Genomic DNA, 1,153,433 nt, shown 5'->3' with positions numbered 1-1,153,433 from the left:
ATTGGAAATTACTTAAAGGTAAGCCATCTGCTAGCTGAGGAACAAAAACAGATTACATCACACCCTGCTAGAAAGATTGTGTTAAATCCTGTATATCAAGGCTTTTAATAATTCTATATTAAGTCAGCTAATAGGATTAGGTACACATTTTCTTTAGGCTTATTTCCTCAACTATTAAAAAAAACTTTTTGTGTGTGTTTGACGATCTGCAAAATTCAAGAGTATTCCACTGTGAATAAAAAGGGTTCTTTCAAGAGGAAGCATTTCTTCGGATCACCACTGCTCTCCAAAGAGATGTACAGCAGAAGTGCCTTTCCAGAGCAGTTTTTTTTTTTGGGGGGGGGGGGGAGGGTAAGCCAGTTCATTTCTGTTATTGCTAATATGATTTATGGCCTGTGTACTACAAACCTTCATACCTCCATTATTCTTCAGCTGGTCAGGGGTAGGATCCAGGATCATGGGTGAGGTAAGGTCCCCTCAATACTAGCAATTAGTGGTAACAGTGGTTGACCATGGTGTGCCACCAGCACTGAGGGTGATAAAGGAATAAGCCTTGGTTAATAAGAGTTTAAAGCATCTATAAGACTGGACAGTCCAAGCCTTGAACTCTAAAATTATGCAACACAAGAAATTCTGTATTCTAAAATTACACGCAGCCCAAACCAAACATACTGTCTTCCCTGTCTGTGGTAAACTCCAGGTCATGGGACTATTAGAATATATTCACTTGGTGACATGTGGGGAATAAAAAGAAAGGGCCTTCTTCATCCTTTGGCCCTTCTTTCATTAATTTGGCTAGTGTTATTCTACAATCTCAGAGCATTAAATATGCACATGACATAAATTAACCTCCATTCATTGCATCTAAATCTTTCATAAGAGGTTCATTTACTCCCTCTGTGATACTGAGAGTTACATAAAGTTTTCACAGTGAAAGCAACAAATACCTTTATCTCTCAGTGGTTCTTAAAGTAGTTCTTTAAAACAAAACAAAAAAAGGTCTCTCTTCTTCTAAGAAAAGGTAGTTCTTATCTTGATGACAAAAGGTTACAAATTATTATTGAGAGCTGAATACAGGATTAAACATATTTAGAAACCAACTTAATGTGTTGCATATTTAAAACACTTGAGAAGATTTCATTGTTACATTTCCAAAAGATTACTAGAAATAATTGCCATGACTTTGTCTTAATTATTGAATCAAACAGGGTAATATGAATTTAATGAGAAAGGAAACCATAAAATCAGTAGCCCATTTAGTTACTGTATATTATACCTTGCTGAAATGGTCTAAGCTTTCTTTGTGCACTCTTTACAAATAAAATAAGCACAATTAATAATAAATCTGGTGTGCCTGTGTGGCTCAGTTGGTTCATTCCACTCTTGATCTCAGCTCAGGTCATGATGTCACCCTGAGATCAAGCCCTGCATTGGTCTCTATGCTGGGCATGAAGCCTGCTTAAGATTCTTTCCCTCTCTCTCTCTGCCCTTCCCCTGATCTCTCCCTCTTTGCTCTCTGCCCTTCCCCTGATCTCTCCCTCTTTGCTCTCTGCCCTTCCCCTGATCTCTCTCTCAAAATAAATAAATAAGTAAATCTAGCACTAGCTACCATATATTGAGGTATTTTGTTTGTTAGCACTTTGAAAATATTGCCAGTAATCCTAGTAGGGTTTTCTGAGAGGTGAATGTTATCACTTTCTGTTTACTGGTGAGAAAACAGAAATTCAAAGTGGTTTAAAAGTACCTGCAGCAATTAAGGAATAAGGAACCAAATTAGGGTTTGATACCAAAATCTATATCCTTTCTGTCAACATCTGGTTGATCCCAGACTGACAGGTGCCAAGAGGTCAGACATAATCTTGCTTTTTACACTGTGACTTGATTCAGCTTTGTGTCTAATCTCTGAATGAATGGACAGAATGATGCCATGTCCTTTGAATGCTTAGGATTCAGTCAGGGGATCTCACATCATGCTCCTTCAGGCCAGTCTCTACTATGCTTCTTCAGGATACTGATGTTCCTTCCATTAGTTTGAGGTACCCAAACGAAATACTGGAAGTCTTTTCCCAGGCCACAGAATTTCTGTCATTAGCCATCAGCTTCTGAACTAAGAATTACCTTTATAATCAAAATATAGATCTATGAATTTCATTCAGATTTAAATACTTGCCCCAGACTACTACATGTATTAGACTGCTAAAAAATAGAGGAATTACCACAAGCATAATGCCATTCTGATTTGATGACTACTACTAAAACATGAGAACTCCTTCTAAAAATGCCATTTATTCTTGTATTAACTTTTTCTTATTTTTCACAGCTCTAACCTCTAATATAACTCAAGCACCAGGAACTCACTTAGCATGTGTTCAATGGCCTTCTATGGTTGACTACGCATCTCTCACATTGCTTGATAAAGATTATGGCCCCAATATAGTGAATCAGCTCTACTTTTGTTGCTGTTATTATTGATTCAACCATGTCCTTAATCATAGTTACCCATCACTCCAAAAATGTGGAGTGACAGAAGGAATTAATCCTACTCTGCAACACGCCATCTGGAATATGAAGGATTTTATTAAAGTCTGCCCTTGCTTAGTTAGACTCCTAGAAATAAATCAGCAGCCATGTTGTATAAGGGAAAAAGCAGAAAAGAGCCTTGTTGATTTCCTATCTCAGCCTTCATTTGAAGCAAGTTACTTATTCCCTTTAAGCCTCAGTTTCCTCATGTAGAAAGTGAGAACAGCATCTACCTTCCAGAGTTCTAAGTACAGCAATTTATATTAAAAAGAACCAGAATATAGTAGGCACTGAACAAAGGTAGTTACTGTCATCATCTTTCATAATAATGACTGATGGTTCATAGTGCTAGCATTCATAATAAAAATTATAATCATCATGCAGTTTTGTTTCCTATTAGATACATTACATAAGAAAACCTAACATTCAGTGGTAACACCATAACAGAATCTAAGTAGAGTGCAAGTTTTCCCAGCCTCCTGCTGTTATCTATCTTCCTATCGAACAGATATAACCCTGGGGACAGATGACCATCAGAGGCCATGCCAGCTAAAAGCTTGGCTACCACTTTCACCTCCATTTGCATTGGATCAAGTCAATGTGCTTTCAGCTTCCACAAGTATAAAAAGCCAGCAAACCAATGAAGCTCTTATAGTCTCACACAATCTTATTAAGTATCTTATCTATTTCAATACCTGCCAGCAGGTATGGGATATTAGAATGTGCATACCAGGAATCCACTGCAGTCTTGAATCAGTGACCTTGACTCAGAAATGACATTTTGTATATCAAAATAGACTGGTGTATAACATTCTAAAAGACAGGAATGGCCTTCAGCTAATACAGATCAATTTCCACTCAGCTTCAGCCACCATCTAATTACTGCTGACTTCTTTAACCTTTCTCACTTCCTTTATGGATTATATTTCTCTCCACTCTACCGCCATTTGCTTTATTTGGTGACATATCAAACTTAAAATTATATGATAAGGTTTCACATTTTTCTTCTTATGTTTTTTATTGTGCTGAATTTATTTAGAAACAAATTATTTTCTGAAGGAGAAGAACTTTTAATGAACTGACTTTTTACTTTACCTCTATATTCACTTCTTACATCTTGATTTGTTAAAAAGAATACTCTGATGTCCTCCATCACATGTTTCACAATGATGGAACCCTACCACTGTCTTTAACATTACCATAGTATATTAGCCTGTATAGAAGTATATTGTATACTAAAGTATACAATATAATAAATTGTATATAAGTACACAAGTATAATACATTGCATATTAAAAGGAAAAACTAAACCTTAAAGTGAAAACAAACCACTAGTATTGCAAAGGGGGTTACTGGAGTGACAGAAGGAATTGTCTTCTTTCTGAATCCTCATTTTTATCATCACTGATTTAGGCACTGAACTTGAACTTTAGACTCAGACACTTCTTGGGCCAAAACCTGGCTTTGCTACTCGTAAGCTGTAGGTTCTTTGGCAAGATGCTTAAACCATCTCCCTAACTGGAAAATAGAAATAATTATTTGACCTCTAAAGATCATCATGATGATTAAATAAAATGAAATTATGTAAAGTGCCTGGCATATAAATTCTCTCTCAGCAAATAAGTACATTTGAAACCTACCAGCGGGACAGCAGCCTGGACTAGGGGTCTCCTGAAAGGGGAGCCTGAGGCAAAAGCTTCTGTATTACTACTTTTCTGGCTTGCAAGGAGCAAGAGTGGGGGGGGGGGGTGGCAAGAGGAATGAAGCAGAGAATAAGTATGCAAAATCAAGAGAACTGCAACTAAGGTAGTCTTCCTGATACTGGATATACTCCTTCGTGGTCATATTCTGGAGCAGTAGCTCTAGCTCCACATAGTCATCAGGACTGTCTACAATTGCCTATACAACAACTCCCTTATTTGCTGCTGGCTTACTGGCATGAAGATTCCACACTGTGGTAGTTCACAGTTCAAGTTCAGTGGAACTTTTTCTGTGTACCTGGTAGAAGTGGCCCTCCCACTTCTTCACCCCATAGTAGAAACCAGTACCTTAAGTTTGTAGGGACAGAAAGTACAAATTTCACAAGGGAGTTGCTGTCCTTACAGTGTGGATGTAATCTGCCTTTGATCTTTCCTCCTTATGGGCATTGAGGATAACACATTCACCAGTTTCACTGTCTCATACCTAGTACCAGAGGCCCTTTTAATCCACTTGAAAGAAAGATAACCACATCTGGCACAGATGTGACTAGGGCCACCACCTGGTTAACTTTATGACGGTTCTATATCATTCTTCATGATTCCCTCAGGATTATTCAGGGCCAGATAGGTAAATTGAACCAGGGATATGATGATGACTATCACATTTGTATCCTTCAAGTCTGATAGTGACATTAAGCTCTGCAATTCCTCCTGGAATGCAGTGCTGTTTCTGTTCTACAATCTTGGCCAAGGATAGCAGTTTCAGAGGCTTCTACTAGGCCCTTCCTACCATAATAAACCTTACAACCACTGAGTTGGGAACTAGTGTGAGGGTTCTACCAGCTGATGTATTTATCCCAATGATACACTCAGAATATAAGAAATAACCTCAAGATGGGTGTGTGAATACTTTGCACCCACCGTGAGACAACTGTGGGCCAAAACTCCACTGTGATGATGTAGCTCCAATGAGCTCCCACTCTTACTGGAGATGCCTGGTGGCACTTCAGATCCCTTGGTATCATTTCAGCCCTGATTCTTTATCTAACAGACTTTAAAGGGCCTGAGTTTCCCCTTCAACAGTGCAAGAGTTACTCTAACAAATGGCCACAGGTCATTTGGGGGAAAAATCAGAGAAATATTTCCTGTATATACTTATGGTTACATTGAAGAGTCTTTCCTCAAGGGATTCTGGGCTTCCCACTAATCACTGAACTATGGCTCCATGAACGGATTTAGATCTGGAAATTGAGTGATGGGCTTTCTACCACAATTGTTGATATTAGCATTCTTTTCACCAAGCTTCAAGACACATCTGAACAGACTATTACAGCTGCTTCCTGGGTTTCTTTTGTAGGATATCAAATCCAAAACATGGATGGGTAACCCATACCAATATATTTTCCTCTATCCTTGAGTTGAAGACCCTCAAACTCCATTCCTACACCTGTAGTATCTATTCTTAGCAGGTCACATTAGCAAATTTCTGCAATTGTTTTGGTATGTAAGCTATTCCCTCCAGGAGTAGAGCTTGGGCTGGGTTGAGACTTTACCTTGGTCAACAGTTTAGAGGTTGTAAAGAATGCTGGGGGCATATCTTAAGGAGAAAAATTATCGTTTTATGAGGCATTTGCTTTAGGGTAAGTCTTAGCCCTGGCTCCTCAGAAAGTAGAGCTTGAACAAAAGTCTTACACCATACAACTTTGTTGAGAAGTATAACCCAGAAGGAGGAATATGGAGTATCAAGCAGAGAAGGATGGAGGAAAATACAAGAATGCTGATCAAACCAGCTATTGCTATGTTCAACTTACTGCTTGGTGTTGCAAGACCATCTCTGAGAAGCCCTATAACAGCTTCTTAGGACAATCTCTCTGGGAGCCAAGGGGGAAATAAAACAATTCATGGGGTCCTATTACCTATTGGTCAAATTTTTATCCCATGGGGTGCTACCCGCTTTGCATTTCTAGGTTGTATTTGCCTGGGTGCCTAGCAGGGTCCTGTGGCATTCTAAGTGTCTGCATTAACCTTTGGCAGGAAGTGCAAAGTAAGGGTATAGAGCATATCACTGTCAGGTTGAGCCTGAAATTATGTAAAACTAGTCACTACAGTATCGGCTAGAATTACAGACAGGAAAGACAGAAAGAACTGGAAGTGGTGCATGCCAGGTGTGTGATACAAGAGTGTTTCCAGATTCTTTGGGTAAGAAGTCACTTAGCATTACAGAAGCACTCTCCCTGTTTCCATATTATCTCAAACAAACAAATAAAGAAAATAGCTGGGGTTCCTGGGCAGCTCAGTTGGTTAGGCATCTGACTCTTGTTTTTGGCTCAGGCCATGATCTCAGGTTGTGAGATCAAGCCCTGCATCAGGCTCCATGCTGGGCGAGGAGCCTGCTTAAGATTCTCTCTCTCTCTCTCTCTCTCTCTCTCTCTACATCTACCCCACTCAACCCCCATTTGCACACATGTGAGCACATACACATACTCTCTCTAAAAAAAAAAAAGAAAGAAAGAAAAGAAAAAGAAAAAGGAAAAAAGGAAAAGGAAAAGGAAATAGCTAGACAGAAAGTAATTAAAAGTTAATGGCTTATGAGCTCACTCAGTTTTCCCTCCAAAAATAATCTGGTTATGGAGTAACCTATGGCTCCTTTTACTCCCCTATCAGGGCGGGTACTGTTAGTCCTATAAGAAGAAAACTGAAGCTCAGACAGGCTGTGCTTTACAGAGTTAACAGAGCAAGTAAGTGGCAGATCTGGAGCCATAATCTAATTTATTTACCCAGAAAGTATTTGTTTTGGTGAACCATAGAGCCAATTCATCTTTTCTCTCCTCTCTAGAAATTCTTTCTCATGACTTTCAGCTTTGAAAGTATGCTCCCATAAGACTTGTTTGTATACTAAAATGAGTCTTGAAGCTAGGGTACTAAAATAAGTTGGACTTTAAAACGTTATCTGTGGTGTTCTATCTTCAATTTTATCTTCCTCAGTTTGTTTGCTAGTTTTCAGTGTGGAAGAAACTTGAGTGGAGGTAACAAATGAGGATGGTCCAAACTGGTAGCAACACATCAACCACGTCTATATGACAGCAAGTCCTGTTCTGCTATTTGTATTTAGTTCATTACTTCTGAATGAATCTAACCTGCCCTGCAGGGTTAATGCCATCTAACCCTGCATTTCTCTCAGCCTCTAGGTAGTTACCCAGACATAGCAGCTGCTCCATGAAACTTTGTTGAAAGAATACAGAATAAACCCTCCCTAAACATATGAGGAAGCATCCTCCTTTTCCCCCTCAGGGCTAAGGCAAGCTCTGCAGGCCACATATTTTATAAAATACCCTTTGGTAAATGAAGTAATTTTCAAATGAGTAGAGTAACCTTAGACATTAGGAAGACAATTAGTAAGGACTTTGTACAAAAGGATTATTATATAACCCTTCTGAGGATTTCATGACATCTCGAGCTTCTTTTTAAAATATCAAGTACACATACGATGGTACAAGGCAGCTAAGAAAATATAAAGATTCAACTGTCTTTTTTCTAAAAGCTCTACTAGTTTTGTAGCAGCACTAAAAGAGTCCTTGGAAGGGTACGTGTAATTTACCTCTGGGCTTGGGAATGTGAGACTGGTGTCATTAGCCAGTTCTTCCCTGGGTGACTTGTAACCATTTCTGTACAGTCGCCTCCTTTGTGGTTAATGAGCCCCAGGAGTGGGAGCTGTTAAATACACTTACCAAGAGTTAAACTCCACTGTGCTTCCTGCCTCTACTGCAGTAGTCAGTGCTGAGCAGGGGAAAACAGGAGTCTTGACTTTTTTCCAAGGGTTGAGTCACAATGAGACACTGCTTTCATCAGAACCTTTGATGCTATTGCTGTTTTCACTTTTTCTGTAGATATTTTCCAAGACTTCCCATCAGTAATGGAGAACCCTCAAAATCAGTGGGAACCAGCTGATTTTTCCTAATTTATTCTGAGTTTTTGGAACCTTCAGCACCATTTCCAAACCAATGCAAGGTGTATTGGTATAGTGATGGGGTTACAGTGATGGGGCCTGGAGCCTGGCTGCCTGGGTTGAAATCTGCTTCTGCCACTTACTGATTGTGTGACAGTGGATTTGTTACTTACCCTTTCCATACCTTAGTTTTCTTCTCTATAAAATGTAGACATAAGTAGGGTGCACCTAATAGGATCATTGTTAAGACATAAACAGATAAATATAGGTAAAACACATAGCTCAGCACCTGACACATGGTAAGTGCTCAATTAACAGGAGTTATTACTCTTAGACACTGTAAGCTCGAATCACTTCCCAATGCCTTCTGTGAGTGCATTTGAGAAATGGATAACAAGAAACAGCTTCTCTGAAAAGATTTGGTTGGGAAAAGAACACATTCCTAGAATTGGTTTGAATTTTTCAGGTCTCATATCTTTTCCTCTTATGAAAAAGGAGGTCAATATTCCTTTAAGACGGGCAGGTACTGTTCATCACAAATCAGAGAGAATTTAAGTGAATATTCCTTCCTGCATATTTCCTCAAAGGATCAGTTCTTCTTTGGGGTAAGTACCAGACTCCATCTAAGAAACCTTATTCATATGGGGCCGCCCTCTCTCCACCCTGAATTGGCAGTGTATACAATGCAGTCACTCTAGGCTTTCACCACAGTGTGAATTATTTTCTCAAAGAGGAAAGCAACAAGAGGACAGGGTCAACATTGTTCAGCAGAATAGTCTTTAGTAATAGTCCTTAGTAACTCTGTTATTAAAGGGAATTCACCATTTGAGCCAACCAAACCATTTCTTTCTTTGGGCAGCATCTCTCTTGCAGTCCACATTTATGACCACTGAATCAAACCCAGCATAAGGTGGTGTATCTAAAACATAAGTAAAAATAGATTTATACACAAACACTCATATATAAAATACTTCTAGGTATGTAGGTACACGTATGGTAGATATGTATATATAACATATATGCCTTTTTATATAGAGAGAGGCTTGGTCTTTTATTTTGCTTGCAGCAAGTTCTTATCTACCCTTGGTCTAATAATTAAACAATTAAGGTTCATTTACAATAATTAAACATTACAACAAAGCAGTAAGTAGGCATTAACTCACTTGAGAAATATGTTCTATTTTAGATTTAGCACAACAACATAGTAGCCAAAGTCAGAAAAGCATTCGAATTTGGCTCATGGCTCAGTGTTAGTTAGCATCCTTGGAGACAGACAAGTCTCCAGTTACTACACCAGAAATAGGAAAGGCCCCACAATCAGTCTGAACCAGTAGGAATGTTATCACCACTATGCTTAGTTTCAGTTGTAAGTAGTTCAGGAGATGCCAATTCTTGTGCCATCTTGAAGATTAGGAAGAGGGTGTGCATTTGCCCAGCTTTTTGCCAAGCATTAATTAGGATTCTTCATTTATCTTAAACTCCATTGTGTGAAATATTAAGACTGCTGGGCTTCAATTAGAGGAAGGAAAATCTTGGTCTTCTTATCTGCTCATCCAACATGAGCTCAAAGATACCTTACAAGTTTCAGCTTCGGAACCTGAGAAGTTTAGGGTTGCACTGCCCATATGGCTCCTGAGAGGAGAGAAGTGAGAAACTCAAAGTGACCACACTCTAGCCCAAATAACCTGGCCAGTTCTTTGTCTGCTGTGTGCTGCCCCAGCCCTGCCTGCAGCTGTGACTGATTAGGGCTGGGTGCTTTCAGTGCAAGATAGCAGAAGGATTAGAAGGTTGAATAATATCTCAGCAAGATTATGTCTATCCTCATTGGCTAGCTAGACAATAGAGAAAATTTCATATTCCTTACTTTAATGGGCAAAGCCATTCAAGGCCTGTAGAAAAATTATAATACCTGGGGAGGGTGAAGATCATACCAGTTATAAGTTGCTGCTGCTGCTATTGATGACAGTTACAATATAATAATAGTTATGCTTGATTAGACAACTATTATTTACAATATAATGTTTCTGGTATTACAGTTTGACTTTAAAGCATATACTCTTAAGGGCTATATTAAATTGCCCATGTAACCTTATCATGTTCCAGTGTATTAAATCCCTTACTGGTTATCTATAAGATCTTGAGGAAAAGGAACACATAATATTAAAGTTTGCTAAGATAAATGATCTGTCAAAATACAGAGTTTTTGTAACAGAGCTGGGGTGATGTTAGTGAGAGGAGCTATTTATGAAGGTCAAACACTAATCAGATGCTACTATGAGGGTGTTATTAGCCATTCAGCAACAAAAATGGTAAGGGGGTGTCCAAGAAATAAGATATAGGGATGAAAGGTCCTCACAGACTGAAATTTTCCATAGACAGAAATTGCTTGGGTTGCAGCTTCACCCCAACTATTGGGGTTCAGTTTGAAGCCCTAGTCCAAACCTGCCTGGGAAGAAGACACTATTTTTTGATTAATTCTAGTAGTTTTAGTAATATTAGATAGGTTTATTTTATACAACAACTTCATAAATAAATCAGGGCAAATATTCTAAGGGTGCAAAGTCATTGTCAGTGCTACAGTTACCAGACAACTTGTATTACATCTCTCAGCTGTAATCAGGGTATGAAAAGGACTTGTGAAAGCTTAAGAGATAAAGTGGAAAAGCAGAATTCTCAAACATGGGTTTTGTTCTCTAAAAATCATCATGTTTTCTATACCAGGGTTCCTACTCAATACCAAAGAGGTTATGGGTAATCATACTCCCATACCCACAACTTTGTCAATGACTACCATCAACACCAGCTGACATAAGTTGGTGATGAATCAAATATGGCTGGCCATGGACTGGTTGCCAATTAAACATTGTAAAACTCTTAGTCTTTGCCCAGGTTCCTTGTCACTAATAACAGAAACCAGAGCAAGAAGATGTCTGTCTTTCTCTGGTGTAAAACTGGAATTCCAGAGGAAAGACTTTTCTCATCTGCCTCCTCCAGAAAAGATATCAGAAATAGCACTGTGGTGAAAGCAGAAAACAAAGTAGAGGTGTTGGGGTCTGAAGAATGCATGAAAGTTACTACTTGACCCTTTGTCTGCAGACTAAGGCAATTTAGTTTGAAATAACCAGGATTTTTAAAATGCCTCTCTAGAGCCAAAATATGCCACCATATCAAATGTTAAATCATAAGATTGGAGGTTCCCCGGGGATCCAGCTGCCATCTTGACCTGCGGACAATGCGTTCCCGCGCGTCTGAGGGGGAATCGTGTTGGAAGCTGTGAATATAGACCTGTAAGGTCCGATGGATGAGTAAGAGATTTGTGTGAAGGTGATTTCAGAGAAGGGTTGTTGGATGAGCATCGGGTGACACTGACAAGTTCCAGGTGTACACTATAATTCTTCCACATTTCTGTGCATGCCTCAGTGCTTATGAAAGTACTGGATCGACGAAATATGCACATGTGACCTCTTCTTAACTACCTTGGTAGTTTAGAATGTTAGGAGGGAGATTCCGGAAGATGGCGGCGTAGGAGGACGCGGGGCTCACAGCGCGTCCTGCCGATCACTTAGATTCCACCTACACCTGCCTAAAGAACCCAGAAAACCGCCAGAGGATTAGCAGAAGGGAGTCTCCGGAGTCAAGCGCAGACTAGAGGCCCACGGAAGAGGGTAGGAAGGGCGGCGAGGCGGTGCGCGCTCCACGGACTGGCGGGAGGGAACCGGGGCGGAGGGGCGGCTCGCCGGCCAAGCAGAGCCCCCGAGTCTGGCTGGCAAAAGCGGAGGGGCCAGACAGACTGTGTTCCGACAGCAAGCGCGACTTAGCGTCTGGGAGGTCATAAGTTAACAGCTCTGCTCGGAAAGCGGGAAGGCTGGAGGACAAAGGGAGGGAGAGCTGCTGAGCCCCCGGATGGCAGAGCTCAGCTTGGCGGGGAACAAAGGCGCCAGCGCCATCTCCCTCGCCCATCCCCCAGCCAAAATCCCAAAGGGAACCAGTTCCTGCCAGGGAACTTGCTCGCTCCGCACAAACACCCAACTCTGTGCTTCTGCGGAGCCAAACCTCCGGCAGCGGATCTGACTCCCTCCAGGTGCCACAGGGCTCCTCCTGAAGTGGATCACCTAAGGAGAAGCGAGCTAAGCCTGCCCCTCCAGCCCCCGTGCACCTTGCCTACCCACCCCAGCTAATACGCCAGATCCCCAGCAACACAAGCCTGGCAGTGTGCAAGTAGCCCAGACGGGACACGCCACCCCACAGTGAATCCCGCCCCTAGGAGAGGGGAAGAGAAGGCACACACCAGTCTGACTGTGGCCCCAGCAGTGGGCTGGGGGCAGACATCGGGTCGGACTGCGGCCCCGCCCACTAACTCCAGTTATACACCACAGCACAGGGGAAGTGCCCTGCAGGTCCTCACCACGCCAGGGACTCTCCAAAATGACCAAACGGAAGAATTCCCCTCAGAAGAATCTCCAGGAAATAACAACAGCTAATGAACTGATCAAAAAGGATTTAAATAATATAACAGAAAGTGAATTTAGAATAATAGTCATAAAATTAATCGCTGGGCTTGAAAACAGTATACAGGACAGCAGAGAATCTCTTGTCACAAAGATCGAGGGACTAAGGAACAGTCACGAGGAGCTGAAAAGCGCTTTAAACGAAATGCAAAACAAAATGGAAACCACAATGGCTCGGCTTGAAGAGGCAGAGGAGAGAATAGGTGAACTAGAAGATAAAGTTATGGAGAAAGAGGAAGCTGAAAGAAAGAGAGATAAAAAAATCCAGGAGTATGAGGGGAAAATTAGAGAACTAAGTGATACACTAAAAAAAAGTAATATACGCATAATTGGTATCCCAGAGGAGGAAGAGAGAGGGAAAGGTGCTGAAGGGGTACTTGAACAAATTATAGCTGAGAACTTCCCTGAACTGGGGAAGGAAAAAGGCAATGAAATCCAAGAGGCACAGAGAACTCCCTTCAGACGTAACTTGAATCGATCTTCTGCACAACATATCATAGCGAAACTGGCAAAATACAAGGATAAAGAGAAAATTCTGAAAGCAGCAAGGGATAAACGTGCCCTCACATATAAAGGGAGACCTATAAGACTCGTGACTGATCTCTCCTTTGAAACTTGGCAGGCCAGAAAAGCTTGGCACGATATCTACAGTGTGCTAAACAGAAAAAATATGCAGCCGAGAATCCTTTATCCAGCAAGTCTGTCCTTTAGAATAGAAGGAGAGATAAAGGTCTTCCCAAACAAACAAAAACTGAAGGAATTCGTCACCACTAAACCAGCCCTACAAGAGATCCTAAGGGGGATCCTGTGAGACAAAGTACCAGAGACATCACTACAAGCATAAAACATACAGACATCACAATGACTCTAAACCCCTATCTTTCTATAATAACACTGAATGTAAATGGATTAAATGCGCCAACTAAAAGACATAGGGTATCAGAATGGATAAAAAAACAAGACCCATCTATTTGCTGTCTACAAGAGACTCATTTTAGATCTGAGGACACCTTTAGATTGAGAGTGAGGGGATGGAGAACTATTTATCATGCTCCTGGAAGCCAAAAGAAAGCTGGAGTAGCCATACTTATATCAGACAAACTAGACTTTAAATTAAAGGCTATAACAAGAGATGAAGAAGGGCATTATATAATAATCACAGGGTCTATCCACCAGGAAGAGCTAACTATTATAAATGTCTATGCACCAAATACCCGAGCCCCCAGATATATAAAACAATTACTCATAAACATAAGCAACCTTATTGATAAGAATGTGGTCATTGCAGGGGACTTTAACACCCCACTTACAGAAATGGATAGATCATCTAGACACACGGTCAATAAAGAAACAAGGGCCCTGAATGATACATTGGATCAGATGGACTTGACAGATATATTTAGAACTCTGCATCCCAAAGCAACAGAATATACTTTCTTCTCGAGTGCACATGGAACATTCTCCAAGATAGATCATATACTGGGTCACAAAACAGCCCTTCATAAGTTTACAAGAATTGAAATTATACCATGCATACTTTCAGACCACAATGCTATGAAGCTTGAAATCAACCACAGGAAAAAGTCTGGAAAACCTCCAAAAGCATGGAGGTTAAAGAACACCCTACTAACGAATGAGTGGGTCAACCAGGCAATTAGAGAAGAAATTAAAATATATATGGAAACAAATGAAAATGAAAATACAACAATCCAAACGCTTTGGGATGCAGCGAAGGCAGTCCTGAGAGGAAAATACATTGCAATCCAGGCCTATCTCAAGAAACAAGAAAAATCCCAAATACAAAATCTAACAGCACACCTAAAGGAAATAGAAGCAGAACAGCAAAGGCAGCCTAAACCCAGCAGAAGAAGAGAAATAATAAAGATCAGAGCAGAAATAAACAATATACAATCTAAAAAACTGTAGAGCAGATCAACGAAACCAAGAGTTGGTTTTTTGAAAAAATAAACAAAATTGACAAACCTCTAGCCAGGCTTCTCAAAAAGAAAAGGGAGATGACCCAAATAGATAAAATCATGAATGAAAATGGAATGATTACAACCAATCCCTCAGAGATACAAACAATTATCAGGGAATACTATGAAAAATTATATGCCAGCAAATTGGACAACCTGGAAGAAATGGACAAATTTCTAAACACCCACACTCTTCCAAAACTCAATCAGGAGGAAATAGAAAGCTTGAACAGACCCATAACCAGCGAAGAAATTGAATCGGTTATCAAAAATCTCCCAACAAATAAGAGTCCAGGACCAGATGGCTTCCCAGGGGAGTTCTACCAGACGTTTAAAGCAGAGATAATACCTATCCTTCTCAAGCTATTCCAAGAAATAGAAAGGGAAGGAAAACTTCCAGACTCATTCTATGAAGCCAGTATTACTTTGATTCCTAAACCAGACAGAGACCCAGTAAAAAAAGAGAACTACAGGCCAATATCCCTGATGAATATGGATGCAAAAATTCTCAATAAGATAATAGCAAATTGAATTCAACAGCATATAAAAAGAATTCTTCACCATGATCAAGTGGGATTCATTCCTGGGATGCAGGGCTGGTTCAACATTCGCAAATCAATCAACGTGATACATCACATTAACAAAAAAAAAGAGAAGAACCATATGATCCTGTCAATCGATGCAGAAAAGGCCTTTGACAAAATCCAGCACCCTTTCTTAATAAAAACCCTTGAGAAAGTCGGGATAGAAGGAACATACTTAAAGATCATAAAGGCCATTTATGAAAAGCCCACAGCTAACATCATCCTCAACGGGGAAAAACTGAGAGCTTTTTCCCTGAGATCAGGAACACGACAGGGATGCCCACTCTCACCGCTGCTGTTTAATATAGTGCTGGAAGTTCTAGCATCAGCAATCAGACAACAAAAGGAAATCAAAGGCATCAAAATTGGCAAAGATGAAGTCAAGCTTTCGCTTTTTGCAGATGACATGATATTATACATGGAAAATCCGATAGACTCCACCAAAAGTCTGCTAGAACTGATACATGAATTCAGCAAAGTTGCAGGATACAAAATCAATGTGCAGAAATCAGTTGCATTCTTATACACTAACAATGAAGCAACAGAAAGACAAATGAAGAAACTGATCCCATTCACAATTGCACCAAGAAGGATAAAATACCTAGGAATAAATCTAACCAAAGATGTAAAAGATCTGTATGCTGAAAACTATAGAAAGCTTGTGCAGGTAATTGAAGAAGATATAAAGAAATGGAAAGACATTCCCTGCTCATGGATTGGAAGAATAAATATTGTCAAAATGTCAATACTACCCAAAGCTATCTACACATTCAATGCAATCCCAATCAAAATTGCACCAGCATTCTTCTCGAAACTAGAACAAGCAATCCTAAAATTCATATGGAACCACAAAAGGCCCCGAATAGCCAAAGTAATTTTGAAGAAGAAGACCAAAGCAGGAGGCATCACAATCCCAGACTTTAGCCTCTACTACAAAACTGTCATCATCAAGACAGCATGGTATTGGCATAAAAACAGACACATAGACCAATGGAATAGAATAGAAACCCCAGAACTAGACCCACAAACGTATGGCCAACTCATCTTTGACAAAGCAGGAAAGAACATCCAATGGAAAAAAGACAGTCTCTTTAACAAATGGTGCTGGGAGAACTGGACAGCAACATGCAGAAGGTTGAAACTAGACCACTTTCTCACACCATTCACAAAAATAAACTCAAAATGGATAAAGGACCTGAATGTGAGACAGGAAACCATCAAAACCTTAGAGGAGAAAGCAGGAAAAGACCTCTCTGACCTCAGCCGTAGCAATCTCTTACTCGGCACATCCCCAAAGGCAAGGGAATTAAAAGCAAAAGTGAATTACTGGGACCTCATGAAGATAAAAAGCTTCTGCACAGCAAAGGAAACAACCAACAAAACTAAAAGGCAACCAACGGAATGGGAAAAGATATTTGCAAATGACATATCGGACAAAGGGCTAGTATCCAAAATCTATAAAGAGCTCATCAAACTCCACACCCGAAAAACAAATAACCCAGTGAAGAAATGGGCAGAAAACATGAATAGACACTTCTCTAAAGAAGACATCCGGATGGCCAACAGGCACATGAAAAGATGTTCAACGTCGCTCCTTATCAGGGAAATACAAATCAAAACCACACTCAGATACCACCTCACGCCAGTCAGAGTGGCCAAAATGAAGAAATCAGGAGACTATAGATGCTGGAGAGGATGTGGAGAAACAGGAACCCTCTTGCACTGTTGGTAGGAATGCAAATTGGTGCAGCCGCTCTGGAAAGCAGTGTGGAGGTTCCTCAGAAAATTAAAAATAGACCTACCCTATGACCCAGCAATAGCACTGCTAGGAATTTATCCAAGGGATACAGGAGTACTGATGCATAGGGGCACCTGTACCCCAATGTTTATAGCGGCACTCTCAACAATAGCCAAATTATGGAAAGAGCCTAAATGTCCATCAACTGATGAATGGATAAAGAAATTGTGGTTTATATACACAATGGAGTACTACGTGGCAATGAGAAAAAATGAAATATGGCCTTTTGTAGCAACATGGATGGAACTGGAGAGTGTGATGCTAAGTGAAAGAAGCCATACAGAGAAAGACAGATACCATATGGTTTCACTCTTATGTGGATCCTGAGAAACATAACAGAAACCCATGGGGGAGGGGAAGGAAAAAAAAAAAAAAAGAGGTTAGAGTGGGAGAGAGCCAAAGCATAAGAGACTGTTAAAAACTGAGAACAAACTGAGGGTTGATGGGGGGTGGGAGGGAGGGCAGGGTGGGTGATGGGTATTGAGGAGGGCACCTTTTGGGATGAGCACTGGGTGTTGTATGGAAACCAATTTGACAGTAAATTTCATATATTAAAAAATAAAAAAAAAAATAAAAAATAAAAAAAGAATGTTAGGAGAAATGTGTCTGAAACTAATTAACTCCCCTTTTTAAAATAAAACATGTTTTTATGTTGCCAAAAAAAAAAAAATCATAAGATTGGAACACAGAGGCATGCAAACTCTTTTTAAAGCTGGCATTATATAATGGAGATATATATATATGAACCTTTTGTTCCTTAACAAACATTAAACATTTAACCAACATTCAGAAATAATTTAAAGCTGACCAGTTGCACAAGGGAAAATGAGAAGGGGAAATGGATGGTGGTACAGAGAAGTGTGAAGGGAGACAAGCCCTACTATAAGCTCACAGTCTAGAGCCTCAGGTTTATAGGGCTTCCAGAATTAAGAGAAGGTTCCACATCTTTTGAATCAAGTCAGACCAAGGGACAACTCAGTCACTCCATTCTCAGTTTAAGGTCTTCAAAAATCCTTTTTTTAAGCTCTGATTTTTTAAATTAATTAGTTAATTTTTTAATTTACATCCAAGTTAGTTAGCATATAGTGCAACAATGATTACAGGAGTAGATTCCTTAATGCCCCTTACCCATTTAGCACACCACCCCACAACTCCTCCAGCAACCCTCTGTTTGTTCTCTATATTGGAGTTTCTATAGTTTCATCCCCCTCCCTGTTTTTATATTATTTTTGCTTCCCTTCTCTTATATTCATCTGTTTTGTATATTACAGTCCTCATATAAGTCAAGTCATATGATATTTGTCTGCTCTAATTTCACTTAGCATAATACCCTCTAGTTCCATTCATGTAGTTGCAAATGGCAAGATTTCATTCTTTTTGATTGCTGAGTAATACTCCATTGTATATATATACCACATCTTCTTTAACCATTCATCCATCAGTGGACATTTGGGCTCTTTCCATACTTTGGCTATTGTTGCTAGTGCTTCTATAAACATTGGGGTGCATATGTGCCTTCAAAACAGCGCACCTGTATCCCCTGGATAAATACCTAGTAGTGCAATTGCTGGGTCGGAGGGTAGTTCTATTTTTAATTTTTTGAGGAACCTTCATACTGTTTTCCAGAGTGGCTGCACCAGTGTGCATTCCATCAGCAGTGCAAAAGAAATCCTCTTTCTCCGCATCCTTGTCAACATCTATTGTTGCCTGAGTTGTTAATGTTAGCTATTCTGACAGGTGAGAGGTGGTATCTCATGGTGGTTTTGATTTGTAGTTCCCTGATGATGAGTGATGTTGAGCATTTTTTCATGTGTCTGTTAGCTATCTGCATGTCTTCTTTGGAGAAGTGTCTATTCATGTCTTTTGCCTATTTCTTCACTGCGTTATTTGTTTTTTGGGTGCTGAGTTTGATAAGTTCTTTATAGATTTTAGAGACTAACCCTTTATCTGATATGTCGTTTGCAAATATCTTCTCCCATTCTGTCAGTTGCCTTTTAGTTTTGCTGACTGTTTCCTTCCCAGTGCAGAAGCTTTTTATTTTGATGAGGTCCCAGTAGTTCATTTTTGCTTTTGTTTCCCTTGCCTCCAGAGACGTGTTGAGTAAGAAGTTGCTGTGGACATGATCAAAGAGGTTTTTGCCTGTTAAAGCTCTGATTTTTAACGTCCAGCTGACATTTTTATTGTGATTTAACATTCCATTCTTCAAAATGTTTCGGGAAATTAACGTTTGGCCTACTTGATAGATTGCCAATTTGTGGCAGGGCTGCAAGGATGATGGCCACTGTGTTTCCCTTTAATTCTTTCCAATACCAAAGATGTCATGTGGAGACGGTTATTTACCATGATTCTAGTCCCAACAGTGAGAGATCTCTTTAACAGAATCAAGTGAGAAGGCTATGGGGTAGTTCCCCAGGAGCCTGTGCTCATAGCTTTTTTCCAAAGAGGCCTCAGTTTCCTCATATGTAAAAGGACAGGGATAGCTTTCTTGTGATCCCTTTCCAACTCTAATGTGAAGTCTTTACAAAGAGTTACAGTCTATTCCCCTGAATGTCTATAGTACCTTACTTCTTGAGGTGTTCAAAACATAGTTTCTCATTCATTTCTGCCATGTAAAAGACAAGTAAGACTAACCACATAACTTTAGTTTAAGGAGTTAAAAGTGAGAGCTGGAAACTTTTTTTTTTTTTTTCATGTGACAATAAAAATAAGAGACAGGACCAAAATGCTAAGTAACTCAGTGTTAGTCCTGAGTGAAAGTGAATTCAGGAAAGTCCATCTTTGGCCTATACTCAAATCCCACTTATGACTGTTCCTTGTTCCCTACAGAAAGGTTATTATTCTCTGTTATAGTAGTGATTTTTTAAAACCATTCTCAGGGACACTGTATTTGAATAGAGTCTAAAAAGTGAAAAAAAATTCTCATGATCCTAAGGTAAATCTTAGGAAAGATAGGTACTTTGAGCAGAGAGTCTGACCTACTAACAAATGCATAGGCTACCATGCTCTGCCTTCATGTCTCCACTTGCCTTCGTGAATAAAATCCAGAGACAGTGATTGGAAGTAAACAAAATACAAAACTCTTCCCTTCCTTCCTATAACAGCCTCTCCAGGTTGGCAACTCCTTTTCCCAGAAATCATCACAACAAGGAAATGGGTACCATAACCCAGACCTTGCTGTCTCCTCATGTACTTCTGCATCCATCCCTCAAAATTCTTTCAAGGTTTTCTGATTGTCTCTTACTTGCTGCTTCTCTAAGGAGAAACTATGCCCAATAGTAACTAACCTAAGCTATATCTGATCAGTGCAAACTTTATTAATTTCATTAATCTACTTCTAACTGCCTTTCCTATATATGAAGGGAAAAATCAAAGCTCTGGGAAATAAACTACAAATAGCCCCACAATAGTAGCAGGATGGCATTTCAAAAGAAGGCATCAAAGAAAGCTCACCAACAGTGATACTTTTTCCTAATGGTTCTGGAAGGATAATTAAGTTGTTTATCACCTTTGATGCTTATAACCCTAACACAGGTGTTCCCTAGAAACCAATTAAAAATACTTACAGCTGATAAAGAGTGCCTCTTAGCTCAACAAATTTACTAATAATTCCAATCCCATTTGGAAAAAAAATCTTGTCAGGTCTTTTGACACCAAAAGGCAACTTTCACACTCATTTACACTTCAGTGCCCATAGTGATAAGCACACACAGGGTATTTACTCAGTCTCCCTTGATCTCAATAGTGGAGTCCTCCAGAAAGCTTCCCTTGGCTATTGAATGACAACTTTAGTTTCAAAGTATGAATTGTGCTCAGTAGCTTGCAATTTCCTTTGAAAGGAAATAGACTAGGATCTCTCAGATGATACCTTTGCCTAATTGTCAGGAAATAATGGTGCCTTGAATCTATTGCTCTCACTTTGTAACTTTCATGGACACCAACTTGATTATTTTTAATTTCAAGGACTCATGAAAGAGGAAAATGGTAATAGATTATTTCTGTGGCCAACTCATAAAAGGTGGCTCTCAGTGGACAGTATGGTCAGGACACATGTGTTTCCTTATATGACAGCAGTTGGTCTGCCAAGCCCCCAACCCTGGTGCCATCCATATCCATTGACTAGTATGCTGGAACCTGTCTATAGTAGGCCTTTCAGATACAATTGAAAAGTTCATTGAGAAAGTCCCCAATTCTTGTGTTTGGAGGCTCACTAGTTCTCTTGTGGGCAGTTTTCTGGTTGACTGGTGGACTACTTTTTAACTCCCTTCATCTGCCTCAGCCTCATTCTGATCGAGTCCTCCATGCTTTTGGAACTACAGTAATTCTCAGGTCATTTTCTTTCTCATTATTCTCTCTCCAGTTGGGCAAGAAGTGTGACTCTGGATGGAGGCACTCCCTCCTACCTCTGCCATTAAATAACTGTGTGACTTTGGTCATTTCCTTCTTCTCTCTGAACACTCACTTCCGTATTTGGAGGGAGAGAATTAGACCAGATGATATGTGAAGGACCTTTTAGCTCTCAATTTTTATATGATGTTTTTGGCAGATGGTAGATGGCTGATGGCAGATTTTCATACAAAACATTATTTCTTAATAATCACATTGCAAACTTGTTATTTTGTTATCAGTTTCTCATCGAGCCCTCCTGAATATAGAGTTGCATTTAAGAAGCCCATTCCTGGCCAGCATTGCTGCAGTTGAGAGAATGAGGAAGACAACAGCATGAGATAAAACTGGAAAGAGAGAAAAAATGGAGTCAAACCAAGAAATAGACTCTTAACTATAGAGAACAAACTGATAGTTACCAGAGGGAAGGTTGGAGGGAGAGTGGGTGAAAGAGATGGTGTGGATTAAGGAGTACGTGATGAGCACGGGTGTTGTATGGATCGAAGTGTTGAATCAGTAGATTGTATACCTGAAACTAATATAACATTGTATGTTAACTCTACTGGAATTAATTTTTTTTTAAGACTGGAAAGAGAGGTTGGAGCCTCCTATGGAACCAATGAAGAATTTTCAACAGATAGAAAAGTCACTTTAGATGTAAATGTGGAAAACAGATTAGAAGGAGGCCTGAGTTAGTAAATGTAGCTCTTTTGGTTAAGAAGCCACAGCAGTGCTCTAGCAAAAGGTAATACTCCTTTGTAGTAGGTGACTATGGAAATAGAAAGAAATGAATGGATTCAAGAGCTATTTGGGAGGTGAGATTTACAGGAGTTGAGGATGACGACTAGTTTTCAGGTTTATGCCATTAGATGCATGGAGGGGTCATTCACCCAAGATGTGGAACAACAGTAGAGGACTAAGAGTAGGGTAGCAGAGATGTCTTAAAATCAGTCTTAGACAACTGACTTTGAGATCACTTTTGGACATCCTATGGAGATGCCAACTAGGCAATTGTATATATAGGTCTAGAACTAAGAGGCATTTTAGGCTGGATGTACAAATTTGGGAGTCATCAGCAAAAAATGGTCATTGAAGCCCTGGGCATAGATGAAATTACTTGGGCGAGAGAACATTGAGAGAAGAAGCACTAGACTAACTCCAAATTTCAATGGCCAGGTAGGGAAGGATCAACTGGCAATGGAATGATTATGGAGGTAGAGGAAAACCAGGAAAACCAGGAAAGTGCAGTGCCTGTGAAATAAAGGGCTTATTTCATGAAGCAAGGAGTGGTCAATAACATTAACTCTTGTTGAGAGATTAGGTAGGGGTAAAAAATGTTAATGTGATTTAATGACATGAAGTAACTGGTGACCTTAGAGCTGTTTTGGTGGAATAAGACTAGAGCCAGACTGGAGTGGGAAGAGGAGGAACTAAGAGATAAAGTCACAGGGACAAGTTTTAAGACCTCTTACAAAAGCTGGTTCTGAGAACCAGAAAGATGAAGAGAGTTGGTAAGAGAGATAAAGGAGTAGATTTAGGGTGACTGTGGGTTGACAATTACTTTAAAAGAAGAGAGACTCAAGCATATGTTTATTCAATAAACATTCATAGGACACACCTAGTGCTAAGCCCTGTTTTAGGCAATAGGGATGCAGCAAAGAATTTGAAAATCCCTGCTGCTATGGAATCTACATTCTAGTGAGAAGACAGAGGAACAGACAATAAACAAACATATAAGTATATAATACACTCAGTGGTGATAATGTATGCAGAAAAATAAAGAAAGGTGACAAACTATCTGGAGGAGGGAGTACTATTTACACAGTGGATGGTCAAGAAAGAACTCTGATGTATGGTTGTCAGATTTACCAAATATAGATACAGGATTCCCAGTTACATTAGAATTTCAGGTAAACCACAAATACATTTTCAGTATAAGTATATTCAATGCAATATTTGGAACATACTGATACTAAAATATTACTTATTGTTTATCCCGTATTTAATCTGGCAAGCCGACTCCGGTGGGATGACATTTTCAACATTTAATGTCAGTTTGGGAACTCTCTGGTTAAAAGGATCAGTTGACTATAAAGGAGAGAAAGGAGGCTTTACTCAAGAGTGGTATAAAGTCCATCCATCATTAAGGGATGGATCCAAAGCCCAGGTGGAAGGGGTTACCCTAGATAAGAGTAGGAAGAGGGGATGCATATGTATGGGCAATGGTTTATGAGCATGGTAGGAGGAAGGGGAAGGCTTCCTGGGTGAACACATTAGAAAAGCAGGGGCTGAGAGGGAGAGATGTGTGGGAAAGGGAATAGACTATAGGGTGAAGAGAACTGAGACATGAAAAGAGGAAGAACATGAGTTGGTCTGACAGGATGCTCTAAGGCCATGAATGAAGTTGATTACTTGGTCTCCATCACCATTTACTGAGCACACTGAAGGTGGGATCTACCCTGAAGCTCATTCTACTCTCCCCATCACACTCCCCACCTCTACCCCCAGACCCCCCACTCTCAGTGATAGAACTTGCTAAATACTTACTCCCAGCATCTTTGCCTTAGGGGTTCTGCAGAGAATTGGGCCCATTAAGCATTTAAGCTATTTTCCTTTAGTTGGAAAGATTGTTGCCACTGTAGAAGCAACTTTAATAGCCCTACTTAGGAATGGAGATAAATTTGAAGATAACATCAAAAGAGCCATTTATGAAGCGTTTAATTTTGACACTAACTTCATCTACACAGCCTGAAGTAAACTGGAGATTTGGCAATTAACCCACTAATTTGAACAATATTGACAGTCTGCATAAATAACACAGGGGACTTGACTTTTTGGTTTTTAGCTTTGTCTCTGTTGTGTTTAGGTCTCCGCCTTTTACATGGTCCTTCAGTGTGGCATCTTTCCTTGTTTTATTTGCACACATTGCATTTAAGGGGCAAATCATTTTGAACAAGTTGAAACGTATTTTATTCATTATTAACACTCTACATTTCAAAATCATATTGTTGCATTCTTAACAAGCATAATAATTGCTTTGCATTATTTCATTTATATGCAGAACATTTTTACAACATGTGCTTTCATGTTTCATAAACACGAGGCTGAATACAGAACTCCTTTCCAGAGTGAGAGTAACGAATGTAACCTTTCGTGTGAAGATTGGCTTCCATGGACCATTACAGTGCTCCCATCCGTGCAAATCAAGAGCTCAGCAGGCAGCAGCATTTAGTGACATTTCCCTCCCACCTACAAACACTAGAGTGCATGTGAGATCAGTGTTCAACAGGAGACGTATAAAAGTTCACCAATCGAGAAGAGATCTATTTGGGATGGAGGTAATTCAGTGCAAAGAGCTTCACTCTTCCCTTCTTTCAGGGTAAGCACAACACTGGGAACTTTCAGAGGCATATTTTAGAACTGTGTCTGGATGAGTTTAAATAGAAGAGACTATCAGAAAACTTTATCAGTTACCTACAACCAAAAAATGGGGGGGGGTGAGCAGGATGGGTAAATTTGATATTCAAATATTTGATATTTGGCCTTCTCGGCTTCCTGGGGTCCTGTTCTCTGTGGATCTTTCCCTGGATGCACTTTTACATGATGTAGAACTGGGTTTCCACATTGTTTGTAACAATCGCATACAAATGCAGCTTTAAGCAAAAGCCAGTCTTCCAGAGTTTGCAGAGGGAGCAGGGAGGAGAGAAAAATTTTCTCCTGGCCACATTAGGAAATGTTGTCTTGTACATGTGGGAGAGAAGGCCTGGTGCTGGGCTAGCCTTCTGGATGTTTCTATACAAAATCACTGTGGTTGATCAAAATCCTATGAGGAACTGCTGCCTGGCTGTGGCTGGGATCGTTGTATCTTCCACTGAGTTGAGAATTCAGATGTGAAAGAGAACAGTTCATCTTGTCCACTTGTCCCCTAAGCTGTTGCACTGGGCCACACTGGTGAGTCGCAATCACTTGAGAACAAAGTGTCAAAGTTTTACACATCCAGAGATTAAAGATGATCCCTAATGTCAATGTCATTTTCCCTCACTTGTATTCCCTTGTGTTTTCTTGACTGGGATACAAAGTGAAGTTGCCACTTCTTATAGCTTTTGTATGTCGTGACTGCGAGCTGTGTGTGAACGATATCCACCATGAAAGATATGTAGGAATAAAAGCTGAAAATGATCATCACCATTAGTAGAAGGCTGCCTCATGTTCAGAAGCCTGCTGGTGGGGGTCTAGGTTCTGCTGCAACACTCCTTCCATTTGGGGGACATGACCTCAGAGATCTAACAGGCAACCTATGATTTTGTACTTTTACCAGAGTGGTGGGTACTAGCAGAGGCCACCTACCCTTGAACCTCTGTTTTTCAGCCCTTGGAAAAGAAAAAAAGCTGTGTTTTGTTTGTTTGTTTTGTTTTTTTGTTTTGTTTTTGGAGATTGCAAACCAAATATCCCAACTCTGTCTTTAGGAGAGGGCCCCATTAAGTGTCACTGCTTTCCCTAAGTCCTGGGAATAAGACAAATTCTGTTGTATACCACCTTTCATGTTTGCCCAGAGAAAATGATGTGGAAAATGGTCCAATTAATCTATGTTAATTAGCTCACATGAGGAACTAGGAAAATTAAGGCCACGATACACATATTCCTCTTACAAGCAGACTTGTGGCCCTAATACACAGGTAAGAACTTTATTGCTCCATTTTGTTTTAAATTTGTAGATAGTATATCAGAGATAGAAAATTCAGCTTCCATTTTCCTAGAAAAAATTCCAATTCTGTCCCCTAACCAAAAGACCTCCTGATATTCCACTTCTACTACAGAGGCAATTTAAAACAAAATAAAACAAATATAACATAGACACATATACAAAGCAAACAAAATGTTCATCTTTATTCCATGTATCAGATGATATCAATACATCTTTCTTTCACATACTTCATGGTTTTTAACCTTCAGTTCTGTTTTATTTACAAGAGTAAGGTGTAGGATTTTAAAAACTTATTTCAGAATATATGTTGTCAACTGAATAAATGGAGGCTACTCATTAGATAAAAATAGATTTCCCCCTTTGAGAGAACCCATTAGACATTGCATTGTACATTCAATTATGAACAGAGAGACTATCACTTCTTTTTATATATACTTCAAAAAGTACAGTTAAATTATGGGTGGCTGAACTATTTTGTGTTTTTCTACAGTCTTCAAATGAAAAACTTTCAAAAATATTGTCTTCATTTTAAGGATGAAAAATCAAGGCTCAGAAATTTAAAATGACTTTTGCAAAGTCATGCAACTTACTCCTAGAATCCAAGCCTCCTGGTTCTCCAGCTGCTGCTTTGGCTACCATATCCCAGAACAGAGCAGCTGAACTCTACAGTAGATTGGGGAATATCACACGCTTCAAACTACCCTTTGTTGTTAAGACTTCTTGGTCTACACTGGTGGTGTTTTAGCCTAGTTAATATATAAAAATATAAAAGTTGTTAAATGCCTGTATTTTCTCCTTCTGGGAAGAAGGTAGCCTAGTTGACTGTGTCCAGATGGAAATTCAGAAGTTTGTGTTCCTACCCAAGTTGTATGTGTTGGGTAAGCCACTGAACACTGTATCTCAGTTTCCTCACCTGTGAAAATATTGTGCTGACCTACTTTCTAGGGATAGCTGGGTGAGCTATTTCATGATTCAACACTGCTTTGAAAATACAAAGCTCCATTGAAATTGTTTGTCAAGAGTTCCTCCTGTCTTACCCCTTCCTTCTCATGCCCTTCTCTGGCATGTAAGCCCTGCAGACTTGGTATTTTTCTAGGTCTGAACTAAAAGTCTACAAAATTAACCAGTAATTTTCAAATTGGAAATACGTCGTTTGGTATTTGGTTCAAGTAAGAATGGAGTCATTATTTTTCCCAAATGTGAATGCAAATTGTGTGTGTGTGTGTGTCTGTGTGTGTGTGTGTAACACAACCAGGTAGGAGCCCACTGGGCCTAAAGGCACTTTCATATGGGCACTTTCCCTGCCTTCATTTGACACTGTGAGGCTTAACATCACCTGGGCAGTAAGAATTAGTGGTACAGCCTAAAGTGGGAAGATAGCTTTGTCTTCTGTCTCCCCTCATTCACTTCCCCTGACTCTCTGTCAGTGGGAGGGGAAGTAGAGACAAAGTATCAACAAAGAACCATGGAAATAAAGAAGAAAAAGAGATCAGGGAAGGTAAGCCAAGAGTTTGCATGAGCTGTTTTCAACAACTAAAATATTGTTGAGTGAAAGGAAAAGCCTCCACCAAGAATAGTTTCTTCTTCTTCCACCCCACCTCAAACCCTGACAGTGTTGACAGATGATGAAAAGGCGATGTGGGTGGTCACATTATAGGCTCACACCGTGGAATGCTAAAACCCAGGTATGACATGGATTGGTGGGGTCCCAGCCTTCTAAGTTACAGCTGGAATCCTCTTCAATTTCTCTCCCTTCTTTCATATTTGAATATTTTCAAAAATCTCTCAATGTTGATCTTGAGTTTTTGGTTAGTGAAAATGTTTTTTCTCCATATATTTCACTTTCCTTGGGCCATAAACATCTTGTAACTCTCCCAATACCTACAACAGTATTCTGTGTATAACAGGCAATTGTGAACGACTAATAAAAATAGTTCTAGAAGTTATCCAGTGTATGCCAATTGTTCTGTGATTCTGGGATTATATCTACAGCTTACTGTGGCAATGTGTATACTTTTGTTTATGGGGATTTCTTTGGTTAATAATCATACCTAGCATACTTGTGAAGATCCTATAAAAACAGTCTTAAGAGAATTAATCCTTCTTTTCTGACATGCTCTCATATTCTTTTAAGTTGTTCTCTCAGATTTTTGAGGAATAAAGAAACCCCTATGGTCTTCTAGTCCAGTTGCCCACTGGGTTTCCATAGTCCTTCCTCCACTTCTCCCTGAGATGGGCTCCCAGTCTCTGGTTGAAGCCCTCCAGGGACAGGGGCCACAATCCCTCCTGAGTCAGTCCTTTCCCTCTTTGAACAGCTCTATCTCATAGAAAGGTCTTACAGAAAGGTCTCTACTACATTGAGTGGAAATATGCCCACCCTCGATTTCTGCCTCATGTAACCAAGGAGAGTAAGCCTAATGACTCTCATGTGTCTCCTCCATCTCATACACCACCCCCAAGTCTTCTCTCCTCCTAGCTAAACAGTCTTGCTTCCTTCCAGCAAACAGCTGCTTGGCTCCGACAGGTGTCATGCCCTGTGGGACAGAGATGAAATCCTATGACTCCTAGAACCCTGGAACAGGCATATTTATGGAATAAATGTGAGTATTATACATCTCCTTTCCTCTGCACTCAATGAGCCCATACCCAGTACTTCTGCTGAGGGCAGGAACTCCAAGTGTGTGCCCAGGCAACTTTAAAAAAAAATTTTTTTTAATATTTATTTTTGAGAGAGAGAGAGAGAGAGAGAGAGAGAGAGAGAGAGAGAGAGAGAGAACACAAGCAGGTAAAGGGCAGAGAGAGAGGAAAACACAGAATCAGAATCCAAAGCAGACTCCAGGCTCTGAGCTGTCAGCATAGAGCCTGACACGGGGCTCAAACTCACAAACTGTGAGATCATGACCTGAGCTGAAGTTGGACACCTAACCAACTGAGCCAAGTAGGCGTCCCCCAGGCAACTTATTACACTACAGCCTCTACCCTAGGAGCTTATAATTCAAAGTATGAGGAGAAGCACATTTTCCTCTAATGTAAGATCTAGGTTTAATTTAACTAGTAATGGTAAATACAAGTCACCTAAATGTTTTGGGATATGGTACACAACATGGTGAGAGACCATCAAAGTTCTTCATCATTGGAGATGACCATAAAGACAGCCAGAGAAAACAAACCAAGTCTGAATAAAGCCAGGCTAGTGAGGGTTTTGTTTCTTGTTTTGTTTTAAAGTTAGTCATAGAATTATGGCCTATGGAGGTTAAAGCACTTAACACATCACCAACTCCATTCCTTAACTAATGAAGGCAAAATAATTAGGTAGTATGTTCTGTTCTCTTAGGGCTCATGCAGAAAATGTTTTGACTTAGGACAGCTTGGTTAAAACTACACTAGACATTTAAGTGTACTTTACATGAACTATCCTATAATCTCTGATCCTGGGGGAAATAACCGTAAGAATACATGGCCACAAATGACCTCCAACATACAAATGCACAACAAATAAAACTCAAAAATGTAGTACAGGGTCCTCTGCCTTTGGTACATTTCCTTCCCTCCTGTCTCTACCAGGCATTGGGCTAGGGATACAGAGTGAACAAGCTCTGGTATCTGCCTTGACCTCAGAGTCGAGATGGGGTAAAGAATCAGCTGTGAAAATGCAGTGTGCTGACTGCTGGAATGGAGGGTACTGAGGCATATAGAGGAGGAGAGGAGGGACAAAGGTCTAGGGTGATGAGGGTGGGATGGAAGCTTTGAGACACACCTGGTTCTTAAACCGAATTTAGCAAGATGAGTAGGAGGCAGCCTGATAGTTGAAGGAAAGAAGGGCATTAAGGGCAGAAGGAACAGCACATCCGGGAGGTAGGAGGTAGGAGAAAATCAGGAAGGAGAGAATGTCAAATGGCACAAATGTTTAAAAACATGTTCTTAAAAACAAATCCTTGCGAAAGTGCCAAGAATACTCACGGAATAGGGATGCCTGGGTGGCTCAGTCAGTTTAAAGAGTCCAACTCTTGGTTTTAGTTCAGGTCATGATCTGGTGGTTCATGAATTTGAGTTCCAAGTCAGGCTCTGACTGATAGTGCAGAGCCTGCTTGGGAGTCTCTTGCTCTCTGCCCCTCCCCCACTTGCTCTCTGCTCTCTTTACAGCAGGATTGGACTGACTACTGACAGGCCCCAAGGCTCCTGTCTCTGCAACAAGCCTATAGCAATTGGAGCATCAATTGTATGAAACTGCACATGGGAGACCTAGGAGACCCTCAAATTCAGCCTTCTTCCCAATGTGGGAAGCTTTCTATGGCATTCTAATTGGGGACATTCAGTCTAAGGTTGTCACTTCCAGAGTCAAGGAACCATACCAAATCTCACCAGTTTCAGTGCTTAACCAATTAACTGGCCACCAATTTCAGTGGCCAACCCAATTTCAGTGGTTAGCACGTTTTTCTTTACAGAGAGAGAGATTGGGACCTGATATTTGAGAAAAGATACCCCTGATTCTATGTACCTTAACTTCAGAATGTGGCTTTCCCTACTTGTTGGAATTGTTCTCCACTTCATCTTGGGGCTGCAGTACCCGGTAACTCACAACAGCTACTATTTATTGAACACCGAGTATGTGTCAGACTCTAGATTAGTGTCAGGGGCTTCATGTATACTTCCTCAGTTAATCCTCTCAGCAACCCTTATTAAGATACCCTTATACAGATACAGTTCTTTGTTATTGTAAACCACAGAAACTGATTCAGCTAACTTATGCAGGAACACAATCTATTGGAAAAACATAGGGTAGCTCATAGAATTCAAGAGGCTCAACAACCAGGCCCCAAGAAGGAACAGCAACCTGATGGCTCACGAAATGTAGGCGGCTGATGGACAGTCCCTTCATAAAGTCATCCTCAGAAGCAATCAGGTTCAAATGTTTTCCATGTTTGGATTATACTCAGGATTATAATTTCAGGGAGGCAAAATTTGACTGTCCAGGGGTAGTCAGGCTACAGTGACTGACCCCATGACTCTACCTGACTTGGGGGAAATGGAGATGCTTTTATTAGAACAGGGAAAGGGAGGGGTTGGAGGGAAGATGGCGGCGTAGGAGGACGCTGGGCTCACCGCGTGTCCTGCTGATCACTTAGATTCCACCTACACCTGCCTAAAGAACCCAGAAAACCACCAGAGGATTAGCAGAACGGAGTCTCCAGAGCCAAGCGCAGACGAGAGGCCCACGGAAGAGGGTAGGAAGGGCGGCGAGGCGGTGCGCGCTCCAGGGACCGGTGGGAGGGAGCTGGGGCAGAGGGGCGGCTCGCCGGCCAAGCAGAGCCCCCGAGTCTGGCTGGCAAAAGCGGAGGGGCCGGACGGACTGTGTTCCGACAGCAAGCGCGACTTAGCGTCGGGGAGGTCATAAGTTAACAGCTCTGCTCAGAAAGCAGGAAGGCTGGAGGACAAAGGGAGGGAGAGCTGCTGAGCCCCCGGACGGCAGAGCTCAGCTTGGCGGGGAACAAAGGTGCTCGCCAGCGCCATCTCCCTCGCCCATCCCCCAGCCAAAATCCCAAAGAGAACCAGTTCCTGCCAGGGAACTTGCTCACTCCGCGCAAACACCCAACTCTGTGCTTCTGCGGAGCCAAACCTCCGGCAGCGGGTCTGACTCCCTCCCGCTGCCACAGGGCCCCTCCTGAAGTGGATCACCTAAGGAGAAGCGAGCTAAGCCTACCCCTCCTGCCCCCCGTGCACCTTGCCTACCCACCCCAGCTAATACGCCAGATCCCCAGCACCACAAGCCTGGCAGTGTGCAAGTAGCCCAGATGGGCCACGCCACCCCACAGTGAATCCCGCCCCTAGGAGAGGGGAAGAGAAGGCACACACCAGTCTGACTGTGGCCCCAGCGGTGGGCTGGGGGCAGACATCAGGTCGGACTGCGGCCCCGCCCACCAACTCCAGTTATACACCACAGCACAGGGGAAGTGCCCTGCAGGTCCTCACCACTCCAGGGACTATCCAAAATGACCAAACGGAAGAATTCCCCTCAGAAGAATCTCTAGGAAATAATAACAGCTAATGAACTGATCAAAACGGATTTAAATAATATAACAGAAAGTGAATTTAGAATAATAGTCATAAAATTAATCGCTGGGCTTGAGAACAGTATACAGGACAGCAGAGAATCTCTTGCCACAGAGATCAAGGGACTAAGGAACAGTCACGAGGAGCTGAAAAGCGCTTTAAACGAAATGCAAAACAAAATGGAAACGACGACGGCTCGGATTGAAGAGGCAGAGGAGAGAATAGGTGAACTAGAAGATAAAGTTATGGAAAAAGAGGAAGCTGAGAGAAAGAGAGATAAAAAAATCCAGGAGTATGAGGGAAAAATTAGAGAACTAAGTGATACACTAAAAAGAAATAATATACGCATAATTGGTATCCCAGAGGAGGAAGAGAGAGGGAAAGGTGCTGAAGGGGTACTTGAAGAAATTATAGCTGAGAACTTCCCTGAACTGGGGAAGGAAAAAGGCAATGAAATCCAAGAGGCACAGAGAACTCCCTTCAGACGTAACTTGAATCGATCTTCTGCACGACATATCATAGCGAAACTGGCAAAATACAAGGATAAAGAGAAAATTCTGAAAGCAGCAAGGGATAAATGTGCCCTCACATATAAAGGGAGACCTATAAGACTCGTGACTGATCTCTCCTTTGAAACTTGGCAGGCCAGAAAGGCTTGGCACGATATCTTCAGTGTGCTAAACAGAAAAAATATGCAGCCGAGAATCCTTTATCCAGCAAGTCTGTCATTTAGAATAGAAGGAGAGATAAAGGTCTTCCCAAACAAACAAAAACTGAAGGAATTCGTCACCACGAAACCAGCCCTACAAGAGATCCTAAGGGGGATCCTGTGAGACAAAGTACCAGAGACATCACTACAAGCATAAAACATACAGACATCACAATGACTCTAAACCCATATCTTTCTATAATAACACTGAATGTAAATGGATTAAATGCGCCAACCAAAAGACATAGGGTATCAGAATGGATAAAAAAAACAAGACCCATCTATTTGCTGTCTACAAGAGACTCATTTTAGATCTGAGGACACCTTTAGATTGAGAGTGAGGGGATGGAGAACTATTTATCATGCTCCTGGAAGCCAAAAGAAAGCTGGAGTAGCCATACTTATATCAGACAAACTAGACTTTAAATTAAAGGCTGTAACAAGAGATGAAGAAGGGCATTATATAATAATCACAGGGTCTATCCATCAGGAAGAGCTAACTATTATAAATGTCTATGCGCCGAATACAGGAGCCCCCAGATATATAAAACAATTACTCATAAACATGAGCAACCTTATTGATAAGAATGTGGTCATTGCAGGGGACTTTAACACCCCACTTACAGAAATGGATAGATCATCTAGACACATAGTCAATAAAGAAACAAGGGCCCTGAATGATACATTGGATCAGATGGACTTGACAGATATATTTAGAACTCTGCATCCCAAAGCAACAGAATATACTTTCTTCTCGAGTGCACATGGAACATTCTCCAAGATAGATCATATACTGGGTCACAAAACAGCCCTTCATAAGTTTACAAGAATTGAAATTATACCATGCATACTTTCAGACCACAATGCTATGAAGCTTGAAATCAACCACAGGAAAAAGTCTGGAAAACCTCCAAAAGCATGGAGGTTAAAGAACACCCTACTAACGAATGAGTGGGTCAACCAGGCAATTAGAGAAGAAATTAAAAAATATATGGAAACAAATGAAAATGAAAATACAACAATCCAAACGCTTTGGGACGCAGCGAAGGCAGTCCTGAGAGGAAAATACATTGCAATCTAGGCCTATCTCAAGAAACAAGAAAAATCCCAAATACAAAATCTAATAGCACACCTAAAGGAAATAGAACAGCAAAGGCAGCCTAAACCCAGCAGAAGAACAGAAATAATAAAGATCAGAGCAGAAATAAACAATATAGAATCTAAAAAAACTGTAGAGCAGATCAACGAAACCAAGAGTTGGTTTTTTGAAAAAATAAACAAAATTGACAAACCTCTAGCCAGGCTTCTCAAAAAGAAAAGGGAGATGACCCAAATAGATAAAATCATGAATGAAAATGGAATGATTACAACCAATCCCTCAGAGATACAAACAATTATCAGGGAATACTGTGAAAAATTATATGCCAACAAAGTGGACAACCTGGAAGAAATGGACAAATTCCTAAACACCCACACTCTTCCAAAACTCAATCAGGAGGAAATAGAAAGCTTGAACAGACCCATAACCAGCGAAGAAATTGAATCGGATATCAAAAATCTCCCAACAAATAAGAGTCCAGGACCAGATGGCTTCCCAGGGGAGTTCTACCAGACGTTTAAAGCAGAGATAATACCTATCCTTCTCAAGCTATTCCAAGAAATAGAAAGGGAAGGAAAACTTCCAGACTCATTCTATGAAGCCAGTATTACTTTGATTCCTAAACCACACAGAGACCCAGTAAAAAAAGAGAACTACAGGCCAATATCCCTGATGAATATGGATGCAAAAATTCTCAATAAGATAATAGCAAATCGAATTCAACAGCATATAAAAAGAATTCTTCACCATGATCAAGTGGGATTCATTCCTGGGATGCAGGGCTGGTTCAACATTTGCAAATCGATCAACGTGATATATCACATTAACAAAAAAAAAAAGAGAAGAACCATATGATCCTGTCAATCGATGCAGAAAAGGCCTTTGACAAAATCCAGCACCCTTTCTTAATAAAAACCCTTGAGAAAGTCGGGATAGAAGGAACATACTTAAAGATCATAAAAGCCATTTATGAAAAGCCCACAGCTAACATCATCCTCAACGGGGAAAAACTGAGAGCTTTTTCCCTGAGATCAGGAACACGACAGGGATGCCCACTCTCACCGCTGTTGTTTAACATAGTGCTGGAAGTTCTAGCATCAGCAATCAGACAACAAAAGGAAATCAAAGGCATCAAAATTGGCAAAGATGAAGTCAAGCTTTCGCTTTTTGCAGATGACATGATATTATACATGGAAAATCCGACAGACTCCACCAAAAGTCTGCTAGAACTGATACATGAATTCAGGAAAGTTGCAGGATACAAAATCAATGTACAGAAATCAGTCGCATTCTTATACACTAACAATGAAGCAACAGAAAGACAAATGAAGAAACTGATCCCATTCACAACTGCACCAAGAAGCATAAAATACCTAGGAATAAATCTAACCAAAGATGTAAAAGATCTGTATGCTGAAAACTATAGAAAGCTTATGCAGGTAATTGAAGAAGATATAAAGAAATGGAAAGACATTCCCTGCTCATGGATTGGAAGAATAAATATTGTCAAAATGTCAATACTACCCAAAGCTATCTACACATTCAATGCAATCCCAATCAAAATTGCACCAGCATTCTTCTCAAAGCTAGAACAAGCAATCCTAAAATTCATATGGAACCACAAAAGGCCCCGAATAGCCAAAGTAATTTTGAAGAAGAAGACCAAAGCAGGAGGCATCACAATCCCAGACTTTAGCCTCTACTACAAAACTGTCATCATCAAGACAGCATGGTATTGGCATAAAAACAGACACATAGACCAATGGAATAGAATAGAAACCCCAGAACTAGACCCACAAACGTATGGCCAACTCATCTTTGACAAAGCAGGAAAGAACATCCAATGGAAAAAAGACAGTCTCTTTAACAAATGGTGCTGGGAGAACTGGACAGCAACATGCAGAAGGTTAAAACTAGACCACTTTCTCATGCCATTCACAAAAATAAACTCAAAATGGATAAAGGACCTGAATGTGAGACAGGAAACCATCAAAACCTTAGAGGAGAAAGCAGGAAAAGACCTCTCTGACCTCAGCCGTAGCAATCTCTTACTCGGCACATCCCCAAAGGCAAGGGAATTAAAAGCAAAAGTGAATTACTGGGACCTTATGAAGATAAAAAGCTTCTGCACAGCAAAGGAAACAACCAACAAAACTAAAAGGCAACCAACGGAATGGGAAAAGATATTTGCAAATGACACATCGGACAAAGGGCTAGTATCCAAAATCTATAAAGAGCTCATCAAACTCCACACCCGAAAAACAAATAACCCAGTGAAGAAATGGGCAGAAAACATGAATAGACACTTCTCTAAAGAAGACTTCCGGATGGCCAACAGGCACATGAAAAGATGTTCAACGTCACTCCTTATCAGGGAAATACAAATCAAAACCACACTCAGATATCACCTCATGCCAGTCAGAGTGGCCAAAATGAAGAAATCAGGAGACTATAGATGCTGGAGAGGATGTGGAGAAACAGGAACCCTCTTGCACTGTTGGTGGGAATGCAAATTGGTGCAGCCGCTCTGGAAAGCAGTATGGAGGTTCCTCAGAAAATTAAAAATAGACCTACCCTATGACCCAGCAATAGCACTGCTAGGAATTTATCCAAGGGATACAGGAGTACTGATGCATAGGGGCACTTGTACCCCAATGTTTATAGCAGCACTCTCAACAATAGCCAAATTATGGAAAGAGCCTAAATGTCCATCAACTGATGAATGGATAAAGAAATTGTGGTTTATATACACAATGGAATACTACGTGGCAATGAGAAAAAATGAAATATGGCCTTTTGTAGCAACGTGGATGGAACTGGAGAGTGTGATGCTAAGTGAAATAAGCCATACAGAGAAAGACAGATACCATATGGTTTCACTCTTATGTGGATCCTGAGAAACGTAACAGAAACCCATGGGGGAGGGGAAGGAAAAAAAAAAAAAAAAAGAGGTTAGAGTGGGAGAGAGCCAAAGCATAAGAGACTGTTAAAAACTGAGAACAAACTGAGGGTTGATGGGGGGTGGGAGGGAGGGCAGGGTGGGTGATGGGTATTGAGGAGGGCACCTTTTGGGATGAGCACTGGGTGTTGTATGGAAACCAATTTAAAAAAAAAAAAAAAGAACAGGGAAAGGGAAATCTGATTGGACATAAATGACAGCTCTTCATTAGTACAGGTGATGTTTTTTCCTTTACGCAGATCAGGAAGCTGCAACTCAGAGAAGCCAAGCAACTCTCCCAAGATTACATAGACAATGAGTGACATGCCCAGAATTTCAACCAAGGCCTTCCAGACTCCGAAGTCCATTTACCTCCCTTTCTTTCTGGCTGCCAGTTTGCCTAGTAGGCTGAAACTTTGCTATTGGTCCTAGAGCTGGGGCAGTCTCCTCAGTTCTCATCCCAGTTCCTAGGTGATGGTTCCAGAAACATCTTTCTGTCCTTACATAAGCTTATCTTGCTGTGAGGAAATAACCATGCTCTGCTGCCGTAATGGGAGACAAGAGAAACTACAGTATGTCTCTCCAATGTCTATCCATTGACTGTTTTGCCTTGGGAGCAACATAATACTCCCTTCTCCATATGCTGACCTTCCAAATATGTGAAAAGAGCTATCTGTCCCACCCAGATCTTCTCTTCATAAAGCTAAATATCCCTGTTCCTTTAATGATTCCTAATACTGCTATCCCATAAAACCACATGGGGATAATTTCCATATGTTGGCTAATTCTCCAAGACTTACATCAGATGAGAATCTGGCCCTGAATGAAAAGAAACCATTTCCTCTTGCTTTCTCTTTCTGATTCATTAGATTTCATATGAACCTTTCTGATGACTACCTGCTGTTTTCAGATTCAGCTGCAACCCAATATGACTCACAAGGCAAAATTCTCATTCTTCAGTCTTCGTTTATCTTTTCCCACCAACCCTGGGCCCCCCAAAATACCCTTCAGAAACCACAGTGAATGGGCAATAATTGTCCATGAAAAACACCAAATCTGATTCCTTTCCATGTTTTTAGTTTATATGTAGTCATATGACGTTTTAAAACCAAGGTTATTGTTGAATAGAAATAATTTCAAGTTTGAACAGCTGTAATCACATCCTCCAGAGAAAATACCCTGAAAGGCTGTTGAAGGTGTTGTATGCCAGGTCTTCCCCCAAATCTCTTCAATTGTTCTTTCCATTAAAAAAAAGTAGAGACTGAAAATTATTTTGAAGTGTTGAGTTTTTGTAAAGCATTTCCTCACAAAGATATTGTGTTGTTTCTGAAACAAAGTATCTGATTATAGAAACAGTCATGGAACCTCAAAGCTTGAGCTGGAAGAAAGAGAAAAAAGAACTGCAAATGTAGGGAAATAAGGTCAGGATTTTTCTGGTCAGAGTCTTAGAGCCAGACAACTCAGAACTGGAGCTGTCCTGGTCTAGAATTAAATAAGTACTGAAAGAGCTGCACTGAATGAAACCATGTCCTAGGCTCAGCATGTGATCAGCCACAGGCAAATACTTCCATCCTTTTGCTCTTCAAAAGATGATTCAAAATCCACTATTTATGATCTACACATCACAGAAAATGAACTGAACTCAAACAGTGACATTTATTGTCTGGGCTCTGCCATCAACGAACTATGTATCTTTGGACAAATTACTATATCATTTTGAAGGTCCCTTCCCCCACACCATTGGTCAGTGACCATTTCTCTAGGGAGATGATCTTTAAGAATGAGTCTGCGGTAAGAAGAAGGGACAGTTTCTATTTCTACATTGTGCTGTTCCATCTAGAATAGAGGGACAGAGAGTTTCTCCCAGTTCTCTCTTTGACTAGACTTAATATGTGCCGGCTGAAGAATAAATTGCTAAATGGAGCTGGTTGCTTCTGTTGTCACTGGCCATCAGGTTTATGGAATGATGAACCTCAGAATTGGAAGGCTCATTAGAAGTCATCTTGTGCAAACCTTTGCCTGATGCAAAAATGCCTTCACAAGACCACTGAGCAGTGGTGTTTAATATAGTGGGTACTTCAACACATTGGGGTAGGGCTCCTATGACTTCCAAAGAAGCTCAGTTGGTTCTAAGATGGTTCTAAATGTTATACCTTTTCTATATTGAACATAAATCCACCATCTGTTGGTCTAGAGTCAAGGAGAATAATGTTTGCAATGTCCCTAAACTTTCCAGTATCTTTCAACTGCTATTCATATCACATAATTCCCAGACTTTTCAATTCCTTGGTCACTTTTTTAGCACACAGCTCACTTTGTTGAAATTCCTCATGTATAATTAGAATCTAATCCTTCCACTGGGTAAGCATCCCAGTTATGTAGAAGTCTAGAGTTTAAGCTTTATGAAGGCAAGAGCTGTATTTGTTTCATCAGCAACTAATAATGCCTAAAACACTGAAGGTACTCAAAAAATATTCTCTGGGGGTGCCTGAGTGACTCAGTTAAGTGTCTGACTTCTGTTTTCAGCTCAGGTCTGATCTCATGGTCAAAAGATCGAGCCCCACATCAGGCTCTGCACTAAGCAACGTCGACTGTTTGCAATTCTCTTTCTCCCTCTCTCTGCTTCTCCCCTACTCATGTGTGCATGCGCAAAATAAACATTTTAAAAGATTCTCCAAATGAATGACTCTTTGACCTTCTATACAAGGAATGTCAAAAGTCCATTTTCCCCCTAATGAATGGGAAATCATGCCCTTTGTGTTTTAATTTGAATACAAGAATAGCTCTAGGAGGTAGAGCCACATTAGACTTGCTGGAAGGCTGATAGCTTATACTTTAAAATGCTAAACTACATGGAAACATCAATACCAGAGAATAATTCAAACATTGGGCAACTTTGCCTCAACTTGTGTTGTACTGATATTTTCCAGTACCTTTGTGATTCATACAACTTTTTAGGATCTTTTGACTAACAAGAGAAAAAATCATAAATCAGCAAGAAGAACTACTTTGGAATTGTGCCTTATTTGGAATATTAAGAAATCACCTAAATTTGCAGAAGACCACCACTGGTACCTGGCTACATAGCTGAACTGGGTAATTCACTAATTGCATCACTGTGTACCCCTCTAAGTGACTTTGGGATGGGTGTTTGTGTAAGTGATTCCACTGGAATGAACTATAGCTGTCAAATTTTTTATGTCCACTTGAAAAGCACAGAACACAAAAGCCCTGTGAGTTCATCTCAACATTTCCAGGCTCCATGAACAGACTTTGGCTTGTCCTAGACCAACAGGAGATTCAGGTCTTGTCTCCACCACACCCAAATGCAATACAGGACTTAACTCTCTGGGAAGTGCTGTCAATCAGCAGGCACCTCCCAGTGAGGGCAAGAAAATAATCTATTAATGGGATTTACTATCCCTCCTACCACTTCCAGTTTTAGTAAAATTAAGTTAATATGAACATATTTTTCGGTAGTACACTCACAGTGGGCTTGCTCTCACCAGCTTTCTGTGTATCGGTGTGTGTACATGTGCACTTAGTTTCGTTTTACAATTTCACAAATAGCAAGGAGACTGCAGAAGGCATGGCCAATCAGTACTCCAGTTCTGGCAAAGAATTACAAACCAAAGGAAATTAGCTTAAAAGCTTTTTTGGCCCCTCATATTATTATTAAGCTAAGCCTAATGAGGATATGGGGTGGGGGCGGGAAGGAGACAGTATACCATCCAAAAAAACAAACCTGAAACTATTTAGAGACGTGGTATATATAGTTTCTATTAAAAAAAGTGAGTTCTCAATACCTTCTTCTTTTCCTAAGGTTTGAAATAATCCTTAAAGCCAATATAATTACAGCATTTATTTCTAGTCAACATTTCTTTTGTTAGCTTTCTCCAACCTCAACCTTGTATATCCTCCAACACTAGAAACCACCTCATTTAAACTAAAAAAAAATACTGTAAAACAAAAAGAAAAAAACCCTTAATCATATATGGTTCTAATTTTTAGCGAAGACCAACGGTTTATTATAGAAAACAGAAACTAAGTAACTAACAACAAAATCTGTTCTCTACTTGGTGATCCTGGGCTGACCCTTTCCTAACATGACTTCTATTGTTGTAACTGAGAAGCAATACCTATTGAGGGACAGGATTCTGTCCATAAAGAAATTATCATAATTCACAGTGAAGATTAAATGTTTACTAACAAGCTTTTCACTTTTCCTAAACTTCCTAGACCAAAACTTCACTAGACTCTATCTCTGCAATGTCCACAGAAGGATTTCACCAAGAGTTTTGGCTGTCTTTCTTCCAGTTCCTATTGCTGTCGGTTGGAATTCTCCAAGGCAGTCTGACTCACTCTAGAGACTGAGAATAATGGCTTCTGCATTGTGAAGTTCAAGGCTTCTATAAAACAAGGCCAGACAGTGTAACCACAACTGGTTAAATAAAGGCCCAGAGGAAAAGGCAAAATAATTATGGGGAAAACTCCCCGGTTTTATGGAGGACTTGTTGATTTCAGTTTTCTTTTTTGCTTTTATTCAAATAAAAGGTTTAGTGTAAGGTGTTTACATGTGCCTTCTTGACCTTCCAAGTGATTACTGAAATGTATGCAGTGGGAAGACTTTAATCCCAAACTATCTATCTCTACAGCATCAGATCATTACAATTTTTGGTACACGGAGGACAAGCAAAGAGCAAAACACTCCATTGTAACGGTATTTACTTGTTTATAAGTATGTCTCTCCTACTCAGCTGGAAACTTTATCAAAGGCAAGAACTGTGCCCTTTGTTTCTTTTATCCCCAAAGCCTTGTTGAATGCCTGGTACATAGCCAATAAATATTTGTCGAATTAATCCACAAAGGTAAATTGAAAGTACACCATTAGCGTTAATTGTTATTACTGGCAAGACCTTCTGTAGGCAAGAAAATGGGCCCACTATGGCTCTGGTAACCACTGTGTCTTTTGAGGTCCAACATTAAGCCCTGTTTCATTCTTCTTGCCAAGCATGGAGCCTAAGAAGGCCTCAGTTTGATTTCCATATTTGGATCATGCTGAGTGCAGACCCCAATTCTATAATCCATTTCCTTCTGAGGCTGTTGGCATCTCTGGAGTCAGGAAGTAACATCTGCTTCAGTGAGCTGATTACCAATGAGAAAAAAGAGGTAAAGGCCACCATTAGGTGGGGTCTGGCTTAGCTTCAAAGCAGGCATATGGCTTGTATCTTAATGAGAGAGTTTACATATTCAGGAAAGATACATCTGAAGGGCAAATTAACTGGTTCAAGACCAAGTGCATAAATAAAATGTTGCTGATTAGATTTCTCTAAGTCAATGGCAAACTATCTAGTAAAATCCCTCATTTCTCTGTTTCTCTCAGTTTCCGCTGCATCACTTTAGTTGGGGCTTTGGTTGCCTCAAGGCTGGATTACTACAATGGTTCCTCACGTGATCTACTTTTGCTGGATGTCTCTTCGCACCAAATCTGATCCACAAACCATAATGTTAATCTCCCTAAAACACCATTTTCATCTGCTCAAAAACTATCAAGGTTTTCCCTCTAGTCCTGGCATTCAGGTATTCTCTTGAGGGTCTGGTCTTAATCCACATTTTCATTCTACCTCACAACAGAGTTCCAATCCAGATCTCCATCCCACCAGCCTGGTTTGTACACACATTCATACACAGTCTCCTGATGCCTTTCTGCTATCTTTGTCTTATTTGCTTACAAAGTCCTACTTACATTGCTTTACTTTTCCAAGTGCTTCCCACCCTTCTAGGCTCAGTTCCAGCCCCATCTATTCCACAAGGCCTTCTGTCATCATTCCAGCCATCAACAATACTTCCATCTCTGAACAATTAAAGAACTACAGAACACTGGGAAGGGACTAATGTGTATCTACATTTTAAAGATCCCTTTTCAAATATCCTTTATTCAAACATAATTCAGTGGGGTAAAAGCCTAGGTTCTGTAGAAATCTCAGTGTTCAATGTGGAGACCTCCTGTGATACAGAGAAGAGACTCAACCTAATCAGATAAAACTAGTATGGCTGGATGGGATGCTCTACCCACTTCATCCTCTTTTTCCCTTCCCATTGTTGTCCCTTTTAATTATAATACTGCATTAAATAAGTGAGTGGTATCAGAAAAAGGTTTCAGTCTCAGAGAATTCTACTCTGAAATATGGGAGGTTCCAGGTAAAAAGGTTCTGCTAATTTGGATCTGGATGGCAATAGCTTGAAATGGAACTAATGGTTTGATATAGGGAGTGGTGGCAGTGTGAAGCTGAGTTCCCCAAAGAGAAATGCGAAGAAAAACATGGAGAAGGGAATCCCAAGGGAAAAGGTATTCCCAGGCATCCATGCAAGGCAGAGACAACACAGCAGAAGGTGGCTTGAGGAATACAACAATGACAACAAAAATCTGCCCTATCCTTTGAACTCTATATTGATTTATGGGCAGCTATGAGTGAGACTGGATTATTCCTGGTGGTGGACGGATCATGTACTCATTTTCAGGAGATGTAGAGAATACTCAAGCCTGTAAAGGACTAGAGCTGTGGGCTTTGTCAAAGAGATTCTCCTATGAAACAGGAGGGGGAGGTGGTCTGGTGGCGGTAGAGATGAACATAATATGAGAGGAAAATCCAGCTGAATGGTTCATGCAGCCATAAGAGAATGGAAGAGCATTTATCTAACGGCAGCTACATATATTTTAGTGGAAATGCGTAGAAGAAAATATCCTCAAAAGTGCTAGACCAGGGTGCCTAGGTGTCTCAGTCAGTTGAGCATCCAACTCTCAGTTTCAGCTCAGGTCATGATCTTGGGGTTGATAGGATCAAGCCCCACGCCAGGTTCTGTGCTGACAGCATGGAGCCTGCTTGGGATTTTCTCTCTCTGCCCCTTCCCCTAGTGTGTGCTCTCACATGCGCTTTCAATCTCTCTCTCTCTCTCTCTCAAAATAAATGAACTTAAACATTTTTTTGTAAAAAGTGCCAAACTTTTTACAAAGTGCTAAACTTTAAACCTAAAGTCTAACCCTTGTCACTTATTCCATGAGCATTTTTTTAAAGTTTATTTATTTATTTTGAGAGAGAGATAAAGAGCAAGCGGGGGAGGGGCAGAGAGCAAGAGACTCCCAAGCAGGCTCTGCACTATCAGTCAGAGCCTGACTCGGAACTCGAACTCATGAACCACCAGATCATGACCTGAACTAAAACCAAGAGTTGGACTCTTTAAACTGACTGAGCCACCCAGGCATCCCTATTCCATGAGCATTCTTGGCACTTATGCAAGGATTTGTTTTTAAGAACATGTTTTTAAAACATTTTTGATGGCTACCCAAACTAAAAAATATCTTACACAAGCTAATGATTAATGAAAAAAAAATACTAAGGTAAATACTATGCATTTTGATTATTTTCTAATCTGCTAAGGTCTTTTCAACTTAAAAAATGCTGATCAAAACCTATCTCCCTCTCGCTCTCCCTCTTCCTCTCGAGAAGAGGAAGTGGCTTCATGACCCACTAAGGAGAAAACTATGTTAGAGCATTTATGCACGGCTGACTTTGAAGACCATAAGACAAGAGTTGAGAGAGACTGAGACCTAGTTCCAAGAATGTTCTAAGGAATTGCCAGGAATACCATTGGTGGATGGTTGTAAAGTCTTCTTATAACTTAAAACAATTTTTTTAAATTTTAATTTGAGAGAGAGAGAGAGAGAGAGAGAGAGAGCGCACATGCACTCAAGTGGGGGAGGAGCAGAGAGAGAGAGGGAGAGAGAGAATCCCATGCAGGCTCTGTGCTGTCAGTGAGGAGCTTGACATGGGCATCAATCCAATGACCCTAGGATCATGACCTGAGCCAAAATCAAGAGTGGGATGCTTACCCAACTGAACTACCCAGCTGCCCCTTATAACTTTTAAACTATATCCTTTATTGCTTTGACCCTGTAGGTGGAGGCAAACTCTTTGAGAAACCACAAAAGGGTGGAGGGACTGCTTAGGGACATAGGAGTAACCTAGAATCTAAGAGTCTGCATTTCATGCCACAGTGGTCCTTAGAGGGAGAATAGATGTTCATAGCAGACCAAAGCTCACTCTCAGAAGGCAGGACCATGTCTTTGTATCCTCTTTAGCACTCAATATGTTCCTATTCACTTTACATAGTAAAATGACCATGCATTTTGAGATTAATATATTCTAGAATACTGGCTTTTAAATTTAAAAAAAAGTGCTCTTTCTCATGATAAACATGTGCTCACATTTCTGATCATACGCCCTAGACTTTCTCTTATCTACCTTTCCATTGGTGATTACCTGATCTAGAATATTAATAGAAGAGGAAACGAGCATTTGTTAAAAATCATTAAGCTTTAAGCATACAGTGGGGTGCCTGGGTGGCTCAGTCAGTTAAGAATCTGACTTTGGCTTAGGTCATGCATGATCTCACGGCTCATGGGTTTGAACCCCACGTTGAGCTCTGTGCTGACAGCTCACAGCCTGGAGCCTGCTTCGGATTCTGTGTCTCCCTCCACCACTTGCACTCTGTCTCATTCTCAAAAATAAACAAACATTAAAAAAAGATACTATAAAGAGCTTCAAGCATATAGTACAATTGAACTCCTTCGAATTGTTCAGCAATTTTATGAAATAGGGACTATTTTCCCCATTTTAGATGAAAAACTGGAACTCTGTGAGGGTAGGAGATTTAATGATTAAGGACCCAGCACGAGGATAATTCAGAGCCAGGTTCTGAACCCACATCTGGATGATTCTGAAGCCTATGTTCTTTCCAGACCTTCAGAACAAGTAATATAAGGAAATCAGGACTTTATGGTCTGGTGAGATAAATACTGATCTGGATACAGGGATTAGCTCTCTCAAAGTTCTCCTTGTAACCTGGGCATATTGGTCAACCTCCTTGAGTCTTGGCTTTTCCATTTCTAAAATGGGGATCATGCTCTCCTCACAATAGGAACACTGATGATTAAATGAGACAATTTACATGAATTATAAACTGTGGACTATTTTATAAAAGTAAGATACCATTTAATGCCATGTCTTTCTATAGGGAGTGATGATAAATGTCATAACTTTTGAAAATTACCTAGCAGCCGGCCTAAAAAATGATATATGCTCAATAAATATTTCTTTCTTTTTCTTCTTTCTTAAGACATTATGTGAGAAATCCACACTGAAGCAACCCAATAAAACCATGTAGGTTATTTTGGCAAGATCCAAGGCAAACATACCAAGTGGTACCCACTTGGGGCAGGGAGAAGCAGAGCTTGAAAGCCCAACTTTAGAAGATACATGCTCACTGATTTACTTCTACTTTGGAATCCTGTCTAAAGATTACATGAGTGACACCCAATGGTGAAGGTTTAAGTTCAGGTTCCAAGCAGCAATTTCAGAAAGGACTTCTTTGCATTTGGAAAATAAATGGGATCCTGGCTCAAGCAGCAATTCCATTCCTGTTCATCTTGGGTAAACCTAGCATTATGCATTAACTTGGGAAAAGATCAAGGGACAGGAGATAGCTTTGTTCCTATTCAAATTAAGGGTTATTACAGATATTAAACTGATTTCCAGTATTAGTAGGTGTCATCTTCTTCAAATGGTCTCCCCGTTCTCCCGATGCCTCAACTCCTCCTCACTACCACAGTATACTATAGTGTATTACAGATTTCACAACTAGACTCTCTTGGTCACCTGGAAATCAGAGGGCCAAGGGAATGAAGGCCTGCTCTTTCAAATCCTCTATCTTGTCCAGCATTTCTGCCATCGCTGCTGGATTTCCAAGATAATCACTTATAAGTCACATTCCTTTTTCCTGTCACTTCTTCTTAAGTTCATTTCATAGGTGTCTTCCTCTATTTATGTACTCTGTTCCCCAGTTCATACAGAAGCTCTGCTTGAGAGTATTGCTGAAGAGAAATCTTAGCCCTGGCTCACATGAAACAGAATAGAAGAAATCTGTTCAACTCCCTGCTAAGGGCCAATTTCAAGATGGGGTAGAGAGAACATTTTACTGTTTGAGACGAAATGGATCCTCTGCCACTGAAAAGATCCCATGGGCAAGGCTGGAAGGTCTAATATTATCTCTCTCAGGGTTGTGAGAAACAGGTGAGCTACTAGAAGTAAACACACCTTGTAAATCATAAAATATTTTACAAATGCAAGAGAGGTTTTGTGACAGAGACTAGAGAGCCCAAGACTCATTCCTCTCCTTTCCTATGCTCTGACTGGAAGAGAATAGATGTAAAGATAATAAGTCAAAGAGAACCAAGTGTAGACTTTGCAAATGACAGAGAAAACACCCAACATGCCTCAAAATACAGGGATTGGTAATATCTGCATTAGAGAACACAATGTGAGCCTGAGGTCAACATGGAATTACTCTAACACTGTCTTGAATCCAGGCCATTAGATTTACCTGACTGGTGACTCAGTCTATAGAGCAGGCTCTAAATCCACTTACCCAATCAGCTGTGGACCTGGGAGCAGAAAAGAGGACTTCATCAACTACAGTGGGGAGAGAATCTACCACCAAAAAAGAAAAAAAAAAAAAAAAAACCAAACCACAGCCCATAAATGATATGGGTTCTGACCAATCATCTCACTTTCTCCTATTGGGAGGAGGGACCTGGGTGAGTGAAGAAAGGTCCCTAACAGTCCTCAAGGGAAGAGAGGGGAGAGGCAGATGGAAATATAGTGGGTGGAGTGGGAGATAAATGTTCTCTCTTTCTCAACATTCCTTGCAAGGGACAAGCATCATGATTTATATTTCTCCATGCAAAGCAAAGAGATTCATAATTCATTTGGGTAACTAACTTTTCTGTTGCATCTTAGTCTTTCAATTATCCTCCCTAGATTTGGTTCACTATGATTAGTTTGGAACTGTACTGTAACTAAAAGTACAAGTTCAGGAGCAAAAGTGATAAAGATTGAGAAGTTCCTAATGGGTGGGTAAGAGAGAGGTAAAGAGCATTTAGGTCATTTTAATGAGTTATGGTTACCCAATATATTATATCCACTTGCAGTAACAAAAGACCCTAAGAGTGATTAAAAAGCCTTATTCTTAAAATTCTTACAGAAAAATAATTTTGTTATGATCTTAAATTTGATAGCCACAACCCCCTTTTCTCATTGAAACAACTTTTTTTAGTAACACAGGTTTTCTCAGGGAGACAATAATCATATTATAGCTGACTATATTTTGTTCATTGAATATTTGCTATGTATCTGCCATGTGTTAGACACCATGAGGGATTCAGAATTGAAGAAAATACAGTTTATGCTCTAAATAGCCATCAGGAGAGGAAACGGAAAGCCAATAATAATGTGAGCTAAATATATAGAGCTATAAATCAGATTAGAATGGGTAAGTGCTCAGAGGAGGGTATATTAAGTAATTGGGTGATTAGTAATTTGGGTAGGACTTTGGGAAGAACAGAAAGATCAAGGGAGGCCTTCAGGGAGGAGGGAGCATTTGAGCTGTCTTTGAAAGGGGGGTATTATTTAGACATATAAAGAGAATAAGTAGATGTGATAGGGGAAAGGAGTAGTGAGAAAGGCCCTGAATGGCATGTAAATCATAAAGAGAGAGTAGCTCTGGCTGACTAAATAGTGGGGCTCACCAAGGGAAACATGATATAAAAAGCTAAGTGGAAACAATATAGAGGAGAACCCTCCAGCCCGGCCAGGGAGTTTGGACTACACCTTTCCCACTGGCAGTGGGGCTTTGTAACAAACCTGGGAGCAAACTTCAGGATCTCTTGCCTGTTTGGTATGGATAAACCTTGGCTTTTCCCCCAAAGGACTGGAGGTGGAGGGAGGCTCTTTGGAAGGCTATCATAATTGTCCAGGCAGGTTTTATGTTTGCCTGACCTAGGGTGGTAGCTGTGAGGACCACAAGTAGGGAATGAATGGGAAATGTAGTGTTCAGAGAGAACACGTGATGGGATTTGATACACTTGATGTCAACCCAGAAAATGCCATGACCCATTTATTTCAGAGAGTCCCCTCAGCAATGTACTTGGTAAATCAGTTTTTTTTTAACGTTTATTTATTATTGAAAGACAGAATCAGAGCGTGAGCAGGGGAGGGGCAGAGGGAGCGGGAGACACAGAATCTGAAGCAGGCTCCAGGCTCTGAGCTGTCAGCACAGAGCCCGACTCAGGGCTCGAACTCACAGATCGCGAGATCATGACCTGAGACGAAATCGGATGCTTAACCAACTAAGCCACCCAGGAGCCCCTATAAATCAGTTTTTATTGAGAATAAAAATAAAATTATTTCACTAAATACAAACTGACTTCAACCCACTGATTTTCAAGCACTGCTTACTGTGCTGCCCATTTTCAGAGATACAGAACACTGTAGACAGCAACTCGCCAGGAGTTTGAAACCTGGCTCTCCAACTCAGCTTGCCCCCAAGCTGCCCTTGTTTCATCCTTTCACATAGAGGGCTGCCAGTGCCATTTCCTTTGCACAAAGGGTCTCATGGCTATAAAATAGTTTGAGAATCACTAATCCAAACTTCACAAATGAAGAAGCTCCAAGGACACCACAATTTCTGGACTTTAGGTCAGATCACAAAAGAAATAGATAATAAATCCCCATTCAATATGCTGAATTCTCAATTTTGCTTTCAATGCTGTAATTCCTGCTGTGTCATTATTATTCTGTTTTTCATCTTGGCACAATATTAACATAAGAGCTGGTTATAGATTTATCAGTGTTCAGATGTGGAAAAATCAATCATTTACAAAAATAATGCCAGCATCTAGATAGAAAGCTGCAGAGCCACTACTGTAGAAAAGAAGGAGAAATTCTTTCCTGGGTGTTCTCTATCTTGTTTAATTATTTGTGTGCAGTATCTTTTAACCCAAATAGCTAATATTCCATTAACAATTCACATTACTGAGTCAGGTAATTATGAATTTGTTTGTGGCTGGGAAGGTTTTTTTTTTTAAATAATTATAACCCACTAATCCTCATGGGAGGTTGTTGGCATAATCAAGAGATAATTTAGAAATCCAAAAATGGGTCTGAAGGGTCAAAGAGAGAAGATAAGTAAAATGTATTATCCTTTTAACAAACTCATGGCCCTGAAGATATCTGAAAATGCTAATAATATTACACAAATTATTAAATTTATAAAGAGGATTAATGGAATGCAGCTTTGGCAAAATTTAGTTGAGCTCTTTTGGTATGTCTCACATTTTGTGATGACACTAATGTGTGTTTTAGCCTCCCTTCTCACATCGTACTAGGGTTTCTCAAACTCTAATGCACATACAGATCAGCAGGGTATCTTGTCAAAATGCAGACTGTGATTTAGTAGGTGTAGATGGGACCTGGGTTTCAGATGATGCAGCTAGTCCAGGGACTACATTTCAAGTAGTAAGTCTGTAGATACTTCTCCATTCTGACCCTATGGAGTCTGGCCATTTACACTGGACTTCTTACATCCACACTGCAGACAATTTTTTCTCAAAAAAGTGCTCCTAAAATTCTAGGAAATAGTGGTTACTGCTGAGGGGATATGGTAGGGTCAAGAAATAGACTCAAACATGGCTAGGACACTGTACCACTCACTCTGCAGTTTCATTTCTATGGGTTTGACATACAGACTATTGTTTGAAAAAAGAGCTCCAATGCTTGAAAGGGAAAAATATCTGGAAATGATGGCTCTAGACTTTTCCATATTCTCTTCTCTTCAAAGAAAGCTAATATTTTCTGAGAACTTATAGTGTACCAGGTCTATGCAAAGGAACTGCCCAAGGTCACATATATGAGAAACAGTGCAGAAGACAGGATGGGATCCTTGAGCTGTCTCATTTTACCTAAGCCTATGCTATTCCACATGCACCATGCTTCCCTTCCATTCTGCTTCTACGTTGCATCCTAGCCTCAAGGAGCCTAGAGCTCTGCTTTCTCTGGTAAGAGCTAAACATTATGAGAAACTATTCAATATTTGCTAGTGGATTCTATAAAGAAACAGTGGGGATGAAATTCAACACACAAATATCAATGGTATTTATATATATAAATAATGAAAAATTGGAAGCTAAAATTAAAAAATATATAATTTAAAATAGCTCCAAAAATGGAAACAATTATAAATCTAACAACTGTAACTATGTAACAACTATAACTAACATGCTCAGTTGTTCCATGTTCAGGTACAAAATGCTGTCAAAAGAAATCGAGGAAGACCTGCATAAATGAAAAGACATACTGTGTACATGTTTTGGAAGATTCAACAGAGCAAATATGTTGGTTTTCCCAAAGTACATTATAGCTTTAAACAATATCAATAAAAATCCCAGCAGAACTATTTTGTAGATATAGACAAGCTGATTCTAAAATTTATACGGAAGAGAAAACGAATTACAAGAACTAAAATAATTTTGAAAAAGAAGAATAAAGTTGTACCTCTTTGGTGTCAGATGTTTAGAATTTACTATAAAGTTATAGTAATTAAGGGGTGCCTGGGAGGCTCAGTCAGTTAAGCGTCCAACCTCGGTTCAGGTCATGATCTCATGGTTCATGGGTTCGAGCCCCATGTTGGGCTCTCTGCCGACAGCTCGGAGCCTGGGGCCTGCTTCGGATTCTGTGTCTCCCTCTCTGCCCCTCCCCTGCTTGTGCTCTGTCTGTCTCTCAAAAATAAATAAATGTTAAAAAAAAAAACAAAAAACTACAGTAATTAAGATGGTTTGAAATTGGCAAGGAGATGGATACACTTGCATCAAGGGAACAAAACAGAGTCCAGAAATAGACATATATAAATACAGCTATTTGATTTCTGACAAAATCAACTGACAAAAGCAATTCAATTTTCAACAAATGGTTTGGGACAATTGGCCTTTCATATGTAAAAATAGGACTTGACCCAAACCTCACACCTTATGCAAAATGGATCATAGATTTAAATGTGAAACATTAAACTACTAAAGTTTGAGAAGAAAATGTAAGAGAAAGTTTTCATGACCTGGAGGTAGATGCTAAGTTCTTACAAATGACACCAAAAATACCATCCATGTAATAAAAATGTGATAAACTAGCCTTCACCAAAATTTAGAGAACTTTTGCTGTGTCAAAGACACTGTCAAGAGAATAAGAAGACAAGCTGCAGGGGGGGTGGGGGGGTGGGGGGGGATATTCGCAAATCACATGACAAAGGACTTGTATGACAAAGGACTTGTATGCAGCATACATAAACAACCTCAGAACTCAATAAAAAGACAACAGAAACTCAAATTAAAAATGGGTAAAGGAGTTCAACAGACACTTCACCAAAGGATATAAGGATGATAGGGGATGCCTGGGTGGCTCAGTTGGTTAAGCATCCAACTTCAGCTCAGATCATGATCTCACAGTTCGTGGGTTCCAGCCCCCGCGTCGGGCTCTGTGCTGACAACTCAGAGCCTGGAGCTTGCTTCAGATTCTGTGTCTCGCTCTCCCTCTGCCCCTCCCCTGCTTGTGCTGTCTCCCCCTGTCTCTCAAAAATAAACATTAAAAAAAATATAAAGGATATAAGGATGATAAATAAGCACATGAAAGATGTTAAGCGTTATTATCCAGTAAAGAAATGCAAATTCAAATCATGATTCAAAACCGCTGCATACCTGTTAGAATGGCTTAAAATAAAACTACTTGGAATAGCAAGTACTGACAAAGATACAGAGCAAGTGAGATTCTCATACATTGCTGGTGGGAATGCAAAATGATATAACCACTCCAGACAGTGGTCTTGGTAGTTTCTTACAAAAGTACTATATGACTCAGCTCTTTTATTCCTGGGTACTGAGAGAAATGAAAACATATCCACACAAAGACCTTTATAAAAAAAAAAAAGCTCATAGCTGTTTTACTAATAACAGCCAAGGCCTGAAAATCACCCAAATGTTCTATCTTTCAGCAGATGAATGCCTAAAGAAATTGTGATAAATCTGTACAAAAGAATACTACTAAGCAATAAAAAGCAATAGACTATTGATAAATGCAACAAGTTCAATGAATCTCAAAGACAGCATACTGAGAAAAGAAACTATTTCAAAAAGGTTATATACTGTATGATTCCATTTACATGACCTTTTTTTAAAGTTTATTTCTTTATTTTGACAGGGAGAGTGAGAGAGAGCACGTGGAAGGGGCAGAGAGAGAGGGAGAGAGAGAATCCCAAGTAGGCTCTGCACTGTCAGCACAGAACCTGACACAGGTTCAGGTCATGAGATCATGACCTGAATCAAAATCAAGAGTCGGATGCTTAACTGACTGAGCCACCCAGGGGCCCCTGTTTGACATTCTTGAAAAGACAAAACTACAATGATGGAGAACAGATCAGTGGTTAAGGGTAGGAGAAAATGTGACTATAAAGGGATAGCATGGGGAGCTTTTGGGGGGTGATGGAACTGTTCTGGATGCTGTTTATGGTGGTGGCTACATAATCCATATATGTGTTAAAATTCATAGAAATGCACACCAAAAGGAAAGAAACTCAAATTTAAGGAATGATAATTTAAAAAATAATACTAATTTAAAAAGAAACAGTGGTATGAAATAAATTTCAAAAACTTTCTTGTTCTGGTAACAGTATTTGTAGAGGTCAAACTAGTTCTGCTCAAAGTAGTTTTTCAACTATGAAATCATAGGGGAAAATGGAAATTTTATGTTCTGTGGGATTTTTTTGTTCTAATTATGCAATAAATGGATATAGCAAAGAAAGTCTCCCCTGAAGAACACAATAGACAGAGAGAGTAGGAGACCAAGAGATCTCAGAATACTCTCAACTTTCTTTATTTGGTTTGTGAGTCCAGATGAGTATTCTAACATTCAGATTTACAAGTGTAAAGGGGCTGAAAGAATTGAGTACATTAGTGGCTGGCCCATTAGACCAATAGAGAACAAAATGTGTTACTCTTTGAGGACTGGAAATTTTGTGGATGAGCAAAAGGTGAAGGCGTTCTAATTTTCAATTACTTATTATAGTATTTACATCTTTTCTCATTAATCATATCTCTCAATACTATTACATCAACATAGGCAAATAGAGAATACTATCTCTTTAGGGGAATACTTTAATGAAAAGTAATATATTTAAAGACAGAGATCAGGTTGTTAATCCATTCCATTTCCCTGGTACCCCCAAAACTGGGGGTGTAGAGGCTTGGCAATTTGATACCACTGCACCCTATTGTGAGTTGTGAGAACTGTAGGCATAACAAACTTCTATATCTGGGATCAGCAAACTATGGTTTATGGCCCACAAGCTAAAAAATTTTTTTTTTGTATTTTAAAAGGCTTGTACAAAAAAATAAATAAATAAATAAAAAATAAAAACAGTGATGCCAGGTTGGCTCAGTTGGTTGAGTGTCCAACTTTGACTCGGGTCATGATCTTGCAGTTCCTGGGTTCAAGCCCCATGTCGGGCTCTGCGTTGACGGCTTGGAGCCTGTAGCCTGCTTCAGAGTCTGTGTCTCCCTCCTTTTTTTTGTCCCTCCCCTGCTCACACTCTCTCTCAAAAATAAACCTTAAGAAATTTTTTTAAATAAAAATAATGAGGAATATATGACACAAACAATGTATGTCTCAGAAAGCCTAAATTATTATTTGCCCCTTTAGAAAAAGAATGCTGATTCCTGCTCCATTCCTGATTTAAAACCAAACCAAATCAACTCAGCCAGAACTCAGTCAACTCTGCCTACTTAGTCAGAAGTAGGACTAGATGGGTGTTTTTTCAACCTGTTAAAGTGTATCTATAAAAAATCTACAAGTAACATCATACCAAATTGTGAAAATCTGAATGTTTTCCCTCTAACATCAGAAAAAGGGCATGGATGTCCATTATTCCTACTTCTATTCAGTATTGTACCAGAAGTTCCTGTCAGTTAAATAAGGCAAAGAAAAAAAAATTAAAGGCACACAGATTGGAAAGGAAGAAATCAATCTGTCTTTATTCACAGGTGACATTACAATCTAACTAGAAAATTCTATGGAATCTACCAAAAACCTTTAATAAGCAAGTTTAGAACAGTTACAAGACTACAATATATAAAAATTAATTGTATGTCCATGTATTAGCAAAAACAATTAGAACTTTAATTTTAAAATTTTCGGTAACATCAAAATATGAATACTTAGGGACCAACTACACAAAACATGAAACATGGAAGAAGGAGACTAAAGAAGACTTAAATACTTAGAGAGCCATAATGTGCCCATGAATCAATATTATTAAAATGTCAATTTTACCTAAATTGATTTCTAGATTCAATGCAAACCAAACTGAAATTCCATCAGGCTCTTTTGGACAGCCTGAGAAACTGCTTATGGTATATATGAAAATGCAAAGGTTCCTGATAGCCAAGGTACCTTTTTAAAAGGATAAAGTTGGCTGAATACCTGCTAAATATTTTTAAAAACAAACAAACAAAAAAAAACTATGAAAGCAACCCAGGAAAGGTAATGACCCTCATCACACTTTGCAATTATGAGGGTAAACTGAAATAGGTTTTTCAGTTCTGGTACTGCATTTTAAGACACACGCTACAAACATAAAGATGGGTGATGTATCTTAATATCACACCATTTTAGAAACTGTTGAAGTAACTAGTAGTATCTAACATGGAAAAGAAAATTATTTATTAAGGAGACCCCATAACTATATTAAAAAAACATACAGATCCATCAAAATAGGAGATATATTTTACTTCTGTGCAGCTCCAGAGGAAACAGCCTGAAGATACAGGAGTCAGAGGGTAGACTTAAGCTCAGAACAATGAGAACTTTCTAAAATGGAATGGGCTGCTTCGTAAGGTGGTGAGCTCACCATGGCTGGCATATAAGCAGATGGTGAAAGACATTTGTCATGTATGATCTGTGGAAAGTAAACCAATGTTTCTCAAAGTATAGTCTGAGGTCCACTTCCACAGTAAGTTTGCTAAAAGGTTAGATTCTTAGGTCCTGTTGCAGATGGTAAATGCTATTCTCTAGGGAACAGACCTAGACGCTACACTTTAACAACCTCTGCAGGTGATTTTTATGTTCATTAAATTTGGAAATAGCTGGCTGAGATGACAGACAGGGATCCTTTTGAATTCAATAAATCTCTGATTCTCTCTTTCCTAAAGGTCTATTGTTCATTTGGTTGGGTTAATAGCACAGTCTTCCTATAATTTGTAATTAATTCTGCACCCTAAACAAATCCATGTCAAATGAAACTTTGGGAAATGTTGAATAGTGGGATGACTCAATGTATTGTCATGAGTATGATGGTTATCATGCTGGAGCATCATGACTGCATACTGACTGCTATCTCTGCTTTTATGCCAGGGTTTTAGCACTCTATGGAACCATTTGTAGCCTGACATCCAGAAAAAAACACCAAGGGAATGGCTTCACCACAGGGTACATTATGGCTGTGACACAGACTACCTTGGGCTGTTGACTCAGCTTATTTTCAAAGTCACAACTCCTGGCTAGAGTAGTCTGCAAAGAAGATCCCTAAATATAGTTCATGAACTTAGGGTTACATCCATAAAAACAGTAACGTTTTTCATTTTCAAGTTAAAAAAGAACAAACAATTACCACCTGAAATCTAAATATAGTCTCATGGCAGAAAGAAACATACCATTTAGCTACATTGCATATACAATTATACTCCCTGTAAACACTATTTAAAACATCTCTATCCTCACATCATTCCTGAGTATACAGCAGCCACAAAAAGCACAGAAATTCTCTCACAAAAAAATAGGGGACAATTTTGCTAATCAATTTTATACGCAGTTTAATTAGTAGATGTTTACATATTTACCATTGTTGGGTCTCTGGGTTAATTGGTTATTTTTATCATTATGAAATGACCTTTACCTCTGGTAATATTCTAGCTTGAAGTCAACTTTATCTGATATTAATATGGCTACCAACTTTTTTTATACTTAGTATGCACAGGGTATATCTTTTTCCACCCTTTAACTTTCAACCCTGTATCTCTGTATTTAAAGTACCTCTCCTCTAAACAGCATATATTTGGGTCTTGGTTGTTACATTGCTTTGTTTTTCACAGTCTAACAATCTCTGCCTCGTAACTGTAGTGCTTAATCCATCTACAGTTCATCTAATTATTGATATAATTGGCTTTAAGCCTACCATCTTTATTTGTCCCCCTTCTGTTGTTTCTCTATTCCTGTGTTTTGTGGTAAACAACTAATGTTTAGGATTTCATTCCATATTCTCCTCTACTGACTTTTTATCTATGCCTCTTTATATATTTTTCTAGGAATTACACATGCTTAATCTATCACAATCTATGTTGAATTAATATTTTACTTATGGATATGCACTTTATGGATAATATAAACACTTCACAAAAGTATAATTCCACTTATACCCTGGCCCTTATTTTGTGCTATTCTTTTCATATATTTTATTCCTACATTTAACCTTCTGCAATAAATTATTTGCTTTAATTACTAGTTGACTTATAAAGATTTTTTAAAAAGGAAAAATAGTATCTTATAATTCCCCACATATTTACTATTACTCGTATTCTTTCTTCCTATAGATGTAAATTTCCAACTTCTATCATTTCCCCTTTGAAGAATTTTTAGCACTTTTAGATTTAAAAAAATTTTAAGTTTTAGACATTTAGAACCATTAGCAGTTTTTTTAGTCAGTTTCGCTGGTGCAAATGTTCTCAACTTTGACCTGTCTAAAAATGTCTCTATTTCACTTTAATTTTTAAGATATTCCACTAGATATAAAATTTTAGATGATAAGTTTTAAATTTCTCATTCCATTGTCTTCTGGCTTCCATTGCTTTTGAAGTCGGCAGTTATTATAACCACTGTCCTCCATATTTAATGAGTCATCTTCTCTGTGTAAAGATTTTTTTTTTTAATCATTTTTTTCAGCAGCTTGTCTATGATGTTCCTAGATGTGGTTATCTTTATATTTATCCTGCTGGGGTTCTTTATATTAATCTATTGGGGTTCATTCAACATCTCTGATCCATGGGATGCTGGGTTTATTTTTTAATCAACCTTAAAAATACTGAACCATTATTTAACTATTTTTTCTCTTTCTATTCTTTCTCTCACCTCCTTCTGAAAATCAATTTAAACCTAGATGAGGTCACCTAATACAGACCCACATATCATTGAGACTTCATTTTTCTCCCAATGTTATTTCTCTCTGCATTTCATTTTGGATAATTTCTATTGATCTGCCTTCAAGTTCCCTGATATTTGTTATGTTTTCTTTATATGGTGTTGATTCCATTTAATGATTTTTTTTAAATGTCAGATAACATATCTTTCAGTTTTAGGATTTCAATTTGGTTCCTTTCCAATCTTTAAACCTCTCCTAAAATTCCTAACTCAAAATTCCAATAGCTGGGTCACTTGTCCATCTGTTTCTAATTGATTTATCTCTTGACTATGCATCACAATAAAAAAAAAAAACGTTTGCATGTCTAGTAATTTTTAATTATTGAAATTATATATTATACAGACTTCTGTGATCTTCTGATCTTGTTTGTTCAAGCAAGCATTAAAATTACTAACTTTACCATCAACTTCTGGAGGCCTGGTTTTATCCTTTACTGGATCTATTTTTCATCTTTCCTTAGTTCTGGGGCGAACCCATTAGTTATGTGTTCTTTACTCTAAAGGTCTCTCTGGTATTTCAATGAGAATTCCAAAAAGTTTACCACGCTCTTTTAACTTTTCAAGACTCAAACTCCAAACTGTTTCCTCTGTGGTGCCAGATGCTACAATCTTCCCTCAGCTCTTTCAGCCACCTAGATGTCATTTTCTCATTGGGATAGCTGGAATTGCACTCATGCCTGTACTGCTCGGAAGTTGGTTAAGGATTTGAATGGATTTTATATGCAGAATTTAGGCCCCTCCTCACCATGGCTTCTTCCCTTTTGTGATCCCCACCCTCAATTTCCAGCCATTCTGTCTACCCCACACTCTATTCTCTGTCCCTTCAGACCAAAAACAAACTAGCAAACAACAAAAACAAGCAAACAAACAAACAAACCCGAGTTTTTTTGCTTGAGTTCTAACACACCATGTAGCATACAGCCTGGAAATCTCCTCAGGGGATAAACTCCCTTCTGTCATGGGAGTCACGGGAATCAAACTCCCTTCTGTCATGTCAGTGTTTCTGCCTACTTCTGGTCCTTGTCCAGGGCCTTAAAATGTATTTCTTTTTCTGTCCAGTATCTATAAGAGCACTAGTCTCAATACAAGTTGTTCTTCCCCTGCAGGAATTTGGACCCCAACACACAATTTTGATCTCAATTACCTCAATTCCTTCACAGTGTCTTTTTCTAGGGACCATTTCCTAGCCCTGGTTTAGCGATTTCCATCTAATGATGTATGCAACTGCTCCAAACTCCTTGTAACTCTCAAACGATTATTCTCTGCTATAAACAGCCAATCCAATTAAAGGTTTATCACTTTAATCATCTTCTGTTTTTATTTTAAAGGAATTTATTATATAACAAAACTCAGAACATATGTCTAAAACAAAGCTCCAACAAATCAGTGTAACTATCTTTAGGCACAAAATAACTCCTTCTTCGTATAATTTGCCACTGAATATTTTTCAAGAATGTTCTCTAGTTCTTATTTCCTATCTTTTAGGTCTCAGATCAGACATTCCTCCTTTAGAAACTTCCTCTGATCCTCTTCTCTTCCACAATAGCTTTGTCTAGCTTTATCATCATAGTTACCACACTGTTTTAATAAATGCAAATTTAAGGCCATGCTGGCGTCCCACAAGTTTTTCTAGGTAGTGTTTTGTGGTCATTCAGTTCTAAATATTTCATAAGTTCCATTATTATTTCTTCTCTGATTCATGAATATTTATAAGATAATTTTCATATCCAAATATATGGGTTTGGGGGGCTCTTTTGTTGTTGATGTCTAATATTATTGCGTTGTAGAAAGAGAATGTGTTCGGTGTTACTGACTGGTATTTCTTAGGGATTTTTTTGTAGTCAATGTTTTCAATGTGTACTTGAAAAAAATGTGAATTCTTTATTTGAGGAATATAGGCTTCTATACAGGTCTTCTTTAAGCTGGCCTGTTACTTATGTCGTTTAAAATATCCATATCTTTACCAAATTTTTATTTTTTCATCAGTTTATCAAAGGGGCATGCCAAAGTATTGCTCTTCAAGATAAACTGGTCAAATTTATTTTGTAAGTTAGGAGCCTGTCTTATTTATTTGGAACACACAAATTCAGCACTGCCATTGCTTCCTTGTGAACAGCTCTTCAGTTATTAAATTATGACCTTCTTTATTCCAAATGATGCTTTTTGGCCTTAGTATTGCTTCTCCAGCAATATTAGTCTTTAACTGTTTCATCTTTTCTCATCCCTTTCAATCTATAAGCATCCTCATGTTTTAGGTATATCTCTTGTAAACAGCACATACATGGACTGTTTCTTAAAAATAATCTAACTTCATCTGTCTACATTTAATGAATTTACAATACATCTAAGATTTTTCTATTTTTTCTACTTATTATGTCTTTTCTTATTTATTATGTCTTTGCTTATTTCTTCCCTGCTTATTAGATCACTCTAGTGTTTTTTAATCCTTTCTATGTACTTGTTTAAATTATACATCTTTTCTTTTCCTATTCTTTGAGTGTTACTCTTAAATTTGCTCAAAGTCTAGAATAAGTCTATCTCTATCTTCCTCCTAAATAATACCATCAATGTGAAGTTTATAATTTCAGTCTCTCCCACCCTCTTTGTACATGTTATCTAGCATTTTCGTTTATTAACTGAACAACTCCTTGATTGACCTTTTCTTTAAAAAAAAAACAAAACAGTGCTTCTTTAGATTTACAAACACATTTACAAATTTCCTTACTCATAATCCTTTCTTGATTTTTTTTACTTAGGGCACAAAATTCCTATTTCTTGAAGGATATTCATTAATAGTCATTTTGGAAAGGGTTTAAAGTTGATAAACTCCCTCAATCTGTTTCTCTGAAAATGCTTTTTGTTTTTATTTCACCCTACACTGAATAATAATCAAGTTTGGTATATTATTCTAAATTAATACTTACTTCCTCTCAGGATCTTGAATATATTATTCTGTTATTCTGTGATATCTATTGTTGGTAATGAGGAGCCTACTGTCAGTTTATTTTGCAGTTCCTATATAGATAATCACACACTATTTTACAAAGTTTCATATTCTTTTATTCCACACATCCCTCAAAACAGTGCTACTTAAATTTTTTTTAGACGAGGGAGGGTTTACACAGTTTTGTATCTGATGGCAGAAGTCACTCCTACATTCCCTTCCATACAAAATCAAAAGATTCAGAGATCCCTTGAAGTCTATCTTTGAATACTATTATGAATCTCTGCCTAAAACTGCCCTAAAACAAGAGAGTCCTCAATAAATATATGTTAAACTAATTAATTAATGGATGCAAGTCTGGATGAGTGAAGCAATGAATCCTGAGTAATCCCAGGAAATGCCATTATTTCCAACATTCTTGTCAGTTATTCCTGTTAACATTTCTGAGAAGGATTCTTTCTTTGCCCATTAATGTGAATGTTATCATTTGAATAGAAAAATGGAACAAATATCACTTCTTAGAGATACATTTCTACTTTAAAATATTTTGATTATTATTAATATAAAATAGATATGAAAAAGATATAAAAGGTTAAAAAAAAGCCAAGGTTTGCTTTTTAAAGTTTCCAAAGCATTTCTATATATATTGTTTTAATTCATTGATCATCAAATAAACCCAGTGAATTATGAATTGCTGTCTTCATTTTTTGCAGCTGAGGCAACCAAAGCTGGAAGAATATATGAGCCACTTGCTTAAAGTTATACAACCAGATAGCTGGATTCAACTCAGATTTTCATTCTGTTCTCTGATTTCTTTTTGCCTGCTCTTTACTTTTCATCCTTCATTCTCCTTGCCACAGAATGGCCAGATACCAGTGTTAAGCATATGTGTACCTCAGCAAGGGCAGCCATAATAAGAGGGAGGGCATCCCCAAGCCTCCACAGTGGAGCTTCAGCCCTGAGAAGCCCTTGAGTGTGTGCCACATGGACTAAAGAGAAAAGGGAGAAAGGCCTGAGCTATTCTCCAGAACCATGTTGTGTGCTACAAAACACTGGATGATAAACATCCACAGAGACTTTTCCCACCCACAAGATGACCTTGAATATGACCTCTTCCTCCAACCCTAACCTTTCCTCCCAAGGCCTATTACTGGAGTCCTTTCCATTAGACCTATTGTTCTCTCTTCCTTACTCTGTACCGCCCTTTATTTTTTTAATATAATTTATTGTCAACTTGGCTAACATACAGAGTGTATAGTATGTTCTTGGTTTTGGGAGTAGGTTCCTGTGGTTTAATGCTTACATACAACACCCAGTGCTCATCCCAACAAGTGCCCTCCACTGCACTGCCCTTGAAAATTTAGCAGGCATCAGTTACAATTCTTTCAAACATTCATCCATAGTGCTTTCCTCTAGTGGCTGGTAGGAGTGCAAACTGGTACAACTGTTCAAGGAAACTGGCAGTACCTACTAAAGTTAAAGATACACCCATCCTACCACCCAGAACTTCCCCTTGTACATACTATAGATCTAAGTGAAATGTGTGTATGCATTTACCAAGATAGGTGTAAAATGTTTACTATCAGCTTTATTCATAACATCCCTGAACTAGAAACTATTAAAACACCTACCAATAGAACGATAAACAGATTGTAGTGTATTCACCCAATGGGATACCATACAGCAATGAGAATGGACAAACTACAACAATACAGATGAATTTTACAAACATGAAAGCAGCTAGGCACAAAAGGACATACACTGTATGATTTCATTCAAATTTAGTATAAAACAGGTATAATTCATCTCTGTTGATAGAAGTCAGGATAGTAGCTACCCTTGGAGGGAGTAGAAATTGGAAGGGAGACAAATGAGGCTTCTGGGGTCCCAGAGATATTCTTTCTTTGCTTTGGGTACTGGTTATATGAGATCATTCACTTACAAACTGTACCATTATGATATTTGTACTTTTCTGTATGTATATTATAAATCCAATAAGTTAAAATATTAACCTTTGCCCATACTAGACAATTTAAATATACATGTCCAAGACTTAGATACACTATACAAATGTATATACTAGTTATATGCTTGTCCATTATGGATGGATTTTAAGGCCCTAATCCATTCCCCTAAAAAAAGTCAAAGTAAGTCACTAGCTGAAACCAGAGCTGTGACTTTAACTTGTTCATTTCATGACATATTATATTAGCAGCCTCCCGCCAAACCACACCAAGATCAGTAAAGGAATTATGTAAATACAATAGCCAGCCCTGATGAAACAGCAATTATATATCTTAGCAGCTGTGTACTTCTGTTCACGTTAGATAATTAGCCAGAAAATTGTTTGCATAATTATTTTATGGAGCATTTGGTGATTTAACCATTTAGCTCTAAAGACTTATCCAGAAGTCATTAAGCCATTTAAAGTGGTAGAGATCACAGTTGGTGCTATTTCAGCACACAAAACAAAACCCAAATGGCTTCAGAATTCCATGGATCTCTTCTGTGTAACCAATCATTGCAGTTGGCAGGTCCAAGATGGCTTTTGCTTTTTAAATTTTATTATTTTCTCTCTAAAGGACATATGCGTCAACTCTTTTAAAATGATACACAACCAAAATGAGTTCTTGGGCCTGCCACTGCTCTTTCTGATTAGATGAAAGTGTACATGAATCACTGCCTTGGTTATTAAATCCATGTGCTTCATTCCCTATTTGTGAATAGGAAACACTGAAAAAGAGAAATCAAGAGAGGTTGCAAAGGGAGGCAAAAGGAGAGAAGGGAAAACTGACCCTGGAGATAGGTTTTAAAAATAGTTCTTGGGGCACATGGGTGGCTCAGTCAGTTGAGCGTTGGATTCTTGATTTTGGCTCAGGTCATGATCCCAGGGTCGTGGGATCGAGCCCCGCGTCAGCGTGGAGCCTGCTTATGATTCTCTCCCTCCCTCTCTCCCTTCCTCCCTCTGTCCCTCCCTCCCTCCCTCCCTCCCTCTGTCCCTGTTCTCCACTCATGCTGTCTCTAAAAAAAGTACTTCTGGTCCACCAAAAGTGTAGCCAACCTTGTAACATTTTGGGAACTGTTCTGCACACTATTAATGTCACAGTAACAATATATTTGGTGATATGAAGCTTCAATAGGGAGTATTTCCTCTCCTTCCCCCCACCACCCTGGTTTTTTTGGTCAAGATGGGAGTGTTGGTTTACCTGAATAACTTGCTTCTGTATACCTGGCAAGATATTAAACTAAGTCATTGATGGAGGCATGCTGCCTTATTATAGCATTGAGCTTGGAGTCCAAATACTTGTATGCAAGTTCTAACTAGTTCCTCTCATAATGTGTAACTTCTCAAAGCCTCAGTCCTTGCTTCTGAAATGGGAATACTGGAGTCAATTAAAGTGGTGCTTAGAGTTCAAATTGGAATCAAACTGCATATGTTCATATCTCAGCCCTGCCCTTACTAGCTCTATAAACTTGAGCTTGTCATCATTTAAACTCTCTCCAGTTCTGGATAATTTTAACAGAGCCTTCTCTCACATGGTGGCTAAGTATTAGATGAGTTACTGCATGTATGTGAACCACTTAGAACTGCCAGGTACAGAAAAAGCACTTTGTAAGTGAATTCCGTTGTTATTTTTACTTCTAATTGTTGTTTGGCAGAATGAAATAATGTTGTATATATGAAAAGTGCTACTAAAACTATAAATCCTAGAAAAAAATGACTCCCACAGCCATGTCATTTCCTAAGAATAACCCACTCACTATTCTCCACGGAACAAGTCAGAAGAAATTCAAAATCAAAATTTACTAAGCACAAGTTCAGGTTAGTACTCCCTAGGGAAGGAAACCCAACTGCATGACTGTGAGCAATTAATTAAGTCTTCTCAGAGAACCCACCTCAAGTGTAGCTCATCTGGAAGATAGTGACTGAAAAGTTAAGCCCAGAAAAAAAGAATAAATGATGGGCAACTATTGCTCAAGAGACAGAGTCTGGCATTTTTAAAACTACCCCTTGGGAGTTACTGCTAATGGGTATGGGAGTTTCTTTTTTGGGGTGATATAAATATTCTAAAATTGATTGTAGTGATGGTTGCACAACTCTGAATATGCTACTACCAAACTGTATACACTTTAATTGGGCAGATTGTATGGCATGTGGACTACATCTCAATAAACCTGTTATATGGGGAGAATACCCAACTCCTCCTTGTATTTCAACTCATATCATGGATTTGTTAAAAGAGACAGAGAGACAGAGAGAAATATGAATGCATTTGGCTTCCCCTGGAATGGAGTGTGGCTGCCAGTGCCACGGCTGGGCTCAGCAGTTGCCGTCTGGGCCATGGAAATGACCAAGGCAGGTACTGCAGACCGTGGCAGCCTCAAATCCCCAGTAGATCCTGGGCGGACAGAAAAGAATGCCAATTTCTTTCTTTAAAAAATGTCCCCCATCTGTTTCTAAATAATAAAGCAGGATCTGAAAGGAAAAGGCCAACCCCACAGGTGAGTTCTGTCAAACAGAATGGTGGACTCTCCCAAGGGTGACTCAGAGAGAGAGGAGCAGGGTGAGCACCCATGGTGAGAAGACGTGTCATCAGGGCAGGGACTCCTCCTGGACAGGTGTCTGCAGAGCTGAAGGGACAGCTCTCAAGCTGTCTGCATTGTCATAGGGTCTTCTGAGGGACAGAGAGACTGAGCTCTCACATGGTGGCTTCTTGCCCTTCTGACAGGCTCCCAACTGGTCACCACTTCAGTTCAGAAGTGGGGCTCAAAGCTTAGGCCCCTGCCAGAAGCAAAAGTTAACAATTTCCAAAGTAAACAATATGAAGGTATCATAAAGAGATCCACAGACATGAAAAAACAAAAGCTCCGCAAAAAGCTCCCAGAACAAACCACCAGACTGCAGTCTCAGGGATGGGAGGAAGATGGTATAAGAGGTTCTCTGGGGACTGGCAGGGGGCCAGTTTGTCCCAGTGCCAGCTTGGAGGACTGTGTGGAAGAGTTCTCTCCCAGAGTAAGTGGAAGGAATTGTTAAACACGAAGTGAGTTTCAGAGACACCCAGAGAGAACAAGTCCGGTCTTGAGGAATCCGGGCCCTGTCACGGGGCTGCTTCAATGCCTTAAAGTGCACCCTTCTTACACATGGCTTTGTGGGGAGAAGAACTTTAATAGTATGCCTTTGTTATTTTTAGCCAAAGGTTACAAGAAGTAGCAAGTTCCAAACTATTTTTAAAGATGAAACTACTGGGTAGAAGTTTGAGGAGAAACACAATATTTAAATGGTCTCAAAGTATCTCCCCAAAAGGTTAGTATTATTACAAAGAGAACAATAGCATCACAGTTAGGATGGCATAATAGGACAAGTTGACATCAGATCCTTTCTGGTACCAAACACTGAGAAAAAGCTAACATATCTTCTATAATATTCCTGCCAATTATGTACAACCTGAAAATAGTTATAAGGAAACATTAGACAAATCCAAATTAAGGGCCATTCTACAAAATCAGTGGCCTATATACTCTTCAAAAATGTCAAAGTACTAACAGACCAGGAAAGAAAGAGGAAGAGTTCAAGATTAAAGAAAACTAAAGAGACCAAAGACAATGCCTGCTTCTGGATTGAATTCCTTTGTCAGAAAGGACAAATGATGGTATTTGAATAAAGTCTAAGGATTAGATAATTGTGTAGTAACAGTGTTAATTTCATGATCATAATAATTTTACTGTGTTTATGTAAGAAAATGCCCTTGTTTTTAGAAAGAACACTGAAGTATGTGGGGGCAGAGAGGCTTCGTATCTGCAACTTGTTCTCAAATGATTTTAGAAAATAGTAATGATAATAATCACATATAATTAGATAATAAAACAACTGCACAAAATGTTAACACTTGAGGAATTTGTGTGAAAGGTACATTAGATCCTTTGTACTATCATTGTACCCCTTGTGAGTTTGAAATATTTCAAAATAAGCAGTTTTTAAAGTACATTGAATTTATCAGGAGAAAAAAATGAAATAAATCCTACATGGCCCTGCTGAACTGAGTTTTGTCTGTAGACTCCAAACGGAGGATACAGATTTGGATAAAGTGCTTCTCATGGAGGCTCCACAGGCTGCACTGTATTCCTGGTGGAGCCCTGGAATTCCAGAGAAGTCTTTTCCAGGAGGCTGCTCTGTGGATTGCTAAACTCATCCCTTCCCCCAAAGGGAGCCAAATGGTTTTAATGGTTAGGAGAATGTGAAACACTCCCTTGACACTCAACATTTGGAAATAATATCTAATGTGATAGAGAGGCCGGGGACCTTGTCCAAGGAAATTATTTCCCATCCTCCCTCTGTGTGAGGCATCGAAGGGCTGTTGTTTTGGATTATTAAGAATAATGAGATGCAGATGAGAACTTGAATTACAAAGCTATAGACTCCTGAAATATTTTCTTACTGTATCTCAGCTACTTCCTCCTCCTCCTTGTCCAATTTTCTTTTTGTCTGTTTTATGTTTATGAGTTCATTAAATGCTATCCCCAAGACACTGTAGAAAGAACCTAAGGACTTTGTAATTCATCATTTGCCAAATGCTTTTAGGAACGCCAATATAACATTTTCCTTCCACCCGCTGTCCTCACCCCCTGCAAGTTGTATTTTTAACTGGTAAAAGGAATAAAACGGAAAGGAAGGGAATATATTTCACAAGTGATTTACACCAGTATCTCATTTAAGCCTCTCACAGTCTTAGAAGGTAGGTGAAAACATTCATCGACCAATGGAAATGGAAACCATTTAGCCTCAGAGAGGGTAAGAAGAGGCTAACACCACACAAATGATAAGGAACAAAGCAGGGATTCAATAGCCAGCTTTGTTTAACTGAGGCCTATGCTGTTTCCACTTCACTGTTTAATACCAAGAAAATCTGACTTGGTCATTTCTCTTTAAAAATAGCATTTTTTTTTTCTAATTCTAGGGCAATCATATACTAAAAACATGGGAAATGTAGAGAACATAGAAAACAACAGTAAAAAAAATCTAGTATTACTCACAGCTAATCTACATGGTTTGGAAGTCAAGGCTAATTAAAAATAGCACTACATTTATCAACAATTTGTATTAACAATCTAAATCTGATATTGGGTATCTTTGCTCTTCTAAGTAAATCAAATTTCAGAAAAATATGCATTTTACATAACGCAGACTGAAACTTTCCTTTTTAGTTATGAGATCTCCTCCATCTGGCAGGGATATGAAAACATCAACTTTCTGAACAAAGAAGTTGGACTACATGATCTAAAAGAACCCCTTTACCTCTAAGGGGACTTAACAAGGGCTGTGTTTATGTATATATGTTTCACCTTTGCTGTTAACCTGGCTTTCTAACTGGATAGTCACAGTGTTTCTATATCTAAGGCAGTATTGGAAACGTCTACCCAATGACAAAAAGACATTTTGAATATGACACCAATCCATCAGTCCTTTCTAAATCTGTCTGAACAGCATACACAGTGGTTAAGAAAATGTGCTTCAGAGTCAGACACTCCTGCAATCCAGTTTCAGTTCTACCACTTTATAGTTGTAAAATGCTGGGCAAATTATTAAGTCTCTCTAGGTCTCCTTCTCTCTTCCATAAAATGGAGGTAATCAGAAAGAATAATTGAAGGTAATTCAATGAGAAAATGTATATATATAGGGCTTGGTATAGTTCCCAACACACAGGAAGTACCTAGCAAATATTTCCTATTATCAATAAATGCTGAGATTAAGATGAGTAGGTAGCATCCCAAAGTGAAATAAGTGTCATTTCTGAAGTAAGACAGGAAGAAGGCAAATTCTGGCATGGTTTTCCTACTTACAAGCTATGTGATCTTGGTCAAATAAAAGACTTTACGTGCTTCAGTTTCATCATGTGTCAAATATGATAATAGTGACTCAAATCCAGGTCAGTTTGACTCACAAGCTCATGGTTTCAACTACTACACTGCAGTGGTAAAAATGACTCCTGCAGGGTTGATGTTTGTATAGCACTCCGTAGTGAAAGTGATACCTAGATTAATTCAGTATCAGCAGACATGGTATTGACAGAAGTAGTAGTCATTGTTGTAGTCACAATCTTATTCACCATCACCATCATTCAGTGGTATAGGATCGTATTGAGAAATGAGTGATTGAGGTTGAACAAACTGACAGGATCCAGCCGGTCACAACTACTCCAGCTCCGGTTTTCCACCCATTTATTGAAGAAAACATTGGGGGAGAGTAGGATCATAGGTTTGTTTCTGTGTAGCCACCCCCCAAGGAGAAGTGACTGAAAACCATTTGAAATCTACCTTTCAAATACTGAAACTGATGAAATCCTTTAGGATACCCTGGTTCTGAGCCACTTAACTTCTCTGACCCTGTTTTCCTACATCCCCAACTCCTGGCAGGGACCACTTCCCCCTGTGTATCCTGAATACCTAGGACAGTGCTTGACCCTAGAATAAGGATGTATGTCTGTGCTTGAATACTGAAGAAACAGAGGAAAATAGATCCCCACCAATGCATCTACCCTCTTACTATTAATCAAAAACACTGAGCAGAGGTCACTCGCCAGCTCTATTCTTGCAGCTCCTCACAGAGCAGAGAATGCCAAGGTTGTTCCACACCATTAGGTATAGACGAAATTGGCCAATAAATCTGAAAATGATGCAAAAACGCAGAATCTCTGAATTCCCATGGGAAAGCCAGCTCAGCCTCCCTCCTGTGCTCACAGGACTGGAACGTGATATCCGTGAGGAGGCGTTTAGCTTGACCATGTTGGTGAACCCTAGCCCCCTCAAATGTTTCTCCATGCTGCCCACCAGACAACCACTGGGGATATTTTTTAGCATCAATGGTCTCATGGTAGCCCCTAGTTTTGTGCCTGTGTATCACATTATCCCTTTCTCCTCAATTCGTATCATTATCATCATCATCATCACTATCCATTGCCTTTATTAAGGACCCATCTTTGGGCATTGGGATGTCTACACAGTTGATCAGCTCCATTCCTGCTCTAACATGATACAAAAATGCTTCCCACACATCCCAGTCCCCAGGTGTCTTCATGTCTTCACCACCTGTTTTATCTGGTTACACACACACACACACACACACACACCACTCACTCACAACTCACTATTTTCAACCAAGAGGTAGAGAGCTAGTTAATATACAAATGTCACCAGAGATTGGGAGCCCATTGAAGCCATTTCAGTCCAGATTCTCCCGTCAATTCTTTGGGGTTGGGAGATTTAGAAGCAAACACTTGGAATATGTTAGGTTGGAAGGGGGAAGGCTGAGTGAGATAAAGGTCTGGAACAAGGAGCAGGCCTAGAATACACCACTGTGGGAGGACTTGGGGAAAGGCAAGTGTTTTCAAAGTCACACTTTATGCAGACCCAGCCTGCTGGTGCCCTCAAGATATTTGGAATAGGACCCAGATAGTCATCCCCCAAACTGGGCTCAAATGGAAAAGACACTGAAAATGAAGTCAGTGTGAGTGACAGCATTTCTTCAGGCAAAATCTTCCACACCAGATGGGAGAATGTGTGTCGCCATTAGCAGAGGCCAAAATTTCTCAGGGCCACATAGAATCAAGGCTTGGGTATGGCTATGGAGGGACAGTTCTCAGAGTCTTAACCTATAGGTCTGTCCACACTTCACAGTGTATTTAGAGACAGCCCCAAAGGAGGTGCAGTCCAAAGAGCTCCTCCTGCTGGCTGAACTTCACACACCCAACACCTTGCAGTAGCACCAGGACTGGAAAGGTAGAGAAAAGCAAAATTGGTGAGGAGAAAATATCTTTATTCTTGTAGGAAGAAAGATTTTCTGTTGAACTGCTCTTAGGGTGTCAGCAATCTCGTTATTGATTTCCCCTGGCAAAGACTTAGGTCACAAGGCTATTGTTTCTAACGCAGCCAGCCTCATGGTCCTCTCAGACCACCTTCATCTGGGTGGATGGCAGTGCCATCTTAACCCTGATTTCCTGATGGCATATTTCCTGTCCTTGCTCTTGTGTGAAATAATAGTTCTCTTTCTGGCTGGGTTTCCAAGAAGCCGGAAATGCTGCTGTCTGACTTCTTGAACTAACGAGTTCACTATTGGGACAGCATAACTAAAAACTGGTGCTTGGGATATCTTGGCTCACTCTCGAAGGGTGTTGTTTATGAGACTGCCTTAAACAGTGATCAGAGAAAGACAGCAGAAGAGTTATAAAAAGAACTACGAATAGTCATTGGGGTGGAGGGATGGAAAAAACTTTAATCTTACTGAGGAGTCCCTAAACAACATTACTAAACTTCAAAAGTGCAAAGACACTTAAATAGGTTGTTGTTTTAAAGTCAAAGGAAAACCAAACAGAAACTAATATGGGAAAGTGTTTGAATGAAGAGGTGCTGTACCTGACTTGCAGGAATGACTTTCAAGGTCCCAAAGATAGGGAGAGTGGGAATTGCTCTTTTTAAGATTTTAGAAATTTTCATCTTGCTGTTCGTGTAAAGGGAGAGCAAGTCCGTCCTTGAGAGAACTTGTAAGACAGCCTTCTCTTAAAAAAAATGCTCTGAAAACAGTTAAGTGCCACAAAACTTTGAAAGAACTGAGATCAACTTGGTGTTTGACAAAGCTAATATAAGAATGGTAATCAATCCCTTGGCAATGGAAATTTTAAATTTAAAATAAGCTTCAACAAAGCCTTTGAACCTTCAAACATTTTATCCTTAAGAAATTAATGGGTCCCTGAAGAAGTCACATTTCCTTTTCTGTTTCTGTAATATATACTTCAATTACATTAATCAACAATGCAGCAAAATAACTGACACCAACCAAGTTCCAAGTCGCATTTCCAAATGCTCCTTTTCTTCAGCAGAGACTTGGCATTTGAAGATAGCTAATTGAGGTTTATATAAGCATGAATAAATATTTGGTGAAACTGGATTTTCCCATCTGTTGTCACCTTTGCTCACCCCAGAATGGTTTCCCATCCTTATTTCCCTTTTGCTGTCATTTCTGTTGAGTGTGATAAACTATCTTACTCAGAGATATTATGTTAAAATCTTCCTTCTGCAGTATCTGTAAAACACTCATCAGATGTGTGTCTCTCTCTCTTTTTTTTTTTTTTTTTAACTTATTGGCAAGTTGGCTAACATACAGTGTAGTCTTGGCTTCAGGAGTAGATTCCCGTGATTCATCACTTACATACAACACCCAGTGCTCACCCCAACAAGTGTCCTCCTCAATGCCCATCACCCACCTCTCCCACCCCCTCAACCACCACCCCAGTCAACTCTCAGTTTGTTCTCTGTATTTAAGAGTTTCTTATGGTTTGCCTCCCTCTCTGTTTATAACTTACTTTTCCTTCCCTTCACCTATGGTCTTCTGTTAAGTTTCTCAAATTCCACATATTAGTGAAATCATATGATATCTGTCTCTCTCTGACTTATTTCACTTAGCATAATACTCTCCAGTTCCATCCACATTGTTGCAAATGGCAAGATTCCATTCTTTTTCATAGCCAAGTAGTATTCCATTATATATCTATACCACCAGATGTGTCTCCTTTTAAAGCAAACAGAATTTGTGAGACATTTTGTTTTTCCCCACTGAAAAATCAGCTGACAGTTTCCGAGTTCCCTGTGCTTTCCTCTGCTCTGGACAAAACAAAACACCAAGTTTCATGACAGTCATCTTTTTGGAGGTGATGTTCCTTGAAAATTGCCTTTTTTTCCCCACCTACCCTCAAGTCTATCCCTAGTAGAGTTTTGGCTTCACAACTTTCCTCAAAGAAAGTGACTCCAAGGGCCCTGTTTTTCCATTTTGGTGTTCTCTTTCTTCTCTAAGAAATAGAAACCTTAAAAACAAAAGTCTCTAAGTATTAGTTCTACTAGTGTAGTATTATATACATATACACACACACAAAAGAACTTTAATTTTCCATGTGGGTATATGCCTCTCTATTTGGGAATAATCACTATCTTCCATCTTCCAGTGGAAGGTCATTTCTCCTTTTTGCTAACGACCTGTAAGAAAACAGGTCCTGACACTGTGCATACTGCAAAGACAGTCAGCCTTGCTTTGGAGTTTTTCAGCCACTGTTGGACATTTCCACATCTACCATCTCCTCTCTCAAGTCATGGATACTGAGTTCATTTTACTAAGACCCGGGCCTTATCCATCATCTTCAAAAACAATCTGATAAATTGGCTCTTCCTAAGGTGAATTACCTCTCTCAGGGACTTCTTAATTTTAATGGGAAACCTCCTGAGGGAAAAAAAAATTAGTTTCTAAGGTGGAATTAGCTTCATAGGGCAGTATAAGAGATTTTTTAATAGGTCATGGAGTAAGTTAGACCCTTGAGTCACATCAACTCAGCAGCTTAAACTCATATTCACAGGCTGGCTTATCCTTTATAAAAATAATTATGGATTATCAACTATTTCAGAAGTTCTATTATTCACAGTTCAATACACTATGAGAGAATTCCACATAACAGATCTGATGCATGGTTGATACTTCAATGGTTACTCATTTTGTTTTTAATCTTCTAGTCACTGAAGAACAAATTGGAACATGTGGAACCACACAAACAAATCAGCTGTACATGTGGTTGGATTTTTCACTTTCCCCATGGGTGTTTTTGTCGATCAGCTAAAGAGACATGGAAATCTGCAATTTAGTTGTCACTGTTGAGAGATCTCTCTATGGTCTTATCTTGCTATTCTTTTCTTCACTGGAATCAAGAGACTTGAATCTCTTCCCTCTTGTTCCTAGGGAGGGAGAAGGGCTTTTCATGTGATCTTTTATTTCAAGCCTAAAACACCACTTTTGTTGTTACATACCTGTGTTTAGTTACTTTATATATAGAATATATATATATATATATATATATATATATATATATATATATATATATATATATATAATGGCAATACATGTAAACAGACCAAGCTGGATAAGACTATTTGCCTACAAAATTGCATGCAAAGAGAAACTGTTCTGATGCAAATCTGCACTGGAATTGGAAACTGGAATTCAACTGAAGGCCTCTATGTGCAGAGGTAGGTTCAGACCATCCCCAGAATTTGCCTATCAGAGAAGGAAATACTGCACATTCAGCTACCTAACTTGGCCACAAGCAAAGCTCAACACTTCCAGAATCTCTGGGAAAATGAGATGGTACATATTCTTAGCAGGAGCTGACAATTAAGCAGAGTGAACAATCATACGAGGCAGGGGAGAGGGTGTTCATGCTGCTTAGCCACATGCCTCAGGTGCCGGGAGTGTGAGGCCAAGGGCCAAATGCTTTCAACCACCCAAGAAGCCAGGGATCCTGAAATCTGTAACCCTATGGCATGTTATTCTGTTTGTTATCATAGAGACTGCCCTATTCCTTCCAACTATTTCCTCTGGCATGATAAGGATTTTGTGAGGTGCCAGGGGAGATATAATTCATTAGAATCAAGTAATGATTTGTAATATTTAAACTATTCCATTAAACCAGGAAGCAGGTCAGAAACTAACCTTTAAATACAGCCAAGGGAGAAAGTCAGCCCAGCAGCTTAAAATATATATCTTTTGCAGGAAGCAAGGAGCATATAATTAGCTGTAATTTCTGCAACTGCAGTCAGGAAGCTTTATTTTTTGGCTGATAGGCAGTGTTATCTCCTGATGGCCTGGGAAACCAAATCCTAGGGTTACAATCCTGACTCTCGCATGGACCCTTGTGGGTGGCTTCTGGGGTGAAATGGCAAAGGAGCAAAAGAAAGGAATGGGCAGGGTGGGGTCAGGAGCTGGAGAAATTACAGCAAAGGATCTGGGTGATAGCCACTCTGATTCTTCCGCAAGGAGTCTGAATTTTGTGAATTATATTTAAACATATTCTGATTTCCAATGCAATCATTACCCTAAGACATTTCTAAGGCTTAATATATTGGGTAAAAGCTATACTTTTTGGCTCCTGCTGGTAGTTGTGGAAAAGTTAAATGTGCTACTGTTAGAGGATCACTTTTATTTTTGATGGTTTCCACAAGGATAGATTTTTTTTTTCCAGTGGGCAAGTCTCAGCCTAGTAGAGGCATTAAAAATTAGTAAAGGTGGAAATGCTTTGAAACATTTGATCTCTTCTCAAGGAAGCTGAGCAGAGGGGCGGGGAGTCCCTCAGGAAGCCTTGCTGTGTGGAAGCATATACACCAACAATGAGATTTTCTTCAATACCTCCTATGGCCTTGTTTCTCCCTTCTAAGTCAGGGAAAAAATTCCAGCTCTCCTCTCTGACATTTGATGTAAATCTGAAGTCTCAGGGGAGGCCATGGAGGCTCAGATAGGGGGCAACAGAGCAAAAACAGCAACATGGCAGTAAATAAATCTGACTTTTGTCCATTCTGGCTAATCCTGGTTTGGTTTGCTGGGAAGTGAGTGCCGTTGCTTTTGTTTTTCTGTAAATTGTCAAATCCTGCCAACCTTGCCCTCTGAACCAGATCAACCAATGAATCATCCAACAAATACTTGAACTAACAGTAATCTACCCTGTCCTTAACCAAAGAACCAATGACAGTAACTGTCATTAAAAAAAATTATATCATTTATATAACATATCTCCCAGTTATTTATCAGGATTCTGCAGTGTATTAAACCTCTTTTCTAATTATTTATAAAAAGAATTCTGCAGTCCACTTGGGAGAGAAGAGATATAATTTTAAATGATTTAAATCTCTAAGAATAGTGTAGGCTTAGGGTAGCACCAGAAAAGCCCTAAATACCATTTCTCTCTTCTGCTTCCTGGGATGAGCTCCCTTTGATGGGGATCACGTTCAGATGTGTATTGTACTGATATTCCCCAGATAACACATCTTGAATTACAAACTCAAGCATCTTCTGGATACCGAGAAAGAAAGGATAAAGCAATAAGGTGAACAAACACTCATTAGATGAGAAATGGAAAAGCAAGGGCACATCTTTCCAGGGACCTCCATTGCCAGCATTTATCCTACAACACCCACAGTATACAAATAATTGCCTCCGATCTCTGATGTGGTCAGATAAATCTGCTCACAACCCCTCAGAAACAGCTGAGATTGTTTCTCAGATGGCTCCCATTTCTTCCACAGCAGCTGCTCGTCTGCTCATCTAGAATGTAACAGTTCTGTGCTGTCCTCCAGAGTACAGCGGCATTGTCTCAGCTATGAATAAATCATTAACCTTATTTTATTAATAAGGCAAAGCTAACAATACTTCCAACCTGGCCCTGCTCTTCCTTTCCAGCAGTGCCTCAGAAATGAGAGGCACACTGTTCTTCCCGTGCATGTGGGGAAGGGCTGTAAGCTTCCAGGATGCAGCTTACAAGATCTGGGGGAAAAGCATGAGCCAGCTGCGGACAGATGAAGCCTAACTCTAAAGGCTCAGAGGTCTGCAACTGAAGAGAGAGAGTTGCTTTAGAGACAGTTACCCTGGGACATCCACTGCTTCCCTGGGACCATGGGAGGGGAGGGAGCTCTTCAGTGTCATGGGAGAGAGTTTGGGGAAGGAGGCAGAGCAGAGGAACAACTTACCTCAGTGTTGTTTTTATAAATAATTGAGTTTTTTACATTTTTGCTTAATAAGTAATATTTTAATATCATAACCCTGTCTTAATACAACTTCAAATTGTCTCCACACCCTGAAACAGGTGAAACTAGACTCTAGGCTTTGTTTTTAAAAAGTCTATCAATTTATAAAGGACCTTGCTATGTCATCAGTTCAGTTATACTGTTTACTATATTTCTTATTGTACACAGGCCTCTTTTGGGGACAAATGATAGAAACGTCACTTACTAAATTTAAGCCAAAAAAAAAAAAAGAGAGAGAGAGAGAGAGAGAGAGAAGCTGTTGACTTAGGTAATGAAAACTTAAAGAGGTGGCACAGATGTTAAGCATGGGCTAAATACAGGAGTTCAAAGAATGTCATCAGATTGTTCTCTGTCTTTCTTTAGACTCCATTTTCAGGCAGACTCTCCCTCATGGTGACCACCATTGGGAGACTGTTGAGGTTTTTGGACACGCAGCTGCCCTCTGGACTAGCAGAGAAAAGGACTTTAATACTTGACATTTCCATGTGAGCTCTGATAAGGAGCTCAATCTTGGAAACTTCTCAGAACCCCCAAACTGCTCTTCCTCAAGTCTCCTCACTCAGCAAATAACCCACACCCTGACCTAGGGCCCCACCACAATCCTTAGAGCCATTCTTGGTTCCTCTTTCCTTTATTGCCATTCCAAACCATCAGCAAGTCCTATCAGATCTTCAAAATGTTTATGGGCCAAACTGCCTGTCACCATTTCTGTCACTACCACCTTCTGAGTCACAAATATCTCTTATCTGGACCAGTGAGGAAGTCAAAAGGTAGTGACCTGTCTCTTTACCTACACTCTTGACCCACTAAAATCCATTGTCCATGCTTAGCTATAATGATAGTTTTCAAAACCATGTCCTCATCTTCTTAAAATGTTCTAGATTTATTTTCTCACTGTTCTGAAGGCTACAATTCTGAAATCAAGATGTTGATAAGGTTGCTTCTTTCTGGAAGCTCTATTTCGCATCTCTCTCCTGGCTTCTCAAGGATAACAGCCGTCCTTAGTGCTCCTAGGTTTGGAGTGCATCATTCCAATCTCTTCCTGACTCCATCATCACATAGATTTCTCTCTGTGTCTCCGTGTCCAATCTCCCCCCCCCCCTATTAGAACACCAGTCAGGGGCGCCTGGGTGGCTCAGTCGGTTGAGCACCGACTTCAGCTCAGGTCACGATCTCGCAGTCCGTGAGTTCGAGCCCCGCATCGGGCCCCTGTGTTGACAGCTCAGAGCCCGGAGCCTGTTTCAGATTCTGTGTCTCCCTCTCTCTGACCCTCCCCCATTCATGCTCTGTCTCTCTCTGTCTCAAAAATAAAAACGTTTAAAAAAAAATTAAAAAAAAAAAAAAAAAGAACACCAGTCATTAAATTAGGGCCCACATAAGCCAGTATGACCTCATCTCAGCTTGATTACATCTATAAAGATCCTATTGCCGACTAAGGTCACATTCACAAGCACCAGGGGCTAAGATGGAGAATATCTTTGGGGAGACACAATTCAACAGTATACCCTCTAGCCTCCTTAAAATTCACATCTGTCCCATAAGCAAAATACATTTTCTTCCTCCCCAAATCCTTAAAAGTCTTAACCTATTCTAACATCTACTCTAAATCTAAAATCCCATCTAAATGTAATCTACTTAAAAAGTCCCAATCTCATCCCCTAAATCAACTCAATCAGATAGAGATGAGATTCTGGGCATGGTCCATACTGGAGCCATATTACTCTTCATCTGTGGATCCGTGAAACTTAGAAAGCAAGTTATCTGCTTCCAAATTACAATGGTGGGACACTTTAGGTATTCCCATTCCAAAGGGTGGAAATTGGGAGGAAAAAAAGGAAACAGTTTCCAAATAAGCCGGAAAGCCTGCAGGAAAAATTCCAATAGGTTTCAAGGGCCAGGCTTCCTTGGAAATGAGACTGAAGGGAGGTTAGCATGTACTGAAAGGAGAAAATGAAAAATATCTGAAAGCAAACTACTAATTTTTACATGTTGCTGAGGATGAAACCTGAGGAGGGTCCCTTGGACTGGCTTCAGCTACACCTACAGCTGCAAATACTCTGGCAGCCCCAGAGCTGCCCTCAAGGCCAGCAGAAGGTAAGGAAGGAGAAAGTCCTGCAGCAGGTAAACTGTTTATACTTGAGATTAGGGGATAAGCAAGGCTGACTTCATAGGTGTGCAACCTGTATCATTCACAAGGCCCCACACTTAGGAGGGCCCCAAAATTGGCTGAATGTTCTTCTCTAAGCATCTTGAAATTTAAGAATTTCAAATATTAAGATACTTGAATGATGATCCCCACATTCTTTTTTTGCACTGCCCCCCCCCCCAAATTGTGTAGCTGGTCCAGTGTAATCACTACCCGCACGCTTTCTTATGACAATTTTTTTTAATACAGAAGAGGAAAAAATGAAATCTATCAGATTATTGACACAATTATTTCTGAGATTAAGGTAATTTTTCATTTTCTTCTTTTTGATTAATGAACATGCCTTACTCATATAAGAAAAAAAATATATAATTTTGTAAATATTGAGGGGCACCTGGGTGGCTCAGTTGGTTGAGCGTCTGACTCTTGATTTCGGCTCAGGTCATGATCCCAGGGTTGTGGGATCCACATCAGGCTTCATGTTGAGTGTGGGGCCTTCTCGGGATTCATTCTCCCTCCCTCCCTCTCCCTCTGCCCATCTCCCCTGCTTGCACTTGTTTTCTCTCTCTAAAGAAAAAAAATGTAATTATTGATATGGAAATACCACAGAAATAAACTTTCTTCTAAAGTATCTTTTCCATCTTGAGTTCAATTAGAATGAGTCCTATAAGCCTTGTTTTCCATGCAGAGTTCATTGGGAAGAAGTCACCTGTTGGAAGGAAGTTGTGCCAGGCAAGAAAACTCCCCTTGGAGACATCAGATGCATGGAGGGTCCAAGAAAGTTATGCCTGCAAGATCCTCAAGCTGTCTCCACATAGTGTTCTCTGAAAAAAGGAAAGATAAACATACCTCCAAACACTTGCAACCTGTGTCTTTATGAAGACCTAACCACTGAATTGTCTCTGTCCCAAATTGCAAAAGTGTTGTAAAAGAAAATCATATACCTCTGCCAATGGGCCTTGCTACATGCTTTTAAGTCCAGTATCAGCTGGGCCCAGTGCTCTGCAGCATACCAGATCCCTTTATTTGGAAACAGTTACCATTTTCCACAGCACATGCCAAACTTAACTCTGCCCTTCTCCACCTTGAGTAAATAATCATTCTTCTAACTACCCCAAGAAAATGAAGAGCATTCTGCATGAATTGCACAGCCTCTCCTTCAAGTTTTTCTTTACTTTAAAATGTTTCCCTCTCCTCTGGCTCCTACATCTTAACTTCCAAATAAATAAGGTTCTGTTTCTCTTTTCATATAATAACACAATGCCATCCTTACCTAAAGTACATTTTCAGTATAAGAAACCCAAGGTCACCTTCAATTCTTTGCCACATGTCTGCAGGATTAAAGAAAAAAATCCCTATTCATCTGTGGCTATCTTTTCATCCTTTGGGGGTTACTGCTGCTTATATTTATGCAAGTTAACATGCTTTAATTTATGAATTAGCTGTTTTTGTCTAAGCGCAGAGCTCACTTTCCCCATGTTTTTTGTCACTGGTGTTACTCTGGCTGTCTATGGCAGCCAGTCTCTAGGATGGCCCTCAATGAACCACACCTCTCAGTACTCACAGCATTGTGTGGTAAGTCTTTTAAATCTGGGCTGACGCTGTCATTTGCTTTAAACAACAGAATATGATGACAGTAACACTGTGCCAGCTAGGTCTAAGACTTCAAGAGACCTAGTAGCTTTTGCTTTTGATCTCTTGAGATTCAGATATCAGAAGCCCATTTAAAGAAGCTCAAGCTAGCAGCACAGTGAGATGAACACGGAGATAGAAAGATGTCTCAGCCTTCCAGCTAACCCTGCCAATGTCTGAGATGAATGGAGTCATCTTGGATGATCCAGTCCAAGTCACCTTCTCTCACCACATGAGAGACTGAGAGAAGAACTGCCCAGCTGAGCCCAGTCAACTAACAGAATTGTAAGAAATAATAAAATTGTTGTTTTAAGTTCCTAAATTTTGGGATGGTTTTGCTAATCAGTAGAAAATAACTGCTCTCTTTAGCAATCTCCTCCAGGTAGCTAGCTTCTCAACACTCCCATCACCTATTACCTAGTCTATGCCAGGTAGCCATAAGCAGTCCACATACTGAATAAATGAATTCCAAGTGGATGGAATTCCAAAATATATCTTTGCTTATACAGCTTGAATTACTTTTGAGAAGCTCCTTTTCAACATTTTAAGGCCCAACCCTGGGCTTCCATTCAAACATTCGCCAATGATCTTATAATTTTGGCAGTGGTATTTTGCCTGACATTTCTGTGGGCATCATTTATATTTAAACTATTTCAGTACGGATATAGTCGTTGTCTAAAACATATAACATCGCTTACAATTAATGTGTTATGATTGCTGTGAATGCCTCATCTGATACTGAGGTAATTCACAAATGATAGGATGTAACCATTCTCCTACAGTTCAGGCTGTTCTATAAGCATATTACTTCTAGCAATGTGTTGCAGGCTTTTGAAAGTAATAATCTACAGTGCATGCCAGGGGAAAATGCCAATTTGAAGGCTTGAAAGAAAAATGTAACAAACTACCATATTTGTTAGCATTTTGAGATAACAAAATCTTAGTGAAATTTCAAATACCATCCATTTCATCAGGCCTCTACATACCAATAGACTAACATTATAAATCAGAATTTGCAGGTTCTTGCCTGAATATTAGGAATATCTAGGGAGTCTGCAGTAAAGATCTCACGTCCACTCTAGCAGACATTCCTACTTCTCCACCATCTTTCCCCAGGCATCTAATGGCACTCGGCCATAATCTCCCAGAACAGATGTTTCTCCTCAGCTGAGGCACCAGAACCCTCTACATGCCAAACCATTCAGTGTTCTGTTTCATTTCACATTCTGTTAAGTAGATGCATAGCTATGCTCCTTGGGCATAAAATTTTTAAAAATTTTCCTAAAACAAATTTCTAAATTTTCCTCACTGCTTCCTTACTTACCAAAGAACTCCCATTTAAATTCATTAGGCATCAGAGAAGAATCATCTTCAAGGACACAAAGTGATCGACACCATTCTGTTCTTGGGGCTGCTCCCCACCCCCATCACCCTGAAGTTCCATTACCAGGTTACACTTTTCAAGCCTCCTCTTTCCTTCAGAATAGGTTCTCCCTCTTCTGAAACAATCTTCTGGCAGAGCTACCCTACCAGCTCAGAAATGCCCAGCGGGCCTGAATCAAAATCATATGCCAACTTAGGTTCAGAGGAAGCCTCCCACTGCAAAAACATGGTAAATAACTGCATGAGACACTGAAGACCCAAAATGTAGGCATAGTTCACCAACATTCCCCTAGGGGGAATGCAGAAGCATGGAAGAGGGAGACTAGAGGCTAGATGTATTCCCAACTTACTCACTTGTTGGATAACTCAGGCAAGTTAGTGAACTCCTCTCAGTCTCAGTTCCTCAATGATACCAGTGATATCAGCCCATAACTTGGTCTAAGGATTAAGCAGACATAGTTTTCCTTCTTTATGTGCAGATAACACCCATTCTGGAGAGAGATGTAGACTTTGATGAACCACAGCAGGTTCCCTTCTCAGCAAAGCACATGATGTAATGATGTAGCAAGAACAGGTGGGTAGACTAGGCCTTAGAAGATAGGCATGCAAACAGCAAAGCAACAAAATGCAAGTGCAGGACAGAGAACTGTGGCTTTCTTTGGTAAGACAAGGTACATGAAAAAGAAAAATTCCATCGAAGATATCAAAAATAACTTCTCCTGAACTTCCTAGGGGGCTATGATAGGAGTTTTTTTGGGGGGCAGGGGGGCTGGGATTAAGATGGAAAAAAAATTATTCCCTTGGATGGTATGAACTGAAGGTATCCTCTCAAGACCAAAGTCCGGTTTGTCATCCTAAGACCAGATGGGCTCTATCTAATAAAAACAGCAACTACTATATGGAGCATTTATTACATGCCAGATGCTGAGCTAAGCATTTTACATGTATTAATGTATTAAGTGTAGTACATTTAATCATGACATTAACCCCCTAATATTACCATTGTCATTCCCATTTTAATGATGAGAAACCTGAAGTATCAAAGGATAAGCATCTTGCCCAAGATCCATAGCTGGTGAGGTACAGAAGTAGGATTGAAATTTAAATGATCTAGGCAATCCACACACACAAACCATGAGTGCTGTTTCCTGTTAGTGATGTTCTACCCTCACCTCTGAACTCTGATTCCATCCACAGCATCCAGATCCCATATTTCTTCCCCACAGAAACTTATACCTGACATCACCTACCTGCACTCCATCTCCTTCACCAAAACAGCACATTTACAGTCATGTGTGCAGTTTGTATTATCTTCTGACTGATGTCTGGTTCTCCTGACAGACTGTGAGCTTCTTGAGAGGAGGGATTAAATGTTATTGGTTGTCTCTGTATTTCCAGTAGCCAGCACTGGGCTCAAAAATATTTGTTGAATGAATAAAAGAATTATTTAAATGAATAATCCAGACAAGAGCACTTAAATCATGTGGCTACAAAGTTTCTCAACCCCCGCACTCATGACATTTTGACCTGGATAACTCTTTGTTGTGGGGGATTGGCCTGTGCATTATAGGATGTTTAGCCACATCCCTTGCCTCTACCCACCATATGCCAGTAGCACCCCCCCCCACACCAGTTGAGACAATCAAAAACATTTCCAGACATGTCAAAATCCTCCTCTATTGAGAACCACTGTTTGGTATTAAGTCCCCACAGACTGAATGGCCCCTATCACAGCTCTGACCAGCAGTTACTGTCCCTAGATTTCTTGAGATTATAAAATATGCTATGTGGAACATTAAACCTAATATAGGTATAATGTTTAGGAAAGCTTCATGCACATAGCAAGCACTACTGTAATTTTTAGTTATTAGTGCTCTTTTTGTTGCTATCATCATAACAGGAAAGGCAACAGAGCAGGGTTGAAGGGAATGGTGTTGTGGACAACTAAAGATTTAGGGAGACAGTCTCCTGATTTTAGATAATCAAAACCGGGACTCCGCTGTATAAGGTCCAGTCGTCAGTGACCAACTCCAGTAGCCATGGCCAGCAGTAGGAGCTTTGTAAACACAGTCAAAACATGAGTCTTGTCCAGGCAGCAAATAAAATCATCCGGAAAAAATTAATTGCTCTCACTGAGTTTCTATTAAAAAGCCATTCTGAGTATGTGATAACTTTCCTATTCTTGTAATTAATCCTTTTCACTGTAGTCTCGGGTGTCTCCTGCCTTGATGCAATGGAGCCACTGGGCTTACTGAAGAACACATCTCATGTCAAACAGGCTGTGGCGTGAGAAAGAAAAGATAGGTCTGCATGAGAGCAGGAAAAAAGTTCAGAAGGAAGTGCAAAAGGCCCAAACTGTGAAGAGAATCATCTGTTTTGTTGCCCAATTTCTCATAATGAGTCAACAAGTAGGCACATCTTTTCTGATGACTGAGTAAAAAGCAGTAAGTCATAGAAACTGAAGTGCTAACACCTATGTGCAGTAAACACTGGGACTCATTCCAGAAACAACCACAAAGGACTTTCAGGTGACATGGAGACACGAAGATGCTACGGTACTCGCTGAGACAGACTGCGAACTGCTAGGTAAAATCCAAGACTGACAGACAGTCAGGGTTCAATGGCATCAGATACTTTAAACCAAGAAATGTTAAAAATTCAGGGAACGAGAGAACATAGGGCTCACAAAGAGATTTTGCTACTCTCATTAAAAGCATCGTGTCAGCTTGGTAATGCTTACAGACTTAGGAAGGCCACATTGGGGTTTCATAGGTCAGAGCTGTGAAGAAATCCACTCACAGCAGTGAAAGGACCACTTTTTTTTATATGCCCACTTAACTTGCCTGTGTCTCAGTTTCTGAAATCACAGCTGTGTTACATATGGTTTTACCTTTTTTGCATATGATACTTATTTTCGTTTAGAGAGGTGGGTATTATTGTCCTTAATTAATAGGTAAAATTGAGGGTCTCAGAGGCTAAGTTATTTGTCTCAAGTCCCATAAATAGACATAGGTACAACAGGCTATTTCAAGTCCTGTACTTTTAAAATCCTGCTGAAAACCAGAGACTGGCTTTCTGAGGCCTCTTTCAGCTCCAAAATTCCATGACTTTATGGGTTCTCTATTTTTGAAAGCATATCTGGTCCTTAATGTTTTCCTTCCTTCATCCTGGAAGGGGTTTAAATTATCAGAGGCAGAGAGGCTCTGTTTCTCCCTACCACTGCTTGTTCCTTTTTGGTTCCAACCAGTTTAGAAGACCTGGAGATGGGCCCAAATGCCTCTTCCAGACGAAAGTATAGATCGAAAAGCTTGCCTCAGAGAAAAGTGCCACAGAGGGTAAGTTAGCTGTGTGAAAGGACAATCTAGATTGACATCAAAAGAGGCCAGAGCTGACTAGAGACAGTCTAGACCTTGTGGCCTTTTATGGGTGAATGGGGAGCAGAACAATCTGAGTTTGCAAGCTCAATGAGATGATACTCCCTTCAGAACAGCTGGAAAGAGGCCATCCCATTATCTTCCACATCCAACCAGTCCTTCACACACAAGGCAGATGAGCTCCCCCAAAAAATACACCATGTTGCTTCCTGGCTGAAACAACCCCATGGGGTTTTGGCAACTTTTAGCAAAATCCAAAATCCCTAGCACAGCCTCTAAGCTCCTCCAGAAACGTATTCCTTGTTCTTTCTCCAGCACTAACTTCTCCCATGTGCCTTATATTCAGATTGCATTGGAATTCTTGCTCTTCTTCCAACAAGGTATTGGCTGCTGACTGTTGGTTCCTCTCCATCATGTGAAATGCCCCCAGCCAGCAAGATCCAGACCAAAGTCATCTCCTATGTGAGCACTTTGAGTACTTGGATTCTACTTATGGAAAGATCAACTACTTTGGATTATCATTCTATTTCTTTCTCTCCACCCTTAGTCCATATCTTGTTTGTGTTATCATGTCGCTGAGCTTGAAGGAGGTGCTCATTAAGTCTATGAGTGAATGCAAAAGTGATAGAGTTGATCAAATGAAGTAAGAAGAAATCAGAGCATACTGTCTGATTGTCCCTTGTCTTCTTTGCCTCTGTCCTCAACCCTCTATTTTGGTATTGCTTCATTTCTATTAGAATGAATTAATAATATGGGTCGACTTATATTAGAATTTATTAATTACTTTAGGTTCCCTATGAATGAGGGACTATCAAGTCTATCTACAAAGCCCCTTGCACACAGCAAGTAATCAGGAAATGGTTTTTTTTTTTAATTTTTTTAATGTTTACTTATTTTTGAGAGGGCGGGTGCAGAGAGGGAGACATAGAATTGGAAGCAGGCTTCAGGCTCTGAACTGTCAGCACAGAACCCAACATGGGGCAAGAACCCAAAAACTGTGAGATCATGGCCTGAGCTGAAGTCGGACGCTCAACCAACTGAGCCACTCAGGTGCCCCTCAAGAAACTGCTTTTTCCTTTAAAACTCTAAACGAGGATTCCAGAATCACAATAATTGTAACGTCTGGCACCCACGCCATGCCCTTCCAAGTGTCCATCAACAAAGTGCTGCATTCTGCAATCTAACAACCTCTCCTCCCTTAATTTTCTCCTCCTAACCTGAAGTGAACGTTCAGAGATGGTTTCTTAAACTGAGAAGCTCTGTGCCCAGTCTCTAGAAGTTCAACCTCTAAATGATTTCCAAAGGGATCACTTGTCACTGGGGATAAGACATAACCCCATAAGACAATGGTCTTAATCCCTACCATGCTAGGACCTTTTCCTCCCTTACAGGCTGCACTTTCCCATGGCAGCTTTCTGGAATTAATTCCTTGACTTTTACTTTTCTGCCCTTGATACAGGGTTAGACAATGCACACTCAAAGCTAGGCTAGCTGAGGAAGAACACAAATGATGAGATTTATGCATTAAATACGAAACAGGGTATATTCTGACAGGCTGGAAAAGAACCATGGAGAGTGATGGGTCCAATGTGCACACACAGTGCACATTGCTCAGCAGGAGCCTTCATATTCCATGCAGCCTATGCGCACAGTTAGGTACATTACTAGGCAGACATGAACATGAAATGTTATTTTCAGAGAGCACAATTTACTTCCTTTATTTAAAGAAAAGTATATATGGAGTAATCAAATAGAACTGTGTTTGAGTTCAGGCTCCACAATTTTCTATGAGACTGTGAGAGAATCATCCAATTTTTTCAGGTCTCAGTTTCCTCATACATGAAATGGGTACATACCTCATTGGATAACACAAGCAAAGCACTTACCATAAAGTTTAGAGTTCTCAGTAAGTTCAACCATCACTGTCATTATCATCATCATTATTATGATGCTTAAATTTCAAATCAGGGCAAATAACTTCAAAAGAAAAATTTTAAGCCAGGAACACATTCCCTGCTCTCTTTTTTCAAGGTTAGTGAAAGCATAATGCTTCTCTTGAAATATATTTGGACTATTTCATAATTAGGGGGCACTATTCACTAAATTGTGGCTACCATGAAGAACAACTGGTATCCCAATTCTGCCTGCCACTGTTCTGTGGGAAGGCAGCTAATATTTACACAGAACCTTCTCTTTTGTGTCATCTCATCTGGTCTAGCTATGAATGTGTATTGCCTAATGTTATATTTGGGGGGCAACCGAGTGATGGAATTTGGACTAGAAGCTCTGGATGCTCTCCTAAGGCTAAAGCCAAGACATTATACTTCTCTTGCACCCCTTATGATGCAGAGCACAGAAGGGACACAAATAGGTAAGAACTGTATTTTATAACAAGGTATGAATGACATTCTGTTACAAAGACCCTGGGCCATATTTCTGTAACACTGCCTTCTATGATGTCAAGAATAAACAAGAAACCCCAAGCACTCTGCTACTTTCACATGTAGCTCAGGGAAAAATCACATCACTTTGGTGTCATGCTAATCTGAATATGAATCCTTCCCCACCAAGAATTAGTACAACTCAGATAATTTAGCCACTCTGGAGCTGGATGATACAGTAGGCTATGGTACTGAATTATGTGACATATGTAATTAGTACATTGCTTGGCACATAATAGGTGCTCAGCTAATTACAGGATTTTTTTTTTTTTAAACCCCTTCCTTCTGCATAAGAAAACAAGACATCATGAGAGAAAAGGAACTGCATCATGGGATGCAGTTCAAAAAGGACCATTCAGATAGGGAGAGGAGCCAAAATTGTCTACAAGATTATTTTAGTACAGGACACGGGTTCTCAATTCAGAAAAAAAAAAATGAACTTTTAAAGCCATATAGCCAGCTTAAGGCACATTTTTTTTTTTTGTATTTGCAAACATAAAAAAATTTTTGCTTTCACACATTAAAAGCCAAGATTAAACTATTTTGAGTATAGGATTTGTTCCCTGAGTTATGGAGGGGTCTATGCTTAGTCTATGGCTCCATAAATATTAATGAAGGGCCCAGATACCAGATGATAATGGCAGTGGAGCTGGGCTAGTTCTCACGCCTTATGTTTGCACCCGGAGGGGCTGGCTATGATTCCATGTTTAAAGAACTGAGCTTGATGATACAAAATATCAGGCTGTGTGATGAATGTCTTCCCACTACTAAACAACGAACTCTATGAAAACTCATAACCATACACAGACACATGCACTTAAATCATTAAAAATCAACTGGTTGAATTTACCCAAGTGTAAACTGTGCCAGAATTTCAGTTTTGCTAGTGGAACTATACTTTTTTTTTTGCCTTAATCTGATTATTTTGCTGATGTCTAAAAAGCCTACATAAGGTGGTTTCTCTGAAAAGTGGCTACTGTCCCTAATTTTCCCCACCTTATAGCAATGTGCCCCATACTTTTCTGTCACAATAACTCCTTCTCCATCTCTCCCTGCATCCACACATGACATTTATTCATAAGACTATGGATATGTTTCCTTAGCAACAGGCTAAGAAACTTTGAACCTATAGCTGCATGTGTCTTCATGACATACACCTTCACATGTGCATGGCCTAAATACACATGCCACCTGATGCGGGTCAGTTTTCAGATGGAATGGGGATGAGCCACTCAATGCCTCTGTCTTGCATACATATTACACTGTCCATAGGATTCATCTAACTGTTTTGCAGTTTAAACTCTGAAGCAAATCTAACATATATGCCTGCCTACAAACTACCCCAAATTCACCATGCCCACACAGAATGATTAGATTGAAATCACAAAATTACAACTGAAAATCACAAAGAAACTTGAAGAGATGACCATTCACAATATTAGTTTTTAACAACAAATAACTAAAACCCAGGAACTATAAAAGGACAATGAATTTGACAAAATACTCATCTGTCTATAGAATGGCTTTTCCTTCTAGAAGAGTCTTACATCATAATCAGATATTTTTTTCTGTGCCATAGAAAGGGAGGAAATAAATCTATAAGCATTACTTGAGGATAGAAAAAACCCACAATGGATGCATCCATGATACTTACCATTAATAAGACTTTCTAGAAGACAACATGAGAACACATAACCAAACTTCAAACATTCACAATTTTCAAATCAAGCCCACTTACAGTAATTTATCCTAAAGATGTCATAAAATGTGCAAAGATGTACCCACCAGTACTTTATAATAATGAGAAAGAAACCATATAATTAACACTAAGAAGTCATTTGAGAGAATGACATAAAACATAGTCACAGGCATGGGAATTTGGCTATGATGTTTCTAAATGAAAAATTTGATTTTTGAAAAAATATGCATGCTTGTTTATGCTTTTGTGTGTCTATGCATATACATGCATAGAAAAATATCTAGAAAGATACTTATGAAAGTATTACATGGGCTATCACTGGGTAGTACGATTAGAAGTCATTTTCACTTCTTTATACCTTTTGCATTGTACAAACTGCTTGGAAAGAGAATAAAATTAAAACTATTTAAATTTGGGGGGAAACACATAACAATATGGACTACGCAATTATTACTGCCAAACTGAATATGTTAAAGTCAACCAGCAAAATATATACCACAGAATTTGGAGGGCTTAGTGTAGCAACCAGAATCTCCTCTGTGCTCGTCCATGCCCAGTGACATGGTGAGGATTTGAGGAAATCATGAGTGTAGAAAAGACCTGGAGTTTTCCTATTTGTGTCACTCGACATACAGCCTTGTCTCATTAGTGACTTCATATTTGCCACCTCCTTCCACCTTCCCCTATACTTATGGGCAGGCTGCTGGTGATTGATGGTCTCTCTATTGCCAGAAAGATGAGCTGAGCTGTCAGGGGAATGGAGGTGAAAAGGAAGAGGAGAGTGTTCCACAAGGGAGATGACATCCAGGAAAGTATGCCCACATACCATATGCCTACTTCATCCAGAAATGCATTAACTCATTAGGACACATCCAGGTAAAACATTTAATATAGGCCAATTAGTGTTCCACTGCAACAAAACAAAACAAATAAACAAACAACAGGCACAGAAACTAAATCTAACCTTTGTTTTTTTTCTCTTTTTTCTATTCCTTTCTTCTCACCCCCTCCCCCATCTCTCTGTTTGTCTCTCTCTCTCTCTGCCAAATTTCAAACATCCTGTATAATCTGCCATATGGGCCAAGCCATCCCTGGAGAGAGATGCTAAGCCTTTCGTAGTGTCAGATTGTCATATTTAAATATAAAAGTTTCTTTTCCCCCCTGCATTCTGGTGCTGGAAATGGAGTAAGTCCATTTTGCACACCCTTGGCCACAGTCATGACTAGCATGCAATCTGTGCCTCCCAACCCTTCTACAAGCATCTCTAATCTGATGTGCTGCCTTATATCCAACCTGCTTTGGTCTCAGACACTCTGCCAGGCATATGATGGGTCAGTTAAAGCTGCACCCCCAGCAAGGACAGAGCATGTAGATTTTATTTAAAAGTAACGGCTATCCATTCAAGAGGTAATGTTGTCATCCTGGCCAGGCCTGGATCCAATGTGTGTTGGAGAACATGAAAAGACCCCCAGCTACAACAACGAATCATCACACACTAATATAACCCAGTCAGGTACACTGCTATTTCTTGCCATTTCTTTTTCTCATATGAAAGTTGCCATCATTTCACACACATTTTGCAATGATAAAAGTAGTCCCATTACTGCCTGTCTTGTAGGGATGGAGGAGCATTTTATAACTTGGTTTAGACAACTTTGAAGTTACTTCCACAAATCTCTCTCCACTCCAACTCTATCCTTTTTTTTTTTTCTTTAAAAATAAGTATTATGTCTTTTTCTGTGTCGAACAAACAAAGTCTTGACAAATAGCCAAGGGGTTATGGGCTCTGCTTCATTTTTAATTTTGAAAATGGAATTAGGAAACTCAAACCATGACTCTTTCAAAGCAATTTGGAGGCAAGCCATTACCAGATTAATTGGATGTAGTCAAAGCAACAACTCATTCAAAATAGAAGGAACCAGAGTTAGGTAGAGACCCTACAGCCCCATGTCTCTGGAATTTCCACCACTCATGGATCCAGAGAAGTCTAGACCACTTGCTTTCAGACCTGGAACACAAGAGCCAGTGTAAAGAGGTATCAGGGTTCATATGTTGTTAAGTTTGTTGTTGTTGTGTACTTAACAATACAGCTAATAACTAGGTTTCTTTATGAAATGTTCATTTCCCCCTGTGTGATTCTCACAAGACTCAGAGGTGAAAGGGAAACAATCAAATATGCAGTAACTACATATACTGTTGGATTTTACAGACTTTCTCCTCTCCTTTCAGGAGTTTCTATTACTTTCACCTCTCAGGTACATTATACTGTGTTTGAGAAATAAAAAGGGGAAAGGATAAAGTGTTTGCCATCAACTAATCCAGCAATAGTAATTGGTAATAACATTCATAGATATTAACCCACAGCGCTGGGCCACACAGAAATGAGTGAGATTAGTCCCATTTCAGTTACAATAACAACAGAAACCAGGCCCGTGTGTTTATTTTTTATTTTTTAACACACATTTATTTTTGAGACAGAGAGAGACAGAGCATGAACGGGGGAGGGTCAGAGAGAGAGGGAGACACAGAACCTGAAACAGGCTCCAGGCTCTGAGCTGTCAGCAGAGAGCCCAACGCGGGGCTTGAACTCACGGACCACGAGATCATGACCTGAGCTGAAGTCGGCCGCTTAACCGACTGAGCCACCCAGGTGCCCCCAGGCCCGTGTGTTTAGATCTTAGTGGAAGCACAGTACAGATAGCAAAGCAAGTTTAGATTCAATGATCAGACAGGAATGGAGCCCTCCTCCCCCCCCCCCCCCACCAAAATGAAATGATTGCCAGTGGTGGCTTGCCCTTGGTTCTAAGAGTTAGGAGGCAAGTATTTTTGCAAAAAGAATCTTGGGAAGCAAAATGAAAATAAATTACTACAGTTCTAGGCATTCCTTCTGCCTGGGCAAGGGTGCTCTTCTACATAATCCTCAGAAGAATGGATGGCTAAAAACAAAACAGAACATATTAGAGGGGGGCCCGGGTGGCTCAGTCAGTTAAGCATCCAACTTCGGCTCAGGTCATGATCTCCCAGTTCACAGGTTCAAGCTCCATGTGGGGCTCTGTGCTGACAGCTCAGAGCCTGGAGACTGCTTCAGATTCTGTGTCTCCCTCTTGCTCTGCCCCTCCCCCATTTGTGTGTGCTCTCTCTCTCTCTCTCAAAAATAAATAAAACATTTAAAAAATTAAAAAAAAATAGAACATGTTAGAGGGTCATATTTGCATGGCCCTGAATGAAATAATTTAGGTCTCCCAAACTGGTGTCTAAGGTGTAATAAAGGCTTTAGAAACTACCTTGCAATATTTCTAGTCCTTTCTCTCTACAATTTAGTCAAAACACAAAAACTCAAGTTGTAATAGAATTCTCTAAAATAAACTACACTGGAAAGTGGAAATCAATACTGGGAACTTAAAATAAATGTCTATTTAGCTTTTATACCACCCTGAAAAAAAGCAACCCTGAAGAAATCTGTTCACTTGGATTTGAGAATCTGAAATCTACATTTTCTTACCTCTGCCAAGTTAATCCCATCCCTCCCCTCCACTCCCACTCACAGTCCTTTACGATTTCCTCCTTCCTTTACACCCAAAGGCAGAAGTGAAGTGTGAAAAACTGTTTAAGTACCCTTAACTTACCCAGAGAGGAAACTATCTGACGTTTTTTTTTATTCCATGATATTAAAGTAATTCATCTGAGTTTGTGCTAATGACAGTAAATCTCTTGTGCTGACAAGCTGTGGTCAATTATCCTTTCTACAGCCTTTTAAATCCAAAGCACTAGGAAATGCGTCAGTGTTGGAAACTTGTGGCTTGCTAATTCAAAGGAAACAGCCAACCCGCTTGGGCAGCCCTCTAGGTGTACCACCGTGTTCCTCGCCCCTAAACAGCTCCCTTAGGAGCCTGCAAATGCTGAGGCACTTCCACTGGAATTTACATGGACGGAGGAAACGGTTTAAATCAAGTGGTGTGTTATTTATCTCTATAATGAGTGGTTTAACAGTGACAATTAGGAAGGAAATTCTACAAGCCTGAACTCCAGTTACTTATTACTGCCACTGAAAGTCAATTAAAGTGTCCAAGTAATTACAGGGATTGGGATCATCTGTCATCTGGTAAATCACATTAGAGGGAAGAGGTACTTGGTTTGTTTTGAAAGCGTGTGATCTAGTCACCATCATGTTGGTTAATTTTCGGACAAGGGAATGTGTGAGGGAACTTGCCCCTCACATCTGCAGATCCGATCACCTGGAAAGCAACAGAAGTGTTCGCTGGATTTCCATCCAGGCTCAGTGGCTGTGCAAAGGAGTGCGTAGGCCTGGAGGTGGGTGTGGAGGGGCCAGCTCTTCCACACAAGTCATCCAGGACAATGTTCTTCAACTTAGAATCTTCACATGGCACCCTCTTCTTTCTCATGCTCCTGCTACATCAAGACCTTTTTCTCTTGCCCCCTTCAGGCCCACCTGCTCTCCCACCATCTCTAATACCTCCTCTGTCATCTCAATCAGTTCACTGTATCACAAACATTCCCATCACAATTTAAACCACTTCTGTGCTTTCTCCACGTGCTATGTAAGATGCATTCCCCTCCTCTCTTCTGTCTGTCCAAACCCTCTTTACCCTTCAAAGCTCAGCCAGAGTCTTCACTCCTCCTTCATGTAGAATACAATACCAGACCTCTCCTTTTATGAATTGCCTATGGAATTTTTTTTAATAAAGGGCTGTTTAAAAATGTTTGTTTATTTTTGAGAGAGACAGAGAGAGCACAAGCATGGGAGGAGGAGAGAGAGAAGACACAGGCTCCAGATTCCATACTGTCAGCACAGAGCCTGATGCGGGGCTTGAACTCACAAACTGAGAGATCATGACCTGAGCCAAAGTCAGACACTGAACCGACTGAGCCAGGCAGGTGCCCCTTGCCTATGGAATTCTAAGTTTATCGTTCAGTGGTCCTCAGACTGTGAACACCCAGCAGGGGCTACAGCTTCAGTCTCCACTTTTTGCACAGCATCTGTGATACACTTCCACTCCCAAGTGGGAACTCCCTGATCCTTGGTTCCTGACGTTGCTCAGTTTGTTGAAATGGCCAGGCCTAGCTGGCATTCCTTCAATTGTTCATCCTTCCTTTATTATTCAGAAGCATGCTTTGAAGGGCTGCTTAGAGCAGGACACCAGAACTATGGCTCCTAAGTTTGAATCCAGTGCTTCCTCTCCCACCACATTGCCTCGATGGAAAACTGCGTTTGCTCACACCACCCTGCACAAATCAAGGAGTCTCTCAATGCTCATCATTCCTTCCTTGGCCAACATTTGCAGGGAAATGGTCATAAAAGCACACATAAGTATAGAAAAAATGAATTCTCTCTCCTGTGGGTCTACACGGCTCTCCTCGGAGCATTCTTAGATCAACCAGGAGACAGAGAGAGGAAAATATTTTCAAATGATCTTCCAAATGAGCTCAAGGCTTCCACAGGGTTCAAGTTTGGTTCAGGGGATAGGCCAAACTTGGGCCAGCCAGCTATGTTTAGGGTCAGCCAGACTTTGGGGTCAGCTGGCTATGTTCGGGTTGAGTCAAGAACACTTGCTGCTCTTCACATCCCAAGACAGATATTGGAATTTTAACCTTCTTCTTGCAGCCTCTTTATGTTTTACAAGTTCATTTCATCTCAGAGTAAGGCTCCCCAGAGGATCTATTTTCTCATTCTTCCCTTCCATGGCATGTCTTTCAGTAGCTCCTGTTCAGCACCTGTGGTGTTTAGAATTCATAATTCCACTAGCATTTGCTCCCAAAATGTTGTTTAAAAACGAAAATACTGCATATATCCAGAGAAACTGACCAGGAGGAATCAAGAAGTCTGACCAATGGGAAAAATCCGTACAATGTTTTCTTTAAAGCTTGTCAATATTTTCTACAAGAAATACTTCCCATAACAAAGCACTGAAAATAGAATGTTCTTGGACATCAAACATAAAGGCAGGACCGACAAGCTCAATGGCATCAGATGGTATCAAAGGACTCTTACAACCTTTTAATGGCTCAAGTTCCCTGACACTCATCAGCACATAGTCCTGAAACTATCGAACCAGCCTCGCAACACCCACATCGCCAATTAGAGCATCTAAGTTCAGCACAGGCCAGGGTTGTGTTGTGTCTCCTCATCGGGTAGCACAGTGACTGGCACACAGTGAGCCCACCATAAATTTGCACAATAAATATTTAGTCACTATTGGGTTATATAAACAGCGTGCTAGGTGTAGGGATTTAAAAATACCAAGATACACAGTTCCCATCTTCAAGAAGTTCAAACCCTGGCATGTGATTCCCAAACCTGAGTGAGCATCAGAATTGTTCAGGAAGCTATAAAACTAAAGAAATCCAGACATTGCCTTCAGAGATTCTAATTCTGTAGGTCTGGGTAGGGGCCCAGAATTCCTTATTTTTAATAAGCTTCCAAGACACCTTTGATGATTAGCCAAATTGGTAACTCTTAGTCTACTGGGTGGATAATAAAGCCTTATGTTTTTACATCTCTTTTCCTACATATGAAGTGTTTTCATATCCATTATCTCACTTGATTCCTACTCTCTGAGTAGAGTAACATACCCTGAAGTTTACAAATGAGGATGTGAAGCTTACAAAGTTCAAAAAGTGGCAAAGTCAGAGCCTGGATTTGAACCCAGGACTTCTATCCACAAACTCATCAGTGTTTCCTTCTCACCAACTTCCCTTTGAGAAGAATGGCCCAAGTTAGCTCTGTCAGGTAAAGAACAGCAAACCTTAGGTCAATGCACAGCTAGGATGTTGAGATCTCTTCTTAGGCTTTTTGGAAGAAACAGAAAAATATTGCCTTCTCCACCTACCCACCTACCTCAGCCTCAGCTGAAACATCCCTTGGCCTGGATTCTGCTGTTAAGCTTTAAAATCTGTGAAGGCACACAGACCAATTATCTGAACAGGGCGTTGGACACAGTGAACCCTTCTAAATGGTGACTCCAATGGATTAAATATTCTTTTTTAGTGTCAGCTTTAACTTGCTCATCTCATCTTTTTAAAGAGAGGCAAGATATGCCTGCCTGTTAATGATATCACTGGTATTTTGAGTGCCTTCCTTAAAAACATCATTGGGATATCAGGATTGCATGCCTTTAAATATATTCATTTACTCTAGCAAGATGCCATGTCTTTCTGATAAGATGAAAAAATGAATGTAATCTAATATTATTTTTTCTCTAATATTCTTAATAACAATGAATAGTTTAACCTGTAAAAATGATTAGCTAAGTGGTGAAAGTATGTCCCAAAGAAATGGAAATCTGATAAGTTTTTCAGAAACAAATTTAATAAAACATTATTCATAATTTTACTACAAAATGAGTTTGAGGACTGCCTGGGTAGCTCAGTTGGTTGAGCTTCTCACTCTTGATTTCAGCTGAAGTCATGATCTCATGGTTCATGGGATCAAGCCCCACATCAGGCTCTGCTCTGACAGTAGGAAGTCTGCTAAGGATTCTCTCTCTCCTCCCTGCCTCTCTCTGCCCCTCCCCCACCTCAAATTAAACATTAAAAAAAAAAAGCAAAATGAGTTTGAATTTGGGAACAGACCTGAAAGTGACATTGCTCTCTTGAATAATATTCTCTAGGCACAGCTATCTTAAAGATTTCACTAATTTGGATCAAGAAAAATTAATTTTCTTGTTTTTAGATAATGGCAGTTAACTGAAATGACCTTAGAATGTGGCTAGCTTCTCTTTTTATTAACATGGTATTACTGTATATAGATTTTATGTCTTGATTCCTCCATGAAGAATTAATGTATTAATTTCAAATGTAAAAAATGTCTTATTTCTTTATTGTCAAAAATAAAAAGACATGTCCTTGTACTGGGGTACTGGTCAAGCAACCTACTAAGCAAATAAAAGTAGAACTTTTTTCAAAACACTGTTATAAATTTTTGTTTGTTAGTGTGATTTTGAAAATAGTCTGATATGATGTGGAACCAGATCTGGTAGATAGAGTGGTTTAATACTTTTAATAACATTTTATAGTAATATTTTGGGTGACTTACAACTATAGTGAAGAGACAAATTTTCTTTTTGGCTCAGAGATAACTCTACTAAAGAGAAATTTTTTAATGTTTGGAGAAAAGGTAGTACCAGCAGAAGACACAAAACGTGGGTACTTATGCATGACTGCCTTCAGGCAGCTGTCATCTGAACTTAAAGATTATGAGATGTTTACTTACAAATCATTGGTTCAAGAACAGGATAGGAGAGCTCATGTTTAAAATCTCTAATGTTTAATATATCTGGTCATAAGGATGAGAAGTTTTATTAAGAAAATAAAAGCACTTTTTTCCCTTTTTGCAAACAATACCAGAGTGAAATTATTCTAAGTTCATATCTTAGGCAAAGAATCTTAAGTGCTTTTTATTTTCCAGGTTTAAAAAAAAATCTATACCCCACAACCCAACATTTCTTTCTATGCCTAAGAAATTAATTTCTCACCACTCACCAAAGTCATTCCAGGGTTTGTCAAAAATTTTAATGCAAGGGATATATGATATAGGAACACTGGCATATACATGCTACAATTAGTTAAGAAGTATTTTCTTTATATATAAGTAACTGAGCTGTCCATTAAAAACTATAAAAAAGAAAGCCTGAAAATTTGATAGTCTTTGATTTAAAAGAAGTTGATGTTAGCTGTCTTCATTATTATACTTATCTGTTAAGGTTCATCAAAAGAAACTCTGAATATTTCCATTTTTATAACTTTATTGTGCATATAATGGACCTAAAATAAGCTGCATATATTTAAGTGTATAATTTAATAAATTTTGTCATAGGTAAACATCCATGAGACTATCACCACAATCAGTATAACGAACATAGCCATCACCCCCAAAAGCTTCCTCATGCCCATTTGTAATCCCTCCCTCCTCAGACAACCCACTAACTTGCTTTCAGAAATGATAGTTCTGTTTATAGCCCAAAGTTCCCTACTATTATTGTATTACTATCAATTATTTCCTTTATGTTTGTTATTAGCTGTTTTGTGTATTTGAGTGCTTTCATGTTGGGTGCACAAATATTTACAACTGTTTTATCTTCTTGTTGGATTGTTCCACTTATGATTATATAACGTCCTTTGTCTCTCATTACAGTCTTTGTTTTAAAGTCTAATTTGTCCATGGGGTGCCTGGGTGGCACAGTCGGTTGAGCCTCTGACTTCGGCTCAGGTCATGATCTCATAGCTCGTGAGTTTGAGCCCTGCATCGGGCTCTGTGCTGACAGCTCAGAGCCTGGAGCCTCCTTCAGATTCTGTCTCCCTCTCTCTGTCTGCCCCTAATCCACTCGCATTCTGTCTCTGTCTCTCTCAAAAGTAAAAAAAATATTTAAAAAAAAATGTTAAGTCTAATTTGTCCAATACTCAGCTTTCTTTTCACTTTCATTTGTCTGATAAATGCTTTTCCATTCTTTCACTTTCAATCTGCATGTGTATTTAGGTCTGAAATGAGTCTCTTATAGGCAGCATAGAGATGGGTCTTGCTTTTTCCTTCATCCTATGTCTTTTGATGGGAGCATTTAGACAATTTACATTCAAAGAAATTGTTGATAGGTATGTACTTATTGCCATTTTGTTACTTGCTTTATGGTTATTGTTGTAGTTCTCTGTTCCTTTCTTGCTCTCTTCCTCACAGTTTGCAGGCTTGAATTAGTGTTATACCTATATTCTTTTCTCTTTACTTTATGCATATTACTGGTTTTTTTTGTTTGTGCTTACCCTTAGGTTTATATATAACATCTTATGCATATAATAGTCTATATTAAGTTGATGGTCGTTTAAGTTTGAACCCATTCTTTACTTTTCTCCTCCCACATTTTTAGGTACATGGTGTTGTACTTTTACATCTTTTCATTTTGTGAATCCCTGAAATGTTTTGTTTTTTTTTTTTTTTTTTACAGATACACTTAATTGTATTGCTTTTGTGCTTCCTACTTTTCTTACTCCTACTTATGGTCTTTCCTTTCCATCAAAAAAGTGCCTTTTAACATTTCTTCTTATGGGTGGGGGGGAAGAGAGAGGGAAGCAAACCATAAGAGACTCTTAATAGGGAACTGAGGGTTGATGGATAGAGGTGGGTGGGGGATGGGCTAGATGGGTGATGGGTATTAAGGAGGGCAGTTGTTACGATGAGCACTGTTATATGTAAGTGATGAGTCACCGACTTCTATTCCTGAAACCAATATGGCACTGTATGTTAACTAGAATTGAAATAAAAATTTAATAAATAAATGAAAATTTTTTAAAAAAGAATTTTTTTCTTGCAGGGTTGGTTTAGTGATCATTAATTCCTTTTACTTTTTGTTTGTCTGGGAAACTCTATCTCTCTTTCTATTCTCAATGAATTTGGTGCTTCAGGGGTATCTCCTATGTGTGTTGCATGCATCCTACTGATGTGGCTGAGCTGTATTTGCCTTTAGTGTGGTCACCTGCAAGGGCTTGCGTTGCCTGTTGTGAGCAGAGTTTGCTCCCTGTGTTGTCAGTGGGCCAGTCTGGGGCTGCCTTAGGCTTGCATTGAGTCAGACCAGATGTTTGCCAGAGGTGCAAGAGCACCAAACTGCAGGACGCCCTCCCTGTGTTGTACCCTGAGAAGTTTTTGATGATGGGTAGGGCCTGCAGTCAGACAGAGATCTTCCCCCAGTAGGGCAAGAGTCTTTCTGCAGTGGTGCTGGCTCCTGATGGGGCTGCCTCCACATTGCCAGGTTTGTGGCACTGCTTTGGATGGACTCCTACCAAGGGTGTGTTGGAGGGAATGGGTCTGCAAGAGAATGCAGGTGTGGGGCATCATTGTCAGCAAAGTTTGCAGCAGTCTGCTACAGGAGGGGACCTGAAGCCACTGGAATACTCCTGCCCAGGCCCGGGTTGAGGGGTGGGTCCACAGAAGAGTGGGGGGAGGAAGGGCACACTGTTAGCAAGATAGATGTACAGTGCTTGCACAGCAGTGGCTCCCACTGCTGTCCATGGATCTAGGTTGGGGGGAAGGGAGAGAAATGGGACCCACCAGCTCCTTTGTTCCTATTCCTGGAGAATTCTCCAAAGATCCCTGCCCCTCCAGCACACCTCAGAGATTGGTAAACAAATCTCCTTCCCATATGCCCCAGGCATTTTTCAAACTGTTGCAGCTGTGTCTCAGCAGAGCTGTTTGTTGTGCTGTCTCTTTAAAGGCAGGGACTCGGTTTCCTCTTGCTCTCCAGCGCTCCCAGAGCCAAAGTTGTTGATTTTTAAAGTTCCAGGTGTTAAGCTCCACTGATTGTAAGAAATCAAGAAGTTAGGGTCCTCTGGTTTTCAAAGCCAAATGTTATGGGGATTTGTCTTCCCAGTGTGGGTCCCCTGTGCCTGGGGTGGGTTCTGTTCCTCTTCCTCTCTCTGCACCCACTGCATCCTTTCCTCCCTACAGACAGTCTCACAGGTCCATACCCTCTTCAGTGTAGCCTCTTCCCTAAATTTAGCTGTGGTGAGTCAGTTCTGACAGTCTTCAGGTCCTTTTCTGGGTTATTTACACTGATGTAGATATTATCCAGGTGTATCCATGGGACCAAGTGAGCTTAGAATCCTCCTACTCCACCATCTTCCCTGGAATTCCCAGATATTCCTATTTATTCATTAAAATTCATTATGTGGATATACCAGATTTTTAAAAATCCATTCACCTGTTGATGACCATCTCAAAAATCTGAGGTATTTCTAATTTTTATTTTTATTAATAAGGTTGCTCAAACACTTATATATAAATCTATGTATAAATATATGCTTTCTTTTCTCTTGGGTCATAGATAAGTGTATGTTTAATTTTTTAAGAAACTGCCAAACTGTTTTCCAAAACAGCTGTACCATTTTACATTCCCACCAGCACTGTATAAGATTTCTGGTTACTGTACATCCTCTAGAACACTTGGTAGTCAGGTTTTTCCAATTTTAGAATTTTAGCCACTCTAATGGGTGCAAAGTGATATCTCATTATGGTTTTGATTTGCATTTTCAAATGGCTAATGATGTTGAGCATCTTTTCATGGGTTGTTTTTTTTTTGGCATCTGTATTTCTTTTTTAGTAAAGTGTCTGTTTAAATCCCACCAATTTTTATTGGTTTATCTCACTAATTATTTGTAAGATAAACACACACGTATCTGTATAGGGATGTGTGTGTGTGTGTATATATATATATATACACACACACACATCTATATATACATACATACATATTCTTACATATATACATCTTTGTCAGATGTATATTTTGCAAACATTTTCTTCTAAGCAATGGCTTTTTTTTTCATAACAATGTTGTTTAAAAAGCAAAAGGTTTTAATTTATTGATTTTTATTTTGGGTTTTGGACTTTTAGTGTCATATTTAAGAAGTCTTTTACCAAATCCAAGGTCACTAAGATTTTCGCCTATATTTTCTTCTAGAAGTTTTATACCTTTAACTCTTATATTTTGGACTATGAGCCATTTTGAGTTAAATTTTGTATATGACATGAGTTAAAGGTCAAGGTGTATTTTATTTTTGCATAAAGCTACCCAACTGTTCCAGCACCATTTACTGAAAAGATGATCATTTCTCCATTAAATTGCCTTATCTACTTTATCCAAAATCAACTGACTACATAGCCACTCTCTACTGAAGAGAAAGTCCCTATTAAGTAGAGTCTACTGCACTGATCTATGTTTACACCAATACTATACTAAATACTATACTAATTTTTTACTATGTAAAAAATCCTACAAAATCTCCAATTTAGTGTAGGAATGATCCCCTGATCTATGTTTACACCAATACTATACCAAATACTATACTAATTTTTTACTATGTAAAAAATCCTACAAAATCTCCAATTTAGTGTGGGAAGGATGGATGACTTAATAAATTAGATCAGTATAATTGTTTAATAAAGAAGAAATATAGTGAACTCCTTATCTCAAACTGTATACAAAAAGCAATTCCAAATGGAATAGCACCTAAAGAAAAGCAAAATTTCTTTTTGAAAATAAAGGAGGGAAAATAAAGGAGTATTGTTATGACCATGGGATAAGGAATAATTCCATAAGTAAGACACAAAGCCACAAACCATGATAAAAAAATCCCTGACAAATGCAACTACATTAAAATGACAACTTTTTGTATGACAAAAGATGCTATAAAAATAAAATATAAACCACAGATTTATGCAGTTACATGCAACACACAGAACTGACCAAGTATTTATAACCAGAATATGTAAAGAATGCTTATAAATCAATAAGAAAAAGACAACCCAATAGAAAAATAAGCAAAGGGTATAAAGATGCATTCACAGAAGAATAAAAGTGTCAATTCACATATTAAAAGATGTCAACCTCAATTTTAATCAGACAGAAAAGCTCAGGTTAAAACAATATCATTGTATTTTTCAGTAATCAGATCAGCAAAAATTCAAAAGCTTAATCATCTAACATACTGGTTCCATCACCTCCAGGAATTTGAGTCCATATGTTAGAGAAAATCTCATCTTCACCAGGACAGTCCAAAAACAGTATTATAAAAATTTTCCTAGCTGAACACATTTGGATCTATAGTAGGTGAGAGGAACATTCCAATGTTGGTTGAGCAAGGGCTTTGGATCCTTTTTTTTTTTTTTTTAAGTTTTTTTTTTTTTTAATTTTTTTTTTAACGTTTATTTTTGAGACAGAGAGAGACAGAGCATGAACGGGGGAAGGGCAGAGAGAGAGGGAGACACAGAATCGGAAGCAGGCTCCAGGCTCTGAGCCATCAGCCCAGAGCCCGATGCGGGGCTCGAACTCACAGAACATGAGATCGTGACCTGAGCTGAAGTCGGACGCTTAACCGACTGAGCCACCCAGGCGCCCCTTTGAGTTTATTATTTTTTTTTTAATTTTTTTTTAACGTTTATTTTTGAGACAGAGAGAGACAGAGCATGAACAGGGGAGGGTCAGAGAGAGGGAGACACAGAATCTGAAACAGGCTCCAGGCTCTGAGCTGTCAGCACAGAGCCCGACGCGGGGCTTGAACTCACGGACCGCGAGATCATGACCTGAGCCGAAGTCAGCCGCTTAACCTACTGAGCCACCCAGGCGCCCCTAGTTTATTTTTTATTTGAGAGAGAAAGAGATAGTGCAAGTTGGGGAGGGGCAGAAAGAGGGGGGTAGAGAGAATCCCAAGCAGGCTCCATGCTGTCAGCACAGAGTCCAAGTGGGGGAAGAGAGGTGGCTCAAACCCACAAACCATGAGATCATGGCCTTAGCCAAAACCAAGAGTCAGACACTTAACCGACTGAGCCACCCAGGTGCCTGTCTCTGTTTTTTTGTTTTTGTTTTTGTTTTTTTTTTGATAAATAAATTTATTCACTGCCTTCTAAAAAAGACATAGATTTCCCCCATCCCAATTTTCCTCCCTTAAATTCTCTCTGGTTCTTCATTCTCCTCAGTTCTTGTGAAATTTTCCATGGATTTCTCTAAAAGGCAAAACCAAGCAAGCAAAGAATATACCTTTTTTAATATGTTTTATTTCCCTACTCTCTATTAAGTTTTGTATTTCACCATGGGCAGATGTATTAACCAGCTTGAGTGTGTGGCTTCTTTGATATGTAAACTGAGATGCCCTGATTTTTTGGCTTAGCATTTGATGTAGATAACCCTGACAGACACATGGCAAACAAAAAAATAGATTTTTTTTTTTTTTTGGAAACAGGCTATTTCCACTCCCTTTCTATCCTAATAGTCTTATATTCCTCCATTCTTCCTCCCAACTCCGATCTTCCCTGAGTTCCATCTCTAAGCTCATCACATATTACCCCAAGAATAATTCTTCTCCCTTCATTCTTTTCTGTACTCTCATCCTTCACCAGGTCTATTCTCCCCACCCCCCCCCCCCATCCACTTGCTCCCTCAGACAAAGATTTTGACACCTCTCCCTTTCCCCTCAGTCAGAGACATAGAGTACTGCACAAGAGACAATGTAATAGTATGAAGGCACAGACTTCAGACTCTGGATTCAAATCTGGGCTCTATATTCATAGACTCTTGAAAGTTTAGTGCTAGAAAGACTTGCAGAGCTTACCTCATCCAACCCTCTCCTTTCAAGATGGAGAAAATGAAATCCAGAGATCTTAGATTATTCACTCAAGATCACTCACCAGGATGAATGCAGAGATGGGATAGAACCCAATCCCTTAACCCTCATCTCAGCTCTTGCCAGTCACTACTTGAGAGTGGGCTGCAAACTTGTCCAGAGTCAAAAATCACTCCATGTATTGTAAGAGATAGTTTTAAAAGAAATATATAGTAATTTCCTCATAAAATTATTCCTAACCACAACTAGTAGCCTAAAAATGTTAGCATACAATCTTCTCACCAATAAAATTAAATTCTTATAGGTAACTATTACAATATTTGGGAGTAAATTTGGGAGTAGATTCACAACATTATTGAGTTTTCAAAACAAAAGAGGAAAATATTTATATATTTGGCTATGTGAAAACTAAAATTTTGGTCTGGCAGAAGACATTGTACATTAGAATTTTTTTTAAATGAGACAAATTAGGAAAAAATGACAGGCTATATGACAGGCAGTGAATTGATATGATTCACTTGATATATAACAAGCTACTACAAATTAGCAGGAAAAACAAGACGACCCTGGAAGAAAATAGGGAAGGGGATGTACAAGCATGTCCCAGATAAAGAAACACACATAACCATTAAGCAGAAGGAAAGAGTCTCAACCCACTAATATTTAAAGAATCACATCTTAAAACAATGAAATCTATATTTACCTCAGAGACTGACAAATGTTTGAAAAATAACATCCCACACCTTGGTTAGGGTGTGGAAAAAGGGGTCCTTTCATATTTGTTGTTGCTGTGAGCCTAGTACTGACACAACTTTCCTGGAGACCAATTTGGCAATTTCTATGAAAATTCTATGAAATTTTTGACCCAGAAATGCCTCTGCCATGAACTTATTTTACAAAAATATCTACCCAAATGCCTAAACATACTGTTACAAAGATGTACACTACAGGCTAGGTGGTGATAGCAAAAATGGGGAAATAAACTGGGAAATGTCTACCCATCAATGAATAGTTTAAAAATAAACCCAACTATACTCTGCTATTTTAAAAAGAATGAGGTTACTCTAAATATAGTATCTGGAAAAGTGCCAATGACATATTAAGTGAAAAAGCTAGGGTAAAGCAATATGCATAGAATGATCCTATTTTGTAAAAGTGGGGAAGGGGCAATAGGTGTTTAAATGTACACGGAAGAAAGTTTTACTCACAATCTTTAGTTTAAATGACAGAACTGAGGGGCGCTTGGGTGGCTCAGCTGGTTGAGTGTCAGACTTCAGCTTCAGTCATAATCTTGCAGTTCATGAGTTCGAGCCCCACGTTGGGCTCTGTGCTGACAGCTCAGAGCCTGGAGCCTGCTTTGGATTCTGTGTCTCCCTCTCTGCCCCTCCCCTGCTTGTGCTCTCTCTCCCTCTCTCAAAAATAAATAAACGTTTAAAAAAATTTAAAACAATAAAAATAAAAATAAATGACAGAACTGAGCAGAATAAGCATAAACTAAAAAGGGGGGTTTGGCTCATATCACTATGAACCTCTAAGTAGAACTGGCCCAAGAAGTAGCTGGATCTGGGAGTTTAGGCAATGTCCTCAGTTTCTCCACTGATTCTGCCTCCCTCCATGTTTTGTCCTCATTCTTTTTCATCCCACATACCCGCCTCCCTCACATAGTTAAAAAATATGGCCATTGGCAATCTAACTTCAGATCTTCCTGAGAGAATCATCTGCAAGAACAGGAGATAGAATTTCCTGCCAGCTATCACAAAAAACCTCAGGGAGGGCTCTGAAAGTTTGCTCCCAAGCCAGTGAGGGATCAAGCCCTTTCTGGAAGCAATGACTAGAGCCAGAGTCAGGACTCATTCTCAATGAGAAGTGAGGCTCCTGATTCCATCTCTGGGAGCAGTGGCGGCACAAAGTGTCAGCGGTTCCCCACAGAAGAAATTCTGGTAAACAACCTCTGTGTCTACTACACAATGGACATCATTAATAATAATAACTTTAGGAAGTTGGTTACTATTGTAATTGAAAAATGCAAAGGCTGGAACTACAGAAAATAGGATTTGAAAAATCCTCAGCAAACCAGTAGTCCTATCTCACCCCTGATCAGGTGGGCTTTTAAGATTTAAAAGAATACACACACACACACACACACACACACACACACACTTTTTCATTAGCTTTTCCATTATTTAGGCAAAATGTACCCTACATCTTTCTTGGCAACAAAGTAGTTAATTTCTTCTGGGAAGATACCAGAAAAGGAATTCTTATTGAAGAGGCTGATTCAACCTTTTCTGCGAGCACAGGCTTATATTTTGTGAGATAAGCAGCAGGAAGGCACAGGCCTGGGGTGAGTGCTGAGATGGCTCTGTGTGTGCTTGTCCTAGAGCCCCCCTCAGGGCAGGAGGACTGAGGGCAGGACCAGCCTCACTGCTCTCCTACAGCCCTTGGGCCTTCAGACAGCTTCTGAACCAGCTGTAAATGTCCCCAGAATAGATTTTTCTCTCCAGAAACCAGCTAGTGCCCTCTCTCTACACACTGGCAGCTGAATGCCTCTTTCCCCCACTTCAGCTCCCACCATAGGCACGTTAAAAAAAAAAAAAAAAAAAAAAAAAAAAACCAGGAATGCAAGACCTAATAGTTAAACTCATTAGTCTAGATTCCACAAATCCAGCATTTGAGATAAATCAGATAGGAACTATAATGAAGTTCCTGTACTTATTATCTCTGAATAAAAGATTTATTTTGCAAATTATAGTATGAATAAGACTGCAGAGGAATGGAGAAAGCCACTTTTCAAGCATCCTTCACTATTTCAGAAGTATACAACAGGTAATTAACCGATAAACCAATGACTAATTACAAATCATGGCTGTCTATTCAATCAAAAAGAATGTTTTTTAATCTTCTCCTGGATACACTGTAGCCTGGTTCCTAGTTTTACATATCATCAAAAATAATAAAACAAGATATAATTCAGAATGTTTTACGAATTCAGATTACTGGACAGTTTTTATTATAGGATGGCTAAGACTAATTTTCAGATGTGATATCTGGCATAGTTACACTGTTAAGACTTTTGAGTCAAATAGGTCTGACTTAAGTTTGGGTTCTACCCTTTAAGAACACTGTGGGCAAGTTGCTTGCCTCTCTGAACCTTGGCTTGCTCATTTGTATGATGGGATAATAACACCTACGTTATAGAATTATGTGAGTATTCAGTGGCAAACTTGGCACATAGTAATTCATTGATAAGTATTAGCCTTTAATATTTTCAGTCACGTATTTTATTAAGTTTATTTATTTATTTAGAGAGAGACAGAGACAGCATGAGTAGGGGAGGGGCAGAGAGAGAGGGAAACAGAGAATCCCACGCAGCCTGCACACTGTCAGCAGAGAGTGCAATGTTGGGCTCAAACCCACGAAACCAAAACCATAAGATGCTGCCCTGGGCCAAAACCAAGAGTCAAATACTTAAATCAACTGAGCCACCCAGGCGCCCCAGTCGCCTATTTTTTTTAAATGTACCTGACTCTCAGGGTGCCTGGCTGGCTCAGTCAGAGGAACATGTGACTCTTATTCTCAGGGTTAGGAGTTCAAGTCCCATGCTGGGTATAGAGACTAAATAAATAAAACTTAAAAATAACAAATAAATGAATTAATTAATGAATGTACCTGACTCTCCTAGATCCCTAAGACATTTCCTTTTTAAAATTTTGGTTTAGTGAGAACAGAATAGTGTGAGTACAGAATAGAGCTGGCCCTAAAGACACATAGGCCAAGTGCTCAACTGAACACTTCTTTGTTTAGTATAACAGGCCATGTAATATCTGAAGGCAAAAACCTATCCTCTGACTCAATCTCTCAATATCTCAGTTCATTGATTTTACACGATCTGTGGATTCTTTTCTTAAGAAAGCGACCTTCCCTATTATCTGTACAAACAAAGTCTTCTCCATAGAATTAGGCAGTACAGGTATCCCCAACTTTTTGAAAGTTCATTACACCAATTCACTTTTACAAAAGACCTACATTAGTACCTGATTTGCTAATCGAAAGAAATCCAAAGAGAATTTTTGCTTTTATGAAAAAAAAGGAGAAAAGCAAAAAATGAGCATTCAGTGTTTGTTTTGCAGAACTGTTGTAGATGCAGTGCACACTTTGAGCGGCAGTGAGTGGCCCCGTCAAGCTCCTTCCCTGGGACTATACTCAGTATCTCAGCATCAAGCCTCCATAGCTTTGAACTGTGTCTGTGAGCATCTGTGCTTTATCTGAATTTATTTTATGTACCAGTTAGCAAGATGTGTCCTCAAGTACTAGAAAAGTTATGTTTTAGATTTAGGAACCCTCAAAAACTTTCCCATATAAATTAATGGTAATTGCTTCTGTGCTTTATGCCTTTTCAGCTTAGAAAAGTTTTCATAATAATGCTCTACTTTCAGATAACAGGGAAAACCTGTATTTTAATCTCTTCAAGACCACCAGCATAGATTGTTCCCATTTCAACAATATCCTACCGTGCGGTATGGGTAAGCACATGACAACACTGAGTGATGGGTTAGGAAATCATGAGGAGATCAAACAACCCCAATAAAGTGGAATAAGTGGCAAGAAAGTAAAATGACAAGTGACAAATTGGGAAAAAATATTTGGCACATACATAACAAGCAAAGGCTATAAAGTACTAATATCAGAATGTAAAAGAGACCCTACAAATCAATCAGAAATATCAAACAATGCAACAACAGATGAATGAATTTAGGTTATCTCCTGCGACAGCACAAAAGAAATTCAAAGGCTCAAGAAGATATGAAAAGAAGCCAAGCCTCATCAAGAATCAGGGAAATGCAAATGAAAGCACCAGTGGCTCACCACTTTTGACTACCAGATTTACAAAAGTTAAAACTACTGATAAATAGCTAATGTTAAGAATTTCAAGAAATGGGTATTCTTGTAAATGAATCATATTTGTTTTCTATTACTGCAGTAACAAATTGCTATAAACTTACTTACTTAAAACAACATGAAGGTATTATCTTACAGTTCCCTAAGTCAGAAGGCCAATACATGTCTCACTGGGCTAACATCAAGGTGTCAACTGGGCTGCATTCCTTTATGAAAGAGGCTCTAGGAGAGGGATGCATTTCCTTGCCTCTTCAGCTTCTGAAGGACACCAGCATACCTGGCCTCCTTCATCCATTTTTAAAGCCACCAATATTATATCCCTCTGATCATTCTTCTATAGCCACATGACCCTTTCTGACCATAGCTGGCAAAGATTCACTGCTTATTTAAGGAATCTGGTAATTAGATTGGGCCCAATAAAATAATCCAGAACAATCTCCCCATTTCAAGGTCCTTAACCTTTTTTGTTTTTTTAGTTTTTTTAATGTTTATTTATTTTTGAAAGAGAGAAAGAGTTAGCGAGGGAGGGGCAAAGAGAGAGAGAGAGAGAGAGAGAGAGAGAGAGAGAGAGGGAGACACAGGATCTGAAGCAGGCTCCAGGCTCTTAGCTGTCAGTACAGAGCCCCTTAGGGGCTTGAACTCAGAGGCTGTGAGATCATGACCTCAGCAGAAGTCAGACACTTAAGCAACTGAGACACCCAGGTGCCCCTCAAGGTCCTTAATCTTAATCACATCTACAAAGTTTCTTTTGCCAAGTAAAGTAACATAGTCACAGGTTCTCAGAATTAGGAAATGAACATCTTTGAAAGGAGGCATTTTCTGCCTATCATACTAATAGTGATAGTATAGTCTATTTGGATGACAGTTTGGCAATATATGCATACCCATTGACCAGCAATTTGACATTTGAATATCTATCCTACAGAAACAATACACATTTGCATAAAATGTATGTCCAAAGATGTTCATTACAGCATCATTTGTGAAAGCTAGAGATTAAAACAAATACCATTCGAAAAAGGATATTTAAGTAAATTATGATACGTCCATATTATGCTACTAGGTAGCAGTTAAAAATACAGGTAGATATGTGCCGATACTAAAAGATCTCTAAAACATATTGTCAAGTGAAAAAAAGAAAAGAGAAAAACAAGTTGAAGATATACTAAAATAAAAATCTTAATTTAAACTTAAAGAATTTGGAAAGTGTCTAGGAGGATCCCCATCAAAACTTTGAGGAGAATGGAATTGAGGATAAGGGGTGAACTTTTTCTGAGAGAGCAACAGACAGAGATGGGTACCTATATCTCTATATATCTAATGGTCAAATTTTCCTAGGATTATATTCATATATTGTATTTTAAAAAATATTTAATTGCTTAAAAAACAAAGAGTGGGCTGGACTATGTGACTTGAGCTTATTCACTTTATCCCTCTAGGCTTGTATTAACTAGTCTGTAAATTTAAGGGGTTAAACACAGGTCTTCTAATTTCCAACTTTAGATTTTATAAGTAGACCCAGCAAAAAAATAAAATTAACTCAAATTGGTTGCATTTTGGTCATTTGTGAAAAGGAAAACAGTAATTTATTGATTTTTCAAATCATGTTCTAAATCTTCTGGAATGGTCTTGACTTTAAATATTTTAAGCTTTGATCCTATAAATATATTAATGCTTGTCAAATCATATGGTTCCATTAGGATTCAGGAAATATTATCTCCACAGGCATTCTAATGCACTGCTGGTGGTAATTTAAATTAGTACATCCTTTCTGAAAAAGCAAATCACAACAGATGAAAGCTTTAAAGCAGTTTAATCTTTGACTTAGAATAAAGTTAAAGGTGTGGGATTACTAAGAAGAAAATTAGAAGCAACTCTAAATATCCAAAATAGGGAAATGGTTCAATAAATTAAGCTGTTTGTGCAGGGGATATTATTATACAGTCACTGAATATATCTCAAATAAATGTTAACAGAGAAATTCACAATAAAATTTGAGTGAAAAAATAGATGTGTATGTATTTCCTGTCCATTATAGAAGTTTTATGCATATGGTCTTAAAATAAAGATTGGAAGGGAATGTACCAAAATGTTAATGATGGTTAACTCTAGCTTGTGATTTTTAAGATACTTTGAGGAAATTTTCCAATCAGAAAGATTGGAACTGAACTAGTGTTACTTTTATAGTAATAAAATTTTGAATGGTCTCTCTACTTATAAATTACAATAAACTCTTCAAATGAAACTTTTCACTAAGAGATTATAGAAGAATTCACTATTTCTCAACATTTGGAAAATCATTTCTTTTTCTTCCTCCCTTCTGCTTGCTTTGGGTTTATGCTTCTTTTTCTACTTTCTTAAGGTAGAAAGTTAGTTATTGACTTGAGATCTTTCTTTTTAAATATAGGTTGTTAGAGCTATAAATTTCCTTCTAAGCACCAATATAGCTGTATCCTACAGTTTTTAATATGATGGGTATGTTCTCACAGTACTTTCTAACTTCCCCTTTTGATTTCTTCTTTGACCCGTTGGTTACCTAGAAGTGTTTGCTTGTTTTAACTTGCACATAATTGTGAATTTTCCATGTTTTCTTTTGGTATTTTTTTCTAATTCAATATTGCTGTGGTCAGAAAATACGTTTTCTGTGATTTCAGTCCTCTTTAATGTATTGAGACTCGTTCTGTGGCTAAAATATGGTCTATCCTGGAGGCTATTCCATGTGAATTTGAGAAGAATGTGTATGTTGCTGCTGTTGACTGAAGTGTTCTATAGATGTCTGGTAGGTCTAGTTGGTTTATAGTGTTGCTCAAGTCTTCCATTTCCATATTGATCTTCTGCCTCATCTTTCTTTTATTGAAAATGGGATACTGAGTTCTCCAACTATGATTGCTGAATTGTCTATTGCTCCTTTCAATTCAGTTTTTGCTTTATGTACTTTGCGTTCTGTTGTAAGACACAGATGTTTACAATCACTATGTCTTGATTTCCTTTACATGGACTCTTATTATAAAATGATCTTTTTTTAATCTCTAGTGACAATTTTTGTCTTAAAGTCTATTTTTTCTTATATTAGTGTATCACTCCAGCTTTCTATTGGTTATTGCTTGTATAGTATATTTTCCTATCCTTTTTGCATTCAACTTATTTGCATCTTTGAATATAAAGTGTGTCTCTGGTAGGCAGAAGGTAGTTGGATCATTTTTTAAATCTATCCTGCCAATCTCTGGCTTCTTAAGCAGGGATCACAGCAGCTCCATTTCACATAGGAGGTTTTGAAGAAGGCATCCCCATTCACTGAGTTTCCCCAGTTTTCATTTGGCAGCTCATAAGGTGATTTTATGTGCAACTGAAGAAATGTAAAACCGTTTCCCACAGTGTTTTAAACAAGCTATAATGCATTTTCAGATAAAAAGGGCTATGGGGAGATTTCCTGACAAGCTTGAATAAAGGTAGAAATTTCAATTTTTTATGAGATTCTTTAAGCACTGACTTTAAGGAGGCAGCAGCAGGCTCACTCTTGCTAGCTATGAGTACACTGTAACTCCCAAGCTAAAGGGGGGTAAATGAGCATTCCAGGGTCTGCAAAAATGAAAAAAAAATACATGTGCAATTTGTGTGCCACAGAAGAAATTATTCAAGTTTTATCAGTAAATGGGAAAGGCAAATCATCTTGCATATACACATTTACACATACACACACACTTACGTAAGGTATAATACATCATCTTGTAGTACAATGATATTTGGTCATGGACTGAAATGGAAAGTATGGCTGACATGTGGTAGTTTCTACATGGTTTTCCAAACCATATGTATCAGTTTGATTAAAAATAGCTTGGTGTTGGTGTTAGGCAGACCTGAACTTGAGTCATGGTGTGGCCACTTACTCTCAATGTGACTTGATAACTTCGTCTTTTAATCATTTAATCTCTCTGTGCCTCAATTTCTTCAACTGAAAAATAGATTTAAATTTGGCACCCACCTCAGAGCACCTGACAAAATGAATCAATGGGATTAGCTATTGCTAGTAATACAGATATTAATAAAAAGTGGTAGCAGCAACTATTTTGAGCACCTGCTAGTAGGGCCTACAGACAAGTGGTAAATGGAATATAGTGAACCCATTTGATTCAAATGTGCTTCAATATAAGTCTGAGAAATGAGGGATAATGACATACAGAATTCTGATGCAGATCAAAGCAAATCTCATTGGAATTTTTAGACGAATTGGGGACAATAGGATTAAAGTAGAAATAGAATTGGGAGTTGGAATGTGTCTAGTTACAGTTTATACATACTATAAAGAAGAAAATGGCTTTTTAAATTTTTCTTTGCAAATATCCACTGTACTTGTACTTTCTTCAATACCCTAAAGAAATTCTATTAATATTAGTTGGTCTTTCAATTCAAAAAAAGATTACCTCCATTTTTTACAACAAAAGTTTCTTTAAAATTATATGTAAAAATATTTGTAAAATAAATTATGTTTTAAATGGTTCTGAATGAGCTTTGTGCTTTTTAGTCATCATGTTTTGTTAACTTCACTTCCTACTTAAAATATGTTCCCATCTCTTCTCTGTCAGCTCAAATCCTATCAAAAATGTTTCAGGATCACCACCAACACCACTTCTCTGAACCTTCTCTAAGATCATCCCAATCCTCAGCTTTCTCCCTCTCACGTGAATTACTATAGAATCTGCATTTAATTACACAAATTCAACAAGCAACTGTTGACCAATTACAATCAGCGAGGCAATGGAATTGGTGCTGGAGACATAAATATGAACAAGACAGTCCCTGCCCTCCTCTTAGGGAATACAGACTCCAGTCTCAGGAGATAGACATACTGAAAGAATTATTACTCCAAGGAATATTTTTATAAAATGAAGGGCACATTTGCAGAGAAATACTTCAACAGAAAAAATTAGCAATTAATTTGTCTTTTTGATAAATCTGCGTTTTCATCTGGAGCACAGAGCTTTTATTTTTTTCAGAGATAGGAAAGTGGTCATTTAAAAGTAAGTAGTTTTGGGTTTTCTGTTTCTACCGAGGGAGAAAAACACCTTTATATGAAAACTTCTCTTTTTATTTTGAGAAAGCATTTTAACATGCATTTTGATTATGCAAAGGTAAAGTTAAAATGCTATTCTGGAACAGGGACAGGAGGGACTATAAGTAGCCAACTACTTTGCATAAAGATGCAAATATTTGACTTTACCATGGAAAGAGTAACATCTTGTATAAATTAGCTTTTGCCACAATAATGGTGCATAACAAACAACCTCAAAATGCAGGGACTGAAAAAAATTATTTTCACAGATCTGTGACTCAGCTGGGCTGATTTTGCTTCACATTGCAGGTCTGCAGATCTAGGTCTTTCCCACATGTCTTTCATCCTCCTTGGTCCCAGTGGGCTATTCAGGACACATTCTTCTCATGGTGATGGCAAAGGCACATCAAGGGGCAAGCCCAACCACATAAGCACTTTTCCAGCTGAATTTTGCATTGCAGCTGCTAACATACCATTAACCAAAGTAAAACACATGGCTGAGCCTATAGTCAAGAGACAAGGAAATATACACTACCTTCAGTAGGAGAGAATACAAAACTACAAGGCAAAAGGTATGGATACAGGAAATGATGAAAAACTGGGTACAATAATTCAATCTATCAGACATCGTCATAAAGATATTGCCTGAAATGTGTTTCACACTGAGGGAAACAGTTGGGGCTTAGAGCTCCTCTTGTTAGACCAGAGTCTTTGAGAGATACAGCAAAGACATGTCTGGAACAGAAGATAAACAATCATCACAAAGCAAGAGCAGGCAGGAACTAACAAGTGTTGGCTGTGGCCATTTTGCTACACCCAAGTTCCTTGGTAGAGTTCGTTAAATGCTACTATTTGATACTAGCTGGGCTTGGGGTAGTTATGACAGGCCCATGAACAAAGCAAAGTCAGGAACATTGAATAGACAACCTATTTTTGGAATGATTATAGCATTCAACTACAATAAGATGCCTGGTCAAGAAGACAAGCAACAAGAATGGACTGTGGGAAACATGAGATTTCTTCCAGGGTTTTCAGAAATATTCCAGGCAGAGAACACTAGACTTTCTGCTAATAAGAGTCTGCCTATGCACAAAGCGTCTGCCTATGCAATATCACATTTGAGTAATAACTATGAAGCAGGACATAATTAGGGTCTGCCTACTTCAAGCAGCTTTATTAGTGACATTATTAATTAAAACTTGTCTGTTTTAGACTAGTGTAAATTTTAGTCAATTCCTGAGCCTCTTAGCCAAAACTCATTTGTTTGGATACAAAAGTAACACTTCCCTGTAGGCTTAGGTCCCACATCACATAATCACTTGTATCTCTTATCATTTATTCAGTCTGTAAATATAAAACTCAAACTATACACAAGATAAAGTTATGTTAAGACAAAGTCTCTAATTTTAAATTATCAGTCCATAAGGTGATAACACTATAAGACAGAAGATGCAAAGTATGTAAGTGTTTTGAAAACAGAGGCACACTATATAATGAAAATACTGATCTATAAAAATCTAAAACAAACCTGATCATAGTAACAAATATCTTATGTTTTTAAATGGAGTGTGGCAATCAGTAAATAGCTGGCTTAATATTCAGCTATGCTTAGCATGTATCATCTAAATGTTGGAATCCATCATGAAACTCCCAATGAAGAATATACCACAGAAACCCAAAGCAATTATTATTCATCTGCATATATTTGTTCAAAAGCCAATCAGAGAGTTCTTACTATGTGCCAGACACACACACACACACACACACACACACACACACACACACACACAAAGGAAACAGCCGTGAACAAAATGCACAAGAGCTCTGACTTCCAGTTGGTTGAGGGAGGAGACAAAAAAAATTACCAAGCAAACAAATAAAATGAAGAAATACATTTTAGAAAAACCTAATTGCTACAAAGAAATTTAAAAACGGGTGCTATGATGGAGCACAGTGGAAAGAGCTACTTTCTACCAGGTTGTCAGAGAAGGCCTCTCTGAAGAGGTACACTTTGATTGAATTGTGACCTAAATGGTGCTAACTGTGCAAAGATGATCTGGCACAAAACTATTACAAGAAGGAATAGCAACTGCAAAGGGTTTTAAATGGATATGACACTGGCAATTGGAAACATTACGTCTTAACATTTATTTCCTTTTATTTCTTGCTTAGTTTAATAAAATCAGTTTGCAATCACTTATAATAATGGAGAGAGCCAATGACTGTTTTAGCCCACGACTCGTTTATATTTATTAGTATTTTTAGATTTGTAGATTTGGTAGACACTAGAAAAAGACTGACATTTTTTAAGTTTAATACATTCTTAAAGTACAAAATATATAAAGAACTCATACAACTCAACAGCAAAACAACCCAAATGATCTGATTTTAGAATGGGCAGAAGAGAGGCACCTGAGTGCCTCAGTCAGTTAAGCATTGGACTTCGGCTCAGGTCATGATCTCACAGTTTGTGAGCTGGAGCCCTACATCAAGCTCTCTGCTGTCAATGCAGAGCCTGCTTCTGATCCTCCTTCTCTCTCTCTGCCCCTCCTCCACTCATGCTCGCCCTCTCTCAAAAATAAATAAACATTAAAAAATTAAAAAATAAAATAAAACGGGCAGACGATCTGAGTAGACATTTTTCCAAAGAAGACATACAGATGGCCAACGAGTACATGGAAAGGTACATCACTAATCATCAGGGAAATGCAAATCAAAACCACAATGAAGTATCACCTCACACCTGTCAGAATGCCTAATATCAAAAAGACAAAAGATAACAAGTGTTGGTAAGGATGTGGAGAAAAAGGAACCCATGTGTACTGTTGGTGGGAATGTAAACTGATGCAGCCACTAGGGAAAACAGTGGGGAGGTTCCTCAAAAAATTAAAAAGACAAATACCGTAAGATCCAGCAGTTCCACTTCTAGGTATTTATCCAAAGGAGAAAAAACCTCACTAATTCAAAAAGATGTATGTGCCCCCATGTACATTGCTGCATTATTTACAATAGCCGAGACAATGGAAATAACCAAAGTGTTCATGGTAAGTGAAGTCAGACAGAGAACAGCAAATACTGTATAATCTCATATGCAGAATCTTAAAAAAACAAAACAAAAAATGAAAAAAAAACCCCACAAAAAACTGAACTCATAGGCGTAGAGAATCGATTGATGGTTGCTAGAAGTAGGGGGTGGGTGTGGGGGTTCAAAATGGATAAGGGGGTCAAAAGGCACAAACTTCCAATTAGAAAATAGGTTAAGTCAGCATGTAATGTGACCACAGTTAATAACACTGTATCGTATACTTCAAAGTTGCTAAGAGAACAAATCTTAAAAGTTCCCATCACAAGCACAAGAAAAAAATTTTTGTAAGTATGCATGAGGGTGGATGCTAAGTAGACTTATTGTGGTGATCATTTTACAATATATACAAATAATGAATCGTGTTGTATACCTGAAACCAATACAATGTTCTGTCCTTTGTACCCCAATGAAAATATTTTTATTTTAAAAGAATAAAACCGTAGCATGAAACGCCAACTCTGAGAAAAATGGGGAAGCTGTCCAACTACCCCACCTGGTTTTACCCTTTTGCTTTACAGTTTTTCACTTCACACTTGAGGGAGGCAAAATCGCCTCTTCACCCATGAAAACTAGCCCAGCAGAACCTTCCGTCCTTCACTTTCTCTAAACTTGCTCCTCAGAGCACCTTCCTGAAGTGCTGAAGACTTCTCAGTGGTGGGAAGAACACAGTAGCAGAGGAAGTTAAAAAAAATTGTTTGGAAATGTTCACTTACCCCAATGGTGAGGATGGATGCCAAATCTTCCCGTCCAGTTTCCCAAAGACTGAGGGCTGCTGAAAAGAGCTTCCATCAGGTGCCGAGCCGCGTCTCCCTCACAAGGTGGAAAATGGCCCACAGCTGACTAGCTTTTTGCCCTAGCCCGATGGGTGAGAGCTAAGAGCTCTGCACTTATGAAGCCACAATGCAGACACCAGATTTCAAGTGTGAAAGGATTTCAGCCTAAAATGGGACGAGAGACTACGAATTTGAGAATTTCACCTAGGCGCCCTCGAATATAAAAGTATCCGGTGGCTGATCCTCGTTAATGCCTGATTTACGAAGAGCTGGAACCTGTTTCCTGACCAATGAGCATCCGCGAAGCACCTCTTCCCGCATCCTCAAACCAATGAGCTTATTGCTTACATCTGTCTGACTTCCACACTCTTTGCACTCTTTGCCCGTAAAGACAGCCTGCTCCAAATTTCAAGGGGCTTCTCTGTAGCTTGTTGCAGTTCACGTTTCGTGAATTGCAATTTTTCTGCTAGTCCGAATAAACTCAATTTCTGGTAACTTGCCTCAGTTTATCTCTTTATTTAGGCTGACACTCGATAACTGATTGTAAACTGTCTTTGTATCTATAAAGTAATGAATGAATAAATGACCACATAACTCTATAGGTGAGTGAAGAAAAGTTCAAATAAAACATGGGACAATAATAAATATCCCCAATGTTTTTATTGTTCAAGATTTATTTTTGCAACCTAAGAGTATGGCCAAGCTAGTTTCTGTCTTATACCAAATTTCCTGGCTCCATCCCACTCTATTTAGGACCAACTCCATCAAGCTGCAATAGGTGGTTTAAACCACAACATGTCAAAAGAAAATCCATAGCACTTTAAAGAAAAGTTCTTCCTCCATCAGGCAAACGTTTTGAGTGTTACTTGGAACAAATTTTATATTGCAATCTTTTATCATGTTGTAAAATAATACTTAACCTACTGCAGAGATTTTGTTGTTGAGAAGGCATTGTAGTTGGCAAAATGTAGGTGAAAAGAGAATAATGGTTGTGTTCCTTTTTTAAGGGAATTTAATTGATTCTTCCATATGTAAAAAGATGACAGAGTCTAAAAACTGTTATGCAGAATTTAAAATTCAGATATTTCCAAACTAAAGTTGGCAAAATGTTAGCCTAAGAGATCATGCTATTCTCCTTGACAGATTCATTTACTGTGTAAAGAAAATGCATAATTTTAATGTGTTAGATCCTAGTAAGTTTTGGAGACTTGATTTCACACCAGACCTTCTGATTGCAATTTAAATAAATAAGAAATCCGGGGCCCCTGGGTGGCTCAGTCGGGTAAGCTTCCAACTTCAGCTCAGGTCATGATCTCACGGTTTGTGAGTTCAAGCCCCGCGTCAGGCTCTGTGCTGACAGCTCAGAGCCTGGAGGCTGTTTCAGATTCTGTGTCTCCCTCTCTCTCTGACCCTCCCCCGTTCATGCTCTGTCTCTCTCTGTCTCAAAAATAAATAAACGTTAAAAAAAAATTTTTTTAAATAAATAAATGAATTAGAAATCCATACCAGTTAGTTCCCCAACTCAAGAGCCAATTGTTAAAATTTCAGGAATTTTGTGAACCAGTTGTAAAAACACCCATAATTTTAAATAAAATTATATAAACTTACAATAAATAAAAAATAAGACAAAGGTAATACTCAAAACTCATTTCCTAGTAATTTACTACATTTAACTATTATTTGTGCTCTCAAGGTTATATGCATCCATTATGTCTGTATGGAGAAAACATATATAAAAGCATGTTCAATAGAATATCACATTAAAATTAACCATTGTGAGAGGTGCTTGGGTGGCTCAATCTGTTGAGAATCTGACTCTTGATATCAGCTCAGGTCTTGATCTCAGGGTTGTGAGTTCAAGCCCCTTATTGGGCTCCATGCTGGGCACTGGATGTGGAGCCTACTTAAAATTTAAAAAAATATGCCCATGGTGGGAGTACTAACTCAAGGAAATTAGAGAGCACTTTAAATCAGGGCTTAATTTGCTGTCTTCTTGATTGTCCAGACCCCCACCCCCGAAAAAAAGTAATGAGAAAATAGTATGGAATGAATTTAAAAGTATGTCTGATGAATACATTGGAGAGTCAGTTGTTAGTTACCAGAATACACTGTAGGGATTCAAGATTTTCAGGGTTCTTCGCTGTTCCCTCTGCTTAGAATGTTCTTCCTTCCCATGACTTAAGGCCTCTTTCTCTTTAGATCTTGGCTCAAAAGTTTCCTTCCCTATAGAGCATTGTTTGAGCATGCTATTGAAAATTGCAGTGTTTCCCCCCAATATACACATATCCTAGCATTCTCTACCTCTCTTTCCTCACCTGTCACTTCGTTCTGTGCCCCCTGGATACCTATTGCCTTTCTGAGGTTGAGCAACCTTGTTGTGGTATTGGTAAAACACTTCTTTTACTTTATTTCCCCCAACAAGTATATTCCCACAGCAATAGTAAGAAATGAGAATGGTTACTGCTCAGTTCGTCCATCCCCCACTTCTAACCCATCCAACCCTCTCACCCTCGCCACCAAATGATAAAGTAATTTTTCTCAACACTGGAAAGCAACTGAGAAAAAAAAAACTAATAGGAAACTCTGATTAAAGCACATGAGGAGAAAATGATTTTAAGCGGCTGGAGCTGTGTGCTCACAAACAACTGGCTCTCTATGAGGCAGTTTTGCTTCCCTCTTCTGCAAGAACCTGCTTTCCTTAGCAAAATCTTCTCCGGGTAGGTCAAGCCTTATTTCTGAGGGCTCCTTGACTAATGCAGGTGTTTGTTTAATGGTTGTAACGCCTGTCTCCCCGCCTGGATTCGCATGCTTTCATACTTGAAAAGGGTCTCTTTAAATCTTTTCAATCTGTTTTTCCCAGCAGATTAGTAGGAGCATGAGCTCAGGCTCTGGAACATGGGGTAGGGAAGAAGTTTAAGCAAACTTCTTACAGTTCAGCTCTCCATGTAAGTTAAAAACCAACACAATATTTCAGATCTGAGGAAAAGAGAAATGACATCTTTTCTATGCTATGCAGTAAGTGCACATCACAGTTTTCTCGGTCAAAAAAACACAGGCATTTCCAACATGTAACTATAGGCATGGCCATTTTCAAGAGTTGGATACACGATGCCTTTTCTGGCACATCTATTTTCCTTCCACTTGACTTTCCACTTCCTTTTCACAGCCAACCCCCCACCATGCCCATTCCAACACACACTGTCCTCCATGCTCCAATTGACAAATTAAAGTGTTTCTGCTGGGAGCTATATATTCCACTGGATGACAGGAGTTCACCATTGGAGTTCATGCAGCTGAAATATCCAGATGGTTGTCATAATTCTTCACTTTACTTTTCAGTACCTTGCTATTCTTTCTCATTTTATCTATCATCAAAACAGTTTTAAAAGCCATCTTCTCCAAAGAATGGAAAAGTGTAGCTTCAAGTAAGGCATTATAAACCAAAACTGGAAATTGTACTTGACTTTAGAAAGCAATTTCTTTAAAACAAATATTGACTAAAGAAAGGAAGTTAACATATCTCTTAAAATGTTTGCCTTTTCTCTATGAATGGGCTTATTTATTAAAGGTTTTGAATAAATATTTATGGAACACCTACTATGTGTCAGACATTTTTCTTGGCACTTCGTATATCTAAAGAAGCAAACTGAAGACCCTGACACTGTGAGAATATACATTTCAGATAGGAATGATGATAATAAACACAAACATAATAAAATAAGTGAATTGCATAGATTATTAGAAGCTTCCTACATGATACGGGAAGCTTTCCCAAATGATGGGGGGAAAGAAGAATGAGAAGACACAGTAAAGAGGATCAGGAGAAGAGGAGATGTTGGGGGTGCATTATAAAATAGGGTGACCAGGCAGGCTCTATTGAGAAGGTAACATTCATAAAATGAGTAGAAGAGCTTTTCAGGCTAAAGTAACAGCCAGCACAAAGGCCCTAAGGTGGGAATTTGCCTGGCATATTTGAGGAACATCATGGAGACCAATGTGACTGCAGTGGAGTGAATTCAGAGAGAGGAAAAGGAGAAGTCTCAGATAGGGAACTGAGGTCAGGACACACAGGGCCTAATATACTGTTGTAAGGATTTTGGCTTTCACTCTGAGTGAACTGGAGAGCCTTTAGAAGATTCTGAGTAAAGATATAATCTGATCACATTTAGATTTAAAAGGTGCACTCTGGTTTCTGTGCTGAGAGTAGATGGTGGGAGAGACAAGGATGGAAACATCAAAATAGGTTAGGAAACTGGTAATGGTGGTTCAGACCAAGGTGGTAACAGAGGTGGTATTGAGAAATGGTCAAGTTCTAGGTATATGATGAAGACAGAACAAGAACTTTTCTGATGAACTGGATATACAGTGTGAGAAAAGATAACGGTCAAAGTTGATGCCAAAGTTGTGGCCTCAGCCCCAGGAAGATGGTGTTGCCATCAACTGAGACAGGGACAGCTGTAGGAGGTGCTAGTGCAGGGGCCATACCAGGTGTTCAGTTTTTGACATGTTCAATCTGAGACAACCAAAGGAAGATATGATAGGTCATTACATGTGACCCTGGAGATCAGGAGAGAGGTCTGGGATGAAGAGATAAACTCGGGAGTCTTAGGCATTTAAGTGGTATTTAGAGTCATGAGTTTAGATGCAATCACCACCGAAGTAAGTATCGGCAGAGAAGAGAGGAGGACCAAGGCCTGAGACACAGGAGACCTCCAACTTTAAGAGATCGGGTAGGAGAGGAAAAACCAGTGAGACTGAGAAGAAGCAACTAGTAAGGTTGGAGGAAATCCCAGAGAGTGTGATATTCCAGAAGACAAATGAAGAAAGGTTAAGTATATGAGAAGTGAGAATTCACCATTGGATTTAGCAGTGGGTAAGTCTTTAATGAGCTTGACAAGCACATGTTTCAGTGAAGTAGTGGAAAGAGGCAAAAATTTGATTGAAGAGTATTCAAGAGAGAAAAGAAGGAAAAAAATCAGAAATGGCAAGTAGAGGCATCTCTTTCAACAAATTATGCTGTAAAGAACCCAAGGGAATGGGTGATGGCTTAAGGGAAAGATGGGAGAATACCTGCATGTTTGGGTGCTACTGGAAATGATCCAGTAGAAAATGAACATTTTAATAATATAAGAAAGAGAAGGATAACTGCTAAAGCAAGTGGGTGAGAAGGGATGGGATTGGGTACACAGCTGGAAAGGCTGGCTTTTGCTAGGAGCATGGATGCTCATCTTTGACAGCAGGTAGGGTAGTGGCATATGGGGGGAAGATGTGAGTGTGGAGAGGTGATTGTAAGGGTCAGTGGAAGTTCTCTTCTAATTGCTTCAATTCTCTAGGGAAAACAGGATGTAATATCATCATCCAAGATGATAAAGATTTGGGGAAGAGAGATTGGAGATTTGAGGGGAGAGAAGAAGGTAGCAAATAGTCAATGAATAGGGAAGCAAATGGACTAGAAAGGTATAGAACAGTTAGTATGAGCACTAAGGATTGATTGGGTTTGTACTGATGAATTTAAAGCAAGGGACGCCTGGATGGCTCAGTTGATTGAGCACCCAACTCTTGATTTCAGCTCAACTCATGATCCCACATGCTGAGCATGGAGCCTGCTTTAGATGCTCTCTCTCTCTCCCCCTGCCACTCCCCCACTTACATGCACTCTCACTCTCTCTCTAAAATAAAAAAAGAAACAAAATGAGAACAATCAGCTTTGTTGTATTCTCTAGCCATGTTAGTTACCCAGGTGTAGGTACAGAGGAGGCGAAGAGTTGGATTTAAGCAGCATTGCGGTTTCACCAAACAAACACTACAAAGCAGGAATGGAGAGCAAAATTGAAGGTGTGTACACGGTTGAATGTTGTAGATGAAATTCAGCTGGTTGAAGGGGTGCCAGGACAGGAAGGGAGCAAGAGGTAGTGAAGAAGTGGTAAAATTGGAGGTCCTGGTAGAGTCAAAGAATTATAGTCAGAACACTAGAGGGGGTGATCTGGAAAGTCAGGAGATGTTGGTCAGGGTAGGATATGTGATACTGAGAGAGTGAGAGTGACATGTTTTCACAGGGGTTGCCCATGGGAATGGTTGACTACAGAAGGGTAGGGCAATGCCACTAGGGAAAAAGAGATCAGAGGTTTGAGAACCCTAGACCTTGAAAGGATCATTTACTGTGTATTGAAATCATTAAGGTAACATCCCCAGTGGAAAATTAAGGTAAACAAAGTTATGGAACAACTGTGCAATGAAATATTATGCAGTTGTAGAAACAGAATTTTGGAAAAATATTTATTTTTTAATATTTATTTATTTTCAATGAGAGAGAGAGAGTGGGGAGCCTGGGTGGCTCAGTCGGTTAAGCATCTGACTTCGGCTCAGGTCATGATCTCACAGCTCATGAGTTCGAGCCCCATGTTGGGCTCTGTGCTAATAGCTCAGAGCCTGGAGCCTGCTTCAGATTGTGTGCCTCCCTCTCTCTCTCTGCCCCTCCAATGCTTGTTCACTGTCTCTCCCTCTCTTTCTCAAGTATAAAATAAACATTAAAAAATTTCTTTAGGGGCACCTGGGTGGCTTGGTCAGTTAAGCGTCCGACTTCGGCTCAGGTCATGATCTCACGGTCCTTGAGTTCAAGCCCCGCGTCAGGCTCTGTGCTGACAGCTCAGAGCCTGGAGCCTGTTTCAGATTCTGTGTCTCTCTCTCTCTCTGCCCCTCCCCTGTTCATGCTCTGTCTCTCTCTGTCTCAAAAATAAATAAACGTTTAAAAAAATTTTTCTTTAAAAAATGAGAGAGAGAGAGAGAGAGCGTAGGAGGGGCAGAGAGAGAGCAAGAGAGAGAATCCCAAGCAGGCTCCTCACTGTCAGCACAGAGCCCAACGTGCGGCTCGATCGCACAGCTGTGAGATCATAACCTGGGCTGAAATCAAGAGTCAGATGCTTAACCAAATGAACTACCCAAGCACCCCAGAAAAATATTTAAAGATATTACAAAATGATGAAAGAATATTAAGGGGGGAAAGCCAAGATACATGATTCTATATGCAGTACAATCTCATTACTTTAATAGGTATCTTTATGCTTAAAGAAAAGACTAGAGAGAGATAAAGTCAAATGTCAAGGGGGGTTATCTCTATGTGAAATTCATTTTTTCTTTTTTTTTATGTTTATTTATTTATTTTGAGAGAGACAGAGACAGTGCAAATGGGGGAGGAGCAGAGAAAGGGAGAGAGAGAGAATCCCAAGCAGGCTCCACACCACCAGCACAGAGCCCAGTGTGGGGCTCAAACCCATGAAGCTGTGAGATCATGACCTCAGCCAAAACCAAGAGTCAGATGCTCAACTGACTGAGCCACCCAGGCCCTTCATTTTTTTCTTTATATTTCTTGTGATTTTCTAAATTTCTACCAAAAAAGCAAAAAAAAAAAAAAAAGTATAATGACAAAAAGCAACAAAATGGAGTAAACATTATAGTTCTAATGCATTAAATTTCCTAGGAGCATTTTCCAAAATTAAAAAAAAAAAATTAGCCTGACCCCCACATTTCCCACTGTCTTCTCAATGGTAGTTTACATAGGTTATGTGAAATATGACACAATTTAGTGACTAATGTTTGAATTTTCTTTCATCTTCAGGGAAAGTTTTTTTATATGATAGAAATTTTTTTCAGTCAATTGGGACTCCAGGAATTTGCTTTTCTGTCCAAAAGTTCTATAAATGGATGTTCAAATTTGAAATGATCTTTCCTTCTAGATAGGACAAATGGCTTTTACAGAAGATATGGGAACACAGTAGCTTTGTTTTGAAAGCTTTGAGCATCTAGATCTGGCATGGAGAGCCAGAATGGTTGTAATTTAGGTTACTTCTGCTGCCATTCAAGACTAAGCTGGGAAACAAGGCTTTTAATGGAGGGATGGAGGGATCTTTGTCCCTTATTAAGCCACATTCTGGCTGGACATTTTTAGAGAGAATGCAGTTAATTTTAAATTTGTAACAAAGTCTGGCTTAAAGTACAGGCAAACACACACACACACACACACACACACACTCACACTCACCTTCCCACAAGAATGAGTAATTGTCTGTTTGTAAGCTTAGTGATTGTCTTAATATCGTTTCACTTTTACTTCCAGCTTTTTCCAAAGAATTTGTTTCCTGACCTATTAAGAGAAACTACAGGGGAAAAGAAAAAGACTTCCTTTTGACTCTCAGTTGAATAGATTTCAACCAATCCTTATCTCTAACACCCTCTGTGGTGTCATGTGGACACCAGTGTAATAGGTTAGGGAAGATATTATAAGAAAAGATTTAGGGTTGAACTAAATGACATAATCTCATACTGACTCAGGCTGAGAAACAAATCCTGTTTACCATTTTAAAGATTTATTTTTTTTTTTTAATTTTTTTTAACGTTTATTTATTTTTGAGACAGAGAGAGACAGAGCATGAATGGGGGAGGGTCAGAGAGAGGGAGACACAGAATCTGAAACAGGCTCCAGGCTCTGAGCGGTCAGCACAGAGCCTGATGCAGGGCTCGGACTCACAGACCATGAGATCATGACCTGAGCCGAAGTCGGACACTTAACTGACTGAGCCACCCAGGCGCCTCTTAAAGATTTATTTTTAATATGTAAGTTTAAAGAAGAAAACTTTTATTTTTACTTTAAAGCAATTTATAATACAGTTGACAAGAAAAAACTAAAAGACAAAGATGATTGAACTTTACCATTAAAAGTTTGTGTGTCCAATCTTTTCCTGCAGAAAAGTCTCTGGGAGTAATTTTGAGAGGAAAAACAGCATTTTCTAAAATCTGAAAAAATATCAGTTTTAAACATGAAATTTCATAAATCATAAAGGTCTAGAATCACACTGCTGTTTCCCCATTTCCTTTAAATCTTTGGCATCCTTGTTCAAAAACCTAGTGCCTACAGCCTGGCCAGGGAGGGAGATGGGGATGATCACCTGTAAAAGACTGCCCACATCTCATTTTTCCATTTCCTCTATCCCTAACTAAAAACCAAGGCAAGTGAAAGTGAAAACGCCTATTTTTATATCATTTATATTAGACCTTCCATTCAAAAATCCAAGTTTCAAGTGTCTAGGCAACTTACAGCCCTTCTCATATTAATTCCACTTTTTTTTCATTACACTTTTCTGGTAGCATAAATAGTTTAAAAGGAAGGAAGATCTGAGAATGTAGAGCCCAATCTCACAGAGTAGGAATGCACGTGACTTACCCAAGGTCATGAGGCTGAATAGGAACACTTAAATAAAACCCAAAAATTCTCTTCTGTGCAAGTATCTACAATATACATTCTCCCCTTACACACACACACACACACACACACACACACACAGTCCTTTGCAAAGTCTTCAAGTGGCTCTACATTAAGAATTGAAAGAAGCAAAAACTAAAAACTTAGTTATACTTATAGTTACTGGCTCAACCATTTGCCCTTTATGAACTGCAGTTCTTTATTATTTATTTAAATGTAACATTTCAATTGCATGAGTTCAGACACTTTGTATTCTGAGCAATCCTAAATGTACAAATATTTTTAAATTATATGTTAAGTAAAAAAATCTTGTCTTTGATGTATTAACATTGAATTTTTCTATTCCTTCCCATGCCCATTCATAATATTTCTACTGATTCTAAGTGGAGTAAGAACTTGGTTGTAAAATCCAAAAATGCCAAGAACCTCTGGCTTGTATGATCTAAGATAAATGGAAGTTTGTGCAACTAACATGATTTTGGCAAAAACCTAATTTTTTAACTAAAAGAGCCATATAATTATAAAGAAGCTGTTTATATTAGAAGTAAAAACCTACAATAATAATAACAAGTATTTACTAAGTGATTATTATGTGCCAGACACTGTGCCTTAGTATTTACATATATTGTCTCATTTAATATTTCCAACAATCCCATGGGGAAGCTACTATTCCTATGCTCATTTTATAGACAAGGGAAATGGAAAAATTATGGAATTTGCCAAGATAACAAGCTAGTAAGTAGCAGAGTTGAGATTGGAACCAGGAAGTCTTAACTACTCCTTCAACCAGATAGTATAGAACAGTTATTAGCAAATTAGAAAAGTATGCTTTTGTGGGAGTTCAGTTTTCAGTTAAATGGTCTGCATACTTAATGTATGGCTGATACTGTGGTTAACGCCATATCCCCTTTGGAAATGTTACTTGTCAAGCATAGGAGAGTACAGTAGTTGTGCTCGCTCTTCTGTTCCCAAGACTCATTTTTAAAAATTCCGCTAATACGTTAAGATAGCAATAATGGAAAACATTAATTACATAATCAAACCATTAGGTTAAGAGTCTACACAAACATGACCTACCAACTTTCCAAGCTGATGGTAGAAATTAACGGGCTGATGGACTTTAACCATTGCATACAAACAACCCAACGTGCCCCTGTAAATCATTATTGAACTCATTACTCATTACAGATTGTACTTCTCATTATCATGCCACATGTAAAATCTCAACAAGATTTGCCTGACATCCAAACCAACTCTTATAACTCAAGTAGCACGTTTCTCTGGTATGTCAGCCTGCTGCAGGTGTTTCTCTATCACAATGAATAATTATATCAAACAAAGACAAGAAATATTCTAAAGCTGACAAAACCACACATCTGAAATCTGTATTTTCTACCTCTTGGGAAATTAAAATCTACAAGTATAGGGGCTTCAGTGCCCATGTCTTGCAGCCATTCCAGGTTTATAAAGAAAGATATTTTCTTTGCAAGCCCAAAGATTGCAATAATACAGGAAATTAAACTATATTTATAGACCGGACACCAGAATGCCAGCATGCTCTCTTAGCTCTCTGAATCTCCCAACAAAAACAAAAACACTAGCAATCAAACGGGTGAGCAATAAATGACAAGTGTTTTGACAGCTCTAGAATACTTTGAGGTATTTTTAGCATATTTCTGAGTCGTATTAGCTTAACCTGTAATAGAATATAAATGAGCCCATATGGCACAGATGTAATTATGTTCCATGCGAGAAATCCCTGTGGTAGGCTGGGGAGGGGAGCCGGGGGAGAAGAATACACCAGCCCCACCCCCCTCCCCATCCTCTCCCCCTCACCACATGTGCCTTCTGGAGGGCATGATTTACACATCATTTGCATTGAGAAGAATATGAAGAAACACAATGCTAACAACACAGTACTGAAAAGGGTAAAAGAAAGATTGGGGATCCCTAGGGGTGCTGCTCTCTGTGACTGACATCCAGTTAGGAGCAGAGGAAGCTTCCCCTCGGGATCACATTTGATGAAGCGATCTTTGATTATGTGGGCACAGCAATCATAAGGCGTAATTATTATTACTGCAAGAGAATGGGCAACAAATCTCTGGGGAAAGCCTCTGTCACAGACACTTTGCTGGCGCACACTGGAAGCAAATGTTCTCCCAAGGATCATTTTCATTCCAACCTGATATTTAGCTGAAGCTTCTTTGACTACCAGTCATGAAACATTAAATATAGATTAGAGCCAGAGAGATGTTGAAAGTTGAAATTCACCGGAGGTGCACGCTTGTGTCCTTGAGAAACAACCCTGAATGCTGTCCAGATGTTGCATCAGCAAGGCAGAAAGGTCCCAAGCTGCAAGGAAGCCACAACAGAAGAGAGAGGGGGATGTTTAGTATTCTACCGGCCTTCTGTTTGGTTTATTTGTACTACATTAATTTAGCAGAGAATCCTAACAGGCTTTTAGTGGTGGATGTTGCAAAGTGTTCACTATCCTGAAAGAATGGAGAAATGCTTTTGTGCCAAGGAAGGGAGTAATTCAAAGCACGTAATTGATTTTCCACCATTTCAAACTGTGATAAGACTAAGGCCTAGCAACAGAAACATATGTTAGCAGTTTTGTCCATGTTTCTCAATGAATCCACAAAAAAGAGCCCCCCTCATAACTTGTAGATGGTTAACTTGCTTTGAACATCTCACTATACATTAACAGACACTTGTGGTGGAATTTGGAATAAATTGGTCTGCTTTAGAAGAGTTTGCAGAAGGGCAGCTGTACTGTAAAGCAAAATTTATCCCCCAGGTGTGTGTTGGGAACACCTCTTCTGTTTCCTTGTTGAATTGTGGGTGCTGTGTGCTGCTTATCTGGGAGGCTCTCCTGATCCCCACCTGCCCGCCCCCCCACTTTTGCAGAACACGAATCAGAGGGAGGCTCTCCTGGTATAAGTTAGAAGCATATAACTCGCGCTGTTCAGGGAAGACGCTTGCTCCCTAGCTGTCCCAGTGAACCAGAGATATTAAATGAGTCACCCTAGAGGAGGGAAATAGAGTTAGAGGAGATAGATAAGGAGATGGGGGTGGGGGGCAGGCAGGATTGGAAGTGAGATCCAGAAATTCCTTGCTGATGAGGGCTGCCAAGTGCTGGCTTGGATGAACAAAGGATTTTTCATTCCCACAGACCTTTAGAAACAGAAGGTACTGGTTTGTTCCTCTTGTCTTTCTAGAAGCGAAGAATTGAATTGAATTGAATGACATGCTAACCCCCTACACCTCACTTCCAGCTCTAAGATTTTAACTTTCTATCAAACTAGCTCACAGGATTTCTGGATCTGTCCCCTACCAAAAAAAAAGGGGAAAACTAAAAGCTTTGTCTGAAGTTGCAAATCACTGGGGGGTCTCATCATTGCTTCAGGGCCTAAGGTGATCATTAACAGTCTGCAAGGCAAGTGCCCGAGGCACAAGGAAGCAGGGAGGCACAGAGTGACTCTTACCTTATATGCATCCTTCCTGTGAGTCACATGGAGGCCACTTTTGCAGTGTTGATTCTTGTGTTTACACTGCTGGTGGAAATAATAGATTTGTGTTGAATAAACCTGAAGTCACATTAAACAAATACAATTCACCAAAAAGGGGGGAGGGGGAAGCTAGTCTCTACCAATTTTTATCAACCTTTGTTTCACTTCTATAAGAACCCTGGTAACTGGGCACAACAGTAACCTCAAGAAATATTGCCATAGTCTATCAATGGAATACCCTTCCTATAATAGTTCTAGGGTGGGGGCGGGGTTGAAGAATGGAATGGGAAATGTCTCACCAGATAGGAGCCCTTTGAGTTGGATCTTAAAGGATGAAAAGGATTTTTCTGGGTGAATGAGGTTGGGGGAGTGTGGTGCTATGGACAACATTCCTACAGTTGGAATGGCACATGCAAACAGAGGCTCAGAATTGTAAGTTGTCAGGAAACTGCAAATACTCTGGTATGGTTCGAAGGTAGTATATAAGAGAGATGTTAAAAGGAGAAACTGAAGGGGTAGATGGTGACCATCCTCAGGAGTTTCCTGCCACTGAAGGCTTTTGAGTAGAGGTGGAACAAGGATTCTGCAGGAGCGGTCAACTCAGTTAGATGGGATTATAGCGATACCCATGGGAGAGGATGAGCTACTGAACTAGTCCATTAACAGTGTGAATGGAGAATATAGAATGGATAGGAGAGAAGTTAAGGTGGCAGAATCTACTGTATTCAGAATGTGAGGAATGAGGGAAAAGGGGAGTCTAGGATGATTTGGAGGTACAATAAGCAAATAATTGAAATGTCATCTCCACATCGATTATTGGGTTACTCAAGTTGCAACTTCTATGTTCTTGTGTTTGATTCTCATTTGATTTGGGGAGGCTTGACTTGGAATTCCCAGGTAGCCTCTGAGTAGTCAGCAGAGGTAAGGCACACAAAGGAGGGTGTGGGAAGCAGGCATTCATGCCAGGAGACTCAAGATTGTGGACAGTGGGGGAAGGTAAGTATAACCACTGATACAGGCATGTAGGAAGGAACTATAACAAAATGTATTAAAAGTCTTTAAAATTATTATACTTTTGACCAACAAATTACAATTGTGGGAATCTATCCTAAGGAAATGACCCGACTACTCAAATTCTGTGCAAATGTTCACTGCAGCATTATTACAATGGGAAAAACTTCTTAATGATCAATAATTGAAGCATAGTTACATAATTGCTCCAGTAGTAGTTGACACAGTTACATAAGAGAACAAAATGAATAAAAATTTGAAAAGAGGAGGTAAAATACTCATAATTCACATAAGAGATGGATATCTATATGGAAAACCTCAAGAGAATCAACTAAAAAACTACTATAAGTAATTAGAATGTTTGGGGCGCCTGGGTGGCTCGGTCGGTTAAGCGTCCGACTTCGGCTCAGGTCATGATCTCGTGGTCCGTGAGTTCGAGCCCCGCGTCGGGCTCTGTGCCACAGCTCAGAGCCTGGAGCCTGTTTCAGATTCTGTGTCTCCCTCTTTCTCTGCTCCTCCCCTGTTCATGCTCTGTCTCTCTCTGTCTCAAAAATAAATAAATGTTAAAAAAAATTTAAAAAAAAGAATGTTCAGTAAAATGACAGATTACAAAATTTGTAAAAAAATGTTCACATGATTACATATGATACACAGAAAATACAACACAATGAAAAAAAAACGTCATTTGCTAAAGGGACATAAAATGATTAAATAACTAAAGAGAAATATCCTAACTGAAAAAAAAATTAAATAGCCTATTCGGTGAAAAAATGATTCAACAGGATAAGGAAGTCAGTTCTTCTTAAACCAAACTGTAAATTTCATAAGCTTCTGAGTAAAGATACTAGCAGAGTGGTGATGGTAATTTTGGGGTGTTTTGTTTTTCTTTTCCAAGGGGCGAAATTATTTTAAAGTTCACAAGAGGGGGGAAGTCATTCAATAACGGCCTGGAGATTTTTATAAAATCGAAAGTAATGGAGACTAATCTTATGCTGCCATAATATTTCAATAAATAAAACCCTTAGGCACTGGTAATTAAATATATGGTCAGATCAATGGGAGAAAATTGTAAGTTTGGAGTAGAACTGAATATACACTGGAATTTAGCCTATGATAACAGTCCAGCATTATTCTGGTGTTAAATTCCAATGAGATGGTGGCCCCTTCAGAAGCAGCCTTATAGTATTTCAAAACTCAGTGGATTTTGAGTGAGTACTTGCTTACTTATTGGGGAACATTATAATTTGGTTCTGTTCTTTACGATGAGTGTATTTGTGTCAATACAAGGGTTTTTAACCAATTATTGTATATAATTAAATCACTATTTGTATTTGTATGTCACCAGATACCTGGTGAGCAGCATACGTGTGACATTTTGCTTAATGCAGACATTCTTGGGCACCCAAAGAAACAAAGCCATTACATTATCATCTTTAGCAAAAGGTTTGATAGGTGAGGCATTTAAAACTTCTGGCTAAAATAAGGTTTGGGGATTATTAACGGATTTAATTTCTGCAAGCCAGCCCCATGACACATTACCATGGCTAGCTAAGCATTAACTGGATTTTCCATCCGTGTCCCATATTGTTGGGCTCAACCTTAACTTGTCAGCTTGGGCAAATCCCTTAACCCCTGTAAGCCTCAGTTTCTTCCTCTGTCAAATGCAGGGGTTAGGCGAATTGATCCCTCTAGGCCCTTCTTACTCAAAGCTTCTGTTATTCTGGCTACAGCAGCCAGCTACCATCCTCTGTTGCACTAAGCATAAGGTGAAACAAAAGAAATATGCTTAGTAAAAAACAGTGCAGACATTTTACAGAAAGTGGTTACCACTTAAGAGCCATGATTTCCAAGTGTTTTTGAGACTGCAATTCAATGTTTAAAAAAAAAAAGAACAAGAAAAAAAAGAGCATGCATCTCAATATTTATAAATGCACTTACTTGTAAATTATACACATTTATTCCATAGATGTGTGTGTATGTTTATGTGTATATGTATTAAGGTATATTGTAGTGACATGTTCACTTAAACACATCCAAAAATATGAAACTAAAAATCCTAACATTTTTTTCCATACCTCAGTGGATCATGTATATCCTCTGGAACTGCTACTTTAGAGAACAGAACTGGTTTATTTTTCATTTAGTATATTTAATGGAGAGCTAACTTGTAGGACCCAGAGGTTTTTCTATCTAGTGGCAAAAAGACAAAATACTGAAAATAAGTTTCTTTTTCAGCTTGACAGATGCCACCAACTAATTTGTGGTTGAGAGGCAGCCAAATGATGATTTAAAAAAATTCCTGAATCTGAAGTCAGAAAACCATGGGTTGAATCCCCATCTCCAGGGGCTTCCACCACTATTCTTGCATATTAATTCTTTGTGCCTTGGTTTCTTCATGTATTGAATAGTTATTATTATATGCTCTACATAGCTCATAGCAACATATATATAGTGACTAGATATATTTATATATTATTGAGACTAGATTTTATATATATATGTATGTATATATATATATATATATATATATATATCATACAAATGTAAAGTGTAAGAATTATTATTACCAAATACACAAATAGCATAAATTCCAACCCACCTTCACCTTATACAAGTGTCTTCATTCTTACACACATGTAACCTCACCAAAGACTACCATGTACTATACCCTAAATTGATAAATCTTCTATTAGGAAAAAAAACAGAGCATTAGAGTTGCAAACCTTCTGAAAATAATGCTGATTTTCTCATCTTCATAACAAGATTTATTCCCAGGTAAAAAATCGCTATTTTGGTAACAGGGACCTCCTACATGTTCTGTTCACATCCTGCTCCCTCCACCCCTCAACCTTACCATCTAGCAGCTATCCACTTCTCCCTGGCAGGATGGGTCTACCACTTCCAGGGCACTGTCGTATGATCAGATGATCTCTGTGCCCCGTTATCACACTTATCTGCCCTGTGGCCCATTCTCTCTGAATTCTGCCATCTCCTCCCTGGAAGAACAGTATCCCTGGGAACATGATATAAATGTCATTTACTGTTGGTAGGTATGACGTCCTGCCCCAAGAACACTTGCATTTAAGCAGAGAATAGAGAGCTGAACATATCATGTATGAAGTCAAAAAATAATGAACTGATGGTTGGATTGTAAACAAGAGCCTGGCAAGTGCTGGTGGGGGAAGCATTTGACTTCAGCTCCCAACTCATCACCATTGCCTCTATTAATCTCCAGTTCCCTCAGAATTCACCCTGCCTCCCATAATCCCTAATCCTGGAAGTCAAGATCAAGCCTGGGCCCAGGAGACAAGGACTACAGCACGTTTGGCAACTGTTTTTCCTTACAATCAGGTGGTGGGACTCAGAATAAACTGCTGTTACATTTTCTCCAATTCAAGGGAGCCCACTACTGGGCTCCTTCATTGTTCCTTAATCTCCCTGGATGTCAACCTCCCTGCCTTCCAACTGATGGCAGCTAAGATTTATTGACCACTTGCTATGTGCCATGTTCTATTGTAAGTACTATGCATGTTCAAACTCATGCAATCCTCACGACCCTGTGACACTGAAATTATATATCAGAATGGAATATCCAGCTGAATATCAATCCTGGGCACAGGTACTATTAATATCCCCATTTTAGGGGCACGAGGGTGGCTCAGTTGATTTCTGTTCAGGTCATGATCTCACCATTAGTGAGCTTGAACCTGGGCCCAGTCTCTGCACTGACAGCTCAGAGCCTTTTTGGGATTCTCTCTTTCCCTCTCTCTCTGCCCCTCCCCCACTTGCTTGAGTGTGCATGTGCACACACATACTCTCTCTTTCAAAAGTAAATAAATAAGCATTAAAACATTTCAATTTTAAAAATGAAGAAATATCCTTTTATAAAACAACTATTTTTATACAGCATATAGCTTCTACTATATGCCAGGTGCTATTACAGGCCCTATGTATACTCCTGTGAACACAATACAAAAAAACAACCCTCAGAGATCTTCAATTATTAGGAAGGTTAATAAAGATAATTTTTAGGAAGACTTTTGGCAGAGATCTTAAATCAGACAAGACAGCTACCTCTGCTGCCAGGCCTTGACTTTGCAGTTGATAGCTGCTTATCAACTTTTGTAGAGTAATCAGACTTCCAGTGGACTGGAGGCCTGCTTCCTCTCATATGCAGCATCACCTCCAGCTTTATTTGCACTCTGTGGGCTCTGAGGAACCAAACTGCTGAATCTCTTCTCTCTCACAAAGGAATCAGTTCAAGGAAGTGGGCTTGGACAATGGCGAAGACTGTGTAGTTTTATCTGAATGAGTCATATGGACAGAAGAGAGGTTGATTTCCAACACAGAAACTTTTTAGAAGTTATAAAGTCACTTCAAAAGAACGAAAACAAAACAAAACAAAAGCATGCTTTGCACTGGAAACTCCTAGCTACATGTTAGAATTCACTAAAGACAAAACCTCAACTTGGTTTAAAAACAGAAGCAACTTCTCTTTGTGAATATAGAACAAAGTAAACTAGGATCTTGATCTTGAGGGTACTCTATAAAGAAATTTTCTACCATTAGCGTCTTGATAGGACTTAGGTGGCCAGTCATGATGAAAAGCATTGTGTTTCTAAACTTGACTCCCAGGCTTTTAACATAAAAATGTCCCTTTGGACCTTGAAAGCCAACTATCCCAGAGAGAAGTCACCAAAGAGAGTAAAACTAAATAACTAACGTGGGGCATACCATAACTGCTGGGACAGTGTGACAATGCGGAGCAAGGTAGGGCACTTTGGAGTAGCAGGTGACTGATGAACAATTTGCAGACAACTTCCTAGGCTATAACATAGGACTGGGGGAGGTACTAAGGTCACCATAACAATGGAAATATTATGCTTCCGTCTTTGCTTGTCACTCACCTGAGACATTACTCTCCTTTTTTCATTTAGATATGTAAGTTACATGATTTTATATATTTTTTTGATTTAAAAAATATATGCTTAGGATAAAACTGCAAACATTACAAAACTAACAGAGTTGGAAATGACAGTTCTTCCTGTGTGACTATACTTTCTTTTTTTTTTAATTTTTTTTAATGTTTATTAATTTTTGAGACACATAGAGACAGAGCATGAGTGGAGGGGCAGAGAGAGAGGGAGGCACAGAATCTGAAACAGGCTCCAGGCTCTGAGCAGTCAGCACAGAGCCCGACGCGGGGCTCGAACTCACAGACCATGAGATCACGACCTGAGCCGAAGTCGGAAGCTCAACTGACTGAACTACCCAGGCGCCCCAATATACTTTCTAATTTGTCCAGGACAGTCTTGTTTTACATCTGTTATCTTATTATTAGTAGCACACCCTTCATTCTCAAAGTCATTCCTGTTTGGATGACGAACTGTATGTCACCCTATTCATAACCTTCACCCTAGACCTTACTATGGTTATCTCTTTTAGTTCATTTCTAAAATACACCTTCACCCACTAATTTCAAGAGCTCTGAAGAGTAACTCACATGTGCTCAAGAACATGGTCCTCAGAGTTATTAAATGATGGCCACCATTTCCCTCTTTCTGAGATGCACTTCTGAAGCTTGCAGCATCCCATGGAGCTTCACCTGCAATCTTTCTAATGTCCCATCAGCACCGGGTCACTTCTTTTTAATGTCAAAACCAGTCAGTTCCCTCTGCACTGATGATGCTGTGACATGTTAGCTCTAGTGAAGCAAATGCACCCAAACTGCCAGAGCTGCCAATGAGCCAACACTTTCAGCAACAGAGTCACAATGAACTTCATTAAAGCAGGGCACATCCTTCATGGTGCGCTTTGTCAATGCAGTGAGGAAGCACGCTACATGTCTTTATAGACTCTAATGAAAACAAAACTTTTGGTTTTCATCCTCAGGCTGTTTTCTTGGTAGGCTTTAGGTACAATTCCATGGGGATCCATTCAAGGGCAGTATACTTGTACATCCCACTCCTGATACTCTGGCACTAATCTTCCACCATGCTGGTGGGATTTGACTCTCAGCCTAAGGTGAGTTGTTTCCCAGGAGGTGACTTGGTCCTCATTAAGACAGAATTCTGCCTGTGCTCTAGTTATGCAGGCATGTATGAGTCACAGTGTGATCTCATTTGCCACATGCAATAATTTCTTAATCTATTTATATCCTTGGTCCCTATTCTCTTTACCTTCTGCCTCATTTTTCCCCTCCCTCTTCCACATTTTCTTTTGACAGTTTTCTAATCCCTAGGTATTTTAGTAGTGGAGTATTTGTTCATATTCTTAATTCTTATACTTTATTTTTTATGTTAGTGGAAGAAAGCAGGAGAAAAAAATCTTTGTTCTGTGGAAGGATACCTCTTTCCAACTGTGAATTTCTAGAGAACAGGACCATGTCATAGCACAAGTCCAATGCCTTGTGCACATAAGGCCTTAATAACTGCTATTCTGGCTCAGAAAACAAAGCTCAGGATTTATAATAAATCCTTCATATTATTAACTTTTTGACAGAATGTAAATATAGATGTCAAGATATTAAAAACATTGGGTGGGTTCAGGAATTATAGATGTGGGTTTTCTTTCACGGCATCCAATAGCTAACCTTTCCCCAAAAGGAAAGAAAGCAGACAGGACAGGATTTTTGTCTCTTCAGCATCTGCTAACAGAAAACCTACATTTCATTAGGGCTGCTTATGCGAATGTATGTTAAGAAGCAAACCATATTTGAATAACTTCAGTTTGGGTAGTTTTCCACTTCTTACAGTTTTTTGCCCTAGTGTTCCAGAAGTTTCTCTTGTCAGTTAGCCAGTAGCTGGCTGTTGCATCCTGATGATATGTTCAAACATAAGGATTCAGTGTAAGGTCAACAAAAAGGCTCTCTCAGATCCGGAGGGAGCTCGCACAGCCTGCCCACATTCCTGCACACTACAGCTCCATGTTTCCTAAGACCCTGGCTTAGTTTGCCAAATGGGACAAGTTAAGATAATTTTAAGCAGCCTTAAATTGCACTGCAGCGTTTTGTATGAAGGAACTGAAATCCTGTGCTAATTAGGAATATTTATATCATGGGGATGTCTTGCAGAGTAGAATTTTTAAAAACCAAATTATACTGAGTTCTCACCATAACACTCTCCTTAGACTTCCCACTGTGGGACCTCCTTTGGGGTGTGAGTGGCTTCTAAAAAGATCCTTTTAATGCTTCAGGAATAAAAAATCTTGAATAGTGCCTGAGATGCCCAAATTGATTCAGCATTGCAGCCGAGAGTATTGTAGAGAGCTCAAGACAACAAATAAAAATAAACCTTGGAATGGTTAAATTCCAAACTAACATTGTATTTACTAATAAATTATTAGATACCTTATTTTAATGAAATGGTCCTATCAGAAAAACAATTTGATCTGCTGACTGCCTTAACCTTCCCTGAAACAATGCCTCTTGCTACTATGAGATTATCACAGCCCCTCTTTTTAACAAAACAGATCTAGTGGTAGAACCACATGAAAGAACATAGTATTTATACATATTATGTAATTGACCTAAAGAAGATTTGACCCAAATAAAACTTTAGCCAGGCAACGTGTTAAGCCGTTGAGATACTAAATAAAGCAGTGACTATCAATTGGTAAGGAAAAGAGGTAACTCTACAAACTATTAATTTTTTTAATGTTTACTTATTTTTGAGAGACAGAGACAGGGAGACAGAGTGCAAACAGGGAAGGGGCAGAGAGAGAGTGAGACAGAATCCAAAGCAGGCTCCAGGCTCTGAGCTGGCAGCACAGAGCTAGATGCAGGGCTTGAACTCACAAACTGCAAGATCATGACCTGAGCTAAAGTCGGATGCTTAAACAGACTAAGCCACCCAGGCGCCCCTACAAACTATTACATAAAATGCGTAAACTCTAAGGTACTGAATGTACAGGATGCTACATAAGTGCATAGGAGGGACACATAACTGCTAATTATGTGTCTTTGGGGGTCCAGGAGACATATCAGGCAGAGAACACATATATTAAATGATGGCAATTTTTCCAAAGCTCTTGAAAGCTTTGGTGGGGGGTAGAGAGAGAGATAAGTGTCATATTTTTAGAACTATGAATTAGAAGAACAACACAAATTTCCCGATAAATAATTAGACGTACTGGATTTTTTTTTTCTTCGGCACTCAATACATAATTACATTAAAAAGGCAAACGCACATGTTTCACATTATCCTTCCATACACAGCTGACATCAAACTGGTTGATAAGAGTGATACGACAGATGACAAAATTTAAACTGAAATTTATCATTTTAGTCTGGCAAGATGAAGTTATTTTCCCTGAAGGAAACAGAATTACATTTATCTGGAATACAAATAAAGGCTTACATTTAGATTAGAAAACGGAAGCTGAGGAAAACCTGGTTTGGAGAGCAGATGGGCATTTTGCACACCAATAGACTAAAATCCGAAAAACATATTTTCATTCTGGGAGTCACTTATGAAGAGGAACAGCAACAACTGACCTATATTCATGGGAGGGTAGTAAGTCAGGAGTGATTGATGTAATCTATTTGACACAACCACCCTTTCTTGAGTACCCGCTTTGTGCCAGGCCTGAGGATATGAAAATGAAGACACTTCCCTCCTGTGAAACCAATCACTGTCCACTGGGGAAGGCTGACACATAAATGAATCACAGTGATAAATTCTATACAATGCTTGCTTAAAAAGTGCTATGGGAACACAGAGAGAGGAAAATTAATTCTGTCTGGGGGCATTAAGGACCCACCAAGAAAAAAAGAACATGAGTTTGGCCTGGAAGACTGGAATTTGAATTTTCTTAGTGGTAACTGAGGGCAGGCGAACAGGGGAATAAATAAAGACTTGGCAGGCAGAAGGAAGTGAGAGGCTAATTTTAGCTCTTCCATCATCTGGAATAGTCAGCAATGAAAAGGACTGCATCAAGATTCAGTATCTTCTTGAGACCAGAGGGATCACACAGAGAATAGAGAGCGACTCTACAACAGTCAGTAAAAGATTCTAAATTGTTTGTAGTCTTAGGAGCATTATGAATTTTACAGTTTGTCACTTTATACTTTGGCTCCTAGGAAGCTCAAAGACAATTTTAACCCACTTCTGGTGAGTATACAAGCCTAATGACACACGTGTTGCATATAACAAGTTACCTGTTTCTACACACTGAAAACAGTAAGTTCCACTGCTAATAGTAATACTTTATATTTTTACACATTTATGTTATACTACACATTTTGATAAGCCATATCCATCCTTTTTATTAATATTATATTAACGCATCCTTAATATTAATATTAGCCTGATATATAAATAGATAGGTAAACTATGAACTAATTCTAGTGTCGCTTTGTTTTTTCAGTTTATTTAGAGGCATGAAAACCATCATGACTTTCCTTTTTCACCACTGAATTGTTTCAAAATAATGAAAAATGAAAATGCAAACCAAAACCACATTGAGATACCATTTCACACTTATTAAAATGGCTACAATAAAAAAAAACAATAACAAGTGTTGGCAAGGAGGTGAAGTAATTCGAAATTACAATGTTGGTGGGATGGTGAAGCCACTTTGTAAAACTGTTTAGTAGCTCCTCAAAAAATTACACATAGAATTACCATGTGACCCAGCACCACTCTAAGTTTTTCTACACAATAGAATTGAAAGCCTATGCCCCCACACAATTGACGAGGATGTGGAGAAAGGGGAACCCTCTTACACTGTTGGTGGAAATGCATACTGGGGCAGCCACTCTGGAGAACAGTATGGAGGTTCCTCAAAAAGTCAAAAATGAAACTACCCGATGACCCAGCAATCACACTACCAGGTATTTATGCAAAGAATACAAAAATACCAATTCAAAGGGATATATGCATCCCAATGTTTACTGCAGCATTATCTATAATGGCCAAATTATGGAAATAGCCCAAATGTCCATCGACTGATGAATGGATAAAGAAGGGGTGGTGTATACACACACATACACACACACACACACACACACACACACACAACGGATTATTACTCAGCCATAAAAAAAGAATGAAATCTTGCCATTTGCAACACTATAGATGGAGCTAGGGAGTATTATGCTAAGTGAAATAAGTCAGTCAGAGAAAGCCAAACAACATATAATTTCACTCATATGTGGGCTTTACGAAACAAAACAAATGACCAAAGGAAACAAATAGAGAGGCAAACCAAGAAATAAGACTCTTAACTATGGAGAACAAACTAATGGTTACCAGAGGGGAGGTGGGTGGGAGATGGGTGAAATAGGTGATGGGGATTAAGGAGTGTGCTTGTTATGATGAACACTGGATGATGTATGGAAATGTTGAATCATTATATTGTACACCTGAAACCAATATTACACCACATGTTAGCTAACTGGAATTTAAATAAAAATTTTATTTTTTTTATTTTTATTTAAAAAAATTTTTTTTAATGTTTATTTATTTTTGAGACACAGAGAGACAGAGCATGAACGGGGGTGGGGCAGAGAGAGAGGGAGAAACAGAATCGGAAGCAGGCTCCAGGCTCTGAGCCATCAGCCCAGAGCCTGACGCAGGGCTCAAACTCACGGACCGCGAGATCATGACCTGAGCTGAAGTCGGACGCTTAACCGACTGAGCCACCCAGGCACCCGTAAATAAAAATTTTAAAAAAGATTAGGGAAATGGCTGTTTAATGACTTTTTTTCTTATTAACCATGAACTGTCTTTTGAATTAGTATTAAGACTATTAATAGATAATTAGATTTAATAAATATTTTGAAATTTAATATCCATCTTTACTTAGATGATGAAAATATTTTAATAATAAAATTATCAAAAATTATTTTTTGTATTCCCTAGCTAGACGCTAACATGATAGTCACCATACTTGGAGGAAGTATTTCTTCCAAGCATGTTCCCAGGACAAAGAAAAAGGCTGCTTGAAATTTTCCAAGCTCCAGTAAGTTCTGTGGAATAAAATTACTTCATTCTAAAAAGATGTGACTGTCCTCTCCCCTGTACTGTAATTATTCTTTCCTATGAAGCAAGTTCTTAACATGTTTAAGACAACATGAGTTTAGATATCTCAGGCTTGGGTTTGTTTTTATAATCTTGTAAAATCAGTTGGGATATAGTTTAGCCCCATTTTACTCACGTTTCCCAGTTACCTGGATTAATTGATGTGAACAACAACAATGGTGCTTTGAAGCACTCAGGTACAACAGTGGAAATGATCACATTTCTTAGTGGATGAATGAATTTCTCTTTCATAAAGCTTTGTTTATGCAAATAAATAGAGTATTACCTTGATTAGTGAATTCCCTGGGAAGTAAAGGCCTTCTAAGAAGTCACTTGTATTAAAAACCTAAACAAACAAAATCGGAAAGGATGGGAAGGTGAGCTGCCTGAGAAGCCTCCAAGCTCAGCTTCTGCCAATGGCTGCTCCACTGAAAGCGAAGAGGTCCCGCCTGGGGGAAACTGGTACCTTTTGAAGTCCCACCTCTGCCTGACCATCAAGCCTCCACCTGCTGTACTGTCTCCCTCTCTATGTTGTTACCACAAGCTGTCTCTAAGAAAGAGACAATATACATCCTTCTTCCCTACCTAGTGTTTGGTGAACTAATTCGATTCTGAAAGTCTTCTTTTTTTGTAAAGTTTATTTATTTATTTATTTTGAGAGAGAGAGAGAGAGAGAGAGAGAGCGCAAATAAGCAGGGGAGGGGCAGAGTGGGGAAGAGAGAGAGAATTCCAAACAGGATCCATACTGCCAGTGCAGAGCCCTATGCCGGACTTGAACCCATCAACTGTGAGATCATGACCTGCACCAAAATCAAGAGACAGATGCTCAACTGGCTCACGCAGTGAAGCACCCCTAGATTCTGAAAGTCTTCTAACTAAAGGGACAATTCTAAGTTAAGCTTTAACCTCTAGTTATGAAATCAAGGCCCTATCTTTTTATTTAAAAAAAAAAGTAAAATTAAAAGAATTTGAGACCTGGGCAAACCACTCCGTGGCTTTGAAGAGGGGCCTGTCAGGCATACCAGCCTGGCCCCTGGCTATTCCTGATTTAGATCTTTGGGGAAAAGACAATTCAGGCAGGACAGGTCTGCTCCCTGCTGACAGTCCAAAAAAGTTACTTCTCATAGATTGAGGTCCTGAATCCAGTGAAGTTTCCACAACTTTATAAGAGGAGGTGTGCAAGTGAAAGGAATGGGTAGGGGCTTGCCTTGAAGTTGTGTTTGCTAAACACTTCATAAAACTTGAGAAACATGGGGAGAGGCTGATGGAGCAGAGGGTCCTACTACCACCGTCACTCCTGTATATCTTGTCACCAATTTCACTCAAGATCACCCTGCCCCTACTTGGGTCTGCTAGTGTGTTTCTTCTCTAAGTCATCTTTCTTCTTCGACTGAGTGCTATCAGTTCCTTACTCATTTCTTTAGCTTTACTTAGCCCAGTGTTTCAAAAAGCACAAGAACCTCTAGTATGCAAACCACCAGAATGGAGGTTCCTGAATCCCTCCCTGGCCAACAAAGTCAGTCTCTAAAACAGAGGTCAGAAATCTTCATATTTAATAAGCTCTTTGAATGATTCTTAAGTATACTCAATTTTAAGAATTCTTAGTATCCATTGCCACCTGTGATAAATAGTGTATATTTTGAAGATCATCCGATTTTAACACTGAATTAGGTTTCACTATAACTTGCCTTAGCTGAGATCTTTAAGCATACCCTACACCTCTTACGCTAATTCAACATGGCTCTAATGAAACAAATGTTTAAACACATAGCTATTTATACAGCCATTACTGCATTCAGGTGACCCTTTTCTGTTACTGAATTATCCCTACTTGGGGAAAAAAGGTTATACAGCACATGAATGGTGTAAAACTTTTAAAGAAAATAAATGGTAGTGGTATTAGACAATCACTTTGTAGATGTTAACTCATTACTGATTTCTAGAAATTCTGCCATATCTTTATATAATCCCTGAAAATTTTGGTGCTTGCAAATAATGCATATTTGGAGATTCCTATGAATATTTGAAATCCTTCTTCTTATATAGCTGCCGAAAAAGGCATATTTTTTCAGACAGATTTATATGTATATGGGAGGAAAATGTGTACTTTTAGCCATAACAGTCTAGATAGAAAAAAAATCTTGCAGTTGGTTTCAAGTGTAGACTCAAAATTACATTTTAGAGAACATTTTTAAAAATGCATTTGTAATGCCAGAAAAATTTCTTCTCCAAGAGTGTCAACATTTTAAACTAGGGCAGGTGTATTCATTACCTTAATTTGTATAAAATGCAACCCAGGCAACTGAGATTTTTCTTTTTCTAAAAAACATTTAAATTAAAAATCATGAGAAAAAAATTCCCTATAAACATAATGGTAACTTCATAAAGAATTAAAATCTATAATCGCAGCTAGAAATACAGATCAGATTAATCAGAGATGAGATGAACTATGTCCACTGTCCCTCACATGTAGCCCTTCATCAAAAGGCAAAAGTGCAATCATTTGAAAGGTGTGTTTCTCGGGAAAACCATAAAGTTATATCACCTGTAATAAAAGTGGTGGGCTTATATGTGTTCACTTGGGAGAAGATGGTTGACATCAGTCATTCTCCATCTCTTTCTGACCTATTTCTGGGACAGACACAAAACATGAATCTAGAGGGATATGTATTGAAACGACACATAGGGCAACATAAAGGGTAGCAAAGGGGAGGATGTGTAGCAAGGAAGAGGAAGAAAGATGACATCTGGAATATAAAGAAATCTATAGAGTTAGAGGATTAGGACTGCAGACTGCTTAACAGAAAATGAGGTAAAGGGAGAGGGGAAATCAATGAGGAATTGGCCATTGACAGAAGCATACTTTGAGAGAATGAAATGGAGAACAGAAGAAATTCAGGAAGCCGGTTTTTAAAAAACAGAATTGTAAAGAACGAGAATGTGGCGGGAATACTTCTAAAAGAAAGATCCTCTAGCTGTTTCCAACGGCTAAACATAGATGTAGCAGATAGAATAATGGTCCTCAAAGATGTCCATGCTCTAATCCTCAAAACCTTATCCTGTGTCAACCTAATCATATGAGTCCTTAAAAGCAGAGGACCATTCCCAATTAGAGAGAATCAGATAGTAAGAGAAAAGACTTGACCCAATATCGCTGGCTTTGAAGATGGAGAAAGCATGCCATGAGCCATGGGGGTGGCCTCTAGAAGCTGGAAAAGGCAAGGAAATGGATTTTCCCTTAGAAACTTCAGAAAGAAACATAGCTATGCAACACTTTGATTTTAGCCCAATGAGACCAATGTCAGACCTCTGACCTATAGAATTGTAAGATAATAAATTTGTGTTTTTTAAATTTTTTTAATGCTTATTTATTTTTGAGAGAGAGAGAGAGACAGAGCGTGAGCAGGGGAGGGGCAGAGAGAGAGGGAGACACAGAATCGGAAGCAGGCTCCAGGCTCTGAGCTGTCAGCACAGAGCCCGATGCAGGGCTTGGTCTCACAAACCATGAGATCATGACCTGAGCTGAAGCTAGCTGCTCAACCCACTGAGCCACCCAGGTACCCCAATAAATTTGTGTTTTTAAAGTTTCTGGTAATTTGTTACAGTGGCGATAGAACATCAATACACTAGACCACAGGAGTGACCAAGGTACCAAAATGGCTAGCTGCTGTTTCTAAATGAGGAACTGATGTCATAACCGATCAACCACTTTGATACAAGCCCTAAACCCTGCTCAAATTCATGCATCAAAATACATTTAGTACGCTTCAGTGGTATCAGAGACAATTTTCATAACTGCTATTGAATAAGTTCCCTTTGGCAATATAGTCAACAAGGACAAACATAGGACTCCTGCAATTCTTCAATTAGTTATCAATCCAGTAAAGGAGCATATTTCTAAAAGTAAATTATGAGTCTCTTCCTGGTCATAATTTACAGTGTCCTCAATGGGCTGTTGCCATGTTACCCAAGTGTACAACTTACCAATTAGATCAGAACTGTCAGCAACCATAAAGAAATTGAATTTGAAATAGTATATCACAAAGCAGGCATGAATGCATAGAAATGCACTTATGCTTTAAGAGCAATATCATTAGTTGATTAATATACAGAACATTGTTTGTGTCATTTATCCTTAAGGCTGCCCATTAGCTTAATCTTTTATCTGAATAAGTCTTGTAAAACATGCTTATCCTAAAAAGAGGATACAGAAAAAATAAGGCATTAGTTTGCATTATGCTGTTTCAATTTCCACCAGTGACAATGGTGGGTTGTAGAAGGATGAAAAGAAGGGAGGGGAAATCACAGGAGACGAGAGAGTAGAGGTGAAGGGGTGATGGAGAAGAATAGGGAAAAAAGAAGAGATATTTTGCTATAACAGAATACCACAGACTTGGTGACTTAAACAGTCAATAAAATATCTGCTTTTATTATTTTCTTCTAGACAGGAACATACAGTATCATAATTTCAGTGGGAAGAAATCTGTAAATAACATTAAACAAGATATTTTATTGACTGTTATGGGCTGAGTGTTTGCTTCCCTCAAAATTCATATGTTGAAACCTACCCCCTCCCCCATGTGGTAGGATTTGGAGGTGGGATGTTGAGGAGATAATGAGGTTTAAACTCTGTCACGAGTATGGGACCCTCATGATTAGTGCCCTTAGAAGAGAGATCTCTCTCCACCCCCATGGGGGCCATGGGAGCACATAGCAAGGGTGTTGGCTGTCTGTAAACCAGGAAGCAGGATCAGAAACCAAATCTGCTGGTACCTTGATATTGAACATCCCAGGCCCCAGAACTAGGAGAAATGTCTGCTGTTTAAGTCACCAAGTCTGTGGTGTTTTGTTACAGCAGCCCAAGCAGATGAATACATTGACTACTGCTATGCAATATCATCAAGCTATTTGTCAATTAAAACAAAATTTGTAGGTCAAAAGTAAAGCACATGCTGTAGACACAAGGAAATACATATTTTTTTCTCAATTCTATTTTGTAATTCTAATATATTTTATAATTTAAAAATATCTATTTCACAATTTTCAGTATATCCCACTAGACCAGGGTTTCTCAACTTTGGCACTTTGGATCAGATCATTCTTTGTTGTCAGGAGTTGTCGTGTGCTCTGCAAAATGTTTAGTAGCCTTTCTGGCCTCTACTCACTAAATACCCATAGGAAGTCCACATGTCAGTCACGACAATAAAAAACATGTTCAGGTATTGTCAAATGTCTCTTGGGGGTAAAACTGACCCCTGTTGAGAACCACAGTTCTAGAAATGAATGTGTAGGTACCTCCTGAAATAATTACATAATCTTCACATCTTTTTTATTCCTCTACATTGAATTTAATTAAAAGATAGCAAGAGGGGCACCTGGGTGGCTCAGTCGGTTAAGCATCTGACTTCAGCTCAGGTCATGATCTCACAGCTTGTGAGTTTGAGCCCCGCATCAGGCTCTGTGCTGACAGCTGAGAGCCTGGAGCCTGATTTGAATTGTTTCCCTCTCTCTCTGCCCCTCCCCCACTCATGCTCTGTCTCTCTCTGTCTCACAAAAGTGAATAAATGTTAAAAAAAAAAAAAAAAAAGATAGCAAGAATAGTACTTTGTTTCAACAACAAAGGCAGTGAAGTTTTATGTTCACTGTAGAAAGGATGATAGGAATATGAGAAGGATAAACTCAATATAAAAAGTGTCGACCAACTCTGAGGAGTTTTCATGGGAACAGAAAGACTATGGATTGCATGTTCCACACACTGCATTCTACAAATCCCAATAACCATGTGGAATCTTAAGTTTATCTTCTTTTCCCCTCCTGTAGATACTTTTTGTTTTGGGAAAAGTATGGGTGCTAAACCTACTTACCTCTGAGAGAAAGTACGACAATTAAATTAAATGTTGAGTTTTAGCCATTTGTGGTAATCCCTCTTGAGTTTGTAATCTCATTACAGTGGACCGTATTATTATACAGGAAAACAAAATAAATATATGCAAAAACCTAACAGTTCCTTACAATCTTATAAACTTTAACATCAATTTAAAAAAAAAACTTTATTCATTTCAGGGGAATACTTTTGAGATTTTTTTAAAGTAAAAACATTCACTTAACCTGATTTCATGACTAGCAAGAATGGGTCTCAGTGGTCAGTGAGATTCCTGTATCTATGCCCCATTTCTTCAGGAGGCAGAAGGCAGAATGGCCAAGATATCAATGTGGTGTGCACCATTGTATCTTCATGTTCCATTCAGCTTCAGTTACAAAGGGCTGTGTTCATTGCCTTTTCATCTGGTAACAAAAAAGCCTAAAGCTGCAGTGGAATACTTTTAATGCTGGACCAGTGACCACCACAGAAGCTTTTACTCTATCTTGGAAGCATAATTTACTCCATAAGCCAGGGTGACTCACCATCCCAGCTTCCGTAGGACTTTCCTGGTTTTACCATCGAAAGTCCAACATCCCAAGAAACCCCTCAGCCCTGGGCAAACCTAAACAATGCATTATCCTACCTGAGTTTTGAGTCTTTGACAGAGGATTTACTGAAGGTAACTTGAAAAAAAAAATCCAAGAGTTGGAAAGATAAGGTCAAGAATAGTCTCTAAATCTACTTTTAAGGAAAAAAACCCCAACTCTTCTAACAATCAAGTAGCATTGGCATTTGGAATATGCATTTAACTAGCCTGTATGACTTCCAGGTATTTGCTGCTGTGTTTGTGAAGATGAGCATTTCCAAGGGCAAGAGAACAATCTGTCTCAGAGTGTTTCATTTAAGCAAGGACACGCTGCCAACTTGAAAGGAAATAAAGGCCACACTTTGTCTATGGGGGGATCCTGCAGTTATTCCCCTGCAAATTTAATTCAAACAGGTATTGAGATCTGAAACATGGAGATATCCACAAATTAGAGGATACTTGGTTTTTAAAAAGGAAAGAAAAGAAATCCAGGCCACAGAGAACTATCTCAAAGCTGCAATAGCGGTTTCTTTTCATGTTCATCACTGTATTCCTATGAACATGTTTTGAAAGTCTACACTGTGAATAAAATTATTTGAGGTCTTCATATGAAATATGCATATTATAAATTTTAAAACTTAAAATTGTCTTCAAGTCAATTTTATTTAAAAAATAGCATGTGTGTAAAACGTGCAAAATTAGTGCTATTCCAATACTTGACTTTAAAAATTATTAGTTATACAAATATGCCACCCAACTAGTTTATTGGTGATTCCCTTACAAAATGCAGTATTATTTGAATTTTATCACTCAAAAATATACCTCTTTAGAATATCACCATCTTAAAAAGATTTATTTAGAGAAATCTCTATTGAAAAATATCTTATTTCTTCAAGCAATTTAAGATTGTTTGACTTAGAAGACTGATGACCCTCAGAATATTTATCATATGTTCACTGCAGGATTTGCTTATGGATTGTACTTGAGCCAATCCATTACATGAGAAAGATTTCTATGAGAAATCCTTTAATGTGACCTGTTACTTGGGTCCCAAATCAACTTATAAACAAAATCTCCAACAGGAGAATCTTAAACAAGAACTTGATTCTGTAATGGAGTAGAGACAGTTGTCATCACAAATCATGATACTACTTAAGGAAATTGGCCTAGAGTGTGTCTTTTAATCACTAGGTTCCAAGTAAGCTGTTTTATTACTATAATTATTATGGTTTAATAAATCCATTGTCAAAAGCTATGACCAAAGTGAATAGAAATATTGAAGCACAAAAAGTTTATGAAAATTTGAGTCATGATTGAAGCTCAACTACTGTTTTTCAAATTCTAGGGACCACTGGCATCTGCCAACAGTTCAAACTACAGATATAAATCTTAGGAGTCACCAAAAAAAACACTCTTTTTTTGCCACATCCCTTGTAAGACCTCATTTCAAATGTAAAGGCCATAAAATAAAAGCCTTGGATTTAAGATAGTGTTGCAATTTCTTTTTAGTAATGTAACCGGAGAATTCTTACGTGTAGTCCACATCTTATTTTGGCTCCTAAAGATTAATCCTGCAAGACTTTGAAGTTACTATGTTCCATGAAGTATTCAATAACAACATAGCTAGTGTCCACCTCAAGACATATGTGATGACCACATTCTGATTCTTATCTCTCAAGCCCCAGTTACACAGAATGTTATAATCAGAAATGTATCAGAGATACCCAGTGCAATATCACTGGTTTCAATTAATTGCATGTGTGTTACATAAAATGTGGCTTATAGCCAATCAACAGATTAGTAAGTAATAAAGGCAAGAGTAGCCAGAGTTGAACACAAACACACACACACTAAAAATATGGCATCTTTTAAAAAAAACAATTTTTTTTTTTTTTAAAGACCAAAACATGGTATCATTGAAAGTGATCTGAAGCCACCCAAGTCCTCTAAGTTTGTGGTTTAGGCAATTTTTTAAATTGGCCACCAGGTCTTCATTGTGGTCTCCTTTCCTAGTTACATGCTGGACTTTAGGAATGATGGAACTATAGCAGAAGCCTTCATTGCTCAGGGAGACAAAAGGACCAGGACTGTAAACCCAGGCTGACAAGTGACAACCCCAGACTAACTGAAAAATCTGATCCAGCTGTTTTGCATATGTTTGACACTGGCTGGCTCTGAGATTAAAAATATGACTTTCTGCTCCCACAAAGTTTAAGTGAAAAATGGCTCTTTAAAAAAAGAGCATCAGAAGGCTTTCATAATCTGTACACATTTACTATAAAAGCTAAATCAAGCACACCGTGGGGGTAAAATTGACTTCAACTGATAACTGGTTAAAAAAAAAAATAGGCAAACCAAACCATCTGAAAATAGGGTTTGTCATGGAAACAGCATGCTAATGGGACCATATTCCCGGTACCTATACGGTTTTCCAGGAAAGTCTTGTTTTGCCATGAGTACCTAAAGAAACAAAAGAATACACTGGCTTTCTATATGCTACACAATTTTAAATAAGTTGCTTCCTAAAAACAAAGCCTGGTGGTGACTTGACAATCTTGTCTTTTAAGGCATTTAATTCCAGCATATATAAAACCTTTCTGCATCAAATTTATAGTTGCATCATTTTAAGGACATCCACAATAAGAATGCTTTGTATTTATTTCATGGATTGAGACTAATAATCTTAAATTTTTTCCCCCAGAAATCATCTGATTGAAATACCTAGAGAGGAGATATGTTTTAATTTGCCCTAAGAATTCCTTTTTTAAAATGTCTATACAACAAAACCTGCTCAGATATCTACTAGAGATTAACGAAACAAAGAAAAAAAGAACATAAAATTGCATCTTGCTATGTGAAATTGAATGCTGTATTTTCAATTAGATTTAATATTTTCATTTGCCTTAAAATAAATAATGATAATGACTTAAAAGACAATGAATTGCATTATAACCATGAAAGTAACTCTATTGCATCAATGGTCTTCATTTTAGTTCCTTGTTGTTTTATCACAAAATATTTTCATGGGAAAATTTAATATAAATATTTTTAGTCTATAAAAGAATAAGAGACTTGTTTTCCAAAGGTATTGGAGGTTTTTCATCTGATGTTTTCCATTTCTCATAACCTTATTTCCATATTGTAATATATATAAGTAAACTTTGCACCTCTATTTTATAAAAATTAGTGTGTGTATATTATGTATATATGTATATATAGATATAATATAGATTATATATATATACATATATATATATATATATATGTATATATACACACACACCCACACATATATATATATAAATTCTGACTAAGAGTAGACCAACTAGATAATTTCTCTGGAAAAGGTTCCTTGAACAATATAAAAATGGGGTCTTCCAAAGCAAACAACAAAAACAACCTTAAACACCCAACTACTGTTTAAAATGCTTATAAACACACAGTCAGTTAACCATTTATTGATTGCCTATTTATGGTTTTGGAATATCCAAGATTATGAAAAAGACAATACCTCAAAAAAATCATGACCAAGGTGATGCCTGATGATTTAAATAAACTTCCATATGATAAAAAGTCATGTAAATTTACCCCTTGAAAGAAAAAAAAAGACTTTAATATTAAAATTAGAGTTCTCTTTTTAATAATCCTCTCAGTAAAGAAATAATTTGGAAACTTCTATTTTATATTGTTACTATCATGAAAGCAGATGATGTCTAGGAACTTGGCAATGTCAGTTGCAACATTGCAAGTAGGATACATCTTTGGAAGGGCTCGTCTGAATGTTTAAGGATAGACTTTTTCATTGAATTCCTGAATTTATATACTTTGGGACTGGCTATGAGACACTATAAAATGTAAAGATAGTTCAGACAGTTCCAGTTCTGTTATTTTCAGGCACAAAAACCATATAATTTTGTACAAAACTTTGATTTTTTTATTTGTGAAATTAAAAATATGGTATTTTATATATATATAAACTTCTATTCCTCTATAAATATAGATGATTTTGTGATAGTGAACAGAATAAATGCATACCAAATCCAAAGACCATTGTCATTTTAGGGTATGACAGACATAGATAAATTTAGGTCCTAAGTACTGGCATTTAGATAAACTCTTAAAATTTAAAACAATACAATCAGGAGGCTTGCTTTTCTCCTCTTTTCCACAGAGAACTAAAGTGAATATTATTAAATGGCTTTGAAAGATTTACATTTGACGCATTTCTGTAAATCCAAAAAGGAGCACACACTGTCCCTTTACCATGCATGCCCATGTTTTGTTTATTTCAGGATCTAACCCCACCAATTATTCCACCTCCTTTACCTCCTGGAATCCTACAAGGTTATTTTTAATGATGTGGATTGTTCCTCCCTCAGACTGTGTTGCTGAAAAATCATAATAATATGTTGAAAGTATACAACTTTTACATTTTAAACTTTTTTATATATGTCTAATTATTATTTAAAAATAATAAAAAGCACTTCATTTTGAGAAAGTCCATTACACTGAAATCTCCTTCAAGTGTTCCTATTCAGCTTACGTTCTGCTATCCAGTTAAGGAAAGCAAAGATCAACTCCTTAACAAAGCTTTCCAGGTGACCTAATGTTTCCATTTTACAGAAAGGTAAAATCTAAATGCGGGCTGTCTCAGTCCTAGAGGCAGTTTGCCAGGCATCAGTATGCAATTAGAATTAACATTTTATAAACCCCATCTTCAGTCTCTCCTGACCCACACAAAGCTCCAAGCCTCTTCCCAAATCTCAGCAACCACATCTTTCCATGATGCTGGCCAAACCCATACCAGGTTTTAGACACTAGAGAATGAAATGAGCTCATCCACCAAAAATTAGACTTGAAAAAGTTTGGCACTGGTTATCCCACTCACCCTCTAACCAACTTACGTAGGAGGGAATGCCTGGGCTTTGGAGGCCAGTGTGGAAGAAGGCTGGGACCGCCGCAGCCCACATCTGTGGACCTCCTTGAAGCTAGGAGTTAAGGTTCTCTACAGTGAAAAATTCAGTTTCAATAAAGGGGCAAGGCCTTCACAATGTGCGCCCCCCCCACCTCACAAGGGCACATTCGGGATGGGCAAGGGTCTACCCCCGGATCTGGAAGCTCTGTGGAGTTCTATATCTAAAGAGCCCCGACCCCAAGCAATGAAGGAAAGGAAGGAGCAGAAAGCGGAGGCGGTAAGTGACCTGGGCCGCGCAGCCCCACAGGCAGCCCCACACGCACCCCGACTGCCTCAAGGAGGGGCGCGCCAGAACAAGCAAGAGCACCGTGAGCTCCGGTTTTACCTCTGCAGTACTTTGAAAAGGCAAAGGAAAAGCCTCAAATGGGTAAACCGCCCTAAATAATTAAAACTTAAAACAAAACAACAAAAAAGGAAAAGGCAGAAAAAGGAAAACGCGTGACCGGTCATCATTTAAATACAAATATACTTACAAAAATCTTACACAGGCTATTTACAATCATAAAAGCGTACAGTCCTGGTACCAGAGAGTGAGAACCAGAGTGGTCTGTCCATCCCCCCTGTGGCAGTTGGGCCCTCCAGTCCGTTTGCCCCAAGGGACCAAAGATTTTGCAGGAGCTGTGTTGTTGAAAGGAGCCTGCGAAAAGTGAATGGCTAGTGAGAAAGCCTCGAGTAGCCAGGCTTGGCAAGAGTTCCATGGGGCCAGCTTTATGGGAGTGGCTGGGACGAAGCCGACGGCTGGGAATGGGCTGAACCCCCAGGTCTCAGACGGTGGTCTCCCCCTGTTTGCTGTTGGTGAGCCTGGTATAGAACTTCCTCCAGGAGTTGAGGGTCTTGCCGGACCAGATCCAGAAGCCTGACGTGATGCCCACGATCAGCGTCATAAGGTACTTGATCATGAAGACTGTGAAGTCTGGGCTCATGGGCGGGTGCGGCGGGGCGCCTCCACCCGCCTGGAGGTGGGGGCAGGGGATGGCGTAGCTCTTGCAGCTCTGGGCCACCCAGCTGCGCTCCCACTGGTCCCGGAAGGCCTGCTCATAGAAGTAGCAGGCGATGACAATAGTGGCTGGCACCGTGTAAAGCACGCTGAAAACGCCGATGCGCACCATGAGCTTCTCCAGCTTCTCGGTCTTGGTGCCGTCGTGCTTCATGATGGTGCGAATGCGGAAGAGGGACACGAAGCCGGCCAACAAAAAAGACGTGCCGATGAACAGGTACACGAAGAGTGGCGCCAGCACGAAGCCGCGCAGCGCGTCCACATTGTTGAGCCCTACGAAGCACACCCCGCTCAGCACATCGCCGTCCACCTGGCCCAGCGCCAGGATGGTGATGGTCTTGATGGCCGGAACGGCCCAGGCGGCCAGGTGAAAATATTGCGAGTTGGCCTCGATGGCTTCGTGACCCCACTTCATGCCCGCTGCCAGGAACCAGGTGAGCGACAGGATCACCCACCAGATGGAGCTGGCCATGCTGAAGAAGTAAAGCATCATGAAGAGGATGGTGCAGCCCTCCTTCTTGGTGCCCTGAGCCACTGTGCGTGCCCCGTCCTCGGAGAACTTGTCGTTACACACCACTCGGTCCTCCAGCAGGAAGCCGGCGATGTAGGCCACGGCCACTGCCGTGTAGCAGCCGGACAGGAAGATGATGGGCCGCTCCGGGTAGCTGAAGCGCCGCATGTCCACCAGGTACGTTAGCACCGTGAAAAGCGTGGAAGCGCAGCACAGCACCGACCAGATGCCGATCCAGGTGCGCGAGAAGCGCAGCTCCTCGGGGCCAAAGTACATAAGCCCGTACACCTTGGTCGGCTCACAGGGCGCACCGCAGTCCTTCTCCCCCAGGAAGTGGTAGTTGAGGTAGGAGGGCACCTTGAGGGCGCGCGGGCAAGAGAACTTACCACGCTCCGACGCGCCGGAGCCCCCCGGGAAGCCGCCGCCACGGTGCCCCCCGCCGCCGTGCTGAGGGTTGCTGGTCCAGAACTCCGGGAGCAACGAGGGCGTCGGGGTGCCCTTGTCCGACGTATTTTGGCCCACGCACAGCTCGCCGGCGCCGTGCACCGGGAACTTCTCACACTTGAGCGTGTCAGGCCACTGGAAGCCGAACTTGTTCATGAGCGCCTCGCAGCCCTGGCGCGCACGCTCGCACAGGGAGCGGCAAGGCGGCAGAGCCTGCTCCAGCACCGTGCACACTGGCGCGTACATAGAGCACAAGAAGAACTTGAGTTCCGCCGAGCACTGCACCTTCACCAAGGGGTAGAACTGGTGCACCTCGAGGCCCGCATCCTCTTGGTTCGTGTGGCCCAAAAGGTTGGGCATGATGGTCTGGTTGTACGCGATGTCTGTGCACAGCGGGATGGAGATGGGCTGGCAGTAGCCGTGGTCCGGGATAGAGATGCCCCGCTCGCCGTTGTACTGTTGCCCGCCCTGCTGCTGCTGAGGCGGCGGCGGTGGGGGCTGCTGCCCCGGCCCGGGCCCCTGGCCCGGCCCCTGGCCCACTGCCTGCGCCCGGACCCCCAGCAGCAGCGGAACCTCCAGCAGCCAAAGCAGTAGCAGGAGCCGGCGCGCCAAGCGCCCGGAGTCAGCTGGGGGGCGGCGGCGGTGGCTCTCTGCATCTCCGCTCCCTTCCGCCACCGGTCCAGCTGGGAGCGCCCCGGCATAAAGTTCCCAGCTCGCGCCGCCGGCGGCGGCGGCGGCCCGGGACTTCTTAGGCGCCTCCTCTTCAGCCATACTTTCTCGGCTCCTTTCTTGGCGCCGCCCGGCTGAGGCTGGCAGTGGCGCGGCCGGCGGCGGCTCCCCCTGCGTCCGGGGAGATCTCCTCCGCGCCGGTGGCCTCCGTCGAGCCCGAGCTGCGCTCAGCCCGCTCCCCCGGCTCCCGCTCCAAGTCCCGCAGCCGCCGCCGCCGCGGAAACTTGCGATTCATGAAGCGTGGGCGGCGGGTAGAGCCCGGGTGGCTCCGGCGCGCCGGGGTCGCGTCCCGCCTTCCTGGCCCTCGGCTCGCTGGCTCCCGGCTGGCGGCGCCGCGCTAGTGGCCACGGCCCCGTAGAGCGCGCAACTCTCGGCAGCCCAGCAGCCTCGGCTCCCCCCTGCGCCTCCGCCTCCTTCTCCGCCGCCGCCGCCTGACCATTTGTGTCAATCCCTCAACTCGCTCGTTCTCCACTCCCTCGCGCGCCCTCGGACCGGTTTCCAGGCGCCCCGCAGTCTGTCTTTCACCAGGAGGGAGGAGCCTTGAAACCGACGCGGAACTGGAGGCTCAGGGACCGTCGCCCAATCGCGGCACTGGCTTCCCCGCGCAAAGGGCACCCGCCGCCTGCTTCCCTGAGCGAAAGTCGGCGGCTGGCGGGAGGAGGAGGGGGCGGGAGGAGGAGGAAGTAGTAGTGGTGGCAGAGGCACCGCTCCGGCACAAAGAGTGGGTTTGCTATGAAGCGGGACAGGCTTGGTTGCTTTTGCTTTTGCGGAAGAAAGGGCGAGCACTAGTAGGAGAATGGTACCATATGCTGCTGGGGATAATGAATAGGAGTCGGCGGACCTCGGGACTCAGCTTTTCTTTTATCCATTTTCATGTTTAAAAATCCTGCTCTTAACTCTGGTTACAAACAGCAAACCGAGCACCGCGATCAGGACAGATGCCTTTGACTTCAGGAGCGCAGGGCTTCCTTTGAGTTTATGTCTATCGAGGTTTGGTTTCAAATATTACTCTAATAAGTCCAAGAGCTCTCAGGCTGGGCTTGGCGGGCTTTGGACGCGCCATTTCCCCCAAGGAGAAGTTCACGGGATTGCTGTCAAATGAAGAACAAGAACAAAACACAAACACAAACTTTGACGGAATTGAAAAAGTAAAGCCAGGTGCGCCATCCGCTACTGTTATCTTTCTTGTAGTCCCCTTTTCTCCTCTGTGATCGAGTCAGAAACAGAAGCAAAGGGAGAGAACCATTAAATATTTAGAGAGAAAAACTTGAGAATGCGACGACCTCTCTTCGGGAGCGTCCTCTCTGCCCAAGCCTCCAGAAGTGCCTCGGACCCGGAGGAGCACCGCCAGCGACCAACCTGAGCTGTGGGGGAGCTATTGGAGCCTTCCAGGGCTGGAACGTCCACGGCACAGGGGCAACTCCTGGGAGTGTCAAACTGGGCCGGTTAGGAGCCAGGCTGGGCTGCAGCGTGGTCTTCCACTGGTGTGCGGACCTGGGGATGCCAGTTTAGCAAACAGCGAAGTCTGAAAGCAAAAGAGCTAACTGCACGTTCCCTTCCTAATTACAAACAACACAATTCATCTCAGCCTCCTTACATTCTTGTTGTTTCTGCGTAAGGTTTTTTAAAACGATGTTTTAACAACATGACTCAGTTTTATCAGTAAATTGCCATTGTATTGTTAATTCTATCTAGGATTTGTTGACCTATGATTAGATTTTCAGGATACTTTTCTACAAATTTTTTTTCTATCTTTTGCTTATCCATCCATTTGTTTAATACATACTTAGGAAGCACCTCTTAGGTTATAAGCGATATTAGGTAGTAGACTACAAAGAGATGTACAAGACATGGCCCAGCCTTACAGGAAGTCATAGTACAGTAGGGCATAGAAAGGTAGATCAGTTATCTTGTCGCCCATCCCAAAGCTGAATGAGCACAGTGGAAGCAGCCAGCCAGTGGAAATGGGTGAGAAGTGTTCTGATAGAGAGGTGGGTGGAAGGTGCAAAAGACAGAGGCTCTATAGTGCTTAAAGTGCCAAACGGAGTGGGGGTGAGGAGTGAGGGTGCCTGAGATATCTCAAGGAAGGCAGGAGAAAGTTTTAGTCCACACTAAAAAGTTTGGGCTGAATAATCTACAGACAATAGGAAGCTATTGAGGGTCACTTTCTCCCACATATACAGCAGGGTGGCTTCAGAAGGACTGTGAAAGATGGAACCTGGACCACGTTGTCATTGGGAAGCTTGAACATTAGTCTAGACATAAAGGTCACTATTTAAGATGGGTGTTACTTGTACCATATACTAACAGGGCACTGAAGATCATCACTATGCATGTTGGTGTCTCTAAAGGATGTGCAGCTGTATCTTTACCTGATAAACCAAAATGACATCTATTTGTCTTAGGTACATATGTTATTGTTCTTTAAATATTCATGCACATAGCAAATTCATAAAATATATATTTCTTTTAAAGTATTTCTGGATTCCTAGTGCCTGTTTTTTTTTTTAAGAAAATGCAACAGGTACTAAATGTACAACAGGTTCCATTTGTGAGTGTGTGTATGTGTGTTGACAATAATTCATGTAAGATTTTGATATTGAAAAGGAGGTGCTCTCTGAGGTCCTTTGAGCCCTCACAGTCCGTAATTGTTCATTTTACCTTCCGGCATTCCAGCCCACAGTCTCCCAGGGACACTTTTTCTCTAGCCTTCTGCCCTGATGCTCATTCTTCTGCTGATAGTATCCCATGCTTAGAAACTTTACCAAGACAACTTCCTTCTACCATTCCTCTCTTATAAAGACTTATCTGTCTGGTGTTCCGTTCTCTCAAGGTCATCATTGGTGAAGCATCACATGCATTAAGCATCACAGGCATTAAGCACCCACCAACACCACTGCTCCAAACCCTCTTCTCCCCCCAACAAATAGGGCATAGGGATTAAGGCAGAGTGCTCAGTTCTGTTCCTCAGAGTAGGTGACACTCTCTTGCTTCAAAAGTTGTTGTATTGAAATTCTTGAGCTTAGTTTACCCTCCACTGGACAGTGAAGTTTACTAGGGAGGAGGCTCAGACATGGTATCAGAGTTAAAAAAAAAAAAAAAAAAAAAAAAAGTCATTCTTGCTGGATCATGGCACTGGAAGGAACCAGACATCATCTAGGAACTAGTGAATTTTCTCCTCTTACAATGAAGAATATAATACCCAGAAAAGTTAAAGAATGAACTTCAGGTAAAATGGCCTTGTTTGGTTTGAATTTCATTAGATGCTTATTTTAACCCTTTTTATGTTCTTTTGAGTAGTTATAATGCTTTTAATTAAAAAAAAAGAGTCAGTTTTCTGTAGTTTTCTCTCAGACTGTGTAAAAAAAGGCCTTGTAAAATAAAAAAAAAAAAAATCATTTCCTGAGAGTTGTCTTCCAAAGTAAAAAAACCTAGATCTTCTATTTATTTTATAGCAATCCAGTATTTCATTTATTAAACATATCTGATATAGAGGAAGCTATTAAAATCAAGAACAGTTCAGAGTTGTTGTAACCCATTACAATTAGTGTTATGGAAAGTCTTTTGGGGAGGTGACGCAGGCTGTGGATAACATAATGTTAGAAGAGAAATATGAGCAGCATATTTTTACCTTAATCTAAAATATAGTATTTTCTCAGGATGTGGAAATGTTTGAGATCCATAGATAAAAATGACTAAATAAGTATGAACTATTATGAACTTTGCAATAAAAATATTTCAATTAGGCAAAAACTATAAACATAACCCAGTTTCTCCTTGAAATTGGTTCTTCAAGCTTCAGACTCAGTCAAGTTTTCTTATATCAAAGATCTTGTTTTATCAGTCCTTTCCCAAATCTTCTGAAGTTTCTCCAGACTACTTATGTCAGGTTGAATGTGGATAATTCCCAGGGCTAGAGATCCAGTTCCAATTCCATACAGTTGAGTGCACATGGACACGCAAGCAGTTAGGTGAAGTCTCCACAGGCAACCTGGCAGACCTTGAAATTTTAGGTGAGTTGTTTTGTTGTTGGCTTGTGGGTGACAGGTTTGAATTGTCTTTGTTGAATAACAGAGATTATAATACGGGCTAAGACTATATTTTTTGAGCAGCTATTGTAGGTATTTGGCATTTTTTTCCTTAATGTACCCTATGTATGCTACATTTTGTCACGTAAATTTTACCACTCTTTGAGGCAAGGTACTAATTATTATTTTCTTTTAATAGATGAAGAATCAAATGCTCAAAGTAGTTAAGCAACTTGTCCAAGGCTCTATAGCCAGTTAGTACCAGGGTAGGCCTTGTGTCAGACCAAAGTCAATGGACTTCCATTGAATAAACATGTCTATCCTAAAAATTATAGAAGAAAATGTGGTTTCTGAGATGTGCAGATTGGTGATTCCTCAGTATTTAACATAGTTTTCTATACCAGGATAATAGGGGTAACACCTCTGGGACTCAGAATATAAATATTTTTCTTGACCCTCATGCTCTGTAGAATGCAGTTTAAGAAACGCTGGGTTAGGGGTGCCTGGGTGATTCAGTAGGTTAAGCCTCTGACTTCGCCTCAGGTTATGATCTCACGGTTTGTGGGTTCGAGCCCCACATCAGGCTCTGAGCTGTCAGCATAGAGCCTGGAGCCTGCTTCAGATTCTGTGTCTTCCTCTTTCTCTGCCCCTCCCCCGCTTGCACTCTGTCTCTCTCTCTTTCAAAAATAAATAAACATTTAAAAATTAAAAAAAAAAAAAGAAATGCTGGGTTAGACCTAATATACTTTGAAACTATAAGATTGGATTTTCACCTCTGTATCACTTTTGTATGTCAGGAGTTCAGTCTTCTCTTTGAATTCCTAGTGAAGGGATATTGATTGGTTAGGGAGCTGATAGTGATAGAGAAACCCCAGACTATGCTATTGCCTTCTACCTGGGAGGCATCACCTAGGAGTCTATCATACTGCCTTTGCAGACACTGTAGGTTAGAGACACTGTCTAAGCTTTCACCCTAAATCTCTACCTTATTCCTTCTTGAATTTCCAACCCGGGAATTTCTGCATAAGCTAATTCTTATCTTCCCAAACCTCTGTATTCTTTTGCAACCATTCTAAAACTGTCTTTTCTTTTTTCCTTTTTCCCTTCATTATTAAACAAATATGCTCTTGACATTGGTGAGATAGTTTTTGGATTCATTTATACACAGAGCCTCAATTTATAAACTCTCTTTGAAAGGTCCATCTTTAAAATAAAGATGCTTTTCCCAAAACAACTTATCAAAAGAGACAGTCAGTTTGATTATCTTGACCTTTATCTTAGTTCTAGCTGATTCATAGTAAGACCCTAAACTGACTTATCTTTTGAGGGTCAGCTATGATTTGTTAGAATGTACATTTTAACCATGGTAAGACTCAAAATTTTAATATAGAAGGGTGTAGATATAAATACAAATCATGGATTCTTTGTACACAAATCTCACCAAAACACATCTAAAAAAATAGAAGTGTAAAAGGAAAGAGAAATCATCATTGAATTATCATCAGCAAAGTTGGATAATAATTACCCCATTTGTCCTGTAATTCGAGGATTAAAGTAAAAAAGTATAAAAAGTATAAAAGTATGAAAACTAAATGTATTACTTAAATACCAGTTTCTCCAAAAGACCAGATGGAAAGAGCTGTCTCATGACTCTGCTTTAATTACTCTGTTGTCATTATGCAATTGGAAATAGTGTATACTATCTGGGAAAACTTTTGCAAAACATATAGGCATTTGTGTTGGATTTAAAACGTAGTCCTCTGTGAGGCTCTGGGCAAGAAATATAGATGATCCCTTGTAAATTAAAACCTTATGTTTCATGAGCTAAAAGAGGCCCTTCTGATTGGCTAAGATGTGGGGCGCAGACTTTGGAATCATTTTGGTGCAGAAAGAAGTTTTTAAGAGAACAAGTAAATCTTGTGCCTCTGTGAGCAAGCCTCTCTGCTCTCATTTCTGGGCAGCTTGACATTTTTTTGTGTATGGGGGAAATAATGTTGTGCATCTTTTAAAAACATAGCATAATCAAATTATTTTTTATTTGTTTTGTTGTTGTTGTTGTTGTTTCTTGCCTTAACCTGAATCTTATGACTGAAAGTATCATGGAAGTCAATCCATGGTTTCTAAAGTATTAGTACACATTCTTCTTAAAATATCATCTTTGGGACTATGATTAAGAACAAATGGAACATGCAACCAGGCATTGCATTTCAGATCTGACAACATTTCTTTGGCCATGGTAAAGAACGGCACTGGGCTATTTGTACTTCATTAGACATCTAAGACTAAAAAGATCCTAATATTTGAAAAAAGTAAAAGAGAAAGAAAAACATTTTTTCCCATGAAAGTTATCATATCATAGTACCTGACTTAATCTTCATGACAGTGCTGCTGCAGATAGCAAGATCCTCAGTTAAGACACAGAAATACAAGCTTAAGACATTGACTTGCTCACACAGCGTATCAGTAGGAGAACCAGAATTCAAATGCAGTTACCATCTGCATTACCATGGTAGCATGCCAAGGGAAACAAGATAAATTCCATAACTTTTGTAACCTAATTAAAGAAAATTCATTAGGGAACACAAAATTCTGCCAAGAACCTAACTCTAAGACAATTATTAGGGATGTTTTAGTATAAAGGATATCAAATGCCATAGGGCAATGTCAGATGGCCATTTCTCATATCTGCCCATGATAAAAACCAAGATATAATGGTGTATCTTAGGTGGGGAAAGGTGTTTCCGTAAGGAGACAAAAAAAAGAAAAAGAAAAAATAGACCAAAAGTGTAGCCTTCCTGTGATCTGATTTGATGGGGTACACCTTTAGGGGATGTACTCGCCAGTCTTACATTTTTCTGCAACAGAAGAAAGTCCTGGACTTTGGAATATTCTTCAGTGCTGGGTGAAAGGGACTTCTTTTATCTCAGTGAGTTTTCTTACTTTCCTGAGCCTCAGTTTCCTCATTTATAAAATTAGGGTGATGATCTAAATGGTTATAGTATATCTTGCTGGCTTTAATATTCTGTATTTCTGATCACAACAAAGAAGTATGCATATTTACATTTAAAAGTCAGAATATTAATCAATAGGCAAGTGCATTTGATAAAACTGCCTCAGCATATTGATTTTAGGAATCTCTGCATTATTGATCTGATAGGTTGGAATGCAATTGGGGTCTATTTAAACCAAGGGTTTTTCTTTTCAGCTTTCATTTCCCCTCAGCTCTCTCTAGAATAGAGGTAAGAGAAGTCTCTGCTACATGGGCTAGTGTGCTTCCCCTCAGGGCCTTGTAGTCTGTGGAATTTATATGGCATTCTGTTTGCTGCCAGCCCTTCAGATTAACACAGGGATCTTAGCTTAGAAAGAAGAGAGTAAACTTTGCCATCATTAAAAATTGATATATATTTAGAAAGCATGCACACAGATCAAGATTGGATCTGATGATTTTGATATAGTTTATTTTCCCTTTTACCCCACGACTATCTCTAAATCCATTATTTTCTAAATGTGCCATATACCTATTGCTATGTAATAAACCACCCCAAATTTAGTGGCATAAAATGATAGCCATTCTATTATGCTCATGATTCATGGACTCAAGAATTTGGACAGGGACAGTGGGAATGACTCATCTATACACCACAAAATCAGGGGACTCAGCAGGGAGGATTCCAACAGCTAGGGGGTGACTCAGGCAGTTGAGGGCCGGAACAGTTGGGGCTGGAGGATTCACTTCCAAAATGACTGGCCTGTAAGCAGGGATGGCTGGCCTCTGATGTTACTGATGTTACTCTGATGTTACTTCTCCATGGAAGCCTAGGGGTAGTCAGACTTGGTACATGGCAGTTCAGTGTTCCAGCAAATGAGGCAGAAACTGCATGTTCTTTCATGACTTAGGATTAGAAGCCACATAGTGTCATTTCCAACATATTCTTCTGGTCAAAGCAGTCACAAGCTTGATCAGATTCAAATGGAAGGGACATGGATACTGCTTCAAGGGGAGCAGTGTTAAAGGATTTGTAGCAATTTCTAAAACCTACCATGTGAAAGACATCTGAATCTATAAAATAATTTTATTTTATATTCCAGGCTTAAATATAGTTATAATAAGAACATCTACTGAGTATTTACGATGTGCTACTTAGTTCTCCTGTTCATTCTGTGAGGGATGTCCTATTATTATCTTCATTTCACAGAAGAGGGAAATGAGGCTTAGAGAGAATTAGGAACTAGCCATACCCTAATGAACAGGTAGGTGAAGGTAGATTTGAACCACGGCTGCTTGGTTATAGAGTATAGGAGCTTAAACACTGGGCTATATAATTTCTGCTTGGCTAACTACAGTAAAGCTTTTTAAGAACTCTTAGACAAAAAATTTAAAGCTATAGGCCCTCACCAAAACTGAAAAAAATGTTTTGGATAAAATTGCTATTAAAACAGATTTTGTGGTCTCGGACTCACAGCAATTGAACAAAACGTCTCACCTCTATATAGACACCTGTATGTTGGCAGAGTAGCTCCCGACAGGATTGGACAAGTTTGAACTGGTAGAGCTAGAATCTTCCCCAAGAAGAATGGGGTGAGTCATGAAGCTTGAGGGTTACTGTATTGTGACTGCCAGGAAATCAGGCTTTCGTCTTTGACTCTCAGTTGGATATCATTGCAAAGTTCAAAGATGGTTTTGCACGGTATCGCAAATTAGGAATTAGGCTGTTATCAAGACATAATCTAATGCAAAGTTGCATTAGGGCAATTATAAAGTAGATAGTTTAAGCACAGAAGTAAAAAGCTCTCATTTTTTGAACTCAATTTTCACACATCAGACCAAGTTATCTGGCAGGTTCACATTCTAAAAAAAATAATAATTACAAAGAGACACAACTTTGTGATGGATTAAAAACCTGTGTTCTGCAGGAATTCTTACTAGGATACCCCAGCATGAAGCTAAGATAGTGTTACCCTTGTGACACCAGCCTGGAACTGCTAAGAGCTTGAGGATCAGGAGGCAGCCCTAGAACTCTGTGTGGATTTAGAACTATTACGGATACTGAAACTTCAACTCTGCCAGACCTGTTTCCAGGGAATTGTTGTAGACAGGAAATGAGATCTCCCCTGGACCCTCATTTCCATCCACCTCCAGCTGCTCTCCCTGCTGCAAAGGGCCGTCAGAGATGCTCTGTGCTCACATACTGACCAGCAGAGACTCTCCCAGCCTCGTTCCTGCTGCGAAGCTGCCCTCTCACCAGTCTGTTTATGATGGTCCACACAGCCCTGCAGGGTCCACTGCTTCATAGAGCTACCATCCTCCTCTCCTGTACTGCCTCAATTTAGAAAGATTTTTCCACCTATAGTAAGAAAGCTCCTTCAGCTAATCTTGGCATCCAAAGGTAAACAGGGTCTTTGTACTTTACTCTTTCTGCCATCAGATAATACAGGATATTTTCCAAAGGGTGAGCTATGTGACTACCTGAGTAGCCAATAGCATTCAAAGCATTTCTCACCAACATGGAATCTAAACCCACAATGGATTCCTCAAGCCTCCTGCTCAACCACAGTGAAGTCTCTTCCCAAAGAGCCTCATCAGTTTGGTACTTTTATTTCTTTTCTTTTTTTTAATTAAAAAAAATTTTTTTTGTTTTAGTTTAGAGAGAAAGACAGAGAGAGCATGTGAATGGGGTAGAGGGCAGAGGGAGAGAGAGAGAATCTTAAACAGACTCCACACTCAGCGTGGTGCCTGACTCAGGGCTCCATCCTACAACCCTGGGATCATGACCTAAGCCAAATTCAAGAGTCAGATGCTCGACTGACTGAGCCACCTAGGTGCCCCCATTTTCATTCAATAAATATTTACGGAGCATTTTCCACATGCCAAGCCCTCTGCTTGGTGTTCAAGATATAAGACCAAACAAGGCAGACATCTTTCCTGTCTTCCCAGAGCTTTCAATCTAGCACCGAAAATGACACAGAACAAATACACCACTCATGATACATGCATGCATGAGTCCATTCCAGTTGGTATAAATTATGTTAAGTCTTTGGTTGGGAGTTATAGACAACTCTGGATAGCTTCATAGAAGAAAGGGATACATGGGAAGGTCATAGATATGTCTAACAGGATACAAGGAGGAGATAATTCAGTGCAAGAATCAAATTAGCTCTACCTCTTTGCTAGGGGTTTGTGGATTTTCCTTCCGATGTGCTTCATTAATGTGATTTAGTTATCAAAAGTCCAAGTCTTTCAGTTCAAAAGAGAATGTCTTTCATCCATCTTGAGTGTAGTGTCTGCCACTGGACTAATTGATCAGAGCTAGGGAAGCTGGTCTTCATGTACAGACATGGTTGTTGGGGGTCACCCCTGAATAATGGGTTAAGACCCCAGAAGAGGTGAGGCAGCTCTGCAAAATTATTTATACAGCAGAAGTAGGAATTTCCCCAAGAACATCTGACCTAATTTTGGGTAAATGTCACTATGGATGAGGAATATAAACCCATCAACTAAAGGATGAAGAGGAGTTAGCTAAGCCAAAAGGGAAAGTGTGGGGAGGAGACAGAGTAAACAGGAATGGTGCAAAAACTCATAAGAAGGAGCAAGACATATTTGAGGACCCATGAAAAGGCTGAATTATAGCCAACAGTATATCTGAACTCTGGTGGACTAGTGGTCTTATCCTGAGCCCCACATCTCTTTCATTAGCCCTCCCAGGAAGCCAGTGAAACTCCTGGTGGCCAATAAGGGCATTCCCTGGGCAGGGCATCCAGAGAAGGCTCATCTCTACCATTAGTAATAGACACGTAATAGTTGTTAACACCTCTGATTTATGGCTGCTTTTGCCTTACAGAAATACTCTTCTTATTCACAGAAATGTATTGGCTTTTATTTTTGAAAAAAAAATATTGATTAAGATTCACCTCACTTACTTTCTCTAGATTTTATAGATATCACCTGATCTATGTTTCTATAGAACAGACCTATATAAATTCTAGCTAAATTTTAAATAGTTTTTAAAGCAGCTCTTGAATTGTAATAGTATATAAAATTCGTGTTCATTAATCTAAGGCCAAAAATTGAGCTATTTTGTTCTTTTGGAGAAATAGTTACTATTAGGACTTACATAAGATGATCTGACCCAGATTTGTTAACACTTTAAGGAATAATTTCTAATAGCTGCTGTGATAGCTGTGGTGATTTGAGCCGAGTAAATGTGGAGGTCTGCAGTAGGTTAGAGATAGCCACAAATTCCTTGCCATTCTTTGAATTAAGTGATGGAGACTATTTCCCCTCCCCTAGAATTTGAGTTGGGTTGGTCTTGAGATTGGCTTTGATCAGGAGTACAACAAAGAGGAAGCGATACTGTGCTAATTGCAAGCATAAGCCTTCAAACACAAGCAGCTTCTGATTTTGTGTTCTTGGAAGCCAGCTGCAATGTGGTCAAGATTACTGAATGATGAGAGGGAACCCAGAAAGGTCCTAGAGCTGAGGTACTATCTTGTTCATTCCAGAGCCTGCCATACTCCCAATGGGCTACAGCCCCTGAGTGATCTTAGTTACACCCTGTGAGCAGAACTGCCCAACTGAGCCCAGTCAATCCACGGAATTGTAAGACATATTGTGTTTTTCTTGTTTTAAGCTATTCAGCTTTGGGGTGATTTGTTACACAGCATAGCCACTAAAGAGATCCCATGTGGATTTCTTTTCTATTTCTTTAGGAGGCAATGGATTTTGTGTTGTTTTTGTTTCTTTGGAGGTCTTTTTAAAGTTTATTTATTTATTTTGAGAGAAAGAGAGAAAAAGAGAGCAAGGGAGGGGCAGTGAGAGAGGGAAAGAATCCCAATCCTGCGCTGAGAGCATGGAGCCTGATGCAGGGCTCATTCTCACAAACCGTGAGATTGTGACCTGAGCTGAAATCAAGAGTTGAATGCTCAGTGGACTGAGCCACTCAGGAGCCCCTGTATTGGGGTCTTTTTAAAAGCATTTTTTGTTTTACTAATATTTTTTTATTGTTTTACTAAAAATCAATAATAAAAAATCATATAGCAAAAAAATATATCTTCCTCACACTCCTTTCTCTTAGTCTCCCTGTTTCACTCCCAGAGGCAAGCACTTTGGAAGTTCCTTAGGTATTTAAATATAAGCATGAACATGTGTTGTCTTTTTTTTGCATTTCTGTTTTTACATGCAGATGGTAAGTTATCGTACACATGGTTTTATGCTTTCTTCTCATCACTTACCAATGTATTTTAGAGGTAGCTCCATAGTTAACACACATAAAGCTACCTCAGTCTTCTTAATGGCTACATAAAATTCTCTCACATGATGCACCATGATTTGTTTAACTAGTCCTCTATTCATGAGTGTTTGCTTCTAATCATTTATTATGAGCAAAGCTGCAAAAATACTCTGGATCTATATTATTTTGCACATATGGAAATAGAAGAATATGTTCCTAGAAAGGAAATTATTGGGCCAAAGATTACACATATTTTAATTTTTATAGCTCTTACCAAATTGTTCTCCATATAAGTAGTACCAAATTATACTCTCACAAGCAAAAGGTGAGAATGCCTGTATTCCCACACATTGCCTAACACATCTAGACCAAATACCTTTATTGTTTGTTATAGTTTTTCAGGTGACTCTCTAAGATGTTCTGATAACCATGATTTTACCTCCTCCCCTTTGCTATTTTATATTTTATTTCTTTCTCTTATCTAATTGTGTTGGCAAGTACTTTTAGAATAATATTAAATAATACTTGTGTTATCAAGCATAATTGTCCTATTCTTGATCTAATGAGCATACTTCTACTGTTTTCCCACTAAGGATTAAGTTGACATTTGAGATTAGAGACATTTATTTTGTTATGTTAAGGAAACACTATCCATCCATTCCTAATATTGAGAGCTGTTTTTAGAAAAGATGTTAAGTTTTATCAAATTTCAATGTGGCTTGAAATTTCAATGGTTATGTAGAATAACCATATGAGTTTTATCTCTTTCAATCTATAAATATGTTGAATTATATTAATAAATTTCCTAATACTGAGATATCCTTCTATTCTTAGAGTGAGCCTCATACACTTGGTCATGACATATTAGTCTTTTCATATTTTTTCTGTTTCCTGTTTGCTAAAATTTTTATTTAGGGCATTGAATTTTTTATTTATAAATAAAATTGATCTGTTGTTTCAAGGAAACTTGACAAAATATTCCATCAGACACAAGAATAGTAACAACGTGATGGATAAATCACCAAATGAGAAATTCTAGAGAATAGATAAAACACTGAGGACTAAATTTTGGAGAATATCTATGTTTTAGGGCAGGAGGAAGAATGTGAGTAAATGGAACGAACTGCAAAGAGACAAAAGTCAGACCTTAATGTCCTAGAAGCCAGCAAAGAGAGTGTGCCATGAAGAATGGGAAGGTGTAGAGGAAACGAAAAGGCTTAAATCTTTTGGTGGATAAAGGGAAATGTGCCCGTGAGGCATACAGTGGGGTGGGAGTGTCGGGGGAGATGTTTGTGACTGATGGAGTGTGGTTCTCAAGGAGAGGGACTTGGGGAGAGAAATCCAGAAAATCCAGCAGTAAGGACAACCAAAGAAGCTCAAATCAAGCAATTGAATTCTAGTCAAGTAGAGGTAAAGATCTTATGCAGAGGAGGAGAGAGCCAATGCTTGCAATAATGACCTACTTGGTGGAACATCAATTATAAATAATAGTAATAAATAGGAAGACTAAGTATAAAAGATAAGAAATCACAAATGGTAATTCACTGCAATTGTCCCAGCAACAAGAAGAGAAAAATAATCAATTTCCTACAGAAGGCATTTATTTTATTTTTTTAGTTTATTTATTTATTTTGAGAAAGAGAGAGTGCATGTGAGCTGGGGAGGGGCAGAGAGAGATGGTGGCGGGGGGTGGAGAGAGAGAGAGAGAGAGAGAGAGAGAGAATCTCAAGCAGGCTGTGTGCTGTCAGCATAGAGCCTGACACGGGGCTCAATGTCATGAATCATGAGATCATGATCTGAGCTGAAATCAAGAGTTGGACACTTAACTGACTGAGCCACCCAGGCGCCCCTATAGAAGACATTTAATAGAGAAAGTAAAAGTTGGCAATTTGACCTCCAGGGTCCAACGTCTAGCCCTTATATTACTCATCTGAGTGAACTGCCTTTTCATTCCTTCTTTAGTGGAACTAATTCTCCAGCACACAGTGTCTATAGCCAGGGGACAAAGAACACATTCCTGAAACAAGCGAGATGGATCTTCTTTGAATCTAAAGGTTCCCTTCACTCAGGCAGTGGGCAGCATCTGGGCAAGGAAACAAGTACAGGTCCCGGGTGTGGTAGGAGTGGCCACATGGGAGCCCTTCTTTTGATGATGCTGGAAAGTCTATTTCATGTTCCCTCAAACAGGAGAAGGGAGCTGAACATGAAGTCACTGTTTTCTAGTGTCCTGTCTGTAATCCTAAGGAGGAACTGTTCTGATTTTTATTGGTTTAAATGCCTAAGTTTAGTAATGATATCACCAGAAGGTATTAAGCTTCATATGAGATGAGATCATTTATAGGGCTTATTAATATGACACTGGACATATTTTGCTACTGTAGTTCATTAGCTGGGTGACTGTGGACAAGTTTATTGAATGACCCTGAGCCTCAGTTTCTCATCTGTAAAATGGCACTTATAAAAATCGTTTCCCTGATTATCTCACTGGGCTGTTGTGTAAGGATCAAATCAGATAATGAATATATAGAGCACAGTGAAAACACTCTCCAAACATAAGGTGTATTGCATAAGTCGCCTGTGAAAAATAGCTTTGCTTACTGTAAAAACTCATCCCAATTCTGGGACAAACTGGTGGGAAAATTTCACTGCCTTCTTTTTCCAAGAAGAAATGAAATGAAAAAAGAAAAATGAATGAAAAAAGGATTTCCTTTCTTCTATACTTTTGGAAGATGACTTCAAAGACTCTGAATGGAATGGAATGATGATTGATATGGATTGAAACTCTCTTTTCCAGTCACTCTGCTAGAATATCTAATATTCTATAATATTTGGCTGGTCATCCATTTAGAATATAAACACACTTGGAGTGGGGACAGAATCATTGACTACATGGGAAGATTATGCCCAGAATAGGATTAAAAGGATAACCACTGACAGGAAAACAAAACAAAACAAAACAAAACAAAACAAAACAAAAACAAACAAAACCAAAAACAAAACCCTTTGACTGGCATGGGAGAGAGACATATTTTCAAAAAAAAAAACCAAACTATTAAAAAGCTTGCAGCTACAGAATGTTCGGTTTAAAGGCATGGACTCAAGAACCAGATTGAGTGGACTTGAATCCTAGCTCTGCCACTTACCAGCTGTGGGACATTTAGGCAAAGTTGTCTAGCTTCCTTACTTTCCTTCCTTGTACACTAAGGAACATAATGGTACTTAGAAATTTATAAAACATTTGGAACAATGCCTGGTACATAAAGATATGTGTAAGTTATCTGGCAGATGGTATTTAGTATGTCAGACTCTGGCATTAGACCTCTATGTTTGTTTACTAGTTAGAGAAGGCACATGTCATTGAGTCCACCCGGAATGCAAAGTTTAAAGAGCCTATGAGTTTACAGACCTAAATGTAAATATTTTTAGAGACATTCCCTGCATTTGGTGTGAAACCCAGACACAAACACATCACAGACACTTTTCTTTAGACAACATCAAACCGGGTTTGAGATCTGTGATCTCAGATCTGCTCTCAGACTGGGCAATGCATTTAACCTCTTCACGCCTCAGCTCCTCTCTCTGTAGTAATGCAATGAAAAAATGCTTGCTTCACAAGGGTGTCATGAAGTTGAAAATGAGATAACATTTGTAAAACTCTTAGTGCTTGCTGGGAGAGGCGCCACCTAAACGTGCAGATTGTAATTATTAACAACATCTCATAACCTAATGGAGACTGGCTTGCATGCTATTATCTTATTAAACAGCCAAATCCAATCTCAGAAATGACAATGCTGGGGGGTTGGTTAGTTAGGAACATAGCACCAGACAGCTTCTTGCATGAAAGCTGTTGAGAAGGCGCCACCAGACTCTACTGTGTTAAAACTTGCTAGTAGCATGACCCGGATTCCCCCTGGGGCAGGAATCTCTAAGAGAGCTTAAGCATTTCACAAATATGGCTCTCTCGGGGTTGCCCTCTGTGATTCCTGATCATTATCAAGTCCATAGGAATCTGGAGCGAGGAGATTTGGAGCGTGAGTTTCCTACCTGAAATTCATTACCCACATGGGCTCACAAAGCTTTTTAGAGTAGCTTAAAATTTTGTGGAACCAATAATGTTAATCTTCTCCTGACTGTTCCAGGTTTACATGAGATAGACATTAGGTGACAAATGCTCAATGAGTAAATTAATAGACTGAGAGAAGCAGAAAATCTTCCTATGAAATTCTACTAATCCAGGGGGGCAGAATATTCTAAAATGAAAGACACATACAATTGGTGATAAGCAAGGTGATTTTAGATGGGAAATAGATGCATATTATATGCACACACACACACATAGATGTGTACATATATATACACACAAAGTATACATATACCTACATATGTGTATATATGTGTGTGTATGTGTATAAAGCCAAATATTAGGACATGAAACCTGTGCATTCATAGATATTATTGCTTAGGACAAAGGTAAAGTGGGTATTTGAAAAAGATTATTGGTAGTTGGTAGTTAGGAAAAATATATTTGTCTTAAAAATTAGGCAATTAGTAGTAACAGAAAATAATGTAGTTTTTATAGCAAAAATTGCAACTACAGTTAAGGAAATACCATCTTAGAAGAAAGATAAGAGAGCCTCTGTTCCTTGGTTTCAAATTTCTGAGTATGGGATTTAGATCCCAGGGCAGAATTTAGAGAACAGTGATTTCTTACATCTGGATTGATCGCCCCTGTTTGTAAAGCCCCTTTTCATGCTGTTGCTTATTTTCAGGTCAGGCATAATTATTTTTGTTTAATAGATCAGGAAACGGACTAAGTGTCCTTGAAAAGTTGTGCAAGAGCAAGCTGGCAAGTGAATAAAAATCTGCATATGTTGTAATACTGTTTAGGGAAAAGAATCATATGCTAACTAGTTTTTACAAAGTGGAGAACTGTTTACTAAAACCAGCGGTCATTCATTTAACTCCTTGGAAACCAGCATTGCTAATGGTGGTTCTATTTATCCAGGGCCTTTCATCTACCATTTGCTGGACACAGTGCTGGGAACTGAGAGCTCAGAGGGGATCACCTGGCCTGTTATTTCAGGAGCTTAAATCTGGCCACAGGTTACACACTGCTAGCTGACTTTTACTTGAATAGTAGGGTGTTATGTTTTAAAAAAATGTATTGTTAGCATTTAAGAACCTGGGAATTTCACATAATAATCTGGTGTCTGGCTTAGCTTAAAACCATGTGAGGATCTCCCAAAACCACATCCTGGGTTCCTGGTTAGTTGGCCTTTGGTAAGGCCCATGTACCCTCCAGACTGACACAGTCCTTAGCTGGAATCACATCTCTTTCTCTCATTCACCTTGGAGAGCCCAGGTGTGGAAAGCGCTGCAGACAAGTCATCAAGTGTTACAAATCCGCCCTCTCCAGGGAATGATAGAATAAGCAAGGTGGACATTAGCCTAAAATGTAAAAAACACAAATCGGTAGAAATCAACCATGTTTTCATAGAACCTAAGGTGAAATATTAAAATACATAATACATGATGTTGCCTGCAAAATATTCTTAAATGCTAAGGCTGTTTACAAAATTCTTCCACATAATTTACTACTTCCACCACGACTTTGAGAAAGAGACTAGGCAGGAATTATTATCTACATTTTATTGGTTACAAAATTGAATGTCTAAAATTGAAAGAGGTGTCCTAGAAACAGAGCCTGAGACAGGGATTTGAGTGCAGGCAATTTCTTGAGCAGGAAAACCTTACCAAGGGAAGGAGTGAAGCAGGACGAAGAAGGTGAAGGGCATGGGCTCAGGGAGAGGCTACTCTGGCCTGGGCCATGGTTGGAGGGTACCCTGGAGCATTAACCACACCACAGAATTGCTCCCTCCTGGGCTCAGGGTGTCAGCCTTTGGTACACTTATCAATCAGCCATTAGCTGTGGCCTCCCCCTACCAACTTCCAGGGTGAGGTGGCTCCTCTTATATTAGTCCACGACAACTTTTCCCCATGTAGGGTCTTATGTAGGTCTTTAGCAGCCAACAGTCAGAGGAGTGGGGGTGGGGGAGGGGTAGGGATTCAGCAGTCTAATAAAGGGGATGTGGGAGGGGGCACCATAACAGCAGCTTTGAAAATACTGAACATGTGGCTATTCACAGTGAGATTCAACTACTAACACTCTTAGGCAGTGTAGATACACACACACACACACACGCACACACACGTCATACACAATGTGTCTCAGGAGGTGGCAATTTCAGAAAATATACCAGGTTCCTTCCAAAACCAGAAAGTTCTCAGTCTGCATGTTGAGAAACTGAAAAGTGGTTCTACCTTTATAAAATCCAGTTTCACAGCATATTCTGTGTAAACTATGGAAATTGAAAATTAAAGTCTAAGATTTTATAAATCAGTAGATAATATCAAGTATATCTGTAGAATATACATAATATCATGCACATTGATATACATATACATATTTACACATATATAGAATATATATGTATGGATATATAGTATATGTATGGATATAAATATAGATATATGGTGTGATTGTTAATGTTTGTTTGGAAAAAGTATCTTGCCACAGAAAATGGAAAGCATTGTGTTCAAAGCGTTTAGAAAATAAATTCTTCTTCGACAGAGCCTAGCCTGTTGGGATTTGTCATAAGAAGGAAGAAAGAATTTCCAAGAAATACCAAGTTGTCCTTCTGGCATTTTCCTACTTTGTTCTGAAACAATTTGAGCTCAGAAGCACATTTCATCAACTATAGAAGTTATAGGCTTTGCTAAATGTGAATAGAAGAGAAAAATGAGATGCGTCGTTTTATTTTTAACCTTAAAATGAATTTTAGATAGAAATGTAATAGAATTCTCCTTATTAAAGGATGCTAATTATGTGTACATCCTTCACAATTGATGGGACATTGTCAATATTAGCAATTGTGGCAGACCAGGGAGAGAATAAACAGGCAAAAGTCCACGGTAAAATACAGTTTATTTTATTTCTTCCCTGATTTTTTTTCTTTCCATAACACCTTCCAGATGCCATCCCAAAGCTATTATCATAACTGAATATTTTACATAATGGAAAGCCCAGGCACCTCAGATCTCCTTTTGCATGACAAATGCTTAATTAGAAAAATAATAGGATGGAAATGAAATTGGTATTTACTATGACTGGAACAGAGAAGTGTCCTGGAGAAGAAGAAAATTCAGTTTTAATTCACCAAAGGCAAAAAAGGAAAAAAAAAAAAAGCAAGCAAGCAAGAAAATCTTACATGATGAATAGTGGAAACAAATCAGAGGCCAATGTGTTGCTGGTGCCTATAACTGGGATAGAAACTCTCTCTCACACACATACATACACATACACACACATACACACACGCACACAAACACACACACACACAAAGAATGTGATATTAAAGTTAAGTTGAAGAAGTCCTTTTTAATCGCTTGTGAAAAGTCAGGCCCTCTAAATGCTGCATTTCCAGCAGATTAGATAAAGTGTACACCAAATTAGTGTATCTTCCAATTCTGCGCTGCATTAACAACCTAATTATAACTGTGAAATAATTCAGTGTGGAACCATATGCTAAAATATGGTAATTGCTCTGGCATGTTTTTGAAGAACTAGTTGTATTTTCCTGTGTCTCTTTGAGTTGCTGTTGCTTATTTGTTGCCTTTGGCCAGTGATCAGAGGCCACAGGCTCTTCCTTGCCCCAGCATATGAAAACTACATAAATTCGCCCCTTGCATTTATTTGCAGATTCTCATTTCTTTAACAGGAATACACTTTGTCACACAAAAGTAGGCATGGTTCCACACAGGTTGGACCCCTGAATCCTTTGTCCATCTCAGTCCTGCTCTTCTAAAGCAATCTAAAATGTGCATGGGGGTGGTGATGGGTATTGAAGAGGGCATCTTTTGGGATGAGCACTGGGTGTTGTATGGAAACCAATGTGACAATAAATTTCATATATTTAAAAAAATTTTAAAAATGTGCATGGGGTGTACAGTTTGTCAGAATTCTTTTTGGGGAACATGTACAAAAAGTAGGAAGACTTGAATTATTCGCTAAAATGCTGGGCCATAGAATATTATGTGCATTTCAGTCCATTGGAGTTGATGTCATTAAGGTTATTCCACAGTTGTTTGTTCTCATTTTGTGTTTTCTTGTCTTTTTTTTAAATTAAGACTTCATATTTTTTTAGAAGTTTTAGGTTTAGTTCAGAGATTTTCCATATACCTCTTGCCCCACACATGCGTAGTTTCCTGTTATCAACATCACTCATCTGAGTGGTACATTTTTAAACAAGGATGAACCTGCACTGATACACTATAAGCACTCAAATTCCAATTTACATTATAGGTCACTCTGTGTGTTAGACAAATACATAGTGACAGAGATCCATCATTATAATATCATACAGCATATTTTCGCTGCCCTAAAAATCCTCTGCGAGCTGCCTATTCATCCTCTTCACCTGTCTGGCAACGCCTGATCTTTTTACTGTCTCCATTGTTTTGTCTTTTCCAGAATGTTGTATAGTTGGAATCATATACTATGTAGACTTCTCAGGTTGAATTATTTTACCTAGTAATATACATTTAAAGTTCCTCCATATTTTTTCAGGGCTTGATAGCTCATTTCATTTTAGTGCTAAAGAATATTCCAGTCTGGGTGTGCCACAGTTTATTTATCCATTTAACTACTGAAAGACATCTTGGTTGCTTCCAAGTTCTGGGATTTATGAGTAAAGCTGCTATAAATAACCATGTGCATGTTATGTTTACTTTAAAAATTTTTTACTTCTAGTAGACCAAGGATAAATTAAGACCACCACATGAGATAGGCTATTCAGATTATTGGCTATGAATTTTGTTGCCTTCAAAATGCTACATAGCAAGTCCTCAACATGGGAATGTCTCAGTAATTTCTTTGTGTGTGTGCCCAATTTCACCTGTCACCATCCCACCAGACTTTGGCCCAATTTTTTATTGGGAAAAGTATGAAGATAGTGCCTATCTCTGCCTATCTATAAATAAATATGAAATTACACAGAATAAACCTCTTGAGTCCTACCTTTCTCTTCTAGCTAAGTTGTCTGAGGTATATACTGTTTGGCATTTGTCACTTAGTATTCTTAGTGTCAAATCCAAGACCGAGGAGATGATTCTATGTATCAATCAATGAGCATCTTCACTGTGACAACCATATGACTCATATTTCTTGCTTAGTCAGAATATCTGTCCAGCTTCATGTATTACCTTCGAACGAGGGCAGTGACAGGACTGCAATGGTTGGGCCATGGGTTTGTTAAATAGGTGAGAAGTCAGAAACTATTCCAATTCATTCATTGTGCCATTCAATATTCTTTTGCTAAGTGCCTACTGCTACACTAGGCTCTGGGAGTTGAAAACAAAATGAAATTTAGTGTAGGGTGTGGGAGGGCAAGGTAACGCCAGACAGATTTGCAGATATGACATCAAAAGGAGCCCTGGAGGCTGAGCTGTAGGTGCAATGTGGGAAGGAGGCACCTGGGGCATGAAGCTTCATGGGAAAAGCAGTGGGAGATCCCTTCCTTTCTGTTCCTATCACCGATGCCCAAATTCTGGCCAATATCCCTTCTTACCAGGACTGCTGATTGACTAATATTTCCCTGTCCCCAAATCTATGCCTGCAAAGCCATCCTTCTTGCTATTGCCAGAATGGTTTTTCCAAGATGCAAATCAAGCAGCTTGCCTTCACTTTGAGGACCATGGCCACACTCATCAGCAAGGTCTCCCCATAAGCTGGCTGTGCCTGCCTCTCTCCATGCTTTACCCCACACTTATGTTCTGGCAAAAGTAAACACTTGGGTGCCTATCACACTGGACCACTTGGGATTCTTCCCTCCATTCAGCCTGTGCTTAAGATTCTGGACTTAGCTGCCACACAGCTCTGGGTCTGACTGTGGGGTCTGCTGCTTCCAAACTCTACGACTGTGAGAAATTTTGACACATGAGCCTCAGTTTGTGAAGTGGGGATGGTAATAGAATCTGCTTCACAGCAGTTGTGGGAATTAAATAATGAATGTATAACACATGTTAAGTTCCTAATCTGTAATAGCTGTTCAACATATTTACCTATTCCTACTATTTTTTTAATTTAAGACTTAGGTTAGGCTTAATCTTTTCAAGAACTTTTCATTGTTCTGCCTCCAATTTCATAGGCTTCTCTTCAGTGTTCCTCATTACCCTGGGTATCGCTCCTATTGTAGCGGACTCTAAATATTGTCCTGCATCCAAATTATTGTTTCAGACTGTGAACCTCATGGGGGCAGAGACTGTGTCTTTCTGGTCATTCCTGGACCCAGTGTCTGGCATCATGCCTAGCAGTAAGCAGTGTTCTGTTTGTGTTTGTACATTGAGTGGACACAGCCCTGAGAAGGCAGCTGAGGCAGGAAGGGGCAGGCATATGCTTTGCATTGCAGAGGGGGCTTCTGTAGCCACAGCCAGGAATGCAGGCCAGTCAGGAGATGGAGTCACAGAGGGTCAGGCATCCTAGTATTTGCCCACAAGATAAAGATGGCAGAATCCATCAAGTGTCTGGACAACAATCTCAGAACCCAGTGGTAGGATGGGGAGCCCAAAGCTTCCTGAGGCCCATCTCTCTCTGCTCCTTTTGCGGCAGAGGCCCTATAGGTTCATCCTGACTAGAGGTGGCGTGGGGGTGGGCAGGAAGCAGGGCAATTTTGTCACAACAGACACTGAAAAAGGAAATCCTGGAAAATCAGCAACACCTTCTCTGCTCAGTTAACATTTTCTTTTTATAATTAGAAATATTGTGGAAAGAAAGGATGTCTTCCTTTTTGGAAAGTTCCATATTGGTGACCCACAGAGAAACAGTCATTTCAGTTACGTATCCTGCACTATGGCTTTGCTGTTCCAAATTTTGACTTGAAGAAAGAAAAAGATTCTGAAATGGTCATGAACCTTTGCAGGTGTTCTGGCTTAGCCTTAACCTCACAGAATAGGGCGGCGGGTTGAAAAGGAATGTAACCTCAGCAGAGATGAGCCTCCCTTCTGCTTATGGGTCACAAAATTTATGTCCATCTTTTATGGGCAGTCCTGGCTTGGGTGTCCTTTTCCATATGACCAACAGGAAACAAACAGAAAGTCAGACAGACAGAGAGGCAGGAAGTTCTGAGAGCTGCTTCATGGTTATTGTTACTAGGGAAACCAATTCTTTAGTATTCATGTGTTCAGCAGACGGCTGCTCTGAATCTCCGAGGCTGAGGCGATATCACAGAATGGCACAAGGGAGAAGAAGGGATGAAAACAGCCAAACAGATAAATGTGGAAACTGTTTAAGAATATGTTGGTAATTTAGCCATCATCTGTGCTTTCTAGTGGCTTTAAAAATGAGATCATTGCCAGCATCAAATGCTTCAAAGAGTGATCAGGAGCACGTCTTCCCTCTGCATTTATATAATCATATTCACATAGTATCCACATACTTGGAAGAAAAGGGGACAAAGATCCTTGAGATCTGGTTCCATTTTGAAAAAAATCATCATTGTGTGAAAAGGGTCCCTGAAATTTAGCTCTATCTGTTATCCCCATTCCAAAATGCTTTTCCTTAAGTATCCAAAGATGGAGGTGGTAAATGTATTGTTAATGACCTCCAATTTTCTCTAGCAGAATATGGGAGCATTTGCCATGGTTGCTGAGCATCACTCCCCAACTGTAAGAAAAGTCAGTCCCATGGAAGTCCCAGTGCCAAAAGGACACCCATAATCCTGCTGACTGACCTGTGGGTGGCAAACGTCTTAAGAATATGAAGGAGTGAAGTCAGGGAACATGGAACCCTGCATTGCTTATCAGACTGAGGTAGAAGATACTAGAGAGAGAATATACTCCTTACCTTCACTGAGCCCCGATCATCAAAATGATGCTCAGTGAGTCTTGCATTTGAGATTGTGGCCAACTAGCAACTCTTCTAATGAGAATCCAGGGAAGAGGATTGCTGAGAACTCCTTCTCTCGTAGAAAAATAATATAAACTCGAAACACTTCTTAAGTGAAAAACAATGCCATGCCCCTTCACCTTTTGTCTCCATGGTCTAGGGGAAACATTTGGGGAATTCTATGGACATCTCTTGTTTGGAGATACAAGTATCCACTGAATTAGATCATCATTAATATCCCACTATAAGGTCATGTCACTGGCATCCTTTCCCATACCCAATTAGCATTAATTGAGCATATCTGCATTCAAAGCCCTCTGTTGGATGTGGTCAGAGATGTGAAAATGACTATGACACAGCCTCATAATTCAAAGAACCCACAATCTAATTGATGGAAAACAGTGAAAAATGTAAATCTGAGCAGTTGACAACTTTCCTTAACATTCTTAAAAATTCATCATATGACCTGAATTTCCCTGGCCCCTGTCCAACTCTCCTCTGTTTCTGTGGCCCCAGCCCACTCCCCTCCTGACACTGGCTTCTGCAGCTTTCCAGCTCCTGTATACTCTGAAAGTTCAGATCTCAATTCTAAAGTCACTTCCTCCGGGAAGCTTTTCCTCATTCCCCAGCTCAGCCCCCTGTTGTTTCATCTCATTCTACTCTCTTTTTGCTCTACTGTGCTAACTGCAGTAGGACCACCTATTTATGTGGCTGTTTGATACTGGCTGTCCTTCCCATTAGACTCCACATTTCATGGAAGCCAAGGCTGAGGCAGCTTTTGCTCATCACTGAGTCCTCATGCCCATCATAGAGCCTAGTACAGAGTTGGCTCTTGGCAAATATCTTTCTTTCTTTCTTTCTTTCTTTCTTTCTTTCTTTCTTTCTTTCTTTCTCTTTCTTTCGAGAGAACATATGAGCAGGGGTGGAACAGAGGGAGAGAGAGAACCTCAAGCAGGCTTCATGCCATGACCTGAGCCAAAATCAAGAGTCAGATGTTCAACCGAGTCACCCAGGTGCCCTGACAAATATTTCTTAAAAAAATAGATGTTTATATAATGAAATCAGTTAGAAGGTAATAGAAACAAGACCTTGAAGCAGAGCGTTTTTAAACACTGTGGCTGGGGGTGGTTATTTCTTTTCCAAATGTATGCTATGTACCATGTGCCCTGCACACAGAATGCTTGTGAAATGAATGAATGAGTGAATGAATGAATGAAGTAGAAAAAAAATTCTCATTTTTCTCTTTGTTTGTTTATATGATTATACTTTACACAAACAGTTATGTTCAAAAGGCTTTCTTCTTTTTTGGTGCTATAATCTTGTGAAAAATTGTTTAAAAAGAAACAATAACTAGTCAAAAATCCAGGATCTAGTTGAGCAACACTTCTTTGCCATTTCCACCAAAAACAGATTCTGGATTATAAACATCTGTAGCAAAACACTGGACAACTTCAATTTTGTAAGAGAGAACTCCTGGCTGCTTGGCTGACCCAAGAAGCTTCTCTCATAGGTCCTTAGAGCTGTACCTATAGTTCGTTTTTTTTTTTTTTTTTTTTTTTGATTAATTGAGTCATTCATTGATTTATTCAACACACATTTATTGAGTATCCACTGTATACTAGTTACTGGGCTATGGTATCCACTAAACACCAGGGAAAAAGACATTCAAAACTTCTGGCAGTTAAGTTGGGAAACTAGATCTATAAATAGATGATCCCACCCTAGCAGCAGACTTGGGAAACAATGCCTTGAGTACTCAGTACTTCCCCAGTTGTAGCACTGGTCAGACTCATTATCCTACTTCTAATGGCTGTGAGCTCCACAAAGGCAAACCTGCTTTTAGCTTATCCATCTTTGCACCTCCAGCAACTAGCACTATCCCTGGCACCTAGTGGGCTTTCAGTAAACACTTATCTATTGACTAACTGTAGCTAACATTTCTTATATGAGCCAAACCCTGTGTTTGGCATGTTAACGTGCATCGCCTCATTTAATCCTCATACCACCATTCTGATGTAGTTGTTATTATTATCTCCATTTTACACACGAGGAAACTGAGGCATAGAGAAGCTGAGAAGCTTGACAAGGACAGGCAGCAAGCAAAGTGACAGAGCCAACTTTCTACCGAGGTCTGTCTGATGTATAATCACCATGTGTTCCTGCTTTTCTAGTGGGTTGAGCCATAGGATATTGCTGACATTTGCTCCTTTGGGCCACAGAAATAGCAAATGTATAAGTAGATAAGTAATATATAAATACTTATAACCTAATATAAGTAGATGAAATAAAGTAAATGAAAGGTTATAAATGGGGTGCTGGAGAAGCAGAGCAGAGACAGGTCAGGGATGGCTTCCTGGGGCAGCTTTGCAGAATGGCTAGGGATTAACCATCATTTTACGTGGAAGGAGGGGAGCAGCATGGGCACTTACATACTCCCTAACTCAACATGTTTGTTTTGGGCCCACCGTGGGCCAGACCCTGTGCTCATGCAGAGAGCAAGCAGAGCTTGGAGTCATGCAGCAAGGAGAATCATAATGAAATGGGGGTATTAAAATAGTCTAGTACAATGCTCTAGAATACACAGGAAAAGCCTAGATGTGAGAACAGGTCAGTGCTTCAGGTAGGAGCAAAAGATACTGGGCAGAGGAACAAGAGGAGAGGAAATGGGTCCCACCAGAAAGGGCCCTGATGCCTGGCATGGACTGGACACAGAATGCAGGAGAAACCAATGGAGAGTGTGCAGCAGAAGAGGGCTTCCAAAGATTCCCTCAACTACATCATGGAGGAGGATTTGGAAGGGAATGAATGGGCAGCAGGAAGAGCGCTTGAAGCTGTTTTGGGTGTAAATTGAGAGCTTGAGTCTCACAGGGACACTGGAAACACTGATGCTCAAGGCCAATGAAATTTACAGTAAACCCCGAGAATTATCAGTTTCTCTAGATACCCTGTGAAACACAGATGTTCTAATTTATTTTGCTTAAATCTCTAGAAAGCCTCAACTATCTTTCTACACAAAGAATCTATATACCAGGTATCTCTTTGTGCTAGGTTCCCTCCTTGAAACCCTTTAGATGTGTTTCAGTTTGGTTCCCTGGCTGTTAGAAGTTGTTTTTTTTTAACATTTATGTTCATGGAGGAAGAGGTTTTGATCAAAGATTATGGAACTCCAACTCTTCTAAATCCAGATCTGTTTCTCAGTTCCACATGTCTCCTTGAATAGAGTCAAGAACTTCTATTCTGGCTCTTAATGTTTGCAGTATGATTTTTTTTTAATGTTTACTTATTTATGTTGAGAGAGAGAGCAAGCAAGGGAGAGGGAGAGAGAGAATCCTAAGCAGGCTCCAAGCTGTCAGTGCAGAGCCTGATGCGGGACTCGATCCTATGAACTGTGAGATGGTGACCTCAGTTAAAATCGAGAGTTGGATGCTCAGCTGACTAGGCCACCCAGGGGCCTCTGCAGTATGATTCTTGAATTTGCTGCCTCAGATTTCCTCTGTTCTATCTCTTATGACAGACATGGGCCAATTTTGCTCCCCATTGGCATTCAAACAGATGTAAACATCCCAGATACCAAGGAAAATATGGAGCCTGTTCAGCATTATGACATAGCTCTGTAACCCACCCCCCCATATGTCCACTATAGTGAAAGCTATTAATAATTTATAGAGGATATGCAGATTTAGATTTTAAAAATCAACCACAGAAAGTATTTTTATATAGAACAGGCTGACTTCTACATATATCTTTAAAAAAGTATGTTATAATGTACTTGGCAAAGGTCAATCAAACTTGACCAAGTTTGTCATAAATAGATAAAATGAGACATTAAAACATTAAGACAATTCAGCAAAAGGCCATATTCTGGTTAAGTGCATGATCATACATTCAAATATGTTCTTTGAGATTCTCTGTTCAAAAGTAGAGCTTGACCGTTGGGCTTTCCCTGTTTAAAATTAAGGCAGTCTGTTAGCCTGGCTACTCTGTCTGGTCATGAACAAACTTTTTGGATAGAGGTGACTGGCTGTCAACCTCATCTGCCATTCTTGGAGGCTGAGCAGAAAGTTAGTTATAGGGTTGCTAATTGGTAACTTTTATCCCAGCATTAGCTTTCTATTGCTGCTATAATTCCCATGATTTTAGCCAACAAAATTCCCCCTAAAACAATGAAGCTTCTTTACTTCCTGAAGGTAAATCTAAAAAAGCACCCTTGTGGGAAATAGTCACCTCTAATGTCCCATTTACCGCAGATGGCTGCAGCGATTCGAATCCTCTAAAAGAGCAACAATGAAGATTGATGTTGCCATCTGTCTCTGGTAGATTTAAATGTTTATGTCCCCCATAGCTGTAGGGTTTTGGCAGCAATGTTGTTGATATCCAAGAAGGAAAGATGTAATTAAAGTTAAGAGACTAAGAGCTAGAAGTTGATTTGATTTGATATAATATTTTGTCATTGTAGCCTGCTGCTTCTCTTTCTCTATCTTTTTTCTTCTGCCCCGCTTGCTGACTTTTTCCCCCATTCATCTGATCTACACCAAATCAGTGACCTGTGAGGTTTACCTTAGCTGAGTCTCTATCAAAACTTTTCAAATTCCCAGCAACGCTGGTAACAGTGGGGAAAAGGAAGTGAACAATGTGGCATGGAGGCAGTTCCGTGAATGACAGAATCTTAGCATTCAAAACAATAACAAGGACACCATTAAAAAAACTTTGAATGAAAATTCCCCTCACAGCTCCCTCCAAAGCTTTGTGGATTTCAATCATTTCTTCTTTGGTTCCCAGTACAGTAATCTTTGGATTACTCAAAGATCTTTCACATTTTCTGCACAATTTATTTTAATATAAATTATTCACTGAATAAAAAATGTATACAAAATCTCTACGTTTTTTCCTCTGGAGTAACTCACTGTCCCTAAGGATGTGAACAATGGGATTTGTGTTTGAGAAAGTTGTTAAAAATAAGTCTTAAGCTTTAGGAATGGTTCACATGTGACTCAGTTATTTTTAAAAATAAATAAATAAAGCCTGGGGAGAGTAGGGGGCAGAAGGAGAATGGTTTCAGAAGGAAAAGAACAAGCAATCCATTTTAATGAATTGCAAGACAGTCTAAATATAGAAAAGACTCCAGTCATCTCTGAAGCTTGAACATAACTCCTTTGCACCCCCCCAACCCATATATATACTTTCATTTGTCAGCCTGTAAAGAAAAATCTCTGCACTCCTAGAATTTCTCTCTGCTTTGAAAATTGATTGTACACTATCTTAGCTAGGGCTACAAAACTTGCATTCTACACAGCCAAAACCTTAGAAAAAAGATTTTGTTGCCTTAAATGAAGTGGGTTCAAAAACTAGATTTTCTGTCCTGAAAGGTGTTATTTTAGTCCCCCATGAGGCATTTAAAGCTAGACAATTGCTTATTTAATCCTTTGGCACAACAGGGTTTTAAAAAATTAGTATGAAAAAGCTACTTACTCAGGCTAAGTCAAATCCAAGCATTAGCGAGTCTTAGAGGCTAGAGATGGAGAGAGTGCTGCTTGTTGGCTACTTGAGGAGGGTTCTTTTTCCTCTGGGACAGTGGCTGCTTGGCTTTTGGAAGCAGGAAGCTAAAAAGGGATGACAACAAAACTCTGTATAACACATGGTTTCCTGTGAGGCAAGTGGGGCTCCAGGCAGTTATCACCTCCAGATTCAAAAGCAATAGGGTAGGGCCAAGGTTTCCCAAGTGCTGATGGGGGACAGCATTCAGCTGCAGATAATTTTAAAAACAGAGACCTAACTCCCAGAATTCCAGGAAAATCACAGTCTTGGATTTTCTCCCAGTCTACCAAACTCATCCTGATCAGCAAGCAAATACACACTAAGACAGTGCCTGTATGTTGTTTAACCCCAGAGGTGTGGTGGTTTTAACACAAGTCTGGAAATGATTTGAAACATCTCTCCTAAAGAGATGGCATCTAATTCTCCTTTCTTTAAATATTGGGCTGGCCTTCTAATTAAGAGTAGGTAGCAGGAGTGATTCTATGTGGCTTTTAAGGTCATTCGTCAAAAGTGATACAGTGTCTGCCTGGCTGTCTCTCCAAGAGACTTGGAGCATGGATACCACCATGCCAGAGAAATTGCAGAGAGGGACCATAGAGACCCAGTAGGCTCAGTCCCGGCCACACAAGTATTCCCAGTCCATGGGCCAGATATGTGAGCAAAGCAGCCTTTGAGTTGGCCCCAAATCCAGTAATATCTGAGATCTTGAGTCAGAACCATCCAAACAGACCCAGAATGCTGGATCCACAAACGATGAAAGAGAAAACAGGTGAATGCTATTTTTCGGTGACTAATTCTGAAGGTGATTTGTTTCACAACAATAGATTAGTGGAAATGTCTTGGTACTTAGAAGCAAGGCATTGCCGTAGTGGAAGTTAAAACATGTGGCACTGGTTTGGGACCTGGGTGGGGGCTGGAGGGTGGAGATTAGAGGAGCTTTGGAGAGGCTGTGGGTGAAGGACTGAAGGAAAGTGAGGAAAGTATTGGCAGCTGGAGGAGAGAAGACTCTGGTCCTCAGGTGTAGGCAGTTTACACCAGTGGTAACATGGAAAATAGAAAATGTACCTAATGGATTCATGACCCAGTAAGGTTTCCAGACACAGTATTGAAGGTGCCTTCTGATCCTTCTATGAGAGGAGAGAGATGAAGTACAAAAAAAAAAAAAAAAAAAAGCAAAACACTAAAAAACAAAAACAGTGTTAAGTAAAAGAGCCAAGACTGTAGGAGTTCAAAAAATAAGACTATTTCTCAGTTCCATCCTCTCCAGATGGCAGATGAGGCTAAAATTAAAATATGTAATTACCACCTAACGATGAAGGTAGCACTGTGACTTTAGAACCCTTTGCTTAGACCTCACACAGATTGAAAGCAGTACTATTCTTTCAAATAGCCAAAAGTCCCTCTAAAAGGGCATGCCTTTTAGATGTCTCCATTAACAGAAATGTTTCTAAAAATCTTAAGGGCACAGTTCCACGGTAGCCTTAGAGGGAGTCTAAGGTAGAAAAAAGCTTATCTCAGTGAGATTTGTAGATGTGTTTTTTTGTCTAATGAAGTGAATCTCAACAAGGTTGAGGGGAAATTTTTTTTTTTTTTTTTAGAGAGAGAGAGAGAGACAGACAGAATGAGAGTGGGTTAGGGGCAGAGAGAGAGGGAGACACAGAATCTGAAGTAGGCTCCAGGCTCCAAGCTGTCAGCACAGAGCCCGATGCGGGGTTCGAACTCCCGAGCTGGGAGACCATGACCTGAGCCCAGGTGGGAGGCTTAACCAGCTGAGCCACCCAGGCGCCCCAAGGGGAAAAAACGTTTTAAAAAGACTTGTGCTAATGAAAACATTGCTAGCTCAGGCTAAAAGGGACAAGAGGTAGTATACAATGAAAAGAGGCTTTTGGGTTCCTAAAATTCTCTGGGAAAGAAGCAGGCTGAGAAAACTGCTCAGCTATAAAGATGGGGTACATTTTCTAGAACATCAAGAATAATTCAGAGGGAGGAACAACACTCAGCTGTAATCAAGGAACTTGGTTGGGGCACCTGGGTGGCTCAAGGTCTGACTCTTGATTTTTGGCTCAGATCATGATCTCGAGGTTCATGAGATGGAGTCTGTGTCAGGCTCTGAGTTGACAGCAAGCGGCCTTGCTTGGGATTCTTTCTCTCCCTCTCTCTCTCTGCCTCTCCTGAGTGCACACATCCATTCTTTCTCCCTCGCTGGATTTCAGAATTGCTATAGCCTGATTACCTGATTGACACAGATTTCTGAATGTCTATAGTGGTTAATCCATGCCTCTTACCAAAGTATGCTGGGTGGGGGAGCAATACCTTTTCACTTTAGTCCACAGATGTTCAGATCAAGAACAGGAGTCAGGAGGTTGTAACTGAAGATCTGCACCTACAGAGCAGCACCTGAACGTGATTTGGATGATGGGTGACCAGACCTTGAATCTGGGATGGATGCCTTCCGGATGAGAAATTTAGGGGTCTCAGGAGGGGTTGAGAGTATTTACATGTGGGATCAATATAAATAACTTTTGGCTAGAGGGCAGATTGTTATAATTTTAAAATGTGTCCACAATTTTTTGCCATTTTTTCCATTGGATGGTGGAATCTAATTCTCCTCCCTGCAAATATAGGCTGGCCTTACTGACTCGCTTCAACAAATAGAATACTAGGTCACAAAAAGCAATTGGGTTTCCACCTACTTGTCTTGGTGCATATTGTTTGGAGCCCTGAGCCACCATATAAAATGTCCAGCTAACCTGAGCCCCATGCTTAAGAGACCTTGTGGAGAAACCACATTAAGTTAGTGATGCTCTGTTCTAGCTGTTTCACCTCCTAGCTCTGGCATCAGATATGTGAGTGATGAGACTTTAAAGATGATTCCAGCTAAGCCACCATCTGACTGCAGACTCATGAGAAATCACAAGTCAGAACCACTCAGCCAAACTGCTCCTGAACTCCTGCCATAGAAATTGTGAGAGATGATAAATGGCTGTCATTTGAAGACACAGAATTTTAGGGCAATTTGCTATACAGCAATAGACAACTGGAACAAGGAGGGTACCAGTCACATTTCATTCTCTCTGAATGGGAACCCCTGGAGTTCTTCAGTAAGACTCTATCATAGGAGTCTGTGCAGACTCAGTAGTAAGTGTTGGCCAGCATCTCCGGGCTTTGTCCATATTACTTGGTCCTCACTTTTTCTCTCCTACTCTCTGGTTTTCTACTTCCGTTTGATACTTTGCCTTAACTTCACCTGATATGAAGCTTCAAGGTTAGTCCTTAAGAATCTGGTGCCCTGGCTTGGCTAATCTCTTTTGAGTATTCTAGTTTACCCTGGGAGTTCCCCTTAATGCCACCCTGATATCAACAAGACAGCACATGGAGGCCCCTTCTCAGCACATCCCACATTCTTTCTGCATTGCGGGGAAGGTGGGGCACCACACATCCAAGTTCCATTTTCACCATGTGCAAACAGCTGCCTGTCTACTCCTCAGTATGGAACAAGGCTCTCCTCCAGGTTTTCCAGCTGAACCCTGTACCCAACCGAGCCACTAATGATAGGACCTCAGTCACCAGCCAATGACTTCCATGCAAAGGCAGAAACATTTTAGTCAAGATGCACCTGTACTCTTGGGGTCTGTTTACTGGCTCACAGAATGAGATTAACAAAAATAGCATGATTCTGATAATAAACTTATAAATAAATTTGGTCATGAAGTGACATGGGATGAACAGTAATGGAGATCCTTAAATGACATTTATAGAGTACCATGTTTGGTTTTTAATGTTGGTAAAAACTGAAAGCATACAACCTCACCTGGATGTTAATGACCAACAGCAGAAAGAAAAATATTACTTTCTTCAGCCTACTGTGAATTCTGTGGTACGCATGGCAGACAATTGGTGCAGAGACTGAAGGGTAATATAGCCCCCTCCCCCAGGGTGTGGCTCTCCTCTGCAATCAGTAAGACAAGCAGATCAGAACACATGTTGTAACTCTGGTGTCCATGTGAGAGGTACATGGATTCAGTATGCTCTCACTACTTTACAAAACATGGGAAAGACATGGGAATTTCAGTTTTAGCTTTGTGAAGATATAGGAAATAACTTGCCAATAGGCTCCCCTCAAATTGAGTGTCTTTCAAATGATTTGCAATTTGAATAGAATCTTCAGGTGGAGAGGGCGGAGGAGAAGTCAGAGGCAAACAGACCAGATAGAGTGTTACGCACCTAAACTTTCCTCCAGAGCGGTTCACTGTCATGGCTGAACATTGGAATCACTTGAGGAGATTTTAATTTGTTTTTACAGTTTATTTATTTATTTGAGGGAGAGAGAAAGGGAGTGGGGGGAGAGCGATAAGAGAAGGGCAGGGAGAGGGAGAGAGAAAGAGAATCCCAAGCAGGCTCTGTATGCTGTGCTGAGCCCAACATGGGACTGGATCTCATGATTGTGAGATCATGACCTACGCGGAAATCAAGAGATGGATGCCTGACTAACTGAGCCATCCAGGTGCCTTTTTAATTTTTTTTTAATTTTTAAAAATATTTATTTAATTTTCAGACAGAGAGAGAGAGAGAGAGAGAGAGTGAGCACGTGAGCGTGGGAGGGGCAGAAAGAGGAGAGAGAGGATCTGAAGTGGGCTCCATGCTGACAGTGTGGAGCCTGATGTGGGGCTCAAACTCATGAACTGTAGGATCATGACCTGAGCTGAAGTTGGATGCTTAACTGACTGAGCCACCCAGGTACCCCAAGTTAAAACAATTTTTTTTTTTAATTTTAGAGAGAGGAGAGAAAGAGCACAAGTAGGGAGAAGGGCAGAGGAAGAAAGAGAATCCAAGCAATCTCCATGCTCAGTGAGCACAGAGCCCACCACCCTAGGATCACAACCTGAGCCAAAATCAAGAGTCAGATGCTCTACCAACTGAGCCACCCAGGTGCCCCTGAGGAGATTTAAAAAGTACACACACCTAGACTGTTACCTCGGAGACTATGATTCAGTAGGAATGTTTAGAAAGTTCCCCAGGTGTAGGAACCCCTGCCTCTGTGAGCTCCTGAAGACAACCTGAAATCTTTCCTCTTTGGCTTCTATTTCTTCCACAGAGCCAGGTTCGTGTAGAGTCACACATAGTATACACGCAGTATGTTCATGTGGTTTGCAGGATTCTAAAAACTTTCTTAGGAAGGTAAACAATATTCCATTCCACTCTTGTTTTATCTGTATTATCCTTTAAAAACTGATTTATTAAAAAAATTGTTAAGCACTGGGCCTTGGTCACCATTGTCAGTCTTGAAGGCAAAGAGATTGAAAAAAGACTTGTATTGTTACTATTTTCAATGTGATGTGGGGACTTGGAAGAAGGGGGAATTGTTTTGAGAGGAGTACTGGAATGTTTTTCAAGGGACTTTTTGAACAGGGTCTTAAAAGGATTAATAGGTATTTGGCTGCTAGAAAAACAGGAAAAGGCATTCTCATCAGAGGGAACAGTGTGTGCAGAAGAACAGGGCCATGAGAAGGTCTGGAACGTCCAGGGATCACTGGGAAGGTGAGCACGGTACAGATGGAGGATGTGTGCGTGGAGACGTGGGAAGTGAGCCTGCAGAGAAAGGGGAAAACATTTAAAAAAAAAAAAAAAGACCTGATTTGTAGAGTTTGCCCATTTCTGTAGTGTATATACTCCCATCTGATTTCAGGTTATCAGTGATTTAAGTACCGACTCAAAAAATTCCTACATATAAAACAGTCGGTTTTTGTGAACTGGTACCAGCTGTTTCCAGTACATGACTGACAGGAGGCCAGATCCTTTAATTCCAAGAGATAGGCTAAAACAAGTTTCTGCCCTTTTGTCACAATGGTTCTGCTTCACATTATGAGGCCCACTTCTATGGGTTTGGAGTAGAGTGGGTCAATGAAATAAATGCACAAAAGACTTGAAAACCCTGGAACTAGTTCTCAGGCTCTTATCACCATCAGCATTACCCTTAAACGCAGGCAAGAGGGGCTTCTGTTCTTTTTTTTTTTTCCCCCTGTTCTGGTTCCCATCTTTAAAGGGTCTGGCTCTGATGTTCTGCAGGCATAGTACTCCCACCCCCCACCCGAGAATGAGGACTTCACGGTACAATGCCCAACAGGAACTTACCTCCCCCACTCCTACTCCATGCACTCCAGACATCTGGGACTCTGGAATTCTCTCCGTATATGGAGGTCTTCTCCCAAACCTCCTTCCCTGAGGATTAGCACCTGATCCCCAAGGCCTGGCCAAGGAAGAACTGCTTGCCAAGGTAGGGCAGAATACGGATGTGGGGCTGGCTAGGGGGTGTCCATACACGTGCATGTGTAGCCCCTCCCTCTGGATACACACTCCTAGAGCGATAGGAGTGGGAAGTGTAAAGCACAGAGAAGGCTCAGGCCAGGTTGTCCTCATGCTGACACGGTTTGGTGAAGAACTTCAAGGAATTCTTAAGTGCAACCCTGACTTTCTAGGTTAGTATGAACACACATTTGTCAGGGTAAGAGAATAGAATATATTTGACAATTTGTTAGTTGGATTTATATTTTTAAAGATTTAGAGATAAGGTATGGGGGCCTCCATTTTGACTCTATCCTGGGCCCAGCAAATGCCAGGAATGGGTTCCCTGTTACCTCCCTGTTACCACGGCTATATATATATACATTTTTCCCCCCCACGGCTATATTTTAAGTCAAGGTAAGCAAGCTAGAGACCCCAGGCAAATTCTTGCCCACTGTATGTTTTTATAGACGCTGTGAGCTAAAAATGGGTTTTGCATTTACAAATAGTGTTTAAAAATCAAAAGAAAAATGTTTCATGATTTGTGAAAATCATATGCAATTCAAACTTCAGTGCCCATGAATTGTTTGGCACACAGCCAAACTCATTCATATGTGTGTATTGTGCACGGCTGCTTTCATGCTATGACAGCAGACCAAGAAGTTGTGACAGAGACTGTAGGGCCTGGAAAGCTGAATATATTTACTGTGTGGTTCTTGGAGTAAATGTCTGCCTACTCTACCCTTAGAGTAGCCACAGACAGGAGGAAAGAAGAGTGCAGTCGTCCTTACATGGCTCTGCTCAACAGAGTCACCTGTTGGGTTTCCCAAACAGACCAATGCCAGGGCCCCACTCTCAATATTTTTAGGATAAATTGGTCTGGGGTTCAGGTGTTTTTGAGACATCCCCATGATTCTAATGAGAGCCAGGCTGTGAGCCACTGGGCTCAGAGAATGGGTGCGTGAGGATCTGAGTTCCCCAAATGTAAGGCAGAATAAGGTTGCGAGAATTGTGCCTGGTTTCCCCAAGGACCAGAGAGGACTACAGCCTTTCTTTGAGGACACAAGTTCCCCAGTTATCTGATTAGGCTGAAGGTGGAGCGAGGGAGAAGGGTCATTGTTTCGCACTGTGCTATGACATATAAAGTTAAGTTTCATTTCTACTTCTCGAAATCCTTAGGCTGTAGCTCAAACACGCATCCCTGGGTTAGCCCAGGACTGTGTGCCTCTGTCAGCCAGGCCCACCTTGGATTGTGGTGGCACACACCTTTGCAGAGGCCCCTGCTGGGTCACTTCTCAGGATACACTCCAGTAGGGAACCTTTACCCCATCTTTGCAGCGTGCCCTCCATAATTATTGGTGGTCTCGCAGGGAAGGAGAAAAAAGACAACTCTATCAGAATCCCATTCTCCACCAGCACACTCAGAACCATTGGCAGAGGCTGGCTCTGGGGCTGCAAGGCTGCTCCGAGCTATTATTGTGCCTGGCTCTCTCTCAGCAGGACTCGACGCAGACAATATAGTACACCGAGAGCATGGGGGATGAACAGTAAATACGAGGCCTTGGATTTTTTTTTAATCTTGTCAGTTTTCCCCTGATTTGTGTCCTTTATCCTAGCCCCCTCTGCTGTATAAGCTTCTCAAAGCTAATGCCCATAACGCCACCACCCACTGGTAGCAGCAGGCTGCTGGGCCGCTGTGGGGTTCTCATTGCGGAGATTTACAATGCCCACCATTATTCAGCAACTGTACGTGTTAACCTAGTGGCAAAGGGTTGCTCCAACACCTTCCCCTCTGGTTTCTCTTTACTCTGGGGGCCAACGGCAACTCTAGGAGTGCCGCCCTCCTGACGCGAAACTGCTTGCCTCAGCCAGCACACATCACATCCTCCAACCTGGCAGGGCTAGAATAGCTCTGCAGAAAAAGAAGAGAACGTTGGGCAATTATGGAGCTGAGAGAAGACTGTCATCTCGACTGCCACATTTAAAAAGTTAAAAATATTTCTCAAAGCCATTCCTTTGGCCTCTTGTAGATACTAGCCCTCTTCCTCCTTCTTTCTTTTATTAAGAGCTCATAGGACTAAATCACACGGTGAAGCTCTAAAACGTGAGCCCACTGCTGAGGCTTGTGGCAATGACCTCAACAGTGGGCATGTGTGCTCCCGTCACTGTTGGAAGCAGGACGGTGGCATACATTTTACTGCCTTGAAACAACTTCCAGAAACAAGTTATTCTTTTGACGCTTCTGTAATTCTAATCAGCTTCCAGAGTGATTTACATGGCTCCCATTTAAGGGAGAAATTCACCTATTATCTCTGCCTTGGCTACCATGAAGTCTGCCTTTACACAATCTCTTGTCTCAGAATCCACTGGTGGTGCCAGGACCATGTGCAAATGCACATGTCCTTGACATCAGTGACTTGCTGCTTCAGGGGAAACAGCAGGGGCAGGGGGGGCTGAAGATGTGGTGGCCCCATGAGCTTTTCTGGAATGGAACATGCATCAGCTGAGGACACTTACTTTTTGGTTTTGTGAGAATGTTAAGGTTGTGAAGGGCTTACAAACTGAAATCACAGAAGTGGTAGGAGAGGAGCAAGAGAAGGAAAACCTGAAGCGGCTGCTGCTGGTGAGTGAGGGTCTCTTTCCGGGAGAAAGCCAGGGGCCCTGAGGCATCCTAATATAAAACTTGAACCTCGGTTTTTGTCTTGAAGGGTAAACATTTTAAAATCACCAAATACCATATCTATAAATTGATGACCATACCTGGCACAAACACTGTTAGCAGTTTATGAAACCATTAGGGGTTTGTCTGTGGTTTTGAAGCTGACAGATCCGACAAGGAGGAGGAGGTGATGACATCAATGTGACTGGCTTCCTGAGGTGGCATTGTCAATCAAAGTGGAGGCCCTAAAGCCCTGCCCATTCAGGTGCAGGCACCCACTGGATGATGTTCAGGGAAGTGTGCTCAGCCCAGGGAAAGATGCTTTGGTAGAATGTGGGCATGTTATGGCTTTCATTTGTATTCGGAGGAGGGTAGCCTACTCACCTCATCTTAGAATATGTACAAAATAATTGAGAAAGAGGCAATCAAAGATAAATAGGATGATCATTAAGCAAAACCAGATACACAACACGTGTGGTGGATGTCATTCAGGAGCTGTGGTATTGCAAAGATCATGGAACTCACAGACTTATTTTACATAGCCTCCACCCTTTTACCGAAGTTTGACATAGCATGTCAAAAAAAGGGAGGGTTTGGGGTGCCTGGCTGGCTCAGTGGGTGGAGCATGCAACTCTTGACCTCAGGGTTGCAGGTGGGAGCCCCACATTGGGTGTAAAAATTACTTAAAAAATAAAAATCTTAAAAAAAAGCAGGGGGGGGGGGGTAGGGTTTAACACACTCCTAGAACATTCCAGGTAACTCACTCCTTCCCACATCCAAGAGCCTTATGGGTTTCTTCTCTCATTTCATTCTCAGAATGACTGTGTCTAGGAGTTTTTAAGACAATGTTTCTTTGACACAGTACTGTGGTGTTATTTGGCACCCACCAAGAACATGTAGCAAGAAAATGTACAGAGATTCTGCTATACTTTATTCCATATCATGTTACAAGAAAACAACAGTGACAGCTGACAAACCATTACATCTTTCATAATACAGACAAATTACACTTGGTAACAAATATGCAACATTATTCCATTCTCCTTACTATGTTTCATTTTGGAGTATAATAGTTTTCTGAATGATGCTAACACATTTCTTAGGTACCGACCTCCTGCTAGAAAGTACACATCTCAGTGTATCATACAAAAAAAAAAAAAAAGATAAAAGAAAAATTAAAAAAGTCCACTTCCAACTAGAGAATGTCAATTTTGTATGTGCCTCTAAAATATGCTGCTGTGGGAAGGGGAATGAAAATAGGAGATTGGTTATTTTACTTGAGACATTTTTTGGTTGTTTTTGGTGTATGAGAAATTTGCAAGGCAGTAACATATATGGTTTCCTCTGCCTATAAGCCAATAGGAGAGATAAAAGTTATGTGCAATTATGCAGCATATTCCTACGGATGGGGGGGGGGGGTAGGCAATAATCTACCCCAGTATGTACAGCCTAAACATCCTCTTATGTAACAAAGATTACAAAACCAGTATTATTCACAGATGAGTCTCTCAAATAGACACATAAGCTAGGGTATTAATTACACTGGCTGTCATGTACACACTGAGGAGAGGATACCAAGAGGCTTTGCTCTCTCTGCAAACCTGGAGGCTACCCTGGAAACTTTTCTTATCACTCTTGGGAGGTAGAAATAACTTCTCACCCTTATATCAGTGGATGGACAGCCACCCTTGTCTTATGCCCCTTGTTTTTTCTTTGAGCACTGCAAAACATTTTTGCATGTCCTATGTATCTTGCATTTTTAAGTCAACCAAACTGTTCCTTTAAGGAAATGAAGTCCCAATTTTTCTTTCAGATACTGTGTGTGCATTGATGTTGCATTCATACCGTCACCATGCTAATGTGTTCCTACTATTTCAGCTGTACGAATTCAAGCTAATCCTTCATATAAAAATAATCTCACAAAACATTCCATTGCTTTCTCAATAGAATAATAAATCTGCTAATGAACATGTTCTGTAATGATTTTCATGGCTGCCCTCAGTGGGAGAAGGCAGGGGAGAGGAGGAGGGAGGATGGATTGCCAATAGGAGAGGAAAGGGGAGAGAGACAAAGCAAACTTTGGATTTCCTGTACTGATAACAAGGACGGGGAACTACAAACCTCCTAAATGAGACCTTCTGAGACATACATCTCTGTAAAAAACAGATACCTCCCAATACTGAGTATTATGCTTCAATTCCAGAGAGAAGCTGCTTATATATCTCTGAATGATGCTAACATTCCTAATTGAAGTCTTTTTTAATATTAAATATTTTCAAATGTTCCAATTAGAAAGCTTATTAAATAGCAAGATTTAATCATCAGCTGCTCTTGATTTAAAGTTAGTAAAATACAAAAGTTATGCCTCTCCCCCAAATAAATAATTCAAAACAAACCACAGACAAGGCCATTCTTGATTGCATGTAAAATTTTCTCCCCATATTTATCTTAAGGAATCCTAATTTCAGCACATGTTAAAATACAGCCAAAGACTTCCAATGGGTTGGAATGTCCGAAAGAAGAATGGGAAAGATTTCTAGGTAGCAACTAGTAAACATTCTAGTCTTGGGTAACTTTTGCTCTCTTTAAAATTAATTAGCAAACAATTCCTTGCTTTGCACCTATAAGTTTTCAATGAATGCCACTTCTGAATAGGCTGGATTGTGACCTTGGCATGTTACGTCCCACTCCAGGGAAGGTACCCTTTTAACGCTTAGAAGTTCTGGGCCCAATTTCTTAGGAATGCTGGCTTTGACTGTCGAGAACCTTTCCCCTCACATGACTCTCAGAAGATGCCTTTGTCAAACTGGCTCATAATTCCTAGTCTCGATCCTAAAAAAGTGCGACACATTTCAAATTCTCAGTCTCTCCTTCTTTCTGACCAATAGAAAAATGTAGAACGACATACATGGAAGTATTTCCATAGGAATTGGTGTTCTGAGGGGCTAGGTTTCATGCTTTATATGAAGTTTCCTAACTGCCCACTTGGCCTCAGTATTATTTGGGGTTATGCAGTGAGGCCGGCCCCACTGGGAGAAGGCCTACATCAGGCATGTCTCCCTCTGCATCAAAGCACAACGTGTGCCCAGTCCACTTTTCCCTCCTTGTCACATACATGCCTTCATCCTTCAAGGTCCCTCATCATCTTAACAAGGGAAGCTGGGCCTTTCTTTTTCCCTTGCCATCTTGAAAGCAAGACTCCCACATGGGTTCTGCAACCTGTGTTCAAACAGTTTTTCCAGGAGACTGTTTAAAGTTAAGGTCCCCAATGGTGTCTTCCAATCAGCTTGGAATGTTTTAAAAAATGTAATTTAAAGGTGCTTTGGTGTAAGTGAGCAAATTTTTAACTCTGGATAACTTTGTAATTTGCTTTTTTAACTGTTAACTAGCCAAGATGGCTTTCAGGGCTCATCCAGCAGAGACAATTCATTTGCACCCAGGTTTTAAGCATTCTGTTCCTCACTCTTTTCTCTTCCATTTAGAAAACACTCCTGAAGCATAACAGAGTGGATGGAAAATATAAGATGTTGACAAGACCCAGAAAACATGTAAAAGGTTACCTCCATTTCCAGAGGTTGAAAAGTAAGCAATTTATCCCTGTCTTTGTTCTGAACGCTTGATATTAGTTTCTTTACTTCCAACCTACTTGGAAAACAGTCATGCTATGTGGCTTAAAATGCTAAGCAGATTCCAATATCCTATATACACGTGCAGTTATTTCCAAGAGAAAACCACATTTGCAAATGTCCTCAAAAGGTAAGCAACAAGTGGGGCCCCACAGCCAGGGACCAAGTTGTCAAGTCGGTCTGAGAACATGGGTTTGCTGTAGCTAAAAATTTCCTTCCTAGTGGTTGCAAAATGTGCACTGCTCTCAAAGAAAACACACATTGTTTTATGCCACTATGTGGCTTTCAAGTACAGACATTACTGAAGAAGTGTGAACACCAAATGTGTTGTCTTAATGTATTTAAGACATGGCTGGTGAAAGCATAAAAACCTTTACAGAGACGCTGCGCTGCAGAGGGAAATCAAACAAAATCAAACACAAAAGACTGAAAAGAATACATGCCATGTATCAGTAAGCAAAGCTTAATCTTCACATAGTTCTTGGAAATCACAAGGTATCCAAATGCGTGCAAGGTTTTAAATAAATTGCAGAGAAAACAGGGTCTTGCCAGCTTCAATTTTCTTGTAAGTGAAATCCACCACAGGGAGGGGAAGGAAAGTGATCCGTGATTCCCTTCGTATTATTGGCCACTTCATTAATGTTTTTTTTTTCTTCCCAGAATGATGACAACTTAATCCTGGAAGGAGGAAAAGAGAAAATTGCTATATGTAAAAAAAAAAAAAAAAACTTACATCATTCATTTTTTCTAAATTACATGAGACATCAAAATTGGCCAGGCCAAAGTGAGCCTATCCGTTTTCTCCACAGCTACCCTGAGCACACATTTCGGAGGCAGAGTACTCTCCTTCACCAAAACAGCTCTTATAATATGATAAACAAATGTTCTGACTACACTTTTTCCCTTAAAATAACTTAACTCCATGAATGTAAATGGTCTAACTTCTTCTTGGATTATTTAGAGAAAAAGAAATTCAGCAAATTTCCTTCCCCAAATCATTAGTAGTGATACTGGTCTTAATTAAGTGCCTGTAGTATCATACAGACCATTAAAAGGACATATCCTCATGTTCATTTTTATGAACATGAAATAGAAAAATGGATCACATACATGCTTTAAAAAAATCCAGCTGTATATAATTCCTTGGTTGCCTATTATCAGACCTACTTTCAGCAGAATGAAAATTGGCCAGTATGACCTGAATTGCCAGTCTCTTCCCAACATACTGCCTATGACTGTGTGTTTCCAATGGTGCCTGCTTAAGCTCGGTAACTACTTCCGTGTGAACAGTTCAAGAAGAAAGAAGGAATGTTCCCTCTGTTCCTCTTCACATTTCTCTTTGGTCCTTAAACATTGTCATGGAGTCCTAGGATGGGAAAGAAATGTCTTGCGAGGAAGGATGAAAAGGAACACTCCCAGGATCATGTCACACAGCCCAGGGATTCCAGCTCCACTGAATTCCAGAACCAACTCATCATCTCCATTTAGAAGCTCAAGGTCACCGAGGCCTGGTCAGGCCTGCTTGTCCCCTTCTATAGTGCCACATGGTCATCCTCCCAAGCAGAGAAGGAACCTTGATCTTTTGTTGAGACCTCACCGCACAGCTGTCCTCCTGCTGCACATGCAGGCTGTTCGTGCCAAGAACTTCACTGATGTGTGGTGCTACTCTGACCAAGAGAGCAGAAAGTTCCAGCCTCACAGTTAGGAACAGCACACTCCTGACTCTCTACTCATTTCCTCCACTTAGTATGGAAGGGTAACCTTCCATCTTTTCTTTTTCATTGAGATGAAATTCATAGAACATAAAATTAACCATTTTAAAGCATATGTGATGTAGTGGCATTTTGGACACTCACAATGTTATGCAAACATCACCTCTATCTAGTTCCAAAACATTTTTGCTACCCTCAAAGCAGTCCTCATATTCTTGAAGCAGTCACTCCCATTCTCCTCTTGCCCCAGCCCCGGCAACCATTAACCTGCTTTCAGTCTTTATGTATTCACCTGTTCTGGATATTTCATACAAACAGAATCCTACAATACGTGACCTGTTGTGTTGGACTTCTTCCACTTAGCACAATCCATCCATGTTGGAGCATGTATCAGTACTCCATTCTTTTTTATGGCCAATAATATTCCATTTTGTTCATCCATTCATGAGCTGATGTGTATATGGACTGTTTTTGCCTTTTTGCTATTATGAATAGTGCTGCTATGAACATTCATGGACAAGTATTTAAACACCTGTTGTCTATTCTTTTGGGTAAATACCCAGGGGTGGAATTGCTGTGTCATATGGAAATTTTATATTTAACTTTTTGAGAATTGGAAAACTATTTTCCACAGTGGCTGCATCACTTTTTATTCCTACCAGTGATACACTAAAGTTCCAATTTCTCTACAACACCCTTGCCAATATTTGTTATTTTCTGTTTTTGCCTTTTTTTTTTTTTTTTGGATTATAGACATCTTAGTGGGGTGAACTGGTACCTCATTATGGTTCTGATTTGCATTTACCTAATGATGAGTTAGGTTGAGCACCTTTTCATGTGCTTGATGAACATTTGTATGTCTTCTTTGGAGAATATATATTCCAGGTCCTTTGCCCATTTTTAAATTAGGTTGTCTTTTTGTGTTGAGTTGTAGGACTCTTTATATATTTTGGATGTTAATCCCTTGATTTGCAAATATTTACTCCCATTTTGTGGATTATCTTTTTACTGTGTTGATAGTGTTCTTTCATGCACAAAAGAATTTTAATTAGGATGAAGTCCAATTTATCCATTTTTTTCTTTTGTTGCTTGTGGTTTTGGTGTCATATCTAAAAATCCAATGTCAAATCTAAGGTTATGAATACTTCTGCTTTCTTCTAATAGTTTTAATTATTACATTTAGATCTTCAATCCATTTTGAGTTAAACTTTGTTTATGGTATTAGATAGAGGTAACATTCCATTCTTAAGAGTTCCCTATCCTCAGTGACTGACACAAATGTAAACAAAAGCCCTTACCTTAAGTTTCTGGGAGAGACCTGGGGGTGGAGTGAGAAGCCTGGTTGGATGGATATCACACATAGGCCCTTTGCTATCACTAAGTCAAAACTCCTCAGGTATTTTCTCAAATACTTGCTGCTTGTGGCTCACTTGGCCAGCCCTCACCCCTGCCAGGTTGCCCAGATATGCCTTTATCAAATCTTTTTTTAAACAAAAATATTTATTTTTGAGAGATAGAGCATGAGCAGGGGAGGGGCAGAGAGAGAAGGAGACACAGAATCTGAAGCAGGCTCCAGGCTCTGAGCTGTCAGCATAGAGCCCCACACAAGGTTCAAACTCACAAACTGCGAGACTATGACCTGAGCCCAAGTCCTGTGCTTAACCGACTGAGCCACCCAGGCCCCCCAAACCTCTCTCTCTCTCTCTTTTTTAAATGTTTATTTATATATTTTGAGAGAGAGAGAGAGTGAGCAGGGGGAGAAAGAGAGAGAGAGAAAGGATAGAGAGACAATCCCAAGGAGGTTCCGTGCTGTCAGCACTGAGTTCAATACGGGGCTCAATCTTAGAAACTGTGAGATCATAACCCAAGCTGAAATCAAGAGTCGGACGGTTAACTGACTGAGCCACCCAGGCACCCTGATCAAACCTTTTCTTAAATAAGTCACCACCCTAGCAAAAATAACTAAATGAGAACAACTGCGTTTGTCCCATCCCACCTTGTTCTTCCAGGGAAATGAAGTAAATCCATCTTTTGTTCTACCTGTTGCTCCCACATAATCATGCATTCTGACTTGTGCACTGACATCTTTCCTGAGGTCCATGACATCAAAGACAGAGAGCACTTGTCCCCGCAGCATTTCAAACACACCTGTCCACAGGCATCTTCAGGTGGCACCCAACCCTGCTACCAAACTTGACATTTTTATTAAGCAGATGAAAAAAATGCTCTTTGTCTTCCATGTTGCTTCGACAGAGATTTCATCTCTTCCAGGAAGCCTGCCCACCTTGGACAAATGGGAGAGTGGTGGGTTTGTCTTAACATGAGCTTACCTAAGCATGGAGTTCCTACAACCACACACAAATGATATATAGTTGACTCTTGAACAACGTAGGGATTGGGGCACTGGCTCCATGCACAGCTGAAAATCTGCGTAGAACTTTTGACTCCCCCAAAAGTAACTACTAACTGCCTACGGTTGATTGGAAGATATACTGGTAACATGAACAGTTGATTAACACATATTTTGTATATGCATTATGCACCGTATTCCCACAATATGGTAAGCTAGAGAAGAGGAAATGTTATCAGGAAAACCGTAAGGAAGAGAAAATACATTTACGGTAGTGTTCTACATTTATCAAAAAAAATCAGCAAGGAAATAGACTTGAGTAGTTCAAACTCGTGTTGTTCAAGGGCCAACTGCTGCCAATGGCTGGCTTTCCTCCATTCTACCACTTTCATCAACTGAATGCAGACCTGGTTCCCAGGCTGACCTCCTAAACGAGTGACTTAATTTAGTCCCTCCAGGGTGGGGACATTTCCTGTGAGGGAGCAAGTAAGGAGACAGGTGGCATCATTATGTTTCTGATTAAGCTTGGTTTTGTTAACTACTGTGTCCCTACAGTAGAGCCAAGAAACCCTGCTCAGATATTCAGTAAACTGCTGCTGAATGAACAGGAAAGGAGAGGGTAGAATCTGAAAATTTGGGAGTGGAATATATTTTTAGGTGTAGAGTTCCCTCATGGCACATTGACTGAGGGCAAACGCTGTGCCTGTACTCTTACTGAAAAAGCACAGTGCTGGGTACAGAGTCAGACATCGGCAGATACATCACTGGCCAAGAAAGGTGGGTCTTGTGGGACAAACTTTTTTTTTTAACCTCATGACATTCTGTTTGAATGATCTGATTTTCAGTATATCTGATCTGACATAATAATAAACTATGTAGTCACCATGAGCCAGGGCATGTTACTATCCTGTTTGGTTGATATGCAACTTTTTTTTTTTTGGCCATTGCTGGTGTTTGTCTTTGCCTTTGTCCTGATTCTTCGAGTGTAATTTCTAGAAGAATAGCATGTGCCTAACCCAGGGCATAAGCAGAATTGGATATTAAAGGATAATGCATAATAGTAATTGGATAATAAATTGTGAACATGGTGATTATGGATAAGTCCATTACTTATGTTTGGGCTCAGACATTTAATGAAAAGAGCCAGTAATAAAAAAGAAGGGCAGTGCCAATGAGAGCTAGCCTCTTTTCCATCTCTGTGAGATGACTCTGTAGACCAAATTGTGCCAAGTATCCTGCCTGACACTGTTCATCAGCGGCATGGGACAGCCTTTCTCCCTCCTTGGGCAGCATCAGCAACAGTTTCAATTTGCAAGGACTATATATAAGGTGCATCAATTTACTGCTAGAAAAATTCTTCAAGATCTAAATGTAATCATACATTTGACATGTGGGGAGGTAGGTGGAAGGAGTGATGGTAAACGACATTCACAGAGAAGCAAAATATAATAGCAACATAAATCCTTCCCTTACATTTAATTGATTATTAAAATAGACCACATATGCAACACAAATGAACAGTGACTATAACTTACAAGCTCAACTAAGTGCGCATCAACATATAAGTCTATATATCATCAGATTAATGGGTGCCATTTTTACCTTGCTTTCTGCTTCTGCAATGTTCTTTCTCTAGAAATGAATGTTTTAAACAAGAAATTGGATTTTATTGATAAAATCCCTATTCAGAAATATCTACATAGAGCTTCTCAGCTATAAATATTAATTAATTGGATCGCTGGTACCCATAATGCAACTTTGTTCTGACCCATGTGCCCTATGAACTAGATATTTTTTGGATTCAATTTTCTTAAAACCAACTGTCAGCATCATGTGATGGAGGAGATGAAAAATGAAAATGAGCAGTCCCGCTGTGCAGGTGGGTGACCTGTGGGAGAGAGTCTGCCTGGTAGGATTTTTACACGAACCATCAGACACAGACCAATTGATTAGATCATCTCATACCCGCCACCAACTAGGCTCAAGAGACTAATTAGAGAGAGTACTGCCTGCGCAGGCACCCCATTGACACCTAATTTGCTCAGCCAAAGCCTTTGGGGAAAATGTATTATCTCTGCAGCTGCACTTCATGCATTTCTGATTTGAGGCATAAGCAAGGAGTGCTTCATCACTCTTTTGAGCAAACTGAATGTAGAAGCCCTTAAGTGCTAAATGCAAGCAAACAGACCCAAATTAAAAACGGGCCAGGCTCTTTCTAATTCCCTCTGTGCTCCCCATTAAATCTCTGTGTGTACATACACACACACCCCTCCACATACACATGCAGTTTACACGCCGGCGGGACCATACAGCTGAAGACCCCAGCTCAGGGTGCTTCTATGTGATCAGATGGCCTTTCTTCCACTAGCCTATTTACCCACTCTAAGGTTTTGTGTTTGTTTTATTGCCTTTTTTTGTCCCCCCTGCTGCATTACCTCTCTGCGAAGTATTCTTCTTTTTTTCTACAGGAAGACTCTGGCCCATTTTTTTCTCCTCTAAGCCTCACTGGAGAGAAGCGATTATTTTGATTCCAAATTAAAACAACTGTAGGTTTTCCTTTCATCGCCTAAATTGTGAACAGGATATTCACCAGGATGTATGTGAAACTGTAGGGTAATCCGCTCATTTCTGTTTGAGAGACTCTTTGTTAAGATGCTAACAGAGAGGGAAGAATTATTAAAATTTAACAGAAGGAAAGCTGCCTCACAATGGCAAAGATGGTATAGAATTATGAAATAATTATCTTCAAGAAAAAACAATTTATGTCATTTGACCAAGTTTAGCTTTTATCTGTTTATCTGAAATAAAACCAATTCCAATCTTCTTTTCAAATGTAGAAACCAAACCACTGGTACAGGAGTCATTTAAAGATAGATAGGTAATTAATTACATGCTTTTAAAAAAAAGGAATAAAAATTAAAAATCAGACAATGTGGAAAAATTAGGTTAGCTTTGTGCCAAATCTAGTTACTAATTTTATGCCTTTCTATTCACATGTTAGAAAAATTATTTTACCCACATGTTCTGGTAAATTACAATTCTGCTTTGTAATTTTTACACTTATCTTATTCTTAAGAACTCAATAAAGATATTTTAGCTAGCTACTTTTCTTTTTTAAGTTTATTTATTTATTTTGAGAGAGTGTGTGTGCAAGCAGGGGAGGATGCAGAGAGAGAATCCCAAGCATGGAGCCCCCATGCGGGGCTTGACCCCGTGAAATCTGAGATCACGACCTGAGCCAAAATTAAGAGTTGGACACTTAATCTGACTGAGTCACCCGCCCCTTAGTTGTCTACTTTTATACCAGCATTCAAAACTGGCCTAAATTGTCAAATGATAGTCAAAGGATTATAGTGGCCACCTTAGTGAATATCTTTCTGAAGGCAAATGGAAAGTAGTTATAGGGGAGATGTCTGAAAATAGTTAGAAAAGCAGGGCCTTAGCTAACACAGATAACTGTCTATAGAATTTATTCTGATATTATGGAAAACATAGTCCAAAAAGCTCCCCCTCCTCAAGTACCACATTAAAAAGATTTCATGTGGGAAATATCCAGGAAAGTAAAAACCTACCAGGCTGTGCTGCCTTGAGTTTAATTTTGCTTAAAATACTAAGAAAAACAATGAAATTAATCTTTTGTACTTAATTCACCTTCAAGCAGCATTCACTACTTATAGAAAATTAACTCCAGAAATAAGCCTGCTAAACCCTAAGCAATAGGCAAGCATGGATCTCTCTGAAGTAAATATGTGCATATATATATATATACACATATATATACATGCACACATATACATACATATATATATGTATGTATATGAATGAATATATATGGCACATATATTCATTTTTATATATAGAACACATATACTCAAGTTTTATACTGTAGATTCTACATAAATGTTAGACTCAAAATGGTTAAGTTTTAATCTTTATACTGATTTCAGAAAATCTGGGGACAGCTTAATTTCTTCGTTGTTTTGAGTGACTTTAATTATGTCATGATTTGGCTAGAAATATAGTTTTCTTGCAGAAAATTTGAAATCAGTGGTTTCCAGTTCTCTGACATTGCATTGAAGCTCCTTGGGAGCTTCCTGAAGGAAGTAGAAAATCAGTCAAACCTACTTCTGTAACTTATTTCTGACTTATGATAATCATGTTTCTTCCCCATCCCTCCACCCCCCAGAAGAGAACACATCTTTGAGACCAGCAAGAGAATATTAATTAAAATGAATGCAGAGATAGACAGGCTTTGTTTTAAGCTTAACAGAAGGTCCATCATTCAAAATAGCTCAAATCCTTTAAGTTGAAAGCCGTTTAGTAACATCCATATGGATGCACAAGGCACTAATTGCAGTGACTTTGCACATTTTAAGCTTCATGCCAAAGCGGAGATTTTAATTAAAAAATTTTAGGCAAAGCTATAAGTCTCACATTTCAAACAGAGCATTTCTCACACAAGGAAACTTAACATATCATTTTAATAATCATCACTATCAGTGAACATTTATTGAAATCCCCATTAAAAACCAGGCATTGTATGATGTATAATTAGTGGTAACTGAAAAGAATGCTGGTGTGACTGTTTATTAAATCAGATTTATGTAAATGTAAAAGACTAGTCATATTTTAGACCCATGCGGATGGCAATTCTAGGAGCATGTCCTGTCTCAATGAAGGTCAAGAGAAGTGCAGGGAGACAAGGGAAGTACTGATCTGGATCTTCTAAGAGCATCCAAGACACAAACCGTCTTTTACAAAATCTTTTATAAAATCGTATCTATATAATCATGTGTCCACATATACAAATACATAACTGTGAGGTTTGAAATAGCTCATTGAAATAATTTTAATGACAAAATTAAGAATAGAAGACCCTTTACCAAATGGGACTTGTTCTTTCCAAGGATTTCACATTTGAATCTTTATTTGCTCAGCATACCTTTATAACTGACTGGCTGCCAAGTGGGATAAGTTAATTAAACAGGATTCAGACTTTCACCTTCCTTATATATTACAGTCCTACTGAACTATATTTAAATAAACCAAATACAAAGCTATATAGACAAGCAGTGTGCAAATTTTTTACAACTTAAAACAAACACACACAAATATAAAACTACTTCTAAGTATTTAGCAGTCAGAGAAAGACAAGGATTCATGTCTGACTTTCATTAAAAGATCTGAGAGGAGATCTGAGACTTCATTTTGGGTGGAATTTTTTCTTTCAAATGAAAACCTGCCTAGTACTATTATCCAAAGTGTTGAAGAAGAAGAAGTTTTCATGCTAAGGGTTTTGAATTCAATTTAATATGATCACCTACAATGTCATTCTATCTAGTGAACCATTGTATTGCAGAAATCTGCAAAGCTAAAACATAAATTTCTGTGGTCGAAGTTAGATTACAAAGGATGGATAAAGAACGGTGTCAGCAGAAACCAGAAGTCAGATGGTTTCATGTGAGAGATGTAGATTTACTGTTGAAGTTTTGAGCCACCAAGTCACGGCAGCCACATGTCAGAGACATAAAAACAGTTGCACGTGAGTTGAAGAGGGGCATGGTACCCTACCTACCATCCACTTACCCACATGCTTCTGCTTGGCTTGGCTTGGCCACATGCTCTGGCTTGGAATTCACTGTTTACTGCACATGTCTTCTTGATATTAGCACATTTTGCTCTGCCATCCAAAATTCTATATCTTTAACCCTTCCATCAATCTTCTTTCACCTGTAAGCTATGCTAGTATTTTTATTAGTGTTTTTACTGCTTTTGTGAGTTCTATGTGCTTTAGACCGAATGTTTGTATGCTCCCCAAATTCCTATGTTGAAACCTAATCCCCAGTGTGATGGTATTTCCAGATGGAATCTTTGGGAGGTGATTAGATCACGAGGGTGGAACTCACATGAATGGGATTAGTGCCCTTATTAAAGAGACCCTAGAGAGCTCTCTCACCCCTTCATCATGTGAAGACACAGGAAAGAAGTGAAAGAGGGTCCAGACATGAATCTGCTGGTGCCATGGACTTCCAGCCTCCTGAATGGTGGGAAATAAATTTCTGTTGTTTATAAAGCCCCCATTCTGTGGTATTCTGTTATAGCAGTCTTAATAGACTGAGACATTATGGTTACCAAATTGAAAAAAAAATTCTTACTCTGTTTTTTTTCCATAAGTCATATAATTTTTACTGAGGTATTCTGCTGAACACAGGTAGGAAAATGGACATCATATTCTAGCCGAAACATCTATTCTTGTGGAGCACATTCTGATATTGTCACAGAACGACACATCGTAGACACTATCATAGCAACATTTTTTTTCCTGAGAAGGGTCCAAACAAGGACGGGGGGATGCGGATGCTGGACATCCAGCTCACTGGGCACCGACCCCTGCCCACGTATCAGCCTCACAATGTGAACAGTGCCAATGAACAACTTCCCGATGAAGACCAAGGACAAATCACTAAGTGCTGAGTCATGGAAACTAAGATGATCTACATGTAAAGTCATCTGATATGCATCTCCACAAAATTACAACCAAAGTATTTTGGTACTGGTTATACTGCTATAACTAGTTACTATATCTTTTTTTTTAAGATTTTGTTTTTAAGTAATCTTCACCCCCAATGTGGGGCTTGAACTCACAGCTCCGAGATTAAGAGTTGCATGCTCTATCGACTGAGCCAGCCTGGCGCTCCATAAGTTGCTATATCTAATAGCCAAGATGAGCTCTGAGAGAGAGAATTACAGAACACATGTCATGAGAAATAAATACTAGCATTTTGTGCTCAGGTAGCATCTTCTCTCAAAGTATATTTCCATTAATTCTCTCATTAAATGAAAGTGCCTTAAAAAATAGGACCACAACCATAAGAACAGATTTTATAAAATGGAGTTGTGTGTGTGTGTGTGTGTGTGTGTGTGTGTGTGTTTAAGTTCTACTCCTTTAGTCACTGGCTCAATGTCCTCTGGCATAGCTGCAGCAGGAGGTTATGTTCCAGGTTTAAATCCCCCTGCATTCACTAGAGGAGCCACAGCATTTCGAAGAATGAGGGGGTACCAACTGTGATGTGGCTTGCCAGGACCGAGGAGGGTTTCTAGGATGGAGGACTCTCAGTTTTAAAACTGGAGCAAATCACAATGAATTGGTCACCCTCACAGAAACAACAGGGTTGACAAGTTGCTACTTCCAACTTTATAAAAACAGAGCCAGCAAACTCGGCACTTTACTACACAAACTAAGACATGCTGACGCTCTGGTCTCAAAATGTGTGTCACAAAGTGTTACAAATGCTAAACACGGAGAGTGGCAAAAGATCTGCTGAAAAGAGGGTGGGATCTGGACCTTCCTTCTCTCAGCCTCCAAGGGATTTTTCATCTCTCCTTGAGTGTTTTAGACCTTCCTCTGTAAGTTCTTTTTTTTTTTTTTTTTTACTGAAGCCATGGTAGGTCCAATTCTGCTCTAATGCGGTTGTTGAATTCAAACCCATCAGCTTGTTCTCTACCATAATTCTCAGTTGTACTTTCAATAAATTCATCTTTTAAATTCACACATGCCTGAGCAGGATGGCTCGGAGGAGGAGGCTAAGACTGCCATTCTCAAATGACAAGAAGTGCAAATACTGCCCGATACTCTGCTGTACAGGACACCCCTTCCCCACCCCCATATCAATCACCACCCACCAGAAAGATGCCTTAGGTACTCATTAAATAGTTTGCTCACTTGTGTCTTTATATTTGCATATGCATTTAAAAGGAAAAGACAAAACAAATGTGCACTAACTCCTAGCTTCACTGCTCTGCTGTCCTTTGTAAGTTGAACATGATTTACTGTTTTTGATTAGCCTATGACCTCAGACAGACTTTCAAATTGCAGCATTTGGGGCTCTGAAATACTGTCATATCTTTTAAAGAGCAACCGCAATAAATTAGAAAACATCATCACTATGCTCTTTCCTTGATTCACTGTGGTTGCACATCGTGGACTAGGAGTTTCAGCTCATTAAAAATGTGAAGGCGGTAATGTCTGATGAATAAGACACTCACATCAACACAACTGGTTTCCTCCTAGTATAAAACAATTAAAGTGCCAACAGCTCAGTGGCTCAGCGGCAGAGCAAAGAACAGCACTTGCAGGGCTGGGTCAATCTCTCCCTTCCAATGGTAACAGAGCTGGAGAATGCAGGGACAGTAGCTGGCACACACAGGCTCATGGGATTAGGGGATGCTTCATGCTTTTTTAGTGGCCACTTGTGGTGGACTGAAACAAAAGCACCAATGGAATTAGGGGAATCGAGCTCTTACTGTGGGAGGCAATGCAACACTTTTTCACCTTGTCCTAAACCAGAATCCCACACACAGTGGTTAAGTCAGGAATGTGACATCCTCCCTTCCACACCTGTGAGCAGAGCACATCCAGAAAGATCTTATTTCCTCTTCACACAGATGCTAAAGAACAGAGTCATGCCTTGTCTGTTTGTTTTCCAGTCTGCTGGCATTAAAATTGTACCTAAGCACCTATCACGTCTCATGATGCTCTGTTAAGTCCTTTCAAAAGTTCTGACTTTGAACACTGGGGCCATTTGGAAAAACAAAAACAAAAACAAAAACAAACACTGATCTAGTGACTTTGTTGCTTTCAGGGGGTAAAATCATTCCAGTTCCATTTTCAACGTAATAATTAAATAGATGTACATTGTAAGAAATATAAAAATGTGGGGGAAAAACACACCCACCCTCATTAGCTTCACTAAGCTGTTTTGGTTATGTGTCTCTTGCAATTCTTCCATTTGGCGGCTCTGCATGAGATGTCATGCACAATGAGCAGGGCCTGAGATGCTAAAATGGAAAAGCTCTTTTGTTTTCTAATTACTGACCTCCAGAGTTTTAGTGCTAGAGTTTATATAATCAATTACATAGAGCCAGAGTTCTCATAATTAATTATTGAGTACCTCGGTGCAAGCAGGATGTAAAACCACTCATACTTGGATTAACATGGTAAAGTAAAATCTTGTCTTTCTCAGTACTTTCTTAAGAAAAATTATAATGTATTGATTTTAGGCATAAAGCAGAGAGAAATTACTAGGAATAATGGTGTGAAATGAAGCAAAGAAATATTTAGAGAGACTAGGAAACAACTAATGGCAACAAGAACTTTCTGTTAGAAAAGTATGCATGCAATCACAGTCACTGTTTGGAGGGCTATCTTTCTAAGCACTACACATATATCACAGTAATCCATCTTGATATAAAATCTTTTCACTTGAAATTTGAAAATATGTACATTTACTTCTAGGTACTAATGAATTGCCTCCAAATTATTTATTTATTCAATTTTTAGAAGTAGGCTCCACATCCAACATGGGGCTTGAACTCACAACCCTGAGATCGAGAGTCACATTCTCTACTGACTGAGCCAGCCAGGTTCCCCTAAGAATTGCCTCCAAATTGAATCAATAAATATCTAAGTTGTAAAATCAACTTAGATAAAATCTGTAAAATCAGATTTTGTAAAATTTTGTGAAATCAAAATTCACTCCTTTTCACTCTTATTCTGTCTGTGGTGCCTTTTACAATTGTGTGTACTCTAAATATTATGATTATATACTTATTACAATTTTATTAAAATTTTCAAACACAGTTGCATGCATTCTAAATATCATGATCACATATTTTTTCAAACCTACAGAAAAACAAAAGAATTATACAGTGAATATCCACATATCCACTATATAGATCCTGCAATAAACATTTTGACATATTTGCCTTGTAATATATCTATTCATCTGCCTATGGTTCTAGCCATCCATTAATCCATCCTATTATTTATCAGTACACTTCACCTCTAAATGTACATGTAATTAATTACACCCTTATATATATTTATGTTTTTAAGGTAAATCTTACAATAAAATGCAAAAAACTTAACTGCATCATTTTATGAGTTTTTAACGAGATTACACAGGAAATGTCACATTGCTATGTAACAGAAAATATCAGTTTTTTAAAAAATTTTTTAAAATGTTTATTATTTTGAGAGAAAGAGAGATAGACACAGTGTGAGTGGGGGATGGGCAGGGAAAGAGGGAGACACAGAATCCAAAGCAGGCTTCAGGCTCTGAGCCATCAGCACAGAGCCTGACACAGGGCTCGAACTCATGAGCTGTGAGATCATGACCTGAGCCCAAGTTGGACGCTCAACCGACTGAGCCACCCAGGTGTCCCAGAAAACATCAGTTTTAATTCAGAATCTGAGATTATGATGTTTCTCACCAACAAAAAAAATTTCTTTAATGTACCTCCTCTTTCCTACTCTCACCAATTCCTCAGTGGGCAAAACACTGATAAATGCAACTGCCAGTAGGAGAACAGGCACAGAGTACTTGGACTGTGATGATTCTTAAAACTTTGTGAGTCACTGCCAAACTGAAGAACCGGGTGAACACCAAGAATTCTCTCTAGAAAACGACATCTTTATAATTACAGTCAGGTTTTTTTCCATACAGTCTAAGTTGGCTCACCGACTTTGTGAATTCCATTAGTAGGTCCAGGGACCCCAGTCAAGGATCTCAGGATTAGACTGTCAGAATGTTGAACCATCAAGGAGCATTTCCACCATCTAGCCACAATTTTAGAGCATACTGCAGAGGAAATAGCTTCTGTGAAAGTTAAGTACTTGAAGGTAATTCCTTTTGGACAACTGGCACAGTCTAGGGAGACTTCTATTAAGGGGGAAAAGGCTTACATGATTTCCTACACTCTCCCTCGATGATCAAAATACAACCAACCAACCAAAACAAAACAAAACAAAACAAAACAAAACAAAACAAAAATCTCATTCAGTCTATGGGTTGTGTTCCTTCAAGAAAGATGGAACCTGGACCATTCGATCTGATGAAGGCAACTGCTGCAAGAGAAGCATAACTGGGAGGTGTGGATCCCAGCATAGGGATCTAAATAGATGATCCTCAGAAACATGAGGAGCTGAATCAAAGATTCTTTCCCCCGACATAATCCTTCATTCTTCTCTTCTTTTCTTCTTTATTAAAGTCATTATCAGTGATGTACCAACATTAATGCAGGATAACAGATAAATAGAAATGAATTCCATTGTACCCATTCTTCACTTTATTTCATATGCCGTATTTATTTTATCATTGTGAAAATAAACATTATTGAGAGCTTCTCATAGCTTTGTCAATGACCCTGAACTCTTATTTTTCCTTTTAAGGTAAAAAAGAGTATCAGCCAAGAATTTGCAATTGTTTCTAATATGGCCACCTACGTTTTCCCTCTCAGAGAGGCCTGCAGACAATGATCCTCTCTGAGGACTCACCTGAGCAGTTAGAGAGGATTTATTGTGCCTCTGGCCCCCCACCTGCAAAAGGCAGGCATTTTATATTTTATGGTTGAGAAAGCTGCAGCTGTTAGAGAAATATTTCATATTCTTATGTTCTGGACAAAGTTTTGTTTTTCTTACCAATCACAGTGTTTTTTCTTATCATCAGAAGACCAACCCATGGTCTCCTGTATCTGCTTTTACAGACTGATCTGCCTTCTGTGGTCTTACTTTGGTTTTGTCATTTCAGAATTGTGGCATAACAGAACTTGGTCTGGAAGCTTGGCATACTAATGACTCTTGCTCAGTTTCATCTTCTTGGTTAAACTCTATCTACACTTGTACCCTATTCATCCTAGGCACATGAATTATTTGCTCCTTCTTTCCTAAGAGACAAGAAAGGTTTATGGTTTATGGTGTCTCTCTGGGACCTGGGGTGGTCTGCAGGTGTGGAAGAGCCTGAAGATCTTCAGGAACCCATTAAGGAGAGAAAAGGAAAGTGTGGAATCAGGGATGACTCTTCTCCCAGTTAGCACAAGGTCACCATGGCAAGCACACCTAAATCTCCTTCTACCTTGCTCTTTCCCATTGATCTGCTTGCTGGTTTGGGTGCCCAGGGGAATTTGCACAGAAATGCTTTAGTTCTCTGATCCACATAATTTTACTTTTATTCAACTTAATTTAAACCATTTCGTTCCTTGAGTGATAATAAAGAAGGGAGTAAGAGCTTCAAATTCAAAGTATCCATACATTTTGACCACAGTTTTGTACCTGATCAGATGCAACAAGGCCATTCCTCATTTCTCCTTCTTGAAGCTTTGCATTTCTTTTTCCTTTGATCTCCCTCTCCTCAATGCACTCATACACACATGCACACCATTTGAATGACAACTGGTGGTATTCTTGAGGGAACATTCTGAAGAGAAATTCTAAACATATAGAAGGGATCCCAAGCATCTTGCAAACTCATAACACTTCTACAATTAAGCCAAAGTAGAGGAAGTTTAAGGAAAAACTGGATTCGGCATAATGAAATCTAAACTTTTTTCATTTATATGAAAAGTATAAATAATAGGGAGATTCACTTCCTTTACTTTTAAGCAACAAGAAAACAGGATGTTCTTCAGAGGTTCTGAGAGAATGGAGGGATAGAAAACCTTGCTATGATTGTTTTAGTGGCTTGTGAAGCCTCAACAAAAGCCAAAACAAGAACACAATGCCAACAGTGAGACCAGACACCAACCAGTGAGACCAGTTCCTACTACCAGGAGCTGAGCACAAAGGTGGAGTCCAGGGGCTATGAAGCCATCTGCATGGGGCAGACATACTACATGTGATGATATACAGAGGACTGTGGAGGAGTTCACTCGGGCTGCAGTTTGCAACCCTCTTCAGACCCAGAAGCATGGGGCTTGATCTCAAGACACACGTGAGACCCAGCTGGTTTCACTTTGACACCATCTCTTTCCTCACTTTCTTTTCTTATTGAAATCCTTGACCTATGTTCCTTTCCATGCTTGACACTCACACAAGGCTCTCATTTTTGCCCCCAGACTTGTTTTCCTCCCTTGGGATTTTTTTTTGAATATCTCTGGGATCTAAGGAAATAACAGGAATGACTTTTCATCCTTCCCTAGAAATACTTTATGTTATCTCTAATGTTTGCTAACATTTCTGTGGCAGTCATTAGTGCACTATGTACTAATTTCCAGTTCTCTGTCTTCTGTACCTTCAGTGGAATACCCTTCCTATCTTCTCTGGAAGTTAGGCATGGACACTCAACATGCTCTGACCAATGAACTGTACACATCCGCGTGGCTGCTTCATCTTGGGCCAGTAATCATCTTGTCACATTTCTTTCCCCTGCCAAGGTGACTGAGGAGGGACATATGGAGATGTAGCCTCTGTTAGCGTGTGTCTCTTACAGAGCCCCCGATGACTCATATTAGATATAAAATGTGAGTAAGAAATAAACATCTGTTATGGTAAGCCATAGCAAAACCTAGCCTATCCTGAAAGATACATGCCCATGATGTATAATTTGGATCATAAGTCCTTGGATAAAAACTGCAACTTATCAATTCTTTAAAACAATCCTAGTGAAGTGGTTGGTTTTGCCATCTTTATTCCAATAGGGAAAAGGAACGGTGGAGAATACACATAATTTACTTAAGGACTCACAACTAGTAAGTGGCAAAGTTGGAACCTGCACCCAGATTTTCTTACTCCAAATCCCATACTCTTTCCAACTCCACTGTGATGGCATTTAGCTCTTAAATGATATAGACAGGAGAGAAGATTCACTTCTGAAAAGTAATAGAACAGAATTTGAGAAGGTAATGAGAAAGATACTATAAGTCATATAAGAAAACCCATGATTTTATGCTAAATGAATAGTGTTGGGTACATCTGTCAAGCTTTATAGTGTTTTATTTTTGTTTGTGTTTCTTCCTTCTGGCAAGAGAAAAATTTCCAGGTATCTGGTGAAAAAATTGGGATTCTCATATGAATACCATTCTCAGTTGGGGAAATGGAACTTAAGATAATTGAAGCTTTGCTAAATATCCTTATGTTTAAGAGAAAATTGTTTAGAAAAAAGGAAGAAGTAAGATATGTTTCATGCTGAACACTGTATATTCAAATGAATTATTTTGGTAATGATATCTATTCAAGGCATTAGTGATGAACTGAAATTATAAAGAGGAAATAGAGAGATAGGACATCAAAACAGAAATAATCATGAGTGTCAAATATGACTCAACTTCTTGAACTACAAACACATAAAACACATGTATGAAAAAAGAAAATAAAATAACTGCATACTTTAAGGCACTTTGGTCATTACTAAATTAAAGATGAACCCTTTAAATTTAACATGCTCTTACTGACATCCTCTTGTTTACAGAAAGGAAAGTAGGCTTGAATCTCTTATCTCTAAAGTGATCAACAATTATACAACATAATGATATTCTGTTGTTCCATAGTTATACCTTATTTTGAGGTATGAGGCAATAAGGCAATGGAATTCTTGTCTTCATCCAATGACTATTTATTTATAACCATATTCTATAATGAGCACCAAGTCAAAGTATTTGGACTTGGTAATTTTTATTTAAAACTTTAACTAGAGATTCTGAAATTCTTATTCTAAACATGATAATGGTATGATTCCTATGTCATTTCTATGATATTGCTTTCAGTTGCTTAGTTTGGGAAGAGATAAACAGTAGTCTCTACTACTTCTCAAGTCTATAAAGAGTTGATTAACACTTCCATTTTGTTACATTGTTCATCATCAGTAATCATAGGTATGAGTTTAAATACATAAAAGAAATTCAAGTGTGACTCTAAAATCTTCATTTCATTATGGGAAACAAAATTTCTTAAAAAAATTACAATCTGAGACAATAAATCTCAGAATTCAGGGATCACTCGATAGATGTTGGTTCACTTACTCTTTCTGATGTGAAAATTATGACAATCTTTAACAAATGAAGGTGATATTTCAAATAAAAAGGAGAAGAATTATGGGGTTAATGGTGAAAGGATCATTACCTTGTTCATAAATATGTTTGGAAGAAGTTGCTAACTGTCTTAAGAGATTTCCACATACTCTTTGTGACATTTGCCCTTACTAAAGTTTGGGTTTAGAACTAACACTGAAGTAGCTGTTATTGATTCTCATGCATCTTAATTGCAATATGAAAAAAGAGAGGGATGTCTTAATTGGGACATATGGCAAAGAGCTTACCAGAGGAGTACTTAACAGTATTTAACTATATTTTCAAATAAAAATGGAGCAAGTTATTACAAGGACAAAGAGTATTATTATTATTTAAAAGAATTAGAATTATGTTTAAAAGATTTAGAAAGTTTATTTATTTGCACTACCAAAGCAGATTTATGTATTTATTTATTTATTATATGAAATTTATTGCCAAATTGGTTGCCCACCCCCCATCAACCCCTCAGTTTGTACTCAGTATTTAAGAGTCACTGATGGTTTGCCTCCTTCCCTCTCTGTAACTTTTTTTCCCCTTCCCCTTACCCCTGGTCTTCTGTTGAGTTTCTCAGGATCCACATATGAGTGAAAATATATGGTACCTGTCTTTCTCTGCCTGACTTATTTCACTTAGCATAACACTCTCCAGTTCCATCCACGTTGCTTCAAATGGCCAGATTTCATTCTTTCTCATTGCCAAGTAGTATTCTATTGCATATATAAACCACATCTTCTTTATCCATTCATCAGTTGATGAACATTTAGGCTCTTTCCATAATTTGGCTATTGTTGAAAGTGCTACTGTAAACATTGGGGTACAAGTGCCCCTATGCATCAGCACTCCTGTATCCCTTGGGTAAATTCCTAGCAGTGCTATTGCTGGGTCATAGGGTAGATCTAGTTTTAATTTTTTGAGGAACCTCCACACTGTTTTCCAGATCAGCTGCACCAGTTTGCATTCCCACCAACAGTGCAAGAGGGTTCCCGTTTCTCCACATCCTCTCCAGCATCTATAGCCTCCTGATTTGTTCATTTTAGCCACTCTGACTGGCGTGATGAGGAGTGACTTTGAGCATCTTTTCTTGTGCCTGTTGGCCATATGGATGTCTTCTTTAGACAAGTGTCTATTCATGTCTTCTGCCTATTTCTTCACTGGATTATTTGTTATTTTTTTGGGTGTGGAGTTCGGTGAGTTCTTTATCGATTTTGGATACTAGCCCTTTATTCAAAATGTCATTTGCAAATATCTCTTCCCATTCCATTGGTTGCCTTTTAGTTTTGTTGATTGTTCCCTTTGCAGTGCAGAAGATTTTTATCTTGATGAGGTCCCAATAGTTCATTTTTGCTTTTAATTCCCTTGCCTTTGGAGATGGGTCAAGTAAGAAATTGCTGAGACTGAGGTCAGAAATATTTTTTCCTGCTTTCTCCTCTAGGGTTTTGGTGGTTTCCTGTCTCACATTCAGGTCTTTCATCCATTTTGAGTGTATCTTTGTGAATGTTGTAAGAAAGTGGTCTAGTTTCATTCTTCTGCATGTTGCTGTCCAGCTCTCCCAGCACCATTTGTTAAAGAGACTGTCTTTTTTCCATTGGATATTTTTTCCTGCTTTGTCAAAGATTAGTTGGCCATACATTTGTGGGTCCAATTCTGGAGTCCCTATTCCATTGGTCTATGTGTCTGTTTTTGTGCCAATACCATGCTGTCTTGATGATTACAGCTTTGTAGTAGAGGCTAAAGTCTGGGATTGTGATGCCTCCCGCTTTGGTCTTCTTCTTCAAAATTACTTTGGCTATTTGGGGCCTTTTGTGGTTCCATACAAATTTGAGGATTGCTTGTTCTAGCTTTGAGAAGAATGCTGGTGCAATTTTGATTGGGATTGTATTGAATGTGTAGATTGCTTTTGGTAGTATTGACATTTTAACAATATTTATTCTTCTAATCCATGAGCATGGAATGTTTTTCCATTTCTTTGTATCAATTTCCTTCATAAGTTTTCTATGGTTTTCAGCGTACAGATCTTTTACATCTTTGGTTAGGTTTATTCCTAGCTATTTTATGCTTCTTGGTGCAATTATGAATGGGATCAGTTTCTTTGTCTTTCTGCTGCTTACTAGTGTATTAGAATGCAACTGATTTCTGTACATTAATTTTGTATCCTGCGACTTTGCTGAATTCATGTATCATTTTTAGCTGATTTTTGGTGGATTTAAAGAGATGTGATGACATAGACATAATTATGTACTGTTTTTAATAATTTAACTGTTCTCTACCAATGTGTCATTTAATCCTGATCCCATTCTCATGCTTTAATTGGGCCAATATTTCACCTTTAACCTGCTTTTGAAAGTCTTTCCTCCTGCAGTTTTATTGTACTTCTGTTTTTTTTTTCAGGAGTGTTAAATCTTCAGTAATATAAAATCTCATGTGCATATTTTTCCCTTAAAGGATATAACCAACTAACCTTCAAAGATAATATTTTAATTATCACAGATTCTATGGGGTCAGTAATAGTCCAGGACTCTTGATATCTAAATTCTGGCTCTTTCTCTGTCCCAGAATTTAAAGAAAACACACACACACAAAATCACCTTTGGATTTGTGTGATTGCTGAAAGAAAGACTATAGTCGAATATGTCCCTCTGGTGAGGAACATTAATCCATACAAATGTTTTTTTTTTTCCCAAAGAGAAGGATTCACTCAAAAGCAGTTTTTCAGACTTTACCATAAACTTGGAAGACAAAACTTTTATATACAGTGTACAATGAACGGACAATTAGCAGCTATCCAGCCTACCCGAGAGCCTTCTATTCCAGGGTAGAGGCTGCTCCTTCTTTCAAAGGAACCCTGTGAAAATGTGGAGGAACTGGAATCCTCATACACTGCTGGTGGGAATGTTAAATAATGCAGCCACTTTAATGTTCATAGCAACATTATTCATAATAGCCAAAAAGTGGAAACAACCCAAACGTCTGTCAACTGAAGAATGGAGAAATAAAATGTCGTTTAAGAATAGAATGGAGTATTACTTTGAAAACAAAAAAGAAAAGACAGAAGGAGAATACTGATGCATGCTGCAACACGGGTGAACCCTGAAAACATTATGCTGAGTGAAAGAAACCAGTCACAAAAGACCACATATTGTATGATTCCATTGATGTGAAATGTCTAGAATTTCAAATCCACAGAAACAGCAAGTAGATTAGTGGCTGTCTGGGGTAATGGGGGTTGTAGGGATATGTGAATGTGGAGTGACAGCTAATGGCTACATGGTTTCTTTTTAGGGTGATGAAAATGTTCTGGAATTAAGATTGTGGTGATATTTGCACAACTCTGCGAATATACTAAAAACCACTGAACTGCATACTTTAAATGGGTGAATTTTATGCTCTGTGAAATATATTTCAATGAAGTTGTAATACAGAATTCTGTGCCCTTTCCAGGTACAAAGTCTAAAACCATAACTTTGGAAGTAATTTGCCCATTTTATAATGATGAAGATGAGGATGATGATGACAATGATATATCGGTAGTTGTACAGAAGTAATATATAAGACTTTCCATTATACTAATACTAACAGAAAGTGGTTATATTTAGCGAGTGAGATTATGGAGTATATTCTCTTTACGTTATGTACTTTCATCATTTTTAAATTTGTATATTGAACATATGTTATTTCTGTAATGAGAAAAAAAGTTGAGTATCAGAGTTTTTAAGAAAAGTTTTAAACTAGGAGCTCTGGGGAAGGGGCTATTGCTGGGGAAGATGGCTAAAACTGAACTGGGATTTATAGGGTGGGTAGAATTGGATGGAGAAAGGCCAAGGGGAGGGCAACAGCTTTCTAAGTAGTTCTTTGATTTCTAACATCACTGCTTACTTTCTCTGGACTCTGAGGGTGGAGATGTGTCTGTCTTATTTACCACTGAATCCTCAAGATCTATAATGGTGTCTAGAATATAGGAAGTGCTCAATGAATTTTAACTGAATCCATGAACAAATATCTATTGCTAGAGTCCTTTTCTTAAAATACAGAGGACAATTGGGGTTTACCACATGGAATATCGGTGTGCCTTTACACAAATTAGAAAAAAGGTGTTCCCTTCTCCTAGTTCCTCTCTAGAACTTATGTCTTGGAAAGTCAGTCATGAATTCACCCATGACCTGCTTGAACCCTGCTTCTTGGCTAACCTCCTTTCTTGTGGCCCCACCCCCAACTGCATATAGGATAAAATGAACGTGCCTGGAACAGGCAATCAAAACTCTTCTCAGTAACAACCCAACTTTTCTGCCTCATCATAACCCTTTCCAACACCTATTTTGTGCTTAAGCCACAGTAATCCAATGCTTCCCTGTGTTGGTTCTCATTACTGCCTTCATCCCAACAATTCAGTGTTTCTATGCCAAATACCTACCATTTAATAAAGATGAGCCCTCCACATTTTGACACTACTCTCAGTGACTGTCCAACACCTGCCCTTTTGTCCTCACATGTTCCTATTCTGACTCTCCTTCCATTTGACTCTACACTCCTTTTTCATTTGAAGTTTTATTCCTGTTCATGGGATTTAGATCAGGTTTTGAGTGTGAGGTAGGCACACCAGTTTTTGACTTTGAGCTTTCTCCTTTCTTTGGTCTGGTCTTGGTCCCCTCTGGACAAACTGTCAGCTTGCCTCAGGTGGAATCTGCAGTCACTTCCTTCTCTCTAACTTACCCAGCACATTGTACAAACCATTATGAAACTGTGACCATATCATGTTATATTTTTCCCTGTCATATTTCCAACCTTTAGACTTTTGGAACTTCTAATGGAAGGAACTATATCTTAATATTAGGCACTTAGCATTATGCCTGGCATATATATATAGCAGGTGTTTAATGAATTAGTGTGGAGAACATGAATAAATGAAACATGGAGACAGAGAATGGTCTCAGGAAAGAAAGTGGGACTTTTGGGATCTAGGAAGATGGAGTCAGACTGTGAAGGATGTTGAAATCCAAACAGAAGAGGCTAGACTGGTGATAGAAAGAAATAAAGGGTTACTTTAGAACACTGAGAAGGGAAATGACATGATGCAAACAGCATTTTGGAAGACTTATTATGTGTCACCATCAGGGTGGAAGGGAACAAGGGGGAGCCTGTAGTTGTGGCAAGCACTCAATAAATGTTTGTTGTTTGGTTGGTGGTGCCCAGAGACACACTTCCAGAAATACAGGTGTGAGGTGAGAGAATGAAGAAAAGCACAGAAATTCAAGAGACCATTCAAAGCAGACATGAGGGTCTCACAGGCTTATAGGAAATGCAGAGCAAAGAAGAGTAGAGCCACTGCGAGCAGAGCAGAGCTGGACCACAGACCAGGAAAGAAAAGCTGGGAGGGGAAACCAGCTTGGAAAGGGGAGAGCCCAGCTTTGAGTATCTGCAGTTGTGGCGGCTGGTCTGTGTGCACACGTGTGTTTATGTGACTGTGTAGTAAGGCACGTCTGTGACACAAACCTCTTGCTGTTCCAGTAAGTCCTCCCTCCCACTGTGCACCACCCCCATACTGGGTTTCGTTTTCAGCCAAGAAAAACAAAATTACTCATAAAATTAATGGAAACAATCTGCCTTTTCCTTGACATAGAGGGATTTTTTTTTCTTAATTACTTTTTTTTATGCCTTTGAATCATATATCCTGTAGCTTGATTAAATCCCTTAGAAGTCAACTAAGCATTAGAGGTTTGCAGCGTGAACCTCAGAGCTGGTGTTTACTTGTCACGTATAAACAGATACGCTGTGGAAAGCTGCACTTCAGTGAGGGTAATGCATGCACGCTTTCCCTCTCTGGTGCAAAACTTATTCCTCAGTCTTTTCAGGGAAATAAGATCTGGTTAAAATGTCAGTAAAAACTGAGTCTCTGGATAATCTCTCAATGTAAAGTTAGATTTTCTAATGTGATCTCTTATATTTCTATAGGTCTTTCCTTGAAAAAAAAAGTGCATTCCATCTATATTTTTTCCTTTTGGTTCTATCAAATTCTCCTTAAGGAGGCATGACAGGTGGCACAATCCTCATCTGAAAGATATTTCCTGATAGAAACTGAGGACATTAAGGAACTTTCCAACCCCAGTTTGTGGGGCTGAAGCCAGGTCTTAACTGTAAGACCAAGTTCTTTCTATTCCAACCTCCTACCTCCTAAGCCCCTGAGTGCAAAAGTGATGACATATTTTTCAGCAATTGGGAAAACTAAGGGAAATCTTGGACAGAGGCTGCAGATAATAGGGCACTAGGGTCGTAAATATAGACCCTAACTTGGCTGCCATTAGGCACTTGCCAAGGCCCAAGTGCATGCCACATGAAAGCTTCATGACAGATGGTTCATGTCTGTCTCCAGTCCCTCCTGGATTCTCAGAAAAAATGGACTTGGTTGCCAGTGAACACTTGACTAATCAGGTTCTCCCATTTGTCTTCACAGTCTGTTCTTTTGTTCACAGCCCATAGCTTCATACCTAAAACCTCTGTCATCTCCAGGCCTGATGACAACAGCTTTATTATTAAAAGGATCTCCTCATTGTAGAAGTTACAAAGGAACAAAAAAGCAATGAAACTCATCCATAATTCTACTTGATCTAGAGAAAAACACTGTTAACGTTTTGCTTATATTTTTCTGTCTTATTTCCATGCTATAGAGTATATTTTAGATATTGAAATGCAGTTGTACTATACATAGCTGCTTTGCAACTTGTTTCTATCACTTAAAGGCATAGAATAAATAATAAATAAAGTAATAAGTACTACTTTAATGACTATTTAAAAGCTATAGCATGAACTGCGTTATTATTTAAACTTTTCATCAAAACTAAGTAAACTCCTTGAAGGCAGGAGAGCTGTGGATTTATAATGCATTTTGCATTGCAAGCATCTAGCAAAGCACCTTTTATGATAACACCTATGATGTTTACTAGAGGGGGTCATCTGGTTGAATTAATCATATGGTTGTATTTTGGTATCTTAGCTGACAAGGAGAATCTGAAGACTGGATCCATTCCAAATGATCCTATTACATATTTAATTAAATGGTCATGAACTCTTGGTATTTGAGTACAATAAAAACAATTCAAGGGTATAAAGTTGTATATTTAATGACAATGTTGGATACTACTGATTTCTCAAATATATAATTCTAAATCCAAATCACACTGAACCCTTGCCCCAGTCTCTTTCATGCTAGGTCAGCAGCAAGGACAGGAATTAATAAAGTTGGGAAAGCACATAAGAAATCCAGTAAGTTCTGCATCCACTGGGCATCAGTGAGGTCCTTTGGCTTAGGCCCAGCTACAGGGATGTGCAGAATACCTATGTCCTAGATGGTCACTGATTAGCCTTTGGATAATACTTATTGTTTGGCATAACTGAGAGGAAAGTAAATTTGCCTAAACACTAAAATAACACTAAAATAAAATAACAGTAAACAACAACAACAACAAAATCAAAAACACTTTTAAGGGTCTAAGGGGTCAACATTCCATACATTTGTGTTGCATTTCTAGGATTGAAATCTGATCATTTTAATAGCCTTCATCCTTTTTTTTTGCTTGACCACTCCATAAATGCTTTTGTTAAACTACATATTCCTCTGCACATTTTAAAGTTGAAATAGTATATTTTTATCATAAATTTCTTTTTAAAAATGTTTATTTATTTTGAGGGGGGAGGGGACAGAGAGAGAGAGGGAGAGAGAAAATCCCAAGCAGGCTCTGCAATGTCAGTGCAGAGCCCAACGCAGGGCTCGATTCCACGAACTGTGAGATCATGACCTGAGCTGAAATCAAGAGTCCAATACCTAACTGACTGAGCCACCCAGGTGCCCCATCATAAATTTCAATGGTAGCAAAGGATGTAATGTTTGGCTTATTGAAAATATTGACATTTTAAGCTAAAGATTCTACATCATTCTTTAAAGTGGGTCCAGTGGAATATAACTATATTGGATCTACCATACTTCATTAAAAAGTACATGAATAAATTATTCTTTAACAGTTAGAAATTTTACATCACACATTTTTCTCATTATCTTGTACTTCCATTGCACTTTCCTAATAGAATTTTATCCTAATATAATTCATTCTTATCCTAGAATGTCTTTATCACTCTATCATACTCTATAACATAAATATGTACAGGAATTTTAATTTATTTAAAATTTCTCAAGAAAACTGATTAAAGTGACACAATATAAAAACATTGAAAATAATTATTAAAAATAAAACTAAACTTTTATTGGAAATGCATCTCTTAGTAAGGCAGATGAGGGTGGTGTCCCTTTCCCTAAGTCAGTTGGTGTATCCCTAGAAGAATAGTATTTATTATTAGAATGAAGCAGCAGGTGTTCTCAAGAAGATGGATTTAGGACAGAATAGGAAATTAGGAAAAAGTCTGCGTGTAGAGGGGCAGATTCATCCTACTTTGAGAAGCAGGAATGATCAATCAGGGCCAGATTATGTAGGGCTCCACATTCTCCAGCCAGTGGGACTGACTGGAGAAGGGAGTGACTGACCAGATTGGTGTTTTGGAAAGAAAACTCTCTTAGTTGTGAGGAAGATGGGTGGTGGTGAGAAATAGGAGTAGGAGTAACTAGAGACAGAGAAACAATTACGGAAGCAGAGGAGGAAGAAAGAGGGCCTCAACTAAGGCTAGAAGACAAGGAGGAGTATAGAAAAGCAAATGGACTTTAAGACAATATTTAGAAAGGACTGACAGACCTTGGTGGCTAACACCATATCTGGTTAAGAGACAGGGCACGTTACGGAGGGTGCTGAGCTTTCCAGCACTGATGGTGACAGAATTGTCATTGATAGTGACAGAATTACTGGATGGAAAAGGGAATATAGAATCTTCCACTGAAGGGAGTTCTCACTGTCTCACTCATGTTTGTTTCTACACCACCTAACAGTGAATAAATGAAAAAGTTTGTCAGTGCATTTGTCCTCACTAACTCCAAGTTCAATAATAAGATGGTACCTCTAAGCAGGATTTAAAGTTTATTTTATGATAAAATTTGTAGGCTGTATGTAACTGACTCTTAATAATAAAACAACAACCTAAAATCTAGGCCACTTGTTGAAAATAATCGTATGCATTAAGAAAAAAACTAAAAATATTTTTAAGAGACAATATAAAATGAAGTTAGTAAAAGATTAAAATTAGGCAGTTTGGCTATAATTAGACACAGCATCAAGGAAGTTAATTCCATGTGTCATTATGTATTTACATTTCAAAGGAGACTATAGTTTAAAGTGACATCAAAAAAAAAAAAGGTTTTGGGGGGCATGGGTGGCTCAGTTAAGTGTCTGATTTCAGCTCAGGTCATGATCCCGTGGTTCATGGGTTTGAGCCCTGAGTCGGGCTCTGTGCTGACATCTCAGAGCCTGAAGCCTGTTTTGGATTCTGTGTCTCCCTCTCTTTCTGCCTCTCCTTCACTCACGCTCTGTCTCTCTGTCTCAAAAATAAATAAATATTTTTAAAAAGATTGAAAAAATTATTCCATTTGCTCAAAAAAATCACCTTTTAGCTCATATAACACTAGTCATGGTAGCTACGGAGAGAAAGTCTGCTTCAGTTGGGAAACTACCTAAAAAAAAAAAGAGTTCTGGAGATGGATGGTGGTAATGGTTTGTGAATATATTTTATACCACTGAACTGTACACTTAAAAGTGGGCAAGTAGGTAAATTTTACATTATGTGTATTTCACCACAATAAAAAAAAAAGATGGGAAAAAATTGGATTGAAAACTGTGGAATTCAAAAACCAGTTTTTTTAAAAAAGTTATTTGGTTATAATATACTACCTAAAATCATTTTCCCTTTTTATTTGGTATATTCTTCATTATAAAAAATCAAATACAATTCCTTCCCAGCTGTCCCTCAAATAAATATCTGTATTTCTCTCTTTCAAAAAAAATACAAACACAAGCAACTAAAATGATTTTTTAATTAACAAATCAATTTTCACTAAAGTGAAATGATCTAATTGTATCTTTCCACTTAAAAACTGTCTTCCTATGTGGACAGTATTAATATTATGTTCTTTAAACTATTCTAAATGTTATTTTATATTAGAAAACCTGCAAATTTATAATGCATATGGTCTTTTACACACACACACACACACACACACACACACAGAGTCATTTATTTGCATTGTCATCAGAACTAAAGGGCAAATTTTGGCACACTTACCCGAATCATTCATGAGACTGAACAATAAAACACTTAAGAACAAATATTTTCTCTGTATATAAAACTAATACGTAGGTACATAGCTGTAAAGCACCACAGGTTTGTGGGGAGAAATATACTAAAATAAGCATTTATCCTTATTTTTAGGCCTATGATGAAGTTTGACTCCAGTCTTTTCCATACCTGTGAACACACAGGGAACAACTTATCATAACATCACCATCTGACCTCTAAGGAACAGCGCATGTCACCACAGAGCAAAAGTGCTGGCGAAACATTTATCTAGATGAAAGACCTCAAGCAGTTAACCTGCTCAGCAGAGGCAATGCAACCAGGCAACAGGATAATGACCTCTATCCAAATGTGGAAGGTACATCAATTTAATACCCTGACAGCTTGACAAAAGATGATGGCAGCTCAGCAGGAAAACATTAGCCATGATAATGCAGGGTACTGTATGTGAAAAGAATAAATTATAAAGCACAATGCTATTTGGGCCGAGTAGGGATTTTTTTTTTTTAACCAACTTTATATTTAGGATGGTAGTCATGCCTAAAGCCTCCTTCCATTCTTTTCTACCTGAAGAATATCCTGATAAAAGGAAAAAGGCAGTGTGGATTAAATTGATAGCTTAAAAACAAATCGAATTTCCTAACTAACCCAGGAGGCTCTGCACATCATTTCTGGCAGGCTTGTTACTTTTCAGAGTGGAAAAATCCGGGTAATGGCAAACCGGCTTAATCCATTTGAAAAAGACAGGTAACTAACTCAAATGAGTGTGGACAAGACCAGGCTTCCTGTGTGTGTTATTTTATTTTACTTTTAAAGGGGAGAAGGTACTTGGCACACTTCGGGGGTGCTACTGATCTTCAGCTCTAAAATTTCCCCGCTGCAAATTCAGTTTTTAAAAAAGCAGTTTAATTCTAGAGTGGTAGCATGATCATGCTTGTATGTTTATTCAAGGACCTTTACTCTGTGACAGGGGTTCAGCCTGTGAGGTTTTCTCTACACATGGCAGGCAGCTGTCAGAACCAGTGTGAGGGGTGAAAGGGCAGCCCGGCTGCTCTGTTAAATCACGGGGTTCCATCAACATCTCAGAATTCCTGCCGAGTGGGAGCTGGGAGACCACAGATTAGAGTACACTGGAGTGTGTATATTAGGTCACTCAGTGTCTATCAAAGCGATATCACGCCGGTGAGCTGTACAATAGATTTTACTGTGTTCTGTTCAAAGAAAATGTAAGGAAAGTGGACATGTGTGTAGCAGACCACAGCTGAACACTGAATTCTTCTTGTCTTTAAATGGAAGGATTTATTATCCACAAGATGAACGAAGAAGAGGGGCACAATCAATAACTGTGGAAATCGTGCAAAGCTGGTGGTTTTATTCAGCTCTTGGAAATGACTGCTTAGCAGATGTGTGATGGAGCAGTCCAGGGGCTGTGATGGAGGCCCAGCCCAGTCGAGGTCTGGGTTATGACTGTGGCCTTGGAGTATGAACTTGCTTTACGATCTTGGATGGTCACTTCACCTCAGTTTCCTAAAACTTCAGTGTCCTCATTTGTAAATTGGAAATAATAACAATACCTATGCTATCTACCTCCCAAAATGGGTAAACAAAAAATAGATTCGTAAATGAGAAAGGACTTTTCAAAAGTTGAAAGGAATATGGCATGATGGTATAATGTATGTATTTTAAAAATGAAATGTAACTTGTATTAATGGATATTTGGTCTACATATAAAAATGGAAAATACCTACTCCTTCAATACTTATTGCTTAATTCCTTTTTTAAATAATTTTTTTTTAACATTTATTTATTATTGAGAGATAGAGGGACACAGAACGTGAGCAGGGGAGGGGCAGAGAGAGAGGGAGACACAGAGTCTGAAGCAGGCTCCAGGCTCTGAGCTGTCAGCACAGAGCCTGACGTGGGGTTTCAACTCACCAAATCGCAAGATCATAATCTGAGCTGAAGTCGGACGCTTAACCAACTGAGCCACCCAGGCACCCCTGCTTAATTCCTTTTTTTAAAAAAGCTTATTTATTTTGAGAAAGAGAGGGTGCAAGTGGGGGAGAGGCACGAGAGAGGGAGAATCTCAAGCAGCTCCATGCTGTCAGCACAGAGCCTGACGTGGGGCTCAGACTCCAGAAACTGTGAGATCATGACCTGAGCTGAAATCAAGAGTCGAATGCTTAGCTGACTGAGCCACCCAGGCGCCCCTCTTAATTCCTTTCTAACAGAGAAAACTTATATGTTCCTCAAGAAATCATGTCTTTAACAAGATAACGGATATAAGGTGAATGGCACCATGCCTGACAGGTAAAGTGAAATTTTAAAGAGCTTAAACATTTTGTTTAATATTTTATTTCTCAATTAGGACTTCTGCAAAGGCCTCCTCTACTGTAATAAGCAACCATGTGAGTTTATATTAATAACAACAGCTAACACAAACAAAATGTTTACTATGTACTAGGTACTGTTCTAACCACTTTATGAAAGTTAATTTACTTAATTCACATAAGCATGTATAAAGTGGCCCCAATTATCAGCTTGGAGGCTCGATCACCTGATCTTACAAAAAATATTAAGTTCTGCACTATGATCTCCTTTTGGGCCAAGTACATTTTCTAATCTTGTAAAGTGTGAAAAGCCAACAACCTTCTACAAAATGGCTTTGTTTCTTACCTAAGAAATAGATACTATTTTTTCAACATTTTTTTAGAGACGAGAAGAGTATACCCCAAGAAGTTAAAGTGCTTTGCAAAGCAACCCACTAGCTGACCCAGGATTCACACACTGTGCTGCCTCTCTTTGCATCAGAGGAGTCCAAAGCCCCTGTTACCTGGAGGGCAATGTCATCATGGCCACTTGGTCAGTTTAGAACCCAAAACTGAGACATCAGATTGAGACCTAATTAGTTACCTAGGAAATAGCCCAAAAGGAAACACAGCATTGAGAGTGGGTTCATAGCCTTGTCTACATTATAGCAATTGGTTGGGTAGTGAGTTGCTTCAGTGTGAATTCAGCAATGGTCACCATGTCACAAATGCACCTCCCAGACAAGGGAGTTGAAAAGATCCTTATGGCCTTATGTCTACATTCACCTAGGTGAAATGTACTTCTAACATTTGCCATTCTGAATGCAGAAAAGATACCACGTAATGAGGCAAATGTGGGGATCTCTGTCTTTTCTTTTTTCAATTAGAAATTTTTTTTCACCATTATTTGGAAACAAATCCTTGAAAATCTTTAAAAGACAGTAAAGAAATTCTTAGATTGAATTCCATTTTGTCTGTTTGTTACTGGATGACAAAAGGGTGTGAAATACAAACAGGCATCTATAGAGCTGCATGGAATAGCTTTGTAGCTTTCCCTTCAATAAATTCAGAGATTGTCTTTGTATCCAGTGACCTTTTAGGGGGAATTTAAAATAAAAAAAAATCAAAAGACACAGTACAATTTGTCTATACCAAAGACCCAATTATAATTCTCAGCCTCATCTTTTATGGTTACCTCTCAAAATTGAGCTTCAGTGAGCAAGAACTGAGAACTATTCCTCTTTTCTGAATTATATTCTCAAGTGAAATAAGGATCTGGGTGCTTCCTTTCCAGCCCTTGTGGATGAATGCCCTCATTGGTGATTGATTCTTTAATGAGCTTCACCAGCAGGTCCAGGAGAACAGACGCTGCCCAGCTCTCTAAATTTTAATAAGTAATCACTTCAGATGCAGATTGGGCTGTGTTGTTGGAACAGGTTGGAGAAACCAGTGAGTATGAACGACATAAACTGAAATTGAGATGCATTTACAAACACATTCCCATGTTCTCAGAGACCTTATAAACCAAAAGGGAAAATGCCAAATGACTTGGATGGTAAAACCAGCCCCAACCATCAGCTTCTAGGCTGGATCAGCATCTGGTTAAAAAATATAAGGCTCTGTGTTATGATCCTATTATTGGTTAAATTTATTTTTTTTTAATGTTTATTTATTTTTGAGAGAGACAGAGCACAAGCAGGGGAGGGGCGGAGACAGAAAGGGAGGTACAGAATCTGAAGGAGGCTCCAGGCTCTGAGCTGTCAGCACTGAGCCTGACGCAGGGCTTGACTGAACCCAAGAACCGTGAGATTGTGACCTGAGCCAAAGTCGGACGCTTAACCAACTGAGCCACCCAGGCGCCCCAGGGTTAAATTCATTTTCTAATCTTGCAAAATGTAAATGGAAAGGCATCCAACCGCATTCTACAAAACAATTTCATCTCATAGATTTTGTCATCAGGAGGGCAGCTAAAGCCTGCTGCATTGCTTTAAAAAAATTAATTAACAGGCACTTCAAGTTCAGCCACTTTGCAAGGCCATCCTATTTATTCATAAATTTTATTAATTCTGAAGTCAGTTGCTCCTCAATGGTGTATTTATGTTCAACTAGGTCAGGTCCACTGGGATGATATTTGGTCTTTCACAGCAGACACACAGGGCCTGTATGGGCAGCAGGCTCAAGCTACCAAACACACTTCCTTTCCTAAGGTATGACTACATGAATTTGTTAGACTTTTGTGAAAAAATTCTGTATGGAAACCCAGATATGTATTTCACGAGACTCTACATGAGACCTTCTACACACAAGGCTGTCACTGACATGTTGCCTCCTGATTAGGGAAACAGGCATTTGGCAAACAGTTCACTTGTGATGGTTTGTGGGGCTCAGTAGAGTTAACAGTGAAGGGTACCGACAAGGAAACAGTGAAAACCGCTCTTTGCGTTACATTAGTTTGCTCAAAAAGTATGCACTTGTTGGCCAAACCTACAAACCACACATTTTCAAGCATGTTGCAATAGAATAAAATTTAGTAAAGACTTAGGTGAGATAAAAAAGAAAAAATCATGCTTATATTCCTCAATAATGCCATGACTAACTGACTAACTTTGAGCATGATATAGAGAGTTGAACTATATATGATATAGAGAGTTGAGCTATAGAGAGACCTTTAAAAATCAAAACAATGCATAGGCAACGGACATTTAAAATGTTCAAATGCACGTTAAGAGTCTCGTTTCTCCTTTCAGTAAAAGGGGTGCATGGCTTACTTTGAGAACTATTCAAGCCATCCCCAGTCGATGGGTAAACATTTATAAGCCTTTGGGATCTCCACTTTCTTGGTCTTCCTGCTCTCTGATTTTACTTAGAGGAATATGTGAACGTTATTCCCTCTTGAAGCTGTTATTAGCCAGAACTCACTGATAATGATTTAGCACAGAATATTAGAGTTGAAAGGGGCTTCCAGAGACCAAAACTCTATCCTTATTTTAGAGAAAGGGAGCCAGAGGCTTCACAGAGATTAGGTGACATGCTCAAAGTCACAGCTAGTATGTGATGAGATTAGAGTTAGTCCAAAACCCATGTCTTTGGGCTCCTAATATGATACTCATTCACCCTATCACCCTCAATGTGATGAAAGACAGATAAATGACACCAATTCCTTACAGTTTCTAAGTCAGCACATGATTATTAGATACTGTTGACTCTGTGAGTTCTTTGAGGTTAGAAGAAATGCAATGCATCCTAAATGTCACAGGCCTGGAAGTAATCAAAAGGAAGCTGGATGTTAGTTGCTACTCTACATAATGCTTGCAACATATCTGTGGTCGGTTGCAATATATTATTAGAGTTTGGGTTTTGTTGTGACTGTATGAACCAAGCCACACAGGGAATGCTGAAGAGTGATCACAAAAATACCTTTCTTTCCCTACTGTCCCTCAAGCAGCAGGGATCAAATAACTGTTTCTCAGCTGTCTGTCATTTAAACAAAAATATCTCCTTCACTCTACATGTATCTGTGGCAACTTGGTGTTGCTTCCTCTTCTCTGTTCTATTTTTTAGACCCCAACCTTGGATCACCAGGGGATACTGGGACTAGAAAAGACCTGACATGATGTTTTACAAATTTATCTCAGATTCCTTCAGTGCGTCACAGTTTGTGTTCAATAACGGCAGGCAGCGTAGAGCAGGCAGGCAGAGAGTGGCCTGCAACTGGATTTTGGGCTTGCAGAATCCTCGACCGCCAAGCTTGATGCTCGAAGGGCTTTTCACTCCAAGTACAGCAGTTTCCAACCGTATTTTGGGCCAGCTGCTTACGCCAACATTGCAATAATGTGTTTTATTCATCTGCAGCATAGTCAAGCCTTTCTACAGTTGTCTAGGAAATCACAGATGAGACTTGGAGGGGCCATATTGAGTCCATGCTACTTCCTAAGTGCACACAAATCCCCCAGTTCTTCTCCCCTGACTCTGGCCTGGCCACTTACTAACCCAGCATGTTTCTTTTCTTCTCTCTCTTTAAAAAAAAATTTTTTTTATTTTAGAGAGAGAGCGAGAGCATGTGCGTAAGGGGAGAGAGGCAGAGAAAGAGAGAGGAAATCTTAAGTAGGCTCCACGTTCAGCATAGAGCCTGATCCCACAACCCTGGGATGGTGACCTGAGCAGAAATCGAGTCGGAGGTTCAACCAACTGAGCCACCCAGGTGCCCCTAGCTGGGCATGTTTCTTAATCTAACTTTGCCTGAGTGGCCTCATGTGTAAAATGAATATAGACAATAACAGTAGTTCTCCTTTAGGGTTGTTCTGGGGATTTAATAAGTAATTAAAGTGCATGACTTACACAGGGTCTGGCATCTAAACTTTATATAAATATTAGTTATAATTATTATTTCTACTCCACAAAGTTAAGACTTCCTTATAGTTTTGGATCTCAGTTGGCTGTGATTACTTTTACATCTGTAAAGGAATGGCTTGTTAAACTAACGAACATCATACAGCTATACCATAATTGATTCAACCATTCACCTGTTATTGGACATTTAGTGTGTTTCCAATGTTCTGCTATGTAGATAATGTTGTATACTAGCTGCACTTCTAGGAATCTATGCTTACAGCTTCCCTATGAGGTAGATGTGCTTAATACTGCCATTTCCCAAATAAGGGAACTGAGACTTAGACAATATAAATACAATATGATCACACAACTAGTTAAGTGTTACATGTAAGACTCGAGCCCATGTTTCTGGATTTCAAAACCTTAATGAACTCCTTATGCATGTTCTTATCCAAATGGTTATAATAGCAACTAGTTTGTGCACCTAAAGTTGCAAGCCTCATTTATCTAAATTTTTTCTTATATTGACCATCTCATTCCTCAATAATTCAGAATAACTGCAGTGTTATTTTCCTTTTCAGCCTAAACTCCTCAACTTTATTTATTTATTTATTTGAAGTTTATTCATTTTGAGAGAGAGAGAGAGAGAGCGAGCATGGGGGAGGGGCAGAGAGAGAGAGAGAGAGAGAGAGAGACAGAGACAGAGAAGAGAGAGAGAGACTCCCAAGCAGGCTATGCACTGTAAGCACAGAACCCGATGTGGGGGTTGAATCCACAAACTGTAAGATCATGACTGAACCAAAACCAAGAGTCAGATACTCAATTGGCTGAGATACCTAGGCGTCCCTAAACTCCTCAATTTTGAACACTCAACTTATTATTAGGAATGCTTACGTTGCAAAACCACCAGCAGCTTCACAAAACCTTGTTCTGGCTTCTAAAGGACCTGAACACTTCCTTGCACCAATTTATTCCAGACTCTCTGGACCAGCAAGACATGGGGTGGACATGAAGAGCAATTTCAGGGACTCAAAAGAGACAATATAATTACATTCCAGCAAGGAGATAAGGAGAATCTTCTTTGCTACTTGCACTGGCCACAGGCTTATACAGCAGACTTAATACAACCTGACCAGCTACCTTGTTAGGGGGAAGTTCCTGCCATTGCTATGGGAGCAGTGTGAACAAATCCCGTGGGTGCTACTTTTAGGAACATGCAGATACATCTGGTTTTTTTGAAAACGGAGATATTAATTGGGGAACAATTATGTAAGTATGCTGAAGACATAATTTGTATAATTGTATGCACAACGTTTCCCAGAGAAAGGAGACTGGAATGGCTTTGACAATGCTATACATCCCAACTGAGACTGTCCACTTGGACTACATGTCTCTTCTCCTAAGAGGACTTATAACCATAATAATGGGTAAAATTTATAGATCACTTACTATGTGCCTGACAATATTCTAAGTACTTTATATGTCTTAACTCCATTTCACTCTCATGACAACCCTATGTGGTAGATAGTTATTATTACTATTATTTTCTCCATTTTATACATGAGGAACCAGAGGTGTGAAGAGGGTAAATAACTTATCCAGGTTACACAGTCAGTAAGTCTAAGGCTGGGATTTGAACCTGGCAGTCTGACCCTGGGGCCTTTGCTCTTTGTCACTACCCTCGGCCAATGGGTGCTCTTGGTCCCTGGCTCCCTTGTCCCCTGCCCTTCCAACCCAGTTCACAGTAACTTGCTCTCATTCACCCTTCCAGTCTGCTCCTCAACTGGTGCCTTCACAGGGCCACACTCTAGAGCTTGGACTCCCTGGGCTCCTGCCTCCCACCTCTCCCTTCCTCTCCAAAAGTCTTTCTACCCCTCCCATGAGGCTGTCCCTCACATGGAAAAGAATGTAAAGGTATCACTGAACTAACAACAAAACCACTTCCCTTTAACATAAGGCTTGAATGATTTGCTAGGATTGCATGGAGAAGAAACATTTAGTAAAAAAAAAATGAAAAGGTACTTATTAAATCAAATACATCATTTTAGAGAAAATGGTGCTTAAAGAGAACGCTGTACCCAGTGCAATTTCTTGTACACACACAAGGCAAGAAATAAATATGTATGGAGTAACTGAATGAATGAAGTCAACTTGGGACTCTGGGATTTGAACAGAAGTTTTTGAAAACTTAAACTTGGATGTTTTTGTTGGATTGCTTTAAGAAGATGCTCTGGTGCCCGAAAGACCATTTTGTCAGAATATATATAATCTAATGTTTCCATATGTTATAAAGTCCTCCATTGAGGGTTTTCCAGCAAGTCTGTCCAGGCTAATGCCACTTGCCTGCCAAAGAAGGCAGTGACTGTGCTCTTTTATGTGTCTCTCTTTCACGAGTTTTAAAAAAAATAACAAACATTTCAGACACCACGAGAAAAATTAATCTTTCTTAAGTATCAAGCTTGGAGAAGGCAGAATAGCTAATTTGCTTCTCAACTTCTTCAGTGGAGATTTTCTGACTTCAGTGCTACATGAAAAATGTAGTTAATAGTTCATGTTGGCATGCCATTTTTGAACTGTTAATAGAAATTATTGACACAAAAATTTAAAAAAATAAGACCAATATTTTATTTCTTATGTTCTAGCTATGCGCTGAAAGCTAAGAAGACTTACCAGTATCTATAGCTTTATTGTTTTACTATTCAGCTTAACTATTTATTTTCCAATCATAAGTTGGATTTTAAAAGCCATCTTAAGCTCGTTTTGTGTGTGTGTGTGTGTGTGTGTGTGTGTGTGTGTGTGTGTGTGTGTCTGCCTCAAGGTGTTTTGAAACAGTAAAGGCCAGGATTTATTGATAAGAGAGTATAATTAAAATAATAAAGAGGTAGACTGACTCAGTTGTCAAAGTTTGATTTTGGTACCTTTGCTCCACAGCTGTTTTAGTTAGTCCCTCACAAAAAAATAGCTTGAGCTGTTATCTTGAATGAAAATACAAACTTATTTCTCATTCTGCTCTGGTGTTGTAGAAAAATGCACTGCTTTGAGCAACAAACCTTGCATTTCAAGAATCTCACCACTAAGGCTTTTCTCAGGATATACTGTAAATTATACAGCAAATGTCTTAATTTCTAAAAGAAGTAAATTCAGATTTTCAGCATCATGTTCTACTCTTTCTAAGAAACCTGCCCTCTCACCATCTGCCTGTGCTGCCCTGTGCATACACATACCCTGGCTGCCCCACCACGGACTCTGTGCTGGGGCAGCTCCTGCCTGAGCCCTGTCCCCTCACCCTCTTCCAACCCACAATATCCATAAACCTACCAACACATCTAGATTCAGATCAAACCCTACCTCCATTAGGAGTGTTCCAGCCAGGAGCAGTGTCTCCCCAACCAGAGTGTCCACACTGATCAGACTTGTCTTTCCATGGTTTATGTGGGACTCCATCTCCCTTCCCAATTAGAGACTGTAAACCCCCTGGGATCAGGGCTCTGGGGAAAGTCAATAATTTATCTTTTGTATTATGTATAAATTTGTAAACTGCCCTCAATCACAAGGCAAATGAACTGTGGCATGAATACATAATGTCTATGATAGGATTCATACGGATTTGTTATGTGTAGCTTATCAGAGTAATCATATTATTGTGTAGTGATAACTTATGCTCTGGAAAACACATTAACATCCACGTACATAGGTGGAGTTGACAAATACATTACAGTAAAGGGAATGAAGAAAGGAAATAGTAAGTATGGAATATACCGAAGGGGACTGAAATAAAGAAAATCTTTAAAAATTGTACACAGTATATGGTAAACATTTGATTACCTATAAACCTGGACAAGTAAAATGAATGGAGAACTAGGAACTCAATGTGGACTATAGGTTTCAGTCATCTGTTGCATTAAAGATTTCCACACAAGTATTTATGGGCCACAAGTTGCTTATTTGAATTTATTGCCCCTCCCTGTCATAATACACCTTTATATGTATATTACCCAGGTGGTAGCTGGAAGCTTTTCTTTAGATCTGGGTAAAACAGGCAATTCCTCAGCCCACGAGAGTCCACAATTCCCAAGATTTCTGTAAATTCCAGGGACGGGGGTGATGCTTATGCTGCTATGGCCCAGGGCTCCAGGGCTCTCCCACCTGCTGGGACGTGTACACTGAAACTCAGCTCACAACAGATGTGGTTAGAGGAATCTGCTGAAGATCTGGGGAAGGCCGAGCCAAGAACACATGGTCTTATGCCACTCAGATGGCTCTTTTCTCCCTATTCTGCTTTTTTCCCCTTTTCATATTCTCCATCCTGGATAAAGTAATTCAGATATTTTAGAGAAAATCTTGGCACCATCCCATTCGTCCAACTGAGGTAGATCTTGATTCTAAATATAACCTCTAATCAATATTTCTTCAGATAACAGTAGAGTCCTTCTTGAGAGCCATTTTGATCCTGGCTGTAAACATTGCAAACATGTCTTCCTATTACACTCATGTATTAAAAAAGTAGGATATGATCAAAAAGCTCGAAACTAGAGGGGAACCAGGGGCACATCTAACCCCACTGCTCTATCTCTGAAGCTCCCTTACCATTTGTGACTGAAGTCACAGTTGTCCTATAAACTCCAACATAGGCATATTCTAGACTCTATCATCAAGTGGAATTGGGAACGTCCCATCCTAGACTGGTAATTCTGATTTTGTGCTATTTTTTTTTACTGTTGTTAGATGCACAACTCAGCCTTACATGTAATTTTGTTTCCTTCCCTCTCTGCTTGAGGCCACCATGCTTTCCAACCCATGGGACAGTTTCACTTTTTCCTTGCCCCTGCACAGTGTCTGCTCCCATGCATACAGACAGCAAAGTTGGGACACAGCTTTAGATAATATGGGCTTTGAATAGCTGGCCTACACGTGTAATGGATAATTAGATCTGCTTTAGATTTCAGATTATTTCCAAATTTCCAAGTGTTCAGGATTCTCATGATGCTGAGTTATTCACCTCTACAGAAAGCTCTCTTTTTCACCACTGAAGGAGTGAAGAGAATAGGTAGAAAGGCAGTAAGTGACTACACCTCAGAAAATAATAGCAGATAATAGCATTACCATGCTGAACGGCTCAGCCAGCAAATCAATCTATGGCTGCGATGCTGTTAGATATGAGTACCTGAAGTAGCCCATTCCATACCTTCTAACTACCTTCATTGTTTCTTGGCAACACTGTCCTCACAATTTGTTTTTACTTAAAAAACACAGTATCCCGTAGTCATGACACCAAGCCAACGTTTTCTGTTTCCAGTTAAGGGAAATATAAAGATGCCAGAAAATATTTGTCCAAACAGGGCTGTTTTTCATTAGAAGGGTAGTTTTAGAGCCCTGTTACTGCAATATCAACTCTGTATTGTTCTATGACCATGAAGCACACAACTGAAATTGGCGGGTTTTTTTTTCTATTAGCAGCATATCACATTTGTTGGGTATTAAAGAAAGTGTTCACAGATATTAAAAGTTTTTCTCCTCCTGGGAAACGCACATCATTGAAAATGCAACATAATTTCCATTCTCTTTTGGAGTCCTTAAGTTTAAGACTGAAATTTTTTGGAGGTACTTCAAGTTAGCCAGCATATTAAATATCTGTTCCTCACCCTTTACCTCATGCATAACCTGACTTTATTGAAGCTGGAGAAAGATGTTAACCCTTTGCCCATCAGTTCTTTACCTCTGACAGGGCAGAAAGATCACTCACTATATACACCTGCTCTAGAGTGGACTCTCATGGTCCTCTTCTTCTATAGCATTTTTCAATATCATGTAACTAATCTTGGAAAGGACAGATTACTTTGCAGAGAACACCACTTAGGAATTAGAGAATGCTCCACATTAAAGGAAATCAGTATGTAAGTTGTGACCAATTCCACATTTCCAATGTAACAAGTCTGGAAGTGCCATGCCCAACTGGAATGTCAGAAACTTCTAAGTTTGGCAAATGGTTATTGTGAAAGAAACAGGAAGTTTCTTGGGAGCTGTGGAATTCATCATGGCTTTGGAGAAAAATAGGAGCATCACAGATGGTAAGTGCCAGACCAGATGCTTCTGTGGCCATGATGAACTCCAGAGTGATGAGCCAGGCGGTCAAATCGAGAGTGCTCATGGTGAAGTGGAGCTCCACATTGAATTACTTTCGGATGACAAGGACAGTAGCACTACTTATTGTTTGTTCATGGCATTAGAATCAGACATTAACTCCCATCTGTCCAACCATCCTGCCAGGTCAGCATATAAGAGTGTCAAGCACTTTCCTTGAACCAGGCAAGTACTAGTCCAAGTGCCTTACACGGGTCACTTCAGTCACTCCTCATCACAAGTCACGAGGTATGATTATGGTTACTATCACTGTCTAGATGGAGAAGTGGCTCTGTTCCCAAGGCCACAGTCAATAAGTGTCAGAACCTGAACAACTGGTTCTGAAACTAGAACTCCTAATGGCCATGCTGCAGTGCCTTGATGCCTCTCAGGTAATATGAGGCACTTGACTTCCCTCCTCTCAATGAATTTTCCAACAGCTTTGTGAGGTCAGTATTAACTATCCTTACTTGGATAAAGAAATGATAGTTCTTTAGAAAGAGAAAACAAACAAAGAAAACAAACCTCCAAGAGACTTTGGGACTTGCCCCTGGACACACAGTGAGAAATGATGCTTTTGGGATTTGAATCCAGGTCTGTATGAATCTCAAGTACAACTAGAAGCACTATGTGTCTCACATGCCATAGTGAGCCTGTTGCTTGTCATGGATAAAAACTGACGGTAGCTGGAGTTTAGGTGGTCACATGTCAAAATCTCAGGGGAACATGAGATCTTTTCAGCTAGAAACTGCTTTTCATACTTATACACATCTTTTCTTCTTATAGAGAAAACATGAAACGTGATCCAGCAATTTCTCCAATGAACATTATCTTCCACTGTAGGCTGGACCCAAATTCAAAATTCTCTGTCCACATGTTTCATTGTTTGAAATGTTTTTGAGCACTTAAGATACCTAAGTCACATGGGTAGAAATTAATCAATGGAGACATGTAATGCACAAAATATGGAAATAATAGCTGCTTAAATTAAAATATAGGTTGCATCATCCAAATGAAGGCCGATCCAAAAATGGCATGTCAAACCACTAACATTTCTTTAACTGCTATTTATTTGCATGTTCTCTAGTTTTGTCTACAGTGTTTTCATGGATTTGCTCATGCTCCAGTGCTGGGCGTGCCAAGAGCTCAGTGCTGTATAAATAGTTTCAAATGCACAGAATGTGATGGAAATCTCATTTGAAACCATATGGCCTTTCACAAATGCTCCAAATGGCCACTACTCAAAGATACAAGATTTAAAAAGTAATCCTGCCACCATTAAAAATATATGAATAAATAAACGATGGCAATGACTTCCTTTTCCCTACTGGATTTGTGGACGGGTTAGGGAGTATGAATTGCTTCTGCTCTGTGGCTGATTTTCAGTTCAGATAACTCATCTTTATTCATTTCCTTTCAGTCGTGATGAGCCATATTGAGAGCAGCTGTAGGCAAGAAAAAAAAAAGGATCTCCTCACTCCCTCCTTTAAATCCTTGTCAAGCAGCCGTTATAAAGAATCCATCTGGGCTCAGTGCTTTGCTGGGCACCCAAGAAATAATAGAAAACAGGAGAAACAAAAAGTTTAAGCTGAATCTAACAAAGAGATTTAAAAATTACCCAAACACATGTTTTGGGGAAAAATCAACCTCAGGATGATTTAATGCAAAGTTGGGTAGACCAGGCCTAAAGGAAAAGCACACTTTAAATTAAATTCAAAACCAGACCAAACCAAAGTGTACTTGGAAGGTGATGGGAAACACCAATAGGCAGGTAACTAGTAAGGAGAAGTCTGGTGGCCAATTCTAGTGAGAGTTACTTATAAAGTTAGAAGGTGATAGGTGAGTGTCAATAAGCCAAGCTCTAAAACGTAATAAGAGTGAAATGATTATGGGGAAACAACTTGCACAAAGTGGAATGAAATAAGAAATGATTTACTTTAATAATTGAGATTTTTATATCAGAAAAAGTCTTTCCAGGTTTAAGCGGCAAATGAATCGGGGATCAAAACTCGTTTTTTTAAAATTTTGGATAAATGATGAATATTTTTTTGGATCTGAGGTAGAAAGCAAATGCTTTTGACATTTTACTTAAAATGATTTCATCTGTTTTAATACATAAACCCAAAAGAAATCTTGTTTATGGATCATTCTACTATACTTCAATGACACAAAAATGGCTTCAGTTTCAAAGGGGAGAGTTGGCAAGTGATTACTGCATAAAATATCGCAGTCTTGTTTGTTTTACAGCATTTTTGTTCATGCGTTTTTAATGGTTACATGAACCAAATGCTTAGGCAGCTGTGCTGAAGATGGAATGAATGAGAAACAAAGATCTGCTAGAGGGCAAGCTGGAAGACTAACTGCTTTGCAGGTTTTCTTGAAATATAACTAACAGAGCAAGGAAGAATTCTAAGTAGTGTTTGAAAATGACCAAGAAAGCACAGTGACTAAAATTCGCAAAACAAGTTTTAAGAAGCTAGAAGGAAAAGTCAACAGAAGAACTGTCAGAATACACAAAGAAAATCCAAACTCTCTTGCTTTCCATTTATTAGCTAGAATTAGCAATGGTTTTTACTTCCCATCATCTCTGAACTCTGCCATTTTGGCACTGCTGAGTCCTCTCTCCCTTGTGACCTTAACTCTTCCATGGCTCCTACAATTTGCTTCTCTATCTACCTCTGCAATCTTCTCCATCTCTGTGGCTGGATCGGTTTTCTATCTGGCTTCTTTCCATCTCCACTTACCTCCTACAGTCCAGGGTCCTAAGCCTTGCTCTCTCCTGGAAGTCTCTTTATTTCTATATCACCATGTCACTTCTGATCATTCCTAAAATCTACATGGCCTTCCTCAGTATCCACTCTGCAACCTACAGACACCAGCCTCTGTCCCTCTGCCACTGTGTCAACTTCAGTATGGTCAGAGTCAACCTCCATCACTAAGAGATCCATCCTCCAGGCTTAAAAATTGTGACTCACTTTTTTTTTTAAACTTTTTTCTCTCCTTTGGTCAGTATATACAATCAGTCCTACTGATTCATCAAAAATTTATCTCTGTATTTTTCCTTTCAGTAATGGAACTTAGGCTCTCACCAATTCACACCTAAATTATTTCCACAATAATACTAATAACAACTCAGTAGTGTCAACTTTCATGAGCCAAGCATTGCTCTGAATGCTTCATATGAATTATATCATTGTACAGGAAGAAACTAAGCACAGAGATGAATTTATCTGCCTGAGGTAACACAACAAAGCAGAGCCACGATTTGAACCAAAGCTGTCTAATCATAACATTCTTTAGCACTCTGTTGAATGGTTTCTCATAGAATCTTTCATCCAAGCCATGTTGCACACTACATCCACTTTATTTTTCTAAAATAGTGTCTAAGGGGCACCTGGATGGCTCAGTAGGTACAGCACAGGAATCTCAATCTCAGGGTCATGAGTTCAAGCCTTACATTGGTTGTGGAGCCTACTTAAAAAACAAATAAAATAAAAATAAAATTGTGTTTTAAATGCAGTTATCTGTATTAGCAACCTCAATTATCCATACCCATGGGCTCAAAATTTGAGTTAAATTTTATGGAAACTTATCTTAAGGAAATAATTACTTGTGTACAGGAAGATTTATATACATGGATCTTCACTGCAACATGATTTACAACAGTTCAAAATTGGAAACACCTTTAATGTTCAATGGCTGGTTAAACAGAATTGTGGCGCATTTATATGAGGAAACACACAGTATTAAAAATGACATTGCAGAAGAGTATTTGGTGACACGGGAAAATGTTTAAGATTTACTCAGTGGAAAAAAATAGGTTATAGAAGTTATATAGAGTATGAATCCAATTTTGTGGGGGGGAAAAAAGGCAAAACAAAAACAAAACAAAAAACCAAATACACCAAATGTTAACCAAAATTGTTTTGAGGTATTGGGACTGTAAGGGATTTATTTTCATGATTCTCCAACATTTTATAATGAATATATGATATATTATAATCAGAGATCCCTCTCATGGTAAATGTTATTTAAAAAACAATATTTATATCTCATGACTACAGTGTCATTCCCTTGCTCAAGGACAAAACAGTAAATACTTACTGTCTGTTATAGTAGGTTGAAAATCTCCATGCCTTTAATGAAGCCCCCTTGTCTAAGGCTTCTTAGTTCTTGAATCCCAACCTCTATGTCTTTCCAGGAGAATGACTCCAGCCATATAGGATTTCATTAGGCTTCCTTTTTGCATGCCCACCAACTCTGCAATTGGTCAAAGCCCAGCCAGGGCCTCACATCACTCACTCCTGACCAATGCAGATGCACCCACCCATCCTGGATTCTTAGACTATAACTTGGATTTATTTATAAACGTTTGGTATTTCTTTCTAGTTTTACCATGTCTGGAAAATGGCACTCAACCTGTAGGCCACGTAGTCATTATAAAAGTCATCATTACCATACACAAGTCAGGCAAGTGGTAAAAATGTTTCCTCCATTTAGTGCTTTAGTTTTATTATTTACATGCTGGCTTTAGCTGCTATTCTCTGTCTCCTGCACCATGTTTTTCACACTCGGGCTATGGTACTTCCTACCTAAATTAAAGTGATATATTTACATGTATGTTTCCCTTGTTCAATTGTCAGTTCCTTGAATGCAGTAAAAATACATAATCGAGTTTTACTGCCCCAGCACATAACATTTAGTAGTACTTAATAAACATTTATTGAATGAATGGCAGATTAGCAGAAATAGGTAAATCTGTATCTAAAATAAATATAAGTTGTTTGAGGAAAATACTGAGAGCAACTTTCCCATGATTTATGATTGGACTATAATACCAGCACCAGAAATGATTAAAATATTCATGAATGAAATTGTTAAAGGTAAAAAATAATTCCTATCTCCAGTTAGCTTTGCCAGATACCTAAGAGATGCATAAAAGTGAACATGAAAATAAAATGTAAGACTTACACATCATTCTGATTTTTTATACCAGAAGACTGTTCCTATCTAGAGATTTAGCGATAAAATGGGTGGGAGGAGGAGGAGGAAAAAATAATTTTCACTGATTGTGAAACTTATCAAATGGCAACTCCAGTTGCCACTTTTTTCCACTATATTCTAAATTACTCTAAACTTGCCATGTATCTGTGGAGACCGAAAGATCATACCACAATTCACAAGACATAACACTGTATGAATAAGTGGTCTATATATGGGGAACTATAATTTTTCTGTGGAACTTTGGAGAAGTTGCAACCACACAAGGAAAGTCTGATTGGTTAATATGGCCAATCAAGCCACTGGTTGTGTTTCAGAATACCATAATCCCAAACACACAGGCGTGGTTTTATATAATACATGGGTATAACTCCAACAGGGTCTGCATGCTCTAAGGATTCTCCCATCTCTTGTTGGCCCTAATTTCCATTTCTTTAGACTACTTCACTTCTCTTTGAGCTCAACAGGCCATAACATTACATCATAAGTGGGTAACACTGAGACTCATCTTTCCATCTTAGTGACCATATAAAGTAGATATTTAACTACCAGTGGATTCTGTCATCCTGGATCAAAGGAAGAATATGCAGGGAAAAAAAAGAGGGAAGCATTTTTCCTCTTCTTCATCTATGGGATAATGAACAAAAGTGCCCTTTGAGATCAAATGAGGAACACCAAGAGGAAAGCCATTACAAACTAGTTGTTATTTATATTGTAAAAACATGGCAAAAGTTATTAAAATAGAACTGCTAAGAAATCAACCAGAGAAATAAAAATCAGGGAATTAAAAAATTTATAGTTTTAAACGGAACCCCAGTATAACGTTAAATTTAGGGAAAGTTTGTTCCCCCCCCCCCCCCTTTATAGGCTAAGCACATTCTCTCAGGCTTTTACCAGGTGAAGGTAACGTTTTATGTTTTGCGTGCACGAGAGCATAATGAGATCCACAGTTATCTGGATTTGAATTACAATGAGCCACTTTTAATAGGTCCATTCTGTATCAGGGATATGATGTGAAACGAATGGACTCTCGGAATGAGGAGACTCCCATTGGACCTATAACTGTCGGCAAATCAGACTCACTTTAGAACTGAGAATTTGAGTTCTTTGCTTGGTACTGTGAGATAGCCTGAAGACCCGTGTTTGGGTGAGGAGGGTGTAAGGGCAGGGGCAGAACGCTAGAGCAGAAGCCAATGGAATAGCCTCCACAAAGGAACTCTAGTTTTAAGAACAAATTATGCCTGCTTAATGGGATATACAATCCTTGGGACATTGCAGGCATTCAATACCAATTATTAATAGTGATACTCTGTCCTTTAGTGGAGAGTTTTCCATATAAACAAAATTAAAAAAAATACTTTATGCATTAATGAGGCAAATAATCAAGGAATATGAATCTTATGTTTATTATACTAAAATCTATTTGGATTAATGTCCTAAAAGCCATAGGTGCACCAAAACCTAAATTCTAACACTCTTTACAGAGATACAATTGAGGGTGCCTGGGTGGCTCAATTAGTTAAGTGTCAGACTTTTGATCTCAGCTCAGGTCATGATATGATTTGTGGGATCAAGCTCCACATTGGGCTCTGCCTTGACAGCATGGAACCTGCTTTAGATTCTGTGTCTCCCTCACTCTCTGCCCCTCCCCTGCTCATGTGTTCTCTCTCAAACTAAATAAATAAACATGAAAAAAATAAAAAAAAATAAAGAGACACAATTGTATTATCTTTTAGTATGCAGAAACTAGAAGAGGGCTAATTTTATCAAGCAGAGGTCCTTCACTGGTTAACTTGAACTTAGCACATTAACAGTGGTTTTGACATGCTTGAAAACAGGTTTTTAAATAGGATAAATACTGTCCTTGATGTTCCTCTTCAGAAACCTTTACTGACTTAGTAAACTACTTTTCATGGATGGAGGAAAAGCCAAATTCACTAGGCCATTTCACTTACCAAAAATTAAAACACACACACACACACACACACCCAGTACATAAACATTAAGCTTTTATTTTAGATCAACATGTAAAAAAAAAGAATCACTGTCTGAAAAAGAATGTAAATATATTACATTCCTGTAGGATAGAGTAGCAAAAATAAATAGATTGACTACATTTCACCTAAATACATAATTAATAAGTTGATCTAATATATTTTGATTTCAAGGGAAACTTAGGGGAATTGCATTTAAGGAAATGCTTTAAACACAAAGTGTCTCCTCGTAAACAAGTAGCAGGCAGGAGGTCTTACATCTATGGCATTAAACGGGTTAAGTGCACGATCCCAACTGGAGGATGTTGTAATTTTTTAGATTTATGAATTGGCCAGGCCACTTAGCATCTTGAACGCAATGGACGCTATCTAGATCTGTCCCTTACCTGCTGGGAAGAGACAATTCCCCTCACACTTGGAACCCCGAAGCCCGTTAAGCTGCCTGCTCTGTAACCTTGGCAGCTGGACCCTACACAATTCTTCATCTCCTGCCACTGGGCCTCACTAAATAAAAACTATGGTGCCTTGTTAGCCAACAACTGAGCGTGAAATCACTACACTGCAATCCCCTACTCTCTGAGTCAATCAATTCTTCCTGCCATTATGGATCTGGATGCATCGGGTCAATAAAGAGAGGGGGAGAAAATGGAGCGGAATAAAAATAGGGGGACGGAAACACACCCAAACAGCATAATTCCATATAGTGAAATTAGTTAGTGCATTCATATAAAACAGTTTAGAGCTGGCTAACAAAACCAAGGCATGTGCTATTTAATGTCGTCATCAGGCTTTGAACTTGCCCAGGACACAGAATGGGGAAAACTATGGAGACAGATATGCGGCAAAGAAACAAGCTTTTGTCAGGTCTAAATTGCTAACAGATTAGAGCGTGTTTGACAAGGCACTGAGATTGTAACATATGTTCTTTTTAAGAAGTATTAACATTTCATGCATTAGCTACATGCTAACTGAGAAAGACTGAACCACTAAGAACTATTAGATGTCATTTGCAGTAGTCAGCAGCTCTCCATGCTTGGAATCCTGTGTGAGCCTGCACCAGGGGACAGAGGATGCAGGGAAAGTGGCGAGGAGGGGAGGAAAGTCAGAAAGGACGGAATGCAAAGAAAGAGGCTGTACCACGTGATGAAAGTGGTGCTAACTTTTTTCTTGAAGAAGCTCCCAAATGTTCAGAAGAGGGGTGCAGAAGAGGGAAGGAATATTTTGACATAAAGTTCTTTTCAGCATTTTATCCCACTTAAATAACATCTCCTACCTATTACTACTTTCTTAGTTGGAGAGCTGTTAACTCCATATCCTGAAATGGCCCTTTGGCTCACATTTCCCAAAATGGTTCTTTTTCTGGAGGGCAAAACTGTTTTATGGCAGAAATCAGAGTGCTGAATAAATATTATTATTAAAAACGAGCTAGGACTACTGGTCCATCCAGAGCACTCAAAAATCATTAGGCCTTTACTACAGGGCCCAGGCTTCCTAATTGTAAAGTTTCACATATAGTGTGTTATGGTTGCTTTTACAGAAAATTTCAACAACTTTTGCTGTTAGTCTATAGGCCCCTTATGGATAGCAGCTATATCTTGTCTGCACAATGCCTGGCAAATAGTAAGGACTGGATGAACATTTGTTGACTTGTATTGATATGAAGGGAATGGAAAACATAAAATAATACCTCTAAGCAAGGAGTCCTACCAGCAGCACTGTCTACCCATCCCTCTTCCATGGTCCTACCATCCTCCTGGCCATGGTCTGTTGCACTCCCGGGCAAAACTGACTGCAGTTCTCATTATCGGGCAAGGCTCACTGATTGCTCTTGTCTTCCCTAGAAGACTGCAGTATCCCTAAGGTTGGGCACTAAGACTTACTTGACTTTGTAGCCTAAACATCCAGAACAGGGGCATACTGATAGGGCACCAAAACTAATTATTACCTGACAAACTTCATACCCGCCAGACGAGTTACCATCCTATTTTATTAAAGGCGCTGGAAATGGAGAACTCCTATCTCAGTAAAATGTAATTATGTGCACATCATTATCTGATTTGAAAATTCTTTTAAAATGAGTTCTTATTTTGTATCATACAGCTTAATTTTATTATTCACATGTTATTCAGAATCCAGGGATTGTTACTGATCATATTTGTACATGTGTGTACATATTTGTTGTATATGTAGATAGAAAGGTATTCAAAGAGATATGGAGATAACAAACTTTAAGCCCCAGGTCCCTTTTCACTTCTTGACTGACTCCCTGATGCTGATTTTAATGTTAAACATGCTCCTTTTAAAGTTAAACAGAATTCTAAACATAGCTTAGAAGGAATAAAAGCTATGAAGTATTATCATACCAAAAGAGAAATAATTTCAGAGTTGGTTGTTATTTTGGATTATTTATGCACCTATCCAGATTTTTATGGGAAAAAAAGAGTTTGATTTTGATCCTGGGACTCATAATCTGACTTCATTGATAGCAAATTAGTACAATCTAGGATATGGTAGAAGATATTTATCATATATGCAAACATAATCTGTTAGGAGAAAAGCAATGTGGCTTATATATAGAGAGAGGGCATGACTCTTCAGTCATTGTGAGTTATTTGAGAAGGTAAATAAGCAGGGCACATCATTTATTTAAACCTTTAAAGCCCTTTGACAAGGTTCCACATCAAAGATGGTTTATAAAAACGGAGTGAACATGGGATTGGGAAAGTGTTTTCTCATGGAGAGAGGAGTTGATTTAAGATGGGAAATAATGAGAAGAACCAACCTTTTTCATCAGAGAAGTGTCATATGTAACCGACAGACAGCATTAGCTGGATTTTCTTTTTAATATTAAAAGTTATCTTGGAGAGAGAAGCACACTGAAAGAAAGAAGGAAGGAAAGAAAGAAAAGAGAAGAAAAGCAAAGAGAAAAGAAAAAAGAAAAGGAATGAAGGAGGGAAGGTAGATCTGCATGACGTATCTGCCTCTTTCGTGTGATAAAACCATGGGAAGATTGTGTGTGTGTGTGTGTGTGTGTGTGTGTGTGTGAGAGAGAGAGAGAGAGAGAGAGAGAGAGAGAGAGAGAGAGAGAGAGAGAGAAGAGACAAGAGGAGAGAGAAGAGCTGCTGGAGGTGGGGTGGAGGGTGACAAGCAGATGATGCTCTTATCAACGCACCGAACTGGCATAACTGCTCCCACCCAACATGGACAAGTTTGATGACTATGTCCTACAAGACATCTGATTAGGAAAGTCTGGTGAAACTGAGGAAATAAAAGATTCTAAGTATTATTTTTAAAAATGGAGGGAAAAAAATCTCATTGGTGTGTGTGTGTGTAATGAAAGAACAATGGAGGCAGACAGAGATAGAAAAATTGTTCAGCAAGGAAAAAACACAAGTTGAGAGGAGTGATTGGAAAAGTTTATAGTCACAGAGGATTTACAGGGGGCGGGCGGGGGTGGTATCCCCTATGCTCACTGTCTGAATAGTAAGGGGGGTGGTATCACTATGCTCACTGTCTGAAGAGTAAAGCCAGGTAAACCCCTTTGAAGTTTAAAAGGCTCTTTTAGGACACCCGATAGGATGTGCTTAGATTTACACAATAGGTGGCTCTTCAAGAGAAAGCATCCAGGGAAAATGTGAAATACGCTTAAGAAGTTTGAGATATTTGGGAGGCTAGATTCTTAACAGGTTAACAAAGCAAATGAGGAGCTTCTAGCTGCACCCCCAGCTTTTGAACTTCCCCTCCTCTCCCTTCCACAGAAAGAGGAAGAGTGGCAGGCCTGGAAGAGCCATGGCTTCCATTCTCTCGATTTAATGCAGAAAATTGAGCATGGATTGTGAATGTTGCATCAGGATTACTGTTATCAACCTTAGTCACTAATGACCCAATTTGGGAGCAAGAGGAGTAGAGGGGAGAAGGTTCCAGTCAAACAACAGTACTGTCTGAAGATGCAAAATATCTTTTTTGAGGTAATTAAAAAAATTTTTTTGGCGACTTTAAAGACTGGTTTCTTATGTGCAGTGCAGCATAGAACAGCTTGTAGGCTGCAGATCAATAAATTCCAGTTAACTTTCAAGTCATGTCGGCATGCAGCCCTGACTGGTTTATTAATTTAAATTTCAGCCCTCTAAAAAGGTATGTCTAAAGAAATGAGGCACTATGAGGATGGTACTGAGATTGCTCAATCAGAACAGGCCTTTGCATATATTGGTTATCCACATCAACAGGAAATCTTAAACCACTGAAGAGAATAGATCACCCCTCCCTCTGTCTCATTTGGTTAGTGTTTTTCTTAGGAACCCCGAGAATCGTTTCTTTTTGTTTTTAACAGTACTTGATCTCTGAACAACAAATACCTTATGGCTTTCCTCACGCGCACTTCAGCAACTAGTTAAGAACAAAAAAGGTGAAAACGAAGAGAGTAACACTATCTCAAGGTTTAAATCTCTTCGTAGGGAGGGAGGAAGGTCTGCCAGAGTCTCCTTTCTCTCTTCCCTGCCACGATGTCCCTGGAATGGACCAAACAGTAAGGATTTGGCCTAGAAGTGAAAAGTGAGGAACAGCTTATGCTTTTGCTACAATCGTCTCTTCCTTGCTTTCTTACCTTTGATTCTTCACTTTGTTTGCTTTTGCTACACATTTTTAAAAGCCCTCAAATATCTGTCAGTGGATGATCCCTTTTGTGGACTTGCTCCAGGCATCAGGACATTCTGGAATCCCTGCTCCAAAATGACTAGTATTTTAAGAGGTACAGACTAATTTTACTGTGCCCCAAATTATTATGATAGCACAGCTGCGGTTCAAACAATGCATCCTCAAACTAAATGGCTTCTGGATGATCTGTGTTCGCTTTTCCCTTACACTGACATAAATAAGAACAAGCTGCTGGAATCCATGAAAACTGGTCAGAGACAAAGGCTGCACAAGAATTCTGCACCTACAAGATTTTTATTGTGAAAGAAGTATTTACGAAATGCTAATACCATTTGAATTTGGCCCATGTAATAGTATCTTAAGTATATGTTTAAAAAAACAAGTGTTATGATGTGACTCTTGATCCTGGGGTCACTGAGTTTGAGCCCCACATTGGGTATAGAGCTTACACAAATTACAAATAATAAGTAAACTTAAAAAAATAACACACAACCCCCCAAAACCCACAAGTGCTTACATAGAAATCCTAGATGTTTTCAGATCAATTGGGCCTTCATGAGATTTATATAGAACATTACTATCATTTTACTAATAATTGTGATATGTATTTTAAGAGCTAACTGAAACAATATGGAACTTACGGCAAATTTTCTTGTTGAGAAATTTAGACTAAAGACAGATTTACACTTTTTTATTTCTGACTGCATTCAGTTTTAATCAAGGTTTCTAGAGCTTCTCACTAACAGTGAAATTGTATTTAAATAGGGCCTTTAGGGTTTTCGAGTTACAGATTAATTAACTCAATTTGGACAGGGTTTTGGGGGCAACTGTAGCTCTCGTGTCTCTAATTTTATCTCCAGAGGTAGTCAATGTTCCTCTAGACATTAGCAACTAAATAATTGCATAGGCTTAGACGGATTATGATTGAAACGTCTCAAGTAAAGCAGACTTGTTAGAAGTCAGAATAAGACCAGTGTTGAGTACAAGGATAGCATGCTATTATTTCACATTTCTAGCACCTTGCTGATCTGGGCTGTGAATGCAACTGTACCACTCAGCTGGGGGATGTGGGGGATATGAATGAATGGCTCATGTATGTTTCCCCCTCTGTAAACTGGGGATGAGAACACCTAAGTCACAAGGCAGTTGTGAGGACTAAGTGAGAGTATTTGTGTAAAGTGTCCACCATTGATGCCTGGCACACAGTGAGTGTTCAGTAAGTCAAAGGCTGTCACTATTACTATTATAAACCTGAGTACCATGTTTTATTGTGCATAGCAAAGTTTTCTAGAAATAAAAGGCAAAGACAAAGGATCAGGAAAAGAGTAGCACATGCTTGTTCAGACAATACAATGAATACTCTTTGATCAGATTTTCTTTCGTGCCTTTCTCCAGGTACCCATGCACCCATTCATGCATGTTGTTGAGGCCATTACATTGCTTGCGCCTTCATACATAACCTGGACTTTTTAGGTTCTCTGCGCCTTTAAATCCCCCTCTCTGGAAGCCTGTTTCTGACTATAACTATCCTACCTAGTCTTCAAGCCTTAGCTCACATAATATCTTCTCCATGAAGCATTCCCTGACTCAGTGAGGTCTGTCCCTGCTGTTTTCCTCGCCCTGAATTTACATTTGTATAATTATACTTTTTGTATTTTACCTTGAGCTAGTTAGTAGTCATCTATATCTTATGTCATTTAATGCACTTAAGCCACTTGACAATAAGGAACCACTGTCATAGATTGAATGGTTTATGTTACTCAAAATTCATATATAGAAGTCCTAACCTCCAATGTGATGGCATTTGGGGTTGGGGCCTTTGGGAGGTAATTAGGTGAGATGAGTTCATGAGGGTGGGGCCTCATGATGACAGTAGTGTCCTTACAGGAGAGGAAGAGAGACCAGAGCTCTCCCTCTTGCTTTCTCCACCATGTGAGGACACAGTGTGAAGGTGGACGCCTATAAGCCAGGAAGAGAGTTCTCTCACCAGGAACCAAATATGTCAGAACCTTACTCTTGGACTTTCTATGCTTCCAGAACAGTGAGAAATAAGTGCCTGGTGTTTAAACCCACCCATTCTGTGGTATTTTGTTATGGCAGCCTGAGCAAACAACCATGTCATTATATAGCTCACACATCTATATGTGATTTGTTAGCATTTAATAAATGTTTGCGAATTGTCTTCTGGTTCTCATTCATCTGGGCCATTTATTTCCATGAATATCTTTCTTCACTGGAAACTTGTATTCTTTTCAGTTTGCTCCTGGTTCCCCAGCAACTAAATGCAAATATTTCACCCTGTGTACAACACTCTGCTAAATGCTATGGAATATATCAACCTTACCTCAAAAAAGCTTTATGGTCCCCTTGGAAATGGAAGATAAGCACATATAATGGTAAAATAAATCTGACTAATTATCACACAGAAAAGATTCTAAGACAGGCCCAATAAGGGCCAAGGAGGTAACCTTTGTGAGTGAAGCATGCTACATTAAATTTTTTATGGCTTTTTTAAAAAAGTATATTTATTTATTTTTAGAGAGAGAGAAACAAAGCACACAAGTAGGGGAGGGGTAGAGAGAGGGAGAGAGAGAGAATCCCAAGCAGGCTCTGCAGTGCCAGCACAGTGCCTGATGTGGGGCTCAAACTCACGAACCATGAGACTATGACCTGAGCTGAAGTCAAAAGCTGGACGCTTAACCAACTGAGCCACCCAGATGCCCCTACATTAATTTATATAAAGAAATATGCTCTCACCAATTTTTCTTCAACAAAAAGCCCCTCTGGCTAATTTTAAATTTTGGCCATTAGTACAGAAACATGGTTATATGTTTCACTTGTCTTTTACTTCCACTGTAAGAAGAACAATAGCAAAAAGGCGAGGGTAAGAATCACGTGCTTCCTAGCCTCATTGGCAGAAGGACAGGCTGCAGTGGCAGAGGTTGTGGCAAACTTCAGAGCATGGCCTCTTCTAAAGAAGGTGCTGCTCAGCCCCAGCTATTCACTGCAGTTAGAGAATGCCTGGAGTGGCTCGATCTTCCTTTTCTTTTTAATGAGACACAGAAAAAAATGGATTTTTATGTAAAATCCATGTAGTTTTAATCACTGGATCTTAACTTTAAACATTTAAACACACTGTTTTAAGCAAATACGTGTATGGCCGATGTCTACTAAAGGCTTTCACGTTACAGCCCCCATGGTGTTTTGGAAAATCAGAGAAAGACAAACAACTTGCAGTGTGGAACTCTGCACAGAAAAGAGGTCTGGAGAAGATTGCGACTGGGACACACCTACAACTTATTTCTGCTTTTTCTGACCTCTCTCTCTGTTGTCTTTACCCAGAGTGCAGTAACAGTGATCCCGTTTTTGAACTTTTATGTTGACCTCATCAGAGCACCATCTTGCTGCAGGCACCCAAATCTCTGATTCCGCTTTTAATTGCCCACTTTCAAATGATACGCCAACCTAAACTGAAGCACACTTTTACTTTCCATGCCCAGACGTGGTCTCACTCTCCCCACCTACTGCCTGTCCCTCCAGAGTTTTTCCAGGCCACCAGGGAAGGTACCACGTGGTCAATGCTCTAGTCTCACAATGTGGGAGGCAATTCTAATTTTTCTCGTCTATCTCCTCCAACTCCAACCACATGACTACATCACATTAACGATTTTTTTTTTAATGTTTATTTATTTTTGAGAGAGCGAGACAGAAACAGAGCAAGAGCTGGAGAGGGCAGAGAGAAAGGGAGACACAGAATCCGAAGCAGGCTCCAGGCTCCTAGCTGTCAGCACACAGCCCTGATATGGGGATTGAACCCACGGACCTCTAGATCATGACCTGAGCCAAAGTCGGAACTCAACTGACTGAGCCACACAGGGGCCCCGACATTAACGATTTCTTTGGAATGATTTTGAACAACCCCTTATTGAGGGTCATGAAACTTAAATAATCGTCCTTAAAGACTGTTTCCACTTTATTGAGTTCTTTGCTTCGCTCAAGTAAATTCCTGCCATCCTCTGCATGCAACACGTTCCCTTCTACTTTCGTCTTCTGCTGATAACAAAAAAGAGTCTCTTGAATATCTCTTCCCAATTTCCACTAATCCCCTTTCTTCATCTACATTAAAACTATCATACCAAACTGAACCCTGATTTGTTCTTCCTTTTGTCACGATCATGTAGGATTTGTGCCAAGAAATATGTTGCATTGTAAGGATTTCTAGATTTTTGTTTTGTTTTAGTAAAAGAAATGGAAAGACAAAAAATAATTATCATAGAAGAGTTCAAGTAAATATGTGTTTTGTTTTATCACAGACTTCATGGAATTTGGGATTCATGAAAGCTATGGAACACTTGTTACAAATCAAGCAAGCCACTGTGCTAAATGCTTGACATTTATCATCCCATTTGATCTCAAGTCCCTGATAAAATAGGCACTATTCTTAGTCCTGATTGACAGATGGGAAAAACTGAGGCTTAGTAGGTTAAGACTTAGCTCAGGTCACAGAGCTGGTGAGTAGTGCAGTAAAGCCTCAAGGCCCAGGCTCTCCAAGGCCCAGGTCTCCAAGGCAAAGACCCTACTAAGCCCTACTCTACATGGCTTCCCTGAGTCACAAGAGCTGCCTGTACCGAGTAAAGTTTACTGCTAACAGGCTGATATTTTTTTTCATTAAAATTTTTTTTTTTACATTTTAATTTATTTTTGAGAGACAGAGCACAAGTGGGGGGGAGGGGCAGAGAGAGAATGAGACATAGAATCTGAAGCAGGCTTCAGGAGCTCAGAGGAGCTCAGCACAGAGCCTGATGTGGGGTTCGAACTCACAAAGTGTGAGATCATGACCTGAGAAGAAGTCGGACGCTTAACCAACTGAGCCACCCAGGCACGCTCTAACAGGCTGATATTAAGATTAATGCAATGAATGACTGATAAAATGTCCACTAACTTAAGGTTAAAAGAAAGGAAGCCCATAACTGTTTCACATATTTTTGCATATAGGCAAAACAGAACTCATAATTAAACACCAGAGTGCAACCTTAGATCCCAGCTTTCAGGACACTGTGTGTCAATCATGTCAAAGGTAGAAAAAGTGCCTGCTAAACCTATTCTAACTCTCCAAAGGAAGTCAAATAAAATGCACTTTTAGGGAAGTCCATTTGTTTTCTTATTATTTATTTCTATTAAAGAGACTGGGTCTCCCCTCAACACTCAGTTCTCCAAGGACCTTTTTTGGGCATGCAAGGCTGCCTGGCTCCTTCTCACTCATGTCACCAATGCTCACTTCTGCCTTTGGTCCCTCCCTAATGAATCAGACAGGAAACGTGCAGGGAGAAGGACTCGTTGCTTTTCCCTTTTTAAACTGTAAGACTGTTTAAAATCCATTCTGATTTAGTGTTGTCCTGGTTATATGCTAAGTCTCAGAGTTTTCTATGGGATTAAGTAGGGAAACTGCATTTCAACTTTAGAAAGAAAAAAAAAAATAAAAAAAAAAACAACCCAAGCAACTGAAGGCTGGATGATTTCCCAAGTCCTCCTTAGAACAGAAAAGCAAAATAATGCCTGATCTGGCCCTGGCAGCTACTGTACTTAGCTCTAAAAAATCCCAAGAAGGGACCTGGGAAATCATTTATTCAAACTTTTGGCCACTGCATCCTTTGTTTAAAAGGTATCTTAGGAGAAAAACAGAACGAATGCAGCAGATTAAAGTGCAGCTACTTTGATGGAGAGAGTGATGGACTTGGAGTCCTGCCCAGTGTCAACCCCCTTCCCCCTCTGCCTCCCAAGAAAAACCTCGAAGGGGATCAGAGGAGCAGCCACTGGCTTTCAAACTTGTTTTGGCCACAACTCACTGCAAAAACACATTTTATTAAGTGACTCGTACAGGTGCATCTGAACACACACACAGCTGAGACAAAACTTCCATGACACAATACTCTTATCACTACCTGTGTCATCTGACATGCTTCTTTCTGATCTCATCTCTTCCATTTAAGAAACATGATTTCCAGTCCACTAGATGCTGTCTCTGCACGTTAAGGGAGTTGAAAAACACTGCATTCAATGACAACCTTAGAAATAATTCTATAGATTAGAAAATTTTGCTCTTGTATGCATTTCCCGTCTCTGAGGAACCAATGAGGAAAAAGTGCAGTAAGAAGTGGCAAGCGGAGGCACTAACATTGGGATGCAGGGCTAATTCACTTGATCCAAGAAGGGCAGATTCCCTTTGTAGGGAGTTGGGAATGCTGACCTACAGTGATGGCTGCTCTTTTTTCTCATGACACATCATGGGACAAGGCCACAGAGATTTCCACCACACGGACCAGAAAAGCAGGGAAAGTCAGAAGCTAGGCAACAAGAAAAAGGAGGAGAGACAGTGAGTCTGTGTTTGAGTCTCTGCTTCCAGTTTATGGCCAAGGCTCAGTTTTTTTTTTAATTTATTTTTAATGTTTATTTTATTTTTGACACAGAGACAGAGCATGAGCAGGAGAAGGGCAGAGAGGGAGGGAGACATAGAATCCAAAGCAGGCTCCAGGCTCTGAGCTGTCAGTACAGAGCCCGACACAGGGCTTGAACCCACAAACCATGAGACCATGACCTGAGCTGAAGTTGGACGCTTAACCGACTGAGCCACCCAGGCTTCCCAGTCAAGGCTCACTTTTATTTTTGTCCTTGATTCTATAAAACATCCGATATCTTGTAATTTACCATTTTATTTTTAAAAGAAGTAGAGAGGAAAAGAAATCACAGCACAGTCGTGACAGTTTGAAAATAAGTTGTCATTAATATACATAAAATCTGTTAATGCTACAAATCATCACCAACACAAGAAAAAAACCCATCCCTTTAGAAGAACAACACAGAAGATATTTCTGGTGGATTTGAAAAAAGCGAAAGAGAATGCAAACATGTATTTGTGGAAAGAATTCCCAACATCTACTCCTTTTCCACCCTTAGGATTGTTGACTGACTAGGCCAATACAGTGGGAGCCACAGAATTCAAAGGTTTGACTGAACTTTCTTCACTAACTTGAAAGATCCATTTCAAATACTATTTATTTAAATGTGTGTCCTTTTTCATTTTTCATTTTAGCAAGAGGCTGCAGGAAATACACTTAAAAAAAAACAACCATCTAGACATGGTAAACTTACAACAAGGAAGGCTTCAGACATATGTACTTCCACACCAAATCACAAAATGGGCTTTTATAAATTTCTTTCTACAAAAATAAATAAGAGAAAGTAATAAAAAAAGATAAAGCCCTCATACAGAATTGCAGCAATTATATCCCCACAGCTACACTATAACCCAAAACTTTGCAAACGCTTTGATTATTGAACCATGGCTGAAGTGAATAATTTGCTTTTCACTAAGAAAACAAGCACATTCATTCTCACCACAATGGAGAGAGGCAGTTTTAATTAAACCTTATCAAAAGATGAATAAAGAATAAACTCAATACCCATTCCACAGAACTCTATTTTCATCTGTTTAGTTTAAGCTTGCCATGTTCGTGCAATAATTATCCACTGTCCAAGGAATGCTGGAGTTGTGTTAATGTTGGTAAAGATTTAATTAGCTCAATTATCTGGAGAATATTGAAGTGAGGCTCAGCACAGTACAAATTTCTTCAGGCTTTATACATACCTCTGATCAAAATACATGAAACTGAAATCTAAGTGAACAAAAGACTCTTACTTCTACAGTTCTACTATTGAAACAGTTCCATACTTCATAATTTTATTACTCCAACTGAAAAAGAAAAAAAAAGAACCCTCAGTATAAGTCTTTAGAAGTACAACTCATAAGTAAAGGCTTATCTTGCGTGTGTGGGTGTGTGTGTGTGTGCGCGCACAGTTAACTTCCTAATCTGTAAATATGTTCTTAGGAAGTTAATTAAATTTGTCTTGCAGATAAATATTAATACCAAAGTCCAGTCCTTTTAAAAACTTTTTATCTTTCCACTGTAGCCTACATATATTATGCTTTTCCCAGAAAATGAAGCATTTAAAAAGTATTGAAAGTGTGGTAACACAGACAACTGTTTCAATCTGTCAGACACCAGGGACAGACAGTAGGGTTCATTTCAGAAAACAGATTGGCCCCCAGCGGCCTGACCTTCCTGGTGGGAAAGAGAACACAGCGCTGTGCTTGACAAGCTCAGCAACAAAGAGGTATATTCAGGTCCCCCCCCCCCCCACACCGCCCCCTGCAATTCAGACACGCTTCTCACAGGGAAAAATGCAAAGCAGGAGAAAGAAATGCACCACTTTCAGCAAAGCAGAGTTTACTTAGTTCGGAGACAAGGATCTCAACAATAACAAAAAATAACGTACTTAGGAAAGTAGCAAGCAATGTTTTATCCACTCATCTATAACTTCAGAACGCTCTAATCTGGCCATTGCCAATGTCTTAACATCCAACCTCACCTGTAATCCACACTCACTGGCATTATAACATCAGTGAAAACCCGAACAGATGATTATCCTGATAAAAGCTTTCTTAATAACTTTACCAATGAAGAGGGCATAACTTTTCTCTCAGAAGCTGGCTCATACTAATTTCAAAGTAAGCTTTCTCTTTGTTTGTACGTGTTACAGGTTTTGCCTTTATTTTGAAACTTAAACGAACATTTCCTTGTGTTGTAGACCCTCAAACAGATTTTTCATTGCTTTTTTTAATTTTGAATTTGTATAGGGTCTTCTATGCTTCTTCCTTCTCCAAAGGAGTCAAAATCCAGCAGAAGTGTCAACAACAATAAAAAAAAATTGATAAAGTAATGTTTTTAATAAAAAAAGTCTCAGGCTAAATTAGTTGCTGTATATTAATACACAGTTTTCCCCTAACCTCCAAGGTCAAGTTTTATTGCATATCCTGCTTAGTCAGCTAACAAGCCATGTTTAGTTTGTATGTTTTGAATTCTATATGTGGAGATATATACATATATATACACAGATACATATATATGTATACATACACACACATATATATACATACATATGTATACACACATACATACATATACACATATATATGTATACACACATATATACGCCTATATATATGTAAGATAAATTTAAAAGGCACTCACAACTGACCACATTATCCTTATAAACAAGTACATTGCTGTTTTTTTAAGCTTAGATTCTGTGTTTTAGTACATACTTTCCTTAACTGTAAGGATTATGAGCACTTAGGCTCAAACCAACTAGCGCAGTTGAAACAAGTCTTGATTTCTGACCCATAAATATCATGCTGATTTATCACATAAACAGGCATTGCAAATACACACTCCTCACTATGAACATGTGGACTATTAGAAAAACTTAACGCTGAAGATCAGACCATTGTATGTATGGACTGTATAAGTCCATCACAGTTCATAAAAGAAGGCATAGTTTTGACAATTGGACACACACCACAATCATAAGCTCATGCTGCCGAGTAAAAGATAAGGTTTGTCAGGTGGTGAGAAAACTTTCTGCTTGGTAGTCCAAATAATTTGCCTCAACTTTAGACTTAAACACTTCAGTCTCAGAAAATTCTGTGAGGAAATGGAGCAAAAAAATGATTCATGGCAATCAAAACTTGTCTTTTTTTTGTCTGCCATGCTTTTCTGAGCCATCTTTTTTTGGGGGTTATGTTAAGGAGTTCTTTGAGCTGGCAAAGAAAGACACAAGTATGGGTTGGTTTTACCTTGTTTTCTAGCCTGCAAACACTTTTACGGTATGACTCACTCAGTGTGGCTCGAAAGACATCCTTGGAACTTCAGAGTATTTTGTACAAGAACAAAGGGGGCTTGGGTTCAGTTTGCAACACGAGTCATTTTTACCACACAAATTCCCTTCTTTTGTGCTGGCAAAGGGGGATACTTTGAGCCCTTCGGGTTTAGAAGATCTTCAAACGGACAATAGTGTGCAAAACAACCCTCAAGAACATAACTTTACTAGAACAACCTCAAGGCTGAGACCAAGGCTTTGAGAAAGGCCCCTTCAGATTTCCTTCTGCTCTCCACCCGAACAAAGCCTGCCTGACAATACTGAAATCTCCTTCTTTCTTTGGATTAAACCCCCTTTGCAGGAAAAGTATGCAAATGCCATCCGTGGCTCCCTTGTCTGAGGCTACTCTCCCCCAGCTATCTTTGCTCTGTCTGGCTTCCCCAGCAGACCATCAACAGCCTGACGCAGACCAGCCTCCCAATTCACATCCTTCACAGCTCTGACAGTCTGCTCCCTGGGCCTGCCACTGCCTCTAAAAGGGGCTCATTTAGTCGTAATTAACTATTCCCTGCATATTTCCTAAGGTATGGTAATTGTGCTAAAAGCCAACAAGTGAGGCATTCATTCTAGTTCTCATTTAAATCTTTTTTCCCCCTCAGCAGTCTCCCTCCCTCTGCCTTCTTTCCACCCCACTCGGCCACCCTCTCTCCACTCGCCACACACATACACTTTTCTCTTTTCACCCCTCCCAGGGAATATTTCAAGTCAAGTGATGGAATGAAGGTAGAAATCAGAAACTATAGGAAAACAGTTCAAAAAGCAAAGCTTACTGAGTGGTGAAGCACCGCATGGGAAGTCACAAAGAAAGTGAGAAAGAAGTAAAAATGAAACAAATTGTTTAGTTGACACACATATATAAAATGTATAAATATAAAAATATATGTAGTGTATAGATACGATATAAAAATTCTACAAACACATTTTTCTTCCCCTATATATTTTCTTCTCAAAGTTTATTTTCACCCTGTATTACAGATAAAAGGTATAAAAAAAGGTAATGATTTTGTCTCCCCTGCCTTTCTTCTTTATCCTTAAGCTGTAGACAAGATAGAGATAAGGTCAACCAAGCAATTTCTGACCTCTTGCAAGCATTTCAGGTCCTGGCAAGTGGGCAGTGGACCACTGAACATTGTATTATGTTCTTGCAGGCAGACCAACATTATCATGATCAGGAGAAGTTTGGGGGATGAGGTGAGGTGGTAAATTATTTGCCTTGAAGACTCTCTATCAGCCATGAGCTGTTGACTTTTGTTAAATGGATTTAACTGGAAAACAGTCATGGCTTCCCTACAATATCTCCATCCTCTCAACACACAAAACAATGTTGTGCAATTAGTTTTGGCATAAAGAAGGAGGTAATGTTTCATTAAAAAAAGACTCAAAAAGCAGTCTTTTGAAAAATTTATTCAGATAAGCAATAAGTGCAGAATCTGGCATTCAAAATTTTTATTCTGATGTGAATACTTTAGCTCTTCTATTTGCTTTGGCTAAATTATGTTTCCATGCTGTTCCTTAATCATGTGGACACTGCTATTTCTAGTGTTAATTTACCAACATTTCTTAAGAGTAATAGAAAATACTTTAAATGTTAAATTATTAAATGCTCTGTTGTTATAAGTGAGTTTATTTGGCTTGGCATTTGACTCTTCATCAGATACTACTATCTATAGAGGAAAGTCCAGTAATGAGAGAACATCAAAGAACTTGGACCCACTCAAGATGGCTCTGAGGTTGGAATTATAGTGAGAACTTACCATGGCTATAAGCTGTAAATTAACTAACTTTCTTAGTTAGGCAATAACATTTATAAATCCATTTTTCTCTGCTAAACCACGGATATGCCAGTTTAATGTATTTCTGTTGTCATTTTTCCTCACACATAAGTATTACATGTATAAGCAGCATATTCTACTTTTTTTACATTATCATATGTATTTCTCCATGTTTATTACCTTTATGACTATAATTTTTAAGATATTTATAATATCCCATCTAGTTTGGTATACTTTACTCACTAATATCCTTTAAAAATATTTAAGCGGTCAATTCTAAATAATTTATGTTTACTCTGTCTTATGTTAGGTGTTTTGACATTTTTTTTCCTTTGTCATCAGTGTCACCATGATCAAAAATGTTACTGAGTTACTAAATACTAGGGATTGAGGAAGGCACCTGTTGGGATGAGCACTGGGTGTTGTATGGAAACCAATTTGACAATAAGTTTCATTTAAAAAAATGTATTTCCTCATATTTATATAAAAAAGAAGTTGGTTAGACACACTTTAATATTTTCAAATACTTAACCGTTTATTTGGATTTAGGCAAAAGTGGGCAGGAGAAGTCACGTTTCCTCTTACTGGAACTTAAAACTCATAAATACCAGTTTGAATATATTCATGAAAACAGCTGCTGAGTGTGGACCACATTACAAGTAAGACCATGATGACACTAAATTCTTAAACATTTCTTTCAGTTTTGAAAATTGTCTTTTTTTTAATTGAAATATAGTTGATAGGCAATATTAGATTAGTTTCAGGTATACAATATAGCAATTCCATAAATATATATTATACACATATATATATACATAAATACATGTATATATTTATAAACATATATTTATGAAATGCTCAGCTTGATAAGTATAGTTACCATCTGTCACCATACAAAATTATTACAATACTAAAAAAAAACAAAACAAAACAAAAAACTATGTTAAATTTTTATCCCTGGAAAACTAGTTATCTCACTTTTTAGTTTCTGCATTTCCCTTAAATGGAGTTAGTGTATCAATACTGAGATTCTACATATTCACAAAACTTAAATTAAGGGAGTCATTATTCATTTTACAAAAAGATATGTAAACAAAGAAGGCATATTGTTTCAACTAAAATAATTCCTGCATAACTTTCCAAGGAGTATATTCTGTACATGTTGGATATGTTGAATCATACCTATAGTAGATTCACAACATTTTAGGGCTAAACAATGAATAGGTTTTCAGTCAAAAAGAAGGTTAAGTATTGGTGTAATTTCTAATACTCTAATTTTATGTTAGATGTCAATGTGAATGGAATTTCATGCATTTTCTTTACTTATTTTCAAAACATGATTTACCATAATAAGAAGTTCAAAGAAAAGAAAAAAAAATACTACATCCTTTTCAAGTTGTTATATGATCCTTCAAGGATCTTCCCAGCTTTAAGATGTTTTGATTCTTCTGTGTCTGACCAGGAAGTCGTATATATTTCCCTGTGGGCAATCACATTAAAATCCAAACTCTTTAGCATCATTCCAGACCCTTCACAATCCAGCTTCAAATCTCATTTTCAGTCTCGTCCCTTCTCACTCCTCCTATCCACGCTCTTTAGCTTTACCAGACCATTACTTATGATGCTACATTTTGTGCCATGGCTTTGCTCTCAGTTTTCCTCTGCATGAAAACACACTTCTCCTTCATGCCCACGAAAAATATAATTCCTCCTTTGGCTCAAAATCTCTTCCTTTGTGAGACCATTCCAAGCTCTTCTGGCAGAATTAATTTTTACCTCATTTGTCCCCTCACATAGCTTCACGTAAATATCTACCATAGCCTTTATCATCCTGAAATATAATGTTCCTATATGTGTTTCTGAATTGTGAGGATCTTGAAACTAGAAACTCATTCACTACTTCCTAGCACCAACAGAATGGCTACTCAAAAAATATTTACTATAAGACAGGAGATCATGGTATGGTGTGTTAGTTGGAATATTCACTAATTCAGTCAACATTTTAAAAATATTTAATGAAACTATTTAATAAGAGATGCTTAAATACAGAGAACAAACTGAGGGTTGATGGTGGGGAGGGGAGAAGGGAAAATGGGTGATGGGCATTGAAGAGGGCACTTGCTGGGATGAGCACTGGATGTTGTATGTAAGCGATGAATCACGGGAATCTAGCCCCCAAACCAGGAGCACCCTGTAAACACTGTATGTTAGCTAATTTGACAATAAATTATGTAAAAAAAATTAATGAGCATAAATTACATGCCACACTAAGAAATGGAGATAAAATTGTGAAATGAAGATAAAATGAAAACAGATTCCTATATTGTGAGATTTAGATTCTAGTGGGGGAAGACAGACAAATCACAGGAGACTTCAGTACAGAGGGGCTGAAACTTTGGCCTTATTCCCAACATATGTAAAGTACCTATACATTTATTCATGTTCACAAAATATGTTTCACTCTCTGTCAGACATGTTGCTGAATTCTATCACTGATCATGAGTCAGAGGCTGGAACATTTCTGAATTCTTAACTCAGATACTGCCCTGTTAGTGACTCCTCTCCTCCATTTCTATCCATTTTCAATTAGAAGGTCTGAGCCTTGAGAGTAATTTTCCCCTTCTCTCCTAATTCTGACATAAGGCAGCTCTGTCCTCAGTTCAGTAACTCATCTTGAGTTCCTTCCATTTGATTGAGAACTTGTCCCAGACTTCCTGCATCTCTGACTTTACTTTCTGAGGGTCACGTTGGCTTTAAAACCTTACTTATCTTAACTTAGTGATCAAGGTCAATGTGACTGGTGACAAGGCTGGTGATAAGTACATGTGGATATCATGTACTTCCTAACATGATGCGAGGAGAAGAGCCCTTCATCTGGGTGGTACTCTTCCCTGAAATCCATCACTGCGAGAAAACATCATGAGGGACATTCTACAAAATACCTGAAGAGTACAAAGTACTCTTCAAAACTATCAAGGTCATCAAAAATAAGAGAATATTGAGAAACTGTCACAGACCACATGAGAGTAAAGAGACATGATGATTAAATGCAATGTACTACTTGGATGGGATTCTGACCAGAAGGACAGGAATATGAAAACAGGTGAGCTACAAATACAGTTAAAACTTAGTTCATAGTATGGTACTGGCCTTAATTTCTTAAACTGATAAATGTACCATAGTTATAAAGGTTGTTAATATTAGAAGTTGGGTGAAGGGTATAGCTTTCTGCACTGGCTTTACAACTCTTCTGTAAATTTAAAATATTTCAAAATAAAGAGCTAAAAAAATACAACCATAATCTTACCACTACTCATGCTGAGTAGTTACTTTTAATTCTGAACCCCCCAAATGCACGCAGATTTCCAGAAGTTACCCAAATAGTAGTGGGCAGGGAAAGACCTGAGTCCATTCTTGTGGAAGAAGTTGAATTTACATCAAGTATGATCAGGGTACAGTACTGAAAGTCCTCCTAAGTCCTATAAACAAGCTATGTAAAATGGCTTGATACTTTAGTATCATTTTGTCAGAACCTCTCCATGCAAGGTCAAAACTAATGCACATAGGGGTGCCTGGGTGGCTAGTCAGTTAGGCATCCGACTTCAGCTCAGGTCATGATCTTGAGGTTCCCAAGTTTGAGCCCTGCATCAGGCTCTGCGCTGAGAGCTCAGAGTTTGGAGCCTGCTTCGAATTCTGTGTCTCCCTCTCTCTTTGACCCTCCCCTGCTCATGCTCTGTCTCTCTCTCTCTCAAAAATAAACAAAAATATTTAAAACAACAACAACAAAAAACTAATGCATATGAAAAAGGGAAATTTACAGTCCAAAAAACTAATATATAGAAAAATTCTCTTAAGAATTTGGCCTACTGGGGCACCCAAGTGGCTCAGTCAGTTAAGCATCCAACTCCTGGTTTCTTTTTTTCTTTTTTTTTTTTAATATGGAGTTTATTGTCAATTTGGTTTCCATACAACACCCAGTGCTCATCCCAACAGGTGCCCTCCTCAATGCCCATCACCCACCCTCCCCTCCCTCCAACCCCCCATCAACCCACAGTTTATTCTGTTTTTAAGAGTCTCTGATGGTTTGGCTCTCTCCCTCTCTAACTTTTTTTTTCCTTTCCCCTCTTCACATGGTCTTCTGTTAAGTTTCTCAGGATCCACATAAGAGTGAAAACATATGGTACCTTTCTCTGTACGACTTATTTCACTTAGCATAACACTCTCCAGTTCCATCTATGATGCTACAAATGGCCAGATTTCATTCTTTCTCATTGCCAAGTAGTATTCCACTGTGTATATAAACCAGTTTCTTTATCTGTTCATCAGTTGATGGACATTTAGGCTCTTTCCATAATTTGGTTATTGTTGAAAGTGCTGCTATAAACATTGGGGTACAAGTGCCCCTATGCATCACCACTCCTGTATCTCTTACGTAAATTCCTAGCAGTGCTATTGCTGGGTCATAGGGTAGATCTAGTTTTAATTTTTTGAGGAACCTCCACACTGTTTTCCAGAGTGGCTGCACCAGTTTGCATTCCCACCAACAGTGCAAGAAGGTTCCCGTTTCTCCACATCCTCTCCAGCATCTATAGTCTCCTGATTTGTTCATTTTAGCCACTCTGACTGGCGTGAGGTGGTATCAGTGGGGTTTTGATTTGTATTTTCCTGATGAAGAGCGACGTTGAGCATCTTTTCATGTGCCTGTTGGCCATCCGGATGTCTTCTTTAGACAAGTGTCTATTCATGTCTTCTGCTCATTTCTTCACTGGATTATTTGCTTTTTTGTGGGTGTGGAGTTCGGTGAGTTCTTTATCGATTTTGGATACTAGCCCTTTTTCTGATATGTCATTTGCAAATATATCTTCCCATTCCATCGGTTGCCTTTTAGTTTTGTTGATTGTTTCTTTTGCTGTGGAGAAGCTTTTTATCTTGATGAGGTTCCAACAGTTCATTTTTGCTTTTAATTCCCTTGCCTTTGGAGATGTGTTAAGTAAGAAATTGCTGCAGCTGAGGTCACAGAGGCTTTTTCCTGCTTTCTCCTCTAGGGTTTTGATGGTTTCCTGTCTCACATTCAGGTCCTTCATCCATTTTGAATTTACCTTTGTGAATGGTGTAAGAAAGTGGTCTAGTTTCATTCTTCTGCATGTTGCTGTCCAGCTCTCCCAGCACCATTTGTTAAAGAGACTGTCTTTTTTCCATTGGATTCTTTCCTTCTTTGTCAAAGATTAGTTGGCCATACATTTGTGGGTCCAATTCTGGAGTCTCTATTCTATTCCATTGGTCTATGTGTCTGTTTTTGTGCCAATACCATGCTGTCTTGATGATTACAGCTTTGTAGTAGAGGCTAAAGTCTGGGATTGTGATGCCTCCCTCTTTGGTCTTCTTCAAAATTACTTTGGCTACTTGGGGTCTTTTGTGGTTCCATACAAATTTTAGGATTGTTTGTTGTAGCTTCGAGAAGAATGCTGGTGCAATTTTGATTGGGATTGCATTGAATGTGTAGATAGCTTTGGGTAGTATTGACATTTTAACAATATTTATTCTTCCAATCCATGAGCACGGAATGTTTTTCCATTTCTTTGTATCTTCTTTAATTTCCTTCATAAGTTTTCTATAGTTTTCAGCATACAGATCTTTTACATCTTTGGTTAGGTTTATTCCTAGGTATTTTATGCTTCTTGGTGTAATTGTGAATGGGATCAGTTTCTTTATTTGTCTTTCTGTTGCTTCATTATTAGTGTATAAGAATGCAAATGATTTCTGTACATTAATTTTGTATCCTGTGACTTTGCTGAATTCATGTATCAGTTCTAGCAGACTTTTGGTGGAGTTTATCAGGTTTTCCATGTATAATATCACGTCATCTGCAAAAAGTGAAAGCTTGACTTCATCTTTGCCAATTTTGATGACTTTGACTTCCTTTTGTTGTCAACTCCTGGTTTCAGCTCAGGTCATGATCTTGTGGTTCATGGGTTTGAGCCCTACACTGCACTCTGAGCTGACAATGTGGGAGTCTACTTGGGATGCTCTCTCTCTCCCTCTCTCCTATTTGTGCTCTCTCTCTCAAAATAAATACATTAAAAAAAAAAAATTGATGGAGGAGCTAAGATGGCCGAACAGCATGGAAGTTTTTTGTGTGTCTCGCATCCATGAAATACAGCCAGACCAACACTAAACCATCCTACACACATAGAAAACTAATTGGAGAATTAACACAACAATCTGCACCACCTGAACCACAGAAATCAGCAGGTACGTGGCGCGGAGAGGTGAATGTTGGGAGAGAAAAGCCAGCAGCGGGCAGGTAGCTGCTTTTGCAGGTGGAGAGAGGACAGAGACTGCAGGGGGGAGGGGGGAGGGAGGAGAATACGGGAAAAACACCCCTCCCCAAAAGCAGCTGGAGAGAAAGTGGAAAATTGGAAACAGCCACAGAGACTAAACTAAAAATGGAGAAAGGAGAAAGGAGAGGGTTTAAATTCCATTAAGACTGCAAACAAGGGGAGCACAAAGTCTCCAACTCCGCAGCTCGATACCTGATGGTGCTCTGGTGGGAAGGGCGAATCCCCAGGAACAGAGTGGGGTCCGGGAAGTTCTTGGGCCACATGGGGAAAAGCAGTTCCACTGGTGGAAGGACATTTGGTGGAGACTGTTGAAGCCACCTGGTCCCAACAGACCCCAGAAAACGGGGGCGCTGGTGCTGGAACAAGGTCATTAAGGGTGAAGCCTGGTGCCAGATGTGTGTTGTAATTTTCCATAACCCCTGAGGTGCTGCTGCTACACTATCTCGCAATCTTTTTCTGTGGTGGGCTGGTACCTGGCTGCAGTCTCAGGGCACCGGCACAGCAGGGTCCCGCAAGTGCTCCTGGGTGCAGCTGGCATTCGGCCATTGCTCTGTGAGACCCTCCCACAGAGGGGTGGAACAGGTCAAGGCTCAGTCCTTCAGAAGTAAGGGGCCAGGGAAAACAGCCACATCTGAGACAAAACTTGGAAGAGAGGTACTGCCTGGGGCTTGGTCACGGACAGTGAAGAAGCAGAGAGTGAACGAAAGCTGAAGACAGAGGATGGGTGCATGATTGCTGATCGGGGAGGACAGAGTTCTGATACTAGAGACAGGGTAGCTGGGTGACGCCATTTTCACCGCTCCCACGCATGCACATATGCACCTACGAACTCCACAACACTCCACCCCAGTAGGCTAGCAACGCCATCTAGTGGAGAATGGAGCCGTTACGCTGAGCCCCGCCCAACTGGGCCAACCTTGCTCTTCAAGAACACAAGTCTCACAGCCTACTTAGTTTATAGACTATAAAGCACTTCATAGTCTGACTTCTACGGGAAAACAAAGTAATTTCAGTCCTATTTCAATCTGTTAGAAGGTCCATTTATTCATCTTTTTTTCTTTTTCATTTCTTTTTCTTGAATACAGAAAGAAAAAATTCATTTTTATTTTCAATTTTTATTGAAAATATTTTCCTTTAAATTTTTACTATTTTTTTGTGTAAATTTTTTCATATTCTATTTTACTTCCATCATTTTATTTTACTCTACTTCAGTGTATTCACTTTTTCAAAATTTCAAATGATTTCCTTTTTTTCTTCTTTTCTCCTTTTCGTTTCTTTTCTTTTTCTTGAATGCAGAAAGAGAAAAACTTCATTTTTATTCAATATTTATTAAAAATTTTTAAAAATTTTTTACTATATTTTTTGCTTTTATGTAAATTTTTCAAATTCTATTTCACTTCCATCATTTTAGTCTACTACAGTGTATTCACTTTTTAAAATTTTCAAATGACTTTTTTCTTTTCTCTTTTTTGTTTTTCATTTCTTTTCTTTTTCTTGAATACAGAAAGAGAAAAAATTCATTTTTATTTTTAATTTTTATGAAAAATATTTTTCTTTAATTTTTTTCTACTATATTTTTTACTTTTGTGTAATTTTTTCAAATTCTATTTTACTCCCATCATCTCATTTTAGTCTACTTCAGTGTATTCATTTTTTCAAATTCTCAAACGATTTCCTTCCCCCCCTTTTTTTCTCTAATCTGTCAAACCACTTTCAACACCCAGACCAAAACACACCTAGGATCTAGCATCATATTAGATTTTGTGTGTGTGTGTATGTGTGATTAATTTTTTAATTTTAACATTTTTTTAATTTTAATTTTTTTAATTTTAATTTTTCTACCTCATTAATTCCTTTTCTCCCTTCAAAATGACAAAACGAAGGAATTCATCCCAAAAGAAAGAGCACGAATAAACGACAGCCAGGGATTTAACTAACACAGATACAAGCAAGATGTCTGAACCATAATTTAGAATCACGATAATTAGAATACTAGCTAGAGTCAAAAGTAGATTATAATCCCTTTCTGCAGAGATAAAACAAGTAAAAGCTAGTCAGAATGAAGTTAAAAATGCTATAACTGAGCTGCAATCACGGACAGATGCCACAGTGGCAAGGATGGATGAGGCAGAACAGAAATCAGTGATACAGAGGACAAACTTATAGAGAATAATGAAGCAGAAAAAAAGAGAGAGATTAAGGTAAAAGAGCACGATTTAAGAATTAGAGAGATCGGTGACTCATTAAAAAGGAACAACATCAGAATCATAGGGGCCCCAGAAGAGGAAGAGAGAGAAATAGGGGAAGAAGGGTTATGTGAACCAATCATAGCGGAAAACTTTCCTAACCTGGGGAAAAACACAAACATCAAAATCCAGGCAGCACAGAGGACCCCCATTAGATTCAACAAAAACTGACCATCAGCAAGGCATATCATAGTCAAATTCACAAAATACTCAGGCAAGGAAAGAATCATGAGAGCAGCAACGGGAAAAAAGTCCCTAACCTACAAGGGAAGACAGATCAGGTTTGCAGCAGACCTATCCACAGAAACTTGGCAGGCCAGAAAGGAGTGGCAGGATATATTCAATGTGCTGAATCAGAAAAATATGCAGCCAAGAATTCTTTACCCAGCAAGGCTGTCATTCAAAATAGAAAGAGAGATAAAAAGTTTCCCAGACAAACAAAAATTAAAGGAGTTTGTGACCACTAAACCAGCCCTGCAAGAAATTTTAAGGGGGACTCTCTGAGGGGAGAAAAGATGGGGAAAAAATATACATATACATAGGTATATGTATATGTATATGTATATGTATATGTATATGTAAATACCAAAAGCAACAAAGATTAGAAAAGACCAGAGAACACCACCAGACACTCCAACTCTACAAGCACCATACTGGCAATAAATTCATATCTTTCAGTACTTACTCTAAACGTCATTGGACTCGATGCTCTAATCAAAAGACATAGGGTAACAGAATGGATAAGAAAACAAGACCCATCTATATGCTGTTTGCAAGAGACCCACTTTAGACCTAAAAATACCTTCAGATTGAAAATAAGGGGATGGAGAACCATCTATAATGCTAATGGTCAACAAAAGAAAGCCGGAATAGCCATACTTATATCAGACAATCTAGACTTTAAAATAAAGACTGTATCAAGAGATGTGGAAGGGCATTATATCATAATCAAGGGGTCTATCTGCCTAGAAGACCTAACAATTGTAAACATTTATGTGCCAAATGTGAAAGCACCTAGATATATGAATCAATTAATCACAAACATAAAGACATTCATCGATAGTAATACCATAATAGTAGGAGAGACTTCAACACGCCACCCACAGCAATGGACAGATCATCTAATAAAAAAATCAACAAGGAAACCATGGCTTTGAATGACACACTGGACCAGATGGACTTAACAGATATATTCAGAACATTTCACCCTAAAGCAGCACAATATACATTCTTCTCCAGTGCACATGGAACATTCTCCGGAATAGACCATATATACTGGGACACAAATCAGCCCTAAGTAAGTACAAAAAGATCGAGATCATACGATGCATATTTTCAGACCACAATGCTACGAAAGTCAAAATCAACCACAAGAAAAAATTTGGAAAGGTAACAAATACTTGGAGGCTGAAGAACATCCTACTAAAGAATGAATGGGCTAACCAACAAGTTAAAGAGGAAATTAAAAAGTATATGGAAGTCAATGAAAATGATAACGCCACAACCCAAAACCTCTGGGACACAGCAAAGGTGGTCATAAGAGGAGAGTATATAGCAATCCAGGCCTTCCTAAAGAAGGAAGAAAGAGCTCAGATACACAACCTAACCTTACGCCTTAAGGAGCTGGAAAAGGAACAGAAAATAAAACCCCAAACCAGCAAAAGACAGGAAATAAAGATTAGAGCAGAAATTAATGCTACCAAAACCAAAAAAAACAGTAGAACAGATCAATGAAACCAGAGGCTGGTTCTTTGAAAGAATTAACAAAATTGATAAACCAGTAGCCAGTTTGATCAAAAAGAAAAAGAAAAGGACCCAAATAAATAAAATCAAGAATGGAAGAGGAGAGATCACAATTAACACAGCAGAAATAAATAAATAATAAGAGAATATTATGAGCAACTATATGCCAATGAAATGGGCAATCTGGAAGACATGGACAAATTCCTACAAACATATACACTACAAAAACTGAAACAGGAAGAAACAGAAAATTTGAACAGACCCATAACCAGTAAAGAAATCGAATTAGTAATCAAAAATCTGCCAAAAAACAAGAGTCCAGGGCCAGATGGCTTTCCAGGGGAATTCTAGCAAACATTTAAGGAAGAGTTAACACCTATTCTCTTGAAGGTGTTCCAAAAATAGAAATGGAAGGAAAACTTCCAAACTCTTTCTGTGAGGCCAGCATTACCTTGATTCCAAAACCAGACAGAGACCCCACTGAAAAGAACTATAGACCAATTTCTCTGATGAACATGGATGCAAAAATCCTCAACAAGATATTAGCCAACTGGATCCAACAATACGGTTAAAAAAATTATTCACCATGACCAAGTGGGATTTATACCTGGGATGCGGGGGCTGATTCAATATCTGCAAAACAATTAACGTGATTCATCACATCAATAAAAGAAAGGACAAGAACCATATGATCCTCTCAATAGATGCAAAGAAAGCATTTGACAAAATACAGCATCCTTTCTTGATAAAAACCCTCAAGAAAGTAGGGATAGAAGGAGCATACCTTGAGATCATGAAAACCATGTATGAATGACCCAATGCTAATATCCTCAACGGTGAAAAACTGAGAGCTTGCCCCCTAAGGTCAGGAACAAGACAGGGATGTCCACTCTCGCCACTGTAATTCAACATAGTATTAGAAGTCTTAGCCTCTGCAATGAGACAACACAAAGAAATAAAAGGCATCCAAATCAGCCAGGAGGAGGTCAAACTTTCACTCTTCGCAGATGACATGATACTCTATATGGAAAACCCAAAAGATTCCACCAAATAAGTGCTAGAATTGATTCATGAATTCAGCAAAGTTGCAGGATATAAAATCAATGCACAGAAATCAGTTGCATTCCTATACACCAATAATGAAACGACAGAGAAATCAAGGAATAGATCCTATTTATAGTTGCACAAAAATCCATAAGATACCTAGGAATAAATCTAACCAAAGAGGTGAAAAATCTATACACTGAAAACTATAGAAAGCTTATGAAAGAAATTGAAGAAGACATAAAAAAATGGAATAAGATTCCATGCTCCTGGATAGGAAGAACAAATGTTGTTAAAATGTGGATACTACCCAAAGCAATCTACATATTTAATGCAATCCCTAATAAAATAACACCAGCATTCTTCACAGAGCTAGAACAAACAATCCTAAAATTTGTATGGAACCAGAAAAGACCCTGAATAGCCAAAGCAATCTTGAAAAAGAAAACCAAAGCAGGAGGCATCAACAATCCCAGACTTCAAGCTACACTACAATACTGTAATCATCAAGACAGTATGGTACTGGCCCAAGAACAGACACTCAGATCAATCAAACAGAATAGAGAACCCGGAAATGGACCCACAAACATATGGCCAACTAATCTTTGACAAAGCAGCAAAGAATATCCAATGGAATAAAGACAGTCTCACAGAGCTAGAACAAACAATCCTAAAATTTGTATGGAACCAGAAAAGACCCTGAATAGCCAAAGCAATCTTGAAAAAGAAAACCAAAGCAGGAGGCATCAACAATCCCAGACTTCAAGCTACACTACAATACTGTAATCATCAAGACAGTATGGTACTGGCCCAAGAACAGACACTCAGATCAATCAAACAGAATAGAGAACCCGGAAATGGACCCACAAACATATGGCCAACTAATCTTTGACAAAGCAGCAAAGAATATCCAATGGAATAAAGACAGTCTCTTCAGCAAGTCGTGCTGGGAAAACTGGACAGCGACATGCAGAAGAATGAACCTGGACCACTTTCTTACACCAGACACAAAAATAAACTCAAAATGGATGAAAGACCTAAATGTAAGACAGGAAGCCATCAAAATCCTTGAGGAGAAAGCAGGCAAAAACCTCTCTGATCTTGGCCGCAGCAACTTCTTACTCAACACGTCTCTGGAGGCAAGAGAAACAAAAGCAAAAATGAACTACTGGGACCTCATCAAATATAAAAAGCTTTTGCACAGCAAAGGAAACAATCAGCAAAACCAAAAGGCAACCGACAGAATGGGAGAAGATATTTGCAAATGACATATCAGATAAAGGGTTAGTATCAAAAATCTATAAAGAACTTATCAAACTCAATACCCAAAAAACAAATAATCCAGTGAAGAAATGGGCCAAAGACATAAGTAGACACTTCTGCAAAGAAGATATCCAGATGACTAACCAACACATGAAAAAATGCTCAACATCACTCATCATCAGGGAAATAGAAATCAAAACCACAATGAGATACCACCTTACACCTGTCAGAACGGCTAACATTAACAATTCAGACAACAACAGATGTTGGCGAGGATGCGGAGAAAGAGGACCTCTTTTGCATTGTTGGTGGGAATGCAAGCTGGTGCAGCCACTCTGGAAAACAGTATGGAGTTTCTTCAAAAAATTAAAAATAGAACTACCCTAGGACCCAGCAATTTCACTACTAGGTATTTATTCAAGGGATATAGGTATGCTGTTTTGAAGGGACACATGAACCCCCATGTTTACAGCAGCACTATCAAGAACAGCCAAAGTATGGATAGAGCCCAAATGTCCATCGATCAATGAATGGATAAAGAAGATGTGGTATATATATACAATGGAGTGTTACTCGGCAATCAAAAAGAATGAAATCTTGCCATTTGCAACTATGTGGATGGAACTGGATGGTATTATGCTACGTGAAATTAGTCAGAGAAAGACAAAAATCCTATGACTTCACTCATATGAGGACTTTAAGAGACAAAACAGATGAACATAAGGGAAGGGAAACAAAAATAATATAAAAACAGGGAGGGGGACAAAACAGAAGAGACTCATAAATATGGAGAACAAACTGAGGGTTACAGGAGGGATTGTGGGAGGGGGGATTGGCTAAATGGGTAAGGGGCATTAAGGAATCTACTCCTGAAATCATTGTTGCACTATATGCTAACTAATTTGGATATAAATTTTAAAAAATAAAAAATAAAACAAGATAAAAAAATTTAAAAAACCACAAGAATTGGCTTACTAATCGCCAAGGGTATAGTAAATGGTACTCTGCTATGATTTTCAGATGGTGTCTGTGTGAACACATGAATAAGAATTTGTACCCATTGTAAATTGAAAAAGTGTGATATTTAATTAGATGGTTAGACTGGGATAATTTTATAATGAAAGAAAACTTCCCCAAATAGTAATTTATTCAAAGGGGAAAAATATTACCAACATAACTGGCATGTTAGAGTTAATGAATAGCACTGCTGATATAGAGTATTGACTTTCACATATTTTGGCCTTAAAGGACATTTTACACTCTTAAAAAGTATAGAGGACCCCCGATAATCTTTTGTTTATATGCATTATAGCCTTTGATATTTACCATATTTCATATTTGATATTAAAATTGATAATTTAAAATATTAATTTATTAATTCATTAAAAACAGATTACATGTTAACATGAAATTTTTTTTAATAAAAATAACTATACTTTCCGAACAGAAAAGTGAGGGGATGGCACTACTTTACAATAATGCAGATTTTTAAAAAATGTCTAGCTGATTATAAAACAGTTGGATTCTCATAACTGCTTCTGCATTTAATCTGTCCTATGATATGTTGTTTTGGTTGAAGCAACTGAAGAAAACATGGGCTCTCACAGATACACAGTTGGAAAAGAAAAAAAAGTATTTTAATAGCCCCTTCAGATAATCTTAGATATATACTCTTTTATACTACAACAAAACTCAACAAGTGGTAATTTCTTAAGGGTCAGTTGCATTGGGAAATCTGAAATGGTATCAATGAATTCTTTGTATTCTGTTATTTTAAAATCTGCTGGTTTATTTCATACTTCCAGTGAATATTTTTTCCATGTAATGACTTTCTAAAATCATGCATTGGTAATTTGGAAAATACTGATGCAATGAGTTATATAGATTTTTCAAACAATGACCTACTTCCCAATGCAATATAAAAACATCACATTTGTGTAATCACCACCTACCTCACTTGAGAAGTGTTTGGGAAATTGTCAAACTCACAGGAGTATATAAAGTTGTCTATAGTTTCCCCAAATTCTAATTTTCTATTGAAAGCTTTAATTTTATCACTGACAGCAAATGCTGCCAGTGGTTTTCTTTGGGTGACAGACTCACTTTTTTTTCATTTTTGAGAAGATGTCTGCCAGGAAAAAAAAAAAACACAGCTAGGAAACCTTGCAACTCAAACACCTGCAACAGAGCTTTTCCTTGAGATAGTCACAGTAATTAGATATACAAATATGACTTATATAAACTTCCCAGTTAGTCACACAGAATATTAAGAAGACGTTTACTCAAAGGGAGAGGTTTACAAAAATTAATAATTTTTAGGTCTTCATAAAGAACATTATTAAGCAAATCTGCCTCTGGAAAACAATTATGTAGTGGTAACAACAACAACGACAACAAAATTTCACACCGTGATTCATGCTGAGGAGCCAGGAGTTTTACTTACCATTGCTTTTGCACCACTACTGAAAATGTCAACACGGTGCAAAAGGCAAAGGACACCTTAGCTTTATTATGAAAATAATTTTGACCCCCATGGAGCCCCTGGGGATTCCCCCGAGTCTACAGTCCACACGTTGAGAACTGCTGATACAGAGGACAGTTATGAGGATGCCATTTCTTTTCTTCGGAACTAAGGGACCTTATAGGAGGGGAACCCACACATCTGAAGGTGAAACTTTTAACAATGAGATCACTCAATCTAAAAGAAAACATTCAACAAAGGGGATGACAAAGATAAGAACGTCAGTATCATACTATTTCAGTTGATGGAGAGAAGATTCATTGAGAAGAATGTAAAACAGTGGAGATTGTACAAAGTCTGTGAAAGCAGAGCCCACTGTGGAAGGCCAAGTTGAGGGCAGGGAATGGAGAAGAGGGTGGGAAATGAGACCAGGCACACAGAAATACCACCATGCACCCCTGGGTCTGCACGGCCTGACATCTCTGGCTTGCCCATCTTGAGAGGGAAGGGCATCTGAGTTGAAAAGCTAGTCTGAACACTGGGAAATCCACTTGTAGACGACCAGTCTCAATTCTCTTCTTAAAATAATTCTTTGACAGTGCTTTCTCTCAAAGTAGTTGATTTATTCATTTTTTCTAACACATCTGTCAGTTATTAACAAATTGAGTTACTGTGGCAGAATAAAAAAATCTTAACTTTAGGTGAACCATTTCAAATAGTATTTCATTTTTTTTTCCCCCAAAGGCCAGCTTCTGGACCACACAATGAAACTCCCAAATGAGGGGATGAGTGGATTCACAGTGATGTTTAAATTTTTACATTTGACAAAACTAATGCAGTATATCTTGACAGCTATATTCAGTAGCTTAATGCTAAGCTTTTTATGCTGAATACAGAACAGAATGAATTTTCCACCAGTGTTTTGACTAGGAGGTTTTAAGATTCCTAGTCACTTAAGACAGCAGTCTGAGGCTGCTTGATAAAAACAAGCACTGGCTATTTCATAACTGCCTCATAAAAGGTCTCAGTATTTAAGAGAAAAGAGAAACTCAGGGCAGAAACATTTTGAAAATATATATTTTAACCAAAATCTGGATGCTAAGCAAACATCCTTTAGTAAACACCCAGAAAGAGTTGCAGCTGTGGTATTTGTGACTTAAAATAACAAGATGAAGATCTCCAAGTAAAAGATAAATGATATCGTAAAAGTTTCTTATCAAAAGAAAATACATTTTCTGATGGAATTTATGTAGAGGGATGCTTTACACTGAAGTCCATTTAATACACTGTAGAAATACTGGAACCTTTAAATTTGGAGTTCAGTTTGAATACATGCTAGGCATTATTCTTTTCTGTTTTGCTACTACATTCTCTTTTTACAAACTACAGATTAATTTTTCCTGTAAGGACACCTTTTTGGGTTTAGTTTTGTCTGTGACTACGACTACTGTAAGTTGTTGGCTTTATGGCAGAATATCAAATTCTAGATGAACTGACAAGTAGGCAGTAATGAAATAGGAGAGCTGCCCCTTTAAAAAAATTACAACTTTAACATTATGCCAAAATGTGATACAGTCCTATTCTAAAATATATATACATATTTTCATATGGATTAGATCTACATGTCCCAAAGGGCAAATGCTCTCTTCTACAAATGAGATGGCAGGAGAATCGAGAGCCCTGGTTTGATTTGTGCAGCCTAGCAAACCACTGAAGATAAACACCAGCCCTGTTATAATTCAGTATGCAACTGAGCTAGTCTTCCACACCAGCCGAGGGAAAAAAAAATCCTTCTTCTTTTCTCAAGTTGCCCATTTCTATCCGTTTCTGTCGAATTGCCACAATTGCCCAGATAAAACATTTGAGAGTATGTCAGCTTTAATTAATGTAACATGACCTGATCATTTCCACAGTTAAGAATAAAGAAGTTTGCATTCTTTAAATCCAAACCTCAACCTGGAGATTATGCTAAGTTGCTTCATTCATAGTCCATACTTCTCTGCTCATGTCAGGAGGACAGCATTTGTCCCCTCTAGTGATAAACAAATTATACATGAAATCAATTCCACTTCACAATCATTTTCCCTATTGGGTATTATCTTTCCTTCTCTGCTCCCTCCAGTTAAGCCCACATCCTGTAACTTGCTAATGAGCTGGGGGCTTTCTGTTCCAGGTGGCACCCCCTGCCTCGAAGTCATGACATTTCCCATTTCGAATGCTGCTGGCATTTTTCGACAGCTCCTGCTAACTAGCCTTTTTGACCTGCACTAAGAGGAACTCATCTGATCGAATCCTCTAACCTGCCAATCATTCCAGCAAATGATCTTCACAGTCACTCCCAAGGCAGGAATGGGGAAGAAAAAAAAAAAAAAAGGAAATGCGAACGAGGAGAATGAGGGAGTAGGCAAGCGGTTGCCTCTGCCTCTGCAGCTACCTAATGAGAATACTTTAAGTCTCTGAGGCAGCTGAAACACTGAAAAACTGGTGGGAAAATTAGGACACAACTGAATGCCTGGCTCTGTAATTACTGATTTCTTTCCATCCTGAGATCATTTTGAGAGCAACACCTCTGAGATGTGCCAGTTTCTAGAGAACACAAGAACACCCAACCTTACGTAGAGAAGATAGATTTATTTCTCCTGCCACTATCAATATGCAATTCTCATAATCCCACTCTGCCAAACAGCATCCTTTGCAGAATTAATTATGTGCTATAAGCTTGTTAAGTGTGCATTTATTTGTAAACTAGGGATGATTATCATGTTTGCCACAATGAAGAAAGGACTTCTTTTTTTTCCCAGGCATATTTTAGATGTTGCCACCATTTAGGGGTGTTGATTTTTACATATTTACATGAAAACAAACAGGTATGGTGGAGGCTGGCTTTGTGCTCAGGGAGGATTTAACACTGACAACATAGGACAATCTGGACATTCTTAATTAACGAAGATAAAATAATTTTTTCCTTCCAGATTTTTCTTGCCTGTGCACAATCAGTTTATTCAGTCGGTTCCCAGCCCACAGAATAACCCAATTACATTAGGAAGAAAGAGCCAGTACATGACTCTTTGACAGTGGATCACAACTCTAGATATCTCAGTATGAAGTAGATTTGTTGACCAACGAATGATACAATATAATTATGTGTTATCATTACACCATTGTATGTAATAATGTAAAATAAATACTGTACATGATTTAATTGCACGTGATAATCACACATCTTTCCTCATTTATAGTAATTAGGCCAATAGCCCCATTTACAGTAATTATTATATGTAATTGAGGGCATTTTACTAATTGCATTGAAAATGATAATCCAGAGCAATTAAACATCCAAGGGCACTATACATAATGCAAACTACATTAAAAGAATGGTGATAATTTAAAGGAAAAAAATTCACCTAATATGGAAGTTAATAGTACAGTAATGGATTCCACGCGTGGCATACATGGCGATATCTATTAAGAGGTAAATTTCTGTCAATTTCTGCAACTTTGGTATTGTTTTTGTACTAGAACTTGCATATTATGTCCTTAGGTAGAAAAATAATCCTTTGAATAATCTATGATGTTATCCTAACAACTCTAGGACTGTTGAAAAATTATTCTACTTGGCTGTGTGAGAGTATAGTGTGAGTGTGTGTGTGTGTGTGTGTGTGTGCGCGCGTGTGCATGCCATGGTAAACATCTCTCCTAAATTCCAAAAGAGACTCAGTAAATTATTCATTTGCACAACCAATTTGATGTTCTTAAAAGCTTTATTCATGGAAGCATCTCAGAGTATTGCAAACATTTTGTTAAATATACTTGTAATAATTAAGCTAAAATGTTTAACTTTGTTAGACTTGAAATACATTCGGGTTGCAGTTTTCATTACATTTGCTCTCTCTCTGGAATTTTAATGTGTTTAAGGACCTGAATCCCTGGCTTTTGTCCCAGGGTCTATCCCTCCCTGATCCCACTCCCTGTTTCTACCCAGACAAAGCTTCCATGTGAGGAATATCTCAGGAGGAGTGATGAGCATCTGTGGGACAATGGGAATAGTTTCGAGCTTCTTTTTGCCTTCCCTTCTCGACATTGTCATTTAGACATTGTCCTCCATGCATTCAAATGTCATCCTAGACCATCAGCCCACTTCAACTCAAACAGCCTCCTTTTATGCTCAGACACTTCTTAGAGCATCCGCAGACCACAAAGACTGTCTAGTGGGACTCAGCTGCTATCCTGGTATTAATAATACAATACAGTGCACTTAGGGCACAGATGATTCCCTCTGTATCCCAAATTCATAAGAATCAACATTAAATGAAAGCGAAAAATAGAGCACCTGAACTGATTATAACTACTTGTTATATGTGACTGCTAACTTCGTAATAGTTTGGCCAAGCATTCTAACAGATATCTTGCTTACTAGCCACACCACATCTCATGCCCATTACTTATAAGAAAGCTTCATTCACATTATGCTGCTGGCTAAATAGTCCCTCAGAAATTAATTTGGGTTTTCAAAAGACAGAAGATGCAAGTTGCAGTGCCTTCCCCCACCGTCACTCCACATTTTGAAAGCTCATCTGACCTGGATAATTGAATCACAAAAATATAGCTAATTTTTGAGCATGGACTGATGAACCAATTTGTGGAACATCACACCAGTTTCTTCCTCTTTTACCCATTTTGCTTTTCAAAATTCTCAGAGAAAGAAAAAAGAAGAGCAAGGGCAAATTTTAATTTTTAATTAAAAAAATGTCACTCTGAATTCTGCTTTTTAAGAAAAGCACACTGAAATAGTTAAAGGTACTGGAGCATCATGTGAGTAAAAACAATGGTTTAGAAAAACAATGTGTATGTACACGTGTGTCTATATGTGTGTGTCTGAGAGACAGAGACAGGAAGGGATGGAGGGAGAGAAAATGAATATGATAAAGCGAATGTAGTAAAATGCAAACATTTGGGGAAAGTAGGTGAAGGGTATCAGGAATTCTATGTACTGCTCTTGTACCTTTTCTAGAAGTCCGAAATTATGTCAATATAAAAAATACTTTCAAAAATTCACCTTGGATGAAGCATGATATATTTAACTTTATTTTCATTCTGCTTTGTGACAAACCCAGGACATAATTAAGCAGATTAGACAGTAAAGGCCTTCAAGTCCTTTGCTAATCCATTCATAGGGTTGGTAGTGGTAATGCAGTCTATAGATCAGAGGTGACCCAAGGAAAGGGAGGGGTGGAGAGGCAGAGAAGGAAGGGAGAGGAGAGAAGGACAGCGTCCATAGGCCCCTATTCTGCATCAGAGTTTAGAGCAGATAAGAGACTCTCCAGGATGGAGGGAAGCTAAGGAAAGGGGGTCGGGGGTGCTTGGGGAAACCACCAAACATTTCAGCCTCTTCTCAATCTGGTGTTCATAACATGCATTATGCATTTGTGGTTTGAAGTACTGTTGATTTCCCGATAAGATGTAGTTTTTCATCTGCAGCAATGTAGGGGTAATGACAAAAACCAGGATTCTTTCAGATAAAACCTGTGAGGGACAGGAATGTTTGTTTCCTCCTCTGCCTGTTATTTCCACAACTATTGTCAACTGCATGAAATAACAGAGATAATAAAACTGTAGTTGTTTGATAGGAAAAAAAAAAATCTGTAGGGTCATGCAGAAAATAAGTTCTTGCAGAAAAAGACCCAGAAAACTTCCTGTTGCTGAAGGAAAGCTATAACCAATACTTGAATTTCTTACACTGTTGTAAGTATTAATGAGTATTATCTCCTTTTGGGTCTGTAGTTGAGAAAATGCAACATCGCTTAGAAAGAACTTTCGATAAAAATATCACACAATGAGGATGTTGTTACACCATCAAAATTAGAATGTCCCTCTGTCCTTGTTTTTTTCCTTGGTAGCATACAGTCCAGGGAGGGTGCCTCCTGGCTATAGTCCATGCTTTGTAGAAGCTTCCGAGACTTCTAAACCCAGAGCCATCCTCTGAGCGGTTCCTTAAGAAGAGGTTGGCCCAGTTCACAGCTCAGCAGACTGGATCAGGGCTCAGTGCTGGGCCTACAGCAATCTACAGTCAGCCAACAGCTTATGGAGTGACTGATACAACAGCCTTGCTCAAAGCATACTTTTCACGATGATGCTAACGCCAATCAGAGCTGCTTGTGAGGAAGATTTGAATCTGAGTAAAAGAGCTCAGTGATAGACTGCCCCAGAAATAGAGACAAAGGGAAACAACAGAAGCAGCATTCATGAATAAGCAGAAACAAGTCGGCAGGAGCCGTGAGATGAAGAGAAGATGAAAATGTTAGTTGAGAAAGTGAGCTGCCATCGTGTCACAGCACAGAGGACAGGAGCAGTTACCAGAGCTGAGTGGTGGTTAAGACGGCCAGCGAAGTGAAGCTCTTATTGGATTCTGATGGACGCTCAGTCTTTGTGAGGCTGTCTGTGCAGCTGCTTAGACTGGTGGCCTTGTTCTTCTACCTTCCTGAAGCAACCTCAACAAAGACCACTGCTAACTGAAGAAACCTGACCATGTCTCCTTCCCCTGGAAGATCCCAACACCCACTTTTTCGTGGTCTCTCCTGATCCCGTGGCATGGCTCTCTCCAATCATCTGTCTCTGACCCTCTCACCCTGCCGCCTGTCTTCTCACTTGAAGGTATCCATTCCTCAGACGTTTCAAGCTTTCCTTAAATGGCTATAATCTAGAACTGAAGCATATTTTTACTGATTGAATTTAGTTTAATTTTCCTGACCCCTTTTTTGGAAGTCAGGTAGGGGAAATGCTTGTCACCAGAGCTGTCTGATACAGGGCGCTGTGATGCTGGAAGGATTCTTTATCTGCCCTGTCCAGTAAAGTGGCCACTGGTCATGTGTGGCTAATGAGTACCTGAAACATGGTTCTGCTATTGAGGAAACAAAATTATAATTTAATTTTAATTAATTAAAAATTAAATGTAAATAACCACACATGGCTTAATGGTTACTTTGTTCGTCTTCCCTCAGAAGAATAAGGAAGGGAAAGGAAGGGAAGGGATGGATTTTTCTAGTCTGTCCTTATAGTCCTGATCCAAATAAGTTGATTATTCTACTTCATAAATATATAATTCTTGAATATTTACTGAAGATGTCATAATATGTGGTTAAAGGGCTACCTGTATTAACATCCTTTGGGATTCCTCAAAGTGCCCATTCATGGACTCTGGGAACCTGTATTTTAAAAAGCTCCTCAGGGTGTGAGAACACCTGCTCTACTGAATGTTCAGTTAGTGATGCCAGAGGGTCTTAAGCACAAATGCATTATATTCTGTCTGGAGTTTATTTTCTTTAAAAATCTTTATCTTATTTAATTAAAATTCTGAAGCAATTTATGCATTCTACTCTGTTTACCTGGCAGCCTACTTTTAGGAAATTACTGCTTGATGACTGAGTCAACACATTTTTTTCATTGTCACATAATATTTTATGTTGATTAGGAAAGAAAATATGCTATAAGGCAAGAAGGTCACCAAAATATGTATGAGGCTAACTTCTTGCACTTGAACCAAATATAATATTTTGATGTACTAGACTGATATTTGTATATTTATTATGGATTCAATAGGGTCTGAACACCAACTGATTCACTGAAAAGAGATGTTCCTTAATGAGCACATAGCATTTCAGAAAAAAAAAAAAAATCTGCCTGAAAGATTAGAGGCCATTCTTATCCCTGTATTCAGCAAAAGGAGTAGACAGACTGACCAGGCACTTCCTGTCTCAAATAATTTGTAATTTTGATTTAGTTTTTAAGATTTTATTTTTTACAGTAATCTCTATACCCAATGTGGGGCCCGAACTTAAAACCCTGAGATCAAGAGTTGCATCCTCCACCAAATGAGCCAGCCGGGACGTCCCATTCCTGTTTCAATTTAGAATGACTGGAAAATTAAGCTCAGCATCAGGGAGTGTCTGGTACTGCTATGTGCAAATATAAGTGATGCAAATGAATGTGATACTCAATATAGCTTCTGGTCTTTTCACTGAGGGAAATTTCAATGCACAGTCTCTCAGACTTTAGGATGGTCTTTACCCTTCAATACTGATAAAAAGAGTGGGGACAACCTATAAAATCATTAGTCTAAATATCTTTAGAGGATAACAAAATGTAGGAAGCACAGTATTTTGATCATCCACTGGCACCTATCCCATTTTAAACTTAGGTGCGTGTAGTTTTCTTTTCATTTCATTTGGTTACAAGACTCTGAAACCAAAATTACTTTTTGCTGCAAAGAAAAATGCTTCTCATTAGCTTTTCCACTAAGGCCACTTTATGCAAATCCAGTATTATTAACTAAATAATTGAAATGGCCTTCGTATGCAAGTTTAGAGACAGTTTGGCATTGAGGTAGAGGAGGAAAATTAGGACTTAAAACACTCCCTTCTACTCAGTCCTTCAAACATTTGAAAGAAGTGATGCAATGCATTTTCCACACTGACTCTGTGCAACCCCCTGAAGAGAGGTGGCTGAAATGCTAGATTACAGTTTTAGCCTCACTGGGCCCTCAACTTCTTTCCCACCCCTCGTCTTCCCAATCTCTCTGGGGTTTACAAAGAACCGGGACATTTGAGGAAGATTTAACATGCCACAGCTTGCTCTAAACAGTTAATTAATTCATCAACAACAAAATCAAAATCTAGGGAATTACATGTTTTTCTGTATGAATACTCTTATTTATGGTAGACTTTTTATTCTGTCATGTCTACAATACAGACATTAATATTCAGCTATTGGTCAGAAAAACTTCCATTGCTCAGATGTATCAGGCCAATATACTGCATTATTTGCTCTCTAAGACAGCCTCATGTAGTAAAATTAAAAACCCACAAAGGTGAGAAATTAAAATGGTTTATTTTTCTGCTGACTGACAGAAAACTCTTAGAATCCAGCTTCTCTGTAGCTTTTTTTTAAAGTTTATTTATTTTGAGAGAGAGCTTGCATGTGAGCGAGGGAGGGGCAGAGAGAGAGAATTCCAAGCAGGCTCTGCACTGTCAGTGTAGAGCCCCAAGCAGGGCTCAAACTCAGGAACCATGAGATCGTGACTTGACCCAAAATCGAGTCAGATGCATAACCGACTGAGCCACCCAGGGGCCCCTCCCTGCAGCTTTTCAGAGAAAAGAAAACATAGGTGTTTCTTCAATATAATGTTGAATGAAGCCGAGGTATTTGGATTTGGAAGAAAGCAACAAAAAGAATAAATCTGAGCTTTGAAAGTTGATGTGAAATGGAGAAAACTCATAGAGAACATATTTGTATCATTATCAAATAATTCTAGAAGAAGCAGTTCCTATAACCTTAAATCTATTTTAAAAAGATATACTGCAAAGAAGATACATTTTTGTAAGGGCTTTCGAATACTAATGATTGCAGTTCTGAGCACCTCTTTAAAAGCCTCTTTCCAATTAGTAACTTTTGAGACCTTATGAGCAATGCTTCTGTCCAGTCAGCTTGATTTATTTTTGCCAGGAGAAGCTGACCTGGAAGACCTTCTAGCAGCTTTGACTGACTAGACTCAGGTCAGAGAGATCCTAAAAGAGCAGAGAAGAAAAGACACACAGCTCTGTGACCGAAGTTCAAACTTGCTGTATGGGAAGCAGCACCAATAAAGTTCACCTTTTGTTTTGTTTTACTGAACTGGCTACTGGATTTATAAAGCCAGGGGCCCTCATGATGGTAATACAGGTTAAATGCTTTGAAAAGCATGTGCTACAAACCTAATGAATTAAAACCGGTCTCAGAACCAGGAAGTAACTCAGCTTACTCTGTGTGACCAACTGAAATTCAGAATGGGAGTACAAACACCATTGAGGGAATGAAGTTGTGCTTCTAGGTAACTTTTTATCCAGTGGGGGGAAATAACCTGAAGAATGAAGAATCTTACTCTTATGTATGTAGTAGCAAGTCTATTAGTAACATTTTCTGACTGGCATTTATACACCTTGTTTTATCTGGGGATCTTTCACCCCCAACCATTCATAAATCACCACCCTACTCCCAAGAGGTCAAAATTTGCCCCCACATTGAATGTGTGCAAAAGCTGAGTCCCCAACATAGCTCAAGGTATTGGCAAATCACCCAGAAGACAACGCGGACAGTATAATTTGTTCTCTTTGCCATGCTGGCAATTGACCCTGTTAACATATTTCATGTTAAGAGGCAGAAGGAAGACAGACTCTTGCAATGCTGTCTATCTAGATCCTTCCATTCACCATAACATTTAATTATTGAACATCCACATGAGCAAGGAGCAAATATGGGATAGTAAATTAAAAAAAGCCCTCCCCACAAAAAAGTGTGTTCTCTATTTACTTCAGTTATGTTAAACAGAAAGATATATATATATATATAGGCATAAAATTAAAAAAAAAAACCCAGACATTTCCATCTGGTAATAAAGACACAGCCTTTTCAGAATTTGCTGTCTTATACTTGTTTCTGTGAAGCATGTGTGTCTGTAACAGGCCAGCATGCTAGAGATCGCCTTGTTTGGATTACGCTTTTTCTCTGCAGAATAGTAAAGGTCAAAGAATCGAATAGGAAAAAAGAAAAGCTTCATCATGATAAGGTCTGTACTAGGGGCCATGTAGGAATCAAAAGTGAGCTAAGTGGCCCACACAGCAGCTAAGCTAAACTAGGGAGCACACATCCTTTCCAAGGGAAGCAGCCATGATTCAGTTATACATATAAAATTTTGGCAGGAATGTGAGTGCAGTATTGCCAGAGTTGCTGATTTAAAAAAAATGCCAAGAATCCAGACTCTGTAAAATCTCTCCATTTTAAAATGAAAGCAACTAATTAAAAAAATTGTGTGGGCCAAATAAAGCAAGTCTGTGACTTAGAATATCGCTCAAGGTTAACCTTTTTCTAACCTCCACAAAGAATGTGTGAGTAGTTAAAATGATTTGCTTATAATTGAAATGGTTTGTTTATGACTGCATAAATAAAATACAATTTTGGCCAGGATCTAGTAGGTACCTAAATATATGACTAACTGTACTCTCCTTAGCAGAACCTGTGATCAATGCCATAATGAACATAAGAGATTCATAAGACATTTAGGGGAAAAAAATCAATCTGAAATATTTCATGTAAAAGATCTGTTCAATATCTATTCATTATTACTTTCCAGGAAAGTAGGTTATCTTACCTGTGCTCTCTTGAGAATGTTGTGCTCATCAGTGCTTGCTATTTGATAGACTTTTGCCATAACTATTGTTTTTCCCAAAGGCCCGCATGCTTTCTCCAGCTTCTGGCTGCAATCTTACGTTTGGGACGGTAAAAATAGAAGACACTGTGGACAGAATGAAAAGTTGCCATTTATATATTATGTTATAGATATGCTTACAAACTTTCATTTTGGAAAATGGAGACTGAGATGCAATTCTAGATGTCCTGCACAGGGAACATCGTGGTATGTGTTGGTCGCTGAAAAGTCAAGTGGTAACAGCCACAGACACATTTACACAGATTTATACACACATATGATATCACGATATCATGAAGTAATATTCATGCTCATATTTCTCCGATCTAGAAAAATTAACTTGGATTATAAACAACATATCTTGCCCTTTCTTTATGCCATTCTTTCGCTCATTCACTGGAGAAATATTTATTGAGCCCCACACTGTTCTAGGTATTTTGGAATCCTGTAGTGTATAAATCAGAATGAAAAGAAATCCCTGTTCTTACTGATTCCATTTCGGAGAGACAGATGATGAGCAACCAAACAAATATATAAGTGTTATGAAGAAAAATAAAGCATGGAAAAGAAACCAGAAATGCTGAGTGGAAGAAGGTCAGTGAAGGTTTTCTTGATAAGGTACATTTGAGCAGACACTCAAGGAGGTGAGAGAGCAAGCCATGCACGTATTTTGAGGATAAGCAAGCATAAACTATAGGAAGAGGAAACAACAGGAGAAGACACTAAGGAGAAAGGAAAGAAGCAGGCAAAACAGAAGGGTGCTGTAAAAATACAGGTGAAAGAACATGGTGAGTGATGTGGGGCAGGGTGATAGCAGTGAAGAAGGGAGGAATGGTGTGTGTGTGTGTGTGTGTGTGTGTGTGTGTGTGTGTGCGCGTGTGTGCGTGCATGTGTTTATTTTTTTTCTAGAGAGAGAACAGGGAAGGGGCAGAGAGAGAGAGAGAGAGAATCCCAAGCAGGCTCTGCACTGTCAGCACAGAGCCTGATGTGGGGCTTGAACTCATGAACTGTGAGATTATGACCTGAGACAAAATCAAGAGTCGGACGCTTAACTGACTGAGCCACCCAGGCATCCCCATCCCACCAACTTTTAAAAAATTTTATGTATGTATGTATGTATGTATTTGAGAGAGAGAGAGAGAGAGAGAGAGAGAGAGAGCAAGGGAGGGGCAGAGAGAAGGAATGGTGTGTTCTAGCACCAACATGGTCTGTGGAAGGATTGGGTTGGAGTGTGACAAAAGAGGAGCCATCAAGGACAACTTTCACCAGTTGGAAGAATGATGTTGCCATTTATTGACAAGGGGAAACATATGGGAGGAGCAGGTCTGGGGGAAAAGATCAGGAGTTCAATTTTGGTAGTATTCAATTTGAGATGCCTACTAGAGGGCCACATGTACATGTTGAGTAGTTGCTCGAATATGCAAGTCTGGAGCCAAGAAAGGTGGGACTGGAGATAGAAATCTGGAAGCTGTCAGTGTGTAGATGATACTTAAATCATGAGACCGAATGAGATCATGTAGGCTCTAGGGAGTGTATGCAGATAGAAAGATCTGAGGATTATGCTCCAGGGCACTCTAAAAGTGAGAGGTCTGGCAGATGAGAACTCCACAAAGAAGTCTGAAAAGGACAGTTTAGGGAGGCAAAAGGAAAGCCATGAAAGAGTCCTGTCCTGGAATCCAAGTGAAGGAAATGTTACTAGGAAGGGATAGTAGACAGTTGTGTTGAATTCTGTTGATGGACTGAGATGAGGGCTGGGAAAAGACCAGGACGGAGACTTTGAGAACATCAGTTCCAGAGTGTTGGGCACCAAAGCCTAGTTCAGAAGGATTCACAAGAGGGGCGCCTGGGTGGCTCAGTTGGTTAAAGTGCCCAACTCTTCATTTCAGCTCAGGTCATGATCTCACAGTTCATGAGAACGAGCCCCATGACAGACTCTTAGCTGACAGTGCAGAGCCTGCTTGGGATTTCTCTCTCCCTCTCTCTATCCCTCTTCTACCTACTCTCTCTCTCCCAAAATAAATAAACTTTAAAAAAAAAAAAGGATTCACAAGAGAATGGAAGTCTAGGAACTGGAAACAGGAAATACATTTGAACTGGGTATGTTTGTTTTATTTTTTTAATTTTTACTTATATTTATACATTTTTATTCCTATTTATTTACCTACTTTTAAGAAGACAGTGTGGAGCTACATTAATGGCATAATGTTGTTTTAGGATAATACATAGGAATGAGTAGGAAAACATATAAACCTTAGAGCTGGAAAGGTCCTTAGGGACCACTGGGTCTCTAAATAAGAAATCAGAAATCCACAGAGACCAAGGCATTTGCCCAAAGTTGCCCAGCTAGTTACCACGTGGAGCTGAAGCTAGAACCCAGGTGGTCTGATTCCCAGTTCAGTGCTCTTCTCGCTGCATCAATTTGTTGGCCTTCTTTTACTGCAGATCTGAGTTTTGTGAATTAGCAAATGAATGTAATAAAATCAAGGACTCTCTGCTATGAAGTGTATTTTGTTCATTTACTTTGACAAGGGTAGTTCAGCTTCAATAATTTATGTAACTTGATAGTATACACAGGAGAATGCCCTGTGGTGTATTTGGGAAAAGTAATGAATTTCTTCTAAATCAGCCCTCCGTTTACTTCCCTGCAATTAAATTTCTGTGAAGAAGTGGGGCAAGGCTGTTGGGGTTTCAGGACAGAGGGAGAATGACAGGGTGCCACCGAATTAGCCAGCTTTAACTACCAGATCCCCAGGTGTCACTATTCTTGCTCGATAAATTTATAATTCCCCCTTTGGTGGCACACTAACACATTACTTCTAAGTTCTGGTATTATGTAAACTGGTGAGATTTTTAAGCGACAGCACAAGAAAGAAAGATATTATATTGTTAAATGTTCTTCCAAAGCAAATAAGTGTCTGACATAAGCATACAACTTACTTTTTATATTAATCCATGGAACAACTGCATGTTTTGTGTAACCAAGATTCTATAACACTTGATACTCTTCTCGCAGAGTCTGATATAATAAAGTAGGCCAAGAAGGCTCTTTTAATTTATTTTTGTTCCATTTTCTCCTTTTAACCTGGCTTTGCTTCTGCTTGCATAAGTATTTTCCTTTTGTGGACATTCTTTAAAAAAAAATGCTATAAACTATCTTTAAGAATGTAGGCATTGTGGACTGAATTGTGTTCCTCCCAAATTCGTATGTTGAAGCCTTCATCCCCAATGTGATGGTATTTGGAGATGGGGTCTTTTGGGTGATAATTTGGGTTAGATGAGGTCGTGAGGGTGAGGCCCACATGATGACATTTGCGGCTTTGTAAGAAGAGGGAGAGAGAGAGACAGAGATCGATCTCTCTGCCATGTGAGGATATAGCAAGATGGCTTTCTGCAAGCCTGGAAGAGGCTTTGCCAGGAACAAAATATGCCAGCACCTTACTTGTGGACATCCCAGTCTCCAGAACTATGAGAAATAAATGTTAATTGTTTAAGCCCCCACAGTCTAGGTATATTTTGTTATAGCAGCCTGAGCGGACCAATACAGGGAGGTTCCTGGAATTGATGAACCTAAACCAGTACTTGGTTGCTTAATACAATCCATTCATTGGTTCTGCAACACTTCTTCCCAGGTGGACCTCCTTCCAAATCCCCTTGAAAAGGAAGCACATGAGGGTAACGCCCTTGCTGCTGCCATTTGCCAGGTGGTGAACTTTTAGAAGACTCAATACCAATGTGAAATTTAATTTGAATAATTTCTAAATATAGTCTGCAGAATATTAACCTAGATAACAGAGTCCCCGAAAGCAGTCATTTCACCTTGGTTCCCGAAGTTTCCAAAGTCTAGGAATTTTGTTTTGTAAACATGTTTACAAGGACCACCACGTTGTTCTAAATGGAAATGGCTATAGTATTTAATACTGGGATTGTCCTTTCTTGCGACTGGATTTATGCTTCATAATGATTATCTACTAGACACAGAAATAGCATTTCTGTGACTCAAAATTGTTACCGGAGGCATTTAGCAGAATCTTGCTTTAAAAATATAATGATTTTTCATCTTTATTCTCCCCCCTTCAAAAGGTTTCACTGCTCCTGATGTTTAACGTTATGCAAAGACGTGTTTCTGCCAATGAATATCGCCTTATGGTTATGCTTCTGCAAATAGCCTGCTGTGAGCTGATAAAGGGATTAATGCAGCCAAAATTCTTAATCTGTGAAATTACAAATTAAATTCTCATATTAAAAATACCACCCTGAGGTATTTTTTGTGGTTTTAATTCCCCTCTGGTGTTCTGCATACATTGTGCTTGTTAATGACGAGGACAAGGCTGTCTCCGGTGGCAGCCTGCTGCCGAGTGATAATGTGCAGGCATTTACTTACTGATAGAAACTGGATTTAACCACTGGCTGATAAACTAAGTGGCAAGTGGGTAATAAGTCCATATTAACAGAAAAGTACCACTACAGAATTCAGAATTCATAGACCATCAAAATCCTGGCTTAAACTCAATCATCGAGTCAGATGGGATTGAGATGTCACCAAGGAGGAGTGATATTAAGTTACAAGTTATACTAAATAGGAAAACAAACCATATGTTTGAATTTGATGAGCCAAAAACTAATGGGCCCATTTATATCTCTTTTTCTCAGTAGGAAGATGGATCACTAATTCATTATTTTTCCATAGAAATTTTATCTTTAATTAAAAAAAAAAAGGGAATAGCTAGCATAATGGTCAGTGGGTAGAGTTTTAGAAAGAAAGTAGGGCAGAGTATAGAATAAATATGGGTTGGGAATATATAAAATGTTAAGGAAGACTTACTAAGCATAAGGGGGAGTAGTGGATTAATATATCTATAGACAGTTTAGGGTAAAAAAAAAGAAATTCAAATTAAATGTGGGATAAAAATGATTTAGGGTAGAAATACCCAGAGGAGTTGTTACTTGGGATTTAGCTGCAAAATAAAGGGTGATGTTGTCAAGGAGAATCTAATACTACAATGGGAGAAAAAGTTTAAAGTCTTGGAGATTAAATAACTTTATGTTATGTACCCATAAATAACTTTATGTTATGTATGGTAAGTATGTACCCAAGGATTAATAAATATATTATAAATATCTATGCATACATGCAGTATATTAATTTTTAAGGCAGTCAGAAAGGAGTATGGGAAGAAATATGTAGAATTGGCATTTGGAAAAGAATGCATCGCCATTGAACAAAAATGTTCTTACTGCAATAGTGTTTCGCAAAATTTCACAAGAATTCTGTTTCACACTTTAGAAGAAAGATGAGATCCTCCCAGCCATAAATCTCCCAAATATTTAAAATGTAATTGAAAAAGGCTGTGTAAATATGAACACTTTTGTAAAAACAAAACAAAAACCCACCCAGGAATGTGTTTTGTTTTAAAAAGATCCAGAGAGGAGCTGTCTGTATGAATACCAAAAGCATTTGTAGTTAAAATGAATTACAAGTCTTCGGTTCCTACATGTCAATTCAGTGCATTAGCCAATTGCCAACTCTTTGTCAGCTCACTGCATAGCAGCCCTTTTTACCGTTATTGTTACAACCAAGATGGTCTCTGAGAATCAAACAAAAATGAATCATTTCTCCTCTGTGTACTGCAGCCAGTTAAAAAGTACTCCATGCATGAAGCACTAAATATGTAAATCATATTTTCCTTTTCCTTTATGACTGCTCAGATCATTCTTTTGGACACGTACATAATCAAATACAAAGACATGCAGTTGCAGACTGCAGAGCAGAGATAGCAAAAAAAGGAATCCATTTTCTTCCTCTGTCTGGTAAGCTAGGAATTGAATGGCAGGATTCCACTAAATATATACACACATGACTCCCTTTCCCTCATTCTCTCTCTCTCTCTCAATCTCTCACTAGCTCTCCCCCAACCCCTGCATATAAATACATACACACACATATATGTGTACATATAATGAGTATGCAAACATACATAATCTTGCATATGCACACATAAAAACATGAATCCTTCTATAAATATGTTACACATAGATGCTACAATGATACGGCTTCTTTGATTGGATGTTTCAGATTTGTCATACTCACTATCGGTCAGTTCCCATAGCCGTGGGGGCAGGTCACTAAAATACTCGTGGCTCAAGGCAGCCTGTGCTGATAGTCTGTTCTTTGGGGAACACTGTAGGAGCTTGGAGGCCAGATCCTCTGCATAATTCACATAGCTGAGCCTGAAAACACAAGCAAAAAAGAGAGAAATCAGACCAAACAAGAAAATCCACTAAATAAGACATAAAGTTCACCTAATTGTTTTTGGAACTTATTTATTCCTGGCCAAAAAGCAAGTTAAATTATCTGCTGAAAATAAAAAGAAGCAGAATTCATGTTGGTTCTCAGAGTATCTGTTAATTTAAACTAGCTTTTACTCTCGATATCTCCGTTTCATTGATTTAAAACATTTCTAGTATAAGTAAAGGGTTGATACTTTCAGGATAGAACAAGGTGCCGAGATAGAAAATTTCAGGAGATAATTTATCAAAGAGTTACCAGAATTTGTTCACAGAATCTACCTATTGCATACACATCTGGATACATTTATAGGAAAGTTAATACAAAATAATTAGGAGAATTAAAATAAAACTATTCAGTTCTCTAGTTACTAAAGTTACTTTTCCTCTAAGAATTTACATTTTCTTACATTGAATATAAAATTATTGGCATAAGTACCCTGTCAAATATCAACAATCATAATATTAACATGAAGTTAACAAAGGGAATATGTATAACCCACATGGGGCTGAATTAATTCAAGATGACCATTAAAACAATGGTAGATAGAAACTATGTGTCTTAAGATTACCAAAAAAGCAGAGAAGTCAAATCTCCCATGTGGTACAACTTCCAAATGCATACCAGATCACACAGTCCAGCCCAGCCTTGGTTTTCGTGGAATCTCTATTTCACAACTCAGCACAATCAAGCTCAGATAATTAACATAAAAATGATAATAGAAGTATTCCTGATAATGGCTGACATTGATGGATAGTTGAACACGTGTCAAGCACCTTCATAGGCACTTTCCACACACCCTTGTATTTATTTAGTTGACCAAGGGAACTCTGTTTCCATCTAATGGCAGTGCAAGTGGATTACTCAATTAGCACGTTGAGTGGATTTAAACCCATCTACAATTACTTGACTCTAAAGTGGTTTGCATTTGTTTCAGAAAATTTCTAAAGGCAACCCGTGGATTCCTGAGTGTCTGCTGTAACAAGGTGCAATAAAGGACACCGACTCTCAGAAAGAGCCAGAAAGTGTGAGGGCAAGTTGCATCTGCTGGTGAGTATTTTTTCAAAAGTCTTGAAGCTACTAAGCACATGGTCAATGAACTTACTTCAATAACCAACAATTCTCCCCCTTCTTGTACTCAAGCTGCTCTTCAGCATTGATTTAAAATTGTTATAGGGGAGGGAAGGATTGAAAGTGAGGAAGAGGAAAGGAGGTAATGAATTCGGGGAGCAAAAGAAGCAGGGAAAGAGCAAAGAAAAATACTACTCGGAGGACCCCCCCTAAGAGGCCTCTCTAAGTCTTCATAAATGAAGGTCTTACAGATGGGTTCAGTATTTGCTGTAGTGGCTGTTTAAAAAACAACTTATCAGTGGATTGGTTTTAAATGTCTCAGCCTGGAAAAGACAAATTTGTCCACAGGAAAAGGAAGCATTCTCTAAATTCTCTACAGTTTGTTTTTTTTCTCCTTTCCTTTAAGAGGGGCCACAGCCATCCATATTATTGCTTCCTCTTCCTAAGATTTTCATTATTATAAACTTTATTAACATCTTTTAAAATACCAAAGGCAAAGTTTGAGATTAGGTAAAGTTCATGGTAAAAGCTGCACTTACATTGAATGTACATTTTATATATAATCATGGTGAACATGATCATTGGTATCAATTTTACATAGCTTTGATGAAACAGAACAACAGTGCCAGACTGAGACTAGATTTGAGTTTTGGAGCTTAATTCTGTTACAAGAGTGATGAACCACCTTATGTCTACAGTCCTTCCAGCTCCAATATGCAATGAATCACAATCTGTATAACTGTCGATTACATTCAGACTTAGTGCATATAATACCTAAATATAAAGAATTAACTGATATAAGACAATTCCATTTCACCTTCCCCAAATGGACTAATGTCAAACCTTAAGGTTGATGAGATAATCAAATGCTTATTTGTGATATGCAGGCTATATACAAATATTTAAATTATCACAAAATTATTTTAATTTAGAATGCTTGCTATTTCCTCATTTGCATTTCAAGAACCACTTTTATTCCAACTCTCCACACTTTCAACATCACCGTCTGTCATTTCGTGAACCACTTTCTGAGTCCATCCAAGTTGTTTGAGATATGACACTTCCAGGATACCTTATTTGGACATCTTCTCCCAAGCCATAAGTGCACGTTATCAGAATGCCAGAACGATTTGGTTGTCTTCACTTTCTATTTAAAAATCTTCCCTTGTAATTCCATTAAATTTTGTTTTATATATTCTAGAGCTGGGTAATTTAATGTGTAATATTTAGCACTTTTATCTTTCCCTGGTAAATTTAGTCTTTAATCTCTCTGTAGTGAACTTCTTTATTTTCAGTAAAGCTTTTGGACTAATGTTCATTTTTTTTTCTTATATTCATTTAATGACCTCAGCTTTTGTTTAGTACTTGCCTGGTGTAACTTCGTCATTTTCTTACTTTTAATGTTTCCTATCCATAATTTTAAGATACCTCTTTCACAAATAGTATATAGCTGGATTTAATATTTATCCAAGGAGAAAATTTAGTCCATTTACAGTTTGTGATTACTGACATATTTGGAATTACTACTAACATCTTAATACTGCATTCTATTTTATTCTTATGTTTTTTTTTTTCTCTTTTCCTGCCTTCTTTTAAATTGAATTTTAAAACTGAAGATCTCCATCCTCTATTTTAGAAGTTACATATTCTATTTCTATCTGTTTAATGATTACTCTTAACTTTTTCTTTCTTTCTTCTTTCTCATTTCAGTATTTATTTAGATGTTTAAACTCTTGCACTAAGTTTTTACAAGCTGATGGACACTGACATATTGTTTTTTGTAACTGTAATTATACATTCCAGACATTATAAATATATGATTAAACATTAATATCCAGCACCAATTGTCTTACCAATTACATAAGACAAGTTGTCAAGTATACAAATATTGTTACACAGATCAACAGGAAAATAAAATATTAGACATCTACTCAATTCATTAGCAGAAACTAAATTCTCTTTTTACAAGATTGGGAGAGAAGGCAAAAGTTCACACTTTTAACAACAGAAGTTGGCAAGCAACTTCCAATAAAAATAGGAAAAAATTACAGAATTTTCAGAAATTTTATGATTAAGAATTATTTGAGCTACAAGAACAAAGCACGTTTACTTTAAAAACAAGTATTTACTAAAAGGCATATTCAATATGTCCTACACAAGACAAGCACTACTTTTTACTAAAAGCACTTAACAGCTCACTCTCACCCTTTCCACCCTCTCTTTTAACTTGCATCCCAAAGTGCAAACATTCAATTAACTTTAAGACGTTTCTGTCTGGAGACATTAAAGATATGTGCTTCTGTTACAATGTGGACTTTATGTGAACTTTTCAACCAGAGGTTTGTGATTTTCAAAATGGAGGTTTTCATAATAACACAAAATGAGATTTATAGAAAGATGTTAAAAAATCATTATAAGACTTGGTTAAAAGCCAACAAAATCAGTGGTTACACAACCTGATGAATACCATTTTAAATGTGAGAGACATAAACATAAAGTAGCAGGCAAATAGCCATATGGGCCCTACCGTCAATGTGTGAAATGACTGAAGGGATAAACCACAGAAGATCTAGATTGTTTTCCGGAGTTCTTGAATTTTAATTTTGTAGATATTAATAACATTCAAGTATCGTGGCTGGGTATTTTGGCACCCAATCTCTTAAAATTTTTTATATATTGATAAGATTCTGGCATGTGAATAGATGTGAAGAAGACTTATAACTCAAACTGCACGCTTTCAGGAAAGGTCAACTGATAAAAACTGATAAGCATGTTTTAAATGCTGAACAGCAAGAATCCTTTGCTAAGTTTCCAAACAGGCCGATGATAATCCAAACACAGAGGCTGCAATTCTGCCAAGCTTGAAGCCTGATAAAACTGCTTATCAATACTCCTATGAAAGCTTCATTAGATTTACCATTCACCAAGCTTATGTGTTGGCTAATAATGTATGATAAACTGGGTCCTGTCTTAAGCTCCATTTCCAAGGCAATACCATCAGTAGACCAGTTTTATTGACTGTAGCCACAGTTTTTATGACTACTGGTATCTATGAAGTACAGCTGGATTTTAGGACAAAAAGTTGCTTGCTTTTAAAAGCTCTAATTTGTCTAATAAACTTTGCTGCACCTTTATATTTCATGCCACCTTCAATTAGTGCTAGGACAACCAGATTAGAGCTCTCCCAAGACCCCCAACATGATGACAGTGACACAACAGCCAGGTTCTTCAAGAAACGTCATTTTTATGAAACCTAACAAGTCCTCAACAGCCTGTCTGGATGGTAGTGCACCACCCCCAGATAGTCAGTCCAGAACCCGGATGCCTTCTTTCTCCACAAGAGCAGTGTGGTCAGGTTGCTTCACATATCCTTACTATGTGGTAATGCCAGACTTTTTAAGTTTCTCTATAAATTTGTTTAGGGTCACACTGCTTAGACTGTCCAGTGTATGACTTCACAAGAGTTGGTCAGTTCATCTGAGCCACATGTAGTTAAAAAACACTCAACCGGATTATGAGAAATTAAAAAAAAAAGAATATAGAATATAGAAGTGATATAAAGAAACTGTAGTCTACTTCAATATACTAACTATACTTGGAACTCTCTGTGCTTTGAGTGAGAAGTTGGGAGTAATGGGAAATGAAATGAACCCCCAAGCAAGCAGCAGCAATTTTTTAATCCAGTAATGAGGCAAGAGAAAGGAAGTTCCCCCAGGTTTAGCCCATCTAGGTCAGAAAGCTTGTAAAATGCTTTCCTGATTTTAAACCCACCCTCCTGTGTCCTAGTTAACTCGTCTCATGGAGCTTCTTGGTGGAACAGTAATGAATTTCTATAGTTCACTTGTATGTACAGAGGTTGTGCTGTGTTCTTAACAGGTCTCCACTGCCCTTCAGAACTTAATAAATATGTGACCAAGAGCACCACAGAGCTGCCCAATCTGCAGTCAGGGGTGTCCTCTTTTGGGGTCAGTTGGTTTTGTTTTGTTTTTGTTTTTTACCATCAAGGATCTCAGAAGAACCTTCCACACTTTACACCTTCACCCTCAGTTCTAGTGGGCAGCTCCTTAACTTTCGAACATTTCTCTTTAACTGCTTAACGTTTAAACTGTAGCTTCACCTTCCTGCTGAATGGTACAAGAACATGGGAACACCTCATTTCTTGTGATACTAGTCCCATGTTTCATGTGGGATTGTCTCATATGTTATTCCTATTTTCTGTGATTTTCAAAAACACCCATATTAAATGCCGCTATTGTTATTATTACTTAGATTTACTGATGTTTATAACTTATTTAATCACCTTTCTTTTCATGTTTCATACGTTCCTTCTCTTCCTTAGTTTTTTTGTATCTGAAATACACATGTCAGAAGTTCTTTCCACGATGAAAGAACTTAGTGGCAAATTCTCTCCGTTTTGTTTTCATACAGGATAATAGTTTCGCTGCAGATATAACTGCAGGTTCAAAGCCTTTCCCCCTAACTCTGAAGATATTATTTCACTGGCTTCTGTTGTTGCCGCTGCCAGCTCTTATCTTCCTTTTAGGATTGCAGTGTAAGGTGTTCTTTTGATTTCACCTGCTTGGTATTCAGTGTTTCCTGAATATGAGGCTTTATGTCTTTCAACAATCCTGGAAAAAAATCTCAGTCATTACTTTTCTTTTTTTTTTTCTTTAATTTTTTTTAACGTTTATTTATTTTTGAGACAGAGACAGAGCATGAATGGGGGAGGGTCAGAGAGAGAGGGAGACACAGAATTTGAAACAGGCTCCAGTCTCTGAGCTGTCAGCACAGAGCCCGACGCGGGGCTTGAACTCATGAACTGCAAGATCATGACCTGAGCCGAAGTCGGATGCTTAACTGACTGAGCCACCCAGGCGCCCCATTAGTCATTACTTTTCAAATATTGCTTATCCCCATTCTCTCCCTTCTCTCATTTTGTAACCACAACGTAATGCCATCTTCCAAAATTTTCTGTGCCTTTACTTGTTCTTTCATATTTTCCTTCTGTCCCTCCCTGTGCTCTCCATTCTGAGCAATTACTTCAGAGCTATCTTCCAGTTCAACTAATTCTCTAATAAGCTGCATCTAATAGGCTGTTTTCCTTGTTCATTTTGTTTTTAGAAGTTCTTTTTAAGTCTTTGACAAATATGTGTGTCCAGTTTTGATGACTTCTTGCTCAAGTTTTAGATTTGATCTTTTCTTTCTTTATAGCATTTTAAATATAGCTATGCTCTATGTCTCATAATTTCCAATATCTGAGGTTCTAGGTGAGATGGCCAATTTTGTTGCTTTTGCTACTGACCCTCACTCACAATGACTTTTTCTCAGATGTTTTATAATTCTGGATTGTGAGCTCATGCTTCGCTAATGTTAATCTGTGGGAATCCTGAGGGGACTGGGTTGAGAATATCTTTCTCCATAGGGATTTTCTTTTGCTTCTGCCAAGAGCCCTGAGGCTCTCTTAACACTTAGGCACTCCAAGTTCTTTCTGTTGGCTTCTGCGACCATGTGAGTTCTGTAAATTTAAATCTAAAATTCTAGAATTTTCAGGGGACTTTTTCATCCCCATCAGAGCCAAGGCCAACACAGTTGTCCTTGCCAGTCTCTCAGCTGGAAGCAGATGTTTTTCAGCCAGCCCATTACTGAGGTTGAAGTGTTTTGAGTGTCTTGACTATGTGGGGAATCTGGATTCCTATGCTGTGCCTTTCTCAGGCCCAAAGCTTTGTTTCCTGACCCCGAAATGGTTCCGCATTCCTGTGTTAACAATATCTCCAGGGTAGCCGCAACTTTAATACTTACTTATCACTCTGGTTTCTTCATTCTTGATGCCTGGAGATTTCACTTAATGTTATGTTAGTTCAGCTATACATATGCATTTGAAAGCATGTGCTTGTTGTATCTTCTCCAGCATTTTAGGCCAATTTTTTGTGCTAGTAGGAGAGACTTGTCTCTGCCATAAGCATTTATTTATAATCTTTTCAATCTAATTAGTTACTATAAAATCATCTATACTTGTAATGTTTAGGACTTTCTCTCTGGAATCACCGTATCAGTGTTGTTTCCCTACTTAAAAACAAACAAACAAACAAAACAACAATTACTTCTTTTACATCACTTCTATGAAGCCTCAAAATCAGCTAACTGAAGTTGTTTCAGGCGAATGTTCTTTCACCACTCAACTTTATATGTCAGTCTCAAATGCACTGCCTAAATGAAAGAAGCCAAAGGCTACATACATACTCAATAATTCCACTTATATGACATTCTGGAAAAGGCAAAATTATAGAAATTAAAGAGTGGTTGTCAGAAGCTGGGTGTGGGAAGGGTTATCAAAGGGCACAAGAGAATTTTTTCAGATGGTTCTACATCTTGATTATGAAGGATGGACATCAGGCCATCTAGAGATGTGAGATGGTAGGATCAGGGGAACTCACCAAGGAAATTCAGCAGAGGGAACAGTGCAGAGAGATGAGTTTTTGCAGATTGTCACCAGGAACATTCAACCCTTAGGGGTGGACAGCTGACTCTTGTGAGTGGCTGACATCAGGACTTCCATGTCTCGGCAGGGGGCGGTGTGCAATGGCTCAGGGGATGTCCTGACAAATGGGGAGGTGCTCCTGCCAGTGGTGAGGCCTTCCCACTGACTTCAGTGCTTGATCCCACGTCACCAAGCGGGGACCAGCCTCTGGCTGTCAGACTGTGCCTATCAGCTGGGAGGGTGGATTCAGGGAGCTCCATGTTCATGAAGGGTCACATAAACATGGTAGGGTATGCGGGACAGAGGAATTTCGTGTTCATTCCATATTCATTTTTTAAAAAGTAAAAGATGTTTTTTGTTTGTGGAAACTCTCTGAAAAACCTAAGGAATTTTAAAATTATAAATCTAGATGACAATGAAAAGAAACAATCTCTACTGAATTCAGAATGTGTGTGGAGAGCACCTTATGAGTAAGTTTCAAACAAATGCTTTTAGTATAGTTGAAAATAATGGTATGTTGCTATTCTAATCATAATGAATATATTTCACTTTCCTAGTTCTTATCCATACCCACACAACACACACACACACACACACACACACACACTTTACTTGCATTAAAAAGAAAGATATGAAAGAAGGTGACATGAAGAGTAAATGACTGCCTCAGACCAGGGGTATGGAGCAGGATGTTTCCTTTATTCCATGTGCTGGTCAGTTTCTGTACCTCCAGAATGAGGAAGATGGAACACATGGTCTTTGAAGGCTGTCTAGCTCTAAGGTTATATGCCCTCTAATCTAGGAAGAACCTCATTGTGAGCTAGATGCAGGGAAGGTTAGCACAGCCACACTTGCCTGCTATCACGAACCTACCAGAATGTCCCCCCTTGTCACCAGTGAGATGATCTAACGTGCCTCTCTTCACTCAACCTGTCAACTAACTGCCTTGAAAGCTCACCTAAGTTTCTAAGTCATCCTGAAAACAAAGAGCAAAGTGAATCCGAGTGTTTTGCCAGATTAAAGGAGACTGATAAAGTGGAGAAGACAGAAATGAAGGTGAAGGATGAATATGATGGGGCAGAAAAGAGACAGAGTGGAGCTATGGTGAGGCAGCAAGGGCTACTTCCTATAAGGCATGCTTCCCAGTGTAGCCTGGGAATAGGACATCTGCTGAATGACTGAGTGTTTATGTGAGGACACAGTATATCGACTATTACACTTATAGAAACTTTACTTTACCTGAGAAACATGCATATAAAAAGCAATCAGTTTTGAGCAAAAACATCTTAAGGTCAAGTCCCAGTCCTTAAGGTACATCTTCAAAGTGTACATCTCTTAGGGGTGCCTGGGTGGCTCAGTCAGTTAAGTGTCTGACTTTGGCTCAGGTCATGATCTTGCAGTTCATGAGTTTGAGTCCTGTGTCAGGCTCTGTGCTGACAGCTCAGAGCCTGGAGCCTGCTTCAGATTGTGTCTCCCTCTCTCTCTTTCCTTCAATTTTCTCTCTCTCCCTTTCTTTCTTTCCTCTTTTTCTTTCTTTCAGTGAGAAGGAAATTGGTTCTTGTCTTTTTAAAGGTACATCAAACTAGCAGAACAAGTTTTTTTTGGTTGTTTGTTTTTTTGTTGGTTTTTTTTTTTTTTTTTTTTTTTTTTTTACACTGTAATTTGAAGACACTTCCTCTAAAATTAATGATACATCTGTTTTTGGAACAACTAAGACAAGTCACATTTTGTCACCTTCCAAATATCTCTATAAAAATCTTCACCGGGATTTATTAATATTTTAGCTAATGAAAACTAGACATAAAAAGTAGAGATGTAATAGGTTCCATCTATTTAGAGCATTCAAGGAGAAACTACCTTCTATATAACAGTTGAAGAGGAAGTAAAAGGGAACAAAAATTTCTAGACTATTCCTTCCTGCATTCTATGATGGCACAGAACTACATACACTGTGGGACTGTATGTGGAGCATTCTATGTGCTTGGTCTCACAGGAAATAGAGCAACCCGAGTGAGATGCTGAAGGTCTCTATATTCACGCTTGACTCACTCACTGTCACACTCTTCACAGGGCAAAGCTGGGGCCCTGGGTCCTTTCATTTGACAGTACACATACTGTCACTGTGGCAAAGATGCCAACGTGGGCATTGGCCACTGGATTACACAGCAATTAATCTCTTGCAAATGATTTGTGAAGAAGCCCACCCACCCATAAAGGCAGGCTGTTTCCTCAACTGTACTGACCAGGACTGTCAGATGCAGTATTCTTTCTTGTCTACACATCAAAAGCAGAATGCTCATTTAATTATCTTCTTATCAAAGCTTTTGACTTAGAGGGAGGACTGTGGTCATAAAACCGCTCTGATTTTTCAAAAAGTGACTTATGTTTAGAAAATAATTCTAAATTTATTCATTTTGCAAAGAGGGGTCAGTAATTTGTCAAGCAGAGCATGAAGGAAACCCCTGACATGGAATAAACTTTGGGGGAAGATAAAAACTAATAAGGAAAGGTTTAAGCCTGGGCAGTGAACTTCTCAACCCCAGGTGCTAGGCTGTGCAATGAAAAGAGAGGCAAGACTCTTAGTTACATTAATACTGAACACACAGAGTTATTTAATGCTGAGACTTCCTTTGTCAATGCACTGCTATAGAAAAAAAAAATTTAATGAGATTCCTCCCCTCAAGGTAAGCAGATAACATTTTAATATCAGTTTCCATAAATAGGTTGTGTTTTGCTGTGCATACAAAATTGTTCAGTTCTCATTCATTTATTCTGGTGAAACTGTTTAATGACACAATCTCCCATGGAAGACACTCATTCCTCTAGTGGTCAGTTCACCTGACCGTCATAATATTATATCATGATAATGCTATAGATAAGGAACTCTACAGTTTACAAAGTGCTTTCACATGTATTATTTTATTTGATCTAGATAATCAAAGGGTCAAAATGAAGAGTATCCAGGTTTGTGACTCTTTTTTTTTTTTTTTTTTAATTTTTTTTTCAACGTTTTTTATTTATTTTTGGGACAGAGAGAGACAGAGCATGAACGGGGGAGGGGCAGAGAGAGAGGGAGACACAGAATCGGAAACAGGCTCCAGGCTCCGAGCCATCAGCCCAGAGCCTGACGCGGGGCTCGAACTCACGGACCGCGAGATCGTGACCTGGCTGAAGTCGGACGCTTAACCGACTGCGCCACCCAGGCGCCCAGGTTTGTGACTCTTGAGTCTTAGTGTCCATTACATGTCACACCAAAGATTTAGTACTAATACCATACATGCCTACACACCTACAACAAGATGTGTGTTACCAAGTTGGTAAGAGGGTTATTGGGTTATTTTAAAGTTTTCCTTACGGACACCTGACATTTTTCTATATTTCTCTTTTTTCTTTAATTCTGAACTCTATTTCTGTAGAAATACTCTTTCTATATTCTTGTTAACACCCGCATGGCCCAATATTAAATAAAGACAACAAAGAGAGTCCAGCTTTTACATGGATAAGAGGAATAGAGCCCAAAGTTAGTCATGTTAATTCATACTTCTCAGTCTCTCCTTCATCTCTAACCCTTACTCAATACATAGTTGCTATTACAGTAAACTCTATCTGGTGGAAAAGTACACAAAATGCTGGAGAGTCCTCAGCAGGATATGAATCAATCAAGTTCTTGAAAACACTACCACTGACACTCAAGAGTATTATAAATGCCAAAAAAGTGGACCAGAAAGAAGAAAATATTAAATTCTTGTCTTGGACTTTAGAGCTTAGTTAGATAATACTTATCCCAAATTTCCTAGCTTTGATTTTATTTATTACTATTTTCTACCCTCCCTGGAAAACAAACGTCTTTGTGATGTTTAAGTTCACTCCAAAATCATAAAAAAAGTGGTCTGGCTTTTACAAATTGGTTAATTTATCACATGATTATACTAGCCTTTCCTAGGTACTCATATGAAGCTATAGATTATACTTAGCATTTCCCATGTACTAATATGAAGCTATAGATTTTCATATTTACATTTTATAAATCTACTGATACAGATATCATAAAATATTCGTGGAGATAAACTAAGTGAACCTCTTGCTATATTATTTTCAACAAAAGCCATTGTGTATTTAAGCTTATTTTTACTTAACTACTACAAAGATAGACCATGCTTTCATTTAACCTGTTTATACGAAGGAGATGGTTAACTAGTTCACTACATTATTTTTGCAGACATTCTATGTTAATTTCCTCTCCAATTCTTCTCAGTGCCTAGTAGCAGTTACTTTTTTTAGTTGTAAAGTCTTATTTATTTATTTATTTATAATTTTTTTAATGTTTATTTATTTTTGAGAGACAGAGAGAGAGCACAAGCAGGAGATGGGCAGAGAGAGACAGGGAGACATAGAATCTGAAGCAGGCTCCAGGCTCCAAGCTGTTAACACAGAGCCCCACACAGGGCTCGAATCCATGGACCATGAGATCACGACCTGAGCCAAAGTTGAACACTTAACCAACTGAACCACCCAGGTGCTCTGTAAAGTTTTAAATAAAAGAAATGAGTAAAAATATATTAATAATAACTAACCCTTGTAAACAGAAGGATAAAACTTACAGAATATTTAAAATTCTAAACTCACAAGTCAGTATGGAATACCCACAAAACCCAAAGGATGTGCATTCAACAGAATTGATTTTCAACATCCAAGTTATTTTGTTTATTGTTATATCCAATCATAAACACTAGACCTTCATAACCACACAACCATAACCACATGACCTTCCCTGTGTGGAATTCCATTGTTAGCTCAAGGACATCAGGCAACTTGTAACCTTTCCAACTTCTGATTATAGATCAGGATAAAATTAATAACTCTCTTCTACTTCACAGGACTGCTGTGAAGATTGACCTTTGCTTACCATAACTTGCTTAAATAGATCATCAGATTATTTTACCTGTTTCAGAAATTTTCAAAACATCTTTATGAAATCAAGAGTGAAGCAAATTGTTAATGAATGTTCTACCCTTGTGACATTTTTGACATTTATGCTATTTAGACAATAGAGATGATCCAATTTTCCTGAATTCTAAGTGACTGATTATAGCACTGTTTCTTCTGAAAAAGGCAATTCTCATTTTTGATGATAAAAGATTGCATAGGGAGTTTAAATTCAAATCTTCATTTATAAAAATAATTAATGCATACAATAAAAAATTAATGCATATTAAACCTTAGCAATGGCTTATGTTTTACATTTCAGATAGATACGTTCTAAATATTTAGTCCAAATTACATGGACAGTATGAAAAACATTTTGACTACAAAAGGCTGCAAAACTGTTTAACTTATTGGTGCATCTATATTATGTTAAATTGAGTTAATGGAAACTGGTTAACTTCACAGCCTTTTATTCCTCAGAAACCCTATGGAAGTTACAAATCTCATCATCAGAGGCAGTTTTGGAAGCTGATATCTGCTTCACCAGAATGGAACGGTGCATCCTCTGACTATAAACAGTGCTAAAAATAGCTCCCGAAAGGTATCATTTTGCGTGATATTATTTCACCAAAAGAGAAGAAAAATATATCTTTAATCCTGAACAAAACCTCTTCAAAGTTTATGTTCTCAATAAACCTTTCACTGAAAACTGCAAATATAACGTAGTAATGCAATAAATGCCCTAACAAATATATCAGATTTTTCACTTAATGCTTTTTACAGGCTTAAACCAAATGGAGTAAAAGGAAATCACCTTTTACAGTCTGACTCCTACAGGAAGAATGCCTTGCTGTTACGCTTTTTAAAGAAGGCATGGTGAATTTATATCAATTTTGGTGAATCTTGGGGCTTGATAAAAGAAAGAAAAATACCAGCACAGTTAACATTCCACAGAACTCACTTCACATGTTTATTTCCTTAGAGACTGGACATGATCCAAGATATTAAGAAAAACATAAAAAGAAAAAAATGAAGGTAAAAGATGTACAATTTAGCATCCATGCTAATATAGATGTTCCCTTATTCCTTAAAAAAATTGTCATCTTGTAGACTAAGGGTATCATATGGTTAGGATTAGAGAAAATCACTAAAACCAGTGCTCCCATTTAAATCAATACGAAAGAAAATTTGGTTAGGTCAGGGCTTATTATGGGTTGTTGAATTTTAGTTAAGGCAAATGAACACTATATTTTCTGGGGATTCTAACTTCAGCTTCTTTCTTTTATATTGCAGATATTGCATCTGGTCTTGAAAATATATGACTTCATTATGATGTGAAAAAAAACTGTATGCTTATGTCCAAAACAAGAATTGGGTTAGACCTGTCAAATATTTGGACATCCTTTATAAAGGGCCTGATGATCCTTAGGAAGAAAAGTCAAAATATCTTTCAGTGTTTATTGCTCTTGCAAGGAGCCTCCCATCTTCCCTGTCAGAGCGTTTCTTCTAGACTCTACTCTGAATCACTTGCCCGTTGAACTATCAGATGCCCCCTGATTATCACAAACGACGTGACCAGCCAGCAAATGACACCCTTGTTCTAAATACTGTGGGCAAGTATACAAAGGAGGACAGAGCATTTGTGGATCATTTACTATGTGCTAGAGATTCTTTGCACTGTCTATTCCGCATGCTGAGCCATGAGATGATCATCACTGTCCCTCCTTACACTTGAGGAAACTGAGGCTCAGAAAGGAGGAGCAGCACAACCAAGGTCACACAGCAAAGTCAGGGGCAGAGCATGTTATGTGCCTCAACTGCTGATGCTCTCTCCTGTGTATCATCCTTCTGAAGGCTTGATTTGTACCTTTTTTTTCCTCATTATAAAAGTAAGATACAGTCAATCTAGAGAATCAGAAAATCCTGAAACAAGTAAAGGAAAATAAAAACATCTCCTAAGTCTACAATCTGGAAGTAATGAGTTTTTATCAATTAGATGTGTTTACTCCTGTGTGTATAGGTCTGAGCAAATATAGCATTTTACTGCTTTGTAATTTTTATCACCTTATATATATTTTACATGATAAAATTTTCTTTCAAAACCTGAATTTTAAAAGCTCTCTTTAAACCCCTGAAAGTCAAACTCAAGTTCATATTGAGGTCATATTAGCTTTTTGTTTTCCCTCTAGTGAAGAAAAAAAGATTACTGCCAACAAATTTGGACATCCATAAATATTTTTTTCCTGTTGAGGGTGTATGCTTTTTTTTTTTTTAAACCATGGGGTATTTACTTTTCAATCACTATTCCCTAAATATTATAGTTAGTTTTACCAAATCTCCATATGGAAAAACACGGTTGTAGGCATTTTATATGAGGTCAAGTCCTGGTGATGCATTCAGCTTTGTGACTGTCATACTGGGATGCTAGGATGAAAACCTTTTTTTTTCACTTTACTACACAGCTCTCCTTTTAATATACTGCACTTGTTTTCACAACGTTTCCTGCACCAAGAACTTCCATTAAGAGGAGAAAATAAGACCTCAAGGATAGGGGAAAAACTATTGGTATTTCTTGCATACTCATGGGTACAGATGTAGAAGTTAGGTGGAAATTAAAATGAGTATTTATTATTACAGCTTCTGAGGTTCAAGAATCCTAGGGCAGCTTAACTGGGTAGTTCTGGCTCAGGATCTCTCACAAGGTTGCAGTCAAGTTTATGTCCAGAGCCAGTCATTTGAAGCTTGATTGGGCTTGGTGAATCCCCTCCCAGTATGGCTCACTCGCATGACTGTTGGCAAGAGGTCTTAGGTCCTCACCATGTGGGTCTTTTCATAGGGCTGTTCACATGACATGGCAGCTGGCTTCTGCAGAGCCAGTGATTAGAGAGAAAGGGGGGCAGGCAGAGCTAAGGAAGGAGCTGAAGTCTTTTACAACCTAACTCGAACACTAATGTGCCATCACTTCTGTCCTATGCTATTGGTCACCAAGACCAAACCTGGTACAAGGTGGGAAAGACTACCCAAGGGTGGAAAGACCAAAAGACAGGGATCACTGGGGGCCCTGTGGGGGTTACTGAACCATGCTGATGATTATAAAAGGTGTCTAGGTTTTTTAAAAATTGTGTATAAATATATATGCGTATATACGCATATATATATATATATGCTAAAATTTGTCATTTTAAGCATTTTCATGTATGCATTTCAGTGGCATTAATTACATTCACAATATTGTTCAACCATTACCAATGTCTATTTCAAAATCCTTTTGTTACCCCAAACAGAAACTCTACACTAATTATGTAACATATTATTCTTATTAAAATACCATGACAGTATTATAGATAATTTTCAGAAAGTAGAAAAAAAATCACCCCAAATTCTACCACTCTAACACAACAGTTTTCATCTTGTATATTACATTTCAGTCACAGTTCACAGATTTTTTTGTGTGTGTTTATTTATTTTGAGAGAGAGAGAGAGAGAGAGAGCCAGTGAGTGGGGGAAGGACAGGGAGAGAGGGAGAGAGAGGGAGAGAGAGAGAATCCGAAGCAAGCTCCACGCTGTCAGCACAGAGTCCAATGCAGGGATTGATCTCATGAACCATAAGATCATGACCTGAACGGAAATCAAGAGTCGGACATTTAACTGACTGAGCCACCCAGGAACCCCTAAATCAAATTTCTTGATGGTGCCATGAATGAATATCTTTACAGCTTTTAACACATTTCCATTATATGTTCCATGTTGTTTATCAGTTTATAGTGCCCTTGGCAGTAAATAAATGGATCCACTTCTCTATAACCTCACCAGCACTGGTGTTTCAGAAGGAAGAGGTTATGCACCTGGGGGACTGGCGGGCTACTGAAGGGCTGTTGGATGGAGACATAGGAACCACCGAGGCAGCTTTTTGATTTTTTAAAATACTGCATTAAAACATTATTTGTCTTGATTACTCAGTTCTTTTTTGGTGCCACCTTAAATTCTGAACCCAAGGTGAGTGCTTTCCTTGCCTCATCCTAGTCTCAGCCCTGTTACATAAAAAATAGCATATGAGGGATACATTTACTTGCTCTTGAGGCTACAATATAATTGAAGGAGGGGAAATAAACTTTCTAAAAGAAGCTTAAATGTTCCTATCAGAAAAGTGTGGAAAACTTTTTGAGAGTTATTTTGGGATTAAATGAGATAATTCAGACAAAAGCATATGGCATGCCATAGGCACATCCATGTGCGCCATGAACACACACAGTTGTTAGTATTTAATAATAAACATTCCTGTTAATTTTCCATGACTTCCATCCATGAAAAAAATTAAACTGACCTACTAAATGCAGTAAAAGAAGTTTTCTCTAAATCAGACTATATCCCTGAAAATCCTTTGGTAGAAAACACCTCATAGGGAAATTTACAACTGGAAAAAATAAAAGCTTCAAGGTCATGAATAAACTTATACCAAAGCCAATTCAAACCAAAACACACAAAAAACAACTCATTTTTTAAAACGCTCATCAAATAAAACAATGATAGAGCATCTTAAGTAAAAATATGTTGAATATCATTTTACATACCTAAAGATAGATACATTTTCTTGATAGATATGCTTCAGGAATTATTTAATTTCAAGAAGATTTTGTAAATGTGTTTTGTTGGGTTACATATCAAGGTATTCTCCCCTCTTGGTCAATCTCCCCTTTATTCTATGTTTTCCCTCTTTATAACGGTCTAATATCTTCCTCATTTTGTGGCCCAGCATGACTGGTTCCTGGCCTATTTTGTATGTCTTGATTTTCTCTCGCCTAGCAGGCACTTGGTTGCTGACCTCAAATCCACATTATCAAGACTACAGTAAAAAGCATGTCTTCTACCTGGTCATCCTCATTCCTCTTTTTCTTTTCCCAACCCTTATGTTCAAATGGTCCCCAAGTACAGTGACTCACAAACATGTGAATCAGCGCCCTCAGAACTGTAGAATATCAAACTGTTGGCTACTAGAATTCTGACTTACTGCAACATGTGTTTGGAGAGGGATTACTGTAATTTCTTACGTGGCCTGGGCTAAAGTTAGCATGGGGAAAACATTTGTTTGTGTTTGATTTGGTTTTGCGGTTCAAGCCTTAGAAAATAATTTATTCTACTCTGTGATGTGATGAATGCTACAAATATGAGAACCCATCAGAGGAGAGATCTTAAAATTTTTAGAAAAAAGTATTTCATATTTCAATCAGAAGATATCATTTATTCCTATATGAGAGTGTGTAATTTAAGGAGTGATTTTTAGCAACAAATGTGTAGGGTATATTCTAACTCAAGAAGAGTTAAGAACTGGTATTTTACAGTCTTCTCCTAGTTCTTAGCCCTTGCCTTTGACCTTGCATTTTTTTCTCTCTGTACCTATATAAATCTGCATATCTTTGCATCATTATCAAATAGCCTAGGTGTTTATGGAATTTACAAATGGCTATTCCCAGCACAGAAATAGTTGCTATGTAATAGAGACTTCTGTCTAATGGTTTCTCTGCAGATAACACAAATGTCCATTAACAGAAAGCCTACCACTCTTAGACTGACAGGGAATGGCTTTGTGCATGGGAACCCAATCCTAAAGCTGTCAGCATTGACAGAAACATCATGATCCCTCCCTATTTTGTTCTGTTGTTACTTGAGATATAGGGATGCCTAGGCTTTTCCAAGAGGATGGTTTCTTTTTTTTTTCTTTTTTTAGTTTTTTAAAATGTTTATTTATATTTAAAAGAGAGGGAGAGAAAGACAGTGCATGAGCAGGGGAGGGACAGAGAGAGAGACGAGACAGAATCTGAAGCAGGCTCCAGGCTCTGTGCTGTCAGTGTAGAGTCCAATGCGGAGTTCAAACTCCGGGACTGTGAGATCATGACCTGAGCTAAAGTCAGACGCTTAACTGACTGAGCCACCCAGATGCCCCCGCCAAGAGGATGGTTTCTTAAAGAAAAATGTGGCTACCAAGCAGCCCTTTTGTTTCTCATTACGTAGAAGAGGTTGTGGAGCTGGGGGCATGGGTGCTATAAAGGGTGGTTTGATGGGGAGCACAGAATAAGGTAAGGCCATCTTTACTGAAATGAGCACAACCTTTGAGTTGCACATTCCTTTATTCCTGCCTTTAATGCCACATTTGGCTCTTATGGAAAATGATTTATAATGGAAGGGTTATCATTCCATATCCATGACTTAAAGAAACCTCAAACTGACTTAACTGTTAGAGCTGGTTATTTGCTTGAGTACTAATTCCATCTTTACATATTAAATAAAAGAAAGATAACTGAATAAAGTTGAAAAGCTGCATATTTATTATCCTCTGGGGTCCAACTACTTATAATTGCCAGGTATATGTAGGTAAGGGTATTTTCAGGCAGAAGCTAGTGGTACAATACAAACTATTAAAAAAAAGTCTCCTTATGTCTTCAAACCAACAATATCAGTATAATATAGGAAACTGAAGATATGCATTTGCACACTGTGTATAAAAATACAGAAGCATTTGAAAGAATTATTACTTGGGAACTTATGAGAACATTTTCAAAAGAACATCGAGGTCACTTTATAATGGATGGAACAAGCACAGGCTTTATTTTTAGTCAGTGTAAAGAATTATTTCATACAGAGAGACAGAGTGTGGGGGGCGCACTCCAAATTAAGGAATAAGCTTGTTTGTGGCTTGACACATTTTAGCATATTCTTAAATTTTATTTCTATATTTAGGAAAATCTAGGGGCAATGGGTGGCTTAGTCAGTTGAGTGTCTGGCTTCAGTTCAGGTCATGATCTCACAGCTCATGAGTCTGAGCCCTGCATCATGCTCTGTGCAGACAGCTCGGAGCCTGGAGCCTGCTTCGGATTCTGTGTCTCCCACTCTCTCTGCCCATCCCCCACGCATGCTCTGTCTCTCTTTCTCTCAAAAATAAACAAACATTAAAAAAATTAAAAAAAAGAAAATCTAGACATCACGATGTGATCAAACTGAGATGGTGACATGTTAGATGCCCAGAGGAATAGTGCTGCCGAAACGCCAGGCTTTAAAACTCCATTCTGGATATCCAAGAGAGATATGCTCAATATTCAACAAAATCAAAGAATTGGAAAATTGGAAATCTCTCAGATGTTCTGAGAGAAAGAAATCCTGGGGCAGAGTCTGAGGATGTGGATTTAAGCCTACAGCTCTATGAGAAAGAATAAGCAAGGGACTACAAGTCTGGGTAGTAGACTTTTAGCTACAAGATCTAATCTACCTCACAATATATTCTGGTAAAACATTTATTATGAACTGATCAGAATTCATGCACTATTCTGCACTGTTCAATTTGGCGACCACAAACCACATGTGAGTATGTAAATTAATTAAAATTAAATAAGATAAAAATTCAATTCCTCAATTACACTAACCATATTTTAAGTTAAAGAACAGCCATGTGTGGCTAGGAGCTACCATACTAGACTGTGCAGATATAAAATATTTTTATCAATGCATAAAGATCTATTGCACAGTGCTGTTCTATGCCCTTTCAAGATCTGCTGCAACTTCTAGAAATTTCTAAAATTTAAAACAATTGTGTAGTTTATACACTGGGAAGATTTGGTTCTTTGGATGAGAAGTAGAAACTGGGTTGAGAAAATTAGTGAATGCAGTTATACAGAAGAGGTCTGGCTGGGTCAGTGATTACTCTAAAAATGTGCTGGCCATTAAGAGAAAGAGCCTAAAGTCACGATGGATGGAAGATGTCCCTGTGGAAATCTTCTTCACTTTCTTGGGGGAGAATAAGAGACATCAGATTTTTTTCAGGGGTCACAACCTAAAAATAAAGATGTGAGGTAGCAGAATTCTGGAATAGAGCAAAGCCTAATTTGACACCAAATAAAATCACAACTGCTGGTGTAATTCAACTCAAATTCTAAACTTCAGTTAAGGGTGACAAGAAATGAGAGACAAATGGAAAAATCATATTTGTATTCATGTGTAAATAAAATGATGTGTTCCATTCTATTCAGAGGCAAAGGCATGGAATCTGGTATAATCCTTAATCAAGTAGCCTGCAAAGGACCTGAGACAATAATAACATCCGCCATCTAAGCAGATACCTAAAGTGGCAGACAATCAAAGCACGGGGAAGCTCTGACTTCTCTACTAGAGATATCTTACTTGTTTTGCTAAAGGAAAAAAAAAAAAAAATCAGTGGCTTATCTCACTTTTTCTTTCCCCAGAACATGCTGCCCTCTACAGGCCACATGGATATGCACATACATAAAGATCTGCATGATTAAGGGTTCAGTTATATCCAAATTAATAGGATCAGCAGCAAAGCTATAATGAAAATGAGGGGAAGCAGTTAGTTATAGTTGTCTGAAAGCTTTAGGATCAAGTCGAGAAACAATCAACACTTATAAGCCTCTAATAAACCTTACTTCTTCAGCTGACATAACTCTGAGAAATCATAAACAGTACTGTAGTCCTATTATGGAATTTTCCTGGAGAAGCTTAAAAGTATGTTGACAGTCGACTTTCTTTTGTTTTAACTAGGGAGGGGAAAGTGCAGAAGAGAGAGGAAGAAAAATGGTTACTGTGGTTTGAGAGCTTTCACTAACATCTCCAAAGTATACCAGTTTTGATCTAAAACTCAATATATTAAGACTAGGCTCTAAGTTGGAAAATAAAAGCCAATGAATTTAATGGAATATACATGACTTTATCCCTGTTATGAGTTTAATTTTTAAACCTTGGCTGCAGTGAAGTGGTCAAAATATAGCCTAAGAAATGAGACCTATCCTTTATCTTGACTTCAGATCAATTATTCCCCAACAGTCATGCCATAAACACTCTCTCTCTCTCTCTCTCTCTCTCTCACACACACACGCACACACACACACACACACACACACACACACACACACACACACAGCTGCTATGTTTATTGGTGTTGTCACTAAAGGATTTAGCTGGACAAACATCACAAAGATGATGACTGATTTAATTGAATTTATGATCAAATGTTTTCCATTGCAGGAAGAGTGGGAAATCACTTATGGGGAGATTTGAATAATTTAAGGGAAATTCTCTATTTGGCATTATGTTTGTATATCAAGTCTTGAGGGATTACATACAGCTGAGGTCTAGCAGAGAACTCACATACAGATACACAAAGATATGCTCTGTGACAAATGCAACAAGGGCCAGAATATTGTTCTTTTGTGTTGATACTTCTATTCACTTATATCTCATTTATAGTCTGATTAAGGACATCCACACACATATATACTATAAGACTTCAACTGTAAACTGCCACTAGGTTCTTTTGCGATCCCCAAAATGTCCAAATGATCTAAAAATGCTCTTTTAGATAAGACAAAGGATAATTGGTTTGGGGGTTGTATCCTTGTCTGTTTATGGCATTTTAAGGTATCTTTGTTGTTGTTGTTGTTGTTGTTGTTAAAGACATAATGAAATCTATTATTAAAATCACTCCCATGATTAATATGACCAGGTAACATGAGATTTGTGCTTTAGGGTATGGACTCGGTTCAATGTCTGAAAGAAAAAGGCCAAGTTACCTTTGGAATTCCCTACCGGTTTGCTCCTTGGTGATGACAGATGTACCAAATGAAGGCCATGCTCCCAGCCTTCATTAATTATGTTTCTAGGGATAAGTTGTCCACCCGCCCCATTAAAAACCCCAAAACAGCAAGAATAATTATTTTTGGTCTCACCACTCATCTCTGGGTCAAGTGGACACCCAGAACTAACACACCTGGTGTAGTCTTACCTATAAGTCCATGTATGAAGAGCATGACAGGAAAGCTCCAACAGATGCTTTGAACTTGATAACAGTGTCCATGGGTTTCTTTCAATATAATTAGGAAAACTGTCTAGTAGATGTGTTTAAAGACTTAGGATAAATCAAAGTTCTATGTTAATTATGTACAATGCTATTTGTTAACATATCACTCTTAGGAAGGAGCTGCTGAGAATGAGGGAATCTTGTTTCTATATAAGAAGTATTTTTTTTAATGATTTGGTGACCAAGCAGTTCAGCATGTGTTCCTAAGAAGGTAGAAGAAATAGTCCAGAAGATGTCTGGGGACCCTGTATAGCAGTGGGACTCATGTTCAAGAACTGTTGCTTATTTGGAACTGAATGAAACAATCTAACTGGCAGGGGAGGACAGGGTGTGTTGAGAAACAAGAGGGAGGTAAGCTAATGTTGGCCAATGGTGCCCCATCATGAACACTCATGCTTTATTCAATCCTCACAATAATCCTGCCAAGGGTTTTAAAGACTAAACAACTGGGGCTCAGATTGATTAGTGAGCTTCCTAAACATTATACCATTGAGTAGCATATCTAGGACTGGAACTTGAACCCTGTGATGCCAAATCACATGGATTTCAGGCATTTTATTCCCATTTGGCCAACTATGAGTTTTTGCAGCCTTCCTTCTTCTTTTCTATTATTTTTTGGTTCATATCAAAAGTATTTATTGACTGTGTATTCTTTCTTACAAGGTCAAGTCTATTAACTATATCTTCACAATTGGTGGAAGTTGTGCCCACTTTTATAGAAAGTCTCCCCATATAATGAGGTTTGCCCAATCCTAATTTTCATGATAACTGACCAAAGAAAAGTGTGGAGTGGGTGAGGTGGATACAAAAGACAATGTTGTTAAAATCATCTCTTTCTCCAGTGACTTTTTAAAAATTTTTTATTTATTCATTTTTTTTTAATGTTTATTTCTGAGAGAGGGAGATAGAGTGCAAGCAGGGGAGGGGAGACAGAGAGGGAGACACAGAATCTGAAGCAGGCTCTAGTCTCTGAGCTGTCAGCACAGAGCCTGATGTGGGGCTTGAACCCATGGACCATGAGATCATGACCTGAGCCAAAGTTGGGACACTTAACCAACTGAGCCACCCAGGTACCCTTCCAGTGACTTTTTATGTTCATCTTAATTTTGAGGCTGACGGTTCACTAAACTCATAAACATTTTCTTTTTTAAAAAAATTTTTTTTAATGTTTATTTATTTCTGAGACAGAGAGAGACAGAGCAGGAGCAGGGGAGGAGCAGAGAGAGAGGGAGACACAGAATCCGAAGCAGGCTCCAGGCTCAGAACTGTCAGCACGGAGCCCAACGTAGGGCTTGAACTCACAAACTGTGAGATCATGACCTGAGCCGAAGTCAATCGGTCAACCAACTGAGCCACCCAGGTGCCCCAACTCATAAATATTTTCTTAACCAAAAGAAAATGATAAAAATAAGTGTTGAGTTTTTTTCATATCCAGTTTTTTTTTTTTAAATAAATAAAGAGCAGTGAAAACTGCATTTCAGTTTATGTTTCACTTTTTAAAATGTGGTAATTTTCAATATTCTGAAGCTGAATAATTAACATATGTACCCATGGGGTCCATGGGAAGCTTATTTAGAAAGTGGAGATTCTCAATAGCATCTCCTATGTGGTGAAGAGGAAACTAAGCCTTTATGATACTTTCTGAGTAGAGTTAGGGTAGATCAAGGGGGCCGGGAACAACAGCAGAGAGGTGAATTCTTGAGGGAGTTCAAAAAGGGGAGAGAGCTGTGTGTCTAACCCCTAGCAGTTCCCAACAGAAAAGAGAGAGCGGGAACAGAGAAGGAGAAAGGAATAGAGACACTTGCAACAGGCAGTGCCCCTCAGGAGGGAACAGCGTGGCTTCTTGAGGGGAGGAGGAGGGGAAGGAATGTCTGCTTGATGTTCTTTGATACTTTTACTAGTCCCTCTGCAGATTTATTACACTTATTGGGTCCCCCAGAGCTATTATTTTCTCAGTGTTTACAAATAAAAGACAGGGATGAGAAGCAAAAATATAAAGGAAGATCTCTGTATACTTGAGCACAAAATGCCAAGAACTCAAACGCATAGACTTTCCAAAGCATCAGACATCCACACTTGTACTACACTGGTGGGCACTGAAAATAAATGAATAGTTTACACGTTGAGCTACAACTGTGCTGCCCAATATGGTAGTTACCTATGGCTATTCACATTAAATTAATTAAGGTTAAATAAACTTTAAAATTCATTTCCTAAATCACTCTAGCCACATGTCAGGCGATCAATAGCCATAGGAGGTTAGTGGCTGCTGCACTGGGCAGTCCAGATAGAAAAGATTTGCATCAGTGAAGAAGGTTGTATTGGACAGCACTGACCTAAAGGGGACAGAAATGCTAGGCCAAAGTTTCAGATAATTCAGAGACTATGGACTTTCTGGAGAATAATCTCTTTTTTTTTCCTCTATGCAGGAGGTAGAAAATGATTTCTTCCTGATTTTGGGGATACCTAATGTGAACCGGGCAACATGGAGCCACCAGAGTCAGAGTGACATCTGTGCTTGTCACTAGATGGGTCAGAGATCAGACGGAACAGACTGTGTCTGACCTGGTGAAGGCTGGGATTGCCCCCTCTGCTCTACCTTACCCCATGACTCATCACTGAATAGGAAACCCCAGTATCCACTTGTGGAGAGCAGAATGGCCCCAAAGATGTCCACTCACTAATCCCTGAAGCCTGTGAATATGCTACTTTCCATGGCAAAAGGGACTCTGCAGATGTTATTAAGGTTGCAGATCTTAAAACAGAGAGATTAACCTGGATAATACGGGCAGGCCTTTAGAAGCAAAGAACTTTCTCCTACTGAAGGCAGAAGAGATAGGGCAGGAGGGGAAGTGAGAGAGTTACGAAGCAATGAGAAAGACTCCTGCCATTGACTGGTTTGAAGCAGGAGGGGGCAGTGTGATGAGGAAACAGATGGCCTTTGGTTGCTGGGTGAGAGTTCCTGCTGACAACCAGTAAGGAAAAGAGGGCTCAGCCCTCTGGCCACTAGGGACTGAATTTTGCCCACAGTCTAAATAAGCCTGCAAACAGATTTTTCCTCCACCCCTCCAGATAGGGCCCAGGCCTACCGATAGCTGAGTTTGGCCTTGTGAGACCCAGAGCAAAGAAACAAGCTGAGCCCATCTAAACTCCAGCTCAACAGAACCGTGAGATAATACTTCTGTGGTGTTTTACACCAAAATATTTATGGTAATTTGTTATGGCAGCCACAGAACACAAACACACCGTTTTAGATTTTGGAGAAGCAGAACTTCAGTTCACACACGCTTCTAGAATCTGTTTCGGGAAACAGTTCAAGAAAGCCTAATTCTATATGTTGCCCTCCTTTCACAGAAACAGGCAGCCCAGCTGCTCCTGGAAACCCTGTGCCACTTCAGAAGCATGGCTGGATTTTATTCCTTAATGAGCTGGATGGCAGAAAGAAGGTATTAGCTGCACCATAAGTATGTACTTGGGGATGAGGAATCCAACACATCATTTAAAAAGCTGAAAAACAATAGCCATTGCCAGGTCCCAAGCCTGGCACGTACTGCCAATTAGTAAGAGAGAAGATGGATATTTTCTGTCTATCAGAAGTGGAACAAAAAACTTGTGCTCAATGGATAACGAATAGCACAGGGTTTGCCCTTGGCCATCACCAGGGGTTATTAATGATAGCAAATTCTTTGCTACCACAAGAAAGACATAGACAAGATATCTGGCAATGGCACAAAATGACAGAGGATAACCTCCTGGGGGAAGTGGGAGCTGTGTGGAATAGGGTACGAATGTCACTAGCAGGGTCTGAATGGGTGGCCAGGAGGCCTGTCATCTCTAGCACTTAAGATTGTCACGAACCCGCCTTTATCCCAATGGTGCATTATCCAGCAGTGGGCACAGGGGAGGCCTGAGTTGATGTGTGTGGTCAGCCTGCCACAAACACTTTCCCCAGGAAAGAAGTCAGATTTCTATTCCAGCCCAGCTCTCTTGCTGCTGAAAACCCAGACTGGAAATGAATTGCATCATTTCCCAGAAGAGATCTCCATGACCAAGATTGTAATAAGAACAAAACAAAATAAGATATTGATCCACGTGAATATCAGGGTTATTAAATTGATATTTCTTTCCTAAAATTCACTTTGGGGCATACATTCCAAGTTGTAGTTTTCCATAGCATATCGATCATTTGACCTCACTGAGCATGTTTTCTTTTTTTCAAGCTATATAGAGATAGTAGTATGTGTCTTGACTACTTCCCAAGATGGTTAAAAAAGACATGAGGATGTGAAAACATACAAGAAAGCAAATTCTATATTGCAAAAGGCTGCCCAAGTGTTAATTACCATGGCTACCCCATCACAACTCTGACTACAGGGCAAGGAGGGTATGTTAGGCCTTTGACTATGTATGTTTTATATGTTATCATATCTATGCTATTGCTACTATTAGTAACCACGTCTGGGCCTTTGGCAATTTCCCAACTTTCTCTTGCCTAGCTTTCTCTGTGTCCTCCTGGCACCTGCCCCGACCCATATCTCTGGACAGCCCTTGATACTGTCTTCTTCGGGGCTCTCTAGGACTCCCATCAGCACCTGGACTCCTCTTTCCCTTTTCAAAAATATAGTTTTCAATTTTCTAGAAGAACCGTTCTCTGTGAGGTAGCAGGGGGTTTAACAGATCTGGTAAACATCACACCTACATGTTGCTTTCAGTAGCTGAAACAGTGAATCACTCTTGTGAAAATGAATGTTCCCAGAAATTCCTCTGAATTGCCGCTTTGGGGCCTCCAAACAACACCACGCACAGGTGTCCAAGATCAGGACAGACACCTGTGTGGATCTGATTATCCAAGTGTTGCAAACTCTATTTCCAAGGGTGTCATGAGGAATTGCACCCCCTGTAGCCTCCTGAAGCTGGGCTCACATCCATGAGCCGGGCAGGGAAGAGCTGCAGCTCCAACTCATCCTGGGGTTAAGGGAATGGAATTCCAAAAATGTCTGCTGTAGAGCTTGTCACCCCAATATATCCAGGCCTAAAAAAAGTGCATTGATAATGTACAGAATAATTTCTTTGGAAATACTGGGGGAAGAAATCTCCAGGCACCAAATAAATTAAAACTGTTACTTTGAAGTAAATAGACTTATAACAAAAATGATCAATAATGAAAAAAAAATGTGGAAGTGGAGGACGGACTTCAGAATCTGGCTCAGCTCAACTGCTCCTCCTAGTGCCAAAAGCCATTCTTATGTTCCCCTCACACTGTTAAGCTGGTACAGAAATGGAAAGTTCTAACTTGCTTTGCAATATATTCTTATTTTGGAAAATTTCAGATCAACTTAGAACAATAAGGCAGAGTAGAAAAAGAGGGCTTCTGGTTTCTTGAGAAGGCACTGATTTAAATCTTAATTGAACATAGTCAGATGTTGCCATAAGAAAAACAGGGAATCAGCAACACAAATTACAGAGAGAAGTTTACATTTTTCTTTTAAATATTATTTTAAAGACTATGTTTTATGCACATGTAACATGGATCTAGCAAGTCATCTATAAAATATGTTCTGAAAGTTAACCATTGAATGAGAGAACGTATTCAAGGAAAGTTCAAGAATACAAAGTTAGGAAACACTTCAATCTTCTAAGTCAGGGTTTGTCACTGTTGGTGCATTCAGATATATGCAGGTCAATGTCTTCTTGTCTATCTTTGCATTTCCACTAAGGGAGCTTCATAACAATGACTCTGTACTTATTACGCATTTTAAAGAATCAATGCTTTCAATTCTTAGAGGAGAAATTCAGTTGGACCTACCTATCAAGGAGGATTATAAATCGAACCAGAGCACGTAGGTGGAGAGAGCAGGATGAGGTTGCCCTACACCTATTCGAGTCTGTGGACACGTATTGCTTTATCAACCGTGAGCTGTTCTTTCCAAATATGTCTTCTGTGACAGGGTGGTTTATCTTGGGTTCTCTTTTTGCTCCGTTCAAAATCCCCAAATTGTTCAGCTGTTAAAAAGTTCCAAAACAAGCAAATGTGTTCCTGAAATCCTACCCTTAACATTGCTGGAGAGCATATACTAAGGCTGCTTCTCCAGCCAAAATAATAAAAGATCTTTTAAGTGGCTGAAATTCTTGGTTGATTGCATATACATGCCAATGTCAGACAACTCTAAATAGAGAGATTTGGAAGAAAAATAGGGAGAGTTTTATAACTCCAATGAAATAAAATGGAATGTTTTGAAGGAGGTCAGAAAACAGTACATGTATTTATATAAAATTAAGATTTGTCTCCCTTTAATCCAAAATCCCCTTTTAAACAGGAAGAGCCCAGGCAACTCATGCATGTCCAATATAGGGGAATAAAAGTACTTTCTTTTCTTTATTAATATATATTTATTAATCTCAATCCTGTAATTAAGATTTCTTCTTTATATTATCCTTTTGAGTTTAGATATCTGCTGCATCTTTTGATATTTTTCTCCCATTATTGCATTGTTTCCCCAGAATACTTAAAAAAATCCTTCAAAGGATAAAATTATGCCCATGGTTACTGGTATAAACGAAGTCAGCAGGGAATTGTATTGGCGTTACCTAGGGCAGGCTTGGCCCCCAAATAAACTGGGTCACTTGTTACAGCTGTTCAAAGAGATTCAAGGATTCATTTCTCAAGAAATTATTACTCTTTTAGGCAGGTTAACAGATCCACTAGCTTTAATAGCTGAGTTAATATGTATTTTTAAATACACTGCTATTTAATTTTAAGCAGTGACTTGCTTTTTTATATTAACCTACCCGTCTTCTATTAACCCATCTAAATTGAATTCAAATTAGTTCTTGCAAATTAGTTTCCTTTATTTTGAACCTATTACTGCTATATACGAGAATTTACCGATAGCTCGTTTCGTAATTGTGCTTGTAGACAAGCAAATTCGTATGTAGTGATGGAGAAAGCCAGCACTTGCTTACGAGTCTTTAAATGCAGTTCTTCTGAACTTAGAGCTCATTCCGAAGTGAGGGATGTTGAAATGTCTATGATGGTTGCAAGGTCGCAAGTCCATTTGGATGAAGAATCAATAACAAATTAATGTCTCTGAATTTTCAGTTTTCTGTAAATTTCATTGGGTTTTAATGGGCTAGAGGCTATTGCTTGGCTCTAAGGATTCAGTAGGTAACACTGGGATACCAGAAAGTAGTATTTTTATAACATTTTTAGTGATATTTTATTACTTAGTGTTTTTTGAAATAACTCCTTAAGGCAACAAAAAATAAGACTTACGGGGACTTAAAAAATAGCTTGATTCTAAACAAATTATGTTTATAATTTAAAAATCTTACCTCAAGCTAACAGCTTTTAATAGTTTCCCTAACATGTTTTAAAAGTAATCTAAGGGTAGGACCCAGTTTATTAAATGCTTTTGTAATTTCTTTTTAAAAAGCATATGTGATGTTAGAGATTAAAAGAAAAACATTAACTATAATTCTACCAGCTCATTAAAAAGACTTTACATGAAAATGTAAGATTTCCTTCAGTATTTTATTTTTTTATTAAAAATAATTTAAGTTTTATTAATTTGTTTTTGAGAGAAAAGGAAAAGCAAGAGAGTGAGTGCATGACCAGGGGAGAGGCAGAGACAGAGAGAATCCCAAGCAGGTTCCAATGACAGCTCAGAGCCCCACATGGAGCTCGAACCCATGAACAGTGAGACAGATCATGACCTGAGTGGAAAACAAGAGTCGGATGCTCAACCGACTGAGCCACCCAGGCGCCTCTCCTTCAGTATTTCAGACCTTGGCTTTGGTAGAAAAATTATAAATCCTATAAAAAATCCTATAGAAAATGCAATTAATAAATATCCCTGAAGTTATATCTTAAAGAGAAAACTGTTTTCTTATTTTGTGAAAAATCGTATTCTGAAGAATTCTTACTTGCCGTTAAGAATAAAAGCATCTTTTAAGAAAATACCTAGCATCTTTTAAGAAAAATTTAAAGGAGATTGTGCATGATGCACATAGTTTTTAAAATGTCTAAAATGTCAATACCAGAGCATTCTACATCCTGATTTCCATCAATGAAATTAACTACTTTTGTTATAACATGAACAACTCTCAGAGAAAAGTGAGTATCAAGTCTTAGGTGGTCAGAATGAAGTGAAGCAATGCAAAGCTTGAATACTATTTCAATTTTACTTTTCTTTTACCTCGTTTCTCCCAGAGTAGAGTAATGTAAATGGCTAGAAGTACCTTCTCTGAGAGGCATCTCACTAGTGACTATGGAAGGCAGAATGAGAAAGGCCCTTCACCTGGGCATGTATGCTAGACTGTTTGTGATGGCAGGTGGTGCTGAATACAAGTCACAAAAATGAACGACTGAAATGCGCCATGTGGAAATGAATGGGGTCATAACCACAAGAGGATGGCGGAAGAAATATCATTCAGCATTGTCTACAGACACCCCTCTCCCATTTTTGTAGACGATTCTAAGTGGAAAAGATCTGCCATTTATTTTCCTGGGCAATTTGGAGGTCATTCTAGCTTTGTCCCTCTGATGGAAGGAAATGGAGGTTCTCTAAATTGAAGGCTATCCGCCACAAACGCTACGTGTAGATTCGGCAGATATTCCTGTCACTTCAAAGATGGGGTTAGAAATTCAATTGCTTTGTAAAAGATTGTCTCATACAATGGTTACCTGGTTGGACAAAACTTTTTGAGCAATATGAGAGAATGTGTTTGATCATTTAATTAAGGTAGGAACTGTATACTGTATATATTATCTGGTGTATGAAAGCACTTAATTAAAATGTTAGACTGCTGATCAGTAAAGAGGGGGAGGTGGAAGGGCAAAAGAGTGAGGAACACACACAGAATGTTCCCAGAAGACGGCATGCCTCCCAGAGGAGACTCTACACATAATAAGAACTCTTCAAATGGCAAATGCAAAGCCTTGTGTTAGACAAAAATAATTATTCCAGCGCTCTTCTAAGATGGATTTAATAAAAATAAACTGCCAAATCTTTCAAATAAACCACTGCAGAGTTTCACGTACTCATTCCATGAGTTCCCTTACAATAAGCTGTCCACTGTATCTACTGACAACACCGATTAAAGGCATTTTTATTATAAAAAGGTTTTTTCTTATTTTTTTATTTTTATAATTGATGGGTGTCTAAAATTAAATATGTCATAACAGTAAAAACTAAGGCAATAATACTGAAGTCCCCATAGACAAAATTTTGTTATGACACTTTAAAAATTTTTAAATCAAAGCAGTTCCAGTTACTTTTTCCCCAGCATAATGCTTGAAATATGATATCCACAACTAACAAGAGTGACTCAATTACTCTGCTTTCCAACTTTCAATGGTTTACTAACAGGTTGGCTTGCAATAAAAGACCTATGATTAACTTGAGAAACTCAGATCTTCAGATTTCATCAAATTTCAAAACCAATAAATAAAATTATTTTCAACAAGATCAGATGAGAGAACAGAAATCAAATAAAAAGATGACATACATTTCAAGCAATATAGGTATTTAGTTTTCCAAGAAGGCCTAGGGGAACAATAGATAAACTGAAAAAATGTGGAAGATCAATTTTATCTCGCTCAGAGGTGTTCACCAACATTATTTAGATTAGAATCAGTCATTAAATTGCACTTAAATGCTATTTTGCTGATGCTAAAATATTTCTTGAATTTAGTTACAAGAAGACTGAACCCAGTGAATTTTAGGATTTATCATTTCGAAGCAATGCCACGTTGCTCTCAGAACCCAAACTCATATATAACAGCATTGGCTTAGGCTGAACATGGCGGCTGGTACATAGTTATGGCTTAACAACTGTTTAATGGTTAAATGAATGGAGAAATGGATATTTGGATGAACAAATGAAACAAATGTCAAGACAAACTTATTGGGAGACTTTAGAAATTGAGAGAGGGACTGAGAGAAAAAGAGAGAGAAAACAAGCATAAACGGTATATGGACTTACTTATTCCACGCTTGCCTAAGGTTTTTAGAGCTGTACAGGGTAAAGCGTTCTGAAATAAAAAAGAAAGATGATAAACAATCTTTGTTTCCGATGTATAATTTGCAAATATGTTTTTTAAAAAAGCTCAACTTTTATAAAGATAGCGTCTGATTTAGTGATGACTACACTAGCCACACTACATCTTCATCTCTAGATCAGGCAGTTACGAAGAATAAAACAGGAAAATCTTAACATTGTAAATATGAAGCATTGTTTTCTTATGTGTAGGGTGATTTATTTAATAATCTGTTTCCTAGTAATTATTTCTGAGAATAACTAAGTTTTAATTGAGTTGAAAAAGAAACACAAATTCCAAACCTCCAAACTGTAAGTAGTTTGAAGAACTTTGACACATCAGTGAAGTGAGAGCCGCTGTTTTCACTATGAAGACATCTCTAACCAAATACAGTAGTGCTGGTTCTCCTTTCTTACACTACTTGGTATTTATACATGCTCAAAGTCAAACTACTAATGTCCTATAATGTATATTTACATTCATCATTGAATCATCTTTATTATATTTTTAAATTAAGATGTAATATGTTTTACCATGTTAAACAATAAAGTAGCACACACCTCTCCTGCTTTTTTTAATAAATTTTTTAATGTTTATTTATTTTTGAGAGAGACAGAGTGTGAGCAGGGGAGGGGCAGAGAGAGGGAGAGACACAGAATCTGAATCAGGCTCCAGGCTCCGAGCTGTCAGCACAGAGTCTGACACGAGGCTTGAACTCACAAGCCGTGAGATCATGACCTGAGCCGAAGTCAGATGCTTAACCGACTGAGCCACCCAGGCACCCCTCCTGCTCCTTGTTTTTGACTCCTGAAAATACAGCAATTGTTAATGGCTTGGGTATGTTTCTTTCCACATATTTCTTTATGTTTATAAACACAAACCCATATGTACACACAAATATATGTACTATTTTAATTTTAAAATGGATTGCACAGTAAACATTCTCTGAATTTTTTAAGGTACTTAATAATATAGAGCAAACAGTCCTTTAAATCAAGAAAATAGATGTAATACTTGTTTTAAAACTGTATAATATTACACAGGATAGAAGTACCATAGTTTTTGACCATTCTTCTACTGAGGAAAATTTGGTAGCTTCCAGTTCCTTTTCCCTTAAAAACAATGCTTCAAAAAATATCCTTGCACATCTACCTCTGTATACTAATGTTTTCATTTTTATAAGACAGACTTCTTTTTTTTTTTTTTTAATTTTTTTAATGTTTATTTTTGAGACAGAGAGAGACAGAGCATGAACAGGGGAGGGTCAGAGAGAGGGAGACACAGAATCTGAAACAGGCTCCAGGCTCTGAGCTGTCAGCACAGAGCCCGACGCGGGGCTCGAACGCACTGACCACGAGATCATGACCTGAGCCGAAGTCGGACGCCTAACCGACTGAGCCACCCAGGCGCCCCAAGACAGATTTCTCCATATAGAACAGCTTGACAACTGGTATGCACATTTTACGTTTTAATAGATGCTGACATACTACTTTTCATATTCCTACCAGCAATGAAAAAATGTGCCTCTATATTATGCATCCCTGGAATGCAAGGATGGTTTCATATATGCAAACGAATCAATGTGATATACATTAATAGAATATAAAAAATAAAAATCACATTATTATCTCAACAGATGCAGGAAAAGCACTTGACAAAATTCAACATCTATTCATGATAAAAACTCTTAACAAACTGGGTCTAGAAGGAATATACCCCAATATAGAAAAGGCCATATATGACAAGTCCACAGCTAATAATCATTCTCAATCAGGGAAAGCAGAAAGCTTTTCTTCTAAAATCAGGAATAATACAAGGATACCCACTCTCAGCATTCCTATTCAACATGCTACTAAAAGTCTGATCATGAGCAATCAGGAAAAAAAAAGGAAGAAAGAAAGAAAGAAAGAAAGAAAGAAAGAAAGAAAGAAAGAGAAATAAAAGGCATCTGAAGTGGAAAGGAAGTAGTAAGACTGTCTCTGTTTCTAGATGACCTGACTTTATACAGATAACATCTTAAAGACTCCACCAAAAAACCATTAGAATAAACAAATCCAGTAAAGTTGCAGAACACAAAATCAATACATAAAAGTCAGTTGTGTTTCTATATAATAATACCGAATTATCTGAAAAAGAAATAAATAAAACAGTTGCATTTATAACAGCATCAAAAACATGAAATGCCTAGGAATAATTTTAACCAAGGAGGTAAAAGATCTGTACACTGCAAATTACTAAAATACTGATGAAAGAGATTGAAGACATAAATAAATGTAAAGGAATCCTGTGTTTATGGATTGGAAGAAATAATATCATAAAAGGTTCATATTACCCAACATCACCTAAGGTGTAATACTATACTATTAGAATACTATTTTACTATTTTTTAATAAAAACAAAAACATAAACAAAATAGTCCTAAAATGTGTATGGAACCACAAAAGACCCCAAATAGTCAAAGTAATCTTGAGAACAAAGAACAAAGCTAGAGTAATTACACTTTATGATTTAAAACTATCTTACAAAGTTACAGTAATCAAAATAGTACAGTAGTAGCATAAAGACAGACACATAGACTAACAGAACAAAAATGAAAGTCCAGAATTAAACTTGTGCTCTATGGTCAACTTATATTTGACAAGGGAGCCAAAATACTCAATGGAGGAAAGATAATCTCTTCAATAAATGGTACTGGGAAAACTGGATATTCACATGCAAAAGAATGAAACTGGACCCCTATTTAAACCATGCATAAAAATTAACTCAAAAAGCATTAAAGACTTACATTTAAGACCTGAAAGTAGAGATGAAAACATAGGGAAAAAGCTCCTAGGCACTTTATGGATACGACACCCAAAGCACAAGCAACAAAAGCAAAAATAAACAAGTGAGACCACCACAAAGTAAAAACCTTCTGCACAGCAAAAGAAACCATCAACAAAACGAAAAGGTAACCTACAGAATGGGAGAAAATATTTGCAAACCACATATCTCATAAGAGGTTAACATGCAAATTATATAAAGAACTCATATAACTCAATAGCAAAAAACAAAAACAAAAACAAAAACAAACAAATAATCTAATTAAGAGGTGGGCAAAGGACCTGAAAAGACATTTTTCCAAGGAAGATATTCAACTGGCCAACAAGTACATGAAAAAGTGCTCAACATTACTAATCTTCAGGGAAATGTGAATCAAAACCACAATGACATATCACATCACACAAGCTAGCATGGCAATTATCAAAACACCAGAATAACAAGTGCTGGAGAGAATGTGGAGAATGGGGAATGTTTATATGCTATTGGTGGGAATGTAAACTGGTGCAGCCACTTTACAGTATGAAGGTTCCTCAAAAAATTAAAAAGAGAACTACCATATGATCCAGCAATTCCACCTCTGGGTATGTATCTGAAGGAAATGAAATGATTAGAAGAGATTTCTGCACTCTTATGTTTACTGCAACATTATTCACAACAGCCAAGATATGGTAACAACCTAAGTGCCCACTGATGAATGAATGGATGAAAAAAAATGTGTACCTGTACATTCACACACAATGGATATTATTCAGCCATAAAAATAAAGGAAATTCTGATTATTTGTGACAACATGAATGGACCTTGAGGGCATTATGCTAAGTGAAATAAATCAAAGAAAGACAAATACTGTATGATCTCACTTATATGTGGAATCTAAAAAAACCCCTGAACTCATAAAAGAGAACAGACTGGCGGTTGACAGTGGCAAGGGGTGTGAGGTAGAGAAACAGATGAAAAGCAGTCAAAGGGTATAAATTTCCAGTCATAAAATGGATAAATTCTGGGGACTTAATGGAAAGCAAAGTGATTTTAGTTAACAATATTGCATTGTATATTTAAAACTTGCCAAGAGAGTAGATCTTAAAAGTTCTCACCACAGTGGGGAGACTGGGTGACTCAGTTGGTTAAGTGCGACTCTTGACTTTGGCTCAGGTCATGATCTCATGATTCATGAAATCCAGCCCTGCGTTGGACTCTGCAGGATTCGGTCTTGGGACTCTCTCTCTCTCCCTCTTTCTCTGCCCCTCTCTCATGTGCATGCTCTTTCTCTCTCTCTCTCTCAAAAATAAACATTAAAAATAAAGTTCTCACCACAGACACACAAAGATCGTAATTATGTGAAGTGATGGATGTGTGAATTAAACTTACTGTGGTATCATCTTGTAATATACATATATATACATATATATATATGTATATGAATATATATAAAATCACACCTTAAACTTGCACAATGCTATATGTCAATTATATCTCAATGAAACTGGGGAAAAAAGTGTTCTGCAAAGTATAACAAGGAGATATAATGTAGACTGACCAGTATGAGAGGGACACTTTAGATCAGGTGATGAGGGAAGGGGAGTTTCAAACAAAATAGTCAACAAAATAAAGTTCCCATTGGAAATCTGGTTGGAGTTTCATTAAAATATATATTTATCTGAAAAGAATGACATAAAATCTTTGTATATATTAATATGGTATGTCTTTTCATTTAGACAGGATTTGTGTGTATGTCCTCCAATAAAATTAAATGGTTTCTTTTTCATATTGATCCTGTTTCTTTTTAAAAATTGAATACCTAAAGGCTTAATTTTGCTTAATATTGGTTGGTATCTTTTTTCAGTGTTGTCTGCTTTTAATTACAAGATTTTAAAGGAGATAATCTAAATGGTTGATATTGCTTTGGGATGGTATGTTTCCTGTGTAAGAACAACCATTTGATAAGAAGAACAAAAATAAATTTAAGAACATACTCAGCTTACTATTTTTTTAATGTTTATTTATTTATTTTTTGAGAGAGAGAGAGAGAGAGAGAGGGAAAGAGAGAACAAGGACATGTTGGAGAGGGGCAAGAGAAATTCCAAGCAGGCTCTGCACTTTCAGCACAGAGCCCAGTGCAGGGCTCAAACTCACAAACTGTAAGATCATGACTTGAACCAAAACCAAGAGTCGGATGTTTAACCGACAGCCACCCAGGCGCCCCTCAGCCTTCTATTTCTAAACACAGAGTTTATCCAAATGGAATGACTGGAAGCAATGATTCATTAGTTCAACTACTATTTATTGAGCAACTACTGTGTCCTTGGTGTACTTCTTGGGGCTGAGGATATAGAAGGGAACCACACAGAAAACCTACATGCAAGCAGGTAGTTCATATTCCAGCCAGGACATGCAAGGCTGGAGTGGGTCTGCGGGACAGGTGGCTGGAGCAGACAGTGTAGGAGAGGCAAGTGGAGGCTGAGACAGAGAAGGTGCCCAAGGGCAGAAGACTGGCTCACATAGAGTCATTGTGGCCTGAGGGACACTATCTAGGCATTTTTTAAGGACCATTCTGGCTCTTCTTTGGAAAATATACTATCGAAAGTGAGGGTGGAAGCAGGAAGACCAAAAAAAGTTTATTACAACTGTATGGGAGAGAGTTGATGTGCTTTGGGTTATAGTAACGGAATGCCTGCAGTGAGAAAGGGTCAGTCTGCAACTCATTAAAAGGCAGAGCAATAAGGTTTATTGATGAATTGGGTATAGGGTATGATAGAAAAGTAGGAGTTAAGATGACTATAGAGCATTTACTGATCTTCAATTTCCAGGTTTCAAAGATTTAGAATTTCATATTCAACTCAAATATTACCCTGAGAATACATTAATCTTTCGAGGCTGATTCAGAAGGTACTTAGTTTTCATGGAGTTTCAGAGTCATCATTCAAGCAGGGATAAATGTTAAAATATTTAATAACCTGCAAGGCATGGGCACTGACCAATCAGTGCAGAAACTAGTCATTATGCTATAATGGTGTGCATTCGCTGAAGATCAGGCCTTGTTACAAATATCTATTGTTCTAAAGCTCTAGCTGAAAGTGCTCACCAACAATTATATATTTATATGTCTCAAAAGATCATCTAATGCCTGAGTTTATTCTCCACTAGACTGTATTATAAAGTCACAACATAATTCAGCCAGTTGGTGTAGAGCAGAAATTTAAAGGCATATTCTAGGTTTGAGGATTAACTGACAAAGAAAGGAGAAATGGGGAGAACAGTTCTTTTTATAAAGTCTTTAAAAAATTATTATTATCTAAAGTCTGGTATTAAAAAAGCAAGATATATTTTAAAAATTAATTACATCAAATGTTCTTGTAAAACAAATTTGATCTCCTTAACTTTGTACTCCCCACAAAGTAATTTAAATAATTTGCTATGATTTCAGGAGGAACAAGAATTCCATTACAGATAAAATTAATACAATCTTGCATTTACAAGTAAATTATTAGTCTTGCAATTAATGACTGCACATAAATATTAGTTCTAAGAATTGCCTCTATTTAGAGTTTGACAGGATATGCTAATAGAAAATTTTTTCAGAAGTACAATATGTCAGATGTAGCAATGCATAAAAGAGCCAAAATTGAAATATGCCATATGAAAGAAGAAAAAATAAGGAAGAATGAAGTGGTCCTACGTCTACCTTCCATCACTGTTCACATAGACTCAATTCTTTTAGCAAATGTTACCTGGGCACCAGCCTGGATACCAGGAGCTGCACTGGACACAGAAATGAGTAAGTCCTGGTTTTAGATCAGTGGCACAGAAACGCAAATAAAGAATTACAAACACAGGGTGAACAGTGCTGCAATGTGGATATGGACATAGTCCCTTGGGAGCCCAGAGGCAGAGCCACTGTTTCTTTTCCAAATGAAGGCAGGATAAACTCAAATATCTGAAGCTAGCCCCACTAAAACACAGAAGCTGCTCTCTTGTATCCAATGCCTCTCAGATCTTAACTGCCAAAGTACACAATTTCAAATGGAGGGTTCGCTCACATTTTTTTTTTTTGCCGTGAACATGCATTACATTTATCATTACATGAAAAAATTAGATTTTAAAAACGATTTCCATTATGAATAAAAGTAATGTTCCATTAGAACAAACAGAACATAATTAGTCATGCAAGTTTTAAAAACAAAAAGGTGCTGAAATCAGTGCTCCAAATCACTAACAGGTATGTTTAATAAAATATTCGACTGCCTCTGAATAATTTTATCGGATGATTCAGTTATTTGCATATGAGTGTTTTACACTGTTCTGCTTTAAGTTTACTCTGTCAGTTACCACTTTAATGTCAGCTTTCTCTTTCCAATTATGCTTAAACTAGAAGTTTAGAATGTTGTGATTTAAAGCATTGGCTAACTCTGAGCATAACTGAGGAGTGCAATTAATTTAAACCTGCAGGCTGATTTTCACCTTCTCGTCTTATTGCAGGGACACTGTGGAGGATGATCACACACAGTGGGAGACCAGGGAGGAGAGCTGGGGCACAGAAGAAATCACTTGCTATGCGATATGATGGGGGTGAGAAGACAGAAAACTGGAAAGGTTTTCCCTCAAACTGCCGCAATTTGTTGAAATTCCACAGGAAAACAACTGGAGAACAATGACACACATTCTAGTTTCCCCGCTCTAAAGAGCCAAATCTGCAATAGCTTGAGGCATTATGAAAGCATATTTTAACCCACAGGAAGAGAAAACCTAAATTGGAATTTACTCATTTGCTATAGGTATGTACTGTAGACATCGGGAAAATAATTTCAATTAATTTTTCCCCTCATTTCTTTCTCACCAGTTTTATGTTTGTTTTGTATCTTAAGGGATACTGCTGTGTTTTTAACTTCAATAACAGGAAAGCATATGAGTAAATAGTTAAATCAACCAGCCAGTTAAAAACCTCAAGTATGTTCAAAGGACTTGAGAGGTGAAATCAGGGTTTGTAAACCAACACTTTTCTTTCTTTTTGGGGGGAGGGGCAGCAGTAAGAAGAGATCTTAAAAAGTCTAAAACTTTAGTTTATCTTTTGCAAACAGATTTAATATCATCCAATGTAAATAACACCATAGAATAAGTCTTTTATAAGTTAATATAAAAATGAGTATGTCCAAAATGCCACAGGAAATGTTGGATGTACTAGATAATTAACTCCTCTAAATGCAAACATTCACAATTTAAATCTTTTAGGATTATTTTATATTTTAACAGATACATTTACTCTTTCTTACTGAGCTTGTAAGAAAGTAGTAATAATTTCATCGAAGAACTGTGGCCATCCTACTACCTGGCAGAGGTGGTGAACCTGAGGCCTTTTTTAGGATTATTTCGGTGAGGCAAAAAGGCTCTGGTTCTTTAGAAGGTGAACAATGAACACAGTTATGAATCACTCTGGTGACATTTCATTTTTAATTTTTTTTACGTTCATTTATTTTTGAGAGAGAGAGTGTGAGCAGAGAAGGGGCAGAGAGAGAGGGAGACACAGAATCCGAAGCAGGCTCCAGGCTCTGAGCTGTCAGCACAGATCCTGTCACGGGGCTCAAACTCACAAACCTTGAGATCATGATTTGAGCTAAAGTCGGATGCTTAACGACTGAGCCACCCAGGCGCCCCCACTCTGGTGACATTTCAATCACTCTTATTACTTGTTGATGTAACATATAATATTCTTAAGTCCTTTAGGATGGGAGGCATGAGTATTCTTTCTTTCTCTCATTTATTCTACAAATATTTATCATGTGCCTACTGTCTGCCAGGGCCTGTTCTAGCACTGTGGACATATAGTAATGCACAAAACATGTCATCATAAGTAGCCCACAGTAAAACATGGGACTGATACTAATGGATCATCAATAAAAGAAAACTGTATTTACAAGTATGTGGAAGAATTTTCATGCACTTTACTTTCTTTTATTAGGAAAACTGAGCCAGTGCTGAACATTTCAGTTGATAGTCCTATCAGGACATAGAAAAGTCGGGTTTAAACTATCTATCTACAGCTCTTAGAACAGAAGTAAAGCAGCACTCCTGCACAGAAGATGAAAGTTTACCCCAGACAGAGAGGGCTAAACTTGTTGCAAAATAAGGGGATTTTAAATATTTCAACTCCAAAAAAGCAGAGTGACCCAAATGGGCAGTTTAGAAATAATGTGTATGTTTGCACAACTGCAATTCAGTTTTAACACACGTGATATCCCCAAAGTACATAATGACTGAGATTTGATACAGCTCCAGTGTTATCAACCAGAGGTTGTGACATGACATATTAATGCTGAACAGAACTCCACTGTCTCTGTCACCCAGAGGGCTATCTCAAAATGCTGAGCAGTCACCCTCAGAAGTAGACAGAGGAGACTGAAGCACTCTGACCCACCCTGGATGCAGCAGATCAGCTTTTAATTCCTAACAGGGTGAGTTTTAAAATAAGTAATCTCTGAGCAACTTTCGGAAACAAACGTTCTACTATATTCATTAAATATTTTTACTTCTCATGTCTTGGCTTTTTTTTTTTTTTTTTAACGTTTATTTATTTTTGAGACAGAGAGACAGAGCATGAACGGGGGAGGGGCAGAGAGAGAGAGGGAGACACAGAATCTGAAGCAGGCTCCAGGCTCCGAGCCATCAGCCCAGAGCCCGACGCGGGGCTCGAATTCATGGACCGCGAGATCGTGACCTGAGTTGAAGTCGGATGCTTAACCGACTGAGCCACCCAGGCGCCCCTGTCTTGGCTTTTCTAACACACACGCAAATGTGGCTTTGTGAGTGCGTATTCCCTGACGGTCTTCAAACTATCCAACCTAAAAGTCATGGAACGCTTCCCTTTCCATACACTGTTTTTCTCTAGAGAAGTAAAGTTTAACCATTAAAGTTTAATCATATGAAAGTCTACAGTGTACTATTCATAAATAAGAACATATCTCTACAGCTCCCAGAAAAGAAAGGAAAAGAAAGGTTTTGCATCTTACTCTCCATGGGTCCCCACTCACACCTCTATCTAAACTCTCCTAAGGGAGAAAGAGAGGGCACTCAGCACCTCCCCCAGGCAGTGTGAGCAATCAGGTAGTCTAACTGCTTCATTGTATGTATGAGTAAACTGAAGTTGGAAAGGTTGAGTGGCCTGAGGCCATGATACAGGCTAGTGGCAGAAGAGGAACCAGGACTCTGTTCCCAGTCTACTTACTGTTTGTTACTGAAGAGCCGGGATACCCAAGCCTCCTATTTGATATTTAGCAAACATTTTTTGTATATTAAGTAGTTTGCAAATAGGAATTCACTTTAGTCTTCATGCCAACACTATGGGGGAGGGGCTATGGTTACCTCCATTTTACACATAGAGAAACTGAGGTAGCAAGACACCGGGCGCCATGTCCATGTTACACAGCTCACAAATAGTAGAGCTGGGATTTTTTAAAGTTTACTTACTGAGAGAGAGAGAGAGAGAGAGAGCGCGCATGAGTGGGGAGGGGCAGAGAGAGAGAGGGAGAGAGAGAATCCCAAGCAGACTCCACACCATCAGCACGAAGCCCAATGTGGGGCTCTAACCCACAAAATCATGACATCATGACCTGAGCTGAAGAGTCAGACACTTAACCGACTGGGCCACCCAGGCACCCCCAGAGCTGGGATTTGAACCCAGACGGTCTCGATGTGGAGTCCATGCTCTTAGCCACTATACCGTAACACCTTTCTGTGTCTCTGTTGGAAGAGACTTGACATTTGACCTCAACAATGCACAAAGCCAGCAGCAGCACAAAGAGATCAAAACTTCTGTAACCAGCAATACAAAACATGCACACTTCCAAGTATATGACATTCTGGAAAAGGCAAAACTACAGAGACTGTAAAAAGATCAGTGGTTGCCAGGGTTAGGGGAGAGGAAGGGAAGAGTGGGCCATGCACAGAGGACTCTTCAGGGTGAAATTATTCTATAGGATACTGTAACAGTGAATACATGCCATTATACATTTGTCCAAACCCGTTGAATGTACAATGTTCACCAAGAGTGAACTTTAACATAAACGATGGACTCTGGGTTATAATGATGTGTCAAGGTAGGTTCATCGATTATAACAGATTTACTACTCTCATGGGGGGATTGTGGATAACAGGGAAGCTGGGAAGCTGTGACTTTGTGCAGACAGGGTATATGTGGAAAATCTCTCTACCTTCTGCTCAGTTTTGCTGTGAACCTAAAAGCGCTATAAAAAAGTCTTAAAAAAAACATGCACACAAACAATACTCTCCCCACTCCCATTGCATTTTCCATATGCTGTCAGTGCATTAGCTTTTTGCCTAGGAGAGCATATCTGTCTTGTGTTCATAGGAAATGCCAGACAATGTCTTCCAGGTTCTAGTACCTTGGACATAACACTTAACAACATAACAACATAACAACAACAACAACAACACCAACCTTTTGGTGTCTCAGTTTCTCTCTATCACAGGTGGGAGTAGTGACAGTACCTACTTTGTAAATTTACTGTGAGTGTTCAATAAGGAAATGCATCTCAAGAGCTGATAAGTGTCTGAAGCACAATAAACATTCAATACTTGCTAGCTATTACTACTACTATCACAACTATTATTGATATGCTTGAAAAACTGACCCTCTTGCATCATGAAGTTATCCCTACCCAAGGCAGACATACTGCATATTGAAAGCAGTATTACTCTAGGGAGGATAAATGCTCAAGTTTTCCTAAAGTACCCCTCTTGAGGTGACAGTTAAAGAAATGAATAAAAATCACAGACACTTCAATACTTTTCTAAATCCTTACATGTAATTCTGTGATTTTTAATGCACTAGTGGAGAGCAAGGATTAGTATTCTGAGAGAATAGCGATTGTCCTTTTTAACAATCGAGAGATTATTAGTTGGATTTACAAAGCTGGCTCTAGAGGTGAAAGCATCTGCATACATACACATGTATGTTCTTTCTTAATAACCTCCATTGCAAACATTATCATTGTCTGTCAGCTACAAAGATGTTCTGACAGCGCTGTCTCAAGGACAAGTGTAAGTGAAGGAGATTTCCTCAGGTCTTACAACTGAGCTAATTATTAGTCATCAGTCTATCATGCCTTACTTGGATATTTGGGGGTGAAATATTACTTGCATCATAAATAAATAAATAAAGATCTTTCCTTTAACCTCTATACCAGGAGAACAGTTATTATTCCATAGTCATGGATTTGTCTTGCAGGAGCCATACGATAATGGTCTGAAGAAGTTTTTAAAATCAACATCATTTTAAACAAATCAAGGCTGATTCACTTATTTTAGTCAGGGGTAGCTGATAAGCCTAGAAGTCATAAACCCTAGTATGGGAGATTAGATCATTATTCAGTAAATATTTCTTTCTCGTCCCTCTCTTCACCCCTACTTCAGGTGTGGGGTTTGCGTCTCTGCCCCATGGATATGACATTTGGCGTGAACAATGGATGTCAGTGGTATTGACACAGTGGAGGTTTGAAATGTGTCTGTGGCATTGTGCTCTCCCTGTCTTGTCACAGGAAGAGCACTATTTCATAGCTGCCATTCCAAGGAGGATGAGAGATGTGTGGAAAGACCAGAACCCAACCTGCATCTATCTTGGAGGAGAACCCTGCAAAAAACCAGGACAAAATCAGCTGAAACCCAGCTCACCACACAGGTATGAGCAATTAACAGACAACTTGTCTATGTTTGGCACTGACTTAGCAGTGTTTTTTTTTTTTCTGAATCCTATCATGGCAGCATTGACTGCTGTGTGTGGTTCTGGCCCCATGCTACCTTGTGGGGCTTTCCTCACGGAGCTTCAGCTTCATGCATCTTCCTGTCTTTGGCCCTCTTTTGATGACCTCGTGAGAGAATGTACATGAAAGCATTTGGCAAACAGTCAAAAACTGTACAATGCAAATAGCATCACCAATCAACTAGCACCTCGATGTTCTGTCATTATTCTGTGTTTCTAAGAATTCTCAAATGCTAAAAATTTTTCACAAATTCTCAAGTTATGAGCACCATACTGTTCTCTGTGCACTTCTAAAGTCCCAGGGACAGAGGAGACAAAATCCTTCCTTCATCATACCCTTGGTTCAATCACTTAGTCATGAATCTCTCACAGTTGTGTAGAATTACTGCTCAGGATGGCTAACTGTGCAAGGCTTAGACCTGTGGGGTCCCACTCCTTACCTGGAGACACAGTTAACTACGCAAGGTACTGTGGTCAGACCCCACTTGCACATAGGAATCAATTTGTCTTGTTTTAGATCTGAACTTCCAATTATCTGTCTCCCTAAGATCTTGATTTTTAACGTTTCTGGAAACATGTTTAAAAGTTCAGGGTCGGGGTACATGGAGGACCTTTTGCAATGCATAGATTTCTAGTTATAAATTTGCTGGCATTATGGTGAACAGGATAAATATAAAACATCAAAGCAACAAAGCAATAAAACAACAAAGCAGTAACATAAAACAACAAAGCAATGACAAGCGTATGGCTGGTTTACGGTAATGTGAATGGCATTATAACAACTCAAGTGTTCTATTTTTTAAAGGAGATGACAATTATTTCAGTACCTTCAAAATCATCCATATCTTCATTTGATTCTGATCTCACTTGTAGGCTAAATTTCTAGTTCTCTTCTTAGACATGATGTTAACCAAATGACACATATTGGACAGAATACAAGGATTTTAGTTCTTTGAGGGTGGGCAGTAGGATTATTAAAGAGATGGAGAAATCTTTACTTGGTGACTGGCATTCCAGACAACTTTGGTGAGATGAGGTGTGGATAATTCCCCAACTGAATTTTATGAACTTCCAAGAGTGGGAGTAATGAAACCAGTCTACTTAGGATTCCATTTCGTTTTGTTTTGTTTTGATAAGGCTGCAATCAGAAGAACTTCATTTCTCCTTGAAATTGTAATCTTATTACATTTTCTTTGGCATTTTCTAGACGCTCTGCTAATTTGTATCATTATTGATGCCCTCTAGTGAAAATACATGGGGAATTCTTCAAGTAGATACAGAGAAAATAAGTACAGATAGTCCCTGCTTTGCACTGAAATGGGTTTTTACAATTCATAAAGGTATTTCCCCCCACAGATCTGCCTCCTGGGGAGGAACTGAACCGTTATTTTATGTTTTTTAGTGATTATCAAGATTTTGGGCTGTTTCTTATTTTTATTTTATAGCATGGGCCATTTCTATGGCTTACTTCAAAACACATCCTTGGTCAGCTCTATCCCCCATGTCTATGGCATCACTGTTAACTGCTGTGACAATAATTTCCCCCAAGCTCATGCTTTCCGTTATAGATCCTTCTCAACCCAGAGCTGTAGACAAAAATTCCCAGTCAAGAGGACTTAATGCTTTTTAGGTGCGGCCCCTTTCCATCTGTGCAATAGGCCGTGCTGTTTTGTAGCCAGTGGGTCCTTTTGAAAACATAGAACATCAGCTTCCTTCTCTGCTCAACAACCTTCCCTGCTCAGTGATTTCTTCTTAGACTTCAAATAAAATCCTAACTCCTCACCTTGGCCTTCCAGAACCCACCCCTATGAATCACCTGTGGCTTTTCATGGTCACATTTCTCCAGCCACACCAAATTGTAAGCTTCCTGCTCTCTGATTCTCCATTAGCACATAAGCTCCACACGGAAAGAGGTTTTATCTGCTTTGCTCACAACTGTGTCCTCAGGCCCTACGGTGCTACCTGGCACGTAGTGGCGGACTTGAAAAGAATCCAAACCACGACAGTATCTGAAGCACGTTACTGCTGATTGAATGTGGCCTCTCAATGTTGGCATGCTCTCCCCCACTTGCAGCGACCTGTGACGTCCCAGCATTACTGCCACAATCAGAGAGTGCGAAAAAATAAAGGCAATCTTCCCTTCCTGTCATGTTTAACCTTTTCTAAATCTTTCTCTGTTTTATAAAGTTCACTTCATTCATAAATTTACTCATTAACTGGCTTTTTCACTATGTGACCAGAGTGGCATTTATTGGTGGGAGGAGGAACTACAAACTTGGAGAAGACGGAGGTTGATGGTGGGTGGAGAGAGTCTAAATGTCCTAATCCTTAAGCAGACCCATGGAGTTTTTAGCAATAAAATCTGAGATAAGAGTCAGATATTTGCATAATAATTTTTAAAGTCCACTTTTATAACCATCACATAGTTAGACTCTTGTGCACCCAGATGTAACCTATGGTCATTACAGTTGCTATCAATCAATATAAAAAAAAGGCATAAAAAATGATTCTTGAGATAAAGCATAAAGAGCGAGTGGGAAAAGAAATACCAGGCAGAGGACACTATATAAATGGTACAAAATATTATTTTGTAGTTACATGCCTTTAGCAGCTTAAAAGTACTTTTATATCAATTATACAGTTAGCTCAAATCTTCTTAAGGATAGGTAGAAGAAAAGAAAATACAAAGTGAAAAAGAGAATGTAAAAATACATTATCTCATTTAATTTCCATAGGACTTTGTGAGTGGGATGGAGCAGACATTATTCTTCTGCAAGAGCAAGGAAGATGTCTCTGCATGTCCACAGGGGTTCCCTGATTAAAGGTGTGGTCTCTGAAGGGCAACATCCTGGCATGAAGATGTCCTCCTTTCAATCTTCCTGCACTGAATATTCCACACAACAGTTTCTGCTTTTCTCTCAACCTTCTTTTTTTTTTTCAATTTCTTTTTAACATTTATTTGTTATTGAGAGACAGAGAGAAACAGAGCGTGAGCAGGGGCGGGGCAGAGAGAGAGGGAGACACAAAATCCGAAACAGGCTCCAGGCTCTGAGCTGTCAGCACAGAGCCTGACTCGGGGCTCAAAAGTCACCAACCGTGAGATCACGACCTGAGCTGAAGTCGGTCGCTTAACTGACTGAGCCACTCAGGCGCCCCTTTCCATCACCTTCTTAAAGACTAGGGGAAAGCCAAGAATGTGAGTCAAGGCTAAGGGTCCAAACTTCCTTAGCTCTGCATTCATGAAACTGGGTAATTCCCGTAATATGTACTAAGGACTGAATATCTGAAGCTAAACATCCACAGGGGGCTTTTTGGGGCTGACAATTTATTGGAAGCACAGGGCTAAAGGGTTTAAAAAGATGCCCCTCTTAGCAGGTGGAGGATGGTTCTCGTATCTATAAGAAGGTATAGATCTTCCCAAGGTGACGTAAAGCAGGGCTGAGGAAAGCCTAACAGTTCTCCCTCATACCCTTGTGTTCGGGAAAACGATTTGAAGATAGGGGTGAGAATACCAGGCTGGGAACTGGCAACCCGTGTGGGGTTGAGTTTTGATTTCACCACATCCTGGAGATGTAGCCTTGGGCAAGCCACCCAATCTCTCTATGCTTCAGTTTCTTGTCTGTAAAATGGGATAAAAGTTTTAGGGCAACAACATTATAATAACTCAGAGTTATTCTAAATACCAATTGAGGTAATACATTAAAATGCTGTGTAAATAATAAAATGCCACATAAAATGTAAGGTGTTGTCACCATGGCATCCTATTTCTGAAAGAATTTATATGTTCCCTCTGGAATTAAGTCTGGATTTAGCTTTTGGGCCCCAGTCAGGCCTGTGAATAGGCAGGACTTGAGAAGTTCTTCACCCAATTATAAGTCATAGTATCTATCTATATTTTTAGATTTCTTTTATTTCTTTTCTATTATCCTCGTGCTCTGCACATAATTTTATTCATTTCTTTTTTTAAAAAGTTAAGTATAATTTACAACACAATGTTACATTAGTTTCAGGCGAATAAACATAATTCAACATCTGCATACATTATGTTGTGCTCACAAGTGTAGTGGCCTTTTGTCCCCATACAACACTTTTACAATACAATTGGCTATATTAATCCCTGTGCTGTGTTTTTTATTCCCATGACTTACTCATTCCATAGCTGGAAGCCTGTATCTCCCACTCCACTTCACCCATTTTGCTCCCCCCACACTCTTGCCTCTGGCAATCATCAGTCTGCTCTCTGTATTTATGGGTCTGTTTCTGCTTTTCATTTATTCATTTGTTTTTTATTTTTTCAAGTTTTTATTTAAATCCCAGTTTGTTAACATACAAGGTAATATTCGTTTCAGGTGTAGAAACAAATACTTGCAGGTGTATGTAGTAATTCATTACTTACATACAACACCAGTGCTCATCACAAGTGCCTTCCTTAGTGCCCATCACCCAGTTGGCCCATACCCTTCCCGCCTCCCCTCTGGCAACCAACCCCATTTAAGTGAAAGCATATGGTATTTGTCTTTCTCTGTCTGTAACTAAGTCCATATTTAAATGTTGCCTTCAAGGTCAATATGTCTGTGGGCTTAGTTTTGGGCACAGAATGTTTAAAATACTACCATTCTGCAATTTGCCTCTGATGGCAAATTTTTCTTTTATTTCACTTCATTCATTGAAAAACATTCTATCTTCATCAAATTTTCCTTAATCAAACAGCTTCTTGTATTAGATAACTTTTTCAAAGGAATAATATCACTTTAGAAATACTCTGTACTCTAGCTTGATTTGGGAACATAGATATATTTTAATCTAAATTTTATTTCTTTTAATTGCTTATGGTCTAGCAACATTTTTTCTTTCTGAATTTTACAGTGCTTTCCTTTTTTAAACTCCTGAATAATAATTTGTCACTAACTGAATGCTGTTTGAATGCCCCTTTTGTTGGAAGCACTTAAGAGATGAATAAAAGTATCATACATTGGAGTCTCCATGTTATTTTGAGGCCAAACCTCTTTATACAAAGAGGTATTTGTGGTTCTATGTATTTCACTAAATCCAGAGATCAGATCCTCTCTAGTTTTCTGTTATTTTCTTTATAGACTAACTGTCAATACAACTCTCATTGGAAAAAAGTCAATGAGAAATCATGATACAGTAATTAGGGTACAGATCCAGTAGCATGATCTTCCATGGTATATGCTGGGAAAAAAAAGAGCACTGAAATGAAACCCAGGAAGACTTAGGGTCTACATCCACTTTGGAAGCCCCTTCACATCTCTGACCTCAGGTTCCTAACCTTACAAAGGAGGCTGTAACGTTCAATTTGCTTAAATAGTTACAGCACAACCAAAACAGTGCTTATGCTCCCAGCCCCGAGGGTCTTCCTCAACAGAAGGAAATTCCAAAGTCTTCTCAGCACTCCAGTCACCCACCCCAATTCCACCAGCCTGGAGAGCCTCCAATGTCTACCTATGTTCTACCCTGATTTAGGATTATCACAAACCTGCAAAGCATAAAACAACACATCAAATATGTATGCGATGTGTTTTTTAAAAACCGTAATGCTAACTCTGTCTTATATAACAAAGAATTTCAGGGATCATTTCACCGGAGACATATAAACCATGTTGCCTCTGTCAAAGCAAAGGAGCGGTAGGCGAGGCAGGCAGGAGAAAGTGATCCTGGGATTCACGTGGGGAAGCTTCTTACTATCGCAGAGGGAAACCAAGGCACTGAGCCTTGTGTGCAAGTGTCCCATTAACGTGTAACTATGAAACAAGCGAAGCGAAAATTGTCTTAGTTTTACAGTGGGCTTTTACTTTGTGTTAGGGAATGGGGCTTGGCCTCTGATGAATCTAATATAATCAGATACGAGAGAATTACTGAAGTTCTAAGAATAACCTCTTGCCTCTGAGGCTGGCCCTCAGCAAGCGTCTGAGCATGGTGATAAAAGGAGACACTCTGATGTAAGAGAGGGAGACGGGGAGAGGAAGGAAAAAGGGGAGGGAGAGACCCCTACTTTTAGACCATATACCACAGAACCACAGAACTTTTCTTTGAGGGAAAAGAAACAGGAAAGCAATAGGTTCAAAGCAACAGACTCACTTCCCACTTCTTTGAAGAGAAATTTAAATAGAAGGAAATGATGGAAAAACAGCACCTCCCACAGTCAGACTCCTTATTATATGTAACACAAACGTGTATGTATAAGTGTGTGCACGTGTGTGTTACATATTGACTTATTTATTTTATGCAGCAGTGGCCTGTCCTGGCTGCCTGGTTGCTATGGGAATAAGCAAATTCCCATAGGAGGTTAAGGAATGAGGTTGAGGAATTTGGTGTCAGCAGAAATGTTAAGAGCAGAAGAGGTCAGCAGCCTGTGTATACAGGCTGAATACTAAAGAAAAAGACCCAGATGTTACCCAATTGTTCTTTTAATATTTTGGCAATTGTTCTTAAAAATGTTTCTCTAGTTTTGCCATACTTTCCAAGGGAAAACCATGTTAAATTCTCTCCTAAACCAAGAAGTTGAGAAGGTAACGTAGTTTTATTCATGGCACATTTTATCTCTCTCCTAGACTCCTGCCACAGTCTCCTCGCTGGTCTCCCTGCTTGTGCCTGGGCCCCAATTCTCAACACAAGAGACAGGGTAATCTTAGTAAACTGCAATCCAGGTCGTATGCAGACTTATTCAAAATCTTCCAGCACTTTCTATCTGGTTCAGAGTACATGGTGATGGAATCCTATTAGCACAGTCCTTGCTGTGTCTGACCTGATTTTATACTCTCCTCTTCCCACTTTAGGACCTCTTTGTACTTGCTGTTCTGTCTGGAAAGTTCTTCCTGCAAATATTTTCGTGGCCCTCTCTCTCTCATGTCCTGGAGTAAAATGTCATCTTTTCAGTGAGGTCTTCTTTGATTACATTAAAATTTAAAATTGTGAAGTGCCCCCATTTCTTCCTCTATTTCCCTCCAGAGTACTCATTGCCACATAGTATACTATATATTTTATGTATTACATGTGTCTCCTATCTGTCAGGGATCTTGTGTGGTTTTTTTTTCACTGCAATATCCCCACTCCCTAGCCATACACATGGTACTCAATAAATATTGTTGAATAAATAAAGAAATTGGACTTATTCTATAGAAGTTAACTATAAGGATAAGTTAATTAAAAAAAACAATAACAAAAAAGGCCTTTTAGGTATTTAGAGTAGAATATGTTAAAAGCAAGAGACGCAACTTTGTAGCTTTTATTCATAACCTTGATCATAGCTATAAAATAACTCATTTGAAAACAGTTTTCTTAAAAGGTACATATATAGAAATTTGTACATATATTTCTAATAGCAACTGATCTTTTAAAAAATGTAATGACTGCACTGTTCTAAACCACCATAGCTTTTGTTCTCATGAGGCAAAATTTATTCAGTTAAGCAAGTCAAGTAAGACATGAGAGTAAGAATTCTTTTCAAAATTGCTTTCTTCAATATGTAAAGAACCCATAGAAATTGATAAGAAAACAACATACAACTCAAGTGTAAATTGGGTAAAAGATATTAACTATTCACAGGAAAGGAAATTAAAGTGATCTTCAAACATATGAAAAGATGCTCAACCTCATATAAAAAGGAGAATGAAATTAAAAGTTGTGTTGAGATTCCGTTTGTCACCTAACAGACTGGCAAACTCTAAAAATTCTGAAATGGAGAAGCAGCATTCTCATATATTGCTGGTAATATATTATATTATGTATATATCTCATATATTGCTGGCCAACTGGCACCATTTCTTTGGACAGCAATTTGACAGAGTGCTCAAAATTACAATTTTGTATATGTATTGATATTTAAGCCTACCTCTGGTAATTTATCCTTCAAGATATACCTGCAGGCATGCAACATGTGTGTATATATATATATATATATATATATACACATATATACATGTATGTATACATATACATATATGTACAGGGTTATGATATTTATAATAGCAAAAGTCTGGAAACAACCCAAATGTTGATAAGGAGGGAATTGGTTCAATCCATACAATGGAAAACAATGCACTGGCTTCCTCTATACAATAATAGGACAAGACTTACAGGATGCATTAATGAGACAAGAAAGACCCAAAATTGTGTTTAATATTGGAAAGTAATAAAAGGGGGGCCTGTGGTGGGGGCAGTGGTTCTGGGGAAGTGGGAGGATGGCAGACAGGGTTGGGAAGGCTTTGCATCTTCTTTTTCATATTATTTGATATCTTGAGTTGCTTAAATTTATTAGCTATTAAAAAATTAAGCCAAGTATGTATGATCTAGTGACCACACTCCTTGGTAGCTGCCCAAACGAGCTGGAAGCTTATGTCCATACAAAAACCTGCACACAGGTATTTATAGCATTTTTATTCATAACTGCCAAAACTTAAAACAATTAAGGTGTCCTTCAGTAGGTGAATGGATAAGTAAACTGAAATATATCATGATAATGGGATATTTAGCACTAAGAAGAAATCAAGCCGTGAGGAAACATGAAGACAATTTCAGTGCATATTACTAAGTGAAAGAAGCCAATCTGAAAAGGCAACACCCTGTATGATTTCAACTTTATGACATTCTGGAAAAGGCAAAACTATGGAGACAATTTTAAAAAAAGTGGTGGGGCGCCTGGGTGGCTCAGTTGGTTAAGTGTCCAATTTCAGCTCAGGTCATGATCTTGCAGTTTGTGAGTTCGAGCTCCGCATTGGGCTCTGCGCTGAGAGCTCAGAGTCTGGAGCCTGCTTCGGATTCTGTGTCTCCCCATCTCTCTGCCTCTTCCATACTCATGCTCTGCCCCTCTCTGTCTCTCAATAATAAATAAGCATTAAAAAATTTAAAAAAATAAAAATAAATTAAAAAAGTGGTTGCTAAGGGTTAGGAGGTTAGGGAGGAAGGACAGGCAAAGCACAGAGGATCTTTAGGGCAGTTAAACTACTCTATAGGATACTATTATGGTGCATACATGTCATTATACATTGGTCCAAACCCACAGAACACACAACACCAACAGTGAACCCCAATGTATACTATGAACTTTGGATGATGATAATGATGTGTCAGTTTAGGTTTATCAAACTGTAACAAAAGCAGCACTCTAGTGGGAGATGTTGATAATGGGTGTGTATGTGGGGCAGGCATGTAGGAGCAACCTTTGTACATCCTGCTCAATTTTGCTATGAGGCTAATACTGATCTAAAAAAAAATCTATTGAAAGTATATCCTTAAGGTTCAAGCTGTTTTGCTTTCCCTCTGATTTTCTAAGGCACTCTTTGGGGGTAGTATAAGGAGTTACAGAGTGGGGGGCGGGGGCAGGTAGCCCCTAGCACTGGTATTTTTCTCCTCTAGGAATGCATTTCTTCTTCCCCTGGAGGAGGAGGTCCAGGAAGTCAGAGACCAGGACTCCCCTGATGGTCTGATTGAGTTTATTTATTGAGAGAGAGACTGAGAACACAGGGGAGGGGCAGAGAGAGAGGGAAGAGAATCCCAAGCAGGCTCTGTCCTGACAGTACACAGCCCAACCCGGGGCTCTAACTCACAAACCCTGAGCTCATGACCTGAGCCGAAATCAAGAGTCGGTCTAAGCCACCCAGACATCCCCAGGTTTACTCTTATCCACAAGCCCCAAGCTTTGCGTGGAATATCTTTCTTGTTTTCAGCACCCATGCCTTTTACCATCTAAATGTGTCCTTCTGGTTCCCTGTCACCTTTTATGTATGGTCTGTCTTGACACTTGTACATAATATTAAATAACTTAAACACACACTATCTTAATTTATCTATGTTCTACACTCGAAAAGTCATATGAAGAGTTTCTGTTTTAAACATTGAGTATAATTCAGGGCAACAAATATTTATTGAACACTAAAATACGAACTATGCACAGTCCCTGATCTCATAAAGTTCCCAATCTGTTAGCCTAACTTGCACTACATCATAGTACTTTCCAGAACACATTTAATAAATGCTTTTGTACCTTGTTGATGAAGATTAATTCTAGTCACCCCAAAATAAACATATCACCCCATCTTTTCTAGTGCAGAAACTTGGCAGGCCAAAATGACTGTCTTAATTACTCCTCTCTGCATCTAACTTCATTTATTTAAAATCTTTTTGTATTCTCCTCTATTTTCCTAGGACTTGAGATTTTAGATACCAACATGGGGAAGCTAACCTTCTTTCACAGCCCACATTTGGAACATTTATAAAGAGCCGTGTTCTCAGATTCCATTAGGAACAGCTGGAGCAGTTAAAGGGTACTTCTCGCTTGGTTAAAAAAAAGAAGGAAAAAAATCCATCTTAAATTGTTAAGTTTCTATAGTCTTTCAGAACATAGAAGCTAACTTAAAATTTTCAGTAAGAGTACAAAGAGTCCTCGGGGCAGCCCAAGAAGATAGAAGAATTCTTAGCACACTGTACACTTTCAGAAGAAAAATACTGAGAATAAAAATAGTTTCCTAACTCAGTCATTCTTTGGGATTGATAATTTATTCCTGATGGTTCCCAAAAAAAAGGGGAAGAGGAGCAAGAGAATAAACTTGGCTCCCATAACAGAAATTATTCATAGTTCTTTTCCTCATAAAATAATGGACTATTAGATCTTCTACAAAATCCCTTTCAGTAATTTTATTGTGGGTCTGCACTTTATAATCTATGTTTTGTAACAGAGCAAAGAGAAAAAAAACCCAAGAGAATTATATCACAATAATTCACACCATTGATTTTCATTAAATTTCCAATTCCAAACTTTTCATGTGTCCTATAAAAATTTTAAATTACCACGTTTCAGATTCTTTCTCTAAAGTGCAATCATTAGAACTGAAAGTTTCTTCACTGCCACCTACTGGTGAAGAAAAAAATGACAATTTATTTTAAAGGTTTGGCATTTTTCTCAGATTTTCCAGTTCAGAGGTTTAAATATTTTACACTAAAAAAGACTGCATAGGGGCGCCTGGGTGGCGCAGTCGGTTGAGCGTCCGACTTCAGCCAGGTCACGATCTCGCGGTCCGTGAGTTCGAGCCCCGCATCAGGCTCTGGGCTGATGGCTCGGAGCCTGGAGCCTGTTTCCAATTCTTTGTCTCCCTCTCTCTCTGCCCCTCCCCTGTTCATGCTCTGTCTCTCTCTGTCCCAAAAATAAATAAAAAACGTTGAAAAAAAAAATTTAAAAAAGACTGCATGCTGTCAAACAGACATTCAAAACATTTTATATGTTAAAACTCAAACTAATTGACTGTATATCAGTAGTTTTTAAAAAACAAATCAAAATGTAAAGTTTTCGTTTTTACAATTTAATTCTTTTCCTAGTATTTTTATAAGGAATCACGCAGACCGATCATAGTACCCTGATTTAAATTTTGTTTTATAGACACGGATGTTAGTCTGATGACAAAATAGTTACATTAAGATTAGCCAGTCAACTCAAAGGAGGTACATACGGTGAAAATCTCTCATGAGGAATGCCATTAATTCCATCTTTACAGACAAATAAACTGTAAAAACAAAAGGGCCCCTCCACTAATAGGCAGGATACACAATGGCAAGTAACCAGGATTTTTCAAGGTATAATATATACGCTTGAGGGGGAACACGTATCTATCTACTATGCACAGAGGAAGCACTTAGTCATTTGTAATTAGTGAAACATACCTGGCTTAAAATGTGGTAAAGAATGAACTCCAGGCCACGTGTCCTCATTTGGCGTTCCGAGAACCTGGTAGAGAGCAGGAAATTGTGGAAACAGACTTATTATTTCCAAAGCACTCAAAACTCTCCAGTGTAGAAAAACAGTACACTACATATGATGAAACTCTGGATTTTTTTCCATGATCGTGTGCCAGGGACTTTATTTCAGTACAAACAAACCCCAAACTAAAAACTAAAGAGCCACCCAAGATGAATGTCTGCATTTGAACAAATGCAGCTGAACACAGTAAGCTTAATCTGCTGCATTTCATCAGCTCCAAACTTACTGGGTAGGCTAAGGACTCAAATGATAACTTATTAGCTCCACAGAGCTGAACAGAGTATGTGTATGTGCCTCATGATTCCTGCATGAGCTTTTGTCCTTCACTCCAGTATCAGATGTCTGATCATTTAACAGTTGTAAGAATTCTGTCATTTCTTCCCCCAAATCCTCTGTCTAAGCATCACAATGTTTCAAAGAAGCAGGACAGACAGCTTGGGACACTCATTCTCTAATGGCCATATTGCTCATTTCAGTTAACATGTTTATGTGGCTTAGGATTTCCTCATCCCCAAATACGGCCCTCCCTACACATGTTCCTCTCTTCATCCACATTTTCACCTTCTTTCTCCATCTATTTTTCTATCACCACGATGTTTGGTCTGGCTGAAGGGCAATCACCGCTCACATAAAACTGGGTTCGCTCCATGTGAACATTCAGGTCGACCAGCGGTCGCTGTTACACTCCATGATCACAGTAAATCACAGATCGAAAACAGTGGAGTTGGAGGGTTAGGAGCTCACCCCTGGAGACAGATTTCTTGGGTTCAAATCCTTGCTCCCCTACTTACTAGTCATGTGATCATGGGCAAGAAATAGCCTCACAGAGGTTCCTCATTGAACTGAACTTTCAATTTCCTCCTTTGTAAACTGAGGATGACAACAGCACCTACCTCGTTTGTGGCGAGAGCACTACCCGGCATGAGTAAGCACTATGTAAGTACTAGATGTTACTCAAAGTACCCCCAGAAAACAGGGTCAGGTCAGGGAGGCACTGGCCATGGGGGAGAATACAGTGACCCCCTCCATGTTCAGGGGAGTCAGTGCCACATGCTGTATGTTAACTCAAACTATGATGGACCAACACGAACAATGTAACAGGTTAGAAAGGGCAAGAGATAAAGCCAGAAGCTGGCAAAAGAGGAGGAATGACAGAGATCATGGAAGGAAATTAAGATATTCTACTTTATCTGAGGACTAGCATGTACTCCTAGGCAATAAGGAAATACAGAGCTCTGATTATTTATGTATTTATTTAGTAGGGGACAGGGCTGTCATGTCAAAGGGCGGTGCACATACAGTGAGTGTTTCACTCACCGCTTCCTACTCTAGTGAATCAGGATTAAATACATTATTACGTTCCCCCACAGAAACACTGAATCTGGGTTCTGGAATGAGATAATATTTTCTTTTTAACTGTAACTGGTTAATTTTTGCAAGCACTAAACAAGAGTAACATCAATAGGCACATCTACACAAAGAAAGCCACACTATGGATGGGCTGGGTGGGCGGTGGGGAGACAGTCAAGAGGGCTGGGGGCGGGGGGGAGTGGTGGTAAGATAGGAAAGGAGACAAAGACACCATGTCTGACACGAACTACTGCAGTAACAGTGTCTGCAAAAGGCACTTCCTCTTCTTTTCAAAAAATTTATTTTTTATTACAAAAATTTTTTAAGTATTTTAATTTATTTATTCATTTTGAAAGAGAGAGAGCATGGGAGGGGCAGAGAGAGAGGGAGAGGGAGAGAACCCCAAGCAGGTCTCCTCACTGTCAGCACAGAGCCTGATACAGGGCTCAAACTCATGAACCAATGAGATCATGACTTGGGCTGAAATCAAGAGCGAGATGCTTAACCAACTGAGTCACCAGGTGCCCCAGTACTTCCCCCTTTTTTCCCCACTAATTCCAACTATTATTTCAAGACAGGGAGACAACCAGTGCACACAGCTCATCTGAGTGATGCTCCACTTTGAGCTTCCACTAAAATCCGCAAGAAAGTCGTGAAGGACATTAGCAACTAAAGGAAGGACGTTTCAGCTCAAAACCATGATTTGATCACAACCAATCTATCACATATGACACAGACCCTCTAATGGTTTTAAAAGCAACAGAAAGTCCAGCCAGAACTTGAACCTTTTTCTCTCACTCTTAGTAAAGATAGTGGTATGACCCTGACTATACCTGTTTCTACAAAACCTGTTTGTGTTACCAAAACTTCTTCATAGGCACTACTCCCGTCCACACCCAGTGTTCTGTTTCAAAGTGATTATCAAATATTATGGCTGTCTCATAAAAGTCATCTGCAAAGAGAAAATCCGTAAGACTTTTAAAAAATTATTATTATAGTGCTGACTGATGAGACTACACACCTCAATTTCTTCCTGCCTACAACTCCTGGGCCATTTGCACAAGAAATACAATGTGGACAGAAAGTGGGCAAAGGAAAACAAGAGTTAAAAATCAGTCTTGCTTCCTGTGAAAGCCTTTTTGGGAAGGCAATCTAGGTTAAAGGTATGGTTAGAGATGATAAGCTATGTGCGCTCGGAAGAAAGTGGGTGTATGTTGTCTCTGATGTCAGATTTTCATTTATATTACTTGACTAAGACACTTCTTGTTAAAGTTTATTTGTTCAGTTTGAGAGAGAGAGAGAGAGAGAGAGAGAGATAAAGAGAGAGAGAGAGACTGACCAGAGGAGGGGGAGAGAGAGAATCCCAAGTAGGCTCTGGGCTGTCAGTGCAGAGCCTGATGTAAGACTTGATCTCATGACCAGGAGACATGACCTGAGCTGAAACCAACAGTCAGATGCTTAACCAACTCTGCCACCCAGGTACCCACCAAGACACTTTTAAGTTAGAAAAAGAGGTATTCTCTAAAAGTAAAAAGTAATCTTTTGCAAATACAGTGCAGAAGAAAATAGCACCATCAACATTTCAGATGTGGTCCCACATCTGTAAATAGGCAGATTGCTAAGGTCTGAGGGGCTTTCAGTTTTCAAATGACAGACATGCCATATGTTAAAAAGCTTTCTACATAGTCATTTAAGCAGCTTCCCCTGAAATCTGTGCCTGTGGCTGGTACATTGCCCTGTTCCTTCATTGGTTCATCTCTTCACAGGCTAACATTTATTGTGTTCATCACAGAAGACAGAAGGATGAGACTGGGGCTCTGCCTGGAGTCTGCCTCCAGTGAGGCAGCTGAACTGGGGCAACAATGGGCTGCCTTCAACACAAGTGCTTTCTCAGAAGTTTGGGGCGAGGGAGGTGACAGTCCAGAGTGGAGGTGTGCCTGAGTCCCCCTGGGGCCAGGGAGAAAAGCGGCATGGGAACATTGAGTATTGGTTGGCCAAGTACAGAGAAGGGGCATAGGGGCAGGGGATGGGGACAGCAGAGGACTCCGGTTGTAAGGAAAGGCTGTGTCAAAATACTTTCAGTTCTCCAAATTCTCATGCTGCTCGTGCCTCCATGCCTTCTCACAGTGGCTTCCTCTTCTGGAATGCCCTGCCGACCACTGGCCAGGTTAATTCCTACTTCTTTTTCTAGCTTCAGCTCATGGGCTCATGAAAGACTTTCTGGCATTTTTGGTCCACGTTGCATGCTGTGATCCTTGTGATCTCTGAGGGTTTTGTTCAGTCTCCTTATATGGCCTACTCGCGGCCTTACAATTGTTAGATTACTGGTCTATCTCCGCACTGCACAGTAGACATCTGAGTGGAGAGAGCAGTATTCATCTTTAGATCCCTAGTGTCTCCTATGTGCCTGGCACCAAATATGCACTCGGTAAATGCTGACCGAATGAGTGAATGGCGTGTCTGGGCTACAGAGTGAAGTTTGGTGTCACTGGACTGTTGGCTGGGTTATGGAATGGGAGGCTAGGGCCAGATACCGAATAAATGGGGCCTGCATTTTATCTCAGTCTCAGGTTTTTTCAGACTGCAGGTCACATGACCCCTGGCAGGGGCGGGGGAGGGAGGGCTGTAAATTTCATGCAGTGTTGACATCAGCATTTTTATAAAGATGAAAACAATAGATAATATCAGAAGGTAACAACGTACATGTTAAAGATGCATGTTGTTTTATGAAACTTATTCATGTTATATCTGTGCACGTATATGTATATGTGTGCGTTGTGAGTCATGATGTAAAATGTACTTGTTACCACTTAAGAGCCATTTTATAGGGAATAAGAAGCTATTAGTTAAAAATCAAGAATGTAGGTGATAAAGCAGGTTTGGGGGTGAGGGAAATGAGTTTAATTCTGACCTTATTAAATGGTAGAAAGGCCTGCAGATCAAGATAGGGGATGTGTAAAGAGCTGCTGGAAATACAGATACAGATCTCAGGAGAGGGATTAAAATCGAGAAAAACATGTGGAACTCTTTAGCATATTTATGGTAATAGAAAGTAAATGCCAAAGTATAAGCTACAAAATGGTCTTACTTCCCTATATTCATGCATACACAGTTTCCAGAAGGGTGTCTCTGTGATTTCCTGGACTTTTAACATCTGTAAAGAAAAACAAGGGACAATCTCACCTTCTCAGGAGAGGTTTATACTGTCTGACCCTGATGAATTATGATTTAATGACCCCAAACTTAACTCTTCTGGGCTTACTTATACACTGACGGGTCCAGCATAGATCCCACCCATCACGTCGGCCTCTATGATGAGCAGAGGAAGATGCTGAGAAAAAAGAGGGTCTCTCTGCTGAAATACCTACTTTATAAGTAACAGAAGAAAAGCAGATTCTAAAGTTCAAAAGCTAAGAGCTCAAGAACTAGTGCTTGTCAGAAGTACTTACTTACCCTTCCAAATTTTTAACAGTTCCACAAATTCCCACACTTCCCAGTTTTTGCTTTTGTATAGGTCCCAGGGCTGCTAAAAATGGGTCCATAGCTTTTTCCTGAAGAACACCCATGGTTTATGCAGAAGAAGGACTGTTAATAATTTTCCTGGGCCAAGGGGTCAGAGGAGTCTCTCACAGAGACTCTGGCACAGAGGAACTCTGGCCAATCAGGATAAATCTGGCCAACTAACTCTGGCCAATCAAGATAAAACTAGTTCACACAAGTATGTGCTAATGCGGCAATGTGGAACGTGCTGGACACCCACTTTTGGGTTTGCAGTTGTGTGAGCTGGGCATTTTGTGGCAGTGCTGGTGATTTCAAGTTGACTTAGCAATGAATCTAAGGCAATGGAGAACAACCAAATGGCTTTGGTTTGGCTTTTAAACCTCAACTCTGAAAGTCCATACATACAACATCTCTAAAATAACAAGTGCTTCACAGCTGTACTACTTTAGGTTCTGGAAGATTTTTTTCCTAATGTTTATTTATTTGAGAGAGAGAGAGAGAGAGATGGAGGGGCAGAGAGAGAGGGAAACAGAATCAGAAGCAGGTTCCAGGCTCTGAGCTGTCAACACAGAGCCCAACTTGGGGCTCGAACCCATGAACCATGAGGTCATGACCTGAGCCTAAGTCAGATGCTTAAGTGACTGAGCTACCCAGGCACCCCAAGTTCTGGAAGATTTTTTATGATCCCTCAGTGAGAAGTCCTAAATGAAGCTTGTGAAGAAACTCAGCAGAACTGAGCTTGGCTATTACACACTGCACTCTGGAACAGATGGCATAAAGTTCAAAGATGACCCACAGAAAAAAAGAACTTCCTAACTTTCCTCCTTCCTGTGTGCACTCTATCAGGAAAAATAGTTATCAAGTGGGTGGAGCTGGGATTCAAAATCAGATTAGTCTGACTACGCTCTTCAGAGCTGTACTATCTCACTCCCAGGAGGATCTGAAAGAGCAACGTGGCTCAGATGGTGTTAAATGATAACATGGCCCAGACTCCATAGGTTATGGGTATGAGGAACAAGGACTTTTTCATTCTCCTCTCTCTTCCAGTCCAACACACACATACACTCACACACATAGACACACATGCACACACACTTGCACACACACACGCGGGACCAGGTACCAACTTCTTCACCATTTTCATCAGTGACTTAAAGAACATCATAGAAAAATGTATTACATTCTCAGATGACACAATAGGAAAGATATGAAATATTCTGGGGCGCCTGGGTGGCTTGGTCGGTTAAGCGTCCAACTTCGGCTCAGGTCATGATCTCACGGTCCGTGAGTTCGAGCCCCGCGTCGGGCTCTGTGCTGACAGCTCAGAGCCTGGAGCCTGTTTCAGATTCTGTGTCTCCCTCTCTCTCTGCTCCTCCCCTGTTCATGCTCTGTCTCTCTCTGTCTCAAAGATAAATAAACGTTAAAAAAAAATTTAAAAAAAAGGATATGAAATATTCTGAAGGCTGAGCCAGGATTAAAAAATATTTAATCAGGTAGGAACAACAGGACAAGCCCAACACAGGAACACCTAATAGCAATAAACATGAAGTCTGGGACCTAGGTTCTATTAGTTGTTTGAGATGGAAAGACTTAGCAGGCAACAATTTGTATAACCAAGGACTCATGGTTTTTAGCTGAGTACAAATTCTATGAGACCACTTGGTGGAAATGAAAGGAGATTGGAGTATTCTGACTTTAAGATAGCCCCCAAATCCCTGCCTGCTGGTGTTTACACTCCTCCCCTGGACTGTGGACGGAACCAATGACTTGCTTTTAACCAACAGAATATGGCAAAAGTGAGAAGATGTCACTTCTGTGATTACAACATGTAGGATGCCAGCCCTCATCTTGCTGGGAGACTCTCTCCCTTGTTGGCTTTGAGGGAGCAAGCAGTCATGCTGGGAAAGCCGTAAGACAAACACCTGGAGGTAGATTCAGACAACAGCCAACAAAACTCAAGGCCCTCAGTCTAATAGCTCGCAAGAAACTGAATGCTGTCAACAACCACGTGATCTTAGAAGTGAATCCTTCCCTAGCCCCAGTGAATCCAATCCATAAGATTGCAGGCCCAGGTGACATCGTGATTGCAACCCTGTAAGCACCTGAAGCAGAGCACCAGCTAAGCCATGCCTGGATACCTGACCGACCAGAACTGAGATGACAAATTTGTGTTAAGTGGCTCAATTTGTGGTAATATTGTTCTATAGCAATAAACCACTAGTACAGATTAAATCACTGAATCATACTAGTCAGCACATCTGGATTGCTGTGCCAATGCCAGGTGCTGCCTGGGAAGAGGGACAAAGATAAATAACTGTCTTCTACAGGATGTACCCAGAAAGGTCAAGGGGTGGTGAACATATGTCCCATAGGTGGCTTGGAAATGTTTACCCTTGATGACAAAGAAATGGTTTGGAACATCACCTCCAACAGATCAAGTACTGCAATGTCAATGGGTGATCTATGCGGTAGATCATAGATCATGACTGATCTATGCGGTACTGAGTCAGCTGGAAAACAACGGCCAGTGGGTTAAGACATTAATATACAACAAAGAAGGGCATGCTAATGATAAGAACTGTACAAATTGTAATGGCAGCCTTATGAGGTTTAATTAGAGCTGAGCGTTGGACTGCACTATATTCTGCATTCAGATATAATAAGGATCGAATTCTGCCTCCACTGACACAAGGATTATCTGTGGTAAAATTGTGATATAATATTACAACAAATAGCTTACAAGATTAGATTATGCATTTACATCTACCTTTGTTTTTATGTGGCCATAATGATAACTTGCAGGATAGATAAGGAGAAGCAAGTTGATTAGGAAAAGGGTGTGAGTAGATGAAGGAGGGTAGAGAAAATATGGATGAAAGCTTTCCTTCCCTATTTTCTATCCAAAGTAAGTACCAATATTAATTATTTTGCAGGGAACCAGAAAAAATCAATGGCTGATATCAGAATCTTTTCTGGCAGCATGATAAGCAGATACATGCATGTATGTAGTGTGTGTATACACGTATATGATATGTGTATGTGTGTGGATATGCACACACACAGATATCGAGCCTCTCTTCCCTCATTCCCCCGGCTTTATCTACAGTGCCACTAGGCAAGGGGTTAGGGCTTTACACTGTTCATTTTTGGCAATGGACAATGGCATACAGGTTGTATGTGGGACTAGAAAAGCTGCCTTAAGATGCTGTGATTCTGGGCTGTGTTTCAGAGGCCAGAACCAGTAGTAAGATTCTGCAGAGCAGCAACCTTTACTGAGAAGGGCCAGCAGGGGGAGCCACTAAACTGAGAAAATGAAAAGCTGCCTGGAGCTTCAGAAAGCTGCTTGAATATTTAATCAGTGGCTCAACTGCTGAATTAAAAGAGATGGTGTTTCCAAAATACTGTGCAGTTTTCAACATGGCAAGGGTTCAGATGGGAAGGAACCGAAATAAATAAAGGACAGCTCTTTGATTTCTACTTAAAGTGAATTCAATTCATCTGCTAGAAGGTAAAGGTCTGGCTTGGGGCGCTTAGCTGCCCATGGAATCATCTGGGAGGCATAAAAACAAACAAACAAACAAACAAACAAACAAAAAACACGTTAAAAAACACAGTAAGGACTGGGACCCACCCCAATGATTCTGATTTAACTGGCTGGCACTGTAGCCTAGGTATGAGGAATTTTCTAAAGCTCCCTGGTGATTCTAATGTCAGCAAGGGCTGGAACTGACTGGTCCAATCTAACCAGGCCATCTCTCAGAGGCCCTCGGTTGTTAGATGGTTTACAGATTTTTTTTTTAAGTCTTCTGCCTGGATCCAAAGGGCCACACAAGATTTTCAGCAGATAAATGAACAGAATAAGCAACTGGTTGTCAGACAAATTAGAGGAGAACTAAAAAAATAAATTTGACACTATTCCAGAAAACGCTCTTCACTGGAGCATTCTGCATGGAGAGCAGCTCATTTAAAATATATTTTCCTCTAACTAAATTTTCATTCTTCCCCCTCCTCCTTCTCTCCTACTGTTTCTATTCCCTGTCTCCCTAAACCCTGACTCCCTCATGGATTTCACTCTCATCTCAACTGCTTTTCCCTTCTTTTCACTGAGTGATGTTACCGTTGACAAGGCTTCAGCCTGTCAGTCCCCAGCTGTGCACTGTGGGAGCCCCAGTGAAGGAAGTATACGTGCACGCCGGTCAGGACCCCGCGGGTGGAGGCTGCAGAGGCTGGAGGAGGGCAATGTTGCCAAGCAGATGCAACGCAGTGAGGCTGACTGAAGAAGCAGCGGCATGAAATGTGGAAAAATGAACCCAGGGAGAGGGACCTGGAGGCAGGAGCCCAGATGGTGGAGCCTTGCTACTCAAAACATGGTCCATGAACAAGCAGCATCAGCACCACCTGCAGAAAGCAGCTCAGGCTCCACTCGTGACCTGACGAATCAGAATCTGTAACTCAACAAGAACCCTGGATGAAATGTGAGAAACGCTGCTTTAAAGAATACGTTCTACCTGGATTTTTCAACCTAAAAGGCACAAGCAGTAGAGAGGAAATTCTGGTCACAGGTACACCTTCATCCAGAGCACCTAGGTAAGATTATCTGTTCAGGTAGGCTTTGGAAAGGGGGGTGGGTCGTGGGCAACTTCCAGTTCAGCGGTGCTGGCACCTCATCAGGAGTTACTGCAGATGACGGTGATTTCATGACTGGCTCGGCATTCGGTGCCTCAGAGCTCATCCCCCACACCTGCTCTCCTGTCCTCACTTTAACAGTCTCCTAGCCTAGGTGTTTCTTATAGCAAGAGGATTAGAATCATTTCTGGAAACAGGCTTAACACAACAATCCACTGATGCTCTTAACTTCAGCTGTAAACTTGAGGCCAGTTAAAATTCTACGATACACACACGTGTCATATATGACACATACCGCAGGCCCAAATTGATCACCTTTTTATTTTTTTCGAATGAAAGTAGTTTTCCTAATTTCTGAGCATTAACTGTGCACAAAGCAATGTGCTGACTACAGGGAGACACAAAGATGCAAAACTGTAGCTTTTGTCTTCAAAAATGGAGTATTTGGGGGGCACCTGGGTGGCTCAGTCATTTGTGTCTGACTTCGGCTCAGGTCATGATTTCATGGTTCATGAGTTTGAGCCCCTGTGCTGACAGCTCAGAGCCTGGAGCCTGCTTTGGATTCTGTGTCTCTCTCACTCTCTGCTCCTCCCCCGCTCATGCTCTTTCAAAAATAAATAAACGTTAAGAAATTTTTAAAAATGTAGTATTTTAAATATTCATTTTTATTAAATTACAATTAAAAATGGCAAAGCTACCGAACTGATTTGTAACACTATGAAACTCTGACATCCTTAAGTATGTTTTAGAAGATTACATGCAGATACTGATGACTGCATTTAAGGCCCATCTGGATAATCTAGTTTAATCTCTGTATTTCAAGATCCTTAATATAATCCCATATATAAAAACCTATTTTCCAAATAAGGCAAAATTACAGGTACAGAGATTAGGGTCTGATATTTCTAGGTGTCCCGTATTCAGCCTACTCCAGAGTAAAATTATCATTTACAAAATATTAGTTATACCTGATACTCAAAATGGGTATTTTATATAAACAAGACACACAGTAAAAGAACAAGCTATGGGAACATGTCTACTTTCAGCAATAATACCCTCACGTAAGTTGCTGTACTATTTGCAATTTCACACCTATTATTTGATGAGTTATGACCAACCCAATAGACAATATTAGCTGCTTCACAGATGAGAAAACTATACTGCAAAGAAGGTTGATCTGGATAGGTCCCCTAGAAGAGAAAAACAGCACCAGGACACAATCTGGATTTGTATCTGGTGCCCTTCGCACATCATCACTCAGATGCCAGCACATTATTAATAGGTTAATTCATCTCTGTTGACTCTAAAAGCAATTTATGTATGCAAGACCAGCAAAGACCAACAGACCAAAGCTGGGTGCTCAGCCAAGCATCCTCACTAACGAAGCGCTGCTGTGCTCCTGCTAACCCACTGGGCATACCTAGATTGGTTTCAAAGTCAAAGATATTTCCACACAGCTATTTACTAACAAAACTGATTTTGTCACTCATTCTTATTCCAACCTGACAAAAATAATAGAATTGCTTATTCCTCACACTGAGGAAAAAAGGGTGTATTTATTTTTTCTTTCTTTAAACCTAGTGCACAGAATTTTGTTTTAATTAATGTAATAAGCGCCTATGAGCTCACCACCTCAGACAAGGACTATAGGTTATTTACCAGCAGCCACATCTAATCCTGTAGCTCAGGCCCCACGCAATCATCCAGCCATTCCCACCTGAGGTAAGTTGCACTTTGAATCATGTTCATTATTCTCTACCTTTTGTTTTTATATCATTCTATTGTCCTTATAAGGATTATAGAGTATTTTTATTTTAATTATTTAAAATTTTATATTCTGGATATAATCCCATAGCTAATCTTTTGGAATTTCTTCCCTCACTTAACATTATATTGCTAAGATTCATCCAGACTCTTGTGTAATTATAATGTTCCTGGCATGTTATTCATCCACTCTCTTACTGATAAGCATTTATGTTATTGATCAGTCTGCCCAGGATTCAGAAAAGAAAACTGCATTAGGTAAAAATGGCAAGGTGAAAGCTTAGCAGTGATCTTTTCCCTTTAGGACTATAAAATTCCTGAATGCAAAAATTAAATATCGGCACCTAAAATGGAATTGTTCTCTAATAGTTTGAGAGCTGCTTGGGACTCACAATATATTTCCCCAAAGAAATGACTCTCTGTGGTGGCTGATGCACAGAAGGCTGTTATATTCATAAGAAATCGAAAAAACACTACAGAGCCGAACCGGCCCGTACACCAGCATTTCCAATAAAAATGCAGCCAGCGTGGCAGCCGCAACTCTTCGTATGGAGGTGGCCAGGAAGCAGGACAGGGCCCCTGTCCCTGAGACTCCCCAAGCTCTATCTTGAGGCAGCAACTCCGGGGCAGAGGAGAAAGAACGGACTGGCCTGAGGCTTCCGAGCCCAGAGAGGTGCATGGCTGGAGATGGAGGCCAAGAACGGAAAGGGAGCTGTGTGGCTTGAGAGAAGTGACAAACACCGGAAGGGGTATGGGGTGGCCAGAAAGTGAATCATTTTCTCTGCATTTTTAGCACTGGGTTAATGGGGAGCAACAGCAAGGTTGGGTTTGCAGGCTGCCCACAGGGTGTCTCTGCCGGGGGACAGGCTTGGATTTCATTTCTCCTCTCTACCTGTTCACTTCTTTCATGGAGACGCCTTCCTGCGCTTAGAGTGGGGCACTGGAGAGAGAGTCCCTGGAAATGGTGGAGGGCTTTGAAAGGAGGTTTCCCCTCTCCCATGTTGCTGTGTCTGCGGTGGTGGGGAGCAGGAGGGCAGGACAAAGCCTCACATGCTGCACTGGGAGTGAAGGCTGTGCTTCTATTGGAAGTATGTAGGTCAGAGCCTGCCTACCAAAGGAAATCTATACATTTACCTGTTCCAAAAAAAGATGCTGTTATTTTTAGAGCTTTGAATGGGGTATGCAGGAATGTGTGAGTTACAACTAAACCTCTGCTAAGTTTACTGGCAGGAAGGCTGTTAAAAAATTTAGGTCAAGATAGTTCTATAGAATGTTCTGCATTTACAGTATTTTATTACGGTTTTTGCAACTGTATATATACTATTTAAGTATCATTAACTATAGTTTAACTATATAGCTATACAATGTAACTACTGAACTATAATTTAACCATGATTTCAACATATATATATATATATTATTATTATTATTATTATTATGTATTATTCTTAAAAAGTTACTGGGAACCTGTTTTTGCCAAGGACTATGCCAGAAGCTAGGATACAACTATGGAAAAGACAATCCCTGATAAAGGGTGATGTTTATGATCAGCCTATATCCACTGGGCCCCCCAGGCCTACTGCTGGTCAGGAATGCAGTCCCACTCCTACTCTCTTGGCAATTGACATGCAATCCCATAGACTTTCACCTACAAATGGGCTACTGACTTGTAACAGATTCAGTGGGTCAAGAACCGGTATTTAGAATACTGAGGTCAAAATCTGGTATTCATAATCTACAATTAGTAAATTACTTAGAGTTGAAAATGAGGCATCGTCTCAGGAAGCATGGCTGCTACTCAAGTTCTGACAACGCTGGATCTTCCTGACAACCACTGGTACACTGAGAGAGGGGGGGTTCTGTGGTTCTCTGGACAACACTGAGCTGTGGGTTGGTCACCCACATGGTTAACCAATGTTAAATTGGTTATAAATTTCAATTGCTGTTATGCTTAAGTTTAAATTTTAAACTGGTGTTAATTTAGCCTCATCAGCACCAGCTTAGCTTATTGTGAGCTATCTGGTTAAGTTCACATTATATTTTAATGCACTGATGCATCAATGGTATATCTGGCAATTATTTTCCAATAACTAGAAATTACAACAGTTACGCATTGTGGGTTATATATGAATCAGCCAGAAGATTCATATTAAAGCATATAGATGCCTAATTCCTCCTCACCCCTTAATCAGTTTTTTTTTTTTCAAACACTTATTGCCATGGACTAAATGTGCCATCTATCCCTTCAAAACATCTAGATTAATGCATCAAAAAAACATTGCAAAGATAGCTTATTATTTTCAGCAAAGGATCGATTTTTCTAAAAGTTAGGGGTCTGGACATTGACATGGTGTGGCCTCCTTAGACTCTCAAGAAGGCAGCATCTCATCCATCATCCCCTCTGTGCTGTGCCCCTGTCATCCTGCTAACAGGCTGCAGGGGACAAAGAACAGCCTTGCAAGACTGCTGATCAACAAACAGGAGCAAAAAGGCCAGTCCAACCAGGGCGCCATGTTCACTAAAAAGGCAGGTAACAATCCTTTCGAAAAGCTCACCTAGGTTTTTTAATATTCAGCCACATCTGCCTTAGTGTTCCTTATCATTATGATAGGCTCAGAGGGCAACAAGTTGAGGAACAGAGACTGAGGGTGGTAGGCATTTTTGAAAGATAAAGAATTAGGATTTCTGGCCAATGGCACTGCTACCTGGAGTGCTGTGGACTCATTTTAGTATATATAAAACTCATAAAGGAAAAAAATGCTCACTGCCACTCTTATTTTCCTACTTTGCTTTAAAGATAGTGTATAGGCAGTTAGCTCACTCTTTTTTTTTTTTTTTTTTAATTTTTTATTTCAACATTTTTTATTTATTTTTGGGACAGAGAGAGACAGAGCATGAACGGGGGAGGGGTGGAGAGAGAGGGAGACACAGAATCGGAAACAGGCTCCAGGCTCCGAGCCATCAGCCCAGAGCCTGACGCGGGGCTCGAACTCACGGACCGCGAGATCGTGACCTGGCTGAAGTCGGACGCTTAACCGACTGCGCCACCCAGGCGCCCCAAGGCAGTTAGCTCACTCTTAATTGGACAAGGTTGTCCTTGGTAGATGTCTTTCAGACTACATTGTAATTTACAGACAGAGCCATTATGTCTTTCTTTCGCCTACTAGCCTTGTCAAAAGGAGGCAGCAACCATATGATCAAGGTCATCTGCAGTCCCTTAAAGAACCACCCTGGGTCCAAGAACCAGATACATCATCTTCAGCACTTTTTTCACCTCATGTACCATGCTTGCATAAGTGCAATTTAATGAGACCGAAGTCCTAACACTCACTGTCTTCTACTAAGTTATTCACTGTGTAAGCCTTAAACCACCTCCTACTTGAACTGATGAGCAAGGTTTCCCCAAGATGCCACTGAAAATTTATTTTTCTATCTTTGGACAATCCTTTGGTAGATACCCATATCTCCTCCTTACTAGGTGGTTCTGTCGTTGAATTCGGAATTAAGAGATCTGAACAAAGTGGTGGGTACAACTAGAGTATGGTGCAAGGCAATTCAGATTTGTTATAGTATGTTCATAATATGTAACAGAATCTGATCCTCTTATTAACATGCACTATGAAAAGCTTAGTTACTAGATTAGAAACAAATACTTTGAAAACACACAGACCCTCCCACCCCTGACAAAGAAGACCTCACTTTTTGAAGATGATGCCAGTGGTGATGCAAATGAGCACCCAAAACACCTCAAGACATATATCCCCAGTTCTTAACTTACTTTAAAATCATTCAAAATTGGGGGCGCCTGGGTGGCGCAGTCGGTTAAGCGTCCGACTTCAGCCAGGTCACAATCTCGCGGTCCGTGAGTTCGAGCCCCGCGTCAGGCTCTGGGCTGATGGCTCGGAGCCTGGAGCCTGTTTCCGATTCTGTGTCTCCCTCTCTCTCTGACCCTCCCCCGTTCATGCTCTGTCTCTCTCTGTCCCAAAAATAAATAAATAAAAATAAATAAATAAATAAATAAAATAAAATAAAATAATTCAAAATTGCATTTGAGGCCAGGCTACACTGTGTTTGGAGTGAAGGGAGGGTAGAAAACTCTTAGCTGGCTGGGTAGAAGGAATGTGCACAAGTATGGGCTTCAGAAGGGCATACATGGAAGATGAGAACATTAAGTACTCAGGTTGCTACTAAACTAGGAAGAGGTATTTGGAGAGTGCCAGAAACTGGGAATATAATCCTAATATGATGAGTGAACTCATTTCTTCCTTATCCTTGATAACCTCTGTGTGTCACATGTTTACCCCATTTACCTCTGAAGATAGTAAATAGTCACACCACACGATACAAGACAATCCATCACATGAAATTAGCTTAACTAATTAGCTATACTGCTCAGTGATTAACAGACTGTCCACCAGATCTGGGCTTAGGTGTTGGTCTGCCATTCACATACCAACCACAGGATCTTGGTAGGCACAATGACAAGAGTGTGGCCTCTGAGATCAATCTATCTACACTCAAATCCCAACTGAAATATTTTGAAAGCTGTACTTTAACCTCTTTTATTCTAGTTGACTTCCCCATGCCTCAGTTTCCTCTGTTAAACGGGGATAACAGTGCCTACCTCTTTGGGTTGTTGGTCAGAAAATGAGATAAGGTTAATGCATGTAAAGTACTTAGCATACCATGTGACACATGACAATGAATGTTAGCTGCTACTGCTATCATCACTATCATCATAATCATTATCATCCTGATGTGTTGCTTTGCTTCTCTCAGATACACTTTCCTGTTACAGTTATGGGATAGTAACAACACCTGTTTCACAACACTGTGAGAGTTAAATGAGGTAATGCATAAAAGATAATTACCATGGTGCTTTGTTAGTTAACAGTAATAGTAACAGTAGTAATAATAATAAAATAATTTGTCTAGGCATTTCCCCATTGTGGGTTCTATTCAGAAACCTTTATGTCCTTGTGACTATTTAGCATCTTTGAGAAATCTAGTTTCTAAGCCAAAATATGACTTAAATTTTTTTCTGATTTATTCCATAGACTCATCCTGTCCATTTATAATCCCATCAGGAGTGTGAGAGTGCTCGTTCAGTTTTGCCAGGAGTAGGAATGATCCTTTTGAAAAATTTTCCCTGAATGATTATAAGTGTTGTGGAAGCTCTGAAAATCAGCTGTCTGGGAACACCACCACCACCACTGTGACCAACAAAAATCAAACCGGAAGTTTAGCCCCCAACAATACAGGAAGCAGATTCATGGAGCAGATGCACTTGTTATGAAAACAGTAAATCATGCATACTGATAAATGAATGAGACTTGATAAGGACATCGTATTCCACTGTGTGAGAAGGTGGTGCTGTAATGTGAAAAATACAATCTCATGAAGTACGTTGTGTCCTCAAAAGGACAAGGGGATCAATAAAAACACAGTTCGCATACTCCCAGCAAAAAACCGGGTGTTAGCACTTCTGAAGGATTTGGTTGTTTCATGAGATGAAAAATGTCTACTTCGAGGCCTTAAAATATTGATGCCCTAAAGAGTTCTTCCCTACTGCCACACAGCATCCGTCTTAGAACAGATCATGGTGAGAGGCTCCAGAGGCCAAGGGAATAAGTTAAGGGGATGCTGCTTCTCACTGTGCAGGAAATAATTCTTCTTAAGAGGCCATATATCAGTCCAGAAAAAGCTGACAAGCTTTTTAAAAAATACAACAGAAACAAACTAAAAGCGATTCATTCCTGTCATCTTCTTTACATCTTGAACTCAAATTTAAAAAAAAATTGCCAATAAAAATACACAAGTCTGTGTGTCTTATAGTAACTAGGTATCCATATCTGCATGTGTATAAATTCCAGTGCAATCCCCAGAGATCTCCTATGACATAAGTAATGGTAACATGTTTGCCTCTGGAGAGTGAAACCTGGTGCTGGGGTACCAGGGTAAGAGATGTAGTTATATTTTTTCCATTATGTACTGTTTGAGCTTTAAAAAAATCATGCATGTTTTAATTGTTTTTTAAAAATTCATGATAACTATGTAAATAAATAGATATATAAAATGTATTGGGACATTTGGTGACATCTGTACACATTTTTTTGTAGTCACAATTGGGGGAGGGCTCATCACTGGTACTTAGCAGATGGAGACCAAGTCTGCTGTTAAACAGCCTACAATGCAGAGGACAGCCCCCTACAACCAAGAATATCCAGCTCAAAAGGCCAACAGTGCTGCTGTTGAGAAAACTCTAAATGATGGACCCTTACATACAGAACATAAACACTCAGAGTATGAATTATATAAACAACTACTACAGTGGACTCTTGGCTCCTTATCACTCCAGACAGAGTATATCATCCAAAGAGACAGGACATGGAGTTGATCTACAGACCCAACACCTCCCACTCTCAAGCAGTTTCCTGCCTGCTTGGGGAGAAGCAGTTTTCATCAGTGGCTCTTGGCAGGGTAAGCAGCAACAGCAAGATCTGCCCTTCCTGTTGCATCAAGCACCTTGGAGAGATGACCATAAGGTCCTCTCTTCATGGGCCTGTGTGGGTGGGAGAGGGCAATCAGGAGATGCATTGTTCCAATTATTCTTGTTTAAACAAGTCTGGTTAAAAGCCATTCACACACTACATCTCAAATACAGAACTAGCAGCTGTATTCAAACTTTGTATTATAATCCGGTCGCACCATCCCATTGTTTATTTGAGACCACAGGCTTCAATTAATTTAGGGGACAGTATGGTGATCAAAGGAGAAAAGTTTCTTACAAATCAGTATTTGTTTAGAGGGTCTTGTGTCCTTCCAAAGATTCCTTGTCAAGGCAACACACAAAACTTCAAATAATGAAGTACTTCATGGCTTTTGCACTAATGACAACATAAAGGAAGAATGACTCTTGCCTCCTTGAACCATATCATCTATTTAGCTTAATTTCAACTTGTCCTGATATTATGCTTTCCTTTTTTTAGTCAGTGATATTTTTGTCCTTGTTTAATTTTGCATTATACTGTATTATAACAAAATCATAAAATGTTTGAGCTAAAAGGGATCTTAAAAATCACCTAACAAAATCCTCACATTTTATAGATAATAAAAATAGCTACTCAGATACAGATTTCTCTGTAGTCGGTATTGTTCTAAGTGATTTCCTTCTATTAATCCCTTTAATCCTCAAAACTATCTGATGATGTAGATATCACTACAGTCACTCCCATTTTACTGATGAGGAAATGGAGACACAGAGAGATTAAGTATGCCACATGTTCTGGCAGAAAGAATTCTAAGATGACCTTCAATTAATCATGCCCTTGTATAAACCTCTCTGACTGAATGCAGGCAGAGACTGTGACTTGCTTCTAATCCACGGGTATGTGACAATGGAGATGGGAGGAGAGTCATTCTCATGGTTATGCTATGTTATGTTATGTTATGTTATGTTATGTTATGTTATGTTATGTTATGTAAGACTATCCTGGTAGACTGGAGAGAGAGTAGACTGGAGAGAGATTCTCCCACTGGCCTTGAAGAAGCAAGCTGCCATGTTGTGAGAGGAACTATAAGGAAACCACAAGGCAAGGAACTATGGGGGGGCTCTACTACCAGAGAGCAGCCCCTGGCTCACAGCAAGAAAGTGAGGACATCTTTCCTACCATCATAAGGAACTGAGTTCTGCCAACTATCACATGGAATTGAAAGAAGATCCCAAGCTCCAGAAAGGAATACAGTCTGAGCCAACACCCAGACTCCAGCCTTGTGAGGCCATGATCAGAGCTAAGCATGCCTGGATTCCTGCCCCACACAAACTGTGAGGTAACAGATATATGTAGTTTGAAGGCACTAAGTTTGTGGGAATTTGTTATGCAGCCATGGAAAAATGATAGACATGTCCAGGGTCACAAAGCAAATAAAAGCAAGATCAGAATTCAAACTCTGATGGTCAGGCTCTGCTATCCATCCCCACAAACATAACCACAAACAACAGATCATTAATAGTGACAATCTCTGGGGCAGAGAGAGGTGAATTATTTTATTTACCCTATGTAATCTCCCTTCCTTGCACTTTTTACACTCTGACATATTACACACTCATGAATGCACGTGCACACACACACACACACACACACACACACACATATTTACTGTATATCTCTGACCAGCACATGAGATCTGTATGGGCAAGGATTTCCAACAATTTTGTTCACTGTTATGGTCCCATCACCTAGAACAATGCCTGATACCAAGTATATGGTAAAATTATTTTTTTTTAATTTTATTATTTTTAAAAATGTTTATTTATTTTGAGAGAGAGAGTGTGTGTGTGAAAGTGAGCAGGGGAGGAGTAGAGAAAGAGACAGAGTCCCAAGCAGGCTCTGTGCTGTCAGCACAGAGCCCAACGCAGGGCTTGAACTCATGAACCGTGAGATCATGGCCTGAGCTGAAATGAAGAGTTGGATGCTTAACTGACTGAGCCACCCAGGTGCCCCACCCAATGTGGGGCCCGAACTCACAACCCTGAGATCGAGTTGCATGCTCCACTGACTGAGCCAGCCAGGCACCCCTGGTAAAATTATTTGTTGAATGCCATGAATGAATGTAATCATGGAGAAGCTGTGGCTTGGAGACTTGCTCAAAAGTCCTCATTAGTTAGTGGCAAAGCCAGACGTGCTGATTATATTACTAATCTTAATTCTTCACCCCTTCCTAGAACTGCACCCTCTGCCATACGACGTTGCACTTCTTTTATGGGGCTTTGACTTGTTTGGCCAAGGAATGGGGTGGGACGAAAGGGGTGGTTGCAAACTTAGGAGGTAGCACATGTTTCCATTCACCCTTCTTGCTCTTCTGTCATCGCCAGAGAAAAGCATGCCCTGATTAGCCCACTGGTCCAAGGAGACTGATAAATATGTAGAGCAAATGTGGACTCAACCTATAGATGATGAGCTGTGCATATATCAGCCAGCCCCAACTAACACATGAGTATTTGAAAGAATAAACAATTGTTGTAAGCTGCTGAATTTTGAGGTGGTTTGCTATATAGCATTAAGATGGAATAGGAAGAGTTCTTTGCAGTCCTAGTCCACCTGAGGTCTTATTAACATGGAATTTCACAGCAGTGGTGTTCGGGGGAAGAAATCCCTAAAGTAGTGGAGAAAGATATAATTAGCGCCTTAATAGTCCTTTTGTTGACTATAGGACGCTTCGTAACTATTATGCTAAAAGCAGTTTTTAGGACAGAACATACCAAAGATCATAATTCTGCTAAAATAACAAAACCAACACATAAATGCACTCCTGAAATTAAGGCATTACAAAAAATTATACAAGATTAAAGGGAGAATGGAGGTGTGAATTGGAGCCAGAAGTTCAATAGCTAAGAAAGCCCAGGTCAATATAGAGCTGACAATGGTTAATCATCTACTTTCAAGATCTGAAAAGACTAAAAAGGGTTTGAATTTTTGTAGCCTGCAGTCTCTGACTATACTTTAAAATACAGTATTATTGTCCATAATTCAGTCAAAATTGAAAATAGATCAAAGCCAGGTCTATTTGGTGTAATTTTCCCTGAGTAAGAGTATAGAAAGAGCGTCAAAGCTTAATATCAGCGACATGAAAGAGGAAGTTCCATGAAGCTATTAGTTGGATGGAGCTGTCCATTCACAGAGTTGAGCCAGCCCCCTGGGACTGATGCAGAAAATGTGGGTAGAAGCAGGCTTAGCACAGAGGCTGCTCCCTCTATGCTAATAAGAACAGCAGAGTTATTCTCACCTATTGGGGCTACCATATGCCAGGCTCCTTCTACCAGAAACTCTTTTTATATACAGTATCTACAGTGATCATAATGATCCTAACAAGTTAGGTACTCTTGTGTTCATGATATGGACAAGGCTCAGAAAGGGAAGTTTATTGCAGAAGACAAACAGCTAGTAAATGGAGGATGAGAGAGAGCTCTGACCACCAAGGCCAAGGTTCTTTCTGCAACATCATGGTGCTTCTTGGGTTTCTGAACAAAGACAGTTTCCTTTCCTTTCTGTTTCTTCTGGTTTCTTTTGTAATGAGGATTTCAAACTTATCCAGTCTGTATCTATTCATCAAAATGTCATGAACTATATAATAGATTTACTCAGAAATACCACTGTCCCCATTGCCACTGTATAGGAAACACTGTCATATTTACTTGTTTACTCTTTGTCAGCAAAACCTCTGGCTGAGACAAAGCCAATCTAATTTGGTTTCATCCAAGCCCTGGGATTAGATGAAGTTGGTTAGCAGCACTGTTCTTTAGTTATGGAAATAATCTGGAAAGCTGTCTAGCTTTTGCACACTGGTGGCCCTGTAATTCAAAATGCTCTGTTATCTCTGTGTACAGATTCACCTACTCACGGAACAAGAGTAATAATAGAATACACTAGTTTGGCTCTTCTAACAGAGCTCTTTGAAGGCAGAGCCTTTCCAGAAGCGCTGACACTCACCTATCATAACACATTGCCCATGTGCCCTGCTTATGTCAAGCAGAAACATGTATTCAAGCAGCTGAAGTGATCAATAATAGCAATACACAGACCAACTGTCCAGCATTGGAGGAAGCATCACCAAGCATATAGCCTACTGCTGAGAGGAAAGTTTACATGAAAGCTCACCAGGTAGTTAATTTCTCATTTTAAAAGGGCTCTTCTCAGGGCTCCTGGGGTGGCTCAGTCAGTTAAGCATCCGACTTTGGCTCAGGTCATGATCTCGCAGTTCATGAGTTCAAGCCCCATATCGGGCTCTGTGCTCCCAGCTCAGAGTCTGGAGCCTGCTTTGGATTCTGTGTCTCCCTCTCTCTCTGACCCTCCCCTGCTCACACATGCTTTCTCTTTCTCAAAAATAAATATTAAAAAAATTAAAAGGGCACTTCTCTCTACAAACTTTAACTTTCAACTGAAAAAATTGTTATTAGAATATCATATGCAAATAGCAAAACAATAATTAAAAGTGTGTGCATGTGTATACATATGTACACACACACACACACACACACACACACACACACACACACATATATGCAGTATATAAGAGTATTCGATAACAAGTGAGTCTGTTAGTATAGCCCCAGTCCTGAACTCTTTAGGAAAAACACCATCTACAAATGCTCTGTGCACTACCTGGACATCATATCATGTCCATTTGTTCAGCCATTCTCTCTTCCTTCCACTAATGGACACTTAGGCCTATTTTGTACTTTCCTTTTTCCTTTTACATATCTTGAAAATCTTTCCATATTGGAGAAAACAGTGGGGTATAAAGTCTTAGGTCAGTCTCTTTTGAAAAGTAGAATATATCACACTCAGAACTATTAACTTCAGAGCAAACAGACCTGAGTCCTTAAACCACTTTTTTTCATTACAAATGGATTCCAGCAGATAAAGTGAAGAAAGGAAACATCACTGGGGACCTAAGAACAGACAAACAAGAGTCCCATCGGGATTCAGACTGCCTTCTTCTTTGATATAGGGATTGTGTTTCTGATTTCCTTTTCCTCTTTTTCTTAACAGGAACAATAGGCATATTGACGTTTGTGGGAGGCTTTAACAAAGGTCCCTTATAGGTCACTTTCTGTGCCTCTACAGTACTGGTGCATGTGAAGTTAGTACAGACAATGCTTTGTTTAGTTTTGTTTGAAAGTTTGGTAGATAGAAAAAAAAAGCCATTCGCGCACCCCCCCATTCCACCTATAGAATCTAGTTTCTAAAACCTTAAAACTTGCCATAAATGATGAATATAACGGGCATCTAGCATACATAGTAACATAGGATGTACCGCAGCAGGGCCCGAGATAAACGATTTGTTATTCAGGTTTCAAACTCACCCTGCAATTCTGCTTCTGACCTGGATTGCAAATCTCTCTGCAAGTACTTACTGAAGATCTGATAGGACAGGGGACTCGGTTAGGTGGGCTGGGAGGAACAATAAAAATGCACAACATTTCAACAGAGGGTGACAGTCCAGGTGGGGTCATGTGGCACATGTTAAACAATTAGAGTATAATCTATGAGGAATAAAATTAATACATGTAAATATCCATCTAGGTGACTGTACCACCTATGATAATGGCTTGATGGACTTTCAGCAATGCTTGAGAGCATGTTTGGAATAGTCTGCCTTAAAAACGAGTGATACACAAAATTCAGTACTAGAGGCCTGAAGGGCTGCCAGGAATCATGGTAAAATGAGAGGCATGTGTAAAAAAATGACTGGTAGAAACATGCTAGAGTATTATGCTTTTGCCAGCAGAGAAAACACATCAGGTGTCAAATAACTGCCAAACTATAGTTCACAAGAACAGAAACTCTAACCTTTAGGCATGGTTCTGCAGGTGGAGATTTGGCTAGAGGGCTGCTTTTTCCACAGTCGGCTCCCAGGATCCTCCAATGTGATACTAGCAGGGGTCTATTTATTTAATGATGGTTAGGATAGGCATTGCTCAATTTAGGTCAGTAATCTATTTCTGAAAAGCCAAAGTTCTGCATGAAAATGCTAATTGGGAGCCTATTTCTCAGTACATATGTACTTACTTAATTTATTAAAAATTTTTTTTTCAACGTTTATATTTGAGAGAAAGAGGCAGAGTGTGAGTGGGAAAGGGGCAGAGAAGGAGACACAGAATCAGAGGCAGGCTGCAGGCTCTGAGCTGTCAGCACAGAGCCCAACGTGGGGCTTGAACCCACGAGCTGTGAGACCACGACCTGAGCTGAAGTTGGACACTTAACTGACTGAGCCACCCAGGTGCCCCAATTTATTTATTTGTTTAAACTGAAGTATGGTTGACACATGATGTCACATTAGTTTCAGGTGTATAATATAATAATTTCACAAAGCGATACATTTTGCTATGCTTACCACAAGCGTAGCATCTGTCACCATGCAATGCTAGTGCAATACCACTGACTATATTTCCAGTTACTTAAAAATTTTTTAAGTTTATTTACTTATTTTGAGAGAGAAAGAGAGTGAGCACAAGTGGGGGAGGGGCACAGAGAAGGGGAGACAAAATCTCAAGCAGGTTCCACACCACCAACACAGAGCCTGATGCGGGGCTCGAACTCACCAACCATGAGATCATGACCTGAGCCAAGATCAAGAGTTGGACGTTTGACCAACTGTGCCACCCAGGTGCCCCTATTTCCAATTACTTTAAATGGGAGAAATTTTTATATGCTACATGTCAACCCAAACCCCCCACCAATTTCTTAAAATGTACTTAAAACACAGTAATCTGCTAATATATGTAACCAACTTTTATTTTAGGATACGTCATGTAAAAGCAAGCAAATGTTTTATAGGATATTCATATGTATTTTTGTATGTAAACACAGAACTGAATCTTACCTACACATTCCATGAAATAAGGTATACAAAATCTGGCTGGAAAAAAATAAATAAATAAAACTGTCCACTGGGAAGAGAAATGCTGCTGGGTGTATCTGCAATTATTGTGAGCAATACTGGGTGCAGATGGCATATAGAATAAGTGAGTAAGGAGGAATTAGTAAAGGAAGAGCTTCCTGAGGCTGCAGACCCCATAGCAGCAAGGAATGTACATAACATGGATAAGGGAGTGAAAAAAGCAGGGAGTGCCTTGAGGAAGGAGTGATGGCCTGGAGAGAAAAAAGAGATAAAGAATGAGCTTGGTAAATAGGAGGCCTTGGTGAGGAGTAACACCAGATTTGATAAAAACAACGGGCGAGTGAGTTTGAGTAAGATGAGAAGCGATCAAGGTGCTGGGACTTCACCTAATGTAGGAAGACAACAAGCAAGAGCACAAATAGACTGAGGCAAAGTCAAATGACTCAGGACACAGAACATTCTTTGTTGGGTGAAGACAGCATGCTAGAAGGGAAATACACTAAGCATATAAATAAAGATTAGTGACAATGAATAGGACTTCAAAAACTTAGTTTCAAGGATTATGAGTTTTAATATGAATAAGAAACAAACTGAAGACTTTGAGAACTGAAAGGAGCTATCACAGTTGCCCCAGTCAACAGTGAATCGTTATACATGGTTGACTTATACAGCTGGGCAAGTGGGCACTCAGGAACTAGCACCTGAGCCAGGCTGTCCACTCACACATTCCAGGGCACACACCACAGTGGAATTTAACATTTACATCTCAAATCAAATGTCTGTGTTTGTAACCATAATGACAACTAACCTTCATTAGTAGTAACTTAGCTTAATTAAGACAATTAACCTAAGGTAAGTTTGTCTAAAATATTAGTTTCTTTTATGCTTAAAAATCCATACACTTGGTTAGTATAACTGCCACTAATATATCACTTTTAGTCTGATGACAACATATGGTCTTCTAATAAAGAGGAGGAAAACAAAATTTTCATCATTGTATGCAATGGCATATGTAATGCTAAAGAGTTGGTTAACATTTATAAAAAATCTTGGAAGGGGGCACTTGTGTGGCTCAGTGTGGTTAAGCATCTGACTCTTGATCCCAGCTCAGGCCTTGATCTCAGGGTTGTGAGTTCAAGACCCACAATGGTCTCCACACTGGGTGTGGAGCCTACTTAAAATATAAAAATTTAAAAAAAAAAATTCAAAATCTTGGAAAAAGGACATGGGCTAAAACATCATCTAAACATGATCTTATTTTTTGACTCCAAAAAAAAAAAAAAGAAATTCATAAAGTAATCTCTATTTCTGTTCCAGATTACCTTTGTGTTTCAGTTTTCCCATGTGTATGGTGAAGTGTTAAATTCTGAAAGGGAAAATCCCTGAAATATAAACTAATCTGAGGAAGAAAGGAGTGCCAAATGGTGGACAGCATCACATAAACAAAACAAAGGAAGTTTGTTTTGCAGTTAAATTATGTTCTCTGCTTCCCTAAGCCCAACTGTCCTCATACCAGGGTAATGAGTATTATAACTTGGTTCACCTCATGTGTGACTTCAAAAATCAGTGTTGGATTCTAATAAAGTTTAGTGATAGAGTGAGCAGAAAGACAAGAAATGTCATTTAGTGTGATGTCTTAAGGTTCTAATATCTTGACAACTAACAAAAATGTCATCTGCTTAAACACCAGAAGAGTTTATGTGTGATACTCTCAGCACATCTGTAACTATACAAGAAAATAAAATTAGGTCACCTACTTTCCAGTCCAATTTTCCAATTTTGAATAGTTATTTCACTAGTCACACAGATATTTGCAGGGCTGAACACACTCTAGCATTCTCTACTTTGCAGTGCTAACCCTCTTTAGATTGAGTCTTAATTATATGTTACCTCAAATTAACTTTGTTATATAAAGTTTGTGATTATTATAGTCAGACACGAAGATTCTCCTAACTCAGAACCACCTTTTCTTACCTCAAGGCAAATCAAGGAGAGGAAACAGGAACGAAAACACAAGGATAATGAGACTGTGCTCTAGATAAAGATCTTTCCTTAAAAACATTGGTACATTGATAGGATAAGAAAATAGGTTTCAACCAGACTGGAGTTATTTATGAAGAACAGAAGCTCAGAGTAGGCCAGAGTAACATTTTAAAAGAAAAAGAAAAAAGGTCTCCTGTGGAAAATAACCTAGCAGTTTCCTTTGATGATTTCTACAATGTCATTCTTTAAACTTGACTCAGTTTCTGGGCTTATAAAATTTTGAGAGGCATAGGTAAAATAAAATACAAAGAAGTTTTAATAAATGGTGGAAGCCAGTAGATGTAAGCAAAGAACAATTCGCTGTCAGAAAGCAAGACTCAAAGTAGAAAGGGTGAAAAATCGATTTGTTCAACAATAGCTGATGTGTAGGCATCTAACTACCCACAGAACAAATCAGGAGTTCTGCTAAGACCTCCCTGAGGGAGGCACTGGACAGAAACCCAGGAAGAGGAAATAAAAGGAGTAAAGGAAGAAGGGAATTTGGGTTTTGTCAACTATTTAAATCTGAGCCTGTGTTTGGAAACTTCTGGGGTTGTGAAGACTTGATGTCTCTCCTACTGGCTTTGATATATCAAGTTGAGAAGTAAGAATTTAACACCGTTGGGGAGTTCGAGGCACATGTTGGGCTCTGTGCTGACAGCTCAGAGCCTGGAGCCTGCTTCAGATTCTGTGTCTTCCTCTCTCTCTGCCCCTCCCCTGCTTGCACTGTGTCTCTCTTTCTCTCTAAAATAAATAAACATTAAAATAATAATAAAAAAAAAAAGAAGTAAGAATTTAACCAATTCATGCCCATGTAATTGCTGCTATTTGGCAATGCAAGAAGAAGATAAATTCAGAAGCATGGGTGCCCTGAGTGACTGGCCAGGGCATGTAGCAAACCACAAAATCCCAGGAAAGCCCTGCTCAGAAATGCTCTGTTGTCTGACATGTATTACTTACTGTCACACCCTCTCAGCGAGTTGTATGTTTTTCTTTCACTTACACACCACCCATTTACTTGTATGTATGTGTGTGACACACACATACATGCACATACGTGACTCTATATTCATTCTTGAAAAATATTTATTACATACTTAGCAGCATGCTGAATGCTGGGGGTGGGGGGCATGAAGAAACAGTCACAACTTCCAGCCAAGATCAAGTAAGAAAGACCAAACTTACCCTCCTGGCTGTAACAACTACAACACCAATGAAAATAATGATTCTCAACTATTTAAATATCAGGCAATGACAGACAGTGATTCCTGAGAGATGGGAAATACAATGAAATCTATTATTGATCCAATTTATTGCCTGGAGATAAGAGGGGGAAAAAACAACAGAGCAAACTTCAGTTAAGTACTGATCAATACAGGGGCACCTGAATGGCTCAGTCAGTTGAGTGTCTGATTTCAGCTCAGGTCATGATCTCACAGATTGGGAGTTCGAGCCCCGTGTTGGTCTCTGTGCTGACAGCTCAGAGCCTGGAGCCTGCTTCAGATTCCGTGTCTCCCTCTCTCTCTGTCCCTAACACACTTGCATTCTGTCAATCTCTCTCTCTCTCTCTCTCTCTCTGCCTCTAACATACTTGCATTCTGTCAATCTCTCTCTCTCAAAAATAAACATTAAAAAAATTTTTAAGTACTGATCAATACATAAAATTAAGGAAAATACTCAATGCTAGAGAAAGAATCACCCAAACAATTAGAGGAAACAATGCCCAGAACTCATGCAAAGTTGAAAAAAGGAAATATTTCTGATAGCCAGAAGGAAAACCTCAAAATTCACAAGGCATGTTTACAGTACTAAGAATGACCTTGCTTCAGTATTGGAGAAAAACTCACCATAGGCTAAATGTAGCTTGAGTCCTGCTATCAAAACTTAAAAGCAAGATCTGAAATGATGAAACTATTTCAAGTAATTTGACCATGTCATAGAACAAGCTGAAGAATGTTTTGGAATATAAAAACATGCAAGATCTGGCAAGAAAAAATTCACAATGTATGGCATTGAGTAAAAAATTACCAGGCACACAAAGAAGGAGGAAGATATAACTATAATGAGATGAAAAAAACAATTAAAAAAAACCCCAAACTGACCCAGAAATAACAAATACTGCAGAATTTGTAGAAAAGAAAATTATTACATAGGCATTCCATATGTCAAAAAGCTAGATAAAAGACTGCACATGTTAAGTAAAGACAGGGAAGAGATAAAAAACCAAACTTCTAGAGATAAAATCTACAACATGTGAGATGATAAACGCACTGGATGAGATTAATGACTGATTAGACAGTGAAGAAGAAAAGATGAGTAAACTTGAAGACATAGCAACAGAAATGCTCTGAATTAAAACACGGAGACAAAAGAGAAAAGGAAAAAGATTATCAGTGAATCATGTGACACTCAGTGAATCAAGTGGCCAACTAAACATGTAATTGTAATCTCCAAAGGAGAGGAGTGAGGGGGGAGGCAGAATAAAATATGTTTAAAACAAATTTTCCTAATTTGATGAAAATTACAAACTAACATGTAAGAAATTTAATAAACTCTAAGCAGAAAAGCATGATGAAAGCACACCAAAATACCACATAATCAAATTATTTGAAACGAGAGGTGAGAAATCTTAAAAGCAACACAGATAAAGATAATAATATATATATCATTTTGTCCAAGATGATACAAGATGGTATGATCATCTTAATAGATGACAAAAAAATATTTGACAAGATCCAACATCCACTCTTAATAGCAATTTTCCACAAGCTAGGAATAAAAAAGAACTTCCTGAACCTGATAAAGAATGTGTGTTAAACACCACTCCTCATCAGGGAAATACAAATAAAAACCAAACTGAGATACCACCTCATGCCAGTCAGAGTGGCTAAAATGAACAAATCAGGAGACTATAGATGCTGGAGAGGATGTGGAGAAACAGGAACCCTCTTGTGCTGTTGGTGGGAATGCAAACTGGTGCAGCCACTCTGGAAAACCTTTGTGGAGGTTCCTCAAAAAATTAAAAATAGATCTACCCTGTGACCCAGCAATAGCACTGCTAGGAATTCACCCAAGGGATATAGGGATACAGGAAATGATGCATAAGGGCACTTGAACCCCAATGTTTACAGCAGCACTTTCAACAATAGCCAAATTATGGAAAGAGCCTAAATGTCCATCAACTGACAAATGGATAAAGAAGATGTGGTTTATATATCCAATGGAATACTACTTGGCAATGAGAAAGAATGAAATCTGGCCATTTGTAGCAACGTGGATGGAACTGGAGAGTGTTAAGTGAAATAAGCCAGGCAGAGAAAGACAGATACCATATGTTTTCACTCTTATGTGGATCCTGAGAAACTTAACAGAAGACCAGGGGGGAGGGGATGGGGGGAAAAAAGAAGTTACAGAGAGGGAAGTAGGCAAACCATAAGAGACTCTTAAACACTGAAAACAAACTGAGGGTTGATGGGGGGTGGGGGAGCAGGGAGAGGGGGAGTTGGGGATTGAGGAGGGCACCTGTTGGGATGAGCACTGAGTATTGTATGGAAACCAATTTGACAATAAATTACATATAAAAAATAAATAAAAACATTTAAAAAAGAAATAAAAGAATGTCTGTTAAAAAAAAAATACAAAAACAAAAAACTTAAGCTAGTGTCATTCATAATGGTCAAAGACTAAATGCTTTCCCCCTAAGATCAAAAACAAGGATGTCCACTCTTGCCACTTTTACTCAATATTTTACTGGAGGTTCTAGCCCATGCAATTGGGTGAAAAAAAGAAATAAAAGGACTACATGCTGGGAAGGAAAAAGAAAAACTATGTATTCACAAATAACATGATTATTTACATTAAAAAAAACCTATGGAATCTACCAAAAAGCTACTGGAATAAGTTGATTTTAACAAAGTTGCAAGATACAAGATCAAGATACAAAAATCAATTGTATTTTTGTATACTAGCAATAAACAATAGAAATTTTAAACAAAAACTTTAATTTACAATAGCATAAAAATATTAAATAGCTATAAATCTGCCAAAAGATACACAAGACCTGTACATTGAAAACTACAAAACATTGCTCAGAGAAACTGAAGACTTAAATAAATGGGGAGCTATACTATGCTTATGGATTAGAAGACTCAAGATTATTAAAATACCAATTATCTCCAAAATGATCCATAAATTAAACATAATCCCAAATACCCAGCAAGCTTTTTGTGGAAACTGACCAGCAGATTTTAAAATTCACATGGGAATGCAAAGGATCTAGACTAGCCAATCAACTTTTAAAAAGAACAAAGTTGAAGCACTTACATAGCCAGACTATGACTCATTATAAAATTACAGTAATTAACACAATGCGGTATTGGCATCAAAATGGAAGAGTCCTAACCTAATACTTACACATACATGGTCAACTGATTTTCAATAAAGTTGCAAAGGCAATTCTGCAGATAGGATAGTCTTTTTGCAAATGGTACTGAACAGCTGTAAAACTATATAAGAAACTTTGATCTATCTCTGGCACCACATTCAAAAATTAACTAACAATAGATCAGAGACCTAAATATAAAACCTAAAGCTATAACTTCTAGAAATCACAGAAGAAAATTTTTGTGACCAAGAAATAAGCCCAACATTTCTTTGGTCTTCAACAAAATTATGTACTACTGCTCTTCAAAAGAAACTATTAAGTGAACAAAAAGACAAGCCAGGAACTGGAAAAAAATTCTCATAAATCATATATCTGATAAATTCTCTATATATCTAAGCATTTTTCTATATAGAATACACACCTAGTAAAATGTCTAAAATTAAAGATGTGGACATGGAACTTTCATATACTGACGGTGGCAGTGTAAAATGCTACAACCTGGGAAAACGGATTGGCAGGTTTTTAAAAAGTTAAACACCCACCAGATGATCCAGCCTTTCCATTCTTAGGTATTTAGCCAAGGAAAAAGGAAATGCTGGCCATATAAGGACTTATTAATAGCAGCTTTGTTTGTAATAACCAGACACAACAAAACTGGAAATAACCAAAATGTCAACAAGTGAATGGATAACCTAATTGTGGTATATCCACACAATGGGATATAGGTAATTCAGCAACAGAAAAAGAACGAACTACTGATACTACAAACAACACAGATAAATATAAAAATAGTTAAGTTCCCTGACAAAAACAGAACCCCTCTCTTCAAAAAAGAGTCTATGCTCTATATTATTCCATTTATACAAAATTCAAGAAAATGCAAACGAATCTATTGTGACAGGAAGCAGATAAGTGGTTGTCTGGGAATGAAGGGGGTGGGGATACAGGGAAGGGTAGGAAGATAACAAACAGGTGTGAAGAAACTTCTCCGGATGATGGATATGTTCACTGTCCTGATTGTGATGATGGTTTCATGGGTATATATACATGGCGACACTTAATCGTACACTTTAAATATCGCATGTCATGTGCTCGCTTCGGCAGCACATATAAATATCGCATGTCCATTATATTTCAAAAGCAACTTAAACTCTTTCAAAAGAGATATGGCCTCAAGAAGTGAAAATAAGGCATAAAATGAAATTTTGCACTCTTGTTCCAGGGTAGACTTTCTAAGAATTTAGTTAATTCAATATTCTCTCTTAAATATAAAATCATCATACATTCCAAAAATGTTATTTAAAACATCAGAGGTAATTAAGTATTCTGACAGTAACAAGGAAAAGGTAACTGAGTTTGCTTTTTCAAACTTCAAATTCTCCTTCACTCACTTTGATAGGCTCCAATCCCTTCAAGATTATGGCTTTAATGTTGTTTAGATAAAAACAAACAAACAAACAAACTACTGTCCAATAGGCATTGGAGGATATAATGCAAACAAGGGAGGGAGGGACGAAGGAAGGAAAGAGAAAAATTAATAACAAACACACAAGAATGAATGCTGTTAAACGTAGTCTGAATTTAAGGAAGTTTCATTTTGGCTTTTATTCTAAACTTGAATCAAAAGCTGTAGTCCTTGTTCAGGTAGCCGTTTGTTCATTTTCCTTCACCTGCCTGTCTTTCTCTCACCCTTTATTACTCTGATCATCCATCCTGCCACACTACACTCACAATTTCAGGTGGCTAGTTGGCTTCACCTTGAGTCAGCTAAGTTGCGTGAAATGTCAAACAACAAATTCCCTAGTGGAGTTACTGCCGCGAAAGCAGACACCAACCACTATCCATGTTTTCTAGCCTTCTTGCTCCCCTGGTTCACATTCCCAGACCTTCTGCAAGGCTCTGGTGTGCCCAGAATGAGCAATGCTATTTCAGCAGTAGGACATTCAAAGAGGCAAAGGTCTTTTTTGGGGAGGCCACCGCCATTCCTACCTGAACTAACACATGGTGACCACAACAGGCTGCAAATATTACATGGAATATTTCAAAGGTTGTGTTTAAAGTGAAAAAAAAAATAAGGATGTAAAATTGTATATTTTCATAAAAGGATTTCAACCATGAAAAATACTGACAGATGGATTAAAATGAGGACATGTATAAAAAAGAAAATAAAGGAGGTGTTAGGGTTCCCCCACCACTCCTGTTTTCACTGTCTTTAATGGTGTTATATTGTCTTATAAGGGAAAAAAACCCAAATAGTTTATTGACAGCTGCTAGCTTGAAGGCTTTTTGATTCTATCCAGCTGAAATGAATCTGAGGCCTCTATTCATCTGGGAAAAGAAAGGAAAAATAACAAGTTTATTTTGCTCCTGTGGTGGGTGGCTGTAGCTGCCATGGATCTGTTTGACTGTCAATTACTGGTAACAGTTATCTGATTGTTACACATTTTATAAAAGCATCTAGCAGTGTTCTGTCTGGAAATGTATACTGTTTAGAAAAACAAAACAAAACAAAACTGATCATAACTGTATCTCTTGTTCCATAGGATACAGACATCTGACCCTCGTTAATTTAGCAATATGGCCCATACCTCACTACAAGCACAGTGCTGTTGTAACTCCCAAGAAGGTCTGGTCAGAATACTGTCCCCAGGGAATAATGCTACTGTGGTAAATTATCTAAGACAGGAAACAAACTTTTGTTGGGTTTACTCTGTCTGAAGGGTGGCAGAACATTCCACTACAAAGTATGACACTTTCGTAGAATGACTTTTATGCTGAGCCACTTGAGAATCAGCAAATGCCAGCAGAGGCTCTCTCTGAACTCCCCTCATCTGCATAAAGACAAATCCTCTAAAAGGAAGTTAATTGTCATAAATTCCCTCCTTGAAAGGAAGCTTCATCAACCATGAAAGTCTGACTTTTACCATAGGACAGTAGAAGTAGACACCACAGAGACCAACTTCATCACAAACTATCATACTTTCCACCTATTCTTTTAAGGGCCCATTTATCTTTCCTAAAAATAATTTGTTCTCCTCTAAGAGGCCTACATCTCTCCTCTCCTTTCCCTATTAAGGACGTATTTAGGAATGAATTCTAAGCCACCCAGGAGAGTTAGGAATTTTTCCCTGGGTATCATCCATATATACATGGGGTATGGATGTTAATAAACTTGTTTCTTTTTGTCTTGTTAGTCTTTCATTACACGGGTTTCAGCTAAGAACTCAGAAGGGTAGAGGGAAAATTATTTCTCCTTCTCTACAATTGTAGCTCAGGAAAACAAATCATGGGCTGAATGATAACACTGACAAGTTCCAACAGGAGCTTCTGGGGAGAATCAGTAATCCTTGCATCAGAGTGGGACAGGAGAGCACATGCATCCTTGTTAAGGGGGAGTATTAAATGGACCAACATTTTTGGAGATGATTTGTCAAAATTTATAAAAAGGTTCAAGATGCACCTAGCAGTCTTCAGGGAATCATTTCTGCAGAGATAATGTATGACTGCATAAAGCTCTGGGTATAAACTAGGATGTTCCTGCAGCAGACTTTCTTCCATGATGGTAGGAACCTGGGAACTACCTAAATTTTCAGGACTAGGTGGGATAAATATGTAACAGCCGGAGAATGGATCACGATGAGGTGGTTAACAGAAAATGGAGCAAGTTGAAAATAATGTTTGCAACATTTTTTTGGTGAAACACTCATCACTCACAATACATACTATTTGTGTGAATGACTGCATAAGCACAGGAGAAAGAATATGCTCGATATTTTTAACAAAAGTACCAGAGACAGGATTGCAGTGCTTCTGGAGGAAATTTTAACTTCTAAATTTACATAATTCCAACGTATGTGGAATTTAGAGTGCTTTTTAATTTAATAAATCAAAAAAGACAAAAAGATCAAACAAATTTAAAATAAATGGAATGGGACATTGACACAGAGAACAAATGCTAAGAACAATGGGATGTGATCAAATTAAGAAAACAAATTTGGTACTATAGGTGTTGGTAGTAAGGAATTTCTATCACAAAGAATATATATAACGTTTTTTCTGGAGAAAAAGAAATGAGCACATGTTAAATGACTTTTCCTTCCCTCCCTTTCCCCATCAACTACCCAGAATCCAAGTTTCTGGATAAATGCAGCTTAGGCAGCAGACACATTGGGATTTTAAAGAACAATTAAAAGAAGGGACTTCTGGGGAAAGGTAGTTTCAACATTGTTACACCTTTAAGAGCTAAAGAGAGCTCTGGGGGAAAAAAAGTTCTAAGCTCCTTTTCAGATTAAAATAGGCATGGTTATGCTAATTCTGAACACCGCCAGCAGGCTAGAGCAGTCTAAGTTCCCAGAGGCCCTGTAGTATAGGGCGCTGCCTGTCTGTGGGGTCCAGCAGTGTCCGCCTACGGGGATGGCTGACACCATCCCGCTGCAGAGTTGCCTGGACCAGCCTATAGCCATCACCGCCTCTAGGGTGGGACGAGGACAAGACTGGGTGTCTTTATGAACCGCTTCAGATCTTAAACCACAGCCACCCACATCACCATCTGTTTAGTGCCATGTGGACCCTAAAAGAAAAATCCGGTTTGGTCCTAAAAATACTATTTGCCTCATAAAGAACCGGCTCCTAGGGCTGTGCCTCACAAGACTCTGTTTTACATAACATTAATTAGAGATGCTAATTCTGTGTCAGAATGGTACAGCAGCCACACCCTGGAATGTGAAATTGTAAACTGTAAAATTCTGCCAAAATGTGTCATTTTATCCAAGTGCAGCAAACTCAGCTTTAAATCGCTTATGTTCTGAGGCTCTGTGGCCATGAGTTCTAACTGTGCTGGAGTTGTACTCTTGCTCTTCCTTTGACTCATAACGTGTCAGATTTTTTTTCTCCTTTATTTAATAATAATACCATTTAATAAAATTAGCAGATGTGTTCACAGATGACTTAAAAGGAAATAAGATCCCTGAAATCGTTAATAAGTACTCAGGGCAGAAGTGAAGGACGGTTTCCTTTATCAATGTAATGCTACCCCGTTTCAAGTGCCTGCATAGGATACTGGAATATTTCTCCCTTGCCAGCTGGCACAATACTGTTTTGTCAGTAGATGGCGCTGAAGACCCTGGAGGAATAAGGATCTTAGCTTCATGCAGTGGCACATGACTTCCATCAGTGTACCTGCCATGTCACCCAATGGTGCTCCCTTCTAGTTTTCCAACGTTAGCCAGAGGTTTCCTAACTGCCCACCAAACCCAAGAGGGTAGTTCCTGCTTGCAATGCCTTGCCCACTAGCCTAGGCCCACAGGCAGCCCAGAGGAAGGTTCCCAACTAGCTAGCCTTGGTCATCAGTTCCATGCACCAGCCCATCCTGTGGTTGTGGACCAGCTCAGGACTGGGACAACCAATGAGCTTTTCTGCCAACCAGTGGGCTGCAGCCACACCTTTTCCAATTAGATCTGAACCCCAAATCTGATGAAAGAAACCCTTTCCAAGTTTGTTCCTTCCTTCGGTTCTGTACATCAGCTTTAGGATATTCTTTAGAATTCTTTTCTATACTCTCTTAATAGCAAATTTCTTATAAATAGTTAATAATGCCTTATATTAAGCCATCCTTGTTCAAATTAGTGTGATTATTGACCCCAGATTAGATCCTGACTAACAACCAGCCATTGAAGAAGGTAGCAACTTTGAGCCTCAAATAGGCTCTTACTGCAGTTCAATAATTTCATTATTCATCTCTCATTGTCAGTCTGGCACATTGCTCACCATGTTATTTCAGACCTTCTCTTGTGTCCTTTAGATTCCAATTCATCTAACTTACCAACAACTTACTACCAGAAGATGACATCAACTGATAGTCTTTAAGGAAGAGTCTTCCTTCAAGTCCATTAAAAAAAAAAAAAACAAAAGGGGTGCCTGGGTGGCTCATTTGGTTGAGCGTCCGGCTTCGGCTCAGGTCATGATCTTGCAGTCTGTGAGTTCGAGCCCCGCATCGGGCTCTGTGCTGACAGCTCAGAGCCTGGGGCCTGCTTCGGATTCTGTGTCCCCCTCTCTCTCTGCCCCTCCCCCACTCATGCTCTGTCTCTTTCTGTCTCAGAAATAAATAAACATTAAAAAAAAATTTAAAAAAAACAAAAAACAAAAAACTTGTATTGTCCTACTATTGATCTTGCTTATATTCAGCTTAAAAGAAAAAGTAGAAATTGCTCCTTGCCAATACCACCATTCCCTCAGTCTGATACATAACACACTTGTTCTTTATTCTAGATTTCATCAATCAGGACCTTTCTTACAGTTGTTGCCTTATCTTTTCTTTGTCTCAACAGATCTGGAGATCAATTTTGGGAGACTTCACAATAATATTGAGTCTTCTAGTTGATGAACATGGTATATCCCTCAATTTATGTAAATCTTTTAAAATTTCATTCCATAGTATTTTATAATTTGCAGAATACAAATGCTGAACATATTTTATTGGATATATAACTCTAGGTATTTCATTATTTTGATGCTATTTTAAATGGTATTTTAAAACTTCAGATTATTTGTTGCTAGTATGTAAAAATGCAATTGATATTTGCATACTGTTTTTTCTGGGGTTTTTTTTGTTGTTGTTGCTTCCTAGGATTTTCTACATAGTTAAGCATGTTGTTTGTGTATCTTAGGTTTGTTTTTTTTTTTTTTTTTTTTTGGTCTTATTGAACTTGCCTCCAGTAACATGCTGAATGGGAGTAAGGAGAGTGGACGACATACTTGCTTTGTTCTGAAAGTCAGAGTCAAAGCATTCAGAATTTCACCATTACATATAATGTTTTTTTGTAGATATCTCTAGTCCATTCTCTTGTATTCCTAGCTTAATGAGAGTTCTGCTAATAAATGGGTATTGAATTTTAGTTAATTATTTTTCTGTGTCTAGTGAGATCATCATATGGATGAACTTATGGACACACCAGCTTGAACTGAGAAAAAAGAAAGCCACCTATTTTTCTTTGGGATATGCTATTTTTGCCTCCTTTGAAGTAGCCAACCAATCTGCTAACTAATAATTTTTGCTACCGTTTGAAAGTCAGGGGAATGTTCTTAGATATCTAAGCACATGAATCAGTCAGGAGACTGCATGTATGAGGCTAGAACTCAGCTCTTGATACCCCATGGTATGTTAACTACGTGTTTCCTGTCTTTCTCCCTGGCCAGATTGTGACATTCTTGAAGATAGAGACAATGCTTTATTTATTTGTGCATCCTGGGCTCTAATACAATATCTGTCAGAAAGTAGATATTCAATAAATATTGGTTTAATTAGTCCACAAATCCTTAGTTTTACTGAAAGGCAATTCATACTATGAGCTATGAAAAAATTGCTATGGGATTAAAATATTTATCTGTATTACACAGTGACCAAAATAACCAAATAACTAAAGGAAACAAGAAGACAAGGATAAATATTTTAATGAAGGCAATATATTTAAAATATTGAGGCATAAAGGAACCCTTATGACATTAGTGTTAAAATATATAGATATTATGCACATAAAATAACTATGTGGAGAAAATTAAAAATTTTGGAGACACCATAAAGATCATCTAGCCCAGTGTTTCTCAAACTATGTTCGTTGGAATCCTACAATTTCCTGCAGGCATATCAAGGCTATTGTGGAAGTGAAGAATAGAAGCTAAGCAGGTGCAATTTGGAGCCTCAGGATTATAGCTGAGATTTCATTTAAAAAAACTATATTACCAAAAAAATGTTTTGAAAGCTATGCATACTTTAACCTCATTCCATAGGTGAAGAAACTGAATCCTACTTAAACATATCCAATTATAAATAAAAATAGGATGAGAAGTTGGGTTTTCCCAAAACCAGTCCAGAGATCATGAGATTTCATTCCAGAATTTATCTAAAAAAATCCTTGACATACTTTTATATTTATTACCTATCACTTCTTAGGGTCATAGTTCTATAAAATTATTATGGGTTGTAAAGTGATATACTAGGCTTAAACACAGTGTGATGCAAAGAGAAAGATTTGAAGACAACAATTGGGTTTAAGCTCTCTATCTACAGTTATGGGAAAGCTTTATGTGTGAGTTGTTTTAATGGAGGCAGTACAAAGCATTCCGGTCAACTGATTTTGTTCCTCAGACATCACTAGGAGGTGAATACACAAATTCCCACAATGTATCCTAATTTCTCCTTGGGGCATCAGTGGAATTAATTAAATACTACTCAGAAGAAAAGGACAGAGTGATAGGATAAAAAGAAAGCATCTTTTTATATTCACATTTGAAAAAAGTATCGCCTTCCCCAAGAAAGGAAAAAATAAAAAGCAGATCTACCACTGAAGGTACCTTGATGTTATGTTTTCTTATCACTCTATTATTTCTCCAGCAGGTTATGCTGCAACACACTGTGGATAAAATCTCTTCATTTGCGTTCTTCTTTCTTTTCTGAGTGAATTTTTTATCTTATCATCTGAAACGACAGGCTGGTATTATCAAAGCTGTGTATCCTGAGAGTCAGTAGCAGGACTGAATTTCCTTTTTTCATTATTTTTGGTAGAACATGCAGACCTTAGGGGTAAGCTATCAGCACCAATATGTCTTCAAATTCTTACTGGTCTCCTTAAGGGGAAAAGAAGATAATTAATCTGTCATCCTAGACAGTGCAATACCATTCCTTTACAATATCTAAAAGCCTATTTCATTGGGATAAAATTCTGTCATAAATAGATGAACCAGAACAAAAGAAAAGGAAGCATTTCTAACCAAAAGCTGATGAAGAGCATCAAAGTAAATATTGAGTTTTCAAAAATTCTGAGACTAAAAACTAAAAGCAATAACAAATAAAGAATAACATTTTTGCCTGCTGGTTTCACTTCCCATTTCAACATTTAGTTACATATTTCTGAAAACTGATCTGCCATATGACTCTTGCTCTCATATATTCTATTCCAGTGAAGACCAAAAAATATGAATAAAACGACTTAGAAATGTATTGATTTGAAAATTTGTAATCTTCTTAGTTAATATGTCAAACTCATGGTAGTTTCCTGAAGCACACCGAAGTACTCTGAATCATTCCCTTTATAAGTTGCTCTTTTGAAGTTGCCACTAAATGTGAAGACCTCACTTAGATAGAATACTTCCTTTTTTTGAGGGTTTGGGAAAGAGCCTCAAAATGAATTCTTATCTTTGTCTTTTTCTATTTTCTAAAATGCCCTAAATATTGTCACAAGCAGCCATAAAGCATAAAAATTTATCAGAGAGCAGCCTGGGGTATGTGGGAGGAACAAAGTCAGAGTACTCTTGTTTGACATTGGAGCGGCACCTTAATGAGTGACTTATACCAATGGGAATCTCAGCATTTTTTTCTATACCTGCAGGAGTAGCCAAGTCCTTCTAATACTTTCTTGGATCCTATCCCAATGCTATAAACATAAGGCTTGGCTTGTCAGGCCCAGCTGACATCAGTGGAAACAAACTGGAATAAATGTGCACATCAGCGAGAAGCAAAGCACAGCTGTTTTGGGGGCAAGATCACATGAGAAGAGACAGTAAAATATTGAGCAGTGAAATGGAAGTAGCCTGTCGAAGACATGTCTGTAGATCTTTTTACTTTAATAGACGGTTTTGAACACTAAACTCAAATTATAGGCTAGATTCCTGGCATTTGTCAAACTCAGTTCTTGGGTCAGGCCCACCAGTGGATGGTAAGTCAAAAGTCAGGAGGAAATGAGCATTCTGTTGTGTTTCATTCAGCTCTCTAACTTTCTGAGCAAAGAATTAGTAAGCAGTTGGCTTATTTTTTTTTTTTAAACTCAGCTTGCTTCTTGTATCATTTTTATGAATAAAATCATTTATTTGGAAACTAGAAGACAAAGAAATATAAATATTAGTAGAGAAAATAAAAGCATTTCATTGAATACCTCAGTCATTTTTTTTTTCACATTGGTGTTAAAGAATGCTAAAGTGGTGGCTGAGACAAAATGGTTTACCAGTAAATAATAATTCACTATTTGTAAGTCAGAAAATATTTATGTTTTTAAAAAATAAGCCACTCTCTGTCTTAAAACTCGAAGGTAAAAGATTCATTCTTTTCTTTTTTAAGCTTATTTATTTTGAGAGAAAGAGAAAAAGCATGAGCAGGGGAAGGGCAAAAAGAGAGGGAGAGAGAGAGAGAGAGAGAGAGAGAGAGAGAATCCTAAGCAGGCTTCATGCTGTCCATGCAGAGTCATGACCACGAGGTCATGACCTGAACCAAAACCACGAGGTCATGACCTGAACCAAAGAGTCATTATTTCCTATTAAAGTCACTGAGCTTTGTGTGATGGATAATATAATATAGCGCCTCTTACTTTTTAGAAGTAATGTTGATACAGGTCTTTTCAACTAAATGAATGCTCCCATTTTAGCCAATTCATACCAACTCAAATACACAGGAAGAAAAATGATCATTGGCAATGCTCCACATCCCTCTCTCCTTCTCCCAAAGTACTGATTATGGATAGGTTTTTAATGCCTCACATTGATCTTGTTACTATACCATTAGCTCCTTTGTTTCTGTGGCTGGATTTTATTAATCTTGGTATCTCCTGCCCCATCCAGCACACCTACCATTACATTGCCAAGCAATGAATATTGTTATTGCCCAAGTGTCTTTTCCCTTCCACATAGTGGCTCACTGACAGAAAGAAGATAAAACTCCTGAAAGGGGAATCTTACATTTGACTCAGAAGAGGAGAATGGATTTTTGCAGACAGTATTAGGCTTTGATGCATCTAGAGTATTTTTTTTTCTAAGACCTTATTTTATAGAGTAGATTCAAGTTCATAGCAAAACTGAGCAGAAGATACACAGGGTTCCTCTGTTTTTAAAAGCATCAATTTTATTGCTTGCAAAAATTGAGCTTAATACAAATACTACTACATTTGTTTAATTTTTTTTTTGGCTAGAGAGTTATAATTTTATTAAAGTTAACACATTTCCCGTGTCATAGCTAATTTGACATCATGGCATATTAAGAGATCAAAATTATGAGACAAGCCACTCTGTATGTTGATTATTTATGTCTAAAAACAATTTTCACTATAAGGGAGAAAATTAATAAGGAATTGGCAATCAAATTTATTTCCTTTATGATTTTAGCTTCCTGACTTCATCAGTATGGCACTCCTAGTTCTGAATAATAAACAGAAAACTCAACAAAAATTTTGCCAAACTTTTTCAAAACAGAAATTCACTGAAGCCCACAGTCAGGTGTATCATGGACACTCACAACTGCTGAATGAACTGAATCACATCCCAAGAGTCAATATTACGATCCAAATGTGCACATATCACTATTCCATATGATAGATAAACAATATTTTATCTTATTGGGAATAAAATGGGATCTGAGATAGGAACCTAATATTTTTTTCCAAAAAAGATTTGATTAACACCTTCCAGCTCTTTACTTTTCACTTGGCTAACAGGAAACATTTTTAATACTGGAAGTTACTTACAACAAACTGATAGTATTTTGTTCTACTGAGCTTCAATAAAAAGGACTCTGCATTCAAATGTTACATGTCATCTGCTGCTAGCGATTTACACATTATTAGAACAAGGAACTGCAAAAGGAAAACCTAAAGGAAAATATGAACGTACATCTATTTTTAAGCAAGTAAAGAAAAGGAGAAAAACTGAGTTTAAATTTTAAAGTGGTTCTTAAAGCCATCCCCGTAAAGTTTCCCCAAAAGACACATTTTGAAAAGAAGACAGTGAAGTTTAAGAAATGCAATAATTTATCCACAATAATTCTATCATCATGAGTCAATATCTCTGCAGTGTCAGAGTGCATGTTAATGCTTCATTTGCATAAAGTTCTCCTCTGTTCCCCACCCATCCTTCCAAATACTAAACTGTACTGAGGGAAAATTAGGGGGAGAAGAGCAAAAACAATGGCCAACAAGGTCAGAACTGAAAGGAGACAGCAGAGAGGTTTGTGTAGAGACCAAAAGGTCCAATGGGAGGAAAGAGCATATGTAATTGGGAAATCAGAGAAGAATTCACTGGGGGAGAGGGGAACATTTCTAGTATTTAGAAGGAGGGGTCGTATTTAGACATTAGACGTAAGAGAAGAGGAGCTCCTGGCAGGTGTGAAGGCACTAGAATTCTGTAGCATGGGTTGTGTACCCAAACCAATTCTTGCATCTTTACCAGGGGTTGATTAGCATGAAAGGCCAGAGTGACATTTCATCTTGTCCTGGAGAAGCATATATTCCCAGAGACTCAAGTTTGCTGACAATTTTAATATCTAGAAGTTATTCAAAATGAACAGAAGACTGAGTTACATCAGGCACTATAATAAGAAAAAATTCCTTGAATGGTACATTTAAAATAGATAGTTCTCAATACTTCTCCAGTACAACTAAACTCACAAACAAAGAGATTTTAGGAAGAACACAAAAATGTCACAGCCTACACATTACACAGAAAACATGACTGTTATTGTCAGAAGAGATGAGTGAGAAAGAGGACGAATTCAGCTCCAAGGTCAGATAACCTGTTAACTTGACTTAGTATAAAATTGTTCTCTAAGGGACTTGCTCCAATGACTTGAGTAGATTATTTTATAAGATAAATTTTAATCAAACAGCCATTGCTTTTTATCAAGATATATGATAATGAGACATGAGATCAATTTAGGATAGAATGTTTTGAGAAGGTTTTAGAAAAATTGTTTTTTCCTTGTAGGGAGTTGGGCAGGAAATGATACAAGGTCAGATTTTAAATGAACCCATGCCTCACAAAAAGATTAACAGCGTGGACAGATTTATCTTTGTGGGTAAAGTCTTGTAAGGCATAAGAAAATGTAAGCTGCAAAATGAGGGAGAGAAACAGCGTATTAATCAAGTGATCCGGCCAGACAGAAGTTACAGTGCCAGGATATGATGATTACAACTCTTTGTTTGCTTGTGTTCACATTCTAATAACAGTCATCTAATATTCTTTTTTAAATTTTTTTAATGTTTATTTTTGAGAGAGAGAGACAGAATGTGAGCAGGGGAGGTTCAGAGAGAGAGAGGGAGACACAGAATCAAAGCAGGCTCCAGGCTTTGAGCTGTCAGCACAGAGCCTGACATGGGGATTGAACTCACAAACTGCGAGATGATGATGTGAGTTGAAGTTGGATGCTTATACTGACTGAGCTATCCAGGTGCCCCAGACATCTAATATTCTTAATACAAAGCCATGTGAAAGACACTCCCAAATATACTTGTTATATGGGCAGGTCTCTTGAGGGTCATATTAAAAGTACCCCTATAAGAAACATAGGCTCAGTCTGACTGAATAGTGATTTCTACATTCTGGATAGGGTATCTGCACCAACGAGGTTTTTAGATTGTCCTATCAGGCCAGAAAATTTAAAACATCCATAGTGTTTCAAGGCAGGACATGTACCTTAAAGAACTTTTTTTTTTATGTTTATTTTATTATATTTTTTTGAGAGAGAGAGACAGAGTATGAGTGGGGGAGGGGCAGAGAGAGAGGGAGACACAGAATCTGAAGCAGGCTCCAGGCTCTGAGCTGTCAGCACACAGCCTGACTCGGGGCTCAAACTCACGGACCTTGAGATCGTGACCTGAGCCGAAGTCGGATGCTTAACCAACTGAGCCTCCAGGCACCCCTGGACATGTACCTTTTAGAGTGGATGTTCTTAATCAAGAGGACTCATCAACCAAGGCCTTCTTGTTTGTTAGAATGCATATGGTCCCATCCTTGGAGATTGATTCGGAAGGCCCCGAGTGAGGCCCAAAGAATGAATATACAGGAAATGATTCCCAAGTCACTCTAACACACACTCCTGGTTATGAATCAGAGCAAAAACAACAAAACAACAAATACAAAACAAAAAAGTATTTTTGTGAAAGAGTCATCAGATTTAGAATTTGAGCTCAGTTCTGGTACTTATGAAACATGTCTTCTTAGGGAAGTTCATATAATCTTTGAAGACAATTTCCTCAACTGTATAACTAGAGTTAATAGTATCTCCCCTTTCTTGGTCATGGGACCAAAGGAGATGTAGTAGTTATATATTGCTGTAGAACAAGTCATTCCAAAACTTAGGGGCTTTAAGTAACAAACATTTATTATCTCACAGTTTCTGTTGGTCAGGAACCCAGGCCCACCTTAGCTGGGTACCTCTGGCTCAGGGTCTCTCACAAGGCACCAAGGAAACTATTACCTATGACTGTGTTCTCACATGAAAGCTCAAATGGGGGAGGATCTACTTCCAAGCTCACTCACAGAACTACTGCAAGCTATTATGAACCCTTTGGTCTTCACTGGCTGCCGGCTGGAAACATCAGTTTTGTGACTAGTGGGTTCCTCCACAGAACAACCTATAAGATGTGGACTGGTTCCCCTCAGAGTCAATCAATGATGAGGATGTGGAGAAAGGAGAACACTCTTATACTCTTGGTGAGAATGCAAACTGGTGCAACCACTGTGGAAAACAGGATGGAAGTTCCTCAGAAAGTTAAAAATAGAACTACCCTATAACCCAACAATTGCACTACTATGTATTTACCCAAACGATACAAAAATATTGATTCGAAGGGGCACATGCACCCCAATGTTTACAGCAGCATTATCAACAATAGCCAAATTATGGAAACAGCCCAAATGTCAATTGACTGATGAATGGATAAAGAAGATACACACACACACACACACACACACACACACACACACACACACACATATATACATGTATATATGTGTGTGTGTGTGTGTGTGTGTGTGTGTGTGTGCGTGTATATATATATCACATTCTCTCTCTCTCTCTCTCTCTATATATATATATATATAGATATATGTATATATCTATATATCTATATCTCTCTCTATATATATATATATCACATGTACACACAATAGAATATTGTTCCACCATTAAAAAGAATGAAATCTTTCATTTGCAACAACATAGATGGAACTAGAGTGTATTATGTTAAGTAAAATAGAGAAAGACAAACCATATGATTCTACTCATATATGGAATTTAAGAAACAAACAGATGAACATAGGAGAAGGGGAAAAAAAGAGAGGGAAGCAAACCCTAAGAGACTCTTAACTACACAGAACAAATTGAGGGTTAAAGGAGGGAGATGGGTGGGGGATGGGCTAAATGGGTGGTGGGTATTAAGGCAGGCACTTGTGATGAGCACTGGGTATTACATGTAAGTGATGAATCACTAAGTTCTACACCTAAAACCAAATTTACCATATATGTTAACTAACTAGAATTTAAATAAGAACTTGAAAATTAAATAAAAAGACTAGTCAGTCAGTGAGACAGTAAGAGAGCAGAGAAAGTAGTAATCTTTTTGTAACTAACATCACATCAAATATCTCATCACTTTTGCCATAGTCCATAAGAAGCAAATCTCTGGGTCCAGCTGACACTCAAGGGGAAGGGATTACACAAGGGCATAAATACCAGGAGGTGGAGATCACTAGAAACCATCTTAGATGCTGCCTACCACAAGAGATAACATAGGTGAGACTGTGAAGAATAAAAGACTTACATGCTGAAGCACATTGCAAATGGAAAAAAAATGGCAGAATTTGAGTTATAAAAATCTACTTTGTGGATAACATTCTGAGGATTTGCTAAGAAGTGTCACCACCTCCTCTCTTGTCCTCAGATATGTCACACTATGGCTTCTTTTTCACCATCTTTTTTAGTCTGACACATCTGTGAACCTGTTAGTCAAGTAAGGAAGAAAAAGAGGGTGAGCAAATGAGGGCCCTCATGACCTACCAAGTAACACCCTGTGACAATTCACGCTTTCATTTATCACAGGAAGCAGTACCGTAATGGCTATAAAGAGTATGGGAGTGGAAAAACAACCAAAAAAAAAAAAAAAAATCTAGGAGCTTGATTAAATTTTTCCCAGATTGTTTTTCCCACAAAGCTGTTTATCAGCCTGACTTGGTGATATGCCCTAATGAAAATTTATGTGACCAGTGTTGCAGTTTTAAACCATGGCTCCAGCATTCTTGACACTCTTCCCATCTAAAACTGGCATCTATGTCCCTTCCCCTTGGCTCCGGGTGGGGGAATGTGACTGCTTTGATGGATAGAGAGAGTCATTGTGTGACTTCTGAGGTTAAGTTAAGAGAAACCACGCAGTTTCATTCTGGTCCTCTTAGGACACCCATTCTTGGAACCCAACTTATACCATGAGGAAGCTCAAACTAGCCCACATGAAGAGAATCCATGTAGGACCTCAAGACTCAATGAAGAGAGATGTTTGTCCAATCCCCAACTGCTCTGGCTCCTGACTGTTTCTGCTCCAGTCACCATCTGTCTGCATCCATCTGAGAGACCCCAAGTCCAGAACTGCCCGGACTATCCCTTACTGAATTCCTGACCCTGAAACTATGGCAAATAATTAAAAAAAAAAGATTGTTGTTGAATTAACCCAAAGTTTTGAAGTGGTTACGTGACAAGAGATAACTGCAGTAGTCAGTGAGTAGTCCTATACTGACAATAAAGTCACAGATAACAAAAATGTTACACAGGTAACATAAAACAGGAGATATTAGGTTCAAACATTTCTAAGACATTTAAGAGTGTTAGACCACAGATGTGTACCTCCAGAAAAGTCTTTGGTAAAGACTACTATAATTTGGAAATATTTAAAGGTGGATGGATATACTTAAAAGCAATCCTGTGTAAATAGGAAATTGATACAAATCAGAGAAACTAGAAATACAGTATTTTTATTTCTATAATAATGTCTCAAATTAACAACTGATTAACAAGTGTTGTCAGCAACTACCTTCTTCTCTTGTTAATGCCAGTTAGAAACCATTTGGCATTACACCAACATTGCAAATACTATCCATTCCCCTCAACATCTACCCTCCCATATATGCGTGTCACTGTTAGTCACCCCCCCTTCATTTCCCAATCGTGTAGATCATGATGCCTTTACATTCCTTTTTACTTCTCTACAATATTTACTTAAATCCTCCTTTCTTCTTTCTTATCCTTCAGCAAAACTAACTTTTCATCCACATTGTCAAGGCACCCATCTGCTCTTGCCTATTCCAATACTTTGGTCCATCAAATGTGCTTTCTTGTATCTTTGGCGTCCTTTACCTTACAAACATCCTAGTCTTCATTATTTTAAAAATATTTATGACATAGTATAAAATTTATAAATCTTGATTTTTAAAAAATTTTTTTTAATGTTTTAATTTATTTTTGAGACAGAGAGAGACAGAGCATGAGTAGGGGAGGGGGAGAGAGAGAGGGAGACACAGAATCCAAAGCAGGCTCCAGGCTCTGAGCTGTCAGCACAGAGCCCGACGTGGGGCTCGAACTCACAGACCCTGAGATCATGACCTGAGCCGAAGTCGGACACTCAACCGACTGAGCCACCCAGGCGCCCCTAAATCTTGATTTTTAAAATGACCTTAAGTTGACATCTAATCACCTTCCTTCAGCCACTTCTCAAAGAAGTTGTCTATACTCAGTGTTCCCAATTTTCACTCACTCTTTAAGCCCACTGTAATGTGACTTCAAATAGCCAACATCGTTGGCACTATTCCCTTAGAAGTTACCAGCGAGTGGGCTCTTCTCAGTACCATCTTCCAGTGACCTCACTGTAGTATTTGATGCAGTTGATACATCTTTCTTTCTTGAAATTCCTCTACTTTTGCCTTTCCAAAAAAGAAAAAAAAAAGTGCTTTCTGGCTCTCTGAATTCTCTATATATTCCTTCTCTTTTCTCTTCTTTACGCTATCATCTACTCTCCAAAACAGAACATCTCCCACTATCTTCTGTCTATACCACTATTTCTGGTGAACTAAATCGGGAAGCTCAAATCCCTAGCTCCAGCATAACTCCAACCTGAAACATACACAGGGATGTACTTCCAACTCACTTTCTTGATTCGTTCAGATGTCTGAATAGTAGCAGATACAGTCCTTCACGCAGTGAGGACTTCTCACAGAAGGAAATGCTTTACATGAAGGAGGTCGAAGTAACAAGAGCATCAGAAGTGATATCAATGCACTAGAAACAAGGATACTTAATTCACCAAATTCAGGCTTGAGAACTCTGATTTTGATACTGCTATCATTAAGGAAACACAAATTGATACTCCCTCCACCTGAATGATCCCCAATATCTGCATGTCTTGTGCCTTCACTACCTTCACTGGATGCACAAGTATCACCTTGTAAGAGAGACCTTCCCAGAACACGGTATGTAAAGTAGCATCTCTCCTGCAACACTTATGAGACACATTATGCATTTATTTGCTTATTATTTATCTTCCTTCATAAGAATACAGGTTAAATGAAAACAGGGACTTTGTTTTTTGCACTGCTATCTCCCCAGAATGGGGAAGAGCATGTAGCCCATAGTAACCACACAACAAATATTTGTTGAAAATATTAATAACTTCATGAAAAAGTGAATGATTTAATGAAAATATTCTAATTTTCCATTTATAGAAAGTTTGTAACACTATAATGCAAATGCCAGAATACTCATGGTAAACATACTTTTTCACCAAGTGAGCTAATTCAAATTTCTACAAAACAACCAGCTAATATTCAAATAAAAGTTTCTTTGCAAAATTAATCGGATTAACTATTCTATAGCGATCTGTTCTCCTGTCCTTTGTTTCTCTTATGACAAATGACCCTACTGAAGTTTGCTACCAAAATTTCTATTACCTTATTAATTAGTACAGAACTTTTCTTTTTATGAATATCCAGAGAATGTCTCCATGTATGAATCACTCAAGTGTTATTTCTCTAACATCTTCATTTTCACCAGATTTCTCTGTATCATTTTTCTTCCAATTGGTCTTTTTTTCCCAGAGAACCTTGACCCGACAGGATCTTGAGATATCATTCGTCCAGGAGTTTTCAACCTTTCTTTCAGCAGTGAGATGTATTTCACACACAAAATCTTAATGACAGCAGAGACGAGAGTGGAGGGGCTCAAACCGTGCTTCCCTTGAGCTCCCACCTCACTTTCCCCTGAGACACTGAGGAGAATCGTGTCTCCTTTGAACACCATGGACAGTCTAAACTTTTCTAATTAAACCCAGATGTATTTTCTGTGTTGACTCTTCCATTTCTCTGACAGGAAACTCTTCCTGTCTTTGGTCTAAAAGCATTTAATGAACAAATACCGTGTGCCACATATTATACAGGCAGTGTGAGGAACACGCGGAGGGAACACAGACAGGAAGCACTCCTAACTTCACCCACTAGCTAAACAGACCTGAACTGATCTATAGTTTCCCTGGAGGGAGTGATTCCCTCCCCCCGGCCGGCCTTTCTTATCTTTCACTTCTTTGCTATTCACCCTTACACTGGCTTTCATGTCACTGCACTGATTCTCTCCTGGCTTAGCTCCCTACTTGTCACCCCCCATAAACCATGCATGTCTGTAAGGCTTAAGCAGTGCTCACTGCATTTCCCCCTCCACCTTCTCATTATTCAAGAGCTAGTAGCATTTGGGACCCAACACTGATCCCTTGAGTTTCATCCTTCTCCTGATTCTGTTCTGTATGATGTGTGGACATCCCCACCTGGAGTCCCCTGCTGCCATATGAAGTCCAGTAACTTGAGCTGTCTTTTTCTTCCCCTCCACAGGGACTCCTTTTCAATGTCCCCATCTACACTTTGCTTCTCAAGCTTGAAATTCTGAAGTTATTTTTGACTCCTTTTTCTTCTGTATCATTTATATCCAAGATATATCACAACAGTTTTGTAACGAAATCCTTCTTTTTTTTACTTGTTTCATTATTTTTATTTTTTAAAATATTTTTTAAAATTTACTTATTTAAATTCAAGTTAGTTGACATACAGTGTAGTATTGGTTTCAGGAGTAGAATCTGGTGATTCATCACTTACATAATACCCAGTACTCATACCAACAAGTGCCCTCCTTAATGCCCTTCACCCATTTAGCCCATTCCTCCTCCCCACCCCCCCCAGCAACCCTCAGTTTGTTCTCTGTATTTTAGAGTCTCTTATGGCTTGCCTCCCTGTTTTTATCTTATTTTTCCTTCCCTTCCCCTATGTCCATCTGTTTCTGAAATTCCACAGATGAGTGAAATCATATGATACTTGTCCTTCTGTGACTGACTTATTGTGCTTATTAGCATAATACACTCTAGTTCCATCCACATTGTTGCAAATGGCAAGATTTCATGCTTTTTGATGGCCGAGCAGTATTTCATTGTATATGAATACCACATCTTCTTTATCCAATCATTATTCGATGGACATTTGGGCTCTTTCTGTAATTTGGCTATTGTTGATAGAGCTGCTATAACCATTGGGGTGCATGTACCCCCTTGAATTAGCATTTTTGTATCCTTTGGATAAATACCTAGTAGTGTAATTGTTGAGGTGTAGGGTAGTTCTATTTTTAGTTTTTTGAGGAACCTCCATACTGTTACTAGACATGTCTTTGGAGGCAAGGACACAAAAACAAACTGAGCTATTGGGACCTCATCAAGATAAGAAGCTTCTGCACAGCAAAGGAAATAGTCAACAAAACTAAAAGGCAACCAATGGAATGGGAGAAGATATTTGCAAATGACATATCAGATAAAGGGTTTGTATCTGAAATCTGTGAAGAACTTATCAAACTCAACACCCAAAAACAAATAATCCAATGAAGAAACAGGCAAAAGACATGAATAGACACTTCTCCAAAGAAGACATCCAGATGTCAGACACATGAAAACATACTCAATATCACTTTTCATCAGAAAAATACAAATCCAAATCACAATGAGACACCATCTCACACCTGACAGAGTGGCTAAAATTAACACAGGAAACAACAGATGTTGATGAGGATGCAGAGAAAGAGGAACACTTTTGTGCTATTTGTGGGAATGCAACAATATCCTTCTGATGTGACTTTCTGGAAGCTGTTCAAATGTAGCCCATATGACAGTACTTTCGAGGTGAGCAGGGACTGTGTCTTACCACTGCCCATAGGCACAGTGCCTGGCACAGAATAGGTGCCTAATAATCCTTGCTGAAAGAAGAACTGAATGGGATAATAATATGTGATGCCTAGTATAGCATAAAAAGTGCAAGCAAATTACTTAGTAACAGGGCAGTGCATTAGTACATTTGGACACATTTATAAGATATTACAGTATAATTAAAAGAGTATTTTCAAGTACATATTAATGGCTTGGAAACTGCACACTATTTAATGTGAAAATAAAGAGAAGTTGGATACAAAACCCATAAATTTATTATTAACCTAATAGGAAAAACCTAGAAAAGAAAATGCTTAATACTGCTTATCTTAATACTGCTTAATACAAAAATGCTTAATACTGCTTATCTTTGGATAATGATTTTTATTTAATTTCATACTGTTTTTTAATTTTTCTAACTGCTTTTGTTTGTATAAACTTAACACTGTGAAAAAGATTGCAGCCATTGATAATGCCTATTGATAAGGCTTGGAAGAAACATGTACAAATTAAAAGAAGCATTTGTTCCAAGGTGGAGGTTTTATAATTTATCTCTTCCACTTTGTTTTTCTAAAATTGACTTTAAAAATTATTACTTAATATTTTCAATATCCTCAGCCCCAACCTATATTGCTTAGTTCTCTACTTCTGTAAGTGTTTATATAGCTTGAGTTTAATCATCATATCATACTGTATTAATTTCCCTAAAATGTCATTTTAACATTATTACTCTGGTTAAAAAAATATATTATCTCCTTATTACTTCATAGATAAAATAGGATAAAAGTCCTCAATCTATCAAAGTTCAGTGTTGAACATCCAATTTCACCTTCCACCATACAGGACAGACTCCTACTGTCCCCACTGCACTTTTATACAATTACCTGATGTCCCCTGTCTCCCTTATTCCACTTCAAATCTTATCCTCTATTCAATGCTTGACAAAAATTTTCTTAGCAATTTTCTCTTTAAACACCCATAGCCCTTATGCATAATCCTGTAATTCCATGCATTTTTTTGTAATTAAGAAAGGTTAGATATGTAAGACATTATTGAAATCAGTTAGTTCAACTTCTCCCTTTACAGATGCAGAAACAACACTCCAATTAGAAAAGGTGACTTATTCAGGGATGGAAAACAACAATTAGGATTAGCACCCAATATTTAACATTTCGAGTTCAGTATCTTAACTAGTAGTACAGGATCTGCCCCTGTTACTGGGTCTCCCTTCGGCTGACCAGCTGCTGAGCAATAGTTCATGACTATATTCTTAAAAACATGTCTTGCCTGCCCACCTTGATCGTCATCAATTTCCCCAGGGCAGACACCATGGTGTACAATTCCTTAACATCTCCATTGTGTCTAGTGCTGCAAAGTGAGTGCTGAAGAAGTATGCCAGAAATGACCTCAAGCAAATCCAATAATGGTGCCAATGATACAATCTGTGATCCCAACAGTCCATCTTAACAGTGTGGCTCCTACATCTCTTCGGATGGGAACAGCCATCAAAAGTTAATGGCCACCAGTTTTCTCTTACTTTATATATGGCTGTTCTAGCCAGTCCAGAAGTCACAGGGTTATCGTTCTAGCTAAGATCCTGGAAACAGAGCCAGGATGGGGAAACAAGGACTGGAACTGAATCTAAAGACTTCATTTCTACAGTTAGTCCCCTGCCAAACACAGAGGCTTAAGGAAGATTTTGACTCAAAAGCCAGGCTGGTAAATCATTTTTAAAGTTTCAAGTGGCTCTTTTTTACACACACACACACACACACACACACACACTTTTAAATTCTGAATGGCATATATATGAGGAAGAGGAACATTTTAGCAACTGTACCAATCAAATAATGTACAACAGGTTAACAAACAACTGGTGGAAGAAATTTCATTGCAAGCCAGAAGACCTAGAAAATGGGGAAAGGTGACCTCCTCAGGGTTATCAACATTCAAAGGCAGGGAGATCAAGCGCAGGTCTCCACAACAAACTCATGCCAGCTTCTGTCATGGCTGCTGTACATTGGGCCACAAGCCACACAAACCCAGAGGCGTCTGTCAAAGGTCCCAGGCAGCTGTGCAAGCATTCCCTGCCATTTGTTCAGCTGCTGTGAAGTGAGTGAGACGCATATTCCCAGGGTTCCACCAAGTGGATTTCTTTTTCAATTCAGAACAATGTGATTAGAATACAAATTTTTTTTATTAGTTCTCATTTTGTCACTCTGAATATAGATTTACCAGGATGAATACATCTACTGCTTATTTTTGCAGCTAATGGAGGTGAATAGAATACATCATGCTGCACTAAAAAGTAGGTAATGCTGAGGAAATGAATATAAATCACTCTTTTCACCTAACAGCAGAGTTACTGCTTAGAGAAGTAGGTGCCCATTCACCTGGCAATTCAAAATGTCTTGAATACAATTTGTCTAACCTCCATCACTTCCCTTCTTTCTTGCATATGAGCATCACAATTTCAAGGAAAATGATTTAATGGTGAAATCTCAGATTGTAGCATAGCCAGCTCACCTAATATATATCAATATAGTTATTATGTTGCAGAAATAAACTCAATGGACTTGTTAAAAATGTGAACTGCTCCTTTCCACTGAAGGAGGGAAAGAGAAAAACAAGAAAAAGAAAACCTTCAGAAGAGAAATATAAGGGCTTTACTGGCTGATCTTTGTTGCCTTTCATATTTGTTATAAAGACTCAGTGTGTGGGAGTTAATTATATTAGTTATCTTGGGTAACAAGCTATTAATTTTGTTCTTCAAAGTTATCAACCACCTTTCTATACACAGTTCACAGGCGAATGAATGGACTTAATCCCTGTATTAAAATACAAAACAAACCAAATAATCCCATGTTTCATGACTTCTCAAAGTTGATTATCTCTTTGGCCATGCTTTACCAGAGGCCAGATATACAACTGCCACTTTAGAAAAGAGTCTCTGGCAATTTATATGAGAAGCCTGTGAACGTGGATTTAATCGCCCTTTAACAGTAATTCTGATTCAGACCAGACATAAAAGATCACCAAAGAAAAGCATTTTTTCCCAGTGATTCAACCATACTGGGTGAGCAAAATTTCTTCTTCCAATGACTGCACAACTCCCAAGAGAGTCTTCTTGTTTCATGGGACATAGAGCTAACTTTTGCAAATTTAAACAATTTGGTAGAGAAACTAAGTATTTAAGATGGTAACATTTACTGTCACAAGAAGTTTATAGATTCTTTTCTTTTTGGTCATATCTGATTCTTCTGAGTAAAACATAGTATTATTTAATTCTAAAGCAGCAATTGTATATAGATAATGATCTTTATCTCCTAATTACCAAAGGGACGTTTCACTTGTTAAAAACATTACATATGTAAAAAAAAAAAACTGGAGTAAATGAAGAAATTATTAGCATCAATAATGATGTTTATCTGCATTTAAAGGGTCTCTGTGCTCTAACAAAAGCAAATCGTTTATAGTACCAATATTCCTAAGGGAAATCTGCAATGATTTATTTCTTTGACTTATTAAAAGCCTAGTCATAGCTCAAAGATCTCTGAATACCCATAAAATTAGGAAATTATTGCCATAAAATTAAAAGAAATAGCAAAATCTGCAAACAGGAAGCAATCCAACAAGATAGTACCTATTAGAAATCATTGCATTATAAAAATAATATATAAAAATGAAAACTTTGACTAAGCTATAGCAATAAACAATGCTCTTATGAAACTCATTTTTTGGTTCTGTTGCTATAGCGTACATCTCATCTATATAACCATTTCCTTTTCTTTCAAATTCATCCTGAAATAATGTATACCTGAAGATATTTCTTTCTATATGATTCTCTTTTGAAGTTAACAAGGTTATATAAGCATTACTCAATAATTATCAGACAGTGAACAGTTAGGTTGAATGTAAAGTTTAGGAAATTAATCTCAGAATATAATTAAGTGGTATTATTGTTATAGTTGAGCTTCAAATAAATTAAAAGGCTAAATATTTGAAGATATGTTTTAGCATAAAAATCTATATGATCAAGCCATAACCCATTAATATTCCCTCTCTTACTATTTTTCTCAATGATAAAAAATAAACAAATTTATTATATTTTTAAGAAAATAGTTCTGGAAAATTCTTTAAAATACTTGAATGAAAACAAAAGCTTAAGTAGAAAATAGGAAAAGAAAACATTTATAAAAACTGTACCTTTATGCAAAGGACCATAAAATATTAATAAATAAATATAATTTATTCTTAGATGGGAAAGTTCCATTTTATACATTTTTGTCCTAATCTACAGTCTCAGTGCAGCCTAGGTCAACTCAGTAAGAGATATTCTTAGGGACAGAGAGAACGAAGTGTTTTGCGACTTTAGATGAAAGGATCAAAGTTTAAGAATAGTCAATACATTTATGAAAATTAAATGTTATTGAATTAAGGACTTTGAATTCTAATAATTATTTTTAACTAAGAGGATCACTATGCACGGATGTATCTGGCAGCACTTTATAATAGTTAAAAACTGTCACCAAGCTACTAATATGGGACTGATTAAGCAAATAATGTCTCATCCACACAATGAAACAGTCCTTTCTCATTAAGAATGATAAATTTCTAGATTCATTTTTCAATGAAAGGTGTTAATTACATATTGTTAAGTGAAAAAAGAAAGTTACAAAAAGTATATAAAATATGATTCAGTTTTTCTTAACACGTAGAAATGGAGGTTACATATAAAAACACTGCATGTAGTTTTCTCTGCTTAGTAGGACAAAAGGTGATTTTTCATCTTTTATACTTTCTGGTATTGGAAATTTTCTGTACAAAGATGCATTATTTTTATAATCATAAGACATTACTTAAACATTCTGTGTGGGAATTTATGGATAAAAAATAATTAAGTAAAACTAAAAGGAAAGTGGATACAGAGAGCCTCTGGGAGAAGAAATCAATATGGCAACACCTAGAAGGTTTCTATATTAGAGACTCTGATATTTGTCCATCTGCTATAATTTACAGGATCACCTGGGATATGGGATACAGCATGGAAGAATCACTTGTGCTTTGATTTCCAAGTTTCCATTGTCCATTGTTTCTATTCATTTTACTGCTGATGTCAAGGTGAACACAGTAGTGATGGAGTCTCAGTTCATATCACTGCACCTTCCTGGGTCCTTATACTTAATATGAAAGCTGCATTTAATGCTGCATTTGCATAACTAAATGAATAAGTACATCTCTTGGTATGGTCCATACTGAAATTTGCCCCAGTGAGTTCATACAGGAGTTTTATTAAAGAAGGGAAAAGTATGATAATGTGATTGACTGCTACAATGCACATAGCTTGCATCCTTCTAGCAGAGACCTTAATTTGCCTAGTTCTGATTCCCTGTTTTAAATAATAGGTTTATATGAATATTAGCTAATGTGGAAGCTCTAATGAATAAAAATATTCAGTATAAAATGATTCAATAAAAATAATAACTTATGGGGTATTAGTTATGTGCCAGGCATAGCTCTAAAAGCATTTTATGTGTATAAATCCATTATTCCCCAAAACAACCTATGAGGTGAGTGCTATTATTAGCCTTCATTTCTCCCAAGGAAAACTAAGGCTCAGATAACTACATCCCTTGCCCAAGATGATAAACCCAGAGCAGGTGATAAACTCAGATCATCTGGCACCAGAACACATTTTATTTTCTCTTTATGCAGATTTTTAAAAATTGAAATGCTTTGCATTTGAGAACAGTTTTAGGTTTATAGGAAAGTTGTGAAAAATGGTAGAGAATTCCTGTATACCCCTCACCAGTCTCCTCTACTATTACAAACCTTAAATTAAATGGTGCATTTGTCACAACTAAATGTATGCTGATGTTTCGGACAAAGGGCTAGTATCCAAAATCTATAAAGAGCTCATCAAACTCCACACCCGAAAAACAAATAACCCAGTGAAGAAATGGGCAGAAAACATGAATAGACACTTCTCTAAAGAAGACATCCGGATGGCCAACAGGCACATGAAAAGATGTTCAACGTCGCTCCTTATCAGGGAAATACAAATCAAAACCACACTCAGATACCACCTCACGCCAGTCAGAGTGGCCAAAATGAAGAAATCAGGAGACTATAGATGCTGGAGAGGATGTGGAGAAACAGGAACCCTCTTGCACTGTTGGTGGGAATGCAAATTGGTGCAGCCGCTCTGGAAAGCAGTGTGGAGGTTCCTCAGAAAATTAAAAATAGACCTACCCTATGACCCAGCAATAGCACTGCTAGGAATTTATCCAAGGGATACAGGAGTGCTGATGCATAGGGGCACCTGTACCCCAATGTTTATAGCGGCACTCTCAACAATAGCCAAATTATGGAAAGAGCCTAAATGTCCATCAACTGATGAATGGATAAAGAAATTGTGGTTTATATACACGATGGAATACTACGTGGCAATGAGAAAAAATGAAATATGGCCTTTTGTAGCAACATGGATGGAACTGGAGAGTGTGATGCTAAGTGAAATAAGCCATACAGAGAAAGACAGATACCATATGGTTTCACTCTTATGTGGATCCTGAGAAACATAACAGAAACCCATGGGGGAGGGGAAGGAAAAAAAAAAAAAAAAAAAGAGGTTAGAGTGGGAGAGAGCCAAAGCATAAGAGACTGTTAAAAACTGAGAACAAACTGAGGGTTGATGGGGGGTGGGAGGGAGGGCAGGGTGGGAGGGAGGGCAGGGTGGGTGATGGGTATTGAGGAGGGCACCTTTTGGGATGAGCCCTGGGTGTTGTATGGAAACCAATTTGACAGTAAATTTCATATATTAAAAAATAAATAAATAAATAAAAATAAAAATAAAAAAAAATAATAAAAAATAAAAATAAATCTTTAAAAGAAAAAAAAAATGTATGCTGATGTTTACTAAACTGCACAGTTTACCTGGATTTCACTAGTTTTCCCTACGGTTCTTTCTCTGTTCCAGGATTCCATTCAGGATACCACCTGACAATGAGTTGTCATGTCTCCCTAGCCTTCTCTGGGCTATGACAATTTCTCAGACTTTCTTTGTTTTTGATGACCTTGACAGTGTTGAGGAATACCAGTCAGGAATTTTGTAGAATGTCCCTCAATTTGGGTTTGTGTGATGTGTTTTTCGTGATTAGACTGGGGTTACTGTTTTGAGAGGAAGGCCACAGAGCTGAAGTGGCATTCTCAGCACATTATATCAAAGGTATGTGCTACCAGCATGACTAATCTTTGATGATGCTAGCCTTAAAGATCTGGCTAAGGTAATTTGCCAGTTCTCCATTTTATTTTAAAGTCACTCCCCTTTTTCCATGCTCCATTTGACAGAAAAAAAGTTACCAACCAAAGCCCACATTTAAGTGGGTAGGGATGGGATGGAGTTAAGCTCCATCTATACAAATTGGGGGGGCATCTATATAAATTGCTGAAGTTCTTCTGCTAGAGCCCTCAATTTTAACCAACTATTCTATATTGCTGCTGACATCCTATTGTTTCCTACCATTCTGGCATGTTATTCATGTGCAGTAGTTTAAAAACACAACACTTACCTAATTTCCTGCTTTTTCAAAGCAAATATATATTAGAATTAAATGTGACAACTAATAAACTTGTTTAAAATTATTTTCCACTATCACTGTATAATTTGTCATGAAGCGATGAATTAGAAACCATTTTTTCTCAGAAGCACTCTGTAAAGAACTTACCAGAAATATTCGTTCAAGTTGATCCTGAATGTCTTTCATTCCTGGAAAAGCAGCAACTCCTTGGATCATTTCAACAAAGATGCAGCCAACACCCCTAAAGAGAGAAGAAAGCATTGTACAAAAACTCCAACGTATTCTGGAAAATTAAATCTGGGATTAGAACATCTACTCCAGGAGAAACAATGAATAAATAACATTCTTTTTTTAAAAAATATAATTTATTGTCAAGTTGGCTACCATGCAGTGTATACAGTGTACTCTTGGTTTTGGGGGTAGATTCCGTGATTCATCGCCTACATACAACACTCAGCGCTCATCCCAACAAGTGCCCTCCTCAGCGCCCATCACCCATTTTCCCGTCTCCCCTGCCCCCCATCAACCCTCAGTTTGTTCTCTGTATTTAAGAGTCTCTTATGGTTTGCCTCCCTCTCTCTCTGTTTGTAACTATTTTTTCCCCTTCCCTTCCCTCATGGTCTTCTGTTAAGTTTCTCAAGTTCCACATGCAAATGAAAACATATATCTATCTGTCTTTCTCTGACTGACTTATTTCACATTGCTGACAATGGCAGGATTTCATACTTTCTCATTTCAACAAAAGCCAAATTATGGAAAGAGCCTAAATGTCCATCAACTGATGAATGGATAAAGATGTGGTTTATATATACAGTGGAATAACATTCTTTAATGAGTACCAAGGGCTGTGCCACATCCATCTAAATCCTACATGTTTCCTTTCCCTCCATGTCTAATGCCCTGAAAGGTCTCAAATCTCTAAACAGATGCAACTACCCTGGGCTCAGACAATCATGGCATCCAGTAAAATATAATGCTTGGTGGCTCCACCTTATTTACAGGAAACCATCAAGAAACTCCTTAGCCTAATATAGAAAGCTGCCAGTCTTTTTCGAATATCCTTTTCCAACCCCATTTCATGAATTCATAATATATTGTCCTCTCTAGCTGTCCAAGGGTTCTCAAACCTCTTTTTGCATCAAAATTATCTGGGGGGAACTTTTAAAAACTGCAAATGATCGAAACACAAACGGCAGAGATCCTGTTTCAATCAGTCTAGGTTGGATCCCAGGTGTTGACTCAGGCTGCTTGGGTAATTCAGGGCAGCTACCGTGAGTTTCCCTGAGCTGGACTGATCTGCCCATGGGCCAAGCATAAACCTATACAGCTTGACCCAAATTGCTTCACTACCCACAACTCCTTCCTTCATTTATTTGTTCTTAACATATAAATCTAATTCAGTGTAACTCTAATGAAGACACCAGGGTTTGGTCACAAAGCTTACAATTAAAGCTGTCATAAAATGCAATGTGTTCAAACTCTCATACAGGAATAATTACCAGGTAAGAAAATATATGAAACATCCACCCATGTTCATATATCCTTTAATTCTTTTCAACTCAAAATTTCCAGATTTATGCTGCAGATGTGTGATTTCTCCACCACAAATCAAAATAAGATTTTAAGCAGAATTGAAGATTCTTTGTAACTATGATTATGGAGGGACAACTTTTTTTTAAGTTTATTTATTTCAAGAGAGTGTGTGAGAACATGGGTTGGGGAGGGTAGAGAGGGAGAGAGAGAGAGAGAGAGAGAGAGAGAGAGAGAGAGAGAGAATCCCAAGCAAGCTCCATCCATGCCGTTAGCGCAGAACCCGGTACAGGGTTCCATCTCATGAACTGTGAGATCATGACCTGAGTCAAAATCAAGAGTTGGATGCTTAACTGACTGAGCCACCCAGGTGCTCCTGGAGGGACAACTTTTTAAGGTTGAAGGTCAAATAATTTGGGAGTTCTTAATTTGAAAAAGAATACAACATTATGAATAAAAAAAAAGTAAGTACAAAAGCAAACTCCAAATGATAAAATAAATCAAAAGAAATCACAAATTTTTAAAAGCTAACAAATATGACAAACAATGTCAAATTCAGAAAAGTAACATATTTATGAGCTGACATGTGTCTCTAATAAATTTCTTTCTCCAATTCTAGCTTCATAATCTTTGATTACGTCTTTTAGGGCTATTCGATAATATCATTTTCTATAAAGGGTGACCAAACCCTTGTGTCTTTAACTTATTTCAGATCCCCTAGAAGTTATGGACAAGGGACCTACTTCTCTATAATGGCTGCAGTTATCAAGTTGTATACAAATAATGTACTAAAGTAAAGAATTAATACATTTGCAGAAATCTCTTCTCTATTATAGCACATAATTTCTATCTGAATTAAACACTGACAGTAAATAGAGTTAAAATGACTTAAAACAAATGTTTTTTTTATATATCATAAAAGTAATTTCATTTAAATAGTAAAGAATTAATTATAAAATCAGTGTTCTACAGAGATTGGGTTTAACACAAGTTGTTTTCACTTAAGATTTGAGACACAACATCCATATTGAGAATCGTTTTATTAGCATGTTAAAATGCAATGACATTCTTATAAATATCGGGGCTTCAACATCTGGTTAGGTCTCAGATTTCAATTTAGTGGTTTTCCAAATGTTTATGCCAATAATTCTTTCCTAAGACTATTGACCTACATTTCTACTGTCTTCTTATTCACATTTACATAAAGTATCTTGGTTCTTAAATAGCTACCAGCACTTTCCTTTTTTTTTTTTTTTTTAACATTCAGAATATACTCTCTATTCACTACTATTTGGCTTTAGTCTTTCCCAGCATAAGCTGCAACTCTGAGCATGTGGACCATCAACAGGAGCCACAGCTGCGCCCGCTGTGTACCCCGCTAAGCTGGCTGGTGAGGTAACCATTATACACACTTACAGAAATGCCTTTATCACTACTTGTGTTGGTCCATAGCATCTCCATAATATGATACTTAGAACAATTAAGAGATAAATCTAGCTGCAATTTTACTTAGGTGGAATATGATGATATAGCATTTCCATAGGCTCTTATCTGCTTAGCCGGTGGAGGGACATGGACTATCACTTCTAATGGATGTTTCTGACGACATCACTTGCCAAAGATGTGTGAGAGCATACTAATAAGCCTGAGAGAATTATACTTAAAGGATTTATAAAAGGAGATAGAATGCACCAGAAAATTAAAAAGTAGAAGTGTCAAACATATCAACATATTAGAGCATAGCAAAATACTTAATTATTGGAGCTGTCTTATTGCCAAACAGCAATAGAAGCCCTTCAGTATAATATGAAGGGATTATTGCCTGATTTACCTCCCCCAACCCCCTTGCTACCCTCCATTACCCTACATGCTCTCTCCTGATGGAGTAAGTTGACTGCCATGAGGTTTACTGAGAAAGAATTCAACCACTTAAGTTCTATACTTATGACATATAATCTTATTTCAGGAAATGCCTCCTTTAGCTTGTTGCTTTTTTCAACAATTTGAATAATTATGTAATTATCATCCACACAGTCTAAATTTTTCAAGAATAAGAACTGGTCACAAAGCTTACAATTAAAGCTGTCATAAAATGCAGTGTGTTCAAACTCTCATACAGGATTAGTTACCAGGTAAGGTAATATATGAAACACCCACCCATGCTCATATATCCTTTAATTCTTTTCAACTCAAAATTTCCAAATTTAATTTATGCTGCAGATGTGTGATTTCTTCACCACAAATCAAAATAAGATTTCAAGCAGAATTGAAAATTCTTTGTAATTATGACTAGGAGGGACATTTTTTTTTTTTTTTTTTTTGAGAGAGACTGACAGCATGGGTCGGGGAGGGGCAGACGGAGAGAGGGAGGAGAGAATCCTAAGCAGGCTCCACACTGTTAGCGCAGAGCCGGATGCAGGGCTCGATCTCACGAACTGTGAGATCATGACCTGAGCTAAAATCAAGAGTTGGATGCTTACCCGACTGAGCCACCCAGGTGCTCCTGGAGGGAAAACTTTTTAAGGTTGAAGGTCAAACAATTTGGGAGTTCTTAATTTGAAAAAGAATACAATATTATGAATAAAAAATTAAGTACAAAAGTGAACTCTGAATGAGAAAATAAATCAAAAGAAATCACAAATATTTAAAAGCTAACAAATATGACAAATGTTAAATTCAGAAAAACGTAACATATTAAATGACACACCTCCCTAATAAATTTCTTTCCAATTCTGGCTGCATAATCTTTGATTACTTCTTCTAGGATAATTCGATAACATCATTTTGTATAAAGAGAATACGGAGATAACTTAGTCTTTCCTCTACCATAATGATGACTTTCTTTTCTGACAGTATAGAAAAGTTTTCTTTTTTTTTCAGCTTAACTTCTAATTGGCAGAGTCACGTAAACTTTTAGGACTGTTGTCAATTTGGGGAAAACTATCAAGTTCCCTTCAAGTATGTCTATATACTATAAACACAAAAATTCTACAACATTCTACATAATTCCCATGATAAATATCAAAGGAGCACAGGAGGATATGCTCAGCCCAATGTGGAGAGCGAGGAAGAACTTGCACTCCTGAAGTCTTATTAGACTAGAAGAGGGGACCCTGGTGGGTTAGGGCTGATGGCACAGTAGTGGGAATGGGGCATTCCAGCAGAGAAAACAGGACCCGATACATGAGGAATCTTCAGGGAGCCAAATGCTGTTCTGATGGCTATGCTTAGAAAATGGAAGAGAAAGTTAAAAGAGAGCAGAATTCCATACACTAGGCTAAGAGCTCTGTCTACTATTCTTAGGCTAGGACTCAACTTTTTTCTGCATCCTAGGATTCATGATGGATGAAGGTCACCAACTGGATATATAGGTAAAAACCCAGATTACAGGCAGATTAGGAGATAAAACAGTCTTGAGGACAGAAGCAACTACAACCATTGGTTGTAAAGCCACCTCGTTCTTTTCCACTCATGGCAGCCAATGAATGAGACTAGTGGTGGTATAAGCCCTCTCCCTACTGGGCAGTGAGGGGTCACATACAATAATGAAGAGGCGCCCACAAACTACAGACCACAAGCCAAATGGTGCTCAGTGCCTGTTTTTATAACAGCCTATAAGCTAAGAATGGCTTCTGCATTTTTAAGTGGTTGAAAAAAAATCAAAAGAAGAATATTTGGTGATATATGAACATTACACAAAATTCAAATTTCAGTGTTCAGAAATAAGGTTTTATTAGAACCCTACCACACATTGATTTGTGTGTTGTCTATGCTGCCTTCTCAATCTCACAACAGAGTTGAAAACCTGCTACACATGCCCTGAAAAGCCAGATATGTACTATCTGATCCTTCACAGACAAAGTTTACCAAACCCTGCTCTATGTTACACTTCACTTACCTAAAAGCATACTTATAAATAGAAGAAATCACCTTCATCAGTTATGCAGAAAAAAATAAGAGAAATTATATATTATGCTAATTTGTGAAAAAGTTAATAATAAAAAATAAAAGTTAATAAAGAAATAATAGAAAAAGTTAATAGAAATAAAAAAAATAATACTAGAAAGCTCTCAAATATGATCTCGTTTTTCACTATTCTCCTCATCAGTTTTCCTGTGGTAGATATGGTTTACATGCTTCCATGCATTTTGCCAAAACTCTGGTAGATTATTAAAACGTAACTGAACATGGATATTTTAATCTTAAAATATTTTTTTCCATCTTACAGTATTTTTAACTGAGAAATAAACTGGGAGAAAATGTGTAGGGTGGTTTTTAATAACAGTGCTTATACAACCAGTTCCACAAAGACTTCTCAAAATAGAGGGTTTGGTGAGTTGATCTGAATAATGGGTAGGGTGGAAGGAGAATTTACTTTTATGAACTTTTTTTAGAAGTTTTTGTTTTGTCCAAATTTTATTGCATGGAAGTACTATCTTTTATTTTTCTAAACATTAGGAAATTTTACCTGATAAATGAAAATAAGTATGATATAAATATAAGGTTGCTGTGTTCTGAAATGATTTCAAGCTATTTCCTTTTAATCTTTCTCTATCCACATCTAACATCTGTGTCCCTGTGTTGATAAAAGGAGAGGAATTAGATTTTTAAAATTATATCTTGAGGTTTTTCTACCTTACAACTAAGAACGGAGATCTGTGACAGTGAAGTCCCCACATGTTCAACAATTTCACATCACATGTCTATCCATGAGATTTCTCCTGTCCAGTCATGTTTCTCTGCTGTCTGTTCCTGAAACACGCCGTCCTCCTCCTCACTTCAGGGTCTGTGTGTGAGCTGTTGTTCCCTCCTCCCAGGATGCATTTCCCCTCACTCTATGCATGGAGAAGTGCTTCTTGTTAGTTAGGGCTCAGCTCAAATGGCTCCTTTCACAGATGTCTTTTGCAGCCATCATATGTAAGGCAGGTTTCCCCTTACTGCCGAGGTCCCATGTTTGTTTCCTTCATAACATTCAAAGGATGTTAACTTGTCTTTGCACATGGCAAGATTGTGGCACAGCATAGCCTATACATTTGAGTATGTGCATAGAGGACAGCAACCCACACAGGTCACACTATCACCTTCAGGGGAGATCTGTTCCTTCTCACACAGACTTCCTAATTGCAAGTCAGGAGGCCTCTACTCTAGATGGAAGACCAAGACTGGGGACAAAGTTGTGTTCATTGTCTTGCTCCCAGAGTAAGAGCAGAATGTCAGCACACAGTAAGGGCTCAAAACTATTTGTTGACTGAATAAATCAAAAGCAATGCAACCCTTCCTCCTCTCCCCCTACTCCTGAGTAAGAGCTGAACTTAGCAACCTGCTTCCAAAGATAGGGTATGGAAGTGGGGATGGGAAATAGATAATGAATTTGGAGAAAAATGGCCAACAGGGAAGTGGATAATGACAAGGGAGAAAAACAGCAAAGAAGACCTTGACAATGTAATCAAGGTTAACATCATCAGTGGTAAGTCTTGTTGATAGCGAGAACCCTTGATGTGATGTGATGTGATGTGATGAGAATATCACTTCACCTCTGTCTTTCTTGCCATTAGATGAACCCAAATTGAGGGTCATTCTACAAAATGCCTGACTGGTACTTCTCAAAACTGTCAAGGTCATGAAAAACAAAGAAAATCTGATAAACTATTATAACATTTGACAACTACATGTAATGCGGTAACCAGGATGGGATCCTAAAATACAAAAAACAGGGTGCCTGGCTGGCTCAGTTGGAAGAGCATGTGATTCTCGACCTCCGGGTTGTGAGTTCAAGCTCCATGTTGGGTACAGAGGTTACTTAAATGAATAAACTTAAAAAAAAAAAAAACTCACTAAGTACAAAAAAGAAATTAAGGAAAAACTAGTGAAGTCAAAACAAAGGTCTTTAGTTAATAGCAATGTAACATCGTGGGTTAGTCAGTTGAGACAAATGTACTATATGTACATTTAGTAATAATGCATATAGTACATATAGTAATAATGTAAGACTTTAACAATAGGGGAAACCAGGTGAGGAGTATATAGGGATTCTCTTGTTTTCTATAAATCTAAAATTATTCTAAATTAAAAGTTTATTTTTTGAAAAAAGGCAAAATGAAGAAGGACTGCATCTCCTTGGGACACTTTATAGAATTAGTCACTTTAAATAGAAGAGCCTTAACATTTTGAGTTTTCACCATATGAGAAAAAAAGAACCTCTATACATTTTGATGAACTCTTCCTTGGAAGCAGCATGAGCCATCTAGAACTGCAGGCTAGACTGTGAAACGTCAGTTAAGGTTCAACCTGAAATAACCTGGGCAGCAAACTAATCAGAGATTAATTTTGATATAAAGGCATTTGAAAACTGATATACATACTCTTTGGCAAAGGAATTCAAGAAGAAAAATTTATCTGTATTACTAAGTTTGCAGCATTAGCAGCGAGTGTGAACGCAGAGAAAAAATGGGATTCCTAGAGAAGGGGCAAAATACTTTTTCTCCATCACATTAGGGAACAGTAAATCTTGCTGCCACTTCTCTGGGGAGGCTTCCTGATCTCTCAGACTGGGTTAGGTCCCCTAACTCCATGCTTCTTGTGTTAGTTCCTACAACTGTAATATATATACTTATAAATGGATTAGCCACTGTCACGGTTCTTAGAACCAGAAGTTGGTCTCCTACTTTTGAAGATACAGTTCAAATGAGTCAAAGTGGTTATGGCAATAGAGCAGTCCTCCCAGACCTGAATAAAATAGGGTTGGGCACTACAGTCACCAGTTAAGATTCACTGTAATGTACCTATTCATTAAAGTCCTGTTGGATAACTTTATATCTTTCAACTAAAATAAGCATTAATTAGATCCATCAGCTCTTATACTCAAATAATATCTGCATTTGACACATGGCATTTCAAGGGGAGTATACTCAATTTTCTCATGAAGACATTAATATTATGAGATGTTAATTAACTGAATAAATGATTATCTCACCTGAAGAAGTATAAAATAGGACCTAGAGGTTATTATTTTTCTGCTATGCATTAATCTTATTCTGGTCAGCAATCAATAGTTTGGTCCAGTCCCAGTACACAATGCAGAAAGACTTTAATATTTTAAAATACAGTGCAATTAAAATCTCAAAAAAAAAAAAAACACCAAAAACAACTCTGCCGGATTTTAGCTAATGTTATCCATTTATTAGCAAAGGCTTGAGATTCCTTAGGATAGAGAGCTGTAAGCAGAAGGTGACAGTTTCATTCTCAAGTAGCAAAGCTTAAACACAGGGCTTGCGAAGGATCATGGCACAATGTAGCCTGTGCATTTGAGTATGTGCACAGAGGACAGCGACCCACCAAGCTCACACTATCACCTTGAAGGGAGATCTGTTCCTTCTCACACAGACTTCCCTAATTGAAAGTTAGGAGGCCTCAAGTTCAGAGAATCATTGAGAACCATTCAGAATGATCTGCATTATCAAAGATTTGGATAGAAGGCTGTAGATAAAGACAGTGCCCAGCTGCTTCTGGCAGGCAGAAAGCAGATGAGCAGGACCATAATTCACTGCAAGTTAGGTCTTTTGTCCTTGTCTTACAACATTAGGCTGGTACCAGAAATCTCCTCAAAGCCTACGTGTCCATCAATAAAAAAGCATCTGAAGCTTTGCTTCTCACCCTTTACTGTGTATGCCAATCACGTGGGGATCTTAGTAGAACGAAGATGCTGACTGACTAGGTCTGGGCTGAGGCCTGAGATCTTGCATTTCTAACAAGCCTCTGAGGCAATGAAGATGCTACAGGTCACAGGACAAGAAACTGAGGAACATGAATCTAAAGGAACCTAGGTTGAAAGAAATTTTATAATTCAGGTTAATTCTTGGAATGTGTATTCAGGTTCCAGCCAAAGGGACAACAAAGAAACAGCAGACTGGTGAGATAAATTAGATTGAATGCTGGATACAATCAGAATTTTACACACAGGAATGCAATACTAACTCAGACAGGTTCCACATTAATTAACCTAGTAGGTAATTTTATTTAGCCATGGTTCACTGAAATATCCCATTATGCAATTAGAGCTAGTACGATTTGATGCACCAAGGTGGCCATTTATTTATGTCACTTTTCTCTGCTGGAATGTATGTTTTTATAAAATGGACCAAAGAGTTTTGTTCCCTAGGAGGCTAGCTTCTAAAAGATGAAAATTAAAAAAAAATTTTTTTTTGCTTTAACTTGTAAGAAAACTTATTACATGTAACAGATGTGATCTTTTCATGTTGGCATTTGCAGTGTTTGAAAAGTGAAAGATTAAAAAATTACATTCCACATGCCCTTGGTGACTATTGAAGGAACTGAATTGATTAAACTGTCACTCATCATTTACTATGTGGTTAGTGGTTCATTAGGCACAGATAGGCACAATATATCTTAGTCAAATACTTCTGTGGAGTACTTGGCTCTCAAGAAATGAAAACAAAACCAAGCCAAATCCTAGATTGTGTGTAAAAGCCCATCTTGGAAAACATTCAATTCAAAACAATAGACCTTTTATACAAGGGGAAACTCTTAAGATCTATTTTTCAAGCTATGAAACGACTTAAAAAGTTATACTTACAAATTAACCATATCAGAACAAAAATTAAACAAAAGCAAAGAATGAAGTACAGGTAGTTAATATAGTTCAGTAAGGTCAAGGCCCAGGGTGACCTGCTGCTGACTTGGGAGGAGAAGCCAGGCAGATGAATGGAAGCCACCTTCCCAGCATCCATACCTAAAATAAGACTTAGGAAGAAGATCAGGAAGCCCACCCATCTTAAAGTACCAATGGCATTAATGCTCCTTACATTACAATAATTTAATATCTATCTATCTATCTATCTATCTATCTATCTATCTATCTATCTATGTATATACATTCCATTATACATATATTCTAGTGTGTGTGTATTTTTAATCATATCACTTTTGCTTTCTGGTCCAGTTACCTGATGTAGACATTCAGGAATCATCTGAAACCCTTGCCTTTCCCATATTACTCTCATTCAATCATCAAGCTGTCATATCCTAACTATTCCTAAATATTTCTCCATTCAGGTCTCCAACCACTTTCTCCCTCCCTCCATTCCCTCCTTTTTCTCAACTGCTTCTTAAACTCTGTCCTTCTTCCTTACCCACAAATATCTGCTGTTTCACCCCACAGTGGGATACTTTTGTCCATGGCATGGCCTAAGTGTTCCTCAGCCCAAAGTTTTGTCAACTTTGAGAGATGGGTTTGACATGTCAGCCCAAGTAATTACTTCTTGGTGACCCTTCTTTGACCTCCCCCCTCTCCTCAAGTAACCACCAAGGATAGTTTTATCACCTTTGCCTCTGAGCTGCCACTGTACTAACTGTATACCTGTGTTATAGCTTGCCACACTGCCTTTCCCCCTGACTTTGATGGAATGGATGGATCTTTTCTATCTTTGTAAGTATGAGGACCTGATCCAGTGTCTGGTACAAAATTGCTGTTCAAGGTAGGCCTGCCTGGCTCAGTCGGTAAACCATCTGACTCTTTATCTCAGGGTTGTGAGTTCAAGCACCAGGTTGGGTGTGGAGCTTCCTTAAAAGAAGAAAAGTGTCCAATAAAATCCTTAAATTGAATGAATGAATAAATGAATGAATGAATTGCATAAGCTGTCTGAGAAGTGTACCTAAACTGCAGTAGAAACGAACTTGATTTAGAACTAATATTATTATATTAAATGCAACAACAACAAAAAAATCAGTTCAGCAAAATATCTAAACCAAATTTCACCGAAATATCCAAACCCTAACTTCATTTGTAAGTCACTCTGAAGGAATTCCAGCGATCTCCATGGAAACCTCTGGTTCAGTGGTACAATTTACTTGAATGCTAAAATCTAAAGCTGGAGGAACTTTATTTTTATTAAAAAAATTTTTTTTAACATTTATTTATTTTTGAGACAGAGCATGAACAGGGGAGGGTCAGAGAGAGGGAGACACAGAATCTGAAGCAGGCTCCAGGCTCTTAGCTGTCAGCACAGAGCCCGACGCAGGGCTAGAACTCACGGACCGTGAGATCATGACCTGAGCCGAAGTCGGCCACTCAACCGACTGAGCCACCCAGGCGCCCCATGCTGGAGGAACTTTAGATGATGCCTAAGACAATGTCTTGATTTTTACATGTAAGGAAACTGTACTACATCTTTAATGTCTTCATTTCAGTCCCAGAACCTGAAACTGTGACTGAATCCTGGGCCAATGATCCCTCCATGATGTCAGACTGCCTCCCCAGTTACAACAACATTTCTACTTGGTTGGGCAGGTCAGATTAGAAAAAGAAGGAATAAAGATGGCAAACTGGTTCTTATTACTGGTGACACAAATGCTAACAAGAATAAAAATAAAACCCAAAATCAAAGCTTCAAAATTAAGGTGCAAGCAGAGAAAACAATTAAACTATCCTTAAAAACTAAAGTCTATCACCATTGTCCACATACTGTAAATAAGACTGTTGTCAACATTTAAAAATGTTTGAAAATTCAAATCAGACTCCCATAGATAATGAAGATCAGAGATAAAAATCTTAACAGCTATGGTTATATAGATAAATGGGAATATTTGGACTAGGAACATTGAGAAACTAGTCACAATTAATACAAAAATGGAAACAGGAAACACCCTTACTGAGGACTACTATAAGGAAAAAAAATGTAAGACTCAAATACTGCATTGGATAGCAAAAACATTTTATTTCTTATACTATGGAACAATACAGGAAGAGAGAAGTCCCATTTGATTGGTCATTTAAAATGCTACCAGTGAAAGCACTTTTTGAAGGAATAACTGTAGACGAGGCAGGACAAGAGAAAACAAATTAATAAGCCTTGCACATCTTTAATTTATTTATATGACAGCTGATGCAGAACAAGAAAATTGTAAGATTTCTCCTTGCAATTGTATTAATCCTCCTGCAATAATGTGAAATGAGGAATCAGGAAAAAAAAATGTTCATGGGTATTCTCTTAAAGATCAAAGCAAATGACATATTCAAATCTTTTTAGAGAAACCACCGTATCTGCATATCACGAAGAGAAATCATTGCGGAAACCTTCGTGTAAATTACTCTATTATTCTATGAGGAGAATTCTGAACTTCAATTTAGAGTGGTGAGCTGCTATAGTTAGTTCCAGTCATCACATGACACAGTTGAACTTTGATGGACCATGGGTAAGAATGTTGGAATAGGCACTACGAAGATATATTACTGGATGGATGATATCTGACAGTAAAATATTTGACAACAATCTGATATCTTAAATAAAAGGAAGACCTGAAGGCAAAAACATCCATTTTTGGGTGAAGTCTGTGGGTTTTGTGGAATATTTTCAAAGATGTGCCCTGGAATGTGGCTGTGCAGATTAGACAATTGGTAGCACCAGTGGGTGCTGCTTGAGGTAAAGGACAAGGTCTTCTTCACTCTTGAAACTCTGGACATTCTGTAAGGTTTTGTTGAATGAATAAATGAATGAACAAAGAGACCCCATCCTGTGCAAGGGAGATCTTTGTGGGAAGGATACTGCCCTAGGACCCCAGAGGCTTTTTTTGTTTTTGTTGTTTTTTCCCTGTGCCACCACCAACCACCTAATGTGGGCAACATAACCAAGGACCCTCAGATTTGGGGGAGAGGGCACAAGGAGTTAAAATGGCCATAAAATAACAACACAACAAAATTATGAATTGATTTTACTGGGTTGCTAAATCTCTGAAACAGTTTCTAAATTAAACATGTTAGGATTAAACGACAAATAGATGAAAATTTATAGAGTTAACATAATAAAGTTTTAAAATTTGTTGAGTTTATGTTAGGCTCTGAATATATACTGTTTTCAGAAGCAAACATGGTAAAAGCTAGTAATCAAGGAAAAAGACCACTGAATTATCAATGAGAAAGAATAGAAAAGCCTTGCCAAGCTCTACAGAAAATGCAATTATGCGAACATCCCATTCTTAGAATCTACTGTCTATGGAAATACAGAGAAATATAAAATGTCATAGCAAAGGATGAACAACTCACATGTGTATAAGAAAATAGGGAGCTACTCAGATTCTGGTTTTTGTTTTAAATGTTTTTATTATTTTAATTTTTGAGAGAGAGACAGAGCATGAGCCGGGGAGGGGCAGAGAGACAGGGAGACACAGAATCCGAAGCAGGCGCCAGGCTCTGAGCTGTCAGCACTGAGCCCAACATGGTGCTTGAACCCATGAACCACAAGATCATGCCCTGAGCAGAAGTCAGATGCTCAACCAACTGAGCCACCCAGGCGCCCCTCAGATTCTGTTTTTAGTAACATCATGCTTCAGCTATGGGCCTATCTGAAGGTACGTGCAGCAACCTCTCCAGCCGAAGACCTCACGCATCTCATGTTGGGGGGAAGGGACTATTCACCACCTCCCAGCCTCCTGTCTGTGTCTCCAGGCCCTGATGCACAGCCTGCCAGACCCCCAGTCCAGTCCTCTCCCTTCTATTCCTACTTTGGTTAGAGCCAGAAGGAATGAAGCCGGGGCACCTAGAGACTAGAGCAGGGAAGCGGATAGGAGAGGCACCTAGAAGTGTTCTGTATAGGCTGAGTTTTTAGCAGGGATAGAGGGCCCTTAAGACACCCGAGGGAAACCTGAAAAGAAGGGGAGGGAGTAGGAGGAGAGAACTTGAGATCTCGCTGCTCTCCTTTTGGCCTCTGACAGGCCTCAGAGGACAGGACTACCAGATGCATGGCCTCAGCCCTTCATGTCTTAATACTAAGTCTACCTCCCTGCCCCCCATCCCAGCATTGGGCCATGGTTGCTGGACCTGGGGCTGGTTGTTTTTCAGTATTATAAGCATGCCAACAACACCATAAAGCATTTGGAGTATGAAAAAAAAATGAAGTGCCTGTCACAGACTATGATTAAGTTTTGTTTATTTTTTAAATGGAATTTGGCAGGCTGTTTTTGGCCACTCATAGTTAAGTTTGACTTTAATTCTTTTCCAATTATTGTATTATTTCTTTCTATCCATAAATGACATCTTTTACCAATATGAATCTAAGGACACTACATTTGAAGACCAAAACTGAAGAAAAAAAATTACAAACATCAAGATTTCTCAATTATACAATATAGTATCTAAAATCAAGAAAGCTACTGGTACAATTAAGTTGTATTAATTCATATGGCAATATACCAGTAAATTAAAGAACACTCCAGATAGTGTAGTATCCTGAGGAATTAATTCACAAATGTCATAACAGTATAGAAGTCTCTACTTCCATCCTTCAATGAACAGTATCAAGTAGACATTCCAATCCCTTTACTAACCACAGTCACACAATGATATTTATACAAGCCCCTAGTTTTCCTCCAATTAGATTTCCATTCAATCATGTCCTTCCTGTACACATAAGTTAACAGTCTACCCTTTCACCTTCATTGGATTAGAAACTTTATACTGAATGAAACATTTGTTGGAAGAGTTTCACTAATTGCTTTTGCTTGTTTTAATAGCAAGTTTATGTTGGATTCACACAGACCATTGATCCAAAGGACTGCTTTCTGCAGTCAATTCTTTAAATTCATGTAAAATTTTCATCTTGTTAACAACTATCACTTCACGTTCTATTCCCTTTCATCACTAGCTCATCAAAAGCCGTAGGGATTTAAGTTTGTTTTCATAAATAAAGCTGTCATGATTCACTAACAGTTAGATGGTAAAGGTGACAAATTTCCACTGCCACACTAAGATACCGGCAGTCAAGAGGCTGCTGCCTGCACTATGCTGTTTGATTGGCTGCTACCCATTAGCACCTACAACTCAAATCTGTGTCCAAGCAAAATCACAAAATTCCACAGAGCAAGGACCTTAGGAGTCAACTGTCCATAGTTAAAGCCACAAATATTAAATTATCAACAACAGCAGAACATGTGGTAAAATGTGCGCAGACCTTCTTCACCAAAGTGACCAAAGTGTCAGTTAAGGAATACATTTTAAAGAAGGATAAAGTAAATAGATGAAGAAGCACAAGTGGATGAGAAAAAACTTTTTTTTTAGAAGATGTGGATGAAGATGTGGCAAATCTAAGTTGACCATAGGCAGTTACTACTTCAAGTTATAGGCAGACTATTTACTCAGGACAACTCAGGACTTGGAGATACAGGTTCTAGAAAGCGTGAAATGAGTCTACAGCTGGAAGTAGAGTGGAGAACTGGAAGTTTATGCAAAGAAATTGACCCACAGGTCTTCTCTGACCATCTGGGTGTTTTTTCTCTGGAGAAATTAAATCCAGAAGGCCTCAAATTGAGAATAAAAGAGACTAGAGTGAGGCACAGAGCTGAAAAGAGGGAAACTAAGTGAAAAACATGTATACTGGTCTCTGTAACCATTAGCTCCCCTCTCCTGTCTTGCCTTGAGGATGCCAGATGCCAGGAATCAGCATCTGAGGAAATCATAGGATTTCAGACATTGACATTTGGGGATCTCCCAATGAAAAGTTTAGCTTTTTGACTCAATGATATGTAATAAACTGATCGGTCAGCTGGTGCTGCCTAGGTATACAGATTTGTAGTACCTCATTTATGAAAGTAAATGGACAGGCCAGGATTCCCTCCTCCCCCAATGCTGTATTTGAGGAGAGCTTCTAATAGAAACCAGAGAAAAAGGAAGTGGGTGCTTACATATATGGTAACTGAAAATTTTCAGAAAAAACAGAAGGTTTAGAAGATAAAAAGTTGTAAAGCAAGGGGCACCTGAGTGACTCAGTCTGTTGAGCATCTGACTTCAGCTCAGGTCATGATCTTGAAGTTTGTGAGTTCAAGCCCCAAATCAGGTTCACTGCTGTCAGCTTGTCAGTGAGGAGCCAGCTTTGGACCCACTGTCCCTCTCTCTGTGCCTCCCCACCGCCCACTGACTTGTGCTCTCCCAACAATAAATAAATATTTTTTAAAAGTTATTAAATAAAAAAATATTTTTAAAAATTTTGGATTAAGCTAGGAGCTTCAATACCAAACTATGATAAATTTTCCAAAAAGTGAAGACGGAGAATATGGAAGGAAATAAATTTTAAAAAATTAAGAGATTTTCTAAAAACTAATATATGTATGTCTTTATATTGAAGAAATCTACCCAGCTCCAGTTGAAAAAAACAACCAAAGCACAAAATCATGAAATTTCAGTATATCAGGAGTAGAGAGAAAAGTCTAATATTTTCTAGAGAAAAAGTATGAGGGGGCATACAAATGACTGCGAGAAAGAATAGAATCAGATTCTCAGTAACAATAGTAGAAGTGCTAAAGAAATTAAGCAATGCTTTCAAAATTCTGAGGGTGGAAAAAACTAATTATATATCCAGCCAAAGTTTAAAATTAATCATATGTGAGAGTGGAATAAAGACATTTTCAGAAAACTTAGAATTTGAAAATTGTATCTCTAATGCATTCTTTCTGAGTACTAAAGAAGGAAGACATGGAGTCCAGGAAATATGGGATCTGGAACCAGTAAAGGTCCAGAAGGAAAATGAATCTAACCCAGAACAGACCTTAATGAAGTGATTACTTACAGAGGTGTAAGGGAACCAATAAGACATAGTGAAACACTAAGAGGCTAGCAACAGCAGGAAGCCATTACCTGCTTTAGAGCTAACAGCCATTATTCTCCCTAGAATTAAGAAGGCCAAGTATTACTGGAAGCTATTAACAACTAGAATCATGGAAGAAGGACATACCCACAGAAGTTATAGTCAGTCATTTCCAGAAATATGGACTAAAGAAAAGAATTAAGGAAGAATATTCAGTCTACTTCTCCCTGTCCATTACCTGAACCAAGCTGGAAACCAGTAGCCAAGGCAGCTTGGAGGATAAGTTAGGGGTTAGCTGTCCAGGACATAGGGCCTGGCACAAATGGACAGAGCACAGATTTGGAGAGAAACAAATGACTATCTTGGGACCTATGATAATAGTAGAGGATCATATGGAAGTCACAACGTGACAGATATTCAGCTCTGCTAAAGCAAGGAATCAGAGAGCTGAGAGGAATGTTTTAATGAAGCTGAGGGAGGGAGGTGTCAAGAAAATTAAATGGGATTAATAGATTTGATGATGTGATTGAGCATTTTGAAAATTTTTTTCATACGTAATTGACAAATATTTTACACCTATAAATAATGAATAATAATAATAAAGACAACGAAGTTTGTAGAAATCACAGACAATTATAAAGTCCAAGCAAAACAAAAGGTTACACAAGAAGAATACATCATCATGAATACTACTTGACTTACCATGAATAATATTTACATATTAATATGTCAAAATATGATACAGATTCTTTATTGGGAGCATAAGGTGAAGCTGGAGAGGGGTAATGGTGATGAAAGAAAATTAAATCCTCATCTACCATAACACCTACTTAGTAGTTAATATCTAAAATAATAAATCAATAAATAGCAATATAAATATAAAACTGAAATATTTTTAAAGACATATGGAGGTAGATATGAAAAGAGTTGAAAGCACTTGCCTCTGGGAAATAAGAGGGTTAAGTATGGGTAAGGCAGAAGATTACTGTTTTTGCTATTATTACTGTTGTGGTGCTTATTAGTTATACCTGAAATAGTTTTTTGATTTGGAAACTGAAGGATAGTTAAGGGATTTAGTCAACAAAAATCACATGTAAGGAGTGGCAGAGACAGAACCTAATTTAGGCTTTTAATGTGTTTTCTAGTACAACTTTGCCTCTCCTTAACACAGCAAACCACTGCTAGTTACATGATTACAGAAATGATTTCTGATTTCTACATGAATAAAAACACAAATCAAAACATAAAAGGTGCTAGTGTATAGCCAATTTTCTCTAAATTTGGAGGATTTAATTTATATATTTCCAAATTAAACACACACACACACACACACACACACACACACACACACGAAAGTAAGATGAGAACATCATAGGTCAAAATTTCTTTCTAATTCTCTAGACACAGACAGTATGTTAATCTCCCTAAAACCAAATATAGAATCCTCCATTTCTCCAATATATCCTGTAGCCGTTGAATGCTATACTTCAATAGAAATGCAATATATTTGGGTTAGCTGATTAACATACTAAGAGCTGACAAGGAAACTATTCTCAGCATTTGTGGAGTCTTATATTTCCTAAAGAATTTCACATTCAATCACCTCTTGCAATTCTCAAAAACTAATGAGGCAGTTGAATATATGCAGGGCTTTCTTACTATTGTGAAATGTAGTCATTGTGATTGGCTATTCAAAACTCATCCAAAAATCAGTTTGTAGGTAGCCATTTACTGTGCCAACTTTGATAGAAACAGAGAAATTTTAATTTGTTTTAAAAATATTTAGTAGTGAAGACTACATATAATGCCTCATTTTATATGTTAGTATTTAGCTAAATTATCACTAATAAATGACCAAACATATCCATTAAAAACACACATACACTGTTTCTCTCACAAACACACATTGATGAACAATATGGGATGTAAAAATCATAACCATGCTAAGCTTTCGATAGAAAAAAATAGAACGGACTCCTTCTGCACTCCAAAACCATAGCTAAATTTAACACTTTGGTAACCACTCTATAATGCCATAATAATCTAAGAGAATTGTACTTTTGGAGATGATTCATTATTAAGCAATGTAATAGAAGTTTTCTGCTAGGCATCTTGAGTTTGTAGCCAGTGGTCCTTGGGTCTGAATTAAGCACTCAAATGCATTAAGGCTCTTCTGACAACTAGTATTTGGCCAATTATTGCTCTAGTGCTTTATGAGAAAGATGGCCAGATGTCCCAGTTAAATCTCTGTTTTATACCCACTGCCCTAGCAGAATAACTATTAACTTTCAAAGATATCCTGGTAAGGATGATATTCTACATGGTCTTTCTAATTTTAGGGGACTTCAGTAGTAGAAATGGGCTCAGAAACCATGGCTGTCCCTTAAGTTCAGCTTTCAACCACCCAGATTCCTGATGATACCCTGTTCTTTTGTTATGTTCTATTGCATTGTCAGAGGCTAAGCCAACGAGTCACTTGGATCATGTATTATTTCAACAGTTCTCAAGAGCTCTTAAAGAGTTGTTACTTTTGACAGTGATTAATTTGAATCCTCCTTGGTCTCATGAACTGATTAATAAGAAAGTGTGTAAATAATGTTGACAGATAGATGACTTTATGTAACTCCTGAAGTGCAATTCTCATTCTTACTACCATTCTTTTTGAAATGGAGTCATTCATTTTAGCAGAAGTGGTAAATGAGTAATGGTTAAGAGTTGGGAAAATACATGCCAGCACAGATATTGGTCTCATGAAAATGCATTCAATCCAATGAATCACGTTGTAAGTTTATTTAAAAGAAATTCCTCCTTGAATAAAACGGCATAATACAGAACACTGACATGAGGGGAGAAAGGCAGTCCACAAGCCTGCTGAGTGCGAGTGAAAGCCACCTACTTTATTTGAAGCATGTAAAGGATCCAAAAATGACTCAGAGCGTAACCTAAATTATAAAAATGGAATTGAATGTATTGAGTTTTAGAATCACTTTACTAGTGAAATAAAAACCAATTTCTTATAAATCACCTTAAGAGATAATGCAATATGTTGTAAAAAAGAAAAGGCTTTGCAGTGAGTTAGCCCTAAGTTTGCATGTTGTCTCTACTTACTAATTAAAAGACCTCTACTATCTTATTTAGTCCCTCTGTGTTTTTTTGCCTTCTACTGTGTCACGCTGCAGTAGATTAGTAATCAAAATGCATAAGAGAAACTTAGAAAACAGTTTGTGTCCAATAAAAGTATTTGTTATTTGTACTATTATTATTACTATTAAGACTCAGTTATTATTACTACTATCACTCAGTTACTCAAGGCAGGACCTCATATAGAACAAATTTATTTTCAGGGTGGGGGTGATAGTAGAATTCATTTATGATTCTCTCTCATAAAATACTGGTAAACAAACCTGAGTCCCAGGAAATCTTATTTTATAACATAAATTTCCTTGGTTCAAGAGTGATCGTTAAGAACGACAGAACTCTGTATGTTGCCAATATGTATGGTGATTAGACTTATTTAATAAAAAGCAAAGCTAAATGGCCTTATAATATTCAATAAATAGGCAATTTCTTTTCAGATATATGCAAAATCAATTTGGAAGCAGACATTTTTCTATATATCAAGACTGGTATGGGAGTTTTTTTCTAACCACCCAGCTGCTACAATGTTAAATAAATTAATTTTAATCTTAAATCAGAGATGTAATGGAGAAAAGGGTGATTTAATATGCAATCTCATTACATTTGACAGGCTTATTTATAAATGATTTGCCCCACATTTTGACAAGCATAGTTAATATGTTAATTAGCTTTTAAAAAGATGATGACGGGAAGAGAATGGCAGGCTCTCCTTCTTCACACATCATGTTGGGGAGGGCTGTCACTGATTCCACAAGGTAGGGCCACTACATATTGTGGCCCCAGAAGCACTATGATGTGGCTGAGATACTATTACTTCTTAGCTACATTAGTCACCTTCTGTTAAAAATTAATCCCTTATAAGTAATCCCAAGTGACCTTCCACTTTAGAAAACAAAGGCCGCTCTAAACATATTTATGAGCTTCTCTAAAGAAACAGAAAGCTTATGCAGAGCAATGACCTGCACGGCTAGAGCAGAACTCCCTGACAGGGGAGGAACTACGCAGATAAGCTGCTTTTCACATCTGCACTTCTCATAATGTGGTTCTCAGTAGTCTGTAAGCCTTTTGGTTTAGAAGCTTAAAGATGAATTCCTATGCCTTGACTTTCAAAGAGTGACAAAATCCAAGAATTAAGAGAAGTTATACACGAGACAATGTCCAATTTGATTCCTCTGCCTAAATCCTCTTTCATGGAGGGAGACAAAGGTATCAAAACCTGTGTCTCCTGCTGTGTTCTGGAATCGCACAGTATGTTTATACCTTGCCACGGTGCTGGAGACCCAGTGCAGTAAATCAACACGGTGAGCTCTGATTTTCCGTCACTTGCTGCCAATGTTAATGCGTATGTGTCTTCATTAATATTTTTACTGCCTGCGGCTATTTAAACAGAAAACTGGAAAATGTAACACTGTGTAGGGATCGTTAGTTTTTAGTTACTACCCTACTGCCCCAGGATGGTAAATGAACTGTAAAAATCGCCTGAACCCACTACCACCTGCCTCCCCGCTATTGTTCATGCATTCATATTTGCACTTCTCCTTGGTGCAGCTGAGCCATGACTCAATTACAGTCCCATTTCCAGTTCTGTGAATACCCAGTATTGATGTCATTGATTATGCAAAAATCAGTGCCCTGTGAACTTCTCTCTAACTGGAAAAATATATACACTTTATTGGACTTAGAGGATAATAACAAAATGGCTTTTAGAAAACGGCTTGGAATGAAATCAGAGTGAGAATGACAGGCATAGCATAGACATAACTCAGATTTTAGGGCTTGAAAATGAAAAGCCATTAAGCATGAGAACTGCTCAAATACAACACATTTACTATTTGGTTTTGGCAATGAATAATCTTGGCATGTAGACAAAAGGGCATTTGGGGTCTTCTACTTTGTATCAGTTTTCCTCCCTTCCACTTAAATAATAGTCTTCCTCTTATGCTTCATTATGTCTCTGTGTAAAGCAAATTAATAGAAAGCACCCAAGCCTTCTTCAAGAGGATGAACACACGCACACACAGACAGATGTGAAAGAAAAAAAAGGTGGGTGCCCCAGGTTGGGGCACAGGCTGGAAATCAAATACTACATATCAGAAACAGAAATATCAGCAAGTCATAATCCATGTGGTTCTTTGTACGTTAAAGAGCACTCTTAAAGGTTTGGAAAAAATTAGCCACTAGTGTATAAAAAACAGCTTCTTCCGATTATGAGGGTAGAGTCTTAACTGAACTGCCAAGCACTAAGACAAGACTGGCCCCAAGCCACAAATATTTCCAAATTATGTTCTATTAGTAGAGTCCTTAACTGACCTCACTGAAAGACAACCTAGAATTTTCATACTTGAAAAAGAGAAAAATAGTCCGTAACTCGAGAATATTAACTAATATATAATTAATTATTATATAAAATAATTTATATATCCAACTCCCAACGGTGAGGCAAGAAGGAGGAAGGGAATGAGAAAGTTAGTAACTGATATCCTGATGTAGTAACTGACCTTTATTTCCAACCTTTTCCTCCATTACCACTAATGATCAAAATATGTATTTTGCCCAAGCCCCTGACTAGCCTTGGGGGAAAAAAGTAATTGTGTAAACAAACAAACAAAGAAAACTGTGATGAAAAAATGAATTAGCTCAGCTCCTTAATAATAGATGGTCACCTTTGTTCTCTGGGTTTTGGAATATGCATTACAATGGTATTAGATTTATTATAAGGCATCACAAAATTTATGACACTAGATTTTAGCCTGTTTGATGATCCAGATTCTTTTATAGCTCTATTGAAAGCTACAGATCTACACCCCATAAAAATAAATATATTCATGTGTACGTAAAATGTTGCATATATTTTCAGTGGTTTCACAGATCCTGAAATCCTATTCTTGGGCAGGGGGGTGGTGGCTGCTGGAACCTAAATTAAGAAAATCTACATTGTGCCCTACATCACAAGGAACTTGATTGTTTTCTCACTGTAAAATGTTTGGATCAAAAACATCAGGAAAGAAGCCAGGCCCCTCATTACAGCCTAATTTACTGAAAGCCAAGATTACTGAGAGAAGAACAATGAAGTAAGTACATGGCAGGAAGATAAATAACACATGGGGAAGTTTTATCGAGGTCATAAACATTATAAGGACATGTAGCTGAATTCTGCATATGGGGGCATAATCATTCATGGAAGATGATTCCTAGGATAAAATAGCACAAGTGTTATGTGAGTTGTTTTACTTTGAACACAATTGTGAGTCTAGAAAAGAGATTTTTCTACTAATAGAGGACATTTTCAAGTCACTAAGAAGCCTTTCCTGAGTACTAAAAATAAGATTATTCCCAGGATGCCTGGATGGCTCAGTTGGTTAAGCATCCAACTCTTGGTTGCAGCTCAGGTCAAGATCTCACAGTTCATGGGATCAAGCCCTGTGCTCTCAAGCACAGAACCTATTTGGGATTCTCTCTCTCTCTCTCTCTCTCTCTCTCTCTCTCTGCCCCTCCCCTGCTCATGCTCTCTCTCTCAAAATAAATAAGTAAACTTAAAAAAAGAGAATATTCCCTTATTTGATTATTTGATTTAGATCACACTGGATTGGGAGCTCATTATACTTTATAATTAATAATAATTATCCATTAAAACTTATTAATCTTTGGGCTTCCTAAACAGGTTTTTAAGTTTTGCTAAACCATTGTGTGAAACCGAGACTCTGTTGAAATTAAACTTATTGTGATATTTTCAAAAAGTAATTGTTTGATATCATTTGGGTTATTTGTACCCAGCTTTCTAGAGTGTACTGCACCAAATTTAGTGCCTACACCAAAATTTTCGGACCACTTAATTTGAGCTTTGTTGTTGAACTTAAACATGTTTCCTACTACTTCCAACCCATACTACTGTTTAGAGATATATACCTCCTTGTTATAAAACAGAGCTACAAATTGAGACCCTTAGAGAGAAAAACCATTGTACTGACAGAAAAATACTTCTGCCCCTTGTCCCTCAAGAACCATTACCAGACACCATCTGCAAGGGAGTCTCTGATTAAGGAATATTCTCAATCATGCTTTAAAAAAAAAATCCAGCAATACTGCCACACACAGGCAAACACTGCTGCACCATTAATCTTCATTCAAACTATTAGAATGTTTGTCTGGGCATGACCCAGACCAGGCATTACAGATAGATTAGCTAGAGCAAATCTTCCATTTCTCACCACATGTCAAGGCAGGTGGAATATTCTGTTGAGCCCAGGAGGACATCTGGAGGTCTGTACCACAAGGTAACCACTTCATTGGAGTATGTGTGGCTAGGGACAGATTTTGCTCTTGCAAGACCTGTGGAATACAGGAAACATAAAGAAGTTGATAGGCATTAATAGAACAAGGGAATTTAAATTTGAATGTTCACAGTTTTAAAAGGTCAAACATGACACTGTAATACAGAATCACAAATGCCATGTCAAGGTTACTAGAAAGGCTGGGGAAGGTATATTGTGTTCTACCTGTTTCAAATAATGCTAATAACTGATAGATCAATTGTTTTCCTACTGAAGCATCATACATCTGATAAAATCCTAGAAGAGTAAACAAATAATTCATAAATGATTAGATATTACACAGAAGCTTAGAAATCTCTTTGACTTTCCAAAGAATGTTCTATAGAATTCTAGTTCTGAGAGTTATAAGTAAGTGCTACAGAAAAATATTCCAAGGTCAAATCATTTTGGGAAAAGACGATTTAACAAGTTAAAAGTTAAAACAGGTCTTCATACTGTACTACTTCTCAGTGTTCTTAATTATTCTAATGTGTATTGTGAATCTGAAAGAAGAGAATATGATGCTTTTCTCAAAGGGTTTTTCCAAAGCTTCTTTTTCTTTCAGTGTTCTGTTAAATGCTCTGTGGGAAACATTTATTTAGGAAGATCATCTGAAAACCACCTAAATAAATAATTATAAAGGAATACTTAAATATGAAACAATGGGATGACGAGGTATATTATAATAAATAAAAATGTTTCCTAAGAATTTAAAAATGGAGAAAATGGTCATAGTAATATGTTGTGCTAGATTATGTGCAGTTTGACCTCATAACCATAAAGACTTCAGCATTAAAAAAAAAAGAATGGCAGAAAATATTTGAATGTCTTCAGTGGCTAGCTCTGGAAAATGGGATCACTCAGTTTTGTTCTTCACTTAATACACTCTTCTCAATTTTTTCCCCAAGTTTCCTACAATAAATATATAATTTCTTTTAAAAAATCACAAAATCTATAAATGTTCTTTTTAAAAGAAAAAAATTCAGCTTTCTATCTGGGTATGTTCATTAATGACAAGTGAAAAGTATTATTTATCACTGTGAGGCTCAAAGCACATGTACCATTTTTACAATAAATGTACCATAACATTTATTTTAATGTTCTGACAATTTAAATTTTTAAGTAGTACTTAGGGACATAATTTTTTTCCTGTTTATTAAATACTTGATAGTCCCTTAACTGTATTATATGAAAATGTTAAAATTAAGAGGACAGCTGATGAGAAATTTCTAATTAATTCAACTATGGTTAGAGTAACTCAATTTTTTCTCTAACACAGGTTTTATAATAAAACAATAGTATATTATAAATTGTTTCAAGTTTATAAGTATTCCATATCAACATGTACAAACTAACACACACATATTTATATATGTTCTCCAACTTTTCTATACATAAGTGGAACAACTATTTTTAATAACAGATTTCCATAATAACCTCTACTTCTTTTCTCTGCAAAGTTTGATCCTATCTCAATTCAGGTAAAACTGAACAATAGATAGGACAATCAGAATGGTAAAGTGTTTCCAGAATTTAATAATCCCATCAGAAGATTTAATTCCTCAAATTAGCATGTTTCTATACACAGACCAAAGAAGTACAAGTCCTGAAATAGGTTCTGACTCGTTCCATATGCTCTTGTCAAGTGAAATGGGATGCCAAAAACATTCAGGCTGGATTCCCTTGGTTTTTCTGAGGCCCTGCTGACAGAAAGCTAGGCTAGAGGGATAGGAGAATGAAAAAAATCTGAGATTTTCTTTGACAGCTCAAAAGACCAGGCTGGTTATAGAAAATTGTGGTATTTCCCATTTCAAAGAGAGAATAAAAACCTCAAAATAAGCTAGAAATAGTATAAATCTAAATAATTATGCGATTTTAGGTCCATTATGTTCACTCTGAATGTAAGTTTGTAAAACTGGTTAAATACATCTGAAAAATATAAAAAGAAAAAAATTCTTTGTTTCCATTATTGTCCTCCTTCCCATGTTTATTAGGTCAAGGACTACGCAAACACCATTCATATGGGTCATATAACTTCTCAAATCAAGAGTGAAAATGAATTTGCAGTATCTAGCTATTTAATGTATTAAGATAGTTTCTTAAAATGGTTTGCATGTTAATGTGTCATATTGAAGAATGTTACTATATTTTTAAGAAACACTCTTCTGTATCGCTTGAGAAAAACTTTTCTATCCTCTTACTTTGATATAGTCAATTAAGACATTTTCTTGTGGAAATGGTCCTGTATATTGATAAACAAAAGGCTTAAACCCTGAAAATATGTCTGTTCAGTTAAAAAGATTAGTAAATCCCGAAGTTTTTCAGGGAGGGAGCAAATTATTAAAACAATGAATCAAAAAAAAAGTATACCCTGAAGTAGGAATATAACTACATTGTTAATCCATATTTTTGGTAAAGATATTGCTATGTATTTACAGTCATGCATCAAAACACGCTTACTCATGCAGAATTTATTAAACCGCATCCTCCAGTTGAAGGAAAACTGTAGGACAGGATTAATTAGCACAGCATGTGTGAAAGCTCTCTTTCTCTGTTCCTTGTCAGTTGCTATGGTTACACTACAGGAAGAGAGCTACACTACCTTTTAAAAAGGATGAAGTTCATGGGTTATTATCAAAACTTCTTATATTAATGTTTAGTTTGAATTAAAGAGTCAAAAAGCAAAGTGAAATGCTAAACAGATGGGTACAGGTTATTTGCACACTGCCACTTTGACGGAGCATGTGCATAAGAAAGGGGACATCTAAAATGGCTTACATAACAATTCATCATAGCCCACTTTAAGAGGTTACCATTTCTAACTAAAGAAAAACCCTAGGACAGAGCAAAAAAAAAAAAAAAAAAAAAAAAATCCTGATATTTAAGTCCTATTGCCAATTATCCAAAGTTGGGCAACCTTGATACTACCTAGCACAGAAGCATCTGAGATTTCCAGAAGAGTGAAGCTTTACAGTTAATGTCTTACCCAATGAAAGAATTCCTCTACATATCTCTATGGTTATCCAACATCTGCTGCCACCTTGAACCTGGTTCTCTCCTCTGGGACGGACACAGAATAAATCATGTGACAATGCTTCCAACATTTGTGCCAAACAGACCAGTTGTTCAGCATCAATCAATAGACACTCATCAGGCCTTATCTGCAGTGGACACTGTTGGCCACCCCTCTTTTAAATTTACTCATTTGACTTTTTGGATAGAGAAGAGTTAACAGGAGTGTCTTGGTCTCCATCTAGGATCTTTCCTTATATGCCCTTAACTGCTGGTTTTGGCTAGGGTTATAGAGTCAAACCAGTCATTTCCCAAGTGTATGGAGGTAACTGTGGCTAGTGCCATGTTTTAACATCATCCAGAGGCGATTTCTCACAAGATTTTACCTCCAGCTCACATTTGTCCACAGGTTTCAGATCTGGGGCTATGCAATTCCTTACTAGGCATAGGTATAAAGATATTGTACAGGCACTCAACATGACCCAACTACAAGTCCCTACAGTCATGTGCAGGGAATATGCCATGAGTCCAAGAATAAATGCATTTCACTGCTTCATGTTCCAAAAATGAGTCAAAAAATTCTTTTAGCTGTACACAGATATACATTAGATTTCATGTTCCATGTACAAATTCCAGTGAGTCCCTTGTGCAGACAGTTTAATTGGGCAGGGATTGAGTAACCTCTAATTCTATGAATAAAATTGCTAAACCTAGCATAGGGGTACAAGGATGGCAATTCCCATGTCTCTGCTCAACTCTTTGACCAAGGAATTGAGAAATAACTGGCAACAATGACTTGTTTCTTTCTAATTATTTAGAATGGCAAAAGCTACATGGACTTGCAAAAACCAACTGAAACACGATATAAAAGCATAGCTTCCACCATTTCCCAGAGGACATGTGCTTGTCAGTAGTTTTGTTTTTATATCAGAGCAACTCCAAACCCCTCTCTCAACATATCTCATTTCCCAAACAAAATAATCAGAAAGAGTGTCTTGCTCTTAATCACAAAATCAGTATTTCTAGGACAGCAGCTCTTTTCTTCACAATTTGATTCCAAACAGACATGAAATCCTTGGGTACTTTTTACCATCTGGCAGTTAGTCTGGAAAGGGAAAGACTTCTCTATTCCATGTGCCAGTCCATAGAGTAAGGGCAGAGAAAGGCTTTTATGTATTTTTTTCCATTCCACAGTCCTGGGAACTGGTCAGAAACTTCTTTTCTCATATAAATTTTTAATGGAGTCCCCTCCCTCCTAGAGGATTTATATTAATACCTTATGATGTGCTAAAGCAGTTTGAAAGTTCTTTACTGCTGCTCTTAGAATGTACCAATAAACAACCATCATACAAACCAAAATAAGAAGTATTTTCTTCTGGTGTTCTCCAGAGTTCTGGCTTTAACCTCTTCCCTCTGCACCTGGTAAGTTTTCCTGGATGATCTGAGTTATTCTCATGGCTTCAGTTACTGTCTATATGCTAATGATCCCAAATAAATATCTCTAGCATCAATATTCCCCTAAAATTTTATATTTTTATATTAAAAAGCCCACTTAGATCTTACGTAGGTATCACAAATATTTTTCCTGTCTCCAATTCTCCCACCAATGTTATCTCCTCCAACGTTCCAGAATTTACCACCAAACATCACCATCCATTATTCAACAAAGCCAGAAGGCTTGTTTCATTGTAGGCTCCTTCCATTTACAAAATTACAGAACTCAATGGATTTTACTTTATAATTTCCCTTTTCTTCTTCCTCCTTCTTAGGTCCCCCTCATCTTTTGCTGGATTGTTACACTAACCGAAAGTCTGTCCATGGCAAACAGTTATCAATTTCAAAATACTTTCTAAACAATAAAAAAAATCTACATTTGTTGAAATTAATTAATTGAAAGTTAAAATTTGTTTGGAATACTCTTCAGTGTGAAACTTAATAAAAGATTTCAATGTCCAATCTTTCCCCATAAGCACTATGAAAGTTGGACATTCTCCAATCCCCTTGCCCATTTTTGCCATCATAGGAAGCACGAAATGTGGGTATTTGAGGTTATTTTCATACATTTAATATCACCTGGTATTACTTAAAGTGGAAAAAAAGTTTTGGGATACAATTATAATATCCTTTTCTTTCCTTTGATGAAACATCTTTGTTTTCTTTTTTGTCCAGATTTCTATTTTAACAGAAGCTAGTCTTTGCAGGATTCCAAAAATCCGTTAAGAATGTTTTGATTGGCATTTGTTAGAGTTTTTCAACTGAATAGGAGTAATCTTTGAAAATAAATTCTAATAAAATAAAGTTCAAAAGCCATTTTAACTGGTTAATGCAATATTTTATTTTACTCTGATTTTATTTAATTATCTTTGATTTTTTAAAGCTAATAAATTATGCCTAATTACTACCTATCCTAAAGGGCATAGATTTTTTATCTTCCCTTTTATTTTTTTAGTTTTATTTAAATTTAAGTTAGTTAATATATAATGTAGCCTTGGTTTCAGCAGTAGAACCCAGTGATTCATCTCTTACATATGACATCTAGTGCTAATCCCTAAGAGTGCCCTCTTTAATGCCCATTACCCATTTAACCCATCTCCCTACCCATCTCCCCTCCAGCAACCTCAGTTTATTCTCTGTATTTAAGAGTCTCTCATGGTTTGTTTTCCTCTCTGTTTTTATCTCATTTTTCCTTCGCTTTCCCTAAGTTCATCTGTTGTGTTTCTTAAATTCCACATGAGTGAAATCGTATGTCTTTCTCTGACTGATTTCGCTTAGCATAATACACTAGTTCCACCCACATTGTTGAAAATAGCAAGATTTCACTCTTTTGATCACCCAGTAGTATTCCATTGCATATATATACCACATCTTCTTTATCCATTCATCAGTCGATGGACATTTGAGCTCTTTCCATAATTTGGCTATTGTTGATAGTGCTACCATAAACACTGGGGTGTATGTGCCCCTTCAAAATAGCATTTTTGTATCCTTTGGGTAAATACCTACTAGGGCAATTTCTGGGTCATAGGGTAGTTTTATTTTTAATTTTTTGAAGAACCTCCATACCGTTTTCCAGAGTGGCTATATCAGTTTTCATTCCCACCAACAGTGCAAAAGGGTTCGCCTTTCTCTGCATCTTCGACAACATCTGTTGTTGCCGAAGTTGTTAATTTTAGCCATTCTGACAGGCGTGAGGTGGTATCTCATGGTGGTTTTTATTTGTATTTCCCTGATGATGAGTGATGTTGACCATCTTTTCATACGTCTGTTAGCCATCTGGATGTCTTCTTTGAAAAAGTGTCTATTTAGGGGCACCTGGGTGGCTCAGTTGGTTAAGCGTCCAACTTCGGCTCAGGTCATGATCTCACAGTGTGAGTTCGAGCCCCACCATGGGGCTCTGTACTGTCAGTTCAGAGCCCGGAGACTGCTTCAGATTCTGTGTCTCCCTCTCTCTCTGCCCCTCCCCTGCTCGTACTCTGTCTCTCTCTGTCTCTCAATAATAAATAAATGTTAAAAAAAAAAAAAAGAAAAAGAAAAAGTGTCTATGTCTTTAGCCCATTTCTTCATTGAATTTGGTAAGTTCTTTACAGATTTCGGGTACTAATCTTTTATCAGATATGTCATTTGCAAATACCTGTTCTCATTTAGTTTTGTTGTTTCCTTCATTGTGCAGAAGCTTTTTATCTTGATGAGGTCCCAATAGTTCATTTTTGCTTTTGTTTTTCTTGCCTCCAGAGAAATGTCTAGTAAGAAGTTTCTGTGACCGAGGTCACAGGTTGCTGCCTGTTTTCTCCTGTAGAATTTTGGTGGTTTCCTATCTCACATTTGGCTCTTTCATCCATTTTGGATTTGTTTTTATGTATGGTGTAAGAAAGTGGTCCAGGTTCATTCTTCTGCATGTCGCTGTCCAGTTTTCCCAGCACCATTTGCTACAGAAACTGTCTTTTTTTTCCATTGGTTACTCTTTACTGTTTGTTGAAGATTAGTTGGCCATATACTTGTGGATCCATTTCTGGGTTCTCTATTCTATTCCATTGATTTATGTATCTGTTTTTGTGCCAGTACCATACTGTCTTAATGATTACAGCTTTGTAATAATAGCTTGAAGTCTGGAATTATGATGCCTCCAGTTTTGGTTTCCTTTTCAATAATACTTCAGCTAATTGGGGTCTTTTCTGGTTCCATACAAATTTTAGGATTGTTTGTTCTACCTCTGTGAAGAATGCTGGTGTTATTTTGATAGGGATTGCATGGAATGTGTAGATTGTTTTGGGTAGTATCTATATGCTGAAAACTATAGAAAGCTTATGAACAGACTTGAAGTAGACACAAATAAATGGAAAAACATTCCATGCTCATGGATTGGAAGAACAAATGTTGTTAAAATGGAGATACTATCCAAAGCTACCTTTCATTTTAAATAACAAAAATGATCATAACATTTTAATACAGACATTCTAAACAAGAAGAATTATTCAAATAATTAAATTTCATATATAGGAGAATTTTGTTTTCTATTTTATATAGAAGATAAAAACAATATACTTCTCTGGGCAATTCTGCTTTATATGAAACCAACAGATGTGATGATGGTAAGACCAATTAGTCAGAATCCTTTGGCTGACTACCATATGAGAAATATGCTATTGTTGTCTGAGCATTAGCCTGCATACTGGAAGACTTGCAAAATGAAAAAACAAAGTGCCTTATAGTGGTCCTGACACTAACTACTTAGTTGTGTCTCACTGATTAAGTGACTTAAGCTTTCTTGCTATGTTATGTGTAAAATAAGGGGGCTGAGATCAGATTTCTCAAGCACCCGTGAGTCGGCCACCTGTCTTTGTAAATAAATTTTGCCAGAACACAGGTATACCCATTCATTCAATGTTATCTGTTGCTGTTTTTGTGCTCAACACCATAGCTGAGTATTTGGCAGAGATTATGACCCATAGGCTATATCTGGTACTTTAAGAAAGTTTGTTGACCCATGGGTGAGAGCAAAGCAACTTTGAGTCCATTCAAGTACTAAAACTCAGTGATCCTAAGGAAATATTACTAAAAACCTTGTTCATTAAATGTGTGAAGATCATATAAGTTCAAGTTCTTTATTTTTTTTATTTTTTTTTTTTCAACGTTTATTTATTTTTGGGACAGAGAGAGACAGAGCATGAACGGGGGAGGGACAGAGAGAGAGGGAGACACAGAATCGGAAACAGGCTCCAGGCTCTGAGCCATCAGCCCAGAGCCTGACGCGGGGCTCGAACTCACGGACCGTGAGATCGTGACCTGGCTGAAGTCGGACGCTTAACCGACTGCGCCACCCAGGCGCCCCAGTTCAAGTTCTTTAAAAGGCTTTCAAGTAAATAATTCCACCTCAGTGATCCTCTTCCATCACATCTGCATTAACAGAGAATGCAAAGTCATTTTCCGTACAGTGGATCATCACTCTCACAGCTCAGTGCCTTACATTCCATGTTCTAGTTTCTGCTTCTCTTAGTGAGACTCATAGTTATTCCAATGCTAGATGACAACACAATATAGAAAATGAATTTCATAATCGGACTAATTTGGCAATTTACATGAATTTCTGTATCCATGCTGATTTTCTTTCCCAATAAATTAGAGGAAAAACATACTAAGTTCATCATAAGAATATCAGTTTTAAATCAAGACATAGTACTCAGAATTTTTAGGCCATGTGGTTATAAATATGTATTAATATATACCCCAAATATTATATGAGTATGCAGTGGTATGTGTTAAAGAAAGATTGTTAAATAATCACAACTATATCGAGGTCAAATTAGGTAAAAATAATTATGATTTTATGCCAGATGTATCCTTTGTGCTTAAACAGAAAGAAGGCAATATGTAAAGATGACATTATCGTACATACATAGCATTTGAAATGACAACATAAGCTCTCATTAATTTTTAGCTTTTAAGGGGAATAAGATTTAGAGTGAGTGTTCCTCTGGAAGGCCTATAAGAAAATCATTCCCATTTCTTTCCTAAAACACCTAAAATTTTTTTAAAAGTCAGGGGTGGGGTAATGCAGTATTTTTACCTGATTTTACTAAGGATAATACTAAAATATGAAAAAAAATCAGTGATCAGTGAATATGCTGGTGCTTATAATAAAGAGGCAAACCTGATGAGAATTTAATGAGAAGTTACAATCTGTTAGGTTTTTAGATATACGATCTCATTTACGCACTGCAACAACTTAGAAGGAAGCATGATTATTAATATCCTAACTTAACAGAAAGGAAACCAATTTACCCCAGGTCACATAGTAATAAGTGGCCATGCTAGGATGTGAATACAGGCAGTGCCACTGCATCCTCAGGAAGACTGGGGACCTGGGAACAAATGTTCTCAGATTTTCCTGGGATACATCTAGATGGAGTGGCATAGACTGAGTGACTCCCAAGTCCAGAGTGGTGGAAGGTCAGCCTGCTGGGAGGGGAACAGCAACAGGGTGAGGACAGGAAAGAGAAGTGAGGAGAAAACACAAGCTGGTTTTACTGGAAGGAGGTTCCAAAAATATGAGTAAATGAGAGAAAATGACCAGTGTTGTGTAGGGAGCCTCAGACAACAATCACACCATGGGCCCTCCAGGAAAAGAGACCTTTGAAAAGAAAGTACTTTGGAGAAATGCTCAGAAACCTTCAGTTAGGTTCTGATTGCTGGAATTTTTATTCTAACTTCTGGAATGAGAGCAGCTCTCACGTGCTGCTTTGTTTGTCTGCTTTAAAGTGGAAAGTGGCAGAAAGCAGTAGCCCCAGAAATGGAGCAGTTAGCCAGAGACGGTGATAACTTAGAGAGAAATAGCTAAAAATTTTTTTAAAAGGTGGATGTGGATGTTGTTAAAGCTAGTCTGTAGGATATGTAATGAAACAAGAAAAAGCTCTTCTGAAGTATCCTTACTGATGTGGATTTTTTTAACTGAGAGGTGTTTTTTTTTTTTTCTTTTTTTTTTTTTCTTTTTTATTTTTTTTATTTTTTTATTTTTTAATATATGAAATTTACTGTCAAATTGGTTTCCATACAACACCCAGGGCTCATCCCAAAAGGTGCTCTCCTCAATACCCATCACCCACCCTGCCCTCCCTCCCACCCCCCATCAACCCTCAGTTTGTTCTCAGTTTTTAACAGTCTCTAATGCTTTGGCTCTCTCCCACTCTAACCTCTTTTTTTTTTTTTTTTTTTTCCTTCCCCTCCCCCATGGGTTTCTGTTATGTTTCTCAGGATCCACATAAGAGTGAAACCATATGGTATCTGTCTTTCTCTGTATGGCTTATTTCACTTAGCATCACACTCTCCAGTTCCATCCATGTTGCTACAAAAGGCCATATTTCATTTTTTCTCATTGCCACGTAGTATTCCATCGTGTATATAAACCACAATTTCTTTATCCATTCATCAGTTGATGGACATTTAGGCTCTTTCCATAATTTGGCTATTGTTGAGAGTGCCGCTATAAACATTGGGGTACAGGTGCCCCTATGCATCAGTACTCCTGTATCCCTTGGATAAATTCCTAGCAGTGCTATTGCTGGGTCATAGGGTAGGTCTATTTTTAATTTTCTGAGGAACCTCCACACTGCTTTCCAGAGCGGCTGCACCAATTTGCATTCCCACCAACAGTGCAAGAGGGTTCCCGTTTCTCCACATCCTCTCCAGCATCTATAGTCTCCTGATTTCTTCATTTTGGCCACTCTGACTGGCGTGAGGTGGTATCTGAGTGTGGTTTTGATTTGTATTTCCCTGATAAGGAGCGACGTTGAACATCTTTTCATGTGCCTGTTGGCCATCCGGATGTCTTCTTTAGAGAAGTGTCTATTCATGTTTTCTGCCCATTTCTTCACTGGGTTATTTGTTTTTCGGGTGTGGAGTTTGATGAGCTCTTTATAGATTTTGGATACTAGCCCTTTGTCCGATGTGTCATTTGCAAATATCTTTTCCCATTCTGTTGGTTGCCTTTTAGTTTTGTTGGTTGTTTCCTTTGCTGTGCAGAAGCTTTTTATCTTCATAAGGTCCCAGTAATTCACTTTTGCTTTTAATTCCCTTGCCTTTGGGGATGTGCCGAGTAAGAGATTGCTACGGCTGAGGTCAGAGAGGTATTTTCCTGCTTTCTCCTCTAAGGTTTTGATGGTTTCCTGTCTCACATTCAGGTCCTTTATCCATTTTGAGTTTATTTTTGTGAATGGTGTGAGAAAGTGGTCTAGTTTCAACCTTCTGCATGTTGCTGTCCAGTTCTCCCAGCACCATTTGTTAAAGAGACTGTCTTTTTTCCATTGGATGTTCTTTCCTGCTTTGTCAAAGATGAGCTGGCCATACGTTTGTGGGTCTAGTTCTGGGGTTTCTATTCTATTCCATTGGTCTATGTGTCTGTTTTTATGCCAATACCATGCTGTCTTGATGATGACAGCTTTGTAGTAGAGGCTAAAGTCTGGGATTGTGATGCCTCCTGCTTTGGTCTTCTTCTTCAAAATTACTTTGGCTATTCGGGGCCTTTTGTGGTTCCATATGAATTTTAGGATTGCTTGTTCTAGTTTCGAGAAGAATGCTGGTGCAATTTTGATTGGGATTTCATTGAATGTGTAGATAGCTTTGGGTAGTATTGACATTTTGACAATATTTATTCTTCCAATCCATGAGCAGGGAATGTCTTTCCATTTCTTTATATCTTCTTCAATTACCTGCATAAGCTTTCTATAGTTTTCAGCATACAGATCTTTTACATCTTTGGTTAGATTTATTCCTAGGTATTTTATGCTTCTTGGTGCAATTGTGAATGGGATCAGTTTCTTCATTTGTCTTTCTGTTGCTTCATTGTTAGTGTATAAGAATGCAACTGATTTCTGCACGTTGATTTTGTATCCTGCAACTTTGCTGAATTCATGTATCAGTTCTAGCAGACTTTTGGTGGAGTCTATCGGATTTTCCATGTATAATATCATGTCATCTGCAAAAAGCGAAAGCTTGACTTCATCTTTGCCAATTTTGATGCCTTTGATTTCCTTTTGTTGTCTGATTGCTGATGCTAGAACTTCCAGCACTATATTAAACAGCAGCGGTGACAGTGGGCATCCCTGTCGTGTTCCTGATCTCAGGGAAAAAGCTCTCAGTTTTTCCCCGTTGAGGATGATGTTAGCTGTGGGCTTTTCATAAATGGCCTTTATGATCTTTAAGTATGTTCCTTCTATCCCGACTTTCTCAAGGGTTTTTATTAAGAAAGGGTGCTGGATTTTGTCAAAGGCCTTTTCTGCATCGATTGACAGGATCATATGGTTCTTCTCTTTTTTTTTGTTAATGTGATGTATCACGTTGATCGATTTGCGAATGTTGAACCAGCCCTGCATCCCAGGAATGAATCCCACTTGATCATGGTGAATAATTCTTTTTATATGCTGTTGAATTCGATTTGCTAGTATCTTATTAAGAATTTTTGCATCCATATTCATCAGGGATATTGGCCTGTAGTTCTCTTTTTTTACTGGGTCTCTGTCTGGTTTAGGAATCAAAGTAATACTGGCTTCATAGAATGAGTCTGGAAGTTTTCCTTCCCTTTCTATTTCTGGGAATAGCTTGAGAAGGATAGGTATTATCTCTGCTTTAAATGTCTGGTAGAACTCCCCTGGGAAGCCATCTGGCCCTGGACTCTTATTTGTTGGGAGATTTTTGATAACTGATTCAATTTCTTCGCTGGTTATGGGTCTGTTCAAGCTTTCTATTTCCTCCTGATTGAGTTTTGGAAGAGTGTGGGTGTTTAGAAATTTGTCCATTTCTTCCAGGTTGTCCAATTTGCTGGCATATAATTTTTCATAGTATTCCCTGATAATTGTTTGTATCTCTGAGGGATTGGTTGTAATCATTCCATTTTCATTCATGATTTTATCTATTTGGGTCATCTCCCTTTTCTTTTTGAGAAGCCTGGCTAGAGGTTTGTCAATTTTGTTTATTTTTTCAAAAAACCAACTCTTGGTTTCGTTGATCTGCTCTACAGTTTTTTTAGATTCTATATTGTTTATTTCTGCTCTGATCTTTATTATTTCTCTTCTTCTGCTGGATTTCGGCTGTCTTTGCTGCTCTGCTTCTATTTCCTTTAGGTGTGCTGTTAGGTTTTGTATTTGGGATTTTTCTTGTTTCTTGAGATAGGCCTGGATTGCAATGTATTTTCCTCTCAGGACTGCCTTCGCTGCATCCCAAAGCGTTTGGATTGTTGTATTTTCATTTTCGTTTGTTTCCATATATGTTTTAATTTCTTCTCTAATTGCCTGGTTGACCCACTCATTCGTTAGTAGGGTGTTCTTTAACCTCCATGCTTTTGGAGGTTTTCCAGACTTTTTCCTGTGGTTGATTTCAAGCTTCATAGCATTGTGGTCTGAAAGTATGCATGGTATAATTTCAATTCTTGTAAACTTATGAAGGGCTGTTTTGTGACCCAGTATATGATCTATCTTGGAGAATGTTCCATGTGCACTCGAGAAGAAAGTATATTCTGTTGCTTTGGGATGCAGAGTTCTAAATATATCTGTCAAGTCCATCTGATCCAATGTATCATTCAGGGCCCTTGTTTCTTTATTGACCGTGTGTCTAGATGATCTATCCATTTCTGTAAGTGGGGTGTTAAAGTCCCCTGCAATGACCACATTCTTATCAATAAGGTTGCTTATGTTTATGAGTAATTGTTTTATATATCTGGGGGCTCGGGTATTTGGCGCATAGACATTTATAATAGTTATCTCTTCCTGGTGGATAGACCCTGTGATTATTATATAATGCCCTTCTTCATCTCTTGTTACAGCCTTTAATTTAAAGTCTAGTTTGTCTGATATAAGTATGGCTACTCCAGCTTTCTTTTGGCTTCCAGGAGCATGATAAATAGTTCTCCATCCCCTCACTCTCAATCTAAAGGTGTCCTCAGATCTAAAATGAGTCTCTTGTAGACAGCAAATAGATGGGTCTTGTTTTTTTATCCATTCTGATACCCTATGTCTTTTGGTTGGCGCATTTAATCCATTTACATTCAGTGTTATTATAGAAAGATATGGGTTTAGAGTCATTGTGATGTCTGTATGTTTTATGCTTGTAGTGATGTCTCTGGTACTTTGTCTCACAGGATCCCCCTTAGGATCTCTTGTAGGGCTGGTTTCGTGGTGACAAATTCCTTCAGTTTTTGTTTGTTTGGGAAGACCTTTATCTCTCCTTCTATTCTAAATGACAGACTTGCTGGATAAAGGATTCTCGGCTGCATATTTTTTCTGTTTAGCACACTGTAGATATCGTGCCAAGCCTTTCTGGCCTGCCAAGTTTCAAAGGAGAGATCAGTCACGAGTCTTATAGGTCTCCCTTTATATGTGAGGGCACGTTTATCCCTTGCTGCTTTCAGAATTTTCTCTTTATCCTTGTATTTTGCCAGTTTCACTATGATATGTCGTGCAGAAGATCGATTCAAGTTACGTCTGAAGGGAGTTCTCTGTGCCTCTTGGATTTCAATGCCTTTTTCCTTCCCCAGTTCAGGGAAGTTCTCAGCTATAATTTGTTCAAGTACCCCTTCAGCACCCTTCCCTCTCTCTTCCTCCTCTGGGATACCAATTATGCGTATATTATTTTTTTTTAGTGTATCACTTAGTTCTCTAATTTTCCCCTCATACTCCTGGATTTTTTTATCTCTCTTTCTTTCAGCTTCCTCTTTCTCCATAACTTTATCTTCTAGTTCACCTATTCTCTCCTCTGCCTCTTCAAGCCGAGCCATCGTGGATTCCATTTTGTTTTGCAATTCGTTTAAAGCGTTTTTCAACTCCTCGTGACTGTTCCTTAGTCCCTCGATCTTTGTGGCAAGAGATTCTCTGCTGTCCTGTATACTGTTTTCAAGCCCAGCGATTAATTTTATGACTATTATTCTAAATTCACTTTCTGTTATATTATTTAAATCCTTTTTGATCAGTTCATTAGCTGTTGTTATTTCCTGGAGATTCTTCTGAGGGGAATTCTTCCGTTTGGTCATTTTGGAGAGTCCCTGGCGTGGTGAGGACCTGCAGTGCACTTCCCCTGTGCTGTGGTGTATAACTGGAGTTAGTGGGCGGGGCCGCAGTCCGACCCGATGTCTGCCCCCAGCCCACTGCTGGGGCCACAGTCAGACTGGTGTGTGCCTTCTCTTCCCCTCTCCTAGGGGCGGGATTCACTGTGGGGTGGCGTGTCCCGTCTGGGCTACTTGCACACTGCCAGGCTTGTGTTGCTGGGGATCTGGCGTATTAGCTGGGGTGGGTAGGCAAGGTGCACGGGGGCTGGAGGGGCAGGCTTAGCTCCCTTCTCCTTAGGTGATCCACTTCAGGAGGAGCCCTGTGGCAGCGGGAGGGAGTCAGATCCGCTGCCGGAGGTTTGGCTCCGCAGAAGCACAGAGTTGGGTGTTTTCGCGAGCGAGCAAGTTCCCTGGCAGGAACTGGTTCCCTTTGGGATTTTGGCTGGGGGATGGGCGGGGGAGATGGCGCTGGCGCCTTTGTTCCCCGCCAAGCTGAGCTCTGCCGTCCGGGGGCTCAGCAGCTCTCCCTCCCTTTGTCCTCCAGCCTTCCCGCTTTCCGAGCAGAGCTGTTAACTTATGACCTCCCAGACGCTAAGTCGCGCTTGCTGTGGGAACACAGTCTGTCCGGCCCCTCCGCTTTTGCCAGCCAGACTCGGGGGCTCTGCTTGGCCGGCGAGCCGCCCCTCCGCCCCGGCTCCCTCCCGCCAGTCCGTGGAGCGTGCACCGCCTCGCCGCCCTTCCTACCCTCTTCCGTGGGCCTCTAGTCTGCGCTTGACTCTGGAGACTCCCTTCTGCTAATCCTCTGGCGGTTTTCTGGGTTCTTTAGGCAGGTGTAGGTGGAATCTAAGTGATCGGCAGGACGCGCTGTGAGCCCCGCGTCCTCCTACGCCGCCATCTTCCGGAACCCCCCCTTTAACTGAGAGGTTTTTATGTGTTTACAACAATAAGTGTCCAAATGAATCAGTTCAAATTAATGAGGCAATTATTGAGCCAAATGAAGGGAAAAAAGGTTTGGGTCATACTGAATATATATTTTTTATTTTATGGTTGCTACCCAATTTTTGTGAACTATTTTCTCCTGTGCTTTTAGTTTTTTTTCTTTTCCCTTTATATTATTTGAGCAGAGGTCGAGTTATACTTTGGGGTCTCCATACTATACTCAATACAGGATTCCAGACATAATTAGAAGAAAACGTCTACTAAAAGACATGCACACTTTGACTTTATTTTGATGATTTTAAAACATGTTTTGTGATACCTGGTGACATTCTTAGCTGCCATGTAATTGGAGTTGGGTGTCACTAATACAGTAAATAAATAAACTTCAAATCTCTATAAGAAGGTATATGGAGCATTTGGGGAATATTTTCAAAGATACATTAATTCCATGAAATAAGTATGTTTCACAATCACTGCAGAGATGAGTCATGGAGCTTTCATGCTGGAAAGGATCTAAGACAGGCTGTACCTTCTATAATATTATCTTTTTTTGAGAGAGAGAGAGAGAGAGAGACAGAGAGAGAGAGAGAGACAGAGAGAGAGAGAGAGAGAGAGAGAGAGAGAAAGCAGGGGAAGGGCAGAGGTAGAGGGATAAGGGAGAGAGAGAATCTTAAGCTGGGTGTGGAGCCTGACACAGGGCTCAACCTCACCTGGTGAGATCATGACCTGAGTCAAAATCAAGAATCAGATGCTTAACCGATTGAGCCACTCAGGTGGCCCATTGTTATCACTTTTTATGAGAAGGACAGGGAGGTTCACAGTTCTGTCCATTTGACCTCCACTGCATCAAATCCATCCTCTTCTTTCTGTCCTCACTGACACTGACTGCCACTTTAGTTCCTTAAACTTGCCCTTCTGGGCCTTGAATCTATGGAAGAGCTCCTAACTGGTCATGCAGCCAGCACGTTTGCCCTTCCTATTCCTTTTCCCTAGTCTGAGGAAGAGACATTTCCTTGCAGTGTGTAAGAGCTTCCTCTGTGTGGTCAGGTGGGATCACCATGTACAAGCTATCTGATTTGGGGTAAGTGGCTTAGCCTAGCTGAGTTTCACCTGTTTCCTCTGTGAAATCCATGTAGTAACTCTGCTGGATATCCTCCATTTAACTCTCCTGATGCTTTCTCCCCTACCTCCACCTTCTACGCTTCCCAGAGGCTGATCTTAATGGGCCTGGAATTACAGAATCCTTGGCCCCCTGACCTCAAATTGGGTTTGACCAGTGGGAAGCCCACTGACCAAAGATCAGAGGACCAGAGGGAAGGAAAACAGCAAGATTGGTGTGTCTATCTGTACTCCCCCTTACCACCCCCTGCTCCCTGGTTCCTTCCCAACTTGACAGGTAAATGGCAATGGCTAAGTTCTCCCTTGAAAAGCTGCTGCTCTTGCTCATTGGGTTCCAGAATCATTTTCTCTCTTAATCCCTCAGGGGAGTAGTGGTAAAGGCTCCACACTATCGCTAGCCTACAGGGGTTTTGCATCTTTTACCCTGCCCACAGTTTCATAAATAGTGCCTGCATCAGACTCTCCTCCATCACCCCAATTGAGCTGCCCTTTGTTCCCCTCTAGGATCCCTGATACAACGACCATACCTGATTCAGGGTGTTTGTGTGAATTAAATGAGAAATGCATGAAAAATGCTTCATAGTGCACTTGGTCCATAGTAACACTCAAAACATACTGGCTGTCACCATTAACTAAAACACCATCTGATCCATCACTTCTCTGCTAAAGAGCTTAATGGATTCTCTGGGCTTTATCCTGTATGTCCAAAATCCAAAGAATCTCCTTGCTGTTACTCCAGTCTTGCTTCTTCCCATTGCTTCCTTTTTATGTTCTAGCCAAATTACCTATAATTATCTGCTTTCACATCAGTTTCTTTGAACCACATGGTCTCCTATCTTGGAATACCAAACTCAGCTAATGAACTCCTACACGTCCTTCAAAACTATACTCTGGCCAAGTCCTCCAGCAGCTTCCCTGACTTGCCCTCCCCTCCCTGGTCCAGGTAATGGTAATGAGCCTTCCTCTTCTCTGACTGACTGAAGCCCTGAGCTTGCATGGACTTCCCAAGTCATTCATTTCCATGTCACATCCCATCTGCCCCACATCAGGCTGCAGTTTTCTTGAAGGTAGGACCATGGGTCATTTACCTTTCTGTCACCAGCTCCTGGCATAGTGTCTGGCCCACAGTGAGTCTGTTGTTGGACTGACATGTATGGTGGGAACAGACACCTATCCACAAACACCTGAGACACTGTTCCTATAGCAGGTGGCATGTGTATATCATCCTGACCAACAGGGAGAAAGAACCAACCCATCTGATCCAGAGTACCTCTTATTTTACCTGTTTTATACCTTGAGACTTTTTGTCAGATCTCAATAGAAAACCTGTCCCTAGATGTTAAAATGTTTAAAAACATAATGTGAGTGGGGCGGCTGGGTGGCTCAGTCAGTGACGCATCCTGCTCTTGGTTTCAGCTCAGGTCATGATCTCACATTTCAGGAGTTCAAGCCCCATGTCAGACTCTGAGCTGAGGGTGTGGAGCCTGCTTGAGATTTTCTCACTGCCTCTCTCTCTCTGCCCCTCCCCCACTCGCATGCATGCATTCTCTCTCTCTCTCACTCTCTCTCAAAAATAAACATTTAAAAAGATAAAAAATAAAACGATAATGTAACAGTGAATCACATAAAAGTTCATGATCCTGTTTTTGGTTGTTATTAAGAAGTAAACCCAAAACATACATAAGATTCTTTAATTCCTTTAGAATGCTCAAGTCTCTATTAAATACAAATACAAAGAGATATCATATCATAAAGCTATTGAAATACAACCTACTGGTTCGTAATAAGTGATGGATATACTTCTCTAACAAACTGTATGATTTCTCAAACTTTAATATATTTAAAATTTAGATAAATAAAACCTCACAAATTAATCAATCTATCCTCTAAATTTTTATAGGACATGTTGTTCTCCATTCATCTCACTTGGCAGTAAGTATATAAAACTATTTTATTCAACTTTTTATCTTTCTGTTTATGTCTCCATCTATAAGTTCTCTATGAGTGAGATTCATTTCTTACAATTGCCCCTTTCCTTAACACCACTCTGCACCCCTTCTGCATGCTGACATAACCCCAAGGCTTCTGTAAAATGCAGTAATTAAACAAAACTCGGTCTGTCTAAAGCACATGTGGACAGGGAATCAATTTGCCTTTGCTTACTAGGATCCCAGACTACAAACTAGAGGACTCAGATGTATTAAACCAGCTTAGAGCCCAACTACAACACCAGGTTTCTCTGATTCTGGATAGCACCCTCTCTGCCTCTCAAAGACTTAATTTAAGCAGAGAAAGAGGTGTGCCCAGACCTGAGAGTTTCTTTAAAAAAAAAAAAAAAACCTTGATGAGCAGAAGTACAAAAACACTCATTTCAAAGCTTCCAGCTGTTCAGTTTTTCTAAAGGAAGAGAACTGAATTTACCTTTGAGGCTGACTGTGTCTTTATTCTAAGAAAACCAACCTAATGGCAATTTCTGTTATATAAAGGTAAAGCAAGTCCCTACCTACTATTCTGGGGTAAGCTGTGAAATTAACCTGCATCTTGATGTTTCAAACAGAGCAAAGGGTTTAATGTAAACTGGATGCATGTTTTGGAAAAGCTAATGGGTTTCTGAGGCTCTGTGGTTTCTCTGAGGAAGATGTTTGCTGCCTTGGGGAACACAGAGATAACACAACAATGACCCCCTAGTTCTTGATTAGCAGTTTTCAGGAACCCAGAGGACTGAAGAAAGGGGATGTGGTGAGATGTGGTAACATTTAAGTCTAAATGCCACCATGGGTACTGATATTGGAGTGTTGGTTATGTTTTGGTATAAATATTAAGTGCTCTGATTATTTATTGGGGCTGCAGGCTCAGTACCAATCCTGTGGCTAGGAGGTGGAAGGTGGACCCCAAGATCTGAAATTAGATCTACCAGAGGCCTCAGATTCTCACGAGTTGGGAGCTTCCTCTTTCTGGAGGCTAGGGACCTGATTTTCCAGGTAGCATCCCTGGGTACACTCACTTTGGGGAAGGAGAAGCCAGCCTTAGGCAGATGGAAACGAGGAAGAGATAAACAGGGAGGGGATCCTTTGCCCCTACACTGAGGAGGGTCCTCTAGGTTCTGAATGGAGAACTTTAAATAGAAGCAAGTGGTACCCCTTCCCTACCCAGGCCCGGCCCTGCCCATCCCCTGATGCTCAACTTTCATAAAGCCTTGTTGGAGATGATAGCCTGATGTTGGCTGTACTATAGTAGCCTATGGGAAGGGTCTGCATAACTTAAAGGAGGCCAGAACGGTCATCGTTGTGCAAAATGCCAGGGAGGAGTCAGCCATGGCACGAGGCCATCATTAGAGGCACTTTTATGGTGGCATCAAGAGGAAGAGCAGAGTGAAGGAAAATGAAGCACCTGTTTCAGAACAATAGGATACCTGCAGCACTCGGGCAAATAACCAGGGCCCATGCCGAGGAGCTCCAATATGCTGTGGTCATCACTATAAAGGTACCAAGTCATAAAGAAATCTAGGGGAAAGGGTGCCTGGGTGACTCAGTTGGTTAAGTGTCTGACTTTGGTTAAGGTCATGACCTTATGGTTCGTGGGTTTGAGCCCCACGTCAGGCTCTGTGCTGACAGTGCAGAGCCTGCTTGGAATTCTCTCTCTCCCTCTCTCAAAAATAAATAAACATTAAGAAAGAAAGAAAGAAAGAAAGAAAGAAAGAAAGAAAGAAAGAAAGAAAGAAAAGAAAGAAAGAAAGAAAGAAAGAAAGAAAGAAAGAAAGAAAGAAAGAAAGAAAGAAAGAAAAAGAAATGCTAGGCAGAGGGCATGAAAAGTTCAAATGCCCTGTGGCAGGAGCAGGCCTGGCACATCACAGGTGTGGTGAGGAGGCCCACGAAGTGGGGGGCAAAGCACTAGCATGTACTTGCTGCACCCTTATTTCCTGCATGACCTTCACTGCTACTTCCCACCTCTAATTCTAATTTCGACCCACCTCCAAACTCTTCCCTGAACCCCAAGGTCAGAAGGTATTCCTCCTTGCCATGAACTTCCACAAGATGCAGCTGTACCTCTGATTTGTCACATTGTACTTTACCTTTGAGTATCAATGTCACTAACTTATTTAAGGCAGAGGCCATGTCTGATTCTTGGAGTTCCCTAAGACCAGCACGGGACCTAGAATGTGAAAGGTGTTTACTGAATTGACTGATTGAACTAAACTTAGAAGTCACTCAGGGTGTCTCACAAGTTTCAGAGAGTGATCAATGGCACCTTTTATTCTGGGTGTTTATCCTATATTTATCCACCCAAAGACGTGTGACACTGTTTCTAGCAAAAGACTAAAAATAACCTCAAATTCCGGAAGGAAAGTAGGTAAATAAATTATGGCACAGCTTACAAAATGCAGCCAATGAAGCCAATAAATCTATATGGAGCCAACGATAATAAATTGTTAAGAGAAAAAGGCAAAATAAAGAACAGTGGGTATGCCACACACTATTTGCATTAAAAAATATGTGCTTACACATGTGTATTCTATCTTGGAAAAGAAACCCAAGAAATAGGTAAAGGCAACTGCCTATGGGGAGAGGAATAATAGGAGGGAGAAGAAAACTTAATTTTCACTCTACCCCCCTTTTGTTCTCTAAAATGTGTATTACTGGGGTGCCTGGGTGGCTCAGTCGGTTAAGCGTCCGACTTCAGCTCAGGTCATGATCTCACAGTTCATGGGTTTGAGCCCCGCGTCAGGCTCTGTGCTGACAGCTGGGAGCCTGGACCCTGCTTTGGATTCTGTGACTCCCTCTCTATCTGCTCCTCCCCCACTCACGCTCTCTCTCTCTCTCCCTCAAAAATAAACATTAAAAAAAAATTTTTAATGTGTATTACTGTGTGCACGTTACTTACAAACAAACAAACAAACTTGCTTTTAGAGGAGAGAAAGAAAAAGGTCAAATGAGTCCTCACCAAGCCATGTGTATTCATAGCAGCCCCTTCCTGCCTCCACCCTCAGATTCTAGTGTATTTCTTTATACTTTATAATGTGAGTCCTAAAATAGTGATCCGATGTAAATGACAGGCTTTCCTGGTATGGCAGGGAAACTCATGGCTGGCAGCAATGAGCTAATGACTGGGTAGAACAAGTTGAAATAAACTATTATTTAAATATTCTCACCACTCCAAACCAAGTTGTCTTCTAAAGCACAGGCTTGTCTGCCTAATAGCCAGTTTAGCTACGAAGACCTAGGATAAACTTTCATGAGCAATTTGAATCATCAAGCAATTCTGAAGTTTAAAAAAAAAATCTTCCTTGAAGGGAAATTTACTCGCAAGTATAATACTTAAAGTAGATTTCCTTAGGATGAAAGTGTCAAAACTGCCCAAAGCATCTAGTATTAATTTTTTTTTATAATTCATACAATGGAGTTTTCATTTCTACATCTAATTTAACCACAGGAAGGCATGCTGCTTGAAATAACCAGAAATAATGGATGTAAGAATATAGTTTGGTAGATTTTAAGAAGTTCGAACTCAGAATTAGCAACCTGACAATCTATATATCTTCATTTGTCAGCAAACATCACACATGCTACATTTGAGAGGACCAAGAATGTTCCCAGAAGCCTGCCACAGTTTTAAAAGAGCTGTCAGCAATACAACATAAACTCATCTTATCCTTCAAGAATTACAGACAGAAACCTAACATTTGAAGCACATGTCCTTGTCAGAATCTGTTATATATACTTTAAATATTCCCCTCTTGTCAGTCCAAATAGCTTGTTCTTCCAGGCATTTATCTTCATCAGTAAAGCTTTACTTGGAATCTTTAACTGTAGCTTTAAATTTAGAGACTATCTTTTTTATTTAAATTTTTTTTTCATGTTTATTTATTTTTGAGAGAGAGATAGAGCGCAAGTGGGGGAGGGGCAGAGAGAGAAGGAGACAGAATCCAAAGCAGGCACCAGGCTCTAAGCTGTCAGTACAGAGCCCAACATGGGGCTCGATTCCATGAACGAGGAGATCATGACCTGAGCCAAAGTTGGACGTTTAACTGAGTCACCCAGGTGCCCCTAAATTTAGAAACTATCTTCAAACCAAATGTGAGTTCCAAAATCATAAGGTGCTCTTCAGTTTGCTTTCTTTTTTTTTAAATTTTTTCTTTAATGTTTATATATTTTTGAGAGAGACAGAAACAGACCTTGAGCAGGGGAAGGTCAGAGAGAGAGGGAGACACAGAATCCTAAGCAGGCTCCAGGCTCCGAGCTGTCAGCATAGAGCCCGATGCGGGGCTTGAACCCATGGACAGTGAGATCATGACCTGAGACGAAGTTGGAAGCCCAACCGACTGAGCCACCCAGGCGCCCCGCTATCTTTCTTTTTAATTGATCTCATTGTTTCTTTCATTAAATATTTCATTAACTGTGTTATTAAATTAAACTGTGTTATTTCATTAAATATGTTCATCAACTGGGACAACTGATAAACTAATGATGGCTTGATGAGAAAATTCACCAAGTCAATAAAATTATATGGCCCTAAAAAGCAATGTATGTACTGTTAAAAACTATAGTATGTTTTTTTAAAGAAAAATGTCATTATGTAAATATACATTGAAAGCTGTGAGATATGTAAACAAGTACTATATTAGCAAAGAAGGATAATCAGTAATGTTTATTTTCCTCTAAAGCTGTCTATGACACCTATTTTTTTTTTTAATTTTTTTTTTAACGTTTATTTATTTTTGAGACAGAGAGAGACAGAGCATGAATGGGGGAGGGGCAGAGAGAGAGGGAGACACAGAATCGGAAGCAGGCTCCAGGCTCCGAGCCATCAGCCCAGAGCCCAACGTGGGGCTCGAACTCACGGACCGCGAGATCGTGACCTGAGCTGAAGTCGGACGCTTAACCGACTGAGCCACCCAGGAGCCCCTATGACACCTATTTTAAAAGAAAGAACATATCATTTATAACTATAAAGGTTAACATATAAAAATACAAAAAATCATGCTATGTTAGTGGTAAAAACAGAATTCATGTTAACAATGATATAATTGGTACTGTATGAAAGTATGTATTCATGTAATTGAGGAACTGAAGGTATTTAGAAAATTTTAAAATAGCTACTGTGATTAAGGTCACAAGACCATCAATAAATGTTTTTAGTTTTTTTTTTATTTGGCATTGTTATTCTCAATGTTTAGAAGAACATAGAAAGAGTAATAGGGAAAGGATTGTGCATTTTCTTCTTGTGTAATGAAAAGATACTTGTCAAGATCTGCCATCGATTTATTGACCTCATAAGTGGGGTTTTATTTCTGGACTCTGTTCTGTTCCATTGATCTATATGTCTATTTTTGTGCCAGTACCATACTGTTTTGGTTACTATAGCTTTGTAGTAGACCTTGAAATCTGGGATTGTGACATCTCCAGCTTTCTTTTTCTTTTTCAAGATTGCTTTGGCTATTCAGGGTCTTTTGTGGTTCCATACAATATTAGGATTATATGTCCTAGTTCTGTGAAAAATGTTATTGGTATTTTGCATTAAATCTGTAGATTGTTTTGGGAATCATATCCATGAGCATGGAACACCTTCCCATTTGTTTGTGTCATCTTCAATTTCTTTCATCAATGTTATACTTTGGAGTACAGATCTTTTACCTCCTTGGTTATTTCTAAGTATTGTATTATTTTTGGTGCAATTGTAAATGGAGTTGTTTTCTTAATTTCTCATTCTGCTACTTCATTATTAGTATATAGAAATGCAGCAGATTTCTATATATTAATTTTGTATCCTACAACTTTATGGAAATCATTTATTAGTTCTAACAGTTTTTTTGGTGGAGTCTTTAGGGTTGTCTACATATAGTATGTCATCTGAAAATAGTTAAAGTTTTACTTCTTCTTTGTCAATCTGAATGCTTTTTCTTTTTCTTGTCTTATTGCTGTGGCTAGGAATGCGGTACTATGTTGAATAAAAGTTATGAAAGAGAAATCTCTGTCTTGTTCCTGATCTTAAAGGAAAAACTCTTATCTTTTTATCATTGAGTAGGGTGTTGGCTGTGGGTTTTCCATATATGACCTTTATTTCATTGAGGTATGTTCTTCTAATCTTATTTTGCTGGGAGTTTTTACTATGAATGGATACTGTACATTGTCAAATGCTTTTCTGTGTCTATTGAGATAATCATATGGTTTTTAGCCTTTCTCTTGTTAATGTGACATATCATGTTGATTGATTCACGAATACTGAATCACCCTTGTATTCCAGGAATACATACTACTTGATTGTGGTGAATGATTTTTTAAAAGTATTGTTGGATTTGGTTTGCTAATACTTGTTGAGGATTTTATGTCTATGTTCATCAGAAATATTGGCTTGTTTTCTTTTTTGGTAGTGTCTTTCTCTGGTTTTGGTAGCAGAGTCATGCTGCCTGAATTGAATGAATTTGGAAGTTTTCCTGCCTCTTCTTTTTTTGGAATAGTTTGAGAAGGATAGGTATTTTTCTAAAGAAGATATACAGATGGACAACAGACACATGAAAAAATGCTCAACATTATCCATCATTAGGAAAATGCAAATTAAATCCACAATGAGGTATCACTTCACCTATCAGAGTTGGGAAAATAAAAAACACAAGAAATAACAAATGTTGGAGAGGATGTGGAGACAAAGAAACCTTGTGCACTGTTGATAGGAATGCAAATTAGTACAGCCACAGCGCTAAACAGTTTGGAGGTTCTTCAAAAAATTAAAAATAAAGGCGCCTGCATGGCTCAGTGGGGTACCTGGGTGGCTCAGTCAGTTAAGCGCCCCACCTTCAGCTCAGGTCATGATCTCATGGTTTGTGGGTTCAAGCCCCACATTAGGCTTTGTGTGGACAGCTCAAAGAAGGAGGCTGCTTCGGATTCTGTGTCTCCCTCTCTCTCTGCCCCTTCCCCACTCATGCTGTGTCTCTCTCTCTCAAAAATAAATAAACATTAAAAAAATTTGTAATTAAAAATAGAATTAACAGATGATCTAGTAATTCCACTGCTGGGTATTTACCCAAAGAAAATAAAAACATTAATTTAAAAAGATATATACACCCCTATTTTAACTGCAGCTTATTTACAGTAGCCAATATATGGAAGCAACCCAAGTGTCCATTTATAGATGAATGGATAAAGAACTGGAATATATAAATGGAATATTAGTCAGCCATGAAAAATGAAATCTTGCCACTTGTAACAATATGAATGGACCTGGAAGGTATAATGCTAAGTGAAATAAGTCAGTCAGAAAAAGATAAATACCATATGACTTCACTCATATGTAGAATTTAAGAAACAAAGCAAAAAAACAAGCTAAGAAAAAAAGACAAACAAAAAGCTCAGACTCTTAAATACAGAGAACAAACTGGTGGTTATCAAAGGAGACGTGGGGTAGAAATATGAAATAGATAAAGGGGATTAGAACACATTATCTTGATAAGCACAGAGAAATGTACAGGATTGCAAAAAATATATATATTAGACTTTCTGAAAGCATTAAAAATTTTCACCATTCGTCTTCCTTACTATCTAGTCGCAGTTCTTGGGATGCTTACAATAAGGTAATAAATCTTCATTCCAGATAAGGCTGACAGTCATAATAGTTCTGTATTTGTTGGGTTTTTTTAATTTTTTCATGGTCAAAGCAGAAGTTTACTTTGCAATTAGCAGAAGTATTTTTAAAGAAATGGCCACCAACTGTATAAACATATGGTAGAAAATACAGTAGACTTACTTAGGAGAATAGTTTTTAAGGGACATTTAAAAATATTGAAATATGGAATTTAGAGCTTAAAGGCCATTAAATCTTGTCTTATTTTTTTAATTTACAGAAAATAAAACTGACTATTTAAATCTTTAGTCCAAGGTGCAATAGCTAATTAGTGAACATCTTAGAACAAGCACGTGAACTTCTCCTATCCATTCTTTTTATTAAAGAGCCGGCCTTTTTGCTGCCATCTCTGCCCAAGGAAAGGGCTTCCAGAGAAGACATGTGTTTCCTGGCTTCTCACCCCTGGACTTTGCTGCGAACCTTGGCTTCTGCCACTGTTCTAGCGTAGAGGATTGGGAAAGTGGACCAGGACTTACTCTCACAGCTTTGGCCTCCCCAGATCTGTCAACAGGCTCTGGATGACAAACTGTATGTTGCAGACACCTGGCTCAGTACCCTGTCCCCATCCCAGGGGCCTATCTGTGCAGGGACTGGGCCTGGCCCAGGTTGTGCCCAAATGGCAGCAGGTTCTAGCTGGTAGGAGGCCAACAAAATGAGTGCTGAAACTCTTGTCCTGCAACCCCGAGGCCTGCCAGGCACTGGCACCAAGTGCCTTCCCAGATGCATGTGCCTAAGGTGGAACTCAGAGACTGAAACTGGAGGACAAGCAAGTGTTAGATGGAAACAAGTCTGCCTAGAATAGCCTGTGGGCTAAATAAGAATAAAGCAAGTGGACCATCAGATCAGCAGCTGCTTCAAGGCCATTTTGGAAAGAGGCTGGGGATAAATAAATAATAAAAAAATATAACCAAACAGCTGCCATCTGCTACTGTTGCCACTACCTAATTGACATTTAACCAACTCTCTGGTTTGCTGCCCACATGTCCACCAATATATTTGACCCTGGCTAAACAGTAAAAGCTCTATTCTTTGTCATGTTATTGTAGAGGGATTGTAACTAATTACCATTATAGAAACTAACCTACCTTTACTTAAATGGGACCCTATTCCTGTCCTTGTCTCAGAAACCTCATGAAATCCTACTCTTCCTTTGAAAAGACTTCTTTAGGCTGACTCCTCTAACTCTCCCAAGCAAAACAGTGTGGCACCCTTTTGTGGGCTTCCAATTATGCACAGAGAAGTCATCCATTGGAAAATAGTATAATTAGTGGCATAACTTGTCTAATTTCTCAGTGAGCCACTTGAAAACAACTTACAGACTCACTTAACTTCTCAACCTTCCATTTTGTTATCTGGAAAAGAAGGCTTATGCAAAGATTCTATATGTAAGATTATGTAAGGCAGAGTGCTCACCCAGCATCTGACTCAAGTACCAGCCAATAAGGCTGACTTCTCATCACTATTTGTCATCAGCAGCATCATTACCAATATCCTTTAGACATCTCTACACCCTCCCATAAGGCTTTACATACTTGGTTAACTGCTATGTCTTAAGAAAAGTCATATCACACAGTGTAACTACCATGAGATAACTGGATAGTAGTTTTTATACCAACAGTAGCTGGCAGATTCTAATGTAGTTCCCGACACCCCCGCCTCCTAATATCCATGCTTTTGTGGAATCCCTTCCGCCTCTGTGTTGAGTGTGGATGGGACCTGTTACTTGTTTCTAAAAAACAGAATATGGCAGAGGCTGTAAGTTCTGTCTTGCTGCAGACTCACTTTATTGCCTTCTTGGTTTGCATACTCTGATGAAGCAAGTGGTCATGTTGGAGAGGTCCACGTGGCAAGGAACTGAGGGTGGCCTCGGGCCAACAGCCCTGAGTCCAACAGACTGCAAGGAACTGAATTCTGCCAACAACCATGTAAACTTGGAAGAGATCCTTTCCCAGTAGAACCTTTAGATGACACCTTGATTGCAGCCAGGTGAGAGACCTGGAGGCAGAGTCATCCAGCTGAGCCACGCCCACATTCCTAACCCACAGAAACTAGGAGATCATAAACATGGGTTGTTTTAAGCAACTTAGTTTGTGGCAATTTGTTAAACACTAATATATAATTAATTTACCAACATTTTCCCAACTTATATTCCAGAGAGTCAAAAATGTGTCCTTAATCAAAAAGATCTGAGAGATGTGACACCAGATTTTATTTTAACTGTAGGAAGGTCAAGGGCCTTTAATCACTAGGTTAATATACACTGCAAATTCACTGGGTCTGGGGAGGAGGGAAAGACATATATGAAGCTTACCCTAAACTGATGTGACCAAGGAAAATTAATTAATTTTACAAATGATCTTTCATTAATATATGGACCACAGTTTCAGAAATGCCTTTTTGGATTTATAGTAGCAGTAAAAGAAAGAACAACCAAAAGCTGGCTCTGAATGCCTCTGTTAAGAGGGCAGGATAAGTGTGTAAAGGGGACAATAGGCATCCACCTAACAGGGATGGGGGAACTGACAGGCTCCTCCTAAAAATAACAGAGATGAAAAAGTTTCACTTCCAACGCTTCCATAGTCATTAAGCCTCTAAATATACAAAGCATGATGCTTGTATGAGCAAAACAAATTACCTACTTGGGTTTCTCAACAAAACAATTTATGACTGCGGAGAAGACAAAACAATAGTTGTCATTCATTCTTCCCTCTTCCTTCCCCCATCAGACCAGTGATGCACATCACCTGTCACCAGCATCGACAGTGACTGCCCTTGGGCCAGAGGTGGGGAGGGGCAGCTTGGAGAATGAAAGGTTAAGTGGGAAAATAAAGTCTAATAATGAATGTCTTGTTTGGGGTCACATGTCATGTGAAAAAGGGTTTTGAGCTCTGTTTTTTAATATCTTCCTGATTTCCAGAGATTTTTATCTATGGCAATGAAAGGGCAAGTTGGCATGTATTAGAATGTTTTGCTACCTTCAATGTCTAAGCTTTCAATGAACAGATAGCGCCTTAGAGCTGGATGGTAAAAGTACTGTTTATTTTGGCATTCACTTAGTGATTCAAAGACAATTTCAAATTTGCATCCAAATTTCTCTATGTTTTGGAGGGAGATCAAAAAGCTCATTTATAGCTATTCCCATTGATAAAGTGCTGGACAGCAAAACACATTTACCTGTAATTTTCATTAAAAATTTATAAAAATGTTTTTTCATTTATTTTGATTGGGGGGGGAGAGGGGGAGAGAAAGAAGGAGAGAGAGGGAAAGAGAGAATGTGAGAGAGAAAGAGAGCACATGTGGAGCAGGGGCAGAGACAGAGAGAGAAAGAGAATCCCAAGCAGGCTCTGCATTGTCAGCTCAGAGCCCGATGCAAGACTTGATCTCATCAACTATGAGATCATGACCTGAGCCAAAATCCAGGGCTGGATGCTTAACTGACTGAGCCACCCAGGCACCCCTATAATTTTCATATTTAAAAGATCACTGGTCATAGTAAAAAAATCAGAACTACTTGAACATTCTTCATGTTGTTATTTAAAAGACATGAAAGAAGTCAGGATCTTCCAAGATGACTTCAGGATGAACTGTTTTCAAGCCTACAGACTGAACAGAAATGCCAAAGTTAAAATATCAGTCAATCGAATACCCACACTGAGCTAATATTAGAAGCACAAATCAATGTTCTCACATTAAAAAGGGGGTAATGAGACTTGTAGTGCCCACTTCACAGGGTAATAAGGGTAACATAAAATAAGATCTACAAAATCACTTCATGAACTTATAAAGGGCTGCTATTATTATTATTAGAAATGATAGAGTTTGAATCAATGTCATTTCCTAAAAGCAATCTAATGTCAAGTGCTTCTGATACAATGTTTCAAGGATTCAAGGACTACAGTGTTCCCAATGTTGAATTCAATATTCAAAAATGAAAATGCCTCCTGCCACTGGAACGACTTCTACATTGTGTACCTGGCAAAAAACTCATCTTTTGCATCAACACTGTACAACAAACAGCACAGACACCCAGATCCAGAGAAGGTCACGGACTTGTCACTTAACAAAAAAAGATGGTAAAACAAGCAATTCTAAAATTTAAGAAGTGACTAAGTTTGCTGTCATAGCCAATGCTGACAAAATGCAGTGTACTGGTATTTTTACTGGAATGGATACATGCTACCAAGACCTTGATTTATGAGTTTGCTAAGGCATCTACCATAACCTTAAATCATTTGTTTTGGCAACCTATGCACAACTTTTCTTGGAGACTACAAGTGTGTCCCTTAATTTATGCATTTTCCTAGCTGTATGTTTTTCCTCTTGAGATTTTACAGACTTGTCAAATGAACTTTGACATCAAATCTAATTAAAAAAAAAAAAAAGAAAACGAGAAAGAAAAAACGGCCACAAGTCTTAGAACACAAGGTATAATGGTCCTCCACTGTTTTCTTATAAACACTGTTTTACAAAGCACTGAACCTCTGAAGACTCTTAAAAATCAATATGCCACTTTTCATTGAGATTTCTGCATTACCTGACCATGTAAAAGTAAGTCCTGCAGCAAGATCTACCCCTGAGAGACTTCGGACACTGACACTGCACACGAGTAGTGTTCTCATAGTATTCAAGGATGTAGTCATTTCTTTATTAAATGTGTAGTAAGGGATAATTATACTTTTCATTGGGGCTGATTTTTCTTGTGGTTCACAAAATTTTCTTATCTCACAGGTCTTTCCTGCTGAAACATTTGGCAGAAGCACTCAGGTATTGTTTATGAGGAGAAAATGTATCATACCAGCAGATTCTTGGTTAATTAACAAAGTGTCTGCCTCATAAAAGAACTTACATGATGTATAATCTTATTCTCAAAGTATGACACTAATGGTACAAATCTATCATAAAAATTTTTGTCACAAGAATTAGTCCCTCTTATTCAATTATCTTAGTCCCTTTACCAAGGAAGCTAAACTGAGTCACAATGTGATAGATATACTTTAAAATCTGAACTACAAACCACAGTAAGTTTTTAATAGTGATTTGTAGAGAATTACTTTGAACATTCTACCTTGGCCAGTAATTATACTTTAATATAGACAAATGACAATTTCCATAAAATATACAAGACAATGATGTAAAAATCAGATCATTTAAAAAAGTTAGCCCTTGGGGCATCTCCACATAATACAGTAACTAATATTCAAAATGGTAACCGCAAGATGGTAAAGAAAGCTGAGAGCAGAGTTGCAGGAACCGTGTGGCCATGACTCTCCACTGTAAACCAGCCATGAGCAGTGTGGGGTACATGAGAGGCACTCAGGAAAAATCTGTTGAATGAACTGTTGAATAATATCCCATATTATATCCTATGTTACACATTAAAAACAAATAACATTTCGGGGCGCCTGGGTGGCGCAGTCGGTTAAGCGTCCGACTTCAGCCAGGTCACGATCTCGCGGTCCGTGAGTTCGAGCCCCGCGTCAGGCTCTGGGCTGATGGCTCAGAGCCTGGAGCCTGTTTCCGATTCTGTGTCTCCCTCTCTCTGCCCCTCCCCCGTTCATGCTCTGTCTGTCTCTCTCTGTCCCCAAAAAAATAAATAAAAAAAAAACGTTGAAAAAAAAAAAATTTAAAAAAAAAAAACAAATAACATTTTGAACACATAAACCCTAAACCCTGAAAGGGTAACAACAGACATTTGTACGGATTGTCTCATAAGCCAGGCACTGTCCTTCAGTGATTTGTAAGCATTAATTTATTCAAGTCTTCTAACAATTTTGTGAGGTACCCAGTATAACTATCATCACCCTTATTTTCAAACAGGTAAACTAAGGCACAGAGAATTTAAGTAATTCATCCAAGGACACATGATTTGTAAACCGCAGAGGCAAGATTCAAACTCAGGCATGTGGCTCCAGAATCTGCACCCTAACCATTCCGGAACATTTTATTTCATCTTATCTTTTCACTTGGATATATTTACTTCCATGTAAAACATTTTCTATTTCAGATCTAAATGGTTTTACATAGTACTTCTGTTATGGCTCCACCTGGCCTGGAGTTGTGCATTATTTATTCCCAACCTGTGGAAAAGGCAAGATTTGAACAGATGATTTCTCCCACTGGGAGGCATCAGGGGCATTTTTCAACTACTGCCCAGCATGGCTGAGTCATAAGGGGAACATTGTTAAAGCCAACTCAGCCTTCTTCTGTCCACAGGACTTCTCAATGCTTTAATTTCTCCCAGGAATATAATTAAAGAGAGTGGTTCCTTCTAATTCATAAATTAACAAGGCTCCATTCCAACTTGTATTTCCAAGGAGGTTTCCTGCAGGTCTACTGTGAGAATCGTTCTTTATATTGTTTTTAGCAGTTCCCCCAAGATGTGCATGCTAATTCTAATGTTAGGACTGATGGATTCCTGACAAGGATCACACTGTTCATCTGACACAGATTCTTAGAACAGGAGAGGCTCTTTTGAACAAGACATCTTAGCTTTCTTATAAGTTTGGGGGAAAAACATGTGTATGCGTTAAGTAAGTTAACAAAAGTTTATTGGGTACCACACTAGGGCTCTAGAGACACAAGCAACAATAATAATAATTTAACACATCACTTACTAAGTAACGGGCACAATGTTAATTTATTTTCCATTGCCGGGCCAAAGTGTACACATTTTAAAAAAATGTTTACTTCTTTATTTTGATAGAGTGTGCACAAGCAGGGAAGGGGCAGAGAAACAGGGGGAGAGAGAATCAGAGGCAGGCTCCATGCTGTCAGCACAGAGCCTGACGCAGGGCTCAATCTCATGAACTGTGAAATTATGATCTGAGCCAAGATCAAGAGTCAGATACTTAACTGACTGAGACATCCAGGTGCCCCAAGTGTATACATCAATTTGGACAAGACAATCTCTGAGTTTCCTTCAAAATCCAGAGAAAATCTGAAATTAAAAATTCTGGAAATGTGAATGTAGTGGATTTTCTTACACAATTATAACAGATTTATGTCAACTTTCCTCTCATAGATTTGCTGCTTTTATCAAAAAACAAAAATAACAAAACTTTCCCAGTGATATGTCTCTATCAACAATTGGATAAAGACTTTGAAAACATACATTCTGCTTCCAACTCTTTGAGCGAAAAGTTGCCACATCATATATTTATTTTTTATTGTTCTTTTAACATCAATAGTAGTGATTCTTATTAAATGCTCCCAATTTATTTCAAATAGGTTGAGAGCTTACCAGCAACTTTTCAGAAACCATCACAGCCTTATAATCTTGCAATCTTTGATTTTTCTCATGCCTCTCTTTATACCTTTCTTGTCCCATTCTCGTGTGGAGAGCACTCAATTTAGCCAACTCATTGACCCCTTTCACCCACTGCTCCTGGGCTGGTTCTGAGCACAATTTTCACAGCTAACGTTAGCTGGTTGTTGTTTCACACAATAGATTTCTTAGCTGGCAGTTCCAACTCCGAAACTGGAAAGAAAACCCAAGCACTCCAAACTGCATTTTACACCAATATCCTTCCAGATTAAAAATCAGAACGTCAAATAACTTGACAGACATTTAACTGAGAGACTTTCCATTTTTAAGGTTTGAATTTTAGCAAAAAGTCATATTATTTTAGAAATACAAACTTGATTATACACATCAAGGTTATTTTTATAGTATATGGTAAAATAGACTTTTTTCAGACATGTATCTAAAATTCCTAAGCAACACAGATCACTAGTTCTTATTTTTTTAATTCTTTAATTTTCTAGTACTTTCTCTTAATTTTTTAATTCATTTTTTAATGTTTATTTATTTTGAGAGAGAGAGTGTGTGTACAAGCAGGGAGGGGCAGAGACAGAGAGGGAGAGCAAGAATTACAAGTAGGCTCCATGCTGTCAGCGCAGAGCCTGACATGGGGCTGGAACTCACAAACTGTGAGATCATGACCTAAGCTGAAATCAAGAGTTGGATGCTTAACCAACTGAGCCACCCAGGTGCCCTATAGTACTTTCCTTTATTAAAATGAAAAAAGAAAAGTCCTAGCTTCTTATGTTTACCTATTACAACAGAAGATATTATTCAAGGTAAGAAGAAAATTTTTAATATTAATATAAATATGCACTATTCCAAAAGTAAGTAAACAAACACATATGGCATTTTAGAAACCTTAGAAAACACAAGAGGGAAAGCAACTAATACTGAAATGATAGTATTAAAGTGAGTAAAAAAAATATCAAGATGACAAATTTTTTTAAGTATGTCTAACTTTCAGAATTTACAATGTATCTCAGATCTTCCATAGTAGCCAGTTTTTCTAGCTTCCAGTAAAAATTTCTGAAAACACATGCTTTAGACTACAATGAAACACTATCATCCAAGATTCTATTATAAATCAGGTCTATTGACATTGTATCAGTGGAGCTTGGTGTTGGCTTCATTTTAAAATGTGGCTTTTTAGACGGTAAAGCACAGGAGACATGGGAAGATCCATAATTAAGGGACATTAGTGAATTGTTAAACTCTAAGCAACTTTTACACTTACCTATAGGTTAACAAACCTCATGTTCAAGTGTAATCATTGTCCTGAATAGCGTGTGAGTGTTACATGATTCTAAGGTTTGTTTCCCTGCCCCACTTGCTAACATCACCTACAATTCTTCCACTCTGGTCATCACCACCATCACTCAGTGTCCAGCCCCCCCCCCCCCCCCATGTGGGTTTTTTTCTAAGAACACACTGGTATATTTCAACTCAGATCCTTCATCACTTATCTGATTTACTGCCAACAATTCTGCCCTCATATTGTATAGTAAAAATATATAATAGTTTTGCATATTGAAATCCCTGTGCCCAGAAGGTTTCCATCCATGGTGGAGAATGAGATGATCAGCCCAATTTGGAGCAGTCTGTTCTGCATTTTAAGATGTCTCATTACCTCACATGCATGATTTGGCTAAGAATGAACTAGCACTCTTTTGAATTTCCTCATTTCCATGGAGTTGGAAGCTGCCATTCTTAGCAATCAACCCCCATCCACACTGCTTCAATCTGCTTTATGGTGACTGAACAGAGAAGTGTCTCATAGACACTCATAGTGTCTCATAGAGTAGAATATACATATGAGTTAGAATTCGTATATTTCCGGGGTGCCTGGGTGGCGCAGTCGGTTAAGCGTCCGACTTCAGCCAGGTCACGATCTCGCGGTCCGTGAGTTCGAGCCCCGCGTCAGGCTCTGGGCTGATGGCTCAGAGCCTGGAGCCTGTTTCCGATTCTGTGTCTCCCTCTCTCTCTGCCCCTCCCCCGTTCATGCTCTGTCTCTCTCTGTCCCAAAAATAAATAAAAAACGTTGAAAAAAAAATTAAAAAAAAAAAAAAAAAGAATTCGTATATTTCCTCTTCTTCCCATTTACAGCTTGTAAAAACCCCATATAGATGAGATTTTTAGAGGATTTTTAGGGCAGTGAAATTCTTCTGTACGATACTATAATGGCAAATACATCATTATAATTTGTCAAAACCCAAAGAACGTATGACACCAAGAGTAACCCTAATGTAAACTATAGACTCTGGGTGATACTGACATATCTGCGTAGGTTCATCAAGGGTCACAAATGTACCAGTCTGGTGGGGGATGTTGATAACTATATGCCTCTGTGGGGATGGGGAGTACATGTGAATTCTGTATACTTTCTGCTCAATTCTACTGTGCATCTAAAACCACTCTAAAAGATATAGACTATTTAAAAGGAAAAAAAGTTGTCTCAAATATGTAGCATGTTAGCATACCTGTGATAGGGAGAAGTTACATTGTGATAGAACAAAACAGAAAAACAATGTAATTAAATGTTACCCTCATTGTCATTATTCCCCTTGAATGTCAGAAAACTTTTCAAAGGGATGAGTGGGATATTAAATAAGATTTAAATAATGGAGCTGAATGAGAATTTTATGATCAGAGAGAAGGCAATTTTTAAATCAACATTTCTTTTTCAAAAGGGTAACCACATCCTTAAAAGAGTGAGTCGGGGAAAATAACTGTCTTGTTCACATGTCAATCAAAATTATTTCTAACATGCAATCTTGATCATCTCTTTGATAGATTTTAGATGTGCACATTCTCATTTCGAGTTTTAATGAAGTCTAGAAAAATTATGGAAAAGCTGATCTTCCTTTGGTACATACTGCAGCATCAATTGCTCTAAAAATAGTCTCCAGTTTTCAGATGTATATGAAAACAAGCATCTGAACTTTGCATTAAAACTACTCATGCATTAAACTGCTGAGAAAGCCTTTTAAAAGCAGAGTGACACCTCACTGGAAAATATGGTTAATTCTGCTAATAGAAAATATATTCTGAAACAAAGATACAGTAAAATGGAAGCCTACAGGCCATAACAAATGGGCTAAGTTATACCTAACCTTGAATTTGTAACTATGGCTTCCACGGTGAATTTTATATGCTAATGATAAAAAAATAGTTAAAGGTCTATACTTTTGGGACTAACAGGCATTTATTCAGAGGCTTTCTATTTATCAAACTGACAGACTCTACTCTGCATCTGAAAGCGGCTGATTTCCTCCTGTTTTCAACTATTCCCTACGTGAATTCTGAGAGGCACATTACAAACAAACTCTGCACTGACCATGGCCTCTGCAGAGTTATATCTCTGGTGTGTTCCGCAGATTAATCTAAAATGTGATTTACAATAATTTCCTTTCTTAAATCGAGATGAGGAACAGCCTGGAGGGGGAAACTACCAACACTAGGAAGGTAGTATTTTAGACCTCTGGTGGGAAAGAGACCTGTCCAATTTTACTTGATTAAAACCACAGAGCTGTTTAACATGGTTCCTGGGTTGGGAAAGCCAGTAAAAAAACATAAGTGAAAGCTTACGTGCTTATATTACAGAGTTCTCACTGTTTCTTTTTTACAGGGGCAAATTCAGCCCAGCTGTCTTTCCATGTAGTTAGGCATGACCCTTTATAACAGTGGGAGACTACCCAGAAAATGTGGATGACACCATCATCGCCTTGAAGGGACTGCAGGAAACCACAATTCTACAGACTCATCTATTTTGTTTTAATCTCATTTACATGGAAATACACCCTTAAGTTTCATACTATTATACTGCAAATGAACATCAATTTCTCGGTGAATTTATTTATGCATTTACTTGTCATACTTCAATAATTTTCTTTTAATGTGATCTCAGTGCATATTATAAAAGTGTGGCTCTCATCTATTGGAATTTCCAGAAGATAGAATAAAAACATTAGATTCAAGAGAGGATGGTGTAGCACTGATTCCAGATTCAATGGACTGATTTTTAATCACGAGCAAATATCTGGTTATTAGAAAATAAATTAATAATTTCAGAAATGAATAACATAAAAAAAAAAAAAAACAGCACAGGAAAGGATCTTGGAAAGTACCTGTTCAATGCTCTTATTTTTCAGTTGAGGAGCCTAAGGACCAGAAGGAATAAATGACTTCTTGAAAGTCACAGGCTAGTTATAGACAGAGCCTGCTCCCCTAATTCAATAATCAGTACATTTTGCCCTCAACAACAGTGTAACTAGACGACCACTTAAGGCCTACAGAGTAGGAACTTCAAATCTTACACACCTTTTTGTGTATGTTTTACACTCACTCAGTGACTTATTTCTGCAGTCCAAGGTTACAAACATAGTAAATGCAAGTGGGTATGTAGGGCCTATGTGTAAGAGCTTCAAAGCAATCCTGAGGCTCCAATACTATCAAACTGATTTAACTTTTGACTATGCCCAGCCAAGAAAGCACCGATGAAGAGGAAATTAGTTCGTAAACTGCTGGTTTACCAAAGCAAATCTTCACACTAATACTCTATTTAGTCACGCATATTTTTAATTCATGCAACCAATAATTACTGAGGGCCTACTATGTGTTAAGTGTGGTTATAGACATAACGCAGACAAGAGTGAGAAAGACAAGCTGAGTCCATGACCTTATAGAACTTAAATCAAGTAGTGGATAAAAAAAATGAAACAGATACACAAATAAAATAATTACAGTGCACTATAAGTGCTATTGAAGAAGTTAAACTGGATAATAGTGATGGGAAATGTTCTATTTTTAGAAAGGTGGCCTCTTTATAAATAGGGGATATATGATCTATGACCTGTTTGATTAGAAAGAGGTAGCCACGTGGCAAGCAGGAAGAAGAGTATTCCATGCAAAGGGAAAGATGGAGTCAAAGAGGCTCTCTGATGTGTGAATGGGTTTGCAGTTTGGTTGTACCACCAGAGGCGCAGAGCACAAGGTGGTGAAGACACAGGTTGGATGAGAGATTTGAAATATTTTTTTCATATAGGTAATGGAAAGATGAACTTTTTTTTTAGAAATTTAGAAATCTATACAATTTTATTATTTTATTTATATGGGCAGGACAAACTTCTGCATTAGGAAAGCCATAGTGATTCTAAATCATGTATAATTTACTCATTCAAAATGCATATAGAAAACAAGGCCCAGATAAACACTTAAATACAACTTTGCTAACAAGAAAAAGTAGACACAGCATTTTTTTGTGTGTAGCTGGACTTCAGAATTACAATCCACTTAAATCTGAATGGGTCTACAAATACATGATTGTCTGGTTTACTTTGTCCAGCAAGTAAAATCTCTTCAATACTATTGCTGACCTCACTTGTTACTACTGAATTCGTCAAATGACAAAGTGTTCTTTAAACCATGTAATGTGCTTTCTTTTTAATATCAGTGCAATCTATTTCTATTACAGCATGGGTGTCATATTTGTTGTATAGAGAAAATATATACAATGGTTTGCTAGAATTATTGAACTATGTACATACACCGATCAATAATTTACTAGAAAAATAGGAAGCTCTTTAAGGTAAAGCATCTATATGTATAAATACAAAGAAGACCTTGGGGCTACCTGAGACTGAAGGCTATGAATCAAGCTTCTGAATCCCAGTTTTGCAATCAGTTACCTCTCTGTTCAGGTCTCTCTCAAAAATATGTTACTATACCATACTAGGTTGAAGAGAATAAAACAAGAATTTCTAAGTGTCTAGTGCACAGAATAAATTCAATAAATTTCAGTGTCGTCCCCCCCCCAACCTATGCCAAGTATTTCTTCTAATAAAAATAGTATTTACAATATAGGACCTATATTCAGATTTCATTTGTCTCGTTTAATCATTTTTCACATAGGAAAAAAAAAAAAGTTAGGACAAAGGAACTGCTTCTAAAGCTCTTTATACATCAAAGTCTGAATGAAGGCCTAGTGTTTCTAATTGTTCTGCGCCTGGAAGCATCCCATTTTGACTGCCTAGCTTCTCCACAGTTTTTACTGTGCTTCCTTCATCTCAGACATAAACACGTGCCCAAGTGCAGTAAATCACAGTTAATTGTATGTCTTAAGTTAAAAGACAAAAATAATGCACAATTAATTGGGGGGAAATTGTCAGTTGGTGGCTGAGTCTCGCTCATTACACTTTGCACACAGGATGCACGCCAAGTGTGTGTTCCTGGCAAGGGAGACTGAATCCGTGACACTGAGGTGAGGTGCTGCACGGCACAACCTTTCTGCAGAGCAGTCTGGTACAAAGATTCAAGTGCTTTAGAATACTCAACACTGCAACTGCACCACACGAGGCTTCCTACAAGCCTATAAACACGTTCAGCACAGGACTGTACCCAACAGTGAAATGTAGCAAGCACTATAATGTTCAATGAATAAGGGACTGAAGAAAGAGACTAGGTTTTGGCCATTAAAGGAAATATCTAAGACCTAAGCTGTTATAAATGAGTTTTTCACATTTAATAACATGAGAAAATGTTCACGACATATTTCATAGGTGAAAATTGTTTACAAAACAATATGTTTTGAGAAAGAAAAGTGCAGAGGATGAGGGGAAAGGTACTTGGAAAAGAGAAAATGAAAATATTAATGCTTGCTTTGAGCATCCCTAAATTTCCTAATTTTCTAAGTCACTTTCTAAATTGTTCAAAATTGCATTTCAATTTATTTCTGAATCTGATATTATAAAATGTCCATTTTAAAGATCCATAAGAATCTTTTAAGATGAACTTACCTGACAGTTATAATAAAAACGTTGTCATAAAATTCAAAAATAATACCCAGTAAGCACTTACATATAATCATTATACCCTTAATTATACAGACAAAATCAACTTTGTAAAATGTGTTTTATAAATATACAGGAAAACTATGTTCAATAGACTTAAATGTTCAATGCAATTTCATACTCCTACATATACCTTATAGTATATTAACACACCAGAAGAAAATCACTATAAATCCTTATTAATTCACCGACAATGATAAACTACAAAATATGTTTACAGCAAATCCAATAACTCTAAATTTGAGGAACTACAAATCTCTCCTCCACCCACCAACTCTCCCATTGTTTTCTACTCCGTAATAGAAAGCCTTTACATCTGGCCACTTTATATCTGGAGTATGAAACTGCATTGAACATTTATTATTTTGATGCTAAAATTTGGCAATAAACCACACACACATACACACACACACACACACACACACACACACACACACAAGCGGAGTTTTATCATTTCTACCAACTAGATGAAGATAAATGACAGTTGTGCAATATATCACTCGTTAAATACTAACTTTTGTTCTATTTCAATTTTAGAAGGAAAGGATATATAAAACCCAACAGAGTAGATTCGTTCCAAAGGTACTGAATGGTCTACTAACCTTGAAATAAGAAATAAACATTTCTTGCTCTTTTATTTATCGAAAGGTGGGGTGGGAAAAGATAATCATTTTTCAGCAAAAGCGTATATTTCAACCTCAGGCATGTTTATGTCCCGAGGGTAATATTTCCATTCCACTCTTAATGGAACAAATTTCTAATCAGAATATGTATTCAAAAATAATTGAGGCAATGCACTGTCAACATATCATGCTGCCATCAGCATCCCCTGGTGCCGGGAATCAACTCAGCACCCTCTCTGCTGTGACAGAGCCAGGGTAACGCAGGAATGTCACCCTTGATGAAGGGAGGGGAGCCAGCATGGATGACACAAAGGTTCTGCTCCCTTTTGTGTGCTCAACACAGAGTTTGGAGAAAGCTTCTAAGCTGCAAGAGACCAAGCTTAAAACTTTAAGGAAGGGATGACTTATAATGACTTAAAACCACAGCTTTTAAATCAGAATCTGTGTCTGCTTTTATAAAATTATTGAGAAATCTTGAAACAGTCATTTCTGGAAAGCTTAACACTGGCCCTAGATTTTTAAATTACTAAAACTGGGGGCAACATATACTACTGAATATATTTTGGAATGCCCCCCGCCAAAGTCCAGAGGCTTAAATTAAGGTTTCTTCAGGTCTGACAATATATTGATAATTGTTGAAGCTGGGTGATGGGTAATGAGGGGTCCTTATACTATCCTTCTACTTTTGAATGTGTTTGACATTTTTATAAGAAAAAGTGAAAAAAAATAGATTTCTTTTAATATAGTTTATGCTCAAAATTTTACTGCCTTCTCCTTTGGAAATATATGAGATCTGATTTATGTTTATGATTATTCAAGACTCTAAAAAGCAGTGTGAATGTTTTAAAAATCCACTAAGCATGATGTTGATCATAAAAAAAAAATCCTTCACTCCTGATAATATTTTACCATGATCTATAATGATAGAAGAAGCACACCTAAACAAATGGAGTGCCACCATCTGCCTGGCATTCTTACAGTGTGACAAAATAGACTGGTAATTAACTGCTTTCCTACCGAAATCTGCCAGCTTTAACTCCCCCGTGTCACTGATCAGAAGGTTCTGTGGTTTCAGGTCTCTGTGCAAAATATAACGCTGGTGGATGTAAGACAGCCCTCGCAGCAACTGAAATAAAAACAACTGAAAAAACAGGGAGACAAAAGTTAAAATCTGAACACAGATAAATGCCAGTTTCTACACAGTCTGCCAACTACTTGTATTTAGTAAAAATGGGTACCGACCACTAAATTTCCTACCCAAATTATTTAGAGAACATGCATGAAAGTCTGGGAATCTCTAATTCGTTAACAAGTAAATCTGAAAATTGCTACCAACTTATGTCAACCCAGAGTGATACCCTCCTCAGCCAGAAATCGAGAATCCAATCGGCACTCTATGAATTAAGCAAAATGTAAAGAATCAATTCTTTGTAACATCTGATTTCCTCAGGCTTATATTGATGCTGGAGACAGAGAAAAAGATCTATCCATAACATTATCAAAAGATGTAGAATTTTTTACCTAGTTTATGTAAATGTGCACATATTTAATTCTACAAAAATGGCATAAACATGTTATCCAATGATTCACCCACTGACATGCTTTAAGCAATGGAAAGATAAGATAATTTCAAATAATTAAAGCGAAAGTCACATGGCCCAATTAATACTACATTGTAATTATACTGCTTTTGCACATATGGCCATAGAGATTAGGCTGTTGCCTAAAGACAGACATGCACCTTCACTAATTACAAAGCAGACCTATCCTAAGGAAACAGAAAACAGAGAAACCAAGAATTCAAGAGCAATACTTTTGTAGGAAATAATTTTAAAAACTGACTTATGGCCTTCTCTGGTTTCACACTGGATCACATCAAATGTTTCTATTTTGATAATAACAAAATGTGATTTGCGAGGGTTTCCAAAATCCTATTTATGAAAAAGGAAATATTTTAAAATAACTCACCTAACAAATAATCCTAATAATTTCTAGTTTTTAAAAACTGCTCTTTTAAAACAAAAATAAAAATAGTATTCCAGTCTATATATTTAGCTAGTAACAAAAAGCTGTCTCAGGGAAATTTTAAATGAGTTGGTTGTCAAAGATTGATGATAGAAGGATTCCAGAATATTTAAATGGAAAGGATTAGCAACTCCTTGAGAGCCCCTGGAAGCTAGCATTTCTGGAATATTTTCCACCTAACTGGGGGCTAGAAAAGCCAGGTATATTTTCTACAGGGTGGATACCTTGAAATCACAGTGAGACAAATTCATTTCAATATCTTTGTATTGATGACATATGCTATGGAGCAGTGAAGGCCTATGATCAGTCTTTCCAGAATCTAAGCATCAGAAAGGAAAAGTCTGTTCTGTGTTAGCCTAGATTGAATTAGTGGCTCGAGAACCTCAGGAAGCAAACATCTCTCTAGACTCCTCCTCTCAACCCTTCCTGTGTAGCAGATGGAAAGACTTAACACCATCACCAGCAGCTTCCAGCTTCACTTTTCACTCCTAATAACCCCTGCATCCTGAAGCCTAATGCTTTCAATTTTGAAGAAAATCCATACTCTCAGTTTTACAAGGGAGAAAGTGAGCAAATAAAGTTACTTTGTGTTTTCAAAAGCTTTACACAAAAAGGCAAAAGCAGGCCACATAACAAATACATTTGATTTCAAAAATAAACTGATTTTAAAAAGGAAGTTTGGCCTTCCGCAAGGTGCTAACTGACCTTAGGGGCCTACTAGACACTTACCAGAATGTGATTGTCCATTTAACTGTGGCAATGAGTTTTAATTTAACAGAGAGCAAGTACCAGGTGCCATTCTATGTATGTGTCATAGAATACAACTTCATTTAATCGCTGCAACAATTCTAGTGAAAGAGGTACTACTATTATCTCTGTATTAGTGATGAGGAAACTAAGCACAGTTTCTCAAAGTTGTACAGCAGTAAGTGCTGGAGCCAGGACTCAAACCCAGGCAGTTTGATTCCAAAGTTCACAATCTTAACCACTTCACTACAGGAATCTTGGCCAGAAATCAACACAGGTAGGCAAAATGTTGGCATAGAAGCTGCTTCCTCCCACTGACAGAATGAGGTCTGGGTGTGTAATAGCACAGCCTTCAAGGCTGGCTACAGCTGGGTGCCCAGGAGTCATCACTCCATGCTCCCTGACTTCAAGCAATCTTGCCCAACCCCACACTCTGAGCACACTGCTCTTCAAACCTTTACCTTTATTCCTGCCTCTCTTCTGACAAAAAAGCTCCCTTTCCCCTTTGTCTGTTATTCTCCATGCATTTCTTAAGTCTCACCTCAAGAACTGCTCCTCCTTGACCACCTCCCCAGGCCTTCACTTCCTCTACAGGTGCATGTAAGGTGCTCCCCCTCTGTGCTTCAGGGGCAGCCTTTGCCTGTGTCTACAGTATATGGTATTTTCCTGCCTCGCAGACTGTGTGCTTTAACCATCCTCCTAACCTGGGGACACAGATGACACTCCTATACCAGTAATGTGAATACAGAACTGAATTTAGAGAGATCTGGATGAAGCATATACAAAAACAACGGACAGGAAACCATGCTAAGTGTAGAAGTGGGTAAATTAGGCAGTCCCAAAGGGCTCTTCTTTTAATACCTTTACTAATTAGTGAAAATATATAATCCTCATGCTAATATGGAAGCTATTAAAATGGAATATCATATTAAAGGAGATTAAGAAAACTGGTGTCAGGGAAGGATGCAACTACACACTCCAATTACAATTGTGTACATGATAAACTAAGCCCAGACATGACATGCCGCCTCAAACATTGTTATAGCCCCAAACGTATTTTAGCTCTTTGAGCAATGCACAAGTTAAGTCAGAACAAATCTCCATAGAATAAATTCATTCAGGATTTACTAAGGGCCAACCCTGTGCCATGTCAGGTGCTGTCAAGCAAGAGGGATGCAAAGATGAATAAAGTATTAGATGTAGTCCCTGGACTCCAGAAGTTCACAACCCACTAGGTATGAGAGACACATAAACAGATGGCTACCACTTAAAGTTTAGTCTGCACTGCAACAGTAAAGCAAACTGAGTGTACCGTAGGCACAGAGGAGGGAGGGTCTAGCTAAAATTAAAAAAAAAAAAAAAAAGTAGAATTAATCCTGCCATAATATGAATAGCAGGCTATGGAAGGGATAAATCACAGGAAACTTGTCACTCTGAAAAGAGAATTCATCACACATAAAATTTTAATAGGAAATCAAATTGAACAGTCACTAGATGCACAAGGTGAAACGACCAAACAAGCAGATCACTAGATAAATTAAGAAGAAAAACCCATATAAATGAAAAGACAATATATTAAACCATAAACCTACCAACTCACCATCACAAAAGTAATGGTGGCAATAGGGACCACAGCAGACTTCACTAAAAACATTAGAAAAATATGGGTTAAAAGTCCATAACTTAATGGGCTTAAGAGAGTATGCACTGCCAGCCAGGGGAAGGCTGTGGGTAGCAGTGGCCATGCTCAGTTAAACACAAGGCTACGCTCTTTGGAAATGTCTTGAGAATTCACATGTTAGGGAATCTCTTCCGTTAGGCAAGCAGGCAAATACCTAACTTCACCACATAAATTTTTGAGAAAGCCACTTGACTTGATTGTATAAATCATTGCACAATAAGCTACACTTGATCATTCTGAAAACCAGAGGACACTGTGAGAAGAAGGACGACCACCAAAGAGTAAAAGTCATTGTGGGTATTTGCTAATAAAACTTGGTAAATGTGGATGTAATCTCAGATACCAAAAAGAAGGGGCCTAATAATAATTGAGGGCAAATTCTAGTTTAAAAGCCGTTTCAAGCACTCTTGCATATAACATTTAATCCTTTTCATCAATAATCCTGTATTTTTTCTTTTCTCTTAAATAAGAAAGCTGTAGCTCTAAATGCACAAGAAACTTACTCAAAATCATCCAAACCATCACACAGCGCCTGTGAACTTTCCATTACACCTCCTCATCTTAAATGAGGTTGATGCTTGGTAAATGCATGGATGAATACAGACATATGCCCAATATAATGAAAGTGCTTTAATAAGTGAACCCAAGTTTGTAGAAGTCTCAATTAGCATATTATGTAATGAGCATATGATTCCTGGATTTGTTTCTGCTATTTAAAATCCTCTCAGCAATTAATAACATAACTTTAGGTACTGAAGTTGATAAGTATTACCAACAGATGTGAAACTCTCTTCCCATCTTTCTATGTAGTAGCCATAAGGCCTTCCTAAGAATACTTTGTCACCTCAGGATATTCTCTTCAACTTTATAAAAGGAGATTCCTCCAAATTCTTCAATATGATCACTGAGGATTTATACTCTAGTTTGAATATGTTCACTTTCTGCAGTACAAACCCCAATGGGAAAATGCCTTAAATAGCAATGATCTGATGAACAGGGACACTTCTGCCAGCAGCAGATCTATCTATAGCTCAGTTGTCTTGTCATCCCCAGCAGGAAACAGCTCATATTCTCAGTGCCATGGTATATACTTCTCAGGAATACTTCGAATACTTCATCCATTCCCTTATGGAACTCTTTAGGGTTTAAGCAGGTAAAAAAAACAAAAACAAAAACAAAAAACAAACAAGATAGGCCTTTTATCAAAACTTTTTAAGTCAGGAAAAAGCACACATTATTGGACTCGATATGTTTTATTACTCAGAAGAATTCCTGGCGCTGGCAGTGAGCAACAAGATTTATACTCCCCACCCCCATCTTTCAAAGTCTAAAGATGTGTGATCAGATGTTCTTTTTTTTTTTTGAAATTTATTGTCAAATTGGTGTCCATACAACACCCAGTGCTCATCCCAAAAGGTGCCCTCCTCAATACCCATCACCCACCCTCTGCTCCCTCCCACACCCCATCAACCCTCAGTTTGTTCTCAGTTTTTAAGAGTCTCTTATGCTTTGGCTCTCTCCCACTCTAACCTCTTTTTTTTTCCTTCCCCTCCCCCATGGGTTTCTGTTAAGTTTCTCAGGATCCACATAAGAGCGAAAACATATGGTATCTGTCTTTCTCTGTATGGCTTATTTCACTTAGCATAACACTCTCCAGTTCCATCCATGTTGATACAAAGGGCCATATTTCATTCCTTCTCATTGCCACGTAGTACTCCATTGTGTATATAAACCACAATTTCTTTATCCATTCATCAGTTGATGGACATTTAGGGTCTTTCCATAATTTGGCTATTGTTGAGAGTGCTGCTATAAACACTGGGGTATAAGTGCCCCTGTGCATCAGTACTCCTGTATCCCTTGGGTAAATTTCTAGCAGTGCTCCTGCTGGGTCATAGGGTAGGTCTATTTTTACTTTTTGAGGAACCTCCACACTGTTTTCCAGAGTGGCTGCACCACTTTGCATTCCCACCAACAGTGCAAGAGGGTTCCCATTTCTCCACATCCTCGCCAGCATCTATAGTCTCCTGATTTGTTCATTTTGGCCACTCTGACTGGCGTGAGGTGATATCTGAGGGTGGTTTTGATTTGTATTTCCCTGATGAGGAACGATGTTTAGCATCTTTTCATGTGCCTCTTGGCCATCCGGATGTCTTCTTTAGAGAAGTGTCTATTCATGTTTTCTGCCCATTTCTTCACTGGATTATTTGTTTTTCGGGTATGGAGTTTGGTGAGCTCTTTATAGATTTTGGATACTAGCCCTTTATCCAAAATGTCATTTGCAAATATCTTTTCCCATTCCGTTGGTTGCCTTTTAGTTTTGTTGGTTGTTTCCTTTGCTGTGCAGAAGCTTTTTATCTTCATAAGGTCCCAGTAGTTCATTTTTGCTTTTAATTCCCTTGACTTTAGGGATGTGTCAAGTAAGAAATTGCTACGACTGAGGTCAGAGAGGTCTTTTCCTGCTTTCTCCTCTAGGGTTTTGATGGTTTCCTGTCTCACATTCAGGTCCTTTATCCATTTTGAGTTTATTTTTGTGAATGGTGTGAGAAAGTGGTCTAGTTTCAACCTTCTGCATGTTGCTGTCCAGTTCTCCCAGCACCATTTGTTAAAGAGACTGTCTTTTTTCCATTGGATGTTCTTTCCTGCTTTGTCAAAGATGAGTTGGCCATACGTTTGTGGGTCTAGTTCTGGGGTTTCTATTCTATTCCATTGGTCTATGTGTCTGTTTTTGTGCCAATACCATGCTGTCTTGATGATGACAGCTTTGTAGTAGAGGCTAAAGTCTGGGATTGTGATGCCTCCTGCTTTGGTCTTCTTCTTCAAAATTACTTTGGCTATTGGGGCCTTTTGTGGTTCCATATGAATTTTAGGATGGCTTGTTCTACCTTTGAGAAGAATGCTGGTGCAATTTTGATTGGGATTGCATTGAATGTGTAGATTGCTTTGGGTAGTATTGACATTTTGACAATATTTATTCTTCCAATCCATGAGCAGGGAATGTCTTTCCATTTCTTTATATCTTCTTTAATTTCCTTCATAAGCTTTCTATAGTTTTCAGCATACAGATCTGTTACATCGTTGGTTAGATTTATCCCTAGGTATTTTATGCTTCTTGGTGCAATCGTGAATGGGATCAGTTTCTTTACTTGTCTTTCTGTTGCTTCATTACTAGTGTATAAGAATCCAACTGATTTCTGTACATTGATTTTGTATCCTGCAACTTTGCTAAATTCATGTATCAGTTCTACCAGACTTCTGGTGGAGTCTATCGGATTTTCCATGTATAATATCATGTCATCTGCAAAAAGTGAAAGCTTAACTTCATCTTTGCCAATTTTGATGCCTTTGATTTCCTTTTGTTGTCTGGTTGCTGATGCTAGAACTTCCAACACTATGATAAACAATAGCAGTGAGAGTGGACATCCCTGTCATGTTCCTGATCTCAGGGAAAAAGCTCTCAGTTTTTCCCCATTGAGGATGATGTTAGCTGTGGGCTTTTCATAACTGGCTTTTATGATCTTTAAGTATGTTCCTTCTATCCCAACTTTCTCAAGGGTTTTTATTAAGAAAGGATGCTGGATTTTGTCAAAGGCCTTTTCTGCATCGATTGACAGGATCATATGGTTCTTCTCTTTTCTCTTATTAATGTGATGTATCACGTTGATCGATTTGCAAATGTTGAACCAGCCCTGCATCCCAGGAATGAATCCCACTTGATCATGGTGAATAATTCTTTTTATATGCTGTTGAATTCGATTTGCTAGTATCTTACTGAGAATTTTTGCATCCATATTCATCAGAGATATTGGACTGTAGTTCTTTTTACTGGGTCTCTGTCTGGTTTAGGAATCAAAGTAATACTGGCTTCATAGAATGAGTCTGGAAGTTTTCCTTCCTGTTCCATTTTTTGGAATAGCTTGAGAAGGGTAGGTATTATCTCTGCTTTAAACGTCTGGTAGAACTCTCCTGGGAAGCCATCTGGTCCTGGACTCTTATGTGTTGGGAGATTTTTGATGACTGATTCAATTTCTTCGCTGGTTATGGGTCTGTTCAAGCTTTCTATTTCCTCCTGATTGAGTTTTGGAAGTGTGTGGGTGTTTAGGAATTTGTCCATTTCTTCCAGGTTGTCCAGTTTTTTGGGATATAATTTTTCATAGTATTCCCTGATAATTGCTTGTATCTCTGAAGGATTGGTTGTAATAATTCCATTTTCATTCATGATTTTATCTATTTGGGTCATCTCCCTTTTCTTTTTGAGAAGCCTGGCTAGAGGTTTATCAATTTTGTTTATTTTTTCAAAAAACCAACTCTTAGTTTCATTGATCTGCTCTACAGTTTTTTTACATTCTATATTGTTTATTTCTGCTCTGATCTTTATTATTTCTCTTCTTCTGCTGGATTTCGGCTGTCTTTGCTGCTCTGCTTCTATTTCCTTTAGGTGTGCTGTTAGATTTTGTATTTGGGATTTTTCTTGTTTCTTGAGATAGGCCTGGATTGCGATATATTTTCCTCTCAGGACTGCCTTCGCTGCATCCCAAAATGTTTGGATTGTTGCATTTTCATTTTCATTTGTTTCCATATATTTTTTAATTTCTTCTCTAATTGCCTGGTTGACCCACTCATTCTTTAGTACGGCGTTCTTTAACCTCCATGCTTTTGGAGGTTTTCCAGACTTTTTCCTGTGGTTGATTTCAAGCTTCATAGCATTGTGGTCTGAAAGTATGCATGGTATGATCTCAATTCTTGTATACTTATGAAGGGCTGTTTTGTGACCCAGTATGTGATCTATCTTGGAGAATGTTCCATGTGCACTCGAGAAGAAAGTATATTTGTTGCTTTGGGATGCAGACTTATAATATATCTGTCAAGTCCATCTGATCCAATGTATCATTCAGGGCCCTTGTTTCTTTATTGACCATATGTCTAGATGATCTATTCATTGTTGTAAGTGGGGTGTTAAAGTCCCCTACAATTACCACATTCTTACCAATAAGGTTGCTTATGTTTGTGAGTAATTGTTTTATATATTTGGGGGCTCTCGTATTCGGCGCATAGACATTTATAATTGTTATGCTCTTCCTGATAGATAAACCCTGTAATTATTATATAATGCCCTTCTTCATCTCTTGTTACAGCCTTTAATTTAAAGTCTAGTTTGTCTGATATAAGTATGGCTACTCCAGCTCTCTTTTGACTTCAGTAGCATGATAAATAGTTCTCCATCCCCTCACTTTCAATCTGAAGGTGTCCTCAGGTCTAAAATGAGTCTCTTGTAGACAGCAAATAGATGGGTCTTGTTTTTTATCCATTCTGATACCCTATGTCTTTTGGTTGGCGCATTTAGTCCATTTACATTCAGTGTTATTATAGAAAGATATGAGTTTAGAGTCATTGTGATGTCTGTAGATTTCATGCTTGTAGTGATATCTCTGGTACTTTGTCTCACAGGATCCCCCTTAGGATCTCTTGTAGGGCTGGTTTAGTGGTGACGAATTCCTTCAGTTTTTGTTTGTTTAGGAAGACCTTTATCTCTCCTTCTATTTTAAATGACAGATTTGCTGGATAAACGATTCTCGGCTGGCTATTTTTTTCTGTTCATCACATTGAAGATTTCCTGCCATTCCTTTCTGGCCTGCCAAGTTTCAGTAGAGAGATCGGTCACGAGTCGTATAGGTCTCCCTTTATATGTTAGAGCACGTTTATCCCTAGCTGCTTTCAGAATTTTCTCTTTATCCTTGTATTATGCCAGTTTCACTATGATATGTCTTGCAGAAGATTGATTCAAGTGACATCTGAAGGGAGTTCTCTGTGCCTCTTGGATTTCAATGCCTTTTTCCTTCCCCAGATCAGGGAAGTTCTCAGCTATTATTTCTTCAAGTGCACCTTCAGCACCTTTCCCTCTCTCTTCCTCCTCTGGAATACCAATTATGCGTATATTATTTCTCTTTAGTGCATCACTTAGTTCTCTAATTTTCCCCTCATACTCCTGGATTTTTTTATCTCTCTTTTTCTCAGCTTCCTCTTTTTCCATAATTTTTTCTTCCAGTTCACCTATTCTCTCCTCTGCCTCTTCAATCCGAGCTGTGGTCGTTTCCATTTTATTTTGCAGTTCATTTATAGCATTTTTTAGCTCCTCCTGACTGTCCCTTAGTCCCTTGATTTCTGTAGCAATAGATTCTCTGCTGTCCTGTATACTGTTTTCAAGCCCAGCGATTAATTTTATGACTATTATTCTAAATTCACTTTCTGTTATATTGTTTAAATCCTTTTTGATCAGTTCGTTAGCTGTTGTTATTTCCTGGAGTTTGTTTTGAGGGGAATTCTTCCGTTTCGTCATTTTGGATAGTCCCTGGAGTGGTGCGGAACTGGGGGGCACTTCCCCTGTGCTGTCTTGAATAACTTGTGTTGGTGGGCGGGGCCGCAGTCAGACCTGATGTCTGCCCCCAGCCCACTGCTGGGGCCACAGTCAGACTGTGTGTGCCTTCTCTTCCCCTCTCCTAGGGGTGGGATTCACTGTGGGGTGGCATGGCCCGTCTGGGCTACTTGCATACTGCCAGGCTTGTGATGCTGGGGATCTGGCATATTAGCTGGGGTGGATCGGCAAGGTGCACAGGGGTGGGAGGGGCAGGCTCAGCTTGCTTATCCTTCGGTGATCCACTTAGGGAGGGGCCCTGCGGCATGGGGAGGGAGTCAGACCTGCTGTGGAGGGATGGATCTGCAGAAGCACAATGTTGGGTGTTTGCGAGGTGCAAGCAAGTTCCCTGGCAGGAACTGGTTCCCTTTGAGATTTTGGCTGGGGGATGGGCGAGGGAGATGGCGCTGGCGAATGCCTTTGTTCCTCCCCAACCTGAGCTCTGTCATCCCGGGGCTCAGCAACTCTCCCTCCCGTTGTCCTCCAGCCTTCCTGCTCTCCGAGCAGAGATGTTAGCTTATAACCTTCCAGATGTCAAGTCCCTCTTGCTGTAGGAACACACTCCTTCCGGCCCCTCTGCTTTTGCAAGCCAGACTCGGGGGCTCTGCTTGGCCCGCGGGCTGCCCCTCCGCCCCAACTCCCTCCCGCCAGTCCGTGCAGCGCGTACTGCCTTGTTGCCCTTCCTACCCTCTTCCGTGGGCCTCTTGTCTGCGCTTGTCTCCGGAGACTCCGTTCTGCTAGTCTTCTGGCAGTTTTCTGGGTTATTTAGGCAGGTGTAGGTGGAATCTAAGTGATCAGTAGGACGCGGTGAGCCCAGCGTCCTCCTACGCCACCATCTTCCCCTCCTCCAATCCCAGATGTTCTTTATCTCAATGTTTACAGTCATTAGGTTTTGCGAATGGTCTGAAACGCATGCATTATTTAATATATGTGGTTCCACTTAATGTGAGACGAAGCACAGTGAACATCTTACAGATTGTCATGGGTCAACTTTCTTTGAGGAATGTCTAGAGTCTCTCGGGGCTTACAGAAAGCTTATTAGAACTATTAGCAATGGACCCTATGTCTTATGGTATACAACTAGTTCTTACAAAGACATTTAGTTCACATACTTTTTTTGCCTTCTGGGGACCAAGTTTAACATCTCTGTATCTTAAATCTCTCATCTCTGTAACTTAAATGACTGGTTGAGTCTTAGTTATCTTTAACAGTCATTCACATTGGGATATTGTATCATTTAATAATTTTACGAATAACAGAAGAGCATAATAACTGCCACTTATTAAGTGATTACTATGACAGACATTGCACTAAGTGTTTTACACTCATTTAGGTAATTTAATCCTCCCAACACTTCCGCCAGATAGATGCTATTATCCCTATTTCACAGATAAAGAAACAAAGGCTCAGAGAAATTAAATGAATTGGCCAAAGGGACACCTAGCAAGTAAGAGGTAATACTAATATTTGAACCTATTGTTGTCTTGCTCTGACACTCAAAATTAAGAGTACTGCTTATGTACTGTTTGATTTTTTTTTCAGTATGTATACTATTTGAATAGCTATATATTGTGTGAATCTAAGGCCAGAAAATATGACAATGGCAAATAAACCAAAGTTGTACATGGGCAATAAATACTTCAAATAATATGTTTAACAACTGTATTGTTTAAAAACCCATAGGCTATGTAAACATGAAATTATGCAGACATCAAGCTTTATGGAGATGAAAAATAATTAGAAACTTTGAGTTTATCTGATAAATGTCAAAATATTTTATAATATACATCAGAGAATGGTTTCATTACATGAGTAGGTCTTCTTCAATTTTTAAAGGCCACAATATGATTCATCATGATTCATTTCACTTAGGTGACGTTCAAATGTGCAAATACCTGATGCAAATACCAAATCCTAATTTCGAATACAATATACAGAACTCGTGCCAAACAGTTTCTATTTTATAAAACATCATTGCAGTTTGATGTGTTAAAGTTTTTAAAAAGAATAATTAGAATGTTACATAGAGATGTAAGGGAGACAGAAATAAATATTATGGTATAATTTGTGTCACTTTAGACACACTTGATGGTGTGAAATGTATTACTGGATGGTGTAAAACACAGATATTCATGCCCAGGCATCAGGTTGTAGGTATGTACTTTTTTGCCACATACTACAGACAGGTGCAGCTTTTGGAATATCTGAGTAGCAGGGGGAACTTGTCTTGCCACTTTTTGCCCTTTTTGAGATCTTTCATTCAATGGTCTTCTCCTTTGCTCTACTCCTTCAAGGTACTGAGATACATAACATTTTATCATTTCAAGAAAATGTAACAACTATTTAATACACATTGTCTAAAATATTTAAACATTAATATCTTATTCCTAAAGAGGATGTATTTCTGGAGAGGAAGAACTCCAAAAATGAGAACTGCTGGGACTTGGGCAAGCTCTTGGGGGAAAGATTTTACACACTTTCTGTGATCTTTGAGCATACCAGGTAAATTGGCCACCCACTCTGTCTTCTCTTCTAGCCTCAGGGCAATGGTAGATATCAAGCAAGGTGTTGTTCAAGACACAGAGACACCCGCCTTAAGCAGGCAGATTGAAGCCTTGGGAACCAGACCTGGGATATTTAAAAGGAGTCAAAAGGGATTGAAAGACAGATCTTTGTTTTGCCAAGTTCCCTGAAAGAAGTTCTAATATAGTAAGTAGGTTTCCACATTATTAGGGTTTGTGTATATAATGAAGCAAGCTGGTAAGGCTGAGGGTGAGAATTTTCCCTTTAATAAAGTTGGTCAAAACCCTAAAATTAGTACTAGAAATATTCCCCAGATAACTAGAAACAAGATAGTCAAACTTAAGCTATTGGCTTTAATAGTTATCCAACATAAGTTTCCAAGAAAAAAACTGAAACAGTTGTTTCAAGGAATTTGGATCATATAATCTTCTTAAGACCTGTTGTTATGAGGTTTCTATTTGTCAATACAGTTCAGAGTTATAAAACTGACCTCATTGATATGTACTTTTTAGAACTAAAAGAAATTGCATGAAACACAAGTTTTTCTCAACTACATTTGTGAATGTATGCTTGCTACTCTCCCCTAACTAAAGGGTCTTTCTTTTTTTTTACACACAATGAATAGTAATAAATGAAGTTTAAAATGATTTTAATGCCTAAAGTAACATCCTAGACACTAAGTCTACATGAATTGTCTTAATATCAATTGATAAGATATGAATACAACTTTTTAAAAAAGATAGGGGGATGGCTGAGAAATAAATCTATGCTTATATGGTCAATTAATCTATGACAGAAGAGGCAAGAGTATACAATGAAAAAATGACAGTGTCTTACACTCAGATCAATGGAACAGAATAGAGAACCCAGAAATGGACCCACAAACGTATGGCCAACTCATCTTTGACAAAGCAGAAAATATCCAGTGGAATAAAGACAGTCTGTTCAGCAAGTGATGCTGGGAAAACTGGACAGCAACATGCAGAAAAAAGAACCTGGACCACTTTCTTACACCAGACACAAAAATAAACTCGAAATGGATGAAAGACCTAAACATGAGAGAGGAAGCCATCAAAATCCTCGAGGAGAAAGCAGGCAACAGCCTCTTTGATCTTGGCCGCAGCAACTTCTTACTCAACATGTCTCCAGAGGCAAGGGAAACAAAAGCAAAAATGAACTATTAGGACCTCTCAAAATAAAAAGCTTATACACAGTGAAGGAAACAATCAGCAAAACTAAAAGACAACCGACAGAATGGGAGAAGATATTTGCAAATGACATATCAGATAAAGGGTTAGTATCCAAAATTTACAAAGAACTTATCAAACTCAACACCCAAAAAACAAATAATCCAGTGAAGAAATGGACAAAGACATAAATAGACACTTCTCCAAAGAAGACATCCAGATGGCCAACTGACACATGCAAAAATGCTCACCATCACTCATCATCAGGCAAATACAAATCAGAACCACAATGAGATACCACCTTACGCCTGTCACAATGGCTAACATGAAAAACTCAGGCAACAACAGATGTTGGTGAGGATGCAGAGAAACAGGATCTCTTTTGCACTGCTGGTGGGAATGCAAACTGGTGCAGCCACTCTGGAAAACGGTATGGAAGTTCCTCAAAAAATTAAAAACAGAACTACCCTCTGACCCAGCAACTGCACTACTAGGTATTTATCCAAGGGATACAGGTGTGCTGTTTCAAAAGGACACATGCATCCCAGTGTTTATAACAGCACTATCAACAATAGCCAAAGTATGGAAAGAGCCCAAATGTCCATCGATGGATGAACAGATAAAGAAGATATGAAAAAAAAATATAAGAAGATATGGTATATATATACAATGGAGTATTACTCAGCAATCAAAAAGAATGAAATCTTTCCATTAACAATTACATGGATGGAACTAGAGGGTATTATGCTAAGCAAAATTAGTCAGTCAGAGCAAGACAAATATCATATAACTTCACTCATATGAGGACTTTAAGAAACAAAACAGATGAACATAAGGGAAGGGAAGCAAAAATAATATAAAAACAGGGAGGGGGACAAAACATAAGAGACTCTTAAATATAGAGAACAAACAGAAGGTTGCTGGAGCGGTGGTGGGAGGGGGGATGGGCTATATGGGTAAGGGGCATTAAGGAATCAATCTACTCCTGTAATCATTGTTGCACTATATGCTAACTAACTTGGATGTAAATTAAAAAAAATTAAAAATAATAATAATTTTTTTTAAAAAGACAGTGTCTTAAATAAATGATCCAGGAAAAACTGGACAACTACATGCAAAAGAACGAAGCTGGACTACTTCCTTACACCATAAACAAAAATAAACTCAAAATGGATTAAAGACCTAAATGTGAAACCTGAAACCATGAAACTCCTAGAAGAGAACACAAACAGTAATCTTTGACATTGTTGTACAGAAACATTTTTCTAGACATGTCTCTTCAGGCAAGGGAAACAAAAGCAAAAATAAACTATTTGGACTACACCAAAATAAAAAGCTTCTGCACAGCAAAGGAAACCATCAATGAAACAAAAAGGCAACCTACTGAAATGAAAGATATTTGAAAATGATCTGATAAGGGTTTTATATCCAAAATATATGTAGAATTTATATAATACCAAAAAACCCAATTAACCCAATTAAGAAGTGAGCAGAGGACTTAAATAGACATTTTTCAAAAGAAGACATACAGATGGCCAACAGATACATAAGGTTCGACATCACTCATCATCAGGGAAAGGCAAATCAAAACCACAATGAGATATCAACTTATACCTGTCAGAATGGCTAGAATCAAAAAGACAAGAAATAACAAGTATTGGCAAGAACTGGAGAAAAAGAAACCTTTGTACACTGTTGGTGGGAGTGCTAACTGATGGAACCACTATGGAAAATAGTATGGATGCACTCAAAAAAAATTGAAAATACAAATATCATGTAATCCAGTAATTCTACTACTGGGTATTTATCTAAAGAAAATGAAAATACTAATTAAAAAAGATATATGGACCCGTATGTTTTATTGCAGCGTTATTTACAATAGCCAAGATATGGAAGCAAACCAAGTGTCCATTGACAGATGAATGGATGAAGAGGTATACATACATACATACAATGGGATATTACTCAGGCATAAAAAAATGAGATCTTGGCATCTGTGACAACATGGATGGACCTAGAGGGTATTATGCTAAGTGAAAGACAAATACCATATGATTCACTTACATGTGGAATCTAAAAACAAAACAAATGAGCAAGCAAAAAAAGTAGAAATAGACCCATAAACAGGAAATTGGTGGTTGCCCGAGAAGAGGGGAATAGGGAGATGGGCAAAATGGCTGAAGGGGAGTGAGAGGTCCAGACTTTCAGATAAAAACGCAATAAAATTACAAAAAAAAAAAAAGTGTGTATGTGAGAGAGATGCAGACTGAAAAACTGGCAAAGGTGATAAACCTTGAGTCTAAGGGTCTTAGAGAAAGCTTCTATGTATAAGCTGTAGCACTGAGAAAAATAAATTTCAAATGGAATGCAGGAAACACTTTGAATTTGGATACAGTGATCAAAAGACCTCTCTTTACATCCTCTCAGATAGGTCTCAAATAATAGGAATGGATACATTATGACAAAACATTAATGAGATGTACTGGCTAGTCACATGAAGGCTGTACCTGTGCAAAAAAATTACAAATATCTTTGGTAGTATGTACATAACTCTATTACTCAGCCTGATTTCTCTCCTGGGTCCTCTTGTTTGTCTTGGAAAACATGCAAACAAAGAGGTCAAGTGCAGGATCCATCTTAACCCTTAAAGGGGAGAGAGGCAAGGTGAATGGCTTAAGCTTAAAACCCAGGAAGGTGTATTCCCACTGGGTACTCCCCAAGCTGGGTGATTCCATTTACAATCATCTTCCATCTCAACAAAATATCATATGGCATACTTCTGATGGTTGTACTTCATAAATCTTTGGGGTGATTTCTTTTAAATCCAGGTTTCAAAGCACTTCTAAGAAAGAGTCTGTTGTTTAATTACCTGCCTTGATTCCTTTGTCTGATCCAAACTGTTACAAGCAGATAAGCAAGCATATGATGCCAAAGATACAAAAGACATGATCTGAACGGCGGAAAGTGGGCCCCACATCTTAACCAGAAATTCACTGCTTAGAGCCCCTGTGAACGTCGAGCACAATATGAATCAACACATGAAGCTTCACTTTCTTTTATTGTTAATCCTTCACTTTCTAGATAGGGAAGATAATTTTGTTATAGCAAAAATAGGATAAAAATGTTCAAAAGAAACCTGGACAGGTGCTGAGACTAAAGCACTCATTAATGACTTCATGAAATAATCCTATTTCTCAAAATACAGAATGAGAAAAGCCTCTATATAGTCACAGTAATGCATAGTAGGAAATCATTACCAGCTAAATGAGAGCTCTAATGTAGAATATGGAGAAAATCAGGTGCTATCTGATTTTCTATCTGAACATTAGAAAGTCTCATTTAGGAATCAATTCTCGGTGCCATCTGTATAAGACAGTCTTAATTTGGCATAACATTATTCTGTCTGTTATACACCTGCTTGTTCCCTGGACTATGAAAGGAAAATAGCAATTTTTCAAGCATAATAAACCTAATATCTTTTTAATTAATATAGATATTGAAATTAAAAAAATAAAACTCAGCTATATGCCAGTAGCATGTCAGATATTTCAGAGAATAAGGTACAGTATTCATAACCACTTGGATTATTTTGGATTATCCAAAACAATTTTGTTGAAAAAATGCAAATGCTTTTTTTTGAAAGGAATCTTCTTGCAAAGCCATTAAGATAACATGGATATGAAGGTGCATTACAGAAAAATACAGGAAGATCCAATGTCATCAATAAGATTCATGCATCTACATTTCTAGATATCACCTGGAGACAGCATCAATTAATCTTTTTTATGAACCTTAATTTTTTTTAGTCTCTCATGATTATCCATTTTTAAAGAACACATGAAACATTGAATGAAGGGTAAAATTTAGGCTGTTATGGTCATTTTCTTTACCTCAATGATCAACCTGTAAATCACTGAAAATTATAAATTGAAGAACTAACACAAGTTCTGCATTCAACTCAACGATAATAGCCAAAACCTAATAATATTTATAGTGAATGGCTTAAAAGGGGGAAAAAATAAACTATCCTTCCCCCCAAATTCTAACTAGTTTCTGACATACCAATTATGTTCTAGCAATTGCTTGCTATACCTTTAATCATCATAAATATTTATAACAAGGACAATGTCCTCAGGCTTTTGATTGAGATTTTAAATTGCCCTCTAAGTAATTAACTGCTAAAATTACCCATTTGTCTAAAATTGATATTATGCTAAGAAACAAACCATTAGTTAATAGTGAATATTTATTTCACAATGTCATGTTGAGAACAGATATACTTTGTGGGCAAAATAGCAAATGATTCTAGAAATTTAGTTAACATTGACAGTTTTTGTTATGAGTTTATTTTTTGTTGTGAGTTTACTATTATTTTTTTGTTATGAGTTTATTTCAGTATTTACCAGGAATATACATCAAGAAAGATAAACTTTAACAGATGTTTTGCTGAGAATTAGCATAAAATTGCTGTAGAATTCCATGCCTTATTATGAAATCACAAATTATGTATCATTCCAGTTGTTCTTTTCTCTTTCATTTTTCAATGACCTATCATGTTTGCAATGCTTAAAATTCTATCTGATTCACATTAAAGAACAATCTCAATTCTTAGGTACATGACATCCCACAGTATTACTGTAAACAAGGATATATGAAATCTAAACAAAAATATTCACATTTTTAGAATCCAAGACAAATGCTTTACATATATTTTTATGCTGCCCAATAATCAAACTAAAAGTCAAAATTGCCAGATTTAGAAACAAAAAAGTCTGATCACTGTACTTTCCTTCTGTTCCCTACAATGAATATTCAGTATCTACAACATTCCAAACATTTAATGATCTACAAGCTATTTAGGTAAACACAGAGCTTTGGAGTTACTAAAGAATATGCTCTTTTAACATAAAAGTGGATCTCACCTGGTTTTCCCATCTCCTTAAATTTATAAAGAACCATTACAAGGTCTTATTTTAGCTCAACTGTTTTTTTTTAAATTAACATCTCAGCCTTATGAACAGCTGTTAACTTAGTAAATATTATTCTTATGCTCTTCATTTTGCATTTATAGATTTAAGTGACAATAAATACCACAACGTGAAAAAAATGCATTAATATATCAAACAGAAATACCTGTGGGACATCTGTCACTATGTCACAGTCAGACTACTTTGAGAATAATTTCACCTGCAGTGCAGATCCTAAATGTAACCCTGGAGGAGGGCATTGTGTCTAAGCAGGTGAAGAAAAGCCAGTGCATAATTAGGTGAGTGGCCTCCCATGGAAACCAACATGGTAATAAGGGCCGTCTGCTTCCGTGCATGGCAATTCAGATGCCAAAACACAGGCATTAACAAGCTGCATTCTATTTTTTAACTTCCCACACCCTCAGAGAAGATAAGAGTACTATCTTCAATACGAAAATGATGATAAAACTATGTGACTGAGTGCATATAAAGTTAAATAATAAGCTACTTACAGTAATTTAATGTATTAATCATGTAGTGTAGGGAGAAGAACATTGGACAGAGTCAAAAAACCTTTTCTAGGATACTAATCCTGGAAGGAGCTTGCCTGGTTATAGCAGAATCACTCAGAGGTATTTTTCCTTTTTAATTTTACCAACATTAACATTTAAATTATTATGACTATGTAAATATTATTTAGACCTGAGCCATTTAGTTTACTATGAATACTTTTACCCCCACCCCCACCCCCACACAATAATTTGGTTTTCCTGGTGTTACTGATGATCTAGTTCTTTTGTTTATTGGTTTGTTTTCCTTTGGTTAGTTTTCTTTGCAGTTAGTGCTAATTCAACACCAAACTCTTTTCCCATCTCATAAATCTTCTCAAACACATTAGGTATTTTACCTAACAATTTCCTCTTCTTGGAAATCTCTCCTGGAAACCCCTGACCTGCTCCAACTGGACCAGTGGATTACTCTCCCAGACTAATGCATAACTGTCATCCTGGGATTCTTTTCAGCATTGTCCTGAAAACCTCCTGCATCTCTCTCCGTGGCAGCCTTTGTTTCTTGGTTTCTTTGTCTTCTCTGCCTTGGTTTATACCCTGAATTCTAGTGGAGTACATCCTCAAGTAGCTTCCTGAGAAAGGATGCACAGTGGGCATTATGTTCAACTTTTTGAACATCTGAAAATAATTACTTTACCTTCACAATTGATATTTTGTATAGAATACTAGGTTGAGAGAATAATTTTATTTATTTATTTTTTTTAAGTAAGCTCTAAACTCAATATAGGGCTTGAAATCATGATCATGAGATCAAGAGTCACATGCTCTACTGACTGAGCCAGCCAGGCTCCCTGAGGGAATAATTTTAAATACGAACTTTCAAGCCACTGTCCCACTGCTGTCTCCCTTCCAGTGTTGCTGCTGAAAAGGCTAAGGCCACTATAATTCTATCACAGTAAAGCCGTTTCCTTTTGTAGGATTTTTCTTCAAAACCAGCGTTCTAAAATTTTGCAATAAGGAATCTTATTGTCAGTCTATTTTCATTAAATATTATGGGCATTTAATGGACCCTCTTAATCTTGAAATTCATATCCTCCACAGCTGGAAAAAGTGTAGTTGAATGACTATTACTTTGATGATTCCTCCTGCACATTTTCTCCAATTATTCAGAGGTTGGATCCCCTGGACTGGACCTCAAATTTTTTTTTGATACTTTCTTTCTCATTTTTAAGATCTGTGCTTTATACTCTATTTTCTGGAAAACTTCTTTACTTTTATCACCCATGTTTTTTTGTTATTTTTTTATGTCTTTCATCATATTTGTTTAAGGCTTATTTTTGAGAGGCCTCAGAGAGAGTGCGTGCATGCATGCAAGTGGAGGAGGGGCAGAAACAGAGGGAGACAGGATCCAAAGCTGGTTCTGCACTACCAGCACAGAGTGCAACACAGGGCTCAAACTCATAAACTGTGAGATCATGACCTGAGCCAAAATCAAGAGGCAGACGCTCAGCTGACGGAACCACTCAGGCACCACTCTGTCATCATATTGTTAATTTCTAAAGCAACCTTCTGTTCACTAAGTTCCTTTTTTAAAAAAATAACTTATCATTCTTATTTTATAGATATACTATAGTTCTTCTACATCTTTGAGAGTATTGATAATTTTTTGATGTCTTCTTTACAATCTTTCTCTAATTTAATGCACACAACTTTGCTCCCTCCAAGTTACTTATGTCAAAGGAGGTCTTTGCTGTAGAGTTGCCTGGATTCTTTAGGTCTGTTCTCTTGGACTGATCAGATTCTTCACAAAAGACACTTCCAATTTTCAACCTTGAAGCATGGGTCTGACACCTATTTTTTGAAGCACCACAGGCCAGACCCTGTCTCTCATGCTCTTCCCCATCCCCACCTACTGGCCCAGCCCCTGTCCACAGTGATCACCCCACCGGCAGAGTGAAGAGCAGCAGAGGCAGGCTTTAAGTCTGTGAGAGGGTGACAGGCCAGGGTTGTTAGCAAGCACACATGTCCTCCACAGGTAAAGCCATGCAGGGTCACAGGGAGAGCAAGGTGACACTGTGGATCATGGGAGGCAACCTGGGCTCTCAGCACTGGGTCTGAGCAAATGCCCACCTCTTCCTACTTAAAGGAATTTTTAAATATTATTCTGAATTTGGAAGAGAGGAGAGAATATATATACATTTAAAGCTTTGCAGGTGACTCTGCCATGGAGCCACGTTTGAAGACCTTTAAATGACTACTGAGGTTTCCTGTACACGTAAATATTTCGAGAAGACTGTCCAATACATTTTGGCAAATCCTCAAGGAGCCGAGTCAAATTGGTTTCCATACAACACCCAGTGCTCATCCCAAAAGGTGCCCTCCTCAATACCCATCACCCACCCTTCCCTCCCTCCCACCCCCCATCAACCCTCAGTTTGTTCTCAGTTTTTAAGAGTCTCTTATGCTTTGAAGGAGCTGAGATTTCAATAGCTATGTGTAAAGGGGTACTATACATCAATACATTTTGCTGACTTTCAGTTATTCAAAATGGTATAAGAAGAGGTAAATCACATCACTCTCTTTTAAAGGCAAAAATGTAGTAAGGCATCAATCTGTGATCACATCAAGCAACTTCTGAGTATATATAATTCCTGCTCTATATGACTAATCTCCAGACTCACTGTGTATGTTCCGTCCAATTTCTGTGACATTATTTCTATTCTGACTGCACAATGAATTCACCATGAAGTTTCTCACCACAGCCTAGGAAGGCACTAACTATTAAACCATGTTTACTGCCATGGCACAACAAGGGCTGGGAATAGGTAGCAAACACTAGGTATTTGAAGAACAACGAATGACCATGGAATAAAAGAAAAGCTTGCAAAACTTGGATAAGAGTTGTTGAAACATGATTTCAAGTACATACTAGTTGCTGAAAAACGGCAACCTAGAAGTCAAGTTCCTCAAGACCACTAGGAGATAAAGGAAAAATAAAATGTAATGGAAGAAGCAGAACTTACAAATGCCACAAAAATCACCAGTGACACTGGCCTGAGTATGGTGAACATGGTGATGCTTTGTGGAATAAGCTTTTTTCTTTGTTTCACCAACAAAAATTTCCACCAATACTTAGCTCATGTCTAATGACACACAGAGGGTTGATAAGAAAACCAAGCAAGAATAATAAAAATCCAGTGATGTCATGGTTCTTTTTGAAAAGGTTCAGTCAGCTCTTTAATCTCAATCTTGTCACTGAACTTGGAAGTCAAGAAGTCAAAGTGCTCAGAGTAGCTGTTGATTTTCACTGAGATTGGCAGGCTCAGCCCCCTAGAGCTGAGCCCCCTGGGTCCCCTAGAGCTGAAGGTCTCACTAATTGGGTTCTCTACAGATCCCCAGGGTTAAAGTAGGAAACAAGAGTAAGGATATGTTGTACTATTGGTTTTGAACCTAATCAACCCTAAGAAGAGAACATTTAATGTGTAAATAAGAGAACTTAAAATGTTTCAATGTTTAGGAAAAAAACCAAAATTAAGTTCATGTTATGATATTAATGTTTGGAGTTAGACTTAAACATGGCCAAGATTGACGAAACGAGTCTTTCCATCTGTTAAAATTTCTTCCCCAATTTAAGACTAAATAATTGTTTATGTCAACGGAAACTGATTTTGAAGAAAAATGAACAAAGAATTTAAATTATTTATCTATCATAAATATCTAAGATAAATTATTTATCTATCAATAAAACAAAAAAACAACAAAAAAAGAGCTATATGAAACAACAGACTATATTGATTCTATTATTGATTCTATTATTTGTCTAAAACCATATTGATTCTATTATTTGTCTAAAACACAATGCTATTTCAGAATTGCTACAAGTTCCTGCATTTTAAAATTATACAACATAGGGGTGCCTGGATGGCTCAGAGATGAGCGTCTACCTTCGGCTCAGGTCATGATCTCACAATCAGAGCTTACATTGGGCTCTGTGCTGACAGTTCAGAGCCTGGAGCCTGCTTCAGATTCTCCCTCTCTCTCTGCCCCTCCCCCAGTTGCACTCTGTCTCCCACTGTCTCTCAAAAATGAACAAACGTTAAAAAATTTTTTTAATTAAAAAAGTTATACAACATAACTGGCCACCATAAAAATCATCATTAATACCACAAATATTAACAATCACCTACAACTTATTAAAAATAAGAAAATCAACATTAGAAAAATAGGTAATATATAAGAACAGGCAACGTAATTACAAATAGTCAAGATCTTAACATGTGAAAAGATACTTGTCACTAGCAGCCAAGAAAACACTAACATAAAAGGTATTCCAATTTTACTTATCAGAATGGCAAAAATTAAAATGATTGGTTATGGTCAATGCTCATGAGAGTAAAGAAAAACAGTCCTCCTATAATTTACAAACTTGTGGGCAAATGTTCCAGTCAAATTCATTAAAACTGAAATCTTGTCTCTTAGTAAAGAAAATCCATTAACTAGATATATAAAAGAAATAAGAATGTAAAGGTTTCATACTATTATTTAGCCTAGAATTCATTACAATAGCAACATTCTAGAAACAAGCCAAGATCCATGAATAAGAAACAGTTGAAAACTATGGTTTTTTCATACTATGGACTCATATGCAGTTTTCAGGAAGATTAAACTACAATCATATATTGATTTTAAAGGATATCCATGATACATATTTTAAAAAGACATACAATAGCATGTTATTTTTATAGAGCAAAATAAACACACACAAAATACCATATGTGCATATATATTTTTATAAGCAAAGAGAAAAGTACAAAAGAAACATGCCTGCTGCAAAGAGTGGTGTCAATAGATAATGCCTAGGAAGAAATGGGCAGAATTTTTCTTTACATACATCCATAGCACTCAATTGATTCTCAGGATCATGAAAGGTAGTCATTTGAATTACAGAATGTGAGCACATCATTAAACCTTCATATATAACTTTGGTATCTTCTGACGCTCTCACAGATGTCAAAAAAGAATCTCCTATTTGAAGCATGAAATTTTGAAACAATTTCCAAGATGGGTGCTAGGTCAGATGTTAGAAAAACTTACTTCTTTTGACACACAGCAATCCAATTTGTAATAAAAGAAATGAAGGAGAGCAGTAGGAAACTGTTATCTGTTTGTACATACAAATAAAAAAATATGTACTATGAACGTACCATAACGTTTTGGATCATAGTATTTTGTACTGAAACTTACTGATACTTTAGTATGAAGTTCTAAGGGAGAGCTACCTGAAACTCTCTTCTCTTAAAAACAGTGTTAAAACAGCATTCCAGTGGATCTCACTTATTATTAGCATGAAACAAAAATAGAATTAAATCTAAATAATATTCCAGTGAAAAGACTTAATGTTTAAACATAGTTTCCAATCACTCAAGAGAGCACTAACCATGGTTTACTTCAATATCACTTCTCTTTACACAACAATTTTTTTAAGTTATGGTAGAGAGATTAGACTTTGATGAAAAAAAAATACACATGAAGAATGCTAGCCGCTGGCTTAAAAAGATCTTTTCCTACCTTCACATTATCTGGATGCAGCCCCCCAGGGTGCTTGTCCATGTACTGACATAAATCAGTGTGCTGGAAGAAAAAGGGGAAAATGTATTAACATCCCTCTGGCTATAACATGATGAATCAATATTTTTCTACTTCAAAGTCACTATTGCCTTCTGAACAAAGCAAATATAAGACAAGTGGGTGGATTTTTTCTTTGTATGTAGCCGAATGCTTCTCCGCCCTCTCGTTTTTAACCACAATTGAATCATTACCTTTATCTTTAGGCTCTGTTTTGTATTACACATATCTGTGTATTAGAAGGTATCCATGTCCATAATTTAAGTGCCTAATTTCCTCCTCATTGAAAATATATTTTTTAGCAAAACAAAACAAAACAAAACTTAACTGTAAATATGGGTACCATACCTGAAAAAAACTAAACCAAAACACATACACATAACACACACTAAACCAATTACATTGCCAATTATCTTGTATTTTTCAAGTGCAAATGCAGGTTATGATTATTTATTTTGTATGAGATGAGAATACTACAAATATATCATTCTAGCAAAATTAATCACTACTTATTTAAAATTCTCATAACTATATTCATTAAAAAATAATTTTCAGGTTTCCAGAACTCCCGAATGTATCTGCCAAAATATATTTTTAAATGAATAGAAACACTTTCAAAATTATAAATTAAGACAAATATATCAGGTATAACTTTTTTAAAAGTTTTTATTTAAATTCCACTTAGTTAACATAGAGGGTAGTATTAGTCTCAGGTGTAGAGTTTAGTGATTCAACCTTTACATAAAACAGCCATGCTTATCACAGCATGTAACTTAAAAGGAATATCTCTAAGTAACATTTTTTTGCTGTTACTCTTTTAAAAATATCCCCAGCTCAATTTGCCTACAGCTGTATTTATTTTCATCTTAATGCTTCTTATGTTTACATAATGAATTATATAGAAATTTGAAAAAACATGTAGAGTTGCTATTCCAATTTTTCTTCTCTTATTAGAGGGTACTATAAGATTTATAACATTGAAACATTTTATCATTTTGGAAAAGCCACTGAACATGAGTATTTATGCCCTATTATCAAGCTTCAATTATTGAAGAATTTAGAGTTTATGTTATATTCAAGAATCTTGCTACAGTCATGGTAACAGGTCAGACTCCTTTACTGCATGCCAGGTTGGTACTGCTGAGGATACAGAACAAAATTTAGCATGCATTGATTATTCACTGTGCACTTCTTGAGCCTTTCTTGTGTTCCAGGCACTACACTAGTCACTAAAGACACAGAATTAAACAGTTGCAAAAAGAAAAAACAAAAACAAAAGCAAAAGCAAACAAACAAACAAACAAAAAACAAAACAAAACAAAAAACCCCAGACATGCCGATAATTATAATAAAGTATGTTATATATTATTTTAAGAACAGTACTGGGTAATGTTTGAGGGCATAGTAAGGGGAATTTATTGTGGTGTAGAGACTTTGGAAAAGTCTCTCAAAGAAGTTACACTTGAATAGAGAATGAAAGAAGCCAACTGACGGGCAACAGGACAGAAGAAATGCTCTTAGATATGTTCTAAGACAATACTGCCTTTATCTTAGACCACACCAAAAGTGTTTAGCTTCCAAATCAAAGTCAAACTCCATGAGGACAGAAACTATGTTTAATTTGGAAATTATTGCCTCTTTGGCCCAACAAAATGTCAAACACAGAGAAGAGCTTAATACAGGTGGAAATAGTTTTACATATAGTATAGCTTACTTAAAAAATACTCTAAAAGATAATTATGAGTTCCATGGAGTTTTTCCTGAGTGACTATATAAAAGTTTGATATCATGCATTTACCAAACTGAGGAATGAATTCTGGTTCCCAAATTGCCATTCTGTAACTCCATATTGTTAATTCCTCTCTCCTTTCGAGTATGGCTAACACCTCCCTTAAAGAAGACTTCTGAAGAACGAATAAAATAGTACATGAGATAGGGGCACCTGGGTGGCTCAGCTGGTTGAGCGACTGACTTCAGCTCAGGTCATGATCTCACGGTTTGTGAGTTTGAGCCCCTCGTCGGACTCTGTGCTGACAGCTCAGAGACTGGAGCCTGCTTCGGATTCTGTGTCTCCCTCTCTCTCTCTGCCCCTCCCCTACTCATGCTCTGTCTCTCCCTGTCTCAGAAATAAATAGACATTAAAAAAAATAGTACATGAGAAAGTACTTTTCACCTATAACATGATATACAAAAATATCATTTAAAATATTGCCCGTTATATAACAGAATCCACAGAGGAAGAACTGTATCTAATTTGTTCACTGCTTCACACACAACAAATAAAATGATAAATAGAAAGTATATCAATAATTATATATCCATGACATGTTAAAAATTCCTAATAAAAAATATAAAATCTCAGGCGCCTGGGTGGCTCAGTCAGTTGGGCATCTGACTTCTGCTCAGGTCATGATTTCACAGCTCATGAGTTTGAGCCTCGCATCAGGCTCTGTGCTGACAGCTTGGAGCCTGGAGCCTGCTTTGGATTCTGTCTCCCTCTCTCTCTGCTCCTCCCTCGCTCATACTCTGTCTCTCTCTCCTTCAAAAATAAATAAACATTAAACATTTTTTTAAATGTAAAATCCCAGTTTACAAAACAAGAAAATCTAATTCATGTTATTTCCAAGATATAATCTAGAAACCATAAGCAACAAAAACTTTGAAAATAAAAAATGCTATATTTTATTTTATACTTCATACTTACATATTTATATTGTTATTTATACGGATAATATTAATAAAAAATAATAATCATATCAATGTAAATATCAGACATAATAGAATTCAAGGAAAATGTATTAAACATTATGTACTTAACAACATGGCATACCAATATATACCAAAAGTTGGTAAAAATAAAAGAAGAAACTGATAATTTCACAAAATCTTCAGGGGCTTAGCTTACTTAGTTCAAGGATCAACAAACAGAATTTACCAGAAAAAAAAAAGGAAGGTTATAAGGAATATGAATAACACAATTAAATAGCGTGTTTACTTTTGTGCCCAGTAAACTCATGCTACACGTTTTTTAAATAAGAATGGCACACTCAAAAACTTAATGTATTAGACACAGATAAAGACTTAACAGTTAGAAAGCAGAAGTCATATTCTCTTCCCACAACTAAATAAAATTAACATCAAAATGTACTGTATTTCATCAACCCTACGACCTACAATTCTTTTTTATCTTTGACATTGGAACAATAGCATGAATCTCCTATTTTCCAGGCAGTATTTGGACTACAGTTGTCATTGCCTGTGTTAGAGCAAACTTTTTAGTTTGCTTTATTTGAGGAATTATTTGTAACTCTGATGGCATGCGTCATCAACAAGAAATGTAAGGACCATCTGAGGGTAAAATATGGAAGCATGAGATGTAACTGTTATCCTCGGATGGTCCTTACATTTTTTGTAAACCATTTATTAAAAAATTTCAGGTAAGATTTTATGAAAAGTGCCAAAATTAATATCTGTAGGGCTCTTTTAGTGGGCATGAAACACTCTGATAAGAAAACACTAAATCACAGTTTAATTGAGCATTTTTATCTTTCTTACTAGTACATCAAGGAATGTTTCTTCTAGTCAATGGGGTCTTAAGTTCCATGACAGCAGGGATAAAATAAAAATGGAGAAAATCAGTTAAAGGGAGAGAATAAGAAAAGGAGGAACAAAGAAAATCTATTTTTCTAGGAACTAAAAAAAAATTTAAAAACCCCAAAATGTTTAAATTATTTAAAAATGAAAGATAGATACAACATAAATTTCAAAGCAATGGAAAATGGCCAGAGTATTACTGAACAGGGTCAGGGACATTTAAACCTTTGCCCAAAGCAATCTACATATCAATGCAATCCCTATCAAAATAACACCGTTATTCTTCACAGAGCTAAAAGGAACAATCCTAAAATTTATATGGAACCAGAAAAGACCCTCAAAACAGCCAAAGGAATGCAATCTACATATTCAATGCAATCCTTATCAAAATAACACCAGTATTCTTCACAGAGCTAAAAGGAACAATCCTAAAATTTATATGGAACCAAAAAAGACCCCGAACAGCCAAAGCAATCTTGGAAAAGAAAACCAAAGCTGGAGGCATCACAATCCTAGACTTCAAGCTGTATTACAAAGCTGTAATCGTCCAGACAGTATGTACTGGCACAAAAACAGACACTCAGATCAATGGAACAGAATAGAGAATCCAGAAATGGACCCACAAACGAAACGTATGGTCAACTCATCTTTGACAAAGCAGAAAAGAATATCCAATGGAATAAAGGCAATCTCTTCAGCAACCGGTGCTGGGAAAACTGGACGACGACATGCAGAAGAATGAACCTGGACCACTTTCTTACACCATATACAAAAATACTCAAAATGGATGAAAGACCTAAACCCAAGACAGGAAAAATCAAAATCCTTGAGGAGAAAGAAGGCAACAATCTCTTTGACCTTGGCCGCAGCAACTTCTTATTCAACATGTCTCCGGAGGCAAGGGAAACAAAAGCAAAAATGAACTATTGGGACCTCATCAAACTAAAAAGCTTCTACACAGCAAAGGAAACAATCAGCAAAACTAAAAGGCAACTGACAGAATGGAAGAAGATATTTGCAAATGACATATCAGATAAAGGGTTAGTATCAAAAATCTATAAAGAACTTATCAAACTCAACACCCCCCAAAAAAAATAATCTAGTGAAGAAATGGACAAAATACATGAATAGACACTTCTCCAAAGAAGACATACAGATGGCCAACAGACACATGAAAAAACGCTCAACATCACTCATCATCCGGGAAATACAACATAAGTAAATCTACTAATGTGAACTTCTAAAATTAACAAAGAAGTGGAATAGTGTAGGGTACAAAATTTTCACAGTATTATATATCTGACATTTAGATTTAATGCTAATTTTGTATAAATAAGATTTATTACATGCTGATTTTGCATAATAAACAAGACAAGGTCTCTGCTCTCAATAAAGCTTATATTCTGTGGATTGTACATACTTGTGAATTATTTTAATTTTTTTCCAAGACATATTCAAGCTTGTTGCTTAAAATTTTTTAAATTCCACATGAGTGAAATCATACAGTATTTGTTTTTCTCTGACTTATTTTGGTTAGCATAATACTCTCTAGCTCCTTCCATGTAGTTGCAAACGGCCAACTATATCTCACAATAGATATATGTATCTTACAACTTCTTTATCCATTCATCAGTAGATGGAATTTAAGAAACAAAACATGAACATAGTGGGAAACAACAGAGAGAGGCAAATCATAAAACAGACTCTTACCTATGGAGAACGACCTGAGGGTTGCTGAAAGGGAGGTGGGTGGGAAGATGGGTAAAAGAGGTGATGGGGATCAAGGATGAGCACTGGGTGTAATAAGTACATGATGAATCACTAAAATCTATACCTGAAACTAATATTATACTGTATGTTAACCAATGGGAATTTAAATAAAAACTTGGAATAAAAATAAATAAAGCTAAAAAACAAACAAACCAACCTATGAGGAAGGAAACATATCAGAAGTGGGGGGAAAATATTCCTGATCCTCAACATACACAGATATCCTTCTAAGTATATAACCAATGACATTAGCATTATGAATTGCAGGAAGGAGGCTTCTCCAAAATGAAATGTTGGGAAACTTTTTACATTTATTCATTTAAATTCAACTTAGTTAACATGCAGTGTAGTATTGGTTTCATAAAGAATTTTCCAAACCTTCTAAATTTCAAAAACTCATATTTCCTTAGATGTATGGCATCAAAATGTGTGTGTGTGTGCATATATATCACATGCATATACACATGGCTGTCTAGCTGTATAACCTTGGGCAGGTTAGATAACCTCTATATATCAGAATCTTCTTGTGTATAATGAGAATTATCCTAATACACCTACCTCAAATGGATAATATGAAAATTAATGATTAAAAATCATAATGGTTTCAGAATACTACCCAGCACATAGTAGATGATACAGATGGTGATGATGATGATGATGATGATGATGATGATGATGATGATGATTTTATGTGGTGTGTTTACAATAGTGGGGGTTTGGGGAGGATTACAATTAAAAATGGAATGATAAATACGGTCAGAAAACTGGAACTCCTAGGGGTAGCACTGCATCCTTATTATGTTCTTCCTGTCTATTTAACCAGACATTCCTATTCACACTCCACCACTCTCTATACACAGCCAGTGAGACTACATCTAGCCAATATGCAATGAACCTCAGACTGCTCTGGGTGATCAGGGGCAAGACTCTGCAGAATCTCGGATGGAAAAAGAAAGAAGAGATAGTACAAGGTACCACTTTGTACCTTAGCAAACTTCTGTTCTACCTGCATTAAAAATGGTTTATCCACGGGATACAGGTGTGCTGTTTCGAAGGGACACATGCACCCCATGTTTATAGCAGCACTATCAACAATAGCCAAAGTATGGAAAGAGCCCAAATGTCCATCAGTGGATGAATGGATAAAGAAAATGTGGTATATACATACAGTGGAGTATTACAGTCAAAAAGAATGAAATCTTGCCATTTGCAACTACATGGATGGAACTGGAGGGTGTTATGCTAAGTGAAATTAGTCAGAGAAAGACACATATCATATGACTTCACTCATATGAGGACTTTAAGAGACAAAACAGATGAACGTAAGGGAACGGAAATAAAAATAATATAAAAACAGGGAGGGGGACAAAACAGAAGAGACTCATAAATATGGAGAACAAACTGAGGGTTGCTGGAGGGGTTATAGGAGAGGGGTGGGCTAAATGGGTAAGGGGCATTAAGGAATCTACTCCTGAAATCATTGTTTCACTATATGCTAATTTGGATGTAAATTTTAAAAAAGAAAAAAGAAAATTTAAAACAAAGAAAAAAGAAAAAATGGTTTCTTCTCTCTCTCCCTCTCTCTCTCTCTACCCCTCCCTCCCTCCCTCTCTCTGTTTTAATACATAGTATCATGCTTGGATCTTCATTAGATGTGCCTAACTTACAAATTTAATCACATCTCTTCTTTCTCATTTCTCTCTTTAGTTCCACCCATTGGATTATAGGACTTGTATCTTTGCACTGGTCCAGAAATACAATACTAAAGTTAACAATAATGCTAGAAGGTACTTCTTTGTCATTCCATTTTTTAAAGTCATCCTAGGTTTAAAGAGAAGGCTCCTATGGCATATGACCAACAGATGAGTATCCCCTGATGAGACACGGATAATCTCAGATTCATCTGGCTTGATCTCTGGCTATTTCTTATTCTGATACTAAAAGGAGCAGGTCACTTAGACTAGATTCCTGGTGAATGAAGATCACACAAATTCCTCTTCATCCTCCCATCTCTATCTTGGCTCTTGGCTGACACTCCTCTTTCCCTCACTATATTATGCCTCACCTCATGTTGCAACACCTCCCTCTATTCAATCCATCACTGCTGCTGTTCTTCAGGGTAATCCCTTTAGAAGCACTTGTGTTTGATAGGTGTATACCTGAATACCTAAGAACACTTCATCAATCTGCCATGTAGTGGATGGTTTTAAATGAAGCTACAAAGTATGACTAGACTTACAGACCAAGCAGGAGACAGAGTGAGAGCAGAAAAGGCTCCAAAGGCTCAGTCCTCACACTAGCATATATTTCTTTCAAAATGAGTTTCCTCCTTCCTCACTGTCAATTACCCATCAGGTACCATTTACTTGGTTATTAACATAGGCGTCTCTGGGAAAACATACCTGAAATCCTAACACCCTGAACAATAAATGCTCTCTGTAAAGGAATTTGCCATTTTTGTAATTTGGGTTTTCCCATACTGATTTGATTACTTGGTGGCTGGATCACTTTAGAAGGCAGGAGAAAAATCTCCCTTTATAAAAAGGCAGGATATAGGAAGACCACAACAAATTGGAAAGACTTTTTATTCATAAGCACTTTGACACAGTAGAGCCTCTATTAATTTCAATCATATGTAGACCTGGGAACTGCATCACTAGCAGCCATGAGATTTAAAGGGAAAGACATGAAAGAAAACTACAAAGATAAATTATGGATATAATGACCATTTCAAAACAGGCCCAAGTGGAGAAGAGACCTTTAAAAGAGGACAGGGAAGAGAGGCCAGCCAGCAGAAAAGACGAGAAACAAGCTAGAGTATGAAACTCAGCTCTTCATATTTTCCACTCTCCAGCCCTTACTCTGTTTGAAACTGACTTTGGCTCAGGAGAAAGCAGCACTATCCCTCCACTGAGATCTACTGGGAAAAAGGTTCTCTGGAAACCACAAACTCAGACACTTCTTGCACATGAAATGTTACCTATTCCAGGGCAGAAACAAGTACAAGTCAACTGTGAAGTAGGCTTCACCATTCGGTATGTGCTTACGTTTCTTTTTAAACAACATATTAGCCATGGAGTGGGGTCTTCCAATTGCTAGATTCTCAAATGATCAAGACATCAAGTCCTTCAGAGAAATTATGTTTTTGCATTAGCACTGGCTTTCATACTGAGCTTTCCTCCTCAAAAAGGAATCCAAATAAAGCCCCTTCCCAAACACATGCATTTGTTTTCATTTTCCTATAATGTTAAGTATAGTGTCCACTATATTTGGCAGCTAATTTTGATGTTCTTCAGAAGCACTGCCAAAATATGACGTTGAAAATAGCACAACCCTATTTTTAGAACCTAGGCTAAAAATAAGGAAGTTTTTCCACGGGGATAACCAACAGAAATCCTCATTTTTAAGTTATGTTAAGTTTAGCCTCCACAGCCTCTGCTTCTGTTTCCTTTACTTTTCCATTTCACAGTGAGAGGAGAGTCAGTATATTTAAGCCTGGTATAATTTTTACAACATTAAAAAAAAAACCTACTTCACAAGAGTAAGAATATGAAAAGATTCCATAAGATAATGAGACAACTTCTGAATTTCTTTATTCTTCAGGGATAGGCTTACTTTATGTTTAAATGCCAAGGTTCAGCTATAGTTGCATTTTGAAATTAATGAAAATTTGATTTTACAAAACAAAAAAAAGTGAGAAGATGATAAAGAAAAAAGATGGGATTTGTTAACAACTAGTTGATAAACATGTGCAAGTTGGAAGCATAAAAATATAGATAGAGCTCTCCTCTCCCTGACTGTTGATTATTTACGAAGCTCTCTCGTCCTCATCAGTCTGATTCTAGACACTCCAATTTCTTCCATGTAAGTGACTCATTATAAAGAACCTTTAAATAATACTGACTGGTAAGAGGTCACATTAAAAAAAACCGCAAATTTCAAAGAACAAGAGCAATTATTTCCACTCTTTGGTGATAGTGCATGTGGTCCCCAAATTAATGGCTACAACAGTAACTGCCAGTGTGACCAAGACAATGACTATGGCAGATGTTTACTTGTGATGCTTACTCTATTACTGGCTAATGTCACCTTCATTACCATTGTCCCGTATCTTAAACACACCACAGGCATTCTAACTAAAACCACACTTGAAGGGTAGCTGTGAACTTTGGTAGAACTCACTGTCATTTTAGTTTTTAATCTATTTCACCTGCAGCTCATTAACGTCACGTAATTCACTGGGGAATAGTTGCTGCTGGAGGCAACTGAAGAAAACAGAGAAGTTGAACCCTCCTTTCTTCTACAGCAATCAATGCCATTCTCCTCTAGCTATAATCTCTGTTTTAATCAGCCTACATTGCTGTAAGAATTAATACATCAAATTACTGAGCAGGTAGTTTCAAACTGCTCTGATATGAAGTCCACAGGTTTAAATTGACTTTGAAATTGCATTTTCTTCCCATTAAGCTTTATAGTACTCATCTATTTCATTCCCAAATCATAATTAATGAAATTTTAATGCTGCTAGTTCCAACATGTGAGTATCATTCATTAGTGGGAAAAAAAATAAAAACATTAACCAACTTTACCTTTAAAACAAAATCACAGCCATTTAAGATGCTTTATAGAGGAAGTCAGTATATACCCAAGGGGCCCATTTTTAAAACAGTGGTTAAAATATAAAACTGTCAGTATTCTCTCAAATGCTATTTAGCCTTTATGCTAATACGCTGAAATCCCTTATCTTTAACTACAAAAAACAAGACATTCATGAACAAGTACAAAAGTGCTATCTCTTCCTTCTGAAGTAGAAATTCTAATTACTACTAGTTTATTGTGCCTCGAGTTGCATCATGGGACACGGTATGACAAAAGAGGCAATATGGTCTTTCAATCTATTCCATCATCACCTAAAGATAAGTTCTCAAGTAGAATACTCTCAAATATTCAATTGTTCCTGCACAGAATTATTTTACATATTACAAAGCCTGTTTCTGGGTTATTTTTACTTGGTTTTGAGCCACTTAGGAAATGTTTTAAATTCTATCCAGTAAACCACACGTATTCCCTGGGGAGGGCAGAGATGGCTCACACACACAGTAGTTCAAACTACATAAAAATCCTCCCACAGCTATCACGGTGCTGTGGTTCATTCCTAATTAAGTTCCCTATTTAAAAAATCATATAATGCCTTCTCCTTCTCCTTTCCGGTCATAATAAACCTATATTGGACTTTGCTATCCCATAATTCTGCCTAACTGGTTTCAGTTGCCATTTCTGATTCCAAATTGCATGGGCAGCCCGAGGCTGGTGACTGGAATAGGAAGCATTTCCAACCACATTCCCATCATGTAAAACCAGCAACCTGAAAGATCTTTTCCATTAAAACAAAAAACTTACTATTTGACTTCTGGCAATGACACTATGGATGGACAGATTATATAGCTCTATCCAGGCAGTAAGACTGTTGTGAGCCATTCTTCTCTGATAAAAAGAATGCAGACATTCATGCTCTAAGAAACAATTCAAGTGTCTGAAGTAGTTTCAATATTGTAATGGCCTATTCATACACGGAATAAATATCTATATCCATATCTCTAAATCTATAATGTATTTAGTTTATAAAACTTCTAGAATGTATACATTATTTTCCTCTTAAAATTAAATAAATTCAAAGTATAAATTTGGAAAGTTTCAAGAAACTTGGGGCAGAGGGGGTGAGATCTTCCAGAAGTAGAGCATTGTGGTTCTACAGAAGGATATGTTATTCCTGCATCAGAAGAATGTGTAAAATGTTTTCTCTTCCAACAGTAAAGGAAAGAGCTACCAGTATGGTTTATATGTCCTCTGGGAAACCATTCACAAGACTAAACCATATAATAAATTTTAATGGAGTCAAATAGACACTTTGAAAAGATGTTCATATTATTTTGAAGCCAGTTTGATTTTCAAAAGGAAAAATAAAAAGCCAATGGGTATAAAGAATGGAATGCTCTCATCATCCAACATCCTCCAAACTTTGGGGAAAGAAAAAGAGGTTAACAAAGTGGGCCACATAAAATGTTTTGGAGTCAAAGCATGAGATCAAAGAGAAAAGAAGTGAAATAGTTTTCAGGAGTATCAGCTCTGAAAACACCTTCTGGAGCTGCCCTGCTAGAAATAGGGAGATGCTGAAATTATAGGATAAAAGCAACATGAGGGAGAAAAGTTAGAAACAGAGAACTAAAATGGAAAAGAGGACAGAAAAAGGGCAATAAAGAGGGAATGGAGGTAAAAGCATCAAAGGTGCAGGTCTGAGACCTTTGCTAGCTACAAAGCAGGAAAAGGGATTTTTGTCTTAGTTTTTTGTTTTTTAATAATATTGGTTCTAAGAGGTAAGAGTACTGATCATACCAGATGTATGGTTCAAAAAACTTTAGAAATTATACTGTAATAAGCTTCAGGTACATGTTTTTCTAATTTTAAAAATAGTAATTCTGGAGCACATAATTCAATGAAAATATTAAACAATTATAATTTGCTAAATTGTCACCTGTCTTTTTGGCATAACAAATGAAAATAAAATATACATTTTCCAAATCTTAGAATGAGTAAAGTATTATAAAATGTATAATAACGAATAAAAGCTATTCACTATTTAGGAGCTCAGTGATGACTTTGAGGGAAATAAGAATGACAGTCAAATAAATGTGAATAATACTCTTCTTTTTCTTACCTAAAATGAAACATTTATAACCTTGTTCATATCACTTGATCCAGTAGTAAAAATATTAGGAGGTTTTCTCCCCTATGGAAACGCAGAGGGATATATTAGAAGTAATGCTATTAAGATTTTATAATGCAAAATACTTTGGAGTTCTTAAATGTGGTTCTTAAATATCTACTTATTTATGAAGCAAGGGTTGTGGGCTACAGAGTCTCAAATAGGGATACATAAAAAACCCTTGAATTAGACAAATGGTTTTACAAATAAATGTATATTACAAAGCTAGAGCTCATTTAAATCTTCTTGGTTGGTGGAAATACACAGAGTATAAAAGGACAAAGCTTTCAGAGAAAGTCCTGGTAAACAATGAAGTATCTGAAATGTCTATTGGTTATATATGATAGGAAAGGTAATTTATATTGCTATTCTTGTAGCACACCTGAAGCATGCGCACATTTGTGTGCTTATATAATTATTAAGCACAACTGTAATTATTTCAATATGGTACATAAAGGAGCAAAGTAATTTAGATTTCTCAAGCTCAGTGAGTACAAGAATCACACCAACATTATTTTTTAAATGCAAGTTTTTACCTGAAGAGTATGATGCTCTGAAATGCAAGAAACTGAGGAGTAGTAAAATATATTGTTAAAAATCCTGAAAATTGTAAAAGCTTGGTTTCAGGTGGCTCTTTTATTTTTTTTTTAATTATTTTTAATGTATTTATTTAAATTCAAGTTGGTTAACACACAGTGTAGCATTGGTTTCAGGAATAGAACCCAATGATTCATCATTTACATGTAACACCCAGTGCTCATTCTTAAAAGTGCCCTCCTTGGGGGCCTGGGTGGCTCCGTCGGTTAAGCGCCCACTTTCGGCTCAGGTCATGATCTCGCAGTCAGTGAGTTCGAACCCCGTGTCTGGCTCTATGCTGACAGCCCAGAGCCTGGAGCCTGCTTCGGATTCTATGTCTCCCTTTGCCTGCTCACACTCCATCTCTCCCTCTCAAAAATAAATATTGAATTTTTTTTTTTAAAGTGCCCTCCTTAATGACCACCACCCATTTAGCCCATTCACCCACTCACCTTCCCTCCAAAACCCTCAGTTTGTTCTCTGTACTTAAGAGTCTCTAACAGTTTGCCTCCCTCTATTTAACTTATTTTTTCCTTGCCTTCTTCTCTGTTCATCTGCTTTGTTTTCTTAAATCCCACATATGAATGAAATCATGATATTTATCTTTGACTGACTTTCATTATTTTTGATATTGCTCTTTTAATAGCAAAGAATAAGACCTCAGATCACCGAAGGAATGGGGGGAAATCCCAAATTCATGAATCCTCGTATTCTGAGCACTGCCGAAAGTTAAAATGGAACACAAATTCTAAAGTATTTCTTTTTTTCAGGATCTATAGCCAAAAGCCAAACTGCTGATTTATCTTTCATAAAAAACTCTGTCAAAGATCTGATCATCATTTTATTTTTTTCGTCTTTTTTGTTACTGGCTTTGCTCAATTCATGGACAAAGAAAATGTGCTTAATTCTTTGCTATGCATAGCATGAAATTAAAGATACCCTAAAAAAGAACTTTTACTTTTTTTCTTAGTCATTATACACTTGCAGACTTGCCAAGATAATAACTTCCCCAGGAGCCTGACATATTTGGCAGATATAGTTGATGTTTTGAATATGAATCCTGAAACTTCAAGAAGCAAAGACCAACATTACTGCTCCTCATGATATGTTTTAAGCTTTTATGCCAAAATCTAGTTATGTATTCAGTGAATCAGAGCTAAAAATATCTTTTCAATCTCTTGACTTAGTGCAATTTGCCATAAAAGGGTTACTGGAAAGAAATTTCAAGAGAAAGAATAAACTCTCACCAAGTCTGTCTAGGTGGTGGTTTCCTGATGTTGTGGTTGAAAACACCATTTGAAAGACAGTCTTAGCAAAATGTCAGGGAAGATAATGGTGCTCAAATTTAAAACAATTATGAAAAAATCGGAAAATCATACTGGAAAAATTTTGGACAAAATATCTAAATGTTTACTTCCAAATAAATTAGCAGGAATTATCATACTCAACACAGGAAGGTGGTTATAATGATTTCTATCAAGAAAAACAGAGCAGAGGGGCGCCTGGGTGGCTCAGTCAGTTGAGTGTCCAACTTTGGCTCAGGTCATGATCTCCTGGGTTGTGGGTTCGAGCCCTGCATCCGGCTCTGTGCTGACAGCTCTGAACCTGAAGCCTTCTTCAGATTCTGTGTCTCCCTCTCTTTCTCTCTCTCTCTCTCTCTCTCTCTGCCTATCCCCAACTTGCACTCTGTCCCTCTCTCAAAAATAAATGAACATTAAAAAAAGAAGAAAAACAGAGCAGGAACAATACATGACATGGAAGGTGACCACATTTGTCCTTGATCCTTGACACTATTTATGATATAAAAGCTCATGGTAAGCAAGGTGATTTAGTGCCCTCACTGATAAAACATGTGGCTTTTAAAAGTTAAAAGGCCAGAGCCAAGTATTCAATAATTTGAATTTGTTTTATTAAGAATTATAAATTTATCCAAGATTTAAAATTATATCAAAGAAAAGCATGGGATTTTTATATTAAGACAAAGGGCACATGAATTTTAAAACGTGGATAAACACTGATACATAGCTACATTTATTGATTTGGGAAAATGGTAGAACTTCCGCAAGTTTTTTTAAAAGGTTAACAACAGCATATGCAGTATTTCGGTATAGTATACTTACAAATAAACATACACACATACACACACACACACACAACATGATTTGGAGTATGAGTCATAAAAAAAAGTCTTGATAGTACTGGCTTTCTCTGGGGTGGCTGGATACTAAGTAACTTGGGGTGTATCAGTCAGGATAGGACAGATTACATATGCTGCGATAATCACTTTTTCTCAAAATTTACTGGCCAAAGAAATCCATATTACCAGACATAAGTTCAAAATGCAAAGGAAGTATGTCCTACAGGTATTGGGATCCAACTATTAAAGAAGAATAATATAGTATTCAACATGAGGCAAAAAATACTCAAACTTTTCCTCTGATAATATGGTAAGACTATTAAATACTTTAATTCCAGTGTAGTTAACACACAATGTTATGTTAGTTTCAGGTGTACAATATAGTGATCCAACACTTTCATACAACACCTGGTGCTTACCATTGCACTGAGTTTTAAAAGAACCTGTGTCAAGGATTTACTAACTTCAAAGGCATGATACAGTTTTATGAACTTAATTATTTCTCATCTAAAGTTACTTTTTCTAGAAATTTCTGCTATAATGTGTATTTTTTCCCCCTCTGAACATCTTTTGATTTTCTGATATAATGTCTGGTACACTTGGATACTTACGTCAGAACCCCATATTCAAACTGTAACTTCCCTAAAAGAGAACAAATCCCTGTTAAATTGAAGGGTTAATTTTTTTCTAAGTAATCTTTATGACTCTGTGTCATAGGCTGGGTTCTTCAGATAGAGTTTGGGGGTAATATGCTTATTATATAAAAGAAGTATGTTTATTAGGTGGAAGGAAGGATCAGGAAGTAGGATTAGACAAAGGAAGTCAAAGTGTGATGCAGGCCAATAAAGCCTTGGCCAAGGTAGCATCAGAGCCATACTGCATTGAGCAGAAATGACCAGGTCTTTATACTCCCAACTCACACAGTCACCAGATGCAGGATGCTTGGAGGAAGACGTGGCCTCATTTGAGATGGGTCTCTGCAGATCCAGGAGCGGCTGACAGGGCACTGTCATTAGGCATTAGGCACTGTCAGCAGGCATTCCAGTGGCCATATTTCCTATCACTAGGAAGCAAGTCTTCCTTTAAAGGAGGATATAGACCCCATGTCTCTGAGTCTGTCATAGTCTGTAAGTGTGTTTTAATGAAAAACTTTAAAAAAAACCTCTACATTTCTCTGTCTCTCTCTGTCTCTCTGTCTCTGTCTCTCTCTCTCTCACACACACACACACACACACACACACGTGTCTGATGCATCTACTCTACAGAAATAACCATATCAATTTGGCAAAGATTTATAGAAATCCCACTGTAATTTTACTACGAGAACCAGCCCCTGCCTTCAGGGAGACTAGCTGCCCATTCATCTTACATGGATGTCATGATGACAAACAAGAATGATCATGTTGCCCTTTTTTACCCTTTACAAGATACAATCCAGTTCATGGTATTTTTACTTGGACTAAATCTTATTACAAATGAAACGAAACAAAACAAAAAAACCCCCCAAAACCTTAGTCCTTTCTTTTCTTCTAATAAATATTGTTACTAATCATCTCTCCCCATGCCTCTTCTCCCTAGCATTGTTGACTTTCTATCCTATTGTTAGACTTAGATATCTTTCCTTAGTATACTTCCTAAAGTTCCAGCTAAGAACTACTCAAAATTTTATCTTTCCATTGATGCTTTTAACTCCATTATCCAAGTCAAAAGGGTAGAGTAATACAAGAAAGAAAAGAGAGAACCAACTTGATCTTCCAAATGTCCTTCATGATGGCTGAAATGAAAACTAATGACTGAGATCCAAAGAGCCTTAAAACAAAGATTGCATAATCAAGAGAAAAGGGAAAACTCAGAAGATGGAAAATTCTTACTTAGCAAATAGCTTCCATGACAAATTAGTTTCTCAGTTTCTGAATAAGTATCTGTTGGGGATTTATAACTGGACTTGTATCTGCCAGTGAGAAAAAAGTCACTCCCTTGAAGTTGGATCACTTCAACTTAGACCATTAAAAAAGTTCATTTTCTCAAAAGAAGGGTTTCTAATTATAAACAGCAATCAAAAACATAATGAGTGTGGCTAAACAAGTAAGCTATATGTTAATAACTAAATTTAAAAATCAGAACCTTTCACAATTGTTTATTTTCTTATACATACATTGTGAAAACGTGCTTATTGGCTTTAAAATATTATCAAATTGGGGCACCTGGGTGGCTTAGTCGGTTAAGTGTCCAGCTTTGGCTCAAGTCATGATCTCACGGTTTGTGAGTTCAAGCCCTGCATCAGGCTCTGTGCTGTCAGTTCAGAGCCTGCAGCTTGCTTCAGATTCTGTGTCTCCCTCTCTCTTTGCCCCTCCCCCCACTCTCGCTCTGTCTCTCAAAAAATGAATAAATGTTAAAAAAATAAATAAAATATTATCAAACGTATGAATTTATACTTATACAGTATATCAACATCCACGATCATCATAACAAATTATAACAAAAAACGAACAAACAAAATAATGACTAACTGACCAATTAACAAGCAAAAATACTTTCGGTCAAGACAGGACATCCTAATAAAGGAACACTTACACTTTACACACTGCTCATGTGCCTAAAATTTTACTGATAGGACAATAATCTAATAACAGTTAATTAAAATATCTTCACTTCCACCACTAGCCTTGTCACATTTGATAAACTCTGACAATTGATAAATAGCAAAGATTTATATGCTTTGCAAACATCAATGTGAAAAAAATTTAATTACACAGTGATTTACACAACGACAAGCCTGAACACATTTGTTCATATTTAAACTTAGTAAGAACTTATGAGATTCCCAGGTAAAGATGGAAAACTGAACATACACACCTCCTTTATACCCTCTTGAATCCCACACCAAATTTCAAAAGCTCCAAAACAGATGGTAGCATATTTAGCATAGAAAACACAAACAAACAAACAAACAAACAGATTATTTATTAAACTGGCAGAGGCAAAACCCTAGAAGCAGCCCTATCTGTACAACAGAATAACCGAAAGGCTCAGGGGTTAGTGGCACCAGGATGTGGGAATGAATGGAAGGTCTATACATGGAGGTCTACAATGTGAAAGACCGGTTGGCTGAAAGTCTTTCCAGTAGTTTTTTAATCTTTAGATCCCCTTCCCACTTGGCTTATGTATAAAACTGCCTCTCTCAATCCTAGAGAGGGTAAAACAAAGTGTCTAAACTGGAAAACACAATGGGTTAAGGACAGGGATACCGTCCTGAAACAGGAAAATCACGTAAGGTCCTATACCCCACTCTGCTTCCAGAACATTGGCAGCTAGGCCTCTCTCCTCCAGGCAGGAGTTCAGAAGAATCTTCAGTGGGAATCTTTCAGCACTGCAGGAAAGATTCATACTAATATCAAGGATTTCACAACAACAGGGCTTAGTCAGTTCCTACAGTGAAATGAATGGGGAACCAGCCACCCACACACATGAAGCTCCCATCCTTAAGACTGTTACTGTACCACCTTTATTTTTTTAAATTTTTTATTTAATTTATTTTATTTTAGAGAGAGCAAGCGCAGGGAGAGAGAGAGTATTTTAAGCAAGTTCCATGCTTAGCATGGAGCCCAACACAGCGCTCAGTCCCACGACCATGGAATCATGACCTGAGCCAAAATCAAGAGTCAGATGCACAACCTACTGAACCACCCAGGCACCCCACTGTACCACCTTTAATTATGACCAGACAGCCAAGGGTCACCAGCTATCAAACCAAAGCTTCTCATATTGAAGACAGAGACCAGAACAAAGTGAAAGAAAAATAGTAATAGCTTGGTTGAAACAGAGAAAATACTGTTAGGAAAGCTTCAAAAAGGCTATTATTGGGGCGCCTGGGTGGCTCAGTCGGTTACGTGTCCGACTTCGGCTCAGGTCATGATCTCGCGGTCCGTGAGTTCGAGCCCTGCGTCGGGCTCTGTGCTGACAGCTCAGAGCCTAGAGCCTGTTTCAGATTCTGTGTCTCCCTCTCTCTCTGACCCTCCCCCGTTCGTGCTGTGTCTCTCCCTGTCTCAAAAATAAATAAACGTTAAAAAAATTTTTTAAAAAGGCTATTATTAATATTTTCAGGAGGTAAGAAAAGATACTGCCACCTTGAAACAAGATAAGGATATTACAAAATGGAATATTCTGAGAACAGAAAGCTATCTTAGAAATAATATTAAAATTTAAAACCCTCAACAGCACAGATGAAATACTAAGGTGAGAAAATGTTCCTTAAAGCTTGACTGAAAGAAAAATAATTAGAAAATAGGAAAGAAAAGACAAGAAAATTAGAAGAGCAACACAGGAGGTTCAACAGTTAAATAATGAGAGACCCAAAGAAGAAAGAGAAAATGAAGGGGAAATCATAACAAAATAATTTCCGATAATTTCTTGAAACAGAAAGACATATGTGCACTAAAAAATGCTCACTGTCATTATTTGGGAGGGAAATTCAAAGAAAATGACAATAAGAAACCACCAAATATCCACTTGTAATAAGAAAGACAATACCAAGTATTGTTGAGGTTGTGGGAAAACTGGAACCCCCAAACCCTGCTGGTCAGATTGTAAGATGGGGTATCCACTTTGAAAAATAGCTGGACAGTTTTTTAAAAACATACAGAGTCATCAGATGATTAATGTGGTACATTCATATCATGGAATATTACATAAAAAAGAACGAAGTACTGATACATGCTAAAACAGATGAGCATCAAAACATTATGCTAAGTGAAAGAAGCCTATCACAGAAAGTCACATATGAAGGATTCCATTTATATGAAATGTCCAGGAAAACCCAAAGAGACATGAAGTAGATTAGTGTTTTCCAGGGGTTGGAAAGGTAGACATTTCAAAGGGACTGCTAATGGGTAGGGGGCTTCTGGGTAGGTTGATAAAATTTTCTAAAATTAGATCGTAATGATGGTCCCAAAATCTGTGAATATACTGAAAACAAACGAATTATACACACTGTAAAAGAGTGAATTCTGTTATGTGAATTATTTCTCAATAAAACTGTAAAAAACAAAAGAAGAAGAAGAAGAAGAAGAAGAAGAAGAAGAAGAAGAAGAAGAAATAGGAGAAAGAGAGGAATGTAAAGACATGAGTTTCCAGATTGAAAAGGTGCAAATGAAAAGTTGTATGCTGGTCTATTTTTTTGCTTCATTATGAAACTTTAGAACACTGCAAATAAAGAAAACTGTTTTAACAGAAATAGTGAAAACTAGGCAATAATAAAGCAACTGTATTGAATTCTAATGAAATTATTTCCAACTAAGAATTCTGTATCTAGTCAAAATGTCAATCAAACATGAGTGCAGAATAAAGACATTTTCAGAAATGCAACATCTGAAAAAAACAAAACAAAACAAACAAAACAAAAAACACAAATCTTCCACACACTCTTGTCCAGGAAGCTATTAGAAACTGTGTTCTCACAAAATAAAACAACATGAGATGGAGGGCGAAACATCTCCACCCCAGAAGAGAGTGGTAGGGCATCCCAAAAAACCAGAGAAGAGAGATGCACCAGGCAAGATTTGAAAAGGTCTTAAATTGATGGTAGAAATGAAAAATGGGAAATTATTATTAATTTCAGGGAAGCCTACATGCCTCAGCTACAAACAAGATTTATACTGGGGCGCCTGGGTGGCTCAATCGGTTGGGCGTCCGACTCTTGATTTTGGCTCAGGTCATGATCCCAGGGTCATGGGATTGAGCCCTGCATCAGGCTCCATGCTGAGCATGAAGCCTGCTTGGGGATTCTCTCTCTCTCTCTCTCTCCCTCTGCCCCCTCCCCTCTTCATGCTCTCTCACTCTTTCTCTAAAATAATAAAAAAAAAATTATATTGGCATAATAATGTAAATGCCAAACTTCTGATCTTATCAAAATTATAATGGCCCTACACCGGAAGCAAAAGATGATGGGAGAATGGCAGGACAGATGGGTTCACTTGTTGAAAATGGAATAACGAAAAAAAACCCCACCAAGTTCAGGTTTTCCACTGTAGGAGTCAATGGATGATGCCAAAAGGTGAATAACAAGAGGTGATAATAAAAGAAAGTCTTACTAGATTTTCAGAGGAAAATCCACAAGGATCACCTAAAAGACTGGAGAGTAAAAACTGCTGTTTTTTATAGTAAACCATGAAACTAATTGACTCTTTATATGCATATGATGTATAACTCACATAAAAACAGCAGTCACATCAACAAAAATAATGATTCAAACCTGGAGTGGATTTCACCCCCTTTAACAAAGCACAAAACACATATTAGATTAAAACATTATATGATGTTAATTAAATATTCTTGAAATGCAAGAAATAATGGCAGCAACAACACCAACAAAATAAAATGAGGAGAAAATCCTAAGCGGTCATTATACTGCAATGTATTTATCAAATTACTGATCCTGAACACTAGTGAGAAGCTGCAGACACTTCATATTGTATGATATAAAATAATGTATATTTTCTCACTGAGAGATAAATTTGCTAATAATTTTTTCTTCAACTACTTCATGCTCTAATCAAACATAATGTGAAGGTAACTGGAATTATTGATCTTGGGTACCTTCATCAGATGGCAACTTTAGTACCTTAGCTGGAATGTTACTCCACTCTCTCTGAGTCGACCATTATTGTCAGTCTTATTACATCTAATGCATCAGTCTCCTGCCTCCGCCTGCCCCCTGAAACATGTTCAGTTTTTTCAAGATTATTGTTTTCTTAACTTAAGAAAAATTGAAATAATTCCTGTGAGGAAAAAAAATCCAAAAAAGTAATATGCAAAATACGTTCTTTCCTTTTCAAAGGAATTCTTTTTCTGTTCTTACTTTCCCTATGCTCTCCTTCCAACAGTAAAGTCTCTTTTTCAGTGTACTCTCTTCACATATCACATATTATTTCAGCTTCCCCAATATATGCTTATAGCTTAAATGATGAAATTCAAAATTAAAATAAGAAAAATAATTAAAAAAATTAAAAAGCCCATAGACACGAAGTGAGTTCTCATAAAAGCAGTCACATCTATAGAAAGGTACTCATAACTGTATGTTCTTGTGGATAACCAGGCTTTTACTATAGCAACATTTAGAGACCGTATACACTTCCATCTTAAATCGTGCAAATTAAAATACTAAACTATGATTAGGACTTCCTAATATGGACGGCAATGATATGAAATAAAACTAGAACACAGAGAAGATAGATATGATATCAACTGAAAAAATAAACTGAAATCCCAGCACCCAACATGACAGTGAAAAAACATAGTGGAAAATGACTCAAAAAGATCGGGATTCTTTGTGACATGAGAAAAAGCCATTAGGGTAAAGGATAGAAAAGAAGTTAATTGACTTTGTCCTACCAATTAGACAAAATGAGAAGTTTATAACAGAGCACTGATTGAAAGCAAGCTTGTTTCGTTTTCCTTTCTTTAGTTCATCCTTATGCTCCAGAATTCTTCTATCTTACACCGCCTGCACGTTCAGTCATCCACAATGTTTACATCTGTTCATGTTTGCTGCTCAGATCTGAATGACAACTCACCCCTCTTCGGAATATAAGATCACAGTATGACACTGCATAACCAGTTCTCCATACATGAAACTAAAACATTCTTGAAATTCTTCCATAAAGAAAAGTCCATGAGTCAAATTTGGTTTTCTTACTGTTTTCCCTAAAACACAAATGTGTTCCAGTCCCACAATACAGGAAGATCTGTGACAGCAACTTATTACCCAAATGGCACACAGACACTATCTAGCCCAACATCACAGTCCTTGACAAGACTTCAGCCTCATTAAAAGCAACAGATATATATTTGTATCTCTAGAGCTCAAGGATAATCCCTGGAAGACAGTTCTTACATGTTGGAGGAGAAAAATGAATGAAGGAATGAAGGAACGAATGAATGAATGAATAAGTGAATGATCATAACAAGTTGTGTTTCTCCTTCCAAAAATTATGCCAAATGAAATGAGTTCACATAACAGTTGCAAAAACTTGGGTCAATCCTTTGCTATATAAAGTTTAAGCCACCTGGATTCACACTTCACACAGGAGATGGTATTATGTAGTCACTGGAAAGGGCATACATGGAGTATCTGACATCTTAGCATGAAATTCCTCATCTGCAAAATGGAGAAACCTTCTACTTACTTCATGGTTTTGGTTGGGACAACATGAAATAACATACCTAAATTACGTTATTTCAATTGCCCTACATAGCGTACAGGTTAGGAACCCTTCCTACAGTATTTCTGATATGGATCCACCTACCCTCTATTTGAATACTTTTAGTGGTAAGACATTCATTACACTTTGAGACACTGAAGTTAACTTACGAGTAACACAAAACATTAGCAAATCTTTCCCAGGATTAAGCCACGACTAGCCTCCCCAGAATTCTCATACTTGGCTTTCCTATCCTGTCTGGAATACACACATTACCTTTCTTCTACTCTCTAGTATGCCTAATCCTCCAGAATAAGTCTTCCTGGCACCATAACTGGTGATATACATGGTTCACAGACCTCCTGCCATCCTAGGTGCATGCTCCTGTTTGCTTCCCTTCGCTAAGGCAAAGAAATTACTAGTCTTTTTCATATGAACTATTTTGAAGTTAACTTTCCTCCATCCTGTTTTTCCATATTAGCTTGGGCTTGTTTATTTTTTTTTAACCAAAAACATTGTTTTACTTATCCTACAGCAATTCAGACTGTAGTTTCTACTCATCATTTTGTCAGATTCTTTTGTCAGATTCTGTTTTGACCCCTGATTCCATCACCCCAAGTGTTAATTATGGCTCCCAGCTATGAAGCCCACAAATAGGTCAAGCACATCATCACCATGTCTTCATCTGAGTCATTAATAAAAATTTCAAACAGAACAAGGTCAAAGACAGTGCCCTCCAGCATACCCTCATAAACTTTTCTCCACCCCGATGTCAATTCATTAATCAATAGGCTTTGGGTGAAGTTGTTTATCCAGTAATAAACTGAAAGAATAATAATCTAACATCTGGATTTCAATTTTATTCTAAGGATGTCATGAGTCCTTGCCACAAGCTTTACTGAAATCAGGAAATAACACTGCTACTTACTAAAAGGGAATGAAGATTATTAGACTTTAATGTACAAAAATCTAGTTTTGAATTTCATTAATGCTCTATAGGGTGCTTACACCTCTATAGATTCAAGAGCTTAGTTCCCCACCACCTGTTAAAAACCACCTTCATTCTTGATTGTTCAAAGATTATACACAATAGTTCTATGAATACACCACCTGTGATTCTTTTCACATTCTAGATGCAATTTATCCAGGACTACATCATAAGCTTATTCTGGTGGATGTTCATGAGGTGTTTTTGGGGGAGAGGGGATTGGAAAGAGCACGGGAGTGAAGTGTCTTCTGTACACAAATGTATTACCTATGTTTGAAGATCCCCTGCTTTATGGCTTTTGGTGGAAGGCAAGGCCCAGCTGCTGTTGCAAAAGCCACTCTCTGAGGGGTGTGTGCAGTCAAAACATGGACATGAGACCTAGTGTCACTTAACCAAACACAACCAACTCTAACTCAGCAGTAAGAGCTAACAACCCATAGAATCAGGGAGAATATCCATGCTGTTTTGCCATCGTCAGCAGAGGTAATAACATCCAGTTACCCACGACAGTCAGGACAGTGAAATAAGAGACCATGTCTGGAGTCAACATTCCTAGTGGCAACAGTCCCCTAGCATGGTTTTGGCTCTGGTCTGGCTATCCAGCTTCTCACTGCTCCTGCTGATTTTTAAATTCTTCCCAGCAGGTCTGTCAGCCACATGATAGCCTCTCAATAACTTTTCTGTTTAATTCAGCCAAAGAGAATTTCTGTTGCTTGCAAGAGAGAACTCTGACTGGTACATTTGTTCAGAGCAGCCAGACCCTTTAATTCCTCTGACACAACTAGGTGGCTTCTGACTATCCCATTGTCTGAGGCCCACTCTCATTGCTATGGAGTCAGATTTGCTCTAAGTCTTCTGCTTGGAAGAATATTTGCTTTGAGAGAAAAAAAAAAAGACTCTAGATGGAAACTTAAGATGCAATGTAGATAAAAGTAAAGAAAAATAAAGAAAAAAATTTTCTTAATAAAGAAATATTTTGAAACATGAATTAGTAGTTCTGCTTTCTCTCAGTTGTCTGCCTTAACTGGTGAAACTATTATAATCTTTTGTTCTTCCCGCTTCAAATGTCACTCACTCATTCATATCAAAAACATTTGCTAAGTACCTATCACCAGACACGCTGCTAGGCACTGGAGAGGCAGCCCCTGCTCTGCTCTTGCGTTCAGTCTCAGATGAAACAGCTTTATCTGAGTTCATGAATAGTTTCCTTTCTTACTGGTGTTTTCTTTTCAGTATCCTTTCGTTGATAGTTCTTCATCATTATGACCCTTAATGGTAGAATGTCCCAGTATTCAGTCCATAAGATTCTCTTCCACTTTCTCTGCTCATTCATTAAAACATATGGTGTTTTAATTACTGAGTATATACAACAAACTAACCCTAAACTTAATGGTTTAAAACAACAACCATCTTATCATTTCTCACAATTCTTGGGTTGCAAATTCAGAAAAGGCATAGCAGGGACAATCACCATGTGATACTTGTGAGCCTGGAATACGGCCCCCTCCCACTCCCCAAATGGCTTATTCAATCACAGATCTGGCAGCCAGCAGCTAGGCTGGCTGGGCAAATGGCTTGGTTAGAGTCTTGTACCTAGAGCCTAACTTCACACTGTGTTTCAGGTACTCAGTTTTCTTCCACACCATCCAGAGCCTCTGGCTCTCCATCTAGCCTCTTCAGCAGGACAACTGGAATTCTAACACAGCTGGTCAGTTTGCTCCAGAGCACAAAAGAGAAGCTGTCAGGACTACAACTGGCACAGTGTCACTTCCACCATATTGCTTTATTGGCTAGAGCAAGCCACAAGCCCAGTCTAGATTAAGGGGTAAGGATTGCACAAGGGTGTGAGTATACAAAGACATGGTTCACTTAGGGTCACTAGGGAAACAGTCACCATACTCGGTGATCCCATACAATCACCTTTCAAATAATATCTACAGCCCAGGCAACTTCCAAATTTCTACCCTGGATCTCTTTCCAAAATTCCAGACTCATGCACCCAACTGCCTTGTGACATGTTCACTTGCATATGCAATACACATGTCAACCTGTTTGAATGTGAACTGTGTTCTTCCCCACACTGCTGCTTCTGCAGTCTGTCCCATCTTTCCTCACAGCAGCTCCACAATTAGAGTTGCTCAAGTCCAGATCCGTGGGGTCATTCCTGACTGCTCTTCATCTCTCAAATACCACATCAAATTCTATCGGCTCATCCATGAAAACAGATCCTGAATCCAACCACTTGCCTCAAATATATGTGTGTTCCTCCTATATCTCCTTCAGATTTTGTCCCTAAATACTTCTCACCTTCTCAGCAAGGCCTCCCCTAAATACTCCCATTTAAAGTTGTACGTGCATGCACATGTGCACATGTATTTTATCTCATAGGAAGCAGAAACATATTCAACTTCTCCAAGATAGTTTAATCTGGAAACCAGAACAGTGAGGGAGAGCTACAGTTTTTGAGAACAGATGTGGTTTAAAATCATGCAAATTAAAGCATTCCTCATAGATTTAGAAATCAAAATGTATGAGGTAGAGAAACCAAATAATGAGGTAAATTGTGTGGCAGGGGGGAAAGACAGAATGTAACTCTCAGCTGCCGTTCCCATATTTGAACATCACCCACATCTCAGACCATCATATAAAAATGTGAAGATGGTTCTTTATCCTAACACCAGCTATTTACAAGATGAGATGGGATAACAAGGGTCTTGGCACAGAAGCCTTAGCTTTTACCCTTATAACTTACCTGAGTGATTTTACTTGAAAGTCTCTAAGCATTATTTTTCCTCATCAATAAAAAACTGGGTAACAAAAAGCCAAAACTGAGTAATAACAATATGTGATTTAAGTATCTTAAAGGGCTAAAGATGGAATCTCATAGAATAACATGTATAAGAGAGTATTTTGTAGAATAAAAGTACTATAAGAATAACTTATGTGAATTTTGATGATACATCAATCACTTTACATAATTTTTGGAGACAGCTTTTTTCATATGTAATATAGATTGTTTTTACATAATGTTACACATTAGTTTTGAGTATTTTACTAGTTTTACAGCACAGCAAAAAAAAAATAAAGTGATTGTTCCAATGAATATAATGTTTGTTGCTTTTCTTCTTATATATAATAAATATGCAACGAAGAGTTCTGCTACACATACTTTGATCTCATGTTATAAAAACCACAACAGAACAGTTATGCACTTTAATAGTAATATATATTTACATGATCACATGTATTATTAGTATTCATATTTCCACTGATGGAATCTGTTTTAAAATGTTCAGCATGGGGGTGCCTGGGTGGCTCAGTCGGTTGAGCGTCCGACTTCAGCTCAGGTCATGATCTCGCGGTTTGTGAGTTTGAGCCCCATGTGGGGCTCTGTGCTGATAGCTCAGAGCCTGGAGCCTACTTCGGATTCTGTGTCTCCTTCTCTCTCTCTGCCCCTCCTCAACTTGTGCTATGTCTCTCAAAAATAAATAAATGTAAAAAAATTTTGTTAATAAAAAAAATAAAATTTTCAGCATAGTGTTAAATAGGTTAATGTGGCACTTGTCTTTGGGAAAGGAGGGAAGGAAAGAAGGAAGGAAGGAAGGAAGGAAGGAAGGAAGGAAGGAAGGAAGGAAAAGAAAGAAAGAAAGAAAGAAAGAAAAAGAAAGAAAGAAAGAAAGAAAAAGAAAGAAAGAAGCAGGGAGGGAGGAAGGGAGGAAAAAGGGAGGGAAGGAGGGTGGGAGGGAAGGAAGGACAGACCGTAGTTGCTTAACTTTCTATTTAAGTAGAAAAAAATTGTTTGCACTTTCACTATTTTCTATAGGAATTCTCTTCCAACCTTCTAATGCATGTAGGAAGAAAGAGAGCTATAACAATGTCTTACACCACTGTATAATAAGATCTATTTTTCAAGCTGACTGAGTCATTCCTTGGTGAAAATGCTCTTTCACATTTGACAATAATGACATGAAGGTAGTACTCAAAACAGCACACATTACCGGGGTCCATGTGCTACTTGACTGAGACATGGGCAAATTGAGCAGCATGTTTCCCAGGATGTTGCCAACCTTGCAGCTCACAGATTATATCTACACATTTTGAAAGTGTATAAGAATCTAAATTTTGGACATTTTAGGAGCTTTCCACAGTACATAAGAGACAGCCTACACTAGCAATATTTAATTATCCACTTAACAGTTTTCATAATGACCTCCAAAGTCATTTCTTCCAGTATTCTTTCACATCACTAACAGCTCATCATTTATTCCATTATTCTGGCCCCCTTGCCAGGCTTTTGTGTAACCTAGAATGTCATTCATGGGAATAACACAAAGTAGCTAGGCTTTGAGTTCTCTTTTAAAGCAAAGAACAGAAATACACATACACAGTTTGTACACTATCATAAATAAGAATCTTCCACTTCGTGGAACTCAAATTACATAGGAATCTTAAAAAAAAAACCTTGAACACTTAACTAAAATCCAAAGAAAAAATCCAATAGTACCTAGTTAATCTTAAATAATTTTTCCTTTCTTTCATATCTAGGGTTTCAATGGTCATAGTATATGGATTTTTCTTACACAGTTTAACTTCCTCATTTCTCTTCCTCAAAAAAAAAAAAGGTACTATTAATTACATGGAGTATAAAATCAACACTTTTTAGAAAAACAACTTTGAAGTTAACAATTTTTAAATACGGCAATATTACTAAGTTTAGGAAAGTATACATTAAAATGTTTGGTATTGATTTTAGGGCTTGCTAAATAACAAGGTTCTGTGTGTGTGTGTGTGTGTGTGTGTGTGTGTGTGTGTGTGTGCGCGCGCGCGCGCAAGTGTTTTAAGGGTAATAATATAATTTATAAGTTTGCTTTTTAAACTATTTTTTAATGTTTATTTATTTATTTTTTGAGAGAGAGAGAGAGAGAGCTGGGGAGGAGCAGAGAGAGAGGGAGAAAAAGAAATGCCAAGCAGGCTTTGCACTGTGAACATAGAACCCAATGTGGGACTTGAACCCACAACTGTGAGATCATGACCTGAGTCAAAACCAAGAGTCAGACGCTTAACCAACTGAGCCACCCAGGCACCCCTGTAAGTTTGTTTTATGGAAACTTAAAACATTTCATAATTAAAATAAAATCTTAAATAACTAGGCTTTTGACCAGTCCATAAAAGTCATTTAAACAACAAAGCAGTTTATCTGTATATTTAGGATTTAACTGCCCTCAGGATCTTAAGAGCAGGATAAGGGAGGGTGGTGGAAAGAAAAAGAAAATTTCTTCTTTTCCTCCTCTGACCAAAAGCTCAATCTAGGTAAAGTTGTAAAAATAAATAGGAGATACAACATTACAATTGGGAATCAGAATAATATGGGTCTGAGTCTGTTTTACATGCATGCTACAAGATCCTGGAAAAGTACCTAATCTCCCTAATCCTTAGTTTTCTCCTTTGTAAAGTGCTGATATTCATACTTCCATGAGGCTGTTGAGAATATAAAAAATGATAATGAATGTAAAACCCCCAGCACAATGCTTGGCCTAGAACTCAATAAATTTTAGTTGCTGATTTTTAGTATTGTGGTCATAATTGTCTGAAATATTCTTTCACCTCCCTTTCTGATCTATCACTCATCATCCCAGGCCCTCAGTGCCCTCCTGTTTCCTAGCCTACATCCCTCACCTAGATCTGCTCTAATTCCCAAGGCATTTCGTGCTTTGAAATTACTATTGCCTTTCTACTGCTATGAAACACACCAGAAAAGAGCAGAATTTATTTCTGCTAGATACTGTGAGGAAAGCAATCTGATTAATCCATTAAAATATGTACTAGCTTTAATCTTCTTGAGATATCAGTATGTGTATAAACAACAACCAACAACAACAACAAAAACAGTATAAAAAATAAAACCCGTAGGAAATATTCAAGGGAGTTATTTTTATACTGGATACTTGCCACATAGACCAAAGCTGCCAAGGAATCGACATCTCCTCCACTCTAACTGGGAAGACTCCTGTAAGATATTTCTACAGCCTGGAGCTCTTCCCCACCCCTACCCCAATTCTGATTTCAGAGATCCACTGAAACATTTTACTTAAAATAAACAAAGCCCAAACAAACTTCAGCTGTAGCAACGAAAAGTACTTCACCCAAGAAAGCCAAAGGATAGGAGATGAAAGCAGAAAAAGACAAAGAAAGGAAAGGAAGAAGGCAAAGGACAATGGGGAAGTGAGGAAATGGTGGAGTGGGGAACCAAGCAGAGGCAAGGCAGGGCAGTCCTAAACCATAAATGACACATACTTGCCCTATTCTCTGAAAGTGAACAGGTTAAGCTTATCTCCCCCAGAGAGGTCAGGAAGAAAAATGTTGCTTGAAAAGTACCGTATATGTCCACACTATACTATGTGGTTGATTGACCAGGGATGCTCCAAAAGAATTGGGACCAGGGAAAATTTCCCTCACACAAAGAGGAGTGATTGTTTAAAAGTCAGTCTTAATCAGTTAGCAAATACTGCAGGACATGTTTAAAAGTCAGCCTTAATCAATTAGCAAATATTTCAGGACAGTGAATTTCTTTCATGTGGCAACGTCCACAGAATAGAAAATCATCAAATGACATGTGATCTGAAACACACATTTTTAGCCTCACAAATATATTTAGTTTTCTTTTAAGATTTGGAGGACATACTTTCATATTATTTCTGTTAGTTTCTCTATTAATGTAAATGATTTTAGAGGCCAAACTACTTTTATTCCTTTTAGCTTAATTATCTAATTTTGGAGGAGGGAATAAGTACATTTTTGAAATCTATTTTCCATAAAATATAAAAGTTAGTCAAGTATACTAATAAAAATCTAGATTTAATTGCAATATTGCAACTAGACCTACTGGAAAATAGGAAACAAAAATTCCAATTCTAAACCAACTGAATATGTTATTGACTCCAAAATCACTGATTAAACAAAAGAAATTATATTTGCATTGATGTGTGAATCTGCATCCATTCTTGGTAGCATGTAATATATTCAACTGCTCAGCTTTAGCCGTCCTTGTAGTTGCATTACCATATTATTCAAATGTATCTATCATTTATATGTAAATAGAGAAGAGAAATGGCTTCTTCATAAGACAACAATTTTCAAATGATAAACAGACACAGGCAGACATTAGCAAGATAAAAATGCTGCAAATATGCATTCTATTATATATTTTTAAAAAAGGAAACTATTTCAAATTTTTAAAAAAGTAGTGTGATAATTACAAAATGGGATACTAATACATTCACAATACCAACAGCTACTCTTCTCAATAAAAGTCTCCACCGATGTCATTTGTATCTTATAAATTACATGTTCTCAGATCCATCTGTGAAAATTGGGATGTTAATTATCATGGTTACATTTCATGATTCCACAGTTAAATGCTGAAGTGGTGCTACATAAATACCATATGTTTTTCTAAGAGAAACGGAGAAAGATTAATTATGAGTTCAAGTCCAAGTCTTCCAGCAGTAATACTCTCAGCACAATAAGATCATTACATTGTGTGCTATGCAAATTGGAAGTTTTAATTAATAGCTGAAATACCAACTGAGGGGGAAAACTATGAAGTCTAAATTGTAAGTATCAGGCTTTCCTCCATGAAAACAACAACAATTAAAAAAACCACAACCTTAATAAGGATGCTTCTGAGAAACCAGGTTACAAGTCCAAAGGAAAAATAAATTGTCTGTGAACTTCCTTTGATGGAATGATCACCACTGTGCTGTTTAATCCTATTTGATAAACCAAAAAATTACAGCACATCAAAGTAACAACAGGTTATAAAGAGATAATATATCCATTATATATTTATGCTTATAAATATATATCTATATCTATAAATAATATATCTTAACATTTTTCTGGATTTTTCAAAACTATGCAAACTTACTGGATGAAATACTCACTTCAGTATATAGCAACCTAAATAAGAAACTCTATGATAATATTACAAGAATTTTATTTATATTTGTAAAATCTGAATTCTTATTTTACTCACCACATATTCAAACACAAGTGTCAGCGTCTCCTTGGTGTGGATGATGTCATGAAGCAGAACTATGTTAGCATGTTTTAGTCCTTTTAACAGAGAGGCTGTAAAACAAAATAGAAAAAGAGACAATGCGTAACAATCAACTGATATATTTCATCATCATTTTTCCATATCAATATCTATTTTTCCATTTTCCAAGCCGAAAACTATTCAGAATCAAGGACAGAGGAACAGGGTTTTCATTTAGATGAAGATCCCCCAATTATTTCACTTGTTATTTGTTAATAACCTCTAGGTAGAGTCCACTATAAGCAGAGGATATACTTGGTATGATTTCAATTGTTTGAAAATTGTTAAGGTTTGTTTTATTATAAGGATATGCTTGATCTTGGTATACATGCCAGATGTATAGAGAATATATATTCTGCTGAACTTGGGTGGAAAGTTCTATAAATGCCAATTAGATTCTGTTGGTTGATCGTGTCCTTCAATTCTTCTATACACTTGCTATTTTCTGCATAATGGTTCTATTAGTGACTAAGAGAATTGTAATTGGGGATTTGTCAATTTCTCATTTGAATTCTGCCAGTTTTTGCTTTGTGTATTTTGAAGCTCTGGTGTTTACTAGATATACATTTGGAATTGCTATGTTTTCTTTGTGAACTGGCTCCTATATCCACATATAATGTCTCTCTTTGTCTTTGGTAATTTTCTTACCTCTGTGCCTGTTTTGTCAGATATTAATATAACCACTTCAGCTTACTTTTGATGGTGTATCTGTTTACATCTTTTAACCTACCAAAATCATTATATTTGAATATGTAAGTGTTTTATAGACAACATATCATTGGGCCATGTGTTTTTTAAATCCATTCTGTCATGGGGTGCCTGAGTGGCTTAGTCGGTTAAGTATCTGACTTCAGCTGAGGTCATGATTTTGCAGTCTGTGAGTTCAAGCCCCATGTCGGGCTCTGTGCTGACAGCTCAGAGCCTGGAGCCTGCTTAAGATTCTGTGTCACCCACCCTCTCTCTCTGCTCCTCCCCCACTCATGCTGTTTCTGTCTCTCAAAAATAAATAAATGCTAAAAAAAAAATTAAATCCATTTTGCCAATCTCTTTTAAGTGATATTTAGGCCATTTATATCTAATGTAAATATTAGTATACTGGGTCACCTGACATTTGAATCTATTTTCCCTTGGACATCATGTAATTTACACTTCATTTCCAATTTGACTTTTCTTTTATATTTCCTGGGAGTTCAAATAACTTACTTCATTTCATTTTGGTTTTTGTACATTTTTCTTCTGAGCTTTTATATTACCAAGTCAAGGTGGGATTTTTAGGTTTCATACACCCAAGAGCCTGAATGAGAAAATTTAATTTAGATTACCATATTGTGTACAGTTTTCTTCAATTTATGGCTTTTTTTTATTTGAGAGAGAGAGAGAGAGCGTGAGCACATGAGTGGGGGAGAGGGGCAGAGGGAGGGAGGGAGAGGGAAAAGGAGAGGGAGAGGGAGAGGGAGAGGGAGAGGGAGAGGGAGAGGGAGAGGGAGAGGGAGAGGGAGAGGGAGAGGGAGAGGGAGAGGGAGAGAGAATCTTAAGCAGGCTCAGCATGGAGCTCAATGCAGAGCCCATAATCCCAAAACCCTAAGATTATGACTTGAGCCAAAATCAAGAGTTGGACACTTAACCAACTGACTTGCCCAAGAGCCCCTATGGTTGTTTTTTGAAAAGCATTTTTATGAGCTGAAATGCATTGTTTTATATTTTCTGAGTTTTTACAGCAGTTTTATACAGATGTATTTGATCTAATTCTATTCATCCAAAGTGCTGTGCTCTTAGTTTGAGAGTCCTCTCTTCTCTCTGCTATGTAGTTATTATGGATGGTACAGGTGGGAGAAAGGGAAAGAGTTTGGGGTGTTTTGTTTCTTTTTCATTTCTATAGGATCCTTAATTTCTCCCTTGTCTTTCCTTCTTTACTTTCACTGCCATGTCTTCAAGGGGTACTACCCTTTTGCTATATATCTGAATCTCTCCCATAGGCAATACTTTCCAATGCCTGCCAGTTCCAATCCCATTCAGTTTTGATCTTTTCTATAGTCACTGCTGTGAACTACATGGAGACCCAGTTTTCTCTTTCCAGACTGATTCTGTCTGTGCTTTCATCTCAGCTCTCCACATCCCTCTATTCTTTTTCACAGTCTCTTAAACCTGTCTAAAGCTTCCCTTGTCCCATTCTGCAACCACAGACTTGTGGCATCTCCTAATGTTTTTAAAGATGTGGGTCATGTGCACTTTTATTTGGTCTCTCTGTTGGATTTATAACTTTTGGAGAAGTGGGAGTGGAAGGATTCAAGACTAGGCAGCCATCATTCACTGTCCTCTAAACTTCATGTCCAAGATCAAAGCCTGATACATAGTAGCAACTCAATAAATTTACTGATTGTCATTCATTTAGGTTCCCCAGTGGGGACACACACACACACACACACACACACACACACACACACACACACACTTTGAATATTCCTTGAAGAGTCTGCTACCATCTGGCAGCTCCTCCTCCTTCGATTTATCTTCCTTTTACTATACGACCAGCACCAGCCCCAGATCTCAGTCTATTAACAGATAACACTCATTTTCTTTCTTTCTTTTTTTTTTTTTTTTTTTTTTGTAACACTCATTTTCAACACAAGGCCCTTTGATATCAACCGTTCCAAAAATTCAGAGAAGACTGGCTAACACTGTTGTCAATTTCAAGACCTGGGCAAGGAATAGCTGATTCTACCTCTTAAATTCCATTCCTTCCTCCACACAAGGCTCTTCTTTTTTTTTTCTTAATTAAAAAAGGGAATGAGACAACTCCACTCCCCCCATAATCAGACTCACTGCAACACTGCTTACCACAAATAAACGAATACCTTTAGATTTCCCTTTTTATAAATAATACCACAAAGGACATAACCGGGTTATATATATATATATATATATATATATATATATATATATATTCCTTTAGAATTATCTCCCTATAATGAATCGTGAAAAATGGAACTGCAGAGTAAAAAGACATGAAATATTTACAAGACATTACTTATTAATTAAATAATAAGTGGATTTAGTCTCACATCTTTCAAACCCTGTTAAGAATAAAAGAACCATGGAAGACAGGAAAAAAAATATGCACGTAATAATGCACCATGGAAGTAACCAATCTTATCAAATAACCAAAACCCCTATTAAGTAGGTATATGAGAATTTTATATACTATAAGCACAAGTATTAATTTAAGGATAAACTCTTTTTCATCCCTCAGTAAGACCAGAAATAAACGGAATTATTTCCCCCTAGATCAGTGACCATTCGAGCACGATACTCAAAGAACAGGAGTTTCCCTCTATCATTATTTATTTTAATTAATCTTCAATTTTTGTTTTTGGTATACAAACTGAAGAGAAAAACAAAAAAAAATATTTTGCATGTGTTCTGTCAAGAACTTGTAATCATTCATTTATTCATCAAGAATTTATTAAGAACCTAGTTCCTGACACTGGTGGCCCCTGGATAAATTCTTGATACCTGCAAAACCACATCTTTTAAAAAAGATTTCTAACACCAAGCATAAATCCTAATTTAAACCTTGGACTTTGGGTGATAATGACGTGTTAGTGTAGGTTCATCAGTTGTAATGAATGTACCGTTCTGGTGAGAGATGTTGATATCAGGGGAGGCATAGGGGCAGCAGTGGGGAAGAGGTAAGTGGTGGTGGGCAGGGGTTGTATGAGAACTCTCTGCACTTGCCATTCAATTTTGCTGTGAACCTAAACCTGTATTAAAAAAATAAAGTCTAGGGGCACCTGGGTGGTTCAGTCAGTTAAGCATCTGACTTCAGCTCAGGCCATGGACTCTGGTCATGATCTCATAGTCTGTTGAGTTCAAGCTCTGCATTAGGCTCTGTGCTTAAAGCTTAGAACCTAGAGCCTGCTTCAGATTTCTGTGTATTCCTCTCTCTCCACCCCTCCCCTGCTCACACTCTGTCTCTGTCACTCTCTCTCAAAAACTAAAATTAAAATTAAAACATTTTATAAAATAAATAAAGTCTATTGGGGTGCCTGGGTGGCTCAGTTGGTTAAGTGTCTGACTCTTGGTTTAGGCTCAGGTCATGATCTTACGGCTCATGAGTTGTATCCCCACATCTGGTTCTGCATTGACAGTGCAGAGCCTGCTTAGGATTCTCTCTCTCCCAATCTCCCTGCCCCTCCCTTGCTCAGGCTCTATTTCTTTCTCTCTCTCTCTCTCTCTCTCTCTCAAAATAAATAAATAAACATTAAAAAAATAATAAAATCTATTAAAAAATAAAAATAAAGAGATGTACCCATGTTCCAACATACTTAAAAAAAGCAAGTCTGGAGTATTTAGTATTTTTATTCAGAAGAAAAATGATATTTTAGAGATGTAATCACCATACAAAATGGGCTGCAGTAGGCATCTCCCTGAATGGCAGAGAAGGCATACAGACCAAGTTCTAGGATGACCTCAACGAATGCGAGCAGTTATGAGAGCTATTGTTATCGCTATAAATTTCTATAGATTTCTCCATGCAAAACTGTTTCAGGACCATATAATATATCCTTAATCCCAAGATAAACTTGAATAACCATATATTTGGTCCAAAGAAGGCCATTCAGAAAGAGAATTAACTCGTGTGGCTGGTCCAACACTGGAAGACAACAAGAGGTGTGTTCCCTCTGAAACTGGGTTAGTAGCAGCAGCATGTAGGCCAAGACCAGAGAAGTCCAAGCCGCCATGGAAAGACCTTCTTCCTCTCACATGTGTCCACCATGGGCAGGTTAGCTTTACACGCTAAAAACCTTGGGGTGCCTGGGTGGCTTAGTCGGTTAAGTGTACGACTCTTGATATTGGCTCAGGTCATGATCCCAGGATCGTGGGATCATGCCCCAAGACCGGCTCTGCACTGAGCATGGAGCCTGCTTGGGATTCTCTCTCTCCCTCTCTCTCTTCCTCTCCCCAGCTCGTGCGTGTGCTTGCATACACTCTCTCTCCCTCATAATAAACACTGAAAATAAACCTTATAGAAATAACATCTACAAATTTATTCTACCCGAGTTTTGTAAATTAGCACACCTGAGAAAATAATTACAACAATAAAATCACAGTACACGAACAGTGAAGGAACAACCATTATATAGACTTACGATAGTTTTGTATTATTAATTTCAGTAATTTATAATCTTTCTTTTAATTATTCAACTAGCTCATCAGCCTTTAACAATTAAAACTTTATTAAATAGCTAGCTTTCAGATATTAATCTGGGGGCCAATTTCACATTTGCTCATTTTAAAAAGGATACTTGCCCCTGCACTAGTCCTCTGAGGCTGATTGATCCTCAGAGATCAATATTTCAAACCACAAGAGGGTATTTGAAAATGATGGTCAGATATGGTACTTCATACCTATCCAGTGCAGAATGCATACATGTGAAATGAATCAAGGACTTAAAGAAAACATGTTGCCTGAAAGGAACCTGGCTTTGTGAGGCAAGTTTTGTAAATACATCATACAATAGGATCTGTACAACCTTGTCCAATTTCATTTTTCAACTTATCCTCTTAGCCTGTCAAATTCAGTAATGATCCATCCTTATCAGCAACAACTCCAGAAAGGTACTGAAATTTCCACTAAATTAAGAATCCCATGCCTTGAGGATTCTTTGCCTTAGGATTTTTTTTAACCACCCCTCCATGCACCTCCACCATATTGCTTACTGCCTTTCTCTCACCACTTACACCTAAATTGTTGCTCATTTCTCAAAGTAATGTCTCCACACTCGTCATTTCCCATGGCATTTCCCCCACAATTTCAGTAAAACTGAATTCCTGCCATCATTCATCTTGGGGGAAAAATGTTGTTGTTTTTTTTTCCTCCTGACAGTGACTAATAAAAGAGTCATGTCATGTTTCATATATTTTGACCACTTCTACATGAAGACTCAAAGTCTCTACATTTCTTTTTAATAAGTCTCAATTATTACACATTTTAGATTTCTCTTTTTTTAATGTGTATTTATTATTTTTGAGAGAGAGAGAGAGAGAGAGAGACAGAGACAGAGAGAGAAACAGAGTGTGAATGGGGGAAAGGCAGAGAGAGAGGGAGACACAGAATCCAAAGCAGGCTTCAGGCTCCAGCAGCCTGACGCGGGGCCCAAACACACAAACTTCTACCTGAGTGGAAGTCAGATGCTTAACCGACTGAAACGCCCAGGTGCCCTACAGATTTTAGATTTCTAAATACATTTATATACACTTTTAAAGTACGCTATCACTTAAATAAGTACCAATATCTGTATTTGAAAGCAAACCCTCTTTCTTTTCGGATTTACATAGCTAATTTGCATTTAAAAAAGGATAGAGCCACTAATTTCATAGCTGATGGCAGACAAACAGCATTGAAGGGCAGAAACCAGCCTATGATATCTATCAACATCAGGGAAGGTGACAGACCTGACTAGCTCTGAGGCTGCCAATGCAGCAGCCACTGCTCCCAGCGAGTTGCCAGAAACTGTAACTCCTGCTGTTACCAAGGCAAGTAAGTCTCCTGGGCTGCCAAGTCAGACCAGTGATTAGCACCTACAAGTTCTAAAACCAATATGTCTCCCTTTTCAAGACAAACACTGTCAAAATAATACCCCATGTAATCCTAATAATATCACGGGTATACCACATGTTATTTTCCCATCGTTTGCTGACAAACAAATCCTGCAACGTTAGCATTAGTAATTCCAGCATGCTTGGTTTCTCCACAAATTTTAAACATATGGCAACATTTTAAATTCATTTCATCAGTGAGGTTTGAAACAGTTCAATTGTACCTGATGTACAAGACTTGTAATTTAGGGCTGAGGGCAAAATTCTAACAACAGTTTAAAGAGTGTGATGTTGAAACAATACAAAAACAGAAAAACACTGCTGCTTATAAAAATAATTGTGCCTCTGACAAAATCCCAGTAGGAAGAAGGACACAAGGAGCCTCCCTGAGTCTGGTAGCAGGATTCGGATACACGCTTATCAGCCATATTGAAACCTTCACCTCCCACTTTGAGAATAAACCTCTTCAATTTCCACTCTGACTTGGAAGAGATAAATATCACCTATATTCTGATTTATCATGATTAAATAAATTCTGATTTAATAGAAGAGTTCAGAGTATGTTCATTTCATCAAGCTCCCACTATAGTGGCTATTTTAAAAAGCAATGTTAATGGAGAAAAGGACAAAACCTTTCTTTAATATATAAGTTTTGTAGATCATTATTTGATACCCTACCAGGAAAGGAAAGACCACAAACAAACACAACCTATCCTTTCTCACTCCCCCTTTAGCCTCTGGAAAGAAATAGTATATTCACATTTCCCTCTCTCTTTTTTTAAAATGTGTTCTTTTCCAGTGGGGTAGATGGAGAACCTGACGTTTCTAAAAGACAAAAATTACTACTAATTAAACCTAAGGAGCCAACCATATCTCAAGCTACAACTAAAATAGACATGAACTTTTTTCTTTAAGCTCACAGCTAGATAGCTCTGTGGGCTGCTGAAATTCACTTTATACTAGAAACAATAAGACTACTTACTTACTTTCAATGAGATGTTACTTGCCAGTGCATTCTAAATATTTTCATAGCTGAAATATTCTGAGTGGGAAAATCTCCAGGGTGAAGAGTGGAAAAAAAACACAAAGAAACAAAAAATAAAACAATACATGCAGAGAAAAGACAAGATTGCTTGTGTAACTGTGTCTCAGAAGACCAGATGATCTAGACAGAGAAAGGAACAGATATGCAGCTCCCAGGTTAACTTGTACACAGTTCTGCAAGGTATGCTGGCTAGGTCAGCTACATAGCAGGAGAAATACTATGGTTTTACTAGTTTCAGACCTTTCCTCTAATGATGTTCTAATATGAAAAATACACACACACACACACACACACACACACACACACACACACACACTCATAAACTAACAAATGAAAAAGTAAAAGAATTAAGTTAAAAAATGGAACTGTATCTTTGATTCCATTTTTTGCTTTTTATACTTTTATACACACACATATACAGAGAGTCAACTCTCTTATGGGGAAAAGAGGTCATGGAAAACCCAAAACACAAAGTCAAAATGTGATACCACACAAACTTAATTTAGCTAAAATTACATTCCAGATTTGGAGACCTGTTTCTTGACCACCGGTATCATCCAAACATGCAAAGGTAATACAACACATTAGGAATACTTTATAAATATCACATAAATTGTTTCCTATCCATCAAAAAGTCTACTGTTTTTACTTGCTCCAGAACTAAGTTTTTCTATTTGGGGACAGACCGAAATTCAAGCACACTGCATATTCCTCCTGCTTTGCTCCACTCCTAATTTCCCCACCATCACAAACCTGAAGCACGATACTAGAAATGACAGACTCCACCATTCCCCCTTGCCATCAATATGTCTTTACCCACCACTTGACTACTGGCAAAGAGCAGTCAGTGGGGGGCTATTTTCACACTGCAGCCTCACATCCACATCGAATGTTTACTAAATCACTTCAAAGAACAGATTCCTCTAAAAGTATAGCTGAACCACGTAAAACTGCCAATATTTGACATTTTTGACCTACTAACACAGCAATTTCACATGGTTCAACCTAAGAGTTTACCTGGCTCAAAACAATTTTAACTTTTCCACAAATGCATTGTTACTTTTACCACTGCAAACTTTCAAACCAATTAATCTGCCACCAAATGGCTAAGAACCCACTCTGCATAGGAAAAAAGAAAAAAGTCTCTGCTTATCAAACTATGGTTACAGCTGAAGGCAGGAATACAGAAACAATTTCATTTTCTACATGTACCTTTCTATATCATTTGAATTGTTGATGAGACAGATACACTCTTTTTATAGTAAAAAAGAGATCTTGAAAAGTTCTTTATTACAAGTGGATTGGCTACAGAGCATTGCCATAGCACTAAAAATGGCATACAGATGCTTAACTACACAATTAATATGCAACTACAATACAACTACATTAATGAATCATTAGTGCAATGTGATTCTGCACTATGAATCCCTCCTCATTACTAATCCCTCCTCACTAGGGTATTGGTGTAAATCCTTGCATTATTAGGGTCCGTTTTCCTATCTTGGAACACTGCAGGCCCCATATCAGCCTCCAATTTGTTCGCATATCACATGATAATCCAAACTGTTAAAACTGTTTCTTGTCTAAAGACTATATCCCTGAATGAAGATTAACGTACTCACCAAAAAAGATTCCTGGTTTTCTTGTCTCCAATTACTCCCAGATGAACCTGTAAATGACCCACCAGCTGCCTTTCCATGCTCTAGCTCATCTTGTTCCTATATGCCACTAGAAAGATCCACACATGTATGTGAAAGCAGACGTGTGGTTTTCTCAGATGTAAACATCTTGGTAGTAACTTCCACAGAAACAAATCTTGCTAAGTGACAGGTTTGGGAATAGTGGCGGTCATGCTCCACGTACTACCATCTTAAGGCAGAAAAGAGACAACGCAGGAACTGAGGGTTTCTGGAAGACTTAACAGAAGAGCTGGTTTCCATCTGGCTATAACAACTAAGTTTACAAGCTATTAGGTGGTTTGCCCCTTTATACTTTATTACATGTGGGCTACATGTATAGTCAGTAAGAATACCACAAAGTATGCAATAAAAAAAGATATGTGGTTGGGCCACTTTATGTCTCCTGGTTAAGAAGAACAAATATTGATATCATAATAGCTATCACTATGTGACTAGACTTAACCTCTCCTTACATGAAAATATGTGAATAGCTCTCATATAGTTCACAAAAATAAACAGAAGTCTAAAGTAAGAAAATATTTTCTTTGCCATTGCTTCAAGTACATAGGGGCCAGTACATAGGGGCCAGCACATACGACATTCGAGTTTGCAAGATACCACTCAAAGGGTGGAACACAGATTCCTTCACAAAGTGGGGTAATGTTGCAGCTTATTTCCAGACACAATGGACTCAACCACCCTTCGTTAGGAATTAGGCTGTTTGTATGACCAGAGCCACTGCTACAGGCCCATCATGGGATGTTTCTAAAAGTGTGGTCCTTCAATGATTCAATGACTCACATCAACTGCTACTGAGGCAAATTCATTAGGCTCTATCCCACAGCTACCAAATCCAAATCAATGGAGGATAGGACCTAAGAATCATCCAAGAGATATTTATTTAATATCTACTGTGTGCCAATCAATAGACACAGGAGAAACACAGACAAAACTATCCCTGTGAAGCCTTCATTCTATATTTTGACCCAGCTTTCTATTCAATGCTTATGCATCAAGCTTAAACATCACTGTGCTATGGTTCTGATATGGAGGAATGGGTAGCATGTTTATGGTGCGTGTGTGTGTGTGTGTGTGTGTGTGCATGCACATGCCTATGCATGTGTTTATGCACTTAGTTTCACTGCAATCAACTCACTGTTCCACAGGCAAATCAAAAGAAACAGCAAGACAGTTTGTATACCTAGTTAGTATCTATTTTTCTCTCTCACTCTCTTTCTCTCTCTTTCACACACACACACACACACACACACACGCATGCTGAAATAGATGCCACTGAAAGATAAAGGTCTTGGGCTAGAAGTAGAGAGAATTCTTTATTCTGAAAATTTGATGGTATTTTGATATGTATTTTTTCCTGTTCAGTTAAAAAAATAAAAACGTCAACTCATAAAGCTTTTTAATATAAATCAAATGTTGATAAAGTCATCATTATATGGACCTTTCAATCCCACAACAATTTTTGAAATCTGTGAAAGAATAAGGTTTTGTGCAAAATTCTTGCAATAAGCATCGCATCAGAACCAGTGCTTCGAGAAGCAAATATAATAGAAATACTATAAACTGATGATGAGCACAGAAGGAAGAAGAAAGGAAAGACTGTAAAAAAATGAATATGAATTTTGGTTATTCTTACCCTTGAATATCCCCTGAATTGAAATTTCAAACATACCACTACTTGATTTGACTTAATAACATAGTCAAAGCTATAAAAATTTTGAATTACAGCTTAATTCAGTAGCAAGTGCACAGTCCCATAGCATCGGTTAACCTTCTGGCAGGCAACGACCTCCAACCTTCCCATGACAAAACTCAGTGAACTGTTCCTGGGCCTGGACAAGGCCTTGAAATCCTTCATCCTGCCTCTAATCAGCAGTGGCCCTGATGGGGACCCAAGTTCGCCTGGGCTCTGCTGAGTGAGCTCCGTCACTGATGGGAAGGTCCCTGATACTCTGCTCCCCTCCCACCAGTGCTTCCTCCCTCTCAGTGTGCAGTGATGCTTGAGCACTGATGACACAGCACCTGGTCCACTCCAGCACCACTCACATGGTCAGGGGCTGTACACGACATTTAATGCAAGAAAGGTAATCAAGGGTTCAGTCAGGGAATGCCTTCCGATCGTACAGACGCATGACCAGCAAGTCCCAGTCTCTGACAAGTCCCAGTCTCTGAGTGCTCTCATTCCTCTCCTGGCAACTGCAGCATTTGAAGGAGACTTTTCTATATGTGGAAGTATACAAACGCAAGACAGGAAAACCAATATACCTATAACGGTTGGAGTGGTATCTCATGTGTTCAGTATTCAAAAGTATATGATGGGGAAAATAAAATTGTTTATACAAAGTTCCACAGGCAACATGTTATTGGATGAATTTGAGGAGAGTGTCCTCCCAACCTTTTCTGAAAGTAAGGACTTCCTAAATCTCTGCACTACAGAAGCCACTTCAATACAAAAACAGTAAGAACAGCTTTTTAAAATCTTAATAGAGTCTCAGATTGTCTTCTTTAAAGTCACTATCTACTTGTTCAAACCTGGCAACATCTTAGAAGTGGTTGCTTTCATGTACTGTATTACACACTTGCTTGACATAAAACATTTCTCTACGAGGAGAGCTATATGAATGAAGTGAAAGACAAGTAAGTTGTATATTATACACTTTATGTTTCTAAATTTGCAAGGTTACTTCAGATTGTCATGGCAGTTTAAAAAAAATTGCCATTTTTTCTTTGATGGAGCGCCTGGGTGGCTCAGTCGGTTACATATCTGACTTCGGCTCAGGTCATGATGTCACAGTTTGCAGGTTCGAGCCACACAGGGCTCTGTACTGACAACTCAGAGCCTGGAGCCTGCTTTGGATTATGTCTCCCTCTCTCTCTGCCCCTCCCCCACTCATGTTCTGTCTCTCTCTCTCTCTCTCTCTCAAAAATAAATAAACATTTTTTTTTAAATGCCATTTGAGAAAATTAAAAAGGGGAAGAAAACTATACTCCACTATGGTCTCAAGTTTTGCACCTCTATCTCCACCAGAGGAATGTGATCATGCAATCATCTCGGCAGGAAACTGCTGGACTCCTGACACTTGAGCCTCAGATACTGTGACCGTGCAGGGGTTTTTCTTAGTGTCTCTCTAAGGTACACTTGTACCTGGTACTGACAACAGTTTCTGCTCATATGACCTGCCTTTCTCTAGAAGAAGGCAGCACCTGAGAACTCTGGCAAGCACATCGTCGTTGGCTTCACCATCATTTTCTCAAATGTATTCTAACCCCTACTAACCCCCATTTCCCTAATAAAAATTCATCTTGCTTCCTGCACATTATACACATGTACATACACATACATGTAAAACCTTAGTGCGTTAAATATATGTATGATTTGACTTATGCACAGGGGGACTGACCCATCATGCACACCAGAAGCAGTTTGCACAGAACAGTGAAGCTAAGCGTCACCTCCAGGTGTATAATCCAACCCTTTGTGTGAAAATTGAGGAAACCAAATATACAGAAGTATGGCCACAGGGTTCCTGACTCCCACTACAGTACAACGCTCTTTCTGAATCAAAATAAGCATCATTTACTTCTCTCACTGTCTTGGGTTTCTTGTCTTCTTTCCTAGTGCTTTGCTGTGGTCATGGTTTCTCTTTATCTTCATATCTAACCAGGTGTTGAGGACAACCCCCTCCAAAAAAAACCAAAAAACCCTGAAGCTGAGAAGACTGGAGGCCACCAGAGGTACCTGTGCAGGTGTTCAGCTGAGGCATCACCACCTGGACTAAAGAGGTTTAAAAAGATAGTATTAAGAAGAGAGCTAAAGGGGAAACTGCTATTCAAATTGTCCGTCAGATCAAGGCTCTTCTCTTCTTAAAACCTTTCAATGGCCACTTAGCAGGACTCATGGGCATAATAGGGCCCTCAGTGGAGCTCTCCTCTGCTCCCCCAACCCTTCACCACACTCTGAACTGCAGCCGCACAGCGTGCCTGAAGAGCTGGGGTCTCCACGTGCTCTCACGTCTCTGGGATGTTCCTCTGTCTTCCATCCTCTCTCCCATAGCCTTAGAGCCACACGGTCCTACCAACTCTTCAGATCTCACCCTGGCTATCACTTCCTTTGGAAGTCTCTGCTGACCCCCAAGGCTCAAATTAGGGGTATTTTCGATGAGCCCCTCCACACTGTGAGGCATCCTGTCCCAGTGTTAGAATTACCTGATTCCCTATTTCTACCTGCCTGTATCCCCCATCACTCCTTATTTGCTCTTACTCCAGCTGTGCTCATAGCATGCAATTCAGTGCTGAGTTTAGAGAAGATGCCTGTTAAGTGCAGAATGAATAATGCATGCATAAATAAGAAAAATAAAATCCTTAAATGATCTTCCTTAAATTGCCGCAAGCGGCACACTTCCTAGTATTGCACTCTGCTGTGGGTTGGTTATCTTATGATAATGTGTTTAGTTCAGCCTGGATGTGTTGATCGAAATAAATGTGTTCTCATCGTGTAATAACTGACAAACACACTGAGGCTATACATTTCACTGAATTTTAAAAAGAAGCAAAGAAGCATCCTATAGGATGCCATTAGCAGCTTCCCTTTTGTAAGTAGGTGAAATGCTGTGTACTAATGCTATAACTAATGCTATAACTAAAAATTCATTATTTTATTTCCATTCACATTTCAGATTATGGAGAGATGGTAAAAGATTTGCTTGAAATTGTATTTCAAAAAGCTCATGTTAGAAACTACTATTATATCCTAACATTTTACCAGGAATGAGATAAGCTCAATAAACAATAAGGCAACATCAATGACAAAAGAAAAGGTTGTCATACATGGGTTTACAGTAGAGTGAAATCCAACCCACAGACTTGGTTTATTGGCTTGTGCGTTGTTTTAGAAATTTATTAAGTATTTTAAAACTGAAGGATTTCACATAAAGTGCCCCACACTTTGGCTTTTCTAGAAAAGCCCAAGGTAGATAAAAGCTGTGTGTCCAGAGCTACACAGCTGGCCCCTTATATAAGACATCACTGCTACGCTTCCCTACCCTCCTTGTCCCCCAAGAGTGGCAGAGGCTCCTATAGTCTGATACCTGATGGACCTTTAAGTTTGAGGTCTCTGAATCAATATCTGACTGTCACATGTAAGAGTCCATTACCTTGATTGCATAAGCTAAAGTAACAATTATGAAGAAATTGGAAGCTGCCAATTCAAAGTGGGTTTTATGAGTCCCACAAACCACAGAGTAAGAAAGCGGACTAGAAGGAGAACAAGGAAAATGTTATTACAGCAAGATCACAATTCCTACCAAAGAAGAATAGACAGAAATGAAATTATATCCATTTTTAAATCGCTCATCTCAAAGCCCCACTGAGACCCACTAGGTAGAATAGGAACCCCTTGGGACTTTTAGCACAGGACTTTTTTTATATGTCATCTTGAATACAGATTCATTGACTGATAGATCCAAACAGGTCTTGGAGGACCTTCAGTGCAACTGACGCAGTTTTAGATGAGAATATTATAGCCCAGAGACATTGTCAAAAGTCATACAATTTGGTACATCACTTCTCCTTTCTAGTCCTCTTTTTTCCCAATTCATTCTCAGAGATTGAGGGGAAAATGACAGGTAGGCATTAAAAATCTGATATTTACATCCTTGGAAATGAGAAATAAAGAAACAAAACGGACATATTCAAGGTAGCAACAGTAGCCAACGGCCGAACTGGGCCAAGAGCCAGATCTCTAATTTACAAACCATTATACCTGTAAAACTGAGGAGTTTAAAGTCTGAGAGAACTACACACGATGTTTGTGATGGCCTGGCAGACCCCATCCCCCAACACACGAACAAAGGACTGAACTGGGAGGAAGGCAATCATCAGGGAGGAAACCTAAAGCATGAAACTCAGAGCAAATTAATCCAAATAATATTTAACACTGACAAGGATGTAAGGAGATAAATACACTCAGACACTATTTGAAGTCAGATGTTACTGAGGGGGGAGAGAAGACTGGTCAACACCATTAAAAATTAAAATACTTCTCATAGGCCTTAAATCAGCATTTTTCCTGGGAATTTATAGACATAGATGCAGAAATAAGCAAAGACACATTAATAAGAATGTTTTGTTTTGTTCTTAGTAAACAGTAAAATTTGAAATATTCTAAACTGCTCACTGTGTCCTGGCTAAATAAAATTCATATAACAAATAAAAACTGTTTAGCTATTAAAAGGAATGCAATACTTCTATAAGTACTAACAACAAAACATGTCTAAGATATACTGAGGGGGGGACATCAACTTGAAAGCAGTATGTATTTAAAAGGGAAGTAAGAGGGAGTAGTAATACTCCAGAAGCTATGAACAGAGAGCTCTGTGCTGAATGACACTGGGCTCAGGAGATAAAGTACGGGTGGAGTGTTAGTTTACTTTTTCTCTTACATTCACTATTAAGTTTAATGTTTTTTACTTAGGTCATCTATTATTTAATATTATAAGTATAGCTAATAAAAAATTAATGAAAAAAATTCAAAATTCTTCCATTCTTTATAGGTATCTATTTAACCAAATAATTATTCATTCATTCAACTAACATTTATCAAACACCTATGATCTGTTTGTGATTGTCTAACCTTGGAAGATGTGGAAAAGTACTGCAAGTGCTGGAGGACTTTTAAGATCTTACTCTTCTAGCAATACAAGCCAAAATCATACTGTGCTTGCATTAGCTATGGAGCAGACAAGCATCCAAGAACAACTTCATATTGCTTGGTATGAACTGCCTAGAGAAATGTTTGATGAGTACGATTACCAGCCCTGCTTTCCCAAGATAAAGCAACGGAACAAAAATTAGTAAGTTTCCTTGCCACACCCTACATCCCCCCCCTCCAAATCTTCTGATGGAAGTCTTGGGAGGAGAGAAGGTAAGGAGAAATAAAGTTCTACTTACCCTCCATCCATTCATATATAACAGCTATGGGGAAATGGACCAGCCAGAAAGTGAAAGGGCTCTCTGACAAGGATAAGGGGAAATGAAAGATCAGGAATCTCTATGGAGGCTGAGCCCCAATGTGAGACTGTGGGGTTCCATTTTGGTTAGATGATGCTCATATGAATCACCTCATAAAACCAAGACAAGCGATTGAGCCACAACCAGGTGACGATTGATCACACCCACAGCTGGCCATTCTTATCCTCTGCCCTGATTACAACTAACCTATGCTGGCATGGTGAACTGGGCAACTGACTGTTGGTATGTTTTTCCTCTTTTCCTGCTACTTCAACAAATAAATAGATTTCTTTGTCCCATTTTAATACCTGAAGTACCGCTCAGTTTGATGGAAATGTGCAAATGAGCTACTTTTGGCAAGCTGAGATGACCTCCTGTAAATGTTCCTGGAGCTAATGCAGAGAATGGCCATCAAAAGCACAGACTGTGGCAACTCAGAGAAGAATCTTACCTAGATCCTCACGTGAGGCAAAACTTTTACACTCAAGTGGGTAAGAACGGACACACAAGTAACTCTGCTATCACAGATCTCTATACATGCTATAGGGAGTAGCAACTGAATGACTGAAATACTGAGGCAAAGAAGAGGAAAAAGAAATAATTCCCAATTGGACCAAATCTTGTAATTGCTCTAGAAAAAAGTACAGATATGCTACATGGAGATAGAGTATTCTAAGTTCAAGAAACTTGATTGTGGGAAAAGAACAAGAATCATAAATGAAGAAATATTATGTAGTTTATTTTGGCTGAAAACAAAATGTCTGAAGAGAAGTAATGGGGACAACGGTTGAGACGAAGGTTGTGTCCCCACTGCTCAGGTTCGCATGGAATTCAGTCATTATTATATACAACTAAGAACAAAGGGTTGATCAGGACCCGAATAAACTTCTAGAAGGTTCATCCAACAGGAATTGAATAGATTGCTGCCCAAAAGGAAGGAGTCCTTTCATATATGACTAACTATCTGAATGTACTATTCTAGTGACAACTTGACAGAACAGCTGTTGATAGACAGAAACAAGATTACCAACTGCCATCCTAGCTCAGTGACATAATAGTGTCGCCATGGGAGAAAAACAAATGTCATTTTATTTTTTCAGAAAAACTCATGTAAGTATTATAATAACTGAAATGAAAAAAGTACGTGTCTAATAAAAGGTTAGCATTGAGTAGTGCCTGTTACCTGTCATATAAGTAATATAATTTACTATAACAAGTCTTATGAGGAGGTTTGTTGAGAATGTATTATTCAAATGAATGACACCAGAAAAGGAAGCTAGCAGAAACAATCTCCCCTTGCCTACATGTTGTATATTTGAAATTGGACATTTTGTTTCCTGCTAGTTTTAAATTACCACTTCATTTTGAAGGAAATATGAATTACAAAAAGGATTCAAATAAGGAACTTATTCAATTTTCTGATGGAAATTTCTCCTAGAAAATGATGTTTCCATTTAATTATTTTAAAAGATGAAGAGTAAACCAAAATCTTTAAAATAGGTGGCATAAAAACAAAAATGTCCAAAAATGTTTAAACACATTTATGTTATTTCTATCATTTCAATACCTTCAAAAATATAGAAGATATCACTTAAAACCTCAGAGGAATATGTAATGCCACACTTGCTTATAAGATGTTAAGAATATTCATCAATAAATGTTTACTGAGTGACTCTTATGTGAGAGGCACTGGGCCAGAGATAACAGTGAACAAAAGACAAAAATAAGCAAAGATCCTGCTCTCAAGTGCTTATATTTTTGTGAGGAGAGATAACCAAAACAAAAAAGAAAGAAAAAAAGCTGGGGGAGAGGGGAGAAGGTGTAACATATGTAGTTGTTACAGTGTGAAAAGTAATAAAAAGAAAAATAAGGGACTCCATGCTGGCGGTTTCTCTTTCCTTGCTGGACACGAACAAGGGAGCATTTAGCCAGAGGCTGCCATGTTGGGACTGACCAAAGGCTTACCATTTTAGAATGAAGCTAACACTAAGGAGGGAGCTACTCAGAGATGGGGGAGCAGGGATTACCACACAACATCGGGAGCGCAACATTTCCTCTGGACTTCTAATTGTGTGAGATAATGTATCTTTCGTTTTCATTTAAACTATTTGAGTGAAGGTGGTCTGTGATATGCAGTAGAAAAATCCTGGCAGTGACACTTTCTTATCTGTCATTTGTTGACTTCAGAGAGGGTTGTGATCACATAAACCGCAGATCTGGAGTTTAGAAATCAAACCTGACCATTCTTACCATCTTTTCTGGGAAAAACTGTGCCAACAGACTATGAACGAAAGCCAGAAAACAGAGAATTTTCTACCTAGAAGTTCTGAGAAGATAATTTAGCTTCATCCTTCATTTTCAAGGAAAGACCAAAACCCAGCACAGACATATGGAAGCTCCATTTCCTAACGCTAACCCCTAATCCCACTGCCCTTTCACCACCTAATCTAGATAAAAACAATGCTGGTTGACAGGGAGTTTTCAGATCTTCTCAACCAAACCCCTCATTTTGTAGATTAAAGCTTGAGATCCTGGGAAGTTAACCCCCTTCACCAAGGTCAGGGTTTACTGAAAGTAGATTTTGAACTCACCTCTCCTCACTCCTGATCCTGACTATACTTCCACAGGATGACTCTCTTGAGGCCCTACTATTGATTGTCTATCCAATTAGTGATTAAGATGCTGTTTAAATTTTTCAAAATCTTTCTGGCTGAACTTACTGCTCTCTTGCTCTGTTATATACCTGTTGCTAAGGGCAGTCCAGGGAGCAATGGGAATATTTTGAAAAATCCATTAGATTTTAACTACAAAGCCATAGTCATAACTTGTTAGCTCTGTGAAAACAGGATGGAAATGCTTACCTTTTCCTTAGTAAAAGTTTTCAAGAATGTCACATCAATAGAAGATTGGTGATGGCATATAGTTCAGTAGAAATTATGCTACCCTCTACACATCATAGACAAAAACTTCATTACCAGAGGTAATGAAAACATACATGTCTAATAAGAGGTTAGCACTGAGTGGTGCCTGTTACTTGTCATATAAATAATCTCATTTACTATAACAAATCTTATGAGGAGGTTTGTTGGGAGTGAGTGCAAATGAATGATCAGGAAAGAGAGCTAGCAGAAACAATCACTGCTTGCCCACACACTGCACATTTGAAACTGGACATTTTATTTCCTGCTAGTTTTAAATTACCACTTCATTATGAGGGGAAAAAATGGATTACAAAAGATATTCAAATAAGGAACTTTCTCTATCCAGACTGGTTTCAGGCTATTGGATCCCCTTATACAATGCCCTTACAAGGATTTTCCTCCCTCTAACCAGGAGGTAGACTTTGGCTTCCGGAACAGAAAGTTCCCAAGAGACTGCTCCTGGCACTCTTATGCACAGGGGAACTCCCTTCATGTCCAGGGAACTGTTTCAGGCAACCTCCCCAAGAAGGTCTAAGGCCAAAGGATCCCCTGCCACCATCCTAGCACTGAGCTAGAGCCACAGGTAGCTTTTATACCCAGAATGCTTTTCATTCAAGAATATGACTAGATATGTGGTTTTTCCTAACAAACATCATGCTTAAAATTCAGAGCTATACAAATATCTCTCAAATATAGAAGGTCAGCCTACTTAAGATGGAAATAGTTAATTCCCAGTGGTTTAAGAAGATGAGCATCAATTAACTTTCATGCAAAAAATAATCAACTCATTAGTCATTTTTTTCTGATAAATCTGCAAAATTAATCTAAAAATATCAAGATGAATAACTACTTTTAAAACTGAAACTTGCATCTGTGTGATAAATACATATAACTTACTTGTATTAATGGTTTAATACATTAAACCACAAATCTGTGCTTTTTAAAGGGAAAAAAAAGGACTGAAACTAATGATTAACATGCCAAAATATTAGAGCTGAAAGAGAAATAGCATTATTTGATGTAAATTTTTGGCTTATATCAAAATCATATAACCTCTAAACAAAAATCAGTAGATGTCGTTCTTAGTGAAGATGGGAATTTAAGGAGATACTACAATTTCTCTCGTCTACTTAAAATAAGCAAACTCGACAATTAACAGAACACTTTTTATAATACAAAAATAATACCTTGGTCCCAATAAAGCCAAGTGGGAAAATCATAATCACTTTGCAAACCTTTCCATTAAAAGCAACATTAGCAATAAGGCTGTTTGGTATTCATACGACAAAGCTGCACTATGGCTCTCCACAAATGGCATGACACCTCTTACCTAGTAGGATCGCACCCCCAATCCAACTCAGACACTAGCAGAAGGATTAACAAGGTTTACAAAGTAGGATTTCAGGTCCTAATCGTTATCTTCTGGTTAAAAGAGTGCTCGGTGCTAGCCACTTGTTAATTATGATATCAAGTTTTACAACCAACACTGCCAACTGTGGGTGTGTGTGTATGTGTGTGCATGCGCAGATGCACTGAAGTGTGTGCGTTTAACTGCCAGATTGTATCCAACACACTCTAGTTCTTCCAAGAGAAAGATGTCTCCTGTTTCAGAAGCCAGTTCTAGCAGCTGCTTTCTCCAATCTGTGCTGCTTGCTCCTAACCCACTTCCGTGCTGCTTTTGTCTTCCTAAAGCTGTATCACCAAATTACTTTTCTGACCCAGACTCTCACTGCCTTCTTTTGCACAGCTCACTATTAAGTAAAGATTTCTCAGGGCGTCTGGGTGGCTCAGTTGGTTAAGTGTCCAACTTCAGCTCAGGTCATGATCTCACGGTTCGTGGGTTCAAGCCCCGCACTGGGCTCTGTGCTGACAGCTTAGAGCCTGGAGTCTACTTCGGATTCTTTATCCCTCTCTCTCTGCTTCTCCCCTGCTCACACTCTGTCTCTCTCTCTCTCTCAAAAATAAATAAACATAAAAAAAATTAAAAAACAAAAGAAGTACCCTGTAGGGCCACCTTGATTTTGGCCCAGGTCGTGTTCTCACAGTTCGTGAGTTCAAGCCCTGTCAGCACAGAGCCTGCTTGATATTCTCTCTCTCCCTCTCTGTCCCTCCTCCACTAGCACACACTCTCTCTTTCAAAATAAACTTTAAAAAATAAAATAAATAAAATAAAATAATATAAGAAGTACCCTATATCAACCATATCTTCTAATCCTGCCACCTCCCTTAGTTTCTCTGAGGAAAGCCAACAGCTGGGTATGTACAATGCAAACACCATCATTCAGCCAGCAACTTTATATGCAGGTGCTGCTGTAGGTGAAGTTTCCTACAGAGGCAACTAAGAAATATGTTGAGTCACTCTCAAAACTCTAACAATATTCTGTATTGCTTTTATTTTTAAATCATAGGCCTTATTTTTTAGAGTAGTTTTAGGTTTATGGAAAAATTGAGCAGCAAGTTCAAAGGGTTCCCATACACTCCTTCTTCTTCCCCAACTCCCCAGTTTCTCCTATTAACACCATGCATTAGTGTGCTACATTTGTTGCAACTGCTAGATTACTATTAATCATTGTTGTTAATTAAGGTCCATAGATCACATTTACTCTTCATGTTATGGGTTCTGACAAATGTGTCTACTATTACATTATTAAACAGATTAGTAGTATCACTACCCTAAAAATTCCGACTTTTATTTTGTAGTTTTTTTAAAGTTTATTTATTTATTTTTGAGAGAGAGAAAGGGCGAGAGAGCATGGGGAAGGGGCAGAGAGAGACAGAGAGAGAGAATCCCAAGCAGGCTCCAAGTGTGGAGCCTGACACAGGGCTTGATCTTACGAACCATAAGATCATGACCTCGAGCCAAGATCAAGAGTCTGATGCTTAACCAACTGAGCCACATCAGTGCCCCTTTTATTTTTTAAATAGGAATACTGTGTTTCACTGTAACTATGAAATTAAAAAAATAGTCATTGCCAAAAAAAAATCTTTTGAAACAATTTCAAAAGTTAAAAAGCAAAAAGATCTATCATAACCTCAGCTGGTAGATAACCACAATTTGTTGCCTTTCCTTCTTTTTTTTCCTATACATATGCCACCATATCATCATATATGTATGTATCAACACATATGTTGTGTGTGTGTGTGTGTGTGTGTGTCTTGTATCTTTTTATTCACTTGCATTTTCATTTAAAGACATAGCATCAATGAAAAAGTAAAGGAAAAATCCCTCAGAATTTCTACAAATGCAGTATTGATTAAACTTCTCAATGCAGTCCACCTGTAGCTCCTCAGTATATGAGAACCCACTGGTTGAGTAATTTGACTCCGTACGAATTCATACAACTCTTCAGAGCTTCTGCATTGCTCTACATTGAATTCAGACTACAAATGTGCCCGTATGTTTCCATTCTCCACCCAGTAGCCCTGCCCCAGGAAAGCGAGGGGTGGGAGAGACCAAGTTAGGAGACCTATTTCCTGCCTCCCCAAGTCTCAAAATATCAAAAGGCGTTTATGATTAATTTTAAGAGAATATCCCATTCTGGTTGTTCTGTTGGATACTTTTGGCAGGTCACTATCAGGCTTCAAAGAAAATTAAAAGCTTTCTAATATTTTTATGTTTAATTACCATGTACTTTCGAAACTTTATGGTTCAAATGATAGGTAAGACTTGAACTCCAGTCATCCTGTGTCTTGAAAATCATTCTGCCAGTCTCCCTAATGGGAATAACTACCCCCACTATCTTTTTTAGTCATTTAAAATACAAAGAGGCTTTGAAAGAAAGATAGGGAGTTGCTAGGCCAGAAAAGACAGAGGAGAAAAGAACATTTTGGCTTGAAAGGCTGACAGCTTCCGGTGACAGTGACAAGGTAATGAGACAGCCAGTCCCTCTTAGAAGGAAACAGATATAGCCCATCCTCAGAATCAAGTTATTTCCAGCCTTTCATCCATCCATCCTTAAGTTTAAATGATAGCTTAACTCTCATCCTTCATTCCTTTTATTTCCAGATGTCTATAAATTTTGGTTGCACTGAACTGAATGTCCCAGCAAGCAAACCTGTGTGTCAGTACAGAAAGGAAGGATGAAGAATCATTATCATGCTAAGAAACAATTTCAAAAAGAATAAATTCACTATTCAAAAGCATTCATAACACATTCCACTTTGGTTCTCAACAAAAACTATGAATAAAACTCTATTATCTGCAATTATATTTCACTAAAAACAATGATTTATCCTAGATGAGTAAAGGTAAACACAGAGTTCAGTGATGCTGTTGGGAAGAAGTCTGAAAAATAACCAGAAAATACAAGTATTTGTTTCTTACATGTAGTATGTGGTTTCTATAAGACGTTTGTAAGATTCCTGAGGCACAAATCCTCCATTCATTTCTGAATCTTGAAAAACACATCACAGTAAGTAGATACCACTGAAGTCCTATATTGCAGGGAAAAGAACAGACAGGATAGGAGGCAATAAGCAAATGGGCTCCCCTGCTTACAACCTTTGCTACTAGAAAGCTATCTTTCTATGAATTCCCGCCACACTGCAACAGCAAGACTATTCATTATGACTAATGAACTTCTTTGTAGAGAGGCAAGGGACATAAGGATAGCCAGAAAAGCACAGAATTAGAACTGTGGAGATCAAGCTATAGTCTCCATTTGACACCATAAACTATGCAACCCTGAGTAAATGAATTAACCTCTGAGACTGGATTCACTTCCTCAACTCTTAAATGAGTGAATGAGACCAAATGTCAACATTTTTTTTCACCCAAACTTTCTATAAATTTTCTTATTTGATCACCAGCCTATCTGCCACAGTCAAGAAAATTAGGATCAATGGATGTTATAGAATTTGTGTTATGGAAACAACAGGTATACTATGCAAGCTTTTTCAAATAACACGTTTTCCCTACCTATCACACTTCTGATAATGCAACCTACTACAGGCTTGAAAAACACTCTAATGTTTATTTATTTTGAGAAAGAGAGACAGACAGAGTGTGAGCAGGGGAGGGGCAGAAGGAGGGAGACACAGAATCTGAAGCAGGCTCCAGGCTCTGAGCTGTCAGCAAAGAGCCCAACACTGGGCTTGAACTCACGAACCATGAGATCACGACCTGAGCCGAAATCAGACACTTAACTGACTGAGCCACCCAGGCACCCCCTTGAAAATCACTCCAGAAAAAGATGTTCGATATGCCTTCTGACACTAATGTTTTGAGAATCTGTAAATATAAGGTTCTTTCTACAAAACCCAGGCACACCTCAGGCCAGAGACATGTGGTGTCTACACATCCCTGTGAATCTGTCTGTCCAACTGCCCTGACTAGGGCAAGCAGAAGCCAGTAGAAAAATTCAAAGAAAGACAGGCTCTTTGGACTTCTAAATTGATCTTTGATATTCTGGCCATGTTCTTTTGGGTCCAACATGCCCTTCTGTGCAGAAATAACATCCAGCCTCTGAGTATAATCCAGAGGGCAACAAAAAAGATAGAAGCTTTTATGGGGCAGTGGCAGTTGGTCCACCTCCATTCCCCTCTTTGTAATCTGTGATGCCTCTGGTATCATGTTCTAAGATACGAAGGTTATCATTCTGCATTTTAGAATTTTATTTCATTTGTAAGTATTACTTAAAAAATATATTTGCAGAAGCATACCACATCTTAAAACAAACTCTCCATGGCATAGAAATTTCTCTCACATAAACTTTGCACTTGATCACAGCGCCCAAGAATAATCACTGTTCTATATTCCACAGAAGGGAAGAAAAATGGCTCAGTTGTTTCATTAAACTCAAGAACAGAGTCTTAATCTGGGTACCACAAGAAAATACCAGGTGTTCCAGAAAACCCTGATGCCAATTCTTTTATCACTTTGTATTTTCCTGATGAGAGATGGTTGATTGCTTACCTCATATTTCAATAGTCTGCAATCTAAAAGAGGTTACTATTGTACTTGCTGTTCATAGCTGGAGAAACACTACATACATAAACACACACACACACACACACACACACAAGTACTGTACTAGTACTGTATTACTGTATGTGGCCTAGTAGGAGGTGAGAAAGAGGCAAGAGGAGATAAGGAAAGTAAATAATAATAGTGGAAGTACTTGTGAAATAATAGGATTATCTCCCATTTATACAGCACTTGACTGTTAACAAACTTTGACTTTCATTATCATTGTCTTGTACAGAGTCTTTCTTTCATACAGTAGGTGCACCTATGTTCATTGTCTCCATCATCTACTGCTCTTGTCAAAGGCAAACTCAATCACCTTTCCTTTCACTTCCAGCAATGATCTGTTCTCTCTCACAATTTACACTTGCTATCTTTTTGTTTGTTTATTTATTTATTTTGAGAGACAGAGAGACAGCACAAGCAGGGGAGGGACAGACAGAGAGGCAGAGAGAGAGAATCCCAAGCAGGTTCTGCACTGTCAGCACAGAGCCTGATGTGGGGCTCAAACTCATGAACTGCTAGATTATGACCTGAGCTGTAATCAAGAGTGGGACGCTTAACCAATTGAGCCACCCAGGCGCTCCACACTTGCTCTCTTCCTACCAGATCATGGCCATTACACATACCCTAGCATCATCTTAAAACATTCTTCCTTGGCTTCAGGTTCTCCATCCCCCACCTGCCACTCTTAACAACCACCAACAAGAGGTTACTCTTCAGAGAGATGCCAATCCTTGCTGATTCCTTTGACCATCTTTTGCTTGGTCCACAACCTATTCTAATTTGGCTTCCATCTTTTTCATTATTTCTAGTCAATTTCTGACTCTTTAAAAACGCTTGACAAATGTGACTACTCTCTCCTTCAATATCTTTATTCTTTTTTTTTATCTCTCATTAACCTAACACTCTCCTCAGTCACCTTTGCCACCTCTTCCTCCTTCTCCTCCTACATCTCTTCTTCTTCCTATGACTGATGTCTAAACACTGGGCTCCATCCTGGGCCATCCTTTCTGGTTACATTCAATCCTCGAATGATCTCATCTATTTCTGTGGTTTTAAAGACCAGCTATTCTGGTTTTTCCCTTTGCCTTATGTGTCTCCTTGAGCACCGGTAGCTTTATACATCCAACTGCCAACTAGACATCTCAACTTACATGACTGACAAATCCTGGATTTCCCCCAGATCTGCCCTCAAACCTGTTATTCCCACAGTGAAATGCTATACAAACAAAACCTAGGAGCTGGCCTTGATTCCTATTTTACTCTTATCTGCTGAATCAATCCAGCAGTAAGGCACATTAGTGGTACCACAAAAATATATTCACACTCCATACTTTCTTTCCTATCTCCATACTATCACCTTACCAACATCTCTCTTTCAGGCCTACTAAAAATAAAAATGCAAAGTAGTCCTTTAAAACTTAAATCAGGTTATATCATTCCCTTAAAAATAAGCAAACAAACCCTTTAATTTCTTCTCACTTAACCAACGGCTTCCCATTACACTCATAATAAAATCACAACTTTTCATACACAAGGTCCTACTTTACCTAACTGCTCCCCCTGCCTTGGTCTCTACACTTTAGCCTCCAGCCTCACTTGTTTTTCACTAGTCTTCAAAAAAGTCAATTTCCACGTAAGACATTTTCCCATTGTTTCAACAAATCTATGTGATAATTACAACTTTGTTCTCAAAGAACACCTATTTGTATTGTTAATATTTTTTTAAGTAATTTCCAGGAAGATATAATAATTGTGTATGCCAAGGGATAGAAAATAGAGACACAATTCCCACTAATTGATTCCATCTTATTTTTGGATCATTTACTTACACAGGTCCTTACAATAAAGTTTCAGAAAGCCATTCATCTTTTTTGACCATAAGACTATAAGAGGACAACCATCAAAAGCTTATAATGATTTAATCACCATCAAGTTCACTGCCTGAACAATTTTGTGAGGAGGCAATTGGGTAAGTTGGTCTAAATGTTTCTTTTTTTTTAATGTTTGTTTATTTTGAGAGAGAGAGCAAGAGAACAAGCAGGGAGGGACAGAGAGAGAATCCCACATAGGCTCCACAATGTCATTTCAGAGTCCGACTTGGGGCTTGATCTCACGAGTTGTGAGATCAGGACCTGAGCGGAAATCAAGAGTCAGACATTCAATTAACTGAGCTACACAGGTGCCCCTCATCTAATGGTTTTAAATTGTTAAGATCATGACAACTATCATGCAGTCTCCAAAGTTTACATTTTTAAGGGAATTTGAAAGAAGATGTAACTCAAATTTATAAAAGGTATAAGGTTTTTGTTTATCTCCACAACAAAAACAAATTTAACCAAAATGGCTGGATCTATTTTTATATCCTTCTAGGAAAATCTTACCAGCTTGGCGGTGGGGGGTGGGGGGGGTTGGAGAGATATTAATACATAAAATGCTATTTAATATTATGTAGGTTTTGAAGCCATTCTAATGATACACTAAAATACATCTTGCCATCATCCAGTCATACTGATATCTTCCTATCCAAACTCTCTAACCCAAGCAGAAATCAAGCAAAACCAACCCCCATGCTATCATAACTAGACTCCTCTCTACTCACATCAACCAAATAAACAAAAAATCAACTCCATCATATTGTCTAATTGTGCCACTCATGTTCACATTCATATTCTAACTAGACACAAGCATCTTAAAGACAGAGACTATGTCTTATAATTCCTGTTGGACTCTCATAACAGTGGCTGCAAATATTAAAATTAAAACATGAGATCCCTGTACCTAAGCATCAACGATTCTGATTCAGCATACGTGGCATGTGCCCTAGAATCTGTGTGGAATCATGCTCCCAATGCTACTCAAGGGATCTGATGTCCACAATGTTTGAGAATCATGGCCCAGAGCCCTTACATGGTATTCATATCAGTCATTGCTGAACTAATGGTTTCAAAAATTTTAGAAATGTAGTTTCCAATATCAGTCAACAAAGAGTGTTTGTAGAACATGCATGAGATCTGAAATAAGCCCGTAAAACAGTAAGTGGCAGATCAAAAGCTATACCCAGGCCTGGTAATGCTGAATCCCACAATCTCACTACTCTGCTACTCCTCCTGAGAAAAGACAAGGGCAGAGTCAAGAGCTAAGCACTGACACGGTGGATGACAAGGTGAGGGCTGGAGGTGTGGGTAGCAGATGGCTGCAAGCGTGAAAAGAACTGCACAGGCACCACTGACAGCTCTAGAAACATCCTCTAAGTCCTAACCCATATGACCTTTCTCATCTCCACTGATCCACCCTAGGGACAGTAACCCATAACCCTGAGTGCCTTTCTCTTAAAGAACTTCTTCAAAGCCTTTTACATAAGCTCCTCTTCATGACCTATGTTCTCAAACTAAAGTGTTTTTATCAAACCTGATCTCAGGCCTAGAGCTGCTTAAGATAAGGTAGGGGAAATATTTTGTATACTCTATGGCACTGTTCAAACATAAGTGCTTATTTCAACTGTAATGATACTTTAATATTTAGCAATATATTCTTTTTTTTTCATCCTGGATATTTTAAAAATTCAAACTGATTTAAGGGATTTTCAGGTATGTTTTTTTAAACACTTTTATCTTTTAAATACTGAGTATTTTACCATAAATCACTCTGCAATATCAAGTGGCTTAAAAAAAAACACTTTAAATGGCAATGTCTAATGTAAATTCCATGCTAAAGATGACAGGTTACTTTAGCAACCCTAAGTCTGCAAATAATTTCAAGCATTCCATTTTATTCTCAGCTTTGTGCTTATATTACTAATTTTACTTCTGGGTTTACATAACATATGTGGGATATGAGGGAAACTAAATCAATCAGTTAAGGGCCCAATGACAGTGTGGTAATCAGACCCTCTTATATATAACTTACAGCAGACTCCCCTTGGCCACTTCATCACTGAAGAGGGGTACAAACAGCTGGGAGGTAAGTAGGAGGGTTACAGTGAGTAAGACAAGGTCAAGGGAATCAAAATGAATCTGAAAGAATTAAAATGCCTCAGAGACTTAAACCTCCATCAGGCCATCATTCATTCAATAAGTATTTATTGAGTACTTGCTAAGGGTCAAACACAGGATAAAGCTGTAAACTAGGCAAGCAGTGCCCTGTTTTTACTGGGCTTTCATCCCAATGAGGAAGAAATTCATTCATTCATTCATTCATTCATTCATTCATCAAGTATGTTGTATTGTAAGTGTTACTGAACACTTACTGACTGGTGCTAGGAATTATTTGATAGGTGCTGGGGATATAGTGAAGAACTTGTAATGATAAAGAAATATACAGGACAATGCCAGCTATTGGTAAAGACTATGAATAAAAATTAATCAGCAAAAGACCACAGATTGACAGGGACTAGGGTACAGTGTGTGTGTTGGGAGTAGGAGGGAGAGAAAGAGAAGGAGTTTACATTTGAAAAGGTGATCAGAGGTACTCTCTGAGTATGTCTCTGAGGAAGTAATGTTAGATGTGAAGGGCATGCTAATATTTGGAGCTGCAGCAAGAGGCAGAATAAGTCCGAAGATCCTAAGGTGGAAACTTCATGTGTGCTATGTGGTCAAGGAACAACAAGGAGGCCAGTCTAGTTAAGGACACAGAGCAGATATGAGGTTGGAAAGAAACCAGCATCTAACATACAGGAAAAGAATCTTTATTTCAGTCTATCACCATTAAAACCACTGGATGGTTGATAGTGGTGTAATAACTATGTAATTGATGTTTTAATACAATGCCAACTGCTATACAGAAGATAAACTGTGGATGGAGGTGGGGTTTACTGTGGAAGAAAAGAAAAATCAAGAGGCTATTTATTTAACAGTAAATCCCAAGCTGGAGAGATAATGGCAGCCAAGAATGTGGTGAGAAATTGTTAGATTCCGGATCTAATCTACAGGTGGAGCCAACAGAATTTATTGATGGACTAGATGTCAAGGGCTGAGAGAAAGAGACAAGTCAATCCTAATAACCTAATCTAAAAACTGTACTTCGTAACGAATCTTTTGTAAAAGGCAGAGTTGTATTTGAAACTCACTCTGCCACTTACAGGACAATACATTTATATCCGATATAAATGTCACATGAAACCTCAACTATCTGACTTCTAAAGAGACACTAGTTCTTCACCTTTTCTTAATAAGTTTGATTCATGATCACTGTTCTCTCAGTGCGTCATTCAACAAGCAGATGAGTATCTCTATGAGAGATAGCTGGAAACTCAGTCAACATAGCTGTCACAAGCAAGGTGTCATTGTTGTGGCTAGAGACAGATGGCGGTGTGAGAGACAGAGGAATTGAAGTAGAATTAGATTAAAAGAGCTTTAAGAGTTCTGACTTAACAAGACAGGAAAAATGAAAAGAACACAAAATTCCATGACAAGGTGAAGAGATTAGCTGAAGGAAGTTAAGGGTCTCCTAATTTTAAGATTACAGATTCAAATGAGATAAAAGAATTACTTAAGAGTAGAGCTCTGGAATCCTTCAGTTGTGATATGAACTGTATAAAATGGTGCAGCAGGTCCATGAGTGGCTGGGGGAGAGTGCCCCTGTGTGTCCAACTCGCAGCGCTCCACCAGGTCTCAGATCTCTGGCCGGTAAGTCACTTAATTTGCTTTATATAACAAGCCTGCTCTTCCTGTGATGATAATTCTAAATTACTCAAGGTGATAAGAACTCTGGGAATGTTTCGTTTTAAATAGAGACACAAAGATCAAATCAAATCCACAGTATTAAAACCTATGATGTTAACTTTAGGAATCAATGTGTAATCAATTGGACAAAGTTTGATATTTAGTTGATAGAGTTTTTATCATGTTTAAGATAGTTTGATATATTAACAAACTATGCTTGTAATTTAAATTTAATCTATTTCAAATTTATGAATTTAAATTGAAAGGTGTAAGAGTTTTTACTACAGTCTGACCAGCATCAGAATTCTTAAGATGAATTGTATTTATAAATGTGGTTTTATTAGGTTTACAGGAGTAATTTAAGTACTTGGAGAAGTTCTGGTTGTTAGATCAAGGCATATGAATGTCTAAAAAGAACTAATTATAGTAGATTTATAAATGCAGTTTAAAAGTATTTATGGGAATTTAATTAACCAGACCTGTAATTGGGCCTGATTAAAGCTGTCTATTGTTACTCCTCTGAATTGTTTTCAACTATAACCGAACAGAAAAACATCCTTCTGGCTACTCCCCATAGACTTTTTACCCACTGGCAAGAGACAGGCTGACATTTGCAAACTTTTGCTGGACACTGTAGGAAAGAAATATTTGCCAACCCAAAATGTGACTCTTTGGCCTGTAGATTATTTTAGGTGATTATTTTTAAAAAACAAAAGGCTCAGGGACAACCTTTGACCCTCTCCCAACTATGTAAAAGAATTTAGAGGGAAGATCTGCTCCAGGAAGGGAGGTATCACCATAGGTAACTCCAGTACAATATGAACTGGTGTGGTAGATAGGGAGGAATTTACTGAAGTCCGTGTGTTAAAATTCTTCTCTGTGTCCTATTGCTTCTGTATGGCCCAGAAAACATTTGTTTACCAAACATTTACTCTTTTTCATCTTCCTGTGAATTGTTTTCCTTCCCTTAGAAATCCTAGACCCCTACCACCTTCTCCTCAACTGTGGATGGCATAAAAGCCTCAACTGCTTGACTGCCAGTGGGCCTCATATTCTTATGGCGGTCCCATACATACATAATTAAATTTTATTTTCTCTTGCTAATCTGTCTCAATTTAAAATTTTTTTAATGTTTATTTATTTTTGAGAGAGAGTGTGTGAGCAGAAGAGGGGTAGGGGGAGCCCGACACAGAATCTGAAGCATGCTCCAGGCTCTGAGCTGTCAGCACAGAGCCTGAAGTGGAGCTCAAACCCATGAACCATGAGATCATGACCTGAGCCAAAGTCAGACACTTAACAAACTGACCTGCCCAGGCGCCCCATGTCTCAAGTCAATTTAATTCTTACACCAGCCAAAAGAGTCTTAAAGGGTAGAATAAAATTTTTCTCCCCAATAATCCATACTTTAAACTATAAATAGTCAATCTTCCCCACTCCCAACCTCCTACCTCTTACTTCCATAGGAAGTGATGAGTTTATCTTGACCCTCATCTATACACTCAGGCTCTACTTGCTGTCTAGGTAAAAAGAACTGAAGTACTCAAAGGAACTGAAAACTTATGTCATCACAAAATCCTGCACAAGAATGTTTAGAGTAGCTTTACTCATAGTTGCCAGAAGTTGGATGCAAATAAAATGTCCTTCAGTAGATGAATGGATAACTAAACTGTGTCACATTCATACAATGGAATATTACTCAGTGCTAAAATGAAATGAGCTATCAAGACCTGAAAAGACCTAGAGGGACCTTAAATGCATATTAGCAAGTGAAACAAGTCACTCTGAAAAGGCTGAATACTCTCTGGTTCCAACTATTCAATATTCTTGAGAAGGCAAATTATACAGACAGCAAAACATCAGTCAGTGCCAGCAGTTGGGACAGGGAGTGAAGGGATTGGGAAGATGAACAAATGAAGAACAGGGGATTTTTTAGGGTAAAACTGTTGTCTGTGAGACTGTAATGATGGGTACATGTCCTTATATATTTGGCAAAACCCATAAAACTATGCAACACGGAGCAAACCTAATGTAAGCCAAGGACTTAATAACATTGTATCAAGGGGTGTCTGGGTGGCTCAGCTGGTTAAGTGTCTGACTCTTGATTTTGGCTCAGGTCATGATCTCACAGTTCATGAGTTCAAGCCCCATGTCGGGCTCTATGCTAATGGTGCAGAGCCTGCTTGGAATTCTCTGTCTTCCTCTCTCTCTGCCCCTTCCCCTGCTCCTGCGTTCTCTCTCTATCTCTGTCTCTCGTTCGCTCTCTCTCTCTCTCTCTCTCAAAAATAAATAAACATTAAAAAATAATAATGTATCAATATTCACTTATCAGTTGGAACAAATCTGGTTTCCAGGGAGGAGGGGTATATAGGAACACTGTTCTTTCTATTCACGTTTTCTGTGACCTAAAAAAACAAAGTGTGTTAATTTTTTTTAAACCACACATACACAACCAAGTATTCCAGTTTAGAAAAAAAGAAATCTTAAAAAGAATGCTAGTTTCAAAATTAGAAATTAACCCTTTGGTTTTAAACGTCCCCAACCTTGCCTTCCTATTGGAACTAGCATCTCCATAGAGATGTCCAACAGTGCCAGGAATACTGAACCTATGAAAAAGGAAATGAAGAAATCAATGCTTCATTCAAGAATTCGGTCAAAGGAGTGGACTAACAGCCTACAAAGTTTTTTGGTTGTTAAATTATAGCATTTAAGAGCTTCCCTCTAAATTTCTGGAGGTTGAACTCAGAAATTTACATACAATCCACTCCAATAACTGGAATCAATTGGCATCCTTGCCTAACTTTTCTGGAAGGCATTCTTCTAAGATAGCTATGATTGCAAAGGCAATGTCTTGACATTTCTATCTATATGACTAATCAAGTCTTTAATTGAAAAGACAAAACTGCTAGGAGTTTTGACTAACAGAAGCATAACTACTCCATTCTGTATGAGTTTTATGTTAATCTACCCTCAAAGGGTCCTTTCCAAAATGTGACTATTAAAATTTTTAAACAATGATAAATAAATTTATGATACAGAAATTCTGTCAAACAGAATTAGTCCTATTAATAAAACAGCTTATTAAAAATATTCAGTTATTTATAAAGTCCCTAATATTAACAGTTCATACTATCTGAGAAAGAAATATATTTGCTATGATTTCCGTATCAGGCTATCTCTAAAAACAAACAAACAAACAAAAAACAAAACAAAGAAACAACAGTCATTCAAAACAATTTAATCTAAAAATAATCACTTCCAAGATCAGTTTGTATACCCTTGTCTCTGCTACTAATACCACAGCAAAAAAGTCCAGGGCAACAACTACTGTGAGCATGAAATAAATGTTATCTAGCTCTGAAGAAGTCCCTCTAAGAGTACTTGAATTTAATTTTTAGAAATAATTACACTATGGTTTTAGTGGTTTTCATAAGGCATTTTACTTAAAGAGATGGTTTGAGAAGAACTAAATAGTGCCATTATCTCTCATCTTCACAAAAATTTTCCAGGAGGGCCCCAGAGGCCTTTTATGAACCTCAATTGCTAAATTGGAGGCATCCTCCATTAAATTAGCAAGCTCCAGCCCAAGTCGGATGCATGCTTACATAGAAACACAATCACAGACCCACAGCTGGCTGCATTTCAGTCTGCGAATTAGAGCACAAAGCATGGGAGTAGAGTCTCTATCTCCTGGCTACACTGTGAAACTCAAGTCACTTTAGCTGAGTACATAAACTTCAGTTATGTACATAATCCCATTCTTTATGAATAGGCTTCAAGTAATTCAGATGTTAATTTGGCCATGAGTCCTGAACTGAAGCCAAAATTCCAACAGCATAGGCTGTACAACTAAAGGTAACCTTTCATGATTTCCTGAGGAGAATTTAATTGCTTGTTTGAGCCAAGAAGGGCATAAACTGCAAATCTACCAAAACAACTTAATCAGCAAATATTTGAAATATGGCCAGCAAGAGCATTTCCATCCTTGTGGCCATCTGATGCAATGCGATCACTGGCTATTTTTAATACTATTTTAAATTATTATTGTTGCTATATATATTATTATATCATCATCACCATTATCATTATTATCATCATCATCAAGTCTATTACTTATGCTATTAACAAAAATAACTTACTTTGTAGCACTTTACAATTTCATAAACCCTGGAGATGATTACAATAGCCCCTAGAGCAAAATGACAAAGTACATTATTTCTTGATCCTCTTTAAAGATACTCTAAGAAACAAATGCCCAGCTTTGTTGAGTAACTTGTCCACAGACACACAGCAGCTAACAAGAGGCAAGGGCTTAAAACCAGTTCATCCCACTCCATAACCACATTCTTTCCACTACCAAGCTACCTTTCATTAGTTATTGTCCTGTTGGGATTTAAGAGAAAAAAGGTAGAATTACTGATTCCCCAACTGAATCACAGGTAGCAACTGTTTCCAAAACAATTCTGGTACTATCCCATATGCATACTGTGTTCACTCTTAGGATAATCGAGATAGCTACGAGGGTTTTGGACACAGGCCCCACTCCTTCACTAATTGTGTGGTTGTGGGTAGACTGTGACCCTTCCTGGAAGCTTTGGCTTTTCTCACTTATCAAATGGAGATAACGCCAGTTATACCTCACAGGGTAGTTGTATAGACTAGATGAAATAATACATACAAAGCCGGAAGTCAAGTGCCCAGCTCAGAACCTATGCAGAACCAATGTTGTCATCATTATGATTGATTTTCCAGAACTCTGCTCTAGGCATACCTTCCTCTGTGAATATCAGCCTTCCCTGACAAAGCCCATCTCACAAGGATCTTCATTTACTTTGGACTCTCCATTTATTTATGAAAGCTTTGTAATACTTGCTAATATACAGCCACAAAGTTGTTTAGTTCTTTCACAAAATTTTGCGTCACTATTCGAAGAGGAAGGATTTCTTCCTTCTATTTACTTTTATCTCCCAACAGACAAGAAGTGCTTAGTATGTGATACCTTTAATGAAATACTGTGCATTCAAGAAAACAATATGGAAATGCATGTCCTCTCTGTTCCAGTCCCACATCATCACAGCCTTTAATCGAACACTTACTGGATCTGAATTTTACAATCATTATGTCTGTCCTCACAAGAATCTTGCATATGAAGAGACCATTGTTACCACCCTTTCAGAGAAAGCTTAAACAATTTGCCCAAGTTCCCATACTTACTAAGTGCCAGACTCTAGACTGGAGATTAGATTTGGCTGATCCAAACCTACTCTTTCACTCTACGGCTTGCTACCTGCACTTCTCCTGGTTTTCCTTTCCAATTTTGTTACATTAACTTACACCACTGAAGGAAAAGTGAAAAAGTCCAACAGAGTCTCTTTCCTCTGTTGCTGGAAGTCTTTGTACCACAAAAAGAGGGCATCCATGTTGAATGATATAGCCAAAAAAAAACCCCAAATAATAGTAGTTTCCTCTACTTTAACCTTCCCTGTCCAGATATTTTGAAGAGTTCAGTGGGAGATGTCTTTTCAAAAGATTAATTATTATTCTATCTACAACACCGAAGGAAAGTTATGATCAACTGTCCTCTCGTCGTGAATGTAAAACAAAAGTAAAGACATTTCCTTTGGGGTAGGAGGAATTAATAAGACATAAGGAAAAATAATCTGATAACTAGGCTCTATTAAAAGGAAAATTCAAGACTTAAAACAAAAGGTTCTTTATTATTAATATACAATGATGTCCAGCAGCAGATGGATGGGTTCAATGACCTCACACTCTTCCCTAGAGCCACCATGATGTGGGTGAACAAAGAGGGCCATGTTTATGACTCCCCCCTTTCTGTTACCTCTAAATCAGTACTTCTGGGAAGAGCACCATATGCCCCTATCCACAGAAGAGCTTATAAAGTGATCCGCTTGGCCAAGAAGAGAGTTAATTTTTTAAAACTTTCTATCAGAAAATATTAACATACATATAAATAAGTACCATGATAAGTGCAAGGCTCACATCCATGTAATCAGCACCAGATGAAGAAATGAAGAATTCCTAGCATTCTAGAAACTTCCTTGTGTGCTCTTCTGAAGACAATTCCTCCAGGAGTTAGCACTATCCTGATTATAAATAACACCATAGATTAGTTTTGCTGGGTTTTGTAACAATTATCACATGCTCTTTTGTGTCTGACTATTTTTAGCCAGCATTATTCCGTTGTATGTAAATGTTGTTCATTCACTGATACAGGTAAGTTTTGAAGGGGAGAGTTGGCCAAAAGGATGCTCAATGGTGTTGCCCTGGGGAGGCTGTTCTGTGGGTAAAGGAAGAAGTGTAGCTGAGGGAGGAAGGTATAGAGGGGAGCATCATACTTAGATCTCAGTTATCATGACAGGAAGAAAATTCCTAAAAGGAAATTGGAATCACAGGGAAGGAACACCAGGATTCACTGGTCCCAGCACAGTATGAGGGAGTGAACTGGGACAAGAGGGTGAGGAAACTGCTATTAACTCATAAGTTTACTTCAAGTCATCCATGCAGGAGCCACACAAACCCCGTACAAACATGTAATGCTGAAACCCAGAAAAGGTCATCCCTTGAGCTCACATACAATCTTTCCAGAAAACTCCCTCTATCCCTCCATCTTATCTCATCACTCTCAATATTAGTTGTTTTCTTGTTTTCTGTTTTTTGTTTATGTTTGTTTTTTTTGGTTTTGGAGTATTTTCTCTGTGCTGCTTACAAAAACAACTGGGAAATAAAATAGCCACCCAATAAGCCTCTCATATGAGACTAGCATTCTACTAGATTCTGTCAAGAATACCAAAGAAATCAAATAGAAGTCTCACCTTCCAAAATAATTAATTTTAAAGAAGAAGTCTCACCTTCCAAAATAATTAATGTTAAAGACACAAATAGCACCCACACACAAAGCTACTGAAGAAATATAAGAAGTGTACAATGAGATGCAGAGTAGTACAGAATAGTACTAACTGTATGCAGGACTCATAAACTGAGTTTAAAAACAGAACAGAAGACCTGGAGGAGAGGGACGTAGCGGGTGTAGGACCCCAGAAGCACAGGCCTGAAGGAAGATGTGGAATAGACAGACAGTGGGTAGGCAGGGATGCCAAGGTGGCTACAGAGCAGACTTCACTGGCGGGGCCAAGAACCCTTCCTGAACTGGAGGGTAGGGAGGCCAGATGGTGAGAAACTGCGTTTAGTAACTGCTAGGGGGAGGCCACATAATGGGTCATGGAGGGGCCCTTGAAGTCAGGCAAAGACATTTACCTCAAGGAAGCAGCCAGTAAGGGAAGCACTTCAGGTTCCTAGAGGAAAATGAAATGCTCAGTGTGACACAGTGCACCTGGGGGGGCTCACAGCCCTGTCAGTACCAGCTCACCCATTCCTCAGCTGCCGCTCCACAGCTGTGTCCTTTGTTGAGAAGAGTCTTTAACAGCAGGAACTGCCTACCCCCCAGTTCATGCCTCTTTTCAGGGTGTGACTTGCTCAGAGACCGGCATTTGAGAAGGCAGAAAGGAAGACACTAACATGGTGGTTGCAGACCAAAGGATAGCCACAAAGGAGATGAAATTGGAGGCCTTAGAAGTGGAGCATATCAGGGGCTCCCTGGAAGAGTTAAGGGGGTTTAAGGGTCTGGCCCTTTTTCTCAATTTGCCACAACTCTGGAGACCCATCTCAACTCTGGAGCACTCTGGAGGCTCAGCTGAGGCTTCTGGTACAATTTCCCTGTAGTCAACTTCTCTCTCTACCCAACTGTGCCTTCCTCACATCCTTGCAGGTTTATCTCCTGAAGCACGCCCCCATTAACCTGCATGCAGCTCTGCCTCTGAGCCTGTTTCCAGGGACCCGTGGTTAAAGAGGACTAATCCGGCAGCACAAGGTAAGAAATACTGAAAAAAGGGAAAATGAATCAGAGAGCCCCAGAAAGGAAATTATTTCGGGACCTTTACACTTTATATCTAGATAAAAAGAGCAAAGAAGATGAAAAGGAAAGGGATGTAAATGGTGGCCATTTTGGTGAACACTGTACAGATTACTTAGGAAGAGAGAGAGGAGTCTAACATAACATGACCCTGGTGGAGACAGCCTGATTTCTTTCAGTCAATGAAATCAATGCTAACCCTGAATGCAATGGGATCATTGACCCGTGGCATTCAAAACAGAGTTTGATTTGGTCATGTTGAGTTGGAGACGGTAGCAGTACATTCAATAAGAGTTATAGAAGGTTGTCTGAATTTGGGGGATGAAATAGTCGAGGCTAGAGATGTGGATTTGGGAAATCAGCATGAAGAGGTGGCAGCTGATACCATGAGGGTAGATGAGCTTTCATGAGGATGTGAGGAGAGTCAAGTCCATATGTGTGCAGGATGCCCACATGAAGCAGCAACAGGAGAAGACCTCCCAAGAGAAGAGAAGGGACTTCAAGATGTCAGATTTAGCAAATAAACACACAACACGAGGTGCCTACTTAAATACTGCATGGGTCGTACAGTTCTTCAGTGGTAGCAGCAAACAGTGTCAAATTAAAAAATGGTGTTAAAGATGACCCAAAATTTGAAAAGGTAGTAAGTTTTTGTTCAGTGAAGGTCACTGATAGATAACCTTTAAGGGAAAACATTCTAGTTTTTAATTTGAAAAATTCTATAAAAGATTAATTGATTTCTATGTTTGAAATACCATGCATGCTTTCTAAATGTAATGTGACTTCTGATTAAATTACTCTTTTAACAAAATTATCTCAAAGGGGGTAATTTCATTGCCTCTTAAGAGAGAGGGCAAATGTTCAACATGAGAAGTCCCCCTCTTCCTACTGAGGGAATTTAACATTCCTCAAAAAGCTGGAAGCTCTCAAAAGACTGGTTTGCTACATTATTATATGCATTATAAATGACCATATAAAACCTTAAAGAAATGTCTTTTCTCTTTTTTCTAAAGGCTACAAATTGCTTAGAGTGATTACATGAACTCAGGGGGCCCACAGCAATTAGAAAGAAGACAGTTTCCTACATGTTTATTTCTATGAAATTAAAAGAAATCACACTCATCAGGGAAATGAAAAACATGAATTGCACTTATTAAACATGAGTTATCTAAAATAAGCTTTTAATTTTCAGAGATATCAGTGTATATATTTATGTGCATGTGTACAGAAAGAACTGTATCCTGAAAATATGAACATTAAAAAAAGCTTGCTAGATACCCTGTGAGTCACATATGCATAACAAATCACTTCAGTTATTCTTGTAAACAAAGAAAAATAAACATTCTTCAAAACAACAGTCTTTGGGTTTGAAAATCTCAGCTCTTGACTGTCATCTCAAATTTGCTTTTGCATTATACTTCATCTCTAAAATATAAGAGACCATATACTGCCCTCCAATGACACATAAAAGCTTCCACTAACAACTCCATGCACCAACCAAAGCAATAAATCACCAGACTTAAGGATTTGCCAAGATGCTTTATGAAGCCCAAAAGCAATACCCACGTTTATCAAATCATTGAAATAATATGCCCACATATTTCTCTGGTCATATATTTGCTCCAAGTACAGCAATATGTACAATAACATGGCAGCAAATGAAAGGTTTGGGTAACACATTATATATGTACCCACAAAAGATTGCCCCATTTGTTCTTTGTGGGTTTTAAGATTCTGTTTTATTTAAAATATTTTAGATTGACGAAGCTTTTACTTAACAAAGTAAAGCAGGACTTCCTCTCAAATATTGCATATTTAATACCAGCAATTTTTCCATCTTGTGCATAAAATTTAAAGTTGAGGGAAAATATCCCTAAGAAACCAAGTTTACTATATTTTTGTGACTTTATTTTTAATGGTTTAGGTAAATCTGAAATTATAATAGCATAGGGTTGTTGGCTCAGTATTGTCAATAATCTACTACTGAGGTAAAAAGCTGGAAACACAGGAAGTATCTAGAAGTACCATTTTTCAACCTGGAGCTAAGATACTGGAAGTCTCCTATTCTGAAAACTTCCAAGTATGCATTTGTTAGAAAACAAAATTGTGTGATAAGCAGCTATACTTTCATATTTTTCTATTTTCAGTTTGATTTAGCTCCCATGATAGAGCAACACTTTAAAAATAATTTCTTTTGCAGTGATTACCCCACCATGTGCAATATCCATAAGTTCTGCTATATTAATCATTAATCACTTTGTGAAATAGTAGGATGACTATAGTAGTAGATCAATCTATGTTCCCAAAATTTAATTGGTAATGGGTGAATCCCTGTCAGGCAAGTTTCAGTTGTCTTCTTAGTGTTGTTCATGATTCTGCTTAAGAGGACTAAAGAAGGAAATCTGGAGTAGGAGCTGGGGTTCTAGTCTGTGGCTCTGGGCCAGTGAAATAGCAAATCACTTAAAGGTAAAGTCTTAACCACTATAATCCTGCTCTGAGAAGTAGCACATCCCAGTAGGAAGAGCTGTCCTGTAGAGTCAGATGGACCTGGGTTTCAATCCATCTGGTAATCAGTCCTTCAGGTTTACAATCTGCTGGTTGGAATGGATAGGTGGTATGAGTTATTGGTTCCCTTCACTACCATTAACCATCTACAACATTTTAGATGTATTAACATAAGAGGAGCAGAAGGAAAGACCTACTCTATATCTAGATCAACCTTCGAAGTCCCCAAGAGAGTGGAAATGTTTAACTGCTTCCCACAAGACTTACAATCTTTATAAAAATCTTATAGAATAATTAAAGGAATTTAGAAAGCAAAGTCACAGACAACTATTTATTAAATGACTATTATGCATTCATATCTTTTAAAAAACACTATGTAGGTCATCTTAAACAAACCCAATCAATCTGCTGCTCATCATGGAAACTGCTTCAAATCTCTGACCAGAAAAAAAAAAAGGCCCTGCAGAAAAATTAATCCTGGTCTTTATCAAGAAAATTTTATAATCATAAGTACTTCTGTGAAACCAAACTGTCGTCATTAAAACTGACCCCTGCTGCTGGCTCCTGCCCACACTAGCCCTAAACTTTAGGACAGAAGGAAGGAGAATTCACTCACAGAAGACAGAACCATTGCCAAGTTCTTGCTTATTATTTCCCTTAATTCTTTTTCTTGGGCCCTGTTCAAATTGTTAGGGCTTTTAAAAAGTGCTATTATCAGTTCAATTCTTATGAGTATATTCAAGGACTTGACTGAGATGGCACGTGTCCAAAAAATATAAATGTCCTACACTAAAACTTCCTGTAACTTTCTACTTCTAAACTTTTCCCACAATAAACTACAGTATGTTTTCTCCACACATGGTATTAATTTGCTTTTTTAAAAATTAAACCAGGAATTATTTGATGGTCTTTTCAAGAGTTCCACCACATTCCAAAATGTCAGAAGAAAATGAGAAATACAGAGAAATCTAAATGACGTAGCTTTTTGGCACATTTCACCAAGATCAGATATAATCTGCGGTGAGAAACACATTTTAAAAATGTGATTCACTGCCAGATCTCTGACCACCTTCTCTATGGTAATGACTCACAGGACTCTCACTCCAGACCTGAACTCTCCTGATCTTGGTAGTTCAAACAACCTACTCTACTCTCTGGGACTCAGTTTGTTCTTTTGTGCAACAAAGGAACCAGATGACAATAATCACTAAAGTTCTTCTCAGCTCTACAGTCCTATGTTGAGTGATTTTTACTGAGATAAAGAGCTATCACCTCAAGTTCGGCATATGTAAATAACATCTATTCAATCTCTCTAACCCTAAAATTGTTGCCACTTCCAGCTTCCTGTTTCTGTAAATGGTTCTGTCTTCCTCAACTCCCCTTAAGACACTCAAATTGTTCTTGGCTCCTTACTAATCTCCTCGACTAGACACATGCTTCCTTTTCAGTGTCTTGTTCTATATTCTCTTTCCCATGCTTCATGACATACACTTATGGATCCCTGGGTCTCTAGGGTTTTTTCCTCATCAATTATCCCAGACACCCTGGCCATATTAATGATCCGGCATCCACAATCAAACTCATGCTATAGTAACACATGACAGTGACAAAAAACATTTCAAAAAACCTCAGAAGTCCTAGAAACTAACACTTTGCATAGAACATACACCCAGATTATCTTTTAGTAGAATAACAGTGAACAAAACAATAGCCAGAGTTTTCAACAGAAAACGTTTAGGGGCAACACACCCACTGTCAAGAGATTTAAATTCCTTGGGGCACCTGGGTGGCTCAGTCTCTTGAGCATCTAACTCTTGATTTCGGCTCAGGTCATGATCCCAGGGTCATGGGTACCAGGGGCCCTAAGCTCCACACTCAGCATGGAGCCTGCTTAATGCTTAAGATTCTCTCTCTCACTCTCCCTCTCTTCCTCTTGCTCTCGCTCTCTCGCCCTCCCTCCCTCCCTCCCTCTGCCCCTTTCCCTTGCTTGAGTGCTCCCTCTCTCTCTCCAAAAAAAAAAAAAGATTTAAATTCCTCTCTGCCAGTGAGACTAGTGATAGGGTTGGGTGGGGTGGAGAAGAGGTATTTCCTACCTTAGGCAGCTACCCTGGCAGGCATGCCCTTTCTCTGTTCATTTCTTTGTATATGAATCCTACCTATCTGCTATGGTCGGTTCTCTCTTTTCAAAATTCGTATGTTGTAATCCTAACATCCAAAGGTGACTGTATCAGGAGGTGGGGCTTTTGGGAGGTAAATTTCATGTCCTTAAAAAAAAGATCCCCACAGAGGTTTCTTCCACCCTATGAGAGTATAAGGAGAAGTCAGAGACCTGGAAAAAGCCCTCCCCTGACCATACCGACACCCCCATCTCAGATTTACAGCCTCCAGAACCCTGAGCTATGTCTGCTGTTTATAAGCTACCAGGTCTCTGGTATTTTGTTACAGCAGCCTGAACAAATTACCCACTATCATTTAAGTTCAGTCCAAATCCCATCTCTTCCACCACCACACCAGAGATCTCTTTATCTTCTAATTCAAAAACTACCATGGCACTTTTCATTACTGCTTAAATTCCATTACAATGCTAACTGGACTCTGGGTTTTAGTTCCATTTCACTGACAATAGGGGAAGATCTAGGCTATGACTAAGTCGATGCTTGCTTCACATAACAACCCTCAGTATATAAAGGCCCAGGGGGTTACGGATAGTTTACAATTAAACACAACTGACCGTATCATAAAATATAACGTAAATGTTAGAACTAAGTGAAAAGAGGTAAGTATATAGGCGAAAAAACAACAACAAAAGAAGCAAGCCAGGGGCTCCTGGGCGGCTCACTCGTTTTAAGCACTTGACTTGGCTCAGGTCATGATCTCATGGTTAGTGAGTTCAAGCCCCACGACAGGCTCTGTGCTGACAGCTCAGAGCCTGGAGCCTGCTTTGAATTCTGTCTCCTTCTCTCTCTGCCCCTCCCCTACTTGTGTTCTCTCATGCTTTTAAAAATAAATAAATATTTTTTAATGAAAAACAACAGCAGCAGCAACAACAACAACAACAACAACAACAACAACAACAACAAAGCAAGCCAAACCAGCGCAGAAAGAAAAAGATTTTTTCTGTGAAAGCCAGAAAGGTTTCTGGGAAGAGAGAGCACTTTAACAAGTTCTTCAAAGATGGTGAAAGCAAAGTTGCGGAGAGGCTGGGAGGACTCAGGCTTGAGAAAGGGCAAGGAACCTTCCTTCCTTCAAGACAGAGCTTCCCAGCCTGCTCCTGCACTCTGGGGTCCTAGGAGTTCAACCTGTCAGTTGTCATTTTCAGTCAGCTTCTTGGCTGCATAAATTACACAGTGATACTTTGCGCGTACTGGGTTATTTGATCTCACTAAACAAACAGTATGTTGTGATTAAAGTTGTTTGTCAAAAACTGACAGCAGTGACATAAGACTTCAAAAGGCTTTTCAGTGCAACCTTGCAGGGTGCCTCTTTTCCTCCTTTCCAGTGGTGAGGGCAGGTCAATTCGACACGGCTGCTATTCCTTGTCCTCTGCCTTCCTGGAATGATGAGGCTGTAGCAGCACTGATGTCAATGCTGCGAACTAGAAGACAACTTCTGACAAGTCACTGGAATGACTTTTTTTTTAAGTTCTGATGTAAAATGTGACCCGACAACATTGCTCAGGTGCAACCGTGTCCATCATTAGGTTAACGGCTCTTTGACTTAACCAAGAGTTTTCCTCTCACTCTTCCGCCAACACGTAATTACAGTCCTATAATTCAGCTGACCACATGTTTATTTTTCTCCACTAATAAATTTTAAGGTCTTTAAAAATAGGAGGGGTCAGTTTTTACAGTCAACAAAATAAGTTTTATTTCTGACAATAAAAATAACACAAGTTTAGAGGAACTGGAAGAAAGAGACAATGATTTTATAGATTTTACAATGTAATAATTAATTATTCATGAATAATTAAACACTTCATGATCACTAGTGTTAACACATTGCCTTCTATTTTTAGCTAAGCCTATAAATATACATTTTAATAAAATTAGGAGAAAATTTATTTGAGGTATAATTGATAAACCATAAAATATACCCACTGTAAGTATAAAATTTAATGATTTTTAGGGAATTTACAGAGTTCTACTGCCAATGCAACTCAGATTTGTCAAATCATGAAAACAATCTAGCACAGGAACAATTTCATTTCACCTGAGAGTGGGTGACAGTTTACAGTCAATGCCCACTCCCAGCTCTAGCCGCAGGCAACCATGGGTCTGTTTCCTATCCTCATAGATTTGGCTCTTCTGGGAACTGTATGTATACACAACCAGACTTATATAACCAAACACAATGTTTCTGAGGTTCAAACATGCTGAACCATGTTATCAGTAGTCAGCTTCTTTTTACTGCTGTATGGATATTTGACATTTTGTTTATCAATTTGAAAGTTGACAGACATTTGGATTGTTCCCTTATTTTTGACTATTCAGCCTGGTAATGTTAGGAACATTCATGTACATGTCTTTGTGCACCAGTATGATTTCCTTTTTCCTGGGGAGATGATATGATACCCAGAAGTGGAAATGCTGGGTTGAATGGTAATCTCATATTCAATTTTTAAAAACTGATAAATGTTTTTCAAAGTGGCTGCACCATTTGATATTCCCACCAGCAAAGTGTGAGGGTTCCAGTTTATCCACATCCTTTGTCAACAATTGGTATTATTGGTCTTCTTGACTAATATGGTCACATCTTACTATGTTTTTTTCTTTTTTCTTATTACTTTTTTTTAATATGAAATTTACTGTCAAATTGGTTTCCATACAATACCCAGTGCTCATCCTAACATGTGCCTCTCAATGCCCATCGCCCACTTTCCCTGCCCTCTCACCCCCCATCAACCCACAGTTTATTCTCAGTTTTTAAGAGTCTCTTATGGTTTGGCTCCCTCCCTCTCTAACTTTTTTTTTCCTTCCCCTCCCCCACGGTCTTCTGTTAAGTTTCTCAGGATCTACGTAAGAGTGAAACCATATGGTATGTCTTTCTCTGTATGACTTATTTCACTTAGTATAACACTCTCCAGTTCCATCCACGTTGCTACAAAAGGCCATATTTCATTCCTTCTCATTGCCACGCAGTATTTCATTGTGTATATAAACCACAATTTCTTTATCCATTCATCAGTTGATGGACATTTAGGCTCTGTCCATAGTTTGGCTACTGTTGAAAATACTGCTATAAACATTGGGGTACAAGTGCCCCTATGCATCATTTCCTGTATCCCTGTATCCCTTGCTTTAATTCCTAGCAGTGCTATTGCTGGGTCATAGGGTAGATCTATTTTTAATTTTTTGAGGAACCTCCACACTGTTTTCCAGAGTGGCTGCACCAGTTTGCATTCCCACCAATAGTGCTAGAGGGTTTCCGTTTCTCCACATCCTCGCCAGCATCTATAGTCTCCTGATTTGTTCATTTTAGCCAGTCTCACTGGCGTGAGGTGATATCTGAGTGTGGTTTTGATTTGTATTTCCCTGATGAGGAGTGACGTTGAGCATCTTTTCATGTGCCTGTTGGCCATCTGGATGTCTTCTTTAGAGAAGTGTCTATTCATATTTTCTGCCCATTTCTTCACTGGATTCTTTGTATTTCGGGTGTGGAGTTTGGTGAGTTCTTTATAGATTTTGGATACTAGCCCTTTGTCTGATATGTCATTTGCAAATATCTCTTCCCATTCCGTCGGCTGCCTTTCAGTTTTGTTGATTGTTTCTTTTGCTGTGCAGAAGCTTTTTATCTTCATGAGGTCCCAATAGTTCATTTTTGCTTTTAATTCCCTTGCCTTTGGAGATGGGTCAAGTAAGAAATTCCTGCGGCTGAGGTCAGAGAGGTTTTTTCCTGCTATCTTCTCTAGGGTTTTGATGGTTTCCTGTCTCACATTCAGGTCCTTTATCCACTTTGAGTTTGTTTTTGTGAATGGTGTGAGAAAGTGGTCTGGTTTCAACCTTCTGCATTTTGCTGTCCAGCTCTCCCAGCACCATTTGTTAAAGAGACTGTCTTTTTTCCATTGGATGTTCTTTCCTGCTTTGTCAAAGATTAGTTGGCCATACGTTTGTGGGTCTAGTTCTGGGGTTTCTATTCTATTCCATTGGTCTATGTGTCTGTTTTTGTGCCAACACCATGCTGTCTTGATGATTACAGCTTTGTAGTAGAGGCTAAAGTCTGGGATTGTGATGCCTCCCGCTTTGGTCTTCTTCTTCAATATTACTTTGACTATTAGGGGTCTTTTATGGTTCCACATGAATTTTAGGATTGCTTGTTCTAGCTTTGAGAAGAATGCTGGTGCAATTTTGATTGGGATTGCATTGAATGTGTAGATTGCTTTGGGTAGCATTGACACTTCTTCCCTGGGGAATTCTACCAGACATTTAAAGCAGAGATAATACCTATCCTTCTCAAGCTGTTCCAAAAAACAGAAAGGGAAGGAAAACTTCCAGATTCATTCTATGAAGCCAACATTACTTTGATTCCCAAACCAGATGGAGACCCAGCAAAAAAAGAGAACTACAGGCCAATATCCCTGATGAATATGGATACAAAAATTCTCAACAACATATCAGCAAATCGAATTCAACATCATATAAAAATAATTATTCACCATGATCAAGTGGGATTCATTTCTGGGCTGCAGGGCTGGTTCAACATTCACAAATCAATCAATGTGATACATCACATTAATAAAAGAAAAGATAAGAACCATATGATCTTGTCAATCGATGCAGAAAAAGCATTTGACAAAATTCAGCATCCTTTCTTAATAAAAACCCTCAAGAAAGTCGGGATAGAAGGAATATAATTAAGCATCATAAAAGCCATTTATGAAAAGCCCACAGCTAATATCATCCTCCATGGGGAAAAACTGAGAGCTTCCCTCCTGAGATCAGTAACACAACAGGGATGTCCACTCTCACTGCTGTTGTTTAACATAGTGTTGGAAGTTCTAGCATCAGCAATCAGACAACAAAAGAAATCAAAGGCATCAAAACTGGCAAAGATGAAGTCAAGCTTTCACTTTTTGCAGATGACATGATATTATATGTGGAAAACCTGACAGACTCCACCAAAAGTCTGCTAGAACTGATACATGAATTCAGCAAAGTCGCAGGATACAAAATGAATGTACAGAAATCAGTTGCATTCTTATACACCAATAATGAAGCAACAGAAAGACAAATAAAGAAACTGATCCCATTTGCAACTGCACCAAGAATCATAAAATACCAAGGAATAAACCTAACCAAAGATGTAAAAGATCTGTATGCTGAAAACTATAGAAAGCTTATGAAGGAAATTGAAGAAGATACAAAGAAATGGAAAAACATTCCGTACTCATGGATTAGTTTTTTCATTTAGTACATGACTAGCAACTTTGAGCATCGCTTCCTGGGCTTTTTAGCCACTGATATGTATTCTTTGGTGAAATATCTATTCAAATTATTTTTCCATTTAAAAATCAGGGGAGGTCTTCTAACTGTTGAGTTTTGGAACTTTTTATATAATTTTTATATTTTGGATATAAATCTTTTATCAGATATAATATTTGAGAATATTTTCTCCTAATTTGTGGCTAATCTGAAAATATCTTTAACTTTCATTTTTGAAGGGTATTTTTTGTTAGATGTGGAATTTTGGATTTACAGGTTGTTTTGTTTCGTTTTGTTTTTAAGCAGTTTGAATGTTATTGCATTGCCTCCTGCCTTCGCCAGTTTAGATAACAGGTTAGATCTTAAACGTACATTTTTTTTTCCTCCTGAATGTAATGAGTTGCTTTCTCCTATTGCTTTCAAGTTTTTCTCTTTGTCTTCAACAATTAGACTATGATGGTTCTAAGTGTGGGTCTCTTTTTGTTTCTCATAATTGGAGTTCATGTAGCTTGTTGAATTGATAGATTAACTCTATTTTTCAACAATTTTAGCAAGTTTTTGGCTATTATTCCTTCAAATATGTTTTTTCTCCCTCTCTCTCTCCTCTCTTTCTGAAACTGTCAAGTTCCTTTCCAATATACATGACATATATATTTTTTAATGAATATTAAAGTCTCCTTGTTTACTATTGTCCTTGACTGTTCCTCTACATTAAAGGATATACCTTAATCTTGATATTTAAGATAAATTACATTAAATTCTGTTAGTACTCAAGGCACTGGTCATGAATTAATTAATGTTCAGAGTTTGTCACCCTTTGACTATTTCTATTAATAGATCATACATAGTTTATTTAGGCAGCAACAATGAAACTTCTGAGAAGTAACAGAGTTGCCAGTGTATTGAATTTTTACAAAGCAACTCGTAGTAGTATTTTTACAAAGCAACTTGTAGTAGTATTGATAATACTGTCAAGAAAAGCAGTTTACACATACCTTATGGACTTCCATGACTTTTTTACATTAGAAATTCTGAAGGGAAGAAAGTACCATCCTTGAAACAAACATTTCAGTTAAAAGACCCCAGTTAAAATAGTAACTTGTTTACTAGTAATTTGTGTGACACAGAACAATTTATTATCTCCAGGCCTCAATTACCTCCTCTGTAATATGGAGATATTAATATCTGTATATAACACAGGATTGTTGTGAGAATTAAATGAGACAGTATTTTTAGAAGGTGAGCATAGTAGGTACTGAAAAAGTCTATGGAGAATTTTAGCCAATTATAAATGCCTTCAGATTAGAACTAGTTACATAATCCTAAAAATTATTTTAAATATAAATATAGCTCAATTTATATTTACAATAAAATATTTATATTTCCAAATATAATTTGTAATCTCTATTTCCATATAAAATAGAACAAAATGCAATATAAAATTTTTAGAGATGTAAAGCAGACAAAAAATAAGTTACTTCATTAAAAAACTTTATCCTTTAAAATTAAAGACATGCAAAAGAAAACATACACACGATTTTCATAGTTTTTAAAGTCATATGATCTAACAGCTTGCAAATTTTTTGTTGATATCAGCTGGCAGACACCCATCAAATTACCCACACTTACAAAGAATAACAATTTTGGCAATTTACATAAGCTTACTTAAAATCAAAGTCTAGACTCATGGATTTTTATCTTCCATTAAAAAAAAAAAAAACTTGTCTGTCAATTGTCAATTGCTCTGAAGCAATTCATGTTAATTTTTTCAGTGACAGACATAAAGGATTATTATTAGAGGGTTTAAAAGAAAAGAAATATTTTAAACACAATAAATGTGCAGCACAGTAGAGCATATGTGTATGAAGAATACTGATGATACAATTAAGGATCCTTTATCCAGGTAATGATTCATGCTGGTACTATTACTTTAATCGTGAAGCTGTAAGTTGATATAGTTTCAAAGATGAAGAAACTTCCGATTAAATACATTAAGTGACTCACTTATGATCATGTAGCTAGTGGCATAGTCTTCACCAAGACTCGACATTTAACGACTTGCTATATGGAGATTTCCCAACTCCACCTGTCTGCTTAGCAGCCTGAAATGAATCCATATACAATTTTGATCATAGATGTTTCTGTCTCAAAAGTGGTGCAGTACAGCAGAAAAAAAAAAAATAAAGGATTTGGAGTTTATTCACCCACCTATTCATTCACTCACTCACTGAACATGTACTGAGTGACTATCAGGTGTCAGGCACTGGCCCGGGAACTGGGTAGAAGATCCAAGCTGGACTCCAAATTTGCCACTTATTTGTATGACTTTGGACAAAAATCTCTTTAGATCTCAGCTTCTTAATTACTAAAACAAAGATAACATCAATCTTCTTTGCAAAGTTGAAAGAGTGATGAGATCATGTACTTGGAAGTGTTGGGTAAGGCTCCCAATTTAGCTACAACCGATGTGTTATCTAAACTGCACCCTCATATAAACAATTGCCACATGAAGACCAGATCTCAAACTTAACATGTCAGGATTGAATTTATTATCTTTCCCTTTATGTAACCTCCCCTGCTCTGTACTGTCTTTCTTATTATTAGTTCCACTATCTAATAACTAATCATGAGTGCCCAAATCCTGGAATATTCTGAATATCCTCATCTCCATCAAGCTCCATGTCCAGTCAAATGCCAAGCCCTACCAGGTATCCCTCTTGAGTCCTTGCCAAACACACCCATCTCCTGCCAAGGCCTTTCTACAGAGCCTCATCATTTTTTTCCCTAAGCACTTCAATATCTTTTAGTCCCTCTAAACTAGTTGCATTACCTGACCTAGAAATAGGGAGATTCAGTAAAGATCTGCATGTGGAAAGGCCAGACTCCCCACAACCTCTATCTCTTACCAATCCCCAAATTGTGGGCAGAAAACTTAAATCCTCTGGACAAGACATTAAATAATCCTTTCCTATAGAAACCTAAGCCTCTTTCCAAGAAAAGATTCCCACATAGTGACAACTGAGGGGCTGTGAGAAAAAAGAAAAACTGGCTAGCCCACCTCAGTCACCCTACAGTGAAGCTCACCGGCCAACATTCCCTACCCAAGAACCCAGAGCTTCCAGTCAGCATATTAGTATCTCATTGTTAAATATGAGCTGATGATCAAGATCTCCAAGCAGCTGACAGATACTTCCAACAATAAACAGAACAAAACAGGGGCACCTGGGTGGCTCAGTCAGTTAAGCATTAGACTCTTGATTTCAGCTCAGGTCATGATCTCAGGGTTGAGTTCAAGCCCCACATTGGGCTCTGAGCTGGCAGTGCAGAGCCAGCTTGGGATTCTCTCTTTCTCTCCTTCTCCGCAACATGTGCTCTCTCCCATGCACTATCTCTCTCTCTCTCTCTCTCTCTCTCTCTCTCTCTCTCTCTCAAATAAATAGGGGCACCTGGGTGGCTCAGTTGTTAAGCACAGACTCTTGATTTCAACTCAGGTCATGATCACTCAGGTCGTGAGTTCAAGCCCAGTGTCGGGCTCTCTGCTGACAGTGTGGAGCCTGCTTGGGATTCTGTCTCATTCTCTCTCTGCCCCTCACCCCACCTCTCTCCCTCTCTCTCTCTCTCTCTTTAAAAAATTAATAAATAAATAAACATTAAAAAAGTAAAATGAATATTAAAAAAACAGAACAAAACAGATAAACAGACAAAATAAAACAGAGACAGTAACAGAAAAAAAATTCAAAGGTACTATACACTTACTTTCAAGGAGATATGAGACAAAAATTGTTTTGCTTTGTTTTGTTTTGTTTGTTTGTTTTTTTGTTTTAAATAAGCATCACACCCAGTGGGGAGCCCAACACTGGGCTTGCACTCAGGACCCTGAGATCAAGACCTGATCTGAGATGAAGAGTTGGAGCCCAAACACAGTAACTCTTGATCTTTTGCAAGTTTTGTTTGAGTTTAAAAATCATACCCTGAACTTTTAATCTTTGTTAATGTATTTTTTATTTCCAAGAAATATCCATGCTTCCTTGATTATTTCTATTTTGTGGCCTCATGTTTATATTTAATGAACGGAACAGCCCAACAATCTTATGAGGTTAGAAGTATTTTTACAGGTGGGGAAATTGAGGCACAGAAAGTTTAACAGGCTTGTTCAAAATCACACTTAGGGATGGAGGTCAAGTTTGAATCCAGGCAGTTGGGCTTCAGAGCCCAGGCTCTTAACCACAAGGTGAAATGGATTCTTGCTGGTCATTTATCCAATTGGTTAAAAACAACCTTAACAGTCAAACATGTAGCCTGAACACTACCAGCATGCAATTGAGAAATCCCTGGACAAGGTGATCTCTAAAATCTAACTTAACTTCCAAATTAGCTCATACAGGATTAATATATCTCAAACATTTTGACACAATTAGTGCCTTTAATAAATGCCCATAAAACACCAGAATTCAGAAATTTTTAAGCTGAACACAGAATTGCTGAATCCTAAGAATGATTAAGACCCTTGAAAGAGACCTCATTTAATTTGTCACCCACTGCGTAAGGTCAGATGTTGCAACAGCATAAGGAAAAGACTCAGTAAGAATTGTGGTTATAATCCGCTTATTAATCCAGTAATCATTACAAGATGGTGAACAATTCAAAACACTGACATTGATAAAATATAAACAGGGGAACAAATGGCTGCCCTGTCTCCCCCTCCCCAGCGCTGCTGTCTAAGATTATGTTCCAGGAACCCCTCTTCTCATCAGTGCCCACCTTCTTGGTTCAGTTTCTAGGAGGCCAAGTGAGAGATTCCAAGTCAAGGAAGAAGGAAGAAATGGATGTCTCCCAAAAATACATGTCTAGGAGAACCTCAAAATGTGACACTATTTGCAAATAGGACATAATTAGCTAAGTTAAGATGAAGCGATACTCCACTGGGGCAGGCGCCAAATCCAACAACTGGTGTCCTTATAAAAAGAGGAGGAGACACATAAGGAAGAAGACCATATGAAGACAGAGGCAGAAATTGTAATGATGCAGCAGCAAGGCAAGGAATATCAAGAATTGCTGGAAGCCACTGGAAGCTAGGAAGAGACACTAGCCTCCAGAACTTTGGGAGAATAAATTTCTGTTCTTTTAAGCCACTAAGTCTGTGGCAATTTATTAAGGCAGCCCTAGGAAAGTAATACAACACCTCAAACATGAAATGCAAAACGCAAAACTCATATTGATTAATTACCAACTAAATCATAACTAAAGATATTAAACCTGACGTTCAGTCTTTGCAAGCAATCATATCAGACACTTGCAAGAAAAAAAAATCGTGTGGTTAAAAAAACCCAACAAAAATAAATAAAGAGGCTGTGATATATGACAGATGTGATGAAGAAAATCAAATAGTAGTCAAACACCAAAATTTTTAATGGCTCAATTAAAAGCAGCCTTATTTTCTTTTTCATAACTAACAAATTTCTAAAAATAATATCAATAGCTTAGATACCAAATTGGCTGTACTATAAGACTTACCAAACTTACCATACTATTAAATAAATGTATACCATATATTTAACATACCATATACATCATACATATACATTATACTATTAAAAATATTTTGGCTATATACTTAAATTACAATTATATAATTGATTGGCAATTAAAGGATCAATTATTCGTTTTCCTAGCAATTTGTTTCCAAATGAAAGAGGTTATCTTTCTTTCTTAATGCCCTCTTTGATTTTTTATCTACCTTTGCCTTCTTGAGTATCTTAATTTTTATTAGAAAACTACAATGTTTCCCTAATAGAATGGATTTTTTTTCCTCCAAGGCAAGAAATCAACTGAGGAATAAACCAAAGAAAAGATTCAGTTTCTGAAAAATGGTAAAGAGAGGAATAGAGAGAAAAGCCGAGTGAAACATATGAGAATATTCAGATGTGTATTTTAAAAAATATACACATGCAAATGATGAGTTCCATACTATATAGTTTACCATCACAGGGTTCTTTTCCTTCTGCATGCTTACATACTACTTTCCCTTAACTTACACTCATGGAGCCATTTCTGCTCTCCTGTTGTTGACCTTCCCCTGTTCTACATGGAGGCTGCTCCCCTATTGTTAATGAATAATGTGCTTTTGCTTTTATAAAAAAGCTTTTTCACTACATCCCCCCAAAAAGACTTTTGTTTACCTTAATTTAATGGCAATAAGGCAACCCTCTGCATGAAACAAAAATGAAGCATGAATTCAAATTTTCTACTTAAAATCTCTGTTTTAGAGTGTACGTTTGAGAGTGGACTCAAGTGCGACTGTCCAGGTTGAACTTTTAGTTTTACCACATACTAGCTGTGACCTTGGGCAAGTGACTTAATGTCTCCATGGCTCTCACTTTAAAATGGAAACAATGAGGGGTGCCTGGCTGGTTCAGTCGGAAGAGCATGCAACTCCTGATCTCGGGATTGTGAGTTCGAACCCCATATTGGATCTAGAGATTACTTTAAAAAATTAACTTAAAAATTAGAAATAATGAAAATGCACACCTTAGAGGGTTTCTGAAAACGCACACCTTAGAGGGTTTCGTGGGGATTAAATGGGACAAGGCCCTAGCTGTATATGTATAGTACATAAGCACATACTAAATATTGTCCATTGATACTGTTAGTATCTTAATTTTTGTTCTTTTAGAATATCTAGATTTCTCTTTAACATAGTTCTTGGTTAAGGAAACTATTAGATATTCAAAAATTCACAAAAGATGATAATTGGTTCCCTTACTTCCATTCTTTCTCTGGGCGAATCTAAGACAAAAAAAAAACAAAACTGTTGAACATCTAGAATATAATATCACAGAGTAAGAACACAGACATTCTGAAGTTGTTTTTAAAGATGGGATATCCTAAGAGACTTATCTACTTGCTTTCAAACCATCCCAGTATCTCAGATATCCCAGTATCTCCTGACTCTATCAATACCATCAAAAACCACAATGATATCATATAAAAATAAGAAAGAGAAAAACCAGCCATTGCACTGCTGCTTAATTTTTCTTAGCTGCCATTGAAAATAGAATGAGTCTCAAAGCACCTGAACCCAAATTAAGCCAGTAAGCCCTCTAGCTCTGAGATAAAATTCAAAGTCCACCTTTGGACATAAATCCAGGTAAGATTAGAGTTGCTGACAAGTATTTCCACTTTAGGTGAAAATTATGTGTTAAAATCTAAATTCCCAGGTAAGCTTAAACGTGGCAAGCAGCCACTTGAAAACTACTTTTCTGGGCATACTGCTTTCCTACTTTGAAATCTCCCTGCTGTTGACATTTTGTGAGTGAGGAAATGGACCAAAACAGCAGAAAAGAGGCAAACTCAAATTAAAGTGCTTCATCTCAATTCAACAAGCCATGCCACACACTCATCAATGTAAAGATGTAAACATGAACATGTCCCAGACATCACTCACCATCATCCTAAATCTTTCAAGGTCTGCCACCAGATACACAGAGGAGTTATTGTGCATGAATTATTAATAGCAAAGGGGAGCAATGGTGGGGCGCCTGGGTGGCTCACGCTGTTAAGTGTCCGACTCTTGATCTCAGCTCAGGTCTTGATCTCAGGGTGGTGAGTTCAAGCCCCGCACTGGACTCTGCATGGGGTGTGAAGCCTACTCAAGAAAAAAAAAAAAAAGGAGCAATGGTACTACTTTTTGCTTCCACACACACATAGCAGAAATAATAAGAAAAATAAGACTATGAAAGGTGGGAATGAGAAGGTAAAAGGGGAGCAAATCACCAAAACTGACTGAGCATTTACTTTTTCTTACTATAGGATCATCTCCATTAAACATCATCAAGAAATCAGATTGTATTAGGAAACTGCAAAATATTTTACTCAATGGAAAACACAATGTCGTTTTGTGATCTGTTCCTCCAGGCCTCGACAATTCTTGTGGCATTCCCTGATTTCCATGGTATTCAAAACTCTGAGTTTGGGAAATCAAAACCATAACATAGAGGGAAATGGTTCCTACTAAATGGCACAAACCAACTCCCGTATTCCACAACCAGGGTTACTGAGGCCTAAAGCCATTGCGTGGTGTTACGGATGGAATTGTGTCCCCAAAATTCATATGTTGAAGTCCTAACCCAGAACCTCAGAATGTGGCTGTACTTGAATAGAGGGGGTTTTCAGATGTTATAAGTTAAAGTGAGATAATTAGAGTGGGCCCTAATCCAGTATGACTGGTGTCCTTATGAGAAAAAGAAACTGAACACAGGTACAGAGGGAAGATGATGTGAACACACAGAGAGAAGACGGCCATCTATAAGCCAAGGAGAAAGGCTTGAAACACATCCTTCCCTCATGGCTTTCTGAGAGAGGAGCCTGACACCTTGACCTCAGACTTCTAGCCCTCAGAACTATGATATAATAAATTTTTGTTGTTTAAGCAACTCAGCCTGTGGCACTTTGTTACAGGAGTCCTAGAAAGCTAATACAGGTGACTTGTCCCATATTGTCTGGTAGGTGATGAAAAACAGAGCCAGAATGAAACTCAGACTTCCAGACCTTACTCTCAATGGGGCTTTCCACCTCACTACACTCCCTTCCAACTTAACTCACTGTTTTCACTCAAAGTCCTCTCCCACAGAAATCTCATACTTATTCAGTGTGCTAAGGACCATGTTAAATATATACTGTTTATGCTGAACTCTCATGAGCTATGCTCCCACATCACCAAGAAGACATTTTCATATAGACATCTCATGAACTCAGAATGTCTAAAACCCAAATCCATTACCCAACAGAGTTAATAGGACACCATTTCGGAATCTGAGAAAGTCTAGGGACAAGATCCAACTCCTTGGACAAAGTCATCTAACCTCTCTAAGCCTCACTTCCATATTTATATTACAGATTCTATGAAGAGTATAAACCCTATCCAAAAATGCTTCAATGGGCTAATGTGAAGATTACATTAGATAACAGCCCTTTCAAACTGTAAAGTGTTAAAAGCAACACTAACTATTTCTCTCTCTGGAACCTCTTTTTCTTTTTTTTTACTCATTCAAACTCAAAACCATTTATGTTTCCCTCTCAAATAATCTATAACCTATAATTCACCTTGCTCTGGCATTTCTTTCTCTACAAATCATTTTTTTTTGTCACCACTTTCTAATGAATCCAGATCCTCATAGTTTCAAATCTGCACAACTTTGAATGGCTGATTTATCAGCGTCCAGGCTCCTCCTCATCTAATCTATACCATATCCTAATATCAGATTTATCTTCCTAATACACTCAGCTCAAAAGGCTTCAGAGGCTCTCTAATCCACAAAACAAGGTCCTAGCTACAGAGCCTCTTGCATTCTATAATAAAACAGCTTCCCAGGGCCAGTCCCCAAGCTTATCTGGGGATACCTAGGGTGGCACCAACAGCAAGTGCAGATTGGTAAATTCTAGTGTGTGCCCTATTTGTTAGGGAGCATGACGGCTGCGAGTTTCATTTTGCTCCTGCTACTTTCTTTGCCCAGCATCTCTTTGCCCCTTTACTACTCCCTAACACTCAAGGTCTACCATAGTTAAATAGTATTTCGCCTTGCCTCCCTCCAGAGGTCGATTGGAACCATTGCTCATCTCAGGTAGACCTAGCACTCTCTTTATACAACAAATATTTTATAAAGATGCCTTTACAACTAGGAAATTAGATTCATAGATACCAGGACCTGCACACACACATGATTTTAATATTTATACATAGAATTTCTAATATACATATTGATATATCCTATTTGTAACTAGAATGCAAAAAGAGAAATAAAAACTAATTTATAATAATGTATTTAAATATATAAATAGGCATGACTATATTATAAAACATAATGAAGGACGGTGCTCACATCTATATATAGAATCAGCGGGAACACAAACAATACAAATGCAGGCTGATCAAGAGTGTGGTATTAGTGACTTAAATAACATAAGCAGTACTGTCATTAGTTACATAATTTTTCAAAATGGTGAATAAATTTGAATATAGTTTTAAACAAAGCAAAGTAGCATTTTCCTTTGATTTATACTGTAGTTATATTCCTGCAATTTTGGTACATATTAAATGTATGCAGAACATAGTTTGTGTTTACACGTGAAATAGTTGGGTTATAGCCTTAGACATATATAAACAAGTTTTCACCTGCATGAATGCTCAGTAGGACATTTAAAAGGGTAAATGAGACTTGGGACAACAGTTCACTGTATTAAAGCAGAGGCTGATAAACTCTGTAGAGAGCCAGACAGTATATGCTTTAGGTTTTGTGAACTATACACTGTTACAAACCACTTGACTCTAAGAAAGTAGATGGAGACAGTACATAAATGGGAATGCTGTGTTCAAATAAAACTTTATTTACAAAAACTGGCAGTGGGCCTCAGACTGCACTATGCCTATCTCTGTATTAGCGTGCCTATATATTGTAGAATGCCCAGCTCCTAATGCCAGGTGCACTATCCAATTACTGTGATGACAAAAACAGCCCCTATGGGACAACAACCACTCCAACCCCCCAAATGAGAACTCTTGGCCTAACTACTTCTATTCACTGCATTTGGCAAAGGCATTGAGCATTCTGGTGTCAGTTCCCTTTCTATACCTGTCTGGATTGCAACTTCTAAATCTACTCTTCACTGTTTATCTCTCTTATGCCTAGTTCAAGACCCATCTGACACCTTACCTCACTTGACTAATGGAGGAATTTCTTTAGGACTTATAATCTTTCAAAAATGATTTGGCATTGATATCCCACAACATATTATTTCTCTACTTATATATTATCTATATGCTCTGCCTCCCAACTGGAAGGCAGATGCCTTGAGGGCAGAGACTATGTTTAACACTCAGTCATATTTGTAGACTCTAGTTTAATGATTTTCCTCAAGTCACACAATAAACGCAAAGATTACCATGCTAGATGTTGAGGATACAGCAGTGAGCAATCAGACAGGGTCCCTGATTTTACGAATATTATATACTAGCAGAAAGGAGTGAAAATAATTAATTTCATATTCCATAAGAACTATAAAGAAAATAAATACATGCTGACATGGTGAGTAAAGAAGGGGAAGATGAAGGTCAACTGCCATTTTAGACAGGATGGCCAAAGGAAATTTCTCTGAAAAGAGGACATTACATAAGACACATGACATATGAGAAGAGCCAGGGAAGAGCATTCCAACCACAGGGAACAGCATGTTCCCTGACATAGGAAATCTTGTGGCAAGCTTGAGGGAAAAAATGGGTCATACAGTGTTTAAAACTGAGGTTTTTAAATAAGGAGTGACAACATTAATAGGATTTCAGTTTTTGAAAAGATTATACTGGTTACAGGGTAGAGAAGAGATAGTAGGAAGGTAAGAGGGTAAGTGTAGAGCACAATTAAGAAGCTACTGCAGAGGTCCAAACTAGAACTGATGATACTCAGGACTGGGAGTAGCAGTAAAAAAGAGAAAGTAGGGGTGCCTAGGTGGCTCAGGTGGTTAAGCGTCTGACTCTTGATCTTGGCTCAGGTCATGATCTCATGGTTCATGAGTTCAAGTACTGGATCAGGCTCCTTGCTGACAGCATGGAACCTGCTTGGGATTCTGTCTTTCCCTTTCTTTGTCCCTCCCCTAGTCTTTCTCTCTCAAAATAAATAAACAAACTTAAAAAAAAGAAAAAGTAGACAGATTTGAGGTATCTTTTAAAGAAGTAACTTAGAGGACTCATTCTTGGACTAGATCTGTGGAGGAGGCTCACTGGGTGGTACCATTAATAATATGGAGAGAAAAATGGCTTGAGTTATGGTGGAGGTCCAGAAGTTCCATTTGGATGTGTTAACTTTGGGATGACTGTTATCCAATGATTGATTTCTAAAGGTTGAACCAGCTTTGCATTCCTGGAATAGACTTAAGTGGTAGTGATATATTATCCTTCTCATATATTACTGGGTTCAAGCATAAATGTCAGGTAGGCAGATGGAAACAGAGACAGAGACAGGGTCATAGCTAAAGAGAGGCATGTATAAGACATTAGCTTATAGTTGCTATTTAAACTCATGAAGCAAATAAAACCATATGGATAAAGAGCGTTGATTAGAGAAAAGAAGGCCACTTTCCTGTTCTAAAACACCCTAATATTTGGAGAAGGAGCTAGCACAAGCGAAAGAGAGAAAGCTCCCTATTTGGAAAATCTGGTTTCACAGAAGAGAATGTATTAACCATGTAGAATCTGCTAAAATGTTGGGTAAAATCAGAGAAATGTCTGTTTGATTTTGCAACAGAAGGTCATTAATGAGCTTTACAAGAACATTTTCAGTTAAGTAGGAATGATGGAAACCAAATGCAAGTGGTATGAAAAGCAGAATGAGAGGTAAGAGAGTGAAAAAAGAGAAAGGAGGCCTCTCAAAAATAAACATAAATCATAAGGAGAGTTGTGAGAAACAAATCAGACCAGTGACAGACTACATTTAATTCATCACTACCTTAATAATACTATTATGGTAAATTTATTTTATTTAAAATAAAAATTATTTACAATAAATTTAAAAATTTATTTATTGCAGTAAGTCACTCATAGTTATCTTGTGGACCAGGTACAGTTCCTTCAATGCAAAAAATAAAACGAAGTCTTCTGTTGAGATAATTTGTACTTTTCAAAATGTAATGGAGGTGTAGTATAATGCTAAGTGAAATAAGTCAGAGAAAGACAAATACCATATGATTTCACTTATATTTGGAATTTAAGAAAAAAATGAACAAAGAGAAACAAAACAACCCAAAAAACAGACTCTTAACTATACAGAACAAACTGATGGCTACCAGAGAGGAGATCAGTGGGGGGATGGGTGAAATAGGTGAAGGAAGAGGATTAAGAATATGCTTATCATGAGGAGCACTGAGTAATGCATAGAATTGTTGAATCACTATATAGTACATCTGAAACTAATATAAAACAATGTTAAGTATGCTGGAATTAAATTTTTTTTAAAGCATAGTGGGGGTAAAGCTGTTAATACCAAAAGTTCTGAAACTGAACTGAAAAGTTCCCACTAATAAAAATATATTTTATTCTCTTGAGAGTAGAGAAACTATGTACAAATGGAGCAAAATATAAAGCAATTTTATTTCATAAAAATTAAAAATATATATGCAACAAATTATATAATAAATGGAATTTTTAGAAAAATGACAGAATGAAAGAAAATATTACAAGATATATAATGCTAATATGTAAAGAGTATCTATAAATCAATAAGAAAAACCAATAGAAAATATAATAAAGGACAGGAACAAAGAAATCAAGAGAGAAAAAATACAAATGACTAATAAGATAGCATGAACCCATCATTTGTAAGCACTTTTCATAAAAGTCATGAGTATAAAGTAATGCTAGATTAATCAATGTGTAGTTTAGAAACCCTGCAAACAAAACCAGGCATATAAAATTCCTCAGTTATAGTCTCACCATCAATACACAGCAGGAGGTTTTTTCCCCTCATCTGAGTATATGGGAGGATTGTCTTATTTTATTGAACATGACTTGATACGATTGCAGGAGGTACTGATTTTTAAATTTCAGTTTATACATTCCAATGTATATCTAACCATATAATTTACAAACTCAGCATATCCAGAAGCGAGTAATATTTAAACAGCCATAAGCATCGAGCAAACACAAAAGCAAAGATAAAGAGAAAATGCCTACCTTCCCTGATAGCTGTAAAAGGTGTACCTTCTTCTTCTTGCAGCCTGATCACCTTCAGGGCTACCAACTTCCCATTTACTCTGGCAGAAACAAAAGAAAAGATGAGAAGCGAATCCGTGAAATTATGTTCCCGTTATGGCTCTAATTTCCTTACAATTTATATTTTATGCATTTTTGCACTGAAAATGTCAATGACTCAATTATTCCACCACAACAAGGTTAATTTCAGTAAGGCTGGGAATTTTATATCATCATCATAAATATTCACATTTTAAATATTCACATTTAAAATATTCACTTGCCTCGTCCAAGATTTAACCGGTTTTCTGTAATTCACTTTATGTTTCCTCCAGAATGAAACTAGTGCTTATCAAAATCATCACACTTGATCAATTATTCTCAGATTAATTAGAAATCAAGGAGTCAAAATAACTCTCTCCCGTAGTTTTTCCAATTGCTCCTTTGTTTCCTAGGCTGAAATGTCTTCATCTTCAGTCTTAAACTGAGGTCATTCAATCCCAAGGTCTGAAACTCCACACTCAGCCTTCTCTCCTCATTTCCCTCTTCCCTTTTCCCTGTTCTTTCTCTCTCTCCATATTACCCATTCCTCCCTTTCTCATTTTTTACTAGAGCCTCCTAAAATTATATTTGGTCTGATTGTGTCTTGTGATACATACAGTATATCATCAAAATAAAAGTTATGAATATTTTACTATTATAAGATTACACAAGACTTATTCAAAGCAGATGGTTCTTCCAGACGCATTCTAAATATGTAGCGACTCTAATTAAAAGTAAGAGTGCGCTAGGCAGATAACTTTTTTATCTAGTAAATTCTGTTAACAAAACCATGACTATCTATACTGGTCTTCTAGTTGAATGCTCTACTTTCTACTTTATTAGACCTAGCAGCATACGTGGTTAATAAGAATAGGGAAAACAAACACACATTTAAAGTGTAAAAGATCCAAGAAGGCATTTGATGAAAGGTAAATCTCCCTGCTACATACTCCTTCAGTCATCCAGCTCCCAGCATCTGAGGTCACCAGTTACCGCTGTTCATTTATACACACAGACACACACACACACACACACACACACACACACACACACACGGCAGAATGCCATACAGAATATAGTGTACGTTGTTTTTAATAAATTTGGGGACTTCCTTATAAATTCATAGAAAAAATCTTCTCCCGCTTTTGAAAGACCACAGAGTACTCCTTTGTATAAATATAGTACACTTTATTTATCCCAGTCTTCCACAGATGGTCATTTAGCATATTCCCAATTTTTGCTACTAAAACAATGATGGCAATAAATATTCTTGGACATGTAATTTCACCCATGTAAAAATATATCTGTAAGATAAATTCCTAAAAGTGGAACTGCAAGATCAAAATGTAGGCGCATATCTAAATTCTAATTCTGATGAATATTGGGAAATTATCCTATGTGGAGGCTCTATCAACTGACACTTCCAATGGCAAATGATAGGCACGCCTGTTACCCCTTCACTTGTACTATGCTACCAACCACTGACTCTGTCAATCTGATAGATAAAAATGGTTTCTCATTGCAATTTAAACTGCAACAAAAAGTCTTCAGAGCCTATGAAACCAGCAAACAAGAACTCATGTGGTCCAGAGAATCCAGTGCCTAAGTCTAAAATAAGGAATGTGAATGTCTCCTTTTTAAGAACTGTATCCAATTGGTCTTTTTTTGCTAAAAAAAAAAAAAAAAAAAAAAAAAAAAAAAAAAACTGCTACAGACACAACTTGAAAAGTCCAAGGAATCATCACAGCCCAGCCACCTTAGCGGCATTCCTTGTCGCACTGATTATTGGAATACATTATTGGCTACAGTCATGGGATAAGGAGATCTGATTATAAAGTTCCACAGTGTGCCATCTTCTCAAGGTTAAGAGTTGTGTTTATTTTCTCTCGTCTTTCATCTAGGATGACAGGCCAACTGCTTTTCTGCTCTGCATCTCTTCTCTCTTTGTACATTACCTTCATTTCTCCAATCCCGACTGGGCTCCAGGTACCCAGGTGCAGGCCAAAAATTGCTACGCACATGGAGTTCAACTGGAGACTGGACCTTGAGCTCTCACTTTGTCCTTTATGACTAAGGGCGGGGGGTGGGGGGTGCTTTGGCGGGGCTGGAGGCTGGGATGCAGTCAGTGCTGACATCTGCACAGATTTTTCTCAGCCCAGTTGAGCTCATCACTGGCTCCCCAGGGGAGGTAGTAACTGATTCTGGGAACTGCTTGGAACTTTCCCCTCATTTACAGATATTTTCCCCTCACCCATAAAAAAACACACACAATCTTCTTCCCACAAAGCTTTTCTATTTCCCCTGAGATCGTTAACTTATATGCACCATGAACTGAATTCTAGAATACAGGGAATTCATGTTTTTAAAGGTTATATACTTAAAACACTCTCAGATCATGAAACGATAATTCATTTCCCTATAATACACTGAAAGGAGATAAACCTTCAACTGAACCAATACTTATTCTTTAAACGCAACTAGAGACAGAACACCTTTAAATAATTTCATAGACTAATGTGCATTATTTTTGTGGTGAAAAAGATTTTGAACCTATTACTATAATAACTGCATAAAAATACAAGATCCAGGTTGATGGAATTCAGATTCTAAAGCATAATTCTCTATGAATTGAAAATCCATGCATTAATTTCTTATGATAATCATAACAGTTAAAAACACTGAGTTTTATGTATTACATCACATAACACTAAAAATTTCCTGAAATTTTATAGTAGACTATTAACTCCAGGCATGAAGTAACATTTTTCTGTTTCATTAACTGTTATGTGTCCAGTGTCTAAAACTGCTTGGTACAGAGTACACTCTCAAAAACTTTTATTGAATGAATGAATATTACTAATGTCAATATACTGATAATTCTTTTCTTATACCTGAAAGGTAACTCAAGAATAAAGTATAATAATTATTGTTTTCAAAAGTTTCAGAAATCCCAAAATTCAATAAAGTTTTCAGTATCTTCTTTCATGTCTGGTTTAAGTATTTATTTTCTTTTTTTCAAATTAAATGTGTAGTCTCTTTGATTTTGATGCATGTGGATATGATAAGTTTTCATTTCCCCAAAGTTTTAGTTTATAGAGTGCTTTGGTAGTTAATCCCTTTGCACCCAACAGCCGTGTTTCAAAACCCCACTACCCTTAAATAATCTGAGCCTGGACTACTCACCAAGTATCTCCCTTTTCTTCAGCTGCTTTAGTGGTCTCCCATTAGGAATCACATTGATTATCAAATTGCTCTTTAACCTTAGCGTCACTGTGACTTCTCTGTTCTTAATTAGTTTTTCTCTACCTGTCTGGACATTCACCAACTACTGAATCCCTCAGTTCTAAAGCCTAGTAAAAACATTAAGTCACTGGCTCCACCTTTGGGGGAAAAAAATAACATTACTAACTTTCTAATGTTTAACTTTGATGCATTTTTTTAACCTTTAGCATATAGACTAAAATACTTGAAATTCCAAGTTACTAACTCTAACAAAACGTCATTTTTTAAAGATATCAAAAGAAGATACTTGTTATTCTATGAAAATAACATCGAATAATAATGTAGAAAAGAACACGTTTGTATCTAGTAACTACCTTGTGTAGTTTAAACTATTTTATTAAAGATTCAAAACATATTCTTCAAACATTGATTTCAGTTCTATAGAATAATTACAACTCTAAATGAATCAAAAAATTAAGGCTGTTTACAGGAAAACACTGAAGATTCCTCTTTAATAAGTCTCATTAATTAAATCAAAAGCTAATGAATAGAAGGCAATCAAGGCTTGATTGGCAGTGGAGGCGTTAATTCAGGTGAATAACATGGTAAAAAAAATACCTTAAATTGTGTTACTAATACTGCATTCTATTGGAGATACTACCAGGTTTCATCTAGTTATCCTGAGCTATTAAAGGAGCTACTTTACTTTCAGAGATTCCTTACAATTCTCTAATATTTCCAACAACTGCTTAGCCTCGTTGTGAGGCTGACTTCAGGCCCAAGGATGAGTGACTCACTGCTTTAGTCTGCCTGTCACATGGGAAGAACCGTCGAGTGCAGGATGAGGAAAAGCCAGGGAAATTCTCAAGCACAGAGCCATCCACACACAGAGACAGAGAATACTGGGTGTCCTGACAGAGCCATGTTGAAGTGGATCCAGCTTTCAAACTGTATCTAACCACAAATCCAAATCTCTATGGACTTCAGAAACTGTCCACAGTTCTGTATGCCCTAAGGTTGTAAAAAACAAAATTCTCTTGTGAGAATAAAACAAGACCTAAGAATTTTGAAGAAGGAGCACAGCCTATTCATTTCTTCGTGCATTTGTTCATTTGTTCATTTAACATTGGTGAAACCTATACAGGAAAATGCCCCACTTAGGGTAAAATTTCCAGGTTGAAATGATGATGCACAAAAAGAACTACCTTACAAGCGAAAATTCTCGAAGGGAAGCCCTAAGGTTTTCTATTCCATTAGTTACCTCATATTCATAGGATAATTTAGTATAGTAAAACAAAATTACAAGTATTATCTAGGTCATCTTTTTTTTTTTCAATATATGAAGTTTATTGTCAAATTGGTTTCCATACAACACCCAGTGCTCATCCCAAAAGGTGCCCTCCTCAATACCCATCATCCACCCTCCCCTCCCTCCCACCCCCCATCAACCCTCAGTTTGTTCTCAGTTTTTAACAGTCTCTTATGCTTTGGCTATCTCCCACTCTAACCTCTTTTTTTTTTTTTCCTTCCCCTCCCCCATGGATTTCTGTTAAGTTTCTCAGGATCCACATGAGAGTGAAAACATGTGGTATCTGTCTTTCTCTGTATGGCTTATTTCACTTAGCATCACACTCTCCAGTTCCATCCACGTTGCTACAAAGGGCCATATTTCATTCTTTCTCATTGCCACGTAGTACTCCATTGTGTATATAAACCACAATTTCTTTATCCATTCATCCGTTGATGGACATTTAGGCTCTTTCCATAGTTTGGCTATTGTTGAGAGTGCTGCTACAAACATTGGGGTACAAGTGCCCCTATGCATCAGTACTCCTGTATCCCTTGGGTAAATTCCTAGCAGTGCTATTGCTGGGTCATAGGGTAGGTCTATTTTTAATTTTTTGAGGAACCTCCACACTGTTTTCCAGAGTGGCTGTACCAGTTTGCATTCCCACCAACAGTGCAAGAGGGTTCCCGTTTCTCCACATCCTCTCCAGCATCTATAGTCTCCTGATTTGTTCATTTTGGCCACTCTGACTGGCGTGAGGTGATATCTGAGTGTGGTTTTGATTTGTATTTCCCTGATGAGGAGCGACGCAGGGCTGGTTCAACATTTGCAAATCAATCAATGTGATACATCACGTTAATAAAAGGAAAGATAAGAACCATATGATCCTGTCAATCGATGCAGAAAAGGCCTTTGACAAAATTCAGCATCCTTTCTTAATAAAAACCCTCCAGAAAGTTGGGATAGAAGGAACATACTTAAAGATCATAAAAGCCATTTATGAAAAGCCCACAGCTAACATCATCCTCAATGGGGAAAAACTGAGAGCTTTTTCCCTGAGATCAGGATCATGACAGGGATGTCCACTCTCACCGCTGTTGTTTAACATAGGTCATCTTTGAAAAGAGTGTCCATGTGCTAGCACCTTAAGAAATTATGTCTAGATGATACAAAGGAAATTAAGGCAATATACCTAAAAGAAATTTAATGTACTCTGGAAAATTTAATATATTCTGCCTCTCTTCTATTATGACTTTGTCTCAAGAGAAACTGCGAGGAAATAATACCAAGTACAGACAGATACAATGTTTGCTTCCTTACTGTATTCATCTAGAAGCAACAGAAGGCAATGTGGATACTACTCGGGAAGTGACAGTGGCAAGCTAGAGTGTATCAAGGACAATATATTGGGCTGAATTTATAAATTTTCAGCAAAGTCATTAAAAACATTTTAAAGATACTATTAATAGGGCTTCTTTTATTAATTCCCTCTTAAGACACTGATTAAAGTGCTGACTATATTGTACTACATTTATACTTCAAAAATTTACAATTTAACTAAATACTTCTCTTGCTATCTCCACCTAAATTCAATTTTTATTCAGGGGCAAATGAGAAATCATCTCAATAGTATTAAATCTTTACAATTCTGCAATATCCTAAAAGTGCTATTTACTATGTTTTGTTATGGAAAAATAAATTAGAATTTCAAGGTAAGTTGCCAGAAATTACACTTCATCCTAATCTTCATAAAAATAATAGACAGAGAAGAGGAAGACTAATGCTATTTCTATTAAATTAATTTCTTTTTCTTGGGGCGCCTGGGTGGCTCAGTCAGTTGAGCTACTGACTTTGGCTCAGGTCATGATCTCATGGTTTGTGAGTTTGAGCCCGACGTCGGCTCTGTGCTGACAGCTCAGAGCCTGGAGCCTGCTTCTGATTCTGTGTCTCCCATTCTCTCTCTGCCCCTGCCCCACTCGTGCTCTGTCTCTCTCTGTCTCAGAAATAAACATTAAAATTTTTAAATAAATAAATAAATAAAATTAATTTCTTTTTCTAATAAAATTCAAAGATGAAAAAGAGTATAGTATAATGGCTATTTATTAGAATGAGACCAACGATGCAAAACGTCTGAGGACTTAATGCAATAAGAAAAGGGTCTGTTCAAGCAATAATTATAACCTTTTATAAAAGAATGATTGCTACTAAAGCATAATTCATCATTAGCAATGTTTCATCAAATATACGAACTCATGATACTTTGAATCAAATTTAGAGTGACATATATTGTTCACGGGAGAAAACAGAATAATTACATTTCAACAATTTTAAGCCAGCCAACTCTGCACCTTTCCAAAAATAAAATCTGTCAACAAAGGATTTGAGAGTCATTACCTTGCAAGCAGAAGTGACCTGAATGATCATTCAGGCTCCCAAGCAAAAAGATCTTCCCTGATCTGACTGTCTCTCCTTGTCCTCACTCCCTAGGACAAAGCAGCTCCTCAAAAGACTTGATGGAACACACCTCCCCTAAAACACCCCAAATTTTTTAGTTCTTACGTTCAGCCAAAATTTGCTTCCTATAACTTTCTCTCTCTGATTCAAGTTCTGAATCCTCAAAAACTAAACTAAATGTTCTTCCATAAAATTAATTAATTGATGTAATTAATTAAAACTTAAATAAGTTTTAATATCCTGCCCCTAACTCAACAATGATTCTGTGCTTAGGATAAAGGATGAACAACACAGACATGATCCCTGCACTTAGGTCTTACCAAGGAGACAGACATTAAGTGTCAAAGAGAAGGAGGAAGGTCTCACCCATCGAAGATGGAACAATTTAATCAACTATTATCTGTGACTGAATGTTATGAAATATGTTTAAATAAGTAAGTTAATAATGAGACAAAAAAAATAACCATAGGAGTCTTATTTGGAGGGCACTACACAACCATATCATAGTTTCAAAACTGTTGAAGAAAAGATATCAAGCATTTGTCTTCCCTTTTCATATATGGTGTCCTTCAATCTAATCAGGTAGTTGATATGTGGAAGTTTCTGTTTATAGATGCACTGCATATAACAAATGAAGAATGATAGAATTTAACACAATTCTTTTTTTTAAGTTTATTTATTTTGAGAGAGCAGGGGGGAGAAGCAGAGAAGAAGAGAGAGAAACCCAAGCAGGCTTCACACTGTCAGTGCAGAGCCTGATGCAGGGCTTGAACCCATGAACTGTGAGATCATGACCTGAACCAAAATCAAGAATCAGACACTTTTAACCGACTGAGCCACCCAGGATCCCCTTAAATAACACCATTCTTAACCATACTTATTTAATGGACTATTAATGGTTGCTAAAAACATAAAAAGAGGCTACCAGATATCATACACCTCCTGATGGAAACACTCATTCCCGCCATGGAACAGATCCCCCCTGAATGTGACCGAATCTCAATCTAACCTACTTATTTTAAGGAGATAATGTAACAAGTTAAATGATACCATTGGGACACAACAGAAAAATTTAGAATATAGGATAAAGGGAAAAGAATAAAGCAAAAATGAACCTGTCTCTTCAACAAATAAATCCGAAGGGTAAAAACCATAAGAGAGGAACCAAAAGACTAAAAGAGATGGAACGACTGTACAAAAGCTCAGAGGCAGAGAACAGGGAGTGTTAAACAAAAACATAAGAAGGAAAGAGTGACAGGAGCTGGTTAAGGAGGCACTTGGAAAGAGGAATAGAAGCGCAAGATTATGGAGGTCCTTAAGAGCCACAGAAAAGATTGATTTAAAAAACAGAAACAAAAAAGAGAGGTGCCTCAGTGGTTCAGTTGGTTAAGCGTCTTACTCAATTTCTGCTCAGGTAATGATCTTGTGGTTTGTGAGATCAAGCCCCGCATCAGGCTCTGTGCTGACAGTACAGAGCCTGCTTGGGATTCCCTCTCTCTCTCTCTCTCTCTCTCTCTCTCTCTCTCTCTCTCTCTTCTCTCTGCCCCTCACTTGCTCTCACTCTAAATAAATAAATAAATAAATAAATAAATAAATAAACAAACAAACATAAAAGAAAAGAAAATAAAACAAACAAAACACCCCAAAACACTGGGGGAATCTAAAGAAAGGAAATGTTATAATTAAATTATAAGTGAATGAACAAACACAAACAAAGTATCTGCAGCTCACTCACTATGGTGTAGAGAATGGCCTGAAGGAACACAACAGTGGGAGCAAGGGAGGGAGGTCAGGAGCTGTTGCAGTGGTCTCAGGGAAAGATGGTGGCCGCAAAAAACCAGTGTATTGATAAGAGGAATTAGAAAAGGAAAATGATACTCTGAAGAGAGAAATAACAACCTGTGAGGATAAATGGCATTGGGCATAGGGAATGGTGCAAAGGATGATTCCAAATGTTCTGACTTCAGTGTCTGGGGTGGACACAGGTACCATTTAGAATTGACGGAAACGAAAGAAGAGGAGATTGTAAACAGAGTACCAAGGAGTCTGGGAGCGCCCCCAGTGGAGACACATAGTAAGTACTGGTATTTGTGGATCTGGATCTCAGCACACAAGTCGAGACTAGACATAAATATTTGTGAATCATTTGGAGGACTTCAAGGGAAGTAATAACCTCAAGAGACAGCCAGTTTTCTGTTGAGGCAGAAGTTAAGGAAACTTCAGAAAAAGGTAAAGGATATGTTTGTTGATCAGAGGATGATGCTCTAGATCTAGAAGACAGAGGAGGATCCCGAAGGACAGGGGAAAGGGACAGTGTAAAAGATATACTGAGAAATAAAGGGGGTAAGGTCAGAGAGATAGCAGATGATCAGGGAGTTTATACCTTGGGTAGTGCCCATGGTGAGCAGTGATGCAAGCAGAGGAGACTCCATCCTGACAGTCCCTAGGAAGCAGGTGGAATGGGGGCTGCTGCTTTGGCTGCCCCTCGGCACAGCTGCCCCTCAGCCTTAGGCAAAGCATGGAGAGGGCCTGGGCCAGCCTCTGCAGCTGTGTGGAAATTAAGGCGCAAGTTCTCAATGCTGGCTACATTCTAGAATCAACTGGGCAGCTTTAAAACATATCCATGCCTGGCCCCACCCCTGATTTATTTGGGGGTGGGGTGGGGTCCTGGCATCTGTATTTTTAAAAACACCCTTGGGTGTTGAGAAACACTCTGTTAAACCTTCAAGTTCCTACATCAACTTCTCATTGCCTCTCTTCCTTTGTCTGTTCTCAAACACACTGAAGTCTCTTTTTTCACTATAAGCATTAAAAAATACTCAGCTATTTGAAATAGTTGAATAGCCCTCACAGTCTTGGTTGCAAGCTTGTGAGAGGTCTCTGCTGATTAGCCCCTTTTGAAATGTGATTGCCAGGACGTACACGCTACGAGATGTGGTCTGGTAAGTGTTGAGTGGACTGGGGTAGGACCCTGCCCCGTTCCATAAACTGAACGTACTTGTGCTAATTTGGCCTAAGCATGTTTTAAACTACGGGAGCCACAAAAATCTGTAAACTCTTATTCTTGCAAACAACTAAAACCTCTGAGTTTTCATGCACCCTACAATCACACCATTTCTAACTTGCCCTATGCCTCATAATTCACTTTTTAAACATGATTTCATGAGCTTGATTTATCCCTAATAAAATTCCAACTTGTCAGCAGCAACCAACTGCTCATGCCTCTCATGTATGTTCTAAATTCCAATCCTGATTCTGATGGGCCCTAGCTGTCCAGCCTTCTCTGTGTCCTAATCTGAGGTAGGAATGAAAACACTGAACAGGATGAGGCCCAAGGCAGTGCCCTTGGACACCACACTCTTGACCCTCACCCCATCCACCTTTCTGGGGACCCAGCTTCATTAATTGTCTTCTCTTTCTTCCTCTTTCTTTCTCTCTCTCCTCCCTCTTCTTTTCACTTCCAGTCTCTCCAATGCATCTAGTCCTTCCTTTCCGTCTGTCCCAGACCACTGCACTGACCAACTACTTCTAACACTGGACTGTGCTAAAAAAATGTGCATCTGGCACACAATTAGGGCTCAGTAGTGAACAAATGAGTCAACCTCTTATCATGGAAAAGAGGTACTAGAAACCCTACTACTGTTAGGTATCCTTAACCAGCCTGTTTTAAATCCACCACCAGCAATAGCACAGCCCTCAAGTGCCTATCACACTTTTATCTGTCAGAACATAAACAGCCACATTTACCCACATTTGAAAAACAAACAAATATACAATAATCTATAGTGTTTCGCTCCACCAGCTTAACAATCTGATTGGAAAAAGGAATTAGTTATTTAGAGATAATACGATTTTTATGAACTCTAAAATCACTATTCTGTTTTCTGACTACTCAGAAACCATCCATGTGATATTCTGTCCTAAAATATCACATTGGAGAAGGGGGAATGAGAAGGGGATGTGGGGAGAAGGTCACACCATTTCCCCTGGATCTGGTTCACAGAATCCATTGTCTCCTGCGAATATGTGGACGTCTCCAGGATGGTAATGCCTCTCCAGTTTTTCATAGCTCCTCAAGGATGACAGACAGTGATGAGACAGTCTCAACGCCCTATTTCTTCCAAATTCAGTGCAACAATCATATCAAGTCTTAAATCAAAACTCCTCTGAGAACCATAGTACTATCAAACTTCCCAAGACACTTGATAATTTAATTCACTCCTGTATCTGTTCTACATCTTGGTGCTGAGAGCTAATTCACTTGGTAGCAGTGACGTTCGCAAAACAGCTGGTGAGTAACTGTGCTGTTCTCTACCACTTTTCACCCCACTGGTGTCGTCTGTGTGTCAGTTTCAGATCTTACCCCCTTCCTGGGTTTCTGATGCTTCCTCTCCTTCCTTCACTGAGCTACACCCTATATTGTGTTGATCTGGTGTGTGTTGGTTCCGTTTTGAGAGACTCTCATCATCCCTTTTGATGTTTTCACCTTTCGGAGTCCTAGGGCAATGGACTGTACCCTTCTCCATATTCTTCTGGAATACCTCCAAACGCAAAGAAACATTTTGGAGAGAGCAAGAAGGTCACATGCATGCAGCCTTTGAGGAGACTGCCTACCAGAGAAGAAATAAGACAGTATCAAGCAAATGAAATGCAAGGCGAGCAAAGGTTAACTTAAGTTGCTTAAAAAAATGAAACAAATAAAATAAAATAAAAGTAATGTAAAGGAATTAAAGACAAGGAGTGGAAGAACTGTCGACATATCAAAAAAAGGGGGGGGGGGCAAAGCTTGGAAAAGATGACCAGGACACCCACAGATGTAAAGGTAGTTGATTACACATACTGCTGACATTACTAGAGAGGGGCATGTTTATTTGGTGAGATGGCAGAGTTTCATAAGAACAGAAGTAAAAAATGTAGTTCATTACAAGTTTTCAGAAATTGATTTTTCACATATAGTGAGATTTGAAACTTACTGTGTTAATTAGTCCTACAAATTTTTCTCCATAACACCCACCAATTTATCTCCCTAAACATGCAACACCCATGTGTGCTCATACACACTGAAACCTAAGGATGAAGGGATGGTGTGAAGGTAAAGAAAAAAAGAAGAAGTTGGCTTTTTCCCTGTTTTTCCCTAGTCCTGCTTTCAAGCACACTTATCTGGGGAAACATATTAGTGCCGTCTTTGAAAAGGCTACGTTTTACATTTCTAGAAAACTCAAATTTTCTCCTTCTGAGGTCAAGCTGCCACTTCAAATAGATTTTTATCTTCAGAAGCTTTTTCCGATGGAAAAGGCTTCAAAAATCAGAAAAGAAATGGATATATTTTTTGATGATAATATCATCTTTCCCTATCTTGTATTACATTATTTTATAGCTTATGCTTATATACTATATATCATACTATATCTAAATATAAAACATTGATTCCACTCATTCATAACTTTCTTTTTAAAAAGTCTAACTACAGCACCACCATCAGAGTGAGCCATTAACATGAGCTGGGATTAAAGAAGAAGATGAAGTCTGATGCTCAACCTTAGACCACTTCAAGCTTCCCGGTTCAAAGATACGTTTAAACCATAATGTTCCCATTTCTCTAATGGAGTCAGAAGTGCTCACCATTCTCCAGTTGAGGCACACATGTTCAGCAGCATAAGAGAGAAGTCAAGCTTCCACTCTCAGGAAAAAAAGCATCTCCAAAAAAGTTAAATGAGATCCACCAAAAAGCAATCACTGATTTACCACAAGTCTTTACGGAATCCCCAAATACTCATTGCCAAGTAGTGTCAACCACAGAGATCTTGCGTTTTCCATTCAAACATAGCCATACAAAATTAAGTGACATTTGGAACAGCAGGATAAAACAATTAAATTAAAACAGCCCTGGAGAGCCATTAAGGCAGGGGTATTCAGAGTTCAGTCTATTTCTACCCATTCTAATAAAGACACACACACACACACACACACACACACACACACACACACACACACACATCCAGTTTATGTTACAACCAGCATAGCAAGCTAGTATTTTCTTTTTTTGGTTTGGCTGCAAAGGCCCATGGAGAACCAACAAAGATAATTATTAAGATAACTTGGTTAAAGGATTAAGACTTATATCAAGTCAAGGATTATAAGTGATTTTTATTTTCTCCATTAAAATGTATTACTGTCATAATTATAGAAAATATGTCACTATTAAATACCTTTAAAATGAAATTTTAAAACAATATCAAGCAAAGTCAAATGTGTCTAGTTTGAATGAAGTCTTTTATGACAAAAAGGACTGGAGAAAGTGGAGAACAATGCTTAGGCATCATGAATTACTGCATCTAAATGATTATTCTAAAAATAAAAGTGGCATTAAAATGGACTGCTTTACAGGCAAGCAGGGTGCCAAAGTAAAAAAAATGATTCAATTAAACATAGAGTTGAAAACAATCTACCTACACATGTTGAGGATCAGAGTTTATGTTAATTCATATATTACGAAAGAGCTGATTAAAGAAAGACATTTATAAAAATTATGTATAATTGATATAATAAGATCTATACTAGTCTTACTTCCAAAACCTAGCAATAGAGCCAGAGTACAAATTAGCCTGATTTGGAATCAAATGGTTTTATACACAGCCAGTAAGCTTAAAATCAAAATAGTTGTCTTTAAGCCAAAAACAGCACTTGTATTGAACATCACTATTGTTAAAGTACCTATAGTGTGACAGGCCCTAGGCCAAGGACTTTATTTTCACTGTCTCATTTAATCCCTATAACAAATTTGCATGATAGATACTACTGTTATTTCCACTTTATAAAGAAACTGAGGCACAGTTCCAAATCACACAACCAGAAAAGGCAGCATCAGAATTTTCAGAAGGCTGGACTTCAGAACCCATACTTATACATTCCCTATGGGGGGAGCAATAATTATAGTGTGAACCACAGAAGAAAGGTACGTACACCCTCATATTCCTCCTTCATTCTACAAAGATGCTCTGCTTACATCAGTATACTTTTTTTCAGATACTTCTGATCTAATTATTTATTGTCAAAGCAATGTCACCATTCTTTGTGTCTTCTAATAATATTTTACAAACCTCAAAATAGTTCAATATATGTTAAAATGGCATTAATTAGTCTTATCTTAATTGTAAAAGTAACACGTTTAGGGCAGAATGGTTGGCAAATACAGAAAACGCTTTATATCAGTGATAATCCCATTACTCAGAGGTAAATTTGTCAACATGTGCATGTATCTTCTAGACTTTTTTTTCTGTGTGTAGATTTTTTTTTAATGGCATCCCACTTGCATATTTGGTCATTTTCTTTTTTGTTGTGGTTTAATAATATATCCTTTTACTGGATGAGATGAAACAAAAGTCCAGGAAGCCTCAAGTTCAAACAAGCTCACACTTCCCTTTTAAGGAAAATGGCCCCAGTACTTCTTTCTTTCATAAATTTCCACCACTTTCATTGTGATTTATTGGTGAAAGCAACCCTACTGGTCAAGCAATAGAGACCTGACCGAGGAAGCAAGTATAGGCCTGATGGCCACATGGGGGCAGAACCTTTGGGGCACAGTTCCTCGAGTTGTCCTGGCTGGAATTTAGTGTAATGGGAGTCCTCCACATCCAGTGACTGAAAGCAAGCAATCAAATCATCTCCAGGATAGATACACTAGAAGATTTTACTCTATGAACCCAGACCCATGACCTTAGGTTTGGAAGAATTAAGATCCATGGTAATCAAATGTGTAGTTGAAGAAGGAACTTCCTCTGCCCTGACTACAAATCTCTACTCCTAAGTGCCATCTGTCCAAATCTCTTCTCAACACTTAAAGAGTGTGATCACAGCATCCTTAAACACTTTCCCCAATCATTACATAGTTAATGTTTATTAGTTGAGCATGTATTAATAGCACTGTGACAGGTGCTGAAGAATAAGATATATATGTATAAGAGTACATGATATACATATGAATATAAGTTACATACTTATGAGGAAGTAAAGGACATAGAAATCAAGGCAGTAACTGAGCCATGAAAAAAAGAAAAGAAAAAATTATTCTGACATTGGTTTAAGTGGTAAGGTTTATTCAAGACTATTGTAATAGCAAAGACAGAGATAGGGCTGAAATCTGAATACAAGAACAAGAGGGGATTTATAACAAATGAGCAGGTAGAGAGCCATTTATGGGTGGATGGAAAATTACTAAGGTAACATCAAGGACAGGTGGAATTCTTCCTAAACAGATCTAACAGGATTTTTGCTAAGGGAAGGCCAGAGCAACCAGATAGAAAGGGTGGGAGATTTTATCTAAAGGGACTTGGCAGGATTCTTGCTAAGACTAGGCGGAGAAGACCTGGAGAGGCTTTGTGCAAGGGGTTGAGGAAGACTGTGGCAAAGCCATGGTCTAGTCAAGAAGAGGGCTTAGAGGAGCATAGCTTAAGTTTAATCAAGGACAGTGTCTTTTCAGAAGCCAGGAAAGTCTCACAGTATGAGTGGGACTTGAGTTGGACCTTCAACATAGGATAGGCTGTGGACAGGTGAAAAGGGGAGGTAAGCTACTTACACAGAGGGATCTATAAACAAAGATGCAGAAGGAGGTGGAGAGACACACTTAAAGTACAGAGAGCAAAAACTAGGAAATCAGTAGAACATAAAGAGCAGACCCAAGGTGGATGCCATGTCCACTACAGGACTGATCCAGTAATTAGATATTTGATCTTGCAGGACATCAACATTTTTATTGCCTGCTACACTTTTTTTTAGAGTAGAGCTTTCAATGAAGTAAAAGCTAGCATATCAACAACATTCATCCAAAAAGTTAAATATACATTCCTAACCAATAAAGTCAATTTAACTAAGCTTATAAGTCTACTAAATGTACTTCATGACATATAGATTAAAACAGACTACAAAATTAATGTTTATAAATATATATTAAAATTAAAACATACTAAAAAATTAATAAAATTCTAGGATTTAAACTGTAGCTATGTATACATACTATAAAATATTTGGTGGCAAATCTTTATCGTAAAGACAAAGAAAGCCAAATACACAATCCACCTATGCTGCCTGCAGGGCTTGTAAGCAATAACATGTGTGTTTATCACCATCAAACAAGACATTAGCATCCTTTTCCTAAAGAGGATTCTTTTTGCCAAGCTTAGTGCTACAAAATAAGGAAAACTGACAAGGTCTTAACCAAAAGACTATTCAATAATGTTAAGTCTCAGCCACCAAATCTAGCTTCCAGTAAGAAATCTAATTTCTGTTCAGTGTGACAACATAATTTAGCCACTTTGAAAAGAAACCATGTTGAACGGCTTTTCCTCCTACTAAATGGCTTTTGTGGAGTCTGACTTCAACAAGCACTGCATGCATGAATGAATGATGTCAACTACTTCAAACAAGGGCTAAACCAGTAAACAGCTACAGATAGGACAGATTTCATAAGCTTTCCCTGATAGAATTATCTGTATAACTAAGGAATCACAAGTTAGCTTTCCTAAATGTCTCTCCTTTGTGTGTGTTAATCTTTTCAGACATAAACAGGAAGTTTCCCGATACGATTTTCAAGTTCAAAATGAGTGTTGGAGGATGAAGTCTCTGACTTCAGGAGCAACATATACTGGAAAGTAATTAGACACTGACTCAGTTTTCGCCTAAAATGAGGAATGGATACAAACATCATGACTCTCCCCAACTGTAGCAGATGAGAAATCTCATCCAGTTGAGGAATTCTCTTCCACAATAGCACCTTATATACAAATCCTAGTCCAGAAAAGAAATAAGACCTTAGCTAGTATAATATTTTATCTTATAATAAGTAAAAAAAGGTAATATATCTGTAAATTGGGTACATTGAATATATATCTAAATCTTTCTATGTCAAATACCTGCAAATAAAATAGTCACTTAGTATTTATTTATCATTCTCTTTTTTTCTAAGACTTATTTTATACAATTTCCTTGTTAAAAAGTGGAATGTAGTTATATATACACACATGTATACACATGTATATGTACATCTGTAGTGATATATAGTATCTATATGTGTATTAATATATAAAACTTATTACAAAAAATAAACACTATGAACCTAATGTCCTGTGTCCATGATAGATAAACATCTTTGGTTATAACACATAGGATTACTGTTCCTTATTTCTTGGTTTTTAAATACACAAATATTTAAAGAAAACACATACTTTATTTTCTTCTTTTTACTATGATCTTAAAATCCAGACCACTAATTATTCAACTGGACTCAGATTATGAATTTTGCAAAGTGAGCAAGAATGATTAATTATGTGTCAGAGAAGCATCCAATCATTATACTACAAAAACTCACTCATTTTGAATGACTATGGGGAAAGTATGACTGAATTACAAAGAATATTTGGAAAAACAGGGAAATTTACTCATTTCAGATAGATGGAATGACTCCAACTTTGAAGTGGAATAGGAAAGTGACAGATAAAAAGTTGAGACACCCAAGTTTTTAGGGCAACAATGTTGTTACTCAGGAGTATAAACTTAGGCCCATCATTCAACCTGTCAACACTGCTCTCTCCAACTTTCAAAGACAATCTCTGTTACCTGCATTTTCTTTTACATATATACTTACATGACTATGTGCATATTCATATGTTATATGAGTATATGTAACACAAGGGAAAGTTTTTGAAAAGTAGAAAGGGAAATATAATTAGGAAGACTGATTACCAAGTGGCTACTAACATTGTCCCTATGTAGAGATCTGGCCAAGTCAGCTTCAAAAATTCCCTTTGTGATGCAGCATCATTCACATAGCTATATTTATTAGATAAAATAACCTTAAATACAGTTATTTTCTCCAGCGCTTATTAATTAAACAAGCCCTTTTACTAACAGATGGGTCAATGGTAAATTAGCTCAGGTCACACAAGCTATTAAAAAAATGATTTATAATTTAATCAAGTCATCTGAAAGTTTATGTGAATAAATTACATACAGACAATATAAATGCACCTGCTTAGACACCAGTACATAAGGAAGTGACTAAAAAGAACAAAGAAAAATTAACAAGAAAATCTGGCAAGACTTTCAAAGGCCACAACAGGTAGAATAATTTTCCCCTCTTAATTCAATTTTAAATGCTTAACTGCATTCACAGCTAGTGCTGGGAATATACTTTGGGTGGGGGCTCAAGGGTGCTGAATTTCTGATTTGCTCAAAAATCTATTTGAAATAATTGTTTATTCAAGGTACATCTATCACTATAATATTAGTTCCTCCTTTATGAGAAAGACAAGGGTTATAAATGTGCTGGCAGGTCAGGAGTTATATTTGCCACATGAGTAGAATAAAAAAGGAGTAAGAGAAATAGGTATCATCAAATCTTGGGCTGATGTCCATAATGAGAAGGCAGCAATGGAATGGAAAATCCCGTCCAAAATAACTGTATCCAAAGAAAGGAAAAGGGAAGCAGTGAGTGTTCTATTCCACGCAGCCCCTTCTATGTGGAAAGCCACAAATCACCTGCGTGAAATGAGTGGAAACAGCTATGCTGTCACTGTGGAGTTGCCTGGAACAGTGGGGAATGTGGATGGCAAATGACTAAAGAGAAACGGCAACAGAGGCACAGAGGGAAGATACAAGAATCATAGGAGTAATTGACTCTGTACCCTATGGTTGATCATTAACAAAAGGGTAGAGTAAGCACAGATTTTAATTTTTTCTCAAAATAAATAAGTAAAAAAATAAAAGGAGATAAAAATTAAGAACTCAGCTCTAGAGGTGGGCTGACTGGGTCTGAGTCCTGGCTCTGCCACTTAGCTATGGGATTGTGGGCAAGTTACTCAATCTTTATCAGTTTCTGTATCTGTGAAAAGGGGGAAATAATCTCCTTTCAAAACTTTTCTAGAACTGTTATAAGAAACAAAGAAAAAGATCATAGCCAGCATTCATTTCACATCTACTACATTCGAAACCATGTTCTAAACACTCCAAATGCATTCATTCATATATATTCTTCACAGCTGTATGAAATCAATTCTAATATTTGCCCTATTTTCATAGGTGACAAGATGAAGCTTAGCCAAGTGTTCCATAATATTAGCTTAACTTCATGACCCTAAATTACAAAAAGAAAGGTAGTACTGAGAGAGAGAGAGAGAGAGAGAGAGAGAGAGAGAGAGAGAGAGATTCACAAAAATACAGTCATTAAAAAATCACAACTAGTATCAATGAAGAGAAAGGGGCCAAACAGAGAAACCCATGTGCTACACAGAGAGCTCAATGATGTAATTAGATTTTTTAAAAACACAAAAACTAAAAAGATACTTAACAATAATAATACTTTTATAGGTCTAAGTCCTCCATGAGATGAAACTGGCAATAAAAACAACTATTTCAGGAGCGCCTTGGTGGCTCAGTTGGTTAAGCATCTGACTTTGGCTCAGGTCATGATCTCACGGGTCATGAGTTTGAGCCTTGTGTTGGGCTCTGTGCTGACAGCTCAGAGCCTAGAGCCTGCTTTGGATTCTACGTCTCCCGCCCCTGCTCACTCTCTGTGTCTCTCTGTCTCTCTCTCAAAAATGAATAAATGTTAAAATATATATATAAAGCAACTATTTCAGATTGACATATTGTTAAAACATTAAAGAGGGAGACCCGTTATCAAAGACGTGTAATAAAGTTCAAACAACAGAGAAAATAGAGTTCTTCAAATTTCCTCATCAAGAATATACTTCAGAATATATATTCCTCATCAAGAATACACCTGGGTGGCTCAGTTGGTTAAGCATCTGACTTTTTTTTTCAAGCTTATTTATTTAATTTAAGAGAGACAGAGACAGCATGAGCTGGGGAAAGGGGCAGAGAGAGAGGGAGAGAGAGAATCCCAAGCAGGCTCCACACAGCCAGCACAGAGCCTGATGTGGGGCCTAAACTCACCAACCATGAGATCTTGACCTGAGCTTAAATAGAGAGTTGGCCGCTTAACTGACTGAGTCACCCAGGTGCCCTAAGATGCTGATTCTTGATTTCAGCTCAGGTCATGATCCCAGGGTCAGGGGATGGAGCCCCCATGTTGAGCTCCAAGCTGGACATGGAGCCTGCTTAAGATTCTCTCTCCCTCTGCCCCTCCCCACCCCCACCGTGTATGCATGGGTACTCTCTCACAGAAAGAAAGAAAGAAAAGAAAGAAAGAAAGAAAGAAAGAAAGAAAGAAAGAAAGAAAGAAAGAAAGAAAGAAAGAAAGAAAAAGTATATTTCATGTTTTTCCTTGGTCATTTTCTCTCTCTCTTTCACTGATGCCTGGGTCCTAATCTATATACATACCAGATTCTTTCCCATCTGTTTTAAAACTAAAATGACATCCTCTCCAGCATCTATAGTCTCCTGATTTCTTCATTTTGGCCACTCTGACTGGCGTGAGGTGATATCTGAGTGTGGTTTTGATTTGTATTTCCCTGATAAGGAGTGACGTTGAACATCTTTTCATGTGCCTGTTGGCCATCCGGATGTCTTCTTTAGAGAAGTGTCTATTCATGTTTTCTGCCCATTTCTTCACTGGGTTATTTGTTTTTCGGGGGTGGAGTTTGGTGAGCTCTTTATAGATTTTGGATACTAGCCCTTTGTCCGATATGTCATTTGCAAATATCTTTTCCCATTCCGTTGGCTGCCTTTTAGTTGTGTTGGTTGTTTCCTTTGCTGTGCAGCCGCTCTGGAAAGCAGTGTGGAGGTTCCTCAGAAAATTAAAAATAGACCTACCCTATGACCCAGCAATAGCACTGCTAGGAATTTATCCAAGGGATACAGGAGTACTGATGCATAGGGGCACTTGTACCCCAATGTTTATAGCAGCACTCTCAACAATAGCCAAATTATGGAAAGAGCCTAAATGTCCATCAACTGATGAATGGATAAAGAAATTGTGGTTTATATACACAATGGAGTACTACGTGGCAATGAGAAAGAATGAAATATGGCCCTTTGTAGCAACGTGGATGGAACTGGAGAGTGTGATGCTAAGTGAAATAAGCCATACAGAGAAAGACAGATACCATATGGTTTCACTCTTATGTGGATCCTGAGAAACTTAACAGAAACCCATGGGGGAGGGGAAGGAAAAAAAAAAAAAAAAAAGAGGTTAGAGTGGGAGAGAGCCAAAGCATAAGAGACTGTTAAAAACTGAGAACAAACTGAGGGTTGATGGGGGGTGGGAGGGGGGGGGGGGGTGGGTGATGGGTATTGAGGAGGGCACCTTTTGGGATGAGCACTGGGTGTTGTATGGAAACCAATTTGACAATAAATTTCATATATTTTAAAAAAAAAAGGAAATAAAAAAATAAATAAATAAAAGACTGAAATTACTCAGAAAAAAAAAAAAAAACTAAAATGACGAAAAATACTTCTGTCCTTTCTTCTTTTCCTTCCCTTTGCTCCCCTGGTCCCTGCATTTCAGCCTCCATTCTTCCCCTCTCTTTAATCCAAAGCAATTAGGTCTCTATTCCCACTGGTCCCCTACACATACCAAACAAAAACTTTCGTAACTGCAAGTTTAGTGGATTCTTTTCAGAACTGCTCTTTTCAGGACCTGGCTGAGTTTTTCACATTATCACCCATATTCCTCTGCAACTCTCTGCCTTCCTCAGCATCTGGCTGGTCTTCTGGCTACCCCTCCAGTCAATCCTTCTCATATTCTTTGGTTCCTCTTTTATCCACTCTAACTATTGGTATTCTATTATTTCACCTCTTCTATTTCATTCAGAGATGAGATACATTCTATTTTAATAATCCTCCACGCTTTACTTTGGGCACAGTCCCAGGTGCCCTCAACTCTCCAGATCTTAGCACTAAAACCTTCCTGGGGACATAAGGCAAACAAAGACAACAAAAACAAAAACAAATACTCCCACTTAACTGTCACTCTGTTTAACCCAGCCCATTGCTTTCTCATTAGGAATTCAGCTTCCTCTGGAATCCCCAATAGGCCTTGTTCATAACATTTATTTGGTTTTTCAGTATCTCCATTTCCCTCTTACTTCTCCTAAGGGGTTTGATCATACAAAAAGCCTTTGGTTGCTTTTCTGCTTCCTCAGGGGCTTTTTTGTCTGTCTGTACCTGTGCTCGTTGCTAAGCTGCTTCAGAATTCACTCTCTTGTCTCACGCATCAGGCCAATAAGGAATGACTTCTATCTTATTCTCTGTTGAGTTACAACAGGGCTTTCAACTATTCATCGGAAGTTCCTTGTGTTTTACAATTTCCCCTCAACTCAGATAATGCTGGTGGATCTGTAGGATCATTGATTTAAATCCCTGAAAAGACAGACCGTTACAAATACAGCAATCCCAAGGAGACCATTTTGAACCAGAGACAGAATTATTTTTCAAATTTGCAAAAATTTGTTTATACAGGGAAATGTATGTTTGTTTACTCGAATCCCAGAAGAAAGAGAGCACATATTTGCTTGGTAATCAACCATTAAGCATGAAAAAAGTTTCATGTCTAAAATCTTTAAATTTCCTTTCTGTCTTGAGATTTTTTTTTTAAGCTCAGATATGTTTCTGCATAAAAGTCACTGAACGAGTAATAATTGTTTTTCCATTTTCAGATTCTACTGACAAAAGTAGATATCACTCTCCATCCAGTTCATTATAATGAGGCAACAAACGAGAGCCTGAAGTTGAAATTCCCAGGAAACCCAAACATACTTAAGGAAAGAATAAGATCAAGCCTCACTCCTTTCTCCAAAGCCTTCTTTTCTGATCTTGGCCTACCAGATGTCATATTCCTCAAAAATCACCCTAAAATCAACAGTGTCTACTATCCAAATTTTGCACTTGATTACTTTACGTAGTTTATCATTCTAGATTTTTCAAGTACTTGCCATCTCTCCATTATTATAATAGTATAGTATACTCCTTTTGTATGCATCGATGCTAAATAAATTATAAGCATCTGACTAAAACTCACTGATGCTTTGAGCTCTAACAGCACTTGATTTCACCCAAGTCTTAGCTTCCTCATTAATTCCTATTTCAAATTTCCAGCATTTCCACTATCTTGAATTACTCTGAGCTATCATCTATATTATGAGCAGTAAGGGATCTGAGTAGGTCATTTGAATTTTAGAATGATGTTTCTATTTCACAAAAATCATGACATCTAGACTCCTTTCCTTGCTGTTCAAGAGAATGTGCTGTACCTAAAGGTTATTAATCAGCCATGAAACTTCTTAAATTAATTGACAAATCCTTCATTAGAGATTCAATGACAATTACAAACAAATTTTAAAAAGCTCCCTAAGGTTCATGGAAATTAACATTTCTAATTACTCAGTTGAATTTCATAATAAAATACCTTAAACAAATTATGTTTTTTGGCAAAATGCTTTATCAAGTCTCTAGAGGAATAAAGCATTATATAAGTAAGGTGATCGTATATTTTATCATCCAAATGGAGACACTAAATGGTAAAAACATTGAATTTGTAAAAAGAAATGCTATTAATAACAACACAAAGACAACAAGCAAAAACCAGGACTGTCCTAGGCAAACCAGGACATAAGGTCCCCTCTATACATGGCACCTAAACACCAAACTGAGTCCTTGTTCTCAAGAATATGTCTAAAATTTAGTGAGTTTAATACAAAAAGGTGTCAGAGAATATGTGGTCAGAAAAGATAACTGGAAGAACTCTGTGCAAAGGTGAGAGCAAAGATGTAACTCTAGACTAAAATGACACCCAAATTGTATTGTGCGGTATTAAAACATAGCCCCACATTCTCTGATATTCCTCGTTGAGAGGTACAGTCTATGTTTCCCACTCTTGAATCTGGTCTCTCAGAACACTGGATCAATAAAGTAGGTGAAAGTGACACTGCCCCAGCTCTGGGCACTGGCCTTAACATGTCGGCAGCTTCCACTTGCTGTATCTCGGTAGTGCTGTTTAGATCACCTATTCCTCACTGATCTCTTTGCCCGTTTGATCCATCAGTTACTGACACAAGGGAGTTAAATGGATTTGTCCACTTCTCCTTTCAGTTCTATCAGCTTTTGCCTCCCATAGTTTGACACACATTAAGAATCATTATGTCTTCTTGTGAAATTAATACCTCTATCATTATATGATACCTCTTTTTATCCTCATGGGCTTCTGAATCATCAGGAAGTGTCTACTCAGTCTGAAATTAATATAACTACTCCAGCTTTCTTTCAAATAGTGTTAGTATGGCATTTTTTTTCCTATATCAATTTACCTTTAATCCAAGTCTTTATATTTAAGGTAGGTTTCTTATAAACAACATAGAGTTGGGTCTTGTTTTTTAATCCACACTGACAATCTCTGCCTTTTAATGGTTGTATTTAGACCAACTATACCCTAAGTGATTTGGACATAGGTATATTAATATCTACCTTGTTTGTAACTGTTTTTATTGTATTTGTCCTTTTTTTGTTTATTCCTTTTCTGCCTCCTGATTTTAACTGAGCATTTTATATGATTCTATTTTATATCTTCTTAGCATATCAATTTTATTTTTTGAAATCTTCACAGTGGTTGTCCTTCACAGTTGCACATTTCTAAGTCTAGTTTCAAATAATACTGTATCAGTCATGTGTAACTTTGTACCTTCTAACAGAGTGCTCTCCTTGCCATCACTCACCCCGTGTGATACTGCTGTCACAGATTTCACTTACCCAGATGCTATAATCACCCAATACATTGTTGCTATTATTGCTTTAAATACACATTGCATTTCTACTTCGACTAGATGAGAATAAAAGATTGTACGTTACGTTTCTTTACTCCTCCTCAGACAATCTTTATAAAGATCCAAGTTTCTAACCTGTATCATTTTCATTTTGCTTAAAGTATTTTTAAAATTTCTTAAAAAAACAAGTCTACTGCCAATGAATTCTCTTCAGTTTTTATTTGAGAAGACTTCTATTTCTCCTTCACCTTTGAAAGGCATTTATTGGATATAGAATTCTAAATTGGTGATTTTAAAAACTATTTTCTTAAGTATTTCACACCATTCCCTTCTTGATTTCATGGTTTCAGATGAGAAGTCTGATGTAATTCTTATCCTTGCTCCTCTGTAGGTAAAGTATTTTTTCTTCTAGCTTCATTCAAGATTTTCTCTTTGCCTCTGTTTCTCTGCAGACTGAATAGGATATGCCTAGGTGTAGGGGGATTTTATTTTTGTTTTTCAGTTTTGTTTACACATAAGTATATACTTGGTGTGCTCTGAGTTTCATGGGTCTGTGGTGTGGTGTCTGTCATAAATTCTGGAAAAGTCTTCTGCTATTTTTACCTTAAATACTTCTGCTCGATTCTTCTGCTGGTATTCCAATTATGCATGTCTTACACTTTTTGATATTATCCCACAGCTCTCAGATGTTCTATTTTCTTTTATATAAATTTATTTATTTATTTTTAGAGAGATACAGTGAGTGGGGGAAGGGAAGAGAGAGAGGGAGAGGAAGAATCCCAAGCAGGCTCCATGCTGTCAGCACAGAGCCCTCTGCAGGACTCCATCCCATGAACCATAAGATCACGATCTGAACCAAAATCAAGAGTCAGATGCTTTAACCAACTGAGCCACCCAGGCGCCTCTCAGATGTTCTGTTTTTCTTTTTCTTCTTCTTCTTTCTCGCATTTCAGCTGAGGAGGTTTTTGCTGACCTGTATTCACGTTCTTTGACCCTTTCTTCAGCTGCGTCTACTGAGTACATCAAAAGCATCTTTCATTTCCGTTATAGCAGGTTTTTTTTAATTCTCTTTTGATTCTTTCTTAGATTCTTTCTCATTTCTCTGTTTACATTACCCATCTTTTCTTGCATTTTGTCTACTTTTTCCACTTGAACTCTAAATATATTAATCACAGTTATTTTAAATTCCCTCTCTGATAATTCCAACATCTGTGCCATATCCGAGGCTGGTTGTGATGACTGTGTTGCCTCTCCAGGCTGTATTTTTTTCTAACCTTTTGGAATGCCCTATAACTTTGTGCTAAAAGCCAAACATGAGAATTTATGTTAACCCGGCTAAGAGTTATGCTGTGTTTACTGTTCACTGTAACAATAGGTACCAGAGACTTCAAATTATTCTAGTGTTGCTGTTTTTTTACTCCTCCTGACTTGAGGTTTCCATTAGTACTCCTCTTCACGGAGAGTCTGTGTCTTGCAACTCTCAGCTATCACCTGCTGTTATTATGCTGGAACCCTGTTGGCATTGTGGTAATGTATGAGGGAGTGTGAACGTTCTCAAATCTTCTGAGTGAGTCTGATTTCTTTTAGTGAGCCTGCATCATGGGATGTGACCTTCACAAGCATTTCTCCAGTGGCATAGCTCTTCTTTTTTCCCTTTCAACCCCCTACTTCCTTCCCTGACTGCAGTGTTCCCAATCTACTTCCTTGAGGCCCTGACCATTACTGACTCTGGTTTTCCCCACTTATGTGAGGCAGAAAGGCTGGAAAGAGTCTGAGTGGGAGAGACTCCCTTCCACCACCTTGGATAAGGCTTCTAGCAAAGATTTTTCCCCACAGAACAGGTTTCTGTGATGGATAACACTCTGGGTGTATCTGATGGTGATTATTCTTCCTCTTCCCATGCCAGAGCAACAAGGGGATTTTCCATGATTTCCACTGTGAGAACCCTATGGGGGTTCCTGGAGGCAAAGCCCAAGAAAGTGTGGGGACATCCCTAAGACTATGGCCCCCAAGAGTTTTCACCCTCATGCTAGACCACACCCATTCCCCATCAACGCATAAAAATTACCAAGTATCCTTCCCAGTTTATGGCTCCACCAGCTTGTGCTCCCACTGAGGATATCTGGGCTATGTCTATCTGGATATGTCTGTCTCTCCAGAGTTTAGTACAGCAGTTTGCCCTGTGGCCTCCATTCTCTGATGAACTGAACCAAAGTTGCTGACGTTCAGCTCACCTAGTCCTTTCTCCTTGTAAGAATGGGAGCATCAGCTTCCAAGCTCTTTATATGTTGGAACTGAAGCTAAAAGTCTCACTTCCTATGTTCTGGAATGCTCACTCAGAGAACCCAGAGAACTCTAAGAGAGCCCAAGCCACATGAAGAGTCAACACCAACTTGCCAGCCATGTAAGCCATGCTGGCAACGGATCCCTTGCATCTCATTCAACTGCACAAAATGATAGCAAATGAAGAAGAAACAAACTTTTCCCACCCTTCTCCAATTGCAGATTCATAAGCAAAATAAATGATAGCTGCTGTCTTAAGTCTCTAAGTTTTGGGGTGATTCCTTTTGCAATAATATATAAGCAGAACATTCCTAACATGATCTTCAAGGCCTTGCAGATTTCTCAAAATTCAATTCACACCAATCTCCCCTGAACATACCCCATGTCACATGGGGCTCTTGGCATCTGTACAACACACCAAGCTTTCCTTGGGGTCTGTCCCTACACTTTACCTGGTTGGTCACATCTTATTCAGATCTAAGAGTAAATGTCCCCTCCTCAGCAAGGCTGCCACTGTCCATCCATATAAAGCAGGCTTATTGCTCACCCCTCCTTCTCATGCAAATTACCCACCACTCTCTATCTTAATTCTTTCTCATAGCTCTCTTTTCTTTTATGCAATTTAAATTACAGATGTGTCTGCTGACTTAATTAGTTTTTTTCTCCCCTACTAAGCAGCATAGGCAGCATAAAAAGAAGAACTTAGTTTTGCTTACCATTACATATCAATTCCCTGGCCCAGTACACAGAACACACCAGGGTCTTGGTAAATGCCTCTAAAGGAGGAAGCTCTTTTACTAGGCATGGAAGGAAGGAAGGAAGGAAGGAAGGAAGGAAGGAAGGAAGGAAGGAAAAGGGAGGGAGTGAGGGAGGGAGAGAGAGAGGAAGAAAGAGAGAGGGAAGGGAAGGGAAAAAAGGAAGGAAGGAAGGAAGGAAGGAAGGAAGGAAGGAAGGAAGGGAGGGAGGGAAAGGGAGGGAGGGAGAGAGAGAGAGGAAGAAAGAGGGAGGGAAAGGAAGGGAAAAAAGGAAGGAAGGAGGGAAGGGAAAGGGAGGGAGAGAGAGAGGAAGAAAGAGGGAGGGAAGGGAAGGGAAGGGAAGGGAAGGGAAGGGAAGGGAAAAAAGGAAGGAAGGAAGGAGGGAAGGAAGAGAGAGGGAGGGAGGGAGGAAGAGAGAAAGAGGGAGGGAAGAGAAGGGAAAAAAGGAAAGAAGGAAGGAAGGAAGGAAGGAAAAAGGAAGAAAAACATGAACTGCCTCTATGCACTCCTTGTTCAGACCATGGCTTCTCGACCTTGGCCCTATTGACACTTTGAGCCAAACAATTATTTCTTGTGAGAGGCTGTCCTATTCATTTGTAGGACATTTCACAGCATCCCCTGCCTCTTGATGCCAGTAACACCACCACCACTCCCTCAGTTGTGAAAAACAAAACTGTTTCCAGATGTTTCAAATGTCTCCTGGGGAGCAAAATCAAGAACCAGTTGAAAACCACTGATTTAGAATGGAAAGATGCTACTTTCCCAGCATCCCGGTTGAAACTAAAAGAATCACGATAATAATGAAGCAACTCAGGGATGTGGATATGCTTTAAACTGAAACCAATCTTATCCATATATCCTTCTCCTGGCCCTCCTCAGAAACCACTTAAACTGAACCATAGGGGCGATATCCAAGATGCCTGGACATTACAATAATTGGAAATTCCACACTTTTTCAAAAAATTCCTCCACTAACCAAAAAAATGCTTCAATTTTCACCAGCTGGTCATGTCTGATATATGACCACAATTCTGAAGACATCAAATATCACAGATTCTTTTGAGGGTCTCCAAATCAAATGATCAAAGAACTCTGATAATAAAAATGGCTAACAGAGACCAATACATTTAAACATTGTCTAACAGGAAAGTTATTCCTATACCATTTAGTCTAGTAATTGAAATCATACTTCTCGCCTAAACAGTATCCCCATTGTCACTTTTGTCAAAAAGATTAGGCATTGTTTGTTTATCTGCTGCAAACTAAATGAAACCAGCTGTGCCAATGAACCAGACTCCAATGCCTTGTCTTCTTCCTCTAAAGGAAGTCAGAGCTGAATCTGCAATAAGAAGAGACTTTAGGGTTTTTAGAATTAGTAGATGTGGTGGGTGGGCTATTATCCTCCTTGGCTTAGGTAAGGATAAGAATTCTACTTTTTCAACTTTCACCTAGACACAAAGAACCCTGGATCTGAAAGGTAAAAGGAATAAACTCATTTACTTCCTTAGCTTTTTTCTTTTTAATCCAGTTCCTCTAGTCGTACATATGTTGTAACGCTGTATTTTGTGCCTTAAATTATAAGCTAACACTGACAACATTATCATACTATGATGCCATTTTCATACCCTGTGATTAATAATGTGGACACAGGCTCGATCTTTAATGCAAATGGTGATAATAAGCTTTGGCCTGTGGACTCAAAGTCTAAAAGAAAATCAGAGCAGGCCTAATGAGAAACAGAGACTGGGCCTCGGGAGCATCCTGCAGCAGAGCTCATAAAATGTAATCAGATTTGCCTCTTTTGTACAGAGTTCCCATTTGTGGGTAGGCAGCCTCTCAGGATGCTAGAAATCAGCATGACAATCCAGGTGTCAACACTTAAGATGGAAACTTCAGTGAACCCGGAGTTCAGTGTTTTCCATCTGGGGATTTCTGATTTTTAGAATTCTTCAAACTCCTCCTGATAGTGTTTCAATGGAGTTGACCTTCAGGGCAAGCAGTAAGAGCCACCTCTTTAATCTCACATATTCTGAAAAGGTGGTTAACTGCCACAGCCTTTCTTCTTGCTGCTGCTTGTTTTAATTAACAGCATTTCTTCCCCCTATTTCTCCTGGGGCTTTCAAGAGCTCTTTGAAATGTGTTTAGTATAGTTCAGTCTTGGTTTGGCATAGTCTCTCAATTTATGAGGTCGTTTCATTCAAGTTCAATTATTCAGCACAAATTGGCAGAATGAAATGCTAAAAGAAGATTGGCACTTTCAATCACATAAATCTCATGTTACATAAAGTGAGCAAATTCCTCCATTGTTCTTATTGACCTCTGAGATAACAATTTACGGCTGGCACAAACCAGTGTGGGCAGGCTTCTCTGCTTAGCAGGCTCCCGCAGGAGTAAGGCTTTGGCAACATCACCTCTACAAAAACTGAAGATAAGCAGAAAAAAATGACCAGAAATCAGGACCATCTGTAGGCTGACTTGGTCTAAATAAGTCCAATGCTCTAATTCCAGAGATGGAACAAGGACCTGGCTTTTCCTTTTCTAAGTGACATGAAGTATGGGAAAATCAAAAGCCTCACATCCTCCCTAGATAAGTAGGAAAGAAAGGAGAGGACTCTGTTCTAGACAAAAGGAAAGGTTCCTAACTTCTCAGCACTCGTGGCAGGTGCAGAAACCTGAGACGGGGGGCGGGGGGAGGTGGAGAGCTCAGGTGTCTAAGAGAGACTTGGGTGTACTCTACCTACAGATTCCAGTTCATTGAGGAGCGTGTGGTCCCCACCACATCTCAAGACTGAGGTGCTGTGGTCACAGCTCTTATCTACATCAGCCAGGTATTTATGGGGACTCACACAGAAACGATCCACCAACCCTGACCAATTACATTGCTTAAAGCCAATTCCACTTTGGGGCACCTGGGTGGCTCAGACTCTTGATTTTGGCTCAGGTCATGATCTCAGGATCAAGCCCGCATATGATTCTGTGCAGACAGTCTGCTTGGGATTTCCTCTCTCTCTCTCAAAATAAATAAGCTTTAAAAAAAACCCAGTTCAACACTTAAACATAATATTTTTTGCTTAATCAAAATTTGCACAATAATCCAAATGAATCAGTTTGCTTTTACTTTAACAAATTCAGTGGAAAGTCTGACAACAAAGGGTGAAAGTCTCACTATATTTGCTTGGAGACCACAGTCCAAGACAACTGTCCCAAGGATTCCTATGAATACACGCAGTGATGAGGGAGGCTTGATTTAAAAGCAATGAGGCTTAGCATTATCCTCTGCAGTTCCATCCATGCCATTGCAAATGGCAAGATTTCATTCTTTTTTATGCAAAGCAAGTCAAAGAAAGACAAATACCATATGATTTCACTCATATGTGGAATTTAAGAAACCAAACAAATGAGCAAAGGAAAAAAAGTAAGCGAGATTGAGAGAGAGAAAAATCAAGAAACAGACTCTTAATTATAGAGAACAAACTGTTGGTTACCAGAGGGGAGGTGGCTGGGGGGATGGGCTAAGCAGGTGATGGGGATGAAAGGAGAGTACTTGTCTTGATGAGGACTGGGTGATGTATGGGAGTGGTGAATTACTATATTGTATACCTGAAAAGAACATAACCCTGTATGCTACCTGGAATTAAAATAATTTTTTTTAACTAAAAAAAAAATAAAAGCACATGAGACTGTGAGTTTGATCAGTCACCCCTGGAGAGAACATATTTTAAATGCTTTAGTCAACATCATCCTCTCTTTCTTCCTTTTGAAAACCCCATGCCATTTTACCTGGGCCTTTTGTTACTGTATTCTAGCTCATATCAAATATACTACATTCTAACTTCTATAGAGTTAGGTATGTGGACCATCTGCCTTCAAGACTGTGGAGTCTCCTAAGGTTAGAATCCACATGTGATTCATCTCTTCTTCACCTACAGTATAAAAAGGGCATAAAAACAACATAATAAACACTTGTCATTGGTTGAATAAGCTCAAAAAAATGTTAACAAGTCTCTTAATATATACAAGTCCCTGGGATAGGGAGCCTGAATGGTTCAGTCGGTTGAGTGTCCGACTCTTGGTTAAGGCTCAGGTCATGATCTCACAACTCATGAGTTTGAGCCTCAAGTCACACTCCACATTGATGGCTTGGAGCCTGCTTGGGATTCTCCGTCTCCCTCTTTCTCTGCCCCTCTCCTGCTCATGCTCACGTGCACACGCTCTCTCACTCTCTCTCTCTCTCTCTCAAAATTAAATAAATAGACATTTTAAAAAATCCCTTCAAAGGTCCCTGAAAGCTAAAAAGATGATTTTGAGGTTCTAAAGACAATTTTAAATGCAAAATATTATACAATGCATAATTTCTTTAATCTTATATTAAATGTTACAGGGATTTAAAAGAGAGAACATAATCAGGAAACCAAACCAGGATAGAGATCAGTAGTCAGAGTGATGATAAAATGTCTCCCTTCCTCAAATATGAACACACACACACACACACACAGAGAGAGAGAGAGAGAGAGAGAGAGAGAGAGAGAGAAAGCATCTTCAAATGGAAGAACACTGGTTTAAAAAAAACAATCTCTACTCAAATATGAAAATGTGGATGGGGCGCCTGGGTGGCGCAGTCGGTTAAGCGTCCGACTTCAGCCAGGTCACGATCTCGCGGTCCGTGAGTTCGAGCCCCGCGTCAGGCTCTGGGCTGATGGCTCAGAGCCTGGAGCCTGTTTCCGATTCTGTGTCTCCCTCTCTCTCTGCCCCTCCCCCGTTCATGCTCTGTCTCTCTCTGTCCCAAAAATAAATAAACGTTGAAAAAAAAAAAAAAAGAAAATGTGGGAAGTCCAAAGCTTTTATTAAAAAAATTAAAAAGCTTAGTTGTGAGTGTTGTATGTTGACATGATTGCAGTACCAGTCATATTCTTTAGAACCAAGCTCATTATCAACAGGGCTACACAGTATAGAAATCTTAGTCAATTTCTCCCCAATCTATATGTCTCTACAAGAATAAGAAGCTGAAAACAATTCAAGGTAATAAAAAGCCTCTCTATTCCTTCTAAATTTTCAAAACCATAGCTAACAGCAACTCCATCTAAGTCAACAAGTACACAAACTTTTTGGGGGTGGAGAGGACAATATCTTTTGATTGTATTATTTAAAGAAGAACTATGAAATAAAAGATGACATAATATATACCATAAGTAGTAAAAAAAAAAAATACACATACTGTCATAAATTTAGTGCCAAATTAGTGAGGTTTGAAATGCACAAGTGTTATGGATTGATTATGTCCTCCAAAAAAGGTATATTGGAGTTTTAGTCTCTAATACCTCAGAATGTGATGTAAGTTCTTTGGAAATAGGGTCTTTACAGAGGTAATCGAGTTACAATGAAGTCATTAGGGTGGGCCCTAATCCAATATGATCTCTGTCCTTACAAAAAGGGAAAATTTGGATACACACACACACACACACACACACACACACACACACAACATCATGGGAACATGAAGGCAGAGATTGAGGTGATGCACCCACAAGCTAGAAGTGCCAAAGATTGCCAGCACACTGCAGAGACTAGGAGAGAAACAGGGAACAGATTCTCCCCTACAGAACCAACCCTCAGAAGGCACTAACTCTGCCGACACTTTGGTCTTAGACTTTTAGCTTCCAGAACTGTTAAAATACAAGTTTTTGTTGTTTAAGCCACCCTATATGTGGTACTTTGTTTGGGCAGCCCCAGCAAATTAATACAATGAGGTTCATGGCAAAATCCAAACTTGACACGTGTAAATCAAGGCATATATGTAAAATGCTCACAGACTAAAAAATAGTGAGATCCCTACAAATGCCAGGCAGTTTTACCGCAAGACAATGATAGCTGCTCTCAGAGAAGATGCAAAAGATAACGTTTAAAGATAGAGGCAGGGGTGCAGACATTGCTGGGAGAATGGTGAGGAGTCACAACACTTGGCTGGCTATTTAAATTACAGCAGTTCAGGGGACACATCAAACAAACTCAGCTCTCAAGCCTTACTAGAGGCACCTAACTATTGTGCTCTGGCCTAACCCCACCACCTTCAAGCAAGCAAGCACAGACAGCCTGTCATCTCTTAAAGCAGGTGAGTGGTCAATGGCTTTCATCTCCAGCTGGAGGAAATTAAATGCTGCATGTGACCAGCAGCCTTGAAACTGCTTGAGAAATGCTGACGAGATATATTTAGGCCTGCTGGAGTGAAGAGTATTAACTGTCCAGAACTGTCCTTCTCAAAGATTGCAGATACTTAAAAGGCAGTCTTTTCTTTTATTCAAGCATAATAAATGAAGGATTTTTCAACTATCTCCAAGATTTTGACATCAATCTTACAGTTAAACATTTAATAGAGTTATTAACTTACACTTGGATATCAGCTGAGTATATCTTTTTTGGGAAGGCACTTCAAAGTAATTGGTGTGTTTCCTTATAATGAAATAATATGTTTGCTTCTATTTGATTCATGATTACCACAAGCCAGAGCATATGTGAGAACCATCTGGAATATTCAACAAGGACCAAGGCTTTCCAAGGCAGGCCTTATACTGTTGAAGCAGTGTTGTGTAATGGTTAGGAAAAGAATGGCTTCAAACCAGAGAGACGTGAGACAAAAAAAAAAACTTTGCCACTAACCAATTGTACACACTTGGACAAGTAGCTAAAACCCGTCACGCACCAGGATTCCTAGTCAAATGGAGATGATAATAATAGGAACTATCTTATAGGACATCGTGAGGAATAAGTAAGAGAATGGATATGATATATAATGATATACATTACACAGAATAATTGCTTAATCCAGTGTAGTTATCCTTATATTATAAACATTAAATGTAAGTAGTTTTTATAAATGAGAAATCAATATTTTTCCTTAAGAAAGAATATAAAGTTTGACATAAAACTTCTATTGAAATTTGCTCAACAATACTCAATAATGCTCAAGCACCCTAGTTAAGTCATTGACAGCCCTCTAGACTTGGTTTGGTTTTTTATTCCCCATCATGTTGATTTTTCATTCAAATTTTTTAAAAAGACTTTTTTTGCAAATATCTAAAATCCCAAAGTTAATACTACTATTTTTGACTTCTATTATTCCTGCATCCTTACTTACATATCTTCCTTTGTCAGAAGTATTTCTTCATCCTCTTAAAAACCATAAGCAAAGGTATAAGACTACATTCCAGAAAAGCCAAAGATTAACAAAATTGCCAAAATTTCTAATTATATGTTTAGAATGATCCTTCATTCTGTGTAATTAATTAGGTTAAAGTTTCCTATCTTCCATAATAACTTAAAAGGGACAAAAACAGGGATGGTTCAGAAAATTATTTTTCAACATTATTTGGTAATAAGGTTATTAAGGTAAAACAAGGCTTGAATCTCCTACAGTTGTTTGAAAAATAGCATTATATTTCTACATGCCACTGAATACAGTAACTCTGTGCTCTTAATCAATAAGAGAGAGGGAGGAGGCCTATCAGAAACATAGAGGGTAAGCTCTTTAAGAATACAAATTTGTGCCTGACCGCAGGATAGCATGAGGGTGGGGGTGGAAGACAAGAACAGGAGGGAAGGGTTGTTTCTCCAAAGTGAAAACTATATGTAGCATGATGCCAAAGTACACAGGTAGGAAAAAAGAAAAAGTTTGTGTTTCTTTTAAATTTAGTGACTTCTGAAAGATGAAGTAAAAGTTCAATCTAAAAAGACACAAGGATGGCTAATACATTTAGCTTTGTCAAATCAGTACTCTTCTTCATAAGCAAACATTAAATCACCAAGAGAAATTAATCGTATCATTCACCTGGAAATGAATTCTCATTCTAGGGTTTCGGCTCCAATGTCAGGGGGGGAGGGTAGGACAGAAAAGATAAATTGGACAAGTCTGCAAACTGTTTGCTAGCAGAGAAAACCAATTCTGCTGACTTTTACACTTCCTAAAACAACAACAACAAAAGCTGAGAGGGGAAAATCTATTGTCATTTTAAATGAGAATTAATTAAATAAATTATTTAATATTATTAACTATTAATAATTAGTATTGAGAGAGCAGGTACATTTTAAATGTGAAATATTCAAAAACGAATGAACTTACTTGCTTTTTCCTTTGTAAACTGTAGCATAAGATCCTTCCCCTAGTTTTTCCAGTTTTTCGTATGAGTCAGCTTTTCCAAATTTGGGGCTGGTTGGCTAAAAATGGAGCAGAGGGTAAACAAAACAGATTGTATCAAACTAATTAACAATAAATAGGCCAATTTTGCTAAAAATGTACAGATTCTGACTCTGTAAATAACTTTTTTCTAAGAATACTTATTCTAAAAAACAACATAACATCTATTCAGGATACAAAACTCAGAAGATGCAGGTGAACAGAACATAGGGTAGAAAGTTTAAATAAGCTATCCACCAAGACAGAACCACTGTTAATATTTTGACATCTCTCCACGTTGCTGCAAATGGCAGGATTTCACAGGAGGGCACTTGTTGGGATGAGCACTGGGTGTTGTATGTAAGTGATGAATCACGGGAATCTGCCCCCAAAACCAAGAGCACACTGTATACACTGTATATTAGCCAACTTGACAACAAATTATATCAATATATATATATCGATATATAGATATATATATATATTTTTTGATATATATATTTTTTTTTTGATACCTCTTCTTCCAGCACTATGTGCTAAAGACTGCTTTATTACATAAAAGTAGGATTACACTATACATACTGAGTGTAATCTGCTGTTTTTTCCACTCGATATATTATGAGTATTTTCCATGTCATTATATAATCTTCTAAATTAGGGCTGGCTAATCCAACCTACCACCTGTTTATCTCACAAACTTAGAAAAGTTTCTACTTTTTAATGGGGGGTGGTGGTCAAAAGAAGAATAAAATTTCATAGCATGAGAAGACTACATATGAAAATCAAATTTTAATGTCCACAAAGTTTATTAGAGTGCATTCATGCATGTTCATATACACATAGTCTTATGACTTGCAAGCTATTACAGAGTCGCAGCTGCAACAGAGATGATATAGCCAACAAAACTGACACTATTTACTATCTGACCCCTGTTGCAAATCATGACTGTATAATATGCAGCCATTTAAAGGCTCCTCCAATATCTCTTAGCAATAATGCAAACAGATAATCAAAGACATATCAATCAGATATTACTCATTAACACAAAAGGAACTGTCTTATGTATTATAAACCAGTCTTTAAGGTTTAGCTGCAGCAAAATAATTCTTCCTCAAGACATGGTACATCCCATCAAGACCATAAAAGTGCTGAGTGAGTAATCTCACTCTTACTGTCCCCAGCTCCTGCCTCAACTTTCACCAGACAGCAAGAAATGGGGAGTGTTGTCCTCCACGGGGCAAGTTATCAATTATTTTAATATCACTATAAAAAGGTAATATCAAAACATATCAGAAAATGATAATTATAAAAGGAATTAAAAGCACCTTAAGGGGATTATCGAATCTCAGAAATTTGCACAGAGGAGACAGCTGAGAGTGTGGGTATTTGGGCTAGAAAGGCAGAGAGAGTACTGAAGAAGCCATTACCCAGAGAAAGGATGGCAATCTCCCCCATCCCCAAGCTATAATCCCTGTATCTCTCATACAATCACTAGAGATGATTTACAGGAAACAGAACAAACTGATAGCAATTCTCAAACACAAAAATGAGCATATAATCCAAAATCACAAATCATTTCAGGAAAACCAACACCTTGGAAAAAAAAGGTATAAAATTCAATGGGCAGATAAAGTAAAACCCTGATATTATAGTTGACATTGCAAAGAATAACTCTGAGTAAAAATAACCAGTATCATCAAAGAGATTTCAGAAGCTATCATATCCTTTAAGAAGAAACAATTAGAGATTTATTTAATGAATGAATTAAAATATTCAATGGGCAGTGAATAAAAGAACCAACATACATGAAAAGTGATATGAAAAGTGTTTGAACAGAATTCTCCCAGAAATGTTTAGGGGGAGGTGACATCTAAATAGAAAATTTATCCAACCAGGATATTTTAACACACAATAATGACTACAAAAATACAATTAAGCAACATTTTCAAAATAAACAGTGAAAATGATTTTGAATCACTAACAATATACTCAAAATAGTCTTCTCAGTGGGATGGAAAAGCTGCAATTTTACCACTTACAGAAAAAAAATCTAGATATAAAATTCTGTATTATCTCAATATAAGACATAGTTGGAATGATGGGGGAAGTGCAGAAAGGCAAGGAACACTAGGGAAAAAAAGAAGCATCAGCAGGTTGAGATTTCTTGAATTGGACAGACTGCAGATACTGAGTAATGCCAAATGCATATGTTTTGGTATGTTTCTTAACTCTTAAAAGATAATCACAAAAATAACATGAATAAGACCTACAAGTCCCAAACAAATTAGGGACAAATGAATGGAAGAACACAATGTAATGAGGAGGAGGAGAGTAAAAAGTGGAAAGTTAGAGGAGGGGGATGCTCAAGAACAAAACACGTTAAGTAAAAATTCATAAAATAAGGTTAAGTCTAAACATATCAATCACATCAACCAATAACCTTGATTACAATAAACATAAATGAACAAATTTCTTCTCTTAATACAAACTTTTCAGACCAAAAAAACAAAGAAAGTCTAGCAATATGCTCTCCAGAAGAGACAGAATTAAAATAAGTAAACCTGAACATAAAGGAGTAAAGGGAAAATACAGCAAAAAAAAAAAAAGTAATTTTACAAAATAGTGCATTAAAGCAATAATGAAGACAAACAAGATAGAATTCATAAAACAACAAATAGATTAAAGTTGTATACCCCATAAAAATGTATATTAGAATCCACAAAGAAATTTAATAATCATGAAGGAGTATGAGTCAATTAACATAGTTTTGGAATGTATCAAACAGCTGCTAATAGCAATAAAATGAGAAATTGTCAAATTCACAGTGATAATTGGCAACAAACATACATCACTCAGACATCAACAAAGCAAGCAAACAAATGAAGGATTTATAAGCTTGAATATTAGAATTACCACTTTAATCTAATACACATATTAATATATATTCCTTTCAAGCACACATTTTAATTCATAAAAAAATGACCATAGATTAAGCCACAAAGAAAATATCAATAGTCAAAACTGCAGGAACATTTTAAGTTACTTTTTCTAAACACAATGCAATAAAATTAGCAATTAAGAACAAAGGGAAACATATATTTTAGGCATGTGAGTTAAAAAGAAAATCAAATTGAAAATTCATAAATAAATATGTGGCACTTAGGACATGACATTTTAAAGCCCAGGGAATACAGCCAAATCAATACGTACAAGAAAATGTACATATATATGAACATACAAGAAGAAAGGTTGAAAGTAATATGAATTAGACATAATAGGAGAAGATTAATAAAGACAACGGACCACGTATTCTTTTCTTCAAGAAACTTGTAAGGTATAAACATGTGTTGAGCTGAATCAAGTAAAACTTAATGGAAAATTACATTCAAAATCGCCTGACTAGTCCTGTGTGGGTTATGTTCTCATGCATTTTTCATCACCGGGAAACAGCTTGCGAATGTCACACTTTACCATCACCCTTCTGAGCCCAAGTTTTAAATAGAAATTTTAAAACCTATATTAAACTTCAGTATAAAATGATCTTCAATGGGGAAAATATTGTGTTCACAGTTCCACTCTAAATTATTTAAAATTAGAATGAAAAGTCTGTGTTTGCTTTTGTGCTCCTTTAAGAATAAATCTAATCTAAGTTAAAGAAAAAAGCAGCAGCAGAAAATTACCTCTTTACTATTAGGAGATAAACTGCTAATGCGTACTTATAGCAAGTACAAGACATAGTCACATAAAACTGGTACAAGAATGTGAAGTCAGTATTTTCTCTTCCTGAAAAGGCACAAATAATTTTCTAAAAATGATATATTTGATTCTTCATAAACTGTCTTATATATTAGAGCTGGTGTAATTGTTTTAGGATACAGATCACACTAAATGTACTACTTAAAGAAAGTGAATTGAGGAAATTAGAAAAACAAAGAGAATACACTTTCAAAAAAAAAAAAAATGAACACCCTCATTTGTCCATAAGAAAAATCAAGTAAAAGAAGATGCTAAATGGCACAAAGTGGTCTATTTATTTAATTAAATGGATTTGGATGCATTAACTGCCATGGTGAAAGTATACCCTATTAATACTGTGATGGCAGAAAATTAATATTTGCCACATTGGATGGTAAGACAATCAATGTTATTTTCCCTGTGAAACTGATGGATAGATTGTGGAAATACACTATAATCTAAGATCAATCATGCTAGCTTCATAGCTCCATTCACATGTAATGTCTCTCTAAACATTTCTATCTTCAAAAGAACGGGTCTATGGAATAGGCCATGTCTATGAGATAGTCTGAGCTTTAGTCTTGTAAAGTCAATCCCCTATTTTAAGTAAACAGAACCGTTCTGATCTCTAATTAGTATGCATAGAAATAAGGAATCCAACTGCTAAGTCATCAAAGAGGCCAATAATAAAATACTTCCCATCAAATGAGTGAAATTAAGAATAATTCTGAAGGAACGGTCTTATTTTATTTGATAATTAAAGTTCAAGCCTTTGGTTTGTCTATTTTTTTCTTGCAACTTTTTAAAATCATATTTAAGTAAAGATGCTAGATCAAACCAATATGTAGTTAGTACTAAATATTATCTTTGGCTCTTTGCTGTCAGGTGCATGAGTGGATTAGAAACAATTTTATGGGGCAACTATTCTCTGTTTATCACATCCTTAGAGTGCAGGCCTGAGATAGCACTTTAGAGAATTGGAAATACAGAGGGCTAATCAGCAATTACCAACCAATACTAACTTCACAGAGATGTGGAATTTAGTGAAATAATATAAATACATTTTTTTTAACAGAATAAAGGTACAGAGACCATCAATTGTCTGGACCAGTGGAGGGGAACATTGGCACAGATAATGAAAACATGAAGATAATATTCCAGCTGAATGGTGTCTGCCACCCTGCCATGAAGGACATGCTCATGGCCCTTGTTAGCTCTAGTTCATGGTTTGTGTAATTTACAGTGACAGCTAGTTAATATCAAGTGTTTGCTATGTGCCTGGCTTTGAGCTAATCACTTCAAATACATTATCTAACTTTAATTCCTATAACACCACCCTGAGGTTGGTTCTGTTAGTATCCTCACTTGAACATGAGCAATTTAAAGACTGGAGAAGTAAAATAATTCATCTAACATCCTGTAGCTAATGGCAGAGCTAGAATTCAAACCAAGTTAATTAGAATCAAGAACCTATTTTCTTTACCACTACTGCACTGGAAGAATCTTCCCATGGAGACCTAACTCTCATGGAAGAGGCATTAAATTCTTCTTGAATTTATCATCTACTGAAACCCCATTCCTAGAAGCAGGGATGTGTTTTTTAACTATATTTTTATAAACCGCATGAGAATACTTCAATGTTCATTCTAATGACACCATGACACGGCTATAACAATGTCTGGAATTTCATACTGAATTCACTGAAAATGATTTTAACCTTCATAAATAACCCCTTGCTTAGCATTACTGATGATGCCCTAAATTGCAGGCAAACCACAATAACAATCACTGCACTACTACTGTATTATACTATAATTTTGAGAGTGGATGTGAGGGTAAGGTGGGAAGGATTCAATCAGAACCACGTAGCCTTGTTAAATGAGAATTTCAAGTGAAATATGCCTTTGCTCATTTTTTTTCTGCCTTTGATTTCAGAAAGAGGCTCTATCATCCTGTATTTCTAGCCCTATTACACAGTCACACTAAAGTAATCCACACTTGATGGATAACTTGGTTACAAAATAGATCTAGATGCCACACAGAGAGATAGATCCAAGCACCACAGGTGGTTACATCATGACAAGGGGGCTTGGTTCTATCTGGAAATGTTCAAGTCCCCACAAGAAGAAGGCAATGCCAAGATAAGACCCACCCCCGCTCCCCCCAAGGATAAACACCTGAGAACTAAAGTAGGACTCTCATGTTTCTCATGTTTGCACCTTCTTCCCCTCTCTTCAGATTGGGCCTGACTATCATGGGATATAGATTTTTCTGGAGATGGGAGGAGACAAATTTGGAGGACTTGGTGGAACATAAAGAGGACCTTAATCTAAATATGAATTTCTGAAAATATGTTCTCTTTAAGCTTAGCTTATGATAACACAGCTTAATGAAATCCCTTCTAAATTGGGCTAGCAAGAAAGGCAATGTCCCATAGCACTTCCAATAGCTCTAGCCATTGAGGAGCACAGCTGGGTTGGAGGAGGTGGGAGGAAAAGGGGAAGGAAAGCTTGTCTTGTCAGTGACAGTATTAAATGCTACCCAGGGACTAGACCCAGGAAGAGTGGGCACTCAAGATTAATGTCTGAAATAAATAAAATCTGTCAAATTACCTCTTGAAAGATACCAATTCAATTAAAATCACATTCTTTAGATCCTGCCTGAATTTTAAAGTGCCACTATCTAGACAAATTCAGGAAGTACAGGTGAATGTGATGGTCTCCGTGATCAAGGTCCTCTTGGCTTCTTGATGTCAGTCATGATTCCTAACATAGACAATGACCAGTAATGTCAGTGCAGAGATATATACCCAGTTGGGAAGACGTGGCATTACACAATATATCTACCACAGTATTTCCAAGAGACAGGAATGGTATCCTGTTTTCCTCACTAAAATACAGGCTCAGCACCATGCCACTTCTGTTCACTTTCTCCCTCGTTCTCAACTGTGCCCTTGAGGCCTATTCAAGATAACTAATACATCAAAAAATAACAATAAAATAAAGATATGGCATTAAACCTGCTGGCTCTTGGGTAAAGGGAGTGTTCTGATGCCTATCAGCCTTTACAAATCTTTATAATAATATCTGTCCTAAAACCCATGCCAGTGGGTGTGAAACAATCAAACCCATACACTATCAGATGGCATATAAAGTGGCAAAACACAAAAATTGTTACTGCCTCCATTTTCTGCCCAATGAAGAATCCAAAGGAAAATAGTCTTTCCATTTAAAAGAGAGAGAGAGAGAGAGAGACAGTATCATAAAATACCCTCTTCCATCGCAATAGGGGAGAGAACAAAAAGGTTGTAGGTAAAAAGGACTCCGAATAAAACAGAATATTACAGCATCATTCTAAAGAGGAAAAGAAACCATTTCCAGCTTGAGGAGAAAAGAACAAAGACATTTTTTCCAAGGCATATTGAATGGAGGCAAAAACCCCTATAAAGAAAAGAAGCAAAGCAGTTTCCACACAAAGTAAGTGGCCTGATATATAAGAAAGACTTCCCAGGGTAGAACAGGAAAGGGTAAGCCCAGTAAGAAACTCAGGAAAGAGAATCTAAACGAAGTTAACAATAGGAGAGAATCAGTATAAATTTCTAGTTAAACATAGTAGTTTTAACACAGGTATTAATCTCTCCCCCTCACCAATCTGTACTAAATTGACAGTCAAGTTATAACTCACAAGGGCAAACAGAATAGTAAGAAGAAGATTGCAGACAAGATAGATACAAACAAAAATTAGGAGACTGGAGGCAAATGGATGGTAGGTCACTGACTAGGACGATGACCAAAGGCGTAAACCAATTAAGAACAAACTCAGTTCATCCTCCAGAATTCCAGAAACACTCAAGAATTAGAAGCTGAACTTTAACGAGGGGCCAAAAACAAAGTGCTTAGTTGGAATGAGTTTAAGAAACAGGTCCTTTCCCAGGAACTTGACTTTCTGGATCAGGTGTCTGCCCTTCCCTGATCCCTGCAGAGGCTTATTCTCTGAAAAGGGTGAACCAGACAGGCTCAGAACTGGGACAGACACCAAGCACAGTGGAAATCAGGATGAAGAGCCATATTGAATGAAAACAAAGCACAAGACAGCCTGTGCAGAACTGGGAGACACTGGGAGACACTTGAACATCTCAGAAAAATAGCAGTTAGGCTTTTGTATCCTAAAAAATAGATCTGTAAGTTTACTCAGCCAAGGAAAAAGATGGATTGATCCTGACATGTGATAGCCTTCCTATGAAATGACTAGGTCTTTACTGCTATTGCCTATGCTGAGCCCTGCCTGTTGACAAGCACTGATGGCACAAAGAACTTCCTATCAACTTGTTTGTACATTACTCATAATATGAACTCAGCCAACAGTTCTATCCAAAGGCATGATCTAGACTCACCAAAATTAAAAATCTTAACAGGCAAGGCAGAGACCAAAACAAACAAACAGAAACAAAGAACTCAAAGGAAACTGGAGATAATTCAGGAAGTATAGTAAAATAATTCCTCAAAATTTCTCTAAGCTATGTTTAGTATCTTCAAAAACATATGAGGCAACATATTATTCATTGAAAAAGAACAGATTCATTAAAAAAATTTTTTTAATGTTTGTATATTTTTCAGAGAGAAAGAGACAGAGTATGAGAGGGGGAGGGGCAGAGACAGGGGGTGACACAGAATCCAAAGCAGGCTCCAGGCTCTGAGCTGTCAGCACAGAGCCCAATGCAGGGCTCGAACCCATGAACTGTGAGATGACCAGAGCCAAAGTTGGATGTTTAACTAAGCCACTCAGATGCTGCTGAACAGGTTGATTTTAAAAAGAACATATGAATAAGAAAGAGCTTCTGGAAGTAAATGTCAGCAACAATTAAAAATTTAACTGAAGTGTTAAAATTTTTTTAAATATCCATAAAGCAGAGGAAATCAAAAAGAAAATGAATATACAATAAAACAATATTTTCTGAAATTGAAAGAAATTAATTTCAAAATTGAAAAGATCCCCTAAGTCCCAAGAAAAAGGTACACATCAGGGATGAAAGGAAAGTCTTAGAAGTTTCCATAAAGAAAAAAAGCAGATCACAAAGAATGAATTAGGAATCAGAATAGTCTATGGCTTTAAATAACAATATAGGGACAAAGCAATGTCTTCAAAAGGCTATGAAAAAATTTATTTTCTAAGCTAGAATCCTAAACACAGATTATTAATCAAGTTGCCAAGTATGAATAAAAGCATAGGTGTATGGCAATGACATAAACCAAGAACAACACATATAACCCAGAGCTTAGGTATTTAACACAAAAATGATGGAAAAGAAACTTCTCAAGAAGATGGTGAAGGGAAGCCTCAGGACAGCAGGCTTGGAGATCAACTAGTCCAGACTGGATTAGAAGGAATGACAACATCAAGGACAATCTCAGGGGGAAGAAAAACTGACAGGTTCCTTGATTCTGATTTGTTTCAGAAGTTTTATAATGTTACCAGATAGTCTGGAACCTCAATTTGTGATTGTAATTATAATAATTCATAGGAGGCAATTATGACTAAGAAAATCTAAAAGTTATCCAAAGAAGGATAGAGTTGTTGAATCACTTTGTTGTACACCTAAAACTAATGTAACATTGTGTGAACAACTATATGTCAAGAAAAAATAAATTTTAAAAAGTTATTCATGGAACAGCGTGGCTGGGTGGCTCAGTTGGATGAGCGTCCCGTTCTTAATTTCAGCTCAGGTCATGATCACATGTATGGTAAGACTGAACCCTGAGTCAGGCTCTGCACTAACAGCACGAAGCCTGCTTGGGACTCTGCCTCTCCCCCTCTTGCTTTCTCTCACTCTCACTCAGAATAAATAAACTTAAAAAAAAAGTTATTCAAGGGTCACCTAGGGTGCTCAGTAGGTTGAGCATCCTACTTTGGCTCAGGTCATGATCTCAGGGTTCATGAATTCAAGCCTCACTCACATCAGACTCACTGCTGTCAGCGCAGAGCCCACTTTGGATTCTCTATCCCCCGTTTTTGCCCATCCCCCACTTGCACTCTCTCAAAAATAAACATTAAAAAAAAAGGTATTCAAGGAAGGAAATTTAATCATAGTATATCATGTTGTCTTGCTATGAACAGCATTTATAGCATCATAAGATGGCAAATACTACTTATTAAAAGCCAAAAAGTAGAGGAAATATATTTGGGGATAAGACATAGCAGAGAAAATCCTCTCCCAAATCTAGAGGCTTGTTCAGATTCAGGGTTAATTTTGTTGGTGTTTTGTGTTAACTTCCACTAGGACATCATAATGTTTAGCTGTCTCTCTTTTGGTGATGTTAGTAGGTATTGACAATCATTACCTATATATATTAACTTGTCAGGGATTACCAAATTATGATTCCTAAAGACACGATCCTTTCTTTATTTATTAGTGGGATTATTTCTAAAAGAGAAATTCACCCTCCCCCATCAAAACTAGGTAAATCTGAGGTAAATTTTATATAGGAATCACAGAAAATAAATGCTTAGTCATTTGCTTTTTTACCAGTTTTCAACAATGATTCTTGTTTTTATAAAGATTTCTCTTGGGTTTCGTATGTTAATTTATAACATCATATCTCTAATTTTTCCAATTGCTTGGAGTATTTCCATTGATTCCTTTGGACTTTCCAGATATGTCATCAAAAATCTGCAAATAAAGATAATTTCACCTCCTAGGTTGCTTTCATTATCTGTAAACATGTTACTCTGCTCTTTTTTCTTTTTTTTTTTTTTTCATAGTTTTGTATGGGATTTAACCAATAATTTTTCTATTGGCTAGTTTTAGCAAAATGAACTATTCAGTAGTTTAAGATAGGGGTGTGGCCAAGATACCTTTTCTAGCTTCCTAGAATAAAGTTCTTTCATCTTTTTCATGAAGTTAAAAAAATTAAGAAAATCTAGCACACACTCTTCCCCCATCTGTTTTGCCCCAACACTTCGTTCTGGATCATCCATTTCCTCTGTCCCTGTTGAACGTGACCTGCACAGAAGTCTACTTCAACACTTCTATTCAGTACAGGGATCTGTCCTGGAAAGGTGCTTCAATTTGGCTTTCTAGAGAAGTCACAAAAAGGCCAGCAGACCACTCTAATATCAGTAGACCACCATGGTCTCCTTGCATTCATCTACTCACAGAAGCAATCCAAGTCCCTCCCAGTTGCTGCTATCACTGTCCTAAGAATGACCCAACAAGCTGCAGTGTGTACCTGATCATAACGGTAATGGGGGCTTTCTCTGACACAGCTTTCCCTGAGCTTCCAATCTCACACTTTCTGATACCACGCAGTTCTGAAAACTATTAATGTGTTCCCCTCACTCCTATTTTGAGGTTCATGAGTTACATTTTCACCTGTATTTGTTGTCATTATCCACTGGTTTTGGTTTTACTCTACTCGTTGTTCCAATCACAAGAGGAGTTCAAAATCTATTCCACTGCAATACTCCCAGACTCCTCTATTTGATCTTTTAAGCTATGTTCAAGCATTACTTTAATAAAGATAAAATTTAGCTTTAGAGAGAAAGAGATACCAGAAGCATTAAGCAAGACTCAACTTTCCTTAATAAGAATTGAAATTAATTCCTTATTAAATATTAAAAATATTGAAACCCCATTGTTATCATTCATAGTGCAACAGACACAATGACTTTTAAAACCACATGACCCCTAGTAGCAACAAGCATACCCAGCACCCACATCTTGGTTTCTAAATACCACTTTCCAGCAAAAGGAACTGAGATTCTTTGGAGAATGGCTAGTTTTAGGTCTGGGGCTGGGAAAATACAATATAAGTCAAAAGTGTCTTGTAGGATCAGAAAGTAAGGAAGTATTCAAAAAACAGAGGGATGAAGACATCTCAAAAGGACACAGGACCCAACCTAAATGAGTTCCCAATGACTAAAGTAGGAAGAATCTAAGCAACAAAAGAAGTAACTTACCAGTAGATTATAACTAGTATTACAGATAAAATACAGGACAACTAGTTAAATTTAAATTTCAGGTAAACAGGAAATAATTTTTTAGTATAAATATGCCACATTGTAATATCTAAAAATGCCAGTTTCTATACACCATTTAAAGGCTGACATATAATAATACTTTTTAATGCTTATTTATATATTTTGAAAGAGAACACAGAAGAACAGAGAGAGAGGGGGAGAGAGAGAATCTCAAGCAGGCTCCGTGTTGAGAGTGCGGAGCCTGACACAGGACTCAATCTCACAAATCGTGAGATCACAACCAGAGCTGAAATCAAGAGGCGGATGTTTAACTGACTGAGCCACCCAGGTGCCCTGACATGTAATAGCATGAAGATAACTATAGAGTAAAACACATATAATTCTCTTTCCATAACATAGGCTTAATCATTTTCAACAACTTCTTTCATTCCTTCTAAATGCCACTAAAAGTTCTCCCAGGAGTTAGGGATATATCTATGACCTAGATAGATGTTACCTTGCACTCACAGGCCAGTTTGAGGAAAAAAAACAAACAAACAGATAATCAATGATCCTAACAAATGCTGCATTGATAGTATTTATTTCAGCTTCATTAACACAAAATGTGACAAGATTTGTGCAGTGTCACACAAGTGTCAATACTTTCCTAGCAGTTGACATTTCTGGCTCTGTTTTACCCTCATCAAATTTAATATTTAATATTTGTGAAATGGCATGGTTCTTAGCAAGATGATAGAATCAAAATTCTCTTAGCATTCTCCTCTTAGCTTTTAAACTGTTAGAACATCACTCAAAGGTTCTTAACTGTAAGTTAAATTTGAAAATTAATTTTTAAAATTTTTTGATATTTATTTAGAGAGGGAGGGAGGGAGGGAGCACAAGTGGAGGAGGGACAGAGAGAGAGGAAAAGAGAGAATCCCAAGTGGGCTCTGCACTGCCAGCACAGAGCCTGACATGGGTCTCGAACTCACAAACTGAGATCATAACCTGAGACGAAACCAAGAATAGGACGCTTAGTCAACTAAGCCACCCATGCACACCTGAAAACTACTTAATTTTAAAAGATCATAAGGTTTTTTAGAAGGTTAAACACAGGCCAGTTTTGGGAATATAAGTTTCAGTAAATATTTTACAGTCAAAAAGCAGCATTCACCTCAAAACATTATACCTCCTTAAGTCTAAAGGCAGGACTTGCCTTAATACAGTGTGAGTTTAGAAAATTTCAATATGATGAATAGGATTTCTCTTTAAGAAGATCAATTTTGGGGTGTTGGGGGGCTCAGTTGGTTAAATGCCCGACTCCTGATTTAGGCTCAGGTTGTGATCTCACAGTTTGTAAGACAGAGCCCCACATCGGGCTCTGTGCTGACAGAGTGAAGCCTGCTTGGGATTCTCTCTCCCTCTCTCTCTCCCCTTCCCTCTGCTAGTGCCCTCTCTCTTTGTGTCTCTCAAAATAAACATTTTTTTTAAAAGATCAATTTCAACATCTACCTCTTAAATTTTAAAATATTTGCACTGAAAACAAACTCGTATAAGACAAGTGAACAAAATTTAACACGAATTCTGAAGTGACATTCTTTGTCATTTGTGAATTTGCCAAACTTAAATCTATCTTTACTGCCCACAAAAACAGGGAAGTTCAATATCCTTTGCAAGGGTTTGAAATAGCAAAGGATCTTTAATTACAAATTCCTCTACCTGGAAACAACTAGGAAAAAAAAAAAGAATTTTCCAAAAATAAGTTGAATCATCTGTCATTTGCCTGCTGGGTCCTTATGAATAAAGAGTCTGTATATAGATTGCGTGCTCTCTCTCTCCCCCAAAACATTAAACCACCCTGTGAGAGAATGCATAATCATGCACTGATAAAGCCTCTTGCCCTCTTCCAGCACAGCAAGGTACAACTCTAAGACGGATACTGCGGTTTCCCTGCTGATAAAGAAGACTGTACTTACCGAGCTGGGGCTGGAGTGCCGCCTAACTTTTGGTGACTCTTTGCCAGTGGAGGAGGACTTGAAGTTAATGCAAGCATTGTTCTCGGAATGCACCCTCTTTACTTGATTAGCTGGTTTCTCAAATGGGTCAAAGGTGCTCTGTGTCCTCTGAACCCTGACTTTTTTATCCTCAGGAATTGTGTCCAGGGGTTTGATCACTGAGTCCATTCCCTGGCAGTTCCGTGTAGACATCTTTGTGACACATATCTAGGAAAGAAGAAAAACAAATTCAGAACTCTCCACTGAAATTTTAATATCACTGAACACGCAATTTATTATTCTAGAAAGCATGCCAATTTCCATTTCAGGAAATACCCAGAAAGGCCACATTCTAAAAACTATACCAGCTTAAATCCCAATATGAAAAATTCTTCATAATCATTATGCTTATATTCATTTAGGGCAGACACTAAAAACGCTATCCATAAAATGAGAAGCTTAAGGTTCAGACTACTAGTGACCTAAGAAGGTTCTTGAACCCCATCACATGTTTTACCATCTGCCTGCAAGTGGGATTACTCTGAATCATTAGGAAGTTGGACAACTTGCCTTAATAATAATAATTGTTTTTTAAAAAATCAGTTGAGCGAAATTAGATGGGCATTTTAACTGATGGGTCATCATAGAAGCAGCTAACACAGCTAGAGAAAAAGGTCATCATGTTTTTCAAAAGTACATCTGTCCCCATCCTAAATTCATCTCCAAACTGGAATCTAAAACTTGAGCATATAAAAGAACTAATGGTTAGAGATGTTGAAAAATTGAAAACAGTGTTTTTTTTCTAATATCAAAACTAATGGATGCAAAGAAATAATACTGTAAAAGAGAAACACGGAATAACTTTCATTTCAAAATCCATAAGACCCCTACTTGCTTCCCAACTTCCCTCACTCTCTTCCTACCCTGCCTGCCCTACTCTCTCAATTTATTTTAGTTTCTCTAACTTTTGCCCCATTGTTTTCCACTTTATGTTCTAAACCTTTTATTCTTCCTATACTCTGAAGACTTTGTTGTTCTTATTAAATAACTTTATGGCTTCTGGCTTGTTTGTGAAGCTAGGTAAACTCTCTTGTTCTCTCTAGAGAAAAGGCAACTCTGAAACTACTTTTAAAGGTTTTTTTTTTCTTGCTGTGAAAAGTCTCCATGTCTTTATTTTAAAAATCAAGAAAACAGAAGACATTTAAGAAAACCCTGGACAATTAAAAAGAAAAATTCAAAGTATTTGAGTGTTATATATAGGATGATTCCATATGAGGAGCACATGTGTCTAGTGTGTGAATAGATACAGATAGATACAGATAGAGATATATATGAAGACACACAAGTACAGATCTAGATACAAATATATGTATATGTATGTATGAGCACAGTAAAGGGTACAGAAGAAAACACCAAAACTGTTAACATAAGATACCTCTAGACATATGGAACTAAATTGATAAAGGGTAAGATTACTAATTATTTATAGACCCTGTACTGTTTGAATTGCATAATAAACATATCTGGCAATGTAATTTTTGAAAACTGCTAAAGTAGGAAGGTATGTTTAACTAAATTATGCCCTTTCTTAAAATTTTTTAAACAAACAAAAAAAAGTTTAATTAAATCTTAAGCATCAGCTCTATCCTACAAGTATATCTCAACGGCAAAGCACAGGTTGAATTTTAATTAAGTCAAATGAGAAGGATATCATCATAAAACTGTTGAAGATGTCTTAGAAAGACTTAAGACAGATTTAGTGATAATTCTGACAAAATGTGTGCAGGATCTATATACAGAACTTATAAAACATGGCTGAGAGGAGTAAAGAAAAAAGGAAAAGAAACCAATTCATGGGTCTTTCAACTGACTGTGACACTTTCAGGAAGAAGCTAATCTCTGTTTCATCCATAAAATATTACCAGTTTCTTACTTAACTTAAAAGGAGATTTACATATGCATATATAAAGCAAATGAGGTAAGGAATGTATATAAAATGATAATATAAAAAGATGTACATGTGGACTGAATTGATACACGGATAACAGGAAAATGGTGACTATATTTGAACTCCAACTCTATCCTTGAAGATAGCACCAGGAAGCAGAGTGCCACAGAAACATCTCCTACTTTTGCAAAAGGAGACTACAGAGCTCACCCTGCATTCCATTTAACCCAATATTCTACTTTTTATTCAAGGTCCTTGAACTATCTTAGTAAAATATATTTTATCACATAGAATATTAGCTTTTCTCTATATAGGAAAATATGTGAAAACCTTTTTCTAGATATAGGGGGGAACTTTATGCTGTAAAAATTGGTAACACATGGAGACCAACACAGCCACAGCAACAAATATTAGCAAAGGCTAAATGACAAATGTCACTTCATCATGTCAGCAGAAGAAAGAAGAGTTCTAAGGGCACCATCAAAGTTGAAAGAATAAACTTAATTCTTAACAAGTTCATGAAACTGCATAAACTCATATAAACCTGTCATTTGCTGCTCTTTGTGCTACCAGTTCTCACAAAGCTAAGACTCACAAGATTACTTGTGAAGTTTAGGAGACAGAGGGACTCCGACTGGAAATCTCGATAAATTCTCTGAGTCTATACAATTTAAATAAGAGAAATTGTTAGAGAATCTACTGCAAGTAAGGTCTTATCTCCTTCCTCATATTTTATATCAAGGGTCCTACATTTATTTATATGTTCAGTCAGGTAGCCTCTCATTTTATAGATATAACTATAACATACTTGATAATTGTAAACATCAGTGTGACCTATGCCCCTAGGAAAACCAGCCTCTCTAAAGTATTCTACCATTAAAACAAAAGAGTGGCAGCCTTTTCCTAATTTTTAAGATGAAAAAAGTATTCCTTTTTTAAGTTTATTTATTTATCTTGAAAGAAAGAGAGAGAGAGAGAGAGAGAGGCAAGTGGGAAAGGGGCAGAGAAAAAGGGAGAGAGAATCCCAAGCAGTCTCCATGCTGTCAGAGCCTGAGCCTGACATGGGACTTGATCTCAATAACCCAGAGATCACTTTCTGAGTCACAATCACTGAGCCACCCACGTGCCCCAAGGAAAAAGTTATTTCAACAAAATTTTCTGAACTGAAATATTTCCCACATTCTTAAGCACTTCACATTTATCATTTTTGTCATCTACTAACAAACAACAAAATACAAGTAGAAACTATCATTAACATAAAATAAACTACTTGGAAATAGTATACTTATGTGGAAACATGCCTATGGTTGTGATTTTATTTACTACATTCATAATATAATTTCTTGCTAGTTAGTTTGTAGTTCATATGATAATTTTAAATATTTCAGTATCCCATCGCGGTTTGCAGAGTACCATATTTTCCAGGTATCCCATCAGCAGAACACACTTGAGGCTCACTATCTTCTTATCCAGTTCCATGCAGGCAAGAATGTTGTCTACATTACTGCACCCTTTTCCTACAGTGCCTCACCTGGTGCCTGGCCCACAAGAAAGCTCAATAAGGTTCTGTCTAATTATCATCAGATCTAAGAAAGTTGAGTCAAAGAAATAGTCTGGCTCTGTTGCTAAAAGTACCGAATCTCTGAAACATTTATTATTTAAAAGCTATTGTCAGAAAGACAGCAGTCCTGACAGGAAAAATAATAAACATACATGTATATGCATAAAATGTATTAACAAAAGATTTTTTTAACTACAAGCTCATTGTGACAGAATTTTAAAATGACACTTAATGTCCCTCACCTTTGGAAGGCAGCTATGCTCATGACTATACCCTAAATGCAATGTCTCTCACCTTTGAATAATCCCCTCCCTTTTGAGTGTGAATATGATGAGATCACTCCCATGATTATATTGTGTGATATGGCAAATGAGAGATTATCCTGAGTGGGCCTGACCTAGTGAGGCAAGCTCTTTAAAACCAGAGAGTTTTCGGGGCGCCTGGGTGGCTCAGTCGGTTGAGCGTCCGGCTTCGGCTCAGGTCATGATCTCACAGTCTGTGAGTTCAAGCCCCGCGTCGGGCTCTGGGCTGACAGCTCAGAGCCTGGAGCCTGCTTCTGATTCTGTGTCTCCCTCTCTCTCTGCCCCTCCCCTGCTCATGCTCTGCCTCTCTCTGTCTCAAAAATAAATAAAAACATTAAAAAAAAATGTTTGTAAAGCAGAGAGTTTTCTCCAGCTAGTCGCCGAAGAAAAAGAGAGATGTGACGTGGGCATCCTGGAAGAAAGCAAACATTTCATGCCGTGAACTGAAACGGAGACCACACGGCACAGCACTGTGAGCAGCCTCTAAGAGCTGAGAGTGCTCGCTGGCTAACAACTAGCAGGAAAATGGGGACTGTGCTCCTGTTATAACCACAAGAAAATTATTTCTGCCAACAACAGTGATTGAGAGGATCGTGAGCCCCAGGTAAGAACTACAACCATGCCCAACATCTTGATTTTGAGTGAGCCCAAGGGCAGAAAAACCAGCCGTGTTGCTCCTGGACTACAGAAACTGAGCTAAGAAGGTAGTAAGTTTGTGGTGATATGTTACACAGCAATAGAAAACTAATATGCTTACTTTACTGAAATTGTTTAAAGTACTTTGATATTTGAGCAGAATGTTCTTAGGAACATGTCGCAGATACCATTTCCTGAATTTGATATACTGTATCAGATTCAGGAGAAAATAAGTGATGATTCTTATGACTACTATCAGTAAATGACCATATATCACGAGTTTTCTGCAGGATGTAACTCCATCAGCATTATAACATCCACAAACAAGTTCTCTACATAATTAAGTTTATACACAATTAATCTTGGTCTCCATTTTGCCTGGGGTTTATGTGAATAACATCATTATCAGCACCTGCTTTGTACATGTATCTTCATCCAGGAAAGTAATCTATACTTGAATTTTCCACATAGGGCAGAGTGACCGCTCTGGAAAAGTTTCAAGTTTCCAACATTTGGGACAAACAACTTAAACGTGATCTAGCTACCTCTGTTAACCACAAGCAGAAAAGAAAGTAGGATCCAGATCCTTCATAAAGATATAGGGAACCAGCCTTGTTGACCTCATGAGCTTGTCAGGCGACTCACCCTGCAGACCCCCAAAAGAGGAAAGGGTTAGGTCTAGAGAAAGGTGCAGGCAAGATGAACTAAGAATAGTACTCATTTCCCCTAGAAAGCTGCAATTTCTGGCAGCTCATTGAATAAAATTATTGAAGAACCCCAGGTTATGTGAAGAGAAGAGTACTAGCAATGAAAGAACATTCTAGAAGTCAGATTATACACAGGTGCTACTGCGCAAGTCTTCATCTGATTCCTTCTACAGCCTCTCAGCAATCTAAATAAACATTCCCCCTACCAAATAGAATCACTTTGTTCCCTCAACAAAATGCTTATGGTCAGGGCAGTAGAAAGTCTTGATGATACACATAATCTGACACTATAACAAAAATCAAGGACAGAAGCATGATAGGTCAAATTGGGAAAAATCAATGGGAACTGTTCCATAACCTCAAAAAGGCAGAGTTTTCCAACGACCAAACAGTAGCTCTTTGAAGCCTTACTAACTTTCATGTGTACCCCCCCCCTGGTGTCCAGATTTTGGTCTATGTTCCAATTCTTCACTATGAAAAAAGAGGAATCCTTGAAAGTAACCTGACTCTAGTTCACAGGGTAGGAAACACAAAACAGCTGTGAAATATCCAGCTGTTACCAGAAAACTAGGATCCTTTTAGAAATGTCATGGGCAATGCTAGAAGGGACAAAGGAGTCTGCCTATAGGGATTCCTAATAGCCAAATGGTGGTTATGTATTTGCCCAGCACCAGAAAAATAAAATTATGGTTAAGTGGAACAAGCTGAGTTATTGGAAGACCATGAGTTCAATATGATTTCAAAAGAGGGAAGTTAATATAAAGGGCAAAGGGCAGTTATAAAATAAAAGAAGCATGAATATAATAGGATATGGTTGGTTTTAATACATGGAACTGCATTAAGGAGTAAGGCAACTGGTGCTAGAAAAAGTAGGAACTGTACCCCAAAAACAGGAATGATTGGCCAGGGTCTGTGGAGCCCTAGGCAGCACAAGTGTAGAAAGAGCAGCAACACAGCATGCTCTAATAACAGACCAAAGAGTATGTGATGTTGCCTAAGCAATGTTTTACAAAGAATATGTCTAGTGGAGAGACACCAGACTACAAAGAAAACTTATGTGAAACTGAAGTGGGAGGCATTTTTTGGAAATGAGTTAAATTGTAATAACTAAGTGAAATTTAACCCTTCAAAAGAAGACTCAACTGACTGCTAACCAGTGACTCAGATCTGAATCACTCTGGAAAAAGCAACCAAGACCCCAATGTTGTTACTCAGATCCTATAACCTCTGCTATCTAAGAAGGCTCTGTTTTATTTGTGGATCTGTAAAGATTACACCACCCCAAGAAGAGTCAAAAAATAGTACTGAAACCCCTTGGAAATAATTTAAATAAGTGGATCTATAACCCTATAGAAGGTATAGAGAAGGTATAAAAAGACACACAGAAATAATAAAATTAATTAAACCCACAATGTTGGTGTTTTAAATAGGATGAGTAGAAGTAGAGTAATATAATTTGCAATAATCATATTTGTGCTTGTTTTCTTTAAGGTATCTGAATTATGTTAAAATAATCAGTCACAGTAAATTAGTGTTTGAAATTAAGGGAATTTAATTAAGTCAGTAATCCATGCTCAACTGTACTGAGACAAATTGGTTTTCAAAATTGCATTTATCAGCTATACATTTTTTAAGAACATAGGCACTTGTCTAAGTATGAAGGCCATAGGATGTTCCAGGCACAGAAGACCCTTGGACATTCTGTAACCATCAGCTTTCACTGTCCTTACATATACTTTGTTAGTGCCCTCCACATAGGGCACACCAAATCATAGAATTCCTCCCACACCAAGCCATATTCCCACTATATTATTGTTCAAGATTCCTTTTTCGCATGTGGCTGTCAAGTGTTCCCAGCCCCACTTATTAAACAGACTTTTTCCCATTGTATATTCCTGCCTCCATTGTCATAGATTAACTGACCATATAAATGGGCATTTATTTCTGGGCTATTACATTTTATTGATCTATATATCTGGTTTTGTGCCAGTCCTGTACTGTTTTAATTACTATAGCTTTGTAGTATAGCTTGAAATCTAGGAGTGTGAAACCTCCAGCTTTGTTCTCCTTTCTCAAAATGGTTTTGGTTATTTCGGGTCATATATGGTTCCATACAAATTTTAGTATTATTTATTCTAGTACTATGAAAAATGCCATTGACATTTTGATAGAGATTTTGCTGAACCTGTAGATTGCTTTGAGTAGTATAGACATTTTAACAACATTAATACTTCCAATCCATGAGCACTGTATATCTTTCCATTTATTTGCATCATCTTCAATTTCTTTCATCAATGTCTTACTGTTTTTAGAGTATTAGGTCTTTCACTTCCTTGGTTAAGTTTATTCCTAGTTATTTTATTGGTTTTTTTTTTGACACAAATGTAAATGGGACTGTTTTCTTAAATTCTCTTTCTGATAGTTATTAGTGTATACAAACACAACACATTTCTGTATACTGATTTTGTATCCTGAAAATTTACAAAATTCATTTATCAGTTCTAATAGATTTTTGGTGGAAGGTTTAGGATTTTCTATATATAGTATCATGTCATCTCTAAATAGTTACGGTTTTACTTCTTATTTTCCAATTTGGATGCCTTTTATTTCTTTTTCTTGCCTAATTGTTATGGCCAGGACTTCCAATACTGTTAAATAAAAGTGGCAAGAGTGGGCATCCTTGTTTTGTTTCTTCTTTTTTTTTTTAATTCATGCTAGTTAAAATACAGTGTAGTCTTGGGTTCAGGAATAGAACCCAGTGATTTATCTCTTACATATGACACCCAGTGCTCATCCCAAAAAGTGCCCTCCATAATGACCATCACTGATTTAACCCATCCCCCCACCCACCACCCCTCCAGCAACCTTTAGCTTGTTCTCTGTAGTTGAGAGTCTCTTATGGTTTGCCTCCCTCTCTTTATTTATTTTTTCTTCCCTTCCCCTACATTATTTATTCTGTTTCTCAAATTCCACATATGAGTGAAATTATGTATTTATCTTTCTCTGACTAACTTATTTCACTTAGCATAATACCCTCTAGTTCCATCCACGTTGTTGTAAATGGCAAGATTAACTCTTTTTCATCGCCACGTAGTATTCCTGTGTGTGTGTGTGTGTGTGTGTGTGTGTGTGTGTGTGTACACATACATACATACATACATACCACATCTTTATCCATTCATCAGGCAATGGACATTGGGCTCTTTCCATAATTTGGCTATTGTTGGTAGTGCTGCTATAAACACAGGGGTGCATGTGCCCCTCAAGTCAGCATTTTTTGTATCTTTGTCTCGTTTCTCATCTTAAAGGAAAAGCTTTCAGCTTTTCACCTTGAGTATGACGTTAGCTGTGGGTCTGTCATACATTGCTTTTATTACATTGAGGTAATTCCCTCTGTACCCACTTGTTTAAGAATTTTTATCTTAAATGGGTGTTGAATTTTGTCAAAGGCTTTTCCTGCAGCTGAGATGCATCATATGATTTTTATGCTTTGTTCTGTTAATGTGACAGATCTGTTTCCACAGGCAAGAACAAAAGTGGCAACAAATGAAATTACATCAAACTAAAAAGCTATTATACCATCAACAAATAAAAAGATAACCTACTAAATGGGAGAAGATATTTACAAATGATATATCCAATAAGGGATTAACATCCAAAATACATCTTTATAGAACTCATATAACCCAATATAAAAACCAAAGACAATTTGAATAAAATATGGGTTAATAAACCCATTAATAAACTGAATAAACATTTTTCCAAAGAAGACATAGAAACAGCCTACAGGTACATGAAAAGGGAAATGCAAATCAAAACCACAATGAGATAGCACTTCTCCCCTGTCAGAATGGCTATTATCCAAAAGACAAGAAATAACAAGTGTTGGTGAGAATGTGTAGAAAAGGGAACTCTTGTCCACTGCTGGTGGGAATGTTAATTTGTTGAAGCCATTGTGGAATACAGTTTAGAGATTACTCAGAAAATTAAAACTATAAATACCATATGATCCAGCAAGGCCACTTCCAGGTATTTATCCAAAGAAAACAAAAACACTAGTCTAAAAAGACATATGCACACCATATATATCAAAGCATTATTTACAATAGCCAAGAGACATAAACAACCTAAATCTCCTTCAGTAGATGAGTGGATAAAGAGGGTGTTTTATATATAGTGTAAGTATATAAATATCATGGAATATTATTCAGCCATACAAAAGAAGGAAATCTGGCTATCTGCAACAATATGAGTCAATCTAGAGGGTATTATGCTAAGTGGAATAAGTCAGACAGGGAAAGACAAACACCGTCTGTTTTCACTTATATGTGGGATCTAAAAAACAAAACAAAGGAACAAATGAAATAGAAACAGATTCACAGATACAAAAGACAAACAGATGGTTGCCAGAAAGGAAGCGGGTAGGGGGATGGACAAACTAGGTAAAGGGAATTAAGAGGTACAATCTTTTAATTATAAAATAAGACATGGGGATGTACAGCATAGGGAATATAGTCAATAATATTGTAGCAACTTTGTATGGTGACAGATGGTGACTAAAATTATTGTGGTGACCATTTCATTGTATATATACATATCAAATCACTATGTTATTCACCTAAAACTAATACAAAATTATATGTCAATTCTTCTTCATTTAAAGAAGGCTCTTCTCAAAAATTACCTTTGCTCAGACGCTCCTGTTGATTAGATCCCACTCACCATTTAGTTTGCTCCAATATTTTACATACCCTGGATTATAATTATTCTTTTTGTGATACTTTAACCTCAACAACTTGACCATCTTCTCCAATTGGCAAAGACTGTGTTTTCTATTTATTTTATAGCCCTAGAGCACCTTTACCTTCAAATCTCCAATTGAAGGGTCTAGCAAAGGTTTTTGGCTAATTCAGGGAAAGTAACAGTTTTACATAAATTAAGAGTGGTTTTCTCAATTCACAGGGCCACAAGAAGACACCTTTGGTATCCATTCCCAAGGCCCATCACAGGAAATAGTTGTGCTATCAGTACTGCCTGGAAATAACAGACATTCCAATATTAACAGGAATAAGGCTTTGTCTTCTCTATGACTGCATTTTTGTTCCTTGGTCTTGTTGATGAGAAAACTAAAGTGACAAAATTTACATAAGCAGGGACGTTTCAAGGTAGTAGTAGATAGAGAAAAAAGAAGAAATCATCACAAATACCCAAATAAACTTCTGTTCTTTTATTTTTTTCCAGTAAATTCAATAGAACCTGGAATTCAAACAAGGTTAGAGATGTATCCACAAATTTGGGTGTTCATTGGAATCAATTATTTTAGTTCACATGTCATTAACAGGGGTTTGAACATAAGCTGTCAGACTCAAAACTCAGTAAAAATGGTCAGAAATTAAAATAGTGTTGGAGGCTCCAAAAGTCACAGTTTGACCTATGATTTTAGCTTGGAGCTATGTAAAATCCAGACAACTGTCTACCAAACTCACAGCAGTGGATCTGAAAGAGCACAACTTAATTCAGTTAAGGTTGGCATTCATTTCAAGTGAATTCATTCAGGCTGAAAATTGTCCCTTTGAATCAACCATTTTCTGGTGATCGGTATTTTACTCAGTTCATGGTGTGATCTTGTCCACTTCTTCACCACACACTTTTCATGAAGACAGACATTAGGGTAAGAACTGGTTTAAAGGACTCCAAGCTAACCCACAGCAAATACTGTATTATGCATCAGGCAATAAAATAGGTCATGGTCTTTTGACACTCATGATAGAAACATCCATGACAGGTCCAATACAAAACTGGCAAATATAAATAGGCAAAAATCTTGATACTAAAACAACCTCTTATATTTGTTTACCCCCTCATCCACTACCCTGTGAGAGTCTGATGGGCTTCTCCTATTCCCTGTCTCCTCTCAAAATCTCCCAAGAATAATTAAAAAAAAAAAGCTATCATCAGTCATCTACAAGTTTTTGAACACTTAAACCAAAATATAACCTCTCCCAGAATTACTTAAACTTTAAGCATTATAGAATAAAAAGCTTCATTCCCTTTTAAAAGGAATTTCAGCTATGGAGGCATAGGTGGGCAAGGTATTCTGGTGGGCGGGGAGCTAGTGAGGTGAGTAGGAAGAATTTCTAATGCTACTGGCATCATAACCCTTGACAGCTGCCTTCATCTCTAACCTAACTTGCAATATCTACAAGTATGTTCACTCTCTTTGACTGTGGCCATCTTTTTCTCACATGTGTGCATGTCCATGTGTGTATGTGTGTGTGTGTGTGGGGGGGGGGTGTGGGTGTAAAGGTGGCAGTGTGGTTACATGAAGATATGGGATGGGTTACCTATATGTACATAAAGGGATATATGCATGAGTGTATTTTTACATACAGCTATGTTTTATTGGAACCAAGCTCTTGCCTAAAATCACCTTCAGAACATTAGCAAACATACAGGCAAGCCTGCTGCCCACATAAGTCACATAGCGACTTAGATTAAGTCGCTTAAACTCTCTGAATCTCAGTCTTCTCATCTGTAAAATGATACAGCTGGCGTAAATAGCTCTTAATACCTTCTAAAACTTGACTGTTCTATTATAAACTCTAGGCAGCAGTTTATAGCTGAAAATGATTTTAAATAGATCAACTAGGCCAGACACATAAATTCACTTCTTTGTGCTTCCTTTTATGTTCCATTTCCCTTAAGATTTTAGGTTTAGCAAGCAGGCAGCCAGGTTCACACCACGAACACTTCTCCTGATCTCTCCAGTCTCTGTGGGTCTCCCTTCACTCCAAAATCCTGGCATTGTTTCTCAGTGATGGCATCCTGGGCCTTTGGCTGACAAATTATTTGCAAGCAGCATGATGCAGCAGGTCACATGGTAGGATGTTTGGCAACCCTCGCTCTGTCTACTAAATGCCAGTCGCGTCCTTATGTCACTGACACAACCAAAAATGCCCACACAAAAGAACATCGTCATCTTTAGATTGTACTTCATAATCTGTCACTTAAATATATGCTGTTTTACATGCTTTCATATAAACCACTGTGTAACTTATTTTCATGTGTTCGGTTTATTCTGCTGGGATGGGAGGAGGTCTTTGTTTTGCTCTATTATGTGTTCATTATATTTCTGTGACCAGACTGTAAACACCTTGAACACAGAAATCATTATCTTCCTTTCCTTTAAATATTGGGCTCCCCAAAGCCCAAAAGATGGCATGAAATGGGTATTCTGTTAATATTTACTCAAAGATGGAATGTTTTCCTTACTATGAGCTGTCCCCTTTAACTAAACATAGGCCAGTTAAAAAATTAGTCCTACCTACATAACAATGAGGCACCTTCTGAGCCTAGATCTCTTCCAGTCAATGAAAAGGCTTTCACCAGTTGTTCCTACTCACCAGAATTCAATGTCTATTACTGTGATTTAATTTAAAAATGCTTATTTTTCTACTGACTTCTTTGGGGTCTGACCTAATTTCATTTAAATCCTGAATCCACTGGCTAACGGACACAGTTGAATGGACGATTCTTGAAGACACTACATTCCTTTATGTCACTTCAGTGACTATAGTTTTGTTATGACCCTTACTGGGCTTCAAGGCTTACCACCAAGAGGCTTGATAATTGTTTTGCTAGTTTTATCATGAAATATTCACGTGGTCTTCTCAGCACCTTAACCTTTAATATATATTACTAAAATAATTTGTTAGTTGCTTTCCCTTCTGTTATAATTATATTCCTGACTTAGATACACATGATACAGTCTGCTTACAGGTTTGCAAAGATAGATGCTTTTATTTACTAACTTCCAGGTTCTTGATTTCATCCAAACCATAATGATGGATTTAACATAAAGTTTAATGAACTGTGTGAACACACACAGTAAGGACAAAAATGTCCTCCTGATTGTTGGCTGTGGCCTATATAGATAGGTTTTTTGGAATGTAGCTACCTTTGGGAATCAGGATTTTATCTGGAATATTGTCTAATATTCTGCAGTGGACCAGCAGCACTGGCAATGCCTGGGATCTCAGCCCACCCCCCTTAAGTCCTACTGAGTCAGAACCTGTGTTTTAACAAAATCCCCAGGGGATTGGTGTGTATGTAAAAAGTTTGAGGTGCAGTGCTCTAAACCATAAAATGATAGATTCTGCTGGTATGGCCAAATAAGAGATTGAGATTGTGAGAGAGGTCAGGAGTTTTAGAAGCTAAATTTGTTTCAAACTCTCAGTACCACAAGTGATAATCATTTCAATATTCCTTGTGCAAGATTTTTACTCAAACTTCCCGCAAAAGATCGTGGCAATTTCAGCTAATCCTTTAATATAAATTTGAACTCTAAAATAAAATTGTCCAATAAGGTATACCCAACTTATTTATAAAATTTTTTAAAGTAATGGGATCAGGGGCACGTGGGTGGCTCAGTCATTTTAGCGTCTGACTTCGGCTCAGGTCATGATCTTACGGTTTGTGAGTTCGAGCCCTGCATCAGGCTCTGTGCTGACAGCTCAGAGTCTGGAGCCTGCTTCAGATTCTGTGTCTCATTCTCTCTCTGCCCCTCCTCCACTTGTGTTCTGCCTCTCTCTGTCTCTCAAAAATAAATAAATGTAAAAAAAATCTTTTTAAAGCAATGGGATCAGAGTAAGCAATAAGCATAGAATAAAGAATATACATGGGTCACAACAGCATACTTAACGTCACCTCCTGTGTAGAAATTTGTGAATTTACGTATTTCTAATACAGAAGCACTGTTTTGCCACTGGCTACCATATCTATGAAAAAACATTGCCACAAAATTATTCTAAGGAGATTTGAACCCAGAATATTACTTTGCTCTTTATTTACCAGAGTTTATTTGGTAGCTTTAAAAAACAGAAACAAAATTTTTAAAGGAACCTAACATTTGCAAAGAGTACCACATAGCCTAAAGGTCCTCCCCTGGGAGGAAAAAAAAGACCAGCCCTTTGCCTATATGAAATACTAAACACGTCCTACCTCAGATTGGATAAGGGACATGAACTCCTATTCACAAGCAGAAGGGCACAGCAATTCTGCAGAAGTTTGGGTGTCACTGTTTCCACTAAAAACATACTAAATATTCCAAAAGGGTCAAGAGGAGGAAAAAAAAAAAGGTATGTGAATTTTCTTTTTTTTTTTTTTTTTAATGTCTATTTATTTGAGAGGGAGCATGAACGGGGAAGGGAGAGAGAGAATCCCAAGCAGGCTCCACGATGTCAGCACAGAGACTGATACAGGATTTGATCTCATGAATGATGAGATCATGACCTGAGCTGAAATCAAGAGTCGGAAGCTTAACCAACTGAGCCACCCAGGCACGCTGGATATGTGAATTTTCTGACTGTCATGTGACATTCATAATTATAAGCTGGTTAAAATTCCATCATGGAAAAAAACATAGCATTCATATCATATGGCCAAATGAATACATTGGGAGGTGAAATATTAGAATTGATATCAATATTACCTAATATCTACCCTCTCCCATTTATAGCCAGAGGGCTCAGAAAGGGGGCACATGATATGAGAATCCCCATAACGCAGTAAGGGAGTGGCTTTGTTGAGATTCCGCAAAGCAAAAGCCTATTCCAACCTACAAAATTCCCACAGCTGCAGTGAGGAATTAGAATACCCATTCTCGACAAAACAGAAGAATCAAGCTACACAAAGTGGCTCACAACGCATGGCTAATTAGTGTCTTCATCAAGACACTATTCCCTTACAGCTCTTATTCTAGAAAAGAAATAGTCTGGTCTGCAAATAGGGACCTTTTTCCCCCTCTCTCATAGAATGTACAGGTTTAAATATAGCTTTTCTTCTTATTCTGGTTTGTCCTGGGTCCTAACCTCAGAAAGGGAAACCAGAATGTGTTTTCAAAGGACCCCACATCATGCAGAGTTATGAGATTACCTGGCAAGAAGGAGTAATATTACCTACAGCAATTTAAAAATATCTACCATGGCAGAAGTACTAATAATCAGAAAACAGATCAGGCTGAACTCAGATTCACAGTTGTCTGAAATGATTAACATGGTCCAGGATGCTTTCCACCTATATACATACGCTCACTGTTTGAGGGTTTTTTGGATTTGTTTGTTTGTTTCATATCATGAGGACCAGAGAAACTGTCATTTGTCTCATTGTGCACATGATAGTCTCAGGTATTTTCTGAATTCTGTTTTGTTTCTCTTCTGACTTTCATTGCACCATCCATAGCTTCTTTGTAAGCCAGGCTGGTTCTTCCTTTATATGTATACCTTTCAAATATCTGTAGCTCGCTATTCTGTCCCTCATGTAAGATAAAGCATCCAGAAGGCATAATAACATTAAAAATGGAAACTGAAAAAACACACTACTGGAGGTGCTGACTGATCCATTAGGGCCTGAATTTCTTTCCCCTGGTAACCATATGAACAGCGTTTAAAAATAAAGATTATAAATATTTTTAAATTCCTTCCCTGGAGGAAAAATAAAATTGTGTACTATCTTTTTACTCTAAAACAGATGGCTATATAAATAAGTACAACTTCTATCTCCTCACCTACGATACCCATCTTTTTAATAAAATTTAGATTATTAATGCTTTAATAATAATTTAGTGACTCATGTCAAGAGTGATGTTATAAAGTTTAAAAGTTTAATGTTTTTATTCTAATAAAATAAATTGCAATGCAAACCTGACCAAAGAATTCAGAAAAATATAGGGCATCACTCAATATAGGATTGACTTTTGAAGCGCCTCAGATTTTCAGAGAATCATATGTGGGTCACTAACCACACAGAGCTTATGAAGAGAAACACAGGGAACAATGAACCTTTGGGGAGAAAATGGAAGTATCTTTCAATGCAGCTTTAACAAGTGGTCCATCTATTGTAAAGAGTTAAAATTTCAGCAATAATAAATCTGACAGCAATCCATTAATAATAAAGTCCTAACTGATTTCATGACAACCGGTTCTGTAAATCTTTCCTATGACTGACAAAAGTCAATAGTGACTCCGAACAGAGAGAGTGAAGGTGAATAGAACAGACTAGTTGGATACACATATCCTGCTGCTTGGCTGCCACCTAAAAATAAGCACTAATGCTTCCAGAAACATGCCACTGTCCTCTTTGTATTCTAGCTAGACCTCATTTAGCTTAGGAGTAAGCCACAGGGGCAAACTTATCTCAGGCGGAAGAGGAAGTTTATGGAACATATACCTTTCTAAAAAACCTACCAGATGATCAATGGATAAATCTTCTTTTTATCCACTCAAACATAAGAACACTAAGAATTGCCAAATATGCTCAATAATCAAACGAACTGGAAAAGGATCTTGGGCAAGATAAATGCAAGTTGATTGAAAAGAGAGATGGCAATTAAGGATTTCTAGATGACAATGATAATGATGAGGGTTATTATTGAGCTCTTATTATATGATAGCTACTATGAAAGATGCTTTATAAGTAGTTCCTAAATCTCTACAACCAACCCATGAGGTATGATTACTATTCCAATTTTACAGATGAGTAAATTGAGGCACACAAGAATTAAGTAGCATGTCCAATACCATGAAGAGAGTAAGCACTGGAAATGAGATTTATTCCAAGACTCTGACTACAAAGCCCAACCTCTTGACCACTGGGTTGTCTTCCTTACATGTTCCCTGGGATTTGCATTTTGAGAGAAATAAGTAAAGAACAGACCTTGTCTGTAACACTTTTCTCTTTCTCCCTTTTCCTGGTGCAAAAGAATGTACTTTTAAAGCTGAGTAGAATAGGTGCTCTGTGGTTTAAGGCTTTCTGACCCATTCTCCCCTCATCTCTCACTATTTCTACCACCACCACCCAAACTTAACATGCCTTTAACTACACTGATTCTGAATCAGCCTCACATCAAAAGTCAAGGCTGAACAGCAAGGTAGTTAGGGGGCGAAAGCATTAAGATCATTAAAAAGGACAGGCTGATGGGAAAGATGGAATAACTTAGGCATTAGACATTGCCATATTGAATCTTCCTCTCCCATATACGTTTGTGTTTCCTGAATAGTATGTTAAAGGCATGGACATAAACCGCTGATCTAATTTATGAATCATCAAATCAGTTGATGGCAGATAAATGGATAGCTCTGGGAGCCTTAACTTGTTTTCTAAAAAGGATTCTTTATCAAACAAACAAACAAACAAAAACAACCCATCTGGATTTAAGATAAGCAGTATCAGGGAGAAATCTGAGAAAGAGAATGCTACATTGATAAAACCAGGTTTACCCTATCCAATGGAAAACTGCTGAATATGGCAAAAAGTTTACACTCTCTCCTATCCCTCTCTGCCCAACTCAGAAGACACATGTTTTTAGATGGAGTGTCCACTGAAAGAAGGCTTGCAGTATGTATCAGGAAACTGAGTAAAGTCTCACTTTCCCATTGGTTGAATGAATGGTGATGAGCCAATTAGACAACACACTTGCTGAAGAACCTTCCAATTCTAAGAGTCTTCCAATTCTATAAGAGGACCTCAACATGATCAGATAGAATAAGGGAAATGAAGCAGAGTGGGTGAAATCTGAATGTCAATAATGGCAAAAGCCACAGTCCAGCCTTCCATTGAATATTATCAGCTGTCTGTTGTTCTCTATCACCAAAGAACTGACATGAAAATCTAAGTAGCCCAATTACCATGCTCAATTACCAGGCCAAGTAAAGAATCCAAATGTAATACCCTCAGTATTACATAGATCATACCTTCAGTGCATTTCTGTTCTTCATTCCTTGCTCCTCCCCATAGGCTTTTAGTTTTAGTATACCTAAAGTACCTACTATGGTGCCCAAATGGAAACTTGCTGTAGTGAAATCATATCAGGGGTAGGGAATTCTGGTGTTTCCCATGTAAAAAAGCATATATTAAAAAGTAATGAAATTCTGGCACAGGCTACAACACAGACAAACCCTGAAAGTATGCTAAGTGAAATCAACCAAACATAAAAGGATAAGTACTATACGATTCAACTTGATGAGGTATGTAGAATAGGCAAATTCATAGACACAGAAAATAGGCTAGAGAATACCAGGGATGGAAGGAGAGAAAATAGGGAGGTACTATTTAATGGGTACAGAGTTTTTCTGTATGGGATGATAGAAAAAGTTCTGGAAATGGATAGCAGTGATGGTAGGAAAACATTGTGAAAGTACTTATTGCCAATGAATTGTACACTTGAAAATGGTTAAAAAGATAAGTTTTGTGTTATGCGCATTTTATACCATAATCAAAAATGAAAAAAAAAACCTGCTCTAAAATTTCTCCTTGAAATATTTTTAAAAAGAGTACATGGTAAGTTCCATGAGGACAGGCACTAGATATTTTTTATTCACATGACAGAGTAGCTATACTGTCACACAGTAGACTCTCCATAAATGTTTGTTTAATAAATAAGTGATGAAAAGAAAATAGAAGGAGTCTCCTAAGGAGAAAATATAATATTTAAAAAGCATCAAATTTACTTATTCATGAGAAAGAATAAAAAGCATATTCCAGAGAAAAATACTAATGCCACTCTATCTAATCTCCCTCAGGGAAGGGAGAGTATCACTTCATTGGTACTTCCTCACAGCAGGTCTTACAATGTTTTATACATAGTAGATGGCTAATAAATGTTTGCAGAATGAAGAATTAAAAAGTACATGATTGTAAAATCAATGTTATTTAACAGCCCTCCCTTCCCCTTTTTAAAAATTACTTACTTTTTACAAATACAATTTCTTCTGTAATAGGGTGAAAAAACAAACCTCATGGCTTATACAAAGTAAAGGTAAAAATATAAACAGCTAGAACATATCACTCTCAGAAAAACAACAATAACAACAAACACAGAGCACATCATCTGAACAGAAGAAAAGTTTTTTTTAGGAAAAGAACAACTGAAGTATGGAAAAGAACAGCTTATAGTCCATATTGACTTTTTAGAAAGTAATAAATAGTTAAAATACAAGAAAACTTAAATTATCTTTGGAAGAAATCCAAACATTCACTTCCAGAAAGCAACGCCCCACCTTTACAATCAATAGTTGAGTAAACGTAGAAGGATATTTAAGGCTCCTAGTTGCCCGCCCCCTACCAAAAAAAAAAAAAAAAAAAATTCTCTCACTTGTCTATCAAGTAATCAGGTGTTCTTTCTTAAAAATACTAATGTCACAAAATTATATACAACTGGCTTATGGCCAGCATGCTACAGCAAGTTACTGATGATTTTCTCAACTGATATTCACTATTTACATCATTTACATTTTACATGATTTGCTGAGTTAAAGTATACATAAGTGGAATATTTTTAAAGCAAAAAAAATCAAATGCTGACCCCCTTAGCATTCAGCATCTATATAGGATATGGATCCTAATAAATTCACCAGAACCCTGTAAGGTAGTAGTCTCACATTGAACAATATTATAAAAACATGTTCTTCAACTTCAACTGTCCCCCACCCCCAATACTGTGTGCCAATTAACAAAGGAAATAGAAATTCAACCCCTGTAGATATCAAGGTTTACATTTCTGTCTCTCAAGTGTTATCTTCATCATAAGCAGGTAAGCATCATTTTGGAGTCGCCTGCCTGCTGTCCTAGTCCTTCATGCATGCAGGGGTTCTGCATTAGCATCCAAAATGCCAGCGGTCTACTATTAAAGCCAGCACTTCAAGCAGAACTGTATGAAGGATTATCGCTTCCGTACATGAAAGCATAACCACTACAGGTGTAATGATGCAAAATACCAGCACACTGACCTCTGCCAGGCAGCACAGACTTAAAGCAGGTACATTTCTGTGCTCCAGAAGGGAAGGGGGTGGAATGAGCAAGGAGGAAACCCCCTATCCCTAATATATTAGAGATGCTTATTCCACTCAGATCCTATCCAACAAATTCATGGACATCAGTTTACCCAAATGAAAGAAGTGGTCTCCCGTCCTTCACTGGCTTGAATCAGAGGGCATTCAGCCAAGCAAAGCCAGGCAAAACAATCTGTAAGATCTCTTTAAGCTGTAATAAATAAGACGAGTTTCAGAAGAAATAACACTCAGCTATGGCAAAGAAGCACAGACGCTAAACCTTTCCCTCATCTTATCACTGCTACCGGTGTTTACAAACTACAAGCAGTAGCCTTGGGAGCCTCAAGAGACTCTCCATGAGTAACCTCCTGTCAGATCCCTAATTTAAATACCCCCTTGATCAATCTGTGATGTTTCTGGCGGTTAAATAGAAGGGGGTGAGTAAAATGACATGCATAAAATGAATCCTTTTCAAGTTGTAAATGAGTGAGTCAGGATTCAGACTCGCCGAGATGCTCCAAATTAAAACCCCTGCTCTAATTTTAAGCATGCTCCGTCTTACCGTTCTGCTGTTGTCTCTCTCAGGCTGGATTCACCTGGAACTCTTTAACATGTCTCTAGCAATGTGTTTGCACCAGGCCAGGCTCACACAGCAACTGAATTCACATCTTTCTGCACTAGCAAGCTGAAATGGTACGGCCGTACTACAACCAAGAAAGGGGGAAGCAAAAGCAAAAAAAAAAAAAAAAAAAAAAAAAGAAAAAAGAAAAGAAAAAAACCACACACACACACACACACACAAAACAGAAATCACCTAAGAGAAGCTAATCTCAGTGGAATAAGACCAAAAATAGTTAAGAAGTATACAAAGGACATGCTAACATTTCAGTATCAATAGCTTTAACAGTTCATTTTTCCCAAAAAACCTAGTTGTGTTTTTTTTTTCTCCAAACACGATGGACTTGCCTGTGGAGTTCCCAGGAAGGCAGAGTAACCAGGCTCTGCAGCAGCATTGCAGCCAAAGTAACCGTGCATATGCTGTCCAGGCAATTCACAACACACTGTCTCTTCAGAAAGATATTGATTTGCAATGCAGGGATGCTTCAAACAAATACAGAATGGGAGCCAAACAGCTAATGGTGATTGCATAGGAGGAAAAACATTTAATCAAGGGGATGTACCTCATCATACTCAATTCAATTTTTTAAAAGCATTGGAGGAAGCCAGTAAGTATCCTGAGTGACAATCCTATTAAACAATAATCTGAGGTCCTATAGAAGGCCAATGAAGGCTACCATCATTCGTACTGAAAAAGCCACTAAAATAGTTTAATGTGTCTATGTGTATATATTTTTCATATGCAAATGGAGCATAATGAAAAATCTAAAATAACCATGCACCAAATAAATGAGGTTAAAAATGCACAGGTGTAGCACTTACAAACCCAAAGTGATAAAATACATAGTTATGTGCCTACAGAATTCTTGGTTAGAAGGGTTAGAGCTTATACCACTCTCAAAAGTAAAATGCCAACACAAACCAGATCTCACAATCCTTAGGTTAATTGTGTCAAGTCATACCACACAGTGCTGGGTGCTGGGTGGCAAGGAAGAATGCCAGAATGCTACTCTTATAGCGACCCCTACAGGATTGAGGTTGATCTACAATCCGTCTTTGTTGAAAGAACTTCTAGCCTCAGAAAATAGAATTACAAAAGGGTATAAATTAGGTAAGACACAAAGATACAACTGAGATACACTTTAGGCAAGAAATTTTAAAAGTCAAGTGTGAAATCTGACCTCACAGATATTTACTTAATTAAGAGATTAAAGTACAGAGGAGGAAACTGCTGTGTCAATGGTGAGTAGGCCATATTCTCACAGCCCACAAGACTGGGTGCACTTACAGTCAGAGATCTCGGGGAAAAGCGTTTTCCTCTCACACCCTAATTGATTTAAAGAAATCATTTCCCACATCCCCCATTTACAAACCATCTTCATCTTTATCCTTTTGAATAACACTGTGAACATACTGAACTTTACTTTTTTCTGCAACACAAAAGCTCATTCAAAAATCTCACAAAAAGTTCTTCAAACACAACTATTATGAACCTCCTTTTTCAACAAAGCCAAGAGAGAAAGCTACCTCCTTGCTATCTGAAAACCACTGAGTTACATGAGCATCATTTCTGCAGAAGGGACTTCATTCCAATAAATATTTCAAGAATCTGAGGTTTTGTTTGTGATTGCTCTACCCTCCAGCCCACAAAGACTCTCCTTCTTCAGAACCAACAGCACTTCTTCTTTAAATCATTTAAGAGCTAATCATATGCTTTCTCAAAACTCTTGTTCACATTTCCCCCCATTTTAAGGTCCTTGAGGAACAAACTCTATCAACTGCTCCTTTTTTTTATTGCCCAACGGCATATAACACAATGCTAGCCATCTAGAAAATACTAAATAAATATTTAAAATAATTAATAAATTTACCAACTCCATATTTTAGGGCTTAGATAATCTATCCCCTTCCCCCATTACTCCCTGAAAAATATCCATATTAGAAGTGTTATCTTCAGTCACTTGGTCTAAGCAGTGCCTATAGCTTTTTTCCTATAGAGTTGGCAGCTAAGGGCATTTATAATGTTCATGTTCATGAAGCTATCCTGTATAAGAACGAACAAACTTAACATAATAAAGTTTCTCCTTTATTTTTTCATGTATTCACTTATTAAACATATGCTGATACACACAGCAATGTGAACAGCCATGTTTTCTCTGCATTCAAGGAACCCAGTGAGTGGTTAAAAATAAAACAAGTGATTATAATATACTGAAATGTGTGTTTTGAGAGGACTCAGCTGGGTACAAATAAGGGTGGCTCAGAGAAGACTTCGCTGAGGAGGCAGCATGAAGCTCAGTCTTCTAGGCACTGTCCAGGCACTAAGGAACAGCAGGACAGGACAAAAGGATCAGGGCCTGAAACTGGAAGCTGTCCAAGGAAACCACCAAGCAGTAAGTAGAGTGATGGCAGCTGTGAAGGCTGAGGGAAAGATGGAGCAATACCACAGCATGACAGACCTGTATGCCATGCTGAGAAGTTGGGGATCTTATCTTACAGGAAGTTGCCATTTAATCCAACAGGAAGGTGCTAAAGGACTATAAACAGAATAGCAGCTAGATGGGATTTTTCATTTTACAACAGGGTAATAGTATTGAATGGTCTAGAGGGGTACAGGGGAGGCTACTCAGAAGACTAAGACAATAGTTCAGTCAAGGTCCTGAACCAAAGCAATAAAAATGGAGGTGGAAAGACAAAGGAGGTGAGAGACATTCACTATGCATTACTTGTTGCATGACTGGACAGGAGGTCTAATGGAAAAGGAATATCCAGCATGGCCCTGAATTCTTAGTACAATTAGGTGAAAGGTGGAATCATAAACTAAAGAAATGGATACAGAAAGAACAAAAGCTTGAGGAGGAGGGAAAATTATCATGATTTCAATTTTTACATGTTGAGTTTTAGGTACCTTTGGAACATCCAAGTGGACATGCTTAGTGGGCAACTACATAAGGGTATGGAGCCAAGAAAAAAATGGTCAAAAGCTCAGTTATGTGTCTTTGGTTAGGGTCTCCTAGAAATAGAACTGAGCCAGGATTATTGTTCACCTAATTTACTGAGGACAAGCTCAGAGAAAAGGAGTGAGGAGTCGGACAGGCAGGATGGGAGAAAGCAAGGAAGTGTGGTGTCAGAGGAAACAACCACAGCCAACGTTAGTCCCACCTGAAGCAAGACGGCTGGCCTTGTGTGACTCTGGACTGGTCATCACTGACTGAGGCCTGGACAGGAAGGGCTTCTGTTTCACCTGGGTACCCACTGACCAAGCAGATCTGGGCAGGGTACCCTCAGCGTTCACCACTCTATGTTTCAGCCACAATGGATAATTTTTTTCTTTTCCTTGAAGGTGATTCCTCAGGAATCTGTGCTGCTCTCACTACCTAGAATGTTCTTCCTCAGATAATCCTGGCTGACTCCCTCTCATTACTCAGTTGGTTTTCAGTAATCTCCTCAGAGGCCTTCCCTGGCTTCCTCCTTCTGTCATTGCTCCTCCCTCACCATCACCTTGCACTGTTTTTGTTCCACTGTCTCATTTATTTATTTGTCTTCTGCCCCCACTAGCATATAAATGGCTCCAGAGCATGGACTTGTACTCATTTCCTCTCTGCACCTCCCTAGCCCTTAGGAGAGCACTCAGTACCTGTTGAATAAATATTAGGAAGAGCTGCTGCTGATGACAGTCGTTCAGACAAATTCTGTGGGCTCTCGTAGAGTGGAAACGGATGGGGGGCCTTGAGGAATGTATGGGAAGAATTTGTGGGAAAAATACAGTTTCACATATGTATATTGCTCTACAAGTTTGGCCATACAGCAGAAGTGAAAATAGAGGCTAGAAGGCAAAGCTGCAGGAAATTAATCATTGTGTTCATGTCATACAGGATTCACAACCCACTACTATTAAGAATATCTTTATTATAGGACATTGAAATGTATGTGAAACCACACTGTGGAAGAACAGTAATAGAGGTTAAAATAAAAGGTCTATCTACAAAAGTCTTTTGTGAAAACATCATGTCAGTGGATATACAGGAAAAATATAAACAAAAACTGATGCGGGGGGGGGGGGGGGGCGGAAAGCTAGAATCTGACCTCTATTTGTTTAGGTCATTTCTGCAGGAAAACAAAAATTGATCCCTCGAACTATCTGCCTTTATATGTGATTTTTTAAAATTAAAAAATGTTTTGCACTTCCTTGACTTTTCAAATGAAATATAACAAACCCAGTCCAATCTTCAACTGATGATTGGGTCAATTATGAACATTAGTGACAGCCATCAGGGTTTAACAGAGAGTCTACAGGGACCTTGGCTCTTGCTCTCAAGACCTGACATCTGTGCATTCCTCTGCTTCATTTTTATGGTTCACTCCCTCTTTGCCATCAGGCTCTCCTTCTTAAGGTTCTGAATGTGCCACCTCTTGCTAACACTACCACACTCTTCTCAGTTTTGCCACAGTTCCTCAACTATCCCTACACTTGGACAACTAGTTAAACAGGCTTACCAGAACACTGTGAATAGAGGTTTTAATCAATAGGCAGCTAAAAAGCAGGACTAGGAATTTTCTCCTGAGTTGAAAAGTACTAGTCTAGTCACCCACCAACTGCAGGCTGTACACAATAGGCTCTGTGGTACATCTCACCTGGGTAGAAGCTCTTGTTTCGTATCAACCTACCTGGAGCCATCTCAGATAGGAGAGGCTGTCAGATGCCTGACCTTCACATAAGTACAGTCTTAAAGACAGATTGTCTCCCAACCCAAAAAAAGAATGTGGACAAAAGATGTAACTGAAAAAGCCTTATTTTTAACCAAAAAAGGAAAAAGAAACATTAAATAAGGAAACTTTTTAAATATTAGGAAAGGGGAAAGAGAAAAGTCTACTTTATACATATAAATCTAATAAAATAAGTTTATCTTATGAATTAATTTCAATAAAATTTTAAGTCTAAAGGAAGAGAAAATAATTCATTATGAAAAGTGATTGAGAAAAGACAGAGATTTCCCAAAAAAGAGGTTGAATTTCAAATTATTATAGTTCCATGTAACCCTAGCAATTTCTTTCTATTGTAAATTTTTACAGTGGAAGTTCATGTTATGATTGATTTTTAAATGTTCATGAGGTTTTTAGTAAACCCAAACCTTATTTTTGTAATAAGCTCTGAATATGTCATGACTTAATTCTTCTCTACTAATGCCAGGCATTGCTTAGACTTCCATATATTCAGAGAAATGTTATTTATTTAAAATACTTTTTAGGGGTACCTGGGTGGCTCAGTCGGTTAAGTGACTGACCGGCTCAGGTCACGATCTCACAGTTCATGAGTTCAACCCCCACATCTGACTCTGTGCTGACAGCTCAGAGCTTAGAACCTGCTTTGGATTCTGTGTCTCCCTCTCTCTTTCTGCCCCTCCCCTGCTCTGGCTCTGTCTCAAAAATAAATAAACATTAAAAATATAAAATAAAAGACTTTCTAAATATCTAAAATATCCATACATCATTCATGGCATTTCATGGAAACTTTAGGAATTTCTTCCTAATATTTACACAACTTTAAGTGATTCTGGAGGAGGGAAAAAATGAACTAATTTTACTTGTAAATACAGGTAATTCTACCACAACGCAATAAATCTGTTCCTGAAAAATGTTGCATCCTGTTAAATTGCACCCTAAAAATATGAGAGCTTATGGGAAAAATAAAATTCAGGGCAGACCATTCGAAATCCACACATCCAGAGCAAAAATAAAAATGAAATAACCCTAACACATACACACACACACACACACACACACACACACACACACACTCACAGGCCATATCCTCATCTGTGCCTTCTCTAGAGTGCTGACACTGGTTTTTGTAGACAACAGATATTCCATATTTGTTTCTTGGCTAGAGATAAATCCTATGCTGGTCACTATGAACTGCAGAAAATATGTCTAGGTGAAAAAAAGTTCAGTTATGAACATCATCTACATTGGAAATTAAAAGCCCAAAGAGACCTATAGCAGGGAAACTTTAGATTATGTGTGTTAAAAAGCAGCACGGAAGGCTGACTATCATGAGTCTAATAACAGAAACAGGTAGATACAGATTACAATAATAAAAAGGCAAGCCTTATTTTTGCCTCTATTTTAAAAATCTGATGTCTGGGGCACCAGGGTGGCTCAGTTGGTTGAGTGTTCGACTTCAGCTCAGGTCATGATCTCACAGTTCTGGGATTTGTGCCGATACCTCAGAGCCTGGAGCCTGCTTCAGATTCTGTCTCCCTCTCTCTCTGCCCATCCCCTGCTCACACACACACACACACACACACACACACACACTCTCTCTCTCTCTCTCTCTCTCTCTCTCAAAATAAATAAACATAAAAAAAATTTTTTTTAATCTGATGTCTGATCACAGTTCTGCTTGTAACCAAGGGTTCAGTCTACTCTTTCTTAGGGAACAATTTTTCTCCTTCCTGTATGTTGTATTTTCTGGTTGTATATCCTCAATTACCCTGGATAACAACTTGCCTACAACTCAGTCTTTGCTTCTCAGTTAAAGTTTTAATCCTTGGCACATAAGATTTGCATCTGCATTAAAACAATATGGTTTCTATATATATACCTACACATATAAAAAATATGATTTCTATATACATGCCTACATATATTTATGTATTTATTATTTATTCAAGTAACATATAAAATGCCTAGGTATTCACATGGCCTAGTGTAGTTTTTCCTACTCTCACCCTTGCAAAATCAATCAGAGTTTTGATGTGCTACCACGCCCCAAGTATGTGAAAAGGAGCAGAATACCCAGGTGTAAAAGTGATCTTACTATGACCATATAAACGGAAGAACAGTATCAGAGAGTTCTAGATGTGTAGCACTAATATGATCTTACAAATGTGAATTAAATTATAAGATTTCAGTGGCAGACACAAAATCCTCAGGTAGAAGCAAGAAGAAAGGCAAAACGCATTGAGAAAAGATGTGAGGATTTTCTCTCTTCCTGATGTCAGGATGCCAGTATGAAGAGGCTACAAATCCAGGACCATCAAAAAGCTGCTTAAGGAGCGAAGCCTCTCTTTAAAAAAAAAAAGGTACTTAAGTTTTTTATGTTAACTATGAAAAGGGAAGAAAAAGTTTTCTAGTTCAGGGTTATGTCAGCTTTATTGCTTTTAGGAACTTTAGACCAGCTTTCTAAAATTCTACTTACAGAAAATCAGGAAAATCCCAAAGGAAGAAAACTTTTTAACTGAGCCTGCCAAAAAGACACACAGAAATAATTTTAAATCATCTTTGACATTTTTTAATCTAGAAATTCCTTGCCACTGATCTAGTATATACTGTAAATATCAAAATAAGAAGGATTTATTAAATAATTTTCTTCCTTTGTCTCACTCTATACCCCTAAAAAATAAAATAGGAAGCAGGGCCATAGAAAAGAATGGATAACAATGCTGTACATTCAACAATAAGCATGATAAGGAAAAGATAACCAACTGAAGAAACTCAAGACTGAAATTAAAATATGTGCTCCTATGTAATTTAATTAAGTTTCCTTTGGCCAATGTCTTCTTATTTGCCTTTTCAAGCTAATGCTGGTATAATTTAGATCATTCTGTGGTTTTCTTTTCCAGCTTTAAAATTTATTTATTTATTTTAAACATTTTTTAAACATATAATTTATTGTCAAGTTAGGTAACCTAAAGTATATACACTGTATATATACTATATAGTATAGTATATACTTTTATATATATACTATATAGTATATACTTTTACATATATACTATTTTATATATACAGTATATATAGTATATATACAGTCTATATACTATATACTGTATAGTACAGTGGCTTCGGAAGTAGATACCCATGATTCATCACTTAACATACAATATCCAGTGCTCCTCCCAACAAGTGCCCTCCTTAATGCCCATCACCCATTTTCCCACCCCCCAACTCCCCACCCCATCAACCCTCAGTTTGCTCTCTGTACTTAAGAGTCTCTTATGGTTTGCCTCCCTCTCCATTTGAAACCACATGCACATCACCTTCAAAGAACTGAAAGCAAACCAAAGTAATCATTTGTCTAAGGAAGCACTGTCATATGATCATATAACCAGTCCAAACTCACTAGTGTAACAGAGGATGAGGTTCAAGGAAAAAATGTACAAGAGACAGGGATATTAACAGTTGTGAAATGCTTTCACTCCTACATTCTTTTCGGATCCAGTAAAACACCAAGAACAGCAGCATTCAAATACTGTTTGAATCCTTTCAGCTACTCCTTGTGGAATGCATTACTTGAATGATTATTTTAAAAAGCTGGTTCCTGGAGTGCCCCCCCAACCCGACACCATCCGCTACAGTCTAGGGCGGGCTGTGCCCTATCCAGGACCAGACCAGGGACCCAATCTAAGCCCGTTGTTCCCTGGGACTCTTCCAACCAGAGTGATTGGACGCTACCACTCTACTCCTGATGGTGGCAAAGCAGAGAAAGCAACATCTTAGAAGCTACTAGTCAGTGTCAGTGTCTCCAGCCCTAGAGAAGATGGACTGAAATCCTGAAACTACCAAGTAGTAAAAGTAGAGAATAAGGGCAAGAGACAACACTGATAACATGGAAGCCCTGGTCCCCACCACTGAAGTCCCTGCCACCACCTGACTCTTTCTTTTCCTTTTATTTGTCTATTATTTATTTTTTATTTTTATTTTTTTAATGAAATTTATTGTCAAATTGGTTTCCATACAACACCCAGTGCTCATCCCAACAGGTGCCCTCCTCAATACCCATCACCCACCCTCCCCTCCCTCCCTTCATGCCCAGTGCAGAGCCCAATGCAAAGCTCGAACTCATGACCCTGAGATTAAGACCTGAGCTGAGATAAAGAGTCGGATACTTAACTGACTTAGCCACTCAGGCGCCCCTACCTTTCTAAAATGTGACTGTTCAGCCCTTGCTTCTGTCCTGCCACACTATCCTCCCCATAAATCCTATTTTTCCCTCCAATCACTTCCACTTGATTTTCAGTTGCTCGTAAGGAAGAGTACTTGTGCACGTGGAAATACACATACAAAAGGATGGGGAGTTACTGTGAAGCACTAACGCTGGAGCAAGAGCTAAGAAACTTAATAGACATGCTGCTTTAAACTCCAGGAAAAGGAGATTTAAGGTTGATGACTCATATGATGGTAGGAAAGGACAGGTTTAATAGCAGCCAACTGTTTTTACAAAGCTACTTCACATACCTATTGCACAAACTAATAATTCTATAAACTTGTACTAAATTATCACATATATTCAATTTTTAAATTTGTTCTTATAACTTACAGGAGAAGTTGTATAACTGCCATAAGATATTGAGTATTACCCACTAATCAGGTATCTGCACCTGTAGAAAGCCTAAATACTTAGATCAATTGGTTTAACTAGGCATACAAGTTGCCGTGACAGCACGTATTTAATTTTAGGCACAATACATAAATGATACTAAACTGATTTGGCCTTGCACATACCATTTATAAACTGCTGGTAAATATCATTACCAATATGTAGCAAAGAAATGTCACTGGAATTACAGAAAGGAAATCAGTTCGTTACACCAACCCTAGGCTTTAAAGGCTTTCTGGCCATGAAGGAAAGAGAGTTATTAAAAATTAAACAAGTAACAACAAGGGAACTTTAGAAAAAGTCACAAAAGTACACTAGGGACTTGTGGAGTATGTAAAGAAAGTGTCAAGAAGACATAGAGTAGACTATGCTTTCTGCATTTCATTACCAAATGATTTTTTTCACGTTCTATTCATTTACCAACCATTTATTGAGCTTTGTATTAAGCACTATAGGTGGTATAAAGATGAATGAGACACAATTGCTATTCTCACAGACACTTATACACATTAAGTATAATACAAGAAATAATTGCTATCGAAGACATAAAAGAAAATACTACAGGAACTGAGAATGAGGGAAGCCTCACAGATAAAGCAAAACTGTCAGATTTTCACTTTAGGTAATCAAGTTCTGAATACCAAAGTCACAAAGAATTCAATAGGTAAGATGTCCAGGGGAAAAACGTATACCTAAAAACTAGCTATGATCACTCTTAGCACAGAATTGTTATCTCTGTCTGGATGTAATTTGATAATTTAACAAAGAACCTCTGTAATATCAAAGAAGTACAGCCTAGAAGAGCTGAATAATTTCCATGATTTGAACCCTCATGAACAATGGTTCTTTTCTCCCCTTTGGCGGAAGATTATTTGGATGGACTCCAGGGACTCCAAGTACACTGCCTGCCCATCTGGTTCAAAGATGTGTTTTTTCCTAGTCACCCACAAGGCAGACAACCAAACTCTTTTTCTATATTCCTTACAGAAAATTGAGTTTTGAGAATTGTTACAGCAGCTAGTCTTGGGCAACTTGGAGACCATCCTTAGCTCTCATTCTTCTTCCCAGTTTTGATTCTTATTTAGGGAAGTTGATGGTTTACTGATCACAACACAAAGGGCCAGACTGATTAAATTGATTTTATCCATCCTCCACGGCAGCACCTGATTCCCTATATAGTCACTGTTTCTTCTAACCATTCAAAGAAGCTTCAATTCATATAAAAGTTCACATAAAACAAAACTCATACTTCCTGAAGGACCCCAACACAACCAGTTCCTTCTATGGGCACACAGTAACTACAGCCTTAGGAAGACCACCTGACTTCAAGGAACCCCAACTGGGTACAGAACTTGAGCAAGATACCTAACTTATGGGAATAATAATAATAATAAGAAGAAGAAGAATAAATAATAATTCAATACCTTAGAGGGTTGTTGTGAGGCTAAATGGTATATAAACTGCTTAGAACAGCGTTCAGTAAAACAAAGGCTTTTATAACCCAGTGATAAGCATAATGCATACTGACGAGAGTTCAGACACTAAGGCTTTAGGCACCTCAGACACTCCTGGGGCTCATACTTCTGCATGAGGTCTGGTACTGGTCTGGGTTCTCTTGGTTCAGATCAGCCTGGGCAATTCCTACTGTAGCAGCTGTGGGCTGTCATGTTCATTTTTTCAGTCACTCTTTATGTCCATCAATTCCTATTGATTCTTCTCCAGTATCTATATTTCTATTTCTATTGCAATTGCTATTGCACTGTGCTTTTGTACCATCCATTAAATTCAACTACTTTTTTAACAGCAATATGTACTACCCTACAGCCTTTCTTGGTATTTCCTTTGGCTAAAGGTTGAAGGAGCTATATATAGTTCTCTATGAGTTTTAATGAGAAAGCTTAGTTCACTCTCATTCCTCCTCCTTACTCCCCATTCCCCACTCCCCTCCCCCTCCAGACTTTCTTCCTTCTCTATCATGTTTCTCCATTATAACCACAAAGCTGCAGCTTAAGAGTCAACTTAAAACTGACAACCCATGGTTAAATAATGAAACTTCAAAGACAAGGCTTAACGAACAGATTAGAATGATAGCAAGAGATTTTTACCACCATCAGGACACACAAGGGAAATTCAGTGAATATCAAATGCTAGAAGAGGTAAACTTTACATTTTCCAACAGGAAAATCAGCCACATAATGTATTCATACCTGGCTGCCACCGGAAACTCTGGACAAGAGAAAATTAGAAAACAAAAACTCATCAAGAATCAATTTTACAAGGAGCAACCAAGCAACTTTTCAAATAAACAGCTCTAAATTGGCAGGCACACATTTCCAAAAGAATTGGGGGTGTTTTTAGATAATTGATGCCAATCAGGAAGCAAGACTCTGTATTCTGAGACTGCACTAAACAAAATGTTCTACCTGATCAAAGAAGGAATAAAATTCTGAGGCATCAGCTTTCAAAACATACACAAATAACTTGCTCTCTTATTAAAATTAAAATCTATGATGATATCTAGAAGCAGAGTCTACCCACATGTGCTAAACCTCAGTCAGAAGAACTCACCACCTTCCTTCTCTTTCTCTCATTTATCAAAGTATTTTACTTCTATGTGCAAGTAGCATAAAGTAATAGAACAAAGAAGATTCATCTTAATAGTAGGTAAGATAATTTATAGGCAAACTTCATTACTGTGTTATCATTGCAATTAGCATGAAATTAAATAAAAAATATAAACAGTAACAAAAAGTAATTAGTGTTAGATACAAGCACAAGTGAAAATACCACCACCACAGGACTCTGAAGATGAGTCCTTCTCCAAGATATTCCCCCCACACACTGAAAATATAAGGTAAGCAAATTACTGCAAGGACAATTAATTTTAACTAAAACTAACCTTACCTATCAGAACAAGCATCAAGTAGCCATGTATTAGCTAATTTTCTTCAAGTATTATATAAGAACTTTTTTTTTTTAACACTCGGCATGTCTATCCAACACTTCTTTTTACTGGGAACATGTTTGATTCTTTCAACTCCATTTAGATATTCTAAAAGAATTGGAATCCTGTAACTGCCATCAATTTTGCTTCAGACATACAGGTCCTCTTTAAAATTTTTACTCTGAAATTACTTGTAGGTTTATAGAAAGGTCTCACACAGGGAAGTTCAGCTTTATATCAGTTCAAAGACACCATCTAACACCTGAAAAGTTAAAAGAAAAAAGTCATTGTAACTGTACCAAAATCTGATACCTTAAAAAAAGATTTTAATACCATAGAGAATGTAATAAGCCCTATCTTTTTCAATGAAAAATTTCTCATGTTTATAGGGACTATAGATATTAGAGCTAAGAACTGCTTCAGCTAAAGTATGTCTTCTTGTTTCACAAAAAGAGGGGAGAGGAATGAAACTACCATTATTCACAAAGTTACCATCTACCTTAAATCTGTCTTGACCCTGCAGCACCCCCTAGCTATAAGCTTCATTACTCTGTTCCCCATTAGCCAGAAATCTTCAAAAATAGTTAACCCCAATTAGCTCAGCTACATCCCTTGCTTTCATTATTCTGCTAAAAAAACAAAAACAAAAACAAAACCTGAGTATAACTGACATATAACATTGTAGTAGTTCTAGGTTTGCAACATCATGATTTGACATATGTTTATATTGGAAAACGAAAGCCACCCATCAGACATGGCAATGATTTTCTGAGGCACCAAAAGCAAAAACTGACTTTCATTCTTAAATTTAATCAGGCTTCTGTCCTCTCCACTCCAACAATGGTCAGCAGACCTCACCTGAACCTCTTAAGCAGCAACTGACATAACTGATCACCTCCTCCTTCCTGAAACTCTTTTCACTTGGGCTCCATGTCTAACTTTCTTCCTGCTTCATTGGCTCTGCTTCTACATCTCCTTTGCTGGAGGTTCCTTTTCTTCCCAGCTTCTAAAGATGAAGGTGTCCCAAGACTGGGATTTGTATCTCTTTTCATCTCTGTCTCTACTCCCTCCTTAGGGGATCTTAAATGTCATGGTTTAAATGTCATCCATACACTAAAAGTTCCCCAAATTATCTCTCTAGGAATACCTCTCCCTTGTCCCAGACTCATATATTCAGTTGTTTATATGACAATTCCTTTTGGATATCTAATATGAATCTCACACTTACCAGGTCCAAAACCAAATTCCTGATCTCATACCCTTCCAACCCCAATAGCCTACATCTCAGTAAACGGCCCTACCATTAATACAACTTGATTTCTCTAGTCACAAATCTGCAACACTTTGCTCTCTTTGATATCCTACACCCAATCCAACAGCTAGTTCTCTTGGTGCTATTTTCAGAACGTATTCTAAATGTGACAATTTCTCAGCACCACCACTACTTCCATCCCAGTCTAAGCCACCAAGTATCTCTGGATGATCACAGCAGCCTCGTAACTTGTCTTTATGCTGCTATTCTGGTATTCTTCCTCCTGCCCTAGTCTAGACAGACAACCAGGGTTTTAGAAAGTATTACTGTCCCTCTCAAAACCTAAGTGTTTCTAACTTAGAATTAAATGCTACCCCTGAACCATGACTGGCAAGGTGCTGCTTTTCTGACCTTCTCACCAGTCCCCTTGTTCTCTGTACTCCAGCCACCCAAAGCTTGTTCTTGTTTCTTAAGAGCATGAAGCCCCTCTATATCTCAAAGGCATTGCACTCTCTTGTTCCAGATATTCTCCCAGTTCGCTCCCTTCCTTCTTTTAGATCCACACTCAAACGTCACCCTCAAAAATGCTTTCCCTGACCACTTCATTAACACTTCTCCTCATGTGTCTTTTTCCCCTTTCCTTGCTTTGCTTCACATTCCTTAAACCTCTTCCTGACCACTTTACTTCTGCTTATTATCTTCCTGTCATCCCCACTAAAGTAAATAAATTTTTCGTGGTGGCAGGGAGTTCTCTGCCTTGCTTACTCTTAAATCTCTAGGGCCAAACACAGTACCTGGCAAATAGGTGCTCAATAAATATTTGTTGGATGAATACATGAATAATCATTTCTATACTCTTACTCACTGCTTATGAGGATAGAGAATATATATTTCAACTGTTTATTATTTAATATATATGGTATAATGCCAAAAGGAGCCACTAAATATTTCCCAAGTTATATGTTTAGAGCCTCATAATGTTGGCTGGGGGATGTTTAGACAGAAAGAACAGCATGGGCACAACAAATGAGGTAGGAAATATTTTAACATATTTATAGAACTATGGGTAGTTCCCTACAGGAAATCTGAGGAGAGAAGGGGAGAAGGAAGTAGGATGGGTGAAGGATGAGGCTTGGGATAAGACTGAAAGCAGACAACGGACAATCGTGAAGGGTCTTGTGTGCTGGCCTGAGTTTTAGGTGTTATCCTGTAAGCAACAAGGAGTCATGAACAAGGAAACAGCAGTTTTATTTGGGACAAATTATTCTGGCCACATGAGATTATATATCCCACATAACCATGTCTCCTCATAGTTGAAATAGCAACTTATCTGCTCAAGGTCTGCATAGAAATAAGACATACCACACAAGTCTTAAATGATTATTTAACCCCTTATCATTCAAACCCAAAAGGTACTCATAGTTTGCTCACAAACCTTTAACTAATTATCTCAATGAGACATTTCTCGGCACGTTCCTACCTTTAATTTTCCCAATGAAACATTTCTCAGCATGTTCCTATTTGAATATTTTCCACTTTTAATCAATTAGCTCTTCAATTCAAGAACATTTACATGATAGTCTTTAATTAATGCACACAGATTCTCACATATACACAGTAAACCCATTAACTTACTTATAATACTAAAAGTTAATACTACATTGGGTGGTGAAATATTCAAAAAGAAAGTTCAATGATTTTTTTCTAATTAGTAAAAACTGGCATCTGATCAGCTACCAGAATAGTCTAGAGTCTGCCCAATACAAACTTCAAATCAGTTGGTCCAGATATAAAAAGTCCTATATTTTTAAGGTTAAAAACATAAGTGTGATTTTCATATTTAATATTTGCTTGTATAGGAAAATTAATACAGAATAAGTATTATCAGTCCACTGAGTTTCTTTTTTAATAAGATGTAATTAATGTTAAATGGGTTTGTTTTCATTGGTTTTTTAAATCATTGTTTGCCTTCTATTCCTCCTGGCTTTCTATGTATCCTTAGTGTTTGTAATGTAATCGCTAGTTTCCCTCTTTTCCTAGATCTTACTCTCAACATCTCGTTTAACAGTTACTCCATCTTTGCTTCAAAAAACATATACCCAACTGCCATTACAGGTCTGGCACAGTGCCAAGCACTAAGATGCAAAAGTGAAGAGATAAGAGCTCCACCCTGAAGCAGATTCTGATGACAGCGATCTATTCTTCCTTCCTTGCCACCCTTTGGCCATCCTTTTGGTGTGAACTATGGCTTTAATTTATATGACTCACCTGTGTCTGCCCTTACTTCCTGAGGCAAATGACTTAATTCCAATGACACATTTGTTCTGCCTCAATGATCTTTCTTACATTAGCATCCTTACATTACACGTCCATTTTAAAAGGAAGTAAAATCACTCAGGTAAATGAACAATGTGTGATATCAGAGCCAGCTTAAACAACTTCTCTCCACTCACTAAGCAGGTTTATGATTAATGTCAAGTCAGAGAGGAACTAGAAAGGGGGATCATAAAGAAGGATGAATAAAGGCAGGGGACCTAAAGTCAACAACCAAGTAGATGTTTTCTCACTGGACTTCATTTCTTGTGTGCCTGGGACGTCCACTGAATTGACTCTTGGGATAAACACAGCACAATTACACTGTAGCACAAACTAGTTCAATTTCTGCTCTTCTGGTCCACATCCCTGATGAGCCCTTCCTGGAAGTTCCCTACCAACACAACTTGAGTGTACAGTGTTACAGAGACAGCCAAAAAGAACAGTATCTGCACAAGATTTCATTACAAAGATTCAACATAGGGGAGAATGGGGAAACCTCTGAAGACGTCTGCCCCCAGGTAGGAACACATACAAAGTGGGTTCTAGTCTTGGCCTGTTTCCTCCAAGTGTGTGGGCATCACAGACTAGGGTCCACTTAGGATCTATTACAGGACTCACCACCAGTGTATATATAACTTACACAACTTCTGCTCAATAAATATTTAAGTATGAAAGAGTGCCAATGTTTTAAATTTTAAAAACGACCTTTAGACATCAACCTTAATATTTACATTCAACAGAAGTCGTCACATTTTAAATACCTGTGGGAAGAATACACAGAACAACCATTTCAAAATGGAAAAAAAGCAAATATGTACAAAATCTGAAATACTTCCTATAACAATATGAAAAAGAAATCTGGCTTTTCACACATAGGCTAAATGAACTATTCTTTCGTTCATATGTTTCACATTTTTATGCACCTTTTCCTACTACACCCTACAAGCTACAGAACCCTGCTGGCAAAATGCTTCTCTCTGGGGAAAATCTTTTTTTTTTTTAACTTGATAGAAGAAATGCCGTGAATTTAAAGCAGGTTTTCTTTCTCATCATAGCAGTGCAGTGACCTCTATGCAAAATATAATGAAAAATGCAAGTCAATGCTATAAGGTAGAAAATGAAACTGGGTTTGTATCTACAAAGATATCAGATCTATAACTTTAGAGATCACACAAGTGAAACAAAGAAAATATAAAATAATCTCATGCATTTAGAAACCTCTCCCAATAATCATAATTTTCAAGGACCAAGATACTACTGGGAAGCCAATTCTGATAACCTGCCTTCTTCCCAAATTTCCAAATTGTCAAAGCAGATATATAGAAATGCTGGTATAACAAAAATACGATAAAAAATAACTAGTATATAGACTCTACTTGATATCGCATCCCCAAAGATTTGTAAGCCACAGTAAATTCAGAAATTACTTCCACAAAAAGGGCATCAGACTGAGACTCAAAAAGAGCAACTCCAGTCTAATTTGCTAAATTTGTGAAGAGTATTCTATAGTTAGTGACTTGACTACAGAGCTGTATGATCATGGGTAGGAGGGTTCTCAAGATCATCACCTCTCCTTCATAAAACTGGCCAACGTAGCAGTGTGGAATGGACAGTGGTTGACTTCATGATCGAAGATGTAGCAAGGAAGCATAACCCTTTGTCCCTGTCTCCAAGGTTGTGAATGGTAGCCTTTAAGAACTAAAAGTAACCACCTGGGACTTAAACCCAAAGAGAAAAATCTTTTCCTGTAACTATGAGAAGGATCATCTTTATCCTGAAGGCTATGAGGAACACTGAAAGGGATTTAGCAGTGAGGAGTATGGTCACATTTGAGTTTTAAAAAGATCAATAGCAAGAATTTTGAGGATGGATTTTAGAGGTATCGGATGAGTCACTGAAGCCAAATAGGGCACTACCGTGCAAGTATAGGTTAGAGAGGAAAACTAAAACTGAGGTGACAGGAATAGAAAAGAAATTTGGACACACTTAGGATATGAAATCAATAAGATGAGTATGTGAAGGAGAGGAAGATGCTGCTGCTGCTGATGATCATGACAGCAACTAATACTATTATCACTAAAAGGTACTCAGTGCTTCAGTGTGCCTGTCATTATACTAAATGCTTGCTCATATTATCTCATTTAATCCCACTCACTCTCCTAGGAGGTGTGTACTATTATTCTCATTTTCCGTAGGAGAAAAATGAAGCCTAAAGAGGTTGGGCAGCATGTCCAAGGTCACATAAGTAGTTCAACCAGGATTCAAGCCTGAGTCTGCTGATGCCAAAGCCTGTTGCCAAATTGTTTCTTACACACCAAATCTCCCAGAATTCTGAATTCATGGGTAATTGGAAAGCAATATTTACCTACAAGTACCTAGTTTTTATTATCAGACACTTTAATGCCATATTATTCCTCATATTCTGGTTTCTGTGATGGTGCAATCTTTCAGTCATGTTAGTCTCCTTAACACAACACATGGTGGGCGCCATGTTGTCATCAGACACAAAAAGGGATATTCTGTGCTTTTATCTGAGCTCTGTGGACTTGTAGCTGCTCTGGGATTAAATAGTATAGAGTCATCAATCCAGCTCTCTCATCTTCTAAGGCAGGAACGAGATAATCTGCACTCCATTGCCTCAAAGGCTTCTCATCTTTTCCCAAGTTGATTCTAGATCTGAGTAATTCTGGTATTTATCCACTGACCTCCAAATGTGGGAAGGCTCACCATCACACTGTCTATCAAAGTCTAATATCCATTGTGCATATGTGAGAACCTCACAAAGAGAAAAAATATGGCTATTCCAAGTTGAAGGCATGAAAATTTATTTTACCACTTCTGAAAATGGGCCTTCCAACCCAGCCTCTCATAGTCCTACAATGTGTGTAGTTATAGAGAGAAAAGGGTATAACCCTGTGCTGGAGGAATCCGTTAGGTTTTGGTCAATAATGCATACCTTTGAGACATTTAAGGTATTGTATCTCCTGCCTTCTCTGTGGTTCTCTGGCTATAGGGGGATTATAAAATCTCCTAGGTTACTACCAAATCAGATTGATTTTATCTGCCTTTAAGACATTCAAAGGCCCTCAATAATGCCAGAGGGAGTCCTATTTCCATGAGTACTAGCTGAAAACCTTTAATGTCTATCCTGGTTTAGGTAAAGACTGAAGGGGAGCTGTCAGAGCTTCATGCTGAGGCACAGCAATCACTCTGGTAGGAGTTACTATTTTAAGTCATAGTGGTGAAAATGATGGGCTCAGGATCTAGACTGCCTGTGTTCACAGCATGACTCCACTATTCACCAGCTGTGTGACTTCCAACAAATTCCTTCACTTCTCTGAGGTTTCCTCACCAGAATATGGGGACAATAACAGCACCAACCTCAGATGATTGTTGTGAGAATTAAATTAGTTGATCTTTGTGAAGGATTTAAGACAGTGCCTTGCACACAGCAAATACTACACATGCATTTACTGCATACAGTAAAAATTTAAAAAATAAAAACAATTCTGTACTTTTGCCAATTCAGAAACAGTGAGATAAAAAAAACAATTAAACTGTGTTCAAAAGTTAATTAACCTTCAAATACAATGGTTTATACCTATATATCAATATAAGAAATATACTACAGCAAAGAAACTGCTTTTATATAAATGCATTATTCCTTGTTTAGGAGAGATATACAAAAATGTGCTAAATCTATATCTTATATAGAAAACAAATATAAGGAGGAGTTGGTCTATTTTTTATTAGGCTCCAAATAAGAAGATAACCTCAAATACCTGACTTAGCCAAACAAAAATATAAAATGGTCCTTCTGTATTTTCACCTGCCTACATAGATTTAAGTCACATGACCACCAAAGATTAAACTTATCTTTAAAAATTCATAGGGTAATAATTGTGAACTTTCATGGAACTTTCATGGAATAGTTCCCTCATACAGAAAAACACATACTGATCAAACCTATAAGCTATAAAATTGATCTTTAGTAATAGAATCTATAAAAAAAAAAAATTATGGTGGTCAGCAAGAATCGCATAGCCATTTTTCAAGATGCCCACATCTCTAAAGTATTCATTAGGCAGTGAAAGAGAGGTAGTAAAGGAGACAAAATATGCCTGAGGGTATACTCTATTATTTTTTGCCGTTTTTTTCCTTTCTTTTTTTTTGTTTTCTTTTTTTGTTTGTTCTTTGTTTTTTGTTTGTTTGTTTGTTTTAGGGGGAAGATAATCCAGGTAGAAAGAATGGTGATTATATACTTCCGACATCTAAAAATGCAAAGGTTGTCTTTAAACACACTAAATTCTAATCACTATTCCACTATTTAAGGTTTCATTAACTTTCAATTCTGTGTCCTGCTATATACTGCAGTTTTGTATGCACACACAGCACCATCTTTCAAAACATTTTATGCCCAGACTATTGCAGATGTGATTTTTAAGGTGAAAGGTGAATAGTGAAATACCTATGATATAGCAAGATAAAAAAAAAAAAAAATTCAAACAGCTGAAGGGGACATCTGGTTAAACATGGCAGATTAACCACTCAGACCTTTTTGTTTCCTTTCCTCTAAAAATACATGCCCGTAAAGGAATAAAAAGGATATAAACCTACCAGGACAAAGAGAAAGTTAGGAACATTTCAACAGTGCTGGAGGAGCAATTACTGGTTTGACAGAGCAGAGAAAGCTGCTGGTCAAGTGCCTGTCAAGGGGTTACCAATGAGATGTGAGCCAATTCATGCTCAAAACTCAGGCCAGGTAAACCAAGGACAGAGAGTGAGGAACAGAACCATAAACAAGGAAGCTGGCTGAATTCACTCTACGGTGCAACTGAAACTCCTAGGCCTCTGCAAGGCAGCCAGGTTATTCTCTGGAGAAACTGATCTTTGGGGGCATAAGGATCAGAGTTACCACCAAGGGAAAGTAGATTGAGAATTAAGACAACCCAGAAGGACTAAGTAAGAATTTGTCAAGTGAAAAATAGTAGGACTCATAGATCTACTCCCTGATCTGCTCCCACAAAGAGGGTTCAATTTTCCCAACCAAGAGGTTAAGAGTCTCCTCTGAAAAATTAACTTCTCTACAAAGAAAAACTTCACATTTAAAAATACCCTTGACGAAACAACTGCTTGCTACTTCAACACCAGACAAACAAAACAACCTATCAATAAGCTACACACAGAGAAAGGTGCTAATCAACATGTCAGGACTCACTCTTAAAAAACACTTGACAGAAAATGATAACCACATATTTAAGAACAGCCTCCAATATAAAGAGCAACATACCAAAATAATCAGGGGGAAAAAGGGAGGGGGTGTCCAGATGTAACACAAACATTGCATAGAACAGAATACTTTAAAAAGAACCATTCTATTTTTTAAGCCATATTTAATATCACCTAGAGAATAATAATTTCAATACAATAGAATCTATAATTAGTATCTTCAGAGAAAGATTATCACATACATAAAATAAGAACAGAATCTATGTAAAGTACATCATCAGTAATCAAGAAAGAGATCTCTGACATTAAAAAATTAAAGTATGGAGTTGGTTGGACCCACAATTATATGGTCAACTCATCTTTGACAAAGCAAGAAAGAATATCCAATGGAAAAAAGACAGTCTCTTCAACAAATGGTTTGGGGAAAGTGGATGGCAACATAAAGAATGAAACTGGACCACTTTCTTATACCATACACAAAAATAAATTCAAAAATGATGAGAAACCTAAATGTGAGAGAGGAAACCATCAAAATCCTAGAGAACACAGTCAACAACCTCTTTGACCTTGGCTGCAGCAACTTCTCACTAGCCACATTGTCAAAGGCAAGGGAAACAAAAGCAAACGGGAACTACTGGGAATTCATCAAGATAAAAAGCTTCTGCAAAGCAAAGGAAACAATCGGCAAAACTAAAAGGCAGACTATGCAATGGGAGAAGATATTTACAAATGGCATATCTGATGAAGGGTTAGTATCCAAAATCTATAAAGAACTTATCAAACTCAGCACCCAAAAAACAAACAACCCAGTTAAGAAATGGGCAGAAGACATGAATAGACACTTTCCCAAAGACATCCAGATGGCTAACAGACACATGAAAAGGTGTTCAACATCACTCACCATCAACAAAATACATATCAAGACCACAATATCATCTCATACCTGTCAGAATGGCTAAAATTAACAACACAAGAAACAACAGGTGTTGGTAAGGATGCAGAGAAAGGGGAACCCTCTTGCACTGCTGGGTGGGAATGCAAACTGGTACAGCCACTCTAAAAAACAGTATGAAAGTTCCTCAGAAATCTAAAAATAGATCTACTCTATGATCCAGCAAGTGCACTATTAAGTATTTACCCAAAGGATTCAAAAATACACATTCAAAGGGATACATGCACCCCAATGTTTATAGCAGCATTGTCAATAATAGTCAAACTATGGAAAGAGTCCAAATGTCCATCAACTGATGAAGGGATAAAGAAGAAGTGGTGTGTGTGTGTGTGTGTGTGTGTGTGTGTGTGTGTGATAGAATATTACTCAGCCATCAAAAAGAATTATTCCATTTGGAATTATTCCATTTGCAATAATGTGTATGGAGCTAGAATGTATTATGCTAAGCGAAATAAGTCAATCAGAGAAAGATAAACACCATATGATTTCACACATATGTGGAATTTAAGAAACAAAACAGATGAACACGTGGGACGGGGTGGGGAGATTGGGAGAAGAGAGGGAAACAAACCACAAGAGACTCTTAACTACAGAGAACAAACTAAAAGTTGACAGAGGGAGGTAGGTGGGAGATGGGATAGATGCATGATGGGTATTAAGAAGGGCATTTGTCGTGACAAGCACTGAGTATTGTATATAAGTGATGAGTCACTGAATTCTATTCCTGAAACCAATATTGCACTGTATGTTAACTAACTAAAATTTAAATAAAGCATGGAGTTGGAAAACTAAGTCAAGGAAACCTCCTAGAGAACAGAAACAAAAGACCAAAGGATGGGAAATGCAAGTGAACAAATAAGAATATTAAAATACCACTCCCATAATCGAGAAGATTCCAAATCTAACTAACAGGAGTTTCAGAAAGTATAGGGAAAAGATAAAGAGAAGTGATTACAAAGTAACAAAACCAGAAAATTTCCCAGAACAAAAAGACAAAACGTCTCCAGGATTCATCCCAGAACCAAAGGCTACAAAAGTCTTCAGATTCAAAAAATCCATCAAGTGCACAGCCCAATGAATGAAAGAGAGAGAGAAAAGGAGTCTTATTATAAGGCAAACTATTATGAAATTGCATCACATCAGAAATAATAATATATAAAATATCCAAAAAAAAAAATTTAAAATACATATACACATAATATAAATTAGCAATTACAATGGCAAAGAGTTTTTGAAAGTGAGAATGGAATCTAGAAAACAATATAGAGCATTTATTTTTAAAATCTAGGGGAAAAAAGTATTTTAAACATAGAATTCTATACCCAGCCAAGCTATCATTCAATTGTGAAAACAGAAATAAAGGCAGCTTCAGCCATGAAAGGAACAAAAATTTAGCAACCCATATTCTTTTCCTTAGGAAACTACTGATTGAATGTTCTATCAAACAGGAAGCAGAAGGCATGGAATCTTCATTCTGGCAACCCAACATGATGGAGCACTGAGGGAAGTCCCATGATAATGGAGATTCTACAAGCCTAGAATAAGCCATGTAGCCTGGAGCTAGAAAAGTGGAAGCTATGAGACAGATATCTCCAAAAGCATTTAGTCATTTAAAAGATTGCCAGTACATCTGCGTGCTCGCTTCGGCAGCACATATATTAAAAGATTGCCAGTACATCTGGGAGGGGAAAAAAAAGGATAGGGAATTTAGAAAAGTAAGCAAATGGGGAACAAGTATTAAATTAATCATTAACTCAATTTAAAACAAAAAGTTCTACACAAGTGGCAAAACACAATACTTATAGTAAACACGGATGTCTTCATAATGAATAATACACACTACTTATTTTAATAAGAATGGTGATAAAACCTAGAAATACTAGAGAAACAGTAAAAAAAAAACAGTTGAATGGTATTGTCTACATAGATTAGGGCTGGTAGAGGGAGACAAGAAGCTGAGGGTATTCATGGGAAATAAGAAACTCCCATGCTTTTTTCTTTTTTCTTTTTCACAATCATCCATTTAGCATGATTGGACATTTTATTTTTACTTTTATTTACCTATTTATTGAGTATATCTTTTTTTAAATTTAAATCCAAGTTAGTTAACATATAGTGTAATAATTGTTTCAAGCATAGAATTCAGTGATTCATTACTTACATAACACCCCATGCTCATCCCAACAAGTGCTCTCCTTAATGCCCATCACCCATCTAACCCATCCCTACACCTAACACCCCTCCAGCAACCCTCAGTCTGTGATTTGACATTTTAATGCTCTATATTTTTGTGTTAGATTTTTTAAAGATGATCTTTAAAAATAAGTGTATGAGAGGGATGCTGTTCAATAGGCATAGAATTTGCTTTGCAGGATGAGAGTTCTAGAGATCTGTTGCACAACAATGTGAATATAGCTAACACAACTGGACTATACTCTTCAAAACAGTTAAGATGGTAAATTTTATGCTATGTGGGTTTTTTTACAATTAAAAAAAATAAGGTGAAAAAAATTAAGTCAAAGGAAAAGCATTTCACATTTGGTAAACAAGTTCAAATTTAACTGTAAGCCTCTTAGTTGCCATGATAAATGACATGATTGAGCATTCATAAAAATTTTAAAAATAAAGTCAATAAGCCATTATCCTCAAGAGAAGTGCAACAAATCCTGATCTGAGAAACAAGAAAAATTTGTGACAAGGACTTCTCTAAAATGATACTATATAATTAAAGAATATCCCTTTTTAGCAAGTACAGCAATATCTAATTAACTTTCAAAGTATCTATTGGGAGTGAATAGATTTTTGATATACAATATTTCAGACAAATAAAAAGGCCCCCCACTTCCTGAGGTTTGGGAGGCGAGAACAGTCACGGTGCCAGGCAGTCCAGGCAGGAGGCAGAGGACAGTACGGGCCCAGTGCCTTCTCCCCAGCACAGTCTCCAGCAGGCAGAGCCCTCATGTACTCTCATTAGTCCACATCATTAGTCTACTGATGAGTGAAAGACTAAACTTGGCACATGAAAAGTTGTTGGCTCTTAAGGAGTATCAATGTACAATGTGCCAAAGCTGAGGTTGAATGAAAGTCAATGTCTAAAAATTGAAAATCCCTTCAAGACTAATTTTCCTGAGTGGCTTATAAGCTAGTTTTGAATTAATATAAAAACAGAATTACAAACAAACAAACAAAAATTGAGCAACTGTGGCATCATTTTGGGATAAACACATAGCTATCCAATGTAGATAATACTTGAAATATAAGTCCCTAACAGATAGATATGTATGGAATGTCTGGGTATATTTATCTAAAACCAAACCAATAAAACAAACAAAAACACACCCTCTTGGCTTATAGAGAAAAAAGTGTTAGCTGGAACAATGACATAAGGAAGCAAGCCAGAAATATGAGTTTCTAAATATTTGCCATCATGCGAATCTTGAAAATACTTCTAGGGGTGCCTGGATGGCTCAGTCGGTTGAGCGTCAGACTCTTGGGTTTTGGCTCGGGTCATGATCTCACAATTCGTGAGATCAAGCCCTGCGTGGGGCTCTATGCTGACAGCATGGAATCTGCTTGGGATTCTCTCTCTCTCTCTCTCTCTCTCTCTCTCTCTCTCTCTCTCCCTCTCTCTTTCTGCTCCTCCACTTCTCCCATGCACACACACTCTCTCTTGCTCTCAAAATAAGTAAGTTTTTAAAAAATAATAATAATAATTCCAGTGGTGCCTGCGTGGCTCAGTCAGTTAAGGGTCCGACTCTTGGTTTCAGCTCAGGTCATGATCTCACGGTTTCATGAATTCAAGCCCAGGGTCGGGCTCAGCACTGGCAACATGGGGCCTACATGGGATTCTCTCTCTCTCTCTCTCTCTCTCTCTCTCTCTCTCTCACTCTCTGCACCTCCCCCACACATGCTGTCTCTCTCTCAGAATGAACAAACTTAAAATGAATGAGTGAATGAATGAATGAATGAATGAATGAATAAATAAATAAATAAATAAATAAATGTAATCATTCCAAATATAAAATGCATGTATTTCACAAACTGGAGCAGTCCATGACTCATTTTTCTTTATTTTTTATATATTTAAGTAACACACACGTTCTCATGGGATTATACAAAGAAATGTGCACCTTTTCCCTCAAACTCAACACATTTGAATCCTGGAACACAACAATCCTGGCACAGACTCCTTCAACAGTCTCCTCAAAGGTAACTTGATTGTGACTCTATCATTCAAGTTATTCAGACCCAAAACCTTAACAATTCTAATTTGATATCCAATATGTTAGCAAATCATGTTGACTCTACCATCAAAGTAAATTAGGACTCCAACCACTCCCCAGTCTCTCCAGAGCACCCACTCTAGTTGGATGGTGATCAGATCCACCAACATCTTATAGATTACTGTAGGAACCTCTTAACTGGTCTCCTGCTGCTCCCTACTGTCTTTTGTCAGAATAGCTAATGAAATGGTTCTTTTAAAATGGAAAGCAAATCACTTCACTCTTCTCAAAAACTTCCAATGGCTTCCCATTTCATTAAGAATATAAGTGGCCCACAAGGCCCTATATGATGTTGTTTGCTTCTGACTTTATTTCTACTACTCCTCTTTGTTCACTCTGTTTCGCCCACAAGGACTTCCTTGCTGCTGCTTCTAACTGAAATATTCTTCCCCCATCCAACCACATGGCTCACTCCTTCATGGCCTCCAAGTCTACTCAAAAGTTTCATTTCCTGTCAAGTCTTCTCTGACTATCCTATTTAAACTTGCAAATCTTCCTATGTATTCTCTTGCCTTATTTTTCCCCACAGTACTTACCAATGTCAGACAAGTAAAGTTCACCTATGTGTTTATTACCTGCCTCCTGTCCTAATTAAGTTCGATGGCAGGGATTTTTTTCTGTTTTTGTTCACTGCTGTATCCTCATGGTTCAGAATTGAGATAAACACATACTAGATATTCAGTATGTATTTGTAAATGAAGTGATTTCTATCTGCAAATTACGAAACTGCATGTGACCAAATAGTACAATTTTAGAGCTTTCCAAGAAACGTTTTCAATTATAATTATTACCAAAAATTAAAATGAAATAGAAAATCACAACACAGAGTACAGTGAAAACTTAAATCTGAGTATTGGGACAATTGTAGTCACACTTATAATTAAACTTACAGGCTTTTTCTGTTTTATTTTTATTTATTTACTTTCTAACTAATCTATGTCGAAATAAGTCCTTACAGGAGTAATTATTGTAATGCATCTTTTTGATGCTCTTAAGGTATATAGATGCAAAAATAATCTCTTACAACTGAGTGGAAAATTCTATATAGTTACCATATATCAATTTTTAATTCCATGTTAATTTCTTTTTAAAGTAATGTATGTGATTGCTCCAAAAATGACACACAGCTAAAGGATTCTTTATTCTGTAGCTAGAGAACGCCATCTGGCTCAATATGAGAGAAACCACACTATTATATTGAATACTGTTACAAATAGGAGTATTTAGTGTTTCTAACAGAATTTCCTTCATAGATGAAATAAAGGTGTGGTATTTAATTAAATTCATTTAAGAAACACTTCCTAAATAGAAAACTGCATAGACCTAGTGAAATAAGTTAACAATAATGTTAATAATAACAACACTAGGTAGCTCTGTTTTACACGAATTGCTGTATTTAATCTGTACACAAATCCCTTAAGGTTGGTAGATACTGCTGTTATTCCCATTTTGCAGGTGAGGAAAACTAGAGCACTGAGAAAGTAAGCCACTTAATAGGAATCCTAGTAAAGCTGGAATTCAAACTGGAACACACCGTATCAAAACCACATGCTTAAGTGTTATACTATCTGCCTCTTCCAAGACAGCAAATGCCAAGAAAACCCACCTTGCATGCCTGTCACAACATTAAAAATAGGCTGATATCTGCCTAGAGAATTTACAGTCTATAGATGTGGGCCCTCAATTTTGACAGTACACCACTTTATTAAAAATGAAGATGCTCAGGGGCACCTGGATGGCTCAATCAGTTGAGCGACCAACTTCGGCTCAGGTCATGATCTCACAGCTCATGTGTTCGAGCCCCGCGTCAGGCTCTTTGCTGACAGCTCGGAGCCTGGAGCCTGGAGCCTGGAGCCTGCTTTGAATTCTGTGTCTCCCTCTCTCTCTGCCCCTAACCCATTTGCATTCTGTCTCTGTCACCCTCAAAAATAAACATTAAAAAAAATTTTTAAATAAAGATGCTCAGAATAATCAGGTTCATCTAATGCAGTTTCATATGTATCCATAATAAAGTGCATCAACTTTAGAAATTTTATGTATCTTAATTTTTTTAAAGATTTTATTTTTAAGTAATTTCTACACTCAAGGTGAGGACTGAACTTACATATGATCAAGAGTTGTATGCTCTACCAAGTGAGCCAGCCAGGTACCCCTAACTTTATATATTTTAAATAAAACCTAAAAATGTAAGTTCAAGCATCACTTAACTACATGAGTCTAAGAGACTCAATCAATCATGCATGTTGAAATTCTATAAAAATTGTTTCAAAGAAGACCCAAAGTTTCTCTTCTTATGGATCATCAAAGGATGATTTCCATGTGATTTAAAACCTATTAGCAACTTTCAAATTCTTCCATCCACTCAGCAAACAATGATTAAGTGCCTAGAACCTATGTAGGGAGGGATCCAAAAATAGATAAGGTAGATTTCATGTCTTCAAACTAACTGAGAAAATTTCATGGATTTTCAAATATTATTTTGAGGTAAAATCCCTCAGTTAGGGAACCCCAGTATATAAACACTGAATATCCACAAGCAGTCTATCCCCAAGAACCACAGATCTGCTGCTCTTCCCCAAGGAAGAGTCTTCTAGTCAGCAACTAAACTACCCTGTGTTAGCATCTTCCCCTGGTGACCGGTACAGGAAAATCTAAATTGTTAAAATGCCTTCAGTCTTTCTCCTCATGGGAGACCAAGGATTCACAGACTATAGGTCACTTAATCATATGTTTTTATTTTCATTCCTGCATACCCTCCCGACTTTAATCCTTTCCTCCATTTTCTGTCCCTTCTTGCTGAACAACTTAAAGAAATTCTCTACCCACACCCAGCCTCCCTAAACATCCCTTCAGTCCACATATAAAATAACAAATAATTCTGATAATAGATAAACATAAAGGTAGTGTTTAATCTGTACCAGTGCCAAATTTTTTTAAACCATAAATTTGAGGTAAGTCATTAAAATCGGCACCACCATCTTCTATGGCTCCTGAAAACAACCACAGATCCCTTTAAGAACACCACATGTCTCTTTCTACCTTTTCAACCACATTTCCCCATATCTGCTTCTCCTGGAGTGCCAGGATTCAAGATAATCATAGAAATGACTCCAACAATCATATGAGCACTGTATCGTAACTGTCTGTTCAACCTGTCTGAAAATCAGGGCGCTGACAGTGCACAGCAGAGTTCAAGCTCCGAAAGGTAAACACGATGGGAGGGCAAGAGACTGACTTCTCTGCCTTGTTAATTTAGGTTTGCAGGGCGCCTTGGAGGCTCAGTGGGTTAAGCATCCGACTTTGACTCAGGTCATGAACTTACAGCTCACCCATGAGTTCGAGCCCCACATCAGGCTCTGCGCTGACAGCTCAGAGCCTGGAGCTTGCTTTGGATGATATGTCTCCCTTTCTCTCTGCCCCTCCCCCCTGCTCATGCTCTGTCTCTCTCTCAAAAATAAATAAACATTTAAAAAAAGCAATTAATTTAATGTTGCAACCCTGAACACATTGTCTGGTAGATTTTAGGAGCACAGTCATTTTGGTGGGTGGGATGGAGGAAAGAAAAGAAGGAAGGAGAAAGGAAAAGGAAGAAAAGAACTCTGCAAATTCATTAAGATTTATGAGTTGGTGCTGTAATCTAATCACATTGTAAATATTGTTTCTACACATGAGTGCCATTTGAAACTGTCTCTGAAGTCAGGCAGATTTTAGTGTCTGCTATCAGAAAAATTCTGTCTTAGGACAGCCACCCTCTAGGTCATTATGTATTATCATTTTTATTACGATAATAATTTTCAATATATCATGTTTACTTGCAATATACTGTGTTCTCCCATGTACTTTTGCAATAACCAGCTGGCAGTTAGTATTTTGTTAATAGCTGTTACTTTCATTGCACGTGAATTATTGACTTAATGCTTTAGCACGTGTGATTGTTATGCCATTTCCATGTGCTATATAAACAATGAAAAAACAATTATTTATAAAGCAGAAATTAAAGAGATTTTTAATTAAATAATTTAATAGTAGACACATGGTAATGGTTAATTATGACTTAAGTAAAAAAAAATAAATAAGTCTTCATGTTAGGTTTTTAAACATGATCATAAGGTGACATATTATTTCTATTTCTATTCCCATTTCTTCTTTATTTTCTCAGGTGCCATTGCTGACTTCCATTATAAATCTGTATACACTGATCTATGACTGATCCCAGGTGTCAAAAACAGATACTGGATGTCTACAGGAAACCTATGAAGCAATAATTTTATTCAGTTCATTTTAGATGCAGGAAAGGGTCATAGGAACGTGTTGTACATGTGTATTCTGACTGCTCTGTGATTACCACAATCCAACCTGGATTTTCTGAACTCCCCTCTTCATAGTTTCCTTATGGTCTGAGCTTTTTAACTTTATACTTTGTCATTCTAATATTGTTGGTATTGATTTAGGTGACACTGGGAAAAAAGGAATCATAATTCTAAGTCACATTTCTCGGTTGTCAAATCTGGTGACTTAAATCAAGTATTTACTGGCAGTCTTTTCTGTCCTTTACTGCTTTCAGATGCAGCAACTGTTCCTACTTGTTTTAGATCATCAGCAAAAGACGCCACAATTTCACAGTTTTATCAGAGTATCTCAGAAATTAAGATCCATGTTAAGTTTCCTCACGCCAGACAAATAATGTCTTTCTCCTTCAAATTCCTTTGTAAAAAGTGAATTCGTTCTTAAAGGTAAAATGCTATGTTTTAAATACCTGCCAAAATCCTTCCTTGGGGCATGGGCAGGACTGTGGCCCAAAGCACTCAGAGGTAAAGCCCTTTCTAGTTATCAAGACATTTCAAAAACCTAGCACACTGCTTCCCTATTTCCCCATCTCACTACACATTTAGTCATTAATATGCATCTAGATCAGTTCTTGCCCTCATGCCCCATAATTATTCCTATTTTCAGTACCACCACTCCCACCTTTTCCCTGTGCCTTCCTTTTTCACCTTCCTCCCAAACCCTGTTCACCCATCAGAACCCAAATTAAATCCCACCTCCTAAAGTAAAGCCCTTTTCCTCACAGTCTTATTTTCATCAGTGTCCCTCAACCCAAAAGTCCAGTAGCCCAAAGCTTCTTCTTACCCAGGCTGACTTTCAAACCAGCTTTAAACAGACCCTTAACATTGGTTGATTAATGTAAGAGACCCATATTGAAGATGATATTTTAGGTTTCAAGGGGGGAAAAACGAACATATTTCACTAGCCATCCCTTAAATCTTTCTACTTCTCATGTTTACATGGGGTTTGCAGCCCACCCAGATCATGGCTTAAGAAATACTGAAATGTCGTTTTCAATAAATTAGCCCACCTGCCCTGATGTGAATGGTTCGATCTAGCTGCAAGTTAACATTTCTAAATTGCGTAAGTCACAGCTGTTGCTTTAAAAAAGAAAAAAAAAAATTCATTCACCATTAGATCATGCTGTCACTCATTAGAGGCTGCCATGATAAATGGGTTTTAAAGACTTTCTTCCTCCCTGGTCTTTAGTTCATGAACAATTTGCTATTTGGGTAGAATTTTCATTTTCTTTTGTTCATACAATATAATGAAGCCACATTACTCACTTAAAATTCACTTTAAGCACAACATATTATTTAATATATAGAAGATTTTAATTAAAGGCAAAATAATCTACTGACTTCAACAAATCTCTATCTCAGGGTTGGTAGCCACTAGTAGCAATTTGGACTTATCATTTTCACCACAGCATCTTAATTTTAGAAAATAATGACAGGGGCACCTGGGTGACTCAGTTGGTTAAGCATCTGACTTCGGCTCCGGTCATGATCTCAGTTTGTGAGTTCAAGCTCTGCATTGGGTTATCTACTGTCAGCACCGAGCCCACCTTGGATCCTCTGTCCCCTCCTGTCTCTCTGCCCCTTCCCCCTCTCAAAAATAAACATTAAAAAAAAGAAGAATGACAGAAATACTGTTAATATCATCTTGTGCACTCCACATAACAGTTTTTGGGTATTCCATTTAGTTGACAATATTTACTAGTACTTATACAGGGAGATGGGATACACTGAAGAACAAGAGAGACTCCTCTTTTAATAGGATAACACTGACTTCAGGTCCTAATGAGGATACTCCGCACAACACACCTTTCTTACAGACCATGTCTTCCAAGAGAGTCTCAAAAAAATAAAGAACACCATACTATATATAATTCATTTTTCATAAGTTCATTCCCTAAATTCATTTACATTAGGATATGGTTGACATTTTGATCAATAAGTCAAAAGCTGCTGAAAATGGTAATGATCCAAGACACTTTTTCCCTGAATTAAACTGCTTTTCCAAAAGGCACTTTGAAATTTTACCCAATTGGAAAGAGAAGGCAAAATATTTATTTAGAGGTGAATGATTGAATATTTGGAAATTATAGAGAATAAACTGAAAAAATCTACTGGTAACAAAAAATACAGTACAAAAACATGTCAAAAACTAGAAGTCATATTTATAATGGCAATTAACATTTGTTGAGAACTATGCACTAATTCCTTTACAATACCACCTTATTTAAATTCTAAACAATCCCCATGAGACAGCTACAACTATTATCTCCTTAGAGATGAGAAAGTTGGGGCAAGCAATGTGCCCAAAGACACACACTATGCTACATGGTTTGTTAAAGTTAGTATGTAAACTACAACAGCTTTCTTCAACTGTTAAAACAAACAGAAAATATAGTTGAATAAGACATATAATCAAAATATCAAGAAAAGAAACAAAATATCAGGAAATAAATAATATAAAGAAATCCATAGTACCTGTACAAGGAAAACTAGAAAATGCAAATAAGAAACAGAGACAAAAACAAATAACTGAAGACACACTTTGAAGAAAGACTTAAATATACTACAAATATCAATTCTTCCTTAATTAATTTTAAATACAATGTCATGCTAGTGGAAAAAAAATCTCAACAGGAAATGATCCTAATTTTAAAAAGAAAGTCTAATATTTATTGGAAGACTAAATGTATGGTAAGTGTATTATCATGCTTTGGTAATTAAAAGAAAGTGGTACTGACACAGGAAAAGAAAGACAAATCAATGTAGTATTATCCTCTAGATACAGGCCCAAGTACTTATTGAGAATTCATTTGCGATAATGGTGGCACTTCAAAGCAGTGGGGAAAAGATGGATCATTCAATAAATGTCATTGAGACAACTGAAAAGCAATTTAAAAGAAAGGGAAAGATGTGTTCCCTACTCAGACCTTATACTAAAATAAACTTTAGATAATTAAAAAGTATAAATGCAAAAAAAATGAAACTATAGAAAGACAATATGTGAATATTTTTCTCATATTAGTATGGGGAAAACTTTTATAGACACAGTCCCAGTCAAAGATTTGCTACCCTGAAAATAAAGAGAAATCATTGTGTATATTCGAAAGAAAAATAACAATGTGGAAAAAAAAAAACTATTTGCTATTTAGATATGGAAAGCAAAGATTACTGTGCCTAGAAATGCAATTAACTCTTAAAATAATAAGAAAAAAAATTACTCCCCCAATGGAAAAATTGGCAAAGGATAGGAACACACATATACACACAAAAAAGCAAATGACAAGCAAATGAAAATACTTCAACTTTATTAGAAATCAAAGTAATACAAATAAAATCAAAATATTTTCATCCCATCAATATAAGTAAAAGCTAAGAAGATCCAGAAATTGCAATGGTATGGGGCTCTCATACAAATAGCTTGGTACAATCCTTCTGGAGAATAGTTTGGCATTTTCCATTAAAACATAATTTCACATTGACTTAGAAATCCTCCCAAAATATATTCTGAGGGATGAAACATGTATAAAGAGATACATACATGGACGTAAATCACAGCCTTGACTTTAATACAAGAAAAACAAAAGGAATCTGTCTATAACCAGGGACTTAGCTAAATAAATAATGATGCATCACAACTGGGATCTTAAAATCATGTATTTAATGGTTTTAAAAGATATTCATAACAGGGGCTCCTGGATGGCTCAGTCAGTTGAAGCATCCTTAAGCCTCTGACTCTTGTTTTCAGCTCAGGTCATGATCTCATAGTTTGTGAGTTGAGCCCCACATTTAGCTCTGCATTGAAAATGTGAATGCTTGGGATTCTCTCTCTCTCTTGCTCTCTCTGCCCCTCCCTCTCTCTCTCTCTCCTCTCTCTCTCTCTCTCTAAAAATAAATAAATAAACTTAAAAAAAAAAAAGATGTTCATAACATTTTTTGACAAAACAACAGATCTCTATCATATAAAATTTACCCCAAAACAAGTAGGTGGAAGAATTATGGAAGAAAAAAGAACAGGACTGAGCATTTGGAGGGAGGAAGAAGATTAAATGGAGGACTTTCTAAGACTATAAATTGCCAGAATTAATGCTAAAGATGTAGCAAAGCTGATAGATACCATGTAAGAAATTTAAGTCATCAAAGATCTATCTTCCCAAAAGGTACAAGACTCAGTGGCTTTGGGGCAAGTGCTACTGAATCTTCATGAAACAGATAATTCCTTAATCATTGGCATAGCCCTCTTACCCAAACGTAATGCAAATTTTAGAATCCTAAAACAGTTTCATTTATGAATATGAATACAAAATTCCTAAAAACACTGGCAAATGAAATTTAAGATGAAATAGGATGTATTCCAAGACTGTAAGGCTGTCCAACATTAGGAAATATATGAAACTAACATATCAACACTAATGGGTCCAATGAATATCAAAGAAGATCTATAACAATTTAAAAAAAATGGTAACTTTTAAGATAGTCCTGCTACTTTAAAAACCAGCCAACTATTAATAAAAAGAAAAGTATTTAACATGATGAAAAGACTCAAAAGAATAGCAAACACTGCTTAAAGATGATAGCAGAACAAAGTTTTTGTATAGGAATGCTAGTTCCTTGGGACTTTATTAAAAAGTTAAGGGTGGGGCACCTGGGTAGCTCAGTCTGTTAGGCGTCCGACTTCACCTCAGGTCATGATCTCACAGTTTGTGAGTTTGAGCCCCATATCAGGCTCTGTGCTCACAGCTTAAAGCCTGGAGCCTGCTTCAGATTCTATGTCTCCCTCCCTCTCTGCCCCTCTCATCCTCATGCTCTCTCTCTCTCTCTCTCTCAAAAATAAATAAATATTTTTTAAAAATAAAAACAATAAATAAAAAGTTAAGGGTGGAAATAGGGGGAAAGTTTCTCAGACACTTTAATATGCTCATGTGCACAGCATATTATAATTGGAAAAGGTCAGTATTAGACAACCTCATTTCTGTTATCAGGCACAAATGGCCTCATTGGGAGTGTATGACTGGAATCTGAAATTAAACATGTGTATGTACACTAGACAGGTTTTAAAGAACCATAAACATGACACGGTGGTGATAAAATATGTCTCCCAGTTCTTCCATTCACTTCCCTTCAAAAGATGGATTCTCATTCCCTTTCTCTTCAGTGTGGGCAAAACAAGGAAGATGGATGGTTGCCCATATAGGGTTTAGGAGTAGGAATAGGGTGGAAAGGACATTAGAAGGAGTGATACTTTTCTGAGTATATCTTTTTCTGTAGTTTTAACTTTTGGAAGCATATAAATGTTACTAATATTCAAAAAATAGAATTAAATAAACAAGGGCAAGGAGAGAGGACTAAAACTGAAAGCAAACTGAAACATATCATCACCCCAAATTGTATTTTAAATAAATGATATAACCACATTGCAACATCAAAAAGATGGAGGAAGAGGACAAGGGGGAGGTGAACGGGGAGAACGACTCACACAATTTATGAACACTGTTCTTGGTTGGAAAGAGGGAAGGGGCAGAGAACTGTAAACAACCATAAGTTCATTTTATTAGGTTTGAAATAGTGACAGGGAAAAACAATTCTGAAACTTCAGATATATTACAGATTTTAGCAAATGAGTACATATACAAAAGTCCTTGGGAGCTAGGGTTCTTACCATGGAAGAAGAGAGATACAAATATGAAGTGAAGAAACACAAAGAAAGACTCTATGAGTATGGGTTAGAACTTGGGTTTGGTGTGAACTCAAGATTTCTATATGCATATATGGATTGTGAATTACATATGCATGTAGATATAACACATGCATGTAAATCTTCTCTACCTCTGTCTGCTCAAAAGGCTGAAAAACAGATTCCCCAGAAGAAATGAACACATCACTCACAATCTGGGTTTCTAACACCATTTGCCACTCAAAAAGAATTGAGGGCTCCTTGGGGAAATGCTGGAGCAGAAAGGCATAAAATGAGCCCTTAACACCTAGTTGCATCAGAAAGTCAGAAAGAGCTAAAATGAAATGGCTGGCATATCACAAAGGCACAGGAGCCAGCTTGAAGAGGTTCCCACTACCAACTCAGACAATTTGAGCACCAAAATAACTTCTGAAATAGTAATGAATTATAAACCATAGAGGGATAGAGGGAGAAATGGTAAACTATGAGTTCACACCAATAATAAGTAGATAAAGAAACAAAAGAGAAAAGAAGGAGGGCTCTTGCTTACACAAGAAGGCCCAGTGCTGATGGGTCAGCACAAAGGGAAAATCATCATTCTGCAATCACCACAGTAAAGAATGATCAATGGATACTAAGTCTAGGGAGAGATATTTTGATGAAGAACAAGATCTTTGCATGAAAAGAACATGTCTCCTCACATATTGCCTATTAGTAGGAAGGGAAAAAATAATATTTAGAAATCAGCTAACACCTTGAGTGGATGATCAAAATTAACATCAAAACTGAGAAGCAGATGGACATCATGTGCCTCCAGATGTGAAACCCTGAGGACACATCATTAGTTATGAAATATTCCAGCAGGGAACGCATAGCATAACCTGAATCTCAGCGAGGAGAAACATCACACAAACATAACATGAGGGATGTTCCATTTTTTAAAAAAGAAATAAAAAGCTATATTTAAAAATATCAATGTCATAAAATATGAATTGTTCCAAATTTAAAAGGACTAAAAAGACATGACAACTAATTGCAAACTGTGACTCTAGGCTTGGTACTGCACTGGAGGAGGGGGGAAAATGCCATAAAAAGAGGTAATTAGATCAAGTGTTGAAACTGGAAAATAGACCATAGATTAGATCTAAAGTATTGTGTCAATGTTAAACATACTGAAGTTGATAACTGCATTTGTGGTAATGTAAGAAAACATTCTTATTCTTTGGAAATATATACTATCTTACATGCAACTTAGTCTCAAATAGTTCAGAAAAAAACTGTGTGTGTGTGTGTGTGTGTGTGTGTGGGTATGTGCGCGCGTGCGTGTGTACAAGAGAGGGAGAGAGAGAAAGAGAGAGAGAATCTATATTTATCTATCTGTACACACACATTAGATAGCTAACTAGACAGGCAGACAGGACAAATAACAAAGCAAATGGTAAAGGATATTTTAAAGTTCTTGTACTAATTCTTAACTTTTATGTTAAGTTCAAATTATTTCCAAATAAAAAGGTTAAAAATGTATTTAGCTTGCTTCTACATATAAAAGAAATGCCTTCTTTTAGATACTTACACATTCTTCCTGAAAGCTTTTTTTGGTTATTACTGTTTTGTAGATATTTTCTTATTAGGTAATGAATATGTAAACACTAATAGTCAGGGACTCTATCTGAATTAAAAATAATAAAGTAATGAAGCTCAAATATAACTAAGTACATAAAAAAATACAAGTAAGTTAATGTAAAATGTAAATTAATAAGTTACCCCCTGATACCACTACTAAATGAACCAGGCAAAAAAATGTTATTTAAGGTAACGATTCACACACACACACACACACACACACACACACACACACACACACAAAGCATAATGTATTCCTTAAATATTTTACTTAATTCTTATAAATGACCATTCACACAGGTACCTTTTGAAATAAAATGAAGAATTTTTCTTTGAAGATGGTCCAGGAATTCAGTCTCTTCTCTTCCCCACATTAACTTAACCATTGAACAACATTTACAAATTCCACTACTGAATTTCATAAGGGAAAGACTTAAAGACACTTGAGCTAAAGTCTTCTAAATTTGTACACTCTTTAGAGCTATCTCTCCTATACCCAAGTCAATGGGGAAAAAAATAAATGTTTAGAACATGCCCTGTATCATATCTTTCAACACATTTAACTTACTTTTCATAGCAACACCCACATTCTTTCTTTATGCACTTATATTTTACCAGTTTATTGTTACATAATTATATTATATTAGAAACACAAGTACAATTATCAAAAATATGCAGGTAACCAGTGAGCAGTGATGTGTGGGCATCCTAGAAAGTAAAGTAACAGAGCACTGCCAGTCAGTATGTCTCAGAAGGAGTGAAGGGGTTGAGGGGGGAGGGACTCTGCTAATCTCTGAGTCTATTAAGTGGAGATCAGTTATGAGAATGTCTGGTAGATACACAAATGGAGTCACCTCTACCAAGCATGTAATGAAAATATTTGCCTCAAACAAGAGAACTTAGCACTTCATGAATAGTTCTTAGTTTGCCAGGAGTGCACAGGGATTAAAGTGACATTTGATTGAGTTTATAGGCAAGTAGGCTCAGTTTAAGAGCCTCCCTGTTTTCTTACAGACCAGCAATATAAGAGAACAGAAATGTCTGATGCTAGATAATATACAATCATTTGAAATTTGTGCTCCAAGTAGTCAAATTTTAAAGTACTTCATAAATATATATATACTAAAAGGGAATAACAAGAGCATAGGACAAGAGGGGAATTAAAACTGTGACTCTGGTCCTCTCCCATAAAATAAATCCAAGCATCCATACTTTCAAACATGTACACTGTGCCCAAATGTAGGTATTAGTCTCTGCATGGAAACTATAAAAAGGATTTTAATTTTCCAACAAAGTTTTGGAGAAAATGTGTTAACTGTGTAGACAGTTATATTCTCAAGGACAACAGCCAGGCAAAGCTGAAATATGGTTTGCCCCACAAAGTTTTAAACCATGAAAAATGAGTTATTCGGTCTTCTAATTTGTGGTCATAATTGCATCTCCTATTAGAAATACGTTCCTATAAGAAATGAGAATTCAGGGTACCCAGAACTAATTTCTATCACCCACCTCTTGTCTACCTTCAAGGACTCAAGGGGATAAAAATGTCCAAGCACTCCAGCAGCTGGTCTGAATCAGGACATGTTATGCACATGTGATATGTGACAATGACACAGGCAACTTAATGTGCTGCCCTGTTATGTATGAACTGCCTATAGAGGGAATTTGATTAATTTGCCCAATAGATTTCCAACACACAGCAGACTCTTTGAAAGCAAGACAAATAGAAACTCATTCTGTCTGACTCCAGGGTCTCATCTGGCTTCTTCTACACCATGATTTTAAATTTATTATTCATGCTATATTTTATTCTTCCAATCAATGAAAGAATGGTGTTCTTCTATCCACATTGTTTATGGATAAAGAAATTCAATTATATTAAATAATATTTGACAACCTAAGATAACAAAATAAACTGTATTTTTTAATCAGACCTTATAAAATATGTCTAATGATGCAAGAAAATTCAAGTTCACCTCAAAAGAGGCTGTCATAAAATTCAAAGCAGATATAAACTGATGTCCTTCATGAATGTCATTAGTTGAACTAATATTTCACAATATAAGGAAATTCAGATGCTACACATGACTAGACATTTTCTTATTCAGTTCTCAAATTATCATATGTATATGTATGTATATGTTTTATGTATGCATAGACATTAAATATGTAAATCTCTGTATACATGCATACACAAATATACATATATGTGCGTAAAGTATGTATAAGCTAATAGGTATACAAATATATATAAACAAAAATTATATATATACACAAAAGGAAGATGCTAATGCTACTCTCATTACTCAACTTACCCAGAATCATTTTTAATCACATCTAAAGCACTAGGAGAAAGATAATGAAGATAACGGCCTCTGAGAGCCACAGCACATTTCTGACGTGCAGACATCCATCCTCCACAGTCTGAGGCAGCCTCTTCAATAGCCTATGGTGGCTATGAATCTATATATCAAAGATTACCTAAAAATTCATTCTTAAAAATGAGAGATTCAATGATTTATACAGCAAATCATGTAACATAGCTGCACTATGCCAACAAACGTAGATTGACTTGTAAAAAGGAAAACTACCTCCTCTGATTCAATAAATCTACTGGGGTCATTAAGAGCATTTCTTGCACATCCACAATGTGCAGACTATTTTAAGAGGTTGAAAAAATTATACAGGTTAGATCTTTCTTCATTCTTTGCAATATGACCTATAACTCTCTTAAACACCAGTGTTTCTGGAAGGACCTGGTGTTTCTAGAGGTCCTTGGAAGGAATAAACCATTAGACAAAACGTACATTTATTCAGTTTGAGATAATTCCCATTTTGGGCTATTAAAGAGACAATATATTACCTAACTTAATAAGGCATTAGTATTATTATAAAACACAAATGGAAATATTTTGCACATATTATCAGAAAAATTAATCTTAAGTAACAAGCTTTAAAATGTTGTTTGAATATGGAACTGTAAGTATTTTTTTAATTCAAGTTAATTCAGTTAATACATTTTAAGCTGACCACACAATATTATCTCTGAGCTAGCTTTCTTAAGAATTGTTCCCAACTCTCTTCGCAGCTCTTCCTAATACAATTCCTTGGGAAACAATTTAGGTGAATGATCAGTCTCTTGTTCTTTGTATTTCAAATACAGAAATCTGTGAGCTCTTTCTTAAATGACTGATGATGTTGTGTTTTGCATCCCCAGAATCTGACACATGATAAGTAGTGCCCAGTGTATGTCTGATGAATAAATGAATGGATAATGAATGAATGAATGAATGAACCGATGTACAACGAACCAATGATTATTTCTGCATTTATATGAAGATGACCCTGCTCTCTGCTCTTATGTAATCCTTCTTCATTAAATCCCACACCTCTAAAAGGAAGAAAAGTGATGTTATATACTACGGGCTCCTCAAAATATATCTGAATAGCAAGTTACCCTCAAACTGAAGAGGTTAAAAAAATGACATTAAAAAAAGAAATTCATCTGACCCATCAGTTCATTCCAATAAACAGTGGTGACATAAAATGGCTAAGCATAAATGCAACCCTCAAAACATCCATAGTCTAGTGGGGAAGATATAAACATAAATAATAATGCAAGCAGTAATTATTCCCCTGGTTCTTGCTATTACTCTTCCCTCTCTAAAGCTCCAGGCCAGGTTTATTTGCTCATGTACCAATTAATGAGACTGTGAAGGGTCTCAGCAACCAATAGCTTGCTTTTACCCCAAGCACTGGCCAAGAGTACCAGGCAAACCACTTCCACTTTCTCCCCTCTGCTAGTCCCTCTGCCCAGCCTTATAGAATCCACCAAGCGCTTGTTTTCCAAAGCTGTGGCTCCATTTCAGATTCTGAACCTAAGTGACCTCCCTTAAAGCCACCACATCACATGCTTCTAACAGTGCTGTTCTCCAACAAAAACCATCCCTTTGCTCCACTTCACTCTTACATCAGCTAATAACCAGAGACCAGAAGCTCTGCTCCTAATCATTCAAACTCAACAATGTTTACACTCATCACTGAGTCACAGCCTTTCTGACCCAACTGTTGACTCTGCCAAAGAGGCGCCTCCGCGGTCCAGCTGCTTGCCAGGCACACAGCTGGCACCACTGGGCATCTTCCTAATCCATTCCCCTGACAGCCTAAAGAAACAACATGCCCTGGAGTGGGGCCACGAATGCATCAACCAAAGAGACCTGACATTCATTACACTTGCCCCCATCTCCCTTTCCATAAACAAAGTGATAAAAATCACAAATGTCACTAAAATGGAAAAATCAAGTCATCTTAGGCACCAACATCGACTTCAGAGGAAACAGGCTTGATTATACATGCATCAGGGCACAGATGGTGGACTTCCCTCCTCCTATTCACAAGAAGAAAAGAACAGCTTCCAAGAAAATATATTATGTATTCTTCTCCATCACCTCGAAAAGGCAGAGTGATTTGGTGTTTTTCTCTTTCATGAGTACACAGAAGAGACCTCAGTAAAATGATTACCCGGTTAGACTTCCGGGACAGAACTGAAGCCATGATTTTATGAAGATCATTGTATTTTCTTTAAATAACAAACTGCCGACAACACCCTAAGTGCGAAAATGACTACAGGTTTTCAGTGGCATGATTTTAAGACACCTTTGTCTGGGAAAAAGAAAAGTATAAAATTAATCTGAAGTCGACTATTTTGAACATCTCAAGTTTCACAGTAAGTTTTATAGAAGCCCATAAATCTAGGGGGAAATTGGCAGGTAGGTGAATGACAGGAAATTATATTTCAGGGATCATTATTTGCAACTCTGACTGTGTAAACAAGATTACAAACCACAGAGTTCACAGGCTGATAGCACAATATTCTCTTAGTGTGTATTTGTCTAAGTATTTATAATGCCAAGTGGATCTGGAGAGGTCAGAATTTTCTTGTTTGTTTCTAAAATAAACAGTAACATGCCAAATTTAGAAGTATAGCCTAAAATGTTTGCTAGAATTTCCCCCACTGGTCTATGTCCAGGTAAATAAAAACAAAATGTACACTGGTACCTATATACACCATTTCTTCTCATTCTTCAAGGTGTTGCAAACTCAGAGCACATAAAAAACCTGGTATAAAACTGAATAAAAATCAGACAGCATGTATGGCTAGTTTCTTTGGTTCTATTTGTGGCCCTGCCCTTTTTTATTTGAAGAGCCGTAAAGCATTTAGGACAAGCACACCAGGGCCCCTGCACTAGCTGTTGCCTCTGTCAGCACTTCTTTTTCTGACATCCCCTGACCACTCCTGCATGGTCTTCTGGTCATTTTTCCAAAGTCAGTTTCTCAGAAAAGTACCCCCTGACCACTCCATCAAAAAGGTAAGTTTCCCTCCCACCACCAACAGAAACACCTCCTATCTCCCTTCCAAACATAATTTCCTTTACTTATTAGCAAGTGCTACCATCACACATAACCACCTATATTGTATATTTTGTTTATTGTTTATTGCTTCTCTACTAAAATTTAAGCTCTATGAGGGCTGGGTTTGCATATGATTTGCTACTACATTTCCAATGCCTAAAAGAGTGACAGACAGACACTAGGTGTTCAACAACACATATTTCCTGAATAAGTGAATGAATCTACAAAGATTGTTCTTAGACTGGTCTCCCAGTTTTCCTTCTGGACAAGCTGTGCATTCTGCTAACCTTACCTTCCAGGACCTTTGCCTCACCAAAAGTTCTTAGCATATAGCCTCACCACCTACTTTTCTTCTTTGTGCATTCATTGTTTTAGGTCTTATTAAAAATGGACTTTTATTAAAACAATCTGAAATGTTTGTGAAAACAAGCAGAATGTAAAGAAATTAATAACTATAGAAACGAGATCATGGTTGCTGTGATAGGTTCGCTTTCTCTGTTTTGCATCTTTCTGCAATCTCTGAATCATGTTATAAGCTCCCAGAGAAGTTGCTGATACTTAACCCATACAGAAAATAACCAATTTGTGTATCTCCTTGCATACACAAAAAAAGAGAACAAATTATGTTGGTGTATTCAATTGGTTCTATTTCTGAGTACAATTCAAGAAGATGCTATTTAAAAGTTAAGTATATAAACCCTTTAATAGAGTTACAGTTGACTGGTTATTTTACAGAGCTAGTCCTTTCCTATCAACTTCATGATACCTCCTAATTAACTACTGTTACTTTGCTAGCAACAGCCAAATTAACATTTCAAGAAAAAAGTTATAAATAGTCTATGCCAACATTGGGAGTAGGGGTGGGGGAGGGAGAGGGGTTATATTCAGACTGTAAAAGCAAAGCATCCAAACAGAAGAAAATAAAAGAAGTTTGAAAACAGAATTAAAGGCCAGACTAGCCACACCAAGAATGAGAAAGTGTTACAATGCCTATAATAAATAAAAAAGCAGTTTTGGCAAAAGAATACACACACAGATCAATGGAAGATAACACCTCAAGAAAAGAAATGCTACTATATATAAAAGGTTAGTATGTGGAAAAGGAAGGTTGAATGGGCAGGATTCCGGGCTTTCTGATCCTCAAAACCCTCGCCAACCCCATCTCAGTTGGCGGGGACTCAGTTGGATCAGAGATCCATGATATGGATAAGCCCATATGGTTACCCCCACCATAGCCAAATACTACGTAATGAGAATAAACTGTACTCAATAAATGGGGCTCCTAAAATCAACTACTGGGGAGAAGCAGTACCATTTAAAACTTCTTCTATGCCATGTACCAAAATAAATCCCAGATGGACAGGACTGGGTTCTACCTTCAAACTGGAGTGGAATGCCCTTCTAGGCAGGGAAGGAGAGTTTAGTGAAGTACCTGGCTTGGTCCCTCAGCTAGAATGGGGGTGCTGAGAGCGGTCTTGGGTTTTCCAGGAGGTCTGGAGCTGCCAATGTGCAGGGGAGGGGGAGGGGCAGTGCTTCCTAGGGGAGGCAAAGGTGTAACTATGGTTTCTATTCACCATTTGTAAAACTGCCTAGATGAAATGTTTTGGGAAAAGATGCTTGCACAGACCACAATTATGCATTTTATGATATTTTTTTAGCCCTCTGAGAAGAGAATCATCCCTAAAACATCTAAATCTAAAAGTTTAAATTTGTTTTACCATCCCATTTCCAAGTATAATTATGGAAGCAAATTAAGCTGCTGAAGTTAGTCTAAAGCTCATTTCTCTTCTCACCTTGAACATCTCTACAACCACAGAAATTCACCTTTTATATTATTCTAGAGGAATTTGTGGTTCGACCTTTCCTACCTGATTGTCTTTCTCAAGCTATGACTATGATCTGTCTAGACTGATAGGATTTGTTCAGGTTGAAACCTCCAATCTAAACTGACAATCCCACCAAGTGATCCTAGCCACCTCCACCAGCCAGAGACCCAACTCTGCCCACTCTACGTCATGATCCCACCCTGGCGGACCCACAGTCTGATAATGAACACATGGCTTTGTTTTAAAGGCTGTACTTTTCTTCTTGCTATAGATAACCACATTCTTAAAAATACTGTTCTATCTTTGGAAACAGCCTTTTCATAAGCCTCATTCAAAATTTCCTTGCAATTTTAGAGCCCTCTTCATTATGAACAATAGACTTTCTCACTATAGAACGAAGGTCCAAGACAGCCAACTTAGTTAAATGCCCAAATGTCAGAGTGTCTCCATAATAAAGCATTCATTCCAATGCAATCAGCATGACTGAACAGTCTATAAAAAACCATAGTGGTGTATATATGGAGTGACAAACAAGTTGTTAATACAGTTTATTAGATCCCTGATATCTATAAAAATAAGTTTTAATTTTGATATAGACTCAGTGGATATCAAATACTTAAAACACATCAATTATAGTATTCCATTATTTTATTGGTGCAATCAGTAGTAACTATGAAAGCAAAGCAACCATGTGTTACATGACAAATAAGGACTGATGTTTACAGTTTTGTGATTTATGAAAGATGGACTTGTGGTTATTTACATACAATTTTTTTCCAGTGTGGTGACGTATGTTGGAATAATCATCATGCTGAAGCCAGAGACTTCTAGAAAAAATCTTGTCAACAAGCACCATCTACTGTGTCCCTCTGGGCAATGGACTAATCAATTTTAAGAGTTTCTTCCAAATTCTATAGCTTTAGTATGATGAAGTAAGCAATTTTCATAACATCTATAATAAGACAATAATTAATTCATGTTCACTAAACAGTAACCTGTCATTTAAAATGTCATGTGCAGGGGCACCTGGGTGGCTCAGTTGGTTAAGCATCCAAATCTTGATTCCAGCTTAAGTCATGATCTCATGGTTGTGAGATCAAAGACCCTCTTTGAGCCCCTCTTCGAGCCCTGTGGTGGATTCCACACTTGGCTTGGAGCCTGCTTAAGATTCTCTGTCCCCCTCTTCCTCTCTGCCCCTCCCCTGCTCACATTCCCTCTCTTTCTCTCTCTCTCAAAAATAATAATAATAATAATAATAATAATAATAATAATAAAATATCATTTGTATAGTGAAAGTATACTGAGAAAACTTGTGTAAAAATCTGCATTAATGGTAACACTAGAACTAAGATTTTAAACTCTAGTAAAATATATTATTTCAACACCAAGAACTTCATCTTTCCACATAAAGTTCCACCTATTCCACTCCAGGTTTTCTGTTTCGTAGTTGGTTAACAAAATGAAAAAGCTAGTCAAAATATAAATACAAAATAGCTCAGAAGACAGCAGCAATAATATAAGTTCATAGAAAAAAATTTAATTCTGTTCAACTGACAAGATTTAGTAGTTTGTTGTGTAAACATTATTTTATATTGCTTCTCTAATCAAAAGGGGAATGGGTGGCATTAAAAAAAATACACAGATTCACATCGAGTACTAAACAATAGTGATTATGATGGTAACAAAAAATTAGTGAGCAAAAATTTAAACTATTTTATAATGTGGCAAAAATCCAGGCTCACATTTTCTAAAAACTCAAATTTGAGTGTGACATCTGTGAAGTCTTTACTGACCCTTCCAGGACAAGGGCATCATCCCCCCTTCTTTCTCTAATCACTGGTACCCCATGATGGTATTTAACACACTGCTAATTTCATCTACTTACTGCCCCTCCTTCCTCCTTGCAAATCACTAGCACAGAGCCTCACAGTGTCTGAGGGAAGAATGTCCTCTCCCCGAGGCACAGTGAGGTGATAAGAGTGTGGGAACCACTGTCTTGGACAGAGCTGTGTATAAGGAAATGAGGAATTCCTCAGAATGGAACCACTTTAAGTTCCAGCTCCATAACTTGAAATAAAATCAGTTTCCTGAATTTTATATCTACTCCTTAGAAGTAAATCACAGTTGGGGCGCCTGGGTGGCTCAGTCGGTTGAGCGTCCGACTTCAGCTCGGGTCACGATCTCGCGGTTTGTGAGTTCGAGCCCCGCGTCAGGCTCTGGGCTGATGGCTCAGAGCCTGGAGCCTGCTTCCGATTCTGTGTCTCCCTCTCTCTCTGCCCCTCCCCCATTCATGCTCTGTCTCTCTCTGTCTCAAAAATAAATAAACATTAAAAAAAAATTTAAAAAAAAAAAGAAGTACATCACAGTTTTTGTGGTATAAAAGGTCAGTCAGCATGGAAACTATGGCAAATTAAATGTTTCTGACATATTGGCTGGAATAGTTTCCCACTGACTTGTTATTACATCCATGCAAGAATAAAACGTATACACAAATGCATTCCGAATAGCCAAGAGGTGAAACCAACACAAATGCATATCAACTGATGAATGGATAAACAAAATATGATATATCCATACAATGAAACACCATTTGGCCATAAAAAGGAATGCATGGCACAAAAACAGACCCTCAGATCAATGGAACAGAATAGAGAACCCAAAAATGGACCCACAAACGTATGGCCAACTAACCTTTGACAATTCAGGAAAGAATATCCAGTGGAATAAAGATAGTCTCTTCAGCAAGTGGTGCTGAGAAAACTTGGACAGCAACATGCAGGAAAAGGAACCTGGGCCACTTTCTTACACCATACACAAAAATAAACTCAAAATGGGTGAAAGACCTAAGCCTAAGACAGGAAGCCATCAAAATCCTCGAGAAGAAAGCAGGCAAAAACCTCTTCAACCCTGGCCACAGCAACTTCTTACTCAACATGTCTCCAGAAGCAAGGGAAACAAAAGCAAAAATGAATTATTGGGACCTCATCAAAAAAAAGCTTCTGCACAGCGAAGGAAACAATCAGGAAAACTAAAAGGCAAACGACAGAATGGGAGAAGATATTTGCAAATGACGTATCAGATAAAGGGTTAGTATCAAAAATCTATAAAGAACTTATGAAACTGAACGCCCCCCAAAAAACAAATAATCCAGTGAAAAATGAGCAAAAGACAGGAATAGACACTTCTCCAAAGAAGACATCCAGATGGTCAACTGACACATGAAAAAATGCTCAACATCACTTATCATCTGGAAAATAAAAATCAAAACCACAATGAGATACCACCTCACGTCTGTGAGAATGGCTAAAACTAACAACTCAGGCAACAACAGATGTTGGTGAGGATGCGGAGAAAGAGGATCTCTTTTGTACTGCTGGTAGGAATGCAAACTGGTGCAGCCACTCTGGAAAACAGTATGGAGGTTCCTCAAAAAATTAATAATTGAACTACCCTATGACCCAACAATTGCACTACTAGGTATTTATCCATGGGATACAGCTGAGCTGTTTCAAAGGGGCACATGTACCCCAATGTTTATAGCAGCACTATCAACAATAACCAAAGTATGAAAGAGCCCAAATGTCCAACATGGATGAATGGATAAAGAAGATGAGGTATACGTACACACACACACACACACACACACACACACACACACACACACAATGGACTATTACTCGGCAATCCAAAAGAATGAAATCTTGCCATCTGCAACTACAAAATGGATGTAACTAGAGAGTATTATGCTAAGCAAAATTAGTAAGAGAAAGACAAATATCATATGACTTCACTCATATGAGGACTTCAAGAAACAAAACAGATGAATATAGGGTAAAAAAGGAAAAATAATATAAAAACAGGGAGAGGGATGAAACATAAAAGACTCTTAAATATGGAGAACAAACAGAGGGTTACTGGAAGGACTGTGGGAGGGGGATGGGTTAAATGGGTAAGGGGCATTAAGGAATATACTCCTGAAATCATTGTTGCACTACATGCTAACTAACTTGGATGTAAATTTAAAAAATAAATTAAAGTAAAAATAAAGGAATGCAATACTGATACATGCTGCAACATGAAGGAAGCTTGTAATATGTTAAATGAAAGAAGATATACACAAAAGGCCACATATTGCAACTATATGATTCCATTTATATAAAAGTGTCCAGGGGGCGCCTGGGTGGCTCAGTCGGTTAAGCATCTGACTTCAGCTCAGGTCATGATCTCGCGGTCCATGGGTTCGAGCCCCGCGTCGGGCTCTGTGCTGACAGCTCAGAGCCTGGAGCCTGTTTCAGATTCTGTGTCTCCCTCTTTCTCTGACCCTCCCCTGTTCATGCTCTCTCTCTCTCTCTCTCTCTCTGTCTCAAAAATAAAAAATAAATGTTAAAAAAAATTTTTTTTAAAAAGTGTCCAGAATAGCAAGCCTAGAGAGACAGAAAGTATCTTAGAGGTTGCTTAGGCCTTGGGGGAGGGGAGGAGGCAAAGACCAATTGAGATGTGATGGTAAAACACACGAAGTTTCTTTTTGAGGTGCAATATTCTAAAATTTATTGGAGTAATGGTTGCACAACTCTGTGAATATGCTAAAATCCACTCACTGTATCCTTGAAATGGATGAATTACAAAGTATGTGAATTATACCTGAATAAATGATTTTCTATATTCCTATACTCTTATGTCCCTGCTTTATTCAGATTTCACCTCTTCCAGTCACCTTTTCACGCAAGGTCCAAGTAATTCGAAAAGTTACCTTTTCCTCCCACTTATCTCCCAAAATAAACTACATTCGACATGAGGATAACTGACAGCCTATTCTATTCTCAAAGCTCTGACAAATAGCTCCTGGACACCAAAGAGAACAGAATAATCTACAGCCGAGCTTCAACACAGTTGTCCTTTTGTGTCATCCTCAGTTTTAGACAGCAAACCTTTAGTGAGCACGTGTCATGCTGATTTAGTTTTTGTTTTTACATACCACTAGTAAATGTGCCAAAGGAACTCCTGATTTGTTAGGCAAGTTTCATAACCACAAGAATGGCAAGCTCATTATAAACAATGCCACTGAGCATTGGGAAAGATCCGAGAAATAAGCAGTGGTGGTACATACCAAAGTTGCCCAGAGAAGAGGGAGGAAAGAACATTACCCTTCCTCCCACAGCTCCATCAGCTAGCCCCCCTTTCATCACCCCAAATAATGTACAAAGCGAGAAAATGTAGTCTTGCTCTCCAAATGAAACTTCAAGAGAAGTCATCCTGATTGCCACATAGATTTCCCCTTCTGAGCCTCTTCTGTATAAAGATTTTAAGTGCCCACCACTGGACAGCACCAAATATTAGCCTCAATTTTTTTCTTAAGAAAAAAAAAATTTAACTTTGTTTTTTATTATGTTTGCTTAAATCTTAACCTTCCCATACGTACTTCTGATAATCTCATTCAAAGCTACAGTGAGTCTGTAAAACCTTCTAATTACGGAGATTGCAGAGGAGAAAAAACGGTAGCTCAGTAAAGAAAATTAAAAAAAAAAAATCTCCTAAGAGGCAGAAAAAAAGAATCTGTGACTCTAATAATTGCTTCATCTCAAATTCAGTATGCTGGAAATCCTGTGTGCTGCAAATAGGTGTGCTGCCAATCTACACAAGGACCACAACTTCCCGCCTGACTTAACAGGCACAGGGAGGACCATCTGGATGAAAAATGGCAGCCATCCAGCCATTCCAGTGGAGTCCGAGTACCAAACTCAAATGATGAAAACATCCAGCTGGCAATTTGCTAAACAAAAAGCTCATGCACATAAATTCTCCCCTATTCTTTACATTTTCCTCGAGAATTTTACTGCAAACCGACCAGCTTTTGTTAAGAAAGGAGTTGTTTCTTAGCAACAAGCCTCAACAGAAGATATGAAATACCAAAAAGACTATCTCCCTTCCAGGTTGGCAAGTTCATGAAAGCAGGAAGTATCTTCAGCTTCTAGCATTCTGTCTATAACAACCACAACTCCTTCAGCTGCAAACTCAAGAGGAGTATACAGACTCATGTATCTGAAAGCTTCAGGCAAAGTTATATTCAGCTGTTCAATGAGGGTTAAGAAGCCATCTCTCAGCTCACCTTTCCATTCATGCTGCCTTTACAAACAGGCAGACCTCTTTCTGGCAATAAGATAGTGGAACTTGCCAGTTATACCAGCTTTCTTTCCCACTACATTACAGGTATCTCAATCATGACCTTTTTTGGGTCTGTTTCCATTTCTGAACCAAGTCAGCACAATTTTCCCACTTCTTGAACAGGAGTATATGTTGTAAGGTCAGCCTATAGACAGATACTGTCTGTCTATAAGTGCGGAGGGGACTCCACAAAGTGTCATTTCCAGAAAAACAGAAAGAGTAGGCAAGAAAAGCAAAAACAGCAGATGTCCATTACAACGTGGTTGTTTGCTTAATTAAATGTAATCACATGTGCAATAGAGACTTTGTCCTCTCATAGACTCTGATTATACTACTCCATAGTATACAAATGGATTCTAATGAATTATGTCATGATAGGTAAGGACGGAGAAGTTGGAATGGAGGGTGGGGCACACAAGGAGATGGCGACAAAGGGAAAATAACTATCTTCTTAGGTCACTCTGAAGGCTGAAACTAACATTTAACTCTTAAGAGTATGGTCCCTTCCCTACCTTATATACAAAAATTAGCTAGAAATGTATCAAAGACCTAAGTATAAGAGCTAAAACTGTAAAATTCTCAGGAAAAGTCATAGGCATAAACCTACATGACCTTGGATTAAACAATGGTTTCTTAAGTATGATACCAAAACCACAAGCAACAAAAGGAAAAAAAATAGGTAAACTGGGCTTGATTAAAATTTAAAAATTTTGTGCTTCAAAGGACACTATCAAGAAAGTGAAATGATACCAAAGAATGGCATAAAATATTTGCAACCAATATATCTGATAAAGGACTAGTACTCAGGATATATAAAGAATTCTTGCAACCCAATAATAAAAAGACAAACCGCCCGCTTAAAAACTATGAAAGGATTTGAATACCTATTTCTCCAAAGAAGATATACAAATGATCAATATCCAGATGAAAAGGTGCTCAACATCATTATTCATTAGGGAAATACAAACCAAAGCCACAATGGAGATACACTTCACATCCACTCAAATGGCTAAAACCTAACAGACAGTAACATGTTATCAGTGAGGATGTGGACAACTGGAATCCTCACATACTGCTGGTAGGAATGTAAAATGTTGCCATCACTTTGCAAAACAGTTTGGCAGTTCCTCAAAAATTATACATACAGTTACCATATGACCCAGCAATTCCATTCTTAGGGATATACAGAAGAGAAACGAAAACATACCGGCACAAAAACTTTTACATGAATATCCATAAGAGCATTTTTTTTTGGTAATAACCAAAAAGTGGAAACATCCCAAATCCACTCACAGAAGACCACCTAGTGCCCAAAACAGGCGAAATCTAGAGAGAGAAATTAGGTTAGTGGGGAGAGGAGAAAATGGAGAGTGACTGCTAATGTACAGGTTTCTTTTGGACGGTGATAAAAATGTTCTGGAATTAGATAGTGGTGATTATTGCATAACTTTGTGAATATCCTAAAAACCACTGACTTGTACATTGAAGAGTGAATTTTATGGTATAGTGAATTATACCTTGATTTTTTTTAAGTTTGAACACAGACTGGATATTAGACATTACCAAAGAATTATTACAATTTTCATAAGTGCAACAATATTATTGTGGTGATATAAGGCAACATTCCCTTTTATGAAGATGCACACTGAAGAGTGTAAAAGTGAAATGACATGATGTCTTGGACATGCTTTAGAATAGTTCAGCAAAAAAAAGAGGGTAGATGATAAAGAATAAAAGTCACAAAATATTAGTAACTGTTGAAGCTGGATAATAGGTATATGTGGGTTCAACATACCCTCCTCTTTATTTTTATGTGTTTGAAATTTTTCAAAGAAAAATTGTTAAGAGATTGTAATATAAACTGCAATTTTTGTTTTTGGACACTATGTGACAATTAGGCCAGCCACAGCTCTAAAGGGTCTCCATTGATAATGTAAGTATTGACATACTCAAACCAAGTCATGAAATCCATTCAAAGAAATGGACAAAATCTTTCTGATGTTTCCATTACTTCTAGGACATTCCTTCCTAAGATACTTCCTCTTATTAACCAAAACCATACTTTAAGGCACTATTTTCCAAAACTATACTCCCAAACAGGCATTCCTCAAAACAGGAACAGATGTTCTCAAACAAAAGGGTTCCATTATCAAATAAGTTTGAGAAACACTGGGTCAAACAAAGTTAAACATTTGCTACACTAATTCTCAAAGTCGTTAAAATGTCCATGTGTACTATGAGTCATCCAAAATGGGCTACAATATGCTTAATTTGGGAGACTCATGTAAATCCACTTATTTATACAGCAACCCTTGGCAAAGAATCAGAATCACTTCTGAGCCTGACGTTAATACAATTTTTGTCTGTTTTTTAAGATCCACCCTGAACTACAGCTTATGAAATGCTGACTTAAGAGATAAGAAATATTTTGCTTACGAAAATCTATTTGAGCTGAATCTGGAAATCAGAGAAGCTAACCAGACAACACTATATTCAAGGCAGGAATAACAGATACAGGGATGCAAAAGCAAAGGGACCCATAAAGCATTTGGGAACTGAAGGTAGCCCCTATTATTGAAAGACAGGAATACATGAGGCCATGAGGGTTGGCAGAAGATGAGGCCGAAGGGGCAGGAAAGGGTCAGAAAGAGAAGGACTTTGCTGGGCTACTAAGTTTGGAAAGCCACCAAAGGACTAAACAGAGGAGTTATGTAGTCAAGCTGGTAATTCCTTTAGCTTTCCCTGAGTAGATACACATCTACGCTGAAGCATGATGATATGCTCTGGATAAGTCACATGTGCACATCAGATCTGACTTGCTAAATGAAGCAGCTTCCTCTTCCACATTTATAATGATTTGAAATTTAGCCCAGGTGTAATTCACTAGAGCAGTATTACTACTATTCCAACTCAGCCTACCATCAGCTAAAAATGCAGAAATCTTTAAATGTTCAATTCTCCTATAATGCACACATGGGAAACACCTCTGCAGAATCTCTTGTTTTCCCTCTGATGCTTGGATGTCTAGAAAGAAGAGAAAGCTTCCAGGGTATACTGCTACTTGAAGAATGTCCCCTCGTTACTTAAAAGCTACTCTGTCGTCATTTCCCGTCTTGGACTTTCAATTATCAACCTTGAGTGCAGCTGAGGTTAAAAATGGTCCCCTTGCTGCCTGACTAGAGATTTTCTTTTTAACTGGTTTGTTTGTCATCCATTGTGCCCTTACAAGAAAAAATAAATTAATTAGTTAAGAATATCCAAAAATCTACTGAGTTAACATAAAGTCTGAATTTCTTGATTTCCTAGATATTTGTAAAGATCTGACAATACTGAGCTCAGATTTTTGTACAATATAAACAGCTAGAAATGAAAAATAACAGCACCCCCTCCCCTTAGATGAGCCTTCCAAATACATCAAGCAATCCACTCACCCTGCACTTTGTGCATTTACATTCAGGCAATGTGGACTATGATGCCTGGTTTTACTTTTACTGAGTAGGATTATGCTGATCTAAATATCATCCCCCAAAATGTATCCAGTCTATCAAGTTAAATACATAACACAGGATAATTAACAATAAAAACAATATCCACCAATTAAAAAGAACAAGCAAATAGATTCTCCAGGCATCTGGTGGATGTAATTATATAAAATGCAGTAATTGCTGCAGTTGAATCATGACCTTGCCTAAGTAAAATACGACTTCGGATTCTTTTTCCTTGAGTAAAAATTTTAGGATTCCAAGACAGAGCTAAGCTGATCAACTGAGATTTATCAGAATTTACTCTCAAAAGTAAAGTTCCCTCAGATCTGTACAATTTCTCTCAAGCACAGAACAGACTGTATTGCTATGATCTTGCAATGGGTTATCAATCTGATCCATGGAGGTAATGTCCAATTGAAGATAAAGGCCGTAAAAACATTTACGAGTGATAAACTTTATCAAATGTATTAAGTTCTTACCTCTTTCAAAAAGGGCAAAGAAAACATTTTATACTGGATGTGAGTATGGCTTTCATAATATCATCCAGCTATAGAGAAACAAGGGGGACTTGAGGAGATTATTTGCTTGTTCTTTTTTGCCTTCAGGTGGGGGATTATCTGTGACAATCCAATGTCATAATTATCAGATAAATATCTAACACAGAGTAAAGGCATTCAAAATTTCATCTAACTGTGGAGTTGTCCATTTTCTAATGGAAAGAGAAGAGTCACCCTGTCTTTGCTTGTGATCTTAAGTTCTAGAAACATGCTTTTTCCTTTCCTTTGATTTGCTGCACACTGAAGTTCAACCACTATGCTCCATGGGGTTAAATCTGCCACAGATTCGGATGGCTGCAGAAAAATATCTAAGATCCTTCGAGTTCTGTGCCACATAAAGTTTGGAGAAATAAATCATTACAGTCCTTGCAAAAGTAAACAATCATAGAGGAAAAAATACATGTGTCTTGACCTGTCTTCACAGGATCTTGAACATTTTTTCTTTAATATTCATTAGTTCAGAACTAGTACACTTTAGCAACTTCCGCTGACCTTAACCATTCCTTACCCATACCCAGACCATTTTTTCCTACTTTCAATTAGACTTTAAGCTACTTAAGGGTTAAAACCAAATTTCTGCCATTCACTATGTTCCCAGAACCTAGCATAGCACCTGCCACAATGTGTAATAAATAGTGAATGAATGAATGGTCTTTAAATACTATTAACAACATAATTTTAAGCAACAGAGAAAAATTCATTTAGAAAGTTTTGACACAGAATGTGAAAAATAAGAAACTGTTACATGTGTTACAAAACACATATTACAAAATATTATATTTTAAAGCCCTCCGGATTGATAGTGTAAACAATTTTCACTGGTTTTAGACTCTATAACTGTAAAAACTAAAGATTTCTTTAAAAGCAATTTCTATTCTGTGGAGAAAAGTACTATAAAATGCAAGCATTATCAAGGAGCTCTTGAACCATGAAAATGACAGAAATTTGTTTTCGCTTTATTAAAGGTGATTGAAGGTTGTAATGAATTTTTAGAGATACTCTGAATGAAAGAATATGACCAGAAATCTTAAGCAGAAATTCCGCTAATAAAAATTCAAGGACTGGGATATCTCTAGTTCTTATGCTACAACAACAGAGATGAAGGAACAATGGCTTTCCCTCAGAGATCAGAGGCAGAAAGCATTAACACAGAGGTGCTAGCTGAGATTAAAACCAGTGAATGAGAAAAAGAGAGATGAAGACACTGGCAGGTGTTTGGATAAACTGTGGTTACCTGGATAAACCGTGGCAAGAGCTGATTCAGGTCAAACAACGACAAAGAACAGGAGCCCAGATCCAAACTATGATTATCTGGTGCCAAAGTCTCTCCATTTTTCAAACTCTTAATATAAGCAAAATCACAAGATGACTGTTTAAACCTCTCTATGGATGCCACCTCTCCTACACTTGGGTTTTAAAAAATTAAAAGGCCACTTCCAGCACACGATCCTAACCACTCATGGTCACATAGCACCTGTTGTGTTTCAAACACTGTATAGTGAGTGTTTTGTTAAGTATTAGCTCATAGCATCCTTGAGTTTGCATGCGGAGTAAATGCGATTTTACTGTTTGGGAAACTGAGGCATGGAGAGGTTAAGTAACTGCAGGATCACTCTTCTAGTAGGTCGTAGGGTCTTTTATAACCATTCCTCCATATCATTCAAATCAAGTGTTGAAATGAGAATCACCTCAGTTGCACAGATGGGTTCTTTAAATGCCCAGGCAGGTCCCTGGCTTCTTCAAGGGCATCCGACATGGGGAGACAAGGGAGTATGACTCATGTTTCACTGACACAGAATGGCATGGGTGCTGGTCAGATTCGACCACCCATCTGCTCTGTCACTTTGCACAAGTCATCTAGTTTCTCAGGGTCTCAGCTTGGACACCTATAAAATGAGTAGCTTGTGAAAAAATGGTATCAGAATTTCTTCCAGTTCTAGATGTCTGTGGTTTAAATCAACAGGCTTGCACAACAATACTCCTAAACTACAAAACATGTGGGAGGGTGGGGTGGCAATCTGGGCATGAACAGTGATCTAATTTGTTGATTAGTAAATATAAATTAATAGTAACCTATATGAGTAAAATATATCACCCTAGTTCCAATCATCCAGAAGTTAATAGCTATTTTTCAAATTTCCCAAAGTTAGAATTACAAGCTCAGTGTATTCCTCAAAGTACCTACAAAATTGGTCAGAATAAAGAGCATGAACTTTTTGCACCAAGTGAGGTGACCTCATGGAGATCAGTGCCAATTTTTCTTACTCCTTTGTTGAAATACAATTTTGTTTTTCTTTCCTGGAAGTGTTCTAAGACTCTTGCCAGACACAGCTCTAGCAAATAGCATATTTAATCCTACTGTAATGCAGAAGAGTGCTTTGATGACTCCTGGGGCAGCTGGTGCAGTAGCTCCAGACCCCAAGACCCCGCCTCAAGCAGCTGGAAGGCCAGTCAGTCTTGCAGGAGGAGATAGAGCAGCCTCTTGTATAAAAGCATCAATACATTTATAACCCCCAGACTTTCAAGTGACAACAGAAGGTTCAATCCCAGCAACAGTGGCTGTGGTTACAAAAATCAGGATTAAAAGTAAAGAATGCTTAGTAAAGTCCCAGAGCACAAGGGTTAGAAATCCTTTAAACCAGTCACCAGATGACTTACAGTGATAAGGCATGTCATACTAACCTGGGTAATAATAGCAAGAGTTCGGGTGAATGCCACCAGACACAGAAGGCATGCAGTTAAATACAAGGGTTATCTGAGTATTTAGAGTTCAAGACCTTGTCCACTTAAAGGCCCAATTTCACCCATAAAACCAGCACACATTCCAAAGAACTTGTAACAACAGGTTCTCAGGATAAGACTAAGCCAAGTTCAGCACTAGGATCTCCGAGTACAGCTGTGCATGCCATGCACTGCACAATTCCAGGGGGTACATAAACTATCTATGAATATTGCCCCCTGGAGTTATGCACTACAGTGACCCTCAGCACACTTTTAAAATAACAACAAAGCTAGAAAAGGAGCAACAGTAGCTACAGTACCCTTTGCCAAGAGAAACTGCAAAATATATTAGTTTTTTTAGGTAGAGCTTGCTCAAAGAGCAAATCTCAGCCTCTCAAAAGTTTTCACAGGACTCCTATAGCAGACATAGAATTTAACTCACCTGTGTCTTAACATTTTCTTGGGAAAGGATTCAGAGTCACTGAGAAATGACCCAATGACCAACATCTGTTCAATCTCTGGGTACCAAGTGATATGGCTGAGGGCAATGCATGCAGTAGCTTCACCCCATGGGTTTGCCAGTTTCTGCCTCCTTAGACTCAGGAACCAATGTTTTGCAGCTGGGCTATAAGAAAATATTTAAGAAAAGGAGCATTTTCTCCTAATAGGTACATTCACCAGATACGTGAGGGTAAAGGTTAGTGCACATTTCCCCAGGGGACTTAGTCAAATTTCACTAAATTAACCCAACTAAGAAAGGTCATTCAGAACTTATGAGAAAGTCTAAACAGCAGAGCATGTTAAATGTAAGGTTGTTACTTTTCTGTTATCTGAAGAGATTCAAGCTAGGTCTTTGAAAGTCCACTGAACTGATTACAGATTTTAGATCACAACTAGAAAGAAAATATGCACTTATCTGAGTTATATTACACTGAAGTTGTATGTATATTATATATCAATACATGTTATTTTACCTGCTAAAGATTTTTGACACCAGAAATTCTCTTACAGCTCTCCACGGCACTTAGCACAGTGCTAGGAACACCTTATCACTTAATACTTATCAGGTACCAAACATGAATCTAAGTAGTTTATATGTACTAATGCATACAATCATCACAGCAATGCTATGAAGTAGGCATTATTATTATTCCCATATTAAAAAGAAGAAAGTGAGGCTCAGAGAGGTTGAATAACTCAGCTGAGACACTGAGCTAGTAAATAATACAGCCAATACTTGATTGACCCTTCTAGGAAGTCTGATGTTAGAATCTGTGCTCTTTGCCACTGCATTGTTCTTTATCAACATTCTACACACTCAATAAATGTTGCTGGAATGTTTACACATGGCTCCTTCATTACAAAAGTACTCTGAACCATTATCTTTCCCTAAATAGAGGGACATTTACTTTATGTCTCTGATGCCATTAATTTACTTTTTGTCATTGATGCTTTAATAGCAAGAATTTAATATTCTTGAAAAATTGTATGAAAGCTCAATCATTACCCAATATTTCACAAAAATTTCCCAATTAGTGGAGTCCAAGTTAATATGGTTGTACTTTTACTGTAAGGAGCCAATTAACAGCTCATCTTTGGTGAAAAATGTACCACTCTGGTGAGTGATTTTGATAAGAAGGGAGGCCATCTATGATGTGTGAGGGCAGAGGGCATATGTGAAATCTCTGTATCTTCCTCTCAATTGTACTGTAAACCTGAAACTATTCTAAATAAAAAGTCTTAAAATAAAACATCAAGGAGTCAACCCAAAAGATTTACACACACACACTTGCACATGCAATCCCAAGCTCCAGGATTCCACCCCATCGGAGGACCCCAGCCTGCAGAGTTCTTTCTGAACCACGTGAAACATTCCACATCCCTTTGTATCATTCTTGGAACCCTTTCCTTCATTTCTGCTTTATATCATCATTTGCATAAGCTCCTTAAAGACAAGAATAACATACATATGTTTATGATTTTCTTAGCACCTAGCACAGAAAATGCACAATCGGAAATACCTATATTCAACAGGGGAAATTAGGAAAAGTTCACAAGTGTGGAGATTCTTACCTCAGGATTGTTGCTTCCTTTTTAAATTGACTACACTATAATTCAGAGTTATATTCTTGTAGGCCAAAGTACATCATAACCTTATTTTAATAAGATCATTTCTGGCAACATTCACAGAGTTAAACTATGCATATTTTCAAAAAGTAGTTTCAGACTTCTGTCATCTCAGCAAGAAATGTCTACTTACTGAAAAAAAAAAAGCTTACATTGCCTTAAAATTCTGCTGTTTCTTGCACACAGATCAGCAGAGAGGCATGTAGCCCAACCCTTTAGGGTCTGAACACAGTAAAAGCCTAGAAAAGTGTCATAAACCAACAGAAACTTTCCTGTATCAAGTTCATAAATTTTCCCTACAGCTATCTCTAATACTTACTCAAAAGTAAAAATTCATATTTCAACTGATATTCTACCAACAATCTATAGACTCCTACTATCCACACTGTATTGGGAATAGAGCTTAAATAACTACCAATCTATATATTTTTTTCAAACAAAAGTATGAAGAAAGTTATAAGAGGAAGAGTGTCATCCATTTGTTTAATCCCAAATGTATGTGCAGAAATGTGAAAACATGTATTGATTATTTTTTTTAATGTTTTATGTGATACTAAAGGAGGGTACCAGATACATTATTACTGTTATCTTGAATCTACACTCCACTGCAACCCTAATTCGCTAGTGGACAGAAACCATAAGAAAAAACAGAGAACAACCACATTTATCAAAAAATAACTACCCCTGCCTCAGAAATGCTAAACATAGAGTAACCACAGGACCCAGCAACTCCACTCCTAAGTATGTACTCAAGCAAAATGAAAGCATATGTCCCCACAAAAACTTGTACATGAATGTTTACAGCAGCATTATTCATAATAACTAAGAAGTGGTCACAATCCACGTCTCCACCAACTGATGTATGAGTAAACAAAATGTGGCATATCCATGTAATGTAGTATTATTCAACCATAAAAAGGAATGAAGTACTGATATATACTTCAACAAGGATGAACCTTGAAAACATTATCTTAAATGAAAGAAGCCAATCACCAAGACCATATAGTAGCGTATGATTACATTTATGTGAAATCTTCAGAATAGGGAAATCTATGGAGAAAGAAATATGGTTGGCAGGGGCTGGAGGGAAACTGCTGGTGGGCATGGAGTTCCATTTTGGGGTGATGAAAATATTATAAAACTTTGATATAATCAGAAGAAAACATCAGACAAACCCAAATAGAGGTGTTCTACAAAATAAATTGTCACAATTTGAACCAAAATTACATCCTGTGACAAAACAGAAAGAGCAAGGGTGGAATATCTCTATGACCTTGGTTGAGTTACTTATGCTCCCTGGGCCTTGGGCCCCTCCCAGTAAAAGAGGAGCTCACAGAGTTGCTATAGATTATAAAAATTAAATATCAGTGAAATCTCTAGCACAAAGTAAACAAATGGGTCAATTTTTACTTGTGTTGTTTTGCTACATCTGCCGGAACATTAAGATAAAATTTAAGGCAAGCCTTTAGTAACCAAATGACTCACTTGTGTTGTGCTACCCACATATCCATGTTGTTATTTAAATTTAAATTTATTAAAATTAAGAATTTAGTTTCTCAGTCCCATAACCCACATTTCACACACTTAATAGTCACTAGCATCTAGTAACTATAGTATTAGCACAGATCCAGAAAAATACCAGAAGAATGAATTTCTGTAGGTCTAGATTTTTCCCATCCCTTCACTAGAGACCTAAAGATGCTCAGAAGAACTATCACGTGTTAAACTTTATATCCAGTTTTAAACTTCTACATCTAACTTAAGAAACTGCTAGCATCAACTACTGAAAGTTCTGTCATGACAGTAATAAGATGGAGGAAAAAATGAAATCACTGAAAATTTACAAAATATATTTCAAACAAGAAGAAACAAAAATGAATGAAACTCCAAATAAGGTCCTTATCACAGTGAATGGTCTGGGCTATCAAATAAGAGCTTTCAAAGTGTAAAACTATGATAATCTATTACTACAGAACAAAAAAGAGAAGGAATTAAGTAAATGAGCAACAGTGATCTCTGCAATCAGCCAAATATTTGTGACACCAATTTCTCCCCCATAAATTATTTTTTTTAGAAAATAGTTTAAAATACCTATTTCTCAGAGAAATATCATATGACTTCACTCATATGAGGACGAAAAACAGATGAACATAAGGGAAGGGAAACAAAAATAATATAAAAACAGGGAGGGGGACAAAACATAAGAGACTCTTAAATATGGAGAACAGAGGGTTACTGGAGGGGGTGCGGGAGGGGGGATGGGCTAAATGGGTAAGGGGCATTAAGGAGTCTACTCCCGAAATCATTGTTGCACTACATGCTAACTAACTTGGATGTAAATTAAAAAATAAATAATTTTTTTAAAGGAGAAAAATGAAAATATCTGCTTCTCTGCACCTATTTCCAATTCACACATTATCTGTTGATGTCAACACAGGATGCTTAAATCTCCAAGAGCAGTGAAACGTTGTGTGATATTTTAACCGTTAACTTTCTATGAAACAAAAAAAAAATATTTTATAAATATAAACAATCTTCTTGTTTATGATTTTTATTAATAATTGTAAGAAATTAGAAAGCCATTCCTCAATGTGTCTCACTTTTATCACACTGGATGCTCTGAACTACATGCAGAATGTTGCAGGCTGGAATAGTTCCAGTAAACAGGAAAAACTGGATCAAGAAGCTTAGTGTAAGTGCTCTTCAGAAATATGGAGAAGCACCTGTCCACTTTCATTTAGGCTAAGGAAGATTCTGAGCCACTGTGTATGATGTCTGTATATCATACAAAATGATACAAAATGTTCAGATACAAAATGATAATGAGTCCAAATCTATGATGGAATATTGAATAATAATGCAAATATCCCCCACTACAACTCAAATGCTTTCACATACAAGACACATTACCTCTACAAAGGAGCTAAATGGAGTTCTCAAAAGAAAAGGGTGAGCATTTGGCTTTAAAGTGAGTGCACTTTGCTTGCCTTATTCCAGCTGGAATACAGCCAGCAATTATGCCTGCAAGTTGCAAGGCACTTTCCCCTGGGAAGCTTTAAGTGCTTTAAAAACATAGGCTAATCCACCTTTATAATATCCCCAGGCAGCAGAGATAGGCTTGGTACTCTCTAAAACACAAAAGTTGAAGTGATTTTCTTGAAGTTACACCACTCAGGAGTTTTGAGATGGGAATTTGTATGTTCTGGCTCAGCACCCACATACACTGAACCAGAAGATTTAAACAGACCACTAGAAACCATGAGGGTGTTTCAGCGTGAGTCAGTCTCCGAAGAAAGGCTGGCAAATTCCCAGGATGTCAGACCCCTTGGCAGAATTATTGGTGGCCACAGGAAGTGTTGAAAGAATGGCTCTTTGCTTACTCAAAAGCAAGGAAGAGCCACATTAACATCCCAAAGATGTGTTCATACACGAGATATGCATTTGTAATGTGTTTACTCTCTTCAATTTGAAAGAAGTCATCATGTAAATTGCTCATATAAAATTACAAAACAGATAAGTATTTTATACTTGATTTAGTATATCAGGCATTCAGTTTGTATTTCAACTCTAATTCTCAGGTTCTACATAAAAGTATGTGATTAATTAGGTGATTAATTCAGCCTCAGTGTGTCTGGCAAGGAAGCCAGTATGTGACCTTGGTTCTGACTAGTTCAAAGAAACCCCTTTCAGGATTAGAGACTGGACTTCACATATGAGAATGTGCAGTTTACTCCAGAAATACTTCCTTTTCCTGTATTATCTTTTGATGTTATGTACTTGCCTCAGCGCTCATCTAATTAACCACACCATTATAACAGGGTGAGAACCGAACATTGGCAGAGACAAAAACTACACTTTCCTAGCTGTTAAAAACAAAAACAAAAACAAAAAAACAAGCAAACAAAAAACCTAGCTTGATAGACCTCTCCAATGTCCACTTACCTCTTAAATTCTGAGACACCAGTCCAAGACTTATATTCACACAAAAACCTGCACACAAATGTTTACAGCAGCTTTATTCATAGTTGCCAACATCCGAAAGCAAGATATCCTTCAGTAGATAAATGGAAAAACTGTGGTACATCAGTACAATGGAATATTACTCAGCAATAAAAAGAAATGAGCTATCAAGACACAAAAATACAGGAAGAAACCTAAAATGCATATTGCCAAGTAAAAGAAGCTGATCTGAAGACGGAATATATATATATATATATACTATATGATTCTAACTATGTAAGATTCTGGAAAAGGCAAAACTATGGAGACAGTAAAAAGATGAATGGTTGGCAGGAGTTCAGGGGTTAGGGAGAAGGGATGAACAGGTGGAGCACAGAGGATTTTTAAGCCAATGAAACTATTCTGTATGATGCTGTAACAGTGGACACATGTCATCATACATTTGTCAAAACTCATATAGCAGACAACACAGTGAACCCTAATGTAAACTACAGACTTCAGTTAACACTAATGAATTAATATTGGCCCATCAATTGTAACAAATGTTCTGCGCTAAATGCAAGATGTTAAAAACAGGGGAAGCTGGAAGGGCAAATAGAGGGTGTTGTGAGGTGATACAAGAACTAATTTCTGTTCAATTTTTCTATAAACCTGAAATTGCTCCAAAAAAAAACAGTTTCTTAATTAAAAAAAAAAAAAAACTGATATACCTTCCCAAACTTCATATGCATCTTAAATCCAGGGATACATGTAGAGAAGTTATTTTATTGACAACACCTATGGTAAATTTACCTTTTTGGTGAATATGATGAGTTCTAAACAGCATTTACTGTTTAAAAAAGACTTTACACCGTCTTTGATGTTGTTTTACTAAAGATGAGATTTCAAACTTCTGGCCTGGGGACAAAGCTAATGGACAAGTAGGAAGAATAAGCAACAAATCTGTGAACTGCCTACATTTCACATTGAGTAATCAACCCACTGCATGCACCAGATTCTCTCTTCAGTGACACTGTTTCTCATAGACGTTGTTAGTTTTCATTTCCGTTATTATTAAATTTTAAGCCATATTGTAAGTTCCCTGAGAGCAGAGTCCAGGTCTGAGCTATTTCTTATCTTCTATGTAGAACACACTGTTAAAGAAAGCAAGGAAAGCAGGGAGGGAAGGAAGAAGGGAGGAAAGGAGGGAAGAGGGAGGGAGGAAGGAAGGAAAGAAGAAAGGAAAAAAGAATGGATGGAAGGAAGGAAGGGAAAGGAGGAAGGCCTTACAAGTATTTTCTCACATCAGTCTCAACAGGAAACACAAGATACACTCAAAATGGGTGCAATACATTCAAACTGAGTTTGATCAAGAGACAACTATTAAAGCCGAGGAGGAGGATTAGTGCTATTAAGTGGGGAATCCCTACTCATCTGTGCTGGAAGGGTCAAGGAGTGAGGTGACTCTTGGAATTTGGAGACAGAGATGGAGACAGAGAGGGGACAGAGGGAGGATGGGAGGAGAGGGGGGTGCTATGGAGCCAATAGGAGACTTAGTGGAGAAGAGCTGGAGGACTAAACACCCAGCATCATTCTCCACTGCCCTCAGATTTCCTGAGTTCTCCCCATCAGTCGAATCTGTCTGCAAGCCAAAGGGCAAGGGTGTTCACTGGTGTAATCCATACAAGTCACCCACTCAGGGCATAGAGTAGGCTGGAGAAGAATGGACAGGGATCCAGGGGAGTAAACAGAAGGCATCTGGCATATCTTAGAACACAAATGCACACAAGCACAACACAAGTGCACACAACTTTCACTTCCACCCATTATACTCTTTATTTGGTGGTGGGGGGGGGTGGTTTGCAAGCGAGCAAGAGGCAAAGAGAGAGAGGGAGGGAGGGAGGGAGGGAGGGAGAGAGAGAGAGAGAGAGAGAGAGAGAGAGAGAAGCAGGGCTCACCCAAAGTGGGGCTTGTGTTTTACCTAAAGCAGGGCTCAGCGGGGCTCACCCAATGAGGGGCTCGAGCTCACCTGATGTGGGACTCGAACCCACGAACTGTGAGATCATTACCTGAGCCGGAGTCAGATGCTTAATGACTGAACCAATGAGGCACTCCTACCCATTACAGCCTTTAGATTCACCCTCTGTAGGTGTTTATCCTCATACTTCTAAGTCTCAGATTCACCACTTGCCAAATAGGACTAACTAGAGGAACTGCTTAAGATTTGTAAGGATTAAATGAGACAACATGAAGTGCTTAGTGTCTGTATACCGGAAGCCCTGTTTTTACATGCCCCACTACACACACTTAAGTACAGTTTTTATCACATCATCTTACACTTATTTTGCTCCCATAGCTGTTTAGTGTATGTGTTCTATCTCCCGAGGTACATAGTATAGTCTTTCAAGACAGACAAGAGCTGGGTCATTTCACTCTTTTGCTGTCTCCCCATGCACCTACCTAATCTAGTGCTGTGTAAACAGAGCAACAAGATAAATGTTTACTAAAACAAACAAACCACAAAACCCCTCTAATAAAAGTATAAAGGTTTAGTGAATTTGTTCACCTGCAAAACAGAAGTATCACTAATGAAATCACTAGCTGTTTTCCTCTGGTCTAGAAAATGCTCACATGATTCATAAGTTAATATAATTATGCTTCCTCATGCAGAAATCCTCCTGATATAAAATTCAAGTAATTCAGCAGATACACCTTTTCAGCCAGTGCTTCCAATTTTAATATGTACAAACTATAAAGCATTCCCACTGGGGATAATAAGAAAAAGAGAAAACTGCGGAGTTGGGAGAAGGGAAAGAAAGGAGAGAGCAGAGCAGGAATAAAAATCTCCGGAAAGAGAAAGGAAGAGGGAAAATAAGTGCAGGTCCAACAGCCGCCCACCAGTGGGCAGTGTCTATGAGGTCAGAGGCTCAAAATGCAGGTGCTTAGGAAAGCCCCAGGTAGAGCCAACGACAGAAGTTATACTCCCTTGTACTGGGAATGAATGAAGAAAGTACTGTTTTTAAGTAGATTGAAGAAAATTGATTAGGCATCTCAGATAACTTGCATCTCTAAGACCACTATCGAAACATGCAAGTAGGGATCCTGGAGGCCTGTTCATGAGTACAGATCCATAAAATGAAGTTAACAACTATGAGCACTAACAATCAGAAAAGCCCTAAACATCTGGACAGAGAACCAGATGAAGGACCGTGACCTCTAGCTATGACCTTGCAAGAAAGAAAATTTAACCATGAACAAGTAACAGTAATTATGAGGGATGACACATCCAGAAACCCAAATAACTCTTTCAATCAGTGGGAACACAGAAATCTGAGACATAAGGTATTTTAAATGGCAGACCTTTAATAGAAGAAAGTGATTACACAGGTGCTGGGAGACAGAATGAGTAAAGCAGAAACAGAGACATAACCCCAATATTAGTAACTGTTAGAAACAGCTACAACCTTGGGACTAAAGAAATAAAAGGGAAGATGCGGGGCTATCAGAGCCTGGGTGCTCAGAGTAGGAACTGGTAAGAGGACTGTAAGGAGGGTAGGGGGAACAGGACACAGTATAACTGACATTTGGACCTTGGTTGGGGCCATGGCAAAGTTGATACTAAAAATGCCTAAGAGCGGGCACCTGAGAGGCTCAATCAGTTGAGTGCCTGACTCTTGGTTTCAGCTCGGGTCATGATCCCAGGGTGGTGAGAGCAAGCCCCATATTGGGCTCTGTGCTGGGCATGGAGGCTGCTTGGGATTCTCTTTCCGTCTCTCTCTCTCTCTCTCTCTCTCTCTCTCTCTCTTTCTCTCTCTCTCTCTCTCTCTTAAAAAAAAAAATCCTAAAGAAACTATTAGCTGGCCACAAGAGAAAGGCTGCTGACAGGAGAGGAAAACAGCAAAATCCTCCCCACCCCCCTACATTTCAATCTCCAACCAGTGTCTCCTACTGCCAGAAACCAACAGGAATCCAGCTGGCAAAGGGAAATCTGGGAAGTGGATTTCACAGAGCTTCAGACCCAGCCTTACAAAACAAAGTAGAAAATGGTGGGCTTGATGCTGAAGACACAAATAAACAGCCAGCACAATTTGATATCTATATTTTCCCTATTTGGTTTCAAGTTCCTCAATCTGAGAGCTCTCCAGTATGTGTTTTCCAAGAACCTAACTCTGATTTCTGAGTGTTAATGTCATGAAGGTTTTGTGACTAAGAACAAGTTGAAATATTTCACTAGAACTCCATTCCTCTGTCAGGATTATAAATCTATTTCCTATTTATTTGGGCCAGAATTTTCATACAGAAATAGTGTTTTAATTGAGAACACCGCCCAAATACAACAATTTCTTCCAACAAATAAAAATTCTTAATAAATTCTTAGCATGTCCAAAATCTGTTTAAATATCTCTTAATTCTCTGACACAAAGAACTGGCTTCTTTACTGTAATGAGATTTGGGGCCCCTGAGAGAAGCGTATTTTGTTTTGCAGGTAAGAGAGATGTGAATCTTTGGGGGCTAGAGGGTAGTCGCTCTCCAAGAAAGCACCCAATGGTCCCTGCCGCCTACTAGTCACACTCTTGTGTAGTCCCCTCCCATGCTAAATAGGGCTGACCTGTGTAACTGACAGGATATTGCAGAAATGACCATGTGTGACTTCTGAGGTCATAAAAGACACTACAGATGCCATCTTGCTTTCTCTTCCATTACGCACCCTGGGAGAAGCGGGCTGACAGAACTTGAAGACATTCTCTGTAGCTCTACACAGATGTTCATGTGGCAATAAACCGAGGCCTTCTGCCATCAGCCATGTGAGCAAGCCATGGTGCAAGCACACCAGGCCAGTCCAGCCTTCAGATGACTGCAGCTCCCAGCAACATCTTGACTATAACCTCCAAGACACCCACAGCCAGAACCACCCAGCTAGGCTGCTCCAAATTCCTGACCAAAAGAAACTCTAATTTACTCTAATTAAACCTTAATTAACAGATGTTTATTGTTGTTTTAAGGCATATATTTACAGATAACTTATTGTACAGCAATAACAAACATCCCCTCAAAAAGCCCTCCTTGGTTATGTTCTCTCATTCCTTAGTCAGATGGACAAGATTCACTTAACATGCCTTGCTCCTGGTCCCCTCATTGGGCCTAAAGGAATCTTCCAGCCTCATTAATGTGGTTTATTTAAAGAGTCCAGCTGCTCCCACCCTCTCTATCTATTCCACTACTCTTTTAACATATCTTGAATTTTCTGTCAACCAAAGCCAACAGAGGAATTAGATGCCCATGAGGTTTTAAGCCCCCTAATACTGGAAGCATTCAAGCAGATGATCAAAGATTACAAAAAAAAAAAAAAAAAAAATTACACCAATTGGAAGGTGGGACTGTATGACCTCCAAGGTCTCTAATAACACAAGTCTCTGTGTGTCCCCAACCCCAACCAAACCATGCAGCAATTATCATCAAGTATAGCTAAGTATTGAAAGTAGCCTGGAGTTCACAGAAAAAAGAAAAAAAGAGAGAGAGAATAGCTCATAAACTTAAGATGCTCAACCTAACTAATAATTAAAGTAATGCAGATTTAAAAAAACCAGGAAAGCATTAATTTTCGTGGGCCAGGCTGAAAAAATCTGCAAGTTTCAGGAAACACATCAGGGCAAAGAATAGAGACACAGACATGATAGGTGAGAGTGTGGATCAGGGCATATGCTCTTTGAAAGGTAACTTGGCAAAATATATTATACCTTTAACTGTCCATAGCCTATGTGACTCGGCACTCCCAGGTGTGAACAAAACTATCCGGTCACCTCTGTTTATAAGGATAAAATTCTCTAAGTGGCCTAAATGTTCATCAATTTTAAAAATGGGTAAATAAATTGTAGTGCAGCATTACAATAAAGAGCATGCAACTTATAAACAGAATTAGTTGGATCTACATATGGACAAATATGAAACTCCCTCAAAAGAAACTGTTAGGGAGAAAAACAAAATATGTCCCAACTGCATAAAAATAATGAGGGGCATATAAACATAGAAAATGTCAGAAAGGAGTTTTAAAAATGCTGTTCACAGACGCCTCTAGGGAGGAGTACTAGGGACCTGGGAGGAGAAAAACATGCTACTGTTATTCTCTTTTGTACTGCATGCATATATTCCTTTTTTTTTTTTTTTTAAGTAAGGGGAAGAGCTTGGGTGGGGGGGGGGAGCGGGGGGGTGGAGAGAGAAGAAAAGAATAAAAGGTTTAAGTTATAGCTATTTTCAACTAATTTTATAATGCAGTCCAAAGTAGCCAGAGTCTGCCTTTGGGCTTAAAACACTCAACATGCACATTCAACCGTTAAAAATCATCTCCAGGAGAAAAAGGTCCTTCACACTGTCAAGTGTGCCTCCCACTAATTAGAGAATGAAAGCTCTTTTGCCATCTTAATGCAAACCACTAACTCAAGGACTGGAGGCATCCCCAAGATGAACATCCTCCTGCTGTAAGCTTTGTGACTCATGAACTGTGATAGAATTGCCTTTCTTTGAATGTTTAGGCAAAGAGTGGCAAGGTTAAAGAAATAAAAAGAAGTCAGCATTCATCTTACTAACCGGTGGGAGTCATCCAGAGCACATAACTGCTGTCAAAAAGCTGGCTGCTCCTGCCTACTGCCTCTACCCATAAATGTCAGATGTGATTTTCTTCTCCATTGACCAAACCCTTTCTGAGACTAAGTGACCACTTCCCAGACCAGTGATCTGCTTAAAAGAAGTCTAGTAAGTAGCTGTTAATTATTCTGTGTGTGACATAGAAGGGAAACCGATGTAGGACAACATGCTTCCAAAAAGTACATTCCTTTTCTTTTCTGGCAAATACGTTAAAGATGAGAACTTTATGTCTTAAAATGGGCTTGTATTTGCTAACAGGTGAGGGCACTTTCGTTCATCTAACTACAAATAAATTATAGCTGTTTAAAAACATTCATTTAAGTGATATCAAATGTGTTATAACCTATTTAAAAAGGAGGAAAATACCCAAAATTTTCCTAATAAATTATTTAAGCAATGCTATCATGAGACTCGATAGAAAACCCCCTAAACAACCTTACCAACACCTCCCAGATGTTGAGATTCTTTCCCAACTCACACCTGGCAAATGTCTAGAATTTTAGAACTCCTTTTGAGTTACAGAAAAAAAGGGGAGAAGGTGGGCTGCAGAACCAGTCTAACCAGTTTCTTTTGGAGCTTTTAAATCATTTTAAGGTTGTTAAAAAGGGAATTTTTTTTAATAATTAAAAATGAGATTTATTTATAGACTCATACATTGTAAATCAAAGACAGGCCCAAAGTTAGTTTCCACAGTCAAAACACTAATGGCCTGAAAAAACTGAGGAGTTGCTTAAGAAAAGGCCAAGTGTCCAAAGTAATAATATTTAGAAAACCTTCCAACTATCATAATTTGTACGGACATACATAAACATGTTGAAAAGGACACATGTAACCCCTAATCTCCACAAGTCTATATAATGTAAATTCTGAGACTGGGACCCTCATCCTTTCCTATAAAATGCCTGCCACAGGGCAGGTGCTCACTAAAATCAAAGGAGCTCATTTTGACAAAGGTATCTACTTTCTTAGAGGTAAGATGTCTAAAGTTCGTAACTATCTACCTTGTTTTTTTTTTTTTTTTTTGTCTAACCTTTAGCAAAAATAAAAGCTAAATGAACAGAATGTTTTGAAATAACATGAACATATAGTCTCATTACATTTTTTAATTCAATAAATTATAATAAGCATCAATCCATGCTCATTGAATGTTTAAGTATAAATTATAAATTAAACTGGCCTTTGGTGGCCACTGCAGGAATGTGATGACCTCTGGGCTGTACTGCCCAAATGGGTGTCCAAGAAATGATGTTCCATGGCAAATCACTTGGGTTGCCCCTGGGAAATGATTTGAGAAACATGAAGGTAAGTTAAACAAGTTTCTTCACTGAAGGATTTCTGAAACTTAAGTATTAAATGTGCAACCACCAAGAAGAGGATATAAGTTTGCCAAGCTTATTTGAGCAAAAAAACACTTTGTAATCTACACATGTGGTTACTGTTGGGTCTTTACCCCCATTACAATTTGTAAATGAACTACATAGAGCTGTTGCCTCAAATTGGACATAAGCTCAACAGGGATTTATAGACTCCCTTCCCAGCACTGAAACCTGAGGCAAGTTACTTAATCATCAGATTCCTTACTTGTAAAATGGAAATAAAGATATGACTTAACTCACACTTCGAAGAAAAGAAGCCCAAAATTGACATATATTAAGCAGTCAATAATTGCTGTATTATCATTATGCTTGTCTTAGACTGCTCAGGCTGTCACAACAAAAACATAGACTGGGCGACTTAAACAACAGTTCTGGAGGCTGGAAGTCCAAGACCAAACTCTGGCAAGGTTCAGTTTCCAGTGAGGACCCCCTTCTTGGCTTGCAGATGACCACCACCTTCTCACTGTGTCCTCACATTGGAGGGAGGGAGAGAGGGGGAAGAGAAAGAGAGAGAGAGAGAGAGAGAGAAAGCTGTCCAGCATGTCGTCCAATAATAACACTAACCCTGTCCGAGCAGAGCCCCCCTTTTTGCTTCATTTAACTTTACTTCCATAAAGGCCCTATCTCCAAATACAGTCACATTGAGGATTAAGGCTTCAGCACAGGAGTTTGGGGGGACCATAATTCAGTCCATAGCAAGTCCGTTCCCATTTGAGTTCCAGTCTTCTCACTTCTTAGTATCAACTCTATTGCTGAAAGAATAAAAATCTCAGGCTGTTGAGATGTGAACACATTTGTCCCTTTACTGGCACCAGAGATCCATGGAGCATAATATTGTTGGTTTGGTTCTGGGTCAAATAAATTAAGCCACTTTACCTTGAGAAGATGGGAAAGAAAAGGGATATGATTTCCTGGTTTCCTGACTCAGGCATCAGAATACCAGGCTGTATCATCATAAAGGGGTCAGACAAAAAAAAGAGCACAGGTGTGGGAAATATGGGCTCCACATATATTTCACAACTCTTCTCATCACACAGTGGAAAACCACTTTCAGAAACAAGATTTGGCTACTGTTGGATCAGCCAAATCTATAACTTTATGAATTAAGAAATTTCCGTATGACACACATCAAAACAAGTAATCATAATCCTATGTGATGAGAATGTAAAAGATGAAAAACAACTAAAATTTATAAAGTCAAAGAACAGACTAAAATAAAGTGTTTGTCTTAAACATGACAAAAATTAACACTTATGTTAATATTTGATAGAATACAAAGAGTGGAAGCATATTTAAAATCAACAACAACTGCATGTACTAGTGAATAAACAGGAAATGCAAAGGAGCTGACCAGGGAACTTCTGGAGACTTCTTGCTCACCCCATTCAGAATGCCCTCTCTCTGCCCCTCATCTCTCCTCCAAGCAAAGGATGGTTCACCTTCCAAGCTGCACACATATACCACCTCCCCTCCTACACTGGCCCATCTCCCAGGTTCCTCCTCAAACACCTTTTTATACTGTGATTGAAGCCCTCATTTTACCTACTGTAATTATCTCCCTCTGAGAGACAAAATTTTCTGGAATGCACAGGCTAAATAATTAGTCTTTTTCATCTTTGTATCTCCAGTAACTAGCCCAAGTCCTGACACAGAGTGGGTATTCAGAAAATGCGCTCTCAATAAATAAAATGCTTCTCTTTCATGAGGTAATAATAGGAAACAAACACAGGTTTCAAAACAGCTTAGTCAAAGAAATATAATGGAAAGCAACTTTTCCTACAATAAGGAACATTACATATTTAGCACAAGGGTAAAATTTTATCTTAAACGACAAAAAAATGCTTCAATCTTTCAGGAAAGTGACATGGCGATACCTATTAAAATCTCAACAATCTATTCATTCCAGAGAGTCAGCTAGGATTATTTTCCAAAGGAAACAGCCAAAAGAAAAAAAATAAATAAACTACTAAAGTGTCACAGAAACTTTCATTATTTAAAATATCAAAATATAAGAAAGCCCTTAAATAGGAGGAGAATGAGCAAAGTATCATGCATTAACTCAGTGAAATATTATACAACCAAAGAACTGATACTTTAAGACTACAGAAATTTGGTGCACTATTTTTTTTTTAACTTTTTAAGGTTACATTTGGAACACTTCATCATTAATTTATTTAAATTTTTTTTTAACGTTTATTTATTTTTGAGACAGAGACAGCATGAACAGGGGAGGAGCAGAGAGAGAGGGAGACACAGAATCTGAAACAGGCTCCATCATTAATTTATTTAAATGGTGCAAAGTACATATGTCACTTCTGGCATATTGAAAACATGGACATTTTAAAAACAAAACTATTACATTATTTCTTTAAACAGTTCTACTGAAGTGCAATTCACATTCATACAATTTACCCATTTAAAGTATATGGTTCAGTGGTTTTTAGTATATTCACAAAGTTGTGCAAACATCAACACAATCAATTTTGACCATTTTCATTACCACAAAAAGAAAGCTCACATTTCATGGTTGTCAGTCCCCAATCCTCTCATGGCCCTCCCACCCAGTCCTTCGCAACCATCAATCTACTTCCTGTCTCCATAGAGTTGCCTATTTCGGACATGCTTTTGAGCGGAATCATACAATATGTACTCCCCTGTGACTAGCGTATGTGATTAGCATAGTGTTATCAAGGTTTATTCACGTCATTTCATTTATCAGTATTTCATTTCTTTTTATTAACTAATAATATACTACATTTTACTTATCAAGTCACCAATTGATGGACATGTGAACTGTTCTCACTTTGGGGCTATTATGAATAATGCTGCTCTGAACATTTATAAAGAAGCTTTTGTGTGGACATGTTCTTATTTCTCTTGGGTATATACTTAGGGGTAGAATTACTGGATCAAATCATAACTCTATGTTTAACTATTTGAGGAACTACAGACTATTTTCCAAAGCAGCTAAACCATACAAATCCTCACCAAAACTTGTCATTGTCTTTTTTATTCTAGTCATCTGAGTAGGTATGAGGTAGTACTTACTGTGGTTTTGACTTGCAATTCTCTGATAGCTAATGATGCTGAGCATCTTTTCATATGTTTATTGGTCACCTGCATATCTTCTTTGGAAAAATGTCTACTCAGATCCTTTGTCAATTTTTAATTGGATTGTCTTTTTATTATTGAGACGTAGTACTTCTTTATGCCATCTGGATACTAGTCCCTTATAAGATGTACAATGCATAAAAATGTTCACTCATTCTGTGGGCCATCTTTTCAATTTCTTAACATTATTCTTTTAAATGTGTCCAGAGAAGCCTAAATACCATGGAGATTTCATTCTTACCATAATCCATATAAAACATACATGAACAAGTACTAACAAAATTTACACCACTCCCTTTTCCCCTTGAAATTGTATTTCATTCCTCTTTTCCCTCAGAACTTCATCCTAATATATTTATGCTTGGAAGTCTTTTATTGATTTATGAATACTCTACACACTTCTCTGCAACAAAAAGTTTCATACATATTTCAGAATTTTTAAATGCCTTTGACTTCCTGTGAAAACATAACTCTAAGCTTTAATATTTTTCTTATGGATTCAGTTAATATAATTCTTTTTCTATTTTTTAATTTTTCTATTTTTATTATAAATTATGATAATTATTAATATGGATACAATACATATGATGTTTACTGTGACAAACAGTTGTTAATCAGAAGGAATACATTTATTTGGCAATGCATTGCTTAATAGGATGGATGGGGTAAGGGATGGTTAAGAGGCCTTAAGATTCGTCTGACTCAAAACTATGAAATGGTCTGTCCTTCATTTGATGATCAGGGCTTTGGAAACCTGGGGCCAATATGCCACAGCGAGGTTACAGATGGAGGAGAATGGGGGTTTTTTGTAAAACAGGAAAAGTCTATGGTAGAAGGGAACATGGGAAAGGAGAATCTGCATGATGCCCAGATGTAGGTGTGTTTTCAGGGAGATGAATTTTCAGAAAGAATACCTCAAAAGTTAAGGACCTGAAAAGAGATTCTCTTAAAACTATCTAGACTACCTATCTCTTGGAAAGTCTCTTTGCACTCGCCCAAGTGTACATGTTCCCCAACGGAAGATAGCTGCATTAGAGGGTCTTATACTCCCTGAAATGAATATGTATAATGAATACTTGTTTTAGGACACAAAGTCTCTCTTTAAAAAATTTTTTAAGGTTTATTTATTTTTGACAGAGAGAGAGAGAGAGACAGAGCATGAGTGGGGGAGGGGCAGAGAGAGAGGGAGACAGAATCCGAAGCAGGCTCCAGGCTCCGAGCTGTCAGCACAGAGCTCCACACGGGGCTCGAACTCACAGACCACGAGATCATGACCTGAGCCAAAGTCAGACGCTCAACCAACTGGGCCACCCAGGCGCCCCCAAAGTCTCTCTTTGATAACACCTCTATCTAAACAAGACAGAGTGTTATCTTGGGTGGAGAAAGCAACTTACTTTCTCCAATATCTCATAATAAAACAGGATGGGTCAAAGCAGTAGTCGAGACATTTCAAATAACAAAGAAGGTTTGTGTTCAGCAGTTGATAACAAGAGATCTAACTGTGTATTAAATTTATGTCATTTTCTTTTACCCTAAAAGTTTGATGGCTTCAAGTCACTTGCTACACTAGACAACAATATACAAACAAACCTAAAATAGCTACTTTTAAAATCATACTTAAATTTGACAAGAGCTAATGCCTGGGTTAATACTGCTTATACTCATCTAAATGTCACTTTGACAAACTACATGTTTGCCTTGATGACATCTCCCCCTAGGCATATTATGGTGCTTCCATTAACTCCGGTGTTATCTTTGTAGCAGGAGAATATGCCTAATTGTTTTCAGAATATTCATAATTTACAAGGCTTCTCTCTTTGGTCTTGATTCAGAATCACTCATAACATTGAGGGGAAAGATCCCTGCACAGATGCTATCCAGTGTGTGTGTGTGTGTGTGTGTGTGTGTGTGTGTGTGTGTAATTATTATTAATTTCAAAGAACAAAGTGTTCTCTTTGAAGCAAATGTTTAATAGTTATGATCCAAATTTTAGGTGAAAATGTTACCTTATGAAGTATACAATAAAAAAGATGTTACAACAACCTTGGGCAACATGGAAAAACTTTGCAAATATGCAATCATGGAAGACTATAAACTCAACAATTCCATTCAACAGCATTTATTAAAAACTTACCTTGAATAAGACTCTGTGATAGACATATGGAGGAAAAACACACTTCAGCCCTTGATTCTAACGCCAAACTGGCATCACAAAATACACAAAGAATCTGAGAGTTACCAAGGAACTTGTGACCCAAATATTTATCCCCAAACTTAGGTTGTCAGAATTCAAAAATATTCTCTGGGGAACCAATGACTTAAACAATCAGTTCTATAGTCAAATATTCCTCCCTATCTGCTCTTCCTGCCAGTGGCATGAAAATTCAAACAAATCAGCTACAAATCTTGCAAAACAGACAATATTTTATGAGAATAATATAAGTGACTTTTGGAAAATTGCTTTTCACATACAAGACCACAGAAAATGAGGATCTCAGGATCCTCTTTATAATTAACAATTAAAGATGTAAACAATCTATAATTTTATTTATGCTTTCAAAGAGAATGAAATGATTTACAAATTTTTTAAGTCTCTTGGAAAAATAAAAATAAATACAAAGGATCTTCTTTATAATTATGCTTAAACAAGGGGCAATGTATGTCTTATCATAAAATTTCAGAATATCAAAAAAAACACTTTATTTTTTCCTAAAAAGTAGCACATAGTTGCAAATAAAACCCAGGAACAAACTTTATTTTCATGATTATTAGTTTGTTTTCTATAAGACCAAATTCCAATTAAACCCTCAATGCCTATGAGACATGAATCCATCTTAAAAGGATTCACCTTTAGTGAACTTTTTCTAGTGCCAATTACCCTTGAGCCAGCCTCCTATATCTTTCTAGTTCCAATTAATGAGGAACATTCTAGCCAGCTAAGCCAACTGGAATTATTTGTGTTCGAAGGGGCTTTCTGCTGTGGAACGTACCGCCATCTTTCTCCAACTAAGTCCCAGGAGCCTTTCCTGGCACCACGTATACACTGTGTGCTCCCCTGCAGCCTTTGTGCCTCATAGCCCACCCAAGCCAACTGCTGAGAAAGACACACAATCTCCCCAGTTTGTGGGTCTTAATGGTTTTTTTTTTAATGTTTATTTACTTATTTTTTAGAGAGAGAAAGAGTGCATGCATACACAAGCGGGGGAGGGGCAGAGAGGGAGGGAGACACAAAATCCAAAGCAGGCTCCAGGCTCTAAGCTGTCAGCACACAGCCTGACGCAGGGCTTGAACTCACAAACCGAGAGATCATGACCTGAGCTGAAGTTGTATGCTTAATCGACAGGGCCACCCAGGTGCTCAGTGGGTTTTACTGTTAATCACTCTCTAACAGACAAATATGTAAGTGTCCAAAAACTCTCAAAATAATGGCCCCTGGTCTAAGTATCTGAAATTCTTCTTGGAAAGCTAAAACATAATCCACTTTTATTCACTCGACAAACTTGAACTTTAACTCATTAAAACATCACCACTACCACTACCAGCACTCCCCATATCCTATCACATGTCAGCATTTGGCAAATCCCTTCCTCCATGAGGGTCTGTCTTCCCAGACTGAAAATGCAAGGGAACCGCAACAGTGGCTCTCAGGTGAGCAGTCTGCCTTTCTCAGGGGTTCTGGACAGACAATTACCAAGTCAGCTAGGGCGTTTCACCGCGCGTTCTGTCATTCACGAAACATGACAACTTGTATGATGTACATCACCCAGCGAATTCAGAGACATTAAATGAGTGGTTTGGAGAAATCAGCCGAAGCCAGAATGCAAGAATGCTGGATTCCATGATGCTCCATAAGGACAGGGTTTTTCAGCTCTATCAGATCAGTGCCACCCTTTGACAGCAAACGTTTGAAATCCAGAGATAGTGATTACACACATAGACAGAAAATTGTAATATAAAGGGGAGTAATTTTCACTGTCATTCAAGTGTGTAAACTATATGTATGCACATGTATATATACTTTAATATGTAAACAAACTTAACTACAATAAATAATTTAATGAAGTGGTAGGACGCCTGCAACTACTTTTAATGATTAAATTTGATTTTAAAAGACATTCATCTGTGGGAATGCAAACTGGTGCAGCCACTCTGGAAAACAGTATAGAGGTTCCTCAAAAAACTAAAAATAGAACTACCCTACAACCCAGCAATTGCACTACTAGGCATTTATCCACGGGATACAGGTGTGCTGTTTTGAAGGGACACATGCACCCCCATGTTTATAGCAGCACTATCAACAATAGCCAAAGTATGGAAAGAGCCCAAATGTCCATCAATGGATGAATGGATAAAGAAGATGTGGTATATATATACAATGGAGTATTACTCAGCAATCAAAAAGAATGAAATCTTGCCATTTGCAACTACGTGGATGGAACTGGAGGGTATTATACTAAGTGAAATTAGTCAGAGAAAGACAAAAATCATATGACTTCACACATATGAGGAGTTTAAGAGACAAAACAGATGAACTTAAGGGAAGGGAAACAAAAATCATAAAAACAGGGAGGGGAACAAAACAGAAGAGACTCAAATATGGAGAACAAACTGAGGGTTACGGAAGGGGTTGTGGGAGGGGGGACAGGCTAAATGGGTAAGGAGCACTAAGGAATCTACTCCTGAAATTATTGTTGCACTACATGCTAACTAATTTGGATGCAAATTTTAAAAAATAAAAAATAAAACAAGTTAAAATTTAAAAAAAAAAGACATTCATCTGAATATTTTCAATATTCTGTAAAGGACATTTTAAAATAAGGGCTGAATATGTATGTGTGTACGTGTATGTATATCCATATTATCACACTACCCACAAATGTGTACTGGTACAATTTAAATACCAGAAACAGCACTGCTACTGGTGATGGGATTTGTCACAATGGTGGACCTGTCCATGGGATAGCACCAAAAACTCAAGCACAACTTCTGACATACTTAGAAATTACATTCCCGAAATTTTCAGAATATATTAAAACTGGGCCCCCAAAAAGGTTTTGTTTCATATGTTGCACAGGGTTAGGTTTTTCATCAACTGAATCTCCAATAGGGGCATTCTAAAATTATGCAGAATGCATAGAATAAGCTTTCACTGGATGGCTGTTTTTTGTATACTCTCCAGAATCCTCTGATCCTCCACCCATGAAACACCAGTAGCACATTCCATTATTTTGAACAACCAAAGTTAGTTCCCACCAGTTTCCAAAACACTCCCTGAGGAGGGGCAGTACCACTCTCACTAAGACCCACTGAATAAGACTTTCCCAAAACCACTGACTGCGGCCTAACAGGGTATCAGACACAGTGCTAGGCAGTAGGGAGAAATATACGGCTTAGAGCACAGTGGGGAAAGTGGCATTAAACAACTATCTAAGTAATTCTATCAATACAAAATACTGTGAGTGCTATAAAAGAAAATTATAAACTGATAATTTAGGTGGTGGGGTAGCATCAGACTTTAGTAGTTTGTGGATCAGTAAAATTGTTTCTTTAATTAGCTTGGAGACATAAATAGGTTTGTCAGTGTTTTAATTTTGCAATGAAAGTTTTTTTTTTTAATGATAACTACCATTTACAATCACCATGGTAACAAGAAGGAAAGAAATTATTTTTGAATTTATAAAAACATAAAATAAAAGCGGTGGAAAATCTCACTTTACTACATTATGATTTTTCTCTTTTGCTGAAGTTTGATAAAAACTTATCAAAGATTGGCATTTTTGTTACCATAATATAAGATCATTACGACTCAAGTGTGGTCTGTGGACCAGCAGCAACAGAATCACCTGAGAATTTTTGAAAAATGCAAAGTCACAGGCCCCACTTCATTCCTATGCATCAAAATCCCACTTTAATAAGATCCCCAGGTGATTCTCATCCACATTGAAGTTTGAGAAACACTGTACTAGAATAGATTATACTGATCTTCCCAATGGCTGAAATTCAGCCATAACCATCTACATTTCAGACTCAGTAATGGTCTTTAACACTCAATAACCATTTTCTCAAAGAAGCTAATTGACGGGTCCTGGAAAAATGAGGACACAAGATGAAGCATCAAGCATATGAGCCGGCATCCTAAACATCAATCACCTTTCACCCTTTAAACTTCATGACCTTGAAAAGTCATGGGGGATGAGGAGCACAGAAAGACAGTGAAGTGTCAATCACAAACAACATTCCCAGCTTTGCAGGAGCCTTCAGCAGCATAAAACTGAGTTCCACAGCTTCTAGGAGAGAATGCATCCAGGGACTGTGCTAAATGCTGAGTCTTGTTCTGAGTGCTAAGTACTGCCATAAGACAGAGCAATTTTTATCACTAGCAGTCAGTAAGTCAGCCCACTGTTTAGAGGACTTGACACATGCTGCTTTGAACTCATGTTTTACGATATTTCATCCCACAATAGTTTTTCTAACAAAGGAAATCTCTCTAGATACATGTTAATTATGGGCAAAGACATGAGGTACAGATTCATGCCTGTTTTCTAAGCCACTGTCATGGGGAAATAACTGCCAGTACAATGCAATGCCCCTCTGAGGCAGAAGAAAAGTTCCAGTATAGATCCGTGGTGACATATGACATATGGCCACATATGGCTACTGACCACATGAATGTGGTTACTCCAAACAGATAAGCTGTAAGTATAAAATATACAAATAGATTTTGCAAACTTAGTACAAAAAATTATAAAATATATCAATAATTTTATATTGATTACATGCCCAAATTATAATATTTTGATATGTTGGGCTAAATCATACATACTAAAATTAAAATAACCGATTTCTTTTACTTCTGTAATATGACTACTACAAAACTTTTAATTGTATGTGACTTGCATTAGTTCTGTTGGACAGTGCTAGTCTAGAAGCTCATTAGAATGATACATGCATCAACCATAACTTAAAAAAAATTATGTAGACAGTTATACCCTAAATCTTAGAGGATACCTGAAGAAAACATGTACTTAGGCAGCACCCAAATATAAAGGCGCCAGAAGAGGTGATCAGATTTTTTTTTAACAAATGCTGATAAATGGACCTCTTTCTGAAATGTCTGCATGGGGGGGTAGGGAGTATGAATTTGTATCCAAAAAGAGAGAAATATCAAGCGTTTAATAAAAATAGACAAAGGAGAGGAGTTGTAGAAATTGAAGTGCACTGAAGTGCAATCTTAGTGGTGATGACTTCTCTCAGAGACTAGGAATGCAGAGGAGTGGAAAAGATAAACAAATTCCACTGACAATAGCCAATAATTTCCTGGCCTAAGCCAGTCAGATAACTAAGCCTTCCCAACGCTCTATAAAATGGGGAAGGTGAAACCACAGTCTTAGCACTTGAGTCAGATCAAGAAAGGTGCTACACTTGGAAAACAGCCAGAGGCGGACCATATTGATTTGGAGGGAGGGAAGTATAAATTAAAATGAACTCACAGCTCAACTCACAGCTCATCTTCCAGGGTACAGAGAAACACAGAAAAACTTCCATGGAATTAAACAATAGATTCAAAAATCATTTCCTTTAATACGAAGACCTCCACACACACAGCGGTGTTAAAACAATATCTCCACACTGGAAAATGGTGCTGGGTCAGTTTGGGAAGGAGACTACGAATATGAAGCAAGCAAAGTAGCCAAAGCCATCTCCAATCTGGGCAGATTCCTCTCATTCCTGGCCCCTGGAACAATCCCATCACTTAGGAAATCTGGATCTCTGCCAACACGCTGCTTCTGCAGGCTGCTGGGGGATGGGTGAGGAGGGTGGAAATGTCTGGGCAGCTGGCTTTTATCACAAAGCCTTCTCTCTTCGAAAGGCTTATAATGAATTTCCTAGACATGATATAACACAGTATTTTAAGTGATTAACAGTACAAAAAGATCACATTTAATAAAAATAAATATCTAAGGTGTAAGGGGCCAATAACTACATGAATGAAATCTGATGAAATACGAAAACATTATATGCTAGTGATTTTTAAATGCCTTTCATTAGCCTTAATCTTAACAAATCTATATAGAAGAAAAAGAAAATAACATGTTGAGCACTTAACAGAGGCACCAGGCACTTCCCTACCTTAACTCACTTAAAAATAACTAACTTCTAATAGGGAATTCACTGTGAGCCATTCACTGTTCTAAGGAGTTTACGTGTATTAAAACTCATGTGATTCTAACAACCCTACAAGGCAGGTATTAGTATTATACCCCTGTTCTAGATGCACAGGGAGGTTAGGTATCACACAGTCCAGAAGTGCTGGAGCCTGGACATGACTGCGGGTTTATGACACCTGGCTGCTCGGCTGGAGCACCCCGACTTCTCACCCAATCTATGAAGCTGCCTCACAGCCTCTACTCTCAGATAACGATACTCAGACACTGGGATCCAGAGACTTATTGTTCATCATGACAAAGCTACTAAGTGGCAGAACATGGATTCAAATCCATATCCAACACTAACTTCTTCCTATCAACAGCTTCCTGTTTTCACCAAAGCCTTGCCGGGGTTTATAATGCTGTCCAAAATATCGTACTGTCTTCTTATTCTCTAGAGGATTGTTGCTAGCCACTTCTCCTTTCTTCCCTCTTAGCCAAGCTGTCAATATTCATACCATAGTTTGAGCTGTTGACTCTTGAGGCATCTGAAGAATACAAAATAGGATTTATGCTCTTCACAGCTATGTAAATTCAAGCATTCAGGTCTGTAAGTCTGTCACGGAATATATGGAAAGTAAAAAGCATTTGTCTGAAAGGACAAATTAGTGGGTACCTTGTATTATTTGTCAGTAATGCTAAAATACTGAGGAAATAACTATCATTTTGAAATCCATATTTCTAGGGTATTTAGGCCACAACCTCCCCTAGTCTGATCCTGAATGCAATGCCCTTAAATCCTGACTTCATCAGGTGAAGCAGAATAATGAGGTGAAGGTAGGAGGGCAGTAAACCTGGTCTCCAGACCCAGCTCCACTGTGAGAACAGAAAATTGTGGCCTGGGGCACAGTGCTCACCTTCTTGGAACACAATTTCCTCCTCTACAAAACAGGGATGAAAATACTTATCCACTGCTTCACAGGGTTGTTGCAAGAATTTTCTGAAATAACATGCGAAATTGTTTTGTGAACTCTGAAGCCCTATAAAATCTACTATGATTATGCAGTGCCACTCTTGCCTGCAGGAGCCAGCATGCATAGGGGCTTCAGGACTTCTGATGACGGCAAAGAGGGAGACAGAGGTCCGTCCCTCTAACACCACATACTCAGTAACTCAACCCTCTAGGTGAAATCATCACTGGATTTCAAGGTGCAGGAGTTGTGTTTTTAAACAAGATAAAAGATAATAAGCACTGATTTAAATAAAAAGCTTGAAAACTCCAGGAAGACATAATCACCACTGTAACTGCCATCCTAATCAAGTCTCCAAGGGACAGCTGAGAATGCTCTGGGGGAACTTTCATTGCTAGACCTTCTGATCAAGTGCAAGATACTGGAAATTTTACCTTCAAATCATTTTAAAAAGAATTGACATGCACAATGCTTAGCTGTTTTACTATTTTTTAAGAATCTGGTGGCGGGGGGGGAAAGACTCAAGAAAACAAACCTAACACCTTAAAATCTAATGTTCAGAACATTTCAGATTTTCCTTTTCAGACTTTTTTTTCCCTCCTTTTTTCACACTATCAACACGCCAGTATCTGGGTCTGCAATCAACTCCGCCAAAAAGATGCATTTATGGAGAACAGCTCTTTAAAGAGAGGAGCAAAATAACTAAAGATCTTCGAATTCAACTACAGTAACAGCTGCCCCTCTTTTAAAATAAAAGATGTCTAATTATTAGTATTCATGCGGTCAGACTATACCCTCAGAAGGCACAGATCCACTCTTTCAGTCCACAACAGAAATCCTTTTAAGCCATTCGACATCCTGCACTGTGCAGTTTTAGACCTGCACATATGTCTCAGTTTGGGGGGGCAGGGGATTCATATGATTACAAACTCTAGAAAAAAAATTAAGAAGACAAAGAAAGATGGCAAAATTAAAAAGTGGATAAAAGAAACAGAATTTAAAATATATGTGTGTGTGTGTGTGTGTGTGTATTACAAGGAAGCCAGTAAGCTGACAAATGGCACGCTACTACATTAATAATGGTAAGTATGAATATTCATTACACAATAGTCATAAATAGAATGAAGGAAAACCAGAGTGCAGACGGGACAAAAACTCAGAAAGCTTTTTAAAGAGAAGGAAAGACAAAGAATGAAGGAAGCAAAGAAAACACACACAACCTCGGAGAACACTATTTAAGTAAGGGTCTCTGGGTAGAAACTTTGATCTAAGATAAGATAGGACAGTAAAGAAGGAATTTCCTTAAACAAAGGTAAATAAATAAACAGTATAAACTACCCAGAAAGACAGGAAGTGCTTTCAGTAAAAACAGTCAGGGTAGTCTTTGCTTAGGACGTTAAGGATTAGAATAATACATCTCGCAAACCACTGATAAAGTTGCTGAAACTGCCCTACCCCACCATACCTTCACTCCCCGCTTAGAGGAGGGACAGCCCCAGGTGAAAACCCAATGCGCTAACGTGCAATCTCCAACGCTTGATTGTTATATATCTTGAGAACAAGGAGGAAAAAATCAAAGCCACAAAGAGAATTAACCCCTAAACATGTGCTCATGGACCACAGCTTGATTTTCCCCTCCCATTACAAGCTAGAGACTTCTTGAAAAGGCCACCACAGTGAGTCTGTTTTTTCTAGAAGATAGTTTCAAGATAAGTACAGAAAATCCTTAAAGTACTAAATGAGTAAAAACACTGCCACAAAAATGAACAGTCACTCTATGTTCTTTAAAAACATGCTGATTATTCTAAACTGTTTCCAAAAAAACAATAGGGGCAAAAAAGGCACGGGTACGAAATTACTGACACCACACAACATCTGGCCTGTAGTTTTTAATTAGACAAGAAAGAATCCTGAAGGCAAATGCCACAGGATTGATAGAAGTGGAGTGAGCACCTACTCTAAGTAGGAAAATCAATTTATTTGCAGCACTCTCATTTTGTTTCTCAATTAGTCCTGAGGCCAAGGGCTACCCTAACACACTCTTAGCATTAATTTGCAACTTAAAAGTTACACAATTCAGCAATAAATGTAATGCAATCATCATTTAAATGCAAGGAACTTTCAAGGCTCCTTTTAAAAGGCCACAGTCCAGGGGTCACCCCCCACCAACTTTAGCTGGGGGCCAGGGGGCTGTCCAGGTTCCCCCAAGTTTCATTACTTCACTAGCCCTGTGACCCTCATCGGTTGCTTCACTGCTCAAGATCTCACTTTCCCCATCGGTAAAAGGAGAAATAATAATGCCAACATTATTGGGAAGATTAAATAATGTGTTATTTTATTTTATTTTATTTTATTTTATTTTATTTATATTTAAGGGTTTTTTTAATGTGTTTAAGAGGATTTTTTACTATTCATTTAAACCCAAGTTAGTTAACATATAGTGTAATAATGATTTCAGGAATAGAATTTAGTGATTCATCACTTACATAAAACAAACACCCAGTTCTCATCCCAACAAGTGTCCTCCTTAATGCCCATCACCATTTAGCCCATCCCCCCACCCAACACCCCACTAGCAACCCTCAGTTTGCTCTCTGTATTTAAGAGTCTCTTATGGTTTGTCTCCCTCTCTGTTTTTATCTTGTTTTTGCTTCCCTTCCCTTATGTTCATCTGTTGTACTTCTTAAATTACACATGGATGAAATTATATATTTGTCTTTCTCTGACTTATTTTCCTTAGCATAATACACTCTAGTTCCATCCATGTTGTTGCAAATGGCAAGATTTCATTCTTCTTGATCACTGAGTAATACTCCATTGTAGATATATACCACATCTTTATCCATTCATCAGTCAATGGACATTGGGCTGTCTCTATACTTTGGCTATTGTCAACAGTGCTGTTATAAACATTAGGGTGCACGTGCCCCTTTGAATCAGCATTTTTGTATCCTCTGGATAAATACCTAATAGTGCAATTGCTACGTTGTAGGTAGTTCTTAATTTTTTGAGGAACCTCAAAACACTCTGCTGTTTTCCAGAGTGGCTACACCAGTTTGTATTTTGTATTTAAGGGGTTTTTTTTAATGTCACTATTAATAAACGATTGTTGAATGTCTACAGCATTGTGAAAAATAAAGAAGAAAGAAATCCTATATCTGAATTATGGAAATAAACAATCAAAAACTATTGTCCATTTATTCTTTCAGGCAACACTTACTCAGCACATACCAGGTCCAAAGCACTATGTTGAACAAATGAGATACAGAGGGAGGTAGAAATGCACCTCTGCCCCCCAGAACCACATGCTCCCATAGGGGAAAAAAGAGGTGACTGCAAGGATGCAAATATCTGCTCAGACAACACGTCCCAAGATCTTGATAATACATGCCAATGAGGGGAGAACATCCTAAGAGAAAATACCCCAATTCATCAACTCATGGACAGCGAATACAGAATAGGGACAAAAGGGCTAGCCTTGCCAAGACCATGATTAGGTTCCAGTGAAAATGTTGGTAACCAACAAAGAGAACCACGGAGACATCATCAGAGCCTACAGAAAAGGCACTGACCTAGAAATGGGAAAGCATGGGAAGATATTCCTCCCTCTGTACATAGGGTAATCACAGATCTTTCTGGAAATTCCTGTCACCAAATGCACACTGTAGATGTGACATGTGTGAGTGCTGTCTGCTACTAAAGCATTGGTTAATAATGTTCACAAATGCAGAGCTTCGATCTTCCAGGATATAAAATCCTATCCACCAAAGCCCATCTGGTTGACAAACGCCACCAGTAGAGATTACTTTCTGCCAGATCCAGTCAGCACATGGTCATGGCACGGCCACTATGGTAGAGGAGGAAGGGAATAGTGGCAGAAGGAAGCTAAGTTTGGATTTCAAAGCCTCAGTTTCTCCCATCTTTAAAATGAGGAGGTTCCCAAAATTAGATCACTAGTGTCCCACGATAAAACTAGGCAGGCACCATGTGACCCTCAACTTGAGGGAAAAAGAAGGATGACAGAAATATCACCACGTGTGATGGAAGTCATGAGTGGCACAATCAAGTTGTATGAAGGAGAGTACCTGCTATGTGCCAAGACCTGTTAAAGAATTTATAGGCGTTATTTGATTAAACTTCACAATAACCCCACCAGGTAGAGATTATGATCCTTGTACAGTGAAGGAAAAGGAGGCGCCTAGATTGTCTGTAGGGGGAAGGGGACAACCCAGCTGGAAGATGGCGGAGCAAGAGCCCAAAGCTCCTCCTGTGATTCCTACTCACCACCCTCAGGGGGAGTGCAGGGTGGAAAGGCGTGGGTTCACAGCCTGGTAGAAGACACAGAGCACAACCACAGACAGCCAGCACCAATCAGTTAATCACTCAAAAATAAATGAACTCTTGAAGAAAAACACCCGGTCCACCAAACACTGAATCAGTGTTTGTGTGTTCCTGTGACTCATCTCCAAACAGGTGATCCTCACTGATCCTCGAAATAGTGGTAGATGTCCCACTACAAGTTCATAAACATTTTTCAGGTTTCTGACTAGATAAGAATACCATGCACTAATTGCACCATCTTGCAGGACACACCTGTGGGTTTCACCACAGAAATATTTAATATACAGACTTTTAAGAGAAAAGGCACATCAAAAAGATACTAAAGAGGCATACAGTATCTCTTTTTTAAAAACATATAAATTTAAACATTCCTCAAAACAACCTTCAAGCAATTAAACCTAATCGTCAGTTCTCTCTGACACAGATTGCTTTAAAAACTCAGCAACAAAACTTACTCTACCCTTTGGTTATTAAATGTCTAGAGAAGTTGAAAAAATCAATATTTTACGTTCATTAAAATTTTTTATGTTGAAAAACACTCATCTGAGACCTAAAGAAAAATAACAGCTTTCATTTAGAAACTTACAAGCATCAGGAGAAAAGAACTAATAGAAGAAAGGAAGAGATTAAAAAATCGTTTGCAGATGACATGATTACATACCTAGAAAACCCAAAGGAAACCCCTGAAAAATACTGGAACCAACAGAGCTTAGTAAAATAGCAAAACAGAAAAGAAATACATAAAATTCTACAGGAACAAGAACAAAAAAAATTTATTCTCATTCTTAATTAGCAATTTATTTTTAAGAGAGGTCTAGAAATAACATGAATGACAAAAAAATCAAGGCACAAAGATTAAGAAAACTATAATGTACTTTATGAAAAGATCTTTATTTAAAAAAGAAAAAACTTGGACAGTAGTGGGACAAACCATGTTCCTACATAGAAAAAAAAATGTAAACTGAAAAGGATATTCTGTTAAAAGTATTGCAAAGAAGATTTTTTAATAAATATAAAATTTTTCAGGGTGCCTGGATGGCTCAGTCAGTTAAGCAACCGACTCTTGATTTTGGCTCAGGTCATGGTCTCACAGTTTGTGGGCTTGAGCCCTGTGTCAGGCTCTGCACTGACAGTGTGGGGGTTGCTTGGGATTCTCTCTCTCTCTGTGCCTCCCCTGATCATGTGGTCTCTCTCTCTTCAAAACAAGTAAACTTTTTTTAACTTTTTAAAAAATAAATTGAAATTTAATTTTTCAAAATTTTCAATTTTTTATATGATCTGTATTTTTTTATCTTTTCATTAATGACCAGATGTTATTTTATATGTAAAAATATAACAGTATTATAATTAAGAACAATAAAAATAAAAAAGTAAATGTAATCTTTGAGTTTCAAGGCTACATTTCAATCAAATTTCCAGTTTTCATAAATCTCCAATGTGTCAGCTGAGTTACTGAAAGTAAGTTTAACAAAATTGAGCAGTAAACACAGAGAAACAGGAAAAAAAACTGACAACTTCATTTTTTTTACCTTCCTTTACTCTCAAAATAAATGTAATTTGAAGTAAAACAAACAAACAAACAAAACAGGTGTTATGACCGAGATCAGCAGCATATCATACCTGCCACTGGCCTCAGAGACAAAATGCCCAAATGGAAGTGGAAACTAGACACAGGCTCTCCCATGTAAGTTAAATGCTCCCCAAACAAATAGCAGGAAGGGCTGGCAAATACATTCATTTTTAAAGTAAATATTAACTTTAATGAGCTTGGTGACTGGCAAACTGATTCTGCTCTCTTGATATTTTCACTTCCCTGATCCTTCTCATCAAAAAGAAAAACAAAACACTAAAAAGGCACAAACTCTCCTACTTCTGAGCCCAATGTGTACCAGAGAAGAATCTAAAATTACTCTATATGTTTCTGCCCTCAAGTCTTCCTTATTCTACCAGCGGTAAAAAAAAAAAAAAAAAGACAGTGTAAATGAAACAATATATGTGCCAGAACTAGTCCACGAAATGCAGCGGGGGTCATAATACTGGTAATTGTAGAACTGGGGCCAATCACTATCCAACATCAGCATCTCCTGCCTGCCTGCTGCTTTGCTCTTCTTCTTCCCTTGCCCGCATCCACCAGTCATGAACCAGAAAAAGAACTGTGCCTGTCCCAGTTGGGAAAGATGGCGCAAGCGGCCAAAAGGTCATCGACAACCTGGACCCTCTGCCCTGGCTGCCAAAGGGTTCAGGGCAAAAGAAGCATGGTGGCTGGTGGCTGAACTATTTGCTTCAGACAAGATGGAGCTAACTGTCCCCACCAAGACCAAGCAGTCTCAGGGAGAAAAAAAAGGAAAGAAGAAACCCCAGTGATGTTAGAAGTATAGGAAAAAAGAGACAGAAAAAACTGGTCTGTTTCTGTTCTCAGCTCTCAGGTTACCAATAAAAAGGAATTCAAAGTATTCAATGTCTCTCTCTCTATGCCCACTTAAAATCTTTCCTTCTCCGGCTACGATGTAAATATCAAAAATATCTGCCTTTTTCTGCTGTCTTCAATCTTCACAAAGACTTTGGTTGTTACAATATGAAATAAAAATGAAGCGAGAGTTGCTTCACATGCACAAGCATATATATGGTCAGGATTTGGAAAAAAGAATTGGGTTTATTATCTGACATTTTCTGTTTAATATTAACTACTTGCCCTGGTCAAAGAGGCAATTTTATACCCACTGGAAGATCTAACACTGTTTTCTGAATGTGCCAGTTAAAACACATGCCAGCATTGAGCTCATCATACCTCCCAGCTGGAACCAATCTGTAGGTAGGCTGGTGATCCATGGTACCTCATCCAATCATGACTCTTCCATAGCCTAAAACTGTGTGCAGAGCCCCAGTGTCTAGCTGGAAATCTGTATTAAACTATTACTACCAGAATGATCAAGTTTATAACTCAAATAATTCCATTCAATCCCCACCCAAATCCAGATAAAAATGGAAATACAAGCAGAGTTTCAACATAACCTTGAAACTGAAAGCAAAATGCAGTGAATAATTCAGACAAGAGACCTTCTTGATCTCACACTAACCATATTTCTCTTCAGCCACCTATTTAATCTTCCCGGACCTCAGTTTCCAAAATAAGTGTAACTTGGTTCAAAAATGACACAGATCTACTGCAGGAATCTTTTAAGTTTACTTGTTTTTATTCCTTATTAGGAAAATAATTCATCTATTAGAATTACTACCAAACATCAGTTGCTTCTTTGTAAGAACTTTGGGTCCTATCCCCCACATACCACACCCATAGTGCCTGTGTGTTGTTTCTCCCTTCTCCTGGGAAGCAACCCAGTAAAATGCTAAGCACATGCTAGAGTAAGACAGACTGGGTTGCAATCACGGATTAAACTCCTATATAGCTGAGGGGCTTTGAGCAAGTCACAACTTCAATAAACCTCTATTTCCAAATTACCTTTTTGTTATATTTTCTTTTTTCAGATGTTTCCCCCATACAGGAATACATATGTTTCACAAAGCAGAGATCATATTCTATATGCAATGGTTGTTTTCACTGAACACTGTAAGTTTTATTTTATGCTTTTAATATTTAAGATATATAAATATATAAATATATATGAATATATACAATATATAAAATTGTCTGCAATGAGTATGGTCATTTTCTTAATAGCAAAGTATTAAAATTATTCAGTGGAAAATATGTAACTGTGATAAGAAGTAAAAATTCTGAACCTGAAAAAAAAAATCTAAGTTGAGTTCAATATGCCATATTATATCGCCTAAAAAAAAACTATTCAAATGCAAGGAAATGTATATATAAGAAAATATACGGAAAATAAAGGTAATGTTGTATCTATTAAAAGCAAATCACCCAAAATTGTGGTCATCCAAATAATGTCATTAATATGAGTTTTAAGATTTTTACCTTCTAATAACTGCAGAGAAATTAATTTAAAAGCAAACCAGCATATCTTGCAAAGTATATACTTGTTTATTTCTTCCTTTTGTGACTAAAGCACCTTTTTGTTGCACATGCAGCACATCATTTAGATAAAGTAATCCAAACCTCTTGGGGAAAGTTCTGAGCTCAATTAGGGCATCAGGGGACAGGCCATATGTTACCAAGCCTCTGGCACACCTGAACCCCAATATCTAATGACCCAAGGATGCTCATTTATAAAATTAAATAGTCGCTCTTTTAAGAGTAGAGAATCAAGTACTGCAGATCATTCTCCATCATTTCATTTGAAGACAATGTAAAGAGAACTACACAACTAAAGAAGGTTTAAATAAATGAACACCTACAACACAAAAGATGTAATTCATGCCTTGAATGACTACTACTAACACTCAATTTTATCTCATCAATCTTATCTCTTATTTCTTTTTTAATTAATGAAATTTTTATTAAAATTGAAAAAAAACTAACTTCTTATTCATTTTTCTGTTGTAGGATAATGTCTACCTAGCCCCTTCCTTGTTAAAAAAAAAAAAAGCTTGATCCCTATCTTAGTCTTCTTTTAGCTAGAATATCTAGAATATTGAAATATAAAAAAAAATACACAATTTAGAACCAAGACTGTATTTTCTGAGCCAAAAATCAGGATGCAGGACCTGAAATCAAGAGCTCTTAAAAAAAAAAATCAGACTGCATGTGACTATACCAGTGTCCATCTTCAACTCCATTCTAATAGTTCAATAATAGATATTTCAGAAAAGTGGCTCTCAATCATTTTCGTCATCTGAACACATCTGTGGGATATGACATACTCTCAAAAAATAACCTTGGCTAACTGCAGCAGCAGTTGTCTCAAAGCATGTGATTTGGGTAGGGAAAGTGCACTGAAATCTTTAGGAAGCTTTTAGAAACTCACCATCCACACTCGTCACTGTTTTATAGAGCTAGTACAATCTCCTTTTTTGAAAAATCCTTTAAAATAGAACAAATAAGGCTCTGAAGTAACTAAGTCATAGTCATAACTCAGCTTTAAGGCATATAACAGTCCAGAGGAACAGACTAATTTGTATCCACCAAGACAAATGTGATGGGTGCCATGGCACATTCCCATGGACAAACTCTAGAATATGCTGAATTCCTGGTATATACCAAAAAAAAAAAAAAAAAAGAGAGAGAGAGGATGACATAAATCTGCTCTCCATTTTTTTTTAAAGGAAACTGCTTACTTCAACATTTCAGCTGATAAGAACACAGAATTATAATATGTTTGAGGTCACTTAGAGTAGAATGCTAATTCCCAGACACTGAATATGAAGATACCTTTTAGACATCACACTTTACAGACATCTCACATGAAGAGTATCCTAAGATTGAGAAAACACAAATAAGTACATGGAATTGGTCACTCCAAGACTCCAAGACTCTCTTCAATTCCAAGTCTCTTTTAATACTCATGAGTCTGACTTGCCAGCTTAGAAAAATGTGTATCAGTGAAAAGTCAAATAAGTACTCTATCTGACATAATTTAGTCTGAGTATACAATTACATGCTAAAATAAATTTTTCTACATTAGTCATAAAAGCCTTAAAAATGTTTTGTCTACACATTCCTTACCCATGCCTATAACATTTAATATCATGAAATTTAGAATTTAGAGTAGCTATTCAGAAAGACTTACACAAAAAACTACTAATCACATCACTTAAAAATTAAGCACATAATGTTGCCCCAGACATTGCAGTACAGACTACTGCCATATTTTTAGATCATAAGAAAAAAAATTTAAAGAAAATCCCCAGACTCATATGCTTAAAACAAAGAAAAGAAAGAAAGGGGTGGGAGGGGGAGGAGGGAAGAAAGAAGGGAGAGAGGGGAAAAAAGAAAAGAAAAAAGAGAGAAGAAAATTTAAAAACTAAATAATATTTTGAAAGAATAACCAGAACCAACTTTATATACTAAAAATAAAATAGATTCAGAAGGAAAAACTGAATAATCCTTCAATTATTATCTTTACATAGTGAGAGAGCTCCTTCAAGAAACCTGACACTGATGCATCTTGGAGGAATAAAGCTGGCAAAATGGAGAGCAATTTGCTGGTTCCAATTTTTTGTAATTATGCCTTTTGTAAATTTTATGACACAGAGAATAAGAAGAGTTAATTGTGTTTTAGACTATTAAAAAAATTCAAAGAATGTATCTCTCAGAAAAGGATTACTTAGAAAGGTATGTCTGTCATATTGATATAAAGGTCAGCACACTCCAGATCAAGTACAGACTATGATTCCAGTCCTCCGAAAGCCCTGACCCTTTGGTTTAGCTCATTTCAATTATCATTATGGTGCCTAAAGTAAGAGGCCGTCTGAAATGCAACCAAGCCATTTAAGGATTTGTAGATTAACAATCAGCGGTTCAGGGGCACCTGGGTGGCTCAGTCGGTTGAGTGACTGACTTCGGCTCAGGTCATGATCTCACGGTTTGTGAGTTTGAGCCCCACGTCAGGCTCTGTGCTGACAGCTCAGAGCCTGGAGCCTGCTTCTGATTCTGTGTCTCCCTCTCTCTCTGCCCCTCCTCCATTCATGCTCTGTCTCTCTCTGTCTCAGAAATAAATAAACATTAAAAAATAAATAAATAAATAAATAAATCAGCGGTTCAAATTTAAGTCAGAAGGAAAATGGTATAACATATTCCCTGTAGCTGGGCCCATTTTGTTCTTGAAGAATATCATAAGTACCTAGGTTGTACTTAAAAAAAAAAAAAAATTAAAAAAACTCCCTACACCAAAAGTCGGCTCTTTACAAAAGAATTCAAACATGCAAATCAAAGCACACCCCACAAGGAAACACCAACCACCCTTAAAGGAGAGACTTGCTACTGGTTAACGGGCCCTGCCATCAGGGTGCACAGTGCCCAAGAGAAACCCTACTCATGCTTTCAACTCCTATAACATTCTGTCTTCTGGGGATTAAGAATGTGGAAGTGACTAATTCTCCCAAATGTCATACATTTTACATTTTGTGACATGTACTTCCTCTCTGAATTTTTACAGCACTACCCAGACACTCTAGCCACTGTCTCGGACTAGACAAAATTATTGTAATTATGTGTGCCATAATTAGGGAGACAGTAAATGTGATCAAACATTTATAGAAAGGAAAAACTAAAGCACAGAAAGTTTTAAGAACCCAGAAATCTCAACTAAATTCCAATGACAGAATAAAGGAGGAAGTGAGGTTCTTTTTCAGATGGCTCTTTTTCAAACGTTGCATTTGAAAAACTACTACGTACCAGATTACTGGCACAATCCGAGAATAGTCTGTATATTTCTAGACTTCTTGCATGGGACAGGTTCATGTCATCCAGGGATGTCAGACATGACCATGGTGAAAAGAAAACAGGATATACTGTAACATAAAATCTTACTATAAAGAGAGTGAAGTTGAATTTGTGCCCAGACCCAACACTGCGAGATGACAGGAGCCAGTCAAGATGTGCTTGTCAGTGGGATTAAATTCCCTGAGACTGATGAGATTAAGAGTCAGGGTCAGAGCATATTCAGAGCCTAATAAAACAGACATCAACAATTGTTTCCTGTACAAATCTTTGAATAAGGAAACATCACGACAAGAAAGACATGTGAGGAAGGCTGGAGCAGAAGAGTGAGAGATGGAACAGTGAGACCAATTAAGAGGTTATTGGGATAAAAAAGGTAAAAGTGATAAAGTCCTGAACTGATACGGTGTCAGCTGGTGATAATGAAGGCATGAAAATCAGAGATGACTGATGAGGATGGAAAGGTGGGCAAGAGATAGATCATGGAAGGACTTGAAGGCCAAGTTAAGAGTCTGGACTTGAACCTGCAGCTAACAGGGAGCCTTTAAAGTATTAAGCAAGAGAAAAGCATTTCAGATCTGTCACTCTGTAGGAACAGGAGGCAACTGTAGGCAGGGAAGCCAGTAAGAAGATGACCATACGTCCAGGCAAGAGAGGATGAAGCTGAAGTGTGAGCCTGCCTCAGCAGTGGGAAGGGAAATGGCAGGAGGCAACGAGGACCAAGCCAATGCCAGGATGTGGTGCTTGGGGCGAAGCTCAGGACAGTGTCAGGTTGCTTCTGCCTTGGAAAATCACTAAGATAACAAAGAGAAAAGGCACAGGCTGAGGAGTACTTGGTATGTGCCGAGACTGAGATGACTACAAGATAAAGAGGCAGGAACATCAAATGGGCAGCTGCATATCTGGGTTCAGAACAGAAAGCGGGCTCGGCCACACTCATGGGAGTATATAAGGGAGTAGCCAAAAGGAAAGAGCAGGAACAGACATACTGCTCGAGGAGGGCATGAATAAATGATCACAGTGGACAGAGGGCTTCCATTAGCACAGAAGAGACGGGGAACACTTAACTGTGCTCAGAGCCTAGGGTGAAACACCTGTAAGAAAGAAGAGACACAATAAGAAAGAATAAGTAGATAAGGAAATACAGAATCAATTACACAGATTTTGGAGTGAAAGCAGGGAAAGGAGTGAAGAGGAAAGGAGGAGGAATTAGCCTAGAACAGGAGAAAAGACACATCCTCCTCTGAAATTGGAAAAAAGGAAATAAAATTGGAGCAAGTGAAGGTACATGTGCAGGCAAGGTGCTGACGCCTAACAGCATTAAGTGTTGTAGGAAGTTGGAGGGTGTTATGAGTTTTGGATTGTGTACACCAAAAATTCTTCTTAACCATACCCCTCGCCCCCAACCTCCAAATGTGATCTTATTTGGAAACAGAGTCAGTGCGGATGTAATTAGTTAAATTAAGACGAGGTCATACTGGAGTGGGGTGGGCCCCTAACTCAATACAACCAATGTCCTTGTTAAAAGGGAAAAGTTGGAAAAACACACCCTCATTAAGGGAAAGTGATGTGAAGACACACAGGGAGAAAAGCTAAGAGGAGAGGCCTGGAACGTATCCTTCCCTCACATCCTTCGGAAGGAGCCAACCTTGCCCACACTTTGATTACAGACTTCTGGTCTTCAGAACTGTGAGACAATACATTTCTGTTGTTTGAGCCACCCAGTCTGTGGGACTTTTCTACAACAACTCCAGCAAACTAACACAGAGTGGAAAGTCATCTATGAAAGGAAGGAGGGGTGGAGGAGGGTAGCTAGAAGGATGGAGGGAAGTGGAAAGGTTTCAGCAGGAAACAGGCCAGCCACACAGGGCAAGACTGTACACAGTTGCCTTGGGTTCCAGCTAAGGCCAGAGACGATAAATTTATTTACAGAGTGGTTTCCTCAAGCAGCTCTTGGCAGCCGGTGGGCAGAGGGGGAAAAGATGCCAGGTCAAAATCAAGGTCTGGAGGAGTAGATTACAAGCAAAACACAAAGGGATACGGCCACTGAGGATACTGGCAAGGGAATGATGTACCGTGAGTGAACAGAGAAGGAAACAGGAGGGGGATGGGCAGAGAACAGGTGGTCTGGAAATAGGGAACCCACAAAGAACAGATAAAAGGAGTACAGCAGGAGTGAGGAAGCTCACAGGGAAAGATAGTTACTGGGATTTAGTATTTTAGATGAGGAAGTCGGGGAAGTCGGAAGCTAGACAGCTGTATACAATGTATACATTATTCACACAGACACAGGGGCCTCAGACCATGATGGTAGTTAGGTGAGAAAAAAACTGCAACAGCTCCCACCACCCTCAATGCATGGAAAAATAATGACCAGGAATATCCCCAAATCATATTTGTACTTGACTCCTAGAATCTGGTTCTCAGAAAAATCACTGCTGTGTTTATATCTCCAGTATTACAGTTACATATTTATACAAAACAACAAAGAGGGGCATGGCCTAGAAGCAGAGGTCAATGCATATGACCCCCCATCTATCTCACAAAATTATTATATTAAGCAGAGAGGAAGCAAGTTACCTATAAAAATGTACCTGAGGAAGTTACAGATCAGATGTAAAAATGTTAAAACATTTTATATGCTTTGTACACATTTCCTTAGGATACAAAAATTAAAATAGCTGTAAAATGCAAAAATATGTGTCGGCAGCCCCTTCTACTTTGCAAACAGGGAACAAATGACCAGAGCACAGAAAATTTAAAAGCTCGTAAATGACCAATTCCCCCCCCAATACAAAAAAAGTGCTTAATTATCTGGATTATATACGATAAACAAACAAACAAACCTCTTTGCATTTCCAAGGTTTATTTCAACCACTAGAATTTTTGTATTTCTTAGTAAAGAGCCAAGCATACTCAACACTTTGTTCTGGCAACTCATCTGAGCTAAAATAACAGAGGCATGAAGCATAACTAAAACTACACAATTTAACCTTTTTAATTTAAACACAAGAACAATTCATGATTGCTGTGGCTTTAGACATTTCCAACCCTTTCTAAACACACATATTTATACTCACTTAGAACTTTTTACTTCCACAGTTCAAAAGGCTTTATACATAGTACTTTTACACTGGGAGAGATTAACTGTATTTTCTGACTGTTCATATTTTAGGTATCATTTTGAAACAAATTACTAATTTAAAAAAATAAGATTCAAAACTTCCCTGAAGTCATAGTATATTATGGCACAGGGAAAATGAGGCCACTCGGGAGACATGGCCTAAGACATCTACTGGGGACAAAAAGGTGAGAAAGAATTTGGAAAGTTCTGCAACTTTATACAAGGATATAAGGATATCCTTATAAATGGTTAGTCCACCCATCAAAAGTATAGATTAAACTTAGAGAACAAAAACGCTTCATATTTTAATCAGCGCCCAGATACAATATGAACGAAGAGCGAAATGATCGTCCTCTCTCCAAATAGGATGGGCTTCAACAAAATTTCCTATTCGAACAAAGTTGCCTAGTGTAAACATCCCTCAATACTTAACTTCCAAAGTGTCTCATTCTCTCTCTGCAACAAGCAATAGCACACTATTCATGAATATAATTCCAAGCTGCTTATAAAAATCTGCAGTCATGGCACTTCAGCCTATTGAAGAATGAAAGAATAATAAGTCTTTCAAATAGGTCCACATCTCTTTTTCTCCTCTGTTCAAGGTCAAACATTTACACACACCCTATAGAAATCCTCTAGGAATCAGGGGATAGCAACTAAAGTCCAGCTCCAGGCACTCTGGAGGAGGCCACTCCTTGAGGTAAGGAGTCCTCTGCCTCATAAATACTGAGTAGGAAGAGAGATGCCACACCTTGATGCATATCTAAGAAGCTGATTCAGTACCCAGGTTTCAAGACTCGAATCTTAACTAAATTCCAACACAGAAGTCCTCCAACTGCCAAAGAAAAGTGAGTTCAAGAAAACTTCTAACACTGTAATCTGAGGATGATCATAGAACTTGGTGACTTCTTGCGTGTTTAATCACAAATGCAGTGTCCTTTTCTGGGATCTTAGTAAAACTGTAAGTGCATGTTGACTGTTAGGTAGGATTTTATTTTACATTTAAAGATAGATAGGGTGCCTGGGTGGCTCAGTTGGTTAAGTGTCTGACTTCTGCTCAGGTCACAATCTCACAGTTCAAGCCCTGTGTATGGCTCTGTGAGGACAGCTTGGAGCCTGGCACCTGCTTCAGATTCTGTGTCTCCTTCTCTCTCTGCCCCTCCCCTCCTCGAGCTTGCTCTCTCTCTCTCTCTCTCTCTCTCTCCCCCAAATATAAAAAATAAAGAACATTAAAAAATAAAATAAAATAGATTCTCCCTCCCCCTATGGGATGCTTGGGTGGCTCAGTCAGTTAAGCGACTGTCTTCAGGTCAGGTCAAGATTTCAGCTTATGGGTTTGAGCCCTGCATCAGGCCCTGCACTGACAGCTCAGAGCCTGGAGCCTGCTTCAAATTCTGTGTCTCCTTTTCTCTCTGCCCCATCCCCGCTTGCGCTCGCTCTCTTTCTCTCTCCCTCTCTTTCTGTGTGTCTCTCAAAAATGAATAAAGGTTTAAAAAAATTTAAAGATAAAAAGCAACTTGAAGATGATCCTCTCGGACTGGCTTTACAAATGAGAAAACTGAATGGCTAGAAATTGGCAAAGGAGAATCCACATTGTCTGACACTCAGTTCAACATTCTCTCTACTTATTGACAATATATATTTACTCACATTCAACAGATATTTACTGAATGTTTTACCATGTGCAAGACACACGAGGGATTACAAAGCTGAATGTAGTCATCCTCTCAAGGAATCTAAAAACTGGTGAGTTTCAAACAAAAAAAATGGTGGGTTTCACAGTTTTAATATGTAAATCATCACACGAAGTCTCATATGGTATGGTAGAGGAATATCTGAAAATAACTCTCCTCATAGCCCCAATTCTTAATTTCAAACTAAATCTTTCTTTCCTCCTTGTAGCCCTTCCAAATACAGAAGGTGATGTCATGGTGAGAGCATCAGTGAAGAGAAGGATGATGATGACAACGAAGACAAGGGCAATGGGAATACCAACTATGAGACATTTACTATGTGCCCATCACTCCTGTAACCTTCATATACTTAGCTTATTTAATCTTTGCAACAATCTTAGGAGGGAGATAAACATCTCTAACTTATAAGAGACTTGGAAAAAGTAAGTCAATTGCCCCTGAAAAGGTAAGCTGAGTTAGGGTTTACACCCAGGCATGCCTTTACTACTACCATCTCCCAGGAGCCTGACCCTGGCACTTCCCGTAATTAACTGGAAACTCCTGGGCCCCTCTGGACCTCAATTACTTCATCCGTGAAAGGATGAAGTTGGCCCCATGATTTCCAACATCTCCTCCAGGTGTACCATTCTGTGATTTACTAACTTGAGTTTTGGTTTTTTTTGTTTTTTGTTTTTTTTTTTTGTTTTTTGTTTTTTGTTTTTTTGTTTTTTTTTTTAACAATCTCTTGTACAGAGGAAGGAAAACACTTTGTAAAAGCTAGAGAAAATTTTACCCCATATTACAAAATCCAGACCTTTGTGCAAAGGTTTCCAGGTAAAGGAGGGTGGGTAGTAACCAGCTTCATATACACATCCTTCCTTAACTTTCATCTAGGTTCCAGCCTCAGACTTTTTGGAAAGCTAATCTCACAGCCACATGACAAAATAACAATCATTAACAATGGCATTTAAACTAAACAGGAGGTTTTTCAAATTCCTAATAATGATTAGGAGTCATCTGTAACAACATGGGAAAATACCACATTTTGGGTTAAAAGAAAAAAGCAGCATATAATAAATGGCTTATGTTTTTTTGTTTCTAAACATAGGGAAAGAAGCAAGAACATTCAACAGTGGTTGTAGCTAGGTAATAGGATTGGGAGATTTTTCTCCTTTTCCTTATTTTTCTCTTTTACGTAAGCTTACATTACCTCCATAATTAGAGGGGAGACATTTCTTTACAAAGACAGAAAAAGTACCAAATATTCACCAATTGATTTCTTCTAAGAAGAAAATATACTCTCCTAAAAACATCTCAGTAACACTGCAGAAATTCCAGAAATACAGGTTTAGAGGAGAACATCATTATTACCAACTATAGATGGGGAAGAAAATATTCCTCTATTGCTTTAGGTCTAGAATAACTAAGCTTTACAGGATGTTTCAGAAATGCTGGAAGGAGAAGTTGTTTTGTAGTCCAGGGACACGTGGCTTTGTAGATCTGGGCCCCAGGAAAAAAGGAACAGGTGCAACAGACAAAGAGGCAGACCATGAGAGCCAAATGTCACTGGCCCCATCCAGAAATCCCAATCTGGAGCAGGTTCTCCCTGAGTGGTCCTGCCCTGCACCACAGCCAACCACATGGCCAAGGGGATTTCCACAAGCACAAATGTCTTCACTTCTCTGAAGCAGTAAAGCAGTGAGAGAACAGGTAGCTTATTTCACAGAAACTGCAACTGTTAAATCAAACAACCACAACCAAACTAATCCATGCTTTATTAGGCTGAAGGATAAGCACACTGTGTATATACTTTTGTGTTCATATATAAACTCACTACACACACGCACGCGCGCGCGCACACACACACACACAGCCCAATTTACAATACATGTCAATTACTGTGGCTTTGGATGGTGACAATGAAATACTTCACTCTATAGCACTCCTGAGAATATTTTGTAAACACATTGTCTGTCTGGTGATTCCCACTGATACCACAAAAAACTCAGGAAAGAGTACAATTTAAAAATCATGTTCAAAATGCTATTAATTACATATGGACCCTCTGCCCTCTTGGAACAGACTTTTTTGCTACTTTGTAGCAAGTAGGTAAAGACAGATCTGATATACAAAGGATAGGAAAACTAGAACAGGAAAGTCAGCCCCTCCTTTGGGAATCTGATAGACAATAAGTGGCATCAACGTCGCATCACATCCTGATTCAGTGCAGGGTTGCAGGGAGCTGGGGTGCCCAACTTACCAACAACTCCAGACTTGCCCTAAGCACGTACCTCACAATGGGCTTCTCCAGCACTACCACCATTAAGGGGTCAATAACACAAAGGCCTGGGGGTATTTTTGCTAATTTAAAAAGACATATTTCTGTTGACTGCCACCAAACTTCATTCAAATAATTAAAGCTGAAAAATAATACAACTATAGAGATGTCATCTCTTCTTTTTTTAAGGCATTTTTTTCTGCTTCTTAAGTGTGAAGTTGGCACCTATTAAGTATACCCAGAAGTAATTAAATACATCCAACATAAGATAAAGAAATTTAACCTACCTCATCAAAGGTGGTGTCGTCTTTCTTCAAAGCTGTAAAATAAAAAGGGAAAGGAAGAAGTTATTGTGAAACATCTCAAGGAAACGAAGTATCTAAGTTCTAGAAAACAGAAAGAAAACAAAGCAGTATGGTGTTTTCATTTCAGAAAGTAAAACTGTACCCCAACCTGAATAACAATGTTATGATACAAATAGGAAAACTACAAATGAGACAGAGAATTGCACAGCATGCTTCTTTGTGAGACACTTTCATAAATATGTAAATGGACTATCCTCCCAAGTATGGAAAAGAAGAATGTATATCTTTCCCCTATCTCTTCTTTAGTAGGAAAACATTTTAATGAAAAGTATGAAAGAATCAAAAAGTAATCTTAAAGAAATGTCTCCTTCAGCTTCTGGGTTTTGTGCATATGTCATTATGCACGGTGTGTGGTCCTCCCAAACCAATTGTCAGGATGACACCCACTCTGCACAGTGCCCTGAATGAGATTCTCATACCGAGAGAGGTTTAAATACAGTAATGAAAGACTAAGCATGTTAAACTAAGCACTGCAGAGACATAATTCAAACATTTCAACATGATCAATTTTATAACGAAGTATCACCAAAGGAAACAATGCATTCAGAACGTTGTATGAGAATTGGCAAATGCTCAAAATTTATTTAAATATGCATGGATTCAGAATTGGCATTCTATTACTCTAAAGAGAGAGAAGTAAGTATTTCATGCATAGTTGGCAAACACCCTAGTTCCTTAAATCCTACAATTACTTAGAATGTTTCATATTAAGGAGAATGCACAAAGGAGCTAATTTAGCTGAAACCACTAGCTGGAGACATGTTTCTAATTTATAGAATTGTGCATAGGTGTTTACCGTCTGTACTGGACAGTTCTAGTCAGGATAGAAGCACTTGTGTTGCTCTTACTTGGAAAGCTATGTTCTGACAAAAGCAATGGAAAACAAATTATGTTGGGAATCAATCTCTGAGAGAAGTCATGTGCTTAAATGGAAGCTACCATACCAGAGCTTATATTATATAATGTAACAATCTTGAAAAGTATATTTTCTGTTTCATACCATAGACTTGTCTTTTTAAACATCAGGAAGTATGTAGTTGTGGTGAATTAAGGAGGGTGAGGGTAGATTGAGGGAAATAAAGTGTTTCTGAAAGTTCAATTCTTAGTTTTCCTCTTTTTACCTAAGAAGCTGATCTGTACCAAATTTCTCTACTGACTTTATTAGAGGACAACTACTTCTAAATGAAAAATAAAAAGACAGCCCTTTATACCATTCTCAAATAGCTTATCTTACATTCAATTACTTACACACATTTTATTATATATTTCGCTTTAACTTACACTAACTCTAAAATAAGCTATTTTGAGGGGCGCCTGAGTGGCTCAGTCGGTTAAGCTTCTGACTTCGGCTCAGGTCATGATCTCATGGTTCGTGAGTTCAAGCCCTGCGTCAGGCTCTGGGCTGATAGCTTCTGTGTCTCCCTCTGTCTCCCTCTGTCTCCCTCTGTCTGCCCCTCCCCTGCTTGCACTCTGTCTCTCGCATTGTCTCAAAAGTAAATACACATTAAAAAAATTAAAATAAGCTATTTTGATAGAAAGCTGTAAGATCCTCAATGATTCTTAAAGACTATTTTTAATTTAGAATGTAAAACTTCTAATCTAGAAGGCTTTCTTTAAATATCAGTCAACAATGTTACTAAACTCCCACCCTCACTCCCTCAAACCTAAGGCATATCTTCTAATTAACATACTTGAGTAGTGATTCCAAGATAAAATATTAGTGACCTACATAAATATAGGCAAGTTGTTCCATCTAAAAATTTTTTTCTAATAAGAAATGATTAGCTCACTGATTTCAAATACAAAGTCAATCATTGTACAGCCACATACCTAGCTCATTTAACAAAAATTAATGAAAAATTATGTGGCTGTCATGTAAGATGCAAAGCTAAAGGAGCAAGCTTATAAATCACAGCACAAACTTCCTGTATTTTCTTTACTTTGGACATAATAAAAGTTTAGTCTTGGGTTTTCTTAAGCAAAGCATCCAATAAGAACTACAGTTAATAACTACCCCCTCGGGTAACTGCAAACACAGAATGAAGACCCTCAAACTGAGAGATAAAGAAAGCAAGAAACTAAATTGTCTTTGACATCCTGACTGGACTATTTCTTTCTTGCCCCCAAATCCTGCCAATTCCTTCAACATTCTGGATAAAGGGGTAGGGTCTGTAGGTAGAAAGAAATGGAAGAAATATTAGAGGAAATTACAGGTGTATCTTCTAAGATATAAGGAGCAGAAAGCTAGATTCTCTCCCATGCACACTATTCTCAAGCCCAAGATATCTTAGGGGAGAACATTTTAAGACCAAAAAATCTATGACTTCAGTAACTCTTCACTGGTGGGTCGACACTTTATATAGTTTCTTATAAATATGGAATCCTTGCTTGAACAGCAGTTAACAGTAACAACAAAGGCCAATTAAATATGTCTCTGCCAAATATTTACCAGGTCATTGATGAATAATAAACTATTACCCAAACAAGCACGCAACATCTCATTATTGATTACATTCCCCGATTGTCATTAATCATTCATGTAAATGTAAACTCACAATTGTCTTCAAAGATATCATGGAATAGCAAGTATATTACACTTTTATGGGTTAACAAAGGTGTATGTATACATTGAATCATTTGAGATAATCAGGTAGTCTATTTAGTCCTCTGCTCGGACACTGCTTCCTCTAGAGAGCTTGCCATGCTCTCACCAACACTAAAGTGGTGTCCCTCCTATGTTCTCCAACAGCAAATTGTGCTAATCTTCTTGGTAAAATTTGTCATTCTATATTGTCAATGCCCTTTCACTGGCCTGCCTTCTCATAAAAGTCCTTGCGGACTGGTACCAATGGCCACTGAAACTGAATGTGAGCACAATATCTCGCACATAGGAGGTACTCAATAATTATTTGTTGAATTAATTATGTCTACCTCAAAGGCCAAAAGACAGCCTCTTGCCTTTTGAGACACACTAAAGTGTTGGCATATGAAAACCATACACTATTTTCTCTCATGAAAGGATCATAGATATAAATTCCATTTCCTAGTTTTCAAATTAAAATCTTTTGAAACTACATTGGAAGAAGACATGGTACTGTATTTACATTTTGTGTCTGAACCTTTAACCTTAAGAATGGACTTATCAAATGACAGCTGGACTCTACATTACACACATACAGAACAAAGTAACAAACCCAAAATTTCAGCCTCTTCCTTTCATTCAGTTCTCTCACAAACTACATCTTTTAAAAAAAATGGTGTACATGGGCTTCACCTCAAATATCACAGAGTATAAACTTCCTTTCTCTGGGAGTTAATCCAAACAAGTGTGAAGAAATGCATTCAAATGACTATGAAGAAATGACAGTTTGACCTAATCTTACACAGAAAGCATTCCTCCTCCTAAGCTATCATTCAAAAATAAAAAGAAACAGGAAACAAAAGAGGAAAAGGATTTTAACATAAACTTTTTAACAACTAAGTTCCCATTTCTCTTTATTTATGTTAACCAAAATTAAAAAAAAAAAAACAAACACGTGAGACAACAACAGTAATTCCTAAATAAGTGAACACACTGACATTATTTAGCAGAAAACCATAAATACTCACCACTGAAATCAGTGGATGACTTTGAAATTCAATTACACCCATCTTGTAAAAGAACTGTAACTATGTTGTAGTCACTCCCTGGCAGATGTCATAAATTAGAGTGCTATGGCTTGAAAGCCAGTGTGTTTTATTAGACCTTATATAATATAGTAATCTCAGATCAGCTGTATTGGGGTGGGTAGCGACAAAGCTGGTATGACCATTTACGTGTGGATGAATTAAACATCAGCGTTGCCGCTCTTATACAGTCCAAATGGTTATTAACAATAAACTGATTGAATATCACATACTTTCAAAAGTTGTGCTCATTTTCTATAGATGAACGGTTAACTTCTCAGGACTAAACAATGATGCTGTATATTTTATCCTATAACAAGCTACACTTTTGAATCATACTAAAAAAGCAAAATGAAGTCAGTATGTTTACTTCAAAAGCCATCATAGATTGGTTAAAGGGAATGCATATACAGAGATGTTGGATTACTCCACAAGAATAAACCATTCACTCTTTGATCTCATGAAGTACCAATGAAGAAAGGGGGGAGACGGGGGATACATAGAGAAACTGGAAGGAATAGTAACAGCCCCCATTATTGATCTTCACATGTAACATCTTGCACTAGATATTTTACGTATTCTATCGGATTTAATCGTCACAACAACCTTAAGAAAATGTATACATGTGGACTCTAAGGTTGAGGGATATTCTGCTAGTTGACCAAGACACACAGCAAGCTGGGAAAACAGGGTTCAAACCCAGACCAGACTAACTCCAAAGTCCATCCTGTTTTAATACGGTAAAGTCAGTAACCACTTCTTCCCTTCTCTTTCTTCCCACCTAGAAAATCAATTATGTCAATATGATGCAATCACCAATAATGATAATAACATATTATGAACATCTCTTGAGTCTACACTACATACTGCACAAGACATCATATGCGTTATTTCCCTAAGTGCCAATATCAAAACTGAGTTGTACATGAAAAACTGAAGCTCAGGGGCGCCCGGGTGGCTCAGTAGGTTAAGCATCCAACTTTGGCTCAGGTCATGATCTCACGGTTTGTGGGTTCAAATCCCACGTCAGGCTCTGTGCTGACAGCTCAGAGCCTGGAGACTGCTTCGAATTATTTGTCTCCCTCTCCCTCTGCCCCTCCCCCATTCACACGCTGTCTCTCTGTCTCCCTCTCAAAAATAAACAAACATTAAAAAAATTTAAAAAAAAAACAACTGAAGCTCAGAAGGTGAGTGACCTGTTCAAGGTCACACTGCTGCATGTGGCAAGACGGGAAATCTCCAGTGGTCTGACACAGCCCACACCCTTAATCTATGCACTATACAATCCCATAGTAAAAACCCCATTCCATAGTCTTGAGCACCTTAAAACCTTTACATAACCAAATTTGTTTTATTGCTTTTTGATGTTGCAAATATAACATTAAGAACGTACTCAGATAACAAAGATTAATTTTTCTGCAGTCCCACTTCACATGTATGTCTTGGGTTTGACATACAATCATAACCACATAAAACCTCTTTATCTCTTTACAGTATTCCAAAATGGGACTTGCTATTCAGAATCATGACCTTCCTTCAATACAAGAAATAATCAGTTAGGTTCACTGCACTGTACTGTTTCTGAAAGAAGGAAGTAAAATCTACTAGATCATAGAAGACATTTTAACAAGTGTTGGAATCAAAAGGAGTTTCACATCACTAAATCTCAGTAAGCTAGAAAATCCAATTAACTGTAATACCCCATTCGCCAGCATTGTAGTTAATCCAAATTTTACTGATTGTCGATCAAAATCTTAAAATTGCTTAAACATAAGGAATTTTTGTATTAATGTCCTTGGTTTCTTACTGAGATTCAACTGCAATGAATTATTTAACACAAAACTGGAAGGGCTCCAACAGAGTCATTAGCATTAGTAAATATACAGTTAATGTGTTTTAGAACAGGGCTTAATGGACTCCAGAACCCGCCTCTGTGATGCTTTGGGTCCCAGGTTGAACATCCTCTTTAAAAATGCACACCAACTGAACACCTTGCTCTCACACTCTTGGCTTCAAACTTCATTTGCATGTAGGAACTCTTCAAATGCATCCCTAACTCGTGAGAGTGAAACTGCAACTATCCAATACATGCAATAAGTAAAACCAAGATTAAATGTTGGTTTCACACCATAACTTTACAGTCATTTCGGAAAGATTTTGTGTACCAATAGAAAATTTTTAAACCCAACACAAAGAAAACTAGGCTAAATTTTGATCCATATTTCCTCTTGCTTGAAGAAAGTTTGCATATTTTACAGTGTGCTTATATAATGATTTTTTTTTACAGGAATGGATGGATGGATGAATGACTCCAATACTCATATTCACTCCAGGGGTTTATTTTAAGGAATTAAGCACTTTATGCTTAATTTCCATTAACACCTTCATTAACATGGATGACATGTTAAACAAGTGAAACAAAGGCTAGAAAGCTTCTTAGGGAATCCGAGGGGTTATTTTTAGTGCTTGTAGGATTTTCTTGCTGAAAACAGTTACCTGCATAAATGAAAGTTCTAATGTTAGAGGAGGCAGCTACCGTCTTAAGGTTAAAAGGGGTTTTCTATGGCTAACCCTAAAAAGCTAGCAAACCCACTCCACATAATACTGTTGTCACCCTGTTATAGTCCGTGACATGGATTTATTCTTAAATGTCCTAAACATTTCTCAGTCGGTTTTTATTTGTGTATCAGTTGGTTGGTTTAAAGACAATAGCCCCGGAGCTGTAGTAAATGTAAGAAGTTCTGGGGACTTATTTCTAAATGTTCAGACAAGTTCACAGCGCGCATTTATTTGCTGCAATGGAAAGATTCAGAGAGCTTGGGACAGAACAGCCGAATCTCGCTTTCGAGGACCCGAAGTACCGAACAAAAGGTCCCAAGGTATCTGTCCCACTTCCCTTTAGGTTGGATGTGTTAAACAATACGAAGGAACAGCTCAACGTTTCACCAATTTCCAAAGCTAAATTACTGACTAAACACCCCAGAGCGAAACCTGCGCGCAAAAAAAAATAAAAAAATAACAAGTGACCCAGGCGGCCGCTCAGCCCGGTGCGCAGCGGGGCCCGGGGCGTCCCATCGCCAGTCCAACGCGGGCGCGAAAGGCGGAGCGCTAGTGGCGAGGAGAGGAAACCCAAACTGTGGGCTTTATGATCATCCACAAATGATCCCCTAGATCCCGAGGGAGAGGGGTGTCTCTCCTTTCCATTGTCGCCCTACCCCAGGTCCGGGTACTGTTCCCTCCACCGACCGCGCGCAGCACACTCTACACCAGCCCCGGGTGGTCGCCGCTTTGGTGATGCCAGAAGCGCGGGGCGGAGGAGCAGGCGCCGGGGGCGTCCGGCCCGGTGCCCGGGGCAGCGCGCCACTCACCGATGCGGCTGAAACTCTCCGACAAAGTTCTCCGCAACTTCTTCATCTTGCCGATCTTCTCGGCCGGCTGCGGCTCAATGAGGTCGCACATCTGGGCGACGCGGGGCTCCGGCAACTTCCCCAAACTGGTCCAGAGCGGAGCCCAGACAACAGCGAGGGCGCGCGGCAAGAAGGCGGCGCCTCCTCCTCCTCCTCCTCCACCTCCTCCTCCGGCCAGGAGGCGACGCGCTGGGCTCAGGAGGCGAGTGGGGAGCTGCAGGCTCTGCTCCGGCCTGGGCCGCGGCTGGGCGGGCGGGGGCGTTCTACGTGGTGCCGGGGGCGGCCGCCATCGCCGCAGCCGCGGTGGCCCCGCGCCGCGCCGCCGCCGCCCGGCTCATTTTCCCTCCTTTGTAACCGAGAGCAGCGCGGCCGGCGGCCGACAGCGGGGGCGGCGCGGCCGGAGGCGGGGAGGGGACGGGCTGGGAACAAGGTGCGGGAGCCGGGGGTCGCCGGAGCGCGCGGGGCACAGGCGGGGAGAAGTTCTCAGCCCCGAGTTTCGGGCGTTAGGGAGAAAGAGCCGCGGCGCGGAACCGCCACCCGCCCCGCCCTAACCGCCCCTCCCGCCGCTTCCGCCCCGCCTCCCCCTTGGCAAAGGACCCCGGGCTCGGGACCCCAGGGGGCCCTTGGCTCCCCGGCTCGGAGTCCGCGTTCTCGGCGGGCCTCTAGCCCCGCTCGCGCCCCCGCGGCGCCCCCTCCCGGCCGCCCCCGCGCGCCTCCCCCGGCCCTGCCCGCCCCGCCCGCGCGCTCCAGGACCCAGGCCGGCGGAGGGCCTCGAACAGGCAGGGCTGGGAGCGGGCCGCTACTGGGGACTCCTCCTCGCGCTTTGGGGAGGCCACCCAAGGAAAAGCTCTGGATCTCGGTCGTTTATGACTGATTTTCTCCTTGCCACGAACGCGTGTGAAAAGGGCGAGGACCTGGGGGGAGGGGGTGGCCACCACCACTACCTCTGGGTCGGGGGAGTGGAAAGGCCTCGGAGACGCACTCAGGTTTGAGGGCGACTTTTTCTTTTCCCAGTTTTGCTAGGGAGGTTGTTAAGTTGGGCCCGTTTTTTTAGGGGAGTCAAGTGCAAAGGCAGAAGCGTCAACTGTAACCCCCCAAGGCACGGTTAAGTGCTGTTTCCTTCACCGCTGTGTCACACTGAGTGACTGATGGGAATGTAGATGCAGCTGATTTCTGATGTAAATACCCAGTTCTATAGTAAATAGCAATGGGATTCTAGAATGTGTTACCAATTCTGGAATATATTAGTAATCTAGAATTACCAATATTCTAGAATTGGTAATTCTAGATTGCCGATTCTAGATTACCAATTCTAGCATGTATTTCTAAATTGGAAGTCTTGGAGCCAAAAAAGATTCCGACCTCCTCTTCCCCGGCCTCAAAAAATAAATTTTAAAAAGGAAGACGTTGGGGGAGGCTTTATAAAATCCCAAAACAAACAGTTCAGGCAGCAAACACACATCGTCTTCATTCTATTAAAACGTGGCGCAGCGAACACTCCAAACATCACTCTCCCAAGGGAGAGAGAAGGAAGATGGGGGAGGGACTGAATGTTGATTTGGGGCCAGCAAACTCCTTATGAATAGAAATTTAGTAATCTTGAGTCATCTGGCTGTGTAAGTAATAAGAGCTTGTGAGTGTGTGACAATGCTGTTTGGTTTAAAGGAAGTTTTGGGGAGTTTGTGTTTTGTTAAAAGATTTTTATCTTAAAACAAAAACTAGCCCCCTGCCTTCCTTAAATTGTGAGGTAGAACACTTCGACTTGTTCTCCTCTGCACTGAGCATATTATAGGGTCTTGATAGATGGCAGCTGATAACAGGAAGTCAAGCCAAGCAAAGGAGGGTGGGGAATTCATCAAGATGCAAGGAGGCTGGGTCCTAGTGACCATAATTAGATATTATAGACAGCACCAATATGGCCTCAGACAGGAAAAAGTTTGACTTTTACCACTTCCTCAGATTACTTGGGGAGAAAGTTATCAGCAGCTATGAATGAAAAAACAAAAGCAACCAATTAAAATACTGATGGGTTCTATCTACCGAGTCAACAAAGTTGAAGAAATAGTTACTAATTTAATAAGCTTTGAGTACTGTGTGTCTGTGGCTATCCTATTCACTCTGACAATGACTAGTTCATATAGGTAAATACACATATAGCTACAGATACAGATTCTCCATTTTACCTCCCCAGTATTTAATATTTCCAACCTTTTTAAGGGTCAACTTCTGCTTGAATAAATCATGGTATATGCATACAAAGGTATAGTAAGTAAACACTTTTTTTAGATGAGATAAGTCAATATGTATTGATGTGCAAATATGTCTAGGGTAACTAACTAAAAAGCAAATTTATCATTAAATCATTTGTAGGGAAAAATATACAGATGTATGTTTCCACATGCACAGAAAATTTCTCCAGAAAAAGAACAAAGAACGATTAAGTGTGCATACCCAGAATAAAGAGAACATTTCCTTTGCCCTTATACCTTTAACTACAATTTGAATGTTTTACCCAAAGAACACATTACTTATAAATACTAATAAAAATACTAATTTAAAACATAAAAATAATATTTACTTCATTTTTACCTACCCTACTCCAAAACTTCTGCTTTTGCATCTCCAAAATAAACCTCACCTCATTACAATAGTATTCCTAACAGGAGAGATAGTGGTTAGTAATGGACCAAATAAACCTTGTCAGTTATGAATAACCAACTTCCCATTATATGCTTAACAACTTCCTTTGTTGGTTATATATTAAAATGACTAATTTTGTAAGACACTGTGACACAAAGGAGGACATTTTTAACTAGATAGTTTTAAAATGTATACACTTAATAGGATTCAACTCTTTACACAGTTATGTTTCACTTATGTCTTTATCCTACATTCTTAAGTTCCCTGAGGGAAGGGACTCTGTATACAAAAAGTACAATGTTTATTTCATAGTGAGTGTAAGCTAAAAATTTTTTTTTAATTTTTTTTTAATGTTTATTTATTTTTGAGACAGAGAGAGGCAGAGCATGAGCAGAGGAGGGGAGAGAGAGAGACAGAGACACAGAATCCGAAGCAGGCTCCGGGCTCCGAGCTGTCAGCGCAGAGCCCAACGTGGGGCTCGAACTCACGAGCTGTGAGATCGCGACCTGAGCTGAAGTTGGACGCCCAACCGACTGAGCCACCCAGGCGCCCCGCTAAAAATTTTTTTAATGTGTATTCATTTTTGAGAGATGGAGGAAGACAGAGCATGAGTGGGGGAGGGGCAGAAAGAGAGAGACACACACAGAATCCAAAGCAGCAGAGCCTGATGCAGGGCTCGAACCCACAGACCATGAGATCATGACCTGAGCTGAAGTCGGACACTTAACCAACTGAGCCACCTAGGTGCCTCATCACAGTGGATGTAAATTAAATGTCAAGTGAATGTAGAATGTATCGCTGCCCCTGAGAAGTGATGTGTTGTCCTCAGAAACAAAGATGACTATCCAGCATCTGTGTGGCATATGTATTTTCAGTGGGAGGATGGATCTGTGCCAGTCCTCCATCCGAACTTCTGGTTCACAAGGTTATAGTTTGGCTGGACTGAATTAAAGGTGCAGTATCTGAATACAAACACATAAACTTACCTAGAGGCTGAACCCAACATGAGTTGACCTTAATCAAATTCATCGATTAAAGCATGCATATATATTAATTAAGCCTTGAGGAGTAGCAACAGTGGCTGGACATCCACCACAACTCATGGGTTCTAGTCCCTACTCTAAATGTTGTGTGGCCTTAAATAAAGTGACTTACCCACTTTCTTATCTATAAAAAAAAAAAAGGGGAGGGGGCTTGAACTAGATGACCTCCAGGGTCATTCATTCCTGCAAAATTCTGATTTTAAGTTGAATGGTGAAATTTCTCCTCTCCCAGCTTATGTACTAAAAGGTAGATTTATTAATGAGAAGTAATTAACATGCAAGTAAGATGGACAAAGACAAAGACCATCGACAAAAATTAGGTAAAATTTAAGATACATTATTTCTAGTTCTGCTATACATTAATTACGCTTTTATTATAAATGGATCTTGCCCATATAAGAAAAATAGCAGGCTAATATGCTGGCAGTAAATTTTAAGGGAATGAATCCTAATCCAAAGAAGATAAATTATAGAGGATTTGATTAGAATCTATAATCTAGCAAAAGGAGAAAACAGACTTACTGACCTGAAACGGTATGAAAAGATATTATCAGTAAAATAAAATCTATGAAACAAGGATGTCAAGTATGTAGGGAATAAAGTGGGAAAGCAAAATTAAAAAGAGAAAATGTATGTTTATTAATGTAAAATTTTAGAATTTAACCAAAGGGTAAATATTAAGACATACAGTCAGGTTGTAATTATTGAAGTGGTGGAAATTTACCTAATTAAATATCCTCTTAGAAATCTAAATAGTCACCCTAGTTAATTATTTTTAGGATCAAGTATTATCCTCCTTTTTTGAACACAGCCAGCAGGAACTGAAGTAGCACAAGTTTAAGTGACTTATACAAAGTTCCCAATGAGTCATCAGTGAAACTGGCACATGGAATCCAAAACTCTTGTCACCAACTTTTGGTTAATGTCTAGCCTTAAGGGTTCCTCCCCCCCCCCCTTTTTTTTTTTTTGACATAGAGCAAATTAAAATAAAAAAGGGAAGGGGAATGGAGGGTTGTTATATCCACACTTAGGTAAATGGAGCTCCCCATCCTTCCCCCTCCCTGTCTATCCACCACCCATTGCCTAGTGACTCCTAATTTCAATCCCTTTCACATTTACAGGAATCATTCTTGTTGCCACAAACATCCGGGCTTGTGCAGAACTAAGACCTGTATTTGTCTAATTGTTTTATAGGTAATTCTCTGTTTGTTCATCATATATTTCAAGAGACCTAAGGACCTAAATAAATTGATCTACTTGCAAATGGCTGTAGTATGAAGAAGCTGCCAAAACATCCAAATGATGTCACTATTAATTAGCTCAGAATAGTTTTGAAGAAAATAAACTACCAGGGTCAAAGCATGCATTGAAATACTGGTGAACTGCCCTGTCCTATTAAACCATGTTTAAATATTAATGTTACCTTGTTCCTGTTTTCAATTATTATATAATTTGTACAATGGAAGTCCATAGAAGAAAATACCAACCATGACATACCTCACTGAATCATGCTGTTTGGTGTTATTTGTGTGTGTGATACAGATGTGTCATCAAGAAAGGGTCCTCATTTATGACTGTCATCAATTTCAGCGCATCATGTTGCAGATCCATCAGAATTAAACTTCAGGGACCAGTCCTTTAATTGAATTCTGAACATGGATGTGAAAATGGTCAGAAACTAATGTTTTAGTGAACCAAAACCTTATGCCTTTTGGTCAGTACAGACAAGTCCTGTTAGGAACAATATGTTCAGAAATGCAGCTCTTGTATCAAAAACACCCTAATCTTTCTTTCCAAGGCACTTGACAGTTCATCTGCATTCACATGCCTATTCTAATCAAGTGCTTCTAAGCCAAAAAAAGTGTCCATAGGATAATTATGTTGGTGGTGTCATCAGACATATCACATTCCCTAGCAAAACTCACTATTTATTATTTTTAAATGTAATTGAAATACTTATGGTTTTATAATGTGCTATAAATTGATGCTTTTATTTTAACCCATACTACTCCAAGAGACATTATCATTACCACCGTGTTACAAAAGGAAATGAGCCTAGCGATGCCTAGATGCCACCCCAAAATCATCACACAGCTTCCAGTTTTAGATTGAGACACAGTTTGGTTACTAAAAACTTTTCTTTTATAAAGAAATTTTGTGTCATGATATATGACATTTTCTTTTTCTTTTGATACACTTTGGGTATAATCATGGTTGTCCTTTTGGATAGAAAGAACTATTCCAAAGCAGAGAAAGTTCTAAAAACAAACTCAAGCAGGTTAATGGATAGATAAAAACTCCTAAATTCCAGTACTATATTTTCTTTTTTCATACCTTATGGGAAAATATTAAAGGTGTGGTATTCAAAGGTAATACAATTGACTTTGAAAAAGAGGCTCCTTTCTACTCTACTCGGTGCTTGTAAATGAGCTAAACATTCTAAAACTATCACTTATTGGGCCATTGCAGCACGCATCAGAGTAGTGGATTCATAAAATGTAATTTGGTCATAACTAACATTTAATATAATATTCCTCACCTATGAGAATGAGTCATACCAAAATTACTTGGTGTCTTAGTCTGTTTGGGCTGCTATAAATGGAATACCATAGACTGGGTGGCTTTTATTTTTTTTTAATTTTTTTTAATGTTTATTTATTTTTGAGACAGAGAGAGACAGAGCATGAATGGGGGAGGGTCAGAGAGAGAGGGAGACACAGAATCTGAAGCAGGCTCCAGGCTCTGAGCTGTCAGCACAGAGCCCGACGCGGGGCTTGAACTCACGGACCGTGAGATCATGACCTGAGCCGAAGTCGGACACTTAACCGACTGAGCCACCCAGGCGCCCCAACTGGGTGGCTTTTAAACAACAGAAATTTATTTTCCACAGTTCTGGAGGCTGAAAGTCAAATAAGGAAACCAGCATGGTTGACTTCAGCTGAGAACTCTCTTCCAAGGTGAAGACCGTCAACTTCTCACTGTTGAGAAGTGGGGAGGGAGCTCCCTGGGACATCTTTTACAAGGGCACTAATCTCATTCATGAGAGCTTCATACTTATAATCTAATCATCTCCCAAAGACCCTCCAAATACCATCATATTGGGGATTGTTTCAACATATGAATTTTGGGGAAACACAAACATTCAATCTGTGCATTTGGGGAGCATTTTCAAAGGATCATTCTAGAGCATCCTAGGCAGAGACTGGAGAAGCAGGAGGAGAAAGGGGCACATACAGATTGAAAAAGACTCCAAGATGATTCTTGTACAACCCCCAACAAGTAGTAAGAATCACTGATTTAGTCCCTTAAATGGCAACATGATGGTTGTTATTTGATGAAAGTCAGATAGGGAAGACAACGTAGAAATATTCATGGAGCATAAAAGACAGTAATGCTGGAGAGGTAACATCCTAGGTGTGTTTCAAATGGTAAAACAGAAACCAGGGATAGGAGCCATAAGATACTCTCAGTTCTAGAACCTTTTGTAATGGCCTATATAGTATCACCAATCCTCTGCTTCTTCATCTGTAAACAACAGAGAGAGAATTGTTCTGGTCCTACCAGCCGAAAATTATCTCCTTTTCCTAATCAAATATATTTGATTTCTTCTAATTACAAACCAAAAAAACAGACATAGGCCAATTGAGCTGAACAGAAAGGATTGAGAGAATCGTTTTCTAGTACTATCTCTATTCTCTTATCACAAGCAAGTAATTTTACTTGACTTCATTTGTGTAATTATCAAATGCTTTTTTAAATTTAAATTCTAGTTAGTTAACATACAGTGTATTATTAGTTTCAAGTATAGAATTTAGTGATTCATTGCTTACATATAACACCTGATGCTCGTTACAAGTGCACTCCTTAATCCCCATCATCTGTTTAACCCATTCTCCACCACCACCACCCACCTTCCCTCTGGTAACTATCAGTTTGTTCTCTACAGTTAGGTGTCTATTTCTTGGTCAAATGCATTTTGATACTTACCATGTCCCAAGCACTGTGCTAGGAGCAGGATATACTGCAGTGAAAGAGGCGGAGCACAGTCATAGCCCCTGCCTGCACAGAGCCTGCAGACTAGTGAGGGAAAATGAAAAGTGACCCGTTTTATTTTTTTAAGTTTATTCATTAATTTTGAGAGAGAGAGAGCACTTGTGCACACGTGAGTGGGGGAGGGCCAGAGAGAGAGGAAAGAGAGAACCCCAAGCAGGCTCCCCATTGTTAGTACAGAGCCCCACTCAGAGCTCAATCTCACAAAACATGAGATCATGACCTGAGCCAAAATCAAGAGCTGGACGCTTAACCGATTGAGCCACCCAGGCGCACCCCCTCCCCATTTTAAAACAGAGGAAGAACTGGGTGCTATTGATACCGTGCATCAGAGAGATTTCTCTTGCTTCTGAAGGTCAGAGATGTCCACCACATATACTGAGACCTGAAAGATCCACAGAAGTAGTCAGGTGACAGGCAGGAGTTCCTGGAAGAGAAAACAGCACTTGGGGCCAGATGGCATAGGAAGAACATAGTGCATTCAAGAAACTGAAAGATGGTCTGAATATAGAACAGATATGAAATAGTCTGGTGAATTTGACAAGGACCAAAAAGTAGACACTTTGGTAATCATGTAGTAAAGGCTATGTATGTTTTAGTTACTATTAGAAATGTCAGACAACACTCATGGTACTTTCTGTTCCTCTTAAAAACCCACAAAGCTATAGTGAATGGACTTTTTTAAGCAAAAGTACACATGCACATAGAGAGTAAAAGAAGAAACCAAAACAATTTTGGAAGCTGGAAAAATCGTAATTGAGTAGTTATTGACTTGTCAGTCCCAAGAAAGCTGAATCCTAAGCCAGCAGTTGGCAGGGCTGAGAGGCAACCTACTGAAGGTTGATAACTGAATGTCAAGACACTTAACTTTCTTTCCTCACCTTCTTCCCATAGTTCTGACCAACCAATTGCCCTACAGTGAAACCCACATTTGACAGGCCCAACCATGTAAATTGAATTGCCTAAAACTTTTTAGTGCCTGTTTCCTAGACATAGGCAGACAGCCAAAAATCTCCAGACAGCTGATGGAATATTCTAATAAGAAAGAGGCCAAAACTAACATAGAAAAGCAACCAGGAAGAAATAAAGACTATGCAGGAGTGGGAGAGGGAGGGTATTAGTATCTTCAAAGATTCAAAGACAGTGAAATACTATAAGATACTGCAGTTATTAGACAAGAACAGGATGCTACAAATGTTTTTAAAAGTAGCGGCCAAGGGGCAAAATGGATTCTTGGATATTGAAAATATCATAGTATAAAATAAAACTTCAGGTGAAGGTTTAAAACAAAAGATGGGAAGTAAACAAAAAGAGAAGAGAGATTTTTTTTTTTTAAGTTTTATTTATTTTTGAGACAGAGAGAGACAGAGCATGAACGGGGGAGGGGCAGAGAGAGAGGGAGACACAGAATCGGAAGCAGGCTCCAGGCTCTGAGCCATCAGCCCAAAGCCGACGCGGGGCTCGAACTCACCGACCGCGAGATCATAAACTGAGCTGAAGTCGGACGCTTAACCGACTGAGCCACCCAGGCGCCCCTGAGAGATTTTTTTTTACATGAGTAAGGTACAGACTAGTCCAGGAAGTTCAATATCTGAATAATGGGAGTTCCAGAAAGAGAGAATGGAGAAAATGGAGGGGAGAAATTATCAAGGAAATTTCCTGGAATGAAAGGACATGACTTCCCCAATTGAAACAGTCTATTGAGCTCCCAAGACAATGGATGAAAACAGACCTACACAGAGACACATCATTATAAAATTGCAAAATCCTGTGGACAAATAGAATATTATAAAAACCCTCAGAAAAGAAAAACAAGATTCTAAAAAGAATTAGGGACCAGAATGACTTCAGACATCTCAATAGCCACACTGGATGCTAGAAAATAGTAGAAGAAAGTAACTTGTAATGTAGAGTTCCCCAGCCAAATTATTCCTTAAGTGGGAAGGTAGAATATACATTTTTCAGACATGGAAAGATAAAAAATGTTGCTTTTATAGGTCATTTCTCAGGAAGCTATCGGAGGATTTGTTCAACCAAAATAAGAAAAGAGAAAATCCAGGAATCCAGGAAATGAGATTCTAATGCATGAGTAAGAAAGGATGATGGTGAAGGGAAAATCTAAGACCACAGCTCTGAAGGAAGCTCAAAGACCAACAAATCTGGTGGACTAGAGTGGGACAGAGGCCCTGGGGGAAAGATCATTGAGAAAATGGCATGGATAGAATAACTGATGTTTAAAGTATGTTGAGGGAAAATTTACCAAACTGAGGGTGTGGACAGTTTAGGAATGTATTAATGATAAATATGTAGAAAGTACACAGTTCAGTGCCCAGAGGTAGGCATGATCACTCGCTCAGGAATTTATTTGACTGTCCAGACACAATGCACCCACCAGTGAATATAAATGAGGTATATTTAGTAATAACACTAAGATGGGGGCTCCCAGGAGGGAAAGGGTTCATTCAGGGGTCTGGTGAGAGAGTGAGCAAAGGGCTAGGAGTAGTCTGGGGCTTTCACTGTGGTTAAAGGGTAGAATCAGCATGGTGGGGATTCCACCTCGCATGGGCTAGAGCCTGAGCTATATTTGAAATTCCTGTCGACTCTTAGAGGTAAAGGCCTATACAGTTCTTCTACTTTTGGTTGCCCAGATGTGGGGGAGATAGAAAAGATGAGTGGAGATTGAAAACTGTCAACAAACATCAAAAATGGCCTCTTTATTACAAAACCAAGTTACAGGGGGCAGGGGGAAGACTGTAATTAACTCAAGAAAAAAACAAAAGTTGAACAGGAAGGGAAAATTTTCATAGCATAGTATATGCTGTGATTTACAAAGTCCTATCAGTACAGATACTAAATGCAATATAATTAAGTTACAGCCAGATTGAGAAAATGAAGAATGGGAAGTGTTCATGTATGTGATAGGTATCATAGGAGTTGGTGAAAATAAGCTGAATCTTCAACTTTTAGAATTGGAAGTCATTGACTTTTTTTTAAATAGCAATATAAACATGTTCTTTAGGGATATGGAAATGATTCCAAAGGAGTCAGGTAAAATAATTAACACTGGTTGCCTCTTGGGAGCTGAAGCATAAGAGATGGCATATAGTAATGTGGGATAGGGTATGTTGGAGGACTGCTGTTTTGTTTGTTTATAACAAGTATGTATGTATAACTTTTTTGAACACACATAATTAAATTACCCTCAAATTTGACTTTATCCTTAAAGGTAATGGGGAGCTATGAATCAGCTTGCAGCTCTAAACAATGAGGCTGTGGCATGATAGTGAGATCAAATTTGCATTTTATTAAGATTATTCTAGTTATTTTGTAGAGAACAATTAGAGGGAGGAAAGAATGGATACAGACGTGTCTATTAGGAAGCTTAATCTAGCCCAGAATCTAGACAGGAAGTGATATTGGCCTGGATTCAGGTATGGCAACAGAAGTAGGTAAAAGACAGATTTGTGAGTATTTTGTGGTTGATTGGACTGTGGTCTGGAAGAGGAAAAATTCAAGACTCATACTGCATTTTCTGGTTTGGACAAGGGGTGGGTGGGGGCCATTCATTAAGATAGGACATCCATAAGAGGAGCAGGTTTGGAGGAAGTGGAATGGTTTTAAGTATCGGCTATCCAAGCAGAATGGCTATAAGGATACTGCAGATGTGGACCTAGAGCTCAGGAGAGAAAGCTGGGCTGGAGACATAGATTTGGAATCAGCAGCATAGGATAACAATTGAAATCTAGGAGTGGGTGAGATTGCTCAGGGAGTGGGTGTCGAGTAACCAGAATCAAAAGCAGAGCCTGAAGGAACATAAACAAGGGCATAAGGAGAGGAGTCAGCAAAGGGAAATGAGAGAGAACAAGCAGAGAAGCGGTAGGAAGGCCTATGTACTATGGAAGTCAGATAAAAAGTTCAACATTATCCAATAAAGTCAAAAGGGTGACTTGAGAGATGGAAACAAATGCACTGGAGGGGCAAAGGGAAGGGCCATGTCTGTGGAGCAGTGGGCCAGTTTGTGGTGTACCTATGAGCCAAGGCATTCATTTTAATCTCTGTTTAACAGATAATAGGAAATTTTCTTGAGACTTTATTATGGGCCAGATATTGTATGATGTTCTTTATATACTTTATCTCATTTAACCCTCAAAACAAAACAATATCATTTCTATGAAATAGATGCTATTATTAACATCCCCATTTTTCAAATGAGGAAGCTGAAGTTTGAAGAAGGTAGTTAATTCCTTAAAGGAATAGAGATAGCAAGCAGACAGGCTGGAATTTGATCTCAAGGGTCTAACTCCAGAATGTACACTCTAAGCATCATACTATACCCTCTAAGTGATCTGCCATAAATAACACTATTCACTCATCCGTTCAACAAGCCTGCTGTGTGCCAGGCACTATTCCAGGTGCTAGTGACCGACAGTGTGCAAAGCAATGCCCCTGAACTCACAGGTAGATAGTAACCTTCCATTGGAGGAGATAGTAAACAAATTTAAAAATTCAAGTATATTTTCAGTACTTAGTGTAATGAACCCTAAGAAAGCAGGGTAAGTTGCTTGACAGTGGCTAGAGAAAATAGCTATTTCAGATCATAGGTCTTCCTAAGATGATATTTCAGCAAAAACCTGCATAAATTCAGTGATCAAGCATGAAAAGATGCATTCCAGGCTGAAGGAAGTGGAAGTGACACCATCTGAGGCAGGGTGGAGGCAGGAGTGGGTGCAGAAAGAGAAATTGGTAAGCCATAAAGTTGGTAAGGGAGGCAGACCTATATCATGTTCAGCCTCAGAGATAAGACTTTAGCTGTTGTTCTTTTTTTCAGTTTATTTTTTAATGTTTTTTTATTTTTTATTTTTGAGAGAGAAAGAGAGAGCACAAGCACCAGCAGGATAGGGGCAAAGAGAGAGGGGGACAGAGGATCTGAAGCGGGCTCTGCACTGACAGCAGTAAGCCCAATGTAGGTCTCGAACTCATGAACCCTGAGATCATGACCTGAGCCAAAGTCAGATGCTCAACCAACTGAGCCATCGAGGCTCCCTATTAGGTTTATTTGTTTATTTTGAGAGAGAGCCCTTGAGTGAGGGAAGGGCAGAGAGAGAGGGACAGAGAGAATCCCAAACAGGCTCCACTCAGTGTGGAGCCAGATACAGGACTCCATCTCACAACAGTGAGATCATGACCTGAGCCAATATCAAGTCAGATGCTTAACTGACAGAGCCACCCAGGCACCCCAGAGCTTAGCTGTTGTTCTAAGAATGATAAGAAGTCTTAGGAAGATTTTGAACAGACCAGTGATAAACTCTGACTCACATTTTATTAACTTGTAAGAGAGCCCAAACTTTGGATTCTGTGACCCTCGCTCTTTACATTATTATCTAGAATTGAGATGCCATGTGGCTACCAAGCACTTGAAATTTGCCCAGTCTAACTTGATACGTACTCTAAGTGTTAAATACACCCCAGATTTCAAAGACTTGGTATTGGGGTGCCTGGATGGCTTAGTCGGTTGATTGTCCAACTCTTGGTTTTGGCTCAGTTCATGATATCACGGTTTGTGAGTTCAAGCCCTGTGTCTGGCTCCGTGCTGACAGTGCACAGCCTGCTTCGGATTCTCTCTCTCTCCTTCTCTCTCTGTCCCTCCCTCTCTCACTTTCTCTGTCACGCTCTCTAAAAAGTAAATAAATAAACTTTTAAAAAAAGTCTTGGTACCAACAATAGAATAGATCTCATAAACAATTATTTATATTCATTATATGTTGAAATTATGATATTTTAGATATATAGGGTTGAATAAAATATAACATTCAGATTAATTTCACCTACTTCTTTTTGACTTTTTAAAAGATGTAGCTACTAGAAAATTTTAAATTTCATATGTGGCTTGTGTTATATTTTTATTAGACAGCCCTAGTCTAGACAACTTCCCTTCTGTTCTCAGCTTCATAATGCAGTGAAGACAAATGAAATAACTTGTGTAGGGCATTTTGAGTTTTCTTAAGGAAACACATTATGTAACAACAAGATAAATTATTGAGGATGATAGTCAGCCAAAAAATGTACCATTCTTTATAAGCCAAAGATAATGTTACTGACTTGGTTGTGGTTTTGTGTTGTTTTTCCAACAGTGGTGATGAGTTTGCACAAAGTCATCTGTAATGTTTCTCTCCTCACCCATTCCACCCCCTCCTTATGCTCCCTTATAACTACAACAGCATGTTTTTTAAATACCTGGCCCAGGTTAAGAATGCAGTTCTCCAGCCATGGAAAGTTTTCTCTGTGCAAAGCACTCAGTCTTATATAGGTTTGAACCTCAGTCTATCTAATGTGAAATTCTAATTGTCTGGTATACCCAGCAAGCAGCTTCCAAATGTCAATAATTATATCTATAATCATAATAATAAAATACTCTTGGTTTCTTATATTTAATTTGAAATATAGTCGATTAGAATGTACTCTTACTGAAAAAATTGACACACAAGCTTTGACCAAGAAATTTGTTTTTCTTTGTGAGTTTGTATCTGTGAAAATTCTCACAGTTATAAATTAAATCATATTTTGATTTACATACTGTAGCATTAAAAATATTATTATAAGACATTGGGCTTATTGGGGATGATATAACTATATTACTCTATCTGAGGTCTTGAATACCAGTAAGAAAACATAAGCATCAGATGGACCCTCCTTCATCTCTGCCTACTCACTTCTCCTCCCACTTTCTTGTTTTCTCCTGACAGGTAGATGACAGGCCTTCACTCTCAATTTTCAGTCTCTACTGTTAAGCTCTGGATTAATTTTCCTTCTCAAGGACATAACTCGCTGCTTTGCCTAACCTTTCTCTCCTGCGTGTCACAATCTCCTACTCTACTGGATCATCTCCATCAGCAACAAACAGCTTTGAAATCTCTCATCTTTAAACACACACACACACCTCCCTTGTCCCCACATTTCCTTCCTAAACTTTATAGTTTCTCTACTTCTCTTTATGGCAAAATCTTTCAAAAGGGTTGCCTGTAACTCTGCTTCCATTTCTTCATCTCCCATTCATTCTTCAATGTACTAGTTAGGTTTCCTTCCCCCTGCTGAAATCACTCTTGTCAAGAGCAAGCTAAGACCTTCATGAAACCAAATGCAAAAGACCTCTCTGTCCTCATCTTATAGTGCTCTCAGAGTACTTGTGATTATGTGATACAGTTGGCTACACCTTGAAGTTGAAATACTCTTGGCTTCCATGATGCTATACTCTGGTTTCCCACCTATCCAATTGGTTACTCATTCTCAATCTCCTTACCAGCTCCTTTGTTTCTATCAGACCCCTAAATGTTGAGGACCCTCAGATTCCTTGGCCTCTTCTCTTTATCTACTCTTTTTGTAGGTCCTTTCAATCATTCTCATAACTTTAATAGCCATCTAATTGCTGATAATCCCCAAATGTATGCCCCAAATGTAAAGTCCAGATCCATATACCCATAAGTTGAGTCTCAACTACATATCTCAAACTTTACATGTCTACAAATAAAATACTGATGTATTCTTCTCATACTAAAAGTAATAAGAATATGGGACACCTGGGTGGCCCAGTCAGTTAAACAACCAACTCTTGATTTCAGCTCAGATTATGATCTCATGGTTTCATGAGTTCAAGCCCTTCGTGGGGTTCTACATGCTGACCTCACACCGAATCTACTTGGGATTCTATCTCTCCCTCTCTCTCTGCCCCTCCCCCACTGACGGTCTCAAAATAAATAAATAAACTTAAAAAAATTAAAGTAATAAGAATAGTAGTAAGACAAGGAGGAGAAGAAGGAAAGGGATAAAAAGGAAGGAAGGAAAGAAGGAAGAAAGGGAAGAAGGATCAAAAGATGGATTACATCTTTGCTCTAACCAAAAATCAAGATGCCCCTTAATTCCCATATTTAATCGTATTTATAATATGATTAACTATATTTAATCCATCAGCAAACTATGTCTTGCTGAGCTCCAAAATGTCTCTTTTCCTTCTATTCATCTCCACCACCACAACTCTAGATCAGGGCATCATTATCTCTCACTTAGACTATTGCTGTATCCTCCCAACTGACCTCCCTGTCTCTGCTCTCATACCTGCCCAGTTCATTTTCATTTTAGCCAAAGGGATCTTTTTAAACCATGAAAGTTCATGTCACTCTCCTGTTTAAACTGTTCCATGGTTTGACAACTTCCTGCTGCCCTTGGAATGAAATCCAAACACCTGTCACTCACAGCTCCACATAGTTCATCCCCAGCCTAACTCCCCCTACCGCCCCAACTCTTCTTCATCTTGGGGTTTTATACTTGCTAATGTTTATACCTGGAATGCTCCCTGACTCTAACCTCCTCCTCTCATTTGAATGACAGGCTTCTTTTCATCTGAGTCTCAATTTAAATGCCATCTCAGAGAGACTTCCAGCTTACCCATTTTCAAGCAACCTTGCTCATTTATTTTTTCACAAAGCCTTGCTTGTTTCCCTCCTTGTATTTCCCACAATTCTGATTGCATACTTTTGTCTTTTGCTTTCTTGACTCTCATCCCTTGCCCCTCCCTCTTCATTCCAGATAAGAAGACTGAAATGCTGGTTGGGATAAGACACTGGATGCTGTAGCCATGCCCCTCCTTTCTCCCTTCCTTTGGAAGCCAGCTTGTCTACTGAGTGTGTGTCTTTCTGCCTGCCCTTGTCAGGAGTTTCACAAGAACAAGCCTGTGCTAGTTCACTGCCTGTGGCGAGTGTGAAGCCCAGTTCAGGCCTAAAGTATTAGGAACCCTACTGTGTGATGATACAACTAAGCTATGACCACAGCAACTCCATCAGAAAGAACACTGACATTTTGATCTAGATCTCAATATCTTTGGACATCAGGTAGAGAAGAGAGGGGTGCTATACTGACCCATATAAATACAAATATCTCTTTACTGAAATGAATGGAAATCTAGGCCTGTGGCGTTTCAATCTTCTTAAGAAATGGTATCCTGACTTTAAGCCATACACATGTTAGTCCTAATAAGTGGGGGGGCGGGGGGGGGAATGACTAACAAAATAAAAGCAGAGATGTTCTGATTACAGTAGTGATTATATTCATTACTACTTTTTACGTAGCAAGTAACAGGAAGCTCAATTCAGGTTAACAAGCAATAAGAAAAATTCATTGGTTCACATAACTGAATATTGGGGAATTTATCCTCATCAGGGAGAGGCTAATCCTAGATCGAATGACTATGACCAGTTCCCAGGTTTTTTCTATTTCTTGGCTCTGCCAAGAGCTCTGAGTAGCTCAAGATGGGAAAAAGAAACTGTACTACAAACAAATAATGTTTAAGAGACCTCTGCCCTTGTGGTTCAAAGATGGCTACCAGAGATTCCTGGAGTTACTTGTTTTCACTCGTGTCCAGCAGCAAAGAAAGCATCTCTGTCAGTACCGTCTGCCAAAACATATATTTAAAATTTTTTAAATGTTTTCTTTCTCTCTAGCAGCATGGGCAAAATCTCTTGGATTGAATCATGTGTTATCTTGAACTAATCAATTCTACAGTCAGAAACATCAGATTCCAGGTCTTACACGCACAGCAGAGATGGGATCAACTACTAAAAGCATGTGACTGAGAATAAGCTGGGGGTATTCTTGCTGAAGAAAGTGAAGAATAGGTTTTGAATGGAGGCAACCAATCAATGTCTGCATAAGCCTAAGAGGCTTGAATAACTGTAGCCTGATTTACAGCCCTTCTGTGTGGATTCAATCTCTTATAATATACAACCCCCCTCTCTATATTCCAGAGTATTTGTGATCTTCCTTTCTTCTCCTCTTTCTTTCTTTCTTCTTTCTTTCTTTTCTTTCTTTCTTTCTTTCTTTCTTTCTTTCTTTCTTTCTTTCTTTCTTTCTTTCTTCTCCCTCCCTCTCTTTCCTCCTTCCTTCTTCCCTTCCTTCCTTTCTTTCTTTTCTTTTTTCTTCCTTCCTTCCTTTCTTTCTTTCTCTTTCTCTCTCTCCCTCCCTCCCTCTCTCTCCCTTCTTTTCTCTCTTTCTTTCTCTCTTTCTTTCTAACTGAATTGGCCAGGATAAACATCTGTGCCCATATATTTGTCCTATTTACAAGGCCCTAGGGGAGCTCTTTGGAATAGTTTAAAATTTTTTAATTTTAAGAAAATGTGTACTAAATATGGGAAGGAGAAAGACCCATTTCACAGGACAAATGTAAAAGACTAGCCACAGTGTTTATCACCCATGCCAAGTTCTAAAGTGCCAAATGAGCAAAGGCTTAGAAAAACAAATGCAAGAGACCAGGGTCTTCAACTGGGGGATTGGAGGTATATGGTCTCCCTGCAGCCCGGGTGGGGCGGAAGGTGGGGGTAAGTGGCCATGGATTGTTTCAGATAAACATTCCTAAAATGGAATGACCCAAGAAAGCTCCTGTGGTCAAGGCTAAATTAGGCAGTCTCTCCTTTCCTCTCTCCTGGGCTTTTATCACCTGATAATAAAAAGGACTACCTCACACTCATCCCAAACCTACTAAGTCATTGCCTGGAGTGGAAAAACCTTTAGGGTGCTCAAGAAAGGGTGAATGAAATGACTGTAATGATAGGGAAACTAATCCTTTTGCAAGTCAGATAGACTCCAATTCTCTGCTTTCCACAAAGGGAAGGATAAGAGTTGTCAGATGAGAGATTACTAGAACTAATCTTGATGATAGATTACCATGTTATTTTTGGCATATAACTGAGAAGAATTCAAGGAATTGAGTCCTATTACTGAAACAAAACTCTAACATTCCTATTTATTTATGTAGGTGAAGAGTTTCTCAGCACTTGTTCTGATCTACACATCTTACATTGAGCATTGATGCCTAAGCCTGTTATATCGATTCCTGGATACCTGGGACTTTACTCATCTCACTAAAGAACTGCAATCCCAATACAATTTTACATTTCATGTCTAGTAATTATTCATCAATACTTATAATACATTTATGCTATTTTGAGAAATTGTGTAGACTTTTCTAACACTTAGGACCTTATGGTCACAGAAAAATTTTTAATGATTTCCTTTTATTGACATATTTTCATTACATAGAAGCATGTTACTCATGAAATATTTTAAAGCATAAAAATATATTAGGAAATGGAATGGAAATATAATTTCAAGAAGAAAAACAAACAAAAGACAATTTCCTACAGGTAAAGAAGAACTTATTTACATATACTTAAAATGTATGATAGGGCATCAAATCACTATAGTATTTAGATTCTACTAGATAGTTATCAAATAGTGATGTGACAGTTTATTTTTAAATGTCATTATGTATAATGTGTTGGAATTTATGTGTATATTTGCAACTCTTTCAGTATGATGAAGAATTTTAGGCACCAACTTAGAAATGTGGTGAGAAATTTACTGCTTCTTAAAATATTTTTAGGAGTACTTGAGTGCAAATGACTAGAGACAATGAAAGGAGAAAATTATGTTAGACAAGAAAATGAGCAAGGAAAGAACAGGCCCACTGTTGAGACTGATGGCACAGTGAAATATGATGACAAAGGACCTGTCTGTGCACATTTGCTTTTGTGTCCTTTATCAAAGTGAAAGATCTAACAAAGAATGATTGAATGGACATTGGTAAAGGGGAAGAGAAGTTCAAGATGGAAAAAGAAATTATAAGAGTGTACCCCCATCTCCCTTGGGTAGTAAGAATAGTAAGGATTTAAATCAGCCAGGATTGGGGCAGCTAGGTAGCTCATTTGGTTGAGCATCTAACTCTTGGTTTCAGCTCAGTCATAATCTCAGACTCATGGAATCGAGGGGCACCTGGGTGGATCAGTTGGTTAAGTGTTTGACTTCAGCTCAGGTCACGATCTCAAGGTTTGTAAGTTCGAGCCCTGCATCGGGCTCTGTGCTGACAGCTCAGAGCCTGGAGCCTGCTTCAGATTCTGTCTTCCTCTCTCTGTCCCTCCCTTTCTCGCATTCTGTCTCTCTTTCTCTCAAAAATAAATAAACATTAAAAAAATAATAATTTAAAGTCTAGGGTCATGGGATCAAGCCCTTCATGGGGCTCTGTGCTGGTAAGCATGGAGCCTGCTTGAGATTTTCTCTATCCCTTTGTCCCTCTCCCCCACTTGTGAATGTGCTCTCTCTCTAAAATATAAAAATTTTAAACAATTAAATCAGCATGGATTGACTCAGAATTCGGACTCTGCCACTTCTCATCTATGTGACCATGGGCAAGATGCTTAAGCCTCTCATGTGTATTATGGGCATACTGTGACACAGGTTAAATTTTATAGAATGTAAAGTGCTTTGCTCAGAGTCAAGCATGACAATACATAAATAGTGGCTATTGTAATTATGTAGCTGTGGGCTTTGGAGCAACTTATCCACCTTGAGCTTCACTTCCCTCCTCTCTACCACAGTTATAATAACAACTACCTACTAGGATTACCGTGAGGATTAAACTGATAATAAACCCGAGAACACTTATAATATAAAGAAGGCATTCAGTAAAATTAGTTCTTTCCCCACTTCTTTCTCTAGCTTCCCATTGATTTAGACAATTCTATGGACCCCTGATGGGACATGATGAAAAACAGTCTATTTCCAAATACTAATTTATAAAATACTGTATTACTTTTATTGTGTCTACTGGTAAAGAGACTAAATCTGAAATGATTCTTTTTCTGGTTGATTAAAGAGACCAAGGTCTCATATTACAAATGACTCTACCTTATAGATATGACCTTTCTGCCTTACTAGCGAATCTCATTAATGACAAAATTATTCTCATGAAATTGTGAAAGGCAAATATGTTGCTGATCTATGACCACATAATCAATCCTCTCATAAAAAGGACTTCCTCACAAAGAAAAAAGTTCCTCCCAAGTGTTTCCTTTTCTCTTATGAGTGAAAAGATAAAGCATTTATTAATTTGTGGGAATAAATGTTGTTCATTAATGTGATTCACTTATTTTAGACAGCACAAAATATGGCCTCTCTTTGTAGCTTTGATACAAAACAAAGCCTGGTTAAGATGAGCCAGGATGCCGGGAAAGGAATTGGGGAACCAAGTTTAATGGAAAAGGCAGGGAAGTTGTCTAAAACCACTTCCTCCACTTTAAACTGTGTGATAATGTCCATTCAGCTGTTTCCAGAAATAGGCTGCCAAGTTGTTGTTCCCCATTGAGGAGAGGGGTGTAGTGACCCTGAAGAGTCAAAACGCATAGGAAGGCTCCATAGCAGCCAGGATCCCAACAGGAAACAAATGTCACACTCTGAATGAGTGAAAGAAATATGTTTGAAGCAGGATAGTAGGTATGTGGGCATCCATTATACTAGTCTGTCTATATTTGTCCATGTTTGAAATTGTCTATGGTGAAATATATAAAAACAAAGAGAAGAGTGTAACAGACAGACTAATCAAAGTCATGCAAAGCTGTGGGCAGGAATTAAAAAAGAACTAGGGAAGGTGAAGTCTCTGTCTTTTGCTTCCACCCCCCACCTCCACCCCTTGGAGTGGCAACAATGGGAAATGCTAGAACAGCAGTTTGAAGGCACAAGGGAAAGAACCCAACTCCTGGCACCCAGGGAGACCAGAAACTCTAGGAAAGGGCCACTTCTCAGGAATTGTGGCCTTTGGTGGCGGAATGCAGTCGCTGGCAACCAAGGCCCAGCACATACTCTGCAGGTCAGTGCAAACTGACAAAAGCAAGAAATGAAATTCTGTTAAAGGTCCCAAATTATAAAGCTTTAGCTTTTCTTCCACAGTCTCTCTTCCTTCTCTCTTGACCAGTCATGGTTTTAAATGTTTCAATTGAAAACCTTTCTAAATGAAAAATTAGAAGTTTAAATTATTAACATGAATTTTGCCATTTACAGTGTACAATGTTATTTATTTATTTATTTATTTATTTATTTATTTATTTATTTATGGTTTACTTACTTACTTACTTAAGCAATCTCTACATTCAACATGGGGCTCGAACTCAAAACCCGGAGATCAAGAGTTACATGCTCTTCCTACAGAGCCATCAGGCGCCCTTATCATGTGCAATGTTCATTTTAGATGCAACATGACAGCATTTAACACATGCAGGATCACTGAAATGAAACAATTTGTATTTCATAGTTTGTATGTACATATGTATTTTTTTTAATTAGAAAAATATAAACACTGCACAAAAGTAACCCGTTTGTTTATTTCACTTCTTTATATACACACATTGTACTGACACTGTGCCTTTGGCTTACTGATGAGCAAAGAGGAACTAAAAAGAAAAGCAACTGTGGATTGTCCTATCTTTCTCTTTCTTTCTATGGTATCACTTTTAGTGTAAGTGGTTGGCTAATACAACGAAGTAACATGAGTAAGAAAGGATATGGTAAGAGTTCTTTGGCTGTTTGTGTTTCTTAGAATGGTATTCATTACCTTTTTTCTGAATTTGAAGCAAATTTTAGTTCAAATGGAAGGAGGCATTTTAGGGTTTAATCAGTCATGGATGTGATATGCTTTACCTTGTACTTGCTTTGAGTCTCACTTAACTCCACAGATGTACAGGAATCCTATTATCATGGGGCACTGGAGATGCTATATGCAAATGGTGCAACCAGAAATGGCAGAAACATATAATGCATATCTCCTCTGTTCATGTATCAGACCTCACTAACAAAACACATGTTCAAAGATAGAATTAGGAATTTCAAAATTGTGTCAGCAAAACATTAAGTCAAGTGTGGGACCCTTCTCAGTATGTGGCCCTATTGACTACACAGGTTTCACACTCTGCTGCCAACCCCATGACCAGGCAAGGAAGGAGCCAGGGTATCAGTGCCTTTTATTCTAGTTGCCCCACCTCCCATAGGTATCCTCACTGGTGGATCCTGTTCGAAAGCAAGGGATCCAGGGATGCATACAAGGAGAATAGTCTCCTGAGTTACAGACTAGGGGAGAGAAGGGTGGAGACGGGGTCTGGAGGGACAAACAGAATACCCAAAACAGACTGCTAGCTCTCATATCTCTTTCCAAAAATTGCAGTTCCTACTTAATTCAGCTAAGATAACAAGGACCAGGTGGGCCCCAGGTGTGGCTCCAGATGTTTATGGGGGCTTACGCTGATGCAGTTTTGTGAGCCCTCTACAAATGTTAATTAATTAAAATTGCAAATATAAACTCAGTATAAACTGGCTATTTATTTAGAATGAGAAAAGAAACCACAGTAAAATATTGGAGCTTGAAAGGTTCGAGTCCTCTTCTTCTGAGGTCTCTAGGAAACATACCAAAAATGTCCTACACAGACATGCTTCCTGACTGCACCCTGGATTCCCCTCCCCTCCTAGAACACTCTACAACTCCAAGCAACTCCCACCACTCACAGGGTCCTGGGGAATTGAGGAGCCTTGAAGATTAAACTTTATTAGCTTTATGATAAATATCTCTGTAGGCCCCAAAACTTAGAACATAGAATTAAATGACTGTGGAGCAGAAGCATTTCCTAGCGGGCAAAAATTGTGGGCCCTTGAGCCGTGATGTGACTCCTTCCCCTATTACACATGCCAGAGGCAGTGAGCACAGAGTTTGGGCTCCTCTGATCTAATGCTTTTTCACTGTAGTCAGGAAATTCCATTAAGGTTCAGATACACTATATAGGAAACTGAGGAGGTAGTGGATAGTCATGGCCACTCCTTTGCATCCTTTATTTATTATCTATCACTTGCACTGCTTGTTGGCTAAGTTGGAATAAGCCAAAGGGAAAACAACGTTAGGACTCATTGTTCTTGGTCACCTTCAAATCCTGACCAGACTCTGTGGCCTAATCAACAGGTTCTTCTGTAGGCATAAAATATTATTGGGCTTTCCTCATAGCAGCCAAGGCAACAGTAGGGCCCATTTAGATTCAGAAAAAAAGAAGCAACAGTTCAATTAGATAAAAGGGTTGCCCTGGATACAGTCCTGGGGTCTGCACAGGAGCCCAAGGGAGGAGGGAAATAGGTGGATGAGGACAAAAGAAAGGAATTACAGGTATATTTAGGAAACTGCAAAGATGATAAAGAAAGATTTCAAACTTTGCTAGGGTCCTGGGGTTGGTGAACTCACTATTTGCTTTTGATAAGCATGGGGGAAGCTGCTGATATCTGAACTAAGAACGTGGGCTTAACGTGAGAGCATTTGATCTAAATAAGATAGCACTTAAGTCCATAAGTTCAAATCTTGATCTTAGTTTTTAAAAGCTATTAGACTTTGGTCAAGAAACAACTCATTCTCTCTGTGCCTCAGTTTTCTCATCTGTAAGATGAAGGTAAATTACATTAAATTACATTATGTCAAGCCACAACACATTATCTTATTGTGTTGTATTATACGGAGCTCACCTCATAGTGTTGTGTGAGAATTAGATAAGCAAATCCTTACAAACACCACCACTTACAATAGTTCTTAGTACATGTTAGATAATAGAAAATATCTATATTGGTCTCTGCCCACAGTTCCTGGCACAGAGTTCCTAAAATCCTTGCAATTTCCTAAATGATAAGGGCATTAGGAACATCTTCTGTTCCAATATTTGGTCTTTGACCACAATTCCTGACACAGAGCTCCCACATCCCTTGAAATGTCTTGGATGATGGCAGTGTATTTTTGTTCTAACAAGGTGACTCTTAGCGGGCACCTGGAGGGCAGGCTGGTCACCGGAAGACTGAGCCACAATTAGAAGCTTGGATTGTCAGCCTACCTTCTAGTCTCTAGAGAAGGGAGAGATCTGAACATGAAGTTAGTGATTGTTCATGCCTCCATGATGAAGCTTCCATAAAAATCCCCAAAGTACAGGGTCTATAGAGCTTTTAGGTTGGTGAACACATGCAGTGCTGGGGGAAGACATGGAAGCCCCATGCCCCTTCCTCCATACCATGTCCTCCCTGTCTCTTCCACCTGGATGCTCATTTGTATCTTTCACCATATCCTCTAATAAACTGGTAAACAGAAGCAAGTGTTTTCCTGAGTTCTGCGAGGTGTTCTAGCAAATAACTGAATCCAAGGGAAAGGAGGACCTGGGAACCTGTGGAATCTGAAGCCATCTCCAGGTAGATAGTGTCAGAATTTATTTAACTTGTAGGACACCCAGCTGGTGTCACAGAATTTCTTGGTGGGGAGAAAACTCCACACATCTGGTGTCAGAAGTGCTGTGAGTGAGGTAGTAAGTAGTGTGAGAGCAAAAGATACACAGGAGGAGTGGTATAGCTTTTTCTTACACATTACACAATTAGCACTCAATAAAAGTGAGAAATTATTATTATGAAAAATGGTTCCAAATATAGCACTTACACACATTTGGGCAATATTTAAAGCTGTACAATTTCTGAAACAGATGAGGAATTTGATCCATTTGTTTTTATTAAATAATTTTACAAAAATTATCATTTTGAATGGATGGATGTTTTCACATTTAATCTCTAGCCAAAGTTAAGTATTGTAAAATTTTCATTAATAAAACACAGTCACTTCTTTTAAAAACAAACAAAACACAATAATTTCTGAACTTTTCTCACCAAAAGGCAGAGGTACACTTTACCTCTTCATACCTTGCAGGTAATTTTTCCTGGCCCACCATTCCCAGACACTGAGGAAATATTTTATTTTCTTTTTTAACTTTAGTCAATTTATATACTGACATATGGAGATTAGATGGAATAGCAGATTCTGCTGAGCAAAGAGCTAGCTGCGTTCTTTGCTCAAGAATGGTAACTTTAGCTTAGAATCAAGTTTGAGTAAAATAATTTAGAAAATGTTAGGGAGGTTTGCTTATCAGTCTTGTTTGATTCTAGAGGTTGAGTTGAAATAAAACTGTAAGAGTGAGACTTTCTCGATTCTTATACACCTCTAAGCAAGCACATCACATAACCTCCTTGACTTCCATGTCCTTATTCACTAACGGATAATGGGGAAAGTGTTGCCTCACTTCACCCCCAAGGTTTTTGTGAGGATTAAAAGGAAAGAATTGTTTTAAAAAACTGAAAATGCATAGCTGCATGCAAAAGAATGAAACTGGACAACTTTCTTACACCATACACAAAAATAAATTCAAAATGGATTAAAGGCCTGAATCTAAGTCCCCAAACCATGAAACTCCTAAAAAATATACAGGTGGTAATCTCTTGGACATCAGCATTAGCAACGTTTTTCTGGATATGCCTCCGTAGGCAAAAGAAACAAAAGCAGACTATTGGGACAACATCAAACTAAAAAGCTTCTGCACATCAAAGGAAACCATCAAGAAAACAAAAAGGCAACCTAGATATGAAGTTAATATTGAAAATATATAAAGAACTCATACAAACCAGCACCAAAAAATAATAATGATAATAACCTAATTAAAAATGCTCAAAAGACATGAACAGATACTTCTCCAAAGAAGACATGCTGATGGCAAACAGACACACTAAAAGATGCTCAACATCACCAATCATTAGGTAAATGCAAATCAAAACCACAATCATACTAGTCAAAATGGCTGGTATCAAAAAGACAAACAATGGCAAGTGGTGAGAAGGATGTGGAAAAGAGGGAATCCCCATAACCTGTTGGTGGGAATGTAAATTAGTGCAGTACTATGGAAACAGTATGGAGGATCCTAAAAAAAAATTAAAAATAGAAATACCATATGATCCACTAATTCTACTGCTGGGTATTTACCCAAAGAAAATACAAACACTAATATGAAAGATATACATCCCTGTGTTTATTGCATCATTATTTGCAGTAGCCAATATATGGAAGCAACCTAAGTGACCACTGATAGATGAGTGGAATAAGATATGGTATACATATATACAATGAAATATTACTCAGCCATAAACAAGAATGAGATCTTGTCATTCGCAACAACATGAATAGACCTAGAGGGTATCATGCTAAGCAAAATAAGTCACACAAATAAATAAGTCAGAGATATGATTTCAGTTATATGTGGAATCTTAAGAAACAAAACAAGTAAACAAAAATAGACTCATAAATACAGAGAACCAACTGGTATTACCAGAGTGGGGGGAGTGGAGAGATGGGCAAAATAGGTAAAGGGTTTTAAGAAGTACAAACATCCAGTTATAAAATAAGTAAGTCTTGGGGATGAAAAGTATAGCATAAGAAGTATAGTCAACAATATTGTAATAACATTGATTAGTGACAGATGGTGAGCATCGTGTAACTTACAGAATTATTGAATCACTGTTGTACACCTGAAACTAAAATAACATTGTATGCCAACTGCACAATTAAAAAAAAAAAAAAGCACTCTATAAATGCAAGAATTTACTCAAAAAACTTTTTTCTTACCCAATTTCTTTTTTGCATGTCATTCAACAGCAGGCAGACTGGATTATGTCAGGAGCAACAGTCCTGAATTAATCTGATTCACGTCTTTAAAGTGCTCTTATCAGTATCTATAAAAGAAAAATCAATTTGATTAATCAACTGGAATTCTTTTTTTGGGACGGTGGCAATTTTAAATACAGTTTTATTTAAGACATTGCATTTTCCACTTAACAAGAGAGTGTTTATTAAGTGCAATGTCATTTCCTTTCCCAGTAACATATTCCAAATTCAAGTATTGAGAATGCCCAGTTTATTTACTATAGCAGCTCGACTTAAATTTTATTCATTTTTAATGTTTTATTCATTTTTGAGAGACAGACTGTGAGCGGGGGAGGAGCAGAAAGAGGGAGACACAGAATCCAAAGTGGGCTCCAGGCTCTGAGTGGTCAGCAGAGCTCGATGAGAGGCTGGAACTCACTGACCGTGAGATCGTGACCTGAGCCGAAGTCAGACGCTTAACCGTCTGAACCACCCAGGCACCTCAACTATACCAGCTTGACTTTTAAACTGCCATGGACTTTGCTATGAATTTGGGTCCTTCAAGTGTTTTGTGTGGAGCAAGGCTAGACCTATTCTCAGGTTAGCAACCTCTTCAGTGGTGAGCCTAGAGGAGGCACCATCTGAAGGAGGAGCTCCACCACCAGGAAAGCCCCCAGGCATTCCTCCAGGCATGCCTCCTGCGTTGTCTCCTGCATTCTGGTACAGCTTGGTAATGAAGGGGTTGCAGACTTTCTCCAGCTCTTCCTGCTGATGTTCAAATTCTTCCTTCTCTGCAGTCTGGTTTTTATCAAGTCAGTTGATGATTTCATTACACTTGTCAAGAATCTTCTCTTTGTTCTCATCGTTAATTTTGCCCTGAGTTTTTTCATTTTTCAGCAATTGCTTTCATGTTGAATGCATAAGATTCAAGCAAGTTTAAACTCACAGGCATACTTCCTTGCCCCTCTGTGGCATTCCTCAGATTCAAGTCACTTTTGATACTGATGCTAATGACATCCTCAATGTCTCTGCCGTGGATAAGAGCAGGAAAAGAGAACAAGATTACCTTCAATGGCAACAAGGGCCGCTTGAGCAAAGAAGGCATTGAGTGCATGGTCCAGGAAACTGAGAAGTATGAAGCTAAAGATGAGAAGCAGCAGAACAAGGTGTCTTCCAAGAATTCACTTGAATCTTCTGGAGTTCTCTATTATTCATTAAAAATAAATGAGGCCTGGCCAATAACAGGTACTGAATAAATGTTTGTTGAATGAATTCAGAAGTGCCATAACTTAAAACATTTGATAAGATTCCACTTGCAAGGCTGTTAAAAGTCAAAACAGTGGCTAAAAGAACCCTGTTACTAGGGAAACACAATTTTTTTTGTGAAGAGAGAGTTGAATAAGAATTAGAACCACAGTGTAGTAGAAAATGTTCTTCTGGCAGAATCAATCACTTTGGTGAGTGTCCAGCATGAGTGTGTAATACCAACATTATTTAGCACGTCTATTAAAAAAAGAGTGCAAGGTAAAAGTAAAAATGTGAAGATGGTGTTAAACTCTTCATTGTTATATATTACAGCATAATGTTGGACCAAAAAATGCACATACATTTCATAAAATCTGTGAGAAACCAGGACATTTGCAATGTGCACAGGCATAGAATAGTGAATCTCTGAGGGTGACAGTGATAAATAATCTCAAATAATACACTGAAGACCTAGAAAAGGGTTAAAGGAGTCATTATGGAAGATACTGGTAATGCTGGCTATAACTCATGAAGAAGGTTGAGAAACAAAAAGACTTGTCCTTTTTTGGGGGGTTTTCTTACATTGTCTTAGCAAGGACTATCTTCTACCATCTGTCTTCAATATTTGTTTCCACATTTTGTAACTCTTTGATAGCATTTTTTTTCTTTTTTTAAACAGCTTTATTGAGATACAATTCTCACATACCACATAATTGACCCATTTAAACGTGTACTATTCAATGGGGTTTTTTTTGTATATTCACACAATTGTGCAACCACTAGCACCATTTAATTCCAAAACATTCTCATCACCCCTACTAAAAACTCCTACCTATAAGCAGTTGCTCCCTATTCTCCCTCCCCACAAGACAACCATTAATTGACTTTCTTTTTTTTTTTTTTTTAATTTTTTTTTTTCAACGTTTTTTATTTATTTTTGGGACAGAGAGAGACAGAGCATGAACGGGGGAGGGGCAGAGAGAGAGGGAGACACAGAATCGGAAACAGGCTCCAGGCTCCGAGCCATCAGCCCAGAGCCTGACGCGGGGCTCGAACTCACAGACCGCGAGATCGTGACCCGGCTGAAGTCGGACGCTTAACCGACTGCGCCACCCAGGCGCCCCCCATTAATTGACTTTCTACCTCCATAAATTTGCCTATTCTGGACATTTCACAATTCTGGACACATACCATATGTGGTCTTTTGTGATTGGCTTCTTTCACTTAGCATAACATTTTCAAGGTTCATCCTATTGCAGCATGTATCAGTATTCCATTTCTTTTTATTGCTGAGCACTATTCCATTGTATGGATATACCACACTTTATTTATCCTTAGATAAGTTGATATAAGTTGACAGTCAGAAATTTGGGTTGTTTTCACAATTATAAATGCTACTGCTATGAACATTTGTGTACAAGTTTTTGGGTGGAGATATGTTTCCATTTCTCTTGGGCATGTACTTGTGAGAAGAATGACTGGATCATACAGTAACCCACTGTAAACTTTTTTTTAATTTTCTTTTTTAACGTTTATTTATTTTTGAGGGAGACAGAGAGAGAGGGAGGCAAGGAGGGTGAGCAGGAGAGGGGCAGAGAGAGGGAGATACAGAATCTGAAGCAGGCTCCAGGCTCCCAGCTGTCAGCACAGAGTCCAACACGGGGCTCAAACTCACAAACCAGGAGATCATGACCTGAGCTGAAGTCGGCGCTTAACTGACTGAGTCACTCAGGTGGCCCTCAACTTTTTTTTTTCTTAAAGTTTATTTACTTATTTTGAGAGAGACAGAGAGAGTGCTAGCAGGGGAGGGGCAGAGAAAGAGGAGAATCCATGCAGGCTCTGAACTGTCAGCACAGAGCCTGTGTGGGGCTCCAAATCACAAAACCATGAGATCATGACCTCAGCCAAAATCAAGAGTTGGAGGCTTAACAGACTGAACCACCCAGGCGCCCTGACTCTGTGTCAACTTTGTAAAAAACTTTTAAAAACTTGAGATTGTAATTCACATCCCGGAAAATTCACCATTTTAAGTGTAACACTTTACAGGGTTTTCGTATATTCATAAGGCTATGCAACCATCATCAACATCTGATTCTAGAAAAAATTTCACCACCCTAGATGGAAACTGTGCACTCATTATCCTTGAATTAATGCTGGATCAATAAGCCTAGAGTCCTCTACTCTTTCTTCTGCCTTGGGAAAATGATTTAAAACATTGTCCTTTTTATTCAAATTGAAGTATCAACTATGTACTTGTAAAAAAAGCATACTGACTTTTAAAAATAATGAATTTATAGAGGTATAATTCACATACATAAACTTTGCTCATTTAAGTGTACAATTTAGTGGGTTTTAGTTCACCCACAAAATTGTGCTATCACTACCACTATCAAATTCAGGAATATTTTCATCATGCCAAAAAGAAGCCCTGTACTTATTAGTAGTTACCTCCATTTTCCCCTCCCCTTGGCCTCTGGCAACCACTAACATACTCTCTGTCCCTATAGATTTTCCTATTATAGATTATGATTAACTTTTAGGGGAATAAAAGAGGATTCTTATACTATGTTCACTGACCACTTCTTTGAAGCATAAATCATTTGGTTATACACACACATACATGTACACACACACACATACCTATTGCTGTTATCATTACTGACATTTTCATACCTCCATGCCACTGTCCTGTACTCACAGATGAACTCAGCACCTGTCAAAATACCAATGTGGGGAAAAATACTGACACCATATGGCAGAATATTGGTATCCTCAAGAGAGGAATTTACTGCATCATCTCCCTAGTGATCATATAATTACAAACTAAAATAATACAACTTTTTAAATCAAACATATTTTTTCAAAGGAGAATTTAAACACCATAACATGCAACATTGCTAAGGATGTAAGGAAAGAGGCATTCTTTTATTTTAAGTTTATTTATTTATTTTGAGAGAGAGAGAGAGAGAGAGAGAGAGCACGCAGGGAAGGGCAGACAGAAGGAGACAAAGGATCTGAAGCAGGTTCTGTGCTAAGAGCAGAGAGCCTGATGAGGGCCTTAAACTCATGAACTCTTGGACTCTTGAACTCACAAACTCAAGAACTGTGAGATCATAACCTGAGCCAAAGTCAGACACAAAACTGACTAAGCCACCCAGGTGCCCCTGGAAAGAGGCATTCTTATACGTTGTCAGTTGGAATTTAAGGTGTTACATTCCTAAAGGCTAACTGGCCAGAAGTAGAAAAAATTTTAAATTAGGGGACCCTGGATGGCTCAGTTGGTTAAGTGACTGACTTTGGCTCAGGTCATGATCTCACAGCTCATGAGTTCGAGCCCTGCATAGGGTTCTGTGCTGACAGCTCAGAGCCTGGAGCCTGCTTCAGATTCTGTGTCTCCCTCTCTCTCTGACCCTCTCCCATTTACACTCTGTCCTCTCTCTCTCTCAAAAATAAATGAACATTAAAAATATTTTTAAAACAAAAAAATCTTTAAATTAGCATAATTTTTGATCCAGAAATTTCACTTTAAGGAATTTATTCTAAAGAAATTTTCTTAGTAACCTTTAAAGATGTATGTAAAGGATTGTTCATTATATTATCAGTATTTAAAATACCAAAAATAAATAAGAAATGATCTAAATATTGTTTAAACGAAAGAGGTTAGTTACTTAACTTACCAAAAGGTCATATGATCAATTACAACGCTACTGTTAAAAATTATATGGAGGGTCTTTGAGAGAGGGGGCCAAGATGGCAGAACAGCATGGAAGTCTTTTGTGTCTCTCATCCATGAAATACAGCCAGATCAACACTAAACCATCCTGCACATCTAGAAAACTGATTTGAAGATTAACACAATATGCACAACTTGAACCATAGAACTCAGCAGGCGTGCAGCATGGAGAGGTGAATTGGGGGAGAGAGAAGCCACAGAGGGCAGGAAGCTGTTGTTGCTTGCAGAGAGAGGATGGAGACTGGGGAGAGTACGGGAAAAACACCCTCCCCACCAAAGCAGCTGGAGTGAAAAAGTGGAAACAGCCACAGGGACTGAACAAAAAAGGGAGAAAGGAGAAAGTAGAGGGTTTAAATTCCATTAAGGTTCTATAAACAGGGGAGCGCAGAGTCTGAAACTCTGCAGCTCAATACCTGGTGGTGCTCTGGTGGGAAGGGAGAATCCCCAGAAGCAGAGAGAAAGGACCAAGAGGTCCTTGGACCACACAGGTAGAGGTGGTTCCCCTGATGGGAGGATATTTGGTACAGGCTGTGTGGTACCCCCACAGGGAAAGGTCCCAACGGACCCTGGAGAACAACCACATTTTCTGGTGCCAGAACAAAAACATTAAGGGTGAAGCCTGGTGCCAGTTGTGTGTTGTGATTTACCATAATCCCTGAAACGTTGCTGCTACACAATAGCGTGAACTTTTTCTGAGGTGGGCTGGCACCCAGACAGTCTCTGGGCATCAGCAGCAGCACGGTCCCACAAATGTTCCTGGGGGGAGGCGGGCACCCAGCTATTGCTCAGTGAGACCTTCCCCAAGAAGATCTGAGCAGGTCAAAGTCGCAGTCCCTTAGAAGTGAGGGATTGGGAAACACAGCCACATCTGAGATAAAACTCAGGAGGGAGGTGCCACCTGGTCATGGACAGTGTAAACACGGGGAGTGGACGGAACCTGGAGACAAAGGAGGGGTGTGTGATTGTTGGTGGGGGAGAACAGAGTTCTGATACTAGAGACTGAGTAGCTGGGTGATGCCATTTTCACCCCTCCAGCCCATGAGCATACACAGCTACAAGCACCACAACAATCCACCCCAGTAAGCTAAGCAGCACCATCTAGTTGAGAATGGAGCTGTAATCCTAAACCCTGCTCAACTGGACCAACCTCACTCTTCAGGAATACCACAAGTCTCTCAGTTGGCTTAGTATACAGACTATAAAGTGCTTCACACTTTGACTTCTAGGGGAAACCAATGTAATTTCAATCATATTTCACTCTGTTCGCTGGTCCACCTATTCAATTTTCTTTTCTTTTTCTTTTCTTTTATTATTCTTGCATACAAAAAGAAAAAAATTATTTTTACTTTCAATTTTTATTAAAAATATTTTTATTTAAATTTTTTCTACTATATTTTTTACTTTTTTGTAAATTTTTCAAATTCTATTTTACTTCCATCATTTCATTTTATTCTATTTCATTGTATTCATTTGTTCAAATTTTCAAACGTTTTCCTTTTTTTCTTTTTTTTTTCTTTTTCTTTCTTTTCATTTTTCATTTCTTGTCTTTCCTTTTTTTTCTCTAATCTATCAAGCTCCTATCGACAACCAGACCAAAACACATCTAGGATCTAGCATCATTTATTTGATTTTTTGTGTGTTGTTTTAATTTTTTAATTTTAATTTTTTTTGACCTTATTAATTCCTTTTCTTCCTTCAAAATGTTGAAATGAAGGAATCTTCCCAAAATAAAAAGCAGGAAGAAATCATAGCCAGGGACTTAATAAACACAGATACAAGCAAGATGTCTGAACTAGAATTTAGAATCACGATAATAAGAATATTAGCTGGGGTTGAAAATAGATTAGAACTCCTTTTTGTGAAGATAAAAGGAGTAAAAGCTAATCAGGATGAAATAAAAAATGCCATAACTGAGCTGCAATCTCAAATGGATGCTATGTCAGCAAGGATTGATACAGAGGGCAAATTTATGGAGAATAATGAAGCAGAAAAAAAAGAGGGAGACTAAGGCAAAAGAGCATGATTTAAGAATTAGAGAAATGAGTGACTCATTAAAAAGGAACAACATCAGAATCATAGGGGTCCCAGAAGATGATGAGAGAGAAAAAAGGGTAGAAGGGTTATGAGAGTAAATCATAGCAGAAAAGTTTCCTAACCCGGGGAAAGACACAGACATCAAAATCCAGGAAGCACAGAGGACTCCCATTAGATTCAATAAAAACCAACCATAAACAAAGTCAAATTCAGAGTCAAATTCACAAAATACTCAGGCAAGGAAAGAATCATGAAAGCAGCAAGGGGAAAAAAAGTCCTTAACCTACAGGGGAAGACGGATCAGGTTTGAAGCACACCTATCCACAGAAACTTGGCAGACCAGACAGGAGTGGCAGGATATATTCAATGTGCTGAATCAGAAAAATATGCAGCCAAGAATTCTTTATCCAGCAAGGCTGTCATTTAAAGTTTCCCAGACACCTAAATGTCTATCAACTGATGAATGGATAAAGAAATTGTGGTTTATATACACAATGGAGTACTATGTGGCAATGACAAAGAATGAAATATGGCCCTTTGTAGCAACATGGATGGAACTGGAGAGTGTGATGCTAAGTGAAATAAGTCATACAGAGAAAGACAGATACCATATGTTTTCAATCTTATGTGGATCCTGAAAAACTTAAGAGAAACCCATGGGGGAGGGGAAGGAAAAAAAAAAGAGGTTGGAGTGGGAGAGAGCCAAAGCATAAGAGACTCTTAAAAACTGAGAACAAACTGAGGGTTGATGGGGGGTGGGAGGGAGAGGAGGGTAAGTGATGGGCATTGAAGAGGGCATCTTTTGGGATGAGCACTGGGTGTTGTATGGAAACCAATTTGACAAAAGTTTCATATATTAAAAAAAAAATTTCCCAGACAAACAAAAATTAAAGGAGTTCGTGACCACTAAACCAGTCCTGCAAGAAATTTTAAGGGGGATTCTCTGAAGGGAGAAAAGATGGAAGGAAAAAAAAAAAAAAAAGACCAGAAGCAACAAAGATTAGAAAGGACCAGAGAACACCACCAGAAACTCCAACTCCACAGGCAACATAATGGCAATAAATTCATATCGTTCAGTACTCACTCTAAACATCAATGGGCTAAATGCTCTAATCAAAAGATTCAGGTAACAGAATGGATAAGAAAGCAAGATCCATATATATGCTGTTTATAAGAGACCCACTTTAGACCTAAAGACACCTTCAGATTGAAAGTAAGGGGATGGAGAACCATCTATCATGCTAATGGTCGACAAAAGAAAGCCAGAGTAGTCATGCTTATATCAGACAACCTAGACTTTAAAATAAAGACTGCAACAAGAGAGGAATAAGGGCATTATGTCATACTTAAGGGATCTATCCACCAAGAAGAACTAACAATTGTAAACATTTATGTGCCAAATGTGAGAGCACCCAAAAATATAAATCAATTAATCACAAACATAAAGAAATTCATTGATAGTAATACCATAACAGTAGGAGACTGCAACACCCCACTCACAGCAATGGACAGATCATCTAATCAAAACATCAACAAGGAAGCAATGGGTTTGAATGACACATTGGATAGATGGACTTAACAGATATATTCAGAAAATTTCATCCTAAAGCAGCGGAATACACATTCTTCTCCAGTGCACATGGAACATTCTCCAGAATAGATTATATACTAGGACACAAATCAGCCCTCAGCAAGTACAAAAAGATCGAGATCATACTGTGCATATTTACAGACCACAATACTATGAAACTCAAAATCAACCACAAGAAAAATGTGGGAAGATAACAAATACTAGGAGACTAAAAACCATCCTACTAAAGAATGAATGGGCTAACCAAGAAGTTAAAGAGGAAATTAAAAAGTACACGGAAGCCAAAGAAAATGATAACACCACAGCCCAAAACCTCTGGGATACAGCAAAGGCAGTCATAAGAGGGAAATATATAGCAATCCAGGCCTTCCTAAAGAAGGAAGAAAGGTCTCAGATACACAACCTAACCTTACATCTTAAAGAGCTGGAAAAGAACAGCAAATAAAACCCAAAGCCAGCAGAACACAAGAAATAATAAAGATTAGAGCAGAAATCTATGCTATTGAAACAAAAAAACAAACAAAAAACAAAAAACAAAAAACAAAACCAGTAGAACGGATCAATGAAACCAGAAGCTGGTTCTTTGAAAGAATTAACAAAATTGATAAACCCCTAGTCAGTTTGATCAAAAAGAAAAAGGAAAGGACCCAAATAAATAAAATCAAGAATGAAAGAGGAGAGATCACAACCAACACAGCAGAAATAAAAACAATAATAAGAGAATATTATGAGCAATTATATGTCAATAAAATGGGCAATCTGGAAGAAATGGACAAATTACTAGAAACATATACACTACCAAAATTGAAACAGGAAGAAATAGAAAATTTGAACAGACCCATAACCAGTAAAGAAATCAAACTAGTAATTAAAAATCTCCCAAAAACCAGGAGTCCAGGGCCAGATAGCTTTCCAGGGGAATTCTACCAAACATTTAAAGAAGAGTTAACGTCTATTCTCTTGAAGCTGTTTTCCCAAAAATATAAATGGAAGGAAAACTTTCGAACTCTTTCTATGAAGCCAGTATTACCTTGATTCCAAAATCAAAGACCCGACTAAAAAGAACTATAGAACAATTTCCCTGATGAACATGGATGCAAAAATCCTCAACAAGGTATTAGCTAACCAGATCCAAGAATACATTAAAAAAATTTTTCACCATGACCAAGTGGGACTTATACCTGGGATGCAGGGCTGGTTCAATATCCACAAAACAATCAGTGTGATACATCACATCAATAAAAGAAAGGACAAGAACCATATGATTGTCTCAATAGATGCAGAGAAAGCATTTGACAAAATAAATACAGCATCCTTTCTTGATAAAAACCTTCAAGAAAGTAGGGATAGAAGGATCATACCTCAAGATCATAAAAGCCATATATGAATGACCCAACGCTAATATCATCCTCAATGGGGAAAAACTGAGAGCTTTCCCCCTAAGGTCAGGAACAAGACAGGGATGTCCATTCTCACCACTGTCATTCAACATAGTATTGAAAGTCTTAGCCTCTGCAATCAGACAACACAAAGAAATAAAAAGCATCCGAATCTGTCAGGAGGAGGTCAAACTTTCACTCTTTGCAGATGACATGATACTCTGTATAGAAAACCCAAAAGATTCCACCAAAAAATGGCTAGAACTTATCCATGGATTCAGCAAAGTTGCAGGATATAAAATCAATGCACAGAAGTCAGTTGCCTTCCTATACACCAATAATGAAGCAACAGAAAGAGAAATCAAGGAATCGATCTCATGGACAATTGCACCAAAACCCATAAAATACCTAGGAATAAATCTACCCAAAAAGGTGAAAAAATCTATACACAGCTTAGTAAAGCAATTGAAGAAGACACAAAAAAATGGAAAAAATATTCCATGCTCCTGGATAGGAAGAACAAAGATTGTTAAAATGTCCATACTACCCAAAGCAATCTACATATTCAATGCAACACCTATCAAAATAACACCAGCATTTTTCACAGAGCTAGAACAAACAATCCTAAAATTTGTATGGAACCAGAAAAGATCCCAAATATTCAAAGCAACCTTGAAAAAGAAAACCAAAGCTGGAGGCATCACAATTCTGGACTTCAAGCTGTATTACAAAGCTGTAATCATCAAGACAGTATGGTACTGGCACAAAAACAGACACTCAGATCAATGGAACAGAATAGAGAACCCAGAAATGGACCCACAAATATGTGGCCAACTCATCTTTGACAAAGCAGAAAAGAATATCCAATGGAATAAAGACAGTCTCTTCAGCAAATGGTGCTGGAAAAACTGAACAGCGACATGCAGAAAAAGGAACCTGGACCACTTTCTTACACCATACACAAAAATAAACTCAAAATGGATGAAAGACCTAAATGTAAGACAGGAAGCCATCAAAATGGTCGAGGAGAAAGCAGGCAAAAACCTTTTGACCTTGGCCACAGCAACTTCTTACTCGATGTGTCTGTGGAGGCAAGGGAAACAAAAGCAAAAATGAACTATTGGGACCTCATCAAAATAAAAAGCTTCTGCACAGTGAAGGAAACAATCAGCAAAACTAAAAGGCAACTGATGGAATGGGAGAAGATATTTGCAAACGACATATCAGATAAAGGGTTAGTATCCAAAATTTATAAAGAACGTATCAAACTCAAACCCAAACAACAAATATTCTAGTGAAGAAATGGGCAAAAGACATGAATAAACACTTCTCCAAAGAAGACATCCACATGGCCAACTGACACATGAAAAAATGCTCAACATCACGCATCATCAAGGAAATACAAATCAAAACCGTAATGAGATACCACCTAATACCAGTCAGAATGGCTAACATGAACAACTCAGGCAACAAGAGATGTTGGCGAGGATGCGGAGAGAGAGAATCTCTTTTGCATTGCTGGTAGGAGTGCAATCTGGTGCAGCCACTCTGGAAAACAGTATGGAGGTTCCTCAAAAAAATTAAAAATAGAACTGCCCTATGACCCAGCAATTGCACAACTAAGTATTTATCCAGGGATACAGGTATGTTGTTTCGAAGGGGCACATGCACCCCAATGTTTATAGCAGCTATCAACAATAGCCAAAGTATGAAAAAAGCCCAAATGTCCATCAATGGATAAATGGATAAAGAAGATGTGGTGTGAAATTAGCAGATGATGACATTAAAACAGCCCTTAGAAATATGCTCCAAAACAAAACATGGACATAGTGAGGAGTATAAAGGAAGATATCAAAACCAACCAAATGGAACTTCTAGACATGAAAATTCTGATACCTAAAATTAAAATTTCACTGGATAGGATTAACAACATATTAGACTCTGCAAAAGAAAAGACCTGTGAACCTGAATACATAGCAATAGAAACTACCCAAAATAAAGCACATGGGGAAAAAAAATACACATAGCACCTATGACCTGTGGGACAGTATCAAGCAATACACATAAGTGGCATTTCAGAAAAGAGGAGAAGAAGAGACAAAAAAATATTTGAAGAAAAGGCCAATTTTTTCCAAAATTGAAAAAAAATTTAAGCCTACACACACAAAGTCCAATGAATCCCACAAAGAAGAAACATAAGGAAAATGCTATCAGGGTACCTCACTAAATCACTGAAAATCAGGGGAGCTTGGGTGGTACTTGGCAATCAAAAAGAATGAATTCTTGCCATTTGCAACTATGTGGATGGAACTAGAGGGTATTATGCTAAGCAAAATTAGTCAGAGAAAGACAAACATCATATGACTTTACTCATATGAGGACTTTAAGATACAAAACAGATGAACATAAGGGAAGGGAAGCAAAAATAATATAAAAACAGGGAGGGGGACAAAAATCTTAAATAAGGGACTCTTCAATATGGGGAACAAACAGAGGGTTGTTGGAAGGGTTGTGGGAGAGGGGATGGGCTAAATGGGTAAGGGGCATTAAGGAATCTACTCCTGAAATCATTGTTGCACTATATGCTAACTAACTTGGATGTAAACTAAAAAATAAATAAATTATTTAAAAAAATATTGAGGGCCTTCAATGAACAGTGGAATTTGAAATTAAAAACATGGCACTATTTATGGTAGTACCCCCAAAATGAAATACTTAGATACAAATCTAACAAAATATGTAAAAGATATGTATGAGGAAAACTATAAAACTCTGATGAATGAAATCAAAGAACTAAATAAATGGAGAGATATTCTGTGTTCATGGATAGGAAGTCTCAATATTGCCAAGATGTCAGTTCTTTCCAATTTGATCTATAGATTCAATGCAATCCTAATCAAAATCCCAACAAGTTATTTAGTGGGTATCAAAAAAAAAAAGGATTTCAAAGTTTATATGTAGAGGGAAAAGACCCAGAACAGCCAATACAATATTAAAGGAGAAGACAAAGTTTGAGGACTAATATTACCTAGAGTTAAGACGTACTATAAAGCTGTAGCAATTAACACAATGTGATATTGGCAAAAGAATAGACAAAGAGATCAGTGGAACAGAATAGAAAGCCTGGAAATATACCCATGTAATGTAGTTAAACTGATTTTTGACAAAGGAGCACAAAGGAGCAAAGGCAACACAGTAGAGCAAAGGTAGTCTTTTCAACAAATGGTGCTGGAAACAACTAGACATTCATATGCAAAAATAATGAATCTAGACAGACTTTACACCCTTCATTAAAATTAATGCAAAATGGATCCTAAATGTAAAATGCAAAATTATAAAACTCCTAGAAGATAACATAGGAGAAAACCTAGCTGACATTAGGTGTGGTGATTACTTTTTTAGATACACCAGCAAAGGCACAATCCATGAAAGAAATAACTAATAAGCTGGATTCCACTAAAATTAAAAACTTTTGCTCTGTGAACAATGATGTCAAGTGAATGAGAAGACAAGCCTGGGTGAAAATATTTACAAAAGACACATCTGATAAGGGACTGCTATTCAAAATATACAAAGAAAACTTAAAACACAATAGGAAAACAAACACAATTTTTAAAAAAGGGCCAAATGCATATGGTGGGTGTTCCAGACATAGACTCTCCCCCACGCACATCAAAATAAAACAAAGTCTTAGGTAATAGGGCAGCAGAGAGCCAAGAGCAGGCCTAAATAGCTGACACTGTGCCCTTGCCAAAACTCCCCGATTTTAATTATTACAGATAGAATTGAAAGGTTACCTAATGCCCTGGGAACTGCTACCCCTACCCCACCCACTTATTACTATAATAACCATAGGTTTTCATTTCTTCTCTGATCAATAATTCTATGCCTGAATTCTAAAGATATATCAGCTGCTCTAACATTCCATTGATAAATGGTTTGAATCAGTGTCAGAAGCATTATTCCTAGAGCCTTGAGTTACTGTATCAAAAGAATCTGGCTTCCCAAGAAGCTTCTAGGACCCTGGATGTTTAGGGGCATGGAAAGTTAGAACTGAGACTGGAGTCCCATTAACTCTCATATGATCACTGCCAGTCCATGAACTATTGACTACTGGTCCCTGAAGACATAAATACCGAAGTTGAAAGTAAGTAATCTAGAAACTTCTATAACAATTTGACATTGCCACATCCTAGTGATATTAATCACCTACACACACCCTTTCCAGGACTCATGTGCAGTGTTGTAATTATTTCCCATTTTTTTTACCATGTGTTTACTGATTATATTTTTTTGAAGTGTCATTCTATGCCTGTTTCATCTAAAAATTAAATATTTGGATCTCAAAAAAATAAAAATAAAAGTGAGCCAAAGAATTTAACAGATACCTCACCAAAGAAGATATACAGATGGCAAATAAGAATATGAAAAGATGCTTCATGTCACACGTCACCAGTAAAATGCAAATTAAAACAACAATGAAATATCACTAGATATCTATTAGAATGGCCAAAATTTAGAACACTGATAACACCAAATGCTGGCGAAGATGTGGAACAAGAGGAACTCTCATTCACTGCTGGTGGGAATGCAAAATGGTGCACCCACTTTGGAAGACAATTTGGCAGTTTCTTACAAAACTAAACGTACTCTTACTATGCCATCCAGAAATTGTGCTCTGGTATTTACCCAAAGGAGTTGAAAACATATGTCCACACAAAAACCTGCACATGGATATTTATAGTAGCTTTATTCATAATTGCCCAAACTTGGAAGCAATCAAGATGTCCTTCAGTAGGTAAATGGATAAATAAACTATGGTACATCCAGACAATAAAATATTACTCAGTGCTAAAAAATAGTGAGCTATCAAACCATGAAAAGATGTGGAGGAACCTTAAATGTGATTACCAAGTTAAAGAAGCCAATCTGAAAAGACTGCACACTGGACAATTCCAAATATATGACATTCTGGAAAAAGCAAAATTATAGATACAGTAAAAAAAAAAATTAGGGGTTGTTGGACTGGGCTGCAGAGAGAGATTAACACGTGGTGCACAGAGGATTTTCAGGTCAGTGAATATACTTTGTATGATATCATAATGATGGCTATGTGCCATCACACCACAAGTGTACTCTTGTCCAAACCCATAGAATGCACACCACCATGAGTGAATCCTAAGAGAAACTATTGATTTTAGGTAATTATGAGCTGTCAATGTATGTTCATCAATTGTAACAAGTGTACCACTCTGGTGGGAGGATGTTGATAATGGGGGAGGCCATGCATGTATAGGGGCAAAGGAGTCTCAATTTTGCTGTGAACCTAAAATTACTCTAAAAATGAAGTCTTTTTTTTGAATGTTTATTTATTTATTTTGATAGAAAGAGGAGGGGCAGAGAGAGAGGGAGACAGAGAATCCCAAGGGGGCTCTGGGCTGTCAGCACAGAGCCAGACATGGGGCTCAAATCCACAAACCATGAGGTCATGACCTGAGCTGAAATCAAGAGTCAGACTCTTAACTGACAGAGCCATCCAGGAGCCCCTTAAAAAATCAAGTCTTTAAAAAAAAAACTATATAGAGGGAAAATATTTGGTGACTTGAAAAAATGTTCACAATTCTTAATTAAGTGAACAAAAACTGGCTAGAAACTTAAATATTAAACCAACATTATAAAAATTTGGAGTTATGTATAGCAAAGAGAGAAAAGATAGGAAAAGAGAACTTGTAAAATTCATCTGCAGGTGAGAGAACTTGGGATCAATTTTGTGTAGGTGCTACAAAATTCAATCACATCTCCATTATTATAGAAATATCACTTTATTACTTTAAACTGAGCTCAACTTGCTGTGAGATCCCATTTCCGATGATGGTGAAAACACTTAATCTTGCCAATTATATGTAGCTTAGTTATTTTCAGCATAAAATTGAGTCCCTTTTGGCAAATATCCAGTTAAAGTTGGCTTACTATTTTATTATTACAAAGTGTGAACTCTGTCCCCATTTCTCAAGATTTCTTGCATTCCCTCCCTTCTCAGGATCTCTGGGGGATGGGGCAGTTTTCAGAACATAATGGCATCGGGGGCAGGACACTGGCTCCTGGTTCTTCCTTGCTGGCTCTGAGCATAGGTGAGGGGTGTCTTGTCCCATCTTGAGTGCCTGGACAGTGTGACTTACAGTCTCTTCACTTGGCAAACATTGTTAAGGACCTATGATTGTTCCTTCTATTCCTCAACCCCTGACCCTCCTTCCCTACCTCATCACTCCATCATGCCCTTGACATAGTTCACCTCAGCCCTCTTGGAGAAGTTGATGTCCCTCTGCCACCTAGCCCCCAGGATCCCCTTACAGTGACTTCTGGCAGGTCACTAGCTCAATCCTTAGATGCAAATTTGTATCTTCTCTCTGCCTCTTGTAGGCTTGGAAGAACTTGGGGGAGAGGTATCTTCTCTAGCCTCCCTTTCTGTCTAAAAATGAGACACGGACAGTCTACTCTACCTTGGAAGCCTCATGCTATCTTCAAGACCTCTGAATGGCAACCTCCTCCCAGATACCTAGACGGAAGGAAGACAAGCCTCTGCTGTTAATGCCAAAAATTTTCTAGAAGCCTCTATTCTTCTCACAGTTTTTGAGGAGGATGAGAGGTGGAAAAACACCCAGTCTCTGTATTCTCTCTCCTCTCTTCTTCTTGCCCTTCTCTTTTCTTCCCTTTCTTTCCCTTCTCACCGTGGGTGGAAGATGGCTGTGGATCATCCAGGTGGATACAAAAGCCTGAAGTTCTGGGAGGCGGTCAGGGCTTAACATACAAATTTGTAGGGGCGCCTGGGTGGCTCAGTTGACTGAGCGTCTGACTTTGGCTCAGGTCATAATCTCCTGGTTCATGAGTTTGAGCCCCACATTGGGCTTGCTATTATCAGCCTGTCGGTACAGAGCCTGCTTCAGATCCTCTGTCTCCCTCTCTCTGCCCTGCCCTCGCTTGCACTCTCCCCAAAATAAATAAATATTGAAAAAAAACAAATTTGTAAGGTATCAGCATAGAGGTGATGGTTAAGGCTGAGGGGCTTATCAATGAGAAACGATCATGGCCCAGGGCAGAGTCCTAAGATTCATATTTTCTTTTTTTTTTACACTTTTTAAATGTTTATTTATTTTTGAGACAGAGAGAGACAGAGCGCGAGTGGGAGACACAGAATCCAAAGCAAGCACCAAGGTCCAAGCTGTTGGCACAGAGCCCGACACGGGGCTGGAACTCGAGCCAGGAGATCATGACCCGAACCGAAGTTGGAAGTTTAACCGATTGAGCCACCCAGGTGCCCCTGAGATTCATATTTTCTTATTTAGAAGCCACAAGAGTAGCAATGACTTTTCTTCAGAAGCTCTGACATATTACAAGATAAATAACATAAATCATGTGAAACAGGAAAGGCTTCATCTTTTACTTTGTCGAAAGGTAGTTGCTAACCAGCAATTAGGGCTTTAGGAAGGGAAACAGCATGAGCCTATGTGTACTCTCATCATAGAAATGGCCAACAGAATGAGAAAAAATGAAATATGGCCTTTTGTAGCAACGTGGATGGAACTGGAGAGTGTGATGCTAAGTGAAATAAGCCATACAGAGAAAGACAGATACCATATGGTTTCACTCTTATGTGGATCCTGAGAAACGTAACAGAAACCCATGGGGGAGGGGAAGGAAAAAAAAAACAACAACAGAGGTTAGAGTGGGAGAGAGCCAAAGCATAAGAGACTGTTAAAAACTGAGAACAAACTGAGGGTTGATGGCGGGTGGGAGGGAGGGCAGGGTGGGTGATGGGTATTGAGGAGGGCACCTTTTGGGATGAGCACTGGGTGTTGTATGGAAACCAATTTGATAGTAAATTTCATATATTAAAAAAAAAAAAAGAAATGGCCAACAGGAAGAGCTGAGGAAATCTATCAGTCTTTTAAAAATAAAGCTGCCCCTATTGTAAAGATTCCGCAAACAATTTTATATATTCTAGAAGGAAGATCTTTGAACTGAGAATTCTTCACTCAGAAAGTTTATTTTCCATTACCAAAGAGAAAGGACCCCTTTCTGAAGATTGTCTTTGAGGTTTAGAGGTCTGTGAGGATGGATGGATGGATGGATAAATAGATGTGTGGATGGGTATACAGAAGGTACATGTTGGCTACATGAAAACATGAAAGTCTCCAGAAATGTTAGTCTCTTAAGAATTTATAGTTAATTACTTAATTGAAACAACAAATAATTTGGAATATCAACCTCCTGGCCACTGTGTTTGTCAAGGTCCTTAAAGTACATGTTCTTGTCCTTAACCTCATGGAGTATTCAAACAAAAGGCATAGACAAAAGCAAACAACTACATATATCAATTATTTAAAATTATAAAAAAATACTTTAAAGAGAATCATCATTATCTTAATTTTCATTTTTAAGTGTTTATTTTGAGACAGGGAGAAAGAGAGCAAGCAAGCACAAGTGGGGGAGGGGCAAAGAGAGAGGGAGAGAGAATCCCAAGCAGTCTCTGCACTGTCAGCGTAGAGCCTGATGCAAGGCTCCATCTCATGACTGTGAGATCATGACCTGAGCTGAAATCAAGAGTCACATGCTTAACCAACTGAACTACCTCTTAATTTTCGTTTTTTAAAATATTTATCTTATTTTTTTGAGAGAGAGGGAGAGAGAGAGAGAGAGAGAGAGAGAGCAGGGGAGGGGCAGAGAGAGGGAGATACAGAATCCAAAGCAGGCTCCAGGCTCTGAGCTGTCAGCACAGAGTCTGACCCGGGCCTCACATCTATAAACCATGAGATCATGACCTAAGCCAAAGGCAGATGCTTAAATGACTAAGCCACCCAGGCGCCCCTTAATTTTCATTTTTAATTCCATGAAATTAGAAAGAAGTTAGTGGTGTCAATTACTTCTTTCTTAGGAAAAGCACTGTCTACTACAGAGAAAAAAACCTAAGACTACATTTAAAAAATTTTAACATTGGCTAAGTCACTTGACCTCTTGGCCAATTTTGCTGCTGCTAAAAAATGGAAAGGGGATTTTAATTCACATTCATATTTGAAGATCAACTAAAAAGTACATGGAATATAAAATACACAAATATGCTGAACTCTTAAACATCTGTTATAATTGAAATTTTAAAATATTTTATTAAATTTGTCTTTTTTCACTTGTTTTCCTCTATATAGCATCTAACTTATTGGAAATACTTAAAAAACACTACTATATTGTTTTAAGTATCCATCACTATTGTACTAAGCTGCCCTCTGGTGGCTTTCAATTTAGTCAATATCTTTACCTTAGTATCTGATGTGTGGTACATTTAAGTTACTGTAGTTTGTTTAATACTATATTAATTCCTACTTTCTATATGAACTTATTTGGCAGGGCCTTTGAAATACTCACGTAAAAGAATGGAGGCTGGCTACTGTCCAGAACAGAGAAAAACAATTAGTAAATTCATGAAGATAAGTTTGTATTTCCAATGTAATGAATTATCACTTATTAGCAATGTTTCTGTTATTGTCATTATAAAACAGGACTGACTGATATGAGCCTCAGTCATTAAGTACAGAATATAATCACTAAAACACCTGGAAAGCAAAATATATTTATTTAGTACTATTCCCTAATACATATTAAAGGCTCTCACATCACATAATAAAACTAACCTCTGCAATGAAAGTAAAAAATATTCTCATTAATGAACAGCCTAAATGTTTTTCACTATCCAAATAATTTGAAATCTAAAACTATCTTTTCACTTCCTGCCAAAGATAACCATGAAGTGCCTATTGAAAAAGATAGTTCTAGTCAAACCAGTGTCTTCTCTTTTGCTACTAAGATGGAAATTGTCAATCACATTTGTTTTATTTTGTTGAACTTTCTCTAGAATTATTGTAATGTATAAAATGACCTTGATTATGAGAATAATATATTTTTACCATAAGAGTTTAAAAGTTAAAGCCTCATTCAAATTTTCCACCTATAATTATTCTTTTCAGTGAAGGCAAGATCTATTTAGACACATTTAATTATTTATCTTCTTACATGTACTCAGCATTCAGGGAAAAGAAATCCACATTATATGAGATTAAATATTTTTAGTTCATATATTTATTAGGCATTTGAGACCTTCTGTGTGCCTAACCCTGTATGGCCTGCATTCTAGAAAAGAAGGTCATTCCAGAAAAGAAGCTCAAATATATTTTAAGCTGTTTCACCATCATGGGAATTAGTACTTGAGACAAAAAATGCTTCAGTAGTTTAGGAAAGAATTGAGAGCTATGTTAGCTGCAGGGAGGAATAACAGTTTCACAGAGGAAATGGCACTTGAACTGGACTGTGATGGATTGGTGGGATTTGGGTAGCAAGGGATAAAATTTTGAAGCTATTTCAGGTCAGAAAATAAAGATAAACAAAACACATAAGGGGATCACACATTGGTGAAAAGCACTGAAGGAAAAGAATTGAAAATCCATCATTTTCTAAGAAGAATCTACAGTATGTTATAGTTGAATATGTAAGTTAAAATAAGTCTGCAGCTACGTTTAGCAAAATTCAGAAGAGTCATGGCAACAATAGTTTTCCCTGATTAGATAACACTTAAACTGCCATTCATCACCACCATTGAATAACTGACCATTGGTAGAATTAGTAGTATCAGTGGATCAATGGTTATAACAGAGGCAAAATGCAGTTATTTATATTATTTTAAGCTGCTCAAGTTTTCAAAAACCGAGATATCACTTAACTAGAGGGAAACGCATAGATCCTATATGTACAATTCCATCAGTTTTGACAAAACTCACACGAGGGATAAAATGTTCTGTCGTGGCAGAAAGTTCTCTCAGCCCATCCCGTCATTCCCCACCACCTCCACCCCCAAGCAACCACTGTTCTGATTTCTGTAACCGCAGATTAGTTTTGCCAGTTTTTGAACTTCATGTAAGTGAAATCATATAGTAGCTACTCTTTTGAGTCTGGTTTCTTTTACTAGAGCATCATGCTGTGAGACTCCTCTTTGTTGTTGTATCAATAGTTAGTCCCATTTTATTGCTGAGTTGTATTCCACTCTATGAATATATCCCAGTTGGTTTACCCATTCTGTTTATGGATACCTGCGATGGTTTGAATCTAGAACTACTAGGAATCAAGAGTCTACGAACATTTGCATATAGGTGTCTGTATAGTCATCCTTTCATTTTCACTACAGTGTATATGTAGGAGTGGGATCACCGAATGTACAGTAACTATATGCTTAACTTTATAAGAAACTGCCGAACAATTTCCCAGAGTAGTTATATCATCTTATACATGCACTAGCAAACTATAAGAGAGTTTAGAGATTTTATTCTCCTTATTTTTAGCCATTCTAGTGGGTGTGCAGTATCTCGCTGTGGTTTCAAATTACATGAGAAGGGTGTCTGGGTGGCTCAGTCAGTTAAGCGTCTGACTTTTACTCAGGTCATGATTTCGCAGCTCGTGAGTTTGAGCCCCACGTTGGGCTCTGTGCTGACAGCTCAGAGCCTGGAGCCTGCTTTGGATTCTATGCCTCCATCTCTCTCTGCCCCTCCCAGCTTGTGCTCTGTCTCTCTCAAAAATAAACATTAAAAAAAATTAAAATAATATAAAAAATAAATAAAATAAAATTATATGAGAACTTGATGTCCAGCATCTTTCCAGCCCTGATTGGCCATTTATGAATATTTTTTATGAAGTGTCTATTCAAATATTTTTGCCTTTTTAAATATTTTATTTTATTTTATTTTATTTTATTGAGAGAGCATGTGGGTGGGAAGAGGGCCAGAGGGAGAGAGAGAGAATCTTAAGCAGGCTCCATGCTCAGCACGGAGCCCAACACAGGGTTTGATTCCACGACCCTAGGATCATGACCTGAGCTGAAATCAGGAGTTGGATGCTCAACCAACTGAGCCACCCAGGCGCCTCTTCACCTATTTTTAAGATTGGGTTTTTAAAATTATTATTAAGTTGTAGGTATTTTTTACACATTTTGGGTGCAAGGGTTTGGTCGGATGTATGTGTTGCAAATATATTCTCCCAGTCTGTGGCTTATCTATTCATTCTCTTAACAGTGTCTTTTGAAAGTGTTTAACTTTAATGAACACTGATTTACCAATTCTTGTTTTCTTTTGCCAGTTTGTGCTTTCTGTGCTTTCCTCAGTAAATCTTTGCCTATGCCAAGATTGCAAAAGTATTTTCCTATGATTTCTTCTAGAAACTTTACAGTTTTCACTTTTATGTGTAGGTTTATAATCCATCTCGAATTAATTTTTGTATATGGCATGAGGTGTAAGTTGACCTTCATTTTCTTCCCTACTGAGTATCTATTTGTTACCTCACTGCCTGATGAAATGACTTTGTTCAAGATTAATTTCACTGAAATTATGTCAAGAAGCAGGAAACTTTTGCAAGATACTGAAAAAAGGAAATGAGGAATAAAAAAGGGCACTTGGTTCATACTTGAGTCGTTCTTTGTACTCATAGAGGAAACACGCATAAATGACCAGTAATGTTTTTTTTTAATACAGCCATCGCACATATGAATTTCTGACAGTTGGATCTACATCCTGAATGAGTGAACAACAGTATTTTATAGGGAAAGTGTTCTCTACCTGCAGCACAACTTTAGCTTTTTTTTTTTTTTTTTTTTTTTGAAACCTAGCAGCATCTATTTCACTATGTGCCTCCGAAGGCAAGTAAATTTGTGGGAGGAGGGGAGTGGCGATTAGAGACTTTCAGTGAACCTTTTGCCTATGCAAAGGGAAAGCCAAAATCTCTTCTAGACTGGAGAGTTTCAACGACTCCAAGGAGCTAGACTCCAAATGAGACCCACGAGGTGGAGTGGGCTTTGCACTGGGACAAGAGAAGAAAACTAGATTTTTCTGTCTTTGTGTTCTGGGTAGGTGGTAATTTGGAAGAGACATAAACATGGTACAGAAGGCAGGGGTCGATGGTGAGGGCAGGTGAAGTGCTTTCAGCAACACGTTAAGGAAGAGAATCAAAGGTCAGGATATTCCTTGGGAAAGATGTAGCTATGAATTCCTGAAGCACTTGTGTCTAGTGGCTGGTTTTCTTCAAGTGTTTCCATTCCATAGTTATAGTCTTTGCCAAAGTTATAGTTAATTCTTGCTTTGGGAAATTAAGACAGGGGTTATATTTCAGCTTGGACTGAAATTGAAAAGTGTAGGGAGAAGCAATCTCAAAAAGGCAGCCTGTGAAAAGCCTAATAAATCAACTTTGCAAGCAGAATACAAACCACAGAGAGAACACCACGTGCTTGGTTCACATGTAACATTCCAATTCATGTGAAGCACTGTGTCTTTATTGTTAGGATTTCTATGTTTTCAAGAAGGAAATTTACATCTAGGAGAGGGTTAATTATTGAGGCAAAAAGTAGGGCCACACACGATTTGACCTTTTTTTAAACTGGTTTGAAAGATGAAAGCTACGTAAAGTTACGACAGTTATTCTACAGCACAACAGCTGTATTCAATGGGGTGAACCTTAAACTGTCTTACACAAGACCATCTAAATGAGTGCTTTCATGCTTCTTGACCTTTAATGTTCATCCCCAAACTAATATAATGTTATATGTCAGTTATACCTCAATAAAAAAAGCTTTAATGTTCATATAAATAATCTGAGAATTTTATAAAAATGTAGATTCTGATTTGGTAGTACTAGGATGGAACCTAAGAGTCTGTATTTTCAACAAGACCAAAGTACTGGTTCTCAAAGTATGGTCCCAAGATCAGCAGCATCAGTACCATTTGGGATGTGGTTCGAATGCAGACTCTCAGGCCCCACTTCAGAATTACTGTATTGGAAGCTCCAGAGATGGGATCCAACAATCTGTGAGTTAACAGACCCTCCATGTGATTCTGATGCACATTCAGGTTGGAGAGCCACTGCTCCAGAGTTGCACTGTTGATATCCACTAGTCACAAGTATAAATTTGAAATGTATACAATTAAATAAAAGTTCAATTCTTCAGAAGCACTAGCCACATTTAAAATACTCACTAGCCACATGGGACTAATGGCTACCCTATTGAACAAAGAAGACAGACAAAGGGGACATTTCCATCATTGCAACAAGAAGTTCTATTGGACAGTGCAGAGTACTATTTGCAATCCTGGCTTCACACTGGAATCACACAGTGAGATTTTTTTTTAAGTATCATCGCCTGGACTCACACCAGAACAATTGAGTCAGAATCTCTGGGGGTGGGATCTTAATCCTGAAGTAAGTAATTGTAAATACTGCAAAGAAGGAAGAGGTATGATATGAAGGGTGTTGTGTGTTTTAGGAACCGACAGCAGAGGAATCTATGGGGCAGGAAAAATCTCCCTGGACAAAGGACATTTAAGTAGAGAATGATGAATAGGAGTTTTTTTTAGAACAGGAAGGATGAGAAGTTTCCCAAACAGAACGATATGTCCAAAAGCTCATAAGCAAAAGAGATCATATTGAGTTCCAGGAACTGAATGAAGCTCAGAATGGTTAGAGTGTGTGGTAGCACAGGAGATACGTTTCAGAGGTTGCTGGAGACGAGATCTCGCTAGGCTTTATAAAGTAAACTTATATCCCATTTTCCCAGATAGTCTCAGTTTACATACCTGTTCCTTCATAATTATTAATATTACTCCCTTTCACTCTCCAAAGTGCCCCACTTGGATGATAAATTAAGTGGTCACATTACCTATATGTTGTGACATTAAAATCTGACTTTATCCTAAGGGCAATAGGAAGACATTGAAGAATTTAAAGCAGGGAATTGACTCTTTTAAAGTGCTTTGAAACAATGCCTTAGACCGCAGAGAGAACAATGAATTGGAAAGCAGTTGAAAAGCTGCCATAATTATCTAGGCAAGAGATAATGGTGTCCTGGCCATGGCTGTGGTGTTGCAAATGGAAAGAAGTGGACAAAATTGTAAACTATTAAGAAAAGAGAACGGTAACAAATGAGTATATGGACAGATGGAAGTCAAGTTGACTACTTTTCTAGTTTGGATAAAAATGGTCAAATGGTAATATCACTTGATTTGGTAGAAGGAAAAAAAAAGGAAGAATGGGGGTGATACTTAATGATAAGTTTAGTTCTGTATTTGCTGAGAGGAGCTGTTGGATATATGTGTTTGGAGCAAAGGAAGTACCTGGGGATATCAATTTGGGATTCATTAGGAAATAAGATTGCCAAGTGGAGTGTATAGAGTGAGAAGTGCAGACAACCTGGGGCTGAGCCCTGAGAAGCACAAGCTTTTAGGACAGAGTAAAAGAGCCTACAAAAGAGGCTGAAATGGAATGTTTGAAAACACAGGAGGAAAACCAGAAAGTCTTGTATAATTGTTAGGAAAGAAGGAAGATATTTTTCTGAGAAATGAGGTGTACTGAATGTCAAGCAAAAAAAAGAAAAAAAGGTATGACAATTACATGGGAGACATAGGGGAGAGAAGTTTCTGTGGAATTTGTGGGCTGAAGACTACATTGCAGTGGAATGAATAGGGGGTAAAAGGAGTGGAAAGAAAATGAAAGGAAGGGAAATTCAGCACATGCAGATAAGTCAAGAAATTTGGCTCTAGGGGCACCTGGGTGGCTCAGTTGGTTAAGTGTCTGACTTTGGCTCAAGTCATGTAAGTGTCACAGTTTGTAAGTTAGAGCCCTGCATCAGGCTCTGTGCTGACAGCTCAGAGCCTGGAGCCTGCTTCAGATTTTGTGTCTTCCTCTCTCTCTCTCTGCCCCTCCCCTGCTCATGCTATGTCTCTCTCTTTCTCAAAAAAATAAATAAAAACATTTTTAAAAAAGAAAAATTTTGGCTCTAAAAAGAATGGAGAAATATAGCTGTAGCGATAAGGGAAATTGGAATTGAAGATTTTCTTTAAAAAAAACCATTTTTCTCTGTACATGTAATTGCTATTTAGAAGGAAGGGATAGAGAGAGAAGGTTTGAAGATGTGGACAAAAGAAGCAGTGAGAAGGATTCAGAGCATAGATGAAAGCTGTATGGTTATCTATTGCTACATAATAAATTACTCTCAAATTTAGCAGCATAAAACAGCAAATACTTATTATCTCACAGTTCCTGTATGTCAGAAACCAGGGTAATGTTTAACTTGGAGAACTGGGCTCAAGGTCTCTCATGGAGTTGCTGTGAGGATATTTACTTGTACTGTGGTCTCATCTGATGACTCAACAGTGGAGAAAGGGAGAGATCGGTTTCTAAACTTGCTTATGTGGTTTTTGTGAGCATTCACTTCCTCCACAGGCTCTTGGACTAAGAGTCTCTGTTCCTTGCAGGCTGTCAGCCAGAGGCCTCCCTAGGCACATGAACCTCTCCATAAGGCAGCTTACAACATAGCAGCTGGCTTCCTTCAGGGTCAATAAGTGAGAGAGCAAGAGAGAACTAGTGAATACCCCAAACAGAAGTCAGAACATTTTTAACAATAAGTGACATTCTGTTACTTTCACTGTATTCTATTTGTTGGAGTAAGTCACTTATGTCTTTGGAGGGATACCACAAGGGCATGAATATCAATAAGTGGAGATCCTTGGGAGCCATCTTACAGACCACCTGCCACAGAATGATTACCTTTATGCAGAAGAGGGAGATTTCTTCTATGGTAATAGAAAGAAAGGGGAAAGAAATGGATCTAGATTCATTTTGTACAACTACAGTGAGAATGGAGAGACTGCTTTACAGATGGCTTGTATTTTCCATGCCAAGTAAGCCATACAGTCTTTTCCTGAGAGTAAATAAAGACTTGGAGTTTTGGTAGTAGAGAAGGTTAAAAAAGTCATTGTTGAGAATAAGAGAAAGAAGTGAATTCAGAAACAGAAGATTGACAGGCAATGCTGTCAGCCCAGCTGAAGTGGGTACCTACAAATTTACAGTGAAATCAATCTGCCTAATAGGGTGATTTTTCTCCAGCAGCACCTAGTAATAGGCAAAGGGAAGTGCTCCATTGCTACTTTCTGATGATTGCCTGCTTTCTCTTAGGGGGACGTGGAAGGCATAAAAAAATTGCTGAGGCTGATACCAAAATTTATATAACCATAAAACTGGACAAAATAGCTGCCAGTTTCAGAGTCTAAAAAAGGAACATGTCACACAGAATTTCATTTGCCACAAAATTCAGAGACAGGTTAGCACAGAATAGGCCAGGCTGGAAAGTTATGTGCCATAAAAGTTGTCTGTTTATCTGCCTTCAGTGGAATTCATGCTTGCTGAAGATAGTTAAACCCATCAGCCACAGAAGAGTGTTAGAAGTTTGTCATTGATTATTTTGGAAAAGATTGACTTATGGAAATCCCCCAAAATGAATTTTTGAGGTAATAGGTCCACCTGTTTACCTTCTAGATGAAATCTAATTAAAGCTCTATTCTAAAGCTTTCGTTTCTCGTATATAAAACTCAGCTCTATCCCAAGAAGAATAAAACACTTCCCCAGATGAAAAGCTTGGTTTCAGGGAGTGTGTATTACCCTTTTGCTGTTGGTTCTTAGGCAAGTGACTGAATCATATGTCAGCTGCCTGGATGTGCTTGGCCACTGAAGTGGATGGAAGGCTCTGAGAAAAACTAACATACAGAGTACTGTCTCCCACCCTTGTGTGTATGTGTTGTTGGATTGAGAAAGTGAAAATGTTTGGGCTCCATAGTCTGACATCACTCAGCCTTGCCTCACCTCTTCTGTTATATTTAAGTACCTAGTGAACAAGGGACACCCAAAGACTAGAACATAAAAAGGCAATCTAAAGCAAAAGGAGATAAAATTTTCTTCCTCTGGAGAAACTTAAAGTGAAGACACTAATGTGGAGAAGATAAGCAGTTGGATTTCTCTATAGTTGAGATTTTCTCAGTCTGAAGGACAGGGAAACAAAGTAGTTTAGCATTAGAGAATGGTTGACACCTTGGTCATGATAGGGTAGGACACAAAGGCAGGAGGGACGGAGAGTTATGGAAGAGAATAGAATTGTGGCTGGATGGGTGGTGTTGATAAAGCAAATGAGAGGTGTTAAAAGTCACTGAACAATGGGCTAGAAGGGGAAGCAGTTGTAGCCCTAAAACTGGCTTTGAATTCATAATCTCTGGGAGTTCTAGACTATTATCCTGGTAAAATGGGCTGTGCCTACTTAACTGCTATGCATGACATGGATTATATGGGAGAAGACTTTACAAATTCCTGTGCTTTTGCTGACAATTAATTCACATTTTTTTCCCCTGTAGAATGGGGACTCCTAACTATCTTTTAAGAGGAATACAACAGCCAAAATAGTCCTGGATGATCACTAGACTTGCCAATTGAGAGAGCTTAAATTATATAACAGGTGAAATCCTTCCTGACACAAGATTGCCCTTCAAACAATATATTCCTTCCAAATACCTTCTCCTTACAATGAAAGGAATATCAATAAGTGGAGAAAACTCAGAAAATTCATTTATCCATTTATCCATTCATTCAGTGAAAACATAGTGAGCTTTGATGGCTTTGTTGGGGTCACAGGCATACAACAATGAATATGACAGATAATGTGTCTGTTTTTGTGGGCCCTGCTTTCTAGTGAGGGAGACTGTTAAGTAAAAAGCATCAAAATTTGAGTTAAGGAAAAAATGAGCAAGGCAATGAGATGGAGAATGACTGCTGGGGCTGGGGGTGGGGAATGGAGCATTCCATTCCTCATGAGTAGATGAGGTGCTCAGAGAAGGGCCTCTTAGAGGAGGTAATATTTGAGCTGAGATCTGAATACTGAGAAGGGGTCAGTCAGGATCTGGGAGAAGGGCATGTTAAGCAAAAGTAATAACTGCCAAGCCCTTAAGGTGGAAGAATGTTAGCCTATGCTAGGAATTGTCCAAAGCCCAGTGGGACTGGAGTTGAATGAGCCAAGCAAAGAGCCATCAGAGATCAAGTCATAACAGATGACAAAGGCAGGACCATGAAGGACCTTGCAGACTGTGGGAAAGGTTGGGATTTTGTTCCAGGTGCAACGGAATACCATATTGAGATTTTAAGCAAGGGAGACACATGGTTGGTTCACATTCTTAAAAGATGACTTTGGTTGTTCAGTGAGCAATGAATAAGGAGGAGTATGAGGAAATATAAAAAGAAAGTCAAATCAAATATGCTTCCAAAATTGTAATTCTAACGTAGATACAATTTTGTGTCTACTTCTTTCATCCTATATCATAAGGACACAACTGTGTCATTAAAAGTCTTTTGAAATAATTTTTAAATGAATGCATGAAAGTCTTGTCTGTGCCTTACCTTAGTCTATTTCCCCTATTATTGGAAATTAACTTATTCCTAGTTTTATCTGTTTTAACTATGACAACCATAATTATTATATTCTTATTTAATCTTTGGCTACATTTTCCACTTCATTAGGATCCATTCCTAAATGTGGAATGAGACTACAGAATCAAAAGACATGAGTGCTGGGTTGTTCTATTGTCCACTTGGTTACGCTGGGAACTATATCACCCAGAATTCCTTACCCTGCACACTTAGAGGTAGAATTGAACAAACGAAGAACTTGTGAAGTTTGGGCAACAGAAGTGAGGCAGCAGCTTGGCTTACTCTCTGTAAGCCATTTATCGATTTATCCATTCATTGTTGTCAGAAACTTAGATGCTTGGCAGGTTCCAGATTGTCCCCAATCTTCTCCTGGCACCTTGGCACCCAGCCCTTCTTCCTGTCCCTTGGCCTTGTAGATGGACAGTGGCCCGAGATCAGCCACCCTATAGCTGGGGATCCTCATAGGTAATGGCCTCCCAGAGATATCCCAACAAATCCCCTTTGGCATGTCTACATCAGTTTCTCTGATTTGCTCTGCCTTGCCCACCCACCCCAGTGCTTAAGCATTGGTTAGTGACTCCTTTTTTGATTCTCAAACACCCATCTGGGCTGTCCCCACAACTTACAGCTCTATTCACATAATGAATCCCATTTTCTGTAACCCTCATCATAGTTCCACCTGCCTACTGGTTCTACTAGTACAATTTATGAGTATTTTGATGGTTCTTGTTGCATATTGTCACCTTGCTTTCCTGAAAACTCATAAGCAGTTTTAGGCCCACCAGAAGTTTGTGAAAATGCTATCTCATCACTCTTTCAACAGTATTGATGCTTCAAGTCACTTTCAATTTTATGAGGAAAGGTTGGTATCTAGTATCTAGTTTTAATTTGTTTCTCTTTGATTACTGATGAAGTTGAACTATTTTTTTTTCTGTGATACATTAATACTTCCTGCCCCACCTTTTTTTTTAAATTGGGGACCATTACCACGTTTGTGAAGATTTTTGAAAACTTTGAGAAAACTTTGTAGCAATTATATTCACACTTCTTTCTTTCTGTCCATCTTTTCATTTGTTGGTACTTCCTGCCTAAATTCTTTCATAGGTTGTAAGGTTGTCACTGGGTGTGGTGGTGATGGTGGTGGTGGTGGTGGTGGTGTGTGTGTGTGTGTATTTAGTTTTTGTTTTTTGTTTTGTTTTGTTTTGAGAAAGAGATAGAGTGAGTGTGAGAATAGGGGAGAGGGGCAGAGGGAGAGAAAATCTTAAGTAGGTTCCACACTCAGTGCAAGGCCCAACACAGGGCTTCATCCCACAGTCGTGGGATTGTGACCTGAGCTGAAATCAAGAGCTAGATGCTCAACTGACTGAGCCACCCAGGTGCCCTATGTGTTTAGTTTTGATATCATAGCTCAATGTGGTCAATTTATAAATCAGTAGACAGGTGAATCAGAGCTTTCAGATAGAAAACAACACAAATCAAATCTGCTGAACTCAAGGACAATGGAATTAATTATATGAAAACTCATAGAATTTATATAAATCTTTGGAGGTCTGGGCCTAGGTTCAATGAGCAGAATGCCAGTGCAGAAACAGGTAAATCCTATGGATGCTGGTTTCATTTGCACTCTGTTCAAGATTTAAATTCCCAGGAATTAGCTTTACGTTGACCTAGCTTACATCAAGTACTGGCCCCCAGCTCCATCTGGTTATAGAATAAAAGACTCTGGTGAAAAGAGCTTCCAAAAGGCCCCTTTCTCATCCATACTGGCAGAGAAGTGACCTTAATGTACAATTTACCAGGAGTATTTCCCAAGCAGAAGAAGTAATTTCCCAAAGGAAACTGGGTGCTGTTAAGAAGGGGGAATGGATGCTGGGTAGCCAAAGCCCAAGTACCCATAAGCAAAATCTAGCTGTGTCAGGGACTTTTTCATGGATATTGATTGCAGAGTAAACAAATTTTGGAATCTCAGATTTCTTTTTACACAGAAGTATTTTATGAACTATCATTTAGAAACCTATCTAGGAAATAAAGTAAATGAATTTCCCTTTTAATTTATCATCTGAACTTTGTGGCTTTCAATGACCACTGGTAGATCAAAACTTTTGATTGAAATATTTTGCATGGTTCATTAATTTGAGCCCGACATTGGGCTGGCTCTATGCTGATGGTGCAGAACCTGCTTGGGATTCTGTCTCTCTTTCTCTCTGCCCCTCTCCTGCCTGTGCATGCACATTCTCTCTCTCCCCCCAAAATAATCTTTAAAAAATATTTTTAAAACTTTATGAAATATTTTGCATGCATTTATCATACCATATAGGAAAACCTCGTTGCTAAAAACAAAAAAAAAAACAAAAAAAAAAACAAAAAAACTATACAATCCTATGGTAACAATTTCTAATATGTGTGACACTTTTTCTAAAAGGACTATTTCTTTAAAAGGACATTTTACTAAAAAATAGAAGAGTTTAATAGGGTTAGCAAGCCCTGCCAATAACCTTCAGTCTCTTTTATACATTTCTCCTTAAAACAAAACAAAACAAAACAAAACAAAACAAAACAAAACAAAACAACAACACATACCTTCTTTTATGGTTACATAGTTAAAATATCAATGTATATCATCAGACAACTGTGAAGCTGGCCCTTTTCCTACTTGTAATTATGGCAATTACTTTCCAGTTGGAATGAGCAATAAAACCCAGTTTTCTCAATTGCTGGTTGAAAGCAAGTACTTGTTTGGCAGGTAAGTGGGCACTGTAAATAGGAAAGTCACTTTGAAAAGAAGCTAAAACCTGAATTTATAATTAATTTGGAATTTAAAAATAAAAGACTAAGAGGATACTTCTATAACATGAAGAACTAGAATAAGGACTTAAAAAGCTCTGGAAACCTAGGCAGTTTCTTTCTCATTTGCTCCCTCTCTCTGGGCTTTGGTCTCTGGCTTCTACCTTTCTGTGCATCTCCATCTTTTTCCATCTCTTTCTTTACGCCAGCCTTGGCTGCTTCTGTGCATAGTGCCCCTTTCTCACTTACTACATTACATATAAAGTTATTGCCTATTTATGGCCTTTGTCCCCATTAATTGTCCCCTAATATCCTTCTGCTCTTTTATCACAGGGAATCGTGTTCTGGTGATGGCCACAGCTACTTCGATATGGACATTTTTTTTTTTCAGCCTTCCTTGAAGCCCCTGGTGGATTTATGAATTTCTTTTGACTAGAACTAATAAGTGTAACTTCCAGGTTGTGCCCTTAAAAGGAGTGTGCATTTCCCTTTCCTCCTTCCTACAGGTTGTGATGTGGTGATGTGGAAAAGGTGGTGAGAACCAGAGGATCCCCACCCTGGGCCCAGGGAGGAAGCCACTGGACAGCACAGTCGTCCACTAGGCCTGTTCTGTTCACCTCAGAACTCTAACATGGGAGAGAAATCTCCACCCTTTCTACTTGGAGGTTTCTTTGTCACAGAGGCTTAAACAGCGTTCTGAATGAAAGATGCCCTTCAAGAGTTGAAACTTTATGAGGGTAAAGCTGTTCCCAACCTTTTAAATAACTCCTATTAGGCACTCAAAAAAGTATTGGCTAAGTGTTCCTATGGGCTGCAGTGTCCTCCCACCCCTACCCCAAATTAGTATGTTGAAGTCCTAACCCTCCAGTAATCCAGAATGGGACTTTATTTGGAAATAGGATATTAAAGAGATGATTAAGGCTGAGTGATGTCATTAGGATGGCCCTAATCCAATAGGGCTGGTGTCCTTATAAGAAGGGAAATATGGACACAAGCACAGAGGAAAGGCCATGTGAAGACACAGGGTAAAACACAGCCATCTACAAGCCAACGAGAGAGGCCTCTGAAGAAACCAGCCCCGCCAACACCCTGATTTAGGACTTCCGGCCTCCAGAGCTAGGCAACAATACATTTCTTATGTTTAAGCCCCCCAGTCTGTGCCACTTTGTAACGGCAGCTGTAGCAAACGGATGTTTAAATGATAAGGAGGCTTTTGTGGAAGTTTGTTTTTATTTTCTATTTTATTTTTAAAAATTTTTTAACGTTTATTTACTTTGAGAGAGACAGACAGACAGAGTGTGAGCAGGGGAGGGGCAGAGAGAGAGGGAGACACAGAATCTGAAGGAGCCTCCAGGCTCCAAACTGCCAGCACTGAGCCTGATGTGGGGTTTGAACTCCTGAGCCGCAAGATCATGAACTGAGCCAAAGTCGGACGCTAAACCGACTGAGCCACTCAGGCACCCCTATTTTTTCCTGTAAATAAAAGAAGGTATGGGGGGGGGTGAATCAAAGTTAGAAAAAAAGGGCAGATTGAAATATTTATTTTCTTGTATTCAAGGACAACTTCAATGTACGTGAGAATCACTGAAATAGAATGCATACAGACCATACAGACCATTAAAACCAAGAAGTAAAGTTCACTATTTTCAAGTTTCCTGATTGTTTGAGTCACTGTAGACTTTAGCAGTTGACTAGAAATCTAATTATTGCTGAGAAATTCAGGGGAAAGATCTTTATTTTATAATCCTATGAACATTGCAAATTACACCACAGCAAAAATGACTGCTTTAAATAGGACATTCTTGTACTTTCTTATTCAAGAGCAAATTCTTGTGTAAGTGACAATAATTGCAGAATTTCAGGATATACTCAGACCAAAACAAGTCACTCTTAAGAATTTCTTTAGAGTTTAATGAGCTGAAAATCCATGACTACACACAAATTAGAAGACAAACTTTTATAAATCATACGTTTGTTAAGAATTTCCATTTGAAATAGAAAAAAACTATTGGAGCTAGCCTAAAGAGGAAAAAAACCTATATTTTATTGGAGGTCTACAGGGAATTTCTCTGAGCTAATAGGCAAGAACGGCGGGGGGCGGGCTCAGGTGAGAGTAGAACTAGCAACTGAGAGCTGTGAAGAGTCTTGGCCATCACTCTTGCTTTGCGTGTGCAAGTCTCTCTCTGCTCTTTCATCTTGATCTCTCATCTATGCTCCTTTGCTCATCAATTTTATTCCTTCTCCTGGTCCCTTCCTTTACATGGCCAATGGTGAATGGGGTGGTGGTAAGGCATGTGTACAAATAGAGCAGACACATCCTCCATCTATGGGAACAGGGGACATTGTCTCTTAGATAACTAGGGATTAGTTGTCGTTGTGCTAAAATCCTGAAAAGTTTATGTTATTATAATCACTTTTAAAAATCTACATTCATGACCCTATGCTCAACATTTTCTTGGTTAAAAAAAATCACACATTTCATTGGGGCATAGTTTCATAGGGAAAATAGTGATGCATCAACTGAAACTGATAAAGTAGTGTATTTTATTTCCTTCCTTCCTTCTTTCCTTCCATGTATTATCATGTAGTGTACCACATGACCTCAAGAAGTTCATTTCTAGTGTTTAGAGTCTCTGCTAGGGGGCCAGAATTCTGAGCTGACCATTTATTAACCGGTACTAACATCAGATAGGTCATTGGACATGGGAACTAGGGAACAAAATTGTTTGTACACAAATATACATCTTCTTAAATTGTGAATTCAACCTGTCAATAAACAGAAGAACAAGTTTTCAGAGTAGGAGTACTTATTTCCTTTCTACCTTTCTACCTGTAGGTATGAGGCAGACTGGTACCTAGGCATGGAACCCCTGCCCCACCAGGGTATAGTGTTGGGGGTAGGGGAACTCTCTTATTTGCAGAGATTGGTTAGATCAAGGTTAATCCCACAGTCTTAGGAAGCAGAGCAACTCAGACATGAGTCATTGACACAAGACCGTCAAGAAATCTATCAGACATGATTCTTTCAGTTGGCAAGTAACAGAAACCTCATCCCAAATTGGTTTCAGCAAAAACCAAATGAATCAGCTCAGAAAATGGACACTCCCAGGAAAGGGATGGCTTTAGGTGTGGTTTATATGGAGTCTCATATGATAGAACCATAACCTTGTTATCTCCATCTCTTGGTTTGGCTTGCTATTCTTTGTCATGTTGTATTTATTCTAAGATAGGTCCTACCCTCATGGTTGTAAGATGGTTTCCTGCATATAAGTGCTACCCTTAGATCCGGACAATAGGATCCCCTCCCCTGGACCTTGCACTATAGACAGCTCTTCTCTGACTCTCCTCCAGCCATGCTCCTCCCATGGTGCAAAGAGCCTCTGGAGCCAAAGGCATGTACTTCCCTAGAATCTTCTCATATCCCTCGAGGCCACAAGAATTCTCTGCCAAAAACCTCCCAGCTAATTCTCAGCCCTATGTGGGCCTCTTTCTAGAGTCTATCCACCTAAGGGTGAACTAAATGTGCCAATTTGCACATCTTTATGTCCAAGAGTTAGTTGTTTCCAGAGGATGTGTATAGGATTCAGATGAATAGGCTGAAGTGTTCATATATGGCTTCTTAGTCCTCTTGTGGTACAGAAATGAGGCAGGAGTGAGATAAGGAGATAAGCCAAAGTATGTGTGATCTTTTCATGTTTCAAATTAGAAATCTAGGTCTAAAAATCTGAACCTGAACTTACAGGTCATTTTGAAAATAAATTCATTCAGACAGGATAAAAGAATAATTTGTATTTAACATTGTGCTTGATTTTATAATCTTTACATTATTTAGGCACACAGTTCTATGTTTAGAACACAGATCTCTATTTGTTCTATTGTTCTGTGACCTGCAAATATTAAGATCAAACTTGCTTCACTTACAACCTTTCAGGTTTAAATTTAACCAAAGGAGAAAAATAGCAACTATCCTACAACTTCCAGAGGAAATCCTACCAGTTTTTCTGCTTGGGTCATTTGAGGTCACATTCATACCCCTGAACCAATCAGCTATCTTGAGTCTCAAACTCCAACTCCACAGGGCTTAGAACAGAGGCCCACCCTGTCTATTTGACTAAAATAGGTGAAGGGTGAATCTCAAACCAAATTTAGGACTGCTTCTTAAAGGAGGAAGATGTTTAAGCCAGGAGACCAGCCATAATACTGGAAAATACTGTCTGGTGCTCAGTTCTAGGATACTGAGGACTGGTTTTATAGGATGGCCTGGCAAGACCTATTTGATCCTAGGAAGAGAGGCATTACTAATAGGTTAGGAAGGTGAGAAGGCAAACAGGACAAGTGAGGCAGACGCTGCTGTATCCATGGACAAGCCAGTCAGGGGAAAGAGGAAAGGAGAAAGAATGTTCTAGTTCAGGAAAGGCCAAGCATCCAAAGCACAGCAGAGACTCCAGGCTTGTCAAAAAGAGATGTTTGAGGGAACAGCTCAGGAGTTCAGGTCTGGTATGATGAGCTAACTCTGCAAAGCTTGCAGACAGTCTGCAGAATTTATGATTAGACAGAATTATGGGTGGAATTATGCCTGTGAATCGAAGGAATCCTTTGAAAAGACAAAGGAGAGGAAATGAGGCAGGGGGATGGAAATGGTCTGGCTTCCCCTATCATTACTTTCAATGAGAAGACTCTGGTCAGAGAAAAGCTGGTGGTTCAACAGTGATATTTGCAATGTTAGAACCGTTATGACCAACACAGAGTTTGAACATTTTTTAAAAAGCATCATGTAAGAGTATTATCAGTTTTAAGATTCCCAAGTCATGTTTACATTTGCTCTGCAATAATTCATAACATTCTAAGCCAGGTAGCTTTTATTAATAGGCAAAAGCATTCAATGTACAGTACTATCTTTATATAGATGGGGAACTAAGGTACAATTTAAGCCACAAATGGCAGGATTTACTACCAACCCCTTCCTACCACTATCTCTATCACTTGCTTCTATGGGTTTCTATGATGATGTCTACATTTCAATTGGCTTAATTGTCTGGCTATAACACTTTAACTCTTGTATAAAATAAAAGCATAGTACCTTGTATATTACAGGGACTCATTAAATATTTGATTTATATGGAAGAAAGTAAACTAGCCTTTGCTAATTTCCTAATTCATATCATTATTCATAGAAATTTGAGCTTGGAAAAATATTTCAAGAGTACTCTTATCCATATTTTCCATCTTTTCTAGACAGAGGAGAATCCCATCTCAGAGGTTAACTGCCTTATGCAGGCCTTTCAAGCACAGGTGTTGGACTAATGGGAACATCCCAAGACATGAAAATCACCACTTCTTTGCCTACATATATGGCAGGCTTCAGAGGGATTAATACTTAAAAACTTTATTTTCAATCATAACTTGTAAACATTGATAGTTGTTTTTGAAAACAGAAAAAAAAATTCCATTGGGGAAAATGTTTATTTTTCAGGAATTCTCATAGTGGGTTAGGCCTTGCATTTCATTTAGCTTAAAACCCCATTTGATGCAAAATCCCTTTTTCTTTTGCCTTGAAAATAATAGTAAGTTATTGAAAGGTCAGGCAATTCTGAAATGTGAACAAACTCAGACCAAGAGAAAATGGCTTTGAAACACTAGATACAAGTTAACAGGTAGTAGCAACAACACTGCAGAAAGCAAAAGAGGTAGAATGGTCCCTGTGACCTCCTGGTGCAAAAGACAAATCCATTTCATCTCATTTATGTGGAAATTCAAAATCGTAAAGTCAGGGTAGCATGAAAATCACCAAGTTACATAAGACTAATATGAAGGTATAATGAATGGCCCAAAGAAAAGTGAGTGAGGTGAGATGGCCTGGCTTGGCCCATCTCTTTTTTTATATTGTGATCAATATAATAACAGGAAAGTTGGGAATGCCTGCCTAAGCTCTGCTATTCAGCACTTACTTGAGTTTCTTACCAATTATTTCTTCGATCATGTCAATACTGAGCACATATCAGCTTTTGATATTTGGAATGTTTGGAAATCTTTTAATAGCTTGGCCCTAGGCAACTTCTAAAACTCATGTTTCTAGAAATACATTGAAAAAAAAAAAAACATGTCAGAGTTCACTGAGGTTTGCATTCTCTGGGTTATATATTTTCACTAGCAAGAAGTGTTGAGTAACTTTAGTGAAATGGTTTATAGATTGTGAGAACCATGGGATGATAATAGAGCTGAAGGTCCCAGAAGGATCAAGTCAAAAATTCATCTTCCTCATTTTATAGTTGAGAAAACTGAGGCCCGCATCCATCTTCAAGATCATTTGGCTGGTTAGTAGCAACCCCAGGCTGGATCATTTAGTGGCTCAATGACATCATCAAGGACCTAGGTTCTTTCCAATGTTCAGGTTTGCTCTTCTCTAAGTATCAACTTTTTCCAGACTTGTTTGTCTCATGATAGGAAAGTAGTGGAAGCAGCTCTGGGAATCACATCTAGATATAATATTGCCCAGCTGAAAAAGAGGAAGCTGTCTTTTTTGTGTCCTATGTAAGAGTAAGAAACCCTTTCCTAGAAACTTCCAGATTTCTCATTTCTTATTGGTCAGAACTGGGTCATGTGTCCTTTCTAAAGCAATTATTGGCAATGAAGGTAAGAATGCCCTAGACCAGTTAGGATTTACTCTCTGGGGCTGGGCATTGGAGCAGCCTCTCTTGAGGAAATGGCCACATAAAAGACAGCTATCTGAACAAAATCGGTTATTTTAACATATATTTATAGAGAAATAGATACTGAATACGCAACCAGTAGAATCATCTACACTCTCCAAGTAGCTCAGAGCCTCAAGTAACAGCTGAAGATAACTGAAAATGATTTATTTTAGAAACGTACAGAGAATTTCTTTGCTATTTCTTGCTCTACTATGCCTATTTTTTTTTTCTTCTTTCCTATCTGCCTTACTACTTTCACCCTCCTTCTGCTTCTCCTGAACTGGCTATGAATCAAAATTAGTCTACACCACTTTGACGGCCTACTGTGTGTAAAGCATCATATTAATGTAACAATCTTTGAGGAGTGTTTATTAAAATGCTATAAGCCATATTACTTAAAAGCCAGTTTATTATTTTTTATTAATCAATTTCTAACTAAATTGCTACTTAATATCAAAGATTTGTTTTGTTTCTTTCTTTTTATCCTGGTAATAAAAAATTCTTCCACAGAGAAAAGATTTCCACTGAGTTGCTGGCACCAAAATACATAAAAATCCCCTTCAATGCATGGATTTTTTTCATTGTATCTCAATATATTACTATCTTCTACTGGTCATTTCATTCCATAATCAAAATTACATTCTCCACTAGAAGGTTTTTTGTTTCCTTAAAATCCACTGTACCTTCTTGTCCCAAAGACCATATTGGTACCACTGAACTAACTGAAAAGGATCAGTTGCTTTGTGTCCCAAAACTTGCTGGAATATTGAAATGAGTATTATTCTTTAGCTCTGAAGGAGTCTAATGTGAATAATCATGAATTATGATATAAATTTATGAGATGATCATAAATAAGATGATTTTTTTTATTTTTTTTTCAACGTTTTTTATTTATTTTTGGGACAGAGAGAGGCAGAGCATGAACGGGGGAGGGGCAGAGAGAGAGGGAGACACAGAATCGGAAACAGGCTCCAGGCTCCGAGCCATCAGCCCAGAGCCTGACGCGGGGCTCGAACTCACGGACCGCGAGATCGTGACCTGGCTGAAGTCGGACGCTCAACCGACTGCGCCACCCAGGAGCCCCAAGATGATTATTTTTTAACATAATAATCCTTCATTAAAGATAGGCCAGTTCTTTCACATACATTTTTCAGGAAAGAAAAAACTAGCTAAGTCTCCATAGAAATATTTACCATTTTTATGCCTTTTTGTAGATTGTTTCTAAATCTTAGTTTTCTTTTTGTTAGAATTAAAAAAATAAAAATACAAAGGATAGGGTCATCCTATAATTACTGTCCAACTGGAGTATTTCCTGCATGTTTTTCTTCAGGGAATATTTCAGGCTTTCTTGGGGGGAAGATTTGGTGTTTTTTTTAAATTTTTTAAGTGTTTGTTTTTAAGAGAGAGAGAGAGACAGAGTGCAAGCAGGGGAGGGGCAGAGAGAGAGGGAGACACAAAATCCAAAGCAGGCTCCAGGCTCAGAGCTGTCAGCACAGAGCCCAGTGTGGGGCTCAAATTCAAGAACCATGAGATCATGACCTGAGCTGAAGTCAGACGCTTAACTGACTGAGCCACCCAGGTGCCCCAAGGTGGGGGGGGGGGGGGGGCGGGGGGGAGGATGTTTTGATTGAAGTATAACATATATGAAGAAAAGTACACATAATTGCAAGTGAATTGTCACAAACTGAATAAATCTATGAAACCAATATCCAAGTTAAAAATCTATGAAATCAGCATCCAGATTAAGAAAGAATATTACCAACATTCAAACTGAAACACCTTTGAGAGTGAAAGGTGGCATTTTTTTAAATGTGTAATTGAGGTATAATTGATACATAATAAACTTCACCTATTTAATTGTACAGTTTGGTAAGTTTTTACATATACTTGTGAAATTATTGCCACAGTCAAGATAATAAACATCTTCAAAAGTCCTTGTGCCACTTTGTAATCTCTCCTTTCATCTCCCTTTTCTAACCCCAGGCAACCACTGATCTCATTTTGATCACAAGTTTGCTTTTTTAAACTTTTATATAAACAGAATCATATACTATGTCCTTTTTTGTTTGACTTCTTTTACAAAGAGGTTCTTACATGTTTTGTGAATCAATAGTTTCTTCCTATTTGTTTCTGAGTAGTGTTCCACCGTATGGCTATACTATAATTTGTCTATTCTCTTATTGATGAACATTTGGGTTTCCAGTTTGGAGTTATTACAAATAAAACTCCTATGAACATTCATGCAGAAGTATTGGTATCGGCATAGGTATTCATTTTTCATATGTAAACATCTAGGCATAAAATGGCTGGGTGATATGGTAGGTGTGTTTAAGTTTTTAAGAAACTATCAGATAATTTTCCAAAGTAGTCACACCATTTTATATTCTTTACAGCAATGTATTAAAAGTATAGTTTCTCTACATCTTCATATTCAGCAACAATTGGTATGATCAGTGTTTGTAATTTGAGCCATTCTAGTGAGTGTGTCATGGCATCTCATTTTGGCTTTAATTTGCATTCTCCTAATGACTAATGATGGTGAACATGTTTTCATGTGCTTATTGAGGGAGTTCTACTCTTATTTACCCCAAGACAGCAGGTGTAAAGTAGAACAGTCCTGGGGAAATTGGGATATATGGTGACCTAAACAAACAGAAATGAAAGATTTATTTGCAGATATTGCAATTATCTTACATTCTTGGAATAAATACCACTTGATCCTAATGTACATGATATACCACATTAACAAAATGAAGGGTAAAAATCATATGATCATTTCAATAGATGCAGAAAAGCACTTGACAAAATTCAAAATCCACTCATGATTAAAAAAAAAAAAACTCTTTCAGAAAACCAGATATAGAAGGAATGTACCTCAACATAATAAAGGCTGTATATAATAAACCCACAGCCAACATCATGTTCAACAATGATAAGTCAAAAGATTTTCCTCTAAGATCAGGAACAACACAAGGATATCCCCTTTTGCCACTTTAAAAAATTTTTTTCATGTTTATTTATTTTTGAGACAGGGAGAGACAGAGCATGAACAGGGGAGGGTCAGAGAGGGGGAGACACAGAATCTGAAACAGGCTCCAGGCTCTGAGCTGTCAGCACAGAGCCCGACGCGGGGCTGGAACTCACCGACCACGAAATCATGACCTGAGCCGAAGTCGGCCGCTTAACTGACTGAGCCACCCAGGCGCCCCCGCCACTTTTAATCAACATGGTACTGGAAGGCCTAGACAGAGAAATCAGGCAAAAAGGAGGAAAAAAAGTAAAAAGAAAGAAAGAAAAGGCATCCAAATTGGAAAGGAATGTATTTGTTGATGACATCATATTATATATATAGAAAACCCTAAAGACTCTACCAAAAACTGTTAGAACTAATAAATGAATTCAGTAAAGTTGCAGGATACAAAAACAATACTTAAAAATCAGTTGCATTTCTACATACTAATAAACTATCAGAAAGGAAAATTAAGAACAATGCATTGACAATCGTATCATAAAGAATAAAATACTTATGATTTAACCAAGGAGGTGAAAGGCTTATAGACTAAAAACTATAAAAAACTGATGAAAGAAACTGAAAACACAAATAAATTGAAAACTACTCCAAGCTCATGTTTTGGAAGAATTAATATGGTTAAAATGCTTGTACTACCCAGGCTTAGTTGTTAAGCATCTGACTTCAGCTCAGGTCTTGATATCACAGTTTGTGAGCTCGAGCTCCGCTTCAGGTGAGCTCAAGCCCTGCTTTGGGTAAAACATGAGCCCCCCCTCGTGTGATCCTGCTTCTCTCTGTCTCTCCTCTCACTCTCTCTTTATTTCTGCCCTTTCCTCACTTGCACCCTCTCTCTCTCTCTCTCTCTCTCTCTCAAAAAAAAAAAAAAAAAAAAGGCTTGTACCAACCAATGTACAGATTCAGTGCAATTCCTATCAAAATCCTAATGACATTTTTCACCAAATAGAACAAACAATCCTAAAATTTGTATGAAACCATAAAAGACTGAATAGCCAAAGCAATCTTGAGAAAGAACAAAGCTGGAGGCATCATACTTCCGGATTTCAACATATATTACAAGCTTTAGTCATCAAAACAGTATGGTACTGCCATTAAAATAGACATATAGATCAATGGAACAGAACAGAGAGCTCAGAAATAAATCCACACATATATGGCCAATTAATTCATGACAAAGTAGTCATGAATATAGAGTGGGGAAAGGATAGTTTCTTCAACAAATGGTGTTGGGAAAACTGGACAGCCACATGCAAAAGAACGAAAGTGGACCCTTATCTTACACCATTCACAACAATCAATTCAAAATGGCTTAAAGATGTGAATGTAAGACCTGAAACCATAAAACTCCTAGAAGAAGACATAGGTGGTAAACTCCTTGAGTTTGCTCTTGGTGATGATTTTTTTTTAATTTGACACCAAAAGCAAAGGCAACAAAAGCAAAATTTAAAAAGTGGAACCACATTAAACTAAAAAGCTTCCACACAACAAAAGAAATCATTAACAAAAAGAAAATGCAACTTGCAGAATGGGATAAAATAATTGCAAATAATATATCCAATAAGGGATTAATATCTAAAACACATAAAGAATTCACACAATTCAATAGCAAAAAATGAACAATCCAATAATAAATGAGCAGAAGAACTCAATATACATTTTCCTAAAGAAGACAAATGGCCAACTGGTAAATGAAAAGGTGCTTGGCATTATAAATTATCAGGGATATACAAATCAAAACCACAGTGAAATATCACCTTGCACCTGTTAAAATGACTATTATCAAAAAGACAGGAGATAATAAGGATGACCCTTTATGCACTGTTACTAGGAATGTAAATGTGCAGCCATTATGGAAAACAGTATGAAGCTTCCTCAAAAAACTAAAATACAGAACGACCATATGATCCAGCAATTCCACTTCTGGGTATTTGAAGAAAATGAAATCACTACATCAAAAGACATCTACACCCCCATGTTCACCGAAGCATTATTTACAATAGCCAAGACATGGGAGCAACTTAAGTGTTCACAGACAGATGAATAGATAAATAAAATGTAGTGTACATATATAGTACAACACTATCCAACCATAAAAAAGAAGGAAATCCTGCCACTTTCAACAACATGGATGGACCTTAAGGGCATTATGTTAAGTGAAGTCAGACTGAGAAAGACAAATTCTGTGTGATCTTACTTACATGAGGAACCTAAAAAACTGAACTCACAAGCACAGAGGGCAGATTGGTAGTTCCCAGAATCGGGAAGTGGAAAGGGGGCAAAACAGATGAAGGTACTCAAAAGGTAGAAACTTCCAGTTATAAAATAAATAAGTTCTGGGTCTCTAATTTACAGCATGGTGACTATAGTTGACAACACTATACTCCACATTTGAAAGTTGCTAAGAAAGTAGACCTTAAAAGTTTTCATCACAAGAAAAAGAAATTGTAACTATATAAGGTGACAGATGTTAACTACATTTATTGTGGCAATTGTTTTACAATACATACATATATCAAATCATTATGTTGTATACGAAATGTAATACAAGGTCATAAGTCAATTATATCTCAATAAAACTGAAGAGAAAAAAAGAAAAGTGAAGGAGGTAATGGGAGAGGAATATGGGGAAAGAAGAAAAAAGCCTCTTGGGTTATAAGATTGTGACAATGCTTTGTTATCATAAAGTTACACAAAATTTTATCTTTGTTATTACATAAGTTAATAATAATAATTAAATTGTTTAATTTTCTACCAAAGGAGAAGAATGGCAAAAATTATATTCTTGATTAAGGGATCTGAGGGTCAATATTTTTATAAAAGTTAGCAAAATGCTATGTTTAAAATGTATATTTTAAAATCCAGGATATTAGGTAATATTTTTATATGCAGTGTTGTTATTGAAATTATTCTGAACAACCTATAATACTTTGTACATAGTAGGGTCTCAAATGTTTGTTAGGAACAAACACTAGGATTAAACATTAGCCTTCCTAATGGCTTCGGTATTTGATTTCCAGATGATTTCCAGATGACACATATTATTATATACATTTACATATAAATATATATCAACTGGCATATACAGTAACACTTCAAAAAGTACATACTAAATAGTATAATATAGTAACCATCTCATAACATTGTACTTAATGTGGCTCAGTTTCACAGACCAGTGTAAATGGTTCTTTCTCCTAAAGCAATTCTAGCCTTTCTTTTTTCTTTAGTGCAACAAAGCAAATGTGCAAAATTATAGAATGCTGAGGCCTCTTTTGGAGAAACTTTGCCAGGCATCTTTGAGGAGACAATTGGAGAGAATGAGAGACATTTGATTAAGCATTTTGAACTATAGGTGTTTTGTTCTTTTGCACTTCTTGTAATAGAGAGAGAAAGCAAACAAGCCATACTGGCAATTGCAGATGTTTATAAATACTCAGATTTTTTTTGGTTACAATTATCTTTTCAAGTGAAATAACCGCTGTCTATAGGATAGAGCAGTAAGTTTATGCAGGAGAACATGAAAATATCCTACTAAATTAGTTAGAATCTATATCTACAGGGCATGATATTCAGGGCATTATGTGATATTTTTATATGCAGTGTTGTTATTGAAATGATTCTGAATAACCCAGAATGCTTTGTACATAGTAGTATCAAATGTTGTTAGGATTAAATACTAAGATTAAAAACATTAGCCTTCCTAATGGCTTTAGTATTTGATTTCCAGATGACTAGAAGACTGCCTTTAATGTACTCATATGTGCTTTGAGATTTTCACAGTGATGAACAAAGAAAACATTTGAGCTGAAAGTCACTGGAAGTGGTTTGAACCATAAAAAAACGGTAATAAAAAGTAAACCTATCCTTAACTTGACAACCAAGCATGAATTTTTCTGGTTTTCTGTTGTATAGTTGAGAAAGCATTTCCTCCAGAATTGCTCAGTTTCATTGACAGAAAGTTTTTCTAACACAAAAACCTCTTTCTTATATGACTTTAGACACATTTAAATAAAATTTTTTAGCTATAATGTCAGAGAGAAGCAGCTTTCTATGAGACAAAAGTTGTGTCCTTCCAAGCTTAGCTCCACTTATTAAAACCAGATGATTTGGGGCAATTCATTCGGCTGTGGTGAGCTTGCTTTTCAAAAGCTGGTTTTTATCTATACAGTTGGGGCACTAGTACCTGTTTATCTCAAAGGATTCATTTAGAAAATGAGAACACCACCCCTTCCTTGAAGAAATCTGTCAGAATCACAAATAATTTAGGGTCAGGGCTGAATTAAGACTAGGTCTCCAAGTCTAAAACTGGGTCTCCTCTTCCAAACATAACACTAAATCTCATGAGGTAAGACAAAGAAGTTTGGATAATTAGTATGAAATTTCAGTTCACAGCTGGTTAAATTGATCTTTCTTGATCCCTCTCCAGATTGTAGCTTCCTAAGCTGAAAACCACACAAAGTTCCAGATTGATGACTCTCTCTCTCTCTCTGAATCTAAGCACCTTTCCCTCTTTTCTAAATTCACTTCTCTCACTTGTCTTGGAGTCCTCTTGACTCATCATTACCTATGCAAATCAAGAGTTTGCTGAAACTCGACTAAGCTAAGAAGAGGTCCTCAGAAAATTAAAAATAGACCTACCCTATGGCCCAGCAATAGCACTGCTAGGAATCTATCCAAGGGATACAGGAGTACTGATGCATAGGGGCACTTGTACCCCAATGTTTATAGCAGCACTCTCAACAATAGCCAAATTATGGAAAGAGCCTAAATGTCCATCAACTGATGAATGAATAAAGAAATTGTGGTTTATATACACAATGGAATACTACGTGGCAATGAGAAAGAATGAAATATGGCCTTTTGTAGCAACATGGATGGAACTGGAGAGTGTGATGCTAAGTGAAATAAGCCATACAGAGAAAGACAGATACCATATGATTTCACTCTTATGTGGATCCTGAGAAACATAACAGAAACCCATGGGGGAGGGGAAGAAAAAAAAAAAAAAAAAAAAGAGGTTAGAGTGGGAGAGAGCCAAAGCATAAGAGACTGTTAAAAACTGAGAACAAACTGAGGGTTGATGGGGGGTGGGAGGGAGGGGAGGGTGGGTGATGGGTATTGAGGAGGGCACCTTTTGGGATGAGCACTGGGTGTTGTATGGAAATCAATTTGACAATAAATTTCATATATTAAAAAAAATAAAATAAAACCATAACCTTTGGAGATTAAAAAAAAAAAAAAGAAGATGTCTCTCCAGTAAGAATCAAACCGGACGTTACAAAGGGGAGAGTAAGGTTTTTGGCCAGAATAATGCCAGATGGGGGGAAGACCCTTAGGAAGAATTAATCAGATTCAATGTCAATTTATATGCTGTTCACTTTAAACCCCACTATGGATATAGTTAGGTCAGAATTATAAATGAAAATCATTGAAAGCCTCAGTGCTTCCTGGGCTGCTGGTACTTCCAAATCATTGCATTCTTTCAAAATAATCACCATGGAAAACTCAAAGCTTTTTTCAATTGCTGACACCATTTTGGATTTTTCTTTACAAACTGCTATCGTAAGTTAGTTTGGGTCCCCTCTTTTTCTCCTTGGTTTTTCATTTTTCCTCTCCTGTGCACACAAGTTATTTACAGTCTAAACCTGACTTTGACCAAAAATGGGTTATCTGCAACAATCAGTTACCTGTTCATCACATATGGCTCTGAATGCCTTTCTGCCTTTTCAAAAACAAATTCTTGGTTCCCATTTCTCAGCTATCTTCAAAGAGTGATGGCCTGCCACTACTGAAGATATACTTTAAGTGTTTTACAGACTTTTAAGGATATTTCAAAGGAAGAGGTCCAAAGACATTTTAAGTAATATCAGTAGCACTGAAATAAGTGAATAATTTCCAAGAGTGAATACTCTCAATGGAGAAAATTAATTTTGGTACTTAACTTTAATGTTTGTTAAAAGAGGAGTCAAGGGGCACCTGGGTGGCTCAGTCGGTTGAGCTTCCAACTTCAGCTCAGGTCATGATCTCACGGTCTGTGAGTTCGAGCCCCGCGTCGGGCTCTGTGCTGACAGCTCAGAGCCTGGAGTCTGCTTCAGATTCTGCGTCTCCCTCTCTCTCTGTCCCTCCCCTGTTCATGTTCTGTCTCTCTCTGTCTCAAAAATAAATAAACATTAAAAAATAAATAAAAGAGGAGTCAAAAAAATCAGTCAAATTAAATTTTTGTTATACTTTATATATGGATACACACTATGCATGCACATGTATGTATATAATCCTAGAACCTCTTGCATACATTTATTTATCAATTTATTTTTATTTTATTTTATTTTATTTTATTTTATTTTATTTTATTTTATTTTATTTTATTTCTAGAGAGAGAGATCACACAAGTGGGGTGGAGGAGCAGAGGGAGAAAGAGAGAGAGAGAGAGAGAGAGAGAGAGAGAGAGAGAGAGAGAGAGAAAATCTTAAGCAGGCTCCATGCTCAGTGCAGAGCTCGAACCAGGGCTTAATCCCAGGACCCTGGGATCATGACCTGAGCCAAAATCAAGAGTCTGATGCTCAACCAACTGAGTTACCCAAGCGCCCCATGACCTCTTCCATACTTTTAAAGGAAGAGTTAAAATTAAAAACAGCAGAAGAAAAGCCAGCATGTAAAATGCCATGGGAGGGAATACCTGCTGAGAAAATATAAATAGAAAAGAGATCTGACAGACTTCCTTCATAATTTTACCCAGTAAATCAGTGATGGAAATAAAAAGGTTGTAAAAAACCAATAGCATTTCAATATTTTTTAACATATTTAAAGGCTCCGACTCAATAGTAAACCTGTCAGGAATCTGAAAACCTAGAAAAACCTTTTGTTTTTTCAACAATCAACTTCAATATGCATTTTATTCCATTAATTCACTTGTTGGTTTTAATTAGCAAAGTGTTAGGAGTAAGTTTTAACTTTATCAGCTTTAAATTTTATGTCTTATTGATATACTTGGAAAGACTGCATTTATGTTTCATCTAGGTGTTTCATTTGTTATATGCCACTGAAAATTCAGTAATCATAAATGCAAAACCTTTTACTCCTAAAGCACATACACAGGGTCTTTTTAATAATTCAGAGAGTTTTCTACAATGATGAAGTCATACTGATGAGCTCAATAGAAAAATTCTAATACTATTAAATATAACTTAAATAATTCACTGTAGAAGCCAGGCATAATGAAGCAAGAAAAATAAATTCCAAGTGCTCAAAATATTTTGCTTTTTCTCATGCCAAGGCATATTTCTTAAATCATAGTGACAATTTTTCCTGTCTTTTGTTGGAGTACATGACAGCTATTCATATACTGGAGCAGGTGCCAAAGATAAATGCTTCCCTATTAAAGTCAAGAATGTCAGCATTCTGTGTGCAATGATGGGCAGCCCTCTATCGTTTTTGCATAAGATATCTCCTGGGAAACCTACCACGAGACCTTATTACTACACTATCAACTTACTCTCAACTCAAACTGTTATTCTTCAAAGACAGTCAGCTGAGTTGCACTTTACTTTTTTAGATTCTCTGATAGATGATGAAAGAAAAAAGTCAAACAGAGCACAAGAGAACAAGGTTATTTATAATTCTATTTACCACCAAAGAAATAAAAAATCACTAGTCCTTTAAATACAGTATTTCATGATATATCAATAATCATTCAATGTGATTATATAAAGTGAGAAAAAAATGAAAAAAGTCGGTAAATAATTTTTGTAAATATAGAATTATGGTAGATTCAGAATTAATTAATTAGAGCCAGTAAGGAAGAAATTAATTGAAAATTCTATTGTGATTACAATAAATAAATAAAACATGGCTTAATATTTTTTATTTCTTTTGGTGTCTATTTATAGAAGTCCTTTTTCAGGTGGTTATAAATCAAGAGCCATACTCGGGTTGTGTAATTAAAGAATAATTTTGTTTTTCACTATTGGAGGTGACATGACATTCTACAGAAAATAACAGTACACACTGAACTGTTTTGAACTAAGAAGTGAAACTGAAGTTATCGTGAAAGGAGAAAAAGATGAAACTCCCCCAAAGACACTGATTAATGAGATTTTGAAAGGTTTGTGAAAATGGTCATATGTAGAGTAACAAAAAATGGATAGTTTTAACATTCTGAAAATCAGCATGCTTCGGAGATATGAATCTTTTTAATAAAAAAGATATAGTTAAAGCTGGCAATTTATAAACAGTAAAACAAGTACACCTTCTGGTTATTCTTCCAAATTTTTCTATATATAAACATATCACCTTTACTTAGAATTAGAAGAATAAATCTTCAGTCTGTAACAAGTTTAATAAAACTTTAATTTCCTGGGCCCCATTTGTCTGTTCACCTGAGTACCAGTACTGCATTTACAACTAAAGAATGAGGCTGAGGGGTGACTGGGTGGCTCAGTCGGTTGAGTGTCTTACTCTGGCTCAGGTCATGATCTCGCGGTTCGTGAGTTCAAGCCCCACGTGGGGCTCTGTGCTGACAGCTCAGAGCCTGGAGCCTGCTTCAGATTCTGTGTCCCCTTCTCTCTCTGCCCCACCCCTGCTTGTGTTCTGTCTCTCTCTGCCTTTCAAAAATGAATATACATAAAAAAAATTAAAAACAAAAAGAATGAGCCTGAATGGGTTCACATTACATGATAAACCCTGAGAAAGCCTAAAAACATATCACTAAAAAACATATCACTAAAAAAATTCATAAAGGGAAATTGAGAGTTCTATAGGAGTATATTCCTTTCACAGTGAGGTTCAATATCCACCCTAGGGTGTGTGTGTATTTGTGTGTATTATAGTAATTAATATATGTTAATATATAACATTATATATATTGTGTGTATATATATATATATATATATATATATATATATATGACTATATTCCTTTCACAGTGAGGTTTAATATCCACCCTAGGGGGTGTGTGTGTATTATATTAGTTAATATACATTAATATAATATATAATATTATATACTTGTGTGTGTGTGTATATATATATATATATATATATATATATATATATATATATGAAATCTTGCTATTGCAACAACTTGGGTAAACCTGGAGGATACTATGCTAAGTGAATAAGTCTGCCAGAGAAAGACAAATACTATATTATCTCATTTATAAATGGGGTCTGAAAAAAAAAAAAGCCAAACTCACAGAAACAGAGAGTTAAACGGTGGTTACCAGGCTAGTTAGTGGGTGAGTGGGGAGAAAGAAGATGGTCATAGGGTACAAACCTTCAATCATAATATGAATAAATTCTGGAGATGTGATGTATAGCATGGTGAATATAGTAAATAATACTGTATTTAATATTTCATACTTGAACTTTGCTATGAGAGTAGTCTTAAACATTCTCATCACACACATATACAAAGGTAACTGTGAGGTTGATGGATGTATTAAGTAACCTGATTGTGGTAATCACTTAACAGCGTATACCTATATCAAATCGTCACTTTGAGTATATTCAATTTTACTAGTCACTTGTTCCTCAATAAAGTAGAGGACAATAAAAGAAGGATAAACTCCAGGAGATGAACTGAAGCGGAAATGTACAGGACATTCTATCTCCTGAGACAGGAGAGAGCCTCAATTGACTAGATGGACTATTACCTCATAGGGAAAAAACAGAGGAAGTTCTTGGGTTTTGGTGGAACAAGACAGATTTCTTATTTCTGTATTGCTATTTCAGATTTTTTAAATGTTTGTTTATTTATCTTGAGAGAGAGAGTGCAAGTGGGGGAAGGACAGAGAAAGAGAGAGAGAATCCCAAGCAGGCTCCACAACGTCAGCGCAGAGCCCAATGCGGGATTGAACTCATGAAGCGTGAGATCATGACCTGAGCCAAAGTCAAAAGTCGGACACTTAACCAACTGAGCCACTCAGGTACCCCAACTATTTCAGTTCTTTAATCAAAGTCAAAATTTCTGCCTAGCATAGAAATAAATCTTTGATCCAGTGCAAGATCTATCTTCCAGGATGTTACAGCCACCTCAATTTAGACAAATTTTGACTTCCCCTAGCTCAAGTAATGCCAGACTTGATATCTTGGGAGGAAATGGCTAAATATATAATCAAGCTTTATTCATCCCCATTATGACAATAGATAATTTTCTTCATAATTTTTGGTATCAGAAGATCCTCCCTCCCCTGTCAAATTTAACTTAAGTCATATTAGTTTTATATCAAAGAAATGCAAATATCAACAATATTTTAGCAACAATATCAAATATAAGTTTATGCTTTATTTTCCAAATTTTGCCTAATAGGTAAAAGTTTAAAAAAAAAGTTGCTGAAGCACATTTATTAATTAATGTATGAAAAAACTACTGAATTTTAATGAAGAAACTACCTGGTATTGAAAAAAGCCTGGCATAATTTTATTTAAAAATCCTCTAGTATTTTCCTTAAGTTGTTAAGAGTCTTCATCTCTTTTATTTTAAAGTATCTATAGCATTAAAAATATATTGTCATTAATCCACTCAAAATTTCATCAACACAGATTCTAACAATATAATCATTACTTCAGATTTGCTATTATAGGGAATATTTTGAATAGTGGAACAGTTATAGTAATAAATATAAACAAAATTAGAATTAGAGTGTTTATTGTCTGGTAACACTGATTAGAAAATAGTAATGTTATACATAATGCTAGAGTATAGCCTCCAATCCTTATGCCATTTATAATTTTATGTTGTGTGCTTGAACATCCTATATTTTACCACTTTATGTTCAAAGGAAAGAACAGTAAGATTGTAAAACTAGCTAGGAAGGAGATTATTTAAAAGTTTTAAAAAAAGTTTTAAATTAACCATAAAATCTTATCTCAAGAGATTTTTCAACTCTTATGATCTCAAATTACTGAACAAGTCATAATGTAAAAGTAATGAAATACTCTACAAAAGTGTTCAATAGAATTTAAAATTCTAACTTAAGGGAATTCGAAAGTTCATTTTCAAAGAGGCTGTAGGGATGATTAAAATCCTGAAGGAAGCCTGAAAGAAAAAGGACACGGTCATTATTGAAAATGTAATACAATGTTAACTCTCAAGTTTCATGTTTAGACTAGAAAGCTTAAGTTCAAGGCCTTTACACCAATTTTTATAAAACTGTAATGTTTTCCAACTCATGGTCCATCTATTGAAAAGCTGTACATGGCTAACAATGATTATCAGCTCAAGTTAGTCACACACACAGGGCTAAATTGGAAATGAAAGGCTTCTTCAATTACCAAAACTAACATAAATGACTTATTTCCTTCTGCTGACATGAAAGGAAAAGAGTTAAATGTTTGTGAAGGATAGCATTTATGCACCCTGCACTAAGGTCAGAGAGCTCACTCAGCACAAATATTCCCTGAAAAGGTTCAGCTCGGCAGAAAAGAAACCATCTATTCCAAAAGGTCACCACGTCAGCTTGACTTTTTGTCTGCTATGAGAAAATACTGTCAAAGTTGGTTACCGTAAGGCAGCAGCTGTTCTATTGGACGACACCTTCCAAAAGAGAACAGTTTCTTATATGCACCAGTGTAACTCCACGACTTCAGACTATTCCTGGTCTTCTCTGACACCATTCTTAGTCACAATCCCATGGCTTTACTCTTCCATCTCAAATACCTACTCCCCTACATTAATGTAGGCTTAAACCCAGCTGAAAGTCACACGCTGTCAGTCAGGTCCTTCTAACGGCCCATGATCCCGGCCTCCGTCTCCAGCTCAATCCCTTGCTCACTCCAGCCATGCTGAACTTTCTCCAACAGCCCAAGCTCCATCTCATCCGAGGCTCCACCTGGTAACGTTGCTTCCCCTTACTTTGTTCCTACCTGACTCCCTGTCATATTTTGGTCTTTGCTTAAATTCCACTCCCATAAAGAGGCCCTTCCTATTTGTCTTAGGCCAGGTTCCTCACTTTTTCTTCCCCCAATTTCAGTCCCATCTTTTCTACTCAGCAGTATTACACTGTTTAATTATATTCCTTTGCTCCTCACTTTGTTTTGTATCTAGGCTGGGATCATTGTCTTTCTTTCCCCCACTCCCCAGCTTTCCTGAGATATAATTGGCATATAACACTGTGTAAATTTAAGGGGTGCAGTGTGTTGATTTGATACTTACATATTGCAAAATGATTACCACCATAGTCTTAGCTAACCCTTCCATCACCTCACATAATTACCATTTCTTTTTTGTGTCAGTTCTACTCTCTTAGCAACTCTCAAATATATAATACAGTATTATTAGCTACAATCACCATGCCATACATTGGATCATCAGAACTTAATCATTTTTTTAACTGAAAGTTTGTACACTTTGACCACCATCTCCCCTTTCCCTCCCAATATTGTCCATTTTATATACAACATATCTCCAATCCCTGGCACACAGCAAAATGCAATAAATGCTTATTCAATCCTACCTTGCCCTGTTTTCTAACTCTTTGGTTCTTATCAGAATCAGCTAAGCGAAATGAGCTCATCATTCACTCAATTGTATTTCTATTATTTGAGTTAACATGTATACCTACTATATGGCAGAAACTGTAAGGTGCTACTGTATAGCTATTATTTACTTAGTGTTTATTCTATGCCAGGCACTGCTATACGTACTTTATATAGATGTTATCTCATTGTATCACCACAATCATATAAACAAGCAACTATTTTATCCCTATTTTAAAGATGAGGAAATTGAGACATAGAGAGGTTTTAATGTGCCCAAAACATCCAAAGCAGAAAGTGATAGAGCTGAGATTTCCACCTTTCAATATGTAACAGAAGAAAGGGAAAAGGAAATTGAGGTGGAAATTCAAGGGGAAAAGGTAACATCTGCTTAAGAGAGACCAGGAAAATTTGAATGAAGGTGGCATTAAGGTGAGATTTGAAAAAAAATTAGAGTTTCCATAAATAAATACCAGGAATTCATGCAAGAGGCCCTTATCAGAAAGAAAATAGTGAGAACGAAGATACAGGGAAAAGAGATATCAAGTTTGTACAAGAAATAGATACAGTGAAGTTTTTACATGCCACTCCATCTCTTGAGCCCAAATAGGGAGGAGTCCTCCCCTTATCACTGAGAATTTATCTGTGGTCAAAAAGAAATAAAAATATAATCAAGATTTTAAAATAATAATTACTTTGGACCTATTCTCTAAGTTTTTGGTAATCTTCCCCAGTTCAGTATCTATATCTGGTGGCTATTTTTTCAGCAACTGGATTTTAAGTTTTTTGATGGTAGGTGCCATGTCTTACATTTTTATCAGAGGGGTTATGAAAGCTGACTCTTGAAAGAAGAGGAAAAGTCAGAGAAGACTAGAGAGAGGATAGGCACTGCACATAAGGCACATAAGTGATATCAATGGTATAGTGATAAAACATCATCCTTGCGTTCAAGGGGTTTATATTCTGACACAGAGATGAAATGATTGGTGTAAAGTCTACAAAGAGCTAGAGTACTAGAATTCTGCAAAGCAAAATCATTTTAAAATTAATTCTAGTAGGTATTTAAATTATAATGGTATTTTCCAAGAGTGATAATACACACAGCATTTTCAAGACTGAGAACAGCACATTTCAGGAATAAAAGGTACAGCATAATAGAGTCAGTGGTACTGTAACAGCAATGTATGATGATAGTTGGAGGCTACACTTGCGTTGAGCATAGCACAATGTACAGAGTTGTCAAATCACTACATTGTACACCTGAAACCATTGCAACATTGTATGTCAACTATACTTCAATAAAAACGTTCTAATTAAGAAAGAAATAAAATAAATTAATCTATTCTGTATTTGGGTTATTAAAAAATAAAATTAACCTAATGAGTCATAAAAAAACAGTAAATTTCTTTGATAAGGAGTACTTATAAATGTTTCTCTGCATCAGTCACATGAGCAGTGGAGAGTCTCATCTAAAACTTTATTAATGTGGTTACCATAAATTCCCCTCAGTGAATAATTCAACTCAGCATTTGCTTTTTATGTTCCCTGCCTGTGGCCTTCTATAATCAAAGTTCTTGACTGGAGAAATTTAAATAACTTTTTTCCTCTTACAGTAAAAAGCAATTACTTTCAATTCCCTTTACATATTCCCACCATATTCCCATTAGAACATTTATCTAAAGTCCCAAACAACCAAATACACACAGACACACACAGGCACACACCCATACTTAACACTTGTATTAGGGAGGAAAGGGCTGAGTTGAAGATGTGTGATCATTCTCCCTTATATATCCTGTTGAATGCACAAAAATGTTTTTGCATTTCATTCGTTCACTCTAGTGAGCCCAACATCCAACTTCATTTTACAAGTCTTGACACTGGAAAACTGTGCTACAAAACCAGGTGGAGTCATTTGCCTTTTTTTTTTTTTTTTTTAAGTTACGATAAACAGGGTTCTGATAACCATGGAAATCTAGAGTTTTCACGATACCTTAGAAAGCATCTGATCAAGGGAAGACCAACTTAGACACAGTATTCCCTATCCCTTCCAAAGTGTAGATATTGCTACTAGATCCCAGTGTTCTTTCCCACTGGGTCTGGGCATTGCTCAGATTCCGCCTCCACATGATGCTCCAGACAACCTCTATCCTGTAAGATAAACCATTTATTGTGCATGACCGTTCTCAAAGGATAGAAAATGTGTCCTGCAATTTAAGGCATTTTAGAAAGCTATAATCTATTTTCAGCTACCATAGTGCCTAATATTTAGCAAAGTGCTCCTTAGTATCCCGAAACATCTTAATAGTATAAACGCATCACTGCAGTTTACAAAACAGACTATGTGTATGGGCAACTTTTGCCTGTGCCATGCATATGGCACACTCCTGAGGGCCCTGATCCTACACCTCAGCATTACTGTATCCTGGCTCACTCACTCTGTGGGTTGCTCCTCCATCTTCCTTCCACACCCTAGATCAAGGCCATCCTGGAGGATCCATCCTTTCCCTTCTTTTCTCACACTCCACAGTGACTCTCACCCACACCCATGGCTTCATCCTCATTTAGTTCTCTAGCTCAAATTTCCCACACTCAGACCCATGCTCCAAACTCTTTTTTTTTTTTTTTAGTTTTATTTACTTAAGTAATCTCTACACCCAATGTGGAGCTTAAACTCACGACCCTGAGATCAAGAGTCTCATGGTCCTCTGACTGAGCCAGCCAGGCATGCTCCACCCACCCCCCCTCACCCCATGCTCCCAACTCTTGATTGGAGTTCCTACATGCATGTCTTGCGACTACCACAAATTCCACATGAAAACTTCATCCTTCTCACCAAAACTTGCTTGTCCTTCCTCCTGTTTCCCCTCTTTATATTAATAGCATCATTATCTTCCAATCATCCAAGCTGGAAACCTTGGAGTCTCCTTCAAGTCCTCTTTCTCACTCTCTACTCCTAAATAATGACTAGGACTTGTGAATTCTAATCTGAAATGCCATTCAAATCTGTCCCCTCCTCCAAATTTCCACCATCCTTGTTTAAGCTTTCATCTGTGCCCACTTTTATGCCTGGCACTTTTCTGGTATCTGGTCGTCTTGCCTGAATCTCTTCTCTCTAAGCCATCCATCCATCCCATCTCCCCGTTCCTCCACTAATACCATCAAGGTATGTTTCCTTACAAATTTGATTATTATTCCCCACCTCCACTACAAAGTGCTTCTACATTCTTTCAAAGTAAAGTCAATGTCTCCTACTACCTTTAAAATAAAGCGCAAATTCCTACGTGTGGATTCCAGGGTTCTCCACAAATAAAGATGAGGTGCCTTTCTCAACGAAGTGTTGTGATTTAAAGTTCAGACTCTGGAGCCAGATTGCCCAGCTTTGTGATATTATGCAGGACTACTGCACATACCAGTGCAGGCTGAAGAGTCCCAGGGGAGGCATCTGGCTGAGGGATGAAGGGTGAACAGGAATAGAATACACTGCTCACCAAGCTGTGTCTCAGCCCAAGATCACTACAGTTTCAGAGGAAGTGGTATCATTCTCTATTTCCCATAAAGGCAGCATAGGGTTCCATTTCATTATCCTTTATAGATAAGGTGGTGCTAATACTAAGATATCTTATGGGCTTGCTGTGAAGATTCAATGAATTAACACATGTAAATCTCTTAGAACAATGCCAGGTACATGGTAAGTGCCCAATAAGGGTCAGCTATAAATCCTACACCTTCCCTGTTCCTTATACTTTAAATAAATTGCAGGATTTACTATTTTACTCACATATAATCTGTGCTTTTTCACCTTCATGGGTTTCATTGCTCATTCTGCTTTCTCCTCCAAAAATTCTCTCCCCTAACAACTCCGATCTCTGCCTGTAGATATACTGTCCATCCCCAAACTCAGCTGAGCTGCCACAATGGCCACCATTTAGTACTACTTGATCCTGCAAACACAGGTTCTCTAGACTTTAATTCAACTCTCAGGCACCTATTGGATGGAGCCTAATATATTCTATACTATGGAAATTTATACTCATCTCAAGGTCTTATATTCCTTAAAAATTTTTAAAGTGTCTTAAGTTACCTGTAAGGTTCCTTTATATATTTCCAAGGGCCTACGGAACTATACCAACATAATAGGTCCATTACATGCAATAATAGAACCATTTATTGAGTACCTACTATGTGCCAGGTACTATAAAAAAGTGCTTTACATACAGTATTTAAGTTACTTCTCATACAATTTTTAAAGTGTTATCATTTCCCTTTTATATAGGAAGACTTAGTATTTAAATAATTTGCTAAGTATTAAATAGCTAACAAGTGATGGGCAGAGAGTAGAACCCAGGAACTTGCTGGTTTAGGGACTGTACTCTTTCTACTTCATGGTGGTATTTTGTTTGGCTCCTTCTCTTGATTGGGAGCTACCATTTATTGATTATATATTATATTTCAGGAGCTTTTCCTATATTATGGTTATTATGTACCTTCATACATGGTTATTATTATTCCTATATGCATAAGGAAATCAAAGCTCAGAGATGTTAAGCTATTTACCTTAGATCTCACAGTTAACGAATTCCAGATACAACTATTTTTTTTAATTTATTTTTAATGTTTATTTATTTTTGGGAGAGAGAGAGACAGAACACAAGCAGGGGAGGGGCAGAGAGAGAGAGAGAGGGAGACATAGAATCCCAATCAGGCTCCAGGCTCTGAGCTGTCAGCACAGAACCTGACATAAGACTGGAACCCATGAACTGTGAGATCATGACCTGAGCCAAAGTCGGATGCTTGACCAACTGAGCCACCCAGGTACCCCCAGATGCAACTTTTAAAAATGGTTCCATGACTCCCCTGTCCACCCCCTCAAAAAAAAAAGGCACTTGTCATATTTTAGGAGAAGTCCCTTGAGAAAAAAATACTATTGCCTTTATTATTATTGTTATTACTATCATATTTTACTTGTCACAAGGTTTAATTTATATGGTTCTACTTCATTGAGACATCCTTTTGATAGAACCATCACTGTATACACTTATAGACAAAAAATATTCCTGACTTATATTTTGTCAATTTTTGTCTTTATATATTGACTACATAATCCTACTTATTATAAATAACTTGGCAAAAAAAATGCTGTACCTCCAAGGATTTGATGGAGTTTTACATTGAAATGATCGCGATATAAGATAAAAGTTATTGATATAAAATGACTGTTTATATAAATAACACGAGGTCAGGAATATATTGAAGGATCTATATTTAGTATGTGTCATTATTAGTTTCACCAGATCATTATGTTTTGCCTGGTACTTTTGTTGCTTTCCAGCTACTTCGAAGGTCAAGATAAAATACTACATCTAAAGAAACAAGTAGCTACTGATATAAATACCAAAATGAATCTGAACTAAATGCACAGAGAGAAGAGAGAGCAAAGGAAAAGTACAGGATTAGAATTAGCCATTAGACGGGCGCCTGGGTGGCTCAGTAGGTTAAGTGTCCAACTTTCAGTTTCAGCTCAGGTCATGATCTCACAGTTTCATGGGTTCAAGCCCCGCATCAGACTCTGTGCTGACAGTGCAGAGCTTGGTTGGGATTCTCTCTGTCCCTGTCCCTCTGCCCCTCCCCCACTCATGCTGTCTCTCTTTCAAAATAAATAAATAAACTTAAAAAAAAAGAATTAGCCATTAGATTTTAAAGGAATACAGAAATATAATTTTGAAAAAACAAATTAAGGGATGGAGATTTTACTAGAAATTGCCTGACTTATTTTTGAGAAAATAATAATACCAAATTAACGTGTATGCAGTAACTACTAACATAATTAAAAGATACTTAAAATATAGATATTTAAGGTTACATGACTTGAATATCATTATTCAATTTTGCCAGTGCTCACTATTTGGGAAAGTCCTATCAGTTTTGAGGAGAAAAAAGTGCAAGTGAACGTTGAAAATTAATAAAAACAAAGTCTTCCTTAGCAAAGAAATAACTCCAAAAGAATATCCCTCCATTATAAAAGTACTAGTTTCTAGAGCTCCTGGAGGATTCTGAGTAAAACTAGACACACTTGCAATGCATTATAAATGTGTAATTACCATTTAAATGGAGGGAGAAAAACTGGTGAGTGAAAGGAGAAAAAGGCATTTTCTTACAGCCAACCAGACGCTGGCATTTCAGGCAATGATCATCTGATCTACAGAGTCAGGTTAACAAAGCTATTGTCATTCTGCCACTCACCCTCAGCCTTTTAACTGTCGCTCTCCCCCACCAAAAGGAAACACAGGTTACATCTTTCTCCTTGATTATCGGTCACAATTTGCTCACTAGGCCCTGGTATGCTTAATAAAAAGACAGCTAAGAGACATAAAGACTTCTCTTGATTCTCCCTTTGTAATTACTTGGGCACCCAAATTACAAGAGTGAATGAAATTCTGAAGCAAATCCCTACTGGCCGTACAATCATAACAATTGTTAGGATCCTCTCCTCTCACCTACAGTCCAACAAAGGCTTTTCTTACTAACGTCCTTGTTTGCGGATTTGGCCAGGCAGCAACTTAGATGTGAAAAAACACTGCCTTATTCCAAAAAGGGATTGAACATGTAGATATCAAAACTCTGGAAAACTATCAAATGTGTTTTTACTGGATAGCTGCAAAATAAAGTATAAGAGGGTAAAAGATTTGTCAAAAGTCACACAAATTAAGTGGAAAGACCCCATTCCCTGTCACATGAATATTCCAGAAGTTGAATCCCTTCCTTTGGGTTGCTGCCACATTTCTTACCATGAGATTAGCTACTTCTTATGATGTGTTTGTCAAAACCCATTTGGATTTATCAGGGTGGCACATGTTGGTTGGATTAATCATTGCTTCTATTTAAAAAAACTGATTATTTCTGAAGTAAGCATATAAATGTGAAGCATGAAAAACCTAGTAAATCATGAAGTGAAAGGCTGTGCATACATGATCAACCATGTGACAAAAGTGATAGGATTAATGTTACATATGGCTACTTTATTCTAGCTTTCTCTTTGTATCTTCTTTTGCCTATTTGGTATCTTTAAAAAAATTATCACAAAGCAGTGTAACAAGTTAGGCAAACAATGGTTAGCCCTTCAGTGGTCTTTTTTGCCATCTAAATCAGAGTTGCACAAACTATGGCTCAGACCAAATCTGGCCCTCTGCATGTTTTTGTAAATAAGATATTACTGAAACACAGTTATATACATTCACTTATGTATTGTCTATGGCTGAATTTTCACAATGACCACAAAGCTGAGTAGACGATAAGGCCTCGAAAGCCTAAAGCATTTACTATCTGGCCCTTTATAGAAAATGTTCGCCATTCTGTGATCTGAACTGTTCCTTCTCTTAGTGTTCTAGAAGAAAATTTTACTCTCTGGCCACAGTCTAGTCCATCACTCTCTGTCCCTTTAGATATCCTTATTTCTACTTCCCCAAGATATCCCGTTTTTCAATTACCTTCTTTTTCTAATAAACCTACTATTATCAATTTATATATCTTTCCATTTCACTGTCACAACATAATTTCATTCCAAAATTTATTTAACCTGAAAATACAGTTGGTCACATTGGCTCAGTCTGTGCACTGGGTCAAATCATCATCATCATCATCATCATCATCATCACCATCACCATCAATTCAATAACAATGGAAAGATAGAATTTAAAGAAATTTAAGTATTTACTTAAATTATAAAGAAAGTACTAAAGTGATGAAGGAGGATTTTAAGGAGCAGCTGAACATTTCACAATTCTATCTTCCCAGCATCACTATTCTTAGTACTCTCCCAAATCAATGACAGCTGCTGTGGTAGATGCTAGGGTGCACTGCCTGACTTCCCTTTCGGGATCAAGGCACTCATTCTTCCAGCTGCCAGGCACGTTCGTTATCTCTCTCTCTCTCAAAATTAATAAATAAACTTTTTTAAAAAGCCTGTTTTTGGAGAGCATCCCACATCTAATGATGGTTGATATAGGGGTTTGGGCTCCTTTGCCTCAACTAGGGAGGCCATCCAGGTTCCAGAGCTCAACTATTCCTTTTGCCCAAGTCGGCTTCTCTCTATCTTACAAGTGTTGTTCCTACAAGCATTCCCCCAATAAATCTCTGCAGGCCAATCTTTGCCTCAAAGCCTATTTAGCAGGGAACCCATTTAAGACAGCTGCTTTCTTCAAAGGCTTTCTCACCCACTTCTCATCACCCAGATGAAAGCTCACCCAGTCCCAGTCTTTCTTGCTCTTTATGTCTCTCTCCTCATAGTTCTGTGTCCTACCAAGGCTGGTCAATTCCTTTTCCCTCAGTAGAGCTCACCATCTTTTCTTTAAATTTGCTAACAAGATATGAAAAAGAATCTGTAAGTAGTCCTATAATTTGTGCTAGTCTGTTTTAATGTCTAACATAATGTCTAATGCTGCCATATAGAAGGCAGTTTTGGACTGGAATATCAGGCCTAATTGTTTAAATGTTTCACTGTTTTATTTTTAACAGAATATCTAACCAAAAAGCATTAAAAATTGTGTCTTTTACATTATGCATTTAAAAGTCTTTATATGTAATCATTAAAGCAACAACTGTATAATGAAAGCTCTTCTGCAATAATTTTGCCCCTGCACTGGCATTTTGATTCAAAACGAAATGCTCTGGTACAAAAGTTGGACAACAGGGCAGCATAAGAAGACACAAAATATTTTTAAACAATCTTAATATCATCAAGTTCCTCTTTGGTGAGTCTGCTTCTGGAAGGAAGGAAGGAAGGAAGGAAGGAAGGAAGGAAGGAAGGAAGGAAGGAAAAGAGAAAGAAAGAAAGAAGGAAGAAAAACTGGGGAGGGGAAGTGAGAGGAAGGGAAAACCAAACTGAAAGAAAATCAAGAGGAAATCGTTTGTAAATTCATGAATTACTTTGCAAGCAGTACACACACACACAAAGCCAAATTAGTAACTCCTTTCATCTAAGTGACAGTCCCTAGCTGTTCATCATCCAGCAAGATAGAGATGTTGATAAGAGGGTCCTAGCACTGGAGGAGGATTTGGGCATAATGACCTTTGTATGCTGAGATGTAAGGGCTATGATTCTGTGACTATGCTAGTAACATTGGTAGTAACAGCGTTGAAAATTCTAAAAATTTTATGTGTAAAATCTCATTTTGTCCTCAGAGCTACCCAATGATTTGTCACTATGATTAAATAATATTAACAAATGAGTAAGGCACAGATTAAGTTAGTTGTCCAATATGACATACTTAGTAAACAAAACCCAGATTTCAACTAAGTCGGCCTGAATGAGGAGCTATCATATCTCCTTTATCTGCTGCCTTATATTACATGTTTTCAGGCACTGGAAATCATTTACATTTTACAGATTTGGTTTCCACCTACTTTCTTAATAACTCTGATTACATTTCTTAGAAGTTGCTTAATAGGAGGAAGGAAAGGCCATGCAGACAATGCATACAATATAATTTGGAACCTTACCATTGAAGAAACTCCCTCTTTCTCTCTCTGGAAGATCTGTCTTTTTCAGTTATCTATTCATCATATTCTATGAAAAAAGAAAATCAATTTATCTTTTCAAAGTCTTTCTAAAAAGTCAGGGATGACTTACCTAATTTATAAAATGCTAAACACAAAATATTTATAAATAATAATATGATTCCTACTATAAGATCTTAATATTACTGTGATTTTAACATGTAGGGCTCACAGAGTCTTAAGGCATTTACCAACTTCAGTATGAATTTAACAGAGGAAAAGGTCAAATATTAGGTGATGACCACAAGACTAGTTGTCTCCAGTGACAGATAACCTATGGATATTTAATGAATCCATAACCTCAGCAAATCATTTTCTGAATTCACTTTCTAGAGAAGTATAGAAACAAGGACCAAGAGGGGTGATATTACCACCACTCCTGGAAAATAACTGTCGTTGAGGAGCATCATGGTCAAATAACAGAGAGTGTATAATTTTTTTTTTTTTTTTTACAGATTCCTTACTTTCCTACTCCACAAATCAGAAGTCTGTTTATTCTATGTCTCAAATAAATGCTCCTAAGACTACCACATGCAAATAGATTGGTTACCAGTAACCTCCCAATTTGTAAATCCAAAAGACAACCATGAATTTCTCTCCCTCCATATTCAGACCCTCCTTTTTTGATCTCTATAACACCACTGTCTCCCATTTTTCCATCTTCAATTCCTTTTGATGAATCCTGTCTCCTTTACTCAATCCCTTTAATGCAGGCATTCCCCCTGGGTTTGCAGATTATTCACTTGGGTGAAAAATAATCCTGTCTTGTGAATTTGATTACATTGTATTTCCTACAATGAATCTAGTGTAACTAATTGTTCTCAGTCTGTGAATAGATAACTGTTTCTACCAAAACAAATAAATTCCCAACCTTGTGCTCTTTTCAGAGCATTTCTCCTAGCCCAGTTTGCTGCGAAGTTCTAAATGGAGGGAGAAAAAAAATGAAACACAGAACTATTCTCTGCAGTCCTCTGGTCTGATTTCAATCCCAGGAAGCAGCAATCACCCTGCACTTCAGCTCCCCAACTCAAATGGCTTTTTGGAACAGCTTACAATCCTGTTACCACCAACACAATTTCAACATAAGAAGCTCCAGAAATTGGCAATGGAGTATGAATGTGCTTGACATTTCCTCCTTATCCTTACAAGATTTACCTTCCTTCTGGTTCAGATTTAGTATTAAGTCCTGGAGGGCCAAAACAGCACACTAACCTGGATGCCTCTCACCCAAGTTATTTGTAATGGTAATTATAAAGCACTTTGTAGGACTGTTTCTTCAGTCATATTCTGATCTAAAAATTTTTATAGTCCTACTACCCAGGTGAAAAGGGGTGCGAAGTGTACAGTTCTGATTTCAGTTGGGGTTCTAGGACCCAGGCCTGGGTAGCAGGAGAGTAGGAGGACCTGCCAAGGAGCTGTGCATGATGAGTTGATGGCAGTCAAGACTGGAGTTCTGTTAAGTAAGGGAAAGTTTAAAGAATCAAGCTGAGAAGAGTGGATAGAGGGTCAGTCAACTAGGTGAGATGAAGTAAATTAATGTGGGGAGTGCTTCTAAGGATTCCTCAAGACAAAAGTCATCTGCTGTTGAGCTGCTTTTGTGGAGTGGGAGACGGGGTAATTGAGAAAGCTATAAATACCCAATATGGGTTGGAAATTTTTACCTCTCTCTAGCAACATTGTGGTTTTAGCCATCTTAGATGAACTGTTGAGGTTATAAAAATGTGTCTTAGAAATTAGAACAAAGAAATCTGCTGCCATGTTTCGCACTCATACTTTAATTTTGATGCCTGGAATAAGTAAGGGCAAGACTCCTAACTTTGGGTTACTGAGAGTCTGGGACATCCCATCAGATAAATGAAAACACTTGCCAGCAGCTATAGTCCCACGGTGAATATAAACTGTGTGTGATCTTCCAGCAATGCAGACCGGAGCTCTGTTCAAAACGATTAACTTAGAATTAATTAGGTTTATGCTCAGAATAGTTAAGGTTATAATTGAAATTACAGTGGACCTTTGAACAACGTGCAGGTTTGGGGTGCTAAATGCATGATTGAAAATTCATGTATAAGTTTTGACTCCCCCAAAACTTAACTACTAATAGATGACTATTGATAAGAAGCCATACCGATAACATAAACAGCGGATTAACACAAATTTTTTATGTTATATGTATTATACACTGGATTCTAACAATAAAGTCAGCTAAAAAAATGTAATTGAGAAAATCATAAGGAAGAGAAGATACACTTATAGTACTACACTGTACTGATTGAAAAAAAATCTTCACATAAGTGGACTCACATAGTTCAAAAGTGTTGTTTAAGGGTCGACTGTATTTCATTTCATTAGCCTGCACTCAACACAATTTTTTATTACCATTGCTTTATTAACTTAAATGCTCTCTTTATTTATCCACCAGGAGAATTTTAGTGTTTGATTAAGAACAACACAATTAAAATACGTGAAATATCGGTGAAAATATCAATAAGTTAGCAGCAGAATTAACAATTGCTTGCTTACTTGTCTGTGTCCCCTTAGTAGGATATAAACTCCACGAAAGTGAGGGTTTAATCTTTCCTAGTAAGTGACAACAACACTGCCTAGAGCATAATAGATACTCAATAAATATTTGCTGAAACAAATGAGAGTCAAGGAGGCACTGAGTACATTAGTAGTTAAACGTTTATATTCTCCAACATTTGGAACTTTTAAAAGTGCTTTAACTTTTAAATCATATCTGCTGAATAACAAGAATATTAGATCAAATAGAGTAATCAGTATTTTAATGCTCCATTAGTCATTCAAAGGTATTTTTTAAATGAAAGATGGATGTTTCTGGAATCCAACCAGGATCTTTGGATTATGAAGTGCAATAAGTCCTTAATAAGACAAATTCCTCTAACAGAATACAGTGTTCATTGAATTAACAAGGTCTAGGAGATCTCTAAAAGAAACTGGAAAAGAAGCGATGGTGAGTGAATAGCAGAGCTAACCAGAACTGACTATAATTGTTGAACCATATTTGCAGAGAGGCTTCTAAGTTTTCTTTTTAAACTGTATACAAAAGAAGCCTCAGTGATATATATTGGCTCAGGTCCCTATCCCTACTCTCTGGTGGGAATAATTTGCCACTTTACTCAGCGCTATACAAAAAAAGTGATAACACTTTTAAGACCCCAGGATCCTGGGGAGAAAATATAAAAAGGAAAAGAATAATACATTTGCCACAGACTCTTAAGCACACATGTAATATACCCTATTGGTTATTCCTTCTGGATATGTTTTTGTCCCAGGGGTAAAAAAATAAGAAATCATCTTCCATCTTTTGTTAAGTTTATTTAATTTTTTGAGAGAGAGAGGAGAGAGAGGGATAAAGCACTGGGGTGGGGGGTGGGGGCACAGAGACACACAAGACGGAGAGAGAGAATCTCAAGCAGGCTCCACACTGCCAGTGCAGAGCCCAACGTGGGGCTCAAACTCATGAACCATGAGATTATGACCTCAGTGGAAACCAAGAGTTGGATGCTTAACCACTGAGCCACCCATGCGCCCCATCTTCCATCTTATCTTTTATTCCTGTTTCTTAATAAGGAAAAGACATAAAGCCTCAAAGTCAAAACATATGAAGCCCTAGACAAAGTAGAGGCCTCAGGTAAGCAAACAAAACATTTGGCTAACCCTTATCTTTTTATGAGCATGTTTTCCTTACAGATGAACCTATTACTCTGCACCTACCTTGTTTATGGGCCTTTCTATCTTGTCTATGGGTCCTTCTTGGAAAAGGTGTACACTACAAGGAAAGAAAATAATAGCATGCCAGGCTAATGGAGAATGGAGAAAAAATTTTTGGCATGTATGGACTATGGAAACACTTTCTATACCTTCTGTATACCTTTCTATACCTCCTTTTGAAAAAGTTGCTTGAGGATATACTCCAGTAAAAGGGAAAAAAAGAATCTTAAAAAGAGGAAGATACAGGATCTAAAAAATTCTTTTAACTCAGTAGAGCAGTAAAAAGAAACTAATGTTTATAATTAGAACAAGAACTCACAAGACTTTTAGAAGAGTGTCTATAAAGTAAAAAGGAGGGGCACCTGAGTAGCTCAGTCAGTAGAGCATCTGACTTCAGCTTAGGTCATGAAATTGTGGTTCATGAGTTCGAGCTCTGCGTCAGTCTCTGTGCTGACAGCTCAGAGCCTGAAGCCTGCTTTGGATTCTGTGTCTCCCTCTCCCTCTGTTCCTCCCTCTGCTCACACTTGCTCTCTGTGTCTCTCAAAAATAAATAAAGATTAAAAAAAAAATTTTAAGATAAAAAAGGAGAATAATTTTCCAAATACTAAGATGAATGATCACAATGATGGGAATAAATATGCATGTCTGTCCTTGACAGGAAATAATGAAGGTAATTAAAAATCCTAGAAAATGCAGAAGCTATATAAGAAAGTCACATTGTAAACATGAAACAAGATGAAATATAGCATGATTTTTTAGAAATGGAGAGTAAGGAAGATAATCTATTTGATCTAGACACTAGATAATTCTCTTTCAAGTAATACAGGTTAGTGACATAGAATCACATTTCCTATTTCCACTTTGGTCTTTACTAAACAATATTCATACAATCCTGATACGTTTTATTATTTGTATTATTCTTAAATTTTTATATTCAAACTATAGAATATACATTTCAAAATATAAAGATAAATTACAGAAGTAAATATTATAACTTGATAAGGTCAAATGAGTGAGAAAGCTTATAGAGTTTAGGAGATGGAGGAGAAGATACATAGAAGTACAGGGTTCCACATTTTCTTATTTAAATAACAGGGGAAGAATTGATGGATATAGAAACAGAGCACTAACTAGAACTCAAAGTAATGAAGTCAATCAAGTTGAAATGATAACCAACAGAAGAAATGCTAGCAATCTTAAGAGCTAATAATGAAAAACCGTAGTTAAAATTCAAAAATAACAAAATAATAATACCCTCTAAGAACAAAATAACATCAGAAAAATAGGATAGTGCAAGATAAATTTTCAGCTTTCATGCTGGGGAGTCAATACATTAACATCTGAAGTTAAGAAAAGGAGGCATGGGGCGCCTGGGTGGCGCAGTCGGTTAAGCCTCCGACTTCAGCCAGGTCACGATCTCGCGGTCCGTGAGTTCGAGCCCCGCGTCGGGCTCTGGGCTGATGGCTCGGAGCCTGGAGCCTGTTTCCGATTCTGTGTCTCCCTCTCTCTCTGCCCCTCCCCCGTTCATGCTCTGTCTCTCTCTGTCCCAAAAATAAATAAAAAACATTGAAAAAAAAATTTTAAAAAAAAGAAAAGGAGGCATAACCACATTGTTCAAATACAGGAAGTAATCAAAAGAACTACATTAGAATCATACTAGAAGGATTGCTTCTGTGTGGAGGTGTCAGAGGCAGACAAGGGGTGGGAAAGTTGAACTTTCCTTTTCATTTCATAATTTTCTGTTACCTTCTGAGTGTTTTTTTCTTATCATATATATGTTATTTTTTATTACATAAAAAAGGTTAAACATTTCCTAATAACTAGCTTAGCATTCTCTTCAGTGATATTATCCCCAAGTGCATTCTTACTAAAAATAAAATGAACATACTCCTGCAGGTAATAGTGATAGGTGCAATAATACCAAATGAGCCCTGTAATTAATATTATGACGAGTAGAAGCATCAGGAATCCAAACATGTCAACTGAAATGTATGAAAAGAAATATATTTTAAGTTAACAGAAGAGCAATAATTTCTTATATTTTTATCTTTTCTAGTATCATACAGTTTGATTCTTAGATACAAATTAACAAGTTATTGAAAATGATATACATCACATACTCCCATAAAACTACTTTAACACCACAATCACCAACATTAGAAAATTATCTGAGCTGCTAAAGGAGCTAGCATTCAAAGTCTTTCATATCCAAATTAGTGAACTATTAGGACACTGACATTTTTTTCTGTATTTTCTCTCTAAACTCATTTCAGGCAGCATCTCAACAGAAAATAGCAGATGCCTTAGGCTGCTGTTTTGGTAAAGATGCATGTAGATAGCAGGGGAAGTTTTGTTGTTTGAGTTCAGGAGTTTCTTATCAAAGAGACAACAAATGTTTGCTGAGAAAGCAGACTTCTAGCATTTATAAATTCCACCTCTCCCCGCCCCCCCCCCCCTGCACATGATCATAGTGTATACTTGTAAAATGCAACTACAAGGGCAGAACATGAAATAGAAACTAGACTTCCCATTCATACTAAATATATGAACTATAACTTGTTTATAAGCTCTTTGCTACAATCAGTTATGATTTAAATATACCTGATAGTACCTGAAGAAAAATAAATAGGGACTTGAGGGCAAAATTCATGTTTTTTTCACTTCAGTTAAGAAACAAACAAATTCTATTTTGGGTTTTCTCACATAGTTAGGGTTTACCTGGAAAGCTTTTCATTTGGCCTTTTTTGAAAAGTCCTTAAAAGGTTCTAGTGCATTTCCCTGCTTTGGTAAGTACCATATAACAAACCCAGAACACAACATTACAGATATAAAGATGATTAAAATTTGTTAAGTCCTAGGGAGTCACTGTTCTGAATGGCAATTCTCAGTATAGAATATATTAGTTGAAGAAATGTAAGTTATAGTAATGGTACTGGACCCAATATGTCCTCACCCCAAGACCATATAAGAAACTCCTGGAGTTTCTAAAACAACATAAGAATACAAACTTCCCTTCACTGGGTAATGATTGTCATACATTAAAGTATGTTAGAGCTGAAATTTAAAGTTTTTAATAATTGGTATGGTAAGGTACCCACCAATCAGAACGAATGTTGACCTAGCTTGAACCAACACTGGCTGGAAACAACCAGTATCAGCCTGTATCCAGGGAAACACCAATAAAAAGATTTGCTATATTTTTAATAAGGCAAATGTAATAATTTATAATCCTCTAAATGTAGCTAAATACAGTATTTGCAAGTTAACTGAAAAAAAAGTACATAAAAATTCAAACATGGATAACTCACTTCTATAGTTTAACAAATACACAGAAATGAATCGACACCCAAAATATGGAAAACACATTTTTTTGCAAGCCCTTTCTTCACTGCACCAAAAACACTGTATTTGGAAAGAAAACAAAATAAAAGCAACATCCAAGTGTAATAACTACAATTCTAATAAGTTTTTAGTACTAGTTCCATTAGTATTCCATAAATAACAGCTATCATAATTACCATCACTATCATTATTCTTTTAATTATTATTATTATCATTATTGGAAATAGATGCTGTTGATGATATCCCCTTTACCAGGCCCATGCGTTCACACCGGCGATGCAATGAATTTTGGATGCTAATGGCTCAAAATGCTCTTCTCCTTGAATTGTACTTGGTGGATGGGGACCTTGTTGCCTGTGAGGTTATATCCGCCTCTGCCAATAACTGACAGATACATGGGGTTCCAATCAGTGGGCGTCCTTGTCTCAAGGCAGAGACAACTCTGTTATGTGATTTTTTGCCCCAGGGTTGTCCATGATTCAGGCCAAGTGTAGACTTTAGCAGAGACCACATCTTCTCTTGGCTCTTGTTCCTTACTTGCCCTGAGTCCCTTACTCCATAGAATTTTGCTAAAGAGGAGCCATTCAAGAAATTACATGTATCTGAATCCCTTTCTCAGGCTCTATATTTAGAGAACTAAACCTGAGACATTATTTCACAAAGTAGTAATAACAACTTCAGTAGATAGGGTTTGTTTGGTTCCTCTCTTCCCTCTCTCTCTCTCTCCTCCCTCCAATACTTGCTCCCATTCCCCTAAGTGTCTATAGCACTTACTCTGGGGATTACATGTGGGCTTGGTGGGGGAATTAATATTATGACGAGTAGAAGCATCAGGAATCAACCAGCCATGCGTCATGACCGTCTCCCTTCTGCTCATTATCCCTTCTGCTCATTATCTGCTTATGTTCGGATAATCACGTGGAAAATAGGAAAAGTGAATTCTAAGTCCCTTGTTGAAGTAAGCAAAAGGAAGGTACAAAGGTGGAAACCATTGTGGGAGATAAGACTAGATAGACTCTTGAAGAGTAAAAAAATGAAGACAGAGAGGTAAAAATGGCTGTCATGTAAATAGGGCCTACTATGTGACAGGCACCAATCTAAGCTCTTTATATATATTAACTCATTTCATCCTTATGATAACCCTGTAAGTTAGGAAAAATTATGCCCACTTTATAAATGAGGACAGTAAGGCACAGAATAGTCAAACGACTTACATAAGGTCATACACCTAGTAAACAGGGGGAGCTTGGATTCTAGCCTAATCAGTCTGGTTCTGTGCTGGTAACCAATCCTGCAAGACTGATGCCAGGCCCCTCCCAATCACTTCTTGTTGAACATCCTGAGAACAGCAGCCATAATGACTCACTCCAACATAACAAACCACCCCTCAGACACTACCTGAGAACAGGAGGTATATATCAAAGGCCAGCTATTCTTTCATGTTAACCAACACCAAAGGTCAAATGGAGCCACTTAGGTTGAATGGGTTCTGTCCTCTTGGACTGTTGCTTAAAGACTAGAACTGCAAAGTTAAAGCCTAGATTCAAGGGTTGTAGTCCACAGACTTCTAACCTTGGTTAACAGTTCTAAGAGTCTCTAGTAATCAAATCCATGCCATTTTACAGTAGGTCTTTATGGGAGATAAATTTCCAGAAAAACCTGACCCTATCAGACAGGACCTTGTGGTTACTCAGTACTAAGCTGATTCCCAGGCCCCAGGAACTAAGTCCACATCAGGTGAGCTCCTAAAGCATTACAGTCTCCAGAAGAGACACTCTTTCCTGTGCCTCTCTCTGATGGAGGCTCAGAGAACAATGGAAAAGGGAACTCGTCCACCGGTCAAGCCTAGGGCAGCCAGATTGGTGACCAATAACTCACTGCTTGGCCAGGGAAACTCAGTAGAACATTTGCACATCATGTACACAGCTCTGAGATTCCAGAAGATCTGGAGGGTAGTAACTGACAATGACTTTCGGTAAGTACAATTTTAGTTGAGGGTTATTTGCATTATTTTGCCAGGAGCATTTTTTAAAATGTGGATATGGGTCTTGAAAAGTCAAAGGGTGAAGTACAGTAGACTAAAGTAGTTTTTGGGGGGTTTGGTGGTTTTTTGTTGTTGTTTTTGTTTTTGTTTCACTGTTTTGATCAGCTCATGTCACCATCCTTGTCCTCCTGGCAACTAGATCTTCTCTCTTTTGTAGCCATCTTCCCTCAGGTCTATGTGGTTCTGCAGATGTCAATTAGCATCTATACTACCACTTCTATACTACTGGAGTCATCTGACCCAGGCAGTGGTATTCAGGGTAGCTTATCTCACTGGCCCAGTAACTAGTGCTGGAGTGGACATTAGATCCAAATAAAGCCAATTAGAATCTCCTGTGAAGTTGTATACAGACATTGGAAGGGATCTGCTAGGAACCAGGCTCTTTCTGAGCTATATGGAAAATGTCCACTTTTGCCATAGGACAAAATGAAGTCAAAACTTTGAGGGAAGCAGAGCTAAAAGATGAGAAGAGAGGAAACGGGAATAAAATCCCTGGAGATTTAGCTGTGCATGATGCCAAGGCTACTCCTGGACTTCCCAATTTTATGAGTCAATAAAGTCAGTTTGAATTGGGTTTCCGTTTATTAAATTAGTTAGAGTTGGGCTTCTATAACTTACCACAAAAAGATTTAACAAATACCTTAACTAAAACTAAAAAATCTTCAAAGAGTCTTCACACGATCCAGAGGAAGAACATAACATATTCAACATCCTTAAATTGGTAATGCATAAGTTAGGATAAATTACATGGATTTTTTTTATAGCTAAGAAAATGACCCACATAAATACAAAGCCATGCCAACCAGACTCTCAAGAGAGGGACAACTGAGAAGTCAGCTAAAAGACTTTAAAATGATGGTGAACAGTGCTCCATTGGAAAACTAGAGTATTCTTTTTAGAGTAGAATTCTATTCTAATAAGCTTATATGGACATGAAAATTGACATTTTTATAAGAAAATATCATTAAAATGAAAACAAATGCAGAAAGGGGAGGATACATAACGTTTAGTGGTTTGTTAACATTGTGTAAAGCAAACAATTTAATATTATACTTACAAAAATTATTAAATAACCTTAATGTACAAAGGGAGATTTTAAAGTAGTGGACATTGGGGGTGCCTAGGTGGCTCTGTCGGTTAAGTGTCTGACTTCGGCTCAAGCCATGATCTCATGGTTTGTGGGTTCGAGCCCTGCGTCGGGATCTGTGCTGACAGCCCTGGAGCTTGCTTTGGATTCTATGTCTCCCTCTCTCTCTCTGCCTCTCCCCTGCTTGCACTCTGTCTGTCTCTCTCTCAAAAATAAACAAAATACTAAAAAAAAAAAAAAAAAAAAAAAGAATAGGGGGTGGGAGAATTAAAAAAAAAGTTATAAAGAAAGAAAGAGAGAGAAAGAAAGAAAGAAAGAAAGAAAGAAAGAAAGAAAGAAAGAAAGAAAGAAAGAAAGAAAGAAGTGGACATTGGGAGGATCAAAAGAGCATTTACTCATTATTTATGGGCAAATACCAAATTCAGGAGAGGTTGCGTGGATATATAAAGCACTGAATTTGCTTTCTAGAGAGTGACAATTTAATTAGCAGGTATAATATGTACACTTTACAAAAAACAAAATCTCTAAGTGGAAGAATAATATAATTTCAAAAGGAATGGAACAGATATAAAATGTAATAGAAGTTCAGAAGAGAAAGTATTGATGTCTAGTTGCAATAACTAGATAAGATTTCTTCCAGGGAGGAGGCAGAATTTGGTCTGAGCCTTGAGGAGAAGATAAAATCTGCACAGGAAAGAACAGGGTCTTTGGCTCAAGTCATGATCCCAGGGTTGTGGGATTGAGCGCTGCATCTAGCTCCATGCTGAGCCTAGAGCCTGCTTAAGATTCTCTCTCTCTCTCTTTCTCTCTCTCTCTCTCATTCTCTCTCTCTCTTGCTCTCAAAACAAAAAACAAAACAAAACAAAACAAAGCAAAACAAAACAAAACAAAACAAAAATGCTTAGGTGTATGAGGACAGACCAGGAAGATGAGTTGAAATAGAGAGGTAAGAAAACACAAAAGAAGGTTTGGCTTTGTTTTTTCCATTGTGTCTGTACTCAGAAAGAAAGGAACCAATGCAAAGAAATAGACTGAATTTGTCATAGAGGGAGCAAGAAAATGAGAAAGGTTCTCAGTTTGTGAATGTGCATGTATTTTCAAGTATGATGCATGAATGGAGGTAAACACTAAGAAATTATCCTTGGTACTGAGAACCGACTTCTTAAGGGGGAAAAGAGCATAAGAGAAAAGATTTTGTTTGTTCAGAAAATGAAAGAACTTGAACCTGACAGATGGTCTTAAATTTCTCAAAAAAAAATTTTTTTTGACCTCTAGATGGATGGTCATGCCAAGAGCAGATAAGGGAAATGGTTGCCTTGGAAAATAATCCATGAAACTGGTTCTCCACATTTTGTTTTTCAGCTGACTCTTGACAGTGATATCCATGTGTTCATTGGCATATCCAGATTTGGATCCATGACCCTATCTACCTCTCCTACACTAAGCCCTAATACACTCACACATGTAGGCACCACACACAATTTTTCAGAAAAATAATATCAAAGTAGGCATTTTTGAGGGATGTGAGCTATGGCATTTATAAGTGCATTTCACAAGCAAGTAAGTTAATGGTCATTTCTTATGAACTGTGCAGTAGATAAGGTAGTATATGAAAGATTCAAAAAAATCCATTGGGTTTGCTGTAGCTTTATTTATTTCTGTCCCAAGCAATAATCCATATCAAGATGCAGTGAAAGAGAAAGATGTGATTATAGAGAAAACCTAGAACCTACTCAATTGCAAAAACTCAGTTTTCTAAATTGTCATTAGCAAAAAAAAAAAAAAATACGACAAGTTTTGTCATTGTGACACCACGATTGTAAAGTATCATTCTAAGGATTCAACAGTGACATATGATTCTCAAGAGCAATGACAGCCAGGTGAGAGTTAGCACTAAGTTTCTTAGCATGGTTTTTGAAATTTTATTTCTAATGAAGAAAAGATATCAACACAAATATAATGTTTTTCATATGCTGTGTTTATGAGCTATGTGTTGGGAGTAGTACTGAAAATGAGTTACTTTTTATGGACTTGTTTTTGGTAAGAATGTTTTCTAACTCTAAAAAGGCTAGTCATATACTACTAAATCACAAGGAAATGTTTCAGATAGAATCTGAGGAAGATTCCCTTACAGTTAAGAAAAATAAGCATATCATTTATCATTAAAACTGGAATCTTTTGGGGAATGCAAAGGAGTTGGTATAATAATTTCACCAAATTAAAAGTGATGAGCACCACCATAAAATAGGACAGTCCTAGGCACAGGACATCTGTTCCAGTTCCTCACAGTGCAAGAACTAAGATGTTCTTGGTTGCTTCATGAATTGCCATTTATAAATTCTGGCACTCCTCTCAGAGCATGGGAGGTGGCAGACACTGTCCCTCAAAGTCTGGGAGAGGGGAGGGGATCTTTTTCCAAAAGATGACACCCCAAGTCTTTGTTGATCTTACAAAATTATCCCTTAGCTCACTTCTATGAGGTACTGGGAATATATTAAAAATTACACTCAAATAATCATATCCCCAGGATTGCCATAATGGCTTCTGTCTGTAAATATTTCAAGATAAAATTCTGTACCTTGCTACATTATAGAGTATATTAAATATGACTTAAATACCTTCTAATGGTTCGAGTGTTAAATCAATAGTTATCAAAAATTGTCATGTTCTGGGAAATGTGTGAGGTTGTTAGAGACACAAAGATGAGTAAAACATGCACTCTATCCTCAGGGAACTGAGAATGGGAGAAAGGTAAATATGCAAACAGTTTATATGATATGAGGTACAATTCAAAAATGTACATGTTCAAGTTCCCAAGATACAGAAATATAGGAGAATTTAAGAGGAAGGGGAAAATGGATAAGAATGAGTAACAATGACAGAAATTTTATCAGTTTGGGGAGTAAAGTTTGCACCCAGAGGCTCTTTTTTTGTCTATAAAATTAAGAGAAAAACTCATCTGTTGATAATGAGTGAATGTGAGATAACATTGGAACGCTAAGGATGGTAACAAAGTTTTGGAATTGCTGCTGTGGGAAATTTTAGGAAATGTTGCTAACCAAAGGCAAGAAATGGGTAGCACTGAAGCTCAGGCGAGACCAGAAACTGTGAATGTGTAGCTGCACTAATGCAGACTTTGATGCAATATGCTCCAGCAACAATAGGCTAATAATGCAGAGCAAATGAAAAGCCTGACCATAGGACTAATCAGGGAATGTAGATTCAACACAGTTACAGATGAGAAGGCAAGGGCATTAATGTAGTAGTGGTTTTTTCAACCTCCAGTGGAATAAAACAACGGGTACAGGCAAGGATCATCAAGGCTGCTAACATCACAAAATGTTCAACAAACTTATTTGCTTTCTAATGAAAATCTTCAGCATGAGATATTCCTGCCAAAAAATTAAACTGAAGCTGATCAAGCCTCGATATCTAATTACTAGTTTACAATAACAAAAAATAGGGTAAAGGAGAACATGATAAAGCACATTTTGGGGATGTGACCAGCAAAATCCGGATTGTGGGAAATGTAATAGAACAAACAATTGAGTTTCTACAACAAATAAGTTGCTATAAGAAAAAAGAGGGAGAAGGGACATATAGATAAAAAGAGATTTAAGGACTATATCAGCCAACTACAATGTATAGACTTCATTCAAATGAACTTTAAAATTGAACTTTAAAAAATTATGAAATAAGAGAAATGTGATTATTTTCCTGGATGCTTGATGATATTAAGAAGTTATTCATTTTTAGGTATAATAATAGATTTGTGATACTTTAAAGCAAAGCATCTATTCTATATATACATATAAACACACACACACACACACACACACACACACACACACACACACACACACACTAAGAGCAAGAGCCAGAGAAGGAGAGAGAGGGAAAAGGGCAGTGAGAAATACTTGCAAGTAAAATGATATGGTATCCAGATCCTTATTTGTTTCAAAATAATCCATTTTGACAGGGAGAGGACATACATGAAATAAGACTGGCCAAGATGGATCTTGTGGATCAGTTTTATCATACCATTTTCTTTGCTTTCATATGTCTGAAAATTTCCATTGTAACATGCAAAAAAATGTAAAAGAGTATTTCATTCCAGTAAACAGCCATGAGAATTCACAGGAAGGAAGAGAGTCCATAGGAGACGGCCAATAAGCTGAGGGAAAAATGAGAGATTAAAGGACTAGAGGGCAGTGCTGCTGAGGCCAAAATGTACAGTGTCAGGGGAATGAGAATGTAAGAGGCATTGTATGTTATGCAGGGTTCAGGGTACGGCCATGGAAGTGACTTCTCAATGCACAGAGCTGAGGAAGTCAGGAGCTGGAGAAACCAAGTGTGTCTGGACCTTCACCAAGTTTGGAAAGCACGTAAGGTGATGTCAGGAATTGGGTGGAGAAGTCCATGAGCCAGGAGCCCAGGGCCCCGTTAGATGAAGGAGTGACCTTGATGAAGAAGGGGAACAGGATGGTGCATCCAGATCACCATTACAGATACCAGTACTACAGTATGCCCTTTTCTAATTAGTGATTTCATGTCTCTCTGTCTTTGGTGTTAACTGCCGGTTCTCCAATACAGGTTATGGAAGAATAGTGTTGTGAGAGTTGCTGCAAAGCTCTCTGCAACACCATTTCCCTAATTTTTTATGGCATTTCTGCTTTTTTCCAAATCTGAAGTGAAGAATAATGATGTCAGCTGCCTAATCATCAGAGAAAGGACTTTACATTGTGGTTAAGGAACAGTGTCTCATCCTTTCTACTTTTGGGGAAATAGAGTAGCAAGGAGATTTTCACTGCATTTCAAAGGGCTTATCTTTTCCTTGACTTACAAAAATTTCTTCTCAAAGTCAGTATAATCTTTTCAAACAAAAAATTGTTTTGTTTTTAAGCATAATTTTCTAGAAGGAAGTACATGTTTGTACTAAATTATGTCCATTATTTATTTCCAGATCCTCAAAGAATGGCTTGAAATGCTAAAATACATCTTAATAACTGCTATTAGTCATTCCTATTATAAAAATATTGTATAAAATAAAGTTTAACATATCTTTTAGATTACAACTATATATAGTATGACTTTATAATATTCCCAAGACAATTTCCCCATATATAACTTAACTTACTTTTTTATCTTCTGTGCACAATTGACAATTTTTCTTTACAGCACATGCTATAAAAAATTAAGGGCAAAAATGTAAATGCAAAGACTATTTGTTCCTTAGTTTTATATAAAAATGCATTTCATTTAGTCATTTCTCTTTCATGTCATACTCATCCACACCCCAGTGTTTTATTTCATGATTTTCATATATCTAGACACTTTCCCCATTGGTACTGTTTAAATCCTAATTCTTTCTTACTTTCTATCATTGCTTGGAAAAACATGAAATGGCATCATCCAACTTTGATTAGCCAAGTAAGTTCTAAAAAATAACTTCCAAAAAACAGTAAGAACTTAAATTGGCAATATCACTGCATATTTACAACATCACACTTTAAATACCTCTTTTAGTAATTCCTTTGTTAATCAGCATGGTTTTACCAAGATATCCTGGCTAACTAGTCCATTCAATACTAAAAAACTTAATTCTCCATCTTGTATCACAACATTTTAAAAACTTCCCCAGATGAAGATTTTCATTCTTCTTGTTTCATGACAAAATAATATAACATATTTGAAAGTTCTAGAATAAAAACTATAAGTCTGAAAAAAATTTTTGATGTCTCTTCCTTACTCCAACATCTCTGTAAAGTAAGTAGAGTCTGGAATTAATACCCCACCTTTCATGTGATACGATAATAATAAAGTCACTCTATTACTTTGGGGGCAGAGTTCATAAGCTCAATTTCAAACTGTTTGACTGGATACAGATCTAATTTGGCTGGGAAAAGAATTACAATAGACTTTCAAATTAAGTATTACTTCCCCCTACCCAAAAGTATCCCTGGAGTCCCAGGGGAAGTTGAGTAAAAGGCAAGGTAGATGAGAAAGATTCTGCTGCTTCAGCTATGTTGGGGACAGGTGCTTTCAGGCTTACTTCAGGAGGCAGGAGCAGGGAAACAAAAGGCATATGTCTTAGCCACTATTCTCCAAATTCTACTCACTTCCCACGCTTTTTTTTTCTGCAGCTAAAGTTTTTTAGAAGAATTTTAGATTTACAGAAAAATTTCAAAGAATATACAGAAAGTTCCTGTATACCTCTTACTGTTTCCCCCATGGCTAACATCTTACATTGTCATGGTACGTTTATCAAAACTAAGAAACCAACACCAATACATTACTTTTAACTAAACTCCAAATTTTACTAGGATTTCATTGGTTTTTAAAGTTTTTTTTAATGTTTATTTATTTTTGAGAGAGAGGGAGAGTGAACAAGTGGGGTTGTAGAGATGGAGACACAGAATCCGAAGAAGCCTCTGGCCCCTGAGCTGTCAGCACCGAGCCTGATGTTGGGCTGGAACTCACAGACCGCGAGATCATGACCTGATCTGAAGTCGGACACTTAACCAACTGAGCCACCCAGGTGCACCACAATGGTTTTTATACTAATGTTCTTTTTCTGTTGCAAGATCTAGGATCCCAGATTGCATTTGATCATCATGTCTCCTCTAGTCTGTGACAGCTTCTCAGCCTTTCCTTGTTTTTCATGACCCTGACAGTTTTGAACCTTGTTGGCCAAATATTTTGTAGGATGTCCCTCAATTTGGATGTGTCTGATGTTTTTTTTTTATCATAATTAGACTGAAAATATGGGTTTGGGGGAAGAATAGTGCAGAGGTGAAGTTGCCTTATCACATTACATCAGCATGTACATGATATCAAAATGGTTTTTATGTAGCTTTTTTATATTTATATACATTAGAGAAAGTTGAAGACATAGGACTGCTGCTAGCACTAGTTGAAGGCAGGGCATCCTTGTGTAAACTAGGAAAAGGTGCATCTCTGAAAGAAAAGGCTAGAAAAATGCAAAACCTTTCTGAGCAGCCACAGCCAGGAATCAATCCAGCTAAATGGGAAACATAAATTGGCTTTCACTCTCAGATCATATGGAATCCTTATTAAGCAATTTATAAACATAAAATGCTTACTTGTGAGCATTTATAACCAGTCTTCACAATCCTGAAAGATTTGAAATCCTGGAATCCTAAAAGCCACTTTATTGATGAAGAAACTGACTTCAGAAAAGTCAAATAACATATTCAAGTTCACCTGCTAATAATGACAGAGTGTGGATTTGAGCTCTTTGACTGCCAGCACCTCTCCTTTCTCCTGGGAAATATAACCCATCTTTCCTTTGCAGGACTGCTCCTTCTTAGCATTAGACACATGGTATAATTGGTGACTGCCCTCTCCTACCCAAACTCCATGGTCCCAGCCAGGCATCTAAGGCTGTACACCTGAAACAAACTGAGCTAATCCCAGACCACACTCACTGGTCCAGGGAGAGGAAATATGACCAAGTCAGGCCAATAAGAATCTTCCACTCATGATTTATAAATTAAAACTTGAGAGTTAAGAAGTAGCAGGGAGCCACTTTCTCTTTGTTTGGTAAGCTGAGAAGATGGAGCTGCCAGTGACCATGAAAGATGTTCTGAGGAAGAAGCTAATAGGACAAAATAAAATTGATAAGCAGAGGAAAGGAGAGAAAACAGAAGGAGAAATAAGGAGCTGATGGTGATTCATTTCTCAGGTCCCAAGCATTCCTACTCTTGATTCACTTACGTTTCTCTTATAGGTAAAATCTTGGTTTCTTACACTGCACCCAGAAACATTCCAGTTAATATAAAGTCCACATATTTGTTTCTTTCCACGAAGTCCTGATGTTTCCCTTCTTTTCATCCCTTCTACCTATCTTTTTTCCAAAATTAAAACAATTATCTTTATGTAGTTATAAAAGTGATACATGTTCAATATAAGAAATATGTACACATTAAGAACACACTGAAATTCCACCATTAAGAAAAACTCTGATTCTTCATCTTAAGCAAATTATTTTCATGATCCCCAACTTAAATTTTCCCATCATTCTGAATGACTCCGCCATGAAATCTTAAACTCCCATATTTTATTCTCTGCTTAGAATCTTCCTTTCCTCTCTTACTTGCATTTTGACCTCACTCAGAACTTCACTTTCCCTGACCTTTCCATTGTTTTCCAAATCTGTTTGCCTTTCATGGACTCATTTCATTTTCTTTAGCCTGACCCTCACATCAGTGAATGACCTGATGTGGTCCTTCTGAGAAATTTAGATTAAACATTTGCATAACTAACCTTATCTATAGTCTTTGTAGCCCTTATTGGAGAACCAGTGAGGACCAGCTAACCTACGTGATCATGTTTTACATGAAGCAATAGGTTCTTTCTTTCACTCTATTCCTGAAGAAAGAGGTACTTGCTCTTTACACGGCCAGATACCAGATTCTTCCCTTACCCTAAAGGCTTAATTTTTGTATATCTATATTCTATCTAGTCAATTCCATCCTCTTGATTACATTTTTTTTCACAATTTCTGCAGCATCATTGTCTTCTAGTTCTCCCGGAACATCTCTGACCATTCTTTTTGAATTTCCTTGACTGGTTCAACTTGCTCTTATCAATGTCTAAAATATTGCTATTCCACAAAGTTCCGTCTTTGGTCCTCTTCTCCCATGAGTGATCTCAATTTGAAACACCTAGGGATGCCAGGCATCAACATATATTATGCCAGATATCAAAACAGGATCTTTCTGGTTTGACTGATATTGCAATGAGTTAATAAATTAATAATTTAAAAAATAAAACAATTAATCAGACAAGTTGATTCTAATGTTTATCTGGAAGGGGAATTGTTTTAAGAACAGCTAAGAGGGGAAAAAAAAACAATGGGGGCAGATCACAAGGTTTTATATATTATAATTCTCTATACTATATCCTTATATTTTATATACTTGATCTGTTGATTTCTGATATAGGCATGTAAAGTGATCCCATGTGGTTTGTAATTTGTCAAATGCTCTTTTTATTTCTATCAACTTTTGCTGCATATACTTCAAAACTTGATAATAAAGCTTCGTATGTCATCTTCATGTACTGTGCTATAATATGAGCACAAAATATTACTTCTACTTAAAAGAAGTAGAATTTATCTAATATTTATCTAATATAATAATAATAAATAAATAATAAATAATAAAATAATAAAATAAATAATAAATAAAATAAATAATAAATAATAAATAAAATAAGTAATAATAAAATAAATAAATAATATAATAATAAATAAATAATAAATAATAATAAATAATAAATAAATAAATAATAAAATAATAAATAAATTTAGAATTTATCTAATATTAATATTGCTATACTTGCTTTCTTTTTCAGTAGCATTTTTGAAAGGTTTATTTTATTCCATAAATTTATTCTTTGTGCCTTTATTTCCTCTAATGGTTTTGAAGTCACACTTCTTGTTTCTACTTATATGTAAACTATTATTTTAAAAATTTTGAGAGATATATTTTATATGCCTCTTTTTAATCTGCCTAGTCAGGATCTACATTCTCTACATCTACAAGAGCCTAATATGCTTTTGATTTTTTCCTTTTCCTCCCCATACCACTTCCCAGGTAGATGTCAACTGGAATGCTAATTACTATTAAATGCTTATCACTTATTATTAAATTATTTTTATATTTAAATTGCTGTTGACTTCCTATCAATCATTTAGAATTGACTCAAAGTTATTAGTTTCTTTATTTACTACTCTTTCTTGAATTCTACATTTCCTTTTGACTCATTTGCATTTTGCTAAATAATATCTTTTTGAGTGTATATTTCAGAGAGGGTCTGTGAGTGATAGTAATCACTCTGAGTACATAACATAGAAAACTTAGTACTGGGAATTGGGTGTACAGGTGATGGAAGAAACCGAGGAGTCTGCCAGGGGAAAGACAGTGAAACCTCACTTCCTCCCAGATACCAGCACCCCCTAGGCTAGAGGAAGAGGAAGAAGACAGTTAACAGAGCCCAAAAGAATATTATACTTTAGAGTATAAATGATAAATATTCCTGGTATGTTCACCATTAGCAGAAATATATGGGTACTTACAGAAATAAGGAGAAAACCTGGAAACCTTGCCTCATATTCAAATTATTTAGCCTTCAATGTATTCCCTCAGAGAAATCTGCCTTTTTATCTCATTCTCAGATATTTACTTTGAGACCAGTTTCACGGAATCTATTTCTTATTTGGTGGTTCCCCAGCTCAGAGCACTTGTAGGGAAGTTTTCATTTGTTCCTTATGTTTTATTCTAGGGGAAATTATTCTTATTCTGCATGCTATCATACTCCTTAATTTCATTATTTATTTTGTTAGCTAAGCAGTGTTTCCATAGTTGCTCGGTTGTCTGTTTTCATCTTACTAATGCTTGGATAGCTGTGTTCAGATATTCTATGTGTGCTGATATGGTGTAGGTGATACCTTGACCACCTTCCAACTATCCTTGAGATATTTTCCTGAGAAACTACAGTTTTATGGCATTTTTATGTTCTATTCATTCTGTTGTTCTCAGTACCTGACAAAGGGAAAGAACTCAGGTGAGGCTGTGCCAGACTTTGTTAGAATATCTGGGTTCTACACTTTCTTCTGAGGTTTTGTCATTTTCCTTTGCCAGGATTCTAGCTAATTGGAGGTATTTCCCATTGCCATAAAGGGGACTGTAGATCTTCCCTGAAATTGAGCTTGCTGCCCAGGGACAGATGTTTCCATCAGAGACAGATGCGTTGTTCAGTTTTTATTTTTCCCTTATTTCTCCTCTGCAACCATTTCCTTTGTTATTCTTCAGAACAGAGTGAAGTACAGGAAACACACTCAGTTTGCATCTCTCTAGTTCCAGGAGTATTCATGGAAATTCTTGGAACTTAGTCACCAGTTCTTCTAAAGGGTGATAGTGGTATTTGGAGCATTGTCATGCTATACTATTCTATTCTCTCTTTTTTTAAGTTTTTATTTTTTTAATTTTTGTTATTTTTTAAATGTTTATTTATTTATTTTGAGAGAGAGAGAGAGAGAGGGAGGGAGAGAGACAGCAGTGGAGGGGCAGAGAGAGAGAAAGGGGGAGAGAGAGAATTCCAAATAGGCTCCATACCATCAGCACAGAGCCTGACGTGGGGCTCTAACCCAGAAACCATGAGATCATGACCTGAGCTGAAATCAAGAGTTGGACGCTTAACCAACTGAGCCACCCAGGTGCTCTATTTTTATTTTTAAGAGAGAGAGCCCCTGCACACACAATCAGAGGAGGTACAGAGAGACAGGGAGAAAGAGAATCCCAGGCAGGTTCCACACTGTCAGCACAGAGACCGATGCAGGGCTCAGGAATGATGAGATCATGACCTGAGCTGAAATCAAGAGTCTGACACTTAATCAACTAAGCCACCCAGGTGCCCCTATGCTATTCTATTCTGTTGTAGAATCTTTGATTTGTTTTCCTTGGTTGCCACATGTTTTTAGACTATGCTCCTTAGTTGTTTGGTTGCTTCTGGTGAAAGAATTTGTCTATATTTTTGGTGTGATTTTTTATTCATTAATTAGATATTGGGGGAAAAGATTCCTAACCCAAAATTCCAAGTACAACTGTAACTTCTTAGCAAATTGCTAATTGAGCTCTCAAATCTAAGTGAACATTAGGGTTAAAAGCTCTGGGGATCAAAGCAACATGCTTTGGAGTAGGTCTCAGTTGTTGTGGGTTCATTCACAAAGTCCTGTGGGAAAGGCCTATTCACTCAGAGTGCTAGGAAGGATGGAGGTGGGGATCTCATTGAGGGGTTAGAATCAATTTCTGTTTTGGAGCTGAAGGAATCAAGATGTCTAAGAAATCATATCTTTGTTAGATGGGAAGGTTGAATACAAGCACAAAAGGGAAATGCCTCAGGCTAGGAAGCAAACATTCAGGGGAGGCCCAGGACAGATTGAACCAAGCTTTCCTTCACAAAGGAAAGCCTTTTCTTCAGAAACCTTGAACAGGGTTGTTCAGCCCTAGAAGTGAACTAACTAGAATCAGAAACTTCAGTCTTTGGAGACCAGACTATGTTATCTGTAATTCTTGATTTGTTTTTGTTCACTTTCTTTTTGTTCTTCATCAGCATTTAAATAAAGTCTTTTGAAAAAGTCCAGTATGACTCCAGTTTGCTAGGGAACTAAAGGAAGGGTTTGTTTCCATGCTTGGCCTATGTTTTCAGGCACTGTTTGTGGAGAACATGGTGGGAATAGAACACTGTTCCTCTTGGAATATGTATGGAGATGACCAAGAAGCCAAAAGAGAAAAATCTATGGGAAAGATGAAATCAAAAGAAACAAACTAGGCCTTTTCATTCAGCCTCTCCCTACTCCCCATCATCTCAAAGGGGAGTCTCATTTCAGAGACTCAAAGCTGAGAGCTTTGGGTTTGGTTTTAGTAAGGAAGACCGATTCCCTTACAGATATTAACATTCTTTTAGACTCCAGAAACCAGACAGCAGTAATCCTTACAGTTTTTATACAAATGGCAATCTTGGCTTTACAGGACATTTTCCAAATAATTCAAATCCTAATTCACCCCTTATTCTCTCTATACAATTTCAATTTAGGATACTAAAAACCTTATTTCCAGGTTCATGAATTCAACTCAGCATGAATTTTAACATCAAAATTTCTTCAGCTGGGAAATCCCAGGGAAATCTTCAAGGGAAATCTTCAGACCAAAGTAAGTCTTTCTTGAGACACAAATTAAGCAGGGGTGCCTGGATGGCTCAGGCAGTTAAGCATGCAACTTCAGCTCAGGTCATGATCTCGTGGTTCATGGATTTGAGCCCTACATTGGACTCTGTGCTGACAGCTCAGAGCCTGGAGCCTGCTTCGGATTCTGTGTCTCCCTCTCTGTCTTCCCCTCCCCTGCTCATGCTCTGTCTCTTTCTCTCAAAAATAAACATTTAAAAAAAGACACAAATTAAGCAATTTATTAATTAAAACCTTAAAAAACCAAGAAAGACTAGCTATGGCTATTCAGCAGAGTCTGATTAGAGCAAAACCCAACAGCTTATTCACAGCATAAACAGGTGCTATAGGTCACACAAAAAGGGAGGTGGAGGGGCCACATGTTTTCCCAATATTTTAAACTGTTTTAATCCAGACTTCACATTTCTGATAAAGCAAATCAATATGAGTCCAATTAAACTGGATTTCACCAAAAATATCAAGGGCTTTTAAAAATATCTTCCTGCCAACACTAAATGAAACTTTAAAGATGAAAATTTCAGCCTGCCATGGTGGCACAACCAAAAGGAAATATGGTGGCAGGGGTGTGTGTAGGGATCAACCCCTCAGCTTGGGATGGCTCACTATCATCCAGAGATTTTGGTCTCTGCTTGCCCCTCTGTCTGGAGATTTGGGAAAAGTGATTCTCTGAGAAGCTGATAAGCAGCTGAATGAGAAAGAGGGAGAGGAAAACTGGCAAGAGGATTTGGCCCCAGGCCCGCGGCCAGCACATCATTCCTCCAGCCTGGGTTCAGCCAGTTCTAGGCCAGTCAGACCTTGGTGGGCTTGGACAGGCACCCCCATCAAGGACTATGACCCAACAAAATCATAGTACCTTGAGAGGCAGCCCCTTCTGATCCCTTGACCCTAGCGTAATTCGCAGAACCTTAGAACTTGTAGTGTTCTGGCCAGAATGCAGAATGTTGGTAATACAATCCTGGTTTGTCCTGGGCTCAGGCTTCCTAGGACCCTGACCACTAGGTAAAGTTCTCCCACTGGACTTGATAGACACCTGCTACCCCAGTGCTTTTGGAGCAAGGCCTGGATTCTAATGCCTACCTATAGCATGGAAAGCAATTATACCTTTCTGTGCTCTTTTCCTCAGATATAAATGAATGTATCGTGCACCCCATCCATTTGGGGTCACTGTGCTATAGATAAGGGGTGAAGCTCATAGCTCTGTACATCCTTGATTTTCTGCTTGACTAGTCCCTCAACCTGTGGCATGCTCTAATGTAGTTTCCCAAAGCATGGTGTATTTTAAGTGGTATGCACATGATGAATATCTTTTACTTTCAGAGTTGTGAATTTACTTTTAATGTGTATTGGAAAATTGTAACTAGTAAGTATAGTGATATCATGGCAATAACATAAACTTTTCTTTTAAAATATATCTATGTTAGGGGCACCTGGGTGACTCAGTCGGTTAAGTGTCCGACTTCGACTCAGGTCAAGCTCGCGGTTTGCGGGTTCGAGCCCCACGTGGGGCTCTGTGCTGACAGCTCAGAGACTAGAGCCTGCTTCAGATTCTGTGTCTCTCCATCTCTCGGCCCCTCCCCTGCTCATGCTCTGTCCCTCTCTGTCTCTCAATAACAAGTAAACGTTAAAAAAATTTTTTTTAATATAGATATGTTAAAATGTCGAGTTTCAGGGGTACCTGGGTGGCTCAGTCGGTTAAGCATCTGACTCTTGATTTTGACTCAGGTCATAATCACACAGTCATGAGATCAAGACCAGCATCAAGCTCCACATGGAGTGTGGGGCCTACTTAAGATTCTCTCTTTCTCCCTCTGCCTATCTGCCCTGCTCTCTCTCTCTAAAAATAAATACATAAACATTTTTTTAATGTCAAGTTCCAGAAATAGAAATCATGCAAAATTTAAAGGATGTGACAAAATTGTTTATGTGGTTCCAGAATGACTGAAATTTGAGGAATATTGCCCCAGTGAGGGGGATGGAGGAGAGGACGGGGCATGGAAATTGTCCTTCACTGGGGCCTACCTTGTTTTGTTTTTCAAAAATGGAGTTGTCCTAGCGCTGCACATTCCTGGCATATTGATCTAAAACTGCACCCTGAGGACTATGATCTCATACTGATTATAAAGCTGGAGATGGGCAAGAGTGTGCAGAGTTGAGGCTTTTTCCTTGCCTATCTGCAATGCAGAGGACAGACCGAGGATTATTAGCTATAATACGAAAAGTGTTCTTATAGACTGACAAGGATGAAAAAGAAGAAAAACAATAGGAAAATGGACCAAAGATGTAAAGATTCTATCTATAGAAAAGCAAATCTAAGCGCCCCGTGAATGTGTGAAAAAATATGCTAGAACTAGGAAATTGTAAATTGAAGTAATAATTAGCTAGCACTTTGTATCCATCAAGTTGGCAAAAATATTAAAACAAAGCTAACCAACATTGCTGGTGATGATGTGGGAGAAAAGTACCATTTTATACTTTTGGTGGAACTGTGAGTTGTTATAATGTCTTTGGATAGCAACCTGGCAACAACAGTTAAAATTAAAAATACATACATTTTTTATGTGCATGTTTTTGTTTGGGAATCTGCCCTCTACCGCTGCTCAGTTCTCATGGTAAGAGTGGGGCCCCAATATCTATCTTGTAATTGGGTGAAACCTAGACCCGAAAAAAAATCATAACATGGTATTTCCCTGGCTATAATGAGGTGGGTGGGCATACGGCCCAAGCTAACCCAATCCAAATCAATCTTAGGGCTTTTGCTAGAAATGTTAGGACAAAGATGCTTATCTTCATCTGGATTCAAACTTGAAAGGATTTAATCCCTATAGCTGCTAAAAGTCATCTTGAGACCATGTAGCATATGGCTGTGAAAATAGTCCAGTTTAGAGCATAAGTGACTTGATGGCCTCTGCTATTATCCCTCAGATTCCTCCATCATATACATACCTAAGTCATGCTTCCTACAGGCTGCTCTTAGTCAAAACTAAACGTGCTAAGAATGCTAATGCAGAATGCCTTTAGTGGAAAATTTTGGCTTAAGGACTCCCCATCAATCTGACTGAAACTTCTTTAGAACTAGGCTGTACTCTGAAACTCTTCCAAACAAATCTTCACTCCTTCCCCTCTCCTTTACAGGATACATCCTTGTATCACCATTTAAGATTCTCTACACCTTCACTAGCTCCCTCTCCTTTATCTTTCCCAAATGTTTCCCCAATAAACCTCCTGCACTTCTAATCCCATCTTGGCAGCTGATCCTTGAAGAACACAAACTAATACAAATACTACTAGAAGTGTTCTAAGAAAACAAATGGTAAGATAAAGCTTTGAAACTGGTTCAGTTACTATCCAATAGATAAAAAAGATGCCATCTTGAGTAGTATGTGGAGTATGAATAGTTTCTGAAAGGAGATGACAGCCTAATTGTTAAAAAAAAAATTCACGGGTGGTAAAATATTTTCCATTTAGGAAAATGAACTGATGGAGAGGAATATCCTGGCAGGTGTAATGATTCAATCATTTGAAATATATGGGGGAGTGGACCCCTACAAGGACGGCAGAATGGACTGGTTATAGAGTTGTATTGATGCCCTGCAGAGGGGGATAATGAGAAACCAGGGGCCACTGACTAGCAGTTAAAGACTAAGTGGGAAAGGCAGAGGACCTCTTTGGTAGCCTTTATCCCCTATCCTGGGAATTGACACAACTAAGCAGCAGACTGAGGACCAGATAGTGACAGAGTTCCGGAGATATTTATGTGTCCAGCCGGGCAGGTCTCATGCTAAGGCCAGAATTCTTGCTGGGAAAACTTGGTTGAAACATGGCTTCTGTGTTTAAGTACCACCACCTGGCTTCTACTACTTTGGAAACCTCATTAATCCCATGGATATTAATGAGCCCAATTCTGTGACTGACTCTACTGTCAGTTTTGGTTTATAGAAGAGAGACATTGAACTTCTTAGTGATGCAGTTCCCTTTTTACCACCACATTCCTGATGGCATTCATAAATGGATGGATGCTCCAGAGGATGTGATGCTGACTCTGCAGGTGCCCCTGAAATCTCAGAGCTTGTGGAAGTGGACTCGCCATATGCTAGAAAATAAGATGTTTCAACAAGTGTCCTCATAGGAGCTCCCCATGCCCCTTGTCCTGGCTGATACGCCAAAAACTAGAGTTAAATCTCAGTAAAATCTAGATGAGTACATGCTGGGCAAGATAACAGAGAGAAAAAATTATATTCCATAGTATAATTAGTTTGTATCGGCAGGAGTCAATGACTACCACTGATAATGAATTTTGAAGATGCTTGATTAAGGGGCTGGAATGTTAAACTGGGCTTTCATAGGACATGGGATTTAATACCCTGGCAAGACCCCAGAGGAAGGGGCAAACTCATTATTAGGGTGACTTTCAGAAGCCTGAAGAAAGTGATGGCCAATCTTGAGGAAAAGGGGTAATGCCTGAGTTGCCTACACAGGAGGTAGAGGAAGGAATAAAACCACTGAGAGAATTGGGCTTACTGAAATAGATATATTTATTATGTGAGGTCATAAAAACCACTAGATGATTAGGTTCCAGGAGAGGGTCCAGAGAAAACATCAAGGCCATCAGGAACATGCTACTAAAAAGGGCACCAGTGTCACTAAGTAGTTCAGTGATGGTGACCATCAATTTAATATAGACTGTTATGTAAAAACTGAATGGTAATCATAAATCAAAAACCAGTAACAGATATGCCAAAAATAAAAAGAAAGGAATCCAAGTGTATCACTAAAGAAAGCCAACTAATCATGAGAGAAGAGAGCAAGAGAAGAAAGGAACAGAGATGAACTACAAAAACAACCATAAAACAAGTAACAAAATGGCAATAAATATCTACCTACCAATAAATAAATATCTACCTATCAATTAACACCCCAGTTACATTAATAGATCATCCAAACAGAAAATGAATAAGGAAGGCTTTGAATGACACATTGGACCAGATCGATTTAACAGATATATTTAACATTCCATCCCAAATCATCAGAATACACATTCTATTCAAGTGCACATGGAATATTCTCCAGAATACATCACATGTTAGGCCATAAAACAAGTCTCAACAAATTCAAAAAGATCAAAGTCATTCCATGCATCTGATGAAAACCCTATGAAACTAGAAATCAACCACAAGAAAAAATCTAGAAAGAACACAAGTACATGGAGGTTAGATAAAATGCCACTAAACAATGAATGGTTAATCAAGACATCAAATAGGAAATAAAAAAAAAAAATACATGGAGACAAATGAAAATGAAAATACAATGGTCCAAAATCTTTAGGATACAGCAAAAGCTGTTATAAGGGGGAAGTTTAGAGCAATACAGGTCTACCTCAAAAAGCAAGAAAATTATCAAATAAACAAACTAATCTTACACCTAAAGAGGCCAGAAAAACAAACAAAAACCAAAAATAGTGGAATAAAGGAAATAATAAAGATTAGAGCAGAATAAATGAAATAGAAACTAAAAAAAAAAAAAAGAGATCAATGAAACCAGGAGCTCATTCTTTGAAAAGATCAACAAAATTGATATATTTTTAGCCAGATGCAGAAAGAAAGAAAGAAAGAAAGAAAGAAAGAAAGAAAGAAAGAAAGAAAGAAGAAAGTCAAACAAAATCAGAAATGAAAGAGGAGAAATAACAAGTGACATCCCAGAAATACAAAGGATTATAAGAGATTACTATAAATAATTATATGCCAACAAATTGGATAGCCTAGAAGAAATGGATAAATTCCTAGAAACATATAACTTACCAAAACTGAGTTAGGAAGAAACAGAAAATATGAACAGACCTATTACCAACAATGACATCGACTCAGTAATCAAAAAATTTCCAACAAACAAAAGCCCAGGACCAGATGGCTTCACAGGCAAATTCTACCAAACATTTAAAGAAGAGTTAGGGACACCTGGGTGGCTCAGTCAGTTAAGCTGCTGACTCTTGATTTTGGCTCCGGTCATGACCTCACAGTTTGTCAGCTCTTGGCTTGGGATTCTCTCTCTCCCCCTCTCTCTCTGCCCCTCCCCTGCTTGCAGGCGTGCGTACGCTCTCTCTCTCTCAAAATAAATACACTTAAAAAAATAAAGGAGTGTTAATAACTATTCATCTCAAAGCATTTCAAAAAAATAGAAAAGGAAGGAAAACTTCAAAATTCATTCTCCAAGGCATGCTGATACCAAAGCCAGACAAAGACACTACAAAGAGAGAGAGAGAGAAGAGACAGAGAGAGAACTACATGCCAATATCTCTGAGGAATACAGATGTAAAAATCATCAACAAAGTATTAGCAAACTGAATCCAACAATACTTTTTAAAAAATCATTCACCACAATCAAGTGGAATTTATTCCCAGGATGCAAAGGTAGTTCAATACTCACAAATCCATCAATGTGATACATCACATTAACAAGAAAAAGGATAAAATCCATATGATCATTTCAATAGATGCAGAAAAAGCACTTGACAAAGTAAAACATCCATTTATGACAAAAACCCTCAACAAAGTAGGTTTAGAGAGAACATACCTCAACATTATACAGGCTATATATGAGTAGGTTTAGAGAGAACATACCTCAACATAATACAGGCTATATATGAAACCCCAGAGCAAACATCATACTCAGTGGTGAAAACTGAGAGCTTTCCCCCTAAGATCAGGAACATAAGAATGTCTACTCTCACCACTTTTATGCAACATAGTACTGGAAGTCCTAGCCACAGCAATCAGGAAATATTGGAATATTTCCTGGAAAAAAGGAATAAAAGGCATCCAAATTGGTACGAAAGGAGTAAAACCTTTCTTGCAGGTGACATGATACTCTATGTAGAAAACCCTAAAGACTCCACCAAAAAAACTACTTGAACTGATAAATAAGTTCAGTAAAGTTGCAGGATACAAAATCAATGCACAGAAGTCCATTGCATTTCTACACACTAATAATAAAACAACAGAAATTAAGAAAGCAATCCTATTTTCCATTGCACCAAAAAGAATAAAATACATAAGAATAAACTTAACCAGTGTACTCTAAAAACTATAAAACATTGATGAAAGAAATTGAAAGTGACACAAAGAAATGGAAACATATCTCATGCTCATGGACTGGAAGAGCAAATATTGTTAACATGTCCATACTACACCAAGCAATCTACAGACTTAATGCAATCCCTATGAAAATACCAGTAGCACTTTTCACAGAACTAGAACAAATAATCCCAAAATGTGTAGGGAACCACAAAAGACCCAGAATAGCCAAAACAATCTTGAAAAAGAAAAACAAAGGTGAGGTATCACAATTCCAGATTTCAAGTTATAAGACAAAGCTGTAGTAATCAAAACAGTATGATACTGGCACAAAAATAGATACATAGATTAACCAAATAGAACAGAAAGTCCAGAAACAAATCCGTGATTATATAGTCAATTAATCTTTGACAAAAGAGGCAAGAATATGCAATAGGAAGCCATTTGTTCAACAAAAGGTGCTGGGAAAACTGGAGAGCTGCATGAAAAAGAATGAAACTAGACGGCTTTCTTGCACCATACACAAAAATAAGCTCAAAATGGATTAAAGACCTAAAGGAGACTTGAAATCATAAAAATCCTAGAAGAGAGAGAGGCAGTAATTTCTCTGATATTGGCCATAGATAAAAAACATTTTTCTAGATAGGTCTCCTGAGGCAAGAGAAATAAAAGCAAAAATAAACTATTGGAACTACATCAAAAAAAGCTTCTGCAAAGTGAAGGAAATAACCAAAAAATCTAAAAGACAACCTACTGAATGGGAGAAGCTAATTGCAAATGACATATCCAATAAAGAATTAGTATCTAAAATATATTGGGAACTTATAAAACTCAACACCCCAAAGCCAAATAATCCAATTAAAATGGACAGAAGACATGAATAGAAATTTCTCTAAGGAAGACATACAGATGGCCAACAGACACGTGAAAAGATGCTCCACATTACTCATCATCAGGAAAATGTGAATCAAAACTACAATGGGATATCACCTCACACCTGTCAGAATGGCTAAAATCAAAAACACAAGAAACAACAAGTGTTGGTGAAGATGTGGAGACAAGGAACCTTTTGGTACTATTAGTGGGAATGCAAACCTGTGCAGCCACTGTGGAAAATAATATGGAGGTTCCTCAAAGAGTTAAAAATAGAACTACCCTATGATCCAGTAATTGCACTACTAGATACTTAGCCAAAAAATACAAAAACACTAATTGAAAGGGATACATGAACTCATATGTTTATTGCAGCATTATTTATAATATCCAAGATATGGAAGTATCCCAAGTGTCCATCAACTGATGAATAAAGAAATTGTGGTGTGTGTATATGTGTATACACACATATTTTTTTCAGCCATAAAAAAGAATGAAATCTTTCCATTTTCAGTGCCATGGATAGAGCTAGAGAGTATAATGGCAAGTAAAATAAGTCAGTCAGAGAAAGACAAGTACTATATGATTTCACTCATATATGGAATTTAAGAAACAAAACAAATGAACAAAGAAAATAAGAGAAAGACAAACCAAGAAATAGACTCTTAACTACAAAGAACAAACTGAAGTTACCAGAGGATAAGTGAGTGGGAGGATGGGTAAAACTGGTGAAGGGAATTAAGAGTACACTTATGGTGATGAGCACTGAGTAATGTACAGAATTGTTGAATCACTATATTGTACACCTGAAACTAACATAAAATTGTATGTTAAGTATACTGGAATTAAAATAAAAAACTTTAAATAAGAAAGAAAGAAAGAGAGAAAGAAAGAAAGAAAGAAAGAAAGAAAGAAAGAAAGAAAGGAAGGAAGGAAGGAAGAAAGAAAGGAAGGAAGGGGAAGGAAGGAAGGAAGGAAGGAAGGAAGGAAGGAAGGAAGGAAGGAAGGAAGGAAGAGAAAGAAAGAAAGAAAGAAAGAAAGAAAGAAAGAAAGAAAGAAAGAAAGAAAGAAAGAAAGAAAAGACAGGTAACACTTCTATTTAGAACCTTCCATCTTACTCAGAGTAATACCCAAGCTTTTTACAAACAGCTGACATCTATGTGATCTGACACTTCCCCACCTTGCTTGCCTCTCTGCCTCATCTACTATTACTGTCCTCTTGTGTGATTAGGCTACAGCCATGATGGCATCTTTTCTGTTTCTCAGATATACCAGGCATACTGTAAGCTCAGAGCCTTTATGGCGGCTGGAACACACTTCCTTCAGATAGCCCCTCAGTTAACTCCCTCAAGTCTTCCAAGTCTTTGCTTAAATGGCATCTTCTCAGTGAGGCTTAACTTGAACCATCTCAGAGAATACTGGAACCCACACCTCTTCATATCAGCAATCCCAATCCCCTTACTAAGCTCTATTGCTTCCAGGCATTGTATTATCTAAAATACTGTATAATTTACTTCATATGTTATCACTTTCTTCCTTTCTCCTGTCCACTAAAATATACGATCCATGGAGTAGGGTTTTTTTTTCTCCTTTGTTTACTGATATAACCAAACATTAGAATAGTACCCAGCACATAGTAGCTGTTCAATAAATAGTTTTTAAAATTAAGTCTATATCCCAAATCATTTATCACCATAGTTCTGGTTTTATATTGCAAGTTCCTTTTATTTTTTTAATTTTTAAAAATGTTGATTTGTTTATTTAGAGAGAGAAAGAGTGTGAGTGGGAGAGGAGCAGAGGAGAGAGAATCCTAAGCAAGCTCTGCACTGTCAGCACACAGCCTGACGCAGGGCTTGATCTCACAAACCATGAGATCATGACTTGAGCCAAAATCAAGAGTAGACGCTTAACCAACTAAGCTAGCTACCTAGGCACCCCATCACAAGTTCCTTTTAGAAATCTCTACCTGAATGTCCTTCAGATACCTTAAATTCATTACATACAAAGTCAGAGTCATCTTCCTATAGGGGCCAAGGGCAGGCCACCCCAAGGTGGACTACTTTGGCATGATGATTATTCTGAAGGCAATCGAGACCCTACAGTCTCGAGGGATACTTCTGCCCCTCCCTTAACTACAGAGATGAATCTAAATTGGGGAGTCTCTCCCAGAATAAGGGTTAATAGCAGAGATAAATTTTATCTGAGTGACCCATCTGTATGGCAGAGCAAACATCTAATTAACAAACATCTGCTTTTCTTATCACCCTATGAAGTGCATTCCTTTCCTCTGAAGTCCCAGACCCTTGCCCCCTTTCTCCCTAGCTCAGGATGACATATACACCTCATTTTGCCCAACTGTCTTTGGAATTTCCATATGTGTACGGATTCCCTGTACAAACACTATTAAATTTGATTTTCTGTTAATCTTTCTTGTATCATTTTGATTTCTAGTCCAGCTAGAAGGACCCTTGAAGGGGACAGGAATTCTTGCTCTCTGACATTCTCTATCAAATTTGTTCTTCCTCCTGTTTTCTGAATTTGATTCATAACATTAATATCTATCCAGTCACCTAGGAGAGAAGCCTCAAAGTCATTCCTCATTTCAAGTTTTAGAACAAATTCCTAGCCCTTTCCTAATGCTAACAGGCATTTATTGTATTAATTAAGATCCTTTAGCCTTAATCTCTTGCATTAGTCTTCCGGGGATAGTTGTCCAATCGTTAGTGCCTAAGCCTGCTCAGGCTGCCATAAAAAAATACCACAGACTAGGTGGCTTAAACAACATAAGTTTATTTCTCACAGTTCTGGAGGCTAGAAATCCAAACTCAAGGGCTGGTTTCTCCTGAGGCCCCTCTCCTTGGCTTGCAGATGGTCACTTTCATGCCGTGTCCTCACATGGCCTTTCCTCTGTGCATGCATACTCCTGGGGTGTCTTCCTCATCCTATAAGGACACCAGTCCTGTTTGATTAATGCCTCTCCCTTATGACCTCATTTAACCTAAATTACTCCCTCAAAGTCCCTGTCTCCAAATACAGTCACAGTGAGGGGCTAGGACTTCAAGAGATGAATTTTAGGAGACACAATTCAGTCCCCAGTAGTCAAGGCGTCATGTTTTTCCCCCATCACGTGATTCTTTCTTTGTCCTTTAGAATTACTTTTACTATTCCTTGCACACAGGAAAAATTTGTTTTTTTTTTTCTACTTTGCATTTTTCCCAAATCATCTTTACTCTTGCCTTTATCAAAAGTAAATGTGGGCCTATTAAAATAGTTTTTCTTCAACTCTTTAACAGCTTTTGCATTTATCAGGTAGATAGAATTCATGTTGGTATAACATTTTAAAAATAGAGAAAAATAGCTCTTTTAGGTTTTGGTCACCAATTTCAATGTGTGTGTGTTGTGGGGAAGGGATCCTCAACACCAACAAACAATGCTCTGGACACCAGCTAGGTTTCTATAATTCAATTCAATTCTGACATTAGCTACCCAGAGATCGCATCCAGATTCCACAAGTTAAGGGTTCAGTCTTACAAGATGTCCCCACAAACTTCAGATACCAGTCACAAACCCAGGTTATCACCTATGCTTCTGACCAACCAACTATATATTAGAGGTTTCCACAGCTTCCTCCTTGAGTTTGATTAATTTGCTAGAGCAGCTCACAGAACTCAGAGAAACACTTTACTTACTAGATCACTCAAGATATAAATCAGGAACAGCCAGATGGAAGAGATGCATAGGGCAAGGTATGGGGAAAGAACACAGGGCTTCTATGCCCTCTCTAGGCTTGCCTCTCTCCCCAAATCTCCAAAGGTTCACGAACCTGGGAGCTTTTGAACCTAGTCCTTTTGAATTTTTACAAAGGCTTCATGATATGATATAGGTATGATTGATTAAACTTTGGCCACTGGCAATTGATTCAACCTTCAGCCCATCTCCCTTTCCTAGAGGTGAGGGGATGTGGTGGGGTGTGGGGTGGAGGAGTAGAACTGAAAGTTCCAACCCTCCAATCACAGGGCTGGCTGGTTCTCCTGGCTAGCCAGCCCCCATCTCTAGGTGCATTCTCAAAGTCACCTCATTGACATAACAAAAGAAAACTTTATGGCTCTCCTCACTTAGGAAATTCCAAGGGTTTTAGGCAGCTCTGAGCCAGAAATATGGATGAAGACCAAATCTATATTTCTTATTATAAATCACTGTACCACAATTGTTAACTGACTCAAAAAAAGAACAATGCACAGCCCTGAATGACTGACATGATTACTAATGCCATCTGTTGGTGGCAACAGAAACATGTTTTCAGCTGGGATAATAATTTTGCTTAAATCTACCAAAGTATATGTATAGAACATTTAAAGGTATAGAAATCTCCATATTCTCTTTCTTGACCTTCTGTATTCCTTCTTTCTGTGTCAGTCAAGACTCCAGCAAGAGGGTTAAATGAAGAAAAGTCGATTAGGGGACTGAACAATGAGGTGTGGGCAGGAATAACAAGAACAAGGGATAGTGAAGCACCTGGGAACTGCCAACAAAGGGAAGCTATTACCAGTCCTGAAACGGAGGGCAAAGTGGGACCAGAGAGGCTAAAATCTGGAGAGAACTGGAGAGGAACTGGCTGGTAGGAGCTGTGGTCATAAAGTATAGGAAACACAGTTGGGCTGAGGGAGTAGAAGGAATAAATATCCCTACGTATCTCTTCTACTATCTATCCTCCTAAAGCCAGAGGGGCAAAGAAACTCATCTTGTATTATGGATACTTATTTTATGTGTTTGGTTCTCTATATTGATCCCAGATTGAATTCTTACATGTCTCATTTATGATGGTAAGTATTCCAGTACCCATACATATATAAGAAGAACTCTTTTAAAAAAATTGTTTTTTATGTTTATTTTTGAGAGAGAGTGCTAACGAGTGGAGGAAGGGCAGAGAGAAAGGGAGACACAGAATCCAAAGCAGGCTCCAGGCCCTGAGTTGTCAGCACAGAGCCCAACGTGGGGCTTGAACTCACTAACTGTCATATCATGATCTGAGCCAAAGTCGGACACTTAACCGACTGAACCACCCATGTGCCCCAATAAACATTTTTCTAAATAAATAAATCAATGAATGCTTATTGTCTGTTCCCTGGTTTAAAAATCTTGCTGGGGTAAAAAGGGCAAAGTACCCAATTTTATCTTATGTCTTAATGCCCAATGAATTTCATCTGGTTCCTGAATACAATAAGGCAAACATGATAGTTTTTCTTGATCCCCAGCTATAAGTTTATGTGAGAAATAAATTTAAATACCAGACTCTCAGAGAGTTTGTCTCATGGTTTGGCTTTTAAAAATAAAATTTTCAGCATATTTTAAAATAAGACTAGCTCACTTATCTTTGCTTCTAGTTTTAAAAATCCACACTTTTAAATGGAAGTGATGAATTTATCTCCAAAAGAAGCACTGAAGTCAATACTTAAAACATTCAAATGTAGTTTCAAAGTCAAACTTTAATAACTAAACAGCCTGTTGAAAGCCAGCAGACAAAAAGTCTCCGGGATACTACAGATTAATTAATGAGCACTATTAAAGTCAAGGTCTAGGCCCCTTCCCGCAACACACAGAAATTATGTTTATGGTGACCAATATTCCTTTGTTCTGAACATTATACCTGTCAATCTCTGAGCCATGGAAGTCCTCTGAAATGACATCTGAGACAAATAAGCAAGTGTACTCATCACTTGCTATCCAATTACTATAGTTGGCTTCATAACAGGACTGCATCAGTGTTTTCAGTAGTACTGCGATAGTCGAGCAGATAGTTCTCCAAATGTCCTGTTCCCTTTTACATGCCCAACCAGGGGGAAGAGAGCATGGTGGAGATTGTTTTCTTGGTATTTTGGTGTTCTAGAAAAAGGTTTATAGTCTATTAGACATTTTGGAGTGCACATATACCATGAAAAGGACATTTTGATGGAAAACGTACATTCTGGTTGGTTATTGTTGTTAAGTGCATTGTTCAGCAAATGTTCTGCTATATTGAGTTTCAGGCATCAGTTGAATTATATCATGGTGAAATTTGTGATTAAGGTAAGCTAACTCAAAATGACAAGCCAAGGGCTTTTAAAACCCACATTTCAATGAAATCTGGCAGCACAAAAACAGCTGCTCTAAGTCTGCTCCTCTAATATTTCAAAGGAAGAATAGCAATGGATTTCTGATACCATATGTGCCAACTGCAGAAATTCTAGAACAGCCTGAGAGACCTGGGTGAAAGGTCACACTCTACCTTATACAGATGGCACATTTAATTATTAAAGAGAAATTTTAATCATTTAATCATTCCAGACCCTGAAATGAAAGGTCTTCTCAGATATCTTGAAGATTGTTGCAACCTAAACTCTGCTGTCAAACTTCTATAGAGCCAGTAAATAGCATATGTGATTTCATATCCTAATTTGATTTACATTTTCATGTGAGTTAATTTTGTTTTGCAGGCTTTAAAAGACATTTCATGGGGAAAAAAAATTGAAGGTCATGTCTTTGGCAGAGAATTTGTCTACCCCTGCAGGAAAATTAAATCTAAATCCTTGCTTCAGACTTAATCAGACTCCAATTCCTCAGGAGGATGGCTAAGTGGTCCCTTTTTTCAGCAGAGCTACAAACAGCTCTGCTGGAAAATTGTGCAACTAGCCTCAAAAAGGTTTTCAAGAAAATTCCCTTAGTTTTTGTTCATTACAAAAAATTAACAACCCCAGCAAAGTGTCTGGTATGTAGTGTTCAGTAATTGTTAGGCCATCCTCTCATCCTCTCAGCAAATGCATGCATGCACACATTCACACCCATACACTGGAATTCAAATTTAGTAATTTGGTAAGAATCATGGAATAAAATTGAGGATAATTCCAGCAATCAAAGGACAAAATCAAATGCAAATCAAAGGACAAAATCAAGTGCAAATCTTGGAATTAGTATGTCTAAATAAGAAATTTACTGTTAAAATAAGAAAATTACTCTTTCTGAGTCAACAATAATAGCAAATATTTATTGATAACTTATATGTCAGGCACTGTGCTAAGCTCTTCACATGTTAATGCTCATAACAGCTCAGATGGAAAAGTGCTATAATTATCTCCATTTTATAAATGAGGAAACTGAGGTACAAAGAGGTTAAGAGACCTGTAAGTTCACATTACTGGTAAATGGAGCCAGGATGCCAAACCAGGTCACTGAAATTTTAAAACCCACAATTGTATCAATACCCTCCAGCTAAAGACCACCAGGAATATACCTGAATTTGAATGAACTGGGTATATTTCTTATTACAGAGAAGGAAGATGTACAACAGGGTGTTTGAAAGCAGTTATTAAAGGATTTGGCCTTCTGTTTGGGGAAGGGCTTAAGGAAGTGAGACTTTTCTCTGGATTGGATGCTCTCAGGAAATGGGGGTAATGCTATGAATGGGTACCTTAATCAATCTTATGAAGGAGGGAAGACGGGAGGGCTGTAAGTGGTAAAGCAGCAGTGGTCACTCAGATTAGCAAGGATAGGGACATAGAGGGTCATAGTAAAGTAGGAAGAAGAATCAGGATTTGAACCCAGGTGGTTCACTCTGGAGTCGGTACATTACCTGCCTTACAGGCAAAAACAACAGAAAGAGCAAAAGATGCAAAAAATGATGGGAGAGATGTTTTGGAGAGAAACTTCCTTGGCTATGTAGTCGAGCAGAGGCGTCAAAGTGGGAGACAGATACCATAGAACTCCCTCGTGGGAGCTAAATTCTCTAACAATAGTCTGAAGTTTAAAAAAAAAAAAAAAAAGTCACTTTACAGGACCTATTTGCTTTCCTGGAAGCCATCTAGGTCAATCTACCCACAAGTGCCCACCAAACAGATTCTTCTCAGTTTTAAAAGGCTTAGCCCATCATTTATGTGTGTGATAAGGCTACTTTCTTCAAGAGGACTCAGGTCCCTGCTGGCAGCCTGATGTCCCCAGTGAACTTGATGGATGCTCCCCTCCACACATTCTCAGGGCCACTTTCAGAGGAGTTATCTCGTTTTGGGGTCTGAGATCCCTTTGGTACCACTGCCAGGAGGCTCTGCCAGGAGACTGCTGCACGGAGTTCTGATAAAAGCATGTGGGAGAGAAGTGAAATGTGTCGTCCTGCAGAGCAGTTCTGCCCTTTGCTTGGGTAAAAAAACCACGATTTCCTTTGGGAAGTTCTCTTCCCTAGCACATATAGTTCCAGAAGGACATGGAAATGAAGGTGCCCTCCCTGCCGCCCTCCTTCAATTCACCAGCAACACATACCAAGGAGTGGCCACACACAACATGAGTCAGGCAAGTGAGTCTCTCTTTCCAGGAGTCTGAATCTTGAATGGAGTAACAGAGACAGGAATTATGTGTAGATTCGACATGCGTCAGTTCTCTGCAGAGGCATGCATTCATTTCTAGTTGCCTAGATTCCCAAAACTGCCTTCATCTCTTTCCCTTCATCAACATCTCCTTTGACTCTCTGAGCTGTCTAGAATATTTCCAATAATTTTTTGCTTAAGTTAGTCAGTTCCTATTTGCATCCTAAGAAGCCGAATTGAAATGTAGATTTTATTTGATGATGTCTTCTATTGAGCAGAGTTTTGGAAAAACGTCCTTTAAAGATGCTGGTTCAAAATAATGAGAAAAGACATACAGTTAAAGCACTGACTCCCAGTTCACATGGAAACCAGAGTAGACGTGCCCAGGAGACTTGTTTTATTAAGACTACTGGTCTTTGCTCCGTACTGACAGGTGATCAGAATAAATGGCCACAAAGATAATGTGTCTTTGACCTTGATTTTCATTATGCAGCTCTATGAAAAGAAACTTTTCTTTTCAATGGGAGCAGATGATGTTAAGTTCATAGCTCATCTCCAACTTATTTTATTGAAAAACAAAAAGAGAACACCTTTATTTCAACTTAACAGAGAAATCTGATTAGGAGCTTCCTAAATCTAAAGACTATTTCTCCAAAAAGTCCACTGTTGTATAAAATCACAGATATTCTTAAGTGGGACAATATGCTCTTCTTGAAATAACAGTGACCCATTTACTTCCAAGGCTTGAAGCTTATGGTGCTGCATTTGAAGTCACACCAAGCAATCCTCTGAGACTCTGAAGTCTTAGTGTAACTGAGTAAGAAAAGAACATAGTCATAACTATACCTTTTGAAAAACATTCTGGATGGGAAATAGGAGGCATTTCCTGAATATCTGCATCGGAATATATGCTTGTAGATACTGGAGAGTGATTTTATTTTAGAAAACAGATATCCTTGGAGATTTTTATTCTGTAAAGTAGCAGGTCACACTACTTTACATATGACCATTTAAAAATATGACCATTTAAAAATGCTTGTCTGTGCTTATTTTCAGATGACTGCCCACATGGAAAATCCAAGAGAATCTACAAGCTATTAAAACTAATAAATGAGCTCAGAAAGTTTCCTTAATCCCAAACCAATAGTGTTCTCATATACCAGTCATGACCAATTAGAAAATGTAATTGAAATGAAAATCCTATCCACAATATCACAAAAACTAAAGGCATAAATCTATTAACTTTCAATATCAAAATAAATCCCAAAACAACACTGAGTTTAAAAAAAAAAAAAACAAATTGCAGAATGGCAGATACAAGGTATTTATATAAATGGTAAAATTTAACTTTCTATATAAATACAAAAAATATTGCATTTAAAGCAATTTAAATGCAAAAGTACTATATAAATATTTATGGATTAATATACAAAATGTAGTTTTCTGGTTTTACCTCTGGGTAATGCAAGAAAAGAATGGGACTGGGGAAACACAGGGATTTTACTGCTTAAGAAAATATCTGAAGCAAACATGGCAAAATGGTAAGGTATGTTGTAGGTGGATTATTATTATCCTCTCTAAAAGATCATCATTGGCCGCCACCGCCACTAGCGTGCGTGCTGGTCAGCAGAAGGGCTGAGCCTGTGCTTTCTCCTCCTTCCTCCCCTCCTCTCAACTCCGTCTACCCTGCCACTGGGACCCCGTGTCATCGCCCACACCGAGCACGATGCGCCCCAAAAAGGGAGGTGATGGAATTAAACCGCCCCCAATCATTGGAAGATTTGGAACCTCCTTGAAAATTGGTATTGTTGGATTGCCAAATGCTGGGAAATCTACCTTCTTCAATGTATTAACCAATAGTCAGGCTTCAGCAGAAAACTTCCCATTGTGCACTATTGATCCTAATGAGAGCAGAGTACCTGTGCCAGATGAAAGGTTTGACTTTCTTTGCCAGTACCACAAACCAGCAAGCAAAATTCCTGCCTTTCTAAATGTAGTGGATATTGCTGGGCTTGTGAAAGGAGCTCACAATGGGCAAGGCCTGGGAAATGCCTTTTTATCTCATATCAGTGCCTGTGATGGAATCTTTCATCTAACACGTGCTTTTGAAGATGATGATATCAGGCATGTTGAAGGAAGTGTAGATCCTATTCGAGATATAGAAATAATACACGAAGAGCTTCAGCTTAAAGATGAGGAAATGATTGGGCCCATTATAGATAAAGTAGGAAAAGTGGCTGTGAGAGGAGGAGATAAAAAATTAAAACCTGAATATGATATAATGGGCAAAGTCAAATCCTGGGTTATAGATCAAAAGAAACCTGTTCTCTTCTATCATGATTGGAATGACAAAGAGATTGAAGTGTTGAATAAACACTTATTTCTGACTTCAAAACCAATGGTCTACTTGGTTAATCTTTCTGAAAAAGACTACATTAGAAAGAAAAACAAATGGTTGATAAAATTAAAGAGTGGGTGAACAAGTATGACCCAGATGCCTTGGTCATTCCTTTTAGTGGGGCCTTGAAACTCAAGTTGCAAGAATTGAGTGATGAGGAGAGACAGAAGTATCTGGAAGCGAACATGATACCAAGCGCTTTGCCAAAGATCATTAAGGCTGGGTTTGCAGCACTCCAACTAGAATACTTTTTCACTGCAAGGCCAGATGAAGTACATGCATGGACCATCAGGAAAGGGATGAAGGCTCCTCAAGCTGCAGGAAAGATTCACACAGATTTTGAAAAAGGATTCATTATGGCTGAAATAATGAAATATGAAGATTTTAAAGAGGAAGGTTCTGAAAATGCGGTCAAGTCTGCTGGAAAGTACAGACAACAAGGCAGAAATTACATTGTCAAAGATGGAGATATTATCTTCTTCAAACTTAATATACCTCAGCAACCTAAGGAGAAATAAATTTTATTGTTCAGATAAATGTACAACTTCCAAAAAGGGATAGGATTTCTTTTAATTAAAATTTCTGAAAACTGAGGGACAAATACAGTTGGGGGATGGGAATCTTCTAAAAACAGAATTATTTTTGTTTTAAAATTAAAACACTGTGTACCTCCAATGAAATGCAAGTTCACTAAATGTGAACAAATTTGCTTTTCACGTGAATAAGACCCTAGTCCAAATTGTAGAGGCTTTTCAGGAACCATATTACTCTCATGATACTTCATTAATCCCCATCACGGATGCCAAGCCTGACACATTTGACAGTGAGGACAATGTGGCTTGCTCCTTTTTGAATCTACGGATAATGCATGTTTTACAGTACTCCAGATGTCTACACTCAATAAAACATTTGACAAAACCAAAAAAAAAAAAGATCATAATTATTCTCTATAACTTTATCTTTCATAACAAAATGTTTTAAAATATTATTGCAACTGTGAGGAACAGAACAAAAATTTTTCTTATTGTTCCCTTATGCCAAGTGGAGAATCTGAGAATGAAATAAGAATCAGTCTAAATGTGTGGATGAATTTGTTGTTCCTAAAAACTTTACCAGCAATGTAGCCAGCAGATGAAGTTGTTATGCATGAAATAACTTGGGACCTATGTGACCAGAGTCGATGCTCTTTAAATAAACATCCATCTACGTTTCCCCTTATGGAAAAACTTCTCCCTCAAGCTTTTATAAAACAGAGGTGGCAATGCTGGTCCTGGACAAAGAGGAGAGGGAAACGTCCTGAGTCTTGGTGCCAATTTTAACCACTCATTACTTGGTGACCTTGGAGAAGTTACTTTCTCCTGTCTCCAGTTTCTTCATATATGTACATACATATATATATATGTACAGAGAATGAGGAAATATATATATATATATATTACTGCTTACTGCTATAAAATGCTGGAGGATTCTGTGTATATAGTTTTCACTGATTTCCAGACCAAATTTCACAGAAAGCCAAATATAGTTAAGTTGTTGGGAAGTGCAAATACAATCACTTTTTGGAGAAAAAGGGTAGAAGCTTCCTAATACTAAAGGTTCACTATCAAGAAACTGATAATTTGTAAACAGGATTTAATCCTGAGGATTATCTTTGGAAGAAAATGTACGGAAGTGTTTGTTATTTTAGTGCCTTTTCTTAACTTACCAAAGAACTTTATTTGAAGAATTTCATTCTTTTCTTATCAGACTAAGATGTTTGATAGAAATTAAGATGCCTTCAGTTATTTTTGTTGGGATAAAGGCTAACCTCTGAAATTTACTTTAATTGGAAAAAGAATGTCAACTATTTTCATATTTTTATCCGCAGATGTACAAAGGCAATGGTTAAAAGCAATAACTCAGTAGTTCCGCTGGGTTTGAAACCAGACTTTGCCACTTACAATTGGATGCCAAATAATTTAACCTCTCTGCTTCAGTCTCTTCCTCAGTAAAATGGGGATGATGATGGTACCTACCTTTAGGCTATTGGGGTTTTAGGGAAGACAATCCTAACTCTCTCCTCAGGTGGATCTAGGTTTTGTGAGGCCTGAAGTTTATATTTTTGAAGAGACTCTTTAAGAGCAAGAATTTAACATTATTTTAAAAAAAATTTTTAATGTTTATTTATTTTTGAGATGGAGAGAGAGAGACAGAGTGAGAGCAGGGGAGGGGCAGAGAGAGAGGGAGACACAGAATCCGAAGCAGGCTCCAGACCCTGAGCTGTCAGCCCAGAGCCAGACATGTGGCTCAAACCCACAAACCTCAAGATCATGACCTAAGCCAAAGTCGGATGCTCAACTGAATGAGCCACTCAGGTACCCTAAGAATTTAACATTATATATATGAAATAAGTTATAAGGTCATAAAAGGAATCCTGAAGCTTAAGCTTTATTATCTTCTTGGTATACCTACCTCTGCTTTCCTCCACTCTCCAGGCCAAGAACCAACAGAGAAAGTAGACACAAAAGTCACAGTTGGAGATCAAAACACAGTCAAGCAATCTATTATTTACAATTCAAAATCCAAAAAGTCCTAAAATCCAAAAGTATTTTTGTAACTCATTTAGCAGAAAAATCCAATATCATCTGAACTCATTTGACAGTAAAATCTGATGTGATGTGATATGGTCTTAATTTATCCCACTCAGTGTGACTATTCATACCTTTTAGTGCAGAAATAATAGTGTTTAATACTGGACAACTGTCCCAGAAACTATCATTGAATCATATAATCTTTCTAAAATCTGGAAATTTCTAAAGTTTGAAACCCACCCACCTGCTCCCAGGAACTTCAGATAAGAGATTGTGGACAGTGTCAGGTTTATTACTGACAAAGCTGAACTGAGGAATACATCAGAACCCCAGAAGTACAAGGGCTCTCCAGAGCAAGCTTAGTGTGCAGAGGGGCAGAGAACGCCACCTTCCTGGCCTGGAGAACAAGCCTTCCTGAGTAAGCAGCTGCAGCTGCCTTCCCTTCTCTCAAACTCACCAACTCTCCCAAACTTGTCCAGAGGAGGAAGAAGTTACTGAGGGGGCAGATTTGAGAAGCCCAAAGAATTACTCCCAAATGTTTCCCTCCCAGGGAGTCACGTGGAAACATGGGAGGCAGGAATACATGTTCCACACTAGCAGTGGGGTTATGGTGAAGATGAAATAAAACCATGACTTAAAAAGCTTAGCTTTGTTCCTGACCCCACAGGAAGCCTCAGTATCTGCTACCGTCACAGATAAATCTCCTGCACCTGAGTAATTTCCCTCTGGACTCAATCTCAGGACAATGTGGCCCTTTCCAACTCTGGTTTCTTTCTTGTGGTGTGAGGAAGCTGCTTGCAAGAGTTAGTATCACCCTCAAGAACAGCGCTGGTCCTTAAGGGATAGATTTCATTTTATCACTCTTTATCTCTTACTTTCTTTGTTTTGATTTCTTTGCTTGTTTATTTTACATTCTATGTTACTGGCTATTTTATTTATCTTTAAACCTGAGTTTTTACTAACCACTTTAAATCCTTTTGGGAACAGGGTGAGTATAAAGATATAAACAATTTTTAAGTAATTCAAAGAACAACAGAAGTATTTGCTACTTATTCCACATAAAATAGATGAAATCAGTCAAATATGGAGGAGAAATCCAAGGATTAAGAGGTTTTGCATGACTGAAATTTGGTGAGAGAAATAACTTTCATGTCAGATATTTTTGTATCCAATTATCTTCTGGCTCCATGAACCAGAAATTTCTCGTTTTAAAGGTGTTAATGAAGTATATCATCTTATTTTATAAGAAATGTCTGATGAATCAAACTTTTTAAGAATGAAATCGGTCAATGGAGTAGAGAATAGACAGAAAGGCAGTGCTAGATCTTTAGGTGAATAAAACATAAGCTATATGAAATCATACTTAAGATAACTTACAGAGATCTATATAGAAGAGGTAATCAATGATGACATATTTTTTTACTTTTTATAATCATAAATATATGTGCACTGTACAGTGATTAAAAATAGAAATTAATACAAAAGAAAACAATAAAAGTTACCTAAATTCCTCAACTCCAAGATCATTAATATTTAGGTGCATATCCATCCAGTCATTTTTATTTGCATATTTTTCTTTTATTTTCTAAACAGGGATCACATTTTACTTATTATTTTACAACTTGTTTTTTCAGCTAACTATAGATCCTAAATATCTTCCCAGGGTATTAAATATTCCTTTAAAATAATTGTTATAATACCTGTTCATAGTAGTATATTAAAATAGTAGAGAACTGTATTGAGAAAAAAGTAAAATTCTGCTTATCTTACCAATATCCCATTTCAAGTATGACATAAAACTATAATTATAAAGGGAAAATCTTACTCCATAAAAATTTAAAACTTTGCAAAGTAAAAAACAATCATAAGGCGCCTGGGTGGCTCAGTCGGTTATGTGTTGGACTCAATCTCAGCTCACGTCATGAGCTGGTGGTTTATGGGATAGAGCCCCACGTCGGGTTGTACAATGACAACATGGAGTCTGCTTGGGATCCTCTCTCTCACACTCTCTCTCTGCACCTCTCCCTCTTGTGTTCACACACTCTCTCTCTCAAAATAAATAAATTTAAAAAAAAAGACAATCACAAAGTATAAACAATAAATGACAAACTGGGAAAAATGTTTTCAATGCAAATGACAAATAAGGGACTAATTTCCTCAATATGCAGAACCTTTTATACACACACACACACACACACACACACACACACACCATGGTCAAAGATCAGTAAATTTCTAAAAATGGGATAAAGATGTGGATTGGCATGTCATTGATAAAGAAATACAAGTGGCCAAACAAAATAAAAAATAAAAGAAAAAGAAAAAGAAGCCTTAAGAGAATGAACTGAACCTTTTACACAGAAGGTTAAAACAAAAATGAACACATTTGATAATACTCATTGTTGGGATGATGTGAAGAACCATTCTCAGAGTGGAAGTGTAAATTGGTGCAACCTTCTTTGAATGGTCAATTGGCAATATCAACATTCTAAATACAGACATCTTTTCACTCAGTAATTTCACTACTTGGTCTTTGTCCCTTGTAATTAAATATATGAAGATATTTGTTACAGTATTGTATGAATGGCAAGTTCCCATATTAAATGAATTTAAGGAAAATAACGTATGAAACCATTCACTGGAATTACTTAGTTTAACCACTAGATGTCACAATTGTTACACAAAAATTTAGCTATAGCTAGGTAAATAGAATTTGAAGGTTGGAATAAACTTTCCATATATGTTCTTTCACTTTAAAAGAATTGGTGCTTGAAAAATATGGGAAAATATGGAATAAACTTTCCATATATGCTCCTTCACCTTAAAAGAATTGGCACCTGGGTGGCCTAGTTGGTTAAGCGACTGACCCTTGATTTAGGCTCAGGGTAGGATCTCACAGTTTGTGAGATCAGGCCCCATGTCAGGCTGCATGCTGACAGTGCAAAGCCTGCTTGGGATTCTCTCTCTCCCCCTCTCTCTCTGTCCCACCCCTGCTCATGTGCTCTCTCTCTCTCTCAAAATAAACTTTAAAAAATTAAATTAAATTAAATTAAAAATAATTGCAACTCTAAAACAAGAACTATTTTGTATATCACTAGGTACTTTGCAAAATAGAGTATTTCACAAAGTGATCTTCAAGTTATCTTTTAAAAATATTCTTCTCATAAAGTCTCAAGTATTCATATGCTTTGACAAGGCTTTAGCTTAAAATGCACTATAACTGGGTAGGCTCACATGGTCTGATTTGGGAGTTTCCAGGAGAAATTCACACTTCAAATAATCTTACCTCTTACATGAATAATACCTAAAACTCCACTGTTGCTGATTAATTTTGAGGAATTTAAGAGTTTCCAATATTTAGCAGTGGCATATTAACTGTAAAATACCTCTGGATGGAGTGACCCCTCGAGGACTTACTGCTGATTAAAAATCCACTAGGTTGGCCCAGGAAGAGATGAGGTGGGATGACAACACACTAGGAAGAGGTGGCTCTTAGTCTGGGCTTTGTGTGTCTCCTGTATTGTCCTTTAACTCACTATGACACAATTCAGTGTGATCTTACTACTGAGAAGTATGAATAGCCCAGGAAACCTAAGACCTTAAACAACATTCAGCTTATCAAAACCCATACTGTCACAGGGATTTCCTACTGTTCTTCTATGAAGTTGCATATTTTATGTTGATCTAAAATAAATAAGCACAAATATATTAGGAAACAGATGTCACTGATTTGTTTATGTACTCATAAACTAATTGCTAAGGCAAATATTAAAACCAAACCTATATTTAGTTTCTGATTAAGGAGTTCCACATATAAAAATTGCATGGAGACACAGGGCTAAATAAATGTTTGGTCTTAAAAATTTCTTCATCAAAGAAAGAAACAGGAGAGCCAAGTTGAACAGGAAAACAATCAACAGTGTCAGGTGATAACTTTTAGAAATAGCTGCTCATTAATTAAGGTTTATATCAAGTATAAAATAAAATCATAATAATGAAAAGGGCTGAGAAGGTCTTACCTTGGCAGACCAAAATGTGGCATACCAAACCTGAATATGCAGCTTTTTAACCATCTTTCATTTGAAAGGCGTTATGTTAACAAAATGATATTTGTAAGCATATTTAGCTATAGATACCAGCAAATTCCTAATACCTTCTGTTCGTGGTACATTCCACAATTTTCAAAGCAGGTTTATATACCTTATTTTATTTTCTCCTGAAGAATTACTTTTTTTGCATTCATGTAAAAAATATTAACACCCTATTTATCAACTTTCTCTAGCCTATCTATAAGTTCAACTAAATCAAATATCTTTAACCTTAGGCACTTCAGAAAGAAGAAACCAAATTTACCTATTGAGTTTGTGGACAAATTTTTTGAAGCTAGAAATGACATTAGTGCCCTGTCCCCCATCCCCCTTCCCCTGGCGTCAGGGTAGAACCCACTCACAGCTCTGGCACACATCTCCTTCAGATGGATGGGGCTTACAGCTGATGAAACAGGAATGCCTCTTCATGAACCATGGCATGTTCCATATGTCCTGCCTCATTAGGACTGCATCTTTTCCCTAATGTTACTGGAAAACAGTGCAATAGTTCTAAACTGGCTAAGGGCTGGGTCCTTTTCTTTTTAAAATTTTTCTTCTATGTCACATTATTGGAGAGCTGTGCAAATACAGACCCTTCTCTCTTATAGACCAGGAGTCTTCTAAGTAGAACGCACCCATGATGATCCACTAGGGCAGGGGTCAGTAAATTCCAGCTCAGCCAAGTCTAGCCCACCACTGGTTTTTCTTTTTTTTTTCTATTGTTTAATTAACATATATATATATATATATATATCATAAATATATTATAAATATAAATATATAATAGAATTATTTATATAAATATATATTTATAAATATATTATATTTATATATATATTTATATAAATATTATATAAATTTAAAATATATTAAATATATTTATATATTTATATGAATATATTATATTATATATTTATATTTATTTTATATATAATATAAAATTTACCACCTTCACCATTTTTTTTAAATTTTTTTTTAACGTTTATTTTTGAGACAGAGAGAGACAGAGCATGAACGGGGGAGGGTCAGAGAGAGAGGGAGACACAGAATCTGAAACAGGCTCCAGGCTCTGAGCTGTCAGCACAGAGCCTGATGTGGGGCTCGAACTCACGGACCACAAGATCATGACCTGAGCCAAAGTCGGATGCCCAACCGACTGAGCCACCCAGGCACCCCTCACCTTCACCATTTTTAAGTGGTTCAGTGGTACTGCATCTGGTTCAGTGGTACTGAATATATTCCTAATGTGCAACCATCACCAAGGGTTGGGTCTTTGGAGAGTCTCCATCACCCACCCCAACTCCTGTACATCAGAGCAGAGTCAACTTTTCACTGCCCCCATCCCAACACTGCTACATTACAAGTATTCTCATAACAGAAACCCATGGGGGAGGGGAAGGAAAAAAAAAAAAAAAAGAGGTTAGAGTGGGAGAGAGCCAAAGCATTAGAGACTGTTAAAAACTGAGAACAAACTGAGGGTTGATGGGGGGGGGAGGGAGGGCAGGGTGGGTGATGGGTATTGAGGAGGGCACCTTTTGGGATGAGCACTGGGTGTTGTATGGAAACCAATTTGACAGTAAATTTCATATATTAAAAAAAAAAAAAAAAAAAAAAAAAAAAAAAAAGAAAGGTAGATCAATATGAAGGGGAAAAATATGTCATCATTTAAATAAAACAATTGCAAAATGTTAAAAAAAAAAATAAATAAATAAATAAAAAACAAAAAAAAACAAAAAAAAAAAAAACAAGTATTCTCATTCCCATATTTGCCTCTAAAATCCTAGAAGTAGAGGTAGGTCTCAAAACCATTGGCTCAATTACTTTATCTTACCTAGGAAGGATAGATTAACAACAACACACTTACGGTTATATTGTGTTTCCTTGGATTCATAATGCATTTTTGAATGAAAAATCCATTGGATACTTATTATCCAAATCCAAACATTAGCATAGACTTAGCTCTTGTTTTCTTTGGGAAGACAGCCATCTACATCTTCCATCTACAAAGGAAGATTCTGATACACAATATGATACTTTATGGCTTATGGTAACAGTAAGCCAGAACTTAAAGAAATATCCACTGGACCCTCTCAACTACCCTTTGAAATAAGACAAATGTTATTGGTCTCAACACACAGATTTGGAAACTGAGAAATAAGAATATGGAGTTCCAGATGCCTACCCAAAGTTGTGCATCTGGTAAGGAAAAGATGTAGAATTGTAGAGATCTCAGTTCTTCTGACTTCTGCTGCATCTTACTGGAAAAGGAAAAGAGAGAGATGGCTGGATCTCATATCTATGTATATCTCTTAACCAACTTACTGGATTTTTTTTTCTCTCAAGTCCACCAAGGTATTGAAATCACTCCCTCTCAATTTCCATATACAATTGATTCTCATCATTGGTCAATTCCATATTTGTAAATTTGCCTACTCACTAAAATTTATTTGTAACCCCCAAATCAATAATCATGGGCTTTCATGGTCATTCCTGGAAAACAAATAGAGAGTAAAAAATTCAAATGGCCCAACTTGCATGTTCCCAGCTGAGGTCAAAAAGGGCAACACTGCCTTCCTGTTACAGCTCTCATATTATAAAGAAGTGTCTTTTTTGCAATCTTTTTAGTGCCATGTTTGTCACATTTTTGTTTTTGTTTTTCATTAGGGATTTTACCATTTAAAAGTCCCCTCAAGCATAGTGATAAAGTGCTTTCTAGTTTTCCTAAGTGCAAGAGAACTGTTATGTGCTTTATGGAGAAAATGTGTGTTAGATAAGCTTTGCTCAAGTGTGAGCTACAGTGCTGTTGGCCATGAGTTCAATATTAATGAATCAGTGATATATTAAGTAAGGTGTTTTTAAACAGAAATACACATAAAACAAAGTTATAGAGACATTGACTGATGAAAATATTATGGCCAGAGCTTTCCAGGAACCTAAGTCTGTATTTTTCCCAGGAGTAATGGGTCATTATTCACTAATTCATTGTTCACAGTGACTTGAAAGAAAATAACTACCATTGAATTCCTGGGTAGCTCAGTCGGTTAAGTGTCTAATTTTGGCTCAGGTCATGATCTCACAGTTAGTGAGTTTGAGCCCTGCATCAGGCTCTGGATTTTCTCTCCCTCTCTCCCTTTGTCCCTCCCCTGCTCGTATTCTCTCTCTCAAAACAAGTGAACTTTAAAAAATATATTAAAAAACATTTCAACCTGCTCCTTCTCCACCCCCAAGACTTTATAATTCCCTTTAAAAAAAAAGAATTCAACTACCATGAATAATGAGAATTTACTGTAGACACAATCTCTTATGTGTTGGTTTGAGGTATATTATCTCGATCTTGTGTAATGTCAGAACCTGTCTTGGTTCCCAGTCCTCTCCCCACAGTAAGGACAACTTGAGCTGGTCAAGGTAGAACTTAAGGTTTGATTTGGGTTCGGTAAATTGGTGCTCCAGTATCACTCTTTCTTCCAAAGTAAAGAAGAAGTAAATGCACTTCCCTGATTGCAGCTATTTGGGGGCTGGCTTAAAAGATGAGGCAATTTGTTTAGTCACCTCATATGGTTACTAAATTCAAATTTATATTCCCTCCAACCAGAGAACAGGCCTGCTGCTTGCTGCTTTGATAGTGGAGACAGTAGCAAAATCCTTTGTCCCAGGCTACCAGAAAGGACACCATAATATATATATATATATATATATATATATATATATATATATATATATATATATAAATATATATATATGTGTGTGTGTGTATCCTATATATATATCCATATATATATATATATATCTATATATATCTATATATATATATATATCTCCAAATATATCCTATATATGTATATATCCATATATATTCTATATATATGTATATATATGTACATATATATACACACACACACTTAAAAAATTTTTTTTTACCAGAAAGGACACCATAATATGTGTGTGTGTGTGTTTACTGTTTTTTTCTTAAATTTTTAAAAAAATTTTAATGCTTATTTTTGAGAGAGAGAGCACAAGTTGGAGAGGCAGAGAGAGAGGGAAACACAGAATATGAAGCAGGCTCCAGGCTCTGAGCTGTCAGCACAGAGCCCAACACAGGGCTTGAACTCATGAACTGTGAGATCATGACCTGAGCCGAAGTCCAACATCTTCTGGGGGAATTGGGGACACTCACTGAATTCCTTGTTTCTGTAGTGGAATCATGAAAAACATAACTACTCTACGTGAAGTAGCTAATACTTAAGAAGACTGTTAATTTCTCTACTAAAGGCTCCAACTAAAGAAATAAGAAGGCATGAGGATCCTAGCAAAAGTGACAGCAGTGCCAATGTAAATCCATAACCATCAGTAAAATGTAAAGAAAAATAGAATCCTGTTTTTATAAAGATACGTACTTTTATGACCAGCACTGACATCAATTAGGATCTGATCTAGACTTGGCTTTTATGAATAATAATCATTGTAAGGCCAGGCATACTGTACTTGGTGCTTTATCTGCATTCTTTCACAATGATGTCTAAGCCTCATAATAATAACCCTAGGGGGTAGATGGCTTTGTCTTTGTTGTAGATGGAAATCTGAGGTTCCGAGGGTAATTTTCCCACTGCATACAAGTAAGAGACAGTTTGGATAGAATCCCGAATCTGCCTGCCTTCAAACTGGTGTATTGGTTTTCCCAGAGTGACTTCATGGAGGATTGGCTAGATAATCTGTGGGGCCCAGCACAAAATAAAGCAGGGCCCCTTGTTCAAAAATTAAGAATTTCAAGGCAGTAACCACAGAATATTCCACCAAAGAGAGGGCCCTTCTAAACAAATGGCCTTGTTGCTGCACAGGTCTCCTACCTATGAAGCCCATCCTGCCCCTATGTCACAATGCATTCCAAAAGCACAGATCTAGTGAAAATTTGGGTATGGGGTGCTCCTATTTGTCCTTGTTGGTATGATTCATGTCTAGGCTACCATGCAAGCATTACTAATTTCTCTTGGCAGCCTTAGTGACTTTGCTCCTAACAAAAATTTCAGAGGCATCTGTAGAAACAAAAACAAATACGTAAACACAGAAAGGCTGCCAGTTGCTTGCTATGCCACTGACAACAGCAGGGGTTTTAAGTAAAACAGAAGAGTGAGATGATTTTTTTATTTGCCAGTGGTTTTCTCTTTGGAGAATCTTAAAAGTTTGATTCCTTTGCTTCCTTAACACTCATACACTTTTGTTCTCTTAACAAAGTGAATTTTTGTTCATCATTATTTCACAGTGTCATTTCTAAGGACACAGCATTTCACTTGACTTGAGCTGAACTACATACAGGTAATTCTGCCACAAGGTCTTAGGACTCCCTTAATTCTTGCTCTGTTCTCTGTCAAAGCTAGCTGAATTCATGGGCATTGTGGTTCTACCTGGGAAAATTTATCAGTTTCCTCCATTCCACTTTTACATTTATGGCTTTCTCCACTTTAGTGCCTAACAAGGTATACAAGCTGGGTGGGAACAGAAGCAACCTAAAAGGAGTAAGAAAAGTTAGCTTTTGATGTTTTCCATTGCTGAGCCATCCCTCCACTCAGGTTACATTTTCTCCTATGAATCTCTTTTATTCCCCAACCAAGGAGCTCAGTGTCCTTAGGCTGATAGCATAAGGTCCCAAGCCTCCATGTCTGGCCCCTTTTCAGGGCAAGTGTTAAGAGAGCAATCAAGTTAAATTCACTGTCATGAAATGTCTTTATAATTCAGTTTCCCTCTCTGCACCCTTATCTCACAACTGCTGCCACAGGCTTTTTCTCTTGCTATTTGTTTTTACTAGAGGGAGGGATCACTTGTCAACTCAACTGCCTAATGAGTCTTAGAATCAGCTATTTCCTCTTCTACATGGGAAACTATCCCTTTTATTTTCTTCCTGTAGGGCTGGACGTAATCAGATAGTTAGATAAAAACAAATTATGTATTTTTTATAAGTATGGTTTATTCATTCCTGGTAACCATAAAACAACATAACCACTATATACATATTAATTTGGCAGTACGTGTATTTAATTTCTATTTCAAACTCTGTGTATGACTGTTCTTCAGGTCCCCCCGCCCCGGTAACAAATGTAGCCACTTACAATCTAACCAAAATTAAAACTCTGCTCCCACTCTAAGCTCAAATCTTTCTCACCACCCACTCCCAATATACACACTTCAGATTAGGCTGTTTTCCACACTTGAGCAATATTCAACACTTTTCAAGGGAATCTGGGGTCATGAGAGATTTTTTTCTGACATGGAGCAAAGGAAACTCACAATATCTTTGAGAGCAAAAAAACCCCAGATACTCTTCAAGACTGGTCCCCTGAATTTGTTCTATGCTTTTTGTATTCGTCATCTATTGCTGCATAACAAACCTGAAACTTAGCATCTTACAACAAGACGCATTATTTCAGTTTGTGTGGGTCAGGAAGCTGGAGGCAGCTTAGCTGGATAATTCTGGCTTGGTGTCTCTCAATCAGGTTGCAATCAAGATGTTGATTGACCAGGAATGCAGTCATCTAAAGGCTTGACTGCAGTTGAGGAAATCTGCTTCCAACACGACTGGCAAGTTGCTACTGACTATTGGTAGGGGGCCTCAATTCTTCCTGTATTAACCATAGGGTTGTCCATGTCACAACATGGCAGCTATCTTCCTCCAGAGAAAGTGATCTAAGAGGGACAGCCAGAAGCTACAGTGTCCTTTATGACCTTAACCTCAGAAGTCACACACTATCATTTTTGCAAAATGTTATTGAAAACACAGATCAACCCTGCTCAGTGTGGCATGGGACCGCAAAAAGGTATGCGTGCTGGGAAAGAAGGATCATTGGGGGCCCATCTTAAAGGCCAGCTTTCCTCATGGCACTCTATCACATAGGAAATATAAACTCCTTGAATAAAGCATGTGACCAAAAAGCATGTGACTGAAGAGGTATTCCCTATTATTTATTATTGAATTTGTATTCTTTGTTACACATTACACTTGTGAGTATTTTTAGTATCAATAATCACTAAAAGTCTGAAAGCAATGGGTCCAGGGGAAAAAAATCCCCTTCTAAGTAACTCCTCTGTCACTGTGCTATGCCAGTGAGTTTGCTTTGGCTGGCTCTATATTCTTTGACATACTCCTATATTATTGACAAGATCTTCTATTCAGATTTAAGGCAAGAGCTTAGATTCTGTTCTGAAGGGTAGTTGCTGAATTATTTTTTTAAGTTTATTTATTATGAGAGAAAGAGGGGGAGAGAGAGAGAGAGAGAGAGAGAGAGAGAGAGCGCGTGCGCGCAAGTGAGGGAGGGGCACAGAGAGGAAGGGAGAGAGAGAGAGAATCCCAAGCAGGCTCTGCACTGTCAGCGCAGAGCTGGATGCGGGGCTGGAACTCATGAACTGTGAGATCATGACCTGAGCAAAGTCAGACACTTAGGCAATTAAGCCACCCAGGTGCCCCCTGAATTATTTTAAGTAGGGAAAAGGCTAAGTCATATTTGCATTCTATCAGGTTTATTCTGTTACCTGTGTATAGGATGGATTGGTGGTGTAAAGGGAGACAGAGCAATACTGGAGACAGACCTGTTAAGAGTCTATTTCAGAGTCTTTTTATCACAGGTGAAGTTTTACAGTTTTCAGCACTATCATTCCTAAATTTCCTCATCAACTACACTGAAGCTCAACAAGTTGAAAGAAAAAAAGAAAAAGTCCTAACTTCTAGCATTTGCCAATTTCTGGAGCATACATACTTCCAACATGGCCAATTTCAAACCACCAACATGATGTCATGGGACAGGGAGTTGGGAAGATATATGCACAATTGGCCAGTACCTCCTGGCTCCAGCATCCACTGTTACTTTTGAGGGTTTTTTTTTTTTAATGTTTATTTATTTTTAAAGAGATAGAGGGTGAGCGGGTAAAGGGCAGAGAGACAGACAGGGAGACACAGAGAAGTGTAACACAGTTGAGGTATCAATAATGCCTTTTCCCTTAATGAGCAGCAGCTATTATCTTTTTCTACAAAGTAAAACTCTGGAGACCTGCATATATATTCTTTCTATAGAGGATTTTAATGAACAAGGACCACTCAAAATTCTGATTACTAGATTCCTGCTAACGCTACCCAGTCACGCTGGGTTTTTCATGAAAAATAAGGAAAATTTTCTTTTTCTCATCACATGTTCTTCCTCAAAATTTGCTTAAGAATTTGTTTTATACAACAGTCTGGAAAGTTGGTATATTTCCAAACAAAACACAATAAACAAACCCAAATCCCTCATTAATAGTGGATTTGGATATGAATACCAGGCAGGCAACAGTTGTGCTTTTTCTACTTGAATTCTACAATCCTGCAGAGGTTTAGAAGAACCTTTCTGAAGTAGAGTGGGGAGACACCCAGCAGGTACAGGGAGAGTGACCTTCTCCTAGAAAGCTTCCTCCAAATGTCAGAGATGGAGAACAAGGGGAGAGAGCCCTATAAACTAACAAGTCAGTATGTTTTGGACTGAAGATATTTTCCTAATGAATGGAAATGGGACAGCTAATTAAGAACCAGGTCCTGTGGTTTTGTGACTTTGATTTACATCTCTTCTGGAAGGGATCTTCCCTTTTTAGTTTTTCAGTATGGAAGACCAGATACGGCTCTTCAAAATCCCTCCTAAAAGAGTTACTGCACACAATATTTTGGAGACAACTTAGAATGTAAGTCTTTATTGCCTTTTAAAATTTTTATTTATATCTTTAAAGTGTTTTTTTTAACGTTTATTTATTTTTGAGAGACAGAGACAGAGCGTGAAGGGGGGAGGGGCAGAGAGAGGGAGACACAGAATCCAAAGCAGGCTCCAGGCTCCGAGCTGTCAGTAGAGAGCCTGATGCAGGGCTCAAACTCACAAACTGTGAGATCATGACCTGAGCTGAAGTCAGACGCTTAACTGACTGAGCCACCCAGGTGCCCCAATATATTTTTAAATGTTTATTTTATTCATTTATTTAGAGAGAGAGTGAGAGAACTGAGGAAGGGCAGAGAGGAGGGAGAGAATCCCAAGCAGGCTCCGAGCTGCAGCACAGAGCCAAACAGAGGGCTCAAACTCACAAACCATGAGATCTTGACCTGAGCCAAAATTAAGAGCCAAACGCTTAACCAACTGGGCCACCCAGGTGTCCCATATGCCTTTTTTATAAAATGGAAGAAGTGGGAGATCAGGAACAGGAGAAGAAAACAAAAAGCAAAAACAGAACTGACAAGCTGCAAATTTCCTCAAGATTAGTCACAAGCTATGTATTTTTTATGGCAACACCACAAAAGCAATGGTGTGGCCTTATTGCAGCATATCAGGAGGTGTTGGTCTTATTATTGATAATATATGTGATCGCTCAGTTAAGGCTGTGTCTGGCAATTTTATCCACTATAAAGTTAGTATTCTCCCCTTTGAAAATAATAAGTCATTTGTAGACTTATTGAGTATTTTGAGACTAAGTAAATATGTTGGTTTTCATCAAACTCTCACAAACTAACTTTAGTTCTATTAATATTTTCCTAACTCCATCTTCTTCTCTATATTTACTTCTTGGTATTTTACTATAATAAACAGCTTTTCTTTCTTTCTATTTATATCAGCACAGACACACAAAATTTGGATTTATTCAATGGATCAGAACTCATTACTATTCATTTTGATGCTCAGATTGTCAGGTTTGGCCAGTGGGAACCTCTTCAAGCTGGCTCCTATATAATTTGTCAAGTCTCCATCATTCTTTGAGCATTTTCTACTTTCTGGAAGAGAAAGATATGCTGGGCTTGTCTTGTACTTTGCCTATCCCAGGGCTGGAATCTGTCTTTTCTCATAGGAGATCTGTTTAGGGTGTATTTGTAAAACAGGTCTTGGATAGTGGTTGCCAGTAAGCTGTATTTCTCATTTATGGTTGGTAAATCAGTCTCTTGTGAATTTGGTTTGCATTAAGGAATTCTCCAGCACTCAGTCTTCCTCACTGAACCTGTCCAACTGAGGGCCAGACTCTGAATTGTAGTGTTAGCGTATTCAGCTGGGGATGCCCAACCTGTAGCAGCTTCCGATTTCCAGAGCAATGTATGGCTCTTCCGTCTAAGGAACTACCACAGAGTGGGGATTCAGTGAAGAGTGCATATGAGAAGCATCCCAGAAGGCTATAATCCAAAAACTAAAAGCCCATCCCAGGCTTCAGAAATTTTAAGGTGACTTACCTATCAGGACCACTTCTGGAAACCTCATGTTCTGAAGAATAAGGAAAGACCCTCCTATTTAACCATTTGAGAACTCTCAATCTTCAGGAACACAGACCATGAGAAAACTCCATTGATGAGGCAAATCTGGCACACTAACTTCATTCAGTGCTTTCTTGTGGAACGTTGAAATAGTCCAGTGAACTCCTAGGACCACTCTTAAAATGGGTGAAGGGTCTTGATGCTTCTGGAATAATAAATCCATGTTTTCCAATTCCTTTCCAATTGCTATTCTATAGGGCTTTAAATGGGCTGTATCTTTTCCAATTTATATATATTTGAGAAACATTTCTCAAAACATTTTCCCTTAAAGCATTGAGGAAAAGGAAACAAAAACTTGTAAAAATACATCTTTTAATAAACATCAAGAAATACAGTGCAGTTTCACTGAGGTTTTACATTGCAGTTTACAACAAACATTATCTATTATAGTGTATAATTACAAGTAAACTGAAGAGTGGTTCTTTTTTTTTCCTCCCATGGCTGGATAAACCAAATCTGGTGCATCATATCACATTTAAGGTTGTTTTCCAAGCTGGATTATGTAAAAGGCCCTTAACATTAATAACTTGTAACAACAACAAAAAAGCATATCCCCCATCACAATGATAGCTTGATGAGTACTCAAAAACTACTAAAAAGAAATGTAAATACTTGCTTTCCTTTGATGGCTTTGAAGAATAGGTATTGATAGCAATTCTGAAATATTAAAGACAATAAGGGAAACAGCTGTTTCTTTTGCCTAGTATATCCATAATAAATACTAATTTGAGTCTACAGATTATGAAAAGACTGCAAAAAATGCTTACAGGAAAAGCTGCACATTTATATTTATGATCGCACGGACTAAAACATGTCTAGTGTATTAATGGTTGAATCTGCTTTTCTTTAACATTGTTTATATAAAGAATAGGAAGATGGTAGAATTCTTGACACTTCTGGACAAATTTAGTGAGAGAGGGGACTGATATTAATTAGCACAGGAGTAAATTAATATTAATCTCAAAATTCTACTTGCCATTGTTTTGGAGTAATCAAGATTCAGCTACATCTGGGAAGAGTAAAAAGGAATGGAACTGAAGGTAATCAGAAGCTATAACTAAAAAAACCATAGTTTTGCATGCTTTATACTGATGGCATTTAAAAAGTTTACAACTGGATTTATTTGCTATATACATAAACTAGTGCTGTAATTGCGGGGGGGGGGGGGGGGGGGTAGGGGGGTGGGGAAGAACCACTTACATCCACAGAAGTACCAGAATCATATCCAGATTTGCAAAGAGGCATAATAACCACCTGTTTACCATGCAACTAGCTGTTTGTGAAATATGTAATGGTTAATAAAACAAAATCCTTATGAACATAGTACTAATGTGTAGCAAATTATACCAATTAAGTCAGCAGCTCAAATTCATAAGGGTAAAGACCCAATTTCCCTGAATTTCTAAGCATTCATCTTGGTGTTAACATGATTGTACCTAAATATTACCCCTTTAGAGGAAGGATTTTAAATACTCCTTCCTCTTCAATACATCATCATACTCTCAGAGGTGAGAAGGAAACAATTTAATTTCTCTACCACTTTTGTCCATTCTCATGAATCCGACAGTGTCATTACAGTGTCTAGGCTAAGGTAGGTGCTCTAAAAGATCCAATGAACTGAATTTCTAAGTTCCAGAATATTGCTGGTATTGTACAATAAGCCTGTCTGCTAGAAAGCCACGTCGCTGGTTGAAATATATTCCTGGATCAATGACTAAGAAATTAAGACCAGCTGCCAATAAAGTCAGACTGTTCCCTGTTGTTTAACAGTTTGATTTTCTTTATTATATTAAAATTTCTTAGTGGATGGGACCTAATCTCATACTTTTCATGTATTCCGTATAGCACTAAAGTGTTGAGCAAAGATATACACTCAAGGAAATAATCAGTGACAAGGGCAGGAACTGAATCAAGAGTGAATGTGGTCATGGTGAAGCCATAACTTACTTCACTCATCATTCAAAAGGCAGTCACCAGAGTGAATCTCTGATATTGTCGCCGAAAAACAGATGCTTGTACCCTACCACTGTCTAAAAGAGAACCAACCACTTGGGCCTCTTTCTTTCTTTCTCCTTGTCACTAACAGATTATACAGGTGCATGAGTATTACTTGGTGGATGGTATCTGAAAAAAAATAAGGCTTTTCTGCCTCAGAGAGGAAGCACCAATCCATCACATGGCCCCATTTTAACTCTAATAATACAATTTACAGAATAATTAACTTTTAAAATTATGTTAAATGTTATCTACTATTAGTTATTTAAAATGTTAGGCTTATTCTCTCTGCCATCACTTAAAATGCATTTTACTTTTAAACACTGCCATGAGGTAGAAGATAAGGAACTCACAAAAGAAAGTAATCTTCAAAATACCAAACTCTATTCAATACAATTAGCCCCGAGAGAAAAGTAAGAAAAGTTACAGCCTTAAGCTGGTAGACTGACTACTGTTAAAACATTACCCTTACCTGAAAGAAATTTCTTATATTTGAAATTGCCCTTCTTCCCAGTTTAAGGTATTATGGGAAAAGGACAATACACATTCTGAAATACTCATAAAGATCATGTACAACAGCCTCTCTTAGCCATCATTTTTTTACTTTACCATGTTGTTCTAAATCACCTCAACTGAGACACAGGTCCTTTCCACTTGAATAACTGATTAGACATCAACATAGAGGTTAAAAATCCTTCTAGCATAAGAAGCAAGATAAAAGGAATGATTCACATTTGAAATAATGTACTTTTCATAAAACTAGCAGCACTTCATTCTACCAGGACATACAAATTTGGCTTCATTGGTCAGAAACAAAGAAAAATGTATATAGGTCTAAAACAGCTCCTTGTACAAGGGAAATGTGAGGCTACAAGTTTTCTCTGAGAACTACCTACTTCCCCATTAGGTGGTATGTGAAACTACTGGAATGTCAATTTCGATGGCAGAGAGGCGAGAGCGTGCTGAATAGGGCTGTGAGTAAGTATGCATACTGGGAGGATGGGAATACAGCGGTTGCCAGAAAGGAGAAGGCAAAGATTTGCATGCACAGTACCAAATAAACAGTAGAAGGGAAGTCATAAACAGGCCCCCAGCACTAGCCATAGTAACATACACTGCGTAGTCAAATGTAAAGACTGGCTCAAATTTCTTGTTCAGATGAATGTTATAAAAGATGACCCAGATGGATGGGGAGAGGCTCACAGTACCTGCCAGGAAGAACAGCAGCCCAGCCACCAGATGGCAGCCTGCACTATTGACCAGACACTTGGCCAGTTTGATGTTGGGCACTGAGGACCTGAAGGCCGTGTTACACATTCCAATCAGGCAGAGCAGCAGGGCACCCATTGCAATCAGGATGCTGAGAGGCAGGGCAAACTGGAGGACCCGCAAGTCCAGCTGGTCAACTGATGAGTACCAAGTAGTGTCATACATCAGGCAGTCACTGCTCCCATCATATCGGGCACACTTCACCCACAGGCCAGTGTAAACAGTCAGATTCTTCTCATTTCTGTTGAATGTGATCAGTCGTAATTTCCTCCAGTTGGGAAGCAGAGTCCCCGCAAAGAGGCCTGCTACCGAGGCGATTCCACACAGGAAGGAGAGGACTGTGGCTGCATGGACATCCCGACAGCCCATGGCAGAGGCAGGCTTGTGCAGTACTGTCAGTCAGACTAGGGGTGACACACAAGAGGACAAATCATGAGGGGACAATAGGAGAGCAGAGCAGGAAGGGTGGTGCTGATTGGCAGCACAACTAGTGATGTCAATGCAAAGAGGGAAATTCTGTCCCTGTTTCCTATGTATAATATGAATGTATATAAACACATATGCATGTGACCTCAGAGCACAGGTACACTCACATATGCTTAGTTACCACTGCCTAGGTCATGTAGCAGCTGAAGTTGTTGAACATGAGTACTTTTCTTCAAATATGAGTATTTTCAAGAAATATTGGGGTTTCAATAAATATTGAACATGAGTATTTTTCTGCAAATCAGAAGAACCATCAAAATAATTTCAAATTCTCTTAACATCACATCTTAAAGTCTCTCAGTTGTCACTAATCACTCATTCAACGTACATATATCAAGTACTTTAATGTGTCCGGCCTTTAAATATACTGGGTTGGAGGACTCATAACTGTCAACTATAAAAAAACACAAACTCAGCCTCCAATACTCATGAAATGTAAAATGAAACTAGCATGTGGCTGAGGTGAAGACAGCTCATAAAAGACAAAGATGTAGGGAAAGAAGCATTACAAGACAGCAGATTGGCTAAGGAGGGACTCTGAGCCAGACTGCTAGCATTCTAATCCCCACTTCCTCATTTACTAACCAAGTGAACTTGGGTCACCTTGGGTCAGCTACAGAACTTCTCTGTAATTCATTTTCCTCATCTGTAAAATGGAAAAATAATAGTACCTACCTCGCAGAGTTCTTTTAAGTATTCAGTGAGTTAATATAATGTCCAGTACTTAAAACATGTCTGGCATGTTGGTAAGAGCAATTCAAGTGTTAACTACTTCTTAGCACTCAGTGACCAGCTCAGTGCCTGGCACACGGAGCAGTTTAAAGAATGTTTGCTGAATAAATGTTAAATAAGAAAAAGCAACATCTAACATCTCATTCCTATATACTAGCCACAGTGATAATTACAAAATCTAAACGAACTCCTCTCCAGTGAGTTAGCCAAATGAAAAGAAGAGAACAAAGACCCCTGAAATTAGTCTGCTCAACTACTTCCTGGCCGACTCAAGCTGACTTGCATGCTTTTCAGGTTATTACAGTAGTGGTTACTGGTTATTATACAATTAGTGCTCATATAAGATGAATGCAAAGATTCTTGAAGTAATGAGAACCTATATATCTCTACCAATGCTATTGTAAGAAAAGGAAAAAAAAAAAAAAAAAAAGTAGCCAGGCCTTTCTCTCATTCCAAATTAAAAGGCTGTGTGTGTTCTTGGGGCGCCTGGGTGGCTCAGTCAGTTAAGCATCCGACTTCAGCTCAGGTCATGATCTTACGGTTCGTGGGTTCAAGCCCTGCATCAGGCTCTGTGCTGACAGCTTGGAGCCTGTGGCCTGCTTCTGATTCTCTTTCTGCCCCTCCCCTGCTCACTCTCTGTCTCTCTCTCTCAAAAATAAATAAACATAAAAACAAAAAAATTTAAATAAATAAATAAGTAAATAAATAAATAAATAAATAAAAGGCTGTGTTCTTTCTCTGTATATGACAAAGTACAAGAACCAGTATCTTATTCAGCTTTAAGAGTCTGAAACTCACTTTCCAAACCACTCAAATGTATTTTCTCTGCCTTCTATCATACCCCCAATGAGGCAACACAACAGACTAATAAGGCAGCACATTTACTTCTTTTAGTCAGATAATGATGAAGGGGCATCTTCATCATACATACTGTATGTATGTGCTCAGAGTACCCATCATCCTTTGCAGAGTCAAATATTATCTGCTGCGATGGTGGAGTAGCATTCCCAGGAGTTCAGGGGCCAGAAAGAAGATCAAAATGCTAAACTGGGTTAGCACTTGATCAAATGTGTTTGAATGGGAAGGCATAATGTTCTTTAGGAAACAACATATTTGCATATTAATATAATCACATAAACTAGGAATAACTTTACTAGCAGAAAACATATAGGTATGTATACATACCTATATAACTGTACAATATAAAATCAAAGTGTAAGCACAAGTGAATCATTTTTCAAAGTCTTCAAGCTAAACATAATTAGTTCTGAGTTTCTCCATTAATATTAGTTTACTACTTGTTTATTATGTTGCCTTCTGTGAAGATTACCAGAAGTAGAAATTGTTTATGAATATGTTACAGATGAAAAAAAACAAAGGAATTATAGCCTGAATTTATATTTTTCTTTCAAATTGGGGGGAAAAACTGTCTTGCTTAATTTTAGCAACCAACCACCTTGTTCCAGCAATGGAAACTGTGGTGCAGGTTTGAGGATGTTTATACTGGAAAAGGCTACTAATGATGTCATGCTCCAAATTTCAGCTTCTTGTTGATTTTCGTTCATTTACCTGTCTGTCTCCCCCATATGCTGTTACCAACTTGCACAGTACCTGGCACATAAGTCATTCTGGCAATACTGGAATAAATAAGTACTGGGCACTATTAGGCTACTGGTAATGTAGAACTGGACAAGGAAGTAGTTATTATAAGTAATAATTCATTCAATGAATTGATTTATTCAACTCAGCACATTGTGCACATTGTGCACATATTTTAGCACAAGCAAAATACCCTAGACTGACGCTGAGGCCACTAAGATCTGGACCTTGCTCCAATGTGTTAACAATCAGACTGAGAGAAAGAATATGCTGCTTTATGAGAACTCAAAATGCTAACAATCAATTATATGATTACCACCTATCAACTGATATTGTTAGATATTAAGCAAAGTGAACCAGTAAGGTACCTGTTCATAAAAATGTATCATCCAGGGTTAGAAAAAGACTGAGCAATGAAAGAGAATGATGATTTGATTAAAGTTGTGAAGACTCCAGAAAAAAGGTTCCTTCTGTTTCTCTCAAAGCCTCAAAACTCCTTTAGGCAATGCGTTCAGCATCCTAACCCAATCACAAATTCCCTCTTGCTTTCAGAGATAGGGGTCAAAAACTTGGAGTATCAATATAATTGAGATTTCTTCAATCAAGCTGTCTTGTACCACTAATTCCTATAATACAAAGGGAGTAAGAAACAAGATCAGAATGAATGACTTTAATACTAATAAATAAATTTTTGTAGTTCTTAGACTATAGACTATCAAATGACACTAATGAACAGAGGTGGGTCAATATTTACTTTGGGATCAAGTGTGTTAATATTTATACTGCATCAAATCAACACACATGTTATATCAGTCCCCTGAACTTGCTTTTACTGAAGCATTCTTAGCTCAGACCCCAGAGATTGAGTAGAAGTCCTAATTTACACAGCCAACAAGAAATGCAATGGCATTTTTCACATGGGAAATACTATTAACCTCAATTCTTTAGCTAATTTCAACCTCAGTGCTGGAATTAATGTCCTTGCTCTTTGTAACTTTCTTTGGTTGCTTTACTTTTTATGACCTGTTCTTAACTTCACATATGCATGATTTGATGTCATATATCTCACTAGAGGGATGACGTAACATTTAATAGGGATAGTTAGGAAAAGGAATGTTTAATGATTTAAAACTGAAAATAATGCTCTCAGGTTAGGATTTGTTCATATTAAGAGGGTGAAAGATCTCTACTCCTGTGCTATGCCAATTAATTCTTAATCCAAAATAAACACAAATCTGATTATTTCACTTTTTTTTTAAGATTTTAAGTAATCTCTACACTCAACATGAAGCTCAAATGCATAACCTTGAGATTAAGAGTTGCATGCTCCACCGACAGAGCCAGCCAGATGCCCCTTGCTACATTTCTTACATTCAATGGCTTCCTATTTCCCTCAGAATACAGTTTCTAAGTTTCAAAACTTCCCCATGTTTTCCAAAGTTTCAAATCCCACCATCTGGTTCCTGCCAAATTCTCAATATCCTTATTGTATCAGCTTCCCATCTAACATGCTACAGACTATGTAGCCATACTGCTTTTAACTCTTCAAATTTTGCACATTTATTTATTTATTTATTTTTGAAAGACAGACAGAGTGTGAGTGGGGGAGGAGCAGAGAGAGAGGGGGACACAGAATCTGAAGCAGGCTCCAGGCTCTGAGCAGTCAGCACAGAGCCCAACATGGGGCTCGAACTCACGAACCGTGAGATCATGACCTGAGCTGAAGTCGGACACTTACTGACTGAGCCCCAAATTTTGCACTTTTAAATTTGGCTAAAGGCGTTAGTTCATGCTATTTTTCCTTCTAGGACTTTCTTAATTTCATTCTATTCTTTGCTTACCTAACAGGTATTCATCTTTCTAATTTCCAAGGAGGCTGGCCCAAACCTGTTTTCTCTTCCCCTATCCCTAACCTCCCCACCGGCCCTGGTTATATGATCTGAAAGCACCTTTGTACTTTTTCTTTGGTAGCAGTGATTATGCTTATAATTCCTCATTCAACATTTATCTTTCCTACCAGACTGAATTCCAGGAGGACAGAGAGCCTTCTCTTTTATTCTGTCCCACACTGGTACACAGAAGACACTCAATTATTTGTTAAAGAAATAAACAAATAAATGTAAGGTCCACATGGGTATAGTCATGATCCAGGGAGAAGGTCACAAATTTGCTCTGTTATCAGTTTCTTTCATTCACTCACTCACTTACTCATTCATTCATTCATTCATACCCTGTGTTTTGAAGTCTCCAAGTTGCTTCTAGACCATGCCTCCGCTTTCCACTCTTACGTGACCAGTCTCTCCTATTTTTTTAAAACAAAGTTCATTTTCTTGCCCTAAAAACTTCCCAAGATAAACGAGGCCATTCCCAAGTATTTACATAGAGACTATTCTTCTAGAAATAAATATCTAAGCTTGGCAACACTAGTTAACTTCCACAGTGGTCAATGGATCAATCAATTACGACAGTGTTGAACCTGGTGTTTTCTACTTAATAGGTATGTTACTAGTGGATATACTCCTTTATTAAGAGTGGTTAATATATCAAATGAATGTTCATCAAAGCAAAACTATTTTTAAAGCAAAACTATTTTATTTGTATTTAGGTTTTCTTTTTAAAAGAGCAATGGAGAAAAAAAAAAGATAAACACCTTTTTGTCACATGAAAATCCCTTATTAGGGACTGCAGAAAGTATGTAAGGTTAAAAACACACTAACAAATCTAAGTAGCACTCCTGAACACCAGCTAGGTCAAATATACAGGTGTCTGGGCTTTTTGTTTCCATCTAAGAGGCAACCTGGTATTACAGTCCCAGCAACCAAAGACCCAAATGCCAGTCACAACCTGGGCAAGTCATCTATGTCCTCTGAACTCAAATATCTCACCTATAAAATGCCATCCAAGGTAGCTGTAAGACCATGAACAGTAAAACCCTTTGTAAAACAGACTATGGTCAGAAATTTAAGTTTATAATGATTACTAGTAGGGTTATTTATTTTCCTGAGCTAGGTACACACTTTTCTTCCAGATCTTAGCAAACAATCACACATGGTTACAGCCATAAAACAATAATAACAGAGCATTCTCTTTAGAGTAGTTACTGAGCACATCATATGAAGTCTCTGTTTCAAAACAAGCACTTCACATTTGTCATCTATCTGTTCCATGGTGACTTTCAAAGAAGTAGATGGATAAAATTTGGTACGCAGTTAAAGGTGATCCAATGTATCATTTCAAATAAAAATATTTTCAAAAAGATATCTATGGTTTTGAATAGTGTTCAAAGAAGTCTAAGGCAGGAATAATGGCTGACAGCTTTAGGAATTCACAGACCCATCACTATGTAATTTTTTTCAGGGATAATCCCAGGAATAGCTATATGAGAACACATGTGTAACAGCAGCTACATTAATTCTTGATGGTAACACTAGCAGTCCCTTCTACCAGTAATTTGAGTTATTTTAGAAACTGTAGGTCAATCATTGCACTCACAAGGGAGATCTATCTTATAACTTTATTTTGCTGAACAAGAGAAAAACATGACATCTCATATATGGTGGAAAAAGGAAAAGGAGTAAAATCAAAGAATGTACTTACTCTTTGAAGTACTTGACAGCTCTAAAACAACTTTAATCAACTTAGAAGAAATATATGCACATCTGAATAGACAGTAGAGATGATCTGGGCCTAAAGAAATAGGGAAAATGTCCCAAATTAACATGATACTTCTTTAAATTATGTGTGTTTAGATATACACACACACATATAACCTACACACACATACATATAACGGATTTTTTAGATCCTTCTGATGATTACGAATACGGAGAGCCAAGGAAACACTGTGCAGTTAGTTGTCTTGAAAGTAAAAGAAATTTGTTTCTTTTGTACCTTTTAAAAGAATACTGATAACAAAACTAGGCTGAACAAAAGTTGATCTGCATTGTGCATCCTACACTTTGCAACTAATTTACAATTCCACCAATGGCTCTACCTGCCATTTAAGTATGTTACCATAGATCTATTTTAAGCATCAACAACTTCCTTTTCAAACTATTTATCACAATAGGTAGGACGAGGATACAAACTTGTAAAAGCTTCAGAACTTCCTGGATTAAGGCATTTATCACTAGCCCTATTATTATTATATAGAATGTTGTCCTCAACAGTCTGCACAGAAGAGATTTCAATCAAATTGTAATTTTTCTTTTCTAAATGTATGTTTCTTGAGTTAGTATCATAGAATTCCTCACTCCAAATTAAGGTAAGTTGATTTACAATTAAAGACACACACTAGGATCCCTGACTTTTCATTTTAAGTGGGGTCACCAAATCTGGCCTTCCTCTAACGTGGTGACGAGCCCCCTCCAAGGCGTTATTACACACAACTTGGGCTTCAGAGTAAACCAAGCTTCCAGAAAAACCCGCACTCCTTCTCCTTTCCTTCAAGCCCTGTCCTTAGAAGCATCAGAGCTAGCAGACAGAAAGAAAGAAAAAGAAAGGGGGAAAAAAGCTCTCCTGGTTAGAGCCAATGGAAAGAGACCGCAACAGTGACTGTGAACAAGCCCATCCCTGGAACACTGAGTGGGTCTGAACCAAGAGCAGGTCATCATTACACAACCAGCTGGTGATTCAAAAATAGCAACTTCCAGCTCCACACCTCACACCCCGCTAGCCAAGCCCAAGCCCTTGGCTGCTGCGGCAAGACACCTCGACATTTCCATACTCCTCTGTACAAAATAATTTTTTAAAGCCTTATAAAATACCTCCTCACTCAATTTTCACGTCCACAGATGTGGTCAACAGTTTTCAGGGTCCCTGATTCTCTTCGACTTAGCTATTTCACACAAAATCCTCCACTATTTATGCAAAGGACCCAGATTCTTGACGTCCACAGATGTGGTCAACAGTTTTCGGGGTTCCTGATTCCCTTCCACTTAGCTATTTTACACAAAATCCTCCACTATTTACGCAAAAGACCCGGATTCTTGACCACACCTACCTGTTTCTCACATCCAAGACATTTCACTCGCCGACACTGAGGAGCTTCTTAGAGCGTCTCCCTCGCGGCGTCCCAGGAAGTGCGTCCCCAGCGAGCCGCACCGGAGGCTTCTGGGAGCTTAGTCAGGTTCTCCCGAGACCCTAATCAGGAATGCCCTGAATGACTGAGAGACTACAATTCCCAGAAACCACGGGGACGCCGGCCGCAGGCAACATCCTGCGACCACCTCTCGCGGATCTCCCCAACCTCCAGCCACCTTATTCCTCTTGCACCTTCAGTTCCGTCCAGGTTTCAGTTACAGGTGCTTAAAAAAAAAAAAAAAAAAGTTAAACGAAACAGAAGTAAAAATACTTTTGAGTTGGGTGCTTAAGTAAATATTTACTACTAAATGTGATCTCCCCTTAAGATTTGTTAGCAAAAATCCTTACATACTTTTTTTCATAAAACATTTATAGAGTCACAAAAAGGAAAACAGCTCAAATTGATTTGGAATATTTTCAAAGATAGAGAATTTGAATGGTACAATGAACACCCATACACTTACGCTCTAGATTCAACAATTATCAACATTTGCCACATTTATCTTCTCTCCACTTATATGTATGTGATCACTATGATGATAGGCATCGTGACAGTTCAGCATCCTTTGTTTTAAAATTTTAAAAACACATTTAGCTGCTTTGTTTTATATGGGGTTTTGCTACATATTAGTTGGGTTGCCTTGGGCAAGTTACTTCCCTCTGAGGTTATCTGTAATGAGGATAAGATTACCTGCATCATAAAATTGTCTTGAAAATTAAAGGGACTTAATACAGGCAAAGCGCTGAGCACATAACTGGCTATTAGATATTTGAACTAACTCTACTCTTCTGCACAATTTCAACATCCTGTCCCTTTCTTTGTGGCTTCTCCTAAATATGAATTACTGTATTCGTGAATATCTGAATTAAAATAAAGGTTTCAGAAGTCTTGTATTGGACAGATCTGATTTCTTTTTCATATATAAAGGATGTTGAAGTGTCATGATGCCTACTAATTTCAAATGATCACACACACAAATAGAAATAAAGTAAATGTGGCAAATGTTAGTAATTGTTGAATCTAGAGAGATGAAGCATATGGGTGTTAATTTACCATTCCAATTCTCTGTATCTTTAAACATTTTCAAATAAAAAGTTTGAAAAAAGCATCATAGTTTTAAACACAAGTAAAGAATGGCATCCATCCCTATCCCACTCTGCCCCTGTACTTAACCTGGGGAAGTTAAGTAACCTCCTTGTGGCTCGGGATCTTATCTAAAAATAATGGTAAGGATTGAATGAGTTACTATACATAGAGAAGTTTACAACAGTGTCTGACACTGGTTTTTGTTGTTGTTGTTGTTTTTAACCATTTTCCATTTTGTGTTGCTCGAGGGAATTTTGTTAGTGATGGAAAAGGGTGAAAGTCTACTATCCACTATTACTACCTTCCCAACTGCCATACTGCTTCAGAGGATGGATAGAGCTATCTAAGACCAGAAGCAATCTAATCCTAAAACTAGACCTAGAAATGTAATTATGAGAAAGAATATTCGACCTCAGTGATGGATGATGGCAATATGACACAGCATAACTCACTTCTTTGCTCTGAACTTCAGCTCTTTCATCTAAAAAACTGAATTGAATCCCATAACTGTATACAAAATCATTTTATAATTTATTTCCTCATCACTAACGAATACTACATGGTTAGCAGACGTTAGCTGGGATGAATATGTAATTGATTATAATAAAAAAGTAACAGCACCAAAAGGAAGGGATGACAACACTATTTTTAAACTAATTGATAAGTTCATGTCTATGGTTAACCTGGCCTTTGGTATAGCAAAGATGGAACAAAATGCATATGCACACACCTTGGTGGGACTAGAATATTGGAACATCATTCTCAGGAGTACTCTAGGAAAGAATTTATATCAGCAGTTAAGAATCCTGGCTTTGATTCTTTTCTCAAACGAGACTCCTTCCCCCCCAATCATGGAGACTTTTCAAGGAGTAAGTCAAATCCTTAAAAAAATTCACTGCAATCTCTCACCACCAAAATTCTACAAAGGTCTGCTTACTGTATTAGTTTCCTATTGTTGCTGTAACAAATTACCACAAAATTCAGTGTCTTAAAATTACACAAATTTATTATCTTACAGTTCTGAAGGTCAGAAACCTGACACAGATCTCACTGGGTTAAACTAAAGGTGTTGGTAGGGCTGCATTCTTTTCTGAAAGCTTCCCCTTGTCTTCTCAGCTTCCTGAGGACACCTGCATTCTTTGGCTTATGGCCTCCTTCCATTTTCAAACTCAGCAATGGCTAGTTGAGTCTCTCAACATCCGAATCACATCACTCAGACATTCTTCTGTAACCCTCTGTCATCTTTTAAGAACTCTTATGATTACATTTGATCTATTTGCACCACCCAGGATAATTTACTCTATGGTCATCAGATGAGCAACCTTAATTCTCCCTTGCCACATAACAGAGCATATTCACAGCATATTCTTGAGATGAGGATGAGGACATCTTTAGGGGACCATTATTCTGCCTGCCACAGTCACTAATAACTCCTTTCCGTTGCATCCAAGGGTCTCTTTTGGGTTCCGAATTGTCTTCCACCTCCTTCAGGTCCACATTGCACAGTTCTGACTGCCTCTCCCCCCCGCACCCACCCCGAACTCTGCTTTCTCATTTTTGGAAACATCAACATTTCTACCCTACTGATTTACCTGATTTGTTCCCTTTCCACCTGTTGCTTTCATGTTCTCCTCCCCATTCCCCAATTATCAAAAGTCTCTGTCCTTGGGGCCCTCTCTATCAATAAATACTTCTTCAAAGGGTAACCTGAAATCCCCAAATCCATATGTCTGGCCAAGACTTTTCATAACTTTAGGACTATTTCTAATTACCAGCTCATATTGTTAACTGCCATTAACTTTAATTTCAGCATTCTCCAAATATAAGTTAATAATTATACTCCTTATGGCTTCCAACATTCCTTATTTTGTCAGCGGTTTCCCTTTATTTCTTATCTGTTTTTGAAATCTTCATACTTTTTAGTTAAATTAGGGACCACATCTTAATTCTTCCTTTGGAATATCCATTTGCTCTTTTTTCACTACAAAGAATTGTCACAATCCTATTTAAGCCCTTGTCTCCTCATATTAAGATATGTGCAACAATTTCCTTATGTATATATTGCCAACTTAAAAATAATAGAGAACATTGAATATTTCTTACATTCCAAACACGTTTTCCATGAATCATCTAGTTTAATCACAATAACTCCACATTAATGACAAATAAATTGAGATGCAGAGAGGTTAAATGATATGCTCAAAATTAATAAGTAGTTTGTGGTAGGTATTCCCAAAAGATAGCTGTTACCATTCAGAACTTTCCAGATCAGGGCAGTCTCCTTATTTTGGATTTGTGTCTAAAACTGTACTTTTTTGAAATGCCCGTTGAAGCTATTCTGAACTTGGAATGGCTTTCAACTATCCTCTTTTCCCACTCAAATCCTGCTTTCACCCTTATCTGAGTAATTTTATCTTCTCTAGATTATACACGTCAATTCCAAATTGGGAAGCAACTAGCACATATTGTTCCCTTTTTATGTTTTAGTCATAGCTCACCATAGTATTTCCATGACTAAAACTCAACAAATACAGATTAATTTAAAAATTTCCCTATATACTATGTTTTAGAGGAGTCACATAAAAAATACTATTAATTGGGAAGTTGGGAAATGTAGAGAGAAAAGTAGGAAAGTATTATGGGTAGAACATATTCCTCAAAAGTTCCAATGTTGGGAGTCCTAACTCTTTCAACATACCTCAGGATGAGACAGGGTCTTTACAGAGGTAATGAAGTTAAAAAGAGGTCATTATGGTGAGCCGTATTCAATCATGATTTGTTTCCTTATAAAATGGAAAAATTTGGAGACAACCACACACACACACACACACACACACACACACACACACACACACACACACACACAATGCCATGTAGATGATGGCAGAAATTGGGTTGTTGCTTCTATAAGCCAAGGAACACGGAAGTTGACTAGCAAACCACTAGAAGCTAGGCAGGTAACACAAAAGAGATTCTCTCCCAACAGATCTCAGAAAGAACCACCTTGATCTCCAATTTTTAGTTTCCAGAATTGTGGCACAATATATTTCTGTTAAGTCCTTCAGTTTATGGTACTTTGTTACAGTATCCTTAGCAAACGAATACAGGAAATAAGGGAAGAACGTTCTGGATAATCAAGCAGTGAGCTGTCATTTTAAAAATGGTTAGAACTTTGTAATCTACTATAAAAGAGGTAGGATGAACGCCCATGTTTTTAGTCTTAATAAAGTTACTGGTGAATAGGGGAGGGAAGGAAATTGAACAAAAGAATTGGTTTAAAGTGGCATAACTGAAGGCGTCTTTGTGTAATTGAATTCAGGTGCTAAGTCTTTGTCATTTACCATGCCCAGAACCCCCTCCTTTCACCACCACTGTTTTTAACCCAGTTTTTACAGATAAACCTGTATAAACTTTTGATGAACGTGTTACAAATTTGGCAGTATGGCATTAGTGGTTCTTTAAAGCAGGTGACTTTTTCTGGTTTCTATTTTTATAGGAAAGGCCATGTGTACACATTACATTGTTCTTATAATTTCTGTTGACCTCGAAGTAGTACCAGTCATGGAAAGATTTGTTTTTGAAACTGGGGCTTATTACAGAGTACTCTTCTTTTGCCTCATTAGGATTTGGTTGACCAGAGACTTTTATTTACTGTCATCTAATGATGTTCCAAATCCATTCAAAGCCATAAGCTTTTACTCAGCACCTGCTCTTGAAGTACCATTTTCAACCTCCCTCAATTTGTAGCAAACCATATACAATAAAACTGAAGGAATATTTTAGCTTTATAATTATATCCTTTTTCTTATTATAAGAGAATTACACCATGGTCTTCTTAAAGCCTTTTATATTGGAATAATAACAGTAATAATGTTTGATAACAAATAAGAAAATGAAGCCACTGGCGAGAAGATATTGGCAATTTCAGAAAAATATATTGAAATATGTGCCATGAACAAAGGAAGCTTTTGTCCTTCATTTTCGACTTTCAATGCATTTGGAGTTTATAAAATAAATAGAAAAGAAAAACCAACTTTGCCATATATTGCTCCAAAATTAGTTATAATATAAACCATATAGGCTGATCTTCAAATTTTAAGTATTTCAGAGGACAAGGACATGATTCAAATAATAGCTACGCTTCACATAGCCTAGTATCTGGGCAACCCAATGAATTTAATTTCTATTACAAATACATTAACTACTAACTAAGCAACAGTCATATAATGAGAAACAGAATAAGTACAAAATTTAGAACTGCCTAAAATTAATGATTAGTGATGGCTAGAAATGGTAGTGGATATTGTCCCTGGCTTTTTCATTCTTTTGATAGCCAAGTGAGGTAATAACCCCACCTGTTACTCCTGAATACTCACAGGAAATACTACAACTTTCCAACATATATGCTTTTCTCTCTCCTATTCTCATTTCTTTTACCTACCTGACTTTGCTTTTCCTTCAGCTGGCTTGTGACACCCAACTTAAGGCTAGAGAGACTCCTGATACTTTCCCTCTATTTGCCAAGCTCCAATCACAGAACAAAACAAAATGCTACCCTTAAGTAGCTGTTTAAAAAAATAAAATTTTCATTATTGTTTAACTTTGCAGTAAATATTACAGCATGTTGTCTGCCAACATTTATTAACTATGTTTATTTAAATGACTTAATTACAAGGTATAAACTCTTGTAAGGCAAAGACTTTTTTTAAATTATAAAATACATTAGTCTCTCAAAAAGGTTAAAAACCCCCCAAACTCTCATGTACCCACCACCAAACTTAATAAATGACCCAAAGGCAATATAGTGTAGTGTTTAAAAGAGACAATATATGTGAAAATCTCAGCACAGTGTCCAGCATATGGAAACATTACTGTGTTAGATATTATGAATACCAGCACAGATCATGTACTCAAACACAATTTCTGGATTTGTTTCACTTGTCTATTCCATAAGGAGACAGATTTAAACTGAATCTGATACTCAAGGGTTTAAAAATATACATTAAATTCATTTCACAATTTGGTCTTCAAACAAAATGTTACCATGTTTTTGAAATAAGATGTCCTCTATGCAAGGTTTACAATTTAGACTACTGCTTTCACTGCTGCTTTGAAACATTTTTTTTTTAAATAGTATTCTGTATGCTTCATTTTTTAATAGCTGTTATCTATAGATTTAAAGTAATCTCAATGCCCAATGTGAGGCTTGAACTCACGACCCTGAGATCAAGAGTTGCATGCTCCACTGACAGAACAGCCAGACACCTGAAACATTATTTTAAATGTAACTAAATGATATTACAAATTTCTAGAGAGAATCTACCTTTATTAAGTAAGTTTTTTTTTTTTATCTGAACTTTGCAAACCCTGTGAAACTACTTGGAAAATACTCCATGTATTTATGTACATTTTTGGAAAGAAAAAAAAATCTTTAGCTTTCATTAACTTTCTCAAAGAAATCTCTGTACTCCCTCCTCCCAAAGCAAATGAATACTGAGCAAAGATATGTAACTTTACAATAAAACTAACTAGATAAAAGCTTAAATAACTTTGACCTGAATTTTCCCATTATGACTTTTTTCACAATTATATACATGTTTACCACTTAAAAGAAAACATTAATTTTCCATAAAGTTCATGTTGGTATGATAATAATATGGATATATATTGCAAAAATAATGTTATAGGTTTCTGGAATATTCTTGTTCACAGGTGACATCTTCAAAGCACAGATCCAACTTCACAGTATGATCTGCTTAATACTTGACAGTGCTGATGCTACAAACTTGTAATTCATGACGGTAAATGAATCTGACACAAGCTCTTCAAGAACTACTGGGACGTGGTAAAAATTTACTATACATAGCACATTGATAGTCTGGCTATTCAGTAATATAAAAATTAAGTCTTCCAGGGGCGCCTGGGTAGCTTATTTGGTTAAATGTCTGACTTAAGCTCAGGTCATGTTCTTACAGTTTGTGAGTTCGAGCCCCTGGTTGGGCCCTATGTGGACAGCTCAGAGCCTGGAGCCTGCTTCAGATTCTGTGTCTCCCTCGCTCTTTCTGCCCCTCCCCACTCATGCTCTGTCTCTGTCTTCTCTCTCTAAAACTAAAAAAATAAATAAATAAATCTTCCAAAAAGTATATATATTTTGAAAGGTAAAAATGACAAAAAATCTTAAGGACAAAATAAATGGCATCTGAGATGTTAGTATATTTATTTCAAGATAAATCTTTACTTTTTAAAATGTATGTTTGATAAAATAAAAAGGGATCCAGATTTTCTCCTTCTGTTTAGAATAAAAATTAACCATCAACTTTTCAGTAACTAGAAGATACAAATAATGGAACATTATAGTGAGTTACATAACACAGTGCTTCAGTTAGTTGTGGAGTAGTAACCTTGGCATTGCTGACAGAGCAAATAAGAGATAGTTCCTCTTAATCCTCAGCACACATCTACTATCCTTTGCCACAGCAGAAAATAAGATTATGGTGTCAGAACTTCAGAAATTTACCTGATGAAACTGTCCTCACATTACTACTTGTTTATATTTAGGAAATAATAAGAGTAAAATAGAAAAATGACACTAAAGTTATAAATGTAAAACATGCCCATATGAAAGAAACATGGTCCTAACGATCAGTACAGATGTTCAAATTCTGCATGTTCTCCTCACTCTTAATTCTTTGTTGTAAAGTGGAACCAGACTATTCTAATTTCCCAGTTTCTGCTACTGAATGTAAGTAAGATCCATAGGGAAGCAGATCCGGTCTGCTTTCTTCAACCCTATACACGCTGTGCCTTGCATAGTGCCTAACATAGCAGAAACAATAAATACCTGTGCCATGAAGAAAAAAGAAATAAAAAAGAAAGCCAGTGATCTAGGGCTTAGAATGAGAGGTGGGAGTGGGGAACAAAAAGTAGAACAAATAAAAGTGAATAATGCTTGTAAAAACTCACAGTGTCATATCAGAAGAAATTTAAGTAGAATATTGACATATTTATTTAATACTTATTGCTATATGTAAAGGCTTCACTAAGCCTTAAATTCCAAAATAATTTGTAATAATTTAAAAGTGGCTTTGAAGAATATTTTTTTTTGCACTTTGGGTTATAATATTTATGTATGTATGTATGTATGTATGTATGTATGTATGTATGTATTTAATTTTAAATTTATTCTTTTTAATTTACATCCAAGTTAGCATATAGTGCAACAATTTCAGGAGTAGATTCCCTTAATGCCCCTTACCCATTTGGCCCATCTCCCTTCCCTCCACCCCTCCAGTAACCCTGTTTGTTCTCTATATTTAAGAGTCTTTTATGTTTTGTCTCCCTCCCTGTTTTCATATTATTTTTGCTTCCCTTCCCTTATGTTCATCTGTTTTGTATCTTGAAGTCCTCATATGAGGGAAGTCCTATTTGTCTTTTTCTAATTTCACTTAGCATAATACCCTCTAGTTCCATCCACATAGTTGCAAATGGCAAGATTTCATTCTTTTTGATTGCCGAGTAATACCACATCTTCTTTATCCATTTATCCATCAATGGACATTTGGGCTCTTTCTATACTTTGGCTATTGTTGATAGTACTGCTATAAACAATGGGGTGCATGTGCCCTTTGAAACAGCATACCTGTATCCCTTGGATAAATGCCTAGTAGTGTAATTGCTGGGTCGTAGGGTAGTTCTATTTTTAATTTTTTGAGGAATCTCCATCCTTTTTTCCAGAGTGGCTGCACCAGTTTGCATTCCCACCAGCCGTGCAAAAGAGATCCTCTTTCTCCACATCTTTGCCAACATCTGTTGCTGCCTGAGTTGTTAATGTTAGCCATTGCGATGGGTGTGAAGTGGTATCTCATTGTGGTTCTGATTTGTATTTCCCTGATGATTAGTGACGTGGAGCATTTTTTCATGTCATTTGGCCATGTGTGTATCTTCCTTGGAGAAGTGTCCATTCATGTCTTTTGCCCATTTCTTCACTGGATTATTTGTTTTTTGGGTGTTGAGTTGGTAAGTTCTTTATAGATTTTGGATACTAACCCTTTATCTGATGTGTCATTTGCAAATATCTTCTCCCATTCTGTCGGTTGCCTTTTAGTTTTGCTGATTGTTTCCTTTGCTGTATAGCTTTTTATTTTGATGAAGTCCCAATAGTTCATTTTGCTTTTGTTCCCCTTGCCTCCAGAGACATGCTAAGAAGTTGCTGCAGGGGTGCCTGGGTGGCTCAGTTGGTTAAGCGTCCAATTTCGGCTCAGGTCATGATCTATTGGTTTGTGAGTTCGAGCGCCACATCGGGCTCTGTGCTGACAGTTCAGAGCCTGGAACCTGCTTCAGATTCTATGTCTCCCTCTCTCTCTGCCCCTCCCCTGCTCATGCTCTGTCAATAAATAAACGTTAAAAAAAAAAAATTAAAAAGAAATGGGGCACCTGGGTGGCTCAGTTGGTTAAGTATCCGACTTTGGCTCAGTTCATGATCTTGCAGTTCATGAGTTCAAGCCCCACGTCGGGCTCTGTGCTGGCGGCTGGGGGCCTGGAGCCTGCTTCGGATTCTGTGTGTCCCTTTCTCTCTGCCCCTCCCCTGCTCATGCTCTGTCTCTCAAAAATAAATGATGAAAAAAAAATTTAAGAAGCTGCTGCGGCCAAAGTCAAAGAGGTTTTGCCTGCTTTCTCTTCAAGCATTTTAATGGCTCCCTGTTTTACATTTAGGTCTTCCATCCATTTTGAGTTTATTTTTGTGTATGGTGCAAGAAATTGGTCCCAGTTCATTTTTCTGCATGTCGCTGTCCAGTTTTCCCAGCACTACCTGCTGAAGAGACTGTCTTTATTCCATTGGATATTCTTTCCTGCTTTGTCAAAGATGAGTTGGCCATACGTTTGTGGGTCTATTTCTGGGTTCTCTATTCTGTTCCATTGATCTGAGTGTTTGTTTTATGTTAGTACCATACTGTCTTGATGATTACAGCTTAGTAAATACAGCTTGAAGTCCATGAAGAATAATTTTTGAAAGCTAATTAACTTGCCACTGTATACACTGTATGTTAGCCAATTTGACAATAAGTTATGTTTTAAAAAAAGCTAATTAACTTGCTACTATTTAAAAAAAAACCTTAGGTTTACATAATGAACTCATTTGGGTAAAAAGATAAATGAATAAAAAATTCTGCCAGAATATAAGAAACTATTAACAGTGGTTTTCTCTGGGAAGGACCGGATGGCCGTACACAGAAAGATGGGAACTTTTCTTTTTCCCTTTATATGTTTTGCACTGTTTAAATTTTGTTTTTTTTTTACAATGAATATATATATATATATATATATATATATATATATATATATATATATAATAAAACTAATTAAGATATATATGCTTTGCACTGTTCAAATTTTTTTTACAATGAACATATATATTATAATGAAACTAATTAAGAAAAAATATCCAATTTGAATTTTTGAAACTACAACAGAAATTTAGAAATTTTAATCTCTTTAGAATATATTGATGATTGATAATACTGTTTAAAGTTTACACTTCTTATTACTTCTCTTTACTAAAATATGAGAATAGACAACAAAACAGATATGGGCACAACAAAATGAGATACACCAGTCTGATCCAAAGCAGGAAAAAATACTTACACTTAAGAAACAAAAGTGTCTAAAGGGTGAAATTACAAACATCTACCTGCTAGTTTCTGTTAAACATTATCAGTGATCTTCACTACAACTGAACGTAAGTTGAAATTTAGGGTTCTGAGGTATTCCAATTAAACGAACTATCACATATTTAGTAGAATCAGGTACAAGACAGACTCAAAAACAAAACCTAGTTGCTCATTCTAATAATATCCTAGGATAAAAAAATTTCTCTCTCTCTCTCTCTCTCTATATATATATAAATGACCTCACTAGAGACATCATAATACAGGAATATCAGGATTTTGTTTTAGGTGAATTGGCCATAAAATTACAAATTGTCATTTTTAGCTTTAGGTTACTTTTTTTACTATCAATGCACTTAACTACAAAACAAGAAAGTATGGTTCTTGAATGATGGCATATATATCAGAAGGTTAATAATAACTAACCTAAAAAAACAGGTCTTTGAAATGAACACAATTTCTATATCTTATTTATTTATTTTACTTATTTATTTTTTTGAGAGAGTGTGTGTGTGCGTGTGCATGCGTGCGTGTGCATGTGTGCGTGTGAGCAAGGGAGGAACAGAGAGAATGAGAGAGAGAATCCCAGGTAGGCTCTATGCTGTCAGTGCAGAACCTGACACAGAGCTCAATCTCACGAACCGCGAGATCATGATCTGAGCCTAAACCAAGAGTCAGACACTTAACCGAAAGAGCCACACAGGGGCCCGTTGATATCATTTTTAATAGATTTAAATTACATCTATCTGGGACTAGTAACACCATTCTTTGGTGGTGGCTCATTATAAGATATTGTATTAGAAATCTGTAAATTAAGCAACTGTTTCTTATGATATGCACCATTTTCCTGGTTGGCATGTTCATCCAGAGATTTTCTTATATAGTTCTTTAATTCTTCAATTCCTTCTCCCGTAATTGCAGAGATGGGGATGATGTGTTGGAACTCCACAGTCCTCTCTGGAATCATGTTTTTCTTAAATAAATGCAAAAAATCTGAAACAGAGAAACTCAAAACTAAGCTGATTTTCATGGTCTTTGAAAAGAAGTTAAAATTATGTTAGAGGTTTGATTTATGAACCAAAAACTTGGCATTTTTAATTCTTTTTTTTCCTTCCCTCATTAATAAGCTCTCAGAATCTTTTGTTTTTACAAATGACAATGATAAGATTCTTTGCACATGATAGGTGCTTAGCAAATATTTGTTGGATGAATATGTTTTAAACCAAATTAAGAATAAATTAAAGATAAATCATATATGATTTACTTACAGAAGCAATAAATTTGGTTTTCTTGGAGAGTTCAATGAAGTCAGACAACATATGTCTGAAAGACATTATGTATAAAAATAACATCATTCACGAGTGGGGCATTCTAGCTTGCCTCAGTATATAGGTGGCCTTTAGCTTCCCTAAAATACAGACTTATCACTAGTGGTAGGAGCCATACTAAAACTGAAAAGGGTGTGGGGACAGTTCAATGGTAGATGATTTCATATGAGTCTGGTTTATCACCCCAAAGGGACTGACATATTACTTTTTGTCCACTTCCCTGCCTCCAAGACAATGGGCGGGGGAATGGCACCCTGATGGGATGGGTTAACATGGGTTAACAGAAAGGCTAGACTGGGAGAGACTGGACAAGCTAACATGGAGCTTGGTTTCTGAGATTCATATGCCCCCAAAGAAATCTAAAGAAGCTAACTCAGGAATTATCACTGAGGGGACTATGTTTTGTTTTACGACAGTCCAAAATAGGCACAAACCCTTGAGTTACCCTCCCTTCTGATACCGCCTCTAAAAATTCCCTTTTCTGCAAGAACAATTAGCAAACAGATCTAATGACTTCATAAAGCAAGTGACATTAAGGAATGAAGATTATTGAGTAGTTCCAAGGGTATTTATATCCTAAGAGTAATTTATTAACTTAAGGTCATCTCCAATACATAAATGACACAGTGGAAAGATTTTTGAGAGGAGAGAAAGGATCTTCTGGTGCTTTCTGCTAGTCCTAGTACACTAGAGTTTATTTTCCCCAATTTTTGTGCCAAGGATAAAAACAGAAAAGTTAGTACCATTTACAAACACATTAGCCACCTTCCGTCCACCCTACTTTTCCTTATTTGTGAAGAGGTCCTCTACTAGCTTCAGAAAAGTGAAAGCATCATCACTGTAGGATACGAGGTGTTCTGCAAAGGTCAATATTCAAAACTGTAGAGAGTCTCTTTAAGTTCCTTTACACAAAGTGGTCCATTTAGGAACAAATTTTCAAACAAATAAATCCTTTTGCAGTAACAGCTTCTATTATTCTATGTAACACATACACAGGTATTCAAGTTCTTTTTAGAAGATTAGTACCCTTCAGAGACCTATAGAGCTAGCATTGCAAAGATACATACCTCTTTAAAACTATCTGCTCTGGTTTTAAATTTGTGGTGTATTAGGGTAATGAAGTTCTAGAACTTGTTAAGTACGTTAAAGTAAAAGAATTTACAGGTAAGATGTTGACTTTTTCCTCTTCTGATCCAAATCCCATTAATTCTTTAAGGGCCCAATTTAAGTTTTACTTCTTCATGAAGCCTGACCTTTTCTTTTGTCTCTTCTAATTTACTGTCCACATCACAAGTCTGAAACTTGATTATATTACAGTGTTAAAGTTTCATATGGTATGCATTCTTTCTTCAGACATACTTTTTTTAAGAGTAGAACTGGCAGTTTTCTTATCCATTGATTATACCATTTAGCAATCTCTGCACACAGGAGGTAATCATTAAATTGACATTAAATGAACAAATGTATTTACCTTTAGGATTCTGGAGTTGATTCATCAGTACATGGAACATATCTTGGGCACCTGGCAAGTCCATTTTATTAACTGCCAGGAGTACAGGTTTTGTCTGAAGTTCCTCTTTGTACAACTCCAACTCCTTTAAATAAAAAAAGAAAAACCAAACAATTGTATTAAAATATCTGTATAGATCACCTATTTGGTAATATCTTTACTATGCAGGCCTGGGTAATCAATCTACAGCCCACTCACATTCCTGAAATGCAATAAACCCCAACAGCCACAAAACTAAATGACAAAGTTCATAAAATGCTTACTGGTTAGGTCATGTGTTAATATATTTTAATTCAAATAATTCAATATATTTAAATTCAAATTGAATTTAATTCCAATATTTTAATTCAAAATCACAGTTGTGATTTTGTGCCAAGGTCCAAATACAGATATCCAGACATGTATTAAGCACACTGATAAAATTCAGAAGTAAATAATGACAACTTAATGTTACACTTGTATTATTCTTGGAAAAAGTAAGTGTACTTAGGAGTAAATCTTCATAACCATGGAGTAGGCAAAGGTTTCTTAGCTATGACACCAATACACAAGCAAAAGAAAAAACAAACGGAACTTCATTAAAATGTAAAATTCTGTGCTTCAAAAAAATATAAAGAAAATGAAGACAACTGATGGAGTAATGGGTTGGGGTGCCTGGGTGGCTAAGTCGGTTAAGTGTCTGACTCTTGGTTTTGGCTCAGGTCACGATTTCACAGTTTTTGAGTTCAAGCCCGCATCAGGCTCTGTGCTGACGTGCAGAGCCTGCTGGGGATTCTCTCTGTCTCCTTCTTTCCCTGCCCCTCCCCTGCATGTGCTTGCTCTCACAAGCTCTCTCTCTCAAAATAAATAAATAAAAACTTAAAAAAAAAAAAAAGTGGAGAAAACTGACAGAATGGGAGAAAATATTTGTGAATCATATATCTGGTAGGGATTTATTTCCAAAATATAAAGAACTGTTACAACTCAGCATAAAAAGACAAGTAACCCAATTAAAAATTGGGCAAAGTATTCTGAATAGACATTACTCCAAAGACATACAAATGGCTAATAAGCACATGAAAAGATGTTCAACATCATTAATCATTAGAGAAATGCAGATCAAAACCATAATGAAATACCACTTCGCACCCACTAAGATAACTAAAATAAAAAAGACAGACAATAACAAATGTTGGCATTCACGTGGAAAAAATGGAATGCCTCACATAACATTGCTAGTCCGATTATAAAATAGTACGATGATACAGCCACTCTGTTAAAGTCTGGCAGTTCCTCAAAGTGTTAAACATTGATTTCCCATATTATCTAGCGACTCTAGTCCTAGGTATATACCCAAGAGAAATGAAAACATGTCCGTACAATAACCTGTATTCAAATGCTCACAGAAGCATTATTCATAATAGACAAAAATTAACAAGGATATAAGATATAAAAAGTCCTGGAAGTAAGAGACATCATGCTGTGGTAAAGAGAAATCATACGGCTAATAATAGAAAGTAAGGCAGGAAGGGCACAGATGAACTGCTAGGTAGGAGCCAACTCTTGCCAGACCTCAAAAACCATGTTCAGGGTAAGATGTTAACCTAACAGCAGTGGGGGACCATTGAAGCATTTTAAACAAGGAAAAAACATCAGCTTGATTCTTTCACAAAGATCACTCCAGTTGCCAAATAAAAAATGGACTAGAGAATGGTATAATAATAGCCATTATATGGTGACAGATGGAGGCTACACTTGTGGTGAGCACAGCATATTATATAGAGTTGTTCAATCACTATGTTGTACACCTGAAAATAATATAACTTTGTGTGTCAACTAAATTTCAATTAAAAAAAAATGGACTGGAGAGAGGTGAGACTGGAAACAAGGAGATTACATTCTAGTGAAGGGGGATTGATTGTAACAGTGTGGATGAAGATAAGTAGATGAATTTCAGAGAGATTTAAGATATAGAACTGACAGGGCTTAATGCAGGTGGTGAGAAAGATAGAATCAAGACCAACACGCAGGTTTCTGGTTTATATACCCAATAAAGTTCTTGGGGAGGATGAAGAGTTAAAAAAAAAAAAAGTTAGTTTTATACTAACTAAAATAACTAAGTTATTTTATAAGTCTGATAACTTAATGGGGCATCCAATCAAAGATATCTATTAGGCAGCTGATCGAAAGCACAACCGAAAGATCTAAGCATCAGAAACAGATTTGGCAGTCATCAGTATATTAACTGTAACCAAATGCTACTTAAACAATGAACAGGAAAGAGCACAAAAAATAGACGAAGAAACAATCTAAAAAGTAGGAATAAAAGTTCAAGCAAAATAAAGTCTGAGAAATATGTAACAAGGATTTGGAACCAAACAAGATTTTATTGGTTGTAACAGTTTGAAGAGTGGGTTAATACAGAAGAACTGGAGAAAGTAGGTTTAGATAATTCTTTGACATCAAAGCTTCAAGAAGTAGAGGTGGAACATATATTTATTCTAATTATCTGTTATTTAATACAGTCCTATATGCCTACATATTAGACCAAATGCAGAACACAGTAAAACAGAAAACCTACTTTTGTAAGAAGTATTATGGTTTCAAAGGCAGTTCTGTATTGAGTTTGGGAAGAAAGCTGAAATCCAGAAATATCGACCTAAAAAAAGATGGAAAGAGACAGTCTCTAACATAAAAACAACATAAAAATAGTTATAAATTTGTTTTGAAATGTTTTACTCTCTCAAGTTAAAAACAATTTCTCAACCTATACACTGTTGGTAATTTAGTAATTCAAAATAAGTAAGAGAAACTGTGGTGTTAGGATAGCTATAATTATTCTGATAAAATTACAATCATTAATGAAATGAGAAAGTAGTATAGATAAGGCAATTTGTATGTACTTATACAGATAATCTAATGTATGGCTTTAGCACCACAAATGAAGTAGGAGAGAGATACTATACAACATAGCAGAATGTTGACAATCTTAAGGAATTAAACCTTGAAAAGTAGAGCTAAATTTACATCTGATACAGTAATGCCATTTCCACCCCTACAATATAATTGAATTATTTACTGTATTTGACCCCCATTTAAACACTTAGTGGAATAACATATGATACTACCTTATCTTTACAACTTATTGCCATAAACAATTTCTAGGAAAACAAAACTCATTGATTTTCACATTCATTTGTATATTACATTGGTATGCATATGACTTACAACAAAAAGTAGTTGTCTAGTTCTTTCTATATGCTTGAGGAATTTGTGGCCCATTCCTTTGTTCATATGCGCTCCTTCTATTAAACCAGGAAGATCAGCTACTGATATCTAATACAAAGTTAAATAGTTTGATGAAAAAGAAAACAATTATATCCATAGATTTTCATATTTCAAATATAAATAGTTTCTAATTTGTGATTACCACTGACTCTTTATAAAGCCAAGATACCTTTATAACAAAATAAATGTTCTAAGAATCAAAATACTTTGTTATCAAAAATTAGAGTCCCAGTTTTACTTGTTAATCTAATAATCTAAGAATTCTAGGGATTAGTTTAACATTAATAACATAAATCCTTTTTAGAATTACATTAATTATATTGTTCAATATGAACCTGTCATAGAATTTCAACTTTGTAAATTCTTAAAAGTACAGAAGGATATTAATTCAGCATTTACTTAGTATAGCTCTGTCATTTCAAGTTTTAAATTCTATATGTAATTGATTATTTGGCACCATTGTTCCTTTTTTGTTCATGTTCTACCAGGAGGACTACTGAAGATTCTTGATAAGTAAAGGACATAATGTTCCTATAACTCCTTTTTGAAATGTTAACCATTAATTTACATTTGTGGTTTTCAAAACTCACTGCACATTATAAACACCCAGGGATCTTTGACAAAGTAGAGATGCCCAAGCCCTACCACTAAGGAATTTGGTTTCAAATCTCTGGAGCTCAGGCTTCATTTATCATTGTTCTCCTGAAGCCATCCAGTTAATTCTGATGTGCAGTAATTGATGAGAAGCACTGCTCTACACAAACTGCCCATGTGGATAGGATTTCAGAATTTTAAAGGCAATTGTGGCTAAGTGACAAAGTAGTTACCTAGACAAAATACAACAGAGGTCTCATGTCCTAAATTTTTTTTTCATGTCCTAAAATTTTGTTTGGAGGTTCTCCACTGAGAATTTTGTTATTGAGAATTAAGTTTCCCTTAAAATTTACAATGTACTCTTTTCCTCTAAATATTGCTCTCCATATTCATATTATCCTGTATTTGTAACTTTATTATTTAATATTCTGTATAACTGTTGGAAGCATTTCATTTTTTACTGTTATATCACCATTAAAAATGAATATAAATCTTAATGTCTTTTAATTAGGTCAGTGGATTATATAAAACTACACTGATACATCATCACCTTAAGTCCATACTTTACATTAGAGTTCACTTTTGGTGTTGTACACTGTATGGGCTTTGACAAACATATAACATGCATCCACCAGCACAGTATCATACACAATAGTCTCACTGCCCTATAAATCGTCTGTGCTCTTCTATTCATTCTTTCTTTCCCCTTAATTCTTGGTAACCAGTGATTTTTTTGTTATGTCCATAGTTTTGCCTTTTACCAGAATGTCACATAGTTAGAACCATACTGTATGCAGTCTTTTCAGATTGGCTTTTTTCAGTTAGTAATATGCATTTAAGGTTCTTCCATGTCTTTTCATGGCTTGATAGCTCAATTCTTTTTAATGTTAAATAATATTCCATTATTACCACAATTTATTTATCCATTCACCTGCTGAAGCATATCATGACTACTTCCAAGTTTTGGCACTTATGAATATGACTGGTACAAACATCCATGTGCAGGTTTTTGTGTGTATGTTAAGTTTTCAATTCATTTGGGTAAATACTAAGGAGCACAATTACTGATCATACATTATATATTTTAAAAGTTTTGTTACTTCCATTTTTTATTTATTTACTCTAATTATTCAAACTATCTACAGTTCTTCCTTATCAAGGAAAAATAACTTAATAGCTAGACCAGAATCCTCTTCAATTAAAACATTTTTTTTTTTTTAGAAAGAGAAAGTTGGAATAAAATCAATTCCATGAACTTTAGAAAATGCTTTTAGGAAACAAAAATCAATAATCAAATATGGCAGTAAAATATGGAATTGCAATGAGAACAAACAGAGATCAAAGAGATAAAGAAGATAGGATGCTGTAATGATAAACTGGACCTAAAATTTGGAAGGAGAAGGAAGTTATATTCTTATACAATATTTTACTATCATTGCAGTCAATAGAATTGATTTGTTAATGGTTCCATTTACCAAAAACAAAATCCTGGTAATTTTTCTCCCCCTAACACCACAGAAACAATAAAATATTACAAAGTCCAAGTGTCAAAAGCAAGTACTTTCCCTTCTAACCAACTGTGTTACTTTAAAAATACTCACCTGTCTGAAATCATTATACACAATCTTTCCAAGTTCAGGCTGTAATGTTGTAACTGAAAGAAAAAACAATAAATTAAGGCTAGAATAAAGGCTGGTACTCTCAAAATTGTCTTAGCCTCATGTATAAAATAAATAATATTTCTTTTTTGTGAACAATTTAATTCAGATTATGTTCTCATTTGTTGTTATGGAAAATATAATTATAATCTGCATAGCCATAGATCTAATATAATTAGAGGGCTTCGAAGTTCTTTTATTGTACTTTAAAGATGTGGTAAAGGTGTTGGTGGGTAGAGGAGAATTTAGGTTTCTATCACTGGGTCTATGGATGAAACTTATCTAGTCCTTTTCTCATTCAGTTATCCTCAAGCCTCATCAGTTTAGAAACTAGCCTCCTTCCTACAACTCTGAGCTTTTCTTCCTCTTTCCTTCTCAAGAGTCCCTGTATCATAACAATAAATATTGGTTATGTAATTTATAGCAATTAGTCCAAAATTAATTCTACTCCCTCAGAGTCTAATTTTAGAATGGCTTTTATTTTCCAGGTTAATGTATGTTTTGTATCTTTTTGTTTAATTATGGCAAAGATTCTATCACATTCATTCATTAGTCTAAACCTTCATTATATTTCATCTAACTACTGCAATAGCATATTTTTCCCAGACCAATTTTCTGACCCATGCCATTCCATTCTCTATATATTATATTCAGAGAGATGTTTTTGAAAAGCAAATCTAATCATTTTATCCTTTGATTAAAAGGCTATAGATGTAAAGATCAAATACAGCCTACTCCGTCTATGTGATATGGTCTCTACCTACATCTCCAGCCTTATCCTGATTCCTTCTTTCCCTTACTACATGCTCTCTAGACACACAAATCTCCCTGCTACTACAGAGCTTTTCTGTACATGCCATTTCCTCTAGCTGAAACACCTTTCACATCCACTGTGTGTCACTGATTCACTCATGTATTCTTTACACCTCAGCCCTAGCATCACACTTTCCCAAAGGAGTTTTAAGCAGCCACCTACACTCTTTCATAGAATATTATATTCCCTCATAGTCATGTGTGATATATGTGCCTTCCCCTACTAGTCTGTAAGCTCAGTAAGAGTCAGAACGGTATCTGTTTCTGCTTACCAATCTTTGTAACTCCAGTACCTACTGTAGTTCACAGAAATAAATACTTGCTAAATGAAAGTACAGTGCTTAATAAAGGGTAGATGCTCATAAAATCATAATTAAATTAAATAAATGATTATGCAACAGAGAAATAAATGCAACAAAGCAAGTGCCTAACAAGTGCTAGGAACTTTGCTGAGGGCTATAGAGGTTTCAAGGATTAATGGGAAATGCATGTATTCTATCGGCCAAGAGTTTTCAAACTAAAGCGACGTCAGAGTTGTCATTTTATTCATACTCAAAGGAAGTGCAGTCTTTAAAAGTTAACCTACACACATTAAAATATACAACAAATTATACTTACATGCATAATCTGCGATTGCAGGTTTTGCATGAGAAACCTGACTTAGCAAAGAGGATTTTCCTGCATTTGGGAATCTGAAATGGAAAAATAAAATAATGTATTAAAACAAGTATTATTAATACTTGCTTATCTCTGAATTTTTAACACCTCAGGAAGTAGATTTCTTGGATATTTTCTGAGAATAAAAGTAGAATATAAATTAAAAATAATCTTGAAAAACTTGAGCAACAAAATATACATATGAAAAAAGTAAAAACAAATTCATGCTGGACACTAGAGATGTTTTAGTATCTCTGAGAGTAAATAATTCAATTATCTTTAAAAAACCTGCAAATCATAGGAAAACAAAAAGAAACTAATAAAAATATCTATAATCCACTAATTGTAGCCAAGTAATGACAAAATATTGCTTATACTGCTTTGTAGATTTTTTAAACATTTTATATGAACATTTCCAAATACATACAAAAGTGGAGAGAAGTAATGTATCCCATTTAGCCATCACCTAGCTTCAACAAATAACACATTCCCAAAACTTTTTTAAAGTTGGTTTGTTTGAACAGGGACCCACACAAGGTCCGTGCATTACAACTGGTTGATATATCTGTTAAATTTCTTATGGTAAAGGTCCTCCATCTTGTTTCCCCTCTGCAATTTTATTTTTAAGGAAACTGGGTCATTTGTCCTATAGCAGCATTTCTTTCCCATAGTCTGGATTTTTTTTGTTGTTGTTGGCACCCCCATGATGTCCTTTAGCATGCTCCTTGTGCCCCAGATTTTCTATAAATTGTTAGTTTGATATAAAGCCTTGATCAGGTTTAGTTTTGATTTTTTTTTCCTGAAAGACTACTTTCATAGTTAGTTGGCCTGCTTTTTAAACTGAATAATACATGATGAACACCTTTCAAGGCCCACTGTAATTTCCTATTGTTAAGCATTTAGGTTATCTCCAATTTTTTATTAGGAATAACACACAAAAAAATATGTATAGCTAGAAAGACATATATCAACAGTACAGTCACCTGCATGTGCTAGAATTAATAAACAACTATTTTTGGCAAATTTTCTTTCAGCATTTACTTATCTATTCATTATCTAGCTTTTTTCTTAAAACTTTAAATACTACAGTTATTTTTGTTGAACTTTTACACACAGTTTAACCTCCTTCTTGAGATACATTTCTTGATGAGAAAATGCTGAATTAAAATAGCTGTTTATTGTAGGGGCACCTGGGTGCTCAGTCAGTTAACTGTCCAACTCTTGATCTTGGCTCAGGTCATGATCTCATGGTTGGTGAGATCACACCTTGCATTGGGCTCTGTGTTAACAGTAAAGAGCCTGCTTGGGATTCTCTCTCTCCCTTGCTCTCTGCCCCTTCCCTGCTCATATGTACTCTAAGTAAATGAATAAACTTTAAAAAATAAATAAATAAAATAAAATAAAATAAAAAATAGATGTTTGTTTTAAAGGCGTTTATTTTATTGCTAAATTTACCTTAAGAAAGGCCCACCATATAAGGAAGAAAGTACTAGGAACAGGCATCACTTAAGAGAGGATTCCTCAGTTCCATTCAGATATTTTCATTATATTTATCCAAAAAATATTTATTAAGCATTAACTTATATCAAGCAATATACTAGGCATCAAAAATAAAGCAATCAAGGAGATAAATGTGATCCCTGCTTTTATGCTTTTCACTGAAATTGGAAAAAGTTCTTCTTTCAAAACCTGCCAAACTTGCACTTGGAATAATGGTGTAATACTTTGGAAATATTAATATGAAATCCTACATAAATTCTATAAAAAATTATTCTATAAGAATTCAATAAAAATTCTACCTCTTAGTAGAACTCTTTTAACTTTAAAAATAAATCTAATTAAAATATCTTATTAAATAGATCTTCCTACAATGAATTTAGAATAAAATGTGACATTTTTTAATGACTCATTTTCCTGTGGAAATACAGTCATCTTTTATCTTATTATACTCACTCAGACTCTTATAACTTTTTTAAAAAGTTTATTTATTTATTTAAAATAATCTCTACACCCAACGTGGGGCTCAAATGCATGACCCTAAGATCAAGAGTTGCATGCTCTTCCAAATGAGCCAGCCAGGTGCCCCTCGTGTAACTTTTTGAAAAGCAAATTGAAAAAAAAAGGAAAGCAAATTGCAATCATTTTTATCCATGATTATCACTAACTGAACTTATTTCTTTCCATTATCTTCATATTTTCATAATAGTATTAAACATAGAAAAATGCCAGCAACTATTTCCAAAGAGATCAAAATAAGAGAAGAGAAAGAACACTAATGATTGAAGAACTGATACTTGAGAGTTCCTGGGAAGTACTTAACAAAAACTTTAGAAGCTGAAATCTAACCTATGCAAAGATCAGATTTGACAACAGCCATACAAGTATGTTAGTTATGACACCTTTCTTCTAAGGTTCAGTTCATTCCTGAAACCAGCAAACAGGTATCTGTTTATGCTGGTATTCACAGCAATAACTTTTTAATAATAGGTGCCTAATTTAAAAGTACTAAAATACATATGTTAAGTATTGTACGTAAGAAACATGATGCTTTAAAAAAAAAAAAAAAAGATGATTGCCTGGGTGGCTTAGTTAAGCATCCGACTTTGGCTCAGGTCATGATCTCACAGTTTGTGACTTCGAGCCCCACATGGAGTTCTGTGCTGACAGCTCAGAACCTGGAATCTGCTTCAGAGTCTGTGTCTCCCTCTCTCTCTCTGCCCCTCTCCTGCTCTCTCTCGCTCTCGCTCTCTCTCAAAACACTAAAAAAAAATTTAAAAAAAGAAACTTGATGCTTTATATTGACTAATACATCTCTGAAAAGCTTAATATTTCACTATATGTACTCCCAATAAGTTGACAATATAATGATGATAATGATAGCAACTACCAATTGTTCATTCAGCATTCATAAATCCAAGGCATATATTATGTCGCAAATGTGTTATCTTACTCACCAGCAATATTTTACCAACATCTAAATCCACTATTAAAAATGAGAAAGGCTTAGAGATGTTCTACAATCTATCCGACACCATCTAGGTGGCCTCCAAAGAATATGAGATTCTAACCCAAACAGTCTCTCACTTGAGTCTCCCATCCTCATTCCAACTTTACTACTCAGCCTTGTGAGGCTATTCTTAGTTTGTAGAGGTGTCTCTATGGAACTTGAAACACATTTTTGTGTCAAATGAGACTGTAAATGGCTATATTCTCAGTCCACAAAACCCTACTAAACCCACAACATTGTGAAATATATACAGTAATATAAAACCTATGGCTCATAACTAAGGTTTATGGAAAAGACTAAATGTGAACACCAGGATCACATCTTTCCCTGTTACAATGTGAACAGGAATGGGGCCTTTATGAACTTTAAGCCATTGCTGTTAAGACCTAGTAGCTAGACAGGCATGGCAAGGGGTAAGGGATTCAGACTGAGGAGTCTGGTAAAGAAGCAGTGAAATCGCTGGAGTGGAAAATAAAAAGAGCTTAGAAAGAAGCTATGTAAGGTGAGGAATGGAATTGGCAGTTTCAAGTAAAGCCAGCAATAAGGCAGTCTTCCCTACCATTTTCTTAGGTATTCTATCTGTCTACTGTGTAATGCTAAAGTGGGGCCAGGGAGAAAGGGACAGGAGAAATGTAATGTTAAAATTTTCCCTTCATTTTTTTCCTTTCTATCTTGCTATCCATCCCCCTCTGGTCAGGTGTCAGCACTGCAAACCCTACAGCTAAACAGCACTGCTTGATGAAAGAATGGAAGCTGGTGAAGGAGGACAACATTGTGGGGGCTGCAGTACTGAGAATGGACAGATCCTAAGTAGAACAAGAAGGACAGGGAAACAGTCATAGCAAGATCCAACTTGGTGCACAATAGGATCTAAGTCTGATGGTTGAGATGGTCTGGATTGGCCTTTAGCCACCTGATTAATAAAATATCAGTACCTCTATTAAGATTTGTAAGAGTATCTCAATCATTTTATTCTTTTCTTTTTACTTTCTCCTATACATTTCTTAAAATGTGGTTTGGATTTGTAATTTTATTCCTTAATAACTGGTAACATTTTTTACCTTCTTATACTATTGCATTTGATTTTTTTCTTTGTTGATTCATCCTCTAAGATTCCCACTAGCCTACTTAATTGCTATGATCTTCCTGTCTTTTTAAAAATAAATATTAACTATGAAACTCTATTTTTGCAATATAAAAGTGACTATATTTAGCAGCATTTCTCAAGTATACAAACAATGCACAAAGTCCATAAATATACTCCATAAGTAACACTGGTCCCAAATTACCATTTATATTTAATTCCTACTCATGAACTCTCGCTCTCAAATTATAAAAATAAAAATATAAATGATACTTACCCTACTAGGCCTATATCAGCTATAAGTTTTAGATCAAGGTGAATGACTCGTTTCTGGCCTTTCAATGGTAAGAAATTTGTAAGTAATTTACCACCAAGACCTCCTTCAGCTACCAAAATTCTGTCCTTCTCTTTATTGAGTTCTCCTTAAAAACACAGAGAAAGATACTTAGAGAAAAGATTACTAAGTGGAGCTAATCAGTAATGACATTTTTTTGTTTATAAACAGATGCCAGAAAATTCCAGTTTATAAATCTACAGGACTAAACCACTGGGTTAAGATTCTATTAAAAGTTTGATCCCAGAAAACATTTTGTAAGCAGTTGATTAGAGACTAGTTATATATTTTAAAACTGAGTAAATACTCTTCTATATTTATAATAATTTTAAATTTAGCAGTTAATTTTGATAATGTTTATATTAAGTTTTAAAAATCTTTTATAAATTAGCAGTTGAAATAGTTTTGTTTTGTTTTTTTTAAATGTTTACTTATTTTTGAGAGAGCACAAACAGGGGAGGAGGAGAGAGAGGGGGACAAAGGATCCGAAGCAGGCTTGGGGCTGACACCAGCAAACTCAATGTGGGGCTTGAATTCATGAACTGGAAGATCATGACCTTAGCCAAAGTTGGACACTCAACTGACAGACTCTTGATTTTGGCGGCTCAGGTCATGATCACATAGTTGTGATACTGAGCCTCACTCAACGCTGAGTATGCAGCCTGAGTGGGATTCTCTCTCTCCCTCTCCCTAGCTCATGGGCTTTAAATAAATAAATAAGTAAATAAATAAGCAAGCAAGTAAGCTGAAAAAAAATTCTGAAATTCAAGAGAAGCTATGCCCCACAGCTCCCAAACAATTTTAGAAAATATGCATTTTTCTCAACCTTAGAATCTATAATACACTTACCTATAATTTTACCATTTTCATCAGTTACTGAAATACCCACAGGTACAGGAATTTCACAGTCTTTTCCTCTGGAGCCTTTCAGTGCATTAACACTACAAAAAAATAAAGCTAAATCAAAACAGAGAAAACCCACTATATCAAATGGTCTATGCCCAACCAAATATAATGGTTTACAAAGACTAGCAACAAAGTTTTCTTGTTAATGCAGATGTTAAGTGGCCAAATATCTGTGGAAGAGAAAACTGTCCCTAATTGTTTACTTGCATTTTAGACTATCACATAAATTTAACAAAAATAAAATAATAAAAACAAATAATACATAATACATAATGACTTAAGTTACCAAGCTAATCACCAAAAGTCATTTTAACCCATAATGAACTAAAATACTGTATATCTGAAGAGATCATTGCTACAACACAAATAAGCTAGAAATAAAAGGAAAACCCATTGAATAAGAAAGCTTTTAACTCTGATCTCAAATAAAGAGTACACTAATTATAGGAGGCTCATCTGACTAGTCTCATACTGTTCATGAAAAAATTAATTGGTATAAACTTTTAACTAGCAATTCTATTTCTGGAAATTTATCCTAAAAAAAAAAATGAACCATATAAAATACTATATACACAAGGATATATATTACATTGTGACTATAACAGTAAAAATATCTATAATTACCTCAATAAGTGAATGACAAACGTTATGTTATTTCCAGTAGTATATTAGTATGCAGCTATTTTGAACAATTGTCCGGTGCGGAAAAAAAACGTTAAGTGAAAAGAAAAGGTCGGAAAATACTGTGCTTTCACTTTTGTACCCCAAAATTTCAAATACATCCATATAATTACAAGCTGTCACAAGTCAATTTGCATAAATGTACATAAAAGTCTTAGAAAAGTCAAGAAATGATTAATAGTGGTTACCTATGGGTGGAAGAATTATAGGTGACTGACTTCTTTTTTCACATCTTTATACTTTATCTGATATTTTTACAATGAGCTTGAATTATACAGAGACAAAATGAACAAAAATATACAAAGAGATTAGACTATACAGTTACATAATAACTATACTAAGGCTATTACATAATCATCTACTACTTTTTCAGCCAATAATATGTCCCAGGCACTATTAACAGCTTTATTTTTTTAATGTTTATTTGGAGAGAGAGCGTGAGCAAAAGCACATACAAACGAGCACAAACTGAGGAAGGGCAGAGAGAGAGAGTCCCAGGAGATATTGTAATGGAATCACGAGTAACTTGTATCACCTGCAGGAAATTACTTTCCATCTGGCACCAATGTATAAATTCCATTACACCCCCCCCCCCCACTTTGCTTACACACACGTTAATGATTACTATCTGATTTGTTTTCTTCACGTTCACCACATGTGTAAGATCTTGTTTTCTCCACTTTCATGTGTGTAAGCTCTTGTTTTCCTCATGTTCACTGGGTGAGTAATATCTTATGAGCTCAATAAAAACAAAGATAAAACTCCTGTTCCAGGCCCTTGTCTTCTCCTGGACATTAACTTCTCTCATATTCAATTCTGCATCCGTTCGCTTACTGGACAAGAGAGAACTCCAGACTCATAGTCTGCAGCACAGAAATTTTAACATTTGTTCTTCCAATCTATGAGTACGGAATGTTTTTCCATTTCTTTGTGTCATCTTCAATTTCTTTCATCAGTGTTCTATAGTTCTCAGAATATAGAGATTTTACCTCTTTAGCTAAGTTTATTACTAGATATCTTATGGGTTTTGGTGCAATTTTAAGTGGGATTGGTTTCTTGATTTCTTTTCCTGCTGCTTAATTACTAGTGTATACAAATGCAACAGATTTCTGTAGGTTGATTTTGTTTCCTACAACTTTCTGAATTCGTGTATCCATTCTAGAAATTTTTTGGTGGTCTTTTTGGTTTTATATGTACAGTATCATGTCATCTGCAAACAGTGAAAGGTTGACTTCTTCCTTGCCTATCTGAATGCCTTTTCTTTTTGTTTTCTGATTGCTGTGGCTAGGACTTCCAGTGCTATGTTAAATAAGAAGTGGAAGTGGACATTCCTGTCTTTTGCCTGTTTGTAGAGGAAAATCTCTCAGTTGTTCCCCACTGAGGATAATAGCTGTGAGTTTTTTGTATATGGCCTTTATTATGTTGAGGTATGTTCCCTCTAACTCTACTTTGTTGAGAGTTTTTACTATGAATGGATGTTGTACTTTGTCAAATACTTTTACTGCATCTATTGAAAGGATAATATGCTTATCTTTTTTTATTGTTATTATTGTGGTCCATCACATTTGAGTGATTTGTGAATATTGAACCACCTGTGCAGCCCAGGAATAAATCCCACTTGTGATGAATGATTCTTTTAATAGAATGTTGGACTGGATTTGCTAGTATTTTCTTGAGAATTTTTGCATCCATGTTCATCAGGGATATTGGCCTATAGCTCTCTTTTTTAGTGGGGTCTTTGATTTTGTTATTCAGGTTATGCTGGCCCATAGAATGAATTTGGAAGTTTCCCTTCCATTACTATTTTTTGGAATAGTTTGAGAAGAATAGGTATTAACTCTTCTTTAAGGGTTTGGCAGGATTCACTTGTGAAGCCATCTGGCCCTGGACTTTAGTTTGTTGGGAGATTTTTTATTGCTGATTCAATTTCTTTGCTGGTTATGGGTCTGTTTTCTACTTCTTCCTATTTCAGTTTTGGTAGGAATGTTTCTAGGAATTTATTTCATCCAGGTTGCCCAACTTGTTAGTATATAGTTTTTCATAATATTTTAAAAGATTCCATGCTCCTGGATAGGAAGAACAAATATTGCCAAAATGTCAATACTACCCAAAGCAATCAATGCAATCAATCAATTCAATGCAATCCCTATCAAAATAACACCAGCATTCTTCACAGAGCGAGAACAAACAATCCTAAAATTTGTATGGAACCAGAAAAGACCCCGAATAGCCAAAGCAATTTTGAAAAAGAAAACCAAAGCAAGAGGCATCACAATCCTGGACTTTAAGCTATACTACAAAGCTGTAATCATCAAGACAGTACGGTACTGGCCCAAGAACAGACACTCATATCAATGGAACAGAATAGAGAAGCCAGAAATGGCCCCACAAACGTATGGCCAACTAATCTTTGACAAAGCAGGAAAAGATATCCAATGGAATAAAGGCAGTCTCTTCAGCAAGTGGTGCTAGGAAAACTGGACAATAACATGCAGAAGAATGAACCTGGACCACTTTCTTACATCATACACAAAAATAAACTCAAAATGGAGGAAAGATTTCAATGTAAGACAGGAAGCCATCAAAATCCTCGAGGAGAGGGGTGCCTGGGTGGCTCAGTCGGTTAAGCGTCCGACTTCAGCTCAGGTCACGATCTCGCGGTCCGCGAGTTCGAGCCCCGCGTCGGGCTCTGGGCTGATGGCTCAGAGCCTGGAGCTTGCTTCCGATTCTGTGTTTCCCTCTCTCTCTGCCCCTCCCCCGTTCATGCTGCGTCTCTGTCTCAAAAATAAATAAACGTTAAAAAAAAAAAAAAAAATCCTCAAGGAGAAAGCAGGCAAAAACCTCTTTGACCTTGGCTGCAGCGACTTCTTACTCAACATGCCTCCGGAGGCAAGGGAAACAAAAGCAAAAATGAACTACTGGGACCCCATCAAAACAAAAAGCTTCTGCACAGCGCAGGAAATAATCAGCAAAACTAATAGGCAACAGATGGAATGGGAGAAGATATTTGCAAATGACATATCAGATAAAGGGTTAGTATCCAAAATCTATAAAGAACTTACTCAACACCCCAAAACCAAATAATCCAGTGAAGAGATGGGCAAAAGACATGAATAGACAGTTCTCCAAAGACATCCAGATGGCTGACACATGAAAAAATGCTCAACATCACTCATCATCAGAGAAATACAAATCAAAACCATAATGAGATACCACCTGTCAGAATGGCTAACACTAACAACTCAGGCAATGATAGATGTTGGCGAGGATGCAAAGAAAGAGGATCTCTTTTGCATCGTTGGTGGGAATGCAAGCTGGTGCAGCCACTCTGGAAAACAGTATGGAGGTTCCTCAAAAAATTAAAAATAGAACTACCCTATGACCCAACAATTGCACTACTAGGTATTTATCCAAGTAGCTGTCAATTTTCAATTGCAACTCAATAAGAAATAATATAGATACTCACACACAAATTCACAGTCATGTGTGTGTGTGTGTGTGTGTGTGTGACTTTAAAGTTTTGTGAAACTGTATTTAATAGGTGATACATGATACTGTTTCCTATTCTTTTTATTTGAAATCTAATGAATTGATTTTAAAATCCTAATGCAATGTTTTTCAAACATTCACAGAATGTGTGACATTCATACAGTCACAACCAGCATTTAAAACAAGATATGTGATCACTTCAACAATATGAATGTAGAACAATGCCACAGAACTGTACATTCAAAAATGGTTAAGGGGCGCTTGGATGGCTCAGTTAAGCATCCAACTTTGGCTCAAGTCATGATCTCATGGTCCGTGAGTTCGAGCCCTGCATCGGGCTCTGTGCTGACAGCTCAGAGCCTGGAGCCTGCTTTGGATTCTGTGTCTCCCCCTTTCTCTGCTCACCCTCACTCACTCTGTCTTCTCTCTCTCTCAAAACATAAACATTGAAAAAAAAAATTTTTAATGGTTAAAACAAATTTCATGTTATAATGTATATTTTCCCACAAGAAAACAACAATGTACAATATGCCACAGAATAGAACAGAAAATAGACATAACATACATGGTCAGGTAAAGTCTAAAATGTTTCTCACTATGGATGGCAGTAAAACTCATTTGAAAGTAGTACAATAAAGAACCGAGAGACACAGTCTGAAAACACTGACTTAGAGCACTTAAAAGGAAGTCTAATAATCGAGATCTTCTTCCCAGGACTAACTTTTTCACCTCCCCAAAATTAAAGCACATGAACAATTTTTAAAGGAAAAGAAGGGAGTTAAGATTTATATTCAATAGGGAACAAATCTCTTCAGATGGAATTGAGTTTTGTCTGAAAAACAGAAAATGAGGAGGTGAAGGTAGGTGGGTGGGGGGAAAATTGGCAACAAAATACTGATAAAACTTAGTTGTTTGGGGTAAGGACATAGACTGGTTGGAAAGTACTATATTCTTGAGGTAAAATGGGGGATAAATGAAGCAATGTGTAGATATTAGTGCATAAAAAAAATTCTCTGTAGTAAATATTAAACTCCAAAAAATATTTCAAAAAGTTAAAATACCAATCTATTCTCAAATCAATCATTCATGATTTTAACTGATTTATACAAAGTTTTTGAACTGAAATTTACAAAGCGATACCTTAAAATCAGAGCATGATACATGATACCCCATTGTAGGAGTTCATCTTTGAGTCTACTACATGTAAGGCATTAGTTTATTCTTGATTCTCAAAAAGTGTGTTATCCCTGTTAGCACTGCAAAATGAAAACAAATGAGAGCTCAATTTCATCAATTCAAGAGTCTCATCTTTTGGTTCTATAACCAGAAACCAAATGTCAGATAAGGTAACTTGAAAATCGCTTGTAGATTTCTGAGTTGACAAAAACAACACTGAACAATTGATTACAAAAACACTGAACACTGTGTAACACAGTGGGCCATAAAAATGCATCTCCTAGACCTGACTGCAGGGAACATAACTGACCTATGGTCCAACTGCTGTGCTCTGAAATCTTAAAGAGATGATGCTTCTTGCAGTCTACTTCCAGCCAATGACTGGGTACAGCAGGGTTACTAAGGCAACCCCTTTGTAGGAAACTAAGATTCCTCTGATGGGCAACTTTTGATTAAGGAATCACCATCAGCTGTGCCTAAACTTTCTTAGAACTACAGAGCAGACTAAAACTTTGCCCTTCCTACTCTCCTTCATAAGGCATTAGACCTGCAAAGTGGTCAGACAGCTTTCCCAACTACCCCTCAGGTCCCTCCCCAATTTGCCTTTACAGGTGTTTAAGTGTTTTCCCCCAAAAATCTCTCATTCATCTCATCCTACCTTGGTACCTACTTCTTGTAGGACCCAAATTTAGACACATGAAGACATAATTCACAGAGCTATAAAATAAATTCTGGCATTCAGTAAGTTTATTCAACTTCGTGACTTAATTTACCTGAACTCTACAAGATAAACAAGACTGTCACCTCCTCCTTAGCTTCTATGACACTCAGTCTCTCCTGACTCTCTATTTTAGATCACATCTTCTGCTTTTTTCCCTTAAATGTTGGTGAATAATAGAATTTGATCCTCAATCCTTTCCTCTTCTGTAATACACTTACCCTGGTCCATGCCTATGATCAACAAATTTATCACTAGACCTGACCATATTCCTGAATGACAGACCTATATTTTAAGTGCTTGCTTATATCTTTATAGACCTTTCAAACCCCCTTCCTCTACATCTCAGTTGCCACTTTCTACCATAATCCTTCTCAAAGAATGGTACTACTATCTATCTACCTACTACTCAAGTCAAAACCAGGAAGTTATCCTTGATTTATTATTCTCCTTCAGTACTCTCATCAATCACGAAGTCTAACTTATTTCACTTTTTTAACCTAGCTCTAATCCATCCATCTGTCAATCCAATCCATCATTCAGCTAATGTTAACTGAATATCTACTATGTACCAATCACTGTACTATACATCTGGGGAGAAATGATGATCTAAACTCTTCTCTGCTCTCATGGACCTCAACAGTAGACTGGTAAGAGAGCAGACAGTAATCATTATGTGAAAAATGGAAAATTATAACTGTGACAAGTTTTATGAATTAGAACTTACACATGTGAGTAGGTATGGGAATTATGACTTAATCAGAGAAATCAGGAAAGACTTGAGCTTAAATCTAAAGGATTCATAGGAAGCAACCAGATGAAGGTGAGGAAAAAGTATTACAGGAGAGATAACACAAACAAAGGACCAGTGATAGAAGACAAATACCACTATAAGATACTAAAAGAAAGCCAACATGGCTGGAATGCAGAAAACATAGAATGTAGAAGGGAATGTAGAGGGCCTGTACCTAGAAAGATAGGTACAGGCCAGACCTTGAGAACTTTGTCACTTACAAAATATTGCGATATTCTGTAAATTGGCCTCAGTCAACACGTCCAATCCATTCTTTAACCAATTATCCCTAGAGTGATCTTCCTAAACACTAATGTATTGTCACTTGCCTATTTAAAATCCTTCAATGGCTTCCCGTCACTCTAAGATAATATTCAAACTGTAACACAGTATATCAGATCCTTCATAATCTGGACTACAATGTCTTCATTTTAAAACAAGCTGCCCCACTTGTACCACAGTTATGCTAGAAATATTTATTATGTCACCAAACAGCTTGTTCCCTCCTAACCACTGCCTTTATAAATGTTGTACACTTGCCAACACACCTTTTCCTGCCTTGATTGTCTGGCAACATCCTATTCCCCTTTCAAGACTTGGTTCAAGCACCACTTCCAAAATCTAGGTAACTGAGTAAGATTTTTCTTCAATTTCTTTATAATAGAAGAAAAAGTTTTTTTCCTCATATTTTGAGAGCAACATATATTCCGTAAAAAAAATTACAAAAATTTGCAAAAAAAAAAAAATAAATAAAGGGAACATTTTGATGTCACAGAGAAAAGACCAAAACAAGCCAAAGGAAAATACACAAGAGACAGATCAGTGAAACAGGCTCTAAACCTTAAGATCCTGGTAGAACTACTGGTGACAGTGGAGTGGGTAGCACAGTTGAGATTTGAAGAAGTTTTCCCAAAGACTGTCAATGACAATTTAATTTTAGAAGAAAATGGTGGGGATTCAGATCATTTTCTGTTTCTACAGAGAAGTGCAAAAGAATATAAACAGACATTGCGAGAAGAAAATAAAAATGTTTAAGAGTCTCAAAACATTGCATAGTCTCTACCTTTTATCCTCACTAGAGCTGAGATAATTATTGTAGATGTTTGCTCAGTTATGAATAGAGGATATAATTTATTTCAAATTACCAATTCAATTTTTATCTTCTAACTTTTTTTTCCCCTGGGAAAAATTTTCAAAAATCAAAGTCATTCAGGCAATACTTACCGACTATTTGCTCCTTCTCCAGCCACAAACCGTTTCTGAGGATATTTGTCTTTAAGTTGTTTTAAAGTCATTTTCTTATGGGCTACAACCCAGACGTCACCACCTTTTCCACCTTCTCCACCTAAACGAGGGTAACCCATTCCACCACTTCCTCCCCTGGTGAAGAGTCTTAGGTTATCAATGAAGTTTCCATACTTTAAAGACAGAGAGAGAGCATTAAGATACCAAACGTGCTTACCAACTTAGAACTCCTTTCTAGTCCTTTGCTGCCACTAAAGCTCCTAAAAAAAATCAATACCACTTTGTGAATTCCAAATCCATAATCTTTTCTTAGTTCATCTCTGGTCTGACCTCCCTTTCCCTTCTGATTAACTCCTCTAATACCTCTTTTTTTCAATGATCAATTATTGTTCCACTTTTTGTCTGAAGGTTTATGACATTGTCCCACTTTTCAATCTAGACTTTTTCCTCTGGGTGACCTCAGACTATACCAGCTAACTATCACCTAGGTGAGATATTCTCTATGCCTAGTCTGTTGAACATTTCCACCAGGAGGTAAGCTTAATAGTCTAAAGCAACTAAGGGCAAAACCCACTACTTAATTTATATTTGAAACCCCTTAAATAATCCACCTTTTCCTAGATATTAGTTGAAAAGATAATAGTCACATCAGATACAACCATGATAATATGAAAACACAAACTTTTCCTTAGGTAAATTCTGTTCCCCCAGTGTTCTTCCAAATAATGGAACCACAGTTTATCTAGTCATTGAGACTACGTAGGGGAATCTCTGACTATACCTGCTTCTTTCTCCAAAGCTCTATTTATTTTCCCTTTCTGGTACAACTTAGTATCTTGACCATCATATTAGCTCCTAAAATGCTCTTGTTGTGTTTAGTCATTCCTTCCTCAACCCATTCTTTGTCTTGCTGCCTCAGCTATTTTTTTGAAAATGGGTCTGATCTCTAATTATGTTTCTCCCGAGTAAAAAACCATTCTTTTTTTTTTTTTAGTTTTTGCTCTTTCCAGTTTCATTTTTGTTCCTTCAACCCCTCCTATCTCTCCTTCCTCACTCTGCTCTGTACATGACCTACTGTCACATCTCCGTGCCACTGTTCATTTTTTTTTCCTTCAAAGTCATTTGTTGTTTTCTGTCATAAACCTACCTACATGTCCTACTTTCTGATATCTTTGTTAATGCTGCTAACTAACACCACTAACTTTGCTGGGATTTCTCAGCAATTAGATCTTATCTCTTATTACACCCTTTGAAAACTTACACTGCATTTACTGTTTATTTGTTTCCCTCACTAAACTTCTTGTAGGTAAAGATCCTATGTATTAACCTCTCAATTATCAAAATTCCTTACAGAGTAATTTCTTAAACTCATGGCCCTTAGTCATTTAGCATAGTTTAAATATCAAAAACATCTGGGAACTTTTTTTTAAACTACACAGTCCACTGACCATTCTGCTATACTCTGGAGGAGGGGATGAAGCTAGGTCTCACCAGGATTATTTAGAAAAAACTCCCTTGGTGATTCTGATGCAGTTTAGATCTCAGATTGCAGTGGATAGGTACATAACAAAGATTCATATATTAGTCTTTGAGTATGCAAATATAGTCATGAAATAGGATGTTGTAAGGAAACAAGGTAGAAGGAATATGGAAAAGAAGAACTTGAGGAATAGACAAAATATTTTTCTCTGAGGGTGAAGAACTTATGCTTTGATTCTTCCAGGCTATGCCAGAAATGCATCACATATAAGTGAATAGATTCCCCTTGCAAACAACATGGAGAGGAAGTGACTGTTCATGGCAACCATGCCCTTCGTGACTTACCCACCCCCCCCCCCCCAAAATGTAGCAGTTTCTTTTTAGTTGAAGAATTAGTTCCCTCATATGCCCAAGTACTACCTTTCACAAGTCTCTTTTCTTTTGACTACCTATTTTTTGAAAAGTAGAGGGTTGGATAAAGTATAATTCAGAGATATTACTCATACCTCTACCTCCAATAAAAAGAAAGTTTCTGTTTTTAAAGTTCCGTTCAACAGTGCCACATTTTTTACTCCTCCAGATTCATCAGACTCAGAGGTTTAGAAAGCAAACTTAGGAGTATCTGACTCTCTTTGTTGTTTAATAATGCCGGTTAAGTTTCAAAAAAACATTACTAGTAAAGCTCTTAAAGAGATTTTTTTTTTATTTGAATCAACTAAATTTTTACAGAAATGATTCTACAACAGGCACTGCATACAAAGAGAAATTTCTTGCAAGAAGGAAGCCAATTACATTATTTTCGTTTTCTGATGAAAAGTCTTTAGAAAGCTCTTAAAAACCCTGAACTTGAGGAAAACTTTTATAAGAAAAGGCTATGTATATTACTGCCTAAAAGAAAGAAGACACGCTATTTGAGCCAAAAGAAAAAGTCAGCCTTACACGGTACGTATACTATATTGCATATCTAAAACCTAATTTCCTTAGCTCCCCATTCCACGTGCACACAATTCCCCTGAAGAACCTCCACACCTGGGCCCCCAAACAACAGTTCTAACCGTTCCAGGTAGATATATTCTTCACACTTCTCAAAAGCCAAGTCTGACTCCGAAGGACTGAGAGGAGAAAACTACAGTAGAACAAGCAGGAAAAAGGCCCCCAGAAAGAAAAAGGGGAGGGAGGAAAGGGGAACCAAAGGTGGGGCTACAGGCACCAATCTGTCGAGCTTCAGGCTGAGAGGCACCAGTCACGGACCTTTCTGAACCACACGCTACCGCACCGCACCATGACTGCGACGTTCTAGGGCTGACTCCCTCGAAAGTATACACACGGACTCGCCGCGCAGAAGTTTTACGTCACCATTGGCCGCCAACGCGATATTTCCTCCGCACGCGTCGGCGGAGACGGTGCACGCGCTGTATGATGGACTCCCACCGACTGGCACAGGCGCAGGCGCAGGCGCAGGCGCTGAGGGGCTTGCCTTACTGGTAGGTGGGAAAGAGTGACTTCTGTTTAGGCGTAAAGCAACGAAAAACACTGAGAAAATGTCGAGGGGCACTGTGGCAAAGGACAATCGGGTGCACAGTGGATACCTCAGGAATGAATACTTTGCATGGGAAGGGACTGGAGACTGAAAGGCCGTGAAGGAATTTTTCCGCTAACTGAGGAAACCAAAGGTACCAGTCTTCACTCGGTGAAGCGGAGTGGAAAAAACAAAACACACACACACGAGAAGAACCACCAACAGACAATAAAACCAAACGCGTAAAAGACAGAAATTGAGCGGCGAAAGAAGAGGCCGAAAGGCTGTTCGTTCATTGACGAGTTGAGTAATCTCTAGTAAAAGCCCGGAGACAATGCATTTAAAACTTGGGACACAAGTGTCAGGACCTGAGGTCTGTAACAATTTCATTGTGTGTAGTGGGGAAGGGAATTTGTCTTCAACCGTTTTTGAGACAGTAGCTTCTTGGAGGTGTGTAGACAGGGGGCTTTCTCCACCTCCTGTCTGAAGCGTGCCGTTGGGAGAATTAGCATACTTTTTCTCTGCCGGGACAGGACCTGCAGAGAGTGGCCAGATCTCAGCCGCTTCACTCACCTCCTCTCCCCATGGCCTTCTGTAATTTAAAAAAAAAAAAAAAAAAAAAAATCTACAGCCAAGTTAGGCGACCCTGCACCACGCTGCTAGTCGTACAGTAATCTTTCTTAACCACTCCGGCTCTTTATTTCTGAAATCCTTTTCATACTTCTACCCCTCATTTATGAAAGTGATTATTTGGAAATACAAAATGTGAAGAAAGAAAAAAGCCCTCTCTGTTGCTCTTTTGCTATTGAACCTCACTCTGCCCCGCTAGTCAATAAAGTTGGGATTGTTGTTTCACCTGTGATTAATTAATCAGAACATTAGGTTGTTAGTATGTAGAAACTTAGCTTAATCTTGATAATTTTTGCTGCCATTTGGATTACTGTCTTCACTGGGTCTTTCTGTTCTGTCAGACCAGTGTGAAGCCCAATCTATTTATTTTCTAAATTTTTTTTTCTTGTTAATGGACACAAGCCAAAATGATTTCTTTCCCATAATATATACACAGGAAAATGATAACAGCAAATAAAAACAAATGAGAAAATGATATTAAAACATCCTAAAATACAGAGGAACGTTCTGTACTATAAGCAAAGGAGAAAGCGTATTTTGTTTGAACAAAACATGGTCAGAGCCTGAGATATTTATTACAGCTCTGGTTATCAGATAGTAAAAGAAACATGAAACTAGAAACTGCCCCCTTAAAAATGTGCAGATAAAATGAACATGAGGTGAAATGACCCAAGGCATTATCCAGACCTGATGCAGAAGTCATTATTGGACAAAAAAATTACTACCTCTGCCATTGAGAAGACAAAACACCTTACCCATTGCTGCTAAGAAGATAAAAGTATAGGAAAAACATTAAACTTAGTGGCATTAGAAAATTTGGCATAATAGGCATGATAGTCCCAAATGAGCCATTGGCATAACTCACAATTTGATTTCAAAAAAATCTTTAATATAAGCTAGAGTTATTCTAACAAATTTTAATAAGCATTTCATTTTGAAATAAATTTAAATTTGCAAAAAGTTATAAAATAGCCCAAAGACCTTTCATATTACCATTTACTCAGCTTGCCCTAATGTTAGCCATTTGTCAAAACTATGGAATTTATGTTGGTACAATATGATAGACTTTACTTGATCTCTTTACTTTTTCAACTACAACCTTTTTCTGTTCCAGAATATAATCTTGGACACCACATTACATTCAATCTGATAAATATTTTAGCGTAGCTATTATTTTAAGTGTAAAATGAACAAATATATAATTAACAAATCTAACATTTTATGATTTTGTACTGTTTAATTTTGTCAGCAGACTAAAATGAGAACTAACTTGATTATTTGCTTTATAGTTTATCTAAATTGATCTTTTGCCCTCTCACCTTCTATTAATTAGATTCCTACCTTTTGTCTATCATGCTTTTGGTTCTTTCCAAGAGAAGTCAACATAGCTAAGTTAAAGGGTCTATATGTGAAACTGCAAAGATAGAGTCTGTCATCAATTTTATACCACTCTCTAGGGTATTCACTAATTTCCTGGAAATGCCAGCCTCTTCTCTATACCAAAAACTAATTTCCCAGGATACATAAGGGAACTCCTAATGTGGTGTTTTCTCCTCCAACAGGCCTCTTTATTTCCCTCTTTTTTTCCTCTCATATCAAAACTTAGCAAGCCTACAGCTTATTTCCTGAGGATATTTCCAAGGACAGCCTAGCCATTCTGACAAAATAATTGTGTCAAGATGTTTCTAGGTGAAATTGGCATAAAGTTACTCCTACTAAAGATATGTACTCAATGGCTTCCGGTTACTTCATTGAGGAGAAATAACTCCATTGCTGGAATTTTCAGGTACCATGGCAAGTCGATGGAAGAGGTTTTTGGTGGATGGGCAGATCTTCCAGATCTACTTAAGGCAGATGCTTCCTGTGATATCAATCACAGGCCTAAACCAGGATGGACTTGGAGCTAGATGGGAAAGAAGGAGGCTAAGCATGTAAATAAATAAATCTGTTTCTTATTTTTTTTTAATTAAAAAATTCTTTTTCATGTTTATTTTTGAGAGAGAGAGAGAGAGACAGAGCATGAGCAGGCAAGGGGCAAAGAGAGAGGAAGACACAGAATCCAAAGCAGGCTCCAGACTCTGAGCTGTCAGCACAGATTCTGACATGGAGCTCGAACTCCCAAACCGTGAGATCATGATCTGAGCTGAAATCAGACGCTTAACTGACTGAGCTACCCAGGCGCCTCAAGCCTGTTTCTTTTTATAATAACTACTCAGATTTGCAGGAAATTTCATATATAACACATAATTGAAAATATAGTTCTATATTATACTATAGTACTACAAAAATAAACAATTTTACATTATTCATCTCATTTCTCTCTATTAATAATAGTTACTCAGGAGGTGAATAGCTTATCCCAGAATTTGCTATGAATTAACTTTCTGATACTCCATCATCTACAGTTTTTTTTTTTAGCATCTACAGTTTTTATGAATATTATGCTAGCAAGAAGTAATCATTAGATTAGATTTACTAGTACTTACTAATAAAATGTTTTCTCTCTGCATTTCCTTTTCCAGAGTCACCCCAAGGACAAAGTGTTGAAATAATAGTTTGTTTTTAGTATTCTTAACCTTCCCTTTTTGCACTCCTCCCCCCCCCCCCCCCTCCACTGCCGACACTATAATTACTTTTTACTACAGGTACTAAGTACCCTTCTGCTATCCTCTCGCAGTACCCGTGAAAACTGGATCTCAGACATGAATATGATACCTGCATTTTACAACCTGACATGATTTTAACCCAATGTGTTAATTCTCTCAGGGCCTCTGCTTTTAGTTTTTTATCTCTATTTGTGGAATGAACAAAAGGCCCTAACTTCTACTAAAACAATTTAAAGCTTTACTGTGGGAGATCCTCCAGTGGGGGAATATATGGAAAGAGTAAGGCTTCAGTATAACAGAAGGTGGCAGCTTATATTGCTTCTATAAGATTCATTCTAAACTTAATTATTTTAATGATTCTATAGTGAAATTGTTATCAGGCTTCACTAGTTTTCATGTACAGAGGAAATAATTTAACCCAAAGGTCTTTTTCACTGTAATCCTTTATCCATATGATCTCCAGAGGTGTTTTATTCCCTCTTAAACACAATGCATTTGATCATATCACTGTTTTCAAGATCCCCTTATGATCTTAGAATGACTGCTATTGTTCCAGACATCATATCCATGTTCCAGGTGGGAACACTTATAAAATTTCTTTCTTGGAAGTTCCATGCTTATGTCTCATTGCTACCTCTATCTTGAAAAGCTCTTTTTTTAATTTTTTTTTTATTTTTAATAAGGTGGTTACTTTGTCATCTCCAGCTGTTTAGATGTATATGTCTTATTCTTTTTAGTATTTCCTAACAGGGTCCATTTGGCCCAGGCCTCAGACTCAATATATGCACCCTGCATTTGTTAATTTATTCTTAAGAAATATGGTGGCTATATTGCTAACTCCTATGACATATGAATCACCTGAAGTGGGGCACAGAGTTATTCTTGTTATCCTCATAACATAAATTATTTTAGTTTCATGCCATTAAAAATATTGTTACTCTGAGAACAATTATTAATTGGGGTCTGAAACTCAGTGATTAAATCAAGTTCTCCTAGGTAATAAGGGCAAATATATTGAACAAATGAGAGCCATATACCAGTTAAGGTTCATCTTTCTAGATTAAAATGTAGTATTGTCAAACTGAGGGCCTCTGGCCATGTAATTATTGCCCTGAAACAAAACCCATGTGAAGAAAAATAGATTTATTGCCTTTCTTCCTAGGGATTTATAGTTTGTTCCTTCTTTCATTCACATAACAATTACTGAATTCCAAATTTATCCCACATACTCATCTGTGGGCTGGAACACTGCCATGGTTACTGGAATAACTGAGCAAGAATAAGCAGAGTAGTTGTATTAATGAAAGCAAGAAGTAAATACTAATATTTCTGATACCTGAATTCATAGTGAATGGAGAAACTTATTCCTATTGAACATGATTTTGCTTTGTTCTTAATGCACCCTGTTTTTAATTTGAAGAATGTTATTGAAAGGTTATTTTCTTAGAAATATTTATAGAAATCCTAAGAAATGGTTGAATCATGTTTTTAAGACCCCCAGTGTCAACCACCTGTACTAGAAGGATAAAAGTATTTTAAGGGGCTTCCACTATACTATGAGTCATTGATTGCTCTCTTTTTAATACTTTCTTGTAATCATCTACATGTATAAGAATGGCCGTGGAATTATCAGAAGGACCTTTGATAATACTGCTTCCTGCTTATCCAAAACAAGAGCACTCATACAGCAGGAAATTCAGTAATATATTCAAGATTCTCATTTATCTAACACATTTTCTTTGTTGCTTGTTACTGATACTTGCTGAACAATATACACTTAATAGTAAAATAGAATTCTTAGATAATTTGAATAATAATACAAAATAAGGAAACAAATATTTATATTAACATACTCATGTATTATTTTAAGTCTTTATTACTACCTCATCATAAATTAATCATCTAGAATATTCTCTTGTAGGAGGAAGTATTGTAAGAACATGTAAGTCATTGTCCTATTGTTACCGAAACCTAAGTTCAGCTGCCCATCAGTTGAAAGGCCAATACTCAAGATATGAGTTTTGATTGGAAAGGAATATGAGTTTCATTCAGGAGGCCAGCCACCTGGGAAGAAGGTGGACTCTTGTCCAAAGGCCAGCTCCTAGGTTTCTACCTGGCCCAGAGTTTTAAATGGGTTTAATCAGTTAAGGGAGTATAGTGGTCTGTGACACTTCTTGATTACATGCAGACTCGATGATGCCAGCTACAGAGTTATCTTGGTACTCGGAAATTTTGCAGGAAATTCTGGTTTTTTGGTGTCCAGGACTGATTGTGCAAGAAGGTCTGGTTCCTAGGTAGCAGACGGTGGTTGGGCAAGAGCACTCTTATTTTTACAAAGGAGGGGAAGGTCTATAGATTCACAGAGGTCAGTAAAGTCATTTGTGTGACTTTAAGCAGAAAAAAACATTTTGCTAAAAGATTGCTGGGCTAAACACAAAGCCAAGGTGGCTTCAAGCAGACATGCTGGCCTCAGTGGCCTGGGAAAGTTTTGGCTCCTTATTCCCCGAGGCCAGTGTTCTGCAAATATCAAAGAAAGCAAATTAGTTCTGTTACAGATGAAGGGCCATAAGTCAGCAGGCAAAGAGTGTGTTAACTTGAAGCAAGTTAGCCCTTAAGACCAGCTGGAGTGCTGTTACACTATACGTGTGTGTTAGACTATCACTCCACACGTGGTAAGCTACAGCTTTTTCTGAAATGGAATAGCATTTGTGCACATTGCACCCATTCTATAGCCTACATAAACACATGGCAGAGACTGTACTCTGAGAAGGTGAACAACACATAACTTATTAGAGGACATGGTTGTGTGTGTAGAAATGAAGTGTATTAAGAACCTATTTTGTTTAAGCGTTGTATAGAACATAAAAAATATATAGTTTTTTAATCTTTCTAAAGGGCCATAGACACCTCTAAAGAGACAATTTTAAAACATTAAGTCCAATAGTTCTGGTTGGACTTTAAATTCATTCATCTAATTCATTCATTTAACTAAATTCATTCATTTAAATTCATTGATTCATTTAATCTGTCTTTTCCAACAGCGCTAAATTTCTCATTTGATTACTGCAGAGCTCCCAGAAATTTCAGTATTCATTTCTGATACCTATTTCCCTATCTCCCTTTCACTCTTCAACCTACTAGAACTTTATTTATGTTCTTAGTATTTCAGTAAAATTGCACTCACTGGGCCCTTTTCTCAGTTCATATTTTATGTGATCTGGAAATGGCTATTAGTGAGGCAATTACAGTTATTGGATATTTTCCCAATTTTAATGACCAAACTGACAAGAGAGAAAAAAATGAAGATATCAAAAGGTAATATAGAACTTTTGATTTTATATAATTATTTTATGTAATTATTAGTAAGAAAAATTAGGCTCAAACCCCAATGTGTAACAAAACTGAGTGGAAAGCAACCCACTTTGGCAATTATACCTAAGCATTGGCCCCCCTGACCTAACAGAATGCTAAAAAAGTTTCTGATGAGTCAAAATGAGGTGGCAATAGTTGAACAATGGAAAGGATGAGTCTGTATCTAGGGCAAGTACAAGTTCTTGGGAGCCTTTTAGGGTAGAATTGGTTTAAGACTTATATGTGAGTGGTTTTTTTTTTTTTTAATTTTACATTGAACAACTCTAAGCACAAGACCTAACAAAACACATTTTTTTTTTTTTTTTTGCTTCCCATTATCTCTTTAAATCTTTCCAGTAGTGGGAGTTTTCCTCCACTATTAAATTAGAGTTCCAGGATTCATTTTCTACTCACTCTTAGATAATAAACATTCCTTAAAAACATTTTCAGGGCCCAAACAGTCTGGATTCAGAAATTAGAGTGTTGGTTCTTGTATAATAATCAAAACTCTGCATTTATTTCAAAGTTACAGTTTTCCTCCTTCTTTCAGCTAGTGCTGATCTTAGGTGCCATTTTGCTGACCTTGACTTCAGGCCATTCTAAATTTGGATCATGAGACAGAGGAAGAAAAGATAATAAGAATATACTTACTTGAACTTGGCATTGGTGGGCTAGATTTGAGTTCCTGGGTTTGGCAGGTATTTAAAGCTAACTCTTTCATGGATGCTTTTATGAAGATGGTAGAAGAGTCCTACCACTGAGGTCTCTCACCTCTTGTTCCCTAGTAGATAAATCTGTGTTTGAACACTTCTTTGATATTCTTTCCTATGAGAATCCTATTCTAGATCCTATCCTTGTGGATGGGCCCCTTGATCCCTTTCAGTAGGTCTATTGAACTGAATCCAGGGTGAGCTCTTCTTCATATATGGCCCACCTCCAGTCATGGGAAACCCTCACATAGACTTTACCTTGGCAAATTAGAGTGCAGGCCAATATCCAAACAATAGAAACTCTTCTCCTTTAGCACCATAGCAATTGGTGAGCCAATTTCTTGACTTCTTGATTTCTCTGGACAGGAATCAGACTACTCATTATGCCTCACCACTGTAGGAGTAAAGTAGTGTGCTCTCTCAGTAGGCTTCTTGGAGGCCTCTGCACATCCAAATGAAAGTGAGGAAAGTGAACAGGCATTCCCTGTTCTCTGCCCATTGGGGATGGAAGACCTCAGAGGTCCAAGAGTTTTGTGACCATTTTCTTCAAAATATGAATTTGTTCACTATATTGTACACTTGAAACTAATATACCATTGTGCATTAATTATACTGGAATTAATAATAAAGGAAAAGAAATCTGAATTTGAGTCTGACATCTTACTTTAGTATGAAGTGTCCGACTTCTTACTACTTCTTGATGTGTCAGCTATAACTTGTCAATGTCCTCAGATATTTCTTTTTTGGGAAATAATAAATTTAATATGAATTGAATCAACCAAAACACGAACACATTATTTTCTTTTTTCTCTACATGAACTTTTGTCATTATTTTATTTTATTTTATTTTATTTTATTTTATTTTATTTTATTTTATGTATGTATTTATTTTTAATTTATATCCAAGTTAGTTAGCATATAGTGCAACAATGATTTCAGGAATAGATTCCAGTGATTCATCCCCTATGTATAACCCCAGTGCTCATCCTTACAAGTGTCTTCCCTAATGCCCTTTACCCATTTAGGCCATCCCCTCACCCACAACCCTTCAGGCAACCCTCAGTTTGTTCTCTGTATTTAAGAGTCTCTTATGTTTTGTCCCCCTCCCTGTTTTTATATTGTTTTGCTTCCCTTCCCTTATGTTCATCTGTTTTGTATCTTAAAGTCCTCATAGGAGTGAAGTCATAAGATATTTGTATTTCTCTGACTTATTTTGCTTAGCATAATACCCTATAGTTCCATCCATGTAGTTGCAAATGGCAAGATTTCATTCTTTCTGATTGCCAAGTAATACTCCTGTATACCACCTCTTCTTTATCCATTCATCCATTGATGGACATTTGGGCTCTTTCCATACTTTGGCTATTGTTGATAGTGCTGCTATAAACATTGGGGTGCATGTGTCCCTTCGAAACAGCATACATACACCAAACATAACAGCATTATCCCTTGGATTAATACCTAGTAGCGCAATTGCTGGATCATAGGGCAGTTCTATTTTTAACCTTTTGAGGAACCTCCATACTGTTTTCCAGAGTGGCTGTGCCAGTTTGAATACCCACCATTTCTCTGCATCCTTGCCAACATCTGTTGTTGTCTGAGTTGTTCATGTTAGCCATTCGGATAGGTGTCAGGTGGTATCCCACTGTGATAATGATTTGTATTTCCCTGATGATGAGTCATGTTGAGCATTTTTTCATGTGTGGGTTAGCCATCTGGATGTCTTTGGAGAACTGTCTGTTCATGTCTTTTGCCCATTTCTTCACTGGATTGTTTGTTTTTTGGGTTTGAGTTTGATAAGTTCTCTATAGATTTTGGATGCTAACCCTTTATCTGATATGTCATTTGCAAATATCTTCTGCCATTCTGTTGGTTGCCTTTTAGTTTTGCTGATTGCTTCCTTTGCTGAGCAGAAGCTTTTTATTTTGATGAGGTCCCAATAGTTTATTTTTGGTTTTGTTTCCCTTGCCTCCAGAGATATGTTGAGTAAGAAGTTGCTGCGGCCAAGGTCAAACAGGTTTTTACCTGCTTTCTCCTCTAGGATTTTGATGGCTTCCTGTCTTAGGTTTACGTGGTCTTTCATCCATTTTGAGTTTATTTTTGTGTATGGTGTAAGAAAGTGGTCCAGGTTCATTCTTCTGCATGTCACTGTCCAGTTTTCCCAGCACCACTTGCTGAGGAGACTGTCCTTATTCCACTGGATATTCTTTCCTGCTTTGTCAAAGATTAGTTGGCCATATGTTTGTGGGGCCATTTCTGGCTTCTCTATTCTGTTTGATTGATCTGAGCCAGATCCCATCACATTTTGTAAGTCTTAAGTACATCCAACTTCACTTCATGTCTTTTTAAATAGGGCCATGATTGGGGTTGAGGTGAATCACTGTCTTCTTTCTCACGGTATTTTCGTGAAGGGCATGACTGGTAATTTCATACCATGTCTATTCAGCTGTAACTATGGTTTCTAGAATTTCTTTCCCTTTAGTAGTTTCAATTTAGAGTTGGCCATTAAAGATATTGCATGAGGGGCACCTGGGTGGCTCAGTCGGTTGGGTGTCTGACTGGCTCAGGTCATGATCTCACGGTTCGTGAGTTTGAGCCCCGCTTTGGGCTCTGTGCTGACAGCTTGGAGCCTGGAGTGTGCTTCGGATTCTGTGTCTCCCTCTCTCTGCTCCTCCCCCATTCACGCTCTGCCTCTCTCTCTCTCCCAAAAATAAATAAAGCATAAAAAAAAATTTGCATGAGATTTGGAAGGGGGCAGCAACAGCCATTATACTCAGAAGGTTGATGCAGGGCTCCAGGCAACATTGCTTGATACATGCTTGCATACTTGCACATTTGTGAAATTGTGTGTGTGTGTGTGTGTGTGTGTGTGTGTGTGGCTACGGATGTGCTGGTTCACCATGTTCACATGGATTAGCACCCAGTCCCATGGTTTCTCTAGCTCCCATGAGATCTCCTTCAGCTTTTCCAGTTCCTGGGCATGGATAGCAAGATGGTCAAAGACAGCAACTTCTTCTGCAGGTCCAAGGAGCTTCCTTGGAGTTTGACATAAGTGACCAGCATAGGTTCCAGTTTGTACTTATGGAAGAAAAATGCATTCTTACTTCACCCTACTGTCTGTCCAGCTTTTATTCCTGACTCTCTGACCTACTGACTCACAATGACTTTAGAACCTCCCCCTCACCTCCCCCAGACACAAAGGCAATTACCTTCCACAGAGTTTTTCACACCTCTTTTTGTGGTCCATTGTAATTGCCTTTTCTCTAATCTTGCAACTATTTGCATTCTGATCTTTCATTCCTCACCTTCTCTCACAATTGTGTAAATTCTAAAACCTATAGTAAATCTCTTATTCCACAGTGTTCTGTTTTCCCAATTGAAATGCAGCTAACATATTGCCTATTTATAGAAAGGATCACAAGAGATACCCTTAGTTATATACCTCAGTGGGAGAGCTCAAAAAACCCAAGGTAAAAGATGTCCCTTGGACATGGCAAATAAGATGTCTGTTTAGCTTGGCAAGGGAGACCAGGAAGGCCACTGCATAGCCTACACCAAGGAATGCCAAAATATCTTAAATATAACAAGGAAATTAAAAAGGAATCCAGAAGTTTTTAGACCTACCTTATATGTATTTATGTTCTCAATGAAATAAAGTTAAAAAGACTAACTCTTAAATGTGCCCTTTTCTTTACATATGTTTTAAATTCTCTAATAACTTAATCTCTATTCTCTGCTTTCACGTAATTGTAGATGCAAAAGAAAGGAAAAAGAAAAGCCAGAAGGCAAGATGCTAAGAAGTGCCTAACTTTATTTTCCAAAGTTCTAAACTTGTGCATGCTCCCACTTAAAGTCTGTGTGAACATATACACTAAGTTTTCATTCCATTTAAGGCCATTCAAGGATCCCTGTCTTGGTTATTAGCATCATCATTCATGTAACTGATAAAGCCAAAACCCTCAGTCAATCTTGTTTCCAACTCTTCCTGGCTTCTCACATCCAAACCATCAGTGAATCTGACCAAACTTAAATATTTCCAAGTTCCAATAACCTCTCACCACCTTTACTCTTACACTTACTTACCTTCTTCTTGTACTGTAGTAAAAGCCTCTTAGTTGATAACCCTGCTTCTACTCTTGACCCCTTTGGTCCATGCTCTACAGAGTGGTCTGTGGGAGCCTTTGAACATATAAATTAGATAATTTTCTTTTCTATCTTAAAATTTGCCAGCATCTGCCAATTGCAACTAGGATAAAATCCACAGTTTTAAGGTCCCACATGTCCTGGCCTCTGGCAATTTGTCTATGATGCTCTCTTGAACACATTAAGTGTGTACCCATTTTGCTAGCTATTCCCTCTGCTTGGCATGTTCTAACACATGCCAAGTGTCTTATCTTGTCTTATCTTCTTGGCCAACTGTTACCAACTTCAGCCCCAACATAAAATGTCATCTTTTCAGAGATCTCTTCTGGAACCACTATGTCTAAGATAGTGACCTATAAGTCACTTTGTATTTTAAATTTTTATAAATCTTGCCACTGTCTGCAATAATCCCTATTATTTGTATAGTTGTTAATTTATTGTCTGTCTCTCTCCCCTAGGGCCTTGTCTACTTGTTTGCCAGTGCAACCCCATAACCTAGCTCAGTACCTGGCAAGAAGTGCTTATCAAGTATTTTTGAATGAAGTGGTGATTTTCCTTTATAAAAAAAAATATGAAATTTGTTTATATTGTTATAATTACATTCCTAGTTTTTAGAACATGTTCTTATAGAAACTTACAGAAACCTGTACATATTTACTGTGAAGACTTATATTGCCTGCCTGTAATGGGAATCTGGATTGTTTAGAATCACAGTGATTAGAAATAACAAGAATATGCAGTTCCCTTTTCCAACTGCTGTCTAAATGCCTCCTGTACCAGCATATCATTCTTCCTATAACTGTCCCCTTCAGGAAGCTGGTCCATCATTATGGGAAACATGTAAACCCCTGAACCCTAAAACTGTCCTTTGGCTTTTCTGCCCTTAAATTTACCATGGTGTTGCCTGGCCCACAATTATCCCCAATTAGTCATACTTTGTTTTTTATTGGCTGTGTTTTTGATGATGTCCAATCCACTTTAGGTCTTTTAAATGGTAACTCCCCCCAAAAAAACGAAATCTAGGGGGCTGAATGTGCTATGTTACTCAGGGATTCTAGCAAAAAATTAACATCAGATATGAATTTGAAAACATTATTTCCTCTAATCTCAAAAAGACTAAGCATCAAATCGTTCTCTATCTCTACCCAGCATAGTTTAGAGGAACCCAATAGTCATAGTCTGTAAAATAGTTCCAGGAAGCTTCTCTGTATCTATTATCTCAGAATTCACAGATAGATCTAGATCTAGATCCCAATCACCTCTAACAAAATCCACCACATCTAATAGGGAAACTCTAAAATACAGTGCTCTATTCTTATTAGTATAATACAGATAAACATTTTAATTAATTACTTAATTGTATAGGGAAGTCATAATTACTAGATTTGTTAACATTTGTAGTCTATCTCTTCTTGAAAATTGGCCTACACATAAGAGAAAGGATTCTTTTTTTTTTTCTTTCTTTTTTTTTTTGGTCACTTGGGGCTATCATTTGGTCTCCTAAATTCAAGTGTAGGTCTAAACAAACACACTTTCTGAAACCAGAAAGGCTATGTGCAGCTACATAATAAAAAGCTACAGAAGCAAGAAAGAGAAAAGGTGGTAAGAAAGGGCATACAGGGAAACTGTCAGAGAAGTTTTGGGAGGCTGGGAGCTCAGAGTGGAGAAGAATTAGAGTTTCTGGGAATAGCTATGGTTTTAGGGAATATTAAGAGGAATGGTGATAGACTAAGAAGGTTTTAAGAAAGCACTCTCTCCCTTTGACATTTTCTGTCAGTGAGAAGACCTACACTACTGGGCACTGAATGTGTATCTAGTCTGGGTCATGTGGAGTACCAGGTGACCTGATCTGAATAAAGATTGTATTCGTGTTATATTAGTTTGCCATTTGACTTTGCAGAACAGTTCTTCTTTATGCCTGGTATCTTTTTCTGTTGCTGGACGTTGTTCTTTACTCTTTTGCATTCTTCATTCTCTGTCTGGTTCCTGGTGTACAGCCTTTCCTTGTGCCTGCACTGTGGACCTATAGAGAAGGCGCACAAAGGGAGCTGCAACCCTCTGGGTGCAGAAGCTTCACTTCCTAGAGTGTTGGTTAATGCATTCTGTTTTCAACTCTTATCATTGTAAAGAGATTTAGCAGCAAAGTGTGGCTCTAGAAGATTATTTTATTCTTATACAATATTTATACTTAGACACTTTGCCAGATAATCCCATCTGCTTCTTAATAGGTCTCTCATTTTTAGTTAAAATAATTGTTTCAACTACTTTTCATAAATAGGGCCCAGAATTCTATACCCTATCATGGTGGTAGATAACCCAGATTTCCAATTTTCCTTAAATTTGGGTATAATTTTACTTGTTTCATACTGAACCTAGCATTTAGTTGAAACTTCCAATAGAAAGGAAATTTCACAATTGAGATAAATGTGGAGATGTAGCACCCAGATCTCTTCAAGGAAGAACATGTTGCCTCACCCTCTGAGAGTGATATTAACAAATAGCCTTTGGCTCTAGGCCCCTTCAAGAATTGTCTCAGCTGCAAAAGCCATTTTGCCCAAGGTTGTATCCATCCAGATATGGTCTTCCAATAACTAAGAGAGGAAGGGATAAAAGGGATGACCCATTTGACAACATGGCTAACCAATGGGCCATTTCAGCTTCAGCACTTCCCATGGAGTTCACTGAGAACTTCACTGGGAATTTATCACAGCTCAGCTTTTCCTTCTGCCCAGTCCTGCTTCCTTTCCCTCCATCCTACAGGTATTGATCCCAAGATCACTCCCTAACAAACATTCTGCCCCGCAAATGCTATCACAGAACCTGCTTCCTGGAGAAGTCAACCTGTGACAGTGATTCTTAAGGTTCAAAAAATATTCTGCTTATTGAGAAGAGATGTAAAGCCTAATTTTTTCTTCAAAACTAGGAAATCATTGCTAATTTTTAAGTACAAGTAAAGGTTAAAAGGTTACTACTAATGTAGATCTTTGCTTTCAAAATATCTGCTTACTTTTCTTATATGTAACATTTTTTTTCCTTTAAAAATTAAGCATTTTAATCCTTTCACCGCTTAAAGATTTTTATGGTATAAGGACATAAGTTTATGAGGAAATTAATTGCGAATAGTTAGATATTTGCTTTCATTTTAGTAGTATTTTCAATGGAGCCCATAACAATTTAGAATTTCTAGTGATTTGGATGGAGCATTAATTGCTGTCTATGAGAAAATCATGAATAGAATTTTAAAATGCTTTAATATGAATAAAATGTCCTTAGAATGTATTCCATTTTAAAATCACTTTTTTTATTACAAAGTAATACAACTCAAAATATTATAAATAAAAGAAAAAAAAAACCTTAAATTCTATCATCCAGAGAAGTAACAATTACTTATTTTTGTATATGTTATTTTAGCTTTTGGAATAGACATTAATATTAGATGATCTTTTTGTATGTGTGTATGCTAATTTCAGTTTTAAGATACTTAATAAAATATATCTTTTCTGAAGCTCTGTTTTTAGCACTTTGCTAGCAAAGTCCTTAAAAAGTAATGAAAAGTTATAACATTTCTTTGGCAATATTTTATAATATAGAATTTTGACTAACACTGGGTGTCACTCCAATGAATTCAAACTAGTGATATTTATTACACTTAAGAAAATTCCCTGGGGCGCCTGGGTGGCTCAGTCGGTCAGGTGTCCGACTTCAGCTCAGGTCATGATCTCACGGTCCGTGAGTTCGAGCCCCGCGTTGGGCTCTGTGCTGATGGCTTGGAGCCTGAAGCCTGCTTTGGATTCTGTGACTCCTTCTCTCTCTGCCCCTCCCCTCTCACTGTCTCTCTTTCAAAAAAAATAAACATCAAAAAAAAATTAAAAAAAAAAGAAAATTCCCTTAGTTGTTGTGTTGGGCTCTGTGCTAAGACTGCTTATGATTCTTTGTCTCCTTTTGTCCCTCTCCCTGCTTGCACTCAATCTCTCTCTCTCTGTCTCAAACAACAAAATTTTTTTAAGAAGTCACCAGATGAATTTAACAACGGAATGTAGATGACAAAACAGAGCCAGCAATATTGAAAATAAGTCAATAGAAATTATCTAACCTGAAGAACACAAAAAATGTTGAAATAAAAATAAACAGTAAACACATATCAAAAAGTCTAAGATGCATGTAATTGGGGGTCTCAGAAGAAGATGAGAGAGAGGAAAAATGGGCAGAAACAATATCTAAGGAAAACATGCTGAATATTTTCCAAATCTGGTGAAAGATATAAGTTTACACATTCAAGAAGTACAACAAACCCAATAGTATAAATACAAAGAAAACTGCACCTATCATAAAGAATTGGCTGGCCTTTGTCCCTGGTTCCTAGGAGGTAACCTCTAAGTCTTTGGAATTTCTTTGAATGACAGGAATGTCTTTATTATTTATTATGGTCCCCTGAGACCTTACTTGAGTTTATGCTAATGAGATGACTCAGGATGGGGGCTGGCCACACCAGAGAGATTAACTATGTAATTTACTTGTAACCATGTAATTCTGAAAGATGTCAGAGAACCATAGTACATTGCATACAAGGGAGCCCACTGTCAGCATATACTTTCAGTTTTCTTTATCTGAAAATATATTTTATTTCACCCTTATTCTTGGAAGATCATTTTCACAAGATGTAGAAATTCTGAGTTGATATGGTTTTGTTCCCCTCTCCCCTCCAGCACTTTAAAGACGATGTTCCACCTGTTTTCTAGTCTGCATTACTTTTATGATGAGAAGTTGCCAATCATTCAGTTCATAATTCCCTTGTATGTAATGTACCATTGTTCTCTGCCATCTTTTAGAATATGTTACTTTTCTAAAATTTAATGATAATATGCCTACTTGTGTGTACTACAACTACAACTGTAATGCTCAGTACCCAGATTTAGGTCAAATTTCACAAGTTAAGGGCACAATCCTCCCCTCACTTCAGAAATTATCTGAAATTCCAGGCTTCCTAGACCACCTGTGCTTTTGACCCACTAACTATATATTTAAGGGCTCCCACTACCCTTAAAGTTCTGCAATTCACTAGGATGACTCGTGGAACTCAGGAAAGCCCTGTATTTATAACTACAGTTCTTTCTACAAGAAATATTAGGGAGGCTCTTCAGGCTAAAGAGAAATAAAAACATGTAAATTTAGGTCTTGGCAGAGGGGGAATGAAGAGCACTGGAAATTATAACATTGTATCATGAGGTTTATAATGTACATAGATGTAGTACATTTGACAACTTTAGCAAAAAGGATGCAAGGGTGAGTAAATGAACTACTTTGTAAGATTTCTACATGTTACATGAATCAATTCAATATTAATCCTAAATACCCTGTGAAAAGTGAAGGACACATATTGTGATCCTTAACCACTACAAAATAATGCAGAGGTAAAATTAGGATCCTGGAATACATAATATTTGTATACTTTCTATATTGCAGCTAAAGATAAAGATAAAGTAAACCTAAAATACACTTTTATTTCTTTTTCTTCTTAAACAATGTCAACAATATTTTCTACTAATTTTTTGGCAAGAGTAAGGATTAGTGATTTTTTTCAACTTTTCTCCTGAACTTTTTCTCTTATTTCCAGAGACAGTATTCAGTTCATCTTTGTCTCTGTGTTCCTGAAAAAATTATGCCTTCTAATTTCCCTTCAATTAGTCACAGTCAAGGAGTGCTTGTTTTCTCTGCAGGGTACTTATTGGTTTCAACTTCATTTCCTGCTCTTTCTCCCTAAGGTCATTGAATCACATTTTGATAAATACATCATTATTAAGGTTTACTAGAGGCAATTGCAATTGTAGATGTTTTAAATTAATGTCTTTCATTATAATGAGTCAGAAGATCAATGAATTGGAAAATTATTCTTTTTGTAGGTATTCAGCATTAGTCAGTCAACATGTCCCTGCTGTGTGTGTGGAGTGCTCTTCTAAATTCTGTGGGGTGTGATGATGGCAGTATTTCCTGGAGAAGCATGCTGTATAAAGGAGAACTGGAATAAACACAAGTGTGACAGAACTGCAACTAAGTGATTGGAAGGTAGGAAGAATGGTGGGTTGGGGGGGAATGACTAGGCTACTACTGGCCTGACTAAACCAGGCAGTCTTCACAGGCAACACTAGAGTTCTGCAAGACTTGGGTTTGACAGATCTTCCTACATGGAGGGAATATTATGGATATGAAGTAGAAATGAGCTAAAAATATTTATTGAGTGCCTATTGTATTATATGCCAGTAACTAGAAAAATATGAAATAAACATAGTATTTTTTATAAACTAGTAGGAAAGATGACATGTTTTCATAGAAAAAAGACAACATAGGTAGTATAGATGCCAAATACAAATAGGAATAGATGCCAAGGAATGTAATGAAAATGAACACCTAGTTGCAGAAGTAAGACTGAATTAAGTAGAAGGGACTTTGAAGTAGGTTAGGGCCTAATGTGACAGAAAATGAGAGATGCTCTATCATATACAACTCAGAGATGGAGTCTCTGGATGGCCAGGGTTGTGCTGCGAACAGATGATCATGATAGGATGGTGATGAATATACTGCTGCTGGTGACGGTGATTTTAATAAAAATAATGCATGTCTTTGAAAACATATCTGCTTAGTTAAAGGTTTTGCTTTGGATATAATGATAAATTAGTTGGATTAGTTAACTTGGCTTTACAGATACTGACTGTTAAATCTAAACTTCTGCATGAATTTTTCATAGCTATTTTAAAATGTATTGTGTATTTTTGAATTTCACTACTGCGCCTTCTTTTTGCCAAATGAAAACTCTTATTTCAAGACCAGTCTCCTAACCTTCTCTAAAGTGTTTGACTAACTACTGTCTTCTGGTCCTCCTCCTCCTCCTCCTCCTCCTCCTCCTCCTCCTCCTCCTCCACTTCCTCCTCCTCCCTCTCCTCTTCCTTCTTCTCCTTCTCCTTTCTCCTTTCTTCTTCTTTCTCTTCCTCCTCCTCCTCTTCCTCCTCCTCCTGCTCTTCCTCTTTCTGCCTTCTCCTTTTTTTTTCCCTATTATTAAGTAGGCTCCATGACCAGTGTTAGACTTGAACTCATGACCCTGAGATCAATATGTATATACGTACTCTACCAGGCACCCCTGCTTCTTGAATTATATCTTCTGTTTTAGTCTGTTTGGGCTGCTATAACAAAATACCAAAGACTGGGTAATTACTGTGTCCTCACATGTTAGAAGGCACTAAGGATCTCTCTGGAACCCATTTTATAAAACACTAATCTCATTCATGAGGGTTCAATCCTCATGACTTAAGTCTCTCCAAGGCCTAGTGCCATCACCTTTATGGGTTAGGACCTCAACATATGAATTTTGGGGGGACACAAACATTCAGACCATAGCATCCTCCCTTTGGTTCTGTGATATTATACTATCCTAGAGCTTATATAGACTGAGTGCTCTTTCTGTCCTTCCTTCATTGATTCCATTTGCAGTTCATAGATTCCCTAAATTTGGGCATAGTCCTCCATCTTCTCAACTGTATCTTATCAACGTATATTCTCAAAGCAGCAGTTTTCTATCAAAATAGAGACCTTTCAACTTAATTATATTTCTAGCTAAATTTTAGATATTCCAGAAAATCCAAAATCAATTCTAATGCAACAAATACTAAATCAAACTTATCCTCCCCACTAATCACCTCCCTTTCCATCTTTCATATTTGTTATTGTCACCCCCATAAGCAGGTATGCTAAAAACATTAGTTTTCTTCTCTTTCCATTTCAAATCATTGTGACCAGTCAGCAAGTTTTGTCTTTCTGTATTTGAAATATATTAGGCTCTCATTATCCTAACACTTTTATTATACTCTATTCAATAATAGAAAGGAATATACAAAACATACATATGTTGGAAACCATAGTCATAATGACTAATCAATCCACCATTCATTGAAGCTCTTTATACATTCTTCTAGATCTTTTTTTTTTTAAATGTCTATTTATTTTTGAGAGAGAGCAAGCAAGTGCACATGGGAGGGGCAGAGAGAGAGAGAGATAGAGACAGAGGATCAGAATCGGGCCCTGTGATGACAGTAGAGAGCCTGAGGCAGAGCTCAAACTCCCAAACTGTGAGGTCATGACCTGAGCCAAAGTTGGACTCTTAACTGACTGAGCCATCCAGGTGCCCCCACTCTTTCTAGATCTCATTCCCTTGTATACCCAAACTTAACCATTCTCTTGAATTTCATGTTAATCATGTTCTTACTATTAAAATTATTTTATAATATACATGTATTTGTAAATAAAATATGGTTTCATTTTGTTTATCTTTGAAATTTATAAAAATGGTATTTTCTGAAAATTATTTTTTCATCTATAATGAGTATAGCTGGAGTCTATTCATTTTCACTACACAGTAACATCCTAGTGTGAGAACATATCATAGTTAATTTATCCTTTCTCCTGTTAATGGTCATTTTGACTGTTTCTAAGTTTTTTTGCTTTTATGAACAGTGTTGCTAAGAATATTCCATTCTAGTGTATGTCTCTTGGTACCCACATGCAAGAATTTCTTCAAGATATATTCCTGAAGGGGTGTCTAGGTGGCTCAGTCAGTTGAGCATCCAACTTCAGCCCAGGTCATAATCTTACAGTTTGTGGGTTTAAGCCCCATATTGGGCTCTGTGCTGACAGCTCAGAGCCTAGAGCCTGCTTTGGATTCTGTGTCTCTGTCTCTCTCTGACCTTCCCTGCATGTGCTTTGCCTTTCTCTGTCTCTCAAAAATAAATAAATATTAAAAAATTAAATACACACACACACACACTCACTCCTGGAGTGAAAAGACATCTTGCACGTTATGTGCTTGTTCAAATTACAAGATAGTGCCAACTTGTGTTCTAGACCAATCAAATCAATTCATGCTTTCTTAGCTGTGTGACAGTGCCTGTTACTTCATGTGATGGTTAATTATATGAGTAAATTTGACTGGGACACTGGGTACCCAGATATTTGGTTACATGGAATTTCTGTGTGAATCTATTAGAGTGTTCTTGGATGAGATGAGCTTTTGAATTGGTAAACTGAGCAAAGAAGGTTGGTTGCCTTCTTCCATGTGGGTGGGCATCATCCAATCTCTTGGGGGTCTAAATAGAACAAAAAGGCAGAGGGAGAGAGAATTGCCTGACTTATTGAGGTGGGACATTGGTTTTTTTTTCTTTCCCTTGGATTGGGACTTAGTCCTGTTGACTCTCCTGGTTCTCAGGTCTTTGGACTTGGACTGAAACTACACCATCAGATTTCCTGGATCATCAGCTTATAGAAGGCAGATCATGAGATGTCTGAGCCTCCATAATCACATAAGCTAATTCCTTGTAATAAATCTCTTTAAATATATAAAGTCATATATATATTTTTTCTATGTTTCTCTGGAGGACCCTGACTAATATACTTTACATGCTTACCAATACTTGGATATTGCTAGACTTCTTTATTTTTGCAGCCTGAAAGGTATTAGTTCATATCTGATTGTGGTCTTAATTTACACTTTCTGCTTGTAGTAAGGTTATGAATATGTTTATGTATTCATTCATTATGCTTTATTTATAAAATGGCTCTTTAAGCCTTTTGCTGAGTTTTCTATTATGGTATCTGTGCTTTTCTTGTTGATTCCATGGAAAACTCTTGGATCCTAATTGTAATCTGTTTGTGGTTTTGTGTACTGTAATTATTGTCTCCCAGATTACAGTTATTTTTTATTTTTACTTATGATGTCTTGTGATTAACAGAACACTAATTTAAATGTAGTTAAATATAGTAATTTTTATGGTTGGCACTACTTGTATTTTGTGTAAGAAATTCTTACCAAACTCAAGATCAGAAAGATAGTCTGCTGAATTTCTTCTTAAAGTTGCAATGCTTTGTTTTCACATTTAAAAAAAATTTTTTTTTCAACGTTTTTTATTTATTTTTGGGACAGAGAGAGACAGAGCATGAACAGGGGAGGGGCAGAGAGAGAGGGAGACACAGAATCGGTAACAGGCTCCAGGCTCCGAGCCATCAGCCCAGAGCCTGACGCGGGGCTCAAACTCACGGACCGCGAGATCGTGACCTGGCTGAAGTCGGACGCTTAACCGACTGCGCCACCCAGGCGCCCCTGTTTTCACATTTAAATTCTTAATTTACCTGCGATTGATTTTTGTGATAGTATGAGGTAGAAATCCACTTTTATTTTCTCCAAATGGATAACCAATTGTCCTAGCCTTATTTATTGAAGAAATCACTGTTTTCCTACAGATCTACTATATTGATTTTATCACATACACAGTCTCCATAAATGTGTAGGTCTGTCTCCAGGCTCTTTAACCTATTCCATTGTCGATTTATCTATTTCTGAGGCAATAGCACCCTATTTAATTACCTGTGAGTCCCTCTTTTTTTTTCAATGTTTTTTTATTTATTTTTGACAGAGAGAGAGAGAGACAGAGCATGAGCGAGGGAGGCGCAGAGAGAGAGGGAGAAACAGAATCCGAAGAGACAGAATCAGGCTCCAGGCTCTGAGCTGTCAGCACAGAGCCCGACGCGGGGATTGAACTCACAAACTGCGAGATCATGACCTGAGTCGAAGTCAGACGCTCAACCGACTGAACCACCCAGGCACCCCACATCTTCCCTCTTTTAATCAACAAATTCAGACCATATATGTTTATTGTGATTATTGATTTAGTTCTTCCATTTTAAATGTACTTTCTACTTGTCATTTTTTCTATGCTTTCTTTCACCTCTATTCTTGCTTTCTTGAGTTCCTATTTGTTAACCTGTTTTTCTTTCTTTTTAAAAAATATATATTCAACTTTATTTCATTAGAAAAATTCATTTAAGCTACATGGTGGCCATAATGCTATGTCCTGAGCTGGCTTAACCATCCCACTGTCCCCTTCAGACCAATGTATGAACATACACACTATGTTGAAGAAGGGACTTTAACATGTGAAACAATGAGACTTGGACACTGACTACTCCCTCATCCCCCTCCCTATAGCCAACCCACCCACTGCTTTAACTGTTATCTGCACATAGACAAGCTCTCATGGAAGAGAGGCTGAACACCAAATAAGATGACCATAAGTTACCCAAGTCCAAAGGAACTCTTGGCAGATGTTGAGGAAACGATGATGAAAATGACACCATCTCCCAAAAGCTGAATGTGAAGCACAAACCGCCGTCTAAGAGATGTCAGAGCCATGTTGGCAAGGGCAGCAAATCTTACAGCAGAACCCAGGGAGAAGAGTGACATCACTCCATCCCACAGTTATAGGCAACACACTCACACCTATGTATTAAACAGGCTCTTTATCCCGGACAAGGAGCATCCAGAGAGAGAGGCCCTTCAAGGATCCATTAATAATTCTGATAACACTGATACTCTCATCTTGCCTTTCCAGCCATTTGACACCTGGATGGATATGCTTAGGTCAGTGTTACAAGGTTATAGCTGGTGGAGGGAGGTCTTATCCACACCCCACACCTCTGGAAGGCGCTTGGGGCTGTGTGCTAGCTAGTTGACCTCTGGTGGTCCAGGAGCTCCTAGCAAATAGGTTCTCCAGTAAGCCCCCAGGGACTCCCTCAGTCTAATAAAGATGGAGAGCAGAGTCAGCACCACACCTAAGAGGTAGAGGTTCAATAATAGGCTTCATGGCTGAGGTGATACTACTCCTTTGTAGACTAGCAGAGCTGTCTTCTGCTTCTGGAACTTCTCTGGATTCTCCAAGAGGAAGGGCCTGCAGTGGCCTGCTCACTGTAACAGTGGGTCATGTTAGAGTTGGGAGAAAAGTCAGTCAACCCTAGATGACTCAAAGGACAAAAATGTAGCCTACAGCAAAGCACAGAGGAAGACTGCCTATACTGCTCACAAATCAATCTTTTTTCATATTCAGTTTTTACTTTCCACCTGTTCAAAAGCTTTGTTCTTTATTTCTGTCATTTAGAAACTACCAAAGAAATTTTACATACATATTTAACAACTTTACAAAGTGTAATTCAATATCTATATCTTACCTTTCACCATACATATTTATTGACAAATTCCAAATTTACTATGTCTCACTTTTCTAATCCTCCTCTTTTTTTTTCCTCCTCTGCTTTCTTTTCCTTACCCTTTGATTCTTCTTTCTCTTCTATTCCCTTCTTCTTTCCTTGGAGATTTCACTTTCTTGATTACTCAACAATAATTTAAAAAGTACATTTATCATCATTTAGGCATTTTCTATTTATAAGGTAGCAGTGGACCCTGGAGAGAAATCAGTCACATTGTAGATATGTTTTTTCATTGACTTGAGTGTAGAACCAAGAGCAGAATTTCTGGATCATTTTCAGGTTAAAGAAATTATGCCAGTTTTCTTCTATGGTGCTTATACTTACTAGCTGATACTCTTCTCAAAAGTATATGAAAATATTCATTTGCTCAAACATTTGCTAACATTGTATAATATCAAATGCTTCAATTTTTGTTAAACTTTAATGAGAGAAAACAATGCATTATCTCCTTGAATGTGAGCATCTTTTCTCATATATGCTGGATTTGGGGTATTACTCTTCTGTGAATTGATGGTTTATATACTTAGTATATAGGAGTGGAATGCCCAAGGCCCAGTCAAATTGGACAACAGCTTTGGTGGGTGAAGAATTCTTTGGGAGAGTGCAGGGTTTAAACTTCAGATAGAATGCTGAATGTTGGATTAGGTAACTTTTAATGTCTCTGCTAACTTTAAGAGGCCATGGTTAATAGTGGACTGAAATGCCTGGAAACCTAGAGCTGAAGAAAATCTGGTATGAGATGGATTTGTGTGTGTTCTACCTAATCAGAGTAAATGACTCACTTTGCAGTTCTGTTTTGTACAGGAGCTAGTCCTAGAGATGGAAGGGACATGGAAGGGTATTGCCAGGGCAAGACTAATAATGATGGCTGCACTCATATAATGAGGAAGGCAGAGTGCAGCTTTTTGTATAATGGTAGAGTTGGGAGAAAGTGAGCTTTAGGGAAGACAACTGCTGGGAAATTGGCTGTTGAGTTTGGCCCATAATCTTAACCATCCCAGCTCAAGAACCAGTGAGGAAAGGGTGACCTGCTTAAGGGTAAGTTGGGTTAAGACAACTAGCTTTGGGTTGGTTTCCCTTACAGCTCCATGTGATGATTGCTTTTGGGATTTGGGGATAGAAGTCAGACTTAAACATATAGTCCAAACGATGTGTCAAGGCTGAGATTGATGCACAATATACAGATATTTAAGGGACTTGCCCAAAGTCTTCATTCTACCAAAGACTAAAGAAAACTATCTTCTCAAAATTAAACACTGTGTATTTAGGTAGAGGGGAAGATACGTTGCAATGTGTATGTGTTACTATTAATAATTTAAATGGTGCTTCGCTAGAGGTTAGAACTCATCAAGGAGATTCATTTCAATAGGGTCCATAGCCTTATGAAAGTTTTTCTCTGGATAGGAGAATAGGGTGAGAAGGCTGGGTGGGTGCAGGGAGGAGACAGCTGGAATATATAGTGGACTGACTGCTGTGATGGATTTTCTCAAAGGCAGAAAGGTAGAAGGGAGGGGGGAGGGCGAGGAAGACCTGAGCAACTGTAATTTCAAAATTGGGAGGAGGGTATGACAGGAGCACCAACAGAGGGCAGGGAGTGGCGGGTCCAGTGGGTGCCCAGTGTGGGAAGGTGGGCAAGATGAGAGCTGGGTCTGGGCAGCGTGACCACCCACTCTCTGCCCCCTCACTCTTTCCCTAGAAAAGGAGCGTGGTTTCGGGCTGCGCGCTGACTAGGGCGCCACTCGCGAGGCCGCAACAGAGCCCGCAGCGCCGCCATCGGCGAGCCAGAGCCTTCCAGCCCCGGAGCATCGAACTGCGGACACACTTCAGCTGGGCGAGTTTGAGGTGCTCGCGGCGCGCGTAGAGGATCGCGTGGAGGGCAGTTTCCCGCCTTTCGCCTGCCACTGGGGTGGGACCTGGTTGGGCAGGGGGTGGGAGCCGGGAGGGTCGGGGGTCGTCTGGAGCCTTCTGAGTCCTCTTGTCCCTACCTGGCAGGAGCCGCCTGCAACCTTCGAGTGAGCTCGGCGCGCACAGAACACCGCGCTGGACGCGCGCCTCGGCGCAGACAAGAGGTACTCCATTTCCGCTCGGGCTCCCTCTTCCGAGCGAGTCCAGATGACCCTACCTGGAGGAGGGCACTGGTCGGGAGTGTAACCTGAAATTCTTGTGGAAGAAAATTCTCAGGCCCCAGCCAGTCATTTCCTTTTAGAACTTCTATCATACATTTGACACTGCCAGCTTAGTTTGGGAATCTGCAAAGATTTTGACGATGTGAAAAGACCTGAATAAGCAAAGTTTTTTGTTTTGTTTTTTTCTTTTGTCTCTTTACCCTAAATTATTTTGGAGGAGATGTCAGACGGTGGTATATGGGTAAGGAGGTGGTGAGTCTTCTGGATTTGTCCCCCCTCTCCACTCCTCGGCCATGGCTGTCAAGGTTGTGTCAGGGACTTTTCCAATGCCAGCTCTGTAGCAGTTCAAAGCCAATTTAGTCCTTGATGTCCACTCATGTAGCCAGTTTACTGAGTGATGATTTGGCAGGGAAACTTGGGCAAAGACCATTAGAAAATGGCAAGATTTTGCTGAATGTCATTGGCCCTACACTATGTCATATTAGCTCATATCACCTTTATTGTCTTCCTGCTCCTAAAGGTATGTCTGTTTAATCTTCTGCAAACAGATCCTGAACAACCTGAGAGTAGCCAGGGACCCACCAGACATCAGTGCGTAACAAATATTTTTCAATGAATAGAAATGGAAGAAGTGTCAGTAACTTTGAAACTTTAAATGGTGCTCGAACATCCAACACCACTTGGGTTAATAGATTGGTTACATTTAAAATTTAGGGGAAAAAACACCTTTTTCTCATGGTTACACATGGAATAGCCTATTCTGATTCACTTAGTTGGAATGTGTTGTGGTAGGAGTCTTAGATACGGACACAGGAGACCTGAGAATGTGCATAGCCATATCAGTTGAGAATTTTTCTAATTTGTAAAGGTTGGAGCATATGTTTTTAAAGATTTCTTTCAGGGGTGTCTGGGTGGCTTACTCAGTTAAGCATCCAGCTTCAACTCAGGTCATGATCTCACGGCTCGTGAGTTCGAGCCCCACATCGGGCTCTTTGCTGACAGCTCTGAGCCTGGAGCCTACTTAAGATTCTGTGTCTCCCTCTCTCTCTGCCTCTCCCCTGCTTGTGCTGTGTCTCTCTTTCTAAAATAAATAAATGTTAAAAAAATTTAAAACAAAGATTTCTTTCAGCTCTAAAAGTCTGTGATGAAATGAATCCATCACATCTTCAAAAACAAGTATTGCATTTCAGTGGCTGCTGAAGACTTTATCAGAACATTGGTAAACAGATTGTAACTGTATCTTTTCAAAACAAGGTTTGAGAGTCAGCAACTTAGAGGAAAATCAACAAATACATAGTAGACAAATTTGGCTTGATCAAAAACACATATGTCTTTGTAAAATTTTAGGTTTAAATAGATCATTGAATAATTGAATAATTGAGTAATTGTCTTTTTAACTTAAAAATATATTCCCTCATTTTTTTTTCTCTATAGAATATGGGTTTTGCCACAAGAGGACGGTTCTACCTACCACTGGGCTGCATGATGCTGATCAATCTGATTAATGCTGACTTTGAATTTCAAAAGGGGGTGCTTGCCAGTATCAGCCCAGGCATCACAGAAGATATTGATTTCCAATGCTGGAATTCTTGCTCTTTGACATTGATAGATCTCAAGGAACTCAAGATACAGCACAATGTGGACGCTTTCTGGAATTTCATGTTGTTTTTACAAAAATCCCAGCGGCCTAGACATTATAATGTCTTCTTAAGCATAGCTCAGGATTTTTGGGACATGTATATAGACTGCTTGCTCTCACGATCTCATGGAATGGGCAGAAGACAGGTGATGCCTCCCAAGTATAATTTTCCGCAGAACAGGAGGTAATTTAAATGTATACTTAAGAGAATAGAAGTTTAGTTTTCTTTATTTTTTTGAGTTTTTATTTTGAGAGAGAGAGAGAGAGAGAGACAGAGGGAGAGAGAGAATCCTAAGCAGGCTCCATGCTGTCAGCACAGAGCCCCACACGGGGCTCTCATATCATGACCTGAGCCGAAGTTGGACACTTAACCGACTGAGCCATCCAGGTGCCCCCAGCAGTTCAGCCTTCTTAAAAATTCAACATTTAATCATTTTTGCCAATAAGCTAGCAAATTTGCCTTATTTTTTCCTAATGATTGACTTTGATTTTCATTTTTACTGATTTTATATTATTTAGAAACCGCAGGAGCTCTGATGTACAGACACATGATCTAAATGATCTTGAGATATAATACATTTGGTAGATCATTAAAATTATTACCTTATTTTTTCCCACAAATAGTTCATGAGAAATCTGTTTAACATCATAGTTATTCATATTGCATTTATTGAAGAAATTTTAAAGATAGGACATATAATTAGGCTTTTTAAATTAAGTTTTTCAATAGGGTTATTTAAAAGGATGAAATCTTAAAAGTCATTTTATAGTGAGTATTAACAATTTCTCCTCTCTAATATTATAGGACTGGATTTTACAAAACATGAGTTTTACATAGAAGATAGAGAACATGGAAAATACTTCAAGCAAAGTGACATCAACCTGAAGGTTTAATTCTGTCAGTATTTCTGAAGTCAAATATTTCTTATAGTATTTATCAAAATTGTTATTTCTAGTTCTTTAATATTTATGAAAGTTGTATTTTTGTTGATGTGATGTGTAAATGCTTTATGGCTATTGAATTAGCATTTCCATCTTTTCAGGTAATTTGTCAATATTTTTTTTTTATTTGGAAGGCATCTCTGTAAAGCATCTTTAAAGAAAACATTTAAAATGCAAATGCAATATATTATTAAATATAATAGTTGAGGGAGTAATGCTGTAACTAATTTTTTAAGGTATCTTATACGTAATATTGACTTTAAATTGTGCCAAAATAAATGCCAGTATTGTCCTAAAAAGTAATATTTGATTTTGATGTCATGTACTGAGTGGCTTCTGAAATGTGCATTTCATCTCCAAGCCATCCTATATATTAAAGTGTTTTTCTATACATTAAGGACTAAAATTTTTACGTTCTCACTTTTATTGGCTTAATTAAAAAAAAAAAACAGAAAGGTAGTAAGAAACTTCATTTTAGTAAAGTGAAGTTTGGTAGAATTTTGGTTTTTAGGTACTAGCTCAGTTTTTCTTTTTAAATGTATTTCCTACATACATCTCACATCTTATTCCAAAGAGGATGTGAAGCTTTAAAAATATATAACAAACAATAGGATAACATGAAGTGGATGAGGAAATTTCAATGATGGGAAATAAAGACAGGAAACTAATAATATGTAGTTGTATTTTGGATGAATACTTTTAAATGCATGTTATAAAAGCCTATACCTTTGATAAAAAGGTAGCTGTAAGTTTGGTCTGAGTTTTCTACTTCTAAAGGTGAAGGACTCATGAGCATTTTCAAGATTCACACTTAAAAAGTTTTTTTTTTTTTTAATGTTTATTCATTTTGAGAGGGAGAGAGAGGAGGAGAGAATCCCAAGCAGGCTCCACACTGTTAGCACAGAGTCCTACATGGAGCTTGACTCAGGAACTGAGATCAGGATCTGAGCTGACATCAAAAGTGGGATGCTTAACTGACTGAGCCACGCAGGTGCCCTCACTCTGTTGATAAGAAAAACCAAACAACATGTTTAGGAGAAGCCCAGCCTTTGCTAGGACTAAACACCAATAAAGATCACAGGTTTTCATAATGGCTACCATTATGGATACAGCACCGTGTTTTCAAGTATCCTGGCAATGACAGATTCCCTTCAATGCAAGCTGATGTCAGCACACCCAAACTCAATTAAATATAAATAATTTTAAAAGTAGCAAAAATAATACTGAACAAATGGGCAACTGTCCGATGATTTGACTTGATCCAAGAATAAATATTAAATGGTGGAGTGGGGGCTGACATTCTTTTAGTTATGGATCACTTTGAAATTCTGATGAAGCTATAGACACTTTAACAAGGAGTTTTATGTACACAGTGTCATCATTTTGTGTATGATTTTGGGGGGAGGGGTCCATGAACCCCAGGTTAAGAATCTCCAATGTTAAAGAATAAATAGTTTGCATGGCTTTCAAGTAATATTTTATAAAAATTATTTCATATAACTGAGTTTTGTATAATGAGGTTTTAGATAATATAAGGTTGTCAGTCTAATAAATTCCTATATTGAAAATATTTTATCTTGCCAATTAAGGACAGATCCCTAAGCTCATCAAATTAGCTGGTTGGAGGGTAGGTTTTATGCTCAGATGACCAGAAAGATACATAAAAAACTGCCTAATTCATTTCCTGCAGGTGGAGGCATAGGGTCATGACTTTCCTTAGAGGATATCTCTCTTTTACAACCTTTGGGCAAATGATTGAAGCTCAAAAATTCAATGTCATAAAGCAAAACCAGATAATTTTAGCCTAAAAAATTGTTCAACTAGTTATCAATCAGAGTTGTCATACAAATTTTTATTGCAGCAATTATTAACTTTTCAGTGTTAATAAAATTAATTGTTAGCTATCCAAAATAGGTTAATTGAAAATGGCTTCTTAGATCACCTAACTGAATTAACAGGCTACATTGGATTATTAAAAATAGTAAAAAGGACATTTGCCAAAACGGGCAGTCTGGTTTTAGAACAGTTCATCTTAAGTCTTTTTGCTGGTACTTAGATACCATGTTCTGTTAAAAATCCCCTCCCTCCCCAGCAATTTTTGGCACAAATCATGCCATTTTTATATAGAAAGATATATTATTATGTTTTCATCGTTCATTCATTCACAAAAACGTATTGAGCTTGTAGGTATACTGCTGAATAATCCTTGACTCACAGAGCTGCCATTGCAGTGGGACAAAGGTACAGTAGGAACTAATACACTAATTCAAAAACAATTTTATGATATGAAAATGTAAGTTAAAAAAAGAGAAATGGTGGTCAAATGTGATTGAGTGGGGGACAATATGTATTTCACTTTTGCCCTGTTCAAAATCATCTGACTAGATCATTCAAAAGATCATTTTTTTAAACTTTAAATAAACTTTATTTTAGAATAGTTTTAAGTTTGCAGAAAAGTTGCAAGGATAATGCAGAGATCTTGTATACTCCTCACCTATTTTTTTCCTATTGTTAACTTTTTACATTAGTATGGTATATTTGTCATAACTAATGGTCCATTACTGATACATTATTAACCAAACTTCATATTTTATTTGGATTTCACTAGTTTTTCCCTGATATCCTTTTTCTGTTCCAGGATCCCATCCAGGACTCCATAATATATTAAGGTATCATGTCTCCTTAGGCTCTAAGAAGGTGTTTTCATTCAATGACCTTGACAGTTTTGAGTGCTGATAAGGTATGTTACAGAATATCCAATTTGGGTTTGCTTGATTGTTTTTCTTACAGTTAGACTGAATTTATAGGTTTTTTGGGTGAAGACCACAAAAATAAAGTACTGTTCTCAGTACTTCAGATCAAGGGTATATGCTATCAACATAAGTTATCATTGATGATGTTTAACCTTGGCTAAGGGAGTGTATCCCAGGTTTCTCCGCTATCATGTTACTTTCTCTTCTGTTTCTATATTGTATTCTTTGGAAGCAAGTCACTAAGTATAACCCACATGTAAGAGAATGGGAAGTTATGTTCCACATGCTGAAGGAGGGAATATCTACATAAATTATCTGTAGATAATTTATATGGGAGATTTGTCTGCCCTCACTCCCCCCCCTTCTTCTTCCTTCATTCCTTTTCTTTCACCATTTATCTTATCATTCGTCATCATATCAGTAGGAACTTAACAGGCATTATACTTTGGGTTATAATCCAGTACTACTACATTACTTATTTTGTTGCTGAAATTGTTCCATCTTTGGTCATTGGGAGCTCTATAGGATGTTCCAGACTCATCTTGTGTATTTCTGCCCCATCCCCAGAACCAGCCATTTCTCCAAGGAGCCCTGGTTTCTTTTATTGGAGAATATTATCAGAAATCAATATCTAGGCACTAGGTGTATCTATAGAATTTTGACCTGATAGTACCAGGCCAATTCCTGACTGTCAGGGGCTGCTTTTCTCTTTCTCAGAAAGCATCTTTGACTGTAAACTCAATATAAGCAACTATGAAACATAACTGCTAATGAAACTAATGTAAGCTTAGGTTCTGTTGGCAGAAAGTATGTAAAAATGAGGAATACTGTTTTCATTATAACCTCCATGGGACCTACAACACCTGGAAATCTTTGTTTAGTTTGTCTGGTCACAGTTTAAAGGAAAATTAATAAATGGTGGCACTTCAGAAGGGGCTAGCCAGATTCATAAAGTCTGGAATGATTAAATAAGAATGATTACAGAAGGGGCACCTAGGTGGCTCAGTCGGTTAAGCATCCAACTTTGGCTCAGGTCTTGATCTTATGGTTTATGGGTTTGAGCCCCATGTCAAGCTCTATGCTGACAGCTTAGAGCAGCTTACAGCCTGGAGCCTACTTCGGATTCTGTGTCTCCCTCTCTCTCTGCCTGCTCACACTCTGTCTATCTCTCCAAAAATAAACATTAAAAAAAAGAGGAATGATTACAGAAAATAGATATTTGACCGGAAAAGACTTAGGCTGAACACAATAGTTTTTTTCCTGTGATATGAAACATATCTTGTGCTCCAGAAGACAGAGGAAGAGATGAGTTATTCACCTAATTATTCACTGGTTTTCATCCAATATAAGCAAGAACTGGCTAATAGAGTTTAACCATGGGATGAGCTCCCTCATGTGGTAAAAATCTCATTATTGAAGCATGTTGAAACCATTTCATCTGTATTCACTAAACTCCATTTTTATTCTTTTGACTCTCTTTGAATTTAGTTTATTAGCAAAAGTTTCAGTTTGAGAGCTTGAAATTTTGTCTCAACTGACTCATGGAAGAAAATATATTGTCTGCCTTTCAGCCAGGCTGGATGGACTAGAGGGCTCAAGATTGGTGTAGGAGCACAGGATGTGAGGAGAGACAGAGACCTATTATAGTTAGTGACATTGTCATACTGGTTCACTTGCTTACTACAAAGGTGGCTGGAATTGTAATATGCAAACACAGTGCACATCTGTCTACCAAGGTTAAGTGTCTGTATGAAGCAACACTATCCTCCATCCACCTACATTTATTTAGCTGTTAAATGGCTGCTAGGTAACAACCTGCCCTATTTTACCTTTCCTCTTCCTGATGGGTAAGATCTACACAGCAGAGGGGAAAGGTCCAGCGATATCACAGACTACTTTGTAGTCTGTCCTAATCAGTTTGGAGATATCGCATTGTACTAGATACAAAAAATTATATTCAGCCAAGTAATATCAATTCTATTTCTACACATTGTTTGTGTAATCAGTTAATGTAATAGTATTTATGTCTTAAATACTTAAAATTCATTTTGGATAAAGTCTATCACTGTTATGGAGTAAATACATGTGAACTACCTTAATATACCTGTGTTTAGCATTACCTGTATTTTGTTGGCTGAATCTTCCTTTTGAGCTCAGAACTTTGCTGCATTTGCAGAGCTCAAGGGAAAGGCTGTCAGGAGCTGGGGCCACCATTACACTGATTTAATGATTTATTTACTGAAGTGTTGGTTTCAATAATGAATGAAATGTAGTTTCTACCTTGTGCTTAGGGAGCTTAGCATCTGAGGAAGAAGCATATAGTTTACAAAATGAGGCAAGATTTGTTGTTCTTAGCCATGAACACTTCATTTTGATTGTGTGTGTATCTGACATACTTGAGGTGTATCTGTTGCTTTTTTGTATGGACATCTCATCATTGCGTGTTCTTATCCACATCTTTTCTTGACCCAGTAACTACTCTTTCATGGACTCTTTGTGGTTAGGGCTTCCTGTCAAGAAGAGGAACAAATTATGATTTCTAATATCTTGGTGGTGGTGGTGGTGGTGGTGGTGGTAATAAAGAAAAGGATTCGGGAGAGACAAAGCTGCATGGTAAGCTGATGCATGTTATCTATTCTTGTGGGCCACAAGGAGAATAGGCAGCTGGGCCAGGATTAGAAGCTGCTGGCCAATGGTATACTGTCAACTCATTTTAATTAGAACATGAAAAACGTTGCACTTTCTCTCCTTTTTGCAGATGCTACTACCTTCACAGATGGGGATAATGGAAAGTTTCTGGTGGAATGTGAGATGAGGTAAGAGGAGGAGAAGGGAGGAGGAAGTTGGAGGAGGTGGGTCCAGTGGGGTGATGGAGCCTTCTCTTATTTGATAACATGGACTCTATGCAGGTCTTCCCAACTTTGGATTCAGTAGCATCATGTTGGTAGCTTGTAACTGGTCACAGTGGGAGTATTTACACCATGCAAATTGGCAAACACTACAAATAAGGGCTATTTCCTCTTGAAGAACCAGTTGCTACACAATTACCAGTATATTGCTGAGTGTGCCTATGGGCCTAGAATCTAGACTCAAATACCAGCATATTTTCCTATTAAAGAAAACAGGTTCTTGTCTCTCCATATCCTGGACATGAATTCAACTTTGTGGCTTCCCTGGAGTTAATGGGAATGGAGACAGTCTATGGAAACCTCATAATTGCATACATATATGGACACTCTGTTCCACATCCAGCATTAAGGCATCTATCTCCTGTTTTTTGGAAAGATATCTCCACCACCAAAGGAGGGAAAACACTTCCCAACTCTCCCCTCCCCTTCCCCATTAAAGAAGAAAATAGCATTAGAATTAACTTTGCATATTTATATATTAAGAGTAAAACCATCTGTATTTTTATTTTTATTGTTTAGCTCATGAATAACACTTGCTTTTTATAACAGACATAATTTATTTTACTTTGACCAACAAATTGTTGCAAATGTTTTTTCTGCCCAGTACTTACATGTACATATGATAACAATATCCTGATTTTCCAGTCCATCTCTATATTTTGTTTGGAGTTGGCCTGCTTCTGGCTCTGGGAGTAGGCAGTACTTAGATCTGGCCAAAGTCATGGTGGATGGCTCAGTGGGCATGTGACCAATCAAGGGTCCCAACATGTGGAGGCAGTTGCAGACATTGTGGAGAGACAGGCATGTATTTTTCTGTACTGGGTATCAATTTGGGAAAATATAATCCAGTAGCTGCTAGGGAAGGAGATTCTACTCAGAGCTTTAGTCCCTGGATCCAACAATGCCTGCAGTCTTATTTACTCCTAGATTTGATAGCTACAGAGTGCCTGTAAAAGTTTTTATTGGCTTAAACCAGATGGAGTAGTCATGCAACCAAAGGAGTTTTAACTGATACTATATGTTTTACAATTAAGAGAATTAGCAATCTTTCAAAAGAAATTGATGACAGCTCTTCTGATGCCAAATGTTGATATTTTCAGTACAAATAAATTGTGTGCTTACTTTTATTTTTTCTTAGTATTTCCTACAAAAATATTCCAAAATATTTGCTTTATAATTATAAATAAACATGTATTTAACTAAAATAAACAGACTTTATTTCAGACAGTCTGTATACTGTCTTATGTAGGAGCGATCTTCTTTGGCTCATTCACAGTTTTGGCTGCTCTCACCCTTTGTAAGGCTCCTCCTCGAATAGGCAGTTTTTTAAGAGCAATGTCTGTATCAGCCAGAGGTCCTCCCAGTAATCGGGCAGGAGTGCTTTCCACTGTTACTACCCGACCAGAAGGCACCTGGAAAAGCAAAAGGTATATATCTAAGAGTTCATTTGCAAAATTTCCCAATAAGAGAGAAACCCATTCATCCTTTAGCTGACTTTGGAAAAGATACCAAATTATAGCAGTTTCTTGGAAATCCTGGAAGGCTGATCTGGTCTAAACCAGTACTGGGTGAGAGTGGAGGTACTTTAGAGATAAATATGCCTTAACTATGGGAAATGTGACCAGCGAAAAGAACAAATATGAGACAAAACCCCATGGAAATAACATTCTATGGAGACTAAATTCAGTATCTACTAAGAAAAGTCATGAAGCAAAAACCCTTACCGTTGTGTTAAGGCCTTTAATATCTGTCCTATGAAATATTGCATTTGGAGGTTGCCCACTGTATCTAGAGGATTCTATAGCTTTTTCCTGAAGCCTCTTTGCTTTCTGAAGATTTTTAAATTAGAAAGAAAGTAGTATTAATTTCTATTAAAGCATTAACTATTGTACTTAGAATGAAGTATATGAAGTACATTTAATTGTGCCTGGCTTATACTTAGACTGTTCATTAAGTAGCCCTGTAACTTACACTTACTCCCTTAGGCTAAAAAGATCATTATTAGTAAGTTATATCTTTTATACAATGCAGAAGACACCAGTCACCTAAAACCATTACTGAAATTTCCAGAGGTACCAGTCATATATGACCAAGGAATAAGGCGGTCCTAAGGAAATCATGTTCAATTTTTAGCACATAATTTAATAAGCTACTAACTTGGGTGATGCATATTTTCAAAATATTTTTCATAAATTAAACTAATCAGAACACTTAAATGCTTCAAACAGAATAATATAAATTGTATAATTTGTTGCACTTATATTAAAAAATTTTTAAGTTTATTTATTTATTTTTGGGGGGTGGGGGAGACAGAGAGAGAGCGAGCGAGCAAGCGAGCATGCACACACAAGAACCATGGAGGGGCAGAAAGAGAGGAAGAGAGAATCCCAAGCAGGCTCTGCCCTACCAGCACAGAGCCTAATGTGGGGCTCAAACCCATGTACTGCGAGATCATGACCTGAGCCAAAATCAAGAGTTAGACACTTAATCACTGAGCCACCCAGGTGCCCCTGTTGCACCTATAGTTAAACTCAATAGTTGAAGCACTGCCACAGGTGAAATTCAAGGTAACAAATGATCTGCATTCTTAAACAAATGAGGGGATGATTTTCATTAATTATTCCTTAAAAGTACAGATAGTTGTGAGGATGTTTTATAAGTTGGGAAGAATTTTTATTGAGAAGGGGGAGACATGGTACCTCAAGTGAGCTTTTGTTCTTAACTTTGGTTTTGCTACCTTAATGTGGTTTCACTATTTTCAGGGCCTAACTTAACATTCAACAATTTCATATCTAGTGGAAGAACTGTAACATTACATAAAAGCATATCCAAAGTATTAATGGAAAAAGTGGGAAAAGTTTATATATAAAAAAAGTTTACATAAAAGTATATCCAAAAGTATTAATAGAAAAAGGAGGTTTTGGAAATACTTGCTGCTTCTCACATATCTCAAGTAAACATTCAACATTATAAACTTTTTAGATTAGTTTCTAACTTATTCCTGAAACAGCTTACCACATTTTTCCAAAGGGATGTTTCTTCTCAATTCTCATTTAAGCTTTAATATAACGTTACTTTTGACAGTCATGGAAGGGAAATACCCTTAGGGGAGAGAGTACAGACAATTATTTTTTCTGTCCTTCACTCTACTTCTTAAAGAAATGACCAATGAATAAGAAGACTCAAAGTGGAAAGTAGGAGCACATTTCTCCTGCTCATTGCTGGCTAACTATCATCTCCTTTATGCAATCCAGGAAATCATCCTTGATTCCCATTGCTAGATCAAATAAAACTCCAAGTAGCGTCTTCTGTAATATGAAAATGCATAGTTTCACTTATTATGCTACATTGCGTGTGAGGATCTAACAGTGTTGGTATTCTATAGAAAGGTCAGCAGAAGGGGTGCCTGGGGGGCTCAGTCAGTTAAGCGTCTGACTTCGGCTCAGGTCATGATCTCGTGGTCTGTGAGTCTGACCCCTGCATCAGGCTCTGTGCTGACAGCTCAGAGCCTGGAGCCTGCTTCGGATTCTGTGTCTCCCTCTCTCTCTGCTCCTCCCCCACTCATGCTCTGTCTCTCTCTCTAAAAAAAATGAATAAACATTAAAAAAAAAAAAAAAAGATCAGCAGAAGGGCCAAATGAATATTCCTGAAAAAGTCTGTTTGTCTGAGTTGACTATTTGTTGTGGATATCACAAGATTTTAAAAGTCCTACCTTTAAAGTTTTAGCATTTGATGTTCTGGCCAAGAAATTTTCCCATGATTTACTAGCCAGTTCTCTTTGCTTGTGTGTGGCTTGTATCTGAAATGAGAAAGATAAGTAAGAATTCCAGTTTCTATGGAAGAATACCAAAGCGCTTTTTTAAAGCCCTTACTTTGAAGGAAGACCTAGATTTTGCCAATGTAAATTTTAGAATGACTAGCAGAGGATTAGAATATTCAGAGTTCAGCAAAAGTCTAAATATGGAGGAAAAATCCTTCCTTCACTATGTGGCTAAGGTTTGAACTGCTTTCCATGAAACGTAATATAAAACTGTTGTTATAAAAATATAAAATATAAAATAACAATAATCATTCTCCAAAGACTGATTGCTTTATGTGATTATCACTTGTGAAGACACATCATAATCCAGAACAAGCTAAGTAAATGACCCAACGGCAAATTCACGGGAGAAAATAGATTCCTACTGCCATTGATAATAGTTTACGCGAGGTTACTTCAGGAAAACTACTAATTTGTGACTGTAGCAATTTAACACAAGCAGTTTTGTGAGAGTGCCGTGTTGGTTGTGGTGATGCAGTCTAGGGAGGTAACCACTAACTGCAGGCTACTTCTAAATTATAGAAACAATTCTCAACAGGCTATTTACTAAATTATAATCAGAGGACACATGCCCTTAGCATATATTATTAAATTTACGAATTATGAACCTAAGAGTATTTAATTAAACAACTACTTAAAAATAAGTGGGGTCAAAGCCATGATAACACATCAAAAATAACCAACAAATCAACAGTTGTTAGTCCACACAGCAGACGTTCTACCATTCTACAGAACTAATGAGGCAGCAGGACTTCCAAGAGGGCTCTCCCGCTTAAGAGAAATAAATTACTTAAATGGCAACATCTATGCAATAAAACCTCTTAAAACTTTCAAGCAAATTGGTGTCTAAGATGGAGCAGAATTCACAGGTGGATGCAGACAGAATTCCTACTAGGCTGTAGATACAAACGTTTAATAGACTATGTGAAAGATCAGACAATAGAAAACTTTGGAAATCACCTTAAAGAGTTGTAAACATTTAATTGTAATCATAAAGGGTCACCAACCAGAAGTGGGGAATCTGCATCACCTTTGTATCTGGAGACAAGCTAAATAGCTACTTAACCTGTTTGTTCAAAACTTCTGTTGTATTCAGTTTCTGACTGAACACAAAGCTTTAGGAGAATGGTTTATATTTTCCTGGAAGGTTTTTCTGATTAAAGTCAGAGGCCAGCTTACCTCTGGATTTTTAGATAGAACATTCATTGTAAGTTTTATGGTACTGAAATGAGGATGAAGCTTTATGGATATGCCTATGGTTGGCATGCCAGTAAGGGCCTATCACAGAGGGATGGATGAGGGCCAACTTTCCCAGTGAGGTTAAATGTACAGTCACAGAGATACACTATCAGACACAATTTGCCAAGTGTATACCCTTAAATAGACCACAATTTTTGGAACTGACATTTCAAAAAATGTATCTCAGTTGTCTATTTTTTAAAATGTAAGCCTGTAGAAATCAAATTACAATGCCATAAATTCATACTGAATGTAGTAATTGAATCTCAGGCTCTTAACTCCATGGTTTCTTTAAAAATTTCACAAGAACACTGAAAATAACTATAAGAAAAAACTACACAATAACTCTAAGTGCTGAAACACAAATCAGGCAAATATATCCTCTGGTCAACTAGCTTATACAATGAAATTATCTTCTGCCTTAAAAGTATATGTGACTTACTTTTGCATATACTTTTTGTTCATTTTGCACATCTTGGTGTGCTTGGCTTTCAATCATCTCACTTTGAAGAGAAGCAACCATCTTTCCAATATTTTCTGATGCTGTTGTAATAGCTTCCAAAATTTTTTTATCTGTAGTGACTGGTCTTAACTTTTCTAATTTTATCTCTTCATAGATTTCATTCCATATTTCTCCAATCTGTTATAATAAAGTTTAAGTTTAAAAAGTTAAATTAACCAAAAATAAATGATATAATTTTAGGTAATCCTTTATTTGGGTGGTTGTTCCAAAGTTAACATCTACTGAACCACCCTTTCCCATCTTACTACTTGGGAATAAGTGCATTGGGAATAATTTGAGGCAATAGTTACATTTGAGTATTCAGAAGTAATTTATTAAATATTTTATAGTGATAAGGTATTTGTGGATGAGGCTCTACTATCTAAGTCTAGTTCACTGTCATTGTCACTGCCCTCTGGTTTATAGTCACACTGTTTTCATAGTTGCAGAAACTGCTGCTTTAGTCTCATCCTCTGGAACTACTGATGTTTTCCTCCCCAAACCCATGTATTAAAAAATGAGTTAAGGAGTGCTTGGCTGGCTCAGTCCATAGAGCATGAGACTTTTGATCTCAAGAGTCGTGAGTTCAAGTCACACACTAGGTATGGAGCCTACTTAAATAAAACAATAAAGAATATAAATTGCTTGAAAGAAAAAAAAATCTAAGTCAGGCTGAACTTGTAGGACATTGAGCATGGGGATTCCTGGGAATCTAGAGTCCTGTCTCTTGCCCCTTATTTTCTACCTAAGACTGAATCGTAAGCTGTTAAAACTCCATGGTTTCATCATACTGACAGCTCATATTCTAGGTTGTCTGGAAATTAATGTGCTTGAGTATGCTTATATTTGCAGAAAATTTATATATCCAGGATTGGGAAGAAAAGCAGCTTTGTTTTCATTTGAAAATAGGTTTATTCATTGGCAACATTCAAATATATAATACTAATATTAGTAGAAGAAAATGTACTTAAAAAGACGTTGCTGACGCTTCAAAAGCATTTATTTGCCAATAAAGATATAACCATCAGGGTGAGCAACCTAATATCCTTTAACTGATATTTGATTACCATATAAACTAATAATAAAATCTTTAATAAATATTAATTGATTTTAATAAGCAATAATTCATTAATAATTCAATTAATTATAGCTCCTAATGCTCTATAAACAGAAGAAATTATATTTTAAAAATTCTGTAAAACTTCTGAATGCCTCTGTCAGTAACATCCATCTTCTTTTATAAATAGTTAGATGAAATCATATCCTATGGAAAATAGCCAGTTAATTAATTGCATGTTTCTGGAACAGTATCAGATGCAAAATGGAAAATAAAAACTATACAGTACATGGTTGACTGCTTACAATACATGGTTGACTGCTTACAACTATGAATATAGATCTTTTATTTCCCAATTGATTTTTTTTTTGTCATATCAGAGTGTAATAACAAGATTATAAGAAAGTACTCACTTTAAAATCAAGGTATCTATGTATGATACAAAGAGTGACAAAATCTTCAGCAGATAGGCCAGGTAAATTTTCAAAATCTAAACAAAGTTTATAAAGAAAGAATTACTGTAACAAAGCAAGTAATTCCAAAAAAAAAAAAATAATAATAACCCCATATATCTATCATAAAAACTAATGCAAACAGTTATTTTTGTTTCATCTTGATTATGGAAAAGTTAGTTTTGTGAGCTTTTGGCTTCCTCCTATAAGAAACCTCTGCCAGGTCATCCTTATTGAGTCACTGCTGTGGTTAAGACAATGATACTGTATTTTCAGAGACTGAATAATGTTTGAGTACCTTTTCCCTTAATAGGAAGCAAGGACTAGAAAAAAAAAAGAAAGGGAAAAAAAGAAGGACTTTAAAAATGCAAGTATTTCAGAATTCTTGTGTTTAAGCCTAATCATCTAAACTAACCACTTGTAATCCTGGCTGCACCTAGAACTGCCTGGGGAGCTTTGAAAAATGCTGATGCCTGGGCTCCATACCCAGAGATTCTGATTCTAATTCATCAAGGGTGTAGGCTGGACATTAGAGTAACAATGAAACATGCATTTATCTGTATCAGGGGACTTTTTGATCATGTCTGAAAAATAGACTCCAAAGCAAAATGAACTTGCACACTCTGCAAAACAGAGGCTCTTATGAATGTGACAAGTAGCTTCTTACCTAGTTTGCCCAGCACAGCATAAATTTTTGCTCTGATATTCTCGGCAACATCCATAATTGCAATAGTTGGGCAGTTTGCAGGCAATGGCATGATTTTTTGCTCTTCTTGGAAACTAGTAAATAGAGGTTTCTTTGTATCTACTCATTGCATATCATGAAAACACAGAAAGGACAGGTAAAAACATTAGTAAATTAATTTAATTTGAAATTTTACTCCAGACATAGAATATATATTATAAAATAGTGCATTGTATATGGTTATTCTTGTGAAAGCATAAGTAATCCAGTTATTCCCCATTCTATGGCAAAATTTAAAGCTTTTTTATTATTTACGTACAATATGAAAATTTCACAAAATAACTATTTTAGGGGTGCCTGGGTGGCTCAGTCAGTTAAGTGTCTGACTCTTGATTTTGGCTCAGGTCATGATCTCAAGGTTCATGGGTTTGAGCCCTGAATCGGGCTCTGTGCTGACAGGGCAGAGCCTGCTTGGAATTCTGTCTTCCTCTCTCTGCCCCTCTCACGCTCTTCTCTCTCAAAATAAATAAATAAACATTAAAAAATTACTTTTGGGGTGCCTGGGTGGCTTAGTCAGTTAAGCATCTGACTCTTGATTTCAACTCAGGTCAAGATCTCACAGTTCGGGGTTCAAGCCCTACGTCGGCCTCTACAGTGGTGGCGTGGAGGCTGCTTGGGATCCTCTCTCTCCCTTTCTCTGCCCCTCCCCTGCTCATGCTCTCTCTCACTCTCAAAATATATAAATACACTTAAAAAAATAAAAGTGATTCATCCTTATATACAACACCCAGCGCTTCTCATAAGTGCCCTCCTTAATAGCCATCACTCATCTAGCCCATTCCCCCCACCTCCCTCCATCAACTCTCAGTTTGTTCTCTATCATTAAGAGTCTCTTGTGGTTTGTTTCCCTCTCTTCTCTTCCCCCACCCCTTTCCATATGTTTGTTTGTTTTGTTTCTTAAGTTCCACATATGGGTGAAATCATATAGTATTTGTCTTTCTGTGATTGACTTATTTTGCTTATTGGCACAATGTATTTTTACTCCACGTCATTGCAAATGATAATATTTCATTCTTTTTGATGGCTGAGTAATATTTCACTGTATATATATACATACTACCTCTTCTTTATCCATTCATCAGTTGATGGACATTTGGGCTCTTTCCATAGTTTGGCTATTATTGAGCATACTGCTGTAAACATTGGGGAGCACATACCCCTTCAAATCTGTATTTTTGTATCCTTTGGGTAAACACCTAATAGTGAAATTGCTGGATTGTAGGGTAGATCTATTCTCAGTTTTTTTGAGGAATCTCCATACTGTTCTACAGAGTAGCTATACCAGTTTGCATTCCCACTAACAGTGCAAGAGGGTTCCTGTTTCTCTGCATCCTCACAAACACCTGTTTCTTGTGTTGTTAATTTTAGCCATTCTCACAGGTGGGAAGTGATATCTCATTGTGGTTTTGATTTGTATTTCCCTGATGATGAGGGATATTGAGCAACATTTCATGTGTCTGTTGGCCATCTGGATGTCTTCTTTGGGAAAGTGTCTATTCATGTCTTCTGCCTATTTTTCAACTGGATTATTTGTTTTTTGGGTGTTGGGTTTTATAAATTCTGTATACATTCTAGATACTAACCCTTTATCAGATATGTCATTTGCAAATTATCTTCTTCCATTCAGTCAGTTGCCGTTTAGTTTTGATTGTTTCCTTCGCTGTACAGAAGCTTTTTATCTTGATGAAGTACACGTTTGCTTTTTGTCCCTTGCCTTCAGCCACGTGTCTACTAAGAAGTTGCTGTGGCCAAGGTCAAAGAGGTTGCTGCCTGTGTTCTCCTCTAGGATTTTGATGGTTTTCTCACATTTAGGTATTACATCCATTTTGAGTTTATTTTTGTGTGTGGCGTAAGCATGTGTATGGTGTATGCATGTCACTGTCTGGTTTTCCCAACACCATTTGCTGAATATACTGTCTTTTTTTCCATTGGATATTCTTTTCTACTTCGTTGAAGATGAACTAACCATATAGTTCAGTGCATTTCTGAGTTTTCTCCTCTGTCCCATTGATCTATGTATCTGTTTTTGTGCCAGTACCATAGTGTCTTGATGACCACAGCTTTGTAATACAGCTTTAAATCTAATGTGGATGAATCTTAAGAACAATATTGAATAGAAGAGATCCAGTTGTGCTTGGAAAGGGTCTATGAGTAGGGTCTTTCTGGGGTGTTTACAATAGATCATTTCTCTTTGTTTTTCCTTTAAAAATCATTCCTATTGTGGTTTAACTTACATGCAATAAAATAATTGTAACATTTTATATATGTATTACATATACATATGCAATGTATAATGTAAACTGTGTATTAGTCACATAGATGTTGACTTTATAATAATTTATTAGACTATTCATTTGTAAAAAAAAAAAAGTAAACTGCATGAATATGAATCAACAGAAATGTGCAAAATACTATACAGGCACTCTATATCCCCAATTTTATCAGTAAATGAAATGGGTTGAATCTATTTGTAAAAGCAGGTAACTCAAAGGAACTTCTTTAGGACATGGTGTTAGGTTTTGTTTTGTTTTGAGTTAAACAATATAATCAAATACCACTTCCTGAAAATATCTATAAAAATATGAATCTGCTGATAATATACTTTTCTTCCATTCATTCAGAATTTATGATAGCAAGTTCTTCAAACTCTTGTGAAAAGAACCTTAAACAAAGGGGTGAGTGTTCTCATACTTCCCTCATATCTTAAAGATCTCTTTCTAAAAATATGGGTGAAAGATGATGAAGTCCTATGGATGTAATTAACAGGGTGGTGGCTATTCTAACAATATTTTATTATATATTTGAAAGTTGCTGAGAGTAGTTCTTAAAAGTTCCATCACAAGAAAAAGATTGTAACTGTGTGGTGACGGATGTTAACTAAACTTATTGTAGTAATAATTTTGTAATGTATAAAAAACTAAAAAACTAATGCAATGTAAAATTCAATTATATCTCAATTAAAAATATGCATCTAATTGCTATTATAACAGTTATAAATACACTTACCAACGATCATCCCATGTTTATCACGTTTTACTCCTAGTTCTTTTTCTTCCTTTCTCCATAATTTAATTAAAAGACTAGCAGCTGTCTGGTCCTTCTTCCCTCGCCAAGCATTAACATGAGCCGTAGTTTTGGGATTATCACAAAATTCAACCATTATTCCAAGTACTAGATTACAGAATTTTTTTTGGTTCAACTTTTGCAAGGAAACAGGAAAGAAAAAAATGCAATAAATTTTAAAAATTATTACCTTCAAAAAAGAAAACAAACATTTGTATTACTGATCAGTAACTTTCTTCTAAATGACTGCCTTAAAATTCAGACTGAAGTATGATTTGGGACAATCTCCTATGAAAAAGTATGTTTTCAAACATTAAGAATTAGAAAATATAAAAATAAAAAGATTCAATATAATTCTGATATAGTCATGAATATATGTCATGACCAAAATGTAATGATTAGGTTCAGTCAGAAAAAGAGAGATTATAAAAATAAATGAAAATGTTCATTTTAGGTAGAGCAATGGCAACAGTACTATACATAGTTCACTGTATTTATAGGATCTTTCCAATTTACATGATTTATTAAGGTTTATAAAGACTCATATTAACTATAATCTCATTGTGATTAAGAAAATAACTGATGGTAATTGCAAGTGGAAGTCATATATGAAAATAGATACAAATGAGATGTAATTTTGTATTTTGAAAATCAGCATCCAAAACAGTAAGCATTTAAGAAAAATCATCAAGCATATTCCTTTGTTTTGCTACTAGTTTTCAGCAAACCAAAATTTAGGTATAGAAAAGTCCATCCACAATAATAGCCTCCTCCACACAATAATTTGTGTCTGAAATATTTTTTGTTGATTAACTCATAGTATACCACTAATAGAATATAGCAAAGGAAACATGTAACCTGTTGTTTGAACTGCAAACATTATCAGTTTCCTCTTTTATAAAATGAAAGATTATAATATTACCTGCTTTAAAGAGTTATTATGATGAATTATACAAGACTGCCTGGCACATAGAAAGTTCTAAATAATATGTAACATAATTAGCAATTATTGCATACTGAATAAATATTTTAGCAGATTGTATTAAGCAGAACTCTCAACTGAGTTTTTTATTCCTATACATCACTTTCAGGAAAAAGGGGCAAATGTCAAAGGTTGGAGTTGATCTAAAAATTTCATTAAAGAATATTTTTTATCTGTAATTAACTTGATTGGTTTGATCCACATTAAGTACAATCTAATAATTATATTCATAATAATAGAAAACACTTACATGGTAAAAATATGTCAGGCACTATTCCAAACAAGTGTGTATGTGTGTGTATGTGTCTGTCTGTCTATACACACACACACACGTGCACACGCATATATAATCACTCATATAAATCTCCCAACAGTGCACGGGGTAGATACTGTTATCTCTTTTATAGATGAAGAAACATATTACAGAGATGTTAAATACTTGTCCAAGGTACACAGCTATTAGTATTGGAGGCCTCAATCAGACTGATTGCAGCCTATGCTCATAACCATTGTGCTATATATGGCTTCTCCTAGCAGTCTTCTTCATGCCTTTCCATCAGAGAAACCCTAGTGGTGAAGGAGAGTGAACACAATTGAGAAATGTCTGTGAAGTCTTTTATATAATCTTAAATATTCCTATAGAATTTATTATTTTATAATTATTTTTAATGTTGATTTTTGGGAAAGAGAGAGAACACAAGCGAGATCATGACCTGAGGCTTCACCAACTGAGCCACCCAGGTGCCCCTATTATATAACTCCCTACTTTTGAGTCTTTAAATAAAAAGATTCTAGGAAGATATGCCAAATTAATTCTGTGACTTTGAGAATCTCCTGACACATCACCATGTGTCTCTGGGCACACCTGTACTCTCATCAGAGAAGCATGGTGAGGTATACATCATTTAGTAGAGCCACACATATATTCTTCCATATTATGTCCAATATCTCTGAATTTTCCAAGGGTTTCTGGTCATGATTCATTCCTGTTTGTCAAAGTTTATCATTATTTATGTTTTGTATGTAATTTTTTATATCTAATGAGTTTGCTCTCCTATCTGTAATGCCAGCTAATTTTCTTTCAGAGAGATGAAGGGACACAAATAACTGTAGTACATTTGCTAAATCCAATTAAGTTCATTATTCTGTTAATAAAATCATGAATGGTGGCAATCACAGGCAGGGACAGAATATCTCTCAAAGTTTTACTGAAACCAAAATAACTTTTCCTCCCACATTGTCTTGACTATGGACTTACTTAGAATTCAGGCCAGTAGAAAATGACTTTGAGGATAATTGAGGGTCTTTGCCATTCTTAATTGGTATTAGATGGCAACTATATTTCCTGACAGGCTTAATACATCCATTCCTGTTCATTCTGTGAAATGGTCTATGACATACTAATTCCTCGCATAACCTACAAACTATACACAATTCTTAAAAAATACTGATCTTTACTCCTTTGTGTAATGTAGCCCTTAACTTTTAATACTAAAAGAAGCTAGAAGTTATCAATAATGATTATACATTTTGATATTGTCTAGCACTTCACACACTATTTCCTTAAAGGTTGGTGGGGAAAAGAAATCCCATAAAACAAATTATCTTTTGTTAGGTGTTTGTGAGTTCTGACCTAAGTACACTGGTTTCTTCAGAGGAGGGATTTTCAGAGCTTTTACCTATACAAATGCAAATTATGATCGCCAGGTGAGATTTTGTTTAATGTTTACTTCTTTATTTTTGAGAGACTGGGAGAGTGAGCACAACTGGGGGAAGGATGGAGAGAGGGAGGGAGACACAGAATCTAAAGCAGGCTCCAGGCTCCGAGCTGTCAGTTCAGAGCCTAACGCAGGGCTTGAACCCATGAACCGTGAGATCATGACCTGAGCCAAGTCAGACACTTAACTGACTGAGCCACCAAGATTTCATTTAAAACAAACATTTAAACATGATTTGGGGACACATTTAATTACAGAATAGTGTTCTGTGGCACTTAGCTTTGGAAAGCTTTAATAAAGACATATTATTAGTAGTATTTTATAATTGTTAACAATCATACTTACTGCCAGTAAATCCAAAAGGAGAAAAATGCCTTCCTTTTCAAGAAAATAATCCTCTAAGGGATAACATCCCAAAATACAGCACCTTAAATAAAAAGGAAGTTATTCCTTTAACAAGGATTCTACTATCTATATATATTGTCTACTTCTATATCTTTGACTATGTTAGATGCCTCATTTAAGAGAAATCATGTATAAGAGTTTTCTGTGACTGACTTATTTCACTTAGCATAGTGTCTTCCAGGTCCATCCATGTTGCTATAAATAGGATTTTCTTTTTTTAAGGCTGAGTAATATTCCATAGTGTGTATATATACCATATTTTCTTATCCATTCATCTGTTGATGGAACATTTGGGTTGTTTCCATATCCTGGTTATTGTGAATAGTGCTGCAATGAACATGGGACTGCAGCTATTTCTTTAAGATCCTGATTTCAATTCTCTTGGATATATACGTAGAAGAGGGATTACTGGATCAGGTGGTAGTTCTATTTTTAATTTTGTGAGGAACCTCCATGCTCTTTTCCATAGTGGCTGCACCACTTGGCATTCCTAACAATGTCAAGAGAGTCTCTTTTCTCCATATTCTTGCCAACATTTCTATATCTATATATCTCTCTATATATCTACCTACCTGTCTATCTATTTACCTATTTTTGTTTTGAATAACCACCCTAGCAGGTATAAGGTGATATCTCATTGTGGTTTTGATTTGCATTTTCCTGATGATTAGTTGTTCCATATGAATTTTTAGGATTGTGTTTTCTATTTCTGTAAAAAATATCTTTAGGATTTAATAGGGATTACATGGAGCTATACATCACTTTGACTGGTATGACATTTAAACAATATTAATTATCCCAATCCATGAACACAAGAAGTCCTTCCATTTATTTGTATCTGCTTTCATTTCTTTCATCAGTGCTTTATAGTATTCAGGGTTTAAGTCTTTTACTTCCTTGGTTATGTTTTTTCCTAAGTACTTTATTCTTTTTGGTGCTATTCTCTTTGATGCTATTTACTTAATTTTCTTTTTGCATAGTTCATTATTGGTGTAAAGAAATGCAACTGATTTTTGTAGATGATTTTGTATCTTGAAACTTTATAAGCTCATGTAAGCTCATGTAAGCTCATCAAGAGATAATTTTACTTTTTTTCTGATTTAGATGCCTTTTATTTCTTTTTCTTGCCTAATTGCTCTGGCTAGTACTTACAGTATTGAGTAGAAATAGTGAGAGTGGGTATCTTTGCCTGGTTACAGATCTTAGAGGAAAAGCTTTTAGCTTTCCACCATTGAGTATAATGTGGGTTTTTCATTTATGGCCTTTATTGTGTTAAGGCAAGTTCCTTCTCTACCTAATTTGTTGAGAGTTTGTTTTTATCATGAAAGGGTGTTGAATTTTGTCACATGCATTTTTTCTAGAACTGAGATGATTGTGATTTTTGTTCTTCATTGTGTTAATGTGGTATATCACACTGATGGATTTGCTTGTATTGAGCAATTCTTGCATGCCAAGGATAAATCCCACTTGGTAATGGTGTATGATCCTTTTAATTTGTTGTTGAATTCAGTTTGTTAATATTTTCTATAGGACTTTTGCTTCTATGTTCCTCAGGAATATTGCTCTGTAGTTTTTCTTTTCTTATAGTATCTTTGTGTGGCTTTGGTATCATGGTGATGCTGGCCTCATAAAATGATTTTGGAAGTGTTCCCTTTTCTATATTTTGGAAGAATTTAAGGATTGTATTAATTCTTCTTTAAATGTTTGGTAAATTTCAACTGTGAAGCTCTCAAGTCCTGAGCTGTTTTTGTTAGGAGGTTTGTTTTTTGTTTTTTAGAGAGGGAGAGAGAGCACAAGCTGGGGAGAGGGGCAGAGGAAGAGAGAGAAAGAGAGAGACAGAGAGAGAATCTTGAGCAGACTTCACGCTGAGCACAGAGCCCACACAGGCTTAGTTTCACTATTGGGAGATTATAACCTGAGCCAAAATCAAGAGTCAGACACTTAACTGACTCAGCCACCCAGGTGTTCCAGGAGGTTTTTGATTACTGAGGCTCAGGCTTTCTAATTCTTCTTGATTCAGTCTTGGTGGGTTGTATGTTTCTAGGAATTTTACCTATTTCTTCTATATTGTCCAATTTGTTGGCATAGAGTTGTTCATAATAATCCCTTATGATCTTTTTTATTTCTATGGCATCTGTTGTGATATGTTGTTTCATTTACATCATTTATTTTGAATCATCTTCCTTCTTTTTCTTCGTCTAGTTAGTGCTTTGTAGACTTTGATATGTTTTCAAAACAAACCAGCTCTTATTTTTCTGGATTTCTTCCCAATCCCTCATTTATTTCTGTTCTAATCTTTATTATTTTCTTTATTCTGCCAACTTTGAGCTTAGTTTGTTCTTCCTTTACTAGTTCCTTTATGTGTAAAGTTAGGTTGTTTGAATCATTCTTCTTTTCTATCTAGGTATTTATCCCCATAAACTTCCCTCTTAGCACTGCTGTTGCTGTATCACATAAGTTTTGTTATGCTATTCTTTCATTTTAGTTTGTCTTGAGAAATTTCTAATTTTCCTTTTGCTTTTGTCTTTGACCCAGTGGTAGTTCAAGGGTGTGTTAATCCCCATGCATTTGTGAATTTTCCTAACTTCCATTTGGTATTGATTTCTAGTTTTCTTCCATTGTGGTCAGAAAAGATATTTTGAATGATTTAAGTCTTCTTAAATTTGTTAAGACTTGTTTGTGACCTTGTAGGCAGAACCAGCCCCCCATCCTGTGGTTATCTAGGCGCTCTCCAAAAACTACCTCATTGACATAAACTCAGATGTGGTTGAAAGGGGCTTGTTATATATAACAAAAGACACAGCCTTCAAAAATTATTACTCTGGAGCTATTACAGGAACTGAGAATAAAAGACCAAATATTGTAACAAAAGATGTTCTCATTGCTCTTTGTGTTAGATCTATAGTCAGTTTTTCCCCCCAGATATGCTGCAGTGGGGCTGTCATGAATCCCACCCAAGCAGAAAAAAAGAAATATGTTAAGTGTTAATGATATTTGAAACTCAAGTAATTTTCTCCAAGACAAAATTTCATAAATTAATGTTAAGAAAAGCAATATTTATTTATTTATTGCTATTTAGGAATGCTAAGACATTTGGGGAAAAATATTGGTTAGGAAATACCTAATCAATTGGTTTTTGACTCTTCAAAGAGGAAATGAATGAGGAACTGTATGAGTAAAAGTAGATGCTTGTGTTTTTCCAGATCAGGCCAAAATGGAATGGATTCAAATCACAAAAACAAGAATTTAAGTTTATATACAAACTTGTATCCTGAGTTACAGACAAGATTGCTTTCCAAAGGATGTTAGTAAATATCATTTCTGGACTATTGAAAAAAGAAAAAGGCAAAAAGGCAAAAAAAAAAAAGGGGGGGCATTGGAAGAGTTATCTTTATGGTGTGATTTTAAGGGAAGAAAAATTTTTTATGAATTTAGCAAAACTTTTATTGAAGCTTAAATTGTGGTACAAAAATACATTTCAACTGATTTAAGAGAGAAATTATTGCAACAAAATTTTCCCTCCTCTATCATACACACTAGAGTTAATTTCAATTATTATCCAATCTATAGTTTTAATTGTTCTAGGCTTTTATTCCATACAAATTTGTGCAGTTTTAAAAAATTAGATAGAAATCTTAAATCTATTTAAAAAAATCAGACCTCAAGCCAACAAATGTCATGAGGTAATTTTCTTGTATTACAGTTCTAACTTGGTTACAGTAATACTCACCAAATGCTGTCCAGTGTACTAAAAAGAAGTACATTATAGCCTAATCCACTCTGAAACTTCATGGGGTCGGTTTTCATTACATGAAGAATTATATCCACTCCTTCTGTTCCGAAAATTTCCTAAGAGATTTATTTAAAATTATGTTTTGAAATAATCTCATCCTTTTCTATTTCATTTTGTCCCCTAAAACTTTTTTTACCAGAGAAGCAGAAAACACTGTTACTTTATTACACAATTTTTTGAATTAATACTCAGTCTCAGGAGTTTAGGACAAATTATTATAAAGCTAATCATTTTAAGAAAGGGCATCAATCACTATGCTAGCTTAATGTCTCTTTATAATTTTTATTTTTCCCTTTCTTTAAAAAAAAAAAATAAACCATAAGCTTGCCCCATGATTTTCTTCCACATTATAATGAATGTAGTCCAATATCCTGTCAGATGAATGCTAGATAGCAAAAACTAATTTAAGAGGCTAAAATTCTATCATGGAAGATTTTTTAATGCTCCCAAGAGAGAAATATACATACATATATGTATACATATATATATTTCTCTCATATATATATATGAGACTCATATAAGGTTTTGTAAAACCTTTAATAATTTATATCAAGTTATTACCAGTTAATATTTCTCCCTTAACAATTACCTTTCCCATTGCTTTGTTGTTCAGTTCTGCTACCCAGTAAGCAAGACTATGAGCATTTTTCCAGAAGAACACAGGCACAGGATGACAGAATACAAGGAAAAATTGCACCAAAGCTCAGAGCGAGGTGTGGATTTACTGTTCTTGCTGGCTTTCCCTAAAACCCCTCTATTGAAAACTTCATAATCTTTAATTTTTATCTTTCCAATTCTATCTTTTGCTATTTATCAATCTTAGAGACTCAGAGTTTATTATAGAGTTTAAAAAGATCAAAGGGAATTAAGCTTTTTTTTTCTAATTTTTAATTCTAGTTATGAATTCAATTTTCTCCAAGTTTTTATTTAAATTCCACTTAGTAACACAGTGTAATATTAGTTTAAGGTGTAGAATTCAGTGATTCATCACTTACATACAGCACCCAGGGTTTCACACAAGTGCTCCTTAAAGCCCATCACCCTGAATCAAATGTAAACTCAAAAAAACATTTATAATGCTACAGCCACTTTGGAAGAACTGTTTTCCAGTTTCTTAAAAACAGACACCTATTTTATGAACCATTAATTGCACTCCTAGGTATTTAGGAGAAATGAAAGAATGATGTCCACAAAAAACTACTATAAAAATGTTCACTGAAGCTTTCTACATAATAGTCCCAAATGGAAACAACCTAAGTGTTTATCAATAGGGGAATGGATAAAAAAAATTTGGTATATTCAGAGTGAAACACTATTCAGCAATAAAAAGGAATGAACTGCTGATACCTGCAACAATATCAATATATTTCAGAAATATAATGCTGGATGACAGAAACCAGTTATAAAACAGTAAATACTATGTGGTTCCATTCATGTAAAGTAAATAAATAGGCAATACTAACTTAAGGGGATAGAAATCAGAATAGTGGTTACCTGAAGGCAAGTGGGGGGATGGCTGCTAAGGGGCATGAAAGAATTTTATAGGGATGGGGCACCTGGGTGGCTTAGTCAGTTAAGCATTTAACTCTTGATTTTGGCTCAGGTCATGATCTCACAGATGTGGGATCAAGCCCCACGTCAGGCTCTGTGGAGAGCATGGAGCCTGCTTGGAATTCTCCCTCTCTGTCCCTCCCCTGCTAATGCTTGCTCTCTCTCTCTCTCTCTCTCTCCCTCTGTCTCTCAAACATAAATAAATTAAAAAAAAAAGAATTTTATAGTGAGATAACAATAGTCTGTTTTAATTGGGGAACTGGTTAAATGGGTATATACATTCATCAAAACCTATCAAAATATACACAAAATATATATTTTATCGTATATAAGAATACTGTAATTACAAAAAAGAATATTAAAACTTCACAGGATTAAAAAAACACCAACACTTATGAACACCAAGAAAAAGTTTAGAGGGAGGAGTTAAGGTGGCAGACGAGTAGGGGGACCAGGATTTCCCTCCTCCCTCAAACACAGCTCTATTGAGGTTAGAGCATTTGGAACACCAGGAAATAAATCTGGCGGGGGGGCAGGGGGGGGGGGTTAGCAGAAGGATCTCCACGGGTTGAGGGAGACAGCTTAGTGGGTCAGAGGTGCATGTATGCAAACTGGGGGAGATAAAACAGTGTAGGCATGGAGGGGAAGGAACCTCTTCTTTGGAGAGACAAAAGGGAAAGACAGAGGCTGTGGAATTGTGGTATTGTGTTAGTACAAGAGTAAAACCTCTCCAGACCACGGACTGGGGAGTGAGAAATATGGAGAGTGCCAGTTTCTACCTTGCAAACAGCGCCAGGAGCTGAGGATCGGAGTTTTAAAAATTGTGTGGCTTTCTTCAGACTGACAAATTCCTGGACAGTCACACACTACCAAAACTCAAACAGGAAGAAATAGAAAATTGGATCAGACCCATAACCAGCAAAGAAACTAAATTGGTTATCAAACATCTCCTAACGAGTAAGAGTCCTGGGCTAGATGGCTTCCCAAGGGAATTATGCCAGCTATTTAAAGCAGAGTTAATACCTATTCTCAAACTGTTCCAAAAAATAAAAATGGAAGGAAAGCTTCCAGACTCATTCTAGGAAGCCAGCATTACCTTGATTCCCAAATCAAACAAAGACCCTACTAGAAAGGAGAATTACAGGCCAATATCCTTGATGAACATGGACGCAAAAATTCTCAACAAGATACTAGCAAATCAAATTCAATAGCATATAGAAAGAATTATTCACCATGATCAAGTGGGATTCGTTCCTGGGCTGCAGGGCTGGTTCAATATTCACAAATCAATCAATGTGATACATCACATTAACAGAAGAAAGGATAAGAACCATATGGTCCTGTCAATAGATGCATAAAAAGCATTTGACAAAATACAGCATCCTTTCTTAATAAAAACCCTCAAGAAGTCAGGATAGAAGGAATATACCATAACATCATAAAAGCCATATTATATAATATAACATAACATCATGAAAGGCCCTAATACCATCCTCAATGGGGAAAAACTGAGAGCTTTCCTCATGAGATCAGGAATACAACAGGGATGTCCACTCTCACCATTGTTGCTTAACCTGGTGTTGGAAGTTCTAGCTTCAGCAATCAGACAACAAAATGAAATAAAAGGCATCCAAATTGGCAAAGAAGTGAAACTTACACTCTTTGCAGATGACACGATACTCTATGTGGAAAACCCAAAAGACTCTACCAAAAACTACTAGAACTGATACAGGAATTCAGCCAAGTCTTAGGATATAAAATCAATGTACAGAAATCGGTTATATTTATATACATCAATAATGTAGCAACAGAAAGAGATATCAGGGAATCAATCCTATTTACAATTGCACCAAAACCCATAAAATACCTAGGAATAAACCTAACCAAAGAGATGAAAAATCTATACACTGAAAACTATGAAAAGCTTATGAAAGAAATTGAAGAAGACACAAAAAAAATGGAAAAATATTCCATGCTCATGGACTAGAAGAATAAATATTGTTAAAATGTCAATACTACCCAAAGCAGTCTACGTATTCAGTGCAATCCCTATCAAAGCATTCTTCACAGAGCTAGAACAAACAATCCTAAAATTTGTATGGAACCACAAAAGTACCTGAATAATCAAAGTAATGTTGAAAAAGAAAACCAAAGGTAGAGGCATCACAATCCTGGACTTTCTCCTGTTTATTACAAAGCTGTAACCATCAACACAGTACGGTATTGGCACAAAAACAGACACATCGACCATGAATAGAGAATCCAGAAATGGACACACAAATCCTTTGTCCTTTGACAAAGCAGGAAAGGGTATCCAATGGAAAAAAGACAGTGTCTTTAGCAAATGGTGAGGGGAGAACTGGACAGCAACATACAGAAGGAAGCTGGACCACTTTCTTACACCATACACAAAATAAATTCAGAATAGATAAAAGACCTAAATGTGAGACAGGCAACCATTAAAGTCCTACAGTAGAAAACAGGCAGCAACTTCTTTGATCTCGGCCACGGCAACTTCTTACTTACATGTCTCTGAATGCAAGGGAAGTAAAAGCAAAAATGAATTATTGGTACTTCATCAAGACAAAAAGCTTCTGCACTGCAAAGGAAATGATCAACAAAACTAAAAGGCAACCAACAGAATGGGAGAAGATATTTGCAAGTGGCCAATCAGATAAAGGGTTAGTATCCAAAATCTATAAAGAACTTACCAAACTCAACACATGAAAAACAGATAATCCAGTGAAGAAATAGGCAGAAGACCTCAATAGACACTTTTCCAAAGAAGACATCCACATGGCTAATATGCATATGAAAAAGATGCTCAACATCACATATCATCAGGGAAATAGAAACCAAAACTATAATGAGATACCACCTCATACCAGTCAGAATGGCTAAAATTAACAACTCAGGAAACAACAGATGTTGGCAAGGATGTGGAGAAAGGAGAACCCTCTTGCACTATTGGTGGGAATGCAAACTGGTGCAGCCACTCTGGAAAACAGTGTGGAGTTTCTTCAAAAAATTAAAAATAGAATTACCCTACATCCCAGCAATTGCACTACTAGGATTTTTTCCAAAGGATACAGGAGTGCTGACTTGAAGGGGCACATGCACCCCAATGTTTATAGCAGTGAAATTAACAATAGCCAAATTGTGGAAGAGCCCAAATGTCCATCAACTGATGAATGAATTAAGAAGATGTGGTATATATACATATAATGGAATACTACTCTGTGATGAAAAAGAATGAAATCCTGCAACAACACAGATGGAACTGGAGGGTATTATGCTAACTGAAATAAGTCAGTTAGAGAAAGGCAGATATATGATTTCATTTATATGTGGTATTTGAGAAACTTAACAGATGATCATAGGGGAAGGATAGGAAAAATAAGATAAAAACAGGGAGGCAAACCATAAGAGACTCTTAAATACAGAACAAACTGAGGGTTGATGGAGGTGGGTAAAATGGGTGATGGGCTTTAAGGAGGTCACTTGTTGGGATGAGCACTGGGTATATATGGGAGTAATGAATCACTGGAATCTACTCCTGAAGCCAAGATTACACTCTGTGTTAGCTAACTTGAGATTAAAAAAAAAAAAAAAAGTTCATAGTGCTAGGTGATTGGGAGATCTAAACAAAACTTGGATTCATAGGCATACTTACCTTTCTAGGAATATGATGTTCACAAAGACCAGATAAGATAAGTAATATATCAGATTGAATTTCCAAAACAATGGCTTCTTCTTTGTCATGAGACTTGATTATATTTTTAAAAATGCCTGGTATGAAAAAAATCGAAAGAATGTAAATTTACTGGACATTGTATTTTTATTTTGATCAATTACTGTTTTGAAATCTCTTCTTAAAAAAAGAAAAAAAAGAAACTCCTTATAAAATTTCAGCTAGAGCAACTATTTTAAAAGGGGCTGTTTTCATTGCACAGTTACTTAGAAGCTGTAGATAGATGATGATAAAGGGACTCTTTGAACACTGACTACAGTCAGTAGCCCCATATGTAGAGCATGTCTAGTACAGAATTAATGGAGTGACATTAAAAGATGCCCTAACAACCTGATACTTTGCCCAGCAAACAAAACTCTTTAGAAATATACAGAGTGCCATGAGGCAGAGATGAGTGCTGCTGCAAATATATGACTAAAATGCCTGATCCCAACTTGCTCATCTCCTTATGGTTAACAGGGTCAATTTTAGGCAAAGGTAGATCTCTCTAAATGTTTTATTTTTCTGTTACTTCTTTCTGCATTTTCTCCTTATGTCTACCTGGAGGTGTCTTCAACAACTTTAGATAGCAGTATTCCCATGTCCTTTGAAATCTCTCCCCTGCTTTTAATAAAAATTTAGAAAGATTGGAAAAGAGCCACTTACACTGATGGAATGACAGTCACAATAAAATTTTGCCTCAAAAAGAAGTTTTCCTTCAAGCTTTAAATGAGGAACAAAAGTCATTGCTTCTCTGTTAAAGAAGTCCTTGGCATTAGCAGGAAGGGGTGGAGTTATGTTCCAAACAAAGTAAGAGGGCCACAGAAATCACAGCTTATTTCCATAGCTAGCCCTGAAGGGATGATTTTTGGTCCCATTAGAACGAAGGACAGGTGCTGGATCAATCTCTAGGGGGCTAGTTGAGCATGCTGGAGGCCCGGTTTAGGAGCATGCCAGGGACAGATGGGCCAATGCTCCTTTATTAGGAACACCTAGGAATTCAATCTCATTAGCCAGAGGTCAGATTCTCCTTTCTAGAGGATTTCATTTTCCTTCCTACTTGAGTGCAGGTATGTTACTTTTCATGTTGTCTATCCCACGTTATGTTAATATTGAATTATTTCCTTCATATTTCAGTATCTTTTAGCTCCTTGCCTTTATCCTCTCCTTGTTCTATTCTTTTTTTTTTAATGTCTATTTTTGACAGAGAGAGAGAGAGCGAGCGAGCATGCGCATGGGGGGGGGGGGGGGCGGCGGGGGTGCAGAGAGAGGGAGACACAGAATCTGAAACAGACTCCAGGCTCTGAGCTGTCAGCACAGAGCCTGATGTGGGGCTCGAATTCATGGACTGTGAGATCATGACCTGAGCCGAAGTCGGATGCTCAACCGACAGAGTCACCCAGGTGCCCTCTCCTTTTTCTAAGTCATCAGATATATTTATTCCAGGTTCCTTTTCCTAATACATCATTATACTTAACTTCCCTAATCAAAACCACTAATGGCTCCCCATGCCTAAAGACAATGCTATTCAAAACTCTTTCTAGCTTGGCTCCTAACTAGACATATTATATCTCATATTATTTGTTTTCATAAAACATTTATTTTCAATTTCTGTTTTTTATTACTTTTAAATTGAAGTATAGTTGATGCATATGTTCAGTTTTATGAAGACTTCACTTAAGCTAGTTCAGCACACATTATCATACATATTTTGACACCATGTCTCTGCCCCTGCTCTTCCCTTGCTTGAAAAACCATCTCCTTTATTTTTCTGTTTCAAAACTAGCTTTACCCTCCTACCCAAGCTCAATAAAGCTTCCGGCTTAATCCTGCCAAGATTACCCAGCCTTAAAAACTATTGATAACCTCTTAGTTTCTGTGGTATTTACTCTCTGTATTACTCATTAGGGGCCTTACTGATGGTGTTAGGTAACACATGCTATTTTTCTATGATAGACATCTTTTCTTTTGTTCTCATTAAGGCCAAGGTCCTGTGCCTGCACAAAGAGTATTATAAACATTTGCATTTACAATGCAATTACTATTTGTTGAACAAACTATTTGTTGAGCCTTCTGTTGGATTGAGTAAGGGAAGGCCACTACTGCCTCTAAGAACTCACATGATAAAGATCAGCTTCTTTCAAGTTAAAGGGAAAGGATTTTAAGAAGAAAAGAATCCTTCTACATTTGTTTTCCCTTGTCTCTACCCCACTTCCTACACAAGTAAGATTAATACTCCTTCCTGGACATATGAAAAATTGTATTTTCTAGACTCCATCCAGTTAGGCTGGTACTGAGTTCTGTACAATGGAATGTGCATAGAAGTGATAATATCTACTTTTGGGTTTGGTCATCCTGAGTAAAGTCATCAAGAGAGTGAGTGTTTTTGCTTAGCACCCTTCTCAATATCCTCATTTTAAAAGGCACCGCTATTAAAGGGTACCACTCTACTCCACTAATGATGGAAGAGTAGGCACTTTAACTTAACATTGAGAAGAGTTTTTGAGTAGGCATTTGTAATTAATTGACATCCAACAAATTATCTCTTACTCATGAGGCAATTACTGAATTTGAATATAACCAAAATAGCTCTTTTCAAAGTCAGGAAAGGTTAGGGCCAGAGGACTATTTATTTCTTAACTAGAAAAAGGTAAAAAGCTTTTAAGGTGTTCTGAGTTTATACTGAGCTCACATGTATGTACTTTGGGGTAAGGTGATTCAACAGTCAAATCTAAGTTGAAAATCAAGGATATGGGGCACGTGGGTGGCTCAGTCAGTTAAGCATCTGACTGGCTCAGATTATGATCTCATAGTTCATGGGTTCTAGCCCCATGTCAGGGGTTCTAAGCTGACAGCTCAGAACCTGGGGCCTGCTTCAGATTCTGTGTCTCTCTCTCTCTCCCTCTCCCTCTCCCCTGCACGCTCTCTCTCTCCCTCAAAATAGCCCCCTCAAAAATGAACATTGTTTTTTTTTTTTTAAATCAAGGATATCCTGATATTTCATAACAGAAAAGAATATCCTATGTACATATCTGTATATCCCAGCATACCAGTGTTCTGGTATGTCAGATACACTGGAAAATGGAATGTTATCCTCTTCCTGGCCAAAAAGTAGTGATCATATTACTAGAAAAATGAAACAGTAGCCCATTACAAAAAAAAAAAAAAAAAAGATAATCCTAAATGAAATAGTATCTGAATTGAGTAAACAGATGTTTACAGAATGAGTGATCATGATGTTTTAGTAAAGACAAACTGTCTTATATAGCAACAATATGAAACAAAAATCAAGAGAGTATTCAGGGGTTTTTAAGCTATAAAGACAAAATAAATTTGTAAGAAATATTTCAAACAAAACCTCTAGTTTATAAATATTCTACTTTCATAAGTATACAAACATGTTATGTTTACCTATCAGTTGCTGAATTGTTCCCTTTTCACAAAGATCATTGTTTATAGTCTCATCCTCAAGATAGACCATGGCTCTCAAGAGTCTTAAACTGTAACGCATCTGGGCAAACTTGTTGCCACGGCCGCCTGTACCATGATAACTATTACCATGACTAAAGAAGGAATCTGTGGAGAAATATTAATAATTTAATACTTTGTATCAACTTACAGCATAAAACATTTCAAATAAAATAGAATACATCAAATACCTTATATATGTATGCTTAATTTTAAAAAGATGTTAAAATTTTGTCATACTTGTTTTTTTTAGAGAAATAAATAGTATCCCTTCCCCCTTCTCCTTCTCTTCCCAGAATGGAAATATGCTTTAAAATTTTACTCAAATGTATCATATTGTGTGTATCTGTGGTAACTTGCTACTATTCTTCAGCATTCCGGTTTTTAAAGTAGTCACACTCTTACAGACTGAAATATTTAATTGCTTTCAACATTCATTTTATAAATAAATCACAGTTTATCCATTCAGTAGTACAAACTGCTACAGTGAACATTCTGGTTCATGTCTCTTATTCCCACTGAGAAAGGTTTTGCCACGTGACACCAGAATCATATAGGATATACCCACATTGAATTTTACTTAAATTCCTAAATTGCTTCCCAAAGTGGTTATATGGATACAATGTATAAGACCAATAGATTTTCCCCAATCTGTTAAATGGAAAATGATAGTTTGTTGTTATTTGAATTTGCATTTCTCTGAGAGTACCAATAGGGTTGAATATCTTTTAATGTTTTTTTTCCTTTTTTTTAAATTTGAGATTTTGTCTGTGATTTGGCAGTCCCTATTCTTTGTCACCTTCTGTACAGAGTTATTTTCTTCTTGAGTTCTTTATGAGCCAGGACTCTAATCTTTTATTATTCACAGAAGTGGTAAATGTATTCTCTCAATTTGTAGATTGTTACTTTATTCAGATTTAGTCACACAGGCAATTCTAAATTTTACATGCATTCATCTTAAATTTATTATTAAATGCATTCATCTTCTGTATAGTTTAGGCTCTTCTGGTTTTTAAGTCTTTCCCTACCCTGTTATCATGAAGATATTTTCCCATGTTTTCTTCTAAGATTTTTACAGTTTAACTTTTCACATTTTGGGCTTTAATTTATTTTGCATTTCATTTTTTTTAACAAGGTGAAAGAACCTAATTTTTATTTTCACTGAAAGCAATATCATCTCTGATAATGCCAACCTCCCATATATTCTATTTTCATTGATCTATTCCTTGTCTAATACCGTACAGTTTAAATCACTATAGCTTTATGGTAGGTCTTGGTAAATAGCAAGGCTAGTTCTCCTTTCTTTTTTACAATAATATGCATTCTTTAAGAGGTTCTTTAGGGGTACCTGTGTGGCCCAGTCAGTTAATTGTCCATCTCTCGATTTTGGCTCAGGTTGTGATCTCACAGTTGTGAGATCGAGCCCCATGTTGGGCGTGCACCTAGTGTTAGGACTGCTTGGGATTCTCTCCCTCTCTCTCTCTGCCCCTCTCCTGCTTGTGCGTGCTCTCTCTCTCAAAATAAATAAACAAACAATTAAAAAAATAAAAGTGTCTTTAGAAGTAGCATTTTGTTTAAAGCTAAAATAACGTTCAAAAAAGTACTGTTGTGAGTATTGTGTATAGGTTAAAAATGGGTTTCTGGAGCTAGAATGCCTGCATTAAATCCTGGATGTGCCACTTCCTGTGTGACCAAGAACATGTTATTTTTTTTAAATTTATTTAAAAAAATTTTTTTAAATGTTTACTTATTTTTGACAGAGAGAAACAGAGCGTGAGCAGGGGAGGGGCAGAGAGAGAGGGAGACACAGAATCCAAGGCAGGCTCCAGGCTCTGATCTGTCAGCACAGAGCCTGACGCGGGGCTCAAACCCACAGATTGTGAGATCATGACCTCAGCCGAAGTCGGACACTCAACCGACTTAGCCACCCAGGCACCCCTGTTGTTTAACTTTTTTGATTAAGTTCTACCCATCTGACCAACAGGGATAGAAGTAGTACCTATAACCCCTAGATTTGTTGTGAAGACTAAATGAGTTAATACTTGTTAGGTGTTTAAGGCCTTCCACACAGTAGGTACTCAATAACTGTTAGCTCTAAGTCTTCCTCATATCAGGCAGCATTTCCTCTTTTTCCTTATAATCTTTTGTAAACATAAATGATATAAAGAATAGACCGAAGAATTGTTTTATTTAATGCACAGCAGTTTACCAAGAAAAAAATTAGTAACTCAGCATATTAGAAAATAGAGGATAAAAAAAATCAGCTATAATTTTTTCCCTCTCTCATGGATATATGATTTTCTTGATCTACTGAAAATGTATCATACCAAATTATTTCTAGAGCAAAATTACTACAAGAATTCAGTATCTTCCTTATAAACTTTTTTTTTTTTTTTTTTTAAAGAAAGTCATTTCTCATTTCCTTTCTGAGAATGATGAGAATTGAAATAAAGTATTTGTACAAATTGGGAGTTTGCTAATTTGGTAGGCTATTTGTGGAGTCATTACTTCTGGCTGGAGATTTTAAGCTCCATGAAGGTAGAGATTTTATTTTTTTGAACATAAATGTATCTTTAGCAGCTAAAACAATATCTATACCCAGTAAGTATTCGACAAATATTTGTTGAATAATTAAAATATTTCCAGGACTTAGTTAGTATAATTGTTGGATAAGCCTAATGATACAAAAATTTAAATCAGGTTATATGAATGATTTCTTTCACTGAGAGGTATGCGTTACCTATAGTTAGGATATTTACTAATGTGTCAGACTTTAAATGAAATCTCAGATTTTTTTCCCTTAAAACAACATGTAAACACATGAATATATTTACATGAATATAAATCACAAGAAACCAGATATATATTTTTATTTCTTTGCTTTAATTAATTTTATTTCTTTTTCTATGCATATATTGAGAGTTCCGTTGAAATTTGTAAATTAGAATTTTCCCAGGGATCACTCACCTTCACTCTCACACCACTGTAAGAATGCAAGGACTCGAGCATTTCCCTGACACAACATATACTCTTCTGTTAGTAAAGGAGCCACTGATGACAAAGTGGCAATTGCGTGCAGTTGTAATTCTTCATACTGTGCTGCAGACCATTCAATTGTTTTCTGTTTCTCAGGTTTTTTAACATAGGTAAACAAAGCCAAGATAACTTTGCCATCAATTAATAGCTATGAGAAAGGGCAAAAAGTACTTTATTAGAAGCATAATTAAAACAGTTTTATTTAATCTAAGAAAATTAAAAATTTCCAATATTATGTTTTATTATGATCATTAAAAAATTATTTCCTTCCTAAAGATCCCAGCCTATGTTAAATAGCAAAACAAAAAACAAAAACAAAAACAGCAATCGGCTATGATCCCCTTTATCTGGGATATGCACTCTCTAGCTGACAATTGTATAAAGCAAGTATTGATGTTTTCATATATGCTGCTTATATATGTAATTTAGCTTCTGCCTATTATTAAACCACAGTAGCAGAAAATTTGGAGCAAACAAACTGCTGCCATTTCTCTCTTCCCTTCACTTTTTGAAAAAGAAACACTTCACAGACTCAATTGTATACTATAAAGAAATCAATTTTATCCAAAATAACGACTATGGCTAACTTTTAAGCACCTGCAATATAACTTATATAAATTTTCTATTCAATGAATTCCACTCAGGTCACAAGCCATATTTATAATTACATGTCTAGAATTTTAAAATGGTACTGAATCCATTATTTCACTAAAACAGAACAAAAATGTATAGCTATTAGAATAGGACAATGTTGACAGTTGACAATTGTCAATGTTATAGCTAATTCTTTTTCTTTTCTTTTCTTTTTTCTTTTCTGTTTTGAGAGAGAGTGTGTGCCAGCAGAGAGGGGCAGAGGTGGGGGGAGAGAGAATCTCAAGCAGGCTCCACACTCAGCTCAGAGTCCAACATAGGGCATGATCCCACAACCCTGGGATCATGACCTGAGCTGAAATCAAGAGTTGGACACACAACTGACTGAGCCACCCAGGTGCCCCACGGCTAATTCTGATTGATGCTTATATATGGTTCACAAGATAGCAACACATGATATGCTATATTCTATTCAATTTTCTTTTCATTTGGTATTCTTTTTTATTTAATTTTTTTTTTAATTTGTTTTTAACATTTATTTATTTTTGAGACAGAGAGAGACAGAGCATGAACAGGGGAGGGGCAGAGAGAGAGGGAGACACAGAATCTGAAACAGGCTCCAGGCTCTGAGCGGTCAGCACAGAGCCCGACGCGGGGCTAGAACTCACGGACCGCGAGATCATGACCTGAGCCGAAGTCGGACGCTTAACCGACCAAGCCACCCAGGCGCCCCTATTTAAATTTTTTTTAACATTTATTCATTTTTTGATAGAGACAGAGCATGAGTGGGAGAGGGGCAGAGAGAGGGAGACACAGAATCTGAAGCAGGCTCCAGGCTCTGAACTGACAGCACAGAGCCTGACGCGGGGCTCGAACTCACGGACCATGAGATCATGACCTGAGCCAAAGTTGGATGCCCAACCAACTGAGCCACCCAGGCGCCCCTTCATTTGGTATTATTCTATAAAGATTTTTTCACAATAACATCTATGATTATTTTCTAAATTTTCTACTAGTCCATGTGGAATGAACACAAGATGTAGATGTGAGAAAATAGGAATAAGAACAACGGCTAGTTCTAGCATTACTATAAGTACTAAGTAGATAATGTTTTCTTAATTTTTTCAATGTTTATGTATTTTTGAGAGAGAGAGAGAGCGCGAGCGCAATTGGGGGAGGTGCAGAGAGAGAGAGGGACACAGGATCCAAAGCAGGCTCCAGGTTCTGAGTTGTCAGCACAGAGCCAGACGTGGGACTGAAACTCACAGACCCTGAGATCATGACCTGAGCCAAAGTGGGGAGCTTAGCCGACTGAGCCACGCAGGTGCCCCTAAGTGGATGTTTTCAAAATACTCCATGAACTTCAAATAATAGGACATATATTTATCATCATTACTATTAATGGACCACAAACTTACGACATAAAACAAATTAGTTGATTCCACTGCTTACATACTGTATTAAGAATCTCACCACAGTTGTTATGCTATTTGACTCTGTTGTCAATTAAAATTGGTTTGTAAATTGTAGTGTACATTTTGTCTCCATAGCTATGATTTTAATAGTTATAGAAGACTCCACTGTACTAATAAAACCATATTTTATGGAATGATTTTCTATTTGGCAATTCAGAAAATACACTTAGTTTCTATAGAGTATATATTTTTGATGTAAATAATAAAGCTATGGAACACCTGGGTGGCTCAGTCAGTTAAGCGTCTGACTTCAGCTCAGGTCATGATCTCATGGCTGGTGGGTTCAAGCCCCATGTCAGGTTCTGTGCTGACAGCTCAGAGCGTGGAGTCTGCTTTGGATTCTGTGTCTACCTCTCTCTCTGCCCCTCCCTCATTTGTTCTCTGTCGCTCTTTCTCTCAAAAATAAGTAAAACATTAAAAAATTTAAAAAAAAGCCATAACTTTAAAGACAATTTTTCTTTCTCTGGGCTTTTTTAGTGTGTGTGTATGTTTTTCAAAGTTGTAATACCGAAAAATCCTGAGCTCCTTTAACCCTCATAATAATTCCATGAGGTAGGTGTTATACCCATTTTGAAATTAAGATATCTGGGATTTTTAGAAACTAGACAGCCTATGTGGGATCACGTTGCTAGAAAATGGCAGCAATGCATTCTGCCTGACTAAAGCCTTAGTCATAATATGATCAGAGACAGACTATTAGGCTGGATGGGCCTATATGGATTTTCTTTAATTTTTTTTCTTATTCAAGAGATCTAAATACATAAATAAATCAGTAAGGTTCTCCTGCTTTTATTTGGCTTATGTGGTTTAAATTTAGGTAAATTCACTGTTTATTAAACAGGTAATCAAAAGAAATTTTGCAAAGATGAAATTCTGCCCAATAAAAGTTACTTTCTATAGTAAACCTATGTGTTGATAAAAGATTTGCAGTCATGAGTTTTAAAAAGTTACACTACAAAGTGAGGCAATTTTAGCTTTGTTTTGATTGTTTTTCTTTTTACCTGTATAGTAGGTAAATCTTTACATAAGATCACAATTATATTGAATAGCAGTTTCTTCAACTCAAAATCTTCATAGGAATTAGAAAGCTTAAGACCTTTTACCAAAGGATTTTGACTTTTAACTGTTAGGAGAAAAAAAAAAGAAAATAACAGCTAAAATAATGTATAAAACTCATCAGGATAATTATAGGTTGAAAGCTTTATAGTTTTTACCTTCATTAAAAGTTGCAAATAGTATCAAATCCCTGGTAAAGCCACATTCCTAATAATAAATACACAGAAGGATGATTTAATTAGATGGAAGTTACAGATGTCTATATTTACTTAATATTTAACTATCTTTATCAGATTCCCTTTGTCATTTATTTGACTTCATAAACTACTCATAATAGAAAGGGATGAAAGCAAGAAATGTGAAGCCAGATAAACTTGTAATTTATTTAATATAAACTTCCTTCTATTGGTTCTAAGAAATATTTTTAGATTATTCTATATCTTATAGGATGCTATTTAAAATTTGGTAAGAACCCAAAATGTATTAAGACTATAAATTACTCATGTAATTTATTATTTATACCCTTAAGTGACAAAATGAGGGAGAAAGATGTTATTTTCGACAGCTTTTCTTCTTAAACAACCCTGCTTCCCACCTTTACCCCAACCAATCTCATTATGTCAAAGGTTTGGTCAAGAGATAACATAACATTTCCTAGTTAACATTAAAAGCCCTGAAGAATAAACAGAATTGCAAACATTTCAGCATGAGGTAACTCATTACAGACAAAGATATCCTAATTGGACTTTGTAATTAGGGAGAGTTTACAGGGACAAACCCTGGGCTTTAGAGCTTGCAGCATTTCATTTGTACTGCTTTAGGATCCATACAGTTTCTTTAAAAAAAACTTTTTTTAATGTTTATTTTTGACAGAGAAAGAGACAGAGTACGAGCCGGGGAGGAGCAGAGAGAGAGGGAGACACAGAATCTGGAGTGGAGTCCAGGCTCTGAGCTGTCAGCACAGAGCCTGATGTGGGGCTCGAACTCACAAGCTATGAGATCATGACCTGAGTCGAAGTCGGATGCTTAACCGACTGAGCCACCCAGATGTCCCCCTATAGTTTGTTTAAATGTGAAGATGTTATATGACTCATAAAATGCACCTGGATGTTTGCAAAGATGCTAATGAGAACTTATTAACTAACCAGGGGCTTCCAGAGAAACATACAGGTCTACCCATACATTGCAGCCTTGAGTAGGAAGCTGTGGAGGATTGTTGCCCCATTTGCACATTATAAATTCCATGACTGTTCTTTGTTGGGATCATTTGATAACCATTGATATGAGACTGAGGCCTTCGCTCCCAAATTTCCTTTAAGCACAACTTAGAAAGTGTGTAGCTGATATGTGAATGTCATTGCCAAAGATCTCTACTCTGGGATGTCAATCATTCAGTGAGGTTTACATTATAAAATGTGGGAAGGCTCAGCTTCTGGGATGGCAGAGTAGCTCCTATAAAAAACCTTTCTTCAGGTAACAATCATAAACCCTGACCAAAATATAAAAACAATGGTTTTGTGACCAAAACCAAGCAGACGCTGGAAGGGACTCAGAACTTTGAAGAAAGAAATGGATTTCCCATTTTTTAAAAAATGCAAACTGCATGGGTTTCCCTTTTTTAAAAAAATGGCTTTTAGACTGAGGCCAGGCCCTAGTCTACACCTTGTATGGATGATACAACCCAGAGTAAAGCTGTAATCTTAGTGGTTTGAAGACTCAGAGGGCAGAGGTAATCTCAGGGCAACTGCTACTACTGGAATGTGAAGAGAGAAATCCCACATAAAGGAGAGAGCCACAGAAAGGGAACCTCAACTTCTGTGTATAAACTCCCAAATCTCTGGCTAATGCCTGAATCATGCCAGGGCAGGGAATTCTCAAGCATCCCAAGTGAGGCCAAAAGAAATGAACTCAGATTTGATCTGTCATCCACCATAGGGATGAGTAGCCAAACTAAATGCCTATTAATACAAAAAAAGTATATATTTGTCAGAGGAGTACACCAGAATCCATGGTATAGATGCTCATAATAAACCAAAAGACAGGAACTCTCAGCAGAGAAATAGAAACTATAAAAAAGGAAACAAAAATTTTTTTAAAAATCCCAAAAATGTAACATCTGAAATAAAAATGTACTGGATGGAATTAATAACAGAATGAAGAGGATAGAAATAAAAGTCAGTGAATTTACATATATAGACCAATACGAATTATTGAATTTGAAGAATAGAAAAATTATTGAAAAAAGTAAACAGAGCCTCATGACAAACATACATGTAATCTGAATTACAGAAGAAGAGGAGAGAGAGAGGGGCTGAAAAAATACTTGAATAATGGCCCAAAATTCTCCCAATTTAGTAAAATTAAATACTCAGGAAGCTCTATGAATGAACCTCAAGCAGGATAAACAAACACAAAGAAAACCACATCTTGGCACATCATAGTGAAACTTTTGAAGACCAAAGATAGAGTGAAAATCTTGAAAAACAGCCAGAAAGAAATGTGATACACTGTCCATGGGGAAACAAGTTGAAATAATAAATATTTCTTATCAGAAACAATGGAAACCAGAAGATGCTAAAAGATAAAAATGTTCAACTTAAGAATTCTATATTCTGTGAACACAGATCTCAATAATTAAGCCGAATTAAGGATATTCTCAGATAAAAGAAACTAAGGGAATTTACTGCCAGCAGCCAGCAGATCTCCATCACAAGAAATGGCAAAGTAAATTCTTTAGGTGAAAGAGAAATGATGCCAGATATAAACTCATATTATCAGAAAGCAAAGTAACGTATCATAAATGGTAAATATGTAAGTAAATTATAAAATATTAAGAGAATCTCAGGTTTCCAAAAGGTTGCAAAGAAGAACTGGCAGAGTGCAAGGGTATTGGTGACCATAATGACATTACAATATACCTGGGCATCACAACAAAGTTCATAACTATTACAACATAGTTTAGGACTCCTTCCCCCCATACCAACTACTTCCACAATTAAAATTAATGCAATTTGATTCATACTTACAATCATTGGTGCTCCAGGATTTTGAGCTATAATTGTAGTGATTACTAATATATCATTTCTAAGCTGACGATCATAATGACTAAAACCTCTCATAAACAGATTTTTAAATACTTCCTTCAAAGTCCTAGAAAGCAAAATCATATCTTTAAAACCATATTTTTGTAAATGCTACTTAAGTGTCTACCAACAAAAGCCCCCTTTTTATTTTTATTTTTTAATGCTTATTTATTTTTGAGAGATAGAACACAATCAGGGGAAGGGCAGAGAGAGGAAGACAGCGGATCCGAAGTGGGCTATGCATTGTTAGCACAGAGCCTGATGCAGTGCTCAAACTTACAAACCCCAAGATCATGACCTGAGCTGAAGTCTGAGGCTTAACAGACTAAGCCACCCAGGCACCTCCCCCATTTTCATATTATACTATTCATTTCAAAGTATTTGTAATCTTTTCTACATTTCCAAATCTGCCTCTACATAGGATTCAAATCTCTATCACATAAGAATCCATCAATCCAAATCTATACAAGGTGGGTACAGTGCTCTAAAATAAAGATTAATTCATATCATTTTCCTTTGTAAACTACTTAAAGGCTTTTCTTTGTTGTTAATATTAAAAAGTCCTACACCTCCTTACCAAGGCTAATCAAGCCTTTCATGTTATGGTCCCTGCTAATTAGCTTCATCTCTCCCTATTCTACTATTTTCTGCTCTCGATATATTGAATTTCTTTCAGTTTTTTTTTTTTTTTTTTTTTTTTTAATGTTGCTAGGTTCTATTTTCACTTCTGTTCCCCTGTCTAGGACGCAAAACTCTTCTCTGTTGCCAATTCACATTTATCATTCAGATACCAAATTAAGGTTCATCAGGAAGTATTTATTAACTCTCTAAATCTACATCAGGTTTCCTGTACAATGGGCATTTGTTGTTTTGTCTTCTAGCACTCACTTGTCCTTCTTCTTCTTTCTCTTCTTTCTTTCCTCTTTCTTCTCTTTCTTTTGTTCTCCTTTCTTCTTCCTCCTCCTCCTTCTTCTTCTCATTATTATTATTACTATTGAAAGATTTTATTTTTTAAAGTAATCTCTACACCCAATGTGGGGCTTGAACTCACAACCATGAGATCAAGAGTCTCATGATGTACCGAATGACCCAGCCAGGTGCCCCTCACTTGCCCTTCTTATGATAACACTACCCTTATTTTTATTTGGGCATTTACTCTTTCCCCATTTTTGGTCTTGCAAAGATGCCTTCAGCTTCCTTTTAGCCAGAACATTTCTTTGTCACTAGTAATTCATTCTGGAATGGCATATAGCCAATCCAGACTACACAGGGCCTACAGGGACTCAATTCGAAATATTTTCTTTGGACTTTCAGAATAGCAAGTCTTTTCTGCTTCATTTGGGGTTGTGACGATATGAACGTACACTTCCTAGGTCTCACCATGTGGATCTTGGGAATAAAGACAACACACTGGAAGACTGCAAAGGGATGACGAGGGCCCAACTCCTTTTATTTGCTGAGCCTTGACTACAACTGCCCACGAAACAAGTTTTATCCTTGACTTTGTAGTTACATAAGCCCATAAATATCCTAAATGGTTTAAATCTGTTGGTCTGGGTGTGCTGATTCACTCTTTTCTAAAGAACATGTAGCACCTTGTGATAATGTCTTTCATAACATTTAGTTGCTATTGACTTGTCCATCTCCTAACATCATGCAAATTCCATGAAAGCAGAGACCATGTCTGCATTGCTTTCATTTGTATTTCTATGGCCTAGTAGTGAAGTTGGCACAGAGAAGACAATTACTTGATGAATAAATGAATAAGTAACTTAAAGGCTCACTTATATTTCTTGTTAATGCTTATTGCAACATCTGGAAGACAGTAAGTACTCAAAAATAAGTTTAGTGAATGAACAAATGAAGTAGTTCTTTTAAATGTCTAATTTTACTTTATACTTATTCAGAGACATAACTTAGTTTTAATTAATCTACTTTAAAAGCTTTCCAAATAGAAAAAAAATGGCTTGATGTGCAGATGCATTTATACCACAGCATAAAAGTGATGTCCTGAAACATAGCCATTACATGACTCAAAAGCCTAATTAAATACATATTCAAACAAGGATGTTAGTGATGTCACTGGCTATCATTTTAAGGTTAAAAAGCATTCCTATCTAACTACATACTTACAGCAAACATTCCAAGTTACTAAGCTGTTGTATGATTTCTTCCTTTGAAGATTTTTCCAATAAGTTCCAAAGTATTTCTGATGAACGAAACAGAAGCTGTCCAGAGGGATCTGGGTCATTGAGGTGGGCACAGATTCCACTGGCTGCTTGGGCTTTCATCATTAAAGTACAATTAACTTCTTAAAATAAATTTAAAAGTTATTTATGTTGTATAGTTTTGGCATTGTTAAATAAAAACAAAAATAGTTGAGAATGAAGTATTTAAATTTAATAATATACAAACCAGAAGTTGAAAGATGTTGCAGAGCTTTAAGTACCCAAAGCTTCTCAACAAGTTGATTTTCAAGTAAGGCCAATGACTGGACCATTTTTTTTGCCAATCCTCCAACTTCAGCCATCTTAATCTTGTATGATGAACTTGCTTGCTGGTAACCTAAAAACAATTAGTTAAAAAATATGTACAGTTATTTCACATAGTAATCATCTATGTTCAGACAAAGGAATGAGTAATTTATTATTATAAACAACAGCAATAACAACTTAAAAAGTGTATGGCATTTTAAAATGGTATAGCACAAGGACAGGAAAACTTTTTCTGTAAAAGGCCAAGTAATAAGTATTTTAGGTTTTGCAAGTTATAAGGTTTCTGTCTCAAATACTCAACTCTGTTACCATAGCACAAAAACAAGCATAAGTAATGCAGAAAATAAATGGATGTAGCTGTGTTCCAATAAACCTTTATTTACAGTGGGCTGATTTTAGCTTTGGGGTCCATAGTTTGCTGGTCCCTGGTGTAAAATTTGAAATAGGACCGCAGATCCGAGGGGGCACATCTTGAATTCTAAAAAAGAGCAAAATATTTCTTATTTGTCCATAGATATGCCTCCCCATAAAGAAAAGTGGTATGATTACAAATACTAAATGTTTTCACTATTTAAGTCAATGCATTACTTCAGTTGCTTTCAAGGAAAAATGATGATGTGACATGACAATGACATAAGTGAAAATATAATGCTGTTTTGATAAATGCTAGTGAATAGAATGGTATTTTAGGGAAGTGTGATTCTTGGCAACGCATAAGAATTTCCTTCTGCCTTAGTTCCTATGAGAAACATTACCTCCTCTTTTGACATAATTGCACAGGTGCCTGCCTGACTACATTCAATGAGAAACATTAAATAAACATTAGAGGGTACTTGCTCACTTGATGCAGCTATTTCCTCTCTTGGTGCTGTGAATTATCTAGCTCCCTGACTTCTTCACTTTTGAAACCAATGAAGTTCTTTGACTTTGCCATAGTTCTGAGAGGTCTGTCAGTTTGTGTTATCTTTCTGAATCTCATCTTTGGCAATGGACAAGGCCCTGTTGATTTCTGGGATGGGTTCTCTATGGTATACCCTAGTTACTTACTTTAGGAATTTAAAAAGTATGGAGAAGAAAAAAAAAAGAGTATGGAGAGGAAAGCAAAAATTGCCTGTAATTTCACTATCAAGAGATAGCAACATTAAGATTTTGGTATATTTCTTGCTAATATTTTTAATGTACGCATATAATTTTAACAATATACTTATATGTGGAATTTTATATTCGATTGCAGCCACTAAACATTTTTTAAGATTCTCCCCATTCTGTAAAATATTTTCCCAAATCATGATTTTTAATTCCATACTAATCTATCATATGGATGGACCAAAATGTACTTTCAAACTCCCTGTATCTTTTTCTATTGAGTTCTAGTTCTATGGAAGCATATAGTAATATTAAGGCTCATGGACTGGATTCCTGTCTCCAGGGCTGTCTCTTAAATTGTTCTACTGAGGACTTTTCTCTGTGGTTCCAGATGTCCAGCCATGCCTACCACTAAAAACCAACTGTGTGACAGTAAGAGCATTGCCTAGGGCTCCTAAATTTTGGAGCCTGATTAAATTAAGGTCAGCCTCACCACACTTTAACTACTCTGTTTTATCTTAGACATCATTTGTCACCCTTTCTTTCCATCTTAAAGGGTGCCTGTCTCTTGCCAAGGTTAACCCTATCCCTGTGCTCTTAATTCCATCCTCTTCATGCTTTCTTTGGGACTTTCACCCTCCCATTTTTGAGTTACTAGCTTCTTGTTCTGTCTACAAACCTCATTTTCCCCTCTCCTATAAACAAATAAAAAACAGTAAAACCCAAATATCCCTCTTTGATCTTCCTACCAGCTCAGCTCTTCTCCATCTTCTTCTTTTTTCTTCACCACCTGATCTCACAATTTAAGTAAGCATTCACTGCCTCTACTCCCTTACTCCCCCTGCCTCTCTTCTGACAATCCTGTACCTGCCCTGACCACCTCATGGCAATACATCCACCAAAGGCTAGCTACAACTTTTCAGGTACCATATTAATTTGGCCTTTTCATTCATCAATCGCCGAAGCCTTTACTACAGTATTTGATGCTAAAACCACTTCTTCCTTCATCAAATTTTTCATTCATTGGCGCCTAAGACATAACAGTCCTGAGGTTTTCTTTCTCCTCATTGAGCCTTTCACTGCTGATTTCTTTGGGTCATTTTTTTCCACATGTCAATATGGGCACTGTCCATGCTGCCATTCTTGCTCCTTGGCTATTCATATGCTTTATCTCCAGGCAAACTGAACTATCCTGATGGCTTCAACTTTCATCTCTATTTGTATAAATTCCAAACCTGTATTTCTGGTCTATTCTAAGTATCCACTGTCTACTATCTACCAAACACTTCTACCTGTCTATATCACCAATAATTCAAATGTGACATTTAATAATCTCCTTACTCTGTGCTTCAGAGGTCTTTCCATTTTCCTTAGTCATAAGTAATCTTTCTTTACTACCATAGCTTATTTCCTCATCTCTTAAGAAACATATCACTTAAATTATTTATGTCTTCTCTCCCTTCCTATACTGATTATAAATTATAGAAACTATGAAGGTAGGAACTATGTCCTAAATAATATCATCCACAATGCAAGTGCCCCCTGGCTTGATACCACCCATTTCAGTGTGACTCATTTTACCATTATATATTAAGATCCCTTAGCTATAATATACAGAACTTTCTTCCCAAAGATGAGTGAGAATGTTATTAGCATTTAGAATTTAACATCTAATTGGGTGGAAAAGATATTGTGAATAATTATAGAAGGGTTAGAAAAACAATAAATAATATCATTAACAGTATTAAATAACATTAATAATAATAATTACAATTAAACTAATTTAGGCATTACTTTTAAAACTGTATCCTAAATATTTAGTATTAGAATAAAAATATCATGCAAATAATTACATATATATGTGTATATATATACATGTGTGTGTGTGTATCTATCTATCTATATCTATATACATATACACATACATACATACATATATATCCTTCTTATAAAGGTCATGGATTTAATGATTTCTTTGGAGTCTTCCAGAACAACAGACAATATCTTAAGAGTAATTGGGTGAGGTTTTCCAAGAACCACTGACTCATCAAGACCCCTGGCTCTAGGGCGTAAGTGACTTATGGAGATGTGCACAGGACCACAATCCTCAATAAAAACCACAGGCCCCAAGCAAAGACAAGACTCATTCTTCTTTCCTTTATGAGTCTCCCAGATGCTCTATCCATATTTACACTCTATGTCTTCAATAAACTCTGCTCTTATTACCTCTCAGCTTGTGTTTGAGTCCTGTGGGAATACCTCTGGGTCCTTGGATCCCACTAGCTTGCATCAATCCCACCATGTCTTTGTAGGTTCAAAGAGACAGAATAATGTTTTGTAGACGTAAGTTGTTACTAAAAGACCATTGAAAACTTCACCTGTAATATGCTTCTTTGGTGGTTCTGCATGATAGAAGTCAACAATACACTTACAAATTTGTATCCTCAATTCAGAATTTGCTATTTTCATTAATTCACCTGCCAGAAAGATAAATGAATGCTATTTAATAACACTGTCATAAGTTTATTTGCAAATTTAAATGTGTGAGTAATATGATTAAAAATATCCTCACTGGAAATTCAAGCTGGATCATGTATTTTATACATGCACACACATACACAACATCCATACATGAAATACCTTGGGTCTATCCTTATAACATTTGGCCCCTCAATCAACTCAACCTCTTCTTCCCAAGGAGAAAGGAATGGTGATTAATAGCATAAATGCTGGAACCAGATGGTTTTAAGATTAAATACTGGCTCTGCCGTTTACTACCTATGTAAACTTGTATGTTTTCTCATCTATAAAATTTGTATAACAACAGTTTCCACTTTAAAGATTGCTGTGGGGATTAAATGAGTTAATATGAGAAAAAGATGAGAATAGAGTCTGGCATATAATAAGTTACTATTATTATTTTGGCAAGATATAGGTCATACACACACACACACACATATGCACATGTGTTCGTGTGTGTGTCCCAACTGGAGACTGGAGTTGGGAGAATCAACTTCAGGGCTGAACCAGATCTTGGTGGAATCTGTGAGGGAAACAGATAATGAGGTGTTCCTGGAAAATCTGTGATTTGCATTAGGATTTGCACAATGTTCACCTCTGGGAGTGGTCAGTGAGTAGGGACACAAATGGACCAAAGGAGAAAGCACATAGGAAAGCTTCACACTTGCTTTAGGAGTATCTATCTGCAAAAAATACCACTAAAATAAAAAAAAGAAGAAGAAGAAGAAGAAAAGAAGACAATTTCCAGATGATTCCCTTAATTTTTTGAACACTTCCTTTTATGTTGAAAAATCATTACATTTTGGAAAAACTTAGTCAACAGAAACAACTAAACTTTTCCAACAAAACTAAACAAGTTTACGGGAAATTCTAAGGTTTCTCATCTGCTCCCCACCCTTTTAGTTCTTGTAAGTTTAGATCATTTCTCACGGTTTCCTGTTTTATCTCAGGACAGAGTACCAACATTTTCCCTCATACGTTTCCAAAATCCTGCTCTTGAATCAGAAATAATTATCACTTAGAAGAAAAAAGTAATATGACTTACTACTAGGAAGAAGCTGGAAGTTATTAGTAAAAATGAACATTTGTTCAACCCCTTATACTCTATACAATTATTTTAGCTTAAAACTCATCTTTTCAGCAATTAAAAAATAAGGGACAGGACAGTAGTATTTGCAGTCAATAATCAGTGAAGGGAGCTCATTTTAAGCAAAGAGTTCATACTTCCTTCACTCTTCTATAGGCAGGCAAGCAGTTATTCAGCAAAGACCAGACTGACACAGTAATAAAGAGACATGTATTTATCATACAAATGCCTGCCAACACTCTTATGGAGGCAACATTTAAAAACAATAAGGGCAATAGAGGCATTTTTTTAATGTTATCATCCAAACATGCATCTTTTTTTTTTAATGTTTATTTATTTATTTTGAGAAAGAGAGAGAAAGGGAAAGGGGCAAAGAGATAGGGAAAGAGAGTATCCCAAGCAGGCTCTGTGCTTGGGCCCAGTCCCACAAACCATGAGATCATGACCTGATCTGAAATCACGAGCCAGATGCTTAACTGACTGAGTCACCCAGGTGCCCCCAAACCTACATATTTTATGTATTAATGTTATCATGTCCTCCTTTGGGTTGGCTTCCCATTGTAAATTTCCACTGATGGTAGAGATTCACAGAGTTCAAGTTTCCTATTAGTTTCCAACCTGCCTGCTCCTTAAGGTCATCTTATCTAACTCCCCACATTTATTCTAATTTCCTCGACACCCTTACTCCATTCTAGCCCATAATAATTTCTCCCAGAATCTACCATAGAAGACTAATGAAACTTATTTAGATATAAAAGGATGTCTCACCATTTTATGATTTTATATAAAATTTTAGATTATTTAATGAACAATTTGGATCCCAATGATTCTAGCAATCAATTAGACTAGCAATTATGAGAGTTTAACATTGAAAACATTTTTGTGATTACTGAGAGGAACACATGTCTGATTTACAAAAAAAGTTAAATATTTCAACAAACTAAATAACATCAAGACAAATAAACATCTGCCAGTCCTTAAATTAAGGAACACAGAATCTTGTTGGTATTATAAAATGCCTAAGTGGATAATGATAACAAAAATTATCATCAAGCACGCTATGATTAATTCCCAACCAAAAACAAGAAAAGAACCTACATTTGAGGGACTCTAAGACTTAGTATATAAGACACTTTTTTCTTGACAGTAGGGCCTGTCATATGTTACACCCCTCTACCTTAAGCAAATCTTAACTTACCCAGAAGAGCGATTGAATTAGCAGTATCTTCAGCATATGTTATTTCATCCGATACTTTCTTTTTCAAAAATGGCAAGCTTCAATAAGAATGAAGAACAAATGAATTATGTTTAATAAAGTCTGTAATTGAGCCATTTGTAAAGTATGAGAAATTTTCCTTTCTAAAGGAAACAATGAAAATAATATCCTATTCTGTAGCCCTGGGAGAATTGGCAACTATCAAAAAAATTTTTGTTTCTAACTAAGTGACCAAAAGGAAAATAGGTTTATAAAAATAAAGAGAGATGGACATAAAAGGCAAAGGTTAAGAAAGCCATCTTGCAACACTGTATAAATAAAAACCTTAAGAATCCTCTTTTCTCTCTGAAGGCAAAGTAATAATGGATTACACGTATACCTCTATCAAAATTAGGAAGACACTGAATAATCAGATACAAATCACAGACCTCGGCTTACCTAGAACTTGAAAACTGCTCTGCTCAGGGGCTTTTAAAGTTCTGAAAATCTGATAGATGAATGGTCTATTTGTTCTCAAAGGTTAGTGACCTTTTCCTTATTAACTGGATTTTCCTTATTAACTGGATTAACTGGATCCTTGTTACCATCCACAAAATAACAAATACACTTTTTAAGACTCTAAATAATCCAAGTTAACAAATATTAATTATATTAGACTTCTATTTCACAGCTACTATAGCAAAGCTATTTGAAAATAGTTTATTTAAAAATCATAAAAAGCAGGGCATTCAAACCTAAGTCATTAGTCTAAATGTGAAAGGAGAGATAAAAGTTATTTCTTAAATACAAAATATTAACTATTTTGGCATTTCATGAGTTCAAAATTTGAATCTCCTGTACTATATAAAGTATAATATATCCTCTCTATAGGACTTTTAATTCATGCTTGTCAAGAAAAATTTAAAGATATTTCAAGGGAAATCTTTGAAAAGCACAATTTTATAAATGCCACAGAGATTCATTTTTAGTGTTTGTTAGAACTTTTCATTTGAAACCAATAACTTATTACTTGTTATCCAGCTCGTTGTTGAATCTCTAAAGTGAAGAACTCTAAAATTACTTTTTGTCCTCAAACTTTTCTACCAAAGAAAACAACCTAAAAGATAAAGCTAGAAAAGTTCCCCCCAAAAGGTTATGAAAATAATATGCATTATATCTCTGATGTAGTGAGAAAAACATAGGCACCAAAAACAGAAAGGCTAGGTTTTATTTTTTATTTTCAATGTTTTTATCTCCCAAAAATGTCTTGAGGAAAGAATCAATCATGTGAGGGTGAGGTATGGAGAAATGCAGGATGAAAGCAGAAATTATGAAAGAAAACTATTAAATAATTTGAATAATTATGAAATATGAGGGAAAGTGAAGAATGCAATTCAAGTCTGTCATATTATGTAAGGAAATATTCAGTTGCAGCTTTCACACAGAACCAGTTCTTGGTCAAGCTCCATAAGAGCATTGCTGTTGAAAGTAATGCTTATAAACCTGGTATTCTAGGACTTGCAGAGCCTCAGAATTTGAAATGATAACAATATAATCCACATCAATATCATAATTTGCAATTAGTACATTAAAAAAAAGAGAGAGGGGGAGGGAGCCAAACCATAAGAGACTCTTAACAACTGAGAATAAACTGAGGATTGATGGGGGGTGGGAGGGAAGGGAAAGTGGGTGATGGGCATTGAGGAGGGCACCTGTTGAGATGAGCACTGGGTATTGTATGGAAACCAATTTGACAATAAATTTCATATTAAAAAAAAAAAAGTTCTTTAAAAGCACCAGAGTAATAATTTACTTCTTTTTTTTTTCATGGTCTGTATTAAAAAGTAAGGTATGGTGAAAGTATTCAATAAATGATTTTTGGTTATTTTATTCAGATATCAAAGAAATTAAATGTAGATAGTTATAACATTTTAAAATATTATTGCTACTAAACCTAAAAGTGAGAGTTAAAACTACCATATATATATGCTCCTACTAGTGTTATTTGTGTATTAAAAGAAACATGCTATTTAAAAAGTTGAATTGTTAGAAAGATTTAGAAGGTTAAATTATCAGAAAGGTTTATTGCTATTTTGAGAAATCTCCTCTACTATATTATATTGAAACCTAAAAATGGATGTCTTGATTAGCTACTATGTGGCAGCAAGGAAGCAGAAGATATTCCTAGTTGCCCCAAATGGGTGAAGAAACAATAGTATGGAGGATAGAATATATTAATTTTATAATGCTGACCTCTAATTTACATTTAAAATATACATAGAAAAATAACTGGTGACATTTTATTCTTCATTGGAATTTGAAAAATCAATAAAACATGACTCAGAAGTTAATATATCTTTGAGAGCCAAATTTTCTAAACAGAGAAAAAAATACTAGGCAAACTATTTAGTATTGTTCATAAATTTTCTCAAAAATTCTCTAAAAAAATCATAATTTCTTGCTTTCATCTCACATTTATCATTCACTTGAGAGCAACTTATTGTGAGAAAAAATTTTATTATAGTTTAATCTCTTGTGGCTAGAATCTCCCATCACAATAAAATTGACCACCTCTGAAATATCAACTGGAATCAAGTGATCCAGTGAAGTTTTGAGTTCTTTATCACATACTATACCATGATGCATATCTTTGTAATATAAAATAAAATAATATGCTACATGCTAATGTAAAATAAAGTTAAAGAAAAAAACTTACCCACATAATTTTAGGATATTAAATGCAGATTCTATAAAGTGGGGCTGGTTTTCAATTTTTTCTGCACACAGATTCAGAATTTTAAATATTTGTGCTAAATCCCTTAGGGGCTTTAATATTTTTAGTTAAGAAATAAAATTAAGATTAATATTTTTATTAACATACTCTATAGCACTTCTCTCAAGAAAGTCTATAGAATTCCTTCTATTTTGTCAAATGTGGTTGACACTTTTATTTTTTATTTTTTGACACTTTTAATTATACTAATTTTGAAGTCTAAAGAGGAAAACTTGGAACCATATATTTTTTAGGAATATTATTTAATTTTTGTCTCAGTAATCGCTTATTCAAAATATCATTTTCCCTTACCACACCTTTAGAATTTGATTACCAACTACTACACTATGGATTCAGCTGATCAATAACTTACTATTGGCAATAAGAAATAACACATAGAAAAAAACAATAGCTCAATTTTATACTTTGTTTTTCCCCCACCCACACACAAAACATACACTGCTCCAGAATAAGCAACCCAAACCTACCTTATTTATTTTATTAACATTATTCAGATGCATGTTCTTATTTTTATGTTGTAAATTGGCTGAGATTTTATTTCATTTAAAACTCATGAAATGAGAGGCACCTGGGTGGCTCAGTCAGTTAAGCATCCAGCTTCAGCTCAGGTCATGATCCCATGGTTAGTGAGTTCGATCCCTGCATGGGGCTCTGTGCTGACAGTGGGGAGCCTGGAGCCTGCTTCAAGTTCTGTGTCTCCCTCTCTGTCTGCCCCTTGCCCACTCATTCTGTCTCTGTCTCAAAAATGAATAAACATTAAGAAAAAACTAATGAAATAAAAATTTTGCTTTTATATTAGTCTAAAAGCAAAATTTATCTTCTCTAAATCTTGAGGTAACAGCACCTTTTATCTATTTAAAAACCCCAATTGGTGGGTGCCTGGGTGGCTCAGTCAGTTAAGCATCCAACTTTGGTTCGGGTCATGACCTCATGGTTGGTGGGTTTGAGCCCCACATCAGGCTCTCTGCTGTCAGCACAAAGCTTGCTTTGGATCTTCTGTCCTCTTTCTTTACCCCTACCTGGCTCTGCTCCCACTCTCTCCCTTTCAAAATAGATGAACATTAAAAACAAACAAACAAACAAACAAAACCCCACCTGGTGCATAACAGCCAGTTCTGGAACTCTCTGTTACCAATCTGGTAAGATGACTACAGGGAGTGAGAGTTTCCTGTGACAATTGCATTGCCTTTTATAATAGCTAATATATGCAAAGGTTAAAACAGTAACAACAACAACAACAACCCAACAATAAACTGGTTCTTAAACACAGTTTTGAGCTGCACTGGTTTCCACATATTCTGATCAGGGTGGTATATACAGTGGGAATAATATATTTATACAATGTTTTGCAGGTTATCAAGCACCTGCATGTACATTATCTAGCCTTCCTAACAACATGATGAGGTGCTGTTATCCCGATTTTCTTAAGAGGTGGAGAAGTTAATACGTTTATCAACAGTACAAATAATCAGGTAAGTTGGTAAAAATAAGACTTTGACTTGACCCTCCTAACTACATCCATTGGGGCACCTGTAAAGTGACTCTTTTGGCACAGGTCATAATCTCACAGTTGTGAGATCAAGCCCTGCATTGGGCTCAGTGTGGAGCACAGAGCCTACTTGGGATTTTCTCTCTCTCCCTCTCTCACTGCCTCTCTCCCCTGCTTGTGCTCCTTCTCTCTCAAAATAAATAAATATACTTTTTAAAAATTGCCACTATCTGTGCAGAGTTAATCGCATTATAGTGTTTCTTCAATTTTATATTCCCTGGTAAACAAAACATATAATTCTGTGAAAAATACAAAATGTTAGATATTTTCTGTGGTAGACAGGATAATGGATTGCCCAAAGTTGTCCATACCTTAATTCCTAGAACTTGCAAATGTTACCTTACATGGCAAAGGGACTTTTCAGATGTGATTACGTTAAAAGCCTTGAGATGGGACTGTTATCCAAGATTATCCAGGTAGGCCCAAAGTAATCACAGGGGTTCTACATGGGAAAGAGAGAGGCAGGAGAGGATCACAAAAGATGTGACCACAGAAGCAGAGATGAGAGTGGTGCTACTCTGAGGAAGGGGCCATGAGCCAAGGAATGCCGGCCACCTTAAAAGCTGGGAAAAGCAAAGACAGGGATTCACATCTAGAGCCTTCAGAAGGAACCAGCCCTGCCAACACCTGACGTCAGCCCAGTGAGGCTGATTTTGGACTTGTGACCTCAAGAACTGTAAGAAAAAGCTTTAGGATGTTTGGTGACACTAAGTTTGGGGTAATTTGTTATAGCAGCAAGAGGAAATGAATACATTTTCTAATAAAAATTCTCCCATTTCAGGATAAATGAAACAAACACGTAAAGATCTAGATACAGATATAGATATATGTAAAGGATACAAGTCCATTCTGATAACACTGCACCAGTTTCTTGACAGATTTAAGTTGTTCTTCTTCTAAATCATCCTAAAACAAGTTATCTATTTTAGTTCTTTTGTACTGTTAAATATGTTGAGATATTAAAAATTTTCCTGAATATAAAAAGAAAGTAAATTGAAACTGTTAATTATTAAATTACTATATTATAATGCAAGCATTATAAAATACTTCCTCAAACAGTGAAGGTAAAAATAAATATATCATTTAAATTTGATTAGGAAGGGGCACCTGGGTGGCTCAGTCGGTTAAGTGTCTGACTTCAGCTCAGGTCATGATCTCACAGTTCGTGGATCTGAGCCCTGTGTTGGGCTGGGCTCTGGGCTGACAGCTCAGAGCCTGGAGCCTGCTTCAGATTCCATATTTCCCTCTCTCTCTGTCCCTCCCCTGTTCGCACTTTCTCTCAAAAATGAATAAACGTTAAAAATATTTTTTTTAATTTGATTAGGAAATTGAGAATCAAAACTAGATTAATATAAAAGCAGCATTTGTTTCCATTAATAATATTAACAATACTTGAATTCACTGAGCATTTTTCTATGCCATGCACCATTATGCTCTATTGATGCATGTCATTTAATTAATTTTTAAAATAATCCTATTAGGAAGGTACCATTACTATCTCTATTTTCCAGAATAGGAAACTCAAGTGGAAACACTAATTTGTCCAAAATCACCTAGCTAGTAACTGGAGGTGTTAGGAGTCAAAGTTGGCTATCTGACTGTAGAAATTGTATTTTTAACTTCTAAACCAAGCCCAGTGTAATGGCTCAAACATCTTCAGCAAATTAAAACAAAACTAAAAAAACAAAACAAAACAAAGAAACAAAAACAAAACTCAATACAGTGATATGTTTGTTTTCATAACTGAATCACACTGTCCTTTTAAAGTTCTTAAATTGTTCATAAGAAGCTGTGGCATTTTCTATACATTTTTTTTTTTTTTTGGTCTGCCTTTATTTAAAAACTAGTTGGAACTTTATGTAGTTGGGTTTTCTTTTTTTTAATGAAGGCACATTCAAAATTAAAAATAACTTTCACAACAAACACAGCCAGCAAGAGATAAATTATTCTTATAAGGGCCATTATTATTATTGTGCTTTTTCTCTATGTGAAAATGTGAGACTAAAAAATGCTAACACAGTAACTAAATTTTTGGCCTACTAATCACTAGACACTTTTTTTGATTGGCTCTACCATGATCAACCCATTTTCCACATATTAAAAGCATGAAATCTTCATCCTGTAGTCATGTTATAGTGTGTGCTGGCTTTTAGGCATGCAATCGATTCTTAGGTAATGTCAGGAGAGTGTGGTGTGTGAGCATGCATAAAATGCATTTATTATCCTTCCTCCCAATGCCTACACTCTCCACTTTGAGGCTCAGATCTGAAATAATTTTATTTCCATTCCATTCTGTATAAGATCCCTCTCAAAGTAGATTAACTTATGAATATGTCTGAGTGTGTATATATCCAGATTTCATGTCAGGAAATTTTAAGTAGTACATCATGAATCACTTTTTCTACTCTTGTTCCCCACATCCTTTTTGGTAACAAGCAATTAATAGAGGCTGGAGGAGTCTTCCTGTACTCTTGATACCTTCTGTTTATATCTACCATGGATTTGTCCATCCCACAAAACCAAATGAAATCTCCTCCTCCAGCCTCCATACCAGGTAAAACACATTCATACTAAATTCAAACAGTCCTTGAATATGAGAAATGTTCCTATTTGAAATGTTTTCAACAAAAAGGAATAAACAAGACTTATTTTGGGGGAATACATGTTACCTTTCAGGGAAATCATAGTTTATAAGTGATACAGTAGAGAAATTTTCTCTCAAAGCTTACTTTATCAGTTTCTTCAAGGAGTTTGATGACACGATTTAGGTCCATGGTCTTGAAAGCACCCTAAAAAACATACAACTCTTACAATTCTGTGTCATGAGAGTCAAGAAATCACATCAAGCACACTATTTTCCTATGATATCATCCCTCAGCAACTTAAAAGTATCTTATGACAAAAAGATAGTGAGGAGAAAGGGATAATGGAGGGATGGGCAAAATGGGTGAAGGGGAGTTAGAGATAGAGACCTCCAGCTATGGAATAAGTTACAGGGATGAAAAGTACATACAGCATAAGAAATAGAGTGAATGGTATTCTAACAGTATTGCATGGTGACAGACAATAGCTACACTTGTGATGAGCATAGCATTAACTATACACTTGTGGAATGACTATGTTGTACACCTGAAACTAATGCAACATTACATGTCAACTATACTTCAATTTCTATAAAAGATATGGAGGGGAGAATGAAAAGCAGATGAGACCTTATAGGAGTAAATAAATTTTGGAGTTGAAAAAAATAATAAAAATGCCTCTTGAATTCTAGTATTATCTTATAATCTTATGGTCTTTAAATTTCAAAACATCTGTAATAATCGCACTTCCATGCTTTGGAAAATGAAATGATCTGGTACATATATATTCCACATCCCACACATGCACAATACGTTGAGTTTGTCTATGCAGATATACATAAGACTCGCTTCTAAACTACAGGTAGGAGATCATCTTCCTGAACTAGGTATCCCCTTTCTCAGTTGGTATCAGCATTCTTACAGTCATCAACATTAGAAAACAGAATGTCCAAGTTCTATAGATTTTACGTTTTAAATATTTCTTTTTTTTTTTAATTTTTTTTTTTTAAACGTTTATTTATTTTTGAGACAGAGAGAGACAGAGCATGAACGGGGGAGGGTCAGAGAGAGGGAGACACAGAATCTGAAACAGGCTCCAGGCTCTGAGCTGTCAGCACAGAGCCCGACGCGGGGCTCGAACTCACGGACCACGAGATCATGACCCGAGCTGAAGTCGGCCGCTTAACCAACTGAGCCACCCAGGCGCCCCATTTTAAATATTTCTTGAGCGCAACTGATTTATTGACAGAGTTGTGAAGGTATCCTGCTGTTCTCAGTGCCTCTACTCTCCCACCCTTCATGGTCCTCTACTCTATGGTGAATAATAAAACTCAATTCTGAACATAACCCATCTAAATCATTCAGTTACTCTCCATTAGTGCCCCTCACCCCTCCTCTATTTTCCTTCCCTTGGTTAAACCCCACGGGTGCTTCAAAACTCAGCTCAGGTGTTGCCTCCTCAAGGGAAGGAAAAAGAACAAATGTCCTTCCTTTGTGCTCCCATAGCACCCTAAGTTCCTTATCCACTACAATTCCCATTATGGTTCTAGAATGGTTTGCATGTTTATCCCCCGCCACACCCTACCCAAAGCTCACTCAAGGCAAAGACTTTTGTTTTCTGGCACCCCAGCTCCAGAAACTGGGCCTGGCATATGAAGTTATTTGTAGGTAAGCGGAGAAGGAAACAGGAAGTGCTATCATCCCAAATTTAAGTACTTATACAAAAATCTCCACATTTTAAATTCAGTTTTGGGGATTAATGCTTTGTTGCATGACGTTTTCTTCCCTTTTTTTTAACCTTTTTTAAGTTTATTAATTTATTTTGAGAGAGAGAGAGCACACACATCAGCACAGAGACCACTTCAGATCCTCTGTCCCCCTCTCTCTGCCCCTTCCCTGCTCATGTGGGCTTTCTCTCTCTCAAAAATAAATAAACATTAAAAAATTTTTTAAATAAAAAAATAACTTCAAAAAAATTATATAAAAGATGATGATATAAAAAAATTCAAAAGGGAAGAAAATCCTACTTATTCCTATCATCTAAATACATCTACTTTTATATATAATTTTGTTTTTATGTTTATTTTTATATGCTACTTTTTGTTTACATGTATAAATATATAATTTAACTTAGTGTTAACACCATTGTATTTTGATTTCTAAATCTATAATACATATCTTTCCCTATGTCTACATAGATATTATTCTATTGCCTCTTAAGTCTAGAATTTCCTTTCCTTTCACAATTACAAACTCATATATTCTAATCTCAGGCAATGTCTTTCAAAAACAATTTTCAGGGGTGCCTGTGTGGCTCAGTTGGTCAGGTGTCCTGCTCTTGGTTTCGGCTTAGGTTGTGAACTCATGGCTCGAGTTCGAGCCCCACACCCGGCTCCACAATATCAGTGCAGAGACCTGCTTAAGATTCTCTCTTTTTCAAATAAATAAACTTAAAAACAAACAAACAAACAAAAAAACAATTTTCAGTAAAGTGCTCTAATTTTAAGTTTGTAGGGTATCTGAGTGAGTTTAACTCCAAATGCTTTTTACCAAAAAAATTAATAATCAAAAAAGATTTTCTAAATACTGATCTTTACCTGGTATTATGGTTATCCTTAAAAACTGTTATATTTTACTGTTAAATTGTTTAAATTATTAAATTTACTGTTACCAAAAAACTTGATAAATAGAATTTTGTCTTTTAAGATTTGAGTTCAGTGCCATCTGCCACTACCTCAGTTGTCTTCTTTCTTCCTCTTGGAAAAAATAGGTTTTTGTTTTAAGATTTTCTGCAATATTGTTTTTGAAGGTTGGAAAGCATATTGAAATGAAAGTCAATGCAACATTTTCTTTTTAATACCTGCATGTATTATCAGAATTGTTTTTCCCAAATGAGCAGGTATAACTTTTATTAAGAAACAGAGAGTAGTAAAGGTTAAAGCATAGATTCCTTTCAGATTTATGTTGATTACTTCATGCTACTCTGTGTGTTACTTGCTTAGCATATATTATATTTTTAAGATTTCTCCTGCCCTCCCTCCTTTAGCCCGTTCCTCCTTCCATCAATATTTAGAAGCAGCTTCTATGTTTCAGAAACTGTGCTAAGTGTGGGGAACAACACTGCTCTGACCTCAAGTAGCTATCAGTCTGGCATGGAATACAAGTAATACAGATAAAAAGCTACAAAATGCTCCCTGGATGCTGAAAGGCGTGCTCTGGAAGCACACAGACTGGAAGCACAGAAGGCATGACACAGTTGCTGTAAAAAGTAATTGGCAGGGAGAGGTGAGAAGGAGTAGGATCTGTGAGATGAACTGAAGGTTTGAGAGGTGGAGACAGGGAGTAGCATATGTGAAGGCCTGGAGGCAAAAGAAAAGGCATTTTGAGGATGGGGAGGAAAATATAGTACAAAGGATAGTGGCTACAGATGATGCTAATTGGGTAAGTAGAGGTCAAATCATGAATAATAACAATAATGATCATAACAATGATGGTGATGTCTATTTCCAGGTACAGTTGTACTTTCCACGTATTTGCTAATTGAATTGTATGAGGTAGATACTATTATTAACCCCACTTTACAGAATGCCTTGTACGTATCCTATGCTAAAGATCTTCAAAAATATTGAATGGTTTGAGAGACTGGATATATAAACAGACAATGGCCAGACTACATATGGCAACAGAACTCTAGCCTGTAATCTCTGCAGCAACCAAACCCAGGAGCTATTTGCTCAGGAAAGTCAGAATTTGGCAATGATTGCCAGATTCCCTATTTTTTGCCCCTCATATTGCTATGTAGGACCACCAGAGAAACCCAAATATGCTTCCCAAATCAATCACATAGAATGCCCTGTTTGTAGCTAGCCCACCTCCAGCTTCCCCATGGCAACAACCTCCAAACAGAGCATACCAGAAGCTTTCCCTTTTTTCACTACAAAGCTTCCCTGCCTGCCTTAGAGTCTCTGCCAAATGTAAGTAATGTTAGCTGACTTCCTATATAGCAAGCTCTGTATATTAAATAGTGCCTGCTTATTCTCATCAGGGTGGTCTTTATTTCCACAGGCTTTAACCAGAGGAGTGTAACAATAAAAAGGCAATTTTGTTTGCTGAGTAGAGACTGAACTGGAAAGGTCTAGGCTGAACTGAAAAGGAGGTAGGAGACATCTGTAACTTGAGGCCTTGACTAAGGTACTAGCAACCCAGGCCGACAACAGGGAATGGAATGAAAAACATCAAGGAGGTAGAGTCTGTGGGACTTAAAGAGTGATTTGATTTGGTGGGAGAGAGAGGAAAAGGTGATGATGCTCCTGGGCTTGGGCAATTATAGAAGTAGTGTCACCCTTTGCTGAGACAGGGAAGGCTGGAGGAAGAGGCCTGTGTTGAGGCTGGAGATAAGTTAAATTGGGGGGCAGAGATTTCCAAATCAGAGACTTAAAGTAATAATTGGAAGAGTTTGGGTAAATGAGATCACACAGCAGAATGAAGCAAAAGAGGACATACAGATGTAAACATGAAAATAATTGCTGTTAACATAAGATGTTTATAGAGAATTGTAAAAACATTTAACAAAACATTTTAAGATCAAGTCTAATAAACTGTTTTGAAGAAAATTAAACCTTTACTTACAGTTACAGGATAAATTTATTTTCCCATTTTACCAAGGGACAGGTCAAAGGGGAGAAATCCTGCTCATTTGATACATGGTTATGGGGAAAGGAACTAATATTTACTGTGGTCCTTTTATGTGTCTGTCTCTGGCACTTTATATCCTTTTTTTTCTTTTTTTCCTAAGTAGGTTCCATGCCCAACATGGAGCTTGAACTCACAACCCTGAAATCAAGAGTTGCATCTTCTACCAACAGAGCCAGGCAGGCCCCTCCACCCCCTTTTTTAAACTTTATATCTTAAGTAGTCCTCGACTTTACCATATAGAGTTGATGAAACTGGGGTATTGAGACCTAACTTGTTAAGGTCACATAGCTAGTACCTGGGCTAGCAAGTCTGTCTGATGCAGGAGTGCTGGTTCTTTGCACCTAAGTTCTCTGCCTGACTTCTCAACTGACCACAGAGGTTATGTCTAGCAATTACCCCAAAACCAGGGTAGGCAATTTTAAGGACAGTCCATGGCAGTATTACATACAGTGGCAGGATAGGACTTCAACTAGAAGATTGTGGAGGTTCTCAGAGGAAGAGCAAATTTGGGCAAGGAAGCTAAGCCATGATACCTATGCAGGCCAAGTAATCACAATTTATTTATTCCACAAACATTTTGGAGTATCTACACTGTGTCAGACATTGTTCTAGTTGCTAAGGATATGGTATTGAATAAAACACAAAATCTCCTGCTTTCCTATGACATCAATATGTTTTGTCTTGCACAGCAAAGAAAACCATCAAGAAAACAAAAAGGCAACCTACTGAATGGGAAAAGATATTTGCAAATGATATATCTGATAAGGGGTTAATATCCAAAATATATAAAGAACTTTTACAACTCAACAGCAAAAATCCCCAAATAATCCAATTAAAAAACGTGCAGAGGACCTAAACAGAATATATTTCTATAGACATATAAATGACCAACAGATACATGAAAAGATGCTCAATATCACTAATCATCAGGGAAATACAAATCAAAACCACAGTGAGCTATCACCTTATACCTGTCAGAATGGCTAAAAACAAGCAAAAAAAAAAAAAAAAGACAACAAGAAATTACAAGTGTTGGTGAGGTTGTGGAGAAAAAGGAATCCTCCTACACTGTTGGCAATAACATAAATTGGTACAGTAGGGAGGTTCCTCAAAAAGTTAAAAATATAAGAACTATCACATGATCCAATAATTACACTACTGGGAATTTACCCAAAGAAAACAAAAACACTGATTTGAAAAGATATATGCACCTCTATGCTTATTGTAGCATTGTAATGTTTACAATAGTCAAGATATGGAAGCAACCTAAGTATCCACTGATAGACAAATGGATAAGGAAGATTTGGTATATACATGTAATGGAATATTACACAGCCATAAAAAGTACGAGATTGTGCCATTTGTGACAACACAGATGGACCTAGAGGGTATTATGCTAAATGAATTCAGACTGAGAAAGACAAATACCATATGATTTTACTCACATGTGGAATCCAACAAAAAACAAATGCATAGGGGCACCTGGGTGGCTCAGTCGGTTACATGTTTGACTTTAGCTCAGGTCATGATCTCAGAATTCATGGGTTCAAGCCCTACATCAGGCTCTGGGCTGACAGGTCGGAGCCTGGAACCTGCTTCAAATTATGTCTCCCTCTCTCTCTGCCCCTCCCCTCCCCCTGCTCACACTCTCTCTCTCTCTCTCTCTCTCTCTCAAAAATGAAAAAATAAAACAAATGAATAAATCAACAAATAAAAAGCAGAATCAGACCTATAAATACAGAGAACAAACTGATGGTTGCCAATGGAGAGAAGGTGGGTGAGGGAAAGGATAGAAAAAATGGGTGAAGGGAAGTGAGAGATACAGGCTTCCAGTTCTGGAATGAATAAGTCACAGGGATGAAATAGAGAATATAATCACTGATATTGTAACAGCATTTTATGGTAGCTGATGGTAACTACACTTGTGAGCACAGCATAATATACATACTTGTCAAATCACTATGTTGTACACTTGAAACTAATGTAACATCATGTTACCTATAATCATATAAAAGTTTTTTAATGTTTATTTTATTTTTGAGAGAGACAGACAGAGAGAGACAGAACACGAGTGGAGGAGGGGCAGATAGAGGGAGACACAGAATCCAAAGCAGGCTCCAAGCTCTGAGCTGTTAGCACATAGCCTGATTTGGGGGGGGGGGGGGGGGGAGGGGGGCTCCAACTCAGACCACGAGATCATGACCTGAGCCAAAGTTGGACACCTAACCGACTGAGCCACCAGGTAACCCACAAATAAAAAAATTTAAAGTGAATTAATATGCTTTGGAGGAGACAAAAATCACTGTTATATAGTTTACTACAAGATGACATATCTTTGGAGGAAAGAAAGTAGGAAGTGTTAAGATGCTTAAGCAACGGTCAGCAAAAGACTCACAGGGAGGGTAACATTTCAGCAAAGTCTTGAAGGAGGTATGAAAAATAGGGGAAAACTCCCGGGCAATGGGCACACCAAGTGCATAGGCCCTCAGGCAGAGGTATAAAATACACCCGGCAAGGTTGAAGAGAAGCCAGGAGGCCAGTGTGGAACACAAAAGGCTTTGTAAGTTATTTATATGAACTTCAATTTCTACTCTGAGCTCAGAGTCAAGGAAGGAAGGACACATAGGTATTAAGATATATTTCCTACACTTAAGGAATCCATATTCTAGGGAAAGAGGCAAAATTTAGACAAACGAAACAGTTGCTAACATAACACAAGTGATAATTAGGTGACAAATGGTGTGACTGAGACCTAGGACTATATTCATTTATGAGAAGATCTGTGAGGGTGAAAATAAATGCTTCCTATTGGGAGAGTACTTTACGTTGGAGAGTAGGGAGGTAGGGTAAGTTTTAAATTCAGAAAAGGGGGAAGGGCATTCATTTAGTAAATATTTAATATCACCTCCTGTGTACCATATATTGTGCTGGGTGCTACTGGGGAATACTGGAAGATAATGGGGGACACCACAGGAAAAGACAACAGGCAAGAATTCTATCTTCTTGGAGGTGGCACTAAACTGAGAATCTGGTACAGATTAAGTACAAATAATACATTGGGAAACCCTGAAAACACAACAGAGAAGTAGACCTGAGGCACTTTAGGGAAGGCAGAGACCTTGGATATCATCTAGTTCAGTGGTTTTGAGGCTAAAAATCACTCGAGAGAGTTTAAAAAAAATAAATTTATTTATTTTGAAAAAGAAAGAATGAGAGAGAGAGTGAGTGGGTGGGCACAAGCAGAGGAGGGGCAGAGAGAAGGAGACAGAATCCCAAGCAGGCTCCACATCATCAGGGCAGAGCCTGATATGGGGCTTGAACTCACAAATGGAGAGATCATGACCGGAGCCGAGACCAAGAGTCGGATGCTTAACCAACTGAGCCACCCAGCCCCTTGAGACAGCTTTTTAAAAAGTACCAGACTCCACATTGGGGATTATGAGTCAGTAAATCTGGGTTAGGAATGAGCTATGTACAGTTTTTTGAACCCCTCAGATGACTATGATGGTCACCCAGGTTTGGGGCACGCTCCTCTCAAACAGGCTTGCTTTACAGAAAATAGAATATTAAGTGATTTGATCAGGGTAATTCTGTGTGGTGACGTAAGCGATAAGAAACTACTGTGGAATCCTGAAAGAGGTTGTGAGGCTCAGAGGGAAGAAGGAGGACCATAAAGTGGTATTTATGGAAAGCAGTTTGGGAAGAGATGAAGAGGTACTGACTAGAAGGATGTGACATTCATCCAAGATCAACTGAAGCTTTGTGGTGACAGGAAAAGAGAGCAAGTAGTTCTTTTAAACTCCATTTGACATCTCTTGTTTTTTAACACACAGTCTGGAACAGTGGGGGTAGGGTTGGAATTTTGTTTTATTTTTGTTATTATTTTGTTTTATAATCTGAATCCACATGAAACTACTTCCTACAGCTATCCAGGAGTTAAATGTTGTGAAATTCTGTAGCACTGTTCATACTTTACTGCAGCTATAATAAATTAAGCATTGCTACTTCAGGTGGGAAATGAGGTCCTTCAACCAGTAGCAATGACATCACCCGGAAACCTGTTAGAAAAGCAGAATCCGGGGCTCCTCCCCAGCCCTACAGAATCACAGTCTGATCTTGATAAGATCCCCAGGTTTTCCAAATGGACGTTAAAGTTTGAGAAGCACCTCTAGAGGGCTTCTGATTCTTTAGAATGAGAACAACATTAAAACAAATAGGAAATTGGGGCGCCTGGGTGGCTCAGTCAGTTAGGCGTCCGACTGTTGATTTCTGCTCGGGTCATGGTCTCATGGTTGGTGGGTTTGAGCCCCACCTTGGGCTCCGCCCTAATGGCATGGAGCCTGCTTGGGTTTCTCTCCCCCTGTCTCTGGCCCTCCCCCACTCATGCGCGCGCTCTCTCTCTCTCTCTCAAAATAAATAATTTTAAAAATAGGACATAAAGGTAAACAATTTGTGATTTCAAGCATAGAATGGAGCTGACTTAAAGCACTGAGATAGACTCTCCAAAGTCACTTTTAGCTACCAGTATATACTTACTGTCTCTCAAGTGTTCCAAGGGTTCCATGAGTCTTTCCTCTACTGGTCTAAGGCAGAGGTCTAAAAGGTTATCATTTCAATGATGGCAAAGATGGCTAGACCTCACTCCGATTAAAGAAACTAAGTAACTCTCAGTTAACTTCTCATGGCCTCATTTGTAAGAACAACTACAAAGAATACCCAAAAAGGTTGAGTGATCATTTCTCCTAGCTCTAAAAAAGTTTTTATCTCCTTTCTTTTGGTAGAAACGGCCTTCTCCAGTACTTTGAAAAATATTAATGCTTCTCCAAGTACTTATTAACAAGCTAGGAACTCCAATTAATACAAAAATAGTTCTACCTGAAAGAGAATCCAAGGCTCTGTAAGGAGGGGTAATAATGAAAGAAAAGGAAAAAAGAAAGGGAAAAGGGAAGGGAGAAAGTACACACACATATACACAGGTTTACTAGTTTTGCTTTACTTGATATGTTGTGGACTATGGCTTTGGCCTGTTAAAAGCATTTCCCTTTTTTTTTTCTTTTTAACCCATGCTAGCCTGCCTCGTGTAACTGTGCCCCCCATCCCTGCCACCTCTTTTACAGCGAGTGAAGGAACAAGAGCCATTAGATACCAAATTCACCTACTTCTCAGTTGTGCCCGGTTCCTGGGCACAACAATGGCGGTAACGTTGAGCCCCCCTGCAGCCTTGGGAGTGGAGAGCTGCTGCTCCTGAAAGTCTTTCTTCTCCCTACCCTATTGGAATACGTCCACAAAACTGATAAGGTAAATTCCCCGTTCCTCCTCATGCAAAAGTGCTGTTGCCCACAGTTAAAACCGTGCAAATGTCAGAGAGTCCTCAGGGAGTTCAATCTTATTCCCAAAGAAGAGGTCCCCAGTCAACTGGCCACTCCCAAGGAACTCTCCAAGGTTCCAGGATGTGGACGTAGGAGACAGGGTTCCTGACGCAGCCTGGGACTCGCAAAACCTCCACAGGAATTCCCATAGTGACCCCACGTCATCAGTGTGAAGAGGTAGGGTAGGATTCCTCCAGAGAATTCACGCTTTAGGGTTTGATCAATACTCTCTAGGGAGGGGCAATGGAACCCTAGTATGAAACAAACGACGTGGAGTTTACAAACACTTCCGCCACGAATGGAGATCCAGCCGAGGGTTCCGAAGTGAAATATCTCAACAGACCAACTTAGAAGAACTAATTTTGTATTCCTAATAAAAATAAACTCAAAACCAAATACAAGTACAGTAAAATATGTAAATTCTGTTCTCTCTCAACTCCGGCTCCATAACCAGCCTCCAATTTCATATGAAAATGAGGCTACTTTCTAATTTTGACAGATTTTCCTTCCCTCCAGGTGTAGGTTTTAAAGTGGGAGCTAATTTAAACACGAGAGATTTTACCCCTATGTCAAGAACATCACTTAGTAACAGGTATCTACGTACAAGCCCATTGCAAACAAAATGCTCATTAAATCCATGATTTTGCTACAAACGTGTCCTTTCCTCCCACGCCCTTCGTGGTCACACTTTTCGAAGAAAAGCGGCAAAACCTTGCTTATTCTGTTTAGTGGGACGGTCCGGGAGAACCTCGCGCCACAGTCCCCAGACAGGTTGGCTGACGACAGCTGGACCCTCCCTCCGGCGGCAGTTCTCGGAAGGATCGGCGTTGCCTTGGGAACCTCCGTCCCGCGGGCTCCGACTGTTTCCACTTCGGCCCCCATTTCCGCCCTTTGCTGCCCCCAGGCCTCTCCCCGCCCCCCCAGATCCCAACCTCCCCTCCACACTTCCCAAAGCACAGACACCCGACCATACCTGTGCGTCCTCGTCCTCCGTCACCACCCCGACCACCGGGATTTGGCGAGGGCTGCCGGACCTGTTCCTGCGGCCCGGTTCCGGGACCTCGGAGGTCCCCGCGGCCTCAGCTACCGACATGGCTGAAGTGGGAGGGAGGGAGGGAGGGATGGGGGGCGGGGGTGGTCCTCCAGTCCTACACAGTTCCCTTAGCCTCAAGATCCACAAAGTCCCCCCCACCAAGAAGAGAAAGCCTCCGGAGAGCCGCTAGGGTCGCGAAAAGCCTCGGGAGTCCGGCAGTGGCCTCGGCCACCACGACGCCACCCTTATTATCAAGCCACCGCAGCCCACCGGCGGACTTCGGCTCCCGCGGACTGGCGGGTTGTTAACAAGCCAGAGCGTTGCCAGGGGCGGGGTCGGGGGCGGCAGAATCGTCGGCTCCTACGGAAGCCTGGGGAGCCAAACTACCCCAAATCCTAAAGGCACCTCCAAGTTGCGAGTAGCTCAGTTTGGTCGCTGGCGGGAGGGAGGCGGGAGTAGACGACCCCGGTACGTGGCAGTGGCGTGTTAGCTTGGCGTCATGTGTTCTCAGTCTTGCTAGTTTGCGCCGGGCCTTAAAGTAAAGCAAGAGTGGGTGGAGAGATGAGGGGTGGATGTGGGTTGTAAGAGTGATGGATGATGGATAGGTAGTTTTAGAGGTGGAGCAGTTTATCTCACCTCAGCCCGTGTCACCTACAATCCCTGCCTTTTCCCTCTTCTGTGCTTTCGTGGCTCTACCAGATAGTTAAATAACAAACAAGGCATAGTACACAGTGTTAGAGGTTTTGAGTCAAATCATGGAATCTAGAGCAAGTTAACCCCTGGAAGCCCCACGTTCCCCCTTTTCTCATAAATTTTTAACATTTCTCCTCAATAGGATTGCTGTGAGAAGACAGAATGAGATGGTAGTTTGCAGATTGGCGTTTTGCACTTAAGTACCCAGGTAAATGGTCAATATTATCATTATCTTTATTATTACTGTTATCTATCCATTGTATTCTGAGTGATGACACAAGGAGGGTCACGACTTTAATGGAAAGCTGCTTATGATAATCATCAGTATAACTTAATCACCCCAAAGGCCATGGCTATGAAAATATCTTAAAGTCCTTTAAACCTTTTCATCTTTTTTTAGCCTGAAGAAACTCTTCAAGATTCATATGTGTTTTTATATTATCTATAAAGTTTATGGCCTTAAAAATTACGGATAACAAACTGCATGAAAATAAATTTCACTTCACCTCTCAGCATTTCTCTCTTCATTTGTAGAATGAGCTGGTCGATCAGTCATTTCTAAGTTTCTTTAACCAGTTCAGACACTGAATGACATTTCTGATGACACAAATAAAAAGAAATGGAAAAACTAGATTGGGCATGCCAGCACTTGATGTAAATCATAGCCAAAGAAACCAAGCTGTTTTGAAAGAGAACTGAGTGTTTCTAGTCTCCATTTCCTCACTTATATTCATTCTTCCACTTTCCTCATTCTTTATCCCCTGAAAGTGCCCTGGGGTCACCACTACATGTGGCCAAAGTCTGTGGACCCTTTCTTGTCCTCATCTTGTACGTATCTCTAGTATTTCTCCCCTTCTTGAAACTCCCTTGCCTGGACTTCAGCTCTCTTTTTGTTTTCCTTTTATCTTTACTCATTGGCATTTTTAGAGCTCCTTGAAGGCCTTAACACCTAGAGGTGGGTCCAATAGGTGTAAGATTGCTATTACTCCAGGAGAGTATAAAGGTTGTGTCAAGTGTATTAACATGAGCTCAATTGCTGTTGCACATTCCAAGTAAACTATATCAAAAGGAGACTGAAATCACTTGAGTAAACACAAGGGGATCCTGTGAGAATGGCACCCAAAACCAAGATAGTAGTGGAGAGCTGACAGTCGGATGATTTGTTTAATCTTTTTTTGTGTATTGAGCCTGGCATCTCCGGATGAGTAAAGATGAAGAGGAGGGACTGTCAAAAAAAATTTTCCACTTAAAGCAAAGTTTATCTGGGAGTTATCAACTGACTATAGTGTTTCAGTGCAAAAGGTGAATCTGATGAGAATCCATAAACCTCAGTGACTGGAACGTCACACTCTCCTCACTGGACTTAATTGCAGACACTTTCCTAACAAATGAACAAAAAGATTTTTATTTTACTTTAATTGTTTACAAATCTATATATTCATTCTGTCCTATATCCACAGTACCAGTTCCCAATGCTTAATTAGCATGACTCCTGTGAACGCTCCCTTTCTAGCACTTAAAAACTCTTTTCCTGCTCAGTGAAGTCAGTGAAATTCTTCATAGGAAGGGGTTCCCTTACCTAGGAAATTAATAGATTCAACTTTGTAATTTTTTTTTTTTTTTTTAGCTCTAATGGTATTTGTTTTTGTTTGTTTTTAATCTTTTTAATGTTTTATTTTATTTTTGAGAGCGAGGGACAGTGTGAGTGGTGGAGGGGCAGAGAGGAAGACACAGAATCTGAAGCAGGCTCCAGGCTCTAAGCTGTCAGTACAGAGCCTGTCACAGGGCTCAATCCCACAAACCACGAGATCATGACCTGAGTTGAAGTCAGACACTTAACCCACTGAGCCACCCAGGTGCCCCTAATGGTATTTGTTTTTATTATTTGACAAATGAGAGACAACCAGGATGGAAATCCTAACACCCCACATGCAAGCCATCTTGAGTGAATTATTTGTTGTTTCAGGAAGGTTCCAAGCTTCTTCCTGCATTACCTTTGCATATTGTTGTACATGGGACTGTCTTCAAATATCTAGCTCCCTGTGAAACCCAGCTCATGTGACTTTTTGGGGGAACCTTCTTTACATCCTCTGTTGGATGCCACTTTATCATTATGGTTTTGTTCTTACCACATACTTAATGGTGTTTATTGACTCATGTGCCCAACCCCTTCCTCTAGAGACTTTGAAAGCAAGGAAAGTCATTTCCCCAGGTTTGCACCCCAACCCCTCAGCATAGTATCTAGAATAGTGTTTCTGAAAGCTTAACATGCATCAGAATAATTTGGAAAACTAATTAAAACCGACTGTCTGAACCACACCTCCTGAGTCAGCTTCAGTTAAGCCTAGGGGAGGTCCAAGGGTTTGCATGTGTAACAAGTTCCTAAGTGATGTTATGCTCCTGGTCAGGCTAATGGTATTCAACAAATGTACATTAAAGATTTCAACGATTATAAATTGGTTTTTAAATTTTAACTGAAGCCAAATTAAGGCATTTCATAAGTTACCCAGAGTAAGGTAAATTATAAGTCCTTGCTGCTCGAAATGGGTCCTTGAACTACCTACATAGGCATTGTTAGGTAGTTAGGGGCTTGTTAGGAATACAGAAGTTCTACCCAGGATGGACCTCCTGAATCAGAATCTCCATTTTAACCAGACTGCCAGGTGATTAGTGTGCATATTGAAATTGAGGAGCACTGGTCTAGCGTGATGCGTGTATATTTTCATTAATGTTGTTTGGGAGTAGTTTTAACGATCTCCATAAAATTGGCTTTCACTGAGTATCCATCTGTGTATTTTCCATTTCCTTTGTTTTCTTACTGGTGATAATATTTGTTTTTCTTTTTGTTAAGTGCACCAAGTTTAAGCTTTTAAAAAGCTTTAATTGTTTATATTAGGTAATGAATTTAATTTTTTTTTGATATTTTATTTATTTTTGAGAGAGAGAGAGACTGAGCACAAGTGGGGGAGGGGCAGAGAGAGAAGGAGACAAAATCCGAAGCAGGCTCCAGGCTCTGAGCTGTCAGCACAGAGCCCAGTGCGGGGCTCAAACTCATGAGCTATGAGCTCATGACCTGAACCAAAGTCGGATGCTCAACTGACTGAGCCACCCAGGGCCCCGGTAATGGATTTAAGTTTAATCATTCACTGAACCTTTTAAAATGTATTGTTTGAAGACTCTAAGTTAAGAGCACAGGACAGTTTCCTGACACCACAACACAGAAGGATCTAAGGGTAAAATGACTAACTATTGAAATGGTAAATTATCTCAGCAAAAAGATAAATTAATAGTAGAGAAATGTATGAGAAATAAATTATGGAGAATAGAAATGTTTCAGTCTGATAACAATTTTGCAGAATTAAACATCTGTTTAGTTACAAATTGCAATTCCTTAAAAGCAGCTATAGATTGAAGATTAACTTGACATTTTAATAATATGTTGTCCTATGTACATTTTTTACTTTTAAAATAAAGCTAAGTATATTTTTTATTTATTTATTTTTTGGTTCTAGTTCAGATTTTTTTTAATGTTTCAAGTTTTTAAATTCTGGTTAACCTATAGCATAATACTGATTTTAGAAATAGAATTTAATGATTCATCACTTACATATAACACCCAGTGCTCACACAACTACCCTCCTTAATGCCCATCACCCATTTAGCCCACCCCCCACCCACCTTTCTCCATCAGAAAGTTTGTTCTCTGTCATTAAGAGTCTGTCTTATGGTTTGCCTCCCTCTGGTTTTCTTTCCCCTATGTTCATCTGTTTAGTTTCTTAAATTCCACACATGAGTGAAATCAGGGTATTTGTCTTTCTCTGCCTTACTTTGTTTAGTGTAATACACCAAGCTTCATCCATGTTGTTACAAATGGCAAGATTTCATTCTTTTTGATGGCTGGGTAATATTCCATTGTGTATGTGTGCACACACACACATACACACATACACACACACATGCACACACACCACTTCTTTATCCATTCATCAATCAATGGACATTTGGGCTCTTTCCATAATTTGGCTATTGTCGATAATGCTGCTATAAACATTGGGGTGCATGTGCCCCTTTGAATCAGTATTTTTGTATATTTTGGGTAAATACCTGGTAGTGCAATTGCTGGGTCATAGGGTAGTTCTATGTTCAACTTTTTGAGGAACCTCCATACTGTTTTCCAGAGTGGCCATACCAGTTTGCATTCCCACTGAAACTAAGGATATTTTGAACATTAATAAATGTAGTATTAAGAAATAACATTGTTCTTCTGATATTTTTTCCTGATACTTGTTTGCACACTGCCTAATTAAGCAATATTTAGTAAAATTGTAATTATTCATTAGCACAACTTAAGAATGTTTCTAGTAAGTATTTTAGATTACATATGAATTCGGTAGTCTCTAAATAATGCCAGATGTTCCAAATGTTCAAACAAATGTTATTCTTTTGTGAGTCAGAGTAATTAATTTTAAATAGAATTTTTATAGCACATAAGAAATGTAATTAGAGTATAGTCTTTGTAGGTTAGCTTTAGGGGAATTATGTAACAGAAAGAAAACATATAAAGCTGGCATTTTATCTACTTCAGTGTTTTAAAAAATCTTTCAGTTTGTGACAGAAACAAAGCTTAAAAGAGAAACAAAATAATTACCTCTTTCTGACAGAATCATTAGTGCAAATTTGGGCGTAATAAATACATGGGACAGAACAAAAGTAAAAGATCAGCCACCTCTGAAGTCAACTATTCTAATAAAAAATGTACTAATAATCCAAATTGCAAGTGACTTTTAAATAGGAAGATAGAAGAGCTATTCATGTTTAATGGAGAAGCTAAATGGTAATATGTAAATGAAATGAATTTATGGAGTGATTTGTACCTAACCAAAGCTTCAGTCCTGTGACTTAGGAATATTCCATGAAATGAAAATGTTCTCCAGCTTTTAGAACTAAAAAGAACTATTGTGTTCACATGGTGGGGGTTACAGTGTAGTAAACCCAGGATAGAACTGTCTTTATTGTGGAGCAGGATTAATCAGACAAGTGTATTCCAATGACATTAATTATTCAAGGTTTATAACTGACTTGACTTGCTCCAATTCCATGGACTCTGTATTAATTTGCTAGGGCTGCCAAAATAAATACCACAGACTGGGTGGCTTATACAACAGAAATTTTATTTTCTCACAGTCTGGAGGCTAGAAGTCCATAAGGTGTCCAAAATTGGTTTCATTCTTGAGGCCTCTCTCCTTGGCTTGTAGGTGGACATTTTGTCCCTTTGTCATCACATAGTCTTCCCTCAGTGTCTTTATCTCCTTTTTATTTTTAATGTTTGTTTATTTATTTTGAGAGAGAGAGAGAGAGAACGGGAGAGAGAGAGAGAGTGAGTGGGGGAGGGCCAGAGACGGGGAGACAGAATCCCAGGCAGGCTCTGCACTGTCAGCACAGAGCCCAATGCGGGGCTTGTTCTTAGGAACCATGAGCTCATGCATGACCTGAGCAGAAATCAAGAGTCAGAGGCTTAACCAACTGAGCCACCCAGGTGCCCCTTTATCTCCTCTTCTTTTAAGGACACCAGTTATCCTTGGATTAGAGCCCACCCATATGACCTCATTTTACCTTAAATACCTCTTTAAAGGTCCTATGAATTAATATGAATTTTAGGGGGATTTAATTCATCCCATAACAGATCCCAACATACTTTGGGCTATAATTTGAATTCTTCTAAGAACAAATTAAAGGATAGAATATGCTTAGTTAAGGCAATACTGGTATTCTTACCTATAGGACATTGATTATTTCTCACAGAAATGACAAATGACTATTCTGATTTAACAATCACTATACATTTGATCTACATGAATCTGTCCCTGGGAGATGCATCCACTCTCAGAGCTTTCAAGTGATCAGGATTTTGAGCCTGCGGGGGGCCCTGTGCACGACTTTGTCAACATCATTTATGTCATGTCGCATTTTCCATTTGAAGAATCCTCTACCAAAGTTAATTTGCCAGCCTAGGTTCCCTAGAGCCTGCCTTAAACAAAGAAACAAACAAACAAACAAACAAACAAACATTTACTTGCTGCCACTTTATTAGTGGGCACTCTCTCTGGGAAGCAGGTGAGGAAAAGATAGAAGTTGAGGCAGGCAAATATAGGTGTTACTTGAGCTGGCCATAGCTTTGGAACAAATGCAGCCAATTGCTCAGTCTTTTATGATGTTTTCATGGAGGCCTTAAGCATTATTATACTATGGAATAGCTAGCTTATCTGCGGGAAAGGAAGGGAGAATTTGTCTACCAGCTCCCTCTTGTGCTGCATCTCTTTGGTCAAAGATCACTCCTCAGGGAGAGTTGCCAGATTTAGCAACAAAAAAGTCCCGTGCAATTGTAATAGAATTAAATAAAAAATTATCCATTGTTTGTCTGCATTTCAAATTTAACTGCGTGTCTTGTATTTTGCCTGGCAACCCTACTCTCAGGACATTAACGCCCATGCATTCCCTGGCAGCTGTCAGGGAAGCCAGAGCTTCCACAGATCCTGCGCACAGGCACCAAGGTTGGTTTCTCCTCAGTACAGCAGTGTGGCGATGGTGGCAGCCAGGAAGCAAGGCAGGAGGTAGAGACAGTGATGGGGAGGGGTGTGGGCAGGAGGATGCAGGCACAGCTGCATGCATGTGGGGTGATAAATAACATAATTTTCTCTAAAGATGAGTCAGCATTCATTATCTCATTAGTATCTTCAGGACCATACTGCATTAGACACTGGGAATACAGCAGTGAATAAGATAGTTTCTGCTTACAGAATACAGCTCAACTATTATGTTGAGTCCTGGTTTAAAGATACTTAACACTAGTGAAATGAAATAATATTTTTTAAAATTTTTTAATGTTTTTATTTATTTTTGAGACAGAGAGAGACACAGCATGAGCAGGGGAGGGGCAGAGAGAGAGGGAGACACAGAATCCGAAGCAGGCTCCAGGCTCCGAGCTGTCAGCACAGAGCCTGATGTGGGGCTCGAACTCACGGACTGCAAGATCATGGCCTGAGCCGAAGTTGGACGGACACTCAACCTACTGAGCCACCCAGGCGCCCCTGAAATAATTTTTTTTTAAGTTTAAGTAACCTCTACATTCCACGTGGGTCTTGAACCCACAACCCCGAGATCAAGAGTCACACGCTTTTCTGACTGATCACCAAGGTGCCCTGAAATAATTTTTAAAATACCACCTCATTAGATAGATATCTTCCTAAATGACTACTTTGGCAAAAACAAACAAACAAAACCTCCAAAAGCCAAAAACCATTTCATGTATTGCTTTCCAGATGCTTCTAGAAAGAAACAGACGGCCTTCATCAAATACGGGAAGTATTATTCAGTAAGAAAGAAAAATTCATTTGTATGTAACACTTCAAAAAAGAGGTTAAAACACATTAAATAATACTTTTTATTTAGATGCTCATAAGGCAGATCTATGAGAATGATATAAAAAATGGCATGTAATTTGATAGTGATATTTTGGCTATTACAGAGTTTTAGCAAATAGCTATTACACAGTTATAAAGAAAACAGTATTTTCCAAGCAGATACAAAATATCAAATGAAAGATCAAAGGCAAGAAATTGAGTATCATTAATTAACAATGGAAAATCAATTCCAATTTGAATTGCACATTATCCTTGAAAAACTTTTAAAGATAAGAATTATTGCAGTCTAGTTCATTCAGTGTTAAATAGAATCATGACAAAGAACAGAACACCAGAATGGATTAGTCTGACTTCATATAAAGAAACCCAAATGCACAGTGAGTTAAATACAGGTAGAGGGAGTCAAATAGTGAAGTAGAAGTTGTCAAGATCTTTTTAGTTTCTAATAGGCTTTCCTTAGGGTGTGGCCTTGGTCCTCTTAGACTTTTGCCAGGTCTCCTATTGTATCCACAATTACGGCAGCAAGATGGAGGAATAAGATAAAGAACACGTGCTGCTTTTCTTTGAAGAGACTTCCAGGAAGTCAACCACAGTGCCCCTACATCTCACTGACCAGCTCTCAGTCTCATTGTTACACCCAACTGCCAGGGCAGTTGAGTAATGTGATGGACAGCAGCTTTTAAAGAAGTAGGGTAACCAGACATTGGGAGACAACTTCCAGGCCCTGTGTAGGCTGAATGTCTGCAAAGCTATGAAAGACCTTCAAGGAAAATCTTAAGAGAATTAAGATTGAAGTTGACAATTTGAAGTCATAAAAAAGCACCTGTCTTAGTGATTTAATTTAGCCTGTCCAGCCATGGGGAGAGTCCTATATGTATAGTCTGCTGTAATTGTGCATGACTGCATGATAGAAAGCCAGTGATTTGGAAAGTTAAAAAAATCTCGGTATGTTTGTGTGTTAGGCTGAACTAACCAAAATACTGTTTTTGGTATCATATGGACAGAATCTGTGATTATTAGCACTTTATAATTTTCTTGCATTAAAAAAATTAAAGAATCCATTCATTCCTATAAAATCCACTGTTCAAAGGTAAGAACAGACTGTGTTTCCACTAAAATCAGGACATGTTCATTTAGAGCAATTACATATACTGAATATCCACCAGAATATTTTTTTACTCACTTATAAACAATTAAGGGTAGAACATCTCATTTTCATGATGACACATCACAAATAGAAATGTTAACACCGGATCAAAGCATGAGCACATGTAGCAATGCTTTAGGCAAAAATTCACAAAATAATTTCAACACCACATTTTAGGCTATTTGAATACTTATTTCAAAACAGAGATTCTCTAGGCTGACACAGGTTCAGTGTTTATAATATTCCTAAAGAAATACTTATGAGTTACATTTATGGTACTTTATTTAAAATATCACATAAGAAACCTTTACATTTCACAAATAAACCTCTATTTGGGGGAAAAACTCTTTGTACAGAATTTATTATGAAATAGTTTAATGGCAAAAGGCAATTAAAAAGAATTAAAATTTTATCATATTATGTAAGAGATAAACAATACAAAAATCAGATATGATATTCTTGAAGCCCTTTTACACAAGTAATTTTCATAATTTGAAAGTATGAATATATCTTAAATTGCTATTATCAAATTAATGTTGAAAGTAAAATTCCTTAATCAAGTCAAGATTATGCTAATTTACAAGAAATTAATCAGATTAAAACGGAGTTCACTAGCCAATACTGTATGTAGCAGAAAATAATTATCTCATAAATACCTATAAATATAATTTCTTCATACCTTAAAATATTTTAAAATTTAAATAAAAATCTCTATATGTAGATAATCTGGGCTAAATTTCCATATGTGCTTTGAAAAATATATGTTAGCATGAATATATTCTTATTTAAACATGATTTTAAATATTCTTCATAGAGGAGACATATGAAATCTGCACACAAAAGCTAAGTAGCATGATTCAGCTCGTGATTACTTCCCTGTTAAGAAAAAACTTACTTAGTTTTTTTGCATAGGATTAAGACTGGGTATATTTTCTACATTCTTATAATTTTCTCAGGGGCACTTCTCAAAATACAAACCCCTACTACTTTCAAGTTCCTACCACTTTCTCACATCTAGCAAGAGCAGAATTCAGTTCTACTTCTGAGGCCAGAGTAATGATTAAAAAAAAAAAGTGATTATGAGAAATAATGATTAAGAAAAAAAAATCAGGTAGAAAATGGTAAAATAAAGCAATTAAGAGTCAATTAAATAAATAAATTAAAAGTCAATATTTTTGCAGTATTAGAAAGGTTTTTAAACATTTAGAATTAGAATTAGAATGCATATATTACATTTATTCTAAAACTTCAAAATTATTTCATCTTTGTAGTACTGAAAAAGAAGAATTTATCATTTGAAACAAAAGTTATATACTATATACATTTTCATAAAGTTTGTTTTTTCACATTTTCAAAGGCCCCATTTATCTGTAATAGTGTTATATTATTGGCTACTTAATATACACATGCAACAATATAATTCAATAGTCATATAGCTTTTAAAAATGTCTCATTGTATTTTCACATTAAATGGTGAAAGCACTGGTCTTGACAGAGGGTAACTTGAGGAACAAATTGAAAATATGCTATTAATTTCACTAGTGTGCTACAACAGTGTATGGGTGTTTCCCTTTAAAAGTTATCACCCAAGGTAGTTCCTACTAAAAACTAGCAAGGAAGTGATTATCAAGAGGGAAAAAATAGAATTAAAATTTTAAAAAGGGGGAGCTCAATTAAGAAGTACAAGATACTAAAATTCACCAAGAAGAGAACACCAGAGAATCATGAGTGATTTACCAAATTGACAGGGTGCAGTAGGAGGGAAAGAGCCAATGATGGGAAAGGTAGCCTCCACTAAATAGAACTCCTTTTATTTTGGCAGTTGCATTCAGTAGTACTTCAGTGGGTATAAGTTTAGAAATGTTATAATTTCAGGATATATAATTACATAATGCATATAATTGTATCTTATCTGCAGTTTTCTATTTTAATAAGGAAGGAACAAATGAAAAAAATGTAGGGCATTCTAATCAAAGTTTGAACTAAATGCAATTTTAATGTGGAGTGTCAGCACTGAAAATTTTTATGAATAATTTGTATGATTATATGTCTCTAGAGTAGATTTATAATTAACCACTTTTCTTAATATCCTTCATGCTTCCAAACTGCTCCCTCATGAATGGTTGAACAGGCAGGAGGACTTCTCAGGGAGAGAAAAAAGGGATGACCAACTCTTCAGGGACTTTTAAGATTCTGCAGGTCCTTAGCCATTCGTTAAAACTGCTATGGTCCTACCCTGCTGGAGTCCCTCACTGCATAGGGTCATATGGACTGCCATAGGTCTCCAGGGTCAGGTCCCAAGCAAGAGCCTCTTGCAAGGTGAGGAACTGTAGATTATCCCACAATCAATAATAAATTTATGACTGTAATATTTTCATATATTTTTGATACCCACAACACACTGTGAAGAATGTCAGTGCCTTTACTGACAAAAGAGGAAGCATCTAGATTGGCATCATGATGGTAATGAATGCATAAGGATGGAGCAGGGGCCATTAGCCTAGTGGTTAAAACCGTAGCCTCGGAAATATGACTGCCTACATAGTAAATGCTGGCTCTGGCTCTTACTAACTGTGTGACCTTGGGCAAATTGCTTTTCTGTCCTTCTGTTTTCTCCTATGTAAAATGAGGATATAACAACCTCTGTCATGGAGTTGTAAATATTAGATGGGACAGTACGCGTAAAGTGCTTAGAACAGTGCCTGGCATATTATAATCCCTCAATGAACATCAGTAAAATCATATACCAGAGAGAGTGGGGACTGGCTAATGTACAACAACATAGATCAGCTGACAAACAACCCCTTGTGTATAAACTTAATACCCTCCCTGTCACTAGAAACAACTGTAAGATTCCCTGGATTGGTACTATAGTAAAAAAATCAGTTTTGGAAGCCAAATATCACGGTCTTCTCCCAAATCAACATATTAATATGCAAATGAAACTGCTCTGTAAAAAGGAATGAAATCTTTCATAAGGTACATATTATCAGTATGTATTTCATGTCTCCTTTGCATTTCAAATACGTCAGATTCAATTTGTTTTTTTAATTTGTGTTTGTTCACAAAGCACACTGGTTCATACAATTAATTACATTCTTCAAACCCTATCTTATGAGAAAAATATAGGAATGTTACCATTCACCCTTACCTAGATGCTAATGTCACATGTCCTTTCTTAAAGTTAATGTATGATTATGTGTTTCTATTTCTTAAGCTGGATGACAAAACCTTAAGTAAGCTTCAGGGAAAAAAATGCATCCATTCAATTATATTAACACTTAAAATTCTGCTGGTTTGTAAAGTTTTTTTAACATTAGGTTACATCTATATTATTCGCCATAAATATTTTTGCCTGATTATGGAATACAGTTTATTAAAATAACAAGAGTGTTATGGTTGTGTAAAACAAAACATATAAGTTGACCACAAAAATTCATATTGCCAAAATTGATCTCTGTGAAAATTAATTTCAAGAAAGTTCTGCCACTAATTTGATTGAGATCTTACTGTAAGGATTTCAGCCCACGTCAATTTGACAATGCACTTGCAAATGAACATAAAGGAAGTCATAAAAATAATGGCATGAGCAGAATTCTATATGGCATCAATGAGCACCATTTATCATCACATTACTGTAACCCTCTCTGGTGAGAGATGAGGAACTGCTCCTCCAATACCTTCTTCCAGAAATTGGCTCTTTTCCCAACCTTTTTTAATTCTCTTTAGCTTTCGGCTTATGCATGGAAGGAGTAAAATGATCTTACCCAGAATTACAACTGAGGGCAAAACAAGAGCAAGAACAAAGTTTGGTGGTGTATAAAACCTGTAGTACTCTTCTTCAAAAGCCCGTTTCCATCCATAAATTAAAACATGGAAAGTACTTATGAGCAGAGCAACATATCCAAGCGTAGACTTGGGTAGAGGAGGAAGAAAAAGAAACAAAGTATAAGAAGTTATTCAAACTCATAAATTAACCTATCCAGCTACACCCATGTTTATAGTGTGCTAAAACTATTTCATCTTAAATTATTGAGCTACGCTTTGTTCTCTCCTGAATTAAAGAATTTTAATATCTTCATATATTTCATATATATTTATTTATATATTTGCACATCTTATACAAATAAGACCATACTGCATATAGCTTGATACTGTGATTATTTTATATCAAGAACTTTCTTCTCATGTCATTAAATATGAAAAATTTGACCCTAATGTTATGTAATATTCCACTGAATGGATGTGTTACAATTTACTTGACCATTCCTTTTTTGTTTACTCATTTACTCTGTTTCCAACAGATCATTTACTCTGTTTCCAACTTTCCTCAACTATAAGCCCTTCTCTATATCTTGGTTTATTTTCTTATAACTTGTTTCTAATAGTGGGATTACTGGTGAAAACATCTGGGTTTTCCTTAAGGATACTGATGAAAACTGCCAAACTTCTTTATGAAGGTTATCCACATTTCCACCAGTTGTGTGTATTAAAAAAATAGTATGTATGTATGTGTGTGTGTGAATGCTGAAGGGCATTCTCATTCATATACACTCCCCCCCACACCCTGCCTCACATAAATATACTAGTTGAAGGTAAACATGTAAATATTGAACATGAAAAATATTATAGTATTAGTATATAATATGAATAGCATTTCAAACATGTGGCTTTATTGACCACATTAAATGAAATTTATATTAAGAGTACTTCTGTTAGTTTATAGGCAAAAATCTAAAAGGTCAGCATTCTGGGTTCCCTAAATTATTACGTTTGATTGCTTACTTTGACAAAATGGTCTGTGTAACATTACATCAGTATAACGATGTAATGTCTAACTTCACTGGGAAAGGATCAACTAGCAGAAAATTGTCCTGTTTGGCAGTTACTCATCTCTATTTAATGATAATTTGCATCCGTCTAACACCCTTTATCAGAGGGCCTTCTATCTCTTTTCAGATGCGATTAAGCTAACAATGGGAAAAGTTTTCACATTTTCTTGCCTTCAAAAAGGAAAAGTTAATTTAGACAGGGATATGCCCTTAACTTAAATGAGTTCTTTAGATGAATTGAGCAAATAGGCAAAAACAAAACAAAACAAAATTTAGTGTACTACCCAATGACAGTCATCCACATATTGTGCTATAAACCATTTGGATACAACCATTCCTGACTTTGTGATAATATAGGTAGGGTCTAAGTTTGAATTACATGTTTTAAAAATAGACAAATTTATTAAATAACCATTACTGGAGAAGGTGAATTGTTTATTAAAGAACACAGTGCTACTTTGAAAACCCTTTATATGTACTCATATACACATATATACAACTCATATATTAAATACATATACTAACAAGATCCATAAGGCTGGTTGCTTGTCATAACCCAGCAGCCCAGTTACCTAATTTGCCACTGCTTGTGTTTGTGTGTATACACACACCTTTCTTTTACAATATTCAGACTGACCTTCTCCCCAACTTGAATTCAAATTAATGAGATTTTTCTAGAAAGATCAAGGTGGCTCAAAATGTAAAATAATTATTCACTCATTGGTCTAATAACAAACTGACTTTTGGCACTAAACTTGATCTAAGCTTACCCGTCCCCACTTTCATTTTTTTTCTTTTTAAAATAACCTTAACCCGTAACATAGTAAGCAGTGCTATCAGAGTCTTCTAGTAGAATCCTGTACTGGTCTTTTACTTACTAAACCCAAATGGTCCTAAGCTGGCTTCCAGCAGTTTTTGTTCCTTGAGCTAGATGTATAAATGCAGCCCCAAAGGCACTCTTTTATAAGAAGCATATTTAAAATTAAACTGTATTTAACACTTAAATTCTATGCCGCCCAATCCCTCAACCCACATACCTGAATAAAACTGAATTCCCTCCAGTTTAAAGCATTGCTCACTGAAGGGATAGAGGTGACTGCCAGGAGGGAGAGTAAGCCAAGGCTCATTATGCCAAAGGAGATATACATTTCAATCCTCCAAACTTCTTCCTCGTTCCAAGAGTTCTCGATATTTGCATGAACCTAATGAGAGCAAATGTGAATTTCTTTTATTTGGCAGAACATTAACTGATTCAGCACCGTTCACTCTTGGCATGAGAATACATCATATATGGATATATTCAAGTTGCATTATTTCAATTTAAGAGACTATGATGGAGAACCTATTAGTGGATGTTATTGTTCCAGGTGTGGGGAAAAGAGAAGAGGGAGTTAAATAAAAGGAGGACTAAGACTCTCTCTTTCCTTGCATATGTGTAAGGGGGCGAGTAAATCTACCATCTGCATTATAAATCACCACCATTCCTGGCCTGAAGTCCCAAGACCATGAATGCCAAGTGGTTGGTTCCAAGGTGACATAAAAAACGTACTGGCAGTTACAATTAGTTTTGAGGGACTTCTCCAAGTTGGTTTAAACTCGGTTAAATATTTTGGATACATTCTGGTCTTAGATCAACTTAGAACCCAGGAAGAGAATTTCTAAATTATGTCTGTATCTTCCTCTCTCACATGAAGAATATTTATATGTTAATTTATCTCTTTTTTTTTAACTTCTTTTCTTCAGGAAGCTGAGATTTCCATATGGATAAAATCATACCGAACGCAAATATTTATTCTCTTGAATTGCCTCATCAATATACTTTTCCAACTATTCAGTTGCCTCACTCAGATATAGTACTTTTCCAAATGTCTTTCCCTTACATTGATAATACATATATAATCAAGTCTGACTTGATTAACTCTGAATGTGTGGTATTCTGCACAGGGATTACTTTTAGAATTGTCTATTTACTTAAAAAAAAGGTTTATTTACATGTAAACAATATGATTAGAGTATACATCAAGGGTTGGACTCCTTGGGTTAAAGCTTTGTTTTAAATAAAATCTGTTCATGGATAACAGACTCTAACTTAAAACAGTTTAACTTTGTCCAGTTCCAGTTAACCAAACAAACTTGAAATAAAAAAAGAAAAGCTAGTTCTGAGCATGAGGTCCCTGGAACAATCATACCAACATCCCGAAGAAAGCCACAGAGCTCCTCTTTGGAAAAAGGCTCTTGTTTGATACCTTTTTTGACATCTATACAACAATACAGAACAAGGACATACCTCAGCAGGACATACCTACAGCTTACAACCTGGATCTACCTGGCCTCCTGGTTCGTTCATTCATCCCACAAATACACTTTGGGAGTGCCTTACTACGTGCCAGGCACAGTTCTAGGCATTAGGCATCTATCAGTGAACAAAATGGACAAAGGTCCCTCCTCTCATGAAATAATGTTCTGATTAAGAGGAGGCAGATAACAGTAAATATAATCAACAAGGAAAACATAAAGTGTATTAGGAGGTGATAAATGCTATTGAAAAGAGTGAAGGTAGAGCAGAGGAGGAGGGACTGGAGGGAGGAGGAGGGACTGGAGGGAGGAGGAAGAATCTAGGGGTTGAATCAGAAGCGCATAGCAGAATTTAAAAGGGTGTCCAGGCTCAGCCTCCCTGAGGAGGTGAGATCTGAGCAAACAACTTAACAACCAGTGAGGGAGCTGGTGCAGCAGATAGCAAAGCCTTAGCATTCAGTTAGCGGAAGGGGTATTTTTACAGAGACAATGGCTTCAAGAACATCAATTTACCAAATTTTTTTCAAATAATTTTAGGTTGAAATTGTTGAAACAGGCCTAAGTATCTAGTGCTACAAAGCTGGATCATGATGCCTTGGTTCCTTATAAAACGCAAAAGCTCACATTTGTTTTGGTGCAGTGTCCTTGGCTGTCACAGGTAAATGCTACAGCAGATAACTTCAGTGAAACCCTTTACGTTACATTTGCTCAGTGGGAATTATTGAGGAAAATCATACTCGGCTCCATCATCAAGCTCCTTCCATGAAGCTTTCCCTGAGATTTTCTTGAAGAGCTAAGTGCTATAAAGGTTCACCTGAGGAACTAAACCTTCACCAAAGTATCTTTTCAGCTTTTTTGATATCAAAAACCTTATAAATGTATGTCTCCTGATCTTGGCTTCCTATTCTGTTTTGTATTTTCACTAGTTGTAATTTTGTCGCATATGTTTACTGAGAGATGCCTCATTGTTTCATGGAACATGGCCAATCATAAAACATTAACTCAATGTTTAATGCTGAAAACAATCACTGCAATCATAACATCAAAAAAAAAAAAATGAAAGAATTGAATCCTTTATTTCTGTTCTTACTCTTCAAAGAAAGGTATAGTAGCAGTTTTTATCCTAAATGATTTTGGATCAGCCACGTAATTCTTAAACAGAAACACTGTGTGAAGAATAATTCTTTCCCCTCCCTAAATATACCAAAATTTCTATTACAAGATGTGTAAAAGCTCACACGACTTTAAATCTTACATTTTACAGATGATACTGATAAGGTATTTTACTAGTATCCAGTAAATAACGAGCACATTCCATACCTGCTGATAAGCCATGTTGAGAAACAAGTATCTCTCTGACCTTCTCATTGGTAAGCAGAGGCTGTAGGCAACATGGACCGAAGCGAAGAAAAAACTTAGTAATCCAAGCTGTTTTCTACACTGTAACCAGGTCTCCAACCAAGGTGGAAATTTCCTATATTTGGTGCCGTAATAAAGCTGATACGCAGCTGCCAGGAGACCTGCTAGGTATACCAGGGACAGCAAAGTAATGGCAACTATGGGCAAGGTTTTATTCACAATCTCAATAGGAATCTTGTAAAAGTCACTCTGCTGGTTTCTAGCATATGGGTGTATCACATCTCTGACAAAGGAATAAAGAAAGAAAAACGTGGCTAGACTTATGGCTACCACCACTGGCCCTCTCCAGAGAGTAAATAGTCGCAGGGGTAAATTTTCAATCTCCCTGGCTGATGATAATGATCCCAAGTCAACAGGAATGAAATTCAGCTGACGGGCAAGTTCAATAACCTGTTGTCGAGCTTGAATATTGTTGCTGCATATATAGACCTGTGGCAAAAACAAAAGACTCATCATTACTATTGTTTGTAAAAATGGTGACAGTGACGATCGCATGCTCCACTTCACCCATGGAACGTCATTTGTGACGACCTTGAGGGATGCAAAAAGTTAAGGAGGTAAAGCATTTATTAACATATTTGTCTATTTATTAATAGGTTAAAACTGTCATAGAAACAACAAAGTCCTTGCTACCTGTGGTGACCTGAAAATAAAATGCAGAACAATCCTGCTAGAGCCTGGGATCGGGAAGTCCTCACGGGAAGAAAGCCAGGAGGAAAGAAAGGTTTCTAGACCACGTGTTTCGGCAGCAGTGGCACGGTAAGGTTGAGGTGGAGTTTGGGCTGCTGGCCCTCTCCTGCCCACTCCAGCTCTCACTCTCACAGGCATCAGGGTGGGGTTGGCTTCCTGGACTTTCGAGGACAATATTCAGTTCTAGGACTGTAGTGATTCTGTCTAGTAGAGGGATTACAAGTACTGTCCTTTATAGATATTCAGCAAGAGAGAAGATGGGCATGAATTCTGGGTGGTTGAATTTGCAATTAAAATCTCTAACTTATGTCACAATGACATACTATTTATAAAATTTATCTTTGGTTTAGAAACTGATTGACCAAGTATCTGAAGAACCATGAATCTCAAGTTATTATTATTATTATATTACTTCACTGGTCAGAATATGAAATTCTTTCATCTATAAATAGTGATACTATACCTATGTGGGGGAAAAATGGTATTATAAGGTTTAGTTAATTTAAATAGTAAAGCAACTGCCATTTTCTAACACTAAGATGTTACCTCTGTATAATATAATGACGTGATGAGTGGGGGGTGAGGGTGGACTTTCAAACTACACAAACCTCTTAGATAAATTACTGTAACTGAGAATTTAACAAGTATTTGTGAATTGTCACCAATTCACTGCTGAAGTGAGCCAGTATAACTTACGGGGAGGTCATCTTACTCAGGGCTAGAAAAATATTGCTATAAAATCTCTGGGTAATGTTTGGGGAAAACAAATTCCTAAATATATCCCTGAAGATGTTTATATAAGGTCTCTGGAACAGACCACACTAAAATATTTGCATGCTAAAATTTGCATTATGCTAATAATGTAGAGCTCTTCCAATTATTAATTTTACTTAACATTAACCAGAGGAGTAACAGACTCTATACTATTATACAAATGTTCACAAATTTCTAAAATGGAGTGGGGAAGAATACATATTCCAAAGAAATAAGGAAAAGCATTCTAAGGTAATTTATTACAGTTTTGACAATGGTGACCTTTTTTTTTTACTTCTTGTTAAAAAACCCTAAAGTAATAAAATTTAATTATAGACATAACCTATAAACTATAACATTTATTTAAATTTAAATAAATTTAAAATTTATTTAATTTATAAACCTAAACGTATAAATCCAACTTTTGTAATAAAGGCAGAGGGCCAAGAAATACAAACAAAACTATTTATGTAACTCACTTTAAATTTAATTATTTGTTCCACAGTTGTTGTTGATGAATTAAAATTATCAAGGGGTGCCTGGGTGGTTCAGTTGGTTAAACATCCGACTCTTGATTTCAGCTCAGGTCATGATCTCACAGTTCATGAATTCAAGCCCCACACTGGGCTCTGTGCTGACAGAGCCTCTCTGCTCCTCCTCTCTCTCTGCTCCTCCCCTGCTTGCTCTCTCTGTCTCTCTCTCAAAAAAAATGAATAAATAACAATTATCACAATTATGGGCAAAGGATTAAATTTAGGTTTAAATTTAAACAAATTTAAGTTTGGTATGTATCCATTCCTAAACTTTGATAGATATACAAAAGAAAAAAGGATTTAGAAATGACCTTTGGAAAGCTGGAAAGTATATAATCTTTTCCAACTCTTCCAAATCAAAGACCTGAAAGTGAATGGTTATCATGACTGGATATGCATGCAGTGGTATAATACTTGAATTTATTTTTTAAGGCATTTAATCTAAGGCATAAACTGTCTTTATCGACAAAAATAATAAAAGTCTTTTACCACCGTGATTAACTATGATGCATGACTACACCTTTAAAAGATTTTTAAGGTGCACTATTTTACACGTTTACTTCTAAAAGTTCTCATTCCATATAGGCATTGATGGAGCTCCCATCTGCTTTATTCTCAAGTTGAACTAGATAGAACCCATATACTAAAAAAGAACCTAAGAAATCCAGTCTGCCTCTCCACACAGATTAAAATTTACACTTTAAATAAAATGGGCTGCACTATTTTAAATTCTATGAAGAATCTATGTAAAGTAAAAAGGTACTACTAGAGAATTCTTCTTGAGGATCCTACTAAATAGTGTTTCATATGAGATGGAATCCTGTTATCAAACAGCTGCCAGGAAGGAGAAGGGAGGAAGAAAGTTTGGGAGATAGAGGAAGAAAAAAGATATGTTTGTTATTGTTTCTGTTTTTGTGGAAGCCAGGAGAGACTCAAGGCAATGTGTCCCATTATTCATCAGCCAACTTTGCCTTTCCCTGAATTAGCTGGTGACAGGAAAAGTCAAGTGACAGGAAAATCCAAGTAATTTTCTTAGCTTTCCACATTATTTTATAGGGGTAGAAATGTACCCTTACAAGGTCAGGACACGATTTTTCAGATGCTCCTATACAGTTTTCAAAATGATAATCCTTGGAGAGTCAGAATTTGCTTTTTAGAAGTATGACATTTTTTTCACCACTTAAATTAGGGATTAGGAGGTACAAACTTCTAGTTATAGAATAAGTAAGTCATGGAGATGAAAGTAGAGATAGGGAACATAGTCGATAGTATTGTACTAATGTGTGGTGACAGATGGTGACTGCACTTCTCGTGGTGAGCACTGAGTAATGTACTGAATTGTCAGATCACCATGTTGTACACCTGAAACTAACAGAACACTGCATGTCAACTATACTTCAATAATTAAAACAAAGAAACGAAAATTTAAAAACAAATTTAAAAAAACACAAAAAACACATACCTGCCGGCTGGCATCCTTAGGTCCTAACTGAAGTGCCCAAGCTGAGACAACATTAAAGCCTTTGACAATCAGGGAATCTGGGAATAATGAAGCCAAATATTCAGCGTTGGATTCTGGATATTGGTTTATCCTCATGTTATTGCTCACATCAATCAGGATTTTACCCACAAGCAGATGTCTCAGGTCCCACAGGGAGGTGTAATGTTCTCTATGTATAGCAATAAATATTATATTTGTTTTTGTCAGAGCATCTTCATGATGAGTGACATCTACCACATGAGGAAAAAATTCGGAAGCAAATTTAGGATTTCTACTTCCTATAACCACATGATAGCCACATCTAATAAGTCGAATCGTCAGCGATTTGGCAAAATCCCCACTTCCAATGACACCCACGGTGACCTTCCTTGCATCTTTGATACCATTGATGCCATTAGGCAAAAAAGTTTCGCTAAGGTTCTTAGGGCTTCCCATCATAGAGATCGATTCCATGATACAGGCTCTTTCAAGATCACCAGAGATATCCTAGGGGAGAGAAAATAAAATCTTCATCAATTACTTATGACCAAACATTCAAACACTTCTAGACATTAAAATACTACCTCTCATTTCTAGAGGTGAAATATTTTGGCAAGGTGTATAAAACCTAGAACCCAGCAAGACACAATTTGTAAGCTAAAAAAGGATGTCAGAGTAGAAAAATGAACTGTCACAAAGTTGATATGCTAAAGTGTGGCTTCTAAATTTTTAATGGACACATGAATCACCCAAGAATCTTATTAAAATGCAGATTCTGACTCAGTAGGTCTGGAGTGAGGCCCAAGATTCTCCATTTCTAACAAGGTGATGCTGATGCTGCTGGTCTGCTGACCCCTCATTGAGCAGCAAGACACCATGGCACAAAAGGAACCAGACTGAAGTTTTCACCTAGAAACATGGTTCTAACAAGTCTGATTCCCCAGTTGGCAACAGGTCAGAGGGAACCAATCAGAAATGCCACTAGAGGTAGAGGGGACCGTGCTGGCATGTGACAGCTCACATGACAACAGAAGACAAAAAAGCCACAAAAAACAAAAAAAAATATTTAAACTAAAACTGGCTAGAATCATTTAGGATGGAGTCAATCAATGATCCTATACACCTCCACAGCTAATGAGTGACTTTATTCTTAAATGAGAGATAAATCAGCTAATAAAAAATGAACCCCTGCATTTAAATAAGAGTTAAAGAAAAACAGGCTTTAAAATATAACAAAGGATTCCACTGACTTCTGTCATTCACCCTATATCCTATACTTTACTGAGAAAGACAGCTTCCCAATGAAAACGGGGTTAGTAATGTGTTTATGGTCTTAAATTACACAATACTTATGAAATCTTTTTCTTCTCCTTTTATTTGTTGGCTTCACAGAATAGGATGCAGTTTATTTTCCCTGAAAAAATTTATCAAATTCTTTTTTACTTAAGTAACATCTGAAATGTTGATATGTGTAATAACTTGCTCAAGAAGACACATCAGATGGCCATGAATCAGTGTCACTGCTGGATCTGAACAAAAAACACTCTTCCACTCCATCCCCATTGCGCAATGTCTTTTATGCTTACAGCAGATGGATTTAATGGATTTTACAGGAACAGGTAGAATGCTTCAAAAAACATGTTTTTGGGGTTTTAATTAAATGACATTTGAAATGTAGAAGAAAGCCAGAAAAACTCAACTTCTTACCCTAGAAATGGATCACAATGACTCAAAAAACCTGTAAGTTAATCTTCAGAAAAACAATAATAATATTGCCTAATACTCACATAACACATTCTATCTGCCAACTGTGCTTTTTTTATTCACTGACTGAACCCTGCAACCACTCTGTGAGACAGGTGCTAATGTTGCCATGCCCACTGTGAACAGGAGGCACCACACATGCAGTAGATGACTAATTTGTCCAAGGTGAAAGGTGAGAAAGTCAGGAGCCATGATTAGAACCCATGCAGTCCAGCTAAGGCATGTTGTCACTTTGGTGCATGTCAAGAATTTAAGAGAGGGCTTTTTCTTTGAGTGGGGGGTGACATGGAATAGTTAGTTATGGTTGTGCTCAACCACAGAGTAGTATATTCTCCTTCTCTGGCCATGGTTTGCTCCTCAGCATTAGCTAGTGATCTTAATGTCTAACTCAGATCCTGGGAAGGGAGAAAACTCCCTATTTTTGAATCTATTACACGTTTCCTTTCACACTTTTCAAGACAGAAGGGGGTGGTAATTATCTGCTTCCCATGCACTCAGAAGGCCAGGCAGAGGTCAGAGGCACCAGAGTAATACAAAACATCAACATCCTCTTGGAGAAATCATGGGCTATCTTGGGAATCAAGAGCAGTTAAAAAAAACAGATATAATTAAATCAATGGTCATTTCATTCAACAATGCAAGGTGAACTGGCCAACTTGACCCTAATCGTATATGTTACCTAAGGGGGAAAGAGTTATCAGACTCACACACAGGAACCCAAGTGTCCTGTTTCCCAGTCCTGAGTTCTCCTGAGTAGAGATTGTGGCATCTCCTAAATACGAAAACTGCCCCACTGGCGTGACCTGAGGTTTGCTGACTCTGCTTGGTGCTATGGGAGTAGTAGGGGATCCCAGCACTTGAGTAAATGAAGATGCAGAATTCCAATCTCAGAGCTGCTTCTTCCCACAAGGGAGAATGGCCTGCTAAAGCAGTGGTTCTCAGCTCTTGCTGCACACTGACATGACCTGAGGAGCTTTCAAACCCAGCGATACCCAGTCACCTCCACCACTCCACCCATTTTTGTTTAACTGGTCTGCAGTCCAGCTTGGGCATCAGGATTTGTTTGTTTCTATGTTTCTGGAGATCATCAAGTGTTTTAATTAAATGCAGCCACGCTTGAAAACAACCCTACTAAAAGATTCAGGATTGAAGCTAATACTTAAATTTGGTATTTAGAAAGAACAAATGTGGCTTTTTGATCCTCAATTATGCTCGTTTTTACACTGTTGCTCGTAATAATGAAAAGTAACACTAGCAGAGTAACGGTTGCCCTCTGGAGCAGAGGAAGCTGAGGAAATGCACGCTGTCCTTTCCCCTCTCCTTCTTGGGCAGGAGCAGAATCAGAAGGTCCACTCACTATTTTGCAATTTCCCTTTTTCCACTTTCTGGAAAGGGCAGTACTGCTCTTGAAACTGTGTCATCCCACTGCCCAGCATACTTTGTTCCTGTTGTTTCATCACATTCAACATTTGGAATGGTCAGTGATGGTATCTTTTCTTTCTGTCTGCAAAGGGACTCCTCAACTCTCCAGGCATCAGGGGTTCTGCTGATTGGAGCAGATGGGAGTTACTGACTTGCTCTGGAATGATGTCTATCAAACTTTAATGTGAATATGATCACCTGAGATCTTGTTAAAATGCACTAGGTCTGGTGTGAGGCTCAAGATTCTGTGTTTCTCCCAAGCTCCTGGGTGATGGCCCTGGTCCTTGTAGTTCATGGGCTATAATTTGATTAGCAAGGTCCTGGAGTCTCTCTACCTTCTCAGATCAAAGAATTGAGAAGACTATGTCATTTATGGAAAGTTTTGTTTATGTGGTGTTGAGGAGAAAAGACAGGCTGAGGCCTCCGAAATCACCTTGTTTCCTGAGTCTCAGTTTCCTTTGTTAAATGGAAAACAAAGAGGTTGTACTTGACTCCTGCAGTCCAATACTAAAATCCTTTTGTCTCCAAGTCTTAAGGCTATATAATAATAGTAATATCACTACTTTATATTTCACACTGTGACACTTCAACTTTATGAGCTCGATTTAAGTGTGATGTAAGTAGCACATGGGTGGGTTCCTTGAAATTTCAAGGTCACAGTTTTTCTTGAATGGCCATTCAACTTGCTGTTTGCATTTAATACTTGAAGTGTATTTACCATCAAGGTAAAAAAATTGGATTATACTCAGCTATGTGGCCTCCCTCCTAAGATTTTGTTTAGAAGAGTTTCCTTGACATTCCTCTGGCTGAATGGCAGCTGTTATGCTACATAAATAGAACCTAATTTGTTTCACATATAAACATCTAGGGCATTCATTATTGATGACAGTAACTCTGAAAAGGCTGACCTCAGATATCTTGATAACATTCACAACCTGATGATTTAGATATGCTACCAAGAAAATGTAATCCCCCAGGACCATGATGTGGGGTAGGTGTATTTTTGACTTTGCAAGGCCACATCTGAACCTTTCTTCTCTCCTGCAAACACCTGGCTCCACTGAGGCTCGTGGCACCTCATAAAACTTTCTTATAAGCACTGCTTTTATCTACTGACTTCTAGCTTATTCTTTATCACTTAGTGCCTTTGGCCCCCAATACATACACAGTCTTCCTCTCTACACCAACAGTGGTCATCCTTCTCCAGTATGTCATCATTCAAACGGATAAACCATTCAACCTCATGGCCTCTTGTTTCTGTCACTTATTCATCAAAAATAATGAATCTCTGCCTCCACCCCACTCAGTCACTCATTTTCTGAGCCTTCCAATAATCCTAGTCAAATATTCAAAGTGATAATTCTAGACAGCAGAAGAAATCTGATGCATTGACCCACTGTTTTCTCACTCCGACCTCCTCCTGGTTTCTCTTTACCCATCCTAAATTCCAAAGGATATAATTATTGTCACTTGCTTAAAAAGATTAACTCTTGTTAAGGACTAAATGTTTGTATCCCTCCCCGCCCAAATTCTTATGTTGAAATGCTAACAATGGGAAGGTATCAGATGGTCTGGATTTTATAAGGTGATTAGGTCATGAGGGTAGAACCCTCTTGAATGGAATTAATGCCCTTATAAAATAGACCTCAGAGAACTCTTTCTCTCCTTCTGCCATATGAGGACAACAAGATGATAGTCCATGAACCAGGAAGTGGTACCTGAATCTGTTCTGTAAATAAGAATGCAATAAATATTCTTGGGGCACCTGGGTGGCTCAGTCAGTTAAGCATCTGGCTCTTGATCTCAGCTCAGGTCTTGGTCTCAGGGTCATAGGTTCAAGCCCTGTGTTGGGCTCCATGCTGGGCGTGGAGACCACTTAAAAAAAAAAAAAAAAGAATGCCATAAATAATCTTTGTTGAATGTATCAAAAAAAAAAAAAAAATGTGAGGTCCAGGGGCACCTGGGTGGCTCAGTCGGTTAAGTGTCTGACTTCAGCTCAGGTCATGATCTTGCAGTCTGTGAGTTCGAGCCCTGTGCCAGGATCTGTGCTGACAGCTCAAAGCCTGGAGCCTGCTTCAGATTCTGCGTCTCCCTCTCTCTCTGCCCCTCCCCCACTCACAGTCTGTCTCTGTCTCTCAAAAATGAATAAACGTTGAAAAAAAAAAAAGTGAGGACCTAAAGAGATGTAAAAAGTCTATAGGTAAGATCCCTCTCTTTGCTGATCAAGACATGTTAGCCCAAAGTGAGTAAGTGATATGCCAGTGTCATGGTCACTGGCTGAGCGCAGAAAAAACATCCTGATGTTGATTGTCCTGATTGTGTCCTTTATTGAAACCTCAGTCCTAGTCTTTCAAACTGGTGTACCCTCTTTCTCACCTTCCTTACTTATTATCCTTTCTTTAAAAAATGTAGTTGCCTTCGTCTGTGCTTTTTCAGTATTAAAATATAATTATGCTTATTCATTACAAGTATTATTTTCCATGTCTCCAGTAAAATAAAAAGTGACTTGAATACAGTTTTTCATTCCCTTTTTGCACAATTAGCTCAATTTATCATTGTTTATAAAAGTGTCTCAACCTCTTACCCCCTCCGAAAGACTGACTAGCTAAGAGAAAGAAATTGCAAACCATTTCTAAATACCCTGCAAAATATCTAGGATGGGTATTTTTCTTCTGTAAATAGCTTTTAATCTATGAAACAACAGAGGGGGAAATGCTGAGTAAAAAAACAAAACAAAACAAAAAACACTTCCTGAAAGAAAAAATAAATACAGCAGATCAGCACAACAAAGAAAAAATAAAGGTGGTAAGAGTGTGTGGGGGTGGAGTTGCGTGAGATGGGGTGGAGGAGGTGGTTTGGAATTTTCAGGGTTCCCAGTAGTGGAGCTGCTACCAGGACTCAATCTAATCAGTCTTGAGGGTGGGGGAAGAGGCAGGAGTTCAAATTCAAATTCTGCTTCTCCCAATTTCACCCGCAGTGATGAGTGATAATAACCATGGCTCGGAATAAGTTTTTCCATCTAAAAAATGAACTGCCTGAGGAGTAAAAACTGACACCAATCCTTCTCCAAGGGGTGGGGAAGATAATAAATGGAAATCTCTGGACAAAATTCTCTTTATCTCTCTGCTCTATTTTAAGAGCAAGATTTTTAGGGCATAATTTTCAACAAGTTTTGGCTGAGGCTGAACACAAGGCTGAAAGACGATTTAGGACACTCAAAGAAGCAGCCAATTACCTCCTAACACATAATGGCCTAAACACCCCACGGGTGCATAATTGGCTAATAAACAGAATGACTACTAGAAATACTTTTTCGCAAAGCAGCGCCGCGTGATACTCAGTGAGATGCGCTACATGAACCCAAAGTGATAGGTAGACGATCAGGAAGGCTAAGGTAACCTGCCCGTCCTTTCCCTTTGGGGCACATCCTACCTGGGACGATGTCTCTCCTGGCCTTTCTCCTGGGCCCAACCTCAGGACTTTCTGGGAGCTCGTGGAAGACCAAGAGGAGTAGAGGGCGGAATAGGTGGAACAGACACCCTTCTCTACCCTTCCCACTCCTGACCTCGAGATGCCAAGAGATCAGGACTGACGCCCGCAGAGGGCGCGGAATCCGGGGAGGACGGACGCAGCGCGTGGCGCCGACTGCATCTTGACCCTCAACTCCGCCGCCACCACCTGGTCTCGCGCTCCTACCCGACCCGCTCACCTCTGCGCCTCCCGCGCCGGGCAGGGACGAGCCTGGCAGCTCTGCGGACAAGGCGCCGACACCCCAGGGGCTCGTCCGCGCTCTAGGGCCTAGGGACCGCGCCTCCGACCGGCGGCTGCAGGGTGGCTGCCGCGGCAGTCGCGCTCCGGCGGCTTCCCCCGCCTCCCCGAGCTGGATCGCGTATTGCCGGAGAGGAGGAGGACTAGGGAGGCGCGCAGAGGCCGGCCTCGCAGTGACGCGCCGCTAGGGGCTGCGCGCGGGGAGGGCGCTGAGCGGGCCGGGAACGCTAACTGGAGGGCCCAGCGGGCGGAGGTGTGGAGCTGTGCGGCGTCTGGAGGAGTCGGGGAGCTCGGCGGGGTCAGGAGAGGGCGCGGAGAGAGCTGGGGAGGATTGAGAGAGAGCGCCGACCCAGGCAAGCAGTGCCGCGGGGAGCCCGGCTGCCTCGCTCCAGCTTTGAGTATCCCCTGGACTGGGAGCTGCTGAGAATCCGCCTCTCGCCTGCGGCCCCCACTCTGCCCTCAGTCTCCGCAAGGCTCCCCCTCGATTTCTTTAGAAGCAGCTCTAGAAAAATCAAGCCCACTTTTCTACTCCACTGCTTTTGTGCTGCGTAGTCTCCTTTCCACTCTAGACTTTGCTTTTTATTACGCCGTGCACCACCCCCTCCCCGTTCCCTCTTCCATACTCTCAGTTCCTGACAAGTCTCCACGAAACTGCGCTTTATTTCCTCTGCGTGTTCCTTCCCTCACCTTTACCCACCCAAACCGTCTTTTGTCTGGATTGTGTCCTTGTAATAAAATGTTTAGAAATGCCCTTTCATGAACCATATTTAAAAACTCCCTCAGATAGAAGGATCCTCACAGCCTGCGGAATGCAGATTAGTCTGTTGACTTTGACCTTTACTGTAGCTGGTGCCGAGCTAGCTGTGGAGTTGGGGAACAGAGGGGTTAGACAGGGAGTCAGGAGAACTGTGTTCCTAAGAAAGCCACTTAACTCTTGGGGCCTCGATGGCCTTGAATGCCCAGGGAATCTCTGAGCTGTAAGGACTCTTTTGGCTTTGGGATTCTGTAAATTTTCTCCCTGCAGATTACCTAGTCAGGACTCCTTTATCTTTTGCAAGAGATCTTTGTTTTCACAATTAAAATCAATTTGGGAAAATTCTCAAATTCGGGTAACTTTTTTTTTCATACGTTAATTCTCATTTCAGCAAATTAAGTTTAAAAATGATCTCTCTGGTGGTTTATTAACCGGAGGTGGGGGGGAACCGAGAAGGGGGTCTCTGATTGATCATTGGACAACTGCACTTTCCCCTCTGTAGTCCATTCACAGATTAACCTTTGCAAATGCTGGTTTGGAAATACATTCTTTGTTTGACTTGACATTTGCCCCGTCCCCTACCGCCAAATATTATTAAGGTTTAAAGTTTAGGCATAAGCTAAGCTTTTAGTGATGTTGGGGTATTGACAGCTGGTGAAATTCTTTCCATTTTGGTAACTGGAAAAAAAATAATTAAATTTTATACCAATGTTTATTATTTTGCTTCAATTGTACTCTCAATGAAATTAGCATTTTTTAGCACTCTGGAGGACAAGGGGAGGAAATTCATGAATCTTAGTTGTTAATGAAAAGCATGCAGCTTCCTCATGTGTTTTTTCAGAAAAAACAATAGCATTATAAACTTTCACAAAGGGTTATTTAAAAATGAAGCATTTTCTAACTATCCTAAAGCTGTTAATTATTGTGCAAAACATGTAGGTAAACCATATATTTTATTATTATTATTATTAATTATTTATTCTTAAAGATTTTATTGTTTTAAGTAATCTCTACGCCCAACCTGGGGCTCGAACTCACAACCCCAAGATCGAGAGTCATATGCTCTACCAACTAAACCAGCCAGGCACCCCTAAACCATGTATTTTAAGTATTTTTAAAAGCTATCTTAACATTGGACTATCCCCCTCCCACCCAAAGGTCAAGTTGTATGCAAAATCACTTAAAAGAGAATCAGTCAATAATTTGCAATTGCCAGAAGGAATGTCTCCTTTTCATATTTGAACTATTAAATATCCCTGATGGAAAATCTCATGTTGCCAATTGTGTCCCACAAAATTGTTGGCATTGATGAAAAGCATGATTCCTTTCAGCTTATTCCAGGGTAACTGAAATTTTTACTACTGTTTTTCAGTTGGAGTTTTAGAATATAAAAATTATTTTGCAAGATTTTTCCAGATCATGATGTGCTCTCTGAGAAATCTCTACAGTTCCCTGAAGTAGTAATTGATTCCACTCAAGTGCAGCAATAATTTTATTAAATGGATCTCTAGTGGCCTAGAGGTGTTAACACAAGTTTTTTTGAAGTTATTACACAATTGAGTAACTTTAGAATGGTAGTTCTTAAGATGTGTAACCATGCAGTGGTTCCTCAAGATGCTCTGCCAGTAATTCATTCACTACAAAAATATTTATTGAACTCCTACTGTATCCCCTGGCTGCGGCACTAGAAACAATGAAGAACACAGATAAACTTATCTGGCCTGTTAGAATTTGTAGTTTGGTGGGGAAGCTAAATTAGTAAACAAATGCAAATAAGATTTATACCAATTGATTTATGCAAGTAAAGTAATATAAATCATGATAAAAACAACAGACTTTGAGATAAATAATAAAAAGAACTTTTTCATTTTCATGATTCACAATGCATAGTATGGATTAGAGGCTCAGAATTTCTACTGTAAAGACTTACTTAATCTATTTTCCACAAATTCCCAAATTTATTTTGAGCACTGAAACTTTGTGAGGAATACTTCTTCATAAAATAGAACCATTTTTTGTGAAACTGCTTTTTTGAAACCAAAGGATCCAATGAACATACTTTTTTTGTCAGTGCACATTCATATATTTTAATAGATTTATAAATATACATACCATCTGTTTAAAATAGGTTTAGTTTGAAGACAAAATTATATAGAAACATAAGTACATTTGTATATTTCAATAGATTTATAAGAATATATTTTATGGATATTGTCTGAGGAAAAAATGACAGAATATTTCTAAATCTATTAAAGTATATGAATATGCATCTGTATTAAAAGGTATTTTGTAGAATGTATTTCCATATATAAACATGGTCTAGATAGTTATAATTCTTAATCACTATATAGTTCATTATATTGCATAAAGCCCTACTTGGGACTTGATCTCAGGACCCTAGGGTCATGACCCTAGCCAAAATCAAGATTTGGACACTCAACCAGGCATCCCGGGGAATATTTCTTTATTAAACATTTAAAATGCATATTTTAAGGGATGCCTGGGTGGCTCAGTCAGTTAAGCATCTGACTTCGGCTCAGGTCATGATCTCACAGCTTGTGGGTTCAAGCCCCACATTGGGGCTCTGTGCCAACAGCTCAGAGCCTGGAGCCTGCTTCAGATTCTGTCTTCCAATCTCTCTCTGCCCCTCCCCCACTCATACTCTGTGTGTGTGTGTGTGTGTGTCTCTCTCTCTCTCTCTCTCAAAAAAAAATAAACATTAAAAAAAGTTTTAAATGCATATTTTAAAATCATTTTTACTGTTTTATCATGATAAGTGTATGCTTTAATTCCCATCCCCTGTTTCTCCACACACATTTAAAAATGTGTTTTTTTAAAGACTTTTTAAGGTAATCTCTACACCCTATATGCGGCTTGAATTTATAAACCCTAGATAAAGAGTAACAATGCTCTACTGATGAGCCAGCCAGGCACCCCTAAAAATGTGTGTTTAAAAATAATGAAAAAAATTTTGGTACAAGCAGATTTGATTCTGGATCTCATGGATGACCATCTTATAACTCACAATAACCATGCAATTTCAGATCCCATTTTTTTTTTTTTGCATTTTTTATTACATTGGTACCTAGCAATATTACCCTGTCAAACCTTACTGAGAGAACTCTTACAGCTGACTAAAAAAAAGACAAAAAACCCAATTATAAAATGGATGAAGGATTTCAATACATATTTCTCCAAATAAGATATGCAAATGACCAATAAGATCATGGAAAGATACTCAACATCATTAGTCCTTAGAGAAATGCAAATCAAAACCACATGAGATATCATTTCACATCCACTGGATGGGTGTAATCCAAAAGTCAGTATCATAATATCAATGTTGGCGAGGAAGGGGAGAATTTAGAACCCCTATACATTGCTGATGGAAATGTGAAATGGTGCAGCTACTTTGGAAAACAGTTTGACAGTTCCATTTCTTGGTGTTGAAAACATGTCTACAGAAATACAGAATACAGAAACTTGCACACAAACGTTCATTGCAGTACTATTTAAATAGCTCAGAACCCAATGTCTATCAAGTCTATCAAATAAGGAATGTATAAATAAAAGGTAGTATATCCATATAGGGGATATTATTCACATATTATTATAAAAAGGAATGAAGTACTGATACAATGTGTGGATGAATCTTGACAATGTCTGCTAAATGAAGGCTGCCAGACTCAAAAGCCCATATATTTTATGATTCCATTATATAAGTTGTCCAGAATAGGCAAATCCATACAGACAGAAAATGAATTAGGAATTGCTAATCTACTACCTGGTGAGGAAGGGGTAGGGAATGACCATTTAATGGGTAGGGGCTTACTTTCTGAAATGATGAAAATATTCTGGAATTAAATCATAGTGATGGTTGTACAACTTGGTGAATATACTCAAAACCACTGAATTGTACACTTTAAAATAGTAGACTTTATAGTATGTGAATTATATCTCAATAATTAAAAAAAATAGTAATCAGGGATTGTCTCAACAAAACAAAACAAAATAGGGGCGCCTGGGTGACTCAGTCGGTTGAGCGTCTGGCTTCATGAGCTCAGGTCATGATCTCACAGTTTGTGGGTTCAAGCCCCCTGTCGGGCTCTGTGCTGACAGCTCAGAGCCTGGAGCCTGCTTCAAATTCTGTGTGTGTGTCTCTCTCTCTGCCCCTCCCCGACTCATGCTCTGTCTCTCTCCTTCAAAAATAAATAAAAACATTAAAAAAAATTTAAAAACCCCAAAACCCCCAAAACCTTAATGAGTGAGCAGATGTAGACAATTTCTAACAAGGCATCCCCTTCGAGTGAAGACCAGATAACATTAAATCTGTGCTCTACTAAGGTATATTTAGCGGTTGACAGAAGAGAAAAAAGTGATGGAAGAAATTACTCACTCTTATTTTATTTATTTTATTTTTAAAAATCTCTTTAAAATGTATGTATGTATTTAGAGCACAAGCAGAGGAAAAGGACAGAGGGAGAGAGAGAGAATCTTAAGCAGGCCCCATTCTCAGAAAGGAGCCCAATCAGGGCTCAATTCCATGACCCTGGAATCATGACCTGAGCCAAAATCAAGAGTTGGAAACTCAACCAAATGAGCCATCCAGGCGCCCTACATTTTAATTTATGTATGTTAAACCCTGAAGATCTACAGAGTTATAGTTAGTACCATGCCCACCTTTTACAAGCAGTCATTTAACTTCTATCAAACAATATTGTTCTTTACATTCACTTAATTAGCTTTGAACTTTTTGTGAAAGCCTGTTCTCCCACTTACAATTGTGTGACACAGAACAAGTTGCTCAGTCTGTTGCTGACTCTTGTCTCAGTCTCAATTTCCTCATCTATTAAATGGGTATAATAATAGTGTCCACCTAACAGTGGTTGTTACGAATATTGAATGAGACAGTGTAAGTAAAGAGCCTAGTACTTATTAACTAGTGTAAATGCTAGATATTATTTAACAACTTGCAAACTTGTTTGGTTTTATAGTTGTGTACATGCTCTAAGCATAAGAAATTTATACTAAGTTTTACATTTGAATATATTCTCGTAATTAAAAAGTTTTTTTTTAATGTTTATTTATTTTCAGAGAAATAGAATGTGAGCAGGGGAGGGGCAAAGAGAGAGGGAGACATAGACTCTGAAGCAGGATCCAGGCTCCATGCTGTCTGCACAAAGCCCAACGCGGGGCTTGAACTTATGAACCATGAGATCATGACTTGAACCGAAGTTAGGTGCTTAAGTCCCCCAGGCTCCCCTATTCCTGTAATTTTTAATAAAAAAATGTAAGTCCACAACATGGCTATTGAGGACTTGTCCCCCTTCTTTCTTCTTTAAAAAGATTTCATACTTCAAGTTTGGGAAACACTGGTTTAGAATAAGCTTAGGTTTTTTTGTTGTTGTTTTTTTTTTTTCTCTCCATACATCACTCTATACTCTCCACTACCTCACTGCCATCACTTTTTAAGTCTTAAAATTTAATAAAGATCAACCATACCCAAGTTTAGTCGCCTTGTTCATAGCTTAGAGTTTGAGTTGAAATACTAGTAGGTAAATGAAAAAGGCAGCATGTTGCAGTGCAAATTTGTGGAATAGGAGTTAGAAAGTCTTCAATGACTTACGTGAACTTTTAGCAAGTTGCTTATTACTCTGGGTCTTAGGTATAGTGTCTTGACTACGAAGACTGATCGTCAAGTGCCTTCAAGGTCTAAAATTCTGACATTTTCAGTATACCAACTATTGTTCTGTGATAAGTTGTCATGTCACCTAGTACTTAATAGAGAGATGTGCCTTTCAAGGTGCCAAACTTTCATGTGGTATCACCTAGTTGGAAGGTGATTAGTGGTCTGCCCTTTTCTCATTTGGTATCAGTTTGAATACACAGCAAAATTCTCCAAAGTAGCAGAAGGTAAAATGGTCAGAAGTAGAGAAGATATGGATTATTTAAAGATTGAAAAATTAACTAGAAAATTCACACTTGGCTGCACAGTATTAAAGAGTCATTCCTGATTTTTTTTTTCTTTTTTAACCCATCATATTCTTTTGATATCATTTTAGGCACCATCTTAACAGCCACCATGTAAAATGTTGTAGAAAGTTCTTGTGGTAGCTGGTCTTCAGAGATGGCCTCCCAGTGAATTACACCTTCCGGTATTCATGCCTTTGTGTAGTCTTTCCCCACACTGAACCTGGGCTGGCCCCATTTAACAAATAGACTGCAGTAGTGGTGATGCTTTGTGACTTCTAAGGATAGAACACAAGAAGCCTTGTAGCCTCTGCCTTGGTTTCTTAGAACTCTTATTCTGGGGGAAGCAAGCAGCCATTTGAAATTTACCTTGAGACCACCATGCTGTGAGGAAACCCAATCTAGACTCATTGAGAGCCCACATAAAGAGACAGACACCTGACCAGTCTGCCCAGTTAAGGTGTAAATCATGTGAGGGAAGAAGCTGTCTTGGATGTCCAACACAAAACATCAGATGAAGTCAGCCCCAGCTACCACCGGATGATGAAAGCATGAAAGACTCCAAAGGAGAATCACCAGAATGAGGTCAGTCAACTCACAGAACTGTGAGAAGTAAACAATTGTTGTTTTATACTGTCAATATTGGGGCAAGTTGTTATGCAGTGGTACAGTAGCTTGTTTAAGGACCAAAAAAAGTTCATTTTCTTTTTGATCAGTAATACCCATTTTACATCTCTCTCATAAGAACTCCTTAAAAAATATCTCCATTAGCACTTTTTTTCAGGAGACTATTTCTTTCTTTGTTTTATTATTTTAAAAAAATCACAAAGACATTATTTCATGGTTTCATGTCATTTCATCATTTTTTAATGCCTGGTTTAAGATGTAGGTTTCCGGAATAATTGAGTTATCTCCAACATTACAAATCCTGTCATTAATACTCATGAAAGAAATCAGCTTCAAGAAACAAAACCCAAGTGCTAGTTCTATAAACATAAATGTTTGGCCCTATGACTATAAAGGGATCAGAGAAGATTAGGAAAGGAAGAGATATAAAACAGGAGTCTATTTTATAATCACTTTTATTTTTTTAAAGTTATTTTTAACCTAGTTTATTTATTTTAAAACACATTTAAGTAAAATTGTAATGCACTTTGAAATGTTGGAATTTTATCACTGTAAATCCAACTATCTCTAAAAAAGATATGGCCATTTCATTTTATACAAATGTTATAAGAACTGACCACAGCATTTATACATGACAATTGTTTTATAATACTTAATTTCCTATAACACTCCAAAATAAATTCTATTTATGTCAAAGGGTCAAAATTTAAGTCATATGATAAAGAAAATCAGATAAAACCGAAGTGAACATTAGTCATATTTCTAGTGGGGAAAGGATTCTTTATGTTTGAATAAATGGAAGCAATCCCAAAGATAAAGAATTATAATTTCAACTAAATAAGAGTTAAAGTTCTGTGTTTTTAAAAAACATACACTGAGGGGAAATGTTTGCTGTAACTTAACAAAAGATTAATGTCAAATATTTAAATAGCTCACACAAATTCAAAACAGAAGCAACTTTAGGCTCCAATAAAAGCACAAAAGAATTGAACATTTTAATAAAGAAGATATAAAATTGTTTAATAAACAGAGACACTGGGAAAGATACCATTTATAGGCTTTCATAATCTCTTCACTCTTCTCCTGTTGGTTAATTTTGAACAATCCAGTATTTATGCAAATCATTAAAGGTTTTACCTTTGTAGGTTTTACCTTAAGGTTTTACCTTAAGTAGGCCATTGGCTTAAAAATGCTGGGACAACATTTCTTTTGTTCTCACCTTTATTATGCAGTTATGTAATAAAGAAATTTCCAGACTTTCTAATCTTCAATGTTTAAAGTTCTTCTGTAAACTTGGGTAGAAAGACTCAGTATCATGAAAATGCAATTGTCCCCAAATATATCTATAAATTCAGTGTGACTCCAATAGGTATCCTGTCAGGATTTTTCATGGAACTAGACACATTAACTCCAAGATTGACACGGAAGAGCAAGAGGTCAAGGACAGGCATGAAATTCCCAGAGAAAAAGAATATAGATGATTTTTCCTTTCAGACACAAGGCTAATACAAAACTGTGAAAACTGTATAACATAGGGTTAGATAAACAGGCCAAGGTAATAGAACAGACAACATCCGTTCCCCGGGCACAGAGAAAAAAAGTGTGATTTATGGCAGAGCAGGCCTTGTCTGTCAGTGGGAAGGAAGTGCTATTGTTTATATTCTTACACAAATTCATTTTATGAAAAAAAGTGAAGTTGTACTTTATCCCACAAAAATTAGTTCTAGGAAAACGAAAGACTTACTATGAGAGGGAAACTTGAAAACCTAGGAAAATATCTTTAAGGAAGAAGACACAGGATTTCACTCATATGTGGAATTTTAACAAATAAAACAGATGAACATATGGGAGGGAGAAAAAAAGAGAGGGAAACGAGGCTCTTTTTTTTTTAAATATAATTTTTTGTCAAACGGGCTTCCATGCAACATCCAGTGCTCATCCCAACAAGTGCCCTCCTCTATGCCCATCACCCATTTTCCCCTCTCCTCCACCCCCTATCAACCCTCAGTTTCTTCTCTGAGGTTTTCTTATGGTTTGCCTCCCTCCCTCTCTGTTTGTAACTATTTTTCCCCTTTCTGTTCCCCTCTGGTCTTCTGTTAAGTTTCTCAAGATCCACATATGAATGAAAACATATGCTATCTGTCTTTCTCTGACTGACTTATTTCAATTAGGATAATAGCCTCCATTTCCATCCACGTTGCTGCAAATGGCCATAGTTCATTCTTTCTCATTGCCAAATAGTATTCCATTGTATATATAAACCACATCTTCTTTATCCATTAATCAGTTGGTGAACATTTAGGCTCTTTCCATAATTTGGCTATTGCTGAAAGTGCTGCTATAAACATTGGGGTACAAGTGCCCCTATGCATCAGCACTCCTGTATCCCTTGGGTAAATTCCTAGCAGTGCTATTACCGGGTCATAAGGTAGTTCTATTTTTAATTTTTTGAGGAACCTCCACACTGTTTTCCAGAGCGGCTGCACCAGTTTGCATTCCCACCAACAGTACAAAAGGATTCCTGTTTCTCCACATCCTCGCTGGCATCTGTCTATAGTTTCCCGATTTGTTCATTTTAGCCACTCAGACCGGTATGAGGTGGTATCTCGGTGTGGCCTTGATTTTTATTTCCCTGATGATGAGTGACATTGAGGATCATTTCATGTGTTTGTTGGCCATCTGGATGTCTTCTTTTGAAAAGTGTGTATTCATGTCTTCTGCCCCTTTCTTCACATGATTATTTGTTTTTCGGGTGTGGAGTTTGGGGAGTTCTTAATAGATTTCGGATACTAGCCCTTTGTCCGATATGTCATTTGCAAATATCTTTTCCCATTCCATCGGTTGTCTTTTAGTTTTGTTGATTGTTTCCTTTGCAGTGCAGAAGCTTTTTATCCTCATGAGGCCCCAGTAGTTCATTTTTGCTTTTAATTCCCTTGCCTTTGGAGATGCGTTAAGAAATTGCTGCGGCTGAGGTCAGAGAGGATTTTTCCTGCTTTCTCCTCTAGAGTTTTGATGGTTTCCTGTCTCACATTCAGGTCTTTCATCCATTTTGAGTTTATTTTTGTCTATGGTGTAAAAAAGTGGTCTAGTATCATTCTTCTGCATGTTGCTATCCAGTTCTCCCAGGACCTCTTGCTAAAGACACTGTCTTTTTTCCATTGGATACTCTTTCCTGCTTTGTCAAAGATTAGTTGGCCATACATTTGTGTCCAATTCTGGGTTCTCTATTCTATTCCACTGGTCTATGTGTCTGTTTTTGTGCCAATACCATACTGTCTTGATGATTACAGCTTTGTAGTAGAGGCTAAAGTCTGGGATTGTGATTCCTCCTGCTTTGGTTTCTTAAGAATAGAGAACAAACTGACAGTTGATGGAGGGAGGTAGGTGGGAGATGGGCTAGATGGGTGACATGGATTAAGGAAGGCACTTGTAACGAAGAGCACAGTAAGTGATGTAAGAAATAAATTACCGAATTCTACTCCTGAAACCAATATTGATTGCACTGTATGTTAACTAACTAGAATTTAAATAAAAATTAAAAAAGAGAAAAAACATAGGAAAATATCTTTGTGACCTTTGAGTAGGGATAGATCTATTAAATAAGACATACGTACAAAGATGTGAACCGAAAGAGGAAAAGATGTATCCATTTGATGCAGAAATTAAAGCTCCTTATGACCAAAAGAAACCATAAAGTGATTGAAGAGTACTAGTCATGTTGTAAAAACATACGTGCTATGCGTATAAGCAAACTATTAGCATCCAAAAATAAAAACTGTACAAATTTATAAGAGCAATGGCAATCCAAAAGAAAAATGGTTGAAAACATGTGCATGGTATTCACCCTAGCAATACTATTCCTGTTATTTGCCTCAGATACTTTTGTCTCAGAACCTGTTTACACTCTTAAACATTATTGGAGAACCCCTAAGAGTTTTTGTTTCTGTGGGTTATATCTATCAATTTTTACCAAATTAAACCTGAGAGATTTAAAAAATATTTATTATTTAATTTCAAAATAACAATAATAGACCAATTACATGTGAACATAAATAAGTTTTTGAAAAATTAGTGTATTTTCCAAAACAAAAAGTGAGAAAAGTGGCACTGTTTCATATATTTTGAAAGATTTCTGTAATGCCGAGCTTAACGGGCAGCCTGATTCTCCTAGTTGTTTCTGTACTCAGTCTGTTGCAATACCACAAGTCATGTAGCCTCTGGAAAACTCCACTGTTCACTTGTGAGAGAATGAAAGTTAAAAAGTCAAATAACATCGTAGTATTATTTTGGGGCACCTGGGTGGCTCAGTTGGTTAAGCGTGTGACTCTTCATTTCAGCTCAGGTCATGATCTCATGGTTCGTGGGGTCGAGCGCCAGATCGGACTCTTTGTTGACAACTCAGAGCCTGCTTGGGATTCTCTTTCCCCCTCTTTGCCCCTCCCCTGCTCACACTCTTTCAAAATAAATAAATAAGCTTTAAAAAAATCTTTAAAAAATAGTAAAATAACATCTTAGTATTATTTTAAAAGTAGTTTTGTACAGGGATTTATACATAGGAGCTAAAATGATAAAGGAAAGCAAGGGAATGATTAACCAAAAATTCAGGTTGCTGTCTATCTCTGGGGGTGGGAGTGAGGAGCAAGCTACAATAAGGAGGGGCACTTGGGGCCTTCTGAAACACTAATATTTTATTTCTTAAGCTGGATGTCTGTCACATGAGTGTTAATTTCATTATTATTTTAACTGTGCATTCATGTACATATTTCATACACACATACAAATATATAATTAAAAACATTTTTATAATGTGACAAAAATCTATTCAAAATGACTACAACAATAAAAGAAATATACTGACTTTCATAATTGAAAATCCAATAGGAGAGAGTTTCAGGTATGGTTTGATCCAGAGTGCACTCCTGTAGCTTGGGGAACAGGTCATGTTCCTTCAGAGCCAAAGAGCTTTGGGAAAGGCTGAATGCCAGAATGACGAAATTACTGAAAGAGGAAAAATGTAGGCAGGAAAAATTAGTAAATGTTCAGAGCCACAAAACATAAAATAGGTATGATAGGTATTTCAGTTAGCACTTCTTATCTTATACCCAACTATTAAAATCCTTGTTTTTCCTGTTTGACTTTTGCTAACCTGAATTTCTAGCTATAATGAACCTATTAAGAGGCATAATGATTTTATTAAATCCTTCTATTATTCTATAACCATATTGTGCTTTAAATTTAAAGAATTCCAAATTTATGCTTTAAATTTTTGCTAGAAAGAGATTTTGATTCAATAAGAAAAGCTCCTTTTAAGTGTGTTGGCATTTGGACCAAGAAATAGTGTTAAAAACTTGTTGAAATAGTGACTTCTATGCCTGTGTCCTTGTGTTCCAGATGTTTCTATAGGTCATTCTTAGAGTCATATTGACTTTTGATATAATTGCAACTTTCATTCTCTTCTTATTTATTTATTTATTTATTTATTTTTTAATGCTTATTTATTTTTGACAGAGAGAGAGACAGAGCATGAGCGGGGGAGGAGCAGAGAGAGAGGGAGACACAGAATCCGAAGCAGGCTCCAGGCTCTGGGCTGTCAGCACAGAGCCCCACGCGGGGCTCGAACTCACAGACAGTGAGATCGTGACCTGAGCTGAAGTCGGACACTCAACCGACTGAGCCACCCAGGCTCCCCTCTTCTTTAAAATTTTAATATTATTCTAATTGTTAAAATGTTGTAATAGACAACTTTCCCAAACTCTTATTGTCACAGCTTATTATTTTGAATAATTATGAAATTATTTAAATAATTGAAAATTTCTCTTTGAAGTCTGAAGGTTTTTAAAAAAATGTTTATTTTGTTTTATTTTTAAGAGAGAGAGAGAGAGAGAGAGCGCACAGGCAGAGGAAGGGCAGAGAGAGAGGGGGAGACACAGAATCTGAAGCAGGCTCCAGGCTCCAAGCTGTCAGCACAGAGCCCCACGCGGGGCTTAAATTCATGAACCGTTAGATCATGACCTGATCCAAAGTCCTACGCTAAACCGACTGAGCCACCCAGGTGCCCCTTAAGTCTGAAAACTTTTTAAAAAAATATTATTGATAGTAATCTCTCAAGCCGTACTAGACATATTAAATGCTATGTAATTTTATGTTTTCTTTATGATGCAAGGTCATTAGGAATGTAAATTACTTTGTTATAATTACAATGATTTTAGATGCAAGTAGCTGTTTGTTTTATATGTAAGGGGATGACTCTAACAACGAGTGTACATTTTTCATACTTTTTAGGACTGTTCTCACCATGAGCTTTAACTTTCTGATATTAATATGCCAGCACCTAGCAGTAAAACTCCTCTAAGTCCTTGTATCCAAAGTGCAATAAACTGATAAACTAGATAAAAGTTTGATATAACCACGTCAAAAGTATCTGTAAATGGGTTTTGAATGACGTTCTCCCTAAAAACAATGTAATTTTAGAGCAAAGATTTTTGATACATTCCTTTTATATCACAAGAGTTTTTACATTTTTATTTATAAATTTTCCTTCTTACCAAGTTCCCAGTTATATTTTACACATTTAAATTTCTAAGAGATTTTTCTAGGCAATGAATATGCATTGTTTTATAATCAGGAAAATGCACTAAATGTGAATAAAAGTGCTAAATTATTTCAGTTATATAATATTATTACTTTTTATGGTCTAACCACTATACTGTTAGAATCTATGCTTTCTCCTCATCATGCTGACTCTGACCTTTATTACTTCCTTTCTAAGCTATCTGTGATTTTGTTTAAAAAGATTATTTTTAATTGTCTCTTTTTCTCCAAAAATTAGTTTAGTGATTTAATTATTTCTCATTTTGATATTAAAACACTATTTCACAGATGCTCCAAATTTTAAAAAAAATCTCCATTGTCTATAGGATAAAACACAGACTATTAGAACTCTTCTCTAGTGTACTTCCAAATTACTTAGCTTCTTTCACTTACTATGCCCTTGTGTAATCTCTCTTTTTACATCTTTTTGGCCTACAATATGTCATTTGCAGTCCTATCCCCTGATGAGACTCGACCCACCTCTACTAATGATCTACTGTTTTGATCTCTTTCCTTTAGGAAGCCTCTCTTGTGTTTTCCCAGCCCACACAAAACTCTCTCTCTAATTACGTATGGCACTTATTATCCTATTATTGATGTAGAGCATGCTTATTATTTTGTATTGCTTCTCTTTCTAGAATAACCTTTGGATGATTTTGTATATCTGCAACACCTCGTACAGTGTTTATCATAATACCTAGAACAGTGATGTGTTTTATTAGACACTTGGTAAGAAGAATGAAATGATGGCTGGGTTGATTTCATTTAGAGTACATGCCAGTTGTCTATCTGTTATCATCCTTTCATGATGAAGAAGTGTGGGTTTTCTTTTGGCGAGGCATCCTTGCAGTGAGTATAATGTGAGTAGATGTTTCCATCAGGAAAGCAAAATAGAGACTGTAAGCCAAACTCAAATCATTCTGGCCAAAGACATAAACAGCCAAATTCTTTCAGAAATGGTTTCCTGGAAGCAATTTGCATTGACTGTGCTTTTGTCCAAAGAGCCTCCTTTAAAAGTGACATAGCAGTATTGGGACGCCTGGGTGGCTCAGTCGGTTAAGCATCCAACTTTGGTTCAGGTCATGATCTCACAGTTTGTGAGTTCGAGCCCTGTGCCAGGCTCTGTGCTGACAGATCAGAGCCTGGAGCTTGCTTTGCATTCTGTGTCTCCCTCTCTCTACCCCTCCCCTGCTCACACTCTGTCTCTCTATCTCTCTGTCTCTGTCTCTCTCTCAAAAATGAATAAACATTTAAAAAGTGACATAGCAGTATGTAGTAAATCTAATCATTGTAGATAACTAGATTGGAGTAGCAGTATTTATCTCTTGGTTAAAATCATCTAGATTATTGTGTCAACAATTCACTTCATTTTAGAAAGTTGCAATTCATTTTATGCAGATATGTAAGAGAAATTATACATATTTTTTAAAGTTTATTTATTTTGAGAGAGAGAGAGAGACAGAGAGAAAGAGAGAGAGAGTATTAGTGGGGTTGGGGCAGAGAGAGAGGGAGAGAGAGAGAATCTCAACCAGGCTCCACACTGGCAGCACAGAGCCCAGTGTTGGGCTTGAACTCACGAACTGTGAGATCATAACCTGAACTGAAACCAAGAGTTGGATGTCTAACCGACTGAGCCTCACAGGCACCCCAAAAGTACACAGATTTTTAGAACTGCAGTACTTTCCTAATTACTGAACAGCTCTTTCTCTGGTTGAAGCAAATGTGTTAAATGGATTAAAAAAAATACATGTGAGTGTCATTGTACAGTGACTAAAGACTCAATAGAAACTTGGTATTTTTTTCCTTATAGTACATTGATCAGAGTCAGATTCCCAAACTGGGTTAAAGACATTCATACCTATACATATACAGGGTTGTATGATCAAAATCAAATAAACACCTGTTTATTAATTGTAAGCTAAGCCTTACTTGCACTGAAAAGAAATACAAGCCATGATCCTTGCCTTTAAGAAGTTTGCAATCTGGATAGGTAGATATAGGTAGATAGTATGTGTTATTTATTGAAATATGAATTCATGATAGAATAAAGCAGTGCATCATATTGGTCATATAATAATACAACAAAAATGTTATTCTGAGGAAGAAGGGGAGAGGAGTTCCTTTGGGATGAATAGGATGACTTTAGAAAATTAAATGGAAGTAGACTTTGAGTTGTACTTTAGGATGAGTGGATTTTGAATAATGAAAGAAAGGTGAGAAAGACTTCCTTGGAGAATAAAGGATGTGAACAGTGTGAGCAAGACCATGGAGACAAAGACATTTTTGGAGGAGAGTGAGTAAATCAGTTTTTCAGAAAGGTGAAAAATTGCAGATTAGGCTAGAAAAGCATTTTGGGCAAGATTGTGGAAGAATGTGAATGCCAGATTAAGGACTAAGTATTTTGTAAGCAGTGAGGAGGTATTTGGGGAAGATCTTGATAAAAGAAAAAGCTTGATCCAAGTTGGGTTTCAGAAAGAGTAGTTTGTCAGCTATGTACCACTTGAAAAGGAGGGCAAAATTTGCAGCAACGTGGATGGAACTGAAGGGTATTATGCTAAGTGAAGTAAGTCAGTCAGAGAAAGACAGATCATGTTTTCACTCATATGTGGAACTTGAGAAACTTAACAGAAGACCATGGGGGAAGAGAAGGGGAGAAATAGTTACAAACAGAGAGGGAGGGAGGCAAACCATAAGGACTCTTAAATACAAAGAACAAACTGAGGGTTGATAGGGGAGTGGGGGGGAGGGGAAAATGGGTGATGGGCATTGAGGAGGGCACTTGTTGGGATGAGCACTGGGTGTTGTATGTAAGCGATGAATCATGGGAATCTACCCCCCAAACCAAGAGCACACTGTATACACTGCATGTTAGCCAACTTGACAATAAATTATATTTAAAAAAATAAAGCAAGCATAATTCCTTTGATAATTAGAATATGCAGAAAATAAACTGAACTTCAGTTATTAAAAAAAAGAAAAGAAAAGGAGGGCTAAGAGACAGGGTAATATGAGGCTGTTCGAGAGAAGCAGTTGAAGTGCGAGGTAGAGCAGCAAACATAATGATATTTTTCTGTTTGGTATTCCTTTCTTTCTGATTCAGTGGTTCAGCTGGAGAGGGCACAATTTCCCCTCAAGAGCCACTGGTAGGCACATGACCCTGATCTACTCAACTAGGAGAGTCCATTCCTAGGTTATAATTATTGGTTCACAGATGGGCACATGATCTAAATTGAGCCAATTAGTTTTACCTCTAGAATTTTTTTCTGCTAGACCTATTAGGAAAGATACCTTCTTCCTCGGGGACCCTAACATCGTCAGTGCTCATCTTTCCTGTCACATTGTTTGCTAGCTAGACCCCAGCATTGTCCTAACGTTCCCTCCTGACATTCACATGCTTGTATAGTCTCCTTCGTGTTGTATTAGGGTTGGTCTTTATGATATATGAGTATACAGCAGAAGTGGTGGTATTTTATATGTGAAACTGGAAGCTACAGATTCCAAAATGGAATCAACAACACTTGGTAATTGATTGGATTTTTAGACGTAGGAGAATGCAAAGTTTTCAACTTTGACAAAATGGTTATATCATTAGCAGATGTAACAATGTCTGGAAGGAGGATTTGTTATATTGTGCTAGATGAATAGGAGGTAAGAAATTTATCATCAGGTTGAGGCTCTAGGTAGCAGTTTTAGGAACAATGGCTGGTATTTAGAAAAACGAGGTAGACTCACAAAATAGTGAGTTCTCTGTCACTGTTCGATTCCTTATTGCGGATGTTGGAGACTGGACTTATTATAATAATACTGCATCTAAAATCACTTCTGAGTGAGTGATTTGATTGCTACTAGTTGTTACACACACACACACTCACACTCACACTAAAGGTAAAGGTAAATGGAGGCAATAGCCATAATCTCTCCAATCATAGAGCTCTTAGCAGTTTTCTCCTTGTTTCTCACTGTTGCTTCAGGTGAATTATAATCTCTGTTGGAGCACCTACCCCAGTTTACTAGACAGGCTGGAACCAGGATCAGGGGACTCCTGGTCACATCCATCCCTTAACTTTGCAAACTACTTTAGCTCCATTCCTACTTGATTCCATGCTGTATAAAATTGGCATTCTCACAAAATACTCAGAAAAACAGGGGAAACCAACAGGCACTCCAGCAAACGGACAAACTGTGTTGTTTATATGTGTTTTTACCACTATGAGTTTATGACCTGTAAACATTTTTCTGATAGTGCCCAATACACTTCAATTCCCTTCTCCTTGAAGTTTCTTTTCCCTTAAAAAAATGTTGTCCTCTGGGCCATTTTTCTAAAAACATTTCTTCTTTTCTCTAACATGATCCTGAAGCAAACACAATACATGGCTTGGGGAAAATAAAACAGAAATGTAAAACAAGGAAGTTAGACTAGATAATTGCTAAGATTCCTCTTAGCTCATAAATTTAAATAGCAAGTCCTAAGGATTTTGTATGTAGCATCACTGAACCCCTTTAGTAATAGTTTCAAGTACTTGTAGTGATACAATTATGCAAGCTATATTTTTAAATGCTTTTTCATCAAATTGTTGTAAAATTCTGTGAACACTTAAAAGGCATTTATGGGCTTGAAAGGGCTAACATGGTTCTTTATTAAGTGTCTTATTCATGGGAAGCCAAATCTTGATATTCAATAGCGTTTGTGCAACACAGAAAACAAGGAAGTGCAACAATGCAAAGAAAGCAGGTCCATCAGAGTCTTGCCTCATTCTCTTGTCTCCCTTAATCCATGCCTTGGATTCACTGAATGCTTTTTTTCTTTCAATTCTGGAAAAATCTCTTCCACTTGCAAGATTTGGTAGATGCCTGCCTTAGAGATTTATTATGTACTTTCCCTGCATCCACTTGAATATTTTAATGAAAAATAGAGGCTATCTTTAAAAATATTTGTTTTGGCAAGTGTAAAAGGATTAGCAAAAGCAGTGATACTTTTAATGATTTGTAAAATCACACAAGAGACTTGTTCATCGTTGGTGATACACTTAGCATTTTAAGGTTTTCTTATGCCACCTAGGAACGTTCAAAACACCAGGCTGATGCAATAGTCACTCATCAGTTGTTTAAAGAAAGTAGGGAGTTTCCCAATCAGCCGTTTCTAACTACACGGTACCTGGCTAACAGGGCTATTTGACTTTTTAATTCTGTTTGTATAAATAAAATGCAAACCAAGAGAGTATTGTGACTCACTTGACTTCATAATTTTCCTTTCCCTCTGCCTCTCCAGCCTCCCTCCTTTTTGTTGACAGTTTGTTTTACTATAAGCTATTATAACATAAAGATATTATCTTTCAGGATAAAGGCAGAATGCCAAATTTGGAGGCAGAATTTTGGCAGCATTCTGGATGTTCTTAAAGACGATGTGCATTCTTCTTTCTTTATCCCCTTAGAGGTGAGAAATAAATCTCACCAGCTCTTGTGGAACAAATTTAGCTGAGCCCTCAACAGACAAAATGTTCCTTTGTCTATAGTTACCTCAGGGAGAAGATTCCTAAGCGTTCATTGTATAAGACTGTTTTGGAAATATTTTGCTGTTTCTTTTGGTATGATTTGTGCAGTATACTTGTGTAATTTAATAATAAAATTCCAGTTTTCATGTTGCAAATCTGGTTGCCCTAGTTTAAAATTATATGTTGAATTATGAAAATCAAGCCTTTGGTTTCCAGGGAGAAAAGTGATTTCTATCTTGGAATTGTTTAACTATACAGGCCTGGTGTATTTCCCACTCATATTTTCCTTCCAGAAAGTTGTCTGGAAAGCCATTCCTTCCCTACTGGTGACATTGCACAAATGTAGTGAAAACTTGAAATGATTTTGGTTTTCACTGACTTCTTATGCATTAGTCACACTTTCTGTCTTAGTCTCTGAAAAGAACAAAATGATAGATGTTTTTCAAAGGACTATTATGAAGAAAGAAACGTGGTTTGGGTTGACTAACAGAGATAGGAAAAGTGGGTAGTGTGCTGGTCTATATTAAAACAATTGCCCTCAAAGAAAATTCAGAAAAACTAAATTTGCCTTATTTAGGTAAAGACAATATTTCATTTTATAATCACTGTAATATAGATTTAGGAAACTCCAGTAAGTATTGAAAAGTTAGACATTAATAGGTTATTTTGCATTTGAATTTCAGGTTTTTAAAACAATATTTAATAAATTTCACATTATATTTGCTTTTTAGAAGATTTAAATTTTTTAAAAACTTTTTTATTTATTAAAAAAATTTTTTTAGTGTTTATTTTTGAGAGAGAGAGAGAGAGAGAGAGAGTGGCAGGGTGAGAGTGAGGGAAAGGCAAAGAGAGAGGGAGACACAGAATCTGAAGCAGGGTCCAGGCTCTGAGCTGTCAGCACAGAATGACCCAAACCGAACTTGCACATTTACCTAACTGAGCCACCCAGGAGTCCACCCAAAATATTTTCTTTAAAGGAAGACATGGTACCGTTTGTTTATTATTTTTTTTTAATTTTTAAATTTTATTTAAATCCAAGTTAGTTAACATATAGTGTAATAATGGTTTCAGGAGTTGAATTTAGTGACTCATCACTTATGTATAATATCCAGTGCTCATCCCAACAAGTGCCCTCCTCAATGCCCTTCACCCATTTAGCCTATCCCCCCACCCAACACCCCACCAGCAGCTCTCCGTTTGTTCTCTGTGTTTAAGATTCTCTTATGGTTTGCCTCTCTCTCAAAACGCAGTGCCTTTTAATTTAAAAGCATACCTCACTATTTTGACGAGTCCACGGGATTTTGCTGATTATTCTAGGGTTGCTCTGAGGAGGAACGATTGCTAGAGTTACTGTTTAAATTTTACCTATGAGGCCCAGGGATCTGAAAACCAAGATGAATCAGGAAATCATGGTGGTGATTAATGGGGGTGTGAAACTGCTTCTAGCCTTCTGTCCCAACAGAAAGAAGAATTTTGCCACAAAGTATTTATTAGTAGTCATTGAATAATTCCTGGCCCTGGGTTTTCAGGTAGCCCTTTTCCCGGCACTATTATGCCCCTCACCCATCTGAAGCAAATTCAGATTTCCTGCCTCTGAGTGGTAAGCTTTGGTGAGGATTTCTGCAAAATACAGGGAAATGTGCTTGTTTTAAGTCTCTGGACTCTTTGCTGACACTTGCAATGACACAAATGCCCATCCTTCATCACAGAGGAGACCAAACACAAGCACGTAGAAGGATCAGTGCTAAGCTCTCAGCATGACACAGTGGCTACAAAGTCAGGGGCCCTGGGTCTCAGGCCTCTTTCTGACACCTGCAACTGTGTGATTCCGGAAGAGTCTCCTCTTTTTGGCCTCTGTGTCATTTGTAAAATGGGACTTCATGGAGGATTTACGATACAAAATTATGCTACTTATTAGAATTTACAGAAATTATTTTGGATTACAGATATGTAGACATTAGGAGGTGATTTTATAAACTCTGCTTCTTATGTGAGATGGATGTTAGACTGATTTTATATGAAAAGTTGGGCAACAGTGCATTGATATTTTAGCACCGGTTCATTTACAGCAGAGACCAGAATTATGATGGCCTCATTCCTGTCAGAACATGAAGCTTTAAGAGGAAAGTAATAATTTTAGAATCCTTAGCTCATTATTAATGACACCCCTTCGAGTTATACCATCTACTACCCAGCTTTTTTCTAAAGCCAAATTTTAGCACTGCATAACCACCTACTCTCTGCTCAATTGCTTGAACCTTAGATACTTTTTTCTCTAAAGTAAATAATCTGTTTTTTCCCTATAGAAGTTTTTGGTTTTTCTCCCCCTTATCCTTGGTGGCCTGAGAGGTGGCAGGAATCCACACCTATACAGTCTCTAGCTTCAGAAAATTTCTTTTATTATTTATTTTCTCTTTTTATTTTTTTCATTCCATCCTGCTAAAGCTTACATGAGAGGTATTTGAAATCACCCAGATGCTTTTCCATGTCTCTTAAATTTTCTTTAACATTTTCCATTTCATGAATTTTTTCTTTTGCACTGCCTTCTGGAAACCTGTAAATTAATCTTCAACTATATCTATTCTGGAATTCCATTCTTCCATTAATATTTAATTTTTTTTCCTTTTTGAATCCCGAGTATAAAGAGTTGGCTTAATTGTAACACCTCAGTTCACAGCACAATGTTGTTATCATTTGTCTGTGTAAGAGTCTTATTTCATTCTCTTGTTTTTCAAACCTTCCTCCCTGATTTGCATTCCCATTCTTCCTACCATTGTTTTTATTTAAGATGTTTGATGTATGTTCTTAAATGTGCATGTAATTCTGCATGCCAAAATATGTTGTGTTGTCTTCTCTGCATGCTTTTTTCCTGAACTGATAGACAGTATTGTGCTATGCAGCATGGCTTTAAAAAAATTTTGCAGTGAAGATCTAATTCCAAAGAACTCCAATTGCTTCTTTTTCTTTTCTTTCTTTTTGATTTAGAGAGAGAGAGAGAGAGAGAGAGAGAGAGAGAGAGAGAGAGAAAGCACAAAGCAGGTGAGTGGGGAAGAGAGGGAGAAGGGCAGAGGGAGAGAGAGAGAGAATCTTAAGCCGGCTCCATGCTCAGCACGGAGCCTAATGTGGGGCTTGATCCTATGACTGTGGGATCATGACCTGAGCCAAAATCAAAAGTCAACCAATTGAGCTCAACCAACTGAACCACCCAGGCACCCAATTGTTTCTGTTTTTTATAGCAATCCTGTTTTTGCTAATGAATGTAGTATCTTCTAAGATCTCTCCAAATAAATTACTTATACTTATTTATATAAGTCTTATTCTGTTGCCTCCATTATTTTCTGTAGGGTTTAGTTGTTCTGTTATTTGAATAAGATGATCCTTTCTTTCTTTCTTGTTTTTAATGTTTATTTATTTTTGAGAGAGAGAGAGAGACAGAAGAGTGCGAGCTGGTCAGGGGCAGAGAGAGAGGGAGACAGAATCCTAAGCAGGCTTCAGGCTCTGAGCAGGCAGCACAGAGCCTGGCGTGAGGTTCGAACTCACAAGCCATGAAATCATGCCCTGAGCTGACAATGGATGCCTAACTAAGCCACCCAGGCACCTTTCTAATGGTGTTAATTTTCCTCAAATATTTGGTGATGATTGACTGTTCTTATTGTTGGTGTGGATCTATTTCCTTGGCCGCATGAGAATCTCTGTTTACTTGTCTATGAAGGCAGGTTCCACTTTTGGTGATAAAGGGGAACACAGTGGAATATGTGGTCCAGAGGGCTGGTGTACTAGTTTTCTAAGCCTGCCCTAACAAAATACCCCAAATTGAGTGGCTTTAAAAAAGTAGAAATTTATCCTCCCACAGCTTTGGAGACTAAACATCTAAAATCAAGGTGTTGGCAAGGCCATGCAACCTCCAGAGCCCCTAGGAGGGCACCCTTCTTTACCTCTTCCGTCTTCTGGTAGCAGCATTAGGAGTGTTTTGGCTTATAGCAAAGTAACCCCACCTCTGCCTCTGTCTTCACTGTGATGGTCTGTGTGTCTCTTTGTCTTCATGTGGCCTTCTCATTTCTGTGTCTCTCTCCTTTTCTTAAAAGGACACTAATCATATTGGATTAAGGGCCCATTATACTCCAGTATAACTTCATCTTCACTAATTATATCTGCCATCATCTATCTCCAAATAAGGTCACATTCCGAGCTACCAGGGTTTAGGACTTTAACATATCTTTTTGAGGCACACAATTTTACCTACAACAGCGGGTAAGTAGCTTGTCCACTTAGTAAAAGTGGGCTTCCCATCCCTTCCCTTGTGAAATAGTCCTGCTTCTGCAGTACCAGAAACTACTCTGGGAGTCTCTAATTCCGGAACTCAGTTTGGAGACCTGTGCATGCCAGTTTATCATGGTGCAAATGTTTGAGTCAGGATGACCTTCTATTTCTGTCCTCTGCTGCCATTGTGGAAGTCTTGCTGGACTCTGCTTCTCAGGCCCCAGCACTGAAGCCAGGAGCCTTTCCCAAAGTTTTTTAGCTTTGTTTATAAATGAGGTTTATGGCCAGCTGTTCAGATCTTTGGAAGAAAGGGTCACTGGCCAGATTCTCTGATTGGTCCTTTAATGACTCATCCAATGATTTCTCCAGGACTGCTTTGGTTTGGTTAGCTTAGAGCATAAAACTCATTCAGGGTTTTCTTAAGAACTTTTGCTTCCTTTTGCAATAGCTTGTATTTGAATCTTGTGTTGCAGCTTCTCCCACTTGTTTCTGTTAATCTGATCTCATCTGTTTCCCCTTACCTCCCCAAAATGTTTTTTTTTTTTTTTTGTATTAGAAATTTCTAAAGTTTTCTGGTCCACTGAGACCACCCTTTCTTGTTTTCTGTTATGTATCCTTCTTTAACCACAGGTTTTCTTTAATTTCAGTGGCATTTAGTGGGGAAGGAGATAGATGTATGAGTTTATGCTACCATCATGACACAGCGTAAGGTGCTGATCTAAACTAGAAGTCATCGAAGGGCCAGATAGTAAATATTATAGGCGTTTGGAGCTATGAGGGCTCTGTTGCAATTTTTGACAATGCTGTTTTAGTGCAAAACTATATAGACAAGATGTAAATGTATGCAAGTGACTGTGTTTCAATAAAAATTTACTTACAAAAACAGGCAGTGGGCCAGGTTTGGCCTATCCCTGAAATCAGTGGTTCTCAAAGTTATCTTGCAACAGAATCTATGGAAAGACTTGATAAAATACAGACTGCCTCCTCACCTCCAGTTTTTGACTCAGTGGGTCAGGGGTTAGAGGGGGTGTCCCAGAATTTGCAATTTTAATAAGCTCTCAAGTGATGTGATACTATTGGTCTATGGACCATACTTTGAGAACCACTCATCTAAATAATTTTTATTTCCTAAACACCACCATCTCAACCATTTTTTGACAATACAACTGTGTTCCTTATTCAACCATTCATTTGTTGTTTCATTCAAGTATTTATTCATTTATTTTTAAGTGTTTATTTCTTTTTGAGAGAGAGAGAGAGAAAGAGAGAGAGAGAGCACAAATGGGGGAGGTGCAGAGACAGAGGGAGACACAGAATCCGAAGCAGGCTCCAGGCTCTCAGCTGTCAGCACAGAGTCTGATGGGAGGTTTGAACTCACAAACCACGAGATCATGACCTGAGCCAAAGTCAGATGCTTAACCAACAGAGCCACCCAAGTGCCCCTCAACTAGTATTTATTGAGCTTTTAATATGTGCCAGGCTCTGTTCTAGGTCACGAGAACCTTGTCATGAACTAGACAGAGTGTCTGTTCCCATGAGTGGGGGAACCAGATGACCAGACAAACACAGGTTGTATCTAAACAAGATACAATATTGGATAGTAATAAGAACTACACAAATGAAACCAAGGAAAAGGAGACAGTGATACAGGAAGAGAACGATGTTAGACAGGACAGTCAGGGAAGGTCATTATGAAGAGATGACATCTCAACATAGATGTAATGATGTAAAAGAGTTAATCATGGGAAAGGTAGAGATTTCCAGGAAGAGGGAATAGCAAGTATGACTACAGTGGCTTGGACTGATATGGGTTTTAGTAATGAGACACAGCTGGATACAAATTATATTGTGATGGTCGAGCCAGCAGAATTTGCTGATAAATTGGATGTGGAATGTGAGGGAAGAGCAGTATTAAAGAAACTCCTGAGTGTCCATCTTGGATAACTGGGTGGAGATGGGAAGGAGCTTAAGATTTTATTTTTAGCACTTTATGCTTGAGATGCATTTTAGACATTCAAATAAAGTTGTCAAGAAGGTAGTTAGATGTAATATGCTGGAGATCAGGTGAAAGGTCAAGGCTAGAAATAAAATAGAAATTTGGGACACATCAATATGCTTCCAGTGTTTTATATTTAAAGGCACAAGTCTAAAGGAGATCACCCACATTGTGGGTGTAGATAGAGTAGGGGGCCAAGGAGTTGACCTTGCTAACTGAGATGATGGGAAGACGAGGAACCAGCAAAAGACACAGAGAAAGCATGGAGGAGAGAGTATGATTTCTCAGACGCCAAGTAATGAAAATGTTTCCAGAAAGAGAGAGTCTCCAACTTGTCAAATGGTACTGGGTAAGCAAATGAGATGAGGGCTGACACTTGATCACTTGGTGATCTTGACAAAAGAGCATACAGTGGAACAGTGAGAGAGAAAGCTGTTCAGAATAGAAGCCAGAAAATGGAAGAAGAGGACCGATGACAATAAACAGTCAATTCTCTCCAGTGACTTCTGCTTCTGGTAATGCTTGCTGAGTTATATGTACCAATACTGAGAACCACTAGAAAAACAAGCCTAATTATAAAAACTATTTGCCTGAAGGTATTGGATAGCTAACAAAAGGGTGAAGGATAATAAGTTTTGGAAGAAGAAAGAGACCCGGAGAGACAAACCCAGCACCAAAGTCTATTTTTTAATTAGATGAGGTAGCTGAGAGGTTGAGAAACTCAACAGGATTTTTAACAGCCTCAAGAGACTGTTAGGACAAAATATGTAATCCAGAGTATGCCAAGGGAGAGAGCTAGGTAGTCACCTTCTACCAGGTTTTGCATTTGAATCCCAAGGAACTGACTCTAAGTAATAAATATAAATCAAAAGTAGTTCAAGTCTGGCAGCGACTGTAGCCCAGCTTCAAATAATCTCAATTCTTAAAATGAAATTAAGGAAATCTTACATTGCTAGTGCTCTTAACTACCTGCCAGAAGAAAACATAACTTTGTTATGGAGTAAGACAACGTAATTTAAAGCCTCAAATTATTTTTACAATGTTGTAATATACAGTGTCTGGCAATCAGTAAAATAACATGTCGTATGAGGAGATAAAATGACAGGAGTGAAAACCAAGGGTGGGGGAAACTCCTAATAGTAGAAATAGACTCATAGGAGCATCATGAACTTATCTTTAGGATTCTTAATTCATTCAAGGAGATTAAGGACAGATTAGGGAATTTGACAGGAAATTGTAAACCATGAAAACAAACAAACTGAAATTCTAAAACTGAATTTACGTGGTTACGGAAATTAAAAACTCAATGGATGGGGGGGCACCCGGCTGGCTCAGTCAGAAGAGCATGTGACTCTCGATGTCGGGATCATAAGTTTGAGCCCCACACTGAGTGTAGAGATTACTTAAAATAAATAAATAAACCTAAAAAACCCCTCAGTGAATGGATTTAATAACTGATTAGACAGAGTTGAAGAGAGAATTAGTGAATTATGAGATTGGCAAAAGTGATTGCCAGAATAAAGTATAGAGATGAAAGGTATGGAAAATACAAAAAGAATGTCATAAAATAGGAGCTATAGTGAGAATATTGGTGTGAATAATTAGGGACCTGGAAGAAGCAGAGGAGAGAGAAAATGGGACATAAGCAGTATTTGAAAAGACAATGAGAGTTTTCCAAGTCTGTTGATGAATATCAAACCACAGATGCAAGAAGCACTAAAAACCTCAACTAGGATAAGTAGAATGAAAACCACACTTAGCCCAATTATAGTAAAATTACCTAAAACTAAGACAAAAAGAAAAAAAATCATAAAGTAGCTGTAGGAAACGCATGAAGCAACAGAATGAGATTTCTCTTCTTTCATGACAACAGTGGAACTTTCTACAAAGTTCTAAAAAAAATAACTCCCAGACTAGATTTCTTTCTTTCTTTCTTTCTTTCTTTCTTTCTTTCTTTCTTTCTTTCTTTCTTTCTTTTTTTCTTTCCTTTTAGTATTTTATTTATTTATTTATTTATTTATTTATTTATTTATTTATTTATTTTGAGAAAGAGAGAGAGACAGAGGGAGTGGCAGGGAGAGAGGGAGAGAGAGAACATCCCAAGCAGGGATTCTGGCAGCATGGAGCCCAGTGTGAGGACTGATCTCACCAATCATGAGATCATGACCTGAGCCCAAATCAAGAGTTGGACACTTAACTGACTGAGCCACCCAGGCACCCCTAAATGCTATCATTAAAAGCAAAGGTTACCAGATTGGATAAAAAATAATAACTGTGTGTTGCTCTCAAGAGACACACCTAAAAATATGGGAAAACAGAAAAGGTAGAAATAATAGGATGAGAAAATATATGACATACAAATATTAATCAAAAGAAAGCTGAATAGATTATTAATATCAAAGTAGGCAAGTCTTTGGAGGAATTTTAAGTTTTCTGAGGAATGGGTCAAGAACTAGAGGGGGTTCAAACTATTTTATTTATTTATTTTGTAATGCTCGCATACTGACGGGAAGACTACAGCAGAGATGTGGAGACTGATGACACAGGAAAGATGTGTATAAGCTGTTCTAGTAGAAAAAGGGATGAGATTGGTGCTGAAACAGAAGAGTTGGCCTTAGGGACAGGGACAATGTTTTACCAAGCAGGTGCCAGGTACCAGGTGCAGGTACATTGGTAGACAGATCTTTCTAGAAGATGAGACAGTTCTCTTTTGAGTACATCTATTTCCTAACAAAACAAAACAAAACAAACAAACAAACAAACAAACAAAAGTACCAGTTAAGTGTAGGAGGAGAGGTTATTAGGTTATTATTGTCGGAGCAGAGAGACAGCATGATACAGTTTTAACAAGAGGAAAAACAAACTGACTATGGAAATACACAAAGGCTGTAGGCTGAGGGTTGAGAGTTCATGTATCATTTGTTATCATCAGTTTAAAGCAAAGCTTGTCAGTGTGGTAGTTGTATGTGTTTTCCAGACAAGCCCATCTGGAGTGAGGATGAAGAGTAGGTGAAGAGTTTAATCTGTGCTCAGGTAAAGTGAGGTAAGACGTCTGCATAGTTTCTTTTTATAAACCTACATCTTCCAGACCAAAGGAGGCCTTCGCCCCTCCCTCTGTCCTCTTACAGGTATTGGCAATGTTGAGAAGTTTTAGTGTTGGTTCTGCTGAAAAGCACCTCTCGGCAAACCCCATCTGATCCACAGCTGCTTGTTCTCTGAAATTAGAAGGAGGACTACTTAGCGCTTTTGGTTCTCAGCTGTGGGCCTAGTTGCCAAACTTGAGAAAAGGGAAAGAACCCATTTTGAACTTCACATCATGGTTACATCTGTCTGCAGAGATGGAACAAGCAGATGCACTTAGATCCTGTCTTGTGGGATCCAGCCCTAGGGCCTGGAAGGATAAATCATTCCCTTTACCTGTGGGTCCTATCAGCATTTCCCTTTTATTTATTTTTTTAAGTTCATTTTTTGTGGGGGAGATAGGGCAGAGAGACAGACAGAGAGAGAGAGAGAGAGAGAATCCCAAGCAGGCTCTGCATTGTCAGTGCAGAGCCTGATGCAGGGCTCAAACTCATGAACCTCAAGATCATGACTTGAGCTGAAGTCAGAGGCTTCACTGACTGAGCCACCCAGGTGCCCCTCAGTGCCCCCTTTATGTTATCAAGATTTCCCTCCGTTACCTGAGAGACTTTGAGTAGGTTTCTGTGTTTGCGAATAAGTCATCTTTGACAAAAAGATTAGTTTCCTCTTCTGTGTAAAAAGAAGTGGTTTTCAAACTGTGCGCCTGCAGCCCAAGTTGTCACAGGGGCTTGGGAACAGGATGGAAGAAGTAACAAGGAACTTCTGGTTCTACAAGCCCACTCCAACACTGACTTCTCTTACACGCTGGGCTTTTGTTAGGGATTTTGCTTAAAAAGGTTGTATTAACAAAATGAAAATAGAACCTACTCTTCCAACTCTTACACTGTATAATTCCATGGTGTAAGTCCATTTATATTTATCTTTTGTGGTAATAGCTTCAAGTTACAAGACAGGGGAGGTCTGAAATCATTTCCCAGGTCATGGGCCAAGGCATCAGTAATCCCTGAGCTTAGCTTCCTGTTTCTCTGACTCTCAGATCTTGTCCAACCAGCCACTCCCTGATCTGGCTGATGTGCAGGGGAGTATGGGTTCTGGAAGATCAGCAGCTTCCTCACATTACAATACCGGCACTTGTGTTTTCTTTTCCTTTTTCTCTCTCTTTAGTATTGTCCAGAAATACAAACATTTTGCTGAGGGAGCCTCATTTCAGTGAGGTCATGCCTCCGGGCAAGGGATTAGCAGCTCAGGTGATCTCATTGGTCTCTTCCAGGTCAATAACTTTACAGCTGCATGAACTGGCAACTTGTTCTTGGCACAGTTAAAGTGGGCATCCATTAATAGTTCTGGGAATGTCACATACTCACTAACAATAAACGTGAGGACCCCCTGACCAGCTGAAGAAGTAGAATTAGCTGAGAAGGGACTGAACTTTAGCCTCAGGTCATGTGTAATGGTCACAAATCAGTGATTCATTAATTTACTCAAGCACAGGATTATTTTCCACAAATGGATCAAATAATTTATTACCTCTTCAAAGGGCATCTTGAAAACACCTGGAAAAATTGGCATGAAGAAAGAGGACTTCTAATTAACCGAGTAAAATTTAACATTAAGTCCAAACTGGAAAATTTCTAACACTTGTGCTTTGAAGACCAGTTTTAGAAAAAGGAGCTACTAAAACGTGTTCATTTTCTTGGAAGACAATTCCAGAGTTAATGTTACCAATGAAAACCACTTATTTTTGTTACTAATTTATATGTTTAATTTTACAGATCCTGTGCTTAATAGGCCATAATTCTTTACAGGCTTCCTCAGACATGTGGTCTATGGTCTGAAAATCAGATCAGAATCATAAATTTCTTTCGTATTATCTTAAAACAGCATTAAATGAATTTATTATTAAAATAATAAAAATACATCATTTTAACAGTTTTTTTTTTTTTAATGAAAGACTGTAAAATTCCTAAAGAAAAAATGCTCACAGAAAATAAACCCTAGGTAGACTTCATTTTAAGTAGAAAGGAGAGCTGTGAGGAGAAAGACTTTGGGCTCCTGGCCTGCAGCTTTTCTAGGTACTGTTCTTTGTGCTTTGGCGAGACCCTGTATAACTATGCTCCACAACCATATTAATTGTATCAGAAGTTTCAAAAAAGAAAATCAGCTTATCAAAGGAACAGGGAAATACCTTCGTTTCCCCCCTCCCCCATTGTCCAAAACGGTATGCCTTTCATAGTTACATGTGTATATGCTGAAACTGAAACACCACACCGCATGCCTTGGCAACTGAGATGATTGTAAACAGCATACAACATACGGAACACACTCACAGTTTTTGTTTTGTTTAAAAAATCTTCTCTTGTAGAATTCCCTGTTCTGTTTCATGGCATCATCCATCCATCCATTCATTTATATTTATTTTTAAAATTCTAGTATAACATACAGTGTTATGTTAGTTTCAGGTGTACAATATAGTGATTCAACAATTCTATACATTACTCAGGGCTCATCACGCTAAGTGTACACTTAATTCCCTTCACCTATTTCACCCAACTCCCCTTTGGCAACCACGTTTGTTCTCCATATTTAAGAGTCTGTTTTTATGTATGACTCTTTTTCTTTGTTCATTTGCTTTCTTAATTTCCACATGTGAGTGAAATTATATGGTATTTCTCTTTGACTTATTTCACTTAGCAGTATATCCTCCAGATTGCATCCACTGCAAATTGTTTTAAGTGGCAAGATTTCATTCTTTTTTATGGCTGAGTAATATGTCCTTGTATATATGTATGCCACATCTTTATTTATCATCTGTGGATGGACACTTGGGTTGCTTCTACACCTTGGCTATTGTAAATAATACCATGGCATCATTCTTTTTTTTTTTTTTTTAAATGTTTTATTTATTTTTGAGACAGATAGAGACAGAGCATGAACGGGGGAGGGTCAGAGAGAGGGAGACACAGAATCTGAAACAGGCTCCAGGCTCTGAGCTGTCAGCACAGAGCCCGACGCGGGGCTCGAACTCACGGACCGCGAGATCATGACCCGAGCTGAAGTCGGCTGCTTAACCGACTGAGCCACCCAGGCGCCCCGCATGGCATCATTCTTTAAGTCATCCATGCTAACCAAATCCTAGAATTCCCATTCTAAATACCTTCTCCTCCCTCGCTCCTCATATTCTATTGGTAATGAATTCCTGCAAATTCTGTCTTCCTATCATATGTCATTAACTCTCCTATCTATCCTCTCAGTAACAATCTTCATTTAAAAAAATTACTATCTTTGTAATATTGTGGATTGTTTCCTAAGCTGCAGCCGCCATGATGTCTTGTTGCCAGAAGGCTGGAGCTCAAGTTCTTCCTCTCAGTCCTGGAGATGCTGCCACTATGCCATCACGAAATGCAGATGAGAGGGCAAGCACTTGATTGCTGCATCCCAGGGCTGCTTGGTAAGGGTATGACATGTATCACATGCTTAGTTAAGTGGACCATTGTTATATCCCCCTGAAGGATCTGCTTTGCAATTCTAGAGCCCTAAATTCCTTCTTCTCTAATGGTGAATTATTTCTCAAGGGCACTACTTTCTGCTGTTTCCAATTGTGCCACTCTGAAGTCTTCTTCACTATCTGCAGACATAGATCTGTTTCTGTAAGTCTGAATCTCAATAGTGCATAGAACTCAAATTTATATTCCAGAAGCCTCCTTGGTCCCCATGTAATAATACAGAATAGTCCTTTGTAACAGAATAAAATTTTTTTAAAAATGAACACTCAGTGAATGTACTATTTTTCCTAATTTGTATCTTTAGCATTAGTTCTATTGTTTTTAATCATAACAAATCGTTTACCTACATAAAAGATATGGTTGGTGGTTAGTTTTGCTAATTTTAAAAAACCTGTGAAGTACAGTCAATTGGGTTGCAGAGTCCTGACAGCAGATGTCTACGTTGCTCTCTGAGGAACAGGTTCAAGGTTTTACCAGTGTATTATGTTCAACTGAGTTCTACATAACTCATATAGAGAAGAGTGAATTTACTTTTTCTCCTGGAGACCCTGAGCTTTATTTTGCCTGGACATATATCTGATATTATTCTGTTTCTTTACTTGTATAGACAGAATCTGTGTTTTTTTGTGTTTGTTGTTTCATGAATAACACCCAGTTACAGGAAAAGAAACTTCTTTTTGAATTTTTTTTTACTTTTGAGAGAAAGAGGAGAGAGAAAGCATGCACATGAGTGGGGTGGGAAAGGGGAATGAGAGAGAGAGAGAGAGAGAGAGAGAGAGAGAGAGAGAGAATCTCAAGCAGGTTCCATGTTCAGTGCAGAGCCCCACATGGGACTTGATTCCATGACCCTGGGATCATGACCTGAGCTGCATTCAAGAGTCACATACTTAACTGATGAGCCACTCAGACACTACAGGAAAATGAAACTTCTTTAACAACAGTCATAAATACTAGATATACTTGCATGGTAGATTCAGATAATACATTTTTTAATGGCTCATGATATCTTTTAGTGAGTAGTAAGGACTTGTACTTCATGGCCTTTTGTTATTTATAAATATGCTATACATTCTGACAAATCAGATGCGATTGTTTTATTATGGTTAGTTCTACTGAACATAGAGAATGTGCTGAAGATTATTTTATTTATTGCTTTGAATCAAACTACAAAGAACTACACATATTTCAAACTCATGACTCATAACCAAAGAGATACATGAAGACCCTCAAGTGGTCATTTTATTAAACAAATACAAATTTGAAATGTTTATGGTAAAATACATCAGTATCGAACAAAAATGTTTGTAAACAGTAGTTCTACAACTGGGAAGACATCTTGGTTTTATTAATTTTGGTGACATCTTCCCAACCATGTCTAATCTTTAGTATCTTCTTCCTCAAGCATGGCAGGAATAGTATGGCTTTACAAATCAGGACAACGATTGGAAGGAAAACAGCGATCATAAAAGTTGGAGGTGTATACCATATAAATTGTTTTATATCTACCCATTTATTCCAGGCGAAAATCAATGCATGTATAGTGCCCAGCAGAAGGCAAACAATTCCTAGCTTGCTCTGCAAAAGAAAAAAAAAGATTATGTTGGTGGGATTGGTTCAGTAAGAGTTTATTTTTTCTGACCTTTTCTGGATATATTCTGCTGCTTGGCAATTCTTTCATTCACCTGTGTTTATTTCCCTATCATATTTCTCAATAATGTCCACTCACATCTTTCCATTCTTTTCACATATCCCCACCTTACTTTGGGTAATGTCTTTGTCCCCAGGTTATTTAAGAGAATCCACAATCACTCTCCTCTCAGTCTCAGCCAATCAATAACACTGTCTTCCTTTTCTCCACATTTTGTTCATTTGTCTTATGACATTTATTTGATGGCGCTTTGTCTCTTGAGCATTTGCCTTCATTCTATCAAGAGACATCTACGATCAGGAACTCTTACTCATCACAGGGTCCCTGCAGAATCAACACAATGATTTGTGCATTTTGGGTGCTCAGTAAATACTAATGGGTTGACTGAAGATTAGTGCAAAAATCAATTTGGTATTAGTGATCTTTACCAATTATGAAAGCAACTAAAGTAAGTGACTCTGATTTTGGTACATGGATACTAAAGTGAATAAACTTGGCCCATGTTAAAAATCAAACATCCTGATAAAGTAGAAAAACACCAACAATTATTTCCACTGTTTGAACAACACATAGAGACATGAAGATGTGAAGAAAATTTTCAACTTGCACTGGGATACCCGGCACTATCCAGAAAAAGTTGCTTAAAAACAGTTGTTCACCTACGTAATTTTATGGCATTCTGACAATAGCTTTTCCAGATAAGTTTTGACTTTGATTCATTTTACTGGAAATGGTCATTAGCCTGCCAGAATGAATCCAACTCACAATTATTCAGCAGTAAGCACTCTTAAGCCCCAACGAATACAATCAAATAGCTAAGTTTATATTTTCAAATATAAATCTCCAAGGTAAATCATGCAGTAACTAGTTCTTGAATTGTAAGTGAAAAGTTTCTAGGTTATTAATTGAAAAATACATGTGATTGGCTGAAGATCAAGTTAACCAAGTGTGTACTGTATTCTTATTATGGGTTAGGTATTGTGTACATAGTGGGAATGGGCTGGAATGTCAAGATGCAGTGTGTGAATTCCTAATTAAATCTGAGAAGCGATGCTCAGCATATGTGTGACAGGCAGAGCAAATGTAAGAAGAAAGTTATTTAATGAGGAATGGAGAACTCTAATGCCTATCATGCTGAGCCTACAAAATCAGCAAATACTGTGCTTGGAAAATGTGGTGCCATTTCTAAGCTCCACTGGAAAAATTCAGATGGAGACATATTTTCCAACCTCATCAGATGTCCTGATAAAGTGTCTGTAGAAGTATATGTATAGACCTGTAGAAGAGATAGTGGGGAATGTCTGACTTTGTGGGAATTTCCAAAAATGCCCACCCATAAAAGCTAAAGCAATATACTTTAAAAAATCTTGGCAATGCCTGTGACTAAATTAAATGTAGTCCCTTGACTCTGGTCAGACATGAATCCCCCATGTGAATTCTGGCACATTGCTCTTCTTAGGGTGTAATCTACCACTAGCAGATTAACCTCAGTAAATCTGAGACAGTTTTGAATTCCAAGAATACAGCAACTTCCAGTGAGAGAGCTACATGAAATGGAAGTTGGAAAAAGCAGCCTTTAAAATTAGATATTAGAATATCTTCGGTAGATAAAACTCCGTATTTCAAGGAGAGATGCTTTTTTATGGATAGTACCAAGCTGTGTAACTTTAAAGGCATAAATAAAATCAGGGGACAGGCAAAAGAATATTTTCATTTTGGGGGAACTTAAAAACTGTGGATATTAAATTCCTAAAATATCACCTTTGTAGTTAGTAGGTGAGTAGAAAATTGTCTAACAAGTTTCAAGTGTTAGAATATTTTTCTTCGAGTAATGCCTTTTTATTTATGTCTAGAAAACACTTCTATTTAGAAGCAACAGGGAAAAATGATTGGAGAGCACGTTATTGATTGGAACAAGTGTGGGATTTTTGCTATTGGAAAACCATCTGTCATTTTTTTATGGTGTAAAGTCAATATACTTGATGATATTATAAGTACAAAAAGATTTGCCTCTCTGAGGGGCCAGAGTTCTTTTGTATATAATTTACCTGGATATAGTGAAATTCTCTCCATGTCAGAGAGTCGCTCACAGATGGAATAGATGTCACAGCTAACAGAGCCAGTATTGCGAGTGCCACAATTCCCAGAGACACATAAATTTCCATTCTCCAAACATCATGCTCAATCCAGGCATCTTCTTTATTTTGTTGGACCTACCAGAGGGTAAAAAGAGGAAAGGCATGCAAACAACATTGGTTTCTGGCAGATGAGCCTCCTTCTTTCTACATTCCGTCTATGACGGGAGGGCCTACTAACTTGGAGCTTCCACAAATCTGTGACTTTTTTTTGCATTCCTCTAAGCCAAGTGACATAGGAGACATCAGTCTCTTTCCTTGAATGCAACATTTACATATCTGTTTTATTAATTTATGTAATAGTTATTTGATGCTTAGAATTGTAATGTGCATGCTTGTGTGGTGAAGAACAATTAGAGTTACAAAGTAATCTCATGAGGGTGGCAGAAGGTTGCTGTGTGGCTCTGTCCATGAACAAAACACGTATTTATGTTGTTCAAATTGTAGTTTACTATTTTCAACTGAAAAAAAAAATCCTCAGCGTAAAACTATTTATAACAAGCCCCAATGAAGAGTTACACTAAAACATTTAAAAATGCAGATTACGTTCCCAGCACAGCATTTCAAGACAGGTTTGGGGTATTGATATAAAATAAGATAGAGTTAATCTGTAGATGACTTAGACTTTTTAGTTTAGTGATATTATCAATATTGTCACCTACCTGTTGATATGCCCAGTTTAGCAACTTGTATCTGTAGGATCGCCTCATTGGATAGGATAAACTATAGATTGCATGCAGTACAGCAAAAAAGAAACTGAGAAGCCCAAATTGTTTTCTTGTTAACATCCATCTATCCAACCAATGTGGAAATTTCTTATATTTGGTTCCATTATGAAGCTGTACAATTGCCGCTATCACACCTGGCAAATAAACCAGTGCCAAGAGGGTGATGGAAACCATTGGCAAGACTTTGTTGATGACCAGGATTGGAATTTTATAAAAATAATGTTGATGGGAAGTTACAAAAGGGTGAATTATTTCCCTCAGAAGAGTGTAAAGAAAAGTCAGAGATGATACGATAGCAGCAATTTTAATTGGCAAGCGCCACTTTGGAAAGAGTTCCTGTTTGTGTTGAAGCTCCGCGGGGCAATCAAATTCATCAAAATGGGTTGTTTGGTGCGTGTGCAAAGGCACAGGTCTTTTTAGCATGCTGGTCTCGCCTGAGTCCTTATTCTACAATGGAAAGAAAATAAACATTTAAAAATTAAACAAAATAATGGGATTTCTCTTCAACTAATTACTTATTTTGCTCATTGTGCTTATTAGTAAAAAAGGACATTCAGAACCTTGCTTTTGGATACTGGTTAGCTGAAGATGGCATAGTCCTATGTAGCACTGATCAAAGGTAGACTTAGCTATGTTAGGATTCTCTGTTATAAATTTTTAAAAAATTTTTATTTATTTATTTTTTGAAAGAAAGAGAGAGAGAGAGAGAGAGTGAGCATAAGTGGGGAAGGGCAGAGAGGGGGAGAGAGAATCCCAAGCAGGCTCTGCACTGCCAGCATAGAACCCAACACGGGGCTCGATCTCACTAACTGTGAGGTCATGACCCAAGGCGAAACCAAGAGTTGGATTCTTAACCTACTGAGCCACCCACATGCCTCTAGGATTCTCCATTAGTTTCTGTTACTCATTTTTCTGTAAGACGGAAGGATACATGCTTTGTTAAGACCGAAGATATCTCCATTAAAGCTCACACCATTGTGTTTCTATGTTGAAGGCACCAAAGAATAGAATAATGTAAGTGGGAAACTAAAATTGAAAAACGTAAAAAAAAATTCAGGAATCCTTGGTAAAAATAATACTTGTAGGTTACATAGATAGTTGTATTTGTTTTATAATATTTTTATTGGTTACTGGGCAACTCTCCACAAAGAATTAAAGAGTGAATTCTTCTTTAAGTCAAGTACAAAGGATCAAGAAGAATATAGTCATTACAATTATGAAAATATCTAATTTCCATCATGATATACTTTGATTTTATATTTCTAAAATATCTCATTTGTGTAATTAGTGATTGACAACTACTCTATCAGAAGGTGCAAAGTTTATATAAGTAGTTAAATCCCATAGGGATGATCTATTTCCTAAGAAAGTTATACTTCTTTACCCAGTTGCATTTCTAAGCAGTCAACAACTCAAAAGAAGAATGCTTTGAATATTTGGTCATTTCCCCAACTGACTGATATACCAGCAAGGTAAAACAAAACAAAACAAAACAAAACAAAACAAAACAAAACAAAACAAAACAACACTTCTAAATAAGAACTTAGAATGTTTCATATTGTATTGCTTTAATTAATAAATTTGCTTTTTCACCCAGTATGTTATTTCTCATTTCTTAGAGCTCTATATGTAGAACCATAAAATTTTAGTGCTCAAAATATTAGTCATGATCTTGTTCATTTCCTCATTTTATGCAGAATAACCTTAATTCACATAGTTCTCTATCATTTTTAGTGTTTAAAAGTAGCCTCTTGCCATTTGACTTTTACTTTCAGTGATAAATCACTGTTACATCCAATGCTTTTTCCAGGTGCTCCATTTAGAAGGGAGTTGAGCATGATACAGCTTCTGTCATCTCTGCATGTTAAAACAATCTAAGTACAATCGACTGAGATCAATTTTCTGGTTAATGATGAAGATTTATAGAACAGCAGGTAAGATGGTTAACTTGAAAAATGAAGATGATTTTATTTTATGCACACTTATTTTATAGAATGTGTGCTAGTACTATCTTATTATTCCCATTAAAATAATTAACAAAAATAATATAAATAAGTAACACTAATATAATTATTATATATACTATTTTTCCTATTACAATAATTAAGGTAAAATAATTTCTGTAACAACTGCAGGCAATACCATTTAGAAAGGTGAAAAGGGTTTGGAACAAAAAATTTCCAACACTTTTTCAGTCGAGTAATGTAAGGTGGCACAAAAGTGGGACAAATGATTCTTATTCCAAAATGGAATTTATTTGTTTAAATGGTGAATCATCAATTAACTTGATGATCTCTTGGTAAGCTGCCATAATACCTATGGAAAAAAAAATGCATGCTCACAAAATTACTGTTATATGGGCACTGGTGACTCTTTCTACAAATTTAGACCCACAGTATGTTAGAAGGAATTGGAAGGGCCTTGGAGATGAACTAGTCCAACTCTCTCATTTTATTGAAAAACCAAGACCCAGGATTTTCAGTGACTTATTTGAGGTTATTCAACTAAGTCCATGACAAGTCAATCAAGGTAGACTTTCTCTTACATACCACACTATACCTTCACCCATCACAATATCAGTGACAGGAATCAGAGTCAAGATATCAGGCAGCTAGGGTGAAAATCACTTTTACAACCCTAGGAGATGGAGGACAGCATTAAAATCATGTTTCTAGATTTTAATTAATTATTATCATTATATTACCAAATAATCATCTTCTTCTAGATTTCTCCTAGGTTTCATTGTCCAAGGTTCTTGGTTTGTAATGTCTTGTCTGTTCTCCATTAATTCTGTAAAATAGAATTGCTTCAGCCACCTATGAAAACACAATTATCTTCTTTGAGTCTAATGTTGGATAGATAGGGCAATATGAAAAATTTACTCACATTAGGACGTGAGTGGCCTAGAAAGTATAATTAAAATACAGATAGTGACTGATTTACTATTTAACCTCACATAATCTGTAAGAATCTCAAACTAGTGCCCTTGTGTCAACAGTAACTGCTTTTCTTTGTTGACTATTGGTGCAATGAGTGACAAACATGTCTATAGGGAATTCAAAGAGTCAGATGTCACCTTTTATTTTAGAAGAAGTTGACTCCTGGTGCTCATTTAGAGGAAAGCCAACTCTGCTCAAAGGTAAATAGAATTAGGAATTTTTTTTTTTTTTTTTTTTTTTTTTTTTTTTTTTTTTTTTGAGGCACAATGCTATCAGTAGAGGTTGGAATTGGCTGATGTAAGATTATCCTTTAGGAAGTTGTGTTGAATAGACTTTTGGGGTTGATACTGGAATCTGAAATAATTAAATGACTTTATGGGGACAATGTATTTTGAGGTTCAGACAGTAAACAGAACAGACACTTTTGGAAAGGTGGACCCTGATAGTGGCATAAAGGACCAAAAGCTGTATGTTCAGAGTGTCATTTTCTCATTGGAGTAACAGGTTGGTTTTTGTAGGTAAGACATGAACTGTTAGTATATTTCCACAGGGGTTGTTGAATCGTGTTCAATCACTGACATGCCAATTCTCCAAACTTCCTGCCTGACAAAAGAATCTCTTTCTTAATACCCTTCACAGGTCCTCCTCAGGCTTGGGGTGGCATTATTATTATTATTTTTTTTTAAGGAAGAGAAACATTACAATATTATTCACTGTTTTTTATTAGTTCTAAATTTATTTCTGAGGATTACCTCACCAATTTGCACTTCAATGAGAAAAACAGATTAGATATACAACAACTTGACTGACAGAAACATTCCAAGTGTTCCTGAATTTTAGACCACCTATAATACTTTATTAAGTGCAAAGTTGTTTCCAGGAGTAGCTTAAAATACTTTAAACATTCTCCAACTTTTATTTATTAAAAAAAATTTCTTTTAATGTTTTTATTTATTTTTGAAGGAGAGAGAGACAGAGCATGAGCGGGGGAGGAGCAGGAAGAGAGGGAGACATAGAATTTGAAGCAGGCTCCAGGCTCTAAGCTGTCAGCACAGAGCCTGAAGTGGGGCTCAAACTCACGAACTGTGAGATCATGACCTGAGCTGAAGTCAGATGCTTAACCGACTGAGCCACCCAGGCGCCCACATTCTCCAACTTTTAAAGGTTTGCTTTTCTCAAAAAATAAAGAGGAGCCATCTTTATATAATGCCAACCATTTGCCTTTGTTGAAGTGCTCTGAGAACATTTTCCATATATTATCTATCTTGAAAATTTGCAGTGTTCATGCTGAGGATATTTGTTTTGTTCTGCCCACATTTTCTCCATTTGGAGAAATGGCCCTCCTTTGGCATATGACTCAGTCTTGGCTAATCACAGTTCTCTGTTTCCTTGATGGCACTGATTGGCTTACAGATGGCATACAACCGTAGTTGAATTATTAGAGTCCCTCTCTGATATTTAAATGGAAGTGGAAGATAAAGAGATGTCTTTAACATGTTTTTAAGTTGGGATGATTGGAGCCTTCTATGCTTTCTTCTACATGCCATAAGGAGGAAGATATCTTCAACAGAACAGGAGAAAGCCAACACACAAAAGTACAAGCAAAAAATGGGGAAAGACACAGAAGAGTCCTGGTGATATATTTTAAGTATTTAGAGTTCCGGAGACCAGATAATGAATTTTTCAGTCACACAAGCCAATACATTTCCTTTTTTGCTTTAGTTTCAATAGGGTATCTATCATTGGCATTTTAAAGACTCCTGAGTAAAGCATATGCCAATCATCAGATATTTATGGAACTCAACTTTATAATAGACACTGAGGAAAAAGAAATGAGACTTTATGTCTGTTCTGGAGGAGCTCACAGTTTATTTCCTTAATAAATATTATTCCAAATCATTTAGTGATTTAACCAACATTATAGAGTACTCTGGGAGGTGGTTGTGTGTCTACGAATAAGAATAGAAGTTTTATCTACTGTAATCGAACAAAATATAATGCACTACGTTTAGATGTTTTAACTCTGAGTTGTAGGATGGCAAAGATGTTAACACACAAATCTACACTCATTCAATATAAACTCATTAATTCTATTGTGAACAATAATATTAGGCAGTGGGAATGTGAAGTTAAATGAGATGGAGCCTCTGCTCTCAAAACCTCAAAGTCTAGGAGAGAGGGCAGAAATTTCAACAACTAACCGCATGGTAATGCAATGAATTCTAAAGGAAGGCAGTTTTATAGACAGATTGTGGCACGGAAAGGGTGAGGGCTCTCTTGCAGACCTGGTCCTGGGGCGTCAAGCAAGTTGGCAGCATTTGCTGAGTGAGGGCCACTTCATACAGAATCTGGGTGAAAAGGCAAAGTGGCCTTGGAGAAGTATCCACCCATTCATCTGCACTGTAGGAAGACCATACTGAAGAGCAAGGCCAAGGAAAAGTCCAGGGCAGTGAGGGAGCCTGTTGGCTCTGTGGTCCACAGTTAGATTTGTGCCAGAAACCAAGAAAATAAAATACCAGTCAAATCAAATATGTTGGTTTCCATCAGACATTAACCAAATGTATAATTTAAATTCTACAGTAAAATCTTTTCATGAAAGAAAAAAAAAACCAGGAAACTACATAGTGTTCAGATGTTTGGAACTCCAGATTTGACCCAAAGTTCTCTAACTTTCATCCCATTTAAAAAGCAAAACATATTTTTGATGCGACTGTTCTGTTTTGCTGTACCAGGATGGCTGCTGACCTGACGTTCCTGCTAAATATTGACACAGCCCAACTGACTCATGTTTTTGTCAAAGAGTTTAGAATATGAAGAAACTGGATGACTAGAATACAATATGAATTGCTTTGCATTTCCAAACCTTCTAAACTTTCAAGCATATACTTGTTTCACCACATTTAACTATGTAAAGAGATGTTTTTTTCACTGGGCTGTTTTTTTTTCTTTTTTTTTTTAAAGCATTGCTTAATATCTGTGTTAAATAAATCTTAGTCAATGTCAGGATATTGTGGGATTTTTTTTTTTTTTTTTTAATACAGGGAAAGAAATTTAGAAGTGTTTGTAAATGTTTATGTCTATAAATCCCTTCTGGTGGGTTTGACCCATGACATATATGAAGCCTTGATCCACTATTTGGAGAGAACTTGAATCTCAAACCAGATACTGAAAGAGTAGGACTAATGTTCCCAGAACTTAAAATGAAAACTTCCTGTTACTAGGAAACCTGAAGTCAAGTCACACGATTTTAAGCACCATGTACCATTCATCAATGCTATGCAAACCCGCCGCGATTTTGCCAAGCTGGAAAACTTGCCATCAGAACCCAACCGAAGGACAAACTTAATAACCCATCATACTCCCCAAGCCCCTAGCGAAAAGACTTCCTTGTGAGTCCCTGGCTCCCAGTCCCTGGACCGGCCACAACGGAGCAGTGTGCTCCGGGGAGAGCTAGGCAGGAGGGCAGCGCGTCCTGGAGCCGCGCATAAGGGGAGAATTGAGCTACACTCGCCCCGGAGCGCCTCCGCCCCAGGGCTGGGAGGCTTGCAACCCGCTACACCCTTCCCGAGACTTGGGAGCCCGCGCCCGCCCTCCCAGGGGCACCCGGAGACGGGGAGCAAGCGGCGAGCTGGGACGATTCTAGGGACTCACCCGCTTCTAGGCGCAACCGTCCGGACGGTAAGTTGCGGCGCAACTGCTGCGGGGAAGTGCCAGCCCCACGCGGCGTCCGAGCCCTGGGAGTCCAAAGCCTGCACTCTGGCTGCAGACCCCGCCTCCGTGTCAGTGGCCCGTCCAGCGCCACCTGCAGGTGCCTGGAGTCCGCGCGGCTCCTTGGAGTGGCATTCCTCGGAGGTCCCAGAGACCCAATCAAGGGTATCCCCACATTGCAACCTGGCTGCTCCCAATTTTCTTTCAAATGGCCCTGTCTCCTGCCTCAGGTCTGCTCCTCGGCCTCCCACTTTGGTTAATCTAAGTAACGAACACTGGTGTAATTCTTTGGAGCAGTGGTGTTCAAACTTTAATGCGTATCACCTGCAGGCCTTGCTAACACACTGATTGGGGCCTCCCTCAGGGTTTCCTGATCCTCAAGCCTGGGATGGGACCCGAGTTTCCTCATTTCTAACAAGTTCCCAGGTGATGCTGGAGCACTCTCAGATCACACTATGACATGGACTGCTTTAGAGCTTAGCTAGTCCATTTAAAACTTCGCAGCAAGTGACTGCTATTTACAGTTGAGGAATCCGAATCTGAATCTCTGAGAGTGACTTGCCCCCTAAATTGTGCAAATCTTGCACGCTAAACTGCACAAACTCTGTCATAAGCCCTTCAACTCCATGCTAGCTCCTCTTCCTCGCCTCTGATATATTAAAGCCAACTTCCCATACCTAACCCAATCAGGTACTCCAAACTGAAATTAAAGCTACTGTCACTATTTAAAAGTGTTGGGGTGTTTTTAAAAAAATGAGGGTTATGGAGAAAGAGAATGTGTGCGGGGGATTTAACTCTGAGTTGGAACCAGCCTCAGGGTTAGCGTGTCTGAAACCTGAATTGCAACATTTGGGGAGTTAGTGCACAACATCCCCAGAGCTAACCTGATTAGAAAAACAAAGGAAGATAAACTCTCAACTGCAATTTCATGATTGTAATCAACTAAGGGCTGTGCCTGTTTTAATATGTATTTTTTTTGTACTCATTGACTTTCCACAGGGTAATATTAAAGCCCTTTGAAGATTAAATTACCATGGACTGACGCCTTGTGGTAGAAATAGAATCTTACACTTTATTTCTAGTGAAACTAGAAAATAATCACTTAAAAAAGTTTTGGAAAAAAAAAAATCTCTCTGTATTTATTGCACAAACCACAAAGAATTAAGAATGAGTCTAAGCATTGTTGAATTTTTCAAATGATCTTGGGTTTTAAATGATTGCGCAAAGCAATATTGCTTTCATTTTTTAAGCTTTGGTAGAACAAAGGTCATTCTCTTTTTAATAATATGTTTTGCACATGAAGAGAATAAGGAAGTTATTATTATATTAATATAAGTTGGCTAATTATAGAAAATTCCAACTAAAACTGTTTTTCTTCTTCTAATTAAAACCTGTAAAATCAAGCCCAAATGTTTTGTTTTATACTTAAACTGAAATTTTTAAAATTAAATTAAGCTTAATTTAATTTAGTTTAAATTCAAGTTAGCTAACATATAGTGTAGTATTGGTTTCAGGAGTAGAATTTAGTGATTCATCACTTACATATAACACCCATGTATACATGGTGTACATATAACACCCATATAAGTGCCCCTCTTAATGCCCATCACCCATCTAGCCCATCTGCCCCACCCACCTCCTCTCCAGCAACCCTATATTTCAAAGTGAAAAGATTGAAAATATGAGGTTGTTTACAAATTAGTTTGTAGATATTATAAAGGCAACACAATGTTGGATTAAAAAACCATGGTATTAAAGAACTTCTACTGAGTCATCAGGGGTTAATATTACAAATGAAATTTCTGCAATTTTTGCATACAAATGACCTGTGATTTGGGTATGAGATAAAGAAAAAGTGTTTTGTTTTTGTTTTGTTTTTTTTGAGAAACACAAAGCCAAAGCATGTAAAATGTTCTGAGTCAACCTCTATATAGCACAAACTTTTTAAAACCAGTATGATTTGTGGAAAACAGTGTTACCGGTTTGAATTTTGAAAATTTTGAAAATCAGACTACCGGTTTTGGCATGACACATAAGCACTAGAGAATTTTAAAATAGGAATTCAACTGTGAGCTACAATCGAATATGGATGATTCAGAATATTTTGTGATGAACTTAAACTATAGCAAGAGAGTATACTAACAAAACAGTTCTTCAGTGTTATTTGAACTAAACTAGTGATTTCACACGAACATGTCATGGGGAAAGTAACAATAATTTAGTATCTATGAATACTTCTCTCTGACCAATAAGCAACTTAATCTTAGAACTTGATGGGATGACTGCCATTTAAGAAGAATGGAGTATGATGGTGTAAAAGATAAAATAAAAATGATCGCACCATTAAAAATAATCACAAGAGCAATACACAGTAAATTGTAAGTTGATGATAAGAACTTTATTTAGTTTATCTCCTTGGGAAATCAAACTAACTCCTAAGGGCACAGTAATTCAAATTATGATCAACATACTTCCAAGTCTACTTACTAAGAATGGTCAGATATATCTTAAGACAAGGCAAAAATTACCTGAAATTCATGAAGAAATATTTTGTCAAAATGATCATTTTAATGCACACATGGTAAAGGTCTACTGGCCTAATTTTCTAATTCTGCTACCCTTCTATGATAAATTCTCTTCACTCTCTCAAGATTTCCTGTTAATGATCAAAGTACTGTGTGTGATTAGTTTGTCCCCAAGTCTGTTTGTGAAGGTGGTTGGGAGTAGACAGAAGTTCTACTGTTGGGTTTGGGATTAAAAAATTCTTCCACGTAATTTACCCCAACCCAATTTATTGTTCTTTTACCAACACTGTTAACATTCAACATCTATTCTGGATAGATTTTAAGAATAGCTGGTTTATTTTGGTGCTCACAGATCTATCTCTGCCCAAATACTGTTTAATGATGCTCAGAATTCCATGACGAAATATATTCTATTCTCTTTGGATCTTTTTTAAAAAATTTATTTTGAGAGAGAGAGAGAGAGAGAGAGAGAGAGAATCCCAAGCAGGCTCCACACCATCGTGTAGAGCCTGAGAATCTGATGCAGGGCTCAATCCCACCAACCAAGAGATTATGACCTGAGCTGACATCAAGAGTCAGATGCTTAGCCGACTGAGCCACCCAGGCACCCCTATTGTCTTTGTATCTGTTGTAATTCATCAAAGGGCTAAAGTCCCTGGAAATGGTACCATATTAAGCCTCACCAGTTATTTACATCCTACTATAAATAAATATTTCAGTGCTTTTTTTGAAAATATGTTCTAGTATAGGGAGTGAAATGTCAGTAACTTGAAGATTTACACTGGGGAGCTGTAAAAGGGTTGTATCTTAGAAGAAAAAGAAGCACTAGGACCAAGGGGATAGATTTCACAATTTCCATAATATTACTTAAACTAGGCAATTTCTCCTTTCACCACATGTGTATATCAGACGTTATGTGATAGTGAAATACACTCTTGTTTAAACCATGCCATCTGGGTCCTCTTTGTTATAGTAGCTAAGCCCATACCCTAGCTTGTTTGATATAGCACTTTTTAGAGTCTGTCTGTATTAAAGATTTTTATATGTGTTTCTGTTATCCTCATTAAAATGTGAACTTTAAGCGAGTAGAGACCTTGCCAACTTTAATCCTTGTATCTCTTGTAACATAGGGATTGATGGAATAGACTCATTGTAAATGTTTGTGGAAGGTGATTTTAGCCCTTGGTCTCAGAAAAGTTGTATTGGGCACATATATATGGAGCCTATGAATGTCTAGACATCATTTAGAGAAAAACTATGGCAAATATCCATTGTTACTTATTTCTTTCACACAGGACACACTCTTACCCACCTTCCTTAGTCTGTATCCTTCTTGTTTTCTACTATAGGAACATGTAGGTCCAGAGTTGTCATTGTCACAGAAATCACAGCCTTACCTGTTTTGGGTTGCAGGAAATGGGGAGCTGGAGAGTGTTGGATAGGGGGAGCTGGTTCAATAGATAGTTCAAGAACGCTGATTGGTAGAGTTAGACCTAAAGTCTCTTGTAATGGACTCTGGCTTATAAAAAGTCCTTGGCATAAAGAACCATGCCTACTGATTCCTGGATTTGAGCTTCCAGAAGAAAGGACGCTATCAGTTCTGAAATTCCTACTCTTTCCCAGGACTGTGTTTGGTCCTCTCAGTATCCCCACTGTATTGCTATAATCCTCTGCTTACAGGTGAACTGAAGCTTGGAAAGTTCAAGTAACTCAATCAAAGTTGTATAGTTTTTAGAGGTCAAGCTGGGACTTCAGCCAAAGTCTGCTTGATGCCAGTTCTCTTGTTTAACACTACCTCTATAACCACAATTATAACGCAGCCAAAGTTTCCTCAGGCTGTACTTGGTTAGGGTGGGGGGAGGGTGGATTCAAGAGAGTAACAGTTAACAGAAACCATCCAGTAATCCATTCAGTTTCCCCTCGGTATCCGTTAGAGTGTTGGCTAAGCTACTTGGACAAAGAAGACCAAATAGGGCGTTTAAACAAGTGGTTTCACTGTCCTGTAATAGTCCTGCAGCGGGTATTCCATGTTGGTGAGGTTGTTCTGCTCCACGACGTCATTTAGGCACACCATACTGACCCCTTCCATCTGGCAGCTCTGCTGTCTCCTAGGGCACTGTTCTTGGCATCATGGTTGAAGCATGGCATAGGCAGATCCATGGTCTAGCTGGCAGGAAAAGGAGAGAGTACAAGTCCAAAGCAATTATCGAGGCAGAAATTGCACTTTCTCTCACATTCTATTGCTGATAATTTAGTCATGTGTCAAGGTAGGCAGAGAAATGTAGTCTCTGGCCCAGTGGCCAGCTTTTAAGGTCTGTTAGCGTGGAAATGGGTAGCAAATTTTGGCAAACAGCTAGAAGTCTCCGCCACATTCTCCATTCACCTCCAACTCTGATCCTTGTGTTCATACCAAGCTTGGGAACTTTGATTTCTTCCTTCATTGGGCTTAATGTCTTCCTCATTCTGAAGCCTGTTTGAAGGTTCAGGGTAAACTTGTGACTCACAGCTTAGTCTTACACTGGAGGGTGTTAGTACCAAAGCAAGCCCTTATATGTCTTGACCATGAGCATCCTTGTGTGGAGGATCTCTCACACGGTCTTCCTGCTGGCTTGCCAGGTACGGCTGGACGTGGTGAATACTCAGTGGGAACACTGCTTGGTTCCACTATGAAGCTCCTTGCTACCATAGGATTAATTTTTCCTTTTAATTAGAAAAAATAGCCAGATGCCATAACTGAAAAGCAATACTAGGGGTACCAAGAAGGTAAATCTATATGACATGTTATTTATATTCCCGAGAGAGGAGTATTTATGCAAAGTGACCCAGAGCCCCTTCTTAGCAGCTTTTCCAGTTTCAGCACCTTGGGTTTCTAAGGTCTTCCTAAGGACCCAAAACATATTTTTTTCTTAGCACAGAAAATACCAAAGCCCTAATGCATATTACTTTGTTAATAAATACTCATTAAGTGCAGTGTGTGTGTGTGTGTGTGTGTGTGTGTGTATCTATCATTATGCTGAATTCTGTAAGTCAACTTAAACAGTCATTTAAAAGACTCTTGCAAAGAAATTGCAGTTTGAAGATAAATATCTATAATGAAAGCATAAGCCAACAAAAAGAAGGTGAAAGAACTGGCATGTTTTGTTGCTGCTGTCTTTTGTTTTTATTTTTTGTCAGCTTCATTGAGATATAATTGACATGTAACATGTGGTTAGTTAACAAATTCATGACCTTACATTGTTAACAATTTTCTTTTTGTGGTGAGGACTTTTAAGCACTACTCCCTTAGCAATTTTCAAATATACAATGCAGTATTAAGTATAGTCACCATGCTATACATTCCATCACCAGGACTTACTCACCTTATAACTGGAAGTTTGTATTTTCACCACTTTCGCCCATTCCACACCTCCCCACCCCTGCCCTGGCTTCTGGAATCCACCAGTCTGTTCTGTTTCTATGAGTTCATTTTTTAGGTTCCACATGTAAGTGATATCTTTCTCTGTGTTTGTCTTTCTCTTCCTTATTTCACTTAGCATAATGTGCTCAAGTTTCATATATGTTGTCACAAATGGCAGAATTTTCTTCTTTTTTATGTCTGAACAATATTCCAATGTGTGTGTATGTGTTTGCATTTGAGTATATATAATATATCAAATGCATAATATATATCTCCTCAAGAGATCTCTTCAATATGGTGATTTTATTTCCTTCATATATATATATATATACATATATATATATATATATATATAAACACAAACACACACACACATATATATGTATATATATGTGTATATGTATATATATGTGTATATATATGTATATATCCAGAAGTGGGCTTGCTGGATGATATGGTAGTTCTATTTTTAATTTGTTTAGGAACTTGCCATACTGTTTTTTTTCTTTTTCTTTTTTATAGCGGCTGTACTGGTTAAAATTCCCACCAACAGTGTATAAATATCCTTGAGCTGGCATTTTTTCTTACTTCAAGTTAAACCTCTTTGTCAGTTTCATTACAAAGTAATTTTTGGGAAAGCCATCCAGAAGACCATTTGAAATGTGGATTTATATCTAGCATAGATAGTGACAAATCTTACCTTATTATGTTCAGATTTTAGCCTATGATTGTATATATGTGCTTATATTTATAAGTATATTAGGGATGTATACATAGATAGGGTATATGATAAAAAAATTGAAGAGACCTTTGTTGTAGGGAAAGGGGAACATGGAAAAGTTCAGTAGGAGAACCAGAAGACTCAGAGACTTCTGCACTTTCCTTTCTTTGTACTCAGTGTTCTCTGCTAAACTGTCAACTGTTCAGAGGCAGGGGCCATTTCTTTTCATTTGATTTCTCAGGCTTAGTAAAGAACATAGTATATCGCAAAGAGCTGATAAATTGCTTCTTCTTGGGGAGAATTTAAGGAGCAAGTGGTCGACAGTGTGAAGTGTTATGAAAAGTCAAATAAGGTAAGAAGTAAAAAAGACTGTTGGATTGAACCTTTGAGATGACTCAGTTAACTGTATGCAAACATTGAGGGAGGAAGCCATACTGAATGCAGCAATGGAGAAGTGGGGAACAGACCCCGATAGGTTGGATACAAAAGGAAGGAGAGCTGGAGCAGCAGCTAGAGAACATTCTTTCAAGGTTGAGAGAGATTAGATTCTTCTTATAGGCTGAGAAGAAGAGAGCTGCATGTAGAGAGAGATTGAAGATCTATGAAAAAAAGAGATTAGTTGATGGAATTAGGTACTGGAGAAAAGTGAACAGAGAGGAGAAGCAGAACATGGCAGAA

At 37.9% G+C, this 1,153,433-nt stretch overlaps 11 protein-coding genes and 2 long non-coding RNA genes across 44 annotated transcripts; 3 read left to right on the top strand and 10 right to left on the bottom strand.

Annotated features, from left to right (window-relative positions):
* Nucleotides 1-127,700: 127,700 nt before the first annotated feature.
* On the bottom strand, nt 127,701-131,919 carry LOC109263670 (uncharacterized). Its single transcript, XR_002078324.2, has 2 exons — nt 130,999-131,919; nt 127,701-129,862 (listed from the first exon to the last, which is right to left on the bottom strand). It is a non-coding gene; the product is annotated as an uncharacterized LOC109263670 (long non-coding RNA).
* Nucleotides 131,920-152,354: 20,435 nt separating this feature from the next.
* FZD1 (frizzled class receptor 1) lies at nt 152,355-158,760 on the bottom strand. The gene has a single exon (XM_019443278.2). The coding sequence runs from the start codon at nt 157,199-157,201 to the stop codon at nt 155,243-155,245; it is 1,959 nt and encodes a 652-aa protein (XP_019298823.1). The 5' UTR covers nt 157,202-158,760; the 3' UTR covers nt 152,355-155,242.
* Nucleotides 158,761-186,754: 27,994 nt separating this feature from the next.
* On the bottom strand, nt 186,755-807,802 carry CDK14 (cyclin dependent kinase 14). 7 transcript variants are annotated; one of them, XR_008420630.1, is made up of 16 exons: nt 780,688-781,264; nt 773,576-773,607; nt 649,487-649,732; nt 635,766-635,860; nt 599,880-599,959; nt 537,345-537,439; nt 505,227-505,289; nt 480,625-480,748; nt 438,022-438,142; nt 413,703-413,796; nt 353,802-353,865; nt 329,482-329,530; nt 296,963-297,102; nt 290,818-290,961; nt 260,688-260,741; nt 196,743-200,136 (listed from the first exon to the last, which is right to left on the bottom strand). XR_008420630.1 is itself a non-coding variant. In XM_053898331.1 (15 exons), exons 1-14 carry the CDS (start codon nt 780,776-780,778, stop codon nt 290,846-290,848), a joined length of 1,410 nt encoding a protein of 469 aa, XP_053754306.1. In that variant the 5' UTR covers nt 780,779-781,264; the 3' UTR covers nt 186,755-186,956; nt 290,818-290,845. The 7 variants fall into 7 exon arrangements, 6 of the variants coding, with proteins under 6 accessions (XP_053754306.1, XP_019298820.1, XP_019298818.1 ...); XM_053898331.1 differs by lacking the exons at nt 196,743-200,136; nt 260,688-260,741 and adding an exon at nt 186,755-186,956; XM_019443275.2 differs by lacking the exons at nt 260,688-260,741; nt 780,688-781,264 and adding an exon at nt 807,784-807,802.
* LOC109263668 (uncharacterized) lies at nt 362,608-372,270 on the top strand. Its single transcript, XR_002078323.2, has 2 exons — nt 362,608-363,336; nt 370,197-372,270. It is a non-coding gene; the product is annotated as an uncharacterized LOC109263668 (long non-coding RNA).
* LOC128775469 (translation initiation factor IF-2-like) lies at nt 780,990-808,753 on the bottom strand. The gene is made up of 4 exons (XM_053896727.1): nt 808,748-808,753; nt 808,392-808,599; nt 781,279-781,547; nt 780,990-781,208 (listed from the first exon to the last, which is right to left on the bottom strand). The coding sequence occupies exons 1-4, from the start codon at nt 808,751-808,753 to the stop codon at nt 780,990-780,992; spliced, it is 702 nt and encodes a 233-aa protein (XP_053752702.1).
* Nucleotides 808,754-849,569: 40,816 nt separating this feature from the next.
* PTTG1IP2 (PTTG1IP family member 2) lies at nt 849,570-895,500 on the bottom strand. Its single transcript, XM_053898334.1, has 7 exons — nt 895,213-895,500; nt 886,978-887,024; nt 878,676-878,769; nt 877,281-877,349; nt 873,504-873,566; nt 871,579-871,645; nt 849,570-849,823 (listed from the first exon to the last, which is right to left on the bottom strand). Exons 1-6 carry the CDS (start codon nt 895,361-895,363, stop codon nt 871,632-871,634), a joined length of 438 nt encoding a protein of 145 aa, XP_053754309.1. The 5' UTR covers nt 895,364-895,500; the 3' UTR covers nt 849,570-849,823; nt 871,579-871,631.
* A 17,064-nt stretch (nt 895,501-912,564) lies between these two features.
* LOC109263664 (obg-like ATPase 1) lies at nt 912,565-913,824 on the top strand. Its single transcript, XM_053898333.1, is given in 2 exon segments — nt 912,565-913,335; nt 913,338-913,824. Coding segments are annotated over 2 exon segments (1,188 nt in total). The 5' UTR covers nt 912,565-912,605; the 3' UTR covers nt 913,796-913,824.
* A 16,700-nt stretch (nt 913,825-930,524) lies between these two features.
* CLDN12 (claudin 12) lies at nt 930,525-941,557 on the bottom strand. Its single transcript, XM_019443269.2, has 3 exons — nt 941,313-941,557; nt 939,908-939,997; nt 930,525-933,897 (listed from the first exon to the last, which is right to left on the bottom strand). The coding sequence occupies exon 3, from the start codon at nt 933,860-933,862 to the stop codon at nt 933,128-933,130; it is 735 nt and encodes a 244-aa protein (XP_019298814.1). The 5' UTR covers nt 933,863-933,897; nt 939,908-939,997; nt 941,313-941,557; the 3' UTR covers nt 930,525-933,127.
* An 11,269-nt stretch (nt 941,558-952,826) lies between these two features.
* Nucleotides 952,827-978,234, bottom strand: GTPBP10 (GTP binding protein 10). 5 transcript variants are annotated; one of them, XM_019443261.2, is made up of 10 exons: nt 978,135-978,234; nt 975,384-975,577; nt 967,246-967,337; nt 966,340-966,484; nt 961,933-962,006; nt 960,445-960,497; nt 958,190-958,297; nt 957,543-957,620; nt 954,944-955,067; nt 952,827-953,137 (listed from the first exon to the last, which is right to left on the bottom strand). In XM_019443261.2, the coding sequence occupies exons 1-10, from the start codon at nt 978,165-978,167 to the stop codon at nt 952,887-952,889; spliced, it is 1,152 nt and encodes a 383-aa protein (XP_019298806.1). In that variant the 5' UTR covers nt 978,168-978,234; the 3' UTR covers nt 952,827-952,886. The 5 variants fall into 5 exon arrangements, with proteins under 5 accessions (XP_019298806.1, XP_019298807.1, XP_019298808.1 ...); XM_019443262.2 differs by having other exon boundaries at nt 966,340-966,481; XM_019443263.2 differs by having other exon boundaries at nt 977,939-978,210.
* Nucleotides 978,235-978,337: 103 nt separating this feature from the next.
* Nucleotides 978,338-1,146,062, top strand: FAM237B (family with sequence similarity 237 member B). 14 transcript variants are annotated; one of them, XR_008420539.1, is made up of 15 exons: nt 978,338-978,775; nt 995,743-995,905; nt 1,003,620-1,003,765; nt 1,003,916-1,003,992; nt 1,006,494-1,006,586; nt 1,009,269-1,009,370; nt 1,011,888-1,011,996; nt 1,012,142-1,012,199; nt 1,073,179-1,073,359; nt 1,075,299-1,075,364; nt 1,092,867-1,093,029; nt 1,141,276-1,141,399; nt 1,142,554-1,142,604; nt 1,143,368-1,143,568; nt 1,143,955-1,144,303. XR_008420539.1 is itself a non-coding variant. In XM_053898039.1 (5 exons), exon 5 carries the CDS (start codon nt 1,005,487-1,005,489, stop codon nt 1,005,874-1,005,876), a length of 390 nt encoding a protein of 129 aa, XP_053754014.1. In that variant the 5' UTR covers nt 978,338-978,775; nt 995,743-995,905; nt 1,003,620-1,003,765; nt 1,003,916-1,003,992; nt 1,005,484-1,005,486. The 14 variants fall into 14 exon arrangements, 1 of the variants encoding a protein (XP_053754014.1); XR_008420540.1 differs by lacking the exons at nt 1,143,368-1,143,568; nt 1,143,955-1,144,303 and adding an exon at nt 1,145,137-1,146,062; XR_002078321.2 differs by lacking the exon at nt 1,143,368-1,143,568.
* On the bottom strand, nt 1,012,750-1,074,781 carry CFAP69 (cilia and flagella associated protein 69). Of its 3 annotated transcripts, none has more exons than XM_019443252.2 (23): nt 1,074,404-1,074,781; nt 1,063,514-1,063,573; nt 1,061,625-1,061,690; nt 1,059,158-1,059,267; nt 1,056,445-1,056,521; nt 1,054,018-1,054,116; nt 1,050,474-1,050,623; nt 1,050,192-1,050,369; nt 1,048,002-1,048,125; nt 1,045,134-1,045,182; nt 1,044,921-1,045,042; nt 1,041,785-1,042,001; nt 1,038,761-1,038,925; nt 1,035,293-1,035,408; nt 1,030,006-1,030,124; nt 1,026,216-1,026,297; nt 1,023,114-1,023,306; nt 1,020,030-1,020,167; nt 1,019,324-1,019,400; nt 1,017,794-1,017,991; nt 1,016,005-1,016,091; nt 1,014,017-1,014,121; nt 1,012,750-1,013,704 (listed from the first exon to the last, which is right to left on the bottom strand). In XM_019443252.2, exons 1-23 carry the CDS (start codon nt 1,074,521-1,074,523, stop codon nt 1,013,534-1,013,536), a joined length of 2,823 nt encoding a protein of 940 aa, XP_019298797.2. In that variant the 5' UTR covers nt 1,074,524-1,074,781; the 3' UTR covers nt 1,012,750-1,013,533. The 3 variants fall into 3 exon arrangements, with proteins under 3 accessions (XP_019298797.2, XP_019298799.2, XP_019298800.2); XM_019443254.2 differs by having other exon boundaries at nt 1,050,192-1,050,366; XM_019443255.2 differs by lacking the exons at nt 1,059,158-1,059,267; nt 1,061,625-1,061,690; nt 1,074,404-1,074,781 and having other exon boundaries at nt 1,063,514-1,063,555.
* STEAP2 (STEAP2 metalloreductase) lies at nt 1,082,580-1,102,736 on the bottom strand. 5 transcript variants are annotated; one of them, XM_053898038.1, is made up of 6 exons: nt 1,102,622-1,102,736; nt 1,098,848-1,100,787; nt 1,095,709-1,096,233; nt 1,092,172-1,092,699; nt 1,089,594-1,089,758; nt 1,082,580-1,087,639 (listed from the first exon to the last, which is right to left on the bottom strand). In XM_053898038.1, exons 3-6 carry the CDS (start codon nt 1,096,198-1,096,200, stop codon nt 1,087,352-1,087,354), a joined length of 1,473 nt encoding a protein of 490 aa, XP_053754013.1. In that variant the 5' UTR covers nt 1,096,201-1,096,233; nt 1,098,848-1,100,787; nt 1,102,622-1,102,736; the 3' UTR covers nt 1,082,580-1,087,351. The 5 variants fall into 5 exon arrangements, with proteins under 5 accessions (XP_053754013.1, XP_019298803.1, XP_019298802.1 ...); XM_019443258.2 differs by having other exon boundaries at nt 1,098,848-1,099,036; nt 1,102,622-1,102,731; XM_019443257.2 differs by having other exon boundaries at nt 1,098,848-1,099,033; nt 1,102,622-1,102,730.
* Nucleotides 1,136,081-1,146,163, bottom strand: STEAP1 (STEAP family member 1). 3 transcript variants are annotated; one of them, XM_019443266.2, is made up of 5 exons: nt 1,146,056-1,146,163; nt 1,142,170-1,142,255; nt 1,139,400-1,139,912; nt 1,138,651-1,138,815; nt 1,136,081-1,136,529 (listed from the first exon to the last, which is right to left on the bottom strand). In XM_019443266.2, exons 2-5 carry the CDS (start codon nt 1,142,248-1,142,250, stop codon nt 1,136,272-1,136,274), a joined length of 1,017 nt encoding a protein of 338 aa, XP_019298811.1. In that variant the 5' UTR covers nt 1,142,251-1,142,255; nt 1,146,056-1,146,163; the 3' UTR covers nt 1,136,081-1,136,271. The 3 variants fall into 3 exon arrangements, with proteins under 3 accessions (XP_019298811.1, XP_019298812.1, XP_019298813.1); XM_019443267.2 differs by having other exon boundaries at nt 1,142,170-1,142,281; nt 1,146,056-1,146,151; XM_019443268.2 differs by lacking the exon at nt 1,142,170-1,142,255 and having other exon boundaries at nt 1,146,056-1,146,153.
* Between the last annotated feature and the right edge of the window lie 7,270 nt (nt 1,146,164-1,153,433).

Source organism: Panthera pardus, unplaced genomic scaffold (assembly GCF_024362965.1).
Source record: "Panthera pardus isolate Hobbes unplaced genomic scaffold, ASM2436296v1 HiC_scaffold_8, whole genome shotgun sequence".
NCBI classification, from domain to species: domain Eukaryota; kingdom Metazoa; phylum Chordata; class Mammalia; order Carnivora; family Felidae; genus Panthera; species Panthera pardus.
Note: the sequence above shows the minus strand (reverse complement) of the source record. Positions and strands in the feature narration are given on the sequence as shown.

Excerpts from the sequence above, each read along its gene's own strand:
- FZD1 (XM_019443278.2), bottom strand. The coding sequence starts at position 157,201 with ATGGCTGAAGAGGAGGCGCCTAAGAAGTCCCGGGCCGCCGCCGCCGCC.
- CDK14 (XM_053898331.1), bottom strand. The coding sequence starts at position 780,778 with ATGTGCGACCTCATTGAGCCGCAGCCGGCCGAGAAGATCGGCAAGATG. Across the intron at positions 353,866-413,702 it reads AACTTGAACGAATATTTCTG|GTTCTCGGAACGCCAAATGA; the intron begins GTAAGTTCTTTA and ends GCTCTCTACCAG. Across the intron at positions 329,531-353,801 it reads TTTACCACATTTTAAGCCAG|AACGCTTTACCCTGTACAGC; the intron begins GTATGTTTCACT and ends TTTTTATTTCAG.
- LOC128775469 (XM_053896727.1), bottom strand. Across the intron at positions 781,548-808,391 it reads GGTTGCTAACCTGAGAATAG|CGCGAGGAGGAGTCCCCAGT; the intron begins GTCTAGCCTTGC and ends GCCTCCCCAAAG. Across the intron at positions 781,209-781,278 it reads CGGAAGCGGCGGGAGGGGCG|AACTTCTCCCCGCCTGTGCC; the intron begins GTTAGGGCGGGG and ends CTCGGGGCTGAG.
- PTTG1IP2 (XM_053898334.1), bottom strand. The coding sequence starts at position 895,363 with ATGATGTGCTGGCCGCGGGCCTGGGGCCAAATCCTCTTGCCAGTTTTC. Across the intron at positions 887,025-895,212 it reads ACCAAAATCTCTGGATGATA|CATGTGCTGTAAAGAAAAAT; the intron begins GTGAGCCATCCC and ends AATTTTTTATAG. Across the intron at positions 877,350-878,675 it reads GTATTTGTTAAACTATAGAA|TTGACATGTTTGGATTCCTG; the intron begins GTGAGTTATCCA and ends CATACATTTCAG.
- CLDN12 (XM_019443269.2), bottom strand. The coding sequence starts at position 933,862 with ATGGGCTGTCGGGATGTCCATGCAGCCACAGTCCTCTCCTTCCTGTGT.
- GTPBP10 (XM_019443261.2), bottom strand. The coding sequence starts at position 978,167 with ATGGTGCGGTGCGGTAGCGTGTGGTTCAGAAAG. Across the intron at positions 967,338-975,383 it reads GGAGAAGGAGCAAATAGTCG|TGTTAATGCACTGAAAGGCT; the intron begins GTAAGTATTGCC and ends ATTTTTTTGTAG. Across the intron at positions 958,298-960,444 it reads TGTATAATGATTTCAGACAG|ATATCAGTAGCTGATCTTCC; the intron begins GTGAGTATTTTT and ends ACTTTGTATTAG.
- FAM237B (XM_053898039.1), top strand. The coding sequence starts at position 1,005,487 with ATGGGTTTTGCCACAAGAGGACGGTTCTACCTACCACTGGGCTGCATG.
- CFAP69 (XM_019443252.2), bottom strand. The coding sequence starts at position 1,074,523 with ATGTCGGTAGCTGAGGCCGCGGGGACCTCCGAGGTCCCGGAACCGGGC. Across the intron at positions 1,059,268-1,061,624 it reads AGTGTTATCAGAATGGACTT|CCCCTAAGGGATTTAGCACA; the intron begins GTATCCTTTACA and ends AAAATATTAAAG. Across the intron at positions 1,035,409-1,038,760 it reads AACAATTCAGCAACTGATAG|GCATTTTTAAAAATATAATC; the intron begins GTAAACATAACA and ends TTTTCATACCAG.
- STEAP2 (XM_053898038.1), bottom strand. The coding sequence starts at position 1,096,200 with ATGGAATCGATCTCTATGATGGGAAGCCCTAAGAACCTTAGCGAAACT. Across the intron at positions 1,089,759-1,092,171 it reads TCAACATGGCTTATCAGCAG|GTTCATGCAAATATCGAGAA; the intron begins GTATGGAATGTG and ends TGCTCTCATTAG. Across the intron at positions 1,087,640-1,089,593 it reads GGGAATTCAGTTTTATTCAG|TCTACGCTTGGATATGTTGC; the intron begins GTATGTGGGTTG and ends CCTCTACCCAAG.
- STEAP1 (XM_019443266.2), bottom strand. The coding sequence starts at position 1,142,250 with ATGGAGAACAGACAAGACATTACAAACCAAGAACCTTGGACAATGAAA. Across the intron at positions 1,138,816-1,139,399 it reads TAAACTGGGCATATCAACAG|GTCCAACAAAATAAAGAAGA; the intron begins GTAGGTGACAAT and ends ACCCTCTGGTAG. Across the intron at positions 1,136,530-1,138,650 it reads GAGAATTTCACTATATCCAG|AGCAAGCTAGGAATTGTTTG; the intron begins GTAAATTATATA and ends TTTCTTTTGCAG.